The sequence below is a fragment of the Camelus dromedarius genome, chromosome X, assembly GCF_036321535.1.
Source record: "Camelus dromedarius isolate mCamDro1 chromosome X, mCamDro1.pat, whole genome shotgun sequence".
Lineage (NCBI taxonomy): Eukaryota > Metazoa > Chordata > Mammalia > Artiodactyla > Camelidae > Camelus > Camelus dromedarius.
In genome coordinates, this window is record NC_087472.1 from 21317833 (window position 1) to 22471265 (window position 1153433).

The window sequence follows — 1153433 nt, forward strand, 5'->3', positions numbered from 1 at the left end:
CACAGATCAACCATATCTATTGCAAAGAGTCAGTTTCTTTTATTCATTTCAAATTAACTGCCTTTTAATTCCATTAATTGTCTCCTGATTTTCAGGAATATGTTTAAGTCACTGAGGAACTGTGGAAACTGGCATTCACTATGCCCAAAACTATTTAGGGAGTGTCAATCAAGGTCTTTTTTTTTCAGTCTTAAAAGAATAATTTTCAACCCTTCTTAGTACTCAGATTTTTCTACCTCAAGAGGAAAGAAAAATATGAAATACACGTATCATTATCCATGGAGATAGTGCTACAGTATGTACTTTTTGGAACATCTTTATGTACAGAGTATTTTCAGCACAATTTTATTTATAATTATAAATTTTCAATAATCATTGTTGGCTTCTTTTTTTTTAAGAATTTTTCAAACGTATACATTCAAAATATGTTTTTAAACCAAAAAAATATGTTTTAATCAAGTAACAGAGAGGGATTTATTATGAAAACAATCTTAGGCTCTACTCCTCCCTGGAGGGAAACATTCTTAAATATTTCAATTCCTTAGAGCTATCACTTCCATGTCCCTAAATAATATGCTTACACTGCTATATCTTGACTCATCAATTTTATATATTATCTTTTGGCTTCCTGATATAATAGATTAGGACTAATATTACTTAATACCAAATGAATAGCATGCAAATATAATTATATCTTTATTTTTCACTACCTCAATGTATTGTTTTTGTAAATAATATACTTACACCCTAACATCTTATTTCATTAAATATAAACAGGGTCTCTCAATTTGCACTATCTAAGGAAATGATATTAGCACTTATATTTTCATTTCAGTTCTCCTGCTCCTTTCCATTACCTTACATTTCCTGTCTATACCTCTACTTTTTCATGGCAACTGAAATCATTTACATAAGTTTTAGCAAAATTGTTGGGTCATATGGTAACACTGTCTTTAATTTTACTACTAGTTATATATCCAAGAGAAATGAAAACAAATTTCCACACAAAAACATTTAAACAAATGTTTGTTTCAGTATTATAAGAACCAAAATATAAAAACAACTTACATATACAAAACTAAATTGAAGATGGATTAACTATCTAACTGTAAGACCAGAAATCCTAAAACTAGAAGAAAACATATGCACAACACTCTTTGACATAAATCATAGCAATATTTTGGGGGGATCTGTCTCCTGAGGCAAAAGAAACAAAAGCAAAAATAAACAAATTGGACTTAATTAAACGTAAAAGCTTCTGCACAGCAAAGGAAACCATTGACAAAACACAAAGACAACCTACTGAATGAGAAAAAATATTTGCAAATGATGTGACCAATAAGGGGTTTATGTCCAAAATATACAAACAGCTCATACAACTCAGTATCAAACATACAACCTAATTAGATGATACGAATCCATGTGATACATGTTTCTTCCTTATTCCACTTGTTTGGCTGAATTACAGAGGCAAGAACTACCATAATAAAAAGAGTGTTGGAAGCTAATTTTTGTGTACTTGTGTGTCCAAATATTTTAAAAATTATGCCATATCACTGGTTTAACAGTTTGTCTTGATGGCGAATTATATGCAAAACTATTTTACATCAGAACATGGAAGGCATTTTTATTCAATGTTGTTGATGAAAAGTCTGATCCTGGTCTGAGTACTGCTCCTTTGTAAATGATCTATGTGTTTTTACGTCTTGCATACTGTTCTCTGGAGCTTCTATTTATCTTTGGAGTTCAAAACTTTCAAAGAGATATACTTAGGTATAGATCTTTTTGTTTGTTTTTGTTTTGCAATTACTCATTTCTATCATTTATTGTGGTAGGTACCTAATGAGCCCTTAATTCATATTCTTCCACTTCAGAAAATTTTGTGATGAATTTCAGTTTTCTCTCCTTTGTTATATATTCTCTGCTTTTGGATTCCCATTAGATATTGGGCCACCTGAACTGATGATCTGATGCTCTCAATGTTTTTCACTCGTATTTTCTTCTTCAGTTTGCTTCAGTAGTGTGTGTCCTAGAAATATGTCCATTTTCTCTAGTTAACTGATTTTTGGACATACAATCGTTCATAGTAATTTTTATTATCTTTCTTATTTCTGTAAAGTCATTATTCCATTGCAGTCAGAGAATACATTTTATGTAACTTAAATCATTTAAAAATTTTTGGACTTATTTATGGCTTAACATATCATCTATCCTATAGAATATTCCATCCTCACTTAAAAAAAAATGTTTATTCTGCTGTTATTGGATGGAAAGTTTTACAGATGTCTATGAGGTCTATTGTTTATAGTGTTATTCAAGTATTCATTTTCCCTGTTTCTAGCTGTCTTATCCATTGATCAAAGTGAGGTATTTAATTGCCTTGCTATTAATGAATTGTCTATGTCTCCCTTAAATTATTTCAGTTTCTACTTCTTACATTTTGGATTTATGTGGTTAGATAAATGTATGTTTATAATTATTATGTCTGTTAAAAGAATTGTCCCTCTTATTATCATAAAACTTTCTTTTTTGTCTTTAGGAACATTTTTGCCCTCAAGTCTATTTTATCTCATACTAATATGCCCACTCCACTCTCTTTTAGATACACTTTGCATGATATATCTTTTTACATTCTTTTATATTAAAACAATTTGTGTCTTTAAATCTTAAATGTATCTTTTGTAGGCCACATATATTTGGATCATTCTTTTATCCGATAATGCAAAAATTCTAAATAAAACTATAGCAAATTGAATCCTGATATATGCAAAAATATAATACAACATAACCAAGTGAGATTTGTCCCAGGAGTGCAAGATTGGTTTAACATTTAAAAATCAATAATTATACAATAAACAATCGATAACTATAATCTCTTATTTAACAGGAAAAGGATAAAATAACACTATGATGATCTCAATAGAAACAGAACAAATATTTGACAGAATTCAACCCCTATTCATGATAAAAATTATCAAGATAGGGATTGAAGAAAACTTTCTTAAACCTAAAAAAAATCTATGATAAAAGCTGCAGGAAACACTAAATTTAGTAATAAATAATTGAATTCAATTCTGCTAAAAACAGGAACATTGCAATGGATGCTAGCTCTTACTACTTCAATTAAACATTGCTCTGAAGATCTTAGTGTTATTAGGCAAGAAGGAAAAATAAAAGGCACAAGAATTGGAAGGGGAAAAATAAAACTTTCTTTTTTGTAGAATTAATTTTACATGATTGTGTATGTAGACAATCCAAAATAATTTACAATTAGTATTAAGTTAATCGAACACAGTTGCTTGATACAAGGTAAGCACTTCAAAAACTGTATCTATTTATATAACAACTACAAATAGAAAATAAAGTTTAATGTAAATCATTTTTAGCAATAATTAAGTATCAAATCCCTAGAGTAAATAAAATAAAGTATGTGCAATGCCTTTAAAATTTCAAAATTAGAGAACATTTTTGAAAGAAATTAAAGACCCAAATAAGTAGAGAAATTCATTATGCTCATATATAGGAAGACACAATATTGTAACTACTTTTCCCACAAACTGATCTATTCAATGAATCCTAATAATAATCCTAGAAGTTTATTTTTTGTAGAAATTGACAATCAGATTATATATCTACATGGAAATACAAAGGGACAAGAATAATCAACACAATCTTGAAGAACAAAGCTGGGGGATTTACATTAGCAGATATAAAAATTATTTAAGGCTGTAATAATTAAGACAGTATGCTATTAGTTATATAGAAGAGTGGAATAGTATAGCAAGTCTAGAAACAAAATCAAGTATATACAGATACCTGTAATAAAATGTGAAGAAGATACAATTTTCAATAAATGAGCTTGATTACTCATATGGAAAAAAGTTTAATCTTGCCTCCACCTTTTATACACAAAAATTAATTACGTATGGATTGTGTTACTGAAACATAAATAGAATTAGATAATTGTTTCTTCAAGAGAACACAAAAAGTGTTAAACAAAGAGAAAAAATTTTAAACTTCTGTTTATCAAAAGAGACCTTAGAGTACAAAGTCAAACAACAAAGCGGAAAACACTTTTGCAACTCATATATCTGAGAAAGAATTTGTATCCAGAATATGTAAATAACTGCTATAAATCAGTAAGAAAGGCAAAGATCCCAATAGAAAAATGGACAAAACACCAGAATAGACACTTCACAAAAGAGCACAACCAAATGGCCAATTAACATACAGAAAGACGCTCTTTTATATTAGTCATCAGAGAAATGAAAATATATGCCATGGCAAAATATCACTATACACTCACCAAAACGTTTAAAATGAAAAGGATGAAAAAATAACAAATTCTTGCAGGGATGTGGAACAATTGGAATTTTCATGTATTGATAGTAGGGATGTACATTTCATGTATTGATAGTAGGGATGTACATTGATAGTAGGGATGTACAATCACTCTGGAAAATTAATAGGATCCAGTAAAGCTACACACACACACACACACACATTAATATTTATATACTATGACACAAGTCCAGTCTTATGCCTTATGCATACACCTAATAGAAATGCAAATGTATGTTCTACAAAAGGTACATTCAAGAATGTTCACAACAGTACTCTTCAACCTAACCCAAAGATAAAAAATGACTCAAATTTTTAAGAGAGTAAAATTGAGAAATAAATTGTGGAATATTCATGCAATGGAATACTATACAGCAATAAAAATATACAAACCTTTTGTAACAACATGGATGGATCTCATAAAGTTGAGTGAAAGAACTCATACAAAAGAATCCATAACGTATTGTTTCATCTCAGTAAAGTTCAAAAGTGTGTAAAATTAATACATGGTTATATAAGTTATAACAATTACTGAGGTGGAGGTGATAACAACCGGAAGTGAATATGAAAGGGGCTTCTGATACGTTGTCAATATCCTGAGTTTCTTTAAATCTGGGTTATGGTTACATGGTGGGACCAATTTAAAGGTAACCAATACATACTTATGAACTATGCAATTTTCTGTGCTTACATTAGACTTTTTTTTTTTAATGAAGCCACAAAGGACTAAGGGGAAGAAATGCCTCTGTATTTGGAGCCACCCACATAGTCAATATTTTAAAACATCCAGAATCAGACCATTTTTCTCCACCCCGACTGACAATGCCCTATTGCCAGCCTCACCTCCCTTCTGGATCATTGCTAAACTTCTGCTTCTACCTTTGTCCCCTTCTCATGTATTCTGCTAAATGCAGTTCAATCCCTATTACTTCTCAAATTCTTTTTTTCAAAATAAAGATACAGTCCTTAAAATGGCTTACAGGGCTCTATGTAATACAGACCCCTTTATCTTTCTGAGCTTATCTTAGACTACTGTTCCCCAAATGAATTCCACTCTTGCCAGAATGGCATCCTTGTTGCTCCTCCAGCACTCAGACATAGGTCTGCTTCAGGGCTATTGTTTTTGCTGTTCACTTTGACTGTAGCACATTTCTGTCATATATCCATATACCTTATACATTTGCTCCCTTGAGCTCTTTGTAGCCTTCTCAATAAGGCCTTCTCTGATTATGTCACTGAAAGTTGCATCAATTTCCCTACTTCTCAACAACCTCTATTATTTTCCAACTTATTTTCCTCTGTAACACTGTTTACCATTTAATATATCGTATGTCTGTTATATGTCCCCTTGTACTACAATGTATGCTGAAGTAGAACACAGATTTGTGAGGATTTTTTTTTGTTCACCACTATTTATGTATTTAGGTATACAAGTACAAATAAGTGCATTTGAATGAATTAATGTATAAATTACTTTAAATTAATTTAAACTAGTTAAATTAATGTCCAATAATTTTCAGTGTGTTCCCACATCTACCATCTCATTCAATTGTCTTAGCAACCCTATCACAGATGTCAAGTACATATTACTGTATCATTTTATGAATGAGGAATTAGATCCAGAACTCACATATTCAAGATTACACTAGTATATTATCAGATCAGAGCCAAGTATTTGATTCTTTTTTTTCTTAAACATTTTATTTTTATATTTTATTTATTATTGTATTATTTAATCATTTTATTTTGGTGTGTAGGGGGTAATCAGGTTTATTTAGTTTTAGAGGAAGTACGTGGGATTGAACCCAGGACCTCATGCATGCATGCTAAGCATGTGCTTTACCACTTGAGCTATATCCTCCCCCAACAATTTGATTCTTATGACTCTCAGCTCTGTGCTCTTGTTACTACATTAATGCAGATCTGTATGTACTTTTAAAATGCAACATCTGATAACTTTTCATGTACCTGTTAAAGAAAAAAATCAAAACTAGAAGCATCCTTTATTTTCTCAATTTCCTTTGTTTAATGTCCTATTTTTGTCATTCAAGAGGAAAAAATGGTAGGTTACATTATGTCTTGAAATAATTGAATTAGACTTAAGTGCCTATTGTTTACATATTTTCCATATTCTAATACACTTTTTTTTCCAAAGACATTACAAGCATTAGTCAAAAGAACACGCAGTCTTCTCATTCCAGGGGAATCCTGGTTTTTCCATAAATATAAATAGAGAAATAGCAAGTGTCAGAGGTTTAATTATACATTTTTTAAATTTTATAAATCTAAGCTAATGAATCCTATTGTGATAAATCTCTTCTAGTGATTCAGTTGAAAATTTAAGATTCTACATGGCAACATACAAAAATATTTAAGGACTATCATTTAAAAAATAAATTATGAAAGGCCTAATTTAGGAGCAGATGGGGAGAAAAATTTTCATGGCTCTGAAATGATTCCATTAACTGGAAGGAAATGCTGAATGTCTTCTTGAGAGTCAGGGCTGTCAGAACTGAATATATGCACACCTAACTCTAATATGCCAAGTAAGTGTGTACATGTGTGCATGTGCATAAATTTCTACAGTTTTTAAAAATTTCTTTGAATATTTCCTCTGCTCCTTTCTGTGATTATGAAACTTATTTTCAAAAATTTCCATGTCAGAACATTTCAGTGATACTTTTTATCTCTTTATCCTTTGTACTACCATCTTGAAAAGTCCCCCAACTTGGTTGTCCAGATCATTAAATATCTATAGCTATGTTAATTTTAGTTATTATTATCACTTTACCTATTATTTTCAAGAACTGTGATTTATTTGGTTGGGGTTGGTACAGAAGTGTATCTCCAAGCTTCCCCTTCTTAGGCAGCCATTACTCTGATTTCTGTCACATTAAATTAGTTTGCATTCCCTAGAACTTTATATAAATGGAATTATAAAATATACAGTCTTCTTGTGTCTGTTTATAATCAGCATGTTTATTTTCAGATTCATCCATTTTGTTAAGAATATTAATGGCTCATTTCTTTTTATCTCTGAGTAGTGCTCCATTGTATGAATATACTATTTATCCATTCAATCACTGATGGAAATTTGGATTGCTTCCAGTTTTGGAATATTATAAATAAAGCTTCTAATAACACTAGTGTACAAGTCTTTGTATGGATATATACTTTTATTTCTATTTTATAAACATTTAGAAAGGGAATAACTGGGTCATAAGGTAGTTGTATTTTTTTAATGTAAACTGCACATATTTAAAGTGTACAATTTGGTAAGTTTTGACATTTGTCCACACCTAGGAAATCATCACCACCATCAAAACAATAAGCATATCCATAATCCTCAAAAGCTTTTTTGTACTCCTATGTAATCTCTTTTCTGTCCTTACCCATATTTCTATGTGGAATAATTTTTCTTCTGCCTGAAGAATTTCCTTTAATTCTTACAGTTTAGGTTTGCCAATGATAAATTATTACAGCTTATCTAGGAGTTTTTTTCCCTTCAATATTTTAAAGTTATTGCTCCACTGACTTTTCACATGCATTGTTTCTGATGAGGAATCTGACGTCATCCTTGTATTTGTTGTTCCTTTGCTCATAGAGTATTTTTCTCCCCACCCCCAATCTGGTTACTTTCAGGATTCTTTATTGCTGATTTTGAGTAATTAATTTTGATTATGTTGTTATGGTTACCTTAATTTTTTTCTGCTTGACTGTTATTGAACTTCTTGGGTATTTGGGGTTATAATTTTCATCAATTTGGAAAATGTTTAGCCATTTTTCTTCACTTTTTTTCCTACTCTCTCCTCCAATTTTGAGGACTCTAAATACACGTATTAAGCCACTTGAAGTTGTCCCACAGTTCACCAAAACTTTGTATACTTTAAAAAATTAAATTATTTTTTCTCTATAACTTCTTTTCAGAAGTTTCTATTGGTATTTCCTCAGGTTCACTAATCTTCCACTATGTTTAACCTGCCATTAATCCCATTCAGTGTATTTTTTATCTCATGTATTGTAGTTTTTATTGCTATAATTTAAATCTGTTATTGTTTGTATCTTCAATGTAGCAGCTTTATTTTTGCATTCTTTTTAAATAATCTTTTATTTTAGAATAATTTTAGATTTACAGAAAAATAGTAAAGATAGTGCAGAGCTCTCATACTCCCACAGTTTCTTGTATTAACTAACATATTAATGTGATACATTTGTCACAATAAGAACCAATACTAATACATTATTATTAACTAAAATACATTCTTTATTAAAATTTCCTTACTTTTTACCTAGTGTCCCTTTTATTTCTGAAATTCTCATGCAGGATATTATATTACATTTAGTAATCATGTTTCTTTAGTTTCCTTTAGGCTATGACCATTTTTCAGACTTTCCTAGTTTTTGATGACCTTGACAATTCCTAGGAGTACAGGTCAGGTATTTTGTAGATTAGTCCTCAGTTGGAATTTGTCTGCTGTTTCCTCAAGCATCTGATGATGAGACTGGAATTATAGGTTTTTGGTAAGAAGACCACAGAGGTGAACTGTCATTCTCATTTCATCTCATCAAGGTTACATGGCTTATCATTGTTGATGTTAATCTTGATCACTTGGCTAAGGCAGTGTTTGCTAGGTTTCCTTTTTCCTTTAAAACCATACTCTTTGGAAGGAGGTCACTGTATGCAGCCCACAACTCCAGTGGGGAGATATACTCTACTTCCCTGAGGATGGAATACCTACGTAAATTATTTGAAATTCTTCAGAATGGAAAATTTGTCTCTTTCTTCCCATTTATTTAGTATCATTTCATTTACATCAGTATGGACTCAAAGGTATCTATTTTATACTTTGGGTTATAATCTAATATTACCTTGTTTATTTTATTGTTCAAATTATTCTAACTTTGGCCATTAGAGCTCTTTCAGTGACCCTTGTGTCACTTTAACATACTTCCATCTTTTTTGTTTTTCTTTAGCCCTTATTTTCTAGAACTAAAAGATCTCTAGCCTCATCTTCTATATTCCCAGCACCAGTCCCAGAATCGGCTACTTCTCCAAAGAGCTCTGGTTCCTTTTGTTGTATAATGGTGTTAGAAACGAAGATCTAGGTGCTAGTAGTACTTGTATGACTTGGCTGCCATTGCTTTTAGGCCCTTGCAGCTGACACAGCAAAGAAATATATGGGTATATATTAACCCATGTACACATACACACACATACATTATACACACACACACACACACATATAATCTCCATCTGTATTACCTTAAGCTAAACGTGTTCTTACTAATGCATTCAATTCTAATTTATCAAATAAATCACAGCCTCCCCTATTGCTTATTTATAACCTCAAACTCCAACAGTAAGAAATGTGGCTCCCAACATCTGCCATCAATTAACCTAACTGTCCAAGTGTCATATATCTATATGATGGTTTCAGAATTACTAACCCATACTTCCATGGAAGAAAGCTTTATCAACTTGAGTGTAGTGCTTATGTACACTTCCCTTTAACTTTTGTCTTACAGACTTCACTCATTTCCCAAGTTACTCAGGTTGGTACCTTATTCTCCCATCCTCTTTGGTTAGATTGCTTCATACATTTGTGGTTCAATTTGATTCTTTTGTCACAGTCTGCATTCTTTCCTAAGATTGCTCAACCTCCTAAATGATTTTTAAAACATTTTAATTCATTAAAGTTTACTCTTTGTGTTGTAAAGTTCTATGGGTTTTGACAAATGCATAATATGATGCATGCACCATTATAGTATTATATAGAATAGTAAACTGCCTTAATGCTTAACTTTTTTGAGAATATAGAATATAATATATGCTTATATTCATCCCAAATAATGCTTGTGAAATAATAATTTATATTTCATTATAGTATGTGTATACCTTTGCTTAATTTTATTGTTCAGATAGCAGTAATGACATTAATACATTAAAATTCTTCATAATCTCTAGAATAATTTTCAACTTTTCCTTGGAATGACTTTCTGAATTTTTAAGCATGTTTATTATATCTGAAGACCCTTTTTATTTGAACATATCTCATATTTTATCATGTATGTTGGTGTGGAAATGGTTTAAAGCATAGGGATTTACCTTATATTTAAGTTGTGCAATATCGCTTCAATAAAGTAAGACAATCAAATTATCACCTCTGTCTTTAAAGGCGTTAATTTTCCTCAAACTGTTGATATACAAAATGACAGTGGTGATAATTAAGATGACTATAGGTCTGCTCAGGAAGCCCAAATAAACAAGAAATGTGCCAAACAAAAGTTGATTAAATACTTGAGGGAGTCAAATATAGACTATTAAACAGAACACACTAAAATGACTCAAGTACCATTATATATTCTAAAGCACTGCAACATTACTAGAAAAATGATCAAATATTTTTGAATAAAGTTCAAAAAACTTTGTTTACTTTGTGATCACACAACATGGAATGATGAAGATGTTACACTAAATTGGGAGACAAATTAACAACCAGAGTATGATACAATGCTATTTTTTGCCAAGCTATGAATATATCTTCAGTTATAATATTACATTTGTTTTTAATATAAATATATATCCAATGCAGTTCTTTAAACACATCTGGTAGTCCCCTATATCACTATTCTATCTTATTTGTTTTAAAGCAATTGATACTGTTGATAGTAAAAATAATATGCATTATCCAAATGACTTCTTGCGTGCATTGAAATAAATTGCTTTACTATCTACATACTGCCTTTCTAATGTGCTTTCAATAGAAAATAATTGTTTCTACTGGAGAACACAGCATTTATTGGACTTGGAAATGTACACTGAAAAGTGTTTTATTTGTAAATCCACCCATTACCCACAGTAAATTTCCATTTTCTTTTCACAAAGTACTTTTTAATTTTTCTACAAATGGTTAATATTGGTATATACATCATCAAAAAGAAACAGACATAGAACTAAGCTTGGCAATAATCATTAATGGATTAGATGAAGAATTTAGATATGGAATAAATGTAGCTGGCAAAGAGATATAGAATGATAGGAATAACAGATCATAAATAATAAGTAAACTATATAGTCAATAATATTGTAATAATTTTGTATGGTGACAGATGGTAACTAGACTTACTGTGGTGATCGTTTCATAATGTATAGAAATATTGAATCGCTAAGTAGTACACTTGAAACTAATATGATATTTAGGTCAATCATATGTCAATAAAAATTTGTTAAAATAATAAGTAAAATAGGAAGCTCTATTAATTTATGAAGACTATTATATTGACTTAATGGAGTAAAAAGGATTAAGATGACATATTCCAGGTAACTTGGTCCCATAATCAGAAGTGTTAATTTCCCTCCCTCTCACATTCCTCTAAAAATGAACTGCAAAATATGAAAATAGGTAAAAACCTATAATGATGCTAAAATACAGAAAAGGTAGCTCATATAAGAAGATACTCAATCAGTGTTTTCCCTTATGAAAGAACAGGTTTGAGAAGCAGTTGGAGGAGATTCTGATATATCCCTTCAAACATCCCCAAAATCACTGAGGGCAAGTGAAGACAACATGTGGTCACTATCCTTCCTGACAAGTCATAGTCCCTTCAAGAGGATACTGTAGTGGAGAAAGGAGGATAAGTGGGCACAACAAGCAAAAGCTGGTATACCTGTGTATTTTTCCAAACTGAGAAAAATTTAAATGTGGTTGGATTTATGAAGAGATACTGCAGATCAGAAGAATGGGACCACCTCAAGAATCATAGTAAAAGTATTTCTTTCAGTCATATGGTAAGAAACATAAGAAAATGTCTAATTTGTTTTTTTCAAAGAGATTAGAAAGAATTCTGTATTTATGAAGCCAAAGTAAGAAGTTGCAAAAAAAGAGTAATCTGAGATCAGGAAACACAGTACAGAGAAGACTGCTGAATAAAAGCCATGGAGAATAAACAGCAAATTGGCATTCCTGATTTTCACATCTCTTTTTTAAATAGGAGCAATATATTTCATCCATTACATGATACAATTATTTATTTCAAAACAAGAACCAACTTCATACTTGATGGTGAGGAGCAAAAGCAGTGGTTTTCAAATCTGGTTGTACATTAGAATCACAAAGAGAGATTTAAAAATAACTTTTTTTTTTTTTTTTTGATTCCTGGGTCTCATCAGAGATCAATTAACTCAGAATCTCTAGAGGTGGGATCCAGATATGAGTATTTTTTTAAGTTCCATGGGTGATTTTATGTGCAGCCAAGATTGAGAACCAGTGCACTATAGCATCATTTTTCAAAGTGCTTCTTTAATATGCTAATATAAATTGTGACTCTGCTGGAGAGGGATATGATATGTAGCACTTTCACAGAAACTTTAATGTGAAGCATCTGTTTGGACCACCGTTCTGTGAAACACAATTTAGGAAATGCTGAACCAGAGGTATTGCCACTCAAAGCAGGAATGAGACAAAAATGTTTCCAGTCACCATGATTATTTAACATTTTAGACACTCTGGCCACTATAATCAGATAAGAAATGAAATGAGATTCAAATATTGGCAAGAAGGGGATATATTACAGTTATAATATTGTAGTATACATGAAAAAATCAAAAATCAAAAATAAAACAAGTTCAATAAACTTGAACCTACAAAATTAACATATTCAAAAAGAAGATAGCATCTTTATCTTATACCAGGGCTTCTCAATCTTAACACAATTGGCATTTTGGGTCAGATAATTCTTTTTTATGGAGGAAAATCCTATGTACTGTAGGATGCTTGGCAGCATTCCTGGGTTCTACCAATTAGCTGGCAGCAGCACCATCCTACTCCCAAAATTATGACAACAAATATGTCTCCAGACATTCCCAATATTCCCCATGGCACAGAATCATCCCTAGTTGAGAACCTGTACCTTACAGCAATAATACCAAGGCAATACAACAGCAAAAAATGAATTCATCAATAAAAATATCAACAAATACGAGTAGCTATGAATAAACTTGGTAAGAGACATTCAAGAAAACTATATAAAGAAAACTATAAGCTTAATTGAAGGATGTAAAAAAAGATGTAAATACATGAAAATATATATTACATTTTTAGATGGAAAACCTCAATACTATATATATAATAATGTGAACTCTCTGAAAATGAATTTACATCTTTAATGCAATTTTGATCAATACCTCAATGGGCTTTATTTTGTATCTCCATAAAATTATTCTTTAATTTGTTTGTAAGACTAAGTAGGCAAAAATAACCAGATACATATTGAAAAAAATCACTAATAAAAATAAAGATGCACTATCAGATAATAACTGTTTCATTTTAAAATTTTTTCCAACTTCATTAAGATACATCTGACATATAACACTGCATAAATTTAAGCTGTACAGATGATAATTTTATACATATGTGTGTGTGTGTGTATATATATATATATATATATATATATATATATATATATATATATACTGTGAAATGACCACAATAACGTTAGTCAACACATCCATCACCTCACTAAGTTACCATTTTGTGTGTGTGTGGTGAGAACTTTTAACATTTACTCTCTTAGTAACTTTCAAGTATACAACAAATTAATTATAGTCACCATGCTGTATATTATATCCCCAGAACTTATTCATCTTGTAACTGGAAATTTGTACCCTATGACCACATTTGCCTACCCTACCCCTACCCCACCTAACCCCTGGAAACCACCAATCCACTCGCACAGTATTTGTCTTTTTCTGTCTGACTTATTTTAGTTAGCATAATGCCCTGAAGTTTCACCTACGATGTTGTAAATGGCAGGATTTCCTCCTTTCTCATAGCTGAATAGTATTCCATTTTCTTTATCCATTCATTCCTTAATGGACACTTAGAATGGGACCACTAGGTGGAATCCCTGGTTGGACAGGGCTTCTGGCTATATTCTACAGTCAGGCAGGACCACCAGCTGGGCTCTGGAACCACCTCTTGTCAGTAGGAATTGCAAGCTGTTTTTCTTGGAAGAGTAGTTTCACTAGTTAGATTCCACAATTGGTTAGGGCTTGGAACTATGCTGCGTAATCACTTCTGGTCAGGTGGGGCCTCAAGCTGTGCTGCCTGATCTGGTGGTGCCACTGGCTGGACTCTATGTTCAGATGGGGCTGGAGCTTGGGCTTCAGGGTCAAATGGGGCCTCCCACTGTGCTCTGAGATCAAGCAGGGCCTCAGACTGTGCTGGGAAGTTGGGTGGGACATCTGGCTAGGATTTGTAATGGGTAGGCCACTGACTGTGCTCTGTTGTTGGATGAGGTTGCTGGCCCAACTCTCTGGTCAAGTGGGGCCACTAGCCATACCCCACAGTTGGGGGCGGGGCTGGAGAATGTGCTCCACAGTTGAGTGAGGTTGCTCTCCAGGCTCCCTGGTCAAGTGGAGCCACAGATCATGCTCTACAACTGGGCAGGGCCATTGGCTGTGTTCAATCTCTGGGTGTTTACCAATCAGGTGGGACTGTATGCTGGGCTCAGTTGCTGGATGATTTAGCAGGCTGAGCTTTGCAGATGGGTGATAAGGTAGGCTGGGCTCCAAGCTGCTCAGGGTCACTGTTCAGGTTTCCTGGTTTTTTGGGGCCAGAGTCTATGCTCAACAGTTGGACAGGACTTCAGACTTGACTCCCTGACCAAGTGGTCCATAGGATGTGCTCTGCATAGGCCAGTGGTCTGTGGTCATGCTTCCCAGAGGGGTGAGACTGAAAGCTATGCTCATCAGTTGGGAAGAAGTACAAATTTGTTCCCCTGAGTCTCCTAGAGGGCTGAGACTGGAGGCTATGATGAGCAGTTGGGCAGAAGAATAACAACTATTTTAAAGCTATCTTAATCAAAATAACATGGGCCAGAAAAAGAATATACAGTGTGATCAGTGGAACAGAATATACAGTCTGGAACCAGACTTATTTTGAACGTCAAAAACATGAATAGCATAAAACTTTGAGTAATATTTTTAACATATGGCAGTTATAACTCAATACCTATTATTTACAAAAAGCTATTTAAATCAGTGTAGAGTAGACACATACTCCAATTAAAAGCAGTCCAATGAAATGATCAACAATTGAAAAAAATGAAATAAAATCTGATATTAATTTGACATTAATTTTGCAGCTTAAATTTCTCTTCCTTAAAGAAAGGTTCACTGACTCTTTAGCATAGGTCAGGTCTCAATTATGTGTTCACATACACCCTTGACTTAAGCTTTATAAATTACATTAAAATAGTAATTTAATAATTAATACAATTACTTTATAACATTCACCATAACCATCTCTCAAGTCATAACTCAAAAGATTTAAGTTGGCAAGTACCATGACTGACTTTGTTCAGTGTTTCAACCCCAAATACAGCACAATGATTGGCTCATAGTAGGTGCTCAGCAAATTTACTAGGAAGTATTATAGTGTGACACTTATGAATTGGAACAGTAGGGCAAGACTCTACCTGGATTTAAATTCCCTCCTCATAAATAACACTCACTAGCCATGTAGCTGTGTGACTTTGACATATCATTTAGCCTCTTTTTGCTTCAAGTTCCTCATCTGAAAAATGGGTTAACAAAAATATACCCACCTCTTAAGGTTATTTTGATAGTTATTTTGCTAAAAATATGTGCATTTTACATACATGCATATATAAAATGTATCTATATAAAATAATATTCAGAATAGTCCCTGGCAGAGAGTGTTATAAAAGTTATATAAGTGTAACATATTATATTTATTAAATGGATGTTGAATGAAACTTACTTCAATTTATTAGCCATTGATGCTAATTATAGCTCAGAAATTTCACAATCCCCAAACCCATATATCAGATAACATATATGTATATATTTATATATATATAAATTAAAATAATCAAATAAATAGGTAATAATCAATATATAGTAACCATTATATACTGGTTCACATAGTTACTATATAGCTATAATTATATAGTGATTTCTATAATTGCTTTATATAGTAATCACTATATAATTATATATAATTACTCTAGAAAGATATAACTATCAAAGAAATAGAAATTAAAATGATGAAAGACTATCTTTAACCTTATTCCTAATAATGATAATAATGAGTAAACAGCATTCCCTAACACTATGATTAGGAGCACAAATTCATATATCCTTTCTGTGGGACAACTGAATGGCCCTATATCTGTTTTTATCCTTTAGAAAGTCAAATCTCTTTCTAGATATTTTTGTGAGAAAATATTCAGAGATATGCATAGGAATGTATAGTATTCTTCAAAATGTCAGCATTTATACTAGTAAAAAAACTCCATGTTCCAGGTATTTAGAGTTTTGCTGGTTCCAATGAACAAGCACTCCCACTAGTTTTCTTATTGGAAACAGTACTCTGTATTAATGATTAAGTGTTTACTCATTCATTCACTAATTCATTCAAAAAGTACATAACACAGACATAGTACTATACCATATAATAGTTAAGAAATAGTGAGTTTTTTCTTATAATTCTGCATTCCTAAAGAAAGTTACAAAAAGACAACTTTGGTTATATTAAATTTCCAAAATAAAAGGACACTCAATTAAATTAGATATACTTCATTAAGACTGGTGGCAGCCACAGCTTTCAAGAGATCACTTATATTACCTAAATAAGTACACTTAAAATGATGAGGTTGGATTTGAAGGGATGAATTAAAAAGGGGAATATGTATTTTCATCACTTCTAGGAAAGAAATGGCAAGAGCAAGAGCGCGCACACACACACATCATCATCATCATCATCCATACTAGCAGGAATGCACCTAATAAAAACTTATGCTGGCAAGAGCCAAACCTTTGACTATGAAAAGCATTGTTATTTTTCTGGAAGGAAAAAGCTAGAAAAGAAAAGAAAAGGAAATTCCCAATATGGCTACTATAATATATGCGAAGAAATACAGTTTCATATTTAGAAAGCGAAAGTTGTAAAGAAATTGCTGTAACATATTTGCTTTCCCAAGTATGTAACATAATTGGCTATGTCTCTAGTTTCCATTTACATTTCTATATACCAGCCTTAGTTCCTTTCCACTAGGAAAATTTTTGAAGCTGCATATTTCCTAACTCTAAGAAAATTTAGTAGCTCATTCTCCTCAAGAATATTATAAGAATTTTATTTATAATAGACTTTTTTTGCAGTTCAAACTATATCCATTACTCAAAAAATTAAAAATGGAACTACTATATGATCTACCAATCCCACTTCTAGGTATATATCCAAAAAATTAAAAGCAGAGTCTCAAAGAGAGACTTACATACCTACATTCATAGCAGCATTATTCACAATAGCCAAGAGGTGGAAGCATCCAAATGTCCAACAACTTATGAAAATAAATTGTGATATATACATATTATGGAATATTATTCAGCCTTTAAAAGGAAGGAAAGCTTGTCTAATGCTACTATGTGGATGAACCCTGAAGACATTATGCTAACTGAAATAAGCCAGTCAAAAAAGTCAAATACTATATGATTCCACCTATATGAGGTATCTGAAGTAGTGAAATTAATAGAAACAGAAGATATAACAGGTGGTTACCTGGGGCTGGGAAGAGGGCAGAAATGAAAGTTTCAGTTTTGCAAGATGTTAAAGAACTGGAGATCTATTGCACAACAAAATGAATATACTTAAGAGTACTGAGCAATATATTTTACAATAGTTAAGATGGTAAATTTTATGTTATGTGTATTTACCACAATTTTAAAACCTAAAATATATGTGTGTGTGTGTATGTGTGTGTGTGTGTGTGTGTGTGTGTGTGTGTGTGTGTGTGTGTGTGTGTGCATCTCCATTTGTGGAGAGTTGTCTTATTTTATGGTAGACCAGGATGATTTCTACCCAAAGGAGCTACTGGGATGAGGAAAAAAGAACAGATTAAGTGTGCTATTTCTTACATTTCTTAGCCAGAATTAGCTGGTTCAGTTATCATGGGTTCTGAGTAAAAGAATAAATATCTATTGGTTGGATTTTTGGGGAAAATGCTTTCCTTAAAAGATAGCTAGTATATTAACATAAGAATACATATACACATAATAAATAGGACAAATAATACTCTTATCAGAATAAGTTAATTTATGTACACTAATCTTATCAGTAATTTAACAAGCAGAAACTTGCAACATATACTAACAAAAAATATACCACAAATATTGTAGCCTAGTATAGTTCATGACAATAAACCCGAAAAGTTACAGACTGATTTAAAAATAAAAGTGCAGCACTATATCCTATAAATAAAGTCTTCAGTTCTTAGAATGCATTTTTCTAGTGAATTTTCTTCTTTTGAAATAATGATATTGTATGGAGAATCATTATATTCATTTCATTTTAACAGATCCAATGTTTGATTTGTATTTTGTATTATATTTGATTTGCTGTCTTAGGGGAAAGAGACACATATGACCCTACCAGTGAATCTTCCTATTTCCCCCATATGAGTAATATCTTTGCAAGAAGTATGTAAGAAACTGAGAAACTTTTCAAGGCGGTCTTTGTAGTCATTTGTTGAACTGAAATTCAAACATAGGTATGGCCTCACTTTAAGCAAATTTAATAAACATTTCTGTTTATAAGACAGATCAGTAAATTAGTGACTGCCCATTTCACAAAGGGATTCATCTTAAATTATATACTTTCTTAGAAAATTGTAACTAGAATTAAATTTTGTTTTATACAAGTGCTCAGTAAGAGGTCTACTATATTGCTAATGCCCTTCAGCCAAAGACCACCAGGAACATACCTGTAGGTGAACAAGGTGGCTTTATTACTCATTGCAATGTCTTCAGTAAGAAGGTGTTAGGAAGAGTTTCTGATAGGGATTTGGGCTTTGGTTGAATGATACTGTGGAGGGTCTAAGAAAGCAAAGCTTTGCTTTGTACTGAGTGCTGTCAGGAAGAGGGGACAATTCTATGACTGGGCAACTTACTAAATTTTACCTATAGAGAGGGAGATTAGAGTAAAAATAAAGCCGTAACTGGTTGAGAAGTAGCAGTCACTCATAATGATTTAGTTTAGATTAAGTAAGCCTTATATAGAAGGTTAAAACTTTAATATTTTATACTATTAAAAATTAAGAGTAATTAAAGACTTTTAAGTAAAGGATGGCATAACCATGCCTGAATTTAAGAAAGACAATAAATATTAGAGGGGGTAAGTAATAGATAAAATGACAAATTTGTAGATAGCTATAATAATAATAATTCAGATTTGGAGGGCTCAAATCGACCATAAATAAGGGAAGATACAGGTCTGAGAATGATGTGGGAGGCAGAATCTATAATACTTGATGACTACATGTGTATTAGTCAGGAAGAGGAGAGAGTCAAGTATGACTTCTGAATCATTACCTGAGAATGAGAATATGATAAAAGGTGCAGGGTTTTTGAAGGGGAGTGAATGGGTAGAGGAAGGGAGATGTTGAGTTCACATCTGAACATAATTTATGCTCCTAAGAGGACATTCAAATGGAGATATCTAGATAGAAATTTAAATGTGAGAATAAGGTACATAAATAAATAGTCTGCCCTGGAGGTAATGTTTCAAAGTCCTCTTATTGTATAATGTATGGTTAGTTTCATGTGTCAATGTGGCTGAGCTACAGGATGCCCAGATATTTGTTATTCTGGATATTTCTGTGAAGGTGTTTTGGTATGAGATTAATATTTAAATCAGTAGACTTTAAGGAAAGCAAATTGCTGTCCATAATGTAGGCCAGTCTCATGAAATCAGCTGAAGGCCTGAGTAGAATAAAAAATCATCCTCCTCTGAGCAAGAGAGAATCTCCAGCCAATTGCTTTCAGACCTCATTTGCAACATTAGCTCTTCCTGGTTGTATAGCAGATGGCCTTCAGACTCGAACTGCAGCATCAGCTTTCCTGGGTCTCCAGCCTGCTGGCCCACCCTGCAGATTTTGGATTTGCCAGTCTCTATAATCATGTGAGCCAATTCCTTATAGTAAGTTTCTTCATATGTATATACATACATCCTGTTCTGTTTCTCTGGAGAACCCTGACAAATATATATATGATTTGCCACTTTCTAAGGACAAAGTAAAAAATAACAAAAAAAAGTAAAAATATTTGGAGGGTTAATGGAGCAAGAAGAGTGATAGAAACAGACTGAGAAGGGATATTAAGAAACACAGGAAGGGAAGTAACAAAAAATAAGTGTCCAAGAAGAGCTGACAGAAGAGTTTCAAGAATTTCAAGAAGTGAATGGTGAACAGGGTCAAGTGCTGCAAGAAAGCACAGAAAGAAAAGAACTAAAAAGTGCCCAAGTGGATTGTGTAGGTACGAGGTAGAAGTTAGATCAGCTAGAGCATCATCCTGCCTTTTATGAGATGCTGTGACAGCAGAATATGAGAATAATACCTTGTATCTGTAGAGTACTTCATCATCTACACAGCTCTTTCACATACTTATTTGATTTAATCTTCATAATAACACACTGTGAGAGAGAAAGGTATAGTTATTCTCATTTTGAATCTGAGGAACTAAAAACCTGAACAAGCTTCCCAAAGATTTAACTTTTATGTATCAAAAGCAGTAAAAAAAAAAAAAAAAAAAAAAAAAAAATTTAGGCCTGCTGACTCCTCACACCACAAGAAATTTCTACAAAGCTACATAAAATTCTAAAGAACCTAGAGAACCTAGACACATACAAGTAAGCAAGAAATCTGGTTACCCTTGACATCAACATTAGAAGCTGGACTTCCCAAACATTCCTGGCTTGAGTAAGCCATTACGGAGGTTTCATTCTTTAATCTAAACCGCTGTGGGAGCTAGTTAACATTTTGTTCTCTACTACCTTGTAGGGTAATTAAATTCTGTATGTTGATTACTATTTTGCATCCAGTCACTTTCTTTTAAAATTATAATAATAATAGTTAATATTTACATAGTGATTACCATGTGCTGAACACTGTTCTAAGCATCTTACATATATTAAATCATTTAATCCTCACAAGAAATTTATGAGGTAGGTCTTATTATTATTACTCCCATTTTAAAATGAGATAACAGAGGTACTGATTACTTAAATAACTTGATCAAGATAATATAGCTAAGAAATGGTGAAACCGTTCCTTTCCACTATGCTGCTATTGTCTTCCAACTTCAAAGAGGCCCGTTAACTCTGATATTCTAGCATTTAGTTTACAAACCCATATACACTGTCCTCTTATTCTCTTACAGACTTAGATTTCAGCCTCTGTACTTAAAAATAAAATTTTAATCCTCTTAGTCTATACTCACATGGCAGCTCCTCTAGTTCTCCTCCCCTGTCCCCTACCCAATCTCTTGTAGGCTTTTTTGGTGCTTTTCTACATGTTATTCAACATTACAATGTCTTTCTTCAACTGTGGTAGCTAAATCTCAAGTTTGCAGATTGTTGTGTTTTGACATAGACAAAAGATAAAGAAAGGGCTCAAATACTCTTAGCAATGTTGTCATAAAATTGTATTATTACTATGTTTATCTTTTGAAGTGTGAGTAACAATTATCCATTTCTAAAGTCAGTAGATTTATGTAAGTCTGTTTCATCTGTTAAAAAAACAAGTAGTATGACAAGAGTAGTGCTCTTATCCAGCTTTTGAAAGGACAATACCCTTGATCTTTGCCTCCCCCCAACTCCAAAGATTACAAAATAGTATTTTCATCAATTTTCATTCAGACCTTTAAAACATTAATTTGCTTAATCCATAGACTAGTGATTAGAGCTGCAGAAAAGACTGTCCTGGACTGTACAGTTTAAGTACTTCACACAGACACAAGGTTGATAGGGTTTTGAAATCTCTAACTGCTTAAAGCACATCTTCCACTCTGTCATTAATCGATTGGCATTCTTTTGACTGTTCTACAATAACACAGAGAAAACTTCATCACACATTTCAATGACACTTTAGATAGAGTGAATACTGGAGAGACAGTAGATTGCCTGAACTAGAAGAGAGAAGATAAGTAGATTTATATCCTTTTTTGTTTTTGTTTTTCTTGCAACTCTGCAAAAACACAAACAGAATTATATAGCCAATCATTAAAACTCCTTTATTTTATTACATAGGCCTAGATCAAGATAATTCCTTTTTAAAACAACAGTGATGATGTTGCAGTGCTTCCCAAAGCAGTTCTCTTTCTAATGTTTCATTAGCTTTTTAAACTTCTTGCTTTGATCCAGAGTATTTTTTCTTTATTTCATTTGTAAAGCAAGTAAATGTAATAAGTTCCCTTTTGGAAAATCAGCCTGGCTTAAATCATGCATTCTTTATACAATGTTAGGAGGAGAATGGTTAACATTTGTAGCCTCATGACTTGCAAATGAAAGAAAATAATAACGCTTAGCAAGACATTAGAAGAACACATTCACCATGAATCATACTGCCCTTGAAGGTGCAGCTTAAAAAAGCAGAGAAATAGATTTGACACCACTTGGACTTGCAGCTCGGACATGCTGCATTAAACTGTTCAAAATTAATTTAATCTGAGCAAGGAGAATAATAGCCTCTCAGTTCAAGGCTTCTGATAGCAGTAATTTGCACTCGAAAGTACTTCCAAAGGGAAAGAATAAATGAAGGGCGACTCTCCAAAACTGAGTGAGCAAATGTATTCACTAAATGAAAGCCTCTTGATCACCCTATAAAAGATCATGCAAAAAAATGACACATTCTGTATCATTCTCTTGGGTAGGAATTTTCTCTTGCAACTGTTGAGTTGCTCTGCTTTGGGGATAGTCTCATTCCTTTTTGAACCATTGATGGCTCTGGAGGAAGTGTCTAGCTTCAGTTGCTACATTAAATCAGTGGCCCAAAACCAATTTGACAAAAGATCATGCATTTGTGGGCTTTGTGCCCAATATGCTTTCATACTCTTGGGGAAGTCATTTCTTGGTGAGTAAGTGGGCAAGAGTCATAGCAAGTATTTAGGGTTTGAAACAATCTGTCACTTTCTTATAGTCACAGAATGCTCTCACCAAAGCCAGATGCCCAGGTGCTGACTAAGCATAGGGAAGGACGAGTACCCAAAAGAGGGTGTTCACAGTACAAGGCCTGACTCATCAACCCTATCGGTGGAGTAACTAACAGGGGCAAACTGGTATATAGTATGATTTGAGGAAAACCCTAGGGTCTCCGTGCTCAAAATTCTCTTTACCACAGAGTCAAAAATTCTGTCCCCATGTCACTCCCTTGGGGATAATGCCTTCAGGAATAACTAACATATTCATATACCTCATCAGCAATCATCAAGCACTTCCTAGAAATCTGAGAGACTGGTTCACCACACAGGGGTTGAGAAAATCGGCTTCAAGAACTCTTAGCAGGTTTGGATGGAAGAGGGGAACTACTGAGAAATGCCTCTTATTCATAACTAGTAAAAAAGGAGTAAATAGAGACAAATACAGTGATGCAAAGTACCCAAATGATTACATGCACGAAAAGACAAAACTAACTTCGTTTTTGACAATTTCTTTTCCTTGATATTAATCAAGTAGTTTTCTGAATACACTGGGAGAAATCATTTTTCCCTTGATTTGAGATCTAATGATGGTGAGAAAGAACATGCAGAGAAATACAAAGAATGAGTTTTTCCAAATAGCATGAGAGTAAGTAATATATTAGTATTCAAGTTTCATTTCCAATTCTTTAGTTGCTTTTCTTTTGCAAATTTAGAGGAAGGAAGAGCAAAAGGTCTTTTTAAATTCTCTGGTAACACTTAATTTCTTCTGAATAATTTACCTGCCAGTAGTTATTTGTTCTATAATAATTCAAAGAATGCTGGTTATGCCAAAAGGCCTTTAAAAGAAAGAATGTCTCTAAAATATATTAAAGGTTTAAAATAAATTGGAGACTTTCAGGACATCAAACAATATACTCACAGTTGCTGTTGATCACTGTTGCAAATTAAAGTCCCCCCTCCCCCAACACACACAAAAATAAGAGGAATGAATATCACTTAAAAGTTGCACAGAATGTTTTGTATATTTATCTGGTATTTAATGAACACTAATGAAATTTGTTCCCACAGTTATACCATTTTTCATGAGTTAAATTGGTATTATTAGATCAGTGGCTTTAAGACTTTAACAGAAATTTTCAGAAATGGCTAAAATTTCTGTAATCTCCTTAGCCAATTTCTTCTTTTCACTTCAGAAGAAACACATATTCTACATATTATTATTTGATAATAAATTAGGTCATGTTTCTCAAAGTGAGGCTTTGAACAATTTGTATCAGAATCACTTGTGGTATTAAGAAAATACGCACTCAGGCCCCATGCCTAAGGTTCACTCCCTGATCAACTGATTAAAAACTTTTGTTTTCATTATGAAGTTTGAGAACCACTGTCTTCCATATTTTACACCAACTACTATCCAATACAGAAACCCAGTCTAAAATATCATTGAAGGAGAGGTTTATACCCTATGCTTCAAAACTTCCACTGAAATGGAACTTATGACATCATACCTCAGTCATTATTAAACAGCCTTAATAGACAGAAAGGTTTTCTTGCACTGAGTCAAAATACATTATGAAACTTCTACTTGTTGCTTCTAGTTCTTTCCTCTGAAACCACACAAAATAAATGTAATCCCTTTTCCACGTGACAGTCCTTCAAATATTTGGAGACAAGTACTATATTCCCTGTATTCTACCGTGGTTGCAGTTCCTACAATCATGCCTTTTCTGATACCATTTCCATATGTTTTACCATTCTTGCCAACCCTAGATATGTTTCAGTTTGTCATTGTTGAAACATAGCAAGACCCTGTGGGACACTCTTGGGCACAAAACCCTTTTGTGTCCCTCCTTTCTGATCTGCAAAATAAAAGCTTCAGCCTCCTAGACCTTTCCTGAGTACCAAAGGGCAGATTCAAACAGTTGCTAATCAGGGAAGTAAGGGAATGCAAAAACAAAGAAGGAGCAATCAAGAAGCGATTAAAGCAGGATTCTGGTTCCTCCTCAAAAGATACACATAACAATATCTTTCAGTTCTTCTACAGGAACTAAGGCCCTCACACAAGTGGAGGGTGGTAACTTCAGGCTGAGCACAGGATTCCTGGAACACTGCTCTGTTGCCTCAGCACCAACCAATCAGAGAAAGTCACACACCCTGCAGTCCTCACCCCCAAATTTTGACTATTAAAAACTTCTTCCTGAAACCCATCAGGGTGCTTGGGGTTTTTGAGCTTGAGCTATTCCTTCTCCTTGCTCGGTCCTGCCATAAACCTTTCTCTGCTCCTAACTCCAACGTTTCTGTTTGTTTGGCCTCACTATGCATCGGGCACAGGAACTTGCATTCCATAACACTGTCAGTCTTAAAGTGTGGTTCCAAGAGCTGAACATAATACAGAAGATGTGGTTTGACCAGTGTCAAGTATTGTGACACTATTCTTTCTTTCACTTGTTTAGAACACTAGACATTAATAAAATACCCTAAATTCGTGCAGGCTTCTATGTCTGTTTTTTTTTTGTTGGTTTGGTTTTTTTTTTTTTTTGCATTCACAAGTCACTGAAGCAGCATATTGTGCTTATAATAAACAGAAACCTCTAGGTCTTTGTCACATAGAAGTCTATCAAGCCAGCCCTGCTTCATACTTTATGCATACAATTGACATTCTCATCTAAGGCCAGGACTTAAGATTTATTTCCTTTACATAAGATGGTACTAACAGTGAAACATCACTGAAGCATATTGACTTTTTTTTAATCAAACATAATTTGGTAATATCCATTCCAACTGTTTTTTTGTTGTTGTTGTTCATCTGTTAAATTTGAGAATTCTTATTTTTTTATGCCTTCATTCAAGTCACCAACCAAAATATTAAAATTCAGGACAATGTTTATAATCTTGTTGGCTAGCACAGGGTGATCTAAATGCATTAATTAAAACTTTAAAAATTTTTTTTCACTTATGTTTATTTGGGAATAAGTTTTAATTTTTTTTCATGCATTTGGTATTTATATTTATTTTCTGGTTATTAACTTCGTATGTTTTACTCATTTTTTTCCCTTAATATTTTTATTGAGATTTAGGTCATATCCCATAAAACTGACTTATTTAAAGCATACAGTTGACTGTTTTTTAATATAGTCACAGAATTATGCATTCATCACCAAAATAAGTTTTAGAACATTGTCATTACACTATAGAGAAATCCCATATCCTTTAATAGTGACTCCACATTCCAACAACCCCAGTAACTCTAGGCAACAACTAACCTAATTTTTGTCCCTATATACTTGCCTACCCTAGACATTTCAACTAAACAGAATCATATAATACATGGTCTTCTGGTATGGTGTCCATCACTTGGCATAATGTTTACAACATTCATCCATATTGTAGCATGTATTAGCACTTTATTCTTTTTTAAACCTGAATGATATTGCATTATATGGGTATACTACATTTTATTTATCCATTCATCAGTTGATGGACATTTGGATTGTTTCCAAATTTTGACTATTATGAATAGGGCTTCTATGGACAAGATTTTGCATGGACATATATACTTTCATTTTTCCTGAGTATACATCCAGGTGTGAATTTGTGAGTCAGATCTTAACTCTATGTTTAATCATTTGAGGAACTGCCAAATTGTTTTCAAAAGTGGCTGCATTTTACGTTAGCATCAGTTGTCTATAAGGGTTCCAATATCTCCATATGCTCAGCAACACTTGCTAGTATCTGTCTCTTTTATTATAGTCATTCTAGTGGATAAGTGGTATCTCACTGTGGTTTTTATTTGCATTTTCCTCATGTCTAATGATGTTGAGTCTGGTTTCATGAGTGTATTGTCTATTTCTCTTCTTTAAAGAAATGTCTATTCAGATTATTTGCCCATCATTTAAATTCCTTTTTTGTCTTTTATTGAGTTGTAAGAGTTCTTTATATAATCAGGTACAAGTCCATTATCAGATATACAACTGGCAAATATTTTTACCCATCCTATGGATTGTTCACTTTCTTGATGATGTCCTATGACATGCAAGGTTTTGTTTTGTTTTGTTTTTAATTTTGATGATATCCAATTAATCTAATTTTCTTTTGTTCCTTGTGCTTTTGGTATCACATCTTTAAAAAAAAATGCCTAATCCGAGCTTATGATGATTCACACCTATGTCTAAGAGTTTTATACTTTTAGCTCTTACATTTAGGTCTTTGATCCATTTTCAGTTAATTTTGTATATGATACGAGTTAGGGGTTCAATTTCATTTTCATGCATATAGATATCCAGTTGTCCCATTTGTTGAAGCCTATTCTTTCCGCCTTGAATTGTCTTGATACCCTTGCTGAAAATCACTGGACATAGATAAATGGATTTATTTTTGTACTCTCTACTCTATTCCATTGATATCTATGTTTGTCCTTATTCCAGTATCATACTGTCTTGATTACTGTAGCTTTCTTGTAAGTTTTGAAATCAGGAAGTATGAGTCCATCAACTTTGTTGTCTGTTTTCAAGATCATTTGACTGCTGTGGATGCCTTGAGCTTCTATTTGAGTATTAGGGTCAACTTGTTAATTTCTGCAGAAGAGACAACTGTGATTTTGAAAAGGATTGCATTGAATCTGTAGATCAATTGAGGAGTACTTCCATCTTAACAATATTAAGTATTTCAAAGCATGAACACAGGCTATCGTTCCATTTATTTAGATATTTAATTTCTCTAATTATGCTTTATAATTTCCAGGTATATGTCCTGCACTTCTTTTGTTAACTTTATTCTTTATATGTCTTTGCAAATGCAACTGCTTTTTTAGTTTTCATTTTGGTTTGTTCATTACTATATAGAAACATAACTGATTTTTCTGTATTAATCATGAGTCCTGGAACCTTGCTTAAATTGTGTATTCATTCTAATAGTTTTTAAATGATTCCTAGGGACTATCTATGTACAAAGTCATGTCATTTTCAAGTAGAGATAATTTTATTTATTTTTAATAGGGATGTATTTTATTTCTTTTTCTTCTTTCCTATTTGCCATGGCTAGGACCTCTAGTACAATTTTGAACAGCAGTGGTGAAAGTGGACATCCTGGTCTTCTTCTTGCTATTAGGGGAAAACCATTCAATCTTTCACCATTATATATGATGCTATCTGTGGGTTTTTCATTGATGCCCTTTAAAAATTTAGGAAGTTTCCTCTGATTCTTTGTTTATTCAATGTCCTCCTGATGAAATGGTGTCGAATTTTGCCAAAAGCATTTTCTGCATCTATTGAGATGATCATGTAGTCTTTGTCCCTAGTCTATTGATGTGATGTATTACAATAATCAATTTTTGGAGGTTAAATTTACCTTGTTTTGCTGATACAAATCCTACTTGGTCATGGTATATAAATCATTTTCATATATTGCTTGATTTGATTTGCTTATATGTTATTGAAGGGTTTTCTGTCTATATTCACAGGAGACATTGGTCTCTAGTGTTATTTTTTTGTTTGATATCTTTATCTGGTTTTGGTACAATAGTAATTCTGGCATCACAGAATAAGTTGAGATTTACCTCATCTTCTATTTTTAGAAGAATCTGTGAAAATTTCGTATTAATTTTTTTCAATATTTGGCAGAATTCAAAAGTAAAACCATCAGGCCCTGTGCTTCTGAGGGAATTTCTGAATTACTCATTCAATATTTTTATTTCTTATGGGTCTTTTAACAGTTTTCATTTTTTCCTGAGTTAGTTCTGGCATTGTGTGTCTTTCTAGGAATTTGTAGATTTTACCTAAGTTACCTAATATGTTAGTATACAGTTGTTCATAGAATTACCTTATAATTCTTTATAAATATGTAAAGGTGGCAGTAATATTTCCTCTTTCACTTATGACATTAGCTACTTAAATCTTCTTATTCTTGGTAAATACAGCTTATGTTTCATCAGTTTTCATATTTTCAAAGAACCAACTTAGTTTCATTGACTTTCTGTATTGTGTTTCTATTGTTTTATTAATTTTATGCTCTCATCCTAATTATTTCTTTCCTTTTCCTTGCTTTGGCTTTAGTTTGCTTTTCTTTTTTTGTGTGTCTTAAGGTAGAAGAGTACCTTATTGATTTGAGATCTTTCTTCTTTTTTAACATAGGTGTTTTCAGTTGTAAGTAGCTCTCTAAGCACTGCTTTAGATGCATCCCATAAGCTTTCATGTGTTGTGTCTTCATTTTTATTCATCTCAAAGTATATTCAACTTTCCCATGGGATGTTAACTTTGCACCATTAATTAGTTAGTAATGTGTTATTTAATTTCCACATATTTATGTATTTTCCAAACACCTTTCTATTAATAATTCCCAATTTCAATCCAGTATTAACAAGAACATACTAAGACAGATTTTGTTGCCAAGAAATGAGGTGCTGCAGTAGCAAAAAACTAAAAATATGGAAGTGGCTTTAGAATTGGGTAATGGGCAGAGGCTGGAAGAATTCTAAGGCACATGAAAGCAAAAGCCTGGATTGCCTTGAAGAGACTATAGGTAGAAATATGGACTTTAAAGGCAATTTTGGCATAAGGAAATAAGGATCACTTTAGAGAAAACTTCTATCATTTTGGAGAATACATATATCACTATGAATAGAATGCTGGTAGAAATATGAATGTTAAAGGTGTTTCTGGTGAGAGCTGAGAAGGAGATAAGTAACATGTATTTGGAACTGGAGGAATGTCGATCCTTGTCATGTAGTGGTAAAAAACTTGACTGAATTATATTCTGCTGTTGGGTAGGAAGCATAATTTGTGAACACTGAACTTAGATGTTTAACTGAGAATGTTTCCAAGTATGGAGGGTACAGCCTGGTTCTCTTTGCTGCTTACAGTGAAATGAGAGAAAATACATAAATTGAGGAAGGAATTGTTAAACAAAAGGAAACCAGCACTTGATGATTTAGGAGTTCATGGCTTATTTAGACTGTCAAAGATGCTAAAATTATAAAATTCACTGTTGGAAAGTTTGCTCTAGAGAGAAGGACAAGGATGTGGCTGGACAAATTTTTGATGAAGAAATTGGGTATGTGATTCAGAGATCCAATCAACCATTTCAGCAGAAGCCAGGAATAGATATAGGGTTAACCAGAAAGGACCTATGGAGAACCCTCTTATCTACGGTCATGGACCCCACTGAAATATGTGGGAGACCAACCAGGTTTCTGAGAATCTTATATCAGCAGAAATACTGCCAGCATGGACTGAAGAGGGAAAGACAGTATAAAATGAAGGAAGGCTCTCTGACTTCTGAGTTTTTACAGACAGGAAATGGACTAATAGAGATACTCAGCTGCAAGTGTGTTACCCTTCAAGAAAAACAAAGAATTACTCCGGGGCAGAGACTGACAAAGAAGCATAGTCTCATTCATACCTAATTTAGATAACCTAGATGATTTAAGATGATGAGATTTGGAACTTTTTGAGCTGATGCTATTTCCATTAGAGTTTAAACTTAGAGTTGATGCTTTAATGAGTTGAGACTTTTGGGATGTTAAGATAGGATGAATGTATTCTGTACACAGGAGAGAGAAGAACTGGGGGACCACAGGGAGGACTATAATGGGTTGATTGTACCTCTGCCCCCAAAAAAGATATGTCCAGCCAGAATCTGTGAATGTGAAATTATTTGGAAAAAAAAGTCTTTGCAGATGTAATTAAGTTAAGGACCTCAAGATGAGATCATTCTGCATTGTAAGAGTGGGTCCAAATTCAATGACAAATATCCTTATAAGAAGAAAAGGGGATACTGCACAGAGGAGAAGGCCATTTGAAGACTGGGGCAGAGCCTGAAGTTAGGCACTACCAAACCAAGGAATAGCTGGAGGCACCAGAAGCTGGAAAAAGCAGGTAAAGATTCTCCCCTAGAGCCTTCAGAAGGATTATGGCCTTGCTGATAACTTGATTTCTGACTTCTGGCCTCCAGAACTATGAGACACTAAGTTTATGTTGTTTTAGGCCGCCAAGTGTTTTTGTGTGTTTGTTTGTTTGATGACAAGAAAAATACAGTAGAGTTGTAGCCTCTGGACTTCTGGGCTTTCCTCTCCTATTTATAATTTTTGTCCTACCACTGAGCTGGGATGTAGGCTGCCAAGCTCAGCATTCTCAGCTTGCAGTGCCTGGGGTAGGATCTCTGTCCTATAGGTGAAATCTGGGTGGAGAAAGAATCCCCTATCCACTTGGTGAATCACCAGGAATTAAGGTTCTTCAATTTGAATTGGAGAGGACGACAAATGCTGGTGACATGCTCCTCCCAGTGAGATAAAGTAAACCATGACTTGGAGCTGATGGGACCAGGAACACTGTCTTGGTCATACACACTATAAGTGGAGCATTCATCAGTCTAATTTTCATAACGAGGAAGGGAGTAGATCATGGCTCAAATACCATGGATTCTTGCTATTCTCACCCAGTTTTAATCGATTTTTCTTGAATAAATGTTCCTTCATTTGGTGTATAACTTTAGGACAATTTTCAGAGACTTTAAATGGCTGGGGCTTTCTGTTTTTCATTAGCTTTGCTTATTTCACTGGAGAGAGGGTTCACAGAATTCCTCACACTATCATCCTGAAGGAGGATTAATAAAATGGCCACACTTAGGCTAACCGATTGCTTATTCTTATGCTTGCCCTTAGAACAGTCAACTGGCCTGACTGACCGGTTGCTACTCACACCTCCAGGCCCATTATTAAAATAAAGCTATTAATTTTACTGTTTCTCCTTTATTCCAGTAGTCGGAAGTAATAATCATACTTGGTTTCTGAGTTGTTCTCCAGGGAGAAGGTCACAGAACTGTAATCTTACAAAATAGGCTAACTACCAAGAAGACCACACCCTGGGGCGCTAGCCTCTATAGAATGGTTGCCTGGAGGCATCATGATGCCACTCTAAGTCTTATGATTACGAAATGATTCTGTTGATTGTTATTGATGTTTTATTGTTTGAGCTATGTCTATATAATGACCGTAACTCATCCCCCAGATGGGTTCACAGTTTTGAAGGCACTAGCCTGCTGTGAGTCCCCTTTGACCAGCAAAGTAATAAAGCTGTCTCTTTTCTTCTAAGCTCCAAGACCCTGTCTCTAAGTTTCAATTTGACTCATCAGGGACAGGGACCGATCTTTCAGCAAGAATCCTGGTATTGGAACCCCTCATTAGTTTTTATTGGTTAACTGATTTTTACTTAAGCTTTATTTTGAGATAATTTTAGGTTATATGCAGTTGTAATAAGTAATGCAAAGAGATCCAGTGTACCCTTTACTGTTTCCCCCCATAATAATATCTTGCAAAACTATAGGATATTGACATTGACAAAGTCAAGATACAGAACATTTCCATCTCGACAAGGGTCTCTCATGTTGCCATTTCATAGCCAGATCCACTTTATTAAGGGTAAGGGACTTATCCATCAAGAAGACCATTATGGGAGCCCTAGAAGGAGAAGAGGGGGATAAGAGGGAAGAGAAAAGTTTGTGGTTGCATTATTCACACTTGCCAAAAGGTGAAAGCAACTCAAGCTTCTATCAATGAATGAATGAATAAACAAATTGTGGGATATCTTATTGTCCAGCCTTAGAAAGGAAATTCTGACAAATGCTGCAACACAGATAAATTTTGAGAACATTTTTCTAAGTAAAACAAGCAAATAATAAAAAAGACAAATAGTGTATGATTCCACTTAACTGACGTACCTAGGGTAGTCAAATTCATAGAGACAGAAAGTAGAATGGTGGTTGACAGGGGCTGGGGAAGGGAGAAATAGGGGTTTTTGTTTAACGGTTACAGAGTTTCAAGATAGAGTTTCAAGATGGGAAGGTAGAGTTCTGGAGATGGAAAGTGGGGGTGGTTAACCAACAAGGTGAATGCATTTAATACCACTGAATTTTATACGTAAAAATGGATAAAAGGGAAATTTTTCTCATGTGTATTTTACCATAATTACAAATTTAAAAAGAGATAAAAATTGACTGAATGTAAAAGAGTGGGTTTATTTCTGGACTCTCAAATTCTATTTCATTGGTACATGTCCATGTCTACCCTTATGCTAGTACCACACAGTCTTAATTACTTCAGTATTGTAATAACTTTAGAAATCAGGAAGTGTGAGTCCTTCAAGAACTGTTCTTTCTTAAGATTTTTTTTTCCCTCTTCTGGGCCTGTTGAGTTTCCTATATGAATTTTAGTATCAAAAGCCAGGTCGGATCCTAACAGGGATTGTGTTAAATCTGTGGATCAATTTGGGAAGTACTGCCATCTTAATAATATTAAGTCTTCCAGTTACTGACCATGGGATATCTTTCTAGCTATTTTGGTAAATTTTCAACAGTGTTTTTTAGTTTTCAGAGTACAAGTTTTGCACCTCTTTCATTAAATTTATTTCTAAGCATCATTTTGATGTTATCATAAAAGGGAATTTTTTGTCTCAATTTCATTTTCAGCTTGCTCATTGCAAGTGTGTAGAAATATAATTGGTTTTTATGTATTGATCTTGTATCATGCAAACTTGCTAAACTTGTTTTATTACTTCTAATGTTTTAAAGTATATTCCATAAGATTTTTGTGTATACAAGATCCTATAATTTGGGAATAGAGATAGTTTCACTTCTTGCATTCCAATATAGATGCTTTTAAATTTCTTGCTTATTGTCCAAGTAAGAACCTCCAAGACAATGTTGAAAAAAAGTACTAAGTGGTATTCTTATCTTATTCTTAATCTTAAGAGAAAGTGTTCAGTATTTCACCATTATATATGACTTCATCTGTGGGGTTTTTGTAGATGTCCTTTATCAGGTTAAGGAATATAACTTCTATTCCTAGCTTATTGATTGTTTTTATCATAAAAATGTGCTGGATTTTTTCAAATGCTTTTTCTGCAAATTAAAATGATCATTAAACATCATTTCTTCAAGTACTCTTTTAGGAACCTTGCCCACTTTCTCCTCTCTTCTGGGATTCTGATACTATGAATGCTACATCTTTTGTTATAGACATACAAATATCTGAGGTTATCTTCATTTATTTTTATTCTATTTTCTATTTTTCATATTGGGCAATTTCTGTTTTTCTCTTTTCAAATTCACTGATTTTTTTCTCCATTCCGCTGCTGAGCCTACTAATTTAGATTTTAGTTTTTGTATTTTTCACTTATGAAATTTCCACTATTTTTTTATATTTGATGTTTCTTTGCTCAGACCTTTTTTTTTTTTCCCCCCTGAGGTTATCGGGTTTTTTTATTTCTTTCAAGCCAGTTTGTAATTGTTCCTGAAAGCATACTTACAATGGCTGCTTTAAAATCATTGTCAAATAATTCTATCTTCTCTGTCCTCTCAGTTTTGGCATCAGTGGATTGCCGTTTATCATTAAGATCTTCCTGATCTTTGGTAGGATGAATGATTTTTTTAATGAAACCTGAGTATTTTAGGTTGATGTTATGTTATTCTTGATGTTATAAGACTCTGCATCTTATTAAAAACCTTCTGTTTTTTGCTGGTTTTATCTGATACTAATCGGTCAAGGGATAGTGGGGTGCTGCAACTAAGCTGCCAAATGGGGGTACAAGTGCAAGTTCCCCAGTAGGTCCTCTTTTGACACTGAGGGTGGTTCCTCATAACTGGCAGGTAGGAGTGGGAGTTGTGGCTCCCCGTACGGCCTCCACTGACACCATGGTGGTGGGAGAATGTGTGGCATCACTGCTGCAGGGTAATAGTGAAAGTTTTCATTCTCCTCTAGAACTTCTCTGATAGCATCCCATTGGGGAGGAAGTGGGATATCTCAATACTTCTTGGTAGGGTTTGAACTCCATCTTCCCCTATGGCATCCAGTGATACCATTTGGGGAGGTAAAGAGGATGGTGTGTCTCATTACTTCCCAGTTCAAATCAATATCCTGCCACACTACTCAGCCTTCTCCTTACTCCCATTCTCCTAGTAGAGAGTTTCAGACACTATATTAGAGTCTAGCAACGGCACAAGTCTAGGCTCTCCAATAAACGTTTGCAGTTGTGGGTAGGATTTGAGCCACAGTTTTTCTTTAGTGTTTGGCTGGGGTAGAAAAGTCACTGTCGATAAGTTTTCTATCTTGATTGCTTTTATGATATTTTAGCTATAGAGAACAGAGTTAGAGAATGGTTGTTCTTTTTTTGTTGGCTCTTATTCATATTTTTTGGTTGTCATCTTCTTCTGTTTTGAGTTGGGTATAGATGAGGCAGAAAGAAAACCCAAGACACTCACCATCATGTTGTTCCTTTAGTACTAAGGTCTCTGGCCAGGCTTCCTTCTTCTCTCTACCTTTCACAGTCTTAAGTTTGTTTTGTATATTCTAAGGGTTTCAGTTGTGCTTAGCAGGAAAAATATGGGAAAGTACATTTACTCCATCTTCCAAGAAGCAGAACATTGCTAATCAGTTGTTAATCATTAAATTCAGTTGTTCAACCAGCTACACAGCCACTTGATTTAATGTTACCCAACCTACAATTAATCATTTTAATGCATTAGTGTGTGCATACTTTCATTTAACAAATGATTTTGGAGCATCTACTATGTGCTAAGAAGTAATAAATAAGGCCCCAAGTTTGCCCTCAAGAACTTCAGAATCTAGTGAGGGGAGATAAGAGAACATTTGATAAAAATATATTTTCAAATGTGCAATGGCCTTCCAAAAAAGAGAAGCCTATATGATTGATAACATAAGAGACTGTTAGTGTCTTGCTGAAATCTAGATATGGCATCACTTAAGTTTCCCCATAACTATCAGTCTACTGGTCTAGTAACCTTTTTAACAAAGGTAATTAAATTAGCTTAACAATATCTATTTCTATTGAGTCAAGAGTACTCTTTCATTTACTTATATTTTGATAAATGTTCATAAACTTATCTGTTTCTTAACATAAAAATTGACAGATGATCAATGTCAAGATGCCTCTAGTCTATAGTTGGAAAGATTTATATTCCTCACATTTCTGGGGAAAAAATTAATCAGAACAACATTTTTGAATTGGAGAAATATTTTGACATCTCTGTTCTTTTGATAACTCTCCTATTCTTATGATTTCTCAAAGATTAGTGACAGAGGTTCCATGACTACACCTGGAATTTGTTCTATTTCCCTTACAAATAAAATTCATCTGGCCTGGAAGTATGATGTATTGAAAGAACATTAACACTCTCTTGCTGTTCTTTCTCATGTATAGGCCCTCATCTTACTCCTAACCACATTTATTCAATGGGTTCCAATAGGAAGGTATTTCTTTTTTTTTTTTAAATAAAGTTTGGCACAAAATAGAGTTCAATCATTACATTTCTCTCTGTCATCTTTTAATATTATACCTCTAGCAAAGGCCCCCTCTTGTCCTGATTTTTATTCTTATATTTAACATAGTTATCAAAGCCCCTTTGTCTGTCCTCAGTAGGTCTCAGCATACTTTGTGCTTAACCCTTCTAACCATATTCTTACAGAATATTTTGTATTTGTCCTTGATTGTATATATTTTCTTCTATATTTGTGCATGTATCTGAAGAAAAATATGAACTCATGAAAGATTTCCCAATGCAGCCACATAGTTTTCTTTAGATGTCCCTGCTGTTCAAAATGTTTTTAAAAATGTCTTATCCTTCTTGAGTCCTTTTCTATCTTAGAGTCTCTGTCATCACATCTGGCCTGTGGACATCTTATTTTTAAATTCAAGAATAACTTTGAATATCCAAATCTTCCTTCCCTTAGATTTCTTCCCCCCTTTCAGTGCTTTTTTGGGTCAGTATGTGCCAGTAAAGTAGATAAGCACTTTTTTCTAGAGCAGTCTTGTCAAATGCCTACTCAAATAAATGAGCATTTCCTCCCAATTCATTGCTTTGGAAGGACAGAAAGTTCATCTGGTAACCTGTGGATGTATGGATGTGCACATGTAATCTCTGCCCCCTCTATTTATATGAGTATAAAATATCTAAAATAGATGTTTCTGTTCTCATGCCAACATGTCTTTACATTAAAAAAAAAAGAGTATTTTTCCTTAATGTATTTATGCTGACATTAACCAACACTTGGCTAATAAAGGGTGAGGTTACAACAAAAAAGGATAAGAGAGCAATAGTAAAAGCATTTCATATTTTACCAAAATATGCTGTTACCATAAGCTATTATATAAAAATTAAAAATACAACGCATCACACACACACACACATCTATGTCACCCCTGACTCCAAAAATTTCACGTAATGGCCCAGTGTTGTATATCTCAAAATTTTTTCATTCTGAAATCCTACTTTATACAAAATAACATAATTCTTCTACCATAAGGCATATAAGAAAAATAAAATCTGGAGTAGCTATTTTTAATAGATATATATAGCTATGAATATTATGTTATTCATTAAAGAGTCAGGATGCATGTAAAATCACACATAATACTTCTAATACATTTTGGTTTTTGTGGCTTGTGAAAGGAAGACTAGTTTTCTCTAATAGACTTTTTCTAGATTTATTGAGGTATTATTGACAAATAAAAATTATATATATTTAGGTGTACAATGTGATTTTTTAAGATGTACAAGGTGATGATTTAACATGGAGAAAAGAGATTTATACACTGCCATTACAGTATTAGATTATTCTGAATTTTACTATATATTTACCTCTACCAGTGAGTTTTATACTTCCATATATTTCCATGCTGTTACTTAGCATCCTTTCATTTCAATCAGAAGAACTTCCTTTAGCACTTCTTACAAAGCAGGTCCAGTGGTGAAGAACTCCAGCTTTTGTTAGGAAACGTCTTTAGCTCTCCATTTCTGAAAGTCAGCTTTGCTGAGTATTCTTGGCTGGCAGTTCGTTTTCTTTGAGCACTCTGAATATATCACCTCACTCTCTCTTGGCCTTCCAAGATTTCTGCTGAGAAATCTGTTGATAGACTTATGGGGCAGGGGGAAGGGCTCTTTGTATGTGATGAGTCTCTTTTCTCTTGCTGCTTTCAAAACTGTCTTTGATTTTTAACCATTTGATTAAAATGTGTCTCAGGGTAATCTTCTTTGGGTTGATTTTGCTTGGGGTACTTTGTGCTTCATGTATCTGGAGTTCCATATTCCTCCTAAGATTGAGAAAGTTTTTATTTTGTTTTTATTTAGGAAGCTATTATTTCTTTAATAGGCTTTCTGCCCCTTTCTCTCTCTCTTTTCTTTCTGGGACTTCCATAATGCATATATTCATTCTGTTGATGGTGTGCGATAGATCCCAGGTTTCTTCAGCCTTTTTTATCCTTTTAAATTTTTGTTCCTCTAACCGTCTAATTTTAAATGACTTGTCTTGATTTTTCTGATTTGTTTCTTCTGTATGATTGAGTCTACTTTTGAAGCTCTCTACTGAAATTTTCAACTCTGTCATTGTATTCTTCAGCTCTAGGATTTGTTTGGGTTTTTTAAATGGCTTCTATTTATTTTGTTTGCAATTAAACAAAATTAAATTTCTCAGTTTTTCATGCACTGTTCTTCTGATTTTGTTTTGCTGTCTATCTCTGTGTTCTCTCACATCTCACTGAATTTCTTTAAGAAGAATATTTGAATTCTTTCAGGCTATTCATAGATCTCCAATTCCTTGGAGTCAGTTACTGGAGCTGCATTAGTTTCCTTTGGTGGTGTTATATTTATCTGTTTCTTTATGATCTGTATAGCCTTGCACTGGTGTGTATGCATTTTAAGGAGCAAACACCTCTTCCAGTTTTTACAGACTATTTTCAGAAAGTAAAGATCTTCTCCTGTCAGGTCCCCAGGCTGATGATATTGTGTCTGGAATTAAGTCTAAATAGGTTTGCAGCTGGGTCAAATGGCTGCTGCTGGGTCTGGAGTAGTTTCTGTGGCAGGTCTGGTACTAGGTGCTCAGTAGTTGTGGATTCTGTTTGGTCCCTGGGCAGATGGGACTCACTTCAGGACCTTTGTGTATAGGGCTGGCACTGGGACAAGGGTCTGCTTCAGGGTCCTCAGATGGTGGGACTTTTACCAGGAACGTGGATGGGTGTGGCTTACTCTGGATCCCTGGAAGGACTCTCAATAGGTCACTGGGTGGGTCCATTGGGTGGGCAGGGTTGGTCTGAGACTGGAGGTGAGAGGGGCTGGAACTAAGTTACTCTCTAAATACTTTTTGATTATATGAAAATAGAAGTAAAGATCCCCACTCAGTTCATCGAATCCTTGATCCCAGTGGTTCCCAAATTCTTCTTAAGTTTATATAGCCATGTATTTTACATTGACCACAGAAAGCAATGCAATACGAGATCACAAACTGCCCATCCAGTGTAAGGGAAACCATTGTGGTTGCTGAAATAACAAACGGTCTCACTTAAATGTCCCTCTATTCCCAAAACAGTATCAATTCATTATTATTACCACCATCCTGAAATTGATGTTTGCAATATCAGCAGATGGTTGAGCTCTCAGTCTGTTGCAGAACATTGTATTTTATTAGGTTCATCAAAAAAATAGGAAATTTTACCATGCTGCTCATTAGGAGCATAAAGATAACATCTTGAATTCCAAATTCCAAGCATATTACTAAAGACATATCTTTTGATGACAGAGAAGTCATGATGAGAAATTATTTGAAGAATTATACTTTATATATGATTATCAATAAAAGTGAAAACTATGAACCCATTAAAATTAGTTATTTTTATTTAAGTTTGCTGACTTATCATCTAAAAGCTCTTCTCTCTGCCTAACCCCCCAAAATGAATGATACAGCAACACTTGGTTATTTTTATTCCACAACATAAAACTTTAGAAACTACATGAAATACTAACCTCCACAGTTGACTTCAAATTATATTCTGCTTTGAAATCTACTATAAGAGTAGAGTGATATAATACAAACTTTTAGCTAGAAGCTAAATTTGCTTTTTGGTCAGATATAGATGAGATGTGGGTACCTCTTTGGGCTAAGGTAGAGCAGGTGAGATGATACCTTAATGGGATGGAATGGGAAGAGACTGGGGAAACCAATGGCGAGAAGAGCAAGAGAATGCTTCAAATTTAATCTGAATTATGATTCTGCTTCAAATACTTTCCATTCTAAATAGAAAAGGTAGATGCAGTGGAGGGAGATGGTGAGAAAAATTCCTTGGCTATATCTTATAGTTACAGTTTCAAGAATATAAGAACTTTTCACACTATGTCATCTGGGGTTTGATAGTTCATGCAATTTTTTAATTCATATTTTTGAAAACAAGAGTAAAATAACAGTAGAAGGTTTTCTAATGAGTTTAAAAGGGTAAACCTTAGTTAAAATGTTGGATCCACATCCAAGACTAAAACATGCAATTAGCCATTTAGGTGAGCTAATAATGTTTCTTTTTTCTAACAAAGTGACAACTTTACAACACCATATCATCTTTTATCATGGTAATCTTGAGTTAACATCATAATGGGGCACCCAAGGTGTTAAATGAACTTTGCAATTATATAATTTGCTTTGGGATCACATATGCTACCACTATTACGGGGAGGCCACCATATAATTGCATAGTGGTAAAATCTAAGATGGTACTACACTTTTATTTAGTTAAGAAATCCTTGTCATCTGAGTAATTTTTTTTTCTAGAGATCAATTGACCTAGGTTTCTCTTCTGGCTTTGAGTCTAACATATACTACTCAATTTTTTGAGGATGTCGCTAAAATGCCACCATTCTCATCATCTTTTTTGTACATTTCCAAATACTTCAAACTATGTACAAGTCTGTCTTCCCCTCAAATAAAGGCTTATTGAGGGCAGGGAAAATGTCTTGTTTAGCTTTTTGGTCTCATTCTCTTCTAGATGCATGATGAAAAATTACTTCATTTTATCTCTGATTGCTTCAATTTCTTTTTTGTCATTTATCCTCTTCTCTCTTTCTGCCACTTTCCATTAGTAAAAACTCTAAGAGATGTACCACAGGAAGTTTCCTCAGAATTCACATCTTAAGAAAACACACTGTTTAGATTTCTTACCTCGGGCCTTAAAATTCTGTTGTGAAAATAGAAGAAAAGCTGGGCAAAAAATCTCAAGAAAAGCCTGCTGTGAAATTCAAATATGAATAGTGAAACTGGGTCAGTATAATTTAGTAAGATGGCAAAATGAATTCCCCAAATCTGTTCATGTTCAAAAAGCAGTTTATGGTAGAGTGAGTTTTATAGTAAAATGGCAGAAAGAAAGAAAAGGAATAAAATCTCTGTCAGGTAACTTTTGCTTAGGGTCATCACAGAAGGCCTAAGACTTACAGTATTAAGAAGAGAAAGAATCAGGACATGAAAGAAGAAAAAGGAATAAGTAAAGTGATTTATAGAGAAACTATTACATAATGTTTTAAAAACTCAAAGGTAAGTTGAAAAGAATTAATTGTCAATATGTATTTGATTAAAATACCATGAAGTATATTTAATCTTAAATTATAACACATAAGAAATAGATGATGAAATTTTCAAAGATTAAAGAGACTATATGGATAATCTGATCAAAATAGAATCATGAGCATATGTCTACTGTTGATTTTCCTTAAAAATCCAAATGAAATTACCAAAAAATATTTAAAGAGAATTATCTATAACACCATAAGAAGAAAGAAAATAAAAATACAATAAGCAAAGTAGAAAATTTTCTATTGTAATTTATTTTGTTCTCTGAAATTTTAAGACATGTTTTTAAAAAAGGAACAACAGGCCCAAAATGAAGTCACCTGCCCTATGACAGCAAACCAAAACTTATTATCTAAGGTAATTGCATATGCAGCCTCTCCCAGGAATGTGACCTTTAACCAGTCAGTCTGGAATTACCTGATCAGCACTAGTGAGGGAATCTACAAAATATACTCCACTGCTTTCCCCTAAAGGAAGGTGACCTTGCCTGAAATAATCCACTCTCTGTTAGAAACTTCCTTTTCCCACCCACTTCTGCCTATAAAAGCCTCCCATTTTGTACAGCTCCTCACAGCTCCTTTCTAGTTGCTAGATGGGATGCTGCCCAACTCATGAACTTTTGAATAAAACCAATTAGATTTTCAAATTTACTCAGTTGCATTTTGTTACTTTTTTTTTAACAGATGAAAGCTTACTTCCAAAATTTAATGTTTCTTCAGTCATATTTAAAAACAAATATGAAAAAGCTGACTGGAAACTTAATATATGAAGGTGGATCTTTCAATGAGTGATTGTGTGGGGATTTAGTAATGTCATATGGTTACTCCAAAGTTTTAACATCTGCAAGTTTTTCAAAGGTTAGTCAGAGTTCTCAAAGGAATAGTCTCCCCAGCTATTCTGATAGGGGTGAGTTATATTCACTGGACCTCCAGTGCCTGGGGAATAAGTGGGAGGCAGGGATGGATCTTAGAATTAGTTATTAGGATTTCATAAGATCTCTCTTTTAACTAAGGTGTCATTCCTGTCTGCTGGGCCTGGCGTTTTCCAGGACAAAGCCTCACTTGTTCAATTTTACCTAATACTAAAATTCTTTTCCAACAAGAAGTGATGGTCTGACACTCACCCTTAAGCTGGTTTGGAAAGGGGATCTGGAATTTAAGCATTCCATATATAATTTTAACTACATCTGTTTTTAGTCCCATTTTCCTCCTGCCTTGAAAGTTACCTGATGCCACCAATTCTTGGATTTTCTGAGGCTTCAAGAGTGGAAATTCATGTTGTGTCCCCCCAACACTCCCACTTTTGCAAGCACTTACAGTAGAGAAAATAGAAACCTACCAATTACCACTTGCCAATCCATTTTCCATCTTCCAAAACTATATTATATTAGCCTTTTTGTCTGTTTTCATCATCTCCCCTTTTGTCCTTGTAACTTTAAAACTTTTAAAAAATTTCTTCACTATCATTCTGGTTAGATCACAGGAGGGAAGAAAAGATAAAGACATATTCAGTTAGCTATATTTATAAAGAAACATCAGGCTACATTTTAAATAAAGGGCTTCTGGCATGAGTAATTAATCTAATAGAGAAGCGAATGGAGCCTGACATAATCTGAAAAGAAGAGTAAGAAACAAAAGAAACACCTGATTCTAGGATATAGTTCTGTTAAAGAATGTGTGAAATTATAGTTCTGACTCAAGAGATTCCAAAAATGGATGATGGGCTTGGTGAAGCAAGGGAATTCTCTAGGGGAAAAAAAGGAAATGTCTCTACTTAAACAACCTATGGATACATTTTGTACAACTAACTAAATGTCCAAGCCACTTGCCTCAGTCATCTGAGACAGACTTCTAAATCAAACCCTGTATTCTTAAACAGTTGATCCAGTGTTCACTTTTAGGCTAAGTAGGTTGTGAGTTTAAATAGTTTCAATACAATGTACAAAGAGAAATGAAGAATCACCAAATTTTAAAAAGTAACCCTCAGGCAATAAAATTTATTGGAAAAATGGAATAAAAATTTTAAAGAATAAACAATGCAATTAGAGTAATTTTACAGGCAACAGTATGCCTCAAAAAGAACAAACTTCATTGTAAAAGAAATAATCAAAGTTCTTGAAAGTGCTAAGCTAAAATAATTAATGAATAAAATGAATGAACGTGAAAACATATCAAAAACTTTACAATGGTACAAAAGCAGTACTTAGGCAAAAATTTGTAGGACTAAGCAGCTACATTAGAAAAGAAGAAATCTCAAATTAATTAATTTAGCTTCCACCAAAAGAAACAAGAAAAGTAAGAGTACTTAAAAGTAAACAGAAGGAACAATGAAGAACAGAGCAGAAAACAATGAAAGAGAACACAGGAAAAGAAAGAGAAATTCAAAATTCTGTTTTTTAAAAGAAACAAAATTGATCAACTTATAGTAGATTAATGAGAAGATTAAAAAAAGAGAGAGAACAGCAACCTTTCAATACTAGGAATGAGAAAAGTTACATCAGTAAAACTCTAGAGGCATTAAAAAGTACAGTAAGGGAAATTCATGAACATTTTTATGCCAGTAAATTTGAAAATTTAGATTAGATGGACAAATTCTTTGAAAGATGGAAACTACCAAAACGCACTCAAGAACAAATAAGTAACCTGAATAGTCCAATCTATTTTTCAAATTGAATTTATAACTAAAAACTTTCCCGCAAAGAAAACACTAGGACCAGATGGTTTCACTGATGAATTCTACCAACGATTTAAGGAAGAAATAATACTGACTTTACAAAAATTCTCCCAGAAACTTGAAAAGTAGGAAATACTTCTCAAATCATGATATACAGGCAACATTACCTTGATATCCAAACCAGATAAAGAGATTACAAGAAAACTCCCAACTAATATCCATCAGAAACATAGATGCAAAAAATTTAAACAAAATTTTTGCAAATCAAATCAGCAATATATAAAAAGGATGATACCTTATGACCAAATGAGGCTTATCTTAGGTTATTTTAACATTCAAAAATTAATTATTGTAATATATCATATTATAAAATTATATAAGAAAAGCCATAGGATCATTTCAATAGATACAGTAAACAGATGTGGCAGAATTCAGCATCCATTTCTTTATAAATTCTTAGAAAATTAGGAATAGGAGGGAACGTCTTCATCCTGATAAAGAATACTTATGAAAACTTTAGAGCTAATATTATACTTAATTGTAAATGATGGAATGATTACATTTTAATATCAGGATCAAGACATGCATGTCTACTCTCATGACTTCTCAAAATTTCACTTTAGCCAGGGCAATTGAGAAAAAAAAGTTGAAGGCATCATTTTGGAAACAAATAAATCTGTCTATTTGCAGTCAACATGATCACATATGTAGAAATTTTTATGGACTCTACAGAAGGATACTAGAACTAATAAATGAGTTTACCAATGTGGCAGGATATAAAACCAATTATACAGAAAGCAATGGCATTTCTATATACTAGCAACAAATATTGGGAAATTGAAATATTTTTAAAGTGCTACTTACAATAGCACCGAAAAATAATAAACACTTAGCAATACCTCTGGGGGAAAAGGTGTACAGGACATCTAAACTGGAAAAACTGTAAAACACTACTGAAAGGAATTAACGAAGATCTAAATAAATGTAGACACACGCATTGGTCATGGGTCAGAAGGTTCAATATTACTATAATGTCAATTCTCCCGAAATTCATCTTTAAGTTCAACATATTCCCTACCAAAATACCAGTAGGCATTATTTGAAGACACTGACAAGCTGATTCTAAACATTTATATGGAAAATGCAAACAACCTAGAATAGCCAAACAACTTTGAAAAAGAACAAAGTTGGAGGGCTCATACTTTTTAATTTAATTTAAGTCTACTGCAATTAAAGTGCTGTGGTATTGGCATCATAATAGATAAATGTGATGGAATATAATCCAGAGAAGTATCCACACATATGTAGACTAATGATTTTGACAATGGTGCAAAGTCAATTCATGGAAAGAGGATAGTCATTTCAATAAATTGTGCTGGAATAATTGTATACCACAATGAAAAAACTAAATTTTGATTCATACATTACACTACATACAATAATTATTTGAAAATGAATCACAGACCAAATGTAAAACTACAAAATATAATTTCTAGAATAAAACATTAAATAAAATCTCAGTATTCTTGGGTTGGAAAAATGTTTTGTAATATGAGTCTCAAAACCATTCATAAAAGAAAAAATGATAAATTGGACTTCATGAAAATCTAAAATTTCACATTCTTTTAGAGATGATGTTAAGAGAATGTAATGAAAAGCCACAGACTGGCAGAAAATATTTGCAAAGTATATATCTGATAAAAGACTTGTGTCTAGAATATATAAAGAACTCTCAGAGCTCAATACTAAGAAAATAAACAATGTAATGAGTAAAATGGACAAAAATATTTGAACAGATACTTCACTAAAGAAGATATTTGTATGGTACATAAGCACAGGAAAATATGCTAAACATTATTAGGATGGAGAGCAATGGACCTCTTATACACTGCTGGTGGTAATGTAACTTTCACAGGAGCTTTGGAAAACAGTTTTTTAAAAAGTTAAACATACGTATACAATGTGACTGATCCGTTTCAATCCTAGGTATTTACCCAAGAAAAATTAGAACATATATCCATACAAAGACTTGTATATGAATGTTACTAGCAGTTTTATTTGTGGTAGCCTCAAACATAGAAACAAACCAATTATCAATCAGCAGGAAAAAAGATAAAGAAATTGTCGTATATGTGTACAAAGGAATGCTACTCAGAAATAAAAGAAATGAGCTCTTGATGCATGCAAATACAAGGATGAGGCTCAAATAATAATGCTGAGTGGAAAAAGTCAGATAAAAGAGTACATACCATATGAGTTCATTTATCTAAAATTTTAGAAATACAAAGTAATCTATAGGGACAGAAAGTAGATCAGTGGATGCTTGAGAACATGAGGAAGGAATTAGCAAGGGGCACAAGGGAACTTTTGCAGGTGATGAATACTTTATATAGATATATCTCTTGATTGTTGTGATGGTTTCATAACTATATACATATGTCAGAACTTTTAAAATTGTATACTTTAAATATGTGCAGTTTCTTTCATGCCAGAAGCTTCAGGCACGTGTTACCTTTTTCCTAATTAGCAAGAAAGAGTTTGCTTCTCATAGATCAAACATACATCTGCGAATTTAGACTTAGTTGCCCTGATGGTCATAACTAATGTCACGTTCCTATCCTTGAACAAATCACTCTAGCTTGTGAGTAGAATATATGACTTATACCAATTAAAGCCTATCCACAGAACATGAAATGAGGTTAATCCAACCAAACTGTATGATTAGAAAAAAATTCTGGGCTGTTAGAACTGGAGAAAAGAGTAATAAATCTCGGCAGACAACCAAGTGTCTACTACAGATTTTAAATGGTAGAGGATATTTTAAAATCTCAGAATTTCTCACCAAATCCCTTTCAAGGGCTGTATTACTTGATCCAGTCGACAAATATTTGTTGGGCTCCTGCTCATTTGTCAGGCAATGTGATAGTCATTAGGATATAGCACTAATAACAAAAAACACCCCTGTCTTCATGAAACACACATTCTGGTGTGGGAGACAGACCACACATAATAAAGTACATGGAGATATCATTTTAAGTAGTGATCATTGTTTTTAATAAAAATAAAACATGGTAAATGGAAATAGTTATGGGACTATTTTATTTATTTTAACTTTATTATGAAATGTTTATTACATACAAAGTTATAAATATATATACATATGTATGCTTATATATATATAAAAAATGAATACTTGCATATCTACCACTAAGTTTAAATAACAAAATTATCAACACCTTTGAAATCCATGTTTTTACTTCTCCTACCATATACAATATATTATTTAGAGGTGGGGTATTGTAGATAGGAATGAAAAGAAAGTCTCTCTGAGGCCTTTCTACATTTTATGTAGAAACTTAAATGAAGGAATAAAGTGAGCTATATGATGGTCTTGGGGAGCAGCATTCTAGGGATAGGAAATAGCAAATGCAAATGCCATTAGATGCAAATGAACTTTGCTTGAGGAAGGACAAGAAGACACTGTGGCCAATGAGGAGTGAACATGGGGAAGAGTAGTCACATATGAGGCTTGAGTACTCTCCAGGAACCAGATCAGGTTCAGCCTTAAAGTCTGTGAAAACAAGAGTGGATTTTATCTTAAATGTGACTAGAACTCATTGGCAAATTTGAGCAAAGGTGTGATGCGATCTGATTTTACTCTAAAGAAAAGATTACCCTGTAGGAGGCCAAAAGAGGAAGTAGAAACGTTTGTTATGTTACAATGCTACAGTCCATGAGAGATGATGGTGGTTTAGACCAGGATAAGACAAGTGAAGGTGAGAATTAACTGGATTTGGGATATATTTTAAAGTTACAGCTGACATGACTTCCTGATAAAAATAATGTATAAAGGAAAGAAAGAAATCAGGGATAACTACCAGTTTTTGGCCTGAGCAACTAAGTGAATTGTGGTGCTGTTTACTAAAACAAGGAGTATCAAGGCAGGAAGAGGCTAGGGGACAGTAAGAGTGGTATTTTGGCCATGATAAGTATGAAATGCCTATGAGATATCCAATGAGAGATACTGAAGAGGCAGTTGGAATAATTCTGGAACAGAATTTCCTGGCAGAAATCAGGAAAAATAGAGTATATCCTTAGGAGAGGAATAGAAGAATACAGCAATGAACAAAAGAGATAAAAACCTGACCCTCATGAAGCTTACATTCTAGGGACAATAACCAATGTTTCTATAATTTAAGCTTACCATGTGCCAGGTACTATTCTAAATGCTCTGCATATAACAACATATAACAGTCACAAAATCTTATGTGTAGGTGTTACTATTATATTCACTTTTGAAATGAGGAAACTATGGAACAGAAAACTTAAAAGAGATTTGCCAAAGGTCATGCTGCTAGTAGATGACTGAGTGGAATTTTAATTGAGTCTGGTCCTAGAGTCTGTGTTCTTAACTATCACATTATAATGTCCCATTCAAAAGAGCAATACTTCCTATATAGATAAAGTTGCAGATATACAGATTTAGAGATATAGTTTTATGTGACAGAGGCATATACGTCCAGAAAGGGAGGAGGGATAAAGAAACTCACAGGTAATTATGTAGCAGGTGATTCCAAATTAGCGTATTTGTTCAATCCCCATGGCAACCCTAAAAGCTAGATTATATTATTCTCATTTCCATAGAGAAGACAGACAGGTTGAGGGGTTGGGCAGAGATATGTTTACAGGGCATAAACAGAAGGCCTTAAACCTTAGGGTTATAACCCTAACTGCAAGGTAAATGATGACAGGTTATGCAGAGTAAGTAAATATGGTTCAAAATGACGTGACCAGAAGGGCATAAAATTAAATCTAACTTAACTCGTAACTGCACCTGATTTGATGCAGAAATAAGGGGCTACTAGGGAGATATTTTGTTCACACTAGATCACAGTGCTTCTACTTTCAGAACACTACCATTAACATATTTTGTGCAAAACAAAATCAGAAATACAGGCATTAATGTAAATAAGGTAAATGAAAGGAGGACACAGCATAGCTGACTTTATTTCAACTTTCTTCCCTGTCATTAGCCAAAAAAAAATCTAACTTTAGTGAATAATTTGTCATTTGCATTTGCCTACATTATTCATCATGAGTTATCCAGGGTTGACTCTGGTTACACTTACATTATTTTAATATGAAGGGGGAAATGTTCCTGATAATTTAGCTTTCCTCAATGGTCTGAATTTACCTTTCCAGAGTATTCAATTTGAAATATATTTATAAATACAGTGTGATCATATCTCAGTAATATTTCATGTTTGGTTACCTTTTGTTACACTCTATAAACAATTTTTAATTTATCCAGACAAATTTTAAAATATGGGCTAGATATGGTTTTATCATCAACATGATAAAATGCATTAATGGTATTCAGTCAATCTAAGCCTCTATGGGACCCCTAACAATCATTCAGGGGTTTAAATTAACAGAAATCTTGTGATTTTGTAAGTGTCTAGCATCAGAGTCACTTCAGGAACAGTCATACAGTAGTATTTATTTAACCACTTCTTTTGAGACAAAAAACAATGAAGATACAAGTGCATGTGTTTTAAAAGTTATACTTTATATAACTTACCACTAAACGATTGTATTTATTTTTAACAAGCTTCACTGATATACACTTTATATCCAATAAGATGCTCACAATTAAGTATGTATTTTGATGGACTTTGACAAATGAACATATCCATGTTACCACCACCACAACATACAGATAAAACATTCTGTTCAACCCCAGAAGGTTCCTGTGGGCTCCTTTCCACTCAGTCATTGTCGTCAAATCACCCCTAAAAGTTGACCACCTGTTCTCGTTTTCCAGGGACTGTCCTAGGTTTTGCACTAGAATTCGTGCATTCTGGGAAACCTCTCAGTGCCAGATAAAGCAGGATGGTGGACCACTGATCTGCTTCCTAACATTATAATTTAGTATTGCCTGTTTTAGTTTCATACAAATGGGATCATGCAATATGTATTCCTTAATGTCTCAGCATAATAATTTTAAGATTCTTCCATGCTGTTGTGTGCAATAGAAATTCATTTTCTTTAATATTGAATAATAATGTATTCTCTGGATATACCACAATTTGTTTAACCATTGATGGATGTTTGAGTTGTTCTCATTTTTTAGCTGTTATGAAAAATGCTGTTATGAATATTGGTACATAGGTCTTTTGTGGACATATGTTTTCATCTCTCTTGGGTAAATATCTAAGAGCCATAATGCTGGGTCATAAGATAAATATATGTCTAAGTTATAGAAAATTGGCATACTATTTTCCAAAGTAGTTGTACCATTTTAAACTCCTACAAACAATATACCAGTGTCCCAGTTGCTGTACATTTTTGCTATAACTTTATATTATCATTGTTTAATTTTAACTATTCTAGGGATGATATGGTAAAATCTTGTGGCATTAGTGTACATTTCCCTGTTAATAATGTTGAGAATTTTTCTTGTGCTTATTTGCCATCCAAATATCACTGTTTGGATGCCTGATAAGCATCACAAACAGTATATGTAAATCCAAATATCTGATGTCCCCCACCCCCAATGGCAAACCTCTAAGTCATCTTTGACTCTGTCAGATCCCATAGGCAGTCCAACAACAAATGAAGTTTGTAATTTTAGTATATTTATAAACTAACTCTTCTCACTACTTAACGTTAACTACCGTAGTCCAAGTCGCCATCATTCTCTTGTATGGACTAATTAATAGCTTCTCAACTGGTAGCTGCTTTCACCCTAGCTCCACCATCAGTTTATTCTACACACAGCAGCCAAAGTGATGCTTACAAAATATATGTTGGATTATGTGTTCAACACCTAATGAACCCTGATGGTCTCAGGTTTATAAAATAACTTAAATAAGACTCTATATGACCTTGCCCTTCTGCTACCATTCTGACCACATTTCTTACCACTCATCCTTGTTTTATTTCATTCCACCCACAATAATTTCCTTGTTGTTCCTTGAATATGCCAAGCATGTACCTGCTTTTAGGACACTTGTACTGTTTTTCTCTCTGCGTGACTTCTTTGCCCCTAGATATTCATGTGGCTTACTTGCTCACTTCTTCAGATGTCAGCTCGAATTCTTTCTTAACACTGAAGCAGTCTTTGACCACCTTATATAAAATCACTCCATTGTCACTCTCTATTTCCATTTCCCTATTCAATTTTTCTTCATACTACATATCTCCACTTGGCTGTTACATATTTATTTTTTAATACAGTTATCTGCTTTCTCCATAAAATTTACACTTTAAATTTACACTGTCTGATTTGTTTCATACTGGTGTCCCTACTGCTTAAATTATGCTTGGTATAATTAGAGAACTCAGTAAACCCTTGTTGAATAAATAAATGTGAATTATTTCTCCATGCCCATCAAGTACACATTAAGTTCCTCATAGGGAGGAATCTTGTCTCATTCTTTTCACAGTACCTTATATGAGGTACACAGTAAGCACTCAAAGATTCTTGACTATTTTTTGCATACTTGAAATACCGTCCAATGAGCCTAGTCAGGGTTAAAATTAGTTAAGAAATGTTGCTGCCCAACATTATCTTGAACCGATCTAGGAATAACTAATGCATTTGATAAATTGTAAAATAGATGAAATTTTTTTCAGGTTAACTTAACACTTACTGCACTTGCTACATAACAGAAATAATTTTAAATGTGTTTGTACAACATTTAATATTGAATAAACTGATTTTAAGAAACTTAAATAACTCTCCTAAAGTCATAGATTTAGGACATTACAGAACTAGAATTCTAATTCCTTAGCTCACAGTTCCAAATTTTGTGCTTATACTTCTCCCTTTCATTGTTTCTCCTCCAGCCAAATGCTTCCTAGTTATTGCCTCTGCCTTCTCTGTCTTTCATTCTCTAAACCATGCTACATCCTGAAAAGTGTGACATTAGTCACATGCTAGCCAATCTCTTCACCTTCATCAAAACTTACTCCTTCATTGGCTTATTGTTACACTAACCCAAATCAAGGATAAATGACCACTACCGCTTAGCGTAGTAACTTCATATAACAAAATTGATATCCCATTAACAGAAGTCTTTGGCTACCCAATGAAATGAGAAATTACTTTGAGAATCTTAGATACTGCGGCCATACTAGAGAGGGAGCACAATATTGTATTTAGGTATTTTTGAAGTCCCCTTGCACACATTCCCCCTAAACAGCTGCTGATTGTGCCTTCTTCAAAAGTAAGTTATAGAGATGGATGGATAGATGGATGGATGGGTGGATGGATAGATGGATAGACAGAAAGACAGACAGACTACTCTTATCTGAGAAAATATGAAATCATGAGAATTTCTTTTTACTTACCCTTACTTAGCACTCCATTGACAGTTATTTTTATATTAAACAAGGGGACACCAGAAATAAATAAAAAGGGGGTAAAAATTAGTATAAAGATTATTTTTCTTGATTTTCATGTCTAAATGATATGAAGTGAGTTAAATATATAAACTTTAAGCCATACAACTTTTACTTATTCACACCATCTTGACATGTAATAAACTTTTATCAAATAGCTTCTATATATAATGTACCATGCTTGGCACTGTGAGAGTTTAAAAAAAAAAACTGAATATTACACAATTCTAGCACTCAGAGATTTGTGTAATCTGCTGGAGAACACAAAATGTCCATGAGAATTGGCAGGGAAGTGAACTTAGTATGGACATTTAGCTTCAAGTTTAATCCATTCATTCAATAATATATATAAAACACCTACTATGTGTGAGGCAGTATACTGTATGCACATAATCCACCACAATCCCTATAGCATGGTACACATGAGAATAGTAAGGAAGATAAGGACGTACAGAAAATTATTTTAAAAACGGAAATTTTTCAGCTCTGAATAAGTGCTATGAAAAAAATGAGGTAATAGCATTTAACCTGGACAGGAAGCTCAGGAAGGCTTCACTGATAGAAGGATAACTGAGTCATGATCTGAAGAATAAATAGGAGTTAACCAAGTAAAAAATGGAGAGAATAATGTTCCCCACCCTCTGGCAAAAGCAAGCAAGAGTCTGAAAAAAGACCAGTATGGCAAAAGCATAGAAAGTATGTACGTAATAAATCTATAGAAGTAGACAAAGCCAGACTATGATGCAAAGATTTATGGAACATGGATGAAGTTTCAAAATTAGAATGGCATTTTCATTATGGAGTGGAACCACCTTAAAAATTCTATCCTACAGATATGCCTGATGTTAGAGTATTATTTATTTATATATTAATTATACGTGTATATTATTCCTATACATTATACCTAACTTGGTTGTTCATGTAAATTACTATTTGACACAAATATAGAACACATTAGAAAATTTAGCCCTTAGGTATTTCATATTCTTCCTTAAACTGTATACTGAAAGGTGTGCATTTGCAAAGATTTAGAGATCATGAGATAAATTTAAATTAGGAATTAATTATGAAAATCATTCTGGAAATAAATTGTGTAGTTTTAACATATTGAGATCATTTGTTTTTCTGAGAAAAGGCCTGAGGAAAATGTGATTAAAAAAAACAGCTATGTTAAATTTTAATTCTCTGGTCATCAAACTTCTCTGACTTTTAAAGAAATAAAAGAGACGCAAATTATTTCCTAAGATACACACTTTTGCTCCTCTCCTCCACTTGAAGTTAAAGATTTGTACTGTATTTAAGGTTTGACCAAGTGTGTTTTTAACAATCTGGATAGTGCAACAAATATATGTTTTTCAAAATACTATCAGTGTCACCAAGAGATGCTTTTATATCTCTGCAAATCAGAAATTCAAGGTAAGTTAAACCCACGGTACATACTTAAAGGCCTGCTTCAACCCAGACATAGCTATATATTTTTTTCCCTTATATTCATGGCAGGTACAGTATCATAGGCATTTAGCAGAAAAAAATGACTGCCAGGTCATGCTCTACTCATTATGCACATCTATAACTTCATCAATACCTGGCTCCTGTTAACATATAAGAAACTATATGGTGAAATATCCTTATAAGAAATTATAGCCTGAAGAGAGAATATTGTCCTTCCTGGTGCCTAGATTAAGTAGAGAACAAGAGAGCAAGAGTAAGCACAAATGCCTCTTCCTATTTAAAAAGTACAATGTCTTTATTAAATATGTACTTGATCCTGGACCAACAGTATCCACTTTTCAAGTTTCATAAAATATTAAAGAACATTTTTAAAAATGAAATTTTACTAACACAAGAAACATTTCAACACGATTTTTTTTTTTTAAAGAATTCCAGAATAAAGGCTATCTTGTTGCTCAGGCTTTTTTTTTCCCCCTTTACATGTACAAGAAGCTTGAGAGATTTTGGAAACTTCAAAGATCAAAGAGCTTTAATTCTGTCAATTCCACATTTTTAGTTTAACAAGTATATCCTCATTCAATGTTCTTGAAAACATTCTACAATAATCAGCACTTGAAAGATAATCTGATTATGTAGCTTAGCTCACGGTAGCTGTATGATATTTCACTTTTTTTAAGTGCAATGGTCAAATTCAGGGCAACCGCTTCCCATAACTAAAATGGTGGCCATTACTGAAAATGAGTTACGTTACTGACTTAATATACATAATTATTATTGTTGTTATTATTATTATCACTATTACATATGACATTTTGAATTTTCTTTTAAGCAATTTTTCATATACTGTGACTTCTAAAGTATTGTTCATTAATTTCATTGTAATTTGAAAATATCTCTTACTTTGGGCTGCTATAACAAAGTACTGTAGATTGGGCAGCTTATAAGCAACAGAAATTTATTTCTTATAGTTCTGGAGGCTGAAAGCCTGAGATCCAGGGTGCCAGCATGGCTGGGTTTTGGAGAGGGTTCTCTTCTAAGATGCAAACTGCTGAATTCTCCATGTATCCTTGCATGGTGGAAAGACAGTAAGGGAGCTCTCTAGGGCTTATTTTACAAGGCACTAATTCCATTCACGAGGGCTCAATCCTCATGACCGAATCACTTCCCAAAGGCCCACCTCCTAATACCATCACATGGGTTAGGGCTTCAATATATAAATTTTGAGGAGGCACATTCAGTCCATAACAGTCTATAAAGCAGCAAGTTATTTAATTTACAGTGATTTATCTGAAATTAGAATGTTTTCTGAAATTAGAATTAATTAAATGCCCTCTAAGTAAGATTTAATAAATAAATTTATTAAAATTCTAAGAAGCTAAATTCCATTATAGGTCAAGTATATTTTGTTTCCAGCTTTTATTTTGTTTATTACTGAAATCTGTATGCATCTTTTGATATTTCTGGTATATCTGAATACCATGGGGAAATTATATGCTGTAGTTCCTTATTCAGTGTTCTTGTATCAGTGAATCTAAATCTCTGGAAAGCCTTAGGTCCATGTGATGTTAGCGTTGACATCATTCAAATTTATATAAATATAGTATGCAGATTATGACAAATGGTACATATTCAGTGGGGGAAGCTGAAATACAGTCATTTACTGTCTGTGGGAAACTACAAAGCAGTAATGCTAAAAAATATGATGATAGGAGTAGAAAATTTAGATAGAGTTTCCAAAGTGATAAGAAGAATAGAAAGATAAGTATATCCCTCACTGTTATTGGCACAATTTGTGATGATGGGGATTCATCAGTCATATATTCTAATTAATATATTAATATTAATATACTAATAATTATATTATATTTTTTATACATGGGCTGCCAGTCAATAAGACGTAAAGTTAGTATCATGTCAGCAACTACTCTTTTGGTTCTTCTATACTTATTTCATTTAATCCTTACAATGACTCTATTCAGTAATTATTAGTATCCCATTTCACAGATAAGAAATTTAAGACTTAGCAAGGCTAAGTAAGTTCCCTATAGTCACATAACTAATTAATGCCTTAGCTAGAATTTGAAAGAGATTCAATCTGACCTGGGCGCCTTCTGTGGCCTTTGATGTAAAAACTAAATACAAATAATCTATTTTAACCTTTCCTTCATAATCATCATGATACAAATCATCCTTAGGCAATAGGTGTATAGACAGGTCACGTATCAGAGTTTTAAGAAGCACTATATCCTTCTGGGTTCATGTTCCATGTGTTTCAGTGGTATTCCAGATTTGAGGGTTTTGTTTTTGTTTTTTTTAATTTCTTAAGAAGCATTTCATTTTCTCTTATTTTTTCTTTACATATTTTTAAAGTTCTCATTTAGTTTGACCTTTTTTTGAAATATATTTGACATATAACATTTGTGTAAATTTAAGGTATATAATGTGTTGATTTGATATGTTTATATACCTCTTTATGATTGCCATTGTAGCGATAATTAACACTTCTATCATTCTGAATAAAGAAGCCTATGGGTCAGTTTATGACAGGACCTGGTATTTGAATACAGAAATGGACGGTATAATTATTTGACACAATCTCAATTTCCTTTTGGATGAGATTTTCTGCCTTGAACCTTTCTCTTTCTTTTCTCACCCTTGGCACTATCAACATTTTGCCCTGGATAATTCTCTGTTCTCTGGGGATGTCTCGTGCATTATGGGAAATTTATCAGCACCCTTAGTCTCTGCCCAGTAGATGACAGTAGCACCTCCCTCCCTAATAATGACAATTAAAACTTCCTGCAGAAAATGCTAAAAGAAATGCTCACTTCAGGGGCAAAAGCACTTTCCATTGAAAACCACAGGTTTATGACAATACCAATAAAGAAAAAGAGAGCAGATAAGCATTCTGTGTAGTTTTACCTAACTTAGAAAGAAGGTAGAATTATGGACTCTGCGTTTCTGACCAATTTGAGGTTTATAAGGTTGCTTATTGAATGAAAAGTTTAGAATACATAATTTTAGGCATAGTTTATTTTCATCAATTTTTCATTAAAATTCAAAGTATTTTATTAAATAAGTTTCATATAGATGATATAACTTTGAAAAATATGAACAAATCATTATGTAGTTGCTATTTTTCAAATGATTATTGTAATAAATAATATTCTCAGATGTGGTTACACATTGCAGAGATTTCCCTACCTTGTGCTCCTGTGAGTTGGACTCCATGCTTAGCCTAAGAAGCTATTTTCTCACTACATTAAATATTGTGAAATAAAAAGAAAATATGTAAATATAATATGCCCCAAAGCAAAAAATTAATTTTCAACACAGATGGGTTTCAGGTTTAATGCCAAAGATTAAAAAAATCTTGTTCTGGGGGAACTTTGTTTGCAACCAAAAAAAAAAGAAAATGTTTCCTGTATTACACTCATAGAATGATGAGTTTCATTCCCAAAGCAGACATTTGAAGGGTCATGTGAAATAAAGTGAAAAGCATTAAATATCCAATTTGTTTAGTCCCAATAACATCATTAACTCAATCTTTCCTGTCCCCCAAAATGGAAAAGAACAGTAGGGAGGAAGGTGGGTAAAATGCTCTATGATGTGATTTTTCCCAAACAGAAATTAATCACAAAAGGATAATTCTGAAGTTTTTATTCAGTGATAACCTTACATGAAGTCAATGGGAGTTGAATCTAAAGACAACCTAATTCCCATTCCATATGGTGAACTGATACCAATGAAGTCTTCCACATTTAGTCAAGAAAACCTTTTGATTATCATCAAAAGCCTTTCTTTGGTAACAAATAAATATCGCAGTGTATGAGTGGGTCAGGTTATCTGTTAAATAATGGATCTAGTCATTGCCTTCAAAGAGCTGTTACTCTGTAAAAGGCAGTTAGGACAGGGCTACAGACAACTGCTAGAAATGCATAATTATACTTCTTTTTCCCTGAATATACAACCAATGTTGAATGAAACTAAACTGAGAGAAATTACAGGAGTTGGAAAACAGACTGAATTGTTCTAGGAAGACTTACACCCATAATAAAAGAAAGTTGCAAATGACCTCAAATTCTTAAAATCCTCTCTGGAATGCTTCAGACAATCTCAAGAAATTCCATCTGATCATTTAAAATGTGTAGCTTGAGCTAACAGACAAGTTGAGAAAGCATGCTTATTTGCAGCCAGCATACATCTCAGAACTTCTGCAAGAGTCCATTATCCCCATAAATTCATCTGGATTTGTCCAAATTTTTGGTAAAGAAAGCTTGCTCAAAATAAGCATGCTGTTCTTGAATGTAAATCCCAAAGCATACCTCTAGTTGTGGCTTCATCATTGGTTCAAATGATTCTCTGTGTAAATATTATACTCTATAACTTAATTTGTAGTTAGACAAGTTTTGGGGGAGCTATTTCTTTATAAACGTTTAACATCCCCACTGTGGCAATATGGCTAATCTGGAAGGCTCACTTCCAAATGAGAATATATGAAAGGAGAGTTTATGGCTGAACTCCAAAGCGCTTTGCTCTTAAGGCTGTGGTTTCTTCTCCTTAGTAAAAGAGTAACACCCTTCAGAGTTTGGATGATCCAACATGCTTAAGCCACCTTTTATCCCTAGTCTAATTGAAGGTTTATTATTTTGTACTACACAAGCTCTAAAAAAAAAGCTGTCTAGTAATAATGATATTTCGCCCTGACATTTTTATGCATACAGAAGTTATTTGTAAAAAATAGATGTTATGAGAAGATATACTGCTTTATTTTAGATGGATGCTATATCAGACATTAAAAAAATCACTCTAAATAAAAGTTTTGATCAACTCAATCTACTTCTTACCACTGAGTACATTTAAAATGCTGTACAAAATATTCACATTGTGAACAAAATCTTTTTAAGATTATACCTGTACCTATACTATCTTCAGAGAACATAATAATGGAAATTTACATTTAATGTGACATAATAAAGAAACTGAATGCACCATAATTATATTACTCAGTTTACTGTGACCCTACAAATGTCTATTTTTTACTTAAAGTTCATATTTGAAATATATATAATAAAGTCTATACTGTCCAATGTGGTAGCCACTAGTTACATGTCTTTTATATTTATATTTAAATTAACCGAATGAATAAGATTTACAATTTAGTTTCTCCATCATTCTACTCACATTTCCAGTACACAATAGCCACATACTCATCATTATAGAGAACGTTACTGTCAATTCTGCTATGCATAGTTTAGATAATTATATGAGAAATATATGTATCTTGAAAATATTTAAGGATTTTGAGAGAATTTATATTTTTCCCATTTGTAAAGCACTTGACTTTCAGAAGGCACTTCTAAACACTGACCAATTATATCTGATTATGCAACACTTCTATCAATCATTCTAATTAGAACCTTATATTAAGACTTTTCTACTTCATGCACTTTTGAAAATAACTTTCCTAATTTCACTGACCAGCTATCCAACAAACTGATGACAAGGCTGAAAAGTACAAGGAGAAGATGATTATACAGAATTTGACTGATTGCCCCCACTATTATCATTATTTTCTACTTAGTTTTAACTTTATTTAAAAACTCTGGGATAAGGATGGTATATCAGTAAGGATTCTCCAGAGAAACTAAACAGGAATATTAATAAATAAATGAATAAATAGGTATTATATACTATATATATATATATGATTTATTTCTAAGGAATTGGCTCACAAAATTGTGGGAGCAGTAAGTATGAAAGCGTCAGGCAGGCCAACAGCGTGAAAAATCAGGCAGGAGTTAATTCTGCAATCTTGAGGCAGAATTTCTTTTTCTCTGGGAAACCTCAATTTTTGCTCTTAAGGCCTTAAACCAATTGGAAGAGGCCTACCCACATTATTGAAGGTAATCTCCTAAATCCAACTGATTGTAGATGTTAACCACATGGGAAAAAAATACCTTCACGGCAACACCTAGATTAGTATTTGGTTAAATAACTGGCCCTATCCAAGATGACACAAAATTAATCATCACATGTGGTAGTGAGATCATCTGAATTCTCTAAAATGGGGCTGGGTGGGAGGGAGGTCTTTCCCATAGGCAAAATGTGCCCACGTCCCTGCAAGAATTTCTGTCTACCACTTCAAACATGATGGAAGACTAAACTGTTGTCTTAGGATAATGACCTAGACAAGAGGTTCTTCATCAATTTGATTAAATGGGTAAATTGCAAGGATCTCCCTTCTTCTCAACTTTGGAGAAGTGTCTGCAGTTTTCTGCCTTTATCTTGAGGACTATTTCCAGAAGAGTGATTGAGTTTTGATTTATTTTCTTTGTCAAAACTCAGTCAAAATAACACTACACCCCTGTTTCCTACCCTCTCTCATCTCAACTTGATACTTTATTCTTACATTTACTGACCTTTCTCTGTCGCCTTCCTTTTTCTCTCTTGTTCTAATCTCAGTTTATTTCTAAAACTTAAATATAGATCAACTTTCTAAATAAAATTTTTAAAGTGTTCAAAAAAAGTACTTTGCATTAAAGGCTATAATTTTAGACATTCAAAACTATTTGCAATTAAGAAAAAATCATGGGGAAATATCATTATAACAATTCATGCTGTATATGCCTTAAGCACTGGTTTAAGAGTATACATTCTGTATTTCATGTAGACATTCATTTAATATTCAGTTTTGGTTTTAGAATAAAGCAAGATAGAAGCTGAATATTCTTGCACATTTTAATCTCAAAACAAATGTACACATTTCATTCACATATGCCTATGAGCTCAAATGTGAGAATGTTAAAGAATGTACTTTGTGATAAGATCCTGCAATAACACAGAAAATCATACATTCACAGGATTCTAGGTTACATGCTCTGAAAGATCCAAATAAGAATGTTCAAATTTACAACTTGGAACAGCAATTGCATTATAAGATAAAAGATGGACAGTGAATAAATACAAGGTTGTAATCATTCACTGAGAAGGCCCTTGCTGACATCATAAAACACCGAAGCACAGCTTGAACAGCTTCTGTATGTTGGGAGACCCCCAAGAGTGATTTGCAGCCACTTGCTTCTACATTGTTGCACTTGATATATTAGAGGGTATGTTTTTTAACCCTTCTAAGAGCCTCATCTGAAAGACATTTTTTTTAATCTCTGAAGAAGTTGAGAGGAAGTTTCCTGGCCCATTTCCATGAAAATACAGTTTGAAACTTTTTATCATGAAGTGCTAATGTTTATTCCTTCAAAAATATTTGTCAAGGACTGTGCTAGGTGCTAGAGATACAGAGAAGAATACCACTGAGTACTGGGCTGAAGCAGCTTACAGTGATTTGAGGTGCAGTTATCATTACTTTGTATCAAAGTGCCACCTAAAAGGCATTTATAGCAGTTGTTCAATTTGATCCCTGCATAACCAGAGACCAAGCATTCTGGATAGACATTTTTAGATGAATTTTTGTTTGGGCATAATGTTAGATTTACAGAAAGGTTGAAAAGGTACTATAGAGATGTGATGGTTAATTTTATGTGCCAGCTTGACTGGCCCACGAGGTGTCCAGACATTTGGTCAAACATTATTCAAGGTATGACCATGACGGTGTTTCTGGATGAGATTAACATCTGAACTGGTACAGTGAATAAAGCATATGGCCCTCCTCTATGGGGGTGGCCCCATCTAATCATTTGAAGTCCTGAGTAGAACAAAAAGGCTGAATCTCTCTTGAGTAAGAGGGAATTTCCCCCTTTCTGACTGACTTTTTTTGTGCTTTTTTTCCCCTCCAACCTTTGGACATGGACTGGAACCACATTACACTAGTACAACACACTATATTACATACAGGCACACTTCAGAGATAATGCATATTTGGTTCCAGACCACTACAATAAAACAAATAACATAATAAAAACGAGTCACAAGAATTTTTTGGTTTCCCAGTACATATAACAGTTATGTTTACTCTATACTGTGGTCTGTTAAGTGTGCAATAGCATTATGTCTAAAAAACAATGTATATACCTTAATTTAAAAAATACTTTATTACTGAAAATGCTAACCATCATCTCAGCTGTCAGCAAGTTGTAATCTTTTTGTTGGTGGAGGGTCTTGCCTTGATAATGATGGCTGTTGACTCATCAGGGTGGTGGTTGCCGAAGGCTGGGGTGGCTGTGGCAATTTCTTAAAATAAGACAACAATGAAGTTTGTCACATTCATTCTCTTCCTTTCACAAACAATTACTCTGTAGTATGCAATGCTGTTTGATAACATTTTACCCATAGGAGAACTTCTCTCAAAACTGGAGTCAGTCCTCTCAAACCATGCCCCAGCTTTATCAACTAACTTTATGCAATTTCCTAAGCTCTTCGTTGTCATTTCAATAATCTTCATAGGGAGTAGATTCCATCTCTGAAACATACAAAAAACACTTTCTTTGCTCACCCATGAGAAGCAACTCCTCTCCGTTAAAATTCTATCATGAGACCGCAGCAATTCAGTCACATCTTTAGGCTCTACTTCTAATTCTAGTTCTTTTGCTATTTCTACTACATCTGTGATGACTTCCTCCAGTGAAGTATTTAACCCCTCCAAATCATCCATGAGGGTTGGAACTGACTTCTTCCAAACTCCAGGTAGCGCTGATATTTTGACCTCCTCCTGTAAATCACAAATGTTCCTAATGGCATCTAGGATGGTGAATCCTTTCCAGAAGGTGTTCAATTTATTTTGCCCAGATCCATTAGAGAACCACTATCTATGGCATCTATAGTCTTAAGAAATGTATTTCTCAAATAATAAGACTAGAAAGTCAAAGTTGCTGTTTGATCCATGGGCTGCAGAATAGATGTTGATTTGTCCACCCGTGGAAAAAAAGAATCGATGTTGTGTTAGCAGGCATGAAAACAACATTAATCTCATTTTACATCTCCATCAGAGCTCTTGAGTGACCTGGTGCATTGGTCAATGAGCAGTAACATTCTGAACAGAATCTGAGTGGTAGGTCTCAAAAGTAGGCTTAAAATATTCAGTAAACCATGTTGTAAACAGGTATGCTGTCATCCAGGCTTTGTTTTTCCTTTTGTAGAGCACAAGCAGAGTCGATTTAGCATAATTCTTATGGGCCCTGGGATTTCTGGAGTAGTAAATGAATAGTGGCTTCAACTTAAAATCACTGGTTGCATTAACCCTTAACAAGAGAGTCAGCCTGTCCTTTGAAGTTTTGAAGCCAGGCATTGACTTCTCCTTTCTAGCTATGAAAGCTCTAGAGGACATCTTTCAATAGAAGGCTGTTTCTGCAGTGAAAATCTGTTGAGTGGTGTAACCACCTTCATCAATTATTCGAGCTTGATCTTCTGGATAACTGGCTGCAGCTTCTACGTCAGCACTTACTGCTTCACCTTGCACTTTGATGTTATGGATATGGCGTCTTTCCTTAAACCTCATGAACCAACCTCTGCTAGCTTCAAACTTCTCTTCTGCAGCTTCCTCACCTCTCTCAGCCTTCACAGAATTGAAGAGAGTTAGGGCCTTGCTCTGGATTAGGCTTTTTGGCTTAAGGCAATGTTCTGGCTGGTTTGACCTTCTATCCAGACCACTCAAACTTTCTCTGTATCAGCAATAATCTGTTTCGCTTTCTTATCACTCATGTGCTCACTGGGGTAGCACGTTTAATTTTTTCAAGAACTTTTCCTTTGCATTCACAACTTGGCTAACTGGCACAAGAGGCCTAGCTTTCAGCCTATCCTGGAGATTTTGACATGCCTTCTTCACCAAGCTTAATCATTTCTACCTTTTGATTTAAAGTGAAAAAACATGTGATTCTTCCTTTCACGTGACCACTTAGAGGCCACTGTAGGGTTATTAATCGGCCTATCTTCAATATTGTTGCATATCAGGGAACAGAGAGGCCCAAGGAGAAAATGTGACACAGAGACCTGAAGTGAGCAAATGCTGCTGGAAAAATGGTGTCAACAGACTTGCTCAATATAGAGTTGCCACAACGTTTCAATTTCAAAAAAATGCAGATCTGCAAAGCACAATAAAGGAAAGTGCAATAAAAAGAGGTACGCCTGTATAACAAAAAAATATATATACATACATATATACCCACTTGTTTCTATTTTCTGGAGAATCCTAATACAAGAGAGTTCCCATATATTCTTCACTCAGTTTCGTTTTCCTATAATGCTATCATCTTCATTATTATGATGCATTTGTCAAAACTTTTTTTAAAAGACTCCATATTATTAACTGAACTACAGCTTTTACGCAGACCTTACCAGCTATTCCTTTGTGTACTTTTTTTTATTCTAGGATCCCATCCAGGAAACAATATTATATGTAGTTTAATTTATGTCTCCTTAGTCTCCTCTGGTCTTAGACAGTTTCTCAGATTCCTTCCTTGTTCTTCATGACTTTGACAGTTTTCAGGACAATTGGTTATGTATTTTGTAGAATGTATCCTTATTTGGGTTTTCTGATGTTCTCTCTTCTCAATATTAGACTAGGATTATGAATTTGGGGGAAGAATACTGCAGAGGTGAAGTGCCCGTCTCATGACATCATAACAAGTGGTACATAACATATACATATATATGTATATATGATATGACTGGTGATATTAACATAAACCAGTTTTTTTAAGGCAGTATTTGCCAGGTTGTTCAACTATAAAGTTAGTATTTTTCACTTTCCATATGCCATCCCTGTGAAACAAGTCACTATGTTGGGTTGATATTAGGAGGGGTGAAGGAAGTAATCTCTACTTCTGGGAGGTGGAAATAGTCACATATATTATCTGGAATTTTGAAAATTACATGTTTAAGGTAGCCCTATCTCTCAGAAGAGATTTTATCAAGAGACTAAATATATGATGCTCGGCTATAGACATTCAAAGTACAGAGCTTGTGATTCATCTTTGCTTATATATCATACCATGTTCATAGTGACACTTCTGGGGTTTATGGGTAGTAAATCATTAAAGGCCATTTTTCTCTTCACTAGGAGCTGTTTTTATGTCCCTCAGACTGGTGGGAGATAAGACAAAGAAACACAGACTGAAATTTAATTCCTATCTCTTTATATTTCATTTCAATTTCTGGCAACATTGGTCCCTTTGCTCCCAATATTAACTTAAAGTGTGGATCTCCCATCCCTGACAATGAGAACTAATAAGAAATCTCATAAATGCTGGACATGTTGTAAAAGTTATTAAAAGTCTCATGTACGTAGCTCTAGCTATTTAAAAATATTATGCTATCTTTGAAACAAATATTTTTCATTGTTGTCATCGTTGGGTTTTGTTTCTTTATAGGTTCTACTGTAACTCCTTTTCCAATTTCTATTGCAGTTGAGCATATCCTATTATTCTCTATGTTGTATTAAGCAACTCATTTTTTCTCTTGAAATGCATCAATATGTACATTTGAACTTTATCATTTTGTTACAAATCCAAAAAATACATTTTGTCTTCTAATCCTACCTTTTGAAAAATCAGTGACATCACTGACTGCTGCTCACCAAATAATAAAGGTAAAAGAGAAACCATGATTCCTACTTTAATAATAATAAATATTATACTGCCTTGCAGTTTACAGAGAGCTTTCATGTATGTTCTCTCATGTGATCATGTGATTTGCCCCAAAAAATCTTAGGAGGAAGGCATAGACTTGAAATCATAATTTTAAAACAAAAAAACTAAGACACATACAAGTTAGCCTGTATTGCTCATAAAATTAGAGGCATGTGAATGAATGTGTTTTGATCAGATTAGGCAAGTTTACACTGTGAACCAACATTCCAGTAGCTTACACATCAAAAGCTTATTTCTCACTCACACAAAGTCCACTCTGAGTCTGGGAAAATCTCCAGGGCATCTAACCTCTATTTGGTCATTCAGTATTTCAGGCTGCTTTGGTCTTTCTTCCTCATCCTAAACATGATAAATACATGCTTCCAGAATTATTATAGCAAAGAAAGAGAACATGGAGAACCTTACACTTCTAACCAGAAATGGCACGGGTCACTTTTGTCATCTCATTAGATAAAGCAAGTCATATGACTATACTTAACTTAAAATAGGCATATGCCCAAAAGGAGAAGAGAATCAGAGATTCTGGTAAACGTTTGTATACCCACCACAGATTATTTGTTTGGTTCCCTTCTGCAAGATCATACAGCCTCAACTCAGAATGTTCATGAGTAGCATCAATAATGACCCACCAGCTAATAAAGTGTCCTTCTGGACTTACAGTCTAAACAATTTTAAGACTCCAGGCCACCTTTTCAATCCACATTAGCTAGAAGATTCTCAAAAAGGCACTATTACCTAGTAGCCGAGAGCCTGAGCTTTGAAGTCAGAACAACTTTGGTTCAAACCCAGCTTTACAACTTATTATCTTTGAGACCTGGGACAAGGTATTTAACATCTCCAAGTAAAAGGAAAATAAAAATAGTATCTACCTGACAGATTTCTTTTGAGCATTAAGAAAGATAATGCATAAAAACACAGTGCTTGGCATTTAGTAAACCTTCAATCAAAGTGTATAACTTTCATTATACTGTAGCCCACTGTAAGTATAATCAACACAGGCCCTAGATTTTCAAGGACAGTTCCAGTGTTGTCTTATTTCCCTTACCCTATATATATTGACTTTGGTGCAAAAACATTGCTACAAGTAAAATCCACAATTAGATAAATGTGAAGTCTTAAAGAAAAACAAATTACATCTAAAAATGTTCACATATGAATATTAATACACTAGATTAATATTTTGGGAAGAGTGACAGGAATATAATGTCTGTTTTACTTCTATTCTATTTGATAAGGTCATTTGTCAGTAAGAGGCAGAAATTTTAAAGTTCCAGTATGAATTATTCTTCATAATTCCATGTTGTTTATTATATTATTCTGAAATCTTATAGATATATGACAATTGATTGGTTAGAGTTTAGAGCCACGAACTCCTAGGATGGAACAGTCTTACAAATTAGAAAGCAGGAACACAATTAAACCATAAGACTCTTTTCAACCAGGCATAGTTTATGGTATCATTGACAATATAAAAATTTATTTTTAATCACCATAAGCACTAGCATAACAGAAATAATTTGAGTATTATTTTTGAAGTGCCTAATGCTATATAAATACTCAGTATTATCAATTAGTATGATTACAAACATTAGCTTTCCCCCAACACCAGTAGAATTCCAAAAACTGGAAACTTTCTATTTTTATTCACTGTGTACAAAAAAATTCTGAGTTTACAACTGTTCCAGATAAGAAACCATTTAGATAAACTCCTAATGAATTTCAGGCTCATCTAACTGCTAATCAAAAAGAAATTTCTGAACTTTTGAAGTTTATCCACCCACAATATTAATGATTTAGTGTTTTGTGTACATACCTATGTGAAACATGAATTCATACCTAAAATTACATTGAAATAATCTGCTAACTTGTTTTGTATACCTCAACAAACATAAAAATGGAAACGAACTACTGACCTAATGAGAAGACAAAATGATGACTTTACTTCCAAATCTATTCCAGTTGATAAGCACTTGCTGAAATATTATTTTTCACACAAAGAAACAATATATTTTCTAATACTTTTCTCACCCCACTATTATTTTTTATAAAGTAATATGTTTATCATGACTGTAACTGATTAAAATTTGGCCCATTTTCCCACTTTCAGAAGCATAAAGTGACTGAAGCATTATGCTGTACACCAGAAATTGACACAACACTGTAAACTGACTATACTTCAATAAATATATATATATACAAGAAATAATAAAATAAAAAGTATAAAGTGGACCTTTGAAATCTGACTGAAATACATTACAAATGACAAACTTTGCCCTCCTTTTCAGAAAGAAGATAGATTTCTTTTAAAATCCATTTTCCTACAATTGCCCACACCTGTTCATGTCTGTTCTGAGACATGAATTACCCAGATTATCTCAGTAAGGTCGTGTTTCCTTACTAATTTACACTAAGTGAATTTTGTACCCTACATGAGGGGGACACCATCCAACTAAATTGCTAAAGTACCACCAGATTTGAATTCTAACTTCTTTGTTTTATACCAGATATTTTGAACTCTTCCATTTTCCAAGTCTGCATATTAGAAAACCGAGATTCCTTTTAGTTATTCCAGAAAATTCAGAAGAGGAGGAATAAAACAATAACATGGAGTGAATAACTAGTATCTTATAGCATTGTTCTTCAGAACATGTATTGGGAAATATTGATCTAGACAGTATGCTTCTCAAGGGTAGTGACCATGATTTATTTTCCTGAGCAATTTCCCTAGTACGTAGTTCAGTGCTAGTAAGTGTCTAATAAATGTTGAATGAATGAATGGACAAATGAATGGATAGATGGATGGATGAAGGAGTAAATGAATTGACAAATGAATAAAATGACTTCAGATCAAGAGCTGTTAATAGGTCAGAGACTTCACTTTATGAGGTCAAAATTTCTTTGCCCATAGAAAAATTCTTTTAGTACTCTATTAAATGGCCTTTTAAGATTAGAACTTGACATTATCATCAAATCAGTAGATACATTTCAGGAAATAATACATGATTTTGACCTTTTTTATTGTAGCCACCACATCATCACTCTGCTTGATTAACTTGTCAGCTTTCTCCTCTCCAGATGGTAAGCCAAGCCCTTTGCACTGAAAGCTTTAAAAATGGCTAAAGAATCCATGATAAGGTCAGGTTATATCAATAGAGAAAGCAGAGCAAGATTTTTTATTATATTTTATTTTATTTTTATAAGCTGAAAATTGATTAGTGGCTGTCTCACGACAGTTCACTTATTCATGATTTTTTTTATGCATGTAGGACACAGGATTTTCTCAGAGTAAAGACTTTGAACTCAATTTAAGGTATATTTCTATTTTAAGACCCCATAAACTAAAAGTTCTTTATAGAACTGCAGCCTGAGCTGCATTTTCAGGAGGTATCTTATTTATTAAACAAACAGAATAGTAAAATACCCTGAACTAAGCAGGGAGAAATAACGCTACATTTCCCAAGACTAGCTGCTATCAATGTCAATCAACATTTCTGATGATCCCATTTGACACAAAGCAGTGTATTATGTATTATGAAGGAGTTAAAAAAATAAGTCTTCTAAAGTATCTAAATCTATATACACTGTTTATGTAGAGAGAGAAAACAGTCACATGTGATTCAGCCTAAGACCACTTAAAAATACTGTGATAAAAACATAACTTTAAATACTCAGAAGAAATAATATGCAGAGGATACCATAGTGAAGGGAGGGTTTGGATGATGGTTCAAAATGGATCAGCTAAGTCAGTGGTTCTCAACTGGGGGAGATTTTGCCTCCAGTAGATATTTGACAGTATCTGTGGAAATTTTTGTTTGTCACAATTGGAGATGTGGGTAAAGACCATGAGTACTGCTAAGCATCCCACAGTGCACAAGTTTGTCCCCTACAACAAAGAATCTGGCACAAAACATCAGTAGTGCTGAGAATGAGAAACCTTGAGCTAAATTCTGGTAAGACAAATTCATGGTATTCTTGTTCAACTCTCATCATCTTCCCACAATATTAGGTTACTAAGTTCACACTAAAGCAATCAATATTTGCATGCACACATTGCTCTAAAAATTATATGATCTAAGTCTATTTTCCTACTTTAATGTAATGACACTTGGCCCTTATGCATCAAAGTGATTTTAGTGGTGGACATTAACAATATTATTGTTTGTTAGGGTATGAGATAAGATTATTTGATTTCCCATGGCTATTTTAAATTTTCAAAGAAGAGGAATAGTGAAATAGTAAAGAGTTAATGACAACCATTATAGCATGTCTTATCTTAAAGGTAAAAAAAAAAGTAAAAATAGAACTATCCATAATGACCATAAGGCATGTAATCAGCATTGATGATTTTGATTTTAAATGGCACCCTTTGTTCTAGTGCTTCTGACTCTTAGAGAGGATAGTATACTAATATCAGACTTTTTCTAATTTCTCTCATCAGAGCTTTTTTTTTTTTTTTACCATTTAGTAAAAATCATCCTGATTAGGAAAAGACACGTTTGAATATCGGTATAATGAATTTTTTTTTATTAGGTAAACATTTACCTCTTATCTTGTCAATGAAAAGTATCTGGTCTGGATAAAATATCTGGAATGTGATGGTTTCAGTTCTCACTGTCTTTGACTGAGGTTTTATAGGCTCTGTGATTTGTGTTCTTAAAAAACACAACAACCTTAGGAATAGTTTAAAAATTTCAGGACTCCATTTCACATTTGGTGATTTGAGTAGATGAGATATGAGTTTCAAATGACCTTCAGTAGGAAGTATTAAACAATAGCCTGAGCTTTTGTTTTAGACAAGTAAATTCAAAATGGAAAAAAAGGCTTTAGCAAAACCTCTGAGTATAGCTCATATAGTAATCCAACTCTATCTCTGGAAACTTGGCGCATCCATAATGCTCCTCAATTCCTAGCATCCTAATTTACTATAGTGTTTCCATTCTTCCCTCCCTTGCTTGGGCGAAGTTCTACAACGAGAACTTACACGGCCCTGCTTCCCTCAGCAGATGTTCCATTTGATCACTGACAGGTAATCAAAATAACCAATCCATACTAATCAATGCCAAACTATAATTTTTCCAAGATACTACATCTGCATTTTAATATGAGCCTTTTAGAAATACAATGCCTTACATTAAAGCAGTGACTCCAAAGCAGCGTTAGTTGATTACCATATTGATTGCATTTTTGTCTTAATAGATTTATTAATATGTGAAAGATGCAACTTAACCAAATGATAGTTGAAACAATGAATTCAAAGACCTAAGAAAATAAAATACGAAGTAATTGAGAGATGGGTGTCTTTGATAGAAAGTGACCTGATCATAATAAAATATACACATGCATATTCAGTGATTGTAGAAAAGGAATCAATCCTGCCTAGCACTAATATACTTTTAGAATACTGGTAGTAGAATCTGAAGTTTATTCATTTCTGATAAATATTAATATAGAAGATTATTCTAAAAATAAACATATTTCTTTGTTGCAGTTGTCATTTTCAGGTTATTTTGATTTAAAACAGAAGAATACTGAGTTGATAATATATAAGTGTTCATTATAACATAAATAGGAAGGACACATCTATCAGCTTACTTTAATAACAATTCTAGCAAAAGTCAACTAACTATTACATTTTACAAATGAACAGACTATAATAAGGGGATATAGGAAGACAGGGATTCTATTAGACTGGGACTGTATATAATTTGGCTTGAAATCTATCTTCTGTGACACTTACTAGTTAGTGTGATATTCCTCTGGATTATCAACCAAAATCCAAGAAAATATAGAATAAATAATGACTGAACTCCCACAGTCTGAGAGGAAGGTTAAGATGCATGTTGCCATGACAAACTGTTAAAACCTGGGAAGGAGTAAGTCTGGATGTTACAGCTGAGAACATTAGGTGAAATGATAGATTGGAAATGATGGTTAAATCAAAGGAGGAGAGAAAATTTCACTGTAGGAGGAAAAGATAAAACATGATAAAATAGTATGCAGGAAGGGTCATAAAATAATAAATTGCCAACAGAAAAAACTATTAAGAAAAATCAGGAAAATGCTACAATTGCTTAACACTAAAATATATTTTTTAAAGAATTATAGAAACAGCATATTGGCTTTAGAATAAAGCACAGAAAGCATCTAGCCCATCTCCAACATTTTGAAAATGAAGAGACTGTGGGTCAAGATTGATAAAATATGTCTAAAGTCACAGAGCAAATCAGTGGCACAATAGTAGTAACATTTTATAGTATAGTAAAAATATCACTGAAATGCTGCAGATAATTTGTTTATTAGAATTACAGGCCACCATCCTCCACACTAATTTGTGAAAGTAAGGAGAAATATTATCCAGTAAGGATTTTTCTACCACCTGCCTCATAGCAAAAGACTGCTGATCATTTTAGAATGGTTTCATCCATATTGGAAAATAATACTAAGGATGTGTTCATTGCTTACTGTGTCAGACACTATACATATTTTTCTTTTCTCTCATTTAGCTCTTATAGTAACCCTATGAGGAAGGCACATCTAGTGTACCCATTTTAAGATGAAAAACTGGAAGCTTAACAGGAGGAATAAATTGCCCAAATTCTCACAAATAAAAATAGAAGGACCAGCATTCTGAATCAAAGTGGTCTATTTTGAGCACTTCTACGCCTCAAAAAGGCGGAACTTGTCCCTAATACCTAGTCTGTCAAGGTCTGAGGGGTAACAAAATAAAAAGCTTAACACTTTGACTGTTCAGTAAAGCAACATGCAAATTAAGTAACATGCAAATAAAGTAACAAGAGAACAGACAACCTCTTGGGATCTAAGCAAACATCACTGCAACAACAGCAACAACAACCTTCAAGGATAATACCTCTTTATGGGAGGAGTTTGATTTGTTCGTGAGGTCCATTAATGAGGGCAGAAGCTTAGAATGAATTTACCGAAGCAGAGACGTTGGCAACACAACACAGAGGGAATAACACATAGATCAAGATTCTTACAACAAGAAAGGATGGGACTCAGCTCACAGGTGAGATAGTTAGCCTCAGAAAGGAGAAACGATACACCTTCCCTGTAAAAGAAGGAGAAGAGGAAAATATAGGTGTAGATGTAGGCATAGTTTTTGGTTTGGTAGCAGTGAGATAAGGAGGGGGAGGTAATTAAATGGTGTCCATTTTCTCTGTGAAATAGGCAAGAGGTAATCAGCTGTGGAAGGTTAAGAGGTTTAAAGACAATGAAAAAGTTTAGAAGCTTTTGTTGCAGAGAATGGAAGAGAAATGAATGGGGAAATGGGGAAATACTGTTAGCCAGGAATAAAGGTCTCTCTGAAGAAGGAAATAATTGATGTAAATATTTTATTGTGAAATATACCATCTGTGGCGATTAATTTCATTTGTCAACTTGGCTGGGCCACTGTGCCCAGATATTTGGTCAAACATCATTTTGGATGTTTCTGGGAGAAAATATCAGGTTGGATGTTTCACTCAGTGAGATTTACATTTAAATCAGTGGACTTTAAGTAAAGCCAGCTGCCCTCCATAATGTGAATGGGTCTTATCCAATCAATTGAAAGCTTAAACAGAACAAAAGGCTAACTTTTCTTCGCAGACTATCCTCAGACTTAATCTGCAACATCACCTCTTCCCTTGGTTTTCAGCCTCGCTGCCTTTGGACAAACTGTAATTCTTCCCTGAGTCTCCAGTGTGCCAGCCTCCCTCATCAGATTCTGGACTAACCAAGCCTCCCCAATTGCATGAGCCACTTCCTTAAAATAAAGCTATTCCTATATATTTATACATACTAGTGGTTGTGTTTCTCAGGAGAATCCTGATTAATATATCACCTATACAGAAAAGTGAATTAAACATAAATATATAATGAAAAAATTAAATTTATACACATCAGTGCTTACAGATCAAGAAATAGAGCATTCCCAATGCTCTGAATACCGTATATACCCCATCCTGATCCCACTTCTTCCCAAGACCATATTCTAAAATTGACAAGTTAGCAAAGTTGTATCTTTTTTTTTTTTCTTAATAGCATTCATCATCCTTCTGTAGACTCAGAAATGTAGATGGGTGGATTGAGCCAAAGTTGTATTTATTAACACAGGATGGTACAATGTAAGGACAACTGGATTATAAAAAAAAAAAAGATTATTAACAGAGTGTCATTGATGAAACAGGTCATATAGGAAAAGGGGTAAGCTGATATGTCAGAAGAGAAAGAGAAGACTGGAAACCTATGAAATACGAGCTTAATAGACAAGAGCCACTGCTAGCTAATGGTTGCCAGAAAGAATGGCTTCCAATACTCCAAAAATAGTTATAATTTTTAGTAAATATCCCCTAACATTTAACTGACTTATAATAAAACTATCTCATACAGTAACTTATTTTGACCCCTTGCTGTATATTTTGCAACCAGCTCATACTAGAAGGCTAACTAGAGAGTTACGTTGCTTGACTTTAGATGTAAATAGATGATATACTGAGCTTCTCTTCTTCCAGATAAGAATGTATGTGGCATCAAACTTTAGGACTTTGGGTATTTGTTTAACTGTGTGCCAATGCACAACCCAAAGCAGAACATATTAACCTTGTAACTCTCAACCTACCTCTGCAAAGGTGAAAGGGTCTTTTTTTCAAACATGAACTCTCATTACACTTCTTTACTTGGTAGGAAGTCATTTCGATGCCCTATTGATGCCTAAAGATTATAGGTCTGTACTTAACCATTACTACAATTCATGTTATATACCTCAGACTTATTCCAAATCAATATTTATTTTAAAAATTAAGTGAACTAGGGGGCTTTTTAAAGGATTGCCTAAAAGTTATGCAAACCATTTATTCTCTATTTATCAAAAATTTGTCCTTGGATTAAGCTAGACCAGCAGGCAGTGATTATATTTAAATCATATTATTTAGGACTCACATAGAATTTTTATTGATATCATTGTCTTCTCTTGAAGAAGCCTATAAGGAAAAATCTTTATGAAATATTTCATTGTATTTACTGTAAAGCTATGTTGAGGACATTGTTCATCATGTTATACAACATTTTCCTTATAACAATTGCATTGGGAAATTTTCTCTTATGTCTCAGTACTAGATATAATTTCATTTCCTTTACAAAACTTGCTCATTTTTATCTTTTGTTTATTGTGAATCATGTATCTACCTTTGTATTAAATGTTAGAAGTCTCAGAGCTAAATGTTTGGCCAACTTCTAGCAGGTACACCAACATTATGGCACTAATTTTGTGTATTTATATCACTCTTGGCTTTGTTTTATTTTTCTATGTTTATTTTTATTTTGCCCTGATTGATCTTCCTTACATTTTGTTTCAACCCTTTTGTGCTGTATGAATTTTATAAGCCATCTTAAATCCTTTTGGGAACAAGACAGGACATAAATCAGTAAATATACTATATATAAATTATGGACAAAGAGGGAAGCATGGACTAGTGGAAAGAACAAATGCTAAGGTCACCTAACTAGACCTCTGTTTTCTAATGTAAAAAATATATCTTAGACTTTCTTCTATTGCTCAAGATCTTTGTGAAAAGAAAATCAGATAGCATATATGAAAACACTTTAAACAGTAGACTAATTCTTAAATGCAAAACAACCATAGTATTGCCATCTTTCAAGTCAAATACAATTGGCGAATTGTACAATAGGTTAGCTAAATAAGAATTATATCCCTTAATCACATTGAAAATAATAAGAGCCATCTAAAAAAAGACACAGTGGCCAATATCAGTGGCTTTATCCTAAGCCTTGCTGACAATCTGAAATTTGGCATTATCTTCACCTAGTTAAAAATTATTTATTGCTTTCCTATGTGCACAAAATGTTCTGCTATAATCCACAAAGTTCTTTATTACAGAAAATAAGTTAGTTTACACATCTTTAAATTAAAGAGATTGGACAACACATTCCCCATGTTCCATTCCAGCCAAAATTTATGTGATTTTTATAGTTTTTCTGGATTATGTAAGCCAAACAACTATTCACAGTATGTTTTTATGTTGTCATAAAATAATAATTACAATTTAATTAAACATTTATTTACAGAACTAATTACTACAAGTTCAGTGCTCTACTTTCGTGCCATACATAATAGCCTCCTGCGTAATACCAAGGTCCAATCCATAGTGGTATCATAAAAGATGTTAATGAGACAGAAAACCACTCATAGGGCTGAGGAAATGTCATATTCAGCACACATGTTAGGAACCAAACCTAGAATGGATAAAATGTTTCCTGGAAAATAGATACAGATGACTGCTTTGAATGTGGCTGTGAAAATCCAAGAAAGCCTACATGGAAGCCTTGTTAATAAAGTATACAATAATATTAAGATATTAAAGAGACTGTAGGAAAAATCTACAGGTACCTACTACCATAAGTGCCACCGAAGCCACAGAGAAATAAAAATCACACATCCAAGTGGCTTTCTTAGTGACTATGAGGAATGACCAAGAGGAATAAGTGACCAACAATGTGGTGGCTTTAAGATATGTACATAAATTCTTTGATACTCCTGACTTCAAGAGGCAGACTCTAATTCCCACCCCTCAAGTGTGAAATAAATAGAATAAAATGTGTGACTTTAGAGATTAGCTCACAAAAAGCACTTAGACTTCTTCCTTCTCTCTCTTTCTCTCTCTCTCTCAGCCCTTCTCTGTGTCTCTCTCTCTCTCCCTCCCATTCCTCATTCTGGAGCATACCAGATGCTAAGTCATGAAGACACTCACTTATCCAGAGACCCACATGGTAAGGAACGGAGGCCTTCAGCCAATGAGGAACTTGAGGACTCCTACCAACAACCATGTAAGTGAGATTAGAAGTGAATCCTCTTAGCCTCTCAATCAATTCTTCAGATGACTGCAGTCCTGGCAGACACCTTGGCTGTAACCTCATGGAAGACCCCGAGTTAGACTCAGTCAGCTAAGCTTCTCCCAAATTCCTGACTCAAAGAAACTGTGAGATAACAAGTGTGTGTTGTTTCAAGCCACCAAGTTTGGGGTTAATTTGTTATGCAACGATACATAACTTATACAAGTAAGGATCTCAATCCTAGATATATCAGGTATATGAATTCACAAAAAAGAAGGAAAAATAACTTGAATTAGTTGGTGAATAATGGAGAACACCAAAGTAATATACTTCCATGTTTCAATGGATGTAGGTTCATCTGTATAAGTAGATTATTCAAGTGTGAGAGTTTCTTAAACACATTTTGAAACCAGTTTTCAAAATTTAATCTTTTAATAGGTTTTACTAGTGACTCTAAAGAAACTCTTCCTTATGAAAGAAGCATTGTTCATACAATACAGGGTGCTTCCTCTCCTACTCTTTCCTTTCTTTTTAGGCATTGTGATTATTTCTAATCCCCACCAGACTAGTAATCAATTTGAAAGCATTTGGTGTTTTACTATTGCTAGAATCATAACCATTGCTAGGAGTTTAGAAACCAAACAAAAAATGCTTTTAAATATACAGAGGCATAGCATTGCCTATCTATAAACAAATCTGAAAAAAAATGCAGATAATTACTCTCCCAAACATATGCTACTTAAAATATACTCCTCCATCCATTTTGATTGCCCACATCATTTTTCAAGCTGACAAATCAGAAAGTTGGACCTTTTTCTTTCCCTTCAGCTGTTTTATTTATTCAAAAGTGAACCATGAACAGGTTTGAAAAAGGTAAATGCAACTGACAAAGTGACAGTTGAGCAATGATATAAAATACTACAACAGCCTTGACGCGCCTCACTTTTAAACATCCCTGGAACTCTCACACTGTACATTTTTAGTCCTTCATTCTTACATATGCAAAATGGAAGAAATCTTTATATCTCATTTTCATGTAATAGAAAAGTTTACACTGTCCTCCTCATTGATTAACACACTAAATCATCACCATAATAAGATTTGCTATATAGAAACTTCTACTTCCAACCAAATGCAGACTGAAACACCAAAGACCTCATTATGAGGCAGTATGGTCTCTAATGGTCTCAAGGAAGACAGTAAGGCTACAGTAAAATGCTGGCATGCTAATTTAACCTCATCCAAACTATGCCAGGATGAGTACTAAGAATGTTTGTTGAAAATAATAGGATATCAATATGAGTTCTCAAGTTTCACTTTTTTACTAAAAGCACATTTACTTTGAATAACACTGAATCATTTAAATTAATCTGCATTTGTAAGGCTTTAAAAATTGAAATAGAGTATGTGAAGTTGTTATGACAGGCCACAGATTGCAGTATGACTCAACAGATAGTACTTACTTAGTAGGTACTTACTATTACCACTAGTACTGCTGCTGCTCTCATTTTTATTAGTAATAGTAATAGTAATAGCAGTAATAATCTAGTAGCTTGAAGGAAGTTCTCTGCTCTCCTCTCCATTTTTATGTGTGCATTTCTTCCAAAAGGGAACATCGTATCAATCATAGAAGGGCCAGTCACTGAAACATATTACCAAAATGATCACTGAGTCCCCTTATTATATATAAACAGGAGAAAGGGACAAGATTTTATGAAAGACAATGAAAGACCAGTGAGAACAGAAAGGAGGGAAAGCAGGACAACTCTCCCTAACTTTTGGAAAGGAATAAAAGCCTGTATTGTAGCTACTGACACATATAACAATACTAATCCACTGCAGGGTCCATTGCTATGTTATGCAATAGATATGACCACTACAAAATCCATAGAAAGAAGAGAAGGAAAAGGAAGAGAAAGAAGAATAAAAATAATCATCATGATCCAATATAGAGAAGAATACAGAAAGGAAGGCAGTGACAACAACTGAAGATAAGTTTGCTAACTGTAAAATCATACTGACAAGAAGGACAGAGACAAAATGTGGACCTCTCTTACAAAGCTTAGTATTTTACAGTCCTAGGCATTTACCCAGTCTATTTTTTGTAAGAAGGTGACTCTGGTCCTAACTCCTCCAAAGAAAAAGTTGAATTTATAGAGGGTATACAGATTTCCAAGAAAGGCAACTTAAAAGAAGCTTATAGGTAGATATTTGGTTTAAGGGATTGTAAATCCTGGGGGATCTCTGGTTCAGACACTGAATTACACTTAATCCACCCTTAAATCACTCAGCCTTTCTGCTCTATTGTTTTATCTAGTTACGAAGTCTCTTTTCTAGAATCTTAACAATGTACATTCCTCTATCAGTCATGATAAAGACTAATGAGAAATGCAAACTAAATTCATCTGTTATAATTTCTTTTAAAATTAAAAGCTCTGTTTTTATTTAAGATCAGAATGAAAATGAGACTGGGGTAGAAGTGCCAGAGGAATTTAGAGTACAAGAGATTTATTTTTCCCTATCTTTAGCACTTCTGAAGAGTTCACAGAAATACTAGTATCTGTTTTTTGTAAGTAGGAGAGATGTAGTAGTGGTAAAAGAATTATAAAAAAGAACTGGATTTCATGTTTACTTCCTTTAGTTATCAAAGTTCTTTCAAAATACTTTGTGTGGTAATGAGTTAAAAACATTAGCAGCAGTGAGCGTAGGTAAACTGAGATACTTTTTGCTGTTGGCAATAAATTACATAGAAGCTTGAAGGAGAGAACTTGCTTCATTGAAATGGGGGCATTTGGTAGGATGCAAAGTACTGTCACTATTGTTATTCTTGTTGAACAAACATTTGTACAGATTTAGTATTTTATCAAGTACCTATAATAATTTTTATTAATGATTGCTCATATATACCTAAAAAAATGAGCCAATATTAATCATCCCATTTTCCAAAGGAAAACACTGGAGTACTTAAATTTTCAGGCAGTTGTTACCTGAATCATTTATTGGCAAAGAGCTTCTTAAAAGTGGTTCACCCAAATAGGAACAAGCTCCACTTAGGAGTTATTCTTACAATCCATAGAACTTTAACTAAAATGGCACTTGAGTCCATCCAATCTAAACGTCTTCTTAAAACATAAATTGCTACTTTAAATTCAAAGCTTCATAAAAATCACAAAAATACAAGAACAAAATCATTAACTACATAATAAATTATATACAGTTTGCTGAGTATCAATTTAAGCATATACACTATACATCAAAAAACAAATATCAGACAATCCCTTTTCACTGGTCTCTGAACTATATGATACTTCCACATCTGCCACCAGTTTATGCCTCTGCCTGACCACAAAAGACTTACCTAATTTCTGATATGATAATTGCATACTTATCATTCTCTCTCAGAAATTATTCAAAGTTCAGACTTTATATTACTCAAAGGTCTTTTCCTCTTAGCCAATTTATTAAAACTGTACAATATAGAAGCTAGAATTAAAAGGTGATTCCTTGCAACAATTTAAAAAACGCTATTTTGCTGAGGTTTACCCATTCAACTATTTCGTGCCCTTGACCTGTGGGTTACAAATATAATTCTCTGTTCTAGGCTTTCTATTCAGTTGCTTAACTACCTGTAAAAATCTTTTACTATCTTCAAAACCTGAATAATCATTGCTATTTGACTATAGAAATAGCTACTAGGGGAAAATGAAACTGCATGGGAAAGAAAATAGATAATTGGCCTTATTCTAACACTGCAGTCTACCAGTATTATCCTTGTGAATATTATTTAAAAGAATGGGTGAGTTCCTGAAAAACAGATTATATATTTCTGTTTACAAAAACATAATTTTTCCTCTGGCTTATATTTTTTAAATTAGAGGTATATTCCACTGGGGTGATTTGGCAGAGAAAGGAGAAAAAACTTAGACCAAAGACTGAATTTTAAAATTCCATTTAAAAATTGTGCAAGCAATTTAAAACCATATTTTTAAGGAATTATTAAACTCTTTATTTCATATGCAAATACTCAAAACAATGAATAATTATTACCAGATACTTGAATATAGTTGATCAGAAAATATTACTGAATAACAAAATATCACCGTATAATCTTGCATAATATCAATGGAAAATATAACCTTTAGGGCACTGGATTAACATGAAATTATATACACTCTTTGAAAGCTTAAAGGTCTATAGAAAGCAGATAGAACAGACCTGCCTCATTTCTAATAGTTCTATAGATTCACTGTGTGCCAACTAAATACTTCTTTTTTTCTATGGTTAACATTTTGTTGGTAAGCTACAACCAAGAGTTGCTGGACCTTAGATAAACAACAAGGTCCTACGGTACAGCACAGGAAACTAACTATATTCAATACCTTATAATGGCCTATAATGAAAAAGAACATGAAAAGGAATATATATATTACATATATAATATATATATATACACAACACACACACACATATTTATATATAATTGAATCACTATGCTGTGCACAGAAATTAACACAATATTGTAAATCGACTATGCTTCAATTAAAAAAAAGTTGCTGGAGTAACACTACAATCTCTTAATTACTGGATTTATTAATGTTTCTAACTGGGTGTGTTAACTTTTTAAAGTATGTAGAAATAAAGAGGAAGGTATTTCCCTTTCATTTGAAATATACTTGTGAACTAAGGAGTATTGTCCTCCTCAGCATACGTGACCCATGTATTAGAAAATTAATAATCTTCTTTGCTATTTTCATAAAAATGATTATTTCATCTCCTTTGGAATTCCTTTAAGTGAAGTGTATAATGTCTTAATATGCCACCCCTCCAATAAAAAAAGGGCTGCATTTGGTTTGGTTAATACCTCCATCCCACATAGCAATTTCTGTCAATGCTCTTTATTGTTTCATCTTGTCATTAACAATTGTAGACTTCATTCATTTTACAACATTGCATTGTTCAGTAAAGAAAGTAAACAAGAGTAATTCTTCTATACAAAAGTCACAACATGCAATTGGAGCTAGTACCCTATTTAATGCAGTTTTAAAGTTTTTCAACAGTGTTGAAGCAGAAAAGCAACATAGACACAAAAGATGATCAGAAATTTCAACACAGGATCAAAAAATAATCTGAATAACCCCACCCTAAATCACTGCCACACAGAACCACTAGTCTACAAAAGAAACAAACACTAAGAGGAACTCAGCAGAAGGAAAATTCCAAGATTTAACTGAAGTCCATAGGGTTTAACTAGAGACATTTTTCTTCCTTTTAAGAGTGGCAAAAAAAAAGTTTGAGCTTGAATTTACGTACTTATCTCTTCCTGACCACCCAGAAGTAGAAGTAGTGATGAGATTAGCCATAGGCCAGAAGAATAAGAGAAAGCAAAATAGCCCTCAGATCATCAATCTGTGAACATTTGAGTGAATGGTACCGAAAAAAGGTCTCTTCCTTTGTCTTCTGTTAGTAACACTGTGTTTATGTTTTCTCCCTCTATTTGCTAAATTTCTAGCAAATACCTGTCTTTTAGAAATATAAGTATTTTAAAATATTGAGTGTTAAATCACTGATAATGGAACTACATCATTAAATAAGTGAGAATTATCCTACACTAGCTGCTAAAACAAATCAATCTTCACTTGAAACTTTGACTTGGTTAAAGTTCAGAAACAGATTTTCATCAGGGGATTTTTCACATAATTGCATAGCCAGGAGTAAAAGCATTTGACAGATTATCACATAATTCATTAGTAGCTAGTATTCTGGTAAAGCAGAAGAGCCAACTGTTTGTCCTCAGAATACGTAACTGTATCTGAGGCTTCAAAGCCACTAATACAGTTGTTGACCTGTCACATGTACACAGAACATCTGCATAATTCAGTCACCATGATCAGTTTAAGTACAAGAAAAAGATGAAAAGGGAGAGAGAGAAGAGAGAGAGGGAAGAGAAGAAATTATAATGCATTACCTAACCAAACTTGGGTCCACTCGCCCCTGACACAGCACAGCCAATCTACTGACACTGGGTGTGGTGAAAGTACAGCATTTATTTGCAGAGCACCAAGCAAGGAGAATGGACAGCTCATGCTCAAAAGACTCCCATTCCCTAATGACTTTCAGGGGAGGGTTCCTAAAAAGCAACACTTAGGGTGAGGGTTGCACCTTGTGGTCTTTTTTCTGATTGGTTGGTGGTGAGGTACAGGACAATGTTTTGGGATCTCAATCATAAACTTTCTGGTTCCAACCAGTCTGAAGCCCACAGGCTTGTGGTCAGCACGCAGTCACCATCCTCCACCCAGACGGTGAAGGGATCCTAGTTTCTACAGAACTCAAAGATATACATCACGTTGTTATGTATATTCCTTGAGGAAGAACTAGGACTCTGCTTTATCACTGACTATTAAGTTATCATTACTTTTCTTAACTGCTTTTCCTTTGTTTCTGCATTTCCTCACTTTCCTAACTAGTAACTGCTTGAGTTGGCTCTTTAGAACTCAGGTAAGGCCTAGGAGACTAAAGCCTTTTGCTACAAACAAGAAAGGGAGGATACAGAACAGTGATTTATATCAGGGAGGGCTTCCAGGGTCCTGTCTGGTGAAGCACAATTTGCACTTTCATATTTCTTCTGTGGTGAACAGACTTTTAGGTAGCTTCCATGGCACTTGCCTCCTGGTGTTCATGTCTTTGTATAATCTCCTCCCTCTGAGTGTAGGTGGGACTGATGACTTTCTTCTAACCAACAAAATATGTCAAAGGTGATACGATGTCACTACCATCACTATGTTATGTTACACAAAACTCTATCTTGCTAGCAGACTTGCTCAGCATCTTGTTCTCCTTGCTGGCTTTGAAGAAGCAAGATTGCCATGAGTCCTACAGCCATAAGGAAACAAATTCTGTCAACAGTCTGAGAGAGTGTGGAGGCAGACACCTACTCAGTCAAACCTCCAGATGAAAATGAAGCCCTCACTGATACCGTGATTACAGTCTTGCTGAGGACTCAGATAAACTGTGCCTGGATCCTTGGCCCACAGAAATTATGAGATAATAAATGTGTGTTTTTAAGCTATTAATTTTGTGATAATTTGTTTTATAGCACAGAAAACTAATACATCTTCTTTTGATAACCTAAACATGTATCCCAAATTAACTTATACTAGTTATTTTTCTCCTGAATAAATTAAAAGTTCTGACACATTCTTTTGAAATTTTCATGTCCCATCTATAACTGAGGTGTGAATGCCAACTCGTGATAGTGTAAGTATATATTTTCCTCAAAACAATACTATAAAATATTTGGAAAAATAGAAATCAGTTTCTACTGTTATCAATAGGTATTGATTCACAGTAATTAGAAATGGTGCATATGAAAAGTATCAAAGGCTAAACTTTTAGATACTCAGTTATTGTCAATATTAAGATTATTTAAATAAAACCATAGATACACTAGAAGTGAAAGGACCTTGGAGATGTTTAATCCTTATTGTTCTTTACAGAGATGAAAAAGTTGAAGCCCAGAGACGTGAAGTAGGTAAATTAGTTAGTGGCAGAGCAGGAAAGAGGAAGCTTGGATACCTAATACCTTTCACCATTTTATCCTTACACCTAGTAACTGCACTATTATTTTAAAAGAAAGGCATAACATATTCAAATGAAAATTACCTATTTAAAATGTAACTAAATGTTTAATTATACACATAAGAATTACAGATGCCTACTATATTTCTGGGTATTATTTTTTTTTTAAACAAGAAATGGTGTGCTATTGCATTCACAAAGTCATGACATCTCTTTTTCTATCACATTGTCTATCTACATTAGGGCCAAAGCGCTGGTGGTCAATCCATTTTTGTTTTTGTTTTTTATTTGAAACAGAGTTACATATGATTCTTATTGAAAGACATAATATTTGAATTGTATAGTGGAATATTTCACTAAATTGATTAAACACTACAGTTTCTGTAAGTGGCTCCTGAGCTGTTGAGTCAATACTGAGACACAATAATGCTCATACTTGAAGTTGGCTCAAAATGTTCCTATATCAATCTGCCATATATTAAAGACCATATGGTATATTATAACATTTTATTTGGGTTCTTAAGACAAAATTTTCCCCCCAAAAGGAGTTTGACAGTTATTTTATTTTCATTTTAGAGCATTCTAGAGCATTTACATGAAATAAATGAGTCAGCAAATACTCCTTAGTCACAGTTTCTATAAATGAAGCAATCCAATTAAGTAACCTTTCAAATTATAATATTTGGATCATAAATAATCTTTTTAAAGATGTTCTGATTTTAAAAAAACTGAAAGGAAAATATTATACAATTCACATTCAAAATTCAAGCTGCAGCCTTAAACTTATAGTTTCTTTATAAATTCTTACTGCCCAATAGATGTTTCTGTACTCTGTAGCCTTGAACGTCTCCCAGGGAAGAAAATAAAAGGAAAAAAGGAAGAAACGGACAAATGGAGGGAGAGAAAACAATGCACTAATAAGAGAGTAATAGAATAGTAGAATATTCCTGAAGATTGCTTTAGCTAATCTAAATTTCACACCTATCTCTGGATTATACAAAGTATATTTTTAAATTTCAACACATATACACACTTTGATTTGACCCCACTGAACAACAAACAGAAGTAAACTAAGGGAATTTATATAGAGAATAGCATTTTGGCATTCATCCTTTGCAAATACATTCCCACTCCAATAGGCCAAATTGTCCAGTATTGTGTTTGTGTAGTATATAAATGCAAGGCACTACAGTGTACAGATACGCCAGGCAGTAAGCAGCCTAGATACTGGGAGAAATTCAATAGCATCAGATCACCCCCATGTACCAGCATTGCTCAAAAATGAATGGAAACCCTTTATTAATGCCTTGTCATTACTTGGGAACTATATGGCTGAGTTCAACTGCATCATTCCATTTCCATTTTAGTTTCTCCAAATACACTACTGTAGATAATAAATACATTGTGGTGGTCCAGTGTTGTAAAAGTTGTTAAACTAGTGCTCTTAAGCAATATTTAAAATGACATTTTTATTAAGTTGGCATGAACCATGTTGCTAAATTGCTTTTAATATGATAATGTCTGCAGTTTACTATGCCATAAGTGCAGTTTGGCAGTGGAGTGTACATGAATATTTCATCCAGCAAAGGCCATGATTCTGTAATTATAAATAGACCTGTTCCAACAGAAGTAGACAGATGCTTGTGTTTCAAAGCAAATGTTATAAAGTATAAGTAGCTGGTTAAAGGCTTGGGGCAAAGCAGAAATATGGGGGGAGGGGTGTGTGTCTGTGTACACATGTAGGTACATGTGTATGCAAGTCTGCACACCCAAATGTGTGTGTTATCTGTAGGAAGACATTATTTTAGGCAGCAGGAAAGCTGAGAAGGCAATACTAAAATCAGCCATAGCTGTGACTTAGACTGCACTACTTCTGTAGAACCCCACTGTACTTTTGCTTCTCTTATTCTGCTTCTATTTCAGAAAAGAACTTCTATCTTTTGCTTCTAGAACTAATATCCCTCTAAATCCTAATCAAAAAGTATAGAGATCACTAAAGGGCTTAAGCAGGCTGTATTTTCTACATTTTGCCACAACTAAATTAATTCGCTAACCTAAGGTTTTTCTTTTCTTTTTTCAACATTATCACATGATATATATTGGGTAAGATGTTGCCAAGATGAAATGACTTGAATCAAAATGAAGTCAGAGTAAATACTGTCCATCTCCCTATGTGTACTTTCAATGAACTCTTTACAGTCTGAAATTTTCAATGCCCTGCTCATTTGAGAGTGGCTATTGAAGACTTACACAGTGCAGAAGAGATCAGCGAAGATGGTGGAGTAAAAAGACCCTGAGCGCACCTCCTCTCATGGGCGCACCATTCTCCTCTTACGGGCACACCATTACAATTATCTAAAGAAAGCTTATCAACAAAAGACTGAAATATACCAGAAAGGATCTTCTGCAACTAAACATATAAAGAAGGAACCACAATGAGATGGGTAGGAGGGGCAGGGTCGCAGTATAATAAAGACCCATACCCTCAGGTGAGTGACCCCAAAATGGAAGAATAATTACAACTGCAGAGGTTCTCCCCAAGGCCTGAGGGGTCTGAGCCCCACATCAGGCTCCCCAGCATGGGGGTTCTGTACTGGGAAGATGAGCCCCTAGAATATTTGGATTTGAAGGCCAGCAGGGCTTTGGGGAGATCCAGACGGCTGTGGGAAATAGAGAGTCTACTTTTAAAGGCTGCATGCAAAAATCTTACCTGCTCCAGGACCCAGGGCAGAATCAATTATCTAAAATGAGCCTGGGTCAGATCTACTTGATCTTGGAGACTCTCCTGCTAAGGCAGGAGGCAACAGGAGCCCACTCTGGGGACACAGACACTGATGGAAGCCATTTCTGGGAGCACCTTCTACCATGTGAACTCTGGTGCTGGCAAGTACTATTTTGGAATCCTCCTTCTAGCTCTAGCCTCAGGACCCAGCCCTGCCCACACCCACCAGCCAGGAGGCATCAGTACTGGAACACCTCAGGGCAAGCAACTGGGTAAGGACACAGCCATACTCACCCACCAGCAGACAGGTAGCCTTAAGAAACCGTGAGTCTACAGGAAACCCTGGACACAGCCCTGGTCACCAGAAGGCCCAGAACCAAGGCCCACACACCAGTGCACAGGCACTAGATCCAGGACCTTCAGGGCCCTGCAGCCAGAGACCCCAGAACCCAGCTCTACCCAACAGTAGGCAGACACCAGCCCCAGAATCATCAGCCTTGCCCACCAATGAGCCTGATCTAGCCTTAGGCACAGCCTCACCCACCAGGGACAGATACCAGCTCAAGGAAAACCACAGGCCCACAGCCTTTGGACTCGGCCAATCCACCAGCAGGCCAGCACCAGCCCTAAGACAAGCTGGATCCCACCCCATCCACCACTGAGCCTGCTCTAGCCTCAGGACCAGGCTTGCCCATCACTGAGTAGACAACAGCCCCAGGAAAACCTCAGCCCCACAGATGCAGACAGGGCTCACCCACCAGCAGGCCAGCAGCAGACTTGGGACCAGCAGGGCCACAACCCTGCCTACCAGCAGGCCAACACAAGTTTAGGGACACCCCAGATCCTACAGCCAGTTGTATCAGGAATGAGTGGCACCACCCACCAGTGGTCTGACACCACCTCTGGGATCCCTAGGTTCTGCAGCCAGACCCCAGGACCTGGCTCTGCCTGCCAGGGGTTCAGCACTAGCCCCAGGACTTAACTTCACCCACCACTATGCGGGCACCAGTCAGGGGATCTCCTGAAACCTGACTTCCACCATCAGGGAGCCAGCACTAGGACCAGGACACTCGGCTGCCTTGTGACCTGGCCCCAAACAAGCAGTAGCCAGAAGCCTCTGCACAAGATAGGGCCTGGCAAGACACTGGACCAGAGGCCAGCCAAGCCTACCAGAATACCCAAAGTAGTCAGCCCACCACAACAGAAGGACTCAAGAAGGCCACATAGACGGCACCAGTAGAGCATATAACTTTAGTGAACAAAGGGGAGTATACTTCTGGGACACATAGGATAACTCCTTAAAAAGGCTAATTCTCTAATGTCAGGAAGCATAACCAACATAGCAGATACATAGAAATAAAAACAGCATATTAGGCAGAAGAACATGTTCCAAATAAAGGAATAGAATAAAACCCCCGAAAAAGAACTAAGTGAAGTTGAGATAGCCAATGTACATGAGAAAGAGTTCGAGGTATGATCATGAAGATGGTCAAAGAATTCAAGAGAAGAATGGGTGTACAATGTGAGAAGACAGAAGGTTTTAACAAAGAGCTAGAAAATATAAAGAAAAGCCAATCAGAGATAAAGGACATAATAACTGAAATGAAAAAATACACTAGGAAGAATCAACAATAGAGTAAATGATACAGAGGAAAAGATCAGTGAACTGGAAAACAGAGTAGTGAAAATCACTGAAGATAAACAGAAAACTAATAAAAAGAAATAAGGACATTTAAGAGACCTCTGAGAATACATTAAGGATACTAACATTTACATTATAGGGGTCTCAGAAAGAGAAGGGAAAGAAAAAGGGGCAGAAAGCGTATTTCAATGCATAATAGAGGAAAATATTCCTAACCTGAGGAAAAAACAGACATCCAAGTACAAGAAGCACAGAGCGTCCTAAACAGGATCAATCCAAAGAGGATCACATCAAGACATACTGTAATTAAAACAGCAAAAATGAAAGATAAAGAGAGAACATTAAAAGCAGCAAGGGAAAAGCAACAAATTACATACAAGGGAACTCCCATAAGACTGTCAGCTTTCTAGTGATACAAGCTTATCTAAGGAAACAAGAAAAATTTCAAATAAACAATCTAAACTTATACCTATAAGAACTAGAAAAAGAACAACAAACAAAACCCAAAGTGAGCAGAAGGAAAGAACTCACAAAGATCAGAAATAAATAAAATAGAGATTGGAAAACAATAGAATAAACAAATGAAACTAAGAGCTGCTTCTTTGAGAAGATAAACAAAATTGATGAACCTTTAGCCAGACTCAACCAGAGAAAAAGAAAAGGGCAGATCAGGCCAAGACTGACTGCTGGAACTCAGTCTTCCGCAGACAAGCCCGGGAAGAGGACTGGGGCTGAATGTGCAGAGACAGCCTTAGGGGGCCGGAGTGTGGTGCGGGCTGTGGTTGGGAGTGTGTGCAGAACAGAACAGCTTGAGATCCTCATAAAAAAGCACCACTGCTGGTGTACATGGGGAGGAGGGGCACAACGCAGCAAGGCCAGAGCCGCTGTCTCCATTAGCCCAGAAGGCGTTGCTTGACACCATTGGTGGCAAGCGTTCTAAAGGGAAGAGAGGCAGGGTTCAGATATAGCAATCTTCTCAGCTTGCTCCAGAGGGACACAGTCTCTGGTGTGCAGCTTCCTGGTGCAAGCAGGGTGAAACTTGAATCCATACCCAGGGGTCCCTCAAATTGACAGGCAAGACGGATATTTGATTCTAGCCCCAGGCAGCAGTGGCAGATTTGTTCCACTGGTGCCTTTGTGGACTGTGGAAAATGGCATGAAGTTACTCAAAAAACTAAAAATAGAACTACCATATGATCCAGCAATCTCACTCTTGGGTATATCTGAAAAAAAAAAAAAAACAGTAATTTGAAAAGAGACTTGCACCCTAATGTTCATAGCAGTATTATTTACAACAGCCAAGATATGGGAGCAACCCAAGTGTCCATCAACAGATGAACAGATAAAGATGTAGTAATATACATATACAATGGAATACGACTCAGCCATAAAAAAGAATGAAATTTTTCCATTTGCTACAACATAGATAAACCTGAAAGGTACTATGCTTACTGAAATAAGTCAGACAGAGAAAGACAAATACTGTGTGTTTTCAGTTACATGTGGAATCTAAAAAAATAAAACAAACTAGTAAATATACCAAAACAGATAAAGACTCACAGATACAGAGAATAAATTAGTTGGTACCCGTGGGGTGAGGAAAGGGGGAGGGACAAGATAAGAATAGAGGATTAAGAGGTACAAACAACTATGTATAAAATAAATAAGCTACACGGACATATTATACAGCACAGGGAATATAGCCAATATTTTATAATAACTATAAATGGTGTAATCTATAAAAATTGTGTATCACTATGTTGCACACCTAAAACTAATATAACATTGTAAATCAACTATACCTCAATTTAAAAAAAGACTTACACACTGCTTCCAACATTTTTGTGTTTATTTTGTGTTTCTCTTCTTCTCATCTTTGATTTGATGAAGGCAACAGTATACACGTTGGTAGAACATAACACACAGATAATAGTAATGTAGCAGAACTAACAAGATGTTACCTTATAGTAATTTTCCCTAAGACTAAATCTTCACCAATATATCTAAAAGGGACTGTCTTAGAATATCTCAGGATCTAAAAGGAATCTCAGAAATACTGATATAACCTCATTTTACAGATATGGAAAATGAAGTCCTGGGTAGAAATGCAAACAATCTATATACCTGGAGAAAGAAAGAAGCTTTTTTGACTTTGAATAACAAATCCAGTCTGAATGAGTCTGTATTTGAATAAAAAGCAATGTCTTGATGAGGAATGTAAATTGCAATAGAGTTACAAAGTACTCAACATTTCCTTGCTTTACCAATAATGGAATCTTTGGCAATAAGATAACTTAATATTATCTCATTATATTTTTTTCTAAGATTATTTTTCCAAACACTATTGGATTAAGAATAAATATAAACTATAACTTTTTACTTTATGTACTAATTCATGCAATTAAAATTTATATGAGATGAGTTTATAACAGTAAATGTGATACTTGAATATTTTATGTTCATTTATCAGTGACCTTCACAGTTTGTACTGTCTCCTTAGCCAGTGGAAAACTAGATGGATATAGTTCATGTGTAGAAGAGACAAAAAAAATTTTTTTGAAAATTGTGAAGTTCATTCTTGGAGGCTGTTTTTCCTTTCATGCTCCTTTTGTTTTAAAGTTTTGCTTGGTTTGGTTTTTACTTCTGAAAAACTTATTATTGCCCGTTTGTTTTGTACCTTTGTTCATTCTGCTCCAATCACAGTTTCTTTGCTCAATTACAAATTTGTTTTCTATAGAATCAAAAATGAACCTAGCATAGAATTTATTATATGTGTTTTCTAGTTTGCCTAAACTAATCTCTTCCTTTGAAAATATACCTGCATATCTAGTTTTCTTTGGAAGTCTAACTCAAATTGAAGTGACCTGGAAAGTTTCTTAGAAAAACTAGACTGGGCTTTTTTTCTCTAGGTTGAACAGGCAGGAAAAAAATTTTTCTTTCAACTAGTTTGGGTAATTCGGGGCACTGCTTAGGTTAAATTGTGTATTTATTCTTCCACAGAATATGCCTAACTATAATATGAATATCTGGCAATAGAAATTGTCTCAAAATAAATTCCTAACTCAATAGAACTATGTATCATTAATACTGCTAATAACTATTTACAGTTACATCCCAATATATCTCCACCTCTTTTATTACAATGCAGCTCTAGCCTGTACCTTCTATTTTCTTTCTTTATCCTGCTTCATCCTTCTCTCCTACACTTATTATTTAACTAAAGTTGTATTGCCATCTTTGCAAAATGTTCTACATTGCAATTTGTTTGAAGGATACCACAATTTAAAAATTTGTAAAGTACCGTATTTATAAACCACTTTTCCTCTCAAAGGATTCTAAACCACTTCAAAAACTGTATATCATGAGCCAAAATCTACAATCAGTCCATAAGCACATCTCCTATTAACTTCATTGGGAATTCTGTGTTTAAAACGATTACAAGATCACATCCCCTGAATGTACACTTTAATCATGTCACCCTCTACTGAAAGCTAGTCACCTCTGGGTTTGCAAGCTGTTTAAAAGCACAATACCACACTCCACAAGTTTGGAATAGGAAATGAGATTGCAGCTATTCAAAATAGCAGGAACGAGGTGTTTATTTAGTTATTCTTTGGTTCACAAATGCACACAATGCTATAAATAGCCTCTGGGCATATATACAACATTTACAGAAAATTTAAACACTATTCCACAAAAGAGAGGGAAACAGCTGGGTGAAAATAAGTGTCTGTAGTTGAGCTCATGTATAAATCAATTCCTTTATATGGTGATTTCATCCTTACCTTCATGGCTAAGCCAGGTAAAAGTGAAGAATACTGAGAAAATTCATTAAAATAGCAATCGAAACGACAAAAGAGAAAAGGTCCTCTAACATCTAACTCTCGAAAGAATTTGTGGTGAGAATGAAGATTGAGGAAAAGTTATCTCTGAGGGAATCCTCAACAAGGCCCCAGACTCTTTTCCTAGATTATCTAAATAGGGCATTTCCTTGCATCAACCCTCCACCATCCTTCTCCAAAATTCAGGCTTCTTCCAGCTTTGAAACTTTCTAATCCCATTTGAAGCTAATAACAATCAAACCAAGTGCTTATACAAAGAAAACACACGTTCACTTGTGTTCAAATTTTGCCTATTCTTCCTTCACTTTGCTTGAAAGGGCTGCTTTCTATATCTTCTGCATCATGGATTGATTTTCTGAACTATCTTCTGAAGCTCTTCACATTACTCATCCTTTAAAGTGGTAACCACAATACCATCTTTCCTACATACACAAAATCGTTCATATAAGGGAAGATGATTTATTCCTTACAATTCTTTCAGGCTAACAGATAAAACTATAAAGGTAGAAAGAAGATAAATGACTTATGTTAGGTCACACAGCTCAATAGTGAAAAATCCTCGACTCAAGTTTCCTAAACTTACTTAGCTTAATCAACCAACCCTACTGGAAGAACATTATTTTACTTGTGTCTAATCAGTGTGAGTGACTGAATTTTATCTAAAATATGAATCCAAAGTATGCTTCTATCTGATTCAAGACTGTCCTATAAACTTTTATATTTCATTGTTTTTATTGAGGTAAAATTCACATAACATTAAATCGACCATTAACCATCTTAAAGTGTACAATTCAGCGGCTTTAGTACATTCTTAATCCTATGCAACTGCCACCTCTACCTATTTCCAAAATGTTTTCATCACTCCCAAAAGAAACTCTGTACCCATCGAGCTCCCACTCCCTCACTACTCTCAGACCTCAGTAACCACTAATCTGCTTTCTGTCTCTATCTATTCTGGATGTTTCATACAAGTGGAATCAAACAATATGTCACCCTTCATGTTTGGCTTCCTTCACTTAGCATAATGTTTTCAAAGTTCATCCATATTATAGCATGCACTGTACTTCATTCCTTTTTATGACTAAATAACATTCCATTATATGGATATACTACATTTTGTTTACCCATTCATTAGCTGATAGATATTTGAACTGCTTTTATTTTTTGATTATTATGAGTAATACTGGTAGGAACATTCATGTACATTTTTTGTGTGGACATGTGCTTTCAGTTCTCTTAAGTACATACCTAAGAATGAGACTGCTGACTTAGAAAGTTATTCTATACTTAACTCATTCAGGAACTGTCAAACTGTATTTCATAGTGACCGAACCATTGGACATTCCCAACAACAGTGCATCAGGATTCTAAATTCTCTACATCTTTGCCAACACACGCTAATTCTTTTTTTTAAATAATATCCATTAGGATTATAGGATACAAAGTGGCATTTAGTGGTTTAATTTGCATTTCCCTACTGACTAAAAATGATTAACTTCTTTATATGTACTTCTTGGCCATTTGTAGATCTTCTTTGGATGAAATGTTTAATCAAATTCCTTGTCCTCTTTTTAACTGGGTTGTCTTTTTGTTTTTGAATTGTGCTTTTTAATGTATTCTGGATATTAGACCATTATATATATGATTAGTAAATATTTTATCTCATTCTGTAGGTTCTTTTCTTACATTCTTGATAATGTTCTTTGATGAACAAAAATGGGTTTTTTTCACCTATAAGCTTTTTTTCTGTAATATTTTCACAGCATTTTGGGTGTTCCAAGTGCTGATATAAATTTTACTTTTGTAGCAACTTTTATTGGTTCTTTTATAAGTATGCCTGTAATTGTATACCACTATTGTCTACATTCATTTGACAGATGGGTTTTATTCTGTTATACTTTTACTAAAGCTATAAGTCATAATAGAAATGAACAAAAATGAATTACTTGAGTTCCTTTATCATTCTGTTTCAATTAAATGGCTGACAGTTGCTTCCCGTAAAATTGTCATAAAATTAGATAAAATCAGAATACTATTGCACTTCTTTAAAAAATGTATTCTTTCAACTCATAGTGGCTTTCCCCCCAGCTTTACGTGATAGGAATTTACTTTTTTAAAGTCTGTTTAGAAAATAAATTATTACAATTATTATTTCAGTTTTGCAGAATGCCTGTTTTGCTGCATTGCATTTAATGTCTTTTTAAAAAAGATGGTCCTTAATTAATATGTGCAGACATTTTCATGAGATCATAAATTATTTGTTTTCATTTTTTAATGTCCTCAAAATGTCTGCTTTGACACAATTGCTAAAATATTAACATTAACACAAGCTAGCAGAAACCTTCCTACAAAAAGACAATGATGAGTGCTATTCTGAAATAGCTGTAAACCATCAAGAAATACAGTAATATTTTCATCACCACACAGTTTTTCCGACGACCAGGAAACATGGATCTTTTTTACTTGAATTCAAAGTATATGGCCAGTACAAAACAGAGGGCTTGGGCATATGCAGTAAGAGATTCTGGTATTTCCTTTTTGAAAAATCTAACACTTGTACAGAATTAAAGAAAGAATGCTCATTACTTTAAAGGTGATCATCTCAGGGAAAATACAGTTTTCCTGGGAGGTGCTAACAAATCAATTAAAACTATGGCTAAGGGAGTCATTTTAGTGGTCTTTAAAACTAATGGCAAGAATTCTAGAAAACAATAAGGAGAAGCAGTAAAAGAACTGGTCAAGATACCAGTCATAATATATCTACTCTGAGTCTAGGTCCAAGTATTTATAGACTAGGTAAACACATAAAGGTTTTATTTAGTAAGTCCAAATGTAGAACTGTATCTTGTAATGCAACACTTTCACCAACTGAGGCATCATTTAAATGAGGCAGGACAAGTAATGCCTGCAGTGTCACAGGCAGCATAGAAGAGGTGTAAGCAGTGGCTGATGCAAGAGAAGTATAGTAGAGAGCCAAACTCCAATTTTAAGTTACCAAAAAAATAATGTGCATGATTGGAAATTTTTTCCATTAATTATTAGTGATGCCATAAATCTGTGCACATACATCTCTAGCACCAAAATAAAGATAGAAGTAATCTTATTAAGAGAGCATTTTAGGTAAAGATTCCTTTAAAGAGATAAATTATTTATGTGCAAATATTCCAGATCTGTAACAAAAAGGGTAAGGTGGTTGCAATAATAGTTTCTTTTTTAACACTTCATTTTTAAGGCAGTTTTATGTTCACAGAAAACTGAGTGGAAGGTAAGTGATTTCTTATATATCTCCTAATCCTACACATGCATAGCCTCCCCCATTATCAACATTCTCCACCCAAGTGGTACATTTGTTACAATCAGTGAACCTACACTGACACATGATAATCACCCAAAATCCACAGTTTATATTAGGTTCACTCCTGTTGTACATTTCTATGTAATCTGACAAATATATAATGACATATATCCACCATCACAGTCTCATACAGAGTACCCTACTCTAAGAATCTTCTGTGCTCCATCTATTCATCTCTCCTTCCATGACACATGGCAACCATTGATCACTGATCCTTTTACTGTCTCCAGAGATACGTTTTTCTAGAATATCATATAGTGTAATCACATAGAATCTTCAGATAGGCTTCCTTTACTTAATAATATGTATTTAAGGTTACTCCATGCCTTTAATGGCTCACAGCTCATTTGTTTTTAGCACTAAATAATATTCCATTGTCTGGATGTACTACAGTTTATTCATCCATTCACCTCATGAAGGACATCTTGATTGCTTCCAAGTTTGGGGCATTATGAATAAAGCCGATATAAACATTTATGTGCAGGTTTTTGTGTAGAGAGAGGTTTGCAACTCATTTGAGTAAACACCAAGTAATGAGATTGCTGGATCGTATAACAGTATGCTTAGTTTACTAAGAAATAGCCAAACTCTCTTCCAGTGTGGCTGTACCATTTTGCATACCCACCAGAATTAGATGAGAGTTACTGTTGCTCCACAATCCCATTAGCACTTTGTGCTGTCACTGTTCTAAATTTACGTTATCCTAATAGGTGTTAAGTGGTTGATAATTTCTTGATTAATGATTTCTCTATAAAATAATCTTAATTTTCTTTCTTAACAATATCCATAATATATATAATATGTTAGAGCATACATATGTTCTCAATAAGAATAGAAAGTCCTCAGATTTTCCCCTTGGGACTGTCTCTTCTTTAATGATGTTTAACCTGAGGGTAAGAAAGCAGGAACCTGTACCCTACAAGGCCATTGTCAAAATTGCAAGAGGATACGTATAGTTTGAAAACAAAGCAGTGAATTCTATTTTGCCATTGCTTGGATTTTCTTCTTTCTAAAACAACTTTATTTTAACATAGTCTATATAAAATTAAAAGTATTCATTTTAATCGTATGGGTCAATAAGTTTTGACAAACGCATATATCTATTTAACTACCACCACTTTTACAACAAGAACATTTAAATCACTGCCCTCCTCCAATATCTCCTCCAACCCTCTCCTTCCCATTTTGCAGTCAATCATACCTTATCCCCGCACCCAATCCACATCACCAACCCTAAGCAACCACTGATCAGATTTCTCTCATTGAAGATTAGCTTGTATGTTCCAGAATTTCACATAAATGAAATCATAAAGTACTATTTTCTGTTGGTTCTTCACTCAGCATGTTTCTGAGATTTATCCATTTTTGTGTGTGTATATAAGGAGTTTTTTTCCTTATTACTATAAGTAATGTTTGATTGTAAAGATATACCATAATCTATCCATTTATCTATTGATGAATCTTTGAGTCATTTCAAGTTGTGGGCTATTATGAATAAAACTGCCATTAAGATTTGAGTATAAGTCATTTTGTAGACATATGTTTTCATTTCTGTTGGATAAATAAATACCTATGAGTAGAATTGCTGGGTCATACAGTAGGCATAAGTTTAACTTTGTGAGAAAGTATAAGACTAATTTTCAAAGTGGTTATACAATATGATACTCCCACCCACAACAAATGAGATTCCTGGCTGCTCGACAACCTTATTAACAATCATCAGTCTTAATTTTAGTCATTCTAGTTGGTGCGAAGTAGTATCACATCATGGTTATCATTTGTAGTTCCTTAATGATTAATGAAATTGAGAATCTTTTTATGCACTTAATTGACTTTCATATATCTTCTCTGGTGAAATGTCTTCAAATATTTCTTCCATCTAGTTCTTTGTCAATTATATATAGAAAGACTCTTTTCTCCCACTCTGGAATTGCCTTTTCATTTTCTTCATATTATATTTCAAAGAGCAGATGTTTTCATTTTGATGAAATCCAATTTATCTTTTTTTTAATTGAAGTATAGTCAGTTTACAATGGTGTATCAATTTCTGGTGTAAAGCATGATGTTTCAGTCATACATGTACATACATAAATTTGTTTTCATACTCTTTTTCATCATAGGTTACTACAAGATATTGAATATAGTTCCCTGTGCCATACTGAAGAAACTTGTTGTTTATCTATTTTATATAAACTAATTACTATTTGCAAATCTCGAACTCCCAACTTATCCCTTCCCTCCGGTAACCATAATATTGTTTACTATGTCTGTGAGTCTGTTTCTGTTTTGTAGATAAGTTCATTAGTGTCTTCTTTTTTCTTTTTTTAGACTCCACATAAAAGTGATATCATATGTTATTTTTCTTTCTCTTTCTGGCTTACTTCACTTAGAGTGAAGATCTCCAGGTCCATCCATGTTGCTGCAAATGGCATTATTTTATTCTTTTTTATGGCTGAGTAGTATTCCATTGTATAAATATACCACTTCTTCTTTATCCAGTCATCGGTTGAGGGACATTTAGGTTGTTTCCATGTCTTGGCTATTGTATATAGTGCTACTATGAACATTGGGGTGTATCTTTCTGAATTAGAGTTCCCTCCAGATACATGCCTAGGAGTGGGACTGCTGGATCATATGGTAAGTCTATTTTTAGTTTTATGAGGAATCTTCATACTGTTTTCCATAACAGCTGCACCAAACTGCATTCCTACCAACAGTGCAGGATTCCATTTTCTCCATACCCTCTCTAGCATTTATTGTTTGTGGACTTTTTAATGATGGCCATTCTGACCACCGTGAGGTGATACTTCATTGAAATTTTGATTTGCATTTCTCTGATAATTAGCAATATTTATCTTTTTATTAATTTTATCATTAGTGCTCTTGTGTAATCCCTAAGATATTTTTGCCTATCCCAAAGTCACAAAGATTTTCTTCTATAATTTCTTTCAGATGATTTATACTCTTAGCTTTTTTCAGTTGTATCTGTGATCCATTTCAAATTTAGTTTTGTATATGGTATGAGGCAAAAGTCAAAATTCTTTTTTTTTTCCATATGGGGTATTCACTTAATTTAGAACCATTAACTTATTGGAAAAACCATACTTTCCCCCACTGAATTTCTTGATAATATTGTTGAAAATCAATTTACCATATATGTGTGGCTTTTTTTCTGGACTCTTTTGCATTTCCCATATAAATATGATCTATATATCATAATCTTTGAAACTGTAACTTTAGAGTAAGTTTTGAAACCAGATAATGTGAGTCCACCAAATTTGTTACTCTTCTTAAAAATTGTTTTGACTAACGTAATTCCTTTGCATTTCCATATTAATTTAAGTATCAAGTATCAACTTCTCTATAAAACCTGCAGGGAATTTATTTGAGATTATAAGGAATCTACAGATTAGTTTGGGGGAGAACTGACACATTTACAATAGACTCGCAATCCATGTACATGGTCTATCACTTCATTTACTTAAATCTTCTTTAATTCCTCTCAGAAGTGTTTTTTATTGATTTTTGTTTGTTCATTTCAATTTTTGTACACATCATTTGAGAGGCAGAGGAAGTTTCTTCCTCTTCCTAACTTACTAGAAGTTCTTATCAGGAACAGGTGTTGAATTTTGTCAAAATTCACTTTCTACATATTTCATAGGGATAATTATTTTCCTTTATTCCATTACTATGGTAAAATAAAATTGCTTTCAAAATATCAAATCAGGCTTACATTACTAGGATAAACAGTTATGATGTATTAACCCTCTAAATACTGCTTCAGCTACATTCCAAAATTTTTGATATGTTGGGTTCTCATTTTCATTTAGCTCAAAACTTTATCTAATTCCACTGTGACTTCTTCTTGAACTATGGCTTATTTAAAGATTTGTTCTTTAATATCTAAATATTTGGGGATTTTCCTAACGTATTTCTGTTACTGATTTCAAATTTAATTTATTTGTGATAAGAAAACAAAAACTGTACAATTTTAATCCTTTAAAATGTATTAATACTTTTTATTGCAGACTATAATGTATATCTTATATAGCTCAGTGACTATTCCATATGCATTTGAATATTATGTCCATTTTGCTTTTGGGGGTATACAGTTTTTTTTATAAATGTCAATTAAGTCAACTTGTTAGTATTTTTCAAGTTTTCTGTCTTCAGTTATTCAGTATTGTTGTTTTCCAGATGAACTGATCCATTTATCATTATGAAAGTCTCCCTTTAACTTTGATAATATCCATTACCTCAAAGTCTACTTTGATATTAATATAACACTTCAGATTTCACAGGATTTCTTGTGATAATGTTTACATGTTATTTTTTTTCCCCATGCTTCTAATGTCAGTCTAAATTTCTGTATTTAAAGTGTTGTTTCATGTAGGCAGCATATAATTGGGTTTTTATCTAAGCTAACAATTTCTGACTTGTAATTCAAGCATCTACAACATTTACATTTCCTCTAATTATTCTGGTTCTATAGGTTTTTAACCTTTGTTAAATTTTGGTCATTATTTTTTCAGCCAATTCCTCCTTCTGCAACTGTAATAATATTTAAGATAACCTCTTAATATTGTCCTACAGGACACTGAGGCTCATATACATGGAACTGTACAGATTCATCCATCTTATTACTTGTATCAGGAGTTAATTCTTTTTTTGTTTGTTCTTGTGAATCTTTTCCCCCAATTTTACTGAGACATAATTGACCTTGTATAAGTTTCAGGTATGCAACATAATGATTTGATATGTGCATATTGCAAAATGATCATCACAATAAGTTTTGTTAACATCCATCACCTCACATAGTTACAAAATTTTTTCTTGTGACAACTCTTTAAGATTTACTCTTAGCACTTTTCAAATATACAATCTACTGTATTCTATATACAAACAATGGAGAATAAGTGATAGAAATTTATTAAATAAAAAGTACCATTTAAAATAATATCAAAACATTAAATATTTAGGGATATATCTAAATATGTGAAATATTTGTATATTGAAAACTATGAAACATAGGTAAAAGAATTAAAGACATATAAATGGAGAGAGCTACCATGCTAATGACTCCTAAGATTCAAAATGTTTAGAATCTCAATTCTTCCCCAAATGATCTAAATCCCAAACAAAATCCCAGCAGGCTTTTTTTTTTAGCAGAAATGGAAAAGCTAATTCTAAAATTTATATGGAAAAAAAAGAACCTAGAAAAGCCCCCCAAAAACGATAAAGAACAAAGCTGAAAGACTTATATTACCAGATTTTAAAACTTACTATAATGGTAGACTAATCAGGATAATATACTGTTGGCATAAGGATAGACATAAAACAATGGAACACAATACGGAAACAAACTCATACATATATGGTCAATTGCTTTTCAACAAAGTTGACAAAATACTGCATGAAGAATTAAGAGGCTTAATAACAAATTGTGCTAGAAGAAATGAATATTAAGTTGAGGAAAAAAAAAACTCAACCCTTATCTTGCACTATCTACTGAATTTAACTCAAAACGGATCATAAGCTTGTATATGAGACTGAAAACTACAAACTTCTACTAGAGAAAACAAAGGAGCAAATCTTTGTGACCTTAGGTTAGGCAAAAATCTCTCAGTAAAACCACAAAAAGCAAAAATGATAAAAGAAATATTTGTTGAATTTTAAACTTCTGATCTTTTTAGGATGATGCTTTAAAAAATAAAAGGACAAGCCACATGCTAGGAGAAAATATTTGGACATATATTTCTGATAAAGGACTTATATCCAAAATAGATAAAGAATTCAAACCACTCAATAAGAAAAAAAAAACAGAAAATTAAGCAATAAAATGGACAAAAGATTGAACAGATACTTCATCCAAGAAAAATTATAAGTTGCCAAAACGCATATGAAAACATGGTCAACACCATTGATCAGTAGAAAAGTGCAAATTGAAACCACAAGAAAATATTACTACACACTTTTTAGAACAGCTAAACCGTTTTTTTTAAAACTGACGATACCAAGTGCTGGAGAGAGTATGGAAAAACTGAAATTTTCACATATCGTTAGCAGAAATGCATCATGGTAAAGCCATTTTGGAAAACAGTTTGACAAATTCTTATAAAGTAAAACATAGACATACTCACCAAACTACTTAGCAACCCCTCTCCTTGAGTATTTATCCACATATACACACAAAGACCTATGCTCAAATATTTATATAGCTCCTTAAAAAACAGAAATAACCCAAATGTTGGTTAGTTGCAGAATGGATATACCAATTGTGGTACATCAATAAATAGAATACTACTCCTTGATAAAATCAATCAAACTACTGATTCATGCAACAACAATGATGAATCTCAAAAGCATTATGTTAAGTGAATGAAGCCAGAAACAAAAGACTACATATTCCATTTATATGACATTATGGAAAAAGTTAAACTGCAGGGACAAAAATCGGTTCAGGGAATAGGGTAGGTGAGGTGATTGATTACAAAGGGAGATAAGGGAACCTTTAGAATGACGAAAATATTCTATAACTTGATTTCAATAGTGGTTTATATGACCATTACAGTTACATAAACAACAAATATGGTTACATGTTACTCAAACCCATCTGTAAACTGTATATCTAAATAGGAAGAATGTTATTGTAAGTAAACTATACCTTAGGAAACCTGAGTTTAACAAAATATGAAAGTTTCAAATCCTATAAACTTGGAGATTTTAATTAGCTGTTTGATAGAACTTTGAAAGGCTGTATTTTGGGAAATATTCAAGTATATGGACCACAGTTGACAAAGTATACTTCAAGGTAGAAGATTATATTAATTCTCAAATAGAAATAGTCATACCTTTATTATTTTGTTTTGGGTTCATCACGTATATCATGAAATCATTTTAAAATTATCTTTTTTTTCCTTTTTCTAAAAGTGAAAACTATAAAATATTTAACATTAGTACTAAAAGCAAGTTATTATTTTTAATATTAGTTTTTGTCTTTACAGTTTTGGAAATTTATTTGATAAACGTCACAAGCAGTCATTTGTTTTTGAAATTTATTCTCAAAAAATCTAGGGAGAAAACCTCAGCTCACTCTGCTAGAACAAATGTTGTTTTCTTATACATTTATCAACTTCAGAAATGACTTCCCACAAATTTGTCTAATCCAGCTAAAAATGTATTCTGTGATTTCTTTGGGTCCATATGCATATACCTTTGGTGAAAATAAACATTCCCTTTGGAACCTGCAGATTCTTATGAATTAGGGTAGTAAGTGCTAAACTACTCACTGAAATTCCAGGAGTTCTGGAAAGGAACTACCTAACAGAATCTGTTTTCTCTGCTTGTTGGCTACTGATAGCAGAAATCCCACTGCTAAATGTCCATTTGCTTAAGATGCAAAGTGCCCTTGGAAGAGAAAACAAGTAATTTTCTAACACTTTATTATAAAGAACATGAACTTTTTTTTCTCTATCAGGAAGAGTAAAGAATCAATTGGAAAATCCTGGAGGAGTGCAGAAGGTGCTAAAAATGAGAAGAAGGGATTGAGAGAGGAAAAGATTGGTCCAGAGAAGAAAAACTTCCACTAACATCACAATAGCCTGGTACTAATAGTTTAACGTTAAATATGACTGTCTCTCTACAAAGTTCCTGAATGATGGCAATTTTTTCCCTTTATATTGTCAATAAAATCCTTATTTTAAGATACAAATAATTTTAACAGTTATCATACAGTTGCCCTTTTTTCATTTATCAAGTTTTACTTTCGTAACTCACACACTCATTTTATTTGATTCCAGGAGCACAATGGAAAGAATGGGCAACCTGTATATCATTCAATAAACATCCGTCTTATTAAAAAAAAAAATCAATACAGGATACTTTACTACTATTTGTAACACTGCAATGTGTGGTGTTACAACAGGAAAAAGTATTGATGGTAAGCTTTTTCTTTCTTTAAGTCTTCAGCTAGGTAAGAAATATGGCCACTTCTCTTTTAAGGTTGTATTCATTTTTAATGATATTACTTTTGGTAAACAGTAATGTTCTAGCCTTAAAAAACTGTATATATAGCTTAAATATCAGTTTCATTGGCGATCCATGCCTTTTGTTTTTATTGTGCTCATCAAGTAAGATAAAGTGTCATCTGATTTTCTATTTTAAGTAAATTTTAGACTTCTGACTACTTCTGACTACCTGTATAGGAGAGAGCCATCAGCTTTATCACCTATAAGCAATTATCAACATCCTAAAAAGCATTTTTCCTACTCACATTCAACTTCGGTCCTTCCAGCAATGTCACCCCAATATAGAAATTTATTTTGTTTTTCTCATGGTTTGGAAAATTTTAGTTGAAGATCTGGAAGGGATAGCAAGGATCTCTTACAATGTAAAAAAAAAAAAAATTACTTCTCCCTCTTTTTTAGAATATATGTAGTATATATTTTATCAAATCAATTGTTATGGATATTATATTTATAGATTAATAGATTTATTTATAAATACTATATAAAGATACTATATACAGATATATAGATACTATATATGGATAACATTTGTAGATACTATAAATAGATATTACTAACTCTTAATAAATCATCTTGAGGTAGTTAGAGCATAATGTTCACCCAACTAATTCTTGGGACTTCATGTTACGAACTCTTAAAAATCTTAATTCTGCACATATAGGTATCTAGCATTGGGATCCCAGCTTTATGGTAAATGTTATGATAATGAAAATTGTAATTTTAATTTTAATTTATAAAAGATCCTCAGTGTTTCATTTCCACCTGCAAAGCTCAAATAAATAGATGATTATTTATTCTATAGTGAATAAGCAGTCCAATGACAATTCTGTATTTAATATCCATGTCATAAGAATACTACGCAAATTTAAAAGGCCAAAAAACTTCCTCACACAGTGTATTGCTGGTTAGCTCAGCTGGATATAGTAATAGGCCTAATAGGTCAAGATCATGTGGTAAGGGGACACCAGCAAAAATGACATTAAGAACCCCTAAAAAACTGCTCCTTCATAAAAGCAATGAGAACACTGGCAAAAAAAAAAAAACAAAAAAAAAAAACCCTGTCAAATCAACTCTGAAGATAAACCAAAACCTTGCAGAAATCTAGGTAGTGTTTATTCAAGAAAAATAGCTGAATCTCAGTAATAATAGCAAGCTTTGTGTGTTTTAAACTTACCCTATTTGCATCTGTCCCCTTCTCAGATTAGCAGTACTCTTGAAAATCAACAGCACACAATCATGGTGAAAACCAAAAGCTTTGCAGGAACCAGAGAAGGCAATAAGGAATTTGAGATCCTTCTGAGCTCCATTCCCAGAGAACTAGCAATATTGGACCTGTTAGCTATTCCCTGAAAGACCCCAGTTACAAGAATGTCTTTATTTTAGGAACTTCTCCAGTGTGAAAGCCCTTGGTGAAAGACAGTTGCAGGCAATTGTGGCCGCATAGGGCAATGTATACCAGTTGGGGCAAACAAAAGATTATCCAAAAAGCTTTAAAGTAAAACTTTTGAATAAGGAGCTTTGAGAAGCTATGAAATATTCCCGAGAATTTAGAAGTCCATGTGTGTAGGGCTGTACACATCCTAGGGCTGTGTACATACTCAAGAATGAATTGAGACAGCCCTTATTTCTCACAATTGGCTGACCTTGAGGCTTTGCAAAAGCAGGAATAAAGACTAAGGTAGAATTTTTAACTATCTGGCTGAGTGTTGACGGCAGCATGCCTCAGCAAACATATAGGCCCCCTTAGAGAAGACTGAGAAACTTACTGGCTTTATGCATTTAAGGAATTCTTGGTCTAACCATTAGCTGACCACTAAACTAACCAAGTGGAGACTTCTGTGGCCACACACAACAAAGACTTTACAGAATTAATCCATAAAAGTCACTAAGCATGCAAACAACAACTAATAGCAAAAACAGCAAACCTGGGGAGGGTAGAGAATCTCATCTCCAGAGTTGCTACATTATATTATTTAAAACAGCCAGTTTTCAACTGAAAAAATACAAGACATTCAATGAAATAGGAAAATATAGCTTATGCACAGGAAAAAAGCTATTAATAGAAATAAACCCTGAGGAAGCCCAGACATTGGACTTAGTAGACAAAGACTCTAAACCAGCTATTTTAACTGTGTTCAAAGTAAATGTGTCTAGAGAATTAAAGGAAAGGATGAGAATGATGTCTCACTAAAGACAGAACTTAAATAAAGAGATAGATATAAAAAGAGCCAAATAGAAATTCTTAAATTATAAAGTGGAACATTTTCCCTAGAGAGACTCGATGTAAGATTTGAGCAGGCAGAAAAAAGAATCATTGAATTTGAATACAGGTAAATTGAAATTATCAAGTCTAAGAGAAGAAAGAAAAAGGAATGAAGAAAATTGAACACAGCCTAAGAGACCTGTGGGATATCATCAAAAGTACCAAAATATGATGAGGAGAGTCCCAGAAGGAGAGAAGAGAAAAGAGTCAGACAGCATTTAAAGAAACAACAGTATAAAATTTCCCAAATTTGATGAAAAACATTAATCTGACATCCAAGAAGCTCAAAAAATTCCAAGCAGAATAATATAAAAAAAATGTACACCTAGACACACTGAAATAAAGCTGTCTAAAGACAAAGCCTTGAAACTAGAAAGATGGAACCTATTTATCATGTATAAGGGAACCTCAATAAGATTAAGAGACCATTTCTCATCATAAACCACAGAAGCCAGAAGGCAGCTGGATAGCATCTTCAAAGTGCTGAAAAAAATTGACTACCAATGAAAAATTTTATATCCAGCAAAACTATTCTTGAAAAATGAAGGAGAAATTAAGATATGTCTAGATAAGCAAAAACTGTGAGAACTTATTGCTAGCGAAACTACTCTAAAAGAAATACTAAAGGGGTTCTTTCTCACTGAATGGAAAGGATGTTAGACAGCAGCTCATATCAAATGAGGAAATAAAGAGCATAATAGGTAAATATTAAAGACAGTATAAATGCATTTTTATTTATAACTTTTTTTTTTTCTAATGTAAAAGACAAATCTGTTTGACAGGCATAAAATATATACAAATGTAACTTGTACAACAACAAAAGCACAAAGGAGGGGGTAGAAAATGGAGCTATATAGGAGCAAAGTTTTTGTATACCACTGACATTGTTTTTATTAATATGAAATAGATTGTCTTAAGTCAACATGTTAATTATAATCTATATGGCAACCCCTACAAAAATAATTCAAAAAACAGTGAAAGAAATGTAAAACTAATTAAAATGGTATACTTTAAAATATCTATTTAACTCAAAAGAAGGCAGAAAGAGAGAAACAGCAACAAAAAAGATACAACAAAATAAAAAGATCATAAATCACACATAGTCAAATAGCCTTTTTAATGCAAGACTTCTCAAATCATTTAAAACATTAACAGATATTATGAATCTCCAGTAAGTGGATACAGTATGTAGAATTTTCCAAACATTTTAACACAGAACTATTTTTTCATATATTATTCCACAGGTCTAATGTTCCATTCAGAACTCTCTTAATACTCTTTAAGACATAATAAATTAAATCTTAAAACAGAACAACAACAAAAATCTGTCATCTCTTTTATGGTCCCTAATTCATAGGCTTGAAAATGAATTTTGACAGTGTTCTCAGGAGCTAAGACAGAAACTTCTTACTATCTTTCTTTTGAAAAACAAGATGAGAATTTTACTTTATTTATGAGAGCTCATACTGGCACACACTGTATATCAGAAATTAAATTAGAATCAAGCAAAGAATGGAATGGAAGGAAGGGAAGTAGTTACTTGAGCTTTTGAGTCTGACAGAATAACTAGCCAGTTACAGGCTTTATAACATTGGTTAAATGGCTTAACCTAGTTAAGACTCCATTTTCTCCTTTGTAAAATAGAAGTGATAATATTTAGCTTATAAGATGGCTGAGAGGAGTAGAAAACAGAAACATCTAATTATGTCAAACATCTTATTATGGTATCTGGCACACAGTAAGAACTCAAATATTACTCATATGATTCCTTGGGTATCATGAGTAACATGTTACAGTAGGTCCCATAAATGTTTCCATCAACATCCTACCAGTGCCATGGCTCATTCTCAGAATACCCAGAAAGTATTTTTTTTCAGGTATTTTGTGTAAACCTTGCTATTAAATAATAACTGCATCCATTAGTGAAAATGCAGCAGCTACTATAGAAGTAAACAGTTCATGTGGGAGTTGTGAGCTGCTGCTACTCTTTCAGATTAGTAACCATGCCAGAGGAATGCTTATCTGTACAGATAGGCAGTGGGAGAATAAAATGTCACCTATAAGAGGTGGATGTAAGTAAGTAGCCATTGCCACATCCAGTCCCTTCCCAGGAAAAGTAAACCAAAGAATTAAAATAGTGGCTACTATTTACTGAGAATGTACTATGTGCTTAAGTTTATCTTCACAACAGCCTTATGAGGTTGTAAAAGTGCTATCTCAGCCTTAAAACTGAGTACAATTATTATCCCTGTTCTGCTAATTGGGAAACTGAACGTAGGAGACTTGATTTGCTGAACTATTTATAAAATGTATTCAGCAGTCATGAAGATTAAATGAGAAGATGTGTACAGAGCATTTAGTTGATTTGATGCTTTTGTTAGACTGGGCTCTCAATTTAATTTAATTTCATGACTGAATACAGTATTTCGGAGCCCACTTAATTCAATCCCTCATAGTCAAACTAATGCAAAAAGGACAGTTGTGTCCAACTCCACAACCAGCCCATATTCCTGCCTAGATGGGAGGAATGAAGTTCAGCTAATACCCACAAAAGTACTGTTAAACATAGACCTTCAACTGCCCAACAAGTCAAATCTCAGGTCAATAAACTTCTTTTCACAGTTCCTTATTTTACCCCACCCCTTTCTACTGCCCACTTTGGTTGCTTACACTCTGTGGTGTAAGGCCTAAAATGAAGGCCTAATATTATGTGCTGCCTCAAGATCTAGTGAAACTGGAAGGAGCTCAAATAATCTAATGGCATGTTCTCCTCCCCATTCTGCTCCTGTGGATACAGTATCCAAGCCAAACAACTCTCCTTATATTAATGGACCAGGTACAGTTCCTGCTTTTCCTTGAGTAGCAGGGTTTCAGTTCCCTGCAAGCCTATGGAATTAAATAAGCCAATAACATTGTCCTGCAGGTACTAGGTTTCACCTCATCCTTTTAATACTACAAAGCCTGCTTCCCACAGCCTCTATTTGTTTACTCTGCTCCCAAGTACAACCCCCAAATGGCCCTGCATGGCATGCTGTATCTTATTCCCAGGCCATGAATATACGTGAGTAACAAACTGCTGTCCACCTCATTTATGTCATGTGTGTTGCATTCCCCATAACCCTATGGCAGAAATCCCTGCCTTATCAATAGGGTGAGTAGAAAACAAAACAATTGGCCTCATGAACAAGATGGGCCCACCATGACCGACAACACCTGGTTAACTTTAGCTAATTCTTCTTGGCTAACTGGCTCCACAACATGGTAAAGGCTGCCTATAATGGAACCACCAATTGCTGGTGGCCTTGTGCTTTGGCCTGAGCAGCACTTCATTGTCCCTGTTGGATGTCATCATTTCTCTCCACCATAAGATGCTCTTGTCCTCTAGATGAGGATTAATGTTAGTGATACACCCCAGCATGATATGCTGTTAAATTCAACCTGTGTTTAGGAAGTGGTCTCTGAGGCTCCCACCTATTAAGGTGGTGACAACATAGGAGCTTATCAAGTTGGCACTTTAGTTCTGTTTACTAAAGATCAGGCTAGAGCTCTCTGGGCACCGCATAAAGCCTCATGGCCATCAGTGTGTGCTGGGGGGTAGCCATATGGACATTGCTTGTGATTATGCATTGTTAGGATGGGCTCAAGACTGGGCCTTTGTTAGGTCTGTGGAAAACAAGGAAGCCACCAACCTGGGGAAAATTAATAATGGCACCCCAATTGTCTAACAAGAGTGTTTGTTGTTCAGACAAGGTGGCAGCCTTGTCCATCTCCTGTGCTGCTGTTTCCCTTGTTGCTGTCATGTGGGCTCTCTTGATCCCCCGAAGTATCAAGGTGTACCTTTATGGTAGTCCATTGCCCAGGTGCTGATGAGAAAGAAACTGGGAATGAGTATTTGGTATAAGCCCCTCCAAAAACACCAAAGAAGGTAGTTAATTACTCTCCCAATACAAAATCCCTAGCCAGTGCACCTGGGTTTTGCTTACTGTTGCTGCCTACCAACATATGAAGGGCTAATCTTGCAATCACAGGGCTTAATGACTCCAACCTGGTCCAGAGACAAAATGCCTTTACTGGATGTAGACTCTTCAACCCAGGGAGACTGACACTTCTAGGAAAAGGAAGAAGCAACCTAGGAGGTGAGCCACTGAGCACTTTTCCCTGTAATCAACCAGAAGGTTTTCACTGTGGGTGATCAGATGGAGACAGAAACTGAAAGCTGTGATTCCATATAGTTAGAAGTCCCACATATTCTGAGGGAATTTGGAGAGAGAGAAAATGGGAGAAAAGTAGCCATTTGATGGTACACTGAGGTACATCCTCCTAACAGCAGACAATTTAGTAGCACCCTTAAATACCTCTGCTGTTGCTGCTGCTGCCTATGAGTAATACCAAAGGTTTTGGTCCTCAAGGTTACAGGGGAAACACCTATGGTACCCCTGTGGCACAATGAAAGGGCTAATTCAAACCTGACTTAAGTCTGGGGTCCTTAAGCCCTATAAAGCAACCACTGCCATGGAGGAGACCCCTATCCCCGGCAATATTGATTTGAGGCTCTCTGGAGGAAAATATCTATAAATATGAACAGAATAAAGGACTATATCAAGTATATCAGGGTATATTAGGTATATCTTGAAGTATATCAAGTTAGGGCTGGGGAAGAAAAAACAAAGAAACAAATCGGGATACAGAGGAGGAAACAAAAACTAAAACAGAGGTCCACAATTTGACCTAACTGGAAATTCAAAGTTTACTAACAGAACATATAAGAAAAAGATAAAAGGTCACTAACTGGCTTTTTTACCTTTGCAACATACACGTTTTGAATAAACTTCAGTATCTGCTAAAATGCACCAATTGTCAGGCCTTCATGACTTTAATCAATACTGGGGCTCAAGGAATAGATTAACCGTATGACCCAGTAATCTCACTCCTGGGCATATATCCAGAAGGAACCCTACTTCAAAAAGACACCTGCACCGCAATGTTCACAGCAGCACTGTTTACAATAGCCAAGACATGTAAACAGCCTAAATGTCCATTACAGATGACTGGATAAAGAAGATGTGGTATATTTATACAATGGAATGTTATTCAACCAAAAAAAATGACAGCACAACACCATTTACAGCAACATGGATGTCCCTGGAGAATGTCATCCAAAGTGAAGTAAGCCAGAAAGAGAAAGAAAAATACCGTATGAAATCACTCATATATGGAATCTAAAAAAAAGAACATAAATACAAAACAGAAACAGACTCATAGACATAGAGTACAAACTTGTGGTTGCCAAGAAGGCAGGGGGTGGGGAGGGACAGATGGGGATTTCAAAATGTAGAATAGATAAACAAGATTATACTGTATAGCACAGGGAAATATATACAAGACCTTGTGGTAGCTCACAGTGAAAAAAAATGTGACAATGAATATATGTATGTTCATGTATAACTGAAAAATTGTGCTCTACACTGGAATTTGACACAACATTGTAAAATGACTATAACTCAATAAAAAAATGTTTAAAAAAATACTGGGGCTCAGATTACAGTTATACCTGAGGATCTCAACAAATTTAAACATGGCACACCCTGTAATCTTAGGAAAGTTACTGAATAAGACATATATGCTTTACCTTAACCAGCGGAACTATTTCTTTGCCTAAATTCCCCATGGTCATAGCACACACTGGCCTAATTTTAGGACAAATCCATAGTGACTATAGACAATCTGACACAATGAGTAATAAATTAAAATTAAGTCTTTGGCACAAATTGGCTTGAGAAAATGGGACTCCATGGATCATACCCCAGTTATAACAGGTAATATGGCCCAATATAAATTAAAACAGAGCCTTCAAGGATTGAAGCCCATCATACAAGACCTATTTAGTGAAGGTGTGATTATCCCCACTGTTTCCCCTTTCAGCAGTCAAACTGCATTTTCTTAAGCTTGGAATGAGTGGTACCTCAGAGTAGTTAACACAACCTTAATGCTGTGGTCCCATTCATTAAGGCCTCCATATCCAATACTCAATATTATCAAAATTACTAACTCCACCCAATCAGCAAATGGTATACATTTTGCTATAGATTTGTCCAATACGTTATGCTTGGTGCCTATTTCAACATCCTTTCAGTCATAGTTTGCTTTCCTGTCCAAACAGAAATTAAACCTTGCTACCCACAGGGTACTTCAGCAGCCTTGTGATCATACACAGTCTTTACAGGCAATATCTTAACTGTGAGAACCTTTCTCCATGAGTACAGGTATGACATTACATGGATGACAACCTCTGAGGGGAAAATTCATTTACCACATTTATTCAGGACATATACATTTATAAAAAGGCTCATAAAAGGGGATGGGCTATTGTCCTATATATAATGAAAGGGACATGCCACTTCAGCTAAATTCCTACTTGGTAACCTAAGAGTGCTCCATCCCTGACATTGACAAAAGACAATTATTGATCCTCTCCACACCCTCAATGTTAAAACAAGTCCAATATCTTTTAGGCCTTTCTGGGCTCTGGAAACAAATTCCTCATTCAAAAATTTTATTTAATCTCACTTATGTTGTTGCAAATCAGCCCACCAGGAATACCAGCCCCTCAAAAAGGCCCCAGAATTTGTCCAAATTGCCCTAACAGGCATTATTAGTGGCACTGATACTTCATTTTAGAGGCTTTAAGCAACCTCCTCTCATGCCTCTTAAGAGTCTTTGGACTGCCCATGATAACTAAACGTTGCTCAAAGATTTCTGATTCAAAAAACTGCACTCCTTGGCTACACACTACACACCATTAGAGCCACCTACTTGGCTCTTTTGGAAGTTTAGGCCCTGGGCCTACAATCCTCTGTACTGAGCTGACCATTATACCTTAAGTTATAAAAGCAGCACCTTGAAAGCTTGGCACGGCTACCAAGACCTCCTTGCTACAGGATGAAGCCAAACCTGGGCCCTCCGGCATATCCCAGCTGCAGGAAGGGATGGACTCCTTTGCTCTCAGTCCCTTGCCAGATGCCATGGTACTGGAGGGGTCGCTCCTCTCCCAGACCTGCTGGCTATCTAGAGAGTCCCTTGGGATCAATTAAGTGAACAACAATAGAAATTCATACACCATATGGATAGTATTGCCACCATACAGGTGTTGGAGCTCATCGGTGTGGGGTGCTTTTTTATCCCTTAACCAGGACATCCCTGATGAGGGACTAGACCTAAATGTCAGCACAATTGGCCATACATCATATAGTCATCTTAGCACTGGATGCCCTGGTCAGCAAAAGGCCCCACCTAGAAATTCTTTCAAACTCTTAGACCACTGCCTAAGAGTTGTTCTCTCTGGGGTAAAGAACTCTAGCAATCTCTCGCCTCACAGATACCCAAAATATAAACCAAGGTAACAGATGTCTCTATGATACTAAGAGCATAATACAAGGCCTTATCAGGACACTCCTTATCTACTTCAGTGCTCCAGACATCCTTGATAGTGGCCAAAACACTCAAATCACTTCTTAAAATACACCATGTTGGGCTCTTGAAGAAGGCATTCAATGAAACTTTCACCTCCCCTATAAGCCCTAGGCAGCTGGTTTACTTGAGGAATAATGGGCTCTTCAAAGAACTCCTATTTAAGTGGACCCCATTCTGGTTGTCACTATTGCCAAAAGCATTGATTAGTCTAAATTCATGCCCCCGAGGGTGTGTACTCCCTAATTCAAAGCCACACAGGTCTCGCAACTGACTTTATTGGCCATAAAGGGGAATACCTCTAAAGTTCTTGGTTTTTACTACCACCTCACCATGTGGCCCTCTCCCTTTTGATCAAGGGCCTACTTTATTTCCTAAGGAGGCAGTTCACCTACTTCTTAGAAGTCCTAGTCATCACCTAGGTTTAAATTGATGTCAAGGTATCAAGGAGTCAATTGTTGTATAAGGCCTAAAATTAAGGCCCAATATTATGTGCTGCCTTGACATTTGACAAAACTAGGAGGATCTCAGATGGTATAACTACAGGTTCCCCTCCCTAGTATGTTCCCACAGATAAGGACCCCTAACCAAACAACCCTCCTTAACAAGGAGACCAGGCATAGTTCCTGCTTGTCCCTAAGTAGTAGATATCAGTTACCTGCCAGTTCACAGAATTATGCAAACAAGCCAAACACATCCTCCTGTGGGAACTAGGGGAGTACCACACCCTCTTAATACTATAAAATCTGCCACTGACAACCTGTGGTTATTTACTCTGTTCTCAAGTGCAACCCCAGGGTCGCCCTGCATGGTATACTGTGTTCTCCTCCCCTGGGCTATGAGTATATGTGCCTAATAACTACTGTCAATCTCATCTGTCCAGTACTGGGTGTTATGTGTTTAGCCATACTCCTAACTCTAGGGCAGGAATTTCCTCCCTCACCAACGGAGTAAATAAGTGATTCAAACATAGCATTTCATTGGGTCACCAATAAGCACAGAAGAACCCAAAGCAGTTGTGCTTTCAGGAAAGCTTGTCCTCTGCCAGGCATGGAAAACAGGAAGGGGCAGGAGATAAATTTCATGTGGAAGAAGTGTGTCAGGGTAAATATGGATCATGTGGGAAAATGATACACAAATTAGTCAGATTTGAGAAATGTAGGCTACATGATCTTCCTTATCCCAGACTAAAATTGTGAGTCGTGAGAATTAAAGGTAGTGAAGTAAAAGGAGAGCAAAGTAGGGGAGGTTAAATGCCACTTCCCAAAATGTTCCTAAGGAACCTGTGAGACAGGAGGTAAATGACTTGAAAGAGCAAGATAGCAGGTGGATAATGCACAAACACATGTTTAAATAGAAATTGGAGTTTTATTTAAACAGAGAAAAATGTGCATTTATAAGAATGAGAGTAAGTGAGAAAAAGTCTGTTATACATGAGCAGGTACCATTTCTTTATTCCTTTATCATTACATGTACTCACAGACCCTAATAAGCAAAAATGGGTCCATGCAATGAATTTAAGAGCTAAATAATAGACCTTAGAAAGAGCCATCCAATCTACCAATCCCTTACCTTAATTTAAAAATTCAAGATTGTTTTGTAATTTTTCTCTTCCACTGTGCTGTAATTACTTTATTTCACCTGGAATAATTAACCACCATGAGTAAGAAAAGACCTCTGCTTAACCTTTTAATAAATATTTTTATGGACAATAAATTAGAAAGCTAGAATTCCATTAGACTCTGTTAAAAATCAGACTCAGGGCTTATTATCTCCTTTATGTTTGAAACCTGGCAGGCTAAAATAGGAGCAAAATTAAACTTTGGAAAACTGATCAGCTATTTCCAAGAAGCTGCAGCATTCATCAGCTAGAACTTCAAACTGCAACATCATACTTCCAGAGCAGGTAAATACCTCTAGCTCAGGAAGTCAGTATCCATCACTCTTATGAAACCAGCATTGGAGCAACAAACAAATATGAGAATTATTGTGATTCCCTCTCTGGAAGCATTTCTGACGTAACTACAACAGTTTCTTAGTGCCCATTATATAGCAGCTGGGTGATCTTGTGACTATAAGGAATTCCCCTCCTGCCCCACTGTTCCTGGGTGAGACAAATCTTTCTCAGTTGTCTGCACCTGGGGTAGATCTACTTTGCCACTTTGCTTTTCATTTTATCCTGTAATAGTGCAGTCTTTGAAGTTTAAAAAAAAAAAGTAAATGTACAAAAGGTACTAATATAACTTACTGCCAAATGAGAGGTGTTACTTTGATTGATGTAGGAATTCTGAGTTGGGAAGTCAAGAAATGAAGGACATTGTCTTTGGTTTGGTTATTTTTTTCTCCTCACGTAGCAGTTAGCTGAGTTCTAAGCACACAGTAAGTACACAATAAATACCTACTGATTGTTTTTCTACTAAGTGTGTAAATATATGACTGTACAAATTGCTCTGTATTCATAGAGTGTTTTTGTTCCAGCATGATCCATATCTAATCAGAAAATACTCAAATCTAAACTCAGTGCTGGAGAATAGAGACCTTGACAATTCATCCCTGTATTCTTTCCTTAATAATATATATTTCCTTGCTTTATTCTAGGTTGGATGAAAGGCAGTCCTGCTTGCTGGAATAGAATGTAGCCTAGAAATTTGGTTCCAGACCTGTAGATCATAGCCTCCTGGGCAACTACGAAGTTATTTATTGTAACTGCTATATGAATCTAGAAGCAAATTACAATCATTTGCTCTGCAAAGAATAGGACAGGAGAGGAGAGGAGGGGAGGGGAGGGGAGGGGTGAGGAAGGGAGGGAAAGAGATGAGATGAGACGAGAAAGAATATGAGTAGAATAGGAGTTAAAAAAAGGGTCTTCATCCATTAAAAAAAAGGTTGAGATGTAGTGCTCAAGCTAAACACTTAGGTATTGTTCTAATCCTATAATTCCACTGATATTAAACATAAAACAATTAACAAATGTTTTTTAAGTTCCAAAAAGTAAATTTTAAATTTAGAGGTCTGATATATCATTTCCTGATCCATGGTCTTACTCTATGAGTCTTATTCCTGATTTTGTAATACCCCATGTAGTTTAATGATAAAAGTCTCTTAAGTGTTAACCAAATCCTTGATTCTGTTCATTTTTTAAAACATGAACAATGCAAAAATAAGATACAACATTGCATATGAAGTTCAATCACAATTCTGTAAAAGAAAAAGATCATAGGAAAACAAAGTAAAATTGTGAGTTATTTGTATCTTCTTTATACTTTTTATATTTCAAAAATTTCTATAAACACAAAAATATTTTTATAATAAACAAAGGCCTTGTAAGTTCTCTTTGGAGAAAGCAATCAGAGAATAATAATAGGTTATCATTCCTACTTTTTTTTATTAGGCCATGCTGATTATCAAAAATCACATTTAACTTTTCCTTCTAAGATTACTTCATATATTGTTATCTAAGTCAATACTACCAGAAAGCTAAAATAACCAGAATGTTTTGGAGAATTGTGCATTTACACCTTCTATCTTCTGCATGCACAAGAAGGAGTAAGAAAGGGTTTAAGTTAAGGAGACTATACTAAGGACGTATTAAAATTTTCAGCAAATCAATTCAACTCTCCAAAGAAAACCAAAACAGGATCAGTATCATTTCAACCAAAGTCACTCTACCTACATCTAAGATCCAAAAGTGCCTGCTGAGTCATCAGGTTTTCATGTTAAGTACATGTTACTAGACTACTGACATCCTGACAATCTCCAAATTCAAGAACACCATGACAAGATTTAAGAAAAGCAAGGAGCAAGTTGAAAATAATGTCTCATTCCAATATTTGTGTGTATATATGACTAAGATCACTCACTAGTTAAGTGATTTACTCCCTTATACAAACAACAAAGGGCTAATATAATTCAAATTTGAGCTTAGTAAAGTTACAAAATATTCCCCATTGTGGACCTTCATATTTGGAAAATAGCTGATCTCTTAAACATTTATTCTTATATAATTGGCAGTCTGTTCAGTCACTAAGAATATTTGATTAACCACCTATTATAAGATCATTTTTTATTATAAGACTTTCATGAAAGAATATAAAAATTTTGAATGTTCACAGTTTACCTGTTTGTTGTATGCACTGAGAAAGACTTCTGATATTTTCACGGCTTATTTATCACTACAATACACACTTACATGTAGTGCACTACCCTGAGTATTTGCATTTGGATGTTGTATATGTATTCTCTCCAGCTTTAAAAAGGGTCTACTTGTCTATTGATTAAACTGGGCTGATAGCTCAGCAAATAATACTTGGACTAATATGCAGTCAAAATGCCCTGCATTTTTTGTATGTGGGAATCATTTGGAGAGTACGCTGTGAAAAATAACAAAAATATATCAAGGGACTATGTTAAGATATATCAGTAACTTTACATGAGTTTTTTTTAACCTATGTGTGAAAATGCAAGGTAACAAGATAGGATTCTTTTTTAATTTCTGCTTTCTTCAACAGAGCTGAGGCCTTCCTCATGCCCCATCATAATCCAGATAAAGGAACTATAAGTAATGCAATTCATATGAGGCAGCACAATGTTGGGTAGTATTTCCAAGAAACAGAATTTCCTGCAGTTTTTCAGCTGATATCTTCCTCTTGGTCTTGTTTTAAGAGTCAATAATTTGGAAACAGACAGTTTGAGTCAATGGTAGCACCTATAATTTGTTTAACATTGGGTAACATGTAATTTCTGAGAACCTGATTTTTCTATTAAAAAATGTAAACATTATACAATATAGTATCTATAACATTAGTAACTATAAATAATAACACCATTTAAATAATGGTAATTTTTCCCTATGTTATAAAATGCCACACAAATAGTACCACTATTCATAGTAGTATTCAATCTTTCAATTCCTTTTATTTTCTTTAGGAAATTTAAGAGAAGAGTTATAAGCTTGTTAACAACCAGGACCTCACTATGAAGAGTGTAACTCGCTATGTTAAGCAAAATTTCTTGCACCTACTATGTGGAAAGCTCTATGCTAGGGAATGCTACGACATCTCAAAATATTTTTTGGCCTTTTCATACTGTGAATTTTATGTTAAGTAAAACATAAAATTCACCACTGTAACCATTTTAAAGTGTCTAATTCAGTGGCATTTAGTATATTCACACTGCTATTGTAAATCGAATTGTTCTCTTATTTTCCTTTTTTAAGTGTTCACTCTTAATGTAGAGAAATACAACTGATTTTTTATGGGTTGATCTTACTGCTGCAGCATTGCTGAAATCATATGATGATTTTTTTTCCTGGATTCTTTAGGTTTTATTATATATAGGATCATGTCATTTGTGAATAGTGATAGTTTTACCTCTTCCTTTCCAACTTGGATGCCTTTTATTTATTTTCCTTGCCAAAATAATCTGACTAGAACATCCAGTACAACACTGAGTAGAACTGGCAGAAGCATCCTTGCCTTGTTCATTATTTTAGAGAGAAAGCTTTCAGTCATTCACCATCGAATATAATGTTAGACGTGGGTTTTTCATAAATACTCTTTACCAACTTAAGGAAATTTCCTTATATCCCTAATTTGTTAAGTATATGGGTATACACCATGAAAGAGTGTTGGATTTTTAAAATTTTTCTGCCTTAAGAGAATCATATAGTTTTCTCCCTTTGTTCTACTATTATGCTATAATACATTGATTTCTTTTCATATGTTGAACTACTCTTGGATTCCTAGAATAAATCCCACTTAGTCATAGCATATAATCCTTTTAATATGCTACTGGATTCAATTCGCTAGTATCATGTTGAGAAATTTTGCATCTATAGTCGTAAGGGCTATTGGTTTGAAATTTTCTTTTGTTGGAATGTCTTGGTCTGGTTTATTGTCAAGGTAATATATGCCTTATAAAATGAGGAAAACTCCATTTTCTGGAAAAGTTTAAGAAGGACTGATGTTAATTCTTTCAATATTTGAAATAATTCACCCTTGTACATGTCCAGTTGCTCCTCTATTGCTACTTTCAAGATTTTGTCTTTATCTTTTGACAGTTTTATTGTAACATGTCCTGATGTGGATTCCTTCGCTTTTATTCTACTTAGAATTTTTTTTTTTAACTTCTTAGGTGTATATAGCGTCATGTCTTTTATCAAATTTGGGAAGTTTCAGCCATTATTTCTTCAAATATTTTTTCTACCCCTTTTACTCCTCCCATCCTTAGTCTCCCATATGTATATGTTAGAATAGTTAATGGCACTCCATAGATCTCTTAGGCTGTGTTCATTTTTCTACATTCTTCTTTATTTCTGCTTCTCAGACTGGATACTCTCAATTAACCTGTCTTCATGTCCACTGATTCTTCTGCCTTCCCTACTCTGTTGTGAGCCCCTCTAGTAAAATTTTTAATTACTACATTTTTCAGCTCCAAAATTTCTCTGTGATTCCTTTTGATAATTTTTATCTTTTTAAAAATATTCTCTATTTAATGTGACATTGTTCTCCTGGTTTCCTTCAGTTCTTTGTCCATGGTTTTCTTTAGCTCTTTGAGCATGTTCAAAACAGTTGACTTAAAGGCTTCCTTTAATGAGTCCAATTTCTGTGCTTCCTCAGTTTCTATTAATTTGGGGGGGGATAGGGACCAACTTTCTCATTTCTTTGCATGTTTATGATTTTGGGCTGAAATTGGATGTTTTGAATATTACAATGTGCTAACTCTGAAAATCAGATTCTTCCTTCTCTTCAAGGTTTATTGTTACTTACTGTGGGTTGTAGATTCTTGTTTATTTAGTGACTTTTCTAAAGTATATTTAAAAACTTTTCTTTGTTGTAGATAGTCTCTGAAGTCTCTCTCCCTTTAGCTTGTGGTCAACTAGTGGTTTGACAGAAATTTCCTTAAATGCTTGGAGCAAAAAGGAAAAAGGAAAAAAAACCACTCTCCTGGTATTTGCAAATTAGATCTGCACTGGACACTCCCTCAACACTCAGCCACCCTCTTAACAACTCTTAGTTTTCACTTCCTAGCTGGACTGAGCCTAAAGATCAGCCACAGGTGGAAAGCTTAAGGCCTTCACAGATCTCTGAGTCTGTGTCCTACTCTGGTGATGCACATGACTTTCCAGATCCCTATTATTTATGGGAATTTCTCAATGATCTTATTCACCAAAATAACTCTTTCTCCAGATTTTCTATTCAGACTTTCAGCATGGCTATTATGTTCTCCAACTGTAATATTTTGCCCCAGGCTGGCAGTAGCTTGTTCATTTGCCTTACAATTTTTTTGACAAACACCGTCAGTTTAGTCGTTTTTGACCCTGGGAGAATTCTGAGTTAGGGAAAACACTTTGAGTCAGGCCTTTGGGGAACCTCAGATAGGTCAAAGAAGATACACATGAGTTCTTAGGAATAAGCTCTGCTCTACTCCCCCTAAAAACAGGTACCCACACCAAGAATGTGTTTGCTGTCTTTAAGAAAATTGCCATGCCAACAAGGGGAAAAGGGCAAGGCTAATTAAAATTACCACAAAACTTGACTTCCATGTTTAAGTCACCTTTTTCATGATTCAGTTATTGCTTGGTTGCTATAAATATTTGCCTATTTTCCAGAGCTCCAAAAAAGTTGACTTTGAAAGTTTTCACTCATTTTTCAGTGTTTATTTGGAGATACTAGCCCTTGGAGCTCCTTCCTCCTCCATTTTCACTCACTGATCATTTTATGATAGTAGCATATGGGTGATGAGATATGGTCAGATAGGAGAATAGAAGGAATCAACAGAGGTAATATGATTTAGTTTTGCTTATATATTATTTTACCAATTATGGAGCATTCCCACCATGGTGAATACATAAAGAGTTTCAACAGATGTGACTCCCACAGTTCATACTGTTGAAAGCCAAGTCATCTCTTGCTTTGTAATATAGTAGACTGCTAGAACAATGCAAGGATTGGGGCACCAACCCTCCACACAGTTGCAAATCTGTGTATAATACACTGATTATAGAAACTCTCTGTATTCGTGGTTTCACATCCACAGATTCAACCAATCACAGATCATATGTTACTATAGTACGTATTAAGTGAAAAAATGTCCACATATAGGTGGGCCCACACAGTTCAAACCTGTGTTGTTCAAGTTATCAATTGTATTAATAATTGAAGGGATAAAAGGAAACTGTGTGATTTTTGCCAGACAATCTTTATATAGGAGAAATCAGAGGTCCAGTCAGATTCGGAAGAGAATTCAGAGGTACAAAAAGTAATATTGCAGGTTAAGGGGTCTCTGGAATCAAGTTCTAACATTTGGAAGGAAGCGAGAGGAAGCAAAATTGGGCATACAGTGAAGTCAAACTGTGATACAGACCTAGATATTTTTGGTCAATTCCACCAGGAGCTCTGTAGCATATATGGCCCTTCGAACTTGTCCCACAGTGGACCAAAATGATTGGGCCTTTATACCCCACTTCAAGCAGTCACTGGCTATGGGCTCTCTAGAAGGAGGATATGATCTCAAACAGGGCAATTTTCTGCAGTTGAGTCGCTATCTAGAGCTGCTGACAGCTGAGGACCGTAGTCCTTCCTTACAGGATCTGAATGACACATCTCTGAGTCAATCATAAGTGGAATTTCTAGTCTAAACTACATATATGTTAATATAACTGGCACTGTTCCATCTGCATAGCACTTTGAAGACAGGTATATAACACAAAGCTTAAACTGATGCCAAGATATCAATAGAGATATGCATTATAAAAGATAACGTCATTTCACTAATGCTTCTTAAGAAGGTGAATTTTAAGCCAATTTATGTTTCAAAGGAAAACAAAGAAACTTGATAGGGAAGGAAGCTCTGCAGAGAAGGAGTTGTGCTAAGATAGGAGACATCAATATATTATTTAACAAGAATTTTTTGTTTCCTGTTTTTTTCTCTAAGGATGACCTGGAGATAGAATAAATGTAGTCTTCTCACTGAAAATGTCTTTAGGCATACCACATTAGAAGTCTGTAGAGCATCTTACTTTTATTGTTTGAATTCATTACCCTTTAGACCATAAAACTATACATCAGTGCACTCCTCTATTAGTCACAAAACGGCATTACAGACATATAATCCAGATTGAATCCCTGAAAAACATAATTATTCTAATTTTAATGGCCATTCCAAATAAGCATCAAAGACAGCAAATCTCATTATATTTTCTAGAAATGTGGCATTGTTGATCAAGAAGTTAGAAGGATACCATATAATAAACATAATGCCTCTCCTTCCTGATTTGTTATGGAAAAGGTACAGAAATATTAAACATATTAAACATCAATCAATATTAGTCAATGATGATATTATGGTAGGTTATCAATAAACTCTAATTTCAAAATTAGTAATTTCTGTCTTCTGTTTTAAATATTCTGTGTCCTACTATCCAGTGTTATAATAGAACACTTCTGTATTCTGTGTTATTAGAAAACTGTTTACTCATAGAAAAACCTGAAGAACGAGTAAGTGCCTCCTTTCTAAAACAAAATTTATTTGGAAAGTTTTAAGGATAAAAAAATTAATTTGTGTCTCATATTTTTTGTAGCTGAAAGGAAAATGCCAAGACTCTTAGAATGTTGGCTCATTTGTATGTAAGAGTAGATCTGCCAATGAAATTGATACAAATCTTAACAGATTTTTTCCTCAATTTTCAATTCTTTGCCAAATATCTTTATCATCTCATAACAATATTCTAAAGGCTTATTAAAATTGAGAAAAAGAGCAAAACTTAAAATTTTAGCCTGAATCAACAAGCTACTATAGTATTTCAATTTAAATTTTGTAAGTTCCTGGGCCAAATAGTTTTTATTCAAAGTACATTATACATATCTAAATCTATGTGAAGGCTCATGCATGAACACAAACTAAGGAAAATCTAGGCAGTACTAATTATTGTGGTCTAACAGAAACATCAGAAGTAGCAAAGACTTCCCAAGTCAAGAAACAAAACCATTCTCATATATAGGGGCATGATGTGATGAATAATATAAAGAGGCACAAAAAATTCACGGTAAAATTAAGAGAAATATTTTTGTTTCCCAGGGGTTATTTAATAGCAGAGGAAGATGTTACATACTATCCCATGGAGCTCCATAAAGTCCTCCTTTTTTAATAGAACATTTTCTCCATGTTAATTTTAGAAATGTCTCTTTTGCATCAAAGAGAGAGAAAAGCTTTATTCAGTCATTCAGTCAGCCATTCAAGAAATAGTTTTAGTGCATCTGCTATGACAGGAAATAGACTAATCATTTAATAAATGAGACGTTGGTAGATGGTATGGAGAAGAAAAAAGCAAAGAAATAGGAAAATGACATAGTGGAGAAAGTAGGGGCTGCTTCACAGGCCACAGAGACCCATTGGGAATACAGTCAGGAATAGGATTATCTAGATCTAGGAATCCTGGACTTATTTCAGGGACTGATGAAAACAGGAAAGAGGACATCATGGAATTCATCCGGACAGTCTCAGAACACATAACAAAGGCGAAGTTGGGACACTGAGGGGTCCAGAAGGGTGGTGGATCAATTAAAGTTCTGGGGCCTCTCCTTCAGTTCTGCAAATGATTTCTGGAAAAGAAAGTAATCTTGTCTAAGCTAGTAGAGCTCTGGGACTTCCTCTTGACTCTTCTTGAACAAGATGTGGAAGATTACACGTGATAAAATAGAACATATGTTTTTTAACACCTTAGAAATAGCCAACAACCTATTAAATGAAAACCAAAGGAAACATTTTTGCAACTATAAATAAAGTCTCACATACACACTATTTGAGAGATTGCAAAGTCTGTGGCATACTGACAGACTGTTGGTAAATTCATTTTTTCTCTTGAAAAACTGTATAAGTTAATGGGGTTAGAAATTGCTGACAAAATTTACTTCATGTCTTAACAGATATTTTGTTGGAAAGCACAATACAAAGTATAATAATCATGTTTGGTTCACATTTATTCTTGAGCTTTCACAATAGTTTACTGTCCACCAACATAAAAGCAAGTAACCTGAGGCATTCGCAAGACTTTATTGTGACATTCTTCAGTAATTTTTATATACTGTTTCCTTTCATAATTTGAGATGCAATAATGATTTTTGTTATAAATTTCTTCATAAATATTCTTACTGATGGATGATGCATTTATTTAAGCATCAATGGACAAATAAAGTTATCCACGGGTGACTAACAACCTTGAATAAATACCACTTCACTCAGTTGCTATCCATAGTACCTAAGAAATGCAATTACATGCTGGGGACTATTATCCCAATTAATGGACTGTTTTATATTCACAGTGCATTATACTTGAAACACTTTGGAGGCCTGGCCTTCACTTAGCTACAGGCAAAGTAAAATTTATAACAAATAACCAAGAAAAGGCTTTCATTTACTTACCAAGATATGTAGCGTGTAATTATACTTTAAGCATAACTAGGCAGGGCCCAAAAATGCCCTTTGATTTAAACCACAATAAAAGTATATTTTTAAACCATAACAAATATAACTTTGTAACGAACAAGTCATTGTGGGTTGCTGCAACACTGGAGGTTTCATTATCAACTATGTCTATCTTTCCCTTCTTATAATGATGTGGCCAAAAGTTAAGCTTGATTATTATTTATTATATTCAGAGATTCTCATTATTCCAGGCATATGAAAAAGAGCAGCAATACACGGAGATCTTCCACTAGCTGGATGGGTAAACAAATAAAATAGTCTGCTAAGAAGTACACAACCCCTTGTTGTGTTGCTACTTTGTAAAATGTCAGCCTGAGGCTGTTTTACCACAATGGAATTTGACCACTGAAGTTTAACTCTACTCCCTCTGGTGGTTTCCAAAGCTGTATTACCAAAGCTATAAAATAAAACACAGTTGTAATTCTTCTCCTTATTGTAAGAAGCATTGATCGCCTCTGATTGTATATTATAGCAAAGGGGCAGTCTATTACATGAATTTACTGCATCTTCTTCCTGATAATTACTGGAAGTTATTGAACAAGGCAGGGAGTTATAGCCAGTAAGTTCCTGCTCTAGCTGAGGAAGCAAATCTACAGATATTTAGTGGATCTAAACAGCTGTAAACAACACATCCTGTTTACAGTGTACTAGAAATATATAATTTACAGTGCATTTGAGGTTATTTTAAGAATTATACTCTCAATTCCACAAATTTAGAATTGAAATATGAACTGTAGCAAAATGTCATACTGACTATATTATCTTTGTTTTTTTTAAACCAATTTGACAACACTTAAAATGCCAGAAGTCAAACTATTTGGGTTTGCTATTTCACATTCTTAAGACAGATGAGTTTTATTAATTTTTATTAATAAAAAATGCTGAGTTTGAGAGTATTGCTCTGTGAAATATACAATTAAAAAGGAGCAAACATGAAAAAAAGAAAACATTAAAATCAATCAATCTCCAAATCATTCTATATTAAGTCTGAAATAAGGTTATATTTGTGCAACAGTCAAGGAAATAAGGTTGGGAATCAGCTAGTACCATTCACTATTTTATCTCATTTATATATATTCTAAAATCTCATAGTTTGGATATTCCCTGTCTGATCATAGAGGATTAACTCTTTCAAGACCAACACTCCTACAGATACAACTCTGGGGACAAAATGCCTGAAGGCACTAGAGAACAAGCAGAAGCAAGCAAACACTTTAGGGAGACTACACTTGCAAGAAGGAAAGGGCAACAATTGAGTTTCCATATTTTAGAGCTTTTTGCCTGAACACAGGCCCTAGGCAGTCCCATCTAAGGTAGATAAAATTGAATAGAAAACTTCAAACCATAATGACTTGAAGAAATAAATAAAAGAGTTAGGAGCAATGACAACACCTGGAAAGTGAAGGCAGCAGCTCACAAAGAAGGGAACTACAGAAGGGGGGCCCTTTAACATTCTGTAAAATCTTCCCATACATCTAGCTGATCTCTGAATTACACAGGTGTGAGACATATGGTAAGCATCCCAGTTATGGCTAAAAGACTAAACCGAGATTTCAACTTCTAGCCACCACAGGGGAGACAGAGCTAGGAGCAAAGTTAACTGCGTGTTGTAACAAAACAACAGTAAGAAAAATCAATATCCTTCAGAGGAATATAACAGAATTTAGAATTTCTGGGTTATATCATTTATAATGTCAGGGATATAATCTAAGACCACTAGACATTTAAAGAAGCAGGGAAATATAACCTATATTCAAATAAAGAAGGAATCAACTGAGACTATATCAAGATGACCCACATACTGGAGTTAGCAAATAAGAATTTTAAAGTAGCAATTATAACAATGCTCAAAAACACAAAGGAAACTATACTTTAAAGAAACTACGTAATAGAAAAGCTCAGCACTATAGAACTACAGAACTATTAAAAAAAAAAAAAAAGAGACAGAGAGAGCCAAAGGGAAATTGAGAAAAAAAAAATACAATTTCTGGGAAAGAAATTCACATGGATGGATTTACTATCCCATGGTAGATGACAGAAGAAAAAGTCAATGAACATGAAGATAGATCAAAATTATCCAATCTGAAGGACAGGGAGAAAAAATGATTGAGTAGAGTCTCAATAACCAGAGGGATAATATCAAAAGATTAAACATGTACATAAATTTAGTACCAGAAGGAGACGAGAGAAAATGGGTCAGAAAAACAAAATATCTGAAGAGAAAAATGACTAAAATTTTCTCAAATTTGGTGGAAAACATAAATTTAGAGACACAAAACTCAGCAAACCCTATCAAATTAATACAAGGAAATCCATACCAAGGTATATCATGTCATTTTGCTAAAAAATAGATATATAGTATTTTATATTTATATATGTAAGACTTATAAGATATATAATATATAGTATTATATACCTATATATAACATAGATATATTATCTCTCTCTATACACACACACACACACACACACACACACACCTCCATCTATGCCCAGGCCTTCTGTAGACTTTGGTAAGTTGATTCTAAAATTTATGTGGAATTGAAACGACCTGGAATATCTAAAATAATCTTGCAAAAGAAGAATAAAGTTTGAGGAATTATTTGTATGTCAATTATATTTCAATAAAACTGGAAGAAAAAAAATTGAAGGACTTACACTACCTGATTTCAACACTTACTTAAAACTACAAAACTCAAAACAATATAGTGCTGGCATAAGGATAGACGATATATCAAAGGTACAGAATAGAGGGCCTAGAAATAGACCCACATTATATAGTTTATTGATTTCTGGCAAAGGCACCAAAGCAATCCAATAAATGTTGCTAGAACAACCTACCTCACACTACATACAAAAATTAATTTAAGATGGGCCACAGCCCCAAAGTAAAAACTAAAACTGTAAAATTTCTAGCAGAAAATAGAAGAAAAAATTTTTGACTTGGAGGTTTCTTATACGTGACACAAAAAACAATAACAATAAAAGAAAATTGTGAGTAATCTGACTTCACTAAAAATAAAACTTCTGCTTGCTGATAGACTCAATTAAAGAAATGAGTAGCCAAAACATAGGCTGAAAAGCATAGTCTGCTAAAAGAATAAAGATCTCCTCTAATTCAATAATAAAAAGACAAAAAGCATTTTTAAAGGACAAAAAACTAGAACTGACATTTCATCAAGGAAGATATACAAATGGCCAATAAGTATCTGAAAAAATGCTCAACATCATTACTCATCAAGCAAATGCAATTTAAAACCACAATGATACACAATTACACACCTTCCAGAATAGTTACAATTAAAAGACTGACAAATCCAAATGCTGACAAGGATATAGTGAAACCTGAACTCTGATACATTGTTATTAGGAATGTAAATTATATTTTAATGGTTAAGCCATCATATTCTGCTCATCAAAACAATCATAAGCCAGTCCACATTTAAAGACAGGAATGTCAAGTAATTTGTAGCTATCTTTAATCTGCCAAACTTAGCATAAGTGTTTTTTAACTGAAGCAATGCTGGTATTTAAGTGTTTGAATCACTGAATACATATTTACTGACTACTCATTTCAAGTGGACAGAATTTAGTGATACGTGGTTTGAAAACATGATTCTTGCCCTCAATGAGGTTACAGTTTACGTTGATGGAACGCAGGGTAAATATAAACTTACAACATAATAATTACTTTAATGGAGGAATATAAAGGGCAGCTGGGAACGTAGAAGAGTGAGCAGGGAGGAGTCAGGGAAATTTTCTTAGAAGGGAGAAAAACTGAGTTGACTCTAAGAGCAGTAGTGGAAATTTGCCATACAGATAATAAACAAAATGGCATTGCATAAAATAGGGTAAAGCATGTTACTTGGAAATCCTTTCCTCCTCCCTTTATCCCCCACCTAGATAGTACTCTCCACTTTCTCTTTGTACCCTACTGTACCTACACATATTTCTATCTCTGCACTTAGATCACCCATTGTATTTATTTACACATTATCTCCCCCCATTAAGGCAAAAGCCCCTTGATGGCAGAGAAGATGACTTACTCATCTCTGTATCTTTGATAAGTGAATAAAAGATCTCAGTTAATAAATTTTTATTAAAGAGACAAAAAAGAATAATCTGCTAGCAGTTCTTCTGAGTTATCCTGGGGTCCGATTTGGGGTGCTATTTTAGCTTGCAGCTTTGCAAAGTTGTCAAGGCATGTGACTTTAGACATAGAGCTAGAACCTTTCTTGAGGTCCATCTCAAAGTGGGAAAAGAGATGCATCTCATTATTATAAAAGTGCCTCTGTAGAGAGAGTCAAAGGGAAAGGGGCCTCATTTGGAGCTCTACCCCTTGTGCTGGCACTTCCTCATCTCCATTCAAAAAAGCATGAAAATTAAGGAGTTGGAAATATTTCTGTAAGTTAATGAATAAATGAAAAGCTACTGGTAACATTAAATCCAATATGATAACATTAATTCCATTATGGTAAGGAGGGACACTAAGAACTAAGCAAAGCCCTTTGTCATTATAAAGAAAAATTAAAGCAAATAAAAAGCTACCAAATGTCCTATAAACTGAGGTGAAAAAAACCTTATCTCCTGCTCTGATCCTCTGGCTTGAAGAACAGTTAGAGAATGAACAATCTCTTCAAAGTTCCCTAGTGAGATAGCCAAGAGCAGAAGTAGGGATATCTTCGGCCTTTTCCCTTCCAGTCAGCGATACCAAAACTTACAAAATCAGATCCCAATCTCTCTTCACAAAGATTCAGCTTTACTTCATACCAAAGCCCTCGTATTAAATTATTACTAAAAGTATAAAAATAATCACTCCTTAGCTCAGGAAGTCTCCTCAAAGCCATTTTGTTTACTCTGATAATGAGGAGAGCCCAGATTGAGAAAGCAAGTGTGCAATTTTCACGTAGTTATAATATTCAGAAACACTGTCACTGATAGCAATTAATGCTATAATAAACAAGGAGACTTTTGATGGGTAATTAAGAATTATGGTGGACAAAAGAAACATAAATACAAACATAATCAATGAGTTAATAATTGGTCTCTCTTTAATAAGAATTCCGATTTCTTCTTTAGCTATGAATCTTCCATTTCCATCTTTCTCTCCTGTATATATAATTTACACATTCATTTCTCCTGGTTGCAAATTCTTTTTCACATTGACACAATTATATTTTCATTTGAATGAATGTTTATCTATAGAGCACACATGTTTAAGACTAAAACTGAAGAAAAACAGAAAGAAATTTTGATACATTTTTCTAAATTTCTTTTGTCTAAATGGAAATTATTAAATTTGTTTTATTATTATGCATGGTGAGCTTCCCTGAAGGTTGTTGCATAAACAAATATGTATGTCTTTTTACTTTACATTTACTGACACATCACATTACTTTGGAGAAGATAAAGGAGTTATCTTTAGTACAAAGCCATTATTGCCATAATATTTCACAAGTGACTTGCCATTTCCTCCATTATCATAAAATCCAAATTATCCCTGATGATCACCCAAGTCAGAAGTAAAGATAGAAGAAAAGGCACCATATTAAAAGAAAATTTTAAACTATTCATCACTGTCCCAGTTTTATTCTTTAATATAAAGAACTTTAGGTAAAATATTTAGCATTGTGCCCTTTTAATCTTTGTTTTTTTAAATAAAATGGATCTTGTACCCTAAAAATCTTTCCTTTCCAAATATTTACATTTATTTTCCGCTCAATGAATATTTTATTATTTATCAGATACAGGAAATTCCTGTTACATAGTAAGAGTTAACATTACTGAATCCCTACTGTGTGCCATGCACTGTTTTGGCTGTTCTATGTAATATTAAAATAACATTAATAGTGACAGATAACATTTAATCAGGACTTACTATATGTCAAGTATTATTATAAGTGCTTACATTCATTTAATTCTAACAATCCTTTGAGATAGCATAATCATTACAATTTTACAGATGACAACACTGAAATGCATCAAATTTAAGTAATTTATGACACCAAAGCATGAGCAACAACAAAAAAACAAACAAACCAAAAAAGACACAGTTAAACTTGACTTTATCAAAATTAAAAACTTTTGTCCTTCAAAGAACACCACCAAGAAGGTAAAAAAATAACCCACAATAAGGGAACTATTTGCAAATCATATTATATAAGCAACTTGTATCTTAAATATATAAGAACACTTACAATTTAATAATAAAAGACAAATAACCCAACTAAAAATGGGGAAAGATCTAGAACAGACATTTCTCCAAGGAAGATGAACAAATGGTATCATTAGCCATTATGGAAATGCAAAACAATGCCATTAATAAAATACCACTTCACACATACTAGGATGGCTAGAGTCAAAAAGTCAGATAATAACAAGTGTTGACAAGGATTTAGAGAAATTAAAACCCTTTAGCAGTTTTACTGCACCATATAAAATAGCGCAGTCACTTTTGAGAATAGACTGATAGTGTCTCAAATGATAAATATAGTGATGTGACCCTGTGATTCCACTCTTAGACATATACCCAAGAGAAATGAAAGCATATGCCCACACAAAAACTTGTACACAAATGTTGACAGCAATATTACTTATAATAGCCAAAAGATGGAAATTACTGAAATGCCCATCAACTAACAAATGGATAAAAAAAAATCATTATAAATGAATTTTCCAGATTGTGGAATATTATTTTGCCATAAAAGAAACAAAGTTCTGGTTCATGCTTAAATATAATGGGTCTCAGAAACATTATGCTAAATAAAAGAAGCCAGTCACAAAAGACCACATATTATATGATTCCATTCATAAGAAATCTCTAGAACAGGGAAATGTAGAAAGACATAAGAAAGTAGATTAGTGGTTGCTTAGGGCTAGGGGAGAGGAGGATGGGGGATGCTGGAATGATAGCTAAAGGGTATGGGAGTTTCTTTTTGTGGCAATAATAATGTTCTAATATTGACTGTGGTGATGGTTGCACATCTGTGAATATACTAAAAACAACTGAACTTCAAACTTTTAAAGAGGTGAATTGTATAGTATAAATTATATTTCAATAAATCTAGCATGGAGGAGATACATACATTAAAAAATAAGTATAATACAAGGGAAAATAAAAATGAACATTATATCAGAGGTATGGAATGCTGATGTACAGAGGAGGGATCACAGAAGCATTTGCTGTATAAACCTGCTGCTGTAGAACATTCAAGACCTCAGTCCATATAGTACCATTACTTTGAAGGGAACAGAAAGGACCTAAAAGTAACATTTTTGGAAACTGCTCTAAAATCTTCACTGTTCTTTCTTTTCTATCTCACCCAGTCAACATCACATTGCCTACAGAATGAAATTCAAACTTCCTATCATTGATATTTAGGGTCTTATTTGCAAATCATATTATATAAGCCTTAAATGAACCTCCTAGCTGCATCGATGTCTACATCCTAACATACATCCTACACTCTAGCCACAGTAAGCCATGTCTTTTCAGGCCTCATCACTTCTGTCATAGATCTGGTATGGAATGCCTATTTCTCCCTTCTCTTTTTATCAAAAAGGCAATATTCATGGCTCAACTGAACTTTCATCCCCTCCACAAAGGTTTTCCCATCCACTTGGTATTAATTATTTCCCCCTCTGCACTCTACATCAGCTTTTCATACCACTATTGTAAAACTTATTTCACCTTATTTTGTTCTATCTTGTATTATAGTTTTTACCAAGTGTTTCCCCCCATCCCCATTACATTATGTGCTCCCTGAAGGCAGAGACATGTCATGCATTCATTCATTCTTTCTAGTACTTTAAACATCATAAATGTTTGTTGAATGAAAGCTTGCCAGTTCCATACGGCAATTATACAATTGTTTCCTCTGTTTTACCTTATTTAGATGTTAGTGTCACAACTTGTTATATATTTCATTATCAACTGTCACTTGGAACCATTAGCTTATGCATGAACTGTAACCTCTAGACCAAATGCCTTGAAGATTTTATATTTTGTATCTGTATCTCTAATTCTGTGACTGAACACATTAGGTCCATAGTAAAGTGTTACTGAATGAATAAACAAACATTCAGGTGAGAATATTTCTCCTAGTAACATAAAACATGCACACACTCTTAATAAAGACATCATATCTGACCAATATAAACAATGGACATAGCATACACTCTTGCAGCTTAAAAGTTGCATAATTGAAGATTAGTACCTAGTGGTGAAAATACTGGTTTGACACTTTCATTTCCTTTAAATTGTGTTGTCAATCCTTAGTTCCAGGACATCTGTTATCACAGTTGTTTCTTAAATAACTCAAGACTCGGTTATGAAAAGGAATTAACATAAAAACATTTAAATATGTGTCATGTCAGAAAATAAAGTGTCACCATGAATGCTATAATTAAGGCTAAAAGGGCAACTAATTTTAAGGCTTTCATTTCTCACAGAAAGATTTGTGAAGGTAAAAGTTTTCATGGTTGTTCTTAGCCTAACGGTCCATTTTATTTTAAAAAGTTTTAGAAAAATACGTCACCATTTTGTAGTGAGTCTGGCCTAAAATACATATTCTACTCACTACGAAATTATTTATATGCTTTTCTCACTGCTGAATGATTCAAAACAATTTTGTTTTAAAATGTCAAGCTTGTCATTTGTGCAATAAATGGTGATGTGTGACGTTACTATAATCAAGTGAGTCTGATTTTCAAAACTGAAAAAATTATTTATGGAAATTTAAGATAGCACATTTAAAATAGTATGCACTACAAGGATTACAGTTTCTCCACAAAAGAGACAAGTCTGATGTTTGCTCTACTCTCTGCAGTTATAGATATTAAAGGTTCTGGTACTGAGAGAGAGGAAGAGAAGGAGGAGGAGAAGAGGAGGGAAGAGAGAGGGAAAGAGATTCAGCTCTCTCTTTTTAAGGAAATGTGTTCTATTTAAAATTTTTCTTCTTGGTGTTACAAGAACATTTGTATGACAAAAACATTATTCTCCTATTGGAAGAGTCAAGAAGAAGAAATAATTCTCCATCACAGTAATTGATCCATGCGAGCTTCATTTTTTAAATTATTATTATTAGAAATACATGCAATTTACCCTCTTAAGTTTTTAAGTGTACAGTATATTATTAACTGTAAGCACAATGTTTTACAGCATCTCTAGAATTTTTCATCTTGTATGATTGAAACTTTATCTGCACTGAAAGAATCTCCCCATTTCCTCCTCCCCTAGGTTGCCAACAGGCACCATTCTACTTTCTGCTTCTATGAGTTTGACTACTATAGATACCTCATATAAATGTAATCAAACAATATTTGTCTATGTTGGTTTATTTCACTTAGCATAATTTTTCTGAGGTTCATCCATGCTGTAACATATGAAAGAATTTCCTTCCTTTTTAAGTCTAAATAATGTTCCTTTGTATTCATAGACCATGTTTTATTTATTCATCCATCGATGGACATTTAGGTTGTTTCCACCTCTTGGTTATTGTGAATACTGCTGCAATGAACATGGGAGTGCACGTATCTCCTGAAGATTCCAATTTCAATGTTTTTGAATACCCAGAAGTGAGACTGCTGGATAACATGGCAGTTCTCTTTTTAATTTTTTGAGGAAGCTCCATACTTTTTTCCATAGCAGCTGCAGCATTTTATATTCCCACCACCAGTGCACAAGTGTTTCAATTTCTTCACATTCCCACCAATATTGATTACTTTCTGGTTTTTTTTATAATAGCCATTCTAACAGGTATGAGGTAGTATCTCATTGAGCTTTCGATTTGCATCTGCCTAATGATTAGTGATGTTGAGCATCTTTTCATATACTTGTTGGTCATTTACGTCTCTACTTTGCAGAAATGTCTATTGAAGTTGTTTGCCCATTTTTTAATCGGGTCATATGTTTTTATGTTAAGTCATAGGAGTTCCCTATACATTTTGGATATTAACCCCTTAACAAATATATGGTTTGTAAATATTTTCTCCCATTCCATAGGTTGCCTTTTCACTGTTTTCTTTGTTGTGCAGAAATGTTTTAGTTTGCTATAGTCTCACTTGTATATTTTTGCTTTTGTTGTTTATGCTTTTCATGTCATATCAAAGAAATCATTACCAAGACAATGTCAGAAAGCTTTTCTCCTATGTTTTCTTCTAGGCGTTTCACAGTTTCAAGTCTTATATTTAAATCTTTAATTGATTTCAAGTTAATTTTTGTGAAGATTCAATTTCATTCTTTCGTATGTGGATATCTAGTTTTCCTAGCACCATTTGTTGAAGAAACTGTCCCTTCTCCATCGTGTATTATTAGCACCCCTGTCAAAGATCATTTGATCCTACATGTGGTATTATTTCTGGGCTTTCTATTATGTTCCTTTGGACTATATGTCTGTTTTTCTGCCAGCGCCATATTGTTTTGATTACTATAGCCTTGTAATATATTTTGAAATCAGGAAGGACAAGGCCTCCAACTCTGTCCTTTTTTCTCAAGATTGATTTGGCTATCCGGGGTCCTTTGTGGTTTCTTACGTATTTTAGGATTTTTTTTTTTCTGTTCTTAAAAAAATGCCATTGGGATTTGATAAGGATTGCACTGATTCTGCAGCTTATTTTGGGTAGTATGGACATTTTGACAATATTAATTATTCCAATCCATGAATAAGGAACATCTTTTCATTTATTTTTATCTGCTTTTAATTTCTTTTATCAATATTTTGTAGTTTTCAGTGTACAAGTTTTCTGCCCCCTTCATTAAGTTTATTCCTAAGTATTTTATTCTTCTGATACTACTCTAAGTGAGACTGTTTTAACTTCTTTTTCTGATTATTCATTTTAGTGTATCAGCCAGTGTACACAATTGTTCATTGTTAGTGTATCAGTGTACACAACTGATTTTTATGTTGATTTTATAGGATGCAACTTTACTGAATTCATTTACTAGTTATAACATTTTTTGTGGAATCATTAGGGATTTCTACATATAAGATCATATCACCTATGAACAGATATAAATTTACCACTTCCTTTACAATTTGGAAAATTGGAAATATTTCTTTCCTGCCTAATTCCTCTGGCTAGGACTTCTAGTACTATATCAAATTGAAGCCATGAGAGCAGGCATCCTTACCCTGATCCTGATCTTCAAGGAAAACCTTTTAGTTTTTTGCCATTGAATATGATGTTAGCTATGGGCTTTTCATACATAGCCTTTGTTATGTTAAGGTAATCTCCTTCCATTCCTAGTCTGTTGAGTGTTTTAATCATGAAAGGGGTTTGAAATCTGACCACGCTTTTTTTTGCATCTATTGAAATGATTATGTTATTTTTATGCTTCATTTTGTTAATGTGGTGTATCACCCTGATGGATGTTTTGTATTCTTTCATGAGACTGGTTTAGACACAAGAAGAAGACACAAGGGGGGTGCAGGAAAACAAAATGTATTATACTCACAAGCCCTAGAGAGGCAGACTCACTGCATTCCATGAGAGCACCACACAGGGTGAGCACCAAGAGAGCTGACTCAACTAAGCAGGTAGGAGCTGAGAGAAAAGCAAGAACCCACGGGCAAGTGCCTTTATTGAGGGGTCTGGATGGACTACACAAACAAAAGCCATGAGGTGATTTCATTGGTGTGTTTGAATGTCATAGCTAGGGAAGGGTAAAAGGGGAACTTGAAGCAGGAGCCAGCCATATTACACTAGTGCACCTGGTCACCTGGACGGGGTACAAACAGCCTGAGTGTGGGGATTTTGAAGAAGAAGAAAAATAATGAAGTTTTAAAATTTAGTATAAAATTTCTTTTTGTACGGTTTTAAATAGTCATTGGCATCACGGGGATAAATCCCAATTGATCATAGTGCATGATCCCTTTAATGTACTGCTGAATTCAGTTTGATAGTTATTTTCTTGAGAATTTTTGCATTTGTATTCATAAGGTATACCAGCCCATGGTATTCTTTTCTTCTAGTGTTTTTGTTTGTTCGTTTGTTTTTATTTCTGGCTTTGGTATCAGGCTAATACTGGCATCATAAAATGAGTTTGGAAATATTCTTACCTAATCAGCTTTTTTGGAGAGTCTGAGAAAACTGGCATAAATTCTTTAAATGTTTGGTAGAATTCACGGGTGAAGTCATCTGGTCCTGGGTTTTTCTCTTTTGGGAGATATTTGATTACTGATTCAATTGCCTTACTAGTTATAGCAATGTTCAAATTTTCTATTTCTTTATGATTCAGTCTTGGTAGGTGAAACGTTTCTAGGAGTTTATCAACTTCTAGATTGTCCAACTTGTTGGTGTGTAATTTTTCATAGTATTCTTTCTTAATGCTTTTTAAAAACATTTCTACAGCATTAGGTGTAATGTCTCCTCTTCCATTTCTGATTTTGAGTCCTCTGTGTTTCTTAATCTAACTAAAGTTTTGTCAGTTTTTTTAACTATTTCTTCCATTGTTTTCTATTCTCTAATTTCTTTATTTCTGCTCTAATCTTTGCTGTTTCCTTCTGTCTGCCAGCTTTGGGCTTAGTTTGTTCTTTTTCTATTTCTCTGAGGTATAGAGTTAGGTTGTTTGAGATTTTCCTTCTCTCCTATTGTAGACATATATTGCTATAAACTTACTGCTAAATTGCTTTTGCTGCATCCCATAAGTTTTAGTATGTTGTGTTATCATTTTCATTTGTCTCAAGATATTTCCTAATTCTCCTTTTGATTTATTCTTTGATCCATTGGTTGTTCAAGAGTTTAATTTTGACATATTTTGAATTTTCATTTTTCTTCCACTATTGATTTCTAGTTTTCATTCTACTGTATTTAGAAAAAGATACTTGGTATGATTTTAATCTTCTTAAATTTGTTAAGACTTGTTTTTGTGATCTAACATGCGATCTATCCTGGAGAAATGTTCCATGTGTGCTTGACAGTGGGTATTCTGCTGGTGGGTGGGTTGTTTTTTACATGTTTGTCAGGTCCATTTGGTATGTAGTACTATTCAAGTCCTCTGTTTCCTTACTGACCTTCTGTCTGGATGTTCTATTATTGAAAGTGGGATACTGAAATCTACTATTATTGTGTTGCTGTCTATTTCTCCCTTCAGTTCTGCTAATGTTTGCTTCATATATTTAGATACTCTGATGCTCAGTGCATATATATTTAGAATTGTTATATCTTCCTGGGGACATTGACCCTTTTATCATTATATAATGTCCTTTTTTCCTCTTATGACAGTTTTTTACCTGGAGTCTATTTTGTTTGATATAAGTGTGGCCACCTCTGCTTACTTTTGGTTGCCATAACCATGGAATATCATTTTCCATCCTTTCACTTACAAGTATGGGTATCCTTAAGTCTGAAGTGAGTCTCTTCATCTCTTTGTAGACAGCATGGAGTTGGACCTTGTTTTTTTATTCATTCAACCAGTTCATGTTTTTTGATTAGGGAGATTAATCCATTTACATTTAAAGTAATTATTAATAGTGAAGAATTTTACTATTACTATTGACTATTGCTATTTTGTTAACTGTTTTCTGTTAGTCTTGTCATTCTTTTGTCTGTCTTTTACTCTCTTGCTGTCTTCCATTGTCTCCCTGATTTTTTTTTTTTTTTTTGGAGTGATACACTTTGATTCCTTTCTCTTTTCCTTTTGCATATTTTCTATTGGTATTTTCTTTATGATTACCCTGCAAATTACACAAAGCATCTTAAAGTTACAACAATTACAATTTATTTTAAACTGACAGCAATTTAAGTTCAATTGCATACAAAAACTCTCCATTTTTGCTCCCCTCTCAACACATTGTTAGTAATGTGACAATTCACATCTTTTTATATTGTGTATTCATTAACATATTTGTATAGTTTATTTTTTATACATCTAACTTCTATGCCAGAATTAAAAGTGATATATGCAGCATTGTTATAATATTACAATGTTCTGTATGTTTGTACATTTATTTACCTTAACCAGTAAGCTTTATATTTTCATATGCTTTATGTTGCTTTTCATCATATTTTTGTTCCAATTTGAAGGATCCTCTTTAGCACTTCTTATAAGGCAAGTCTAGTGATAAACTTCCTCAGATTTTGTCTGTCTGAGAAAGTCTTTATCTCTTCTTCATTTTTAAAAGACGTTTTTGCCAGGTGTAATACTCTTGGTTGGCAGGTTTTTTTCTTTCAGAACTTTGAAAGATTATCATCACCCTGCTCCCTTCTGGCCTGTAAGGTTTCTGCTGAGAAAATCACTAATAGTCTTATGGAGGTTTCCTTGTATATGCTGAGTCACTTTTCTCTTACTGTTTTTGACAATCTCTCTTTGTTTTTGAATCTTGACAATCTGATTATAAAGTGTCTCAGTGTGTTCTCCTTTTAGGGTCCAGTGGTATTCTTGAATCTAGATGTCTACTTCCTTCCATAGATTTGGGAAGTTTTCAGCCACTGTTTCTTTAAATAAGCTTTCTGCCCCTTTCTCTGTCTTCTCCTTCTGGCACTCCTAAAATGTGATGTCTCATAAGTCCCTAGGCTTTCTTCACCCTTTTTCATTCTTTTTTTCTTTTCTGCTCTTCTGACTGCATAATTTCAAATGACTTGCCTTCAGGTTCACTGATTACTTCTTCTGCTTGATCAAGTCTACTCCAAACCCCTCTAGTGAATTTTTCAGTTCATGTATTGTATTTTTAGCTCCAAAATTTGTTTGGTTCTTTTTTATATTTTCTATCTCTTTACTGAAATTCTTATTTTGTTCACACAATGTTTTCCTGAACTCACTGAGAATCTTCATGAAGGTTATTTTAAATTGTCAGGTAATTCACACACTTCCATTTCTTTAGGGTCAGTTTCTGGAGATTCATTTTGTTCCTTTGGAAAATTTTTCCATTTCTTTGTGTTCTTTGTAATTTTGTGTCAGTATCCATACATTTGAAGAAACAGCCAGCTCTCAGGATTTACAGACTGACTTTGTACAGGGAAAGATCCAGGCTAAGAATCAGTTAGCCTGACTAGAAATTTGGGAGGCCTCTCCAATCTTTTCTGTGGATGTGTCTTCTCTAATCTTGTGTGTGTAGATTTCTTATCAGAGGGATTTGCCAGTGTCTTTTTTCAGGAGCTTGTTATCTTTTGCTCACTTTGGTGTCTGTCTGCTGTCCCTTTGGACTATGAAGCAGCAAAACACCACCTACCTCTTTTTCTGTTTTCAGCGGCTCCCGGACGATATGCTCAGTCCTACATCCTCTGCTCGGTGAGACAGAATACATTCCTCGTCAGCTCTCCAAAAAGCCAGAACATTGTACACTTGCTCCACTCTTCTCTTTCCCCACTGAGGGAAATGCCACAGCTGTATTATCGTCTAATTTACCACAGGTCCTTTGGAGCAGCAGCATGAGTTCAGCTCTTTTTTGTTCTCAGTGCCCTAAGGCATCTAGGATATGTCAGGTCCTGTCCATCTTTTGACAGAGGTGAGACAGATACCTGTCCTTTGGGCCACCCCTAAAAAAGACAGAATATTCCACTTTTCTCTTTCCTCCTGAGGGAGAGGCTGTTGAGCTGTACTGAACTTTGTCTTCTATACTGCAAATCTGCTGGAGCAGCAACATGCTACCCAGATTTTGTTTTTGTTTTGTTTTGTTTTTTAGTCTCAGCGGCCCCCCATACATCTAAAGCATGATGGATCCCATCAATGCTCCAAGAGAGGTGAGACAGAAGCCAGTATCTTGGGCAGCCCCCTAAAAATGTCAGAATGTTGGACATATGATTCCTCTTTTCCTCCCAAGGGAGAAGCCGGAAGCTGGGAGTGTCCTCCAAATAGTATGGCACTGTACAGGGAGAGAATATGTGAGAAGGTAACATGAATATTCCTGTTGGCTTCAGTGTAGCCAGTTTCACACTCGCCTGGGATGCAGGAATCTCTTAACCGTCTCACAAAGGAAACTGGTATCTCTGTGAAAGGAAGAAAGGTCTAATGCTTACTACTCTGCCATCTTGCTAATGTCACTTCTATGCAAGCCTCATCTTGACTGGTAGAAAACATAAAGAATTATTTGGGAATATTATTTTAATTCCTATGGAATTAAAGGAAATTTCCAAAGTACTATGTTAAATTAGATTTTTTTTTCTAGGATCCAAATGCATGTTTGTCATGTCCATTTTAACAGCAATCAAAACCTAAACATTGCCTATTTTAACCAACCAACTTCACAACAGAATGTCTTAACTAGGTATTCTTTAATTTCAGTGTAGATTAACTTATTTATTTATTTATTCATTCTTTCATTCATCCATTCACTAACTCATTTATTAACATTCTGCACTTTAGTTAGTGGGCTTAGGAGAAACAGAGTCCACAGAGGTTAGCAAACTATGGCCCAGTTCCAAATTGATTCATCATCTGTTTTTATTAAAGTGTTATTCAAATATGGCCACACTTATTCATATTATCTAGGCCTACTTTCATTGCACAATGGCAGAGGTGAGTAGTTATTACTAGACCAAATGGCCTACAAAGTCTAAAGTATTTACTATCTGGTTCTTTACAGAAAAACTTTGCCTACCCTGCTCTATGCTATAGTTAGTTCTCATTATTAGCTCATGTAACATTCCTCTTTATATAAAACAATGGTATTTCTAAATGCTTGTGTTCAAGTTATATTTTTGTGAATTGAATCATGTTATAGAAACCCCATCTTTAAGTTCTGCCATCCATGAAGGACTCCTTTGGTAGCACAAATAGTACATTGCATGTGTTATACTGGATTTATATTTGAAAGAACCCAGATAAAACAGCTTGGTGTTCCAGTGCAATGGCATCAAAGAGCATTTTGCTCTTAAAAACAAGAAGTATGTCTTTAATCTACTGTTTTAAAATTCTGTTTTGAAAATAGGATATACACAGAAATATCATACACCACAAGCTGAGATTATTATCACCTGCATTTTTAAACAGTAGAATACTTAATGTTCATTTGAAACCTAATTGTGATTAATTTCCTGCTCTATTTCTTTAAAACTTGTATTTTTTTAATAACAGGCTGCTTTAAAGTTGCAATTTTACCTGTACTTAGAATATATTTGCACAGAGTGTCATTTATACATATAAATACATTTTTCATTAGTAACTGCAAACTAGAACCCTATTTCTAATGTGTATATTTTTATTATTTTACATAACAATCTTCCAAAATCTTCCTGTAGCTGTATCATGTTCCTTTTTTTAATTTTCCAGAATGCAGTCATTTTAAGTTATCTTTATGAGTAATAAAATTCATTTTACTCAGTCATGTGTATATTTTAAATAGAAGAGATCATTTCAATAGCCAAACAAGATGCTATTCAGCAGCAACTGTAGTAGAACTCATTTGACATGTTTCTTTATCCATTTTCTCGTCCTCTGGTTAGAGATGGAGGAAAAAAAAAAACCTAAATTTAGTATTTCTCAAAAATTCCACATCATTATAAAATAATATAAACATCTAACTTTTTAACAAAGCTAATCAGCTTCTCCTTTTGATTTTTATTATAAGTAATTAGCTTATAGAATGATTCTGCCTCTATCATTGAAAAAAAACATAATTAGATTCCAAACAAAAGCATCCTATCATTTAAAAATGTATGGTCATGATTAACAATCTCTGCTCCTAATGTACAATGTTTGTCTTTCTGTCCCATTTTCAAAACATAAAATATGTCATTTTTAATAGTGAATTTTAAAACACATATTTTGGACACATATTTTATATTTTTAACAGCAGAATCTTTGGTGTCATTTCACTGACTTACCAAGTCACCTCTAGCTGTTTTCTACTATAAAGTAGTTCTCTTTTTAGAAATTTAAACTTCCAGAATGTGTGCCATTACACTAAAACATATCTTATATATTTTTGCTTAAATAATGGTCAATGTTTCCAATCTTCCCATTTCTTCAGTTTGTCAAACAAAACAATAGAGTAGATTCAAGTGACCATGAAAATCATTTATTTTAAAAAGAGATGTTTCTTTGGTAGAGACTCTTTGTATTTTGGCAATGATTCTCATGGTGAGAACAAAGGCTTTCAGTGGTAATCCATTAATTTAGTGCCTATTCTGCTCTTATTAAGCTTAGCTTATTCAGACAGCAAGTACAAGAGTTGGTGCCAACATTAATTTACTGAATTGATATGAGAATAAGTCAAAAGTTGTCTTATTTTATGGTGGTTCACTTATCAGCTTCATTCTTTAAACAATACAAGCAAACTTTATTTGTCTTAATTTAATTAAGCAATCAATAAATATTAAGGACCTACTCTCTATACTATGTAAAATATACTATATTGGGCACTACTGGTCATAGATAAATAAAAAGTAATTTCAATTGTCAATGAACTTGACCTTTAGAAAATGATAAAGGACAAATGTCTAAACAGTTGCAATATAAGGCAAACCATACTACCTATCATTTGAATGCTACACAGTACTGAGGATTCAGAGAAGGAAGAGAGGGCATCTAACTGAGGAATCTGGAGACATTTCACAAATGAGGTAGTTTTAAGACTAAGCCAAATATAATTATAATATAATTAAATAATGTATTACAGAAATAGATATTTAATGTCTGTTTCCCTAAGTAGAATTTAAATTTCATGAGAGCTGTGACTATGTCTGTCTTGTACCTAGCACAATGTCTACAACATAGTAGGCATTCAGTAATTGTTGAATGAATAATATATGAGTTTAAAAGGCAAATAATAAGATTAAAGTAATATGATGCATTCTGGTAATACTAGAAGGAATTAATGAAGCTTTACATAATTATTGTAGGAAATTTCCTTTAAGAGAAACCATAAAACAGAGGGAGCATAAGCTCTAGAGCCAGACTGCCTGGGTTTGAATCCTAACTCTCATTTACAAGCTGTGTAACCTTAAGAGAGTTATTTAGTTTCTCTGTGCCTTACCTTCCTCACCTGTAAATGAGAATACTAATACAGACCCCATATGTCTGTTGTGAGATTAAATGTGCAAATACTATATAATATTTATAACAGGGATTGGCATAGACTAAGGGCTCAATAAATGTTAACTGTTATCAATACTGCTGCCGTTACTAACTGCTATCACTAATATTATTATATATCATAAACTATCCTTAAGGACCTAGGATTCAAAGATGGATAACATTTCTCTACAGTTTTTCTGGGAAACAGACAAGGAAGTAAATGATTATGACAAATATTAGCTGCTATTTATTTAATGATGGAGTAATAAGATATTCATATTAATAATCTTGACTAATATAATGTTGCCATATATACCACACACAAATCACCAATCTTCAAAGATCTTAGTTTCAATAAGGCATACTTCATGCTAAAAATAAAACTGCATAGTTTACTTTGTCTTTGACAATTCAAAATCAACCCTGTGTTTTGCATTTTTTGAGGGTCATAATTCAACGATCAGTTCTCTAGTATGGGAACGTCTGTCAAAAGACATTATAGTTGGTCAAAACTAGAGGAAACCAAAATTAAGATTTAACAAAAATAATCTGTTGCAAAAATACAGTTAGGATTACTCTATTAACGTATTTGAATAAATAATTAATTGTTAAAATGCTAGCAATTAAGTCTACTTCTAGATTTCTTAAGAAATTTCTATCTTAGGCATACGTAACAAATCTGAAATGAACTGAAACAAAATTGATATAATGAATAAATATCACATTATTTTACAAATTCAAATCTAAAGAGATTTCAGGGGAAAAGAGATAATAAAATTATTATAACTAAATGGGATTATTTATCAAAAGCATTATATAGCCACTGTTATTCCTTTACTCATTTTAGGAGGAAAGGAAGGAAATTAAACACTCTATACAGCATGTGTTTGTATATATGTGGACATAAAGACATGCAAACTCTTTATTCCTTATCTTGCTGAGAAATGCCTAATATAGTTGTAGTGGATATTATACAAGTTCTTTTAAAATAATAAATCGAAATCTATCCCACTATTTGACAAGAAGTTAAGACTCTATTCGGATTTTAGTTAAAGACATGAGTATATCTGGCCTTCAATTATTACTTCCAACAAAAGTTTTAGCTCTCTTCATCAGTAAATTTGGTCACCAAGTTTTATCAGTATCAGGGAAAAACACAAACTATTCTCTTGCACTGAAGAAAAGCTTAAAACATTGGCAAGGGGAAAAAAAAAAACAGCACATCACATTATAGGACTTGCAACATTTTTTATAAGGACACAAGTTTCTTTATTCATTCTATGGGAATGGAATACCACACCCTTTATTGCTTTTGGGGTAAAAACATTGAAACAGCCAAAGAAAATGTGGGATTTGGAGAAAATGAAACAGTCTGTTTAATAATTCCACTTCATATCCAGGACCTCTTGGTCAGTCATAAGAATGGGATACTTAGACTAGCTGCTGCTATTGTGGATCATGGGATCTTGGAACATTTGGTCATTATGTAAAGAAAATAGAAAGAAAAGAGCCAAAATGGAAGATGTTTTAGTGGACAGATAATCTAGCTCTGTAAATTCAGCCTTGTCCCTCAGTTTGACATGGAAATTCACAACTATATATTATCATTTTTTTCACTTCTTATTTTGAAATAATTTTAGACTTACAGAAAAGTTCCAAAAACAATACACAGTTCTATTTAATGCCTTCACCCAGCTTATCTCTTATGTAACCATAGTAAAATTATCAAAACTAAGAAATTAAATTTGGGATGCTACTATTAGCTGAACTACAGACTCTGGATTTCACCAGTTTTTTCAATAATGCTATTTTTAAATCTTTTTTAATTTTAAAATTTTCATTGTAGTAAAATACAAGTAACATAAAATTTACCATCTTAATCATTTTTATTGCATGCTTTAGAGGTATGAAGTATATTTACATTGTACAACTAATCTCCAGAAATTTTTCATACTGCAAAATGGAAACTCTAAACCCATAAACAACAACTCCCCATATCCCTCTTCCCCCAGGCCCTGGCAACCACCATTCTCCTTTTTTTTCTATGAGTTTGACTATTCTAGATACCTTATATAATTGGAATCACACCGTATTTATTTTTTTGTGATCAGCTGACTTCACTTAGCACAGTGTCCTCAAGGTTCATCCAAGTTATAGCATGTAGCAAAATTTCCTTTCTTTTTAGGACCAAATAATATTCCACTGTATAGATATACTACATTTTGTTTATTCCTTCACCCATCAATGGACATTTGGGTTGCTTCTACCTTTTGGCTCTTGTGGAGAACGCTGTTATGAACATGAGTGTACAAGTATCTCTTTGAGACTTTGCTTCATATTCTTTGGGATATATATCCAGAAGTTGAATTGTTCTGTTTTTATTTATTTTTATAGTGAAGGGTAAAACATCTAGAGAAAAGTACACAAAATAGAAATAAACAACTTAAATGAATTTTCACAAAGTGAACATCTATGTAACTCCTAACCAGTCGAGATCATTATCCCAGAACACTCTCCAAGTCCTACTCCTTCTCTATCACTATTCCTTCATTCCTCTCTGAATGTAACCACTCTTTTAATTTCTAACTATCATAGTTCAAATATGCATATTTGGGGACTTTTTATAAATTGATTCAACAATATATACTCTTTTGTGCCTGCATGTTTCATTCACATATGTATTTTTAAGAGTCACCCACGTGATTGATTACATGTAGCTGTAATTCATTCATTTTCATTATCAAATACTATTCATTGTGTGACTAAAACACAATTTCTTGATCAATTCTACTCTTGATGGACATTTGGATTCTTCTGAGTTTAGGGATATTTCAAATAATGCTGCTATGAATATATATGTTTATATATATATATCTTTCTTGGTGCAAAGGTACACATATTTCCTTAGGGTATTTATCTAAAAATGAAAATCTTGGGTCTCATGAGTATACACAAATTTAGTGTTTTCCAGAACACCTTCAACATTTTACATTTTCATCAGCACTTTGTAAGGGCTCAAATTTCACAACATCTTTGCCAACAATCCTTATTGTCATCTTCATAAACCTGCATTCCCCTAACAACTGATGTTCCACATCTTTTCATGTGTTTGTTGGCTATTTGTATATCTTCTATGGAGAAAAGTCTATCTGGATCATTTGTCCATTTTATAATTGGGTTGTTTGTATTTTGGTGATTAAATTATAGGAGTTCTTAATATATTCTGGATGCAAATCCCTTGTTAGATAAATCATGAGCAAATATTTCCTTCTATTCTATAGGTTGTGTTCACTTTCTTGATAATGTCCTTTTTAGCATACAAGTTTTCAATTTTGAAGAAGTCCAATTATCTACTTTTTTTTCTTTTATTATACTTTCAGTGTCATAACTAAAAAACTGTGAGGAAATCCAAGGTCATGAATATTTATACTGGTTTTCTTTTAAGAATTTTATAGCTTTAATTCTTGCATTTAGGTCCATTTTGAGTTAGTCTGTGTCTATTGTGTGAGGTAGGAGTCAAAACTCATTCTTATGCATCTGAATAAACAGTTACTCCAGCATCATTTGTTGAAAAGACTTTTTTCACCCCATTGAATGGGCTTGGCATCCTTGGCACCCTTGTCAAAAATCAACTGATTGTAGATGCATGGGTTTATTTATGGACTCTCAATTCTGTTCCATTTATCTGTGTGTCTATTCTTATGGCAGTAACATTATTTTGATTACTGTAGGTTTGTACTAAGTTTTGAAACTGGGATGTGTGAGTCCTCCAACTTAGTTTTTTTGTTGGTTTGTTTTCTGGGTGTTTTTATTTCCAAGATTTTTCTGGCTATTCAGAGTCCCTGATATTTCCATATGAATTTTAAGATCAGCTTGTCAATTTCTCAAATCACTGACTCCTTAATTGGAGTATTTAACATTTAAAGTATTGAGCCTTCCAGTCCATGAATATAGAGCATGCTTCCTTTCCCTCTGTTTGCTTCTAAGATTTTCTCTCTTGTTGCTTTTGAGTAGTTTTATTAATTTATCTATCTAGACATATATAGATGTCTATCTTTCAAGAGAGAAAGAGTAAGAAAGGGAGAAAGGAGAGATATTTATTTTAAGGAACTGGCTCATGTGATTGTGGGGGCTGATAAATTGGAAATCTTCAGAGCAGGCTAGCAGGCTGGAAATTTTACCAAGAGTTGATGTTGCAGTCTTAAATCCAAAGAGGGGAAACTCAGGTAAAATTTCTCTGCTGTAATCTGGAGGCAGAATTCCTTTCTCTTTGGGGGACTTCAATCTTTGCTCTTATGGCCTTCAATTGATTGGATGATGCCCACTCAGATCATAGAGTATAATCTGCTTTACACAAAATATACTGAGTTAAATGTTAATCACATCTGAAAAATACCTTCACAGCAACAACTTGACTGACGTTTCAAAAAACAATTGGGCATTACAGGCTAGCCAAGTTGACATACAAAATTAACGATTACAGTGTAAATTTCTCTGATTTTGCTTGGCATTTCTTTGGGCTTTTAAAATCTATGGCTTCTATGGAAAATAGTGTGGAGATTCCATAAAAAGCTGAAAAAAGACTTGCCCTACAATCCAGCCATCCCATTTCTGGGTATATATCCAGAAAAAACAAAAACTCTAATTTGAAAAGATACATGAACCCCAATGTTCATAGCAGCACTAGTTACAACAGTCAAGACATGGAAATAACCCAAGTGTCAATCAACAGATGATAGGCTTAAGATGTGGGGTGGGTGGGTGGAAGGGTGAGGGTGAGGGTGTGAGGGTGTGTGTGTGTGTGTGTGTACACATACAATGGAATATTATCCAGCCATAAAAAAGAATGAAATATTGCCATTTGCAGCAATATGGATGGACCTAAAGAATATTATACCCAGTGAAGCAACTCAGACAAAGACAAATACACCACTTACATGTGCAGTCTAAAAAATAATACAAATGAGTCTATATACAAAACAGAAACAGACTCACAGACATAGAAAAAATTCTTATGGTTATACCAAAGGGGAAAAGGAGGGGAGAGGGATAAATTAGGGGTATGAGATTAACAGATACAAACTATAATACATAAAATAGATAAGCAACAATGATTTACTGTATAGCATAGGGAACAATATTCAATATCTTATAATAACTATAATGGAAAATAACCTGAATATGTAACTGAATTACTTCACTGGATACCTGAAACTAATACGTTACAAATCAACTATACTTCAAAATAAAAAAAAAAGCATACAATGGGGGCTCTGAGAATCAAGGGGCAAAAAAGAAAAGGATAACCAACCTGTATTTTTTTAAAAATTGCAGTGAGATTCACATAAATAACCATTACTTTGGAAGAGTAGATTTATAACATTAATTTAGTATATTTAATGTTTCTAGGATTATCCTGAGTAATTGGGTAAATTGATTTAATTTTGTTAATACATATTTACCTGGAAATTTTTCCATTTCATCTTTGTTTTCTTATCTAATGGAACAGTCATTGATAGTAGTGTTATAACTTCAGAAATTCCTACCAAAGTAATACAATGGCCCCTCTTCATGCTAATACTATTTAACTGCACCTTCTGTTTGTTCAACAATACTGACAGAAGTTCCTATATCTTAATAATTATTTCAAATATTTAATATTTCAGTTTTTTATCTTCTCTATTGTTTGTCTTTTCTTTAAATTAGTATCTATTTTTCTATTTATGATTTTCTTCTACTTTTTTGGCTTTATACTGTTCTTTGTCTAACTTTTCAATGTGAATACTTCCCTCAGTAATTTTCAATTTTCTTCTTTTCAAATACGTTCATTTTAGGCTATAAACGTCCTCTAAATACTGCTTTTTCTACATTCTACAAGTTTTGATTTATAGTGGTTTCATTGTTCTTCAATTGTAAGTATTTAATAATATCCATTATAGTTTATTTGGATCATTATTTATTTAGAAATTTCTTCCTTTAGGTGTTTTTAATTCCCACATATGGCAGTCACACATGCAAGCTTTATTTGGGTGACACATTGACAGGTTTGCATGCATGCTGGAAGTCCCTCACCGTGTACAACTGCCCAAGGGTTTGGTGCTGGTGATGGCTACCATCCAGAAGGGAATATGGGCAAGGGAACTCCAGGGGAAGGGGGAATCAGAGATGAGGCTCATTTGTCTAGGTGATGCAGCACAGCAGTAGGCAGGGAGTCTCTGGGTCAGAGAATTCTGAAGGGCAGCAGTGGCTGGGAGTCTTTATAGCCGTAGGGTTTTTCTTATCTGTGGCTAACAGATGTCTTGGAGTTTCACTGGGTATGCAAAACAGGCAGACTATAAATGGCTAAAAATCTGCTCATTTGGGGTATGTTTAAAACAATTGGATATGTAAAATTTGAGTTTGGTGCCAGAGGGCATTTGGGCTAGGCTCTCAGCCTGCTGTGTAGGAATAAACAACCTAGGGGCCAATATACAGAGGCTGTCTTTGGTTCACTTATATAACAATTTTGAAAAGAGCATGTGCTAGTTTATTATATGTTGCCTGAACTACTATGCTTAGCTTTTCACCAGTAAGCAGCATGCTGAAATAGCTTATATTTCAAGTATACTGGGCTAATTCTTAAATAAGTCTTTTAAACTCTAGTAGTAATTTCACAATGAACAGTAATAAAGTAGTACCTAGCTGGCTATGGCCAAGACCTGGTCTTCCTATAGAAGCCAAAGTCCCTGAAATGTAAGATATTTGAAGGGTAGAAACCTGGAGTTAAATTATCTAATCCAGTGCTTCATTTTAAAGATAAAGAAGTTGAATCACAGAAGGACTAAATAAATTGCTTACAATCACATAGCTAATTAGTGACAAAACCATAACTAACTTCCAGGTCTCTTGGTTCTTAGTCTAGTAGTCTTCCCACTTTACCACAGCAGGCCAAACCTAAGAGTTGTACTAATAATTTTATAAATCGAATCTACCAATTGTTTTGTTCTATATTTTAGCTACATTTGTCATTTTGTCTTTATCAAGCTTTATGTTACAAATGATGGAAGCAAAGTAAAAGTGTAAACAGACATAAAGCCAGGGTTAGCGTTTAGATGCCACTTCCCAAGCTCCTCCACTTCACACTACACAACGGTAATAGTGGGAATATATTTATAGTTAGTAGAGATGCAGTTAATGCTACATTGATGGCTGAAATTTTATCATGACCAGCATTTTTTCTTACTAAATCAACTACATCAAAGTGTTATTTGAAAAGAGCAGCAAGTGAACAGCTTTATCAATTTCAACTCATTCTTAACAATGGGTGGTCATTTCAGGTTTTTATGAGTACAAACAAGTTTTTACTTGCTCCCTAACAACTCTTACCTCATGAGAAAGAGAGGGTGTATCTGAGATAAGAGGGATGCACACAGTAGGCTTTATTTTGTTGTGCTCATTATTGTTTTGCATTTCACACAAAGTACAGTAATAAAGAGTATTTACCATGTATTCTTATCACTAACTCATGTGACCCAGTCTTTTAAACATGTCAGCCTTCGTGGACATGTGTTTGTTTAACGACCATCTTAAGTTATGAAATTGCAGTATGGAATGCTTACAAGTTGCTTCAATGCTCTTATAAAATTTAGGCACATTTTCCTCTACAAATGATATGAGTGGCATCTTTAAAGCTAATTTTGGCTCCTCAAATTTAAAAAAAGCTGAGTATACAGTAAGCACAAAATTTACATTTATATGCAGACATGAGAAAGCAAGAGAATAAGCTATGAAAGGTAAATATTTCAGAAATATTGGGAGTATGCGTATTTCAAAGTAAGTTACGCTGATAACCTGTCAATCTTGGAAAATAGATCATCTGTAACAAAAGCACTTCACCTGAGTCATGTTAATTTTATAGAATAAGGGATTCTTAGTTTATTAGTCCTCTTTTATTGCTTTTAGTACAAAGTGTTACACGAGAAAAATAACACTGATGACCAGACAACAGCATTTCATAAGTGTCTCTGGCATTAATCAGTGTGCTTCAATCCAAGGAGCTATTATTTTAGCCACATTTAAATCCTGATTGCATTTTATTCTGCTTTGGCAATGCTCACAATGTGATCTTCATTAGAATGTATTTTAAGCTTTCACATGCTGGCATGGCCATTATTTGTATCCTGCACTTTGAGCAGTAAATCATGTGGAAGATGCCTCAATGCAGAGTTCCAGGCTCCAAAATTTGCCTTCTTTTTGTTTTTGGTTTGTTGTTAGTGTTTCTCAAGTACTGAAAAGGGGTGTAGAATATAACTATCTCTGGAAACTAAATACATTTACTGGAGAACCTCAGATTCCTACCATTTTCAAATACACTGAAAGACGTCAGCCCAGTTCCTCCAGTACCTTCACTCTGGTGAGTATACATAAAATAGATTCGGTGTATACAGGTATCTTGGCCCATATCAGAGCTCTGCATAATTACTTCAAATGCTTTGGGTAGTTGAAGCAAATGTTAAAAGGGCCTAATGGCATGAAGCTTTTCCTATACCACCTGCACATTTGTGTCCCTGCTCTGAAAGCTCTTCTAATTCACTTCAGAAAGAGCTCCAAGACCTCACACTTGTTACGTTTCCTTTAGCAGTGTGACGCTCTAATGTAAGAAGACATTAATAACAAGTTTTTCAGATATTGTGACTTAGGTCAAGTTTGGCATCCAGACCTGACTTCTCATAGCATGTACTCTTTTATTCTGCTTGGTCATTCAGGGCATATCTATGCCACATTCTGCAGAGACAGTTTCACATAATGTTGAAAATCAAGGGATTCTGAATCAGGTGGACTTGAGTTTGAATTCTTGCTCCCACCTTACAAGCTTATGACCTAAGGCAGCAGTTCTAAGCAGGAGGTAATTTTATACCGTGTCCTCAAATGCCCAGAATATCTGGCAATGTCTAGAGGTATTTCTGATTATCATAGCTGGTGAATGCAACTAGCATCTACTGGGTAGAGACTGGGATGCTGTTCAACATCCTACAATGCACAGGATAGCCTCCTAAAACAGAGAATTATCTGAGCCAAAATGTCAATAATGACATACATATCTACCCTGATATAAGGTAATTTATTTAAACTTTTTTAAGCTTCCTCATATTTAAAATGGAAATAATATAGTGAACTCTCAATTATATGGTTGAAACTGACTATTTGGGCATTAACTCTGATTAGGGCTCAGCAAGTGAACCTGGATGTACACATGGGGAAGCAGGATTGTTAATTTTGCCTCTAGAAGTTTAGGAGTGGAGGAGGCAAACAGCCCTGTGGTTGAAGCAGGCCTGGAGGAAGTGGGCTACAATTCCTCCTGTTCGGCCTTTCCATCCTATACCAGTCCCCAGTCTAATCAGATATATTTAAGTTTGGTTTAATGTCAGAGAATAAGAAGAGTACATAGTTTCCTGGTAACTTGAGTTAGTTGCTGAGTCCTTCGGGAGACAGTGCCCCTTCCTCCTCTTTGTTTCCCATTAGTGACTCTAATGGCTAGGATTTCAGACCAAGTAGGAAGGAACACCATGGAAGTACATTAAAAGAGACAGCTTTCTTCCAATTGGTCCTTTCAGCATCTCACATAGCATACAAGGCAGCTAGCTATTCTTTTGAAACAGAATGCACCCTACAGGTAAGTGCATAGGATATTTACAATAACTAACACTCATATAACACTACGTACAAGGCACTATACCATCTAAGTGCTTTACCTTACTCATTGTAATCCTCACACAAACCATATGAGGTAGCTACTAATATCTTATTTCTACAGATAAGGAAATTTGGGCACTGAGAGGCTAAATAATTTGTCCAAGTTTGCACAGGTAACAAAGTGGAAGGGCCAATATTCAACCCAGGGTATCTTGCTCCAGTCTCTAGAGTCTATGCTATTAACCACCATACAAATCTGAGTCTCAAATAAGGAATATAGAAGGGACTTGGAGTACAATTTGTATTCCAAAGGGGAAACCTTGCTACAAAGGCAACTGCAGTTTTATGAATTGGGTGGGAAGGAAAATGCAGTTCAAATGCATAAAAGCAAGTCAGACTTTAAAGCGGAAGTTAATGCAACATAGTGGAATGAACATAGGCTGTGAAGTCAGGATTCTGGACCTAAATTCAGGCTTCTTAGATAACGGAATTTAGTTACCTTAGGCAGATGACTATAGTCGCTGATCCTCACTTCTTTTTGAAGGCCAAATTAACCAAATTTGCAAAATATCTTAAACAGCGGTTGGTACATAATAGCCACTTTATAAATGTTCAGTTGCATCCTTGCCTCCAACATTCTGCTCACATCTATTCTTTCCCAAAGGAGACTAGACAAATACATATTCTCCTTGGAATATCCTAATCTACAAAGAACCATACCCTAGGTGACACAGAGGACACAGTGGCCTAGACAATAGGGAGGGCTATAAATCCTCACTGTGCTTAGACTGGGAATATAGTTCTGCTACCTTTGAGTGTAAGTCTCCTTACTTCAAGATTAAGGATGATGTGGCAAACCCACCATCATGAGAGAAATTTAGTGTCACCAAATAAAACATTTTTAATAGAATAGATAGACAAGCTTACAAAACCCAGCAATGAGGGTAAATATTATATTCTGAAGCATTTGTTTGGCATTATATATACACATATGCAATATGATGATATACATACGTATATACACATATATTCTTATGTGCACCCATAAACATACATTCATACATAAATATACCTACACACACACACACACACATATATACAATAGGCCTTGATGTAAAATGCTACCTTTTGTGGTGAAAAAAAATCGAAAAGGACTACATTAGAGTTTGGGATTTGATTTTTATTTCTGACAGTTAGCATGTGTTCACAATGTGCCATTCAAAATCTCTCACAGAATGTCCCCTTTGTGAGCAGGGCCACAGAATTGTAAGGTGACTAGTTAACATTGCGGTAGGGCATAGGGCAGTCTGTGACCGTGAAAATACAAAGTGTTTCAGTAAAAAGAATCATATAGTTATTTCTTGGTGTCCTACTTGTCTATCACAGTACTCTGAATAGAGTACATAGTCAATAAATAACATTTGATTTGATTTTATGAAGCAATGCAATAACAGGTAAAGCACCACCTTGATGTTTTCACAACCATATCCTAGAGCAGCCACAGGAAAACTCTGGTGTGTGGCTCAATAAATTTTGCAAAAAACAAAAAAACAAAAAACAAAAAGAAAACAAAACCACTTCACTTTAATATTCTCTTCTGGAAGGGTCAATAATTGACAGACCAAGGATACACCCAAAATAGTGTCTCTAGATATCAGAATTTTGCCAGATTTTAACAGGACAAATAAATGTGGGCCAGAGGATACTAAAGTTAAGGGAATGTGCAACTAGTTAAATAACTAAAACAAAGGATACAATTTAACAAACTAATGTTGACCTAACATGGAATAATGTTAACCTAAAAGGAGATCAACAATATGCCAAAGAAGTTCTCTGGTCTCTGGCCTGTTTAATAATTTGCAGTCAAATGTTCTAATCCTGAGCTAACCCCCCTGGCCTGTTCAATAATTTGATTAGTGAATTCTCTGAAAATATGAATGGTATAGCTAGCAAATTGGTAGATGCCACAAATTTGGGTAGAGGAGAAAATGCTTTTGTTGACAAAAATCAGAATCACTATGGATTATCACAGGTTTGGCAAATGACAGGTGAAATGAATAACTGAATAGTTATGAATAACTATAGGGATAAGGGTAAGGTCCTGGATTTGGATTCAAAAAGCCAACTCTACAAGTACAGCATGAGAAAGACATAACTCAGCAACAATACATATTAATAAAAGAAAAGAAAAAGACTTGGACACTTTAGTTTAAAATGAATAAAAAGTGAGTTAGCCTTCAAAAAATGGATTACAATTTAGGTAATAATAATACAAGCATAGTATTTTAAAGATAGAAGTCAATAATCGTGTTCAGACCATACCTGAGTATGGTGTTCAGTTCTGTGAGCCATAATTTAATAATCTGTTTATATGAAAGCAGTCAAAATGATGAAAGAACTTGAAACCATTTTATATGAAGAATAATAGGTAAAGGAACTAGTAATGCGTAATCCGAAAAAAAGAAGCCAACAGAAGGATACCAGATTTGCAAACTCAAAAGAAGAAATGGGACTGTTGGGTGAAAGTTAACACATACGAGCTTTCATCTCAGTATAAGGAAAAACTTCACTTCCAGAGGATGAATGGATGGAATGGATGGAATGAGGGCGTAAACTATTCACTTGGACACTTGGAAACCAAATAATCACTTTAAGCAATGCTGCAAATAGGATTGAAGTATTGGAATGTTCTGATACCCAATGACCTTTAAGGTCCTTTCTAACTTCCAAAGTAAACACTTTAAAAAATAAGCATATATGCTATACATCCTTTTGTGGACTTAGGATAGTCCCTAAATAATAATTATGACTTTTTTTAAAAAATCATACTCCACAGGATTGCAAAACCTTATATTAAACCTTTTTACATGATACATATTAGCTGACACTGCTTTGGCATAAAGCAAATTTGAAACTTGTAGTAGAAGCATATATTTTAAGGAAAAAGTATAATAAATGCCATGATAAATTTCAAGTAGTTAGACGAAAACTCATATATCTCTCTGATGACTAACAGATTAAGGGAGACAAAATTTTAATCTGAATATTTTCAAAATATCTGTATAGTTACACTCAAATACATATTTAAAAAAAACTTAAAGGTATTACCGGTTTTTTTTTTTTTTACTTTTTACTTTAGTATTAGATAAATGGAACCTGAATCCCCAGTTGCAGACTGATTTGCAGGGAGCAAATCTGAGTTCACTATAGACAACCAGATGTTCTATTCGTTTAGTAGCCAGTAAACAGCACAATTATTTCAAATACTGCCCATTTTGGTAAACTGTTTTTTTAATTGTAAAGAAAAATCTGCTTAGGAACATTCCTAATAAGATAATAGTCTTTAGATTATTCAATCATTAAAACAACAAAAACAGTATGTAAATCACCAAAAAGTTGGATTAGCAAAGCATTGCTGAATTTCTATCATTTGTTTACAAATTGCCCTGAACAGGCTCTTTCTTGTCAGTTGTTTTGGCAGGCCACTTGTCAAAATAGAGAGTTTAAAAAAACACCTCGAAGAAAATGACTGGTTCCACTAATCATATCACTGATGGTATTAATCACTGTTACCACTGCTTCTGGGAAAACAGCTATATGGACACTAGGCAGTAAGGGATCCTTTAATATATCATAGCATAGTTTGGCATACCAAAGCAATATCATAACATGCAATCATCATGAAACTTAGGCACTTAAAATATTAGGTGATCAAAATAAAAATTTTATCCATGTGAGTGTACATATTTACATATAAATGAGTGATTGCCCAGAGTGACGTGTTTTGTGTTAGTTTAAAGCTACAGCTATAAATATTAAAAGTTAACCGAAATGGTAACAATAAATGAACACAAATATTCCAATATACATAGTTCTCTTATCTCAGTAAATCTTATGCATGTTTGCATTTTTTTTTAAAGGTAAAAACATAAAAGTAGTCCTACAACATCAGGTGTTGTAACTCATGCCATAGAGGATATATTTTCAAATATTTCTTCAGTCACTTTCTCATCATTATTGTTGGGCAGTATTAATTTTATTTTGACCTTATAACATGTCACAGAATATTACATGTACAAACAACAGGGATCAAAAGAAAATGAATGTTATGTGCATTTGTAAAATGCCAGGGCAGATAAAGTCATTTGATTATTTGGTCACCTTGTCTCTGGCCAGGAGAAGCTATGACTTTAAGCTTCAGAGAAAAATTGATCTCTCACATGAGAGATCTCTCTCTCTCACACACACACACACACACACACACAATTATAAATTATTTCAATCAAACATAAAATACTCAATGTGTAAAACTAAACTGCAGGCAGAAGAAAAGGTGAGTTACTCTAATCTAGTAACGGATACTATATATTTCTTTTAAAAGTGAGGAATAAAACAAAGAGCCATGTCATGAAAATATTTTTTCCAAAAAACAGTATGTTTTTCTTTTCAAAGTATCTTAGCTCAAAGCAGTTTCATAAAACACTCTATTTTTCCCAGGGACAGAATGTGATTATATGTGAATTATTCTTTGCTAGTGTTTTAGCTGGTCATATAACTAATTATTACGAGGAAATCAAATCAATATGTTCACTTTGCTTTTCTTATAAAGGCAAAAGGATGTCCAATTTGAATCACTGCCAAGTTGTCATTTTTTTTCAGAGAAACCTCAGAGCATATCCTTCACTTTCAGTGTTATGACAAATCTTCTTATAACAAATCAAGAGAAAAGTGGCTTTTTTTCAGTTGAGACTTGCTTCTACATGTCTAAATGTGGAACTATCCACGGGCATGACAAACTCCATAAAAAAACAGCTGACGGTCTTAGACACGTGTGTGTGTCTTAGACCTTTGTGTGTGTGGTTTTAAAGAATCAGCTTATTACTTCAAAGTTCTGTCACTATATATCTCTCTTACGAGATTAACAGGTTTCCACATTTTCATAATAAATTTTTAATTTATTCTTTTAATTATTTTTCCAATGAAACCTATGATCCATTTATTCTGCAATGAGAAATAGTATTGGGGTGTATGGTTCACTGAATGCAGAATATGACTTGTATTCAATGAAAAGTAAGCTAAGAACTCAATGCACATATCAAACAGTATGGAGCCTTCATAAATGCGGAAAGTTTTATCTTTTAATTTTTCAGTTTCCTAAAATTTTAATTTTGACTATACATGTAAAATATGCTCATTGTAAAACTTGAAAATAGCAACATTTTAAAGAAAGTATCTCTTGAAATCCTTCCACCAGAGATCAACAACATTTAGTATTTTGTTCACATTCTATTCATATTTCTATATATCCACATACATACCTATTTAAAAGAAAGTACAGTAAATGAGAAAGAAAACTAAAGTAAGAACAGTGAGCTAGTTGGAAGTTTTCACACAATTTTAAACATGAATAAAAGACTGTGAGTTTTTATCAGTACTGGTGGTAGGCAGCTTTTAACATGTTTCCCAGAATCCCTGTCTCCTGCAGTTCACAGTCTCATGTAATCCCCTCCCCTCCATTGGGGGCTTGACCAAATAACTTGCTTCTAAAAAACGAAATACACCAAAAGTGATGAGATGTCCCTTCTGTAACTAGGCTACAAAACACTTCCATCTTTTCAGCCATCTCTCTCCCACTCTCACTCTCTCATGTTTTTGCTCTTTTTGCATGTTTGTTCTGGTGGAAGCTGGAGCAGTTCACATGGCAAGGGACTGAGGATGGCCTTTAGCCAACCACCGGCAAGGAACTAAAGCCCTCATGCCAATAACCCTCGAAGAACTGAATCCTACTGCATTAGTTTCCTATTGCTGCTATGACAAATTACCACAAAGTTAGCAGTTTAAAACAACACAAATTTATTATCTTACAGTTCTGGAAATGAGAACTTCGAAATGAATTTCACCAGGCTAAACTCAAGGTATCAACAGTGCTGCATTCCTTTCTGGAGATTCCAGAGAAGAATTCATTTCCTTGCCTATTCCAGTTTCTAGAGGCTAACTGAGACTGAGCAGAACCCTGTGGAGCCCTCCTGGGTACAAAAGCCCTTCCGTGTCCCCATTTCTTGTTTGTAGGAAAAGGATTTTCAGTCTCCTAGGCCTTCCCTTAGTTCCAAAGGACAGATTCAAGCAGTTACTAATTAGAGCAGTGAAAGAATGCAGAAACAAAGGAAAGGCAGTCAAGAAACAACAGTGCAGTGATTGGGCAGGGTCCTGGTTTCTCCTCAAGGGATACCCACAACAATATATCTCTGAGTTCCTCCATTCAGGTGGACTATGGTAATTTCAGGCTGAGCACAAGCATGTGGACCCCAGACTGGTTGGAACCAGAAGGCTGATGACTGAGATTCCTGGAACCCCAACCCTGTTACCTCCCCACCAACCAATCAGAGGAAGGTCACACACCCTGCAGCCCTCCCCGCAAACTTTGCTTATAAAAACACTTCCCTGAAAAACAGGGTCGGGTCTTTTGAGCACAAGCTGGCCAGTCTCCTTGCTCAGCCCCAAAATAAATCTTTCTCTGCTCCAAACACCAATGTTTTGGTTTGTTTGGCCTCGCCATGTGCTGAGCACACAAACCTGGCTTCAACAACATAACCATATTCTTTGGCTCACACCCCACCGTTTCTATTTTCAAAGCCGTTCAGCAATAGCCAGCTGTGTCTTTCTCACATTGCACCACTCTCACACTGGTTTCTCTTCTGCCTCTCATTTCCACCTTTAACGCCCCTTGTGATTACACTGGGCTCACTCAGGTAATCCAGGATGATCTCCCTATCTTAAGGTCAACTGATTAAGAACCTTAATTTCTATCTGCAACTTTAATTCCCCTTTGTCATGTAACATAACATATTCACATGTTCCAGGGATTAGGACACAGGCTTCTTCAGGGAACCATTATTCTGTCTACCACATCTGCCCATAACCAAGTAAGAGAGCTTAAAAGTGAATCTTTCACTGTGGAGCCTTCATATAAGCCTCTAACCCTGGCTGACACTTTGAGTGCAGCTTTATAAGAGACTGTGAAGCAGGGGACCTAGCTAAACCATACCCAGATTCCTGCCCCACAGAAACTGTGAGATAATAAATGTATGTTGCTTTAAACTGTGAAATTCTGGGTGATTTGTTACACAGCAATAGGCAACTAATACAGTACTTAAAACTAAAGTATTGTTTTTATTTGCACATTTTCCCTAGATTTTATTTTGGTATCCTTTTAATTAAAAATAAATGTACTCCATTGATTTCAAGTTGTGAAAATTACAGGTTACATTTAAGTTACCCTAACCAATAGCTAAAATGATCAATTATGATAGTATTTGTAATGAAAAGCTCCAATTTGCTACACTCACACAGTAATTCTATTACATCAACAATACAAATCACTCTTCTTTTAGCTACAGACTGATTCTCAAAATATGATTACAGCATACAAAGATGATCAGTCAGAAGAAAAGGCATGGTGGCCCAGCTACATCACAGTACTCGTAATTATAAAGAAATTGTGGCACATTCAACTAAAATTTTAGCTGCTAGAATCAAATTAATGTGTTGCTAGTTAAATGTTTTCTTCTTCAGAAATTAAGAATGCTTCCTCTTCTTTGTAAAACAAGGGGCACCAAGAGATGAAATTACTTCTAAAAACTGAAAAGTTAATTTATCTTTTATAGCTTTTGTTATATTCAATGGATTATATCTATACCAATTCATCTATAACTTATTCACTCAAACTATGGAGAAAACAAGGTAGACTAGAACTCAAGACTTGGTTTCTTTGGCACTATGTTCCCTCAGCCAAATGAACAATCTTTTTAAAAACCATCATGAATATTAGCAGAAACTCTGCCTCTCATTAGCAAGAAAGTTAAAATTGCACATTTCCATATGCTTATATTTTACTTGGTAACTATTCAGAAAGAGTGCCTGTTTAATTCCAATCAGTTAGGTTTGTTACTTTGAGTAAACAAAAAATATCATACTTTTATAAACTGAAGCCAGTACTGTTCTAAAGTGCACTTTCATATATTACTTCATTTAGTTCTCACAACATTGCTATTCAGCAGGTATTATTATTCCCATTTTTTAAATGGGAAAACTGAGGCACAGAAATGATAAGCAACTTGCTTAGTATTACACAGCTAACAATTGCCAGTGCTGAGATTCGAAATCTAGTTTACCCCCTATACTAGAAAAGAGCTCTAAGAGCTTTGAGAGTTTTAATTGTCCTTAAATTCAGAGGTCTAGGTAGAAAAAAAAAAAACTATATGTAGGAGTCTTATGTATTGAACTGTGACCCTAAAAATCCATATGATGAAGTACTAAAATCCAGTACCTCAAACTGTGACCTTACTTAGAAACAGGGTCACTGCAGATACAACTAAAGATGAGGTCATTAGGGTAGGCCCTAATCCAATACCACTGGTGTCTTTACAAAAAAACGGAAATATGGACAGAGACAGAGACACACACAGAAGGAAGATGAATTAAAGAAGAACTTGTGGAAGATGGCCATATACAAGCTAAGGAGAAAGGCCTGGAACTGATCCTTCCTGCACATCCCTCACAGCCCAACCCTGCTAACACCTTGATTTTGAACTTCCAGTCTCCAGAACTGCAAGAAATCAAGCTGCTTTTTGAAGACCACACAAAAACAACAGATTGGAGCTTCGAGATGTTGGAAAAGCTCTGCTGAACTATGTTTCCTTCCAAAAGTTCCAGAAAACTAATTTCATTTAAAAATAAGTACAGAAAATAACAGAAGAAAAATTCCAAAGTTACTATAAAAGCGAATACAAGTTGAACTTCAAAAAATAAATAAATAAATAAAAATAAAAGAGAATACAGAGCAGAATGCCATCTTTCCTCTCAGTGTGGGTTTGTCCTGGAAGGGAGCTTGGGCTACAGATTTGAGAGTTCATAATGCCTAGATGATGCAAACCCGTCCACCTTATCACATGTCATCTACACACATTCCAGTTCTTCTCGCTTTTCTCAAACTGGTCCACTGTGTTTTCTAGTAAGTACTTGGTAAAGTACTTCAGTTCGCAGAGTGTTTTAGGGTTTTCCTATTTTCTGGTGTGTCAGATGATGCATTGTTTCTCTACGCTTACTCCCTCACAAATTGCTCAGGTTTTGTAACTGTGAGTTGCCCCAGTCTCTCGTAGTTAGGGCTCATGGGAATATATTATCACATACTTTTTTGTATACGCTGTCCACGAATTAATATTAGTATGTTAGTATTAATATAACGCATGCACAGTTCACTCACCCGTGCTGGCCTTGGCGGTCCCGGCCCTGCACAGCCTCCGGGCCTCAGCGCAGTCCCCAATACCTGGCCACTGGACTCCTGGGAAGAGGCGCCACACGGTGGCTCTGAGGAGGGGAGCGAGACATCGATGAGGATAGAGTTTGCTTGATATAAGTGATGTGAGACAGACTCCTTAAGGACAAACGAGTCTGGGACAACAGGCCTCCGGAATCCGCCGCACCGGGGCGTGTCTCATCCTGGTACTCCCCTGCCAGCTCTCGTAGAACTCCCGAGATCCCGCGAGATCCCGCATGATCCCACGAGATTTGGCTTCCTCCGTGGCCGCACCTTGAGCGTGTTTCAGCCTTCCTCTGAGTCACCTGTGGCAGTCGGCGCATCTATACCCATCCTCTCCCTGCTCCTCCATCTGTAACCACATTTACACCTCCACACACCCATAAAGCCACAAAGTATACTCTCCGGGCTCCAACTGTACCATTTTTACCTTTCTAGGAAACCCCACACTCCAACCACCCGGACCAGACCCTGGCCCTCCCCCCCGGCCCGCAGGCGAACCCTATGGTGTTCAAAAGAGAACATAGAACATTTCGTGATGAACTTGTAAAGGGGCCAGCTTCTCCATCTCAGGATGCTGGCAGTTGGGCTGGATCCGAAAGAGAAAGCAACACCCTGTATCTGTTCTTCAGGGGAGAGGCTCAAGGTAAAGGCAGCAGTCTCCTGGAATGAATTCTAGACACCTCGATACTGCTGGCAGAAACAAGTGGCCCCAAGGCTGTACAATGGAACGGGTGCATTCGGGTTGCTTTGGCCTTGTACCTTGGGGCCCCGGGGTTCCGGGCCAGAGGCCCACGTCACTGCCCCAGGGCCGTCAGCCTCCTGGAAGGAGAGACTTGTGCCCCTTGCGTGTGCAGTTCACTCCCCTGTCCTGGTCTTGGGCAGTCCTGTCCCTGCACAGCTTCTGAGCCAGAGCTCTGTCCTGGACACCTGACAAGGGCCCTGATCGGGGCGGCGCTGCACGGTGTTTCCTTGTAGGAGGGGAAGCATCGAGGAGGATTGAGGTTTGCTTAATAGGTGGCATGAGCCAGACTCTTTAGAGTTTGGGACAAGGGGTCTCCAACATTGGGGAACCCAGGTGTAAAAGAAAAAATAAATGATGAGTATGTTAACTTAAAATTAGGCTATAGATATAAAGTTTCAGTTATGCAAGATGAAAAAGTTCTAGAGATCCACTGTAGAACGTTATTCTTATAGTTAACAGTATAGTTAAATTTTACAGTTAAAATTTTGTTAAGAGGGTAGATCTCATTTTTTCACCATGATAAAAAATAAGGCTATAAAACATGTGCAATTCCATATAAAGGATGTTTTTGAAAACCTATCATGCCGATCTGTGCGTGTGCACAGATATGAAATTTAATACATAAAAATAAAAACAGTGGTACTTCTAGTGGTGGTTGAACCTTTTTTTACTTTTTCTGTTTTCTAATTTTTCTAAAGTGAAATTAAGCTACATTTATAATCAGAGATGTACTCAGGAAATTGATTTATCTTATTTCAGATCTCCTTGGTTCTCTCATATTTCTGAAATCAAAGAAGATAGAACTCCTGTCCAGGATCAGACATCTCCTTCATTTGGAGCACGGTTGCATCCTAGGAATCATTTCTCACTACTTTTCATCATTCCAGTCCCATAGTCTTTATCAGGTACAATTCTCTCATCCCTAAGGGATCTTAAGGAATGTTGAGCACTTTGTTCCTGTCCCTTCTGCCACTGAAGCTGCTGCCACCTCTTACCTACCACAGGGACTTTTTCCATAACCCACACCTGCTGACATGTGATCAGTAGATGCTCTCACAGGAAGTGCTCTTATTTGAGGCCCTTCTGATTCTGCTTTTGCTAGTGGGAGTAGAAGCAGTTAAATAATAGATGGTATATTAACTGTGGAACTGGGAATGGGAATTTGAAGGCACTGCTCCAGTATAGGGTCCAGGAGCAGGTATGCAGTGATAGAATGGGTGAGGAGGTGGAGTGGAGGAGAATATTGCTATGATCCTTCACTTTCTCCACACAGAATTTTGCCTCTCTTGCTATGAAGCTCCCAAAGGATCTAAAAGGCCTCTTCCCAACTCCCCTGCACTCTCCTGCTCAGAGAAATACCCATATCCCTCCTCTAACACCACCATCTTCATAAGTGCCTGTGAGGGAGCAGCACCAGGCCCAGCCCTAGCATCAATAAAGGCAGCAGGGGCTGCCAGGGCCAGTTCTTTCCTCCTTTTCTCCACCACTATTTGTACTTTTCCTCTGCTGCATCAGCACTGAATTTACATCCAGCAGGAAAAATAACAGCACATGCCAATCTTGGAAGATGTACAGAGGACATTAGGATCTACAAAATAATTACAGTCTCTCCTCTCCTACCCCTCAAACAGTTACGTGTTTATTCCCCCAACAGCCCTCTTCTTTCCTGCATTCCTATCCCAGGTAACCAAGGCTCTCACTGTTCAACTTATTTCTGAGAGAAGAGATTTCTGGTATGACAGGGTCATTTTTGTTGTCCACCCCCTCATCTCACCATACCCATTACAAGAAGGTGGCCAGATCTTTGCTCCCCTTACCCCAGGGGAGGTTTATGCTGCCAACCTGTATTTGGTTTTCTATAATCCTGACCACTTTGACCAAATTATGCTAAGGGAAAGAGGAGTAACTCAGGGAACAGAAAGAAATAGGAGAATACTGCTTATGATACCTAAGTACTCCTTACTCCCTGCCAGGACCCCAGGGAGAATGCAGAGCCCCAGAGGGAAATGGCTGCATGGTGCAGGTAGGGAGACTGGGCCCTAAGTATCAGGGCTTCCAGCACTGGCAGACCCCCTCCAACCCCCCCCCCCCCCGGAGAAGCACACATGCCCACCCTCAAGGGACAATGTAGACTTGAATATTGAGAGTACCAGGGATAATCACAATGGATTGAAAGCCCCATAGAAGGCCCTTCCCGCTCCCATTCTTGGCTAACTGACAAGAGGCGGGGCCTTTCAATAGTAAATGAGATTGAACTCTCCTTCACCTCAAAGGGATGGAGGGAAGAGGCAGATTTAAACTGCCGCTTCTGAGCAAACCTGCCCCCAGACACACACTACACAGGAGACACAGCAGGTAAGTGCACACTCTTTATTACTATTAAGAGTCAGAAAACCTCTGACAAAGGTGGAGCTTGGTAAACTGGGATCTCCTGGGGGAACTGAAGGACACCGTTTGTTCAGACTGGAAGCTGATCTAACTTGCCATCCCCTGGGCTCCACCCTGGCTTCCCCTGGCTTGCAGCAACTGCCTCAGGGGAGCAGAGCCTGCAGAGAACACACCAAGTGGAAGAGAAGGGCCCAGGGGCATTCTCAAGAGTGTCCCAGTCCAGTTCTATTTTTAATCCAATTAGACTTCCCAAGAGAATTGCAATGTCTGTCCTTGGAATTCATTTTGTTCTTCATCCACGCTTGACTGTAAAGGGACTTCGGATGGAGACAGCCATGACTGAGGGCTCCAGTGTGTAGCCAACACTCCCCCAAGTATTGTCCTTCTTTAAGACAGTCACTCAGTGGTCTTTCAGGCAAACAGAAAACTAGCTGTCCCTCTCAAGAGAGGAAATCAGAAGAGTATGAGAAAAGTCCTGCCTGCACTTTTGTGAGGCCACTTTCCCGACCTCTTTGCCAGTACTCATTTGTCTCACCTGGGACTAATGAGATAAGCAGTTCAGCAATTAATTACCTCCATGAAAGTCTCTTTGACGTTGCTCCCGGAACTGCAGCGATATCTGGATATCATGTCAATTAGATTTACCTGAAGACCACATTACATGCAAGACAAAGAAGTCACCTCCGATCCATAATGTATCTCAAATTATGCTCTCTCCTATCATCTAACCAAAGTCACCAAAAAGAGTTATGTGTGCACCAGATAATACTATATAATTCTAGCTCCTATCATACACTAGGCAATCAATAACTATGTTTAATTAATTAACTGAAATACATCAAAATTGCTGTCATTTATAGAATTTAACATTGTACCCCACCACCCTGCCACACCAACACTTCTGAATTAATTTCTTGTCCCAAGAGAGAAATTAAATCCTAACAAAACTATTTTGCCCCTCTTCTCCCCCTGAGTGCCAAAGCATCTCTTCTTCCCTGACTTCTCACTCTGCTTGGCTCTAGCCAGTGGGGGTAGGGGTTCTCACTGAGATGCAGGTCAGTCAGAAACAGGGAGTTATTTCTTTAGGCTCTTGGGAGATCTTCTAATGTGATAGATAGGTTCAGATTCTTCAGCAACAAGCAAATTCTGTGCGGGCTCAGAGACACAAAAACAGACCCTCACCTATGGAACTTAAAAACAAGAAGTAAACATGAACACTGCAGTACTTTACAAAGGAACAATAGCATTTTCGAGGAAAAGCAGTACTCCTAAAATTCAATATAGCTTATAACTCTAAAAACACATGGCTGTTCTCAGCCAAAGATATGGCATTTTTAGGAAAAGAAGGTTAATAAGAAGACAGACAGGAGTGAAAAAAGTCTTCATGACTTCAGCTTCTCCAGGGCATCAACCAGTCAGCATCAGCCATCCAGAATCCAGCACCTGCAAACTTACATACAATTAGGAGAAAGCTTTTATTTTATTTTATTTTATTTTATTTTATTTTATTTTATTTTATTTTATTTTATTTTATTTTATTTTATTTGTGAAAGCCCCTATTTTAAAAGTGTGATACTCAAAGTAGTCTACTTTGTTAAAATAAATGTATGAAATAAGAATATAAATATGTATTATATATATATGTGTGTGTGTGTGTGTACTCAAAATAATTAAAAAAGTGCTTAGCTTGGGTAATGGCATAATGCATTATTTTAATTTTCTATATTATAATTTTGGTTTTCAAATTTTCTGTGAAGTAAATGAGTTACTTTTTCATCAAAAGGAGGGAGTGTGGTCTTAAGAAATTGGTTTTTCTTTGGAGTGTTTCCACTCTTACTTACCTTCCTGAAATTAGTGAGTTTGTCCTGGGTCCAGGCTTTCACTCTCAACTGCCACGCAGACGTTCTTGCATTTATAGCAGGTCTTGCGCCAGGGGAAATTCATCCCTTTACAGGACAGGCACTCCCAATTCTTTGCTCTGAAGCGTGAGGCAGACTTCTTTCCCCGATGCTGGGAACCCGAGGCTTTTTTCCCTTTTGGTTGCTTGGCCTTCTGCTCTTGAGACTCCTGTTTCTTTGGGCTTTTTCTCACACCACAGCTTGTGCTGCCTCTCAGGGGAGATGTCCCCTGGGGCCTCTCTGGACCTTCTTTGCTGTGGCTTTTGCTGTTCCCTGAGGGATACATCTCCTGGGGCATCACTGGACATTTGTTCTGGCCGTGGCTCCTGCTTTCTCCAAGGGGGGCTGTCCCCTGGGGCTTCTCAGGTTCTTCTTCCTGGCTGTGGCTTCTTCTGTCCCCCAGGGAGGTCATCCCCTGAGGACACACAGGACCTTCCTCTTGGCTGTGGCTTCTGCTGTCCTCCAGGGGATATTCACCCTGGAGGTTCTCAGGATATTCCTCCTGGCCATAGCAACTCTGGTCACACAGTGGGGCCATCTTTTCCTGGACCCCCACTGCAGCCCACGGGCCAGGTGGGTAGATCCCCGAAGTAAGCATCTGGGTTGCCGCTGCCGCTGACGCTGTTGCTGTTGTGGCTGCTTCTGCTTCCATAACTGCTGAGGGTAGTAGAGGTGTCGAATATGGGAAGCCCATTTGGAATGGCACATGGAATGGATGTGGCACCGGCACTGGCAGAGGAGGCTGCATGGCCTGGGCCCAGGGGCTCTGGGGTCCAGGCACATAAAGCACAGCTGCCGGGGCTGCCACCTGGGCCTCTGACTGTGGCACGCTTTGTGCCCCCATAGTCATCATCTTGCCCTGTTTCTCTGCATCCATGGGCCACGCTGTGGCCCCAAGCTGCTCAGCTGGAGGCACAGGCACCGGCACTGTATCATGAGCCGGTGGGGCGACCTGGGCGGATCTCTCGACCTGGAGCAGTTGCACACGCAACATATCGCGCTCATCCATCACCTGCTGTAGGGCGACCCGTGCGCATCGTAGCTGCACGGCTGCCTCCTCGCGCTCCGCGCGCAGGCGCTGTAGCTCGGAGGCCAGAGCCCAGGAAGCCGCCTCGCGCTCCTCCACCTGGTCCTGCAGCCGCTGGACCTGGCGGGCCTCCTGCTCCCGCTGCCTCGCCCCCACGCGCACGCTCAGGGCCAGCGCGCTCCAGACACAGGCCCTTTTGAGGGGGCGCGGCACCTGCGAGTCAGCCACGACCACCCGGAGCCGATCCTCCACCTCATTCCAGGGCCGCGAGCGGAAGGTCACGTAGAAATCGGGGCCACCCCCATTCATGAGAACCTCATTGTTGATGAACCTGATCACCTCGTTGTGGCGGAACCCACTGGCGTGGTCCCCAAAGTCCAAGGCCATGGCCGCTGCGGCCTAGTCAACCGACCGCCTCACGGGAGACGCCGCCCTCGCGGCCGCTCCGCCAGTAAAGGCTGCGGCGGCCACCGAGCCCGCTCCTCACCTCCCGGCTCAGTCCTCTTTCGGTCCTACGTCAGTCCTGGCCGCCTCCTTGCCTCTTGCCTCCCTCACGCTCCAACTTTCCTCACAGAGAGTAAAGAAGATGCCCTCACCACGCCAACCCCAACTGGGCTGACGGCAGTGTGACGCGTCACGGGGAGCGCCAAGTCACCTCGCAAGGCCTGCTGGGACCCGCTTTCCTGAAGAGCACCCCCTTGGGGGCCAGCGGACCGGAAGCTATATTATGTAATACAGCAAGCCCAGATGTGGCGGCGAGGGTGGGGGCTGGGCGGGGGCTGGGCGGGGGAGGAGGGAGGGGTTGTGCAGGCAGCCCGGCGCAGGCGCGCGCAGTGGGGCGGGCACAGTGACGGGCACAGCAGATTGCTTGCAGACACTAATAGTTGCTAGTCACACACCTAGGGGCTGCACCAACACACACACTCCTGCTCTAGAAGGAAGAATGAGTCAGAGAAGATCAGAGGACTTCTGAGAGAGGGAGGGCATTGAACTGGAGGAGACTGGAGCTGCAAGACACTTAGTTTAGGGAGGTACCTAGGGTGCAAGCCTGGGATCTATCAGAACCCAGAAAAGAGGCAAGACAGTGTTGAGAGAGACTTGAGAGAGAAGGCTATGCTTAAACTACTGATGTGGGGAAGGTGATGAGGCTGTATGTTGGAGAAGCAGTGGGAACCAGGTAAAGGAAACCAGAATATGGCACCCCAAAATATGCTACTTTGGCATATTTATTACTTTGAATTAAAATTACTTAAGAAGCAGCCAGTGCAAGAAGGAAGCCCTGACCGCTCTTTGTCCTCCTAAAAGCAAAAAATAAATATCCCATGTGAAAGGTACCCTCCCTGTACCAACAGGGTATAAGGCATCCTTATCAGTGACTACCTGTAAAAATAAATAAATAAATAAAATAAATAGTTTAGCCAGCAAAATTGAGTTTGTTCAGGAATAGCAGAGGAATTAAATTTAGGACATGCAAACTATGGCAAACCATAAGCAAGCAGAGAACAAAGAAGTGGAGTGATCTTTTATAGAGGAAAGGAGGAAGTTGGAAGGGATTGTTTTGGATGAAAGTTCATTGAGAGTAGGACTTCAGAGTTGTGGCAGCTTCTCATTGGCTGTGTTATGACAGTTTCTCATTGACTAAGTTGTTGCTGGGCGAAGAGAAAATCTTCCTTCTTCTGCCTGGGGTATGTAAAGTAAACTTCTGCCTGCTGGGATGTGTAAAGTTAGCTGTGAGAGTGGCATGTGTGTGAAAGCTTCCCCTTCAGGGTTTTCCTACTCCATTTTGAATGAGGTTTTCCTTCATTGATTTTTCACATTTTCCCCTTTTAATCAAGATTTTTCCTCAGAAGCATTGCTGATCAAGTCAGGTTTTCCACATTTAATGGTTTTGTCCCTCGGTTCCAGGAGGGACATTTACTGGTCCTTGTCACGTTCGTGTTAGAGAGAAAGTGTACAGATTGGAAACTGTTGAAGTCACATTAGAATAACAAGGAAGGGTAGGAGGAAGCACCCTCAGGCATTTTCCATCTAAATTCTATATCTTATCAAAATCAAAGTGTTAGAGATCATCTTGAAGCATTAAGCTAGCATCACCTTTTTGTATGTCATTTCTACTAGGATTTGACAGACAATAGCTACAAAACTTAAAAATAATTATGCAAAGTAAAATTGAAAGTTATATAACAAATCCAGTTTGTATGATGGTTCTAAACCAGACCTTAGACCTGAAGGTAGCCAACTGAACAAATCAAAGGATCATGGAGAGTCAGGTGAAATTTATTGTAACCAGTTTGCTTGTTCCCCGATCTTGTGTAATTGAGTTTCTACCTCTCGAGAGACACTTATCCATGTGCAACAGACGGTATTTGCTATCTCACAAATGCCTCCTTATTCAGCAAGTAGGTAGTCAAGGACTATGTGAATGTCTAAAACTGCTTTAGCCAGCAAGTCAAGTGATTGTTGTTGGGATGCTACTGCTTTGGCTACAGAATTGGCTAGCTTTCCTTATATTAGGGAGAGATTTCTGATCAGGCAATCATTGGCATTTTAACCCAAGAGAGAAAAGCTCTCCCTATGGAGACAAACCTGGAGCTATGTATGCCTCCTGGAGGCTCTCATTTAAGACAGCTATGGAGGCTTAATAGGGTGGACCAGTGAGAGACTTCTGATTTGTTATGGGACAGTTAAATATACTAATAAGCATTAACCTCCAGTTTGCCAGCTAGCTAAACATTCATATACCCATGGGAAATGTCATTCACTGCAGACAAAAATGAAACCAGATGGAGCACAGAAGACTCCAGCTGATGTCTGGATATTGATAAATCCATTTGCTGAAATAATCTGATCGACCTTTTCAAGCCAGGGATCAGAGGAATTGGGATGACATTCTTTGAGGTACCAACCCATGCTAAAAACGTTTTTTTCTAAAAGCCTTGCAAAGAGGATTAAGCTCATTTTTATTTCCCTTGGGTGCAGGGAACCATATTTGGATAAGAAAAAGGACATGGAGAGTGAAGTTCATACAATCGACAAAAGTAGAGGTGTTTAGTTGCAGTAGTATGGTTATAACTGGGGGAAGATTGAGATAAGGCATGGGAACACTCTGTCATAATAGCCTAACTGATAGGTTAGATCCGTAGGCTTGTGGGTATAATTAGCTGTGGCATTTGGGATTAAAGAGAAATTAGTTACAGATAAGACCAGGGGATCAACATCATGAATAGATTCGAGTTTCTGATGACAGATCCAACAGTCAGAAAAGTTTCCCCCTTTTGCAATAGATTGGGAAATGTGGATAAGAGCATTGTCTTTCCAAGAAGGAAAGGGAGAAAATAAGGTAAGAAGCAAAGAAAAGGGTATACAGGCCTGGTCTGGTCTGGTCATCTTGGGAAAGCTGTCTCCATCAGCTGTCATTTGCTTCAATTCCTGGAATTCCTTTATTTTCAGGTCACCAGTTGTTATATAGGTCCAGTCTAGGTTTGGTGCTTTCTTTATATGTACCACATGTATCCAAGAGCCTGTACCTTGGAGTTTGGAAGCATAAGGGCTGATTAACAGTACCTGGCAGGGGTCTTTCCAATTGGGTTGAAGAGACTCTTTCTGGAGATATCTTTTCCAATAATCTCCAGGCTGTAAGGTGTGGTGTTTGAGGTCTTCATCTCCCTGGAGCATGCTGTGAAAATATTGCTCTACTAAAGCATGGCTATTTTCAATGGATGTGATCAGACCTTTGCAATATTGAAGTATATCTCCTTTTATTAATTGTGTATCAAAAGAGGCAGAAGCTAGATGCATGGGGCACCCAGTAATTATCTCAAAGGGTAAGAGCTTGTGCATTCCAAAAGGGGTGGATCTGAGATTTAGAAGGATCAATAACAATGCTTTTGGCCAAGGTATTTGGAGGGTCTCCACAAATTTTGCCAATTGAATTTTAATGATACCAATAGTTTGTTCAACTAGTCCTAAAGACTAAGCATGATAAGCGTGGTGAAAATGCTATAGGTCTGGGAAAACTGCACAAAGGTAATATTTGGTCAGTAAAATGGGTTCCCCAGTCACTTTGGAGCTCAAGAGGGGTAACCCAGCTTTTAGACATTGAAGAAGCAGTAGCTTATCTACATAGAGAAGCTTTGACCCAGTGGGAAAACATACAAATCATGACTAAAACATATTTATATCCATGAGATGGGGAAAGCTTAATAAAATCCATTTGCCAAACCTTGATGTTAAAGGGCATGCCAAATATCAGTATAAAGTTTGCAATTTTGCCCTTGTCTAGAGTACAAGCCAAGTAAGAGCTAAAATTCAGCCTGTTGGGCCAAGGTAGCTGCAAAGGTGCTGCCTCAGTGACTTCAAAAAATTTGCACTGTGGTGTCTGACAAGATCTGTTGAGGATTTCACCCATAAGGAGGGTGGCAGTTGATCCAATGGGAGCAAATGATTTGTATCTTTAGAATTAGCTCTAATGCTGTCAGAGACAGGGCAAATAAAAGATGTTGAATTTGATTCAACATTTGATTCATCTAGTTGGCTATTTTGGTTGCTACTATTAAATTTTAGAATTATTTCCCCTCTTTGGGAGAAAGAAATTCCAGCATGCCATTTTTCTAAGAAACATCAGCCCAATAAATGAATAGGGGTGGAGGAACTAAGGAAGAAAGAATGGGTATCTCTTAGAGGTCCTAAACAGAAGGGGATAGGTTTAGAAACAGGAGCCTCTTGAGTTTTATTTTTAATCCCCAATGTTTGAACCATTTTAGTACTCCAAGGCAGGAGCTGTTTAATAACAGTGAGGTTAAACACCAAGAGTGTAACTCCAGTGTCAGTAAGTACAGAGAGATATTTATTCCCAATCTGGAGAGTGGGTTTTTGAAGTTGATTAAGGGAAATAATTGGGGGAAAAACCCTGTAGTTCCTCAGAGTCCCACCATGGGCGGGGGGGGGGGGGGGGCATTAAGGAGGGCATTGGAAAGGCTACTTAGAGGGCTGAAGGCACCTGGACTGCTTAAGATTTTAACAGTCATTCTTCCAATGTCCTGGCTTTTTGCAATAGCAGCAGAGGCCAGGAGGGTTTTGGTTTTGTTTAGGAGCATGCATTTGTTGGAGTTCAAAATTGAGAATCTTAGTGGTTTTCCTCTTCAATGGATCATCTAGGGTGCCCAAACCCCTAACTTCTACATCTTGTCAGTTCTTCACAAATGTATTGCTTCTTTGTCCAAAAAGTTATAAAAGCTGCCTTCTTTGGTTACCTCTTTGTCTCTCATTTTTATGGGGCTCCTGTACATAAGAAATTAACTTTGTTTTTCTCCTGTTAATTTGTTTTATGTCAATATAATTATTAGACCAGCCAAAGAACCTAGAAGGGACGAAGAGAAAAGTTTTTTGCCCCTATACAGGCTCAGCTGTGTACTCTGTACATGAGTGAAGGGAGAGCCTGGCAACTATGGGGGGATTATAAGGCTCAAACTGTTGGTGAAGGCTGGTGAGGGGCACTGGAATGATGGCGGAGTGGATAAGGAGGAACAGGAAACCAGACTAAGATGTTCTGAGAAAACAGAGAGCTATCAAGAAAAAGAGGCCACAATGAGAATGAGTGACCAAATCAGTGAAGAGGAGGGAAGAACATTTCAGATTTCAGCATTCCAAACCTGAGTACTTTAATGGGTGATGAGACAATGTTTGTAGTAAGTATGGGAGAAATGAATCATAGTGAAGATATTGGATCTCAGATGTTTCCGGGGTCTTCCAGAGGACTCAAGTAGAGGGGTTTCCATTATGGAGTGGGTGGAAGACAGTTCTCTTAGTTCAGCTCCTTCTCTTGGACTTCTTAGTTGCTATCCTGTCTTCAAGCCTCCTACATAGTTCCTGCCTCATTTGCTCTCACAGGAGTATTTTCTCTTCTCAATTTTAAAGCTACATCCTTCACCTGTGATTTGGATCTCAGCCTTTCCCATCTCAGGGAGTTCAATCCAGTCATAATCTCTTCACTCTCCTCTGTTTAAGCCTCTTCCTCTCTACTAGCTACTCCCCATCATGGTATGAGTGTGTTTGAGCTTCTTCCATCCTGTAAAATGTTCTTATCTACATTTCCTGTACCTTAATTTACACCCAGAAAACTACAGAAAATATTCTAAAGATACAAGTTTCTTCTAACTTGACTTTTCTGTAGCCTTTAACTCTATTGAACTTTTCCCTTTTTGAAATTCAATCCTCTCTTTCCTTTGGTGACACCAGATTCTATTGATTTTTCTCCTGTCTTTCTGGCTGCTCCTTCTTAGTTTCCTTTTGCTGTCTGCTGTGCTTCCATTCAACCCTTAAATACTGGCATCTCCCTGAGTTTTGTCCCTTAGACCCCTTATTTATTTTCCAGGCACTCTTCCTAATTCCAGACACTCTGTGTGATCAAATCTATTCTCTTGTTCTTAATTACCATCATTAATTGCTAAAGACTCTAAAACTTTATACCCAGTTCTGTTCTGTGTCTCAGACTTGAGATGTACCTAATAAGCTAACTAGAAACCTTTTCTTGGATTTTCTATAGCACCTTATTCTCCACAAGTCTTAAACTCATCAGCACCACTTTGGACAAATGGCTTGTCAAATTTCTTACCAGTTTTGAGGATCCACTTCCTCAAAGAGTTGTTGCAAGGATGAAATAAGAATATATATATATATATATATATATATATATATATATATATATATATATATATATATATATATATATATGTATATATATATATATATATATACACATATATATATATATATATATATATAAAGTAATTTTTACTTTCATTAGATCATCCTTATTAAAGAAGTCTTCACGCAGAAGGGATTTGGGATGTGAACACTGGGTAGAATTTAAATGAGAACACTGAGGGAGAAAACAAACCTGAAATTGACAAAAGATGTTTCTCTGTCATTTACCCAATCAACCATTTGGCTAGCATTTGTACCAGGTCACCCTGTTCTACCGTATCCAGTTGAATCATATTGCTCAATTCATACAACAACTGCCTCTTGTGCTTTCATTCCACTATGTTTTTAGAAGCTGGCATCTGGTCCCCCACCTACCTGCCTTCTACATTTCAGCTATTTCCATGGATGCTCTTTGCTAGAGCTACACATCTGATACCACCAAGGATGCACCATGTGTGTACTAGCATTTGTGATATTCCCAGGGTCTTTGTTGCCTTCTGGATACTGAAGGCATCATCTGCCTCTGAACAGAAACAAAACATAATCTGTATATTGAAAGTAAAAACAGTAGAATTGTTGGAAAGTAGAATTAAGACTACATTTAGAATATAGAGAAAAGATGAAAACACATATTAAGAGGATATAATTATGAGGGTAAATAATTTTATAAATAATGATAATCATATCTTCTTAAGTCAGTAATAGAAAAATGAAAATAAGATGGAAAAATCTGGTATGGCCCTGAAATATTAAAAAGTCACATTCAGTGTGTTTATCTACCTCTCTATATAGATAGTCAGATAACAACTTTCCCTGAAAATAAAAACATTTTCATGCTTGGACCAGTTCAACTTGTCAAGTGTTGAATAAATATTGTAAGTAGCAGCACTATTTTGCTAGCTATATACAAAAGCATTCAGGTGTAAGAGAAGCAATTATCAATATTACCAACTCTAATTTCCAAATTGGCTCTAATCAATGTTGAATATTATGTGAAGGTAGAAATGATTCCATTTAAACTAAAACTAAAGTTGCTCGCTGATGATCTTTTCAATAATCTTTTGCATATTTATATTATAAACAATTATAATGGTGCTAATAAAAAGTTTCTCTTATGGGCTTTTTATACAGTAATAAATAATAGGTAACTTATTAGTACTTTCTATGTGCTTGGTACTGTGCATAGTTTGTGAGCTTTATCTTATGCAATCATCACCACAACCATGTGAATTAAATAACAGGATTACCTTCATTTTTTTAACATTTTTTATTGATTTATAATCATTTTACAATGTTGTGTCAAATTCCAGTGTTCAGCACAATTTTTCAGTCATTCATGGACATATACACACTCATTGTCACAGTTTTTTCTCTGTGAGTTATCGTAACATTTTGTGTATATTTCCCTGTGCTATACAGTGTAATCTTGTTTATCTATTCTACAATTTTGAAATCCCAGTCTATCCCTTCCCACCCTCCACCCCCCTGGCAACCACAAGTCTGTATTCTCTGTCTATGAGTCTATTTCTGTCCTGTATTTACGCTTTGTTTTTGTTTGTTTGTTTGTGTTTGTTTTTGTTTTTTAGATTCCACATATAAGCGATCTCATATGGTATATTTCTTTCCCTTTCTGGCTTACTTCACTTAGAATGACATTCTCCAGGAGCATCCATGTTGCTGCAAATGGCATTATGTTGTCGGTTTTTATGGCTGAGTAGTATTCCATTGTATAAATATACCACCTCTTCTTTATCCAGTCACCTGTTGATGGACATTTAGGCGGTTTCCATGTTTTGGCTATTGTAAATAGTGCTGCTATGAACATTGGGGTGCAGGTGTCATCCTGAAGTAGCATTCCTTCTGGATACAACCCCAGGAGTGGGATTCCTAGGTCATATGGTAAGTCTATTCCTAGTCTTTTGAGGAGTCTCCACACTGTTTTCCATAGTGGCTGCACCAAACTGCATTCCCACCAGCAGTGTAGGAGGGTTCCCCTTTCTCCACAGCCTCTCCAGCATTTGTCATTTGTGGATTTTTGAATGACGGCCATTCTGACTGGTGTGAGGTGATACCTCATTGTAGTTTTGATTTGCATTTCTCTGATAATTAGTGATACTGAGCATTTTTTCATGTGCCTATTGATCATTTGTATGTCTTCCTTGGAGAATTGCTTGTTTAGGTCTTCTGCCCATTTTTGGATTGGGTTGTTTATTTTTTTCTTATTGAGTCATAGGAGCTGCTTATATATTCTGGAGATCAAGCCTTTGTCGGTTTCATTTGCAAAAATTTTCTCCCATTCCATAGGTTTTCTTCTTGTTTTACTTCTGGTTTCCTTTGCTGTGCAGAAGCTTGTAAGTTTCATTAGGTCCCATTTGTTTATTCTTGCTTTTATTTCTTCTAGGAGAAAATTATTGAAATGTATGTCAGATAATGTTTTGCCTATGTTTTCCTCTAGGAGGTTTATTGTATCTTGTCTTATGTTTAAGTCTTTGATCCATTTTGAGTTGATTTTTGTATATGGTGTAAGGGAGTGTTCTAGCTTCATTGTTTTACATGCTGCTGTCCAGTTTTCCCAACACCATTTGCTGAAGAAACTGTCTTTATCCCATTGTATATTCTTGCCTCCTTTGTCGAAGATTAGTTGACCAAAAGCTTGTGGGTTCATTTCTGGGCTCTCTATTCTGTTCCATTGGTCTATATGTCTGTTTTGGTACCAGTACCACGCTGTCTTGATGACTGTAGCTCTATAGTATTGTCTGAAGTCTGGGAGAGTTATTCCTCCAGCCTCTTTCTTTCTCTTCAGTAATGCTTTGGCAATTCTAGGTCTTTGATGGTTCCATATAAATTTTATTATGATTTATTCTAGTTCTGTGAAATATGTCCTGGGTAATTTGATAGGGATTGCATTAAATCTGTAGATTGCCTTGGGCAGTGTGACCATTTTAACAATATTGATTCTTCCAATCCAAGAGCATGGAATATCTTTCCATTTTTTAAAGTCTTCTTTAATTTCCTTCATCAATGGTTTATTGTTCTCTGTGTATAATTCTTTCACCTCCTTGGTTAGATTTATTCCCAGATATTTTATTACTTTGGGTGCTATTTTAAAGGGGATTGTTTCTTTACTTTCTTTTTCTGTTGATTCATTGTTAGTGTAAAGAAATGCAACTGATTTTTGAATGTTAATTTTGATTACCTTCATTTTTAAAATAAGTTAATTAGAGCTTAAGAAAGCTAGATAATTTTTCAAGGACCCAGAGCTAGTGTGTGTGGAAGCCAAAACTAATACCTTGATTGGTCTTAGTACAGAACCCATTCTCCTAACATACTCTACTGCCTACAATGACCACATTTCCCCAGAATGCTGAGACCCAAACTAATAAAATCAACACATGATAGATGTGATAATATATGTGCAAAAGTCAAACTAAAAGAGAAAATGTCTTTCAATCCAAAAGCAAAAACAAATCTTGCTTATAACCTGCTAGGTAGATTTAACACATTTTTTAAACGAGCAGAATGAAGAGGAATGAACAATTTGAGACATAGGAAAACAGGAATCAGAGAGTACAAATTGAAATTGGCATTAAAACCTGTACAATGTAGAGGCTGTTCTAAACAATGGATGGGAACATTCTGGTCCTCTGGTCAGATCTATCCCTGTAGTGGGGACAGAGCCATCAGACCACAGGTGCTCCATGACAAAATTCTATGAAAATCATTCAACCTATTCCACTTGTTCTTATTACATGTTCATCTATTGTTTCCTGGTAATATTTGGATTTCCAGTATAACTTACAAGTATGGAGGGAACTTCCTCATCATCAACCCAATTGTTGCAGTCTGTTTGACAGTTATGCTTATAATTGTAAACAAACCAGCTCTCAGATTTTAAATGTTGATCCCTTTTGAATTAAGCTAATGTATGCTAGCCCCTGAGAAATTGGTAATATTTGGGTATCTGATCAAATTGAACATCTGACCTACAGAGCTGAGAAGCATATCCTGGATGGGGTATCCCTGCAATGATACATCCATCCTCGGTAGCAACTCAAGGTCATGATTCATGCAGCCTCAGGTTCACCTACTTGACCTAGACTAATCATGATAATCATTATAATTTCAGAGAGAATCAGGTAGATAGTGCCATTTGTAATGTTTCTCGTTGTCTGAAATCCCTACAAATAGTTGAAATTATAAATAGTAGCATTTGTTGTTTTAAAAAATTTGGTTACATGCTGTAATAACTCCCAACATTCCACTAAAGCAACATTCCTCTCTGATGTTTTACTTCAAAAATTGACCTTCTATAAATAATGAGAATTAGCAGTTAATTTTAGATGGCTGTAATAGAGTACTATTACTTTTGATCCACATATTTAGGTTATCATTGTTCATATTTGTAGTGACAAGCTTAATGTGTTATACTTCCCAGGAGAGTTATTTCCCACTCTACCCCTATGATCTTGCTTCTGTTGTTTTCCTCTCAGTAGTCTCTGTCAGAGAGCTAAAAATATTGCATTACCCTTCTGAGATTGCATTTTAAGTTGACAGGAAAATTAAGATGCAATCACATGTTCCTATCCCTGCTCCTATAGTATGTCAGTACAGTAAATAAACCCATGAGTGATAGTAAGCCATTTGGTATCAATTTGGACCACATTACAAATGGTCCTGTGGGTGAGTGTTATGGTAAAAACATAAGAAATGCCTTCTATGTCTATTCATAATTTAATGATGCCAATGCAAACAAATATTATTAATAAGTACCATAGATATGCAACTCACGAAATTGTCTTAAAACTTCAAATTTTTTTTCAATCTGTATCATGTCTTGGAAGTTAGAAATCCTAGTGTTCTTCTACCTGGTCTAAGTAAAAGAAATGAAGGGAACATTGTTCTATTAAACCTAAGTGTTGCCCTCTTATCTTCTCACTCAATCCTTAGTTTCCTGGATTCTGTACTCACTATCATAACTAATCTTGCTAAGCTCAAAAATTGCATCCTAATTGTAAGCCCCAAGGGAGAATTTTCAACACTTTTTTTTTTGGTAAACTGAAATAATATTCTTTTTTTAAAAAATTGAAGTATAGTCAGTTATAATGTGTCAATTTCTGGTGTACAGCATAATGTCCAAGTTGTGCATATATATATATATACATATATTTGTTTTCATATTCTTTTTCATTAAAGGTTGTTACAAGTTATTGAATAGAGTTTCCTGTGCTATACAGAAGAAATGTATTTTTTTTATCTATTTTTATATATAGTAGTTAATATTTGCAAATCCTGAACTCCCAAATTCATCCCTTCCCACTCCCTTTCCCCCAGTAACCATAAGACTGTTTACTATGTCTGCAAGTCTGTTTCTGTTTTGCAGATGAGCTCATTAGAGTCTTAGATTTTCTTTTTTTAGATTCTACACAAGAGTGATGTCAAATGGTACTTTTCTTTCTCTTTCTGGCTTACTTCACTTAGATTGACGATCTCCTGTTCTGTCCGTGTTGCTTCAAATGGCATAATTTTATTCTTTTTTATGGCTGAGTAGTATTCCATTGTATAAATATACAACTTCTTTATCCAGTCATCTGTTGATGGACTTTTATTTAGGTTGCTTCCATGTCTTGGCTATTGTATATAGTGCTGCTATGAACATTGAGGTGCATGTATTTTTTCAAATTAGAGTTCCCTCTGGATATATGCCCAGGAGTGGGATTGCTGGATCATATGGTAAGTCTATTTTTAGTTTTTTGAGGAATCTCCATACTGTTTTCCATAATGGCTGCCCCAAACTACATTCCCACCAACAGTGTAAGAGGGTTCCCTTTTCTCCACACCCTCTCCAGCATTTATCATTTATGGACATTTTAATGATGGCTATCCGACTTTTGTGAGGTGATACTTCATTATAGTTTTGATTTGCATTTCTCTGATGATTAGCAATATTGAGCATTTTTTCATGTGTCTCTTGGCCATTTGTTTGTCTTCATTGGAGGATTGCTTGTTTAGGTCTTCTGCCCATTTTTGAGTTGGGCTGTTTGTTTTTGTTATTAAGTTGGATGAGCTGTGTATATATTCTGAAAATAAAACCTTTGTCAATTGCATCATTTGCAAATATTTTCTCCCATTCTGTAGGTTGTCATTTTGTTTTGCCTATATTTTCCTTGGCTGTGCAAAACATTATAAGTTTAATTAGATCCCATTTTTTAATTTTTGCTTTTATGTCTATTGCCTGGGTAGACTGTCCTAGGAGAACATTGCTAAGATGTATGTAGGAGAATGTTTCACCTACATTTTCTTCTAGGAGGTTTATAGTGTCTTGTCTTATATTTAAGTCTTTAAGCCATTTTGAGTTAATTTTTGTGTGTGGTGTGAGGGAGTGTTCCAACTTCATTGATTTACATGCTGCTGTCCAGTTTTCCCAACACCACTTGCTGAAGAGACTGTCTTTTCTCCATTGTATATTCTTGCCTACTTTGTCAAAGATTAATTGACTGTGGGTTTATTTCTGGGCTCTCTATTCTGTTCCATTGATCCATATGTCTGTTTTTGTGCCAATACCACGCTGTTTTGATTACTATAGCTCTGTAGTATTGTCTGAAGTCTGGGAGGGTTATTCCTCCAGCTTCATTCTTTTTCTTCAGTATTGCTTTGGCAATTCTGGCTCTTCTGTGATTCCACAAAAGTTTTATGATTATTTGTTCTAGTTCTGTGAAAAATGCTGGGTATTTTGATAGGGCTTGCATTAAATCTGTAGATTGCCTTGCGCAGCATGGCCATTTTAACAATATTGATTTTTCCAATCCAAGAGCATGGGATATCTTTCCATTTCTTTAAGTCATCTTTACTTTCTTTAATCAGTATTTTGTAGTTCTCCATGTGTAAGTCTTTCACCTCCTTGGTCAGATTTATTCCTAAGTATTTTATTGTTTTGGATGTGATTTTTAAAAAGATTGTTTCTTTACTCTCTTTTTCTGATATTTCATTGTTAATATAAAGAAATGCCACTGATTTCTGTATGTTAATCTTGTGTCCTGCTGCCTTGCCAAATTCTTTTATCAGCTCTAATAGTTTTTGTGTGGAGCTTTTAGGGTTTTCTATATATAGTATCATGTCATCCACATATAGTGACAATTTTACCTCTTCTCTTCCAGTTTGGATCCCTTTTATTTCTTTTTGTTGCCTGATTGCTGTGGCTAGGACTTCCAATACTATATTGAATAGAAGTGGTGAGAGTGGGCATCCTTGTCTTGTTCCAGATTTTAGGGGGAAGGCTTTTAGCTTTTCACCATTGAGTATTATGCTGGCTGTGAGTTTGTCATAAATAGCTTTTATTATGTTGATATATGTTCCTTTTATATGCACTTTGGTAAGAGTTTTTATCATAAATGGGTATTGAATTTTATCAAATGCTTTTTCTGCATCTATTGAGGTGATCATGTTATTTGTGTCCTTTCTTTTGTTGATGTGGTGTATCATGTTGATTGATTTGTATGTTGAAACATCCTTGTGTGCCTGGGATGAATCCAACTTGATCATGGTGTATGATCTTTTTTATGTGTTGTTGGATCCTGTTTGCTAATTTTTTGTTGAGGATTTTTGCATCTATGTTCATCAATGATATTGGCCTGTAATTTTCTTTTTTTTTTGTAATGTCTTTTTCTGGTTTTGGTATCAAGGTGATAGTGGCTTCATAGAATGAGTTTGGGAGTATTCTCTCTTCTTCAGTCTTTTGGAAGAGTTTGAGAAGTATCGGTATGTGTTCTTCTTTATATGTTTGGTAGAATTCCCCAGTGAAGCTATATGGTCCTGGACTTCCGTTTGTAGGGAATTTTTTTTATTGCGGATTCTACATCATTTCCAGTGATCAGTCTGTTCACATGGTCTATTTCTTCTTGATTCAGTCTTGGTGGACTAAATGTTTCCAGAAATTTGTCCATTTCTTCTTGGTTGTCCAATTGGTTTCCATATAGTTGTTAATAGTATTCTTCTGTAGTTTTCTCTATTTCTGCAGTATTGGCTGTAATTTCTCCATTTTCCTTTTTTATTTTGTTTATTTGTGTGCTTTCTCTGTTCTTCTTGGTGAGCCTGGCCGGAGGTTTGTTGATTTTGTTTACCCTTTCAAAGAACCAGCTCTTGGTTTGATTGCTTTTTTTCTATTGTTTTTTAATTTCTATTTTATTTGTTTCCTCCCTGATCTTTATTTTTATTCCTTCCATTGACTTTAGGTTTTGTTTGCTCTTCTTTTTCTAATTCTTTTAGGCAGTACATTAGATTGTTTATTTGAGATTGTTCTTCTTTTTTGAGGAAGGCCTGTATTTCTATGAACTTCCCTCTAAGGACTGCTTTAGCTGCATCCCATAGATTTTGTTTAGTTGTGTTTTCATTGTCATTTGTCTCAAAGTATTTTTTAATTTCTTTTTTGATTTCATCATTGACCCACTGTTTTTTTAGTAGCGTGTTGTTTAGTCTCCATGCTGTCTATTTATTTTTTTCCTCATTCGTTTTTCTGTGGTTGATTTCTGGTTTCATGGCACTGTGGTCAGAAAAGATGCTTGAATGATTTCTATCCTCTTAAATTTGCTGAGGATTCTTTTGTTCCCAGGTATGTGGTCTGTCCTAGAGAATGTTCCATGCCCACTTGAAAAAAGTGTATATTCTGTTTTGAAGGGGTGTAATGTCCTAAAAATATCAACCAAGTCCAACTGTTCTATTGTGCCATTGAGTATCTCTTTTGCCATATTAATTTTCTCTGGAAGATCTGTCCAATGATGTTAATGGGATGTTAAAATCTCGTACTATGATTGTGTTCCCATCATTTTCTCCCTTTATGTCTGCTAGTATTTGCTTTATATATTTAAGTGCTCCTATATTGGGTGCATATATGTTAACAAGTATAATATCCTCATCTTGTATTGCTCCTTTGATCATTATATAGTGCCCTTCTTTATGGCCTTTGTTTTAAAGTCTATTTTGTCTGATATGAGTATTGCTACTCCCGCTTTCTTGTCATTCCATTTGCATGAAATATCTTTTTCCATCCTCTCTCTTTCAATTTTTGTGTGTCCTTCACCCTACAGCAGATCTCTTGTATGCAGCATATTGTAGGCTCAATCTGCCACTCTGTGTCTTTTGATTGGAGCATTTAGTCCATTGACATTTATAGTAATCATTGATAGATGTGTGTTTATTGCCATTTTAAACTTAGTTTTCTGGTTGATTTCGTATTTCCTCTTTGTTCCTTTCTCTCTTTTTTTGCTTTCTTTTTTTTTTTTTTTTTTTTTTTTTTTTTTTTTGCTTTTTGTGGTTTGATAATTTTATTCTGTATTATCTTGGTTTCCTTTCATTTTTTGTGACTCTATTGTATGCTTTTGATTTGTGGTGACCCTGTTTTTCAAGTATATTAACCCATTACTATATCTGTTTGCTTTAAACTGGTAGTCATATAAGCTCAAACACATCCTAAAAAGAATGGGGGAAAAATCTATATTTTCTTGGTCCCCTCTCCCACCTTTTATGATTTCGATGTCTTCTTTTACATCTTCAGGTTTATTCTCTTGCAGCTCATTGTAGTTATCACATTTTCAATTATGGTTTTCTCCTTTCTATGTATTCCTGCTTCTTTTCTATTTAGAGTAAATCTTTCAATATTTCTTTTAGTATTTAGTTTAGTATTGCTGAATACTTTTAGTTTTTGCTTGTCTGTGAAATTCTTCATCTCTCCTTATATTCTAAAGGATAGTCTTGCTGGATAGAGTATCCTAGTTTGCAGCTTTTTCTCACTCAGGACTTTTAATATATTTTGTCAATCCCTTCTGGCTGGCAATATTTATTTTGAGAAATCAGCTTAAAGCCTTATGGAGGTTCCTTTGTAACTAAGTCTTTGTTTTTCTCTTGCTACCTTTAGAATCACTTCTTTATCTTTAACTTTGGCCATCTTAATTATAATATGTCTTGCTGAGGGTCTGTTTGCATTCTTCTTGTTTGGGACCATCTGTGCTTCCTGTACTTGGATATCTGATTCCTTCTTTAGGTTTGGGAAGTTTTCAGTCATGATTTCTTCAATACCTTTTTAATCCCCTTATATTTTTCTTCTCCTTCTGGGACCCCTATTATGCATAGATTGGCATGTTTTATATTATCTCATAGGTCCCTTATATTGCTTTCATTAGTTTTCACTTGATTTTCTGTCTGCTGTTCTGATTGGGTGATTTCTGTTATCCTGTCTTCTAAGTCACTTATTCGTTCCTCTGCATTATCTAGTCTGCTTTTGACTGCCTTTAACTTGGCTCTTATCTCAGCCATTGAGTTTTCTGTTTTTAATTGACTCCTCTTTATAGTTTCTATTTCCTTTTTATAGTATTCTGCATGTTTCTTCATAGTCTCTCTTATTTCCTTCAGTGCTTTTATCACACCTTTTTTGAAGTCATGATCTAGTAGACTGTTAAAGTCTATTTCATTGATCATTCTTTCAGGGGACTTCTCTTGTACTTTTAATTGGGAGTGGTTCCTCTGCTTCTTCATTTTACTTATATCTCTCTGGTTCTATGGATTAAGGAGTACCAGTTATCTACTGTGGTCTTGAAGGGCTGTTTCTGGTTTGGGGTTTTTTTTTAAGTGGAAGTGTTCCTGTGCATCTAATAATTTTGTCACGAGATCTGTTTTTAGTATGGATGGTTACCACATCTTTCTTCTGTGTGTGTTGGCTGTTATTCCTTTAATTGGTGGCGTGGTTGGTGTTGTGGTGATCAGAGTTTGTCCTGGTTGTTGAGCGGGGCCTCCTTTTTGTTCTGTGGTTGTCACAGCCCTGACAGGGGCTGGATCTGCTCCTCTTTTGTTGGAATGGAGGCTTCCAGATCCATTTCTGAGCTGCATTGTGTGGTAGGCGGGGGTGGGATGCTACAAGTAATCTTTGTTAATGCCCTTGTCCCCACTTCAGCCGTGGGAATGTCAGCACTCTGCTCTGGAGTCTCCCAGGTTCTGCACCCACATAGCCACCAGTGCAGATCTGCCAATGTCAGGTGCTAAGACCTGCTGCAGTGATAGTACAGTCATACACCTGGATCCGTGGTACACTACTGGGTCATTGCCATCCCCAGTGCTGCATCTGTGTACAGTACACAAGTCTGCTGAAAATGCTGCACCTGCCCTTGCTGTGCACCAGAACTCCACTCCTTGCTTGCTGTCCTAGAGGTGCGGGTCCACAAAGGCACACGCCAAGCAAATCTGCCCACTCTGCCTGCGGCTGTAAACAAATATCAGTCCAGGCTATGAAGTTGTGGGGCCCCTGGGTATGGACTCAGGTTTCACCCCAACCTCCACCCTGGAGCAGTGCACCAGTGATTATGATGGCTATGACTGAGTCCCTCCTCTCCCCTCCCAAGAATGCACCAGCAGTGACGCTGCAGGCCTGTGGAGACAGCATCTATGGCCCGGCTGCATTGAGCCTCTGCCCGCCCCATGTGCACCAGCAGTGTTGCTTTTTTTATGGTGGTCCCGGTCTATTCTGTTCCATATAGACTCCCAGCCACAGCCCACAGCACACTCCAGCCCCCTGAGGCTGCCTCTGTGCAGTGAGCCCCAGCCTTCTGCCAAGGCTCCAGCAAATAGTCCTGACCCACACCCGTTGACTTGCATCTAGGGCTGGGGATTGCAGGGACCCTTTGTGTGGGTTTCTCTTAGCTCTGTCGGCCAAGGAGCTGCTATGTATTCCTCCAAGCCTCGGAGGATCCCCTTCTGTCCCTGCTGACTTCTCCACTGGAGAGAGGGCATCCCAGCATAAGAGCACCTTTCCTCCTTTGCTGTTCCCTCCCTGAGGGACAAGTTCCCACACTGATTTCCTTTTTCTTCTTCTTCTTCTTTTTTTCTCTCCTACTAGATTTTGTAAGGAATCTTGTCTTTTGAAGTAAGAGATATTCTAACAAATTTCAACAGGTGTTCTGAGTGAATGGTTGGGTCTATAGTTGTATCTCTTGGTGTATTCATGGAAGAGGGTGAGCTAAGAGTGTCCTTCTACTCCACCATCTTGGCATCCCCTCCAACTCTTATTTTACTGAACCTCTCTACTGTATTGATAGAAACAATCACTCCTTTCCTGAAATTCTTCATTCTTGACCTCCAGGACCCCAAACTCATCTAGTTAATTTAGTATATCTTAAATCATTCTTTTTCTTTTGTGGGTTCCTATTCTTGCATTTGCTCAGTAAATATTGATATTTCCCAGAGTCTGTCTCATTCCACTTATCTTCTTACTTTATACCTTTCCCCAGATGATCAAATTCATGCAAAAGTTCTTAAATATAACATATATACTCATTACTCCTACATCTATATATCTAACCTATATCACTCATTCACGCTTAAGACTTGTACTGAACTGCATACTAAATGTCATACAGAAAACTTAGTACCACAAGTGAACTCATCTCTAAATCCCATATCACATCCTCTGCTCCCTCTGTAATTATTTGGTATCTATTGTCAGCATCAACTCAATCACCAAAACTAGAAATTTTAAAGTCATCTAGATTCCTCTCTCCTCTTCCCTCCTACCATACCCAATTGGTGGCTATATTTTCCATAATATTCCTTGGGTCTGTCATCACTTTCATATCCACATTGCCATTACCCAAGGCATCTGTCATCATTTGCCTAGACTAGTACAACAGCTTCCTAACTGTTCTTCCACTTCTTACATATTCCCTTCAAATTTATCTTCTAAAAAATCTTCTAGGCCAGTATATTTTAAAATTTATATATAAACACCATACTTAAAAATAAATGAATGTCCATATTTCCTACACAATAATGTCCAAACTCCTTACTATGTTATTTAAGTTCTTCATGATTATCCCTATTGGCCTTGCCAATCTCATTTTTTATCCATTCCCCTGTCAAATACTGCGTTCAAGCAATGCTGAACTGCTTGTAGTCCCTCACACATACCTTTTTATTTTTAATGTATTTCCTTGTTTCTGCTGTCTTCTCTGCCTACTTCCAAAAACTCTTCACCTGATTAACTTCTAATCATATTTTAATATTCAATGTAAATATCACCTTATCTGGAAAGCATTTCCTGACATCCCTACATCAGGCTTTTATGGACTAGCCTGTAAACTATTCTATTTTATTCCTCTTCATATCTCTAGCATCTAGCACAGTACCTGTTACACAATACATGCCTATTGAATGAAGGAATTCCAAAGGGAAACCCCTAATTATTAAATATGAAGATACAATAAATAGTCCTAAACTCATCCTTTCCCTTACAATGTCCAGCCTTCAGCTTCCATCTTATCAGATTAAAGAAGCCTAATCTTCATAGTCTTAGAAGATCTTGCTCCTCAATCTTCCTGATTACTTGTTACTTATATTTAGAACTTCTCCAGTTCAAACAGATCTTCTAGATATGGGGATAAATTTTTAAAACAAAGTACAATACTGTATTTTTATTTTAATATCCAGCATGATTATGCTTATTATTTTCTTGAACTTTTGGCCACAGCAGCATGCTAAATTGATGTCTACAGGACATTCATGCATTCAACAAATATTTAATAAGCATCTATTTTTTTTTCCTAGGAACGGGTGATTCAGCACAACAGACAATAACAACTAAAAACAAGGTCCCTACTCTCACAGAGCTTGCATCTTCTTTTGGGGATGGAAGAGGTTGACACATACAACAAACAAATTAATAAGGAATAAAAAAACATGAATGGCAAGTGCTATAAAGAAAATAAAATAGGTAGATGTGATAAAGCATCCTTGGTTGTCCAGAGATGCTACATTAGGTAGATTTACAGTTCCTTTCTATAGATGTAACTGATAAACTAGGAACCCATTAGCCTACGAGTATAATTTGAATTAGTGCCCTCAAATGCATGTTGTGTACCACATGAACTCTCACCACTTTCCTGCCCACTTACCTTTAAAAGTCATATTTCTTTTCTTTAATCAGTATGACACATCTTCCAATTAATTTGAGTCAGAGAAATGTTGAAAGTGGTCCCTCAGAGTCCCTGGGTACATTCACATCCTCACATTACAAGATAGCGTGATCTCACCGAGAATGACTTTTCCTTGTTTTACCTCTGACTTAGCGTTTCACTAATCTAAAAGACTATGATGTTAACTGCCAGCTTGGCAAATGTATTATGGAATCACTCTTCCAAACAGTTTTATTCAACAAACATTTAGAAAACAGTATATTATGAATTTATGGAAAATAAATTTTGTCTCAGCATTTACACCCATGAGACATCCCAGTTTCCACTTATCTATCCATAGAAGTACATGCCTAGCATCAGTATGTCTTTGTAGCTCCCTTCTCATGTGCTCAGTAACTCCCTTCAAAGTGATAAAACTTTTGTTTCTTTGTGAAAAATACCCCAAAATATCCAACAGCTAGTGTTGGTGATAGAAATGAAGAAAAAGGGAAAATGAGAAGATCTAAGAAAGTGATAGTTTCTAGCCAGCAAAGCAGAAGTTTTATGTGGGAAATTACAATGATTATAGTGGTATTTGCAATATTGAGAATTTCCCAAAGTCTCTGAATATGTCTTTTGTGAGCATTAAGAGTTTACAGAAGTATTTTCTAAAATTGCCTGATCATAAGAATCACCTGGGTTACATCAAAAGCTAGCAAATTATCAGGCCTCTCCTCCTGGTTATCATTCAGGAGATAAGCTGAGGACAGGGAATATGTTTTTTTTTAACAATTGTACCAGGTGAATATAATGACCTGACAGGACTGGGAAACACTGGCCTATATTACTTTCCTCATGGGATAAAGAACTCGTAGAAATAGATTGAAAAAGTTTTCACAGATAATAGGTACTTGATAAATGCTTTCATCCCTTTGCCTTTCTTCCTTGTTTTTATGAAATTATGATACTTAAGGAGGTTGTGTATCTCACAACCTCTAGAGCCTTGCTTCCTGTGTGAAAGGAGAATCAAGTTCTTACATTTTATTATGGTCTTGTCCCACAGTTTTCCCACATAATCTCAACACTTACTCACCCGAGTGCCATATTACCTGTCATGGCAAACATTCCTGGTACCTGAATTCCACTTAAGCATTTTGTTTAGGTCATTCATCAGAGTTATTTTACATTTATCATGTTTTCCACTTAAGTGACTTTCAAATCTCAATATATATTTTTTTAGACTTAGAGTAATGATGATTGTATCCAATTTGTTATGCCTTGAGAATAGATTAGTATTACTATAACAGTATTTTAATCTGGACAATCATAGAACTAGTTAGGAGCAGAAGTAAAGTTGGGAAAAAATTCTTAATTTTCATTCCAGTACTCTTTCCACCATGCTACACTGTCTCTCAGCATGCATTAATGTAAACAACTATAAATGCTCATTTCAGAACAGTAAATAAATTGTTAGCTATTATTTATTCTAGAACATCTTTTTTTTTCCATTTATCACAGTCTCAGCATGTCCTAATCTTTTTTTTTAATTGAAGAATAATCAGTTACAGTGTGTCAAGTTCTAGTGTACAGCATTATGTTTCAGTCATACATACACATACATATATTTGTTTTCACATTCTTTTTCATTATAGGTTATTACAAGATACTGAAAATAGTTCCCTGTGCTATACAAAAGAAATGTTTTTTATCTATTTTATATATAGTACTTAGAACTTTATTCTGCTGAATCTATAAATCATTTGTACTCAAGCTGAATAATATTTGGAGTAAATGTTAATTTAATTTTTGAATTATCAAATAGAATTAGTGGCATTGTTATCCATTTCTAACCTTTTTACTCTTTTATAAAGCAGGACTAGATATGTCAGGTTTAACTGTAAGGGGGAGAAAACATTCTAAAATGCATTCATTTCTGTTGATCTGAGTTTCTCAGAAATGATATCATTAGGGAAACTTCCAGTAACACACAGATTTTTAAATATGGTGCATCACCTAATATGACTCAACAGAAGTTTATGAGCTAACTGTAAGTTATCTTTGCACTTCTTTCCTCCTTTATATCATTGCTTTCCCACCCATATATCCTGTTTTCCCAAATTAGATATTCAGCTCCTAGAGAACAGAAACTGTATGATAAACCTCTGTTTTTAACCCAGAACTTAATAAATTGTCATTAAATGCATGCTATTTTGTTGATCACCTTCTCTGATTATTACAAGGCACAGGTACCTCCTGGGAGCATCTAACTGGTTCAGAACCATTCCTAAAACTAAGTGAATGACGAAGCCACAATTAACACAACCTGGCAGCCCTCAAGTTGAATCTAGCCTTCATATAATGATTGTCACCAGGTTTTTAAAAGAAACAATCTCAATAGTCCCACATCTACACCTCCCTGACATTTGTTATCTGCCTGTCATAAAGCAGCCACTAATGCCATTGTCCTCATGAAAATTTCTAGAGATAAAGGATTTAAATATATAAATCAATACCCAGATGATCAAGGGAGTTTGCTTGGTAACTAACTCAAACTTCACCACTTTTATCATTTTGTTTCCTCTTTTTTACTTCTCAGAGATTAGACAAAAATCTTTTACATTATAAATCTTATATTGGAAGATTGTGACCAAGTCACCCCTCAGCCATCTATTCTCCTGAAATAAGCCTAATTCATTTTATTTATCTTCTCAAATTGACTTTCTGTATCTTTCATTCTATCTACCTGCCTCCCATCTCACCCTTTCCTGTCTCCACCACCACCAGTGATTTGAGCCAAATGTAAACAAAATCATGTTAATTCCCCCACCTTAAACCATTCCCTGACTCCCCATTGACCCTGAGGACCCAACTTCTATCAAATTCTTCCACGTAAACTTTAGCTACTTTCTGTTTTGCATTCTATTCTCCAGCAACTCTAGTCTTGTTTTCCCAGTGTTCACTTATATGCCTTTGCTCAAGATGCCCTCCCTACTTGGAGTACCCTTTTCAAGCTGTCTCTACCATTTTCTTACTCATCCTTAAGGCTCCAGGTTTCCACTGTTATTCTCATTCTTCACTGATTTCCACAGTGAGATGTGCACACGTGAGGGAGTACACAAGATGATGCTTTGGAGTGTGGAAAATATTAGAACTTTTATGTATATATATTCTTAGCTCATCTTTTTAATATTGACATTTTGGTGGCATCTGTAATAAAAATTCTTATAAAATATACACATGTACAGCTAAACTAATACACCCACACATGCATAGAGACCAAACCTTTTTGTGGATGAAATATATTGCCAATATATAAGTCTATTGTTTTTCTCTCTTCACTCTTCATAATTTCTCTAAATGATAGTGTCCACTTCTGTAGCATCAGTTAGCATATAAGATGACTCCCACATCTATATTTTGAGTCCAAACTGTACCCTTGACCTTCACATCTAAATTTGCAGACAGCTACTGAATATCCACACCTCAGTGTTCTGGAGTTATCTCAGAGTCAACCTAAGTTTGAACCAGTTGTTTGTTCCTCCCTGTTTCCCCAATATGTTTCCTCATATGCTTCCTACTTTTGTTAAATACAAAGTTTTCTAAGATAGAAACCTAGAAGTCTTTTTGACTCCTCCTTCATTTCTTTCAAATACATTTCTTTTTCTGTATTCCTACAACGATGTCTTTATTTGAAGCCCTCAAATTATTACAACTGGATTGTTGCAAGTCTCCTAACTAGTTTCTCTATCTCTATTTTTATTTCCCTTCAGTTCTTCCTTCAGCCTACTGTCTAAGAATTCTTATAAATTGCAAATGAGATTATGTCACGTTTCCTTCTTAAAACTGCTTATCAGTCACCACCAACATCAGGATAAAACGCATGATCTCTCAGTATAACCTGGCAGACATAGAAGGCCCTTAATGATGTCCAGGGTCATTTTCTGACCCTCCCACAAGGTGCAGACAATGACTCGCTATTTTCCAAGTGCATCATGCTCTCTCATTACTCAGTGCTCTTGCAAGACTCAATTCAAATAGCCAGTTGAGTTCAATTCAATTCAAATTCAGATTTCTCCTCTAGGAATCCTTTGCTGATAATAATTTATTCCAAGATTGGTTAGGTCCATCAATTGTTAACAAAGAAATAATTGTTGTTAATTAACAGTTAATCTTGTTGGTCTTCTTAGGTGCTTCCAAAATTCCAGGTGCACAATTTTATTGTGTTTGGAGTGTGAGTAGAGTTTATTTTTGAATGAATGAATAACTGAAGCTATTTTCTGAAAAAATCTCTGTTATCCATATATCATTAGAAATTCAAAGGGAAAAGTTTATTTCTGTAAGATGTGAATCAGTTCAGAAAATGGTAGAAAGATGATTTATTTGCTTGTATATAAATAGATTCTGAGAGGTTTAGTGCTTCTAAGGGAGCCATAGCAATCTATTAGTCTCACTTTCATTTTACTGGTTGAGGAATCTAAGGCTCGGCATTTGCATACTTGTCTAAGCTATACGTAGGTAATAAGCAGCAGAGCTGGAAATCAAAACAAACTCTTTTGTCTCTTTTTTCAGTTTGTTTTTTCCTCACTGCACATGGAGTCCTTAACCCTTTTTATGCCATAACCCCCTTTGACAGTCTGGTGAAGTTTATGAACCTCTTCTCAAAATACTACTTTTAAATAAATAAAATACATAGGATTATAAAGAAACTAAATATGTTAAAATAAAGTTATCAAACTTTTGAAAAATTGTGATATAGTAAAATACATGTTCATTAAAGCAGTAAGTAATAAGATCTATTGGCAGGTTTAATAGCTATTCTAATTTTGAGGCAGTGATGCACATAAATGATATTTTGAGATATCTACAAAAACTAAATATGATTTCTATTAATGAAAAAGTCCCGAGTACTTCTAATACAACTATGTGTGTTTTTTTAACCTACATTGAAGGAAGTGCTAAATTTCAGTAGCAGAAATAAAGTAATAAAGAAGCAATAATTTCTCTGTAAAAATTCACAGACAACAGATATTCAAACCTACGCATGTAATAAAATTGTGCAGAAGTAGACAGACACACACACACATACACATGCACATGATTATAAAACTGAGGAAATCTGAATGGAATCAGTAGACTGTATGAATATTAATATACTAGTTATGATATTGTACTATAGTTTCATAAGATATTACCTTTGGGAGAAATTGGATAAAGGGTACACAAGACTTCTCTGTATCTTACAAGTGCATGTGAATCTACAATTACGTTAATAAAAATTCCAGTTAAAAAATTCATACTCCAGGTTAGGAACCTAGAGGGGAGCAAAATTTGCCAACCCAAAATATGCCTCTTTGGCATATTATTTTAAGCTGGTTATCTTCTGAGAAACAGCAGACATAGGAAAAGTTCTGAAAACCAAGTAGGAGTTATCCTTTTGTAAGAAACATTTACATTTATACTGGAAATCTCCATTTATAAGGGTGGGAGGGGAGGATGACCAAGTCTCTTGAAACTCATCAATGGTGAAAGCAATGACTTAATTCTGCATAATTTCCTTACCCTTTTTAAACTGTCCTTTTCCTAGTAACTTTCCATAACTGACTCTCTCTACCTTCAGCATCCTCTTTGACTTTACCTGAAGATAGTATTAAAGGTGAGGGCTTAAGTCATTTTGGCAAGTTATTCAGTTTTCCTGGGTCTCTCCCACATATACATAGTATTAAATTTTTGTTTGATTTTCTCCTGTTAATCTGTCTCATGTAAATTTAATTGTTAGACCAGCCAGAAAAACCTAGAAGGGTGGAGGAAAAATTCTTCCTCCCCAACACTCTTGCAATATCAAAATCTTGATGTAATGTTTCCCAAAATATTCTTGAAGATGTGTTCCAGCATATTTCTAAGGTACTGAGAACTGAAGAAATATTTTTTATAAAGCTCTAACTCAGACTTGTCCAACTCAGCCCTTTCCAAGACTATTTGCTTTAAAACAAACAAACAACCCCCCCTTTTTTTGTGGAATACTTCTTAGTATCTCAAACAGACTTGTGTTCCAGATTCCATTTTGAAAATACTGCCTTGTTCATCACCAGATCATGTCAGCCCTTATCACAAGAGCCATGAAAAACTTTCAAGATAGCATTTGAATAAGGATATTGTAGCAGACTGTTACCACTCTCCTTTCATCATTGTTTTTGAGCAACATGGTTTACTTTGGGGTGGTGCCTGTTTGGAAGGATAAGGCAACCAGGTGGAAGAGCTATGTGGGTGTACTGTAACACTTTCAGAGTCATTATTTTCCTTTGCAATTCAGTGAGCTGTACTGAATTGAAAATAAATCTGTCAACAACCAAAGCAAAAGAAAAAAATTAAAATGTCCTGAGGTAAAGAAGAATTTTAAGGGACCATAGCAATATATATATATGTATGTATATATATAGAGAGAGAAAAAGTGAAAAGAGACAGAGATACATACACGCATACATGCACCATGAGATATGTACAGAACTCTCTTTACAAACTTATGCATATAAACTCACATTTAAAGAAATTTAGGCATGTGCATGCTCTTTTGAATATTCTTAAAGAAAGTACTTCTAGGTTGAGTTTTGTTAAGCATATCAGTCCTTTTGAATCTTTCTTTCCAAAGATTTCTGGGGCAGTAGTACTTTGGAATGATTATAAGTTGCATTGTACTTGTAGTACAGTGGGGTGAAAAGAGCCCTTGGAAACAAGCAAGGGGGATTCCAGTCACAACTGTGCTACTCACTATGTGACCTTAGGCAAGTCATGTTGCCTCCCTTGGACTTCTGTGAGTGGTTCGTTGCCTACATTTGTATCTGAAAGAGAATAAACTTTAGGCTCACTGATCTCAAAGGAATGTTTTAGTTATGTAGAAATAATTGTTGTCCTCGAGCTACTGTACAAAACATGCATTATATATTGAACGTGTAACTACTGTACAGTAACTTTTTTTGTGTGTGTTTTACATGTATTATTTATTTGGATCCTCACTAAAACCCTAGGAAGTAAATATTACTATTATCCCTGTTTTATAAATGAAAAAAACTAAGACATAAAAAGGCTAAGTAACTTGCCCAATGTTATGCAGCAAATGAATGGAAGAACAGGGATTTGAACCTAGGTAGTCTGACTTCAGAGGCTCGGAAATTAACCAAGATGTTGATGGGGAGCAGAATTTTCCACTCCTAAATATGCCTCTTTGGTGTAATAATTATCTTGAAGGGAAATATCCATTTGTATGTCTGTCCCTCTCTGTAACAAAACTAAATCTCTAGAAATGCTTATCAGTGGAGAAGGCAAAGGCCTAAATATGTATGACAATAACACCCTTGTTACTGTGCTTTTCCTGGTATCCTCCCATAACTGGCTCCCCTGCCCCCAACATCTTCTTTTGTCTTTATAAAGCTGGAGGTGATATCTGAGGTGCTGACTTGGGCCATTTCAGTGAGTTACTCAGTTTTTCTGGGTCTTTCCCATGTATACAGGAGGTATACATTGCTATTAAACTTCAGTTTATTTTTCTCCTTTTAATCTGCCTTTTATTAAGGGGGGAGGCAGTGGAATATCAGCTAAAAATCTTAAGAGGGAAAATTATTTTTTCTCTCCTATAGTATGGAAGAAACTGAAGAAATAAATACTCCTGCCAAGAGAGAAAATGGGACCAAAATTTTTTTTTTAATTTTAAAAAAAGGACAAAGGAAAAGGAGAACATGCTAACCATCCAATTTTAGTAGTTGCATATTCCATATGTATATCAAGAACTTGAGTGGTATTATATGGATGGAACAATGTGAAGCACTCAGGAAGCTATTTTGCTATTCTGAAAGTTATCCTGTAAAAGAAAGACACTAATAAAAAGTAAAGCTTTAGTGGCCCCAAATCCTTATTCCCTGGCCTGTACTCAAGAAAATAGATCAATGTGTTATTGCAACAGCTTATGGATAAAATGTTTTTCTTTGGTGTATTCTGTTTGGAACCTATAAAATAAAGTGTGTGTTCTCCATAGATAAAGAATGCTAGCCTGTATGCACATAAGAAATCTTAAAAGTTTCCAATTTGTCAGTAAATAGTTGTATAACAAAGAGTTTAGTTGGCCTTTGTCCTCAGTTCCTGGGAGTTTACTTCTAAATTTTTGAAACTTCCTGAGTGAAAAGAGTATCTTTGTTACTCATGATAGATGCTGATAGTTTATGCTAATGAGGGGACATCTGGTGGGTTTCTATGAAGTTTAAGCTAGATAGAATGACTTGGGCTAGAAGGTGGCCATGCCTGAAAGACCAACTATGTGATCAAATGTTTAGGGCTTTGAGCCATGTGACCTCCAGAAAGAGAGGGGAGCTGGAGATTGAATTCCAGATGGCCAGAGATTCAATCAGTCACACCTATATAATAAAACTTCAATAAAAAGTCTGGACACTGAAGCTCAGGTGAGCTTTCCTAGTTAACAGTACTCTGTGCATATTGTTACACATTGTTGTGCCAGGAGGATAACACATCCTGACTCATTAGGAGAAGTCACTGGAAGCTTCACATTCAAGAACTTCCCAGATCTTGCCACATGCATCTCTTCTTTTGAGTGATCTTGATTTATATCCTTTTTACGATTATAAAACTGTAATAGTAAGTATAGCACTTTCCTGTGTTTTGTGAGTCATTCTAGTGAATTATTGAACATAATGGGGTAGTGGGAAATCTTGAATTTGTAGCCGGTTGATCAGAAGTGTAGATGGTTTGGAACCTCCCTACTCCCAAGCAGGTGGCTGATATCTGAGGCGAGGACAGGTCTAGGGGAGGATTGAGCCCTTAACCAGTGAAGTTTGGCGTAACTCCGAGTAGTTAGCATCAAGAGTCTTTCCAAAAATCCAGTAAGAACTGACTTAGAGTATAACATAAGAAATATTTAAGAGAGGTTGACCACTACAAATTCCTATAATGCGTCAGGATTATACAAACAACTCTTCATATAATATATTAAAATTTTTTAATACCATAAATCATAATAATGTTGAACTCTGAAATAACTTTTATAGTCAGCCATTAAACCAAACTCACAATCCATGAAATCATGCATTTTAGTGTGCACAACTGAATTTCTTGGTACAAACCAAAATATTCACTATTTCTTTCTTATTTTTCACTAAAATCAAAGCATTTTGACTGAGATATTTTCATCACACTAAATAAACTGATTATATCCATCAGCTTTTTGTCAGCATTAGACAGGCAATTTTCAAACAAAACCTTTTTTCTCAGAGTCTGAGTTCAAACTTTAATCTTTTATTTCTATTCTTTGAATTCAACTTATAGTGACATCAACATGGTTAGGAAAAAGTCTTAATATGTAATATGCAGATAGTAGTGTTGAGTTTCCAGTAATATTCTAGTTCTACAACTATGTCGAGTGATACTGAAACTTGTTATCAGAACAAAAGAAAGCCATTTTATTTGCTGACTGTAATAGATTTTCTATTTCAAGTTTAAAGAAAAAACATCCCATTAAGTAAAAGAAGACTAGGGTTAAATAAGGAACCTAGTAAATAAGGAATTAATTGAACTCACCCCCAAAATTTAGAGGGTGGGTCAATTTGTTTAGTGTTTCTGAAAGAAGCTGAGAACATCCAATCTGATTTCTTAACAAAGTAAAGGACTATTGACCATTAGTGCTTAGTTTAGTGTTCCAATCTTCATGATAAAGGGCAGTTTTAGATCCAGTGCTTCATTTATCTTTTCAATAAATGTTTACAGATATCCCCCCACTTTCCAAAAGTTCACTTTATGCCACTTTTCTTTTGCTAAAGACCCAGATTAGTACCTGTTTTCACTAACAGAAAGAAATCCTAATAGGGTTTTCACTTTTACAAAAAAAGGCAAAAAGCAAAAATAGCATTCGGTGTTTTGCAGTGAGCTGTTACAGAGGCAGTGCAGCACCCCAAGCAATGAGAGTGGTACCACTAAGCTCCTTCCCCAGGAACTACACTCAGCATCTCAGCATCAAGCCACCATAGCTTTGAATCATGTCTGTGAGTATCTCTTTGATCTCAATTTATTTTGTGCATCTGTTAGCAAGATGTGTCCTAAGGTAATTGCTTCTTCGCTTTTCGCCGTTATGGCTTATGAAAGATTTCATAGGAATGCTCTACTTTTGGATAGAGGGGGAAATCTGTACTGATTATATGTCAGGTACCCAGCACTATGTTAGCCACCAAGAAAACAGAGATGAAAAAAATTCATTTCCTGCCCTAAGGAACTCTTGTCTAATGGGGGAAACAACTAAGGAAGCACTGTCGTAAGACACCCAGTGTTTTATTGGAGCAGAGAGAAAAGAGTGCTTACCTTAGCCAGGAAGTATCAGAAAGTTTCTTGGAGGAGATGGACTGCTAAGGCCAAGAATTCAAGCTGTGGTTTGAAAACAAGTCAAGGCAAAGACAGAGAGTTGTAGGCATAGAATAAAGACATGGAGGCAAGATGACCACTCATCCTGCTTTTGACAGAACTGATGGGGTTCCTGAGACACAGGACTTATGATGCTAGAGGAAAAGTCCCAGGCAAACCGGGGTAAGTTGGTCATATTTCAAGGAAATATATATGTTTAGTGGGTCAGGACCAGCCTTTTTAAAAAGAATGCATCACACGTAGTAAGGTACAGTATTTTTTCATAACATTTTTGTTTCAGAAATGTGGTGTGTGTTGGTGTGTGGGTGGGTGTACACTCATGTGCATGTGTATAAGTAAAACCCAAGTAGAGGATTTTTTCACGTCTTTTTTTCAACATTTCTTAGACACTTTTGAGCTACTACCTGTTCAGAGAATAAATAGGGACCTTGTTTTTCCAAGTGAGCACATATTGCAAGACAGGCTTTATGTGCATAAGACCTGTGTAGTAAAGAGGCCCTGATCTCAAAAGGAGCCCCACACTTGATTTAATGTTCTGCTGTCACCATCGTGAAATTCTTAATACTTTTGCCTTTGAACTTGTGTTTTGTAAATCAAATCCAAAGGCACAATGGAGTATGGGCATGAGCAGAGCAGCAGGCATACCACAAGCTCAGGTGCATAGTGAGACCCACTTGCTACCTTAGGGCAGGGTGAGGCTCTGCTGGGCCCTAAGGGAATAACTGGGGCCAAGATTTGGTCCCATATAGGCAGCTAGAATAATGGCAGCTCCAGCAGAAGTAGCAGTGGTGGTGGCAGTGGCTGTGGCCTGGGGGCAAAAAAGGGGTTCCTCACGGGGGCAATGCTGGGACCTGCAGTGGGAGGTCAGCCTGCCTGTCCATCCTGGCATCCTGTCCCTGCAGCATCTGTACAAATATTAACCCTCTGAGCAGGAACTGGAAGAGGTGAGGCAGTAAACAAACTAATGGTTACCATAGGGGAGAAGGGTGGGAAGAGGGGCAAAATAGGTGAAGGGGACTAAGGAGTACAAACTACTAGGTAGAAAATAAATAAGTTACAAGGATTCAATATACAGCACAGGGAATATAGTAAATATTTTATAATAACTTTGTATGGAGTATACTATATAAAAATATCAAATTACTATGTTATACACCTGAAAATAATATAATAAGTTAACTGTACTCCAATTAAAAGAAAGGAAAAGAAAATGAAGTGGCTAAATGTATATATTTTGATGACCTAGTAAATGAATTTACAGGAAAGTGAGCCATAAAAATCCTTTGATGGATCAAGATATCACATTAATAAAGTATTATCATTTATTGTATTTTATAAAATTATTACACCAAAAATATTTTTTGCAATTTGCAACTTTATATCTTTATTCATGCGTTATTATTACCTCTATCATGTTTTATAAGTAATAAAATATTTCAAAGAAAAAAGCTTTATTTTTTTAGTACATTCAACTACTTTTTCCTGCTTTTTGAACAAAAGACCCTACATTTGCATTTTGCATAGGCCCTGCAAATTATGTAGCCCACTCTTGAAAGTATTACCACAGAGTAAGAGAACAGAAAGAATCTAAGCCATTCTACAAATAAATTTGTATCTTTAATAGATACAATATTAAGCAAATAAAACTGTGATGTTGTTATTCTTGCTTTTGTCTGCTCAGCATATTTTCCTAGCTGCATTTTTTTTTTTTTAATGAAAATGAGTGAACATGTGACCCAAGCTGAGACCGTCATAGCAACCCAACTGTAAGACCTCGGTGATTAGGCAAGGGATGAGCATAGCATTCTTGCATGCAATCAGAGTCCTTCCTCAGGATTTTTCAGTTGGAGGTGGTGGTGAAGTGTCTCTGTTATCTCCAGTCAAGGAACAATAAGGATATCAAAGAACTATATGACTCTAGGGGTGCCGTAGGCTATTTTCTCCACCAAGTAGAGAAGCCTGAGAGGAAGAAGCTAACACAGTGATCCTCCCTTATCTGCAGTTTCTCCTTCTGCAGTTTCAGTTACCCAAGATCAACCATGGTCCAAAAATATGGAAAATCCCAGAAATAAACAATTCTTAAGTTTTAAATTGTGTACCATTCTGAGTAACATGTTGAAATCTATGGCATCCTGTTCCATCCCACTTGGGACATGAATCATCCCTTTGTCTAGCGTATCCTGCACTTTGGTCACTTAGTAACTGTCTTGGTTATTAGATCAATTGTCGAGGTATCTCAGTGCTTGTGTTCAAGTGACCCTTATTTTACTTAATAGTGGCCCCAAAGCACAAGAGTAATGATGCTGGCAATTTGGATATTTTCTTACTATACCTAATTTGTAAATTATACTTTATTAGGTATGGATGTACAGGAAAAAACATAGTATATATTGGGTTTGGTACTATTTGTGGTTTAGGCATCCACTTGGGAGTCTTAGAATGTATCCCCCACAGGTAAGAGGGGACCACTGTACTCAAAGAAGCCAATGGGAAAAAGAAGCAGGAGAGAAAGAGAAAGGGAGAGAAAAAGAAACCCACAGCACTAAGAATTTACTGTACATATCCAAGATTCCTAGAGCTACCATGTCCTTGCAGTTTATTTTTTCCTTCTTGCTTGATTCAGAGACCTACCCTATGCATTTTCAATACATTAATCTTTTCCCCTTAAGCTAGTTGGAGTTGGATTTCCATCTCTTGCAACCAAAATAAACCAGACTAGTAGACAGATGACAACAACTTTATATGATCAAAATTATAATGATAACTTTTGTAGAGTACAGTTGACCCTTGAACAACACTTGTTTGAACTGTGAAGGTCCACTTATACATGATTTTTTTTTCGGTAGTAAATAGTATAGTACTACACAATCTGGGTTTAGTTGAATTTGTGCATATGTAGGGTTGACTATAAATTATACACAGATTTTCAACTTCCTAAGGAGTCAGTGCCCTTAACCTCGATGTTGTTCAAGGGTCAACCACATTTTATGTGCCAAATACATTTGGTATCTCATTTGACCGTCACATCAATTCTGTGAATACGGTAGGATAAGTATTATTATGGTTTGTCTTCCATACATCAGATGGCAAGCTTCATAAAGAAAAAAACTGTATCTCTTTCAGATTTTATAATTAGCCAGCAGCCAACTATATTTCAGAAATAAAAAAAACTGACATTCAGGGGAGATGATTGACCCAAGGTTACATAAATGTAAGCAGCTCATCAGAGACTGGTTTCCCCTTTACATCCTGTATTTTCTGTTTTACATTAGGCCCCATATTTTGCATTGAAGATGCAAAAGTGAACAAGATGCTCTCAAAGAATTCAGAGTCTAGTGCAATGGTTCACAAAGATATGTTCCTCGATTCTGATATGCCCCGTTCCATCCTGTTGAAATGACTGGCCTGGTGGTAGATTTCTATTAGCTCTCCTTACAAAAGGATCTCAAAGTACCCGTTGTTTGTATACTTCATCATATTATAATTTTTATCAAATGATAAAATAATTTCCTGGATAAAAAAGGCCCCCTCCGTGGGAAATCTACCAACATCCAGTGCAGTAATAAATCCTAGTACATAATGGACACTTAACTAGCTATATCACTGCACTCTTCACCCGCACTGCCAGTAGTCTTATTCAGAGATGATATATTAGGGTAGTTAAGAGATTGGGATCTTGGGATAAAAAGTACTTGGTCAAGTCTCAGTTCTGTCACTTATGAGCTCTTCTACTACCGGAAAGTATCATAATCTTTCTGTGCTTGACTTTCCTTATCTGGAGTGTGAGGATAATAATGGTACTTATCTCACAAGATTTGGTGTGAGGACTAAATGTAATACTGCAATGTAAAGCACTTGGCCTATATTTTGCAATGTAATACATTTAAATTTGGGGTTTTTTTTCCTAATTCTAAGTTAAAATAAAGTATAGGAAGTACCAGCAGGTGATTAAATAATCAGAACAGCATAATCTGTAGTAAATAAAAGGCGTGTGCAATGCTATTGCTACCAAACTCAGATTCAGCTGCTCGCCGCTCAAAAAACCAATACTTTAAGACAAGTGTTGGTAAGAATGGAAAGGTTGCTTTATTCAGGAAGCCACAATCTGGGGAGATAGCAGACTTGCACCTGAAAACCAACTCTGAAGATTCTGCTGGACCATGAAAGTTTTTACAGGGGGAATTATTTGGGGAGGATTTCAGAGTCTATTATCTTCCAGGGTGTGCAGACTTTTTTCTGATTGGCTGGTGGTAAGGTAACAGACCAGTGTTCCAGGAACCTTGTGCTCAGCCTGAAGTTACCATCCTCCACCTGAGTGGGGGCTATAGTTCCTGCAGAACAACTCAAAGGTATTGTTATTTATATTCCTTAAGGAGGAACCAGAATCCTATCCCAAGGCTGTGTTATTGTTTCTTGACTGCTCCTCCTTAGTTTCTGCATTCCTTCACTTCTCTGATTAGCAATTGTTTGAATCTGCCCTTTGGAACTCATGGGAGGTCTAGGAGGCTGAATGAAGCCTGTTTCCTACAAACAAGAACCGGGAGACACAGAAAGAATTTGGACCAGAAGGGCTGCACAGGATCTTGTTCCATTTCACTATCATGGTTTATTTTCACAATTAAATAAGAAAGGCCTACAGACAGTACTTTGTATGAATTTACCACTAAATATCTTTATTTACTTCTGCCCTGTCATCAATATTGATACCACAGTCACTTTATTTGCAAGTGTCTAGTTTATGAAACTTGCATGATTCATGGATTAACAAAGGTAAAATGCATTTACAAAGTAAACTGTAAATGTTATAGGTGAACTTGACAAAGCACACCCATTGCAATCTCCTTTTCCCCCCATTCACTTCCCTTTTGAGAATAGTACTATCCAAACTTCTTTTGGAGACTGATATTATTTAAGTCTGAAGGTGAATTCAGAAGTAGTCAATAGATTAACTTAACTATCCTGTTAATTTGTAGTAATTATCTTAACTTTTTTCTAGTCTAATTTTTAAGAGATTTGAATAACAAAGTAACATGCATTGATTAAAATTCTAAATTGACAAAGGTTATTCATTTGGGAAGCATACATTTTATGCAAAATATGGTGTTACACAAAGACTTACTTATTTCAGTTTAGGATGATCCAGTATGGCAATCAAGACACATGCAGATCAGATACCAGCATCAGCCCTATAATATTTTTATTTGGGGAGAAATAAAGAGCTTCCTTCAGATGCTGCAATTTCAGGCACCCTTCATAAACACTTTGAATAGTTGTTCTGTTATAGTGAATTTATTTAATGTCAACAACTGCTATGTATATTTTGGATTGCTAACAACTTCTTTTGTTTCATAACACTTCCTTAGTATAAATCAGGGCTCTGCAAACTGCAGCCCATGGGCCAAATCCAACCTGCAATCCAATTTTGTAAATAAGGGTTTTTTTAGAACACACCCACCCAGGGCCAATCATTCATGTATTGGCTGCTTCCTTGGCTTTACCATGGCAGAGTTGTGACAGAGACAAGAGGGCCCTTTACAGAAAAGTATTGCTGACCTCTGGTCTAAATCATTCAAACCATTACATCATTGCTCCAAAATCTTAAATCTGCCCCACTCCACCAGAAACTTCACTAATCCAAATTTGTTTGGTGGGCTCCTTTCAACTATGATAGCATATTTTTAATTTTTTGCCAATTCCTTTGGAGTTAGAATAGATCCGTTGGTCACATCTAATAACTGTATATCCACTACATGCCTGACTTCTATTTGAGGTTTCCCAAACTTCTTTTAAACAATTTTAGCAGTCTCCTTTAAGTCTTTATTATCCTAAACCTCTCATATATGACACTTATGATCACCCCACCAGGAAAGAAGTCCTCTCTCATTTCTTGGCTCTGGTATATAGTAAAAGCCTATTTCTCCTACCTTTCTGTAGTCATCTATAGCTCATCTTCTTCCTCATACTCTCTATGAATGTTCTCCTTGGCCATCTTCTAGTCTCATGCTATGTATATTTATTAAAAATGGATTTATTCTCGTTATTTTAACTATTATATCTATGACTGCTGACTCCAAAAAAGACCACCAACAAAAATCTGTTGATCAAAGCTGAATGTATTACTTGTTGTAGTAAGGAGAAATATCACTTTTACAGGGTCTTACTAGTATCTTGGAGGTGGAAAATCAAAGGCAAGTATTTATAAAGTGTGGGGGTTTAGTTTAAGGCAACTCTTTTAATGCAGGGATCTGACTGGGATTGGACAAAATTTGTGATATAGATTCTTAGATTGGTGAATATAGCAAGGCAGGAGTTTTGAAGTAAGTCTTATTGAGTAATCATTTGATAAATGACCAATTTGCCCATCTGGGAATGGTGATATTTACTCTGATCCTTATAGTTTTAATAAATAAACTTTCAGAAGGTTTTTGAAATAAACAATAAGGTTATTTACAACTTTATTTTCCTGGGCAAAAATTTCCTGGGATAGTAAAGTAATGTTAATATTGACAGTTTTAGTTCTTGATCTTATTAAGCAATGTGCTTACAGAAAGTTTGTTCTCACTTCTATTCCAATAACTTTCAAACAACATCTACAAGACTCAGTCTCATTTTCTCTGGCTGACTCCACTACCAACTTCTATTTCAAGTTTCCATTTTATTGATGGCATTAATATATTTCAGGAGTCTCAGGTTTAAATTCTAGGTACTATGTCTAATTCTACTTTCAAAATCACCCTAAAAGGAAGGAGGATTTGCCACCCCAAAATATACCTCTCTGGTATAAGGATTATCTTGAGCTGGTTCTTTTTAAGAATCAGGAGACACAGAGGAAGCTCTGAAAAGTAGTAGAAGTCACCCTTTTGTAAGGAACATTTACATTTATAAGGGAAATCTCAATTTGTAAAAGTGTTTCCCTCTCTGGAACAAGAAGGAGAGGATGACTAAATCTCTAGACATTTGTATCAATGGAGAAGGGGATGACCTAAATCTTGCATAACAACCATACCCTTGTTTACTGTGCTTTCCCTGGTAACCTCCCATAACTGGTTCCCCTACCTCCAGACATCTTCTTTTGTCTTTAGCTGGAGATGTTATTTAAAGTGATGGCTTAGGTCATTTCCAGGAGTTACTCAGGTTTCCTGAGTATTTACCATGTGTGCAGGAGGTATACATGCTGTTAAACTTCTGTTAGCTTTTGTTACTGAATCAAACAAGGATCTGCTCACCTGTGCCCAGTAAAGGCAATGTACTAATGCTGAGTTGTGGTGAAGGAAAGTGCAGCATTTACTGAAGGGTGCCAAGCAAGAAGTCCAGGACAGCTGGTGCTCAGAAAGCCTGAACTCCCTGATGGGTTTCAGGAAAGCATTTTTTAAGGCCAGGGTGAGGGATGGGTGTCCCAGGGTATGTGATCAGCTTGTGCACAATTCTCTGATTGGTTGATGGTGATGTAACAGGGCAGTGTCACAGGGGTTAACATTATCAACCCTTAGGCACCAGTGGGTCTGGTGGCTATGTGCTTAAGGTCATCAAGTAGTTAAATGTCTTCCATTTGGCAGAGTTTTTAGCCTCTGTAAAACAACTCAGGAAATGTGCATCAGGTAGTGTTATCTAGGTACTTCAGAGAGAAGCTAAAGCAGAGGATATGGAGGATGGATCTGTCCTGGGAGGGCCCTCTAGTGTCCTGCTTAGTTACACTTTCCTCCTATTAAACTGTCTTTTATTACAAGTGGGGGTTAGGGAATGGCAGAGTGGGGGTTAGTGTCAGCCAAGAACCTAGAAGGATAGAGGAAAATCATTTTTCCTCCCCTACAGCTCCCAATATTCAACTAGTCATCATGTGCTACCTATTTGCTTTATGAATCTCTTTGATGAAACACTCCAAAAAGTGATGAGACTGGCCTAATGAGGAAGTAGTTGAGCAGAGTCACATAGCATGAGACTGGAGGATGGCCAAGGAGAACATTCACAGAGAGTGTGAAGAAAAATATTGTTACCAAACTCAGATTCAGCTGCTCACCGGTCAAGAATTCAATACTGAGAGACAAGTGTTGAGTAAAAGAAAAGTCAGCTTTACGGAGGAAGCCGACAATCCTGGGAAAAAAGGTGACCTATGTACCGAAGAACCAGTTCCCAATGCCCCAGTTTTTCTGGGAGATTATATAGGGAAAAGAGGAAGGGGCTATGTTTTGGGGAGGGGGTAATCTTCTATTTTCAGAGATGATTGTCTCAATCATGCAGTTCCAAATAGCCACCAGTTCTCACTTGAGGTTGGAATATTATCTGAGCCATAATCTCTGGTCATCTGGGAGGGCCCCTCAGGGTCCTACTCAGTTTCAATATGAGCTAGAGAAGACTACAGAAAAGTAGGGGAAATAAAATATTACTGTGTCTCAGAGCCAACAAATGAGAAAGGACTTCTTTTTTGATGGGGTGATCATAATTGTCATGTGTGAGAGGTTTAGGATAATAAGAATTGAAAGAAGAGTGGTAAAGCCCTCTCTCTAAGGGCTAGTCTTCCTGTGGACGGAGGAGAACAGGAACTTCCTGGATGAAAGAATAGATCTGTAGATGAAACAATGTTAATCATTAGCTTGAAGTTTAGGGTTATACAACTTCCAGAATTGCAATGTAGAAAGAAAAGGTTAAATTTTGAGACAAATGATGGGAGAGAGAGATTTGGAAACCATGGGTAAAACTCAAGGTGAAATTTTCAAAGCTATGGAATGTCTTAATTAAAATCTACAACCAATTAGAAGTTAGAGGTCCATAAGAATTCAATTTCAGTATGCAATCGAAGTTGAATAATATTTAGCTTACTGACCAATTACCCCAAGTAGGAAAGAAGAATAAGTATTAGTTGAATTGAAATGATGAACCCTCACTATCTTTGAGAAGCATTCAGGAGTAAAGGCAATGTTTTGTTTTGCTGTTCTAACTTAGCCTAGAGGATAGAACCTATAGAAACCAGCAAGCTGACTGAGCTTCCCTCAATAGAGCAATTCCTTCCCTTCCATTGATCCCCAACATCTTCATCATGGATAGTTTGCTATTTGGGGAAATGCTGATTCTGGTTCTCCTTTAGCAATGAATTTCCCAATGTAACAAATAGGTCTAAGCTATTTTGGCAATTCCATGAATGTCAGGTTCTTCTGGTAAATATCAGCAGCCTCCATGATTAGAAAATAAATGGAGGCTACCTATCTTTAACTCTGAAGCTTACTACCAGGAGGTCCTTTTCTCTGTCCTCAGGTCCACCTTGCATAAAAGGCTCACTCTGAAACAAATACAATTATATTCTTCCACCCTAAATGGCAGGATATGGAAGCCTTGTAGCCATACCAAGTGGTAATATTTTCAATGAATAGGAGATTCAGGGTCAATAAGATTCAAAAATAAAGCATTGTGCCTAGGGCATACACTTTTGGGCTTGCTGATTTCCAACATGTCATTCATATAAAGGAGTTTGTTCCTTTTGCACTATTCCCAACCAATCACATATTTAACACTGCTATTATTTCCAGTCAAAAATTATTTTTAATATTCCTTGTGCAAATTAGCCAACCCTAAGGTGATGGTTTTGTTTAAGATAGTTCATCTACTAATTGGCTAGCCCCCAAGTGTTGCTTCATATAAAGATACTTTGTATGGTAATTAGTCAACCCTAGGATTTTAATTAGAATTAACTTCTTTTATTTTACCTATCACACTGCTTATATAGTCCTGAAGTATTTTAAAGTAAATTCCTACCCAGACAATATAACTTAGTGACTCTTGCAGGCCCACATATGTATTAACATCAGTAAAGTCCTCCCTACCCTCTATAACCTGACTGCCAGGTTGTGGGAGAGCTACCTTTCACAGACACTTGGGATGAACCCAGCTTGATTCTCAGCTCTGCCCTTTAAGGTATAATTGAGTATTTATATCCATTGTCCCTACTAGAATTTCAAATACTCTATCATTATCTCTTTTTCTGAATTATCAGAGCATTTGAGGATCTCTTATAAGATCCTTAAGGCAGGGCCCAGTCTGTCTTGATCACTGCTCTATTCATGGCTCCTAGAACAGTTTCTGATGAATAAATGTGTCAATGAATGTACACACTAATGAACAAGCTGAGTGATTCTAGGCTATTACTGAATCTCTCTGACCCTCTGAAATTTCCTTATGTACAGAATAGGAATAGTAATAGTACTTTATACTGCCCGTTTGATATCCTTAACTCAAGTGCACTTTACATAGTGCTACCACATTAATTTTCTTGAAATACTATTTTATACAACCCTGCCACTGACTGTACTTATGATATTGTTGCATAATTATCTCTTTACTTGTCTGATTTTCTCACTGGATTCTGAATTTGTTGAAGGCTGAGAGTTTAAATTGTATCCCCAGATATAGCACTGTGAAAAGCACATAGGAAGCCTCAATGAACATTTGTTGAATAAATAAACCTGCCCGAGTCATTGAAATTGTTAAAATGAAATTAATCAGTTTCATTTTAGTTGCCCTCAAGTATCTGAGTACCAAATTTAATATTATCCTTACTTTCAAAGTTTGCCCACTCTGAAGAGTTCCACTTTATTATTAAATTGTATCATGTTAAAAGTTAGCTTTTCATAGGAAATGAATTCCTCAGAGTAAGTTAACTGAGCCAGCTGATTTGTGGCTATGTGTACAAAAGCAAATGAAATAGAAAGTTGGGTAATTGCTCTGTCAATTTAGTCAATATTGACAGCCATTCTGGAGCATCCACATAGTTTACTTTTTTACTTAAATAGTATAGATAATTGTCTAATATCTAAAAAGAATGACCCTGAATTTGTTCTCCACATGACATAAAACTGGTTGCTGTGAAATAGAAAATTAGAATTCATACAAAGATACACTAGTACTAGTGTTATAAGTATCAGAAAGAAATAGTTTTAAAGTACTTTTCCATGTAAGTCAGCTACATGGCATGAACCTTGAGGAGAACACCAATGAGGACTGTATAGCTTTCAAGGAAGGGCAGTGAAGAGTTGAAATTTTAACATCCACCATAAACTCATTATTTACATTTACACACCAATAAACAAGCTTAATCTTCTTTAGGAACATTTTTCCTACAAGTAAAAAGATAAAATTACCAGAGTCACAACATTCCCAATTGTCCTGGCAAAACTCTAAAAAGACCTTTAAGTTCCTAGTTTTGAATTTTTTAAATATAAAAAAGCACTTGAAACATTTATATTTTCATTTCTCATTCTTCCAAATTTAAATCATTTTCTCTTCATTCTTAACTCCATATTATTTTGCTCAAAATCTGAAAATTATTCCAAGGGGTATAATATATTTTATCTTATTTTAAATTGACTTGTAATGTTAATCAGTACCGTCATTCATTAAAATTACTGAATTGACTTAAATACTTAAGTATATGTGACAAACAAATGTCACTTGTTAGTAAAAATTGAATTTTTCTGGGAGGTCAGGCTTGATCTAGTTGCAGTTGAGCCCTAAATTTAGTGCTAATCTTCCTGGACTCAGAGATAACATGGGAAACATTACAGTGTTATATAGTTATTATTTTCTGTGAAAGAAAACAAAAGTATTTGAAGGCAAAGACAGATGTTAACTGGTATTAAATTATTACATGAATATTTGGGGAACATGACATAGATATGGAGGAACATGGCAGGCGTTGACTTCTACTTTGATTTGATAGAAAGTACAGAAATGTTTTCCATGTGGCCATTTCTTGTACAGACCCAAAAATAAAATGTAAGGTCATGACAGAAATTTATGACCCAGTAAAGGTATTGTTGCTAGAAAAAATTAGAATTTAAATTCAGCTGGGAGAATCTCAACTTCCTGCTGCAACATTGCTGTCCATTCCCCACATTTCTCACAAATGTGACCTTACCCTTCTTCAGCCATGTCAGGGCAGCCAAGGTGACAATAAGGAAACTTCTTTAAAGTTCTCCTTATCAGATGCTTTTTGTCTTGAAACACTTGAAATTAATTTAATCTCTAATATCTTATAATAAAAATAATGAAAAAGAATATGTATGTATACACACACACACACATATATATATATGACTGAATCACTATGCTGTACACCAGAAACTAAACTAAACTGAAATAACATAATTCAGATGGATAAAAAACTTTTAAAAATTAAAAATTTAATCTGGAATAAAAGTGAGCTATTAGAGTATAATTTGCGACAAGAAGCACTCATTGTGTTTCAGACAATCTTGGTAGAGATATGGTACATTGTCTCTTTTTAGAGACATTTACTTTTTAGCAAATACCATACAGAAATTAAAATAATGTCTCAAAGACTTCTGATTTCGAGTCCTGCATGTAAGGAACTTAAAAGTCTTCACTCCATCCTAACAATAAATAAAAAACTGATCAAAATGAAAAATCACCAACACTTTTTAGGTTCATCAGAGAACTGAAGTCACAGGGCAAGCCAGTGTCCCCAAAATTAGAGAGGTAGATATAGAGAAGCACAACTTAACAGGAGCAGAAATCCATGAGCAGAAACCTCTATGGGAATCAGTGCTGGGGCAGGAAAACCTAAACTGTAATTGATGAATTGCTAGAGACTCAGTGTAGACAAGCCTGGGAGATTAAAAAAAACCTAGGAGGATCTAGTCAGAGGAGAGCCCTCACACTTCTGTGAGTTTTACCTCCAGGAGCCCTGCCAGGTCCTCACAGTGAATATTAGAGAAAAATCTTCTCATGCTTTTGGCAGGGGCAGTGGGAAAGGAGCCATTTTGAAATATGCCAGAGCATTCTGTTCCTCTTAACAAGGCCACTGTAGGAAAAACTTTCACCAGAGCCTAACCTGCTGGAGTTATATCAGAACCTAACGTACTGCGGGGGGAATGAGAAGGGGGAGATATCCAACACCAGGCCCTTCTAGCCTCCAATGTGGGGGAAAGGAAATATACAACTCCAGCCCTCTCTCCAGCCATCCTGTCCCACCTAAGCAGGGGGCAGGGGTATGACAATGGGGGGAGAGGGAACAGAGAAGCACTAGTGAGGTTTGCAGCCCAGGGGCAGAGGCTCACCAAAAGACGGAGACCTAATCACAAGACTATGGAATACTTTACCTCCACCATTAAAGGCCTATTTACTGGAATTTCTATTACCCAATATATCATGTCCACCTTTTAACAAAATTTCCAAGGCATGCTAAAAGGCAAAAAGCACAGTTTGAAGAGACTGAAAAAGCTTCAGAAGCAGAGTCAGATTTGGCAAGAATGTTGGAATTATCAGACCAGGAATTTTAAAAAGATTATGATTATTATCAGGGAGAAATAGGGATGTAACAATGATAAAGGGCTTAGAGGAGCTTGACTCAAGTTTGCCTAATGAGCCTTTGTCAGAGATTACTTCATATAAAAACATTTCAGTATACTCTTTCATAAACTTGGGCTCTGGAAAAGAACTTAAATTCAAATCTATGTTCTGCCAATTGCTAGCTGTGTGAACTTAAACAGGGATAATAAATAGTGCCTCTCTTGTGGGTTTATTATGAGACTTAAGTGGTAATATATAACAGGCCGTAGGTATAAGGGCATGAAACAATGAAATAAGTCTAACACATAGTAAGCAACTGAATGTTAACTGGTGTTAAAAATAGTAGTAATAGTGATAATTTAAGATTGTAGACATTGTATGGCCAAGGGAGAATTTACTCCACATAATTTCCATTTTATATTATTGAGCAATTCATAATGTTTCTTTATGAATGAAATTGTAATGCACTTTTTAAGAAATATTGACTTATAAGGAATTTTGTCTTATATAGCTTTTAACTATGTTGCTGGGGAAAATTATAACCTTCTAGGACTGAGATAACTGTAGGAATTTTAAGGTTACACTTTTCCTCAAGGGATTATTTTATAAAAATCTGTTCATTTTCATCCAATAATATTTCTTTGATCTGCATGCTAGTTATCTACCACTGTATGACAAGTTACCATGAAACTTTAGCTTTAAAACAACAAATATTTATTATTTCATGATTTCTGTTAGTCAGGGATCCAGGAGCAGGTTAGTTAGGTGGTTTTGGCTCAGTTCTTGCATAAAGTTGTAGTCAAACTTTTAGCTAGGGCTGTAATATCTGAAGACTATCTGATAGGAGGCTGAAAGATCCACTTCCAAACTCACTTCTGTAGCTCTTAACAAGAGGCTTCAGTTCATCAGCACACTGGGTCCCTCCCTTAGCCTGCTCTGGCATGGCTTTCCCAAGACTAAGTGATCCAAGAAAGAGAGAAAGAGAGCAAGTGAGACAGAGCATGTCCAAGATGGAAGCCAAAGCCATTTGCAGCCATCATTTATGCCATAATCCACTGGTCATACAGGCCAATTCTGGTACCACATGATAGGGGACTACCCAAGGATGAGTATCACTGGGGTCATGTTGAAGGCTGATCACCACACTCAATGACTGTGAGTTTAGATTCATCTGCCCATAGAGTATTTCATCACCTATTCTCATTTTCTTCTAATATTTTAATCACATTACAATAAAGTCTAGGTTAATATACATCTCATATGTCTTCATTTCTGTTGCCACAAGATCTTAATCATATTGCAAGCCACAGCATGCTCAGAGGCTGAAAATATATACAAGTGTATGTAGATTTCTTTCTCAAATAAGATAAATTGTGTTTAAGACATGAACTCCTCATGGAGAGCTCACAACTCATTGCAACTCATTGTAGTGTTCCTATTCTTATGTCAACCTAAAATTATCTAACATTTAAAAATGTTATTCTGATTATTAAATGATTGTTGTGACCAAATGGAAACTGACACCTAACCTCCTATAATGAGATTCTGTGGAATCATAAATCAACACAATTAGCTTTGAAATGACAATTCTGTGCCTGATGCATGTGCCTGTGTGGTGTAACTACGGATGGTCGAATGTACCACAATAATTATCACATTTAAATACTCTCACAAAATTTTCTCTGTAGGATATCTTTAGTGCCTAGCACAGTGCCTGGTACAAAGTAAGAGCACATTTTATAATGTTGCATTAAGTCTAGTAGAAGTTGACAATGATGCTGACATTTATCAAGAAATATGCATTTCATGCTTACTGGAAAACACATGGCATAGTTCAGTGGTTCTCAAATTTCCATATACAGCAGAATCTGTTTAAGAGCTTTTTGGAATTCATATTCCTAGGCCTTAAGCCCAGGGATTTGTTTTCATATGTCGGAGGGAGCCATTGATCTCTATTTTTTTTTTTTTAGGTGATTCTGATATACGTGGTCAGTATTTAATATTGTACAGTGAACATGTACCTAAATATAGCTCAGTGTATCCAAACAAAATGCCTCAAGCTCCCATCTTCTCTACTGTGGAAATTTGCCTCCACATCTCAGCTTCCAATATTTCCAATGGCTCCTTAAATGTGACATCAAAAGCACAACCAAAGAAAAACTAGATAAATTGAACTTCGCTAGATTTTAAAATGTTTGTGCTTCCAAGAACACCATCAAAAAAAAAAAGAAAGAAAAGACAACCCACAGAATGGGTTTGCAAATCATATATTTCATGAGAGTCCAGAATCCAACATACATAAAAATTTAACAACTCAAGAACAGAAAGACAATTGCCAAATAAAAATGGGCAAAAGATCTGACTAGACATTTCTCCAAAGAAGATATATGTAAATGACCAATAAGCACATGAAATAATGTGGGAAATATAAATCAAAACTACAATGAGATGCAACTTCACACCTACTAGGATGACTGTAATCAAAAAGACAGACAAAAACAAGTGTTGGTGAGGATGTGGATGAATTGAAATCCTCATGTACTCCTAGTAGTACTGTAAATTGGTGCAATTCCCCAATAAAATAAACAAAGAAAAATTACTATATGACCCAGAAATTCCACTCATAGAGGCATACTCAGAATAATTGAAAACAGATGTTCAAACAAAAACTCATAAACAAATGTCCATAGCAACACTCACAATAGCCAAAAGATTGAAATAACCCAAATATCCATCAACAGATAAGTGGATAAACACAATGTGGTGTATCTATACAATGAAATGAAGTATTAACTCATGCTACAACATGGATGAACCTTGAGGACATTATACTAAGTGAAAAAAGCCAGACAGAGAAGGCCATGTATTGTGTGATTCCATTTATATGAAATGTCCAGAATAGGCCAATTAAAGTAGATTAGTGGTTTCCAGGGGCTGAGGGATGGGGGAATGGGAAGTGACTACTAATAGATACGGAATTCCTCTTTGGAATGATGAAAATATTCTGGAATTAGATAATGAGGGCCAATGCACAACTTTATAAATATATTAAAAGCCACTGGGTTGTACACTGTAAAATGGTAATTTTTATGGTATGTAAATTATATCTCAATAAAACTTTTATTTAAAGTTTTTCATTTAATAAATTTCCATTTTAGTTTGTCATGCCACATGAAAATTAATAAAACATTTCAAAATATTAAATTAAGTATTTCAGACACATTGCAATTGTGTTTTGAGGGATGGTCTTTGCTATTATGACACCTAACTCAAAGCTTTCTCCCTTCTTCATTCCACATTTTATCAGTCATAGCTCTAGCTAATAAAAAAATCTCTAACAGTGTTTTAGATAGTATTTGATTATATTTCATAACTAGAACTCTAGAATCAGGCTGTCCTAGAGCTGCTTTTAGAGTTCAGTGATGTCACAGTAGTACTGTTGGGTTAGTATCACTTTAGTTAACTTGGTCATTCTATTGTGGTCAGAAGACTGTTGCCACAGCTCCAAATACCACATCCTATTACCAATATCCAAAAGAGAGTGGGAGACAAAAAGGAATTTTTCCCTACTCAGCTCTTGCCCTTTTTTTAGAGATAAAAATCTCTCCCCAAAATCCCTATCAGACTTTTACTTTTATTTGCTAGAATTAGGTAACATGCCTACACCTAGGCCAATTACTAGCAAAGCAAAAAGTAACTTAGAACAATCATGAGTCATTCCCTGGAAATTAAGGGTCTGTGTTGGCAAATAAATGGAAAATGCCTGCCACAAGGCAGCCAAAATCATTTGCCAAAATATTGTTGGTCTCAGAAAGGCTTTAATAATTCTTAATAACTCTGAATAGAGTACTGACTTCCTGCCCTGTTTTAAGAAACTCCGTATTGTTGGAGGAAAAAACAAAACACACAGAAACAAAATTTCTCTACATAGAGGACCCAAGTGTTTGAAAAATAAAACTGATTTCTTTCCATAAAAATGATTGGTGATTTTTTTTCTGATTATTCCAATTTTTATTGAAATCTCCTTCCTGTAATTTCCTTCAGCATGAATAGCCTATATCCAGGCACAGATCAAAAGTTTGTGGCAGCTGAACTTTATGCAATTTGGGGAACCTTTTTTAACGAAAATAATATACAATTAGGTTCAAATGTGAAAATTTGTTTAGAATTAGGAAATAAGTCACAACAAATTACACATTTCAAAAAACTGACATATACCACAAATATCACAAAAGTCAAGAAAAATAACACATTTTTATTACTCAACTGCCTGATACACCCATTCATTTCTTGGATGCATATTCTTGATCTTCATATGACAATTATTTTGTAAATTTTATTGTCTATAGAGACAATAGAAAGATAACTTAGTCTTTCTTTCACATGCTCAAAACGGGTGCCTTTTCTATTACTGTTAATAAAGATGCATAAAGCATGTAACTTCATAAAGATGTATTCTCTGCTTATAGTACTGCTGCTACAAAAAGAAATGTTGATAAATTGTATTTCATATAATCTCCATCAAAAGTGAGAAATAACATACGGTCTTTTTGTAATCACATTATCAAGAATATTCCTGGTGAGAGAGAACATTTGACTAGGCTCTGGTGAGAACCAAATCCTTGAGTTTATAATTTTATACATTTAATGTTTGGAAGATTTTTGCATATACAGGTTTCTGACTTCATACATTTCAAATCATGCTTATCCTTCATTCCTTTTGGTATTCATAGCCAGACGTATAGTCATGTCAACACAGCTTTAGCTTTGCATCTTCGTGTTGTAGGCAGAGGTGACAGGAGTATTCCCAGAAGTCACTCTTACTCTGGGGCAGCTAGTAATGCTATACAGAAAAGTGACTGTGAACCACATAGATAAATCCCACTAAAGCCAAACTAAATGATCTCCAATTTCATTTCCCCTTAACCAGATACCTAATGTGCCTGTGGCTACACCAACCCCAGTCTATACAGGGCAAAGGGGGTGGAAAGAAAAAGGTGAAACGTGGAAATTGAACTGGGTAATGTGTAGAGACTGGAAGAGTTTTGAGATACATGTTAGAAAAAGCCTAGATTGCCTTAATAGACTGTTGGTAGAAATATGGGCATTAAAGTCAACTCTGGTGAGGACTCAGAAAGAAAAGCGGAGAGCTGTGGATAAAACTTCTATAATCTAAGAGCTGTATATATATCATCATGAACAGAATGTTGGTAGAAATAATGAATGTTAAAGGTGCTTCAGGGGAAGGGTATAGGTCAGTGGTAGAATGCATGCTTAGCATGCACGAGGTTCTGGGTTCAGTCCCCAGTACCGCCACTTAAAAAATCAATCAATCAAATTACCTGCCCCAACAACAACAACAACAACAACAACAACAACAACAAAAAGGTGCTTCTGTTGAGGTTTAAGAAATGAAGAGCATGTTATTGGAAACTGGAGGAAAGGTAATCCTTGTTATTAATTGGTAAAAATTTGGCCAAATTGTGTTCCAGTGTTTTCTTGAAAGTAGAACTTGTAAGTGGTGAATTTGGATATTTAGCTGAGGAGATTTGTAAGCAAAGTGTTGAAGGCACTGGCTTGGTTTCTCCTTGCTGCTTACAATAAAATGGGAGAGAAGAGAGAGAAATTGAAGCGGAATTGTTAAGCAAAAAGGAACCTGAACTTGAAGACGGAAAATTCTCAACCTACCCATATTACAAAATATGAGAAAGCATGTTGCGGAGAGAATATCAAGGGTGTAGCTAGATGACCATTTGCTAAAGAGATTACAGCATATAGTTTAAGGATCCAATCAACCATCTCAGCAGAAACTGGTAATAGGGATGGAGTTATACCAGTAAAAATGCTTCTGGCTTGTCCTGAAAGGAACAGAGATGGGATGAAATAAAGGAAGGCTACCAGACTTCTGGGATTCTATAGGATGGACCAATAGAGCTATCTTTCACTGAATATGCTTTACACTTCAAGTAAAGGAAAGAATGACCTGAGGCAGTTCAGTGATTAGCAGGGCTGCCATGCTACCATGGGCCCAAGAAGCACAAGCCCAGGAGACAGAGCCTCCTCCTCCTCCTCAGTACCAGAGGGGTCAGGCAGACACTCAGAGCCAAAGAAGCAGGGCCGCCTTCTACAGCTGAGGGGGTGGGGCTGCCACACAGGTGGACCAGAAGGGTAGAGCATCAGACCAAAGAGGATTATTCTTGAGTCTTAAAATCTAATGGTATTTGCCTGCTAAGTTTTGGACTTGGTTTGGGACCTGTGATCCCTTTCTTGTTTTCTATTTCTTCTTTTTGTAATGGAAATGTCTATCCTGTGCCTGCCTCACTATTGTATTTTGGAAGCAGATAACTTGCTGTTTTAGTAAGTTCATAGCTGGAGAGGAATTTTGCCTCAGGATGAATCAAACCTGGAATCTTATCCATATCTGATTTTGATGAGACTTTGGACTCAGAGTTCATGTTGGAATCAGTTAGGACATTTCTGGCTGTTGAGATGGGGTGAATGTGGTATGCATGTAGCAAAGACATGAATTTTGAGGGTCCAGATAGCAGAGTATTATGGGCTGAATTTTGTCCCCTCTCAAATTCATATGTTGAAGTCCTAACCCCCAATAACTGAGAATGTGACTGTATGTGGAGAAAAGGTCTTTAAAGAGGTAATTAAGTAAAGATGAGGTTATATAGGTGGACCCTAATCCAATATGATTGATATCTTTATAAAAAGAAAAGATTAGGACACAGATACATACTATGTGAAGACATACGGAGAAGCCAAGCCTTCTATAAGCCAAGAAGAGAGTCCTCAGATGAGACCTAACCGGATGACACCTCCTATCCTCCAGAATTGTAAGAAAATATATTTCTGTTGCTTAGGTCACCAGTCTGTGGTATTTTCTTATGGCAACCCTGAGAACTAATACAGTCTCTCTTAGGACGTTGCAAGGGACCCATTCTAGTAAGGGTCTCTGAAGTTTAAGTTTCGTTAGCTTCATGAATATACCCATCTCTGTCTGTACTTCACAACTTATCACTTAATTTGGTTCTATCTTGTTGCATTCATCAATCATTCTATCCAATTCTATTGTAAATGTCTTGAGGACACTGATAGTTTCCTGAGTCTTCAACATCCACCTTGACTCTTGTCTTGCCCCACCCATGTCCCAAATTAGAACTGAACACATTAGGTATCTAATTGATTTATTGATTTATTCATTGATTTATTGATTTCATTGATTTATTCATCACACCTACATGTGATCTCACCTAGAGTTCTTAAAATTTTATTAAAGAGAGCATTTGTCATCTCCTTAACATTAACTTCTCTGTGAAGTCGTGGTTATTGTTGCAAGTACGGACTTTCACATGATACTTTTTTGAAAGCCAGGGTAATTTTAGTATAGTAGTAAATATCATAGGCTGAAATTACAATATCTAAAATGCTAAGTACAAGATATCAAATAAATATTAATAACAAAAATAAGAAAACATCTATATCTAGGAAACATATAAATGTCATGAGAAGAGAACTGCAGTAAGTGATCAAATGAGTGTAGAGACTCATTAACTTCATGTTTGTTGAGGCCATAGCCTATCAAAATTAATAAATTGTCAATACAATTTCACAAGAGTGTTATACCCACTCCAACTCCTTCTTGAAATCAGAATCTGAAAATTATTTATATATATGCAGAATCCTAGTTTCACTTTTTCATATTTTACAATTCTGGTGATTTTGTATAAATAAAGATTAAATTTAGAAGGTAAAGCAATGCATGTTTAAATCTAAAAGAAAGTACAAACATTCTAAATCCTGTCCATTTGTAATGTATTTCTTCAAATTCTGTCCTTTTTATTGATAGATTCTTAAAATTGGCTTGATTCCTATTTGCTGTTCTTAAAAATTACTATTGACTTCTTATTTCCCTGATTAATAATTTAATAGGTTTTACTTTCATAATTCGTTAACAGAAAACATCAAGGGCTACAAAGCACAATTGCTGTTATTTTCATAATGATTTATTTGATTCTGCTGATTGTTGCCTGGGTGTTGTCTTGAAAATGGATTGTGGGATATTTGACATATGAGGAAAATGCTAGACATGGCCCTAGTGAAAGGTAATAAAATATAAGCAGGTTTCATCCAGAAGGAGAAATTTAAAAAATTAAATAAGTCCTATATCATCTAAATATTATGATGTAAGAAAAATATAGCTAAGTACTTATTATAATGTAAGAAAAAAGCTGGTAAACTGGATTTTTAAAAATTATAAAGTAGAATGAAATGTCCAATTTAGTCAATGGGAAACAGAATGTTTAAGATGTATGCAAACTCTGTCTCCTTTTCAGTCATGGATCAATGTTTTATATGTAATAAAAATATCAAAGTTCCAGAGTATCTCCACAAAATGATTATGGTACTAAGTTTTACTTGCTTATTTAGCCAACAACCTATTATCGTTGATGGTTTCAGATAATAACTGTACCTAGCAAAAAATCTTGCTTCTATTTAACTTGCCATGCTAAAGACTAAAAATTTGTTTTTATAGAGGAGTTCTGCCTTGATTATCATCATCAACATATAAAAGGGTAGATAATGAATGTATTTTCTACGTTTGGTTCCATGATGTGAAATGCTGAAATAATAAATTATACTTTCATGGAGTCATAAAACAAACAAAATAGATGGGTGTTATAATTGTTCTAATTGTGATTATTGACTAGGATTCCATTAAATGAATATCTTGCCTGACTGTAAAAATAATATACGCCCATTACAGAAAATTGGGAAAACAGAAAAGTTTAAAGCTGATACTCTATATATAGTTGTATCCCACTTTCTTTTTTTCTCACACATTGCATATCTTATGCATTTCCCAAGTACTTCGCGATTCTTTCTAAACATCATTTTCAGAGTTTCATTTTAATGGTAACTTACAATGAGCTAAATAAAAGGTTACACTTGGAAGTATATTAGATATATTTAAAACTATACTATGTTGAGAAAGAATATATGTAACCAGAGACTATTATTTGTTGTTTATTGGACAATAGTACATTTTTTAACTCTTATCCTTTCTAGTGTTGTTCATTTACTTGAATTCTCATTTATGAAAATGAATAACTATGTCTGTGAATAAATGTGTCCAAAGCATATAGAAAGCATGTCATTAATACTTCCTCAGAAATATTTTAGCCATGGTAGAAGTGGGAGTAGACTTTTAATTCAGACTTCCCTTAACTGATAATTATAGCTTCTAGTGAAATTGATGTAAACATACAATAATTCAGATACTCAGCCACATGACTTTTTAGCACCTTAAATTATGTCTTCCCTAATTAAGGAACTCATTAAGCTAAAGTTTCAGGTAACAGATATTGTCAGCACTTCACTGAACTTAGGTCAGTTGCTTGGTTTTATTTTAGGCAGTGTCTATTCTGAGATTTTTCCAGACCATTTTTTCAGATGTTATGGGAAAGACTATAACAAATTAGTGAACTGTCTGTCCATGAACCTGTCCAAAGTCTTTACCAATAATTAAGAAAAATATCCTACTTTGCTCTTGATGTGGTTTCCTTAGAATAGAGAAGAGTCAGAGTCTTGAGATTATTTTTAACAAAACCATTTGTAAAGAGAGAGAGAACAGGTGGCTTAAAGAGAGAAAGAATTTTAACTTATGAAAGTGACTAAATCTTTCTAAATCCATAAATAGTATCCAGTCCTCCAGTTGTTCAATTCTTAAAATTTAAATGCTTTTGGCTATAAAAATACTACATCTAATAATTTTGAAGTGTGTTTTCAGTAATGCATTTTTAATTTAAAATGTCCTAACATTGAGAATGTTATTGTGAATTATGAAACTTTTCTATATTTAATTTTATTTGGTGTCATGGGCTATGAGGAAAATTTTAGTGAAATAAGTGCTAATAATAACTTCACTTTAACCTTAATTATTTTTCTTTCTTTCTTTTTTCTTTTTTATTAGCTAATCATAATTGAGTACCCTTTAAATCAGGACACCAATGACACTTTTTTTCCAATTAACAGTAAAAACCTTCTTTGATCTTTTGACTTTTTTATGAGATGAATTTATATTTTCCAGACTAAGATGCATGACAGCATAATTCTCTATACTCATTAATAATCAATTTTGCTGCTTTAATGAGAGAAACCAGGAGAGAGAAATGTAATATCATATGCTTATCTAAGGCATTAGTATCTTTTGCTAATATAGAGACCAAAAATGCTTATGAATAATAATAGTTAACATTAATTGAGCACTTGTTATATGCCAGACACTGTTCTAAATGCTAAATATGTATTAACTCATTTAATATTCAGAACAGCCTCATGAGGTAGAAATAATTGAATAGTGAACACAAATAAATATGCCTAACCTACTTTTAGGTTCAGTTTTTTATTTATTCCATGGTTCTATGTTGCCATTAAAGTGAAACTCTGAAAATGATGTTTAAAACAAATATTTAATGACATGGAAAAGTGCATATGATTTAATGCTTAAAACTCTATATACTGTGTTACATTAGCTCTATTGTATACAGGTGCATATTCATGTATATATAGAGCAAGGAAGTTCACCAGATATTTGTACTCTTCCTTCTATATAATGGAATTTTAGGTGATTTTCATTTTCTTCTTTATATACTCTGTGTATTTTGAACCCAAGCAGTATCCACAACCTTAGCCTGACAATAGAATATTAACAAAAATCACATGAAGGATGTGGACCAGGTTGATAGAAAAATGTGTTGTATGTTAGTTATTAGTACTCCAAAGCAGAAGAAAGACTAGGTTATAAGAATTGTTGATCCAGTTTCAGCTGATAGTCTGATGATCTGGGAGCTATATTTAATTCATCAAAAAATGTGCAGGAGATAACCCAAGCATTTTCCTTTGTTCTAATGAGCCAAATGGTCATACATGTAATCCTTACTGATCCATTACTACGCTCCTGAAATTAGATTGAAGTAGTCAATGGTAAGGATACAAAAATAGAATTCAACAGGACTTTTCAACTTTGTGGTATGTAAGTCTGAAGAGGCCCATTTAATTCCATATTTAATAGGAAGGATTTGAATGAAGTGTAATGAATTTGAAAGAGGTTATTATGTATTTGTGAGAATGCATATTCACTAAAAAAATACTAATTTGAAGCTTTTATCTTATATAGTAAAGGCAACATATTTAAGTTGATATAGAAAACTCCCTAAACCAGTGTTTCTCAAACTGTGATTCTCTAGATCGCGTATATCAGAATCATCCATGGTACTTGTTGAAAATGCAGAATCCTGAGTTTCCTTACCAAACTAACTGAATTAAAATCACTAGGCATGGGGACCATGTTATATGAATTTTCAACAAAGTCTGATGATCACTGTCCTAGAGGTAAGATTTAGTCTCTGACAATGAGATATTGTTTATATTCACAATATAGAACCATAAAGGAAGATGCAGATAGACTGCAAAACTCAATTTTCTCTGAAGAACACAGTTTTGAGGACAGACCCCTTTCATTATGCCTCTTGGGATAATTTAGACTAATGCATCTCAAATCTGGTTGAGTCTCAGAATTTCCTGGGAAGATTTTAAAAGCACAAATTCTCAGACTCCACACTAATTCAGAATCTCAGGAAAAGGATTAGACAAGGGAATTTGCCTAATTTTTTAACATTTCTGGGCAATTTTGGTGTTTGTCAGTTATGTTTGGAAACCTCTGGTCTAGACTAAATGGTAGGCCAAGGGTTTCATTCTGAACTAGGTTTCCTTTCTACTTAAAATTTCATCTTTCTAGCCCCCTGAGTCAGCTATAGAATGAAACTGGGTGTTTTTCATTTTTTTCCTTTTTTTTAGGAAATTGATCAAAATGCTGGTCACTATGATGTCTCGTAGAAACTTGCTCATGGATCATCTCTATTTACATTGATTTCTGTTGATACCATCGTGCAAATAAACTGTGGCACATTGGTTTGACTGAACATTGAAAGAAATATGAGTGATCCACTGTGAGTCAGTTATACATGTATAAGACCAAAAAATTGAAATTTTAAAGCTAATTTGACTAAATTTATTTACCACCTTCTTGAGAGGTAGGATTGAGATTCATGAACCTTCATTATAATAAAATATTCTATGATTCTTTTATCGGTAAATGAAATTATGTGGAAACTGGCAGTTCCCTCAAATTAGGGAAATACAAAAACAATTACACAAGAAACCACTTAATAAATATACCTACCCTCTTTCTGGTTCTTTATGGTTTTCAAAAATCTTTCACATGCATTTTCTTATCTTATTTGACCCTCAGAGGAATGTGTGAGATAGGAATGTCTAATGAAAGGTTTTCCATTTTATAGATGTGCAAGTTAAGGTCTTGATATTAAGTAATTAGTATGTAAGTTTATCTAGAGCTAATACAATCATAGAATGTAGCACAGAAACCAAGTTTTATAAGTCCTAGATTTTTCCCCCTACTGCATGTTGCTACCTCCTTTATTTAAACCCATTCAAGGTGGTAAACACAAGACAGACTGATATTTTCTCCTTTAGAGGAAAGAAAAAATGTCTTGAATTGGAGTTTTTTCTGAATTCTATCCTCACTGCCTTATTTTAAAAAACTCATGTTCGAAAGAATTTGTTTAGTTCAAACTTCTTGCAGATAAGTCAGTCACCTAAGCTACAAATCAAAGTGCACAGAAGTTCCACACTGGTGCATTCATTGTATGAAAAAAGACAATAATCTTTATTGATAAACAGAGTTTCAGACCAGTAATACATTACTTCATAAAACCATAAAAACAAAGAATGCTGTGCAAAACTGGTCCAGATATTCTCATTAATAGGCAACTAATAAAAAGAAATCAAACTGTCATCACTGTATTAAGCACATGAATGTAAGAGAAAAAATATCAATAGTCAGATGGAAACTTTAAGGATAAGAGAAGATTGTAAAGATGTATTAAATAAGGAATTGAAAAGTTAGGTCATACTGGCCTCATCAAGATATTAGGTTTCTGACAAAAACAAAAACAAAACAAAACAAGACAAGTAGGGGCATTTTGAAAAAGAGCCTATGTCAGAACAATGATGTAGAATGAAAGTAATTATTTTTACTTTAGAAGGTAACCACTTTACATGCTACCTGCTTTGTGACAGTTTTCAGTGACATGGAATACTCAAATACAGATCAACCTTTCCAGCCTAACAAGAAACCTCTTGGCATCACGTGAAGCACACTGGTAGAAATTAGAGAAATTCCTTTAATTCAAATCAGGGACTTATACTGGACCTTAAAAAATCATTTCTGTTGCTGAAGAATAAATCTTTTATCTCATTCTGTAACTGTCACCTCTTACTTGATGATTGTGAGGCAGAGGTTTCAAAATAGAGGAGCCTGATCTTAACAAAAAAGTATAAGCAGTTTTTTGAACCTTATCAGCAAACCTTTTCTTGATCAAAGCTGACTTTATCCAAACCAGATTTTTGTGTAGTATTTATTGTGTGCCTAGAGGGTAATAAGCACTATAAATCAATGAATAAAATAAAATATATTTGGCCATATCCTCTCCTGTGCCTAAGTCTCTCTCTGGGAAGTGAGCAAGGTGGTTAAGAAGGTGCATTAATGTTTTTAGGCTACTTACTACATAATTGCTAAAAGGGGTTAGTACCTTAGTGGGCTCCCTAAGCCTCTAACTTACTCCTAAGGAGAGACTTACTGGGAATATTAACCTCCAAATTACATAAAAAGCTTGATCGAGTGCTAAAGGTACGAGGGAAGTAGTACAGTTGGCTTTCCGTATCCCCAGGTTCTGTATCCACAGATTCAACCCACCACAGATTGGAAATATTAAAAAAAAAAATTCCAGAAAGTTCCAAAAAGCAAAACTTAAATTTGCCATGCTCCTGGCAACTACTTACATAGCCTTTACATTGTATTTACTATTTATATAGCATTTACATCGTATTAGGTATTATAAGTTATCTAGAGATGATTTAAAGTATACAGGAGGATGTTTGTAGGTTACATGCAAGTACTACGCCATTTTATATGAGATTTTACAAATCCATGGGGGTCCTGGAACCAATCCTTGGCATTTGGATATTGAGGGATGACTGTATTCTAGGTATGCAAGGGATATAGTCAACATGACATAAGTTTTAGCCTTACTGAGAAAAAAAATGCTCCAGAAACTGCAATGGGCCATGTTTCCCAAAGGAAGAAACAGAAGCTAATCTACCTGGAATAAGTGAGTGTCCTTATTTTCTCCCACAGGAAGAATTATTTAATAGCCCAGCCAAGGGATGGTTCTCCATTGCTCTGTCATATGATTATATAAGAAAAAATTAATTTTAACAAGGATACCAAATACTGACCTGGGAAAAAAGATGGATATATATGTGATTATGATTAAGAGAGAACCAACCTTGGCAGGGAGATGTGTGTGTGTGTGTGTGTGTGTGTGTGTGTGTGTGTGTGTGTGTATCCTCCCAGATGAGTATTTGGTATTCTTGTTATATTTCATTTTTTCTTATATTTTTTATATTTATAATATTGCCATCTAATTGTTTTTAAATGGAAGTAGGATTTTAATTGAATTTTGTTGTTCTCTCTCTGTTTTTAATTTTCTTTTTGAAAAAGCAACTTTTCTTCTATTTAGAAAAACAGGTAAGGAAAAAGAAAAATAAGTCTCCAAATCCTTCTGCCTAGAAACAACCACCGTTAACATTTAGTGTTCTTCCATTCACTTATCAGTATAGATAGAAATATTTTATGTTAAAAATGCAAGTTTTACTGAGTAATTGGTATGATTGAATCATTTACTTCTACCTTGGTAAATCAAATGGCTTTACATGTTATCACTCCCTTACATACAAAAATCATACCTCTTCTTTGACATATATGGAGACCTGTTCATATAAATGTTTAAGTGGATATTAAAATATATTTATCATCCTGTTACTACCTGGAGTATGTATTTATTTATTTTATTTTGGGGATTTTTTTTTGAAATATGTATTTAATCTGGTATACAAAGATTTTTCAATTCTATCAGTTAGTAGATGGGTGATTTCCAAGATCCATCTTACTTGAAATATAATAGTGCTTATAATAATGTCTTTCACAAGAGTCAGAATTCAGTGTTCACCCTGGATTCACCTTTGAATTAGAATTGTATTATGTATGTTTAAAGAATTGAGTCTTTTGATTAAAAAAGGAGAAAGAAAGAGTGAAAGGGAAAAAGAAAAGAAGCAGTATCTTTTTTCTAACCTCTAACATGAGGAAATCCTTATTCTTTAGAATTTATAACAATATATCTGGCAAAATATAACGTGACTGATTTACTATGTAAAAAGATGGGAGAATTAGGCATGATATATCAAAGCAGTGGAGCATCTGACTAAAATTTCAAAAAGATACACTTGAGTGGAAATGACTGAATATTTTTAATTAAAAATAGAAAAATAACGAAGGCATTGTGCTCAATGGAAAAAAAATATTTAAAGCTTTGCGTTCTATAAAGAGAATTTTGAGTATGCACCAGTATGCATACATTAATATTTTTATTTACTACATAAAAAGTTAAATTCTATGGAACCAATTCTTCCACTGAGGCATGAAGAAATTATATAGGGAAGTAACTCTCAAATGAATCAATGAAAGAGTAAGCTATTTAGCATTTTATAATTCTTTTATTCATTCATTCCATTTCCCACATGAATATGTCCCAAATCTCAGAGCCAAAATCTATAAAAGTATAACCTACAGTAACATGCACTTTCCAGGAAAGTGCTATGTGCTAGTACTTTGTGTATCTAGATATGCTTATCTTTGAGATTTTGGAATATTTAAAATGCATTATGCTTCTAAAGTATCCTTTTTGAGATACCCACATTGAAAACATTGTTTTAAAACAATACTTAGACTGCACTCTACTTTCTTCAGTTATAGGCCACACTCTTCCCCAAAGTATTTTGCAGGGCTTTTACTGGCAAAGAATTTCTCACTGCCTTCATATTTCAGATATTGGTTTACAGGAAATTCATACACCCTTGGAAAGTTCTGGGAAAGGATAGTACACATTTGTTCAAATCTTTTTTTTTAATTGAATATGTGTGCATGATATAGAGGAAGTTAATCATGTTGCATAGAAAACACTGCTCCAAGTCTCAAGGTGTTTCAAGGATATGGGAATGTAGCTAATAAAAACATTTATGAAATAAAAAATGTCAGTTGAACTCTCAGGAGTTCTATTTCTATTATAGATCCTTTGCATAGCAGAGCAAGTGGAAACATTTATATAACATTTAGGTACGTAAATAATCAAAAATTCTAACACTATTTCACTGTGTGTCAGTAGCACAGAATAAGAGCTCTTTGGAAATTCCTGATGGAGATAAAAATCAGTGATGATGAATCAGGGAGTGGGAAGAGATTTGAAGAGGTTAGGGGGCCTAGCCTTGGGCTCCAAAAAGAAATTGTACTCATCTGAAACAGAACTTTTGCACCATCATTATTATCAGAAGCATTAATACCTCATTCATCTGGAAATCCCAAATTCAAATTTCTGATGATCAAAATGGATTTGGGATTGAAGTTTACCTTTGTAATAACTGAAAGGAAGATTTTCTATGTAATTGCGGGTTTGAATCAGATAACCAAGGAAATGTGCAATTTGATAAGCAAGTACACTTTTCAACTCTTTTAAAAAAATCACTTTGTTTTTATTTCCCTCATTATAAAAGCACTATGGAAAATTTGGGGAATGATACAAAAGCAGGAATAGAAAAATCAAAATCAAAAATTTCAATAATTTAATAACTCAGAAATACCTACAACTAATATTTTAGGCAGCAGGATTGGCAAACTTTCTGTAAAGGGCTAGATAATAAATATTTTAGTCTTTGTGAGCCACGTAAGATCTCTGTCAGTTTTGTAGGGGGTTTTGTTTTTGGTTTTGGTTTTTAATTTTGTTTTTACCGAACCTTTTAAAATGTAAAAAACATTCTTAGCTCAAAGGTCATACAAAAACAGATCCTGATTGGATTTGGCCCATGGGCAACAGTTTGCCAACCCCTGTCTAGTATATATCTCTTACAGTCATTTTTCTTTTAAAGATTATTATTTTCAGTATAAAATATCTTAAACAGTCAAAAATAGTATTTATAATATTAATATTTTTACATTACCAATTTTCAGTATTAAACTTTGCTGTGTTTTATTCTAACTCTTCCTTCAAGAAGAACTCAGTATTACAGATACATATCAGTCTCACCCCCTTCCCAGGAACCAACTTCTGTAGGTTTCATTATCCTGAAGTTATGTATATATTATTCCTGCACATCATTTTTAGGCTTTTACTATTTCTACACATACCCATAATGATATTGTCTTGTATGGTTTTTATTTACTTATTTTTATATACATATATGCATTTTTGTGTGGTTTTTAAATTTACATAAAATAATTGTATTATATGTACCTTGTATTTTACATTCAACATTGTGTTTTTGAGATGTCTCCAAGTGTTTCCTCCTGTTTAAGTCTCCTTGATAATACTATGTGCATATGAGTAAGTTTCTGTAAGTCATTCTAAACTATTTTAGAGAGCTTGTATTTGGCAGTACTCTGTTAACAATTAGTCTGTGTTAGTGAATGTATTAACTTCACATCTCACACATTGTAGTTTAGAGTTGAAGGGACTCAGGGACTATCTAGTCCAAATCCCTCATATTACAAACGTGTCCAAGATCACACAGCAAGTTAGTATCATATTCAGAACTAGAACCTAATTTTTGTGCTTGCACTAATAATGCTAGTACAACCCATGAGTTCATAATTGGGGCCCAATAACAATAACAAAGCATATCTCTGGCCTTGCTGGCACTTGTAGAATTGCTGGAACTCCTGCTTCCTTCAACTTGCTCCATTCAGTGAGTCCCTGAGGAATATCTCACATGAATGTGAATATGTACATTGCTTGATTATCACATGGTGTCAACCATGTTCCTTTCAGATGTCCTCAAGATCATAGTCCTCTAGAGGGTAATCTTGGATGTGTTCTGTCATTCTCTTCCTCTGGCTACTATAACTGATAGATCTCACTTGCAATTACAAGTGCCCAAATGGATGATGTCCTCTTTGGCTTCTCTTTTATGCCCCCTGTAGACCGATTTGGTTTATTGTTCAGGGTGCTGTGGCTACAAATGAAGAACATATCTATCACTTTACAAAGTTCTACAGAGATTTAGTGAAGCAGATTTTAAATAGTTTATTGCAGCTCCTCTCCTTAGGACCCTGGCAGAAGAACATGAGGACTGGACAATGGGATAGTGAAAGTGACAAAATCAATCTACCCATGTGAAACTGATTGTTGTCCTTCAGACAATGCTTACTTGCCACAATTTTATCTTTGCCAGTGATGAGCCCAACCTCATTTCCAATCCAGGATACATGAAAATAGTTTCCTTGCAAGTGTATTCTACCAACCCTTCAGATATGCCCAGATAGTAGAACTAGGGTGATCAGTCTATTTCTCAAACTAAGGTTTCCTGATATACTACATTTAAAAATTCTATAGAAGAACTTTATTTTATTAATTTAGTCCAGGTTTTCCTATAACCTTCTTATTCTGGTATTAAAGATTTATAAGAGCATATTTTCTCCTTCTAATCCAAGCACTACATTCTTTTTCCCCTCCTCTGGCTTTATTGAGGTAAATTTGACATAAAATAATATGTAGGTTTAAGATATACAATGTGATGATTTGATATATGTATATATTGTGAAATGTTTATCATAATAAGGTTAGTTAACACCTCCTTCACCTCACATAGTTAACATTTTGTGGTGGTGGTGGTGAGAACATTGAAGTTTACTCTCATAGCAACTTTCAAGTATACAGTACAGTGTTGTTAACTACGGTCATCATGTACATTACAACCTTAGAACTTATTCATCTTAGACCTGGAAGTTTATATCCTTTGACCAACATCTCCCCATATCCCTGACCCCTCTGCCCCTGGCAACCACCATTTTGCTGTTTCTGTGTGTTCAGTGTTTTTAGATAGCACATATAAGTAAGATCATACAGTATTTGTCTTTCTTTGTCTGACTTATTTCACTTAGCATAATGCCCTCAAGGTTCATCCATGTTGTCCTACATGGCAGGATCTCCTTCTTTTTTATGAATGAATAATAATCATATATATGTATTTCATACATCATATCTTCTTTACCCATTCATCTATTGTTGGACACAGGTTTTTTCCATGTCTTGGTATTGTGACTAATGCTGCAATAAACATGAAGTGTAGATAACTCTGAGATAGTGATTTCATTTCTTCTAGATATATACACAGAATTGAGATTATGGATAATATGATAGTTCTATTTTTAATTTTTTGTGGAATCTCCATTCTATTTTCCATAGTGGCTGTACTAACTAAAGTATTTAGCTGTACCAAAGTCCCACCAACAGCAAGTACTACTTTCTTGATCCATAGTAAATGTCATGTGAGATTTCAGTATTTAATTATGAATAAAAATGTAACTATTCTTTATATATATATGTATATATATATATGTATTGAAGTATAGTCAGTTTACAATGTGTCAATTTCTGGTGTACAGCATAATGTTTCAATCATTTTTGTACATAGTTATATTCTTTTTCATATTCTTTTTCCTTATAAGTTACTATAAGAGATTGAATATAGTTCCCTGTGCTATACAGTATAAGCTTATTGTTTATCTATTTTATATTTAGTAGTTAGTATCTGCAAATCTTGAACTCCTAATTTATTCCTTCCACCCCCTTTCCCCCCTAGTAACAATAAATTTGTTTTCTATGTGAGTCTGTTTCTGTTTTGTAAGTGAATTAGTGTCATTTTTTTAGATTCCACATATGAGTGACATCATACGGTATTTTTCTTTCTCTTTCTGGCTTACTTCACTTAGAATGATGATTTCCAGGTCCATCCATGTTGCAAATGGCATTATTTCATTCTTTTTTATGGCTGAGTAGTATTCCATCATATATATATACCACAGCTTCTTTATCCAATCATCTGTTGATGGACATTTAGGTTGTTTCCATGTCTTGGCTATTATAAATAGTGCTGCTATGAATATTAGAGTGCATATAACTATTTCTTCTTAACATTTTCTTTTTCTCTTTAAAAGCTAGTCAAGGTTAATGTAGTAGGCATAATAATAGCTCTCCCCTAAAGATGTCCATGTCTTAATACCTTTAACTTTCGTATATGCTACCTTACATGACATGAGGTAATTTGCTGATTTGATTAAAAGTAAGAACCTTGTGATGGGAGATTATCCCAGATTATCTGGGTGGGCCTAATATAATCACAAGTGTCCTTAAAAGTGTAGAACCCTTTAAGGAAGTAATGAGAGGCAGATATGACTACAGAATAATTGTCAGCTAGATGTGATGTTGCTTACTTTAAACATGGAAAAAGAAACCATGAGCCAAAGAATGCAGGCAGCTTCTAGAAATTGAAAAAGTAGAGGAAATGAATTCTCCTCTAGAGTGTCCGGAAAGGAATGCAGCCCTGCTGATATTTTGAGTTTATCCCAGTGAGACCTATGTTGGACTTCTGACCCACAGAACTATGAGATAACAAATTTATATTGTTTAAGCCATTATACAAACTTGTTATGGCATCTGTTATAGCAGTAGTAGTGACAAACCACTCCAGTTAACAACCTATAAACAGACTACTCTTTATTTATAACCTTCTTTGTTCCTAAAAGGCTAAAGTAGAGTAGAAGGATGCATACCATAAAACAAGGCAGTATGAATTAAACATAGGCACAAAAGGGATGGAAAAGCAAATCAAGGAGAGCAACATAAAATGAAACCTAAGAATGAAGTTAATACAAAAATGCGTACCATACATACATATATTACAGATAAGCTCTAGCTATCTAGTAGCCAATGCAAAGAGGGAAATCTGATCAGTTCCTTAGTATATGCTATCATAGTATTCATTTTATAATAATGGATTGTTTGCTCAGAAGTTCAGTTTCACCTGAGACTTGAATCAGATGAGAAGTTCTCCTGAGAGAGTTTATAATACATTATGGAAAGATAATGTGCCCACCGAAGTTCATATGATAGACACAAGTCTAACTATGCTAAATTATACCATTAGTGATGTATTTTGGTTAATCCAATTTGGCTTACAATTTGTGCAAATCAATGTAACAATGATCTAAGTTGGAAATTCTCACAAGCTTTCTTTCTAATACATGAATCAGTTGGAATTCCAGGTCCTAAAATCAAGTAATTTTAGGGCTTAATGACCTTAATCATCTAGTTTGACTCTATACCCTTACAGAGCAAGGAATGGAGTGACATCAGAATCACACAAATTACTGTCAGAGCGAGGAATAGAATGCTGGTGTTTTCACATTTGTTGCTTCCTCCTGTATTCCTTTATAAACTTCCTTAAAAGATAAGGCACAGAATGAAAGCATAATTTTCTTATTTTGACATATTCATCATCATAATTCCAAAGGGTACATATTCTTCCTCTAATCCAGGCACTGAATTCTTGAGACATAGGCAACTCACAAATATTACCTTTGGCTCTTTCAAAACTGGCAAAGCTAACTGGGGAATGAATTCTGTTCTTTTGGTAGGCCTAGTTTCCTTCCATAGCTAGATTCTTTTCTTCTCCAAGGAACAGAATTTCTTTCTTCCTGTTTACTTTTAAAAGTAGAAAATTCAGTGTAGTATGGATAGAAGAGACTCTTAGTAAAGGGGAAAAAAGAAAGATGGGTCAACTCTAAAGAAATGTTAGCTACTTATAATTCATCGAGAAAAATGACTTTTACGTCAGAGGAATCACAATGTGGCTTCATTTAGTCACACAATTCTGTCTCGAATCCTTCTGATAAAATAGTGACAATAACAGATTGGCTTCAACCAGAATTCAGAAAGATCTTATGATCTTATCTCATGCATTATCTCCCATCTGAAGACATAAATCCTTTTAAAAACAACAAAAGCTTAATACATGGTAGAGAGAAATGAGTGACAGAGCAATAAAAAAAATTTTTAAGGGTTATTATTAATTTATATAATGAATGTCTTGCCTTTGTTTTGATTATGGTATTTGATGGATGAAAATTCATCATTTTTATCAAATATTTAAATTCTGGTTGTACATTGTCTATTTCAATACTGTAAATCATTGAGATTTTTAAATGTTGGAAATTGATAAATGAAAGTTAGGAATGTCATTATCTTTTAAAACATGGAGCTGCATTTTCATACTTAAAGAGCTTCTATTCTCTCTGAAACAGTATGCTCCATTGTTTAACATTCTAGAATCAGAAATATTGCATCAGCCATGCAGATGGAGAAAGCACTAGACTTTACAGTGAAATTTAAAATAAAAAGTAGTTACCAGAGAGCCGTAGGGATGAATGCACACAGAAGGGCAGAACATGCCAGTTCAAAATTGACAGATTGCCAAGAATAAAACTGGGCAATAGCAATAAGACTATATTCTTTTTCAACAGTTTTTTTTCAATCATAGTTGTACTTATAGACCCTGATATGTTTTACATATATACTTAGTCAATTTCTAAGCATGTGTCAAGTACCAAAGAACATAGAAACTAGAGTCATATTGAGGGTGAGGTGACTGCCACAAAGCAGGTGAAATAAGTCCTTGGAACAGTGGGACACTTGTACAGGTACCCCAGGCTCAGTGTCTTCTTCAGAACAGAGGGGAAAGCATGTGGATTCTCTCTAGCCATCCAACCCAACCAAAACAATTAGCTTTCCGGAGATATCCTGCCTTGTTTCCTGTCAGATAACTAAAGTGCTCTTCTACTGTCTTTAGTTTTTTTGCCAATGGTCCTTAGTCCTGCCCTGGAGGACCCACTTCCTTTTTGTTTTCTTGGTTTGTTAAGGAACTCTGAATGGGATCTGTGGATCCTACAAGGTTACGTGGACAGTTTCAGAGGTGTGGTTCTTAAACTCCCTAAAACAGTCTGCAAATGTATAGAAACATACATTTCTCTAGGAAAATGGTGTATAGCTCTTATCAGATTCCCGAAGGAATATGTTACCCCCAAACCTTAAGCACCATTGATTGAGTGTCCATATATAGATACAAAGGCATAGAATTATGATGATTATAGTATTTACAATGCTTTGCATACTTACAAACTACTTTCATACAAGGGTCTGTTGATGAAGAGCTTATATCTCAGTTGGGACAAAAACATACACTTCAATTGTTTAATAAATATTTATTAAGTTTCTACTATGTGCCAGTTTCTGTTCTAAGCACTGGAGAAACTCCCATCAATAAAACAAAGATCTCTGCCCTAGGAGATCATCTTACACTCTGCGTTTAACAAGTGTAATACATGAGAAGACTCTGAAAGCAATATATACTCTTATGCAAAGGAAAAGCAAAATGGTTACAGGCTGCAGAGTAAAGAACTTATATTTAAAGCTCTACTCTTAAAAAGAGCACTATCTAATATATCAGAAATACCCTGCCTTCCACACTGCTTCCTACTTTCAAATAATGTTAAGGAATCAAGTTTGAATCTTCCTGGCCCTAAATCCTAGACTAGCCTTAATAAACTTCAATATTTTTTTATTATGAATCTTCTCATTTAGGTTATTGTAGAAACATCTGGTCTATTTCAACACAAAAGGCTAGAGGTGAAAGTAATGACAATTTATTTTTTCTTGCCTCTTTCCTAGAATAATTCATTATTTCATCGTAGTACAGGCTTAGACTGTTTATATTATGGTCTATCTCTTCCTGCTTGGGTTTTATGCCCTGCTGGCACTGTGCCTAGTATGAGTGGTAAACAAAGCAGTATCATTTTTTCTTTCCAATTAGTAAGAAGGTAGCAATTTATTTTTAGGACACAGAAAAGCAAATGTACACATTTATATAAGTTGTGAAGAATACCAAGAAAAAAGAATTTGCTGACAAAGCCTAAGAAATTTGGATGGTGATGTATATTAAACCATGCAGATGAAAGAAATTTTAGTCAAACATATTAATTATTCAATATGTAGTTTCTGTGTTCTTAAAAGAAACTCATTCCAGAGAAGGAAAAGCTGATATGGTAAAATATTATAATGTTTAATTATAAATGTCATATTACTAAATATTCTTACTAGCGGACTTTCTCCCTCCTGGCCTGGACTAGTTAGTCTGCCTAATGTACGCTAGAGTATAGAATTGCCGATTTGTTCCTTTTCTAGGCTGGTAATCAGAGAGAAAAATCTCTTTTCCCTTGACGTGGTTACCCCCCTCATCAGCCACTATGCAAATGCATGTACTTAGGGGAACGTGGAGGGCTCAAAACACAGTATCCTCTTGTCTAGGAGAGAAACAACACTTCCCTTAATAAATGAGCCACAGAAGCCACCTTCATGTACAAAAAATGGTATGTATTGTCTTTGCATCATGTTCATGACTCTGAGATTACCAGAACTCTTACCATTTTTATTCTTCCCTTCCACCCCTCTTCTGTATAGAGTATGTATTCATTGTGCCTGAATTCTCAATTCTTCATCTCACAGAAGGTGTTAATCTTTTCTCTAAGGGTCAGAATGGGTTCCTGTAAATCATAAAACTGATGTTCTGGGAAGAATTGCTGTAATTGCTGTTCTAACAGAGTTCTTTGTGCCTTTGTATCTATGGAGGGAAGGAAAAATTTTCCCTTTACTAATTGTCTTTCTTTCTCCTTAGAGTGCCAATTTCATTTAGTAGGACTATTTTAAAACTATTCTTTAGAAGATGATTTCTGTCATTCTTTATAATATCTAATTCTTATGGGGCTCATTATACAGGTCGTCCAGTGCTGCTTTCTATCTGTGTGACACACAAATAACATTTTCTCTTCTCAATTTTCATATCCTTAATATGCCTATACTCTCTACTATGAAAATATGTCTACTTTTGCTTTAATCCCTGTACCTTTATCTGTTGTTACCGTTAGATTTATTATGAAATCACTTTAAATCCAACAAATAAAAACTTATTTTAGAAGTCCTCAGTTCTCAGAATTGGAAGAATGCTATTACTGAAAAAGTGGCTATCAGAACCCACCTAACATAGCCTTGAGGCACCTCTCAGCCCTAATAAACCAGAAGAGCCAGAGGTAAGAGCCCCCAACTCAGAGCTTCAGATGAGCTCACCATCAGAATCAATTATCTTTTTGGCTCTTCTCTAGCCGCTCAGGTTCATGGAGCAGTCTGCTCGGGCTGCCACAGCAAAATACCATAGACTGAGGTGGCTTAAACAACAAAAATATATTTTCTCGCAGTCTGGAGGCTCGACGTGTAAGGTCAAAGTGCCAGCAGGGTTGATTCCTGCCAATAGCTCTCTTCTTGACTTGTAGATGGCCACCTTCTTACTGTCCTCTGCATGGAGAAAGATCTTTAGTGTCTTTCACTCTTCCTAAAGGCTACCAGTCCTATTGGATTAGGGCCCTACTCTTATGACCTCATTTAACCTTAATTACCTCATTAAAAGTCTATCTCCAAATACAGTCACAGTGGGAGTTAGGGATATGAATTTGGGGGAGACAAAACTCAGTCCATGACAGTACTATTCTTTTCTATCCTTGAATCTCTATTCTGAGGGTTCAGTTCTCAGCCCTTCCCCCCTACACAGTATAACTAACTTCGGCATGCCTCTTGCGTGAACTTAATTGTATTTGCTTTTCACCCTGCTGCCTTTATATTCCTGGTTCTTGGTTCCTTTGCCTCTGTGTTTCAGGTACCACTTCTGTAGATCTGACTGTGTATGTCAACCATTCAATGAGTTGTCTCTCCAGCTCTTTCCTCAGGAGATGATAGCTTTTTCTAAGAAGTGATAGAATGATTTTCATTTGATAGTAACATTCTAGTTGAATTCTGTTAGAGATTGGTGAGCCTCACCCACCACCTACCTCCTACACACTTACCCACTCCCACACAAGCACCTAGTCTGCTCCTCCCTGTCCTCACCACAGTCAGTTACTGTAACATTAAACTCCAGTCCGCAGGCCCTGCCCTGTCCTGCCTGACTTACTTGAATCCAACATAAACATGAAACAAACCACATACCCTATAGTTTTGTTTGTTCATTTGTTTTTAATAATAACCAAGGTACTAATGCCATTCAGTGGTGACCCATGAAAGCTAAGTTTTTTGAAGGGTAAAATTAAGTTATTTTTAACACTGAACCTGAAACTGAAGAGCTGAAGTCACTCACTGACAACACTGTCATGAGATTTGTTTCAATTAATTAAATGTTCGTGTCTTTTACTAAATTTTAATATATCATCGTGCCCACCCTTCATCAATTTTATTTCCTTTAAATTGAGCCACATATATCAGATGATACATCTCTACACTCTAAACTCTTATGTAACAAATTGTTTCCATGCTTTTGTGATGTGGTTTCTTCTGTAACAGTTTTTGGACCCTTTTCAATATCTAGCTTTATGAAAATTCCAAGTAAATGGCTTAGATTTTTGAGGGATAAGAGGATGGAGTGGGCAAAGGAGAGAATGTATTTCTAGTGAGAAAAAGAATCCTCTGAAGAACTTTGTACACCGGTGAATCCCAAAGAGAGAATTGAAACTGATGTCTCTGGGGCAAAACAGCTCATGTAGCCATAGGCAAAATTCTACCGACCTATCTGAACACATCTAGCTGATGAGAGACTATGTTGCTTGAGACTCTTCTGTATTCCCAAATGTGCTTGACTTAGATTTCTATATCTTTTGTCCTTTCAGCGGAAATGCTCCAGGAAGAATTGCAGTGATTTAAAAATAGATACTTGCCACACTTTTCTTTCCATATTTCGGTGGCATGTGACTGCAGATTATTTGAGGAGTTCAAATTCCAAAATATCTTAGACTTGCATTGAAAACAAACAAAAATCTATGAGTTCTGTGTGTTCATTGTTAATGTACAGCTCCTGAAAACCAGAATTTCATATGTGTCTGTCACAAAATCAAAAAAAAACCCATCAGTACTTGATGCTTTGGTGTCTAAATGACTGCCTAATACTGAAGAATGAATAAAATTTGTCTTCTGAATTATTGTTTATTTAGAGCATATTATTTCTTTAATTGAAAAGATTTTCAAAATAATATATATATTATAAGACGATTGCTGTGCCAAACCCTTTTTGTATGGATCATTTTTTTCCTATTTAATGTGTTCCACATTGATTACAAAAATAAGGTATAGTCATTTTGTGAATTTTATAAAAATGTTTCAAGGAAAAGAAATGGTCTTTTCATAAACCTACATCTTGAGATGGTCACTCCTAAAATTTCAGCAAACCTTTTTACAAATTTTTCTATAACTTTTATACAGTTGAAATATACTATTTTATATCATTTTAACTTAAGATTATATAACTTCTTATGTTATTTAAAAAGTTTTTTAAATATAATATTAAATGGTTATATAATATTCTTTCATATGGACATTCCATAAATTTTTTAACATTCCCCTAATATTGAGAATTTAGGTTGTGTTTAAGTTTTCATTATTATAAATAACACTTTATACCTCTTGATACTTAAATTTATACATAATTTTTTTATTATTTTCATTATTTCCTCAGGGTAACTTCCTAGATATGAAACTATTGGAGGAATAAAAAATACTTTTTTAAAAAAAGAAAACTTAATGATGAGGTTTCTAACCTCTTTATGTTTGTAGATATCTCTGAGAATCTGACATAAATGTTGTTCATCTTCCAGAAAATGATAATAATTATATTGTTTCCTTCACATAAAGATAATATAAAATGTTTTTTAAGTATGTCTCCCTCACTTATGAAAACACATTGAAGTTCTGAAAATAAAACAAAAAGCAAATTTGAATTCTGCTCAAAAGTAACTTTCAATAAGAATGTCTTTGTTTCAAATAAGAGTTTAAAATTTAGACGGCAGCACATGTAATTTGAGTCACCAAGTGACTTTGATGGCCCCAAGTGTTAAAAACTCTGATTCACAAAATATGTGAAATAGCAAATTGAATCACAGAGCTTTGCCAGATGAGAGTAAGCTTGTGTCAATGAACCTCAGAATTCTCCAAGATTCTTCCAATTGAAATCATGTCCCAACATGTCATTTGTTCTCAAATGAATAAAGCTATCTTCTGTCAGAATTTACTTTATTGATGCTGTCCATTTTACAAAGAGAGTGTTTATAAATCAATATTTCAATTTCAACATCATCTGAGCAGGAGCTTTTAAAGAATTTGGTAATGTTTTTGGATACGAGCAAATTTCTGCGAGTAGAAAAATTGACCAAGTTTGGCAGTCTTGGTTCCATCCAGCAGAAGTTTCTCCAAGTTTGCAAACTTTGTAGAGTTGCCTGCTTCCAATCCCCTCTTTCAGAATAGCAAGCTTGGCAAAAACAAAACAACAACAACAAAAACAAAACTTTTATATTTTTTCCTTGGCAACCATAATGGTGATTGTGGGATTTTGAGTGAAAAGACTTTTCTTAACCCTATGGTCAAAAATCTTCAATTAAGCCAAATCATCATTGTGTAAGGCAGTCATAAGGTAATTAATAAAGCAAGCACTTTAGAACTTGTTTTGTGGAAAGCCAGCAGAATCCGATGTAGCGAAAAATTTCTTATTCTGTTTCCTTTCTTCACAAAGCTTCTTGAAAAAAAGTGATTCCAGGTTCAGGCTTTCTGCAATACCATAGGTCTAGCAAAGAAAGGACAGAAAGGGTAAGTCTCCTGGTGCCAATCTATGGGTGCACCACAAAGATGCCAATTATGTTTGACTATGACAGCCTATACAATTGGCCCTCCACTTATCTGCAGGGGATACATTCCAAGACCCCCCGTAGATGTCTGAAACCAAAGATAGTATGAGCCATATATATATATACATATACATATATATATACATATATGTATATGTATATATATATATATATTATATATTTTATATTTATAGACTATGTTTTTCCTATACATACATATGTAAGTGAAGTTTAATCTATAAATTAGGCACAGTAAGAGATTAACAACAATAACCAATAATAAAAGAACAATTAAAACAATATACTGTAATAGAAGTTATGTGCATGTGATCTATTTCAAAATATCTTATTGTATAAATTGAACGCTTTTTCCATCTTAACTAAGCACTTACTCACTGTGGTTGTAATTTTTGTAGTTTGAGGTGTGACAGCTAAACTAGCACAAATTTCTTTTTCCTTCTTCACAATTTCATGGAGAGAATGTTTGTTCTTACCGTAGATCTTAGCAACTTAAAACTTATGAATTGTTTATTTCTGGAATTTTCCATTTAATATTTCCAGACCTCTGTTGACCTCAGGTAATAGAAACCACAAATTAGAGGGAAATGTGGTACAGAAATTGGGCTTGTTATAGAGTGACTGTGTCCCTCCAAAATTCTTATGTTGAAATCTAATGTCTGATGTGATGGTATTAAGAGGCATGGCCTTTGGTATGTTATTAGGTTATGAGAGCAAAGCCCTCATGAATCGGATTAATGCCCTTATGAAAGACACCCTAGAGAACGTTTATGCCCCTTATACCATGGGAGGGTGCAGCAAGAAGAAGTCCATCTATGAAGCAGGAAGCAGGCTCCCACCAGACAACAAACCTCACCAGACACAGAATCTGCTGGTGCCTTGACCTTGGACTTCCAGTCTCTAGAACTGTGAAAAATAAATTTCTGCTTCTTGTAAATCACCCAGTCTATGGTATTTTGGAAAACCAGATGTAAGGTCAAGCACTGTAGATACTGTATAAAAGACTACCAAGATTTTCTTCCCCTACTGAAATTTTGCTTGGCAAATAACTTTCCATTTTAAAGACATTAATAACATTTGAGTTTCCAAAAGGGGCTCACAAAAACAGGAATTCTTTTATGGCATTAGCATACATATAAAATATAAATACTAGGTGCAGTCTGCACTGAGAGATGTGAGTGGTGCTACCCAGTTCCAGTTGTTGCTGGAGGCAAATAGCTGCCTGTTTCTTTATGTCCCATTTCAAAATATTTGAAGAAAAATCACCAATTATGGAGTCGATGAGTTTGACAGAAACACTGCCTATATTTTCTTTGGTTTCTCTAAGTCACAATCCAGTTCAGCCTTTTCCAGAGCACATGGCTTCACCAAATCCCTCAAAGTATATGTGTCTTCTTTTGGCTGACAGTGTGACAAGCAATCATATAGGAAAATACTAGAAAGACTTTTGTGTTGAGACAAATTTGAGTCTTGGTTATTTCCTTGTCTTTTCAAATTGAGCTATTTTTTAAAAAAATCTACACTGTTGGGCTTCATGTTTCCACTGACAAACACTTTGACACATAGGAAGCATTATGGCTTGTGTTACATTATATTCAGTAATGAAAGTGATACTAAAGTACACCCTAAGTATTTTAATACATCAGTTTAAAATTTGTTTTGCATTTTCCAATTTAGGCTTGGGCAGATATAGACAACAATATGTTTTTTTTGAGAAGTATGTTTTCTTTAATTTGGATCAACATTAAATTGTTTGAAAAGATAGGGCATTGTAATACTACTTGATGGTGACATATCATTCCACCCCATGGTAAATAACATAATTAGGGTAAAATATTTCAACACAATTTTCAAAATGAAGGAGAAAATACATTTACACACATGTAAGTACACACATCTATAGACACATCTGTAGACACACATATATATTTCATACTTCATCACACTTAATAACATTATTTGAATATATTTTTCACACAATTTCTAAAGTAATGGGAAAAACATTAAAGTTATAGATATTTACACATACATGTTTGTGGATGCATGTGTGTGTATATGTGTGTGTGCACACACATATAATTTTACCCTGTTAACATTTAACAATAACTGCTATACACTTTAACAGCTCCTATGACCATACCTATAGAATAGAGATCACTGAATATAGGTGTTCATAATCAGAACCTAGACTCATTACCTAAACTGGAGTTATATTTAGTTGACTCTATAAATTCAGAGGATGAGTAATCCTTTCTATAAATATTTCCATCAAAAATAAAATAAATTTCAAAATGTACAGATGTGCTCCTTTAGTTTCCATTGGCCAGAACTGTGTCACATTAGAAGTATTACAGTTTTTGTATTCTATCACGTACAGTAATGAAAGGAAATCAATGTGTACTTACACATTGTTGTGCTTTCTTTGAAGGTTTTCTAACTCAAGCTAGGTTCATTGTAAACAAAAGTAATCATCCGTGATTATAATAGCTGGATACATTTTCTTTCATTCCTAACAAGAGAAATCATTCTAGATGCCATAATGTGGCAATAATAAGGATCATATACTGATGATGCTCATTTAGCATGCCATGCCACCTATATTAATCAGAATAGGCTAGGCTGATGTTGCATTAACAAACAATCATATCTTAATAGCCTAACACAGAAATTGTTTAGTTCTCATTTCCACAAAACCCAGTGTGGATTGAAGCAACTCTCCAGGGCAGCTTCCCTCCATGTCATGGTGATTCCTACAATAATTAGACTAGTCTCCTGCAATAATTTGACTCAACCATTTTAAGAGAAGGTTCCACAATCGCCAAAGAAGAGAAGTGAGAACTGAAGAGTTGTGCACTATGTCATAAGTGTTTCAGCCCAGAAGTAACACGTAACATGTGTACACAGCCCTTTAACCAGAGGTAGGAACATGACCTCACTAACACGTGATCTGGGAGGTATAGTCTTACAATTAGTTAGAGGTAAACAGAATTGGATATTGGTGAGTAGTAGTAATGTCTACTACACCATTCTAGAATCCCTTAGAATGAAGCAGTACCTTAAATATTCTTCAAAGAAGTAAAAAGGAAATCAAAGATACTATAGAGATCTTTGGGATCTTAGTTAAGGACTCATGATTTAGTTTATAAAAGTTATAAATCCAACTTTCACTCAACTGATTCCAGAAAAAAGCAGAATCATTTAATGGATTTAACATCAATTTTGTGTTCAGTTCTCAGTTTCACCATTTACTATCTCTGTGAGCATCTGTTCTTGGACAAATGACTTAGTATCTTTATTCCTTGGTTTTCTTATCCTTAGAAGGAGGATGACAATGCCCAGCTTCCACAGTAGTTTTGGAGGGTAAATGAGATATTATGGAAAATGAACTAATACTGTCTCTGGCACACACCAGATCCTTAATGAATATTAGTTCCTTTCTCTATCTCCTTTTCCCTCTTCCTTCTTCCCTCACCTTTCTAGATATTAGCACTTTCTGGGGAAAAGAAATGACTTTTGTGGTTACAGGATTGAACTCAGAAAATACAGCGCTTGCATCTTAGCTGTCACTCAGTAGTGTATAATCTTGGGAAAATTACTTAAATCTCCTGACCTACAACATCCTCATCTGTAAAATAAAGGTCAATATAGTACATACCTCATAGAATTTTAGGAAGATTAAATTATATAATGTGTATAGAATATTTAACAAATCTCTCAATAAATGTTAGCGATTGTTATTATTATCATTATCATTATTAATAATGCAGTGTGTTTGCAGATTCATGTCAGAAGTTTGGACTGCTTAAGCCAAGCTTTGGCTAATGTTATTCAAAATATGATCCATAGACCAGCAGAACTGGCATATTTTAGGAGCTTGTTAGAAATGCAGACCCTGCCCCAGACTTACAGAATCATAGTCTATAGTTTAAAAGATTCCCAGGGGATTCCTATACACACTGAAGTTTGAGAAGCTCTGCCCTAATAAATGGGGTGGTTGAGTGTTTTCATGTGATGTACATATTGTCAGAGCAGTGACAGGACATCTAAGAAGACAGAACAGTGTTTTGAAAAGGGCATTGTATTGGGAGTCAAAAAATCAACATTTAAATTCGAATTCTTCCACTGACAAGCTGATTGACTTTATACAAATCACTTAATTTATTTCAGCCCTTTTCCTCATTTAGGAAATGAAAGACTTAAATTCTACATGGTTCTTAACCAGGAAGACACATCAGAATTAGTAGAAGGAGTTACTTCAAAATATCTGACTAGCTTGGGACACATGAAGATTCTAATTCATTAGATCTGGAGGCAACTGCCTTTGTATGGAGATCTCTAGGGATAGAGGGAGTAATATCACCTCAGAACAGAGCAGAGGGTGGGAACCTGGAAGAACAGAGCAGAGGGTGGGAACCTGGAAGCCAACATGCATATCACGAAACAGATATTAACAAGTGCTCCAGTACAAGAATAAAATCCCATGAAGAGGGCAGGGTGGAGAGCTACTATGCTCAGTGATCTTGTGGGGATAAAAGAAATTACGTGGGCGAATTACTTAGCATAGAGCTTCACACAAAACAGACTCTCAATAAATTTTCTTCTTTTCCATATTTTTCTCCTTGAAAAAGTTTCCAGTTCATTTCAGAGGGATCTGATTTCCAAGTGGCACACCTTACTTTAGCACTTTTACGTACAACAAATTGGATGTTTTTAAAAACAAACAAAAACACCTAAGTAATTTTGGCAAATAGAACAATAAATACAATGTTTTACTTTATTAAGTAATAGAGTTTTGATCTTGTAATACTGAGACTTCAGACTGGCCATGTCATTTGCGAGGCCCAGTGCAAAATGAATATCTGGGGACTCATTAATCAAAAAATATTAAGAATTTCAAGGCAGTGACAGCAGAGCATTAGACCAAATGCAGGTCCCTTCTGAACAGGGGCCCTGTGAAACTGCACAGGTCACATGTCCTGCAAGACTAAAGGAACCCTGGACATGAAGTCTGAAGGCCTGGAAAATATGCTAGATAGGCAACTATTTTTGCCAGTTGATCAGAATCCCATCACTCAATTTCTCTGGGCCTTAAATTCCATATCTATAAGAGCAGCTCTGATATTCTATAACTCTATGACACACTTTGGAACTTCCTAGAAAATACATTGCTTAAATTTTCATTCCATTGAATAAGTTTTTAAATGACATCGGGACCATGAAACAAATTAATTCAGGATTTAGTTTCCCCCTTTGATCTGTCTTTTATGTAATGTGTGCTACTCACCATGCAAGCAAGGCAATATAGGGCTAATATAAGTAATAAAAATAAAAGGCATTTTTCCAATATCTGACTGCAAAGAATCCAGATTTTCAGGTAATAGGGCTTATTGGAAGTAGGCAGGCAAACAGATTTCGGGTTGCAGCACTCCACTGGGTGAAGGGTGTAGATTACATAGAAAAACAGTGGAGATAAACACCAAGGTTTGATGATGATATGCATACATTATTTGGACTCATCTCAATTATCTGAAATAGTTAGTCTTACCAATAGCATTGTTCCTATTATATTCAGTTTGCTATAGAGTAAAACAGTGACTGTTTCAAAGACACAAAGGTATTTGAATGTTTATCCTCATCTTTGCTATCAAAGACATTCACTACACAGACTAATCCAAGAGGAGAATTTGGAAAAGCACCAGTGAGACACAAGTGTAGCATGTGTGACCAAGATTAACTCAAAATTACTAGAAGGGAGACAGAACAGAAATAAATTAATCCATACCCCCTGCAACGGATAAAAAAAAAATGAGCAAAAAGCTTGATTAAAAAAAAAATCTCCAAGTCAAAAAAGACTATTTGAACAAAAGCAGCACTTGAACAAGATGAAACAGAATACCCCAGGCAGAACAGAAATGGTATCCACTGGAAAGCTAATGTTCCCCAAAGAAGGAAACTCCCCAGAAATTCAGAACAAAGATAAAGGCATAAAGAATCAAAGTGCACATTAAGAATATTAAGCTCTGCTAAGTGAACAAAATGCTTGATTCATACACAAGCACAGTAAGGAAGCTCTCTACCGAGTATTGTGCTCTGCCTGAAAACACAGGCAATGAGTGCAAACAGGCACACACGTCCATGAAGAGATCAACACCTTACTATGTTGTCTTTGGGATTCATAGCATGGGACCATGCTGTAAATGAAATGATGTTTCAATGGGGTTAATATGGACTGAATGTGCCCCCCCCGATTCATATATTAAAGCTCTATTCCTCAATGTGATAGTGTTCAGAGGTAAGGCCTTTGGAAGTAATTAGATTTAGAGGCGATCATGAGGGTGGCGTTCCCATGATGTGATTATAAGAACAGACCTTTCTCTGTCTCTGCCATGTGAAGGCACAACAAGCTGGAAGAGGGCTTTCACCAGACACCCATTACTACCGGGATCTTGGTAGTAGACTTCCCAGCCTCCAGAACTATGAGAAATAAATGTCTATGGTTTAACCCACCCAGTCTATGGTATTTATTATAGCAGCCCAAATCGATGAGGACAAGGATTCTTTTCAGACTCTCAGAGATAACATCCACTCCCTACCCCCTGAAATCCAATGATATCAAGATAGAGCTAACTCAAGCTGCTTTGTATTGTTTTTAAAAGTTTTGTTGAATGTCATCACTTTTAATGTTTGCTCCAATTTATCAAATATTTACTGAGCACCTAGTATCTGCCAGGCTCTGTGCTAGGCATAGAGGATATAAAGATAAATAAAGAAGGACCCCTTCTTAAAGTACCTTAAAATCCAGTAGAGGAGACTATAGGAGATCAAGTGGTATTAACACATGGTACAGATGGAAAGGTAGGGGTATAATACCAGTGACAGTACTATGAACCTTGCCCTTAACTAAGTTTGTCAGAAGCAGTCTCCTTATACAGTTACCAATTTACAAGCCTCTTGACCTTTTGGCCATATACTCTCTTTACCCCGTAATATCACCTTTACTGGGTAAAGATGCTGCCTATGTGGACAGGATGTAAACAAAACAAAAGAAACCTCTCTAAAACAACCTGATGCCGCATATGGGGAAACTAAAGCAAACTTATCACCTCTGATTAATGGCCATCTGTGGAAAAGATTGACTTCAAGTAACATTTTGAGGCCAGAGAGGTTTCCTTTGGCTGTGTCTTGCCCTTTTTTTTTTTTTTTTCCAGAATCTACCATTCTAGACTCTCAGTGCCAACTTGTACCTCTCAGGACCCAAGGTCCTCCCTAAGAGCAGCCTTTAATTCCTCATCCCGCTCCTTTTCAAAACTGACAGTTTGTTGCAGTCCATTATAATAACAATTAGGGCTACCATTTATTGAGCATTTAGTAGATGTCAAGCTTAACATTTCCATATAATATCTCATTTAATTTTGACAATTCTGGGAAAATAATTTCTTTCTCACTTTAAAGTTAAGGAAACTGAGGCTTAGTAAAGTTAATTCAGCTGATATTCCATAGCTCATAAGTGGAAGAATAGGATTCCAACCCAGATCTATCTAACTTTTAAGTCCTGTCCTTAATCCTAAGTGATGCTGAGTCTATAAACAAATTCTTGTCATTGTGTTAATGATTAAGAGTAAAGGAAATTGTTATCATCTTCCTGAGGTATCTATTTCAAAAGACAACATTGGAGAATGCAAACTATTCATTTCAAAGGAATGATTCTTTAGTGTCGGGATTGCCAGCACTAAAAAAGAATGGGTAGGCACTATTTTTAGACACATGGGACTTCTCTACTTGTGTAAAGGCTGACATCCAGTTCTTTAACCTGTCACATCTTTTAACCACAACATCGAGTTTCTAGTATGGTATGGTGGTTGTTTAGTTCATTCATGCATTCATTCATTCACTTAGTCATCTCTTTAAGAAATGTTGAGAGTCATACACTGTGCTAGGCCCTGGAAATGCAATGGTGAATGAGACTGATATTGCCTTTGCCCTCAGGGTTATAGAATAATTAGGCATGATGGATTTTAAAGTATAAATATTACTTAGAACAGACAGCAATGCCTATTTCTGTCCACATATATATTATAGGCAAAGATATTCTTACAGCCTAGTTGTAAAATAATTTAAATCCCACTGGAGACATGCTTAGTTTTCATAGGAAGAAGAAGAAATTAATTTTTTAAATCTACAAGAAACTATTGTGAATTAGAATGCATTCTTCTGCGATGAATTACTTTTTGAATAAGGAACTTTGGAGAATGTCCATGTCAATATGGTTTACTGGGTTCTGTGAATTTGGAAAGGAAAATTGACTAGATTATGTTAGAAAAATAAAAGCACTACTTCCCCACTTCTTGATAAACTCCAGAATACACATCTCTTTATTTAAAGATGAGCAAAGGGACAGGTATTTTCCAAGTCGTTCAGCGTTTAAATGGATCAATCTCACTGAAAACCATTGAGATTCAAAGATATTAAATGTTAAAGCAAGGATATTGTTGAATGCAGGGCTTACAGTAACAGATCTGTGGCAACACATTAAGACTACTTCTTTGACATATCACATTTAGTAGATGCCCTTTTCAGGAGACCACTTAACTCTGCCCACTTAACAATCCATTCCTTGCCTTTTGCTTTTGAAAGTGCATTGACATTTGCCCTTCTAATTTCTGTAAGCAGTGTCATAAAGCTTAATTTCAATCACAAGCTTCAGCAGCTCAGAAAATCTGTACCCTTCCATTCCTCTTATGATGAAAAGAAATATATTTTTTTCCAGCAGGGAAAGGGGTAATGAGGTAAAGATTTAGTGTTCATGATTATGAGTGGTTTCTGTGGTTAATCAACTTGTCTTTTGAAAAAGTGTTTTTTGGCTATATGTTGCAAGTATAATTGATGTTGCTATAAAGCATATTTTTGAGTTTCTGTTAATTTTAGATAGAATGTTACTGTTGGTTAATTAGCATTAACAAAATACAAGTGCTACTAATTCATTTAACCATAATTCAATTTAATTTCAGGCATAATGACATTTTTTGCTTTATTTAAATATTGTGAATAGATTATTCTTTCATCAATGTACATTATCTTTCATACCATTTCTTTTTCTTTTTCAGTACAAATAGAAAAATGTATTTAAGGAATAAACAAATTCAAATTAAACTTTGTATTAGTTTCCTATGGCTACTGTAACAAATTACTGCTATAAACTTGGTCATTTAAAACAACGCACATTTTTTTCTCTTGCAGTTTGAGAAGCTAGAATTGTGAAAACAGTTTCTCTGGGCCTAAATGCAAGTGTTAGCAGATCCATCCACACTCCCTCCAGAGGCTCCAGGGGAGAATCTATCCCTTGCCTCTTCCAGCTTCTGGTAGCTGTCCACATACCTTGGCTTTTAGCCACATCACTCCACTCTCTCCCTCCATAGTCATACTGCCTTCTCCTCTTCTGTATGTCAAACTTTCCTCTGCCTCCCTCTTATGAGGATACATGGGGTTACATTTAAGGTCTACCCAGACAATCCAGGATCATCTCCTTATCTCAAGATTCTTAATTTAAGCACACTTGAAAAGTCCTTTTTTGCCATATAAGGCAACACTCCCTGGTTCCAGGGATTAAGACATTGATATGTTTTGGGGGTCATTATTCAACTTAACACACCCTCCCGAGGTACATACAGGGCCATGTATAACTTTTGTGGGCCATAGACACTTCCGTTTTTTTGGTCCTTTCCTCCATAAAGATATTTTAAATTATCTTTTTATTGTAGTGATATAAAGATAAATATTCATATGCACATTGTTATTATTAATATGTGTGCATTATTATTGTGTTTATTTTTTCTTCTAATGTTAAAAGAAATTAAAATGACAGCATTTTTGTGGACCCTTAAAAGTGTTATGGGCTCTAGACACTCTGCCTAATGGGAAAGTCAGCTCTGTATACAGAAAACACATAAAGTCTCTTTTTTATTTTAAACATTTTTTTTATTGAGTTATAGTCAGTTTACAATGTTGTGTCAAATTCCAGTGTAGAGCACAGTTTTTCAGTTATACATGAACATATGTATATTCATTGTCACATTTTTTTCTCTGTGAGCTACCATAAGATCTTGTATCTATTTCCTTGTGCTATACAGTATAATCTTGTTTATCTATTCTACATTTTGAACTCCAGTCTGTCCCTTCCCACACCCTGCCCCCTTGGCAACCACAAGTTTGTATTCTATGTCTATGAGTCTGTTTCTGTTTTGCATTTATGTTCTTATTTTATTAGATTTCACATATGAGCGATCTCATATGATATTTTTCTTTCTCTTTCTGGCTTACTTCACTTAGAATGACATTCTCCAGGAACATCCATCTTGCTGCAAATGGCGTTATGTTGTTGCTTTTTATGGCTGAAGAGTATGCCATTGTATAAATATACCACCACTTCTTTATCCAGTCATCTGTTGATGGACATTTAGGCTGTCTCCATGTCTTGGCTATTGTAAATAGTGCTGCTATGAACATTGGGGTGCAGGTGTCATCCTGAAGTAGGGTTCCTTCTGGGTATATGCCCAGGAGCGGGATTACTAGGGAAAACACATAAGGTCTCTTGATCTCAGCAGCTGAAAAGATTTTAAAAGTACACAAGCTCAGAAAATAATTCTAATATATACATAGGTTTTTTAATTGCACTTGGGTTTTCAAACTTCACATGATTTCTGCTCCAGTTTAGATAAGTATTCCATTTTCTAAGCTCTATCATTTTATCTATCATGTAATTCTTATAAAAAGGGAAAAGACAAAATATTTTAAGGTCTATTTCTTCCTTACCTCATTGATATGAAAATTGATAGAAAAATAATGTGTCTGATTTTTTAAAATGTGATAAAAATGGTTTCATTCTGTGTCATCTCACTGCCTATTCTTCATGTAACAATACATAGCCCATTGTGTATGTTTTCTTTTTAATTTTTAAAGGTTAGGTTTAAGAGAGAAGTAACACTAATAACATTGAACCAAATCACACAACTTCAGTGTGATCTGTTTGGACGTCACCCAATTTACGCCTTGTCCAAATTAGGTTTCTCAACAATAATGTTGTTCTACTGTCAAATGGTTCATAATTGTTAACACAGTTCACTTGTGGTTTTCAGAACTACATTTCCTTTGGCAATAAAAGGAGAGTGAGAAATCATACAAATTTTTATTTTCACTGTGTTATGAAAGATTATGTTAATCAAAGAAATCACAGCTTGGGTATCTAATGGCAAATCAAAGTTTGTTTTTTCTCCTTTAGCAGGAAAATGCTATTATTATTGTGCACTGCTTTTTAACTAAGAATTCAACAACCGTACATTTTTTTTTACATGTAGACTTTGTTTCATGAACCCAGTTCATTAGTTTTAATAAACTCTTCTAATTTACATGATGCAATAGATGATATTTTATATGATATTTTATTACCTCCAGGAAAGTTTTAGTTACACCAAAACTAAAATGTGCTACTGCACATTTTATATTTATTCATTGCTTTCTTTGGGAGAACAGAATAAGTAATTATATATGAAAAGGATAGATGAATATATCTTAAAATATACCTATTAAAGATGGTTCCTATGTTTATTTTCAAATTGAATTAACTGTTTCATGCTATAGTATAGTATATAGTATATAACATTTTCAGTTTCACATAGTTATGAAATCACAGTAGTAACAACCAATAGTTAAATTTTTGGCTTTACATGTATTATCTCATCCATTGCTCATAAAAAAATTTGAAACAGTTTCTTTTATTATTCTACTTTATTTCTGAAGATACTGAGGCACAGAGCAGTTAAACAATTTGTAAAGATCACAAAGCTAGTAAGTAATGAAGCTGAAATTTAACCCTAAGTCAGGTCTGTCTGGCTACAGAGCCTATAAATTTAGCTATCATATTATACTGTCTCCACACAGACTATCTTCTATCTTCCCATGTTATTGTAAGATTTTAATATTCTCCTTTTTGTGGGAAATGCCAGTGACCATAAAAAGTTTTGATGACTGCAAATTAACAACCAAATTAAATTAATAAGACACATGTATGTTATGAATCAAATGCAGAATACACTCAGAAATTTAACTGGACTTTCCATTGGATAGTGTGTGTCCAGTATAGTGGACTGAAGAATGAGATTTAAAATGACAACATTTTGAAAGCCTTGTAGATAAAGCTGTTTGTTTTACTTTGTTACAAAGTAACAGACTGGATCAGTAATCCCAGTCCATTTCATAAATATATGGAAGACACAAAGAGAATTTGGGTAGAGAAGATGAATAACTAATAACAAATCTGTTGTTTGTACCGAAAAGGAAACCAAAGATTATGTCCCTTTGAGGAGGTAACAGTAGTGCCACATTATATTCAAAGCACAATATTAAAATATAAAGGAGCCAAAGGCTTTCATTGAAAGCACTATGTGCTGTCCATTCCTGTTTTGAAGATGGCGGTATCTCTATTACTACATGAGGCCAGAAAAAGTAAAATAATAATAATAACGAAATAATAACAATACATGTATGAATGTTTGCAAAACACCAAGGCACTCTTTGACTCACCCTCTCATGCTGTTCAAATTCACAAATTGTTTTGATATCATAGAATCTAGGAGTTAGAAGAGACTTACAGAGTTCCCGAGCACAGGTTATGAGCAGTGCAGTTTCCCTCTGCACTATGCCTGGTAGGTAGATAGCTAATCTCTGCTTAACTCTGCCAGTAATGAGCAGCATTAAAAGTAGTCCACTCCATTATTGTACGGTAATAAGTTTTAGATTTTGTTGTTTTAACAGACTGTCTATACTTCCATTTATTAGGCCTAATTAACTTTTTGAAAAAGACAAAATTAGACTTAATCTTTTCTCCACATGACCGTATTTTAAGGTAGCAATTATCTTCTTTCTCTTCCTTTGGCTAATCACTGCAGATTATATTAACCGTTCTTCATATAGAACGTTTTTATAGAAGGAACATGCTACTCTTCATTTACTACCTCCTTAGTTTTGGGCCAAAGATCACAAGATGATCCTTGTAAAGTTATAAGTGAGAAAGGAGTCACCTGTTTCATATTTACAGCTTTCCCTCAATTCTGAAGTTACTATTTTTTCCTGAAACAAATCTCATGAGCAAAACATCTTTCTCTGATATTTCACTATGCCTGTTCTTAAGCAATCTGAAAACAAACGTCTTTGCCAATACTGTTGCTTAATTCAGAAGCATTTGAATTTGTTGTATCTGATCATGCATCCATGCAGTTAAAAGGTTTTCCACTTCATGTATCAGCCCAGCACTTTTTCTTTTGACTGTTGACTATACTGGCCTTATTCCTACCCTATCAGTTTTATCTTCACACTGGCATCAGTCCTAGTCTTTAGGATGCCATAAACATGAGTTTTTGTTTTCATTGTGTGAATCTTAGTCAAGACAAGGTAGGAAAAGATTTAAAAGTCAAGCATTCAGAAGTTAAGGGTAGCCTACATTTTATCCTCTCTTTCTTATATACACATTAACACTGAAACAACCTGAGACCAACATTCTATTCAGAAACCTGAAACCATTTAATCTTACTTGTATCCAATCTTTTTATCCCATATGCTTTCTCAAACTCTTAAACCTCCATTGCCTTGAACTTCCTCCATCCTATCCTTCCAGTGGGGATAGGGTTCCCCTCTCCATCCTTTCAACATCTTCCTCCTTTACAATGCTTTCCACTATGCCAATCTGTTTCATGACAAACAATCTACCTCTTCTCCTTTGTTCTTGTCCTTTGTTCTCTCCCAAAGACAGGAAACCTTCCTCCAAGAAGTCCTCTAGAGAAAAAGCTACTCATCCTTATGCTTTGGGTGAGGGGAGAAGAGAGGGTGTTCCTAGGAATAAGTATTAGCTAGCTCTCCTTTACTGCTTTCAAAACTTTCCTTCTCCACCCTCCTGCTAAAATACCTTGTTCTTGAAAATGACTTTACCATTATCTAACCTACTCTATTACAATAATCCACAGATTGCCTGGTCAGTTTTCCACTGTTTAGTTTCTAGAAGCCCAATCAGCTTACAGATGCTTTTTCTGGGATAGAAGACAGTTATATCTGGAAGCTAGGATGAAACAAGCACAAGTTTTTAAACCTGAGTTTGAAGTCTGTTGCTACCTGCTACTGCCTCTCCTGATATCTAGAGTATATTCACCCATTGTCTTCATATATGCTTCCTTGCCTCCCTTTGCTAAACTATCCTAGGCAACAATCAGAATTTGCCCTACCACTACAAGTAGTGTTCTCACCAAGGCCTTCAATGTCTCCTTGTTGACAAATCCAGTGAATACATTTTTTTGACATACCAGTCAAAGATTGTACGCCATTCTTAAATGATCTCTTACTTTGCCTCTTATGACACTTTTTCTCTAGGTTCTCTTTTTATCTCTTTTGCTCCTCTGGCCATCCCTTACATGTTGATGTTCCTCCCATTCTGTCCTAGGATCTCTTCTGTTTTTACTTGATACTCCCACTTTTGGAAACAGAACCCCTTTCTTCTCATATCACTCCATTCACCACCATAACCGTGATTCTGGACCTGTCTAATTCTCTTTGGTCCTTCAAGATTCAGCCCAGGAATTCTCTCGTCTATGTTCTCTTTCTTGACTCATTTCCTTCCTACTCCTTTGAGCCTTCTACATTTCTTTGCTTTTAGAATATGTATTCATTAGTTCTTACCTTTATTTTGTCTTAACTTTTTGAATGTTACTTTCCTTAAGGCCTGTGACATATTAACTGTGTACTTTTTTTCTTGTTTATTACAGGTTTAAAAGAGATCATCCTCTCTGAATGCGCCTATTGCTATCATTTCCTCAATCAGTTCTGCATTGTTAGTAAACGTAACGTCCGAAGTAATGTTTCCTGGTTGTGCTTTTTCCTTTGCTTGTGAGGAATTAGATTGTCAGCAATATTAAGACAGGAATGTATAAGTGCTTCTACTTTTAGCATAAGTAAGTCTAAAATATGTATATAGGTGAAGCTCGTATCCCTACAATGTCTTGCCTATGAAAGAACTGAGGTATTTTAAAACAGATATCTACCATGTTCTCTATTTGGGTAGTGTATATATGCTTTAAAAATCTTATAATTTCTATCTTCTCCTCCTTTAAACTGATAAAATATTCATACCACATATCTACACTGAGATTCTTGGATTTTCATATGGATGCCCGTTTTGATGAACAGTCTCATACCACAATTCTTATTTTTTTATTTCCACCATGGCCTTCTAAGTATGAATCACATTTCTACTAGGCAACATTCTAAGATGGCCCAGAAGATTCCCTCTCTCTGGTGTACAGGCCCTTATATAAGCCCCTCCTTTTAAATATGATCAAACCTATGAATATGATGAGATATCAGTCCTCTGATTAGGTTACTAGTCAGTTGACTTTGAGTTACTCAAAAGGGAGTGGGCTTGGCATAATCAGGTGAGCTCCATACAAGAAGGTGAAGCATCACAGAGACACTTCTGCTGGCCCCAAAAATTCACTTTCTCCACTTTTCTGAGCCTATCACTACTACAGCTTAACAGTGTTTCCCAAGTTTCCCTGATGACAGCAGTTCCTGTTGTGACCTGCCATTGGAAATCACATGACAAAAAAAAATGTGGGTAGCTGTAAGAATCACCTGGGTGCTTGATAAAAAGAGAACAAAGCAAATTTCCAGGCCCCACCCCACACTCAATGAATCTTCAGGAGGAGGGGCTTGATTATCTATTTTGTCAATAATTCCTTCTAGTGAATGTTATCCAGGAAATTGGGGAAATGCTGGTTTATACCATGGTCCAGAAAACCAGCTTATTTGACACCAGCTATGGAAACATCTGGTAAATCATTATATCCCTTAATACTTCCAAAATTATGATATTCAATTGGGAAAAAATGAGAATTCCACTTGGGTCCCAATACCCTCCGTTTCCTACCCCAAATTGAAAAATTACTGAAGATTTTGTTATTGTTTAGTTCTGGTAATCAAACGTATTCTCCAGGGCCTCACTATGTATGGTTTGTGTCCTCTTCACCTCATTGGTAAGGGAGGTATTCCCATCCTAGGGTTATAGGGGTGGCTGAACACATTCCATCCAACACAGGGCAGATGAGATTAACAGCAGTTTATTAATCACATACACTCACAGTCTTGGGGAGGAGACACCACATGCCATGTAACACCATACAGAGTGGGGGTGGGGTTGTACTCAGGAACTGAGGGAAGAACCAGGGGCTGTAAGAAGCAGGCTTTGTAGTATCAGAAGGGTGGGGGTGACCCCTAGTGCCCTTGGAGGATGTGATTGGTTTGTTTGAATGATTCCATAGGCTGACAGAGAACCCACTACTGAGGTGTAAGCAGGCACTGTGCCTGGTCTCCTTGATAAGGATGGTTGTTAGACAAGAGGCCCTTATGTGTGGGAGCAGAGTGAGGAGGAGAACTTGTGGATAGGTGATTTGAGACTCTCCTGGTTCCACCAGATGCCAAGGCAACGCATAATATGGAGCCCTATTTTTAGGCCTTACATCACACACTACTTCTGATGAACAGTGGCAGGCAAGACACTCAGCATACCCTGAATATGTGTACCGAGAGGTACACCATGCTGGATGAGGGAATCTTTAATGCATATTTACATGTAACCATTTTTTATTTGTAATATTTATAACAGTAAAAAATTAGGTTCTTGGATTCCCAACTGTATATCATACATTTATTTCTTGTTAAAATATCAGATTTTCAAAATTATTAATGGAGGAGGGATATTAAACTATGTTATCATGAAGTTTGAGTCTTTCAAAATAATTCATTTCAATTGTACTTAAAATATCTTACAGAACAGAAATACTAAGACCATAATGCTTTAAATCAAATAAATTTGTGACTCCTTCTTCTTTCTAGGAAGTTGTTAAAGAACATATTTGTCTAAATAAATTTGCCCTTGGCTCCAACTTCAGAAACAAAGAGCAGAAAGCCATTAGGGCTGCTATTTCATTTTTCTAATAAGAAGAGAGTAGATAATTCTTTCTACGTGAAAAAAATTTAGCCGTAAAACTTTTTTTTACTTTCTATAGCACTTGGAAAACTTTTCAAACCTGACATACAGCCTGCCTTTCTGTCCCACCATATGCTATTACCCGCTAGGGATGGATGTTTCCTTGGTAAAGAATCATTGCTGTAGCTTTCAGTATAGCCATGAATGTGATTGGAGGCAGAGCCGCTGATAACCACTGTGCAACAGTGTAGTATCTCCCTCCCCTTCCCTCTCCCTCCCTTCCTCTTCCCTTTTCTTTTTTCTTTCCCCTCTTTCTACCTTACTACTGTTGCCAGTTAATTGAAACTTATAAAGAGGACTTGAGCTTCATGTTATGAAAGAAGGCAGTAAGATAAATGACTCTTTAAGCCAAAGTTCTCATGGACTAGAGTTGCAAGAGTTACAAAAGTCTGAAGCCTCAGAGCTGTAGAACCTCTCTGGGGTAGATATAATTCTAAAACATAATTCAGGGTGATCTAGTGAGTAGTATTACCAAAATAACCAAAGTGAGGATTAAGAATAGTGTTAATTCTATTAAGAATTTCAGGGATGTCTAGGGATTTTCTTCCCAAAAAGCTTACTTCATAAGCATAATCTTTAAATATTATATTTTTAAAGTATATCTATACATAGCTCATAAAGAAGGAAAATAAAGGAGTATTTGTTTGAGACTCAGAGAAGCCATTATTGCTTGGACCCAGTATTCCTATTCATATTAACTTTGCTAACTGGGAGTAGCAATCATATTTGCGATAAAAGCAACTAAATGAAAAAACCCTAACTCTAGTGAGCTGAACTTGCAAGCCTCAAGTTGTGCAGTAATTGCAAACATCATATATGTCAATGTAATAGTTGCAAATGTGAAACATGATCTAGTTTAAATCATAATTAACCAGAGATAGGCAATGGTTCAGAAATGTAATGTTTCCATTTAAAAGATGTTAAAATTCATTACAATATTAGCTTCATGTTTTTAAAACTTTTTGGACACTGGGTTTAGGCCCAGAGGAATTTCGAAAATCAAAATTGACAGTACATATTTAACTATCATAACCACTCAGCAATTATGCTTAGCTGCTATATTCTCATCCAATAACTGCACAATCTAGGAACTCCTGTGCATATTGAGATTTCTATGGAAGTTATAGCATTAATGAAATTGAGTTTTAAATTTCCCTAGGCTCAACCTAGACATTAAGAATATAAATGTAAATTAACAGAGAAGAACTAGCAGCCATGAATACTAACACTCAAATCACATTCATTTTCATTTAAATTTTACGCAGACATCAGGGAAACAATTTTTCCTCCTTTCCTCCAAAGAAATTATATTAATAATTTTGGCAGTCTTCCTGTGAAGGAACAATGTGCAACATCTTTACATTACTTAGAAAACAGGCATATTGTAACAGTTGATAGATCATGTTTGCTTTCCTTGTGGGACGATTTTAGAGACTATACTTAAATAGGCTACTCCTGAGTTTAAGGAGATTCTAAGGTTTAAAAGTATGAGTTGAATATATTTACTAACTAGTACTTTGATAATGGTATATAGTACTACCAGGTATACCAAAGGGAAGCATAAAGTAAATAGTCAAAACAACAACTCCGCATAATGATATAACTAGTAGCTCCCCACCCCCCAATTTTTCTAGAAGATGTTGCCATAACTAGAGGGTTATGTGTCTCTTACGTGGCTTTACTCATCCTTCTTTTTTCCTCCTTTCCTTCAGATTAGACAAACAGAAGGAAAAGGGGAAAGAGTAACAAACTGCTTGTTGTTTAGTATTTGGTTTACTTGACGTTTGGTAAAGGAAAGAGTCCTCTAGGTAGAAGGACAGATCCAAGTAGTTTGGGGCTCCTGGGCCGACAAGTGGACACCAAGTTCAATCTCTGTAAAAGTGAAAATGAAATTTATCCAGCGAGTAGCTCCATTCCAAGGCTGTTTATTTGAAACATGCATTTATTCAATTAAGTATGGTTGAGCAGGACAATGAGAGCGGGAAGCTTAGCTTATGTATCCTAGCTCTTGGGCCCTTCACTCAAGATAAGAATTTGATCCTCTTTATTTGCCTCATAAGGTCTTTCCACCTAATTTCTCTGTGAATTTCTCATATGGACTCTCTTCTCTGATGAAAGGTTTTTCCTTGGTGTTACAGATAAATTTCTTCTGGGAAATACATTATCAAATATAATTGTTATATAACAATAATAAAAATTCATAATCAATTTCCCACAGCATTCCTGATAGAGATGTGGAATCATTATTTAAAAAACCCTGTGTAGTAGTAAGATCTTCTTGAAAGTTCATATAGGGGAAAAATATGCACAAGTATTCTTTATTTAACCATACAAAAAAAAATTAAAAACAAGAATGAGAGAGGAAGGGGAATGCCTTACTGGAGAGAAGTCAAACACACTATAAAATGTTAATATAACATGGTATTAGTTCAGGAAAGTCAGTCAAATCAGTGGAAGGTAACTGAGAATTTTTAAAAAGATGTATAAAGCTATTGAATCAAAGGTATTTGGTTTACAATAAACTTCATATTACTGAGGAAAGAATGGACATGTCATAAAAGATTTTGGAACAAGTGGCCAATCAAATGGACAAAAAAAAAAAAAAGACTGTACCCCTTAATAGAAGCCATTAGCAAAAATAAATGTTAGAGTTATGATTTTTAAAGACATATTGAAAATAAGAGAAGAAAATAATGGATACTCTAAAAAAAATTGTGGGTTGTAAAGTGTTCCTAAGCAAAATACAAAACTCAGACTCCATGAAAGAAAGACTGACAGATTTGAAAGCATCAAGTGATAGATGAGAGAGGATATTGACAACATGCACAGCAAAAGAGTAATGCCTAGGATATATCAGAATTCCAACAAATCCATGAGAAAAAGGAAAATAATTTATTAGAAAAATGAGAAAATGACATAGGTACTTCACAAAAGAAATAAAAAAGGCAATAACCATATGAAAAAAAGTTCTGCCTTATTTGCAATCAAGCAAATACATATTAAAACATCAAAGAGATATTTTTGTGCATTAGTGTAAAATGTTTGATGATGTACAGTGTTGTTTAGTACAGGGGGAATGCACACTTTCATACACTCCTGCCTTTTTGAAGGGATATTTGGCAGTATACAGCTCAATCTTTAATCCATCAAATCCACTCTAGGAATCTAGTCTAAGGAAATTCTCATACATGCAAGGCCACCTTGTACCTTTGAGCCCAGCCAACTCTCCAGCAGAAGGCAGCTGCACAAATACGTCAAGTAAAAAATCAGCAGAGCAAACATGTGGTTAACCTACAGAATCATGAGAAATGATAAACTGGTGTTTTTTTTAAGCCACTAAGTTTTAGGGTCATTTGTTATGCAACAACAGTTAACTGATAGAGAGGATATGAGATCTCACGGAGAGACACACGGAGAGGCCCAACTCAGTTGTTCCCACCACCCCAGCCAGGTCACCAGACATGTAAAACCACGTGGTATGAAGCCAGCCTCATGTGACCTGCCAACTGAATGCACCTACTTAAGTGAGCCCAGACAAATCCAGCAGAAAAAATACCCATCAAACCCACAAAATTGTGAGAAATGGTAGATGTTGTTTTAAGCTATGAAGTTTTGAGGTAATTTGTTATGCAGCAGTAGATAATTGACACCATATCCAAAAGCCTAATTTATTAGATACATAGAAAGAATCTCTTCTAAATACAATATTACCTCTTAGTCATTCCCATGGCGTGGACTAAGGATGATATTAAATCAAGGCATCAGATATTGAAGAAAATTTCCTATTTGAAGTAGGAAACTTGATCATTTGAACTTACCTCAATCAAATAGAACATATTATATACTTCTCTTAATTCCCATTATTTTAATCCTTTGTTTTAGAAATAAAATTGTTAAATTCAAAACTTGTCCCCAGTTACTTCTCAAGGACCTACTATGTGTAACTAAGATATATAGAAAGATATGTCCTTGCCCTGGAAGACATAAGTACAATAGGAGAAATAAGCTTCTAAATAAAAAACTATAATACAAAGCAGAATGAGATAAGGGCCAAGAGAAGTAAAGTGCTTTAGCAGTTCAGAAGAGAGGGCATTTCAGGATGGAAGTTTGGGGAGTGCTTCTTGGAAAAGACAGTAATGGATATAAGTCTGATAAATATGAGTGCACAGCTAGAGATGGAGAAGGAGGGGCATCCCGGGCAGATGCAGGAGTGTTTAAAACTATAGAATTTTTAAGCTTTATTCACAATAGTATTTGAACAACAGGATAGACAGTCCCATTGTAACCAAGTGTCCATTTGATGGCCTGTGGTATAAACTGTACTTTACACAATTTCAAGACAGAGAGAGAGATCTACAGTATCCCTCAACCAATGCATCAGATATCCTAGAAATTTGATGGACCTACTTTGTGGTGGTATGTGACACCTACCTATACCTATCCTGAAATTGGAATTCCTTTGGTGATAAAATAAATTGGTTCTGGAAGAGTCTGCATTATTAAAATGATTATTACTGAAAAAATATGTTTAAAGCAGACCTTGAGATAAATAGAATCATACCTTTAAAATGAAAGGCATGAAGATGTGTAGGAAGTGTAAGGAAGATTAGTTCTGTTTTTATTTCTTAATAATAGCTTTCTGATTATGAATTAGTACATATTTATTATGGAAAATAAAATATAGAAACATATAAAAAAGAAAGTTAAAATCACTAACGATCTCATGAATCACTATTAATACTATGATCTATTTTTCCTAGTCCTTTCTCCATGCATCTATTTGTAAATATTTTAGTTTTAGTTAATTCATATACACCTGAGATTACATGCTTTTCTAATCTCCCGTTTTTCCTATTTAAAAATATTTTAGGGGTCAGTTCAGTTTTAAACTAAGTTGAGTTTGAGGTAACTGTGAAATATTAAGGAGGAAATGTCCAGCCAGCTGTTAGAGGTGGCACCTAGGAAGAATGTTGGAACAGGAAATAGGGTCTCAAAGGTATCAAACTAGAATTACTGAAACCTGGAAATGAAGTGAGATCATTCACACTTTTTCAAAGTGTGAGTTACTGGGTTAAGAAAGCAATTGATTTGGTTGGAATAGAATAGATAATTTCAAAATGCATCATACAGTAGTTGTAAGTAATCATTCTGGATTGCAATGTAAAAATCAATTTCTTACTGTGAATCTAAGGACTGAGCCTTTAGGAATAGAAAACGACACTGATAGCAGGGAAACCACACACAGTATTAAGAAAAAACGATCAATGGTTGGCATTGGTCTCTGGACCCCTTTATAGTCTTTAAAATGTTTTGAAGACCCCAAAGTGCTGTTGTCTTTGTGAGTTATCTCTATTGATATTTACGTATCAGAAGCTAAAGCAAACAGAAATTAAATGTTTATGTACTGATGCACTTAAAATAATAATAATAAACTCAATACATGTTAACATTAATAAGATTTTCATGAAAAAGTACTATATTTTCCCAAACAATTACTGACAAGAGTTGTATTGTTATCTTTAATACCTGGCTTCATACAACATAGATAAATTCTCATATTTGTTTTTGCATTCAATTAATTGATGTACATTTGTAAGAGAATGTAAGTCAAAGGCAAATAATATCTTGGTACTATTGTGAAAATAATTTTGACTACACAGACACCCTAAAAGTCTCTAAGGAACCCCTAGGAGTCTCTGGACCAGAGAGAAGTCAGGAAGAATAAGGATAGAAAAAAGCTTATTATCTGGCAAGTATCAGAATTTGATTGATGCCAAGGGAAGAGCCATTGAACTGAAAATCAGATCATAGCACATCCTCCCACTTTCCTTAGGGCAAAATCCAAAATCCTTATTAAGGCCACTAAATACTTGTATGATTTGGCTCCTTTCTGCCTCTCCTTTCTCATCACTCTCTGCCATTCCCCCGCCACACACACATCTCTGCCCATACACTACTTACGCTCACTACACTCCAGATGCACAGGCACGCTTTGTTTTCCTTGACATTGAATGTTACTTCTCACGTAAAATACCACAGATTCCTTTCTCTGTACCTGTGATGCTAACTACTACTACTCATTCTACAGGCCTCAGATTAGTAGCCACTGCCTCATGGAAGCCTACCTAACCACTTCAACCCCAATCTAAAGTGAGTCTCCTCTGTTCTCTTGCCAATACTGTGTTCTTTTCTTTCAGAGCACTCATCAGTTTGAATTATGTATCTTGTTGTGGGATTGGTTATGTCCGTCTCCTGCCAGTGGACTCTAATCTCCACAAAGGCAAGAACAGGTATGTTTTCTTTACCACTGTCTTCCCAGTACTTAGCACTGAGTAGGCACATAGGAGGTATTCTATAAATCCTTGCCTAATAAAAGTATGAATGAGAGAATGAAGATACCTATGGGGGAGCCTGTTTCTTTAATCTGAGAAGAAATTATTCATGTTTATTGTGTTGCATGGAAATGATAACATCCTAGTTCCCAATTTTCATATAAAATGCATTTAAAATCTGTTTATGATAGACTATCCTAATAATTGTTAGCATCTAATAGCAATTGTTAATGTATGTGGCTATAAAATCTTATGGCCATTATTAAGCATGTGTTTTAGAAGCACTAAATGCTTTAGTTATTTCAATACAAATTAATAGTTAACTATAAGTCAATCATGATAATAATTCACTTAAAAGGTTATGATGATGAGGTCAAAAGTTAGAGAGAAGTTCAAGTGCACAAATGCCAACAGAACAATCCTAATTGTTCTATACTCTTCAAATTCTTTTTCTGGAGTGTAATTTCATCCCTCAAACAGAAATCATGGTACATTTTGAAATGAATATTTCTCTCCAACAACTGTGATAGTTAAAAAGTGCCAAAAAGTAATATTCTTAAAAGTATTTCCAATAAAAAGACAAACACTAGCATAAAGCCAGCTTTCAGATCTGCAAGGGAAGGCACTGTGTCATCTTTATGAAGGTACAAATTATTGTTATTGCCATATTTTTATGTGTATGCATATCAAATATAAGTGAATTTCATATAAATTAAAGACCAAGGTGTTATTCTTTTAACTGTCTATAATTTTAAATTTAGGCAATTATTTGAATCCCTTATAGCAATAGTACAAATGAATTGTCACTGCACCCTACTGAGAAGCCTTGGTTTCTGAAGGTTATGATTAATCTGTATTAGGGATACATTTTATTTTGAGAGGAAGGTACAGCAGCTCTGATGGAACCCTTCCAATGAGATACTCTGTGTGAATGTACACTTCCATGAGCAGGGCTTGCTATATGGAAAACAAAGTAACTTGCTAAAGCCCAAAGTTTGAAAAAAAAAAAAAAAAGTATTTTGCTTATCCTTAGAACTCTGGTCAGAGAAGTGGGTCCAGAGAATCCATTTGGATACTAAATAAGGGTAGGTAAAGAGAAGATTTTAATTGGCTTGTTGGTTATTCTCCTGGGCCTTACTTAGTTGTGTGAAAAATAATATCTATCTGTTATGAATAGATGGATGCAAAATAGTGGCCACAATGTGTTCACCTCCAGGCTCAAGTGAGCTTCCTCCAATGTGGCTGCCTTCCCTTGAGTGGCCCACAGCCAACCACTCCCTAGAAGTAAACTGGTGACTGCAATTTTACAACTCTTTTTACGGAAACTAGGTAGAAAATCATTAAGCTACCTTTCCTGCTTCCAGTCATTGTAGCCAAAAGTTGAGGTGTCAGCACCATTCATAATCTCTGGTAGTTGATCTCTGGATGACATTGTTATCAGTTGCAAAAGGAAATAATGGTTCACCACAACAAGTATGTATTGAAGATGTACCGTGGAAATCATCTTCCCATTAGACAAGCAACCAAACACAACTCCTTCATTTCAGATGGTTTACATTGATTTTCTTTATGTAATTGTTATTGGCTTTAGTTTTCAAATATTATTGTACTTATACTCTTACTTATGAGGGTACTTAGAAATAAGATTGAAATAAGTGATATTTTCCATTGTGCATTCTTTGCAGAAAATCCAACCTATGGATTAAACAAATACTTTAAAAAACAATCAAGGCCAGAACATCTAAATACTGTTCTCTGGGACTGAATTGTTCTAGGTACATGGTAACAGCCTTCATTATATGCTTGTTGATTAGTGAATTGTTCACAAATCTTTGAACATCTTAAGTCTCAATTTCTTTACCTATTCTCAGTGCTGGCACAGTTCCTGGAACATAGTAGATGCTCCATAATCATTTGCTGAATTGAACTTATGTAATTACATTAGTTCTGGGAATAAATGTATAAGGGTGTATGTGTGCCTGTGTGCGGTCTTTGTTAATGAAAAGGCATATCTCTTTTAAAATTCCTAGTAAATTATTTGAGTAATATAATCTAGGCAACTGGGTAACTGTCTTATACAGATTGCATGCTCCATTACAATTGGTTATATTTTCCTTTACATTGGCCATTCTGAAACTGACAATTTAGTGTGCCTTCTTCCTGGTATCCATACTTGAAATAGAAATTCTGGGTCCCTTGAGCAAAATGACTTGAAAATTCTGCAATTTCTTATTGCTTAAATGTGTCTAGGGAATCTCTAAGGTTGAAAAAAAAATGCTTTAGGATATCCACCTACAGTATCAGGCTATGGACCTCCAGAAGCCGTAAATTAGTTCTTCAGAAAGGAAGAAAAGTGACAGAGCCCTCTGTACTTTGGAATTAGAAAGGGAAATAGTGTTTTTGAATGAACTAAAGAGAGACAGGTGCAGACCAAATGAATTAAGGACTCTAGGGAGCTGTGGAAGATGGGTAAGGGAAATGAGATGGAAGAATGTGAGAGAAAACCTAAGGAGGAGGTGGTAGAGAAGAGAGTTTTTAAAAAATGATTAAACAGACTGCCAAATTGTCAGGACAGAAACAAGCTGAGTGTCCTTTCATGAAATCCTTGGGTATCAACTGTCCCTTCCTCCCTGTGACTTGGAAAAGAGTAACAGAGATCAGTGTGAGAGAGAGGATAATCATGGTTTTAAATTGTATATTCCATTTCCATGGCTGTTATGATTTGTCCAAGTCCCATTCTGCCAAGTTCTCTTTTCATTAATGAGGAGCTCTTTCTTGAATTGTTGGTTACAGAATTTCCTTAGACTCAGAGTGTTTTGACTCACTGGAGAAGGGACTGGCCAGATGTTTCTTTTGCTCCTTCTGGAACTCTTAGATGGGAATTGGAGAGGTATCCTGAAAGTATTTCCCTCCACAGTTCAGGGTGCAGGTAGTTCTTAATGATAAATCTTTCTTTTGTTTAGGAGATATCTCCTAAATACCTTAAATACATATGTGTTTTTGTTTCTTTATATGCATGTGTGTGTGTGTGTGTGTGTGTGTGTGTGTGTACATATATTTGTTTTTGTTTTGTTTCGGAGGAGGGTAGTGGGTTTTAAGAAGGTTTGTTTACATATTGGTGACAAGACATAGGTTTTATAGCCAGCCCTCCCGCGTTGCTTTTTCAACCGCCCAACAGAAGGATGGTTCTGGAAGCAGTTGCTATCCCCCTACAGAGTCTGGTTGTCATCTTTTGTTTCTTTGTTGGCAGAGCGATGGGGTAGGGGTGGGAGGGGTGATGGTGAGTGGCAGGGATCCAAACGATTGTTGCCCGAAGCTGAAGGCAGTGTTTGAAAAGGGACGGTGGAAATAAACGTGCTCTTGGTTCCCCGATTCTTATCCTGAGAGTGTTCAGCACGCTAAATTTCTTCCCCTCGTTGGCGTGCCGGGCTTACAGTGCTCCCTCTTTGCTAATACCTGTATCAAAACCCAGGAAGATGGGAACACAGGTTCTGAGATACACCCCTGGCGTCACCCTGTACTATCTCCCTTTTAGGACACAGAATCCGGTCCCCCTGCTCAGGAGCGCAGAGATCTCCAGCCCGGAAGCCGTCCTAGTGCAGCTGCCACCACCCAAGGAGAAGAACAGCTGGAAGCTTTGGTGAGCGCCCACCGCGCCGAGAGCAACTCTTCTCGGTAATTAGCGCCAGCCAAGGCTCCAAATGTGCCTTATTGCAACCCCTAGCGGGCTCTCAACTCGGCAATAGCTTCTTGCTTTCCTGTCCCTGCTCTAGCGGAGAAAAATTACAAAACGTGTGTGCACACATTCACATTCGCACACATACACATTCACACACGCCCTTCTTTCTTCACTCAAGAAAACCATCAGTAACGTCTTTTTCGTAAAGAAGATTCAACTCTGCGCGCTCTCTTTTCTTTACCTAGAGATTAGCAGTCCCTGCAAACATACACGGGGCTCTCTTTGCTGCTTTGCGCGCCCCCTACCTGCCTACGGCGTGGGTGGCGCTGGGGGAAAAGGGGTCTCGGAGTACGCGAGACTCCTGTTTCTCTAGTTGGTGCAGCTCCCCTGGCTCGGCACTTGGTATCTCCCACGGTCTAGCTCTTGCTGGGAAGCCGGGAAGGAGAAGGCGACTATGGGAGCCCTTCTCGAATAGGAGCCAAACTCCAATCGGGGGCCAATGTCTCCCACTTCAGACTCACATCTGGCCCAGCCGTGCAGATGTTGACGGCTGGAGAGTTCCTCCACGCGAGGCGCCCTAAATCCTGAGCATGCCCAGTAGGACTCCTTACGCTCCCGAAGCGAGTTTCTGGGCGTGTAGAATCCGCTTTTCCGCTTTTTCGAGGAAGCTGAAGAGGGTGGAAAGGGAGGGATCCAGGGCTTGGGGCAGCGCGCTGAGTTCGCTCGGGTACGTGCCCTCGTGCCTGGCTGGGTGAGGGGCGGAGCCGACTGGGGAGCCCAGGGATCTGGGCAGCCAGGCAGGGCAGATGCTGGAGCGCTGGGCCCCTCTCCAGGGGAAGATTGTCCGCGCTGACCTGACATGCCGCCAGGAGGCTGCGTGTGGCCGGGCTTGGCGCGCTGGGGTCACACTGTCAGCGGGAGGCAGTCGGCGGTGCTCTCACGCGGACGGACGCTAGAAAGCTTGCGTGCGCTTCTCTTACGCACCACACTCAGGGGCTTGGCTTTTCTGGAAGGCGGGGGAGAGGGGAAAAGGAGGAACACAATTTCTCTCTCTTTTCTTTTTCTTTTTTTCCAAAGTTATACTGGCAAGAGAGAGACTTCGCATTTTCTAAGTCAGTCCTGAGGCTTTACACATCGCAGTAGTGATCGCTCTCGTGTGTGTGTGTGTGTGTGTGTGTGTGGTGAGTGTGCAGCAGCGCGCGCGTTTGGTATGTCGTGACTATAAAACACGGTCCCAGGTTGATCTTTCGTTGACAAACACTCCTGCGAAGCCCCCACCCCACCTATCCCTTGGAGGAAAAAAATAGAAGCTGGTCCTGAGTGTCCCCTGGCCAGAAACTCATTGTGGTACGAAATCTAAATTTTGTTGATCCATATTTCCTTCCTCTGTTCCCACCCCCAGCTTTCTCCTTTCCTCTCTCCACCCTCTAACACCCTGGTCTTTCTCATCTTGACTTCCCTTCCTTTGCCCGCTACCTGCTCCCTCAGCCCTCCTCCTCCTTTTTTCCTCCCCCCCTCCCCCGTCTCAGCTGCGGCTAAAACCTGGAGTCTTGGGGAAAAGGGAGGAAAAAAAAAAAAAAAAAAAAAACCCTTGGCTGTGGAGCTGTCAAACCGGGCATGCTCAGTAGACAGGGCAGGTTTTTTGGTCTCGAGTAGCGGAGAAACATTTTTTGCACCACCGCGACCAGCCTTAGAGCGCGGCGGCGGCGGCCACGGCAACATCAGCACAGCCATCAGCCGTGCAGACGCCCCGCACCCGGGAGCGCGGCGGGCTCCGGCTTAGTCCGGAGTTCACCTCCGAGTGCCCCGGGGGCTGAGCTCACCCCTTCTGCTCGCACACACACGCACACTCTCTCTTTCACGGACACACACGCGTATACACACTCTCGCACACACGTACGACCCCGGGCGCAAGCACCTTCCTGGCAGCTGATCGTCCGCTGGCGCGGTAGTAGCCAGGTTCGGTCCCTGCCCCCGGCGGCTGCCGGCTGAGAGCACCGCCGCCGCCAGCCGGAGGAGAGCGATGCCGGGGCCCGAGCGGCAGCTCGAACAGTAATGTGGATTTACAGTCATTTCCCGCAAGAACCGGCTGAGACGCCTGAGGTCCCGGGCACGGGCAGCGCCCGGCGGGGCTGAGCACCTGGCGAGGGGGCGGGGGACAGCACCTAGGGACGCCACCGAAACTTGCGCCTGGACTAGGTAGGTGCGTTGCTCCCGGCCCCCACCTCCCTTCCTCTGGCTCGCGGCCCCCACCCCCACCTCCCACCCGAAGGACTCCGGGCGAACTTCGCCCCGAGGCTGCAGGCGACGGATGGCGGCTCCTAGCAGTGAGCAGCGGGCTGCATCCTCTCTGGGAGTCCTGTCCGATGTGGCAGGACCTCCGCCCCTTTTTCTCTCGGTCTCCGCCGGGCCCGGGGCTCTGGACCACCGAGGGGAGATGGGAGGTCGGCCTTGTTCGCAGTTGAAGCTTTCAGCGGGCCCTGGGGGCGCTGCCCTTCAAGGGCTCAATAGGCTTCTCAGGCGACACTTTTGCCAACCAACTCCTTCGGTTCTGAAAGGGGGGCCCTCGCCTCGGCTCTCGCGCAGAGCCCCGGCGCTCTAACAAGTGGACCTGGACGCTGGGGAGGGGGGTCTCTGTCCGAAAAGAGACAAGGGGGCGCCTCTCTTCCAGCATCCTTCCCACCTGGAACGTCTGCCAGGGGCTCGGCCACTCGGGTCCCGCTCCTGCCGTCTGTCTGAGAGATGATGCCCAGGGGCTAGGACGCACTTTAGTACCTGTTTGCTTTTGAATTTCTTTTTGAGCCTCACTCGGGGATCCCAGGTTCCGGGGAGAACTCCAGGACCTCCTTGTAACCTACGTTTGGGGCTCCACCCGATACGTCCTCCGTACACCCCAATCTTTGTCAAGAGATAAGTCATTACGCAGCAGTCGGTGCTCTGGGAGCCGTCGATGTTGGCTTTAACCACGCGCTCAGCCGCGCGGGTTTGTGTGTTTTCGCCTTTCATCCTGAAACATGGTACCGGCAATCTAGCAGCGGCCAGCTCATTTGCGGGGTGCCAAGTACCCTCTAGGCATGCCTGGGGAAATGTACCCTTACTTTCTTTCACTCCTCAACGGGCGGATTGCCAGTTCAGTTTTAGGATGGTTTTCCTAGAGGTGGAGAGGGGAGACTGTTTAGAGCTACATGGTGAGTGGATGTGTTTGCAGTCGGGAGTGTATTTAAACATTTCAGCAAACCCAGTGCAGCCGGTTGTTTACAATTGCGGAGGCAGACGATCTCACTCCACTAGTAGATGTCGTCTCGACATCTATTTCGCCACCGGGAGAGTAGGGGCGGGGGCGGGGGCTGGTTTGCAGCTCGTGCTTGCAGTCCTCAGCTTCGGATTTAGCAGATCTGCACCACTGCTACTGGCGATATGCTAATATGGGTAGGTCTTCAAAAATGAAGCAGTTGGTCTGGAGACGCCCAGAACTTTCCCGTTTTTTCCCTGCATTGTTAATCTGGAGGTGTATTTGAAGTGGCCCGAAGAATTACAAAAAGAAGTTCCCAGCGCCATAGAAGGGAAATTAGTAGCCACTCGGTTTTAGAAACCAAAAGAAAACGAAACACCCCAGTGGATCCTAATAGGTACTGTTAGATTAGCATTTAATTGATCGCATTTGTGGTAAGGGTCACAGACAGCTTCCTTGAATTTTAGATTGTTGTTCTATTACTAAACTGATAAACCAGGCTGCACTACACTGTGAGACTCAATCGCTACTCTTTTAACCTGTTTGGGGAAAACATTGCAAATGTCTACTCCGTTATTATCTTTTGGCTGAGGTATCTTGGTGCATCTTCTTAGTCCGAAGACTTCCGATTTGGAGAATAGGGTACTCCAGGGCTGCCAAGAAAGAGTACAGTCTAAGAAGAAAAGGCTTTTTTTTTTTTTTAAATTAAAAGGCGTTCCACAGCTTTACAGTCTGCTCCATGATTACCTAGCATTTGTTAACTTGCTCACTGCCCCCCCTCCACCTTGCTCTTAATATCTGCACCGTGGGGAAAAATGAACTTTCATAAGGCATAGTATGACCCTTTAAGTAAATAACTGGAAAAACAGAGTCCTAGTTTTGCCATTTTTGTCCAAGTTCATAAGTTTTTATGTGTGTGTGATGTGTTAATAATTTACTATTGCAAAGTTTTTTTAAAGGGCAGTTAAAAGCTTTCAAATATGCCAAAGTAATGTTGAAACCTTTCAATGATAATAAAAGGAAGTCACAAGATGCATTTGAAAAGGGGTTCAGTTAATTTCTAAAATGAATCCATGCTCTCAATATTATTTAAAAGTTTTCAGATTGTCTCCCAGAATGTTTTTGAAAAACAGGTGTTTCTGGAAAACAACGTTTGCATAATAAAACTAATAGAGTCTAGTACCTGGAACCATGCCAGACAGAGAGTAGAAAAGGAGTATTTTTTGAGTACATGAATTAGTATTTATCACTAGTTCTAGGTCCAAATTATGAATTAAGAACAGGCATGTCATTTGTCAAAATATGCAATGGAGCTGAAGGAAAGAATGCTTTGTAGAATAATTATGCTGTAAGGGTGGTTAAGTGATATTCCAGATATTCAAACAGGTAGATGTGTTAAAAAGTAAAATCAAATTATATGTAACTACCATCTCTTTCAAAGGCCTAATTTGAAGTCTGAATACTCTCAAGGTCTCAATGTTTTACTTAAGCTATCGTATGTGTAAATAAAACGGGCATGATCGTTGTTTCCTGTATAGTCATTGTGCCTTTCTGATGGCTCTAATACAAAGATTCTTGCTGAAGCAGAACAGTCTAACATTCAAGTTTATTCTGTACAATATTACTTTAAATTTTCAAACTGCAAAATATTCTTTTGATATGTTGCCTCTGAAAACAGAAGGCTTAGTGGAACTTTATTTTCCATGACAGCCTTAAAAACTTGGAAGTGCTAAGAAGTTTCAGTATTAATTAACATAACCATTTTTTTTTTCATCTTATGTTAGAGATAGCAATTAGAATTCATGTAATTTTTACTTGAAGCTTGCTTTTCCCGATAGTCTATCAGTTGCAGTTTTCAGTATAGTTATCAAGTACTTGGTGTAGATTATGGTTAATAAATTCCCTAAGGTTTCCCAAACAAGTGATTTATCTATCTATTTACTTACTTACTGACCTGAGGTCACAAGAAGACCAGTACTTTGAATACTTAATGCAATGATTAATTTTTTAATGAAAACAAATTTTCTTATAGTATTCACATATTTGTTCTCTCTCTCACGCAGACACATGCGCACACACACACGCACACGGACACATACACACTTAGAAGCAATCTCATAAGAATGCCATGCATTAGATATAAAACATGTATTATAATTTTATTGATTTATATATATATTTAAAATTCCTGTTGATTTATCCTTAAAAGTAGTAATCCATGCGTACTTAAAAAAAAAAGAAGCTTCCCATCCTTTACCATTTGGAAGAAAGGTTTGAACTGGATTATTAGCACAACTACAGGGAGATTAAATGATGAAGAATATTGTAAGGGATAATATTTAGCAATTATGATCAACAGCATATATCCACAGCTGGAAATATAGCTGCTGATTATAAAAAATTAAAAGGAATCAGATTTCAGAACTGTTCCCATATACAAAAACTGCTTTAAATCATCTGCAGATTCTGAGTATTAGATTAAATCACTATTTTGAATAGAGATTACTCTTTATGTTTCCTTTCCCTAAACGGTAAAATATTCTGAATCCTGACTTAATATATTATTTCTTTTCCTTTCTGTTTTCCTTCTTTTTTTTTTTTTTTTTTTTAGAACTGAGGAAAGTAAATATCAAATAGAACCAGCTAAAATCATACTTAGTTTGAGCAGGTGAATGCTATTAAAGGTTTCACACAGCTTTTGATTATTCCTAACAACCTTGATGGTCCAACCATATGTTCCTCTTCGTATGTGGTACTCTGTTATGACAGTTTATATAATGTATAGAGATTTTGTAGTTTGCTAGATGTTCTATGGTACAATTTAGCAAGACCAATGAAATTGCTTACATTTGGAACCCCTGAAAAATTGGGCTGAGGAAATGGGAATATGATAACATAAACTGAAAATTGTTTTATAACAATATTTATATCAATTGTACTGCTAACATTTCTATATACAATCAAAGCAAATTAGTTTTAATTGGAGATAGTAAATATTTTTACAGTTGATGTTGGATTACTAATGTTTTAAAAATAATAATTTAGAGTCTGATAAATAAAGCCTGTTAAATTCTTATGTAACTTCAGGACTCATTTGTAGACCAGGAAGTATAATCTTGGATAATTTACAAATTAAAAAAAAAAAAATCTCACTTTTACTTCCTGTCCAGGTCTCCACTTTAGGTAAACAATAGCATATGGTGAAACATGCATATATGCCAACTAACCACTATCTCTTGGATGATGTTTTCAATGTGATGTAATGATTCTGAAATATTGGATTCTCCATTCCCACATACTCTAACTGTATGAGTAGAGAAGGTAATTGGAAAATGGACACAGGAAAATGTGTTAAATCATCTCATTTCATATCAGTGAATCACACCCTGTGAAGCTCTTAGTCGGAGCCTCCATATCTGTGTTTATGGTAGGTATGTGCCAAGATTAATATTTTTTTCTGGGTACTTATGACAGGTCTCTATGGCTGTATCTAGGGGACACCCAAATATATGAGTGAAAAGTTCCGTCAACCATCCAGCTGTTTGGGGTGATGCAAACAAACATCTGGTTGGTTGAGAGAATTTTTTACTTAGTCTCTGGATGTTTTGGAGTCATGTAAACTGGATTATTAGCACAACTACAGGGAGATTAAATGATGAAGAATATTGTAAGGGATAATATTTAGCAATTATGATCAACAGCATATATCCACAGCTGGAAATATAGCTGCTGATTATAAAAAATTATAATCAGGCTGATGAATCTTAATGTCTATGTCAAAAAAAGAAAAACATAAAATGAAACACTTTAAAATACACATAGAGTACCTCAGACACTCTTGGGTTACTGTAAAATATGTAATGAACTAAATGCCATCCTGAATCTACAGCCTTCTATGAAATGTGTAAGGAGATGTTGCTTGCATTCCTCAGCAATGACAAAAACAGAAACACACTGGCCTTTTCAACAAGCCAGGAAATAAAACACTTTAAATTCAATTCTGCCTCCCCTCTTCGCTCCCAGTATTGATTCATCGGTTTAAAGAAATCAACTTAAAGAGTTTGATATTTTGGCTTCTTACAATTTCCTGCACCTCAGTTTTCACCGATTCTTCTACTGCCATGGAAACTAGATGGGACAGACAGCTGGGAGTCACTAATTCAGGATGGGAACCTGTTTGTTAATTTAATTACATGTCAGGCTGTTGGTCCCTGAAAGTAACTGTAAAAGGCTGGGGGATTGAATTTGCAAGCAATAAATGATTAAGCAGAACAAAAATCTGTGCCATCTCTGTCATTTTCCTGAAGATCGTACTGCAACCCTCCATGTCCCTACTCAAGCAGTTCTTTAAAAATAATCACAGAAATAGAGGTGTGATTTGTTCATTCCTATTGGTATTTATGTGTATGCTGCTGCAGAGCGTTTTTTGTTCTATGAGGACATTCACAGCTGTAAAATAGTTTCATAATAGATATTACATTGAAAATACATGTTCATTCAAATTATGATTTTGTAGACTTTGAAGAAGCCTAGTTAGAGATCATAGTAAAGTTAAATATAAATAATGCTGGAATTTTCCAGTAAGATTAATTATTTTCCCTTTTCAAGTATAAAAGCAATTTTATTAAAATATTGTGCCCCACTTTTTTTTATTACCGAGACCAAATGGATTTGAATACATTTATTTGAAATCTGTAAACTCTTATTTTACCCATCAGCATAAACCATATTGATTGTTTTAATTTTAATTGACTAAGTTGTCAATTGATAAGTAGTCAACAATGAGGAAATTGCCTTTAATGTTTCTCATATTCTGTTGTAACATTTTTGTTTCTGATTATGACTTACAAAATTGAATTTTGGGATCACAAACTCTAATATGAGCTGAATTACAATCCATGTTAAGCTTTTTGCAATATTATCAGCTATGGGTTCTGATAAACTAATATTTTTCCCTGAAATTATAGCTGTAAACAAATTTCTATATTATGGCTAGGAAAGAGTGATTCCCAAAAAGGATTGTGATACGGAAAAAAAAGAATGGCTATCTAAATCTGTATCTATATTTATATGTCACCAGGTAATTTTCTGTTTTAGAGTGACTAGAATTTCAAAATATAAATGTCTCAGACAGAATTATTAAAGATAGACTGAAGTAGTGCTTTAAAAGTTTAGTAAAAATCATTTTCATTTTTACATTTTAGAGAACATTTTTAATATCAGGATCCAGTTTTGGGGTATTGAATTGCATATGTTTTGTTAATTGGTTTATTTTTGTTACTTGAGCTATATCTGAGTAAATGTACTAAAATATCTGAGTAAATCATGAACAATTCTGTCAATCAGCATTATTGAACATGTAGATTTCCTAGTATCTATCTATGTCATATCTTCTGTGTCATGTCGATTTCCTCTAACCTTTCAGCAGATGCTTGTGGCCTTTGGGTGTACAGTGAAAAAACATTAGTTAATCATCTGGATAGTTTCAAAGATCTGATCAATGAATTTTAACTGTTTATCCAAATGATGGTGTGGAGTTAGTTATAGCCTCAGTTTTACTTTTAAAATTACTAAATATTTACTTTTAAATTTTTTTCCTATTTAGATGAAAGGTACTGTAAATATTAAGAATAGCTGATTGCAGATATATATATGTGTGTGTGCATGTATATGTGTGTGACATTCAGTAAACCCCTATATGGTTTTATCAAAGGAAATTCAGTTTCATTTTAATGTTTGGAATCACAGCTCAGTGTTTTTAGCTGCCTGTATGAATGAGGGTTTTTAAAGCAGCCAAAATAAAAGTACATTGCTATCAGTTTGCATACTTCAGGGAAAATCTGATCGCAGGCTAAGGTCAAGGAGAAAATTTCCCAGTTGCATGGTTTTGCATAATTGGTGGATTCTAAGTGTTTATATTACTTCTAATGCCTCTGTGTGGTTTAGACACCTGTCAAAGAGAAGGTGCCAGATTAGATGGACAATTGGTTTATTAGATGTTGCAATCCCTGTGTCCCAGCTGCATATAGACATTTTAAGAAAACTCTTCAGTTGTTCAGAGAAATTAGAAAAAGATACTGCAGATGGCCTATCTCAGTAATCCAGGTTTTTTCAGGTATATTTAAAATTAAATGTCCTAAGAGATGATTAATTCAGCAAAGTTATTGATAATGAACTCATCTTATGCTACACATCCTTTGCACCTATGATGATGCCTTATTAAAGGTGTCTTAATCTTGCTAATTACCACCTGTGTTTAAATATAGAGGTGTATAAATACACTACAACCACACAGTGGCTGGAAGCTTTCTAAACCTGAAATGTTCCTAGCTAACTCAATTGCTATCAACAAAATGCTTCTGATCAACATTTTGAATTTATACTCTGTGCGTTACCTCTTGCTTTAGCATTAATGATTTTCTTTTTTAAAAGCTGCTCTGTTTAAATGCAAGCATTTGAATGATATTGGTGTGTGATCTTCTGTTCTATTAACTAGCCCCCAAATATGTTTGTGTTTATGTGTGTGGGGATGGAATTTTTTTTCTAAAGGAGTATTTAAAGTATATGTACATTTTTGACATGGATTTTTCAAGCATCATTTACAGAAACATGCAAGGACATCACCTGTTTGCTTACTGTATGCTTGAAATGAATATATTTTTATGATTGTGACTCATATCTTTAGAGCGTTAAGCGATGTAGGGAAGCATTGACAGAATTGCTGTGCAGGTCAAATGAGAAACTCCTTTTATTAATTTCACTAATGAGATCTAGTGACCTCTCAGGTAGAAGGCTGTGCAGTTGATTGGCCAATTGATACCTATCTTAGACTTGAGAAGACTCTTTGTACCTTGAAATATCAGTAAAATCACTCTCATTTCTTCCTCCCTCCTTCCCTTCCTTCCTTTCTTTCTTGATCTTTCAACTATTTCCAAGACTTGTGGTAGTATATAGATTTATGTGAAAAGAAGTTCTGTGACATTCACTAAACTTTTGGGAGAGGTTAATCTTTTTATTCTTTTTCTAAATCTGACCAATTCCTTAGGTATATCCTAGCAAATTATAAGTATAATGTGAAATATTACTTTTGTTTCGTGTTGGCTCATACATTCTTTCAATTATCTTAGGTTGGAGCTAAAATAACACACCAATTTTCTAGGTTGGTACCCTTTATTACAGATTTATTCTGTGCACACATCCATACATTGCCAGTGCATTTGTGATTAATCTTTCACGTTTAGTCTAATAAAATGTCAACACTTAGGTGTGACACCGTTTATTTTTGGTTTCAAATACATGAAGTGTTAACACAGGGGTGCTACTTTTTTTTCTTTGTTTTGTTCTTTTCCTTTTTTTTGAGATTTTTGCCTTGTTGAAACATTGGACAACTTGTGAAAGTGAAGTAATTTTAATATAAACAATTAGAATTCAGTGCAAGGGAAATATTCTAAGGGTAATTTAACACAAAATAGAGAAAAATTTAGCAATATATTTCTGTTAAACATGAAATAAAACATGTTTAAGAAAATATGTAAAACAGCAATAGACTTAGTAAGAAGAGAACTCTGGTCCCAGATATTTAACAAAATACTTGAGATTGCTTTGTTGTTGAAAAGGCAGAAGAAGAAACAATGTTTGCACAGAGCTCTGAGACAATGAGTCTTGAAATCGCAAGTGTTTTCCACAAAGACTCTCCGAGTCTCATGGAGTAGCTTCTTTTTTGTTTTTTACTGAATACTTCTGTATTACACAGTTTTTGTTATACATCATAAAACAATCTTCATGAAGAAAAAAACTTTATCTGTTCAATTATTCATTCATTCACCTAAATTTTTTAAATGACCCTGTTTACTCACTGATGGAAAGACATCAAAAAAACTTACTATCTATTGAGCGGACCGACATGTAAGCATATTCTTTTGTAACAGATGCCCTAGAAGAGGAATAATTAGAATGTTTTGGAAGCTCAAAGGTAGATTTAACTTTATAAAGGGTAAGTCATTTGAATTGGCTCTTAAAGAATAGGTAGGAATTTTTTAGTCAGAAGATACGGAGAACCACATTCTACATGGCTAAAAGATTGTGAAAGGACATACCAACCCAGGAAAATAGAGTGTCATTTTATTTCCTGCCCAAGTCTGGGGAACAGACGTCAGGGATAATGTCTTATTTTATTTCCTTCTATGTGCCTGACACACAGAGGGTGCTTAGTACATGTTTGTTGAATGAATGAATGTGTTAGGGTTTTCACACATGGAGAGTTATACTGGGAAATGGTGGTTTTTCTGATGTTTATCCAAAATCATACAATGTACTGCATTGTAGCAAAAGCTACTGAATTAGATGAGAGGCTTTAAAGTTGCGGGGGTGGGGGGCAACTCACCAACTTTGAGTTTTAGAAAGATGACACCTGTATGAAGGATGGATTGAAGTGCATTAAGAGTAGTAGCAGTGAGACATTAAGGAAAACTTTGAGGGCCATTCATAAGGTAACATTTGATTATATTTATGGGCTGAGGGAGAGGGAGGAGTTGACACTGAGGCTTTGGGATCGGGAAATTGTGTAATGCCATTAGGCAACATAGGGAGCACAGAAAAAGTCAGTTTGGATGGGGATAATGAGGTCCGGTTTGCATTTATTTAATGTGAGACACTATCTAGACATCCAGATGGAGATGATTTGTCACAGATGGAAATTACAGATCTGAAGATCAGGCCTAAAAGTAGAGATTTGTATATCATCAATCAATGTAGTAGTTGAAATCATAGGAATAGGAAGGTGAGTTCATCTAGGAAGTGTATATAGAGTAAGAAGAGAAGGAAAGATGAAATCTTGAGACACACTGAACTTAAGAGGTTGGTGAAATAAGAAGAGCCTTCAAGAGAGAGCAAGTCAAGAATAAGGTCAGAGAGATAGTAGGCAAACCAGGAAACAATGAAATAGAAGCTAAGGGAGGAAAGGATTTTATTAGTGCCATATGGGCCAAGGCATGGAGAGATAATTCATAAGCGGAAATTAAAATGGCTAATAAATGTGAAAAAAACTCAGTCTTCAATAATCAAAATAAATGCAAATTAGAAACAATAAATACAAGGGGTTTGTTTGTTGTTTCACACCTGACATCCAACCAATTAACAAACATTGTTGACTCTACCTTCAAGCCATGTCCTCTGTTTGAATCATTTTCTCCTCACTCATCCTTAGTATTTTAGACCAAACCTCCATCATCTCTCACCTAGACTACTGAAATGCCTCCTAATTGATGCCCTTACATGCATTTTCCTCCCCATATATTTTTCTCCACACAGCAACTAGGGTGATCCTTTTAAAAAATAAATAAGATCTTGCAGTCTTCCGACTCTCTGCCCTCTGATAGCTGGCTTTGTCACACTTAAATTAAATTAAAAAAAAAAACTTTAAAAATCTTTACTATGTCTTACACAGTCTTGCAGGATCTGGTCCCTGACTGTTTATCTGGTTTCATATCTTACCATTCTTCCCACTAAACCTTGTTCATAACATTCCAGCCACACTGCCTTCCGTTTTGGTCCCAAAACATGCTGTGCATTTTTGTCTCTCACGGCCTTTGCACTTGCTGTTTCTTCTTCCTGAAATGAATTTTCTCTAAGATTTCTACAGGTTTACTTTATCACTTCATTCAAATCTTTGATACAATTTTCCTTCATCAAAGAGACCTTCCCTGGCCATCCTATGTAATGAATCTAATTGTGATTTTTTATTTTCTATGCCTTTATCCACTTCTATTTTTCCTGATACTACTCATCACTACCTGGTGTCACACTGTATTCTTGTTTATTTAGATTTATCAAATTTACTAATATATTAGCTCCCCACGGGCATGGACTTTGCATCTGTTTTGCTCACTACTGGATCCATATCACCTAGCACAGTGCCTTGTACACAGCAGCTGTTTCATAAGTATTGGTTGAATCAATGAGTAAATAATAAGGACATGATGAAATGTTAATTGGTATAGATTTGGCAGTTTGCCTCAAAAGCCTTAAAAATGCTCCTACCATTTGACCCAGTAATTCTACTTCTAAGAATTTATCTTAAAGAAATAATGTGAAGGGCAGAAAAGGCTTTATTTGCAAAGATTTTCACCAAGTGTTATTTGTAATAGTGGAAAAAATGAAAGAACTTAAATGTTCAACAAGGGAATCGCTAAGTGATTTATGGTACGTTTAGACAATTTAGTAATTTATGGCCATTAAAGATGATATTTACAAATATTTTATGATAAAATGAAAATGTTTATGTTATACTATCAAGTGATAAAGCAGGATACAAAATTATATCTACCCAATATGTAAGAAAGAAAGAAAAGGACTGGAAAAAGATGCACAAAAGTGCTAAAAAATAATTATATCTGTTTGGAGGAGGTGGATAGTAGGTGATATTTTTCCTTTATGCTTTGTGCATTTTTCAGATTTTCTATAATAAGTCTGTATAACTTTCATTACAGAAAAAAATACATTTATGAAACAAAGAGGAAACAAAAACAAATATAAATATTGGCACCTTAGAAGTGTGGTTTAGATAATAAACAACAAGGAGGATAAATCTGTTCTCGAGAGATGGTGCTGGAGGGAGAGGAATATACCAGTTGTAATTGGGGCCAACTGTTCTCTGGTTGCTTTATTTTGAAGAGGTCTACGGATAGGGAAAATAATTGAGATCCAGTGATCCAATCTGGTCTTCACTCACTGGAGAACCAAGGATGGTTGAGTTTATCCTGTCAGGATTTAAACAGGATGTTCAAGGGAGATTAGGCAAGTTAAAACTTCTTCATATTGCTGTGGAAAGCAGTAGCAATTTGCTTCATGTAAAACGGAAGTGATTGCTTACTATATTTCTTCATGTCATGTAGTAAAAACAATTAAGTGAAGTTAGACTATAGATTACTTGGCTATTCAGCCACAGTCACCCATAATGGAAGAGAAGAAAAACAGCATTGAAAAGTTTTGGCAGGTCTCATCGTTAGGAATGCCTGTATTGCCAGGAAAGAAAAGAAGCCACAGCCAATAATGTAAATCTAGAAGTTCTCTAGGCCCTGAGGAAGAAAGTGACAGTGCAAAATGTTGCAGCATTAATTGTCGGAGGGCACTGATCATTGTAATGGGGAAACTGTCTCTGTTACTAACACAATTATTTTCTATAAGGTTTTTGAGTAAGTGTCCCATTAGAAAAATAGCATTAGGGTTTTCAAAGCATGTGTAGCAATATGTAAAGATACACTCATTAGTAAAATAAAGTGTGATCTGTATGTAGTCCAAAGTCCCTTGAAAATAGAGATAGTGTTAATATAGGTGTTATAGTTATAATTAGTTTATAATTGAGTAATTATTGAAAAAAGTTTAAAAAGTCCCATTTTCTAAATGAATAGAAATTATACTTCTAAAATGCATCTGAGAAAGATATCTATCCATACACACATATATGGATATCCATATAATGTATATATTTTTTGAACCAGACTTTTAGACCCTTTTTCTGCTCACCTCCAATTTATGCGTTTTATCTCCATAGGCAATCTCAGATGATAGTTTCATTTTAAGAAGCTGAGAGCTGAAAGATAAAGAATAGTATTCTCTATGTGGGACCAAACAAGAGTCAGTGGCACTAATTAAAGTTTGAGTTAGATGACCTCTTAATGAGCTGTTCAGATTTGGATTTAGGACTCTGCTTGCAGGCTCTAGCCTATCTCCAAGACCAATAGTTCTGTGAGGTGCATTTCTAACATTTGTGGCTCCTGCTGGTGTGCATTATTTGGTTGCACTCAGTGATGGTCCTGTGAAACATTCTAACTTTTCTTCTCTTAAAGAGTAGCTAGCCCTCATGCAGTATTAACACAGTCAACAGTGTCTTTTGTGGAAATGAGTTCTTGAGTAGAACAAAGAGGTAAAAGGTGAGGGAAGTTGTGCATGTTGGGAACTGATAAGTGATGACAAGTAACCTGGGATATTTTGTATAGATCAACATGTGAACTGGACCTCTCTAATCATAAATGGGAAGATAGACTCCTAGCAGCTTCAGTCTGAAGACAATTGAGAAGTGAGCAGAGAAGAACTATATGATTTTAAAGCCCTCTTGCTTCCCAGTCCTCTGTGTATCTCACCCAGGCAAAATGCTGCACGTAGGCCAGTCTATTTTTTAAAGGAATTTTTCTAGCTGCCTTGCAGAATCAGCCTGTTGGGTACGAAGCCAATTTCTACAGACTTGTTCTGGTATATGTGGCAGAAGAGCCAGAAATATTTTTTGTAGTCTAGATCTAAGTACTTTCTGAAATGTCTTCCCTTGAAAGATTCAAACTTAGCACCATTATGGAACTACATGAACACTTGAGCAGAACCATGTCTTTTTTGAGCAACGCTAACAGTGATGAAAAATGCACATTGGGCAATTAGATTGCAACTAATCAAAAGCACCACTTAAGTCTATTATGAATGATTTATATATAGTATATTGGATATAGAGATCATTAGTAATAATATAATAGTCTATTATCACTGTAAGGTCACCTTGGTAAAAGGTGACAATAATGTTATTGACCTACATTTAAAAATAATTACATTTAGATATCGTCTTCTGTCTTGATTTACTGTGTAGAAATTTTAAGTTGTTTGCCCTTATTACTGAGATTTTGCCTCAAATATAAAAAAAAGGTTTGGGAATTACTTGATTGATAAATTGGGGCTATCAGGTTAATTAAGTGCCAATCATAAAATATTGGAATGTTAATCTTTTCCTTTTTCTTTTGCTTTAATTCACCACACAGCCTTTTCTAAAATGGGTTTTTGAAGAATCTAAAACATAGATCCTTTTAATATATGGGTGATATAGTTTCATTTTAGAAAAATTGCAAAATAATGTGCTTTTTTGTTTATCAATATATTATTAACATATTTCTATGTCAATAAAATATATATGTATACACACACACATATTCAGAGACAGAGATACAGAGAGAGACAGAGACACAGAGAGGTGAAAAATTTTGTAATTCTCCCCTTCCCCAACTCTTCAAAGCAAGTACAACTTGCTTTAAAAGCAGCAAGTTAAAGCCATAGGTAGAGATGATAGGAATAACAATTAATATCCTTACGGTTCCCATTATCATATTTAATGGCTTTTTAGTAAGACATCATGTTTTTCCTTGATTTAGTTAACCAAGCACCAATTATTGGGCATTTAGGTAATTTCCAATATTTATTATAAAAAAATGAAAAAGTTCTTATACATACTTATTTGTGTACATCTCTGATAATTGCCTTATAAATGTATAAACATGACAAAATAAATATATAAACATAGAGTAAGTAGATTGAAGGGAACACATGTTTTTAAAGCTTTTGGTATCTACTGACAAGTTGCCCTCCAGAAATACTGTACCAATTTACATTACAGCGGAAGGATTTTATAAAGTTCATATGTTAAACATCTGTGTGACTTCATATTGAGCACTATATGTATCAGAGTGAGAAGTGTATCTGTCAAGTTGTGTAAATTAATGGGGATCATTATAGGGTACACTTCTTGCCCTATTGGCCAGTACCAAGTGTGGCATATGGAGACAGTCAATTTTATAACTTGAATAGGGAAGTCATGTAGGACTTTGGAAACCAAAGTGAGGGGACATGGATTCTAGTCCTGGCTTTGCCACTAACCACATATGTGATTTTGTGCAAGCCATTTATAATCTCTCTGGGTCTCAATTTCCTAATTCTATAACAGGGTTGTTTTGAGGATTAAATGAAATGTGTATATGAAGGTTTTCTGTCAATTGTAAAAGACTGCCTTAATATAAGAGATTACAATTATTATAAATTATTTACATTGGTGAAAACTTCTTGAAACTGTGGGCATTTCATCTCAAAATGAATGGTATATTGAGTGAAAATTGAATAATATTAGGTTGGGAGAGTCTTTGGGTGAGAATTCCATAGCCCTCCAGGTATGCTCATCCATAATTAAGAAATTCTTTATTAGCAGTGTAGTTAATGCAATTGTTTGAAGTTTCCTAAAGACCTTCTAAGAAACTGACTCCTTTATCCCTTATGAATTGCAAAATGAAGTCTTATATTCACAACTCCCATGCCCACTCCCAATCCTACCCCACATGTCTCTTCCTTTCCCTCATATAGGGACTGCTTTGGACTTGCTGGTACATATGTTTGAAGGATAATTTGGCCTAATTTGTTTACAGGAATTACAAGGGTGACCTTTATTCAGCTGTCTCCTTTTTGATTCCCATAACTTCTGGATCTCTCAAGGTATGTGCATTCTACTGAAATTTACTTTGTGAGTTAAACACATAGGTATATAATGTGAAAAGAATGGAATGTTCCACATCTTTAATCAGTTATATTTATTAAATGCCGTGTAAATGAAATGCATTGTTTTAAACTTTAAAAAACTCATTTGGCCATTGTATAGATAAGCTTGTGTCTGTACTTCATAACTGTTTGCATCTTTGCAAACCCAAATGTGCAAGCTGCCTTCTGTATTTGAATGATTCTGTGATCTTTTCCACATATAGTTACTAAAACCAAGAGACTCCCTAACTAATGAAAATACCTGCAGACTATGAGGGAACAACAGTGGCCAATGAGGATGTTTGCAAAACCGTTTAATAGTTATCATTGACTGCAAATAAACATGGCATTTCTCCATATCAATGGCAAAAATATTTCCACTCAGATAATCTTACTGACAAAACAAGTATTTGCCTCCCGAAATGAATGTATCAAATTTTTAGGAAAATCTAAGTAAAATATCTGTATTGTCATGGTATTGCATTCACTTATTTACTCTCCCATTTTTCCTTCCTTTCATTTGTTGAACCATACTGGGTGAAAGTTAATGTGTCTTTTCTTTTGGTAAATGTGCCAATGAAGATAGAAGTCACCTGTAATACTGAGAAAATGATTGCTTCTATATTCAGTCTTCTGTTAGATGGAATATATGTGAAAATGTAGCAAGATGTGGGGTGGGGGTTTCAGATTAATCAAAATCTTCAGTTACTTGAAAGACTTCCCTCATTGGGCTTCATTCTTATTAAAAATAGTCATCAGTGTTAAGTCCTTAGAAAGTAGGGTCTAGGAAGCATTGATTTTTTTCTTTAATACCTGTATCTGGCAGTGCTACACATCGGTATTCAAATATGAATTCTCACTCTACTTGTAAAAAAATCAAAAGGATGATCTGAATTTGTGAGAAGTTTTTGGAATCACTTGATACATTCTTTAAAGCACATGAAACAATGATTTTACATTAAAAATGAAATCCTTGAAATCTTGGAATTTGCATTGCCCTTTAAAATATACAGTGCAAATACATTAAGGGTTTTCTTAAATTGGGTTCCAGTTAATTGAGATCAGTCTGTAATGGGAATTTAAAATGGGTTTGTCAGTTTTAACTATGCATGGAGTTGCACTTGCTGTTCTTCTAGTGGCGCTGCCTATAAGGGAGTACCATTGTCAAAAAGGTCAGATCACTCCAGGGAAAAAAAGTAAGATCAGAAAATAAAATGACAGATTAAAAAAGAAGAAAGGATGTTGAGATTTTCACATATTGTGTCCATTCGTGAAAATTATTTTCTTAATTTGGGAATTGTGAGTCAGTTGTGTAATATTAACTTAAAGGTATTGTTTCATACTAAAAAGGTTTAGATGTGTGAAAAATGATAGTCTTGCAAAGCTAATGTGAATGAATAGATCAGAATGGAGGAAAAATGCCTAGCAGGCCAAAAGAATACACACCTATAAAGATAATTGGCACTAAATATTTAAAAGGTTCAGAGAGCAGCTGCTTTCTTTCCCTGAGAGAAACAACATGGTATAGTAGAAAAGCTGTTGCCTGTCAATCTGAAAATGTAGGCTCTACTCCCAGTCTTATATGAGTGATATGGTCTTCCTAGGTCACTTCTCTACCCTGGGCCTTGGTTTTCTCACATCTATAATACAAACTTTGGGAGGGATAGTGTCAACTTTCTTCCTGATCAAACAGTTCAAATTTTCTGATTTTTAGAAAATTAAGGACTCTTCTCAAGTATGCAAAATGAAATCAAGATTGGCCATTAAGTTGGAATACACACACCAGTTGTTTAAAAGATCGCTGCTTATTTAAGTGGTTTAGTGCACCGGTAATAGGGCATTTATTTACTTTTTATCTTAAAGCAATTGTGTATGCTAACACCACGGCCCTCCTCTCCTACCCCAACGCACACCAGTATTGGCATTGTACGAAACAAATTCAAGTAGAAGTTTAGTTAGTAGTCTCATTTTCCTCCTTGATAAAAATGCTTAACTTTGGGATGCTACTATGGCACTCCTCTGTCAATCTTTTGAAGTTCAGTAAAACTGTATGTGTTCTCCCTCTTGCAAGGTGGGTCATTCAAGGTCAAACATCTCTCTGAAACTTGGAACCAGCCAAGTGCGTAACCCGATGACTTCAGACTCCAGTGCTTTCAATCTGGCACCCTTCATGAGCATTGAGTTCATATTAAAGCACTTAAAATATATTCTCCTTCATCTACATATCACAGCAATAACAACCTGGGCACAGGACAGTGCCTGGGAGCAAATAACCACTTGGAGTTAATGATCTGAGGGGCAGCTGAAGGACCATTGACTCTTCCTAGTCAGTCTTTCATCCCTATAAAATGCCTGTTCCTGAGATACCAAGCCTTCAATAATTTTTCCATCTCATACCAGATTAATTAGTAGCCATAAATAATAGCGTTTAATACATAATAATGAGATGTGGTAATGCAATAAAATGTCAACAATTCTAGTACTATATAAAGATGGCTATTCTGATCAAACCAAAAGAAGGAGCGGTAAATGAAGTTCATGAATCATAAGTTTAGAAGTGACTTTCCCCGAAATGATTTGAAATGGTACGTAGGAGTTCATATGGTTTAGGGGAACAGTTCCCTTTCTTTTGCTCCTTATTCTACCTACAAATGATCCATTTTAGAAATAATTTTTAAAAATATCTCTGACATTCATTTAGAATGGATTTTTAGAATAGTATATATTCAGCTTCCCTCTCCATTTTTAGCACTAGATTCAGCTTTTGAGATGTGTACAATTCTGAAATAAGTAACAAATACAACTCTACGAATGTCTTTTCCCAGAAGAAGCATTTTTCATTTCTTTATTATTATAATAAACAATAAGTTTCTACAATGTGCCAGGCATGGTGCTAGTTGCTAGGGAAACAAAAATCAATACGGGACATAGTCCCCAGTCACGAGCTACTAGTAGAGAAGTGAGGACTGACCTATACACAAAGAAGTAAAAGAATCAAGTGTTGTAGGTGTGGAATACATATGAATTTATTTGCTCATAGCATTCATTATTATTTTTCTAAATTAAAAAGATTTACATTATCAGAACCTAATCAGTAGGGCCATGAGATATGGCCCCCCAATCAAAAAATCTGCAGGTGACACAACATTGTAAACTGACTATAACTCAATAAAAAAAAAATCTGTAGGAATCACTGGTCATGGTAGGCAGAATGGCCTCCCGAAGATGTCCATGTCTTAATCCCTGGAACCTGTGAATATGTTGCATCACATGGCAAAGGGAAACTAAGATTGCAGATGGAATTGTGGTTGCTGTTCAGCTGACCTTAAAAAAGGGAAGTTATCCTAGTTAACTGGTGAAGTCAGTGTAATCACAAGGGTCCCTCAAAGTGGAAGAGGGAGCAGAAGAGAGAGAACCAGAGAGATGCCAGCACGAAAAAGACAGCCTGATATTGCTGGCTTTGAAGACAGTGGTCACGAACCTCTAGAAGCTGGAAAGAGTAAGGAAAAACATTATCTCCTAGAGACTCTAGAAAGGAATGTAGTCCTGCTGACACCTTGATTTTAGCCCTTCAAGATCCATTTCAGACTTCTAACTTAGAAAACCGTAAGATAAATCTGTGTTGTTTTACACCACCAAGTCTGTGGTAGTTTATTACAGTGACAATAGAAAACTAGTACATTGAAGTTTATTTACCCAGTACAGAAAACTGGGGGGAAATCTCCAGATGTTAGCAATTGCTGTTGCTGAAAGGCATGGTTCATGTTGATCTTGGTACACAGGGATATTTGTCTAGTTATCATTTTTCCTAGATATCCGTATCAGACCCCTCCATTAGAAGTATAGCTGTTTATGAGCTCTCTGAAATACCTGGCAGTTTTCTGTTGCTCCCATCCCCAGTCTCACTTTGCACAATGGCTGGTATATAACATAGTACATCCTCAGTCAATATTAACTATCACTCTCACCAATATTATCACCACTGTAAGGACATAAAGAGTGGGTTAATTAGGTCCATCTAGTAAAAGGATGAGAAGCAGGTATCTGAACATGTCTTATAGAGAAGGCGATGGTAGTACTGCAAGCCATTCTGTCTAAGTGTGAACTGGTAGAGGTTATGGATTAGCAGTTTGGTATTATCTGATGAACAAATGGTGGGGATGGGAAGATGTTCTAAGAAAAAGAAGCAGTGGTGCAAAAACATCAAATAGCCTGGTCTTTTAGAGGAACTGCAATCATCCTGTTCAGCTAAAGGGTGATGTAGAAGGTAGTCATGAGAGAAGATGAGGCTGGAGATGTAGGCTGGGGACAGATGAAGAGGGACTTCTCTGGCCTAAGGAACATCTCCTTTTTCCAGTAGGCCAGTGCTTTCTAATGCTACTTATGAAATTAGAGGTTTGATGTACCACCCATGGAGCTTTTGTATTGTCTGACAGGTGAACCTTGAAAGAAATTCACCTAGGAACATAGCTTAAAAGCCACTTCTATAGTCATGGAGGAACTAGGGAAGGACTTTAATAATCACATTTGTGATATAGAGGTGATAGTATGCAGAATGGATTGGAAGGGGTAAAACTTCTGATGGCCAGGAAACCAGTTAGGAAACTATTACTGTAGGCCAGATGAGAGATGGTGAGGGCCAGGTGGCAATTAGCAATGGGGATAACAATAAAGGGATAGATTTGAACAGTGGTTCTTAAACTTGAGAGTGTATCAGAATCACTTGGAAGGCTTATTAAGCTGCAAATTGCTAGACCTTACTCTTGAATTTCTGCTTCAGGTGATCTGGGATGGGGCCCAAGAATTTGCATTTCTAACAAGTTCCCAGAGGATGCTGATGCCACTGGTCCAGGGACTACAGTTTGAGAACCCTGAGATTTGAGACATGCTGACTCTGTAGAACTGACAGGCATGAGTCACTCATTAGATATGGGGAGTAAGGGAAAGGTTTCTGGCTTGGGAGACTGGGTGGATGGTGATACCATTCAGTGTTACTGAGATCAAGTTTAGGTTGAGTTGGAAAAAGAAAAAATGTCATGACCCTAGCAAGGGAAGGTCAGCTAAAAATCTTTAAACAGAACTTGTAGTCAGATCCTGGGCCCTCTTTTAGAAATCTTGACTCTGTATTTTTGTACCAGTTTCTCCCAACCCTACCCCACCCCACCCCAATCCCATTTATCTGCCTTGGTGATGGAAGTGAAAGTACAGGATAAGGAGTTCCATTTTATACCTATTGAGTTTGGGGAGCCTATGGAACATCAGAATGAGAGAATCTCAAAAAAATAATTTAAGCTTTAGGATTCTTTAGTTTGTTTTTAATTTGAATTAGTTTATCTCCTTTTTTCAGTTTGGTCATTGTCTCTTCTTTACGTAAAATCAGAATAGTCAAGATACAGGTCCAGATGTAGTAGTAGATTGAGCTTTCATCCAGGGACTTCCTGTATATTTGCAGTCAATCCTATAAGGATTTCTGAGTGTTAAATTTGCTCATAGCTGACAATCATCCTTTTTATAGTATAGATCAGTGAATCCAAAACATGTTCATTTTTAAATTCCCCTTGAACACTCCTGTGACCTAGCTTTCTCTATATTGCTGCTTCACCAAAAAGAAAAATCAAAGTAAGGCAGAGTATCCATGCTGTTTAGTAGGGGAGAGTAAGAGAGTATCATGTAGGTTGCCCTTTTTTCTTCTTTTCTTTTCTTTTTTTGTGTGTGGCCTATTTCAGTAATGGTCAGATTTTTCACCAAAGATACAAGCTATCTCTGTAAGGTTGGGAGTAGGCAGAGAAAAAATTGTGCAGTAGGATAAAGTACCTACCTGCAATGGTGAGATGAGGAATATAACAGAGCCTATTAGACTTTAGAGAAGCAAAAGTGGATACTAAGCAAGAAGAATTAAACTGGTAGACTTGTTTTTGTTGCAAAGGGGCAGTTGTACAGGTAAGTTGATCTTTTCTGGCACAAGGTATATCCTTACAGATATGGATAGATAGATAGAGACAGGTAGATAAAGATAGGTATATATATATATATATACATATATATATATATATATATACATATATATATATGTATATATGTACATATTCTCAATGCACTTGTCAGTTTATAGTTCCATGAAACTGTAGAATCATCTTAGTATGGAGGCAGAAAAATGGTGAAATGGTCAATTACAGTCATTCACTGCCATAAACTTCATTGAAAAGATATATTTAATAGTGCCATCATTCTCCTTTGGAGTCTGATCATCTTAGTGACTGATTACATACTTGAATTGTGTGAATAGGACAACCACTCATACACTTCCATCTGCAAGGTGCATAATGAACCTTAACTTGTAGGTTCAATTCATTTTCTTGTAGCATTTAGCGCCAATCTTTTAAGGAAAAGGGAAGCATTGCTTAGTTGGTACTTACTCCTCTACTCCAAGAAACACACACACACACAGACAACAATCACAAAACTGAAAACAAAGCCTTGCGCTTTTCCTAAGTGCTTATAGATAAGCCATCATCTGAAATGCATCCATGTTTTCCAACAAAAATTCCAACACTAGATGTTTAGGAAATGGAATCAGAGTTAATCAAAATGGCTCCTACGGTTTCTGGAAAATCTATGAGCAGATCTTCCTTAGGGATGTTATTCAGCCCCATGATATTGCTAACCTGACACCTGAATGCAGCAAATTGTCTTCTGGGTGAGGCAAAGTCCAGCCCTCCATTTCACCTTAATAAATTTGAAATCACTATTTCTTCAGCCTAAAGTACTTCCAAACTATATTGAGAATCACTATATATTCTTTTTCAAAAAAAGGTAAAGAAAAATAAAAAGCCAGTGACAAAAATTCTGATAAAAGTACAAAGGGGCAATGTAATCCGTTGCCGTGGGCACACTATCTGAAGTAGGCAGGGTCTCTTCTATAGGACAGACGTTGAATTGGTGACCTTCAAATGTTGTCCTACTTTGACTAGATGCCTGACAAATGTTAGATGAAACTATTCAACTTGTATGATTTTAAATGGCTGTTTTTCAAGAACACATCAGCTACCTATTTTGTCCCAGACTCATCTGTACGACTGCATGCGAACTTTAATTTTAAAAGATACACTTTAAGTGACATGGCTGACTATCGCTGTGTGTAATAGATAACTGATTTGTTCTCTTCCTATTTTCAGAATTCTCACTTGGTTAAATTGGATGGATATAATTCATAGTGTATGGTGTAAACCTTCAATGATAAATTAATATAAATAATACATGTTTTCAATGCCCTTGTTCATTTTATTTAATTTTACACACTGCTTTGTTCAAAAGCACCCTGATTGATGCTTGACTGTTTTGTATACTGTGTATGAACACAGAATGAAAGATGCACTTATTTGCATGCCCTGATCTAAGCTTACATCCACATACTGTATGATGTGAATGCTACCTATGAGTATTAATTTGCATCAAGCTTATAGTTTTAATCATAAGAGAGCACATGAAGTTACTATTCATTTTATTGTTGACAATAGTTTTAGGAGGTGGAGGAGGGAGCTGAAAGGAGACTGTTTGGTGATTCTAAGAAAGGCTGATTTTCACTTAAGTACTTTTTTGTAAGTCATTTTGTCATTTGGTAAACACACAATGATTATTCCTTCAGACAGATGAAATATTCATTAGAAAGAGAAGTGAGGAAATCAAAGTACTATTAAAGAAGAGCAAGGGAGTGGGAGGCCTGTCAAGAATATTCTGACCCCAGGAAAAAGAAATCAGAATTGCCATAGAGAGGGAGCACAGAATGCAAACTTTTAAAAAGGTTATTTCCATAAAGTCTGAGGAAATCTTGGCCTCCATTAAGGTTTTTGTCCCTGAGAGCCTAAACTGTAAGTATGGTATCTGCTTTGTCTGCAGAATAAAAAAGGAGATCTTCGCTTAATCATTATCCTGGGAGCTGAACATCCTGCTACATTTGAATAAAAATGCCTACTTCATTACTGATGGGAACACAGAGTTCGGTGTACCAAATGATTTACAGTAGAACTTACTGACAGGGCTACCTTATAAATGAATGGGCTGTTTAAAGAATAGTAGTTGTTAATGTGTTTAGTGTTGAATGAAGTACATAATGCTCACAAACTCTAGGAAATCTACCAAATGAGTGCTGTGTGTTGAAAAAAAATAGTTCTACTATACCTTTAGGTAAAATGGAAAGTGATGACGTAGAAAATCGAATTCTGATGCGTCGACAATATCATCAGTTTTTTTCTCTAGTGAAATCTCTTTAAATGACGGGAAACGTAGGTGTATGAAATAACTGAGCTGCAGAGGACCTTGAGAAATCATTTGCTGTAGGCTTCTGCTTTTAAGCATGTGAATATCTATACAAAGGGTAAGGGAGTCACATTGTCAGCATTATGAGTACAGAATTCTTTATTTAGCAAATATATATATATAGCATTTGTGTGTCAGGCACTGTTCTGAGCACTTTACAAATATTAACTGGACACATTTATCATGGCATTGCTTTTCTCTCCTACTCTTTCTTTCTTCTCTTATTTTTTCTTAATACATCTTTTTCTGTTTCCCTTTTCCACTGCTTGTTTCTTAGTTTTGCCATGGGCCCTCCTTAGCGCTTTTTCAGGTTTTCTGGGGCCCTCCAGAGTAATGAGATTACTGAACTCTTGTGTAAGCCTTTTTTTGCATTGCTTTTAAGAATGTCATGTAATTTAAGTCAGATTTCTTATAGAAATAAAAATAGATTACTTTATTATTATGCCTTCATCTCTGTGATTTGTCATTTCATGGTGTAATGAACTAAAATTGGCCTGGAGTAATTTGATATCCATGTAACATTGATAGTTACTTCCAGTGTCTTAAGATAATTTCTTTAATGGTTTTGTGATTAATTGAGGTGCAGTTTCTCTCCTAATTCTCGCAACAATGAGCAAATCACTCCTGGAACCAGATTTTTTGGAGTCCATCTTTTCCTGCATGTGTGCAGTATCCCTTTAGTAGCCAAGTGTATATATTTTATCAGGGTCAGTATTATGTATCTATCGTTTGTGAGCTACTATCAGAAAGGGGACTTAAACTAATCCTGATTTAATGAGTTCCAGTGCTTTAGCACAGTCCGTACATTTTATCCAGTGAGGGTGACATGATAATCCCCATGATGCTGGAGACTATATAGACTTTATTCACCCCCAGGTCCCCAGCACCTTGCTCTGTACCTAGCATCTTGTAGATATTTACAAATATGTGCTGGATGAATTAATAAATGCCAGTGATAGTGATAATTATGATATCCCCAAACAGGAGAACAAAAGTCTCCTGATGACTTGCCTCATTCACTCTAATATATTAGACTGAGGGGATTGTACCCAACATACTGAGATTTTCCCACATAGTCATATATTTAAGGCAATAATTGAATCTTTAAGTAAAATTTATGTCCATGTTAAATTATGCTTCTTGTGGGATATCATGGCATGAGTCTACTTGGGCGCTATAAATTATATTGATGGGGTAAAATGTGTTTTCATGTCTGTTTGTAAAATGTGGAATATTATTGAATTACTTTAAGTGTCATGTTTCAGATGAGTTTAGGCTAGTTTCTTTGAATTTGACACATTTCAGTCTGTCATCCTGTCCTTAGAGATGTTGAAAATTAAATGGAGAGACTTAAATAATTTAATTTATAAGCTTGCTTACAGCTATGTGGTTTATCAAGCCAGATGTCGGTAGCCTCAGTTTCTTGCAGCTCAGATGCTGCCAGAACATAAATTAAAATTGTTTCTGCGTGTCAGGGATGAGCGTGTAAAAAAGGAAGAAACTTTCTTTCAGAGAGCCAATCTCAGTGTAGTCTCTGCTGGGCAGTGCCTTTTTTTTTTTTTTTTTAAACCATTGGCTAATTTTGAAAAGAAGAAAAAAATATAATTCACTTATAAACAAACTCAATTATGTTTCTGGGGAAATCCTGTTCCCTGTGTACATGATGCTGTAACTCACACCTCTAGAACATGAAGTCTATAATAGAAATGTTATTCTGGTTTCATGCCTCTCCCTCTCCAGGCGTCATTTTCTGTTGTTGTTTAAATGCAATAGATTTACTTAAATTTTTATGGTTATATTGTCAACATTTCCAGATTCTTTTTAAAAAATTGGTTTAGACAATGTTTTAACAGGGTGTTTTTCCTAGCAAGAAAGTATGCATCTGAGCACATCTTCGCCCACATAAATAGAAATGAGCAGCCTCTATGTAATTTAAGTGAGGTTGTAGGTGATGACTTGAGGTGACAGGAACAACGAAGAATCTCTCACAGCACTGCACACATCCACTGTGGGACCTTGGGTAAGTCAGCTGCTCTATCTGGGTTTATTTCTTATATAAAATGAGGAGTTTGGGTTGTATCATCGCTCAGTTTCCTTGCATGGTCTAGAATGCTTTGAGATATTTTAAAGTCTTAGGCAGCCTTTATTTCAACTCTTTGCATTATTAAATTTTTTCCATCCTTTGAGGCCCATGAAATATTCCAAGCTGCATGACTCTAAGTTGACTTTCCCATTTTTTGAATCTCTACAGCATTTGTATAGTCAGAATGCAGAATTTTACATGTTTGTATAGTGATATTTTATCTAATTCCTCTTTGTACATTAAAATTATCTCCCCCATACTGCAAGTCTGTAATATAAGAACTATGTCTTATATTTCTCCTATTTCCTTCCTTAAATCTGTTACATTATGCAGTACATAAAATTATTAACTGATTTGGATGAGATATGATTCACTTATCACCTGTATTGAAAGAATTTGATGTAGAAACAAAGATAGCCACTTTTCATGGGTGCTTGATTCATTTGGTAGCTAAAAAAGGGTGTAGAAGCCTATTCTGAAATTATTGCTCTAGAGCCCTTAAATTGAAGTAATATTCCAACCAAAAATAATTTTTCTGGGTCTTGAGATTTGGGGATTCCATTTGTGAGAAACAGGCCCCTATTTGGCAGGAAATAGCTATATTGGTTATTTTTTTTTTCTCTGGACTCTAATAGCAATTTTCTAATCCAATCCAGCCAACATAAATCGAGCACACGTTATAGTCATGTTCTGTGATAGACACTGTGATAGGTTTAGAGAAAGACTAGTGTGTGTAAAGATTAATGGGACATAATTTTTCCCTCCATGGGTTCAAGGTGGGTTATAATTGACATAAAACAAACAAACAAACAAACAAACAAACAAACAAACAAAAAACCCCTACAATATAATATAGTATGAACAGTACTAGAGGGATATATGAAGTGATTTGGAATCACAAATAAGGAAGCTTCTGACTGTATCTCACATTTTATATCTAGGAATATACTATCGAAAGGTGACATTTATTTGGACTTTAGAAAATGAGTAGGAACTTGACTATTAGGAAAGGTAGGGAAATGAATCTAAGTTGGAGATATTATAATAAGTAAAAGCATAAAGGATTGCAATCTATGGTATGTCTGAGGGACCATCTGGTATGGCTAAATTATAGGATGTTTAGGGAAAACGTTTCAGAAGGACTGGAGTAGCTGTCTTGCTTCCTAGCTTATCACTGACTTTCCAAGTACATTCAGTCCCTTAGAGGTTATATATCATTGAGCATTTTCTAAAAGTAATGAAGGCCATGAGGTGGGGGAGATGGCATACAAGGGGAACTTGCGGAAATATATTCCTTTCTGCCATGAAATTTTCAGAGTCATCTTCTTCAAATGTTCTGTATATTCAATGCAGTAAATATTTTTTGGTCCTTTTCCCTTGCGTGTCTATTAGGAATGATGAGATTGTCTTAATTTATTATAATGACTAATTAAAACAAAAAAACAAGTATGCATCTGAAACAGAAATCTTACAGCTCATAGTAGTAGCAGCAATACAGACAGCTGACACTACATTGTGTTCAGGCTTGAATACAAGAACATTCTTCAGCGAGTTTGGAATGCGGATCTCACTTTCTTGTGTACTTTTCAAGTCTCAGTGGCGGATGTCCCCTATTCCCTCAGGCAAGCAGGGAGTTTAAGTTTACCCTCTTACTTTCTGTCTACTCCCTGGAAAACATAAAGCCTACTTTCAGAAAAGGAGCTGACAGACAAGTCATTTGGAACCCTAAAGTGATTTAAAGCTCTGTGGGATGGTTTCCCAGTGCTGCTTGTATTTTAACAAGGGGATAAAGGCCTTGCTTAACTTAAATGACAGACGAGAATCTCCTGGTAGCTGCTACCTGACCATGAACAAGAAGTCACTGATAACAGTTTATGTCCTTTTATTGTGTCCAATAATATTAAGTTACTTGAGGTTTGAAATTTCTTGCAACTGAAATGAGAATATATAGCTAGATTTTTATAATAAAAACTATATGAAGTATTTGATTCTCCATGCTATTTCTCACACTAACTGTTTCCCTTTATGGTAATGAATAAACAATATTTTAGCTAGAAAGAAAAAGAGAGTGAGAACAAAAGAAGAAAAGAAGACTGAATGAAGAAATGCTTTTCTGGGGCTTAGGATCTTTCCTATGGGACCTTTACTTTAGCTTCTCCTATATGTTGCTGATTTTAAGAAACTGATCTTTGGCAAGGAGAGTGTTAAGAGTCTGAACAGAAACTTAGCTATTAAAAGAACTGTATTTTACGTAAGGAAATTAGCACAGGCTCAGAGTGTTTAGTTTTGAGATAATACTAAATCTATTAAAAACTATCTGAGGGTCAGATAGGAAATAGATACTTCAGTTACTTTAAAAGCAAAGCTGTAGCCTGACCGAGAAGTAAATTAAGAAAGAGGAAAATAATTCTGATTTATACCAGCCATGTGTGGCCACCATAGCCAGTTTGTTAGTCAGTTCATTGTAATTGGATTTCTGAATTATTTTTTTTCATCCTACATTATTGCCATCTTTAAAAGGAATGTGGCCATTTTTCAGCTCATGCATTGATAAGTAGGTACACAACTTCCACTGTTTTTCATATGTGTCTAATTTTTGCCACTCTGCTGAAAAATATGTGACAAAACAGAAGTCAGTATATTGCATTTTACTTCCTCAGTAGAAAACAGTTTCAGCAGGAAGTACAGTATAATAACTAGTGTTCACAAATAGAAACAATTTATTTCAGCCTGCAAGTATGCCTGTGCTGTGTACTTGGCTGGGCACTCAGCCCTGAGAGAGAAGCAAAGCAAAAGATGTGTCTTCTTCCCTCAAAGTGCTTCTCCTCTAGGATGAGAAATACGATCTGGACACACACTCAGTGTATTGGTTTTCTATAACCCTGTAACAAATGATGACAACTGGAGTGGCTGAAAATGATGCTGATTTATTTACTGACAATTTCTGTAAGTCAGAAGTCTGTGCATGACTTCCATGATTTCTCTGCTCGGAGTCTCATAAGGCTGTAGTCAGGGTGTCTGTTGGGCTTGTTCTCCACTGGAGGCTAGTCTGGGGAAAAATCTACTTCCAACTCCCTTATGTTGTTGTTGGAATTAATTTCTTTGTGATTATAAAATTCGTGGCAGGCTGGTTCTTTAAAGCCGGACGTGGGGAGAGAGACACAGAGAGAGAGAGAGAGAGAGACTTTGCTTCTTCAAATCTCTAGCTTCAGAGATAGCCTTTTAAAGGGCTCTCCTGACTATGTTAGGTCAACCCAGGATAATCTCCCTTTTGATTAAAGTCAACTCATTAGGGGTTCCTAATTACACCTGAAAAATCCCTTTGCCTTTTCCATATTCTATTGATTAGAAGCCAGTGACATTCTGTCCACATACAAGGGGAGGGGATTGCATAAGAGCATGACCTATTGGGTATTATCCTAGGATGTATTTACCACATGCAGTAAACGCTAAATACAAGTAAAGTCAGTACAAGTACCTTGATCTAGACAACAAATCTAAGTGGAAAGTATGCACAGGGACTGAGGGAAAATGAGGAAAATGGATGATTCCTACATGGGGGTAGTTCATTTATTCAGCAAAAGGTTACTATGTACTTACCATGTACGAGGTCCTTTGTTAAGCTCTGAGGCTGAAGAAAATGCTGAATGGCAAGTGCCTTAGGTCACTCTTGAAGAAAAGCAATGTTCAATTCCAGAACACTACAGAACCCTATTAGATGTATTTGTCTGAAAAGGAAATACTTAATAAATAGTTGATAATAATGTGTTTACTTATAGCCATGAGTTCCTTATATCTTGCTGTGGAGGGACAATAAAGACAGTCACACACACACACATAAGCATGTCCATAAAGCAACATAAGCGAGTTTGACTGAATATAACAATCTGCAAATATATCCCCGGACACAAAATTGTAATTGCTTTATTCTGGCCTCTTTATTTATTTTGTGAGGAAGGTGGAAAATTGTCATTATCAAGGCCAGGGTTTGGAGATCTTACTATTGAGTCTATTCAGGTAATGTATGTGGTGAACAAGGAAGCTTCTCAGATCTCAGTGCATTTAACGTATCACTTACAGTTTGTTTGAATCTTTTTCAATTTATTACCTTATTGGATCTGAATACCAGCCCTGTCACATATACAAAGTTCCACTCCCACTTTACAGAGGAATTCTTTGTCTGGAATTAGATAAGCAGTATACTGGAAAACAAGGGCTAAAACCTGGGTCTTTTTACTACAAATCCAGAGTTTCCTATACGATACTTGTAGCTGGAAGGAAGCAAGATGGAGGAAAAAAATAATATAGAAAATAAAAGTATGCAGTTTCTCTAGTTCTACCTTGTAATACAAGATTTCCCCCTTATTCTATGTTTGTTGGGCCCTTTCTTAACCTTATTCATTTTTAAGCCCCAAATCATGGAGGCTGGAGTTCTTTATGGATACAGAGTATTTATACTCAAGAGTTTATGAAAATAAAAGTCATTGTCCCTAAAAAGTGCCCTCAGACTCACCTAGAGGGACCACTTCCTATGATTAAGTTTTCCGTGCCCCATAAGTTTCTTGATCTCTCTACTGAGAGTGCAAACAAGCTTGCCTTTTTCACAGTGATTGTAATGATATGAACATCTGCCCCATTGGGAATCAGACTGAAGTCACCAAATCATTTCATATAGGCTATTGCACAACTGACAGTGATGATAATAAATTTCAGGGCACTGCTGTCTGCTTGTTCAAATCCACTTTGGGATGTTTGCAGTTCATCCAGTTTTGCCCCAGATTTTATATTCTAACTATTATTCAGACTAATTTAGGCCAAAAATTTAGTTTTTTATTTCGTATCCTTACTGTCTGCATCCAGACTCTACATAGTACACTAGAGATACTGCTTAGTCACCTAAAGCTGCCATGTTCTGTCAATGGGAGAGTGTTGGGCACTAAATCCTGAGAGGGAAGGGCATTTGCTTCATATAGGTATCTCAAAAGTTAATTGCAAAGGTCCTCTCAGGATTCTGTTGCAACGTTTGTTTGTTTTCTGCAGGTAAAACTCAAAGGTTAAACAACAGTCTCATATCTGGCTGAAGCTCACAGCCTCAAACCAAACTAGTTAGGGGGATTTGATTATGAGGAAATGGAATTTATGATTTCATAGTGTGAACGAAAAATACTGTAAACCACATCAGTAAACAAAGAGTGCTGAAGCCATCAAGTCATCAGCCGCTGCCGCCACCCCCCAGGGAAGATGCATGCAGCCCAGCCACTCACAATGGTGCACCCTGAGGGGACTCAGAATAAGAAAGGACAGGATACCGGCCCTAGATAGCTAGATGCTTGTCAAAGGAATGAATTCAATGAGCCCAAATGTTTGCTTCCTCCCATACAAAGAAAAGCACTAAATTCTTTAACTTGAAATGCCTGGTTTTCTTTAGTTAACAAGTAATCTTTTAATGTTCCAACTACCTGGTCTTTGTTGTAAAACTCATATATCCTAGCTCCTCCCCTACCTCTTCGGAACAGTCCCTCAGAGCCATCTGGGAGGCTGTCATCCCGGGCTTGAAGGGGTTCGAGTCCTCAGAAATGTCCGCCAAATAAAACATAACTCTCAACTTTTAGGCTGTGCATGTATTTCAGTCGACAATAGTCATTTAGATACCATGTAATATGCGGTTTTATCTGTCTTCGATTATTTGTAGCTCATTTCACAGATACCTTAAAGTTACGCCAAACCTTACATCCAACCATTTTTGGTACCCTGTTTCTCTAAAAATCTCTTTAGTAAGAATAAATTTAAATGTTTCTCGTATCTTAATATTTAATATGTTATACCATAAACATAGTAAGCCTTTCATTTTACACTCTAAGTACATTAGACAGGTAATCTGGGTCCTTTAATTTTAATCGCTAACTTTATTACAGCTAGCTGTGTGACACTGAGAAAGTCAGATAACCTCTCTAAGCCTTAGTTTTCGAATAGTTTATTCCCCAAGGCTATTGTGATGAAAAATCAAAACAGTGTATGCAGAAATACTTTACAGAAAATGAAGTGTGGTAGACAGAGTAGCTATTCATAATAATAGCACATGTTGGTAACTTGGTTGGGGTTACTATTTAAATTCACATGGTAAAACTTTTTAACCAATATTCACTCCCTAGTGTGAATATGGGCATTCTTAGGTTAACATTGCTTCATTTGAATTTCAATGTTTTTAATGAGATTATGATGTTTTACAGTTTTCAGGTATAAATGAAAAGGGCTGCTTTTCTCAGTTTCTGAAAGATTCCTAATGATACTTTTTTTAAATAAAGCATTATATGTTACTACATTCTACTCCCCACCAAGTAGGGTACAAAATGAGGAACAGATATTGGTTTGTTCTATTGCGCATCCATATGCATTTTCAAAACATGCTCTATCTCAATATATATCAAACTTGATGTCATCAGCACCAAGTCATTTCAGTTATCCTTTACAAAAATTATCTTTCTCTCTAATGGCAAGAATTGCGGCTCATGAAGCAATCAGAAAGTAAGTCAGGCCAACCTTGATGGCTTAAAAATGTGGCTACTTTATTAATTACAGTAGTGATAAAATATATATGGTGAACAAGGAAAAGACAAAATATTTTCACCCAAAAAATATCCATGTAATTTGCACTACCTATGTTCTGTGTTGAAAAAAGTTTAAAGAGTTAGCATGACCCTCTTCCTGAATTGTGGGCCTAGTGCCTCCAGTCTTTCAAAAGTTGAACAGAAAAGGAGCGCAGCTTTAGTCTTCCTACTGTCATTAAAAGCATCTCTGCTTCTCTTCCCCCTACCTGTATCCATGGGAGTCTCACCACATCAAGGAACATTACTTGTCATTGTGATGCCTTTATGATGCAGGTGTCTGAATTTTTCTTTTTCCACTTTTTATTTCATGCACTGTAGTAAAGTAAATTTAGGCTTCCTATGGAGAGGACATCTTATAAATAAAATAATGTCTCAGATTTGCATACGCATTTGTCTATGTTAGTGTCTAATGATTCTGTTTTGAACCATGGGTGTATTGGCTATTAATAGAGCCAGAGAATATGGCAAAAATCCAGCTTCCTCCACATTTCTGTTTAATATGCAAAACCAATCCTTCTCTATCCTGTTCTTTCCCACCTTCTCCTGTGTTTCTTCCATCCTCATAATGGTGTTAAGAATTGGTATAATTTCATTAACTAGAGGTTACGCAAATTAATATAGAAGGTTTCTTTTGAGGGCCTAGATAATGTGAATGAGAATCACTTTCTCACTGTACACTAATCTGTAATGACAGACATTCAATGTCATTTGTGTCACTGATAGCTTTTTATGCCAGCTTTAGCAACCCTTGTCCTACTGAATCGAGTTTGTTTTCTAGTCATAAACACAATATTCAGTCATGAATGCCTTTTTGGTAGAAGTTGGATGGAGGAGGTGGTTGGTATTGGAAGTAAGCTCTAACTCCCTTTCCAGAAAGTTACTGCCAATTGCAGGTTGACCCACTCTGTTATGTCTTCAGTGACAGAACAGTGCCTACAACTGTGGTATACTTACACACAAAATAACGCTGATTCAGTGGAGAATTAAATGCACACAGGAAAGGAGCTTTTCCCTGCTATTTACTAAGTGAAGTATAATTTGGAAGGTTGTTATCACACCTTAGGTGCATTCTTATTCCAGTAGAAGAAGTCAATGAGGCAAGTTTTCAAATGTCCCTGGAGTGTCTATTATGTGCTAGGTACACTGTTAGGTAGTCTGCCAGGTACAAAGCAATAATTTTGACATTTCAAGTGTTAACTTTATGTTCTTTAGATTCTAAGTGCAATACAAATTCAAAGAAGAGAAACAGTGCAGACTGTAGTTTTTGCGGATGTGTTTGTAGAGGATTTGAGACAATGGGGCATGAGAAAATTCTACAGTCTGGACAGACCGAGGAGTGAAAGTATCCTATTGGGTAGAATGACATAATCAAAGCTCAGACTTTATTTTATAGATAAGAAAAAATTATTTGAGGATTTTAAGCAGGTATGTGACATGATAAATTGTTGTATGGAAGGGATTGAAAGTGACTTGGGAGGAGGAGGGTTTATCATTTAGGAGGTTATCACAGTAAGCTGTGTCTGTACATTACTTAAACAAATGGCCAGTTTAGGCTTTGTGTACATGCATGACTGAAATCAGGCAAAGACCTAGTTGTTTTGAAATTAACTGACTTGGAACTGTTGTGAAAACAACCAGTTTGATTGAATTCAGTTGTTTTTCTCCAAATCAGCTCATTATTATAGAAACAGTATGTGTTAATTACACTCAGAAAAAAAATCACTTAAGCTTGTTATTTCATGGCTTACAGGCAAACCAGCTTGTAGATTACCTGAAAATTTGGCTTTTCAGCTGGAAGTTTCAGTGTTGTGTCGATACAGCCTTTTAAGAGTTGCCTAAGATATTGGCAGGCAGTACTAAGATGTGTTAGACTTACTAGGTGTTAGGAAACAGACCTGAGTTATCACCCATAGCAAAATAAATCCTTGAGCAAAGAAATGACAAAAACCCATATGGTATACTTAAATTATTTTCAGTGGTTTAGAATTTGCTAACTTATAAATTAAAATTTACAGAATGGAGACTGGATGAAAAGAAAAAGTTGATTAAAAGACACTTTATTTTATATGTCACGTTTAAAATAATTCATATTGAAAAATACAGTATCGTTAGGAAACACGCTTTTCTGAAAAGGAGTTCATTTGTCAAAACCATATTCCAAAGGATGAGTACCATGTTAAACATTAAGCAGAGGTCATGAATATTTTTTAAAAAGCGCTTATTTTCTCAGATCGGAATGTTGTCTTAACCTTAGTTTTCCTGAGGGAGCACCAACCAACTGCTCTATCCTTAACGATATCCTCGGGCATCTTAATTTTTTGCTTCTCATAGCCAACCTAAATATAATAGTTATATCAATCCCTTGTGAAATTAGCTATTGATACTTTCTGGATAGCTATTATAATGACATCGTCCATGCTGAGTAAGTTATCTGGTTGTGACAACCTATGGCAAGGGTTACTCACTGGGTAATGGCACCCACTTGAGGGTAAGTGGGGCAATATGAAACAAGAAGATCCATTTGAGAGAAGAAGCACTTCTCTGTGGCAGTTCTTGCCCAACAACCACATACCGCCACTACTAATTTATTTCCAGCTTCCAATTTATAGTTAGATCAGTAATACAGCATTCAGAGAGACTAGAGGCAGGAATACCATTTAAGAGGCCATCAGCACAGCCCAGGAAAGAGTTGATGGTGGTCCGAATTAAAGTAGTGGCAATGAGAGTAGTAAGAGATCAACATATGGTAGAGACATTATGACACTTGAATTTTCAAGCTTTGGTAACTCTGGGAAGATGGAATGTTAAGAGTGAGAGGGAGGGTAAAATGACTCCAAAGTTTCAATCTTTGGCAACAGCGAGTGTGGGTACTGTTAAATGAAATTGGATATTCAGGAGGTGGAGTAGGTTTGTGATGGGGAAAGATGTTCCATTCCAGTCACGTTGTCTTTAAGGGTGCAAGGCGGTATAAGTCAACTGACTGTTGGGATTGTGAGATTGGGATTAGGTAAGAGATTGGGGCTAGAGATGTTCATATGGGAGTCATCAGTATATCTAGAGTTTGGGTACCAGTTGAATCTGTGGCAATGGATATAATAGCTAATGGAGAGAATACAGAGAGCAAATAAAACTAACAGAGTAAAATGGACTGAGGAAAAAAACCTGAGCTATTGGTAGAGGAAGACTAGCCAATTAAAGACTTAGTGAAGGGGCAGTTAGAGAGATAGAATGAGGACCACGATAATGCAGTTTTGGAGTCTGTGGGAAAAGAGGAAATCAAAGTGTGAAGGTGGTCAGCGCTATCAAATGTTGCAGAAAAGTTGAAGAGGCTGAAGATTGAAGAAGGCACTTGGCACTTTGGCATTTTGACCTTTATTTAAGGAGCAATTTCAGGGGGTGGAAAGAGTGGATATCAGATTGCAATGAGTTATTGAGGAAGTAGAAGCAGGAAATATATGCTAAGGCACATATCATTAGTGATAGGATCTATGGTGATAAAGTAAAAAGAACATGAAAATTGCCTTAAGGTTATAGATTTTAATTCTGACAGTGAACAAATGCTTCATTAGGTGGTATCCCCAAGTCCATATGCTTATCCACCATGAATCCAGTGTAGCTCTGTGAAATTCTGTCAACAGCCATTATAGTTTTCACAACCATAACAGGAATTCTTTTCTAAGTTCCTCTGAGCCTCACAGTACCTGGCACATAGTAGGCACTCAGTAGCTGTTTAGTTGAATTGAATCCCTTGAGAATCTCGATCTTTACACATAGATCGCCTTAGGGAAAAACAATCAAATGAAAGCTTTTCCACTGGCAAGGGCCCACTCATGCTCCCCTGTCTTTTGGGAAAGGAGAACTTGACATTTTAATTCTTCCCATTCCAGTGTTTGATACTGGGCTTGTAGTGAAATACCCTCAGTTTCTTTTGTCTGTTTTCCAAAGCAATCTTAATTACTAGGGACTTCATGTTTATTAGCAAATGACCTTAACAGAAACTCCAGAAACTCCCTCATCTAAAAACACATATACACACACTGCCTTGAAGTCTGTTGTGAAATGAAGGATTTTCTGTTTGGAGCTGAGAATGATTTAGAGTTTTGTTTCATTAAACATTTGTTGTGATTTCTCAGACAAAACATTGCTGACATTCTTTCATGTAATTGAAAGAATTATCATCCAGTCTTAAGCATCTGCATCAAATCTACTTACCCTGGTTATTGTGATTAGAACTACTTGTTAACTTACAAATTCCAAACATTTGTGGTGCCTAAAATTTGTACCATCAGTCTTTTTGCGTGTTTCTATAGCATGTTAAGAATTTTCACATCAGGTTATATACAAGGAAGAACTTTCTGGGAGCTCTTTTAGACACTGAAAAGTGGAGAGAGACCAAAGAGTGTGTTCATTCCCTAAAAGGCTACTAATGATTTAAAGCATTATCTCTTTGATAATGGTGTGCAGAGCTTCATCGTCAGAAAGGGTTGATGGCCATTGTAATATGACCTCATAAGGACTTTTCTAACTCTTAATTTTAAACGATTATTTAGCTGCCTCAAGTCATTTTGGTATAAGATGAAGTATAAATATGTAAATTTTGTTATTTAGAATGTTCTTAACTACAAATTAAAACAAAACAAAATACAGCTCAGGGTGGCTTTAACAATGAAGAGATTTATTATCTCATATAACAAGAACTCCAAAGGTAATGTTTGTCGTTTCTGTGCCTTAAAGATATCATTTTATTTCCTGCTCTTCCATCCACAATATGTAGGGTGATTTGTCCCTCATTAATATCAATATGACTGCAACAGCTCCAGGCATCACATCCTCATACAACAATGCAGAAAGGGACAGAAAAAAAGAATTTTTTGTTCCTTGTAACTCTCTAAGTGCTAAGAAATCTTTCTCATCCTTTTACCTCCAAAAAACCTTTGCCTCACATCCTATTGGCTAAAATTCGGTCAAATGGGTCTTAGCCAATTGCTGACGAAAGAGAATGGAATTACCATAATCCAAGTACACTAATCAAGAATGACACATTGAGTATGGGTCTGAGTCTGGGCTTGCAGCTTCAGCTAGGGCTGTGGATGGACTTTTTTTTTTAACAGCTTTATTGAGGTATAACTCATGATACAATTCACACATTTAATGTGTACAATTCAATGGTACTCACAGAGCAGTGCAACCATCACTACAGTCAATTTTAGAGCATTTATATATCACCCTTAAAAGAAATCCTATATTACCCTTTAAGTAATCACTCCCTAGTCCCACTTCAACTTTATATTTGATATATTTTTTTGAATTCTCAGAATTTCTCTGTTACTGACTCAAAAATCAGTATAATAAGCAAACATATCTGGATGTAATCATCAATTCTTTTTTTAAAATTGAAGTATAGTTGATTTACAGTGTTATATTAGTTTCAGGTGTACAACATAACATTTTTATAGATGATAATCCATTTAAAGTTGTTATAAATATTGGTTATATTGCCTGTGCTATGCAGGCACATCCTTGTAGCTTATTTATTTTATACCTAGTAGTTAGTACCTCTTAATCTCCTTCCTCCATCTTGCTCCTCCCCCCTCCCCTCTCCCCTCCCCACTGGTAACCACTAGTTTGTTCCTGTATCTGTGAGTCTGTTCTGTTTTGTTAAATTCATTCACTTGTTTTATTTTTTATATTCCACATATAGCTGCCTATGGCAGCGTACCTATTAAACTTTTCTAAACTTTAAATAAACAAACAAACTTAACTGAGGAGATAAAAGACCTATACTTTGAAAACTATAATGCATTGATGAAGGATATTGAACATGATACAAATAAGTGGGACAATATGCAGTGTTCATGGATTGGAAGAATTAATATTGTTAAAATGTCCATACTAATCAAGGCAATCTATAGATTTAATACAATCCATATCAAAATACTTATGTCATTTGTCATAGAACTAGAACAAATTATCCTAAAATTTGTATGGAACCACTAAAAATCCCAACTAGTTAAAGCAATCTTAAGAAAAAAGAACAAAGCTGGAAGTATCACACTGCCTGACTTCAGACTGTATTACAAAGCTATAGAAATCAAAACAACATGGTACTGACACAAAAACAGACACACAGGTCAGTGGAATAGAATAGAGAGCCCAGAAATAAACCCATGCATTTATCTTGAATTAATCTATAACAAAGGAGGCAAGAATATACAATGGAGAAAAGATGGTCTCTTCAATAAATGGATGTAGGGAAATTTAGACAGCTACATGTGAAACAATGAGATTAGAACATTTTCTCACACCATATACAAAAGTAAACTCAAAATGGATTAAAGACCTAAATGTAGGACTGGAAATAATCAATACTATAATTAAAATATCATATGAAAAATGTAACTCATCAAATTCATTTGGGCTGAGGTATTAATTACCCTAGTAGATGGTACGGATGATACAATAGATGATCAATGTTATAACATCAATTCTCAGAAGACCACAGTGTTTGTCAGGCCCACTTATCCCAGGAGTGGGAGTTGGGTTTGGTGAAGAATGGTAGAGTAAAATTTTTTTAGAAACTTTGTCATGCATAGTGGAAGGCTTATTCAAGAGATGGGTGTATAAGTTCTGTAAATCCATAGGCCAAAGCTAAGTTCAGTCTGAGAATTTCAAGAAGGCTAGCATTAGAAGTTAAGGGATTTAAAAACAAAAGAGAGTCTGCAGCTTCTTTCTTGTGACTGGCAATTATATGCCCGTAATGCTTTGTGTGTACCTCCCTGATCATTTGTGGGTTATTGTACCCAATTTCTTTTTTGACTGAACTTGGTTTTCTACTGGTTAGTGTATCCTTTTTGGATCTCAGAATCTCATCTTTTCATGTGATCATGGACTGTTTTTGCCTTTGTTCTCCTACACAGCTTGGATCTCTGGAGCTGATGCTAACTCTCTTTATTTAAATAAGTGCATTTATCGTTGATCAGATACCGCTATATGCCTATCCAACCACCATTCTTTGTTAACGTATCAGATTTTTTTCAGGTATCCTAGAGTTTTTGTTATAATCATACTTGTTATTTTATAAATGGAAGGGAACTTAAAAGTTGTTTAGTCCTCATTTTATAACTGTGGGAACTACATTCAAGCCTATACCTTCCAGTTGGGCCTGGTACTTCAAACACTAATCTCTATTAGTCATGTCAACAATTATACAATGGTTCACTGAGCATCAGTGTGGGTGATTTTGCCTACTAATTCCATATGGGTCCTTGTTCTTTCTTGGGAACCTGTTAAATCAGAATCTCTAGAAGTGGAACCCAAAAGTGGTACTTTATGAGCCCCCAAGAGTGATTAAAATGTGATCTAATGTTGAGAGCTGCTGGTTAGTCTAAATTCCTAAAAAATTGCTTTGAGAATTTGCCATAAAGGACTATGCTCAGGTACAACCCTAGATTTTACTGGTTGATGACATCATGTAGAGAATCACAACCCTTCATCCCTACTCCAAAATGCTCCTTGATACCTGTACAAAGACCATCTTGACTGCCAAGGACCATAATTGATTCAGTTTGGTATTTTCTGTGATTAAAAAAAAATTATTTTCTATGTCAGGTTGTCGGTAAGAATACATCCAAAAAATATTCCTTCCCTTTCATAAATTTGATGTCTTTATTGTTGGTGTAGAGATGTATAGTTTAGAAAGTTCAGCTTCTTCACATTGGTTTGTTATATGCTATATATATTCAGTTTAAAAGATGAGTTTTAGTAATACTGAAGCATATTGAGTATTCTGTTCTTTTACTTTTTATCAACTAGTGAATTTGTTCAAATGATTACCCTTTCCCCCTGATTTAGTGAGATTATTGCTTAGTTATATTTTTAATTGAAGTGTTCTGGGGAACATATTTAGGCATTTCTAGGTTTTCTTTTGTGAATTGTAATCTAATTAAGCTCTGAGTAACATATGATTGTATTTTTATACCTTGGTTTTGGACTCCTTTCACTTTAGAAATGCATTCCAAACATGGCCATCAGTGTTGAATTCATAACGCAAAATTATTTGGAAATCACGGCATGTTAGTTTGTTCACACCAAATAGACTTGCTGGGAGGTCAGCCATTCTTGGAAATTGCTCCCAGAGAAACCAATCATCATCAAGTTTTATTACATGTGCATGGTGTAAAGTGCTCCAAAATCTATAACAGCAACAAAAACATGGTATCAGTCTCATGGGTAGAAAAGTATATGTAATGTGTAAATGTCTATCTGCGTGCAGTCTTGTGCTGAGTACTTGGACTGTGACCTGGTGCTGATATTTCTATTTTCAAACTGTATTTCATATAGGGTGATTGCTATAACAGGCTACTTAAACAGAAGCAGAACATTGTCCCAGAGCCTCTAATATATGGCAAACAGCCTATGTATACACGTATGACTAGCTCAACTTTGCCTGCATATTAGGATCAGCTAGGGAGACTTTTTAAAAATAATGACACCCAGTATCTAATTTCACCAGTTCTGATTTAATTGGTCTGGAGTGGGGCCCAGGCATTGGTATTTTTAAGTCCTCCAGATAATTCTAATGTGCAACCAAAACTGAGAATTGCTGGACTTGACTATATGCCTTGTGAGGATAGGCCAATGCCTGACCCAAGTATTTGTTTCACGCCAAGTTATCAGCAGGAGAGCTGGTAGAAAGCTGAACATTTAGATTCTTTTTTCAGGCATTCAAATAGAAACTTTTGCTAAGCGTTTTAGAGTAATCAGAGAGCTGTGGATGGTTACAACGAATATAATCTCACAAAAGCCCTTATTAGAAGGGTTTCTTAACTAATGGCCCATTGTGTTTGTGTTTTGCCTAAAATGCAAAACTGTCAAAAATACACAGGCTCTGACCTCAAGGTGTTCGTGATCTACATAATTTTACTAGTTTGCTGTGTTCTCTGTTCTGTGTGGTCTCCTTCCTGCCTTTAACTCTTTAAGAAATGGGGACAAATACTACTTCAGATGGGTCTACTTTTCCTTTTCATTATAATATAAAGAGGAGAAAGGTGAAAATGTGTTGAGTAAACAGAGCGAGAGACCTCTATAGAATTTTCAAGATCATTTCCAAGTCTGATAGCTCAGTAATGTCTCTGGATTATAACTCTTGTGGTAACTTCCTACTTTGTGATCTAGCTTACTCCTAATTGCTTCTCAGAAACTTTCAAACAGAAAATGTTCAAACTAGTTTCCATCTCTTAGTCTATGTCATAACTTCGATGACTTCAGAGTTTTATCCCATACCCCAGGGTTATGACTCCAATTTAAATATGTAAATTTAAGAAATGTAATGCCAGTGCCCTTTCTTTTTAGTGTAGATTGGCTCCAAACGCTGGCATAGCTGGGATTTGATAATTACTTTGGCCTATAGTAAATCTAGTTGGGTGGTGAATCAGGTAACATTTAACTAATTGATTGTATTTTCTTTTTATTAATTCCATGTTTGCAATTGAGTTGAGTTATGTATGAAGCAGTAAAAACATCCCGCTGTTCTTTGAAAATGCTGTTATATTTTATCACACAGTGTCTTAAGCATACTAATGTTTAAGGAGACGACATGAGGATTAAAATGCAGCTTTAGCTTATGGAAGAAATACCGCTCAACAGTAGTCAATACAACATACATGCAGTGAAAATGACAATCAACCGATCTATTAAGTGCGGAGACAGATGTCTTGTGTAAAAGATTTGTGTCGTGGCTGGAAGACGTGAGTGTGCATTATTCATCTCTGCTCAGGCACTACATTCAAATCGTTTCCAAGTGTTCCCTTTTGAAGCACTTTCATGCTGAAATGCTGTCTGTGAATTTGTGCCTTATATTTAACACCCAATTTGACTTTTAGCAGAATCACAGAAGCAAAGTAGGGTAGAAACTAAGGGTCAAAGGATAGCTTAATCTGAAAATCCCAGCTTTATATAGATATAGTTGGTATAAGAGGACTCCAGTGAGGAAGTGCTTTGTGAAAATGAAAGCTTCAGAATGTTAGATGCGATTATTATACTCAAGTATACTTGGCATTATAACACTCTCTTTTTTGCTGATTAGTAAATTTTCTCTAATTACCTTTCAAGAAACAGGAAAAAAAAAGAAATAACTTTTGTTTTAGTAGTCTCACCTGAGGAATTTAAGTCAGGCTTTTTTTTTTTTTAAACTCAGGAGAGTAATTCAGTTTACATCTAAAAGAGGAAAACACCTTTTTCTTAAAGGATTGAAAGGCCTACAATTAATGCAGTATGTGATTCTGGGAATTACGTTTGAATAGAACCCCTATCCCCCAGTCGTATACCCCAAGGGCATTCTAACAGTTGAAACTCCGGGGGAGGGGGAGAACTTGTCTTACCTTCTCTGTGTTAAAAGAGAACACTTGGTGGCAGTCCTCCTTAAGCACCAGATTTCCTTGATTTAGCTCTTTCTTGGGGGAAACAAAAGAATTTCCTTCAAGCTTTTCTTGGGCTCCTGACAGATTCCTTTCTCCTTTAAGCAGCAACTGAATTACTAAGACATTTCCTCCACTGAGGGAACAGCAGTTGGGAGACTCTAGCTTTATGATTTGCCTTTTTGTTAGACACTCGGTTTGCTCAGGAAGGAATTGTTTCTTTGGGATTTTAAGACACACCTCCATTTTTCACATTATCACTGACATAATGATTCTCTATTCTCTCTTTTCCCTTTTCTCAAGCAGCTTTTACAATGAGTGTACTTTGGATTAGGCTCAACATATTGTCCCTCTCAACAGCGTCTACCAGCCTCTTGACCATATAACACATCTTGAATCTAGAAGGTATTTTTGGGTGGCAGTAGTCTTGGTCTTCACAAACTTCCTTCTTCATGGTATCATAGTTTGCACAAACTATTCAGGCAAGTCTGGTTCTCTGTATTCCTCGAACTATATGGCTGTAGCTTAGAAACTTTCTCATGGGATGATGGCTCCTATATCATTCTGGAAAGCTTTCTCTGAATACCATGAAAAGAGAATCAAATTGCATGTGTTGTTTTTGACCAAATGAACAAAAATCATCATGTTTCTATAATTCATATCCTCTCCTTTCATTACAGTTAAGTAGTATTCCATATGTGTGTGATTTTTTTTCTCTGCAACCACATCTGAATTTTGTAGGGGAGAAAAAATAATTTTCCCTCTACCTTTCTAGGTTCTTGGCTGATAACCCCCTTAATAAAAGACATGTTAACAGGAGAAGAACAAACAGAAGTATAGGAACATATATACCTCCTGTATGCATGGCGGATACCCAGGAAAACTAACTCCCTGAAATGGCACAAGCCAGCAACCTTAATACCATCTCAAGCTAAGAACAAAGGAAGACTGAGGGGGCAGTTATGGGAGGTAACCAGGAAAAGCACAGTAAACAAGAGTAAAGTTGTTATGCAGATTTAAGTCCTTGTCTTGCCTTCTCCATTGATGAGTTTCTAGAGATTTAGAGTCATCCTTCTCCTCCTTGTACAGAGAGGGCCTTTGTAAAAGTCTCTTACAAAAGGAGTAATCTCTACTAGGTTTTTAAGCTTTACCTTTGTCTGCTACTTCATTTATTTATTTAAAATTGAAATATGTTTGATTTACAATATTATTTTGGTTTCAGATGTACAACATAATAATTAAATATTTTTATATGTTGCAAAATGATCACCACAATAAGTCTAGTTACCATCTGTCACCATACAGTATTATTACAATATTATTGACTATATTCTCTGTGCTGTCCGTCACATCGCCATGACTTATCTTTCTGTATCTGGAAGTTTGTACGCCTTAATTTCCTTCACCTATTTCACTTATCCCCCCAACCTTCTCCCCTCTGGCAACCACCTTTTTGTTCTCTGTATCTTTGAGTCCGTTTCTGTTTTGTTTGTTTGTTTAGTTTTCACATATAAGTGAAATCATATGATATTTGTCTTTCTCTATCTGACTTCACTTAGCACAATACCCCCTAGGTCCATCCATGTTGTTACAAATGGCCAGGTTTCATTCTTTTTTATGGCTGAGTACTATCCATTGTATATGTGTGTGTGTTGTGTGTGAATCACATATTCTTCATCTATCAATGGACACTTGGGTTGCTTCCATATCTTGTCTATTGTAAATAATGCTGCAATGAACATAAGCATACATATATCTTTTCAAATTAGTGTTTTTGTTTTCTTTGGAAAAATACCCAAGAGTGGAATTACTGGATCATATGATAGTTCTATTTTTAATTTTTTGAGGAACTCCATACTGTTTTCCATAGTGGCTTCACCAACTACAATCCCAGTAACAGTGCACAAGGGTCCCTTTTCTCTACATCTTCACCAACACTTGTTATTTGTTGTCATTTTGATGATAGCCATTCTGACAGGTGTGCAGTGATATCTCATTTTGGTTTTGGTTTGTGCTTCCCTGATGATTAGTGATGTTGAACATCTTTTCATGGGTCTCCTGGCCATCAGTATGTCTTCTTTGGAAAATTATCTATTCAGGTCCTCTGCCCATTTTTCAATTTGATTGTTTGTTTTGTTCATGTTGATTTGTATGAGTTCTTTATATATTTTGGATATCAACCCCTTATCAGATGTATCACTTGCAAATATTTTCTCCCATTCAATAGGCTGCCTTTTCATTTTGTTGGTAGTTTCCTTTACTGTGCAAAAATTTTTCAGTTTGATGTAGACCCATTTGTTTATTTTTGGTGGTGTTTCCCTTCTTGAAGTGCCTCTGTTTGCTATTTCTTAAAAATAATCAGCCTAGGATAATCCTTACACCAAAGAGGCATATTTTGGGGGTGGTATATTCTGCTCCCCTTCAGTTGATCAAGTCATCTCTTACCTTCTTAAATCCACTCACCTTCACACACACGTGTGGTACAATATCTTAAATAGGCTCAATTCCATGGCACTTGAGGTGTATTAAAATTTATCCTTTGTTGCATAGAAGTTGTTTTCCTTAATAATTAAATGTATTATTTAATTTATTTACTACTGACAGATTCATTGAGAACTAAATATTTAACATACCCTGTTCTAGGCATTCCTCTGCACAGCACACTACTTCTTTCTCTTCACTGCCTTCCATGGAGTATACTGACCTATTGATGAATTTACAGAGTAGCTTCATTATAATGCTTCTAGGAAAACACATAAATTGAAAGTAACATCAATTTACAGGGGAAAATATCTTTTAATATGTCTGTATAGTGCCTGGACATGAGATCTAAGATGATATGCTTTCTTTATTTTTAACACTTTATTGTGGTATGATTCCTGTACAGTAAACTACACATATTTCAGATGTGCAATTTGATGAATTTTGATAGATGTATACACCTATGAAACCACCACCAAAGTCAAGATAGCTAACATTTCTATCACTCCCCAAGAGGTGCAAATTTTGAATTCCCGGTTTATCCCTTCCCACCTCCTTTACTCCCTGGTAACCATAAGTTTGTTCTCTATGTCTGTGAGTCACTTTCTGTTTTATAGATAAGTTAATTTATGTCCTTTTTTTTTTAAAGATTCCACTTATAAGTGATATCATATGGTATTTTTCTTTCTCTTTCTGACTTACTTCACTTAGAATGACAGTCTCCAGTCCCATTGATGTTGCTGCAAATGGCATTATTTTATCCTTTTTTATGGCTGAGCAGTATTCCATTATATATATATTTATATATGTGTGTATATATACACACCATATCTTCTTTATCCAGTCATAAGATGATAAGCTTTCTGACAAATTTCAGTTGATGTTAGCTAAGGTTACTATGAGGTCTCAGTATAGTCACTTGGGCCAGGGTTTCTCCCCAGAGGCACTGTTGATAATTTGGGGTTGGAAATTCTTTGTTGTGTGGAAGTTGTCCTTCCTGTATGTTGTAGGATGTCTAGCAGCGTCCTTGACCTCTAGCCACTACATGTCAGTAGCATATCCCCCACCAACTGTGACAATCCAAAATGTCTCCAGACATTGTCACATGTCACCAGGGTGGATGTGGGGTGGAGACAAAATTACCCCCAGCTGATACTTGCTGGGTTAGAGTATCTTGGGCCTGGCCTTGAATTAAAAAGATATGATCACTTTGCAGTATAAACCATATATACAATTTTCAATTAATGCCTATTATATTATCTGTTTGTACCATCCTCATGACTCTTCCTATATTTGAAGAGTTAAAAATAGCCTCATCTCTTTTCTATGACTGTGACATGATTATCCAAGTAATTTATAATATCCTCACCCAAGACCCATTTTCAAGCATTTTGTCTTACAAAGCAATAATCTATAATATACCACAAATCATCTGTGTCGTTTTCTGCATTGGTCTCTGATTTGTGTGTTATGCTGACTTGCCATTATTTTTAAAGCAGTGATGCTAAACTATTTTGGATAAATACTTTCATTGCTTTGTAACTTTGCTGGAAAGATTAAAGACATTTTATTTAAATGTTTTGGGGGATTTCTTTTCTACTAAGGATTTTTAGCCAGCATTGCTTTTTATGATATCATATTCTGATGATTTATTTGTTAAGTTTACCCTTTCAACATAACTGCTGCTATAAGCTTGAGATGCATCATACATTTTCAAGACTAGTCAGCCCACTAGAATTTTGATTTTTTTCCCCTCACATTCACAGGAATTTTATACAGACAGATTTCCTATTTAAAGATAACTTTGATTTTGTATAAACCTCACTGTGCCATTTAAGTAATAAATATTGGTGCATGAACTGGTTTGACTTTCTGCTGAGAACTGCTAAAAGCCTTTTAATAGAAAACAATAGGAAATGTCAAACACTGAATCACGATCTTACTGAAGCAATTTTTCTTAGAAAGATTTCATCACACAGAAGTTTTCTCCTTGCTCAAATTTTGCCAGAAATTATGTCTGGTTAAAATGTATTGTGATGCTTTGTGCAGCTTGTTTATCCATATTTTTATGAATACAAAGCATACTTTTAATGTGTTGCTTGCTTTTAATTTAATTATTATCTTTAGATATAGTTAGAGAAAAATGAGATTAGACTTTATTTTGGATGAAGCATTCACTAGGAGATGTGGTAGAACAGCCACACGTATGTTTAATAGTTACGTTACTGGTTGCTTTGAGGCAAATCAGCCAGAATTCCCCCAAATGAGCCACTTATTTTCACTCTGTCTTCTTGCCAGTCTGTGACCTCTAACCCAGGCCAGCTGTCTCACAACAGAGACCATGTGAGAGGAATGTAGACTCGGCAGAGTTCAGTCACTACTATAGAAAATTTGCTAGAATAATATAAACTATTATTTATTTTAGAATTTTTCAACTATAATATGCTCTCTGTGAGTTTTGACTAGGGCTTAATTTTTACAACTCATGTAGATCTATTTAGAACAGTTGAGAGGGGGAGATAGAAATGAAAACCAAACAATAACTCAGATTATTCATTCTGGTTTCATGTAAACACAGTCTGCCTGTGTGATGGTGTGAAAAGTTCCTTTTCACAGCTAACCACCATTTTGGACTTTTCCTTATTGCCCTCCCTCTCTTCCTTCCTTCCATTTCATGATAGAAATGTTTAGCTAGTGATGATCCTTATTATACATTTTACAAACACGTGTTTGTTGCTGAAATAATGGTTTGATTAGGCTAAAAAATAAGAATGTTGCCTGTGTTGGACCCTAGAGGAGGTAGGCCCTAAGGGACCTAAAAGATGTAAGTTGTGGTTAGATTGTATTTTATATTCCCTCATTGCACACTTCCATCCTAATTTAGTGCCTCACATATGGAAGGTACTTTTTTCCCTTTTATCAGGGTATCATTACATTAGAAGTAAAAAATGATCCTGTTTTATTCTCCATTTACTTTCTTCAATGATCCCCAGGTGGAGACAGATAATGCTTTATATAGCATTTCAGTACAATATCTTAAATATGCTCAATTCCATGGTGCTTGAGTTGTATTAGAATTTATCCTTTGTTGCATGGAAGTTGTTTTCCTTAATAATTAAATATATTATTTAATTTACGTACTACTTACGGATTCATTGAGAACTAAATACGTAGCACACTCTGTTCTAGGCATTGGAGATGCATAAGGATGAGATGTCATTCCTGTCCTCAGGAGCTAGCAGTCTAGTGGAAGAGAAGAGGACACAAATAACTATGATCTCATGGAACAATGGTTATAATATAGATATGTGCAATGTGCCATGGCAAACAGAGGGGGTTAATTTTGTTAATGGAGACACAAAGTGGGCTACAAAGGGAGAAGGTAAGATTTGAAACTAAGGTAGCTAGAGTGAGGCTGTAGGTCAGGGGTAGAGAGCAGGGCTAGCATGCAGGAGGTCATAGGTTCAAGTCCCAGGGCAGGGGGGAGAGGGGAGAGGGTTTTTTGCCCTTCCTTCCTTACTTCCCTGTCACACATTTGGAGAACTTGAAAAATGGATGGGAGTTTACCAGTTAAAGAAGTAAGAGTGTATGTTGAGGAGTGAAGGCGGGGTTCCAGTCCAAGCTGATGGAAGAGCATGAGCTAAAATGAGCTAAGGCATGGAAGTATCTGACGTGTTTGGTACGTGTATCATATGTTCAAGTGTGGCTGGAGTGTAAGTTGCATTGGGACAATTTAAAGTATATAATACTAGAAAGACAGAACCTTGAATGCCAGTTAATGAATTTGGACTTTATTCTGTAGGCAAAGAGAGCCATTGGAAGGGTTTTAAGCAAGATTATGACATGATCTGCTTTTCATTTTATAGAGAGAATTTTGGTAGCAATACTGAAGGTAGATTAGAAGGAAAGGATATGGGATGTAAAAGAGTCAGTTAGGAGTTCACTACAATTATCGAGGGGAGAAACAATGAGTGTCTGAATTAGTTCATAGGCAGTGTAAATGGAAAGGAAGAAATATTTTGTAAATATGATAGACACAACTTAGTAACTAATTACATATGGGGGCCTAAGGAGCAATAGAGAAGAATGACCCAAAGGCTTCAGCTACCACCTAGGGGAATATAGGAGGAGAAGCAGGAGCAGGTTTGATTGAGAAAGGTGATGTTGGATGTGTTTGTTATAAGATTACTGTAGAACACTGGGCATTCAGAACATTCAGATCCATGGAACTGGAGTTCAGGAGAGAATTCAGAGCTAGAGACTTAGATTTGAGAGTGATCAGCATATATGGGGTAATTAAAACCATAACCTGGGTGAAACTGCTCAGTGAGAGCATATAGAATTGAGAGAAAAGGAAAGAGGACATAATTCAGGGGAAAGACAGGTTTTAAGAAGCTGGTAGAGAAAAAGAAGCAGACAGAGGGACTGAGTAGTTGAGCTAGAGATGTGGTGCTTAGACTAGAGGAGAATGAGGATATAGTGCTGTTGAGGAACTGAGAGAAGAGAATGAGAAGGAACAGAAGAAATGAGAAGAGAGAAATTAAGAAAGGGAAACAGACTGAGAGAAATTGAGAGCCTGAGAGAGACTGAGAAAGATTGAATGCTAGAACAAGAAAGTAAGAGAATGAACAAGAGAAAGAAAGATAGGCAGATAGATAAACAGACAGACAGATAGGTAGATAGATAGACAGACACACACAGTTAGAGACAGAATTTTGAGAAGGAACATAATTGATAGGGCAAATTTTCAAAAAAGATCATGAAGGGCAGATGGAATTAAAAGCGCCAATGAAGGAAGAAGATTCTTAGAAAATTAAGAGGACATGACTTCTTTAATGCAGAAGAGAAAGGAGTAAGAATACACAAAAATATATTTTGAAGGTATAGATAAGAGAAGTTAAGCGTTCGGACCTGATAACTTTTAGTTTCTATAAGAATAAGGGAAAAAATCTTTCATGACCAAGAGAGTTAGTAGGGCTTAGGAAAAGCATCAATGCTAGATTTTTAAGAACCAATGGTTGTTATAAAATATATATAGCTCTGCAGTGGAACCAATCAGCAAGAACATGTGGGTTTTCTCTTGCTTTCAGTTGCCTTTGAGCAGGAAGAGTTAAAAAAAAAAACAGCGAGGAAGGGATGGATGCAGGGTTCTGAGTTGGTAGGTTTGATGTGGTAGCAGGTTAGGGGAATAACGGACCTGTGATCACTGATGAGGATCAGGTAGGCATGTAAGGGTAGTCAGAAGTACTAAGTCAGAGGTAGTAAGAGGCTGATAGACTAGGATGTGATTGGAGGTTTCACTGAGGTTGAAGAACAGAATTAGTGGGAGTGAAAAAGTATATTTTAAAGTCTAATTATAACATTAGAGTGTTACAGATTTAAACAGAGAGTCTATTATGGCTCAACTAATTTTTATAACTAAAAAGTAATGTTGGATCAGTCATGAAAACTCCCATGAAGCATGTGTGCCTGTGATTAGAGTTGTGGAAGCTTATAGGAGTAAAATCAGAAAAACTGAAGCTTGAAATGAAATGCTCTCTCTCTTTGTCTGTATATGTATTATGTAATATACATATATATGTTGTTATATATATTAATATTTACTGTATGTGGTGTAGATTTTATATATAAATTTTTTTCTTTCAGCCTTTTTGAAACAAGAAAATCTTGAAGAAATTTGATGAATCTGTGTTTAAGTGAAAGGGGAAAGATTGGGCCTGAGAGAAGCTAGTGGAAACTATTAGGGGCTATGGTTAGATTCTTGGTAGATGGGCTTAGAATTCAAAAGTGACTTTAATATATCGAAGAAATGGTTAGAAATCAACCAAATTCAATTATGGCATGTTTAGGGTAATTGGGAGGCAAAAACAAACCATGGATGAGAAAGGTCTGGCTTGCTAATCATGAACCCTTTAACTTTTTTTTAATGCCTCATTAAATATGTGTTACACTAACATAAAATGTGAATAGGTTTTCCTTATTAATATGAAAAGAACTGCCAGTTAACTCTACCCTTGTCTATTTACCATTAACTCTCTCATCCCCTATCCAGTTGGCCCCTAATTATGATTGGTTCTACCTCAGAAATATTTTTCTGAATTGATCTTTATACCTCTTTGTTGACATATTGACCTCATGTTTGCATAAAATTCATTTATGTTACCTACTACATTTTGCTGATCATTTGTGCCAATTAAAAGGTATAAAATCTCTTTCTGAAAAGGGACAGCGTTCTAGTTAGTTTTGCTATCATAGTGTCCTGAATCAATATGGTTTTCATGATTAAGAACGTTAGAAAGCTGTAAAGAAAGTTGTAAATATTTAACTTTATCCTATGCTGGTGAACCCAATCTTAATCAAACCAGACTCGAGTTCTCAGCTCCAAGAGGACATTTGTTCTCAGTGTTTTCTGCTTGATTTCTCTCAGTTGAAGTGAAATGGATGAAGAATTTTAATTTGTCTTTTTTGCATTCAAATATAAAAAGTCATTGAGTGTTAGTTGAAAATTTATGAAGTGACAGTCTTGTTAATAAAGATAAATGAGATGACTTGTTTTATTAATATTAATGTTGCACATAATGTAGCTTTGCTAAATAAATAAAGGGTTACATTTTACAAAACTAAGAATCTATAACAATTGTAGAGCTTAAGGCCAAGTTGTTATTTTCAGGTGCATTTTAATTGTTGGTAAATTGTAAAAATTGGAGAATCACTTAGATTTATTTGAAATTTTTGTGAGGAAATCTGGTTACAGCTTTAATGATTTCCAGTATTTGTAGTGATGTATCAATCATCATATTTAAACAATGAGGACTAATGCAGAACGTAATTGAAAAGAAGAATACTCCATGCTCTAGTACAAGTCAGTCCCATGGCTATGAAGTCCGTAGGGGAAACCACATGTTCTGGCTGCAGTGAAATGCTTGTAGTTTCAAAGAAGAAATCAGGCCCAGATTTTCTGTGGGAGATGGGCTTAAATGAATAGTTAGGGCAAAATGGAAAATGGGAAAGAAGACCTTGGACATATCTTCATTTCACTCATTCATTCCTGAAATATTTGTGAGTACCTATTATGTGCCAGGTCTACGATAGGTCCTGTGAGTAAGACAGTTATTGCCTGCATAGATATTCATCACTTTACTTCTCAGATGTGATGCTCATGTGCTTCTATGGTGGTGTTAGTTGTTTGGGGAATTTGGTTGAGTCTTTCTGGTCAAAGTCCTAACTTAGTAAAGATGATTGGCATGTTGAGGTGCAGAGAAGGAAGGAGAGTTATTGTTGAACAAAATTGATGTGAAGAGCTTAGCTGTTCTCTTCTTACCTCTTACCCTTTGACTGTCTGCCTAAACTTTCACATTGGATAGCAAATGGGATATGTTCTAGGCAGCACATGACTTGATTTCAAGTTTTTCCTGATTGTTTTCGATGGTGACAGGAATTAGAAGCCCAGTATTGGCAGTACAGGAGATAAGGGTGACATTTATTCCAGACCTTTTTTTTTTTTCTCATTTTAGTTTTATGGTGTAAGCTGTGATTATGAATGTAACTGTATTATGCAGTGTTTAAATTTTATATATTATCAGAACAAGTATTAATGTATAAGTGAGGAGCACAATGTAAAAATTGAACCACACCTTTGGATTTATTGAAAGGTTAGTTTTCCTAGTTTTATACTTATAAATGACCCAGGATCACTAACAATGCTAATAAATTTGACCAAAAGTTATCACCAGAATGATCCTCAGACATTGTGTGCATTTGGATTTAGTAACACACCATTCTGTGCTTTACCAGGGAACAAAAACATTTCAAGATCTTCCTGCTTTAAGGAATTTAGTTACTTCTTGCTCTCTTAAATTAAAGGATTTGTGTTATGACTAAAAATTGCTTGCTGTAAATGAGACATCAGAAATAACTATCACAAATAAAACTATATAAATTGTCCATATGTTTTTAACACATCCAAGTGTTTAATTTCATAGTCTAGGAAAATTAACTTCTAGATTCACTATTTTCCTCCCAAATCTGCAATTGATATTTTAGATAATGTAAAGGGAGAAGTAAATGCTATGTCTCTTTTCCAAGAAGACATGACTTTTTTCTAATTTTTATTTTCTTCTTGGGATTAATCATCACAGTATTAGAAAATTTCTTGTTTCATATTCTAGAGTGTTATGTGCTTTGTGTAGAGAATAGTTAAATTCTCTTTGACAGAGTTTCAAATTTCTAATACCTCTGTGTTAGCCTGTAGGTATTTTGGTGATAGATACTTTAAAGGGAAGTTACAAATGGTTGCACTACTTTTACTTAGTAGCTAACATTAGTTTCCATGTTAGAAGACATATAAGCTATTGTCAGTCTTGACAATATAGAAATAAGATCAGCTTTGCTCAAGAAAATTTTCATTTAGGTTAATAATATTAGAGTTAAATCCCAGCTGAGTCTATAGCAGGAAATCTTTTATGCTCTGATATCATTACACATTCAGGAATAGCAACCTTTCCTTTAAATAAAATTAGAGAGTCGGTTCGAGGCTGAATTAAAAAAAGCATTGGAAAACTGTGTACAGTGGAGATACATACTCTTGCTCTGTTGGGAACCCATTTATCTCTGACTCTGAGTCTAATCATATTATTAATAGTCATACACACTCAGGGCAACTTAAAAAACAATCAGTTTGTTCAGTTGCAGAAGGGCCCTCTGAGATAGCTTTTCTTGCCTGAAAAACGCTCAGTTTGACTCTATCTCTTTCTGAGATTAAGTATTTTTTACATATTTTGCTTTTGCTTGTGTATATATCCCATGATGATGATTCCTACCTGAACTGTCTTTAGTGTCCATGTTCTTTTATCTCACTTTTCTCCTTGGTAGACCCTGCCAAGGATTACTGACCATTAACAGATATTCTCTTGGCGAGCCGGTTTGGGGGCCTACATATTATTTCCAGAGGGCTCTTGCATACTGTTGGTCTGGTGAATCCAAAACCCCACTGCTGTTTCCTTTATAAAAGTTTGTTCATAACTGTGTTTGGGCAGCATACGCCTACACTAATACAGTTGAGATCGGTTGTGTTTTCAGATGGCAATTCTGATCCATGTTAGAATGACCTGAAGCCTTATGGTTATAACTGTACTAGAACAAGATGACTAGAAATGCGGAAGAGTCAGACTCAAGTAGAATTGCAGACCAGGGTTGACTATTGACTATATTTTGCTTTATTGAATGTTTTCCTTAGCAGACTGTAAGCTCTCACAGGGCAAGGACTGTATCTATGTCAGTCACCAACAGTATCCCCAGTGCTTTGTACAGTGCCTAGCATATAAAATGGGCTCAGTAAGTATTTGATGGATGGATGAATGAAGAAAGCAGTGGAACACTATCACCTATGATTGCAAAAGAACCACATAAGCCATTGTTTCACTTTAGAAAACATATAAGAAGCCTATTGCCACACTGGCTGTGTCTCATGTCCACTTGATTAGTATTAGTGTCATCCATGGAGAAAGGGATGAGGGATTTGGGCAAATCATACTACATGGAAAGTCTTCATAGCTACTTTTTAAAAATGATATATATCAAAGTTTAATATAAATATAGAAAAGTTCCCTTATAAGTGTGCAGGCTGATGATTTCTCATACATAAATGTACCCATGTAGCCAACACACAGATCAAGAAACTGAATATCCCCAATACCCTGGAAGTTCCCCTCTTGCCTTCTTCCAGTCACTATCCCTTCAACGTTAACCACCATCTTGTCTTCTAACAGCATACTTTAGTTTTGCCCGTTTTAACTTTGTATAAATGGAATCACAGTTTGTACTCTTTCAATATTGTGTTTGTGAGATGCATCCATCAACCATATTGTCACATGTCCACACTTAATCTTTTTAAATGAGTGGAAATGAACCCCAAGAGACAATGAGAGGCCAAGGTAATGGGAGAAGAAGGTTAGTTATATAGAGTGAAGATTGGAGATTTATGTGCTGAAGCAAGCCATGTTCTATTAAATTCATTTTGCTTTCTTTGCTTCTTCTAGCCTTGCTTCCCAAATCTTAAACATGTAGCTTACAAATATCTTCCCTTGGGAAAAATACTTACTGATCCACTGAAATCCATCTCTGCTACTGCAAAAAAAAAAAAAAAATTGAGCCCAATGCTCTCTCCCTGAGGTGTGTCAGTAGTACCATTTCTTTATACCAGGAGCAGCATTTAATGATTTTTAATGCTTACATCCTGAAGGTGTTTATTAAACTGAATTTAGGAACATTGTTCTTTCCATCTCAATGCATGAGATTATGAGAAGACCTACGGCGGGAGGGGCAATGAAAAAACTGATTAAGTTTCTGGACTCTAACACAGACAGATAAAAATAGGATACTATGTGTGATTTAAAATTGGCAAGGACAGGGCTTTGGTATGAAGAAATCTCTTCGAGTTATTAATCATGAGTTCTATGTTTTCATGACAGTGAAAGGTAGAAGCTGTAATTAAACACACCTTAATAACCTCCCCTTAGAAAATCTCTTTTTAAAAATAAATGTGGCACCAAATAATCTATGGAAGGTGGGGAGTAACTATTCTAGACTCCAATATGAGGAAGCACTTCCTGACAGAGAAGGTTGCCAAACATTTGCACAAATTACTAAAGAAGGCTGGGGAATCGATGGCCATCTGTTCAGCATGGTTCGCAGGCAAGTGTGCTGGGAGCCAGGGGGCTGGTTGACATGATCTTAGAAGGAAAAGACCTTTTGTTTTGCATTTGATGATTATTAGGGTTCTTGAAGCCTAAAAAAGGATTTAAAACTTAAGGAACGAAATAAGATTTGCCTTTGGCTCATGCATTATGTCTGTCTCCCTCCCAAACATTTTCAGATTTTATGCCAGAGACCACTTGGAGGCAAAAGACACCATTTATTTTACTCTTTCCACTCTTAGTACCGCACATTAAAAAGAGAAAAAAAGGATTGTGCTGTTGCTTGGGTAAAGAGCTATTATTTACTGGGCCTCGTTTTAAAATGTTTTTATTGCTTTTTAAAGTGGTCAAAATGACACTTTTAAAACCCACAGTTTTGTGTGACCTGGATATTGAACCAGCCCAGACACCACTTGAAAGGTCTTTGCCACTAAGACTCCATACACAATAATAATCAATACCACTTAGACTACTTATTGAGTGTATATTAGGTGCCAGGAACTGGCAGGCACTTTACATATATTATCTCATTTAATTCTCTCAATGATCTGATAAGGCAGGTATCACTATCATTTCACTTATAAATGAGGGAAGTGTTTCTTGGCCAAGTCAGATGACTAGCTCTCGGTCACATAGCTAGTTTTTCCAAGCACTGAATTATGAAGTCAAGTTTGTCTGACTCCAAGGCCCACATTTCTTTTCTGCTTTATACTTTTCTAATACTTTGAGAACCCTGCCCTATTTAAAATAAGACAAACAAACAAATGCAACTTCTGATTTGAACATGTTACTATGTTCAGCTGACTTGTTTCCTAGTCATTTTTGACATATTGGTAAAATTGGGTTTTAGAATTGGGTAGTCCTGGGAAAGGTTTGAACCCTGCCTTTTCTACTTGTCGCCTATGTGACCTGTAGAAAGTAAATTAACCTCTCTGAATTTCAAGTTTTTCTTCTGTAAAGTAGATCAAATAATAGAACCAACCTCTTAGGGCTGTTTTAAGGATTAAAGGAGATGATGCAAGTGAAAGTATACATCAAAATAATAAAGAGCACATAGTAAGTGTTCAAGAAAAATTAATAACAGTGATACTAGGAATGGTTTTTGAACTTATAGGACCTTGGCAGTCTCTCTTCCCTGTTAAATATTTAACTTGGTTGCCTCCCTCAGAAGCCTTTCCTGTTCCAACAGGGCTAGAAAATGAGTCCTACCATTCAGTGTTTAGGCTCACCAATTAAATGGAGGCTGTCATTAAAAAAGAACCTTGTTTCTCAACTTAGATTTTTTTTAGTGTCCTGTCTTCCCATCCCAAAAGTCCAGAGAATAACCACAAAAATATAAACTAACCTCAACCAAATTGAATCAGTTGTGTTCTAGCATCACGAACCTTTAAAATGTTGTAAGAGCAGCATTTATGTCTACTCACCTGGCCCTATGATTCTCACATATTCCAAACCAAAGATCAGGACACATGGTCTGACAAAGAAATTTTTCTTCAGATTTGTAATCTGATTTATAGGATAAGACTTACGGAGGCATAAACATTAAATTGCATTTAGCTTTACATTTTATGAATCACTTTTATGGAGAAGAATATAGGAATTCTATAGAGTTGAACTCTCCCGAAGATCAGGGACAAGTGCTCCTCCACATCCTTCTCTCAGTGATCTTTTGAATCTCCTTGAAAAGTAGAAAGTAGAAGATGACTAACATCTATTGCAATGTTGATAACTTCATTCGAGAGTTTCCTTGGATTGCTGTTCTGGGTAGCTTCACTTGTAGAACTCTTATTAATGTAATGCTAAGCTTAAAGAAACACATGCTTTACCTCATTTTTGGTGTTGGTAAAATTTCAGAGGGGGAAAGAAAAGATAATTAGCCCCAGGGTTTTATATACATCATTTAGTAGTCATCCAGTTAATCTAAAATCCTACATATAACCGATTACCATTGTAATGAGAACTTTATTTTTTAAATGTCCTATCCAATTGCTTTCAATCATTGCTGCAAAACATTTGAGAGCAACAATGCTTTACAGGACTGTGTTAGAAATGGCTAGATCCCTAGGAAGCTAAAACACAGATCACACATATAGAATGATCTTCTTTTTACTCTGAACATGATATAATTTAGGCTTTGAGAAAAGTTGTGTTAAGGAGGAAACCCAGCAACTTTCAGTGATAAAAAACACTTTGTAGTCATGTTCATAGAATACCCACCCAACACCATTTTCTCTCCTGATCTTTCTAAAGACATTGTACTATCTACAGAGAAACAGAGAAAAAAAGGAAAGCATGGAGATTAAACAACATTCTATTAAAAGTCATCATACTATCTGAAATGAATCTAGATAAAGAATGTTGAAGGCAGTGGGTAAATTCGTCAGATTCTTGTTTGGCTTCTGCAGGTCTCTGTGTGGCCTTTGCTATTCAGACAGGGCCTTGTCTGCTTCTCCTTCCCCATTTACTTTCCTCTTCTACCTGTTCTTAAAGAGATTGTCCTGTTAGTTGAGGGTGATTCATTTCTACTAGTGGTGAAAAGGCATTTTCATACACTACTCTGAGGTAGTATTAATCTGCTAAGCCTTCATAAATTTCATTGTGAAGGGACTTAATTTGTTTCCATTATGAGAACTTTTGAGCACATTCAGTTATCATAATCAAAAAGCACTTAACTGCATGTGTGCTATGCCAAGAGAATTACAGAGACACATTTTCTGCCCTCTGAGTGTTCAAGTTTAAGAATAAGTGCCAGGTTTTGTGGGTCCTATGCAGAAGGACAAGATGATACATGATCTTGGTGAGCAAACTTGGGGTTAGGGTGTCAGTCCAAACCAGAGGACTTGTGCCACAACTGGGAATTTGGGGAACTGGGAGGTGATACAGGAAGTCCAGCCATGATAGGGACACAAATAGAAGCCTGGTTAGTTTGTGTAGATGGGAGATAAAACTGCATTCAGAGGATCAAGCACAGCAAGAGGGTACAGGCAGGAGTGGAGTCCAAGCACATTCATGTCAGGCAAGAAGAAACAGGTGATAGAGTTTGGCCCAGATTCAAAGCAGGCAGGCATGTCTACTTAATAACACAGCCATGATGAGGATCTACATTCCTTCCCTTGCCCTGATTTTAAGCAACTTTTTCTGATATATCTGGCTTAAGAATACTGGTTTGGGCTGCTTCCTCAGGTGAGACAGTCTGCTACGGATGCTGGGTATTGCCACACAGACTGGTATTCTGGAGTGAGCTCTTGTAATTTTACCTTTGAGACCACATTAGTATGAATAAACATTCGTTTGAAGGTCAAGTGATATCTAGTATCTCAGGGTTGCAGTGTATCTGGACCTTTTCCTAGAATTCCCTCTTCCTTGGCAATGAAACACAGAACATAGGCTGACTTTCCTCACAGCAGCTTTCAACATTTAGAACAGAGGAAACCAATTGGCATCTGAGTAGAACTTTTTTCCAATCTCTTAGTCCCAAGGGATAGTAGATTTCCCAGAAAGGGATCTGAAATTGGTAAATTCCAGGTGATCAGTGAGTCTGGTAAGTTACAGTGATGAGTACCAAATTAGTCCCTGTTTTAAAACTTTTTTTTCAATTTTTATTTATTTTTAAGTATTCACCTAGGACCTCTAGTCATCATTTAGTTTGATGCACATTGGCTACTACATTGGTTTCAGCTCAGACGATGATACTATTTCTTTCTAGTGTCAACTGTGATTTTATAAACAGATAGTGGTGCACTTTCTGGAATAAAGACAAACATAAGCCCTTGGGTGAGTGAGAGGGGAGGAGGCAAGGTCTTTAAGGGATGCTTAATAAACTGCTAATTACTCTTGATGGCATTATGCTATTGTATCTGCATTAAGGATTATCTTGATGTCACAGCAATGAACCAGAGAGTATAACTTGGAACCCTGAAAGCAGGGGCAAGGTGGTCGGGGAGACTGTTCTAAAGAATTCTGGGGAAGTCAGTCCAAGAATGTTCAACCCACTTGAGTTTAACAAAAATAAGTTCTCAGTGATACCTGAAGAATGGAACATTCTCCTGGGTTCCTGAGAAATGGAGATGGAAAAATGGGAGAGAAAAGCAGCCACCATTTGTGTATTTGATCTCCATAAAAACATTATGCATAGGTATATATTATCATCCTTGTTTTATAGTTGAATAAACCGAAGCTCAGAGGTTAACTCAGTTAAGCATTGTGGTTAAGAATTAGGGCCTGAAGGCAGAAGAAGCTGAGTTTGAATTCCAGCTTCCCCTAATTTCTAGCAGTATGACCTTGGGACAGATAATTAAACTTTCTCTGGACCTTGGTTTCACCATCTATAAAATAGAGATAATAATAGCACCTGCAATCAAAGGAATTTTGTGGGTATTTAATGACACATGTATATAAATCAGTTAGCACTCACTGTCTCATACTCTTAGTAAGTGCTCAGAAAGCATATCTGTTTGTAGTCATCATCATCATCATCACCATCACTACCACCACCCAAACATGTCAGACACCAAAGCTCATGCTGTTTCCACAACATTAAATTGCCTCCAAGTGGTTAAGAGTGGTGGTAAGAAGAGCCAGGGAAAGTCAATGTGTACAAGTAGAAGATGAAAAGATAAGGCAGCGAGGAAAAAAAAAAGGAAGGGCAAAATTTAAAAAGAAGGATAAAGGGAAATTTAAATTGAGAGGTGTGGTCATTAGAAAGCTAGGACAGGCTAGCAGTTGTCTCAGGTGCGACACTCAGTGCATCCTACACTAGAACAACCCTTCCTTTCTGAACCCCTAAAGTCACTAGATTGTAGAGGAAAAAACCCGTCTGATCAATCAATGAGATTGATTCACTGACCTTCATTAAACTCTGTTTGAGAAAACCACTGTGTAAAATTCATCTAATAGTTCTGGCCCATAACTGAAAGCGGGTTCAAATCTAGTTGTAAGGCCATGCATGTGCAATGAAAAATGATGGTCAACCTAATATGTTTATCTGTCTTAATGACTGAATTGAATCAGTTCCATTACCTGTGGGATACAAAGAATGATCATTAAGTATTAAATTAATCAATTAAATCTATTGAACTTCAAAACCATGGATTTTCTGTGTGCAGAAAATTGTTAAAATTGTTCAAAAGCTATGTAAGACTATTATGTTGGGCTACTTTAACTCAATTTCAAATCATTTGCTTGAAACTTGGATATTTCTTCTTATGGATTTTCAGCACAGTAACCAGCTATGTGCAGCCCTTGGAAGAGGAATGACTCTCTAACATGTCTAGATGTACAGGAAAGCTAGCTTTTTGTACAAGGCAGATGGAGCTAAATTAGCCTGGTGAATTCTTCTTTCCAGTGACTGCTGGTTTGCCCTTCATTTTAATATAAAGTGAGAATAAATAGGATCCTTTTGACTTGTTCCTCTAGTAATTGATCACCATTTGTACTAATTCATTCTCAGTCTCTACACCATTTTCCAGGTGTATCCAGCCAGATGTCTTCCACCTGAGAAATTCCAAGCTTGAGTTACTTTCATGAGTATTGAAGTTCAACATACAAACCCATTGGACAATAGCTGATAAAGATTTAACCATTTTTGACCAGTGAGACTTTTAAGTTCTGGGTAGAAATTTCCCAGATTCTGAGACTTGGACTTTTGACCTGGTGGGGCAGTTGATACCATAGTCAAAGCAGTGTTCTCTTTATTCACTAGGTGGCAGGAGTTCTTTGATATAACTGTGAGGGATTTCTAAAGGTATGTTTAGACCAATGTATCAGTAAGGCTGTCATTTTTAGAGAAAGGAAAATATATGAAAATGTGAGCCTATGAAATGTGAAAACAGAGCCTATGAGGAGAGAAATCCTTTTTGTTAAGCACAGCAGTCTAGGATTTAATAATAATAAAACAAGATTATTGTTCCTTTACATAATGCCATTTTTGACAAAATTTGAGTAATAAGTTAACCAAAATGGAGTGAATTAATAAAATAATTTATTCCTATGTGTTTTGCCATTTGAAAATTTACTTCCTGCAAGTCTCTGCTAAAATATCATTTTATCAGTGGGACTTTAACTCCTCTAGCACTCCCTAATCCCATGAGGTGGCTTTGTTTTTCTCCATGGCCCCTGTTGCATTCTGACATACTTGATATTTTACTTGTTTGTTTATTAATGGTGCTTCTGTCCGGCCTTCTCTAGAATGAAAGCTCTATAGGAGCAAGGAGTTTGTCTTATACACTGCTGCATTCTCAGCGCCCAGAACAGTGACTGTTACATAATACATTCTCTAGATATATTTATTGAATGAATGGATGAATGACCATAAAAAATGAATATAAAGTCACTCTGACTTAAAACTTGAATTTAAAATTATCTTTTTAGAAAAGTAATTTCAATTAAGTTTAGTCAAATTAAACATTTTATAGTACAGATGTTCTAGTTTTATTTTTCTATAATCATACAAATACAAAATACTATCACCTAAGGGGACTAGGGTTCATGTTAACACTTGATAGTATCTAAAGTAATTAATTTTTAAGTAATTATGCCAAATAAGTTAGCTATTCTCATGTCATTAATCAAGATAATGAACCTTGTCATTGATAACACTACTGTTTATTAGCATTTTACTATTTGATTTCAGTTTTTATTTATCTTTTGAGCAGTTGTGTAATATTTTCTGGTATCCCTTCTTATAAGGATGTGAGTCTTATTGGATCAGGACCCATCCTTATGATCGTATTTAACCTTAATTTCTTCCCTAGAAGCCCCATCTCCAAATACAGCCACACTGGGGGTTAGGGCTTCAACATAAGAATTATGAAGGGACACAAACATTGAGTCCACAACAGACCCCAACAGCATCACCACAGTAACGTTTATAGTAACTAACTTTTATTGAGCATTTTTTTTGGATGTGTGAGGTACTGTAATAGGCACTTTAAATGAATTATCTCATTATGGTAGTCAAGTATTTTGGTGACTTCTCACAATAAATATTTGGCATTCACATCACAATCCTATGAAGATCAGTAAGAGGTACTCTTTTCATGTAATTTTTTAAGACCCAGGCTCCTTCCCTCTTGTGGCTCTGGTTTCCTTTAAGTCCTCGGAGTCTTCTCATTTACCCAGTGGATGATTAAAAAGAATGAGGATGCAAAAGGGAGGTTTTTATGCTCTGTGCCCAAAGATGGCACTTTTACACTTTTCATTAGCAAGAACTTAATCACATGGCTATACCTAACAGCTGGGACATGCAGTCCACTTATGTGTTGAGGAAGAGAAGAACAAGGAAATACAGATCTTGGTGAGCTTTAGCAGTCTCTAGCACACTAATTTAATCTTCACGGTAACCCACTGAAGTAGGTACCGTCATTGCTCTATTTTACCAGTGAAGAAAGGATGGGTAATTTGCTCAAAAGTAACACAACTAGTAATTTGGGGTTGAACTCCTAGCTTCAGAGGTTTGCTTTTAACCACTGTGCTGTCCTTTCTGAATTAGGGAAAGAAGTGTCATTTCATTACTATAGTGAGTTTGAACCATCCCTCAAAGATGTTTTAGGAAAGCACTATGTTTGGTTAGTAATAGATCAGTTTATTTAATTTTAATTTATTTTGTTACTGAAGGAAAGAAATAAACAAGAAAGGAAAGAAAGAAGAACAATTGAAGGAAGTAGAAAGGGACAGCAAACAAAAATAACAAGCTTTTTGTCTACCCTGGTAGACTGCATTTCTCAGCTGTTAGGTATAGCCATGTGTAGCTGTTTATTATATTCAATCTTATGCGTACTTGTTAATAGAAGGTTATTTACCACTAGGGTCTTTTTCCTCATTGGCGTAAATTATAGGGTTACTTTGAGTGTGTTTAGGGTATGACTGATATCAAAGTATGTGGAGTCTTTTGTCTGTCTCCACATAACTACCTCTTCAAAAAAGTAGGTTGTTCTGTCCAGAGAGACCATGCAAACTCATTTCAGAATTTGAATCCGTTTCTCCATGTAGACCATAAGTTGAAAGGTGAAGGACTAGGATGCTGCTTCCCATTGAGCTAGGGGGTTCCTGAAGTGATCTAGGACAGGGGGAATAGGAGATCCCCCTTCCCTTTTATCTAGGTGAATACAGTATTGAGTGTAAATGACACTTGTATTTTGTATCTGGGGTGACCTTACAGCCACCTGAATTGGGCTTCCTTTCCATTGTACCACATTAAATGATGTATTGGTTGGTTTGCAGTATTCAACAAACATCTGTTTTTTTCCATTTTTATATCGTAGTTGAGAGTTCATTTTCTTCTTAAAATTTTTTAAAGTATAGTTGATTTACAATATTAGTTCCAGGTGTACAACATAGTGATTCAAAATTTTTATAATTTATACTCCATTTAAAGTTATTATAATATATTGGCTGTATTCCCTGTGCTGGACAATATATCCTTGTAACTTATTTATTTTATGTATAGTAGTTTGTACTTCTTAATCCCCTACCCCTAACTTGCCCCTCCCCACTTCCGTCTCCCCAGTGGTAAACCCTAGTTTGTTCTTTATATCTGTGAGTCTGTTTCTTTTTTGTTTTATTCACTATTTGTTTTATTTTTTAGATTCCACATATAAATGAAAACATACAGTATTTGTCTTTCTCTGTGTGACTTATTTCACTAAGCATAATACCCTCTAGGTCCATTCATGTTGCTGCAAATGGCAATATTTCATTCTTTTTTATGGCTGAGTAATAATTGCATTGTATATATACCACATCTTTTTTATTCATTCATCTGTTGATGGACACTTGGGTTGCTTCCATATCTTGACTATTATAAATAATACTGCTATGAACATTGGAATGCATGTATCTTTTGGAATTAGTGTTTTCACTTTTTCTGGATATATACCCAGGAATGCAATTACTGGATCATATGGTAGTCGTATTTTTAGTTTTTTGAGGAACCTCGTACTGTTTTCCACCATTGGCTGGACCAATTTACATTCCCACCAATAGGGTACAAGGGTTCCTTTTTCTCCACATCTTTGCCAACATTTGTTATTTGTGGTCTTTTTGATGGTAGCCATTCTGACAGGTGTGAGGTGATATCTCATTGTGGTTTTGATTTGCATTTCTCTGATTATTAGTGATGTTGAGCATCTTTTCATATGCCTGTTTAGCCATCTGTATGCCTTCTTTGGAAAAATCACTATTCAGATCTTCTGCTCATTTTAAAATCAGGTTGTTTGTGTTTTTGATATTGAGATATATGAGCTGTTAATATATTTTGAATATTAAACTGCTTATCAGTCATAGTATTTGGAAATCTTTTCTTCCATTCAGTAGTTTGTCTTTTTGTCTTACTGATGGTTTCCTTTGCTGTGCAAAAGCTTTTAAGTTTAATTAGTTTCCATTTGTTTACTTTCGCTTTTATTTTTTTTCCCTTAAGAGACAGATCCAAATATATACTGCTATGATTTATGTCAAAGAGTGGTATGCCTTTGTTCTCTTCTAGTAGTTTTATGGTTTCAGGTCTTATTTTTAGATCTTTAATCCATTTTGACTTTATTTTTGTTTATGTTATAAGAAAATGTTCGAATTTCATTCTTTTAACATGTAAGCTGTCTACCACTTATTGAAGAGAGTGTCTTTTCCCTGTTGTATAGTCTTGCCTTCTTTGTTGTATATTATTTCACCATAGGTGTGTAGGTTTATTTCTGGGTTCTCTATCCTGTTCCATTGATCTATATGTCTGTTTTGTGCCAGTATTACATTGTTTTGATTACTATAGCTTTGTGATGTAGTCTGAAATCAAGAAACATGCATGATACCTCCAGTTCTGATCTTCTTTCTAAAGATTGCTTTGGCTCTTTGGAGTCTTTTGTGTTTTCCTAAAAATTTTAGGATTACTTGTTCTAGTTCTGTGAAAAATGCCATTAATATTTTTATAGGGGCTGCTTCAAATCTGTAGATTGCCATGGGTAGTATGGTCATTTTAACAATATTAATTCTTTCAATCTATGAAGAGAGTTCATTTTCTTTTGTTAGAGAGTAAAACGCTATCCTAATTCTAGCTAAGTTGCACTGACTATAGAATATGAACTTCCAAGCTTATAAAAGTTATTTTCCTACCATTCAGATGGTATGTTTCTTAAAATGCCTACATATCTCAAAGACAATTTAATTCAGCCTTCTTGAAGCACAAGAAGGAAGTATTTCTCTAGCAAAGCTGTTCTCCTACCATATTAAGTGAAATTTCTCCAATACTATAATAGTTCTGGTAGCTTTTGAAGGTGGAGGGAGATAAACTGTTTAGACAGAGTGTGAAAGAGCTTAAATGTTTCCTTCCTATATTAAGGAGAGTAGCACTCTGGGATGGTTTCATCTTAAAATAAATTTGTATTCTGTGGTTGTTGATAAAGAGATAGGGAAGTGCATGGGACTGACCTTTTCCATTATTAAAAGCCAAATCCAGATTGTTGCCTGTGCATATATATGTGGTCATATGAGAGTCCATAGACAATGACACAACATTAGGCTTTAATCTGATGCTGTTGATAGTGACAATAATATGGATCAGGCCTGTCTTACCAATTCTGAAACACTCTGTAATCTGAGAAAACATTGAAATCAGACATGTAGAACTGAATTAGAGATGTGTGGGTATTAAAATACTCCATCCAACCCATTTCCACATATACCATCTGTTGTTTCCAGATGTACTGCTTCCTAGAGGCAGTATTCATGGGCATGGTATTATAGCAACAACAAATCGGCATTCCTAGTTCTGGGACTTAATTCCCAGAAATACAAGTTTTCATTGGCTGCACTTCAGGGAATTAGACTCCTGTCTGGCTAGGGACATGCCATTACAACCATGGTAATGGAAATAGACCAATTCAGAGCTTGTAAGGCATTAGGGAGCCTTCAAGTTGGGAGTAGTACAAAGTTTCTCTTATGTGCCTGTAACTCAAGGTAAGTTGAGCAATACTATTAATGCTCCCCCCTTGGTGATTAGATATGCCTAGCTCATTGTAGATAAGGTGTTGGAGGTATCTCTTCTATGTTAAGTTTGATAAGGGAAGTTATAAAACGCTCCAAAAGCTGTAGAGTATATGCTTAAAGCCTCGTATATTGTCCAGCACCTTAATCTGGTGCTGTCTGTAAAGCAATGGGCTGTCACCTCCCTCAAGACCACTGCTTGCCTCATTAATACCACTGGAACAAATTATCACTTCACAGCCCAGAAATCTTCTATAGCAGTTGTGGTGATTGATGTAACAAGGCTAAAAAATAATAATGAAATGCATGTTCCAGAAGACAGATTCAAATGGCAGGAGCTTCAAAGGCAATTAAATGTGACACAGAAGGAGTCTTCCTGGAATAAAGTATTTTCAAATAAATGGTAAGATAAGTGTGATAATCTCCTAGACTCACATTACACATAAATTAGTTTGCTATGAATAATTATTTCTGAAGGCTTAGTGTGCATTAAAGTAAAAGTTTAGAAGCAGCCAGTTTGAACCATTTTTAAAATATATTTTTTGGCTTACGATGGGGAAAAAAAGCAATGCTTTGGGACTGGTATATAGGCTTATTTATGATGGGATTTATTTATTTGTAGCCATAGTATTTGAATGACACCTTCTGATATGCTTTTAAAGTTTCCTGTTGGTGGGAAAGTAAAGAATCCTGACTACAGATGTCAAGTTTAACTGCCTTCCTCCAAAGTGAATCAGACGACTCTTATGATGTATTGATTCTATACCACTAAGTTACTAACTATGCTGTGGGAGGAACCTGCCTACTCAAGAGAGTGCATCTGTACATTAGACAGTCACATCAAGGTCTCCATGAAGGGGAAATTTAAGACATGTGGAAGTAACTGGAATAGCTGGGCAATGTTAAAGCACTCCAGCACCTAAAGCCTTGGAAAAGGTAAACCTCAAACTATCATTTTGGCTCTGTAAGTGTCCTTGTTTTCTTGAAATTTAAACATAGGACAGGTAAGATGCGTACTGGCTCAGACGTAGCAAGAGAGAGGCTATTGTTATAGGAGAACCTCCATTAAAACAGAATAGTTAGTTATACGACTGGACTTCCAAGGAGACTTTTAAGAATAAATTCTAAATAGTAATGTTTAAAAATCATGTTGTCTGAGTTAGGTGTAAAATTATCTGTTGGTGTATTGGATATTTGTTTAAAGTTATTTCTTCAGTCATCTATTAGCCAAACCTGATGAGGTCATTTGTTGATTTCTTGGCAGGATCAAAGGATCACATTTATTTAAGGTAGATTGTGTGTCCCTCTCACCCAGAATTATCTAGACCATTATCAACAACCATTCATTGTACTTTAATAATCAGTTGACACTTATTTTTTTACAATGTCTTGACCACCCATTTCAATGACATGATCAAATGATTCAGAAATTTGTTTTTAATTGTACAGGCCATCATTAACACTGTTATTTATCCTGAGGGGTTGAAGTATCTTTTTGAAATAAAAATTAAAGACTATTTTGACCTAGTTCTTTAAAATAAGTAATACTTTTATGCCAGGATAGTGGTTAATATGTAGACCACAGACAGAAATATTCACCAACTGTCAAAAGAGGCTGAGAAGTTATTCCCACTCTAAGATGTCCATAATTCACTAGGTTAGACAAAGAGAAATAAACATGAATCAAGTGACTTTTTAAAAATTGGGCTTTAAAATTTTGTATTAGCCTCTTAAAAACTTTGAGTTTGGACTTGTGAAATTCTGCCTTTTGCCTACCTTGCTTGTTAATTGGTCAGAGATACTGAAAATGCATACTTATGTATCATGAATGGCAGAAAACACATATGACTAAAATGACAGCTGCTTGAAATAGAAAAAGCAATAAAATGACTTTGTACTTTTATGACACATTTATAGGCTGGTAATAAAGCGCCTTCCTAATCTCATTCTCTCATCACAGCACCCAAGTGATTTGTGTAATAATTATTTTATCTATCTTTTTAAACAATGGAAAAGCCAGAAGATGAACCTAATGACCCAGCATTCATTTTTATTGTTACTATCCTTCAAATGCATGCATACTCATAGTCATTTTGAAGAAAACCCAGGGTTTTTTAGTCCTATCCAAAAAGCATGCCACTAAATTCTCATATCTTGTGACAATTGACAAAGAATAGCTAGAGTGTATTTTTACACTAACTCTGATTTTAAACAACGTTGAGACTTGGTTGCTTATACGGGGTAGTTAAATTAAAACACAGAGATAAACCTTCTGAACTGAATACTTGGAACCACCCAATTCCAAATTAGTCATGTTAAAATTTTAAGAAAGGAAATATTCATATATGCTCTGAGTGCCTACTCTGGGCCAAACACTGTCATATATGTAAACTTATTTAACAGCAACTTCACAACAACATTGTGCAGTAGTTATTTTTATCTTCATTTTTTTGGAGGAAGAAACCCAACCTCAGACATGTTAAGGAGCTTCTCCAGTGACACACCAGCTACACAGTGGCAGAGCCAATATTCAAATGTACATCTGCCTGGTTCTAACTACCACATTATATAGCTTTGAAATAAATGTGGAGAATATGTTTGATAATAATGGTTGTACATTGGAGTAAATCTGTTTAATACTATTCATCAAGGTAAAAATATGTGTTTAGTGTGTTAAATTGCTTTATTTAAGACACTGGAATAAATTAAATGCATGAGTGATATCAGAATCTACAGCATCATGTTTATTATATTAATGCTATTTTATAAATTGCAGTAATGATTTAATCTAGGAACAGTCTACACAACTATTTAATGGAAAAAATGAAGTCAATTTTTTCACCCACACATTCATAAAACTATGGGATTTAAAGGCAGAATTTCTATTTTCCACAACCCTATGTATAAAGTAAGCCAACTACCAAAATTGAAAAATGATACTGCTTCAGATTTGAACTATCTGTTGCTACATGTGAAGGCTGTTAAAGATACTCTACTGCAAATTACTCTTTAAAAAGAGGACTTAAATTAAATATGTTTAATTGTATAATATACTTTTGGCTTTATGTTACAATACAATCAATTACTTCACTGTGATTTAATATTGACATATTTCTGCTGGAGAAAAAGGCCTATTACTGTGGAAAGCAATTGTATCATTCCACATGTGTAAAAATCTGCAATAAAATTGCATTCCTATTATTTTTTTTTTACTAATCATTTATGAATGTTTAAGGCTTTTAATTTTTTTTCACTTTCATTTCAAATGACACTTTTTTTGCAGAATTGCAGAAGGAATAGGCTAAACCTAGAAATGTATTTACTAGAAATAGTAACTATACCAGAAAGTCCAGCAAAATAAGTTCCTATTTCTTCACCAAATTAATCAGTGCTAAGTACCTATGATAACCCTTTAAGTCCATATGACCTTGTAGTTCTGTACCCTCTCTGAGCCCATAGCTTTCCTTTCTTATCTACGAAATGGGATAATAACTACTTCTCTGGGTTGTTAATTACATAATATAGTATACAAAAAGGTTAATGAACAGTGCCTGGCAATGATTAGCTATCAAATTGTTAATGAATCAATTAATATTTGTGCATATAATTCAGCATTTTATAATTTAGGAATGTCAAAATCTGATGCAGAAATTGATTTTTAAAATGAATGAAACTTCAGTTACACTGTAACTTCCTAACAGGTCCCTTTGATAGCTTCCCCAACATGGATCAAAATGGTAGAGACCTCTCAAAAGCACGCCTCTGTTACCACATCTTACCCTACACTTTCTGCTTGTATCACTAGATTCCCTCTCAAAGCAGAGCATTTTGATATGGCTGTTTGACATGACTATTTTGATGGAAGCATATTGACATAACTACATCCAAATAATACTATCAATATAAAATCACTGTGTTTTTTTTTTCCTTCCAAGGATTGTATATCATATCAGACACTGCCGAACCTAGTCCTATCTCTACCATTCAGACTGCATGGTTCTTTCTCTTCCTACTTTACTCGTATGTGATTTGTTTGGGGTTTTTTCTTTTTCATTAAAATGTATTGCTTTTATAGTCATAAAAAATCAAACTACTTTAAAAGTGCATACAATTGAGTTAACCTCCAAGGGGAGGGGTAATTTTGTCTTCCTAAACCATTGTTACAAAAGAGTGCTACCACATAATGTATGTATACCACTGTGGAAATTGTTAGAGAAATTATTCTCACCCAGCATCCCCAGTGTCTTATGGGGTTAGCAAAATCAAGAAACCTGCTAAAACCAAGTAGCCACTTAAAAAATATTTTCTGCTGGAAAACAGGACAAATTCTATGATTACAAGGCTAAATCTCTATTTCACTAGAGATTAAATATGACCACGGTAACTTTAAGAAATCAGATAATTTGAAACAGTGACCATTCAGCAAACAATGAATTATGGCTGATACCCCCTTTGTGAGAAAAGCATGTGTGATAAGCATGTGGCTCCTAGTTTTATGTCATGTGGATGCCAGATGGTGCCTAAGGCCAACCTCTTCTTTTTCTCCATTTCTGAGCTTCTTGTCATCCCATACTTCTCTGGCATATAGATCAGGGATGGGGTGCAGCTCAAAGATAGGCTGAGGATGACTGCTTCACATATTGCTTGATTTAAAATAATCTGAATATTTAATAATTTTGTTAGTTAAACCTTGTCATATTATTAAAATATGAGATACCCTCTTCCTTTCTTTTCAATATATTTGTCTCCTCTCTCTACTAAAATACCAGGTGGTAGATAGTTGTGCTGTAGGTTAGGGTTTTGTGTCTGTACGTGTGTATATTGGTGGGTGGGGATGGAGTGGAGAATGATGTACATAGTTGGTATAAGAAGCTGGAAACATTTTCTTTGACTTTTTTTGTTTTAATTCTCTGCTTCTGTGTCATAACACAAGTAAAATTTCTAAAATTGTATAACAAAAGAACTATAAGATACTGCTAAATAACAAAGAATATTAAAATATACTTTCAAACTAAAAATTAATGTCTATTCAAAGATAATGTCTTGGCAAATGCACTGAAAAGTCCAGAATATCTGCAAGAGATACAGATGAGATAGATTCAGAGAGATATTTGTGCTAACAAAAATATTCAGAGAGATATTCAGAGGACCTATTTTTGCAAGTGACATGCGTCACTATATTTATATGGTAATAGACAAAGACTTGAGTGAGTAGAATGGTAATAGAAAATACCAGTATGGACCAAGCTGGTGATATACTTTATAAGGCTTCATTGGCCATGGCATATCCCATACAACTGGTAGATGTTAAGATAGTGTCAATAATTACGCATTTGTTGAGTATCTATGAGCGATGTTTTTTATAATATAATGGATGCAGACATTTTAATTCCTGCCATTAGACAGCTTTCAATCTAGAGGGAACCATATGACTTGCTGATATACAACTCATTGTAAAGAAGAATCATTTTTAAAATGTTGCTTAGATAGATATTTAAATATTGTTAGTGCATAGAACTGATATAATCTGGATTAATCCAGGAACATTATCTAAGTGAACCTTAAGATGAAATTTCTAGGAAAGGGTTTTGTTACTCCTACTTTTGGATCAGAAGTGTTGAAGACTGCTCAAGGAAGCCTGGAAACTACTTTATCTTCTAAGTCTAGAGAGAAAGAGTGCTGTCACAAGAAAAAGATCGTGGAGAAAGGCTGATGGAGACTTTGGTTGGGTTTAGTACATGCAGATTTTATGTAGCAGTATGTCATCAACTGGTACTCTAAAGACTATTATTACACACACTACTCCCACAATTAGAAGATAGCAACCATTCAGTTCCATTTTGATGATCTTCATTTTTTTCTTAGGGTATTTGTAGCTTATAAAATGGGATAACCTGGTTAAATTTAGTCCCTCAAATCACAAGGAATTCTAGATTATTTCCTTTTTAATTCTGGGAAAACTTAAGCCATCTGTTGCCTTGAAGCAGAGAGATTTAGTAATCAGGCACAGCAGTAAGAAGATATTTGTCTAGGGATGCTATTAATTAACAAACTTGGAAAGCATTCTGAATTTCTTACCTTAAAGTCAAAGCACCCCTAACAAGTACACTGGACACTTAGATGGCAAAACCTGTCTTGGGTCAGATGCTGTTTATGTTCTGCTTTGGATAGTGCAGAAGAAAATGTGAATAGAAGGTGTTGGATCCATTACCATGAAAAGAAAAAGCACTAAATGACAAGAATTGTTGATTGTGAGATCCCAAATAAGTGTGCATTTAGAAAACCCCAATATTTCTGAATATGTATTAAGATATTTTTACATAATCCTTTTTCACTTAAAAGTAACTCTCCTGGTGTTCCATCTAATTAACTCCTAAATTTGAAATGGAAAGTTTGAGCAACAAATTTTGAGGGAACTAGAAAACATTTTTTGTTTCTATTGAAATCAACTTTAGATATAATCACCATACAATAAAAATGCACTCATTTTAAGTACATACATGAATAAGTTTTGACAATTATATAGGCCCATAAAACAACCACCACTACTCAAGACAAGATGTTTCAATTACCCCTTGAGATAGATTCTCTTTTGCTCCTTTCTGGTCAGTTCTTTCCTATCCCCACTCTCAGAGACTGATCTGCTTTCTGTCACCATAGATTAAATTTGTCTTTTCTAAAATTTCATATTAGTGGAATCATAGTATTTACTCTTCTGTATATAACTTCTTTCACTTAAAATGAAGGGTTTTTTCGTTTGCTTTTCCATCTTTATTGAAGCAGAGAGTAAAACTGACACATGAAAAACTGTGTATCTTTACAATGTATACCTTGATGTTTTGATATATGTCTGTATTGTGAAATAATCACCACAATCAAGCTATTTAACATATCTATCACCTCACAAAGTTACCATTTTCTCTTCCTCCCTTCCTCCCTCTCTCCCTTCCTTCCTTTCTTCCCTTCTGTGAGAACACTTAAGATCTACCCCTAAGTAAATTTCAAGTATTCAATACACTGTTGTTAACTATATTCACATTGCTACACATTAGATCTCGAGAACTTATTCATTTTGCATAAATGAAACTGTACTCCTAGACCAACATCACCCATTTCCTTCTCCGCTCAGCCCCTGGCAACCACCATTCTACTCTCTGCTTCAATGAGTTCAACTATTTTAGCTTCCACGTATAAGTGTGATCATGCAGTATTTGTCTTTCTGTGTCTGGCTTATTTCACTTAGCAGAAGATCCTCCAGGTTCATCTGTGTTGTTGCAAATGGCAGGATTTTCTTCTTTTTTAAAGCTGAATATTCCAGTGTGTGCGCATGTGCGCACGCGCGTGTGTCCATCAACAAAAACTTAGGTTGTTTTTATGTCTTGGAATAGCATGAACCATGCTACAAAAAACATTGAAATGTATCTCTCTCTTTGAGATCCTGATTTCTTTTCTTTGGGTTTATACCCAGAAATGGGATTGCTGGGTCATAAAGTAGTACTATTTTTAATATTTTGAGTAACCTCCATACTGTTTACCAAAATGGTTGTACCAATTTACATTCCTGCCAGTAGAGTACAAGGGTTCTGTTCCCTTTTCTCTACACCCTCGCCAGCACTTATCCCTTGTCTTTTTGATAATAACCATCCTAAGAGGTGTGAGGCACTAGAGCACTGTGGTTTAGATTTGGATTTCTTTGATGATTAGTGATGTTGAGCACTTTTTCATGAAATTATTGACCATTTATATATCTCCTTTGGAGAAATGTCTGTACTCAAGTCCTTTCCCCATTTTTCACTCAGGTTATTTGTGGGTTTTCTTGCTATTGACTTGTATGAGTTACTTATATATTTTGGATACTAACACCTTATTAGAGAGAGGGTTTGCAAATATCTTCTCTTGTTCTATAGATTGCCTTTTCATTTCGTTGAGTTTCTGTCCTCAAATGCCTCCAGGGTACATAAATAAGTCAAGAATATCCTATCTAGGTTCTGACATCAAGTAGATCTGCGTTTGAGTCCCAGCTCTCCCATTTACTACCTTTTTACTTTTGCAAGTTATTTAACTACTCTAAATCATTGCTCTCTCAATTCAGAATTAATAACAATACTTTATGGATATATCATTATTGCTAGGATTAAATGAGATAATGTATATAAAGTGCTTTTACAACAATGACTGCCACATAGATGTTTCCCAGAAATATTAGTTCCTTTCTTCTCTTATGTTCCCCCTAAGAATTAACTTTATTCTTCAGTAAACTTGTATACCTCCTGTCCTTCCCCAGTCCAAACTATCCTATATACTACAACCATAGGAATCTCCTAGATCTCCTTCTAGATCATACTGTGCCCTGCCACACAGTCTCCAATGGTGTCCTATTATGTACTGGGTAAAGTTCAGACTTCTTAGTTCAGAACTTATGGTCCTCCACAATCTGACCCCAGCTGTTTCCTCCCTACCACTCTACATGAACATTTCACTCAAGCTCAGTTAGTAGACACCAGGGTGCCTTCAATAGGTTGGAAGGTTTATTGTTTAAGGATAGGGAGGTTTGGTATTGTTGGAGTGGATGGTGATATGATGATGGAAGTGCTGATAGCATTTCAGAGAGAGGAGGGCAGGACTGAGGAAAAAAAATTTCTCTTTTTCTCTCTATTCCTGCATCCCATTAAAATATCCTTCTGTGAAGTATGCCCAGATTATCTTAGCTAGGAAGTGTTTCTTTAAAAGACCGATTACTGAGCATCAACTCTGTGTAAGATATTACCTTAGGAATGAGGACCAAAGTGACCATCTCCTCAATGAGTTCATCACAAACAGGAGAAGACAGACATGAAAACAAATAACTTTTTAAAATTGTGATAGAATATGGTACTTACCCTTCTGCATGTATGTGTGTGTATGTGTTCATGTGTATATTCTGTAGAAACACAAAGGAAAGTGTGGCAAATGGATGTAGGTTATCACTCACTAAGAAGGTAACATTTGAATGCGAACCTGAGGTATGTAAAATTTTAAGGTGAATAAGAGTACTGAGTAATGGTAAGACAGGAAGGACATTGAGACAGAGGGAACAGAAGATGCAAAAGGATAGAGGATATGAAAGGGTTTGATGTGTCAGGGAATCACACAAAGTCTAATGAAGCTTCAGTATAGTATTGGAGTGAGGAGGGAGTGGAAAATAATGAGAAATGAGGCTCTGAAGGTAGATAGGAGCCAGTTTATGGGTTATATTACAATAGTAATGCCAATTGTAATTTACTTAACACCTACTATGTGTTAGGCACTGTGTAAAATGCTGTATATGTATTGCGTTTTCCAAAGATTTCTATCAACCGTATGAGGTATAAGGAATATTATTATCCTCATTTTATAGTTGAGGAAACTGAGGCAGAGAGTAAGAAGTTGCCCAAGGTCACCAACTGGAAAAGGCAGAGCCAAGACTCAAACTTATGTCTGTATGACCACAGAGTCCATGAGCATGAATGAATGAGGCAGTTACGGTAGCAACGTAGATGTAAAGCAGACAGAGTAGCATCCTCTGAGGCATCCTCTGAGGTAGAAAGACAGTGTTAATGTGGCTTGGTAGCTGGCTTGGTGTTGAGGGATACAATAAAGTTAAAGTGAGGCATAGAGGATGATTCTAGCTGGAGATATGCTTTTGGGGATATGGTAAGCCCATTTGCAGAGATGGAAAATTTAGGAGGGAGAAGAGTGGTGGGAGGCATTAACGAATTTGGATTTGGATGTTTCATAAACTTCAGGATCTTCCAGGGGATTGAAGCTAGCCACTCGAGATTTATAAATACAGATGGAGAGGTCTGGACTAGACATACAGATCTGGAACCATCAGCGTATTGGCAGTAATAGGAGTTTAATAATGGATAAAATTACTCGGGGAGAATGCGTAAAGGTAAAAGAGTGGAGCACCAAGGATAGAATGCTCCCTCCTTTGAAAATTGTTAAGATTTTCCTTGCTAAATACCATAAGCTTTCTAGTGTTATATAGAGTTTCTTTTTTTCTTTTTAAGTCTCTCATATCTATTGGATTATCAGCTACTTGAGGACAGAGACCTTTCTGATTAAGTTCAACGTGCATTTAGCAGAGAGCTTTGTGCATAGTGTGAATACGTTATATTGGATTGTCCTGGGACATGGGACAGTGTTGGAGATGGGACTCTGAGCAATCACAAATGAGGGGCCTTGGGCGAGAGCTGCATATCAGGAGCAGCAGAGGCTCGGAGCAGGTGTCTACTGCTCTAGTCCTACCGAGGGCTGGGCTATTTCCCTCATTTAAAGGTGGAAATATAGTCATTTCCAAAAGTATAAATTTTATGTTTTATTAAGTAAATTTTCTTAGGCTTGGTGTTCGATAGAGTGTAATGGAGGCAGAGAGAAGTCTTCAATATGAGCTTTCACATCCTGAAGAAAACTTTCTGATTGTAGTAAATGAAAAAACTGAGTTTTTACTCATTTTAAAATTTAAGAATAATATATATTTTTTAAGAGTAGTATTTCAATTATGCATCAAAATGTAACCGTTTAAGAGAACTATTCACTGGTTATTCTGGGATCTGGGAAGACACAGGGCACTAAATAAAAGCCAACTATTGTTATTTCATTGTTGCTAAAAGACAAAATCAATACTTGATTACTCTGAATTAGTACATCTAGCCATGCAAATCTTTAACCTCAGATTAGCTAAATGTAGGACCATGACCCAACCTACAACAGTAACATTTAGAAATAGAGAATTAACTGATGCGGAGCCCATTTGTAAAACTTGTAGTTGCACTGATGCCCAAGCTAGTTTTCTGACTATCATTCTGTCTAAAGTAGCAGTAGAATTACAGCAAACAGAATGATAGCTAATTGGCATTTCTGTGCCCCTTCTTCTTCTTCCTGTCCCTACCACCCATTTTATTTTTTTTAAGCTTCAATTCAACAGTTTATACAGGTAAAATTCACTATGAAAAATAATGATTTTATATCTGTCCACATTCTATGATAATAATTCTTCAACTAACAGACCCTTTAGGAGAACCAAATGATTCAGTCTTTCTCACAGTATCCATGCCATCCTTAACAAACTCAAATACTACATGCTTAAAGTCCAAATGTTCTGCTTTTTTCACTGTTATGAAAAATCGAGAATTATTGTTATCTCAGCCTCAACTGGACATTGATAGTAAGCCAGGACTGGTATGTTTCATATCAAAATTTTCATCTTCAAATTTATTTCCATAAATGGACCATATTCCTGTTCCATCATGTTTGGTGATATCTTAGAACACAGTTCACAAATGAGCTCTTCCTACCCTCAGTGGTATTTTGCATCATAGTAAAGGTGGTTTTCTGTCTAAATATCCCAAATAGCTTTACTAATTGCCATTTCTCATGTCCCTAAATATTCATTAATTTATTCAAAATTTAACAGTTATATATTGAGTCCCTGCTGTGTGGCAGGTACTGTAGTCGTAACATTGGAGCTGTAGTGGTGAGGACAACTGGCAAGGAACCGGACTGTACATTCTGTAATGGGACAAATAGATAATAGGCAAACAAATACATAAGTCAATGAGATAATTTCAGATTAGTGTCATGTAGAGAATAAAATAGGGTGATGGGATACAGTGATTTGGTGGTGGTGGTAGTATTGGAGAGCTGGGGAACATTAATTAAGATTGTCATAGAGAAGGCCTCCTTGAGGAGCTGGCATTGGACTGACCCCTGAGTGGGAGTGGTGGGAAGGCCTCGGCCAGGCAAGGAGAGAGGAGAGGAGGGTCCCGGGCAGGAGGAACACAGGCTCGCAGACTCCAGATGGGAATGGGTTGGCAGGTCGAAGGAACATAAAGGAGGTCAGTGTGGACGGAGCTGGTGGCGGGGAGGGGGTGAGTATATGACGTGAAGTTGGAGAAGCAGGTGGAGTCTGGGGCACTCCGGGCCTCATGCCCCCTGATAACGCAGCTTGGATTTGATTCCAAGGACACTGGGGAGTCCCTTTTGGGTTTACCAGTCTGGCTTCTGAGATTTGCCTTTAGGCTTCCTCATTTCCCCTCACCTTGCTTCTTTCTAAAGTGAAAGATGCCTGGTTTTCACTGTCCCAGAGAACTGTTTGATCTCCAGTGGTCTAGAACCATCCATCCTGTGCTGTCACTGCCCCTCCCCAATCTCCCCCTCCCTGCCCCAACTCATCATTGTTCTCAGCAGAGGGGCACACCCAGAATTGGGGAATCAGGCCAGAAAATGACTCCCCCCAAGACGAAAGGCAACATGAATCTTCCTGGAGGGGATGAGCGCAGTATCTTGCAGCAGCGACAGACAGTGAAGGTGCAGCCGCGGGCGGGGGCGGGTCTGAACGTCAGGCAGGGCGATGTCCCCAGGAAGGCGTCCATCTGGAGGGCAGTCATGGCAGAGCCCCTGTAGTATCGGTCACTGCAGCGTGTGCTTCATGAGCAGATGTCAGGGTGAGGGACGTTGGTGGTGTCTCATAAGGAATTTTGAAAAAGGTGTTACAGCTTTGGGATTTTTCTGTGTCCAAGAGACAGAGACTCTGTGGTGGCTTTGAGTCCTTAGAAAAGCAGCCTCTGTAGTGCGGTAAAAATTATTTTGGTTCCACCAGAGTGGGGATAATATTGACTATAGAACTCTCTAATTCCCGTTTCTCAGATTCTATGTGCATCAAACAGCCTTCTTATTGTTAAAAATAACTTCTTCTATTTGTACTATGCTCATAAATATTGCCACATATACAACCTAATTTAGTCATCAAACCAACCCTACAAGGTAAGTTTTATTCTATGTCAAAGATTATGAAACTAAAGTTCATAGAAAATGCCCCCAGGAAAGTATCAATCTTTACATAAAATGTAGGGAAATGAAAGAATGTGGTGAATATCTTGGAAATAGAGCCAAAAGGATTTTTTTAATGTGGATTTTTTTTTTTGTGGATAGCTTCTTTGCCATTGCTACAAACAGAGAAATTGAATTAGTTAAGGTTAGTCTATAGTGATTGCTAGAAAGCAGCTATTAATTCTCCTAAAATATAGTTCCATTTAGGTTTCCGACAACTAAAATAAAAACTTTTAGAAAGATTTTCCCCTTTTGTTCTTAATTTTTTTTCTACTTGTTTCATCCTTGGGGTAGCTCTAGATTAAGTCATCCACTTGTGACTATTCTGTTTGCTAAGTACTCTGTTTACTAATGGAAAGTTTTCTTAATGTGAGGAAATTGGCTGTTTCCTTTAGTGGGTTGATATGGTTGGGGATGGAGGGAGTTGGACCTTTGAAATGGGTGAGCAAGCTCTTACTAATGAAGAGCAGACTCCAGCTATACACAGTGACAGAGGGGATCCAAGGAGGTCTGAAATTTTATGAAGGACATTTGACAATATTTAACATGGAGGGATGGGGTTAGACATAGATCTCAGTTTCCCTAAGCTTTTGTAATCAGTGATGTGCTACATGTAAAAGTTGTTGATCTTAAGGAAAAGTTTTGGAAGTAACCGGGAAGGAGCAATTGAACTCAGATTTACAGATCTCCTACAGTGTGCCAGGAATTGTGGCAAAGGTTTTCTGAATATTATCCCACCCACTTTCCACAAAAAACAGTGGGAGGAAATATAAAGCCCTTTTTACAGATGAAAGGGTGCCACTGACCCTTAAAGAAGTTAATTAACTTGCTCAAGGGACAAAGCTGGTAAGTCGCAGATTCATGATTCAAACCCAGATGACTCCACAGCCTACCTTCTCTTTGTACTACAGCCCTTGTGGTGACACAAATGAACTGCCTTAATTAAAATTGCTGGTTTATTTGTATTTTTAAATGTGCATCATAACCAAGCTTCTGACTGTGAAGTTAAGTCTTAATTTTACGTTATGCAGCAGGATTGACCTCTCTAAATCTGGAAATTAGATGGTTGAGTTCTGGAAAGATACTTTATGGAACCTTTCATTCTATATGATACTTCATTTTGCTGTCGGATTTAGGAGGGAATTCCCTCTTAATATCACAGTTTTTGGCTATTGAATTAGCTTTTTCCTGGGCTTGTCAAAAATCTAAAGGGTTATAATGAAGACAGAGCCCTAAAAATGTGAACAATCACACTGTGGGACAAAGAGGACTCCAAACAGCCAGCACTTGATTATGTACTCAGGTATCTTTAAGACCTGCAGTGTTAGCTCCAAATGAGAACAAAATGGGACTAGAAATGTTCACAGTTTTCACGATGAATTTATAATATTGAAACCAAATTAACATAGGGTACCATTTTACAACATTTATGTCAAAAAGAAAATTACTAGAGCTGGGAGAATCTAAGAAAAGCTGATAAGAACTAAAAAGGAAAATCTTTATAATTGGATTTTTTTAAAATTAAGAGTATATAAATTCCACGCACACACTTACCTTTTGCAATATAGTTTAAAAATTTTTGATTACATAGGAAAATACACGTGCAATGTCAAGCCTACTACCTCAATGAGAATAATTTACTGAGAGTTAAAATGTGGGATTTAAAAATCATTTCAGATTAGAATTATTTTCATGATGGCATTTGTTAGTTTGCTTCTTACACTTCAGCAGAAATTTCCTCACTATTTTGGCTTAAGTTTCCATCTCCAGGACATAATCTTGCAAGATCACCTCTCACTCTTCTCTCTCGGTGACTGGGTACTGAGATGGGACATTATGAACTTGATCTGACAACTTAATAAGATGTAATAAGACCCGAAATAGGGGCAGTGCCCTCTCAACTGAGAAGATCTAGATAGGTACAGAATCTTTTCAAGGGTATGTCTAACTAAATTCCCTTTAAGACTTCCTTTTAAAGCATTAAATGTCTTTTCCTGTTTCAAACTAGAATGTGATCAGTTGGAATACTGGCGAGGAACAGGTCATTAGCGAAAACTCCAATGAAGTCAATTGGCTTTGGGTTTGATTTTCCTCTTTTTGCGGTTAGCTTAGCACCAGATGGTGCCCTAGTGAGTTCTGTATAAATAATACAATCATAGGGTTGAGTGATTCTCTACCAGTCACAGTCTCAAGCAGAAAATAGCACTTGTCTTTCCACACAAGCCCATGTAGATCTCTTATCGCAAAACTGTTCTTACGCAGCTCTAACCCTTAAATTGTTGTTATGCTTGGTGTTTTTCTCTGTTTCTTTATTGGACAAGCAAGCAGCCAAATCCTCACTGTGACCCAGAGGAAAGGGCTACTGATTTGAGGATCCTTAGCTGATCCATCCATCCATTGCAGAGAGGAGGAGAAGTAAAGAAGCAAAAAATCTCTGCATTTCCTCTGCTGTTCCTGAAAAGGAAGAGTGGCTCCAACACTCCCTTGACAGTTGGTGCACATTAGGGGGTGATGGAACTGGCTTTGCTTACAGAAGCTCTGTGGCAACCCCTTACCGTCTTTCAAGGTCCAGCTCAAGTGCCAACTCAGCCCATGATGCTCAGTGATCTTTCCTTTTTCTCTGGGTTCATATGACAGTTACAGTTTGCGCCTCAGGATCTAGCTCTTCATTGGGTACTCCTTGGTATTAGACTTTCCCCGCACTTCTCCCTTTGGATGTAAGTCTTGTCTCACCTGCAGGATTCTAAGTTGCTCAAATCTATTTTCTTACAACCTGAACTGCTTAACACAAAATTGGGCATTTAATAACTGTTGTTGAATTGATGACACATATGTGGGCCGCAGCTCCCACATACTGGAGCAGAGTTTTAATGGTCAGTGCCCCATTCGACGGGCAGAGTTCATCCATTGTGACACAAAGGATTCTAGTTTCTTAAGAGTGATAGAGGAAAAATGAAAACCCTACCCTGCTTTCCCCCTTTCTCTTTACTGTCCTGAAGATTTGACCCATATAGTAACAAACCACAGAAAAGATGATGTAGCACATTGGGGGAAAATAGGCAGAATTACTAAGAACCTTTCTTCTCTTGAAAAGCTGCCTGCATTTTTTTTTTCCTTTGGGAAAAAAAAGCAACATAGATCTGCAATAAAATTGACCCACTCAAGTGTTTTTCTGAGCAAGTTTGGGACTCCATTTCCAAGTGATTGTTGTTTCCTATATTAGATGTTTTGGGTGACCTCAAAAATGGTCCCTAGGTGTTCAGATCAGACTATTTAGATGAGTAATTTATTAATTATATGTCTAAATGACTCATTTCACAGATTTCCTCAAATATTTTATGGTCTGCAGCAAAGTTCTTAAAGTGTGTCCTATGGAGTATTAGTATTCCATGAAATAGGAATAGATGCTTCTTGAATAAAATGGTTGTTTGGTTGTTAGGAGAAATGTTACATACTCTGTTTGCCTCTTGGAGCATCACATAGCATATTAAAGGCTCCAAGGAGTCTTGCAGTAAAAAGATCTGTTTAATTTGTTTAACTTGGCATTTAGCAAACATATTTGATCTTAGGAAGAGAAATAGTATTTAGTGAGTGTTCTGTGCCAGATATACATTAGCTTATCAAATTTTCACAATAAGACTCTAAATTAGGTATTATTATCTATATTTAAAGATAGGGAACTGAGGTTCTGCTATATTAAAGGATTTGTTCCAGATCAAATAGCGACAGTCTTATGTAGTGTGTATAGTGAATTCTCATGTTGACTCTGCCGCCAATTAGCTATGTGGGACCATTTTGGACAAATAAGTCAATCTTGTCTTAATTTCCTTATCTATGAGTCACATTAAAATAATAATGTTGGCTTAAAGATGAAAGGAGTTGAATTGATATTACCATATTTTGAAAAAAGTTCCCCACAAATAGCATTTGTACTTTACAAAAATAGGAGGAGGAGGTGAAGAGGGGCAGCAACTAGTCCCAGGAAACATGTTCATTCACAATGTATAATGCTAAGTGCTAGACATTTAAGAGCAAAAGCAAGAATAAAAAAACAAAAACAAAAACAAAAACAAAAACAAAAACACAACCAAAACAAACCAAACGTTGCAGCTGTGCTGAGTGCTCACCAGAACACATATATTTTCATTTGTAAGTACTGTGTATTTTGGTGTAGTTAAATTCTCAGTCTCACAGATTGATCAAATTGGGTTAAGGCACCCAGTGGTATTGTTGTGAAATGTTAAGACTAGAAATACATTATGACTAGATACTGGAGCTTTGATCCTTAACTGCAGCTTTCCTTGCTCCTGTGGCTTTAAGCCACAAGCTAAGCTTCTTTCAGTTTACTTTTGTGTTATTCATTAACCATTTGTGGCTCTGCTGTATGGTACTTGATTCTTGGGACTCTGTTATTTCTCTCAACTTGTCAAATTCACCATATGAGGTAAACCCATTTCTCCTTGGCCCCTTGGAAGCTTAATTTTGAGTAATTTGGATGTAGATACACTTTCCCCCTAATTTTTGAGACTCTTTATAAATTTGTTCTACCTGTAAATTGTGCAGATAAATAACACACATAATTCCAGTTCTCTCCAAACTTGTTCTACATACCGACCTGAATGTGTTGATAGGTTTATGACAAAGGGGAAGAAGACTGCTAATTAGACGTCTACCTTGCCAAATTGGAAACTGATTTTGTCATTACCTAAGTTGAACTGAATCCCATTTTCAATCTACAAGTAATTACCAAGGCAGTGCACAACTAAACTGAAGCAGACTGCATTCTGCATCCCTGAACTATCATTAGCTGATATCATAAATATTGATATATAATATAATACTCCACCAAGTTTATTAAAAGAATAATTTTGAAGGCCATGGTGGTTTTATCATCCAGAGTTCTACCATTCTCAAAAGTGTGATGAGTGTTTCCGTGGTTTTCCTAGATTTTGTATTTATGAGTTGTTTATGGCTCTGACATTATTTTATGCCAGAATTCATTAACCTTTAAAAAGTTTCTGGTATGGTTAGACACTATTGTCACCTTTGGTTTCTAGATACACAGAATGCATCCTAAAAAGATGAGATGAACTGATAGAGCATTCAGATTCACTGGAAGCTGCTTTCTTTGGCCACTTGGTCTCTGAGGTGTCGTGCCAGATGTACTGGAGAAGGCAGAACTGCCTTTGATGTGGTGACACTCCAGTTCCTTTGTCAGAGCCTCACATTACAAGATTCATTCTCTGATAACTGTGATTTCTTGAAAGACGTGCATCCATATATTTACTGTAAAAAAATAGAAGAGAAATAATGCCACTATTTATAGAATGGTTTCAATATATTTAAAAAAGGTAATTGCCGTAGAATCTGTGTGTAGCCTAAACGAGCTTATACTCTGACAAAAGCATTTCTCTAAAGGCAACGGCATGGGTAGATTAATGCTGCCGTCTGAGTTCTGCTCAATAGAGCTTATGGGACTGAATGGGATGGACAATAAAAACAAACAGACAGACATAAAAAACAAAAACCTCTTTCACTCTTTTCTAAACCCTTTGGTCTTTATGCAGCTCAAAAGATGAAGCAAGTATCAGAAGTGCTTCTTAACACTTATTAAATACTAAGCCTTCTGTTGCTAAGCAGTGACTTAGGAAGGACTGAGGCTGAAGTAAGATCTATTCTAATATTGATTCTGGCCTGAAATAAATGTTTATGTCCTTGAAATAATTTGCTGGTGGTTGCTTATTCATTATTTTCTTTATATATTAAATAGGAAGTCCTCTGGTATCCTTCAAGTTCTGAATGGGCTAATTAGCCATTTTGTAAACCAATATAGTACAGTATTTCATTTGGATAAATTAATTTATAGTCTTGCATTGAAATGTAATTAAAATGTTGTTGCAACTAGTTTTTAGTCCCTAATCAGCAATTGCTGTTACTCTGTACATGAATTGGATGGTAAATTTCATTAGCTTGTTTTCCTGGGCAAAAGATAGTGTCTAATCACAGTCTCTGATCCACAGAACTGCAGAACAAAGCTTTGGCTTCAGCTTGCTAAGCAAAAATTGTCCATGCCCTGTTTTACAGCTATAGAGATGAAGATGCTCCTTTTTGCTTTGATGATATGTTTTTCATTTCCTTGATGCTGTCTGTATGCTTGCTAATACCTACTCATGAACTTGAAAAGAAATAAGGCCATTTTTTGCTGCAATTTAAGCCAATATTCACTTATTTTGTTCTTCTTATATAAATGCCATATACAATAACAATCAATCCATCAGTTTGTCTGCCAGTGCTATTTAAAAGTAAATTTCAACATTGAAGCTTATCCATTGACTCATTTATTCCGTCACTCAACAAATATTTAGGTATGACTACACTATTCAAGGTATTATGCTAAATATACCCTATGATTTTTTTTGTGAACATAGCAAGACAGTTTCTTAAGTTTAAAATTTGAAGTTAGTCAAATTAAAATTTTAAATATCAGATTTTTAGCAGAATGAGGCCAAACTGGTGACAATATTTATCAGTAAGTCTGATGCGTTTTCACAACTTTAATACTTAGTAACAGTGTAAAGAGCAACGTATTTGCTGAATTAGTGACTTTTTTGGAACTTTAAATTGCTTGACTGGTAGTCCTTTAAGAAAACACTGACAGACTTTTCTGTAATGGTCTGTGCAATCATGTGATTTACATTTCTAAGCTTTTTTCCTGGGAATTCACATTACCTCAGGATCCAAATAAGAAATACTGTACTATGTTTGTGTCACAGACTTCAATTTTAACACATTTAGTAAATTAAATTGAACAAATTAAAAATCAGTGAGGCTTTGGGGTTGTGAGAAGGTTATTTGGAATTTTTGGTAACAGCTCTTTGCACCTTAAGTGAGATTTATAAAAAAGTGCTTAATGTTGCTTTACAACATTGCTTGAATTTGTAGAAATGAGGCTTTGTGATTATTTCCACACACGTGCACACAATGTACACCCCAGTTGAGACCCTAGTTGAGAAAAAAAGGTTAGATCTAGTCAAAACTGGTAGACACAACATAGTTAATGAATCCACTTGTCTGTTTCAAAGTATAACCTCCTGACTGGTTGTGGGATAGGCCAGCAAACTACTCTGGAGTATGAGCTAGTTTATATTATCCTGAAAGGGGTAAAGGAAGAACAGAAAATATCCTCTCTCTCACCTCAACTTGTTCTTACCAGAAACCCAGGCAGTAGGTAAGTCCAGATGGGGAGCCAGCTTTCTAACAAGAGGGTTGGGAGGTGGTGGTTGGTGACTGTGGAGGCAGGACAGCCCTGGAGTGCAGGGCTGCGCTGTTCTATGGTGGCTGAGTACACAAAACAAGGTGCCAGTCTTTGACTAGCTTCTCTGTGTCTTACCAGACTCTTGTTTTCACACTGCTATCTCTAACATGTTTTCACCAATCTTAATAATCCTTCTCCTAATATTTCACCATTAAAATAGTTGAAAAGATAGCCCTTTTGAAATGTGCTTGTTGGAGGAACTGTTTTTCCTATCACTCTGCCACTGTGATCGTTCTCTAGAAAAATTGTCCTTACCAGATACTCTGCTCCAGGTGTCATAGGGAATTCTGGCTATTTATTAGGCCTAGTTAATCAAGTATCACAGATTTCCAGGGCAGGAGGAAGCCTCATGATCATTTAGGCCAATATTCATCTGATGTTTGGGTATCTTCTGTTTTTAAAAAACAGTCTCATTGCCTCCTGAGATAGCCCTTAGTCAGTGTTTCCTCAGGGGTATTCTCTCTAATGCCAGTCTCATGAGGTACTTTACAAAAAGAAGTGTCCCATGGTCAAATAAGTTTGAGAAGTAGTAGTCGCCATTTAAGGCTCTGAGTATTCCTACCGAAAATAGACTTGTTTAAATTAACCTGGAGTTTTCCCCAATTGATTTGGTCATGAAACCTCTTTCTTCCATATAACATTTTAATATCCCATTCCACAGAAAATGCTTCAGTGTGTTTTTTCTAGGTAATACATATACTGTTTAAAGCAACTTAAAATTGCACTGACTTTTTTTACTCATATCAAGCTGACCTTAGATTCCGTGAGTCTTATTCTCTAATACAACTTGCTGTTTAGTCATATCTTCTTCATGTTTTGCTGTGGTTGGCCTGTTGGATTCAAGTATTGGTCTTCTTTTCTACATTTCATCTTACTGGAACCAGCCCACCTCTCCAGCTTGCCTTTTTGGATCCCAGCTATGTCATCCTGGCACATTCATCAGCAGTATGAGATCTGTGCTATTCTCTGATGTCATGAGCATGCCATCTACATCTGTATTCAATTTATTGATTAGAAATGATGAACAGGACTGGGCAAGATTGCTATCATTCCATAAACCATCACCCTTTGGTTCCAATAGCTAATCTCCCTAATTAGTAAGAAATCCTTCAGAAAAGAATTTTCAATTGCCAATGCCTCTAGTCTTTGGGGTTTGCAGTTTTTTTTTTTTTTCAAGAGGCAAATCATCTTTTCCTATTATTAGCTCTCCTATCTTATTTCCAAAGCAAAAATGGTTATAATTTGGTTTCTAAATATAGTGGCTTATCAACTCTTCATTAAAACCAATGCCACCTCTTTTCAGGAAGTAATATTGGTTAAAATCCTGCTTTATTTTTGCAGAAAATATTTTTGGGATGTCTTATAACAGTGGGGGTGGCTTTCTGTGCCTAGATAATTTAGTTGGTGTAGTTTTGGGATATTTGTATTGTAATTTTCTATCTGGAGGAATAGTCTTTTGAAATTGTATACACTAATTAGTGTACTTTGTAAAATAATAGATATTTTTGAATGTGTGGGAGGTAAGGCTTTCAAATGCATCATTTAAATATAATTGCTCTTTAAACATCATTTCACTTAAAAGATTGTATTAATTAATTTTTCTTATAACTGTAGATTGGGGTGGTCTATTGTTAATTAATCTCCACACAAAGCAAAAAAAAAAAATTCAGTGTATTTCCTAAACTTGCCCCAAATATCTTATTTTAAATGCAGTTTATTTATATTTATGTGAGTATATTCACAAAAGTTTAGCCCCAACTATTTATCTCCGCCAAATTGGATCCTGGAGGGGAATTTTTGCTTTGTTTGCAAATCATTAGGGTAGTAGTACTGTGGTACTGAGATTTTGATTTCAATATTGGAGCATCTTTAAATTTTCATTGTTAAGGTCAATTTAGAAAGCAGTGTGTCAGAAGCAGCAGAAAGCTCAAGATCTGAGACAGAAAAGATATGAGTTCATATTGACACTATGCCATTTTCTAGCTGAGGTACCTTGAATAAGTTATTTAACATGTCTGAACCTCAGTTCCTCATTTATAAGATGAGATAAGGATGATGATGGCTAACTACCTCGTAGGATTGCTTTAAAGATAACATGAGGAGTATTCAAATAAAGCACCTGCGACATTACTTTACACACATTAAAAATTGGATAAGTGATCATCAATCTGTTAAGTTTCACCTATAAGCAAAACGCTTAAAATGTCCAGAAAAAGTTGGAATGTTGTGTCAAACTTTTATTTCTACAATGCTCTGCAATCAAAATGGTTATATTTCTCCAAAGTCTTCAATTTTCATGACTATGGATTTATATTATCTGACTCACGGTCATACAACATGGTAGTACATTTGGAATTCAGACTGTTCCAGACAGTCTATTTCATATAGCCACCACCCAATAGTTCCCAAAATGTATCTCAGTCCCAGCATTTACCACAGTACACTCAAATGTATATTGTAAGTAGGACAATGGAGTCAACTGCCTTTGCATGGCCCAGAGATGGCCTATTCAGTCTGTAGGAAACACAAAATAACAGTCCCTTTCCAATGAGCATATGACTATTCTGAATTTGTCAAACTGGAAATGAGATTTTTTAAAAGTTAATTTAAGTTTAGGACATGGTTTTAGATATTTAGTTTTCCTATCAAAGCCAGCTAGTTTGATTAAATTTTTTCTGGGTATTTTTCATTTCTTAGGAACAGCCTGTTACAAAATTGCAGCAAGTTGCACCATGACTCCATGACTCAGAGTAAAATGTCTTTGGGTAGAGTATACCGCTATTTAATATTAAAAAGACAGTGAGGTTTGTTGACTGAAAAAAATGTACAATCTAAAAGTTGAGAATTATGTTTTATTTGGGGCATTATGAAGAACTATAGCCTGGGATATAGCCATTTAGATAGCTCTGAGAAACTGTTCCAAAGAGGTTAAGGGAGGAGCCTGGATATATAGGAGTTTCTGATGAAAAGACAAACAAACATGTAGTCAGAGAGCAAAAGATTACTGCTAATCACAAAAAGCAGACATCTCAAGTTAATGATTTTAGTGCTTTTTTATGGATGGGAAGATGCACGAGTCTGGGCTCACTGAAATTATTCCTTTGATATGCACCTTAATTATCTAGGGCCAGCATCCTATGTTTCTCTATCTTGAATTTTCCTCAGGGTGCAGAGTGGGGAGAGGGTGGGCTACACTGGCAGATGGCTTTATGGCCACATGCTTTGTTTACTGAAATGGCAGGCAGTATTCTTTGTCTATAGGTTTAATGATCACCAGTCCTGTAAAGACTCAGGTAAAGATACCAGGCAGCAGCCCAAGTCCTCTGCAGTGACAGCTCCAGAGAATAAATCCAATAGATGATATTAGGCAGCCAGAAGGGACTCGGGGATGCTTATGCAATTTGTTTTCTGTACAAGGATGCCTTACTGAGGGGGCATGATTTTGGGTTGAAATTTAGCCTACACTCCACTCACTGTGGGTCCTTGGTAATTGTTCTGCCTGGAGATGGCACCTTGTGGTAATTCCTCCAACTAGAGGGGTGTCTTGTTCTATTTTTCACAAAGTTGCTTCACAAAGAGTGTAGACCTGACAATCCGTCTCTGTGCAGCCTTTGGTTCTCCTCCCACGGGCCTCTGAAGGTACCTTGAAGATACCGAACACTTTCATAGAGAGCTTGTGCAATAGTAAGGGCTGAGAAGGCATAACCTGTTCCCTCTAGAACCAGCTCTTGGTTTCTGTGATATTGTGATTTATAAGAAAAATATATATTTGGTCATTCAGATAACCAGAACGTATTTCTCATATATATTTGGCCGTTATCCATGATGCCTGGATCACAGCTCCTAAAAACCCTGGAATTTTAAGTGTGGAGAGTGATTAAGGTGTTTTGTTATGTTAATGAAGTAGCTTTTGGAAAGAGCCTAAGGGTGGGGTCTGGTTGACCGTGGAGCCGAGAGAGTGATGGAGGGTTGGAACTTCCATTTCCACCCTACCCTCCAACCTCTGGGGAGGGGAGAGAGGCTTCAGTTTGAATTAATGAATTTAACTGAGCATTACAATGTAATGAAGCCTCCTTAAAACCCCGAAAGGACAGGGTTTGGAGATATTTCGGTTTGTTGAACACGTGGAGATTTGGGGAGAATGGCGACCTCTGAGAGGGCTTGGAAGCTTCCTGCCCTTTCCCCATACCTTGCCGTGTATCTCTTTCACCTGGCTGTTCCTGAGTTACATCCTTTTACAATAAACCGGCGATCTAGTGAGTAAAATGTTTCTTTGAGTTCTGTGAGCTGCTTAGCAAATTAACCAAATCTGAGGAGGTGGTAGAGGGAACCTCTAATTTATAGCCAGTCAGAAGTACAGATAATAATCTGGATTTGCAACTGCCCTCTGAAGTTGGGGGAGGGGGCGGCAGAAGGCGGGGGACAATCTTGTGGGACTGAGCCCTTTACCTGTGGGGAATTTGATTCTATCTCTGGTAGATAGTGTCAGAACTGAGCTAAATTGTAGGATACCCAGCTGGTGCCCCCCCCCCCCACATTGGAAACTGAGTCGCAGAATACCAAGAGTTTCATAATATTTCCAGAAGTCATACAAGGATCACTTTAGTGATATAATGGAAAGAACTGAGACTTTGTAGTCAAAAAGCCCAGGATTTTAATCCTAATTTCAGTACTTATTGCTTTGTGACCTGGGTCAAGTTAATTTAGGATGTACACTTTAAATGGTCACATATGCTGTGAATTTTATTAAATTTCAGTGGAATTTGGTACATAAGTAGAAAGAAATAATTTTTGAGAGAAAGAAATGACTATTTTTGCTATTTTAAAGGGAACTAGTCATTCTACCTAGAGTATTTACCCTACGGAAAAATCACCTCTGGTTCATGTTGATTTGTATGATTCTTTTAATTGTGTGAATTCTGGAATTCAGAGAACCCTCTATGATATAAGAACTACCTCTAGGATTTAAAGGAAGTGACTCCCCGTGCTGTAATCTGGCTCACTGGGGTTTGAGCTGAGAGGGGCAGTGCCCCACATCACTTTCTGAATAGCTTGAGGTTTGAGAGCAGCAAACCAGATCACAGATCAGTTATCGCAACTTCCCCTGTACCAGCCTTACAAGTATATTTCAGAAATTGATAGGTGGCCTATAAAAATCCTATTCTGTCAGCAAAGGTTTTTTTTTTCCCCCCATTAATTTCCCAAGTACGACTACTTCTGTGAGGAAGAGCCCATTACATATAGAATACACTTATCAGCAAAATATTCCAAGGTTCTTATTTACACAGGGATAGGAGAAACCAACTGGAGGCTCTAGGTGGCTTTCATTGTTAGAATACACAGTGTATATAGATTCTGCAGTTGTTAGTAAGGCACCGGATATTCTGTAGGAACGCTGAGCTGTAACCTGAGTACATAACTACAAAATCTGCTCCAGTAATATCCTTGTAATTCTCACTAGCTCTAGGTATATGGGGAAAGCCCTCCGGAAAATGATTTCTTTTCATGTAAATACTTTGCATAAACAACACTGAATCATAGAGAATGTTCTGTGTGTTGTTTGCTAGGCGTTTTTATAGTTTGATCTGTGATTCATGTATTTAATTCTGTTCCGTATCTGTTCCTTGTTATTTTCTGCTGACAACTTGAATCAGAACTCATGTTAACTTGTGGTTTCCCTGGTTCACAAATTTCTACTTCTCTGGAGCTCTTTACTCCCATATTAGACTATAGAATTAAGCTTTATCCAAAAATGTATCTTTTGGTTTGGCTACTTTCATTGACAGCATTTTGGGGAGAAATATTAAATTAGTTCTACAACTTTTTTGGCTGCTATAAAGTCTACAAAACTTTAACTGCAAAGTAATATTGGCAAAAATAATACTTTTATAACACATAAAACAGTTAATCAAATTTAATTCGACCTTTTCCCTTCCTTTTCTTGATTAGACAGCTTCCTTCTGTTGGGATCCTTAGATTGACAAGCTAGTTAAGCAAGGAATATGTTTGTTGGATTGAGTTGTCACATTCTAAAGAGTTTCATTTTGATGTGTGCTTTGATTAAATGAATTTATATATAAGGGTGGGGTATGATTTCAGCGGCTGGTAGGGATTATGTGGAGATTTTTTTTCCTACTTTCATGTGGGCATCTTTCTATTTAAAACATCACTTCGGCAGATACTGGTGTAAGTCTATCCCAAACCTCCCCCGGCCCCGGAAAGTTTTAACCATCCTTTGTCCTAACTACCACAAATTCATACATTTCTCCCCTTAAAAATACTACTCATAGTTTAAATTATAGCTCCACATTAGATGCAAGGGAAACTCTCCTCTGTGTTATTTCTGTTTACATGTTAGGTTCCTTAGCTGATAGATTTGGATCTTAGGAACCTATTTTGTGAATGAACATTGGGCTAGCCCTCCTGATCCCTAGATGGCTTCCTTGGTGTTCTGTCTGCCTGGGGTAGGTTTATGACCACCTGTCCTTACACTCCCCCATGGATCAATTCTCCTGACACCCTGGTGTCATTTGCCTAACACACTCAACCTACCTGGTCTCCTGTGAGCTGACTATACTGCATTTCCAAACTTAGCAGAGCCCTGAGCATTTCTTTTATAAGAGAGTCTTTTTCTCTGTCCATGGTAAGCTTCTTTCTCCTTTCTTCTCAGTAGCTATCTCCAGCCATGTCTTCCTTACAGAAGATGATTAGGCCTTCTAATTTCACCAAGAATGTGGAGGTTATCGAGTATGAACTCCCTTAACTTTCCTCATCTCTGTCTTCAAAATATGCTTTAAAGATAAGCTTAAGAATATTTTTTTCTCTTTCCCTTTTGTTTTTGAGTAACAAGCTGATTTTGCCAATACTTTTTCATCTGTCCTTTTGCTTTCTACTTTCTTGCTACAATCCTGTAATTCAGACTGTCGTCATCTGTCATCTAACTATCATTGTCTCTGGTCTTGTCCTTTAACCTGCCAATCCATTCTCTTCAAATAGCCAGAGTGATTTACCACTCAAGTCATGTCACATTTCTGTTTCCAACTGCCTTAAAATTAAAATCTAAAATACTTGACATAGTGAACAAAATCCTTCCTAATCTGGCGTGCTATAATCTCATTGTTTACCATTCTCTTTGTTACAGTCAGAGTCACTGTTTCCTGACCACACCACCTAATTTTATATCTTTGTGCTTTGCTCATGAAGCTATCTCTATTCCCTTTCCTCAGAATGTCTTACCCACCCTCTGGACACAGTAAGATCCTACTCATCCTACATGACCTAGTTGAAATATTACCTCCATGTGAAGCCTTTTCCAATCCACCCACAGGGAGCATTAATTTCTATATATTTTCATGGCCCTCTTTGCACACTTCTATTACAGTGTCTCCACATTGCCTTGCAGTTATCTGTTCATGTGCCTTTCTGTCTTTACTAGCCTGCTGGTGAGCATTGTGTCCTAATCATGTTTGTTTCTCAGGCTTCTAGCATAGTGCCTGACATGCACTGGATACTCCATATTGTTGAATGAGCAAGTGGAAGAATTGTAAGTGAGCAGAACAGGTTTCATTTTGGATAGTCCAGCATGACTTGAAGCCTCAAACTCCAGACACTTGAAAAGATAACAGTATGACAAAATTGGCGAAAGTCAAAGTTGGAGATGATATGGATAGTGGCAGAGATAATTATGGGATTGCTAAAGCCATGCACTAGCTGAGGCTTTTGTGTGGTGGTGGGGAGAGGGATGACAGGAATAGAAAGAGAAGTAGGGGGGCAGAATGAGTGGCTGACAGTGATGAAGCCCCTCTCCATCCCATGACCTACACACACATACGCCCCCTAGATTTTCTATCTGTCACTGCCTGTAATTCTCTTAGATGAATATAGAAAGTGAGTATCTTCATTTTCCTCCAGAAATACTTTCCCAAAGGGTCATGTTTACCACTTGACTGTGGTGTTCCTGAGTATCCTTCCTTGGACATTCCATGGTAGAAACCCCAAAATGAAGATGGCTCAATCTACTCCCATCCTCATCTGCTACCATCTTTAGTGTTCTCCCATTTGGCTTTATCCCATGCAGCATGCCTAGTATTTTTATTGAGTTCTGCCACAAAAGACTCTAAATAGATGTAACTGTCCACTAAGAAACTCATGACATGAGTTTAAATTATAAGCTTCTAAACCAAATGTGTTGAAAGATAGCCCCATTTATTCATTATTTATTTATCATTATTATAATTTATTCAGATTAAGAGTGCCTACTGTGTGCCAAACCACAGAGTATTCAAAAAAGTGTTCATCATGTCCTCTGGGGATGTCATATTATCATATAATATTTTGAAATGATGCCTTCTTCTTGCTTTTTAATTTTCAAATAGTTTTTTGGAGTATAGTTACCAGTCATGCATAAGGGTGATTAAAGTTGGTGGTACTAATCAGTAATCTTAGACCCAACAATCTTAAAAGTATCTGAATGCAGGAAACTCCAGGAAAAGTTTGACAAACTACGTTCTTACAAAGTAATTGGTAAAACCGTAACAGAGGGATCTTTGTGAGGATGACCCTGAAAATTTATGAGCCTTCTCTGGAGATCTTTATAAAAGATAACACACCAGTAAAATGTTACAGACAATAAAAGACTTGGATCTGTTGATTTTTCTGAGGTCCTTTGAACTCTAAGATCCCATGGTTAGAATCCATGCTTGATGTCACAGATTCTAGGACAAACCTCTATTCAACTACTCTGATTCCTATTTTGGTATCCCATTTAGGAAAGTGAATAGTCTTTGGGCTAATTTGGAATCAGTGAGTCCTCTTAACATCACTGGGGATGGGGGAGGAACTGTGTGACATCAAGATTTTGCTGTACATAGGTATTTTCAAAGTTGTGTTTTGACTCATGATATATGAATTCCTATTGTAATGAGCTAAGTTATGACATTGACATTTAGATGAAGTGGATTTGATGTTAGGCAAAGCTTGTCTGGTGTTGTCTTTCTACCCATTTTCCTCCAAGAGGTCAATTTTTTTTCCTCTTTCTTCACTATAATCTCCTAATTTTTTCTGACCTCTGCTGTTTTATAAAATGAAGTTAAAAATTAATAAACTATTTTTAGATCAGTTTTAGGTTTATAGAAAAATTAAGCAGGTAGTACAGAGATTTACCATTCCGCCCACCTCCACACCTCCACACAGTTTTCCCTCGTATTAACATCTTGCATTATTATGGTACATGTGTTACAATTAATGAACTTATATTGGTTCATTGATATATAAGTCCATAGTTTATTCCGATTTCCTTAGTTTTTACTTGATGTCTTTTTTCTGTTCCAGGATCCTATCCAGGTTACCACATTACAGTTATTTGTCACGTCTCCTTAGACTCCTCTTAGCTCTGACAGTTTCTCAGACTTTTTGTTTTTTTGATGACTTTGACAGTTTTGAGGAGTCAGGTATTTTGTAGAATGGCCTTCTATTGGAATGTGTATTATGCTTTCCTCATGATTAGACTGGGGTTATGGGTGTTTGGGAGGAAGACCCCAGAGACGAATAAAATTTTCCTCACAAATTATCACAGGTGCATAATTTTGGCCTTGCATCACCTGACTGAGATAGTGTTATTAGGGTTCTCCACTCTAAACATTTTGCCCTCTATAGTGTACTCTCTGGAAGGAAACTATTATGTGCAGTCCAGACTTAATGAGTAGGAGTTAGACTCCATCTCCTTGAAGGTAGAGTATCAATACAAGTTATTTGCAATACTGCACAGGATATTTGTCTCTTCTCTCCTATTCATTTACTTATTCAATCATTCATTTACCTCACTATGGACTCACGGATATTTATTTTATACTTTGAGTTATAATCCAATCCTGCTTTTTTCTGTTGCTCAAATTGTTCCAACCTTGGCCATTAATCATCTTTCACTTGATTCCTGTGTCCCTTTGATACATCCCCATTAGTGTAGGTTATTTATTTTTTTTAGCATGTACTTATTTTTTTGGAACAACAAGATGCTCCTGTTTTTCATTTTCATTTCATTTTGTGCATTCACTTCTTTGCTATTAATCTTAGTGATTTTTGAAGATGCTGCTAGAAGATCGCAGATGACCAGAACAAGCTGATTAATGGTTTAGAGAAGTGGAGTGACCTTACGCCTTTACTGTCTCTCATCTATGACTTCAGAGTATAGTTAACAAGAATTCTTCTGTGCTTTATGTTGATTTCCCCCAATTTTAACTGTTTTCTATACTAGAAAACTGGAATTTGTGGGTGATGATTTCCATAAATTTACAAAGCCTTCCATGGATTTTACATTCACTGAATCAACTTTAGTTGTTAGAAGAAAATAGCTGATACGTTTGTGCCAAGACATAGGCATTAGTTATAATTAGAGTTAGAAGAAAACATTTTTTCTGTATAAAATATTAAAAATATGATTTATTGTTTAAATAACTGAAAAGCTATGTAGATTGATTATGTCCTAATAGTGACTTTAAGGGAGACAATGGATACTGAATTTGATAAATAAGACAGTGATTTTCAGGAAAAAAACCCTTATCAGTATATATACTTCCTATGTATACAGATAGTGTTACACGTAAGTGACATTAGAGGTGCTCACAAAAATTCAATCTTCTCTCCTAAGGTCTGCAGCATTTTCATTGTAAACTTGCTTTTCAAGGACATATAACATCTCTTCTAAAATTTCATTTGGGATTTAAACTTGCCAAAACACAATTGCAGACTGTGAAAATTTCTTTTGAAAATTTAATCAGAATCATTGTTTTGTCCCAGTGCTTTCACTTGTGTGATAGCTACTTTCTTTCTTCCTGTATCTTGATAAATGGTTTCTCTCTCGTCTGAGAATGATGACTGTTGAACGAGAACATGGCCTTAAATTCTCTGAGTTTGATGGGTGGTGTGTAATATCATAACTCTTTGATTCTACAGCAAGCAAGTTCCAGCAGAGAATATGTTTCCTAAATGGCAGTAAATGTTTCTTCTTCTTCTTCTTTTTAATGGCCTATTAATGTAGTCCCTATGGGTTGTGCTGTACTCCTCTATTGATGTACCTGCAATAACCAGTCAGAAATTTTAAATATGAAAAAGAATTTATTGGCAATACTTTAAGTATCTTCAAATTCTAAGGACAATTTTAACAAGAAAAACATAAGGCCCATATTTTTTATTCGAAATTACCAAATTTTCTGGAGGAACATAAAGTAAAATTTGAACAGAGAGATGCATCATGTTCTTGGCTACGATATGTGAATATTTAAAATATGTAAGTTTTTCCAACTTAATTGATTTATAGGTGCACAGGTATAGGAAATTCAAAATTAATTTGTAAGTTTCATATAAATTCAACAAAAATTTCTGTTGGCTTTTTGGACAATGATTCTGTGGTTCATTTTGTAAAAATAAGCAGATTTCATAGTAAAACATGTTTTTAAAACAATAACAACAGATATAAAAAGCATTACAGAGTTATAATAATTGTTAGTGTGGTAAGGTTGTAAGAATGGAGAGATGAATAAAATGAACTAGATAGCCTTGAAGAAGTATTATTTTATGATAAAAAAATCATAAACAATGGGGGAAAGAATAGTTCAATGATTAGCTCTTGGAAGATTGGCTGTTTGGGTGGCGAGGGAATTCACCATAACATCTCAAGAGCCTAACTTAACACTATATGCCTAAGTAAATTTTTGAAACATTTAAGTGTAAATGTTTTAAAAGTTTAAAAATAAAAACAAATAAGAGTTGACTATTTGATTTTATGATGAGAAGAAATCACAGAAGAAAAGGATGATGGATTTAAATCTATAACAACCAATATTTTTTTCTTAAAAACATCATTAACAGAATGAAAAGGCAAATCATAAACATGTAAAATATATGCAGTGTATATAACAAAGGCCAAATGTCTGTAATATATAAATATCTCTTATAAACCATTAAGAAAAAGGTAGACATCCCTATAGGAAAATGGCAAAGATTTGAGTACACAGTAAAAATAAATGCACATGGACAATAAACAATTTGAAAATACAAATACAAATTAAAAGCATTTTTTTTTGGCCAGTCATATTCACAGAGATTAATTCTTATGAAGGTGCTGTGAGATAGGCAATCTCCTGTACTTCTAGAAGAGTGTAAATTACTATGATTTTTCTGGAAAGCAAATGATAATTTGTACAGAGTTTATAAAGCTATTAGGTATCTTGTATCTTAAAAGCAATAAAGAGAAAATCATCAGAATGTGGACAGATATATGCAAGGACAATCATTTTATTATTATTACCAATGATAGAAGACTGGAAAAAAGCTAAATGCCTACAAGATGGAAACATTAAAAACATTATGGTACATCTATCAGAATAATGTGCAGGCATTTACAACCATGTTGTATACACAATTTGAGTTGTCACTTGAGAAGGTAACTTTTTATCATCCTGCACATTTCATACTTGAGCCTGACCAAGTTAAAAATAAAAGATCAGTATTTGAATCAAGGAAATGACAGAATTTTCAAAACTATGCAGACACTATTCACTTGTTTCCAGTTGGATCTTTTAGCCTAGGTCAGGACTGTGCTCTTTTGCTGTTTTATGGGTATCAAATTACACTTGTACTTGTGACCTGCTTAGATGACCTAACTCTGAAATGATCTCAGACTGTCCCAGTAAAGAACTCAGCTTCTGCTCTCAAGTAGGCACATCAAAGTGTTAACCATTCTCTTTCCTAAAACTCTGTTTACTGCTGGGTCATTACTCTCTCCCGGTTGTTCACCCATGTTTCTAATTGTTCCTCTGCTGTCTTTCTAGTATGATTGGGGCAGTGTCATGTAGGTCCCTCAAACAACCCTCTGCCATTGAAAATGACTATGCTTTGGATTAAGACACTTAATCCATCATGAAATAGACTGATGATCATGGGATTTGGGGTCAGACAGACATCAGCTTTGCTACTAGCTAGTTACTGGCTTTAAACTCTCTTAGCTTTAGTTTGTTATGGATTAGGAGAAAAAATGTATATAAAACACTTAGTTCATTGCCTGAGATATAGTAGGCAATTAAAATGGTAGCTATGGTTACTACTATTGTGTATTAGGGACTGCATGAGACCAATGATTTCTAAAGAAAATACTGAGTTTTCTTTTAGGAAGAGGTACTTTATTGTTATCATTAACAGCTAATGCTGCCAGAAGGACAAGATATCAACTGAGCTGCCAGTCTAAGTACTTAAGATATAAGGGAAAGAAGTAGCTCTCAGGAAATGCTCTAAGCAAGTGGCATTTAGAGACCATGCTTCATCCATTTCTCTTTTCGCAGCACCTAGCACAGTTCCCAGCAGATAGTAGTACTCAGTAAAGATTTGTAGATGGCTGGCTGGCTGGCTGGCTGGCTAAGGTGTGACAAATCAAACCCCTGGTAGCCAGGGAGTAGTGTGAAGGAATCTAGTGCATGTGTATCTGGAGTAGAGAGGACATAAGCATGTGGCAAGAAAAGGGAAGGGTAAGACAAAGGGAGATGGAAGGGTGTGAAAAGATACTGTCCAACTTTTTGAGCTACAACCCTCCTGTCCTTTCTGTTATTTTCACACCCAACTAAAATAGCTGGGAACATACTGGAAGAAAGGAAGACTTTTATGGTCTTACTGATGGGCTTGAGAATCCCCTCCTTCACTCCCAACCTCCTGGTGAAAATTAGTGACAAGATCACAAGGCAGAGGCTACTCCAGGGAGCTATTTCTGAAGTCTGTGGGGATCCAGAATCTAGGCTAACCAAGCAAAAGGACCATGACCAGAGTGATCTATTTTCTGAGCCTTAAACTGGGACACATGGTTCGACCAAAGATTTTTTTTTTAATATGTGTGTATTCATGGTGATAATTTCAAGAGATACATACATGATATGTTCTTTAATGAATTACCATTATTGGAAATGATAAAATTCTCTGAAATTAGAGCTGTCCTTAAAAGTTGGAAGTATATAGTTGCCTTTGTTCTGGAATCTTTTAAAATACAAAGATTCTGAGGGGCTTTCAAAAAGTTTGTTAATATCACAGATTATGCACGCATACATTTCTTTATTGTAGGAAGTCCTGTCAGGATTTCAGACTGGCAAATTTTTTCATAGTCATGACTAGGGTATAAAAGCCCAGGTAGGACACGTTCAACCTCAGAAGTGGGGGCCACTAGATGCGATGTTAAGTAGACTTGACTGATGAGGGTAACATAATAGAATCTAGACCCCAGGAATTCAGGAATAAACATGGGACTAGAAGGGAGGATTAAGCACTCATTGGAACTGGAGTACAATAATCACTTATGCTTTGTAAATAGACCAAGAAGTAGATGCATTTGTTCAAACTGAATGTTTATGAAAGAGGAAAATGCACATACGCAGTTTTCAGATGAAAAACTACATGGCTGATAAAAAGATCAGGACAAAAGTGTCACCCAGAAAGATAGAAGAAAACAAACATAGCAATTGTTGAGTCAGTATGCTCTGGTTAAACTGGAAGACAGAAAATGAGTATTCAGGATATGTGTGGGGGGTGGGGAAGCTAGAGGGGATCAGAGCCAGGGATGCCTCTAGGAGTGAGGCTAGATATCTCTGGAGAGCATACAGGCAGAGCGGACGCCTTGGTTGGAAATTTTTGAGCCTACTAGGAAAGTCTCTTTCTCACTCACTGTAGGTAGTGAATGGAAGTGCATTCACATTGTGCCAGGAAAGCAGACTAGAGTCACATGTAGAGAGAAAAGATTAGAAAGGCAGTAAGTGGTTATGAGCTGAGGTTCCAAAGTCATGTGAGGATTAAAGTGGAAAGTATCTAACAAGTTGCCTGGTATATAGTAAAAACACTGAATGAATGTTATCTTGTAATAATACTGATTCTGATGATAAAGTTTGAGACCCTTCTGTAGCTGAGATAGTATTGCTCTCCGTCAGGCTGATATTTCCTCCCAACAAACTGAGGAAAGAAATGAGGTTAATGAGGCTCATAGGTAAGCAATGTTGATGCTTGGTAAATATGTCTGGTTTTGTACTTTTTTTGATTTTTTTTCTTAATTTTATCCTTTCAATTTTCATTGGTCAAGATTTTTTCATATGTTCCCTCTCTGCTGTGTCAGAGAGGAAAAATATTTTCTTCAACTGGGCATCTTTTTTGTGTGTATGGGTTTGTTTTTATTTTTTTATTTTTATTTTTTTCCATTTCAATTTTTTAAGACTTTATTTTTTTTAGAGCAGTTTCAGGTTCACAGCAGAATTGAGCAGAAAATACAGAGAGTTCACACATTTCCCCACCCACACATATATACTCCCCTCCCCTCAACATCCCTCATCAGTGTGGCATATTTGATACAATAGATGAACCAACATGGACACATTATTATCAACCAAAGTCCATAGTTTACATTAGGGTTCACTCTTGATGTTGTACATTCTATGGGTTTTGACAAATGCATAATGACATGTAGCCACCACTATAGTATCACACAGAATAATTTCATTGCACTAAAAAATCCCTTGTTCTCCATCTATTCATTCCTCCCTCCCTCCCTCTCCCCAAACCCCTGGAAACCACAATCTTTTTATTGTTTCTGTAGCTGTGCCTTTTCCAGAATGACATTTGGTTGGAATCATACAGTTTGTAGCCTTTTCAGACTGGCTTCTTTCATTTAGTAATGTGTCTTTTAAATTTCTTCCATGTCTTTCATGGTTTAATGGCTCTTTTTTTTTTTTATTTTTTATTTTTTTTTTATTTTTTACTGCTTCACCTGGGCATCTTATCTCTAGAGCAGTGCTTCTTAAACTTGAATATGCTCAGGAATCACCTTGGGGTCTTGTTACACTGCAGATCCTGATTCAGTAGGTCTGCAATGGGGCTTGAGAGTCTGCATTTCTAACAAGCTTCAGGTGCTGCTGATGCTGGCGCTGCTTTCCATGAACGAAATTTTGAGTAGCGTTGAGCTACAGATCTATCCGGAGAACACTAGAAAGCACAAAGCTGGGGCAGTCAGGGATCTGAGTCTCAAATAAGTGAGGCACACTGGCCATGATTACTCCTGCTTCTCATCTCAGCCTCAAGTGGTTCTCTTACATTATACCCAGTGTAAAGACAGCATTTGGGGGTGTGTAACCGGAGTTACAAAGACAGGAATGCTGCACGTGTTCCCTTACTGCCTCCATGTTGTCCTGAAACAGATGTGAGTGCACAGCTGTCTACTACAAAGAGAGCTGCTGAGGAAAGTCTCTGTGGAGCAATGTATCTTACTTTTATCATTTTCCTCTTTATGATGTTTTCTTTTCTCAGTCCCATGAAAAAATCACATAATGGGATTTTACTGTAGCCTGTTTGAATGGATGGGACAATGGAGAAATAATGTAGTCAAGAAAGTGTTCCCACAACTAAGAGAAGTTTATCTGAGAAATGTTTGTGACAGAACACAAGCAACCATTAGAAATGAAGTTCGGGCAAGATGAAAAATCATTCAATATAAATTGCATATTGTTTATCAGAAATACTTATAACATACAGAAAGATTTTCATTATGATTATTGAGATAAAAATGTGTGGCCTTCAAATATGTTGTTACAATATGACCAGCATATTTTATTGCAAAAACAGTCCTTCTTCAAGAAAGGGCTCTGATAAATGGAGATTGAAATAGACAGTATATCCAGATGCTACTGAATATCCTCAGATATGTTGCTTGACAGTGTTTCTGGTGTGTTGGCCTTTTCAACATGATTCACCCTTTTAATGAATGAACCACTGAGTTTTATTCCATTGCTTTAGAGGCGTTTATTATCTTTGTATACTGTGTCGTCTTTGTTACTTGAAATCATCTAGTTTTCAATCCACAGCCCTTTTGGAATTTTTTCTGTACTTGATTGATTGATTGATTGATACCAGAGACAGTCTAGTGAAGTGTTTAAAAGCATGGCCTTTAGAGACAGATTTGAATCCTCTCACTGCCACTTATTTATTACCTGTGTAACCTTGGAGGACTAACTCAAGGTCCTGGTGTCAGTTTCTTCATCTGTGAAATGGGAATAATAATAGTCCTTAATTTATGAGTTGTTGTGAGTAATAAATGAGTTAATACTTAAAACCAGCCAAAACTATGACCAGTGTGGTTGTGAACACTTACTAAGCATTCAAAATATTTTGGATAATTTTATTAATGCTGTTAAATGGTAAACCATTTCATGTCAGTGCCAGTGCGCATGTTTTATCTCCCCAGCCAGACTACAAATGCATTTTAATTATGAGGGCAATATCTTTTATTTTCTATTTATTTCCTTCAGTACATTATTATTTCTGTATGTTTGCCGTCATCACTATAGATTTGGTTTGCAGATGCAACTACCATGAAGTTAATTATAAATAAAAAAATGGAAACTGCAATTAGGAAACAGTGCCATCAATAAGCAAGTAATGAGGTGGGGTAAATGGAAAACACATATTTTCTCACTAATAATATAATAAACCTATTTATCAAGTACCTATTTTACTGTGTGAGACATTGTGTCATCTCTTTTACTCTTCACAGTAATTATGTGAATTAGAAAACTGAAACTCATAGACGTTTACTAACAAGTTGCAGGTCACTCAAAAAGGATTTAAACTGATTATTACTCACTAATTGCAAACACTTCATTGCCTCATCCCTTTTTAAAAAATTTGAGATGTGATTCTTGGTTAAAACAGCTGAATTGAGTTCACATAACAGTTCTGCTTCTCACTAACCACGTGACAACTTGGAATTCAGAATCCATGTTTGTACAGAAAGACTCTAAATCTAAATCTAAAGCTTCTTTGTAAAAGACTTCATCCTCTGCCATTTCCCTGCCAGGCTGCTGCTCCTGCCTCCAGAACTACGTGAGTTGATCATTTCCTCCAAATCCCACAGTTACTGCCAACCCAAGATTGCACATCCTCTGTTATCATGCCCCAGGATCTGTCCTCTTTTTCTTCATAGGTATAAGTTATGATAATGCATTTCTGATTTTCCATTCAGTGAGAATAATTCAAATGTGAAAACATTGTATTTCTCCATCTGTTTCAACACTTGGGCTAGCTATCACATTTTAAGTAGTATGTACTACTCTGAAGTAGTGGTCCAGAACAGAAAGAGAATGATCAATACTGCTGGTTCAAGTCCAGTTGTACTATAATGAACATCTTGGATATAAACAGGGTTAGTTCGGTTGACTTATAGTCTTGACACTGGCAGATTATTAAACCGTTAATAATCTCCTAGTTCTACTCTGCCTGGGGCCAATAATTTCAAGGGTTTACCCCTTCTCTCCTGATTACTTCTATTTCTTACTATTCTTATGGAGTGTGTGTTGAGTGGGCAAGTTGGTCAAGGGTAGGTGTAGAGATGGTGATAGACTAGAGAGTGGGAAGATCCGTGAATACACTGTTTTATTCCCAGATAGCCTTAATATGAGAATATACTTTGCCTTATACTGATTCAGTCACCTGAATAATATGTCTTTAAGGTTTTGATTACAGTTCCTTCATCATTTACTTTTCTTCCAATTTAAGTATCATTTGCAAACTAGGAAATGTTTTCAATATCCTCATCCAAATAATTACATTCATATAAAAAATCTGTTAATGAAACATTAGAGCTAAGGGCTTAATTGCTGAAAAATCAACTCTCAGAGCTAGAAAATTCAGTTAAGTTTCCATGGCAACAAGATCTATTATTAACTGTATAAATGTTATCTAATAACATTTTGAAATGAACATGCTAGTTTAGGTAGATACTTTCATGACTATATATAAGGTAAGGTGTTGTTTAAAAATGAAATAGTCTGTTTAAATGGTTTCTCTGGATGAAAATTATGGAAAACTTCCAGTTTCTTCCAATTATTTTATTCCTTATCAAATTTTATGCTCATTAGTTAATGAAAAAATGCTCCGTCTCTTTTGAAATATGACAGCATTTAATATCCCTGAGTCATATTTCTGTCTCACTTTTTTCTGAAGAAAAAAACTAACAGAAAAGGAAAATGCAAGCACAAATGTAATGAAGTAGAAGAGTCGTCATGGGATGTGTCCTAAGAAGGGAATCCAGGAAAGTAGGTTTTCCTTTGAAGGAAAGAGTTCTAGACATGAGAAAATATTTTTGCAATTTTAAAGTATGACAAAGATATAAAACTATCTCAAGTTGAGTAAAAGATATTACACGCTTATTTACCACAAGGAAGTGAACACTTGCCCAGGTTAATAAAAATAAGTGTAGGAAGGTGGTACAAGATTTTAGTAAGCACATCATTAATATCAAGGCAAAATGACTGAATATTGAAAATACTGAATGTATGAACGGAAACTTCTAGTAAGCATGTTGAAAGGACAATTCAGGAATGGGAATGATTTCCCTCATTCAAACAATGCCCGTGCTACAGATGGCAAAACAGGGGCCCAGGGCCAGGTAGCAATTTTCCCAAAGGCACACAGCGAAATAGTAGCAGCCTCAGCGTGTAGAAAAATGCCAGGCTCCACACCTCCAGAGGAAAAAACCCATCATCATGAGAGATGATGGTATTCAAACACTGGGAGAAGCATTTATTAGAAACATGCTGTTTATTCATCACTATGCTGGTTAACACAGGGGATCTGAAACAAAAAGACATTGGTATTTGCCCATGAGAAGCTTTCTATCAATTTGGGAAGAGAAGGTCTAACATAATTTATTTTAACACCTAGAGGACAAGTCCAAGTTCAGGTAAAACATAAGGATCTAAAAGATTACATGTTGCTGGAGCAATTCTGAATAAAGGTAGGTTGTCATGGGGCAAGGTGACTAAAATATGACGGAGCTTCAGCTGCTGATGTTATATTGACACTAAAGGAAAAGACTGAAAATTGACCTTAATACAAGTAACGATTTAGGTTACTATTCAGGAATAACTTTAATTAAGTAAAAAAAAAAAAAATTGAGTGCATTTTACAGTACTTTTTGGGACTGAGAAGAAGTCAAAGGAAATATAGTAAGTGGTCACCCTGTACCCACGGTTTCAGTTATCTGCAGTCAATCGTGGTCCTAAAATATTAAGTGAAAAATTCCAGAAATAAACAATGCACGTTTTAAATTCCGTGCCACTCCGAGCAGCGTGCTGAGATCTCGCGAGGCTGCCTGCTGCCTCGCGAGAATCACACATCCGTCGCAGGCGTATCTGTCCGTCAGTAGCTTCGCAGCCGACTCAGATCAGCGGTATCTCAGTGCTTGTGTTCAAGTCACCTTTACTTTACTTAATAATGGCCTCAAAGCTCAAGAGGAGTGATGGTGGCCGTTCTGAAGTGCCAAAGAGAAGGTGTAAAGTGCTTCCATGAAGTGAAAAGATGAAGGTTCTTGACTTCATAGGGAAAGAAAAAAAAAAAAAAAAAAAAGGAACGCTGAGGTTGCTAAGACCCATGGTAAGAACAAATCTCTCCATAAAATTGTGAAGGTAGAAGAAATTCCTGCTAGTTTTGCTGTTGCACTTCAATCTACACAAGTTACGGCCACAGTGTTTGATGAGTGCTTAGTTAGGATGGAAAAGACATTAAATCTGTACAATAAGATATTTTGAGAGAGAGGCCACATTCACATAGCTTTTGTTGCAGTATATTGTTATAATTGTTCTATATTATGATTGTTGTTGTTCATCTCTTATGCCTAATTTATAGATTAAACTTTATCATAGTGGTACGTATGTGTAGGAAATACGTAGTATATATACTATTCAGTATTATCTGCAGTTTTCAGGCACCCACCGGGGCTTTTGGAACATATCCCCTGAAGGGAAGGGAGGGTGGCTACTGTACATACTTTCTTACTTTGCATAAACTTATGGTTTGGTTGTAGATACAACGCATTATTTTTGAAGTGTAAGACATGGATAAGGAAGTTGATTAAGTACTAAAGGAGAGATGTAAACAGGAAATCAAATGAGTATCCTAGAGTGATCTCAAAGAGTAAGATTATTGACCATATGATGATGTGGAAATACTGTGAGCTGTGGAGTCCTACAAATTGTGTTCAAATGCAGGTTCTGATACTTCTGAGGTGTGTAGCTTTGCCAAGCCTTTGCTTCTTTATCTGTAAAATTAGGGATGTGATACCTAACTTTTAGGTATCCTGTGAAGATGGATGCAGTGGTATGGGGCTTCTTTTGGGAGTAGTGGAAATGTCCAGAAATTGATTGTGGTGATGGTTGCATGACTCTGTTAGTATATTAAAATCCACTGAATTGTATACTTTAAATGGGTGAATTACAAGGTGAAATATATATATGTATATGTAACTTTTTGGATAAAAGCTACACATACATTTACCAAATTGAAAAAAATTACCATATGTCCCAACAATTATAATCCTAAGTATATACACAAGAATAATAAAAACATATGCCCCCCAAAACATACTTAAAAGTTTGTAACAGTTTTATTACTAATAGCCAAAAAGCAGGCACAATCCAAATGTATGTCAACTGGCAAATGGATTAGTCAAATTTTGAATATTCATATAATGGAATCTTATTCAGCCAGGAAAAGGAATGAAATCCTGATACATGCTACAACATGGATAAATCTCAAAAATGTTATGCTAAGTGAAAGAAGCTAGGTGAAAAAGACCACATATCATATGATTACCCTCATAGATAAGGTTCTGAAAAGGCAGATCTATAGAGACAGATAATAGATTGGTGGTTGCTGGGGGGCTGGGGGTGGGAACAAGGAGTGACTGAATGGGCACAAAGGATATTTTAGTGGGTGATAGAAGTATTGTAAAATTGTTTTTTGTGGTGATGGTTGCACAATTCAGTAAGTTAACTAAAAAGTTACTGAATTGTACATTCTAAATGGGTGCATTTTATGGTATGTAAATTATATCAGTACTTTTATAATGGATTCAAAGTGTCAAGTAATATATACTTAATAAATAGTAGTTTTTATCATTGTTGAAGCAATCAGGGAAAGCCTTCTGAAGGAAGGGACCTTTGATGATGAATGATAGGTAGATTTTGGCTAGATCATGGGGGAGGGAAGAGGAAGGATAAAGAAGGAGGAATAAAGTATGGGATCTGCACTAGGGGCTGTTGGTAGATAACGAACTGTCACAATCAGACTGAAAAAAGTATGACAGTGCACGGCTGATACATGTCATTGATGAGTAGCTGGAGATGAAGACTTCGAGTGATAGAGATAGTTTGTCATCTGGCTGGTGCTGATCCAAACCATTTAGAGGAAGAGTGAAAAAGAGCTTAGGTGATCCGATGTGATATGGGTGGGGTGGGGTGGGGTGGGTGGGTTGTGGTGTGACAGGTACCTAAGCAGTAACTTATCATGTAATAAGATCAGTTTTGTGTCTGAGCAAGTAGGCTAGAAGGGCCAGCCTGAGGAGCCAGGCCTAGAGAGACTAGCTTGGGAGCAAGTAAGGTAAGATTAGTGTTGTAGAGACTTGTAAGTGAAAACAAAAGTGGTGATCCAGCTGCCAGTCTCTTTTCTGGCTGCTCTGGAATCACGGAAGCACTGACTATGCTACCTCCCAGGCCTATGAATTATTTATGTAAGCCTCTCTGTCAACATTATGGCCTCCAGCTTTCCAACAAATTCAGTGAGGTCGCTGGGGGAGAAATCTCCACATGTCTTCTTGAAGTTGTCTAGAATTTTAAAGATTTCCCACCCAACTTGGAGCAAACCTTTATAGTGCTTAATCTAAGTGATGTGATAAGATCGTGACCTTTTCAGAAATGCCTTTGATGTCAATCCTAATTCTGCTAAATTTTACGTGACAGAGTAAGAATGAAACATAAGCTAGTCTGTCAAGCATTTCAGTAATCTGTTGTGGCAATAATCTGCTGGAACTCAGCTCTGTAATGATGGGGTCTGGTGAGTGATGTTCTTTGACTTGGAAGGAACTTATTAAGTATTTGACCATTGATTAATGAAGTAAAAATGCGCTAAGTAGACCTTGAAGTGATAAACTGAACAGAAACCTTAGCAGCCATTAGTCCTTCCTGCCCACTATCCATACTGTGATTTATTTTGAAACTGATGAGTACTCATTTTCTTACCCACATACCTACAATGACTCAGTGTTGACAATCAACAGATACAGAAATGAAAAATATTGCGGGCAACTCCCCTCTTGAATTTTAATCACCATTATAAAAGTCAAGAAAAAGTGCCTATAAAGGATTAGAATTGTGAAAGCCCATTTTTCCTCAAATGGCCTTTCTGATGTATAAATTTAAAAACTATACTATCATTTTTGATAATATAAACATAAAAGATCAAGGAAATTGAAATTGCATTTTTATTTTTTCAGGTACACTTTATGATTGGCTATAACAGCAAAGTAAGTATGTGATATTTTTAAGTTGATTATCCATTAAGTTTTAGAATGCTTTTAATCTCTTCTTCATCAATGTATCCCATTTTCCCAAAGAGGATAGATAGTACAGTTCACAAACTGAAAAAATGGGATTATTTTCATCATTATTGCTTTTCCTAATATTTTCATAAGTTACCAGTTTTCTTTCTGTTAAGATTTCCCTCTGTCCACAAAGATTATTGAGTGCTTAGAGAATTGACAATATACAGCATACTCAATTTTCCTGCCTTCTGCTTTATACCTCAATGTGATGCACAGGGTGTGATCTGAAATATTTGATACACTTATAGATTAGCAACTCATGAATTGAGGATTGTTTGCTCTGAGTAACTCTTTTTTTTTATTGTTCAGGTTAGATTTTAGAATGTTATTCCAGACTATATATATAGTCTTTGAAGCTCCTTTCCAGAGATAATCTCTCAATGTGATCTTAAGGCAAGGATCCTAAAACCTCCCCCTTTATCATAAAAAGACTTTACCTAACATTATGAGCATAACATTCATAATGGTCAAAACAAAATGAGGTATAAAACCAACGTGGCATGGAGATTTCACTAGAACTGGAAGACTTACCAGTGTTGCCTTGCAATTTCTTCCTTAGACTTCAAACATTTTTCGTTCATTATTGCCCCTCAGACTTTGAATACTGCAGCCCCAGACCTTTCTTCATGACAGTCCCTGTGTGGGCAACTCATTTACCAAGAATTACAATTTCTTAAAAACAAAGAAGCTACTAAATTGATAACACAAAGCAACTCTTTATGTCTTGGTGTCCAACAGGTACTCTTAGAAATTACTGACATATAATAGTAGATGGCAATTCCTGCATTGCTGCCACTGATAGATAAATCTATGCCGTATTATTCCGGCTTTTGTCTCTTAAAACACCATCAGATTGATTTTAGAGCAGCAAGGATATAAAATAAATACACAAGATGCCATTCTCATAAAGGAGAGAAAACCCAGCTTTCTTTGTGCCTGAGCACTCTAGTGTCGAAATGGAATGACATTTCTGAGCAACTTCTTGTTTCAGCACACAAAAAAATGTATACCTGTTTCATAGTTGACTTGAAAAAAAATGCAGAGCCAGTTTGTTGTAGAAGAAAACTCATAGGACCAAGGGAAAGAAAAATTAGTGTTTTAGTCCTACCTCTGTCGCTAACAAGCTGTACGACCTTTAACAAGTCATTTAAGTTCTCTGCAGCTTAGTTTTCACCTCTGTAAAATTTTATGGTCAAATTAGATGACCTTCAAGATCCTTTTTGGTTTTAATATCTTATAATATAATATGATGAATGCATATAATAACATGTTTATCATATTTGTAATTATGTACTTATTTGTATGACCTGAAAGCAATATATGACCTCAGAGCTGGCAACTTTCTGAAGATGAAAAGAGACAATGTGGCTGCTGAGGCAGGCATAATAACAATACTAATACTTATGTATTATGAATTCACTAAACAAATATATTTTGAACACCTACATGTTACATCAGTGGTAGGTGTAGAAGTGAAAAAGAAATATTCCCTTTCCCTTCACATATAATAGTGAAGGACATGGTTCTGTAGTAGAAAAGTCTTATTAACTAGATACTTAGGGAAAGGGATCTTAATTGAGGCTTTTAAAAAAGTAGTACAGCTATCTTTTATTTTGGTCTTTGTGGTTAAAACATTTTATAAAACTGTAGTCCATTTATCACCTTAATAAGTACAGTTTAGTGAACATAGAGTTTTACTTTAGTATTTGGAATATTTTTTCAAGCTCATGATTCTGAAATCTGTCCTTATTGTACAGGAAAAATAAGAGATTGTGATAATGTATATTGGACCAGACCATTTCTTGGGAGATGAGTTTGTTTTTCTTAAAGTAAATTTAAGATATCTGCTTGCTTAGTCACCATCTTTCTTTTTCTCATAAAAATTGAGTGTAGAACATGAAATAAAATGTTTCATTAATTGGGCTTCAGTTAATTAAGGTTTTACTGTACATAAAATCCTAATTAGGAACATGGGAATCTGGTTGGTTTTGAGGGAAGTAGAATGGTCAGCTTTCAGTGCTGATTTGGTTAGGAACATGGGCTGACTAGATGATGGTATCCAGAAGAGATCAACCAGAAAGGTAAAGGTAAAGCACCCTGAGTTAACTGTTTTTCACTCAGCTTTGTTGAGGTATTATTGACATATGAGATTGTGTAAGCTTGAGATGTATTATGCAAATGGATAAAAGAAGGTAAAATACTTGAGGTGAAGAAAAAAGAGCAGGAGATACATCTATCTTCTATTTGAAGAGCTCTCTTGTGGAAGAGTGAGTAGAATCTCACTTGGAAAGGATCTGAAAAGTTGTCTAGTCCAGTACGTCCCTTTATATATAACCATATAATATTTGAATCCCTTCTACAGCATTCCATGGAATGACTGAGATCATATGAAGAACTTCTGACACAGACCATTCCACCCATGACAGCCCTTGTTAGCACTTCATCATACTGATCTCAAACACAGAACACATCTGATTCCCTTTCATACCACAGCCTCTCAGATATTTGAAAAACAGTTAAGCATGTCCTGTTTTTGGATCAAATTTTTTCCCCCCAGAATCTTAACAAGTAGACTTGTTCTCCAGAAGGTGGAGCTAACACCAAGAACACTCCACTGCTTAAAAACTGCTGTTGGCTCTCTGTTGCTCACCAGATATTGTACCAAGTTCCTTGCATGGCATTTAAGGATTTGCCTACCTTTGGCCTTAATTCCCCTTATTTCTCCCATGCTGGTTTTATTCCAACCTCCCTTTACCTTTCTCTGTTTTATTGAGAAGTTATTTATTTTGTCTTCATGCATGCCCGCTCTTCTAGAATAGCCTTCTTTTCCTTCTGAGACCAGTGAACTTTCAAGTAATTGTTCAAGGTCCAGGTTAGATGTCCTCTCTTGTCAAATCTTGTACGCTTCTCTTCATTCCCATCTCCTTCCATCATAAAACTAATCTCTAATATGTTCTTATTCTTATAGCCAAACCTCTTTTAAATCACTTATAACATTTTATCACATTTAGGTTTTAGGTATTTGCTCAGCTATAATGTGAACTCTTGAGGTTAAATACCATGTCTTGTTCATATTTCCTTCCTCTAGATTTAACATATTTGAAAAAATTAATGTATAAATGATATATAAAGTAGTATTTCATTTCATTGTTCATAAGCTTCATTCAGCAATTTCATGGGATGTTACCTAATTTTACCTTTCCAAAATGTGATTCATCCAATCCAGAACTTCTTTTGTTAGACTTCCATCATATGCTTTTCTTCTCAGCCTTTGTCTTTCCAGGTTGAAGAAGCTTAGTACCTTTTGTTTGTTCCCCACTCCATTAATTAAATTTTTCTGGATCTTTTCCATATCTGTCATGGACCAGAACACTTAGCAGGAGTGATTGGGGTTGGGATGGGGAGAGAGGTACCATTGCAACTAATAGCACCATTCATCCTAGGTGAAAATCCAAAACATTGTTATACCACTGTCACCACTTCTTTTCATTCTTGCTTGCTTCTCCCAGGACAGTTTCTAATTCTCACTGAATCATATAGCAGTTGTGATTATTTCCAAGCCAGTGGCTTATTACTAGCTTGTCTTTCTTTGCTCAATAGTGCAAACCCGGAGAGTGCTTTACTTGAAGTTATGTGCATTGTTGTGTATGGTACTAAAATGGTAGTTCTTACTCTTCCTTTGAACATACATCTTCCAAAGTATTGCAGGTCAGTTCTGAATCAACTTTTCACTGGAATTTATAGAAAATCACAAGATATTTCAAAGCCAACTTTTATTCTCTCAAAAAAAAAGAGGAAGGATAAAGAGGAAAAGTAACAGTTGAATGGGAGCCTGAAATCAGTTTATTTAGGTAAAAGTTTGAAAACAAAAATAACCTCCTTCTGAAACAAACAAACAACAAAACAAAACAAAAACAATAAACAACCACCTAGAGAAGCCATTTCAAACTTTAGCTGCATTAAGAAAGCTGTGATCTGCCACATAGATCAGACGTGACAGAAGCTTGCCTGCCTCACCAATAGTCTTTGAATAATGATTCCTTTTGATCACTGAACTTGAGTTACTGAAAGCCCAGATAAGTGATACAATAGATCAGCTAGAACCCAAGAAGTGATGAGCATAGATGAATGCTTTTCCAAATAGAGGGGAGCAATAGGAAAACCTTTCATTAGATAAACTATATATTTTCCCCTCCTTGTCAACAAATAGCATTTCAAATTCTTTACCCTAGAGGCTCTGGCAAAATGTTCCTTACCTGGAAGACTCTAACATAATAAACTGAAGTTATTTGAACACCAATGTTATTTTGGGAATAAATGGTCTAAAAAATTTAGGAAGTTACTCATGTCACTGGATTTTTATGAGATTGGATTTTTCCCCAGACCCTTTGAGTAGGATTCTAAGGAAAATTAACCCTTTCTTTGAGGATATGGAGGCAAGAACAAGCTGTTAATATTTGGTGTGCATCTCTGCAAACCAATATACTGTTATGGTGAGAAATGAACATTGATTCTCTGAGTTGCCATTTCTATTTCTGAGAAAAATTACACTTGAAAGTCACTGAAAATGAAGCATTTATGCCCTTAAATCCTACATCTATAAATACTATATGTTTGGGCCTTTTACCTTTTCCTTATGAGAGATATTTCTGCCTTAAAATAAATGACATATTTAGGTTCAAATATGTAAGTTGAATCAATAACTAGAAGGAGCTGTTCTAATTTGAAGAAACCCTGGTTGGAGAAATTCATAGCAGGGGATCCTGAGCTCAGTCCTCTTCTGTGGTCTTTTAGGGCTTCTGACCTTCTCTCCGAAGCATTGAATTTTGGCTGTAAGTTCTTTTTTTGCTTGTCATGGCACTTGCTATGCTGAGAGGCAGCTCTTTAAAACAGGATAGCGTGAATTTCTACCAAATTGAACTAATGTTGTAAAAAATGGGCTTAAGTTTAAACCAACCAACCAAATGCCAAACAAGAGACTCTTTAAAGCAATTAGAACTGGAAATAAAACTATATTTGCCTGAATCACTGAACTTAAAGTTCTTAGCACTCTCTGAGCTTGCATATATAGCATAGCAATATTTCATTCGGTTTAATTCACTAAGTCACATGATGGCTTATTTTCATGCTTTGTTATTGCCTTTGAAAAAATCAAAATATTCTTTAAAAATTAACATAATAGTGATGTAATTATATTTTCAATCTGAAAATGGCCTTTGAGACTAATCTGACTGCCTCCTTTCTCAGATGACAAAATTGAGAACCAGAGAAAATGGACTAACGCAGGTCTTGTATAACTTTGGTATTCTCCCAGTCAGTGGTCTTTCCGATACAGCAAGATGTTCCCTATGCAGTCAAGTCTTTGGGGACTGTTAACTTGAAGAGAACAATAATGAAGGACGTTAAAAATTGCCACTAACTTTCTGCTTCTCTTCATTAGCTTAAGTAGCTAGGCTCAGAATCGGGCTTATTGGAGAGAGGGACTCTGGGTTAGAAGCCAGTAGTTGATGGAACTGGGGAAGGTAGTCCTAGACCATCAGAGTTTCAGAAAAACGCTGACCCAGATAGAAATTTATCCATGGGATACCCTTAATCCTGTAGCAATCCTGTGTTCCTTAGTTCCCAGCTTCTCATCAGTTTGCCCTCCTTTATAAAGCCTAGACTTAGGCTTGGAAAAATCCTTATATGTATGTAAGTCATCTATTCCTGTTGTTTGAATCCTTTCCACAACTTTCTTGACAAGTCGCCATTAAACACATATCTTCATGCTGTTCAGCTATCCTAGATGCTCTCTTCTGAACATGCTCTATTTGTTCCATGGCCTTTTAAGACGAAGAACCTATGGTTGAATATAACACTCCTGGTATAGTTTGGGCAGCCCACATTGGATCAAGAATATCATCTTTTTCTTCCCAGAGTCTGCATTTCCATTCACAGAGCCTATGCTCACATCAGCCATATCATCCTGCCAACTCGTGCTTACAGTCAACTGAACTCTCTTAGTCTCTATACACACAGTATTTTAAAGCCAGTTTCTCCCACGGTGTACTTATGTAGCATAGATTTTTTTAATGCAAAGCAGGATTTTATATATCTGTCTATGAATTTATAGCATGATGTATTTGGCTCATAGTTTCATCCTGGCATGAATTTGGGGCATTATGATTGTATCATTCAACATGTTAGCTATTATGACTAGTTCTGTGTGTCTAAAAACTACTTTCTCACCTATGGCATGGATTACAAAAATGTTAAATAGGATGAAGGAAAGGAGATCACTAGAGACAAATTAAGCAAATTAAACCTTAGTATGGTTGTTCATTCACTTATGTGTTAACTTAATTGGCTCCATCATTTGTTTCATATATTGTTTAAACTCATCCAGTAGTATATCATGAAAGACTTTGCAAAATGCTTTGCTGAGTATGAAACACATCTACCCATTTCCCTCTTCTGTCAGTTAGTCAGCATGCTCAAAAGGAAAGTGAAGTCAGTCTGTCAAGACATATTCAAGGGTTTGCCTATGCTGACTACTGGTACTGGATGCTTCCTAGACTCAGAGCTAAGTCAGTACTCTCAGAAATCTTTCATGAGGGCCAGAAACATGAGTGCTATTAACACTACTTCCTCAGGAATCCTGGGCTTTAATTTATTCTTATGAATGGTTCTGTATTCTTTCTATTCCACAAATAAATCTCTTTGACAGAAAAGACTGATGCAAAATAGAGGTTATCTACTTATGGATTCCAAGATTTGTTTGACAACTATCATCATTACACCGCTGACTCTTGCAGTGTTCATATTCATTCATTTTTATTCATGCCCTAGATATACCTTAAAAGGCCTCCATCCCTGCATCTTTGGCCTACACATCTTTCACAAGTTGTGTTAGGTTTAGTTAGTCAGACCCTATTCTTGATTAGATGGTATTATTTTCATCTTTTAGCATCACCTTTAAAAAAATCTGACTTTGTGAAAAAGTTCCCAATTGTAGCCATATCTTTATTTTAAGGAAATTTCCCCTTTGTCTTCTGTCAATATTACTAAAATAATGAGGATAAAGGTTATGAAGATGACAGTGACAACAAAAGTATTATAGGAGCTAACAGTTATTAAGCATTTACTATGTGCCAAGAGCTATTTTGTCTTAGTCTGTTCAGACTGCTATAACAAAGTAACATAGATTTGGGTAGGTTATAAAGAACAGAAATGTATTTCTCACAGCTCTGGAGGCTGGGAAGTCCAACGTCAAGTTGCCAGCAGATTCAGATTCTGGTGAGGGCCTGCCCTTGCTGTGTCCTCACATGGTGGAAGGGACAAGAGAGCTCTCTGGGGTCTCTTTGATAAGAGCACTAATCCTATTCATAAGGGTTCCACCCAAATGACCTAATCTCTTCCCAAAGGCCCTGTCTTCTAACATTGTCACATTGGGGTTAGGATTTCAACATCTGAGTTTTGTGAGGACACAAACATTCAGTCCATAACATATTCAAAGTGCTTTTCCCGTGTTAACTCTTAATTTTTACAACAACCCTTTGAGGTACATTTTATTATTGTCTCCATTTCACATAGGAGCATATGAAGGCCATGGTTAGTAAGTCTCAGAGCTGGAAGCCCTACATTCTGATTTCATAGCCTGGCATCTAAACCTTTACTCTACAGACCAGGCACTGAAAGGTTGAGTTGTCAGGGGAATCATGATGCAGTCTCAGAACATCTTACAGGCAAACTTGTGGGGTGTACAGAATTAGTTTTTGGCATGCCTCATCTCTTCTACACGTTTAATACCCTACTGCTTCTTGTTGCCGACCTCTTGGTTTTCTCTATTTGTAAGCTATCCTTAGCTTTTCAGCTAAACTATAAAGTTCTAGAGAGTATGGTTTATATTTCCCACATACTATAGCCAAGCACAATGTTAAATATGGGTTGTATGTGTAAATCCTTGTGGAATTACAGAAGTGGCAAACTCCTGAATTCATTGTTTAAAAAAAGATAGTGGGTTGCATTCTAGAGGAGAAATGTGTGCATATGCATGTTCAGGAGCTCACATGCATTCTCAAATGAGCTGTGAGTGGTGAGGGGAAACACGCTACCTGGCAGAGAGCAGTGCTCAGTGAAGGTCTGCTAAATGAATCAATGAATGAGCCAGAGAGGCAGAGAGCGTTTCCTTGGATTAAGATCAATATCAATTGCCCCCCTGCCTTATTTCTGCAAAATATATACTCTTTTGAACCATTAACTAATTAATGCACTGTGCTAGTCTTTTATTCAGATGTAAGTCATAGTAATTATGCCAGCAGTTTACTATTTCATTACAAGTTCAATTAGAAACACAAGTGTGTATCTGTATGGAATGTATGTGTATATATATAATCTCCAAAGAGAGATAAGGATATTATGTGTTTTTTGTTTGGGTAAACAGATCAACTCCTAATGTCTTTCAGCTAGGTGAATGCAGTTTATTATGTTAGTATCTGGGTAAATCTTGAGGTGCAAATTGACTCAGACCTATTCAAATTTAATATCAGACTTTAGACAAATCCTTTCATAACAAAAAATAAATGGAGAACATATGATGGCTTAGGTCTTTTATATATAATTATATGATTCCCAGAGGGGAGTTATAATTGAATTATAAGCTTCCTCATGAGTATTCTAGCCGGTGTTTAGAGAACCGTGAAGCAGAGCTGAGCAATTTTTTTTTCACCAGCTAGAATGTGAACAAGACACCCTATAATTCAATTATAACTAGCCTCCAGGAACCATAAAATCATATTATAAAGTAGTTTGGGGGAACTGGGAAACTGAATGTTTTTCAATACATTGTATATGTTTTAAATGATAATTTGATAATTTTACTTTACCTCTCACCTTTCCAAATCACACAGGTACAAGGACACATTTTGTGACCTTATTCTCATGTACTTTTTGGAATTTTTGGAATAAGTTATCATCCTGAGAAGTCCTTAGCTTACACTTCTTTGTAGGATTATCTGTACATACACACACACCACTTAAACTCTTTGGTCCTCTATTTTCCTAACTATAAAATGATAAGATTCGATTTAGATGATATTTAAAGTACTTTCCAACACTAACATTCACTGAGTCTATTATTAATCAGGGTTTTTCGGAGCAACAGACCAATGGGATTGATCAATTGATCTATCTATTTTATATACCTCTCTTGCTCTCTACACACACACACACACACACACACACCCTGTATATATCTTTATCTCTCTCTCTGAGGGAGAGAGATTTTAAGGAATTGGCTAACATGGTTGTAGGGGCTGGCAAATCCCCAGATCTGCAGGGTAGACTGGCAGGCTGGAGACCCAGGGAAGACTTAATGTTAAGTCTGAAGTCTGGAAGCAAAATTCCTTCTTTCTCAGGGCACCTCCTTATTTTCTCTTAGGCCTTCAGCTGATTGGATGGGACTTTTCATTATGGAAGATAATCTGCTTTACTCAAAGTCTACTGATTTAGATGTTGATCATATTCAAAAAGATACTTTCACAGCAACATCTAGACTGGTATTTGACCAGTAAGTGAATACCATTCCCTAGCCAAGTTCACACATAAAATTAGCCATCCTAAGTCTGTACAGCAAGAGAATTTTGTACTATTCAGGATCTGCTTCTCCAGATTGTGGATTATCTTTTAGGAATATGCATGTAAATTAGGAAGGTGAAACTTTAGCTCTGAAGCTTTGGTATAATTTAACATTGTCATGAGTATTATATATGAAAGTAGCTATTTTTATTTGTAACAAACTCATCCTAGGAAATATGCCTTCAGAAAAGGAAACTGACGTGTTTAAATCTATTTCCTATTGAAGACTTGCTCAAATTTTCCATTTTATAAATAGCTGATGGTACAATAACTCTCCACAGAAAACCCACCCTGTCTGCTCTTCCACCATCTTATCATCATATGGAGGTTTCCTCTGAGTAACTAATAGTTGTGGTGACTATATAAATTTTTAATATTTGAACTAGTTTTTATTAAAAAGTAATACACGTGTACATTAATGCTCATAGCAGCACCATTCATAATAGCCAAAAAGTGGAAACAACTCAGATGTCTATCAGCTAGTCAATGAATAAACAAAATGTGGTCTGTCCATACAATGGTGAATATTATTTGGCCATAAAAGATTATGAAGTTCTGATTCATACTGTGCTAATGATGAACATTGAAAACATGCTAAGTGAAATAAGACATTCACAAATGGCCACATGCTGTATGATCGCATTTATATGAAGCATCATAAATAGGTAAATCATACAGCAGAATGTAGATTTGTGGTTTTCAAGGGCTGAGGAGGAGAGTGGGAAATGGGGAATGACTGCCAATGGGTACAGGGTTTCTTTCTGAGGGGATGAAAATATTTTAAAATCAATTATGGTAATGGTTGTACAACTCTATGAATATACTAAAAACCATTGAATTGTACCTATTAAATAGATGAATCGTATGGTATGTGAAATATATCTCAATAAAGCTGTTGAAAAGTAATACACACATAGGAAAAGTTTCAAACAACATTGAAGAGTATATAGGAAAAGTGAAGTCTCCCTCTCACTCCCACCCCAGTCTGCACTTACTTCTCAACCCGTTTCCTACTAGTAAACCACTGTTAATGTCTTGTTTTGTCCTTTGATTCTTCAATCAATGGTAAAACACTGTTTTGTCCCTTGATTTTTTTCCCTCAGTGATGTTTTAAAACTTTCTGTATCAGCACATATACAGCTTTAACATTCTTTTGAAAAGCTGTCTAGTACTCCTTTATGTGGATACATCAGAATCTATTTAAACTTTTCCCTCCTGAGGAATTCTTAGATTTTACCAGTGCTTGCAAAAATGCGGCATAGACATTCTTTCATATCTATTCACAAGACAGTACAAAAATATATCTGTAGGATAAATTCTTAGACACAGAATTGTCTAGTCAAAGAGAATGTGCATTTTAGATTTTGATGGGAATTGATTGCCTCATTGCCCTATACAATAATTAGACCAATTTAGACTCCCATTGACAGGGTTGAAAGTGCTTATTTCTCCTAATTAACTCTGGATATATCAGACTTGTTAATCTTTTTCAATATAACTGGTAAGAAATTTTTTTTTCATTGCAGTTTTTAGTTGTGAACAAAGTTGAACATATCGTATATTTTGTCATATGTATTTCCTCATGTGAATTTTCTGTGTGCTTTGTTCACATGTCTATTGGGAGATTGGTTTTTTAATTATTGATTTATAAGAGCTGTCAAACATTAAGGAAATTACCCCATTGTCTGTCATAAATGTTGCCTAGATTTCCCACTTTTTCATTTGTCTTTATCTGCTGTTTATGGTACTTTTTGGATGGATACTTTTTTAACATGTTCACTTTGTTGCATTCAAATAGATTGGAAAGTACAATGGAAAGTATAGTCCAAACTAAAATCACAGCTTTATGTGACTTTTTTTTAAATGAAGCCATGAAGTCCCCTCTGGAGGAAACCCTCAAATTATCAGTTCTGTCAGTATTCCACTTCTCACACCCTTGTCCTTATAGATATTAAATATTCCTTAATTCTCATTCTGAAATTTGCTTTTAAAAAGGATATGTTTTGGTTGTTTATTTTTAATTGGGCACAGATTGATCAATAAAAACATGATAACATTGAACAGATTTCAGATCTTTTTTCCTTTGCCAGGGCATTCTCACTTCACTCCATATAACAGCTGCCACAGTGCTTACATTATTTGCTAATTTAACTCTATTACTCCTTTCTCATATACCACATAAGATTCTTTACAACACACAATTTTGTAATGGAGGCAAAAAGAAACATAAAGTGGTTTAAAGTAGAAAATGCAATTAAAAACACAGAAGACCTGACAATAGGGTATTAGCTGTTTGGATTACTTTCCTTTTCTCTTCCCTCCCTCCCTCCATCTCCCCTTCCTCTCCCTCATGTCTATTTTAGTTTTCTCATTGTTTCCTTTTTTTACTTCCTTCTTTCCTTTCTCCCTCCCCCTCTCTTATGAAAGCAGTACACACTCACAGTAAAATAAATAACCTGTGTATGTATGTAGACAGATAGAGAGATCATTACAAACAGGATATAAAGTATGTATATCCTACTCTACCCCCGCCCCAACTCTCCATTCACATGCCCCTTCAGAAGGTACAAGTTTTCTTTATATATTTTTCTTGAAATTTTCTATGGGAATACAAATGGGTATGTGGGTGTGTGAGTGCAGTATATTATCTTGCAAATATATTTGCATACAAATTAGTGTGAGTCCCTTCAGAATGATCATCTCAGGCTATAAACTAATTCAAGTGCTATCACTGCTAAAACTTTTCTTAGGGTTTCTTTCTGACTGTTGCTTTTAGACCTTGGGAGTTATCATGAAATATTCTCACTGGTGGAATTTGTTCTCTTTGAAGATGGATTTGATTTTGGGGAGCAAGCGAATGCTATTTGGAGTCAAGTCTGCTGAATATACGTGTTCAAAATATGTAGTATAACCTTTGACCAAAAACTCTATAGAGTAATAAAGCTGATTTTTAAGCAGCTTATAAACACTAAAGATAATTATTAATGAGGAACTCTAAAAATGTTTTGAGTCATTGCAACATTGTTTGTATGTTTATGGCATCACAAGGTGAAAGAATCAATGAAGGAGCCACACCTCATTTGGATGTATGAATTCTGCTGTGCTGGTTTTTGGATGTCAGAGTTCTACTTATAAAATTTGCCTTAGTTCCCCTCCGTAAGAGCCTAAGAAGCCTGATTCTGGGTCAGCAGTGTGGTACATCCGGCAACAGACTCTGCTTCTGACAGTAGCCCTGAGGGGTATAATGACAATCGCAGAGGTGAGGAAGAGCCCCCTGGATTGTTTTGGCAGTCTTTAATAACCCATTGTACAATAGGTCTTTCTTTTTTTAAAGCAGTCTATTTTTTAAAAAGTGCCTGATTATAGTCTGTTTTGGAACAGATGTGTTGTTTTAGTTTGGCTTAAATTCATTTCTTATCTCTTCAGAGAATCAAGATGTACATCTTTCAACACTCTTTATCATCATTCACATTGAGACACTTAAAAAAAAACTTTTCAAAAGCTGTCACTTAATGAAATCATTATTGTGTCCCAATGTGCAAGAGTTTCTTGCTTAAGGACAGCTTCTATTTTCATTGGCTTTGTTGGCCAGTATAGAAGCTTAAGAATTAAATTAATGAAGGGCACAATAATAATCTATGGTGATTCTTGCCTAGTTTAGGTAAGAATTGTGGCACAAGTAATGGCTTTTTTTTCAATCTGTAATATGTGCAAATGCTACATGCAACAGAACTAGGAAAAATAATGCACTGTGATTATAAAGAGGATTTGTGGTACTATGTGTGAGGCATGAAAGAAAGTAATTATAAAAGCTGTTCATAAGAAATGAGTCTTGGTTTCTAAATATGATAGGGTAGATAGGAGGAGGCCCATGACTGAGGGTCTTACTAAGAGCCCTGACTTTCAAAATGAGGAAGAGTCCTCTACATTAACTGCACGTTTCCTTCAACATTTTTTGTTTTTCAGATGAAATGTGAATGGGCAACCCTATGTTAATTAACTATTTTAAATATATAACTGTTTGGATCCACAATGAAGCTCTTACCTGGCCACCTCAGTTCTTGTTAAATAAGGACTTTCACGTTCCTATTCACTGGTCCGTTCCTTTTTGGAACGTGGCCGGTCACTGCAACTGAATGGGCAAAGTATGGGTAGAATTGTCTTCACATGGTTTTATTCAAATTATTTAACAAAATGTCATTCCTTCATTCAAAAAGCATATGTTGAATATCTACTATGTGCTCATCACTGTGGTAGATACTGGGAACATGGAAATGAAGATGATGGCATCTGCCCTTGAAGAACTCATAGTCTGAGGACAGAGGCTGGAATGAGGGAAGGATCTGATAATCAGAACAATGAATTATAAAAGGTGTTGGGAAAAAGTCTCTTTATGGCATTGGTTGACTATACTAAAGGCTTTCTCAATCTCTTCTTCCATTAAATAAATAAAAGGCAAACCTGAATTCAAATCCCAGCCCTGCCACTTACTAGCTGCCAGACCTGGTGCAAGTTCTCCAAATTGCTTGAGCCTCTGTTTTCTCTTTGTAAAATTGAGATAATAACAATTACTTCATAGGATTTGGGTGAGCTTTATAATTTATGCATGTAGTGTGACTAGACTTGTGAACAGTCAATAAAAGGCAGCTAGGATCATGATTATTAATATATAACTTGCTTATATGGATTGCAGTCGTGTGGCTGAATTTTTTTTTTCTTTTTGGAAACAAGATTTTTACAATTTAGAGAGTGACAAACATTAGAAAAGGAAATGACTGTATTTTCCCAAAGCTTTACACGTGCTTGTAGATCACACGAAACGTGCTTTTGCGGCTATGCATTTTTTATCTGTCCAGCATGGCATGCATATTATGCTTGCCTTAAACACAATAGTTTCATTTGCCACTTAACTCCTGTCTCACACACTTTTCCTTCATATTTCCCTTGCAAGGGTCATGCCAAGAAAAACTGCACAGAAAAATGTTACCCTTCCCTCCTCCTCATGTCTCCTTTCTGTTCTCTGATATCTTCCCTGTCAAGTTGAAGCCTCAAAATTGGACTCACTTTAGGACATGAAAAGCCAGCATTGAATAAAGAAACAAAATACTTCAACCTGACTTATGGCCAAAACTTATGTGTGCTGTTTTCCTCTCTCTTTCCTTTATGTTCCTGGTATCAAGCTTTCTCTACTTAATGTTGAAACATTCAGTCGTTGGGAAAAAGTCAGTCAAATTATTTGGCAGTTTATAGACAGTTTTTTTTTAAACTGACTGCACTTCTGGAGCTTTTTGACATTATGATATGTTGGTACAGAAGTAAATATATCTTTCAGATGAGAGATAATATTTGCGTTGGAGTAGGAGTGTCAACTTAATCACATTTTTTTTTTGTTAACTATTAAGCCTAAATTCATTTTTAGTTTATTGCTAGTTAAAAGCCCAATAAGTAAATTTCCTTCCTTAGTAAATTCAATAAAGGATAGCACACTGTGTATGTGTATATTAAGAAATAGGTGTGTATCATGTGCCAGGTCTTGTGGTACATACTGAGGAGGCAGGTGAGATGTTACCTCCTTACCTCATCCTAAATAAGTGCCACAGTGTTAACAGAGGTTTACTCTAGAAATTTGGTGCGGGCTGTGATGGAGCTATGAACAGATAAGATAGGGCAATTAACTATCATCCATTCATTTAAACAATATTTCTTGAGCCCCTGCTATATACTAGTAACTATGCAAAGCATTAGGCATTTAGCAATTAAATAGACAGACGCAGTCTCTGCTTTATGGAATTAATAATTGAGACAGATAGGAAATAGTCATAAAATTAAAATTGTGATAAGTATGTTGAAGGATAATTACCAGGTGCTATAAAAATATATCAGGGGCCTTAAACTCAGTCTGGTGGACAAGGAAGGCTTCCCTAAGTAAATGACATTTAAGTTGAAAGGGGAAGGAAAGGCAGGAATGACCAATGCAAAGAAAGTAGGACAACAGTTTGTGGCGATAGGACAGTAGTTCTCATCTGGGGGTGATTCCCCCCACCTCAGGGGACATTTGGATATTCCTGGAGACATATTTTGGTTGTCACAACTTAGGAGGAGATGCTACTTAGCATCTGGTGGACAAAGGCCAGGGATGCTACTAAACATGCAATGCACAAGGCCCCTTCCTCTCCCAACAAAGAATTTTCCAGCCCCAAATGTCAGTAGTGATGAGGTTAAGAAATTCTCCATTAGATTCTAGGAAAGGAGAGGAAGGTCAGTGTACTGGAAAAAAGCACAGAAATAGTACAAAAGAAACCTGAGTTCAGTTCAGCAAACTTTATTGAGTATTTATAATGTACTAGGTATGAGGGTAAAAGACATCATTCCTATCCTTAATGAGCTTCATCTAGTAGAAAAAACATAGGTAAACCCCAGAAATAATACAAGTAATATAAATAATCCTGTTGTGCAAAGGGATGCCTAACACATCTTGAAGAGGTCAGGAAAAGCTTCCCCACAGATAAGATACTTGACTAGATTTTAAATTGTGAATAGGAATTAATCTTTCTGAAACCTTTGGAATTCCTGATGACAGAGAATTAGAAAATGGACTACAGAAAGTTAGAAATGGACTAGGGAGCCAAAATTAAGGCTTAGGAGCACACAACAAGGGTGTACCATTACCTAAGCTAGCAAACAGGCTCATCCCAGTGAGTCTTGGAGCCAAAATACAAATGGAGACTCAAGCCTACAACCTGACCCCCTTCCTTGGCATTCCCAGCTCATTTGGGCAAGAAAGTGTAGGGTGCAACGTGGTCCGAATGGAGGAGAAATCAGGCTCAGTGTGGGTGTGGCTCCCTGGCTCTGCAACATTCTCATTCTGCAAGCAGGAGATAGTCTAGGTGAGAGCCAGTTCAGGGTCCTCTAAGGTGGAGTATGGGGCAAGGGTGTCAGCAGCTAGAAAACCCAGAAAATACAGCTAGAGGTTTAGAGTCAGATAGGTAGTTACAACTCAGGGCCCAGGAAACACTGATTACTGTAGATAACGGATGTACTCTGGATTTAGGATAGTTTCAAGATAGTAAACATGAGACATAAATAGCATCTTCATCCTGAAGCCCCAACCTCTGAAACAACTGGCACAACCAGAAGGTTCCTGTGGATCTTCTGCTAGTGAAGGAACCAGTACAAAAGTATTGCAGGTCAAAATAATTAAAAATTCGAGTTATCTAGTGTTCATTCTTCTGAAATGTTCTTTTTTGCAGTGCAGGATTGTAGCTAGAGATTGTATAGGAGGTTTAGTTGATTGTATCTTGACCCTTGGGTCTACACTGTAACTAAATTCTGATACTAGTTTAATTACCTCATTGTAGAGCTATGGAATTTCTAAAGCTAACGAGGTTTTTTAGAGCTCATATAGTCTAATGGGCTTCAAAATTTTATTTTCATTTTTTAAACAACAGAAACTTCTGTTTTTGAGGTAGTGTAGCTTAGTGGTTAAGAGCGTGAATGGTGGAGCCAGGCTGCCTGGGTTCAACTTTGCATTTTTTATTTACTAGCTATGAGAACGTGGGCAAAGTACTTAACTTCTCTGTACCTCAGTTATCTCATCTGAAAAATGGGGATCATGTGAAGATTAAATAAGCTAATGCATAAAAAAGCACTTAGGAGACTGCTTGACATAAAGAAAATGTCATTAAAATGCTTACCATTCCTCCCAAAAGTTATCTTTTATGAAACCCAAACCTATACAGCAGGCAAAAGATGAGCTATTCTGGTTGAATGGGAGAGGATGGCAGAAATGACAGGGCTGATCAGCCACGCCCCACCCTGCAACCACTACCTCTGTGGATCCATTCTTTTTCTTCCAGTAGAGGCAACCTGAAAAGTCTTTGAAAACCTGAAAATAATTTGAAAACTACCAATCTAAGCCAGTCACCTCTTTCTGCAAATGAGAAAATTGGTTTAGGGGTATTGACTCATTTAATCTTCACAAAAGTTCCCATTTTTAAAAACTGAGGTTCAGTAACTTGCTCAAGGTCATGCTGCTAGTGAAACTGCAGAAATGGAATTTGAACCCATGCAGAAAAGCTAGTCAAAAGATATGGATATTTTTACATGTTGACTTCCACTTCTAGGGCCTTCCCCAAAGAGGACTTTGACAGTCATAGATTACATATTTGATTTTGGAGTTATCTCTTAACTTTGTTTAAATTAAATTAGAGCATAGTAAATTAGAATATAGTAAATTTTCAATCAATATTAGCTATTTTTTCTTCCTTAAGATTTTCAGTCACTTTCTACTGTCTTCTTATAATCTTAGCTACTACCATGTCAACATACTACCTTAAAATTTATCTGATGAAATTTGTGCCACTTTTGGAAAATGTGTTTGAGGGAACAGCCATTTCTCTGTTACCGTTTTATGTTGGCAAATCCTGAAACATTTGTGTTCTGCTCGTAAAAGCACTTGGTGGGGCAAGCAGGGGAGTGGGAGTTGCCTTATCTGTGTTGTTTGAGATCTGTTAATATCTGTTCATTGGATTGCAGTTGTTTTTATTTTAACAATGTTAGTCTTCATGTGCAAAATGAACTAAATGTCCTTTTCACATTATTGTTATGGTGATGATGATGATATATTTAAAGGAGATGAGAAATCTGGTTGCTTCCTTTGATTAGGTTTTTTTAGATACTTGGTTGTGTGGCACTATGGGAGGAGCTGAGCTTGCTCCTGCAAGAGGGCAAGCAAGGTTTTGGTAACTCTAGTTGGGCTCCCTCCAGTATACAGTGTCTTCATTTAAAACCGAATGTGTTAAATTTCTCCACTGCATCCAATTACTTCAGTAATTGAAAAGGACAGCATTCTGCTTTAATTATGTGTTCTTGTTTCTGCATTGCTTTTAGTTTATGAAACGATAAAAAGTAAAGCAATGCAAAAACAACCATTTGAAGAGCCATTTGGTGCTGTTCCTGTTTGACCCTGTCCATTTGAGATTTGTAGATTTTCTGTGAATTTGGTCTGTCTCCCTAAGCATGGTTAGTTAACTTCACTGCTTATTTTCAACAGCACATTAAATGTCCCCTGAGACCCTGCTTTCTGGCTGACATTTGATACTGTTTCTGCTGTCACTTTGAAGATTCTGTACTTCTCCAGCTGTCAGGTTCTGGAATAATCTGTCTGTGTTGCTTACATCAGAATCATCTAGAAATTACAAGGAAATGTGAATGGGAATGTGATTACATCAGTATTTCTAATGAGCACTTTTTTACTTCCTATAGATAATAGAAATTATTAGAATTAATAATAATAATAATGATAATGATAATAGAAGGAGGATGAAAGCAGAGAGGGGGAAGAGGAAGATACCATCAAGAAAGTGAAATGCACCCCATAAAATGGGAGAAAACATTTGCAAACCATATATCTATTAATGGACTTATATCCAGAATATATAAGAAACTTGTTACAAGTCAAAATATAAAAATAAATAATCTAGTTTAAAAAATGGGTGGAATCAGCAAGATGGTGGTATAGAAGGTATCACACTCATATACACCCTCAGCAACAATAATTTGACAGCCATCCGTGGACAAAAGTACCTTTGCAAATGATGCTAACAAGGGCTTGATTTCCAGAATATACAAACAGCTCATACAACTCAATAACAAAAAAACAAACAACCCAATCCAAAAATGAGCAGAAGACCTAAACAAACATTTTTCCAATGAAGACATACAAATAAATGGTGGCCAATAGGCACATGAGAAAAAATTCTCAATATCGATAATTATCAGAGAAATGCAAATCAAAACTACAATGAGGTATTACCTCACACTGGTCAGAATGGCCATCATTAAAAAAGTTCACAAACAATAAATGCTGGAGAGGGTATGGAGAAAAGGGAACCCTCCTACACTGTTGGTAGGAATGTAGTTTGGTGCAGCGATTATGGAAAACAGTATGGAGATTCCTTAAAAAACTAAAAATAGCTTTACCCAATGATCCATCAATCCCACTCCTTGGCATCCATCCAGAGGAAACTCTAATTCAAAAAGATACATGCATGTCAATGTTCATAGCAGCACTATTTACAATAGCCAAGATATGGAAACAACATAAATGTCCATCAACAGATGATTGGATAAAGAAGTGGTGGTGTGTATTATATGTGTGTGTGTGTGTGTGTGTATAAATATAATGGAATACTACTCAGCCATAAAAAATAAAATAATGCCATTTGCAACAACATGGATGGCTCTGGAGATTGTCATACTAAGTAAAATAAGCCAGAAAGAGAAAGAAGAATACCGTATGATATCACTTATATGTGGAACCTATAAAAATGATACAAATGAGCTTATTTACAAAACAGAAACAGACTCATAGACATTAAAAAATAAACTTATGGTTACCAGGGGTGAAATAGGAGAGTGGGGAGATAAATTGGGAGTTCTGGATTTGCAGATACTAACTACTACATATGAAATAGATCAACAACAAGTTTCTACTATATAGCACAGGAAACTATATTCAATACCTTGTAATAGCCTATAATGAAAAAGAATATGAAAAGGAGTATATATATGTATAACTGAATCACTATGCTGTGCACCAGAAATTAACACAACATTGTAAACAGACTCCACTTCAATAAAAAATTTTTTTTTTTAATGTGGGACTACATCAAACTAAGAACCTCTGTATATAAAAGGTAACAACTGATAAAATTAAAAGACAAACTAGGGAGAGGGAGAAAATATTTGCAAGTATCTGATAAGAGGCTAATATCCAAATATAAAAGGATTGCCTACAACTCAATTGCAAAAAAAGAAAGAAAGAAGGAAATAACCTGATTTTAAAAATGGGAAAAGATCTGAATAAATGTTTTTGCAAATAAGACACACAGATTGTCAATATGTATATGAAAAGGTGCTCAATATCAGTAATCATCAGATAATGCAAATCAAAGCCACAATGAGCTATCACCTCACATGTGTTAGGATGGTTATTATCAAAATGACAAGAGATAACAATTATTAGGGTGTGGAGAAAAGTGTACCCTTGTGCACTGTTGGTAGGAATATAAACTGATACCTCCATTATAGGAAACATTGTGGAGGTTCCCTAAAAATTTAAAAATGAAACCATGACATGATCCAGGAATTCTACATGAATATGTATCCAAAGAAAACAAAAACACTAATTAGAAAATATTTATGCAGCCACATGTTCATTGTAGCATTATTTACAATAACCAAGATATGGAAACAATCCAGGTGTCCACTGATGGATGAATGGATAATGAAAATGTGATTTTTATACACACACACACACACACACACACACACACAAAATGAAATACCATTCAGCCATAAAAAAGAATGAAACCTTGCCATTTGTGAAATGGGTAGACCTTGAAGGCATTACACTAAGTGAAATAAGTCAGACAGTGAAAGACAAATGCTGTATGATCTCACTTATATGTGGAACCTAACAAACAAACAAACAAAAACAAAACAGAACACACACACACACACACACACACACACACACACAAACACACACACCCCCAAACTCCTAGGTACAAAGAATAGATTGGGGTGGTTGCCAAAGGCAGAGAGTGGGGGGGGGGTGAGTGAAATGGATGCAGCGGATCTAAAGGTACAGATACCCTGTTATAAAATAAATAAGTCATGAAGATGTAATGTACACCATGGTGACTATGGTTAATAATATTGTATTGCATATTTGAAAGTTGCTAAGTGAGTAAATCTTAAAAGTTCTCAACACAAGAAAAAAACTATGTGTAGTGACAGATGTTAACTATACATATTGTGATGATCATGTCACAATGTATACAGATATCAAATCTTTCCTTTATATACTTGAAACTAATATAATGCTATATGTCACTTATACCTCAATTTAAAATATAAATAAATACAATATTAGTAGATATTTTTCTTTTTCATATTTAAAAAGATGATTTCATTTACTTTTATTTTCTATCAGTTGTGAACATTTAAAATGTTATCACTTTATCCTATATATATATCTTGGACCTTGAGACCTATACTGATGTGGGATGCTGAGTAGGAAGGTACACAGGAGTTTTTATTCCCTCCTTGATGAAAACAACAACAACAAACATGTGCATTTTACTTGAGTGTTCAAAGCAGCCTTATTCATGATAGCCAAGAAAAAAAAAAGATATTCACAAAATGTTCATCACATGATGAATGGATAAACAAAATGTGAAATGTTTTTTTCACACTGTTACCAGGGAATATATTCAGCCATAAAAAGAAATAAAGTTCTGATACATGCTGCAATATGGACAAGCCTCAAAAACATGATGTTAAGTGAAAAAGCTGCATGCACAAGGCCATGTATTGTATGAGTCCATTTATATGAAATGTCCAGAATAGCCAAATCCATAGGGATAGAAAGTAGATTTTTGTTTACCACTATGGGGAGAGGACAATGGGGAGTCACTGCTAGTGAGTATGGGATTTCTGTCTGGGGTGATAGGAATATTCTGGATTTAGATAGTGGTGATGGTTGCACAGTTATGTAGTTATACTAAAAATCACTTGTACACTTTAAAAGACTGTATTTTATAATGTGTGAATTAGATATCAATGAGGAGAAGACTAATTAGCAAACATTGAGCACTTACTGGAATACAGACATTAGGTTAATAAGCATTTTGCCATACATGATCATATTTATTGTTCAAAACAACTGTGTGTGCATAGGTACTATATGTCTTCCTCCATTTTACAGATGTGAAAATTGAAGCTTCATAATGTTACTCAAGTTACTTCATAATTTACCCAATGTCCTATAGGCTTAAAAGTCCAAGGACTGGAATTTAGAATCCAGATAGTCATCCTGCACTCTTGACTACCATATATTCTTCCTGTCTATATTTCTTATAATAACTTTAATATATAATTAACATACTCTGTAGTTTGCTCATTTAACTGAATCACCCATCAGTGTTTGAGTATATTCACAGAGAGATGCAACTGTCACGCTAGTCAATTTTAGGACATTTTCATCATCTTATAACACATTACCCCCCATCCTCCAGCCCTAAGCAACCACTAATCTGTCACTGTGCCTGTAGATTCATAGTACCACCTATAGCCATTTGTATCACTGTATTATCTGTTAAAATTGTTAGTCCATGTACATACAACCAAGGAACTATGAGATGGTAAAATTCCTTTTAAAAATGATTTGGAAAACTCCACTGCTAGAAAAAAGGATACCTGAATATGATTTAAATGGACTTCTGAAGGCAAAGGAGGGACATTACAGGGATCAATTTGCCCTGTTTCTGGAAATACATTATTTTACTGAGGAGCTGGGTCTACTGAAAAAAAAAAAAAAAAAAAAAAAAGAAATCTGGATTTGCAAAGAGTGTATTTTGCTTCTAAGAAAGAATACAGAAATTATCAGGAACTTTCTTTGCCTTTGAAGTTGGCACAATGCCCTCTAGCTAAATGGTTTTGCTAAGTGGCTTTGCAAGAAAACTTTTCCTATTCTCCTTGTCCCGAAGCTACTGCATTTCCTCCTGACCCTCTTGACTTCAGTTTGAGTATATGTCTTCCAGTTAACAAGTAATTTGGGGGAGTGTCAAAGGTAACTAGTGTCCCGTGGGTCACAATTAACCTAAAAATTAAAAGGTGGAGTTTAAAATCCTCATTAAGTATAACAAAAACATAAAAAGGGGTTTCTGAATTGGAGTTGGATTTAGAAAGTCACCTTTGAATTAATGAAACTGACCGTACTTGACTATGTACCAGGCTAGGTATTTGAGAGGATACATATTTGAGAGAGGATTTGTACTATAGTTTAGTAGAGATTAATGGTTCAGGCAAAATTAGTAGGAAAAAAATTCTTTCTGGGAGCCTTTTTCTATGATCCCACTCACTCATAGTGCACATACTAATGCCCTTCAGTTTTAATTACTACTAATTTCTGAAAATGCTTATGAATGTTATATTATTGGAATTAAGAACTGGTGTTTTCTCATTTAACCTAGCCAGGTATTTGGCAACATCATATATCCCTGAGAAATTGTCCTGATGATTTATTTTTAAAGGTAGCATAATAAAAACAGCTGGGGTATCTAAAAATGATTTATAGTGAACTCTTACAGCTTAATAGTAAATTCTAACTAATATGTATTGCTCATAATGGATGCCTATAGCGTGTCAACTCTGAACTAAAAGTGGAAAACAATGTTGTTATTCTTATTATGTAAACCTTAAGCACCCATTTTGTGCTTGATATAGTCAAAGCATGGTGGATGCCTAAAATACTTAATAATTCAGATATGCCAATGTTTATTTTTTTAAATAATTCTAAAAACTGGTTCCAAAAGTAACAAGGTTCTTACTCTAAAATAGGATTTAGTATCCCATTTTATGGAAGTGAGTTTGTGATTTCTAGGAGCAGAAATATATAAATATCATGATTACTCAACAGCAAAAATTGGGAGAAGGATTGAAAAATATCACTGCTTTTTTTTTGAATATTCAAAACTGAATTGTTGCCACAGATGTGCATACCCTCTCTTTAAGTATTCATATTAAATGGTGCTTGAGTAATAATAAGCCTCATTTACTTGTTTGAATGTATTCCTCAGACCCCATCCCCCAGTAGACACACACACACACACACACACACACACACACACACACACACACACACACACACGAGCAAATATGCTGCAGGTTCCATTATCTTGATCTTCTCAGTTGTCCAGCTTTTAAGGAAGTTCATCTGGGGGTATGGAAGGATTTAGAGGTGAAATGAAGATGATCCCACTGACCTACAGTCAGCAGGACATGTCCCTTGAGTTTAGAAATGCAGATGGCCTTGCTAGTTCTTTTGTACTTTGTGGCGCATAATTCTGCAGAAGCTGGTTGGGGTTAGGCTTTCTTCTGTATCTGTGGAAGAGAGAAAAGATAACTGGCCCATATGAAGATCAAACGGCCACCTCAGCCTCATTAGTGCTGGCCTTTACCCAACGGATATGGGATTATATAGAAGAGAACAAGTAGCAAAGGGCAACCAGCAAGTTTGTGGGTATATGACAGTGATATGGTGTAAGTATCTAGGACATTTTCTTCGTTAGGAATGCCTCTGAAGGCTCAAACACTTGATTTCTTTGGAGAACCACTTAAGATATTGCATGTGTAAGGTTTCAAACGGATTCAGACTGGATTCAAACAGACTGTAGGTTCTTTTGACTGAGGTCAAAGAGAGATTTTTAGTTGGTGTGACTGCATGAGCAGGCTTGACTCTTTTAAATACACGCGTACAGATAAAAATAGCACTTTCTAAAAGGGGTAGTGTTTTTGTACTTATCTCCTTCATCCTTCAATACATCTGTGAAAAATGACCAGATTTTCATTTGTGAAAATGACAGTGTTTATAAATGAAAAATGGTATGTATATTAATGCATACAGAGAGGGGTTTTTAATTGAAATTAAATTGAAATTAATTGGTGAAATTGTTTTTGGCTTAAGCTGAATGAGTCATTGATGTGCTTTGAACTCTCGCAGAAAATGAAGAATTTGATGGTTAGAGAACAATCTGGAGCTGAAATCTTGACTGGTGGAACTATTTTCTACTTGCACTGAAGTCACAATGATGGTCAGAATTTCTGTTGACAAGAGTTATACCTAACTGGCATGATGATTAAGGAATGTGGATTTTCGGAATCTTGAACGTGTATTTGATAATTTCCTTGGCATTTAATGCTGAGCTATAGCCACAGGTAGTAAAACATTCAAGAGTAAAGCAAAAAGGAAAAACAAGCAAACATACATGGTTCCACCTTTCCCCTTGGATGTATGCATAGGAATGGAATAATAGGTCAATCTAGACTCTAATTTCAACCAGCAACAAAAGTAGAGACCACTGTAACTTTGAGATTACATAGAATATCATTAGTTTTAGGTATAAGAAAGAAACAAAGAATTATTAAGAACTGAATCACTAATGGAATATTAACACAAGTGTTAGGATAATTTAAAAAAAAGTAATTGTCATATCTTGTGACAAAATTGAAATTTACTCATCAGGTTATAAGATTTGGTAGTATGTTAGCTTTCCAGTCCTCCAAGCAGTTCAGTTGCCGTTTGATACAGAAGAATATCCTTGTATAAGGGCTTGGATTTAATAGAAATATGTGAAGGCTGATAATACACCACAGTCTGGAATTTATATAGTCTCTGTTGTAGTTAGTGATGAATCCTTAGGCTAAAGAGATATATTTCTATTTTTGGGTTTATTAAAGAAGATTGCATATGATTGGATGATTTTATAATTTTTAAATCTCTGTAATTTGATAGGTACCTACTCATCTCTAAAGATGAAGTTCAAATTAACCTGTTCCTAAACTTTACACTCAGGTGCGATTTTCTTGCCTTGTAATACCCTAATTTGTATAGTGTGCTGACCAACCTATTGTTAAACTGTAGGCCTGAATCTGACTTTTGACACCTATCATTTCTCCAGATATTTTTAAAATGTCAGTGTCTAGTCTGGGTCTTAAAGTAGAAAATAGTTCCACCAGTCAAGATAGTGAATTATCGTCATGAGTCAGCTCCAGATTGTTCTCTACCATCAAATTCTTCATTTTCTGCAAGAGTTTAAAGCACATCAGTGATTCAAGAAAGTACAATGATATCCTCTTCTAATTGGTCAGTCATATTTCTTTTAACAGACCCATTTGGTGTATATCCTAAAAGAAAAGGGATTTCATATCAATGCCATCTACTTAGGTATCTACATAGTTTTCTTTTCTCCTCAAACAACTCTGACCCACCTCACAACGGTGCCTGAAATTCCTTCGTTAGAGTTAAGGCATTATTGGTCTAGGAGTCCCATGGTAAAATGCAGTTACCTGTATTGACATATTGTGTATGAGTAGTTTGTCCAAGTCATTTTCAGGTTTCTCATTTGAAGGCAGAGTTCTGAGGGAAAGGTTAAGTTTTGGCTTGGCTTTGGAATGAGAGGAGCAAGTCTGACGATCATATTATTGTCTGCTGCTAAGTCAGAAGATTGTGTAAAATTACTAGCGTTACCTACTAAGATAAATAAGTGGAGGGATACAGAAACAGGGAAAGAGGACTTGAACAGAAAAAGCAGGTCTGTAAAGACCAACGTTATCGACTTACTGTTCCACCCAAGCTTGATTTCAAAAATCTAGAACTAACCCAGCTCGTTGCTGGCATTCACTTCAAGGTATATTGCTGCTTTTAAACTTAAACTGTATCTAATTCTGTGATGAAGAGAAATTAATGAACAATGTCAGCTTTTCAGTACTTTTTAAAGTGCACTGAAGTCATACTTAAAGCTGTTGAATAGAAAGTGCCTATTAGTTGAAGTATGGGATATGTCCAGATATGAGAGGTTTTATTATTCTTTGGAAAATACATGAATAATCTTTAAAAGTCATTAAAGCATACACATTCTACTTGACCTGCTGTATTTACATAAGCTTTGCCAGTATAAACCCTCTTCAGTTTTTTTCTACTCTTCCTCCCTTTTATCCTCCTTACTATTCATTCATGCTTCCATCAGCTGTTCTTGAAATTGCTAAGCTAAAGGGATATATTGTCCTCTGAGTGGTACGATTGAATGGTACCATTTGAGGGATGCCACAAAGTCTACTTGCTGAAGAGTGTCTTTCATTTTGTCCTGCACTGGTGCCTGAAATTGCCACATTTTTGGTTATGGTTTGTGGCTAAGGTACTAGCCTAAGAAATCAAAGACAAATTAAAAAAAAAAAACAAAACCCATAGTGATAGGGTAAATGTGCAAATTAAGTTTACTCACATTTATTTCTCAGAAAGCAGAATTAAGGAAATGGAACATTTTACCTTCTGACTTGGGTAATCTAGCATGTTAGAATTGGAAAGGATCTTTGAGGTCATCTCCAGTTTTCAATTTAAGTTGGATTTTTTGGGTTCTTTTTTTTTAGTTTTAGAATCCTTTCACTAAATGAGATTTGATATGAAAGTTCAATGAGTAAAAAAGATGAATGGGAGAACATTAGGACTCATCTTTTCTGGTCATTATCAGTTCTGTGGAAGCTTAATGGTTCCATGGATTTTAAAATGAACTCATAGTCCCAGAACTATTCTGTGGAGAAAGGTGTTACTAGAAGCCCGATCTTCTGATTCCTAATCCAGGGCTCCTTCTATCCATTGAACTGGTCCAGTGATTACTTTTTTCTTTAACTCACCCAAATTTCTTCTACTCTATGGAAATATTTGTATTAATATGCTACATAATAATACGGCAGTAATACTAAGTAGCTAAATGACATCCATAGGGAAAATAATGCAAAGGGGAAGAAAGAAGCGTGGTTCTGAAACAACCCTTCCTGGTGGGGTCTGCAGTTTCTAAGAGAATCTCTGAAATGTGGCTGACTATGAAGATTGGCTCAGGGTGTTGTATTGGTTTAATGACTACCCAATTGACATTAAAGCAATAAACAAGTAAAGTGTCCTTTAATAGAAAGGGGAATGAATTGTAGGTCAGATTCTCCCAATTCCAGAAGATTACTTTCTGAAAACAAATAGCAGTATCTGGTGAAAAACCAGTTTACTGAGATCATGAGCCTAAATTTTATTGCAAAGCTCCAAATGATGAATAGTATCAATTTTTTTCCTTAAGCTCAGATGCTTAACATCAGAGGAAAGGATGTTACATATGACAAAATGGGTGTAATCAGTGAACACAAATAGAACAGTTAACTGCGCAGTGAAACAGTGGATCCAAATGGAATCTTATTAATCAGAATATGCTATACTAATTAGGAGGACGGTTGATGTCATAACACAGATCTAGATGTTTTAAAATACTATAACTTATGAGAGTTGCCTATATTAAACATTTGAATGGGTTTTTTGCAATGGATGGACTTTTTCAATTTCGCAGTTTGTGGGAACTATGATCTGAGTGTTATAGAGGTGCTGACCATGAGGCAGAGAAATAAATATCATACCATGACATTTTATGGTCCTAATTTCCATAGAGTTCCAATTATTTGATTTTTGTTGTCCTAAATTTCTACAGCTTTCCCTTCAGAAACATTTCTGGAAGACACGCAGGCAGGTGAAGATCCAAGTTTTGTTAGGACCTGAGGTTTATACAACTTGGGGGCCCCTCTTTAAAAAAGGATACAAGATCACAAATGCAAAATTAGATATGAAAGTGAGTATTTAGAAGGGGTCTATGCAAGTGAGGTGCCCTGAGGCTTAAGCTTCAAGGTAAATCCACTCTGGCATGCAGAACACACCACTAAATAATTTAGTAGTTGATCAGTGAAGGAAAGGGAAATTTTTCAAAAGCCAAAACCCTTTGATATTGGATGGGTTTTTGATATGTTAATGACATGTATAAATACAAGTGACAAGATTGCAATCATTTGGTCAAAGAAAGACGGAATTATAATGCACAGTTTGATAAGATGAGATCTAAATTAGATCAATTAAACTTTGATAGTGCTGTGGCAATCTGGTATATCTTTATGCAGTGCATCTTGAGGAATTTACTTACAATTATTTTAAATCACTGATAGTACATTTTATACCAATGAAATGGGAATTACCAAGAAATACATTCAGTCTGATCAAGGTTAATAAGAAAAGGCTCAACATTTTCATAAACGCCCTCTTAAACAGATGGTTTTGTATAACTTGTAAAATGAAATCTAAGATTAAAGTAATGATTCATTTTTTAAATTTGTGATATGTAGTCTGCAATTTAATCTAGAATCACTATACTGTTAAGGCATCTGACTCTGTTGTCTGGGTTCACGAAATGAGAGCATCTAGTTATCTTCAGCCTCAATAAGAACCTTTGTACACATGCTTTTTTATCTATCAGTTTTAGGTTTAACTATGTCTGGTTTTTTTTCTTGTAATTCATTAGAAGCTTTACTTGAGGTCTATGTATCTCATTACTAGCAAGAAAATTAGAATTTATGCTGATGGTTACTAATGGTAGATGAACACAGTAAACTCATGCTTTGGGGACTAGTGATATAGGTTAGGGAAGCATTTGGCTCCCTGAGTAGTACCATTTGTGGGGCGTCACAAGATCTACTTGCAAATTGTCTCCCTCTCTGTCCTGCACAGGTGCCTGAAATTCTAAACACTGGTCTGAAAACACAACTCATCAGAAAAATTAAACCTGCTAGGAGGAAAAAAAAAAACTCAAAAACCTTACTTGATATCTATCCATGCCAAATATAAAACTGATAAGAGCTTGGCTATAAATCCACTTAAAAGTGTATAGTCAAGAGGAAGATAATGAGTTTCATTGAAATATATTCATAGACACACTTGAATTTAGGGATATAAGTGTGATTTATTGACTCATTGGGAAAGAGACCTTAATTCTACTCCTTCTTGACTAGGTTGTTAGCTAACTGTATGGCTTCAGGAAGGTCACTTGAGTTCTGTAAGTTGTCCCTCTCTGTAACATGTCAGAATCAGTCCCTTTCAGTGACAAAAGTCTGTTTATTTAAATACATGTTGAGCATCAACCTTTTTTTTTAGCTTAGTCTTCTGGAATATTAATCCAGAATTCGTTAAGCTGAGGTCTCTAAGCCACTTGCCATTGATGATCCTTGCAGTCACCATCTGCTGATGTACTACTAAATTCATGTTCATGTTCCTTTTTCTGCTATTCACTTTTGGTATGGAGGTCTAGGTCAATTACAGTGGTTTTATGAGATGAAAAATAAATTGAAAAATGACAACTTTATAGGCTGACTTAAAATTTTAACTTGAAAATTGTCTACTGTAGACATGCATGTCAGCATTCAAAACAGGTGTGAACGTCCATGAAAGCATGATATCTATTGCATATAGCTGGATGTGGCCCTCAGAAAATTACAGTGGAGGTCTCAGTTTAAATGGTAGAGTGTGCCCTGTGCCTATAATAGCTGTTATAAACGATAAGTTACTTATAAAGTAAATGCACGTATGTGGCACTTACTGTGACTCAGGCACTGTTCTGAGTGCTTTAATATCTTTACTGGCTTATTCTTTCCAAGGCATCAGTGAGGTTTGGCACTATTATCATCTTCATTTTACAAATAATAGAATTGAGACACAGAGAGGCTAAGTAACCTGCCTAAGCTCACAGGGCTCCAAGTGGCAGATGAAAGGATTGAACTGTCTGACTCTAGAGTCATACTGAATAAAGTAGGAAAACAAAGGAAGGCCAAACTATCAAAGGATGTAGAAACATCTCTGTCAGTAGCCGAGCAAAGCTATTTCACCTCTACAAAAATATGTTCCAAAGAGTAAATAGTTATTAAGAGGTACCTATGCAATAATCTACAAGAGTGGCTAGTATGAGATGAAGAGGAAATATGAGACCAGCATGGCTGGAAAAGCATGGAAAACAGGGCTGCGATGCTCTGTTTTACTCCCTCTGTCTTGCTGCTTCAGAGTAATGATTACAGCCCCTGCAGAAGTACACCTGTGAATGTGGTATTCCATTTACCAATGCGAAAGAAAGTTCTTTCCCACTTGATTCTGTTGAGATGGCATGAGAAATACAGGGCATCTTTTAACAAAAGTCTGGGAGAATGTGGTACATAGTACTGAGGATGTTTCAAGAGTCTGGAGAGATTAATTTATGAGGAAAAAGTAAAAGGATTAATTATATACAGCTTGGGTAAATAATGACTAGTGAGAAACATGAGAACTGTCTATAAGTATGTGAACAACAAATATAACAAGGAGAGATGGGATTTACTTTGTTGGGCACAGATAGATGAAAATAGAAACATTGGTTGGAATTACAGAAATGATTGTTTTGACATAATAGTGTATAAAACTTATTGATAGGTGATATCTCCTGTACTGTAAAATAGATTCAGAAAATAAAACAAAACATAAAAGTGCCCAGTATGGCCTTTAAGAATATCAGCAGGGTTTATGGGAAGGTGCAGTGACGTATATTAAGAGGTGTAACCTAGGTTAAATACTGTGGTTCTGGAGTATGATATCCCTTAGAGTTGGGAAAGTCATAGCCCAACTTGCTCATAACAGTGTTATAGTGCAAATTAAGTTCGTTGTATTTTTCTTTTTATTGCCCAGTGGCATATCAATAGTTTTTGGGCCTGATTCCCCAGATAGATGCTACTACAGCAAGAGGGGGCACCAGTGAGAATCCAAACCTCTCCTGATGGAGGAGGTGTTGTTTGAAGCAGAGACCAGATGCTGGAGCTCAGGAGATTAGACACTGCAAATTAGGCGTTTTACTTAACATAGTGTCTACTTATTATTTATAGAATGAATAAATGGATGAATGAACAAATCTCAATGAATCAGAATCTCCTAATCTATAAAATTTGTTTAGCAGAAAATACATCCATTAGCTAAATTTTAAAAATTAACTAATGTATGTGAAGCCTGATAAAAGGTATATATTCAGTAAATAGCAGCTATTGTCATCTGATGCTCAGTGAACAGGTACAGAATGATGTTTAAGCTATTGGCTATTCCTCGCTCTTGCACCCTGGATTATGCCTACCTTATCAGGAGGGTGTTGACAGGGGTCATAATACTTAAACTCCTTGCGGGAAGTCAGGGCTTCAGATTGACCCACTATTGAAGCATTCACTTTTGGATTCAAATTAAGTCATTGTGCTCAGAGTGGAAACCTGATGGTGTCACTGAAAATAAAAATAAATCACCATGTTTCATAACATTGTTCTGGTGGAAGAAAGTAAGATTATTTTGTACCATAGGCTGCCAAAGCATTTTCTTATTCTTTTGATTCTCTGTCACTAAAAATAACCCATGTTGTTTAGTTAACAGCTCCAGTTGACCACTGGAGTATTCTCATAGACACTCCGAGTTGTGGTGGGAATTGCAATACATCTAAATACAAATGTGCTGTGTTCTAACCTCGCACCAATACCCTGTATTATAGTTAACTCTACGGAGATTTGGTCTTTGTTTCCCCTTTACAATTCTTTGCACATTTTAAAAATTGAAGTATAGTTGATTTACAATGTTGTGTTAGTTTCAGATGTACAGCATAGTGATTCAGTTATACACATATATTCTTTTTCAGATTCTTTTTCCTTATAGGTTATTACAAGATACTGAATATAGTTCCTTATGCTATACAGTATGACCTTGTTGTTTATTTATTTTATATTTGGTAGTGTGTATCTGCTAATCCCAAACTCCTAATACCTCCCCACTTTCCCCTTTGGTAACCGTAAATTTGTTTTCTATGTCTGTGAGTCTGTTTCTATTTTGTAAATAAGTTAATTTGTATCATTTAATTTTTTTTCTTACATTTTAATTTTTTATTTATTTTATTTTATGTTTAAAAAATTTTTAACTGAAGTATAGTTGATGTATAATGTTGTGTTAGTTCCTGGTGTACATCATGTTGATTCAGTTATATATATATTCTTTTCCATATTCTTTTTCATTATAGATTATTATAAGATACTGAATATAGTTCCCTGTGCTATACAGTAGGACCTTGTTGTTTATTTATTTTATATTTGGTAGTGTGTATCTGCTAATCCCAAACTCCTAATTTATCTGTCCCCCCCTTTCACCTCTGGTAACCGTAAGTTTGTTTTCTATGTCTATTAGTCTGTTTCTGTCTTGTAAATAACCTCATTTGTCTCATTTTTTAGATTCCACATATAAGTGATATCATATGACATTTGTCTTTCTCTGACTTCATTTGGTGTGATAATATCTAGGTCCATCCATGTTGCTGCAAATGGTATTACTTTATTCTTCTGTATGGTTGAGTAGTATTTCATTATATATTTACCACAGTTTCTTTATCTAGCCATCTGTCAATGGACATTTAGGTTGTGTCTGTCTTGGCTATTGTAAATAGTGCTGCTATGAACATTGGAGTGCATGTATGTCTTCAAATTAGAGTTTTCTCTGGGTACATGCCCAGGAGTGAGATTGCTGGATCATAGGGTAAAACTATTTTTAGTTTTTTAAGGAATCTCCATAGTGTTTTCCATAATGGCTGCACCAAACTACATTCCCACCGACAGTGGAGAAGGGTTCCCTTTTCCACACCCTCTCCAGCATTTATTGTTTGTGGACTTTTTAATTGTGGCCGTTCTGACTGATGTAAAGTGATACCTCATTGTAGTTTTGATTTGCATTTCTCTGATAATTAACAATATTGAGCATCTTTTCTTGTGTATATTGGCCATCTGTGTGTCTTTTTTGGATAAATACCTATTTAGATCTTCTGGCCATTTTTTATTGCATTAAATCTGTGAATTGCTTTGGATACTATGGCCATTTTAACAATGTTAATTCTTCTAATTCACGACCATGGGATATCTCTCCATTTCTTTAAATCCTCTTCAATTTCCTTTATCAATGTTTTATAGTTCTCAGCATGTTAAGTTTTTTCACCTCCTTGGTCAGGTTTATTCCTAAATATTTTTTTGATACAACTTTAAAAGGGATTTTTTTAGCTTTCCTTTTCTGATGTTTCTTTGTTAGTGTAAAGAAATGCAACAGATTTCTGCATGTTAATCTTGTATTCTGCTACTTACTGAATTTGTTTATCAGTTCTAGTAGTTTTTGTGGGGAGCCTTTAGGGTTTCCCATACATCATATCATGTCATCTGCATACAGTGACAATTTTACCTCTTCTCTTCCAATTTGGATCCCTTTTATTTCTTTTTCTTGTCTGACTGCTGTAGCTAGGACTTCCAATACTACGTTGAACAGAAGTGGTGAGAGTGGGCATCTCTGCCTTGTTTCAGATTTTAGTGGGAAGGCTTTCAACTTTTTGCCATTGAGTATTGTGTTGGCTGTGAGTTTGTCATAAATAGCTTTTATTATGTTGAGATATATTGCCTCTATACCTACTTTGGCATGAGTTTTTATCATGAATGGATGTTGAATTTTATCAAATGCTTTTTCTGCATCTGTTGAGATAGATGGTCATGTGATTTTTGTCCTTCCTTTTGTTGATGTATCATATTGATTGATATACATATGTTGAAGTATACTTGTGATCCTGGGATTAATCGAACTTAATTGTCATGTGTGATCTTTCTAAAGTGCTGTTGGATTTGGTTTGCTAATATTTTGTTGAGAATTTTTGCATCTATATTCATCAAAGATATTGTACTGTAATTTTCATTTTTGGTAGTGTCTTTGTCTGCTTTTGGTATCAGGGTGATGGTGGTTTCATAGAACGATTTTGGGAATGTTCCCTCTTGTTCAGTCTTTTGGAAAAGTTTGAGAAGGTTCAGTGTACGTTATTCTTTATATGTTTGGTAGAATTACCCAGTGAATTAATCTGATCCTGGACTTTTGTTTGCAGGGAGTTTTTTAAATCGTGGATTCTATTTTACTTCTAGTGATCAGTCTGTTCAAATGATCTATTTCTTCTTGATTCAGTTTTGGTGGACTCTCTGTTTCTAGAAACTTGTAACTTTTTTCTAGGTTGTCCAATTTGTTGCCATATAATTGTTCATAGTATCCTCTTATGGTTTTTTGTATTTCTGTGGCATCAGTTGTTATTTCTCCTCTTACATTTCTTACTTTGTTTATTTGGCTCCTCTCTCTTTTCTTCTTAGTGAGCCTGGCCAGAGGTTTGTCAGTTTTGTTTACTCCTTCAAAAAAGCAGCTCTTGGTTTGATTGATTTTTTTCTATTGTTTTTTAAATCTCTACTTTATTTTCTCTCTGATCTTTATTATTTCTTCCCCTCTGCTGACATTAGGTTTTGTTTCTTCTTTTCCTAATTCTTGCAGGTTGTAGGTTAGGTTGTTTATTTGAAATTGTTCATGTATTTTGAGGAAGGCCTGTATTGCGATGAATTTCCCTCTTAGGACTGCTTTTGCTGCATCCCATAGATTTTTTTTTTAATGGTTGTGATTCCATCATCATTTGTCTCAAAATATTTTTTAATTTTCTCTTTGATTTCATCGTTGACCCTTTTTTTTTTTTTTTTTTTTTTTAGTAGCATGTTGTTTAGTCTCCATGCAATTGTTTTTTTCTCATATCTTTTTCTGTGGTTGATTTCTAGTTTCAGGCTGTTGTGGTCAGAAAAGATGCTTAAGATAATTTCTATCTTCTTAAATTTGTTAATGCATGTTTTGTGTCCCAGTTTGTGGTCTATCCTAGAAAATGTTCCATGTGCACTTGAAAAGAATGTATATACTGGGTTTTTTGCATGTAATTTCCTTAAAATATCAATTAAGCCTGACTGTTCTATTGTGTCATTTAGAATCTCTCTTGCCTTATTGTTATTCTAACTGGAAGATCTGTCCATTGATGCCAGTGGTGTGTTAAAGTCTCCTATAATTATTGTATTCCCATCAGTTTCTCCCTTTATATCTGTTAGTATTTATCTATTTGGCTGCTCCTATATTGGGTGCATATGTGTTAATGAGTTTAATATTCCATTCTTATATTTATCCTTTTATCATTATATGGTGTCCTTCTTTATCTTATGGCCATTGTTTTAAAGTCTGTTTTGTCTGATATGAGTAATGCTACCTATGCTTTCTTGTCATTTCCATTTGCATGAAATATGTTTCCATCCCCTCACTTTCAGTTTGTGTGTCCTTCACCCTAAAGTGGATCTCTTGTAAGCAGCATATTGTAAGTTCCTGTTTTATTATCCAAATTGCTACTCTGTGTCTTTTGATTGGAGCATTTAGTCCATTGACATTTATGGTAATTATTGATAGATATGTATTTATTGCCATGTTAAACCTTATTTTCCAGTTGAGTGTGTATTTCTTCTTTGTTCCTTTCTTTTTCTTTCTTTTTTTTTTCCCTTTGTGGTTTCATGATCTCCTTTTTTATTATGCTTGAGTGCTCTTCTTTTTGGTTTTTGTGAATCTATTGTATATTTTTGATTTATAGTTTTGATTTATGATTCAAGCATGTTAACCCATTAGTATATCTATTTGCTTTAGACTGGTATTTGTATAGGCTCAAACACACTCTAAAAAAAGAAAAAAAATCTACATTTTCTAACTCCCCTCCCCCACATTTTATGATTTTGATGCCCTCTTTTACATCATCATGTTTATTCTTTTGCTGTAGTTATCATCATATTTTCAATTATGATTCTCTTTTCTGTAGATTCATGCTTCTTTTCTATTTAGACAATATTTCTTTTAGGATAGGTTTAGTATTGCTGTATTCTTTTAGTCTTTGCTTGTCTGAGAACTTTTTTTTCTCTCTCTCCTTCTATTCTTGCTGGGTAGAGTATCCTAGGTTGCAGGTTTTTCCATTTCAGGACTTTGAATATATCTTGTCACTCCCTTCTGGCCTGCAGTGTTTTTGTAGAGAAATTGGCTAATCTTATGGCCGTTCCCTTTTAACTAACTCTTTGTTTTTTTTTCTTGCTGCCTTTAGAATCCTCTCTTTATCTTTAACTTTTACCATTTTTATTAAAATATGTCTTGATGTAGGTCTGTTTGGTTTCATCTTGTTTGGGACCCTCTGTGCTTCCTTCCTGTACCTGGATATCTGTTTCCTTCTTTAGGTTTGGAAAGTTTTCAGCCATAATTTCTTCAAATATGTTTTCAAGCCTCTTTTTTCTTTCTTTTCCTTCTGGGTTCTCGATTATTCGTAAATTGGCATGCTTTGTATTATCCCATAGTTCTCTTATATTGCTTTCATTTTATTTCATTTGTTTTCCTGCCTGTTGTTCTGATTGGGTAATTTCCATTATTCTATCTTCCAGATCACTTGTTTGTTCTTCTGCACTATTTAGTTTGGCTTTTGTCTCAGCAAATGAGTTTTCTGATTTTAATTGTCTCCTCTTTATAGTTTCTAGTTCCTTGTTACAGTGATCTGAATTTCTATCAATAGTCTTTTTAATTTCCTTAGTATTTTTATTATCTCCTTTTTCAACTTGGGATCTGGTAGACTAGAGAGGTCTGTTTCATTGTTCTTTCAGGAGATTTCTTTTGTATTTTTAATTGGTAATCATTTCTCTGCTTCTTCATTTTTCATATATTTCTCTAACTCTATGAGTTTATTAGAAACAGTTATCTACTGTGGTCTTGAAGGGCTGTTTTCATGTGGGAATATCCCTGTATAGCCTGTGTGAGTTCAATATTTTTATTATTCAATATTAATATTATTGAAGGCTGCTTTTAGGATGGATGCCTGACAGGTTTTTCCTTTGTGTATGCTGGTTGTTATCCCTTTGATAGTGGGTATGATTGGTGTAATGATGACCAGAGCTTGCACTGGGTGTTGAGTGGGGCCTTCCCTTTGCTCTGTCATTGTCATAGCCCTGTTCGGGGCCAGGTCTTCCTCCCAATTGTTGGAGTAGAAGTCCCCAGATCCATTTCTCAGCTGCGGTATGTGGTAGGCCAGACTAGAGCACTGGGAGAGGAGCTGCTGAATAGTCCTCTGCAGGATGTATTCACCAGGAAGTGCACTCTTTGGTGTCTCCTGTCATCCATTGTGCAGGTCACAAAATACACTGATCTTGGCTCTGCCCTTGGCCCCACCTCAGCCATGGGCATGCAGGAAGTCTGTCTGGGTGACCTTCAGGTTCTGTGCTCACAAAGCCACTAGGGCAGATCCACTGAAATCAGGCACCAGGGCCTGCTGTATTTGCATACCTGGATCCACTTTGGGAACTATGGAGTTGATCCAGACCCCAGCCCCGCCTCTGTGTGCATGTGCCTGCAAATCTGCAGCTGCTAATGCCAGATCTACTGCAGCTACACACCATTAATCTCCCTGGATGTCCCAGAGGTGCTGTGCTTACCAAGGCACCAGTGGCATAAATCCGCAAAAGCCACCCAGGACACGGCTCAGCTTTTAGCCCCACTTCTGAAGTCAGAGGGCCCCTGAGAATGGCCTCATATTTCAGCCCCTGCCTCTGCTTGGGGGCAGCCTGCCAGTGCTTGCATGCTTCCAGAGTTTGTAGAGGTGAAGCCGGGCAGGCTGTGAGCATGCCAAGAAGGGGGCTGCTATGGCAGGGCCCTGCCGTTCCCTTCACAGTGTTGGCAATGGGGCTTTTTATGGTGGACCTGGACTTCATTGTACACAATCCCAGTTGCAGCCCATACCACACTTCAGCCCCTTTAGTCTGTCTCCATGCAGCCAACTCCATCTTCTCCCTAGGTCTGTCCTCTGAAGCCCGAGTTTCAGCACCTAGCCTTTGCACACACCAGCAGATGCATGTTTAAGGCCAGGGAGTGTAGTGAGGTGGCACAGACACTCTATGCCAATCTCTCTGTGTTCTGATTGCTGCAAATTGGCTTCTGCACTCTCCTCTGAGCCTCTGAAGCTCCCTTTCTGTCCAGGCTGAACTCCCTGCTGGTGAAGGGGCTTCCCAGGGTGGAGGAACCTTTCATCTTTTTCAGCTCCCTCCCAGGGATGCAGATCCCATCCAGATTCCTTTTTTTTTTTTTTTCATCCTACTCAGTTATGTGGTGATCTTTCTTGTAGATTTGATTGTATGAGATCTGCCAGAGTTCAGTAGGTATTCTGTGAGAACTGTTCCCCATGTAGTTGTAGTTTTGATGTATTTGTGGGAGGAGTTGAGCTCCATGACCTTCTATACCACCATCTTGATCTCCTCCTGTCCTTTGTGTACTTTCTGACACCTTAACTCACAAGCATTCAAACTTAAATTTGTTTTTAATTCTCAGATGTTTAAAATCAGCACAAATATGTTGCAAAACTGTGATGCTTTATTTAGGGTGAAAAATCATTCTTTTTTAAAGATACAGTGGTTCAGCTTTCAACAAATGCATCCTTAAAGTGAGTATAACAAAAGCAATACCAAGCATAAGTTTTATTCAGAGAAATCAGGTGGAAATAGAAAATTTTGACTAAGTTCCAACTGATACATAATGTTGCTAAGACTTAAAGAATACATTTACATTTATTTAGTGAAGATTAAAGTCATCTCTGTTTGTGAAATGTCAACTAATAAGGACCTGCAGTTTTTGTTAGAGTGAGCATGCATTTTAATTGTTTCTGTGGAATTTTAATGATTGGATTGTCCTTTTAACCTGATGACTAGCCCTCAGTCTCCAGAGTAGCCTGAGAGAGAATACACAAAATAGTTCTGTAATTTTTTTTTTTTATAAACTTGTCCATTGAGAGTGACATGCTGTTGTTTCTAATGGAGCACTGTAATGGGAGGACAGCACACCTTCTCCATTCACAAGGGATAGGCCCTGAGACCTTCTTGACTCCCCACATCCTCAAATGTCACCCTTGCATATAATTTCCCTCATAAAGTGCAGTAAAGTATAACTGAAAAATTTAACAGACCCTTTTCAGACCATTAATGATTCTATAAATACAAGACTAAAAGTCATTTACAAAGCCATTTTCTGGCTAAGAACTAGCACTTTCTTTTCACTGCCAGTATTAGCACTAGCAGTTGTTTTTCTTTTCAGGGCCATTTTTCATACAGAAATAAAGTTAACTTTTATCACTTCAGTAGAGTTGCTGAATACATCCTAATACATATAGAAAGACATAGAGTTTTGGATGCAGGGTAGTTGGCCAGCTCACTCACTAGCAATACCAACTTTAGTATACCAGGTTCTCAACACCAAAGATCCAAATTCATGCGTCAGCAACATTACCAGTTACTACAGGTCATGGACCCATGGAGTCACTTCATGAATAGTCGAAACTGCAAATGTTAAACCCATAAATTCCAAGGATCTACTATATTTACTAACTTAATGAGCTTGCTTTTCACTGGTTGTTATAGCACAGTATCAAAAGCATCTGAGTCTTAACGGACTCTTGAAGCTATTATCAACTCTACAAAGAAATCTAGAAAATTGTTTTAGGTCATAGGTGTTGAAGACCAGTACTGACCCCACCCCCCTTTTTTTTCTCCAAATCAATATACCTTTACTTTAATAATGTGAAGAAAAAAGTTTGCAAATTAAGAGATGTTCTGCACAAAAGAGTCCCCATAGAGGGCTTTTTAAAAAGGATATCCATGCTCACAGTTTGATACTCCCAAATGTGGTATACCAGTTCTAGTAAATGTTATTTATTTTATTGTTAAGAATTTAGAGAGCATTCTATTTATCAGAAAATTAGATGCTAAATAGTAGTATATATAAGCCCTAATTACCTGCTATATCTAAACACTGTTTTTAGCCTTATAATATATAAAGATATTAACATATTGGAAGCTTCCAATTATTAGTCACTCACCATACGTCAGACATTGGCCAATCCCTTTATATGCATTATCTCATTGCTCCTAATGATGAACCTATGAGGAATTCCCCTTGCCCTTAAGGAGTCTGTAATCTCTTTGAAGTGATAAGTCATAAATGTTACATCTGATTGGTTCCTTAGGATGGCTTGAGAGGCATATGTGGTTTTACCCTAAAATACACTGTAAGTCCAACATCCAGTTTTCCAAGTCAACTGCATTTTCATTTTTTTCACAAACCAACTCACTTAGAATTTCTGCTAATTAAAGAAGGTGTCTCTGAAGTTAACCTTTGTATATCTAATTTTTAATGCTTCATCAATAATATTAATAGTATGATATTATAGTAAAAACTTAGCCTTCATTGGACCTATCTGTTTTTGTGCTTTTTAATTCCATAGCTTTCCATTGCATATAATATGACCTTTATTTTCTATTAAAGTAGTCTACAGCCCTGTTGGACTTGTGTTAGTTTATGAATCTACTGTAATCCTACCAGTGCTCTTAGGTCAAAATTTAATTTTTTTCCATCGGAGTTACAGGTATGAAGCAGTCCCAAGCTTGTTCCTTTAGAGCAAGCTCAACTTACTGAGTTAGAATTTGTTGATCAGTGCAGATTGATGCCAACTTTTGCAAATGACAGTTTTTGGTCTCCCACCTCCTCTGGTGCAGTTAACTAAGAGCAGTATAATATAGAAAATCCTGCAAAACCAGACAGATTGCAGAAGTCTAGCATCTCGAATGGTATGTAGATATGTTGCTTTTCCTGGAGGTCTCTTACCTGTGAATTAATAAAGTCAGATAAATAAAGTCTCCTGAGTAATATATTGTCTAGGGAGTCGAGAGCTCTGGCTTTTAGTCCAGGCCTTGACACAGACTATGTGACTTCTAGCAGGTTACTTTATCTCTGGGGGCCATGCTTTCTACAGCTATAAAATGGGATGATGATGTCTATTTTGTAGTTCTAGTGTAAGGACAAATGCAAAAAAAAAAAAAAAAGTGTTCTCTTCACAAGAAAAGCACCATATACATCCAAAGTAGTATTCTTAGATATGCACATATGTGTTTTTTCATTGTTGACATGTATAATGAAAACTATTTGTCATTTTATATAAGTGTTGCAGCCCAACAAGAGGTACAGATGAATAAAGTTTGGTTATAAACAAAGGAAGAATATTGTGTAGATGAGCTGAGTAAATTTTCCTTCTGCAATGTGTGCAGTTTATGATTGTTACAGTCAGGAAGAGGACATGAAAAAAGAAAGCAAATCTGCAATAATTCAGCACCAGTCTCTATAAGGTAAAATGTTCTATAGGAAAGCCATGGGTCAGGAGAAGGAACTGCGGCTTCCAGTGCTTTACTGACCCTTTGTTGTTCCCTGTCTCCTAGTACATATTGCTCGAGGCTGCTTTTTTCACTCCTCAAACCCCTTTGCTGGCCCTTGGGAAGTTTAGCAGGCTCTACTCTCTTTGTCTTCTTCATTGATTCCAAAATGCAGTAAGGATGATACGATTTTCTATAGAACTAAACTTCCTTTGAGTGACATAATAGACATTGAATTTGGGTTTTTTTTTTTTTAAGCATAGGTTTTAAGTCAGTTTTACCTAGTATCTACCATTATCTTGACTAGTGTTAGATACCACAAGAGACTGATGAAAAATACCCAACATAGCCCTGATACCAAATAGTTTGCATGTTGAGATATAACGTTTTCATGCATAATACTCAGGCTGTCTTTCCTTTGAACCAATAAGCCCATTGCGGTCATGAGCCATGTCTCATTCATCAGGGGCATTCAACACGCACCTTTTGGGAAGGAAAAATTCTTCATATGTAGGACTGCCCCACACCATTGCATGATAATTATTACCCCTGGCCCCTGTACCCTAAGGCCAGTAGCATCTCTCAGTCACTGTAACAACGAAAACTACCCCCATACATCGTCCAATTTGAGGCAACTATCCCCCCAACTGAGAGTTCATAGACGTTACCTTGCACATGATAAGAGCTCTCTTAATATTTTCTGAAGGGGTTAATTAATAAAACATAACAGTTGAATAATAATTCAGCAAAGCATAAAATCACATGCAAGAATCTTTGGAACAGAAAGCTAGTATTTTAGAGCCCTGGGAAGCAAAACCATGTTATGTTGGGCTATATGACATATTATCTTGGGTTGTGCCTTAAAGGTTAGATAGGCCTTCAAAACTGAATGGGAGACTAGCAGCTTCTGTAATTAAGAGTAGCAAAATTAAATAAAAATATTTTTTGTAAGCAGCTACGATGACTAGGTTGAAAGACTGTTTTGGGAGATGGTATAAGGAATGTTTGGCTCTGTAGGAGTGGACCAGGCTGTTGACAGATGCAGAGTCTGGACTTGAGCCTGTAATCAATAGTTTGCTCCCAAAGGCTCTCATACACGGTTGTAACAAGATGGAAGTCTTATTTTATGAAGGTTAGTTTGGTTATTTGGGTTTAAATTGGATTTAAGAAGGCACATACTGGAGACTGGTAATTGAAAATACATCATTCCTTCTTGTTTTTGTTTTTGTTTTCCCATCCACATTTTTCTTTTATTCTTTCTTCATCTCTTTTAGGTAATAGAAGATTATTTTGATACCAAAACTCGTTAATGTTTTCTTTCACTTCTCCTTATCCTTCTAGTATCAATGGAATATATTCTATTACTTTTATAATTGAAAAAAATCTACTTAGTCTTATCTTCTAGCCCTTATTTCACAATTTAGAAGTCTTAAAATTAAAGTACTGGAAGATGGAAATAAGAATCAACACAGTGATCAATCTGTTCTACTCCTAGGAGAAATGGGACAATAAGGGAAACATTTAACTCTAAATCTGAAGATTCTTAAATATGAATGGATGAAGTTCACAGAGGAGCAAATCCTTCTAGTTTCTGAAAAAAAAAACTGAAAAAAAAATTGGTGAATTAGCTTGTATTAACTCATGTTTTTCTTAACAGATTCATTTATTCAATTGTCAGTGCTTTAAACTTTCAGTTGGAAGGAGATTAGAAGGGGGAATGATATATGTCCTTACTTCTCAGATCAATTGTTACTTGCTGAAGATAACCACGAAAGGGGCAATATAGTTAATATAGCAATATAATATGCTAACAACTATTTAATTTCTATTAATTCATAAAATTATTCAAATTAATATAGTAATACAAGATTCCTAGGCTGGTTATTTAAACTTTTGAAAGAATACATTTCCAAAACATATTTTTACTCAAGTACCCATTTATATACAAACAATCAATATACTAGTTTCAAATTATTTTCATCTACTAAATGTCCCTAAGGGACCACCACTTAGCAATTAGCAAGAATCATTGTTTGCAAATTAAATTAATGAAACTATTGCATTAAATAAATGTTTTAAAATTTAGACCATTTAAAAAATTTACAATTTTCTTACACCACTAAGATTTTACTCTCTATATATTATATGCATTAACATATAACATTAAGCAGAACAATTGTTATACTGTTTGGATAGAGATAAATGAACTTTTGGCATCTGTCATATATAGTTTGAAAGAGAATTCTGGGGAAAAGAAAAGATTGAACATTTTTCATGAGCAAGTTGTTAAGAAAGTATAGAATACAAAATCCTAAATGATGTAGGAAGTCATTCTGGTGGCTCCAAACTAAAGAAAATAGAGCACTGGGTTTTTACCTTGATAATTAAATTTCCTTTGACATCTTTTTGAACTGAGGTCTTTTGGTAGGCCAATAAAAGAACAGTTAGTGTAAATACATTTATGGAGGAAAGACAACAATGTAGTTAATTAAGAGTGAACTTCATGGGCTCCTAAATGTCAACCTTCTTTGAATCTTTCAGGATTTAATTTTGATAATGTTTAGCCAATTGCAATTCTGTGATTTGAAGAGGAGAAAAAGTCTTCCTATCACATGTGAGCTCTTTTCAGACATTAACTTGATTAACCAAACAATACGCTACATAAATATATTTGAAATGTCTTGAAATACGTATTAGTTAAAAAGTAGCAGATACACTGTAGATAGTCACTTGTCAACTTCAATCACTTAGAAAATACAAATGACACAGATTGAATCCTCAGGCAGATTTCTTTCTTTTAGTTGTGCCAGTAAATGGGCCAGGATTATGATCTGCAGTTGTTCCAAATATGTATCATGGCCAGTGTCCCCCAGCTTAGTAACCTTGGTCCTAAATTCTCATCAGTGCCCTACCCTGGGAACTGAGTTAGACAATGTGTCAACTGCAAGGTCCCTTTTTACCTAGGCCATGGGCAGACCGTAGGGGTATGCAGCACTACTTGTTTCTCTTGGCTTTCTAAGAGGCCTGTGGTGAACTTGGGCCTTAATTCCCTATGGGAGGACTCCTTAGCTTCCTTATTGCGCTGGTTGCATGAGTTCCAAAAAATAAAAGAGCAGAACAATGTAATATTTACCTTCGAGATTAACTAAATTATCTTAAATATAGGAGAAGAACATGGACTTTGTAATCAGACCAATCTAAATTCTAGTCCCAGGTTTAACAAACATGAGCTTTGCCTTGTAACCTCAGGCAAGTTGCTATACCACTCCAAGTCTAGGTTCCCCATCTGTAAAATGGCCAAAAGTATGCCTACTACCTGCTAAGGTACTTGGACTTTAAAGTGTGGCAAGACATGAGAAGAGATGGGGATCTTCTTTTGGATGTTGGAAAAAGTTGATGTAGTATAGACTGGTTCCAAGCGTGATTAATACCTGTTGTTGAGATTTAGCCTAAGGATAAATAAGAACTATTCTTAACATCTGCCTTATGAATAAATTTAAGGAAAATCAAATAAGACATAGATCAGGATAAAAGTGAGACTTCAACAGACTGGGGCCAGAGAACTCTCCAGAAGAAGGGTGAAAGAACTGCCTCTAAGGTCAGCGTTGAGCAGCCTGAAGACAATGTCATCATTACTCCGTGTGCATCGAGACAGGATTAGCAGTCCCCAAGGTATCCACAGAGCAGAAATTCAAAATATTTCATGACCAGCATCTATAAAATGGAGGACTATACCAGGAAAACAAGAGTGATATCTTTTATTTAATGCCAATAGAATTCACAACCATTAAGTCAGTTAATTCTCACCGCAAATCTGTGAGATAGGCGTGACAGCTATTTTTTTTTCTTTTCTTTTTCTTTTTTTTTAAACATTTTTTTATTGAGTTATAGTCATTTTACAATGTTGTGTCAAATTCCAGTGTAGAGCACAATTTTTCAGTTATACATGAACATACATATATTCATTGTCACATTTTTTTTTTGCTGTGAGCTACCACAAGATCTTGTATATATTTCCCTGTGCTATACAGTATAATCTTGTTTATCTATTCTACAATTTTGAAATCCCAGTCTATCCCTTCCCACTCCCCACCCCCTTGGCAACCACAAGTTTGTATTCTATGTCTATGAGTCTGTTTCTGTTTTGTATTTATGTTTTGGGTTTTTTTAAGATTCCACATATGAGCGATCTCATATGGTATTTTTCTTTCTCTTTCTAGCTTACTTCACTTAGAATGACATTGTCCAGGGACATCCATGTTGCTGCAAATGGTGTTATGTTGTCGGTTTTTATGGCTGAGTAGTATTCCATTGTATAAATGTACCACATCTTCTTTATCCAGTCATCTGTTGATGGACATGTAGGCTGTCTCCATGTCTTGGCTATTGTAAATAGTGCTACTGTGAACATTGGGGTGCAGGTGCATGACAGCTATTTTTATCTTTTTTAAAAAGTCTTTTTTAGTAGACTGGAAACAGGTTTGGGAGAAGCAAGAAAAGGATAAAAGATCAAGCCAGGCCCACCCCTAACATTTGCTGGGCCTCAGGGTATAAATATATAGGTTGATTTGTCATATGACTAAAACTTTTAAAGCTATATATTAAACTGACACTTTTAAATAAAATGTACTATACCTTCCTGCCTACGAAATATATTTTCATAGTGACCTTGAGGGCCAGGTTCAAATTTAGAACACCTGGACACTTCTAACACAGTTGACATTCCAGCCAATGTATAAACTCCATCTACATCAACTGCAAACATCTACCTCTTGACCCCATTGGACCTGGGGATGTGGACATAGAAGTCATGTCTGCTGTTAGGTGTAAGGACTTGGGGAAGAAACCCTTACGCACCTTGGAAATGGCTTTAGCATGCATGTTATTGTTCTTCACTGATTTAATTTACATGCTATTGATTGCTTGTGAGGTAAAGGGCTTTTTCATATGTCTCTTGTCTGTTCAGATTCCTTTGTCTGAGAATTACCTGTTGGTATCATTTGTTTATTTTTCTACTTTTCTTTTAGTTGTAGTTTTTAAAGAAATAAATCTTGAATCCTAATCTTTATAGTTATGATCTTTACATTTGTTGTCTCCAAGTTTGTGACTTGTGTTTTCAGTTTGTTTCTTGTGTCTTTGATTGATTGGCATTGCATCAGGTTTATGGATTAATTTGAGTACAGTTCATATCTTTATGATATTGTCTTCCAATTCACGAATATATTTTATTTCATCCATTCATTATAATCTTTTATGTCCTTCAGTAATTTTTGCAGCTTACTCTGTAAAGGTTTTGCATAGGTTTTGCTAGGTTTATTCTTAGAGTCTTTTTAGCTTTTGTTAATACTATAAATAGAATCTTACTTTTTTTCTATTAAATTATCTAATTGGTTATTACTTGTATAAGGTTTGCTATTGATTTTAGGATATTGATTTTGTTTCCAACAAACTTTGCTGAACTTTCTTGTTAATTCTAATAGTTTGTACTCACTCTTGGATTTTTTTAATGTAGACAGTAATATCATTTGCAAATGATAACAGTTTTGTCTCATCCTTTTCATTTTTCTACCTGATTTATTTTACTTATTTTATTGCATTGTCTAGGACCTCCATTAAACTGTTAAATAAAAGTGTTGAGAGTGGGTGTCTCTGTCCTGACTTTAATGGGAACACTTCTAAAATTACACCATTGATTATTGTGTTTACTGCAGGTTTTTAATAGATATTCTTGAAGAAGTCAAGGGACTACCGCTGTATTCATACTTTGTTATATAAAAATAGAATTTTAAACATAAATAGATGCTGATTTTGTTAAATGCTGTTTCTGCATCTATTCAGGTAACATGTTTTTATTTTATTTTGTTAATCTGGTTAATTACATTGATTAATTTTTCTAATGTTGAAGCAGCTTTTCATTTCTTGGATAAATTCAACTTGGCCATGATACAGTATCTTTTCTTACACACTCCTGGATTTTTTTTTTTCTCTTTTTTAAAGATTTTTACTTAGGTAAGATTAGTCTCTAATTCTCCTTTCTTAAATTTCCCTTGTCATGTTTTTGTATCATGGTTATACAAGCTTCCAGAATGACTGAGTTGGATAGCTTTCCCTCTTTTTTCAGTCTCTGTAACTGTTTATATAGCCAGAGGTTATCTATTCCTTGAAAAGTCTGATAAATTTTGCATTTAAAATGATGTGAACCTATTGAATCTTAAAGTGGGAGACTTTTGATTATGCATTCCATTTGTGGCATATAGTTACTGTTTATTTTTAATTTTTTATTTCCTCCTTTGAGTATTTTGGTAATTTATATTTTCTTTCAAAATATTCCTTTTATCCAATTTTTCAGATGCATTTGCATAAACATGTTTATAGTTATCTTTTATAAGTTTTGTAGTTTTGATTGTATCTGTATTTTCTCTTTTTGGTCTTACTTTATTTGCCTTTTCTCCTTTTTTATATATCAGTTTTGCCAAAGGATTGTTCATTTTATGGGTTTTTTTTTTAATAAACCAGCTTTTAGTCTTATTGTTCCTTTCTCTGTTTTCTTTTTTCTATTGCAGTAATTTCAGGAAATACTTTTATTTTCCCTTTCTTTACTTTCTTTAAGTTCAGTCTGAGGTTATTTTTCTAACTTTTTGAAATAAATATGTAACTCATTTATTTTTCCACCTTTCTTTAGTTAATAAAGATATTTAATGATGTCTGTTTCCTTCATTGTATAACTTTGGGTATATCCCACGAATGTTGATGTACATATGAACTTCTGCTGTCTCTAAGTTCTAAACATGTTTTCAAAATTTTTCCATTATGATTTCATCTTTAACTTATTAGACATTAGATATTTAGCAGTGCTTTTAAAGTTTCCATACATCTGGGGGTTGAGGACTGTCCTGTTAGCACTGACTTCTTAGAGCTCATTATTGTGTTTAAGGGTTCTCACTAATCCTGTCTCTGAGCCAGTGAGTAGTTAGCTCAGTGCTGGATTCTGTGTCTTGTTCTTTTTTCCCCCTAGCTCAGCAGTTTCTTATAAATCTGTAACCTTGTTCTGGAGGCCTGCCGTCAGGAACTTTTGCTATTCACCTAGCCTGCCTCAGAGCACTTTTATTGCTGACAATCCTGTGCAACTGAAGTCTAGGGTAGCACCACATGCTTTTGGACTTAGAACCCAGCACATCATTTGCTTTACACTACTTTGCAGTTTCTCTTCTGTTTCTAGTCCAAGGACATGTTAATCATTTCTTTGAATCCAACTATATAGATATATTTTTGCTTTTCCCTTTTTATAAATTATCTATCATTTCTATATATTTAGAATAGAGGGATGAGTCATTTTGACTTTCAGTATCTTTCATAGTGTTAAAGCATTTACTCCCCTATAAAGATGAAGAACTTGCCTAACATCCTCATTTTCTACTTCCTGCTCTGCAGACAACAGTATATGTACTCACAGTTTAAATCTTTTATTTTGACTAAACACCCCTCTTCATGCAATGTTGAAAATCCCTCTTTGCTTTATGGTCATGCAGCACGATACAGGAACATTGCCCTCTTTTTTTGTTTTGTGTCAAATATTCTCAATATAACTTTAAAAAAATTTTCAACTTTCAGTATAAAACTGAAGGTCATGCTGCCTGTTGATAACTAGCTCACTCAAGTAACAGTGAATCATAAGGCCAAACAGAATTGATTGGGAATTGGCAGGACTCTCCACATTCTCAGGGCTTATCAGGAGATTTAGTGAAAGCTAATCACTCCACTTGCAAAAACAGCTAAAAATGTAAATATCCCTTTTGCACTAGGGAAAGCATATGGATAGTAATTAGATGAGAATAACAAAGCTAACTAACTGCATTATTCTCAGCATATTTTAATGGATAGTAAGAATGTGGGTTTTGACTTAAAGGAGGCATTGAAGAATCTCCTCTACGGCATTCATGACCAGGAATAGTGGCTCCATGCTTTATACTAAATCATCTGGGAGCATTATTTATACCACTGACCCATCCACTGAATTTTTTTAGTTTTTTTTTTGTCCTTATTCATGAAGCACAAGCTACTCAGTAAAAGTGTACACATGTTATCATCTGTCATCATCCAGTGATATACTTCTGGAGCATTCTTTCTTTCCAGAATCTTAACCTGCCTAGTTGATAAACGGTTTTAGGATTCTGGTCAGTCTTCAAAATATATTGTCACATGTCTGTGCCTAAAATGTAGCCAAATGATGGGTTCCACAGCCTGATACTCATGGCTTTCAGAAGGCTGTGGCCCAAAGCTTTGTGGACTTCTAATTCTGCATATTGTTTCTATACATTCAGTTATGCAGATGTGATTTATAATAAATCTACATTTTAAAAGATGATAACTGAACACAAGAAAGAGAAATGAAAAAGTGGTATAAAATTAAATTGTATCTCTTGGGGATCCACAGAGAATATATGCATTTAATGTAGGCCTAAGTTTCTCAAATATAAAATCAATTGTACTTCAACAAATACCTCAGAGGGAAAAATGGTTTATTTTAGTAGGAACTGATTTTTTTCTAAATTAATTAGGCCCCTTGATGCTAGGAATGCTAAACAGAAAGTTTTTATTTTTAAATTTATTGTATTTTATATTTTATTGAAGTATAGTTGATTTACAATGTTGTATTATTTTCTGGTGTACAGTGTAGTGATTTAGTTATACATATTATATATATATATATATTCTTTTTCATATTCTTTTTCGTTATAGGTTATTATAAGATATTGAATATAGTTCCCTGTGCTCTACAGAAGAAACTTGTTGTTTATCTATTCTACATATAGTAGTTTATATCTGCTAATCCCAAACTCCTAATTTATCCCTCCTCCCCTTTCCCCTTTGGTAACCGTACATTTGTTTTCTATGTCTATGAGTCTTTTTCTGTTTTGTAAATAAGCTCATTTGTATCATTTTTTAGATTCTGCATGTAAGTGATATCATATGATATTTGTCTTTGTCTGACTTGCTTCACTTAATATGATAATCTCTAGGTCCATCCATGTTACTGCAAATGGCGTCATCTCATTCTTTTTTAATGACTGAGTAGTATTCTGTTGTATATAGTAGTATTGACTAAACACCCCTGTTTATGCAGTGTTGAAAATTCCTCTTTGCTTTATGATCATGTAGCATGATACTTATAGGGACATCTTCTTTATCCAATCATCTGTCAATGGACATTGGCTATAGTAAATAGTGCTGCTATGAACATTGGGGTGCATGTGTCACTTTGAATTAGATTTCCCTCTGGATATACGCCCAGGAGTGGGATTGCTGGATCATATGGTAAGTCTATTTTTAGTTTTTTGAGGCGTCTCTGTACTGTTTTCCACAGTGGCTGTACCAAACTATGTTCCCACCAGCAGTGTAGGAGGGTTCCTTTTTCTCCACACCCTCTCCAGCATTTATCGTTTGTGAACTTTTGAATGATGGCCATTCTGACTGGTGTGAGGTGATACCTCATTGTGGTTTTCATTTGCATTTCTCTGATAATTAGTGATATTGAGCTTCTTTTCATGTGCCTATTTGCTATCTCTATGTCTTCCAGAAACAAAATTTAAAAAAATTTAAAGTAATTTTGAAGTCATAGAAATGCTCTTAAAAAGATTCACTATATATCATATTTGAGACTAGACCTTTTAGGACACTGGGTTAATGTTGAAGTTTCTAAAACCAAGTATCAAACTCTATTTACTGTAATCATTTTGCTACTTAGCCCTCATATCATAATGCCACGTGAATCTCTGAGGAGTTAACCTAAAACTAGATCATGTGTTTTATACATTTTGACCTGAGAGTGTTCATGTTGTTTTCAGCCTTATTTTACGTTACCCTGAGCATCACTTCGGCTGGTTGTTTGGTTTCCCCTTTGCATAGTGACACTACATGTGGTCGATACGAACAGGACTGAAACCTGTAAGGTTCTGGTTTACTTTTTTCTACAGTCTTAGTTTCTTTGGAGAATCTATATGGGACTTTCAGCCACTGAGTGTAGAGTCACTAAGCTCTTGTGGAAAAACTTATTATTTGACCTGCAGGGATGAGGCACATATTAATATTTTATTAATATTGGGTTGGAGAGAGAGCTTGATGTTACACACAAGGAGTTAGCAACATTCATTTCTAACCAAATAGACACTCAACAAATAATTTGCTGAATTAATAACTATAAATCCCTTTAGAACTTGGTACAGCTTCCTCAACTTTGTAGTGCTATATTTGTCATCATTAGAGATAAAAAGGGCTAATAATTTCTGCTGTGTCACGGGACAACTTAGAGCAGGGGTTGGCAAACTATGACCCTCAGCCAAGTGCAGCCTGCTTCCTGTTTTATGTGTGCATGTGTGGTTTGTGAGCTAAGAATGATTTTTACATTTTGAGTGTTTGAACAAAAAATCAAAAGAAGGGTATTTTGTGATATGTTAAAAATATATGAAATTCCAGTTGCTGTGCCCATGAGTAAAGCTTTATTGAAACACAGCCATGTTCACTTACTTACATACTTACTGCTTTTGCACTACGATGGAAGAGCTGTGTAGTTATGACAGATTCTATATGAACTGCAAAGCCTAAAAAATTTACTATCTATCTGTTTCTTTACAGGAAAATAAAAAAGTTTGCCAACCCCTGACTTAGAAGATTGATGAAATGGTTTCCATAAAGAAACCTACTAGGGGAAAAACAGTGCTACATAAGCACAAAAGTGTTATGACTTTTATTTCTAAATCTGTTGTTATTATTTCTGAGCTATTTGCTTGCAGGTCTTATAATGGTAACAGGTGCTAATGCACAAGAATAGAACAATAACTCCTACCATAATTGTCCACATTCATAGAAAACTGCAGGTATAGCTGCAGCCAGATGTTTAAAGAATAGAAACTGAAATGAAAATGTGTAAGTCTTTACTGGAAAATAAAAGATAAATGATACAGGAATGGCACCTAAGACCTGGTGAGAAGCACAGGCAAAATAATTGTTTGTCTTTAATTCATGTGTATAATCCCTGGAATGGATTTTTAATAGACAGCCCCACAAAAGCTCAAGAAATTTTACTAGACCATAAAATGGTTTTCTAAGGTAAAAACCTTAATTTCCTTAAAATTTACATAACATCACCAGTCCAAGTAAAACTTACATTTTATTTTATTAACAATGAGTCACATAGAAAATTTTGGCAATTTATTTATAATCATAATATAAAGCCTTGGTGAGATGTTTTTATCCCTATGGGGTAAGTGTGTAGGGTCTTAATTCAGTGGCAGGGGGGAAAAAGAATGGAATATTAAACTTTGAATAATATAAGGAAAATTGAGCAGATTTGGGGATTACAGCCATTTTTAGGGCTAAAAGCTTACAACATAGTGTATCTTAAAACTGCACAAATGAAAGTGAATTTTAACGAATGGAGTTCATTTAACTAATGTAGACAGTAAAACCAGATACTTCAGTCTCCGAATGGGATTACATTTTGGCACTTATCTAGTTAATTTGACTCATGGGGATTTGTATATTGGATCATTCAGAGTCAAAAGTGAAATGGTGATTTAAATGCAGCCCAAAAGCCTCTGGAGAAATAATCAATTCTTTAGAATTCATCTGAAGAATTAAGTTTTATCCTAATTACTTACCTGGAGAGTTAACTTGAATTTTGAAGCATTTGACTAGGTAAAAAAAGAGAAAACCTGGGCCTTCCATTTAGAAATACCCACTAGGGAACAACTTTGGAAAAATCTGAGCCCAGCAATGACAGGCCCAAAGCCTTTTTTGATAAAAAAAAAAAAAATTAAATTATATTGCTTCGTGAAGTTAGCAGATCCATTCACTCGTTTATTTAGTAAATATTAATGAAATCCTTCTATGTGCCAAGTACTTGTGCAACTGCTGGGAATACAGAGGTAAACATGTGGACAGACAAATAGATTCTCTGCCTCCTTGGAGCTCACGTTCTTGTAGAGGGAGATAGATGATAACACATTCCATGTATAAAATAAAACAAGGTAACTCCATAGAGACTGAACTAAGAGGTACTGTGGTGTATGGTCAGTGAAGGCCTCCCTGAGGAGGTAGTTTTTGAGCTGAGACCTGAATAATGAGAAGGAGTTATTAGAGAAGATAGACTGAAATATGTGAAATTAACCCCAGTATGGAGGCAGATTTCATTCCAGAGAGTATTTGATTTCATTCAACATCAAAACAAACCTATGTATGCCAATCAATACTCAAAAACATCTACAAGGGACAATTGTAACATGGATTTTATTGATTATGATTATCATTTTATAACTCTTAGACTTAAGAGATGTTTTCACACATACTCCATTTGAACCTCATCTGGTGTGGGTCCCAATGTAATGATATCCCAATTTTATAGAAAAGAAGACTTGGGATTCAGGGAGATCAAGTAGCTTATCCAAAGCCACTCAGAGAACAGTTTAGTAATTGTGCACAGAGGGCCTTAATTTCAGGCTTTTTGTCCCAGATTTCCAAATGGCTCATTTCATTACACCATTCCTTCTTAAACTATACCTGGAATTATAAGTGTTTGAATACTAATTAATATCCACAGCATACCACATATTTCTGTCTGATAAAGAAGGTTGCTTTAATATATGCTTCTTTAGGAAAAATTCTCAGCAAAATTTTCCATCTGAAACTTCATCATGGTTTATGATAAACATAGAGGAGATGATTGATTTTATATAGTATCACATATGATTAGCCATATTTAGGCTTTTTGCTTCCTCTTTTCAAAGTAACTCAACATGTGTAAATATCAACGTTATTGTTTTATTTTTAAAAGGAGAATTGTTCTTTGAACACAGAATTAGTCATAGTGTAAATTTGCAATTTGGTGGTGGTTTGTTTGTTTTACTTTTTGTTTTGTTTTTTTGTTTTTGTTTTTGAGCCTCCTGGGCACTAATGCTTAAATGCTCACCTGCACTGGCCTGGGTTTGTGGGGTGTCCATTGACTTTATGTCTACGGTGAGGTAGTGCACATCATCTTATGTGCACAACACATTTGGCTATGGTTGACAGGATTTTCATTTTCCATTCATAGATGTAAAGCATTTTCAATATAACACAAGCCTCAGCATAACAAGGTCAGCAATTTATGAGAGGCATACAGCTCTGCTTACCTTTCATTTGTCAAAGGTTGATGGAAAACATCTATATTGCTTGTTCAATCTGTTAATTGTATGTTTTCATCCAAGCTGAACTGACAAGCTATGATCTGTTCACCCATAGTCTGTACAGATACGCTTGTCAATAAGGCCTTTAAACTGCTTTACATGTGACCTATAATTTAAGTAATTCTTAATAAAACAATATTCAAAAGGTTACCTACACTTTAACATTGCAGTTGTGACACACTCTAAAGAAAGGATGCAAACTTCAAAGACCTATCATTTGGGTGAAAATAAAACAAATATCTATAAAGAGAATTAATACATTTCAAAATGCAAATTGTAGAATATTCGACTCAGAAGCATAGTGGACTACTAGCCTCTTGAGAGGAGTGTCTCAAACAATTGATGAGTGCCCCCAGTCTAACTTACTAATTTTACTGTGTTTGAACCTGAGGCCCAAAGAGGTGAAATGACTTTTACATGATCACACAAGTTCATGTTAGAAGAGAAAAGAACTCTGTTCTCTTGAATCCCTGTCTACTCTCTGCCCTTTCCTTTACAGTACCTTGTTTCTTCTAATTAATTTACCTTGCCTCCTCAATCCTCATTTCCGATGACTTGGGTTGAGTAGGTGAGTGGCTACTTAGAGTCTGTCCCAATATAAGGCTGCATCCTCAAAAAAGAGAAAGTATAGATGTATCAAAGCATATATATGGAGCTTTTAAGGTTAATAATGATTCCTCAATAAAGGGGGCAGTTTTTACTTGCTGTGCCTACCGTTGGTTGGATCTCAGCTATGACAGCTGGAACTAACAGCTTTTTCTCATTAAAGAGCTGTTGGGCAACATTGAGAGCAAGAACGTTTTTTGAATAAATGATCAAGTTGAATTGCTTGCTCTGATATATTGCATAATCCTTTGGGAAGTGTTATCTTATTGATACACTGGAGGAAAGGTTTCACTAAGTGTTGCCGGATAAAATACAAGATATCCAGTAAATTGTAACTTCAGATAAGTGGTTAATATTTCTTTTTAGTATAAGTATGTCCCAAATGGGACTTATTACCTAAATCTGGCAATCCTAGATTATCCGTCATGCAAAACACCCAAGGCTGTCTTGATTTGCTTTTTGATAGGCTGCTCTTCATTGCTTGATTTTAATAGTTGTGGTGATTGCTCTTCTCACCATCCTCTTTACTGTACGTTAGTGAGTCTTCAGAGCATCACTGTGGGCCAGTTGCTAATGCTAGCAGTTTACAGGACCTGTTAACAGATTGGTGATCCAGGCACAACAGAAAACTTTCCCCAGAGCCTTTTGGGAGCTGGGGCTAAACCTTCAAACTATTTTTTAACCTATTCAAACACATATCTCCTTTTAAGAAACATAAAAACTTATGTCCCTGAATTCCATTGAGAGTGTTATTTTCTGTAGATTCTTTTATGAAAATATTTTATCTTTTCCATTTTACAAATATAAAATTATAATAGTAAGTGTGCCTTTTCAAGTAACACTCCATATAACTTGTTCCAGAGATTCTGAAATCTATTCCTAGAGAATTAAGCCCCCCGTTGAGAATCAGTGGTCTATGAGATGCCAAAACCAATCAGTGAAAAGTCAAGTATTCATTCAAGGTACCCATTTAAATTTTTCTTTTTCTTTTTTGCTAAATCAGTGTTTCTCAAAGAGTAACTTCAACAAAAGTTAAGTAGTAATTATATAGTTATTGTAATATGCATTGCAAAATAATTGTTTTTTATTCTGTTGTAGAGATAGAAAGCTTCAGTTTGGAAACCACTGATCCATATGAAAACAAAGAAATACTTTGCCTTTTAAGAAATTTTATTACCTTCTATTTTTACCCACTAAGTTGACCAGCCCTTTAGGCCCTTTAGAGATAAGCGGAAGATTGCTGCCTTTAAAGATGGACACATGCAAATCTGAAAAGCCTTTATCGTTAACAAGTGTAACATTATAATACCTTGCATTTGTTCATGTTTATCTTTTCAGCACAGGGGCACTATCATGCTATTCCCATTTTGCAGTTGAAGAAGCTAAAACTCAGAGTGGAGAGATGCCTGGTTAAACTGTTGAGGATCAGATCATAATCTTTATTATAAATCATAGCTTACTTTTCTTTCTATTGAATTAATTTAAAAAATGATATTGCACATTTCTGTGCTTCAAGTGTCTATCGATATATGAACTATTAGATTTAAGGGAGGAAGTTGTTACGGGAGAATTAATATCTAGGCAATTATAGCTCTAGGAAAGAAGTTTAGAGATATGTATTAATTCTCTTTATAGATATTTGTTTTATTTTCACCCAAATGATAGTTCTAGCATCATGCAAAGAAATATATAATAACAGTGTTTTGTATTGTATCATTCACTTGTGGATTAAACTTGCTGAGCTGCTGTAGCAGCCCAGGGTTCATACACTTAATCTGGTTAGGCTGTTGCCTGCCTGTTAACTAGGACTTTGTGATTTTTTTCAAGTTGGAGATCACTATGACAAAGAAATCTTTACCCCTTGATTTAATCAACCTAAAATAAATACCAGACTTAAACTGATATCTGAGTTTATCACATATCACTCAAGAGCAGACCATCATTTATCATTGTGGCATATCCTGGTTTCCTAAATAAAGGAAAACACAAATTACCTAGTGAATTTTTTGGTAGAAAGATGTAAAAACACCATTTTACTATAATTAGACATCCAATATTAGTTCTTCATGTTAACGAAAGGCAGAAATGAATAATCAGGATCTTTACTGGTTACTGTAATATGAATTATGTATTTTAAGGTTATTGCAGATCAAGGGATTAAGCGCTGATAACTATTAAAATTAAATACTAAGATATTTATCAGGCTCACTTTAAAATGCATAGTCTGTCTTGAAACAAAATTTCTACGGCAATAAAACTTAGATAAAATGTCTAAAATCCTTACCTAAAGCAATCATTTTGTGGTTACTCTTTATTTATGATTACCTACCCCCATTTGCCTAGACGTCTTGATTTTTGAGGCAGTTTTGTCTTTTCTGTTTATCATCATAGAACATCTGAAAAGGTTACCAGCTGCTTTGGAGATGAGGACAATAAGGTGTAGGAAGATTAAATAACTTCATAAAGGACTTTCCTGAAGCTTCTTCAGTTAGCAATAGACAGAATTGTAGATATTGAATATTTTGGGGCTCTGTCTTCCTGATTAAAAAAACCATCCGTAGAAAAAGTGAAATATTGCTTGTTAACTAGGTTGTCAATCTACACAATGCTCAATTTTTAGATATTTTGAAAATAACTGGTTGATTATTTTCTTTTGTAAATCAGATGCTTGACAAGCTTGTTACCCTAGCCATCTTGTATATATTTGAATAAAGCTTCAATTCCATGTTAGTCAATCAGCTAGATACCAGATGACCTCAGCTACTATCTGTGAATTGTTTTGCTCATACACATCCACCTTTGGTCTTGTACCATATCAGTGTTTTCCTGTTTCCTTCCTCTAGCCTTCATTTGAATTGATTTTAGGGATAACAAGTTATAATTCACATAAAATATAGTTCTCACTTGATTTAGAGTTTTTTTGCAAACGTAATTATTATACTATTCTGTGCATATCTAAGTCACTTCCAATTGACTACAATGAGATTATCAAGATATATATCAAAAAGAACACTTTAATTAAATTATTACAACCTAAAAAACCTGCCTCTGGGTATGGTGATGTGATTAAATTATTATAATTATATGAAGCTTTTATTTTAAAGTACAGTTATAAATATATTTAATTTGAAAATCTACTTTAATGCTTTAAAGTTGTAAGGAGCCAATTCACTTCTGCATGGGTAGTCTTATTTTAATATTTGAAAGTGGACAGGAATCTGTTCTTAGTTTCTACCACTGGAATATCACATTTTTCCTTGAAAGTTTTCTTGAGCATGTAAAGTAAAGCAAACCCTAAGATTCTTCTAGTGGCATTTATCAAAACATGTTTTCTAGATACTCCTTAAATAACAAAAACAACATAACACATATACACACACAGCAACAACAACAATCAAAAGTTTATCGTTTAATACGATGGAGAAATATTGCATATTATCTTGGAGATTCCCAATGTCTATTAGTTAATTAGAGGCTCTATAAAGTTCAGTGAAAAACCTGTTTATTTGACTCAGGGTTTCCCAAACTTATTTGACCATAGAAGCCTTTTTGTGAGCATGTGTTACACCTATTAGCCTTCTGAAGAATAAGTATTACGTGGAATGCTCTCTGGCTAACGCTGACCTAGTCTAATTTCTTTCAGTATATTTTGGAATGAATTATGAACAGCAGCTTAGTTTCCTGGAAAGAGCATGGAGCTAAGAGGCAGGCAAATTGTCATTACCATATTCCTAGTGCCTAGCCCAGTGTCTGACACAGAAAAGGGACACATCGTTTCTGTTCTGTTATAAACTTGTCCTGGTATCTTGGCGCAGTCTTTTGAATATTTGATTCTTAAATTTCTTTGTCTTAAGAAAAAAGATCTCTTGTGCTAAATACTTAATAGATGTTGAGAAAATAGTAGAAATTTAAATAATTTGAAAGTAAAAGTATAATATAAAAGATTATGTTCTTTTTATATACAGAACTATTTAAGGGAGAGAGATTTATGGGATTTACTTTAAAATGCTTCAGCTAAAAAGATAAATAAAGCATATTTAGCAAAATATTAATTATTCAATCTAGGTTGGTAAGTATGTGGATGTTTATTATACTATCCTATTTTTAGTGTACAAAAATTTTCAGAAGTAGAAGTTTAAGACACTTTTAAAAAACTGGTATGCTCTTCGTATGTAAAGCTGCAATTACCATTTAGACATGTTTGCATGACTTTACAGAACAGGGTGTAAGATTACAAAGAAGCATGCCTGTTTTGCCATCTTGTCCTCCCTGTAACCAAGGACATATGTTGAACTGTCAAATCTGGTCACATCAGAATTTTCCTCTGAACCAACTGACTGAAATGATATTTGAGCTTAAAACCTTAAGCTCATTATGACCATGCTTTATCACAGTAATTCTCAAAGTGTGTTCCTTGAGCCAGCAGCATGGACACTACCTGGAAACGTGTCCAGAATGCAAATCCACAAGTCCTATCCCAGACTCACTGAATCAGAAACTGGGAGTGGAATCTAGAAATCTGTGTTGTAATGAGCCCCACAAATGATTTTGATGCATATTCAGGTTTTTAAACCACTGCTGTAACTTACTGTGTTGATCTACATAGATTGAAGTACGATATGAAAACTCTGTTGCCATCATTGGCATTGTGTAAGTTCTCTCTTAACTATACGAATAGGAAAAGGTTAACAGGGAGTGTATCATTGGTTGACTTAACATCCTGCTTCTCCATCTTTAGAGCATTGTTTACACAGGTGGAGAAGATTGAAGTAGGCACTGAGAATGTGTCTGACAGCCTTCATGGCACAATGGTCCCATCCACACAAGGCATGCTTACAGCATGCGGTGAGAACCTTTCATTGTGCAGGTGTTTTTAGACACATCCTTCGAATTGTTGTGAATGACTTATTATCTTCGTTTTTGTAACAAGGCTATTCTCTAGCAGGGTCTGCTTATCTGGGGGTGATGAATCCCCTCCCATCTCCATGCCTGCAGCATATATAAAAGCACTCAAGTTACTGGATCACAGAGTTTGGGTTCAGTTGCTATTTAACAAGGAACTGGTTTCTGAAGTAGAAACGTTCCTCTTAGTTTTGGTAAAAAGCAGAAGGAACTCACAGGCATCAGGCTGAAGCTTCCAAAACTTAAAAAGTAGCCCAAACTCTCTCCCTTAAGGCTTTATGATAGAGGTGGCTATCACCTTATAACTTGAAAATAAAATCCTAAATCAAGCTCCTTCAGAGGAATTCACAAAGCTCTGCATTCCACTATTACCTTGTTGAGTTAGAGAAGAGGAGATTATTTCCATACAGAGGGAAATTGATGAGGAAATGGAAATTTGGGAACTTTTCTCTAATTGCATACTTGGCATTATATATGTATTCTAATGCAAAGCAATATAACCCTCTATTCTTACATTTCTTAATGAGGAAGGCCATTTTGTTGATCATATTTCACTTTTTATGCTAACACTTGGCACAAATTCTTCCCAAATGTTCATGGAAACACAGGATTAGGCATAGCATCACAGATAATTTCCTGAAACCTTCTCCCTATTTCTGTTGCCCCATCAAAAAGTGGCAGAAGCTTTTGGCTTCCTAGAGACCATGGCTGTTTCTGATCACGACAGCTGTCGTAAGGGATTTACTGGTGCTGTCCTGGCAAATCAAGGGCATGTTCTCACTTTGTGCGCTGCATCAGTATTGCAGTAGGTTTTACCATTTACAGCATTTTCTTTCCTGCCTACTTTTAATTTCTTCAATTCTAGAGCAGTTAGAACTGTGAAAAATTCCCAGTCCCATTTAAGAAATCTCTTGGGACAGTCAAGAGTTAAGGCAATTTATGAAGAAGTGAATTGTAGAAACCAGAGGCCTTTTAATTAGTTAATAGAATCACTTGGGTTTGTTAAGGAAGGACCCATTTTCTGGGTCTTTATCTGGCAGTTGCTACAACAGAGTCTAGTAAAGAGGAAAAAATTAGGGAGCCAGTCTTATGGAAGTGGTTTATTTTCTTCTTTTACTTGATTTTCATCTAAATCTATATGAAATGTTCTAACGGAAACTCATTTGGAAAGGGCTTACTAAATGTTGAGGCTATTTTTTAGCTTTACTGAGGTACAGTTGACAAACAAAAATTGTATAATATTTAAGGTGTACAACATGTGATTGGATATACGTATTCCTTGAGAATACCTCGAGTCACCATGAAGCTAATTAGCACATCCATCACCTCACATGGTTACTTACCCTTTCTGTGTGGTGAGAACACATAAGATTTACTCTCAGCAAATTTCAGGTACACAATAGAATATTGTTAACTGTCGTCACCATGCTGTACATCAGACCTCCAGAGTTTATTCATCTTATAACTGGAAGTTTGTTCCCTTTGACCAACATCTTTCTCATTTCCCACATCCCCCAGTTCCTGGCCACCGCAATTCTTATGATACTGAGGATTCTGGCAAAAAACCAGGCATTCAGTCTATGGCAGGTTAAAGGCAAGTTTGTGACGGACAAGGACAAGGTCCACAAGATTTGGGGGTATGAAGACATTTTTGAGCTTTGTCTTAAGCAGGAAAGGACCCTCAATCACTCAGGGGAAGAGGAAGTGACTCAGAGGACAGGTCTAACTGAGGGCCTTTACGTACACAAGGCAACAGCTCTTTTGTTGGCCCCAGAAGGTGTTCTCTGCTTACAGTATTAAAAATATTCACCAAGCTCAGACCCTGATTAAACAAATAGTTATTGAGCACCTTGCTCTCTAAAGGAGACAGACAATATACAGCAATAACAATACAAAGTGGTAGAGGCAATGACAGTACAAGGACAGGATGCTATAGGAAGCCCAGGTGAGAAGCACTATGTAATTTAAGCCCTCCTTCATTCATTAAACAGATATTTCCTGGACACCTACTATGATCCAGGCACCAGGTACTGAGAATGCAGTGATGAATACAAAGGACATAACCTCTGCCTTCCTGTGGCTTATAGTCTAGGAGGGAAGAAAATTAAATAGCTGTAACTATACCTCTAGTCCCCAGTGTGATCAATTTAGTCGTTGGAGGAGGGTGGTCATAGAAACCTTCCTGATAAGCAGTAGTCTCTCATCTTATGACCCAAATTGATTGTGTGTCTAGACAAAAAGAGGTAGAGGTAAAGGTGTATGTAGAGGTATGTATGTGTGTGTGTGTGTGTGTGTGTGTGTATATATATATATATATATATATATATATATATATGTATATATGAAGTTATTCAGGGTAAGTAATACTGCTGTATGAAACAACCCTCAAATCACAGTGGTTCAACACAATGAGAGGGTATTGTTTTGCTTACTTCTGAGTCCAGTGTGGACTGGTAGGAGTAGAGGTTTAGAGATTTCACTCTGTGCACCCATGCTGAGCCTTTTCCTACCCTGCATTGTTTTGTGTCTTGTTATGGACATAATCTTATTTCTCTAACTAGGTTTCTAGCCTCCTTTTACTCCTAGACCTCTTTGTCTCCCCAGTGCCTATCATATGTTTGTTGAAGATAATTTTCTAGATGTGTGTAGATCATTAAATCAAATAATGGAGCAGATTTAAAGTGAGTTAAACCATAGATGGATAAAGCAGGGAAAAGAATATGGACATCATTTAGTCCTAACTACCTCATTTTGCAGACGAAGAAACTGCAATCTAGAAAACAGTCCTAAGACTATCTTTTCTGTCAGTGAATCTCACATGACAGAGTCAGCTAAGTGTGTCTTATCTCACATAGAACGGGTATTGTGGGACCAGAGGAGATGATAAAAAGTAACTAGCTATGATGTGCCCTGCTTCCTATTAGCTTGCAAGGGAGGCTAGAGGGGTGTTTGCGCCAATCCACATCATTCACTTTTTCTGATGCTTGAATCCCCTCCCTCATCCCATGAATGTATATGTAGAAGGATCCTTTCAAGTATATAGCAGAATTTGAAAAGATTGAAAGTACAAAAATAAATAAAAATAAAAATAAAAACACGGTCATACTTGCATATATGGGATGACTAGAATACACTTTGGGATGGCAGGCAAGCCCCTGGCAGGCTTGTAAGCAAAGTTCCCTCTTAAATTTAATCAAGACACTAATTTGGATTGAAGCAAGTTATGGGGCAGGGAAGCGAGCTCGTTCAACTACAGTAAATTGAATTCCGGTGGAGTCAGTCTCTGGTTGTGATTAGAAGCCTTAGGAAGCCTCAAAAACTGGAAACAGGACCTTCAACCTCACAGACTCAGCAGCTCAAGTTGAGTTCGGGGAAGGTTTTATTTCAGAATATACTTATTAGATGGCTGGGCTTGCTGGCCAGCGAGAAGCCATTTGGGTGCAACAAATATAACATGTACATGGTCACTTCTTACTTTATATGAAAAAGCAGGCTAAAACAGGGTTTAGAATTTTCCATAGTTTATCACTTGGTGCAAAAAAAAAAGACTTATTATTTTGATATTAAGGCAAACAGCTTCTGTTCATGCGAGACTCTCGATGTTAACATGGCTTCTCTCATATTTACAACATGTGCATTTTGGAAATATGATGCTTTGAAAGGAATTCTGAAAATATAAATCCCACAAAACAATGTAACTTTTCTTTGTTGATTTATTCTATATTTTTATATCCTGACATTAATAAAAAGATAGTCCCAGTGTTCAGTGTTATTCTCAACCGTGAATTTCAGATGAACCTTCAAGTTTCACCATTTTTGTTGCTCTAGGTCAGGTAGTATTTTCAATTATTAAAACCATAATCTTGAAGACAAGCATAATTTTTGTAGCTTACTTGTAAATTTGTGATTTCAGTGACTTAATTTATGCTGAATATGAATAACAAACTATCACCTATTAAACCTGGAGAGCACCAGAAGTTACTAATATGATTTATAATACACAGCAAAATGGGATTCATTATTATCTTGCATTTTAAAGATTTTCAGTAGAGTAGTATAAATAAGTATTTACTTTAATTAAGGAAATAGCAAGAATTTTTTTAGGGCTGTATTTTATAGAGAAAATAATTATCCAATAACCAGGAAGCTCATACTTGGTAAAAAGAATTCTGTGCATTTACTAAATTCTACCCGAAAACCTGTTCATCCTTTTGAAAGCCAATAAGGCATTTCTAAAAGCTTATCTACACGCTGCTGATGGCCCCTATTCGATCTTGCCAGCTCGCCCTGTCTTTAAAGCAAGGTCAGTGGGAGGGCCTTTTCTCAAGGGAGAGAGAATTTGAAGTATCCGTGTTACTTTTCTTTTCTTTTCTTAAATTGCCTTTGTAGAGGAAGACATTTATTAGTGGGCCTTGACAGATCCTTGAAACTTACAAAATCACAGGTGGAGGGATAATAGGCTAACTTTAGATCAAGCTCAGACTCCCCAGCTAGCATTCATTTGACAGTCCTCCTCCCCCTGTAATCGGGGTCCACCGTGCTAGCTATGTCTCTCTCTGTTCTCTAATATTAACATCTGCTTTTGTTGATGTAAACATCAACCAAATGGGTTTCAGGAGGGCTTCTATTTCATATGGATTAGAATCTTTTTCAAGTCCACTTTTATTAACTCATCAAGTCAGGTTCCTCTCCCCTACACAGAAGATCTTTTCCCTCACTTATTGAAATTTAACTCATTCTTCAAGACCAAGTCATTCCTTACTTCCTTCCATAAAGCTGTTGTCAACTAGCCTAGTCCATGTTGAGCTCCACATAATTTGAATACCCATAGCACTTATAATGTATACGTGCTTGGATATCTCATATGTAGGAATATTACTCTGTAATGGTCTTACATAAAATGGGTGATGCAAAATGTATAGCCTCTTAATTTTAGTATAAACATTTGCATTTTAATACGAACACATGTACTAGAACCAGAGTTTATAGAGTCAGGTTTTCTTGTAGGGAAGTTATTGCTGATTTTAGAGATGCTGCCAGTGCTCCAGAATTTGGGGGGAATGCTTTCAGAGAAAAATTCCATCTCATTTCTTCATGTCACATCATGTTCTTGATCTCAGATCAAACTATGTAGCTTGATAGCTCACTTTATTTGACAGACTTTATTTCAACTTTTTTTTTAGGTATTTATAAAATTTAGACTTCACTTCAAGGCTAGAAGCTTTCCACTAGTACATAGGATCAGAGTGTGTTTCAGGTTTAGAACACAGTCACTAAAGAAGCGTTCTGGAAATTTTTGCAGCAGTGTAATAAGTGTATGGCTCCCTAAAGTGACTGCTTTGAACAAGACAGTCCTAATTTGTTTGTATTAATTCTGCTGAATTGTTAAAAATGCTCCATGATTGTTGGGTTCTCAGGAGACATGTATTAGATTGTGTATCCAAATCTTATTGCCTCAACCAGAATGTAACCTCATGCCTCAATCTGTCATTTAACTTCAGGAAACTTAAGTTCTCTGTGCCTCACTTTTCCCATAAGTCAAATGGTTATAATAAGGCCCCTCCCATAGGATACTATGAAGACTAAATGAGGATAGACAGAAAGCAGTTACACATTGAGCCTGCCATGCAGTAAATACTCAGTAAATATTAGCTGATATTTTTGGTTTTATTCACGTTGGTTCTTTGGAAATCCTTTTTCATGTCTATCCTCTTTTCTCAAATCCCATGGTCACATTTCATATTTTGGACCCCAGTCGTCTTACATTAAGAGACCACGCACAACATTCCTGCTAAAATCATCTTTATCTGTTTCGAGCTTACTCCTTTTCTTGAAGCCTTTCAGTGGCTTCCTATTTAATTCTGTTCCAACTTTAAACCCCTTGAAGCCAGTTTCAATGCTTATATCCTGTTACACTCATTGAAATCAGAGACTATACATCTTTATGGTATCTAGCATCATGTAAATTGCATTAATAAATAACAATAATACCATAATGAGCTACATTGAAGAACTAGCAGCAACCTGGAAGGCACTTAAGGGAAATAGTTGTGGGAAACCTAATTTTTTTCTAAAATGAAACTGCAGTTTCAAGTCACATGGTGATTGGCCATAATACAGAATCACAGGTGAAGCAATTGAAAAACTCACCCCTTCTAAAACGAACATGGACAACTGATGCTGTTAATAAACAAACTCAGAGATCAATGCCTTGACCTTGTACATAGATGAAAACAGAATGGTTTAGGAGATGGAGGCTTTCCAGAGTGGTTTAAAAAATGGTCAGAGGTTGTTCTACTTGAACAACCTTACTATCCATGTTGAAAATGGGACAAGGGAGCAAGCAGATCTAAAGTTGAAAATTACAGCCCAATTTGTGTTCAGGTCTCCTCTGGGTCTTCTTTTGGTGTCCAGAACCACTGCCTCACACCTGGCACTAAATGTGCCAGGGAATTCAAGACTCTGGCATTTGACAGAGCACATTGTCAAAAAAGTTCTTATCATTCACTTGACCTAAATTAATGGAAGCATCCATGATGAGAGCGCACCAGTAATGTTAAAGAGCATTAAACTGAGACCTTTTGTCTCTGCAGAATAATGTTGCGTTTTGAGATTTCTCATTACACAAAGTAATGAAATAGCCAAATCACTATGTACATCTGTGTTTGTTGATACTTGACATTTGGTTTTAAAGTGAGATTTAGGAGGACCCTTATTTAATCTGGGTTGGACTCTCCTGTGATCCAATTTATTTGCTGCCATTTGGATTTCATTTCTATCGTCGAGCATCCAGTTGCCCCAACGTAAAATTGAAAGGCCTTCTTCCTTTAATTAATTATACGTACCATATTCTGCACCATTATTCATCTCATTTTCACCTTGAAGAGTTGGAATTAACTGTATCTTAGGTCCATAGACAAATGGCACTCTCAGCTAAAGTTGTGCTTTGGAGAGGTTTTGGAATACGGTTGTAATTGCTATCGGCTCATATTCAAACTCCTTAATCTACTAGCATTTGAGGCCTTCCACTCTGGTCCCAATTTGCCTTTCCCTTTCATAAATTCCCTTGTACGTTCCCTGTAGAAAGTAGTTGTTTAATAAACCAAGTGTGTTTTTCCTTCTCCCAGCTTCCCTTATACTTTAATCAAGCTGCTGTCCTCATACTTCTCTGAATTTCAAACTCCCTATCCTTTAAAGGATAGGTAGTCTAGTGAAATCTCACCCTTTCTTGAAAGTTTTCCTTAATATAGTCTCTTCTAGGCTTTCTCTCCTTTCTTTGAGGCTAAGTGCTAGATGCTGGTGGCTAGTTGATAAATGTTTCACACAGGCAGATCTTTTCAATAGGATCATAACGGCTAAGGGGGCAAGGACTGCATCTTATTCACTTATACATCCTCCAGAGTGCCGGGCACAGTGCTAAGCTTATAAACAGTACTTACTGATCTACGATTGAGTGGTTGATTGGCCTCCTGTACCTTTGAAATTGTTTATTTGATGAGTATATATTGCCTACCATAACGGGTATTCTGAGAAAGTGAGAATTTCATGATGAATGAAATATGGGGTTGAATTGCATTTGAAGGTGCAGTTATATTATTCTGAAAGGATAAAAGTGGTTGGTTGGTGGTGGTGGTGGTGGGTTTTTTTTTGTTGTTTTTTGTTTCTTGTGGGTTTTTTTGGTTATCTGCCTTTTAGCTGTAATGGAATCAGTAAATCCCCTCCTGATTTAACATGGAATCTGTTGGTAAGCAGCTGTTAGGTTTCTAATCCTGAAATCCAGAAAATAAAATTGGACTTTCGACTGGAATATCTATTTTAGGAGTGCTGTATTAGATGTATGTTTTCATATGGACTACTCAGAACCCAACTACATCTGTAAGATAGTTGCTAACATAGGGCAGCCTCAATAAATTAGGTTTTTGTGTCACTGAAATATTTTCAGGGACTTAAGAGCGTTTGCAAAAAGCTAGGTCAAAAAGTTAATATGGAGAAGGATTAAAGAATTTGAAAGATCAGGCACCTATAAGATGATTATAGTACTTCAGGATTATAACTTGGATTTTCTGAAGAATATGCACAATTCTCAGCTTTCACTATTAAAAGTCCACTTATTAGTTTAAAATAAAAACCTTCCATAAGTAGTTTTTCCAGAAAAGCATTTCATAAATTTTCTTTATTATGTCACTTAGCTTTAAATGTCTAAAAATGTACATATTTCAGCTTATTTTTTTAAAGAAAGAAGTGTTCTGTTTTATTTTTTCCTTCCAAATAAGTAAAAGTTTAGTCTGTGAAAGGTTGTTTGTGATGTTTCTATAAAAACATTAAGCATTTTAAAGAAAAATGAAATTCAGGAACCCACGTCAGCAAATTGAAAGTATTGGGGAAAAATTTTCGAAAGGAACTTAAATATGCTTGTAACAGTACTACATGATTTCCTTTTATGGTTAATGCTTAAATACTTCTCTTTAAAATTCACAGATATACATACTACTTTGATGAGAATAAAAACACTTTGTACTCACACTCTTTAAAGCATGTGACTTATTGTTCTACTAGTGGAACTGAATAGAAGTTACTGTTTTTGTGGATGTTCCTTCCTGTTCCATTTATCGATGTTGCCACTGCTTCTGTTTTGGAGCCTCAGATGTGACTAGTGGGACGGCACAGCTATAGAAATGACCTGTGTTTACATGCACATTTGGGGAAATAAACTTACATGAAGAATATTATATTGTAATCTGATTTTTCAGCATAATGAATGTTTTGGACATTTGTTAATTTCATTAATTTTTGTTGAAAAATGTTTATTCTTATCTTTGTGAATTGTCTGTATTTAGTTGTCATGTGACTTCATTTTTGCCACCCAGATTTTTCTGAAATAGCTTCCTCTCATCCTCAACTGGAATATATTTTGTCTATAGCCACTGGTCAATAAATGTTTGTGTGGGAGTGGGGTAGAAGCATCATATAATGTATTCCCAGAGCTCAGTGGATTTAGGTTTTGAGTAATATACTATCGTTGATGAAATGTTTTTCTGTTCATCACCATTAACAGGGATTATCAAGGGTTAACCATGTTTGAACATGAATTATGTAACAGGAAGAAAAATAAGGCTTCTGAGTATATGGACTATGGCAATTGGGTGAATAATTGAGTATCTCAGGAAAAAGTAAAAATTTTAATTGAATCCTACTCATAATTCATCCTTATGAAATACTAGTTCATTTCCATTCTTTACAGCTTGTTACGAATGAATATAAGAAAACTAAGCCTAAAGCCAAAGATATTTTTCATAAAATTCTTTCAATTTGGGACAGGTGGGTTGACATTTCTGTGATTTATTTAATGAGATACTTGTACTCCATACTATATTATTGTTATTTAATATTTATTGAGCACTAGAAACTGAGATGGTTGGAGGGGAAAAAAGAGAGTTTGTCAAGTCTTAACTTACACCAATTGTGAGCGAAAGTTTTGCTGTAGCATTGAGTCAAAGCCACTAACTCTGCCTATTGTGAGTGGAACATGACGAGCAGTGAGGGCAAACAAATGGCCAAAATCTGGAAGCCAGACAGATGGAGAGGGACTAGACAGAGCATTACAAGTAATAACCCGGGAAGGTCTTAGCTGTAGGGAACTAACAAAAGGTAGTCTAGACATGCTCAGGGAAGTCGAGCAGTGAATAAAAATCTTAATAAGCAAGTTTAACATGTAACAGAGAAGGCCAATGGCAGATATTTAGGTATTGTGGTAGTCACTAAATGTCAGGTCTCACGCTACCAGGAGATGGTTGAGCCTGAGATTCAGAGCCAGGTTTCCATTCCCCAGAAGGACTGGAGTGAAGGCACTCCCCGCGCAGGGGGAACTGTAGTTTTAGGCCAGGGAGTTACAAGAAAGGCAAGGCAAAGACTTGGTTCCCGGAATTAGGATCAAGGATGGGGCTTAACTGTAAAGGAGCAATACTGAAATACTAAGAGTTCATAGGATTAGCATACGTCCAGCAGCAAAGCTGATTTGATGCCAGACACTCCAATCACTTAGAGCTTTTAAAAAATTATTCCACTTGTCTAATTGGTCCCAGATTCAGGGATGGTAGGAGGAAACATTGAACACTAAGTGTGGATCTTAGTGATACTGGCTGCTTATAATAGAAGAATGTGGAGTCGGGAAACTTAACTATCATATCATTGTCAGAGCAGGATGATAAACAGTACAAATTTCCCTTTTCCATCAATCATTTGACTGAAAATTATGATAGAAATTGTCACAAGAACCACTTTGCTGCATGAATTTGAGTTCTTTCTCTGTCACACACATACACACATACACCCACACTGCTTGCACTCTCACAAATATATAGATCCAGAAGAGAGCAGAGCCAACCTTAAGTGTACACGACCTTCCCTGGGTTGGGAGGTGCTCTCCCCCAACTTTATCCATCTCTCACTATGACTGGCCAGAAATTCCTACACTGGCCACTCCTTTGGGAAGAAAAAAAGATGATTGCTGGGAAATATTCCAGATATTTCATGGAAGACACAGAACAGGTACCAAGTGTCACTTTTTCGGGGGCTAGTCCTGTACAAAATTCTTAAGTAGGAGTGAAACCCGCCTGTCTCCCATCTCTCCTTTCATACCCTTTTTTCCAATATGGCAAGTCTACCAAATTATGTTCAAACTCCTTTGCACAACAACAAAACTCCAAATCATACAGCTTTAATCTACATTTCTAACCTTATCACGCCATGCTCTCCTATTCTGTCCCTCCACTTTAGACAAACAGACCCACTCAACATTCTGTGAATAACCTCAGCATATTCCCACCTAGCTGCGTTTGCTCATACTGTTCCCTCTGCCTAGAGACCCCTCTGAGGGTTTCCATCTTTACCTCTTGAAACCACCTACATTCTACTTAATTTACATCACAGTTCTTCCACTTACTGTGTGATTGCGAGCAAGTTATTTCACCTTCTATAAACCTCAATTTCCTCGTGTATAAAATGGGAATAATAGTCCCTTTCTGGTAGAGGGGTTGTGAGAATTGAATGAGAAATGAATAAAAAATGCATATAGCGCAGTGCCCAAGACATAGGATATGTTTAATATATAATAGCTCTCATTAATTTTATGATCATATCTTAAATATCCTATCTCTTTCATGAAATCCCTTCTTGATATTATTTTATGTGCTTTGGACCTATTTCATCATTGCCTTTCATGTCTAGAAATTCTTCTTTAGTTAACTGTCACAGTGGTAATAGATAATTGTGATATTGTGATTTATGATAAGAAATAGGTATTTAGTCTTTGTCCACTTTTCCTGGCATAGAGCTCCTAAACACTTGGAGTTTCCTAAGTGATGAGAACAATAAAGGTGTCTCTTGTTAATGAGGTGACTTTTGGGCCTTACCTAAAGGTGGAGCCTGGTTGCTAGGAGAACCAACCCTGTGACTAGAGGGCTGTAACTTTCAGTCCACTCCCCTGATCTCTAGGGTAGAGGGGAGAGGAGCTGGAGATTTAGTTCAGTCACCAAAGGCCAGTGATTTAATCATGGTTATATAATAAAACCTCCATAAAAACCCAAAAGTATGGGGTTCAGAGACCCTCTGGGTTGGTGAACACGTGGAGGTGCTGGGAGAGCAGCTCTCTGGGAGAGGGCATGGAAGCTGTGAGACCTTTCCTTCATACCTTACCCTTGCATCTCTTTCCATCTGGCTGTTCCTGAGTTATATACTTTTATAATAAACCAGTAATCTAGTAAGTAAACTGTTTCTCTGAGTTCTGTGAGCCATTCTAGCAAATTAATCTAACCCAAGGAGGGGGTCTTAGGAACCTCTGATTTATAGCCAGTTGGTCGGAAGTACAGGTAACAACCTGGACTTGTAGCTGCCCTCTAAAGTCCAAGGAGTAGGTCATGGGAACCTGGTCCATCAGAAGTGCAGGTGACAACCTGGACTTACCATTGGCATTCTGAGTTGGAGGGGATTTTTGGAACCTCCAGTTTGTAGTCAAGCAGTCAGCACAGGCAACAGGAGGAAGTCATGGGAACCTCCCAGTCTGTAGCTGATGCATGAGAAGCGCAAGTAAATGGCCCGGGCTTGCAACTGCAGGCCCAAGTGGGGAGGGGGCCCAGTCTGAACCTGTGGAATTTGATGCTGTCTCCGGGTAGATGGTGTCAGCACGAGATGAAATGTAGGACACCCAGCCGGCTGCTGTCCTGAGCAGTGCTTGTTTGTGAGGGGACCCACCCTCACAGCTACACAGGAATTGGTACCAGAACCAATATAATAATAATAGCAGCAACCATTTTTGAGCTCTTATTTCGTGCCAGGCACTATATTAAGTACTTAACATATGTTATCACGTTCAGTCCTTACCACAATTTTATGAGGGAGGCACATTTTCTCTATTTCTAGGCACCCATTCTTCTCCATGTCTGTGAGGAAGGTGAAAAATGAATTTATTCTCGTCTCTAGCCTTAGAGATAACACAGTGGCTGTCATGTTACAGGCACCCAATGGAGGATTACTGGTTGAGGGAGTAAATGCTGTCCTCTTGCTGCTCAAATCGCCCCCCACCCCCACCCCACTATGGTGCTTGCTCTACCTAGGCTTCAGCATCTGAGCTCACCCCTAGCTCCACCCACATTCAGCTGTATCTTTCCTACATTAGATACCCTTAGGGCTTTTATTTCTGCTGGACTGTTGATAAATTAATCCTGATAGGATGATAGCAGCAGATAATTATTGTGAGTATGTTAATGTGTCACCCCTCCTACATAGCTTATTTGCATTTTAATGGAGCAATTCTCCAGATAATCCTGTAAGGCAAAGGAATGAATCTTGAGGGTGAGAAAGCCAGAATCAGTGCCAAGCTGCAGTTGTGGGGTGGGGAGGAAAGTGGTTTTGTACATATCTCAGAAGTGACACCATATAGACAGCTGCCTGCTCCACCTATGTGTTGTGCCAGCTTGGATGAATAATTTTTAAAAGCCGGAATTATGGCTTATTGCTGTCCTTCCTTAGTTTTATATTAGATTTGTGGATTCTCTAGAGCAAAACCTCAAGCCCTTTTGGGCAAAGACGAATGGCTAAGCCTAATGAGATGCATGGTGCTGTGAAATTAGATTAATTAACTAGGATTTGAACTGAAGTTGTTTTCAGGATAAAATTTGTCCAGAATGTATTCTTATGAAATGTTCGTTTGCAGTGCCTACAGTATGCCACATCGAATGTAATTTTTCTCTTGGTACTGGGAAGGGGAGCATGTAATGGGACATCTCAGAAGAGGAGAAAAAAATATCTCATTCTATATATATCCTTCTTTCATCCAGGAGGACTCACATTAACTCATCCTGATATATTCCATTTTGGTCAATTTTATCTTTAAGAGGACATAAGAAGTATATTACCACGGATTTTAAAGGTTTTACTAATTTTAGCTTCCTAAGACATATGCACATTGTCTGCTTTTGCATAGAAATGATTATTTTTGACATTGATAGAGTTCAATTATTTTTAAATAACAAGATAATGTCACTTGCCACAGAGAATTAATTAAATTTCTGCCAAATGGCTTATTGCCCTAGTGTGCTTAAGATGAATTTATTCAACAAACGTTTGATGAGCACCAACTATGTACCAGAAACTCTGAAAGACACTATAGGAATATAAAGATTATTAATAAATGAATATATTTCATATGTCCTCAAGCCAGATCTGGGTTTTAGACTTTTTTTCCTGTGTAAGACTTCTTTTAGAAACTGCTTCCATTTGATTCCATTGATCTATTTACCTTTTCTTCCACCAGTACCATACTTTCTTGATTACTCTCATTTTGTAATATGTTTTAAAATCAGGTAGCATAACTCCTTCAGCTTTGTTCTTCTTTTTCAAAATTGTTTTGGTTATTCTAAGTTCTGTACTTTTCTACCTAAATTTTAAAATCAGCTTTTCACTTTCTACAAAAAAAGGCTGCTGTTATTTTGACTGGGAAGGCAATTTGGGGAGAATCAATATCTTAATAATAAATATCCATGAATATAGTATATTTCTCCATTATCTAAATCTTGTTTAATTTCTCTCAGTAACATTTCATAATTTAAAGCATAGAGGTCTTGCACATTTTTTCTTAAATATTTTGTTTTAGTTTATGCTATAGTTACTGGCATTTTAAATTTAGCTTTCCAGTTGTTTGTTGCTAGTATGTAGAAACACAACTAATTTTCATATATTAATCATGAATCATGAATCCTGTAACCCTCCTAAATTCATTCATGTTAGTTTCTAGTAGCTAATTAGGTTTCTCTATGTAGTTGTGCCATTTGCAAATAAAAGCAATTTTCCTTCCTTCTTTAACCTATATCTCTTTTAACTATATTCAATATCTTATAGTAACCTATAATGAAAAAGAATATGAAAACAAACACATGTATATATGTGTATGGCTGAAACATTATGCTGTATACCAGAAGTTGGCACAGTATTGTAACATTGTAAACTGACTATACTTCAATGCAAAAGAATACAAATTAATAAAAAAACCTATATCCCTTTTATTTTATATTTTTGCTTACCTTATAGTGTGGTCTAGGTCCAGTAGTACAGAATTGACTAGGAGTGGTGAAACCATACATCCTTTCCTTAGTCCTGATCTTAGGAGAAAAATGTTTAGTCTTTCACTATTAAGTATTATATTAGCTACAGTTTTTTTTATAGATGTCCTTTATGGGTTGAGAAAGTTCCTTTTTTTCATAGTTTGCTGAAAGTTTTTTTTTAATCATAAATGGGTATTAAATTTTGTCAAAATTTTTTTGCACTTTTGAGGCTATCACATGAATTCTGTCCTTCATCCTCTCAATAGTATGAATAACACTGATTGGTTTTTGAATGTTGTTATCAACCTTGCATCCCTGTGATAAACCCTATGTGGTTATGATTAATTGTACTTCTTTATATATTACTTGATTACCTTTGATAATATTATGTTGACGATTTTGTGTCTATGTTTATGAGAGATATTGATGTATAATTTTTTTCTTGTAATGTTCTTGTCAAGTTTGGGTATTGGGGTTATACTGGCCTAGTGAAATGAGTTCGAAATATTTCCTCCTCTATTTTCTGAAATAGTTTAAGATGATGATTATTATTATTTTTAATGTTTGATAGCATCCACCAGTAAAACCATCTGGGTCAAAAGTTCCCTTTTGATGTTGGTTTGAAAACTACAAGTCTAATGTTTTTAATAGATAGGGGCGTAATTAGATTTTCTATTGCTTCTTGTGTAAATTTGCAAATTTTTAAAGGAATTTTTCCATTTTATCTTACAATGTTCTTATTGCTATAAAGCTGTCACTAAAATTTTCATATTATTCTCTTTAATGTCTATAGGATCTGTAGTGGTGTCCTATCTTCATTCCTGATACGTCTTCCACTTTAAGTGGTGGTGGTGAAGAAATAGGTCAATTCCGAAAAATGTGTAATTATGAATGTCCTTGCTTTTAGATTCTATAGCCAGTGCTTCTTAAACTCCAAGTACTTGTTTCTCCCTCTCTGCAATAATCATCCACCATGCCATCCTTCCCAGACTTCTACAATTACCCAGAGAAGCTATTTTTTTCTGAATAAACTACTGCTCTTTTCTTTCAGGGAATTTTAAATCAGTAATTGATTACCTTGAGTCAATCAAACCCGACTCTAAAATAGCTGCCACCTTTGAACTGTAAACTACAGTAAGTTTTCAGATTGTCTGAAGAACAACCAAAAATCTGTTGTTAGTGTAAATGCTTGAGTGAATCATCCAGAGTTCATGGTTCTAGAGGTGTTCTAAAATCCTGAGGAGTGAAACATGAAAGTAGTAGGAAGGTAAAATCTTAGCTGAAAATTCCATAAATGTCTTTGGAGATAGCCTTATACCATCTTTTAAAATTGAAAGATATATAAAATGGAAAGCATGTGGACAATATATATCATCCACAGTTCCAACATCTTAACTGCTGTCATTTCATTTGGTCCTTTTGTAGATGTTTCCATTTGGTCCTTTTTATGCACAGATTTGTTTTGACTTAGTTATAAACAGTAAGGTATGTATCTTTCTCCTTTACATAACATTATATGATATACGTGCTTTTAAGTCTCTACATAGTTTTCTTTGCTTTCACTTTTAATGATGGCATAATAGTAAATCAAGTGACTATACCAAAATATAACTGTTTCCCTACTTTGACCCATTGGATTTTTTCCTCAGTATTTCAGTTCTCTAAACAATGCTGAGATTGACATCTTCATATAAATGACTTTCCTCAATATTTTGTCTTTTTTAATTGGGATGGGTTCATAGAGGTGAAAATGTAATCAGGTGTTAATTAGGAAAGCCACAGGATTTTTTAAAAATTAGGCTAACTACAGAGATTGTGATCATGAACTTGCTATTGGAATTCCTTACATGTTGAGGATGATGATTAGTATTATTATCATGGGATCTCAATTTGGCTTACTGAAAAAAAAATCTTGAGAGGGAGAGATAAGGCATAGTGTAGCAGAAACATAGGAAAACTTTAAGTCTTTCAAGATCGTGGATTTATAAGGAACCCAGGTCTAGGGGAAGGATGTGGTGAAGGAATGATAGGGTTGGTGTAAAATTAATTCCACTAAAGAGTAAGAAGACTCGTAGCAGCTTCAGAATGTTTGCTGCCAAGAGAAGTGAGATACATCCACTAGGAAGGGTCCTGCCTTATAGGAAAGTCATTTAAATAGTCTCTGTAAGAATTCAAAGCTGCAAATGCTTCTAAGGTTATTGGGCATTATGTTGTCTTGTATTCAGAGGGAAGCGTATGTAAGAGATTGCTTAAGAGAGAGTGTTGTGTGGTCAAGGAAACCCTAGGACAGCAACCTCCACGCTTGAAAGAGTCCAGCAGGCTTTCAAATTCTTCCTCAGCATAAAGTTTAAGTATTATATGAAAGTGACAACTCCATTTCATTTCCTAATTAAGAAGAGAATGGTCACCCTGACCATCATGCTCAGAAAGATCCTTGAAAAAATTCAAAAGTATATTCTGTGATAACATTGGGCTAGCCTTTCCCAAAGAAACTGTACACCTTAATATTTCATTTTCACTGTGAAAAGTCTTAGGTCAAGGAAAAGAGAATATAAGAAATAGAAAATGAAATAACTCCTTGTTTAACGTATATCTGTTTGTTTGATTTTGAATAGAGCTATTAATATTATTATTTAAAAAAATAGCAATCACCTCACCTTATTACTTCCTCCTGTGTGTCAGCTTGTACACCATTCTGTTCTTTCTAAACAATGTCCTGTCTGTTAGAGACTGCAGACTTTTAGCTACCAGATTTCTCCCCACCACTGACTGCAGCTCAGTACACTTGATGTGCCACATTTAATTTTCAGTGCTTTTTAAAATGATGTTTGAGATGTGATGTTGTGTAGAAATGTCAGGGCTACTGACTTGTCAACCTCATTATGCTGTGCTCCAGTGACTGCTTCCCAAACATTAATTACATTGCACAGAGACCATGTCTATTGTTTTTAGTTTTTTTCTCCTTAAACTTTGAACTTTGAATTGCTTTAAAAATTAAATGCAGCTAATTAGGGTTTATAATATTCTCTTAATTAAACACAGTTGGAGGTCCAGGCTGTGTATTATATGAAACACTGACAGCGTTGCCAAAAGATAGCCCACACCCAGTTCGTTTTCTGTGACAAGGAGTTTGTAAATGATTACGACTCATGCCACATTTGTCAACCTATGTGTATTCTGATGTCAAGATACCTTAGAGATATAAATGACTACTTATCTCTAAGCATAGTGGATGTCACCCATGTGTTAGTCATTCTTGCTCATGAGTAAATGCTTTAAAGTGACACTGCATCAAAGAAAGTTATAGTGGGCCTGGAGGGGGATTCAGACGTCTATGCCTTGATGGTAGTGTTTTTATAAATTCAGCATGATTGAATAATCAGATGCCCTGCTTAATCAAATAATATATTTTCTACCATTTCCAAGGATGAGAATTTAGTAAACTATGTTTAAATGTAAAACTATAATGAATGGAGTGTAGTCTTTCTTTGAATATTCAGAAGGCACTTTCAGTGTAGGCTCTTCTTCAGGGTCATCATTAGAAATATCTATTATGGTACTGGCTGAAGACCCAGTCAATAGAGATTTCTTACGGACAGAATGCCAGAACACAGGGTGTTGACTGAAATTCACGTGCTTTGTTGAAGACAAAAGGGTCAGAGTCTGTTACTGTGGGCATTTTTAACCTTAGATATTTGTGTGTGTGTGTGTGTGTGTGTGTGTGTGTGCGTATATATATATATACGCAGTTTACAATGTTGTGTCAATTTCTGGTGCACAGCACAATGCTTCAGTCATACATGAACATACATATGTTCATTTTCATATTCTTTTCCACCATAAGTTATAAGATATTGAGTATAGTTCCCTGTGCAATTCAGTATGAACTTGTTTATCTATTTTATATGTATTAGTGTCTGCAAGTCTCGAACTCCCAATTTATCCCCTCCTACCCCCTCCACCCCTGGTAACCACAAGTTTGTTCTCTATGTCTGTGAGTAACCTTGAAACAAACACCAAATTAGACTCAGTGAAAGAAAACTTCTAGAGATATCAATTTCTTCTCAGTAACTTGAGGTCAGTAGCTTCTTCAGGCCTCCTCCAGCACTGGCAGAAGGGGAAAAGAGCCCTACCTTTGTATCACTGAATCCTATTAGAGGAATTTTATATAAGCACACAAATGCTACAATTCATAGGAAGTTCCAAATTCTTAACCTATTCAGCAGTGTTAATTCGTATGTTCAGGCAAGCAGTGATGTAACACTGAGTCCCTCTGAGGGTGCAGAAGGGAAAAAATTCATCATTGTTAGTTTCTATCCAGGGATGAGCTCAGTTCTCCTCACATAATATTAAATCCATGGAAGACATTCTGGGAGAATTCAGGCTAGTCCTGTCTCTACCCTAAGGCTTAAAGACTCAGGGCTGGCTAGAACTTAGCTCTGTGAAGTCGGTGGTTGCTGGAATACTTTGACTTTAGTGGCGCAAAGGAAAGCACTCTCCAGTCACACGATATCTTCCTTAATGGTCTGCTGTGGGGCTTAAGTTTCAAAACTAGAAATTAATACCTTTAGTCAAAGATGCTGAATTTCCAAATGACCTCTGTAAAAATTAATTTCTTCTAGGAGGAATAACCCATTTAGTTCTCATTAGTGATTAATCACTTTGAATAAGTTGTTGACAGGTAAACATCTGGAAAAGACATGAGACAGGGATATATAGACAGATGAAGTAACCCTTGATAAAAGAGAGGAAAGAGGGATAGATTTGGAGCAGGGATGAAGGAAAGGTGCTATAGTAGGGTCTTTTATTCAGTCTGGGAGCAGCAAAACGCCACTGGGATTCTGAAGAAGTGAAGGGAAGAAATTGTTATGTGCACACATAAACATGATTGAGAGAGAGAAAAAGACTTACCTAATGATTGAATTCTATAAGAATTGGTAAATTATTATTGAAGAGCATTGTTATTCTTTAATTTTCATTATCGGTAATCCCTTTCTTGATGTGATTTTTGTGAGGCCACTGTCAAATCTTCATACGACTTCTTGCATACACTGTCCCCTTGTCGTAATTTTGCCCCATTTTAAGCAGTCTGATTGAGTGAGGGCTTATGTGTTGTTCAAGTTTAGGTTGGTGACTTTCTCAACCAAGTCTACTCATTCATGATTCATGAAATGAGATGTGTTTATATATGTGTATATTTCAGGCAGTATGGTGGGCATTTTACTTGCTTCTGAGATACCATGGAATTAAGTAAGCTACCAAACCTCTCTAAGCCTCTGTTTTCACACCTGTAATAGAAAGAATAAGATGATGATGAGATTAATGACAACAAGGATGGTAGCCACCAATGAGGAATGAGTGTTTATTGTGTTCCCCACGCTGGAATAGGAACTTGGCATCTATTATTTTAAAATAGTATGCAATATTCTTTTCTTCATATAATATTAGAATGTGTTCATTGTAAGAAAAAAGACAATAGAAAGAAAACAATGAAAATATGCCTTTAGTGCCATCTTCTAATAACCTAAAAATTCTACCATGTAATAACCACTGTTGATACCTTGGTGTTGTATATACTTTCAAACTTTTTGCTACAAAATACACCCAGCATATCTTTTTGTTAATTCTCACATTAACATTGCAAGGTAGATATTGTTATTCTAATTTTATAGATGAGCAACCATAAAGTTAAATGAGTGGAAGAGCTAGTAGTAGAACCCAGGTCTGTCTGAGTCAAAAGCTTTCTCCAATATGCTGCTTCTCATTCGTCTGTCATAGAGTATTAAAGGATACATACTCCTCCCTTTAGCCAAGTAGACGTCTGCACTTAGAATGAACTCCAAAATATTTCATTTCTTCCCCTCTACAAAAGAACTTGCCAGTAAGGAGTCATCTGCATATAAGACAAAATTTACCAAATGAAAAAGATTGACCATACCAGCTGGAGGACCAAGTCATCCAAAGTGACAGTGCTATTTTTGGAAAAGACCCCTGTCTCACCCGGTGAATCCCTCCACTTAAACAGAAGGTATTTTCCCTGAGAGTTTTAATTAAACTGATAGCAAAGGTCCTTGTAGCAGATAAAGCAAAATTTTCTTGTTCTTAAAAATCTACAGAGATGTCTTCAAATATTCCACAGTGCCCTGCTCTCCAGCATCTCCCTTCCCTGCTAAAAAAAGAGGTGTAGACTCACTTGCAATGATTAGATCCTTTGTACTAAACTAAGGTCCACTTGGAGGTTTTATGACACCCTAGAGCATAAAGGGCAAAGATATTATTCTCTATAGGAGCCCGTACCTGCTTTTGCCCTATACTTTTGGTATACTTGGTTGCTTCTTGGTTTAACTTTCATTTTTTTTCCCTAGAGGTTATTTTCCTTTTCTGAAATTATAAATCTTCATTCTCTAGCCAGAGATAGTCCTAAAACTCAGATGTATCCATACTTTCCTTGCGCTGATGGGGAATCCAGATGACAAACTTGAGTCCTCCACAGTGGATAATCTGGATAGTTTGTACCCACAAATGGGTCAAGCATATTGCATTCAGTGTTCCATCAAGTCATGCCAAATCTGTGCTCTCATGGGTTTAGATTTCAAAAGAAAGGGCTAGGAGGTTGTGCATTTCCTGGCATGGGGTATACCTCTTAGTGAAATGAAAGACACTTTGCAGACCAAAAGCTGGCATGAAACATACCTTTGATTTCATCGGCAAGCATGCCATATGTCACAAAATTGTACTGCTTCCTCCCTGTTATTTCATCTGAGTGCTTTTTTCCTGCACATAGCTCTCAGTTGCAGTTTAGTAAAATGGATAGTATAGTTAATTGATGTAAATAATTTGAATTCAGTTGGGCCTAAGTTAGTTAAATAGTATTCTGAGTTTGATACTTTTTATGGGAAGTAACATGTTATAGTGAAAAGAGCACCAGACTAGGAATAATGAAACCTGGATTCTCGTCCAAAGTCTGCTACTGCCTTGCTGTGTTTTGCAAATACTTGAGGCTGTTTCCTCATCTGAAAGTGGGAGTAATAATATCCTGCCAAAGTGCTATGTCAGAGGGGTGTAAGCATATAAATTATAATACTGTATGTGAAATTTAAAAGTTGAAAATTTCTGAAGTGCTTTGCAAAGTGCAAGGTACTCAATATATACCTTCTAATGAATGGCTGAATAGCCACACATCTATATGAACATGGATAGGAAAAGCAGAAAGGACAGTAAAAATTTCACATTTTTCACACTAAACATTATTCCTAATCTTCTGATGAAAAAGCAATACATTCTCACTGTAGAGAATAGGGAAAATATAAGGAAATAAAAATCATTCATAGTCACACAACACAGAGATAATTGCCATTAGTATTTTGATGTATTTCTTTTCAGGTTTTAATTTTTGAAAAATAATTGGTAATAAACCTCTATGTATGAGGGGTACTCTTTTTCTGGTTAAAAATTTGACAGAAGTTAATTACAGAAAATTTGATAGAAAGGTAAAGTTCTCTATAATCACCCTTTCTTCCCGTGAAACTAGTTTTAACAATTTTTCACTATTAATTTCAGGATTTTCTTAATTGAAATGTATAGTCAGTTTACAGTATTGTGTCAATTTCTGGTGTACAGCATAATAGTTCAGTCTTACATATACATACATATATTTGTTTGCATATTCTTTTTCATTATAGTTTACTACAAGATATTGAATATAGTTCCCTGTGCTATACAGTAGGTCCTTGTTGTTTATCTATTTTATATACAGTAATTAGTGTCTGCAAATCTCAAACTCCTAATTTATCCCTTCCCACCCCCTTCCCCCCAGTAACCATAAATTTGTTTCTATGTCTGTGAGTCTGTTTCTGTTTTTTAAATAAATTTCTTTTTTTTAAGATTCTACATATAAATGATATCATATGGTATTTCTTTCTCTTTCTGGCTTGCTTCACTTAGAATGACAATCTCTAATTCTGTCCATGTTGCTTCAGATGGCATTATTTTTTATGGCTGAGTAGTATTCCATTGTATAAATATACCACATCTTCTTTATCCAGTCATCTGCCAATGGACATTTAGGTTGTTTCGATGTCTTGGCTATTGTAAATAGTGCTGCTATGGACATTGGGGTGCATGTATCTTTTTGAATTAAGGTTCCCTCTGGATATATGCCCAGGAGTGGGATTGCTGGATCATATGGTAAGTCCATTTTTAGTCTTTTGAGGAATCTCCATACTGTTTTCCATAACGGCTGCACCAAACTACATTTCTACCAACAGTGTAGGAGGGTTCCCTTTTCTCCACAGCCTCTCCAGTATTTATTGTTTGTGGACTTTTGAATGATGGCCATTCTGATTGGTGTGAGGTGGTACCTCATTGTAGTTTTGATTTGCATTTCTCTGATAATGAACGATATTGAACATCTTTTCATGTGCCTATTGGCCATTTGTATGTCTTCATTGGAGAATTGCTTGTGTAGGTCTTCTGCCCATTTTTAGATTGCGTTCTTTGTTTTTTTTTATTATTAAGTTGTATGTGCTGTTTATATATCACAGAAATTAAGCCCTTGTCAGTCTCATCTTTTGCAAATATTTTCTTCCATTTCATAGGTTGTCATTTTGTTTTGCTTATGATTTTCTTTGCTGTGCAAAAGCTTGTAAGTAATTTAATTAGGTCCCATTTATTTATTTTTGCTTTTATTTTTATTGCCAGGGTTGACTGCCCTAGAAGAACATTGCTATGATATTTGTCAGAATATGTATTACCTATGTTTTCTTCTAGGAGGTTTATAGTGTCTTGTCTTATGTTTGAGTCTTTAAGCCATTTTGAGTTTATTTTTGTGTATGGTGTGAGGGAGTTTTCTAACTTCATTGATTTACATGCAGCTGTCCAGTTTTCCCAACACCATTTGATGAAGAGAATGTCTTTATTCCATTGTACATTCTTGTCTCTTTTGTCAAAGATTAATTGACCATAGGTCTGTGAGTTTATTTCTGGGCTCTCTATTCTATTCCATTGATCCGTATGTCTGTTTTGTACCAATACCATGCTGTTTTGATTACTGTAGCTCTATAGTATTGTCTGAAGTCTGGGAGAGTTAGTCCTCCAGCTTCATTCTTTTTCTTCAGTATTGCTTTGGCAATTCTGGGTCTTTTTTGATTCCATATAAATTTTAGGATTATTTGTTCTAGTTCTGTGAAAAATGTCCTGGGTAATTTGATAGGGCTCACATTAAATTTATAGATTGCTTTGGGTAGTATGACCATTTTAACAATATTAAGTCTTCCAACCCAAGAACGTGGGATATCTTTCCATTTCTTTAACTCATCTTAACTTCAGTTTTGAATCTTATTTTTTTCATTTCACATTGTATCTTAGTGTTTTCCCAAATAATTAAAAATTATCTGAAACTATTTTAATTTTCTAGTATCTAAAATTTTAAACATATATTGAAGTAGAGAGCATGATTGAATTAACCTCAACAATTAGCCATCACATAACTTCAGTAGTTTTCAACTCGTGGACAATCTTGCTTTATCTACACCTCACTCATTTGCCCCTCTTGTGTCCCTAGATTTCTGTGAAGTAAGTCCAAGATATTGTATAATTTCATCCATAAGACTTCAGTATATGATTACAGGATATGAAGACTCTTCTGTAACCTAACTATGATACCATATTGCACCTTAAAAATAAACAATAAATCTTTACTGTCATCAGATATGTGGTACATTTTCAAATTTCTCAGACTATCTCATAAATGTATGTATAGTTTTTTCATATCTTTGCTCCAATGTGGATCCTTATAAGATGTACACATTACAGTTTATAGCTATGACTCTTAAATCTCTTTTAATCCCTTTATTTCCCTTCCTGCTACTAAATTTTTCCTTGCAATTTATTTGTTGAGGAAACTAGATCACATTTTCTTTAAGTTTCTCATACTCTTGAATTTGCTATTTTCATTACTTAATATGTTTCTCTGTCTCAAGTGCTTCCTATATAGTGGATGTTAGATCTAGACTAGTACTGCTTAATAGAAATGTAATGCAGGATACACGTGTATTTTTTAAATTCTGGGAGCCATATTAAGAAAGAAATAAGCAGGTGAAATTAATTTTAATAATGTATTTTGCTTAACCCAGTATACCCAGTTATTATCATATCAATATATACTCAATATAAAATTATGAATGAGTCATTTAAAATTGTTTTTCTTATGTTAAGTCTTCAAAATACTAAGCAAGAAAACCGCAAATCCCTAATGTCTAACGTTTCTATGAAGTCCTGCCATTAAAAGATCAGTGATTTGGGTTAGACTTCTGGCTGAGGGCTAGTAAGGATCTACAAAACCACTTCCTAAAAAACAACTATAGACTATAAAGCTCTACACGTTGACAAAAACAATCATTTAAGCACCCTGGAAGTCAACCAAAGGCCTACAACAATCCAAAAGGCACTTGTACTTGAATAAACTATTGGACTTTGTGTAATAAAAGTGACAATCTGTGGTGTTTTGATTTGGGGCTAATCATGCTCCACACACACCCCTCCCCCCTTCCTTAGACGCACACACATATGCACACACATAGGACAATGCCCTTGGTGGAGTCGGCTCTAAAAATTGTAGCTGCACTGCCATGGTTGATGGTGGCTCACTTAATGTGGAGAGGTGCATGATGCCCATTTCCAGTGACATTGTTGGTAAAAGTGATAATCTCAGTGGAGTTGGGCCAGTGGGGAGGGCCAACAGTTCTACTAACTTGAGCTTGTGAAAAGCATATTCCTGTCTGAGACTGTGCACATGTGCAGCAAGCAATGGAGACTTGAGAGAACTCAAGCCAGCTCTGTTCGTCAATCCTGAGGCACTGCACAGAGGAGACATACAAAAGGCCCAATGGAAAATGAAAAGTGTGGCAGACTTGAAAATGCCATGAGCTTTGAATGTCACGTGTTTCCTTTCTCACACACAGATCCACTGGCAGAAGAAAGAACCCTTACAGGTTTGAGGTGGTTGAAGACAATCTCTGCAATTACTGACTGACCGCAAAGCTACAGGGACACAGAGTTCACCCTTAGTAAACCAAGCTTACAAAAAGAATATAGCAAAAATACCGACCAGAGAAATCAACAACCACACATCATTGGGTGGCATGTTTCACCCAGCCCAGGCAGTTTACTAAATAACTTTTAAAAATCAGCAATGGTTACCTTTAGGGGAAAGATCAGAATCCAGAGTTGATAATGTATTTTCTAAAATGTTCAGTTTGCAACAAAAATTATTAAATATGCAAAGAAATAGGATGAGCTATACTCAGTAAAAAAGAGAGAGAAATCAGTCAACATAAATTGTCTCTGAATATCTCCAGATGTTGTAATTAACAGGCAAGACTTCAAAGCAGGTATTATAGATATGTTCAAAGAAGAAAAAGAAACCATGAATGAAGACTTAATGGAAAGTATGATAAAAATGAACAAACTAGTGATTTTCAGGAAGGAAGCAGAAATTATGAAAAGAACCAAATGGAAATAATTAAAATGAAAAATTCACTGGAGGGACTCAACAGCATCTTGCCATGCAAGATGGCCAAAGGAACCATCAGTTAACTTGAAGATTGATCTGTAGAAATTAGCCAGTCTGACAATAGAGAAAAAAGATCAAAGAAAAATGAACAGAGCTTCAGGGAGAGGACACGTCGGGCAACGTTAGGAATACCTCCCCCCTGCCAAAAGAAGAATACCAGCATATACATAATATGAATCCTAAAAGGAAGGTGAAAAAGAAAGGGGCAGCAGAATACCCTGGGCAAAAATATTAGCAAAATTAACACAACAATGTGTAAAAAGGATTATATTCAGAAATAAAAAGACATGAAATACTGATACATGCTCCAATGTGGATGAACAAGAACGTTACATAAACATTGTAAAAGAAGCCAGATGCAAAAGACTACATATTGTGTGATTCCATCTATAGAAACTGTCCAGAATAGGCAAATCCATAGAGACAGAAAGTGTATTAGTAGTTGCCAGGTGCTGAAGGTTGAATCGGGAGTGACTGCTTAATGGACGTAGGTATTATTTTTAGGATGATGAAAATGTTTTAAAATTGGATGGTGGTGACGGTTTCACAACTCTATAAATGTACCTTAAATCATGGAATTTTACATTTGAAATGAGTGAATTGTATGTTATATAAATTATATCTCAATAAAGCAGTTTAAAAAAGAAATAGTAAATAAGCCACCAACAAAAGAGAAAGATTTTTTTCAAAACAATAGATAACCTAGGATTGATACATTTACAGTTGCAAAAATCATTAATTAATAATCATAACTATAAATTGTTTTGCAGTTCACATGGGGCTTTCATATGTATTATTTCATTGGAGTCATCTGCCAGCACTTTGGGGGAGGAGGGGCATTTAGCTTTTATTATGCAAAAGGAGAGGAGGTTAGCTGATGTATCCAATGCCATACAGTAAGTGACACAAGCTGGGCCCAAACCCAGACTTTCTGACTCCAGTTCAATGCCTTTCCTACTGCATTATGTCTACCCTACTCTATGTGGTGGCAACCCAATTGTAATTACATAGTATTACTCCCTGTAGGTGAATGTGGAAACTTAGATATAAGAAAAGGGAATCATAAAGGTGAAAATTATAGCTCAGTCTGTGCTATGTTCTTACTGAGTACTTGTTGGTAGGGAGGCTGAGGAAGTCTAGTAAATTTCCTGCTTGTGGCCTGGAATGGTGCAGACGTCTGTATCAAACTGATCACGCATTGACCCAGCAACACCAAGTCAGTTCTAGCCCTCTTTCATCTGCGGTGTTTAGTAAATGCAAAATGTGGTAGGCAGGGGAAGTTGTGTTGTAGATTGACACCTGATAACGTTGCAGAACAGCCATGATTTTATAGTTTAATTGGTTTCAGTCATGGCATCATAGGACCCTTCCACTTAGATTCCTCCTTTCCTGGGTGTCTTTATGCCATCCTTGTCCTTGAAGTTCACTCTCTTTGTTACATAGGCAGTACTTTTCCAATGTTCTGTAGGATCTAGAAGCCACTTAGTTTCCTTCTAAGCTGTAACCTAAAATTTTGCTTGAGTTTCCCATTCTGGTTCCAACAGCTTCCTTTGAATCTTATTTTGAAGAATCGGTGACCCTCATAGCAAAGAGGTTAATACTGCAGGCTCTGGAGCTGGACCTTTTGGATTTGAATTCTAGCTCCACTAGCTGTGTGACCTTTGTGAAATTACTTAACCTTTCAGTGCCTCTGTTTCTTTATCTGTAAATGAGGAAAACATATCTCGCTGTTAAATTTTTCATGATTAAATGCAATCATGGATGTAAATTGCTTAAAAGAATGCCTGGATCTTCTTTTTAGTCCTTTCACTTCTGATAATAATGATAATAATAATAGCAATAATAACGACGAGGAGGAAGGGGAGGAGGAAGAGAAGAAGTAGTAGTAGTATTTAGTCAAGTTGACAACTTGAACTTATGCTAGGGGCTTTCCTCTGGTACTTGTTTTTTAAAACTTTCAATCATTATTTCCATGTGCTAGCCATAACAGCCCTGTGAGGCTCATAGGATTAATGATATTAGGTATTTCCCCCACTTTATAGAAAAGTCATAAAGCTGCGTCTGGAATCTGCATTTTAGGATTCTCTCATAGGGCTCTTTCTAATATAGCCTGCTGCCTTTGACATAGCGTTTGCCCAAAGGAGCAAAATACTTGGTGTAAATCCTGGCAATCATTATTAACCCCTGTATTCACCTCTACAATTAAGTCACTAAAGAGTCTATATCTTTGAAGCATATGTTAATTTGATTAGCTCCTTTTCCACCTAATATTTAACATAATTGAAAATGAGGTTCAAGCATTAAGCAGTGAAAATGTTTCTGCTCCCAATTGTTTTACATGAAACTTGAGAGGGTTACTGATAAACTGCAAATTTCACTGAACTAATGTAGAAGATGGATGGCAATAGAGAGCTATGATTAATATTTGCTATTTGCAAAATATGGAAGAGAGTGATATCTCTGGTTGTTCAGTACCATATTTAAAGCCTATTACTTTTCAAGATACTATATTAAATTTGATGCTACATTTTGGATAAGTATGTTAATGCTAAAATTGCTATGAAATTTACAAAGCCCTAGTGGATTTCGTTGTAAGAAAAATGAATTGAATATGATTGTTTACTTGGGGAAATAAGCAGCTATTGTTATTCTCCAAAGAGTAAAAAGGCTTTTATATATTGAGTTACCTTCAATTTTCTTGAAGATTGTTCCCCATATTAAGTGTTTAGCTGATTTACATAATCTACCACAAAGGATACTGAGAAGTTATAAGAGAGGAGTAATTTGAAATTACTTTAGGAAGTTGTTAGAGTTCCAAAAGAGATGGTGTGATGGAGATAGATGTCACTGCAACTCAGAGATGTATTATTATTTTCAAATTACTAAGGTATAGAGATGTGTTAGGTACTTATACACAATTTTAAAAGAAGTCCCTACCTCAATGAATTTGAAATATGAACCACATATTTTGACATGCACTAAGCTGTTGCCATTTATCTAATGGGATATTATAAAATACTCAATAAATCTTTAAAATTATGATATATATTGTTCTAGTCCGCAAGAACTTTGACCAAATGTGTGTGTGTGTGTGTGTGTGTGTGTGTGTGGTGTAGGGAGGAGTTTTGGAGTCCAAATTCCCTAAGCAGCACTGGAGATACTAAATGAGAGTAAATGTTCAAAATAATTGATCTAGGGTTCTAGGTGTTTATTTTTCTTTTAAAATACTTTTCCAGATTAGAGGTTTTTGTGGAGTCTGGTGACAACATCAACTTTTCTGTTCACTAATTCTTCTCTTGCCCCACCTGTCTCATGTGATCTAGCATTTGTATCTATAAAAATGTTTAGAGTTTTTATCTAAAGTTAATGAGAAAAAATAGGCACAAGCAGCCAGGAAAAAAACAAAAAACAAAAAACCAGAGCATCCGCAGAAAGAGATGTGAGATTATTAATCATCACTATTTAGTTGTGGAATTAAATGACTTCCATTTTTCTCTTTCAAAATGGCCTAAAGAGCCTGCCGAGGCACTATGAGGAAATCCAGTGCAGCTGTTCTCACAACTGAGTCAAATCAGTTTTGGAGGAATATTTTTCCAGGCGAGACCTTTCATCCTTCTATTGTAAGACTTTAAAAGCACTAATAGAACAATTAGGTTAAAGAAACTCATGTGCACCAATGTGGTAAACAGAATTTCATTTCAACTGTTGAGTGTTATCTCTTTGATGTAATACAATATCTGTGTACCACAAAGGCAGTCTCCTTGAAAAGCTATCATTTCCTGGATAAGAAGTCCCATATTCAGTACGTAAAATTCTCAGCCTGTCTATCTCCTGAAAAAAAAAAAAGATGATTTATTTCCCTTTTTATTTACTAAAATGTTATGGTAGTATTCATGAGATACCAAAATACCTAGCCAATTCCATGACAAAAGCAAACTAGTGCTTTAGGCTTTATGTACCTACCTAGGCTCTCATCACACACAAATAGATGGGTTTTTTAAATGGTAGAATTCGGTCAACCTACAGTTTATTTGCTGTATAAGTAAATGAAGTCAGTCAAACAGCTGCTGGAGAATTAGATACAAATTGTTTTCAGAAAAACTCTTGGTTTTATCAAGTTTGTTATATTTTTCTAAAGCAACTGATTTATGTCCAGCCAGTGATCATGCTTTCCTCTTAGTATAATGTTCATTCATCTAAAAAGGACAAAAATAAAAAGGGCAAACAACACACTGTGAAAGATGGTTTCAGCAAATACTATAAAGGCTTAATTTATTTGTCATATTACACCAATATAGTTTAATTGGAAAAAAAACTCACTAAGGTGCCCAGTAAATAAATGCACAAAAGCCATAAATAGTTCACAAGAGAGGAATCAGAACTAGTGAACACGTGCAGAAAAAATATTCAGCCTCACTAATAATCAAGGAAATGCAAACTAAAAGAAGATACCTTTAATTTACTCATTTCAAATAGATATTAAAAAATAATACTCAAAGTTGACAAGGGTATAGTGAAAGGAGAGTGCTCCCACACATTGCTAATAGCAGCGTAAATCATTACAGTCCCCCAAAGCCACAAAAATGTTCAAACCTTTTGGCTCATTAATTCAACTTCTTGGAATCTACCCTAAGGAAATAATAAAAAATGTTGAAGATGTTCATGTTATCTTTATGTGACTTCAGTTATAATACTTGTAAATGGAAAGGGAAGAATGTAAATACCCAATAATAGTGAAATGGGTGTGTAAATTACGGTACACCCGGCTACACTGCTGTTAAAAAGGATGGTTATAGAAATTGTACAGAAACATGTAAAAAACATCTAGAGTGAAGGAAACAACATGAAAAGAATATATGTGTATACTATGACTGGAAGGAAATGGACCAGAATGACAGCAGTCACTCTTACAGACAGACAGATTTATGGGGGAGATGCCTCCCTCAATTTTGTAAAGATTCAAGTGATTATATGTTACTTTTAAATCTTTTTCCCCCACAGCAGTTCACTACTTAAATGTTTCTTTAAGGAAAACAAAGAAAGGTGAGAGAAGCATCAGCCAGGAGTTCACATTCACTTCCTAAGCCCAATGTTTTCTAAATCAGTTAGTTTGCATTAAAGTAAAAGGTCCTTATTGAGGAAAAATTACTATAATTCCAAAGAGTACTATCCCCCTTTGCTAGCTATTCTCCAGGTACTAGGTGGCCTCATTTCCTCTGCCTGGTGTGCTGGGAAGGCCTGTTCTCCTTGGGCAATGTGCTTTATATCCTTTCTTTTCTTTCTTTCTTTTTTCTTTCTGGAGCAGAGTGAGCCTTTTTGGTGAAAGCCCCAACTTATAAACAGGACAGGCTTGTTTTCCATTTTGAGAGGGCATCATATATGATTAAGAGCAAGATGTAGACAGAAAATAACCGGCTGGAGGAAGAAGAAGGGAGGTTATCCCCAGTGCATAGATGTATACACGGATTCAAAAGCAATATTTTAATTAAACTACCCTATAATAGATTGGCATGAGTTTGAAGGGTTGGAGAAAGGGAGAGGAAAGGAAGGGATGGGAGTGGGGGGGTGGGAATGATAAATAATGTAAACTTGGCTTTGAATATCCCCACCGTGGTTTTTTTTGTTTTTGTTTTGGCTTTTGGGTTTTTTTTGGCTAATCAGTCTAAGCTTTCCTTCAATTTCGTGTACAATCATGGGATGTTACAGCTGGAAGAGCTCTTTGAGATAATCTAATCTCCTATTACATTTGGATAAACTAGAGACCCTGAGAGAGGGAAGGGATGTACCTTAGGCCACTCTTCCAGGTATTCTGCTGAAAGATGAAGTGAAATAGTGATTAAGAGTGTGGCCTTTGGAGACAGATTGTATGAATTGAAATCTCAGCTCTACAGCTTACTAGCTGTGCGACCTTAGGCAAGTCACTTAACTGCTCTGTTCCTTGGCTTTCTTTATAAAATGGGCCTAAAATTAATACCTACTGAATAGGATGCCATAAGAATTAAAGGAGTCATGATATGAAAAGCATTTACAACAGTGACTGGTAGGCCTGATGCATGATGACTGCTGTGAGTTAGCTGCTACCAGGACTGCTTCTGCTTTTGTTATCATGATTATCCCGCCATTCCAAGACCAGTGAGTTCCGCTTACCAGGTTGTCTCTCTGTAGCCTTATGGTGACGAAAAAAAAAAACCATAAACTTCCATGAGCTCCTCTGAAGTCACCTTGGAGTTTATCTTGTTAGCAAGTAGAAAGTGGAAAACACGAGGGTAAACCACAGGTGGTGACATTTTGAATTTATACTGTGATCTATCTGAATGGATCTTCTGCAGTAGTAAAGACAAGTGACTTCTTTGTTTTTCACTTTGTTCCATAGCAGCATGTATTTTACTTCCACAATTGCTTTTTTTTTAAAAAAGGTTATCATTATCAAAATAAAGAGAAATTAAAAATTATTTTGTTGCTTTTGTTATTTGTTTTTTTTTAATGGATGAAGAGACAATTTTTTTTTTAATGGAGATACGGGGATTGAACCCAGGACCTCGGGCATGCTAAGTATGTGCTCTACCACTGAGCTATATATCCCTACCCCAAAAAAAGTTGTTTCGATGTGAATAGCATTATATGTACATTTGATTTCTCTATGAGTTGACACTGTCATCATTATGTCTAAATGACATTGGCTTGCCAACGGATCTCCAGGATGCCATGTTGGGCACTAAATGAAAAAAGTCAGTTAAGCAAATATGAGCATATTCTTTACCTTAGAGTATTTAGAACAGCATCTTTTCTGAATTATTATGCTTTCAAAGTTTGATGGATTTAGAATATTAATCTTTTTCTTAAGGTTTTACCACTTTTTTATTTTCAATAAGTGAACTAGTTGTGTGTGTGGTCAAGCTCTGTCTCTCAAGACCTTGGTAAATCTCACAGTTACATACTTTCACAGCTCTAGGCACAAGGTGCCTCCATATCATGTGTCTAAAGAGAGCTGAATGTATCTTCTGCCATCCGGGTCCACTGGCACAGATTTTAATAAGTTTTGGTGAAGGAGCAGGGGGCAGGGGGCAGAGAAGGATTATTATTTTTTTTGGTTTTTACCAATTTGTGATATAAAGGAAGATTGCTTCCAAGGGACACTCAGTAACCTTGACTTAGGTGTGACATGCCTAGCTGATTATAGCTGTGAATAGCTATGATGAGAACTTCAACATTGGTTCAAAATGGCTATTAGGAATCTCTTTCTCTCTCTTTCATGTTGCAAATGCACATACTGAAGGAGAGAAGTATGTCTAGATTCCCATACATAAAAAATACAGGTGGCTTTAACATGATAAATCACAGTAGCCAAAACACAACATTGGCATTAGAAGTGAGATGTTTTTTATTTTTAAGTTTAACGTGTCAGGTTTGAGTGGTGTAAATTCATAACCAACTGAGGCTCAGGAGGGAGCATTATTTTGGCCACACCTCTGCTGTGTTAATCCCAAACAGCAAGAAGACTAGTACATCTAGGGTTCATGAGACAGGGGGAGATATCAGAGGATGAGTTTGGAGAGGTTAGGGTAGGGAGAGGTGGACCTTGTAGGGGTCTTGTAGGTCATTGTAAGGATTTCAGCTTTTATTTTAAAGAAAATAGGATGTCATTGCTGCTTTTGAGCAAAGGAGAGACATGATATGATTTAGATTTAAAAGCTTCATTGTGGCTGGAGTGTGGGGAATGTGCTGGAAGGGAGCAATAGTGTAAGCGGTAGATCAGTTAGGAGGCTATAGCAGTAATCCTGGTGTGGGAGTAGGGAATGAGGGAGATGTTGGTTTCTGGATACATTTCAAAGGTAACCCCAATGGGATTAACTGACGGATTGTATGTAGGATGTAAAAGACTAGAATCAAGGATGGCTTCAAGTTCTGTGGCCTAAGCAAACAGAAGAATGGATTTGCCATTTACCAAGATGAAGACTATGAGAGGAGCAGTTTGGGGAAGGGATAGGAATCAGGAGCTTAGTTTTGAACATAATAAGTTTGAGATACCTTTTAGATATCCAAGTAGAGATGTTGAGTAGGCAGTTGGGTATCCAAGCCCGTGGTTCAGGTGAGGGACCTACGCTGGAGCTATAGATTGGGGACTTATGTGTGTAGACAGTATGTTCAGCCATGAGATGGCATGAGCTTGATTGTTTTTGACTCCTCAGTATGTATTAATTTATATTACTTGATCTGCTTTCTCTCCAAGATGCTCCACTCTGATATCAGTTCAAACCAAACTACGTGCCTCTGTGGACCATTTATGGAATCTGTAGGTTTAGGAGTTAAATAGTTTCTACTATGTGTGTGCCTAGAATAGTGCTAAGTGGTATGGGGGAGATAAAGAAGCATAAGACTCAGAGTCTGCCTTCTCTGATCTTAACATCTGATTAGGGAAATAAGACTAGTGAAACTTTGTTCATACTGCAAAGCACTATATACCATCAAATGCATATCAGTCAAATCCATAAGCTTCATTGAGTGATTTCAGTGTTCTTTGTGTTTGCTATACGTGCAATAGAAATTCCAAAAAGTAAGATGCTGTACGTGACAGAGGAGCCACCATCTAAACGTCTGTAGATTTCTTTGACAATGCAGTATGGTGAAGAGCTGAAGAAAAATAAAGGCGTCATTTTCATTGCAAAATAAAATGCTATTTTGTTTCAAGCTAGGTTTCTTGAACATTGTATGAAAGGACTAAGTTGCAAAGTTGCAACAGTGGATGAAAATGATGATAAAATAATGTAAAGAATGAAAACAAGAACATTTTTATACGCTTTAAACTTTTCAGAAGACTTTGACATATCAGATGGTCTTTGATCTTCTCAAATCTCTCTGTGCTAAGTAAGGGGAATAATGCCTCTACTGGTCTTAAGAGCCTTAGTGGCTCCTAGCTCAGCATTCTGTGATGAAGGAGTTTTTTTTTTCAGTGATTTATCATGAAGTTTAAAATTTCTATTTCTAAACCCGATTTAGATCCTGCTGTTCCTATACCAGTATACTCACCACAAGTGTTGTTTATGTCCTCTTGGTACTATGAAGAACAAAAATTTACCACCACCTAACTCATTAAAAATGCTCTGCAAGCCTGAGGCGCAAAAGTCACAATATGAACACAAAGAGCTCAGTCCCCCTTAAGGACACTTTATTTCATGAGCCTCTCTAACTCAGAGTCCTTTTCTTAAATGCAATATTAAACCAGAGGCAAGAATGTTTTTTCTGAATGTAGTTCTCTTACCAGTTTTCATTTCAAATGTAGGATATGCTGGGTTAATATTTGTACTTCTGGCCACTTTCAAACCTTGTAATTAAAAAAAAATCTAACCAATGTCTTTAACATTCAAAACAGACACATACCATAGAACAACGCTGTCCTTTATTTGCATTCCAACACAAGTATTTTTGAAAGCTGGCTCTCTTTTACCTTGAGTATTTTCTGATACTGCTACTTCCAGCTTAATCCTAAATGTTTGACAATGTTCGCATGTAACACAGTGCTATTATTGCCTCCGGCTAGCTTCGTGTCATCTCGTTTGTCTTTTGCTCCCCTCCTTTGATAGTATTATCAGGACCAATTGTAAATCTGCCAGATGTGTTTCCTTGCAAAAGGACAAATCTAAGAAGGCGTGTGTTTTCCCCTCTCTCTTTCTGGACTGCTTACATTAAAAGAGTTCCTCTTCCTTTTTTCAGAAAACTGAGCTTGCTTAATCAGAAATGGAGCAAACAGACTGCAAACCCTACCAACCTCTGTCAAAAGTCAAGCATGAAATGGACCTGGCTTATACCAGTTCTTCTGATGAGAGTGAAGATGGAAGAAAACCAAGACAATCATACAACTCCCGAGAAACTCTGCATGAGTATAACCAAGAGCTGAGGATGAATTACAATAGCCAGAGTAGGAAGAGGAAAAAAGTAGAGAAATCTACTCAAGGTATGTTTTTATTGGATTTTTATAGCTGATACTATTTCTCATTAGGGAATGCTTGTGTGCATAAACTTATGTTTCAAAAACAAATTTGCTGATGTTAACTGGTTAATAATTTGTGCTGCTTACATACGCTTAGTGAATCTGTTTCATATGCCAGTTCAGCTGAGGTTGTAGGTTACATGTGCTTTTTACGGATTATGCATGAATTTAGATGCAACAATCCTCTTATCAGAGCATTCAAAATTTGTCTAATCCTACAAATAGCCATTTACAGACTGAAGGATAAATAATTTATAGTAAGATGAAAAGTAAACAGCCAAGTGCTTTTCAAGCCATTGCCTATATGGGACGAAAGTCTCAAATAAATATTTGGTATCTAAAAAAGCCTTAAAAAGGTTAGTGGAGACTACCAAGCAAAGGTCCAGAAAGACTGTCGTCGACAGAATGCTGAAACCTTGCGCAGCACAGTCCTAAGGGAAAGTAAGAATTTGTCGGAACCCTTCCTACCACAGCCATAATGTGGGGCGTATCCTTTGGATAGCCTTTGTCTCTCAATTATGGATTGACAAGACAGTTTCTAATAAATAGAAAGCAGGTAAATAGAAGTATGATTTCCTTATTTCTTTTCAATCATTAGATAAGTAGTATTAGACACTATTTTAACTACATAGTAAAAAAAGATACTGACATTGGCAGAGATTACTTTTTTTTTCTTAAGAATAACTCAGTGTTGAGATTCATAAAATTGATTCAATGATCTGGATCAGCAGTTCTCAAAGCATGGACTCTGGGCCAACAGCAGCATCATCACCCATGGACCTGTGAGAAAGGCAAATTCTCAGGCACCACCCTAGACCGTATAAAATAGATTTATTACAATTGAAAATTACTGTGTTCTAATTCATAATGAATCTTACATTAGAAAAACTTTAAATTGAACCAAAGATTCAAGATTTGTACTAACATTTAAATATATATTGAATGTTTATATTAACTATATTACCCATTTTTTTTAGCTCAACATACTTGGTAAAAGTTTTGTATCTGTGTTCTCAAGTAATTCATTTTAATCTTCCCTATTTATGCAGCTAAAGGCTTTGTAACTTTGTGATAAAGGAATTTTATTTTTCTCCCTGACAAGGATGACTCTAAATTTCTAAATTGGTAGATGTTTTCCTATGGGAATTTTGAGGGGCTCTATTATACTTTAAGAAATGTGTAGTTCCCATTAAAATATTTCTCTATAAGCCTGTCTTTATAGAATATGAATTTAAAACTGTGACTTGTGGTTTATGGGATTGATGTATAGAGTGCTTGACCTAATATGCTGTGAATTTAAATAAGAATGCACTTCTGGTGACAGTTTGTTCTAAAAATATAAGCCATTTTGTATGGAGTCAGTATAAAGAGCTAGGCAGCCTCAGATTTTATCTCTGCATTGTGATCAAAATGAATTTTGAGATGAGGAAAGTAAGTCTGTCTTCTATGATGTCATCGTAATTTCCTTTTAATAACCTATTATTACTCAGTAAGCTTTTATTTAGCACTTGCTCTGCATCAGGCCTCAAGTCAAATGCTGGGACTGGAGATGACTATGATAGTTTCTGTTTGCAGGAAACTCATAATGTGGTAGAGAAAGTAGACATCCAACAAATCATTACAATTAAGTGTAAGAAGTGCTTTTATAGATAAATAAGGTGCTATGGAAGTACACAGGGGAATCAAGTGTACTTTAGAAAGGTGATATTTGATCAAGAGCTTACCATCTGAATGAGAGTTTACTAGGAAAAGGACATTCCAAGAGGGTAGATTATCAGGTGCAAGAGTGTGAAGCTGTGAAAAGGCATGTAATGGTGAAAATCTCAATATGACTAGAGTGAGGTGCATTGAAACTAGACCACAAAAAGTCTTGAATGCCCAACTTAGTTCTTTTTTTCCTTTAAACATTTTTTTAAAAAAGCTTTTAAGTGATAGAGAATTTCATGATGAATTATAATCTTTAGGATGAGAAGTATAGAAAACAATTGTAGATGTGAAAGCAGCAGTGTAGAAGATGGATTGCAACTGGGAAAAACTGGATGCAAGGAGACACTCTATGAAGTCACTGAATTAGCCCAAGCAAAGAATGGTGATGAATGTCTAAATTTTGGCTGTATCAGTGGAAGTGAAGAAATACATTCAAGAAGTAGTAGTGTGATAGAATTGGTGAGACTTAGTAATTGGTTACTTGTCGAGGTTGAAGGAGATAACAGAGTCAAGGCTGACTCGAAATTTCAAGTATGGGAAACTGGGAAGATGGTGATCCACTTACCAAGAGAAGAAAAATAGGAGAAGTGGGTTTGGAAGGGAAGAGAATGAGTTTCTTTCTGGACATGTTAAATTTAAGTTGTTTGGGTGACACCCAGGTGGATTTTCCCATCAGGCAGCTGTTACTGTGTATCTAGATCTCAGGAAGGATCTGGACTATTGATGTGAGTAGATTTGAGTTTACCAGTGTCTTCTACTAGAAGACGCCTGGGGATGGTTGAGATTACCATGGAGAATGTATAGAGTAAGACCTGAAAAAGGTCAAGGATAAAAAGCTGAATCTATTGTCCATGAACTGACATAAACATGTTTTCAACCTATTTAAATTTTCAACTAGCACCATCCTTCGATATATTGACTTATGTAAAGTATAAAGATCCAGGAGGTGAAAGTCTGGAAACTTGTGGTCTTTTTGCCACTGACTTGGTGATCTTTAGACACCTAGGAGGGAAAATATATGCCTCTTTGGGGGGAAATTAATTAACCTACATTAGGCAAAATTGCGGGCTTCATTATTATCTTTTTTGTGAGGTCTGGAATCCTCTTTGTTGTTTTATTCCATATATTACTACCTATGAGTAAAAGAAAATGTTCTTGATTTTCACAAATATGTTGGTGCAAGCGTCACCCTAGCTAGAATTGAGCCTGCATCATTATTTTTAAGGAATAAAATACTCATAAAATCATTAAGTTTTAAGTCAGGCAAGTATAAAGCTAACATAGTGTTGACTGCCTGCCACTATAGTGCCAGACTCTGTGCTAGATGCCTTTCAAGCTTCCTAGTTGTGCAGCCTTAAGCAAGTTACTTCAGCTCTCTGAGCCATAAAGTTGACTGCAAAGTTGACTTCATCATCATTGTCATCAACACCACAATCAGTAATAAAATTAAAAATAACAATAATAATAATAAAAGTTGAATAGTACCTACCCAGTCCCAGGACTCTGTTAGATGCTTCAATTTGCTCCTCATGAACACCTTATGAGATGAGATATTATCTCCAGTTTACAGATGAGGTAATTGAGGCTTGGAGAGAAATAACTTGCCAGTTTTTGCAGCTAAGAGGTAGTAGGTTGGGACTGGAAATCAAGTCTGTGACTCCAAAGTTCCCATTGTTCACTATGCTAAACTGACTCCCATATGTACATCATGAGGTTGTGATAAGGACTAATTGTGATCCTAAGTGTGAAAGTGTTTAGGGTTTACAAGGAGGTTTATAAAGTCCTTTCCATTTTTATTATGTTTAGAAAAGGGTAGATGATATACTATGTAATTTATAATGAAATATTCCTGAGTCTGTCGGTTCTTTACCACTTTTTAGGGAAGTTACTATGTCATCCAATTCAGGGCTTTTTGGGGGGGAAATATTAATAGGAGGAGATACTTGATCCCATCTGAAAGTGGCTTCTTTTTTTTTAATTTTTAAATTTTTTTAAACTTTTTTATTGAGTTATACTCATTTTACAATATTGTGTCAAATTCCAATGTAGAGCACAATTTTTCAGTTATACATGAACATACATATATTCATTGTCACATTTTTTTTCACTGTGAGCTACCACAAGGTCTTGTATATATTTCCCTGTGCTATACAGTATAATCTTGTTTATCTATTCTGCATATGCCTGTCAGTATCTACAAATTTTGAAATCCCAGTCTGTCCCTTCCCACCTCCCCCTTGGCAATCACAAGTTTGTATTCTATGTCTATAAGTCTGTTTCTGTTTTGTATTTATGTTATTTTTTTTCCCCTTAGATTCCACATATGAGCGATCTCATATGGTATTTTTTCTTTCTCTTTCTGGCTTACTTCACTTAGAATGACATTCTCCAGGGACATCCATGTTGCTGCAAATGGCGTTATGTTGTCTTTTTTATGGCTGAATAGTATTCCATTGCATAAATATACCACATCTTCTTTATCCAGTCATCTGTTGATGGACATTTAGGCTGCTTCCATGTCCTGGCTATTGTAAATAGTGCTGCTATGAACATTGGGGTGCAGGTGTCTTTTTGAAGTAGGGGTCCTTCTGGATATACGCCCAGGAATGGGATGACTTGGGTCGTATGGTAAGTCTATTCCTAGTCTTTTGAGGAATCTCCATACTGTTTTCCTCAGTGGCTGCACCAAACTGCATTCCCACCAGCAGTGTAGGAGGGTTCCCTTTTCTCCACAGCCTCTCCAGCATTTGACATTTGTGGACTTTTGAATGATGGCCATTCTGACCGGTGTGAGGTGATACCTCATCATAGTTTTGATTTGCTTGCTCTGATAATTAGTGATATTAAGCATTTTTTCATGTGCCTATTGATCATTTCTATGTCTTCCTTGGAGAATTGCTTGTTTAGGTCTTCTGCCCATTTTTGGACTGGATTGTTTGTTTTTTTCTTATGAAGTCGTATGAGCTGCTTATATATTCTGGAGATCAAGCCTTTGTCGGTTTCATCATTTGAAAAAATTTTCTCCCATTCCGTAGGTTGTTACTTTGTTTTACTTATGGTTTCCTTTGCTGTGCAGAAGCTTGTAAGTTTCATTAGGTCCCATTTGTTAATTCTTGCTTTTATTTCTATTTCTTGGGTAGACTGCCCTAGGGGAACATTTTTGAGATGTATGTGAGATAATGTTTTGCCTATATTTTCTTCTAGGAGGTTTATTGTATCTTGTCTTATGTTTAAGTCTTTGATCCATTTTGAGTTTATTTTTGTGTATGATGTAAGGGAGTGTTCTAGCTTCACTGATTTACATGCTGCTGTCCAGTTTTCCCAACACTATTTGCTGAAGAGACTGTCTTTATTCCATTGTATATTCTTGCCTCCTTTGTCGAAGATTTGTTGACCAAAAGTTTGTGGGTTCATTTCTGGGCTCTCTATTCTATTCCATTGGTCCATATGTCTGTTTTTGTACCAATACCATGCTGTCTTGATGACTGTAGCTCTATAGTATTGTCTGAAGTTTATTCAACAGAAAAAGAAAGTAAAGAAACAATCCACTTTAAAATGGCACCCAAAGTAATAAAATACCTAGGAATAAATCTAACCAAGGAGGTGAAAGACTTATACATGGAAAACTATAAACCATTGATGAAGGAAATTAAAGAAGACTTAAAAAATGGAAAGCTATCCCATGCTCCTGGATTGGAAGAATCAATATTGTTAAAATGGTCACACTGCCCAAGGCAATCTACAGATTTAATGCAATGCCTATCAGATTACACAGGACATATTTCACGGAACTAGAACAAATCATAATAAAATTTATATGCGACCACAAAAACCTAGAATTGCCAGAGCATTACTGAAGAAAAAGAAAGAGGCTGGAGGAATAACTCTCCCAGACTTCAGACATATACTTATCTTTATTTGCCAAGAAAGCAGCACCCCCACCCACCATGTACATAAGAGTGCTGGATTTTAAAACTGGTTTTCATATTTTCTAAGAGCTTTCGAATTAAGGGATAGACACTAATCTAATATTATTCACAATTCTTTACTAATAGGATGAATGAGCCTTAGGCAAACTAATTTTATATGATTTTTGGCAGGTCTAATAGCAGGGATACATTTCCTGGAGGCACACAGGCTAGCAATTGTTCTCAAGCAGCCTCACTTCCAAGGGAGGCATCAGTTAACTAAGAAATTAGTATAAGACAAAGGAAAACATAAATATATGCATATATATAACCAAGGATAATAATTTCAGTCATGAGAATTGCCCTATAATTTTTATAATAGGTAGATTGGTTTTGAATATAGCCATTTTACCGAAAATAATTATGAATGAAAAGTCACCCATGCATTAAAAAAAGGTATGGGGAGGACCTGTTACAAGTCCCACAATATCATAGACTCCTGAGATATTGTAGCTGACACAAACATTTCATTTCTCCCTTCTTAACCTGTTCTTTTGTGACTTCTCTTTTTCCTAATATGGTTTTTGTTTGTTTGGTTGTTTTCCTCTTTCTGTATTACAACCTAAACCTAACTCTCACATTATCGCCATCTGGTGGAAAAAATTAAAACTACCAATCTGTAATTTCCAAGATTATGTGGAAGCAAAGTTTATCTGTCATTCATCTATCCATTCATTCATCCATCTATCCATCCAACCATCTGTCTGTCTGTCCATCTATCCACCTATCCATTCATCCATCCGTCCGTCCATTTTTTTCATTTACTCATTTTTGCATCAAACATTCATTTAGTGTCAGCTGCTCCAGGTACTTAGTTAGGTGGGTGAAGTTCATCTTGAAATAAATGGGCACAAGTGACTATTATTTTCCTCTTCATTGTCCTAGGCTAATAAGCCCCTTCATCCCACAGCAGAAGCTGCTCAAGCAGCATTCCCACTTGTGGGTTTAAGGTGTAGACAGAAACCCAGATTTGAAAACTATATTTCTTGATTCTTATTTCAAGCACTTAGCAGTAGTATAAACTATTGTTTGCTTATATCTAAACAGTTTGGACAAAACTTCCTACAAAAATTTTGAAAGAAGTCTTACTCTCAGGATCTGTATTTATGTGGTAAATATCACAGATGGTAAGTATAATATAATGTAGCAAGTCCTATAAAATGAAAACTTTAACAGCTTTTGATTACCTGTGATGAATTTTCTCCTATGAGCATGTTATGGTTCTAGCTGTCACAAGTTTCTAGCATAAAAATCTATGACTGCCCAAAAACTTAAACCATAAGGGAAATCAAAGTTATTTAGCAACAACTCCAATTGGCTCATATCTTTCAGCCAGTATCATTTGTTCATGAAAACTTAATCAATAAACATTTATTTCTATAGCATCTAAGACTGGGATGGAATATCTATGGCATCTGTGCCACTGCTCCCTCTACCTGTCCCATGGCAGACATCCCTAATCAAATTGTGGTGCTCTTTCTTGTGGAGCCCAATGCAGCCTCACCTCCTTATCAACGCAGCGTTCCATGCAAGCATTGTCAATCAGTTGGAGTTGGCAAGAAGATGAAACCTATTTCCTATGCATGGTCTGCTTATCTGTGCCAAGTTCTGTGTTAAAACCTGAATATATATATGAATAAGAGGCAATCCCTGCCTTCAAAGAATTCAGAGTACAGTTAAGTAGGCAGATATAAACTAGCTACGGTGATGCAATAGAATTGATGTTATAATAGTGGTATATGTTAAGTCTAGAAGCTAGAACCATGTATTCTGCTTGAGGAATGATCATGATTATAAGTGAAATAGCTAACATTTAATAAGCACCAGGCACTGAGTAAGGCACATTAGATGGAATATGTTATTTAAACTTCCCAATATGCTATGAGGTTGGGATCATTATTATCCCCATTTTACAGATGAGTAAAGTGAGGCACAGAGATGCTATATAACTTGCCCAATATTACAGAGGTAGTTAATAATAGGACTGGGATTGGAACCCAGGCAGTCTGACATTAGAGCTCACAGCCCTAACTGTATGCAGAGATACAGAGCTCTAAATTCAGATCTCAAGTTCAAGAAAATGGTGTCACTCATGTGATTGTGTGTGTGTGTTTGGAATCATCTACATATAGATGGTTCCTGAAGCAGTGAGAGTAGAAAAGATCATCCAGTGAAAATACATACAGTCAGAAATAAAGAGAGCCAAATACACCTGAATTTAAAGTAGTGGGGAGAAGAAAAGAGGTGGTCTTGAGATGACAACGAAGAATCAAATGGAAAGGGTATCACATAAGCTAACGGAAGGGACTTTCCAGTGGGAAGATGTGACTAAATAGTCGAACACTTCAGAACCAACAAGCAGAATGAAAATGGACAAAAGGCAATAAAAACAGGCAGTTTAGAAGCTCATTGCTGACTCTAGACCAGAGATTCTCCACTTTGTTTGGACATTAAAATTACCTGGGGAGTTTTACAAATCCCAGTGCCAACCACTGCTCCTCAGACCAATTAAATAAAAATTTTCAATGGTGGGACCCAGGCATTAAAAAAATCTCCTCAGAGGACTCCAGTGTGCATCCATGATGAGGATCCATTGCCTTAGAGTAAATAGTTTTGATAATCTTAGCGAAAGACACCAAATCACAAGGATTTGAAGAGTGAGAACAAGTGAGTGTAGTGACTAGAACAAGGCTCTATTGGAGACTGTTTCGGGATCTCAGGTGGAAGGAAAGGCTTTGAGAAGGTTCAATACTTCCTCTGAGATGGGAAGTCCTGCATCCATGACCATGAGTTAAGATTCTCTGCTAAAGGAATTTCATCTTCCCTTACTTAATGCAGCTTAGATCTTCCAAGATTTAGTATAACAAGGGAAACTACAGGGAGAAGCTGTTAGGGATGGAAGGCTCAGCCCCTGCATTTCATCTCCCTTTGGCATTGAGTCACCTTGATTTACTGTGTTCTTCATCAACTGGGAAGTTTTCCACCTAGTGCTAAATCCATAGATGGCCTGCATTTTGTTTCTAGCAAGGGAGATAATATTTTCTTATGTAGATATTTATACAACATACCCTACATACAGGTGATTGCAGGTTGTACTGATGTGTGCAAAAACATATATTGTACACGTAGGTTTGGAACCGGGCTTTGGAGAAGGGAAGGGAGGCAGGTAGATGGAAGATGGAGGAAGGATATTTACAGTGATGCAGTATAGAAGTTGCACCTTCAAGCATCCTACCAAAAGTCCTCATTTCTGTAAAACTCCCCTTTTCTCTTCACTTAGCTACGAATATAGGTAGCTAGTAGCCACAGGCAGTCACAATTTGTCACTTCCTAGATAACAATTCATTATCAAGTGGTAAGGTTCACCTAGAAGGACTAAATTTCATGGAAATAATTCTCTATATAGATTCTTTGTCTTTATAAAACAATGGACAGTTACTAGAATTAGTGAGGTTTTACCTTTGACCATCTCTCTTGTTGATGAACATTCTTAATCCAGGAATAGCTAGGTCAGTTTCCCAGTGTGTCAGTCCTGCTGCTTCTGAGGCTCCATGGCCTTTTGCTCTCAGTCTGAAAATGTCTCTTGCCTCTGCACTCTCATCCATTTCTACTGTCTACCCCTCAGCCCGCTTTGCTTAATGCTGTGTTTAACCCTTTAATGCTTCTTCCACTATCTAGATTAAAACCTACACCAGAGTCTCAGAATAATTCTGGTGTTGTCTTCTTAAGAACTCTGCTCAATGGAATCATGTATTTTTCTTTGAGGATCTACATAATTTCAGAAGGAAAAGACTGGCTCCCTAGCTAAGTGTCACAGGGATGACTATGCCCTGGGAAACAAAGCCACTGTCCTATTTTTAGGTCTATAATTTGTTTTTTCTTTTTGAACTGCTTCAGCTACCGGGAATGCTCAAAGGGGATATATAGCCCTGGGATTGTAAAGACTGGGGGGAAAAAAGCTTTGTTCTTTTGCTTTTAACTCTTTAGAGCCCATTTATTATATGGTTAACACAAAGGCCAGACAAGGGTAGTCAGATCATTTGAATGACAAACACAATAGATAACATGGCTGAAGCAGAGAGACTTGAAGATTGATGAAAAAGAGAGGCTGGGGAAATATAGAAGAAAGCAGTTGCTAAACCTAAAAAGTGAAGTGAAGGGGCATGGGTTTGGTTCAATAGATAACAGGGAAACTGCAGCATTTTTAAGGGTTTTAGTTCATTGAGTTGATTGAGACTGTATCCATGTTACATGTTGATTCTCTTTTATTACAAAGATTCAAACAAGATTCATAATTGGCATTTCAAAATGTAGCTATAATGTGACCAGCAAAAGCAGTTTTAAGTATCTGCAAAGGAATGATTGTGAGGAATGCTAACATGTCCTCTCAGAAAATGGCCCTGTCAGAAAACTGTTATTCTGCTTTTTTGGTCATCTGTGATGCAGAACTCGCTCCATATACAAATAAGTTCTATTTATTTTTCAGCCCTTTTCTTTCTCATTATAATTCTGAAAGGGTCTAGAGGTGACAGAAGATAAATCTTGAATCCTTTGGAACCTTGGAAATATTCTCATTTGAAGCCTTTATACTAAAAGCTAAGGATTCTGCTGTCCTGTCAGTATAAACTGAACCATATGCAGTAATACTTGGGTGCCAATCATTCCTGTAACACGTGCAGTATTTAATTTTATTACTCTTGAGAGTTTAACTATTTGAGCAAATGACTCTTTGTGTCTTTTATGTCATATAAGAAAGAAGTTAGAAATGAGCTCAAAGGCAGAAAGAAAGAAAGAAAGAAAGAAAGAAAGAAAGAAAGAAAGAAAGAAAGAAAGAAAGAAATTGACAAGGACATGCCCAAACCTTTCATAGAATTTAAAGGTTTGAGGTAAGATTCATTTCTCTGTCTTCAACTAAGACATTTACAAGGCTTTGCTACTAAAGTCCAATTATGTCTCCTCATTAACGGTTCAAGTCCAGAGTTTCAAGAACACTTTAAAAATGATCACATTGACATACAACTAGGCTGAATGCTAACATGTCTCAAATTAATCAATAAATATGGTCCAAAACCACCTTCACTAATTGTGAAAAAAGTAATCCGTGGTTTTGAAAAATGAATCACAAGAAATACAGAATTTTATTGTATGTTTTCTATGTATACATACATGTATTTATGTCATTTTTCTGATCACCATCATTATATGAATATAACATATAACTTACATTTTATAATTTTGTATTTATATATTATATATATAATTTAAAGAAGTGAGGTGGATCTAAAAATTGATTGGAATTGCTCTCTAATTTTTTTCCTATTGATTGCCTTTTCTTAAGACATACTTATATCTAATAATGGAGAGGCAAAACAGAAGAGAAGCTATATGGAGCAGCATCTAAAATTCATACATGGACACTTGATGCCTCCTGTTTCTCCTGTAGCTTCCCACCTTAAATGCTCTAAGCCCTGGATATGCTCAGACTACCTCTAGCATAGATAGCAATAAAGCTGATTTCTGATGCATCCTAACTGTAACATACAGCCCAGGCCACCAGTCAGCATGTTCTTTCCAATCCACATTGTGATTGGCAGGACCAGTATATCTGGTCAATGGCCCATGGAACATATCTGATCTATTCGACTTAAAAATACAGTTGAGCTGGCTGTGCCATCTTTTTGCCACCAGGCTTTTGAAATTAACATTAAAGCCTAGAACAGTATTTGGCATATAATAAGTGTTCAATGAATGTTTATTGAACAAATGAATTTGTTAAATGTATTGCACTTAGCATTTCCTTCTGGTAAATTAAATTTATAAGAGGCTCAAATTTGAATATTGGCCACCTTGATTGCTATGTATCTTTTTTTACTTTTCATAAAAGAGTATTTGATAGTTTTAGTGTATGATGCTTTGTCTGAATGGTTTGTAGTCTTTGCCATACCATAAATAACAAGATAAAATGATTATGCAATTGAGTGTAAGTTCAAAACCTTTTGTAGTTAACAACAGCTTAAAATTCATTGACAGAAGGCTTTCTAAAATGCATGCCCCTTTTTTTTTCCATGCCTTAGTTTGTAGAGTTTGATTTGGGTATAGAATTGGCTTAAGTAACTTTATGTGTACGTAGGAGGGTGTTATTCTGATCAGTTACTTCCGGTTTTATTGTACTGGACTAGAGATAATAGAAGCTAATGAAGAATGGCCTTAATGTAGAAATAAAAAACCTGAAATCTCGGAAGTGGCTTTGTAATATTGATATTTATCTCACTGTTATTGATGGCAACTGCCAGTGGTGAGCGGAGAGGGAGATAATTCCAACTAAATGAGGCTCCCAATTATTTAGACTTTTAATTGTGATTTTAGTGTACTAATAAGATGATCTAAAATGTATATTTGCAATTCTTATTTGCATGTATTTAAGTATTGTGGGATTGAAATTTACATTTCAGTATAAAGTTTGGAGGTTGTGTTAGAACTCTGCCTTCGTAAGAGCACTTAAAGGGTGTTGTCCTGGGATTTGTAATCATCCATGACGTCCATATTCAGCAAGAGTGCCATCAGAAAGTTACCTTTTCAACAAACTAAACAAATTCTCATAAATCATTCTTTTGGTAAAACACTTGAACTTTTGCTAAAATAATGCTTAAAAGATAGAAGCTGTAAAAGGAACACAATTAAGCAGTTTTTATTACTCAGGTTCTAAACCAAAGCACTTAAAATTGAATCACAAGGCTGTCAAGGACCTTCAGAGACCATGCCTTCAGGCAGGACCACACTAAACCTACCGATCTATAAATTACATGAAATTTGATTCTTTTCCAGTTGTATTACCAAGCTTTGGTGATAGTGTGGTGTGTTGATTTTTGCCTCCCTATGTTAGCATAGTAATTCTCATTTTTCATCCTATATACCCTTAAATCTCACTAGAGTTCAACTGAGTAATCATTGTTTTCCAGAGGTAGCATTTGATAAGTGTTTGTTGATTATTGATTTTAAAGGCTTCAAGAAATTTCTACCACTTTCTAGTGTTTCACAGTATTTACTGCTGACATATTTTACCAGAATTCCACAGGTAGAACTTTAAGCCCCTTCCCCCTTGTCCTGTACTTGGCCATGGAGTAAAACCAGACATCATAACGGTAACTGGACATTTTTGTATAGTGCAGTATTTTGCACATAGTGAGCCAGGCATTGAACAAATATTTATAAATTGAATTAAAAAGTTGAATATCTTGGTTTTGATGTGTTTGTCGATGAATTATTCAGGGTGCTATAAGAGAAAGAATACTGAGCTAACAGCGATTTGAGTTCAAATTGCTCTTACTTTACAGTCTAGCACAGTGTCATCACAGAATCAGCCCTTAGTAAATATTTCCTGAAAGAATAAATGAGGTGAATTGAATGAATGAAGCCTTGAGCTCCTATTCCCCTGAAACCCTCCCAGCTGGTTCCTCATACCTTCTTACCTGCCTCAGACATGACTCCCCTCTAAGGCCACTGTTTCTGCAGCAGCCAATCTCTTGGAGCTCCCCGATACTACCCCACACCCCACAAATCTCAGGCCCCACTGCAACATTGAAACCATTATGTTCAAAACCAACACACCTAAATAAAACAAAAACCCTGATCCTCTGTGGTGCATGCCATCTAGCTATACCACTTTACCAACCTTACAGGCATGATCCCTATTTCTTTAATGTTTTTGGAACTGATGAAATTCTTCCCATTGATTCCAAATGTTGGTTTAACCCTAGGTTCACTTGTACCAGCTTTCATTTGTGGCTAAATCGTTGTTATAAACCCGCTCTTCCGTCTCGTCACCTGGCTAGATCCTTCTTAGCCTTCAAGTCTCCATCTAGATGCTGCCTGCTCTGGAAAGCCTTCCTTGGTCCTGTGTAGTCTCCCCTGAATGCCCCTCCTACGTGCTCTATTGGCACCCTGGACATATTCCAAGCAAAGCACAGGGCCTCTTAATTGTAATTGACTATTGTTTGTTTCTCCAACTAAAGTGTAAACTTCTTGAGGGCAGGGACTCTTGTCTTTTTCACTCTTACAAACTTTGTTACATAGGTAAGTTCTCAAAGAAATATTTTTTATTTTACTAAGATAACTTTTACTAGGTTTTGTTTCCTCTTATGTAAAGTGAAGATAATATTTGCTTACTGTGGTACAGAGGATCAACTGAGATTGTGTACATAAATCATTCTGAAAGCTGCCGGGACACAAATATTATTCCCAATTGTCAAATCTTTTCACAGGTGCCTTCAACTCACAGAATGCCAATTACAGCCATTTTCAGAGAGTGATTTCCTGCCCATTCTTAGGATCTAGGAAATTGTGTCACTGGAAATAACATGAAAATGAATGCAGTGGAACTTTATGCATAGGAATAAGGGCACATACTATGTCCACACCAGCAAGTCTGGTTTCATTGAGGATTGTGAATTCCCATGCACTGGCTCTGTAGCTTAACCATATGGATGAGCAATAGTGGAAACAAGCATAAGCTTTTTGGCCCTGTTGTAGTGACGATAGTTGCAAGACTGCTAGTTAAACTGCTGCAAAACACAAGAGAATGGTTTTCAGTTCAAATCTTCTTGACGATGTCTCTGCTAAATATGACGTGGTTAACACTAGATAATAAAAATTTTGAATCCTGAAGGAGTATTGATGAAAACCAAATTTGTAACATCCATCATTTTCAATATTGTAGTCATGCACATTAACCAGTTGGATTAGAGGAGTCTTACTCTGCTATAATCTGCCAGATGCGTCATGGCTTTTGTTACAGCGTAAGTCTCTAAAAACTCTATCCAAAGTAGTTCAGCATTAGAGCATGTACTCCCTCTAATACTTGCTGATGGCAGTGACCTCAAGGATGAGGGTTTTAGTGACCCTTCAATAGCAGATGAGTCTTACCCTGTTGGATTCTTTATCACTTTCTGTTGCCTTCATGCCACAAACCCATTTGAAAGGTTTTATGATCCAATCTAATTTCACTTACTATCATTGCACACTCATATTTATTCAGAACTCTGTACATACTAATGGGTCTGCTATTTTGGAAATTCTCAGGAACTGTTAAACTGAACAAATTAATCTGAACACTTCCCTTCATTTGTAGAATATAGGAGGCACAGTCTACTGATGTTGAGTTTGAATAAATGGAAATATTACTCTTTAGTTTATTATCCTGAGGGCCTTCCTTCCAAACTAAGCATCCACTGGATTGTTTTACAATTTAGGCTACTCAAAGTGAGAATAGGAGAGTTTCTAATCTTCTAGGGGATTTTTTTTCCTTCCTTGAAAGGTTATGATAACTAGAATTGGTAGCTCATGAAAAGCCCAAATCAATATTGCCATTGACTTAATCCACATAAGAGGCTTAACTTCATAGGTGACTTCTGAAAAGCTGAAACAAAACAAAAATCAGTCCCTGGTGAGTTCCTAAGTTTAAAATAAAGTTGAAAGCTGTTGCAGAAAAATACTTCTGGTAACAAAGATAGCAGGGTGGGACCTTGTAAACAATTATATTTCAGCAAATAAATTCTCATATTTCATATTTTCAAGAGTAACAAGAATTAATATTTATTATGTGTCAGGCACTGTGCTAAGTATGCTGTTACTTCACCTTTAAAACAACCCTGTGACATTTAGACACACTTATTATCCCAACTTACAGGTGGTAAAATTGAGAGAGAGGTTAACTTTCCCAATATGATACCTGAAAGTGGTCCAGGTGTGACTTGAACATGTATCTGCTGGCTACTAAAGTCATGTTCTTAATCAATGTACTGTATATATAAAATGCCATTCATCAGATATAGTAGTTGACATTCAAATAGGTCTATAGCGGAAGATGATGCTCCTTATTTCTGTTAGAAATATTTGTGTAGTTTTCCTAAATATAGGGAAACACCCTGAGCCTTCTGCTCTTTAATGTCAGGAATCCACTGTGATTAGCACCAGGCCAATATGCCCGTGCAAGACTGAACTGTATGCCATGTCCATGGGGCAGTGTCCTTTTCTTTTTCAGAATAGGTTTCTAGGATGAAAACCAACTTCTTGACTTTATTCTTCCCAACATTATACACTAACTACCTGAATCAACTGAGCCAGAGGTAATTTACTCATTGATAACCAATTTATTCCAGACTTTCATTTTAATAGCCTTTCTTCTTTTGAAATTCATACCATCTGACTTTAGTTTTCTCCTTCCTTCTACCTCATTAAAGTGATCTGTCAATCTTCAGACTACTGACAGGTGTTTTTGAGTGTCTGAATGTTGTATCATTTCACTTTCTACTATCTACATGAAATCCAACATTTAGGTTCACAATTTATCTAATGTCTAAGCCTTAGGGTGCCCTGACATCCCTAGCAAATGCTCTTTCCAGATCACCAAGGCCTCCAGGTTGCTAAATTTAATGGTCAGTTCTTAGTTCTCATTTTGACCTTTTAGCAGCATTTGACACCATCAGTCACGCCTCCCTCTTTACTTGACTTTCAGGATATATTCTTCTGAGTCATCCTATGATTCCTTGTAGGATCCTCCTCAATCTTTCCAACCATGAAACATTAGAGGGCCTGAGGACCTGGCCTGAGGACTTCTCTTATCTTTGATACACTTATTCCCTTGGTCATCCTGTCTTATGATGTTAATACCATTTATATGCTGAAAAAAAATCCACAGCTCCAGCTTGGGCCTTTCCCCTCAAATTCAAATTCATATCTCCAGCTGGGTATTTTTCATCTCCACTTGAGTGGCTGCTAAGTATTTCAAACTTAACATCTGTACCAGACACCTCTTGTTCTCTTCCGCACATTCTCTCATCCCACCTTTTCTATTCCAGCTGTTGCTGCTGCTGCCAGCTGTGTGCATATGGACACGAACAACACCTCCTCTCAGCTGCACCAGATACTGCTCATTTCCTGCCTTTTCTGCCCCCTCTGTGTGGAATGCCTGTAGCAGCCCACTCAGTCATTCCGAGGCACGTGTAACCTGGAAGTGTGAGAGAGTCAATGCCCCAGGGGATAATTCCTGACCTATAAGAGACAGAAAGACAGTCATGAATGCCTCCCTCTTCTAAGTTCAAGCAGACAATCTTCCAGGCATTTTATAAGCTCCTCAGAGGGTCCCCGGTAAGATGAAGCTTCAGTTACCCATAGTTGTGACCAGCTCAAAAACTCACCCTTGGATTGACTTTCCTTACTTCTCTACTTCACTTTTACTGGTCCTCCACTCCTGTTTGGGGATCATTTCCCAAAGTTTACTCCCTGAAGCACAGTCTCTTGTCTCAGGTTCTGCTTTTTGGGAAACGTGACTGAGACAGTATTCCAAACCAAACCCCTGACCCTCCCTCCAAAACTTGAGTCTCCATCTTGAATTGTGTCAACTCTTCTTTCCAGGTCCTCTGATCAGAAACCTGGGTGTGGTCATCAACTGCATGTATTTTATCAGCAACCTTGCCATCTCTACCTTCAGGATATCTTCAGAATCTGACTAATTTTTCCCACTTCCTCTGTTACTACCTAGTCTAAGCCAATATCATTTCTCATACTGATTCTTGCAGTAGTCTTCTAAGCTGTCTCCCTGCTTCTGCTCCGGCACCCCTACATTTATTCTCAATATAATGGCCAGAACGATACTTTTAGAACCTAGGGCAGATCATGCCCACCCCCAATCAGAAGCTGCAGTGGCTCCTCATCTCACTCAGAACACAGGATCTACATACTGTGTTCTCCCTTTACATTTGTGACCTATTTACTATTAACTTCTTTGTTAGTCCTGCTAAAATGACATTGGTCTCTATGATGGTTCTAGTACAGCCATACTTCTGCCCCAGGGGCTTTGCAATTGCTATTCCATCTGTCTTGAATGTTCTTTCCTTGGTAACTATCGGATTTGGTCTCTTATCGGGTGCAAGTCCTTACTCAAATGTCACCTCAGTGGGTCATTTCCTGACCATGCTGTTGGAAATTAAAATCCTCCCCCAAAACATTCCTTTTCTGCTTTTTTTCCTTAATAGTACTTATCACTTAGGTGATTGTATAATTTATTGTCCAAACTGGGACATTTCTGAGAGTGAAAGTGTACACTAGGAGTAATCACCCTAAGACCACAGGGATAAACCAAGACTCTCTGAGACAACTGAGATATCAGTCACCTTACTCATCATCATCTGATGTACTATTTTGTCTGTTTTATTTATATTTTATATTTTTATACCTACTATATATATATATATATATATATATACACATACAATAATATATATAAATATATTTACTTATATTTTTATTATATTTTTATTTTACTCATTTATTTTCTGTCTCTCTCAAGAGAATTAAGTTCTGTGAGAGCAGGAATTTTTGTCTGCTTTGTTCTCTGCTGAATCCCAGTACTTAGAACAGTGCCTGGAACATATTAGGCATCTGATAAATATTTATTGAATTAATGCAATTCCACCAGAAGAGTGTCTGGTACATAATTAGCTTATTAGTTATTATTATTAATACTTCTTATTTATCATCAAAGAAAAGTGTTTGCTTTTAGCTCTGACTGAGAATGGTGTTTCTTGTGTAGCATTACTCTATTTTATTTACTCCTCTGTAATATTTTCATGGGCTACCTGTACAGAGTTGCTTGCAACTGCCAAATAATTTTTATTGAAATGGTCTGCTTGCCTCCAGTTTTTTAATCAAGATGCCTAGTAGCTGGGTGACTTACAATCCTTTGCAATTCATGACATACTGATGAATTGTTCTTTTATACATCAGGGGAGATAAAAAAAATTAGCTGGTAAAACCTTATATGCAGTTCATATTTTAATACATTGGATTGGTTTATTTAAAGCCCAGTTGTGAGCATTTTAAATAAATGCTTGAACTTCTAATTGTAATAACAAGTAGCACATCTCTTGTACACTTTATCCAGTTGGGGAATGTGGCTAAAAATATCTTAGAAGAGTGATTTTGAGTTCTTTCAGTAGAATTCTAGAAATGCAAATTCAGATAATTGTAATGATCAATCATTTACTGGTATGTTAATTTCTTAATGCATTCAATTTATCAGCAGCAGGTTTTTCCTAATTCTAAAGAAGCAACGCTTAATTCTCTTTTTACTGATTAATTGTGGAGAATTATACTTCTGGCAGTTGACAAAGGGACTTACATGGCTTGCTTCAATACCATTCGAGACATAGGTAAATAATAAAAGTAAACAATTCATGAGAAGTGGAAACATAATTAACAGCAATCTTATAAATGTTTGTCTCCTCTTGCGAAAACCTTGGTAAGCTATGGAACGAGCTTCCGGTTTTCTGTAGATGAGAAATACTTGTTAGCTAATCAATGTATAATCCCAAATCCTCCTTGAACATTAAAAAATTGACATTAGCCAATTAGATAATTCAATTGGACAAGCATTTATGGAACATTTACTATTCAAAGAATTTCCTTTTGGTCACAGACACAAATTAAATTCAGCAGCATCCCTTTGTAAAGCTGATGTTTGGAAGCATAACTGGTAGCTTTTTTATTTGGGCTTTTGTCTTACTGAGCCTTTATATTTCAAGGCACAGGATTTTCTCTACAGTATATCTGTAGCCTTATAATCGTGGGCTGCGTTGTAACAGGATTGTGCTTTATTGAGATAGAATAAATGCATTGAAAGTTCACTTGGTAAGTTCTTTTATTTTAATACAGAATTCCATGCTGAGAAGCCTTGTCTTCTAACCTTTTGTGCAGATAGTGTCCCTTATTCCCATTTGCCCCCTTTTGGATTGCCTCTACTATATTGTCTACCAGAAAGATCACATCACTGGGTCAAGACTCATGCTTTCAATTTTGCTTCATTCACTCACTGCATGACCTTAGGTCTTCTTTTAACTGCCTTTACTAGTATATTAATAGTCACCTGGGGTCTTGTGGCACAGTTAATCAAAGTCCTAAAAATAATTTGAAATGTGCAGCCCTCCCTTTCGCCTCTGGAGAGAATCTTTGAACCAAAGAAGAAAAGTAAAATGGAAAGGGAAATTTGCTAAGATAATCAACAATATCTCTGTGTGATGATTTCCTTTTTGGCACTGGCCTGTCTGATCCGCCTTAGTCTCCTAAAACTGAAATACTCATTTCTGAGATTCTTCTTTATAATTCCTTATTTGAAGAACAGACCTTAGAAAATGACAAGACTGACATCTATTTGAAATAAAAATAATAAAACTGGTGATATTTCTTTATGATGCCTGTGTTCAGGTACAAGAGAACAGCAGTGACTTCCAATATATGCTAATCATATAATATTGGACTTGATCTGCATGTAGATTTGGTTCAGAAGAAGTGATTGAACTCTAGCAATATCTAAATTGTAACAAGAAGTCAGGTAAGAATTTAATTCTCCTCCAAATTATATTGCCATCTCTTTTTCTCCACTGTTTTCGCCTCTCTGTCCAATGCTATTGCCAGTATTCAGTGACTTCTTATACTTATTAATAGACTTCTACTTTACTAGTTAATTACAGCTTTAACAAAATAACTGAAACATTCAAAGGTACATTTTGAATGATTTATAATGAGTCTAATGGGGAAAAGATGTATAGTCTTCAAGGTGGACTTTGGTGTGCTTTAATCATATTCCTTTAAGTTGGGAGTAGATTTCATAACTTTTGTGCTTTCTGTTGGCCATGTGGTGGACACATTGGAAGAGTAAATGACAAGTTGAAAAGTTACCAGTTAGAAAGACAGTGCAGTAATCTAGGGGAAGAGATGATGAGGAGCTTAACGTAAGCATTAAATGTGTGAGTAAAGAAAAGGAGACGTATACGAGAGAGAAATTAGAATTAGCAGGACTTAGTGACTGACTGAATGTGTGTGATGAAGGAAAGAAAGTGGGGAAGGTTTCCATCTTTGGCAAGTCAGTGAAGAGGGGTGCTAACAATCAAGGTAGGGAAGCAAGAAAGAGAAAGTTTTGGAGAAGTGTTCTCATTGAATGTGACTTTGCAGGGACTGTAGGTTTTCCAGGGAGAAATATCTAGTATGAAGTTAGATATAAACTTGTGGTAGTTGTGCTAGAAAATGGATTTGGGAGTTGTTTATGCATAATTGATACATTAGATTTGATGTGATCCTGCAGGAAGAACATGTATAGTGAATAGAACACAGGAAAAGAAGATAATGGACAAAACCATGGTGTACACCAAGATTTAAAGGACTGGTAGGAAGAAGAGCCCAGGAAAAATGCTGGGTAGTTAGAGAACTAGATGGAGAATGAAGACAAAGTGGTATTACAGAAGTCAAGAAACAACAAAGAATCCAGGAAAAGGGGATGACAGTATCATATATAAAGGAAAGTCTAGTAAAGACTCTGACATCCTTACCAGATTTGGCAAGTAGGAGTTCATTAGTGACTTTACCAAGAGAGTTTTTAATGTAATAGTAAAGGCAGAAGACAGATTCCAGTGGATTGAGGAATGAGAGGAAAAGAAACAAGTGGATACACTAAGTATAACCTTTTAGTATACTTGACTTAGAAGAGTTGGAATGGTTGAGGAAAGGGGCATTAGCTGAGCTAAGGAGAACACAGGTTCCAGGAAGGAATCTTTGTTGTCTTGTTTATTTATTTTGTGGGAATAAAGGATAAAACTTGAGTATGTAAGCTGGCCTAGCCCTGTATCTCCCTCAGAGACAATGAATAAATATTTGAAGTATGAATGAATGAATGCTTATAGAATGAAAGAAAATGACTAAGGAAAAAAGAAAAAATTTAAGTGATAAGAAAGATAGGTAATAATTGATGAAGCAAGGTCCTGGAGAAAGCCTAAAGGGGTGAGATCTGGAATACAGATGGAAGGTTTAGTCTCTGAAACGTAGGAGAAAGAGGGATAATAGGAGGAGTTCATGTTGTCTCATAACATCTGTTTTCTATGTTACTAAGGAGACGGTGTCATTTACCAAGACTCAGTGAGAAAGGGTTGTGCATGGAGTGAGAAACAGTAACAGAGTGAACAATTAAGACATAGAACAGACTAGGAACAAATATGCTCAGTGGCATTAGAATTGCAAGGAAGGATAGCATATAAATTAGGATCTTGGTTGTAAGTGACAGAAAGTCAACTCAAACTAACTGAAGCAAAAGGGGGAATTTATTGGTTCAGAGAATTTTAAAAAGTTTTGAATATCAAACTTAAGGCAAGGTTGTGACTGACATCAGAAACAACTAGAACTAGTGAATCAAATATTATCAGCAGTTTCTAAATCTTTCTAGTGATCTTTATATTTAAACTTCATTTTGCTTTATGCACATAAGATTTCTCCACAGAGCAAGAAACATGGCTAGTATAAGGGCTCATGAGCTTCTCCTCTTACAGTTCTAGCCATCCTGAGAGAGAAGGATTCTATTCTGTGGGCTCCAAGTCCTAAAATAGTGAGCAAGGACTCTGATTATCCCTACATGGTTCAGTTCCCCACTCCTGGATCTATCAGTCATGATCAGGGGTGGAATCTGTGAAATGTACCTTGATTTATAAAGCTTGGGTCAGGAGCTCACACATGAACTGATCAACTGTGGCAATTTATTACATCACTCAACAAGTATTTATTGGGTGTTCACAGTGTGCCAGGTCTTGTTATAGGTGTTGGTGACACAGTGATGAAAAACATAGACATGGTCCCTACTTAAGGAAGTTTACACTCTAGTAAAGGGAGATTAATACTAAACAAGATGTTTCCTGCTATCGATATATTCTCTGAAGAAAGTAAAACAGACTGGGGCTGATAGACAAGGGGAATAGGAAGAGATCCTCAGCGTTGTGGTCTTTGAATCACAAAGTTGAAGAGAGGGTTTTATGGCCATGGTAAGATCCAATAGGTGGAAAATAGGAGATCATTGTCAAAGTGAGATTTCCTAGTCGAAGGTGTTGTAATGCCCTTTCTGATTCAGATGAATATTTGTTTTTATATTTTTACTTATATCCAGCGTACATCCATGAATATCTTGTTAATGTCCCTAGTTTCTAGGAACTTGCTGATGTGAGTTCAAAATACCCTCTCATTCTCTCCCTCCCTTTTTAAATTGTGGTCTTTTCCATTATTAAACATTGGCTTTTTTCCCAGGGATGGCACTGAAGAAGAAAATCAATGACATATCTAGCCAGCCGCCTTGGACTGAATGGGCATTCAAATAGACTCCAAGGGCCAAGTACAGATGGTGATTTATTGTGCATACAACTTCTACAGAATGCCTTCATTTGAGCATTGATGTATATACAATTACTTACCAGAATGCTGCAGTTTTACAGTTTAGCCAGGAATCTGTGGAGAGATTATGTTCACTAAGAAATCCACAAATGCAGTTTCTACCCTTTTCAGTAATTCTACAAACTCTCAGTAGTCTTCTACATGAAGAAAAGAGACTTTAAAAATAATTCTTCCATTTTACCATATTTCTCACTGTCATCATCCTTATGCAATTCCCATTTCAGAACCAATTCAGATTTATTAAACCATGTTCCTCTCCTGACATGTAAGTAGATGGAGTTGCTAGAGGCAAATCATTTACTGTGGCTATTGTGAAACCTAAAATTGTGGTAGTCATCCCACATATCACAGGCCTGCTCATTGTAAAGATCGTTTTTAGTCAATGTTTATATGATACTGAACCAGTCGATTGAAAGCTGAATGGTGTAAATAAACCAGATACTTGACATCTCATAGGCAGAAAAAAAACAACAAGGGCACTCCTAAATTCCTGTTCCTTATTGAAAACAGTTTGAATTACCCGAATTTGACCTTATAATTTGAACTTCAGCTGAAATTGTAAGGATATTATTACCTTTAGGAGGATATTTTCCAAATCTTGCTTTTTCTTTTTCTGGCCAAATACTATCTCATTGCTATGCTATTTTGGGGATGGCACCCATGTCCAAGCATTTATGTGTTTAGATTATATTTTATAATATAATGGAGAAGGGTTGTTTACAACTGAAATTAACTTATGTTTTTCTTTGCACCAACGTATATGGAGTTATATCACAATTTATTTTCTTTAATATTTTGGCTAAATTTCAGTGAAAAAAATGTTAATCATTTTAATAGAAACACTTTAGACCACTCTTTTATGCAAATAATACACAGTCAAGATTAATAGAAGCTATAAATAAAAAGAATCTGTAATAGTATTGATAAAAATCAGCTCAGCAAGTGAAAATGAGGAAGTTCAATAACAAATAATATACTGCAATGACATAGCCCATCGAGTTGCTATGTAAGGCACCATGAATAATAGCCCTTCAAATTATTTATGTACCATGCAGTATAATCAGCATCTTGGATTTAAGCTACTAGAAGGGATAAACAAACTTAGTATTTGGGCAGTGATGAGCCTAGTACTACCCCCAAATTAAATGTGAATGTGCAGTTGATGCTGCGTGATAGTGCTTCTCCTAATCTGATTGTGCCCATCATCACTGACTAACTTTCCAGTTCTTCTTAGGGTTTTTTCTTCTTATCTATATTTTGTCTGTGCTTTCTCAGGGAATTTGTCCATTTGAATCTTAGTGTGAGTTTTATAATGGAAAAACTCATGGTCTGTGTCTGGTAATACAGGGAGAAGCTCTGACATGAGCATCATTTATTTGCTGAGCATTGCAATAGGCACTCTTGAAACAATGAAAGTAAAATAAAATCTGCAGATGCTACTCTCCATGTATAGAGTCTGCTCTCCATTTATAGGAAGAATAAGCACATACCTGTAGAGGAGTTTAAAGTCATTTAAATACGATTTACCAAATAAATAAATAAATGATAGTTCCATTTTATTTTTCATTGGATCCATCCATTTATGATAACAGTATTTCTAAATATAGATGATTATAGTCATTATTGATTTCATATTACTGTATCATTTGTTGAATGAATGAGTGAATAAATGGGTAAATGTTTTCAGTGGTTTTTGTCAATATTTATGGGTAAGATGTGGTGGATAAGTGCTAAATAGTTATAAGACACTTTAAGAATTGTGACTCACCACTAAAAATTCTGTTTTTTAGGAGTACCCCTCCCCCATAATTAACCATATTTGGGTTTTGCATCAAAGACAGTGTTAATCATTATTTGTATTCTCAATTGGTATCTATTATACATCTGCTTAATATTTCTTTTCAACATACTATGTGCTGAATATTGTGGTAAATGAAACAGCTAAAGACCCTACTCAGGAGAGAGAGAAAATAAGCAGTGCTGTGAAGGTAACCAACAGAATGCGTTGTTAGAAGATAGCAGGATAAGGCTGGGGATCTGCTTAATGTGTTCAGGGACAGCTAATCTACAGAAGTAATCTTTAAACTGAGCTAAGAGGATGAGAAAGAGCCATGCACATAAAGAACCAGGGACAGCATTCCAAGCAGGAGGAACAGCATACGCAAAGTCTCAGAGGCGTGAAAGAGTTTGGTATGTTTCAGTAACTTTAAGGAGACCACTATGGCTGTGGGGTCGAGATAGAGGGAAAAGGTGCTACTTGATGAGCTGGGGAGATAGGAAGAGATCAGACCTACGGTTCTGTAGGTCATGCTAAAAATTTTAGTCTTTCTCTTAAGGATGATGGGAAGATACTGATGAGTTTTAATCAAGGGTCAGAGGGTGTTTCCATAAATGTTTAAAGGATTACTTTGGCTGTTGTTTGGATAATGAATGGAGAAAACAAAAAAGGATAGGAGAAATCAATTATGAAATTATTGTAGAGGTTCATATAAGAAGCTAGAGGGAAGTGGACTAAATTGAAATATAGTCTGGAGCTACAGCCAATAGGAGTTTCTGTTCCAGGTTATATTTGAGTGGAGAGGGAGAGGGAGAGGGAAGAATCAAGAATGAGTCAGGTTTCTGGCTGGAGCAACTGAGTGAGGAAGACTAAGAAATGAATGGGTTTTAGGCTATCGATCAAGAATTCTGTTTTAAACATCTTTATTTAGAGATATCCATTAGATATCTAAGAATATAAATAGGTATTTTCATTTATTAGTAAATAATGTAGGAAGTTCCAACGTTTCTACCATAAAAATAATCAACAAGAGTGGTTTGGCTGTCAGTCTTTAATTAATTCAGCAAACACTTGTTGAGTCTCTGCTATGTGGTAGGTATCATACTAAGCATGAGGAATACAGTAATCACTGCCAATAAGGGGTTTATCATAATCTGATGAGGAGACTGAACAAAACATAGATAACTTAAAATACAGTGTGATAATAACAGTAGGAGAAACATCTTACTCAAATAGGGGGTTGGAAGGGTCAGGGAAAGATTCCTGGAAGATATGACACCTGAGTTAGGATCAAAAGGAAAATCAAGCCAGGCACAGAGGAACAAAAGGCATTCCAGACTATCTTTATTTTTTAAAAAATATTAATAATGGACTTGTGACAAGTCTGAAAGAGTATTTTAATATTTTTTTGGACCACAGATTATTTTATGGCTATACCATATGATTATTAGATATGTCCCTAATATCAGAATCATAGAAGTGAAAGAGCTGTTAGAAATCATCTTGTATAGCCACCTAGTTTTACAGGTGGGGAATTAGACTCAGAAGTAACCTGTCTGAATAGTCAATTTCATTGTTCCTTTTTTGTTTACAAATATTGTAAGTATGCTGTGAATGCACAGTCTAAGTGGTGTCCCAAAGCATTCATTTAATTGCCTGAATTGCCCACCTCTTATAAAAGAGTATTTTATTCCCAGAAAGATTATGTTTACACCCTGATTCTGCTCAGTTATTATTTCCCCCTTAATTCCCAGGGAATAATGTGAGGCAATCCACAATAAGTGGTATCAGCAATTAAACAGCCAGTTTAACATTATAGGACAACATTGCTATATAATCTTCCAAAAGAATGGTTGTGGTCACGTTCTCATTACCTCCTAAACTATGTTTCCATTTTCTTTCACTGGAGATATCAGTGTTTTGGAGGAAAGATGAAAGAACTGACTATTCATAGTTAAATTACATTTGGTTGTCTCACCATCCTTTCTTTCTATATCTCCCATCCTTTGCCAGACTCCCTGTTCAGAAGCACTGTTGATATCCTACCTCTTCTGCCACCATTGTTTCTAGTACTGTACATACGAGGAAAAGTGGCTCCTCACAAACCACATACGCAATAGTCAAAAATAATACAAAAGCAGAGAACAGCACAGTTTTCCTCTCCTTCCCCTCCCTGCATGGACAAATACAGTATAAAAGAGATGAAAACTAGCAAAAGGAACAAGTTATGTCACAACAGCAACAGTGTCATCAAAATAAAAGGAAAGGATTGAATCATGGTCCTCACTAATTTAGAGCAGCTGAGAAGAAGCTCATCTGAATGTTTAAGGATATTAGTAAGAACTGTGATTTTATTACCGTAAAATACAGAGAATCAGGCACTCTTGTGTAATGCAAGTCCATGTAGTCTCTTTGGGGGAAGATTGTCATAAAATCTGACAAAAACAAAATGGAACCACCTTAAATCTCTATAAGTAGTGACTAGTTAAAAAAAATCACTTCTTCTGCATATGGAATACTATGCGGCCCTTAAAAAGGATATAGACAGATACATCTTCAACAATATTATATTGTTAAACAAAATTAACAAAGTATAGAATAGTCTGTGTGAAAAGCTCCTGAATTTTATTTAAAATATATTATACATACACTCATACACACAAATGCACACACACTACACTTTGATCCACATATACAAAGGCACACACACACAAACATATAGGTGTGTACATGAATAAAAGATACACAAATATTCTTAATTGTTACCTATGGGGAGTAGCACTTAAGAACAAGGATAGTGGAAATATCACTTTTTATCCTATTTTTTTTTATACTTTTGGAAATGTTTACCATATGCAACTACTTTTCTTTTAATAATAAAAAAGCATGAGATAACATGTGAAAATATTTCTGTGGAAAATATATTGTGCAAAATAGTTTATATAGTGTTCTGTAGCTATATAAAAACTAAGGAGCAAGGCATGCAAAAATGATTTTTAATTACAGAGGAACTTAAACTGGGTAAATAAAGTGTGGCCAAATAGAGACTCTTTGACATTTGTTTTAATGAACAGGTAAGAATGATTACCAATTGTTGGAATGTAAGTGCATGCCTTTAAAATGTTTTTTAAAAGCTTATTTGAAATAGTTTAAGTTTTTCTCTCCAAATTTCAATTTTGCAATTAATTTGTTTTACACGCATTTTTTCACTAATAGTATATTTCTAACAGAGCCTATTGAAATTTTAATAAATTCTGAATCTGTAGAACATTAATGAGAATTTTCAACCATCTTTTTAAAGTTAACAATGGATAATATCTATTCCCTCTTTTAAAATAGTCTTTGAAACACTGAATGAAATATTGTCTATAAGTTGAGAAGTCACTGTAATCACTCATGATGCGTCTTTAGATTTATTTATCCTCTTTGAAATCATGGACCTGTTCTATTTGGTGAGTCAGATGCTCCCAACTTTGAGTTGTTGAAAGAGGGCTTTCCCAGTTGGTGGACTGTGAGTGCCTTTCTGTGGCTGCTGGCCTTTGGCCTTTTCGCTGATCATGAACACCTTCATGAGAGTGCTGGTAGCTGAAAAGAAAGGTGAAATATGAACTGGTTAATACTGCTGCCCCCAGTATAAAAATCTGGGAGGAAGATTCTGTGAAAACCGGAGGTTAATTTTCTCTACTACCATTACATGGATAATCAAGAGTCAGAACTATAGAGTTGGAGGATTTGGTTTTAAGATTATTTTAAAATAGAATTTATGATTGATTTGAACATGAACTCACCAAGTGTAGTGACTTTATTATGGAACACATTCAGAGGCACCTCTTGGGATTTTTTTTTTAAGTCTGGCACTGATTGTGATCTTAAACTGAAGTATTCAGAGATGCCTGCAATTTAATTAAAGTAAAATTTAAAAAATTTATTTTCTGTTTGCAAATATGCAAGTTAGAAAAAACCCACATGAATTGTGATTTATTTCATTTTCATCTCTAGAAACTTTAATTTCCATATTAATAAGAATGTCTCCACTGATTCTTGTACTCAAGAGTAAACATGGTAACTGTGACTCATGCTGAAGGTCATATTTCCCTTGAGTTTTAGTTACAAACATTCTTTCTGGCATTCTTTCTTGTATTTACAAATCCTATCCATCCCTCAAGGCCTAACTCAAGTCTCCTCTCTTTGATAAAGTCTTCCTTCCCGACTTCTGCATGTATTGCACACTGCCTTCTGTGAACTCCTGTGGTTCTTATTGTCTGACATTCACAGTCTTGCCGTTCACTGTTTACTGGCTTAAGCATGGGTTATAAAGCGTGTCTCCCCAGTGAAATCGTAGCTTCCTTAAGGGTAGGAACTGTAAATATTTTTAATTATATTGACATAGAGGTCTCTTGAATTCCTTACAGTACCGAACATAGAGTACCTAGTGGGTGCTCAGAAATATTGGATATTTTTAGTCCATTTTTGGGCTGTTACACAAGTTGCATTTAAAATTCCTCTATCTCACTATTGCCACTGCCTCAATTAGTCCCACCCCTTACTATATCATTTTTTTTTTACAAGGCAGGACAAAATATTGCCACTGATACTGAACTCTAGTTTGGCTTATCTGCTGGCAGCAGGCTTTCCTGTAGGGCATTGTGAGTGTTTACAAAGCTAGTATAGCTAATCTGTTATAGAGCTATCTTGCCCATTTGGTCTGATTTATTTTCATGGGGCTGCAATATTCTCTAGGTGACTGTGGAAGCTCAGAATTCAACTTTTGCTAGCATCAACGACCAGGTAGTAACCTTATGGAACCAGCAATGATGGCATGTTCACAAGTGGCCATCTACTCTTAAAGGCCAAATACTTCCCATGGTGATGAAGGGCCTTTTGGCCAGTGCTGGGGGCGGTGAAGAGGGAGCAGTGATTGTATCTTCTCTCACCCCTTCCTCTATCTGCCCTACCAGTCCCGGTAGGTCTCACGCCACCTGAGATCCAATACCTTTAAGTAGTATTTTAATATAGCACGTAACAACTCATCTTCTTTCAGCAGCATAGGCCATAGAAAATGCTTTCCTTCCTCTGCTCATGTCTTTAAGGAATCTCCCTCTATCTGCCAGAAAATCAACTTGAGAGACCATGAAATCTGACAGACTTGCAGAGGATCTTATGTGGCTGCTCTGCCGCCATTCCTGCCAAGGAAATAACTCCAGAGGAATCAGGGACAATATTTAAGGGTCGCAAGAGGCATCCTATCCTGCTCTTGGGCATTTTCTGCTGTTTCAGCCTCATGGTTCCTCTCCCTGAAAAGAACAGGTGTGCCTGACAGCAGGTATGTTTGTTCCACTTTTCCTATGGCAGCTGTCACTCCCCAGGTAACTCCCTTTTCCAGGTGGTGAATTCTTACGACCCATCATCTTCTTTCCTGGCTACCATTACTTTAAAAAAATGTTTGGCTGTCAACCTCGCTCGTTGGACTTTATATTCTGTTGAAATGTTAGTGTTGTCATTGTTGACTTTTTTTGCCTTTGTGTTGTGGGTTGATTTTTTTAAAAGCGAAAATATGTCTTCAGATGGATTCTATTTACAATTCAGACAAACTTAACGTTTCCCTTTTAAAAGCCTCCATGAAAGTCTGAAACCCTCTTTAATTTGGATTGAGCTTTGAAGCCTTCTTCTGTGACAGCTTTGGGTTTCTCCATTTTTGCATTTTCCAGTAGATCGTGAGGTCCGTCCTCAGTCAAGACACCTGCTGCTGGGACTGCCAGTCACCACATGCTTGGCTTTCATCCTCTCTCGTTTCTATTCATAGCGTGTACTTCTCAGAACTCTAAAGGACTATTTAATGCCCCCACATTGTTTAATATCTACATGATTAAAGCAGCTGGGAGAATTAGCACGTGTCCTAAGCCTAAGGAAAAATCCAGTCCAAAAGAAATTGTATTGCAGGCCCAGGTCATTTTTAATAAGCTCTTCTGCTCAATCTTACCTATTCCTCTGTTGGGCTCCCTTGGGCATTTTGTAGATATTTGAGAGTTAGCTTTAAAAGGATACTTTCAGGCATGCATTTGGCTCTCAATATGACATTTATGGAGCCCCCACAGTGTGTAGGACACTTACGGTGGTCTCATCCACCAAAAGAAGCAAGCATACTATTCTGACACTCAAGGAATCAAGTGACCTAGAACTTAAGATGGACTTGGGGAGAAAAAATGCACACAAACAAAAGACATAGGTGCCTTTTGAAGGGTGAAGAAGGGTGACATGAGTACCAGGTGGGTACGTAAGTGTGGGCATAAAATGAATGTGTGATCACAGTTGGAAGGAGGTAGACATCTTTAGTGAGAGCTTCAGAGGAGTGAATGGTGAGCTTTTCTCCTGCGGCTTTTCAGGGATAAGTAAAGGTGATGAATGCACAGTGCAGAAAACAGGCTTGTCTTCTGATAGAGTCATTGGACAATAATAATAACTCCTAGTGTTGAACTTTTTACTCTCTGTCAATGTAAAACAAATGGAAGAATTAAGGGAACAAGAAAGTACAAGCTTTAGGGAAATACATTCTTTTTTTTTTTAACATTTTTTATTGATTTATAATCACTTTACAATGTTGTGTCAAATTCCAGGGAAATACATTCTTAAAGTGTCAAGTGTACGACCATGGGTTGTGGTCTTCCTGGGGAGATAGGATAAGTGTGTGGTGGGGTGTGTGTGTGTGTGTGTGTTGAGGGGGCAGAGAGAGAGCATCAGAGACTGGGAGAGAGACAGAGAAAGATGGAGAGGGAGAGAGGCAGACAGAAACAGAGAGAGAGAGAGAAGCAGAGAGAACCTTGGAGAATAGGGCAGGGTCTGGGAATGAGGGGACACAGTGTAGATGACTAGTGAGTTAAGTGAGGAAAGGAGTGCAGGAAAAGAGTGGCTCTAGATCTTGGAGTTAAATTCTTTACCTTCTGAATGGATTTGTCAGTGAAACCTTGGACGTCTTTTGCTCATGCATAATGAAATGGAACATTTAAATTTGAAAATAGAGTTTTCACAGGAAATCAAGTGTTTCTTTAAAATGCTAAATTCTTGACTTCTAGAGTGTGTCCAGCTTTCCCACCTATTTGTAATCCATGGTAGTTCTAGGGCATTACCTATTGGAAATTAGAATGCCAAAGCCACGTCAGAAAACTAAGCAGATACAGACCTACAGTGAATTATTTAAGAAACTCACATCCTCACATTAACACATGGAATAGCTGTATTATGACAGTGGAAAACCTGGCATCAGGGCCTCGTAGAGCACCAGGTAGTATGCCCAAGGTCCCTTTCCTGCAGGTGAATTCTCTAGTGGCAGTTATCACAATTTATACCAGAGGCTTATTTTTATGCAGACATAATCTCTGGAAGAAGTTCCACAGCCTCTGTTGACAGAACTGGCAGTGTTTATAGGCCCAGGCTACTAGACAACACTAGCGATCAGTTAGCAGTCAGCAAATATTTATTATGTCTTGACCATGTGCCTAGCACCAAAGCTAGAAACAAGGCAGGGGATAAAAGAAGAGGCATAGACAGTCCCCTCAAGTACTTTGCAGTCTAGTTTGACACACAGGATCGACATACTTAAAGTAAGTGACAAGGCTATATTGAATCAAATGCCATGTTGGGAGCTGGGGCATGGTGAGTATTTTAAGATGTTAGCAAAGGGAGAGATCAGTTAAAGCAATAGATTGGGGAAGTCTTCATGAGGGAATTGGAACTTATCCTATAACTGAAAAGACAGGTCGAATTTAAAGAAACAGAGTGAAAAAGGGAAACCTGTTTACATGGAGAACATTTCAAAGGAAAGCAAAGAAGAAACCTGGCATTTTTATAGTACAACAAGGAGACCAGCTTGACTGGCATGGAAGACATGTTTGAGATCAATAGAAAGTAAGTTAGGGAGGCCCAGATTATCAAAGGACCTTAATTACCAGGGCAAATATTTTGAATTAAATATATTGAGAAATGGGAGACAATAGATATTTGTAAGATAGGAGTATAACATGATCATTAAGGGAACATATAAGAAGGTGAATATGATACTGATATGCAGGACATATCAGAGAGGGGAGAGAAAGATGTACAAATATTAGCATAGCTATAGGAGACATATTTGACTTCAGTCTCACCTTTCAAAGAAGTCATGCAGGCCATTCCAACAAAGTCCTAGATTCCATTGTTAGAGGGACCATGCATTTACATCAGTGGAGGAAATCTACAGTTCTTAATTTTGATTTGGTTTCTATAGATTTCCTTTTAGGAATTATTCGTTTTTATTAGAGCTACTTCTCAAATTTTCTCCATCTAAGGCTGATGAAATAGCTTTGGCAACTCTTATTGTAGGAAAAGTGGAGCATATGAAAAACAGAGGTTTTTTTTTTTTTTTTAGGAGAAGCAGTATGTTTTAAGAGGAAAATATAAACAAACCACAATAATTTAGGTGGATGACCCAAAACCCAGAATGTAGCTGAAAATAGAAAGGGAAACCAGTGTCGTCCCAAATAAAGACAAAGTGGAATAAGAAGATGGGCAATGCAGAGAACTTGGGATGTAAACGAACTCTCATTGGAATTATACAGAAACATTCAGACAATTAGTTATTTCAGTTTTGATTCATACACTTGATTATTTCCCTGTCAAAGTTTGTAAGTGTAAACTTGGTTAGATTTATGTCATCGTCAAAGGATAATTGATTGCTAGGTTTGAGAGAAGGAAATATTTTGCTTAAAAAAAATGGAAATGAAGACTCAGGAAAGCTACTTCTCCAGTGAAAACCTTTTAAAGATAGTTGCTATCAAGAAGTGATTAATTAAATGACACTGTAAGGGCAAAAGAAATCAAGTGTATCTTTACTTACTTGACCTTTGCCTTCCTCAGTCCTTTCCCTACAGCGTGATTTCTTCCCTTTAGACCAGTGGTTCTCAACCCTGGCTGTACATTAGGATTTCTAGAGGCACTTTCGAAAAGTCCGCTGCCCAGACTCCACTGTAGATTAATTCAAGCTTTGGTATTTTTCAGAGCTCTCCTTATTCTAATAGGTAGCTGGAGTTGAGAATATTAGATCAGCACCAGCATCTTTGCCATTTCTCTCCTTCTAGTCCCTTGAGGCATAACACTTTTTTCAAGGAAAATATTTAACTAGACTGAAAACTTATATTACATCGATGACTGAAAGCTCTTGAGGGCAGATCCTGGTTTTGTTCATTTTTATGTCACTCATTGGGCTGTGGTCAGTAAAGTTTGTTAAATTAATATTAAGTAGAGGTATAAGTCGTATTTGGGATTGGAAATAGGACCTACAACACATGAGTTTTTTGTAAGGTGAGGGGCAGGAAGAATCCAGATTGTAGGACACACTAGTGATGGTTATAGTGGGAAAGTCCTGGCTAGGTCCTGTGGCTATAAAATTCCATGTTAGAACTGTAGTCTGTTGCTAGATCTTTTAGTTATTTGTACTCTGATGTTAGGTAAGTCACTTGTCACCGGATGTCTCTGATCTTTGTAAAATGAGGACAATAGTTTCAGCCTCATCTACTTCACAGGGTTGGTGTGAGATTCAACTGAAATTTATAGTCATGAGGGTTCATTTGACAGTATTTTTAAGTACAATAAGCTAGATATATGTAAAATTGTTATTATGATTCATAAAGCCAGCGAGTAGAGTTTTTGTGAATAAAAAGCCTAGATGAATCAATAGAGCACTATAAGTGCCTTTAACCATCAAATTCAGTAGAACTGTGAGAAATACACTGTTTCTGAAAAGCTTCTTCGTTCAAAGGTTGCATTCTCTATAAACCTGAGAGAGGATTATGTCCATGTTGGACATTGCATAATTTTGGCAGATTTCATTAATGCTATAAAAATAATCCTAAAGAAGGAAGTTGATAGGAATTTAAGGTCAGGGTACAGTATTAACTTGCATTATAAATTTGACCAACATACACATATATGTACTTTCATTTGTTCATTCATTAAAGAGGAGTCAAGGCATTATCATTTATTGAAATCATTAATCTATGCAGCCTATATTTATTGGGAAAAAAATCAAGCAGGATAGGCACATAGAGTGATGAATAAGGCTAAAAACGTAGATGTTTTCTATGTGTCAAGATCCACTGTAGGCACTTCCCATATGTTATGTTTATAGAGTCTTCGTAAGTATCTTATGTAATAGATTTTATTATCTTTATTTTAAGGAGAGAGAAACTAGGCTCAGAGAGCTTAAGAAATTTGCCTAAGGTTACATAGTGTCTATGTAATAAAGTTAGAATTGAAACTCAGATTTACCTGAATTCAAATCCCACTTTCTTTCTACTACATGTGGCCAGCGCTTATATGACTTCATCAATGTTTCTGTATTCCTTTCTGCAAAAGAAGAATATTGGACTTGATCAGAAATTTAAAACTGGCATATTATGTACCCTATGTTTTGCAGATAGTTAACATTTAAAAAGTTGAATTAGTTATCAGCATTTAAAAGTAAGAAATTTCATTTGAAATGATTGATTTCCAACTTGTCTTTCAGTATTAAAAATTCTGGCTGCCCTGAGCCTGCATTACCACTTGTCAACACCAGCTGAAGCTGAGCACTAACACCTCTTTCAGACAGAGTATATTCTCTGGCTCTCAACCAATCCATATGGCCGTAAGCCACCCACTTCCCTCACCTATATTACTTATCTGAACCGTGCATGTATTTGAACATGTGATTCACAAGACCACATGATCTGAAAAGCCCCTTCCAATTCCAAAATATGATCCAATGCTCAAAATTCAGTTAAAGGCTTTATATTTTTTCTTTTCAGCTTTTAACTATTTGACAGCCTTTGCTATATTTCAGTGAGTTTTCTTCCTTCATATATTTCTTGCTTTGTTTACTTTTTATGGTTTAGCAACCATGTAAATGGTAATCAAAACTGCTCACTAACTCCTTTATTTTTCCATTTGACAATATGATCCAGTGAGTCTTTATACAGGAAAAAAAACATGAAACATGCTAGCTAAACATACTGTATTAAGCATGCACATAAAATATAAACAGCGTAATTAATAATTCATAATGATAGTTAAATTCTCACAGTGTGGAAGCATGCAGGCCTGTTTAGAAGTCCATGTTTTAGTTAAGTCTATTATTCACCTTTACAATTCAAATAATAGATTAAAGCTAATATTGGTGAGAAGAGAAATCCAGCGATAATATTGAAAGGGGTGTAGGAAAAGATGTCTTTCATGAAAATCATTCAAAGTATAATTAGTCTTAAGCACATTATTAAAATATATTTCTATAATATAAAGGTTTTTATTAGTATTCTGTGATATAAAGCACCCCATTGCAGCATTATGTTAAATTCTTTCTCCATATTTATAAGTTTCATAGCACTTATTTTATAGTGGTAAACAATGGAATCTCTGCTAGTCTCAGAGTGAATTGCAGTTGTGTTTAATGTTGTGGGTACAAGTTGTTTTGTCAGCTCCCAGGCCCAATTACCTGTCCGTGTAGTTGCCCTAGAGCTGCCCTGAGGCACAATCCCTCTACAACTTGCTGGTCGTTCATACTCTGCTGTTACTTGTTTGATTTCGCACAGCCAGGAGCCCTCTTACCTAGTGCCTGGTGAAGTATGACGTGGAGTCCCCATCCCTTGTCCCAGCCACAAATGCCTCCCTGTGTAGCCTGCCACAATGCTTGGGATTCCCAGCCTTGGAGAGTCATTTCTCTGAGTAAAGCTGTTGTTCCCTTCTGGAAAGCAAAACTACTTAGAAAAAATGGTTAAGCCATTGTCTCACATATGAATAATGTTGGCTTCATTAATCGTTCATTGGTTTGCATGCCAGAGTGTCACAGAGCGTAGAGCAGGTCCCTGGGGGGACAAGACACAGAGCAGCTAGCTCTTAAGGGAAGAGAGAGAATAGCTGGTCCCCATATAAGATATTCACCAGGAAGATCATGCCTGGGATGTAGGGTTTTGGTAAAGAGCTTTGGACAGTCCGTACTTGGTTGGGGATAAGGAAAGGGACAGTAAAAATGGGGAGGGAAAACTAAAATTAGGTAAAATTTCACCTACTTCTGCCACTTGCTCTCTAAGGCTAACCCTCATGTTAACTGTTGGTTATAAATTAAAAGGATAGTAAGCCTTAAATTAGTATGAGTGCTTGAGGAATGGGCCACTATAACTAAAAGCTTTTGCTAATTTAGATTGAAATATGCTGTAAAATCAAGATACCAGTAAAGTTGCAAATTGCCATGAAGAGGAAGATAAGGAAGAAAAAGCCAATTTAAAAATTAAACAAGGAAATGGAAAGAACAAATAAGAAAGAAGAATATTAATATCCTTATTTAATTCTTGAATTGACTTTTCCTCATTATCCATCTACCCCTCCCCTCTGCCCAGAGTAACTTGGAAATGTACTGTTATCTACATTTTACATATTGTATTAGTTTTCTGTTGCTGCTGTAATAAATTACCACAAATTTACTGGCTTTAAACAACAAAAAATTGTTATGTTACAGTTCTGGAAGTTAGAAGTTTGAAATGAGTCTCACTGGGCTAAAATCAAGGTATCAGCAATGCCATGTTTCTTTCTGAAGCTTCTAGGAGAGATTCTGTTTCCTTGCCTTTTCCAGTTCTTAGAGGCTGTCCACATTCTTTGGCTCATAGTACCTTTCTCCATCTTTAAAGCCCGTAATGTTACATCTCTTTGACCCTTATTCCAACATTATATCTCCCTCTGCCTCTTCCTCTGCCTTACTCCTCTTCTTTTAAGGTCCTTGGGATTACATCAGGCACACTCAGGGAATCCAGGATACTCTCCCTATGTTAAGGTCAGTCAATTAGCAACCTTAATTCCATCAGCAACCTTAATTCCCCTTTTCCATGAATCCTAACATACTCACAGATTCTGGGGATTAGGGTATGGACATCTTTAAGGGAGCCATTATTCTGTCAACCACAAGTATAATAAACATAAATTATTACCTTGATTAAGACATTAGATTTGTCACAATAATATAAATGGGTTGACATCTTTTATTCCCAGAATAAAACACACAGATTTACAAATTTTAACTAAGTACACAAGTAAGGGAGAAACATTAAACAAAATAGTGAAAATGTTTCAGAATGGACAAAGAGGTGCAAGAAAACTTTTCAATAAATAGTGAGTAGAGTAGAGATGCCAATATGGGATAAAGTGGCATTTAAGACCAAAAGCATTAAAATAGAACCTATACTTCTTCAACAAATATTTATTATATGTAACTATTTGGAATAATACATGAAGCATTTGATAAAACTACAATGACAGTTGTGGGATACAGCTGTCTCAGAAGCTGAAAAATAAGTAAGCAAAAAAGTAACAGCACAATGGATTTGAGTAATATAATTAATAAACTTGACTTAATATTTTGACAATACATAGAATTATATACTCTAATGGAAAATAATATACATTTATATCTTATGCCCCGCACCATTTACAAAAATTGATCATGTACTTTATCACAAGAAAAACCCTTTTAATCAGTTCCCAAGTAGAGAACTGACAAGTGACATTCTCTGATGAGAATTTTATAAAGCTTAGAAATGAACAAAAAATATGACAAAAAGTAAACAGAAAAAAAAAAAAAAAACTCTTGGAACCAAATACTTTTTTGTAAATAATTTTGGGGTCAAAAAGGAAGTCTTAACAGAAATTTAAAAGTATTTTAAAATAAACAAAATTGAGATTACTTCATTAAAAAGCCTAAGGATGTGGCTAAAAACAACACAAAGGAAATTTTATAGCATTAAATGAATTTAAGGACATATTGGGGAAAAACACCCAACTCAGGGGAACAGAAAAAGAAAAGAATACATTTATCACATGAAAGTAGTCATATAAAACTAAGTTAAAATTATTTAAATAATTTTAAAGTCAAAAATTGATTCTACAAAAAGATGTATAGAAAAGGGGCTCTTTGTTCTACACTTGAACATACACTGATTAACTTCCTAAACTCCAAGACTAATGAGAGAGTCTTCCAGGCTTCCTGTCAGAAAGAGCAAGTTATCTACAAAGGAAAAAATTAAAACAGGTATTGGTTCTCTCATCTACGTCATGGAAGCTAGAAGATAATGGAATAGAATCTAGAAATTTCCAAGGAAAAAGGACTGCAATCCAAACGTCGTATTACCAAGTCAGGATATCATTCATCTATTTGAGACAAAGAAAGATGTTTGAGGACATGCAAGGATACAGAAAGTATATCACTCTCATACACAATTGAAAAGAATGAGAAAAAAAGTCAAACCAAATAATAAATGAATCAGAACAGAGAGCTCAAGATGAGAGAAGATAAATAAGAGAAGAAACAAAGATGACAAATGAACCTGCCTCTCTGGAAAAATATTTAAATCTAAATGGAAAGGCATAGTGCTTAGGATCGAGTTCCAAATTAGTATTCTTTAAATAGAAAGAATATTTTATAAGGGAAATGTAATAACATTTTGGAACAGACTGCCCAATAGAAATATAAAATCTAATTTAAAACTTTTTAGTAAACATATTTTTAAAAGTAAAAAAGAAATAGATGAAATTAATTAATAATATATTTTATTTAACTCTATCTAAAATACTGTTTCAACATGTAATCAGTATGAAGATTATTAATGAGAAATTTTATATTTTTTATGCTAAAGCTTAGAAATCCCACATATATATTGTATGCTTGTAGTGATCTCAGTTCAAACTAGCCACATTTCAGGTGCTCAGTAGTCACAAGTGGTTAGTGGCTACCATATTGGACAGTGCAGACCTATAAATAAAAGTACTAAACCGTCTCAGCAAAACATAGAAGTTGGGGTAAGAAGAAGGGAGAAGCAGCAGCACTTGGAGGATCTTATGAGGTCAGGAAGATAAGGAAGCAGGATGTTGAATGCAATACTGTTTGTAGGGTTAACAATAAGAACAAAAAGAAACAACCTGAACGTCAAATAGGACATTAGTTAAATAATTAACAGCACATTCATAACATCGAATATTCCTAGCTATGGAAAGAATGAGTTAGCTGCATACCCTATCAGAGAAGAACATCCATATTATGTCATTAGGTAAAATAAAAAAGTGTAATATAAGGCATAGAATATTCCATTTTCATAAAAATAAGAGGAAGGTCTCTTTATATGAGTCTATATATTTGTGTATATGTTTATGGGCCTAAAGACAGGTAAAGAAAGAGTCACTCTACAATAAAATATCAGTTGCCTTGTGATGGGATTGGAGGAGGCAGAGAAGGAATTATTTATTTTGTCTTTGTGAACATTTGTATTTTTTGAATCATTATATTGAGGACGTTTTGGGTAATTTTTAAAACATCTCATATAGTATAAATGGACTGAGAAAGACAGAGAAACAGCAGTAGCTCTTGGTGAGTAGAAAGGACCTGATCTCTCCTGATGCAGTTAGACAAAGCCTGAGTTAATAGCATAATTCAGTAATTAATAAGGGGGCACTGTTAAAGGGAAAAAAATTTAAGAGATTTTAAAAAATAATCCTTATAGAAGGTCTTCCTAAGTGAAGCATGAAACCCAGAACCTATAAAGGAAAAAAACTGACATATTTGACAATATAAAAAATTGAGCACTCATAAGCAACAATAAGGAGGAAGCAATAGGCTGAGAGATAATATTTGGTATATATAAAATGCAATAGGATAGCACATTCTATATATAAATGAAAGAATTACATATTGCCAATAAATATATGAAAAGACACTCAAATAAAAATACTATCAATATAAATACACATAAATAAATGCAAATAAAAATGAAATAATGTTTTTACCTTCTTATTTGGCAAAAGAAACAAAAAGATGAGTGATCACATCCACTGTTGGCAAGGACATAAGGAAGCTGGCACTTGGGCACACTGTTGGTAGGAATGTGAATTAGAATAATCTTTTGTAGCATAACTTGGCAGAATCTAAGAAAACTTAAAAAGCATATATGCTGAAACCCAGCAATCAGGCTTTCAGGAATTTATCTTACATAAAAATAGCAAGAGTGTAGAAAGATGTCTGTACAAGGATGGTTGTTGAAGTTTGCTTGTAATAGTAAATATTTCAAAACAAACTAAATATGCAGGTCTGGTTAAATAAATTATGATATCCTCAATCAATGGAATTCCTTGCAGGTATTAAAAAGAATAAAGTAGATCTATATATTTTGACCTGGAAAAAGTCCATGGTATAGTATTGAAAGGTAAGAGAGACAAGTTGCAGAATTTGTCGTATATATCAGTTAACATGATGCTTAGAAAATGAGGAATTCAAGTAAATCCGTATTTTTGGTTGATTCAGAGTTAACCATATTTTTTTTTTTTATTTCAACATTTAGTTGTTGAAAGTCTTTCTAAAATGACTCTTTTTCTACCTGTGTGATATCTAGGAAATGTTTTGGAACCTTCATTCTATAACTGTCTGGTAGTAGAAGAAAAAGACAAACCAACCATTTACTACAAGACATTTAATAACAAGTATTTAGTAATGAGTGAAATAACTCTCAATAGAAGAATGTGGAAATATGGAGGAGGGCCAGACTAACTGATTAAAACAAGACTTTAGAAAAGAGATGATTTGAACTGAGCCTTGAAAAAGGATTATAACTTTTCAACAGGCATATATAGAGAGGTTGAACTTGCTTTGCAAAAGAATCACTTGAGCACAAAAGTAGGAATTTGACAATATTCAAATAATGAATATCATTGGTGTGGTTGGAGTGTAGGTACTTGAAGGTCTGGGTTACCTAGGCTAGGCAGAAACAGACTTTAGAGTCAAATAGATCATGATCAAATTCTAGCTCCACTTTTTTAAAATTGGAAGAAGAGGGAACAGTATGTACAGGTGTCATGAGGTGAAGAGGAAGATGCCACATTTGAGAAAGGAAGAAGTGTAGTGTTGCTGGAGGGAGAGTAGGAGGCCGGAGGAATAGACAAGGAGGCAGATAAAATAGGAATTTGAACAGCATATTAAGGACTTTGATATTTACCCTAAACATGACAGGAAAATATTGAAAGGGGTGATGTGGTTAGTTTTATCACATCTTTGGTGGCTATGCAGAGAGTGGATTAGAGGGAAACAAGATTAGAAGCTGTGAAGCCAGGGAAGCTATTACAGGCATCTTGGCCAGGGATTATTGAAAGTGGAAAAGGAAAGAATTAGATAGGTTCAAAGTATAATTAGGAGATTAAAATGACAGGATCTGATGTTGTGTTGAATACAGGGGGATTACTCATAGATTTCTGGCTTCTGCAAATGAATGGTTCCATCCACTAAAAGGCGATGCCAAGAAGAGGATCCGATTTGGAGGTGATGATAGTCATATTAGCTTTGAACATTTTCTTTTTATTTGCGGTACCTTTCAGATATCTGAGTTAGATGATGGATGGACAGTTGGATATACAAATCTGGAGCACAGTGTTGGAGTCTAACCTTTCCCCTCTGCTCATTCAAACCTTACCCATTCATTAAATCCTAGCTTAATCTGCCACCACCTTGAGATGTCACTGACCCATTTTTCTCATTCTGACCTTCCTCTCTTGGGCTTTCCTAGTGCTTATTGCCTGGACCACTCATTAGGCTCCAGTTATATACCCTACCATGCATATTTGAATATGTCTTGTTTCCATAATTAGAAATTATGTTTCTTGAAAATAGAGATTATGTTAGATTGGGCTATCCCTCATCACCACTAGCTCTACATATAGTGAGGGTTCATTTTACCTGTAACAAAGCGAATGCATAGTACCTTTCTGCTACTAGGTAGTATGTAGTTAGAAGCAAAATGTGTTAAATACGGATGACTGGGATTTGAATTTTGACTTCACTTCTTACTAGTAGTGCCAGTGTTTTAACCTCTTCAAAGTCACAGATCCCTCATTTGTTGATTCAGGATAATACTATTACCTGTCTCAGACAGTTACTGTGAAGATTAAATGCATAATGTATGCAAAGTGCATAGCGCAGTATTTGGCACATGGTAAGCATTAGAATAACTGTTAGTTGTTATTGTTATGATTAGTATTATTTTGGTATGGATCAGAAGGTACTATCATTTAATATGACATCCAGTGGCTAAGGAGAGGTGACAAGCTAGTGAATACAAAATTTGGTAAAACCATGTGCCTGCTTCTCCATGCTTTTTATAGTAGAATTTCCCATCATTCTCTACTTCAGAGTTCAGCCATCAATTTGTCCTCTTTATCACCGGCCCCTGGTTTTAGAGAACATTTTAGTAGCGCCAATCTCTTGTGTTTCAGAAAGCATAAATTAAGGTATGGCTGAAAATCACAATGTGTGGGTTGTGTGCACCTGTGGATATTTGTGTGTGTGTGTGTGTGTGTGTATGTATATATATATACATACACACATACCTAGTAATCATTTTTATTAAGAGGACCCATTGCTCATGGTATATGCCATGTACTGGTCATTATGTTGCTGACAACTAAAAAGAAGTCACTCATTTTAGAGGGGAGAAACACATTAACTCTTCAAACTAGTGAGGGGTGCTTTTCATAAATTACTTGTTCCAGTTGCTTTAATGGAACCCTAGTCACCCCCCATTAATGTGTCTCCAAATCCTAAGTAGTTTTCTGTCACCTCACCAAGAGAACTAGAATATTTCTTTTTTTAACATGAAGAGCCTTGGGAGGGGCTGTGGATTTTTTTCTTTGTTTATATTAACAAAATATTTATGGAATCACATTGGGAATGTATATAAGTGTATAATAGACGTAAATTGCTACTTCTGTTTATAGAAATCCAGTATCTCTTTTAAATGAATAGTAGTAGTAAAAAAAAAAGTTATGATAAACGTTTTTCCAATTTTTACATACCAGTGAGTCCAATTTTATTCTTAAATTATTCTACTAATTCTTATTGTAAAGGGCTTTTTTTTATTGAAATGTGGATTTGGAATCCAGTGGCATTTTTAATACACTAGTAGATAATATATATTTCAATTTCATATATGAATAATTAGAATTCCAAATGGCCTTTCCAGTTTTCTTTTCACACCTCTCCTAAGGCCAATTTGAATTTTATGTAGGTTAAGAAATTAAACTGATTTCCTAGATGAATGAAAGTTATCTTTCTATAATTTTAGCCTAATGCTAAAATTAAACTGTTCACAAATGGACTGTTTTAAATAACTGTGCCCAGATTTGAAATTTTTAGAGCATATATTACTTGGCATTTATGTAGAACACCCTATCCAGAATGGACTTTTATTTATTGATTATATATAATGAAGTAGAATAGTGATATGCTTATAATTATATAGATAAACTGGACTAATTCAATTTTTCTCTTCCTCTCCCCAACAAGTCCCAACCACTGAAGGCTGCCCTCCCCATCTGTCCCCTGCCCTTAAGGTTATTTTAAGCTCTAAAGTATTTAGCCAAGGATCCTTTTGGAAGTAAAGTGAACACATATAGCAGGGCCAAATGCGGCGTATCTCAGCATAGCTTCCCGGAATCCTCAACTTCCCTAATGGAGGATGCACAGAAGACATCATTTTCACATGGTAGTTTCAGTTTTTACAAGAATCTAAATTCCTGTGAGTCACTACTTTCATATTCACAAGGTTTAACAAAACTTCTGGAGGGACCCTTAATTAATACTCAGATGAAATACACAGGTAATAATATACAGATTAATATACAGATGAAAATCTGTGTGACTCTAATACTTAGTTTGGTCTGAACACCATAATTACAGATTTATTCCAACTAGAATTTGAGTTCCATGATGGCAGGGATTTTTCTGTTTTGTTCATTAGTTTTTTGCTAGTACCTTGAACAGTAAGTACCTGCCCCATTATATGGTTGATAAATATTTGTTAAGAAAATGAATTTTCTTATATTCTGAATTAAAACTCAGAGCTCTAGAATTTCCAGGATGGTTCATAGATTTCTGAAAAATTCTTAAAATTTGATTATTTGTTTGTAATGATTCTGACACCCTCACATATAAGAAACAGTAAGCAGCGTGGGCTATGATTTGAGAAAATTAAGATCCAATTCCTTAGCATGTCATGTAAGGCCCTTTGCAAACTGGCTCCTCTACCCACACACCTATAGCATAGACACAGCCAATTATTTGCTATTCTTTGAATTTACCATTTCCTGGCATCTACCTTTTTCTTTGAAAATGTGATTCTTTCTGCTAGAAATGCTCTTAGCACGTTTTTAACCTGCCAGAGGCATATTCATCCTTTAAAAAGCAACTCAAAGTAGCATCTCTTCTCTGAAGCCATTCTTAATCTTCCAGGCACAATGAGTCCCTTACTTCCCTTGGACTCCATGGTCCTTTTTGCATGAATTTGTCATGGCACTTACTTCCTTGTCCTGTCATCATTTCCATGTCTGCACTAGATTGTTAACCCTTCAAGGGCAGAGGATATGTCTTTTTTTCCTTCTTTCTTATCTGCCAAGATTTTATCATAGTGCGTATCACACAGTAGGTGCTTACTAAGTGTTTATTGAATACCGTATGAACTGAGTGCATGAAAACTGAGTGCACCAAGGGTAGAAGTGCTCTATTAGAAATGATAATATATAATTTGGCCTGAGTTTGGAAAAACTAAGTATACTAAAACCTGGCTTAGGTTTATCAGACTTGCTAGCACAGTGCTGTGCTTTGAGGTAACTGGCCACAAAAAGGAACAGTTGAACAAGAAAGGGAGAATAAACAGATGGAATTAGGGTTCTAGACAAGGAGGTGATACCATAAAAAATAATGGATGCTACATATAAAGTAGGAGAGGCTAAAGGACAAGCAGATGGACAAAAGGAACAGACCTACTTAGAATCACGTGTAGGACAAACCTTGGAACCAGCGCAAGAGCCAGTGACTGTGTTGAAAGTGAAAATTCAGCCAAGCAGATATTTTGCCAATATAACATCAAATCGCCATTTGGCTGTTTATGTGGGGTGTTTTTTTTTTCCCTCAAGGTGATGATTTGAGGACTGAATGGAGTCAACTGTTCGGGCATTGTGTAGACTTGTATTACATCTGTCCTTACATCGTTAATGTCCTTGGGCAATTCTCATAGACTGATTGACCTGTACATCTTTCCAAAATCTGTAAAATGAACACAATTGCATTCATGTGTATGGATTGTCCATTGTTTTTTAAGTGCCTGAAATGTTCACCTGCTTGTTCTGGTTAAATGTTTAGGACAACGTTAATAAGGAATTGGGCCATATAAGTTTTCAATTCAAAAGCACTAATGTTATTGTTGCTGTTTGTCTTTGCTTTCTAGTTGTAAGAGGTTTTGGAAAACACATTTTGTAGAAGTCGCCTGCAGTGTTAGCATTAAATGATAGCTAAAGAGAAGCATGCCTTTATCTAATCTCATACCTCCTTGATAAATTTAAAATGAAGAAAAACTTCCTCAACATTTTAATCAGAAACTATAGAATATTTTCAACTCAAAGCCATTCTCTGAATACTGTGATACATGTAAAATTCTGAATGTAGATCACAGATTTAGGCTCAATCTATTTAGCCAGAGATAGTAATGCTACGTTATGAACAGGAAATGCACCCAGTTTTGATCTGATTGTCTCCTCTGGCTGGGTGATAATGTGCTGAAGTAATACCCTGATACACATTTCCCAATGAATAATATCCCTCTCATCTTTGTTAATGTTGTTAAATAATTTCAAAACTCTCCTTAAGGCAGCTGCTGTGAGCCAGGGATCTAAACACAGGAGAGGCCAACGTTTTCTTTTATTTGTCTGCCTGTAGACACAGATGTTGTTTGTGTTGTCTGGAAGCACAGAATATTCTCTGAAATATCACTGTTATTTTCAGTGAGTCAAAGTGGTATGACTGGGGTGAAGTGAATCCATAATAATGACCACAAAGTGAAATAATACTTCAAAAGGAAGTGTAAAAATACCCTAAACTCTTACAAGAACAATGAGCTAATATATGCATAGTTTAAGGGTCTCTTTTTCATTCTGTCAGTGACAAAGGAAATGCCCATTGTCTCCCAGCTGCCAGTATCCCTCAGAGTATTTTGGCGGCTGGCTGTGAAAATCCGGATGGAAACAGCAGCGAGCTGAATGAAACCTGGGAAGGCGAGAAGCAGGAAGTTCTAGCATCAGCCACATGCACATTGCACAAGTGAGGAGAACTAGGCTGTGAATTCATATGCTGTATAAAGTGATTAGGACTGAGTGTTAAAATTGTGCCAAGTTAGCTTTGCCCCTTGGTATGTATGTGGCCTTGGATAATTTACATAATCTCTCTTGGAGCCTCAGTTGCTTTATTTGAAAAATAGGGATGATAATAACCTTTCTCACAGGGCATACTGTGGGGATTAAATAAAATAATGTATGTTTTGGGGTCTGGAACATTGAAGATGATAGACTTATGTCTGGAGGTACATTTTTGTCAGTATGTGAAACTGCATGTTCCTTGGTATCTTGACTTCCATCCATTTGTGCCCTAGGACTGGAGAATGTGTTTTTTAAAATCAAAATTACTAGTCCAAGTGGTTAAGTCTAAAACTTTGTACTTTGTCAGTTACAAATTAATTTCCTGGTAAATGAGGTAGATTAGTTTGCTGACTTCCACAGCAAATAGAGAATGGCCTTTCTTTCTAAATACAAGTTTGTACTGGTAGGATTGTAATGTAAACACAACTCTCAAAAATAATTCTATTAGTTCGGATGAACTTCAGAATGGGGTCAAGACTGGCCCTGATTGCTAAGAGTGTTTGAGTACTGTGCAAACTGTTTCTGTGCAATAACTCATTCTACCACTGACTGTATGTACACTAAGCTACTAGAGAGCCCTTGTTGAAATTAGTGGTAAACAAAGGGGAAATTGCTAACCTCCCATTATCGAGAAGTAGCTTCTGAGGGTTGTTTAACGAGTAGGGCTGCATTTACACTGAGTTAACCATTTCCTCTCATGTAGTCTTCTCTGAAACAAATAATATGCATTTGGCTGGAATAATTAGCCAGGATTATGTGAGAAATCTGTAGCTATAGAATGAAACAAAGGCAACTAGCTTGCTGAGGTGGGAATGGCAAATGTGTGTCACCGGTATTGAGGCAACCTGATCTGTCACGGTACTTTTATCATTGAGCCCAGAATGGTCTATGAGTCCTTCCTGCCATACTAGGATCAAACCTAATTTGTTGATCATGTTTACATCAGTCTATAGCGACCTAAGTATTCAGGAATTTCAGTGTCCAGAATGAAAGCCCTTCCAATTTCACCAGAGTGAGGGCAAAATGGCAGACATTGAGGAGAAATTAATATATTTCCCTCACTCATGGCAGTTTGTGAACACAGATTGGTTTTTCAGTCTTATCAGTCATGTTACTTTGTTTCATTGCTCCCAGTGTTCAACTGGGATATTTAAATTTTGCAAACAGAAAACATTATAGTTCTCTCCATTTTCTAAAAACTTACTTAGTAAGGTGTAACTAATATACAATAAACTACATATTTATAGTTTGCAATCTGGCAAATTTTGACCCATGAAAACATCACCACAATCATCATAGTGAACACATCAGTAACCCCACGGAGTTTCCTCTTGCCACTTTGTAATGCTTTTCCTTCCACCACCCACTCCCCACTCCACTCCCAGGCAACCTGGGATCTGCTTTCTGTTACTGTAGGTTAGTTTGCATTTTCCAGAGTTTTATGTAAATGGAAGAATATAATATGTAGACTTTTTGCCCCTTTTTTAAAAAACTCAGCACACTTTGATATTTTATACATGTTTTTGTATACATCAATAGTTCATTCCTTTCCATGGCTCAATAGTATTCCATTGTATGGGTATTTGAGAGTTTGCATTCACTTACCTGTTGATGGCTATTTGAGTTATTTCCAGCTTTTGGCTCTTACAAATGAAACTGCTCTGAACATTCGTGTACAAGTCTTTGTATGGACACATGATGTCATTTCTCTTGGTTAAATATCAAGGGGTGGAATAGTTAGATCATATAGTAGGTATATTTTAACTTCGTAAGCCATGAAAGTCTAATTAGCCCTGGAGCAAATGTTGCTCTCAACTGACCTAACAAAGCTTAAAAGCAAGACCCAAAAGGATAAAGCTGTTGCCAAGTATTGATTAGACCTCAAAACAAAGTTCAGTAATAGATACAGGAATACAAAACCCTTTTGCATACTCTGTTCCATGCTCATGAATTACGGGGTTTTTCACTCTGGCTGTTGAGAACAGGGACTATTTGTAGCCCTGTTTCAGATTCAAAGTTGCTTCCTTTAATCCTTTCAGGTGGTTCTTTATCCAGTCTCAAATGGTTTCCTTGGATGCGTGAGCTGTTCAGGACTCCGGTGAATATCCAGGGGGACTTCTCCAGATCTCTGGAGTTCTTTCTCTGCAGTTCTCTCCTCTCTGCTACTCTGCAGCACTAACTCTAGCTGTCTTGGCCTTCCTAGACCACCAGGCCCATCTCTTCAATTCAGAGAGACTGCCAGGCTCCTCCACCTGCCTTCTCCTTCCCCATGCTGAGGCCTGGAAGTTCTGCAGGCAGTGAGCCAGAGCACTCAGAGGGCTCCTCTCATGTGTTTCCTGTATCTCAGGGATCACTTTCCTGTGCTGCCCAGTGTCTGAAAACCATTGTTTCATACATTTTGTCTGTTTTTTATTGCTGTTGTTTCAGCAGGAGAATAAATTTGATCCCTGTCACCCTGTCTTGACTGGAAGTGGAATTCTTCTCCAGAACTTAGTTTTTCTCTAAAGAGAGTTCAAATCTAAAAGTCCCTGATGAATATCCTAAGTTCTTTCCACAACCTTTGTGCATTTGGAGAGTTTCTTCTATCTCTGAAAAAAAAATTTCTCTGAGTTCATGAAAACAGAGTCTCTCAGAGGAGCCACCTCTTCATTCCAGGACACTCCACAGATTTGCCAATATGGTAATTTCTGTCTGGTGTATGGGATGAAACTGATGGGTAAGAGAAACAAAAGACATTTTGACTCAAGCCAGCTAAAAGATCATCTTTTACCAAGGCTTTGTGATTGGTTTTATCAAAGGCCTCCCAGTTTTATACCCTAAGATGTATTTTGAAGGATTTTAATAGGGATTCATTTTTCCAGTTCATTAAGGCAAAAAGTGTAGTGGGGACAGCTTCCTTTATTTTAGTCAGAAGATGATACAGAGAACTTGTTCCCTTTTAGTCTAATATTGCTGTAAGTTGTTCTTTTCCTAAGTCCACAGCCATCAGGTTGCTGTGTTTCCCTTCTTGCCAAATTTGTGGAGCCTCTATTCTTTGAAATGCATTGCTAATTTACCAAAATAACAATTTTTCAATTTGCATTGGCAAGCATTGTTTTATGTTAAGCAAAGCCATCTCATATGTGTCATAATTGTATTCAAGAATTTAACCCTTTCAAGAGTGGTTTCATATTAACTACTGACTTTAAAACTTCAGTATTTTATGATCACTCCTTGCCTAGAATTATTCTAAGGCCAGAGGTATGGCAATGCCACCTTATATTTATATAGTCCTTCAACACTTTGCAGAAGTTATCTCATTTGATTCTGAGAGATACTAAAAGTTTAGAAAACACTATAGGATCCAGAGGGCTAGTTCAGGAGGTAATACAGATGATATACAGAAAAGATATACAATCAGGTATAAAATCATGTAGTAAAGATTAGATATGCTGTAAAGAAAGGTAAGATTATGGGGAGGAGGGAGAGGAAAGTTGGAGAACACTTTGTGAAGGTACTGATTAAGCCAGTTATTAGGCATTAGATTAGTGAAAAATCAGAGGGTCATAATTCGGGTGGTTGGCACCACTTGTCCAAAGATACAGAGGCAAAAATAAATAGGGCATCTTTGAAAGATGGTGAGAAGAATCCCCTAATGGAGCAGGATGTAGTTTATTCAGTAGTTCTTTGTGGACAGTGACTCTGATGCACAGTTCTATCTTGATATCTTTCTCAATCATCACAAAATAAATGCTTACAGATAGTGTAGAATGTTGTAGAAGTCACATTGTTTGCCTTCAAGAGTATGTTTTTTGAAACACTTGCAAGTGTTTTTAGTGGTCATCTAACTCTAAAGAGCTCACTGTTCTTTTCTAGACGAAATTGTGCTGCAGATTAATATGGTTTAAAATGAACACACACACATGCATGCATTAAACAAACAGTTTCACATGCTTAGTGAACATAATGAAAATACAGAAGTATACCTGGAAGACCATAGTGGTCAATAAGGATTTAGCCTCCAAAGTGATATGAACAGCCAGAAAATTGGACCAACACAGGTAAGAAATGAGAAATTTTTAGGGCCATTGAGCACCATGCATTTTCAGTGTTCAGTAGCACTGAAAATTTCTCATTTAGGCCAGGAAGTCTCTGTCTCATTCGAAATGTTGGTATAAAGGGAACATGTACAGGTTCTCATTGATTAAAATTTCTGCTGACATCCAGGACCTCCCACCATCTTTTCTAGTCCCTGATTCTTTTTCCAGACTCCTGTTATGAATGCTGTAGAACAGGCATCACCTTTTTAATTGTAGTGATAACTACTGTCTGTAGCTTCAGAGCAAGTTCTCCTATCTTCTGTGAGTATAGTCTAAACTGGACCCTGCACTAAGATGAATATTAGTTCAAGGAAATAGAAGTTGTTTATTCCCACATTAGATTCTTTTCCTTCTTAGATTGCCAAAGGATATTTTCATCTCTCTAAATATGATTGGAGTCCCTTTTGATTTCTTCTGGGTTACTACCTCATCTTCCTTCCTTTTGACTTTATGTTATATTTCTGTGTCCTTCTTTGGTTTGAGCCATTTTTACAAATTTGCAACTTACTTTACCTTTGAGAACATCCTTTTTGACATAAACATGGTCTTTTAACTATGTTCTGGGGTGGTTCCAGTTAGCCAATATGGGTCACAGAGCATGAATGTTTATACTTCAGGCTTTTAACTCTGCCTAGATTTGTTGCTGTACTTTTCACCATACTGACAGATGGAGAAACCTTGAAAATTAAATAAGGCATAATTGGTAGGTCCTAAATACCAAGATAGTGGGTGCATTTGGAACTGTGAGGGGGGAGATTAGGCTTCAGGAAGCTTAGCTATTGAAGTCCTCTGATAACCCCAGTCTCTAGACTTACATGTGGGAGCCTGCCATCTCTCACTTCTGTGCCCCAGAAAGGGCTGATGCTCCCTCAGCAGAAAAATAAAGGTCAGGTCTGGGTGGTGTGCCGTTATTACTTTGCTGTCATTTAGACCTTTAAAAAAGCTCTCTGTGGAACTTGCCAGAGGACATGACATGGTCCTGTTAACTCAGTCTGCTCAGTCCCTAGTACAGTCCTGTGCCTTTGATCAAGCTTTTCACAAAGTAAGAGAAGAGGAAATTAAATTGGGCTAATTTTCTAAGACTAAGAGGAATCAGAGAAGTCTATTTTGTTTTGTTTTCTTGACTTGAAATTGAGTGGGTGTTCAGCAGAGCTGTGTTTAAGTAAACTTACATTAACTGATTTGTTTGACAATTTGATATCCTTTTCCTTTCAAAGATCTCAAACTGAGAAATACAAAATGGTACCCAGTTGTGAAAATTTTGTGTCTCCAGTCTGGTCTCCCTTCCTTCCTTGTACTGCTTGCTTAAGACTGTAATAACTCATTGTATGTTTCCTTAGAGCCAGTAATGAGTTATTAGTGGGTCTGTAGTACTTTTTAATTGTGTGAATTTTAATTTGTTATGCCTGAGAATACTGTTTGTAATAGCCATATTTATAAACTGATAATTTTGTGTTTGATGAGTAAACTATTTACTCAGTTGACTTTTTACATGGTATATTTTACATACCCTATTAATAATCTTGAAATTCACAATGGATACCTAAGCTGCATCAATACATTAACATAGCAAGACCTATAATCATGACACAAGATCTTATTTAGCTAATGTGTGTAATTATCCTTCACAGAAGTATGAATAGCACCTTGACTCATAAAACCACTAATTCTTTTACCATTTGAAAATATTAACCATTCCACATTTTGCCATAACAGGCTTAGCCTATAATTACAGAATTTTATAACACAGGAGTTCACCTAGAGATTTATTTCTGGTTGGACCTGAACATTTTGTGAATGAAGAAACTGAGGCCCCAAGATATTAAATGACTTATCCAGAAACCACATGGCTAATTACTGACACTTGCTTTTGCATATAGTCCATAGGCTTGTTATGAGTCATAGTAGTTAAAACTAGTAATATTATCCCCTCTCCCTCTTTCTTATTTTGGAAATGGACTACACTCTTTGGAAGTTATATTCCAAATCACTTGGGTCATGGCTAAGATTTATCATGCTTTTTGACCTCCAATTATTTATTTGGAGTGTGATGCCTTAAAGCTTCATCTTTACAGGAAGGGTGGATGGGTAGAATTTTAAGAAGAATAAAGTTTATCAGAAACTCAGAAGTCACATTCCTAGAAAAACGCTGATGTAAATAACTATTACTTCCCCTTTCAAGTTATGATAAATGACTTCTCCAGGCTGAACACCTGAAGATCAATCCCTCAATTTAGAGAGAAAATAGAGTAGTTAATTTTATTCAGTATTCATAAAATAATTTTAAATTATTAATTTATTAGCATTCATAGAGGCCTAAAGTGATCCTTCATGCCAGATCCACTCAGCTTATCCCCAACTCATGATCCCCAACTACAGAGTGTTCCCTTAGCTGCTGAAAGCTCATCAGTGATCAGTTTAATCTCACTTCCCCACTGAAACTGGCTTTCAACTATTATGTTCCTAGGAAAATAGTGCTCCCTAGAGGGTCACTGAGAAATCATGCAGCACTTAGCCTTGATTGCCTCTTGGCTTAGATGTAAGCAAAACTGCATTTTGACTACCTTTTCATTCATATTACATGTACTTTCTTCCACTAAAAGGAAAGAAACAGGGCCTCCTTCTAGCTCAGAGACCCTTGGCTTCACCTATGAAAATTGACTGGTTTTCCAGTCTCCTCACTCTCTTACTTTTTTTAGTGTGTTGTAAAATCCACTAAAAAACAATTATAGAGGTATAATTGAAGTACAACAAACTACACATACTTTAAGTGTGCACTTTGATAAATTTTGGTATGCATACATATGTGAAACTATTGCCGCAGTCAAGGTAGCAGGTATTTAGATCATCCCAAAGGTTTTCTTGTGCCCCTTTGTTCTCCACTTTTCCCTTAGTCTCTTCCCCAGGCAACCACTGATCTACTGTCGCTATAGACTCGTTTGCATTTTATAGAACTTGATTTAAATGGAAGCATACAGTACATACACATTCTGTTGATCTTTTTTCACTCAGCATAATTATTTTGAGGCCCATGCATCTTGTTACATATCAATAGTTCAATCTTTTTTTTGGACTGAGTAGTATTCCATAGTGTGGACATACCACAGGTGATTTATCCTTTCAGCTATTCATGGACACTTGGGTTGTCTCTAATTTTTAGCTCTTATGAATTAAGCTTCTGAACAATCTTGTACAGATTTTTGTATGGACAGAACTTTTTATTTCTTCATTATAAATGTCCAAAGTGCATTGTTCTCCTGTTAAATATAGCTTTACCTTTTTAGGAAACTGCCAATTTCTTTTCCAAGGTGGTTGTACCATTTTTCTTTCTCACCAGCAGTGTATGTAGTTGCTCCACATCCTAGCCATCACTTGGTGTGATCAGAATTTTTTAGCCATTCTGGTAGGTCTGTAGTGGTAGCTCACTGTGGTTTTAGTTTGTACTTTCCTAATAACTAATGATGTTGAGCATCTTTTCATTCATTTATTGGTCATTCCTATATCTTTTTTGTGCAGTATCTCTTCAAATCTTTTGCCCATTTTGAAAATTAGATTTCAACTGTTTATTAATCTGCTCAGATTTTGTTTCCTACTAGGCTGCAAAATCGGCTTTCCTTACACTAAACATTAAATACATGTTCATGGGGCCAATATACATCATTTACTTGGCAACATTTATGTCTGTTTACTCTTGAAATGTAGTTTCTCACAGTACCAGTTTATCCACTTAAATCTTAAATATTCTAAGATAGTACTTACATTTCTCTTGTGGCTAGTTTTTTGGTAAGAATAGATCTATAATAAATCCAACTGAATTTTTATCTTCTCTAGGGAATATGTAGTATTTTAGGTAACAAGGTTATATGTGCAAGGCTAAAAACATCCACTTATAGTGCCTTTTAAGTTCTTTATGGAAAATGCATCCTATGGGAATTTTGAACCCCACCAAGACGTTTGTCTATTTAAGGAAATAATTTACAGTGGTAACATTGATTTCAAGAAAAGGAAGCGAGGCATTTCAATGAATGTCACTTATTGTAAATAAGTGAAATTTTTGCTTTTCTTTCTTTCCTTATTTCTATTTTCCTTTTGTGCTTTACCATTAAAATAAAGAGCTACTGATAGCTTAATTGGATTGTTACTTTTCAAAATTTTATATTGGCAAGGAAGTATACTTTTATCTGACTTTATTTAGTTGGAGAATTTGGGGTTTAGTCTTTATATTCAAATCATAGTTCCAATAGAAATCTTATGTAATTTTTTGATTGTATTACACTACATTTCCTTAGAAGGGGACAAATCCATCTTCAAGTTTCTTTTTGAATGGGTTAAAATAATCTCTTTAACAAAGAGAGATTCTGCTTATATTCGTCAGGTTTTTTTTAACCTTTTCTATTATTTTATTATCTGGAATGACAAATTGGGTGTGCATTTATTTTTATTTGCTTATCCTGTTCCAATGAATGTCCTTATTATGACTCAGATATTCATATTAAAATATTTGGAAAGTCACATCTCATATGCCATTGTATGAGTGAAAATGAATGCAAGTCTGTGCTTTTGAAAGTAAATTTCCTAATTAGCACCTTGAAACCATTGCAAATAAATGGAGGGCACTTCACAGTAATTCTTTCTTGCTTGTGTCTCCAAAATAGAATTTGAGCTCCTGTTGCAAAATCATTGGGAATGCTACAGTAAGGTTACTCTCTCACTTCAGAACCCTTTTCCTGGCTCCCACTGACTTCAGAGAAATCTCTAGGGAAGAAGTTTTCAGAGTGTGGTCCCTGGACAAATAGCATAGGCCTTACCTGGGAACTTGTTACAAGTGCAGGTTCTCCGACAGTACTGCAGACCAGCTGAATCAGACAGTAAAACGGAGGGGTGGGGGGAGGAGCAGCAATCTGTGTTTTGACAAACCTTCCAGGTGATTCTGAAGCATGCTCAAGTTTGGGAACCAATGGTCTAGGGGGATGAAGGAAGTTGTGAACGCAGGCCTATATGAAATTCCTTCCCGACAGCTCCCAGCTGACAGGTTCATGACCAGGTTGCTGTAGCAACACTGCACAGCAGGATTGGATAATGAAACATTGTGAAATTAAGAGGCATGAATATTAACCGATCACAATATTCTAGATCACTAAGATTTATATTGGGCAAAATGGAATTTTACTTTTAGCCTTATGTCAAGGAGAGGCAGTTTCATAAGGTTTTATGTTTGATGAGTAGAAACCATGCCTATTTTTAAAAATCACTCCTTTGGAATTTAGGCAAATTTTGATAGAGAAATAGAATTACTCTTAAAGACATTCGTCACAGAAATCATAAGCAACATTCTCAGCAGAATGACGTATAACCCTGAAAGAATTAATTTATAATTGACTTCTAATACAATATAGTAGCTTTATTTGCCTACAATATCTGTTTCACGGAGCACGGTGTTGGGCACCTAATGGCTATTAAATAAGCATTAAGATTTGATTTGTTAAACCTTTGGCAATTACATGTCACAAAAAATAGCTATTTTAAGGAATATATTCATATTCTGTACACTTCTTTCTAGTATGTGGTCGGTCTAAATTCTAGCACTTTCTGTATTCAAAGAATTAAATTCATTTAAGGGTTTGCCTTCTATTGATATGTGCTAAGGATTAGATGTACTCAGTTAAGCTTCCTCCTGGCCAAACGACATACCCTGTCTCTGATGTCCGTCTGAGAAAATCCTATATAGTGTATAACATCCCCGGATTACCTTATCTGAGTATTACATAGACATTTCAGATGATATGTCTTGGCATGTGGTCATTTTTCATTAACTTATTAGGGACTGTTAAAGCAATTTTTTCCTTTTTTGACACCTTGCCATAATTGAATGCAAAATTGACTGTAAGACTGAATAATGCCTGATATTCATGCAGTAAGTTGATTGGGGCTTCACTGGTGTCTAGGAGACACTATGGGTAGATGAGTGTTTTAGGAAAAAGGGCTGTCGCCATCTGACATGGGCTATGGACAAGAGACATCTACCCTCTGGAGTTCATTTTCCTAAACTTTAAACAGAGGGGATTCGTTACATCGTCTTTAAGATCCTAAACATTTTAGGATTCTAAGGCTTGAGGGAGTTGGGGGAAAAATCGAAACCATGAAGCACTGCTGAGGTGCAATATACAACTGAAACATTCCGATGTATTTCTTGAAGGAATGAATGAAACAGAATAATTAACATAAAGTCAGCCTCAATCTCCTTTGGGGACAATGGGAAATAGTGATATTAAATACTCATAATTTTAGAGTTTAGGTTAATGTGTTTTAGGGAAAATGCTTTTGAAAAAGTATATTTAAACTTAATGTTTTTTCCTCAGAGTGTTCATGTTGAATTATTTATTCTTAACTCTAAGATGTATGAAATACTTAGAAAAGTCAATAATTTTAATATTTTAAGCATAGGTGTGCTCTACAGATCATATATATTCTTCCTAGAAGAGAAATATCTTTTAAAGGACAGCTCGCTACACTTTATACTCCTCTGCACTCACTTATTTCATTACATTTAGGGCAGCCTAAAATTGTAGCTATAAAGCTATTTTGGGCATGCTTTTTCCAGAACCTTGTAAGAATCAACAGTAGCATAATTTTAAGCTACAGAAGTGCAAAATAAGCACAGAATCCTAGTTACCATAAATAAAAAGGCCGGAATTCTAACTTTGCAAAAACATAAATACTAGCAGTAGGGGAGGGGGACAAAAGGACAAAAAAGTAGAATTTTATCAGGTATTTCTGTACGCTTCTAAACTTTTTCTCTGAACTTTGTTTCTTCTTAGAGATGGAATTTTGTGAACCTCCTCACACTCTGTGCTCTGGCTACCAGACAGACATGCACAATGTCTCTCGGCATGGCTACCAGCTAGAGATGGGGTCTGATGTGGACACGGAGACAGAAGGGGCTGCCTCGCCTGACCATGCACTAAGAATGTGGATAAGGGGCATGAAGTCAGAGCATAGCTCCTGTTTGTCCAGCCGGGCCAACTCTGCATTGTCCTTGACGGACACTGACCATGAAAGGAAGTCTGATGGGGAAAACGGTAATAGAACTGTCTATGCTATTTAAGTAAAACCCAGGGGGAATGCCGGGTTTTGCCTTTGATTTGTTTTCCCTCCCTGTGTCTGCCTGTCTTTTGTTTAGTATGCAGAGAGGAAACGCAGGTTAGCGGGGTACCCTGGACAAGGTATGTACCTGAGTATCTGGCAAATAGACACATTCATTTACAACAATAGACAAAATGCTTTTTATTTCTGGTGATTCCCCCAAGGGAAATAATCTGCTGTAGTCAGCAATATTGTGTGTGTCTTATTTATTACTCATCTTTTATTTTCATCTTTATTTTCCAGTACAATACTAGTGACATTTATTATAGAAGTACTCATTTCACGTATTTTGGCTTCTTATCAATATGTGAACAGTGAGATGAACAATTGTGTAGCAAGCATATCCTGCATGTGCTTTCTATCTTGATTCAGATTGACCTGTCAAGTGTACAGACATGCAAATTAACCAGGTTAGACTGAAATGATTAAAAAAAAAAAGGAGGTAAATTAAAATCAGCCAATTGCTAGACAATAAGTATCATTAAATTGTAATTATCCATTATTTACTTACAACTTTTAGAAGTGAAAAAGTTTTGTATTTTTGATTTGTTGGGAAGAGGTTAATTTATTTTACTTTCTGCTCTTCTGTCTCTACTAAAGGACAAAATCCTTTCATAAAAATCACATTAATGCTTATTAAACACGTTAATCTAATCTCTTCATCATTCTGTTTGTCTAAATTTCGTAGGTCCCAACACCATGACCACAAGGCCACCAGGCCTAACAGTGGCTAATTAGTATTTTCTCAGGTGCCAGAGAGGTAGCCAACAGCCTGGTACCTGCAGCTTTTTTCTATTTCATCCTCCTCTGCCTCTTTCAGCCCATAGGGGATACTGGCCACAAAGATTTAATCAGGAATGACCATTTGCCAACGAGTTAGAATATCATTTCCTCAAAGATAGTCCAGTACACTTTGTAATATCACCAAATATCCTTGAGGGTCTTGATGTTTTCAGTTTATTTTCATGTATGTATGTATGTATGTATTGCTGACTTTGGCCAAGGGTGTAGAGGAGGTGAAGTATGGAAGTGAGAAGGGAACATATTTGATTTATGTCTTATATATTCATGTTAGTGAAAGAGCATTAAGATGAAAGTTATGAGAACTTGGACTGGTCCCTACAGCTTTCTGGGTTTCACCTGTTGAACAGGAAAGATAATGAATGATCAAATGTATATGAATTGTGATGATAGATGATCTCCTGTTTTTCCCAGACTTCCTTTTCTCCCTCATCTCACTCCTGACAAAGAGGTTCTAGTCAGTTCACTGGGTAGAAATATTAAAATAAAAGAAAAGCTTCCCCACGGGGCTCCACCATTCTACTCTTGCAAGACCCTACGTATGGGTTTTCGTTTGGGGTGATGAAACTATTCTGGAATTAGGTAGTGGTAATAGTTCCACAACTCTGTGAAAATACTAAAAGCCACTAAACTGTACACTTTAAGAGGGTGAACATTATGGTATGTGAATCATATTTCATTGAATCTGTTATTTAAAAAATACTGCTGGATGAAGGGTCAGGATTGAAGATTGAGTCTTTCCAGATGATTTGGACAAGGATTAATTAGTAAAAATGTTTGCTATTACAGGTTTTAAATTCTCTCCTGTTTGTTGTGACATGGAAGCTCAAGCTGGGTCTACTCAAGGTAAGTGTTTCCAAATATTTGATGACAAATTATTTTTACCTTACCCGATCCCTGACACCCACCACACAAAATGCAACCCTGCTCCTCTGACAAACAACACACAGGCCTGGTTAATTAACTTGTCAAAGACTAGTTTATTGGAAGCTTGTCGGTTTGCTTTCCTCTTGGAAAACTTCATGTGTGTATGTTGATGGTGAAGAGGAGGTGAGGGGGAGCTGGGGAGAAGGACAAGACAGGACTGAAGGTAGGATAGGGAGACATTGATTTAGCATGGGGTAGAGATTGAAATCAGCTTGGGTTGGATTTGGCCTCATGACTTCCTACATTATCTACGATTTTTTGCACGACTCTAGCCATTAATTTAGTATTGTTGAGATACTGTCATAACTTTACAGTGCTGCCTATCAAATGGCCTTGGTCTTTCCTTCAGATCCTCTGACATGGCTTAAGAATCACATTATGCCCATGTCATCACGTTCAAATGAAGGAAATGTTCTTTATTGTTTTCTGTAGACCTGTATTTATAATGTGTCATTCCACAATGAGGGGACATTGGTGTCGTTTTACTTTTGCCTTCATTGTGCTCATTGGTTTTTGCCCCTTTGCGGAGGGATACTGAAAGCAATATTTATAAATGAGTTTGATGAAAATCTAATAACACTTTGCAGGAGGGGATCCTCCCGTCTGACCACAGGGTAGTGACTCAAAATTTGGAGGGAGCTGGGGGAAGGGGATCAGAGGGAAGATATATCAAAAGCAGCTTCATCAAAATGCATATTATCCTCCCCTCCCCCCACCATAAGAACTACTTACTATGATGAGCCACTATGCACCATGTCAATATGCAGTATCCCTTGGATGTGTGAGGAACTTTCAGGAAGATTTGAGGCTGTTCAGTTTCATTTCACCTTCAGTCTAATCAACCATCTACCTTGATCACGTAGCACTGTTTACTAAGACAGAGTTGGAATACTCAGGAGTGAAGGACATGCATCCATTCTTTTCTTTATAGATTTATTTTCCTTATGGTTTATTTTCGAAACTGGATAGAGTACTACAAAACTGGGCTGGGCTGCCAAGGAAAATTTAGGATCCAGAATGCTAAAAACAAGTCCTTAACTGCAAGCCTCTTTTCACTCAGTGTGCACCTCCAAGAAGAATTCCAACTTTTGACAGGCAATAGAGCATACTGATGAAAAGTTTATACCATATAGCCAGGTCAGCTTAGACTTAAATCTCAGCTGTGTGACCTTGGGAGAGTTGTATATGGTTTCTGTGCCTGAATTTCATCATTTGTAAAACAAGGGTAGTATTGGTATCTACTTCTAAGATTTTGTGATGATTGAATAAATTAATGTATATAAAGGTTAAGAATAGTACTTGTAACATGTAAGTACAACATTAATGTTCACTTTTATTATTGATCAGCACTTCACAATTTTCAAACATACTTTTAATATTTTTATCTTATTTCATCCTCATGACCAATCTGTGGAATAGATTATTGTTATCAGCATTTTACATAGGAGGAACAGTAATTTAGAAACCAGTTAGCTAAATGCAATTGATTGTTTTCCAGGTAGCCACTTTTTTCCTCCCGTGGATCATGTATGAATATAAGACATGAATTTGAACAACTTTTCTCTGCTCAGTTAGAGTTCTGCAACTCTTCCTCATACTAATCATTTCCAATAAGGAGTATACAGTTTAGAAGCTTATTTATGACCAAGAGTAAGATTTCACCAATTTGGATTCCATAACTTTTCAGTCAGTGATAACCAGGCCTGGCCTGCCTTCAACATTTCCATAGATCCTCACAGAGGAAGTTTGAATTGAGATGAGAGTGTAAATGGTTTTTCTAAAAGACATGGTAATTTGAAGTAAGTTATTTTCAATGAATTGATCTTCATGTTTGTGTGCATATGATGCTATTTATTTCCCGTTGATCTCATCCATTCATGAAAGCAGGCCTAGCAGGGAATCTGTTTCAGTAATTTGAGTTTGTATATACTATATTTGAAAAAAGTGAAACAGCTTAGAATTTTTCGGATTTATATGCATCACTACCTCAGACTGTCCTATATCCCTGTACCTCTGTTAGCATCAGTGACATTTTATTTTGTTTCTGTCTTCCTATGCATTCTGACTTTTAGATTATTGATGAGGCAGTGAGCACAATATCGTGGATCATTTTAGGATGATTTAAACTTCACTCTTGTAAATGTGGAAAAAAAGTGAAGATGGGGAAACTGTTATTTGGGTGCGATGTTCAAATGAGAAAGATTCTGAGATGTGATTTCAAAGACGCTTTGAATTCTGTTCATCCTAGGAGATTATGACTTGGGTTTTCTACTTCTATTTCCAAAACTGTGTCTGTGAGGACTTATTTCTTTCATTTAATTAATTGAGAAAGCCTTTCAAAATATTTATTTTTTTCTCATTTTCATAAACTCTAGTTGGTTACCCTTAATTGAAGTCTCCGATACGCTTTAACCCATGGAGAATTAAAATAAATCACCCTCAATTTCAGCACCGGAATAGACTGAGAAGTCTGAAGTACAGGAAAGGGAGAGCAGCAGGTAACAGAAGAGAATCTGGATTTCTTGACTTTCACAGTGTAGTCAGAGCACTATTGATGCTTAATCATCTATTGGAAAAATGCAGATTTACTCAAGGTAGCTTCATCTTGAGGCTCAGGAGGAGGACACTTTGATGTCAATCATAATGCTTTATTCACTTCACCTCTTTTATACTCCCATTTCACATTACTGCCACCATGACTATTCATTATAGGCTAATACTTGAGTTGTGTGCTTTCTATCTTCATAAAGGTTTTTAATAAGTACCAGCCAGGAAGCTACTTGGTTTATTCACTGGTTTTGCTTTACTACTTAGCCACTGGATCTGGAGCACAGAAGGCACTAAATAAATGAGAAATGTGCTTTGCTCCGAGGGGAAAAGTTGAACCTGAGAGATGGTATATTTTTGTAGATCTTCTCTAATAGAAATGCTCCAGTGGGTCAAGCCTCTGGTCATGTAACACACACTCTGCCTCTGACAGGTGATCCAGTGGGCGTTTCTTAGAAGGCTTTGGTAGTCCTACTTGAGCATTAACCTCTGTGATTAGGGTATTCCTCAGTAATTACATTTGACTCTACATTAGGCTGGAGGAAAAAAAACTATAGCAGTAGCTAAATTTGAATAATCAATTTCCAAGAATGTGTTTTTCACATATGGCTTAAGTGAAACATTTGGATTATAAAATGTAAATGAAATTGCTTAGCAAGAAGCTAAATAGAGGGAAATAGGTAGAGAAAAGCATTTGTAACCTTTCACTAATAAAGTATAAATTGCAAAGAAATTATTTATGGCGATATTCTTGTTAATAATGATATTTCTGTGCAAGCAATATTTATGGAGCACCCACTCTTTGCCAGGCTCTGTATTGGAGATTGGGGATGTGTAAAAATGACCAGTATACCAGCTCCACCCTCAAGGAATTTACAGTCTAGTGGGTAAAATAGATGCTCTTTTAGTTAGGATTGTTTATTATTATTTATTATTTTTATTGCAGGTAACAGAAACCAACCTGAGCTAGCTTAAAAAAACCACAAATTTACAAAAAGGGCATGAGAATGCTTCATGGACCAGGGCAAGAGTGTGGCTAGACCACAAGAAGAGACTAGCTCAGAAGACTTGCCTGGACTTTGCCTCTTGCTTCTGAATCCATTTCCTTTAGTCCTGTCTCTTCAGATTGACTTTCTCTAAGTCTCCTTCCACAAGGCAGGCATAAAACCTCATACCGTTCCCCAGTTTATAGTTCTTCTGTTTAGGAAAGAAGTTGAGATTAACTGGATATTTTTCAATGCCATTTGTAAAATCCAATGAGACAAAATAATTTTCCCCACTTGAGTCAGATCTCTACCACTGGACCCATTAGCTCCAATCAGGTCAGCAATACAAATGTTGCTTTCTGGGAACCCACCCATTGGATTCTTAGAGCAGTTCTCAATGCAGGGCAGAGTGAAGTGGGCATATATACTCAAAAAGATCTACCAGAGATGATAAAGAGCTAATTTTAATACAATTCAGTTAGTGCCATGATAAAAATATGTACAGCTTGCTATCAGAACACAAGGGATATGAAACCGTTTGTTAAAGTAAAAATCATTATATTAACACATTCTAAATAAACCATATTCCCCATATAGCAAGCGATTAAGAACATGGACTATGGTATAAGATAGACCTAGGTTTGTGACTTGGTTCTGCCACTTACCTACTGTGTGTCCTTGGACAGGTAAGTAAAGCTCTCCAAGCCTCGGTTTCCTTGTCTGTCAAATGGAGACATTACCTATTTCAGTTTGGTGTGTGTGTGTGAAGATTAAAAGAGAAAATGGATATGTAGCACGTTACAGAGTGCTTGTTATATATTAAATGCCCAACAAATCTTAGTTGTGGTTGTTATCTGTCACACAACAAGAATTTATTATGCATCATGTATTGTGGAGTAGGTGCTACCGGATGAAATCTCTTTCATCAAGGATTAGCCAGACATTCATTGTGGCTTCTGAGACATCTGGTGTCCCAGGAAACTCTAGCCTAGCAGTGTTCAGCCTACTCTCTCGTCATTTGAAACTGGATAAAATTCCTTGCACTTGTCTTAATCTTACATCATTTTAATAGCCAACAATCTTGTTCTGTTAAGCATAGAAGACTGAGAGGAAATCCAATGAAGCACTTCAGACCTGGCTGCGTGTTAACTTTGTACTATTGTATTTCCTATTGTCATTGTAGTAGCCCCTTAAGATAGAACTGGGATTTCAACTACTCAGAAGCCCGTTTATTTCCGTGATTGTTGGGCAGCTGAGCTCCCTATGTGCTGTTCAGGAACTTTACAGGTAAGGGATTATCTGATACAATCCCATAATAGCCAAACAATCCATTAGCTCTACTCCCTATTGCTTCTGTACTGCATACCACCGAAACCTGGTAATATACCATGTGCTACCAATAAACACCGTACCACCATAGCCATGCATATGTCATTCTCAGACCCTGCATCGCTTCATTGGAACAGCAGGAGTGGTGAAACATAGCTAGCCTAACACCTGGATTTCTTGAATGACATGTAATAGTTATACCCAAATGAGGAGTTACTCCTTCTGATATTTGACCATGTGGGGCCATTCATGTGCATTTAATGGAAGGAATTTGTTTCTTTTACATTTCTTTCTTTTGCTTTTTTGTTTTCCCCTGATAGTGTAAGTTATACAGGACACTTCCACAGCAATGATAACAGTTCCTCAGGAACTATCTGAATGTCGAAGGAAGTGTGTGAAACAATGCAATGACTTGGTAATAGCTTTGGCAGGAGCCCTACCATATAACTGACATCCTAATGGCTCTGTTGGACCCATTAGGCATGTATAAGACAGTGCAGTTGACTTTGTAATGGTTTCTTTGGAGATGTGACATGATCAGAGGAAGTGTGTAAGGCATTGGGATTGCTTTATGTGTGGGTGAGACACTTCTGTGATGACTGTGATACTCTTACAATTGAAAACAATTTTGATGATATTGAAATTTCAAGCCATTATAAAGTTAAGATATAACAAGCTCATATTTTCTTTTGTAGTAGGTAATTTTAACTACTATTTTTTTTAGTGTTAAAGTAATATCAGCTGATGGTTTAAAAATTAAAACAGTAAAAACAGGTTTAGAATAAAAAATCCTTCTTCTTTATGCTTCTATATAAAATATAGAAGTTGTAAGACTACAAAGGTTCCATCATGCATATGCAAGAAAATAAAAGTTATTAACTGGCAAACAAATCTTTTAAGTAATTTCATAACTTTTGGGAATATAAAGAGTCATATCACCAGGGCAAGAAATTATCAAGACACTCCTGAGAGGTAGCCAGTGTTAACAGTGTATCATGTGTCATTCCCCAAATGTTCTGTACATTGTCAGATGGGGTAACATACTATAAAAATACCAATAACTTTTTTCTAGTTAATGTTATGTCTTGGATATTTTCCCATATCTGTAGTATAGATCTACAAAGACAGTGCAGTTGACTTTGTAATGGCCTTATTCTTTTTAATAGCTCTGTAGTATTCTGTTTCTGTATATATCATTTTTTATTTAGTCAGTCCCCTGTACGGACAAGTGAGTTTCCAGTGCTTTGATATTAGAAACAGTACTGTACTTAACATCCTTGTAAACATCTTTTTGCATACCTGTTGGATAATTTCTTAGAAGTAGAAAGGATGGGACAAGGATATGTACATTTAACATTTTTATAGATATTACCAAATTTTGCCTTTAAACAACCATTTTATCTTCCTACTAATGTATATATTATTAGTGCATCTGTTTTCCCATATCCTTATCAACACTGGCAATGATGGAAGATTTCTCATACCCAATCTGCTAGATGAAATATAGTATCTTTTTGTGCTATTATTTTGCAGTGTACTAGTGAGTGAGCTTGGGCATCTTTTTGTATGTTAATGGACCATTTGCATTTCTCTTTTGTGAATTGTCTGTTTACATGTTTTACCCATTTTTTTATTCAAATTTTCATATTATTAATTTTCAAGAATATTTCATATGTAAGGGATGAAAAAAACCTCAGTCACATATTATGCATTTTTTCTAGTCTGTTATTTGCCTTTTGAAATAGGTTCATACGATGCATCTGTATTTGTACATATAGAGCTTTATATTTTTAAGTAGTTAAATTCAACCATCTATACTTTATGGAAATGATAGATAATAGATAGATAGGTAGATAGATGATAGATAGGTAGATAGAAGGTAAATATAGATATAATTGTTAACAGTATTATAATGTCCCCAATTCTAAAAGTAAACTACTTGAAAATTTATTTTAATTTTAGATTAGAATGTAAATATTTATGTACAAATAATATATCTAGATGGTAAACATTCATGTAGTATGCATCATGGATATATTTACAAGAAAACAAACTTGAATGTAAAAGAAATTATGCTATAAATACAGTTTAAATCATGTAAACATTAAAGTAAATTAGAATTATTTAGGTTAGTCTTCATAATTGATATTGATATATTGTTTAATCTCTTTTTTTGTACATTAAATAGTGTAGAAGCCAAAATGACTTAATGTGTTTGCAGAGTTAGATTATCAGTAGATTTTTTTTAAAAAGAAAACATAAGAAAAATAAGGCGGAACCTATATCACTAGAAATAAAATGATAATACTGTCATCTGAATTTGAAAATGATGCTTCAGTTGCCATACTTAGGACACATACTGTTGGTTGTTCTTTTCTGGGTTTGAGAATGGGTTTGTGTTAAAGCCACTTGTGTTTCCTTGCACTGCCCATCTCTTAACTATTGATGGGTATTCAAGAAATTGCTAGTCAGAGTTAATTCTTTTTTTGTTTGTGTGAAGGGGAATGCAGAGTAGCCCACAATTTTATATGTGGAATTGAAATTTTTTAATGTATTCTAGATTACATTTTAGATTAATAACTTTAGAGAAAAGAGAAATCACAATGGCTATTTCAGAAGCAAGTTGGCTATCCTTTGGTACTTTTTTTTATTGTAAAAGTAATATAGTAAAAGATTATTTAAAAAATTGAGAAATTACTGAAAAGTGGAAAAAGAAAACCTCAAGCAGCCCCTCAATAAAATATCAGTTACATTTTCCTGTGAATTAGCATCCCTTCTTTGTTTTCTATTCATCATGTCACTTTGTAAGGATACATGCAACCTGATATTTCACTTGAATTAAAACATAAGCATGTACCATGCTACCAAGTGTTAATTAAATACTATTTAAAATATATTAGTTAAGTAGATGTAATATAACTTAATTAACTATATCCTATTTTTGAATATTAACATTTCTATAATATTTCACTAGTATAAAAATGCTACAGTTGACACTTTTATGGTCAAAGTATTCGTTTGTTTCTGATTTCTTCCTTGTAATAGATTTTTACAAATAAAATTACAGGGCTCAATAATGTTTACATTAAGCCTCAAGAGAGCTATTAATAAATTATTTCTGAATTCATACTCCCCCATTAGCAAAGTATGAGAAGTGACCATTTCCTTCATTAGTACTAGATAACTTACTTTAAACCTTTTTTTGCTAATTTTTCAATGAAATGTAAAAAAACATAAATATGTTTAAAATTACATGCCATTTATTGATTTTAGAATTGAACCTTTTATAATCTGCTGTTTTTTGAATGACATGTCCTCATTTGTTAATTGAATTGACTTTTTAAAAATATGTATTATAAAAATCTAGAACTAATGAATAAATCTAGGAGCCAGTTCTGGGGTGGGGGCAATAAAATAATAAAACAATCTAGAAAAGGGGAGAAGATAATAAATAAGCATGTCAAAATAACTATAGATAAAGAGGAAATTGAATGATTCATAAGAGAGTACTTTGTGCACCTCTTTTAAGATATACTTGAAAACCTGGGTGGAACAGATGATTTCATAGGAAAAATATGAATGACCAAAACTAGTCTGAGAAGATAGAGGAAAATTGAAAATTTCTCATTTATATAATAGAAATAAAATTACAAAGAACCACTCAAACTAAAAAAGGTAGCTGAAGCACAGTCTCATATGCAAAATTTGCCAGAACTTTAAGGAACACATACATCATTTTAACGCTACTTGAAAGGTTTCAGAGCATAACAAAAATGAAAGGTTCCAAATCTTTTTAAAAATTTTTTGAAAGTAAGAAAGGCATTGAGATCTAAAGCAGGAAAATAAATCACAAAATAAATCTACAAATCAATTGTACTTGTGAATATTGATGCAAAATTCTTAAATAAACAAAGTTCAGCAGTATAGTAAAAGAATAATACACTACAACTAAGTGCAGTTCATACTAGGGAATGCAAGGGTAGTTCAATATTAAGAACTCTGTTACTCTAATTTACTATATGAATAGACAAATAGAGTCAAAACCCTATGAAAAGTTACGTAGATGCCAAAAGGCATTTGATAATACCCAACATTGTATCAAAGAAACACAATTTTTACTCTCTGCTAGATACTGTTCTAAGTATTTTACAGGTAGTAATGAGTTTAATTCTCACACTCACTCTATGACTTAGGTACTAGTAATATCCCCATTTAGAAATGTGGAAACTGAGGCATAAATAGGATAGGTAAAGTTATGTAGCTAGTAAGTGGCAAAGCCAGGATTTAAACCCAGGCAATCTGATTCCAAACCCTTGTGTTTATCCACTATACTGTACTACCACTCATTAATTTTTGATAAAGGTTCTTTATAAAAATATATATAATATATATAATTCCTTATGTAAAACCACAAAATCCAGTTTTATTCTAAGTGACAAAGCACTAAAAGGATTTCTATTAGAATCAAGAACAAAACAAGGATGTCCACTTTCACCATGTGAAGGTAATAGCTGTCGCCATTTAAAAACCATTTGTTGGTTATATAATTATATATCTAAAAAAAATCTAAGAAAACCAAACAATAATTAATACAAATGGTAAATATTCAGTAAACTAATTTGGGATGCCAAATTAATAGTTTTCTTCTATACTAACCACAGACAATTAGAAAATGTAGTTGAATAAATTATTACTTTTATAATAGCAACAGTGACAACCAAAATGGCTATGAATAAACTGGCAAAAACAGCAAGACACACACTCACACATACACACACACAAAACAATGCTATTGAGGAACATACAAGAAAACATAAATAAATGGAAAGCCTTACCCTGTTCCTGGATAAGTATCATTAAACTCTCCCTAAATTAATCTATAATTTTAACATGCTTCCAATAACTATCAATTAGCCATTTGACTTACTGGCTGTAATGTTCAAATGGGAAAAAAAGAAAACATGCAAGAACGCCTAGAAAATATTTGGAAAATACATTATGTTGTGATAGTAAGTTTGCCAGATAGTAAAATATATTGAAGTTCATTTTAGTTAAATTAATGTAATGTTAGTATATGAATAAAGAGTTAGAATGAAAGAGGAAGCCTGGAAATGGAGCCAAATGCAAATAGGAATATAGTATATGATAATGATAGCATTTCAGATCAATACGGAAAACATGAATTGCTTTAAAAAGGTGTTGACATAATTAGGCAGCCTTCTAGAGAACAGTAAAATTGTTTCTGTACCTCACTCTCTACACCAAAATAAATTCTCGATTAATCAAATTTTAAATGTGAAAGTGAGTACTATAAGGAAAGACAGGAGAATTTTGTCCTAGAAAAGCTTTTCTAGATATAGCAAAAAAAAAAAAAAAGCCATAAACAAAAATGTTATCATGATATATTTGTTATCATCCAAAGACAAAAGGTTAATTTCCTCTTATGTAAAGAGTACTTATAGTCAATAAGAAACAATGTCTCAACAGTACGATGGGAAAAGTGGCTATAGGCCATACAAAAAGAAATGGGGATGATTTATGATCATATGAAAAGTGTTAACCTCACTCCTAAGAGAAATGCATAATAGAACTATAAGTTATTATTTATCATTGATCACACTGGCAATAATAAAAATTTGATAATATACTTTATTGACAAACGTGTATGAAACATTGATTTTAGGAGTACAAATAGATACAGTCTCTATGAAAGAAAATTTGGCAGTATCTAGCAAAACATATCCTACTTTGACTCAGCAATTTCATTTCTCAGAATTTATCATACAGATATTCAGTGGGTATGCAGTGATATGTATGAGGATGTTCTTAGTAGCATTATTTGAAATATCAAAAAATTGGGGATAGCAATCAAAATGTTCATGAGTAGGAGGCTACTTGTGTAATTTATGGTACAGTCCTGCAATAGAATACTCTACTCTTCAGCCTTACGGAGAAGGAACAGACATGGTAGGAGGAGAAGTGGAATGGTTCAGGGGGAGCTGCACAGGGGAATTTCAACTCTATTGACATTATATTTGCTTCATATTTATTTATAATATTTTATCTCTTAAACTAGGTAGTAGGGGTACATGAATATTTACAATGTTATTCTTCATATAGATGAATGTCTCAAGTATTTTTAATAAATTTAACACAAACAAATGAGACAACTTTATGTGTATTGAAGTAGAACAATCTTCAACATACATCATTAAACAAGAGTCACAGGATTTGAATCATTGCGTATAGAAGTGGCCTTTTTGTCTGTGACCCAGAGTAAGAAATACAATTTATATTGTGACCCAGTTCACAAGGAATCTATAAATAAAAATAAAAACTAGAAAAACATTTTTGTAAGACAATACCTACCCTTACTATGAACAGCACACTCTGGCATTTTCTATTCTGTCTTATTTCATGTCTTTCTAATGTTAATTGTGACCCAGTACATTTATTTTATAACCCACTATTAGGTCAAAACCTGCAGTTTAAAGAACATGATGTCCAGTTTTCTACATGTGATGTGTGACTTTTAATGGAGCTGCATGTATATATGCCTGTATATGCATAGAAGTTCTCTGGAAATATTCACAATAAACAGATAATTCTGAATGCATTTGTGGAAGGAAACTAGGTAACTGTGGGATAGGAACTGGAGGAAGATTTATTTTCCTCTGTGCCCTTTTGTACTTTTAGAACTTTGTACCATGTATTATTAAAATTTTTAATTTGACATAACTAGAAAGTAGATAAAATGAAAATGATATCACAGATGAATGAATCCAACTCATTTGCTTTCTAGAACTTTTTAAAATAACCAATAGTTAATTGATGCTTATAGGGCTCTTTACAATGTTTTAAAAGAATAAGAGTGTAGGATTATTAAATATTCGCTTTATGACAACCCCCAGATTTAGCTCTTGATTTATTTCTTTAACAGTTTGTGTGTGTGTGTGTGTGTGTGTGTGTGTGTTCCTTCTAAAATAAGGTGAGAAATAAATCTATTAGACCAAAGTAGTATTTTGCTCTTTACTATTAAGTCACCTGCTTATTTTAATTGTCATTATCAAATTAGAGTCCCTTATGTGGGAGAGACATACTCTTCTATTTACTTGAAAAAAACTATGTTTGGAGATCAAGTTTTTGTCTTACAGACAAAGCAAGAAAGTAATGGAAGTATTGTTAGACAGTGGACCAGCAGTTTTATGTTTCAAAATTGTCTGCCAAAATTAGCAAAATTTTGTTTTAAAGCAAATTAGTTTTAAAGCAAAAAGACAGCTGCAAATTTCTAATCTTTCATGTAATATATATGCCATGCTATTTTCCTTTGAAGCCAAAAACATGTATTTGTCATTTAACAATGTCAGCATTGTACACATAATTGTGTTTCCATGAACAAATGACTATTATGCTAAGTGGTTGACTTTAAATAGCATTTCTTTATTCTCCAAAATCTGTATTTTTAACTTTTTGTTTTCAGTTATATGACTGCTATCATCTGGAAGTTTATGCTTCTGTAATTTTTATTTATTTTGATGCTTGTAAGTGCAAAATTAGCTTTTTTTGCAATAACCTATCTTTTATTTTCATTGTTCCTTGGCAAGTTTATATTTGCTGAAATAATCCTGCAGCTAGAGAAACTGTTTGGCCTGTACAAGTCTTCTGTGAAAAGGTTTTATAATTTTACTATGAGAAAATTGGCAGCCTTGTGAAATAATCCAAAAATTTCCCTTCTATAACATTTTTTATAAACCTTGGGTTACCTCTGCTAAACAAGGACCACTAAAAAAAAAAAAAAAAGTCTAAAACTAAGAGAGTATCTCATTCCCTGAAAAATCTGTGAGTTCTCTGTGCTTTCTTCACATGGCTTCTGGATTACCATTACCACACTCATAGTTTTCCTCTTATCTCAGTAGTCACTTCTCTATTTTATTTGCTGATTCTTCCTCTTCTCTCTGACCTTTTTAATATTGAAGTGTCCCAGTGCTCAGTCTTTGTCCTAGAGTCTTCTCCATTTATACTCACTTACTGATCTCAGATGGTCTTGATGCTTGAAACGTCTTGTAATATATGGATGAGTACCAAATTCATATCTCAACCAAGAGCTCTCTTCCAACGCCCATTTTCAACTTACTTTGATAATTTCACCTGGATGTCTAATGGGTATCTTAAAATTCACTTGTCCAAAAACTGAAGCTCCTAATCTTCTCTCTACCCGAAAATTGCTCCAGACTTGCCCATTTCAGTTGATGGAAACTCCAGCCTACCACTTGCTCAGGCTAAAACCCTTGGTATCATCCTGAAAGCTCGCTGTCATGCCTTACATCCACTCTGTCAGCAAACACTGTTCCTTTACTACCAACTCTGCTGCGACCACCCTTGTCCAAGCCACCATCATCTCTCACCTGGTTAATCCAGCAGCCCCCTGTCAGGTCTCCTTGCTTCCCAGAATGATCCTTTTACAATGTCTAGTCTACTTAAAATATTGCAATGGCTTCTCATTTCACTCAGAGTAAAATATTTATGGTGGTCTAAAATCCCCTCCCCGAACTAGCTCCCTGATACTTCTCTGACCTCAACTCCTTTCACATTTCCCATTATTAGTTCTGCTATCACCTTAATGGCATCTTTGGCAATTTCCAAAACAAACAAACAAAACAACAACAACAAATATGAGCACACTTCTGCCTTAGGGATTTTGCCCTAGCTGAGTGGTCTGCTTGGAATGCTCTTTCTCCAGATTTTGCATGTTTAATTCTCACATCTCCTCAAGTCTTTGTTCAGATGTCTCCTCAGTAAGGCTGACTCTGACCTGTATTATGTAATGCTGTAACTTTCGCCCAACCCAAAACTGCCAGTGCCCTTTACCCTGCTCTTTTTTCCCCCATAGCGTGTATCACCTTCTATATAATTTACTTATGTACTATGATTGTTGTTTATTGTCTGTTTCCCACATCAGAATTTTAAGTTCCACAAGGGCTGGGATCCTACACTGTTTGGTTCACTGAAGCATTTAAAGCTTCTAGAATAGTTTTGAGCACTTAGTAAGTATTCAACAAATATTTTGAATGAATAAATAAATATAGAAATGTAATTCTTGCTATGTATATTTTTGGCTGTATCTTTGCACAGAACTGAGTAACTGTTTTTGATTGATTTCAACTATTATTTCCTGCACAATTGATTTTTTTAGTACCTTGTCTATATGTGTAAACCAATTTGGTTTCTGAATGATTTGGTCAGTTAGCTCAATAAAGTCAGTAGTTTTTAAACCTCTATGTTAATAGTTGAATCAGTCAGACTTGTTTCCCAGAATTGTTTAGTTTCAGTTTGTGATAACTGCACTGGCTTTTATAGGTAAAATATTCAAACTAATTTGTGCGTGGAAAAACAGCTGCAATTGATATGCCAAATCAATGCATGTAGACATAACCATATTCAATGGCAATTAGACTACAAGTCAAATGAGTATTGTAGAACTTTATAGTCAGCATAGTTTAAGAAATAGCAAATACCAGTTGGTTGCATATCCATACATAAATAAATAAGCAAGCAAATACATGTATCTTTTTGATTGATTTATAAAAATAAGCAAGTCAATCAAAATTGTCAAATAGGTTGATTCTTTTAAGAAATTTATATGTTGCCTAAATTGACATGTTGTCTGACTGAATTGCCTGGTCATTCCAGTGGAAGCTATTGAAACTTCTGTATATGAAGATGCAACCATATTTTATCACATAACACGTCAATTGATTTTTTTAAAAAAGCACTCCAATGAGAGTTGATCAATCAGTCAAAATTGAACTGTGAGTCTATAAGACAATCAAATCTAAATTAAAACCAGGGTAAGAAAGTATAAGATGTTAAAGTGAGATTTTACTAATCCCAAGTCATGTCAGAGTTGAGGAAACGTGTGTAAAAGTTGAAAAAAGGAGTGGGAAATGAAATTTCAACATTTCAGCCTCAAGAGAGTCGTGAACCCATCAACTCATGACATTTTCACCAGTTCTCCCATACTTACTGGTGTCAAAACAATGCCACAGCTGATATTGAGGTACCTCAGGAAGGAAAAACAAAAGGAAACAGACAACAGTAGTCCCATGGATGAAGTATTTGATATACATTTGTTTACTTGCCCACAACATACGTGCACAAATTATTTTAAGCTTTAGATGCTTTCACTTCAGTCCCAGATGTATAGGATACCTTCTATTAATTTGTATAGCTTGCACAGGGAACAGTAAGAATTTGAAAAGTAATTTTATCTTTTTCCTCAAGTGTAGTTTTGTCCCTAAGCTCTGTCATTTGTACATCAAACTAATGCTGCCATTTTTATCAGCTTCAGCCACAAGAAGGTTTATCAAGATGTTTCTGTTTTACTTCTTGTTTCTAAGCAGCTGCCTAGAACTAGAGTCACGAGTCTGCTAAATTGGGCAGTCATTTGGAACTTGTTTTTTTTTTTATGACGTTCTCCTAAGAACTACAGTTTTATGAAAAGAAATTAGCCCAAGGTAAATCTCTGCAGAAAAGTGGTTTTCTCTGATAATAGTTTGCCTCCAACAAATAGGTTGGTCTTTACCCACAAGAACTAAAAAGAATAATTTGGACATATTTTCTTGTACCTTATACCTTGGACCTGTGAGACGTAAAATAAAGAAATATCTTGCTTTCCAACAAGTTAGGTTTCAGTTGTTCCAGATTGAATTAGTGTAAATAAAATAGAAAGAAGAGCCCTAGCAAATCAATACTGCATTGGTAGTAAACTGGAAAATACTGACAAATTATCCTTTTAGGCCTTAGCGAGGTTTAATCTAAACATCGTTTTCTCCTGACAGTGTGAGAGAGAAGAGGGTAATTTATTACCCAGTCCTGATATGGATGAGAAAAGACTGCTGTTTCTTCGTCACTGTTCTGGCTCTTTCCCTCTCCATGCCAGTTCCATTTTTGTTTTGCTCTAGAAAATCATTCTCCAATAATATGTTTATAGGTCTTGTAACTTTAATGCATAGCAACTGCCGCCTTATCACGGTGCATTTGAGTACTTGCTAGCTTGTTTAAGAATGTAGGTTTTTAAGCGCTCTGTTGAAACTCAGGTGTCTCTTAGTACCGGCATGAAGCATGTTCCTAAAGTGTTCGCTGTATGCAAATCATTTCATAGTTTTACCTACTGGGTGGAATCAGTATACAAACTAATCTTTTAGAAAATCTGGTCACATTATAATGCAAGTAATTACCCTATTCCCAAATTGATGATTTTCATAACGGGCTTTTTGCTAGCTGGGTTTATTTAAGGTGGGCTCCATTTTTAGTGCAATTAAGACTTACTACTTACTTAAATTACTAGTCATTTACAGGAAAGGGGAAATATATGTTTGTTGAAGGAAAAATATTTAGTCTTTTTTTTTTCAGATTTCTTATGATTTTAATTGTTTCATCGTATAACCCCTTCTATGTGATAGGTGTGAAGTTCAAATATGTGAAATGTGTGGCAAAAAAATTAGGTCAGCAGTTTGTTCATCTTTTCCTGTTAAATAAATTAGTTATGTTAAATGTCACATTTTCTAACATGGATATGATAAAATAACATTTTTAATTAACACAAGAGGGATATGGACATAAAAAAACCAAGCACTTGCTCCAGGCAAGATCATTCCTCAAGATACTGCATTATGAACAATCTTTAAATTACTGGTTATATTTATCCTATGTATTTTGCAAAACTTAAAGTCTTATTATATGAATGGTGCACATTGACAGTTATTATTAGAATAATAAAGAAATCAACCTCAAACTTATTACACATTTTGGGGGATAGTATATATATTAAGTAGTAATCAATGTTTTCCTATGTAATGCACCCAATACCAAACTGAAGCCTTAATATGTTTAATTGCTCAATCTAGACATTAGAAATATATACATTCTCAGGTACCTCTAGCCAAAAGATTAAAAAATTAAGTTGGAAATGGTGGACATATTTACAAAAGGAGGAATTTTAGTAAGAAACTCAGTTAAACTTAGTTTTATTTGTTCAGAAGGGAAATAAATTTCTTCTAGAAAACATTTTCTGAAAGGGAAAAATGTATTATGGATATATGATTTGACTGTTAAATATAAATTTTGCAATTTTAATCTACTATAGACCAAGCCATTGTGACAAGATTTCCCTATCTAATTAGCAGCATGCATCATATGCCAGTGAGTTGAAAAGAATCAACTTGATGCCTTAAATATAATTAACTGCAATGTATGAATTTGCTTTACTTCAGCTATTGTATGAAAAATTATTACATTTTGTGAGACTTTTTAAGTTATTAAACATCTTAAAATCCCCTTTGGGAGGAAGGCATTCTTATAGGAGAGATATAGGGAAGTGCTGGGGGAGAGATAAGGATTAAAAACAAATGCCACAGGCTTTCTACTTAGCAGCTTGCTTACTTAGACCTAGTGGTTTTGATAAAAAGTAATTCTGATGGCTTTATTAGCTTGTCTCTATACAACTGGGCCAACTGACCAGAATAAGATAAATATTTTTTCCCAATTGTCAAGACAGCCTATCACGATGGGTTTGATTGGATCACTGCAAGGTCGATCTAATTCACTAGTTAAGATTTCTGAAATAAACCACACTTGGAGGAGCTCAAATGCAAGTTACTAGGTGAGTGCCGCATGGTGGGACAGTTCTGTAAGAGCAAACTCATCAAATGATTTCTGCGAGTCATTATTTATGTCCAGAATTGATTCAGTGAGTAAAGTCATTTGAAAGGTCTGGAAGATATAAGTAGAATAAAATGCTTTTTACAATTTAAAGTGAAAACATGTGTTAGCATTTATTAAAGTCTGTTTCAACACTAAAATTTATTTATTCAACAAGCATTTGTCAAGCACCTACCATGTACAAAGGACTGGGGACCCAGAAATAAATAATTAGATTTTTTCTGACCTTGAGTAGTTCATAATCAGCTGGTGGGGTGGAGTAGACAAACAAATAACTATGGTGTGATACAGTAATTTTTATAATAAAGAGATACGCAAAGTGCATGCAATGAAAGCATGGAGAATAAAATAACAAACTGGGGCAATCTGGAAAGGCTTCACATAGAAGGTGATATTTGAAGTGTGAATACGAATTTACCAGGCAGAAAAGGAAGGACATTTCAGGCAGAGTAAACAGAATATGCTTAATCACAGAGTCATTAAAAAACATGGCATATTTTATAAATTGCAAGAAATTAAGTCTGGCTAAATGACAGCAGGCTAACAGAGACAGATAAAATATAATACTTCAAGATAATTTCAGGCCAGTTTGCAAGGACCTCCTATGCTCCACATTTTTCTCCTGAAAATGTGGAGCCCCACCAATTTATCTGTTAATGTGATAAGATGTGTACTTTAGAAAGACAACTGTTATGGCATTGCAGAATATTGATTGGAATCCATTCACTAATTCAACAATATTTATTGAATAACCACTATTTGTCAAGCAAGTGGTGAAGATAAAAAGACCAATAAATCACGGCCCCTGCCCTAGAAAACTCAGCCTAGTAGAAAGACAGATATGCAAACAATTAAAATTCAATACAATATGTCCTTTATGATAAATATGTCCAAAATACAATGAGAACACAGAGCAGAGAGTGCCTAAGTTATCTTGAGGAAGTAGAATAAAGTTTCATAAAGTATGTGACAGTTGAGCTAAGACTTAAAGGATAAGTAGGAATTTGTCACATGGGCAGAGAAGAAAGACATTGTGGCCTAAGGAAAATCTAAAGGTGACTAACATTTTTAGAATGGCAAAGTAAAGTGGACCCTGCCCTTTATTTTCTCTAAAATTACCCCAATACAAAAGGAGAATGTAAAGCAGAATAATTTTATGTCTGAATCACAATGAATGGATAAAGGCTCCCAAGTGCCACAATGATCAAAGAATGTTGGAAGATGCCTAGAGATGACTAGTTTTCAGACAAAGCAGAGCAAACATCCCCAAAGTAATCAGCTCACAGTGTGAAATAAACCAATAATCCTTTATTTAGAAAAATGGTAATGGATTCTATAGACTGTTGGTGGAGGCTTCCATGGGCAGAAGGGAGTTCAAGTCTGAACAAGGAAGCATATACATACATCATCTTTGCAGTGATCATTTTGAGTAATGATAGGGGAGAGAGACTGAATTTTGAGTAGCTTTACAGCTTCCAATATTCATTGACTGGAGATAAATAAAATATAAAACAGTTTTCCCTCTCTGTCTCACACACACACACACACACACACACACACACGTCAAAGATCTTTACTCTGAATCAGTGAAAATTCCTGTTAGTCAGGAGCAGTGCATTAGCCTGTCCCCCCTACATGAACGTGTTACTTATAGCTGGTCTAGGAAGAACTAACCTTATTCAAAGATAAGTAATAATCTAAATGGAACCAAAACATAATCTCTACAAAGGAACTACAAGAAAAAATAAGGAAATAAATAGGAAAAATAAACGGCAGATAAGTACTCACTAGAGAAATAGGACCCACAAGCAGAAAAAACTTGAAACAAAAAATATTGCCTTGAAAAGGCATAGTACATAAATGAGAGAGCTCAAAGGAGAGTGATAAAGCTATAATGAAACAACATAAAGGAATAAAATGTGAGACAGTGAATCTCAGGAAAGTAACAAAAGAGAAAAAAATAATCATGAAAATGAAGCAAACATCAGAAGCAGCATTAAAGAGAACAGACATTGCCAAAAATACATTTAAGACACATGAGGAACAGAGAAAAGCAAGGGAAATTAATGGGATAAACAAATAGTTTTAAAGAAATAGAAAGAAAATCAAATTTATGTAATGTGGGCAAAGGAGATCCAATCTAAGTGCAAATGTTATTCCCAAAGAAGAGAACCAAACAAAAGTATTACCAAAATATGCAAAGATAAAATTCAAGAAAACATGCTAGAAATTAAATACATTAAATTATAGGTTGAAAAAGCAAACATATCCTAGGAAAAGTGTTAAAAGAATGACCATTGAGATGCACACTGGTAAAGTGACAGGGCTTCAAGAATCTTTAGTACATCTAGGTAAAACAGTTACATATATATAAGGCTGCCCTGAGACTACTTCACAGTAAAGTTCAACACTCTTTAACAGAAGACAGTGAATCAGTCTCTACAAAGTCATTGGGGTGAAAAATAGAACTCATGAAATATGAAGCAAGCAAGGTGTCTAGAGCACTGACTTTAAGGTAGCACTCAATCTCAGGTGCCAACACTACCCTTCACAAAAGAGTGAGTGCCTTCTTAAATCTGTGCCCTAGGAGCCTCACTTGCATCTCCCTAATACCAGCCCTGGATACTGGCTACAAAAATGTATGATATTTTATAAATATAAATAAATAAATGAGGAAGTGAATTATGAAATAAAATATTTTATAAATGTATAACTACAAAGATAACCACTAGTAGGTATTAGTAGAACTAAAAACAGGATACAGAACTTCTACTTTATCGGAAGAAACATGCACATATAATACACACAACAAACAGAAAATATATACTATATCAATTAAGAGAAAAGAAACAAAATATTTAGAAAACATAAAATATGACATAATTAAACATAAAAAGTCACCATATTAGTATTTGTCAGTGGGATAAACATACTGTGGCAGAGGCTGACAGTTTTTCTTCAATATCTGTTATATCCTTCTTACTTAATAATGAACCAACAAATATTAGCTGGACTCTGGCCACCACAATAGACAAATTTAATTTTCTAGGGGCTCTTACATCTAGGTTTGCTCATATGACTATGTTCTGAAATATAAAAAGAAAGTATATGTACAATTTATAGGAAAATATTTTTAAAGATAATGGATATTTGCATCTCCTCTTTTCTCCTTCACTGGCTGGGATACATATGTTATGAATGGTGCTATCTCAGTCATTTCTGGCCACAAATGGAAACTGTATTGTGGATGGAAGAACAATAAAGTGGAAGAAACCCGAATCACTAAAGATTAAATTACTGTGAAGCTACCATACCAACCCTAAATACGCATTCATATATTTATATGTATGAGGAAAAATAAACTTCTATCTAGTTTAAGAAACAAATTTCTTTCACTTAGAGCTGAACTTAATCCTTATTAATATACTCATCTACTACAAGAAAGAAATTTTCAGATTGCATCAAAAAACATATCAAATATCTGGTAAGCAGAATTCTAAGATGGCCCCTATGATCTCTACTTCTTGATGTTACTCCCATGATTATGTTAGGTTACATGACAAAATCAACTTTGCGGATGTAATTAAGGTTACTAATCAGTTGACTTTAAGACTGGGAGTTTGCCTTGGTGGACCTAACCTAATTTCATGAGTCCTTTAAAAGCATAGAGTAGCTGGTGGCAGAAGGAAAAGTCATATTTGAGGAATGAGAGGGATTCAGTGTGAAGAAGGTTCTCTGTTGTTGACATGTAGGAGGCCATGGGACAGACCTGAGAGTGGTCTCTAGATGCTGAGAGTGGTGCTTGGCCAACAAAGAGCAATAGGATGGGGGACCCCAGACCTACAACCACAAGGAATTAAATTCTGCCAAAAAAAGAAATAAACTTGGATGAAGACCCTAGCTTCAGATGAGTACACAACCTGGTCTACACCTTGATTTAAGCCTTGCACAATTTCCTGCTATTATTCCTATTTTCCAGGCTTTAAACCATAACCAGATTACTCTGTTCAATCTGGCATAAAGACAAGGTGAATGTTTGACTTGAGGTGTAGATTTGTCTTCAGGTATGACTTGATCAGGGCTCAATTTATGTCACCAAGATCTAGTTTATCTCTGTCCCTTGGCTCAAGTCTACTCTTTAGGTGTTAGCTACATTGTCAGACTATGTAGTGGTGACAGAAACTCTTCTAGTGGGGGAAGAAAACCTTTCTCAGAAACTCTAAGAAATGTCCGCATGCATCTCATTCTCTTTGATTTAATCATTTACTCAAACCTGAACCAATCATTATGTCCAGAGGAGTAAGATTTTCTGATTGTCTAAGCCCATTAAAGACCTACCTGGGGAGCTGAGAATGAGGTCAATCTTAACCAAAGCATGAGAGTTGGACAAGGGTAGTTAAAAAAAAAAAATTAAGGTACAGTTTTCCAAAAAGAAGGTTGAAAAATACTGACTAGGCAAAGCAATGGTGCTCCATCAAAGTTTGGCCTAGTGGTTGTTTTTCCTGACCTGTGCTTAATATTGATACTGACGTTGCTTCTGAGCCTCTTGTTTTTGAAGAATGTTCTGTTTTGTTAAAAATCTTTTTGGAGATATAGTTCACATGCCATCCAATTCAATGGTTTTCAGTATATTCACAGTTGTATGCAACCACAACCGTAGTCAATTTTAGAACATTTTCAACACCTCAAAAAGAGACTCCTCCCTTTAGCTATCATCCCCCTAGCCCTGTATCACCCAGCTCTAGTAAAGCACTAATCTACTTGCTGTCTCTATAGATTTGCCTATTCTGAATATTTCATACAAATGGAAATCATATAACAGGTAGCATTTTGTGTCTGACTTCTTTCACTTTGTGTGTTTCCAGGATTTGTCCATGGTATAACAAGCATCAGCATTTCATTCCTTTTAATTGCCAAATAAGGGTCTATTGTATGGATACAATGCATTTTATCTATCCATTCATCAGTTGATAAGCATTTGAATTGTCTCCACTTTTGCCCTTCTGTTTTCACAGGGAGTTTTCTCTTTTTTCTTTTATGTTTCTATTGTTCCAACTTGCTGATTTTTTTTTTTATCATCTGGGAGATTCATATTCATCTATATATCATTTTTCCCAGTTGAGAAGTATTTGTTCTCCTGAAAATGAGATAAATATGATTTTCTTTCAGAGAAAAATAATCTTCTGGTCATCTCTGTGGTCATGAGTAAAGCTTTACTCTCTGTGAGATGTAGAGACACCTGTTAAAACAGTAACTTTCAAACCTTTTTGGCAGCGATCCACAATAAGAAATACAGTTTCCATTGCAACCCACTAAACTCAAAATATCTGCATCTATACTAAACAAGTTTCACAAAGCACAACATACCAATGCACTGTGATATCCTGTCCTATCCTATCCCATCCTATCCTATCCTATCCTATTCTACCCTACCCTAGAATATTCTTTTCTTTTGTTTTAAAGTGCCTTTCATGACACCATACATTGATTTCATAACCCACTAATGGATCAGTACCTGAAGATTCAAAAACGCTATCCAGAAAAGATCTTTTCTCATCTTTCTGAGATAGTGGCTAAAGAATTATTATTTTTTTATTGTCTGATAGTCATCAAATATTTGTGGATAATAGAAAGCCCCTATGTTGACAACTCTGTTTTCAACCTACTGACCTTGAGAAGCAAAAGCATACTTATTGGCATAATTTATCATGTTGGCAACAATTAGAGTAACTGTGCTGTGTATATTGTCCCCTTCTCTTAGGAGTTAACTTCCCTAATATTTCTTTTGTACCAAGAATCTGATTTATCATTTAAATGGTCTTACCATGACAGACTCTTTATAGGACTTTCCGTCTGTATTTCATTTTATTTTGTTTTGTTTATTTTTATGTGCACTAATTTTTTTTCCTTTTTTTAATTGAAGTATAGTTGATGTACAATATTATATGTTACAGGTGTACAGTATAGTGATTCATAATTTTTGAAGGTTATGTTTCACTTGTAATTATTATAAAATATTAGCTATATTCTCTGTGGTATACATTACATTCTTGTAGCTTACTTTATACATTCTAGTTTGTACCTCTTAATCCCCTACCCCTAAATTGCCTCTCCTTCCTTCCCTCCCTCCACTGATAACCACTAGTTTGTTGTCTATATCTGTGAGTCTGTTTCTTTTTTGTTGCATTCACTAGTTTGTTTCCACAGTGGCTACACCAATTTACATTTCCACCAACAGTGTACAAGAGTTCTGTTTTTTCCATATCAAAGCCAACATTTGTTGTTTGTGTTCTTTTCTGATGATCGCCATTCTGACAGATGTAATGTGATAACTCATTGTGGTTTTGATTTGCATTTCCCTAGTTATTAGCATAGTTCAGCATCTTTTCATGTGACCCATCTGTATTTTAAAGGATGCCTTCAGGTGGCAAGGTATCTCTGAAGTGACAAGTCCAAAGGAAGCGTAAGCAAAATGTTCCCAGTGGAAACTAGAATAACCTAAAAGAATATTGAGACTCATTTCTCATATGATCTGCTTTACTAAATTTGGCTTTAACAGCTTAGGTTCTAGAAAGTAGGATAACTGGCAGTTAGAATTGAAATGGCAGTGAGTAAAATGTGTGTCTAGGACACAATATGATGGTATATAATAACGACGTATTTTTAAAAAAACTGCAAGTCCCACTACCTTACATAACATCCCTTCATGGTTCCTATAAGAGCACTCTTATTCTCTTCCTATGGTGACTTTATTGATGAATTTACTTCTTTCCCCTTACCATACCGCTCCCCAAACATGTGTAAGCTAGGAAAGCTCCTCCAAAGTACCTTCCTACCTCCTGTACACAAATCTTCCCTTCCCCTTGTCTTTATTTCCCATCCTCCCTCCCCGACTCTTCTTTTCCCTCTTGTATTTGTGACTGTCATTTCCAAAAGAATCCAAAATGTAAAATGACAGGAAACATGATCTGGATGAGAGGGAAAGGCAGAAACTTCAACTTCCCTTTTCTCCCCTTCACCTGTCACCCTGATCCTTCAGACAACTTAAGTTTTAATGGCAAAATTACTGCAAAATTAAAACTGAGAGGTAACCACACACAATGAAGGACTTAATTAAGGAATCCTAAAAAGGAAGATATTAGAACCCTCCAGCATGTTACATGCTCTTCATTATACTTACTCAAACTCTATCCTTTTTAAAATCTCTATTTCTAGCATGGTTCAACATAACAGCTTGATCAAACATCTGAGTTTAATTTTTTTTGTATGTAATTATTATTTCTGTGGGTGGAGAATTCCACACAAAGCAATGCATTATGAGTCATGCCCAATAATGGTTAGGAAAGATGGTTTTGTATGCATACTTTCTAAATGGCAGATAATGGCTAAATAAGGTAAGAAAAGATATCAATGAAAAGTCATAGATGAAAGTTTAGTATATGCTTCTACAGTCAAGGTTTGTCCTGACTTTAAGAATTATGACTTATAAAAATAAATACAAGAAAATTTGGACACCAGTTGTCAAATGTTAAATAGTTGAAAATCTTACAGACCTATGAAATAGCAAACATACTTTCATTTATTCCTGGGTACTAATGACTTTAATTAAGTCGGAACATCTCAAAATAACAATAATGAAAATTACATAGGTGAGAAGGCTATGAAACAGACTTGAATTAATATTTTTTTTCTTTTTTCTTTAGGGATGTTGGCTAATATTCAGTCTTCAAGTACAAAATATTCTCTACATGTCCATTTGCAAAAAAGATCATTTTTAACCCAATTCAATTTTATATTTTTCTATTATCCTACCAGATAGAATTTACTGCAGCATAGCTGGACTTGTGTTATCTTTTATTGAATAAGTTTATCCTACTTGCCCAGAGTTAATGCATTTTATTACTTTAGTAGTCATTATTTAAGCGTAAATGTGTTTTCCACTATTTTGTGTAACAACAGTTGAGAGTATCTATTTAGTTAAAGTATGTCTTTAGATTTTGAGATTATTTCTCCAAACAGTATTCACAAAATATATTTTCTGTTGTTCTATCACAATAGGTTTTTTGTAATTGGCATTTTAATGTTTTTTTAGACCATGAGAATGATGCTATGTGTACTAGGTTTATACTCTTCCTAATTTTTGGTTTGGACTGATGAATCTACTTTTTTGATAGAAAAAAATATCTACCTCTAAGTTTGGCAGATAACTTATCTGAAACCCTACCTTCATAGTTCCTTGACCTTTTTCAGGCCAGTGATCATTGTCTCCACTCCACTTTAGCAAGTCACTAACACTGTTTCCACTCCTTCCCTCTCGCTAAATTGCCTCTGGTATCATCAAGACCTCTAGGTCCTCTCAACTCCCTAGCTACCTATCTACCCTTCAGACTTTTTCATGCTTTCTTTCTTACTAATCCCAACATATTTTAACCGGGAACTCATTGACATCCTTGTGTTGCACCATCTTGCCAATCTTGGATCTTTTTCACTTGATGTTTTCTTTCTTCTTTCTCTCATTACACTGACCATTGCCAAAGAAAATCACCTACCTGATTGATTGGTGCCACTTCAGATTCATAATATCAAACCTTAGCCAAGCCCTTAAGACTAAGACTATCTCCTGTCCTTATTTTTTTCCCAAGTCAGCACCTTTTCTAAGTAACCCATTCTTATTGCTCTGACACCATCTTGTTTGAACTACTTACTTTACCCACACCCTTACAGACAGCAGAAGTTGCTGTTGCTTCTTACCTCACAGAGTAAATACAAGCCATCAGTCATGAAGCTTCCTCAACTTCCTATCACCCCACCTTCAACATTCCTGTGTTTATGCTCAGTCTCACCAGAAGTTTCACAGTCAGAAGTAGCCCTCCTCCTCCTCCATGTCAACTCTCTGTGTTTTCAATCCTGTACATTCCTCACTTCCTTTGGAGCTTAAACCTTTACTTCTCTCTCACTTGCATTATTAATTTCTCCATTGTCTTGTAAATCCTTCTTCCTTTACCATTAAGTTCTTCATGGATTATTCCTTAATTTTTTCAGGTCTTTACTTAATTATAACCTACTCTGTGAGTCCTTACCTGACCATGTAATAGAAAATTACGACTCAGATTCCTTACTCACACATAACACTCTATCTCCCTTCTCTGTTTTAATTTTCCCTTTAGCCCTTGTCACCATCTATCATACTTTAACTCAATTGTCTTATTATTTATCTGCTTTTCCCACTAGAATTTAAGCTCTATAGAGTAGGGATTTTTGTCTGAATCCTCATCAGCTATAACAATGTTTGATGCATAGTAAGAGCAAAATAAGTGTTTATTAAATCAAGTACACTGTAATTTGACTTGTATTTCCATTATTCTATTACAGTCATGGACATTTTGGCCAAATCCTCATTTTAGTTCTCATCCTGCTTAAACTTTCAGTAGAAGTTAATACTATTGTGTAGTTGTTCCCTTGGGAGAAATTATTTCTATAGGTTCTCCAGAATTTTTAGGCTCCTTCACTGTTGTCGCTTCATCATTCTGCCCAAGGTCAAGTAGAAGAGTAGTGAGATGTATTTTAGAGCAGGGAGATTTGAACTTGATTGTGGGTTGCCAGAATATCGTGAATTTCTTTTTGTGTTGTGTGTGTATGTGCATAGACACATGCATGCCACTTAGAGACAAGATATATTTTGATCTTTTATCTGTCCTTTTCTACCCAATCTCATCCCAAAATGACCAGATATAAACCAAAAGTTTTCTGGAGTCCTCAGAGAATCTACCTGATTATCCTCTAGCATTAATCCTTTACTATTCAAAGCCGTCCTCCTGGAGTTGACTCCTTTCAATTTGACCTCAGTCTCTGATCTCAGGAGCCAAATTATACATTGCACTGATTCTGAAGGAAAGCAGAAAGGAGAGAGGTCATAAATGGGATAAAATGTGAATCACAGAGATCATTTTCTTGATGTGGCACAATTTTCAGCTGATAAGGTGAAGAGGCAATAAAAGCAGCAGTGCATATGGTTCTGCAGTTTGAACAGCAAATTGTAGCCATAGCATTGGATGTCCCTCTTGCTCTCTGGTTGTCTCTTTATTCAGAAGTCTAAGTTAATTAAACTTGGCTCTCCTAGTGTTTGAATGCCAATTCTGAATGCCTGTGGTGAGAAAATCACAACCTATAAAATCAGTCAAAATGCACATTCTAGAAGAGTCATCACAATTGAGAGTGATATTTCCTAACGTGCTTTCGTCCTAGTCCTAGTATTCCTGATTTTTTTTTCTGTACCCTTTTTTTCTAATTATTATCTGTTGAGATTAGTGGTTTGCCCTTTGCTTTCTGGCATGGCACATTGTACAACTGCTTTGTGGTAGGACTTTAATTTGTTCACAATGACACTCTTTCTGCCTTTGCCCATGGGAAAAATAAAATTGAGTCATTCTTCCTCTGGCCTTCTTCCGCTACATATCCTGTCAGTATGATGTTTATCTCAACTTGCCTATTGATGATTACATTGATTGTGTCATATTCTGGTATGCAGCTCTATGCTTCTGGCTTTTTAGTTTTGTAGGGTTTACTTCCTTTAAAAGGAAGCCCATGTGAACTTAAAAAGTCACTGATCTCCTGATACTAAGGATCAGAACTATCCCTGATATGGGTTATCAGCCACGACTGTGTTTGGTGTGACTCAAAGAGGAAATGATGTGAATGGCAGAATACATAAAGCTGTGTGATATTGTAGCCAGGTTCTACTGTTAATAATGCTTACTGAGTTTTTATTTTAAATCACTAGAAAATGTAACATATTTGGGGGAAAAGAAATAGTATTAGATTTAGTGCCTTTGGGTGGATAGCCAGACTACCAACTTCTTTTTTAATCACTGATTTTGAATGTATTATCTGAAAGTGAAGTGAGTTTTTAAACACTGGATCATTTGATGACTATTTTTAAATGTCCTGTTAAGCACAGATTGGGGGTATGACTCTTGGCTTAGCTACCTACTAGCTTTGCCACCTTGGGCAAATTTTGTAACCTTTTAAATCCACAGCATCCTTACCTGTAACCACTTCATAGGAGTAATGTGAGGTTGTTGTAAGATAAGGGATGTAAATGCAGAGGATAGTGTCTAACATACAGAAAGCGATTTAAAACATCCAAGTGTGTACATTTGTTAGTGATTCAGGAAGAGGGAGCTGGTAGACAAAATAGCCAATTGAGTGCATTCTCTTGTCTTCCACTGGTTACTGTGGCATCAGACAGATTGTACAACAAGGTAATTCCATTAGCTTTCTATTGCTGTGTAGCAGATGAGCACAAACTTAAGGACTTAAAACAGGAAACACTTATTATTTCATAGTTGCTATGAGTTAGGAGTCTGGGCACACCCAAATGAATTATCTGCTCAGAGTGTTACTGGGCTGATATCATGGTGTTAGTTGGGGCTGATGTCTCATCTGAGGATCTTCTTCTGAGCTCATGTACTTGTTAGGAGAATTAAATTCCTGTGGTTGTAGGACTGACTTTCCTATTTTCTTGCTGGCTATAAGCCACAGATGGTTCTCAAGCTACTACAGGCTGCTCTCCAGTCCTTGCCACATGGCACCATGGGTTCGCAAACTCAGGAGTTCCCCAGGTAAAAATCTGAAATTGGCTCCCGCACTCAGATGGCAAGGAGAGGCGGAGGAAAGAGTCAGACAACTCCAGATTGGTAGGTGGCAGGTTTAATAAGCAAGGGAACTTACACACGAGGCTTGTCTTGGGCAGCCGCAAGATGAGTAGATCTCTGCACCCACCTGCTAGAATCTTAAAAGTTTATGTAGAGGCCTTAACTGGTTTCAGTCACTTGTATCATCCAAGTGGTCTCATCAACATCTTATTCTCTCAAGGCCACTTCTTTGAAACAGCTCTTACTGTGGGAATGAGGGCAGAACATACGATCCAAGGGATGGGGAGGGGGTGAGGAGCCTCTGATTGCCTGGGTCCAGCTCAAGTATCAACTGGTAGTCATGTCCTTTTGATGACCTCCTCCAGACCCACTCCATAGGCCACTCAGTGTGACAGCTTCTTCAGAGTCAGCTTCAGAGAGAGAGAGAGAGAGAGGCTCTCTGCTAGATGCTAGTAAAGTGAGTCTTATGTGTATTAGTGGTAATGTAATTAGAGGAGTGATGTCCCATCACCTTTGCCATATACTATTGGTTAGAAGCTGTGCCTACACCCAAAGGAGGGGATTATATAAGAGCATGAACATGGGTGACACTCTAGGGTCTGTGGAACACAGTACTCAAAGAAATAATAGATGATTCACTGGACTAAAACCTCAGAGAAATAATGAGTGTGTCCCTTAATAATACTTTAATCTGCCTGATAGGAACTATTATCAACTGCTTCTCTGAGTGTATGACTTTTGAAACTAATATTTTAGAGATTATTGCAGTATCATTTTACTGCAAAAATATTAGCTACACAAATAATGCATGATTATATGCTTATTGCAAAAATGAAACAAACCATACAAAAATATAAAACTGAAAAGTCCTTTATTTTTCACTGCACCCTGTCTCAACCCATTTCCCTATCCAGAGGTACTCTGGATAATAGTTTGGTAGGTATCCTTCTATAATATTTTTAAAATCTAAATAGGATCATGGTATGTTTTTTTCTATGACTTGCTTTTCCCCTTTCCTAACAATGTATATTGGAGATCTTTGTATGTCCATATATATAAATCTACGTCTGCTGCTTGATATTCCTTTATCTATACAGGCAATTAGGCCATTTCAAATTTTTTACTTGTATGAGCAACACTATAATGAATTCTATGTGCATACATATTTGTGCACCTGTTGGATTATGCTGTAGGAAGTGGAGTTGATGATTCAAAGGGTAGACACATTTAATACTTTGATAGGAAAATAAATGAGATATCTGATATATACAGTGCTAAAATGTCCTTCAAAAAGACCACATATTTATAATCCTGCTAACAGTGTGTATGTGAGCATGCCTATTCTTTTTTACAGAACGGTCTTTCCCCAAATCAGTAACATTTAGCAGTTTAATAGGAAGAGTAGTGGAGGTCAGTGAGCATAGGGATAAGTAGGATTGGAAAGCACTGGAAACTATGGGCAAAGGCAGTGCCCATTTGGCTGGCCACAGAAAATTTAAGTGTACTAATAGTGTTTAAGAATGACTTTCAAGGCTATATTATATCAAGAGACACTATTTCTCATGGTATATAAAATTAGAGTACTCATTTCTAATTCAGCCCATATTACGTACACATACGTCATGTACAGGGAGAGAGGAGGAGGAGGAAGAGAGAATAAGAATGGCTCACTTAGAGAGTGAATATTTGGGGAGCATAAAAAATATCATGGAATGTCGGTAATGCATATTATTAACTCAACAGCTCTAAGAGTCCTTCTTCAAAGCCATTTCCAAATCACTTATGATTACATGATTAGAGACCTCTTAAAACAAGTAAAATAGTTCTCTAAACTAGGTCACCTATCAGAGTACTAAAAAGCCTGCTGAGAGCTGTCATATAAAAACGTCACAATGCATACCCCCCCAAAAAAGAAATACAATTGCCTTGATAATATATAATAATGTCAAAAGATATACTGTAGGATGGTATTTCTGGGGCTGTTTGGAGATTTTTCAATTTGCTGATTGCAAAGCCTACTCAGAATCTCAAGGCTCTTTCCAAACCATTGTGGCTTACTGAGATCCACATTTCTTGTTCAGTCTCCTGAAAGTAATTATGAATGCTGCAGAAATACTCAATTTTATCCAGTTTCTGACAACTCCATTCTGATAACTACTCCCATTTGATTTTTCTGTTTTGAATGAGAATGTCTAGGAGGAATACAACAAACAAATAAACCTTCTTTCTCCATTTTTTCTGTTTTGCATACACACACTTTTAATTATGTCTACAATTTGTCGATTGATCATGTAAAGTGGTAATCTTGGCTTAGTCCAGTTGGTTTAATCACCCTGAATTACATGTCCAATATGGAAGTTATAGACACACTACACTGTCAACACTGAAAGTTGATGATTACAGGACAGCATTGGTGAAGTGTGAGAGATTTGAAGATATTTTGTACACAGGTAATTTTTAAAGAAATGATGAAACAAGATTTTTACCATTTCTGAAGTTTAGAAATAATGATTATTCCAAATATGTTCTAATTTCCCAAAATATGTTATAGCGAAGCCCTAGTTTTGTACTATGCACTGAAAAAGGTAAACAGTCAATGTGTATAGGAAATGCTCCTTACCATATCCAGCTCTCAGTAATTCATGGTATGTATCAGTGTATTAAAGACTCTGAGAAGTCCTATAATTAAAAGCCTGTACAGGTATTTTTAACACAAAGTTCCCCAAATTTATTCGTATTGTGACCATTTTTCTTTTAAAACACTAACCTTTCTGTACATTAGGAAATGCTGATTTAAGAGATATCATTACTAGTGTTAGAATTATTTAGCTGTAAAATATTTATTTCAACATTTAACATGCTAGTTTTCTGTGACTCCTTTTGACTCAGTTGATGAAAACTGTATGTCCTTTTAAAAATACAAATATGTCTCAAAATAATTAAGATAATACATGTGGCTGGCAAATTGATGGCAGCTTTTGTTTCTAAAATTCATCTTAAAAGGCTTATTAATTAAGGTTGTTGAATTAGCCATGCAATGGGGGAAGAAGATGATTCTGGATAACCACACCCCCCCATTTCAAAAAGATTGTTTGATTCATGTTTAATAAAAAACGCAGCCCACAGAAGATGGCATTTGATAAACCTCCATTTTTGAATTAATTTATTTTTCCTGTTATCATTGTCGACTTTGCTTGTGAAGATAATCTAAGGGTACCTCAGGAATTAGATAAAAGAAGGACTGCTGGGTCACCTTCATCCAAGTGATGAACTGATAACTGTGATTGAAAATTGCAGTCAACTTAAAACAAAACAAAATAAAAAGGGAAATTACTGTCAAATGGAAGTGTAGCTTTTTGGAAGCTGAACCCTTATAAATTGTGTTGACAGGGAACTTGCACCTGAGCCACAGTGAATCACTTCCCTTGGATTATATTTAATGGCAATTGGAAATATTCTTATTCCTTATGCTTTTATTGTATGGCACTTTTTTTTGGTTCAGCTCAGAAAGTCAAGTTTATTGGGAAATAAATTTTCAGTGTTTCATATGTTGTCTTTAAAGAAACAGTGGTCACCACCTGCCGCTTGACACCCACTGAAGTCATTTTTCTTCCCAATCAAAAGAAGCAGGTCAGCAATATCCTAGCAGAAGGGAAGTACTAAAGGTTCCTTTTTCCCTGCGCTATATCATGGGCCAGGCTTACACCTAGTATGATTTGGGGCGTATGTCTTCCCAACCTCCCTCCAACTACCTCACTCCCCCCAAGAAGAAAAAGGTATTTATACAATTGTCACAAGGCCTGAAATTCCATAGTACCCTCTCCTTTGGGTCTAAATATATTTTCTGTGAAGGCTACATTTTGGCCAAGTGGTTATCCGTGCAAAACTTCTATCAGTTCTAAATAAGCGTTTGTATAGTCTGTTCCCTGTGCCTAAAATCTCCTCCTCCTCCTCTCTTTCCTCCCCCCATCCATTCACCCATCTCATTCCCTGACTACCCAACTCCCATGCAGCCTTTAGGTCTAAACTTCGATGCCACTTTCTCCAGGACACTTCCCCAAACCCTTCTGTATGTACCCAATCACATCTTGTCATTTCCCCACCTTGTCAAATTTTAAAAAAGTGTAAGTCCCAGTGCTTTTTAAAATGAAATAAAATATTTTAATTTTTAGAATAATTTATTGTGTTGCTTTTATTTTTAACCCCCCTAGTCACCTGGAGTGCTTCTTACATATGCAGATTTCTAGACCACAGCCGCAGAGGTTCTGTATTACGTGGCCTGTCATGGGGCCATGAATCTGCATTTTTAACAAACTGCAAGGGTGAGTCTGATGCAGGTGGTCCATGGAGCTCATTTTGAAAAACAGTGGGAGATGGCGAGTGATAAGGAGAGAGAATGCAATATAAATATATTAAAGTAAACACCATCTGCATCGAGCCAATTGTAGATATTTCCCTAAAATTACAACACCAAATGGCAGATAGTTTATTTTAAAGGGACCAGGTGAACAACATATTTTATCTCCAGCACAACTTTTATTCATGTTTGCCAAAGTTCCACAGTTAGTGGCATATAATTTTTCAACATGAAATATTAGTTCTGTGGAAGGGCCTGTGGTTAAAAGCCTTAGCTATCATTAGCTATCAGAGCGTATATAGTCTTTTACTGGAAGCACTCAAAACATAGTACAAAATGATCACTCCTCCCCTTGCACCACTACCACCCCATTCAACCACACAGTCCATCAAGACTGAGAAATTGCTGCTGGGAGCACCAAAGGGAATGGTGCAGAAGGGGAACTTTCTTTTTAAAATCCAATGTTGATCTATAGACTGTAACCCATGCATTTATAAGAACTTGATAATAACTTAGGTCAGGATGTGTCCCTTTGCCTGGCAACAGATTCTAGGATTGAGTAATTTGATACATTAGAAATAATAACCTGGAATGCACCTGTTTAATAAAAATATTAAAGTACTTGTAGAGTTGAATACCCTTGAAAATTCTTTTCTACTTGGCCAGAAGATCCAGTGCCACAAGCTCTAGATGCAGCAGTAAAGGAGAGGTTTTGTCTATGCTGAGATTCCACAGAGTGCTGAACTAGAGAAACTGTGCATCTAGAGAGGAAGGTAAGGCATAATATGGTTCCCCTGGGAGCAGAACCAGGGAGCCAGGAAGCTGATAAAGCTCTTGATTCCACTCTGGCTGCTAATGGTAATGAATCATTGAATGCATCTGCTCATTGCATTCCTATGGCATCCCAATAGGAGAGGAACGTAAAACATAAGACCTCAAGGAAGTTAAACAAGAACGCGAAATGGAACACTAAGTAGGCATCTTGGTGAATGGATGGACAAGTACCGAGTGGTGCTGCCCAGGAGGTAGGGGAGCTCAGCTGAGATCTGCATCATAGCCTACATGGATTTATAAAGAAGAAACAGAATCAAGTTTGGACCCCTCCTTTAAGATAAAGCAGGGGTTTTTTGTTGAAAGAAAACCACTAACGATATCTGAATTTCCTCCCGATGGGCTGCTGCAGTGTTTTATGCATTATGTGAAAAATAAATTGATTAGCTTCCACTCAGCTTCGAGCATTGTTCCAATTAGCTGAAGAACCACTGAGGAGTTGTGAGGCGAGGAGCAGATCTCTGAGGTGAGGGTGGTGGTGATGGGGGTGGGAGGAGTGGAGAAACAACAGGAGTCAGCTGTGGCTAACACACTCCTAGGTTCTGAATGAAGTGGCTCATAGCTGTAAGAACAAGGGGTTCCAGATGAGTAGAACGCGAGGCAAAGCTGCTCAAGGAGTTAATGAAATTGGCATAGGTCTGGAAAAGTGGAAGCTGATGCAGCTTGGATAAAAAACACTTATCTCATTTTGAAAATGAAGCAATGCTTAATGAGGACAAGTTTTACTTGTTTATTACAGGTACTAGAAACACTGTTAGCTATCTAAGACTAACATGGCTAGTATGCCAATAGTAATGCTTAGTTCATTGTCATTTCTTGTTACTGCTTGTATCTGAGCTTGGACAAAGCAAAAATGACACCCTGAATGATAGCATTTGAGGCTTCCAGTAATACTGATTATGTTCATGCTTGATGAAAGGACCCGAGGTTCGAAAGACGTAGGACTGAGTAGGCAGTGGCATGATTTGATACAGGGGAACCTGAACAGAATGGCTGATGGTAATGGTGTCAAGGAATTCTAAGCAGTTTGATGGACTTAAGAATGTAATCCTCTTGTACTCTGACCTTCAGACTGGAAACCCTTAGTAATTAGCCTAATAATGAAACCAGTGTGTTATAGACCGAATTGTGTGTCTGAAAATATATATTGAAGCCCTAACCCCCAATGTGATAGTATTTGGAGACGGGTGTCTTTGGGAAGTAATCAGATTTAGATGAGGTCATGATGGCGTTAGTGTGCTACTAAGACAAGACACAGAAGGCTTGCTCTTCCTCTCTCTGGCAGGAGTGAGGACAGATCAAGAAGGTGGCCATCTGCAAGCCCTCAGCAGAATCCAACCATGCTGATGCCCTTATATCAGATTTCCAATCTCCAGAACTATGAGAGAATCAATTCCTGTTGTTGAAGCCACCCCGTCTATGCTATTCAGTTATGGCAGCCCAAGCTGACTTAGACACAGCGCAGTTGTCATTCAACTTCCAACTTAGTTTCCTTTTCATAAACAGAGCATCAGCAAAGGGACCTGCTTCTTGTGAGTAAAGAATGCGTGATGTTTGCATATCAACCTTAATTATTTCAAACCCATGAGTTTATCTCATTTTTCTAGTCATCGAGCACAACCCTGAGAAATTCTATCAGGCTTTGGGATCTTTTCATTGATTCATTTATTTATTTCACAAATATTTATCAAACACATACTTTGCATCAGAGGGTACACTAGGCATTGGGTCATGGTAGTATGAAGTTCGAGACGGTAGATTGAGAGCCTGCAAATCCCAAGGTGTGATGAAGAAATAGATTAAAATAAAGCAGAAGAGACACAGAACACTTAGGGAGAGGGAAGGTAAACACCTATGTCATGATTTTGTCTGCACTCAGCTCTGATTACACTGCAAGTAAGAGATTCAGTGCTGCAAACTTTGGAATATTTCTAGGAAACTACATTGACTTTCTAGAGGCTAGTTGTTCAATGGCAAGTATAACTTGCTATTGAAAAGCATCACAAATAAGCCAATCTAGTGTGATTATATATGAGAGACAAAGTTATTCAACATGTTCTTGATGTGTCCTGGAGGTTTTGTTTACAGATCTTCAAGGGTTTATAGAATCCCCAGCAGGGCCTCTTGTTTCCATCAAGATGATGCTGGCATCACGTATCTTCCTGTTCAGTAAGTTGGGTGGTGGTTTGACAGCATCTAAGATGATAAAGACATAGTAGGTCTTGACCACATGTAAAAGGACCAGTAGGTGGCATGTCGATTCTGTGTCTATCAAATCCTCTCCAAATTCATTCCTTTTTTTCTTAATAATTCTCAGAAAGAGGCAGCCAGACTACTCACCTGCTAGTCAAGATGGGTCACAACCTATGCTCTGCATGCAGAGCTTTTGAGAGGCCCCAGGTTACTGGGAATGATGTGGAAGCAATTGTACATGATTGGTACTCCTTGGGGCTCAGTTTTGTCCACTCTTTCCTAATGATGGGGAACACACGTTGTGGACCAAGGAAGTCTTTTTGCCTTTGCAGGAGTCCAGGAGTCATTGTTTTCATTTACAGAATGCCAGCTCCCTAAATACTGTAGCTGGGTTTAGTTTTAGTTTAAATTCTGTTGCTTATCTGGTTGCTCTCTTGTTCTCCCTTTCTTTCTTTAGCCAAAAAGACAAAAGATGGTGTGTTTACCTAAGTGTGTGCTTTCCATTGAGGTAGAAAGGCAGAGGGGGAAATCCTTTCTCCACCCAACTGAGTATAATGCTTAGAGACAGCTAACTATTTTCTGACTATTTTTGTTGCCTGTCGTTTTACTGGAAGTCTCTAGTTACATGGAAAGGTTTTACTTCTCAGAGCCCTCGGGTACACACTCTCTAGAAGTAATTTTAGGTATAGAAATGTCTTATCCGTGGTGACTGTGTCCCTATTTTGATCAACAAAAAAAGTGTAAATCACCTTGAAATAAGCACAGCAAATCATATTGTAACCTCATTCCATTTTTTGCTAGAGAAATCTAACTGAAATGTAAAAGTAAAATGGCATATTAACTTTGCCGCAACATATTAATGCCCAAGTAAAATTATGTAAATTTGTGTGTGTGTGTGTGTGTGTGTGTGCGCGCGCACGTGCATACCTGGGACACATATATACATCTCCAGGTATTTTTAGCTCTTTTCATTTGAGGTGGTCAAATAGGCAGTTTGGTACTGATTATCACATAAGCTTTAAGCATGATCTGATTAACATAAGGAGTATAGATCAGCAGCTTTTGGGAACATAGGGCATGTCTGAGATGTTGTGCTGTATGCATTGACAGATTTATATGATTGTTAAGCTATATGGCAACCCCTCTTCTTTATCTTTTCCACATTTATCTGCAAATGTACACTTAAGGGGTTAGTCCTAAGGTGTTTCTAAAGTTTACCATCTAACATAATTTGTACACATAAAGATACCTTGGCAGTCATTCTGTGAGTTAAATGTCTGAATGTTTTTTCCATGCTTTTGCCATGTTTTTTGCTAAGTCTCATTCATTGCAAAATGAATAGCTAATACTCATAGCTAGGTGATGGTTAATCTGAATACTTAATAAATAGTTTATAATCATATTATATTTAGTATGAAGCAGACAGATCAGTCTTGAGGCCCTCTGATGAGGGTTTAGTTGATGGGGGTACCAAAAGAACTTATCAAGGTGGCTTTTGCCTATCAAGGAATCTTATACCATGTGTTCTTATGACATCAATATCTTAAAAGTTATCGTGTCACACCTTGCATTTGTCTAATGATGGGTATCCAAGAAAAGAAGTATATTTTAAAAGTAGTATCTGGTGGTCTGTATTATTATCTTCATTTGAAAGGTGGAAGAACAGAGGTCCAGAGAGGTCAAGCCACATGTCCCACTTTTAAGAAGTCATTGCCAGAGATTGAATTCTCAAGGCTCCAATCCAGTACTCTATCCACTCCTGTCACTCAGCTGTGAAGCCATCAAGGATTTACTATAAGCAGAACTAAAAACAGCAGGACCTCCTTCACTTGTGATGTACTAAAGAGATAAGGTCCAATCACTTGACAGAATGGATTGAGGCTGATTACATGTGAAGGACAGGAGCCGGATGATTTAAAAGGACTTTTTTTTTTTTTTTTTTTTTTGGTCCATGCCTAAAATGACCGCTGAAGTACTTCACTTAGAAAAAATGCCGTGAAGTTGTTTCATTAATTTCCCTGTTCTGAATATCGTACCCTTTCATGACTAGCTGATAAACATTTTCATTGGATGAACAGAGCTGATGATGTTCCTTCTGTCTAATCAGCAATTTTCCATCACCCTTTTGTACAGAAGCAGTCCATTTCCTGTCCCTAGTCTTTTCTAAACACACACACACACACAAAGATGCACACTATTTTTCTGTATTAAACCTTTTAAACATATCAAAAACGTGCAGAAAATACAAAATGTATATGCTCATAACCAGTATTAAACCTATGTTTAACATCTTGCCACATTTGTTCCATAGCACTCTATCTTTTCAGAGAAACAAATGTTGAAGACCTGTGTAAAGCTCTTCCCACCTCCTTTCTTCCCAGAGTTTACCACTCTCCTGAAGTTGAATTTGGTTTGTATCATTTCATGTATATGTTTATAATTTTACTATATATATAAGTACCCATCACTAAAATGACTAAAACTACTTCTGCCTTTAAAATTTGCATAAATATTGTACATTTCTCAAATTGAGTTTTCCATACGGCTTTGTTTTTGAGATTTGTTCATGTTGATAAAGACAGATCTAGGCAATTAATTGTTGTGTAATATTCCTTTTTATTAATAAACAACAGTTTAACTATCCATTTCCTCTGCTGATGGACATTGAAGTTAACTAATTTTTTAGCACCATGAGCAGGGCTTTAGTGAACCTCCTTATGCCTATCTCCTGGCATATGCATATAAAAGTTTTCTAGGGTCGATACCTAGAAATGGAATTGGGTTTTCAACTTCAAATTTACTAGATATTCCAGGTTGCCTTCCAAAATGATTTTATCTCCTTTCACTCCTACCAGAGATGTTTAGCTGTTCTTGTTTCCTCATTCCCTCACCAACACTTGGTACTATTAGACTTACGACTTTTTCCAGTCTAATGGATGAAATAGAATTTTGTTACTGGTGGGGTTGAGTTTCTTTTCATAGTTATTGGCCATTGGGTTTCTCCCTCTGTAAATTGCTTCATTTTGTCCTTTTCCTATTTTTTCTTTTGAGTAGTTAATGTTTTTCTAATTGATGTGTAGGAATTCTTTATATTCTGGATACTGATCCTTTGTCAGCTATATACATTGAAACTGTCTCCTCTCAGTCTATGGCTTGTCTTTTCACTTTATTTATGGCTTACTAACCTTTTCCAATCTTTTTCTTTTATTTCAATTTTCGTATGGAAAACTTAGATTCACACCCAATTAATAGACAGATGCCTTCTGTAAATTCAATTGTTTTGATCTTCCTTTCTTATATATAACTTCCAAACTTCTTAAAAATGCAGCCCAAATTCTAAAAAGTTTACTGCATCCCTGTGATTACAGAACAGAAGATTAATTTCGGATTGTACTGATATGGTGCACATTTATTTATTTTCCTCTTGGTCTGTCTGCTTCAGCACAAAAGCTAATTGCTTGTGCATTTACCAGGCCCATCTGCCCAGTTGAAGGAAGAATCTCCGTATCTAGCTAGAGAACTGCTCTTCTTCACAAGTTTGACAAGCTGGTATGCCTGGGGGACATGTCTGAAGTCTCTCTGCTCATGTTTTAACCTGTTTGATTTCATTTTCTTTAAGTGTGAGCAATGTATCTTCTGTTTGTGAATAAGATTAGGGGGTATACTTTTCCAATACACATGTGTAAAATACAAAATGTTTGGCAATGCGTTTTGGGGTTTTTGCACCTAACTACACAGCAGTTAACAACCATCTCTGCAGTGTTACAAAACTCTCTCTACCTGTTTTGTTTCCCTAGCTAAACTATAATTAAAATAATGCTGTGTTTAAAATATTTTTTCCACTATCATCCTCCTTGTGAGTTTCAGTAATTCCTTTTTGTTATCCCATAGGTCCAGTAGACATTTTAGATATGGAAGAGGCTATGTCACATTCACTCAGATGTGATTGTTTAAGGTTCCTTGATAGATGATAATATGATATGTTTAGAGGCAGCATTTATATGGTTCGAACATAACCCATTTTACACTTCACTGATTTTCACCAAGCAGAGAACAAGTCTGCCTTTGTTTCCAATGCTGATGGAGCCATATTCACCTCTTTAGACATAATGGCCTTCAAGGGAAGAAAGTAGTTTTTTTTCCAAGTCTGTTTTATAAATGTCTGTGTCATTGAACCAACTGATCAGGACACGATAGAGAAAGCACAATCTATGTGTCGTTGATGGATGGCAAAACCTAAGGCTCAGACTACAGTCTTGATTATACCAGTTTGAGGCCAGTGAGCAGCCCAGGAACATAACCTGATTAACATCACAAATCATGGGATTAACAGACTGGAATCAGTAGAGTGAGAATCCAAATCCAGATAGAGAGCAAGGATCCAAAACAAATACTGTAAGAGTGACAAATATCCAAACTCAGAAAGCCAAAGCAGTAGGAGTAAAGCAAAGATAAAGTAAGAGCAGATCAAGAGATAGCGTGGAGACTTTCTCAAGCGTGTTAATTCTGATTCTGGGATATGAGACAACACGGAAAACTAATGCTAAATCCAGATATCAAGAAACCGTCTACTTTTATGAGAGGGACAATTCAACAGTCAGGCAAATAAGGTGGTGGTGTGGAATATTTAGGTGGTTGCACTGCATTTTGAATCTTTATCAATTTTCTCGAGGTTTGAATATAAGAGGTAAAAAATTACAAGGAAAATATCTCCCTTCTAATAAAAGGATCAAGATTTTATTATGCTTAGGTAGAAATAAAGGGTCATAGTCAGACAGGTTACAAGTACCCTGCTGAGGAGTGAGAGAAGGGGGGAAAGGTAGGAGGAGAAGAAAAGAGGAAGATACAAAGTTTTTGAAGTAAGGGTTGTAAGGGAGCTGGGTGAGACTCAGACACTAACAACGAAAGAGGTTTGGAGACCTGGAGACAAAAGATAGGTGCTACTTTGAAAGGGAGGAGGTGGAAAATTTTCCCTCATAGTCACAGATACATTTATCATTCATGCATGTATGTGCTCTTCTGTAAAAGTACTGACGTGAGTGTAGGAAGCGATATATTTTAGACAATTCTTAATATCAAATTATATTGAACATGCTTTACTGGTGTGACATGGAATTGTAATTAAAAATGTTCACCTGCTTTGATCCCCTAAACCAATACCACTAAGTCACCTGTGGTCCATGGAAAATCATTTTATTGGCAAAGTCATCATGAGCCTTTCCAGAGCCCACACTATATATTTTAAACTCAATTTCTCCCCCTCACAAAACATCCCTATTGTGCATGCAACAGCTGTGCCTCTTTCCTATGTCCTTGAAGCAACTTTTAATGAATGGCTAAGTGGGACGATTCCCCTGAGAAGTGATATTCCAATGATAATTTTTCACTTGTGGAGCCCCATTTTTGCTGTTATTTCTTTAATTTTAATATTTGCCATTACCTTGAATCATTTATGAAGGTAACTCTGTGCCAACTCCTAGTGACCAGCAAGCTGAAAACAAATCAGTGACCTCTTAGAAGCTAATGTGGGGAATGTGTCCTATTGCTCCCAATAGGACGGGAAATATTAACACTTAGGGTAAGAGGTTAATAAAAACTAGAGTCGAATGTTGTAATGAATTCATTCATAGAGCAGAAATGTATTTTAACATTTTGTAATATATATAAAACATTTATAAATATCAACTAATGTATATTTAATGAACATAGCAAGGATTCTACTGCCTAATATCCAAACATTATATTTCATAATTATGATCTGCTCACTGGGCAACATTTTACAGATAAGAGGTCATGGCTGGGAAAACAATTTCTAGAAGCATAAACCCCAAATGTACTTTTTACAGCATTTTAGCAAATCAGATTACTGTATTTACCCATGTTCATCTCTATCCCTTAATTTTGAAAAGGAAATGGCCTTTATTATTGTTTTAGCCAAAATATATTTACTGAGCACCTCCTATGTGCTAAGAAGTCTTAAAGAACAGAACGGACTCCAGGTCACAAAACAGGGTAGTGATGTCACATGTGCAAAAACCCAGAGGCATGAGAGCGCGGAGTTATTGGAGAAACTAAGGCTAGCTTAGTTTATCCAGAGCGAAAGGTGCCTCTGGGGGTTGAGGCCAGAGAGATGGACAGAGACTGCTTTAGCAAGGGCCTTCCTTCTATGTCATCTGTGGAATTTGGACTTCATTCTAAAGGCAATGGGGAGCATGCAAGTGACATGATTGCATTTGCATTTCAGAAAGCTAAATCTAGCAGCAGCTTGAAAAAAAAGATTGAGTGAGGGATGGTTAAATCTGGAGACAAGGAAGCCAATTAAGAGGTTATTTCATTGATTCAAATGAGAAATAATGGTTTGGACTAAAGCCGTGGAAGATGAAATAAGGTGATGGAAGAGACAGCATGGTGTGAGCATGAGCTTTGGAGTCTGTCAGAAAGACCTATTAATTCTAGCAACCCCACTTACCATCTCTGTGACTTTTGGAAAGTTATTAACTTCTTTGAGCCTACAGTGATGTGCATAGTACCTGATGTGAGTACTCAATAAATAATTAATATTATTTTCCTATTTGGATGGTATGATCCACAGAACTTGGTGACCAGTTGTACAGAGGAATTGAAAGGAAGAACATGATCTGCAATGACTCTCAAGTTTTCCCTTCAGATCAAATTGACAATGGCAGGCAAAGCCCCTGAGAAGTTAAAGAGTGGTATAAATGGTGTTTCTCAATAACAAGAGAAAAAGTATCCAATACATTCTTATTTGTACATTTATATTTGGGGATGTGATTTAAAAATATGAACAGTGGCTGGTGACTTTGGGGTAGAAAACTGGGAATAGAAAGAAAAGCTAAGCGAGATAGATGAGACATCTGGAGGTAAAGAGTTACTCTTTGTAGGTTTTAACTGAAAGCTAAGGGACAGTTTTAAGCATGCAGATAATGTAATAAAAATAGGAGAAATATTGTGAGTCATAGAATCATAAAATTCTAAAGCCGAAATAAACTATAGAGTCTATCTAGTTCAATTGCCAAACCTACGACTCCAAGAACCCACTAAGCACATAAGAATGTCTGCACAAAAACTACTGACTCTACTCTGTATCTCCTGGGCAGAGCCTTTTTGGAATGTCAGGTGGTGATTTTCCATGAAATGCTTCTCCAGACCTAGAGGGATCATTTGATAACCACTCATAGATCTAGTATTGAACAGTGTTGGTAAAAAGTCTCTTGAACTGACTCAGCCTATGTTTAGAAGCTCACCTTTCTCTTTTATAAACCTACCAATTTAACCTATAATGTGTACCTAACTTTTAGATGTTGGCTCTTGGTAATTTCCACCTATCAGTACAGGATGTACAATTTCTATTGAACTTTCTTTCAGGTATTTTTATTTTTTGCTATATCCAGAAAAGATGTGCTTTGATGGCCAAAATGCATGTAACCGAAAAAATTGTTTTCCTATTACATCTAATAGTGTCAATAATAACACTTCATGGATTTATTGCATGCTTACTTTCTGCCAGGTACTGTTTTAAGTGCTTTCCGTATGTGAACTCCTGTAATCCCTACATGAGGTAGACCCTATTATGATTCCCATTTTACAAGAGAGACCATCCAAGCTGGAGAACCTCAGTAGTCCATCTGAGGTTACACGGCTAGTAAATTGCAGAGACTGTATTCAAACACAGGCAGTGATTGTCTGGCTCCAGAACCAGGCTCTTATCCTCTCATCATACTGAATAATATGTTTTGCTGGCTAAGAAACAGACACTATTTTGGACATTAAACAACACTCTTCTATTCAGGTGTAATTGTAACTCCCTGAATAATATTTATTTGTCTCATTTTGCTTCTGCTAAAGGCTTCATCCAGACACTTATTTCTGTTTTGACAATTGCCTTAAGATGGGTATGTTTTCATTTGTTCTAATTTTGTTTAAGTTTTTTATTACGAATATATGCCCAGGGCAATAGCAAGGATTGCATTTTTTTAAAAGAGGAAGTTGTGTGGGGGGTTATAAATAAATAAATAAATAAATAACACCCCACCCCAACTTCTTGAATCTCCAGGGGCTCTGGGATGTGATAAAGCAAAACAGTGTTAAAAATTCATACTAGTAACTTGTGTTGTATATTATGCATGGCAACTAAACTTTTTAGTGTCTTGGAAAAGCCCTGGGGCAGCAGAGAGGTACCTCAGAGCACAGAAAGTGCATTTGAAATGGTAATGAGAAGTGAGCCGTGTGACAAAGTGCTAGTCAGTGAAATATTTCTCTGAGACAAACATATATTTGGAGAGGGTGGCAAGTCATTGACTGCTGCCATATCGTGACCTATTTTAATGTTTTCCTTTTTTTAAACCCCCCACACTGCTTGAGGTGACTTCACAGAGGGCACAATTTTCATAATGCCATAAATACCAATCCATTTGAAGCTTGATGCTAACATGTTGCATTATTAGTTCTCAGGATGGGAATTTGGGGTTTCATTGTTTTAAAAAATGAGATTCTCTATGAAAGTACTTCCCAGACTTAGAATCCTTCAAATACTACTCTGTTTTAAATACAATTCCAAAGTTCTTCCTCATGAATTAATAGACTATAAACTTGCTTTTCCTCTGGACTGTTAGCTAAACAGTGAATGAAGTCCCTTATGTAACACATTTTTGTTGGTACAAAGTTCGTTAAAGTCTCAGCCTTCTGGTTGCTGATGAATAAAATATGATAATGAAAAAGAAGCAGCTTCCAAATTTGCAAGAGTCATTGAGTACTGTTTCTCATCACACATATACACACTTCAATCTTCCATGCAGCCTGTGGGATATTGGTACAATGAGCTGCCTTAAATCAGCTGGAACTTCCAGATGCTCTAGGTTTTTGTTCAGAACTTTTGAGCAAGAGATTAGCAATGAGAGGATGTCTAGGGAAGCTCTCAAGTTCAGGCCCTAAGAAGAAGTTTAAGGGAGGAGAGGCAGAAGGCTGCAGTGGATTATGAAAACCAAAGAAACAATCTCCAGAGATAGAGCACTCGGGCGACAGAGAATGAATTTGTGAAAATGTTGTGTCGGGAACAAGGGAAAAAGTCAAAGGACATAGAGATCTTCAAAAACTGTCCTTCTCCAAGACAAAGACAAGTATGGGCTTGCCCCACTCTAAATCATCACAGCCTATTACCCCCAGGGGCTCCAGAAGAAAACACCTAAAAACTCTGAACACAAACAAAACCAGTATGGAACGACGATAACTTCTGACATGTATATGATGCTCTTTGGTTCCCTTGAGAGGGCTTGTGGAGTTCAGTATTCTAACTTTGTAGCAAGCTTTGTGTGTATAAGAGCTGAGAGTGCTCATGGGTAGGCTCAACAGCCTGTTTAGAAAATGCCTTGAGTTTTTTCATTATTCAAGGACCATATGCTTTCATCCGTCTTAGAACAAATGAGGTCACGTGAACATCAGTACTCAGATTTTCCTCGTGTCCCAGTAAACACTCACAGGTTTTCCCTGCAATTTGCAAGATCACAGCTTCTTACTACCTGTGTCTCTCCAATTATTTTTGGAATCACCCAGTACCTCACATACTCAGGGCCTATCCTTTACAGTTTTCTTCTCTGGCCTTTCTATTGCCGTTGCCACAACTCATGCTACACTCTTTATGTAGACTGTTTCCCCTTCAGGATTCCTGATGTCACCACCTTTAGTGTACCAAACTCTACCATGATGTCTTGGCCCTCACTGTGTGGCCACATTCATACTGTGTTCCATGCAGACATGAGCAAACTGGCCCTCTCCCCTATTCTATGTCACTTTTTGTCACCTGGCCCCTGAAGCAGCACCACTTATGCTCAATCCTTCATGAACACAGATCCTTCAGTTTTTGACAGCAGCCCTTATTAACATCTGGGCTCACGGAGCCAGGCAGAGAAAGTGTGATATGTCAGGCCAGCCTCAGTTCTCCATGTCTAGCCCCCGACATCCCTGGCTGCAAATTTCCATGCAGTACATATACTCAGAGAGCTTCCCCGCTACTCCCTATCCACTTCATTAATGCAAAATCAACTCCCCTGGGAGTTGTTCTATTCTCCACGCTCACTCTCACTTTGTGCTGAGTCAGGACCAGGTAACCACCTAACCTAGGCTTCCTAGTGCCACGGATACTTACTGTGTTTGAGGTACTGAGGCCAAATGATTTTTCGCAGGTTTTATGTACTCGCTGAAGAAATATGAGGAATGAGTATTTAAGAAGAGGTGTTTGGTTTGGGTTCTGTTTTATGAGGAGGTGGGTAGAGGTAGATAGAGTTTGTGATGAATATTGCCCACATAATAAACTATGTAACAGCTACTATACAACTATGAGCCCAAGAAGTCCCAACTTTTAGTTACAGAAGGTGAAAACTTACAGGAAATAGTAAAGATGTCCGAACTGAGTAATTTTTACCCCCCTTTTGAATCTCTCACCCACTAGCTTGGACCTTTTTAAAGTAGAGGCCACTAGTCTTGTCTGTGATGCCCCTGAGACTAGGAATATGCTGGTTTCAAGTATTTACTGTCTTGGAGGACACATACTACTGTGTCTCCTGTGTATCTTTCCATCATCGAGCATGTGTGTACGCTCAATGAATATTAAACAATAAGGTATGACCCTCTTAACCGTAAGAGATGATTCCTTGTTTTGAGATGATGTGCCCTGGGAATAAAGAATGCTTCCTTCATTTTCCATGGCTGTCAAACTGGCATCTTTCATCAACACTAAATTCCCTTTTAAGTAGTAGAATGCCTTACACAGTTTTAACAGGAAATCTCTCAGCACTTCTAGCCATTTGTTGAAAAGAAAACAACTTTTTCTTAGCTACATCTTGCAGAAAACCATTTCCCAAATAAAATACAAAAACGTGGTATCATATTTAGAGGGAAAGAAATAAGCCCCTGAATCATAGTGCCAGTTTCGTGTTTTCCTTAATGTTGCAAAGGTGATTATTTTTGCCATAATCTTCTTCTGGCCGTTAGCCCAGGACAGCAAGCTGCATAGTGCCTTGTTAAATAAAAGAGAAGAGAGACTTTCTTGAAGCCATTTTTTCAGAGGAGTTGTACATATGTGTGTGGGAAGACTGTGGGTAGAATCCTCAGGACAAAAATTTCCCATCTACTACTTCATAATAATTCATGAAAAAATGGAGTTCTGTCATTTGTTATTAATTCAATCCCTGGGAATATACTCTAATCATCAATATTGTTTCCAAACAACATATAAATATCATGGTGTGTTTCAAGCTACCAAATAACTTAAATTCTGTGGCTTCTTTTTCTTTCTCTCTCTCTCTCTCTTTTCTTTTTCTTTCTTTTCTTTCTTTCTTTCTTTTTTTTTTTTTTTTTTTGTAGTTGGGAGTCTGTGTTGGCTCGATAAAGAGAGGACTGGGTGATGTAGAATGGGTTCGTTCCTTGCCCTCAGCCTCTATAATAATCATTTTTACATTTTTTTGGTCTAATCAAATGTGTGCTGTTCTAAAAAGAACAGTTTATTTGAAAAGGCTCTAATTGGCACAGGCTGCCATTGCTGTTGTGCTGAAGTCCTGCTGACAAGGCTGAGGTTGGCAGAGAAACAAATAAAAGCAGCTGATAAATGTCAGAAGTGAGTTGTAGTAAAACATACTGTTTGCTTAATGTTGATAAAAGGGCAGGTGGAAAGTACATCAAATTCTCTTCTCAGAGAGTTCTTGACTCATAAATTGCAAATGCTTGCCAGAAATTAAATTTATGTCTTATTTAGTTGTGGCTCAGACAATACAACAGCAAGTATACTAAGAGTATAGCATATCACAGGCACCAATTTTATTCCATGCTTGACTCTAACAGATCTGAGAATTTCGAAAAAGCTGTTTCAAAAGGATATTCTAATGTTATCCTCTAGCCATTATAAATACTTATGTTTTAATATCAGAGCAAAAGGACTGTGGTATTCTAGAAAATAACCCTAGAGTAAGATAACTCACTGTTTGAACTGAAAATATTGTTCAGCAAATGTGTGTAAATGGTTGTTAATCAAAGCCTGTTTTTAAATTGATTTGACTTACTTTCAGATTTCTGAGATCTGTTACCTTCCATTCTGATGGCTGTGAAATTGACCATGACTCCTAATGTTTTATCCTGAGTTTGAATTTCCTGCTCTCTTTATATCATCTGACAATCCTAGCACTGGGGCCCTTTCTATTTTAAGGGTCACCTTCTTTTGAAATATATACATATAAAGAAAAGGATTGACTTTCAATGTGAATAATAATGTGCCTCTTTTTGTCTATTCTTTTAAGTCTATGGTCACTATATCAACTTTTCCTAAAGGGGAAGATCTGTGACTAGTTAAATCAGGCAAAAATACTTTAAACTGCACATTAAATTTTTTTTTTAATGCTGTGAGGCTGTGAAGTTCTAACTTGGCATTATAACCGTGCTCTTCCTGGGATAATAAGGGCACACACGTGCCGGTTTTCTGATTGATACTTTTTTTCAGAAGCAGGAGATAGTTTTATTGACTTTGGTGTAAATCCCATAGTCAAGGCTTCCTTCATATAAAAAATAATAATGTGAACCTTGACTGTTGGGAAGGTCACAGACATTTGATCTGAGCTAAAGATCTGAGTTTTATTTGGGGCTCCCAAGCAAAATTTCACACAAAAACTCCTTGGATTCACTTCATGGCAACATAATCACTTTCTCCCTCCCTCCCAGGATTAGTGTGAGGCACCCCCGTGTTGCACTGCACTGCTTGGGCAGTATTTACACTTTCATATTGAGTACTTGCAAACCTACCAACTAGAAAAGTGAGTCATCCAGGTGGGCTTGATAGAAATCAGAAAACCAGCCCAAAATTTTTAGCAAATTCACCTTTCTTGCCTTGTTTGCTCTTCTGAAGAATCTGTAATTTGGAGAGAACTGGCGCATTTTAGCTATTGGAAGCATTTATTTTGCTTTGTTTTGTTTTGGAAACACCACTAATGATGTAAGAAACAGCCAAGGGATGTGTCAGTATACAAAAGTGTGACCGTCAGTCCTGTCAATAAAACTTGAGTCCAAACCTTTGACGTTAAGTGACTTAAAATTTTTTTTCTGATTTTTGAGGAAATAGATGATCATTGTAGAAAATTTAGAGAGCACAGAGCAGTAACTTTCAAAAAACAAAGAAATATAAAAATGCAACAGAAGAAACTTAATTCTCCCACAACCTAGAAAGAACTGTCAACATTTTGCCTTTTCTTGCAGATTTTTAATTTTTTAATTTAATGTGGCTCATATTTATGTACTGTCTTGCCTTTTGTTTAACACTAGTTACATGTAAGTTATAATATGAGTAAACAACTTTTTGGAAAATTTTTTAATGGCTCTGTCATGCTCTATAATTTACGTAAATGTTCCCCTGATGCTGAATATTTAGGGTGCTTCCAGTTTTTCAGCATTTTGAATAATTCTACATTGAGTACTTTTTTTGCGTGACTCTTTGCCTACATTTCAGATTATCTCCCTAGGAGAGCTTCTAGCAATAAAATAATAGGTCAAACAGAATGAATACTTTTAAGATTTCTGTTTTTATGGTTTCAAATTAATTTCTAGAAAAACATAACTGATTTATATTATAAACAATAGTGAGTCTTATTCGCTTTCCCCAGCACTGAATTTTGATATTTTTAAAATCTTTAACTTTGTTGGTGAAGGGGGGTTTTGTGTTTTAATAACCATTTCTGCCTTTGATTAATTTTCAAACTAATGTAAACTTGATGACAGACCTGAAGGCCAGATCCTGCACCACAGGCTCTTCCTCAGGAGGCCATACACTTCATTTACAGTAAGAATTGCCTATTAGGTATTGCTGCGTATTTGAAATGATATAAGTCTATCCTGCACACATATTTTACATCAGTGAAATGCAAAGAATGATTAATTGGGGATTAGGAAGGTTGAAAGGAAAAATGCTTGTGTAATTAATGCTTGATTTTTTTTCAATCATAGATATTATAACTCATCCACCTAAAGGTAAAAATCTGTAGAAGTAGTAATCCTGAATTGTTCGGAGCTTTTTGGATTATTTTCTGCCCAGTTTTGCATCTAAAAGGGGAAAAAGAAAGTTGACTCATGTGTGAAAGAGAAACTTGTCATTTTCCCCTTGTTAGAATATCATTCAGTTCCAAACCAATCTATAGTATAATGGCATTTTCCAAATCATCCATTATTACCGTTCTGGGAAGATCTTGATGGAAAAAATGTTAAGCATAGTCTTTCGTGTTATGGAGTGTTTCGGTTTGATTTGGTGTGAATTTGTGGGCATGCCTGAATATGCAATAAATGTTTTCATTCAGCCAGAGCTGGAGCATGGGTAGAAAGTTAAGAAATTAACTGCATATGGTAAAAATAATCATAGCATTATTTTCCTGTATTTCATCACCTTCCCATTTCATCATTTTTTACTTCAGTGGAAGTAAAGTATGTAATGAAAAAGAAATCTCTGTCCTTTTTTAAATTTTATTTTTGGTAAAGTAAAGTTTGGAATGTGAGATTAGTTTATTTCTAGAAATTGTCTAGTTGGAAAAAATGCTGTCCTTTAAGAATAACATTACTCTGGCCTTAAATTATGAAAGATAAGAAGTAATAATGCATCTTAGTAATATTGCACATTAAATGGACTATGTTTTTAATTTTTGAAGTTACATCCTGCTATCATTTTATTTGGATTTGATGAGAGCACCCAGCAGTGGTTTAAAACATGGCCATTGAAGCCAAACAGACTCAAAAGTTTCAAATTCTGATGCCGCCGCTTACCAGCTATGTGATCTTAGCTTAAATTCTTGAAAACTACATGTTTGAATCTGTAAAATGGAAATAATAAGTACTTATAAGGCTAGGGGTAAAAATTATAAGATGATTGGAAATTAAGGCACACATTTTTCACTGCAGGCTGCTCCTGTCAAGGCATGTATGTGATACTCCCTCTTATACTTAGATGTTTGGTTCTTCCTTCCATCAGGTGGCTACTGACCCCACTTAATGTGTTTCTTTTGTGGTCCTCCATGAAGTACATAAAAAACTGTCTGAAGTGGATGTAGCAGCTAAGAGAAAGAGATGCACAGAGGTACAGGGAGTCATAGTCCCAGACATTTGCCTCATTTACTTTAATCAGCAGAGCTAAAGAAGCAGCAATTTTCTTTTACCATTTTTTTTTTTAAGAAAAATGTTGACACAAAAGTAAATTTCTTGTAAAATATCTTACTAGATAACTGATAAGTATTTTTACCCCCACATTTTGTGCAACTAGTTACAAATAAAATAAATGTGAGGGAATGAAGAGATACACAGATAGGAGGGAAGTCCTATAATGGAAGTCTGGTGAATAAATTAGGGTATATCTGTACAGCAGGACATTATGCAGCATTAACCATAATGCTTTAGAATACTAATGAGATGAGACATTTTTCATGATGTGTTAAGTGGAAAAAAAAGCTGATTATAAAAGTCTATGTAATGATCACAATTTCTTAGAAAATATTATTATAATGTTTTAAATCAACCAGGAGAATATCCACAAAATTGTTTACAGTGGTCATCTCTGCTCAGTGAGTGTATGAAACCTAAATTACTTTTGTAAATTTAAAATATTATTTTCAGGGAAAGGAAGGAAGATGAACTCTATAAGAATAGTATAGTCCATACTAGCCTTTTGGGCTCACTGGCACAAAACTGTTATTTAGTATTTCACACTTTTGTCTTTTAATTTTCCCCTTTGCCTGGCACGAGAAATTAAGAAATGTTATTGACTAACTGTATGTCGAAGTACAAAGAAGAAAGACGTTTGTTAGACTGCTTTGCTCAAACCTTCCTATGATTTCCCTTCACTGATTTAGATTGATATGAAAAAATAAGAAAACTCAGCCCAATATCTTATGTGCAAATTGGTCAGCAATTTATTTGTTTCTAAGTAACTTCTTTGAAAATTTCAGGTCAATTTCCAATACCTATTGCTCCTTAGTACCAAACACAGCACATAGGTCTCTGCCATATTGTAAAAATGATGATGTCATGTGAAGACAAGTAAAAGTAAAGCAGCTTAATATGAGTGTAGGTTTTAGATTCAAAGTGGAATCTAAAAAACAAAAACAAAAACAAACAAACAAACAAAAACAAAGCGTAAATAAAGGACAGAAATAGACTCACAGACAGAGAATACAGACTTGTGGTTACCAGGGGGGTGGACGGTGGGAAGGGATAGACTGGGATTTCAAAATTGTAGAATAGACTACACTGTATAGCACAGGGAAATATACACAAAATGTTATGATAACTCACAGAGAAAAAAATGTGACAATGAGTGTGTATATGTCCATGAATAACTGAAAAATTGTGCTGAACACTGGAATTTGACACAACATTGTAAAATGATTATAAATCAATTAAAAATGTTAAAAAAAAAATGGTTCTTGGCCTATTCAGTGCTCGACTCTACTAAGCTTCTGTAAGGAGACAAAAGTTGTCACCAAGGAGCACTTTGCCACAATCCAGTTATGAGTTGGTCATAAGTGAATGTAAACTCTTTAAGGTTAACTACCATGCCTCCTTTGTCTTCTTTGGTGCTCTGAAATGCTGGAAACAGAAAGCAGCATAAGACATAAGATAGCAAGGTTAGAAGTAAAAGTTGTTTTGGTGTCAACTTGTTATCGATTCTGGGACCTAGATTCTTTTCTGCTTCTATTGCCTATGACAAATGTGTTCTTGCTCCGGGCTCATTCAGCTACAACAGCGGATTATAGACAAACAGCATGAAGCTCAAATGTTTCAGTCCTTCATTCAGACAAATAAGCTATTCTTGAGAAAGGCACAGTACCAGCACTTCAGAGGTTACACAGGAGAATAAGATATGAACTCGCTCTCATGAAATTTGCTCTGGTAGAAGTGATAAGACATACACAAACAGAACTTATTTTATGAGTTTCGAAAATGAGAAGTCCCTAGAGAAAGTAACAAACAAGGTTATGTTCAGCTGGTGGAAGCTTGGATATAAATGGGGAAAATATTTGTGGAGAAGTTGCATTTTGGTTATGATCCCAAAGTATGGAGAACATTTTCGCATAGGTAGGTGGATGCAATGGACACATGTAATAATAAGCTCTGTAAATTGTTTCTGGTGTATAAGTGTTTGTACATTTGTTAGAGCAAAAAGCTTACTTGCTATAACAGAATGACTCAACAAAGAAAATTATTGCAATCTCATGCAACAGTCCAAGGTGGGTGAGCAGACACCTCCACTGCATGGGTTTCATGCAGAAACCCAGATTCGTCTCTTCATGCTGTTACGTCATCCCTAAGGCCACTGTTACCATCTAGCTAGTTGAAACTTCTCCCACCACGTCCTAATCCCAGCAGGTAGGAGGTTGGAAAGAGTGGAGGAATATACTTGCAATGTGTTAAGGCTTCCGTTGGTGAGCACGTAGTCATCTGCCTGAACTGTGGCTGGAATATGTGGTCTCTGGCTAGGCAATCATGTGATTTCTATAACCCTGTTGCCAAGGAAGAAAGAGAAAGCAGATTTTCGTGGATAGAGCTAGTAGTGTTCCACAACAGTTATTATGATTGCACTGTTATCACCATGCCCTAAATGTACCCTAGTAATCTGAGATGGCTGGTCCCTCACCCTAAGCAGTGAATTTTCTTCTATGCAAGTGGCTCAAGCCCAAGATATTCTTGTCACTATTTCTATGGAATAGGATCCAAACCATTCCCAAGCCTAACTCAAGCAATCACTGAGTAAAATTCCTTAACTGCTTAAAGTTCGTATAATTTCCCCTAAGTATCAGGCTGTGAAGCAATGGCTTATAAATGAGTGAATTACAAAATCAGTGCACCCACCTGCACTGAATGCCCTGGTCTTTTGATTAATTCATTTCACAATAGAGTGGCAAGGGAAGATTGGTTGAAATGTTTTATTCTATACAAAATTCTTATCCTTTGCCTTTTAAGAATCACTTAGAAGAAAATCTTCAAGTTCATTTTGAAATTTCAAATCATAGTTCTTCTTTTGTGAAATATTTTGTAGTAAATTGAACAGATAATAATCAACGCCATGGGAAGTTTATAGCTTTCATAGTATGTAGTTTTCTAACTGTTCTAATTTTTCATGGTTATCTTGGATAAGAAGTATCAACATCATCTTATCCAAGCTTGGGAATTATACCAATTGAATGCTGTGCAGGAATGTCTATTTTTAAGGAACTTTTCATTCTGTATCCTGTTGACATAATGATTTATCTGTGACTCCGAAATGGAAAGATAGGCCACCTGTCTGTAGCGATCACATGTCTTATGGAATCTTAATTGCAATGCTAATTCAGTCTTGGAGCTAGACAGTCAACTAAATGATAAGTACAAGATATTGATAAATGACAAATAATGAAAGTATTTAGTAAGTCACTGGTAAATCTGTTTTATCTTAATGTGTTGAGAAATTTGAAAATTAGGAGGAGGAAATAAGAGCATATTCATGAGATTTTATAAATTAACTGTTGTGTCCGGGATATTGTTCTAGATCATAGAGGGTTATATAAAGGAGGAAGAGGGAACTCAGCCTCTGGGTGATCTTTGCCTTTATGAATAGAAGACAGCATATACTTAAAAGGACAAGGCAATATGTTAAGTATAGGTTACATCAGAAGACAAGAACTGGTCTGTGAGGAAGGAGATATGGTTTTCAGGATATCCACCAACTGAATATGTGACCCTAAGCAGGTATATGCTTCTCTCTAGGCCTTAGTTTCCCCTACCTGCAATATGAGGGGTTTGCATTAAATGGACTATGATCCCAAAGAGATTCCTTAGCCATACGGTTAATATAAACTACCTATTTATCTTGAGAGAATGCAGAGCACTGAGGGAAAACAGTACAATTGCAAGAAGTTCACGTTCCTAGTGATGATAAGATTTAATGAAAAAAGATTATCTAAGATTTTTGAGTGATTGCTTTCAGTGACCTTCAAGGACCCTTCTAATGCTGGAACTTTATGATTATTGTTGGGTTAAAAAGTGAGATCTCTCCTGTTCTCTCTGAAACTCCTAGATCTAAATTGAATGTTGTTTTCACATCTGAATCTCTACTCATCAGATAAATTAGAGAGAACCCAAATGGAAAGAATAAAAAATGAAGGTCATCTGTGTTCGGCAGTGTGTGTATGTGTGTGTGTGGGGTGGGGGGGATCTTTGACTTTGGGCAAAATTAAAAACTTTACATGATCAGAATAAGAGAAGACATGAAAATAATGTATGATTTACTGAAAAGTGTAAGTAAAAGCCAAGCAGAAAGAGAAATCAGTTGTCTGATACAGGGAAGCATTGGAATGAAAATGATGGGCGGTATGTCAGAAAGTGAAATGGGGACAGAACACTAGGACAAAAATACACTGACCGACATATGAAAAAGGAATGGGGCTGGAGTATTTTAAATTCCTGTGGCCCAATATCATTCAGATTAATTTAAAAGCTTGGAGCTTGAGAATGTCATGATACTTGTACATGAGAGAGGGCTATGGTTAGCAGTAATTAAAGAAGGAGAAGAAGTTTCTTACAATTATATAGGCCAGAAACATTTTCTTCTCCTCTCTCAGGCAGTATGTTCTCTTGCCTGTTGCCTGAAAAAGAGTTTGTATCGGAAAAGTTTCAGTTATACCACTCTGCAATAAAGAAAGAATTACAGCTTAAGACTCTAGGTGTCAAACCTTTGAGACCACATGATCTAGTGTCAACTCTGGATTCTGGTCTACACTCTGCCAGTGACATCAATGACATATCAAGCCTTTAGCTAAGTCACTAAAGCTGTCTATATAAGTTTTCTCATATAGCCAATGGGGACTGCCACCTCACAGAGTTGAATATTGTAAGAATCATAGAGGGGGTAAATCACTTTTGAGATTTTCAAGGTGCTATAAAAATTCATCAATTTCTTATATCTTCTTCTTTGCTGTCCTATGTTTTTAGATGACTTGCTTCATAAGATTGTGCAATGAAAATATTTTTAAGATTGGTTGAAACACCTGGAAGTTTTGAAGTTCAGATAAATTTCTCAAATTATTTTCATGCAAGTTCTTCTTGCTTATTATTTTTTTTTTTGGTTTTTATCTTGGGGGGTAATTAGGTTTATTTATTTACTTGTTTATTTTGATGGAAGTACTGGGGATTGAACCCAGGACCTCGTGCATGTGAAGCACACGCTCTACCACTGAGCTGTGCCTTCCCCCCTCATGCAAGTTCTTCTTGATTTTGCTGTTCATAATAATCCACAGACTGATTAATCTAAGAGCAAGAGGCACTGAAATTTATGACTAGATTGTTTGAAACTTGTTGTATTATATTAAATGTATAGTCTCCCCAGAATCATAACATCATTATCTTATCTTTTCCAAAACTGGGGTGCATAGCTTTGCAATAACCTTACTCTGAGGTTACTCTACTTGCTCTTAGGCAAATTGTTTAGTTCTTCTTTAATGTTTAAAGTATTCTTACACAATCTGACAGCTTTCTGCTGTGGATTGACCTGAGCCAATTTGATCATGCCGAACTCTTTGGGTTTTTTAACAAATAACAGTAGCCTCTGGAAATGTCTTGAGATGATTGAGGGTTACTCTCTCCAAAATCTCACTATCAGGTTATAATAAAAGCAAATCTCAAACCAGAACCTGCCATATACATGTTTATTTTAAAATATTTATTAGCAATTTAGCTTATGAAACAGTTCATTCAACCTGTTCTGTAAACTCAAGGAAATCCCAGTTCACTATACTTTCAGGTGCTCAAGGGATTCAGAAAGACACCTTACCTTAGAGAGAACTAAAAGAATTTACAGGCTTATCATGTCTTATAAAAGATGCTCCTAATAGTGACAGACTATGTAATCATGGTATTAAGTTCACAGCTGGTGTATCCTTGTTTGTTGCTTGGTTGAGAAATAACAATGATGAAAATGATAAAAAAAAAAAAACAATAAAAGTAGCAACCACATGACTACATCACATTTACATCCCTCAAAAGGTAAATTTCATGAGGGCAGGAACTTTGTTATTATTCACCACTCTATCTGCAGCACCTAGAATTGTGCTTGGAACATAGTGGGCACTTAGTAAATTTTTGCTGCATGGACAAATGAGTAATAGCAACAACAAACAGTTTCAGTAACTGATGGGTCAGGCACTATTCACAGCTTGTTGCATGCACTATCATATTTATTCACCATATAAATCTATGAGAAAGACAAGTTACATAAAGTAAACCTTTTACTAATATAAACGTAATAAATGATGTAAAATCAGTGACTTTCCTGCCTCAGTGACTAAAATCGAGAAGACATTCTTGAGTTTTTAGTTAGCTGATTGAAGATTTTCTCAGGGCCCTGGAAAAACTCCAAGCATCATTTGGTTCTCACAGAATCATAAGTGGAGGTGTAATACATGAGATTAAATGCATAAATAATCTCCTAACATTCTCTAGAAGTTTTTAGTTTTTCTTTTTATCCTTCTTGAGGGTGCGGGTGGGGTTTGTATTGTTAAAGTTTTAATATAATCTTGTTTTCCTATGCCAGTTCTCTCATTCACTCTTACGTATTTCATGGAGAGGCAATAGAGCACAGTGGAGAAAGCACAGGTTTTGGAGTATGAAAAGACCACAGCAGAATGCTAGTTCTGTCATTTAACTGTTGTGTAACTTAGGCAGGTTTCTTTACATTTCGGAGCCTTAGTTTCCCCTCTGTGAAATGGGGAGAATCCCACTTAGTCTAAGTTTTGTTGTGAAGATTGAATGAGTAGTGTCTGTAAATCTTTCACATAGTCCCTGCCGCTGGGAGACTCTCATGTGCTTGGAAGGCAACCTAAAACATATAACTTGCTTTAGAAACACATGAAGTATGATGCATAGGCAAGAGAATATTCTTTGAAAATGGGCAAGTCTTGGATGGAATGTATACAAATAATTAATTAGAAAAGTATTTTGTTCTGTTTATAAGAAATGACAATGATAAAATACTAATCCAAAATAACTAAGGTAATTTTTAAAGTTTTACAGCAAATGGTCCATTTTATAAATTCTGTATAGTAAAAAGTATTAATTCTGAAACTATTAATTATTTATGATTATGAATGCAGTGGCTAGGCTATATCCCATTGCTCTGTGTAAGTTGATAAGCAAATTCAGAGTCGAAATAGGGTGACAAAGAGCATAAAATACTTGAGAAAAACCAAAGTGTTTTCAAACATTTTATAAGCACTCATTTACATATAAATAACTGATATGCAAATAGTGACTCATTTTTCTATATTTCCAAAAGCAAATGCTTAAGGATATTTCCTCAGCCTATGTTGAGCTATTGTATATATTTTAAATATGTAGTGTGTGTATATATACAAATGCATGTACACATACACACACATATATATATATATACATGCATATATTAAGTGTGTGTGTTTTAATAAACTATAATTCTTATGAGTTTTTTTGCAGATTGGTCTGAAAGAAAGGTTATTTGTTGTATTTTATTTTATCAACCCCTATTTTATCATCTCATTTCTTTCCAGGATGCTGATATAATTACCATTTTATAACCAATGATTGATTTTCATCTTTGTAATCATCTCTTGACATATTCACAGATAGAATCATTTCCAAAATATTTAGAAAGAAACAAAACATATTCTGTTCATTTTCAAGCATCAGACCCAGTTCTTTTTCATTAACACGATTTTACAAGATTTTGAAATACTTTCACTTATTTTCAAATGTGTTTAACTCCTCAGTAAACTAATTTTTTTAATTGTTTAAAATTTGAAACAGATGCTATTTTTTATACAGAGGAATCCTGCTTCCAGCTATTTTACTTGCTTTTGTTTCATACAAGTGCTTCTAGTCTATCTAATGTTCAAATAACTATTTGCCAAGTCTCTTCAGACTGTCTCATTGAACGATTATTTCATCGAACAATTCACAATGTCTTAAATCAGTTTTATTTGAGTGCAGTGTATAGATAAAATTTGTTTTATTCACCTAAACTGCATCTTTTTTAATTAACAGAGAATCTTTTATTATTGAAAATTATCTCTAAAGTATAAAATGCTATGTACATTCTGATGGTATTTAAAAAAAATAGAATCTATTTAGCTTCTGCCCATAATTTTTCTGGCAACTATTTCAGAGGACAGTAGTCATTTAAAATTTAATATTGTCGTGTTTTGCAAAGTCCCAATTAGAACATTATAATTTATTGTATAATGAAATCAGTGTTGGAATAAAAATCCCTGGATTTAACAGAGTAACTCAACTGTGTCTTGGTTTTAGCAAAGTTTCTTTAATGTATTATTTCATGCCACCAAGTTGAAAATTGTCTTTATAAAGATTGTTGAGCACTGTAAGTTACATTGTTTTGTTTTATTTATTTATTTGCAGTTGGGCTACAGCATATGATTTAGTGGAGGATAAGTAAAGAGCAAACCTTTTATTTTATGTACATGGGCTCTTTGGAAGGTGTAAATAAGCATTTCTAAAACCCTGAGTTGACTCAGACAGACCCAAAGTATTGATGTAGTAGCCTGCCAGCCATCTATAGTCATGCATAGCCTCTTGAACTCCTCATTAGGAAATAATGAGGAAGCAGTCATAAATACATTCAGTTCATTATGTATTACTACTGATGCTTACATTCCCTTTCAGTACTTGTTAGGCCTACTCTATAGAGTTTTAATTAATATTTTCTAGCACTTGCTGATGGAAATATTACATCTATGCCATCAAGATAGAAATAACTGCTGTGCCTGATTTATTGAAAATGTTAAATCCTCTTAAGACTTGGTTAACACTGGAGATTACTTTCAGTGTCAACTCATACCCATAGGATTCAGTTCAATGAGACTGGTCAGGAAGTGGAATGATTCTGGTTGCCATTGCCAATCACATCTTGCCTATCCTCCATCCTTTATCACACCTCTTTGATTTGGCCTTACTGTATCAGTCAAGGTCTAATCAGGAAGAGAGAAATAGAAATTAAAACAGAGAGACTTAACATTGAAACTTGGTTACACAGATCATGGAGGAACTGGAAAGCTGAATATGGGACACTGAGTACACCCAACAATAAGCAACAGCAGGAAGCCACCACTGCTTCTTGGGTGAAGGCACAAAGAAAGAGTCAGCTGACATGGAAACCTAGGCACGGGGAGCAAGGATCAGGAGCAGAGGAGAAGCATGAATACTGGATGTGAGGGCAAACAGACCAAAAATAAGCACAATTGCTGTAGGCTTTTGGAAGGAAATGAGGAGAGAGCAAAAGAATGAACGTGCCCTTGAATCTCTGAAGAAGTGAATAAGCCATATTAATAGTAATAACAATGGTAATGTTGGTGATGACGGTGATGATAGCAGCTAACACTGTGAAGCACTATGTGTCAGGCATTGTTCTGAGCACATTAGACATTAGGTCTCTTTTATCCAACAGTAGCCTGATGAGTTAAGCACTATTATTATCTCCATTGTACAGATGAAACTAGAATACGGAAAGGCTAGTTAGCTTGCCCAAAGTCATGCAGCCAAGAATCAGACCTAGGCAGTCTGATTCCAAAAATGGGGCTCTTAACCTCTACCCTACACCTACCTCCCAAAGGAAAACTACACTTTTTCCCTCTTGGCCATTTCATTCCCCAGCCATCTACACAATTGATGATGTTCTAAGTTAATTTGATGGCACTATAATAATTCTTAAGAAATAACAAAACCTTTTTCATGCAATGCACCTTTTATTAAAACACTTCCTTTTTGGCCAAAGCAATCTTGCAAAAAGAAAAAAGCAAACAAAGCTAGAGGTATCATGCTCCCTGAATTCAGCCTATACTACAAAGCTACAGTAATCAAAACACTGTGGTACTAGCACAAAAACAAACACATAGATCAACGAAATAGAGTAGAGAGCCCCAAAATAAATCCATGCATTTATGATCACTTAATCTATGTAACAAAGGAGGCAGTAATATACAATTGGGGGAAGACAGTATCTTCAATAAGCGATGCTAGGAAAACTGGACAGCTACATGTAAAAGAATGAAATTAGAACATTTTCTCATGCCATATACAGAAATAAACTCAAAATGGATTAAGTCTTCCTAAATGTAAGGCTGGAAATCATAAAACCCCTAGAAGAAAACATAGGCAGAACACTCTGACATAAATCATAACAATATTTTTCTTGATCTGTCCCTCAGGCAAAGGAAATGAAAGCAAAAATTAACAAATGGGACCTAATTAAACATGAAGCTTTTGCATAGCAAAGGAAACCATCAACAAAACAAAAAGACAACCTACTGAATTGGAGGAAATATTTGCAAATAATATGACTGATAAGGGAGTAATATCCAAAATATATTAACAGCTCATATAACTCAATGTCAAAAAAAAAAAAAAAACCAAAAAACAAAAAACCAAGCAATCCCATTAAAGATTAGCAGAAGGTCTGAATAGACATTTTTCCAAAGAAGGTATAGACATGACCAACAGGCACATAAAATGATGCTCAACAGTGCTAATCATCAGGGAAATGCAAATCAAAACCACAATGCGACATCACCTCACATCTGTCAGAATGGCTATCATCAAAAAGACAACAAATAACAAATGCTAGTGAGGATGTGGAGAAAAGGGAACTCTTCAACACTGTTGGTCGGAATGTAAATTGGAGCAGCTGCTGTGGAGAGCATTATGAAGGTTTCCCCAAAAAACTAAAAACAGAACTACCATATAAGCCAGCAATTCCACTGATGGGTATATATCCGAAGAAAGTGAAAGCACTAATTTGAAAAGATACATGTACCCCAATGTTCATAGTAGCATTATTTACAGTAGCCCAAGATATGGAAACAACCTAAGTGTCCATCACTTTATCCTAAGTGACTGGATAAAGAAGATGTGTGTGTGTACATGAATATTTTTTAAAATCATTGATAATGATGCATTAAGTGCTGTCTTACTTAAACTGCTTCTGATTTTTGAAATAATATTTTGAACACTTGTTACATACCAAACCTGTTTGATAACTGTTAATAAATGATTTAATTCTTCACTAGCTATTAGCATGAATAATTTCATATGTATTCCAAAGCATTTTCTTAGTGGCAAGCTAAATTTCAGGCTGGTTTATATCCATGATGTCACACGTATCTCCCGTAACCATTCATTCTTTATTCATCCATTATGATTCAACATCATTTTATTGAGCAGTTATTATACAGGCACTGTGCTAAGGACTGGAAATACAGCTCCATTGAGGAGCATATGCTCTGGCTTATTTAATGAAGTTGCCACTTTTATCATCATGACGTTCCAGTTTCACTACGTAATACTGACTCCATTCCTCTGTCACCTCTTTTTACCCTATCAACCTCTGAAAAATTAGTTAGTATGCTCCATTTTACCATGTAACTCATTTGATTTGAATTTCTACCTCAGTAAGTCCAAATTCTTCTTTCAGGCTTTCAAAGTTAGAAATCTCATCTGTCACTTCCCTTTGTATCTATTTGACATGATTTTCCTATGACTCTTCAACATCTTTGCACTTGCAGTAATCTCAGCACAGCACACTTCAAAATCACTCTTCTTATTACTCATGTTGTTCTTCTCACCTAATCTGTTTTCTCCATCCTTCCAGGCTAGCATGTAGCTGAGTGAGAAATGCACAGAATGTCATATCTGGATTCTTGTCTCAGATCTTACTAGCTCTTAACAACTGTGTGACCTTCAGCAAGTTAAATGACATAAAGCAGCTAGGATATTTCCTGGCACATAGAAGACACTAATTTTTTTCTCTTCAGCCTCACTCCACGTAGTCTTCCGTGAAGACTTCGCTGAATATACACTCCTCTGAGCTAATCTCTCTCTCCTCTTAACTGCAAACACTCCCTATGTCACACTAACCAATGCTATCCTGCAGTGATGCAGTTTGTAATTATTTTCTCCCAAACTAGATTATAAACATCTTTAAGTGAAACTTTTCTGCTTGTGCATCCATTACCCACCTCCCCAAAGCACCTGTTATAGTGCTGGTGCTACCCAGCACTCAATAAATGCTAGGTGGTTGGTTTCTCTATATGTGAAAATAGAATAGCAGCATCAAACTTTCTTCTATTGGTAAAATATAATTCTAGGAACACATATAATTTGAGGACCTGATACTTCTTTTTTCATCTTGTTGTCATCCCTCCTAATATCTATTGGTTTACGGATGACTGGATATGAAAATTTAGCAAGAACCATTTTATGACTCACAAAATCTTTTGTTATTTGAAGTCATTTTTCAGTACCTCTTAATTGGTTTTAGGATTGTAGGGGAAAATAGAATCAAAACTGTAGTGATTTAAAATATAGGATAGAGGGACCAGGAAATTAACATATTTAATTATAGATTTTGAATGACTTCAAAGGAAACTCAGTTTTTTCCAAGGGATTAAGCCAGGAGCTGGGCCCTTATTACATGAGGCCACTTGAGCCTCCATTTAGCCAGTTTCTGGCACATTTATCGACAGGAATAATTTAGTGATTGTGAGTAATCATCAAGTGTAGGAAATCAGGTCCTCTTTGAATCATAAAGCTTTTAAACATGAAAAATATTACGCATTTGTTTGAGAATGGTGAAACGTGTGAACTAATTTCATATTGTCCTACCAATTATGAATGTGTTATTTCTGGCAAGCAGGTCTCTTTAAAATTGCATATGCTTAGTTCTTTGCCAGGGAGGTGAGAGAAAAACATTGTCAGCGTCTTTATACCCAGCTGGGGCCAGGTGTTGTTCATTAACATGTAAATAGTGCAATTACTGCCAATTAATATTTTTAAAAACATTAAAGTCTATGGGAACACAGTTATATCACCTATAAAATTTAAAAATATATATACATCTTAGTGCTCTAGGTTCCTACAAGGCATATAATATATAACTTGTACTTTTAATTACACAGTACATCACAATGCTACTCCTTTTCAGAATGTCATGTATGTGGTTAGACTGGAAAGTAGAAAGTATATTGGAGGGGTTAATGATCATAGCCAAATATTGAGATTTTATTATGTGTTATATTGATTGTCAGATTATAGTAGTTTGTCTTTCAAAAATATTTATTGAAATCCTACTGTGTGTAAGGAACTGCGTTAAGTGCAAAGTATTCAGTGATAAACAAGACAGACATGATCTGTGCCCCAGGGAGCTCATAGTCTAGTTGGCTCCAGGAATAAACACACAATAAACACACAAGTAGATCAATATGACTGTAGGAACTCATGTGAAATGAGAGGGTGCCATTAGAAAACATGATGGGCTGGGGTAGACACAATTTGGGTAGAGTTAGGTTGCTCTCTATGAATAAGCAACATTTCAGCTGAAACCCAAAGAATGAACAGGTGATATCCTAGTGAAGAGAGTGAGGAAGAGCACATTAGCAAGAGGGAACAGTGCTTAGAAAGGCCTTGAAGCAGGAAAGAGCTTGATACCGTCAAAGAACTGACAAAAAGAATACATACTCCCTTCAAGATACTGGTTTCCTCTGGGGAACAAGGGAGCAGAATAGAATTTAGAAGAGGTAAGAATGAGACTTCAAGAGTAACTGTAATGTTTTAATTCTGTAATAAAAGATATGAAGCAAATATGATGAAAGGTTAACATTTGTTAATTTCCCATGGTGGATTTATGGATGTTTGTTATATTACTCTCAGTACTTCTCTATGTGATTGAAATACCTGCTCACTGAAGGAAAAAAACCAATGAGAAGAGATGGAGTTGAAAATGTCTTTCAGTAGTGTACATTGGGTTTAATTTGTAATAAGGTAGAGTTAAAACATTTTATCTATTTTTGCCTCAATCTAGTCTTTAGAAAAATACTCTTTACTTACTTGAGGGTATTCAAAATCTTTAGCTGCTACTGACACATTAGCAAACCCTGTTACTTATAGATGACGTAAGTACTATAATATCAGTAGATGTAACATGGCAACAAACACATCTTTTTGCTGTACCCCACTCTTGGGTCCAATAATTTCTTTTGATAGTTACAAGAGCACTTGGGGCTAAAACAGTGGGACTTTTTCAAGTAACCAAATTCCTTAAGAACCACTAAATAAGCCCATCCTGCATCAAATGCTATTATCACTGAGCTAGCTCAGTTATAGTATTAAGACTTTAATTATGTTTGCCGGGAAAAATAAGTCACACCACCCTCTCTGCAAACTGCAATCAAGTAAACAGTGAGCCCTCAGAAGGAAGTTTTTGAATTACAGTATTTTAAGCCCTCTGTCTTATCAAGGTAATATTATACCTGGATTGACCAATCTCTAGGAAAACCTAGTGACTGAAAAGCTGGAAAGAAAAAGGCTCCTATAAATCATCTTGGGAAACCCCAAAACAATGCAGTATGGAAAACCTCTCAGAAAACAATCACCTGAAGATAGCTCTTGTTCACCTACTCACCTGATTGAAGACAGGGCAGCAGACCCATCCAGTTCAGTCACATTAGCACTAAATTTCAGTTCAACAAATATTTGTGTCATTACCATGTACAAGGCACTTGATGAACTACAGAATTGAGTAAGATATAACCTGAGTACACAAAGAGTTTTTAGTCTACTTGTGGAGATGAAATACAAATTCTAATTTATTTCAGAGTAGCAATAAGAATGGGAGTAGGAGACATGCTGGGGTGGCCAGGGAATGGGAAATGACTATATTTTTTTCAACTCCTAGATAACGTGGTTCCATTTAGGCTGATGCCCCTTATTCCTACCACATTCTCATGGAAGATGAGCTAATAGAAATCTAGAAATATTCATTATAGTTTAAATGGGTATTTTAAATACCAAAGTGAAATTAGTGATGTATAGTTATCTTTCACAATCCAGGAAAACTTTTTTTTCTTCATAGAAAATCCATTGATAATAATGAATGTCAAGGTCCCATAAGTATAAATCAGGTTTAAATAACTAAGATTGCATTTGGCACTCCAGCAGATATAGGTTGGTACATTATATTTTATAAAATTTCAAACAAATTTTATTTTGTTTGACAAACTGTGTCTTCTATATTTAGCATAATAAGGAGCTCTCCCCAGCAGAGCACAATATTCTTGAAATCTAATATTTAATGCTGGTCCCAAGATGGTGGTACTCAAGGTACTTCTTTTAGAAGGAAGAAAACAGAAAGATTATCCTGAGTTTTAGTGTTGAGGAGTCCCGATTTTATAAATTGACTTGGATAGGAAAGTATATAAAATATAATGCAAAGGTCATAGAGGTCTGTTATCTGTTCCAAAATACTGATCCCTGGTGGAAGAGCAATGTAGTGCATATTGCTATGTGCTGCGAAATGAAAATGTGTTATGCCACTGTTCATAAGCAGGACTTGCTGAACTGAATAAGCACAGATGTACTTCAAATTAATATTTAATCTGATACCAAAAGCACTTAAAGGAGTTAGGGATATGAGTTCCTCATAAGAAATGACTTCTTTCTCACAGAGAGCAATTATGGTACCACAAGATAACACAAATAAGATTGTCATAGTCTCCTTAGGCTTAAATAGTAAGTCTGGAGGTGAAAGTATATTGTTGGCTCTTTTTGAATTTTCTAAACGTTTCTTTAAAAAAAGAAAAAAATTCTTTTTGAATGTCATGACCTGGATCAGAACTAAAGCTAATAAAGTGACTTTGATTGAGAGACTATCTCAGTCCTTGAGAGTAGATGAGAGTGACTTTTAATTGACATCATTAGAATATTATTAGAACCAAGTAACCCTTATAAATTTTGAAGGGAAAGTGCCTATAATCAAGTTACAATTCTAATTTTTTCTTGTTGCTTTTTCAGGCTATCTTCAGAAATAAATCCCCAAAATAAGTTTGAATCCAGAGCCATCTCATGCCTTTCATTTTAAACTCAACTTACTTCCATGTTTTGGCCTGTGAAAGATTTTAGCATCTCATTACATATTGAGTACTCAGAAACTATCACCTTAGGTTAAAGTGACATTTCATTTCCTAGGGTGTTTTTTAAATTATCTGTAAAAGGAATGACTGAACCTACTAGTTCAACAGGAGGTTTAAAGCAAAGACATTTTGCAAGTATAATAAGTATTAACTGGAACACGTATGACAAAGAAAAACAGGCAGTATTACACATACTGACTGTCATGTTTAACTCTAAAATATTAGCTCCTTCTAAGGGATAGTTAGCTTTTATATGATCAAAATGCCATGTTGGTGTTGTATTGAGGAACCTTTTTAGATGATGAGTTGGTCTTATACGTTGTGGCAATGAGAAGCTATTTACATCTTCTTTTAAAAGAGATTTTTTTAAAAATGTTCCTTCTTCACCATTCATTAAACAAGTATTGAAACATGCTATTATTCATATATTTGTTGAGCACCTAGTACAACCGGACATTGGAGATACAACATAACTACGCTGCTTATGGAGCTTATATGCTAGTGGGAAAAAAGAGGGGAACATCAAATAAACACAGAAAGAATTTTGAATTATTAAGGAAATATACAAGATGTGATGAGGCAAGGGTAGGGTAGGGAGAATCTTTTAAGCATAGGCAAAGGACTGATGGTGGAAAAAGAGGACCCTGTCTAGGGACTGCTGAAAGATCAGTGTGCTAAAAATGGTGGACTAGGGGGAGAATAGCTCAACAGGAAACTGTAAGCTAAACAGTGGTCAAGTCTCATGAGGCTTTGGAGGCCATGATGATGAGTTTGTAGACATCTTCCTAAATGCAATAGGAAGCCATTGAAAGGATTTAAGCAAGGGAAAGAAATATCCAATTTGTTCTTTAAAGATTACTCTAGGGCTGATTATTGTATAGGAAGTAGATTGAAAGGGGTAAGATGGGAAATGGGGGACCAGGAAGAAGATTATTGCAGTTATTCAGGTGAGAGGTAGCTTAGACTAGGAAACAGAAATGGACAGGTGCAAGATATTTCTGAAGGAAGCCAATAGAATTTGGTGATGAATTAGATGTAGGAGGTATGGAAGAGGTTGAAATCTAAGATAATTCCATTTTCTTGCTTAAGCAATTGGGTACCTTTTGGTGTCACCTAGGTAAGATGAGGAAAAGAGTATCGTGAGAGTAAGGGAATCAAGTTATATTTTTGGCATGTTAAATGTATGTTTCTGAGATACCCAAACTATATATTGAATTTCATCTCGATATATAAACCTAAGCTCTAGGAGCTTTGGAGTTAGCCTTCAACTAATTGGGAGGAGTCAGCAAACAGCACATTTAGAGTCATCAGTTCTTGATATGATCATCCCTGAATACTTAATCCTTTGGATTCAGGCATTGAAGCCTCTACTCAGAATATCAGCCCCACCTCCATGGTAGTTTGTCATTCTAGATGCTGTCTCTTGGCACTGACTTGAGAGAATGTGCCACAGGAGGAATCGGTTTTGTTGGGATATAGAACATTTTTAAAAAGGGGCTGGATTGTAGTTTTATTTAAGAATATATATTTGGGTGGGATTTCATAGCCTGACGGGAAAGGGCCACTTGTGGGGCGAAAAGGAAGCTGTAAAGGAAGGGGAGTTTTAAAGAAAGAGGGAAGAAAGTGCTCTAAAGGAAACTTTGAGTCATTTCACAGCTTTGCATAGAACTAGGTCTGCTACTAAATATTTGTATTTAAATTATTCTGTGTTCCTTTTTCTTAATAAGAATTGCAAAATTTAGGGAATACTTACTATATGCCAGGCACCATTCTAAGTACCTGGACTAACTCGTTTATTTCTCTCCAGAGAGCTATGGGATATTTGTTATTTGACCACTTTTACAGATGATGAAACGGGCCCAGAGAGGTTCAGAGATATTAGGTGATGTGCTGGGATTTGAACCTTGGTCATCCGTTTCCAGAACCCCTAGTCTTTACACTATACATTTAAGTTTGTATGCAATATAAAATGTAATTGTAAATGGCCTTTTGTCTCTCTAATAAGTAGGTCTTTTAACAGGAGTTCCATTGACATGTTAATAGTCATTTTTTATTCTTTAAGCTCCACATGTTTTATTGCTTGAAGCGTAATTGTGATGACAGCTCTGTTATATTAAGATATCTGCTTCCCAGTCTACATATGCTATGATTTTCATTTTATTTTATTTTATTTTTGTTGTCTTCTCATATTTCCTAGCTCTTTGCCCTTTAAAAACAATGACAAGAGCAGTGTTTACTGGTCATGATAGAAACCACTAGCCAATTCTGCAACCCTGTTACATTGACCGTAATTTATTGATGAAGTCTGCCATTTAAAATTCTTTATCCATATTTCCTCCCATGGGGAGAAGACTATAAAATTATTTTCTTGCCTGGCACATTTAATTCCAGAAACCTGTATCTAGCTACTATTGTGGTGAACAGCTTCAGCACTATGCCAGATTCCAAGCCATTTTACCCCGTCGAGAAAATGTATGAGTATGCTAATTGGCTAATCTATATATTATAATATTTATTTCATGGGATACTTTTAAGTTACTTTAGCCAAACATTTAAGCCCATATTTAGAAATCTGTCTATTTTCAAACTAACATTCAAGAACTGCCCAAGTGTAGAGAAAAGCATGATTGAGATTGTTAAAACAAAACAAAAATTGTCTTTCCTGGAGTTTAAAGTTATATGTTAATGACTTGCTGTTTTTTTAATCTCAAAATAGTTAAAACTCACTGAAACTTTATTATAAACAATTGATTTTCAGCTTACTAATTTGAAAGTGTTTTGCCTTTTTTAAATGATTTTTTTGTTTTAACCTTAAAGAAACCTTTTAATTTTTTTCTTATGCCTGGGTCCCATCTGGCATTGGGCATATGACCTTGCCCTTTTTCTTTCACAAACAATCTATTTCCCTTTTAACAAATATGTTCTCAATTTTTATAGAAAAGATGAAGCAGTGTTTGCTCTTTTCCTGTGGCTGAGAAATGGCACAAACTTATGACTCTAAAGAGTTTATTATTGAGAAAGTCTGTCTCTTGGAGTTTTAGATGGATCTTTACAAAAAGAACCAGAAATTTTTCTCTCTCCTGATCATTGTCAACAGTACTGCAGTGGAAGGCCAGTTTAGAGGTAATTCCTGTGTCACTGACATATTTTTCTAATGCCCTGACCAAGTAATAGACACAATCTAAGAACAGAATGACCTACAGTTACTGGAAGCTTGCAAGGCTATCAAGACTCTAGAAATCTACCTGCAGAGTACCTAGTGCACGAGTTTTATTCAGCATTGAGCACGAAAAGAAAATGCAAATTCTCTCAAAAAAGGTTTCGGGAAAAGTGTTGGGGGAAAGGAGGGAGTATGGGATTTAGGAAGGGGAAAAATTAGATTACTTGAGTTATTGAAATGATTCAGGCTGGCAAGTTTCTAGAAGTACTCCCAGTTTCCCTCAGATAATTCAGTCCTCCCAAAGATAGGTCAGGTATTTCCCAGAGAGAGAAAATATTTTACTCTCTGAAAGAGATAAAATCCTTGCCTGGATCCATCCTTCATTGAGGTTAACATCTCCCTGAAGGCTCTCTATCACCTCTGGAGACATAGTGTGGTATATTTTACAAACACACACACACACACACACACACACACACACACCACTAAAATAAAATAGAGAAATAATGATTCTTCTTATTGCCAGCTTCTGACTGAAGTGTGCCAATCCCATTGCTCTCATAATAGAGAAAATTAATATATCCTGTCAGGGCTACATGATATGAATAGTAAAATGCTGTGAAGTGACTGCATATAGAAGTCGGAAAATCCACTTTGATCTACATTTTTGATGTTTGATAATTGCACTTATTATCGGGTCCTTTATGCTCTTTTTCTTTGACACAAGATCCATTATCAGTGACAGCATGAGTGTGAGTATGGGTTTGATTTGAAAAACTACTTAAGATGAGGTAATGGAAAAGAAGCTTTTTTTTTTTTTTTTTTTTTTTTTTGGTCCACGCATATTAAGAGAATGGAAGAAAATTAAGTCTCATCATACAATGCCTCACTTGAATTATTTCTTTTATGTGTGGTATTTTTCCGGTATCTTATGAAGTTACTTTTTTTTAAAGAATTTGTTTCCTAATGAAATATTTTGTATGTGCATAGACTGTGATTTGCTTTGATACTTTAATTCTATGACAAAGCATTGAGTGAACAGATAAAGAAATGATGGTCACACACACACACACACACACACACAGAGAAAGAAATGATGGTCACAAAGAATAGGACAGGTCATGGAGCCAACGTTTGTAGCTTCAGAAATCATTATAAGTAGGATACACAAGCATATGTGGATAGAAAAGAACTAAAAGCAGAACACAAGCTCATAACAAGACAGATAATTGGTAAATTCATTAATTAGGACTCTTTCTGTATCTGTTAACTTATTTTAAATAACACAAATTACCTTGATGCAAGTCATTATTGGCAATTAATATGTGATAATGTATTTGAACTTTTTTGCTTGCCTAAATTTCACAACAAGGGCCAAGGCCAATTTAGCACTTTAATGTGGAAACTTTCACATTAACAAATTAGTATTCATCACAGTAGAAGGCTAGGTAAAATGCTGATTCATTCATTTACTTCCTGTTTATCTCTGTTACAGGCATTATCTACTGTTTGGTATTTGGCTGTAAATATTATATGTATAAATAAAAATGAGACAAATAATACATAGTTGAATAATAAAATTATAAAACTCTTTTAGCCAAAACTAAATGCTCTTCCTGTAGTTTGGCTTTTGAGTTTTTCTTTGCTGCATGGTAGAGAAAATAAACTGTCCTTAACCAAGATAGGTTGTGTTTAACTGGGGGCAGCTAACAATAATAATAGTCTTTAATGTTCCTCTTTTCCAGTAACTACTCTTTTTTCATATATGTTCCCAATAAAAAGTTCCAGGTGAAGTAGCATTCCTCACAGCTTTTGGAGAAAATGACACTGCACTTGGAAATGGTTTATGCAGTAGCTTTTTGTAGTCCCTGACTTTCTCTCAGTGACTATACCCAGTGATGATCAGGTGAAAGTATTTTAGAAAGTATAAAGCACCAGGCAGTAGTCATCAAGTGTTAGGAAAAGTAGAATATGGGAAGGTATGACAAAGTGCAGCCACATACTTTCCAAATGAAAGCCTTAGCCAAATTTTCACTACATTTGTGCTACCTTTAAATGGCTAGTCTGTTTGTTTGTGTTCAAGTGCATGTTCTAACTTTTAGATTCTAGCTCCTTATTTCATTATTCTCTAGATTTCTGTAAATCATTTAGCACTTCTTTAGGGAACTGGGAGGGGGGTTAAAGTAGTTTTAATTGGAAATGTATAAAATAGTATTAAAGCTTGTAGTGAAGGAAAAAATAATATTCCCTCTACCTTTCTAGATTTTTGGCTAAGAACCCTTCATAATAAAAGACAGATTAACAGGAGAAAAACAAACAGAAGTTTAATAACATGTATACCTTGGGAGATACCCGAGAAAGCTGAGTAATTCCCGAAAATGGCCCAAGCCACCACCTTAAATACCTTCTCCAGCTAAAGACAAAAGAGGGGGCAGTTATGAGAGGTTATCAGGAAAAGCACAGTGAACAACGGTAAAATTGTTACCCAGATTTAAGTCATTACCTTCACCATTGATAAGGGTTTCTAGAGATTTAGTCATCCTTCTTTTCCTGGTACACAGAGGGAGATACCCTTACAAATGGAGCTTTCACCTATAAATATAAATCTCTCTTACAAAAGGACAACTTCTACTCGGTTTTTAGAGTTTCTCCAGTGTCTTTTGTTTAAAAAAAAATAACCAGCTCAAAATAATCTTTATGCCAAGGAGGCATATTTTGGGGTGGCAAATTCTGCTCCCTTTTAAGCTCATTTTTTCATCCAATTTCACAAAGTAGTTGAAAAGCTTACACCATTGTCAAAACCTTTTTGGCCCCAAACAGCCAAAGTTTGATGCTATTGTTTGAATATGCTCTTGAGGGATAAGAGAGAGCCTGCTGAGAATTGGTGGCCCTTCAATACATTTGTGATAGAGATTGTCCCTGGTACTAAACTATGAATATCAGGCTACATCAAGAGTATGCCTAAAGGTAGGGCCTGAAGTCAAAGGATTAAAAGAAATTGGAAAGAAACTAAAAACAAACAATCTGATCTCAAATTCTGCTTTTTGCCAATAACACCAAGACAAGATTTAAAAGACAATAACTTTTCCAAAAGTTTGTGATATCCTTTAATTCCATATGGTGAAAGTCCACACAAAATGTTTATAGACATTAATTGTTAGTAAGATTACACTCCCAGATAGCTTCACAGAATAGTAACTGCAATACATGATCATACCATGGCTGATGACCTCAGATATTTCAATTCCAACTTATATGCATCTGCTTTTGTATAGAAGTGTTAACAATTAGCACTGTAACGAAATGCTGTATAACAGTTTAAAACTGAGAGTTGTGTTGGCGAGCAATGTTATTTTCATTTAAATGATAGAGTAGGGTATTGAAATTACTAATGTTTTCATTAACACTAAGAGGAAAGTATAGAATTCCTGAGATTATAGAACTAATAACCTCTTTCGAATTGAGATTTTGGTGTCACATTTTCATATTCACTTACTTTATTTTTTAAAGGATAGAAGGTAGTCTCTCCATCCCATATTTGCACTGGGTTGTTGTTAGACCATGTTCATGCTTTTGCTTTGTCTTTCTTACTTGCTTTTTGCATTATCACAGATAAGAAGAAGAAGGGAGAGCATTGTATAATAACTGGTTTTGTCCATAGAAATACTGGCTCAGATGAAAAACTGGCAAGTGGTTGAACCATGATAATACTGCTTCCATATTAAAGCTCAGCTATAGGAGCACCAGACTTCCATTGGTTTCTCATTTCTGCTTTGTAGCAATTACATATATATTACTTTTAAGATCTTTCATTTGGATACAGTTGATTTCCAGAATGTTCAATTTGTGGGTATTGTTCACTTAAGAATTTCATGAGTGTTTGAGAAAATAATTTGAATGTTGGCTGATGGTCCACTAAATCCTTTGAAGTTGGCCACACTGTCCCGCTGCATACCATAAACCTAAACTGGTATGTGTAGGTATTAGAGGGGGTAATCTATAGACAAAAATATTTTGCAGTACAATTTGTTACAAATTTATTTTAAATCATGCAGTTAAAATATAATTTAACAGAGCACGATTATGTATATACACTTGCCAGAGCATATATGTTGCATACGGAAGACATAGGTCTGAGAACTCAATGGGAAGAGTAAGCACCCTTTATTAATTTGTCTTCCTGTACAAATATCAGCTGCTTCCCACTTTGAAAATACAGAATTAAGGTAGAGAATATAGAGCAATTTCTTTCCCTGCTTATAAATAAGATAATATCGTAGTGAATATATATTATGCTTTATATTTAACATTCTTACAATGTACATTTCCTAGCTTTACCTGGAAATGCCCCAGCACATTTATATATATGTAGTTTTTTTTAATATTCAAGAGTAACATTGGTCTATTATGCTAATAATACATGAGCTATATATAGTTCCTACTCGAGAGAAATGTGTTTTCAGTGTGAAGCTACTATATAAGTTGTTCCAAATATTCATGGACCGTTCAAATCTAGAGTAAACACTGATGAGCAAAATAAAGTATTTGTGAATAATTTGAAATTTCACCTACTTGGATTTTTTTCAGAGATTGACAAAAGAGAGTTATAATCTAGAAATACTGGATTGCAAATCTGAGCCTCCTGGGGCAGTACTATCCTGTACCACTGACTGGTACTTCAAGTCTATTCTATTATGTTATAGCATCTTGAGTTGATTATTGGGAGTCTGTCTCATCTTAACCAAATTCATCAGAGACTGATGTATAAAAGCAGTAGGTAAATTGATTCATTTTAAATATGAAATATAGTGTTTAAGCAAGTTAAAATATTCTTGTCAGTGGTCTAAGCATAATTTCCTATTGGGAAGCTACGTCAGAAATCAAATGATAACCAGAAGTTTGCCTGTGTAGGGATAGAAAAACTTTCTCTTTTTCCCTTCTAGGTTCTTTGGCTGCTTTAATAATTAAATTGACATAAAACAGATTAACAACAGAAAAACAAATTCCATAGGTACAGGAACCCATAAAAATATGAGACTCAAAGGCAGTCAGGCACTTGAGGTTTATATCATCCTGAACTATGGAGAAGTGGGGAGAGGTCTGGGGCTTCCAAGGGAAAGAAAACAATTCATAGGAAGATGAGAAGAGCAAATGTTTGGCAAAGAAATGTTTGCCATGCCAGGCACGTGAGTCTCTGAGATGTAAAATGTTCTCTCTTGTAGTAGCTCTCTTCCTGGTATGGCCCCCTGTGTCTTCTTCTAGGCAGTTAAGAGCAAGGTAAAAAGCTTTTCCTGAGTCTGCTGGGTCTTAATTGGATTCAGCTCAAAACAATACAAATGCCAAAGTGTTACATTTTGGGATGGTGTGTTCTGCTACCCATCACTTGACAACAACGGATATGAAAGAATAAAGGAGTTAGTTGGAAGATCAAACTCTGAATATCTCAGGATGGGATATACCTACTCTAACACCAGATACTTAGGTTCCTGAATCAGGGGACTCCTTTAACTAGACAGCATAGGTAAAGGAGACAATGATGAATTCCTTCTCTGATTCCCCTTTCTATGTCTCATGTTTCTGATAACACATTCTTTCTTCTGATAAACTACTATAATATTAGCATATCAATTTAATCACCTCTGGCTGTTCCTGAAATACTTGACCACTCAGTTGTAGATTATTGTTCAGGATGGGTTCCTTCTACAAATAACTGATCTCATTCATTACATTTTTTTCCCAGTTTCATTCTCAATTAATGGCCTTTACTTTTAAATTTGAGAAGGTTTATATTGCTTCCAGTTCTCAGCCTTGAACCATTGCCACATCCAGCACCTCACCCATAGGTGAATGGCCAAAGAACAGAAATAGACATAGCCACATAATCAAGACTCTTGATAGCGAGTAACAGAAACATAAACAAAAAAGGTGGGAAACTGATTTTTTAATAAAAATATAGGATTATATTAGAGAATCTAAGGTCAGAAATCATTATAGAGCCTAATGAGGAACTAGAACCAAAAATTGGAGAAAAAATCAGTAACTCCCAAAGTCTCAATGTCTCCATGTATTTCTCTTTGCACATGACTTCTGTTTGCTTACCTCTGTACGTGGCTGGAAAGAGCCACACCTCTGATTTAGAACTGACATGACATCTCAATTTAAAAATCTTATTAAGACTCACTAAGGCTTTATTCTAATTCTAAAATCTCAGGAGAGATCATCTAATTAGTAAATCTTGGATCAGGGGCCCAATGCCAGAATATTTAGCTCTCAGAATATTAGAAGAATCACATAACTGTCACAGAAGCCTTTTCTCTGTGGGTGCTGGGCAGTTTTCAAAGAAAGGGGAAAGTGAAGCAAGCATATACCCCCAAATTGACTGTTACATATAAAGAGGCTGATAAGAATTAGTCGTGTTCTTGACTTATAGGTCCTCACCTTTTAGTTCAGTTATTGCAATTTTCACATTAGAGTTTCCATTCATCTTTTAAAATATTTTCTATTTATCTGGTGAGATTTCCTTTCCTTCCATTTATTGTTAGCATATCTTCCTTCATACTTATAAGCATAGTTACAAAAGCTACTTTGAAATCTTTGTCTGCTCATTCCAATGTCTGGGTTATCTTTTTAAAATTTTTATTGAAGTATAGTCAGTTTACAGTGTTGCATCAATTTCTGGTGTACAGCACAATATTTCCGTCATATAGGAACATACATATATTCATTTTCATATTCTTTTTCATCATAAGTTACTACAAGATACTGAATCTAGTTCCCTGTGCTATAGAGTATAAACTTGTTTCTCTATTTTATGTATATTGGTTAGTATCTGCAAATCTAGAACTCCCATTTTATCCTTTCCCACCCCCTTACCCCAGTGGGAACCATAAGTTTGATTTCTATGTCTGGGTCTGTTTCTGTTTTGTAAATAAGTTCATTTCTCTCTTTTTCATTTTTTAGATTCCACATATAAGTGCTGTCATATGGTGTCTCTTTCTCTTTCTTGCTTACTTCACTTAGAATGGCATTCTCCAGGTCCATCCATGTTGCTGCAAATGGCATTATTTTATTATTTTTTCATGGCTGAGCAGTATTCCATTGTATAAATATACCACAACTTCTTTATCCAGTCATCTGTCAATGGACATTTAGGCTGTTTCCACATCTTGGCTATTGCAAATAGTGCTGCTATGAACATTGAACTGCATGTATCTTTTTGAATTAAGGTTCCCTTTGTATATATGCCCAGGAGCGGGATTGCTGGATCATATGGTAAGTCTATTTTTAGCCTTTTGAGGGATCTCCAAACTGTTTTCCATAGCAGCTGCACCAAACTATATTTCCACCAACAGTGTAGGAGGGTTTCCTTTTCTCCACAGCCTCTCCAGCATTTATTGTTTGTGGACTTCTGAATGATGGCCATTCTGACTGGTGTGAGGTGATACCTCATTGTAGTTTTGATTTGCATTTCTCTAATAATTAGCAATATTGAGCATTTTTTCATGTGCCTTTTTGTATGTCTTCATTTGTATGTCTTCATTGGAGAATTGCTTGTTTAGGTCTTCTGCCCATTTTTGGATTGGGTTGTTTGTTTTTTTTCTTATTAAGTTTTATGAGCTGTTTATATATTCTGGAAATTAAGCCCTTGTCACTCTAATCTTTTGCAAAAATTTTCTCCCATTCCATATGTTGTCTTTTTGTTTTGCTTATGGTTTCCTTTGCTGTGCAAAAGCTTGTAAGTTTAATTAGGTTATTTTGGGGTGAGTTTCTGTAAGATCAAGTTTTCTTTTGAGAATGGGTTATATTTTCCTATTTTGTCATATTATTAATTTTAGTTTATATCTTGGGCATTGTGATTGTTATGTTGCAGGGACTCTGGATTCTGCTATATTCCTCTAAAGAATTTTGATGCTTTTACTTTTTTTTTTTTATCTTTAGCAAACAATTCAATTAAAAAATTGTTTTTACTCAAACAGCAAACTCTGCCTCTTGAGCTGCAGCTTATATATTAGTTCAGTTCCTTTATTCTCAGTTTGAGGCAGAGTTTATACACAGAATGTGGGTGAAGCCTCTCTATCTCCTTTTGGGAGTTCCCCTTTGACTTTCCAGTGACTGTAATTGCCTAAACTCTGTCTTCTGGTTCTGTAAGCCAGAGATACTGAGAATTTTTGTGAAGGTTTTTGCCACCTTGTGCAGCTCTGACAGCATCTTATCCCCAGGTTGGAAAAACATGAAAACTGGATACTCACTCATGCCTTCTCTTCTTCTAAGTTTTGATTCCCCATCAGAATCTGCTTGCTTTTGTTTACTCTCTAGTGCCTACAGGTTATTGATTTTTTTTTATTCAACTTTGTCCTGTGGTTATTATCTGCTGGAGGGTAGGGTAGGGTAGAAGTTTACTCAACTGTACCCTTCTCTTCACTTACTGGACAACTTCCACTGTTCTTTATGATAAGTTATCTTTGTTTTTTAAATTAATGTAACACATGCTTACCGTAAAAACAATATAATAAAAATAGCTATAATGCACATAACAGTTAATCTGTGCTAGGCCCTGTTCTAAGCTCTTTACGTATTTTAGCTAGTTCATGAAATCAAGTACCACAAAATTATGTAAAGTGCATTTAAGAGTTTAACCTCTCTTGTCATTCTACTCCCTGAGAGATGAATATTTTTCCTGATATTTTTTACACAAAGAGATTATACTATATATCACCTTTCTGTGATATGCTTTTTTTTCACATTCACATTATATGATAAATATCTTTCCAAGTCACTTTAAATCTTGAAATATCTAAAATAAATTTGCTACCACTACAATTACTACTACTACTGCAACCCCCACACACAAAGACACACACACACACTCACAGACTGGGTTTTTTCACTGAGAAAGTTGCATGGTCATTTTTATGAATGATTTTTTATGGTTAGGGTAGCATTACTAATTTTCTTTCCCCCTCCCTTAAGTGGTTAAACCATGGCAGCATCAGGATATTGAGATCTGGACTATACATCTAACCAACTGTCCTTTTTTTAATCAAGTCATTTAAGTCTACATAATCATTATAAGGCTAACAATGAAATAATATATATGAAAAAGACTTTGAAAAAGTTTAAGTTGCTAAATAAACTAAGTAATATCAATTCAGCCTACATTTCTTCAGTGATTACTATATACAAGAGTCTGTACTGATTGCTGGGGATTATAAGAATGAATGAGATGCAATCCCTGTCCTCAAGGTGACAGCAATCTTGTTTTGAAAATAGACATATGAACAGCTAAACTGTATTTCAATTTAGAAATAAAGTTAATGCTATGATACAGATTTTTAAAAATGTGTTATGGAAGTGCCAATGGAAGGCAGTTGATACTGACAAAGAGGAACAGAGAATTTCAGATATGGGACAGAAGAAAGAGAATGAATTCTAAGATGAAGGAACAGCATGTGTGTAGGCATGAAAGTTTTTTTTTTTCTTCCAAGGATGCCAAGTAATTCATTATGGTTGAAGTAGAAGATATGGCATATGACCACGCGAGAGTAGGAGTTAAAGGGATTGAAAGCAGAATGAGACTGGGAGAATGATTCACATTTGCATTATGAAGGCCCTTACACATGTCATTCTAAGGAATTTTCGTAGAGTTTGATAGCCAGTAGATGAAGGATTTTGACCAGAAGAACAGTGTGGTGTTTTAGACGATACCAGCTTCTGTTACAAACTAAACTAAAAGTGTACAATGGCTCAAAAATAGTAATTTATTTCTTGTTCATCTGAATGCAACCCGAGAAATCCTCCTTAGTAGGCAGTTCTCCCGTTTGACTCAGGCCTCAGGCTCTTTCCATTCTGTGGCTCCACTGTCTTCTACACATGGCTTGAAGAGTTGCCATGTTTATCTACGTTAAGCTAGAGGAAGGAAGAAGAGCAAATAAGATCATGAATGGGCGGTTTTTATGGATCAGACCTGGAAATGGTACTTGGTACTTCTGTTATCTAGACTCAGTCACATGTTTAGACCTATCTGTAAGAAAGGCTGGAAAATGTAGTCTGTATTCCTTGGAAGAAGGAGGGAAATGGTATAGTGAACAGCTAGGTAGCCTGTGCCATGCATAGGCAGATTTAGTTTTTAGAAAGCACATTCTGGTGGCAATGCTGATGCTGGATTGGAAGAGGAGTACTAAAGGCAGGCTGTTCTAATAGTTTAGAGGAGGCATAATGAAGCCCCTCAGGCAATGCCTCAGGCATCTGCAGCAGGGGTGAAACAGGGATATGTTGCAGAGGCTGGATTTGGTGACTGAGATTTTGGAGGCACAGAGGTTGTTGGAATGTTCAACAAGATGAATGATGAATTCTCTATTTCATGTTAACAATGCCCATCCAAAATTAAAAGATTGCAATCTTAGACTCATAATTATTGAGTGCTTAATGGATCCATGCCCTTTACTAAGAACTGTAGGAAAATAGAGTAGAAATAAAGAGCCCTTTCCCTTAAGGAGTTTTTAATCTATCTAAGGAGGGAGAATATACCCAAAGAAGAAGTTAAAAATGTTATGTATATCTGTAACATTAATTCACCACAGACTGAATTCAGAGTGCTAGAGATATTCAGAGATTTGTGATCAGGGGTGCATGGGATCATTTGGACTAAGTTTGGGGTTTAGCTTTTATTCCTTCATTCAAGAAACATGTGTTAAATATATGGTGTGCTTGATAACCATAGTGCCTGGCTCAAAAAGTGGTTCAAATAATATTTGTTGAATCAAATATTAGTTATTTAATGAAACAAAACACAATTGCTTTGGAGGGACTTATTGGAAATTAAGTCATATGTTCCAAAGGATTAACATACAGGTAAACAAGCTGCTACAATAAAGTGTAACAGGTGCTGGAATAGACTGTTCCAGTCAGGGCACAAAAGAAGATGTGTTCAGAAAAATATTTGTAGAGGAGAAGGCCCTTGAGCTTGTCATAAGAGTGCAGGTGACCACACAAACCAAAGATGAAAGATGAGGAGAAAAAGGTCTTTCCAATACAGAGGCAGAGAGGGAAAAATGACAAGTGAGTAGGCAGGAGGTGAAGTACAGTGTTCCTTGAGGGTGAGGTCCAGTTTGTGTTACTGTCTGTACCCTCTTGTCTACCATGATACTTAGTTAGCCCTTCTCAGATGCTCAGAAATGTTGGATTCTATCACTGTATGCCTCCTCATAGTCCATGCTAGTGTGTTTAGTTTACTTCGCTCCAACTTCAGACATCAAAGTAATTAACAGAGGTGGTAAAATAATGATTTTTCCATCAGGAGTTGAAGGCTCTGCTTGTCCCTGCTGGTGACCTCACTTTGCATTCCCCTAAGGCTACAAAGTCATTTGCAGGTGTATGTGGTTGCTTTAAATCACAGTTGCAAACCATCACTGATAGAAGCCATCTGAGTCCCAATTTCTGTTCAAAGTGAGATGCCTAACTGAAATAACAGTATCACCAAATACTGTCTTGAATTCAAAATCAGATTGAGGCAACAAATAAAGTTTTATGTGATGTGAATCACCAACGGTTTGAATTTCTCTTACTATAGCAGAACTATATTTCTTAAAAGCTAACAACCATATTTTCTCAGTTAAATTTACTGTTTGAAGTGTGTAAGTACACTTTGGTCCTTGAAGGATAATAATTTTAACCTGAAATATTTCAGAATAACATAATAAGTTAAGAAATGAGCACTTGGGCAAGGACTTTGCAAATGTAATTTTATTTCATTGGAGGTTTTGTATCTATACTCAGTTGTGTGTTAGTGTATAAAATAAGTATCTATTATAATTTAAACTTTGGTTTAATTTTCTGTGAACTCAATCTCTAATCCACCTGGGCAGAATGATACTCTTTTAAAATGAAATATACCTGAAGCCTCTTTGGTGTTTTCCTGCTAATAAACACCTACATTATAAAAGTAGGGTAGGGTGAATATTTGATGTCAGACAGACTGAAGTTCAGTTCCCAGGTTTGCCACTTAGTAACAAGGTGCCCTGTCTAAGCCTTGGTTTCCTCATCTGTGTCTTTGTCCATTGGGGTTACTATAATAGAACACCATAGACTGGGTGGCTTATAAACAACAAAAATGTATTTCTCACAGTTTCAGAGGCTGGGAAGTCCAAAATCAAAGCACCAGCAGAGCAAACCAGTGTCTGGTGAGAGCTCACTTCCTATTCATAGACGGCCATATTTGCACTGTGTCTTTACATGGTAGAGGGGATGAGGGAGCTCTGTGGGGTCTCTTTTTAAGGGCTGTAACCCCATTCATGAGGGCTCCACTTTCATGATCTAAGAACCTCTCCAAGGATCCACCTACCAATACCATCACATTGGAGATTAGGTTTCAACATAGGAAATTTGAGTGGACACAAACATTCCTTCTGTAAGTCAAAAAAATCTCTTGTAGGATTTTTTTGAGAGTCAGAGGTGGTATTGTGGAGATCACCACATATGAGATCTTTAAAGACTGGGAACTTCTATTGCCACCAGTGTTGTCTGTATCTTTCAATTAAAATCATTCTTTGTGGGCGGGAGGGGGAAGGTGTGTTTGGAACTGTCCTCTATATAATAACACTTCTAAAACTTTTTCCCCTTTGCACCAAGACATTATGTACAACTCCAATGTCTGCAGCAGGTAAAGTGAAAGTGAGGGCCTCAAAGCTCCAGTCCCCATCCTAGTCCCTAAGACATTTTGCTGAAATAATCTGAAAACCATTTCCTCAGTGGCACACATTTAAAAGGATGGGGGAAACTTAAAACGTAACATTAAGAACAATAGCGAGATGATTAGGAAAACACTGTGTAGTTTCTGGTAGATTCCTATATGATCTAAAGAGTCTATGGTCAGTATGATTAAATCCCTGCTGTAAGGACCTACGAGAAAATTGTGCACTATGCCTACTGACCATATCATTTCAAAAAGAAACAAATGGAAATGGATGTTCTTTGAATAGAGAGGTATAAGCTTTTTATGGTTTCCTATCTTTCTTGCAGTCTTGCCAAGGAAGTTACCTACAACTTTGCCCACAATTATTAAAGGAAGGGACTGATTCTCTCAGATAATGCAAGGCTACTACTAGAGCAAATGGCTTTTTTTTTTTTAATGTGAATGGGAGCAGTAACCCTTTCTCAAGATACTTCGTTACAATCCATCAGAAAATGACTGTAAAATACTAGTTGTTAGAATAAGACTCTGTGCAGCCATTTCCCAGAACACTGTTTTCATAAATCTGTAGATTTTCAGTATACTCAATGATCCATGGTATCTCTAATGTGAACTGTCACTCCCTGGGCTGGAGCACTCTTGTGCAGTGTGTGGTCTCCATAGCATTATACAGTGACCCTGCAATAGTCACAGTTTTTAATGAAGATGAACTGTTTGGGTAATTAAAAATGGCAGCTAATTAAAAATATAATTTTCACTTAAAATTGTTTGCAGAATCTTTAGCAATTGTGTTCAAATAAAGCATTAAAACCACCTATATTCTTGAATTTCAAGAGCTTCTCTGTAGGTAGGTAAAAATAGGAGGAATTCAGCTGTCAACAAAATTATAAGTAGATTAGGTGCTATCTATGAATTTAAATGTAAAATTTGTAATAATCCTTCTGGAGGTGATTGAGTTGAATATAATTTACTCACATTGACAGATGAAACTCCTTCTTTTACTTTTTTTATGACTTAAAATATATTGGAAATATAAATGCATCCCCTTGACTCATAAGCTGAAGTACATTTAGAATATTGAAAAACCAAGGCAACATTTCTTTCAGTCCTTAAAAGCAAATTTTTCACAAAAGTTCCACTCTTTGGAACAAAAGTAGTTTGCAGTTTAAGAGAACAATTGAATAATCCTGGCAGTGACCTCTATTTTGTGAAATGAATTCACTGAGTAATGAAAACCAAACCAGTACAACAGGGATCAGCAAACTATGGCCCGTGGGCCAAATCTGGCCTAGCGTCTCTTTTTGTAAATGAAGTTTAACTGGATCACAACCACGCCCATTCATTATGTATTGGTTGCTTTGGAGAGTGGAATACTTGGACAGAGACCTTATGACCTGCAAAGCGCTAAACATTTACTATTTGGTCCTTCACAGAAAAAGTTTGTTGACTTATGCAATATTAAGTTATTTCAGATAAATATTAAATTATAATTTAATATTTCACATTAAGTTATATGGTTGTGTGAACAAATTCCTAAATATAGGAAAGAATATTGTACACCACTTTACTTTAAATGTGAATTATTATCGGTAAAGTTATTGGAAATTAAATAGAAGATTTTAAACCTCCCTGTTATACAACCCTAGCACACCCAGACTAAATGGCGTCAAATGCCAACACTGGTATCAAGCCATCCCGAAGAGGGAGCTGTTGTGACAGTCAGAATTTGAGGGAGAAACAGAAAGTCAGTTCTGGAATACAGGAATTCAACATCAGGAAGACTGGGAGAAACGATTAAGAGGAGTGTTGCTCAGACTTTATTTGCAGAACCCTTTCTTCAAACAAAATTTCGAGTTGAAGCCCAAGATATGAAAAACAAAAAGGTGAAGGTGATGATGAAGCTGGAGTGGATAAGTGTTAAAGTTCTGCTTGCCTGGATCTCTCCTTTCTCTGTCTTTCTCTTCCGTGAAGAGGAGCTATTTTCAATTAGCAGTGTATCACTGAGAATGAATCAGAAAGCTTACTCAAAGAAATAGAGTATGTATGTCTAGCCCATCTAACTTCCAGCATGTCCTGATACGTTTCTTATGCTCAGTTGCTATCATCTCCCACTTATTTTTGTCCTTTATTTTCCTGTTATGAAATGTTTGTGACATACTGAAAAAAGTTGTGTTTAATATTTGCTCATCAAATTTTGTACAACTTTAAACCAAGTAAATTTGCACATAAATGGAGAAATAGTTTGGAATGCTTTTCAGCCAGTATTCATGGAAAAAGTTTATTACTTCTTCAAAAGAAACAATATGTTTGACATTCTGTTCATGATATTAACATGCTTATGTTTAATTGATTAAACCAGTACTATCACAAGAATGAATAATGATAACAGTAATGGATGTGACTTACTGAGTATTATGTGCCAGGCACTATTCTCAGTACTTTCTGTGGATTAATTCATTAATCTTTACAAAATCCCTATGGCATAGAGCCTCTATCATTATCATCATTTGAAGCTGAAGAAACTGAAGCACAGAGTAGTTAAGTAAGTTACTCAAGGTTACCTAGCTGGAGTGGCAGAGCTGGAATTAGGGCTTTGAACACAGTCTAACTATAGAACTCTCTCTCTCATTCTCTCATAATCACTATTTTTTTTCCTGCCCTCTGTTGATGTGATCTTATTCTTTTTCTTCCTCTACTAGAAATTATTCATTTTAATTCCATTATTTTAGTAGATACCTTTAATTTTTATCATCTTTATTTGGCTTGGAGTCTAAAATTAATCAGTTTCTCTACCCTTTTCCTAAACAATAGATGGAGCTTTGAATGCTTTAATTTGGACCATCCCCTATTCATTTACATGTAATTATTATCTAGGTTTTTGGCACCACTTTTTCTTAAAAAACCAAAAGTATTTATTATAATATTGTCCACATTCAGTATTCATTTAGATTCACCCATGTGCTTACCAGTTATTTACTCACCACTCCTTGCAGCTCACTGCTTTCTTCTAAACTCAGTTTTATGCTTCCTGAAGTGCATCCTCTCATAGTTCTTTCAGTAAGGGTCTGTTGGTGGTAAATTCTTCTTCTTTATCAGAAATTGTCTTCATTTCATCATCAGTCTTTTATTTTTAAGCATCAGTCTTGACTAACAAATCCCATACAGAATCCCATATTGACAGTTTTCTCTAAGCATCTTGGAAATATTGCTTCATGAACTATCAGTTAGGATCCTTCCTGGTAACATAATACCCCAAAATAATGGCTTAAACAATAAAGATATGTATCTTCCTCTCATAACAAGCAATCCAGAGCTAGGTAGTACCAGCATTCATTAATTGAGCAACACAGTGTGTCAGAGCTCTGAATCAGCATCTCTGTGACTCTGGCTTGTCTGTTATAGTTGCTAAATGACTAACAGCCCCAAACATCATGTCCTCACAATGACAATGTCCAAAGGCTGGAAAGAAGAACAGATTTCTCTCTCTCTCGCTCTCCCCCCCCCCCATCTGTCCATATGTATATATATCAGATAGGATAATCTTTCCCAGAAGCCTCTTTTAGACTGCCTCTCAGCTGGAACTGGGTTGATGTGTCCACCCTCTAATCTACTCACTGGCAAAGGGGAATGGAATACCCTGATTTGCTTAAACTGGTAGTGGAGCTCAGAGTGGGGACATCTTTCATACCTGAACAACTGAGGGTTCTGTTAGCAATGCAAAAGAGGTTAATGACTATTGTCCCACATTATCTCATAGCTCCTGTAGTGCAATTGAGAAATCAGCTGTCAGTCAAATTAAGTATAGTTCCATTGTAAGCTATCTCTATCTAGTTGTCTTAAAATTTTCTCTTTCTCTTTGATGTTGTGTTAATTCACATCATTCAAGAAGCAGGTACTAAGAAGGGATTAGATGGGCAAGAGTTTTTTGGAAGATAAAGGAGCAGGAGCAGAAGACAGGGAGGATCTTTGGAACAAAATGCAAGGTCTATTAACTCTGGGAGAGAGAAAATTGAGTAGGAAGAGTTTCAGACTACAGTGTGGATCCAGGAAAGTTTTGGCCAGGCTGGTGGAGAGTCCTAAAGCCAAGGTTACTGCTAAAGGAGTCCCCCATCTTGCAGCAATGGCTTATATTTGTACCCAAACCTCGTTGAATCATTGACTTGGGGTACCCATAGGAAGTCTGGCCTCAGCATGAACCTAATACTGGATTCAGAAGGGGAGGAACTGAGGCTGTTAGTCAATTATGCATCCATAACTGATCTACACGGTGCATTCATGGCTGCCTCAGATGTTCTTAAGGTTGGATTTACTTTTGTTTACCCTGCTTGGAGGTTGTGCTTCCTAAATCTGAGAATTTTCACAGAATCTCAGATTCTTTTATCATTCTTGAGAAATTCTCAGTTACCATTGTTTCTTCTCATTTTCTTTATTCTCTGCTTCTGGAACATTTATTAGATCTATATTGTACCATGTTATTCCTATCTTCCATGACCCTTAAGCTTTCTTTTAGATTTTCTATGTCTTTATCTGTCTGCATTGCATTCTGTGTAATTTCTAGATGTACATTTAAGTTCACTAATTCTTGCTTCATTTGTGCCTTACTTACTATTTAACTTGTCCTTTGTGTTTTATTTTCCATTGAGTTTTAACATTAATATTATATTTTTTAATTTTAGAATTTCTATTAGCTCTTTTTAAAGTCTACATCATCTTTTTTAAAATGAGTAGTGCTTTGTTCTCATGTTTTGCATTCTTCCTTTATGCATTTTAAACATATGCTTATTTACAGTCTCTGAACAATGGCACTATTATCTGAAATTCTCAGAAATCTAATCTTACAGTTTGTTGAGTCTATTGACTTTTGTTTAAGGCCAACTGTTTTCTCATATAATTTTTAATTTTAGATTGTGATCTCATTTACAGTTGCCTCTGCCAGGGCCCCCAGATACTTCTATACTAATGTCTCATATTGCTAGTTGCTAGACCATGCAGAAATTGTAAACTCAACTCTAAATCCGTGTGTGATATAGGCCCATGCTTATGAATTCTCAGGAATGATTTTTATTGTTTTCACCCAGAGGACAGTCCAGGACAAACAAGATTCTTTTTTTTTTTTAATTGAAGTACAGTCATTTACAGTGTGTCAATTTCTAGTGAACAGCACAATGTCCCAACCTTGCATATACATACATATATTTATTTTCATATTCTTTTTCATTAAAGGTTATTACAAGATATTGAATATAGTTCCCTGTGCTATACAGAAGAAACTTGGTTTGTTTTTTTTTAATCTACAAACAAGATTCTTTCTTGTCTCCTTGTGTCAGTGAGCAGAAGTATACCCTTTTTCTAGTACATCCTTTTTTGACATTTATGAAGCATATATGAAGGTTCATGCATGGGCAACATGTAGGTCTCAGTTAAACTCCCTACCTTGCAAAGACCCGAAGCCCATCTCCTCCCTCTTTCACCTTAGCCTTAAAACCCGTGTCCTTAGGTGCACCTGCAGGGGAGCTGCCCCATCAACTCCTGGGTCATTCTTGTTTACAATTCCCATCTTGGTTTTGGCTTCTGGGTTTGTTTTTTTTTTTCACTTCTTCTGAGTGCCATTTTTCATGTAAAAGAATATATGTTATGTTTATTCAGCATTTCTAGATGTTTCGTAGTGTGAAAATTTTTAGGTTTTCTAGTCTGCTATTATTTCCAGAAGCTGAATTCTTACTTCTGTCTCTATACAATCTCCCTGTAGTTTAGTTTCCCAGCACCAACTTTCCTTGCTGTCGACACACCCACTCTTCAGAGTTTAAGAAATCATGATATTAGAAAAAATCTTGACACCTCTGACTTCAGAGAAAACTGTAGTGCTTCCAGGGATACTAGAAAAGGTCTTAGATATGTAGGCAAGAAATGCTGGGAAGTGTTTTGACCAAGCTTACCATTGCATCACTGAAGCAAAAGCAGAGATCATTTTTCGAGAGAGTACTAAAAAGGCATATGGCACCTTCTTTTAGCATAGGCCACTATTTCAAGGAAATTGCTCTTAAAGTTATCTGTTTTCTATCATCTAGTAAGGAAACAAGCCTGTTGTGACCAAGCTGGTTAGTTGTGTAAGTTATAAAGTTTTGTTTTGTCATTTAAGACTTATTTTTCTTAAGAAGGTTTGTGTTCCTAAATCCTGTAAAAGCTGGATGAAAAGAAGTCAGCTGCTGCATTATCACAGATGTAAGGTCCCATCTAGTGGCAAATGCAAACACAGGTCCATACACTACACAAAAATAAAAACAGGGTTTCTTTTTCATGTTATTGGTAGAGAATGATATATATCAGCCTTTCAACATCAACTTTTTAATAAAAATCTCCTTTACAGTAGGTTGTAATATTGTTGTAAAGTTCCTGTAAAGGAGATTTTAAATTGTTATCAGTCAAGTAACTATTTGAAATTGGAGATTGGCTTTTAAAATAGTTACCTATTATATGCCACTTAAGGGACAAATTTTTGTTGGATTTAATATTGCAAATTCTCATAATTTTAAAACTTGTATTGACAGGATTGAGCTAAAACTTAGCCTGAAATATTCCATGAAAAGGGTACAAGGAAGATTGTAGAGAGAGAGTTTGTTTCACCTGCTGAAGAGCATAAACTACTTCAAGCACGTTAAAAGCGATATTAAGAATACAATAGACATTTTTACTGCTTTTGTTTAAAACAGTGACCCTAAGGGCCTGTATAGGACATAAGTAGTACTAACATTTATGCAGTGCAATTGTAAGTAAATACACATACTTATATTTTAAATGTGATTTGGACTTAGCAATGAAACTTGAGTCTCCCAATTAGGCTGAATTAATAGAGTTGAAAATATTTCTACCCATTTTCTTAAATGTAAATATTTTATATGCTGAGGGAAAGCACAGTTTCTTTTTCTCAAGCTGTTTTCTTAGGGAATCATTACATTTTCATGACTCACATCTTTGGATTCTGTTTTTACTTACAATTCCAAATTGAGCTGTTCATGTCTCTTCTGTATTTCAAGCCGTCTTTTGTCCCATTCATTTTGAAGATGCGGGGTGAGTGGATAATATTCAATCCAAACAACATGACTACACATAATTTAAAGCATTCACTGCATTTTAAACTGACATTTAAGGATTGCTGTGGACTAATTTATCCTGCCCTCTTCAGCCCACATATTTCTTCTGTGCGTAATTCCTTCTTGAAGTTAATGGGAATTTGGCATGTGGCAGGAGTACATGTTTCATGAAATGGGAATCTGGAATCTGTCATTTAATAAGAAATCTGCTTCTACCTTAATTGGGCTGTCTCCCTAATGTCTTTCACTAATACTATAACAGCATAGGCAGGCCTTCCATCCTAGTTGGAAATGAAGCTGTTTTAAAATGCAAGGTATATGTGGGTTACCATGGGCAGAAGGCAAGTAGTATGATCTATCAGGTTGAAGATAGGATTCTGAAATGTTATCCTTACTGAACATAACATAAAAGTAAAAATTTCTATGTGCTGCATTGCAAACATTTTCATGATAACACATGCTTTCACTTACCCAGACCAGTAAACACTGGGAAACATCTTAATTATACAGTGAACTTCAGGACTAGGACTTTAAATTGAAGAGAAAGTAATGGCTTTTCTAATTGTTCTTCAGTGCTGTGCACACTGCCCTGAGTTTAGCCTTTACTTTGATATATACATTTTCTACATTTTCCATTATGCAGATGGTATTTCTTATAAGTAGATTGAAATAATTTTTAGCATCTAAAACATTTTTCAATTAGTTATTGGTGATTTGCCAACATATTAAATGAACTATAATATCCATGCAAGGGAATACTATGCAGCTTAAAAGAAAAATCATAAGGAAGATTTCTATGCACTGCTATGGAATGATCTCAAGATGTATTTTTCAGTGGAAAAAAGCAACATGTAAACATGTATATGTGGTGTACTATATGTATGGATAGAAGGGGGGAAATAGTTATATGTATTCGTATATTGTGCACTAGCATGAAAAAATACTGGAAAGATGAATGAGAAACTATTAAAAATGATTACCTCCAGGGGTTGAAGGGAGAGTGGGATAGATGGGCAAAAAAGAGAAAATGAAACTTCTCAGTGTATGTCTTTGTATACAGGTTTGGGTTTGTTGGTTTGTTTTTAGTTTTGAAACATGTTAATTTAATGGAATAGACAGAAAAGGAGTTTACCAATACCAATATATAAAAGAGTTTTTTACTGTTGATTCTCCATAAGTTTACATGTTGGACCTAGATTTTTTTTTTCTTGACTCTGCCACTAGTTAGCTGTATGACCTTAAGCAACTCACTTAACTCATCTGTACTTCAAGAAAGTTAGAAGGGATAGTTTCCAAGGTCCCTTCCAGCTCTAACATTCTATGACATGCAAATAGGTGACAGCATAATATAGGTATATATGTCAACTTCTTAAGGACTAGAAGTGTGTCTGATTGATAAGAATATTTATTGCTGCTCTAGGGTTTTCTGTTTTAGCTAATTTTTTCTCCAAAAAAAAAGTGACAGTTCATGTGAGTTTTCTTACTCAGGGAGATAGGTGCCTATATATGTGTTACGTTTTGAAATTAGATATACATTACCTTCTGAAAACCCAAATTTACAGCTATGCTAAAGAGAATTTCTTTTAACTTTGGGTGAAAACTTTATTCAAATATTTTTTAAGATACTATAAGTGTACTAACACAGATAAACTCAAAACATTGACTTTAATTGCTAATCAGTATTTTGATAAGCTTCTGAGTCTTTATTAAATATGTGTTCATGTTTGATATCCATTCTGTTTAAGCTTCAATTATTTAATTACAGGTCTTGATATGAAACTAATCATGCATATATCCATACGAAGCTTGCATACTGACGGGATGAAATCATTAAACAGTCATTACTGTAAACTGACGTTGGCCTGAAATTTTTGCATTTAACGGGGGAGTTGATGCTTGATGAACAATCCAATTAAAACTGGCAACAAAAGACCTAAAATGTCAGCCAAATTGCTTTTTAATAGTCAATGCAGCCGTCACAAAACATAAACATTAAAGTCCCCATAGAAGCATAAAGCTTCATGGTGAAACAATTCTAGAAAATGAATAATAATTACAGCATCTTGAGGATTCTTTTAATAGATGTGCACTCATTAAAAATATTTTGTTGGTTAGAATCAGATGATAAAGTATGTTTCACTGCATACTTTCTTATATTTCTTATAGTAATGGTTTTACTTAATATTAGATCAATATAATTTCTATGATGACCCCCAAAAAAAGTATTTTAAAAGGCATTTTACTAACCTAGAGGACAGATTCTGAAAAAACACACAATATGACCTGCTAACATCTCAAAATACAAAACAATAATGAATCCTCAGTTACACTGAAGTTGAAATGAAAAGGCAGGGAAGCCAACTGTGATTTTTTACAAGTAGCCTAAAAGCAATAGCCAACATTTACTCTCTGGAAGCTCTGGGTGCACAATACTGGATATGTGACTGGTTTAATCACCTAGATGTTTCCTACTCTCTAGCAGTTAGATTTTTAGTTGAAGATACAAATCCAAATATTTTATTGAATTTTTCACCTTTAGTTCAGATGTTTCACACGTGGAGGCCAAAGTATTAGATTGCTTTGAAAGCTTGTCTTGTATGTTACAAGTAATTCGACTTCTCCCTGTCATTACTGCCATGTGTTTCAATGAGCAGAGAGAGAAATTGTGAGGGTTTTATCTTTGTGGCATTATAACACAGGAGAAAATAGCAAATGGCTCCTAGGGGAAATGTTTAAAACATCAGGGCTTTAATAATACATTCATTTATTTTTCCAATAAACATTTGCTGAGCACTTAGTATGTGTCAACATGGTGTTGACCACTCCGGGAATCTGGAGCTGAGTAAGATCTGGATACCATCCTAAGCTTTCTATCGAGTTGAAGGTTAAACATGTAAACAAACAGCTGTAATATATGGGAGAAAAGTGAAGAATACAAATCAGGAAATAAAAAATCTTGTCTCCCAGATTCACATATGACTTAAGACTCCTTAGCCTACCATATATTTTTTGAAAATATTTTGTAGCATAGACATACACAGTAGAGCCCTCAAACAGATGGCGTCCTAATGCATTTATGTATTAGAATATCTGTCAATTAAATATTGCCTTCCTCTACAATCATGGAGTGTAATTTTGTGTGCTATGAAGGGTAAATTGGCGTTCACACTTCTCCAGCTGTGGTTTCCCTGTTTTATCTTTTGAGGAAGTTAGTTCTGTGTTTTCAGAACAACAGTTAAAAAAAAATCCCTCAAAGGAGTGATAGACACACAGGGACTTCAAACTCTATTAGCTGAAACAGTGAGTAGAAAACCCTATAGGAATATAAAGGAAACTTTAATGGCACCATATCACAAAATATTAAATGACCCAACTATCTATAAAAAATTGCTTATATTTTAATTTTTTTTTCTTAATACAATGATGACTAAAATATGGAGGGAAAATTCTCCATGTAAGCTATATCTCTAAACCACCATGTCAGCCTGTGGGAAAATAAAAATGCCTTGGTCTGTATCATGTGCATAATCTAATAAAATGATGTCAGCAATTTAAGTGTTGCCTTGAACAGACCAAACCAGCCAGCTCTTTTGCCAATATATGGATCATAGAGGAATAGATATAAATATAATTTTCTACCCCAAAATTAATATTTTAATATTCAGGCATTTAGAAAAGAACAGTGAAGCTTTCGGTGTGAAAAAGAATAGATCATAGATGATAAAAATTTTTATGACTTCATGTAATTTGCTTTATGTTTTGCATTTGTCAATGTCCACTAAAACTAAACACCATATTTTACATATTTAGCAAAGGATCGGAGCCTGTTATTTCCTAGGCATTGATTGTTCTGGGCACCAAAGATTCAAGGATGAGTAAGACATAACACTTCACCTTCAAGCACCTCACTGCCTAGCTGAAGAAACTCACACAAAGAAATAATTATAATAATGTTGTGAGGTCTCTGATAGATAACTGTAATAAATTATGTGAGAATACAGGAAAGGGAAAAGATGGAGACATCACAGAGGAGGTAACATTGCCTAGAACACTTGTATTCATCCTTCAAGACCCAGCTTCATTGAGGAAGTGGGGAGACAATAGCATCTAAGCAAAGGAAGCACGTACAGAACTGTGGAGACACAGAGAGGCGTGGCCTGTGTGCAATGGAGGGACAGGAGATAAAGCCGCCGGCACTTATATGCTCTGCTTAGGATTTTGTACTATATCTTATAGGCAATGAAGAGCCACTGTATTAATCATAATTAAGAAAACAGTAGTGGATTCATTCATTTTGATTAGTCATTGATAATACATACATGTAATTAAATAAGTTGATAATTACTTCCAGAGATATCACATATCCTTATTTCGATAGGAATCAAATATTTGAATTCCAGGGTGTTTTCTATACTCAGTGTTTCCCACATTCCTCTGAATATATTTAGTCAGGTAAAGATTTTCTAAAATGATTTCTTTATAAAGCATTTTTTCTCATAAAAGCAGGAATAAAACCAGTATCATGCTTATCTAGAAACCCTCAATTTTTAAATGTAATGTTCAAGTAGAACTCTTAAGAGAGGGCCAACAATGAATTTACCCCACACTATTAATACCTAACTGAAGGATTGCCAGAAAATGTATTTTTATTATCCACCATTATTTTAATGTTAAAACCAGTAACATGGAGACTTTTGGCATCATACATTACTTTTGAGCAACTTAATGATTTAATAGGTGACATGGTATACAGATCAGTCACTTTCCATTTATTTTTCTCAAAATTTCTCACAGAAATATATTTTACATTTTAATAGACAAAACTGAAACCAAAGTTTCATGAAACAATTCGTACCTTTGCTAAACAAATTCTTTCCTTCAGTAAAAAATGAAATCATAGAGCTAATGTTCTATGATGTGTTCTATTCTATTTCATTCTTTTAATACTGGTCAGAATTGGTCTCACAGTCCATCAATTGGTCATAGCCAGAGTTTGAAAACATTATCATGATTAGAATAGTTGAAAGAAGGCTGGATCTCAGGTCAAAAGAGTATTGGATTAGAAGTTGAAAGACTTGAGTTCTTTTCCTTCACTTACTATCTCTGTGACCTTGGCAAGGTCAGTTAAATTCTCCGTATTTTAATATCCAGAGTGGGGATGGTACCCTCCTTGTCTATCTCACAGACTCCTGTTGTAAGGAACAAATGAGATAATATATTTCAAAGTGCTTTGCAAATCATAAAACACTGTGTAGGTGTGAGGAGGTGATAGCCATGAAATGAGACTATACTTCATTGTTACGTATTTCACATGACTTTGGTGAACCTTTTAATCCTTCGAATTTATTTCTGAAAAATAATTTCCTTAAGGGTGTCTAATCACACCAGATACATATGAAAATAAGATTGATAAATTGTTTCCCATTCTGAATAAGAGACAACAGTGACATTAGTTCAAGTACAGTTTACATTTCTGGCCTCTCAGAAGAGAACCTGATACAGATCACCACCCTTCAAATGAAGATACTTGTTAAAATAATGGGAGAAATGCATGGCTTCATATTATGTAATTTGCTTATATGATACATCTTTTATGATACATGGTGCTGCTGCTAAAGTTAGCCTTTGGCAAAGATATGTCATAAACACGTTAGCAGAACTCTAATAGGAAGAAATCTATAACAGTGAAGAGGGAGACAGGCAAGCCATTCATTTGAAAAAGCAATGTTTAGTAAAATAGTATTATGAACTACCTGTGTTCTGTTCTTGCCTTGCTAAAAATGACCTGAAATTCCACATGCTTTGATGATCAACTATCCAGTTTTCTCCATCCTTCCAGCAAGCATTTATTGAGCACTGGCAGTGTGGCACACTGCAGGTGTTAATGGTGTCATAAGAAAAAAAGAAGCCAGGGTCGCTGCCTTTCAAAGAATTTATGGCCTGTGAGGGAAGGTGAAACAAGTATTTAAATACAAGGCACAGTATTAGGCTGTGTCGCTTGTGTACAACAGAGACTTATTCAGAGTAGCTCAGGAGGTGTAAATATGCATATCCGAAGATTGAAAATGAATCCATCTCTAGAAAGCTCAGCAGTACAAGTTTGTGAATCTTCAGCCAGGATTCTGCTATTTGTATGACACAACGGCCAGCTTCCCGTCTGCTTTTTTTCCATGACCATCTGCTTCTCTCCCTGCTACCACCTAGCTTTGCATGTCTTAGGAGGTGATCAGAGTATAAGAAGAATACAGTGCTGTAGGAGGTCAGAAGAGAAAAATATCGCTTCTTTATTTAGATTTCAAGGGATGCTTCACGAAAGGAGTAACATTGGTAATGGGCCTCGGAGGAGTAGGATGTAGACAGAGTATTGGCTGAACGAGGACATTCAAAGTGGAAAGCCAAGTATGAAAATAAAGGTTCAGAGCTGGAAAGCACTAATTGTGTCTGTTGAATGCCAAACATTGCAACTTAGTTGGAGAAGAGTAATTACGGAAAGGTAGACTGTGGCAAAATCATGCCCTTTTAAACTCCCAAGTATTTTATAAACTTTTGAAGTGAATGGTAATGTCATCAGTCTGTATATACATATTAAATAGATAGTAATAACAGATAATATACAAAATGATTTTATATATATAATTAGTTTTCCAATTTAAGAAACAGTCTGAACAAAGCATACTTCAAAAATTATCTTCCATTGGCCTTTGCTTCTGTTTATTTTGCAAAAATTGGAACACATTTGTCACTCCATTGTCAAGCTTTTCTAGTAAGGCATGGCACTTGGCAATGTGTGGGTTGATAAATAAGAAATTCCCTGTCTTTAGAATTCATCATGTAATTAAGGAACAAGACAAACAAGCACAAACACAGACATAACAGTTCCAGAGGCAGTTACTTGTATACAGCTGTCACCAAGTGCTTGCATAATCCCCAACCACTATACCCTGGTACCGCTACCCAAATCCCTCATCAGCTTTCTTGTCCCCTTATCTTCTTTCAGATCCCTGACTCCTCTGTCTACCCTTCAGCAGCACAAAGAGAACTCCTAATTGGTTCTCAAGTTCAAATATCTCGTCCTGGGTTTAAAGGTCAACTACCAATTGCTGCCCACCCCCATACTCATCTGACATGTTCAGTTCCCATTTCTACCTAGCCAAGCTCTCCTCTCCAGGGTGGCAAACTTACTCATCATTGGAAGACATTGTCTTTTGAGGATCTCAGAGTCTTAATAGAAGGCAAAAGAGCAAACAATGAATTACTGATAAAATTTGATTGCCTTTGATAAAGTAACATGAATAAGGGCTTAAAACATAAAACATAAATTCCTTGATAAATGTTGGGTCAAAGCTTAATCAAACTCTATAAATAACAGTTATGTGTTAAATAGTCAAAATGTACCAGCAAAAGTCTTTTCTTCTTCTTTACTAATTCTCTAGGAAATAGAGGCTAACTAATCCAAGGTGACCTGATTACAACAGAATTCAACAAAGTCTCAGTCTGTTCCAGGATAGAAAGGTATCTTCTTATTTCTTTTGAATGCCCTCCAGAAAGAGAAGGCCACATCCAAGAATATTCCAAATTAATTTCGAAGTCAAGAGATATCTCTATGCCTATTACTTAATTCAACTACTGCAATAGCACTGATCACCTTGTAAAGCACGCATATAAATGGCTATAGAAAGAAACAAACATGTCCTCTCATGAAACTTAGAATATTAGTGGAGTGATTATATATAGATTAATGATGTGGTAGTTAGTAGTGGCAGCTCCACTGAGAATAACAGACAGGCTCCTAGAGAGTCAAAGAACCTCATGTCCATCATTTTTTCAAATTGACTCTAAGCTTTTTAGAGTGTGTGTGCGTGTGTGCACACATGTGCAAATATATGTGTTTGCATGATAATACAGTTGAGCTTTCTTATGTAATCAGAAGGTGTAACATGTAATGTAGTTTATTGAACTTCTTTCTATAATCTTGGATTAGTAATATTTATATGATATTAAAACAAGATACTGTTAGTTCAGTATAAAACTATTATAATAGATTCATGGAAAATAATTTGCAATAATAAGAAAATATTTCTAAAATGAATGAACTTGACACTTTAAAAATCTGACTAAAACCACGGTCTTGCAATATGCTTTAATTGTATATGTGTCTATCCCCCATGCTCCAGCCCCCAACCCATCAACCCACTATGAGCTTTTGAGACCAGTGACATTCATTTTCACCATTGTATCTTGTGTACAAAACATACCTAATACTTAATAAATAGTCTATAAATGCTTATTTAGAGAATTAAATAACCAGTTTGGGGTAGGGAAAATATTAAATCAACATGTGTATAGTTTTTTGTTCCACCTTTTATTCCAGTGTTTGCTTCTGCCACCTTGCCATTCCCACATGTCACTCACTAAGCCATCAACAAACTCTGATCCTTTTCACTCAGGCCATTTCCCCTCCCTGACTGTCACTCAACTTTTCTGTGAACCTCATAGACTAGTCTGTTCACTCTTTACTGTTTCCTGCTCGTTAAGTCAGTTATGTTCATATGTATGTGCTCCCCCCCCCCATGTCAATTGTATGACCTTCTCTGATGACCATGCATTTTTTCTTGTGGCGATTTTTTAGGCCAACGTGTATGTTAGGGGAAGGGGAGAAAGGATTGAATGGCAGATTGATGTCTGTAATGTTTGGAATGAGGTTAGTCAATAAAGAGAACACAAATGTATCTTTTGCTCTTTCTTGGTCCAACCTATACTATGTTTTGGAAAAGACATAAGATGCTGATCATTAGGTATAAAGGTGGAAAATGATTATGACGTGGAGTAAAGACATCTTCATCACAAATGCCACCCTGGTTGACTGTGTGATCTTGGGCAAGCAGTATAAATTTTCCATGCTGAATTTTCCCTATCTTATATGTAAATATATTTATGTATTGCACCAGCAACTGTATAATCGTAATAACTTACCATATCTTATAATGGGAATGATATATAAATGGAATGATGTTTGCACCTCTCTTTGTGTTGGAGAACTGAGAATAATTAAATACAGTAGAAAACCATTTATTTGGAATGCCTGAGACCTGATCTGTTCTACATTAATTATATCAGTGTTTATATATCCTAATTCCAAATGAGCATAACACTTTTTAAAGGGATATTAGCTCATAAATTATGCCATATAGTGTGGGATGGTATAGTGCGATACAATTTTTTTAAATCAACTGTGTTTTAGAAAGTATGAAACATAATATGGAATGTAAGATATGGTAGAAAATAAGCAATATTTTATTTATTGGTTTATTTTTATACATTGTTTAGTCAATAATATTTCAATTTTTTACATAGAACGTAGAAAATGCTACTGCACTGGGTACAGCCTAAGAGTTTAGAGATACAGTTTAGAAATTAGAGAGTTATTAGAATATTGGCTACAAAGATTTTTTAAACTCTGGTACTTTTTTCATAACTTTACCTCAGAAAACTATAATGATTTTTATACGTGAACTTGTAATTTTGAAAAAACAAAAACTTGAAATGAGCACACCAGATAATTCTGCATGCTTCTCACCCAAGAATTGCAGTTTTCTTTTTAAGATTAATGAGTGCAACTTTATTGAAATATATCTGTTGTAAAGACAAAATGATATGTACTGTAGCAGAGGTAGGAACAATGTGAAGTGAGGGTGTCCAGTGCCCTGGAGCCATCTGGGAAGGTCTGACAGAGGAGGCAACATTTTATCTGCCTTTTATTTTTTTAATTTTTTTAAATTTTAAAATGTGAGTCAGAAAATGTTTATTTAGTGTTAATGTATTATTATCCACATCAATTGAAGAATACGTTGGTGCTAGGAACTGAATTGTGTCCCACACTCCACCAAATTCATGTGTTGAAGCCCTAACCCCTAATGTGATGGTATTTCATGATGATTAGGGGTGAGAAGCATCTTTTTGTATGCTTGTTGGTCATTTGTATGTCTTCTTTGGATAAATGTCTATTCAAGTCCTTTGCCTATTTTAAGATAAGGTTATATTTCACTGTTGTTGAATTATAGGAGTTCTTTACCTAGTCTAGGTGTTAATCCCTGATCAGGTATATAGTTCAAAAATCTTTTTTCCCATTTCATAGATTACCTTTTCACTCTGTGGATTGTTTCCTTTGCTATGTGGAATGAACAATCATTAAAAAAAAAGTCATTTTTGGAAAAATTGTGTTATTCAGGTACTCCTGGATAAACAAACCTATTGTAATGTTGAGGACATTAGGGGTTTGGTTTTTGTTTGATTGTTTTTTAGTTGAAGTATAGTTGATGTACAATATTATATAAGTTACAGGTGTACAATATAGTGATTCACAATTTTTAAAGTCTATACTCCATTTGTAGTTTAAAAATATGAGCTATATTCCCTGTGGTGCACTATATATCCTTATAGCTTATTTTATACATAATAATTTTACCTCTAATCCCCTACCCCTATATTATCCCTCCCCCTTTCCCTCTTCCCACTGGTAACCACTAGTTTGTTCTCTATATCTGTGAGTCTGCTTCTGTTTTGTTATGTTTGCTAGTTTGTTGTATTTTTTAGATTCCACATATAAGTGATGTCTTACAGTATTTACCTTTCTCTGTCTGACTTATTTCACTTTAGCATAATACCCTCCAAGTCCATCCATGTTGCTGTGAATGGCAAAATCTCATCTTTTTATGGCTGAGTAGTATTCCATTATGTGTGTGTGTGTATGTGTATATATCACTTCTTTGTTATCCATTCATCTGTTGATGCACATTTAAGTTGCTTCCGTATCTTGGCAACTTTAAATAATGCTGTTATGAACATTGGGGTGCATGTATCATTTTGAATTAGTGTTTTTGTTTTTTTTCAGATATATACCCAGGAGTGGAATTGCTGGGTCATATTGTAGTTCTCTTTTCAGGCTTTTGAGAAACCTCCATACTGTTTTCCACAGTGGCTGCTATTTACATTCCCACCAACAGTGTAGGAGGATTCTCTTTTCTCCACATTCTCGCCAACATTTGTTATTTTTGTTCTTTTTAATGATAGCCATTCTGACAGGTGTGAGATGGTATCTCATTGTGGTTTTGACTTGCATTTCCCTAATAATTAGCAATGTTGAGCATCTTTTCATGTGCCTGTTAGCCATCTGTATGTCTTCTATGGAAAAATGTCTGTTCTGGTCCTCTGCCCATATTTTGATTGGATTGCTTGTTTTTTTGATATTGAGTTGTGTGAGCTGTTTATATATTTCGGCTATTAACCCCTTATCAGTCATATTATTCACAAATATTTTCTCGCATTCAGTGGGTTGTCTTTTCTTTTTGCCAATGGTTTCCTTTGCTATACAAAAGCTTTTAAGTTTAATTAGGTCCCATTTGTTTATTTTTCACTTTTATTTCCTTTGCTTTAGGAGAGGGATGCCAAAGATTATTGCTACAATTTATGTCAAAGAGTGTTCTACCTATGTTTTCATCTAAGAGTTTTATGGTTTCCAGTCTTATATTTAGATCTTTAATTCATTTTAAGTTTATTTTTGTATATGGTGTTAGAGAATTGTTTTTGTTTTTGTTTTTGTTTTACATTTTCAGGTCTTTCAAATGGAAGTCTTATACAAATTACATTAGAATGGTTGTATTATAAGGAATATACTAATTGATGCATAACAAGTTACAAAAATCCATAAAATATAAAATAACATTTAATTCCTTTTTTTAAAAAAAGCCAGCTCTAATATCCCTAGCATTTTTAAACTTTAGATTTTGGTATATCCATGAAGCATTACACCATGGATTTGTATAACATAGCCAACTGTTTGAGCTGTTTTACTGAATGACATGTAGTGGTACTATTTCTAGAGTTGCTACTTGAACTACTGTAACCTAAGCCATCCTCATGATTATCCATAGTTGAGGCTCTAACATATATTTAATAAAGGGAAATCCCTACAATTGATTCATAGTTTAAGGAAATCCATTTTATTTAAACCGCATGCATTTGAAACTAATTTTGTACTCTCCATAAGTAGAGAGATGGTCATCATGAGTGCCAGTTGTATCTGATATTTTCAGGATCAACTGGGGATAAAGTGATCTACCAACTAAGTTAAAGACTGTTAATAAGGATCACATAAATTATGTAGATACGACTAAAATGAGGATATTTGTTACAGAGAATTAAAAGGAAGCATTTAATGATATGTACACGAGCATACTAAATTGAGTTTACAAATAAAGTAACCCATTACATAGATTTCATTATAAGTTGTTACATGGCTAATTCAACCACATTTTATCTTCATTGGTTTCAATAAATATGAATGGCAAATGTGATAGAAACATCGTTGATGTAATTTGCTTGGAATCCCAGGAGGGATGGCTGAGTGGCAGCAAATGGAGTCAGTTCAATGCTATTGTATCAAGGCCTTGGACTAGGTTCTTTACTTCTCCAAGCCTCATATTCTTCATTTCTAAAGTGGGCACAATATATGACTTAAAAACAATACATTTTCTTCAAAGAAGTAGAAATTATTCATTTCCTCAGAAGACTTTCAAAATCCCACATTAGCAACATTTTTTTCAGATAGTGAAATTTCACAACATACTAGTTATGTGAGCAAGAAGATACAATAATAGAGTATAGAAGGCCAAAAATAATAACCCTAAGAAGAAGTAGTAAATGAAGCTGATGGTATCTCCCCAGTGAGTATATGTAGACTAATGTTTGTTTTCAAAACTCTTTAAGTCAGTTATTTCATTTGTATTATAAAAAGTCCCTAACTTGATACAGTCTCCCCTCCCCTGACAAAAGAAATTAGCCATGTGTTTTAATGACACATCCACAGCCGTAGTCTCCATGACAAGACCCTGTGTAAATGATTCCAGTCTGAAGGCCGGAAGAGGTCTTAACGGGCAAGTGGTCATGCCTCTGCCCATCTTGAGCTGCTCTTCCTGGAGAGAAAAGGGGTGTGTTTTTCTTTCCTTCTTACTTCACAGGTACAGATCTTAACAGGCAATAGGAAAACAACTAGGAGCAGCAGCAGCGGCAATGAATGTGAATACATGTCAGCTTTCACTGAATTCTCTGAAATTGTTTTTCTAATCTGAATTCATAATGATAACAACTAAAGTAATAATTATATTGGTATCTAACGTTAACTGAGTTTGATCATCTACTAGGCACTGTGCTAAGTATTTGGCATACAATCCTGGTCTGATGCCTATGCTTTTTACATATACTATAGACTATCATTAATATGCAATGCTTTAATAAATGTATTTGGATACGCTATAAGGCAAGTCATCTACCCCAAATTAGGTTACAGAATTGATCAAATATCATTAGCTTATAATGTGAATGTTGGTCTTGGTACCAATATGGCAAAATTCCTGTTCTTGTATTTACTGTGAAAGCTATACCTGTGGGACCCCTAAGTAGCAGTTGTAGTTTGTTCGGTGGCATTTTGGTATATACTATTTTTAAATGTCTCTGAATATTCCTGACACTTTAACCAGCTATGTACAGCTCCTTCCCTCATGGGGTTTTATGTACTTTGAGGGACTTCTTTGAAAGGTAGCTTTGTTTGCAGCCTGGTCCTGTGAATAAAGTATCAGATAATAGTCGTGAAGGGCTTTGAGAGATGCAGATGAAAGATGCTGCCTAAATACAAAGCACTAATGTTGTATTCATAAAAATGGTTTTTCTTCACATCTTTTCCTCTAATGTTAAATTCCCTAGGTGTTATTGTGATAGGTACTTTAGAAAGCATCTATACCCCCAAATCATCTAGAAATAGAGTCTGTTATCCAAAGTAAAAGGGACTGAGAGCATAATAAGAAAACTAATCAATGGAGAGCGTTTTGTGTGGATTCGAGGAAGAGGAAAGGATAGGAGTCAACTGTTCTTACACTGACTCATGATTTCAATAATAGCTTAGAACTATTGGGAAGAAAATAAGAAACCTGTGAAAACTGTAAAATGTTTTTTAAGTATAAGGGGGAAGTTTTAAATAATCAAATATCTTGGTATCAGATAGATTTTCTCTTAGGTTACTTATTATTAGCTGGTACCTGAATTTTGTAGATTTTGTTGTGTTCAATAATCATTTATTTATTAATATTACTTAGTGGTTACTATGAGCCAGGTATTCTACTAAATATTTTATACACATGACCTCATTTAATTTTCACAAAAACATTAAGAGATGTTTACTATTATCCCTATTTTACAGATAAGGAAACAGAGGCTTGAAAAAGTTTGATTGCTCAACATCAAACTGATGGTAAACGGCAGAGCTGTGATTTAAATCCAAATTGATCTGGTCCTGATGTCGATAACTTAACCAGGGTGATATTTGGCAATGTCAGGATGTACTTACTAATTTAAACAAGTTATGTACAGATTGAGTTCTCTAAATAAGTAGATTAGTGATAGAGAAAGTACTGTATACTTGCTTCACTTTATTGAAAACAAACAAATGAAACCAAGACACTCTCCCCTTTGGTCTTCTCCTTCTGAATAAAAGGTGTTCCATAATTTATTAGGTTTAATTCTTTCTCTGATTTTGCTTCTCTTTCATTTCTTTTGAATGTTCTAAGCAGTAATAACATATTAGTAGCATGTAAGCCCTACTTTCAGGAAAAGTGTATTTCAGTAGTGGATCATACTTGACCTTTTATCTCTCTCTAGGCCTTGACCTGCAACTGACTTTTTGTGATTACTACTAGAAGGCCCTGTGGTATACTGTGGCCAGATTTCCATGGGATTGCCCATGGAAATCCCCCAACTGGGACTAAATGGGAAACACTAGGACCTAATTGTGCAGAGAGATAAGGGGACATTTCCCTTGTGCTGCCATAGTAAGATCAGGGAGCTGGCTGGACATTAACCTTGCATGATATGACTTCCTGAGTAGCACAATTATGCTTTCTGTAAGCTGTTTCCAAATGCTAATGAAGCTGGTAGTACAAAAGACAACAATCCAGCAATACTGCGTTCTCTCCTCTGTTGGGCATCTCGCTCTGCAGGCCACCAAGACCACCAAATGAAAGCTGTACTTTCATGAAGTACAAGGGAGGCAAACGGAGTCGTGTAAACATTCCTGCATTTTAATTTTATTTATATCTTTTACAGTTCTTATTTGCAGTAAGGGAGTAAACCAAAGTAAAAGCAAACTGGAATCGAGTCCAAGTTGTCACACCTCACCATGACCCCAGATCACACTTCGGTTTGTTCTGGTACAGACGCCTGTATTAATACACAGGAAGGAACTTCTGTGCACTCATTCACTGATTTCTAGCAGTACAAGCGGTCTCTTTGAGAACTGCTTCACATAAGCAATGTGTGTTTAATCCTCTGTCTCTCTCAGCATCTCATCTATCATACATAAAATGTTTCCCCATTTGAAAAAAGTTATTTAAATGACCTTAACTAAGAATTAAGTTGCTTAAGATACTTTCTTAAAAGAAACATTTATCAATCACTACCTCTGAAATATTTTGTAAATTTCTAGGATTGCCATTTATATTTATGACTGCAGGCTCAGATAGTCATGGTTTTCTGAACACATGTTCTTATTTTTCCTTCCGTTCATGTGGCTGACACTCTTCCCCTTTAGCTGAGCTAATTTTTTAGTTTCCCTAAGGCATCTGTGCATTAAATCTCAGCGGGTGGGGGGTGGGGAGGAACCTGTCTAAATTCACCAGGTGTTCATTCTGCTCTAACATTATATTAGTAGATTCCACTAATTTGCTTATTTTGATGGACGTTTCACTTGATCCTATATCAATATATCAGCATATTTCCTAATTGAGCTGCCTTCTCATGACTTCTTCCAGTTAATAAAGTCTCAAGTGCAATCTAAACGTAATTTGAGGCTACATGTGGAAAGACATCAATACAAAAGAATTTGTCAGATAACTTTGTATTCTGGGTGATGTTCATCCAGAATGTTGCATTGTGTTTGGGGAACCATAAAGACCTAGTTAAACTGGAGGGAGTCCAGGGAGATAAGCAGTAATGTAATTGAGGGAATGAATCAGATTTTGAAGGAAAAACAAAATGAAGTAAATATGCATAGCTTAGCATAAGCAAAGTTTATAAAGAAGGCTTAGTAATAGGTCTTAATGTCGGCACCTCTCCAAAAAATAACTCTATTTAACGTCTCACTAAAATAACATGTTGAAAAACAAGAAAATGAAAATTTGTAGTAATGAGGGAATTAATCAACGAACATTTCAGAACACTTCAGGCAGGAAACTTCAGATACAAGCTGTGCCCACACAGTGCCAAAACAACTAGTAGGAATGTGAAGAATTCAATCAAATAAAGTATTTTTCATCATAAAACACTCTCTCCCACCATAGTTGCTATAATTGTTTTTTTAAATAAACCTAATTGAATTCAAACTTTAAAATTCATTGAAATTAATTAAATTTTCAAATAAACAAAATTATAAAGTTGTAATGAATAAAATTATGAGCTAAGTGTGTGGGAGCTATAAAGATGATTCAGACCTAGATCTTGATATAAGACCAGAAGATGCATCACTTGAATGCAAGAGGGGAAATAAAACTTACTCTCTCCTTCCTACAGAACTGTCATTTCCCAGCTCATACCTCTTAGGAGATTGCCTCAGTAACCCAAAAGATATGAGACAAAAAGGTTGATGGAAGCTAGAAGTGTTCTGCCATCGTCCATCAAAATCACAATTCTCAATTTTTTTGGCCCAACGTATTTGAATAACATAGACATGTGTAAAACACTCCTGTGAGAATGCCAAGATTTTTTTTCCCAAGCTCCCTCCCCATTTTGTTTCTCAGGGGGAGAAATAACCAAACTTCCATCATCCCTATGGTATGCATAGAATTTTACAAGCATGTGGATATGGAAATGGTTTATGGGATCAGAGTTGTACCCTATTCCTAGCACTTACTATAGCCCCACCCCTATCTTTCCCATCCAGGAAAGCACATCCAAATGTAACTCAGAGTGGCACAATTAGAGGTATAACCTTGAATCCACTCTCACCTACCATTTTAAAAATAAATTGTGAACTTTAGTCCTCTATTGTAGTAATAAGTGATCACAAAACATTGGTTTGTTTAAATCCTAGAGCTGAGAACTGCTTAGCTAAAGCAGTGAACCAAAACATGGGTGAAATTTGAGAATCATCTGGGTCTTGTGCATACTTCTGTAACAGTGCTATCTCTTCCCATTGTCCCTGATGAGGATCGCGTATGTTTTCAATCTCCAAGTATAGATGTTGGAACTCCTCTCCACCACTCCACTGGGTATCCATGGGTCCCTTTTGTTCCTAAGTTGTGCTGGTGGAGGACCTACAAGGTATGGTGGAACTTTCCTGTCAAATAGCCAGACAATGATGGTTAGATGGTAGTATTAATAATTAGTACTTTTTCTTCAGTCTTTTTTTTGGAAAGAAAAGTTTGGAGTGGAAGGGCTAAAATTTTCCTCGGCCTTCCCTGGTTCTTCATGTTTTCTTTTCACCCTCTGGGATTTTTTTTTTTTTGCCTTTTGCTTTTTGTTTTTTATTACTGAATATAGTTTGCCCTCATTATTTAACATATGGTAGTTTGAAAAATATTTTTTCTGAGAGCTTCAGACACAGTCATAATGTTTTCTTGATTTGTGCTTCAAACATTCAGAATTCTATCTTCATAAATAACCTTAGAATGATTTTCATCCATTGCTTTTTGAACAAATATAGGGCGACCATTTTATAATACCTAATAAAAATTGAAGCTCCGAAAATGAAAACTTTGTAAAATTCCAGAATACCTGTTATTAGCTAATTTATTAAATGATTCACTTTCAATTAATTCATAACTCTCCATTGCCTACTTGCAAATAAATAATGAACTTGGGGATCGTAAATAATTGAAATACCTACATACGACTTTTGTTTGAGTATAAACTAAATATGAACTTTTAAGGATCATTACTTTTTTATATTTTCTTTTTGATATACTTCACTGCCTAATAATGGAAGCCACAGCATCATTGTCAGCATAAGATAAAACAGGGCAATTATCTATTTCATGTTTCATGGTACATAATGGATAACAGAGTTTCCTTCAAGACTATAGTGAAAAAGACTTTGACCAACCACTAATTTTAATTGTTAATGTCATGTATTAATATTTAGAATTTGACATTTAAAATTCCAAATTGTGCCATGAATTACAGCTCTTTACCATTCTACTTAGAAAAATAAATAGGTAACAAACGTATTGGCTTCATTTTTTTTTTAAACATTGCCAAACTACTCTGCAAATATAAGCAAAGATGTATCCTTCTTGTATTTTCACAACCAAGAAAATTAGATAGTTTGAGCATTTACTTCTATAATTAAAGCAAAACAGCATTTAGCCACAGCCCTTTCTTTTTTTTCTTGGTTGTAAAGTCCTAGTTTATTTGTCTTAATCTATGTCAGAGAGTTGATTGAGTTAACAAACCAGCTACTTAGTGGCAGGAATATTGACTATTATGCCTGAGATTGGCTAATTGCACTATGTAAAGCCAATACAGTGCACAGCACAGTTGGATTCCCGCTGTAACAAAGACAGGGAGAAATGTGTTGTGTGGGAGACTGCCTTGTGCATATTTAACTCTTTGTTATGCTTGTAGAACACGTTGGAGAACAGGAAAAGAGATTAAAGAGACCTAGAAAATAGAAGGTTTAGAGTTTCTGGAGGTAGACCAGCACGTCCTTTGAAGAGACTCATCAGCTTATGGAGAGACTAAAGTGCAAATATGAATTTCAGCACAAACATGTCAAAGGATTATAGGTACTACAGTGTTGACCTTTATTTCTAGTGGTTGTAACAAAGATCAACCTAACTGACAAAAATTAAAGAGCATACTCTCTTATTTGCTAGCTTAGTGAGAGGACCAAAGTCCTCAAAGGGATGGACTTTAAAATCTCAAAGACAGTACATAGCATCGCATCGCTCAGGAGCCATGCAGAGGGCAGTAATCCAGATTGAAACCATGTAAACTGGAAGACATTATAATTTATTGTTAGCCTTCCCCCAGGGCTTCCAGGACTTTTCTCCTGCAGTCGTCTGCTTTCACTGCAGATTCTTCTCTGTTTCTGTCTCCTTCCGCCTCTTTCTGTTGTTGTCTATGTCTTGCTCATTCACATGCCCATACATACACAGGAATGCCTAGTAAACATTAGCTATTTAAAAGACTTTATTTCTGTTCTCAGTCTAATGGTTTATTTAACTAATGAATCTGCTTTTATTAAAGCCTGTTAGTATATTAATATTAAGCAGTATCATTTGATCCAGAAGAGTGCTGACATATACTTGTTTACTCAGTTTTCTTCGGAAAACCAATTTTTTACCTTCATATTCTTTGAACTTCTAATAATACCTGTAAGGTTGAGAACAGAAATGTCCACAGCCAGATACACTTAAGACGAATTTGATGATCACTGAACACTGTCAAGTTAATGGATATTAGCCGTAACATGCAAATGTATAAACTACCTCTTCACTGGCTGTGGAAAGCTCCTTGTGACAAGTAAAGAACTGTAATGTAGTAATGTATGTTTAGAATTAGTAGTAATAGTTAATATTACTCATACACCTCTCTTCTTTCTTTTAAACCTGTTTCTTTTTATCCCCTCTCCTGCCTATGAGGGAGAACAGCTCAGAAAAGCAACCCAAGGAACCAAAGGCTTATAATTGGCCTCAAGAGACTTGACATAAGTAGTTATGGCAATAACCCTTGGTGCCCTGATGTTCTTTGCTCATGTAGATTACCAAGGTCTTCAGAAGCATTAATTAATTTTGCCACATAAGAGTTCAGAGAGGTGGTGAAACACTAATACAGGCTCATAATCCTTTATCCAGAATCATGGGGTCCACTTGTTTCAGAATTTAGAATTTCTCAGATTTTATAAAGATAATGTCATAAATACTGTCTACTGTGCAACACCCAGATTGGGATGTGGGCCAACACCTCTTAATAAACTACATCAGTATTTCTGCACCTAAAGGTAGGAAAATTCACTAAATGAAATATATAAGGACCATAAATATCCTCATATTAGGTCAGGTTAGGTTTTCCCACTGAATAAATTAGGAAAAAAATCTCAGTTGTTAGGAATTTTTTTCAATTCCAGAATTGCAGCCAAAGCATTTGTGGAGCTATCCCCACTTCGGCCAATAGGGTAATGAAACACAGATCTTGTCCTCGAGCTATAGGAATATATGTGCCCCTTTTGGCAACATATACTGCACAGTAACTTTGGGAAAAAACTAATTTTCGGGGGTATTGTCATAGTGTCACTAAAGAAAAGAGTGATCAATTAATTAATAAGTATATGGATTTTGGAAAAACTAGGCATGTGTCTACTTTGGTCAGATTGTTCCAGAAAAATGATCTATTTGGCATGACCACATTAATAGCAATTTATTTTTTTTCACCTACAGAAAATGATTTTGTTTGTACGATCAGTTCTGCTATAATGCTTATTTTGAAAACATTAATTTGTTCCCATGCTATTGGTATATTGAGAACAATTTGAACATAAGAGAAATTTCGCATGTGCATGTGTGCGATTCCATCTCCTAAAAATACTAGGTGAGTGCAGAAAACTGCAGACAGCAGAATAAGCCATGAAGGAGTACACAAAATCCGCATGCTTACACCTGAAACATCCACCAGCTACCTTTGTCCCCCACATGTGTTAGGAGCCTTGCCCATCCACATCTGGTGTTAGGACTTTCTGTCTGATTCAGACAACCCTCCTTCCACCACTTGACAATAACTCACATGTTGCAACACTTCTGACATCCACTTTCACAAGGAAACTTCAAGTACTGTGCCTCAACCCCATTTTACCCATGCGTGATTTTGCCTAGTGCAGTGAATTTTCAATATGCAAACATCACCTTATAGCTGAATTGACTGTATGTGTTAATGAAATGAAAGGGGGAAAGAAAGAAAAGAAAAGAAAAGAAAAGAAAAGAAAAGAAAAGAAAAGAAAAGAAAAGAAAAGAAAAGAAAAGAAAGAGACAGAGAAAAGACAAAAGAGAAAGAGAGACAGAGAAAAGACAAAAGAGAAAGAGAGAGAGAGAAAGAAAGAAGAAGGAAGGAAGGAAGGAAGGAAGGAAGGAAGGAAGGAAGGAAGGAAGGAAGGAAGGAAGGAAGGAAGGAAGGAAAAGAAACTATGCATGACAGCTTTCCTCTCCCACTTTCCCTTTGGCCTCAAGGGCAACATTGTTTCTGAAGGCTTATACTTCTGTTAGCATCTCTGCCACACCTAAAATGCCTTGGATATAGAGTTTGGAGGAATTTCCACCCCCACAAGATTTTCTTTCCAAGTTATTTTAGGACCTTAAACCTGAAACTGGCTCCTATCCAAGTATATTATGTGAATTAGACCTTCCCATCCAAAAACTTAATTTACTTTCAGAAAGCTTTGTAAGTATGTCTGGTTACCCAAATTTGTATAATCACTACTCCCCCTTCTCCCTTGCGTCTCTCTCAGGCACAGAGACTTATACTTGCCAGATACTTTTGGATGTGAGTGCATGTGACTTTTAACTCCTTGGAACTGGTGTTCAGAACTCCTGACACTGAACCCTAATGTATTTTTCATTAGTGTTTAATGTTGGGAAATCCTATTTCACAGAGCCCAAGGATTAAATTGCTTCATTTGGGAGGGAACAAGTACATTCCCCATCATTTTCCTGAGGTGAAAAAAAACCAGAATGAAGCTGAGATGATTTGCATTTCATAAGGGCTTAAGGTCTGGATACATTCCACTCAGTGCAACAATCCAATATTGTGAAATGTTTTAAAGACAGTATTAAAAAGTAGGGAAACCTCTGCATATTTTAAAGGTAGAAGCAAAAATAAACAATTAAATAGATATGTCAAAACCTATGTATATATAATCAAAATATTTGTTTTCAATCTATGTAACCTACATATATATAGTCAAAGTGACTATACAGAGCAGTTCTACCTGCAGCAGAAGTGATCTAATGTGTTATAATAATAGCATCATTGTACTTTTCAAAGAAGTAGGATTTTTATCATTTTGCATAATAAGAAAAGAGTTGCAAAGATTTTGAGGAAATCCAGCAAGCAGCAATCCAAATGATAATGAGTGATCCTTTCTTTTGAACAACTGTATGGAATAGAAACTTTCTTTCACTGACGGAAGCACCTACTGATTAAGCTAGTAGATGTCACATGTGTCGCTTGGGAGGCATTCTGAACACAAGTCCTCAAATTGATTCCTTTTCTTCTTCTAACTCTGGACTCCCACCTTTTGCTTCCTTTCCTTGCATCATTAAGCTCATGGATTTAGATGGCAAATCTGTAGAGGGTGTCACTGCAGTTCTTTTCTCGTCTCGGAGGGCATGAATGTAAGCACCCTCTTCAGGGTCTTGTTGTCCTTCCCCATGGCTCTGGGAGAGAGTTCACTGAGACTCCCAAGGTGGAAACCTACTGCTCTGTGAACTGTCAAGTAGATGCCCAGTGGCTACATCAGAAAGAAAGAGCCAAGGGAACATTGAGGGTGGGTTTTTAGATCCCACTGACCAGTGAAACACTTTTCTATCAATAAAAACTTTACTCTGCATCCAGCACTGTGCTCGATACCACATGGCTTACAAGAAAGGTAGAAGATGATTTGCTCTAAGGAACATGATGTCTATTTGGGGAGCTAGCCAAAAACATGGAATAGCAAGGGAATGCTGTAATATTTCAAGCTTAGGGGCCAAATTTATGATAAAAATAGTAAGTGTTGAAGTCAGAGAAAAGAGCATTTATTTTCTAGAACAGTAGAATGGAAAGAGTTCTGGGCTGGGAATCATCAGACATAGGCAGGCAACTTCATGCAAGTTGAATGACTTTGAACAGGTCACTTCACCTCTCTGAGCCTTGGGTTCCTAATCTGTAAAATGGAGAGGGGGAGAGGGCTGAACTACATGATTCCTGTAGTCCTTTCCAGTCTTAAAGTTTTCCACTCCTGCTGCATTCACCAGTCACTGACATACTATGTCTAAGCACATTTTACAAGAATGAAACTTAATTGTTAGGAAAAAGGATTCTTAGCTCCATTTTACAAATGAGGAAGTAGAGCTTCTAAATGACAGAGGCAGAACTCAAACCCAGGTTTGCCGTACCCCCCAAATCCTGTGCCCTTTCCACTCTGCTGTGCTGCGTAGCATGATACCACACTGCCCTCCTTCCTCCATTGAAGGAGATGAGCTCTAAGAGGGAGTAGACATATAAACAAATAACTGCAATGCAGGTGGCGTGTCATAAGTGACCAATCCATAAAATGTGGAGGATTCTGTATCTCTAAATCTTACGGAGGTTGAGAGAACTTGCATTACAGAGACCTATAGTACAGTGAATAGTGCATTGGCCAGAATCAGCAGAGGTGGGTTCTAATCCCATGCCACACATTGCCAAGTGTCCCTGGGCAAGCAGTTCTCTGCGCATTAGTTTTTTCATCTACAAAATTAGAGGGTCCCAAGGTTTTTTGGGTTCCAGCATTCAGTGCTTCTTTGAGTCCCAAGGATGGAAAGCATGCTTCTGGTTATGGTTATGAGTATGAGCCCAGAGGTTTAAAAAAATTAATGAGCTGTTAAGTACTTGTGATGATTTTTTTAGTGGATATGGGATTTGGGCTGGGCCTGGAGTAATGGGGGTGATTTAGAAAATTCATGAAGCATTTTAGTCCCTTTTAAATATACAAGGGTAGCTTACTTTCAAAAGTAATTCTTTGTATAAAATGAATGATCACCTCTCCCTATCTTTTGTCCAATTCCATTTTTCATATCGCAAGTTTATTTAAAGGGAGAGCCACCTGTACTAGAAAGCACAGCCAAGAATCTGTTATGCTCTTGGGGCACTAGTATCATTTTTAAATATGAAAATCATGCCAATGTCTTCAAAATTCAAGTTTGAGGTGGAAGGATTGAAAAAAGTAATTTTTTTTTTCTGTGATCAGCCACTGCAGAGTAAATCTCAGCACAAACCAGCTGAGCCCTTTGCTGGGCATCGAAAGCCTCTGGCATTTTTCTGCTTTTCAACTCTGTCATTTGGGAGGTGGGACAAAGCCGTGCTGTCTGCAAAGTTTACCCAGAACGTACTGGTATTACAAGAAATCACTTGACATCTATTATGTTTCTCCTGTGGAAGAGAGGTGGCTATCAACTACAATAGCAATTTCTTTCCAAAAGGGTTTAATTGGGGTATTTCTCATGGGCCAAATTCTAACTTACTGTCTATACGTGTGCCTGCCAGGAAAACAGTGGAAAAATACCAAACAATACCAACAAGAGAAGTCTGAGGGCTGCTGCCCCCTCAGCAAACAGGCAGAGAAAACTGTTTCCCTGCTGCCTAAGCTGCTGCTAACGTGGCAGAGCTTCAGGAAGGGGGTGAGGGGTGTGGACTGTGCTTTGCATGGCCATGGAAATGTGTGTAATAACCTGAACAAACGCCTTCTAGCCTAGCTTTTATAACTAGCACTCTGAGTTGGGGGGCTGGCAGAGAGATTAGTCTCACGCAGTTGAGTTACACACTTGTGAGCTGTTTTTCTGAAGTGGGATTTGCTCCTGTGTAGGCAGGCTAGCATCCTTTCCTGAGGTAAGCCAGAAGGTGGCCTTATACTTTTATTTGAGGTGTCGAATGATTTTCCTTCCAACAAATTTGTACCTTTCACTGGTATTTTCTGAAGTGAGACTTTTGCAACTGATGGAAATCCGCTCACTTCTGTTCTGTAACTTAGCGTCTTGTTGATGATTTATTTGTTCAGTAGCAGAAACTATGACAAATCGTGTGAGGCGGCTTCATTTACTTTTTAGCTGCTATCGCCCTGAAGAATTTACATGTAAATTCGACTGTGAATGTTTTACGTTTTGGAAGCATGCGGCACGTGTTTTTGTAAGTTAAGTGACATTTTTACAGATAGATTGAACTTCAAACTCTCCCCCAACCCCACGGGCTACATTATTCTGAAATCCTGATCAGTCTGACATGCTGTGTTTTCCTGACTGCCAAGCGAGAGAGCCAGCCTTTATTTTGTGTTTCTCTTCTCTCCTCTTTAGACATGCAGAGCAGCCCACACAACCAGTTCACCTTCAGACCCCTCCCGCCACCGCCGCCACCGCCGCATGCCTGCACCTGTGCCAGGAAGCCACCCCCTGCGGCAGACTCTCTTCAGAGGAGATCAATGACTACCCGCAGCCAGCCCAGCCCGGCTGCTCCAGCTCCCCCAACCAGTACGCAGGATTCAGTTCATCTGCATAACAGCTGGGTTTTGAATAGCAACATCCCGTTGGAGACCAGGTACTTGAACTCTTATTGATCCCGCTGAATTTAAATATTGGCAGAAGATGATTCCACTGAGTGCAGTGACTCATTTCACCATAGACATCTGCAGAGACACACAAATGCTCACACACACACACAGATGCCTGGGCAAAAGAGCAGACCCCTCCACAAGCACAGACACACCCACAGACACAGACCAAAGCAGAGGCATGTGTAAAGAGGAAACCACAGATGCATAAACACCCCATGGGCAGACACCCACAAAAACATATGAAACCAAGCAATTACCTGAACTGTCATTGCATCCTTAAAGTAAGACAATTGTTCCTTGTTTTAAGATGCTGCTACTGTATGGCACAGGGAACTATTCTATATCTTGTAATAGCCCATAATGAAAAAGAATATGAAAAATAATATATATATATATATGTATAACTGAATCACTATGCTATACACCAGAAACTAACACAACGTTGTAAACTGACTATACTTCAATTTAAAAATTTGTCAAAAAAAAGATTGTTTTAAAGATGCTGCAATTTTACAAGAAAATCCAAACACAATTCAAGGAACAGTGATAGTTTACATTTTATTTATTTTAAGATTCTTTGAAAAAGTAAGTTGTCTTCAAACATTTTTAAAAAGGATTTGCTTCATAAATTGGAAGTCCGTGTGTAATTTTAAAAACCTGATTGTGCCTTTAGGATGAAGTTGGATCTTTTGAGCAAAATTTTGCCTCTATTTTTCGGTTACTTCATATATTTAGGTTTCCATCTTTGTCATGTGATTAAAGTTCTACTCCTTCACTGTTCTAGGTCCCTTGATCATAATAAACTTTAGCACTAGATGCAATTAACTGAGAAATTATTCATCATTTCTAGTTGTTCTCTCTTAAATCAAAATTGTAACTTTCTATTAACATAGAAAAACACTGCCTAATAAAACATAGTATTCTGTTATCTGTTAAATTCAAGGACTTCCCCTTGTCTTCTATATATCTTATTTAGATCTTCCACCAAAGCTTTTTCTAAACACATTTGTATGTAAACACTGGGTATAATATATCACTTGATAAGCAATGTCTGATGTCAAGTCTGATGAACTTCTAGCCCAAAATTTGAGAATTGGAATGGAAAAGGGGAGGACTAATAAACTCACATTATAAGTCTGGTTATTTTTTTCCTTAGCAGCATATTAAGTTAAATGCCAACCACAGCATCAGAAAATATGTCACCACCAACAAACTGAAAGCTCTATGGCCCAAATCCAGGAACCTCTGTATCATCCATCACTAACTAGATTAAATAATTTTATAAACTGATATTTCTGTTACCTCCCAAGAGAAAATATAGCAGTCAGCAACTATGGTGAAGATAACCCAATTAGAACTGCACTAGTGATAGAATTTGTGTATCGTTCCTTTTTTTGTTTTTAATTAAAAGGGAGCAAGTGAATGAAGTAAGAGAAGCAGAGAGCAATGTATATCTTCAAGGAGTTTACACTAACGGTGGTGATTTACTCACTCTTCTTTTAATTCCTTTTAAGGGCTTAGTGATAGCTAAGAAAGCAGTGGGCCAATCTGGTTAACTAGCTGTCTTGATAAGCAAACACACTTCCTTCCTCTAAGAAGCCAAATAACAGGAAATCTGGAAGGAGGGTGGGGAATGGGCTCAGGCAAATGGAGAGAGAAAACTATTCTTATTTGAAATGTACATCTAGACATGTTTGTACAAACTGCTCCCACGGACCTTCTGTATCTATGCAAGGAATGTATTAATTGGTCTCAGTTTCAAAAGGCACAGAGAAGAACATAAGTTTTCATGTGAGACTGAGCAGAGAGGGAGTACCTTTTTAGTACATTTGAAAATATATTCAGCATCACAAAGATGAATTTTAAAAACCTCGAAGCCCTATCAGCTTGATCAGCTAGGATTTTCCAGATATATCCTTTACAATGTTCATTTCACATGTAGTGAGTGGAAGGTAACTCCGTGGGTGCCCTGGCACTTACTTATGAGCTGTGTAACATAACCCTTCTGAGCCTCACCTTCCTCATCTGGAAACCTGAATATAAAAATGCCTGTCTCAACAGGTTATGAAGAAGATCAAGCTAGTGTAGCAGAAAGTGCCTCATGCATTGTAAAGCATCATACGATTCGAAGATAATATTGCTATTCCTACTAAGTGGTCACCTGCCTCTGCTTAAATATCTCCAGAATAGGGAATTGACTTATTCCTGAGGCATTCCATTTCATCTCAGACCAACTGGTGGAAGATTCTTATTGAACCAAAATCTCCAACCTCTCAACTCTACCCATGTCTTCCAGATCTAGTTCTCGGGTCTCACAGAATAAAATCCCTCTCACACCTGACAACCCTTCAGTGTTCCTGATTCTCTCTACTTTGAGCTTAATGTTTCCCCAGTTCCTTCATCTGCTTCTCATATTAACAGGTTTCAAATCCTCCATCCTGGTCTCTTTCCTTAGAACACACTTCATTGTGTCCAAATTGCTCTTTAAAAAAAATAATGCTGCTTCGATTTATTTATTAATTTTTTAAATTGAAGTATAGTTGATTTACATTGTTGTGTTAGTTTCTGGTGTATAGCACAGTGATTCAATTATACATGTACATATTCTTTTTCATTATAGGCAATTATAAGATATTGAATATAGTTTCCTATGCTATACAGTAGGAGTTTGTTATTTATCTATTTCACATATAGTAGTTTGTATCTGCTAATTGCAAACTCCTAATTTATCCGTCCTCCCCTTTCCCCTTTGGTAACCAGAAGTTTATTTTCTATGTCAGTGAGTCTCTTTCTGTTTTTTAAATAAGTTCATTTCTGTCATTTTTTTTAGATTCCACGTTAAGTGGTATCATATGACATTTGTCTTTGTCTGACTTACTTCACAGTATGATCATCTCTAGGTCCATCCATGTTGCTGCAAATGGCATTATTTCTTTCTTTTTATGGCTGAGTAGTATTCCATTGTGTGTGTGTGTATAAAACAATTTCTTTATTCAATCATCTGTCAATGGACACTTAGATTGCTTCCATGTCTTGGCTATTGTAAATAGTGCCGCTATGAACATTGGGGTCCATGTATCTTTTTGAATTAGAGTTTTCTCCAGGTATATGCCCAGGAGTGAGATTGCTGGATCATACGGTAGCTCTGTTTTTAGTTTTTTTAAGGAACTTCCATACTGTTTTCTATAATGGCTGCACCAAATGACATTCTCACCAGCAGTGTAGTAGGGTTCCCTTTTCCCTACATCCTCTCTAGCATTTATCGTTTGTGGACTTTTTAATGATGGCCATTCTGACTAGTATGAAATGATATCTCATTGTAGTTTTGATTTGCATTTGTCTGATAATTAGTGATATTGAGCATCCTTCCATGTGCCTATTAGCCATCTGTATGTCTTCCCAAACTGCTCTTGAAGTGTCATGGCCAAGGCTGAATGTAGGTGTGGGTCTTTTGTTGGAAGGAGTAGAGGTCATTCAAGTTGCCTCAAATAATTGAGAACATCTTTTTAAGAATATTATCAGCCCCTGAGAACTCAGGAAATACTGGTTAACCCCCAAGGAAGGGGAGGGCCTATAGACTTCTGGCACTAATATGACTTGGCAATTCTCTGCACTTTTGCCACTCTCTGTCTCTTTCTTTGTCCAATAACTTACTGTCAGCTCAATATTTCTTTTGTTTACTACATAAGTTCTACTTTCTCATAGCAATGCCTGGTTTCCAATGCACCACATGACTCCAAGTGTACCTCCTGGCACCTCTCACCTCATCCCTTCAATTCATGTTCTGTTGCCACCTGCCTCATTCTCCTGCTAGCTCTAGGTTTAAAAACCTAAGAGAGGGAATTTGATTAGCCCAGTTCATCCCTTTTGTACCAGGCCATGTTTGAGTTTCTTGGCAAGCCCTGTCAGTTATTCTCTCAGTCAGCTGAGGCTAAGGAGTGAGAAAGGTCATGTGATTTAAAAAAGCAACAGCATAGACACCTATGGCTGCCCCTGAGCAAGGGCTGAGAGCAGATCTGATGTACCTTAGCTGGAACTCTCAGCAGACAATCGACTTGATTGACTCGTTTAGGATTTTGTGCTGTAACCAACAATCATTTGTCTCCCTTGTGCTAACTAAATATTTCGTGTTCGTGCTGTCTACTCTAAACTCAGCATTTTTGGTGACTACATAACACTACTGAAAACACTAAACTCTTAAAACTTTTAAACAAGTTCTGAGGCTAAGCCACATTGCATTTATTCTATAATTACATAGTTGGTTTTTTTTTTAATTGTGTGTTTGAGATGGTGGGGAGGGGAGATGTAGGTGGAAATAATGTTTAGAGCCTTAATTTGGCCTAATTTGATTTCATCTTTTTAACCTGTGGTGATGCAGCTGAATACTAATTCTGCCATACAAAGTATGTGCATTGTATCACTCTCATAACTGTGTCATCTGTAGGTTTGTTAGGTATGCTTTTCTCATCTTTACATAAGTCATTAACAAAAATGTTGCCTAAGACAAGATTAAGGTCAGAGCTCTGTGACATGCTATGGAAACCTCCCTGCAGGTTGACATTTACCCATCAGGCAGCATTCTTTGACTACCATACAACCCACATTTCTCCATCCTGTGCACAGGCATATCATGAGAGACCTTGTCAAATGCCTTGCTGATACCAAGATACAGTGTGCCTACATTTCTACTGATCTGCCAATCCAATAACCATATCAAATATAGAAATGAAATGGGATTTGTCTAATATGACTTGTTCTTAGAGAATTTATGCTACTTTCTCATGGTTGCTACTTTTTTTCTAAGTGCTTACAAATCATCCTTTTAATAACCTGTTTTAGGATTTTGCACTCAACATGTTCCTTGTCTAATCTAAGGAGCCCATGTGCTTTCTGTCCCTTTTGAAAAACCAAAGCCAATACTTAGGTCTTCAGTGTTGTGACACATTTCATCCACACAACAGTCCCAGATATACCCTTTTATATTTATTTACACTTGATTCTCATCCATTTATTTGGGCACATGTTCTTGGAAATGTAAACTGTATGGAGAGCACCCCATACAGGCACACTGGTTTCAATGGGCAACAAAGCTCCCCAACTGACTCTTAATTCATCCCCTGGTTTTTAGAGTGTCTCAGGGCATGGAATCACACTACTTCACTTTAGAGAACTGCTTTCCTAAAGTCTAGGATTTTCTAAGCTAAAGTGGTTGCTTTCTCTAAAGGTTTCTATCACCTTTAACTTACCAGTTTCTCTTTTGTAGTCAGTGAGAGAAGCAAATCTCCTTATTTTGTTTACCTTCTGGGAGCTGGCGCTGTCAACAGGGAGGTTGGGAAGTTGTCAGATATGGGCCTTTAGTTAAAGGATATGTCTAACAGATGTCTGTGGAGCTGAAATCACTCATGTTTACTACACTTACTCTTAGAACACTGTGGGATCTGTCATAGAAATGAACATCCATTTCCTTCCTCCAGCTAAGTGGCTTCTTGTAGACTCCCTGACCCACCGTCTGTTAGCTCTAGGACTTTGGACATGCCTCAGTTTTCTCATCTTTAACGTATCATCCTATAAGGATAATAGTAATACCTATTCAGAAGGCTGTTGTAAGGATTAAATAAGTTAATATTTACAATGTGCTTAGAGCAGCTGGGCATATAGTAAGCACTTAATAAATATTAGGATAATAGTAGCAATAACAATACATGAGAAACAACTCTATTTTTTCCCCTTTCTATTTCTGTCTTCATCCGATTAGAGATGTTTCTGCCTTTACATTTGTGATTTTTCCCAAGTACACATACAAGATTATTTCAGTTCCTCTCATGGCATGCTTTTAAATAGAATATATGCTTTCACCAGCTTATTCCGTTCAGGCTGCTATAACAAAAATACCATGGACTGAGTAGTTTAAACACCAGATATTTATTTCTCACAGTTCTGGAGACTGGGAATTCCAAGACCAAGGAAAGGCCTTCTGGGAAGAGCACATCACACTCCAAGTTGTGCGTAGTCACCAGTTGTCCATTTCAGCAATATTAGGCATTGTTCTTCCTATTCTTCCTCTCCCTTTCCTCCATTTGCTATTTAAACTCTCTTTCCCAGCTTGTGAGCAAATTTGTTTCTTCTAAAACTAATGAGAGATAATCATTCTGGAACCAAAAGCCCATAATTTTAAAGGTATGAGCCAGAAATCTAAACTTTATTCTGAAATTCTCACTGTTAAATCACCATAACCTCTTTCCTTATCGAGTGACCCATCCTTGGATATACTAGAGTTTACAGATCCTCTTATTCTATGATTCTTCTCCAGAAAGTCTCTTTTCCCCCCCCCCATGGGATAAGTCTCAATCCCAAAGCTTTCTTAGAGCTTTGATGGCACAGTGTTGTGCCTTCCCCATAAAAGCTGTGAGAGTGGTTAAGAGTTTGGATTGTAGAAACCAATAATCAACAGATGAAGATTTGAGGATCAGTTCTGTTCCTTATTATCTGCATGTGCTTGGACTAATTCCTGAGCCTTTCTGAACCTGTTTTCTGACCTTAAAAATGGATTAATAGCTCTCACTTCTTATGGTTGTTACAAGGATTATTTTAGACCGCATATGTGACATGCTCTCTCATTTTAGTTTCCTCCCCTCTTTCTCTTCTTCCTGTGTCACATTCCTCCCTTCTCCGTCCCCTTGACACTAGGTTTTACTCCATTCTAGCTTCTCAGAGTCCTAACAACTGCTTTCCTTTCTGTATCAGTCTCTCCATTCTCTCTGTGTGCTTAGTGTGCAAGTGAATTGGTCTGGCTTTTACGCCCAGTTAAGTGGAGTAGTGCTCATGTCTATTAGGGAGTCACACATAGCCTGTTGCCTGCACAGCACGGAGACAGTTCTCCTATTCTCCACCTCTTCATCCGGATTCACTTTGAAGTAGAATTATAGCCATTTTTGCTTTCCCTTAATTACTCTCTTTGCTGTCCCCCTTTAAAGCTCCTAAGTGAAAGTTTACTTGAGCTCTCACTCATTTGGAATTTTTGGCCGAGTGTGGGCTCTAGACCCTAGCTAACTTTGCTTGACCTCCTCTCCGTGATGATAGACCTCAACCATGATCTATTTACCACAGTGAATCTTGCCTAAAGATTTTGCTGTGATCTCCAATACTAGGGGGAACTTGGATTTGATATTGACATCACCACTTCAACTTACAAAGACAAATCAGAATTGTGTGGAGAAGTCAGGCCAGTCAGAAGAGTGGGTAGCAGCTATATTCATTGTTTTTTTTAGCATATTCTGACAGATGGCTGTAGCTGAGTATGAGGCTGATTGCCCTTGCTGGCTTTAGACCAATGTGACAATTAAATGGAGTCAACGGGTTATTTTTATAAAACAACCAGGGCCATTGGTGAAGGAGATGTTGGCAAGGGATGGAAAGAGAAATGAAATCAACATGACCAATGTTTGTTACCAGACTGATAGAGCTAGTGTCTATCTTGGGGAAATAAGAATCATTTGGACGAAATATTCATTAATAGTGATGGCAGTGATTTTAATATCTATGGGATAATACTCTTTATATATTAACCCATAAAAGTGAGGTCCCTAGTGGTAGTTATCTTTCTTTATTTTATAGTACCACTAAAATCTACCTAGCATTTATAAGTAGTTTTTCCCCCCTTAGGATATTTGCAGTGGAAAACTAGATTTAGAGACAATTTTTCCCTTCAATAATCACTAGAGAAAGAAAGCTCAGAATGTACATATTCAGTGCTTAGATCCAACAATATCTCATGCTTTAATCCTTTAACAGCACTGGGGTTAGCAAAATCTATCTTCAGCCACAGATTTAAAGATTCTTTTTAAGACAGGAAAAGACTTCATAGAACTAATCTATGACCTATAAATCCTGTTTACTACAGATGAACAAGAATCAACCAAGCTTTCCAGCCTACACCAAGTGATAGATGAGGAATATGTTAAATTTACATGAAGGAGAATTCTGTAGCCTCTAAATTATATTTTACATATTGAGAGTAAAAATATATCTGTAATAGTCTATTGTGCTTGGACAGTGAGGAGCAGTGTTTGGGAGATTATCATGATACAGTCTCTAGTCCCTTTGATGGTATTATTTTTTAAAATGTTTTTGAATTGACTATTCTTAGTTTCAATTCAAAATAAAAACCATAGGAAACATAATGTGTTTCATTTTATAAAGAAAGGAAATTTCACCATAGATGAGATGAAATCTGGTTTTACTATGGAGAAGACTTATTTATCGATCCAAATGTGAATCTAAACAGATGTTTCAAGGAACCTTTAAAATTGAGTTGATTCGTGAAATATATAAGTATAGCAAACAAAAAATACGTTTTCAAAGAATCTCTGTACTAACCTTTTGCCCTCCCTCATCATATATACTTCCCTATCCTGGATTGTATATTTAAAACAAAAATATCTGCTTTTGATCAAGAGAAAAATTAGTTCTTAACAACTTCATTGACTACAAAGTTACTTATCCAGTTAATCATAAGAATTATTTTCATTGCCATGTCAAGTTAATAGACACTTGCCCGTCATATTTTACTAAAAGTAGGAAATATACTTGAAGTAGCAAAAAATAATTTTCCAGTCAGTTATTCTCCCTATTTTCTACAGAGGGGTGTGTGTGTGTGTGCGCGCGCACGTGTGTGTGTGTGCACGTATGTGTGTGTATCAAAGACATTCTACTAAACATCTCCTTTTGGGAGATTCCAGCTGGTTCTTTATTAATTCCACAAGACAAAAAGGTTTGTAGCTTTAAAAGCAAAAGATAAGATCAGGTTAAGTCTTGAGGTCTTTGAAATGCCTCTGCAAGAATCGTCAAAGTGTGGTACTGAGTATTCCATTTAAAAAACAGGAACGCTCAAAAAGAATTGTCCCCTTTGGCGACCAGATAAGCAAATAAACAGTAACATCTGCTTCACCATTCTGTTAATTTTTTTGGTGTGATATCTTAGGATATAAGAATGTGTGTGAGATGAATATTTTAAATGAAAAACAGTTCATTATAAACACTATAATGAATTAATTCTAGCAGAGATAAGTTTTAACAAATTTTGGCAAATACTTACTGAGTGCCCACTATGTACCAGCCAGTATTCTAGTTGCAGGGACTACAACAGAGAACAAAATAGACAACATCTCTGCCTTTATGGAGCTTACATTCTACTGGAGAAGGCAGCCTTTACCCTAAAATGTTAATTATATTGAGGCTAGTAATACTGCAGGAATTGTGGTCTGGCTAGATGTAACAAGGGAGAAGGGGGAGAGGAGTCAACGGCATCTCTTAGAAGTCTTCCTTTCCTGCTTTCACTTCCCCACAGCAACTTTCATAGAATTCCCCCCTTATCTTTGGTCTCATAGCATCCTGTCCATATGTCTATGAAGACCTTAATCCATTATATATTTGCACTCCAAACATTTTATTTACTTGTCTTTATTCCCTGTTGCAACTTGAGTTAAGGACTATGTCTTTTTTTACTTTGACTCCTCAGTGCTTGGCTTATATTATTCAACAAAATTTTTGTACGGTATATGGACAGAGTAACAGATGGAGTAGATTTCTGAAATCAGAAACAGTAGTTGGTAGAAGCAGACAGTGAGTTTTATTTTGGAACCAGGTATGTGAAGCATCCAGTTACTAATGTCCAATATCTAATAAATAGTTAAAAATATGGATCTGGGTCCCAGGAAAGGAAGAAAAAGAGAAAAAGTTTTTCTCCTACCACTTCTTGAATGCTTACTGTGTGCCAAATATCATGCCAAGCTGTTATCACATTTATTCCAATTTATAGTTTTTAAAATTGAGGTTTAGAGGAATTGAACAATGTACCAGAAGGTCACCAGTTAATATGTAATGGAGCCAGTTCAAACCCACTATTCCAGAGCTCATGATAGGCATGGATGATTGGGAATTTCATAGGCAGACATAATATTTGAATTTCCATGAATGATGAAGGAAATACTGAAAAACTTAGACAGAGAGTTTAGTGGAAAAAGAAGACTGTAAACCAAATCATGGAAACACATACATTTTTGGAGTCCATGAAGGCAAAAAAGCCAGCATGGGTGACTGAGGAATAACCATAGAAGAGAACAAACAAGAGAGAAGAAAATTTCAAGAAGATAATGATCATGATTTTCAAATGCCTCAGAGGAGTCAAATAGGATGTGGATGAGAAAAGACCGCTGATTCTGTCAATTACAGACTTCTTAAATTTTAAGCAGCTTATTTCAGTACCGTGATGAGATTGTAGCAAGGCTGCAATGGGTTTGAAGAATTTGTAGGAGGTAAGAAAATGGAAATAGAAAGTAGACTACTCTTTTGACATGGAATTGATTGAGAGGAAGCTGAATTTGAGCAAAACATTTATCTGAATTGGACGGAAGAAAAAGAAAAGGGGAGGAATTATATTTAATAAGGAGGTATTCAGTAGTCACCAGGATGGTGATGTGGTTGACAGAAAGAAACATACAGACCAAGTTAGAGATCAAGTCTCCTAAATGGTAAAGAATATGGAAACTTGCAGAGATGGTCACATAATGCTGAAGAAAACAGCATGATCCCACACAGTGGGACAGGCTTCCTGGGTTATCAAGTCTCAACAAGGGCATACAACTGATAATGACACTGCCTTTGGGGAATAATACCTCCCTTAGATGCAAAGTGTTTGTCTTTGCTAATCTCATACTAGAGGGAGGTATTACACCACGCTTATTTAAAGTTGACTCTCAAATATAAGTCATATTTCCAAGGAGAAGCAGCTATCATTGGCCAACCCATTGTAATTTAGACTTCTGGTCTCCATCTGGCTTACCCTGTTACAGATGAAGATACTTAATAATGACATAATATGCACAAGGCTTCTATTGGCAACATAAATGCTAACTTATGACTATTTCCAGTTGAAATACCAGAATATCGTATATAACATAAAAACACAGATACCATTGATTCTTTCCTTTTGTGGTATTATACTAGCTTCTGAAGTAAATTGATTTTCTTTTGGTATAAAATCTTTGCAATCTGCCATTTCCCCCACCATTCAACCTTTCAATTAAGAGGTTTTTTTGTCTATGACAGTCAGATCTTTCCAATTTTGTCACTTACCATACAGAATGTCGCTTTTTTAGTAGATACACTTATAGCTAAATATTTTCCTTATTTGTCATATTCAAAAGACTCAGATTTTAGGTGATATATTGTATATATGTGCATGTGTGTGTGCGCATGTAGACATATTTCCATATGTAAGTATGTGTATATAATTTTCTATTGTCCAAAGTCCTTCCACTCATTTATCTCATCTTAAACTCTAAACAACTCTGGAATGCTGACATAATTGAAATTATGCCCAGTTTAAAGATAAAGAAACTGTGTCTTGGGAAATTTTACTAATGTGTTCATATGGCAGTTTTGTGCAAGGTTTGGAGCTACAATGCAAGTATCTGTGCAACCAATCCAATGTTCTTTGTACTATAACAATTTTTCTCTGGAACATAAAGAACCCCAAGTCATCCCTTTTTGTCTTTCAGTGAATATTTATAGTTCAGTTAAATTTCCCTCCCTAGAGACATAATCTAAGTTTTATTCTCTTTATATTAAAATCTTGATGAGCCTAAATGCCCAGAAAACTGGGGGTTCTGGTTAATTGGATTTGATGGTAGCTTAAGGTTAAATAGAACTTTTTTTAAATTACCATTCTTGTTGAAAATCATTCTTAAATATGAATCTACTCTCCATTTTAATCCAAATGATCATAATTAATCTTTTATAATTGAACATCTTATAGTAAGTGAGGGTTGTCATTTTGAACATGATTTTTGATTGTACAGCACGCTAGGTATAGAAGATGCTATAGAGGGAACATAATGTCTAGTGGTCCCGGGATATCTTTTGCAAATTTTGGATGGCCTCTTGTGAGTAGTTGAAAAAACATTGGATTTAGAGTGAAAAATCTTGAGTCTGGCTCCAATTCTGCCACTAAATAATTGTGTGACCTTAATAATGTCTCTTTCTTCCTCTCAACCTCCTTTTACTCAAAAGTCAGATGAGAGAATAAAGCTAAATGATCTTTGAGGTCGTTTCTGGCTTTACTCTGTTATTCTATGGCTTGCCTTCTTGTCACTTGCCCCTCTATTGAAAGCATCCTATTCTATTGACCTTTCCAGTTAATTGGATTCTAATTAATTAATTGCAAGATTACTAATTCTAGGTGAGGTCCCCAAACAAGTTGGATAAACTTAAGTTGAGCAATCATGATTCCTTTCAGAATTTCCAATAGCCAAGAAGAAATGAGGAAGACACTATAAATCCCTGTATTCAGAGGGTAGAGATAATGGCAGGCAGGTGTAGTTAAGAAGGCTATCTTAGTCCAGCATGAGATTAGTTTAGGATTACGTTTTGCCTGATACACAATAGGTGCTCAATAAAACTTTGTTGAACAAATGAATTTAAGAACAAAAGCCTTCATAGAGGCAAGATTCAACATGCAACACCTTATATAGAAATTTATTTTGCCTTGGGTCATTGTGAAGCTGCAGTAGTTTCAATGTTTTCTTTCATATTGTCATTCTCTGTCTAATTGTGAAATAAATATAACTTCATTTTGTGTTTCTGATTCAAAGGTAAAAATACAATCTGGTTTGAGTTTAAGTTCCAACCAGCCACCTCTATGTTGCATCCTCTAAATTCATGATGATTTTTTTTTCTGAGTATTGACAATGATGCGGAGAGAAAATAGATTCAAGTTTATATTTGCCAAATGGAGATACATATTTAGAGGTTGAAGAAGTATATGAAATCACTATACTCTTGAAGTTGATCTTCTCTTGTGTGTTGATCTTACCTGTGTTGTCTCTGAATAATTAAAGTGAACCAATGAGTTTCTCCTTCATGCTCTCAAATCTACATGGCAGGGAACCAGGGAGAGAACATTTCTGTGGAATTAAGGTCCATTTCCACAAATTCTCCTGTCTCAAGTGGGATTATAGTCACTGAGTTTGGAGCATGACACAAAGCTGAATCTGACTGTTTCTTAGGTAGCCTAACCTGATGGGAGTTAATGTTGTTTCAGTTGCTGTGATTATTATATATTCTGCATGTTTTAATCAGTAATTCAGGTTTTGTATTTATGCCTCATGACAGGTTCATGAGAGGTACAATTTGAAAAGCAATTTTAAAAATTGAAAGTAGAAAATGTTTCTTATTCTCCATATTTTATAAAGATTTTCTTGTTTGGTCAGCACGGGTAGATGTTTGAGGTAATTATGGGTGACTTGTGTATGCTCTCTGGCCCTAGGGTTCAGAGTATTCGGATAATAGAACAATCCCAAGTGCAGATGATCTCAAGGGAGGAACAGCTATGAGCCTGGGGAGGAAGATAGGATCATGAGTGCCTGGCAAGACAGTCTTTTTCTGGAAGTTTTTAAAGAATGACAGATTCCCTCCCATAGGGTTGTGCAATACTTCAAAACTGCATGTTCCAATCGGAGGAGTAGTTTTAGACCAAGGTTTCTCAACCTGCCCCTGTCGATGTTTCAGCCTAGGTAACTCATTGTTATGTGGGTTGTCCTGCGCATTACAGGCTGTTCAGCAGTGTCCTTGGCCTCTACCCACTAAATGCAAGTAGCACCCCCTCCTCAGTTGTGACAACCAAAAATGTCCCCAGGCACTGCCAAACATCCCCCGTGGGCCCAATTGTCCCCAGTTGATAAACACTGTTTTAGATTCTTTGTGAGACAAGATCTATGTTTCCTGACCTGCTCACTTTACACACTCCTCTTCAGACTCTGGCAATTTCTTTTTCCCTTCCCGTCTTTCCTCTTCCTATTCCTTTCTTTGGAAGCCTTTGTTGAAGGATCCAGATAATAATTCACCAGTCTATAACATAATTTGGGGTGGAAACCACTGCTATAAATTGAATATTTGTATCTTTCCCAAATTCACGTGTTGAGAACCTAATGCCCAAGGCAATGGCATTAGGTGGGGTTTGGGGAGGTGATTAGGTCCTGAGGGTGGAGCTCTCCTGAATGGGACTAGTGCTTTTATAAAGGAGAGCTCGGATTCCTCCCTACCCCCTTCCACCACGTGAGGACACAGCAAGAAGCTGGCAGTCTGCAACCCACAAGAGGCTGGCTCCCTGATCTGGGACTTCCAGCCTCTGAAACTGTGAGAAACATATTTCTGTGGTTTATAAGCCACCTTATCTATGGTATTTTGTAATAGCAGCACAGATGGACTAAAACAACCACTAAACTAAATCCATTTAGTTGTAAGTTTTCTGCCCCCTGCCAATTGGTTTCCTTTTAATATCATGGCAACTCCTTATATAATTTTATCCCCAATTAAATTCTCATATCCTGCATTTCTATGTGAGAATCTGAAGCAAGAGGAATATATTTTTGACACATTGAATGCATACCAGTTTGTACATATACTTAATTGGCTTGTTTTCTGGAAATGCAAAAAGCTAGAAAAATTGAGTGTATCATTGTTGACTAATAGATCAGCTCTAGACAGCCTATACAGCATGGGAAGCCAGAGTGACCCCCAAAGCAACTAACAAATGATCCCCTACCTTTGCTTATATAACCATATCTGTCTATCCATCTATCATCCACCTGTCTATAAGATTTCCTTTCTTATTCTATTCCTTTCTCTTCCCCTACACTCTTCAATCTTCCTGTATTTCCTTTATTCTCTCTTTCCTGTCTTTATATCTACACTACTCTCAGGCATTTCTTAGCTCTTCTGATAAAATTATTCTTTCTAAAAATCTTACCTAAGGACACAGAAGCCTAAAAAAATGGCACATTTGAGAAATTGCACATGACCTAGGTTGGCCAGAGCTTAGATGGCATGGGAGGCAATTGGAGTGGTGAGACAGAGAGGCCTGCGGAGGCCAGGCCATGAAGGATCTTACAGAAGGAGTAGACTTTCATTTCAAAAATAGGGAAAACACAGGAAATCAGGAAAAAAAAAATCTACGAATTCTGTCACCGAAAGATAGTTACTATTAAGATTTCCATACATTTTCTTCAGGGTCAGATCTCTGTAGAGTAGGGATTTGTAAATATGAATGTTTTTGTTTTTGTGTTGGAGGAGACAGCACATAGTGGTGGTTGTGCTGTATATATGAATGCTGGGGTTTTTTCCCCAACATGGAAAATTGCTTATTGTCTTAGAAATTACCTGGTTAATGGGAACAGAAGTACTTTAAAACCAAATCAAATATAAAGAAGGTTTTTAAAAACGATATAGAATAATCTCACGGGGAAAGGAAAGGGTAGTGAGTAGAGCCAGGCCTGATGAGAGATGGAACTCTCTCCATTGTTCTCTTTTTTTCTGGAGCCACATGATGTCTCATCTCTGCTTCTCTCCACACATATGCTCGATTCTCAGGCTTCATTCAAAGTGGGCTTTTTTTTCTTTTATCTGTTCCCTTATTATGGTGTAATTCCAGCTCTGTCTGGCTCAAAATGACCTTGCATCTTGACTTCCCTACCTGACTAGTTTCTGTGTCTAGATTTCTGAGACAGAGATAGAGAGAGACAGAGAGAGAGGAGGAGCAGGAGAAAGAATATGATTGATTCTCTGAGGTTGGATATCCAAATTCTGGTCCAATTTACCATGACTGCAAGCAGTGGGGATTGGGTTTGGGAAGGCCATGGATCAGGATTCTCTGTCCAGGGCTCTGTACAGAGAGACAAAGATCAACATATCTAATATGCTTATGTGGTTAAAAATTCTTAATATCTGTTATGACTTTATGACATTCCATGGGGTGAATGGACTAGACTCCTTCCATATTTGAATCTGCTCTCCTTTAACCAGTGAATGGGGAAGAAGATTGAGGATCATGAATTGGAAGTTTTTAGAGCTGAAGACTGGAGATGTCAATCACTACTTCTGCTCACACTTCACATTTAATTAGCCAGAACTCAGTCACATGACCATACCTAATGGAAATGGGACTGGGAAATGTAGTCTATCTGCATCCCCAGGAGAAAAGGAGCACATGAATGTTGGTGAGGAGCACAGTTTCTGCCCCAGGCCACATCTTTGATTTTGAGGCTGATACTTCAGAGGACCACCATGCCCTTTGCCAGTTTGTCCCTTAGAGAAATGTTATGCTGGACAGGTTAGAGAACTGATTTGAGTGGTATTTCTTATGTTATTTTGTGACGTTATAAAACATTATTGCCTTTAATATACATGTTTGAGTAACACTTTCAGAGAAATGAAAGCAAATGTTGATCAACATCCTTCAAAAATTGCATTAGAATGATACTCTAGATTTCCAACCTGAAGAGCCTAGTGGGAAACTCTTAGGTTCTGTCTTTATTATACTCCTTTGTAATTAGTTGAAACACTCTTTCTTTAAAGAAAATGTCCTTGCTAATATAGATTACAATTCAATAAAAGCAAATGATACAGAAAAGTATACCATGTCAACTGGCTCATAAAATAAATGAGGATAATATGTATCTGTGGGAAATGAGGATGAATAAAAAGGTAATCAAAGTATATAATACTCTGCTCACTACCCACTCTTCTAAAAAGAAAAATAAATAAATAAGCCAAGTACCCAGTAAAGACCAAGTCTATAAAATCAGCAGGTTGCTCTTGTGAGTAAAATTCAAAGCAGACTTTTAGCTTTTGCAGAGGGAAATATAATTGAATCTCTTTGCAAAATGAATGTTTTTTTTTTCAATTCTAGAAAATTTGGGATCTGGTTTAATTTTAAATGTATGCTTATAAATTTTGCCTGGATTCCATGTTTGTTCCTGTTTACAGTGGTTCCTGTTGGGAAATGAACTCTTGAACATTATGGGGTGGCATTTCGTTATACCTCCATAAAGAAGATGTATAAAATCATATAGGAGGATTGAAAGTCTTACCCATCAATAGCTTTCCAAATTGTTTCTAGTTTGAAAGGATTATGGCTTCCACACCATATCTCAGGACCTACACTATTGTTAAATATAAAGAGAATGAAAAAATGGTAAGCTTACTAATCTAAGTAAATAATTTTTATATATTGGCCTGAGACCTTTAATACAGGAACATTTACATTAATAGAAAATATTAATTTGATATTTACCCTTTAACTCATGTAGGATTTTTTTAATATCAATTTTTAAATTTAAATTACATTTACATAGCATGGCTTTATCTTAGAGAAAGAGAATGAGAGAGAGGGTGACTTGAAAGGGCATTATTATAAAGTGGAGGATAGTTGTTTATTTTCATTTATTTTGGAGTCTACTAAAGCATCTTGGTGAAACGTCATAAAATCTGTAATATTTTCTTTCTCTAGTGTATATATATGTTGTGTGTGTGTGTGCCAGGCTTACTGGCTCCAACTTATCTCTAAATGTCTTGTTGCAGAAATGTTTAATTTATATAGAAAAGTCTGTTACACCATTACATGAATAATGTTCTGATGTATTCTAAACAGGGAGACATGACAGTTCACTTTTGTAATATGTATCCTCATATCATTATGTCATTTCTGTAATTAAGAGTTGCAATAAATATTTCCATTAAAAACATATTCAGTGGAATAATAAGCTTATATTCAAAATGAATATATATATTCATTTTGAAAAGAGACCTGCCAGATGCTCATGTGATTCAAGACGATTTTATTACCTTAATGATTAACATTAGGAATCATATCAGGGATGTCGTGAGTTAGTATGTGCACAGTGGTTAAGTAAATGGGTTTCATTTTTCATGAATGAATTTAAAAATATTTATTGAGCACCTACTGTTTGTTGGGCACCATTCTAGATGCTAGGGATACAGCAGTAAATAAGACACACCTTTCTACTCTCATGTAGCTTACATTCTAGTAATCAACAAAACCGAGGTAGATTCCCAGCTCCATCACTTACCAGTAGTGTGACCATGGGAAATTTACTTAAACTTAATTGCTGAACCTCAGCCTCCTCAACTATGACATATGGATAGTATCATCTATCTTATAGGGTTATTGTGGGTATTCAGTGAGAAAAAACCCCACAAATTATTTTAGTAGAGTGCCTAGCACATAGTAGACTTCAGTAAATGGTCGTTGCTGTCACCATTATCATCAACAGCAACTATTTCTAGTTATTAGTATTTTATTAACAATAATTCTTTCATTACCCAAATGTCTCACGAAAGGAGATGAAGTGTGAATCAACTATTTCTTTGATATATTTGTTTCTTTTAGATTATGTGAAAATGAAAGCTTATAATTGTCCTTTTACATTCAGTAAACTAAGAGATATTTGCTCACATGTAAAACAGTTATTTTAGAGTCCCCAAGCCTCATTCATTTTGCACAGGGAATCAAGAGCCTTTTAGAAGAAGCAGAAACATCATGCAAATCAATATATATTCATTGAGTACTTTCAAATATGAAACAGTGAACCTAAAAATTAAGATTTGGTCCCTACCCTCAAGGAATACACAGTCCAGAGGCAGTTGAGGAGGTAGGGCAGATATTATTTCTGATTAAAAGAGAAAAGGGAATAATAGCCACAAAAAATACTTTTAAAAGTGCTCTCTCATTAGCTACTAACTACCCAACTTGGAAAATCACAAGAATACCAATTTAGACCATAGAATATTGCCATCTAAATAGAACTAAGGCTTAAGCCTAGAAAAATTAAGGTTTAGATAGATACCCTGAAACTATTTTTTAAAAAACTCCTAAAAATTATGAACAACATGGAGAGAGTGTAGACTTTTTATGAACACTTGGTATATATGGTTTGGATGGGACATAGGGACAGGAGTGGCTTAAAATTTGGAAGAAAGGATCCTAGAATAAATAAAAGGAAATCTTCCTTTGTGTAGCTGTTAATAAAAAAAATACAATTTGTTACTCCAGGAGGTTGTCCAAGCTGATAATACCATTTAGGCTCAAAAAGAGTTTGGATAAATACTCATTTTAAAAGTATTTATCCTAAGAAGGACTGTCACAAATATGCTATTATGAAAAAACTAGAAGATGTTGAAGTTGATATTTTGCCAGTCAGTAACCACGCTTTTCCACAAAGTGACACTAGATATTCTTGTCAGAGAAGAAAATGGGGCTGACCCATCATGGCATTTTCTTTTATTTTCTCATGCTTTTGGAGGCATAAGAATAAATACCTATGAATAGACATTTCTCCAAAGAGGATATAAAAAACAGCCAACAAGCATATAAAAAGCTGCTCAGCATCACTTACTATCAGAGAAATGCAAATCAAAACCACAGTGAGCTGTCACCTCACACCCATTAGGATGGCTATCATCAAAAAGACAAGAAATAGTGTTAGCAGGGATGTGGAAAAATGGAACCCTTTGCACTGTTGGTCGGATTGTAAAATGATACAGCCACTATGGAAAACAGTATGGAGGTTCCGCAAAGAAATAAAAATAGAGCTCCCAAATGATCCAGCAATCCCACTTCTGGGTATACACTCAAAAGAAGTGAAAGCAGGATCTCAAAGAGATAGTTGTACACCTATGTTCATAACAGCATTATTCACAGTAGCCAAGAAGTGGAAACAATCCAAATGACCATCAACAGATGAATGGCTAAACAAAATATGGTATATACATACAATGGAATATTAATCAGCCTTGAAAAGGAAGGAAATCCTATCACAGGCTACAACATGGAAAAACCTTGAGGACATTTATGTTAAGTGAAATAAACCAGTCACAAAAAGACAAATACTGTATAATTCCACTTATATATCTAAAGTAGGCAAATTCGTAGAACAGGAAATAGAATGGTGGTTACCCCCAGGGGCTGAGGAAGAGGGGAGGAAGAGGAGTTGTTGTTTAGTGGGTATAGAGTTTCTGATTTGCGAGATGAAGTTCTGGAGATCTGTTTCACAATAATGTGAACATACTTAACACTACTGAGCTATACACGTAAAAGTGATGTAGGATGGTAAATTTTGTGTTTCTTATCTCAATAAAAATGTGTTTAATAATTTTTTTAAAAGAATAAATATTTAAATTCCACTATCCTATCTGAGTGTGATTTAGCCCTCATAACTTGACTCAAGGCCTTTTCATTGTAGTCTTCTTTTTTATTTTTTTTTAAATCAACCTCAGCTTCTCACTGGAAGTAAGTTGAATGTCTTCCTCTGGGCGTAAAAATGAGTCTCATGCTTGTAGCTAAGGGAATGAAGGATTAGAAATTCATCTCGTAAGTATGTTTACAACATGTAAAAGAAAAAATTCATTGGTTATTTATGCATCTGTTGTTAGAAAGCTGTAGATTTCTGTCTTTTTCCTATAGAATTTTAAGTGCCATATTAAATCACATTATTTAGTGCCAACAGATACCCTCAGAATTATGTAGTATGAGGGGTTTAAAAGGAGAGAGTACATTTTCCCCTTTTTTATAGATGATTTTAAAATCCTTACAGGAGCATTTATTATATTCCCATTTACCACCACTGGGTCTCATCAGTCTTGAAGGTTTTTTTTTTTTTTTTTTCAATTTTCTTATATGCCCATTTTCTTTTGGAAGTATCTTGCTTTTCCTTTTTAAATTTGAACCTGAATATTAAAACAGATGCAAAGGAGAGTACTACTTACACATAAACTCTTGAACTGCATTTTTATCATTTCCTCTGTGGAAAAAACCCAATTGTATGAAATTGATAGCAACATTTTAGTATATCCTCGGGTCCCCTGGGAAAAGCAATGTGCTTAGACAGATGATCTGATTTTATGGGCACATAGCTGAAGTCTAGCACTGCGCATTTGTCTTTATGCTCCTACTTTTTTCAGGGACTATGAAAACACATTTAGGCAGTAGTTTCGCTTTCCAACAATGGACTGCAAAGCCTTTGACAATACATAGCATTTGCATTGCTGTTTTTCATGATGCACATCAAAGTATAGATCACTTTCAGCAGAGAATCTTAATCTCAGCTTGTTAATAAGAAAACAGGGACCTTAGTATATGAACTCATTTTATTGTCTACCCTCACTGAGGACTGTGATTTGGATTCCACTCAAATATGAATTAGTTTAAATGTTGCTCTGCTGCGACTGTTGAATTTATTCATTATACTGTAATATTTTACTTATGAAACTGCATTTGGAAATCCTTTGGTGTATATCAGGATGAAATTACAGTGCTCAGGGATATTGATTATTGCTTGTAATTGCCGTCATAATAGCCAACAGTTCTCTGTCTTTCTTTGTCTTTCTTCTACCTCTTAATGATATACCAAACCAAATCAATATCCAACATATGAGGCCACTTACATTGTCTCAAAAATCCAATTGTTCTCCTTCATAAATATGTAAAGGATCGAAGATTTTATCTCCCAACATTGAATAAAAGAGCCACATACGGCTCGGTTTCTGTTTTATCCTGTAGGATCATATCAGAGTGTTGCTGTATAGGATCAGTTATACCTTAAGTGACATTTTATCACCTCCAGAGAACCACAGAGCCTTGGTGGGGGAGATGGGGAGGCTTCTCCACCCTTCTGTCTGTAAACTGCTACACTTCTCGCTCACTAGTAAATTAGATGGCCAAAGGGAAAACATAGGCTGGGAGAGCTAACCAGACATTAAAGAAGAAATCCACCTCCTTATGACATGGAGGTGATTATTTCAGGGACTACAGAGGGAGTACAGTCAAATGGAAGGAACACAATGCAATGAGTCACTTTTTCAATAAAATATGTTTATTCTGATTTCTACTAGATATGGCTTCTCCATTCTAGGGTACATTCAGTGCCTTTAGAAGCAGCAATAACTCCTTTACATTCTTAATGACTAAAGACTAGCTTCTTTCTGATGGTTTCCCATTCACTCAAATTGTTAAGACGGTCTTTAAAACTTACTATGAGAATATGTGACATATAGAAAAAAAGATTATGTATTATGTAGTACTGTTTGAGCAGATTGTATTTATTTAGCCCGGGTCAGTTAACTCAGGAGATTAGAACCTGGTGGTAACCCAGTGAAGACTGTAGGGTAGCACAGGGCAATGGCAGTATACTATTTTGCAAGTCCCTGATTCCAAGTACATTCATACCATTAACTACTGATGTTCCTTTTAGGTAATTCACTTTCGTTCTCTGGACCTCCATCTCTCTAAATGCAAAATGAAAGTGTTGGGCTGCTAGATGATTTTCTGAGGTCTCTTCTAATTCTGTGATTCTGTGACTACCGCCCTCACATTTTTCTCATTGGTCCCAAAGGAAACCAGGGGAAAGTGGGCCTCAATCCAGTATCACCCACATGCCAAAATCAACCCAAAGCAGGCTTCTTCTATACCCTACAAGGCCTGGATTCAAAGTGCCTTCAGGTGTCCACAAACTATATAACCATGGTATAGTATACTTTAATGTCGTGGTTAAAAGCAATGGCTCTGGAGCCAGATGTTTGGGTTTGAAAGTCAGCTTTACCAGTTTGTAGCTGTGGGACCCTGAACAAATTACTTAACCTCTCTGTGCACTGATTTTTCTCATTTATAAATGTAGGTACTTACTGTAATGAGGTTGTTGTGAAGATCAAATGATATAATGCTTTATGAATTATTTAGAACAACGCCTGGCACGAGTTAGCACTTACTGTTACCTCTTATTATCATTATTATGATAACTACTATCTTTACCACTTTGATTCTACTAAGCCTCTTTTGGTCTCTGTTTCATCATCTGTAAGTTATAATAATAATATCAACCTCACAGATATATGAGGATCAAAGTATTGCATCTAAAGTGCCTACTTTGGTGCCTGGCCTTACTAGGTGCTCAATAAATCATGTTCACATAAATAGAACCAACTATGCATGTGGTTACTCTTAGTCACTGCATTTTTTTTCCACTCATCCCACCCCCAATCTTTTTGATACTAGTTACAAGAACAATACAAGCTCAAGAAAGAAACCTTCAAAAAAAATACCCCTGCTATCCAAAGGTAACACAAATTATTATTTTTCCATGAGCATATATATTTTATTTTAAAAATTGTATTCTATTGCCCATTCTGTTTTGAAGCCAACCTTCTTTAATTTGGTGATATCTGTAAACACTTTTTCTAGTGAATAGATACTCTATTACAATGCAATTTGTAATGGTTGTATAATATTCTGTGTTTATAAAATAATTTACTTATCCAAATATCTATTAGTGAGCATTTGGGTGTTTATTTTTTGCAGTTATAAATAACACTGCACTGAACAATTCCTTATGTGCATTGTCATACACATCATTTCCTAATGATAAATTCCCATAGGCATAATTATTGGACAAAGAATATGCATATTTAAAGTCTTGATACATGATGCCAAGTTGCCCTCCACAAAGGCTTGTAAATCTACTCTCCCCTCAGCAACCGTGCCCTTTAAGTATCATTTACCCTTATGATACTAAAGCAAAACTGTAATTTGGATATTTTTTCAATAACATTCATGTAGACAGTTCTTTTTTCCTTTAGACATATATGCTTCTGTTCTTTAAAAATGGAAGCCAAAAATCAATCTTAAAATATTCTTAATGATTTATGCATTTGGGCATATGTGACACGTACAAGATGATGTTGGCTCTTTGCTTAGTGGAGGGGTCTTGTGTTGTTTACATTAAAATGTAGTACCAGAATGTGTTTTGTTTAGCAGTGCAGTTTACTGCCCTAGGTGGCACAGTAGAGTAGATTGAGGACTTTGGAGCCCGAATGACTTGGGTTCCTATTCTGGCTCTGTTATTTACTTGCTAGGTGGATTTAAGCAGGTTACTTAACCTTTTTAGGCCTCCATTTCCTTAAATACACCATGAAGATAATAATACAACCTATTTCATATGAGTGAAGACTAACTGAGATAATGCATGTTTAGCACAACACACAGCGCTTAGCACTCAAGTTAAAGTGTATGCACAAAAACACATTTTCATGGCATCTCCTTCCATGTGAATAAGTCACTACTGTTTATGAAATATCCATATTACAGTAGTCATAAGCTGTCAATAATTATCCTCTAGAAATTCAAACATGATAGCAGCATGAATTTCTAGGACAGGCAAAACTAATGCAGGGTAGAAAAAAATGCAAAATAGTGGTTGCCTCTGGGGTTGGGGATAGGGATTTACTTAGAAAGGCAGGAGGGCACTTCCTGGCATGATGGAAATGTTCTGTATCTTGACAGGGGTTTGCTTTGCACCGGTGATTGCATTTCTCAAATCTCAGCAAATGTACACTTAAAATTTGTGTGTTTCATTGTGTGTAATTTGTGTGTCTGTGTGTGTGTTTGGGGGGATTAGGTTTTTCATTGTGTATAATTTTTAAATTGAAATATATTTACATGTAACTGTGTAAGTTTAAGATGTACAACATGTTGATTTGATACATCTATATATTTCAATACAATTACCATTTGTAGTGTTAGCTAATACCTCTATCACATAATTATCATTTCTTTTTTGTGGTGGGAATAATTAAGATCTACTACCTTAGAAAGTTTGATATTTATTATATATGCATTATTATTGTCTGTAATAATACTGTGCATTAGATCTAAGACTTATCTGCTAGTTGCAAGTTTGTAAGCATCTCCCCATCCTCCATCTCTCAGCCGCAGGTAACCACCACTCTACTCTTTGTTTTTATGAGTTCATGGATAGACCTTGAGGATATTGTGCTAAGTGAAATAAGTCAGACAGAGAAAGACAAATACTGTATGATATCACATATGTGGAAGCTAAAAAAGTCAAACTCATCATGTATAAATTTTACATTAAAAATCTGTTAAAAAATGTTGAACTCTAGATAATAATATGAAGGTTGAAATATGTGAAGGAAAGGGCACTGATATATGCAACTTACTCTGAATTGCTTTAAAAAGTGAAATAAAATGCTTAAAAAAAGATGGACTAAGACAGGAATGGAGTAATGGATAAGTAGGTGGTAAAGAGTGCAGTCATATTAACTATAGAATCTAATTGAGAGTGTATGTATGTTTTGGGTAAGTATATGAGGGTATATGTGTTATCATTTAAAATGTTTATTTGATGACAATCTTTTAAAATTTGAATTTAGCATTTTTAAAGCCAGTGATGTTCAACTGGAAATCCACATCCAACTTACCTATGAAGTTTAATTAAAATACACATGCTTAGGACCTACCCCAGATTTCCTGAATCTCTTTACTTGATATTCTTTTGAGTATATGTGTGTTTATTATAAAATTCCTTCATTTGACTGTGTGTTGGCAATTTCTATAATAAAATATTGGGTGAAAATATATCTATACAAGCTAGTCTCTAAATAAAATACTGGTCTCTAGGCCATTCACATAACCGAAATGATACTTCTCTTTCTGTTTTTGAATCAACTCTTCTTAAATTTTCATTTAATGAAAGGGAGCAGTGTAGTGAATAACATCAAATTTGGAATGTTAATGCTCAGAGTTTGAGAACTTCATTAGCCAGCAAGTCAGGCAACAGAAGACCTCTTTCTTCCTCTTAAAAGTCTAAAATAGGAAAACAAAAAGGAGACCACCAAGGGCGCTTCAGAGTTAATTGTTAGGTATATGAAGATTTTGTTGAGTTCCTCCTAGTCCCCCTGTGTTTTGCCATAGCATGATTATATAAAATTAGTGAAGTTTGCATTTTTGTAGCAACTGGCTTTGGTTTTTTTTATAGCCCAAACTTTTGTTTCCTTTCTGCAGGCATTTCCTGTTCAAACATGGATCTGGTTCCTCGGCTATCTTCAGTGCAGCCAGTCAAAACTACCCTCTGACGTCCAATACCGTGTACTCACCCCCTCCCAGGCCACTTCCTCGAAGCACCTTTTCCAGACCTGCCTTTACCTTCAACAAACCTTACAGGTGCTGCAATTGGAAGTGTACGGCATTGAGCGCCACTGCAATCACCGTGACTTTGGCCTTGTTACTAGCCTACGTGATTGGTAAGCCCTTTTTCCACGCTTCAGTCTTCTTCTTAGTCAAAGTCTTGTTTTGCTTGTGGCGGAGTTGGGGACAGGAGTTTCTCTCTACTCTGGGACCTACAAATTTGAACCAAGGCTTAGTATTATAAATAACAAATGGATTTCTAATTAGGTTTTGGGTTTTTTTTTCTTTCCCCTTTGGTACTTCCTAACCTTAAATACTGCTGAGGAGAGTAAGAATTGCTCTTTGAGAAGAAATATTTATACTACTAACACAGTCTTATTGATTGCAATTACTGTAGTTAACCATTTTCCTTTCAATTAAAAGGTTGTTATGGTTTTCTCATTAGAAGTCATAAGTACCAATCTACAATAGCTTCTTAAATTATAGTTAAACAATAATCCTGCTACCGGGTTTTCCCGTAGCAATTTCGTTAAAGTAGTAGTTACTTGGAAGCTATTGGAAAATCCAGCACATAATTTCTTTCCAAGAACACAGAGTTTTACACTGGGACTAAAAAAAATATATTCTTATTTTCACTAGGTAAATGGCTACAAAATTGTATGGTTACTATGTTTGGGAAGGTAGAGGAAAAAATAATAGTGAGGCACACTTTCCACTTTTTAGAAAAATATTGTTCTTGAGTCATCTTGATTAAAGGCACCCTCACTTGATAGCAAATCGTATAGATTTTTCTGGATGGCATTTTATTTTGACTGAACATTAATTTCCTTGTTTGAGTGGGTCTGCAGTCTAAAATGTAAATTAACTTAAGAAACATGTATTTTGTGGAAGCACTATTCCTAGAAGAATAGCAGATCATGGTAGGAAAAAAATTCTTTCTAAGTATGTCACCCGTATCTTCTTTTCAGGTTTAGCCTGATTTCCTAATTGAAGGGGAATTACCCATGAAGATAACAATAAATATGATTCTGAAAGATAGGTTAAAAAGGGTTTAGAGTTTCTTATGATTATAGAAAATAAGTTTTGTTGATTCTGATTTATTAAAAATGTGAACAATAAGAAAGTTCCCATAGGCAGTTTTTTATAAGAGTCATAGAACAAAGGATGGTAAGTAAATAGATATATTTTGTAGGGGAGTCACTGATAATATCAACAGTATAGGTTTGTAGGCTAAATTGATGTTCATGATTATCTCTTTTATATTTTCTTCGTGCAATCTGAATATATTTGAACAATGCTTCTATTAAATGTGGGTAATATTAACCTATAATATAAAAAAACGTGTCTTTTATCTCAGACATTTCAGGATAACCTAACGTGTAAGTTTATTTGGTTTGTAATAACCTGTAATGAAAAATAATGCTGAAGGAATGGAGGTGGGAGATGAAAAAGTACTGTAATATAAACAGGATTTTAATATGGAATCATTCAAAAGAAGGAGTCATTTGAAAATTTTAAATACATTAGAGGCCCTTTAAAGTGTTCTGGTTCAATTATGAGAACATCTTATAGGTTATCTTCTATTAACTTTTACTATACAGAGAGATAATATTTTGGATACAAGACTTCGCCTCTGTAATAAACAAATCCAGGTAATAGAAACTCTTTCTTAATAGTTTTATACTGTGTTCAAACCTATGTTTCTATTTAAATTTATTATATGGCCACTCATATAAAAATTGTGTTATATACCCTGAGACTTGTTTAATTAGATTATATATTCATTTTGTAAGTGAAAGTAGAATATTTCAGGTATAAGACTTGTTTAATTAGATTATATATTCATTTTGTAAGTGAAAGTAGAATATTTCAGGTATTTTAGGGCTGCCTTTTTAATATGGTAAATAATGGCATACATTTGCTATGACAGTAAGGCAATATAGGGCAATGGTTATGAGCATGGACTTTCAGACCTCTGACATTTCTTAGGCATGTTACTACCCTGGGCAAATTATTTAACTTTTTAAGGCCTCCGTTTCCTCATCTGTCAAATGGACCTGAAACAGTACCTATAACATAGGGTTGTTATAAGAATTAAATGAATTAATATAACTAAAAAACTTGGAATAGTACCTAAAACATAATAAGTATACTATAAATGTTAAAATATTATTATTGTCGTTTGTACCACCATTATCTACATAATTTTTATTCACTATGAAAATTCACTGGTTCTCAGAGTTAGCCATTTTGTTCATGGCTGTATCCCAGCACCTGGCACATAGCAACCCTGCTGGTAAAAGTTTTCTGAAAATAAAATAAATTATGCTAAGCACTTGACTTGTATTAGCTCACTGTATCCTCCAAATAGTCCCTAAGGGTAGCTGTTCGCATTAAATATGTTTTATAGATGAGGAAACTGAGGCACAGCCAAGGTAAGAGGTCACATGGAGATCACATTGAAATTGTGATCACATCAACAAGTGAGGATCCTGAGCTTTAAGCCAGAGCAGGCTGACTCTTGAGCGCCAGGCCTGGCTGCCCTTCTAGCTTGGCAGTAAACTTTGCAGCTCATTTACTTCTTGGTCTACTAAGAAATCCACCAGACAATTTTTATTCTTATTAAATTAGATTTACCAGGTCATCCATTGCAATGGTTACTGCAACCAAGATTTGTGGATTGGTGAGAGATATCTATTGAAATCATTTACTGTGAGACTTTTTAAATGCAGAAATATCAGGCTAAATGCTAGCACAGTAGGTTGAATGGGTTCAAAATGAGGAGATCCTAATGGCAAACACTGTAACTTTGTTCTGAGTTCCGTCCTGACCTGGACATCATGTGGCTTTGGATAAATCAGTTCAAATCTCTTCCTTGACTTACCTCATCTGTGCCATATCACTGACCACCTCAGAAGGGTAGCGTAGAAATTCATAAATAGGCATTCAGGTGAAGGATGTCACATAAAAACTGTAACATACTAGATGATTTTTAAATGGCTTTCTGTGGTTGAAATAAAAATGTATTATATTTCAAAATATGAAACCATTTCACTCTCAACTCTTGCTGAGTCTGTAAGAGTCATCTTTTTTTTTTCAATCCCCCTTTGCAGTTGCTGTATAACCCAAGTAAGATCTTTCACTGAAACTATTTACTGCTTCTGTTTCCCGTGCAAATTCCTTTCTGCTATTTCATTTTCCTCTATTATCCATTATACATAACCTTTAGATACTAATGGCTGTATGCTGTGCTGCCCTCAATCCACTAGGGGAAATCACATCGATATCAGTGGGACATCAATAGACGTTCTGTGCATTATGGCTCTGTAAGTGGTCATTGGAAAGCAGTGGAAATCCGGCACGTGACAAGTCAGAACTGGTTGTTCAGGCAGCCAGCCCCATCCCCACATCTACCCACTATACCTTTTGGGTCAGCAAGAAAATACTTCTTTGAATAAGTTTTGAGGGCATAAAATTTGGTGAAGGGAGGCATGGAAAGATACTGATTATATGAAGATATTATGGAATGGCTATTGTCATCACTTACCCATAAATCTGTAATATTCTCCATCTGAATCAAAAAATATGTCCTTATGCTTCATCATCTCTGATATTTTGGCATCAGGGATGTATCAGTGCCAGTCAGAAGCACATTTGCTTGAATTTACAAATAAGCCATATGAAGTAGTAGTCAGGAAGACGGATGACCATATGCAAGACATCAAGAGAAGGCGAGGTTAAGGTACTTCATCAATGGTTGTGAAGGGCACAAACTCGGCTTCTCTGGTAATCGCTGATGTTTTGATCAAGTTTCTCCACAGTCAGCAGTTTGTATAAGAGGCAGTAGAAATTCACCGACAATAGAAACTCACAGGAATACATTGTGCCCCAGGTCAAATGGACTGTTGTGTTGAATGAGTTGGGGAGTAGGGATTTCTGGCTCTGATACCCTGTATCATCAGTTAATAATATCAACATTCCTTTTCTTTTGCCATGAAATTAGTAGTGATTCATAACACCTTCAGGGAAGGCAGGTAGTGTCCAAAGTCTACAGACGAAATAAGTCCATAAATCTTGCCATGACGTACTATTTAACCCACATGTACACAGTTGACCAGAATGGTTATTAATACAGAATTAGAAGAGATAGAATATTGAGCCCAATTCTGTGATCAAAAGTTTAGGGATGAAACTTCAAGAGGGCAAAGGGTCTACACTGCACCAAAATTGAGTAACCGTGATTTTAGTGCTTTCTTCTGCCTCCTTTATACTAGTCTAAATTGCCCTACTTTTGGGGGTTTTTATTACAAGGGAGGAAGAAAATGCTGAAAATGATCGAATAAGATGAGCAGAGTGTGTTTATTTTGCCTCCCTCATAAAGAAAGTGCAAACACCTCACAGTACAGGGAAGAAATAAAATAGAATAAGGCAAACTCCAAAATTGTGATTTTGGAAAATTCAAGAACTTAGTTTTTTTTTTTAATGGAGAGAATAGAAATGGGTTTTTTTCCTCATCAAATCTAAATACACAATGCCCCTTCACACAAAGTTTACTAAATATAGATAAATATGCTTACCAAAAACCTTCTCTTTCACTTACTAGTAACTTCATTAATACCTCTGTGCCTCGATTTATATACACTTCCTCTATAAAATGGGAATGTTGATAATACTGTCCTCATGGATTTTCTTTTTAATTAAATGAAGCATGTAAAACACTCAGGCCATTACTTAAAAGATCTAAATAAGATTAATGCTTGTTATTAGCAGAACAGGATTATTAGTAGGATTATTAATTTGAGCTGGGGTAAGCATAATGAGCATATAATTTATCCCAACATGAACTACTTTTGTTTCCCTTCTTTCCAAATTCATCTAGAACCATTTTTTTCAGAGCTGGAATGTCTGCTTCATAAGAATCCTTGAATGGATTTGTTGTTTCCTTCTGTCTGGTCTAAAATGTCTGTAACTTTGCCTTTATTTTACTAATTTCCCTTTTCCTTGGTGTTTTGACCCTTCAAATCATTTTGTGTTTCTCTGTCTGGAGGCCATATCTAGGTTGGAATACATTTTCTTGAAAATGCATTATAGCTTATAACATTCAAGAAGTGACTCAGCATAAAATGTTAAAAAGCATTTTACTTTATCCCATAGACCATTATCAATCCTTTTGGTGTCATGTTTAATACTTATCACTACTTCCAGTTCACTTTTGTGGACCCATTTATGATAATAATGACAGTTTCTGCGTTAGCATTGACTTTGCCTCCTATGTATGAATCTGCCAACTTTCTAGCAATCTCTCTAAGCATGGATCTGGAAAATGGTGGTATAACTTCAGTCTAATGATAAATCTGCCATCCACGCATTTATCATAACTCTTCTCTAAAAAAGATTTATATTTTCATCTGACATCACGTTTTTGGTGTAATATGTCCTATCAGTTTTATCCCCACTGTGTTAAGTGGCACTTTTACCTGTCATAAACAAAAGTATAAATTCAATCCAAATTAAACATGCTAAAACGACAGGAAGAAACTGTGTCACATATAATTAATTTCAGAACCATGGTTAGCACCTATTACTGAAAATGAAGGCATTTTAATGAAAGGCAGATACTATACTTTTTTTCTTGGAACTCTAGCATGCTGTCATGTAAGACATGGAGTAAAGAGAGAAAATTTCTTGGGTGAATGAGTAATGGATATTAAACATATGTCTTGCATCAAGAGATTATTTTTTTGTCTCAAGGAGAGGTAGTCATCCTACTAAGTACTTCCTTCCCATACACCACTGTCTATGCTGGGTAGGGAAATTAAAATGAGGCTTTGTGGAATAGATAAAGATCCACTGGAAGGCATAGTAAAAGAGGACTGGACAGCACATGAGTAATTTTGGAGCTTTACATGCTTAAGAAATTTTATAACAGCAAGAATCAATCTTGCAAATTCAGGAAAAAAATCTCTCAAGAAGTCTCTTTCAAAGTAAATAATTTGAATTCTTTTGCATAAAGAAAATCATCCAAATTATATATATAATACGTATATAGATATGTTATATGAATATTTTTAGACCCACATTGCATGCATAAGTCGTTAAGCTATACTTACTCTGCAGTGAATAAGAATAAACTAAATTAGAGCAATGGCTTTGAAACAGATGGCAGGTTAACCCATTTTAAACTTCAGAAATTTGACAGAATTTTCATATAGAACAGTCGGTGAGGAGGGCCAGGATCACCAGCAAAATATCTGATTTATCACTGTCAAAATTAAGTGACATCTTACAGGGTGAGACACATTCATTTGGAGCTTAGCAATATTCCCTTTACAGAGAGGTGAAAAAAATAATGTTTTATTAAATACAAATATATTGGAAAACCTGAGGCAGTATGAATGGAGGATATGGGGAGGGTGGTGGGAAATGAAGACAGTAGCAAGAGCAGATCATGGAAAGCATTTCAAGTCATGGTAAGGAGCTCGTAATTTATCCCAGGAGCAAATGGGAAGTTTTTTTATGGTTTTTCATTTGGGCAAGAAAATGATTTGCTCGGATTTACATTTAGAAAAACCACCTAATGGCAGTATGGAAGTTGCAATTGACAGACAGGATAATAGGGGTCGTGAAATTTAAGTCATGAAGACAAATTAGGAGGCTATAATAGTAATCCAGATGAGTGATAGTGAGAGCATCAACTTTGGAGAGTGGAGAAGGAGAAGATGGAATCAAATATTTAGAAGATAAAACACGCTTGACTTAGTGACTGATTACACGTGGCAGGAAAGACAAGAGTTGTTGTCTGGCTTACAGACTGGGTAGCTGGCGATGCTGTTAGCCAAGATGGACTATAGAAGGAAGAGATTTAAGGATTAATATAGACATACAGGTCAAGGTACTTAGTAATTATTAAATATCCAGTACTGAAATTTTAGAGGCATCTACCTATTGAGGACACCAATATCATGGGAGTGGAATAAGGAAAAAAAGAGCATAAAGACTGGAACTCCGGGAAATACTAATATTCAAGAAGGCTGAGGACAATCTGGTAAGCAGACTAAGAAGGAACAACTAGAGAAGTTGGAAGAAAATTATTAGATGGTGGCAATAAAACAGTGGTCCACAATATTGTCTGGAGACTACTAGGGATCCCAATACCTGTTGGAGGGTCCACAAAATAAAACTATTTTCATAATACCAGAAAGACATCATTTACCTTTTTCTCCATAATTCTTTCATGAGAGTACAATGGAGTTTTCCAGAGGCCACATGATATGTGATACCACAATTGGTTGCCTACAAAAGCAGATGTGAGAATCCAGCTATCTTCTATTAAGTCAGACATTAAAGAGATTTTCAAAGATTTAAAACAGTGGTCACTCTTCTAATTTTTTTGGTTTTGTGAAATGTAGTTATTTATCATAAAATATTTATGTTAAAATGTAGTGATTTATTGTTACTCAATAAATTAATAAAAAATACTTGTAAAAGTTATCAGTCTTAATTTCTAATATAGTAAATATTGATAGACACAACCTACATCCACATCTTTTTGACATCTTCAGTAATTTTTAAGAGCAAAAAGAGGTTCTGAGACTAAAATATTTATAAATGGATGAGGTAGGAAGGCCAAATAGATGTTTCAAAAAGAGCAATTAAGTGAAAAAAGGACTATTTATTGTTTGCACCAAGGTGGAGGCTTACAGGGCAAGTGCAGCAAGAATACAAAAGGGATAAGGAAATTATAGTTGCTGATGATAAAGTTTTTTAAGTAATCAACCAAAGGATCAAACTTAGTAGGGAAGGAAAACAGGAGGAAGAAACTAATGGCATATGCTAAACAAGAGATGAGTCCAAGTGTCTAGAGCTCTTGATGATGTTGTAAGGTAGTTATGACTGTGAGGAGGCTGAATAGCTAAGACGAGATAGTCGAAGGGTACTATATCAGAAGTTTAGATTTCAGACTCAGCATAAAAATGTGACTCCCCTATATATTTTAGACCTAGTTAACGAACGTATGTGAGAAGCTCCTTCCAGATGAATTATTTGCTCAGGGAAGGCTAGATTCTTGGCTCCATAGAATCTCACAGAGTTGTCTTCCCTGGGTAGACTCACAAGCTCACCAAAGTATGGACAGTGTTTAAATAAGAGCACTACATTATATTGGGTCCTCCAATGTAGACAAGACCCATGTGGAATTCCAGATCACAGTATGGCTCCTTAAGAGCTCCTTTCTTGGAGCTCCATTGAACTCTATGGGATAATAATGAACAAATTAGGAGGGTCCAAGATGACCCACTATTTTTCTGTTGATTAAAATCTCATTATAGCATTGCCAATCTAATTAACCTAGACTTTATATAACAAATTATAGCTAACTTCTAGAGTAATTGCTTACCATGAGAGTTTCTAAGGGAGGGCCTCACAAATGTCTCATTATCAGGTTGAGTTGGCAACAGGAAAATTGTAACTGAAAGAAAAGACATATGATATGGTGCTTTGTAAAAAAACAAAAACAAAAACAAAAACTCTTGATTCTATTTCATTTCTTTTATATTAAATGAGCACCATGTTCTGATCAAATGATCAGAAAACTGAAGGCTAACATATGTACATAGAACATCAGAGGAGGTTGTTGAGTTCTCAGATAAACTAGTGGTGGCTGTGGCCAAAAATGAATACAAATGTGATTTTGACAGCAAGCAGCCTGTGCCGTTCTACCACCTGGTACAGAAGAGGCACATTTTGCTTTTTGATATTCATAGGTTTAGCCAAATCAACTAGCCCCATTGTTTATGTTGTAGATAACCTTGTTTCAACCTTAGTTTAGTTTTGCCCTTTGTTCCCTGAAGGAAGAACCTAGATTCACTTTGATCTTGAACTTCACTTTAATTAAACACAGATGTTAAATATGGCAAATAACAATAGCACATAATGTCTTTTGTGTATTTCATATGTCCAAATACTTTGCAGAATTAACTAATAAAATTATGATATTAAATGAAAATAACATTACATAGAGAGATTTTGGATTTTACTCATAACAAGCAACCAAGCTAATACTGGGTGCACAGTGCCTAAGAGAGAGAGATGCCCGCTGTCAAGAAATTAGGAAAAAGTATACTGTGCAACCAGGGGATTATACATACTGGAACAGACGTGACTTAAAGAACTGTCTCCAACCTGAATGGAAGGACCCTTTATCAGGTACTCTTAACTAGACCATACACAGTGAAAGCTAAAGGAAATTGACTTTTGGATTAATTTCCAATTAGAAAGAGCCCTTGCACTGGACTGGTCTATAGAGTATTGCTCACCTTAAAACAATGCTCAAATGGAGAAGAAGCTACCAGGCCAGGATGAGAAGAAGATGACATCGGAGATAAACAGCTCACCAAGACACTGGACCAGGCCTGTTTACCAATCACTTTGATAATTGCTCATACCTTTGATTATGAACTAATCCATTTGTTAGGTTTATGGTCAATTACCTATATCTTGTACTTCTGTGTTACCTTGATGGGTTTCCCTACTCCAGGGCTCTAACTAGATAAATTTATTCTAAAAGAGAAATTATAGTTCTATCTAGGCCACTATTGATATTACAAGTTGGGAGATCTCACCTGACCAATTAATAATAATGCTCTGAGCCTGGCCATAAATATGAATTTTCTTATAAGATCACTCAAGCTCAATCAAGACAACAAGCAAGATTTCCACCAAAGAATTATAACCTCCTTCAATTATGGAAAGGACTTATATAGGTAACACCAGGGTATGGACATTTAAGTTTAAAGGCTCTCTTATGTTGGAAAAATTAAACTATATTAAAGATAACCAAGCTAATAACACTATGAAATTTGGCTAGGAGTCTTATGAACAATGCCTGTATAACATCTTCCTTAAAGATAAGGATTGGTACAGAACAGACTAAGTCAGATGACCTGGGGATACACTGAGCTGCACCTAATGGAAGTTTTTCAATTAAATTCTTACTTATGACCTTACTAATACTGTTAACTATATTATTTGTATTTTGCCTGTTTTACAAAATTGTTTCTGCATTACCAAATGTATAACTAGGCCTCCAAGAAGACTGATGATGGCTAAACATCTTGAGGAAATAGATAAAATTTATAACCCTGCATAGAATAATTGTAATAGTGTGGTTCTAGGATGGGAATGAGCAATGAGGGGCAAACATTTCCTGGATCATAATAGACTAGTAAGACAGATGATCCAGAGAATTTTTGAGTATCAACAGGGCCAGATCCGAAAATTAACAGTTGAGTGGCATGTCAACAGTATCTTCCACCTGATCTAGGAATGAGCCTTCCTAGCACCGTGGGACAAAATTGGTCATGAAATGTCTCCCAAAATATTGGTTGAATTTAGGACCAAGGGGGAGCATTGTGAATGAAAAATACTACAAACCATATCAGTAAACAAAGAATGCTGAAGTCATCAAGTCATCTGTGGCTGCCGCCACCCCCCAGTGAAGACAAGCCTGCAGCCCAGCTTCTGCAGCCACTCACAATGGTGCACTCTGAGGGGACTCAGAATAATAAAGGACAGGATACTGGCCCTAGACAGCTAGATGCTTGTCAAAGGAATGAATTCAATGAGCCCAAATGTTTGCTTCCTCCCATACATAGAAAAGCACTGAATTCTTTAACTTGAGATGCCTGTTTTTCTTTAGATAACAGGTAATCTTTTATTGTTCCAACTAGCTGATCTTTGTTGTATAGCTCCTATATATCCTAGCTCCTTCCCTGCCTCTTCAGAGCAGTCCCTCAGAGTGTTCTGAGAGGCTCTCATCCGGGCTCCAATCCTCCCGTCAAATAAAACATAACTCAACTTTAAAAAAAAAAAAAAAAGTATACTGTGCTATGAAAGAAAGTGGAAATTTTTGAAATGGAGTAGTTTTTTTAAGAATCATGTGCTTTCTCCAGACATAGAATCCTGATGAATCCAAACCCTCTGAAGTTAGCAAATAGTTCAGTCATTTCCCCACTGCCTTGCAGAGAGCCAGGAAATTTTTTTATGTCTTTGACCTTGGTGATAAATCTAGCCTCAGTCAATCCATGAGTAGTTGAAAGGTCAAATGACTTTTGAACCTAGTTGAACTTTTCAGTTTTGGAGAGGTGAACATTTCTATGCCAGTGGGAAAATGTGGTAGAGCACTGCATGTGCTCAGTGCTGCTCCAGGCTGTAATAGCACAAGCTCGAGGATTATCATATAGGATATTGCAGACATGGCACTAGTTAAGATTTACCAACATAGAAGGCTGTGGGAGTATTTGGAAGCCAGATGGTACAAATAGATTCTTTCTTTGTCATGCCTAAAACACAGCCTGTTCCAAGATTGAACAAAACCCAAATAAACCATTAGTATCTTTGGTTTCTGTTCCTGGCTGCTGTATGTTTTTAGTTTGGTTTCCCTGACCAAATCCTGCCCTTGGATTAGCCAGCATAAATCTCCTTGCTGACAGGCAACAATCTAGTCTTTTGAATCAATGAAATATAAAATGTAGAGAGAAGAACCCATCACCAGAGGGAGAAAAAAAAGCTAACTTTTAAAAATAAGAGATTCAATGGGCAATCAAGATTAGATACATCAATACAGCATTCAAACAAAATAACATGAGGAGCTTATGGAGTCCAGTGATAGGGCATGTCTTTTGGCCCAAAAGAAACAGAATTAATTACTAGCAGACATAGCAAACTGAGGAATACAGTTATACTTTTATAGGAAATTATAGTGTTTGTCTTTTGTGATTTGAGTAGGTAGGAAAGAAAAATATTTAGATTACTCATTGACTAGCTCAGCAGTGTGCCTGCTAATGAGGCCAACGCCATGGGCTCAGTCACTGTTTCAACCTTTTAGCTCTGTTCTGTTTCATTACTGAAGCCCACGGTCTCACTCTCCCTTTGTATTCCATCCGCCAAATCAGAAACCTAGTCCTTCCTGTCTTCTACCCCCTAACAAAACCTGAACTCATAAGTGAATCTGATGAACTAGGCAAGTTTTGCTTGGCACACATAGAATTTGTTAAATGCTGTCAACTAATTTAAAAACTTAAGCCCAGAGGTTTTACATAAAATCTCTGGTTTACATAAAATTTCTGGTCTTTCTTTAAAAATGGAAAGATCTGGCATTCCCAGGCCTGCATTCACCTATTCGCCCACACATTTATTGGGTACCTATGTGCCAGGCACTATTCTAGCCTTCTGTTTTGCAAAATAATATGAAAACCATTGGCCGGAGCTAAATAGGGGCTGCTCACAAAAGGACCGTGAACTCTGCAGTCCCTCAGAGCAGCCATACTGCCCTCTTGACTCTTGTATACTACTTGCCTGCCTTCTGGGTTGGCATTTAAGTTTGCAACCCATGTAATAAGATAGATCACAATAAAGTAAAAATGGCTATGACAAAGAACATGTATTATAGCTCCGTAAAATTATTTTCATTTTAATGGAAGACAGGGTTATAAGCCAAAAATGGCAAATCTCTGACATTAATGTCATCTCTTCCCTGTCCCAGAACCATGGAAGATATAAGTAATCAGTGCAACAAACATTCTTTCCTACTGAGTCTAGATTCTGCAATTAGAGTTTACTCAGAAGTTGAGATATATTTGCCATCACTACTTTCATCCAAAGAAATGAGATACTCAATTTCCTATCATTAGAAGTTTAGGAGGAGGAATTATAAAGGGGCAGGAAAATACAACACAATCACTCTGTTAGTAAATCTGATCCTGTTCACATTTACAAATGGTAGCCCTAACCATGGCCAACTATCTCATAGATGCATGGAATTGAATACTGAAGAACACAGCAGGTAAAACTATAACACATCAACATTATTAGAGACTCATTTCAAATGAATGACCTGTAGATAGTGGGTATACAATGTTCAAGTGTATGTGCCTGTATATATATTATAAAAATATAAAAAAATATATTAATAGTGAGTTCTGAGTTCCCATAGAATAACGCTGGCCCCTTAAATTTAAAACTCTCTATGCCATCCTACAAAAAGAAATTCAGATCAGCAAGAAGAGCAAATAAAACCACACATAACCCATTTCAATAGCATAACTAGGAGACAGAGTTCTACGCACTTCAAATTACACTTAAGTAGAGAAATAAACACCCAAATGAAGCAGAACTAGCACTGTAGCCTATGTCAGAGCCAAGAGTCAAAGACTAGACAGAAAAGAATATATGAGAGCTGAGGCCTAGTGATGGCAGAATTGATCAAATAAAATGCCCTTGGTGGACAGCTACTGAGAACAGATCTCAGACCTAGCATTTGAGAACACTGGCTACTGAAAATTGAAAAGAAAGTACTTTAAAGGGCACAGAACTAGCGCTGATAGCCTCGGGAAGGCACAACTTCTGAAGGTGTGGGGGCATTGACTTGGAAGGAGTGTCCCTCGAGGGCCAGATGATGAAGGGAAAGAAAGAAGCAAGAGGTTAGAATTTCAGGATCCTGCAGAAATAAATGTCAATCATGAAACTAAGGGATATACCAAACACCCCCAAAAGTTGTCACTGATTTTTAAAATTGCACTTAGTGAGAACTAGGAAACCTAGTAACCTGATAAGTCACCCAAAGTCCTGACTCCTATCTGCATACAACTCTTCTTGCTGATCTAAGAAAATAAAGTATTTCAGAATGAACGTAGAAAGGTAGACAACATCCATACAAAGTTCTGTATGTAAGAGGAACATGGAAAATAAGAATCAATCATTTCAGCTGATGAAAAATCTCTCCAAATAACCACTCCCAAAGCACAAGAAAACTGCAATAAAACATCTCAATTAAGTATTCTTAAACATTTGAATATATGAAAAAAAGACTGAAATAATAAATTCTAGAACTCAGAGCAGAAATATGCAAAAGGAAGTTGCAAAATGAGAGTTGACTGAACTCAGGAAATAAATTTAAGAAAAAGACACAACTATCTTGAAAATGAAGACTATGCTAAATAATGACCAAGAGAGAGAAAATTTGAAAATAGGAGCTGCAGTGATGAAAGGCGCTAGAGTAGCAATGATAATGAAGTTGAAATAAAGACAGAGGTAAAAGAAATCAGAGACAATGATTGTTATAGAAGATAGCCAAAGAAATCCAGGCTATATATATATAATTGTAATTCCTGATAAAGAAAAGCTAAACAATGACTAGAACTAATATTTAAAACTAATCAAAGAAAACTTTCCAGAAATAGAAGACCCGACTGCAAGTATTGAAGGGAAAACCCAAAGTACCTTGGAAAACTGATTCAAAACAGTCAACTCCAAGTCATATCCCAGTGAAAACAGTAGACTTTAATGATAAAGAAAAAAGTAGTAATCTCCTGGGCCTTGGATGGAGAGGAGTCATTTACAAAGGAAAGAAAATCAGGTTGTCATCAGACCTCTTGACAGCAGACAAAGCAAGGTAAGAGTAAAGCAACATTTTCAAATAACTCAAGAAAGGAAGTTTGACTCAAGGATTTGATTCCAAAAAAGTCATCTTTCATTTATTAAAGATAATAGAAAAACAGTTTTAAACATGCAAGAACTCAGGGAATACAGTACTCACAAGCCCTACGAGACTTGGAGTCAGCAAACTTTCTCTGTAAAGGACCAGACAGTAACTGCTTCAAGCTTTACAGTCTGTACAGTCTCTGTCACAACTATTCAATTTAAAACCAAAAGCCGCCATAGACAATATGTAAATGAATGAGTGTCACTGTGTTCCAATAACATTTTATTTGTGGACACTGAAATTTGAATTTCATAAAATTTTCACATGTCCTGAAATATTGTTATTCTTTTGATCTTTTTTCAACCATTTAAAAAATAAAAGCTCTTCTTGGCTGTCAGACCATACAAAAACATGCAGTGGGCTAAATTTAGCCAAAGGCTGTAGGTTTTGATTTATGATTTAAAGATAAGCTTTATCCAACTTAGAGATAATAAGGAAAACTTTGTTAAAAGGACTGCTGGTGAATGATAATCTCCTTAATTGTAAATTTAAGTTTAAAAGAAAGGTGGGGACAAGGATGGAAAACTTGTATGAAAATGTTATGTATTTTGATAAAATAGTAAAAATGCAGCTAAAACTGGGAGAAGAAAAGAAGAAAAAACAGGAAAACCAACTTCACTGATTTTCATATAGAGTCAGAGGGTATATATAATTTTAAGCTGACAGACCAAATAGTGGAAAGTCAGTGGGGGAAAGTATAGCTCAGTGGTAGAACATATGCTTAGTGTGCACGAGGTCCTGGGTTCAATCCCCAGTATCTCCATTAAAAATAAATAATAAATAAGCAAACCTAATTACCTCCTCCAAAAAAAAACTTTAAAAAAGTACTTAAAACAAACAAAAAAGGACAAATAGTAGAAAGTTAAGCAAGCACAAGGGGGACTAAGGGCTTTATAAAAGGTAATAGCATAAAGGTAATCTATAGAACAATAACACAAACCTTAAATATCAAAAGAAAAAAATTTAAAAACCAAAGAAACAAACTGCATAAAGAAAGAAAATTAACATAATACTGTAAATATAACAAAATAATATGTTAAAACTAAACATATCTGTCACATCAATAAATGTAAATGGGTTTAATCACCTACTAGTAAAAGGAAAAGATTTTCAAAATAGCTCACAAAACAAAACCTAATTCTATGCTATTTACAAGGGACACACCTGAAATACAAGGAGTCAGAAATGGCTAAAAATTATAGGATAAACAAAAGGTTTATCAGGCAAAGAGAAGCAGAAAGAAAACAAAGCTTATAATCTTTATATCAAGCCAAGTAGAATTCAGGCCAAAAACCATTAAACACAACTAAGAGAATTTTCTGTAGAAAGCTATGACTTGGGGGAAGGGTATAGCTCAGTGGTAGAGTGCATGCCTAGCATGCACAAGGTCCTGGGTTCAATCCCCAGCACCTCCATCAAAAATAAATAAACAAACAAACGAACAAACCTAATTACCTCCCCCACAAAAAAATTTTAGAAAAAGGACTTGAGGTCCAATTATTAAAAAGAAAGCTATGACTACCTATGCACAAATAACTATTACCTTTACAAAGCAGAAACTATAAGAGATGCAAGGAGAAATCAACAAAAACAATTAGGAATAGGATATTTTCACCCACCACTTAGTTCAAGACAGGCCATGAATAGAAACTTAAGTGTATAGAAAACCTAAAAAAGCAAAATCAATAAGATAGCTCCTATGGCTGTATATTGAACTTAAAACCCTGACAATAGAGAATATATCTTCTCAAGTACTCAAAGAACCATCACAGAATTTGATCATATTTCATGACAACAGGTCACTACAGGAACCTCAATGAGTTTCACAAAGAATTAATACAAACATCATTTCCAGATCACAGTGAAAGCAAACTAAAAATTAGGGAGAAAATCTTAAAAATAGAAAAGTCTTTCCACCAGGAAATTAAAAAAATCTTAACCAAGTCTTGGGTAAAAGGGGAAATAAAACCTTAAAATTATAAAATTTCTAAGGAATAGTAATAATGAACACACCACATGTCAAAATTTATGGGATACAACTAAACCATTTGTAAGAGGAAAATTCGTATCAATAAAAATAAAAGAATGAAAGTAAAGCTTAAAAAGCCATAAAATAAGCTAGAAGAAAACACAAGAAAGGAAATAATAAAGATAAAATAGAAATTAATGGGGTAGAAAACATAGAAATAATAGAAAAATAAAGTGGTGTTAAAAATCAACAAACAGGCAGACCATAAGCTACCTTACTTAAATCAAGAGGAAAGCGGGAAATATATGCGAAATAAGAAATGACAGGAAATAATTATTGAAACAGAGGAAAGTTTAAAAACACGGTAAGTGGCTGCTTTGCATGGATCTCTTTCACAGGGCTGTAGTATCCCGTTCACCCACCAGCAGCGTGTGACAGTGCAGTGCCCTCCTGATGGACTTCCCATCAGCATGTGTCACAAGCTTTTGCATTTTTTGTTGGATAGGTTAGAAAGGGTATCCTAGGGTAGTTTTAGTTTGTATTGCTCTTATTAGGAGTGAAGCTGGTTATCTTTGTATGTTTAAGAATCATTTTTCTGAACTGTATGTTCATATCTTTTGTTCATTTTTCTATTGTTTTTTTTCTTCAGTCCTCTTTGTCTCAATTTTTAAGAGTTCTTTACATATTAGGGAGATTCACCCTTTTTAATATAAAACCCTGTACACCCTCAGGAGGACATATTCTAAGGACAAAAAACACAAACTTTGAACTTAGTAGGTTTAGTTCTGGTAGTGGTATTGCTGTAGTAATTCTAACACTATTTTGTTTGTCTTGTACAATAAGCAAATGAGTAAATATATTGATGTTATTGAGAACACGGTTCACTGTGTGAAAGTGGAAATAAAAATATGGAATGAGGGAGAGGAAGAACTGTGATATTGGATTAGAATTAGGGATATCAATATGAACTCAATCTTTTCAAAATATACATACACACAGATATATGTTATGTGTGTGTATATATGTATGTACACACACATTAACAAAGCAAGTAATAAACTCTGAAACTCTTGTTCTATATGTATATATCCTTGCTCTGTTCCCTGAAAGGACTTAAAAACAGTATCCCCTCAGTAGCAGTGAGCATGCATTATACCCAAACTTTGATTAAATGGCTATTTCTAGGTCTGTGGCACAGAAACTTTGTGCAAGTTAAGCCTGAAATATCTTGTGCTAAGGAAAGCCGTGAAGTGTTGAGACATGTCAAAAGGACACAGAAACCAATTTGGAGGGACTCCTACTCGCCAAATTTGAGCATCAAAAAGAACAATAATGGTAACAGATTATACACTGAACAACAAAACAAAAAAGAATCTGTGAGTCCATTGTAATACTTTTAAAAAAATGGGTACTTAATTTCTAGAAATAGACAAAATTGTACTTCAACTCATGTGGGTCCCTGTATGCATACTCATAGTATCTTTCAAATTACGTATTATTATTTGCAATTTACATATGTGGGAACTGACACTCAAAGACATTAAGCAGCTTACCCCAAACCACACAGCTAGTTAGAGGAAGGGCCATCACTCTTCAGGTCTGTCTGACTTTTAAAAAAGAGTCTGTGGTGCCCTTACTTATTACACTAAATGGCGTCTAAAATGAGCTTATATAATACTGTTTTATTACCCACTTTGTGAACATCTTTTTCTATTATTTAATATTTTTCTACATTATTTTTAATGGCAGCATCATCCTCTATTGTCATCGATATAATCAACCTCTATTTGCTGGACATAGTACTTTTCCTTATGTTATATACAACATCATGTTGAATATTGTTATTTTAAAATTTATTCAGATCTTTTTCTTAGTATAAATTTCTAAACATGAAATTGGTAGATCAAAATGTTTAAAAACATTTCTAACACTTTGGGTATATATTGCCAATTTGTCCAAACATTTTGCAACAATTTACATTTCTACCAGCAGTATGTAAGAGTGCTTATTTCTCTGAACCCTTGAAAACTTTTAATGTCATAATTTAAAAAAAAAAGCCATTTTGATAGGCAAAATGATATTTCAGTGTTTTAGTTTGCATTTTAAAATTACCGCTGTGGTTGAACATTTTAAAATATCACTGCTAACTTGCATTTCTTCTTTTGTTAATTGCCTGTTGATGTCTTTTGCCTGTGTTTCTACTGGAGGGTTCAGCTGATATTTACTGATTTATGAGAAATTTTATATATTAAAGATTTTGATGTAAATTACATTATTTTAACATTGAATGTAAAAGAATCAAATTACAATCTTCAATCATAAGGGGAAAAAACCTGATAGACTGCCGTACTCTTTTCCCACATTTCTTGATACCCTGACAAGACATTTTAGGAAATAGTTACAAAGAAAATCACTTAGGCCCATTTTCGGTAATTATGTGAAGTTCTGTAAACTTCCCACAGCCTACCTTTTCTTTACAGCAAAACTTGAACCTGTTTCAAAAATAGAAAACAAGGCTTTGGACAACAAAGTGATCAGTTTTAACAGAAATGCTAAAAAGGCTGAGATAAAAGGGAAAAGAGATTATAAATGCAGTAGAAAATGTATGCTGTATATATGACTTCAGTTACATGTAACCCAGTAATCCAATAAAATAACCAAAGTGTCCATATAAAAGGATTATTCTACTGATGTTCTTGTATTTTGAATTGATGGTAGATTGTTAGTTCTCTCCTATGAACTTACCTGAGATGGATGGATGAAATTAGTTTGAGTTATCATTCTGTGGGCAAAGAGCAGAGTTTTCCTCTATGCAAAAGCAACTGGTTGGCATAAAAATTTAACCTATAACATTGGCCTCATTAGCCCAATATTCCAGCCAAATTACTTCAGTACAAGATGTCAATGACTAGCAGAAATGGATCACATCCTTTCTAGATCCTGAATAAGAAAGAAGCTGGTCTCTGTGTGTCCTAGGGCAAAGACTTAACGCTCCAGCTTTCAGTTTCCTATTCTGCAAAATGAGGAGACTGAACCAAATGGTTGGTCTATGGTCTTTCTGGTTTTTTTTCTTTTTCTGTCCAAAAGAAGCTTTTAATTTTAGAACAAGTTTAGATTTACAGAAAAGTTGCAAAGATAGTGCAGAAAATTCCCATATACTTCTCATCTGGTTTCTCCTGTTATTCACATTCTATGTCACCATGGTACATTTGTCACAACTGAGAGACCTACATTGAATATTACTATTCACCGAACTTACACATGATTCAGATTTCACCAGCCTTTCCCCAAAGTCATTTTTCTGTTCCAGGATAGGATATTACATTAAATGTCGTGTCTCCCTAGTTTCCTCTAGTCTGTGACAGTTTCTTAGATGACTTGACAGTTTTGAGTAACACTGATCAAGTTTTTTGCAGAATGTCGCTCAGTTTGAGTTTTGCCAGTGTTGGTCTCATGTTTAGGACTGGGATTAATGGGTTTGGAGGAGGAAGAACACAAAGATGCCATTATCATCACATCCTGCCAAGGATACATGCTATCATGTACATGCTATCACCGATGATGTTAGCCTTGATCGCTCGGCTGAAGTAGCGTTTCTATGTTTCTCCTCTGTAAAGTTACTCCCTCCTTCTTTTCTAAATTATACTCTATTAGCCTGTGGTCTTTTTGATCTCTAACATACCATGATTTTATTATGTTACAGAGTCCCTTACCTGCACAGATCAATCTACTAGAGGTGCATCCATCACCCAGGAATGCACACTTATGTTGGGTAACTCAGCTGAAAATTTTCTTGGGACCCATTCCATACCATATGGCTATGTGAGAATTCTCAGTTATGTTTCATAGAATGAGACTCTAACAACTTTCTGCTAACCTTTATAGAAAGTGCACTCTACTAAGAAATGATGAGAACTTTACAAATCTTGGGGAGGCTCTGATTTCTGGAAACCTTCTATCAAGAGAACCCCAAGTTCACAACTTCCAAACCTCAGTGATCATGATGATGGAGAAAAGGAAATGAGCAGGGTTGGGGGATGCTGGTGGGGGTGAAAAGAGAAATGAAAGTTCTAAATTAAGTCAAGGATTTGGAATTAGGACATCAGGTGAGGTGTGCGTTTGTTGTAATTCTGCTCTACAGCCGTGTGAAGGTGGCAGCTGCACTTCTCTCAGAGACTTGAGTCCCTCTATATTGTTCTCTCCAAAAACATGTAACAACACAAATCTCTTTTAGGTCAAGAAAGCAGAGGATGCAATGGGCAAATGACTGTCTGCCTTTCTCCACTTCCAAGATGGTTTTGGAAAGGCTAGTGTAAGGGGACAATTAACCAGAGTTAATAACAATGGCTAACATTTATGGAGCATTTATTACATACCAGGCATTTTTCTAGGTACCTTACATACCTTACATACTGACTCACAAGGTCCTCACTAGAACCCTACAGGGAAGGTGCTATTATTATACACATTTTATAGTGAAGATACTGAGACACAGAGATTGAGTAACTTGCCCAAGGTCACTTTGGTACTAATTGTAGCAAAGTTGAGATTTAAACAAGACACCTCTACTCCAGAGGCCCCACTCTTAACTACCATGTGACAACTGCCTCCCTTTAGATTGGGTGTAAGCTCCAGGAGGGCAAGGGTTTTTGTACCCAAGCAGTTACTGTTGTATCCTCAACACTTAGGACCAGTGTCCCATACATAGTAATTAGCCAACAAATAATTATTGCATGAAAGGGCGGGGGAAGGCTTGAGGATCTTGATCATGAATCAAGCCCAAACATTGCTGACTCTTCCAAAATAACGCTCTCATGATGCCACCTCAGAAAACTCAGAACAAATTGGGTCATTATACAATCCACCAATTCATTCTCTGTATTGCCCCCGTCTGATGAAATCTTATAAGGCAGTTACAAGGGTTTGGTACGTTCCCAGCTATAGTTTCCTACTACTCATCTGTTTTCCACCTTCTCTATTGTATCTCCTGACTCCCCAACTTCATATAAGCCCTATTCTTTAATGCTAACTCTGAATAATCAGGTAATGGAAAGAGTTTTAAGATCTAAAGGTTTGCAGAAGCACACATGCTGTGTGTCTGTGGCTATGACAACACGATGCCAGATCAGAAAAGTGAGTTTCAAAGTATTGGTTACCAGGGGTTGGGGACATAAATCAATGAATACATACCCATTTTTAAAATTTAAATATATACAGGACAAGCAGGTAAGAGGAGGAGAGAGCTTCTGTGTAGTTCTATTTCTCACCCTCCATAGTCACCAGTTTTATTTGGATCTTTTTGAAAGAATATGGATATTATTGCCAATAAGCATTCAACCAGGAAAGAGGGTGAGAGACTATTTGGAATCTAAGAGACTTCGACCATCAGTAATGAGGAAGTGATAGGCAGTGGTTTGGACCATAGCAAAGGGGAGAATTCACTAAGCAGAAAACAAAGTAAAATGAGAAAGAAAAAGAAAATTTTAAGGAAGAATCAAAAGTGCTGATTCCCGGCTAAATTGATATTTTTGATGCATTATTCATTAAGAGTTTTTTTGGTGGGGGCGGGGGTTATCCCATTAGCATGTTGCTTATTCCTCCTGACTCCACAAAGCAAATAATAATACAAAAGTAAATAAGATTTGAGTTATGGAGAGCACTTATTGGTGCTGTGACTTGAGATGAAAACACTAAATAATTGTGTCTGTCTGATAAGGAATACACAGATGGGCTGGTTATGCAACTGCACATGGAGATCATATATTAAACCTGTGATAAGGTACCCAAATAGACATGTTATTTATAAATATTGCTGCAGCCTTGGAATGGAAAATATAAAATACATAGTAAATGAAAGTTTTAAGATAATATAATATAGAACTGGGATATTAAAATGATTTATTACCTTGATAGAATCTTTTCTAGCCTCGATATTGGATAAAACTAGAACCGTACTGAGACAAAAAAAAAAAAAGTATGCTGCAATAGAGAATATTTCATTTAATTTAAGAGAAGAAATGTAGGAATTCAAACATGTGGAGCAAGAAGAAAGGTGTCCTCATTACCTCTGTTGTACTGTCTCAGTCTTTTCTTTAATTGGCATTTAATTTTACTGTTTCACCATGGCAGACTAGCAAAATATGTTATGTGAAACTGTTCAAATTAAAATGTGCTTTTTTTGTACTTATTTTTTTTAATTAGTGAAGTCCTTCTTTCAAAGGAAATTCTACCCATTCCCGACATGACAGCTTTTCGGGCTTTTAAAAATGTTTGAAAGGGATCTCAAAGCTATATTGACTCCCCTCAAATTGCTTTGAAAAGAAACATTTAAACATGTTTTATTTATGTTCACGATGTCGTGCAAGCACAGATAATATTTTTAGTAGAAAATGTATATGTATAACCCTGGGAAAAAAAGAGAAAATTTGAATGAAATTGCTGAGGCAAAAGTAAGGTACCATAAATAAACATGCATTACTTTCTTTATTCAGTTCTTGAAAAATGCTTCTCTGAAAACTAATGGTTTTCAATCCTGCATGTAATCTGGTTATTACCAGGATAAAACCAAGATCTGAAGGTAATTTATCAAAGGGCTATAGTTCACTCATATACCAATTTGATGTTTAATGTAATGAAAATGGGATTTATTTTAAGGTGGAAAGATAACCAGGTTTCTGTAATGTTAGCAGTCACTGCATTTAATTTAAGTAGCATTTATTTTTGCAGTGATTTTCCTTATTGTGGAAGCCTCTAGCTTCACACGATGTCCACTGAAGTATCAGTCTGGTAAGACTGCTTCCCGTAGGAGTTAACTTGAAAGTCTGAAGTCATCAGAGGTCACCATCTGGGTAATGTACCTGATACAATTTTCAGGAAGGGAACTGTCCAACATACAAGTAGATCTGTAGCTTTGACAAGCTTTGGAAGTAAAGTACAAAAGCAGTAGCATTCCTTAGCCTGAAGGAACATGAAGCAAGATATGTAAGGGAACTGGTGGGGGAAAAAAGTGCTGACAAAAAGGCAAAACAAATTATCTTGAAAAATATCACATGCTTTTTGTCTTGCCATGATTTGAAACTTATGACATCATCTATAATGGGCAAGAGTTTCTTTATAAGACAGATTTCAAACTTTCTAAATAGATTTACTTAGTCAAATTAGAAAATAACACCAAAATTCTTGCAATAAAAAATATAGCATCCTTAGCTGAATGTGTGCGTTCTGAGATGCAGGATGAATTTCCTTAAAGCAACATTGTATTTGCTTTACAAATATTGCAATTTCAGGGATTACTTGTGTATTTATTATCAAAACCTTATTTACATTGTTATTCAGTGGATTTGAATATTATCTGTAAGAAAGTGGACACAAAACACCAAAAGATACAAAATAACATGGAAGGTTTCATATCTTCTGACACTAGCATTATAAAGATATTCCAATGAATTTCATTGCCTAAAAATAATTCTTCCCTGCACCCAGGTTTTCCTTATTTAAACATTTTGAGAAAAAATTCTTAAACCAGTACGTTTCAAACTATACCTTTGGAGCTTTTGGGCAAGGCTTTGGGGCTCTCAATTCCTTTCAATCAAAAGAGTTCTGTTTTATTTGTTTTGTGTGTTTGGGGGTTATTCATATTTAATTGCTGAATTGTTCTGCTGTTTTAAAATGTTTTGAATAGCTCTATTTTAAAACAGAAAACAAAAATAAAAGAAATGGAATAAAACAATGCATTTATCCATTTAGCTTTAAAAGCAGTTTGTTGAGCATCTAGTATTTTTTTTTTGTTGTTATATAGCAATACATGAACACAGTATCATTTTGAAGGATTCTAACAATAGCATGAAAATGTTGAAGTTCCCCCAGCTCCCCACTCTAAAGGTTAATAGCTTGGTATTAATCCTCCCAGTTCTCTTTCTATGCATTTGCATATATAGAGATACATCTTTTTACTTAAATAGGATCATTGGATATGCATTGTTCTACATTGTTTTTTATACAAATCTTACAGCTCTTTCCATGACAGTACGTATTGGTCATCTAGTGGTGCGCTGATAAATGTTTAACAACCAGCTCTCTGGGCAAGAAAGCCTTGATCTGCAACATTTGCTGATTCCTGGAGTATTAATTCACCCACCATGGTGATTTCAACTACCAAAGAGAAGTCACTGAAGGTGGAATTGGGAAGAGGTGTGCACTGTTGGCTCTTGTAAACCTGTAGAAGCTGGCTCCAGCGTACCACTGGGTCAATCCTTTTTCCCTCATTTTCTGGCCTTTAATTTTGAAATAAATTTAGACTTACAGACAAGTTATAAATGTAGCACAAAATTCCTGCATACCCGTCACTCAGTTCCCACCAGTATTAACATCTTGCATAGCCATAGTATAATTATCAAATGTAAGAAATTAACATTGGTATGATGCTATGACTCAACTTAAAGTTTATTTCGGATTTCTTCAGTTTTCCACTATTTTGTTGTTGTTGTTCCAGGATCCTATCTAGTATACCACATTGCATTTAATTGTCATGTCTCCTTAGTTTCCTCTAATTTAACAGTTTCCCAGTATGAGTCCTTTTCATTCCTACATAGGATTTCATAGTACAGGTATACTACTCTCCCATAGACATATTTTTTGGTGGTTCTATTTTTTTACTATAATAACAAAGTCATTATATTAACAATGCTATATTGAATTTCTTTGTTCATGACCCTTTATGCACATACAGGCATACTTCAGAGATATTGTATGTTCAGTCCCAGACCACTGTTATACTGTAGTAGTCTGTTAAGTGTGTAATAGCATTATGTCTAAGAAAACAATGTAAATACCTTAATTAAAAAATACTTTATTGCTAAAAAATGCTAACTATCATCTGAGCCTTCAACGAAATGTAATCTTTTTGCTGATGAAGGGTCTTGCCTTGATGTTGGTGGTTGCTGACTGATCAGGGTGGTGGTTGCTGAAGGCTGGGGTGGCTGTGACAATTTCTTAAAATAAGACAGCAATGAGATTTGCTGCATCGACTGATTCTTCTTTTCACGAAAAATTTCTCTGTAGCTTGCAATGCTGTTTGATAGCATTTTACCCAAAGTAGAACTTTTCTCAAAATTGGAGTCAGTCCTCAAACCCTGCCACTTCTTTATCAACTAAGTTTATGTAATATCCTAAGTCCTTTGTTGTCATTTCAACAATCTACATAACATCTTCACCAGAAGTAGATTCCATCTCAAGGAGCCACTTTCCTTGCTCACCCATATGAAACTACTCCTCATCCATTCAAGGTTTATCATGAGATAGCAGCGATTCAATTATATCTTCAGGGTCCACTTCCAATTCTAGTTCTCTTGCTATTTCCACCACATCTACAGTTACTTCCTTCACTGAAGTCTCGGACCCCTCAAAGTCATCCATGAGGGTTAGAATCAACTTCTTCCAAACTCCTGTGAATGTTGATAGTTTGACTTCTTCCCATGAGTCACAAATATTCTTAGTGGCATTTAGAATGGTGAATCCTTTCCAGGAAGTTTTCAATTCAATTTACCCAGGTTCATCAGAGGAATCACTATCTATGGCAGCAATAGCATTATAAAATGTATTTCTTGAATAATGAGGCTTGAACATTGAAATTACTCCTTCATCCATGGGCTACAGAACGGATGCTGTGTTAGCAGACATGAAAAGATCATTAATCTCATTGTCCATCTCCTTCAGAGCTCTTGGGTGACCAGGTGCATTGTCAGTGAGCAGTGATATTTTGAAAGCAATCTTTTTTTTCTGAGAAGTAGTTCTCAAGAGTGGACTTAAAATATTCAGTAAACCATGTTGTTAACAGATGTGCTGTCATCCGGGCTTCCTTATTCCATTTATACAGCACAGGCACTATTGATTTAGCATAACTCTGAAGGGCCCTCGGATTTTAGAATGGTAAATGAGCATTGGCTTCAGCTGAAAATTGGCACCTGCGTTAGCCCCTAACAAGAGAGTCAGCCTGTCCTTTGAAGCTTTGGAGCCAGGCACTGACTTCTCCTCTCTGGCTATGAAAGTCCTAGGTGGCATCTTCTTCCAATAGAAGGCTGCTTCGTCTACATTGACAATCTGTTGTTCAGTGTGGCCAGCTTGTTAGTTATCTTCGCCAGCTCTGCTGGATGACTTCCTGCAGCTTCTACATCAGCACTTACTGCTTCATCTTGCTGTTTTATATTATGAAGGTGACTCCTTTCCTTAAATCTGATGAACCAACCTCTGCTAGCTTCAAGCATTTTTTTCTGCAGCTTCCTCACCACTCTAAGCCTTGATAGGATTAAAAAGAGTTAGGGCCTTGCTCTGGATTAGGCTTTGATTTAAGGGAATGTTGTGGCTGATTTGATCATCTCTCCAGACCACTACAACTTTCTCTGTATCAATACGTCTGTTTTGCTTTCTTATCATTTGTATGTTCACTGGAATAGCACTTTTACTTTTCTTTAAGAAATTTTGCTTTGCATTCACACCTTCCTCACTAAGCTTGATCATTTCTAGCTTTTGATTTAAAGTGAGAGACTTGTGAGTCTTCCTTTCGCTTGAATACCTAGAGGCCATTGTAGAGTTCACTGGTCCAGTTTCAGTATTGTTGTGTCTCACGGAATAGGGAGGCCTGAGAAGAGTGAGAGAGATGGGGGAATGGCTGGTCAGTGGAGCAGTCAGAACACACACAACTTTTATCAATTAAGTTTGCTGTCTTATGTGCGTGGTTCATGGTGCCCCAAAACAATTACAGTCGTAACATCAAAGATCACTGATCACAGATCACCATAACAAATGATAATAATGAAAATTTTGAAATATTGTGAGAATTACCAACATGTAACACAGAGACATAAAGTGAGCAAATGCTGTTGGAAAAAGGCATTGATAGACTTACTGGACACAGGATGGCCACAAACCTTCAATTTGTAAAAAACACAATGTCTGCGAATCACAATATAAAGCAAAGTATGCCTGTTTGTGGTTATTTCTTTAGTGCAGAATCCTAGAAGTAGAACTCCTTGGTCAAGGAACATTCCTAATTTAAATTTTGATAGATAATCAATAGCATTCACAAAATTGCTTCCCAAAGTTACTTACCACTTTACAGTCCTATCAGCATATATATATAAAGCAGAGTATTCCCTGACTACCAGGCATTGAGTTGGGCACCAGGGATAAAAAGATGAAAAAGACATGACAATGCCCTTTCAATGCTTGAAAATGATGAGGCAGACATATAAATAGGCATCTTCAGTGTAGCATGGTAGGTTCTGTGACAGGGTGCTAAAAGAGAAACACCGTACCTCTTTGTTCTAGATAGTCAAGATCAGCACTGTCCAATAGAAATACAATGCAAACCACAGATGTAATTTTAAATGTTATAGTTGCCACATGAAGAAAGTAAAAATAAACAGGTGGAATTAATTTAAATAAATTTTTAACTTTATGAAGCATATATCCAAAATATCACTTTATCATGTGATCAATGTAAAAATTATAATTGGATAGTTTACAGTCTTTCTTTCATACTAGGTCTTCGATTCTGACTAGCCACATTTCAAATGCTTGATAGACACATGTGGTGAGTGGCTGCCATATTGAACATACAGACCTAGGTCATTCAGCACGTCTTTCTTACATCTACTTCTGAATCATTCCTGTAGTCTCTCCCTTATAAGTGAATACTTGCCTTTTGAAGGGGCATGGAATTGGGGAAGCACTATTGATTATATTACTAGAGACCATCAGCCACATTTAAGAGAAACAAAGACCAGCATCCTAACAGAGAGTCCAGAGAAATAACTGCAGAGAGACTTGGAGGTTCAGCCTAAACAAATATGCAAGTTAAGAAGAGCTTCTTCTCATAAGTCAGTCTGCCTTGAAATCCAAGGTGCTTGATTGAGTTTGACAATTGGGGACAGCAAGATACTCCATTTGTTACCTTAACTTTGTAATAAATTTATAATTTCAGAGCATAGCTCTATGCAATTGAATAAAACAAGAAGGATAAGAATTATAAAATCTACAGGACTCAGCACTAAGGAACATTTGTGAGGGCAGCATTAGGGACTGCCATTCTTAATCAGCTGAAAAGACATTACTCATGGAATATCTGAGTAGGCAGACACATTCTGTCCAGCCATTGAATGTCAGTGAAGTGCAAATAACTGAACTGGTACTTCTTCAGAGATCTGGATAGTGTCCATCTCTACTCTTTGAGGATGTATATTTTTATACATGTTTTTAGGAAAAGGAACTTTTACTTTACTTGGGGTCAGGAGTTTTGTATTAGATCTATTATAACTAGCAATGCTTGTGTGTGTGTGTGTGTGTGTGTGTGTGTGTGTGTGTGTGTGTGTGTGTGTGTGTGTTTGTGTGTGTGTGAGAGAGAGAGATGTGTGATTTTAGTTTCATTATTTTGTATTCACTTATAGTTTGTTGGTGACCAGTTTGTGAAGTCGGTTAGAGCACAGTGATTATAGGATTATGGGTCCAGTCCTTCTGTTTTTGAGTTTTCCTACCAATCTTCTCTTTCCTGTCAGCTCTGGTCACACTGGGCTCCTTAGTGTTCCTCATATATTCCATCCAAGACTTCAGGGTTTTGTGTAACTGCTATTCCTTCTTCCTAGGAGGTTTTTCAACTAGTCTTATGGCTTCACTTCAAATCTTTGTTCAAATATTACCTCCTCCAAGAGGCCTTCCCTGACTACTCTGACTTATTTTTTTCCTTCATAGCACTTATAACTACCAGACATAATTTCACTTATTTTTTTCTTTGTTTCTGTTACAGCTGTATTATATTATATCATATAGTTACTCATTTTCAGCCTGTCTTAACTCACCACCCTCTCATGTATCATATAAGTCTGGGAGGATAGAGCTTTTTTTTTTTTTATTCACTACTGTAATCTTAGAAAAACAGTACCTGGTGCAAAGTAGGCACTCAAGAGATACTTGTTGAATCAATATATGAATATAAGTTAACACTGCCCTGCTTGTTCATTACCAGTTATACCCTTAACTCTAACCAGTGGGCTCATAATGTTTATACTTGGGTTTGGGGCTTGCCTAAAAGTGTGGCTATAAATACATAGCAAAGATCTAGGTGGTGATCCACTAAACCTAAAGACTCTGGATCTTCATCATGTATCCAAGACTGATGTGCAACCAGTGTGTCCTAGCTAGGTTATATTGGTTGTTTGTATCCAGTGTCCACATTGGTCAGCCAGTACCTTTGCTGTCCTGGATGTTTATTGCCTTTTCCTGTATTTCCCAACATTCCCAGTGTGCCCAGCATATGCTCTGAAAATATTTTTTGAATGAATTAATAAATCCATCCCCATGGTACAAGTACTGCCATATCTTTCTAGTGGTGTGTTGGTATATCCCAACATTCAACACAGTTTCATGTATTGGTCTTAGTATGAACAAAATATGATTTATTTCTAATAGAACTCAAACACTAGAGTCATTTAGTTACCTCAGTCTACCCTGCACATAAATGCACTACTTGATTTCCTTTCACAACACAGCATATGGAAGTTCAGTTTGGAGGAGAGAAAAGACCAGTAGCTTTGTCATGGTACCCATAGTCTGTAGCAAGAAAGTTCACTTTCATTATGTATTCATGCAGAAGTACCTTACAGCAGCTTGTTGCCTGGAAAAAACATAAGTAAATTCAAAAAATTATGAAGTTTTTCCACCCTCAAAGGGTATTCTACTAAATGTGCATACCTCTTTATTTGTCATGATTGGCTAGAAGCAGTCCATTTCATTTGATGGTGAAAAATTAAATCTTACTTTATTATTTTGAAGTGATTCTCAGCATATGTATTTTCTCTCTCATTGTTGAGTACCCTCAGGAGACTGGCTTGACTTAAATAAAGCATATAAAATACCCCTCTTGATCTTCAAAATAAGAACCACTATGCCTTTTGCTCCTTATGGTGCATCTAATTTCAAAAAAATAACTGAACCAAGGAAGTCAAAACACGTTTTCAATGTAACTTCTAATATCCATCATATTCAAATTATTTGGGGAGCAGAGTAGACTAAATTCTCTATAAAACTGATAAACACCTTTAATTGGAGTGAGTATGTTAAACCAACCGTACTTTGAGTCTTTTGGCAAGGAAATCTCAGGGAAGCCACTAATAAAGCTCTATTAGCATGGCATACTGTACCTTACTCAGAACCAGTATCATTTGAGTCTCAATTGTTTCCAATAATTACAAGAGAAATTCATCAGGCAGCACTGGCCTTAATCCAAAGAAAAGGGTAGAACCAATTAAATGCTTAAAAGTTTTAAGGATAAATTAGAAGGTAGGTGTTAGAATTCTCTTTAGCTCAACTAAAAGTGGATGAATGATTTTTAAATAGGCTATCTGGCTAGCTTTCCTGTTCTCGGTTGCTAATTCACATGCTATATATGAATGTTAGACATACAAATTAGCCCCTTTCAGTCTGCCTAGGAACGTAAAGAAAAATATGAGCTGGCTTGTGAGCAGATCCACTTTTTTTTTTTTTTTTTTTTTTTTTTTTTTGCCTTTTGGTAAGATTTGGTTGATGTTGAAAATTGCAGTGAGAAAACAAATAAAAGAATTTCTCCACCTTCTGTCCTAAGCATTGTTTTCTTATAACATTCACTCCACTCAGTGATCTCATTCATTCTCACTCTAACTGTTGTGTATGTGCGTATATGGTTCTGCAGTCTTGTCCTAGCCTGAATGTTTTTCCAGAATTTCCAGCTCTGGTGTCTAACATGACTATCTAGGTAGTCCATCAGTCCCTGGAACCCAGCATCTGCAAAGATGGATTCATTGTATTCCTTCCATCACCCCACCCTTCCTCAAAACAACCAGTAGCATTCAACAAACACATATCCAGTACCAACTATTTGTAGCTAGTGCTGGGCTAAGTGCCAAATTCCCTAACTCTATTAATGGTTCCACCATTCTTTCAGTTACTCAGACTCAAAACCTTAACCATTTTGGATTCTTCCCTTTCCATCACTTTTTCCTCTGCACGCCCCCATCACACCTACACACATGCACAAGTGTGCAGCCACACATACGCGCACACACACACACACACACACGCACACACACATACACTCATACACAGAGCTTTTTGCCAAATCTTGAGATGACATTTATACAATTTCTCCTTAAGGAATTGCCTTCTTTGTGTTCTCACTGCCACTGCCCTAATTAAGATACTCATTTTTCACCTAGATTATTGCAATGCCATCACAATTTGTATCCTTGCCAAATCCTTAGGCCTCTAATTCCTCCTTCTCCACACGACTACTGGATTTCTCTTTCTACAAAGGGTGCTCTGGTGATATTTATTTGCCTAGAAATCATCAGTGCTCCTTATTGCTATCAAATTAATCTTCCTAAAGAAAACTGATCATATCACTCATCTGCTCAGAAAATAGCAATGCCTCCCTGTTACCCACTCAGTTGAATCCAAATACCTAAGTGTGGCATTCATTGTCATCTACAATATGGCCCCATTTATACTTTCAGCTTTAACTTCCATGAACTTTCATGCATAATTAAACTCCAACCAACCCCAGCAACTTTCTTTGCCTCAAATACACCCTGTGCTTTACAAAGTCATACTTTGTTCAGTCTGCCCCCTCACTCCACCCATTGCTGTCACCTGCCCCACACATTCTTCAAGGCCCATCTCTAATTCAGCTTCCTTCCTTAAGTCATCCCTGATCAACCAAGCCTATTTTAATCTATTGTTTCTTTAAATCATTTCTTTTAAAACAAAAATTTCTTTTTTTCCCCAGATGGCAAACATCACACTTGTTCATGGTAAAAAATAGAGAAAGTAAAGAAATCATAAAGAAGAAAATTAAAATCCTCCATATGCCCCCTATACTGTTAACTTGTTGCTATATATCCCCCCAACCCTTTCTCCAGACAGCAACATATGTAAATGCACACACACACACACACACACACACACAATGTAGACCATACTATTCATACTGGTTAGTACCCTCATGTTTTTCATTTGATACATCATAAATATTTCTCATTTCATTTCATAGTCTTCTGCAACAAGATTTAATAACCACTTAATCTTGTATTATTTATAATATCATCAGTTATTTAATTAACCTTTTGATGAATATTCAGATTGATCATAACTTTCTATTCGTTTTTAAATATTACAATGGATAGATTTGTAGTTTGGTACACATTTGTAGTTAATTAATAGAAAGTGAATTGTTGGCTTAAAGGGTAAGCCAAATTTTAAGTCTTTTTGATAAATGGTGCCACATTGCCCTCCAAAAAGGTGATTGGTGATTTAATACTTTGAGCAAGAGTGCATGAGAGTGCCCATTTTCCTGCATGCTGATCAACACTGAGTATTTTTCAATCCTATGGCAACAATAAAAACCTTTATCATGTCAATTATTCTGCATATTATAGTTATTTTATACTTTTATTACATCCAACTCCTACCCTAATAGACATTTAGATGTTAACATCTGCAGCAGCTATCATAGGACCTTATGCAGACCAGGCACTTAGGAAATATTTGCTGAATTGAATTGAGTGACAGCCACAGAGAAGGTCTCCCATATTCTCACAATAGTCTGTCCACTATTACTCTGCGGTTTCTACATGCAAAGTAGAGTTACACGACTAAGGGAAATGGAAAAGGAAAGGGTCACAGCACGAAGGAGCAGAGTCCAATCCCACCATAACTGTTTAACTAATATTCCAATTTCTAATCCTATCGCTGGGATAGCCTCAACCTCAAAAGTTTAACCGCTACTTAGAAAAGTAGCTACATGTGTGATATATCAACTCCAACTTGCCTGGCCTAACTAAAAGACAAGCAGTTATGGCATTTTTAGATGGAAAGGGACAGCTGGTTTAGAGACCTTCTTGGCAAGTCTGGAATAAGTTCATGTATGGCTTGTTTTCTTACAGCAGTACATTTGTTCGGCCTGACTTGGCAGTTGCAACCAGCTGAAGGACAGCTCTATGAGAATGGAGTTAGCAAGGGGAACAGAGGGACCGAGTCCATGGATACTACTTACTCTCCAATTGGAGGAAAAGTTTCCGATAAATCAGAGAAAAAAGGTAAATCAAAGTGATTGATTGATTATTGATTACTTTTCTTCTAATTTGGTCATTAGAACCAAATCTGGGGTGGTTTCACTTCACATTAAATTTCATGATCACTTGAAAGAAATACTCTACGTGGACAGAATAAATACATGTAAATGTCTTGTGAAAGCAAATTTTCCTTTTCTAGTGCCTTGAGTATAAACCAATTAAACTTTTCAAATATGTTGGCAATTTTGAAAATAGATAAATATTTACAGGATGGAGGTTTCAATATAATGGAAATTGCATTTCACATATAACTACCCTGAAGCAACATGGGATTTTGATTAAGTTCTCTGTGTCCAAGCCCAGCATTTATATATAACATTTTACAAAGGGTATATGGAAATTTCTTCTGTTTATAATAAGAAAATACCTTCTATGCATAATATAAGGGAGAATGTTTATGTCAAAGTGGGAGAATATGAATTTTTTCTAGGTGTGGAACATGAATTCTTCCTAGTTGGGGAAAAGAACAAAAGCACTTTGAGCACTTAATTGTTAAATTTAGCTGACAAAAGCTTGAACTACCTGACTTATTTACAATAAATGTCACAGTACCAGCACTCCCGACATTTTATGTATGTTGAATGATCTTAGTCTGAATATTCAAGTATTGAAAATAGCTACAAATTTGTATTATGATTTCTTTTGAAATAGGATACAGTACAGAGGGACTGGAACCATGTAAAATTTCAGGACAGCAATTCAAAAAGTAGAAACTGGAAACAAAACGTATGGCCATTACTATCTTAAATATTTTTTAATCAAATATAAACAGATGAATGAATGAATGACCCAAACCCTACCCTCAAGAAGCTTATAAGTTTATAGGAGTAGAAAATCAGTTTTGGTTCATTAGTTGAAAATAAGAGATTTTGTTTTATAGTTGTTTGAATTACTGCTCTTTACTTGTGGTTTTAGTTTCTTTGGGAGGATTATTTGTTGGTTTTGTTTTGTTTTTGTTTGTTTTTGAAAAAGGAACTTTGCTTCGGTCTATGCTCCAGTAAAAATTAATGCTTAGGGTTCAGGAAAACATTATGGTTTATTCCAGTTTTCAATTCACAATGCAGTTTGCTTTATGTCCTCCTTTAGAAATACTATACTAGCCTGGGGTGACCTTTCCCAGCAATTTCACTGTTGCTGCTCAGAGGGGCAGAGGGTAGTACAGGGGTCAGAGATGGCAGAGGAAAGGGTATGAATACACTTGGACTTCAACATTTTTTCCCTTGCTTTCTCTCCTACTATTTGATTCCTTTATATCTGTACATACAGGAGCAACCATTTGGTATCATATGCCTAGGGGGGGTTTTGCCGTTACACTGAAAATCGTGAATCATCTGTTTGAGGAAAATGAAACATACAGGACAGCAAAAGGTCATCGCATAGTTAGCATCAGAGCATATTCATTTCTTTATTCTAATTCAGATTTTTATAATTCCTTTCCACAAAATAGTTTGATACTGATGATTAAATTGTATTAAACAGTTACCATGTGCCAATAATTGCACCAGACACATAACATATTATATCATGAAGGTAACGCTATGGTCCCCATTTTCCAAATGAGAAATAGAAGCACAGAGAGTTTAAGTAATTTGCCCAAGGTCACAGAGCTAGAAACTGGTGGTCTGATTCCAGAGCCTTGTCTCTTAAGTTCTACACTGTACTGAAATCCACATGTGAAATGTATATGCAAACCACAAAAGACATTTTACACACTGGAAACAGAGCACCAGTGTCTATTCATGGCAGATTTTTGAAAAATTCTATGCACCTATATTTTAATATGTTGTGACAGGTTTTACAAATGGAAACTGTTTTTAAGTTTCTGCTCAATTACAACAACAAAATAGGCCAAACCAATTTCAATTTAATACTTTACTAAGAAAAACCATTAAAGGTTGATGCCATATATACCAAGTTGGTACCTTAGACTGACTTTTTATGGAAGTCTGAACAAACCCTTAAGTATAACTGCACATCACAGTTCTGCTATATTATATTAGGTCTTCACTGCATAGTACTTACCAAGCAAAAACATAGCTCCTCTTTTTTAATGCCATGAATATGCTAAACCAAACCTTGCAGAAGATGTAATATGCTATAAGAATATTTTCAAATGGTCAGCTGTCCTTTTATGATTTTCTAGACATCACGCACCCCATTAATACAGTTCTAGAAGCATGTCTTAACATAAACTGAAAAGCAGATCATTCTTTTTATGTTGTTTTCTTTACTCTCCTAGAGGATTCAACACTGTGGCACTGTGGTTAAGAGCCTGAATTCTGGAATCAGATAGATCTAACTTTGAATATTGACTTTGCCACTTACTGGCTCTCCAACCTTAAGCAATTAATTGACACAGCCTCGCTGAACCAGTGTCCTCATCTGCAACATAATGATAATAAAATGATAATAATAGTAATGATATACTTGTCTTATATAGTGGTTGTGAGGAATAAATGTGACAATGAATATAAAGCATATAGTACAGTGCCATGCACACTGTTTAATTTAGCAGTAATTATTATTGGGCCAAATAATTGGAAAATCACCTTGAGTTTTTTGACATCTTATAAGGTACTACAGATCCTGCTTTCAAACTGACATCAACTTTTCCATGAATGATGGCCTCCTTGGAATTTAGATATTTTCTCTCTTTAAAGTTTGATCTCTCTTTACTTACCAATTTACCAGCATCTATTATTTTTAAATTATCATCACCTTCATCATCTAAGCCATGGATAAGTAGTTCCCCATTAGCAGTAGTTATATGTTTCTGCTTTTCATTAGGAGATTAAAGAATTTTCCTACCACTTAGTTTTCAAAATGAAAGAAAAAAGAGTATTTGATTATAGACATTTAGTATGCTAAAGTTTTCTTTCTGAAATTTATTTGAATAATTTAAATTTAATTTCATAAAGAAGACATAAGTCACAACCACATGTCGGAATCTACCAGAAAAATCAGTTGTCAGTTGTTCAATAACATTTATAAAATTGAAAGCATTGTGTTAAAACAGCCCCTCCTACCTTAGGAGCTTACAAACTAATCATAACTCATTCTTTCTCTTTAACTAGTAAATATTATGTAACAACTGGTTTAAACAGAGCAAAGGATATGAACAAATGAGACTTATTCCTTGCCCTGAGTCACATAATGTCCAAATTGAATTAAAAATAATTACAATGTAATTTATCAACATATCTAGAATGTTAACATCTTAAAGATGATCAAATCCAACATCTTGATTTAAAGATGAAGAAAGTGAGGTCCAGAAGGGTCAAGAACATACAGAGAGAACTGGGACTAGAAGCAAGGACTCCTGGTTCCACCTCTTCTGTATTCTCATCTGTTACTGTAATAATGTAATACCAACTAAACATATAAATTGCTAACGAGGTTTTCTAAGGGATATCAAAGACAAAAACTGAACAGGCAAGATAATTGATTTTATTCAGGCTATTACCAGGAGAGCACCCTAGATTCAAAATCAGAGTGAGGGGGCGAGTGAGGTGGTGTTGCCCAGGACTTTTCTAGGAGGAGCAGATGAGCTACAAGGGGGATGATTTACAGTTGGGATTGTTTTGTCATCAGAAATCTCAGTCACTCAGATAAACCGGAAATGTTTCTCTCTGTGTCTGGCTAGTTGAAAGGGAACAAATAGTTCTAATCTCAACTAATTATTTAAGGAATGGGAACTTGGAAGGTCTGTATCTGGTCTTTCTGCAGCTTCCTGCAAAAGGGGAAAGGTCTGTGTTTGGCCATGTCACAGGTAAACAAGGGAGTCATGTGCGATTCTTCTCGGGGTCCTGATAAAGAATGGACAGAGAGCCTTATCTAATAAGTCAGAGGGAAGGGGGTATTCAATTTGGTTATTTTTGTTTATTTATTAGTTTTGTGGTAAGCCACTTCCTAAAGCATAAAAGGGTGGAAGGATGCCAGAAAACAAAAGGTTGAAGGAATCTCTTAACCAACTCTGTTTTCCAGGAGCATAGGGCGCCTGTAAAATCAAACATTGTCAGTAGCAATCTGAATGAAGAGGAAGTTTATTGGGTAGATGAGGGTACTGAATTCCTACAGGTTGGATGCCAAAATTGAGCACCAAGAACAAGAAGAGTGGGTGAAGAGACAGAAAACTAAAGGACACAAAAGACAACTCCTACCCTATCTTTATCTTTACAGTTTTTGCAAAAGGCTGGCCTTGGGGGAAGTGTCATTTCTTTTAAGTTCAGGCTACAAGATCTATTCCCACCGAGTTGAAGGGAAAAAAAAGACATTTTCGAGTCAACGTCTGCTGAACATACGACCATGTAAACAGCATATAGCTGATTGATATGACACAATTTATAGCCTGTTGTGAAGATGCTTCAGCCAAGACCACACTGTGACTATAGCTTCACCTCACTGAGCTCCAGTTTCTCCTCTGAAAAAAAGGGAGTTGGCTTTGTAGGGGAGGAAAAGTAATTTTCCCTCTACCCTTCTAGGTTCTTGGCTGAGGACCTCCTCCCGCCGCCCCCTGCTAATAAAAAGACAGATAAACAGGAGAAGAACAAGTTTAATAACATGTATACCTCCTGTATACATGGGAGAGACCCAGGAAAATTGAGTAACTCCCCAAAATAACCCAAGCCACCACCTTAGATACTGTCTCCAGCTAACGACAAAGGATGTGAGGGGACTCAGTTCTGGGAGATTATCAGGAAAAGCACAGTGAACAGAGTGTGATTATTATGCAGATTTCAGTCCTTGCCTTCTCCTTTGATAAGAGTTTCTAGAGATTTAGAGTTATCCTTCTCTTCCTGATAGAGAGGGGGAGACAACCTTATAAATGGAGATTCCCCTTATAAATCTTGCAAAAGGATAACTTTTAACTTGTAATTTTTAACTTGCAAAAGGGTCTTTTGCAAAAGGGTAACTCCCACTCAGTTTTCCCAGCTTTTCCTGTGTCTGATGTTTCTTAAAAATCATCAGCTCAAGATAATCCTTATGCCAAAGAGGCATATTTTGGGGTGGCCAATACTGCTCCCCTCAGCTTGCAACTCTTTGGGGACAGAGGAGGGATCATGGGAAGTGAAACACTTTTTGCAAATTAAATTTTACCCAGTAATTTCAAATAAAAAATGGGTAAGAACTGCCTTTCTCCAGATAACGGGGGGGGGGGGGGGGGGGGCAGATTCCTGCCACACCTCTTCCTTCCGCCTTCCTTTCTCTTCCTCCATCTCTTCCCTGCTGCTAAGGCTTTAACAAGCAGGGGATGATGCTCAGTAGGACTAGTTTATCTCTAAGGTCCCTTCCAGCTATATATGGTGTAAGTCAGTGAATTTGAATTATGCAGTTAAGGAAGAACAGTTAGCCACTCCAAGTAAAAGTGGACCTATTTTTGCAAAAGGGGATGTACTCCTGAAAAGTGGTTGAAATGTATGTCTGTAAAATTTGTAAACCACATTTTCCATTTAAAGTACTTGCAGAGAATTCTGTTGCAATTCAAATAATTAATTCCCAGTTTTCTGCCTTATAAGCTTTGCTTTTTGACGTGTATGTAACAATAATAGTCTGCACTTAGAGAGCACTTACAATTTCAAAATACTTTAATGTCTTTAATCCACATAACAGTTTTATACTGTAGCAGCTATTGTTACCCTTGTTTTACCATTGAAAAAGAAAACAGAAGAAGGTTAAGTGACTTGCCTTGCATACTACACGTAACTGATAGGCAGAGCTGGGATCAGGATCCAATCTCTTTACTGTTATCTCAGTACCAGTCTTTGGGACTTCTTTCTTTTTTATTAAATTCTTTTCTCAAGGCCAACTGTTTAAGTTACAGGTGTCTTGATTAAAGATCTCAATGCTTATAGTCAAATGTATGTCCCTTCCCTAACAATACTTTTTTTTTTTTTTTGCCATTTTCAGCACTGTATTTTTTTTTTTTTACGGCCTTGTAATTCCTTTTAAGTCTTTTATTCTACCACTATGTATATTACCATATCTTCCCCATGTGGATAGTCATCTTTAGGTATCCCCTTACTAGTCCCACTACCAATGTAGCAAGTCACCATATCCACCATGTTATATCAATTTTCTCTTGCTATTTCCTTAATATCCATTTTCAAAAATATTCTGAATGCCATCACTTTTAATTTCAGATATATACGTAATGTTCTCACCTATTTCCATCATGTTTTGCATTTTATTTTTTTTAATTGAAGTATAGTTGATTTACAATATTATATTATTTTCATGTGTACAACATAGTGATTCAGTATCTTTACAGATTATAATTCATTAAAAGTTATTATAAGATAATGGCTGTAATTCCCTGTGCTGTACAATATATCCTTGTTGCTTATCTATTTTATACATAGTAGCTTGTATCTTTTAATCCCATATCCCTAATTTGTTCCTTCCCTCTCCTTACTGGTAACCACTAGTTTGTTTTCTGTATCTGTGAATCTGCTTCTGTTCTGCATATATGTTCATTTGTATTTTTTTAATTCCACGTATAAGTGATATATAGTATTTGTCTTTCTTTATTTGGCTTATTTCACTAAGCACAGTAGTCTGTAGGTCCATCCGCGATGCTGCAAATGGCAGTATTTCATTCTTTTTTATGGCTGAGTTATATTCCTATGTCTCTATCTATCTATCTGTATACCACATCTTAAGTCAATCATCTGTTGATAGGCTCTTGGGTTCCTTCCATATTTTGGCTCTTATAAATAGTGTTGCTGTGAACATGGATGGCCCTGGAGATCTTCACTGTAAGTGAAGTAAGCCAGAAAGAGAAAGAAAAATACCATATGATATCACTCATATGTGGAATCTAAAACAAAACAAAACAAACAAAAAAAAAAAACAACACTACCACAAATGATCTTATTTATAAAACAGAAGCAGACTCACAGACACACAGACAGAAAATCAACTTATGGTTACCAAGCAGGATAGCAAGTAGGGAGGGATAAATTGGGAGTTTGAGATTTGCAGATACTAACTAATATGTATAAAATAGATAAACAACAAGGTCCTACTGTATAGCACAAGGAACTATATTCAATATCTTGTAGTAACCTATAATGAAAAAGCATATGAAAACCAATATATGTATGTATATGTATGACTGAAACATTATGCTGTACATGAGAAATTAACACATTGTAAACTGACTATAAGTCAATAAAAAATTAAGAAATATTAAAAAAATTCAAATATAGTGTTGCTGTGAACATTGGCATGCATGTATCTTTTCAAATTAGTGGTTTTGTTTTTGTTTTGTTTTGTTTTGATACATACCCAGGAGTGGCATTGCTGGATCATATGGTAACTCTACTTTTAGCTTTTTGAGGAAAATCCATACTGTTTTCCATAGTGGCTGCAGCAATTTACATTCCTACCAACAGTGTACGAGGGTTTCCTTTTCTCCACATCCTCTCCAACATTTGTTATTTGTAGACCTTTTGATGATAGCCATTCTGACAGGTGTGAGGTAATATCTCATTGTAATTTTCATTTGCATTTCTCTGATGATTACCAATGTTGAGCATCTTTTCATGTGTCTCTTGGTCATCTATATGTCTTCTTTGGAAAAATGTATTCAAGTCTTCTGCCCATTTTTTTATTTTTTTTTTTTTTTGATGTTCAGTTGTATAAGTTGTTTATATACTTGGGAAATTAAGCCCTTGTTGGTCTCATCATTTGCAAATATTTTCTCCCATTCAGTAGGTTATCTTTTCATTTTGTCAGCGGTTTTCTTTGCAGTGCAAAAGCTTTTAAGTTGGTCCCTTTTGTTTATTTTTGCTTTTATTTATTTTCCTTTAGGAGACAGATCTAAAAAAATATTGCTACAATTTATGTCAGAGAGTGTTCTGCCTGTGTTCTCTTCTAGGAGTGTTATGGTTTCAGGTGTTACATTTAGGTTTTTAATTTATTTAAACTTAATTTTTGTATGTGATGTGAGGAAATGTTCTGATCTCATTGTTTTACATGTAGCTGTTTCCCAGCATGACTTGTTGAAGAGACCCTTTTCTCCATTGTATATTCTTGCCTCCTTTGTCATAGAATAATTGACCGTAGGTGCGTGGGTTTAATTTCTGGGCTCTACAGTCTAATCCATTGATCTGTGTGTCTGTTTTTGTGCCAGTACCATGCTGTTTTGCTTACTTTGTAGTATAGTATGAAGACTGGGAGTGTGATACCTCCAGCTTTGTTCTTTATTCTCAAGATTGCTTTGGCAATTCAGAGTCTTTTGTGGTCCCATACAAATTTTAGGATTATTTGTTCTATTATGTGAAAAATGTCACGAGTATTTTGATAGGGATTGCATTAAATCTGTAGACTGCTTTGGGTAGTACGACCATTTTAATAATATTAATCTTCCAATTCAAGAGCACGGGATAGCCTTCCATGTCTTGGTATCTTCTTCAGTTAGGTGGTGAGCTGTGGTAGAGTGGCTGCCATCAGAGACTGGGCTGCTTCTGAGGCGCTGCCTGAATAAGTGCCAATAATAGCTGTCCCACCCAGGCTCCACCCTGGGACCAGTCACCTCTGAGTCCCATGGTCCATCCAGACTTTACCCTGGTCCTGGCTGCCCCAGAAACAGTGTCGTGCTGTGGCATGACGTGAGCAGAGCATAGTGAGGTGGTCTCAGGAACCAGTAACTATTAGGGCAGTCTTTCTCCTGCCCTGCAGGGGCGGGCAAGTCAGTGCACGTGCGCTCCCCGCAAGCTGTGTCCTGGCTTCCCCAGACTTTCTGTCTGACCCAGTGGTCCTCCAAGCAACGAAGGGGGCTTGTCTTCTCCACATAGGACCTCCTGACTGGAATGTCCAGTCTGTGGCTCAACTCCCTTACTCCTCAGGGCTGATATCTGCCCCTGTGATCTCCCTTTTGCTCAGAGTCCCCTCCCAGGTGCACTGGTCCTCGCCTGATTGGTTTATTCTCTCATCCTACCCTATTACATGTGTATCTTTCTTACAGCTTTGGTTGTACAGGAGTCCTGCTGGTTTCCATTTGTTTTCAGTGAGAATTGTTCCACATGTAGATGTATTTTTGATGTGTTCATGTGGGGAGGTGAGTTCCTTGTCCTCTTACTCCACTGTCTTGATCTCCCTCCTCTCCCTAAGGGTACCTTGCAAATATTACATTTCATTGCAAAGATCCAGGTTCAGCAAGCATTCCCTTCTTATTGAAGCAGAACACAGACACTCACCCACCTGCAAGTACCCTAGGGAACTGCAAGTTAAACAACAACACAAAATGCACCTTTCCTGACCTCCTTTCATTGCAGACTTAGCTGAAGAGATGAAGAGGGGTGTGTGTGTGTGTGTGTGTGTGTGTGTGTGTGCACGTGCATGCATTTGTGTGTTTTACTTGGCTTTTTGGCTTTGTTTTGTTTTGTTTTGACCTGTGGCATAGTTACAGTGGAGGCAATTTATGCAGTGACAATTGTGGATCCTGAATAACAGGTTGAATTCTAAATTTACTTACAGTTTCACTGATATTTCACAGACCCAGTCAGTAGGTAAAGATTCATTTTGTGGTACCAAAGTAAAAAGCCACACCAACCCCACCCAGGTAATCATTGTGCATTCAAATGGAACACAGTCCTGCAGTATAATTCTATGATTCTTTAATATTCGTTTATAGGACATGTGATTATTAAAATGCACTCAGCTGCCTTTTGAGTCAATGCATTGTTTCAGTATCTTTTACTTACAGGATATTAGAGCCTAGGACCTTGTTGTAGAATTGGGAATAATTCATATAGGCACAGCAAACCACATGAATAAAATAGTAGTAATGCACTAACAAAGACAACAGTGGTGGGAGCATAACATTATTATTTTTAAATATTGATGGCAAATTACAGTAAATGTTTCAGTGCCATATAGATGTTTCTCTAACACAGGGTTTCTGGGGGCCCACCTAGAGTGCTGCAGCTTGTTTTCAACTATATTAAATCACTTTATCAATATACTTCAGTTTTAACAAAAGCTTTTCTGAAGCATACTGGAGACCTGACTTCTAAAACAGATTTATGGAAAGGGTTCACTATGCTAAAAGGCAAGCTTATTTACAGTATAAAAAATTCATGTTAAATGTTCTTGGTCATATATGTTTAATGTTTCATTCTTGTTTCATTTTAATCCTCATTCTCCTTTTCTTTTCACTTTTTTAACACTCCTTTCCTGTGATGCCATGTGAAATGTGTCTACCTTGTGGTCCCTCTAGCCCAATAGTCTACACCTGACAGGGGCACTCAGTGGTATGCTATAGAATGGCATATTTATCCTCCTGGAGTAGTCTTCGAAAGCTAGGGGATCTTCTCATAACATGTTTATAACATCTTAGGTTTTGGAAGAAGCAGCCCATTGTAGAAATTTATCAGCCATGTGTATATTTAATTCTGTTGAGCATCCATTTAAATCTTGCAGCCTCTACTATTTTTGGAAGAAGTTCAAACATTTACTAGCTTTTTTGTGAAGTCAAAGGTAACTCTAGTATATAAAATTTATTTTTGAAAATAAAGTGCTGGAGTTTGGGGACCTGAAGCAGAAGTCTGCATTTTTTCCCGTGGATAAGTTTGCAATCCCACAGATAATAATCACGTACCATTTGATAGACTCTGCCCTTCTGATACTAAGAGCATTTGATTTTACTCCTGTGCTCTACTTGTAGCGCCTATGCTCCCTTAGTCATTTTAGTTGCCTTTTCCTCTTTCCATTTTATGTCCTACCAGAAGTGTCTTCAGGAGGATGCTATATGAATACATCTTCCCACTGTCGATACTTCATCAGGAGGGAAGAATAAATGTAAACAGCTGAATTGTAAGAGATTCTTGACCACCTCAAATCCTTCATTAAAATAATATCAAGAGAAGAAAAATGAAATCTTAGTATCAGAAACATAGAATAGAAACTCATAATTTTTAATGCTATTATGAGTTAAGGTGCTGTTTTAACTGTACTAAGTACTGTGAAAAGTTAACAAATGAAGCAGAAGACACATCTTTTGCTCTTGAGAAAGTTCCTGTTATATAGGAGAGCTGGAAGCAACATGCATACATACACACACAATGCAAAATAACATGCAACCAACTGTTGTACAGAAATAGAAATAAGATGGTTAGGTGGCTAAGAGGCTTAAAAGAAAGAAGATGAAAAGATGATTTTTATTATAGAAGTAGTTTGATCTGGGCCTTAAGAAACAAGAAAAATCAATCCTAGTTGACCTTAAAGAGTGCATATTTAGGAGAATGGAATAATAGAGTGGTAAGGGGGACATGCAGATGGTAATAGCCTAAGTGGTAAATGGATAATGAAGCAATAGAGGCAGCAAATGGAGACAGTTTGGCAAGGAAAGGAAGCAGATAAATAGTATGATAACTAGATGAAAGGGCAGTTGGGTCATTTTATTCTTTTTTTTTTTTTTTAAGAAGAGAGACTTGTGGTTGTTTGAAAACAAGGAATAAGAAAACAATAGAGGGGAGACATTGAGGATGCTAGTAAGAAAGGAGATGGTGAAGGGACTACAGTCTCTCGGGAGGAGACAAGAGGGAGGAGCCTCAGAAATAAATCGACACCAATTGATGGCACATTGTGTATGAAAGAGACATTTGGATATTGGGGAAGTAAGCGGTAGGAATTCAAAAAGAGGGTACAATATGTTTAATAGATGCCACCATCTATTATGTTTACTATTATTGTTATTAATACTTTCTGTAATGAGATTTATTTGTGAAGAGAAGTTTTAATTTGGTATAATTATAGATTTTCTGGGTTCCTAAAAGGTAGCAAAGTCTGTAGCAAAATGACAACCCCTGAGAACTGGTGCCTGTGCTGGCTGCTTCTCTTTCTCAAGACCTGGAACCCCTCATTATGCTCAGCTATGGGATAGGTGGGTCATAAGATAATTTTCTTTATTAAATGCCCAGTAAGTAGATGTCAAGAATTTAGACAGACATGACTGCCCTGTCCTCTGGGGACTTACACTCTGATATACACAAGGGGAAGCTGGAGAAAATGAGCTATGACCACCCCTCCTGCTACCATCCCAAAGTCCAGGAGGGATGTGACCATAGTAACCTACATATAACAAGCATCTTACATTGTATAAAATATAAAAAATAGACATCCCTGTTGTGAACTACCAGTTATGTGTCCTAAAAGTACTGGCCCAGAGACAGTTCGGCATCTAGATAGCAGGTGACCTTCTAATACCACTTGGAAGCACAACAAAATTTATGACAGTGCACAGTAGTTTCTGTGTCTCTGTGTGTAGGCTATGCACGCCAATTTATACCTTCTAACTATATTTTTATAACAACTTTGTTGAAATATACAGTTGTATGATTCGAATTTTTTAAAGGAACAGGGATATGTAAATCCATATACAGTTGTCCCTTGGTATTCACAGGGGATTGGGTCCAGGACCCACACAGATACTAAAATCTGTGTATGCTCAAATCCCTTATATAAAATGGTGTAGTATTTGTGTTTAACCAATGCACATCCTTGTGTATCCCTTAAATCATCTCTAGATTACTTCTAATACCTAATAAAATGCTAAGTAAATAGTTGTAAATTTGAGTACAGCAAATTCAAGTTTTGCTTTGTGGGACATTCTGCAATTTTTTTTTCTGAGTATTTTCTCATCCGTGATGAGTTGAATCTGCAGATGTGGAACCCAAGAATGTGGAGGGCCAACTGTAATTTACATGCTATATAATTCACTGATTTAAAGTGCACAATTCAGTGATTCTTAGTATAGTCAAAGTTGTGTAGCCATCACCACTCTTTAATTCTAGAACATTTTCATCATGCCAAAAAGAAACCTCAAGGCACTGGCAGTTATTTCCTGTCCCCACCTGTCCCCAGCCCCTGGCTAGCACTAATCTACTTTCTGTCTCTATAGATTTGCCTATTTGTACATTTCATATAAATGCAATCATAATGTGTAGCCTTTTCTTTTTGGCTTCTTTCACTTATCATAATGTTTTCAAGGTCTGTCCATGTTGTAGCATGTATCAATACTTCATTCCTTTTTATGGCTGAATAATATTCCATTGTATGGGTAGGCTGTATTTTGTTGATCCATTCATCAGTTGATGGATCTTTTGTAGATTTTCACCTGTTTTGGCCATTATGAATAAACACTGATACGTGTTTAAAAAAAACAGGCCTATTGACTCAAAATGCAATTCAAAATCAGTCCTTTAATTAAGGGTAAGATTTTAACAATGCCATTTCACTTCTGTCTGAGAAGATGTGTGTAAGTACTAGGTAAACTACTGTACTGGAATCTGAAGTCTTTCAGTGTGCAGACATAACTGTTTACACTTACACAGCAATGTATTTCTCAAGTGTAAGACTAGTTGATGGACTTTTCTACACAATCATCTGTCTATTATCAGTGTCAGTAAGATAGAAGTATTTTATTTCTGAACATTTTTTATTCACAGTTAATTCCCAAAAGTCTATGTGTGTAGATGGTTTCAATTCTTCCTCTCACCAAACCTTGTACTAAAATGTCAAAATACATTATCAACAGTCCTAAATAAATTATCAAGATTACTATTTTATTAATTCATTGAAACAGTGTTTACCAAGTGCCTACTATGTACAAGTTTCACTCTTCCTTTTCTTTCTCCTGTCTGCTCCTGGGTTATATAATGGTATAAAAGGCATGTGTAAATACACAATCTGGAAAAACTGTCCCTGAAGAGGTGAGTGTTGAATACATATTTTTCTTCTACAGTTTACATAAGGAAAATTATACAAAGCTACATAGATGGACATGATAGATTTTCATTGGCCCTGTTTCATCTCTGAACAGCTTTGATCACAGGAAATAGGGGTTGATTCCACCTCCCCATTTTGCTCCAAGCCCTGATATTCTAAATTTCACAAAGACTTGTTACTGTGAAACAATTATTATATTTGAAAGAACACAAGGAAGATGGTACTTAACTCATGAGACACACACTAAGGCTAAGGCAGGTGAAAGACCTTATCAAAGCCACTTGATTATGTCTTTTGACGATTTCGAATGTGCTATATGAACAGACAGATATGATCTTAAGACATTTCTTTTTCATCTCTTTGGATAACATTCCCTTCAGTTAAGGTGGTACTTTTTTAGCTTAGCTACTTCTTATGGAATTTGCAAATGTCTTTAAGAGACTGCTAAGATTGCTGTTCTGGACACAACTGCAGCCTTGAATCTAGTCATTTTTACACAAGGACCTGATAGTGGAATCTTTTTAATGTGTCAGTATCTTCTACTAATGTTCCATTGTGTTTTGCACAGGATTATTGAATGCAGTCCAGCTATATTAAGTAGAAAAACTCAATACATGTATATGTCCAGAATATAGTTATTTACCCCCATCTTAAAAGGACAATGCTATTATAATCATGTTATTAGTGTTCAGGGGTGTGTCTGAATGAAGCTTTGGTTTAGTCGATACAACCACTACACATGGTGTTTGTCACCAATTCCAGGCCTCTGTATTTATCTTCCAGGTAGCTCGACCTTTTCCTTTTGACCTACTAAGAGACCATCAGTTTGCCATCCTTCAGCACAGCCTACCTGCCATTGTTTTTTCCCCACTCAGCAGTTGATGCTTGTGTTGCTACCTGTAAAGAGAGTGTTTAGCTCGAGCTAAATTGGTGGATATTGGTGAGACTGTGATAACTACAGTACTTCACAGTTTGACATAATCCATGGTTCTCTGCACTTCATCTTGGATTTGTGCCAGAAAAAGTGCTCTTTTACTGGAGAATATGATCTTCTTGGGCGTTCTGATATACTTCAGTAAAATAAGTAATTAAATGACAATTAAAACATGAATATTACAAAACCTGTACCTTAATGGTGTATTTTAACTCTGCCACTGACAATTTGCAAATGAAGAATCAGAGTAAATGTTAAGTTTGGCCAAAATTAATCCACTTACCTATATTGATGCAGAATTTCATCATGAAATCACATAACAGACTGTTTTTCTGCAAGTAATTTATTTCTCTTTAGTTTCTCCTTTGAGCGACATTAAGAAAAATAATGAAATAATAAATCAACCAATAATCACTACATTGTAATCCGTAACTCATTTTAAGAGAAGACAAAATAGAACAGTCTATTTAGCAATGTAGGTTGCTAACAGGGAGATATCTTCCTTTCTGATGCACTAAGCTCTTAAAAGGTTAGGGGCTGAGAAATTTTCCATCTGCAAGCTGTGAGAATTTCTTTAATACCAAAGCACTGCAAAAAGCTTGCTTTGTTATTTTTATTTAAATTATAGTCCACATGTTCATTCATGTTTTCATGTCTCTTCACCTACCTTGTCTTAACTATGATACAAGCTCTCAAAGGTTAAGATCATCTTCTTTCAAATCATTTTTATAACTGACATCTATATATACTTTGGATATTTAGTAATGCCAATAACCAGGAAACTCGAACAACACAACTTCATGAGTTTCTTTTGATTTCGTGAATAACATTTAAGCCTCATTATGCAATATATGATGCCATAAAGTGCAGAAGGAAGAGATGGTGTAGCATTCAGGAAGGCTCGTATATGAAGGTTAATGTCCATCAGCCAGCTTTGTCCTGATTTTTTTTAAATGACAGCATCTTTATTCATTGGAGACTGTTCATAGCACCTTTAAAATAGTGTTTGCTGGACCTAAAACATTTTTTTATTGAAGTATAGTCAATTTACAATGTTGTGTCAATTTCTGGTGTATAGCACAATGTTTCAGTCATACATGAATATAAACATACACACATTTGTTTTCATATTCTTTTTCACCATAAGCTACTACAAGATATCAAATATAGTTCCCTATGTTATACAGTATAAATTTGTTTATCTATTTTATATATACCAGGCAGTATCTGCAAATCTCGAACTCGCAATATATCCCTTCCCACTTCCTTCCCCCCTGGTAACCATAAGTTTCTTTTCTATGTTTGTGAGGCTGTTTCTGTTTTATATATAAGTTCATTTGTCTTTTTTTTTTTAAGATTCCACATATGAGTGACATCATATGGTATTTTTCTTTTTCTTTTGGCTTACATCACTTAGAATGACATTCTCCAGCGACATCCATGTTGCTGCAGATGGCATTATTTTATTCTTTTTTATGGCTGAGTAGTATTCCATTGTATAAATATACCACAACTTCTTTATCCAGTCATCTGTCGATGGACATTTAGGTTGTTTTCATGTCTTGGCTATTGTAAATAGTGCTGCTATGAACATTGGGGTGCAGGTGTCTTTATGAATTAAGGATCCCTCTGGATATATGCCCAGGAGTGGGATTTCTGGATCATATGGTAAATCTATTTTTAGTTTTTTGATGAATCTCCATACTGTTTTCCACAGTGGCTGCACCAAACTGCATTCCCACTAGCAGTGTAGGAGGGTTCCCTTTTCTCCACAGCCTCTCCAGCATTTATCGCTTGTGAACTTTTGAATGATGGCCATTCTGACTGGTGTGAGGTGACACCTCATTGTACTTTTGATTTGCATTTCTCTGATAATTAGCGATACTGAGCATTTTTCCATGTGCCTATTGGCCATTTGTATGTCTTCATTGGAGAATTGCTTATTTAGGTCTTCTGCCCATTTTTGGATTGGGTTGTTTTTTTTTTCTAATTAAGTCATATGGGCTGTTTATACATTCTGGAAATCAAGCCCTTGTCAGTCTCATCTTTTGTGAATATTTTCTCTCACTCTGTAGGTTTTCGTTTTGTTTTGCTTATAGTTTCCTTTGCTGTGCAAAAGCTTGTAAGTTTAATTAGATCCCATTTGTTTATCTTTGCTTTTATTTCTGTTGCTTGGGTAGACTGCTCTAGGAGAACATTGCTAAGATGTATGTGAGATAATGTAAAACATTTTAAATTGTATTATATTTATAAAACTGTTTACATCACCAAGTGATGCATTTTAAGAAGTGATAAAAGGCCCTAAGGAGGATAGCAGTTGAACAAACTGAACAATAAGTTGAGAACAGAACTGTCCACAGAAACACAGTCTGTTAATTACTGCTCATTGAAGACATTTGTCTGCTCCAGGACCTTAAGAGTTAAATGTATAATCAACGCTTTAGGGACCAAACTGTTCTGTCTCACTCTGGAAAAAAGTAACTTCCAGTGAAAAATAAGGTCCTCAGTTGGTCATTTATCATCTCAAAGGGCATATTTTATTATAAATGTCAATTCCACAAAATTATGTGTCCTGTAATACATAATTATGTTCAAAATTGCATTTGAAATCTATTATTAACAGTTAACAGTGAACATTCTTAAAATAGTTATTACTCCTGGCCTTAACACAAAAAGCAATAATGGAGGTATTTTAGGGAGTTAAAAGCTGCAAGGCACTGGCCTCTGAATAAAGCCACTGCAGGTGTGTTTCTTAATGGGCTGTTAATTTTATAGTGGGTGAACACAAAGGACAGAGACTATGTGTGTTTTTAAACTGTGTTTGGTGTGGAAAAGGAGTTGATGGCTAGAAAATATAAAGGCGGTGAGAAAAGAGGCCAAATTGAACTTGCCCTCCTGAGGTGTAGTCCTCCTTGCTTAAAATCGAGGTAAACTAATTCTTGCCCCTCTTCTATCCCTCTCTCCCTCCCATCACACAACAGAGTCCCACAGAAACTTCTATTAAACTAGCACATCAGAAATAATAAAGATCTGAGTGTCCATCCTCTCACACTAACCAGCTCCTTCTAGATTTCCTGTTTTGGCTACTGTCACTTAGTCACTCAAACTCACAGTTTTGACCATCCCTTATCTTCCATACCTAGGGTCCCCGGGTCCTCAGAACCCTGCTTCTCGGTGTGTGGGCTGTGGGCCAGGAAACATGGGCATTACTTGGGAACTTGTGAGAAATATACAACCTCAGACCTACTGAGTCAGAATTTGCCTTTTAACAAGACCCCTTCTTATGCACAGTCAAGTCTAAGAAGAGCTGCTGTAGAGTTTTCCTGTACATTGTCTTCTTTTTTTCTTTTTCTTTTCTTCCTGGGGAAATAACTTGTTTTATTATTATAAATAATCTCTTTATATTTTAGATATATTTTTGTTAAGAAACTTGTAATTAGATTTTACTTCTAATTCAGAATGATGGTCCTTGCTTTTTAACACAAACATTTAGTTAACTACTCTTTATTTTTAATTGTAGATATAGACATATGAAATTTATCTTCCATCTCCTTTTGTTTTCTAATTGACCTATCTAGTCTGTGAATCTGTTCCCTTTCTTGCCTTCATTTAGATAAGTTATTTTTATCTCAGTATTATTTTCTCTATGCTAGTTCAATAAATAAATTTTTATTTTTTAGTATTTATGCTGGAAAGTACAATAAGAATTTTTAATTTATAATAATTTGAAGTTAATTGATATTTGTACAATTCTTTGGGATAATCCAGTTTTACACTTCCCAGATAATACGTGATTTTTTAAAACTATTGAGGAATAATTGACAAATATGATTGTGTATGTTTAAAGTATACAATGTGATGATTTGATATACATGTATATTGTAGAATGATTATCAAGATCAAGATAACTAAAACACCCTTCACTGTTATCACTGTTAACTCTTTTGTGCATGTGTGTGTGGTGAAAATGCTTAAGATTTACTCACAGCAATGTTCAAGTATACAACACCATATTATTGACTATAGTCACCATGGCTGTACATTAGATCCTCAAAACTTCTTATAACTAAAAATTTGTACCCTTTGACCCATATCACCCCATTTTTCCCCTCTCTCCAGCCCTGGCAACCACCATTCTATTCTCTGTTTCTATGAAATTGACTTTTTTCTGTCTACCTTATTTTACTGATGCCCTTCAGATTCATCCATGTTGTTGCAAATGGCAGGGCTTCTTTCTTTTTTATGGGTGAATAACATTTCAGTGTGTGTGTGTGTGTGTGTGTGTGTGTGTGTACACCACATCTTTGTTATCCATTTATCCATTGAAGGACATTTAGGTTTTTTTTCACATCTTGGCTGTTATGAATAATGTTTCAATGAATGTGGGTGCGTAAGTACCTCTGTGGGATCCTGATTTCGACTCCTTTGGATATATACCCAGGGATAGGAATGCTGTATCATATGATAGTTCTATTTTTAGTTTTTGGGGGAAAATTTCCTACTGTTTTCCAAAATGGCAGTACCATTTTGCTTTCCCACCAGCAATGATAAGAGTTCCCTCTTCTCCATATCCTCACCAACATTTGTTATCTCGTGTTTTTGATAATATCCAACCTAACAAGTGTCAGGTGATATCTCATTGTAATTTTGATTTGCATTCCCCCAGAAATGATTAGTGACGTTGAGCACCTTTCATATACCTATTGGCCATTAGTATGTCTTCTTTGAAAAAATATACATTCAAGTCCTTTGTCTTTTTTTAAATTGAATTATTTGCTTTTTTTCTTTTTTGCTATTGAATTGTATGAGTTCTTTATATATTTTGGATATTAATGCCTTATCATCATTCAGCCTTCCATATTCTTGGGTTTCACATCTGCAGATTCAGTCAATCTCGGATTGAAAATATTCAGGGAAAAAAATTCCAAAAAGTTCCAAAAAACAAAAGTTGAATTTGCCATAAGCCAGCAGCTATTGACATAGCATTACATTGTACTAGGTATTATAAGTAATAAGTAGGTATTATAAGTAATCTAGAGATATTTAAAGTATATGGGAGGATAGGCATAGGTTATATGCAAATACTTTGCCATTTTATATAAGGGACTTGAGCATCCACAGATTTTGGAATCTGCAGGGGTCCTGGAACCAGTTCCCCACAGATATTGAGGGATGACTGTATATGGTTTGCGAATATTTTCTCCTATTTTGTAGGTTGACTTTTCAATTTATTTATCATTCCTTTGCTGTCCAAACTCTCTTTAGTTTGATATAGTCCCACTTGTTTATTTTAAAATTGACTGTAATGTACTTTTTTCCACATGTGCTGTTGGGCCCACCCTAAATTTAGAACTTCATGTCATTCACCTGAATTATTTACCCATAATTCCTTCATCATCCTTGTGTCTTCCTGCTCTAAAGCATCCTATCTTGTGTATCAAGATTAGCCTTTCTAATGTACCCAAACCTCTGCCTTCTTCTTAAAAACCTTTAATGGCTTTCCACCCTTTACTAAGTAAACTATTTAGGACTGGCCCTCAAGGCCCTTTAGAAGATGATGTCATCCTTTCCCCCCACTGCCCTATCTCCACCTGCTCCTCTTTCTACACACATATCCTACACCTTAGCTTTACAGTTTCCTTCCTCTTTGTTTTGGTTCAAGCTGTTCCTTCCATGTGGAAAATCCTTCCCAACAGCTCTGTTGAAATCCTCTCCCTCCTTTAAGGTTTGTCTTCTGTATCACTTCCCATAAATACTCTTTTCTCATTCATTCATTGATTGAATAAATATGTACTGATCACATACTATTTGCCTACAATTCTTCTAGTTACTGGAGATAAAGCAATAAACAAAACAGCCACAGCTTCATGGAGCTTATATTCTTTGGGGAAAAGCAGGCAATAAATAATAAATAAGTAAAATATGTGGTATGTTAGGTGGTGATAAGGAGGAGGGAGACAGCTAGGAATGAGTATCCTCCAACCAAATACCTATTTTCTCTCCTACATTCGGAGTTCCTTGAGAGCAAGAACTGTATCTTACTCATCTTTGTATCTCCTGCAGCTACTGAGACAGACCTCAGTAAATAATGGTTAAAATTACTCCAGTGATGGAAATAAATGCAATAGTTGTTCAGAGGAGGGAGAGACTGATAGACTGATACAGTGGTTGGTTAGGGAAGGCTCCTTGAAAGATATTTAATTTGGGTAAGGTCTAAATCAAAAGATGGATGGGGTGGGGAGGAAGAAAGATTTGAGTAAGTCTCTTTGATATATCTGTTCTTGAAGAATGAAAAACTACTGTTTTATAACTTAAGATTAATATTATATATAATATATACTTTTCTTTATCTTTAAAACCAGTGTTTCAAAAGGGACGGGCAATAGACACCGGAGAAGTTGACATTGGTGCACAGGTCATGCAGACCATTCCACCTGGCTTATTCTGGCGTTTTCAGATTACTATCCACCATCCTATATATCTGAAATTCAATATTTCCTTAGCCAAGGACTCTCTGCTGGGAATTTATGGCAGAAGAAACATTCCACCTACACACACTCAGGTATTTGATGTTATAGGTATTTCTTGACCCTTCTAGATTGTGGTGGGATGAATAGTTCAGGGTTTGTGACTTGTAAAGTGTGTGGGAGTCAAAGGTGAAGGCAGACAATTTTTGTAATGAGCAAATATCCAGAATAATCACAGTCAAGCAAATGAAAAAAAAATGTCATTGAGAAATAAGGAATAGCATTTAGCAGAGCAGATTCAAAAAAGGTAGTTTAAGAAAATATTCTTGGAACTTGAGTTCTGTTCCCTGGAACAGGAAGATCATGAGCCTTTCTAGCCCCCTTGTCTTAACTTAGCTTTGGTTCCCACACCTCCTTTGCTGGTTCCATACATTCCTGACCTGATGTCTCAGTAAAGGGATGCAAATCAACAGGGAAATGAATCAAAAAGGCTTTGTCTTGCGGGTAGAATTTTTTTCCTTATTATTGTTAATAATACCTCAAATACGTAAAACCTCTATGGTTTACAAAATCCTTCTGTAAACCTTTACCACCTCGTTTCCCTCAGTTTCCTTCCCTCATCTCTTCCTTACAGGCATCCATTTGAGGCCCTCCTCCACCTAAGGAGTAGCATCAGGAATCGTAACCATCTAGGGCTTGCTTTTTTCCCAACAGATATGACTATAGTCAGACCCTTACCTTCTGGTTCAGAATAGGTAGAGAATTAGAATGCCATTCAAATGTGACTGTTAAAAAATAATGTCCAAGGATATGTGGGCCATGTGCTTGTCCATTGATTGGGGGTGGGGGGACAGGGTATTTGAATAGTTAAATATGTTACCACAAAGGTAGTAAATTATGATGAATGTTCTAAAATTTTTAACTCTTCATTTATTTGTTTTAAAAACTGTAAAATTCTTTTTAATTTGCAAAGAGGGTCATGGTAACATTTGAAGGGGAATGTGTATTTTCAAGTATCTTCTATCAGATACTTTGGAAAATATCAAGATTCTTTTGCATGATAGTAAATAAGATTTTTTCTATTTCTTTATTTATTTTTAAACAATTATTTTTAATACTCCAAAACTGAAAGGTTTATAACATTTATAAATATAGTGGAGCCTTTTTTCAGAATTAATCATATGCTTTTGGTTTTAAATATACCTAAAAAGGAATAACTTCCTCTTCCACTTTGCCCACCTCTAAAGTGAAGAAGTATGAAGTTGTGCAATTGAAGTTAAGAGATATTTATCAGCTTAGAAGTAAAAGTAGTGGCTCATATTTGTGTTTTTATTTGTTCCAGTTTGATTTTGTAAAACTAATGGATGGAAAACAACTGGTCAAACAGGACCCCAAGAGCTCTGATGATACCCAGCACTCCCCTCGGAACCTGATCTTAACCTCGCTGCAGGAAACAGGTTTCATAGAGTATATGGACCAAGGGCCTTGGTATCTGGCATTTTACAATGATGGAAAAAAGATGGAGCAAGTATTCGTGTTAACTACAGCAATTGGTAAGCTGCCTTGGCTATTATTCTGAATTGACAGTGTAACTCCAGAAAGACACAATCAGTGACAAAAGTGACACAGATGTTATTTAAGCTTATTGTTCATTCTGCCTTAAAGTCATCATTCAGGATAGGTCACGATGAGAAAGGTTTATATTATTGTTGTCATTAATGTTGTTTAACTGCTGGTTCAGATTTTTTAAATGCTCCATTATTTGCTGCTATTTTAGGATACTTGCCATGCTCCTTTTTATATGTTTTCAACAGGAATAATTGCCGGGAATAATAAATACTATGGAGGCTACACAGATGAACAACTTCAGTGAAGAAGGGAATAAGAAAGAGAAGCCCTGTTAATTCTAGTTCTATCCGAAAAGAAAAAGCAAATAAATACCTTTTTTAAATGGAAAAATAAGCATCAATCCAGTTCTGTAGAAAACTGATTCTAGAACCATTAAGATTTCAAAATACAACCTTGAGTATAGAAGAGTCTTAAGGATAATAACTTGGATCTTGCAAAGCCATTTCTTTAGAATTGTTTAGTTTAAAAATCATCACAATGGTGGCTCTTTCACTGTGCCCAAAGCCTTTTAAAGCATGTTCTTTTTAATACAATGTCTGCACACATTCTTATTCACTTTCATGTTAATGAGAGATAGTTCACTCTTGTCATTTTTTTAGGGGGGTGAATTCATTCCCCATGACCCTTGGTGTGAATAAAGCTGAGCTCTTTAGCAATTTTAGAGCCTTAAGGGTAAACAACTCATAGACACAGTGTTTTACTGTGTGAATTTTCCTAAAACACATGTCTTCGAAAAGAAAGGAAAATGTTTTACAACTGTCAGTTTTCTATACAACTCTTACCACTTTATCCTTTAGTTAACCTGTTCAACCATATGTTTAGGAAGACGTGTTGACTGTTAATAGATATACCATCTGCTCTTTATAACAATTATGTTCTATTTTTACTTGATGCTGAAGACCTTTTGTCAGTAGAAAATGGTATTCCAGCCATAAGATTATCAAAAAACTTTCCCCTAAAATAATCAGAAAGGCAATAAAAATGCACTGATGATTTTCCCCCCTAGAGAAAAACTCCACTGATCTTACATCTTCAAAAGACAAAGTATTTGTTAAGTTAGAAAAAAAAAATACTTTAATCCATGACACTGTTTTGCCACTCACAGATTCAGTGGGGCAAATTGATCAGATGCATCGTTCATGATATTTGTCTACCAAGGCCCAGTTTTGATAATGCAAATAGTAATGAGTTATGAGAGGTTAACTTTCTTCTAAGAAATCAGAGCTATTAGGAGATCTAAAACATTTGTGAAGATTTTCTCTCCCTGTTATCCTTACCCCTAAGCTCAAGTTAAAACACTAACCAAGCTATTAACCTTTCAAAACTCAATAGACTCAGAAACATGCTTAGAGTTTTTTTCCTGTCCCTTACTTCCTCCCCTAAAGAACCTAACCTTTGAGATATAATTCCTATTATCCAGATATCAAGCTGTTAGTCTCATATGCAACCACATAGTTGCTTTTTCCTCACGCAAGTCGGTTTCTTCATTTTCCTGTTGTCTTTTGACGATTATAGGCAACACAAACATTTGTCTGACAGTTCCACTTAAAGACAATCCAAGTAAATTTCCTCAAAAATCAAAGATGTATAAACTATTTACTCTAAATTCTCTGTGTTATTTTTGTTTTTATAATTTATCCTAATCACAGTAAAAAGAGGTTAATATGTCTGATTAAACAAATTAAGGTCTGTATGAACTCTTCTAAATGCTGCTCATTTATCTACTTCATGATAATGTTAGAATCAGTTGATTAGCTATATTTGGTCTGCTACTCATAGGGATCAAAACAGCCTTAAAAACCAACATTTATTGAACAACTAATATAGGCTAGCCACTGGCCTATATTATTATATATTATTTTCCAGTCATATAGACAGAGTTATCAATATCCCCTAATCTCAGCCAACCTACTCAGTAACACGATAATATATACCATTTGTGGAGTGCCACTCTGCCCCAAGCACTGTACTGGATGCCTTACGTTCAGTTATCTTGTTTGATTCTCCTCACAACCCTGAGAGCATAGGTGGAGTGGTACTTATATTACAAATAAGGAAACAAAGGCTTGGAATTTAGTAAGCAATTTGGTAAAGTCTCACAGCCAATAAGTGACAAAATTGAGATTGAAGACAGCCAGTGTGTCTGATTCCAAAGCCCTTGCACTTTATACCATACTCATTCCATACAATTATTCATTACCTTTAGTTTCTTCATGAGAAAACCTGCTGGAAGCAAAACCCATCATCAGTTCAGCTGCAGATACCAAGGGGCTTTAGGCTCTAGTGTAAAAACAGGGTTTTAAGCTTGAACTTTGAAATGATTCTCAACTCTAATGAACTGGTGTTTAGGAAGTGATTCTGAAGTAAGATTTAAAAGATAGAAGGCACAGCTTCCTGGAGGCCAATGTAAATAGAAAAGCACATTCTTTTTCATCACTAGTTATTTATGTGTTCCTGCTGTAGCCATCCTTCTTCTAGAGTCCCTAGACTGTCCGAGTGTCTCTTTGATACCCACTGGAGGTGGCAGCTTCCAAAACCTCCTGTATTGCCTTCTCTTCTCATTTGCATGGCTGGAGTTAAGCTCTGTGCAGCTTTATGGGCCCGGGGACATTTCTTAGATAAGTCAATAAGATGTAGTGATTTTTATCTATTTTGAGAGCAAACTTTATTAAACATTTTTTCTACAATAGCTACATTCCCACAAGGCTGCTTCCATATAGTTGTCAGCAGGACCTGATGTGAAACTAAATTCAACTATATTTACCTTTGAAATCTTCCACCATGGCCTCCTGTTAACCACCCAGGGCAGGGGAAATTCAAACATAGATTTTAGAACTGCCACTACTGCTTGGTAGAAGAAAGCTACATAAGAAAATATATAAATGATTGTTCCATCTCTGAATGAAAAACAAAGATTCTTTGTGCCTTTTTGTAATGACCTTTTAAATAAATTAATGATTTTCTGAAAATAACTAATGTTTTAATGAGTTAAAAATGGTTGGCTCTTTGTCAGATGTTATGTCCCTGCCAGCCCAGTCAGTTGTAGCTTAGGAAATGCTGTGCGTCAGTTTCTTATCCAGTTCAGTTTTCTAACACAGGGATCAGAGACCAGACCATCATCATAAACTGGCAAAAAGGAATCTATGTGTTCACATGGACATCAGAAGAATAATCTCCTCTGATTGATAATGGGGGGCTATCCACACAGCCACCAGATTCATCTTCAGCTTTCTAAGAATCCCCCAAATGGACTAGAGACCTCTTCCTCTTGCTTTTATTCTGCCCAAGGCAGAACTCTAAGTCTAAATCAGAATTCCTCTAACCATGGACGTTTACTGTTTGAAGCATTGGTTCTCAGTGCTTTAATGCGGTGATCACCTGCAGCGTCACCTGAGGTATTTGTTAGAATGTAGATTACTGGGCTGCATTCCTCAGAGATAGATTCAGTAAATCTGGAATAAAGCTCAGGTATCTGCATTTTAAGTGCCTCAAGTGATCCTACTGATATAGGTGATGAAAAGGCCACAGTTGAAGAAATGCTGTTTCTCAACGCTCATAAATTCTCATAGTTCAGTGGAAGATGCCAAGACCACTTCCTAGAATATCTCCTTCTAATCGGAAATAGCTTATCCAAGTGAATCTAGATGAAGTAAATAATTTGGATGGAAAAGGGAAAGCTGGTACATAGAAGAAGTATGAGTTTAATGGGTTGGAACATAAAGCACAGAATCCAGGAGTGCTAAGTTATGGAAAACTTATAGAAAAGCCTAATGAGAAGATGATTTCTTTAAACTACAGTCGTAAAGCATACATATCATAATAGTTCATGGACTTCGAATTTGATATTACTGATGTTATTATACTGAAATACAATTGTAAACTAGAAACAATTTTTAATGTCGTTGTCAGAGGCTGACTTTTGTATAACTTTATACCTTTTCAGTCAAGTTACTTAGCGTAAGACTTACCAAAGTTCTGTTGCATTGCACATCCTTATGTCACCAGAAATACCTATGGGCACCTTCAAAGCCTTCTCAATTCCCCTGAAACCTATTTTTCTCTGAGAATGGATTGAAGGGAAATTAGTAGCAGAGACCTGATAAACATTTACAGTCATGAAAACATTTCTCAACAAAATACTTAGGTTCTAATGCTTTTAGCAGTGGTGAATTTAATATGAACACTTACTTTAAAAGCTTCCCATTGTCACTTATTAATGAAAATGAAATACTGATTATCATATTTAAGCTGTCAAGATAATAGATTAAACATTTTAAGATGCTAGAGAAGAAATTTTTATTTGCAACAACCTAAATTTCAAAAATAAACAAAAGACTTGGTCTTCTGGGTTGTACTTTAAAGCCCATTTTGCTTTTGAGAAATGGCGTATAATTCTAGTACATTTTTGGCTTTATCATGAATGTCTCATAAGAATACAACGAATACAACTCATCGAGACCCTTTATGCACTTTAGAGGTGAGGTTGGTTTTTAGTTCCACTCGAATAGTCAATTCAGCAAATCCAGGACGCTTTTAATAATTTGGTACTACATGTGACATCTTCCAGAAATCTTTGGCATCTAATTCTAAATAGTAAGTGCTCCCTAGACAGCAGAGGGCAAGATTGTTACAGGCTCAGAGTTTCTGCAATTTAGAAAAAAATAAAGGACTCTACCACCTATAGGTTTGTTCATTTTTTTTTTCCTTTTCTCTCTATTAACAGAAATAATGGATGACTGTTCAACCAATTGCAATGGAAATGGAGAGTGTATCTCTGGCCATTGTCACTGTTTCCCGGGATTCCTTGGGCCTGACTGTGCTAGAGGTAATGTTGCTGTTACACAGATTGATTAGGGAAATAGATGTCACCTGAGAACTCAGAATTAGCAGCAATAGGAGGAAGAGGAGGAGTGACAGGAGTGGTTGTAGTAGCAGCAGCAGTAGCAGCAGTAACGCCCCCCACTGGCACTACCAAAAGTTGAGCCCTTGCTCTGCCAGGCACTGTTCTCAACACTTTGCAATACTTATTTTAGCGCCTACATCCTATGATAGCCTTCTGATGTAGATCTGTTATCCTTAGTTTTTTATGGGGAAAGAAATAACCGCAGAGAAGTGAAATAACTTAACCAAGGTTAACTAACAGCTGGGATTTGTACCTGGATTGTGTGACCCAAACACTACATGCTATTTATATATCCTTCATAAACTCACTTACAATGGATGAACTTTAAGAATGGGCAGAATCGGTAACAACATATACACACCAGTGTAAACTGGGAGGGGTGGGCACTCACCAAATGGGTGAGTAGCCTAGAAAGTAAAGACTGGAGAGGCAGAAGTTAAACTTAACAAACTTTATTGGGTCCTGGACTGGCCCATAGTTTAATTCTTGAAAAGCTGTAGGTAAATCACACTGAGTTTTCTCATAGGCTTACAGTTATTACTTCAGAGATGCTTTCTGCTCGTTTGTGTTCATAAAGTTCTCAGTCTGCTAATACTTTAATCTCAGATTTCTCAGCCACTCAGTTTCTTTAGATTAAATTCTATTCAACAGAGAAATCTACAGCACTCGCTAGTTCCCAGTACTGTGGTCAATCTTGAAGAGGTGGGGGTAGGAGTAGAGGTGATGGCTGGTATTAAAAAAAAATGACTAAGACAGAGAATACAGGCCCTGCCCTCAGGAAGCCCTTATTTTTAATAAGGAGACAAACAGTGACAAAGCAGAGTGAGTGTTCTAATAAAGGTCTACACAATATGGGAAAGGAGTGGACAAATGTCCAACATAAGTCTCTTTAAATGCACAACTTTTTAAAGCTAACATTCTGGAATATGAATAACTCCCAATTAGTTTGCCAAATTTTCAAGTTTTTCATTCTGCAAGTAGCATACAACTGCTTGAGGAAGAAAAACCATAGGAGAGAAAAACCCTAGCTTATAATAATGATGATAGTAATAATAGTTGTTTAAGAGTGTGGTGGAATCAAAAGCAAATACTTAAAATAATATCTCCACTCAGGATATTTTTATAATTTATCTTTACCTCAATCCCATAAGAGGAAAATTCTGTTTGTAATCATGAACACATGCCTATTTAATAAAGGCTAAGAGAGAAATAGTACAATTTTTTGCCAGAAATATTATACAAGAATCGATAGAGAATTTCTGTTTGGAGATTTAAAAAGCATTATGAGAACATTAAAAACTTATTTGTCAACCTTCAGATTCGTGCCCTGTGCTGTGTGGTGGGAATGGGGAATACGAGAAAGGACACTGTGTCTGCCGGAATGGCTGGAAGGGGCCAGAGTGCGACGTTCCAGAAGAGCAATGCATTGACCCAACGTGCTTTGGCCATGGCACCTGCATCATGGGAGTCTGCATCTGTGTGCCAGGATACAAAGGAGAAATATGCGAGGAAGGTCAGAGCCCTGTGTTAATCCAGGCTTTTTTCTCACTGAATTGTCCAGGTTGTCATTCTGTTCCTAGTGGAGATGTGAGTGGTCTTCAAAAACCATAAATGTTCACTGTGTCTACTTAGTACATGGAGTGGGGGAGCTCACGTCTCTTCTGACAGTCTCTAATGTTAATACATGAGGCTGTATCTGTGACACTTGCAAAGCAATAATGAAAAATGGCATTCCCCTCCTTGTTTTAACACTGTTTTATAACTTGAGAATTTCCATACTGATGATTTTAGGTGTTAATTTATATGCTTTCATTATTATAAAATGCACTAGGCTATGTCTTACTTTAAAGCACATAATAATAATAATGATATATGCACATTTGGAACCATTTCATGAATGTTTTCTTTGGGAGTGATTTGTAATTACTGTTACTATTATGGCTTTATATTATTTATGTTTACATACCTCATGTCAAAACTTGACCTTTGTGCCTAAGGAAACAGACTTACCACAACTGAGTTTCAAGGCAGCGCCTTTATATTAAAACTCATCCCAAAGGTGCTTTTACTTATATGTGTGCAATAGTTTTATCATTTACAAAACATACTTTGAAATGGCAATAGTTTTATGATTTAAAGAAGACACATTGGAAAATAAGTTTACCAGTAATCAGACCTTTTTCATGCCACATTCCTCAAATAAGACTGATTTCAGAAATAATATTAAACCATTACCATGGGAGATGGTCTCATCACAACTGTTGTTCAGGAAAGAGGCTGCTGAAAATGCACTATAATTGCTTTTTAAAGATGGCTCATTAAGACTATTACACAGCATTTTAAAGGGTTTAATCTCATTCCACTCCATGAGCAAGCAAGAGTTTAGCTTTCCAACTCCCATTAGCAATAGTAGAATTTTGGTGTGAAGATCGTATCTATTCCAGCGAATGGCATTGGGCCTACACAAGGCACCACAGTTCCTGAGTTACTTTTGGAAACTGTTTTTATGGTGAGCCAACTGCAATCATTATATTTAAGTTGTACATTCAGGTGCTATATGGACACACGTACATTTACCTAAAAAAAATGGTATCTATTACAATATCTACAATTTTCCCTGAAAAACGTTTAACCTAATTAATTTAGATCCTTCTAATTTAAGTTTTGTTTAACTAGTTGAAAAAGGACTTAGCTTAAATTTGCCTTCTAGGGGCCACTAAGAAAATTTGTAGAATAACCAAGATAGCAAGCAATACCGTGTTTAAAGGTATAAACTTTTCAAATACCATTTTTTAATTTAAAAATATCTTAAGTCAGACATCACAGACCAGGAGCTCACAGGCTGAAGTGGACCTATGGATGGGTTCTGTTTGGTTCACAAAGTGGTGGTGGTGGTGTTCGTTGTTGTTTAATGTGACTTATTTGCCAAAATTTAAAAGAGAATGTCACATAAAAATGTCTATTTCTAGCCTCTCTTGAACAACTAGAAAACCTGGTAACTGGGCCCCCTTTCCTACGTGGTGGCAGCGATTGGAGCCAAGTAGCAGCAGCTTCCTTTAAACTGGATACTTCTTCCCAGCACACCCTGTGTCCTTCCATCCAGCCCGTCTCATTCCTGTGTGCTACCCACCTAGCCCCTTCCGCCATATGACTTTGTGCCTCTGACTTAAGTATACTTACCTATTCATAGAAGGTGGCCTTTTCAAAAAAATAGACTACATTACGCTAAATACTACTTTGTTTATTAAAATTTGTATTTTGATATAACAAAATGACCTCCTTCCAAAACAATATTCTACATTTTAGCCTTTTCCTCTCCCTCCAAATAACGAACGGATCAAATTTAGATGTACTTTCTTGTGTTTATTTGCTGATTAGCTCAGGTATTAATGAGTTGTGTTGATGACCCTGAGATCATGGGCTAATTATAATAGCAATAACAGTAATTATAATAATGCTTGGTTAGAGTTACTCTGTTCAATGGCCATATGCTACACCCTAAAACGAAGCCAGTCTTGCAAATGATTGCAGGTTGTATTAGTCCATGTCTATAGCTGAGAAAGTCATTCAAAGCATAAATCCTCATCATGCTTAAGTTATTTGAGTCTCATTTGTATAAGAAGAGCAGAAATTGGAAAATCAATTTTCCTATTTCCCATGGAATGGTCACTCAGTTTAACACAGGAATCTACTTCTAAAATAGAGTGTTTGTCAGAATGTGTCCAAAAATTTCCAGACTTCACAGAATCAGAGACAAAAATAATTGAGTCCATGACATTCTAAAGAATTGAAAACTATGCCACAGTGTCCTGGTAGAGGGAGAAGCCACGAAGGAAAGAATTTTTAAATTATGTTTAAAGTGTTGCATTTTCATTGCTTCTTAGGAATAAATGAGAGATTATAAGAAATTGATTATATTGTATGATTTCATGCAACAGCAGTCACCTCACCCAATACCTTGAATAATCCAAACTTAAATATATATGAAGACTCCTTTAGACACATCAAATAAAAGCCATTTCTGAGAGCTATGATTCCAATTTCAGAAAAGGCAAGGAGTGACTTGCCAAAAATTCTTAATTATTTTTGCAAAGCCAAGGAATTCCTACTGAAGGCCCACACTGGTCCACCCACCTATTTGTGTGGGAGTACTACACACTGCTCACAGTTTCACATAACAAATGTGTGGTTTGTTTCTTCTAAATTTAGGTTGCAAGCTTTATGATAGCCTACCATATTTTTAAGTGTTAATAATCTTCTGGCTGAAACACAGCATTTACATGAGTTATTTTATTGCCTAATTAAAATAGCATAAATGATACAATATTAGGAAATCAATGTGAGTACCTCAGTTTCATTATCCTAAGGTGTACTGGCCACACCTGTTCACTTTTCACCCTCTTTTCCCTTTTTTCTGGACCTTCAGAGGACTGCTTGGACCCAATGTGTTCCAGCCATGGCATCTGTGTTAAAGGAGAATGCCACTGCTCTACTGGTTGGGGAGGAGTCAACTGTGAAACTCCACTTCCTATATGTCAAGAGCAGTGCTCAGGACACGGGACTTTTCTTCTGGACACTGGAACGTGCAGCTGCGATCCCAAGTGGACAGGATCTGACTGCTCAACAGGTACATCAGAGTTCTCTTCTTCTTCCTTCAGTCCCCATTTCTTACTGGTCTTTGCCTTAAGGTAGTATTTCTTAAAGTCTGATCTGTGTGCCTTCGTGGGTTTAACGTAAGGGGCTTCCACGTATTTCCTAGGCCAGTGTTCTACTGGGTTTTCATATACAACATACTACTGGGTTTTTAATCATATTTTTCATTGTCATAGTTCTGTAGTTGAACCTCTGTCCTCATTCTGTATTCTCCTGTAGTTATTTCATCCATTCTCAAGTCTTTTATTATCAGTTCTACACAGATTATTTCAAATATATGTCTCCCCCAAACTTAAGTAATCCTTTGTTTCCAACCATCTGCAATATATTTCCACTGGCTGTCCCATCACTTCAAAACTCAACTTAGCCCAGGCACTTTACTCTGTTTATATGTTGCCATATTCCTGCCCAATTACTGTTCCCACAGCTTTGCTTTCCTTTTCCTATTCTTTGCCCTCACATCATCCACAGTTCTCCATTGTCTATAGATAACCTTCAGATATCCTAGCCTGTTATCAAAAGCCCACCGCAAACTATTCCGAATCTCTATCTCCAGCTCATCTTCTACTTCTGCATCCTGCATAGATAAATGTCCCCTTCTGCTAAAGTAATCTGTATGCTCTCCTCACCCCCACTTTTTTCTAGGTCCTTTAACTCAGCGTAGAATGCTACTACTTCTTTTTTTTTTTTCACTATTACCTTTCCACTTATGAAAATCCAGCTCAGCCACCAAGGACAACTACAGTTTTAACCATTCTATAAAACTTTTCCTGATCACATCAACAGGAGCCTCTGAAATCCTACCGTATTCATTGCTAGGGAGTCAAAAAGACATCGTGACATAGGTATTTCTGTACATGACTTGTTTTTCCACCTAAACCAAAAATAAGGATCAAGGGATTATTCCTTATACTTTTTTTCTTATCCTCAGACCACGTACTCACTAAATGAGTAGAATTAATAAATAATAATTCCTACAAAGCCTCTGCTGATGAATTTTGTTCAGGGTGAAAAATGGCTTGTGATAAGCAGGAAGGACAGGTGCTCTGTGAGCATCTGAATTCGTTTATGAATCAAAAAGTCTGCAATCTTGTGCTTTAAAGAAATAGGAGACTCCCTCTGTTAAGAGAATTAATTCTAGCGTAATACTTCACCACACAAAATTTTGTTGCCTCACGTAGAAATCATATAGGAGAAAGGATTACATTTTACAATTTCAGAAAATGATTAAAATGCTAAAGACAATGTAATAATAACTAAAATGCAAATCTTAAAAGTCATTCATTTATACTTAGCAAATACAGGTGTGCCTGCCATGTGCTTGGCATGGTGCTTGGTGATGGGGTTGTAGTGATGAACAAGACAGACGTGGTCCTTGCACATAAGGGGCTTATAATCTAGTGGAGGACACACGCGGAACAAGTTAGAGGAGGGTTACAAAAGGGAAGTAAGTGGGTATCTTGGGACTGTACAGTATAGCTCTAACCTGCTTATTAATTTATTCACTAAATGTTATTAAGTACTTTCCCTCCTTCCATGTGTCAGATACAGTGGCATGGCCTAGAGCTTCAAGTTTGAAATACTAGCATTAGTATTATTATTAAGCATACACTTACATAGCAATTTTGATATATTAAGCACTACTCTAAGTGTTGTACATATGTTCACTTAATCTTCATAACAACCCTATGAGATAAGTGCTATAATGATGCCCACTTTACACACAAGGAAACTGAGGCACAGAGAGGTTAAATAATTTGCCCAAAGTCACTCATATTATAAGTATCAGAGTCAGAATTTGAGGTAAGGTATTCTGACTTCACACTCCATGCATTGAACCATTGTACACTTACTGTCCTCTGGGAGCCCCTCACCTAATTCACTGTGTATAGCAAGGTATCACTGATGGACTGTGTCCAGGGCCATGTGCCACGGAAGACAAAGAGGGAGCAGTGGGTAATTTCCATGAGAAGAGATTCTACAGTCAGGAAGACTGTGCAGAAGTTTTAACACTTGAATGAACACTACTAAGATGATTACATGTTTATCACGTGGACGAGAGAGGAAAGAACATTCCAGGCAGAAAGAATAACTTAAACGAAGAAATAAAGATATGAATCCAAATGGCATATTGGGGGACTTTCAAGTCATTGGGTTGGAGAGATGGGAAGGGACCAGAACACAGAGAATTTTATTTACACACCAGGTGGAGGAATTTGCATTTCCTCTTGACACAATAAGAAGCCACTGAGTGGTTTGTAACAAACTGCATTTTAGGTAGACACCTCTGACAGCAAATGAGAGGACCACCAGAGATGGATGCTGTAGTGACGTAAGTGTAGTGTGATTACAGGGGCAGTCCAGGCATGAGAGGATGGGGAGGGCCTGACCTGAAAGCGTCATTGTGAGAATGGTGAAGCAGACAGAGACCAGAAAGGAGTCACCAGGGCAGAGGAGACAAGAGGAATCAGGGAAAACTACTTTGGGTGCTGGGTCAAAGGAAGCTGAGAGAGAAAAACTGTAGGTGGAAAAGCAGGTTTGGGGCAGAGGGACAGGACATGGTGAGCTCAGTGGTGGATGCACTGAGTTGGCGGTGTCTGCAGGTGGATCTGTCCAATGAGGGACTGATGGTCAAGGATGGAACTTACAGAAGAGTCTTGAACCAGAGACAAATATTTGGGACATAGTTCAGATGATAGGAATACATATTATTGCCCAAGAAGAGTGTGGAGGTGAGAAAGAAAGTCAGACCCCCCTAGAGAACACTGACATTTTAATATCTCTACCATGATAGGGTTCTTAACATCAAGTCCAAAACTTACCCCTTCAGATATAACTTTAAAAACACTTATTGATTGAATAGAGACTCTATATCAAACATTTTCTCCCTCGGTCCCTTATATCTCCTTCCTGAAGCCTCAGAATTGGGTAAAATTCCTGATAATATACTACTCACCAGTTGCACAAATTCAAATTTTTGTATTTCAAATGACTCAACATTAAGCTCAATGTACTGAGAGTTTCTCTTTGCCCAGCCCTCCCCCACCACCTAATACACAAAAACATGCACTGGTCCTGTCAGCAGAGAAGATCACTCAGAAGGGGAGGCAAAGGCTAATTCTGAACATGCCTCTCCACCCAGCCTCCTTTCCTGTCGTCCAGATGAAACACCCTAAACCCTACCCCACGCCTCCCTCACCTGAAACCATGCTTCCTCACCAAAACAAATCAAATAATGAGAGAAATGAGAGCATCATCCATATATGTCACTAAGTGCTACAAAAGAGAGAAAGACGCAGTGTGCAAGGTGGTTTTAACATTGCCTGAAGGTCTAGGAAGTGGTCACAGAAGACTTCATAGGTCATGAAGGGCTTTGCATGTCATACTTAGGAGCTTGGACGTGATCCTGAGGACAATGTGAAAGCCATTGGAGGGGTGTAAAGAGGTTCGTATCATGACCATGTTTGCATTTTAGACAGATCACTCCAGAATGGCTTGCAGGATATAGTAAAACAAAAAAAAAGTTGAAAACTTGATATAAAGGCAATTGTGGATGAGAGACAAAGGACAGACATCAGAGGGGTTAGGAGATAAAGACTTGGTGGCTATGTACGTAGGGGACACGGAAACTCTGTGATTTCTACATTGGCTGACTGAGTGCCTGGCAACACTGCTAATGGAGATTCGAAGTATTCATCCCTTAAACATATTTTCCTTGAGCACTTACTATGTGCCATGTGCTGGGCTCTCAGGCTACATCAGTGAGGAATACGAAGATTCCTGCACTAGTGGAGCTTCCAGTCTGGCTGGGAGAGCTAGACAGTACGCAATGAACAAGAAGTGTGTAAGGTTTTGAAACATGAAGAAACTGAGGGCCAGAGAGGTTAAATAACTTGTCCAGAGCCATAGATCTGGCTAGTTGCAAAACTGTAAGTAGAAACCAGGTCTGTTGACTTCATTCCACATCTAGCATTTTTTTCAGCCCTCCACTCTCACCCCCACCAAGGGGAGAGTTAGACAAGGAGCAGGGACTCAGGTGAATAGATTAATTTCCTGAAAAGGGGAAGCTCTAGGAGATGAAGGGCATCAAATATCAAGTGCATGAATGACACGTTTTTGTCCAGATACAGTGTGGACTAAATGTGGACTAAATTAGAATATGGGCTCAAGCCACATTCATCCACTCCAGACCCAATAGAAAAAGAACACTGGAAGCATCTCTTGCTCAAAGAAGCAAAAGGGTAAATAGGTATGACCCAAAACTCAGCAGCCTCTCAGGCAAAAGGCTTCCTAATAAAACTACCAACTTGAAAAAAAGGGGAAGGAAATGCGTTCCAAATCTCCGGTGTCAGGGTAGGAATAGTCCTTCTGTGATTTTTAAGCTCCATAAAGGTTGTTCCCACAGAGCATATTTAACCATCAAGATGATCTCACTGTGCAGACTTTTAATTGAGTGTGCTCAGTACAGGAAGCAATTTAACATCTGATTCTTATAATGGATCATGTCATTTCAAAGGTGGATATGCTCTTTGCCATTGATCATTTTCTTCCTCTAAGCACATGAAGCTTAGCTGTTAGCATGTTAACCGTGCTGCTCTGACACCAAGGGGACTGCAGTGAATGGTTTACTGATTATTTTCAGTCTGTTTTCCAGGTACATTGAGTATTGTTAGCAGCACTGAATTGATACTTGATACAGGCTTCTGTAACCTGAAAGTCTCACGGTACTTCACAAAGGTTAACTCATTAGTCTTTAAAAATACCTCAGGAGGAATACAATGGAAGTTTGTTATAACATACTTTAGATTTGGATATACTGCGGGTCAAATCATGCTCCTTGAAATGTAACTTCTTGCCATGAAATCTCACTAATACATTTAGCCTATACTAAAGAAACTGGCCCTGGCCTCTAATATCAGCGTTGTAAAAGGCAGCTACTACATTTCTTTTGTAAAATCTGGCTTTTCCTGGTCAAGTAGTCTTTGAGGGGGAGCATAAAAGAATTTAGAGCTTTGTACTCCTCTCTTCTGGGTGAAACTTCTCTCAGCCACTCCGTCTATTGTTACTTTCAGATAACTGACCGTGAAATTCACAGAACGTAAGCATTCACAGAGAGGACAGCTTCCGCCCTTCTCTGCCGTGATCCACTCTTGTTATACTGGATCTTAGAACTGGATTAATCAGCTAGAGAGATGGAATATTAGGCCCTTAGGTATTTCTGAACCTCAGATATAAATATATATACTTGCTATATAACAGAAATCACCTGAGGTACTATCGTCATGTACCCCATCCAAGCAGGGTTAGTTCCTGAAGCTCCTATAAGTCTTTGTTACAAGGAGATTTGTTTTCAGGCTATCCTATGACGTGTGGTCATCTTGTCCATCAGAAAGACAACAGTGTGTGTGTGCATGTGTGTGTGTATTCACAGCACAGTTTCCTTGAGTAACTCATTGAACTTCTTTGAGTCTCAGCTGCCTCATTTTTAAAATGGTAGAAGATTAGCCAAGTGGCCCTTGAGGCCCCTTTCAGCACTGAGATCTATGATTCTTGATCCCATATACTGAGCTGTTGACACTGATTATGAATAGCTCATGGATACAGTCCATAAATTCTCTTAACTCCATATTGTTTATGGTGAGAAAATATTAATTTTAAATAGTTTTGTTTTTGTTATAAGGAAACCCACTTTGATATGTAAACCATGTTGTTTGAGAATCTGCCTCTATTTATAGAGATATACACGCACACACACACAAACGTGTGTATATAACAACATCTTGTTCTGTTTTTAAGTGTTCCCTAATGGATGGTGATATGCATCTACTAATAAAACAGATAATTACAGGAGGAAGTTGTAAAAGGCTCATGTGATTATTGTTGCTAGGAGAACTTTCCTTGATTATACAAGTATCATATGCTTAAAAAACATTATTTGTTTTCCCCTTTACTGAAAGTGCCAATAATGAAAATGTTTTCATCTGATTCTACATGTCTATCACATATAACACATCACTTTCCTGCAGTCTCTAGGTATTGACTAGGCCATTTGAAATGATTAGTGTGTACACTGCATTTTTCCTACAGATAATTACAGTAACAGCAGGTTCATACATGCCATCTGATAAAGAAGCTTTGTTCAAAATCTAATGCACATGCTACACGTACAACTATGTAGTCATTCGTCATGCCACTGAAGAGAAAAATCTGCTCATATATAAAGTAACTAAAATTTTGCATCTTCAGTAGAAAAGAGACAATCAATGCACCCAGATTAGGAACCTAGGATCTACAATCTTTTACCTATCTGGTTCAAGCACCTGAATATGTTCGGAACAGTAACTGAGTTCTCAGGAAAAAAAGTTTGCTGTTAGTTAGCAAACAATATTAATATATTATAATGCTACAAATTCCCTGGACTTAAAGAAAAGCCCAAATATAGACAACTACTCACTGAAACACGGTAGGAAGTTTTATAGTGCTTTTTAGGGGACAAAAGGCTTCTGACTAATTCCTATGTAGGCTTAATTATCTTTAACTTGCTATTCAAAGTATGACAACCTCTGATCAAATTTATTTTAAAGTAATTATTTCCCTACTCAGTAAAAATAAAGGATAAACCTTAAGGTGACTCTGATTTGACTGATTTATTAAAATAAATGCCTGATTGGAACATAGTAGCTACATCATTAACACTACAATGAGGTCAAAACGTTAACTCTAGATTTAGTAAATCAGTAAGTGAAGTTCATTGGTGGCACTAGATATACAACCCAAAAACATCCTTAAGAGAATTCCAAGTCAAATTAAATGTGTAAGATTGAATCCATAGAAATATCTTCAGGAGGTAGATATAAAGTAGAAAAAAATCTTACTATTATCATGATTTCCTAGCAATACATCCTACTCAGAGATGGTTTGTCACCCCCTAAGCTTTTTCTGTCTCAAGTGAAAATGGAAATTGAACCCCCAAATATTCTCAGATTCAAAAATTCCTTATCTTTATAAAAGAGAATTCATTTAATAGCCATAAGATTGTGTGTATACAGTGAGGTTGATTCAAAGCACATTGAATATCAAATGTTTTCAAAATACATCTTTTACGTTTTGTTCTAAGACAATAAAAACCACACCTGTTATGCCATCATTAGCAGGCAGCAATGCAAAAATCCAGTGCAATGTGACCATTTGACAAGTTTGAACTAAGAGGTAAATCTGCAGCTGCTTCTCCGTAAATCTGAGCTAACTCTACTGACTGTTCGAGGACATTAAAGCTTTTAAAGTGTTTTTCCAACCAGGGACGTATATTAAAATAAGGTGGCAATTGTGAGGCAAGAAAATATAATTAAGTAAACATGAATGCAAGGATGCACACTTATGTACATGGTTAAAGTACAGTTCATAATATGGAATGCATTTGGACAGACCAATAGGTGCATCAAAACAAAACAGGAAAATTTTGTGCTGTACTATTAGATGCATGCCTATCATTGACCCAGACTCTTATTCTGAATTCCAAATTCATTTACTATTTGGTGTTTTTCTCAATTCGTGTTTATCTATATGAAATGAAAATAGACCTAGAAAAGGGTACAGCTAAAAGGTGTACTTGGCCCTGGAGGTGAGCTCCTAAGGGGCAAGTGGCCCCCTGGGTGCCCACCTCCTCAGTCTGACCTGCCTCTGACAGGGGAGGAGGAGGTAGAAAGGCTCTGCAGTGGACATCGCTGAGAGTGCAAAGGAAGCCAGAATTCAATTGCGCAAAATCAGTGGCCGGGACCTGGGGAAGAATCAGAACAAGTGATCCCAATCCTGTGCAAAATCAGATACTTAGAGAGATTGCAGAGCAGTCCATACACCTCCCCCAAATAAACTGAAGGAGACTTTTATTCCTGTGATAAAAACATCCTGTATTTATCTGGTGGTTTTCATTTTTTCCCCCAAATACTTACATATCTATTTTCTTTATTTCATCATTATGGCCATAAGCCGGGGTCGTTATTAGAATGTGGATTGCATATTAGGCTTTGATGATTTCGAAATACCTCCAGGACTGTCCCAAAGATTTGCTCTCTATATATTCTTCTGAGTCATTTGAAAGAAGGAGAAGAGGCATAGGAAGGACAGAGATTAGTCCTTCGTTAAAGAGTAAGGACATTTTCACCTCGAAACTTAATAAGGTGGAGCTCACAGAAATTCTGAATCGATTTTCACATCTGCTGTAAAGAACTTGACTTGGACTTGGACTTCCACATTCCCAGTAACCTAGCACAGAGGTTTCTATCACTTTCATAACATCCATAAGGTACAAGCAGCATAGGTAGTAAGTTTCCTCATTTTGTAGCTGAAGGAACTAATTTGCTATGAGACACAGGAAAAATGTTACTTTACTGTGTGTGCTTCAGAGTTGAGGTTGGCAATAGAATTCACAGCCCAATATCCTATCTTAAAGATCAATGTGAATTAATTTTTTTATCCTGCTTATGACTTGCTGAGTTTCATGAATATAATGACCCATGTTCTTCATAAATCATAGAAAATGCTTATTCGTTATCTCATTGAATCTTGGTTTTCCCACCTTCTCTGTTATCTCCTTTTAGAAGTTCCATTAGACTGTGCCATTCTGGCCTCTGTGTCTTTTATTTTTTTTCCTATTTTCCACATCTAACTTCTCTGTTATATGAGAGGTAATTTCTTCAAATTTGTCTTCTGGCTCACTAAATATCTCTTCCAGCTGTGTTTATTATGATGTTTAACCTTTCCATTAAAGTTTTAATTTCAGTGATTGCTTTGTATTTCTAAAATGTTAATTTATTTTGTTTTTCAAATATGCTGCATTCGTTTTTGGTAATTTCTTGCTCCTTAATCCTGTCTTTTTTTGTTTACTCTCTTTTCTTTAAACATACTAAACATAATGATGTTTTTATATGCTGTATCTGATGAATAGATCATGTTAAGACTTTGTGAGTGTGGATCTAGGTTATGGTTTCTTGTTTCTGTCAACTCTTGCAGATGATGGCTTGCTTTCTTGTTTTTGTTATTTTTTTATTGTGGGTTCAAATATGTTGAAATTCTCAGTCTGAGGAGGATTTCCATTTGCTTCTGTCAGGAATCTGTCTGCACTGCAGATCAGAGTAAACTATTTTCTTTTTTATTGTCATATAGTTGATTTGCAATATTACATTAGTTTCATGTATACAACATAGTGATTATTTGTACTAATTTAAAGTTTAAATTAAAAATCTCGGGTTACAATTTTTTGCACCATACCACGAGTATAAATTCAGGCCCCAAACCCACATGAAACCTGGCTAGTGGCCGTGAAGGATCAGAGGAGGCTTGTTATTTAACATCTTCAGACCCAAGCCTGAGACAGATCATTTTCTTCTAGTCTGTCTTTGCAAGGCATATTTTCCTCCAGATTGGTTTTGAATATGGATCCCTGATCCTGTGAAGGCCCAAGGTTTAGCTAACTATCGTTTCCCTACTCTGGACCCTCACCAAAACTCTAGGTCATCCAGATCAGCAGACAGAGCTCTGACTCCGTGTACTCTTAGGCTCATCAGCCACTGTGGGTCTCGATTTAGACAGCTGCAAAATGTGTTTTCCAGCTAAATTCACATTTCAATTTATTTTTAATAATTTTTTTCACTCTAAATGGAGAAAAAAATTAAGTTCCAATTAAATCAAGAATATTTTCTACTATGGTATGAGTAAAGACCTTACAGTCCAACAAACCCAGAAGAGTTTATTCTATGTCAGCAGACTAGTTTGCTTAGTGTGCATCGAAAGAACGTTCTTAGCAGTATTGTTCAAAAGATATTTCTGAAGCCAAAGCAGTTAAAGTTAACAGTGGAGTCAAGAGTAAACAGTTTCAATAATCAAAGAGAGCTTCCCACACACTTCTCTGCTACGTCCATTCATTTTTAAAATTGAATTCTGCATCTCAAGTAAGTTAAAACATTCTAAATACTATTGCCTACTTCCTTTTCCAACTGCCTTCCTTTGTTTGTTTCTTCTTTGACAGATTTTGCATAATCATGGAATACTGACACTAGATTAGATTTTGGAGATCATCTAGTTTTGCCCTTCCTTTTGTAGAAGAAAAAACTGAAGCCCAGAAAGGCTGAATGATTTGTGTAAGGTCATGCAGCTGATTAAGCACATGGTTAACATGGGAGACAAGTCTCATGATTTCTGGTTTAGACCTTTTGTGCAATATACCATTCAGAGAGCCTTGTTCAAACTCAACAGATGTTACCTTTCCATTGTCAGCACTTCCACTGAATCTCTAGAAAACTAGCACTGAGCAGGATCCCAGCATCTCTTCCTTGAATATCAGAATGTTATGATTTAGGGTATAAGTAGGTTATTGAAAGTGATCTGAGTCGGTGTTGGGGAAAAAAAAACAATGTTATGAAAATTGTCAGAGATTCAGCATAGAAAAATTCAGACAGAAAGGAACTCAGATTCCAGCTCTGCTTCTAAGAATTACTGTATGACCTTGAGTAAGTTAATTAGTTTCTCTGAGCCTCTCCTATAAAATGGGGAAATAATTCTTACTTTGTTAAGGTAGTTGTAAGGGTTAAATGAGATAATATATGTGAAACACCTAGCATAGTGCTTCTCCCATAATAGACGTTAAATTATAATAATAAATGGTAGCCATTATTGTCATTATATTTCAGTTCTCATTGTAAAGATGCATTTCAAAGACAAATCTTTTGTAAGTAGAAGATAAATTAGTAGCTGTCTCAAAGAAATCATTTTCAGACACTGTAAAGCTGAATTAATTTAAAGGAGTATGAAAATTCTTTCTACTTCAAAGTCATCGTATTTTTTGTCCCTACCCAAATAGTATTGTTTCTTGTGTTTGTAGAATAGGTGTTTCACTGAAAAGTTGGCTAAAATGTATTTATTCTATCATTTCACTCCATTTACTTTAAGTCCTGCTATTCATTATAAAATCACACTCAAGGAAAATTTATATTCCTTGTCTGTCTTCTAAGATTAGGTTCAGTGACAGGAAATAAAAAAGAGTGGCTTAAACAAAATATAAGTGTGGCCTTACTCTCACAAAAAGAAATCTAGAGGTAGGAGGTCCAAGGTTTGTATGATAATTCCAGAAAGAAAGTTTCTTCTGGCTCATACCTCTACTATCCCTAAGATGGGACCTTTATCTTCAAACTACACAATAGCAGCCAATGCTCCAGCCACCACATCTTCATTCCAGGCAAGATGAATGAATGGAGAGGCAAAGGGCCTATCCCTTCTCTTTTAAGAAAACTTTGCTGGTGCTACGGCTGGAAACATTCACTTATATCTCATTGACGAATAATTCACATGATCACACCTAGATGCAAAGGAAGCTGAGAAGTGTAATTTTTATTTAAGGAAGTCATGTGCACAGCTAAATAACATCAGATTTCATTGTAGTTTTCAAGCTTCCAACCAACACAACAGGGCAACATAATCAGTTCTGTGATTTACCATGTCGTCAACATAAAGACAAACCCATAGCTCAGTGGGAATAAATCTTTTCTTTGTATTGAGACTAGTGAGACAGTTCACTTGTGGATCCTCTTCAACATTTAATATGAAAAATGAATTAAAGTATCTCCTTATTAGTTACCATATTGATGACATGTTGAAATGATAATACTCTGGATATATTGGGTTAAATAAAATACATTATTAAAATTAATTTCACCTGTATTTAAAAAATTTTTGATGTGGCTACTAGAAAGTTTTGAGTAACTTTTGTGGCTTGCATTTGAGGCTCATATTATATTTCTATTGGACAGCACTATTCTAGCATATGAAGTGTTAGGTTTAGCCTGGAAAATAGGACTAAATGTCTCTTCCAAATTAAACAACATATTCAGATACCAAGGTAACTTGAATAAGTACCTAGTAGTATAGGATTGTTGATAATGTCAGCTATATGTGGAGAAGGTTTACCAAAAATGATGATTTGGGTCTTAGTATAATTTACCAATAATCCTTTTTGGCAATAATAAGACACCAAGGGTAACCATTATTAGATCCACTTATTGTTTATGATGATAAAACCATAACAAGGAAGTATAAAAGAATGCTTATACTTACATTTCCTAAGACAGGAGAAGTATCAAGTCATTATACTCAGAGTTCTGCAAAATATGATAAAGAATATAAATGTGGGACAATAATAGAATAATTAAATGCCTAATGATAACCTACTTCTTGTATAGAATATAGGCCTGAGAAGCTCAGGCTTTCAGTCTTTCAAGAAGGAAACAAGCATATGTTTTAGATAAAATGTCTAATAAAGTAATAGGTTTATAACTTGGATGGACTAAAGAGTTTTTATGTCATGAAATTAGTTAAAACACTCTTGAATCTAGCCAGAAAACCTATAGAGATAATAAACACACTGGCATGGATTAGAGCTTGTCATCTGCAGTGGTTCTTGGATGGTTCTTCAGCCATAAAGTCATCCTCAGATGCTTTATTTAGCTTGATTGTTTAAAAAATCATGTGTGCTCTATAAGGGGGAATTACTAAAACATAGAGATGGCTTGAGATCACCAAGTTGTCAGTTGGCATCTGAGCTGCCATGACCTTGTTCTCCAAATTCATACCTTGTGTAACTGCCACATAGCCTGGCCTCTTTACAGGATGGAAAAGTCATATTTGGATCTTTCCACAAGGTCATATTAGATCTGAGTTTTTACTTGGCAATAAGCATTTCATAAACAGGACTTGACTTTGATAAAAAATCCAATGGCCTATATCATTTATGAAGGTCACCACATTAACCTGGCCAGAATTGTTTGTTTTTCTCTATCCAATATTCTTGTCATACCAGATACTAGGACCGCAGGGACAGAGAATATATCCATTTTAATTATCATCAACCCACTCATAATGGGAGATGTCCCTCACTTGAGACCCATGAGGGAAGGGTTGAAATGGTGCTTGGGAATCAATGGATTATCAATCGAGTGTGAAAGCTCTCAGTCCATCTCATTCCTCTGAGCCTCCTGACATTGTGAGTACACACATAAATGCAAAAAAGCTCTGAAACAGCTATACCAAGGGTTAAAACAGTGACAAAATGATTAATTTCCACCCTCTTAAGCATGATAATAGAAAGGAGAAGCTACTCCTATACAGCAAATAAAATCTATAATGTTGACCTCTAGGCTAGATAAAAGGTTTCTTGTGGACTTCTTCCACATCCTAACCTTCAGTACCAGTAGGTTTGGTACATAAATACATTTTTTATTGTGAGGAAAATTCCTTTTGGGTTAATACATCTCCCTCTAAAAATATATCTCTAAAAAATTGGTTCATGGGGAAGCAACCCACATAGTCCCTGGAGACTTCTAGTAAAAAGCAATAGGCCCCACCACCACCCTAGAATTCTGCTGCTAAAGATCTGATTAAGTCTACCGTAAGGAGCAGAGAATGGGTGAACATTCAAAGATGATTTTAAAAGGACCATATATCTAAGCAAACTGTGAGCACCTTGACAGGAGATATAAAAAGATAAAGGCAAATCATTTCCAGATTGTCAGGGAACTGAATCAGGACCAAAAGGAAGATAGTCCAGTATATAAGCCAGACATTCATAGCAGTTCACCTTACCTCTGCCAAGGTTTGTAGTTGTCATTGTTTCTTAGCTACATAGAGAGGAAAAGAAGCAGAACTCTCATAGGTAGGAGGATACCTGTGTTAAAAACAAGGTCTCATCAACATGTGAGAACCAATCAGAAAAGGCAGTACAACAACAGGGTCTCTATCAGTGGAATTCCAGTCTGGGAGGTTCCAGAAAAATCTTAGCCATCCAAGAATCCTTTGGTGGCTCTAAGGGCTCTATTTTATGGAATTATTATGTAGTATATTTTCTGCTGAAGCTTCTACCAACACTGGTCTAACTCACTCTAATCTGGCAGACAAAAACCTGTCTGCATAGTAGGCAGACCTCTATTTCTGGACATGTATTAGGCATACCTTTTCTGGCCCAGGTAATCTGTACCATGGTGGGGCTCATCAATGACTATATTGATGATTATGATAGTAATAATAGCGACAACAATAGTATTACATTTATTGAGCTCTTACTATATATGTGCTTCACAAATATTATCCATTTAATCTTCATGACAAGTCAGTATTTCCCAAGTATTTTCTATGCAGTTGTTTCCTGCAAGATGTTATAGACAAACAAAAAACTTTCCATGATGAAAAATAAAAGGAGAAATCTGCGTGTTAGCTCCCACTTGAAAACTGGCAGCACATTCTCATAGTACAGACTCTAAACATTCCCTTAATAAGGAAAGCTGTCTACCAGAGTTTCCCATAGAACTCTGATCAGGAAACCCAGGTTTTACTTAATGTTTCCTCATATCCTATGGAGATAAAAGTGTTCTTTGGAACCACTTTGGGAAAAGGTGCTACAGAATGCATCATTTTATAGATGAGGAAATGAAAACCTAGAGAAATTCTGCAGTGTGCCTTAGATCACATAGCCAGTAGGAGGCAGAACCTTTGAAGCTAGGACTATTTGTTGCCAAGGTCCATACACATTATTAGCTGTAATGAATATGGTAATTGTTATCACGTATTAACTGTCTATGATGTTCAAGGTGCTATATGTGTATTGTCTTTCATCCTTGTAACAGTCCTGGAGTGAAAGTACTGTTATTCCCATTTTAGAAATGAAAATGAGGCTTGATTAGATCCACTGACTTACCCAGACCTTGCCAAACAGAGAAGTTTATCTAGGACTTTCAACAGAAATGTAGAGTTAGCATGTTCTGGTTATGGAGTCTTAAGCAAATTACCTGACATCTTGAAGCTTCAATGCCCGTATCTGTAAAATGGGTGTAAAACCTCTGGCACATAATAGTTATTCAATAAATAGTTTCTAAAATAAGTTTATTCAAGCCAGTATACTTAAGTAAACACATGGTGAGGCTTGACATCATTGGAAATGTGGTTCACGAATTTATTCATTGCCTCTAAGATAGATATGAACTTGATATCAATCAAGTTTTTAGGCATCATTAGAGAAGGCAGTTGAGGGCCAGAGAATAGCAAGCAATCAAATAAGCCCCGTGCCCAGTCAGGGAAGATATAAATTCTGTAAAGGTCATACTTCCAGATTCAATCAAAGAAGTTCAGCACAGTGTAGTGCAAAGAACACAATTTAGAGTCAGACAGACTGAATTTGACGCCAGCCTCACCCCTAATTAGCCACATGACCTTAAGCAACTCATTTAACCTTTGTGAGCGAGAACACCTCATCTCAAACATGGAATTAACACTACCTTGCAAGGTTGCAGTGAAGATTAAATGAAGTAATGTATGTAAAGATTCTAGCACTGAACCTGGCACTCATGACATGATAGCTTTGCCCCCTAGGACTTTGCCTTCTACCTTCTAGAGTAGCATACTTTAACCAAAAAAAAAAAAAAAAAAAAAGGCAGGGGGGAAATATATCAATGAATGGGCATCTGTCTGGTCCCAGAAATGCACCTGGCACCCTCTGCAACTTTCAGAGTGGTCTGAGGTGGAAACGATGTTAATTACAGTCTTTTAAATATCAATCTCAAAGTATCCTCAATCACTGTGAAAGTGACATGTGTCACTGTGAATAAGGAATCCTGAGAGAATAAAGTAATCAAAAACATTTTTTGAAGCAACGGGAAGGAAGATTTCCCAACTTTGGCAGCTGATTTACATCTATTAAACTGATGTAACCAGGTGCAAAATCCTGGGGCAAAATTTAAATATCGCTATTTTTTCCCTGCAAATTTCAAGCAAAGTATACATTATGTGCGTGTTTATGCAAATATCTTATAGATGTGATATAGACACCATTTGGAAGTGGGTCAGACATTTTCCTCATTCTATGTTGAGGCTAGTAAAAGAATTCCTAGAGTACATTCTAATGACTGCCTAAATAAAAGTGCACATAGCATTTAATCTCCCAGCACATATTTAAACCAGAAAGTCACACACTTGCACACTCATGCAAACACATTACCATGTCCACAGCCACACAAATGCACAAACATGCATACACCCCAACACTTACAAACACACTATTAAACTCACTTTTACTCATGCACACACTCTAACACCCTCTTACACAGTCACACATATCCTCAAATACACTATTACACACATGTGTGCACTCAGACACAAGCTTGCTCACTCATACACACCCATGCACATTTGCACACATTCACACACTTCTGCTCTCACACACAGATGAGTTTGTGTCCCTTTATAAAGAATATTGTTATTAGTTTGAATAAAAAGAAAATTATTTTATAATATCCTCAGCCTAAGGATATTTTATATGCCCATTGAACACTTAAGATTTTATTTACTAAGGTTACATGCTACATCAGAGAGGGTAGAGAATTTTAAAGGCTGTAAATAGTATTTCATGCTGTTTTAAAAGTTAACTCACTCTCATTCTGTCTCCAAATACAGGACATCTTTAAAACTGAAGTGCTTTGGGAAAAAATGTAAAATTTTGTAATAGTTGTAAATTGGTATGTGCACTGTAGAGTAATTTAAAATCATTAGAATGATGCATTTTTTAAAGTAAGTGCATCGCAAGAAAATGAGTGAAGCAATATCACAGTGTATTAATGGAGCTCAAAACATCTTAAATTGATTTTGAAATTAAACATCAAAAACTGCAACTTGAAAAAAATAATTAGGTAAATCATTATATAGCAATCAAAAAAAAAAAACCCTTGAAATTTAGGAAATTGCAAATTAAGGGTGTCAGTCATCCTGATTTGGCAAGGGCAATGATTGTCAATGAAAAGAAAACATATGCCTGCTTAAAATCTTGAAAACCGAACTGCCCATGGTTTGCTGCTCTGTTTTGGTTTCTGGTGTGAGGCTGTCTTTTGCTTATGTTACATGTCAGTTTAAGAGCTTAATTCAGCAAAGAACCTGCAAACCTCTTATCAGGGGAAGACTTGACCCTATGATCCTTTTGCAAAGGAAGCTGGTGACACTAGCCTGCAGGAAATGGTCAAGCTACTCACCTCCCCCCTGCCCATATTAGATTGAACTGTATGAAATTGCTGATATTCGACCTATAAATGTGATAGTTTCATATGATTCAACCTAATATTTTCAATAAAACTAGATTTCAGAGGAAAATGAAGTTCTAATTACCTGGGAAGTGGCCTTCTTCTGATCCCAGCAGTACACTGAAAATAAAAGTGATCTAAAAATCATTTCTGAGACATGTAGCTAGTTACTTAATTGCTCTTAGCTCATGCATTTGAAAAATAGGAATAAAACCAACCTGCCACCTATAACTCAAAAGTTAATAGGATAAAATTAAATAGCGGGTATGTCTTTAAATAATCCAAATTAGAATACACATAAACTCAAGTGCATACTCACCTCTCTGGATCTTTCATTTATTCACGCTGCTCCAGGTGTAAGCTAACTTGCCCAAAGGGTTTCTCTATTTTTCACAGGGCCAGATACTTAATAATGTAAAACATCTCCATGCTGAAAACATTTATCTTCAGCTATCCCTGCATGAGAAGGATTTAAGAAATCTTTCTCAACTTTATCTGGATTTCCCTATCATAAGGATTGAACCCAGTCTCTGTCAATACGGGTGCCTATAGTTTTGTTCTATTCTATTCTCCTGTCTCCTTGGGTCTCTAGCAACTCCTTTTCAAGTGGAGTCACAAGATACAATCTATCCCCTTCTTCTAGGTAACTCCTATTACTTATTCTTCAGGGACATACTGGTGTTATTTTGTACTTTGTTTGGTTGTAACCTTGATCATATATAATAATTTCCATAAAACGAGAAGAATGAGTTCAGTCCTGGAAATAACTTATTGAGGCTCTGTGTAAGGTAGCAGGCTTTTATTAAGCACCTGCTACTTGCTAAATCCTGTATGTTGTGGAAATGGGACATACAAACAGAATGGTAATCCAAACAGTATTTCTGTTATTCAAAATAGAAGGAAATCAGCCACCACTTAAATGTGCCATAGTATCAGAATGGTTAGTAAAATAGGGTGCATTTGGGGATATCATGTTGCCATTATAATGTTTATAAAGAATTTTAATTTATATTAGAAAGTGCTCAAGATATAGGAAGCCCAAAAGTAAAGCTAAAAAAAGATGTGTCTGATATGTCAACAAAGTGCATTGAAGTACAGAGTGGAAGGAAATTTGCCAAAGTATCCACAGCATTTTTCACTAGATTGGGGGTATCTTTTTCTTCTTAACTCTTTACTGTATTAGAGACTTGCAGAATTTAGAAATATAGAAAGCACCATAATTTAAAGTCATGGACAAAAAGATCCTTGAAGACAGGTTAAGGCCCCTATTCATTTGAGAAAAGAAACTTTATGAGACTTAGTAATAGTCTTCAAGTACTTAAAGCATTCAGATAGGGCATAGTGACCAGGTGTTCCCAACCCTATAAAAATATACAGTAAAAAGACAGAAGTAAAATACAGCAAAAGAAATCAAGTTTGGCCATGTGAGGGAATTTCATAGGGGGAGAGGATCATTTAAAAATCAGAATTGCTTGTGATGGCAAATTGTGGCCTTCCCTTTTTAGGTGGTTTGAACAGCAATTTGCTCATCTGCCTATGAAGATTCAGGAATAATCTGGGCAGTCTCCTGTAGGCAGAAGGTTTAGTTGATTGTAGTCTTAAAGTTATGTCAAATCATTTGATTGCATCATTTGTTTTGTGTCCTCAGAGCGCATGGTGTAACTGGCCTCTGAACATTATACACTATACTATGGCCATTCTGAAATCTGTTCAAACCTTGATGGTCTTTAGGAAAGCAACTGGAGAAGATACTTAATTCACTCGTAATCAGGGAAATACAAATCAAAAAGAGACTTCTTTTTTCACTCCTCATTCACGTATGTCAAGAGTCTAGAAACAAGTGTTCTCTTACTCTCCTTGTGGGTGTGTTCATTGCTACAGTCTTTTATCAATATCTATCAAAATTTAAAATATACATAGCCTTCATCCCAGTAATTCCATTTCTAAGAAATATCCTTAAGAAATGCTGGCACATGTGCACAAAGAGGCATTATTTATAATAGAAAAAAGTACAGAAACTATCTAAATGTCCGTTTGTAAAGATTAAACTATAGAATATCCAGACTTTGTGTAGGGTATGCTGTATACCAAAGGAATTAGTTCTAAATGAACTACAATATGTCTTGAAAATATTTCCCAGTTCAAGAAAAATATATACAATATTATACCATTTAGGTTAAATGCCATTTAGTCATGTATCTCTATTAATTTAATGCATAGAAGGATGTCCAGACAGAATTTTTATCAGAGTTTTTGGTGGGTACCCTCTTGAGAAGTAACTGACTGGTGGCTCAAGATGTATTATTGTTTTATCTGTAGTCAAAAGTTTTACAATGAGAATGTATTTTTAACTACTTGGAATGGCATGTAATAAAGACAACATAAATAAAAATTAGGAAACTTGTATATAATATATAAATGGAGGCAAGTGTTTAAAATAGATGTTTGTGGCATTTGACAAGGAAAAAGACTAGGAAGATTAGGCAACGTTAGAAACGATGGTAGCCACAGGGGTTACAGGGGGAGACAGAAAATGTAAGGGGAAAAAATCATGCTTACAGAAGCAAAAAAAATTCTTAGTATTAAATAATATAAACTGTGCAGAACTGTGAAGAAAACTATAAAACTCTACTGAGTAATGAGTGATAATTTGCCCTACCAGATGTCAAAATGTGTTCTGAAACTGAAGTAAATAAAACAGGTAGGTATTGATGCCTAAATAAACACATCGTGAAATGGGATAGAAAGTCTAGAAAGCAACCGAGCACACCTAAGAATTTGGAGTGTGACAAATCGGTAAGGGTGGGTTGGATAAACCAATATATTCCAAAAATTCCCAGCCTGAGCAGCATGAAAGTCTTACCACATCTCTCTGAATAAGTAAGAAAATGATGGGTCGAATTGAATTCCCCAGAGTAGGAGTAATTCTGCAGGGTAAAGACGTTTGAATGCTACTGATTTAAATATACAGATTTTTCATGGTTCTTAGGTTCTATATGTTTACTTAGAGGTTTTACTTTCTTGTGATGACACAGGAAGGGGTAGGGGAGGTTCTTAAAGATGAATATGTTTGTGAATGGAGGCCAGGTATTATTTTCCCTGAATATTTAACCCTCACTTTCACTTCATCAACCACCTCTTGCCTCTTCTGGTGAACTTATAGAGAAGATCTCATTGTCCAAGAATCTCAGTATTTCTTATAGACTCTAAAAGAACTCGGGGGAAAACTAACTAGTGAACTAGTTTTCCTTTCTGGGAAAAAAAAAATCATCATCGTAACAGGAAGAAAAGCTTAATTCAAGTCCCCAAGGAGTTTAAAGTAAAAATCATAGGGCAGCAAGATGGAAACCCCTAGGTTCTTGGAACCAGTCCAAGCTCGACCAGAAGGGCCTAATGCAGTCATTCATTGATTTGAGAGATAGGATATGTCAAAGGTATTAGAGTTACAACGAGGCAACCTACAAGGCAGAGGCTAGCCTGCCAACCTTTGCTTGATCATTTGCTGCTTGATATTACTGGCAGGAGGGTCAGAAATATTGCCTCTTCCCTGCCCCCTTTCCTCTTTGTGTTATATCCAGTCAATTCTCAATTCCCCTCTGCTTCAGCTCCAGTTACCTCAAAAATAAACCTTCTCTGGAAAGCCTGCCTGTATTACACATATATCATTTTCCTCATACTTGGCACTGTTCAATCTGGTCAGGTGTGAAAATTAGGGAGGGATGATTAGAAATCCCTTAGTGGCCTTTCGTCTCAAGTCACCCTTGTCATTCCTATTTAGTGACATCCAGTCAGTGATACCTCTTAGGGCATACAGCAAGATATTAAGCACCTTAGTTTCTACTTAAAAGAAGGAAACCTAATTAACGTTGGTAGTAATGACGCTCAAAACGTTGGCATGATCAAAAAGAAGTCTAAAAATTAGAACAGCCTAACAACTGAACTTCATATACTGGGGAGTCTCTGAGGATTCTTCTAAAGCCCACTTTCCCTTGTTAGATGCTTTTTTCCTTAGCACCAGAGCCAAAAAGGAGGAGGACTCTCAAAGTAGAGTCTCCCTCCTTCAGATAGAAATGTCTTGAGCAGGTATTTTTCTTTTGATTTCTCATCTGAATTCCTATGTAAGATCTTCCACTGGTTCATTCTAGAGGTATTTACCAAATACTCACTCTACCCCAGGCACTGTGCTTACATGATGCAGATACCATGGTGAAAAAATCCAAACCCATTTCCTCCCTTCATAGAATTCACACTTGATGTGGGCTGGTACATAGAGGCCATGCATTCTGTTCATACTGTAGCACCCTCACCTAGAATAAGGACTCACTCCCTTGTTGAATATGTTTCTTAAAGCTCATTTAATAACTGGAGTGCCTTTTGAACATAGAGATTTGTATACTCCCCCCTCTCACCCACACACACACAGATTCTAATACGGGAAGCCTGGGATGGGGATCAGGTATCAGCATGTTTAAGAAGCTTCCCAGAGGATTGCCATGCCGATAGAACAACACATTAAGATCGCTGCCTCTGCTTCTGCTCATAGCTAATTAGTATTTCACATATTTTAATTTAAGGCAGTTAACTTTTGTTCAGTCTTCTCTAGACACAGAAAACAAACGCTCAGCATCTTCTTCATATAAGAACTCTAGACACAGCCTGGAATTGACCATTTTGTGGTTGATTTGGGGCTTTAGGCCATATTAATAGCCAGTTGCTGTGAAATTGATCAGAACAGATATGCAGTCAATTCGACGGTTAAGATACCCAACAAAATAACTGAGCTGAGGGTGCCATGCTAACACTGAGACATGTCCAAAGTCTAGCAAGTCACAGCAAGGACGATTTTTTAGTTCTTTCCTAATCATGGCGACAAAGCTTTAAAAAGAATACACTAAGTAATTTCCATTGGAATGGTTTAATTTTGTGATCCACCAGTAGCTGATTCAGATCTGCGTGTTGGCAACTAATGATGCAAGGAATATGTGTGTCCTCATCCCTAGAGGAATATAATAATGCCAACTTATTTGAGGATTAAATGACATAACATGAAAAAACATTTATTACATGGCTCCAGTAGTTGCTCAATAAATATCTTTTCCCTACAGAATGATCCAGACTTCATGAAGTTAATCCATATTAAAGAGGTTTTAAGTAGTTGTGATAGCACATATGACACTACTAAAAACCAAAATAAAAAGAGAAACTAAGAAAAAACAGTTGGGTAATTTATGAATTATCATTCTTTTTCTGCCTTACTTCCTAGGAGTTGTTAGTTTTTGTAAGAGATTTTGGCTAAAAACAACGCTACCTTCCCTTTGTGTGGCATTGCACTTTTCAAAACACTTCCCCAATCGTTATTACATTTGCTACTCACAACAACCCTGTGAGGAAATATTATTACCATTAGACAGATGAGGAAACCAAGGCCCTGGGAAGATAAATGACTTGCTCACATTCACCCAGTTCTTGAAGTGCCTCAAGTAAAGACTAAGTTTCTTGAGTGAGTACAGTTCACCCTCTGTACAGGGTATTTAATAACTGAGATCATGCTTGAGTTGATCAATAATGTGTATTTGAATTTCAACAGCCTTTCAGTTTAGGGTTTGAAGCCAAGACACTTTCATGCAGAAACACCTCTGATCTAGGCATGAAATGCTACTTCAACCAACATTTACTCAGCTGTTTTGATTGTACTATACCCAGTGCTACAGATTTTTTAAAAAGTAAATATAAATGTTTGTATTATCATCAATAGTAATTGCTTTCTTCTTCCTTTTGTGAAAGAAACAGTAATTGAGACTACAGTAGAGAAGATGGCTTCTAGGCATAACATTGGTTAGTTTATAGTTGCTGGCCTAATATTAAATCTTGGGATTTTTCCTGGCAAACAGACTGTGTTGCTCTTGGAAATACCTTTATCATCACTTCCTAGATATGGGAATTTGGCACAGTGCACTAAGCAAACCAGAACACACACACAAAAAGTTTTCCACTTTGTGCCCAGATTTTAATAGATTTAGATCCTGAACCATTTAGCTTTGACCATCTCATACCTTAATTCTTGGTTTTTTTCCTTCAAACTTCTTTAATTACGACATTTAAACCTCTTCTACTTTTATCTCTTCAACCAAATTTCCTCCAGTTTGAGGCGTGTTCAATTTCTCCTAGTCTCTATCTTTAGTTCTACCTTCTAGTTACTGTTCAGTACGTCTAAAATGCTATCTGGATTACCTCCCTTCTAGCTTGAATAAGCCCTGGCTCCTTTCCTCCTGTATGCCATCCCATGCGCAGCCGCCCCATTTTAATGTAGTCTTGTTTTATATGCATGACCTAGAAGTAGAGGAATTGGAGATTGTTTTCATGGGCCAGCAAGCATAGCATGGAGCTTCTTGGGAGGTAGATATATTAACTTCTTAGGTGCAATGATCTATACCATGGCTAATTTTCTAGATTGCCTTGAGATTCCACACACCAGGCTGTCAAAAGAGGACCTCATTCTTTACAAATATAATAGGGCAAACAGGGCCACCACTAAAATTTGTGCTAACATTTGTGGAGCCTAGAGCAAGGATAAAAATGGGGACGTGCCTGTGTCCAGATCCCCTTCTCCTCTCAGCCCTGACTCCACAAGGGGCTTCAGACAGATGTTCCTGGCTACACCAGCCAAGCCCTATCCATATACCATGACTCCTCACCCCCCAGAAAACAATTGTCCTTTGGCCATCCCTCAAGCCTAGGAGTGCGTATATTGGCAATACATTCCCTACTAGGCAGAGTCCTACATAGCCCTGGAAATAGGCTCAGGCCATATAAACAGGGAATTCCAGGCTCCCAGCTGCCCAGGGAGTGGTCTAATGGGGATTGGAGATGCAAACTCCAGGTAGGTATATATATTAGCCCAGCGAACTTCTTGCCCCAAGGGAGGAGTATGGCTGTAGGAAGGCCAGATGGAGCTATTCAAACTGGGCTCAAAGGAGACCCTGATTGCCCAGGTCTAAGGGTGATATAGTATCTTGGAGTTTTTAGTATTAAGGCCCAACCATCTAGTGCTACAGAAAATGCATTGGGGAAAAGATTCTTGTGATTCAGGTGAGATATTATCAGGCAGTGAAATGAAATAGAGGATGAGATGAGCAGATTTAAAGGTTACAAGAATAATTTGAAGAATGAAATACTTTATGACCGCCTGACCTATATTATAGTTGGATCTCCCATTTCCCACCATCTCTTCACTCTGTGCCTGGGTTCTATCTGAATTTTCAAGGACACTTAGTTTTTTTCAGTGGTTTGTTGAAAGTAAGATACTACTCTGTTCCTATGTTTTATTTTCATAATAAGTTTGGCATACATATATGTTAAAATCAGGCACACTGGGATCAGCAGGTGGCCCTTTCCCGGATTTTTCTCAACTTCATTTCTTGCCCTGGCCATTTCTATTTTTTTCTCATAATGCCTCAGGCCTGGGAGGCAGGGGAAGTTTAAGGTGATGTACATGACTTAAGACATTATGATAATGGATCAGAAAGTGCTTTGCAAAGGATAAAGTTCTATACAAATGTCAGTTGTTGATCGTCTTAGCAGGCAGCATCTTTCTGTATCAATGTTATTTCAAATAGTACCTCTCACTCAATACCAAAAGGGGATTTTGAGCTAGGACCTTCACTCATTTTTATAGAATGTAGAAGGCAAAGAAAGGTAACATCTAGTCAATAGGATGGAGTGTGGATTTTCTTTTCTTTCCTGATCTGGAAAGAAAGTGGGTTGAATGACGAGTAAATTGATTTGCTAATCTCTAGTATGATCAACTGCATACATGTTATATATGAAAAGTCTTTGCATGTATATGTAAATGCACAGTTGATATGAGAATGTGCCAGGATAGATGAACGATAGATAGGGGAGTAGATGAACAGACGGATAGATGGGAGTAAGAGAGAGGCAGGAAGCGAGAAAGGGAACGAAGAATAGATTAATAGGTCCTCGTCTTCCCTCCTCCTCCCCAACTTGGAAAACTTAGGCCTCGAACAAAAATGTCTTTATTCTGGGTATAGTTATGTAATCAGTTGTCATTTCAAGCACATAGCGCAATAAGAAATCTCTTCTCTCTTGCGAATTTGCTATTGGGTGAAAAATGTTGGCATGCTTTTTATCACCACCGATGGGGATGGATGGATGACACTGCTGGAAGGAGGAGAATTCTGGGTTTAATTCCCAGGAAAATCATTGTCACATATGTTTGCAGTACAGAATATTGTTTCAACCATGTAGATTTCAACTTTTTTATTCTACCTAATTTACCTGAATGCTGTGACAGGCTCCTCCTCTTAGTAAGGGTGACTTTTTGTAGTATAGATTCTTAATTGGAAGTAGTTATCAGAAGGGGTGTGATAGAGTGGGTATAGCTTGAAAAAGCTCCCCCTAGATGGTTTTGAAGTTCCCCCAGCACACACATGCGCACACACACACCCCTTGACATCAAGTGTTGTAACCATTTTTATTCGATGCCTGAACAATCATTCCTGAAATATACATACACTTTGATTTTTTTGGTCTTGATTGAAATTGTTCTTCATAAAAACGAGTGACACTGAATGACCTTGCTCATAGTCAAAGCGATCATTTTCCTTCCAGCCATAACCCAATAAAAGAATGTTTTCTGAACAAATCATATTTTAAAATTCAGCAAGGCTGAAAACTTACAGGCATATTATATTAAAACATTACTCTTGCATACAAAGCAAGTTGCTTAGTGGTAAGAGGCAGCTGTGGAGTTCAAAATGAATCTAAAAATGTGTACCTCCTTTAGAAATTAGTTTCTAAACCATGCTGTGCACTTGAGACTTAGCATTCTTTATGGGTAACATTATGTGCACCTAATACATTGTGACATGAAAAGTCACAATACTCTTGAGGATTTTCTGTATCACAGTGGGAAAACCAAAGTCTAGTGAGTAAAACAAGAGACAAAGAATGGATCATTCTGTGATCTGTTCCCATTCTAACGTCTATTTTTATCTCATGAAAGAGATTATTGGTCTTCGTGTCTTTAATATAAAGATTCGTACTTCATATGTTTGCTTTCTATGTATATTGGGGCAGTGATTTTTGAGTTGTGTTCAGTAAATCCTGAGGTTCTTTAAATGTACCTTAAGGTACCTTGCTTCTTCCAAAGAAGCAAGGGAAACTTAAGTAGGTTTGGATCTCTTTACCATTTTGTATCTGTTTTATATAAATAGGAGCTCTAAGTAAGATTTCATTTGAACAAAAGGTGTTGTGGTAGACATATTAGCATTCACTAAGAATCCAGGTGTTTTCTCACATAGGGACCTTTCGTAGTTAGGTGCGATCACATGACTTGCTTTGCCCTGTGAAATGCAAGCACATGTTAGCTGTAACATTTCCAAGTGGGAGCACTTAAGAGCCACTGCACAATTCTCCAGGTTCTTTTATCCTGCCTTGGAAGACCCTAAAAGAAAAAACCTCATGTTGTGATGGCAGTATTCTAAGTGGTGATCAGAGCATTGTCTTCTGAACTACATTGGACATGTAGCATGAATGAGAAATAAGCTTTTGTTTCAAACCACTGAGAGCTGGGGGCTCATTTGTTACCTGATCTACCCTATACTGACTAGTACAAGTGTCCTTTCAGAGCCACTGCTATAATGGAAAGAGCTGAATGTCAGGAGTCCTAGATCTACTTCTAGCTCTGCTGCTGACCAATCCTGTGCCTTCAGTCACATCATTCATTTCTTTGAGCCTCAATTTCCTCTTGTTTAAAAAAGCAGAAATGAGTAAGCTGCATGCTTCATAGACTGTTTAGGAGATAAAATGATTTATTAGATATGAAAGAGTCATTATTTAATTATATTATTTTATAAACTGTAACCAATATAAATGTTTGCAAATCAACATAATGCTGAAAATTTCTCCAAAGGGGAGGACAAAAGACCAAATTCCAAAATGTTTTCTCCCAAGTGCCTACTACCTCCCTGATAGAAAAGGAAATGTCATCCCTTTCCAAACCACTGGTATACCTAAATCTGGCAGACTCATTTTACTAAGGTGTGACCAAGAAATAGTACTTCCTGTTGAGATTTGACTATGCACACTTAGTAGGAAAAAAATGCAAGCTATGTCATAATCAAAGAATTTAGATGTCAATAAACTTTACGAAGCTTGTTAAAGACCAAAAGACTAAGGTAGAATTCATAGCTTGTCCATATTATGACACTTAATTACTACAAAACAGATTCCAAGGAAATTTGGACTTTGAAATTCATGTTTCTCTTATAACGACCTCATATGTTCAGAGGTAAAGAGCAAATACCTATTTTCTAAACTGTATAAATTTGTATGTCATGGAAGACAATCTTCTTCCTGTTTATTTCTGAATTATCAACTCCTATTTTTGCACTATAGGCAGAATCAGATGATATTTAGAGCTTACACATTGTCACCTTTCTGAAAGGGTTTAAAGCAATACAATCAAACTGCTATTGGTTTTTCGACAAATTATTCTGGGCCTCTGTTTCCCAATTATCAAACAAAAATAGCTATCCATCTCTTCTCTAAGGGGATGATTATGTGCCTATGTTAACTTGGGATAGAGAATTAGAAAGCCTTGTAAGCTACTGTGAGAAAGCCCCCACTCATAGGTTGATGATAGGAAATATTGATTGTTATCTTCTGATCACCCACAGTGGTCACAACATGGTACTCACCAGCATTATCTTTATTGCTTAGACTGCCTTTGTATGATTCCAGGGTAAAATTTATATCTGAATTTTTAATATCTGCCTCTTATGGTGACTGTATATTTATAGCCATAGCCATACGTTTCCCTTACCTTCATGCTTCCTTGGCTTTAAGCATCAATCTTGTATTCAAGGGTCATAATCCTTAGGGACAATGTTGCTTTTTCCTCTACTCTAACTGAGTTATTTCTCCCAGTCTCAACCCTTTGTGTGCTTCTGTGCTGAGGTTTCTACTACACTTACTTAATTCCAGTGAGGGCAACCAAGGGTTATGGTTGTGAGCACGAGACAGAGGCAAGCCTAAGTTACATCTTGTGATGAATTTCATTTCCCCACTCCAAGTCCACTAGCAAAGATGAAACGCAGCTCCTTTGGTATTGCCACAGTTTTGATTAAGCATGTTAAAGGCTTGTTCGCTGCAATTTGAACCCCTGGCAACAACTGTCTTACGATTTCACTTGTAGCATGCCTTGCTCAAAACCAAATGCTTTAGATACATGTGAGAGAAGAAATAACAGCACTGGTTCAAGGATCTGCAAATCCATCTCCTCTAGAAGCTTAATTTTAAAAAAGTTGATCTTGGCTTGGGAGACTCTTATTTCTTCAACAACTATGTCAGTCTAATTTTCCACCCTATCAGATTAAGCTGTTTTTCATTTATTGTAAACGATTTCCCACAATATCCTTATTTGATCTGCCAACTTGTAGGATCTATGGGCCTCAGAGGGGAATGGGGAAGGCAAGTTCTACTGTTCAAAACCCCTTGTGTGTTGGCCACAGCATAATTGTATTTCTGCTTTACACCTATATCATGGTTGGGTAAACAAAGTTATACCCAATGGTGAATGAGTAATCCTTTTCAGTAGTATCAATTTCCAGAGCTTTGGCCCCATGAAATGAAATATCTGTTAGTATGTTTACCATTACCAGTCCAACTCATAAGATTGTATTGATTAGATTTTTGCACTGCAAAAATACCATTTTAAACCAGAGTGAAATCAATATGGGCGTGTATTTTTTATATACAAATTGGATTTAGCTCAAAAAGAATATTCTTCATTGGAGCAGAAATAAATCTGGAAAGAAAATCTGATAAAGCATCCTAAAATGAGGGGGGAAAAGTTTACTCTTCTGGTGCTTTAGTCCTTTCCCCTGACTGTTAATCTGAGCTCAGTCTTTGCTGTCTGGGTGGAGATTTCTTTTCTGCTCAAAGCAGATCAATGTTTGCACAAATTAGAACTTGAGATAACATCATCAGCGTGCAAATGCCTTCTTTAGATTTAAATGACACAGTAGCCTTCCATTCAGCTCTTTGGGAAGCAGTACAAACTGAAGTACAAAACAGTCAGTGAGGCTCCTGATGGCAGTGCGCTTACTGTAAAGCACAGAAGCTCTTTTTCTTGGAGCACTTAATGCTTCAGAAACATCCCACCAGATGGGGTAGGATTATTTCCAGAAAGCAATTAAGGCAGTTACTGGAGCGATGGTAAGGCATCGCTGTGAGTAAGCAAATAGCAAAGTTGCAGCCCCTCAACTTGTACTAGTTTTCATTTGATTTGGTTAAAGCTGAAGTTCAGAGATAATGACTATGGGTTTGGAAAGCTGAAAAGTGATGTATATTAACTCTGAATGTGGACTTCCCTCACATGAGGAAGACTGCAGCTTATTCCCAAAATAATTTTACAAGCACCAGGCTAAAACTAAGGACAGCATTCCCTGGTTGCCTTGTAAGACTAACAAGAACGCTTTGCTAATAAAATCCCAGAGCACCTGATCCTGGGTTCCTTACACAACTGATTCATACATGTACTTTATCTTCCCATACCTACTACCCGCATCGTTTTCTCCATCTCAGGAAATGCAATTTCATTCTGGTCATTACACCAAAAACTTTAGAGTCAACATTGTTCTCTCACATCCATATCCAGTTCATCAGCACATCTTATTGCCTCCATCCTCAAAATATATCCAGAATCTGACCACTTCTCACCGCCTACACTGCCACTAGCCTGGTCCCAGGGCACCATCATCTCTTGCTTGGATTATTGCAATAGCCTCTAACTGGTCTCTCTCTGTTTCCACCTTGTCCCACTAGGGTCTGTTCTTAACACGGCAGCAAGAGTGATCCTTTGTAAGTCACATCATGTCACTTCTCTGCTCAGAACCTTCCATTGTCTTCCCATTTCACTCAGAGTAAACACTGACCTCCTCACTGTGGTTTACAAGGCCCTACACCACCTGTTCCCTGCTCCTCCCCCCCCCGCCACCCCCCTCCCCCTGCCATTCACTCTTCTCCAGCTACGTAGTTGGGACTCTGTCCTCCTCATTATTCGTCTGTACCGTGGGCTTTTCTATTGACTGTTCCTTTTGCCTTTCTCCCAAATGGCTTCAAGGCTCTCTCACCTCTAGTATTTGTTCAAGTGAAATATTATTAATAATTGATACATTATTAGAGAGACCAGCCTATGTAAAATGCAGCAACTCCTCACGCTCCATCACTCTGTCCCCCTCACTCTGCTTTAAGTTTCATCACAGCAGTTATTACCACCTAAAATATTCCACATTCATGTATTTACTGTCTGCCATATCCACACCCCCACAGACACACACACAGAGCAGAATATAAGCTCCACAAGGTAGATATCATCTGTTGTGGTCTCTGCTGTATCGCCAGTGTCTGGAACAGTACCTGGCACATCATAAGCTCCCAACCAATATTTGTTATCAGATAAATCTACCAGAGTATGAAAATGCCCACCATCTTGTCTCATTCCCTGCCTTCTCCTTCCTCCTTGTTTCCTTCCTCCTTCTCCTCCTCCTCTTCCCCTTCTGTCTCTTCTTTCTCACATCTGTTACGTGTTGAGAACCTGTTGCTGGCTGCTGTTGCAGATATTGTTCTAACTCTTTTAATCACAACAAGAACTCTATACAGTGTATTATCGTCATGTTAATAAACAAGCAAATTAAAGCCCAGAGACCGATGTAATTTGCTCAGGATGACTCAGATAGTGTCTTAGGGCCATGGCATCAAACGTGGTCTGTCTGATTCCAAAGCTCATGCTCATTCCACTCCTGCAAACCTCGTGACTTTTTCAGCTTATCCTCCTGTCCTCTTTGTCCCTCTGCTACTCTCCCTCTAACAGCTGAAGCATTCATAAAATCCAAGAACGTTGGATCCAGGCAAAATCTTAGACATTAACTCATCTAGTAATCTTGCTTCCTCCCCTTCCTTTCCTACCTTTTGCCATTTTGCAGTTGGTGAAAGTAAAGCTCAGAAACATTAAGACTTGTCCAAAGTCACATGGATAATAAGAGGCGAAATGAGGACTAGAACCTTCTTATTCCCAGTCTTGTGTTCTCAGTGGCACGCCCACACATCTTTTTTTTTTTTTGTCTTTAAAAAAAATTATTATAGTTTATTTACAATGTTACTTTCAGGTGTACAGCAAAGTGATTCAGTTACACATATACATATATACCTTTTTTCTTTTCAGATTCTTTCCCATTATATGTTATTACAAGAAATTGGATATAGTTCCTTGTGCTATACAGTAGGTCCTTGTTGTTTATCTATTTTCTATATGGTAATGACCCACACATCTCTTAGCAGCCAATAGGGCAGCATGAGAATACTGAGAAGGGATTCAGATAAAAAGGATAATAAAGTTCTTAAAGAGGGAAAGAAAAGAGAGATGGAAGAGTGCTTGCTCTCCCCACACCAAATCAGTGGTTCTAAAATATTAGAATGCATGAAAATTAGCTATAATATTGTTGAATGTGCATTCCCAGGCCCCTCGCCCACATTTTGATTCAGTAGAGCTAGAATAGGGCCCAAGAATCTCCATATTTAACTGGATCCCCAGCAGGTGTTCTGGGGGCCATATTTAGCTAACCTCATATAAATTCAAACACACCAGGTTTAGGGTGATAGCATGTGGTCTTTTTGCAAAGGTGCCATAGAAATTATTTTTAAGAAGAAAAAACATCACATTGCTTCATTTCAGAAGCTTGGAGAAAATCGAATTGTCGTTTCCATACTGAAAATAGCTTGCAGTGGTTTATAAATTTTGGATGTTAATACAAACTGCCACAATAAGAATTCAACTTTTCAAGTCAGCGAAAGTAACACAAGATGAGAAAAAAGTCTTCTTGGTTTGATATATGATGACAAAAATATGTATGCTAATTAAAAGCCTCTCACTTAATGGGAACTGTGCATTTATTAATGATGCATGACATTGGCATTCTAGTGGAACAGTAGATCATGTTCCATATTATCCAATGCATTGTGTTACAGTAAATACCCCAAGGATTAATAATGTTTCATTATGGGAAAATGGAGTTTAAAATTATTGTTAGGTTACTGGACAAGTGACATCAGTCCTCAGAGGCTGAAAATAAAGACAACACTGAGAAAAGCAAATATTACCAAAGACGAAATTGTCAAAGTAAAACCAGAAGGGTATTCATAAATGTTAGGTAGCTGTGCTTTCATTATTGGAAAGAGATACTGAAGATTAGAAAATGGAATTGGCTCCCAAAGCTCGCCAACAATTCTCCTGCCCCTTGACTCCATATATAGCAGACGGTCCCATAGATCACACCTGGAGTTATTTGAGGACTAGACCAAAGGAGAAAAAAGTTGTTTCATGTGTGATTTTAAGGTAAAATTTTCTGTTGGACCTAAGAAAGGACAAAAGTATTCTTATACACATAAAGCCACCTAGTCAAAAAGTAGTAAAATTCACCCCTTTTATTATCTTTACTGAAAGAAAAGCCCGTCTAGTATGGCAAAAGTGGTATTGAATTTAGAGAACACTTTGAAAACTCATACTCTAGATATTAAAGTCCAATTTTCCAAAATGCAGCCTCTTTTTTGGTTGGACTCAAATTGATTTTTCCAAGAAAATTCGGAATCTGACACTTTGACTTCACAGTAGTTCCTGGGGCTCTGTCCTCCAGGCTTTTTTTATGAGCTCCATGTAGGGCAAAGCTAACATTGGTCTTAAATGGGTTATCATATTTGTCCTGGGTCTAGGGGTGTTCTTCAGAAATAGAAAAGGCATAAAGGGGAGAGATAGGGAAGGGAATGATATGTGACAGTCGGTGTACCAAATGCTTTCATAACTATCACCTGTTTAAAACAACTCTTAAGCAGCTAGTTTTATCTCATTTTCCAGATTAGGAAACAGAAATTAAAGTATTTCCACAGGTGCACACATCTAGTAGACAGCAGATCGAGGATTCAGATCTAAGTCTGTCCATCATGAAACCTCATACTATTCCTATATATTCAGATTATTTTGGTTTATTGTTAAAGATTTCAAAGTGTTTTCACCTATTTACACCATATTTTTTGATCCTGTAAATTAGGGTAGGTGAGAGTGTACTCCTTTTGCAAATGAAGACAGATTCAGAAAGACGAAACCTTGTATCCGATTTCACGTGGATGATAATTAGCTTATCTGGGACTCCCAGTTGGGTCTCTCAATTCTACCTCACACGGCAGTGACTTAGTACCTAAAGATGAGTTTCTGCCCCAATAGTTTAAAACCGATCATTTGGGGCATTTTAATTTAGAGAAGTAAAAGACTCTATCTTTTGAAGGAATGAAATTTTGGAAAAAAGCAATGTGATTCTGTTTGAGGAAAACAGCATTTGAAGATATCTCATACATAGAAAGATATTAAAAATATGGCATTGAACCTACTACACCTTAGTACTCTTTTATGTCATTGTTAGCTTCAGAAATGAAAATATAATCAAGAGATAACGCCAAGGGAATGGAAGGTGTTTCAGTAGAAGAATTTCCTGTGACAGCTGAGCAACCCCTATGTCAAGGCAGAGCAGAGGCTCCTTCATTTTTGAGGAGGAGCTGCTGATTTTGAGATGGCACAATATTACTATGTCTTTTTCCCATTATGCTGAATAATTTATGTAGATGAAATAAATTTACAACAGAAGTTAGTGCAAAGGTGTGAGAATAAAAGGAATATAGTCAAATTAAAGGGCGAAAATGTTATGATGACAATGTAATTATTTTATTGTGTCCTTTGCATATATTATACAGGAAATAGCTTAAATGAAAAAAAAGAAAAAATTGGACACTTTTATTGAAATAACATCCCGATTTAATGTTGGCTGCGGTAAGTACAGCGTTGCAAAAGTTATTTTCCTGCTTTTATCAACTCCGGTCACTTGAACTAAGTGACAAGAAGTCTTGAAAAGCTTCCATTTCACTGTAATGTACATTTGTACTTATTATATAACAATGACAGAATTTAGATTGTACTTAAAACTAAAATGCCCTTTCTCGTCCAGCCGATCAGAATATAAGCTCCTACCAACTGCTGTAAGGCATCCAAATTACTCTTGAAAGCAGCCCAGTATAAGGGGTTAAAAGTGTGGGCTCTAGACTCAGACTGTGTGGGTTCAAATCCCTGCTCTACTGCCGGGTAATTATATGACCTCAGGCAAACTGGTAAGCCTTGATCTCTTCATCTGTAGAATAGGGTTAATAACAGTGCCTCTATCATAGAGCTATTGTGAGAACTAAGTAATTCGTTTAAGTCATTGAGTATAGCGTCTAGTATCTCAAATTCCCAATAAATGTTAGCAGTGACTGTTACTATCATTATCATGCTTATTGCCAAGAGATCTACAGGTGGCAAATAAATTATGTGATCTTGATAACTACAGTGGAACCACTGTTTAAATATCGGTAGAAATGTGTTCTCTCACAGTTCTGGAGGTTAGAAGTCTGAAATTAGACTGAAAAGTCTGAAAGTATCAACAGGGAAGCACTCCATCTGGAGGCTCTAGAGGAGAAATCTTTCTTGCCTCCTCTAGCTTCTGGTAGCTATCAGAATTCCTTGGCTTATGACATAACTGCAATCTATGCAGCCATCACATGGCCTTCTCTTCTCTTCTTTTTCTGTGTCTTTTAAGGACACTTATCATTGGATTGAGGGCCACCAGGTTAATCCAGGATGATCTTATCTCCAACTCGTTAACTTGATTATGTCTGCAAAGACCTTATTTCAAAATTAGGTCAAATTCACAGGTACTAGGGGTTATGACAAAGACATTCACCCACTACATTGGGTAAAATACCTTTAGTTTCATTTCCTTTGCCTTCATCAACACTTAGAGTGATACATCCAGGGAAAGGGTTTGTCTCTTCAGGCTACTGTAACAAAATGCTACAGACTGGGTAGCCTATAAACAACAGAAATTTATTCCTTCCATTTCGGGAAGCCGGGAAGTCCAAGATCAAGGCACTGGCAGATTCAGAGTCTGGTGAGGGCCTGCTTTATGCTTCATAGACGGTGGCTTCTTGCCATGTCCCCACATGGCAGAAGGGGCGAGCTAGCTCTCTGTGATCTCTTTTATAAGGGCACTAATCTTGTTTATGAGGGATCCACCCTTATGACACCTCCTTAAATACCATCATGTTGGGGATTAGGATTTCAACATATGAATTAGGGGTGGGGTAGGGGGACACAGTCAATCTATAGAAGAATTGTATCTTTTTGTCTCAGATTATATACCATATCAAAGACATGATCTCATCAAAATTGTGAAAGTAGCAAAGTTTGCCTTCGGTAGCCTATAACCTCTCCCTTGGCTCCTGCCTTCCCTTATGTGGCTCTTCTGTCCTTGTTCCTCTCCTCTACACATAGCACCCTCATTCTGCCTAGGACACCCAGCTGCCACTGCCTTCCTTACCCTGAGCAGTACGTCAAACTCAAGACTTCTTTTTTTCCTTGCAAATTCCCAATTATCTTATTACCGTTTATTTTAACAATGCTTTGTTAGTACAGTCTCCTAAAAATCTGGTAAGGAAAATAATATCGGCCTTATAATTAAAATTTGTGAGAAAACTGACACACTGGCTAAGGGTTCTTTTCACTAGACCATTCAGTGGTTTTGAGCTCCATTTTTGGCAACAGAAACTTCCAGTGAAATCTTCAGAGCCCCAATAAACAAAACAGATAACAGTGGAGCCGCTCATCTGGGCATGGAGATATCTGAATTGTAATGGGATAATATCTTAGTTGTTGAGATTTCAGGCACTAGCTGAAAAAGACTAGCTGTCCTTTGACTCCAGAATCAATATATTTAACCCATTTCTAATAACACTGAACAGATAGGACCATCTCAACCTATAATCTGTAATTATGTGCTAGTGCTTTAAAGTTCTGATTAGTAATTTCAAGTGATAAGCAAACCAGGGAACATTATTGTAATTTATTGGGAAGAGTAAGATTTTCAGCTTGGAGACTATTCAACTTTAGATTTATTCTGACACCTCAGAAGTTTACTAAGTTACAGTTTCAGTGGGTTTTTTTTCCCATCAGTAAAAGGTTACAGAATATATATATAGATAGAATGCAGAAAAACTTACTTCCCTCTAGTTCCAATGCAGATGGTCTATCATTTCAATCTCTCTTGTAAATGCCCTAAAATCCCCTGCCCTATTGGGCCTTCCCGGCAAAACTCAAGCAATGAATGGTATCACTTGTTAGCCTTGTCCCTGTTTGTACCCAGCAGCCAAGCTCTGTTGGAGAAAAATCACAGCTTGAGTAGACTGGTACCAAGAAAAATTCATGATCACCAACCTCACCTGGATCCTCAACAATAATACTTCCCAGCAATACTTTTCTCAAACTTTCAACTTCCCCACTGTCCAGTATTCTCAATGGATGACCTTGCTTCCTGCTTCACAGAGAAAATAACCATTACATGAGAACTCTCTCAATTTCCTACCATCAAATCTTCAATAAGATTGTATCTGCACTGATGCCCTCTTTCTTCCTCCTGTCAAAGGTCAGTCCCTCTTCCTCTGCTCAAGATCCCACCCCGCTTCCACTTTCCCTCACATATAAATTTAACTCCAAGTTTGTACTAGAACTTTTCAAGAGCTTTTAAACATGACCTTGTCGCTCCTACTTGCAAAGAATTTTCTTTTGGAATCCCACACTCTATGCTAGCTTGCCAATCATCTCTTCCCTCCCTTTTATGATTCAGCTTCACTTTTCAACTTCCTTCCATTCATACTTTCTTTTCATTTTGAGACAGTCACAAGATTACAGAAAATTTTGAGTAAAGAATTTAAGAAATTTCCCCTGGAACAGGTATGATTAAGTTGTCGACCCATTTCCCCCAAATCCTTTATCATATACTTCCTAAAAACAAGGGTATTCTTCTACATAACCACAATACAGCTATCAAAATAAGGAAATAAACATTCAGACAGTATTATCATCTAATGTTCAGACCCCATTCACAGTTGTCCCAGTAATGTCCCTTACAGCAAAATCAAGCATTGTATTTTAGTTGTCATGTCTCTTTATTCTTCTTCAGCTTGGAACAGTGCCTCAGTCTTTCCTTCACTCTCGTAACTAACATTCATGAAGATGGTACACCAGTTATTTTGTAGAATGATTCTCAATTTTAGGTTTTCTGATATTTTCTCATAATAAGATTTAGATTATTTGTCTTTGGCAAGAATCACAGAATTAAGACTGTGTTCTTTTGATGTATCCCATCAGGTGGTGTCCGCTATTGATTTGTCCCACCACCAGCAGTTAACTTTGAATACTTAGTCAGATGGTCTCTGCAGGGCTTCTCCACTGTACTCTCCTCCTCTTCACTTGTAATTAACAAGCATTTTGTAGGGAGGTACTTTGAAGCTCGTGTCAATATTCCATTACTTATCAAGCTTCCAATTTCTTCATTCATTTATATCTGTTTGAACTCATGGTTTCCCATATAATTCAGTGGATTGTATTTGTTGCTATTTGCATTTATTTTGATACTCAAATTGTTTTGTTTTGGCCAGTGATAACCCCTTCAAGCTGGCTTTTCTGTCCTTTTGACATATCCTTATCATTCTTTGAGCACTTCATTACTTTCTGGAGCAATAAGATGTTCCAGTCTCACTTTGCACTTCCCCTGTTCTATCCCTGGAATCAGGCTTTCTACAAGGTGCTTCCTTCCTTTTGGTGTAATAGTATTCTGGGTATGTTCATTGCTTTAAGGATATTGCTGTTCCCTGGCCCTCACAGTGAACAGGGCTAGAGAATATACACATATATTTACAAGCAGAATATACTTATTTATATCTATATTACTTCAGCTGTCTATCTAGCTATAAAAAACCGTGAATTTCCATTAATACCTCCAATTCCAGTCCAACACCACAGGGTTCATTCTAGTTTTCTCCCTTTTCATAGTTGTAACTCTCTTCTCTGACAGAGCTTAGCCTTAATTCCCTTATCCTTAATATATGGGCTCTTAATATATCTTAATACATGTACTTAATATATTTCATTCATTAATCAATTTGATTCAGATTTCTACCCCCATCACTCCACCAAAACAGCTGTCACCCAAATTACCAGTGATCATCATTTTGCTAAATACAATGAGCACTTTTAAATCTTCATCTTACTTGACTTTTAGTAGCATTTGGCATAGCTAACTGCTCTGTATTTATGGAAGATTCTTCCACTGGTTTCTATGATACTACATTTTTCTGATTTTCTTCTTACATCTAGGGCAAATCCTTCTCACTCTCCTTTGCTGGATCTTCCTCTTCTAATTGACCTTTAAATGTTAAAGTTCCTCAGTCTCAGGTTCCATTCATTTCTCATCTTAGTCTACATTCACTCCCTTGGCTTCAATTACCATTTTTACTTGTGACTCCCAAATTTAATCTCTAGTTCTAACCCCTATTAATTCCAGGCCCATAGATTCATCTGCCTACTTGATATCTTTACCTGGATTCCTTACAGGCACCTCAAGTTAACATGTATAATGCAGAACTCATGATCTTCTCCCCTAAAACTTGCTCTTCCTCCATTATTCCCTATAGTGATAGAAATAGCATAACTACCCATACTGTTGCCCATGCCAGATCTAGACATCATTCATAGTACCTCCATATCCTTTACCCCTGTTTTATCTAATCAATCACCAAGTCTCGTTGCTTCCACCTCCTAAAAATATTTGGAATACATCCATTTCTCTCTGTCTCCATTGCATCTACCCTAGCCCTAGCACCCACTGTTGCTCACCTGGACTCCTGTAATAGTCACCTAAATGACATCCTTGAACCTCCTCTACTTCCTTCCACCCCATTCTCTATACTGTATCCAAAGAGACCTTTCTAATACAAATCTGATTTTTGTCTCTTTCTTACTACCTTTCAATACTTTGCCACTGCTACAATCCAAAGTTTTTAGCAAAGCTTACAAGGCCCTGAATTCTCTGACCTCTGTCTTTTCTCCAGTCTCATCTCACACCATTCTGCTCCTCTCTCTTACTCTGCTGCGAACACATATTATCCATTTTATCTCCCCCATCTCCACACGCATATACCTATGCATCCTATAAATTTCAGCTTAAATAGCAAGCCTGAATGAGGTCAAAATCCTGACACCCTCAAATTAAATTAGGTCCCCTTGTTATATTCTTTCACTGCATTTTGTATTGTCTGTCCTGCCATGTACTTATCATAGTCTGCAACTACATAGTTCTTTGAATATTTATGCAGTACATTTTATGCTCATGAAGGCAGAGTCCATATCTGTCTGTTGTTTTTCCACCAATTAGCACAATGCTTAATTTGAGATGCACATTCAACAAATATTTATGAGATGGATGAATGGATGGAAAGTTGAAAGGAAGTTAAAAAAGGAAGGAATCCTGATCCTCACAATGACAAATATTTCAGTAAAGATTTCAGTTGAACATTTACATATATCCAAATAGTCACATATTTTAGGTTTACATAAATAAAGGCAAACTATTTTTCTCTTTTAAGTCAGGAATAAGATCCAACGTGATTGGCTGACTTCTAATCATTTCACTTTGTGTCGTTCAGAAATCACTTTGTGATTTTGAAACCTTTTCTTAACTCAGTTGCTCAAAAATGAAATTGGATTGTATCCTGGACACAGCAGGAAGGTAATTTAAAGAACCCATGAACATTGTTGAAATTATCATGCAAGCTTATTAAATGCAATGTATATTTAAATTGAAAAAACTTTCTTTATTAAAACTAGATAGGTGAATTTTTACAGCTTCCAGCACTAAAATATATTAGATTTGAGAGTCAGGTTAGATTAATTTCTAATCTTTATGGAAATCATTTTTATTAAAAAGTGGAAAGTTAAGAATTTGACAGTTACAGGGTTTGATAACTCTAAAAGGGTCATCATTTAAATATGCAGGGAAAGTAAAATCAGAGTGCTTTCATGATAAAGATGATTTGTTTATTTTATATGCTCATTTTAAAAAGCTTTTTTAATATTTAGCCTTGTTAAGGAAAATCTGAAATGTGGTAGAATATATTAGAAACTAAACAAGAGTTTTGACTTTCATTTCTTTTTATGAGCCAACCAAATAAATCTCAGCCTGGACTTAGATGCTAAAATGAAAAAGATTAAAGGGTTATTTTCACTTATAATGTAAGTGATCAAAATATTTGTTTTTTATTTGAGAATACATTCTGTAATTTTCAAGTTAGCTGATATTTTCTACTTTTATAAAAGAATCTTTTACATAATTGTAACTTACTTGCCAATCATTTATATTTCATATTGTTTCCATTTAAAGGACACTGGTTTCTGGGGATAATTGATTCAGAGGTACATAAAAACATTGCTTTCCCAAGGAGGTGGCTGACAGTAGAGTGGAGAGAAGCCACCTTTCTCCTTTGAATTTGGATTACTCTTGGTGTTCTTAAAAGTTGGAAACCAAACTAATACAACACTTTCCTTCCCCAAAAGAGCAAGAGCATTTGTCTAGTGTGTTTATTGGTAGTTAGCAAGTGACTGGGAAGTTGTAACTTGTGAAAACTGACTTTTGAAGTCTTTTGAAGGAAGACTTAACTATCTACACATTCTAAGCCTTTAAAATCAATGACAGTATAGAATGAAGTCCTCAATAAATGAAGATAAGAATGAACATAGAGATTCAGGTGTTTATTTTTGAGTATCTACCAGAGAAATGTAGTGACTCATAGCCACTAGTTGCCTCTTATTACCTTGACTTATTGTTAATATCAGCCAAGTGCATAAGAATTAACACTCTCCCCTTTCCTGCCTTCTTATTGCATCCACAACAGCACTTGGTATTGAGCTTTCAATGTGCCACCTTAGTAAGTATCTATCATTCTGCATCTTCTGCATTTTAAAATTCAGCACATCCAAAAACCAAACACAATGCTCATCCTGATCAATCAATGCCTTTTCCAGACCTGCTGATTTCCCTCAACATTGCCAACATTTTTCTAGTCATCCAGACTGAGAATTTCAGATACTTTTATGTTTATCAGTAATTGTTGCACTAAACATATATTAAAGTCCTATTATACCCTGAGCTATATGGGGTAAATAAATGCTTATTAAATGAACTAATGAAATAATTCCACACATATTTATTGAGTGCTTATCATATGTTAGGAAAAGATTGAGACTTAGCTACTGCTTGCATCACACTATAATATAGTAGGGAGAATAATGCATATGTATACAAAGCTACAGTAACAGATTATACACAGTAACAGCCATAATAGATGTATAAACAAAGCTCTGTGGGAGTACAGAAGAAGGCGATGGCATCCCTGCCTTAGAGCATCATGGGCCATGGACAATTGCCTGAAGAAGGTGTCACTCAAGCTGCAAGTTGAAGGATCATTTGGGCAGATAGAGGTAGGCTGTGGGAAGGGCATTGAGGAAAGAAGGGAAACCTATTTTTGATACTGTAAATATTTTTTAAAACTTCATATAAATTCTTGAGGGGTTTATTGATCTTGTATCTATCCTACAACTTTGCTAAAGCCACTTATTTTCTCTAGTTTTATTTTAAGATTTCTTAAGATTTTCTTTACAATCGTGTCATCTGTGAAAAAAAGGCAGAATTACTTAAAAAAAAGAAAGAAAAGAAAGAAAGAGAGAAAGAAAGAAAGAAAGAAAGAAAGAAAGAAAGAAAGAAAGAAAGAAAGAAAGAAAGAAAGAAAGAAAGAAAGAAAGAAAGAAAGAAAGAAGAAGGAAGGAAGGAAGGAAGGAAGGAAGGAAGGAAGGAAGGAAGGAAAAACATGATGTAACTCCAGATGCATAAGAAGGAAGGTGATTCCAGAACAGGGCTAGTAGCGAAATCAGGGTAAAAAAAACTGGATTATGAGTAGAAATTAAAAAGTAGGTTATAAACATTTTGAATTTAAGGTTCTGGAGGCCCAGCCAGGTAGAAATAGATAGCATGATATTTGTGAAATTGAAAGTAATTCAAGGACTTGAACTTTGTCAAAAAACAGCCATGTTAATATACTACCTACCCATAGCTTTCCTACAGTACAGTACAAACTCACTGGCATGTTGATATTGTGGGACAAGGATAGACATGAAGTCAAGTTCCTTACTCCATTATTAATTCCTGGAAGAGTGACTATGGCAGCTTTTAGGAAACATACAAAATATATCTCTTAAAGTTTAGATGACACTAATAACCATATAGCCTTTTAAACATTTTAGTGATTGCCGTAGAGTAAAATAATAAATTAAAAAACTAAATGTATGAAATGGCACTAAGTTGTGCATTCAAATGGCATATAAGGACATTTATATGCCTTTGTCTTCATCTTTCAGAGGATTTTGTTGACTCTGGAGTCTACATTTGGTTTCTCCTTGTCATATTTATTTATAGGGGTAAAAATAAACTGTAGGTGCATGGTCCGCTGGGCAATGATGGCAGCTTTATAAATATGTATGCAGCCCTTCCCCAGGTCTTTGACAGAAAGTGGTTTTCCATGCCTCTGTAATGCCTTGAACACACCTTCTGCATTAAGACTGCAGGAGGAGCCTACCTACCACAGTTGCAGAGATTGCCTAATGACTGCTACCACTGTCTCCCTTGTGAACCCTGATTAGACTTCATTTTCTAAATCCAGAGAGCTCTTAGCAAGAGTGTTGAATGGGGGGAGAAAACAACCCTGTAAGCTCTTTTTCATTCAGAGTAAATTTGCCAGTCTGCACGAAGTGTCCTTCCAGCAAACAGCTTTGGCTTCACCACTGAAGTATGCTATTAGATGCGTTTTCAAGCTTGAATGTGTCTTTGAAGATCTCTCAGTCCATCGTTTGTAGAGCTTCAGGGAACATAGACCTTTCTATGCTGACTTGGGAGGCTTATTGCCTCAGAAAAACACCAAGCAGGAGTTTGAGATGTGCCTCAAGGGGCACATTTTGGGGAGAAGTAATGTCAAAATTTTTTAAAGAAGGAAAAAGAGGTCTAATATCAGTCAGAGAAGGAAGAGAATGTTCTCCTTAGTGCAACTTTAATATTATGTCAGATCATGCCAAGAAGAATGCTAAGCTTTATCTATAAAGAACAGCTTTCTACCTTACCAATAAATACTTCTTAAGTAGCCCCTCTGAGCCAGGATGTAAAAATAATTGTTTCAGTATAAGTTGTATATAGTTTAATAAGTGGGAGCACTGTTTTATTGAAGCCAAGGATATGAGTTTGATACTTTCATGAACCATCAGGCCTGCCCTTTTAGGTGGTCACTGACTGCAAAAAGGTAGCAATGATGTTAAGAAAGTCTAAGCACAAAGCTGTGGATAGCCAACACAAGCTTTCCTACAGCTCAGCAGTCAGTTCAGAGTGCATGGCCTGCTGCTAATGATACATCAGGAGTTTCCAAAGTTAATATTTTCTCCTTAAGGGTGATAATTTTACCCTGACAATCTGGTACCTATTGGGTCAAGTGAAAAAGATTTGTGAGGCAGGTGTCTAGATTTCAACGTTCTTTGCCAATTGGGGATACTATTGGATAGACGAATGTGTTGGGTTCATAATCAAAGGATTAAGACAGTTTTGCGTTCTGTAGCCATGAATGAGTAGAAGTTCACCTCAGCCTCAGTGCTTCCAGCCTCTGATCACAGAGCTAAAGCAAAATATGATCTCTAGAGTTACAGGAGAATATTTCATTTCACCGAAAAGGAAACAGGATTTACTCCAAACAAAATATTCTAGATATTGAAGAAAGCCAGCTGACAATTTTATTGAATTCAAAAGTTGTAAGCCAGGCATGATATTTTTCTGTCTTGTCAGTATGGTTTTTCGGATTTACCAAAGAACAGTTCACCATTTTATAAAGGAAATCTAAGGCCATGTGATAACCATAATGCATGAAACATTAAGCTGAAAGTCCATTCAACTCGATCTTCAAATACTAGATTCCTTCAGATTTTTGTTTTTATCCATCAAGAATTTAAAACTCATCTAGAGAGTTTTATTTGCAAATATTAACTACTATACATAAAAATATATAAAAAACTACATTTCTTCTGTGTAGCACAGGGAACTATATTCAGTATCTTGTAATAACCTTTAATGAAAAAGAATATGAAAACAAACATATGTTTATATATGCATGACCGGGAAATTATGCTGTACACCAGAAACTGACACATTGTAACCTACTATACTTCAATTAAAAAAAGGAGTTTTATAGGAGTGTGTTGCTGTTACTGCTGCTTTTATGTTGCTATTTGTATAGAAAGAACTAGCTGGTGTGTTGTATCATTTTGTAGTCTCTTCAGTCAAACTGTTGTTCAAATGTAAGATAGTTTTAAGATTACTAAAATATATTGAAATTCATTGTAACACTGGAGCTGAGAAAAAAATGTTATGCTTATGTCATAGGTTTTCAGTGTCAAAATGAGAGATACACTATTATACCTCAAAAACAGAAAATGTAATACATAGCCCACGGTGAAACCAAATCTTTGTCATAGCAAGGTACTTGTAAAGATCACCTGGAGGTGGAATTGAGTTTAACTCTGTGCGATAAAATAGATACATTATCAACTAATATTTCCCCAGTTGCTTTTCAGAGAAACAGAAACCCAGAAAGTGTGTGTGTGTGCACGTGAATGTGCTTCCCTGCATGTATGTGTGCCGAAGCTTGTGTTCTGTAAAACTAACAGTTACTGATACTAGTCCCACTCTTCAGCAGAACATCTGCCACTGAGGAACGGAAGGAGCTGAAAGTAGTCAAATGAAAATGATTCACGTATTTTAAAAACCAGTACCGAGTACACCGACTTTTATTCTTAATAATATTTATTATTCTTGGTTGCTGCTGGATTTTCATGAAGAGCCGGGTATTCACTGCAAAAACTTTTCTAGCCCTTAAGCTGCTGACTTAGCGCTGCTCACAGTTTACCAAATCATCTTATATCTTTTCCTTACTCTTATTTCCCACATTAATCAGATACAACAATGAGAAAATCCTCATTTCCCCAACAAAAATTGTATTATAGTCTATCACAGAGAAGATACCTCTCTTCTTCTTCTGAGCGGAAGAACCTCTATCTGCTCAGGTTCATTGACTCCCAATTCCTGATTTTCCTTATGCTCTCAGCCTGATTTCCTTTGATCTTTAACTGATTCTACTGGATACTGAACTAGTAGCCATGTAGTACTTTCTTAATTTTCACAAATTTTTACATCAAAGATGTCCTTTCCTTGTTTAGAATACCATATTTTATTATTGAAAATGTTACATAAATATGTATCTTAGGACCTCACTGATGATCCAGGTTGTCTAAAATTTGGCATAGCCAAAGTGCCAAGAATAACAGAATTTGGTTTACTGGGAACTTTTGTTTAAGAAGTAAATCTGAGAGAAATGGTTCTGAGGGAGGCACTGAAGGATTTACTGTTTAATCAAATTGCTCTTTGTCAGCATGCAACAAAGAAGTGTTCCAGTTGTATCCTAGTTCAATTTATTCGACTGTTGCTCATTGTTGACATGCATAAAGAAACTTATTAAAAATGAAATGTCTCAATAGAACTTTAAAATGTCTGCCTATATTTTTCATGTTCTTTTCCAATACATTTCCACAAAAGAATGTTTATATTTTAGCATTCGTTTGTCATATTTTGTAGCCTGTAACGTTAATGTATTTTCAACCAGATAGAAAATATTACACATAGAACTATTCATGAGACACATATATTAGAACAAATATCATTTCTATCATGTTTATAAATTATACAATTGCCAGCATCTGTTTTCTGTTAGTCCTTCCCCCCACACCCATCCCACTGCTGATCCTAAAAAGATTGGGATTGAAAAACATCTTAGAATCAGTCCAGAAACTCCATTTGGAACTGGATGCAATTGCAGAAATGTTGATGCAGTTCAAAATGAGGAATGCTTCTTGTTGAAGAGCTGCTTCTCCATGTGTAGTAATTTATTTCTTAGAGGATTCCCTTCTCATGCGGATATTGCTTCCCACCTGGATACTTGCGGTGCTGAAACTGTCAGTCAGATTAGTGGTTGTGGCTTCTGTCTGTGGGGGGCTTTGTGCTGAGGTTAAGTCACATCTCCACTGATTTATTCAACAGAGCAGTCCCTAAAGACAGTCATTTCTTATCTATTTTATTTCTTTTCTTTTGGAAATTATTATTGAATATTTCAAACCTATAAAATTACATAATCAACAACCATAAACCCACAAATTGGCTTTAAAAATTAACAAATACAAATGAAGTCCCTGTGTATCCTTTGGTGGTTCCAGTCCTCTTCCTTCCCAGCAGTGGAAGCCACTGTCCTAAATTTAATCATTCTTGTACATATTTCTAAGCTTTTACAAATATGTATATACCCATAAAATATATTGTTCTGTGGGTGTTTAAATTTCATATAAATAACTTGCTTTCTCCCATTATCATTATGTTTGTAAGATTTATCAGTTTTGAGGCATATGCCTCTACTTCATTCAACTTAACTTCTGTGTTTTTTTGCACTATATGAATACACCAAAATTTATATATCCATTTTCCTATTGATGTACATTTAGATTGGTCACACACAAACACATATCAATGAATATACTTTTTCAAAATATTCTTGGGTATTATTAGTCTTTTCTGTTTCACATGGATTTTAGGATCAGGTTTTCAAGTTCAGTGAAAAAGGTTGTTGGGATATTGACTGGAATTACATTAAATTTACAGAACTGGTAGAGGAAAATTGACATCCTAATGATATTGAGGCTTGTGAGTCATGAACATAGTATATCTCTCCATTGCTTTGGTTTTTGTATGTGTTCCTCAATTCAAAAAGTTTTAAATTCTTATATGAAAGAATGTTGATTTTTTTTTGCTAGATTTGTTATTAATATGAATGAGATCTTTTTTAAAAAAAAAAAAGTACATGTTCTAATTTGGCTGTCCCTGATATGTAGGCATACTGCTGATTTTTTTCTGTTAATCTTGTATCCAGTAATTTTGCTATCCTCTCTTCCTGTTTCCATAGTTTACCTATATGTTTAATTTTGTGTCTTCCTTTCCAGGCATTACACGTTTTATATTTTTAGCTGCCTTATTGTGTTAGCTAAGATCTCCAGTACAACACTGAATTAGAAGCAGTAGTTAATTGTAGTACTTCTGACTTTAAGGAGAATATGTCTACTATTTTATTACTAACTATGATGCTTACTTTAGGATTTTGGTAAATCATATTTATCGTATTTGGTAAATTCCCTTCTAATTCTGTTTTGCTAAGAAATTCCATCATAAATAGGAACTATGATATAAATATATAATATTTATATAATACTCTTCCTGTATGTAAGATGATAATTTTTCTTTAATCCGTTCTGAGAAAAGATTACAGTGAAATTGATTCATTCAGTGGTGACTTTCATTAATAGATTTTCACAAGTTAAACCATCCTAGCATTCATGCCTACTTGGTTGTAATTTTCTATATTTGTGTGTGTGTGCATGTGTGTGTGTGTTTGTGTGCATTGCTGGTCTGATTTCCAAATCTTTTACTAGAGATTTTTGCAACTATGTTTATAAGTGAGATTGTCCTACAAAAAAGCCCCTTCTTTTCTTACCCTATTTTGGAACTAGATTAAAGAGGTTTCATAAAATGATTCAGGAAGACTTCTCTCTTTTCCTGTTCTCTGGTGTAACTTAAAATAGAGATTATCTGTCTCTTGGAACTTTGACAAAATGCACCTGTAAAACCATCTCGGCTGTTTTCAGTGTCTTTAAGGTATATTCAGGCTTTCTATTTATTCCCAAATCCATTTGTTTCTTGAAAAATACCTACTTCATCTAAGGTTTCAGACTTACTGGCATAAAGTTGTTCATAGGACTCTCTCGTTTTTCTATTTTAATCTTTAATGTTTATTTGTATCATTTCTTTTCTTTTCTTCTTGTTCTACCATGCCAAGGCTTTCTCTAATTTATTATTCATGTAAAAGACACAGGTATTGGTTTTGTTCATCTTCTCTGTTGTTTCTTTTTTTCTCATTTCATTAACTTTAGCTCTTTTATTGTTTCCTCCCGTCTACTTATATGTAGTCTTTTTTCTAAATCTCAAGTTGGATGATTTGTTCATTAATTTTCAATTGTTCTTCTTTTCTATTAAATGTATGAAAGGCTGTAAATTTCCTCTAAGTTACTGTCTAAGCTGCATCCCACAAGTTTTTATAGATAGTATTTAGTTCCTAATTTCCAATATTCCAATGTAATTCATGAATTATTTTCAAGTATGTTTTTAAGGAACTCTTTTTTGTGTTTTGCTTTTTGTTTATTGATTTCTAATTTCAGTGCATTTTGCTGAAACAGCATGATCTGTGCTGTGTAGAATCTTTGCCATTTGTTGAACTTTTATTTGTCAGTTTTGTGGGTGTTTTGTGTGTTCTCAAAAAGATTATGTGTTGTGTAACCATAGCTTTGGTATTCTGTATATGTCCATTAAATTAGAGTTGTTGATTGTACTATTCAAATTTTCTACATTATCACTAATTTTTTACCTTCTCATTCCTGATTGTGAAATTTTCAATTTGTCTCATTATAATATGTTGGGTTTTGCTTTATATATCTTGAAGCTATACTTTCTTACAGGGTCTGGATTGTTACATCTTCTTGGTGAATTAATTTTTTATCATATGATGACTATCCATAAAATGCTTTACACCTTGAAATCTTTTTCATTTGTTAATATTATATTTATACCAAGTTTTTCTTGGTCACTACAATGCCTTTTTTTCTCTTATTGCTAACTTTTCTGTATTAGTGTATTTCATCACATCTCTTATTAACAGAAAGAACGTAACTAGGTTTTCTTTTTCACTCAATTCCAGAGTCTCTCTTAAATTGCAAGTTCAATTTGTTTTTATTTACTAGGGTTACTGACATGTTTAGATATATATCCTATAATCTTCTTTTGTGTCTCCTATTTACATTATTTTTTCATTGACTTTTGCCCTTTTGCTGCCTTTTCTTTGATTTGACTGGGTTATCTTCATTCTTTTCCTCCTTTTCTGATTAGGAAATTGTATTTCTGTTTTCTATTCTTTTGATCATTATCTTTAATTTATTAACATTTCATTAAAGTAGAACACACAGAAAAAGACTAAAACCCTAAGTGTATAGCGTAGTGAACTATCCAAGTACGAAACACTTGCTCACCACTCTGAATATATTCTATCACTGATAGTATGTTTTTTCTCTGTCTTTTGATAAAAAGAAGTTCTTAGTTTTGATACAGTCTCTTACCTTTATAGTTAGCATTTTTGTGTACAGTTTAAGAAATTTTCTTCTACTCTAAGATCATAAAATTGTTTTATTATGTTGTGTTCTAGAAGCTTTGTCGTTTTGTGTTTTAGTACATCCATCTGGAATTGATTTTGTATATGGGGTGAATAAGGGATTATTTTTTTTTCCTAGTGGATATTCAGTTTCCCAGAACCATTTAATTTAAAAAGGTAGTCATTTCCCACTTGCCTACAGTGCCACCTTTACCATAAATCAAGTATCCTTATATGTGTGGATCTGTTTTAGGACTCTTACTCTCATTGGTCTATTTGCCATTGTACCAGGACCCACTGTCTAAATTAACATGGCTTTACAGTAAGTCTCGCTATCAGCTAGAGTACATCTTCTCCCCTTATTCTGCTTCTTTCTTTAACTGATCAAAATTCACACAAACATACAAGCACATACACGCACACAAAACTGTTAGACATTCATCAGGGTTGCATTGAATCTATAGAACAATTTGAGGGAAATTGGTATCTTTAATTTGGAGTTTTTCAATTCATAAACATGTTACAGTTTTCCAGTTATCCAGGTCTTCTCTATTTTCTCTCGTAAAGTTTTATAGTTTTTCAGTGTAGATCTTGCAACTATTTTGTTAAATTTATTACTAGGTATATGATATTGTGCTGCTATTGTAAATTTTCTCATTGTTTACTATTGATATACAGAGAGAACTTTTGTATCTATATTAACCTAGTATCTAGAGATCTTGCTAAATTCACATATTAATTCTAATAATTTATCTATATAGATTCTTTTTATAGTTTGCACATGTACAGTCATACTTATCTGTGAATAATTATTATTTGATTCCTTTTTAATTTATATAATTTTTTCTTTTTCTTACATTATTGCACTGGCTAAGACCTCTAGAATTAGTATAAAAGTGATGGTCATAGACATCTTTTCTCAGTCTCAATAATAGAGAAAAAGAATTCAACATCTCACTATTAAAGATGATGTTTACTGTGGGGTTTTTGTAGCTAATTTTTATCAATTAAAGTTCCTTTTAGTCTTAGTTTACTATAAGGTTTTATCATAAATAAAAACTTTGGAGATGATCATGAGATTTTTCTTTTATTCCATATATGTGATGAATTACAATGATTGATTTTCAAATTTTAAAGCAATCTTGCATTCTAGAATAAGCACAAATTGGTTATTATATTATTTCCTGTTATGTAATACTAGTTTTTCTGTGTTAATATTTTGTTTAGGGGTTTTGCATCCATATTCATGAGTGAGATTGGCCTGTATTTTTTCTTATAATATCCTTGTCAGAATTTTATATCAGGGTTATGTTGACCTCATAAAGCACATTGTGAAGTGTTTCCTTGTTTTCTGTTCTTTGGAAAAGTTTATTCAAGACTGATAATTTTTCTTCCTTAAAAGTTTCATGTACTTACCAGTGAAATCATCTAAGATTGTATTTTTTTGTGTGGAGGGGGGAATTTTTTCATTCTTTATTAAGGTTCTTTATAGAAACTATTCAGTTTCCATTTTTTCTTGTGTTCCCTGTTATAAGTTGTATTTTTCTAAGAATTTGTCCATTCCACTGGAAGTTTCAAATGTGTTGATGGGAAGTTGTTTGTGATATCCTCTTACGATGCGTTATGTCTGAAGGATTTGCAACAGTGTCATCCTTTTCATTCCTCATATTAGTTATTTGAGTTTTCTGTATTTTCTTATTGATCAGTCTCCATCAGGGGTTTATCAATTTTATTGGTCTATGCAAATCATTAAGCATTGGTTTGTTGATCCTTTCTATCATATGTTTGTTCCTATTTCATTAATTTCAGCTCTTATAATTATTATTTTCTTCCTTCTACCCTCTTTGAGTTTAGTTTGCTCTTCTTTTTGTAATTTCTTAGAATGGATGCTTGGGTCTTTATTTTTCAGCTGGGTTTCCTTTCCACATTGTAAAATTTCTTATATACATGGACTGAGATACATTACACAAATTTTGCTATATGGTACCTTCATTTTCATTCATTTCAAAATACTTTCTCATTTCCATGATGATTTCTTCTTTGTTCTGCAGTTCATTCAGAAGTCAGTTTGTTAATTTCCAAATTATGTGGATTATATAATTATCTTTTGTTATCAATTTCAAGTTTACTTCCATAGTGGGTAGCAAACATACTATTTATGATTTCAATACTTTGAAATATTTTGAGACTTTCTTTATAGCCCAGCATATGGTCCATATTTGTAAGTATTCCATGTGCACTTGAAATGTATGTGTATTTTGTAGTCATTTAGTGCCATGTTCTACGTGTACCAATTAGATCAAATTTGTCATTTTTTTTGCTCAGATATTCCATATGCTTTCTGAGTTGTTGTTGTCTGCTTGTTCCATCAGTTCATGAGAAAGGAAGTCATTATAGTCTCTATTACTGTGAATCTGTCTTTTTTTCTTTTTTTGTTTCTTCAATTTTGCTTCAGTATTTGGCTTGATGTTTGCTTTTATTGGAAATTTCTTAGCAATTATCTAGACAAGTATTTTCTCTGTACCTATGAGACTGACAAAAGCTCTACCCAGCCTCTGAGCCTTCCAGCTGCATCTACCAGGATTGACAGGCACTTCTAGAGGAGAAGCATCCATAAATGTCAGGCTCACCTGTCTGGGTTTTTGTTTTCTCCTGGAACTTGGCCCAGTAATTCTTTACTATTTTGTGAACTCTAGTAACATCCAACAAAATTTTAAGTATATTTTGTCTAGACTTTCTAATTCTCATCAGAAGAGAAGAGTAAAAATTACTTAGGTCACAATCACTAGAAACAGAGCTCCGCCTTTCTGAATAACACAAGCCTTTAGAAATATTGAGCACAGGGTACTCCATTGCCACACTATGATAAGGTAGTACTTTATTTTGATATTATTTTCTAACCCCCTAAATTTTTAATATAATGATTATTGTCATTGTTGTTATTATTGTTATATCATCAGTGCTTCCTTGCCATCTGTCTGGGCTCATGGATAGATTTATCACTCCCCATCTCATTGAAGTTGCAGCTTTTCAAGGGTCCTTGCTTTCTGCAGGAGTTTCAGTCTAGCTCCACATCTTAACTGGGCCAAAGACCTCACCTCTTTTCCCTTTGTGGACATAAATACCCAAGCCCCTAGTCATTGCTGGATATAATAACCCCTCAGGGCTGCAAGAGAGTTGACTTACAGGCTTATTTTTTTTTTTACATTAGCATCCTCTTGCTTCTGGCACTTAAAGTTTCTCTTTATTCTGAGCTAAAACATGCAATTTTTAAAATTATTACAGTATATTCACCATTTCTAAGGATTTATATTGAGGTGGCTTAAAGATAGCCTAGTATGCCATGTTGCTGATACTGTTCATCTAGTCCTATTACTTTTCAGGAAATCATCAAAATGACATACTCCTGTATATCTAAAATTTATAGTTGTAAAAAGCAATATATGCAAAATATTTGCCTCTGATTGTTTGAATCAGCTGTCACTTGATTGACTTTGACCAATTTAACTCCCTCATCTTAGAAAGGCCCTTTCAGTTCAGCTTTTAGTGTCTTGAAGGAAGCCATTAATTGCAGCATAATTACAATATCAAGTTCACTACAGGAACTGAATTTTGAAATCCAGATTACCAATCAGAGATTCAGAATCAAGATATAGAGTATTGGTGCTAATTCAAAATTAACCTGCTTGAGCTGCCATTTATTAGGCCAAGCTCCCCCTTTTTGGAGGTATTTTCTGGCTCCTGGACACTTCTCACAACCTGGTGATCACACAGTTTTGTATTCACTCTTACAGCCATTCCAATCTGGCTTTACAACTTTCTTTAAATCATGGAACACCTCAGGGCTCATTCCTTAGGGGATATCATCCAGTCTCACGCCTATATGCTAAATACTACCTATGTGCTAATGGTTGCCAATTTCATATCTCCAGCCCTGGCTTGTCAAATTCATATAACTTACTGCTTAATTGACATCTTCATTTAACTATCTATATGTTATCTTAAAGTTTGTTTGTTTGATCATCCACCCTTATTCTTCCCTCATCCTTTCTCATTTTGTTAATGGCAGCATTAACCACTCATTTGTTTAAGCTAAAACTTTTTTTCTTTTATTTTTCCCTTTTTTTCATTCCTATATCCACTCTTAAGGAACTTATATTGGTTCTCCCTCCAAAATATATCTTAGATCTGTTCAACGGCCCTGTGAGGTATAAATATTATTACTTCCATTGTGTAGTTACACAAGCAGAGATTAAGAAAGCATGTTAGTAATTTGCCTAAGGGTACGCAGCTTTTATGCAGAGGAATTCTTATTCCAAACTCACTACTCTTTCTATGACACTTTGGCCCTCAAAGAATACTTGTGAATGAATTAGTGAATATATTGATCCAGATAGTAATAAAATCCATAATCACAGCTTTATCAGAAGAATATTCTCACCTACTGAAAAATAACTCTGCTATTTACAGAGTAGAAACCTTTGTTACATATAAAGAGCTTTGTTACATGTAATATAGGATAATACTGATATCATCATATGTCAATACCTCTCAATATATAAACTCAGTTTCAGAATTTGAGATTATGAAAGATACACAACTTGGCTTCCAGAACATCCTCTTTTTCTTTCACGGGTATGTGCCCAAATGTACCCAAAACCTATTGCATTCTTTCAATAGGCTTTTATCTGCCTTCTGCTCACCCAGCAAAGGAATTTGATGAAGAAACAAGCTAGCCAAACATTTATTTTGACTTCTCTACTGTCATGATTTTATTACTATTCAATGTTTCTCAACAAAAAGTCAAAGAGACAGAAGAGGGAAACTGGGCAGAGCTGGTAATACACGTTGATTATATTGGCTAAACATTGAATGGCATTTTGAGATGAGAAGACTGTGTATTTTAATCAACCAAGAGTCATTTTAAATGCTTAAAGGAAATGCAAATATTATTAGTATGATCGGGGAAACCAGTTGATTACTGTCATTGGCAGCTTTACCTCTGGTATATTATGAGTTTTATTAGAAAGTTATCTTTCTCGTTCTAAAACCTGTCTTCCTGAATGAAGTTAGGGCACTATTTTACTGTGTGTGTGTGTGTGTGTGTGTGTGTGTTTTCCCCAGTGATTTCTTATAGCATCACAAAATCCCTGCAACATTATCTGTGATCTTAATGAATTTTTAGTGAAACCCACTTGACATTTGTTTGGCACTGACTTCATTTCTAAGTCTTGAATGCTGTAATCATTTTGCAGACTTCTCAAAATCAATTTGATTTAGAGTTTATTTTATACATACAGACATAACTACCTTTTTTAACAGAGTTCCTTGCACATTCACTCAGATGCTAGAGGTCTTTGTGACATTTTGTTTCTGTATTTTAAATATAGGTATAGAGTGGGATTTTGGTAATTCTAATGTCTTTTTGAGAGAGTAGACTCTGGTTGTAATAAAATATGTAAATATATCTTCTTTGAATTCCCCACAGAGCTCTGTACCATGGAGTGTGGTAGCCATGGAGTCTGCTCAAGGGGAATTTGCCAATGCGAAGAAGGTTGGGTAGGACCAACATGTGAAGAACGCTCTTGTCATTCTCACTGTGCTGAGCATGGCCAATGCAAAGATGGAAAATGTGAATGCAGCCCTGGATGGGAGGGCGACCACTGCACAATTGGTAAGTACCACCATACTTTGAACAAAGTAAATTGGATTAAAATTGAATAAGTAAAGCAGTCCAGCAAGTCAACCCCCAGGCTTCTTGTAGAAATTGAGGTGGGAAGAGAGAAGCAGGAGGAGGGTTGGCCGTAAGTTTGAAAGTTCCCTTAACTGGGAGGTTTCCTCTTGTTGATAATATCTTACTTATTTCTTGTGTCGTTTCCTTTCTCATCACTTCAGTATTCTTTATATTTTCTGCTTTCAAGTGCTTTGAGTTACTCAAATTATAGATGATACATTAGAATAAAGTGTAATTAGTGAGAGAAGTATTTTTGTTATAAAGGTAACATTCACTGCCCATTTTTCCTTTTGAAAAGTATAGGTTGTTTTGCTTGAAAACACATAGAGGCGATTTCATTAAATGAAACTCCTTTATCAGGGGCCATTCAATATCGTTAAGGGCTGCCTTTGATGCGTGTGAGGAGGACACTCCTGACCTACCCCCAATAGAACATCTGTGTTGAATTGTTTATTGGGTACTATAGAGAGTTTGTACCAAGGCATCCACTCTGTCTCATCCGTCATCACCAATTTCACTAATTTTCAGGATGCTGCCACAGACAACAGTGTGTGGGTGTGAGAGCCTATGTAATAATTAATCCATCATGTAGTCTTCACATTCTAAAAAACACTAATAATAGCAAAAGTTTCAATTATAAAATACTTCATTTTTCTGAAAAAAAAAATCAAAAGCCCTTGACACATACATGTGTCTGCCATAGAGGTTTTCTGCATATACAGAGGGACAAGTATGATTCCCATTGTTCAGCTAAGGATAGTGGGTCACGGACTGTTTCAGTGGCATTCTATGAGCACACAGAAAATTCATACAATGCAAAAACAAGTGTGGGCCTCTGGATACCCAATTCACTGTTTGTGGGCTTTTTTTCCCCAGTAGACTGCACTACAGCTTTCATTTTTAGGTGAAAGTATTTTGTTATAATGGTTGGAACCTGCCAAAGTAATGTATAAGATATATAATATATATAACATATAATTTTAATAAACTGTATTACTACTCTACTAAAGGTACAGTAAGTCTTGTTCTGTGACTGTGGAAAATATTTAAGATTCATTAAAAAGGTGGTGAGGGGTGAGATTCAGATGCAGCTTAAGTAATTACATTCCTGCACTAGAGTAAGTTTATTGCCTTCACATAAGAGGATTTAAATATTGTGATGATTACCAAAGGTGGTTACTCCAGAACTCTCTTCTAAAGATATTACTAATAAGAAGTTCAAGCCACTGCTCTTTCATGAAAGTTATTACTGAAATGTAAAAATGCAGTTCTTATACTTTTAATGAAATATGACACTTTTTTCGGAAGCCTAATAGAGTTTCTTGCAGAAAAGCCATTAATATCTTTCCCACAGAAAATATTATTCACAAACTGCACAGGCCAGTGTACCCACTTTTGAGTTGCAGACATTTCAGCAGTTCACAGTTTGCTGTTCTCCTCCCCAGGCAACAGGCGGTAAACCATTAGTACTTGTAGAGCTTCGGTTGCCCAGAAAATTCATTCAATCATTCTTCCCCCCCTTCCCTTTTTCAGCTCACTACTTAGATGCTGTCCGAGGTAAGATTTTTCTCACTAGTTTTATAACAAAAATATTTTAAATGGGAAATACGCATGTGGGGAAGAAAGGGTTGGTGGGGCTTTGGGGTTTTTGTTTGTTTGTTTGTTTTTTGTCTTTTGGCAATTTTACTTAAGTGTACTATTGTCAGGTTCGTGCTATAGTAGACAGAAAGGTAATTTGCTTTCCCAACATCAAAGAGTCACTTTTTTGTCATAGAGTTTAATGGATTGATAAGCAGTTTTAAGAATTATTTTCCCTTGTCTTTATGTTGGTTGTATGTGTGTGTGTGTATAACACAGAGAGGTAATTATTAAATGAACTAAGTTTATATAGACAGCTGAACTTTTTCCTTAATAAAACCAAATAACTTTAAGTCCACGTTCAGTATCCTTACAAGGGCAGAAGAATTATTCCCCTATAAGTACTTCATCATCCATCCTGCCAGGGATCCACATTTGACAGAGACCACGAGGGTTGTCCTATCAGATATCCTGATGCCTTTCATGAACTCAGCCTCAGAAGGTTGAAAATGTCCCACTCAAATTATCCCTAATTTCTCTTTATCCATTGTACATGCATGAGAATGGAGCTCAATAAATTTCTTTCTTAATCTGATACATGTTCATCCTATACTATTTCTTGAGGAATAAGATAGATAGATAGATAGATAGATAGATAGATAGATAGATAGATAGATAGATAGATAAACCTTTTCATGTTTTTTAACAGCCATCTGTCACCTTATTTTAAAACTTTTTCTTCTTTGGTCTGGTGATAGTTGCTTGGGAAACCATTTGGAAGGAACATTGGGTTATTTCTACAGATTAAAAAAATATTCTTTTGCTCTTTGTACTTCTGGAATTTTCTTTCAAAGACAAAATGAAAAGAATATTGATTGGACTATCTCCTGTAAAATCCAGATCTGGGCCTGTATTGCTACTGGGGAAGTTTCCAGAAGCTATATGCCATTATTGATGTCTCTGTTTATCTGCCCACTGAGCACTTGGCACATGCACATTGCCCTTTGGAATAGCCTATCTCTGAACCACTGGGACAAAGAGCAGATCACCACTGAGAAATTGAAAGTCTAAATAGAAACCATGGTCAGGGTTTGCAGTTTATCAATGGATAGAAGTCATTTTAGCATAACAATTTGCTCTTGACTATATTTATCCAGTTATTCTCTAGAATTCTGAAAGTCTATGTTTGACATGCATTAATTCCATAAACATTTGCTGAGCACTTACTATAGGAATACTATTATGCTAGCTTCTGAGAGAAATACCAAATAAGTAAAAATTCATCCTGAGCCCTCAGATCAATAACAATCTTGAAGAGAAAAGCTGAATAAATGTAAAGCAACCGCAGTGCATTTCTAAGGCACCATACGCACAAATAATGGTATAATCTGAACTGCATACCAACATACCTAAGTCCTGAAGCAACACATCACAAGGGAAAAATCAGCCCAGAGTAACAGTAGTCAGAGGTATCTCTTCATAGAAACTGCTCTTTTCCCAACTTTTTGGCCATAACTAGATACAGTATCATCCATCCAGTTTTGATTGAAATGAGGAGATAACCTTTTTCGAAAAGAAACAAAAAACATTTCTTGTCCCCATCATAGTTTTTATCCTATCTGAATCAGAGGTTGGGAATTGGGGTTAGCATTAATAATGCTTAATTGGCTCTCTAAGGAAAAGCACAGCAGAGTGAGGGATAACAAGTTCGCTGGGAAGGTGTTGTAAGCAAGCAAGCTCCTCTTCCATTTATTCAACACCTCATCTGAATGGAGCCCAGATAATTCGATTTTCCCAATAGGCAGGTATATCATTGTTGGCCAATCCCATTCTGACGTCCCTGTGATTATTACTCTCTGCTGTCCTTTCAGATGGCTGCCCAGGGCTCTGCTTTGGAAATGGGCGATGCACCCTGGATCAAAATGGTTGGCACTGTGTGTGTCAGGTGGGTTGGAGTGGGACAGGCTGCAATATTGTCATGGAAATGCTTTGTGGAGATAACTTGGACAATGATGGAGGTGAGTCATTTATTAAATGTTCATTTAAGAAAGGCATAGCCCAGTCTCTAGCACAGTGATGACCAATCTGGCCAAGAGTGAATATTAGGAATCTTCAGTATAAACAATATAAGGTCATCCTATTTTTTAAAATCTCAACTTATTGAATATTTACTGTAACCAGGCAATACTCCAAACACTTCACATGTATTGTATCTCACTTAATTCTCGCAATAATGCTATGAGGTATACATACTATGTTCCCCATGTATAAATGGGGAAACTAATGCTTGGAGGATGGTAAATGACTTTTCCGAGATCACCCAGCTAGAAAATAACAGAACCAAGGTTCCAATTCAGGGCTATAAGACTTCAGTTTCTGTTTTCTTAATTATTGCAAAATCCCGCTACCTACCATATCAATGGCATTTGTTATACTAAATTAAATCAATGTACCACTGTCTAAACTGTCAGATGCTAGTGTAGCTTGCACTGTACACACTGTGAAGTGGTTTTCTTTCTTCTTAGTTATTTAGAGCTCCCTCTTGTGTCTTTACCTTTTAGTAACACTATATCTTTCAAAGGACACAGCATCTAGATAATTCACAGTAGAATTTTTTATATTTAATTCAAGAGCTGCACATGTTTTAAAAAGCCATATGTGGCTCCAAGGCCTCAGGGTAACCACTTCTATTTTAGTCAAGCAAACAAAAGCATCTAATACATTGTACAGTCAGGCCTCAAAACAGCCCAAATCACCTCTGAATGAGCCTAAAACAACAAATCCTCACTTTCCTTTTACTTTCTACTCGAGGAAACATGAAATTGACCAAAAAAAAAAATTCTCTCTAATTTCTATATATTAACTTAAGATGAAGCAAATTATTAAATTTCATTCCTCAAGTTTTCTGTATCTGCTTAGACAATTACATACTTTATCATTTGAATCCAGACAGGCTTAAATCAATAAGGTAGCAATCATAGTTTAAGCACCAAATCATGTGTAAGAGTGTCCTCTTTTCTTGTTCTGGCTAACAGTTTACTTTAAAAAGTTACAAGACCTTATGAATTTTAAGTGGAAGCAACTTTCTGATTAAGAGCATACGGCTTTGAAGTTAGAATTTCTGAGTTCAGATGTCAGCTCTGCTATGTACTTCCAGCTGTCTGATTTGGCAAAATTTCTTGCTATCTCTGTGCTCTAATTTTCATATCTCTAAAATGGGACTTATGATAATAATAGCTGTCTAATAGAGTTGTTTTAAGTATTAAACAAGGTAATTCATATGAACTACTTAAAAGATGATAAATTACACCAATTGCTGCCACTCCAACACACACACACACACACACACACACACACACACACACGATAAACTTAGGATAACAGACCATTTTCTGAAGAGACTGTTTACTTCCTATCTAAATTGAAATTTGTGTTTGGGAGGCCCAGAGTGAGATTTTCAATTAAATGGTACACTGATCAACTATTTACCTGACTTTTATGGCCTGTCAAGCCTTATCTTCACCTTCCTTCCTTTACTTCATTTTCATGATCTATCTCTTTACCTGATATGTCCTCTCCTCTACACTCATCTTTCTCTGTCCATCATTTAAGTCCCAACTCAAGCCATATCTCCTATGACACCTCTGACATCCACCATCCCAATCTCCCATGGTATTTATCATATGCACCATACAATCAAGCACTTAGTAATATCCTGTCTATATTGTTTTCTTGTTACATGTTAAAATATGACTCAGAGTTCGTTGTTTGATGCCCAATATAATTACTAATAATGTTAGCTCACTTGTGAAACCAAATATATATATGTATATATATGACTGAGATATGCTGTATACCAGAAATTGACATATTGTAACTGACTATACTTCAATTTTAAAAAACATTAGCTCACTTGTATTCAAGGTTTACTGTGTACAAGGCATTGTGCTGAGCCCTTTATGCAAATTATTTCACTCAATTCTCATGAGGTAGGAACTACTATTAACACTATTTTACAAATAAGGAAACTGAGGCACAGAGAAATTAAACAAGTTGTTCAAGATCATATAGAAAGTAAACGATAGAGCCACGGTGTAAACCTAGGTGGTATGCCTCATTCCAAAAAGGATTTGAGGTAGTAACAGCGATTTCTCAGTTGATATATTGATTGAAATGTTATGCTCAGAAAATACATTAACAACCTATGCAGTTATAATTTCTGACTCAGGGTTGAGCCAAAATAAGTTTCCTGCCTTAATAAAGTATAGCTTGATAAAAAATAATTGAATATTTAATTATCAAGCATTTTTTATTGCCTCAGGGCCACCTCAAGGCAGCCAAAAATGTTTAATGAATGGATCAGTTAAGTATTAATGAAATAATAGATTATCAGTTTTCAATGTTTGTGGTATATATAGATACAAAGAATATAGAAGATTTTGCTGAGTGTGTATTGACCTATGAGCATTCCTTTAAAACTGTGTATCTGTGTGGGAATCAAAAATCAAAGACCTGATGTGAGTTTAGTGTATTTTTATGAGTTTCTCTTTAGGGAGTAGCAAGGGAAGGCTCCTTGAGAGATTCAATTACCATTTTTTTTTCCTTTGGTAGGATTAAGATGATATTGATGCCAAATAAATATTCAGTTCTACCTTGAGATGAAAAGATGGATTAAATAACCTCTGAAAGCCCCATGACTAAGATTTTGGACAATAAATCTATACTTATATCATTTAAATAACACCTCTAAAAATACATTAAATACCCTTCATTTGGTGGTCTTAGCTTTCCAGCTATCCAGAATGACTGGATTCATTTCCAGCTATCCAGAATGATTGAATATGACTAATGATCAGTATGAATGTGTGCATACTTGTTTGTGCAGGTGTAAGTGTGCGTTTTAATTAAATCAGAAAGTGCCAATTGAACCTTTGGGGAAAAAAGTGGTCCCAATTTTTAAAATGTTAATTCTTCAGAAATCTTCCCAATCCAAAAAACAATCACTTTCAAGCAGTTGCTTCAAGTAGCTGCTACCTGATTACTCTGTATTATTGCTGATACTTAAAGAATGGCAGGATTTTTTTTTTTTTTTTGGCATTCTAATCAGCTTTGAATACTCATTAGTATTACTGCTACTTCCTCCAGCTTTGACTTTAGTTATACTCTGATTCAATGCATTGTGACTCTTAGTAACTAATTGGGCTACATTGAATATGTGGGTGACACAGGTCTAGGAGCTACCTAAGAGCTCCTTGAACAGGGAAAACAGAACAGAAAGCAAATACCCTTTAGATTTTTTTCTTAACATGCAAAAAAAGGAAAACTATCTTCTGCATTGTATATATAATAAGTAATTACCAAAGAAATCACAAATCTATCAAATGTCTTGCCCTCATATATCCCTTTAGTCACCAAGCCCCTACCACATGCACAGCTTTGTACTTGGAAGAAGAGACTTAACCTTATGGTGACCACATTTTCATATGTTAATCATGTGTCCTGATTTGGGGTTTAGAAAATATACTCACCATACATTATATGCACATATGAATTGACATAAGAAAAAATGTTTAGACATAATATTATCTGAATCACAATAGCTAAAACAAACAATAGTGACAGAAAGCTAGAACTATCAAATGTTAAAGAATATTTTCAAAGTATGATAATTAAAACAAAGTGGTACTGATGTAAGAGTAGATAGATCAACACAACTGAATAAAAGCTTAGGGACACACCCCAAGACAAATAAAAATTTAGTATATTATCAAACCAGTGTCAAAAATCAGTGGGGAAATTAAGCATTATGAAATAAGTGGTGCTGAGACAACTATTAAGAAAAAAACTTAAGATTTTCAATTCAAACCATATTCCAAAAGAATAAGATAAATAAAAAGACTCTAGGTGATTGAGTTGAAGGTTAAAGAAAACTCAAACACAATTAGGAGAAAATATAGGTGACATATCTCAAGATTGGAAAGGACTAGGAGGAGGGATAAATTACAGATTTGAGATTAACAGATATACACTACTATGTATAAAATAGATAAACAACAAGGACCTACTGTATAGCACAGGGAACTATATTCAGTATCTTGTAATAACCTATAATGGAAAAGAATCTGAAAAAGAAAAAAATATATATATATATATAACTGAATCACTTTGCTGTATACCTGAAACATTGTTAATCAACTACACTTCAATAAAAAAATAAGATTGGAAAGGCCTTCTTAAACATAAAAGCTGAGAAAGAAACCATAATAGGAAAAAAATGATAAATCAAACTTCATAAAATTGGACTTCATAAAAATTTCAAACTTCTTTATGTTGTTTGGCTAAGTTTATAGACCATCCAGCATCTATAAATAGCGAAATCTGCACTGTCTGATGTGGTAGACACTAGCCACAAGTGACTATTTCAATATAATTTAGATAACATTGAAAATTCCACTTCTCAGTTGCAGTAGCCACAGCGCAAGTGCTCAACATGAGGCTAGTGACTACTGTCTTAGTGCATATCTAAAGCATTCCTATCAATGGAGAAAGTTCTATTGGATAGCACCAATCCAAATGTTTGACTCAAGTATTTTACCTTTCAACCAAACATTTCATACTAGGTACCAATTTTCCATTCATTCATTACTGCTTTATGCCAACTATTGTGCTTGGCACTGAGGAGAAAATGACAGACAAATTTCTGCCTTCATGGAGTTTATGGTCTAAGAAGGAAGGCGGGTACTAAACAAGAAACCACAAAAATAACTATATATATATATACACAATTGTAAAGAGTACTATAAAAATATTAGAGTGCTATAATCATTTAGAGAGGGACCTAACCAAGTCTGTATGACAACAGAGGACTCTTATGAGTCAGGGGAAGAATGTTACAGGTCAGGGAAACAGTGTGTGCAAATGCCCTGAGGTGGAAATGTACTAGACTCTTTTAGGAAGTGAAAAGCAAGTCATTGTGGCTGGACTACAGTGAGTCAGGCAGAGATTGGTGGGAGATGAAAATATAAAGGTAGGCACTGGCCAGATTATACAGAACACTGAATTTTATAAGATCTTCAGCTATCAGGGATTACATTTTATTTGGTTTCTGATATTGTGGAAAGATTGTCAAGGAGGTTAAAAAGATATAGAATGAGAGTATTTAATCAAAACAGCCTTTTCCCCTGTGATCTTTTACATATTTCTCACATATTTGTCCAAGCTTCTCTTATACAAACTCTTCCAGTGGTCTATATTCACATTCATTGGTAAAATCAATAAGTTAATTGTGTAAAAGAGAATGATCTTCCAGGAATCATTCTTCATAACAAGTCACCATTCATTAAGAACAATAGCTATTTGTGAGCCTGTTTTATGATATAGTGTTTCTAGATCTAGAAATCAGCACCATGGGTGAATTATGAACACATATAAGCTCATGGATCAATAAGTCTCATGTTCTGAATGTCACCAGCATGCTGCAGTTTTTAATAAATAGGAAAATGAAATAGAAGGAGCAATGAATTGATAATAGTTGCTCTGTTTAAGAGCCAGACCCCTTCTCCACATTTACTTTTAAGATTCAGCTGGGACAAAAGACCGGGCATCAGAAAGCATATTCCTAAATATTCTCTTCTGCCATACCATCCTCACTTCCAAGCAACCCATTTGTTAAAAGATCATCACTGAGTTATGAGAGCCTAAACTGCCAAATGATACTAGATATAAGTGGAAGTTGGAAAATTTAAAGTCTAGAATTGGTTAACCACTCTCTAACTGGATCTGTCACATGTCTATCAACTAAGGCTAGTATTACCTGCCATCTTCCTACTTTGCAGTTATGAAAATGAATGAGATAGTGTTGGAAATACAGTAATATAAAGTGGATAATTAAGGTGTGGTATCAATGAAGAATCTGTAACATATATTTTAAGGCACTAATGGAACATTTATCAATCTCCAGGTAAATTTGTGATTGTCATAGAAAAAGGACTTTGAGGACATCCATTTATTCATTCAAAAAATATTGATTGAAAGCTTCCTTCGAGCCAGGAACTGTGGTAGTCATTGAGGAAATAGCAATGAATAAAAAAAGACTAAATCCTTGTTCCATGGGTCTTATGTTCTAGTTGTGAGAGGCAGGTGAGAAACAAACAAACAAAAAAAAACCATTTTAAATAGTATGATAGAAGGTGGTAAGTGTGATGGAGACTTTTTTTAAAGCAGGGAAAAAAGGAATCGGGAGGGTGGAACAGAGGTGGAATTTTAAATAATGTGGTCAGAGAAAAAAGCTTCACTGAGAAGGTGGCATTTGAGTAAAGTCTTAAAGGAGGTGAGGGGTTAGCCATGTTGATAGTGGAGAGAACATTCCAGGCATAGGAATTGGGAGGAAGGGGGTGTGGGATAATAGGAAGTAAGTAAAGTCGGAGGGGTAAGAGAGAGACAGTTTAGAACCAGACTGTGAGAAAGTCATTGTCAGGACATGGGCTTTTCCTCTGAGCGATTTGGGAAGCCGTTGATGGCAGGTGAGGAGGACATGCACATTAATGGCATAAAAACAATTTACTTTCCTCATGTAGAAAAGTGACTGTAGGTTATAGCAGTAACAGTGATTTGGGCAAGTCCAATCCTAAATGCACTTGAGCTCTCCCACTTTCTTTTCACTAATACAGCAAAATACTAGGGTGAAAGTCGGACTGAATAAATGAAAAGAAAAAAAATTATAGACTATTCCCAAAGAAAACATAGTCATGTTACTTTCAATGCATAACACAGCAACAACTAAGCCAACAGGAGTGCGTAGTAGGGGGTCTGCTTTAGTAAAAATGCATGAGTGATTCATAATTAGTCCATTGTTTGTGGGTTTCTACGATGCCTAAGGAGATTTTGTTCACTGAATCACTTGAATGATCAGCCCTTCAACTTCTTTTTCAACTATTAATTTTCTTGGCAGACCCTCTATTCTATAGATGCTGAAAAGGTTAAGCTTCAATCCAGCCCCTTTCCAAATGATAACAAATTCTGAATTTGTGAAAATCTATGAATAAATATTTACTGTAGCATTAGTGTCTGTTTAGAATCACATAGGATCCTACCTCTCTGACAACTTAACCAAGCAGAGTTCACAAAATGAACATTCCAACGAACTGCTTAGGCTACATAGAAATTAACTGTCCTCTGGCCAGTGATAAGGCAGGTCAATAGAAGTGAATCTGAACACTTTAAGCTGCCACTGCAGACCATTGGTATGTACCCCTAGAATTCTATCCCTAGACTCTTTGCAGTCTCTACAGTCTAGAATTTGGTTAATGGTAATAACTAACATTTATCAAGAGTGCTAGCTACTAAACCCTAAGTATTGTGCTCAGCTCTTTATGATTAGTACAGCATGTGATCCTTACAACTATGCTGTAGGGTAGTTCTTTTTATTATCTCCATCTAGTAGATTAGGAGACTGAGAATCCAGGAGTTGCAGTGATTTGTCCAGGATTATATAGTGGCAAAGTCAAGATTAGAGTCAAAGTCGTCTGATCTTTCACCCTAACCACTTCATGTGTTCTAAATGCGACATGAATCAGGCACTTGGAGGTCTTACAGCCTACATCAGTAGTACTAGCAATACTGCTTAGATGTAGGTGTGGAATGTGTGATTTGTAGTCAGAACACTGGCTGGTAATATGACTCCCATATTTCTTCCAACTGTGCAACCACATTGAGCCTCCCCTCCCTTATGTGTAAAATGGAGATGAGAATGTGAGCCTAACAGAGTTGTTGCCTGGATTTAATTGAAATACGTAGAAGTGGTACCCAGCACCATACCCAACAAATGTTAGCTAACCTTTATGTGTTTCCAAATCCTTTTGGATAGCCTACCATGACCTAGCTGTCCATTTTTATCAAGGTGATAACATGGGTGCTGTCCCTAAAAGGATATATATTTGTAAATTCATTTTAAGGATTAGGAAAATAGGGGTTTTTCCTATATTGTTCATATTCCCTTGTCCAATCTTGCTTTCAACCAAGGGCATAACATCTAGGAGGTAAAAGTTTAATAGTGAGTGACTCAATCATGCACAGAAGAAAACTAGTGTTCCTTGATCTTCCTCAACCCCAATTGAGCCAACTGGCATAGGCCCTGACTGTTCGGCAAAGCTAGGATCAGTGAATGTTGTGTTTAGTCCTTTAAGATAGTTTAACCTCCCTCTTTTTGGAGCAGGCCCTAAAAGTGAAATAAGTTAACTTTTGATGTGTCCATATCTGACACCTTGAATCTAGCTGTCAGGAGGGTGCCACAGTTTCCAATTCAGAACAATAAAAGAACCATTAATAGCCACAAAAAAAGAAAGAAAAAGAAAGAAACCCACACATGCAGTGTGACTGTCATTTGCACTTCTTTGTAACAGTCTAGACATACTGTATGGAGTGTTATCCAATGTGATAATTGGTAAGTAGATCTTTGCCCATGTACTGGGCTCACCTACAAATTATAATTTGGGGGTTGCATACCATTATTGGTCAGCTTTCCCGCAGCCTTTCTAGATTCAACTGAAGTCTTGCTGTTTGTTCTCTCAGAAAACAGAGGCCTTAGAGGGTCAGCCCTGTATAATAGGCAATTATTGCATTTGAAACATTAGCTTGGAATTTATAACACGTAACTAGATGAGAATGTGAGTCCCAATTTTGAATTGGCTCTGTGTTTCATTTTAGAGTCCAGTTTTGAAGATCATTTGGGCATGACTATTTATTTAAAATCTATTTCTTTTCAAAAATAAGCTAGAATTGTGTGGTTGACAGGTTGAAACCTGTGAATGCCCAATCTCATTGTTACTAGTGCATTTATTACCAATTGGAAGATAAAGGTGACTGCCCATTCAAAAAGCAGTTTTTCATTGTTTAATATACTATGTACCAATTCCAGACATCAAACTGTTTTAATCAGACTGATATTTTTGCCATCTTTTCAGTGCATCCAGATGTTTAATTAGTAGAGTTAAGTGATAATGTGCTAATAGGAGGCTGAGAACAACATATTGGAGAGAGAGGTGGTAGTGGCATCTAAATCTATAGAAAATCTGTTAATATAATTTGCTGAATGAGGGGAGAAAGGGGAGCAGAAGGGAACTTCTTAGTGAAACTAATCCACACTTAAAAGTTATCCATCAGTGAAAAAGAAATATGTATACAGAGAAGTAAAAATCAGGGGCAAAAATACACTGAACAAACAGCGTAGGCTAGAAAGCAGCAAACTGCATTTTAAATCAAAGTAGTGTCTACAGTGCAGGGAATTTGAAAGGACCTCATGTGGGGAAAAATATTTCCTGGGTGCCCTAGGGCTACTGTTCCAAACGCCTACTCTCTTGGTGTTCCTGGCTTTCATTGCCCCCAGCTGTGGTATATCCCCCTCCAGCTCAACAGGAGCGGCCAAGTAAGGGAGGGAGAGCGAGCCAAAGAGCCGCACGAAACCGGTGCCAGCAACTTTCATCATCAGCCTTAAGGAGCTGGTGATCCATCTGAACCTCCCTATTCCACTGCAAGCCAAGATTAGCATCTTTATATTTACCCTTGTTAAGCATCTAAATTAGAGCTACTTGTCTACTTTAAGGACCTTGGAAGGACTTTAATTTTTTTCAGCTTATTAGGTGTGGAATTAAGTTTCCATATGCTCAGTTAATCACTCCAGCCCCTTCTCTTCTCATGTAACGCTCCTATGACACTTACTACATTTTTAACTGGTCTAAGAGTCAGCTGTTTTATGCCCCCTCTTCCTCCTGCTAAGCTCTGAGCTCCTGAAAACAGGAAAAGGGTCTTTTCACCTCTTCCCCAAGCACCTAGCACAGTGTTGTGCACCTGCAGTCAGCTCTCTGTATCTGTGGGTTCTGCATCCCTGGATCCAACCAACCACGGATAAAAATATTTGGAAAAAAATTCTAGAAAGTTCCCAAAAGCAAAACTTGAATTTGACACACACCTCACAACTATTTACATGTCATTTACATTATATTTACAACGATTTACATGGTATTTACATTGTGTTAGGTATTATAAGTAATCTAGAGATGACAACGTATATGGGAGGGTATGCGTAGGTTATATGCAAATACTGTCCCATTTTATATAAGGGACTTGAGCATCTTTGGATTTTGGTACCCTCAGGGGTCCTGGAACTGATCCCCCTCAGATACTAAGGAACAACTGTATTAGATTCTCAATAGTCTCCCCTCCTCCTGTAACCCCTGTCCCCCACCCACATCATTCTTCTACCAAAGAATGAAGCTTTTATGTGATTTATTTATTGGAACAACCGTGGATTCAGGGGTTTGGAGTAAATGGTGAAGGTCTGGGAAATTAAAGAGAGCCACTCATCACTATATACAGAAGGTTTATTAGTGTTTACTTCAAATAACTGCTGTTAGGAACCAGTAAGCTCTAGTTCTTCTGCAGGTTCCTAAAAAAGTGGTTCTGAAACTTTAGTATGCTTCAGAATCACTGAGATTAAGCATGGCATAATCTTGGGCTCTGAAGAAATAGGTGGGACTCAAGAATTAATAAGCTCCCCAGGTAACTGACTACACATTTGAAAATCACTGCCCTGCTTTAGACAGTGTCACCATAAGAACCATCCTCTATTGTGAGAATTAGGACTAGACGAGTATATTGGGAGAATTATTTAAAAATACAAATTCAGGTTGGCAAGCATTTGTTAACTATATACTCATAAGTGTACATGGTGTGAGAAAATCAAGAAAATTATAAGAAATAGTTGCTATCCTGGAGGAATGGTCTTGCTGAGGAAGGAGGAAACTTCAAAAGAGTGATACCTAACAGAACACTCTCTTCAAATGCTGAACAGTGTAGTCCAGCCCATAAATGCTGGAGGATTCAGGAAGGAGAGATTTATGAACAACATAGTTTGAATTTCACTCTTGTGCCATATAAACTCAGAGTGAGTGATAATTCATGAGAAACACATGAATTTACTAGATTCTAAACTCAAAACATGGACAGCTACCTTTGGCTATATTCTAGATTCTTCTCCATTTGTGCATATTTTAAGCTATATTGTTTCTTTTGAAGCTAAATTTCAAAATTTTCTTTTTCAGATGGTTTGACTGACTGTGTGGACCCCGACTGTTGTCAACAAAGCAACTGTTATGTAAGTCCACTCTGTCAAGGCTCACCCGATCCTCTTGACCTCATTCAGCAAAGCCAACCTCTCTTCTCACAACACACTTCAAGACTCTTCTATGATCGAATCAAATTCCTCATTGGCAAGGACAGTACTCATGTCATTCCTCCAGAGATCTCATTTGACAGCAGGTATATATGTATTTATTGTTATTCCTTAATGAACAGTGGTCATGTTTTTCCTTAACTGTGAAAGGAAGATAAACACACACACGATGTATATTGTTTGTAGTAAAGTATAAATGGGGCTTTTAATGACAAAAACAGAAGTATAATTTGCAAATTTATTGTTGAGCTTCTGGATTGATCCCTTGAAAAATTCTTAAATTTCAAAAGCTTAATTTGAAGTTTTATTTCATGGTGTCATATGAAAGAGTTGGGTAAGTTTGACATCCTAAAGTGAAATGCCAGACTTGTGAAAATCTGTCTTCTAGGAAAGCTCAAATGCATGAATTGTCACCAAAGACCTGAAACCAAAGTCCAACCCATTAAGGGAATAAATTTGTTAAAATTAACTTACTCATTTGAAGTATAATAACATGAATTTGCTCATTGTTATTCTCTGCTTCACCTTCAGCAGTGATAGTTTCGTAATTAGCACTAGATGTAAGTAAGTCACTGAAGTCAACATTTCTGGTCTTTTAAAAATGTCCTTCTTTGTTCTTGCTATCATTAAACATGTTTAAATATTATTTATGAAACAGAATACAAAGTCGAGCAGTTGGGGGGCTTGAGGGTTGGCCGACGTAAGGGTTCAGTAACGACAGCAAAGCCCCAGGTCCTTTCCTTTTCTCTATTCTATCACCTTCATCATAAGCTTCATTCTCGGGTTGGTAGCAAGATGGCTGTGGCAACTGTAGGCTCACTTCGGACACGATGAGGACCAGAGGAAAACAGAAAAACAAATTCCCCCAACCATGGAAGTAAACTCTTTCCTTCACTCTGACTGTTTCTAATATTTCACTAGCTTCTAGACGATTACAAACAGAAATTAAAAAAAAAAAAAGAAAACCATTGAAGGTACTTGTCCAGGAACTCCTGTCTACATCCCAACCACTCAGTTGCATCCTGGGAGGTGTTATCTGTCCCCAAGAAAAACTTGGCCAAAAGTTTATATTGATATGCGTGACAGTCTAAGGAAACTACAACTCAGTCTTGACCTATACACAGTGGAAAAAGGGAAGAAAATGTGCATGTAAATTTAAAACCCTCAGCATCCTTCCCACAGATTGTATACTAGAACTGTTATTGAAACTTAAAACTTCCTTATTTTTATTATTGTGCAGTTCTTTTAAGTTCTATTTAAAGTCTCTGACAGAACCCAAAACCCAAATGCCAATGCATCACAAGAAAGGCCTTTTCTGCCAGGGGATCTAGTCAAAGTTTGCCTTCTTCCAAGAGACTCAGTCATCCCCATTTTGAAGTGTTTCCCCCAGCTCAGTAATAACTTTGGAGTAACTTTCAAATGGGCTGCAGTCAAAGTAATTATTTAGACAGTGAAGACTTATTTATTGCACAGCAGAGGAACAAAGGAAACAAAAAGCATTCTTCTTGCTTAAGGAAAAGTCTGTCCCAAAGGAAAGAAATAAATAAATGAAACACCAACCTCCGTGACATGGAGATATGTATTAACTGACTCACTGAACTCAAGGAAAGGGAGAAAGTCAGGACCTAAGAGAGATGGGAGACAAGTTACTGTGACCCAGAGGAGGGCGTTTGAGCAATAAACTTAGAAAAGTGGAGAGAAACTTCAGCCCCTGCGGTTCAGCTTCATGCTCCAGCAGCGCTTGCCAGCCGCTCACAGAGAGAACAAACCTATTACTTGTGGTGCTTAATGCCCTTCTCCTCCTCCGGGTTTGATTGAGTTTTCCTCATTCTTTTGTAAAAGGCTCCAAGTTATCATTTGACTCTGCGAGTCACATTTGAATTCCGAACGACGACCTCCTTCATCCAGTGGTCTCAGCTCTGACAGACATCTCTAACCTGTCAGAAAAGGTGCAGGCCTTTTCCAAGGGAAGTAGGTGGGGACAAGCAGTCTAAGTATATTTCCTCTGAAAAATCAACACATGCAGTGTTATTCAGGGTATCTCTGGGTAAAATCAATCCAACTCTGATCACATAGAGTATAAATAATAATAGTTACCAGCTCTTACATCTGTATAGTACTTTTTCATTTGCGAACCTCTCAAACATACATTATTCATTTTATTCTCACCATATCCCCATTAAGTAGGTATTAGTCTTGATGCATTTTATACATGAGGAAACTGAGGTTCAGGGAGATTAAATAAGTGGCCCAACAGCACACAGCCAGCAAATTTATATCGTAGCAACTCTTGTAACCTTTCTGTTACACCACTGCTGCCCCATTTCAACTGGTCCTTAAATAAGCCTAGTGACTTAGATCTAACTTATACTGGATAAATGACATCTGGGTCAACACAGGACACTTTGAAACCAAGTGTATTTTAAATATATTTTAAAATCCAGTTCATTTTATCACATTTCAATGATATTATTTATGAACTCCAAGCCAGTGCTAATGAACTTGGTAGAAGAACACATTTGAACAACTGCTAAAATGGGACTTTTGCTACATGTAAATTATTACTAAGCACTTCTTAAGTGTCAGGTCTTGTACTAAGCCTTTACATGGGTTATCTCATTTAATCCTTACCAAAACCCTGTATGGTAGGCACTTGTATGATCTCCACTTTTCAAGTGAGACAACAATAACTGAGATGTCAAGTAAGTCACTTGCCCAAGGTCACAGCCTATGAGTGTCAGACCTAGGATTTGAACCCAAGCCAACTAATTCTGAGAGCCTGACCTCTAAACCACTATGCTGGGCACTTTGGCTTCTTAGAAAGCTGGGCTAGCTGACTCTGAAAAGACTTATGGCCCTTAGACATCTCTGACTGTGGGGTTGTTCTCCTCAGACAGATCTAGAATACTTAGGTACTGTAATCAGGGGATCCATTCTGCTTTTTTGCTTTTGCCACATAATTGAGTGAGAGCTGGGTAGGCAGATAAAGAAATCATTGCCGAGGGGCTCACTTGCTACCGGCGGAATGTGACCCACGCACATGACTTACTGCTGAGTGTTGCCACCATCAGAGGCCTTTGGAGCTAAAGATGGAGGCATATGGGTGACTAACTGTTGCAAGGACACATAAAGGTTAAATAGCTGTTCATCCTTGTGCATCCAAGTGAGACTAGCCTTTCTTGTTCTGAGCTGGCCGTACTGGCAGGTGAGAGCACATGGAATGTGTACCTCCTGTGCCCTGTGACGGTGTGATGTCACTGTTACATGCCACTTGCCCACTGTTGAGTCTCCAGCCAGCCCAACTCACTTACTGTTTTTTCCTTAAATACATTTTACCCTGTAGCCTGAGTTTCTCTTTTATTTTTTTTCAGTCAACTCCAAACATGACTACAAAGTAAACCACATTTTCTACGTGCCCTGTATGACTTATTACTTTTTAATAATGTAAATAGGTGAACAGAAGCATTATTGATCTTCAGTGTCTAAGCATTTAATCACTATTAATAATGTAAAAGGTTTTTATAAATATGTAAAAACAAGAGTACATTAAACTAAACGACAGCAGTAATTTGCAAAGGCAGACATTTCACTCGCCATTACTAATGGAGAAGTACATTTAAAAAAGAAAATCCTACCGGGGTTGGTGCAGCCGCTGACAGCAAGGCCTGGCCAAACTCAATTGTCTGTTTTGTAGCCATGAGAGGCTGACACCCCCCCCCCATCAATCCACATCAAGTTGTCTACATCAGAGATTGCTTAATATCAGCCCACAGATGTATTTTGTTTGGCCCAATACTTAGAAACTAAGAGATCTAACATAAAAACTGGAGTGTCTTCCTTCTCTAGAAAATTGATGAAGTTTGACAGCCCTGGGCCCATAGGCATGGCATCGCTGTTCCAGAGCTGAGGGCCAGCTGCCCCTCTGGATGGACTGTGACTATGAATATGACATGCCTCTCTCGCTCACCAGTCACCGTTTCCCTGAAACTCGGCTCTCTTCCCTCACTTTTAATGTCCTACCTGGCCCTGCTGACATTTGAGTATGTAGCCTCTGGACTACACAGCTTCTATAGCTTTCCTTGGAAAGATCTCAAGTGTTTGTTTTTTCTTTCTGATCTGTTTCCCTGAGAGTCTGTAAAAATCCAATCTTATCTTTTTCCTAAATTTTTGAACCTTTGCTCGGTTGGTTTAAAAAGAGAAAAAACAAAGTGACTGAACATGAGCTAAAAATCAAATTAATGGAAGGCTATTTCCACCCTGAATTCACTAGGGTACCTCATGAATAAATTGGTGTACACTCTGCCTTACACCTTAGGCTAATCGACACCCAGGTCCCACCTTAGTAGAAGCGAAATGTTCACTTTCTATGAGAAGGATGTGTCTGTCAAGAGGCATTTGACTTATGTTTGTGACTTAGAGTAAGTTTTAAGAACAGTTTGAAAATCTAAAACTTTGCAGTTACACTGCTGGGCATGGTTGTGGCAGCTTCTTGTGCCTGCTTCTGGTGGAATCACCTTAGTTGAAAAGTTCGAGTTGGGACCAAACTTAATAAGCACTAAGCACATGACAGCACTGTTAACAGGCTACAAAACCAAGAGGTTGAGCGGGATGATTGATAGTCTGTATAAACTCTGAACTGTCCTTATGGCTAACTCTTAAATTCTGTGAGGACAAGTCTGATTTATTTCTCCTTGTTTTGATTAGCTCTCACTATGCAGCAAACTACTCCAAAACATAATGAATTAAAATAATTTATTATGATTATATTTCATGAATCATAGAATCTATGGGTTAGAAAATCAGGTAGGTAAAAAAGAAAAAAGAGAAAGAAATACAGACAGGGTATGCCCAGGGTGGATTGTCTTTAATCCATGACTTGTGAGCTCATGGCTGGGAGAACTCAAATAGCTAGATGTTGGAACAGCTGGACAGCAGCCAGGAACCCGTCTTTCTACACAGAGCTTCTCTACTTGGGCTTCCGATTGGCATGGCAGCCAGCCTTGAGTTTGTCAGAGTTCTTATATGTTTGCTCAGGGCTCCAAAAGGGAGTGTTCCAAGAAACAAGAAACAGAAGATACCAGTCTCTTAAGGCCTGGGTCCCAAAATTGTACCAGTGTCACTTGTGTTATATATCATTAATCAAAGCAGTCACAGAGCTTGTCCAGATTCAAAGGGAGTGTCATAAATCCCACCTCTTGATGAGAAAAGTTTCAAAGAATTTGTGAACATCCTTAATCTACCATACCACTGTATCCCCAGATCCTAACACAGTATCTGGCAAAAAACAGGTTAAAAAAAAAAAAAGTGAGTGAAAGAGTGAGAGGCTTAGTTGTAGTGATACTGAAGTGCTCTTCTCATATTTGCTAATGAAAAACTCATTTCGGTTGCCCAGAACACACAGATGATATTAGGACCTCAAATAAGTCAATTCCCAAATGTAGAGGCAGCCTAAAGGTAAGATTGCTGTTCTCCAAATAGCACAGGAACAAATTCATAAAAGATGAAGTGATTATATAACAGTAGCAAAGTAATTACTCTTATTTTTTTAACTTATGAGACATTCCACCACTGTCAGAGCCTGTCCATAATTGACATCATTTATAACTTTGTGTATGCATCAGTAATCCTCTCTGCCTTCAGTGGGCTAGATAATCAAAATTTGGAACCCACAAAAAATTAGAAAATAAAGAGCACTGTCAGGAAGTCAGTAGGAAGACTGCTGTGAACTGGCTCGCTTTGGTGTTCCAGCTCATGAAAAAAACAAAGCCCAGTGCCCCAAAACAAACTGAAGCGCTGCAGACGCCTTCAGCATGGCATTCTTGGGAAACTCTTTACTTACCCAAGCCCTTCCTTGACTACACCCCACTCAGTAATGAAATCTTGATTCATGCTCCTGATTATTCATGATACCTGGTAACAACTGTAATTACTTACCATAACTTGTTTAATATAATATGCTTTTCTGCATTAAGTTGATCTGGGAACATATATACCATTTGAAATCCTGTGAATGGCAAAGTGAGTTATTGAATCAAGACTGAGTTTAAGGGGAAGGTTGCAGGAAGATGGTCATTGCTACAGAAGCTGCTGATCTTGGATTTGACTAAGACTTAAGAATAACTATACATGACACATACAAATTACTGTTTTTTTAATGTACATTTTATTGAAATATTAGTATTTCCGCAGTAACTGAGGACTTTAAGTTCCTCTAGAAGAGATACGAAAGTCCTCTGCCATCCCTAGTGTAATCTAATATCCTAATATCAACTCATTTTTTAAAAAGTGGTGAGGATATGTGTTCACCCATTTATTCAACAGGTATTTCTTGAGTACCCACTCTGTGCCAAGAACTGCACAGATGGAGGGCAGAGTTCCCCTATTCACTAAACTCTCTTTACATTCTCGTGAAGGAAGCAGTCAAAACATCAAGTAGATACATAAATAAATAAATTAATTACAATTTTGCAATAAATTCTATGGATTATGGAACATCGGAGAGCTTGGGGTTCATCAACTCAATTCAACAGCTTTGATGGGGCAGACAAGTAACCCAAAGGGATGTAAGGCAAGAGGTATTCTAGGAAATAAGACAAAGTCATTAAACAATTACAGAAGTGAGACTGACCTGGAAGTTTTCAGCAGTAACTTAGAAATGAGACTTATTGACTCAGATAAGCATGAAGAGTTGCTAAAATTGACACACACAGGAGACTACTGAAGACTTGCGAGGAAAAACACAAAGCTTATTTGGACAGTGAGCAGCTTAACTATTTGCAAGAAGTTTCATTCTTTGACATCTGGGGCTATAAATGATGTTTAATACAATTTGAAATGTTTGTATTAAACAGATGAATTCAAGGTGGAAAAACAATCATGAGAAAAAGTTCCCATTTGCCACAGTGAAAAAATTCCCATTAACCACACTTTGGCATCATTTGTAATAATAGATCCTACAGTTGCTTTCAAGATAATCCATATTGTGGAAGATTAATCATTTCACGCTTGAGATTGATGAACATGACAGTGTTTACTTGGTTCATTTATTTATTCGGTGATTGGCACTGTCCTAGACTCTGGGGCTGCTGCAGACAACTTGCCATCCCCATACAGACGAGCGAGGAAAACTGAGAATAATGAAAAAGGTAAATGTCAGGTAGGTCTAAGTACTGTCAAGTGAGATAAAGAAGGGTTAGGGACAGAGAGTGACCATTTTAGACAGAGTAGTCCAGGAAATGCTCTCTGGGGAGATGACACTAGAGCAGAGACCTCATAGCACCCATCTATGTTAGATCATCTTGGCATGCATGTTTCCTGCCACCTGGAACCCTGATGCAGTAGAGTCTCACACAAGCCTGGCGGTCACTTTTAGGGACTACTGAATCATGATCCTGTGGCCTTGTGTGAAATGGAAAGGCAGAAGAAATCTTTCTCAGGGAATTACTACATACAGGTTACTGTACTCGGTTTTACTACTAAATGGATGGGTTGCCTGTCCTTCAGAAAAACTGAATACCCCAGACAAACTGAGTAACCTGGAGAAAGAGAAATCAGCAACAGCCCTAGACTATTTAGTCATGAAAAGAAAAAAAAATAGTAGATCTTCTTCAATTGGTGTTGAACCTAAAAGAAATCAAATACATAGAAACCACATCCTGATTTGGAAATATGAAAAAGAAGAGGTAAGCAAAGCTTATATTCTAGAATATTTATAAGGAAATACAATGTTATTACAATATTAAAGCATTCATTAAGTTAACATTCACAGTTTGGTCTATGTCCAGGTAACCTCCAGAAGTCTATAACATAATCATTCATAATTTTGCTAAGGTACAAATTTGAATCGGTATGCTTAGTGTTTAAGTTTTTCATGAATCTAGAGGTTAAGGACCTCCAAGTCTATTTGCTAATGGCAGATCTTTGTGAATTTTTAATCTTAAGAATGTAAGAAACATTATACCAGGTACACAACTAGGGGTTGATAAACACACAAGGCAACGATTGCTGAATTAATTGGGTGAACCAAGGACTGGGCGGATCTCTTTCTAAGGCATCAGCACCTACAGATCTGTCTTGTGTTCGCCTTTCTTTCTAAAGGGAGGCACTGCACATAACCTGCCCCCATTTGGAAAAGGGATCCAAAATTGGTTTGGCTCTGCCATGATTTCTTGTGATTCTCTCTGTCTTCCCACGTTGCTTTTCCTAAGCAACCTTCTTTGCTTATCACTTCTGCAGTTGTCATCCTAAGTGAGAAATAAGATGGTTGCTACTTGCTAATAAAGCACTTTGATCTCGTTTATGTGAAAGGTGTTACGTGTGTGAAGATGGGATCTCCTGATTTTCAGACAACTATTTTGTCTAATGCTAAAGTTCAGGAAACACATGTTCAAGACACATTTACAAAATTACAAAGTGCTGAGGGTTCCAAGAGTTATAGTGCTGACTAGCTCCCGAAATCAGCAGTCAACACTGTAAGGTACCAAAAAGAATGTGTGACTTTTCTTTGCAAAGGCTCTTAGGCAAAGAAATCAGAGCACAATTCTTTAAAAAGCTGTTCAATTGATTTTTTATATTTTGAAACTCAGATGTTCTGAGGTGCTTAACAGTGGTGATTAGTAATACCAGTAGCTGTCTACAGCTTATCTCGGTGTGAATAGGTACTTTCCAACGTTTTATCTGTCTTAATTAACGCTCAATTAAGATTGCAGTTTGAAAGGCTCAAATCCTTATTAACTACTTCTCAGCCATAGGATTTGCTTGCAGTGACTTTAGCTGGTTCTGTCATCTAAACTTGTCCCTAGAGAGGGCAGAGTAAATGCAAGTTTGGGGAGAAAGAATGAATGACATCTTGTAGCTCATCTTTGCTACCCAGACTGCACGTGGAAAGTGCTCCACGGTTGGTAAATGCCTCCAAGTAGTGACATCCTGTGGATGGTGCCATCTTTGTGGTGAGCACTTTCTTTTCATTTATAGCCACATTATTTACATCTGGACTAAAGAAATCTACAGCTTAGGCCCTTCAGAGTGCAGGTCCAAGACCTCCACCACTTCAAACACTTACTAGCTGTGTTATCTTGAGCAATTTTTTAAAACCTTTCTGAATCTGTTTCCTCATTTTTAAAACGGCTAATAGTTGTACCTACTCCGGGTTATACTGATGGTAAGTGAAATAAATAAGGAAAGTGCCTGGCACAGCACCTGACTCATAGTAAGTGCCTCATGAATATCTTATTTATGCAAATGCATGTATTTGTGTATATATTAATATATATATTATTAGAGTACATAATAGAATATAATTTGAAAGGTCTAGTTCAAAAGGCAATCACTTTACTAGGTGATTTTATTGTTACAGCGTGTTTGTGAGGTGACTGGGGATAAGACAGGGAAGAAGTATTCTTCTCACTTTCCGTAAGGAAAAAATGAGGCCAAGAGTAATTGCATTTCTTAGGAAAAGTCACATTGGTGATTATTAACAAGTCAGAGGTAGAACTGGGGTGCCAAGGTAGCCCACACTTCTTCCTCCTTGGAGGGAAGGGTAACCCACGACCAGGATATAGCCAACAAGGCCGACTTGCCCTATATTTAATGCCTCTCCATTATTTGAAGGGCAGATTCACAGAGAAGTGACAGGAAAGGTTAATGAGGTTAATAAAACCCCAGAAGGCTGATTACAAAGATAAACCATAATGAGTAATGTGTAAAACAGGCCAAAAACAAACCAACCAAAAAAATAAAATAAAACTTGAAACTATTCAAGAGTTGCAAGGGCTTCCAGGACAAATATTTCAGGATTCAAATTCTGGACAAAAATAGTCATGTGTCTAAATGAAGCAAACTGGCACTTACACGGTCCTGAAAATGTGACTGTGTCGTCAGTTTTCTTATTGCTTCAAAACACTTGATCTTTTTCCCATTACTTTGGGGATCTCAGGCATCCAACACAAGCCTACTTTTGACAAGCAATTACCAGGGCAGATGGGAAAATAACCACCCTACCTCAGGGTGAGTGCCCCCATTTTGTTTCACTTGAAACATCACTAGCCATGAGGAAAATAATTCTGCTTAAAAAGCTATCTGCATTTTCAATAGCACCACCTTTCCCAAAGTCCTAGAATGTTGATGGGTAATGCTCCCAGCTGCTTTTAATGTTACCCATTTGGTAGGTATTATTTATTTGGGCTAGTGACCATTGGAGTAGGATTAAATCAGCCTGCTCTATTTAAGTAAAAACTAATGAGATTTTGTTGGGTTTGCATATGAACATTCACTGCATTCGCATTTTCAGAATGTGAAAATGGGTTTATGCTCTAACACTAAATGTTTTTCATGGTGCTGTACCAGTTTAGATAACATATATCAAAAAATGAGCATGTGATGTGTGGAAACCCCCCAAATATCTGAATATTTAGAACCCTCACATGTATTTGAATTACATGGTAGTATATAAAGGAATAATGGGGTAGTGTTCATAAATTAAGCATTTGAGGAGGACTATTCATTCATTCCTTCCAGTCACAGGGGTACTATTTAATTCCCTGAAGTAGTCAATTATCAAACAAAACTCTCGTGATGAGAAAGTCGTAATTCGCAATCCAGAATGCTGGCTTTTACTAAATGAAATGTAAGGCATCTGTCACACTGGAACCTCAAAGTGGTCTCTGAAATCCTTGAAGTAGTGCTGTGAGGATAGGTTGGAAGTCTCTTATAACTTCATATAGAAATATTTGAGTTGAAATCCAATGAAGCTTTCTTGAGCATGTGCTGTGTACACCAGGCCCTGGGACGTACGCACAAGAAAATCACACCATCCTTGCCCTGGAGTGATTATCTACTAAGACAGACAGACCTATGACTCTCATCCAAGACAGGCTATGACAAGTGTCATAGCACAGATACAAGCACCAATGAAAATGACAGAGGAGAGAAACAAATTGACATTTATTGGGGACAGATAAATCAGGTTAAAACATATTCTTCCATTTCATAATCTCTGAATTTGAAGGGACCCTACAGTTCATCTTGTAGTCCAACCACCACTTTGTCATGACAGTTTCAACATGACTCCCCAAACTACACTTTTGCGAACCCTATTCCAGAGGCTTGTGTGGAAGAATTAAAAATTCATGCCTCACAGATTTCATAATGGTAAGATTGTGAACCAGTTGGTGACTTGCCTGCCTGTGTATGGTTTACACCTCCTGCCTCCCTCCGCACTGCATACCCCTTAATTGGCAGAGTATATACTGTTTTGGCTTTCCCTAAAGTTCAGTCTTAAGTGGTATCAGCATCACTTGGGAACTTTCTAGAAATGCAAATTCTCAGGCCCCACTCCAGACCTGTGAATCACAAACTCTGGAGGTGGGGTCCAGCAGTCTGTGTTTTAACAAGTCTTGCAAGTGATTCTGGTGTATGATCAAGTTTGAGAGCCACTGGTGTATACAAGAGACAGATTGCCACAAAGGACTGAGGACCAATACCACAGTCCCAAAATTACACTCTAAAAAGAGGATTCTTTATTCATTGCGTGCCGTCAGTGAATAAGAGGGCATCACAAGCCCTTTGTCCCAACCACTCAGAGGTATTTGCATTCCAATAGGGCCCCGAAGCAGCAGTGATTTAGCCCAAATGACACAATCCACAGCTGTGGAACATTTCGGGATAATAAGCCCGCAGAGAAGATGTCAGGAGAACCATCAAACCACACCTCATATGCAGCAGGTTTGTGTCCCTTGGAGACTTGAGCCAGCTGACAACTCAGAGGAATTTGCAGGGCAGGATTCCAGTGCTAGTTAGCGGGGGACTCACATGGCCTCTCCCAGCCCAGCCCTTCTCAGTGCTATCTGTTGACCAGAGCTGTCAGCTGTGGAAAGGATTTCATCTGTTCCTGTGGAAAAAACAACCTAACCTGCCCACCTGCTGCTAGATCCCCTGCTGGTCAGGTCCTTGATTTTGAATATTACCCTTCAAAGGTTGCTTATGCTCCTGTTAGCAACAAAAGCAAATAGCTGTAACTTCCCTAGCCCTGAGCCTCATTTTCCTCAGGAAAGATTTTAATCAGAAACACAATGCAGTAAATTACATCTTCTTTCAGCAATTTATTTTTCAGCCTTGTTTTTCAAACCAACTTTTGTGCTTGAGGTTAATGTTTTTGCCTGAGGTGTTGAATGAATATTGGAAATTTGACACCGAAGACAAAAGACAACAAATAAGAGAAGAGGAAAATGGAACCGAGAGTTTATTGAAGGCTAGGGATAATTTGACTATGCCATCAAAATAACAAATACAGAATGAGTTAGACCTTTTGAATCAGAACTGTCTAACAAGCAGCTTGTTAGTTAAATAAGGGTCTCGGTAAAGTGTATTCTGACTTGGCATTTCCCAAGATGCCCTGTTCTTCAGACCAAGCTCCAGACACCTAGAGGATTCAGCATTTAGTTAAAGGGAGAAGCAGCTCCTTTGAGGTTGCTGCTTTAGCATAGTGACAGCAGGTAGACAGCTTGGCAGCTGCCCATATCCTCCAGAGAACAAGAAAAGAGACACTTGTGAGGGGTGATCTTCCCCACACATGTTTTTAAACTCACATTGGACATGTTCATCCAAGTTCAAGTTATCTTGCTCTGACCCACAACAGCAGGGAGAGGTTCTTGTTTTGAAAGGTTCAAGGAAGCAAAATACCCCGTCCAAGGCTGTGGATCAAAGAAGGGCAGCCCCAGGTAAAGATGGAAAGCCTGCAGTAACTGCCATTGAGAGTACACAAACACACACACACGCAATCAACACAAAAGACTGTCACACTGGGCGCATACCTGCCACACATGCACGCAGGGCCAGCTTCACGGCACTCCAGACAGTAGCTTCTATTACCAAGTTTGAAAGATTCAGAAGAGTTCTGTATATTATTTAATTGAAAAAGTTTCAGAAAAAGACCGGTCCTTGAAGGATTAGGACTCACACTGAGAGTAGTTTTCCTGCGGCAAAAATTTAAGAGTTCAAGGTATTTCCCCAGGAAAGACCAAGGACAGGCCAAGTATGACTGCCTCGTTTAAACGGTGGTTTGAAGAAGCTGGAGAGGAAACAGGGAGGCACCACAGTGGGCAGGATGAAAAGCTCGGAAAGTAGGATTGTGAGATGGCCAAAGGCCAAACCTAGCCACACACATCTCATGACTTCAGCCAGGATCTCACTGAGGAAAAAGATGAATTCTGCAGGCTGCCGTGGTATGAGAAACATAATCCAAACAGATTATATACATGGAGGAGAAACTACATTTTAGTGGCTGTGTAAATCAGGAAAAATAAAGCTGGTACAAGGCTACCATCCACAATTATGAAGAAAATTGAGTTTAGAAGCTAGGAGCACACAAAATGGCAGTTGAGCTGAACGAAGCAGCACAAGACACCATATTTGCCAAGGACGGATATGAAGGTTCCCTAAGGGCCATCTGGAGCTGGAGTAGCCTGGGGAAACGAGTAGACTCCAGAGCATTCTTTTTGAAATGGAGAGTTTGCCTGAGATTTTTCTCTTAAGTATCTGCATGTAGTGCCAATCTAAATTACTGCCAATTAAAAAAGAATACTTTAATACTGTTCTGAAATTTACACAACTTACACTGACTTGGGATGACTGATGTTGGTCAAAGATTATATTAAGTACTAGTAATCCAGGAATAAAAGGACCTAAGAGTTATTCTTGTGAAAAATGGATGACATAGAGTGTGTAAATAATGGGAGCAAATGCAGCAAGATACAGGGAATCTTGGAACATTTAAAGTCTAATACATTACCAAGAGAGTTCAATGCTGATAAATGTAGAATAATAAGTTTTATGGGGCTTTATCATATGCTGTAAGTTGGTGTGGATCATAAAATATGAGGAATAAAAAAAGTGGAGGAGTTGAAAGACAAGTCTGCACATTATTTATGAATGATGAAGAGTGAAATGAATGAGAAGAAGAACAGGTAGACAATGTCTTGAATAATGATGACTTTGATGAGTCGTTATCACACAAATCTGTGTGTTTCATAAAATATGAGGAATATGAAAGAGCAGAAGAGTCAAAAGACAGGTCTACTCAGAATGAGATACAGAATGAAGGAAGAGAGGAATACAAGAGAAATGCACAGAATAATGATGACTTTTATGGGACTTTCACTCACCAGCCTGGATCCTTCATAAATATAAACTGTATAGAAAATAAAAGAGCAGCAAAGAGAAGAGACAGGTCTGTGTCATAACATATGAGCAAATAATGTCAACTAGGCTTGACAAAATAAAAACAAAAATAATTGAGCCTGATACAGCTGTGGGAAGACACAATGTTTAGATTAATGTGAACAAATAAAATAAGCGAGTGCAGAATTGTCTTGCCAATAGGGAATCAGCGACCACCTAAGTAGGCATCGTTGTCGCAAAGCTTGTTCACTAATAAAGCCTTGGCGAGTTCATAATGACCCCTCACTGTACCCCACAAAAAGTCATCAGCACCTGGGGCCCAGGATGCACTGTTGAACTGATTTTCACACGGAGGTGGTCTCACTAACACAAAGCGTCTTCTCAGCCCCTCTGGCTCCAATTCCTATGTAGTTTGTAGCTTTCTACTTAAACTATACCCAGTTTATCAAATTTTGCTTTGTTAAAGGCCTTCAAAAAGTTACTGTATAAAACTAGAGACATCCTTTTATTTTCATTTCTTGTTACGTTGGATTTAGAACCTGGAACCGGATCTGTCAGGATTAGTTCAAAATCCAGAACTCAGGGACTTTCAAATGTCTTCTCTATTAAAACAAATGGGATTTCAAAATCTCAAAATTTCAAAATCTCCCCAAAAGGGACTAGAGGAATCAGAGAAGGCAAAGCAAGCGCCAGTGTACCATTTATATGCCATTCAGAATCATTATTTACAGAATTCATAAGCTGGACAGCTCATCAGAAAGAACTGATCTATGTCAGAACTAGGAATGTTGATCTGAGGAGCTCAACAAAAGCACTAATGGTGACAATTATACTAGTTTGGCTTTTGTGTGACTTAATGGCTTCTATTTTGTGTTGGGGGGTAGGGCTCAGGTGATGCAGGATAAATCTTATTAGTATAACTTATATCTGGTTCCTCTGATTGCAATGCAATTTAGTAGTGACGTTTATTGGTTGTAACACATAACACAAGCTTTAACTGGTAACCATCTTTTGCTTTCTCAGAGTATTTTTTTCTCTCTCTCTCGAATGATCTTTGTGGCCAAGAGCCTTTAGATACATTGCCTTGACTTGCTGATTCTGTTCAAAGCATATATAATGCCAGGATGGAATTATTATGATTACTTTGGAAAGTCATGTTTGCCCAAATAACATGGCCCCTTTTAATCTAAGACTGAGTTTGCCTGGATACACTAAATCTCACTTGGTGGAAAAAATGACATTGATGCCTTCAGAAAAATCATTGACCTTGCCCAATATTCTTCAACTCTACCAGTTCCAGCTACAAAATGTATGTTCTAGAGCTCAGGGCTGCCAAGGCTAGGATGGACTCTGGTGAAACGTCCTCCCCCATCCCAATAGCAGCAGACCAGTGAAAAATCTTTGCTTGGGAGTTGCCTCTGGACCCTCTTCTTAGCTGCCAATTTCCTAAAATTTGTTACAACCTGTTGGCCAGGCTACAGCTAAAAGTATACTTGTTTTAGTGGACTATGTCCCTGGGAGCTAACCCTGTTAAAGTCTAGTTTAATGTAATCCCCTTATTTGGCAAAAATGAAACTCGCTTGTTTAAAGGGAAAATCTCCTGAAATATTTTATTTCAACAAGGCCAGAGAAACAGGATACTATAGTCAGGGAACATGTCTCTTGCAGACTTTAACTCTTAAAATTCACCAAACTAAGTCTGCTTTTTTTTTTAAATTGTTTTTCCAGAAAAAGTAATTTGACTATGTATCAAGAGCCTTAAAAGTGTTCACACCTATGTATGTAAATGCATGGAAAATGCACTCAAAATGATTTTGCTGATTACCTCTGGGGAGAAGACCAGGAACTAGAAGGGAGGTAGTCATCGGGGAGGGGACTTTAGTCATATCTACAGTGTATCTATGTATTAACTAATTTTAATTTTAATTAATTTTAGGGGGGAGGTAGTTAGGTTTCTTTGTTTATTTATTTATTCATTCATCTATTCTAACAGAGGTACTATGGATTGAACCCAGGACCCTGTGCATGCTAAACATGCACTCTTACCACTGAGGTATACCCTCCCCCCTAATTTTAATTAATTTTGATAAGAGAAAAATATCTTTCCGCAACTAGGACTACCTCCCAAGGAAATAAGAAATTCAATGCAGAAGAAATTAAGAAACAACTAAATATCCTAAATAAGGAATGGATTAAACAAGTTAAAGAATACTGTTTTAGTACTATATTATGTAATAACAAAATGATACACTAAGGAATTTCTAATTACATTGGACTGTGTTAATATACTGCCAACTGAAAAATATCAAGATTCAGAACTATACCGAGTTATAATCCCAATTTTTATTGGTAAAAAAAGGTACACATACCCTCCCTAAAATGTTATTGGTAGTTACTACTCATTGGTGAAATTATTGTTTTCTTTGTTATACTTGACTGTGTTTTCCAAAGTTTCTCCAACTTGGCTTCTAGAATCTAGTTTCAGCATGCTTCTATATTTGCCTTTGGTCTTGTGTTGCAGGCGTGCTTGTGTGATTCGAGGCCAAGTGGTGGCTGTGGATGGAACCCCTCTGGTAGGGGTGAATGTTAGTTTCTTGCACCACAGTGATTACGGGTTTACCATCAGCCGGCAGGATGGAAGGTACGTCACTGTTGCTCCTGATCATTGTGGGGACCAAATGCTGACTTCTGGCACATGAGTCAAACCGGGGCTCAGATGATGCAGTGTTAGTAAGCCCATCTTCCTTCTAGCTATGTCTTAAAAAGTCATTGGTATTATTTATTTCCTCTGTTCTCCATCTAAATCAAACCAAATTTCTCTTCTAACCTTGAGCTATTAACTCTCAAATCTTTTTTTTTTTAATTTTTTAAATGGAGGTACTGGGGATTGAACCTAGGACCTTGTGCTTGCTAAGCACACGCTCTACCACTGAGCTTTACTCTTCCCCCAAAGTCTTCCTGAGACCCTGGCCCTGGGGATAGTTTTCTAGCCTTCATCTAGTTCCATGTTTAAATCCAGCTTCAAAATCCAGTGAGGTGATACAGGTAATAAAAAGGGAGCCATGGCTCCCTTAGGCTCTTCTTCCAGGGCAGCCTCAAAATATCTCAGAAATGAAGGTGTCTAAAAGGTTTCTTCCAAAAGTATACAATTCAACCACATTAAGAAATTTTTTAAAATGTGTCCCCCGCTTTGACTGCCTATGTTATTAGTGACTAACTGGTTGACAAGCATGGCCAGCCTAACCAATTCCTCTTGTTGTCTGTGTAACCATAGTGATATTAACGTTAAGCACCAACCACCAGGCTGCTCTCTAAGGGCTTCCCCAGGTTCTCTGAGACCTGAGAAGCAAGACCACTAGTTAAATCTTTTCTTCCTGGAAAAGGATTTCCTCACAAAAACATTTTTGTTGCTGTCATTTAGGTAGACATTTGTTCAGAATATTTGAGTCAATAGGCCCATGTGTCCAGCTTAAAGGTACCTATGTATGATTCTTAGGAACATTCTAATGATGGCTTTGAGGTACCCTAGTCTCCAGGTAGCTACCCTTAAAATGTCCTACTCATAACAAGCCACTTCAATACTCACATAAAGAGACCTGTTGCCTTGAAGATTTTTCATGGTGTGAGAAACTATCTCCTTTCAAGAACCTGAAATCAAACCTTATCAGTCCCAACCACTTCAGAATTGTTAATTGTTCAACTTGGGGTATGTTGAATTTATTTTTTCAACTGCCTATCAAGAAAGGACTTATGAAACTCAGTTAAAGAAGATAATAAGGAAGATGTTTAACCTACTATAGAAAAACTATTTTTAAGATTGTAGCAAATCATGAATTCTCTGTAAATTATATTGCTAATTATTAATGAGCCATCTATTCATTACAACAAGCTCAGCAGAACTACTCTGGGAGCAGGTAGTGTGAATATATATATATATATACACACACACACAATAAAAACTATATTTCTTTTCAAATATTCCATAATTAGAGCTCTTTACTAATTCAAATTGACCTTTCTCCCGATTAGATTGACGGAATTTTGGTAGTTCACGCACCAGCAACTGATAAACAAAACTGGCCTCTCCCTTGCCAGCATATTCAACCATGTGCCAGAAATTGAGAAATGGATTATTTCTTTAAGTAGAATATGCCCTCAGGGACATTTGACTTCTCATGGAGAAATGATAGGCCCTCAGTTTTTTAGCTTGTGTTCAAAGGTTTCAGTGAATTATTTGATATTCACAAAAGAACCTAAAAGGAATGTGATGTCTAAAAAGTCTAAACTTTTCTGTTTCCAGTTTACAGAAAACATTAAAGAAGGGCAATTTTTGTGTTGTTAGCTTTAAGTAAAATGCAAAGACCCTCCTCCACCGAGCCTACTGTGAGAACTAGGTGTATAGATGACAGATACTGGCCGGAGTCCCCTCTGGCAGTAAATTTCCCCTCAGGCTCCACAAAGGGTGTAAGCATTCAAAATATGTGCCCAAATGCCAACCAGACTGTCCCACTGTCATCTCTTGGACATAAAGTGACAGTGTGATGAGAGTTTCCATTTATATGTCTCTGCTTGTTGCTACCTCAGATTGAGTTAAGTACATTTCAAAAGTAGAATATCAGAGGGAAACTACAGATCTTCCTCGATTTATCATGGGGTTACATCCCGATACACCCATTGTGAGTTGAAAATATTATAAACTGAAAATGCATTGAATACACCTAACCTACCGAACATCATATTTAGCCTAGCCTGCCTTAAACATGCTCAGAACGTTTCCATTAGCCTACAGTCAGGCAATAGCATGTAACACAATGCCTGTTTTATAATAAAGTGTGGAATAGCTCATGTAATTGATTAAATACTGTATTGAAAGTGAAAAACAAACTGGTTGTGTGGGTCCAGAAGAGTTGCACGTATATCAGTTATTTACCCTCGTGATCAAGTGGCTGATGGAGCTGTGGCTCGCTGCACTGCCCAGCATCATGAGAGGGCATCTATCACATATTGTTAGCCCAAGAGAAGACCAAAATTCAAAGTATGGTTTCTACTGCATGTGTATGGCTTTTGCACCATTGTAAAGTTGAAAAATCCTAAATCAAACCATCATAACTCGGGGATCATCTGTATACCCAAGGAAAGGATTATAGAGAGGTTGAGGTTACCATTTAAATACCTAGTAGACAGAGTGTGATAAGCAAGATGCTGTAAAGTTCCACTTTCTGACTCCAAATCTCAATCCCAACGGTCTGCCACTGTGCCCGTTGTTCCAGTGGTATCACTGCTTTGGTTTGAGCTAGTGACTCTGTCAAAGTCCCTGTTACATGCAAACACGTTATGGGGGGTGTAGAACTAATTACGCACATTATCATCTATTTGCAAAAGTTAATTGACAACTTTCCCTAGGGAATCAGCTAAAGTCTTTGTCATGGGACCAAAGTGATGTATTAGAAGCAGAAGGAAACATGGGAGTGGAAGTTGGGCCCCTCTAAAAGTGAAAAGAGAGTAGGTATGCAGATTGGGAGAGGCCGAAGTAGCAGAAAAGAAGGAAAAAAAAGGCAATTCTAAAGGAAAGACAAATATGTATGAGTATCTACTGATTCCATGCATTTTCATATCTATCCTTCTGTTTCATCTTCACAACAACTTCATGAGATAGGAAACATTATTATTGTCCTCCCCACTTGGCAGATGAGAAAACTTATCCAAATTAACACAGCTAATAAGGCTAGAGCCAAAAGTTGAACCCAAGTAATCTGGCTCTTACCTTCTATGATTTACCACCTTCAACTTAGATATGTAACAGGTGCTCAGTAATGTGTTGAAAGAGAACTGTTTATAAATAGTTCAGCTAATGATAAGCAAAATAGGTGAAGCATTGACATTCTTAGAAGATTCTTGAAAGCATTAAAAATCTCAAGAGCTTTGTTTGGAAGACTTTGGAAGATGAAGAGAGGGTTTCCTCTGATTCCCCTCAAGGTAAGAGTTTGTTCATTTCTAGATACCATAAGGCAGAAATAAGCATTTTGCATAGGCTTCAATAGTCTTCCATCTGTGAATAGGACTGATTTGGCCTATTAGGGATTAACAACAGTCTCCAAATACGTCTTCTCCCTTGGCTGTTTTATGCTCACTCTCACCAGACTTTGTAACCTGCTCTCACATGACTTTATAACCTGTTCTTAATGACCCATGCCAATGGAGACCATTTGTGGTGGAGGAAATCTCAAAAGAATTAATCATTTAGAGAGCTTTCTATTGGGTATTGGAGTAGTTTAGATGGATTTTTGGCCACAGATCCACCTGCCACCACCATAGCAATTAATGAGTCACTCGGACAGTGTTTACTATATATAACAGCTAGTTGAGGAAAGGTGAAATCAGAGTTCTCCAGAGAAACTGAACCTGTGTGTATGTGTGTGTGTATAGATATATACTTATACACACACACACACACACACACACATATATATATACAGTTGACTCTTTAATAACATGGGTTTGAACTGCACAAGTCCACATGCAGATTTTCTTTTCCAGTAAATATGTATTACAGTACTCTTTGATTCATGTTTGGTTGAATCCATGGATGTGGAACTGCGGATGCAGAGGGCCAACTGTAAAATTATAAGCAAATTTTTGACTGCACTTGGAGGGGGGTACTCTATCCCCCACATTGTTCAAGGGTGAACTGTATATAGAGAGAGTTAGTGAGGAAGAGATTTCAAGGAATTGGTTATGTGATTGTGGGGATTTGGCAAGTCCAAAAACTATAGGGTAGCTAGCAGACTGGAGTCTCTTGGGAAAAAGTAGATTCTGCTGCTGCAGTCTTGAGGCAGAATTCCTTCTTCCTCAGAGAAACTTCAGTTTTGCTCTTTTGACTAATTGGATGAGGCCCTCCCACATTATCAAGGGAAATCCCCTTTATTTAAAGTTAACTAATTGTCGATATTAACCACATCTACAAAATACCTCCACAGCAACACCTAGATTAGTGTTCGATTAAATAACTGGGTACTACAGCCCAACCAAGTTGACCCATAAAACTAACCCAACAGGAAACCTAGGGCAAGTTCCCAGTAGAACTTAAATGTCTCTATCTGCTTATGGAGAGAATTAAAAACTAGCCTAGAATTAAGAAAATATCTATAAATTTAGTAGGGAAATGGATCTGATTTGAGAAGAAAGTTAACATTTGTTAACTCCCTATTATATGCTTGGCCCCAAGTCTTTAGCTCATTTACTCACAGTAATAACTGAGTGACAGACCATATTAACCCCATTTTACTAATGAGGAAACTGAAGTTCACAGGGGTTAAATAATTAGCCCAAAGACACAAAGTTAACATGGCAGAGCTAGGATTCAAACTCGGGTGTGTATGAAGCCAAAAACCACATCGTTCTACAAAATAAGAAGCCTGCCCAGTCTGCCTAATCTTTCTAGAAGTAGAGAATAATTCCCAGGTACATATGTTCTTGTTTGGATAGTTTATTTTGGTTTCACATTCACATTTGTTTTTGTTTTCAAATAAGTAAGCACATCAGTTTTAAGGAGGCAAGAGCTGAGGTTTGGGTGAAGCAAATAAACTTGCCCAAGGACACAGTTAAATCAATGTAGAAAGTGAACCAGAAAAAAGGTCTCTTGACAAGTAATGTAGGATTTTCCCCCACTATGCTTGCCTTAAATTGCTCCTGTATTATCATGAATTCAGCCTCTCTGTCTTAAACCATAAGCCATTTTGGGTTTTCTTTTTTTAGTTCAAACCTAGATTATTTTCTATAGCTAATGCAGTCCTTCAAATCCTCTTTTTGGAAACTGCCTTATATTACAGCTACTTGACTGAAAAAGCAACAATAAAAAATTCAGTATTAGCTATCCTTTGTTACTGTCCATTTATCTTTATCTGGCAGATTTCTGGAACAGGACAAAATTGGTAATACTGTAATAAATACAATAAATGTCATATGAAAGGAGTGGTGAGATATCCATAATTAAGTCTGATTCCCTGTCAGGGCATTTGACCACTGAAAAGTGTTTTAAGAAAGTTTTGGGGTTTTTTTTAACCACAGAATTGTTTACATCTCTCTCCTGTGGATTTAAATTGCTTTGAATATTAAGGAGCATCCATTGCCCTTTCAACATTTTTAAGATATAATGATAATAATTTATCATTATCTTACTTTCATATGTAGCATTCTCCACTTTTTGAATGCTTTCAAGTACACAATATCAAAGACATCATTATATCTAAAAGAGAAGTAAGGTTGAGCCGTCTAGTGCAGAATGAACTGAAATCTGAGTCTGTTTTGCTCCAATGCAAGAGTCATTTCAGAGACCACATCAAGAGATGGACTTACAAGAGAAGTAGTCTTGTTTTGGCAGAGAGATATGGGAGAAGTTGTCAATGGATATGGACAGGATCCATTACAGCTTTCTTACAAAAGGATACCAAGAGGCATTCTAGAGGGAACTGGGGATCCTAAATCTGAGGAGCCAAAGTGGGTAGCCAGACGTTCAGGTGTGGTATTGCTCAAGCAAATTTCACTGAACAAATTTCCTCGGCTGATATCTTTCTCCAAATGCCATCTCAGAGACACCGTCAGGTTTCTGACTTTATGTTTGTGACCATGAACAAGGTATTTAACCTTTTGGCGCCTTACTTTTCTTGAGTTACATTATAGGAAATTTTTTTGAAGATAAATAATGCATTGTATTAAAGATGTTGCTGAGTGTTAAATAGCCATCTTTCAGTTATCTCTAGCACACGGGGGAGCAGTGATGTCAGATTTGGCTTTGCAGAAATACATGAAGTGATTTTGTTTAAGATAGTATTAAAATTGGTTTACAGATCCTGGGTGAATATCAACTGGTGATATGGAATTTTTTTCCCTTAAGTCTTCTGAATAGTGAAAACAAGTCATCCATGGAATGAATATTTAGAGGCACTAGAGGGAATAAAATAGAGACTACAAATGGAGATAGTCTAGTCCCCAAAGAAGGAAGGGGCACCAAAATTATCTATTTGTTAAACTTTAATTTTATTTCAGTTATTCATTTGCTTGAAACTGTGTTCTGTTTTTCCTTCTCAGCTTTGACCTTGTAGCCATCGGTGGTATCTCAGTTGTCTTAATCTTTGATCGATCACCTTTCCTGTCTGAGAAGAGGACACTCTGGTTGCCTTGGAATCAGTTTATCGTGGTGGAGAAAGTAACCATGCAGAGAGTTGTATCAGACCCACCATCCTGCGATATCTCCAACTTTATCAGCCCAAACCCTATTGTGCTTCCTTCACCACTCACATCATTTGGAGGGTCCTGTCCAGAGAGGGGGACTATTGTTCCTGAGTTGCAGGTGAGTACATTGGCCTTGAATATATAAAATCACAGAATCCATGGAGTGGCCAGCTAGATCCTTTTCCTGGTCCGCCTGCCAGGCTGAGAATGTGCGGCCCTTCATTTTTCAAGAGAAGCCTTCAAATGTAATCTCCCTGGCACACATTTGCACGGTGATTGGCCAGGGCTATAGGACACTATCTCTGGCCATGGAACAAAGCAAGATGAACTAGCTGTCATGAGAATTAGACCCCAAACCATGATCTGATGAACACTGCACTCTGAAGAACCAAGCTAGCTGGTTCACTAGTGATAACAGTATAATCACTGGTTCTGAAATGAAAGCTCCTTAAGAAATCTAGTTTTCTTCCACTGTCTAGTCCACGTCCGTTGTCATTATTCTTAGAAGTCATGACATCTCCTCTTGTTTAGCTGTGTTTAATAAAGATAGTATTCAAGCGTATGTGTTTTGTTTAATACTTTGCTTTTTAAGTGTTCAAGCTTTACAGTCAGAGGAAGATATTTTTGAAACTTCATATTTAGGATTCCTGAGAATTTTTCTTTATCAAGCATTCAGTGTTTTCATTTCAATATCAAGCCATTCAAACATCCGTAGTATAATTTTCTCACTCCATTATAGAAACATTTTAATTATTTACATTTAATTAGTTTAATGTTAACATTTTACTGATAGTTTAATGACCACCAAAATGGATTCCTAAGCCAGACGGCTCCAGAATTCAAGAAGTATCCTCAAGAAGAGGTAAATGGACAGTCCAAGGTTGAATTGGTTTTTCTTCCGTCACAACATCTCCACCTGCTGTTAGCACTGCCCAGAGGATATCACTTAGGAAAGGCTCACAAAAAAATAGTAGTCTACGCAAAAAGGAGTCCAAAAAGTTGCTGCTCCTATCTCTTCCATTATTTTTCTTTAGAAAGGAAGAAAAAACAAGATAGTATTTAATGAATACATTGAACTGGTACACCAGTCCTTCCATAGGTGTCATTAGGAAGCATGGGTCTTTTTCAAAACAAAAGTTTTTGAACCAGTCTAGGATTGCATGATTCCTTAGGGAAATGAAATACCAAGGCGGTAAGTGTCATGCTAGCCTTCACTATTAGGCTTCTGCCACCATCTCGAAAGACAGAGCCAGTGGACAGTTTTGGTATCAAAAAGCTAATGCAGAGGAAGAAAAACTGGGAGAAGACTAGACAAAATGGATTTGTGCCTCAGAAAGAGAAGAATGACCAGAAATCTTAGACAATATGAGCCAGTGTGTGTTTAACAATTAGTTCTCCTCTGTGCACCAGTTTGGGAAACGAAGAAGGGACAGTGTTCTGCACTTAAAATTAATAAGGGCACAGAAATAGCCACACTAGCCATGTCACCTTAATTGCATTAAATAGTATGGGCTTTTTCTTCAGCTGTATTTTGAAAGTTGAAAGTCACAGGACACAAGATGTAGTTTCAGTGGCCACTTTTGGTTGTTTAACTCCATCTGTGCTAATAAACAAATAAGTAATAGCAATTACTTAAAGAAGCCAAGTGTTATTTTCACTCTGGGACCAACATTTGTATAAGATTTACAGAGGAATTAATGGGAGTTATTTGCTTCCCAGTCACAGGTGCCAGCTTGGAAAAGCTTGTTCCCAGCTATTGGTACATCCAGGCACAGAGAAATATGTAAGCAAAATTTGATTAAAAAGTTGGCCCTCGGGGTCATACCAAAGCTCCAAAGAAGACAAGTTTGATGGCATCAGTAAAGATTAGTTCTAGGGACACCATCATCTCTGTCATAAAATATCACTTTCTGGACCTGTTTCCGGAGTCCTTCCTCTCAGAGAGCCGAACCTGAATAAGGCTACAGCAGTGGTCTGTGATATATGGCTTAACACACCAAACAAGTTCTGTGTCTCTCTGTATAAGAAAAAGACCTTTCATGCAATCCACAGCACTGAAATCCTTGACATTCAGCAGTGTGAGCTTCTCCAACTCCTACGAAGCAATTTCTGGAACACTTGAAAAACCAAAATTGTGATTTTCACAGTCTTTCCTGGAAAGGCAAAAAGGAGAGCGATCCTCAGGGTTGACTAGATGTCTTGCCCCCATGCAGATGTGGTGCAAAACTCAAAACCTCCGGTCATGTAGCCTCACTGAGATTCTAGAAGTGCCTGGACATCCACAGATCCCTTTAAGCACTCTCCTCTGGCAGGTTTCTAAGACAAAAGCGTGCAGTATCCTTGTCTACCTGTGACCGCTGATAAAGAGTCAATTTGGCTTTTTTCCTTTCAGGTTGTGCAGGAGGAGATCCCCATTCCTTCCAGCTTTGTGAGGCTGAGTTACCTGAGCAGCCGCACCCCCGGGTATAAAACCCTGTTACGAATCCTTCTAACACATTCAACCATTCCCGTGGGGATGATAAAAGTACACCTCACAGTAGCTGTGGAAGGGCGGCTCACACAGAAGTGGTTTCCTGCTGCAATTAATCTCGTCTACACATTTGCTTGGAACAAGACCGACATCTATGGACAGAAGGTCTGGGGCCTGGCAGAGGCTTTGGGTATGTTGAAATAATTCTATGTAAATAGCAATGTAATGTTCACAAAACAGAAAGTGCTAGCTGCATATTAATTTGTATTTGGAATAATTACGGGTTTTCTTCTGTTTGAAGGATCTAAGGCACTTTTTCATTTAAACACCCCCTTTGGGCCTGTTGAGAGTTCCCTTTTGACATATTTTTGCTTCAGAACGATTTTAGTTCCCCTTTCATGATGGCTGCATACCAGTGGAATCACACAGTATCTGGCTTGTAACTGTCTCCAGAGCTGAATATTGCCTTCTGTGACCTTTGGTGTGGTGTTCTTTAGGTCATGTTTTTGAATTTGACATTTAGACTGTCATTTTCGCTTAGAAAATACAAAATTTTAACTTATAGGCATCTCCACTTACTATCTTTTATGTCTAAGATGGTTAGACTCCATTAGCTCGTTACTGCGGTAGGTTAAATAAAAAATCACCCTGCCTTCCTAGTCGTTTTGACTTTAAAACCTAGAATCTTACAGCTAGCAGGGATCTTAAGAGGTCCTTTGGGTCTATGGTTTTCAGATACTTAATTTCCTCAGACAGATGAAAGTTCTTAAAAATGAGACAGACAGATCTGCCAACTTTTTATTTTGCCAAGTAAGAATATTTTAAAGGAAAAAAAAAAGCCTGCAATCTCCTATTGCCTACCACTACCATAATTTCAACATAGAGGGATACCTTAACATCAAAAAGAGGAATAGCCTGTCTCAAGAAATGATAGTAAACAATCTAATACTGATGCTCAGAGAGACAGACAGATCAACAGACAGACACCGGTGTCTTTATGTCTCTCAGTCCGTAGAAAACAGCGAAAACTTCCTAAGAGACCTGACAGGTCTACAGAACCGCAGTTGGGAGCCATTGATTCTTGTGCCTTCAGGCAATAGCTCGTGGAAATCATCCTTGGACAGATGAGAAGACTATTTTTAAAGTTCTCCAGGGGAGAGGTTTTCATACTCTCCCTTGGAAGTGTCTATCATGGTACAACTCCCATATAACTGACCCATGTTTCTTAGACTACAGTGTGTCAATTTCCTCTTTCCAGAGGGAAATATTAGAGAGGAAAAAAAAACCTGGTGACTCTTCTTTGCCCAAGAGACTCTCACATATGTAAATAATTAACCCATCTCTGTTGGACTTTATTAGAATGCAAGGACCATGGAGTGTTTCAGACTTCCTCAGTTAGTGGGGAGTTATTATAAAGACACGGGAAAGTAAGAAAGAACAAGAAAAGGCATCAGCAGCCTCACAGTCAGCTCTCGCCAAACTGCAGCCTTGCTCGGGACGCACTGCAGTCCTAGATTGGCATCCAGTCCATCAACTAAGCTCTAGTTGTCCCCCCTCTGCAGCAAGAGTCCACTGCTTCCACTGTGGTGACTCAGCCATACCGATGACTGAGCTCACCACTTCTCCTGCCATAGAACTACCCTCATTTTCTCTCAGCTCTTGCAAACTCCACAGTCTGGTGATTTGCATTCAGAGTCCTCTTAGAATATCGGATTGTGTCACCAGTCACCATGTAGTAGAAAACAGCTGTGAAGGCAGAGCTCTCCCATTAGGCTAACTACCAACAAGGTCGCTGGCCAGCCCGTAGAGTCCTGCTCAGTCCCTAGTCCAGTGAGCGGAATGAAGAGAATGCCTCTGGTGCCAGACACCCTCCCCGGGTTCAAATCATCCCTCCTCTACTTACTAGCTATGCCACACTGGTTAAATCAATCTCCAAATGCCACAGTTTCTCCATCTATAAAATGGGTGTCATGAAGAGAATATTACTCACAGGTTACTGTGATATGAGGGTTAAATGAGATGAGTGAGTGCTTCATACATGGCAAGCACTCAACAAATGTTGGTCTCTGGTATAGGTTTTGTCAGTTTCCCTGTGATTAGCATATTAGGATCACAAGGTATAAAGCGTGGAGCCTCTGCGGGTATTTGTTGCCTCAGTGTCTCTAAGAAGGGAGCTATGGGCTTAACAGATTGGCACTCTGTGTTAGTAATTCTCTATTTGCCATCCCTGACACACGCAGACACACACACAGTCTCTTCTCTGCCCTTCTGTGTGTGCTGAAAGACTGGCATCTATAGACCACAATGCCTGGACTCCTTCAGTCTCTGGCTTCCCTTTTGATTCGGTCAATGGATGGCACCATCAGGAGACTGCAGGGTGGAAGGAGAAAAAGGTCAGGGGATTTATCCCTCTCCCTGCTTCACTGCAGTTCCAGCAGTGACTACACTAGAAGATGGCAGCTCCTGTTGGGTAGTGCCTCCTCCAAATCCCCAAGCTCTCTCCGCTCTCCCTGGACCCCTCTCTGCAAGCCCAGACAGCTCCCCAGTGTTGCCCGTTCCTGGGTGGGTCGTGACTTTTGTTGAGTCCCTTTACCCTGTTCACACCTCTGTAAATAGTCCAGTGAACTCTTTGCTCTGAACACCTGCATGTGACATCTGACCCCTGCTGGGACCCTGACTGATGCATACTCAAGGCCTCATGTGCCCCTCTCCAGGATATGACACTAAAGCCTTTGCTTCACTAGAATAATCTAAAATTCCTCTAACGTTCCTCCTTAGGGCTTTGTTTTCCAATTCTTTATAGCCTTCCTCAGAACCCCTGCCAGATAGTTAGATTCTTGGTTTTTGTTGGTTTGTTTTTCTTTTTCTTTTTTTTTTTACTTTTTTCTTAAGTTGTGATACTTAGCTATTTACTCTGGTAAACAGCTAACCAAGACCATATCTGGCAGTTATTTCTTGCTAGGGTTCACATAAATGCAGGTTAACCTTACTTTAAAAAAAAAAAAAGTTTTATTGAGATATAGTTCATATACCAAAAAGTTCACCCATTTAAAGTGTACAATTCAGTGGATTTTAGTATTATGACAAGGTTGTACAATCATCACCAATATTTAATTCCAGAACATTCTCATCACCAAAGTAGTCCTAAACATACTAGCAGTCACTCTCTACTTCTCCCTCTCCTCCAGGCGCACAGCCACCAATCTCCTTTCTGTCTCTACGGATGTACCTATTCTGGATATTTCAAACAAATACAGTCACGTAATATGTGGTCTTTTGTATCTGACTTCTTTCAGTTGGCATAATGTTTCCAAAGGTCATCCATGTTAGTATATATCGGTTCTTTGTTCCTTTTTATGACTGAATAATATTCCATTGCATGAATATACCACATTTTGTTTGTCCACTCATCAGCTGGTGGACATTTGGGTTGTTTCTACCTTTTGGCTATTGTGAATAGTGCTGCTGTTAACATTTGTATCCAAGTATTTGTTTGAATAGTTGTTTTCAATTCTTTGCAGACTATACATAGTAGTAGAATTGTTGGGTCATATGGTATTCTGTGTGACTTGTTGAGGAGCCACCAAACTGTTTTCCACAGTGACCACACCATTTTATCCACCTCACTTTATGCATAAAAATTTGTTACACCTCTTCCTTTTAAATACCTCCAGTGCTAAAGATTCTAAAATTTTCCTCCGTCTTGTAGTTAAGCACTCTTAATGGCTTAGTTTCTAAGATATCCATGAATGATTGAATATAACAACTAAGACAAAAAGAAGGGCAAAATGTTCTAGGATACACACAAGTGATGATGACTTCGTCCCTATTGTTTGTCTATGGATGTTAGTTTACTTGCTGTTTCTACTGGTGTTCCTAGTCAAAACTTCCACCAGCATTCTGACTATAAAATAGCCTTAACTAAAATGCTGAAATATATATTGTTGGTTCCTTTTTAAGGCTCATAATAGTAATAAAAGCAAGAGACAATTGACTCACTCAGAAATATCCAAGGGAGAGGGGAAAAAGTCCCTCATGATGTTTTATGTGCACTTAAGGGACATATTTTTTTAAGGCAGAGAAAGAAGATTGGCAAGGATCCCAAGGAAAACAGCCAAACTAATTTCAAGTGTGGTACCTAAGATGGAATATGGATTATTTACCTTGTAGAAAATGTTCCTGATAACTTAATCATTGTTAAATGGATTTTATTTACTACCTCGTCTCCATTTCCAGCCCCACAGAGACTAAGAGAATTTTCTTGACGGTGGTAAAGCATTAGAACAGGTGGTAGAATGAAGTTGGAGAATCTACTTCTCTGAAGATGGATTGTGAGTGCCTTAAGAATATAACAGACAATAAATAGTTCAGGTGATAAACAGATGGAGGCAGAGGGATCAACTATATTACCACTGAGCTCATACCTTAATAGATATGATTGACTCTAAACAAGCAAAGAAGAAAACATTTAGTTGTACTCCTGGCCATATTTTATAATCACCTAACTGATATGAGACCAGACTAAATTGTGTACCAGATATTAACAGTGGTGCTATATATATGACACTTCTCAGATTTGCTTGAAATATACTAGAAATTCTAGTATAGCCTTTTGGTAGGCAGAATAATAGCCATTACCTCCCAAAGATGTAAATATACTATGTTACATGGCCAAAGATAATTAAGGTTTGAAATGGAATTAGATACGCTAATCAGCTGACCTTGCGATGGGATAATTATCCTAGATTATCTCGGTAGGCCTCATGTCATCACAAGGGTCCTTAAAAGTGGAAGAAGGAGGCAGAAGGAGAGGTCAGAGTTAGAGGAAAACAGAACTCTAATTACAGAAGAAAGACACAGCAAGATGCAGTATTGCTGGCTTTGATGATGAAAGAAGGGGGCCAAGGACCAAGGGATGTGGGTGGCCTCTAGAAGCTGGAAAAGACAAGGAAATGGATTCCCTTTTAGACCCATCAGAAGGAACTCAGCCTCCTGACCCCTTGATTTTAGCTCAATGAGACCCTTTTTAGAAGAGTCTATAAGATGATAAATCTGTGTTGACTGAAGCCTTTAAGTTTGTTGTAATTTATTACAACCGCAATAGGAAACAAACCTTGACCAATCTTCATACGGTCCCAGTGATAGCTAGGATTTTGGTTAAAACTATGGCTAGAAAAGTCTCCCACTCTTCCTCCTTCCCTCGCCACTTAAATATGAACCTCTGTCCCCCTCGTTTCTGAGTGATGGAGAAAGAGGTCAGATTTAAACAAGCTGAATGTGAAGTGATGGTGAATATCTGAGGTGAAATGCTCACTTAGTTTGAAATGTGGGGCTCTTGTTTCCCACATGGCTCAGCTGTGGGAAATTGGTGTGATCTCTAAGGGCCAGAGTGTCACAAAAGAAGAATAGATTGTTGAGAGACAGGCAAAATGAGAAAAGGAATGCTTGAGATCCTAACGTATCCCTCCAGTTTTTGTAATGAAACAGATTTTGCAACTGGAGGGATAATACTAGAGTGAATAAATTACCAGTGGAGGTTGTGTGAACTAATTCCTTGGAGAAGTATCAATGGCAGCTGATAAGATTGATTAATCCAAGTACAATATTGATCAAGTGGAAGAAGAGTAAAATCACCCCCAGGGTTGCTGTACAAAAACCACAATCACCAGTTCATCCGGCTTAAAGATTTTGTTGTCTGATACACAGACAAGATTCCCCTGCTAAAAACTCCATGTGAGCATTTGAAATAATTTGGCCTTGGTACTTTATTCTCTGGCTCTAAATAAGGTATGATGTCTAGAAATCGTTGTATATTATTTAGTTTCTTTCCCAACTCTGCTGCTTGCAAAACAATGTAAAAAAAAAATCATTATTTTTACGTTCACAGTGCCATTAAAGTTCTAGAGACGGTTTATTTAATTTGACAAACTGGCTTGTTCAGGGGCTCTGATCTGCATCCACTATATGAATTTTGTCAGAATAATTCCCTATGTCCGCCTGTATCTGTATACATTATCAATACGTAATAATGCATTCTGCTTGGTCTTCATTTTAATTAAATTAAATTGCAGCGGTTTGGAGTCCTAGAAGTTCAGGAAATCAGCCATCCGCCTTTAGTAGCACTGCTATAAACAATTCTATTTTTCTTCAAGGTTATTGGTAACAACAATTGCATAATTATTTAGTACAGTAGTTTGGCAAGAAAGAGTGGTGTTTCAGGGAGAACTAGACTTCCTAAAGGTTCACGACGCAAAGGAGTCTGTGTAAATTGTGTTAGAGAGAAACAGGGGAACATTAATGGTAATAGGTGCTAAGCTACGGTTGCTTTGTGCACACAAAACATCCCCGAGAACGATGCTCTAGTGTTCATAAATTTCCCTTCAGTAAAACCTAGGCAGGCTGGGCAGCCACAAAAATAGCATCCACTGAATATTTTAATAATAAATGGGTAGTGCTTTACAATTTGCAAAGTACTCTCACATGCATTTTCTCATTTTAATCCTTATAACATTCCTGCCTGGTAGGCATGGCATGATTAATATGATCTTCATTTTATAGAGTGGGAAACTGAGGTTCAGACAGAGCAAGTGATGAAAGACCTTCCCAGAGCAGGGATTCAAACCTGGGTCTCCCATTCCTGAGTTCTGTGTGCCTTTCACTACTGCCTCTCTTCACTGAAGGGACCAACCCACCTTACCGAGTACCCAATTCAACGTCCCAGTGGCTTTCTGTCAAAGAAGCTAGCAGAGATAATAATCTTTCATCATTTCTCTCCACTCAGGAATTCGTAATCATTAACTGAGAGCAGGGCTGTTTTATCCATTCAGCTTTATAGGCACAGCACCAAGGATATGAGGTTTTCAAGGACCTGTGAAAATGTTTGCAACCTGAAAAATAGAGGTATTGGCACCAAAAGATGCAAAGAAAACCAGAAAATCAACATTAACAAATTGTTCAGATAAATGTCTGCAAAGTGGAGCGTTATGTCAGCTTGTCAACTCCAACTCAATTTTCACACTTAGTATGAAATATGTTTAATGTTGGATATGGGGTATAGGTTGTATCCACTTTAATATTTCTGATAAAATGTGAGATGAGGACCTCCAAAGAGTACCTAGAGCGTACCAGGGTTTTTAAATGACCCTTGATTGATACTCTGGTAAGCAAGTGGTCTGTGCCCATTTCAAACTGCTGGTCACACCCGGTAGTAGATTGTGAAATCCATTTGGTGAATCAACCAGTACTTTTTTAATGGAATGGAATGGAACAAAACATATATGAATAGACTAGACCAGACTAGAACAGAACAGAATAGAAAATACCATAATGTAAAGCTATTTAGAGGGTACTGTTTTAGAAAACTTTGTTTCACTTATACATGAGTGTATGTTTTGTATCTCTCCACCTGTATTTTGGATCACAATTAAATGACTTTCAGGCATAAGAATTTGACAGCCATTAGTAAGATAATATAGTCAAGAGACAGAAAAATTAAATGATTTACCAAACCGTATGACTTATTTTCCAAGTCAGCATTTATGACGATTCTTGCCTCCCAATCTCCTCTACCAAGCCATCTCAGCACATTATGGTGATATCTATTTAACATTCAGTGACCACATAATTTATCATTCAAACCAGGATCCCCTTTCAAGGGGATGCTGTAAACAACAGTGTAACTGGATACTGTTTGGGGCCAATCAGGATACACAAAGCTTCTACTTCAAGGCTATCCCTAGCTTCCAATCCTTATTTCTTAAATTCAGAGCAAATAAAAGTTTATTTATTTGGCACTTCTGAATCATGGGTCTTTCCCTTAATAGCCAGCATAGAAGAAAAAAGCACTTGCTAAGAAGTCACAGGGTTTGAGCTTCAGTTCTACCTTTTACTGCTATAGCTGGATGACCTTGGACTAGTCACTTCACCTCTCTGTGTCTATCATCTCATCTATCAGATGGGAGTAAACATATCTTTCTTATGAGTTTTGTAAATCTTCAAGTTAGGTAATATACACAAAAATGTTTTTAACTGTTAGGTGTTATGCAAATGTAAGGTGATATTATTTTAAGGAGGCCATGGATGAAAATTCCAAAAGATAGGTAACCCTTCAGGGTACGGCCTCTCTGACATGACAAATTGTGCTGCCCAGTGTAATATCCACTGTATCTGCAGTGCTTAGCAAATTACCTGCCTGGCACATAGAGCTGCTCAGCAAAGGTTTGCTGAGTCATTAAATAACCAGCACGTTTCTTTCCATTGCAATATCGCATCCCCTTTAATCAGTCACGTTATTTCAAAGGATAACCAGTCCAGTTTCAAGGTGAATCTGTTTCCTAAATCCCCCCAAAGAAAAATGCCTAAATACTGCTAGAAGGTGGTCATCTTCTGTTTTCTTCTGTATTGGGGGGGATGGGGGCGGGGGAAGGGTTGTTCTTCATGTGTTTTTGATGCACTAGAAAGACACTGACTCTCTAGCCACCCTGACCTTCTTTCAGTCTCCCAAAGATATGAAGCCTCAAAGTGTTGCACACATGCCACTCTCTCTCCCTAGAATGTTCTTTCCTGTACTTCATGAGATAAATCCCTTCTGCATGAAGAGGCTTTTTCTTTGCCTTCCAGTTCCAACTGAAATTCCCTTGATACACTATCTCATAATACCCTGTACTTTCCCATCATAACATTTATCACAATGTGTGTGTGTGTGCTCGCTGTTTTGTTTCATATTTGTTCCTCTCACTAGAATGTGAGCTCCACTGCGAGGAGTGCTGCCTCGTTCATTCTCCTATCCTCAGTGCCTGGCAACAGGAGGGACTCATTAAATGTGGCATATTTGTTGAATGACTAAACAAACAAACGAATAAGGACAGAGGCTAAGGCTGACCCCTTAGCCTGGCCTATGTAATAGGATGGTGGACTTGCCAAGTGGCAGGAGGGCAGTGCCCAGGTCCACAAAGGCACCCGTGAATGTACGTGTGAGCCAGTACATCACCCTGCCTTCTGTGGTACGTAGGTTCCAGGTTCCAGGTTCGCTTTTATGCAGCTAGGCTCAGGCAAAGCAGCCAGAAAACAAATTCACAATATTAGGTTATGGTGTATAGGACCTCCTAGATGCTTTTGACCTTTCCTAGATGTACTTTCTCTCCATCCAACTACTATGTTATTTTTCGTGCTATCATATTTAAACCGGTAAGGTTATTTTTGTACACTGACAAGGTACCAATCCTAAGGAAAATTTTACCAAATCATATCCAGTGATTCATTAAAAAGATAATACATCATAACCAAGTACTGTAGAGTGTATTTTAAGACCTCAAAGATGGTTCAGCATTAAGGAATCTGTTGCTAGAATTTACCACCTTAATGGATTAAAAGAGAAAACTATGTGAATATCTCCGTGAGTGCTGAAAAGGCACTTGTAAAAATTCATCACCTGATTCTGACATTCTTACTAAGCCAGGAATAACAGATAGGTAAACAAAGCATTTCAGGCCACTGAGTGGTGTGTCAAACTGAGGAGCCTCTGGGGTCATCCTATCCAATGAAAAATCACTAGAGAATAGGAAAAAGTAGAAGTTCTGGGGGCAGGTCCCTGTTCTCAGCAGATAGCATTTCACCGGTGTAGCCTCGGTCTGTCGTCGCCTTGGCCTGCATTTGGTTCATTCTGTCTCTTGTCTTTTATTGTTGTTCTTTTACAGTAATCTACTATTTTAAAAGAATGGGAACTATTCCTTGTTCTATTTAATGATTTCTTTTGGGTAAGAAGGTTTTGATCTTGTTGTTAGTTACCTTTTAAATGTGATGAAATTATTTTTAGATGTTCCTCAAGCTCAGGAAGGTAACGTAAATTTCTCACACTGACTATCAGACTACTTTTAATTACATATTGCCTTCATAAATGCAGCCATTATGAATTCTGAAGCCTTAGCCTGAAGCTGTTGAAAATCAGCTGCTCAATCTTGTCATACTTTGCACACCAGCTTCATCACATGGCATCTTTACCTTGGCAATTTAACGTCAGCCTCCTACCCAGGAACTTACAGATGAGTGTCACAGTCACTAAATTGCATGTCAGGGGTGCTGTGGCTCTCAGCTTTCTTAGTCCCCACATCTTACTAATGCTGCTGCTCTGATTCAGTTACTGTTTTTCTAATGTCAAATGGCTTTGAATATAACAAAGGCTTCTTTATAAGCCAGTGTCAGATTTGCAAGATGACTAACAGTGAAGTCAGAGGTGCAAATCCTGTGACCAGAGGACAGAGTCCTCTACAAAAGTAGCAAGCCTATTGTCACAATCAGTGACTCTTGGTTAAGGAACACCCCATTCATATCTCTGTGTAGAGGTGAGGGAGAGACTACAGGAAGACAGAAATCCAGAGGAACTAAGGGTGTCACAAGAGAGGCAGTCACATGGTTTGAAGAAAGGATTCTGCCATATTAATGGCTTTTTCTCAGCTGCCTTCCCCATATAGGCCCCAGCAGCATGGGACCGTGGTACCAGCCCCTGGGAAGTGTAGTCCCGCCCCCCCAATCCCCACTTATTGCCAGACTAGTCTGTCTTCTATAGCGCCTCTGAAATGTTGATGAATAATTTTTTTCCTTCTCATTACACTATTCTTCCCGAACCCACTCCACAGTGCCAGAGGCTGAATCCGTGGCCTCCACCATGCTGTGCTGATGATCAGATGTGATAGATAACAGGCTGCCTGGGAAATGGTAGTGGGTCCACTCTGCTTATTTAACTGAACCTCAGCTGTCACAGTACCAGGCAGAGTGTACTGTCAGGGCTCAGCATTCTCGGCGCCAGCCCCTGAGTAGCCCTTTCTTCCCCATATTTAATTATATGAAAAAGAGTAGGCTTCCGTGCATTATAGTCTGCTTCCATGAGAGGATGTCTAGGGTTGGTTGCCACTGTATTTGCCAGTTCCTTGTGCATTTGGAGAGCAGCTCAACTCTGTGGGGTGAAACGTCTGCCTTCTCATAAACCGACTGCAAGTTCCAGGATTCTGTTACAGTGTGCTGCTGTCAGGAAGAAACCTTGCCTTGTTACTCTGAACAAGGAGCCACGTACAAAAATACCCCAACACACAGCCATTCTCATTAAAGTCAGTTGGAATTTTGGACAAGTCTTAAGTATAAATTATAACTTTATTAGCTCATAGAGCTTTCTCAGGAGAAAATAAATGTAATAAAAATTAGAGGGAACTTACTAAGTGGCTGCCTTGTTGCTATTTGCTATGACTCGGGGAAAAAAGTAATATAATTGTGGGGTTTGCAGCCAGTGCACTTTTTTGTTGCGGGCTAGAGAGCAATTCAGAGAGCAGATATGAGGAGGTGAAGAGGATGTCTCATTGCCACTGCACTGAGAACTATTTAATTGATACTTTATATAAGCATTTCCTGCCAGAGTTGGGAGGATCTTTAACTGTTACTGAGAGGGGGAGAGCAGGCTCCAAATGCGTCGGAGGTCACCAGGGCACACTACTTATTTGCAAAAGTGCACAATCACCTTCTGGAAAAGAGATTCTAGGGGAGCACACCGGGCTTAAAATATATGAAGGACAGACCCTGACAGTGGTAGAGGAGGAGATGACGGCTTGAAGGGAACTTGTCATCATTATCATTGTGATTATTCATTAACCAAGACTTTTAAATGTTGGCAAGAGAAGCAAAAACTGTGTTATTCTACACACCAGTGTAGCCCTCACTGTGTTCTCTCACCCCTGGATTTTTCCAACATGAGATACAGTGCTCTCTTTGGCTTTGGGGTTTGATTCCCCAATTTGGACTGATCAATTACAATCTTGAAAGAATGCACTTCAGAATCATAGAGTGAAAATGCTAGAGGAGGATTATAAGAATTATCTAGTACAGCAGTCTTTGATTTGAGGTCAGACTTTAGGAGGTCAGTGGACCCACTAGAATTGTATACAGAATTTTGTGTGCATATGCATTTTTCTAGGAGGAAGATCCATCACTTTTATCAAATTCATAACAAAAGATTCCCTGACCCAAAAGGGTCTAAGAACCATGAATTCTGGTCCATCCTCATCTTCCTCCTTTGTTACCGATGAAGAGCGTGACTCCCAGAGATGGGAGATCATTTGCCTGCGACTACACAGCTAGTTAATGGCAGACCTAAGAATTTAAGTTTTTTCTGACTAGGTCTAAAACCAACTCTGTCCACTATGCCAGAGTTGTTTTAGCAAGCTCCGGGGCCATGATAAGATATATCAAGGAGATTGTAGACAGCAATGATTTGTGCCACACCTGTAACCCAAACTAAATTACCTTTGAGATGGTTTTTTATCACTGAAATTCTGTGTTTCTATCCCTCTTAATAGAGAACAGCATTGACACAGATGATCCCAAACTAATTTCCCTTTAGAAATCATTTCCATTTTATGATGAGTCTTTCCCACTCCCCATTAATCTCCCTTGCTAATAACACTTGGTTAGGGCTAATACTAAAATGAGTTTGCATTCCATGAGTCTTCACCAGCTGATGCCAGGGTAGAAGGGCATCCCCATTAGGACCAGCTACATAATTTGCAGGGCCCGGTGTTAAATGAAAATACCTAACCTCTTGTTAAAAACGTACTAAGGATTTCAAGACAGTGACAGCAGAGGATTAAGCCGAGTAGGGGGCCCTTCTAAGCATGGGCCCCTGTGCGGCTACACAGGTCACACACCAGTGAAGACAGTCCTGATCCCTATTAAAGCTTTGATGGAGCGGGGGACAAAAAGAAGTTACCTTGTGGTTTAAAATTGGCCACAGATGATCCCCCAAATTAGCGAGTTGTATATTCATAATCATGAAGACTTTTTGGCTTATCTGTGCATGCGCTCACACACACACACACATGCACACGCACACATGCACACACAAATCTGTTGAACTAAAATTACCATCTTTTCCCTTCACCTAATGCCAAAATCCCAGACTCGTCTGCTTGAATTTTTCCTCTTAGGGCCTATTTTGCTGGCATTGTTTAAGCACACATTTTCATTACCAGTTTTCATAACCAGATGACAAAAGGAAAAAGGAATGAGTTCTCCAGGGGCACCTGAAGAGTCAGGTAGAGGCAGGTACTCGAAAGCAATGGCAGACGACCAGCAAGGGATATTTTCAGCTGCCAGAAAGGGGGTCTGCAGTGTAATGAGCCAATACTCTCAGGCTTGGAACATACTGAGGACAGAAAGTGTTTTAAATTCAAGAAGCAGAACTCTGGGGTTCTAACAGGTAAGCAGGCTTACCAGCTGAGAAAATGACTGAGACTTGGTATACTTGAGTTCTACATATTTCAGTAGAGCCGAGGCACCCAAGCTGTCACATTTCGCACTTCCCATTTTAGAGGCATACTGGGGTTCCCAGTTTTATGCACAACATCTGTGCTTCGTCAGAGTTGAAGCCAGAATGCTGGGTGATGTCCCATTGGTTAGCTACACGCCGAAACCAAAATCTCTTGTGCACAGAGTGGAATTTACACCTGCAGTGCATGTAGAACTCTAAGCAAATTCAGACTTCGCGGCAAACCAAAGGCCAGTTAGCATGGGAGCAAATATAAATTGGTAGAATCGATTTTTATTTGCCTCATGTGTAGTCAGTTGTTGTATAAGTGACCCAGTACTCTGAAGCCAGCTTCCTAAGTGCGTTTTGCGCTCTGGAGACATCAGAAACCATCCCTCCCTGCGTTTCTCCTACCAAGGTAAAGAAAGAAATTCTGTCACCACAGCTTAAACCTTCACAGAGCTTATTTCTTCAGTTTTACAACACACCTCCTACTCCAAAGCCCATACTCCAGCTTAATGTTCATGAATATCTGGTGCATACCTAATGACAGCCTCAGTAGCTCACTTTTTCATGTATTTACCCAGTATGCACTGACTGGCCGCTTTGGGATGCCCGATGCTGGGCTAGGTGCTGTGCTGCAGTACGGCCGGTGAAAGGCATTTGCAGTCAGATTTCAACCCCAGTCAGAATTCAGTAGCAAATGCATTATCCACAGAATTGCCAACCAGTGCAAAAATGAAGCAAATCTCTTAAAATTTTCTAATGTGTTATTAACTCTTCGTTTGCAGTGTCTGTGGGATATGAATATGAAATGTGCCCTGACTTAATTCTCTGGGAGAAAAGGACAGTTATCTTACAAGGTTTTGAGATGGATGCTTCTAACCTAGGAGGCTGGTCATTGAACAAGCATCATATTTTGAATCCTCAAAGTGGTAAGCACATTTTAAAATATTTATTAATACTGTTTTCCTAATGCTGTGTGTGTGTGTGTGTGTGTGTGTGTGTGTATTACATAGTCATTGCAGAAAATTTGGAAAAGTGCCAGGAAAAAAATTACTTCTAAGTCCACCACTCAGAGATGACCGCATTATATTTCTTTTCAAAAGCAATGATCTGATTTCAAATTAGTGCTAGTAGAGTGAGACTTCTTTGTCACAAAATTATATAAAACTGGGTTTTAAGAATCATCTACCGTTATTGCTCTATCTCTAGTGATTAGCCAGTCTATCTGACATTGTAACCAACTTTTAAAAAGTGGAATAATAATTGCCATATTTCATGCGATCTAACAGATCATCGATTATAAGTACACCATTATTTTATGGAAAATGTTGCCGGTTAAACTATGACATGCACTGATTGCAAGATACATACTTATTCCAGAGATGTGAAAATGGGAAGCCTTACACCTTAGAATTAATGACTTATCTATGTGATCCAGTTTTCAAAGGCTTTAGTGAACTCTGTCCTATTTTAAACACAACCCCGCAGTGTGGCCTTAACCCCATTGAAAAGATCAAGAATCTGAGGCTTAGAGAGTCATGTGACTTTCCCCTATGGCTCACAGTTAGTAAGTGGCTCGAGCCATGTGCTCTTTCTCTACACCAGTTGTTCATCCACATAAATGTCAGAATACGCAGTAAGAAGCCAGGGACAGAGTAAAGGGTCAGTAATGGGTAAAAGAGGAAAAGAGGTAGGAGGGTCACAGGGGAAGAAGTGAAAGAATCTGGGGAAAGAGTCCAGCCCTGGACTTCACTTACTTTTAAGCCTCCTAATTCCTGGACTTAGGAAAAGATGAAAAAGCAGTGAGAATCAGGACACTCCTTTTGGACCGCTTTTCCTGCTATCACGTTCTCCTAGTTTGTAATTTAAATGTTAAATAGATTGGGACCACAGGTGGCCCCTGAGCCCATGCTTCCTTCTCTCAGACAAACTGATTTTGCCACCCTGGTTATATAAATGCTTCATCTAAGTTCCGTCACCTCCTCTTGCTGGGAAACCAATCATTGGCGTTTCCATCCAGCATCATTTGAACTGTTATGTTTTCACTGTGAAATCATTTCTTTTCCTCTAAGAGGCAGATTCTGACCAGCCTTGAGTGGAATGTGTACTTTAGGTTATTTCTCCAAGACTGGGGATGTGAATGTATTGAGGCAGCTACATCCTTCCACCTGACTCTCCTTGTATGCATCTTACCTTTGTGAAACAGCTGGCTAAGGACCGGGTATCTTGTGAGGCCATGAACTGAGCAAGGCTGAGATCCATTTCATAACCACATCTGTGGGCTTATTCATTTGCACCAGAGTTCAATCAGCCAAGCCAACCAGCCACAGAGGCTGGGAAATTTTGACTGGGTTTGCTTCAAGCAGAGAATGAGACCGCTTCCCATAGTCCTAGCATGGGACCCTGAAGGTGCAGGAGTCTGTTGCAGTCTGCCCCCTTTACACCTCCTTCTCCCCTTTCAAAGGAGATTCTAAATTCCATTTCCAACTGTTTGTTTTTTTAAGAGCAAAAATTCAGGCACAGATACGAAATGCCAACTTTTTTTTCTGTTGTCAAAAGGAGAATCACAGTTTTAAAAGTACAAAAATGAAAGGGCAGATGCCACTTATTAAATTATTAGGTTTTTTGTTTTGATTTGAAAGAGTTTGACATTTTAAGCAGCCATTTCTTTTCCACTCACTTTTATTGGCTTGTATGGATTGTCTCTTTCAAATGCCTGTCATTGACATTAAACATAAAGTGGAAATGACCTCAATCGAGCTAGCCCCCAGCTGTGTGTACCCCATCTTATATCCTCTTACCGTTTGCTTTACCAGGCTTAAAAATTCAAAACAGAGGGGAGCCATTCAGAAAGTTGGCTTTGGGGGACCCTGATTTCCACAAATGTGTTCTTTCCACCCTAATTCACCAGTAATTCTTTTTTAGGTAATAGGTACCAAGTTATTTCTAAGAATCTTTTTAGCTTTATTGAAGTATAATTTATACACCATAAAATTCACCCATTTTAAGTGTACACTTCAATGATTTTTATAAATTATAGAGTTCTGCAACCATCACCACCACACAGTTTTAGAGTATTTTTATCACCCCAAAAGATCTCTTGTGCTCACCCCAACCCCACTAAATCTACTTCCTGTCTCTTTCTGAGAATTTTATCATGAGAAAGAAACCTTAGTTGAGATAGAGCTTTAAAAAGGAAGAGTTGTGCATTTTATCATCTCATTTGTAGGCACATTGTAGTTCTAACCAAGAACTGGTCACACTTGACAGGAAACAGATCTGAAGCCAACTCTGCCACTGCCTTTCAGCCTGCCCTTGGACACGAACACCTCTCTTGGGACATTTACGAAGTCTAAATCCCACCCGCAAAGGCAGCCTTCTAGTAGCAGGACTGATAAGTGTGAAGGAGCAGCGTTGAGAGGACCAATTAGAAAGCAATGCTTTTTTCCCCCTCAGGTCATATAGTCTTTTCTGACTGATTAAGGCAGAAGAAGCTAACTCTTTAGGCACCCCGCTTTTTTGATCTGAGACAGATAGCAGATTAGAAACAAGAATCTGTCTTCCCCCAATTTCCTCTCACTGGTTAAAAAGACACCTGTAATTAGATTGGATGTCTGCTGCCATTCAATTCTTCAGTTTTTCTTTGGCTCCAGAATCATTATTCAGCGGCTAGTTTCTAGTAGGCAATGTTTTCAGACCATTTGTCATTTCAGTTGCAGCAGTTATATTTACCTGACAATTAACCATTGTTTGTGGAGCATTGTTTCCAAATATTATGCCTGATATGTAGAGGTGGCTCCTGCTTTCACTGAGATTAAAAAAAAAAAAACCCAGAAACTTGTTTTTTTTCAATATTATTCCTTCACAGTACATCTTTTTGGTGATTACCGTGAGTACATATTTATCCCTTTTAAGATAAATCAGTTCTTTAAAATTATGACAAATGAAAATGTGTACATGAATCATCTATTAAAGAGCTAAGCTATTTGTTATAGTATATTTTTATATCAAACATATCCCCTAGTGTGCCCTGCCAGCTGAGTGTTTAAAATTATTAGAAAGAACAATCAGGGTTCTAATTGGGTATTGTCATCCATCTGAAATGGATAAAGAATTTCCTTTAACTTAGCCTGCAAGATAGGCCAGTAGTTTGTCAGCAAATGGTTTTACTGGGAGGGGAAGTAAATTTCCATTGATCACACTGGCACGTCTCCCAGTTTGTGTTTATATTCTCTCAGTTAAGTCCTAAGAGAAATATGTATGGTGTCCCTTGTTGTTCATAAGCCTGAAAAATGGTTTCTTCTTTGAAATCAGCATAAAGCACCACCCACTGGCTTCCAAGGGGAATTTCTATTTCAAACTTACTTATAAGCTTCAAAAGAAGTTCTAAGCAAGGTAGCAGGAGGGTATGAGTAGTGTGTTCAAAGGTGTGCTTAACTTATTACACAACAGACTTGGCTTTGGGGCAGAGAAAAGGAAAACCTGGGAACGAAAATGTGCAGTAGGGCCCCTCAGGTGGGGTTTGTTGACTGTTAACAAGACCACCCCCACCCTCCTTAGCAAGAAGTTGGCCTTCATAGATAATGTGTGTAGTCTCAGGATCATTTGATTCTGTTTTCAAAATGAGCATGTGTGGCAGAATAAACTGGAAGGGAGGCAGCAGTAATTGATCAAGATTTCCAGGAACATAAACAAAATATTTTCAAAGCAACCTTTTGCTGAAGAATTGGTGTTAAATCATTGTCGCTAGATGGTATGCCCTGGTTCTATGTAATGGAAGGTTAAACAGATTCTTGAAACAACAAAAACACCCTTCAAAATGATCTATTTTTGCAGGGCAATACAAAAGGGGTTTGCCCATTTTTGTTTTGATTGCTTCAGCTTTAAGCAGGAATGGTAATTTCAGTACACAGGCACTTTAGTACCTTGCATGAAAGCAAGACATCAATTGTTGAGATGTAATCAGAAAGTACATTGCCTTATGTTTTATTTCCTTTAATCATTCTTCTTCTTTGATGGAGTGCTGGGCTTTCTAATAGAAAAGGGGAGTTTTAGAATTGCAGGCTTAGAAGAATGTTTTAGAATAGCCATCTTTAGTTTTTAAATTGCCAGGAGCCTGGTAATAACATGTCATTTTGAAGGTAATTGTTAACTATACCATTATATTGATATAAAAAAAATGGAGATCTATCTGTGAAAATAGATGTTAATAGCAAATCTGGTATTTCCAAGCCAATAATTGGAAATATTTTTTGAATGATATACCCTGTAGTGCATTGCTGAAATACTGACATGCTAAACAGTTGGTTTCCTCATTTATTAGAGAACATATCATAGTCTCATTGGTAGGATATTCAGTTAGTGATCATCAGGAGATTTCTTTTCAATGATGTGGTGCAACTGTCATGCCGGTTCTCATTCACTTTCTCCAAGTTCATTTAAATTGCGATATTGATCACACTGCAATTAAGTGTTTTTTGGGAAATGAAATTTTGTCCTTTTAATCTGACTTAATTAACTATTCTAAATCTTAAGGAATTTCTTTACTGCCTAATAAAGTTATTAATAAAATTAATAAGAAAGTAGTGAGCCTCAAGAACTCTATCTCATGGCCCTTCAGTAAAAGACCAGTTTGTTAGGACATAAGCTCATAGCTGCTCCTGCAGGTCATATGTTGAAAAAATAGCCAGAAATCACTTTGGGAGGGAAAGTAAAATTACTTTAGATTTGAAATCCAAAGGCTATAGGAGCGTGGGATTTCTGTTTAGTGGAAGGTCTCTTCCAAGGGCATATTTGGTACCATGATTTTGTACATGTTTTACCCTCTTACTTATTCTTGCCAGCAATGTTCCTATTTCAGAGTGATCAGTAGTTTCTGTTGTAGGAATGTGGGACACAGTCGGAAGAAAACCGAGGAAGACATTTCAGGAAATGTTTAGGGACAGTAACAGGCAGTCGGAGGAGATAGATAGCAGGGGTCATGGGAGAAAAAATAGCTGCATTCATTCATTTGCTGTCAGTTCCTTCAGCCTGACACATTAGCATGCCTTCTCACCACGTGGATGTTTTACCTGCCCTGGCTCATTCTGGGCAGATGAGCTATTTAGCACAGCAGTACTTGTTCCTTGGGTTTTCGGCCCAGGCTCAGCAGGTTTGCAAAATCATTGGGATTTGGACAAGGAAACGAGAGACTTGGAGCGTATTTTCAACATTTACTGAGCATTTCTAATGACTTGGCCACAGGGATTGGCACAAAAATGCAGAAAGGAGTAAGACAGAGAGTCTGCCTTCAAGGAACTCATGTTCTAATGGGGAAGATACAGAAGTAATAGAAACTGTATTATATACAATGTGGCAAGTGTTCCAGTCGAGCTATGGAAACACACTATGCACACACAGAGGAAGGAGTCACTAATTCTGCCTGGACAGGGCATTGGGGAAGAACTGAGCTGAGGTTGGGAGGATAGGTAAGAGTTCCCCAAGCAAGCAAGATGAGGAGGGCATTCAGGACAGAGGGACTAGACAAGTACAAAAGCAGAGCGGAGTGAAAGCACGTGAAAGGAATTGTAGATAGTTTGCTGTAGCCGAATCTCAGGATACAAATGAGAGGGCAATGAGAAGGGAGACTGAGGAAGGAGGCAAGAGGCAAATCATGAAGGACTTCGTACGCCTTAATAATAAGGAACATGCCCCTTATCCCATCAGGGATATGGAGCTATTGGAAGGTATAGAGCCAGAGGTTGGAAAAATCTCTACAGCAGGTTTGTGGACAATGGATTGAAGATGAGTATGCATAGAGACCAGGAGACCAAAAAGTTAAGAAAAACTGAACTAAAGTGGTAGTAGAAATGGAGACCATGAAACTGGTTCAACATATTTTAGGAGGCAGGCTCAATGGGGGTTTAGTAATGAATTCGATTTAGAGAATGAGGAAAAGAAGAGCAACAGTGGTGCCCACATTTCCAACTTGGAAATACACGCATGTTGATACCACTCATAAGATCAGTAGGGAACGCAGGAGGAAGGGCAGGGTTTGGTAAGGAATGCAGAAAAATAATGAGTTCAGTTTTAAACTTGTTGAGTTTGAGGTACTCTGGGGGCATCCAAGCAAAGAGATCTAGTAGGAAATTGCATATCAGGTGAGACCTCTGGACAGGAGAAAGTTTCAGCATAGTGAGGTGGGAGTTAAAGCCGTGAGAATGGATGAGATCGCCCAAAGAAAATGACTGCAGAGTATTTTCCAGCATTTTCATAAGTCAGTATCTCTATTTCCTGCACTGATGATAGTGAGATATGGTCCAAAAGAGTGGAAAATTCAAGTCCCTTCCTTATATCTTTGAAGTGCATTCTAGCAATATGATTTCTTTTCTTTTCACAGAAGTAGATTACCTTCCTGATTGTGTTTTGCTAAGGTTAATAATAAAATTGACTGATACTCCCTTTTCAGGAACCAGTTGCATAGTGAGGGTAGTTTGAAGTCAGACAGTTGTGTGCCATGCATGAGAAAAAAGTCAACCAGAGATGGAAAATCAGCCACAGATGATTCACAAAGTCCCAAATGAGCAGGAGATCATTAAGACTTAGTCAGTCATCAAATGCTTTATTGAGGCATTTAAAATCAGCATTAAAAGGACTGGGTATATCGCCTCACTTCACAGATGGACAGACTGAGGAAAGGTGTTATGCTGCCGTTTGTTGTAGCTGTGCAGTTAAATAAAATCTGGGGTGATGTGCTTCATTCTCAAGTTCTTTTGTGGCAGGCTAGTGCTCCTTCCTGCTTTGAATAATGAGAGAGAAATTAAAATATTGCTAAGAATATTGTGTGGTAATTTTTTTATTGAGGTATAGTCAGTTCACAAAGTTGTGCTAATTTCTGGTTTACCACATAATGTTTCAGTTACATATATATTCATTTTCATATTCATTTTCACTATAGGCTGTTACAAGATATTGAATATAGTTCCCTGTGCTATACAGTATGACCTTGTTCATCTATTTTTTATATAGTACTTAGTATCTGCAAATCTCAAATTCCCAATTTATCCCTTCACCCTCCCCTTTCCACCCTGGTAAGCATAAGTTTGTTTTCCATGTCTGTGAGTCTCTTTCTGTTTTGTAAATAAGTTCATTTGTGTCATTTTTTTAGATTCCACAAAAAAGTAATATTATATGGTATTTTTCTTTCTCTGACTTTACTTAGTATAATGACCTCCAGATCCATCCATGTTGCTGTAAATGGCATTATTTTATTCTTTTTTATGGCTAAGTAGTATTCCTTTGTATATATGTATGTGTGGTGATTTTTTAAATTCTTTTTTCTTGGATCTAGGAATCATACATAAAGGGAATGGAGAAAATATGTTCATTTCCCAGCAACCTCCAGTCATATCAACCATAATGGGTAATGGACACCAACGGAGTGTAGCCTGCACCAACTGCAATGGCCCCGCCCATAACAACAAACTCTTCGCTCCTGTTGCCTTAGCTTCTGGCCCTGATGGTAGTGTGTATGTTGGTGACTTCAATTTTGTAAGGCGAATATTTCCCTCGGGAAACTCCGTTAGTATTTTGGAATTAAGGTAAGTCTCCTCTAATCTCTGTGTTTGCTTAGTGGATAAGGAAAAGGCAAGAATAAGATAACATGAAGAGACAAGGCATTGCCAGAAGGAGCCAAAAGGCACTTGCCCATATTGTAATACGGAGCTTAGATGCAGGAATAGGGACAAAGACATAGATCAACAGGCCTCCTCCGACTTGAAGGAACCTTTGAGCACTGCTTTGGAGAAACAGGAAGTGTTGACATCCCTGTATGTGTGGCCTTCCCTGGGTGCATTCCTGTCACTGACGTGGATCTCAGTACTTCCGAGTGCTCAGGTAAGTCACTCAACCCTTGCTCTGGCCACTAGGAAGACTGATCAAAAATCTCTAGTATTCATTCTAGCAGACAGAGATATTGTCAGATCCAAAAGGCTAAATTTTCTAAGTTCTCCAGGTCCAATCTTTGGAAGTGGTCAGTTCATTAAAAGGAAAATGGTAGTCTGAGTTTGCGTGGCATGATAAAGGAAGAAGAATTAGTTTTTTATCCTTAAAAGCTCTAATCCATTGGGGAAAAAATGATTAAAGCATTTATCTTTAGACATTCTTACTCTGCTTTAGGGATTTTCTTGAGAGTACAAAGTATTTTTGACACCTTTTGAAAGGAACTCGCGTTTTGGTATTGCATAATCTGAAATTACACAAAGATAACAACTAAATAGACCATGGCGTATTCAGCTTTATTTCTCCCTTTCTAAGGATCTAAGACACAAATTTATGTCCCCTGGAGTCCTAGAAAATGAAAGCATCCATGCCCATCCCAGTATGGATAGACAAACCTGTTTCCTTTCCCCTGGGTAAACTGGTAGAGCATTTCTTCTAATTGGTTATGACAGCTTTATCCCTGACACATGCCTTCAGGATCTTAGGCTGAAAGTTTCCCTATGTCCCAGAAGATTTTGATGCCACTCTATAAGCTATCCCATAAAACAATTGTTGCCTTAGACATTACCTCATTAACGTGAAAAGTAGTGACCAAAAATATTGGCTGGGACAACAGAGACATTGATGCAGCAACTTATAACAGTTGGGACCAGTCAAAGCACATGAAAAGTCTTGGATCATTCTCATTTAACACCTATATTCATACAAAGATAGAAATTTGAATGTATAAGGACATTCCTTGAAATTTTTTAGATTCTTGAGCTTTGCTTTGCAATCTACCTCCCTTTTCTCAGACTGAATTAGTCCTTCATACCTAGCTGGGGAAATCTACTCCCAAGTCCCCATCCATTTTTCACATTAATTCACTCCAGTTTTAATACATTTCTTAATTATAATTGCAAACGCTGTCATAGAGAAGAAAGCTGTTAAATCCCTTGACTGATAAAAAGAAATAGACTGTAAAGTTAAGATTTTATAAAGATAAAGCACATCTAGAAAGTCTAAAAAGGTACTAATTCATAATACCCTGCCCTAATCAAATGTTCATGTACCTCAGGATGTCACACCTCACGGGGATTTGTCATTACCAGCAGTATATCCGTCTGTGCACCTAGTTACTGGAAAGTCAACGAGGAAGACCGAGATGGTTGTATGCCTGGATTTGGAAATGTTTTATACAGTGTTCTACGTTGTTCTCAAAATCCTAGGGATGCTCTGTCTACATGATGCCAAATGTGGATGGAGCACTGAGCAATTCGTTCACCATCTGAATGTTTCCAGGCATGCAGATACTGGCCGTCAGATAGACAGAGATCTCTATATTTCTCAAAGGAAAAAAACCATAGGATTATCTATAAAAACAAAAAAATAATAATATTACTATAAAGAAAACCCAGCTAAATTTAGTCCTATCCCTGGTAATTTAAATGCAAATTTACCTAAGGTGGAACAATTGTCATTCATAGGTGAGATTCTCCCTTGGTCAAGGATTCTTAACAGTTCACAAATTTGCATTTTAGTCCAAAGTACCTCATGACCTTCAGCACAAAGTCATTTGAAGAATAAAATAGAGTAACTTGGACCCTAATGGCAAAGTGATTTTCTCAGTATAAAGAAACATTTGTTTCTGACAGAGTGAAGTCTTTTCCAATCCCTCTGTTCCTTCTTACTCCTACAACACTGTTTTCTCTCAGTGTCGCAGCTCTCAGACACCTAGCCAAGCACACCCCAGGAGCTCACACACCCAGGCTCTCACTCAGCCTGACTCTCCCTAGCTGGCTCTTCTGAGCTGATAGCCTTTAGAGCAGTTCTTCCTATTTTTTTTTTTTTTTTGTAATTCTCAGAACCTTTTTGAGAATCTATTGAATGTTATGGGCCTACCCTCACCAAAGGAAAAAACAAAAACACATTCACACAAAATTGTACACATGATTTCAAGGGTCACATATTTTCCTTCTCTCCTCACATACCCCTGCCCCCCCAGCAACCTAACCCTGTGGCTGAAGCCCTTTCATAGACTCAGGGTCAAGATTCCCTGAATTAGGTTCAAGGAGAAAAAGACAGTTTTCTCCTTTCTCTACTCCAACATTCCTGTGATTAGCCATTGGAGAAATAAGCTGATTGAATACATATATATATGATCACTTTGAACTAATTAATAAGCAATTTGACTATAGTCAAAACCAGGAACCCAGTTTATGGCAGCAAACATTATCTGTCACGTTTACTCAGAAACTAGTATCATTCTTATTAGATTCACTTTTTTTAAAAAAGTATCTATCCTGATCAGTAGCCTATATTATATACAGTGCATCTTTCACATATAGTTGGTGAATGTATATATTTGCTTTTTAACTTTCCCAGGTTTAAATTTCCTGGGGAGAAATAAGTTGATATAAGATATCTTAACAAGCATAATGTTCATTGAATTCTACTATATGTAGACAGAAACTTCATTTTGTACCAGTTTTTTTGTTGTTAGAATCAGTTAATTATTCTTGCCCACCCCCGTGCATATTAGTCATTTTATTTGGTTGAGTCATCTGTTTCCTTGGAAACACAGACTATATATAGTCATAATGTTATTGGTTGCATTTAAAACTGTGAATGGAAGAGCAATATCGTCCATAAGTTATTACAGAAAAGGATAGAGAACGTTCTAGCTCTTCACTCTCTGTCAGGTTATTCATTATAGAACTTAATAGAATTACTCTGTTCTCTACTTTTGTGTCTATGAAATTAACTTCAAGTTAATATTTGGGTATCCTCTTATATGCCTTCTGTGGTTTAATTTGTATTTAAGATCCACAGATGTGTAGTTCTCAGCCCAAAGTTTGAGGACATTTTGAGAGGACATAAAGCTTGTTACTACTGGATGCCCTTCTACATTTTCTTCTATTCCATCTTCCTGTTCCATATTGGACCACATTGAACAATTCTTGATGCTCCTTGACATTTCAAAGATTAGAAGACTATAGATTTTTCCTACCTTAGCTCTACTGATCCAAACCATCCCCAATTGAGTTTCCTTCATGTGACCTCAAAAATAATTTCATCATCATTGGTTACCAATCATTTCTTTCCTCTAGCTGGTCCCCCATTGTCTGAATGGGGAGGGTAAGGAAAAGTCAGTTATGTCATTGTTATTAGCAACATGCCAAGGGTAACAGTATTGTTAGTTAAGTATATAGGCCCCCTTTGCCTGTTTACTGCAGATTTCATCCACCAATATACATCTTGGTGCTTCCTTTCAGTGAGAAAGTGAGGTAAGCTAAAGAAGGGAAGCTGATAAGATCATGCAGCTAAACCTACAGGAGTCTCAAAAATACATTCCATGAAGATTTTTTAAAAGATAGATTCATTTCTGTGTGAGGCAGTATAGGTCTACGTATCCCTAGTGATTTGCTTCTCATGTTAAAATTTGAAACACACACACACACACATTTCAGTAACACAAAAGTAATATTACAGATTTGTGAGCTTAGTGATAGAGAAGTCCATGGAGGTATCTGGTGCAATACAGTGCCCACTACATCCCTGACAGTTGGTCGGCTCTACTTGGTTTGATCCCTTTCAATAATAGAAAATTTACAGATCTCTCTTGACAGCACATTGCATGTTTGGAAAGCTCTGTTAGAAAATTCTTCCTTCTGCTGAACCAAAATCTGCCTTCATGAAACATCTACTCAGTAGCGGCAAGTTTTAACACCTGAAGCAGCACAGAAACCACTTCCCTCATTTCCCTGACAAACATTCACAAGCATGATGGCAGATGGCATAGGTTCCTGCACTTTCTCTTCTTCTTTCGAAGCATCCCCCAGTCCTTCAACTATTTCTTCTCAATTATGACTCTGTTTCTTTTTCCTTTGATTATGGCCTCAGGGTCACTTTCCAGTTTTCTAAAACTTACAGGGATAATTATGTAAGTAAAAACAGGAGACACCGTATCAAATGCTTTGCAAGAATTCAAATAGGAACATTCCCCGCTCCCCTCTCATCTTCTAATTTCACAAATTTATTAGAAAACCTATTAAGCGTGACTGGAAATGATTTATTCTTTATAAAAACCTCATGCTGTTATTGTTCAAGATGCTGTTATTCTCTAGATATTTATTTTGTCCTTCCCATAAAAATAAAAGAAAGAAAAAAATTAGAGGCTGGCAAATGCTTCTTGGTAACTTGAGTCATTTGGCTTTGACAAATGTCAGTGTGACATAAAAATTTCTCTTGAGATCTTACTGTTTCTTTTACAGTGACTGCTTAATATTTCTTACATGGTGCTCAGAACTCAACTCATGTGCTTGACTAGGGGTCGATAGAGCTGGACTAGCTCCCATTTAGGGGCAGTTAGTATGCTGAGGGGCAGTGGAATTTGTAGAGTGCTCTGCTGAAGGGACAAATGGAACCCGGACTTTGAGAGCTCCGAAAATACCTGAGAAATGACCAAGGACCATCCTCTTGTCAGCAGCACTGGAGCTCCAAACAGAGAAACAAACTACCTGTAGATGAAATAGGTGTTTACCTTCCAATTTAATCTCATGTATCAGCAGTGACACTCAAAGGCTCCCTTCACCTCACCCTAAAACATCTTTGCCGGCCTTCCACAGCACCCCAATTTCCACTCTAAGAAATGTGTTCCTTTGAGTGAGACATTGCCTCTCCAAGAGTCCCCAGCCAAAGAACCTGTGTTAGCATAATGGCCCAGCAAGCTAAAATCACCTTTAGTCCCTGGGCGTGGATTTGTTTGTCAGATTGATTTTCAAACCAAGTGCTATAGCTGAAAGCAGGGCCCTAAAACACAAGACAGGTAAGTTGTGACAAGGCCAAGGACAGAGCCAGAGAATGAGAAGGATAATCTTAGACGAGGGTCTGTGGAAGGTGGAAGCACTAAGAAGTCAGCGAGTGGCAAGAGTGGGAACTTGGTCTTCAAAGGGAAAGTACCATGGAAAGATGAGCAGGGAGGGAAGTCCGTTCTTTGACATCAAATATTTCTGACTAAGTATGAGGAAAGAAGCTGAGAACAGCATGAAGGACAAGCAAAGTGCAGCCACCACCACAGAGCAGGCCAAGCAAACTCCAGTGCGCCTGCTCACGAGGCAGCAATTCCGAAATGGGCATATCCGTTCTTTCTCCATCCCCCACCTCACCAAAATATGCAAAGAATAGGTCAAACATGGTGTTAAGTGAAACAAGCCAGGCACAAAAGGATATATCTTATATGATTCCATTTATATGAAATGTCCAGAATCCACAAATCCATAGAGACAGAAAGCAGATTAGTGGTTGCCTGGGGGGCTGGGGGAGTGGTGGGAATGGGGACTGACTGCTGGTGGGTACAGGGTTTCTTCATGAGATGATGAGAATATTCTGGAATTGGATGATAGGGATGGTTGCACAACTCTATAAATGTACTAGAAAGTGGCGAATTGCACTTTTTCGAAGGGTGAACTTTATGGTATGTGAATTACATCTTAACAAAAAGTTTTTAATTAAAAAAAAAAGACTAGATAGCCCTTCTTTTAATCATGTAGGTCCTAAACAAAATCAAAAATCTGCTTGAAGATCCTACCATCAAGATCATTTCTTGCTCTACAAAGGTTTGCATTTCCACTCCTTTTTCCTCCCAACGCATGGCAAGCTTCAAGTCAGTTAGTTGCCAGGTGGTCATGCCCACTGATGGGCCCAGGCACTTGTGAAGCGCTCACACACCGACACCTCAGCATGCAGTTGGTCTTGAGCTAGACAGCAGACTGACTGTGGTGCTGGCTCGGTCCTAAATCTTTAACTAAAAGTAATTCTGAGACAGAACAAGGTCACACACTGGAAATAAATTCCGTCATTTTCACTTCCTCCCCCTGAGATGTTAATGAGAGAAGCTGCTCTGCATAATATGGGACATCTTTCCAAATTCACAGTGACATTATTGGCAGGATCAGAAGCAGCTGCAAGAAAGTCAAACCATCCCCCTCCCCACCCCTTGCCATCACCTAAGAATTTCAAAACCCTTTGTAGTCAAACAAATGGTTCTGTACCATAAGAATCTGTTGTAGATAAAACCCTGCTTTAATGAGGTCCTTCTAGTACTTTCACAGCTCATCTTCCTTCAAGAGGATCAGGTAACAGTGATTAGAACCAGCCTCAAGCACACTCACCCAGTAATTTAGAAGCTATGAAAACAAGCAAGTGTCTAGAGACAAAGAAACTCAGAGGTTCAAATGCCCAAGGCCAGGTTTCTAATCACATCTCCCCACCCTTACCTTTTGATCTTTTGTGTCAACCCATAGGATACCCACCCTTTTGAGGCGGGCCCCCTGAAACAGAAAATTCAGTGGATTCTTACCTGTAGCCCAACTAGTAAAATCCCAGCAAGATTCTCTTCAAAAAGAATCGACTCAGTTGTTGCAGATAACTTCAAATGAAATCATTTTGTTTCTTTTCTTCTTTCCTGATGTTCCAAAGAATAAGAACATTTTTCTCATTTAGATAAAAAGATTTGTTATCTTCATGTTTTTCAAAATGACATAAGGGCCAGGTTTAAAAGGATTTCAAATTTTAAATGACTATATTTCACAGATGATTATAGCCTTTTAATTCTGGGCAGATTTGACCCAAAGTCAGGCCTATACACCGACTTTGCTCTCTGTGTGAGAAGCCCCACACCAGGTCCCAGAGTGAAATACCGCAAGCAGTGCCCTGTGCCAAGAGGCTTGCAGATCAGGGGTCCCCCGAGTATTTTCTGCTTCTGACCTGACAGTTTTGTTTTGCACACCCCAGTTGCCGTCTTGGAGCATGGGTAGCTGGACAACACAAGGCCCTAGAAGTTTGATGTACGCGATATTTTATTGAAGCTATTTTGATGCAGCAGTTTTGATGCCAGGGACATTTTGTCATGGTCAAAGAAAAAACTTTCATACTTTCAATTTGTTTTTTTTTTAACATTGCTAAGTAATATGCTAATGTGTACAAGAGATGTCCCTATCTTATGTCTGCGATTATATACGTGGCTTAAGGTTGGGTTTTAGGATGTCTTTGGCACACAAGATGATAATAGAAGAGTGAATTTGCATTCTGATACATGGCTTTCAAAACAGAGTCTAGAATGGTCAGACCCTGTGCCATGGCTGCTTCTTCAAAACCTAGCCCAGTGGTTCTTAAACCTGCCTCTGCATCAGAATCACCCGCTGAGGTGGTTAAAGATGGAATTCCTGGGCCCCACTCCCACCCTTTTGGGATTCGGATTCAGTGTGACTGGGGGCAGCCCCAGGAAGTTGCATATGCAGCAGGAACCCAACTGATTCTGATGAAGACCATCCAGAGAGAACTTTTTGAAAAACTGCCTTAGAGATTTGCCCACCCACCAGGCAGGATATTCAGTCACCTTGACTCCATCTCAGGAGGAGCACCCGGAAGGGATTGGATCCGCTCTGCTTTGTACATCTGACTAAGCGATCCCTGTGGAGTCCCTCTAACAGCCACAAGCTGAGTTAGGAGCGCGTGGGTCTGGTTAGACTTGGCTTGTTGAATGATACTGATGACTCTCTGTTTGCTTTTACTTGCCACTCGTGGATACCTTGTGCACCCTAGAAACAGAGACACCAGACATAGGTAAGCAAATCACGTGGGTGGCTGCCTAATGCCCCTTTTGCCTGAGAGGCCACCTCCTAATAATGTGCTAACAGGGAAACGTTACCTCTTAAGTAAGTTTACAGGAATAAGGTGAAGGTGAACTTGGAGGTTGTAACTCAGGTAAGTGTCTTCCAAAAGGAGAGTGTGCCACTAAGTGGGAATTTGCTGGAGAATCAGAATTCACCAAAAAGAAAACAAGATAAGTGGAAGCTGGCAGTTCAATACTTCACGGGAAAGCAAGGCCTTAAGTCTCATTGTTTTCCTTAGGTGAGATCACAAATGAGTCTGTAAGTTCAAATAGATTCGACGTTTGCAAGGTGCAGGTAGAGAGAGAGGTAGCACAGCCATCTTCCTGCTTCCAGACATGTGGCTGACGAGTGTAGTAAGAGACAGTGACCATGAGGATCTTCTTGAATAAGATTTTCCTTTCTCCTTTTATGCAACCTCAGGGTTTCTATTTTACCCCACCAAAAAGAAATAATAGAAAAATTCTAAACTGACCATTTACCAATGAGGGCACATAGCTCTGAAATTAGTCATAATGAGTATTTCTGTTCAATTTGTTTATGCATTACACTTGTCAGAACTGTTCTAAATTACCTGAAATTGCAAAGGACAAAATTGAATTTGTTCACTTTCGAATGACAATTGTCATCAAAATGGCACTGATAGGGTTTGTAACTTGCATTTCGTTTGGGAGATGCCACTTCCTAAATGCCAGTGCACAAGATCAGCCTTGCTACTTTGGCATAACTGATTCCTTAAGCAAATTAAGTTGGTTGTCAAATTGCTTACTGGGGAAGTGTTGCACAGTATTAATTATAAGCATTAATTGCCCATTTAACAATCTGTATGATTTTAAGTAGCATGAATGGAGTGATCTTTGCTAAGTTGAAGGGCGTTGCTCGAATGTAAAACTAGCCAGAAGGTGACAATAGGTCTAACGCTGAAGTTATAAGAGAAATCTTCATGTATCTCAAATCACAATATGCATTTAGACATGAGGGACTAGAACAAATTGAAATGTAGTCCAGTGGTTTTTCTTTCTCAGGTTTGGCATGTTTTCACAAAGTAGAAAGAAACCAATCTCAAAAGAGCTGACGTGCACTTGGGAAATGGCATGAAATGGCAAGAAATTGCATCTCAGTATAGGAGACCTTCCTGACTGTTGGCTGTCAAGAAAATAACAATCAGATTTGAATTTGGGGCATTGGTCTATTCCATTTTCTAAAGGCCAGTGTGCAAAGCTTGAGGACAGCCTCGCTGAGCGACATAGGATGTGTTGGTCAGTTAAACGAAGACAGGAGCACTGATTTTTTTTTTTTTTTTTGCCACCTTGAGAACAAGAGTATTGTGAAGGGATTTATTTTGCACACACAGTCATATATGATCTAATCTAATCTTAGTCCAGGCCCGGACTTTTTAGTGACCCTGGGTGAGCCTTCTATGTGTCTGAGTTTCCCCAGCTGAGATTTGAGGAGAATGATAATTCCAACTTTCCTCACAGGCACATTGGGGTTATTCAATAATAAATGAATGTAATGCATTCCAAAGTGCTTTTGTGCAAATAACATTTCTGTTGGAAAAACAGCCTGTGGACTTCTCCTAAACAAAACATGATTAATCTGGCTCAGCTGAAATGTCCACAAACTGGCTACCAAAGTGTTGAAGGTTATTTCAGGGAAGGGTTGTGACCCTTTCTTTCTTCTAGAAAGATCTAAGGGCACTGGGAAAAATTAATTCTGAAGGCAGAAGTGCAACTAAATATGTCAAAACTTTTACTCAAACCCCTATTTAAGCAGTCTTTGCTTCAGAGGTGCTTTGTCTGATATGACTGCCAAATCAATTCTGGAGTCTGTTGGGGCCCTTTACAGTTTATTTACAGCAGCTGTCATGGTGGGTCCAGGGTTGAAGATGTCCCTGGAATCTACCGGATTCTCTTATTTGATGAAGGTAAGTAGGAAAAATCAAGTATTCCAATTGGATTTGATTTTTTTTTCCAATTAAAACCATAAACTGGGTCTCAAATCAGTATTTGCCAGCCTTACTATCATTAACACACATAAATATGCTTAGAGGGCAGATGCAATTACAAATACAATCAGGAACATGCCAGTACTTAAGAGTATTTTAATTATTCTGATGATCCTCTCTCCTCCATTTTGCTTGACTAAGTACCCAAGGCCTGAACTCTTCCATATCTTAGTTTCATGTCTAGCAGTTTATTTTAGTTCAGCACTTACTGAACGTCGACCTTGTCAGACACTCTGTTGGCACTGAGGTACAGAGAGGAATAAGGTTCCTATCTGTAAAGAGCTCACAGTGTAGTTGGAGAGAGATATATGTGAAAAAACAGTACTTACACCCAGTGCTCAGATCTCAGTTTCTAATACCATTCTCCAGTAAAAGGAACCAGGGGTCTTTGGAGAAATGATTCATTCTAGTCCTGGGGAAGGGATTATACAAAATGAGCCTGGAGCATTTGTAGTTCCAGAAAACAAGGAAGTGCTCAAAACAAAACAAAATGCCCACATTGACATGCGGGTATTTAAGGGGCCCCCAAGCCAACAGAAAGAGCTCCTAGTGGCCAAAGCTCGAACAATTTGACCAGCAAAATAAAGTAGCATTGAATTTTAATGCAAAGTATAACGCAAATATTCACAAATCCATACTGATATAAATAAATGGTTGAATTCATAAATAAATAGAGGAGAAAAGACAAAGCACTCATGAAGAATTCCAAACAATGTATGTAAGTACTCGACCCTCAAGGAGGTGGAGTATAATTCCCCTAAGTGTTGCCTTCGCAGAGTGACTTCCTTCCCAAAAGTACAATGTGGAAAGTGGGAGAGAAAGTGTTACTTTACAGTGGAGACACCTGACAAACACTACCTTAGCCAAGCGATCGAGGTCAACATCAGCAGTGATAAGTCATGTTGATACTATGTACCCTTGATTTGATTTGATGAGAAGGGCACTTTACCCTTGTGGTCTTCCTCCCCAAAACCTGTAACTCCTGTCCAACGATGAGGAAAAGAATCAGACTCTTTCTGGTGGAGAACATCCTACAGAATCCCTGACCAATACTCCTGTTAAGGTCATCAAACACAAGGGAAGTCTGTGAAACTCACGCCCCAGAGGAGCCTAAGGAGACATGAAGACTAAATATAATTTGGTGTCCTAATTGAAATCTTGAAACAGAAAAAGGACATGAAGTAAAAACTAAGAAAATCTGAATAAAGTATGGACTTCAGCTAATAATTTTAAAAAATAATACTAGTACAATGTGATAGGTGCTTCTAAGTCACGTGTCCCTCCTCTCTGCTCATTTCTCTCCCTTTCTACCTCTGTTGTAACACTCGGATTTGTGACACTCATAGCCTGTTTACTGATCTGACTCCCTCACTAGACTGTGACTTTCATGAAGAAAGAGGCTGTGCTGTGCACACAAGGTAATCTCCAGACCATAGCACAGTTCCCAGGCACATTGTTTACACTTAGTAAATACTTTTTAATGAACTGATGAGCAAATACACAGTACAGAAATGCTACCAAGGAAGAAGTGCAGGTGAGAGATGGTGGGGCCTTAGACTGACTAATGACTGTGGAGATAAAGAGAAGGCAGCAGATTGGAAAAGAGTTTAGGAGATAGAACTTTTTTTAAGTGATGTTTTACTGGATATGAGGAATGGTGGAAAGAAGGAGCAGGAAAGAATGGCTTCTTGTTTCTGGCTTAGACAACTGGGTGTGAGGCAGAGTGCTGGGCAGTGAGCACATGAGACAGAAGACAAGGTTGCTCTCCTCCAAGGTCTCATGGTTTATTGGGGGATACAAGTACATTTTAAAAAATTAATGATATTTAATCCCCAGAATAGAGGTAAGTGTAGTGCAAATAACAGTGCCTAGAGATTTAATGACAGCTTCCTTCAGAAGATGATGCCTGAGTAAAGCCTTAAAAGACATATAAGAGTTAATTATTAAGTGAAGAAAGGAATGTGTTCCACACCAAGGAACATTTAAAAGTTTGTAGAGCTTTTAAAGATGGGAGCCAAAGTATCAGAATAACCCTGGAGGCAGTATAGGGGGCAGAGGGGATGGATTTAAGATTTTAACACCTCCTATGGGCAGGACTATGGACAATATTCTAGGGCAGAGATGACAAGAGTTAGAACTAATGTGATGGCAGGAAGGGTACAAGAAGAGAAAGATTCTGAAAGCTAGTTTTCAGGCACAGTTGCATGTGGAGAGAAAAGGAGGAAGTAAGGGTTAGACCTTCCAGGTTTGGAGCTTGGATGATGTCAGCAGTACATGAAACTTCAGTTCAAGCAAAATGTTCCCAAAACCAAAGTTCCTGCAGCCATCAGAAAAATGAAATTAGGAAGAATCAAAACTAATGAACAACCTCAGCCATGTATGCAGATAAAAATAACACAGGACCCTATGTGAATATGTAATTGAAGAGTTTCGGAAATAACCAAAATACAATCAAGGTTAACTTGAGTGTCACCTTTAGGACGTATAGGTGATTGTAATTATACCGAAAAAAGATCAAACATAATCACTTCTGTTATGCACTGAAAGAAGGAAAAATGGATTAGAGAAGTGTGGTGGTCAGCCAAAAAGAGGAAGTTTGGCGAGGAGAGGTTTGGCACAATGTATCTCCAGCACAGCCCTCCATAAGCCACCCTCCTCAAGTTTTGTGCATGCCTTTCAATTTCCAACAGGAGCCTGGGAGGATGGTAGTGACCCCACGTGAGGCAGAAAGCTCAGAAGACAAGAAGTAGGTTTTTGAAGGATGGGGAAGGCAGGAAGAGAATGACTTCTGTTTGGATTTGTTGAGTTTGAGGTGACTGTGAGACATCCAGGCAGTCATCTAGTAGGTCATTGGAGAACTGGGTATAAAAGGTATGTATGAGAAAAAGGATCTCCTGGGATTTTCTCTCTTCTGCTTCTTCCTCTACCTCCAAATGGATGGTGTTGGCATATTAGGATCATTACAATTTAACAGTACACGTTGAATTTTTTATACTCAGACCCATTACTGGAAAAACAAAGAGGTATCCATCTTCTCAGTACATAAGAAGGAAAATACATTCTTTCATCTCTTAAGAGAATTTTCTATTTGTGACAAAAGGCGGGCCCTGGGGGGTATACTGAACAAATTGCTTTGAATAACTTTATTTTTCTCTTCCTTAGCACAAGTCCTGCTCACAAATACTATCTGGCTATGGACCCTGTGTCTGAATCACTTTACCTATCAGACACCAATACTCGAAAAGTGTACAAGTTGAAATCTCTTGTGGAGACAAAAGATCTGTCCAAGAATTTTGAAGTGGTGGCCGGAACAGGTGATCAGTGCCTTCCCTTTGACCAGAGTCACTGTGGAGATGGAGGGAGAGCGTCGGAAGCTTCACTGAACAGCCCTCGAGGTAAAAAAAAAATCCTTTTGTCATCTAAAGATTTCATTTGACTTCACAGAATCCCAAGAATGTTGCTGCACTGTTGTCCACCCCTCTCTGAAGTCTATTCTGGAAGATAGGCACACCCAGGACTAATTTGTGGCCAACATGCATTAGAATAGTCATAACTGTTACAAAAATATTAAAATACTTCTTTTCTGGTTGGTAAATAATTGTTGACCAGAACCCACTGTCTCCCTGGTCCCTGACCCCCACCCATCCCCAGGATCTTCCTGGAGACTCCCTACAGCCCAACAACTAAAGGGTTACCTCCCGGCCCAGCAGAGCCTCAAGGAGGAGGGCTTTAGCACTGTGGCCCGCACTGGTTGGGGTCAGGTCTGTGCCACCTTCTACTACTTTCAAATATATTGACTATCTCACAGACTTTAGACATTTCTGGCTTTTGTGTAGCAACCAACCTTTAATGAACCTTCCTTCCATTAATTTATCATTTATCTAAATCATTCTTAAAGCTGTTTATATTTTCAATTTATATCACCCCTACTATAACAAATTCTTTTTTTTTTTTGCCTTCTGTGAGAGACTGGCCTTACTGTTATTCATACTAAATTTAACTTCTCAATCTTCAAGGGCCAACCCTCTATTCTGTTGCCTGGGATTTGTAAATAAATCTGTGTTCCCCAAGTCAGCCTCATGATTTTATAGACTTGGATCATATCTCCATCTTAGGCCACTAACCTGAAGGACAGTTAACTTTTAAGTCTGTCATTGTATATTATCCACCTTTTCTCCTTAATTATTTAATCATTCTTCTCTGTTCCTTCTCCAAGATGTTGTGTGTTTTTATTTCAGTAAGTTTTGTGAAGTATTCATTTTAGTGGGTTTTAAGAACCTAATTTTTTTTTTTTACTATTACATACATAATCACAACTGTTGAAGAAAAATTAAAAAAGAGAAAACACAGAACAAATACATTTTTAATTAAGGTCACCCATAATCCTACCATATCTAGAAAACCACTGTTAACATTTGAATATATATCCTCCTAGACTTTTTTCTCCGCATATCATATATTTTATTATCTAATGATGAAATCATACTATAGAATGCTGTTCTGTAACCTGCTTTTCATACTTAATGTATTATGAACACCTTTCCATGCCAAAAAATATAGTGAGGTCAATATGTTTAATTTGTTAGGCGGTCACTTATTATTTCAAATATTAAGAGGTTACGCTTTAGCTATTTGACATTTGCCATATGGGGATTAAATTTCAACTACAATCAGAATTTAAAGCTTTCCCTTTCTTCAAGGCCATACTCAAGGCCTATGTCCTTTCATAAAGCCCTCTGGCTAACCCCAGCCCATTAAATCTGAATTTCTGTAACTGTGTCTACACTACCCAATTAGCACCTGATTACATCTTGCCTTCTTTTACTTTCCAGTTCTTTCATGAATGTGAGGGGTGTTTTTTTTTATTACCAAAGTGAGCTGCTTGAGATGAGAAACTACATCTAATATTTCTTTTGACTCTTCCCCACCTCCATAGCAATATCTTGCACAGTGTGAGATCCACTACACATGCTTCTTGTGTAATTGATCAGTTAGGTAACTCTTATCCATACTCAAGTGTTCCTAAAAGGAACTTCAGTGGCACTTAAAGGGGATGACCTTGTTTCCCTAAGGGAACGTAAGTACCCCCACCCACAAGTATCATGGTAAAGTGTTTGGGAACATTACTTTTTTTCTCTTGTGCCAGAACTCTTTTGGTACACATAGTAGGTCCAGAATAAATATTTAATGAGTGAATGCGTAACTCAGGTGCTATATATAATCAGCTCATCTTTCAAGGAACTGCATCAGGCTGGGTCCCACCTTTTACACAGGTTTAAAACTCTTGCAGGTATTATAAAGATTTCTACATGAGAAATAGGGAGGAATCAAGCTTGTATTGTGCCTGAAATTGACATCCTCCTGAGTTGCTGCTAATATGAAAACCACTCATCTCACCTACCACATTCAACCTGCCACACAGAGGACAAATATCTCAGCTTTTCCAAATAAAGGAAATAATTGGTTCACTGCAATTTTTTGTTTTTGTTTTTGTTTTTGTTTGGCTTGGAAAGCAGCAGTAATAGTCCTGATGAGCAGGATTTACATGAATTCTTGATACATCAGTAATGAGAGTGCCAAAAATTTATGTATCTATTAAAGTTAGTATTAAACTAAGTTTTTCTTCTTGTCACAGCTAGTAGTGCATTTTCCTTTGGCTTGATTTACCCAACTTTCTATCTAAGAGTGGCCTTTACAATAATGTGGTATACTTTATTCATCCCGAGGCGGTAAGGGACCCTAAGAACAGCTGGCCCAGGCTTCAGACAGCTGAACATCTAATCCATCCAAGACAGCTTTCACATAACGTAATAAAGGCTGCTGTTGGTAACATCTGCTGTGATCCAGTGAGTGAATGAGGATGTTGAAAGGAAGGTAATGTGTGGCTCACACTTAAGTGTCCATCACATCTCCTTCAACCATGTTAAGAGTGCTTGAGGATCCTGTTAGTGATCTTCAAAATCACTCAGATAGCTGAACCTATGTCCAGACATCAGTTGCTCTGAAAATGCTGGTCAGACCTGCCTAGCTAGGGCATCTATCTCCACGCTGAATACAGACATCACTTAACCCTTGGCAGTGAATCAGGAATGAGATTCTCATTATATGGAATGCTGCAGGGCAATTTCATAGACTTCCATAGAAGGTGGAAAAATCATGTGAGAAGTCATTAAAGCACAGTGTGCAAATTGAGGGGAGAGTATTGCTAATTGCTAATTATGTCTTTGAGGTTCTCCTGCAGGTTCTTTATCTCTTAAGAAAGCCCAATTTGTTTGTTGCCTTACAGCTACCGTGCACGTCAGCTCCTTCGTCCTTCCCCCTTAGAAGACAGCAAATGTTTAATGGATTTCTTTAAGGAGAGGTTTGATTTTTCTCTCCACCTAGAAGCTAATAAAGAAAAGCTGTAGATCAGTAGAAAATGGAAATGTACATCTAGGGAGCACCATTTCTAGGTTAGGAAAGAGAGCTCGCTCTAAGACTTTAACAAGCAACATATTGCAATTACAGGCAGACTCTCCAACATGTCCTTAATTATGCAAGGTAAGTCAAATAAATGTTAATCTGCAAGACAGCTAATTTATTTTCTGAATCTATTCTAAAAATAGGATGAAATAAAATTTGCTTTTGAGATCATTTGTCCTAACGTTGGAATAAATTATCAAATGGGATTAAAACCAGTCACCAAAAGGTGAAAGGTCAAAAGCCATGGGATTTGGGTTTTGGGGTTTTTTGGGTTTTTGTTTTTTGTTTTTTGTTTTTTTTTGAGAAATGGCAGCAAATTTTGCTGAATACTGGGTTATGGAGCCTAGGCTTTCATGTTCAATCCAGGTAATGCCACTGTTTCTTTGGGCTTTTTTCCTCTTAAATTATATTTTTGTTGTATTTCTTTTTTTTTAAATGGAGGTACTAGGGATTGAACAGAGGACCTTGTGCATGCTAAGCACACACTCTCTACCACTGAGCTATACCCCCACTTCACTCTTTGAATTGTCCTGTGTAAGTGACTACCTCCCTGAACACTGACATAGACTTAATGATGCCATTGACTAGTTTTGTTATGCAGGGCTGGTCATTTAAACACTGGGTACTGAGATTTCTCAGTTGTAAATTGAAGGGCTTGGGATGATCTCCCTCCCAGCTCTGATGTATTAAAAAGCCATAGCTATAACTTACTGAGTGCCTGTTGTGTGCTGTACACCGTGTTAGATATTTACACACAGTATGGCTAATCTTCACAATTCACAAGGTAAATAGTGTTATCCCCATTGCATCGATGAGGAGACAGAGACCCAGCTAGGTTAGGAAATTTACCTAGGGTCAGACAGTTTACAGATAACACTGGATCTCAAACCAGGTCTGCCTGACTCCAAAATCCATGAGGCAAAAAAAAGGGAAAAAAGCCTCTGATGCCTCCACTATTCCACACTGCCTCCCCTTCAGCTAAAATCTGTGATCTCTGTTGGCTTCTCCTGGAGGGTAGGAAATAGTGGAAAATACTTTTCAGTCTAGTGACATGTATTCAATAAGAACAAAATATTTTTATTTGGAAGATAAATAACTTTTAGTCTAGTTTCCTTCTCCTATTAAAACTATTTCTCTGATTTTTCTAACCCAGTAGTGGACCCATAGAGCACATGACAGCATTTGCATCATCTGTAAATGTAATTGCTCAGATAAATCTCCAGGAAACCTTGTCACATCTCTTTGGAAGATTCTGCAATTAGGAACTTCACAACTTTTTCTTAAGAGATGGAGTCAGGAAACCTTAACTTTATTAAATTTATTGACTCTTGACTACAACTGGTAGCTAAAAAATGTGTTTAAAGGAAAAATGGAAGTTTTCCTGAATGGAGTTTTGTATAAGATAGCCCCTGGGTTCTTCTCCTGGGAAGAAGTCTTCATCTGATCCAGTTTTACGCACTTTGATTTGAATCCCAATAAAGAGAAACATTTGCCATTTTACTCATCAATACTTCAATGTAATGGGGCAAGGAAAAAAGTTTAGCAAAGAGGTTGATGGTGTGCTAATCCCTGGCATTGTATATGAGTTTGAATTGACTTTGAAAGATGCTTTTAAAACATGCATGGATGATGTAGTTGAAACTTAGGTTCCATTTATTATTTTTACTGCAACTTTCTTTAATTCTACAGAGAACTCAAACTAATGAGTCATGTAATAGATGTCCAAGTACTTAAGCAGAATGTGAAATGGTACTAGGTGGGGATATAAAATAAAATTTGTGACAAGCTGAATACATTTTTTTTAAGTAGATACAGAGGGTGAAGGAGTGACTGGACAGGATGAAATTAATCAATGATTTAATTTGGTTTTCTTGGACCTCACTAAAGATTACATCTCTCTTTTCATGTGCATCTTTAAGCATACTGACCTGAGAACTCAGCAGGACTTAGGCAACATCCACACAAGTACAAACAGCCCCTGAGCTGTTCCCAAGGAGGGAAATGATCCTTAAAACTTGACTGCTTCCAAAAGTGTTTTTAGGTTATTCACAAAGGAGTTCCTTAAACTTTATTGGCAATTAAGAAGCTGGGTATGATAAAGTTTAGACAAAAACAATCTGTTTTTGTCCCTACCCAGATCTATTTGAGGTAAATTCTGAAGCTCTACTGCTTCCCCAGGTATCTACATGCTATTCTGAAAGGCTAAATTTGGGATTAATGGAAAGATGCTAAAACTCTAATCAGTGACATCTTGCTGATGTCACTGGTATCTGTGAGCGAGAGAGTATAGTGCACAAACAGGTATGAGAATGTTCTTTTGGTTCTGTCCAGTGGGGTGCGGTAAGGCTTTCCCTAAATTCCTCTAGTACAGGAACCCTTATGGTGAAATTGACCATTTGGGCTGACAGTAGGACCAGCCCTCACCAAAACTGCAGGCAAACTACAGCCTGAGTAAAATGAATGGTATATTTAGGAAACTATAAATCATTAAGTATTATTAAAGTAAAAATATTTGAGGGTAATAGGAGGAACAGGGCAGGAGTAAGAAGTTTGGGCTTTGTTCTCTAGGCAAAGGATTTGAGGCAGGAAAGTGACAGAATCATCTGATGCATGCATTTTTGATAGATTATTGTGACGGTAAACGTGCTGGAGCGACGCAGGAGCAAAGAAATCATAGGGCGTACTAATATTTATGGGGTAGGCAATGGAGGGGGATCTAATGAAAGAGGCAGAGAACAAACCTTCACAAGAAGAGGAACTGAACAAGGAAAGCTTAGTATCCAGGAAACTGAGGGAATAGTTTGTTTCAAGAAGGTGTGGAAAACAAGATCAAATGTCACATTTGTAGCCACTGGTTTAGGCAATGAGGAGCTCATTGGTGACCCTGCCATTGGTGGTTTGAATGGTGATAGAAGCAGAAGCCAGATTTCAGTCATTGGATGAGCCAATGAGAGGCGGGAAAGTAAATACCACTAGAGAAGATTACTCTTCTGAGAGGCTTGGATGTGAAAGTGGTAAGTAGTGAGAGGACAAGGCACCCAGGGCAGGCTTTTTCTGTAAGAGACACAGTAACAATTATAGGTAAATGGAAAGATACAGGAGACAGAGAATAAATGATGAAACCAGATCTGGAGGAAACTGGAATAGACCTTGAACGGGAGGGGAGATGGAAGAGACCACCCTAGGATAATGTGTAGGTATAGGGATGAGGATGTTTGTGGATAGAAGAAGCTAGACGGCTGATGGAACTCCATTCTGATAGCCTCAGTGTTCTGGAGAAATAGACCTCTTCTGCTGAAAATGAGGAAGTCAGGTTAGGCGTTGAGGTATGTGGGAAAGATTTGAAAGAGCCACTTAGCAAAGTCAGCTTTCTGGGTGAGATCAACCTTCTCCCACCCAGGGCCAAATTCCCAGCACAGCTTCAAGGCACTTCCTGTGAGACTTTTCCTCCCCTATCCTTGTCCTAGAATCAGAGGCATCTTGATAAAAATAGATTTAAAGCCTTAAAATTCAGCAAAATATTTGCTCCTTATTGCTCAGTGACCCCGTGCTGCTTCCGCTCCTGGGTATCTCTCTCCTAAGCTGTAGTGTTGGTCTCTCGGTGTCCGGCAGCTGCACCTGAGAACCTGGAACCTGTGGTGCAACCAGAATGAGAGCTTAGCTTGTTATTTGCACGGTTGGTCTAACGCATCTGCTTATAAATGTTTTCAAAAGATTTAGACCTGATATTATGTCAGCAGCTGGAACTCGAGAACCTCCCTGCCTATTCTGTGACAACCCTAAAGCCATAAGCTCTTGGTGGAGAAGTCAGACCAAAGGAAAGCACTACATCTCGCCTGGGCTAATTGGTGCAGGTCACATCCATGGTTAATACAGAGGAACCTGTATTAAGATCATTCCAGTTTTCTAAAGCTACAAATACATTATTAAGTGACTTTTTCTTCAGGATTTATTTTAACTTTCATGCATGTATAAGATTCTAGCCAACAGATAATAATTTAGAGGCCAAATACCATGAGAGATAAGCTCCCAGGTTCTGGAGTCAAACAACTGAGTGAAAAGGCCCCATGTGTGACCTTGAGTAAGTCGGCTAACTTCCCTGAGCTTCAGCTTCCTTGTGGATGAAGTTAGAGCTCTAGTAATCATGCCCACATGAAAGTGCTCAGTACTGCGTGCGCAGTGCATTGTAAAGGGCAGTGCCCTGTTTGTAGTGTGTGCACGTGAAATGTCACCTGCTGTTATGATCAGGTGCTGGTTTGGGGTTTTTTTTTTTTAAATGGGCATCTTTTTTGTTTGTTTATTTGTTTTGGTGGGGAGGGGTAGTTAGGTTTTTTTAATCTTTTTTTTTTTAATGGAGGTACTGAGGACTGAACCCAGGACCTCGTGTTTGCTAAGCATGTGCGCTACCACTGAGCTGTACCCTCTCCCCCAGCACTGTTTTGTTGCTAATAATAATAATGCTGCTTATAATAGTGACCCAAACATGGAATAAGTTACTCTGAAAGGAGGAAAGTTTCCAGTTGTCCTTGTGAGTCACTCTGAGACTTGATAAAGGTCTCAAGGGTGGAATGGTGCTACAAAAGAAACAGGAGTCAAGGTAGCTGGGATTCAGGTATTATATGTGGATTTACTAACTGATCCCTCCTGACCTTGAGATGCAGTCATTCTAGTGCTGGTTCTTTCTACAAGTTGTATTTTGAGGAGCACCCCCACCCCGAGACCAACCTTACCAAAATAATTCCCTCAGCAGCCTGCCATTTCACCATTAAATTCACTCCATAAGGGTTTTCTTCAGATGTGAACTTCAGCATTGAGTGCAGGATATTTGCCTAGGAGAGCAACACATTAATTCCGCATTAAAACACTTAATAGGGGTGTGGAGGACATGGAGCATGGGATGGATGTGTTTGGATAGATCAGATCACCTGAGGGGGACATGCCAGGTGGGAAGTACTCCAGGGAGCATGATAAAGGCTGGTGCTAGGTCTAAGGCCGAATGGCAGCAAAGTGGGGAGAGATGGGGGAATAGCAATGATATACTTCTCTGCAGTATCGTCTAGAATGAAACTTAGACCCCCTACATATCAAGACAGACGGGATGGAATTATGATTCTTCCTCTTTTTATTTAATATCACTAGCCCAAATAACTTTCCTTATCACAGCTCCTCATTGTCCCATCTTTCTTATCTGTCCACTTAAGAATCACCTCAGCTGATAAAAAGAACCCCCCTCCCCAACAAACAAAAATGACAGAGATCACACACTAACAGACTGCAAATCACTTAAATCATATTTTGAGTGGTGTATTATGGTAACCTATAAATAACTAATTGCGTAAAATTGCTTTAGTAGTTTCTAGATGGCAGTTTTAATTAAAAGCACCAGAGACATTTAGAAGTTTAGAAATGGATGGCATGTAATTTGCCCTTTTACCAACCATAAAGTGGTAATTAAGGAATTTGATTCACTTCTTCCTATTAAAAGTTTTATGAGAATAGCAAGTTCCTTCTAAATACAGTTTCTCTTCAGCAGAAGGTAGTACGTTTGCTTTATCAGTCTTCTCCAGCAGGGTAAGATGTTTTAATGTTCAAATTCTTCAGAAGTTAATTAGGAAATTTCTTTCAATGCAAAATGTTTGTTTTTGAGGTTCTAAAACATGAAACTGTATTAGAGCTAAAGCTTTGATCACGGCCCCATATTGCTCCACCATCAATATAAGATGGCCCAGTAATTTCAAGTTTACCAAATGCATGGAGCTGACTATAAAATCAAAGAAATAAGGAAGTTGTTTCCTGGTGAGTCTAGCATGCTTTGCTGATTCTTGAAGGAATCTGAAATCTACAATGTGTTGACTTCCCAGGGAACCAAGAATATTCACTCCACAACAGAGGAGTCATCAGAAGATGTTTTTAGCTTCATTGATCCTCCAGCAACACTGGATGAATTAGCAGGTGTAGAGTGTAAAACTCAAACAACATGCAGCAAGCCCAGATGTCTCTGGAAATCCATTATTTTAACATCATCACGGGCTAAAACACAGCTGGAAATGGAGCCAGGAAGCCCATTTTTATTTTATAATTGATCAATTAATTGCATCTTTTGGCCACTTCAGACCAAGGAGTACAGATGGCACCACAGAGGACATTTAGACCAGCATTTTGAAAGTACTAATGACTTAAGTTATACGCACATAAGAAAGACAGCTGCTAAGCTGTTTTTGTTGTTGTTTTTTCCTAAGTTAAGCAGATTCTCAGGTTAACTGAATCTAGGCAGCAAAACTGGTAAAGAAGAGGATCTTTGAAATGTATCATTAAGCCTTTTAATATATGCCCATCTGATCAGTGGGAAATGGTAGCTTGTAACTTGTAGCTTTAATTGGAATTTAGTTATAAATGAAGTTGAGTGTCATTTCTTATCTGCTGTGACCATTTGTATTTCTTTTCCAGTAAACTCACGTTCATATTCTCTGCCAGTTTTTCTACTGAGCCACTGATCTTTCTCTCCTGTAAATTAAGAAAAGCATCCCTTTGTCTCTCATATGTGTTGCAAATATTTTCCAAGTTTGTCATTTCTTTTCTTTTTAACCGTGTAGAAGTTTTCTAAGTTTATTTGGTCAGATTTAGCAATATATGTCTTTAAGGTCGCTGAAGTTTGTGTCCTTCTAGAAAAGCTTTTCTATAGTAAAGGCATTTTTAAGGCAGGTGGACAGGCCTTTCAGTGACCCTTAAATCATACTCTGTCTTTCCCATTTGGGTCCCGTGAAATTTGGAAAACTTAGAAAGCGTTTAGAGTAGTTAAAACCAGAGATTTTGGAATCAGGCAGATACAACTGAGTTCAAATGTATTACTAACATCTCTGAGCCACTGTTTCCTCATCTGTAAAATAGAGATACTGTTCCTACCTTCCTTACAGGCGTATAGAGGATAAAATGACACAATATGGATTAAACCAGTGCCTGGCCTAGATTAAGTACTGAATAAAGTATAATGATGAGAATAAAAATAAGTAAATAATTTTTAAACTAATAACTATTAAGTGGATTGTTTTCAAGACTAGTAGTAAACATTTTGTTTTCAAAATTGTTTTACTGTATTTGAATTCTTTTCTGTCAAACTTCATTGTATATACACAGCCCTATTTTAATTCTCTTTAGTTACAAAATACATTGTCCAACTAAAGGGAGAAACTGCAGCTATGTTTTTAAAATGCTTGGAGAGAGGCACTGGGAGGAGCTTAGCTGAAGAAAAATGTATGGAAAGTCACAAGTACACATGTGCATAAGGAGACGTGCTAGGATGTCATTATGGTATAAAGAAATGGAAGCAATCTAATAATCCCTCAGTTGGGCTAAGTCAAATGATGGAATATTACACAACATCATACAGTAGTAAAAATGAATCAACTAGATGCACATGTAAAAACATTAATCATCACAAAACATAAGGCTGCATGAATGAAAGAGAAAATTGCAAAAGCTTGTATATGGTGTGATATCATTAGCATATTTTATTGTGGTAAAATATACAAAACAAAACTTACCATTTTAACCATTTTTAAGTGTACAATTCTGAGGCTTTAAGGACATCCACATTGTTGTGCAACCATCACCACCATCCATCTCGTACATAGATTTTTGAAGCACAAAACAAAACTATATATTATTTTTAGATATACACATACGTCGAAAATGTATAGAAACATGCAAAGGAGTGACCCACACTAACTGCAGACTACTGCTTACATCTGCAGAGGAAAGGGATAAAGACATGGGCTTTGGCTAGATCCATCACATTTTCATGTTTTGTTTTGTTTTGTTTTTTGAGAGATACATGAAGCAAATGTTAACACCTATTAAATTTGGGTGGTGGATGCATGGCAGTGTGTAATTATTTTCTCAGTTGTCTATCATTGGAAACATTTCATAATTTAAAAAAAAGTTAAGTCAGAAGTAGGATTTGGAAAACAACTTGCAAATTTAATACCTGACAATTCCATTTTAAAAGATGATTGTTTTAAATACGGCTTTCACTCATACAGAGACAGCATTCAAAATATTTAACAACCCGGAAGGCACAGGTACCAACATAACAGAACACACACCAGCTTTGGCCCTGGAGTATGGTCTTTGGGGCCGCCTGCAGTGGCCAGCATTAACCCCTTGTTTTCTGAACTGATTGGATTTGAGGCCCTTCCTTCAGCTGCTGGGCCACCAGCCCCTCCAGCATGTGTCCATACGTGGAGTTGCCTAAATGGCTGACACTGAACTTCCTCAATATTAAGGAGCCTTGATATAATAAGTCAGTTTTATCGTTGCCCAAAGAAATTCACTGTTTCCTTGGGAGTGAGTCCTGGCCCATTTAAAGTTTCTCTCTGAGGAATCAAAGGCTTAATAACTCAAATGTGAGGTTATCTTCAAGCCCCAAATATCAAAGCCTAGCCGGGAAGCCCCAATGCTATTTGCTCTATTTTTCCTCCAGTTTCGTTTACTAGCTATCCCATTTGGTTTTTCAAAAGGCTTGTTAGACTGTGTAATAGGTTTTGGGGGAAAGGAAGGTAGGTAGGTGCCCCATTTTACTAGTATTTACTCAGGAAAGAAAGCTGACTGCAGCAGTAATTTCCCTTAGAGGGCCAGAATCATTCCTCATTGTGGAAGGCATCACTAACCCAAGGAAATTCAAGCCATGGTAATAGATTGATACACCTGCTTTGGCCCTGCCCAAGTCAAAAACCCATCGGAATGACTTCTGCCAGGATTATCTACTTTGGTTTCTATCATCTTTTCTGTGTCCTCCTGAACAAAGTAAAATCAGACCTGTAGGCAGGCAGTTGTCCCAGCCCTACCTTAGGACTTGAGGTCCTTCAGAAGGTGCCTCCTGCCTTTCCCAGAGTGGGAAAACTGGGGGCATTTCTGAGGAGGGTGGTCTGAAGAAGGGGTACTTTTAAATCTTCTGATTTTAGCCTGTTAGCCTTGAAATTTCTGAGAAACCAAAGATCAACACTTAGCACCCTCAAAGTCTTTCTTTTTTTGTGGGAGTTCTTTGTTTTTGTGTTTTGTTTGTTTGGTTGGTTGGTTTTTTGTTTTGTTTTGTTTTGTTTTTTGCGTTTTGTTTTTGTTGTTGTTTTTACTAACACTTGGTACTATTTTATTTCCCAAGTGTATCTGGTCTAGTTTTAACAGTATGACTATATTAAAGTAATCTATTTGAATGTTATTTAAAAAATTAGTCAATTAACACATGAGCAAAACCACTGCCTTCTGACTTGGCCCTAAACTGATATCTTCCTAATTCCTGGAAATGTGAGATATGTTTTGAACAGTTGAATTAAGGAACCATTGAAGTTGCAAAAATGTTACCTGGCAGCAGTTGTAAATGCTTCAGTTTCATCTTGTTTTACCTTCTTTATTAGACTCACTGGCTGTTGTTAATTGGTTTTTTTCTAATGGCTCAAATTGTTCTAATGTAGACCTTATTCATTTATTATTCTATACACACATAAAGAATTCCTGTATGGCAGGAACTATGCTAAATGCTATAGGCAAACACTGCAACGATTCTTAAGCCCCCTTAATTATCAAACAGGTATCCAGAGGGGCCATCTTCTAATACTTTCAACATTTTTGATGTCAATAAGACATTAATGTCAATTATCTGCTATAGTATTTATAAGACTTTCACTGGTTTTAGCTGCTCTGTCAGACCCATGTCATGCTCCTGGTATATCTTGTTAGAAAAAGAACCTGAACATATTGCGCTTTACTGCTTTGTTAAGCTTTTCAAGCAGCAAAAAAATCTGGTCTGCACTGGGAAATTTGGAAATTCTAAGTGGAGTAGTTAGGCATGATGTCTGCCTGTGAGTGAAGTACAATCTGGATGGGGAGACCAAAGAGGGGGAGACAAGACTCGTTAGAGGGGACAGTAATCAGCATTAGGTTGTGTGACATAAAGTGTAAACGCTGCAGGGGTTCAGAGACTGGAGAGCTGTTTGGGATTTGGAGTAAAGGGGAGAGGAAAATGAGCAGAAGGGAGAAGAAAGGAAAGGAATCTGAAAAAGGACTGGACACATAGGTAAAGAAAAACTGGGAAATGGGTTCTAACCTCTCTTCCTGATAGATTAGCTTACGTGAACTCACAAAGAAATAAAATCAAAGAACAAAGCAAAGAAGTAACGGTAGGGCAGTAGAGAACAGAGGCAACCTAAGTGGGAAATGAATGACTCCGTCCTTCCTACGAAGGTTGGGGTGATCCTGCAATGGATTTATAGAATGGCTCTAACTCAGTATGAAAAATGCACTCTTGAGTCCAGGCAACACGCCACACTCTTAGTTACAGGCCAGGCTTTAGATTTGCAACCTAATCACCTGTTGTGAGCCTCATTCCCACCCACTTGCATGGGTAATATAACACATCTCTTCTCAGAGGCTCAGAAGATTTCTGTCATCAGACAAGACCAGTGAAATTGTTTGATATCATTGACAAGGAAATAACCTTCATCAGGATATTTGTAGGTCTTTGAGTCAGTTTGTATATTGTAATTATTGAGGCTAGACTTGGCACCATGTCTCTTCATGAGCAGGATCTGGATACTAGGAGAAGGAGAGAGTATCCCAGGTAGAGGAACAGTGCAGGCAAATACGATGGAAAAGTGAAAGACGTGTTTCAGAGCCAGTGAATAGAGCAGTTCAACTGGAAAAGTAACACAGGACCCTGTACAGACTGATCGTCACCATCAGCATGGAGGAGATGCTGACAGAAGTCAGGCTGTGCGGAAGCAGGTCCTATTATAACAGATGAACCACAGCAAAATGCCAGAAAACTAATAGTTAATCAAAAGCAGAAATATTAACACCACTTATGTTAACTTTCCAAAAGGATTTCACAGACTGTCCTGTTCAGATGTTATTTTATTTGGTCTTTACCGTAATCCACTAACAGGGGCAGCTCAACTTTTCTTCTCGCCATTAGACAAAGGCAAAAACCTAGGGACTGGGAAATTATGTAAATTTTTGAAAGTCACAGTCAGTCTCACAACAGGATCTCCTAGCATCTACCCTCAGACTTTTTCCTCCTCCTCTCATATCTCTCCTGAATGTGTCTGGGTGATTGAATTTAGAGAAAAACAGGTGGGGAAATGGCCTTGGTAACCCCAATCTCAATCAAGACAAGGCTAGGGACATCGCCAGCCCCCTTTGAACAGCGAATCCCAGTTTTTTCAATACCTTTCAATGTAACCTTCGTCTGCTCACAGATTGTCAAACTTGTAGGTCGGAGAGTGCCAAAAAGAAAGAAGTTAAAGGGTTGTTTGTCTCATCAGACGACTGCTTTGCTTAATTTTTTTCTTTTACCCAGCTGTTGTATTTGTGTGTGTGGTGTTGTTATAATCCTATATCTTTGAACCCAAATTGGTCCTCTTAAATGTCTCTTTAAACTTCATTTAAAAGGTTTAAAAATTGTATTCAGACAGTGTTCGTCACCCTGCCCTGCCTTTTGCGGATGATTGTCAACCACTTCTGACTTTGTGAACTTCTCTTCTAGCGTTTAGCTTCATTAGTCAAGATGTACGAATGTTGGGAGAATTTTAAATGGGCCTTCCGTGTTGTCTTTGAATAAGTACTACATGCAATAATTATCCTACAGAAATTTTAATTCTTCTTGAGTTAGCCCACTTTTATGAATAGTAAGCACTGTCAGGCTTAATTCCTCATAGCCTCCTTTTACTGAGCATTCAGGCCAAGGTATTCTACTTAGTTCGCTTTTTTGTCAGAACTTCTTGGTCGTTCACATATCTTGAGAGAGACTCTTTTTTCCCCAGAGTGTAACAACTGCAATTAGTTTTCTGCTGGTTCATGGGCCATAAATGAACTCTCCCTCCTTGGGCTGATGGTTCACATAAGGTCCTTGTGAGGTGGTTTGTTTCCTTAGGATGACAGAGGCATTTCTTCAAAATGTATCCAAGGAGTGTCCCCAGTATAGTTGCTTGATATTTGAAGAATTTTTCGGAGGAGGGGGAATATAAAATACTCAGCTCACATCTGGTAAAACTCATTTATCTTAACCCATATGTACTGAGTCCCTTTAAATCTCAGCCTGCATGCATCTTTTGAGCAAGAACTCTAGAACAAAAAGAAAACATGAGATATTCATTTCAGCTTGAACTAGAACGATCTACTTAACCTAATCACACACACACACACACACACACACACACACACACACACACACCCCTTTATAAAACAAGGAAAAATAACTCACACCGTCCTTAGTGTCTGGTGTCACTGTTAACTGTTGAGACCCCAACACCACCTCCAGCCCAAGGTCTCCCTGAGCCAGTTGCACAGTGTGGAACTTCAATTATCTAATTCTCTGGGTTGAAACGTTAGCCATCTTATAAAAGCTTGAAGGCTTTTACACCAATAGTTCAATAGTGCAGTATTTCCCCTAAGCTAGCAAAACCGTTTTCAACCACTGCCTTGTCTCTGTGGTGAATCTAACATAGGGCACTCTGCCACTGACAAGGGTTACATAATGCCTTATGGACTTAAATCATATCCTATGTCTGTCCAACACAGAAAAGCCTAAAATGTTGAAGCAGAGCCTCTGTGGATGTCTTTGTCTATGATGCTAAGGCTTAGAAAAGTCACTTTCAGAAAGAATTATAGCAATGACTGAGCAATTAGGACACCACTTAGTGCCGCCATAATACTTCATCCTCTTCAAAGTGCTTTCATTTCATTGGCTCTTGTGAGTTTCCCACCATTTAACCCTGTGTTAGTAAGAAGGACATGGGTTAGGACATCAAGACAAGTCCTATGGCTAATCTGTAACAGAAGTCAGCCTGAAACCCAGATCCCCTGATGTGACCCTGGACCCAATGTTCTCTCTGCTTTCCCTTATTGGTCCATAGTAAAGCAAATTAAGGCAAAATCTTGGGATATTTCTGTTTCCTTAGAACTCCTAAGATGGTAAGATTAGAAGAGATCATAAGATCATAACACAAACTGGGTCCTTATTCTATTTTCTCTTAGTGATCAACCTCCCTTTTTCCCATACTCTAATCATCACTGATAGGGGACTGTACACCTCTTAAAGGTCTTTAGAGAAAGATTACTATTGCCTCCTTTCAAACTCATTTCTAGAGAAATTCATATGCAGATCTTGACATCATGGCATGCTTTATTTGATTCAAGACAGATGTGCTTCATTACAAATGTGTGGCAGTCAAGCCTACAATTCAGCAAGGTTTGCTGAAGATTCGTGCCCAGGTCTACTGGATTTGTTGAGATATAAAAGTGAAGTATAATATCCAGTTCTTGTCCTCAAGGAGCTTATTGCCTAGACAGAGCATACTGGAGAATTCACATTTTAAAAAATAAAAAATAAAAACAAACTTCTGTAGGTTAGAAAACAGAGAGACCAGAATGCACTAGAGTTTTCAGAGAAGGCTTCCTGGAAGAAGAACATCTTGTAAAAATCTTGGAAGATGAACAGGATTTGAGTTGGTGGTTGGTGAATGTAATAGTCAGGCCAAGCTAACAACTATTTATTAAACAGATGCAAACATACACACACAATCTCACTGGCGTAAGAAAATAGTAGTTTGTCTCTCACTCATATCATAGTCCTATAAAGGTTGCCTGGGGGTAGGAGAAATTCCTTGCTCCTAGTAGTCACTCAGGAATCAGGCTCCTTTCATCCAGCTGCTCCTCGATCCCTTAGGCCTAAGAGGAGGGGGACGCTCCACAGATGAGCTCAACAGAGGTTTTGTTAGGGGTCAGGGCTGGAAGAATCTATACTGCTTCTTCCCACACCTAACTGCAGAGGAGGCCAGGAAATGTAATCTAGTGCTATTCTCAGAAAAATAGATAGGATGACCTGAATACATAGCATTGTCTCCACCGTACTGAAGAGTACTGAAGAGGGAAAGGTTTTTTTTGGCTTTGTTTTTTATTGTATGGACCTTTTTTAAACTGAAGTATAGTTGATGTACAATGTTGTATTAGTTTCTGGTGTACAGCATAGTGATTCAGCTATATATATACATTATTTTTCATATTCTTTTTCATTAAAGGTTATTACAAGATATTGAATATAGTTCCCTATGCTAAACAGCAAGGCCTCGTTGTTTATCTGCTTTATATATGGTAGTTTGTATCGGCAAATCCCAAACTCCTAATTTATCCCTCCCTCCCCTCTCTCCCTTGGTAACCATAAGTTTGTTTTCTATGTATGTAAAGTGTGTTTCTGTTTTGTAAGTAAGTTAATTTGTTCCATTTTTTTAGATTCCATGTATGTGATATCATATGATATTTATCTTTCTCTATTTGACTTATTTCACTTAGTATGATAATCTCCAAGTCCATCCATGTTGCTACAAATGGCATTAGTTCATTCTTTTTTATGGCTGAGTAGTAGTCCATTGTATAAACATACCACAACTTCTTTATCCAGTCATCTGTCAATGGACATTTAGGTTGTTTCCATGTCTTGGCTATTGTACATAGTGCTGCTATGAACATTAGGGTGCATGTGGTTTTTCACATTAGAGTTCCCTCTGGATATATGCCCAGGGGTGGGATTTCTGGATCATATGGTAAGTCTATTTTTACTTTTTGAAGGAAACTCCGTACTGTTTTTCATAATGGCTGCACCAAATTACATTCCCACCAACAGTGTAGGAGGGTTCCCTTTTCTCCACAGCCTCTCCAGCATTTATCATTTGTGGGCTTTTGAATGATGGCCATTCTGACTAATGTGAGGTGATACCTCACTGTAGTTTTGATTTGCATTTCTCTGATAATTAGTGATATTGAGCATCTTTTCATGTGCCTCTTGGCCGTCTGTATGTCTTCCTTGGATAAATGTCTGTTTAGATCTTCTGCTCATTTTTTGATTAGGTTGTTTGTTTTTTTGTTGTTGAGTTGTATGAGCTGTTTGTATATTCTGGAAAATAAGCTCTTGTCAGTTGCATCATTTGCAAATATTTTCAAGATGGAGAGCTTTCTTAAGGAAGGATGAGGAAAAGAAGGGTGCCAGAGCCAGAGCAAAGTTGAGTTCAGCTTGGACACCTGCTTTTCTGGTTTGATCTGACTAAATTCGGTGAACTTGTCACAAATCCTGAGCTTTGATCTTGGTGGGAACAAAAGAAACTGCATCTTTGGCAAGTATTGTATCATTAGCCATCCAGATATTTCATTTTCCAGTGATGAAAATCATAACTAGATTTGATTATCTTTGATTTCACAGTGCTTATAAACCAAGATGTAACTTTTTTTGATAGACTTTATTTTTTTAGATCAGTTTCAGGTTCACAGAAAAATAAAGCAGAATCTTCATACACTGAAACTATTCCGTATGATGCTCTAATGGTGGATACATGCTATTATATATTTGTCCAAACCCAAAGAATGTACAACACCAAGAGTGAACCCTAAGGTCAGCCATGGTCTCTGGGTGATAATGATGTGTCAGTGTGGGTTCATTAATTATAACAAACATACCACTCTGGTGCAGGACATTGATAAGGGGAGAAGGATGCATGTATGGGGGCAGGGGATATATATGGGAGATCTCTGCATCAAGACATAATTTTTAACAGCAGTGCTACACTCATTATTAGATTTATTCTAAGTTCTTGGATCTTGTCTGCTCACAGCAGCCTCTTCACTGACAATATATTCCTCCTGATTGTCCTCTAGCAAGCATCATGAATTGGTAACTCAGGGAATAAATCCAATTCAAAGATATAATTCATTTGGCCCACACTGTAACTTTATTTAAAAAAAATTGAGTACATTTAGATGGGACATGCTTTCTTTAGTTAGCCTGTTTCCCCTAGAACCTATATAGTCTGTCCCTTGGCCTAACTTACAAACTTCTGTCACCTGTCTGTACCCTGATGACTTATGAATGTGTGACCCTTGCTTCTGGAGTCACCTTTTTATTTGGTAGATCATAAGTAATAGTCAAGTTACCAAAATCCACATCACATGGAAATTCTTAGTAGTTTCATGAAACTCACCAGCTCTGTAGGAATGAAGCCACAGGATATCTTTGAAGAATAATTCTGAAGAAGTCCAAGAGATCTATCAGAATATAAGAATTCTTAACAATTTGTGGGGAGGGGTTGTGGATCTCTTTGACAATCTAACAAAAGTGAGGGATCATCTCTTCATGACAATACCCATTCACAAAACATTTTACAGATAATTGGAGTTTCTGAAACCAGTCTGTACACCTCTCCTGTGGTAAAGTGATTGATAGCCGCATTTAGGCTGGATGGGATGGTGATTAAGAGGATGGACATTGAACTCAGGCAAACATGAGCTAAATCTAGCGTTTTTTAGGTAGGCAACCTGAAGTTAGTCATCTGACCTCTGAACCTCTGTTTCCTCATCAAAAAATGACATTAATAATATACACTCTACAGAGCTACTTGAATGTTAAAGAAGAAAATGTACATAAAGAATGCAGCACAGTGCCTGGAATATCTTAGTATTCTCAGCAAATGAAAATGGTTATTATTTAGTGATATTAGTCATCCTTAATGGGTTTTAGGGGTGCTTACCTAGATTTCACACTAGACTTATCAGAAATTCAGCATGGTCCTTCAGATTTCTGCTTACAAGTCTCTTTAAGAAATCACTGGGGACGTACATTTCCCTAATCCATCCCTCATGACTGCTCCCATGGTACCCTGGCCTCGCCCCAAACTAGTGCTCATCTCCAGGCACTGTAATCGCCTGGCGATTTGTCCGTCTCCCCCACTGGTTTCTGAGCTTCTCAAGGGCAGTGCCGTATCTGTTTTACACTCTGCAGTAGTCCCAGTGCCTAGCTCAGTGCCTGACACATAATAGGTGCAAAATAAATCCTGAATAAATTAATGAATAAGTAATGAAACAGCTTTCCCAGTAAGCTGTTAGAAAAATAATAGTGGTGGAAGTTGGGGACCTCTTCATTCACTCTGCCTTACCCTGAATGCTAAAGCTTTGAGAGGATCAGGAGTTAAAGAGAAGACAAACAGCCTTCCCTGTCTTTCTTGTAATCACAACTCTTGGTAACTAGCCTGCAGATCTACTGTTCCTTACGTTGTCTCCGTGTGCCTTCTAAGTCTTGAAAGAAAGGACATTCCAGTCAGGACAATATAAGTCTGAATGCTTATAATTTTTAACTTGTATATAAATTCTTTGGAAATTGACCTTTACTGTTTAGTATATACTGTAACTTTTTTATTAAGCAGGTTATCTGATTAAATAGCTCTCACTGGTCACTAGTCATGTAATGTTACAGTAAGTTTATTAGAGTCTTTTATTGGCGAACTCCAGTTCTATTGTTTACCACACAGTGAAATCATCTCAGCTGGTCATTAAGCTCTGCTTCCTTCCAACCCTAGTGACACACAGATATTTGTAATCCCTCCAAGTTCTAGAAGCTCCATTTAGTGGCTACCTAGCAAGATCACTTAACAGCCTTATTGTGCAGAAGTAACTTGGCCCTTTCTGATCCTGTAGGTAATTAAGTGGACAGTAGTTAGATCGGTTGGGGAATAGACTTTTCCTCCTAGTGGACAATTTCCATATAGCCCACACATATGATACCAATTTTCAGAGAATTGAAATGCACATAAACGAAGCAAAATATTTTAATCTCTCTTTGATTTAAAGGGCACTTTATGATCAACTAACTGATGTCAGTTACACAATTCAGCACTCTCACTACTGGAGATTGAGCTGATGCTATATTACATTTAGGACATTCCTTGAAAGTTTATTTTAGCCATTTATCTCTGTCTCATAAAATTAAAGAGCAGATTGTGGCAGAAAAAAAAACAAACAGTATTTCAGTTTTCTGGTTGCTAGGGCTGTGGATGGAGAGAATTTTGTGACCACTTCCCAAAGCTTATATTCTGAAAGAAGGTTCATTTTTAATACAGAAATAAAAATGTAGGTGGCCTCAACAGCTGTAATATTTATAAATTAAATATAGAGATGCCTTCTGCCAACATTGGAAACTGGCATTCTGCGCAGCCCAAAACTCTGATCTTCAGTGTTATCTAATTTGGGATTTTAGCTATTTCCAGGCTATTAACCTTCATATCTGGACTACCGGTGATCCCACATCAGGATGCCCCTGCTGCTTCAGTATTGATCAGCAGTGTCCTCTTCCCCAACAGGTGATAAATTTATTAGTAACTATTCAGGCTGCCCCAGCTTGAGGCAATTGTCTTCTTAAGAATTATAATATTTATTCATTGGAGGATAATAAGACAAAGGAAGAAGTCAGATAATTTCGCCTGTTAATTTGCAGCTGTTTCATACAGAGCTATGCTTCACAGAGAAAAGAGGCTGCAGTTCAGATATTATATAATGTCCCCTACTTTGCATAAGACATTGTGAATAATTTTTTTTACAAGATGCACTTTATTTATGAGCAGGTCCCTCCATAGAAAGAGCTTGTTAGGGCTTAATGCTGATGAATGGAGACAGCACCATTCACACTTCCAGGTTATGGTCTGTCAGTGCTTTCATTATATGCACTAATTTACAAGGATTTATTTATTTTCTCACAAATGTAAAAATGTGCTCCAAGCTAAATATGCCGTCTGGGCGTGTGAGCCCAGTGTTTTCCTTGGTGGCGGTGGAGCAGTGTGGGGACTCTAGCTGTCGTGTGTTGTTCTTCCCACCTCCGCCCCCACCCACCCTGTATCACTGCCTAACCTTGTGGTAATAGCACAGATCTATATATTTTTTGCTTGCTCTAAAAATGAATACTGGTTAAAATTTTAAACCCTGGAAGTGGTTTTCTCAATGCAGTTTAATTTCTTGCTCATCCAAAGACTGTGCCTTCCATGTGTCTTAAGTGCTAATGGAAACAGCATCAGTAAGCACATCAGTGGACATGACCATTGGAATGAATTATGCCTGCAACATTAAGGTAGCAAATTTCGGAAATCTGGGCACAACAATATCAAAATATAAGTCAGTTGAATCTGCAGATCTTGCTAGCCCCAGATGGCTTTATGAGATCTGAAATCACACACATCCCCATCTCTGAAGAATCAAACTTAAAATATTCAGGGCATGCGCCACTTCCTCCGACTCAGGCTAACAAACAGTAATAGATCATCCTGCATCATCAACACCGCTGGCTATAACAATAGTCGTTATGGGAAAGGACCCCTCCCCCCAAGTAATGGCAAGAATCATTCTATTTTTCTTGCCTGCGATTTCCAATTTGGTTTTTAACCTTAGCAAAAATTAAATACCCCTTAAACCTCACCAGTGAAGAGTTTGTAAAACTAGTTGTTTGGGGAATTTGTTCATTTACATACGTGTTAGTTGTTTGGTGGGTTGATTGGCTGGGGTTGGAAAATGAGAGGAAACGAAAATATATGCATATAAAATATGTCTAGATGCATAAATTAAACACCTATCACACAGTCCCTCAAAGCCCTGTCTATTATTTCTTTTTCAACTCCAAACATTAGTATAACCCAATTAAATTTAATTAAAGAATCTCAAAAAAAGAAGTATTTTGGAATTTGGACCACGATGAAAGAAATTGCTACACAAATATATGAAAGGAGAATATCCTACAGACTGTCAGCCAAATAAGCCCTGAAGGCCAACAGTGAGGATTTAATAAGCCTCATCTGTGGAGTTCAGCTGACATGAACAGAGAGAGAGCAGTTCAGTGTTTAGAAGTTCACAAAAATTAAAAGTGGGAAAACTATGTCAGTCCATGTTTATCCTCTCTGGATCAGTATATACTCCACCTTCTGATGGAGATGAAGTGAGTGGTAGTCAAGGAACAGACTCGTCCCACCTGATGTCAGCATCAAGACAGACATTTATGGACTATTATTTTCTGTAGGAATGCATCTATTTCTCTTTACTTTTGTGAATCTGCTTCAATTTTCAGGGATTTCATTCTGTAAGTTTATTACCTCCTACTTAGAGCAACACGTTCAGAGTATTTCCCCTTAGTCTTACTTTCCACGTACCTGGGTTCTTTGTCCCTTGAGCCTCACAGAACTCAGCACAGTGACATTCAATGTATATTCTGTAAATAATTCATGATTTCATACACTTCAAGCCCACCTACTCTTAGCCTTTCTCTCTCCAGACTTGAGTCTTGATCCTTCAGTCCATCCTTTTATGACAGCCAAATTTTAAGCTTCACATTCAGCAATTTTGAACACAAAGTTCCTAGAAGGCAATCCTAAATTGTAGGTCTGCCACAAACCAGACCAAATTCTAGGCATTCAAGAAACTGATTTCGCCAAAACACAAACAAAAATAAAAAGCAGAGGGACCCCTTGGCTCATCCTCAGTCAGATATTTTGGAGGTGAAAGAAATGTTCGTGTGCCATCATCCTTTGACCTACCCCAATCTTAAAAGTCTTTTTTAAAACCTCCTTAAAGGTCTTTATGCCTCTAAACATTTTTTTTTAAAGGGAACTTATTGACACAGAATTCCCCTTCTTTGGACATGCTGGTTTCCTTGGAGAACCCACCAAAACATAGATGACTTTAGAGGCGTTCAGACAAAGTGAAAATGAATATGTAACTTTTATAAATGTTAAGGATTAATACTGCATGAAGACCATCAGGATTAATCAAAGTACACCATAAAGTCGAGCCTTAATATTAACCTCCTGCCAATGAATTAGCTCATCTAGAAGCAGTTTATTAAGTTGGGTTTATAAACTGTCTTTAAATGAGTTCACTCTTTGCCAAGATAATTACTATGCGTGTGTTTGTGTGTGTGCGCGCGCGTGAGCACTAAGGGGACATTCTTGTTATCACAAATTTTAACTTTAACATATATTCTGAGTTTCATGAGGTCTGAATAAAGGAAAGACAGGAAAAGACAAAATTGTAGACTAGTTTTAAAGTAATGCCCTGTGGTTATTTTCAAGAGCACTGTCAAAAGCACCAAGGGAAGCAGGAGTTGAACCATATGTTCTCTATCTGTGTCTGACACTTTCTAAATGCATTATTTCATAAGATACTTATAACAACCTAGGCGTCAAATAGCCCACTCATCCCGGTTTGTCCAGGACTGTCCCAGTTTTAAAGCTGAACTCTGCCTCAGTCCCAGGCAAACCAGGATAGTTGGTCATTTTTTTAGCTAAGTAAGGTAGTAAAAGGTGTTCTGAGACCAATTTCCAGGGTTGAAGGAACCTCCAACACCACCACCAAGCAATTCTTCTACACCACGTGGGTGTCCTACAAGCTAACTTGATTCTGACACTGTCTACCTGGAAATAGCATCAGATCCCACAGGTTAAGGGCTCAGTCCTGCAGGGCTGCCCCCCAACTACCATCACATCCGATCCCAGTCACAAGTGCAGGTGGTCGGTCACCTGTGTTTCTGACCAAACTGCTATCTATACTCCTCTCTTTACAACCAACAACTCCCTTCTTAGGTTCCATTAATTTTCCAGAGTGGCGGCCAGAACTCAGAGAAACATTTTACTCACTAAATCACCAGTTTATTATAAAAGAATGTCACTCAGGAACAGCCAGATGGAAGAGATGCACAGGGCATGGGCTGAGGAAAGGGCGAGGAGCTCCCATGCCCTCTCCGGGTGTGCCGTTCTCCCCAAATCTCCGTGTGTTCACCAACCTGGAAGCTCTCCAAACCCTGTCCTTTTGGGTTTTTATGGAAGCTTCATAGTCATAATTGATTAAATCACTGGCCATTGGTGATTGAACTCAATCTCCAGCCCCTAGGTCAGGAGGTGGGACTGAAAGTTCCAGCCCTCTAATCACCAGGTTTGTTCTTCTGGCAACCAGCCTATTCTTAGGTTCATCCAAAGTCATCTCATTAACATAACAAAAGTCACCTTCATCCCTCTCACCAGAGGAAATTCCGAGAGTTTTAGGAGCTCTGTGCTAGAAAGAGGAATGGAGACTAAATTTATATTTTTTATTATAAATCACAATATCCCAGTCAGATAACCATTTCTATATTTTACCAAAAAGGAGGCTGAAATTTGGAGAGACGAATGACTCAATCAAAGTCACACATCAGTTGTAAGTGGTGTATTAAGTATAAGAACCCGCCTTCTAACTGCTATTATATATTTTCCAAGAAACCAAGTTGTAATTAACACATTATGTAAGACTATTATGAGAATTTTATTGGCTTTTTTCTAGAAGTTTAACCACTCCCTTTGTGAAACCATAATTTTGCTCTCCAGCTCCCCTCTTAACAGATAATACAGAGAAAAAACTCAGTTCAGTTTATCACAATTATTACAAATTCTGTTAACTGAGTGTGAATTGATGAAAATAATTTTAATGCTTTCCAAGTCAGTTATTTATAATACTACTATGAAAATAAGCTGTGGCCTATGCGTCTGCACTCTGAAAGAAATGTAACATACACTGCCTCCCCTGTGTTTTCCCATTTGTCTTAAGGATTTTTTTTTTCTGCTTGTCGGGTAAGCAAAACGGAAAAGTAAGCAAGAATGGGAGCAGGGTGGAAATGTAAAACTGGACAACAAAATGGTTAGACCTGCTTTATCTCTGTGTGTTACATTTTGTCATCTCTTCTCAATACACAAAGAAGTGAATGTGTATCTAAACAAACCTCTCCCATTACTGTCCTGTCTGTGCTGAGCAAAATTGAACCCATATGTCTTTAAAATGGCTTTCCATTTCTATGGCTTCTTTCAAAATACTGATCTTGGTGCAAACGTGGCCCTCTAGACTGCTAATGCTCATTTGCTCTCCCCACCAGGCATCACAGTTGATAGGCATGGATTCATTTACTTTGTGGATGGGACTATGATTCGGAGAATTGATGAGAATGCTGTGATCACAACCGTAATCGGCTCAAACGGCCTGACTTCCACACAGCCGCTGAGCTGTGACTCAGGAATGGACATCACTCAGGTAGGCACCACTGGTTTTCAAGCGCTATCGCCATTTGGCATCATGGAAATGGATAACAATTTTCTCATACAGAAATTAGGTAGAAAGGAAGCCTGCCGTATCTGTTATAACACCAGATAGCAGAAGTTTCTCTATGTAAGTTACTTTCTGCCTCCTCCGAAAAACTTAGTGGGGAGAAAATGGTGAGCTAGGATGGGAGTAATGTTAGGTGGAATGTTGGCATGAGAATTAAAGTCTCTCAAATTTGAGTCAGTTGGAGGGTAAGGTCAATTTCATTTATTGAATATTTTCCAAGATATATAATTTTATTATTTTTAAATAATACAATAGCTCACATTTGGAAAAGTACTAACTGCTAAAGTCTTTAGAAACCTTTTTTAATGAAAGTAGGTGCATGACTTGTTATTCATGTGTATGTAAATAGCTATTTCTAGGGTGCTTGAAAGTTTTTTTCAGTAAAAGCATTCCCTCTGAGATTTATTTTCCATTTATTTAGGAAAGCTTTTCACCAGTGAGAATAAAAGGGAAAATCCAGTGTAGTTCCCATCTGAGCCCCAATTCCAGTTTTACCAGAATGCTCCTTGATCAGGATTAGACATGTGGTGATCATAGCACATACAGCACAGCCCCGGCGCCCTGCGGATGCCTTTCCTGGTCCACAGACACAAGAGATGGGTGTGTAAAATGAGGGAAATAGACTAGACAGTCATCAAAGAGACTTTCAAACTCTAACATTCCATGAATCTGTGACTCTGATGAAGTAGATTATTTATTTATCTTTTCAAATGAATTACAGTGTAAGTTGAGAGTTTTAGGACTGATAAGTGTATCAGAGAGGATGGTTTTGACTGCAAGTAATAAGACACTTAACTAAAAGTGGTTTAAACAATAAGGTTTCATTATCTCACAGAGTGAGGTGGCCAAAGGTAGGCAAAGATGCCAGCAGATTTCGTTCTTGTGTCACATTGGCCAAAATCAATTCACATGCCCGTGTCTTCACCAGTCACTGGCAAAGGGGGACTGGAATCTCCAAAATGGATTCAGTCTCTCTGGAACTGGGTCGGTCTCACCCTCCCTGAGCATATTGCTACCTAATTCTTGAATCCAAAGCAAGGTTCTGCTAGCGAGGAATGAAGGATTACTGTTGGGTAGGCAACCAGCAGTGTTCTCCACAGTTAGGATGTTCTTGTTGCTTCACTCTTCATACCACCTGACACCTAGGATAACAAAGAAAGTAAAGTGAACACAGTCATCCAGAAGCCCTGCTTTAGTCCGTTAGCTCTGATATCCCCTCCCATCTCCATCCTCCACACACATACATCTCTATAAAACACTAGACATGTGCTTATTTGTGGGTTTCTTCTCTATGTGCCCCTGCGTCACCCCAGAAACTCCAAAGATGGTCAAATAGAGTCAATTACAAAAATAAAATAGGATTTGAAAGGCCTGGAAAACTGACAAAATGAATGAGAGATTTGAGTGGATCGGGCTATCAAGTCCTAGAGCAGCCGAACTTTCCATGATGCAAACTCCCACAGGAGGGGAGAGAAAGGAGCATTATTTATGGCAGTCAGGAAGGGTGTGAATGTGTTTGTAGGGAAGAGGGGGATGACGAGAGGAGATGCACGTATATGATTCACTTGTGGGATATTTTTAACTTAAAATAGGACACTTAGTATTGCAATCAATCAACTGTAAACAATTTATCTGTTTCTGTGTGGAAGAGTTATGCTGAAAAGAGAATTCTCTGCCTAAATAGAGCAAACATATGATCCTCATCCCCATGAGAAGGGTTCTTTTTCACACGACAGTTTGCAAGCAGGAAATGCCACCATAAAAGCTACCTCATCCCTTTCAGTTTGGGATGTAAAGCAGCTCACTGAACAGGAGCCTGGTGACTAGGAGACAGAGTCTTAGTTTCATTATAGCATTTCATTCCAAGCCTCAGTTTCCTTGAAAGCATCCCCCTTCCCTTTTCCTTATACAATATCAGCCTTAGAAAAACAGTATTTGGGGGCAGGTGGGGAGGGTATAGCTCAGTGGTAGGGTGTGTGCTTAACATGCACAAGGTCCTAGGTTCAATCCCCAGTACCTCCATTAAAATAAATAAATAAATAAACATAATTACCTCACCCCTCCCAAAAAAAAAAAACATTAGTTAGGGGGTGAGGGAGATGCGTGGAGTAGGGCAAGATGGATGTTAGAAACCAGCAGGATGGACTGGGAGAGAAAGCAGGCTTCATGTCCAAATTACTTGGCCGCTGTCTCTGCTTCTGTCCATCACCTCCTGCTGTGTGCTTACATCACCCCAAAGAGTAACTAGAATTTTTCCTCTTAGGCTGGTACAGAACAGAGTCCGTACTGATCTCTACTTCAGTGTCCAGATTATGATCTTCCGTCCGTAGTAGGGGCCTGCTTCTCACAGCCCCATTACTTCAGTCTGGAATTTCCTCTGCTGGTCCAAAGCCCCGACCCCACCCTCCTCACACCTCACTTCTTCCACAGACCCTACCCTAATGGTTCTAATCTTCACTGCCTCATTCCCTTACTGAAATTTGACATCACCACGTTTAATACGTAATCCACTCTGTTGCCAAGCATTTGTCCAACTAGTTTCCCATGATAGACTGTGTTCTTTGGAAATTCATCGTAAGTGCTCAGCAGGCACAGTTAACATACATACTGATGCCAAAAAAGACATGATGGTGCAGAGAATATAAAGGAGTAGTGAGAGATGAAGCTGAGGGGTGAGTGGGGACAATATGGCAAAGGACCTCCTAAGCATGATCAAGTTCCAGTTTTATCCAGTGGACAATGGGGAGCCAATGATAGCATGAAGCAGGGAAATGCATTTTTTTTAATGTGAATTAGTATAATAGTATATAGCTATAGTGTAGAGAATTGAGGGGAAGGAAACAGTGTTAGAGGCAGGGATACCACTTTAGAGACAGTTGAAGTGAGACAGGTGTGACAGGAGCAGAACATATCAATATACAAATGGTAAGCACCTTTTCAAGAAGCTTCAGTAGAAATTAAATTGCCTTCTAATGTTTTGTGGGGTTTTATTTTTTGTGGGGGGTTCAGATGAAATTTCCTTGGGACACAACCCTGTAATGACCCTGACCCTGGAGCTGCTCAGCTTCACGCAGGTTACATAAGCAAGTAATGATAATGGCCAAACCTAAAGTATCAACAATATGGATTAAGAAAACTAGGCGAGAAAGGAAGGGAATGGTTAATATCAAATGCTGCTTATAGGTCATGGAAAATAAGATGGCTTTTTTTAAAGAAGCCATTTGGTGTGACAGCATTCGTGACTCTGATAAGAGTGCCTTTCGTAGACCGCTAATTAATTAGAGTCAGATCGCAGTGGTAGAGTGGGAGGTGAGGAAATGAAGAAAGTGAAAATAGATCTCTCTTTTGAGATGTTCGGCTGGGAAGGGGAGGTTTTGGCATGGAAGCAAATCAGCTCCCAGATGCATGCGAGTCGCCACCCAGGTGTGGCGGAGGGGGACGAAAGCTGGAGGACACTGAATGAAATTATATGGGTGAGCAGCTGGAACATCCACCAGGAGGAAGCCAGCGTGTGCCACAGCTTCCCAGATGCTCGGCCTCTGCGGCCAGCCTTTCCCTTGTCTGTTTAGACAACTGTGGCAGATTGGGGACCTAGGTTTCCCGTGACTTTACTTAAGCACATGGGCTGGCTTGGGCTACAGGAAGGACAACTGAGTCGGGAACTTCATAACACCTTCCACGAGCAAAGCCCCAGTTGTTTATAGTAGTACTTGCAGTGATCCAGCTGAGCTTACACAGTGCTCAGTTTCATATTTCAGAAATCAGAATATATTGATGGGGGAGGGTGGAGACAAATGTCTAAATGAGAGCACAGAGATTCTGCTGACAGGCACAGATACAAGAGAAAATAGAGGCCTGTGCTGCAGCATGAGGATTTGAATCAGACCCTTATGAAGAGCTTACTGATTCTAAGACTATGTGGCAGCACCATACATTATCCAGAGAGCTTATAGCGTCCCCAGCTTTTGAAACTTTTAAAGCAAATGTTGGATAGCAATAATTGATGAATGTTTGAAATACAGTCTTCTCTGGAGTAAGGAAGCTGGATCAACTTTTTTCTCAAGGTCCCTTCCAACATCACGGGTTCCCTACAGAAATATAATCCAGTTCCTCAAGTTTCTTGTTACTTTCCTTATATTTCAAAACCAAAAACTCCCCCACAAGGGAAGGCCCATTCACGCTAGCATGGTACCTCTGGAAGCTGGGAGGTGAAGCTTTTGTCTTCTGCACTTTCCTGAGGCAAACCTGAACCACTGGGAAGAATCAACCGTCAAAAGCCTGCCCCGATGCTCAGCACGTTATAAATGCCCTCCCCACACTAATTCTAATAATAACTGCTACCACTTACTGAGAGCTTACTTGTATGCCAGGAACTATGCTAAATGTCCCATTTTATCTCCACAACCCAACCACCCTTGAGAGTTAGGTATTATGATCCCTATCTACAGAGAAGAAAACTGGTAGTCAGAAGGATTATGTGCTGTGCTATGACCACAGAGTTATTAAGTGATACGACCAAGATTTGATCACAAACTTTCTGACCCCCCAGTGTGCAGTTCTCCCACTTCTAAATTTTCAGTGACAATTGGAGATGACCAAATACCATGGTATTTAGTGGGTGTCAAATGTCATTTGATTGAGGAGTATGCTGTTTATTCACAGAAAGTGTGTTTTGTGGCACTTAGGAAGCAGTTTAATAAAATCTAATCATCTTAAGAAATGAAATTTGCTTTGACAATAAAATCAGCCACTTGTTCAAAATCAATATCTTTTTTTTTTTGATTTACTGAAATGTGAAACTGAACTCTCAGTATAAACTCTGAAGCGTAACTGCCCTTTGTAAGCACAGCTGTAAACAACCAGGCCTTTCACTTCAGGAGATGAGTTGATTATGAAGAGACTGGGCTCTTTATTTACGTTGCTGCTTTTGAATCATCCTGCTCTGGTAACTCACTTCCATCTCGTGCCTGACTGGAATGGAATTGGGAGTAAGACCAAGTCTCTTGGTGCACTAGCAAATTTCAGAGTTAATTTACTCCTTGGAGCCAGCCTAATAGCACATACACCAGCAACACAGACCTTTTGCATGCAGATAATCCCATTGACCCACAGTCCATAATGTACACTCTTTGAGGTGTTTATCTGAGTATCCAGTACCTAACCAGTCCTCCATGTATGCTTGTTGGATCATCTGTATACTCCTCGGTGGTTCCCAAAAGCTCTCATTTATCAGATGAGCCTAACAGGTGGAAGGAGGCATCATTCATGGTTATGAAAGAAGAGCAGTATCTGGTTCATTGGAGGAGCCAGCTTTGACCCCATGCATTCAATCTATTGAGCTAGTCTACTCGGAATTATACTCCTCCTCCCAGTCATTTGATGCTGGAATTCCCTCCAGAGTATTCTCACCACGTGGTAATAGCCCAACCTCTCCTCAAATGCTCCTTGGGATAGGGAACTCACTGCCTCCGCCCGGCAGCTCATATCATCCTTGAATGTCTCTGACTGATGGAAAGCTCTTCTGGGATCCCTTTAACTTCAACTTTTTAGACTTCCTTTAACTTTCACCACCTAGTCTTACTGCAGCTCCTTAGGCCTTGTGGTATGAATTTACTCTGTATTCTGTGAAATAAACATATTACTAAACCAAGCACTATATACTGAGTACTTTCATACATATTATCTTATTCAATTCTCATGACAGTCCTTCAGAGGAAGTATTATGTTCCTCTATTTTTAATAAACATGAGAAAGAAGGTTCAGAGGAGTTGAGAAACTTGGTCAAGATCACACGACCAATAAGGGGCAGAGTTGAAATTTGAACCTGGTTGACCTGATGCCAAAGTTCACATTATTTTCACCAAACTATCAGACTGCCTCTTCCACATCACAGGCTTCTCAATATATATGAACGACTCTCTCAGGCCTCCTGAGTCACATCCCCAATTCATTTAATGGGATCTCACTTGCCATGGTTTTGAGTTCCTTCGCCATTCCCCTCACTCTTTTCTGAACGTGTTCCCATTTAGCTATATCTCTTTGGAAGTGAGGTGTCCAGAAATGAATAAAATGTGCTCTGACTAACTCAGAGGTAGAATGGGGACCATGACAACTCTCTTTCTACAGTCTCCGTTTATGTTCATTTTGCCTGGTGGTTTTCAAAAGGACCTTTGCCAAAGAACTTTTACTTCAAACAAAAGAAGTCTCCAGTTATAAAACTGATGCAAACAGCAGATTCAAACAAGAACCTTCCCTATTCAGGCTCACTCCCACCTGACAGTAATTTGCATGGTGACCCCCCAACAAGGTACTTTTGCAAAATATTAGAGAAAGAAAGAACACGGATTAAGAACCCACAGTTAAACTAGAGTTCGATTTTTGGACACTTTTGAAATGATGTGATTACAGGGACTAAAAATGCTCATGTCTTCCATCCATCTCCTCATCTTCTACTTGCACAGTTGGTTATTTGCTTGTTTTGACTGTGACCCTCAGGAAGAATTCTATTTTACACCATTATTCAGGATATCCAATTGAAGTAAAAGTTTCATGAAACAATACTTATACTACATGTGCATCATAGTGCAGGATCTTACATTAGTCTGCGTTCACTTCCTTCTCATTAGATGCCGTCCACATCTTTGTATTCTGCTCTTATCCAATATCTTCACTACCCTTCCCAAGCCTTGTGTCACCTATGGATTTGATGAATGCCCTCTATGTCTTCATCCCTGATAAAACTGATGGATAGAGAGGCCACGAGGAAACTGTGGCACCACTAGACTAGTTATCTGTTAGACTGTTAACCCATCTGTTTGAACTATCACCTATGGGTTGTGATTCATAGTGGATCAGGAAATCAATGTAATGTCCTATGACTAGTTTTCAAAAACAATGAGCTAGAACAAAAAGAAATCAAAGTGCATCATGTGTTGTAAGGGTAAGTGAGTATTGTTTCATGAAATTTTTATTCCAATTGTATATCCTGAATAATGGTGTAAGATACAATTCTTACGGAGGGTCACAGTTAAAATAAGCTTGAAAGCCACTACCCTCACCTGTATTACCCCCAGCTTATCCACAAAGGGATCATGAGAAACCTTACCAAGTTGGTAACTCTGTTTGAAAGGACTTAAGACTCCCTTGACATAAGTTGCTTCCAGTCATAGTATCCACAAACAGCACTTCCTTATCTAAGAACTAAGAAACAACTGTTTAATAACACATTCCAGGATCCTTCCCAGATAAGTGTCAGATTCCCTCCCTGCAGTTTGTGGGGCACATCTTCAGATTCTCCTCCAGGTCAGAACCATGTTTAACCACCGCTAATCTTCTAGCACATCTACTGCTCAGTATTTCTAAATAATCGTAAAAGCCGGTTAAAGACGTTTGGTGCTGTTTTATAGTCCCTTCACTCATCTTGGACTTCAGTAACTTTGAATCAGTGTTCTTTGGGGTCATTCTCTTAACAAAGAAAATAAAACTTTCCTCTCTCTCACCCATCGGCATGATACCACCTGCCCCAAGCAGCAGACCTTTGCCTTCCTTCCCCAGTAGTCTTCAGCTCTCTGCATACCTGAAAAAGCTGTTTTCTGTTGTTCTTTAAGTTTTTTGCAAGTCTCAAATAAACTAACCACAGCTGGATAGAAGGGAAAATAGAAAGCCTCCTCTTTGAAATCTACATGTCAATTCAATTGTATACAAATGGATTCAGCATTTTCTGTTGTTTTGAAAAACTACATATAATAACATTCAGGCATGAAAAGTTACAGCAATCAGGGGAGAACAAAGAAAAGAAACAGTAGTTTCAGTACAGAAAAGGTACCTTCTTTTCCCCTTTTTAAACTCTTGCCTAATGTCTCTCATTGTCTCTTCCTCTCTCCCTGCCAACCCTTTCATGTCTACAGAATGTCCTCCATCACCCTGAGTGATATGGATGATACTGAAACTTAAGTTCTTCAGGGGTTACTTGCCTTTCTTTGTGCACTTCCATCACTCTCCCATGTGCACACTGAAAGAGAACAGAATTAGATCTTTCGAATGAAAGCCATTACAAGCGAAATTCCCTGCAGGGACAGACTTCTGAATTTTGTGAAGCTCTGTAGGGAATCAAGAAAATCTGAATTATAATAAGTTTGCTTGAATAAAGGGATCTCCCAAGGGGGGAAAAAAGTTTATTTTAAAAGTTCTTGCCACCAGAGATGAAAATCTCACCACCTCCACCCCCACCACACCCTCCCAATGCTTCAGGGACTTTGGAACCTAGCTCACTGTCAAAGCAAAGCAAAGATTCGTGGCCACACTCCAGATAATTCAGACCAAGGGATATGTGGTAGAAAGAAGGAGTGAGTTGCAGGTAAATGACAAGACAGGGAAGATGAAAGCAAGTTATCTAAAATATCGTAAACATCATTGGTCAGCAATACCAATGGGCAGCAGGGACACTAGGTGGGAGTAAAAGACAAGTGACAAAAGGGATAAGAGAAGTTTTGGGAGTGGAGAATGGCTCAAATAGCAGATTAATGAGGCCCAGGGAGTAGTAAAATGAAACCAGAAAAGTTATTTGGTAGCCCTTGTGCCAGCCATTTACTTTATCCTATTCGGTCATGGTTAGTTTAACCAAATGAATCAACTACTTCTATAGTGACCACCAGCTAATGAATTGGATGGCATTAAAACTCATGTCAGGAGAAAGAAAATCTGATACATCCATCCAATGGAATATTATTCAGCCTTTAAAAAGAAGGGAACCTTGTCCTACATCATGGATGAACCTTGAGAGCACTATGCAAAGCAAAATAAACCAGTCACAAAAAAGACAAATACTGTATGAGTCCACTCAGATGAAGTAGCTAAAGTCATCAGAATCATAGAAACAGAAAATAGCAAGGTTGGATACCAAGGGGGGTGGGGAGAGGGAATTCATGTTTAATGGGTATAGAGTTCACTATTGCAAGATGAAAAAGCTCTAGAGATCTGTTGCACAACAATATGAATATACTCAACACAACTGAACTGTACTTTTAAAAATGGTTAAGATGGTACCTTTAATGTGTGAGGGTTTTTTTTTTTTCACAATAATAATAATAAACTCATACCGACCAAACCTCCGTTTTCATTCCCTGTTCTCATACCTGGACAATATCAATAGTGCAGCAGTCTAACTGTTCAGCAGTTGGCCATTGCAGCAGTCCAGATGTAAGCATCCTAAGTCAGCAATGTTCTGCTCTACTCGTTTGAGCCACATGCACTCCGTCAACCCACATCAGTCACAGCCAGTCCCTCTCACTGATCCAAAGGCTTATACCATAAAAGAAGTGGGGGTGGGGGAAGCGCTACTCTCTCCAGGTAAAGAGGGAGCTCAGTTCACACCAACCATGGCAGGAAGATGCTGCTAACTTGGGCATGCTCTTCTCAAAGAGCTCAATATATCAATAACCTTCAACGTGAAAGTATTTAAATTAGAAAGTGATGACTATTGAATAAAAATGAGCAAACTTCCTATCAGACACATTTATAAGCTGGAAAAAATTATGTACTTCTTCGGGAGTACTAGGCCATATTTTACCAAAGTTCTCTGGACAATTTCCTAATCACCCACTTCCCTTTGACTAAGGTGGCATGTCTAGTAGAAATAACATCCTGAGTGTGAATCCAGATTCTGTCATTTATTAACAGTGCAATCTCAGGCAAGTTACTTAAAGTCTCTGTGTCTGAGCTTACACAACAGTAGAAAGTGGGCTAAAAATCGGTATTGTCTCCCAAGGCTGTGGTGATAGTTAAACAAGAAAACAAATATGAAAGAGCTTTGTTTTTTGAAATCCATTTGCAACTGTAAATCGTTAGTGTTGATCCAAAGGGAAGAGAGAGGTCATATGACATTACACGTAATCTTGGCTTTTATGTGTTCCTTCGCCCCGCCAGCTGGGTGAGTGGCATGTGGAAAGAAGGTGGCACAAGCCTGCATCTATATAGCAATCAAATTATGCTGTCACAGAGCATGAGATGGCAGTTAATGTTGTTCAGACTCTGATGTGACAGGAGCACCAAGAACCATAAAAAAAATGTGTCTTTAGGAGTCCCTGGTGACACTCGACATTACTCACCTGTAAATGAGTGATCCATTAGCCTTTAGGGCTGAAGATTACATAATAGTACTAAATAAACAATGCTTTTAGTTGCCATTTCTATATTTCAGGAAAAGAACATCATTTCTGAATCATTTATTCTGTTCTCTTCTGAAATATGGCAATATAGAAAAAATTAAAGTCATTTTTATCTACTTCTTGACCCAAAAGAGATTTCTCTATAATTTCAGATTCCTCACTACACTTGGAAAACAGACACTAGAATTTTAGATCCGGTTAATTATTCCTCCTTATGAAGGCTAGTTCAATAAATGACCCAATTGTTGATTAAGTGTCCTCGCTTATTTTTAATGTGAAAGCACTTGGAAAAGTATGAACTGCTTTACAAATATAAGGGATGATGTAAGATGTTAATTGGCATCTTCAGGAAATATTTTCTGTTGATTTGTCATACACTTACTAAAATTGGGAGGACACAAGAACAAAATAAGTCTGCAAGGTGGTTATTCTGATTTTGTAATATCTGCGGTTGTCAGTCTCTAATTTAAATGCCTTCCTGGATAGTGTTATTTATTGCGCATTCAGTCCAAACCTCCTGTCCTTGCTCTGTCGAATGCAGGAAAACCCCTTCTGGAACTGCAAAGGAGAGACAGACTTTCCTCCAATCCTTTAATAGAGGGTGCAAGAGACAAAACCAGGCCTCTAGGGTAGACTCTCCTCTACAGTAATATTAATATAAAAAGTCAGTAAAGTATAACGGCTGGGAACATAGACCACCTGGGTTTGAATCCCAGCTCCCCCACTTGCTCAATGTGTGCCCCTGGGAAAAATTCCTTATCTGTAAATGGTGACGATAATGTGATTTTTCTCAATAGGAAAGTTGGGAGGATTAAATGAGATAATATATATATCACTTAGCAAAGCACCTGGCTCATAAGTGCTCAATAAATTAAGAGGAGGGGGAGCAGCAGCAGCACTAGTAGTAGTATTCGACTTTCCATTCCCAGAACAGAAAATTGAACTGATAATTTACAGAACTAAGATTTAAAAAGATCAAGAAGTTTGGAACTGCTATAGAAATTGCGTAATCTTCCCTTCTGTCCTTCGTTCCTGGGTGTACCTTTTGCAGGGATGCGTGCAGCTACCTGTAGATGAGTTTGATGGGCTCTGTCAAGCATGTGCTCCAGAGACTGGTCTTAACTTATTGTGACCTTCTCAGAATGTTTCATCTGCTTAATGTTGACATGAAGCTCTATCTAGAGCACTGAAAGCATGTTCGCTCTAGTCCCTGAATGGTGTCCCAAATCCTTCATTTTCTTTCTACTTTCAAGAAGTGTCACGCTGACTGGAGAGCTAAGGTTGGAATGTAGTGTGAGTTTCATACATCTGTGAATTTGAGATGTATGGATTTTAGATCATCTTCCACCTCTTTGAAATCAAGAGGTAAAAAAGCAGCTCATTCAGTGGGTGGCCTGCAGCCATCCTAGGTGGGTCAATTTCACAAAAAAATTAAATATGAAAGTAGATAAGTAAGAAGACAGAGTTTATCTAGGTCAATACTAAGAATACGAGTCTCCCAAGACAAAACAAAGAGGCTCCCAGCTAAGTGGAAAATCGAAGAAGTTATGAAGCTGATGTATTCATAATAAGAGAGGAGTGTCCTAGGATTTTTGAAGCAAGTTTGGTCTAAGAGTTGCTTTGTCTTTTTCTTTTTTTTATCAAGATATTCAGCTTCCAAGCATGTCAGTCAGTTTTAAAAAATTCTAATATGTAAAAACCCAAATTTAACAAAATAATAAATTGAGAGAAGCATAACAATAAAATTATCCAGAGAGTTCCTTTAAATATCAATCATTTCTCTTCTCCAAATTCATTCAAACTCTTTTTTTTTCTTAACTGCACTTTTTAGGCCTACATCTCTTAGGTAAAATCACAATCCAAGTATAATAACCTATTATGCGAGATACTTGCATTGCTCCCTCCAAAGTGACAGCTCGGGGTGTTTATATAAGAAGTAGAGAACAGCAGGCCAACATTTTAAACTCCAGCACATCCAAATTCTGCTGAAATGTCTGCACACAAGCAAAGAGCCAGAGTTGTCAGGGCCTTAAAATAAAAGTCAAGTACCGTGCTGAATGCTATATCGAAAACATAATTTATCACATAAATAAAACTCCCTCAGCAGTGTCCTCTTTCCACACAAAGGACAATGGCACGTTAGCTCTTATTAAAACTATTAAGCACCAGAGGAGAAGCATCTTCAAAGTTCAGGGAGAGTCACAAGATGTAAAGCTTGCAAACTACTTTTGAACCACTCAGTCTTCCACACATTTTGCCTGGCAGGCACCATGACCTGAAATAAACCTGAAACTCTCTAAGATGCAGAAATACCTGGTTGGTGAATTTAGTGGTTAGCATCTAGGGCTTAGATGGCCAACATCCTGGGCTAAGTCCCGATATGAGCCAATTGGCCTAACTGTATTTCAGACTTTATCTTTGAACATAGCCTTACTCTCTATTAACTACAGGAGGGAAAATGCATGAATCAGTGCCAACCCATCTTTATTAAATGGAAACACAATTCAAAGATGCATTTCTGTTGGCTGTCATCAGGAGTGTCCTCTTTTCATGCAAAAGTTAGTGTATTTCAAAAGTGAACACAGGAACATATAAGACAATTACCAAAAGGCTACACCTGTTGAGAGATGTTTATCTTGAGGTTCATTAAGAAGAGCAGGTGTTCATTTGGTCCACCTCAGAACACACACCCCACTCCATATCAAGGGGGAAAGGATTCTGAAGGAGCAATCCCAATTTCTGACAAGGAGACTAGCAAGAGAGACTATAAGAGATATTTAGTTGTGAATGCCCAGTATATTACTATTTATAAGTAAACACTAAGCACACAGGAAATATTGTCATGAGCCTGTCTTATGAACCATTCAATACAGAATTCTGTCTCCAAAAGAAGTATGGGAGAGTGGCATAATCCATGATGAAATCAGTCTCAAAAATCACAAGAATGAGAAGTTTTTAGACAATAATGACTTCAACGTGGCAGTTCCAGAGAGTCAGAGAAGCTCTGGTTAAAGTCAGTCATAACCAACTTCACTAAAATCCAAACATCATGGTTTTATTTTATGTGGATTTTTTCTGGACATGGCAGCTTCACAGGCCAGTAGATACACCAAGGATGCTAGTGACTAATAGACTCTCTCAGCGCGAGATAGTCTTTGCTAGTTCTTTTGCTAGTTCACGTTTACTAGTTCTCTGTTTCCACTGGCCCGCAGTGGGTATTGCTCTTCCTCTGTCCTTGTATGTGGGTTCATGCTGTGAATATCAGTTAAGATTTGGTTAGAAAAAGAGAAACCACATTAGTTATTTTAACAGAGAGGACTTAATATAGGGAATGGGGTGCACAGGTGTTAGATGGTGGCTAAAAAAGAGAGAGAATACATGTAGGAAGCAGCCACCACCTCTAGGGAAAGGGGTCGGAGTTGTCAGAACCTAGAAAGATGGAAGATTTGTTCCATCGAAGTGAGACCTACTCCTCTGAGAAGAGGATGCCAGTCAGGCTGCTTCCCGTCCCTCTGAGGGCGCGTGATGAGACTGTCTCCGAGTATGGAAAGGAGCTGGAAAGTGCAGCCAGCTACCGCTGCCAGGATGAAGGCGCCTGTTCTGGTGATACTGACTGGAACAGAAAGCAAGCAGGAAGGAGCGAGTCCCTTCTCCCTCTCCAGCCTCCCAGAATCCCTTTAGTTCCCACAGTGTCAGAATAGATCAAAAATCCAACTGGTTAAAAAAGAAATGTAGTTTGCAGAGTCCCAACCCCAGCATCACAAAGCAATGTCTTTAAAGGGGTGAGTCGGGAGCTGTGAGACAACAGCTCACTAACCAGCACACTGTGCACGGAAGCGTTAGATTTCCATGTCATTGTTGCTGCTGGAGTCACTCAGACACGCTTACAGTTTGGATGAGACATTAATTAGAGTGGACGGTTTGCCACAGAGGATTTCATCATTACTGAATCCGTAAGAAGCTGTTATTGGGAGACTTCAACCAGGGCTGCTCACTGTCTTTGCGAGAGTGATTCTGACTCCCCTCTTGTTGAAACTCGGGTACTCAATATTCATAACCATTTTTTACTTTTGTTCAGGCTCAAGTCCGTAGCCTGCCTGATTCCTTAAATGATTCTGTGTACATGGTAAGTGGTCAGGTGGCCAGTCTCCAGAGTTCTGGAAGCATGAAGCCTGAGCTGGGCCATCTGTTGAGTACATGCTGTTTTGTATTACACACAGGGAAGTAGTGGGCAAAACCCGGAAGCACGCTGGAGGCCTAATGAAAATAAGACCAGTTAAATCTTCCCTCGAAATGTTCATGAGGCCATCTGTTCTGATTAGTGTCCTTATCATTTGGAAACATTACAGAGTTAAGATAAGAGACACAATCTGTGGAATTCTAGCCTAACTTAAAATGAACTTTGGAGAAGAGCAATCATGAGCTGTGATATTTCTCTCCCCGTTTAGAACCCTGCCCACTTCTAAACATCTCCATGGTGAAATTTTTTAATAGTTCCTTCCTGAAATATTATACCAGAAAGCAGGGTTAGCAGTAGCTACAGAAATGAAAACATAATCTTGGAGTGGCTGATCAATGAAATCAGACCATTTCATAAAAGCCGTGCAGTCATACTTCTGGCCTGTAAATTGCTTTAGGTGCCAAAGGGAATTGGAAGCTTGGTCTAGCCTGTGGAGCCAATACTATAATATTAACAACCTGCAACAGACAAGTTTCTGCAACTGCTCAGCAGGAAGAAACCCACAGAATGATTCCAGGGGCATCTTCAAAGTCCCTGGCTCGTACACAGGCAAAGCCTTGGCTCTCGGGGGGACGAGGACCCCACCTCCTGCTGCGTGAAGACCCACGGTGGTCTTCTCCTTACTCGGAATTCTCTCTCAATGCATGGTCTCATCACCTGGCCTCACATTTGATTTCATGTTACTTTGGACTGTTCTCTGGTTGTGTCCCCTTCTGTATATGTCTCTCCCACAAGGCTGGGCATACAGTGGGGATTTAAAAAATACATGTAAAACTAAATTGAAATAGAGACTTTAAAGAAAAAAAAAAACAGTAAGTCTTTTGTGTTCCTCTCCCCACCCACGGAAGTGCTAAAAGGGTTAAATTCTTTGACTCTGATGTTAAAACACAAGATACAGAGAGATACAAATAGTAAATCGGCAAGTAGCATCATGTACAATATGTTCTTCTTACAATAACAATCAAATTTACAAACAAATTAGCTGTGGAGTCTGAAGGACATTCTGTAGTTTTCACACTGGGCCTTTATCTCCTGCTGATAGATGACTTTGACTGTAAATTGAAAACTGGAAGTGGTTAAACATTCTGTGTATTCACAAGTGCCGTTTCCAAAATTGAGGCTTCAGAGAGGAGATGCAAGAAAGGGTGACAGAAACTCAGAGCAATTATGCCTGTTATTAAGATGAGGTAGTGGCAATTACACAGCAGACTCAGAGAGAGTGCATACGTGCTGATTGCTCTGAAGGAGCCTGTAAGAGCGAACTTTTATAGCACCCAACAGGCCTTGGGTCTCTAGAGGAAGTAAAGATGTTCAACTACTCTGTCAGTGTGCTTTTGGACCGAGCTGAGGGCCCCTGGAGCCATCTTGGAAGGGATAGGTGCTTTTTTTCTAAATGAGCTTGAATGAAACTCTTACATAACCCAGTGGTTTCATTCACTTTTTCTTTCCTATTCTCAAGCTTTTTGGTATCAGGACCCCTTTACACTCCTAAAAATTGTTGGAGACTTCAAAGAGCTTTTCTGTATGTGGGTTTTATCTATTAATATTTACCTTATTAGAAATCTAAAGTGTGAATTTTTTTTAAACACAAAGATATGGTAGCCTCAGGCTCCCTCTGGAAAACTCCACTGTATATTCATGAGAAAGTACAAAAGGCAAATAGTATTATTTTAAAAATAGTTCTGACCTCATGGATCTCCTTGAAAGAGTCTCAGGAATTCCCAGAGTCCGAGGACCAAAATGGAAACACCATATTTCCTTAATTCTAAGACACCATGTATATTCTAAGACATGGCATCAGTTTGATAACTTTAGGTAAAGAGGCGAGATGCTCCATTAAATATATGTGTTGATTATAAGACATGACCCCACTTCAGAAAATTTAAAGTTTGGAGGGAGTGGGAAATACACTTCTTAAGATTGAGAAAATATCCTAACTTCCACTAACCTCAATAAGTCATTGGAAACCCAGATTTACTGATTCAAACATGTTGATGAAAAGTAGTTTTTGTAGAGCTTATTTGTATTTTACAATTTTTAAAATGCTTTCATGGACTGCAAATGTTACAGTCAATGAGGCACTAATGTTTTCATTCAGCAAACATTTGCCAAATGTAGTGGCAGATACTGGAAACACAGAAATGAATGAGACCTCATTCCTGTCCTTGAGGATTCACAGACCTAACAGTGGACAAAGGAAGGCAAACAAGTATTTATAGTATAATGGAGAAGCGTTGGATCTGAATGAGTCATGGAGCTGGAAGAACAGCTTGAAGTAGCCAAAGAAGGAGTGCTGGGTATTCAGGAATGCTTGAGGTTAATCACCAAGTTTCAGCAATTAGTCATCTTCATAACAAAGGGCTGCCCTGGTGGACTTCGCCACATGTGTCAGTCACTTTCAGACATTAATTTATGTCAATTTAATTTAATTTTGCAAACACTGGTGATCTATCCAGAGATATAAACCGAGAAATTTGTTAGAGCAGTTTGACCATAATAGTATTATAGTCAGTAGCACCAATCAAGAACAAAGCCTAACAGAGCATTTTCTTCACTGTGATTAGGTTCAGCTGAGAATACCAGAAACCAACCCCTCTCCCCCTAACAAAACAGTGACATAAGCAATATAGCAGCCAGACTAGATGTATAGTCCAGGACTGGCTTGGCAGTTCCATGAGGTCATCTGGGATCCAGGCTCCTATAATTCTGCCCTGCCATCCTAGCACAGAACTTCCATTTTTCATGGCCACCTCATTCTCTAAGACATCGGTCAAAACTCCCACCACTTGTATCCATCTTGCATACTGGAAGAAGGGCAAAAAGAGGCTCCTTCCAGTTGGGTCAGCTCTTCATAAGCAGCCTTTCAAAGCATCAGTTTAAAAACGTAGCTACTCCCACACTTCCTCTTACATCATATTGCCTTGAACTTCATCACATGGCAACAGGTAATTGCAAGTAAGGCAGGAGTGTCTTCTATTCTAGACAGCAATGTGCCCAAATTTTAAAATTAGGATATATTACTAAGGAGGAAAAAGTGAGTGGATGATAGGGTAGGCCCCGAACTAGTAGTCTCTGCCACAGGCATCTTAGTAACCACAAATTCAACATTTTGTTTTTGACCCTGATGCTGCCTGAGCTGCTTCAAATGTATAAAAGCCATTAGAGAAAGTTTGGATTTTGGCAGTTGGAAAGCACGACAATGCCTTTGAGGGTGATGCCCCTATTGACCTTGCTTTTAAATAGTAGAAATTATTATAAGATGAAATATACCAGGTCTGCTGTAGGCGTTTTGTTTTGATTTGTTTTGTCTTGCTTTCCTTTGCTTTGTTTCCTCAGCTTCCAAAATGTTTTTGAAACATTGGGGTAAATGTGATTTAACCTATAGGCTCTGCCACAGAATGATCCTAAAGATGAGTCCAGTTGTAACTCTTGATAAGATTGATCCTGGTTGTTCATCTGCAATGAATATAAGTGTCAGTTTTTCTGATTGGGCAGCCATGGACTGCTGATACACTTGACCAGAGGTTGAGAAAGTCCTCAAACTCTCCAACCATTATTCAGAGAAACACAAGAATGTGAAGCTAAGATAATGGGAAATAATTTGCAGGTTGACAAGTCCGTGTAGTCCTGGTGTATTTCGTCTTCTAATAATTTCCACTTTTTAAAAGCAAGATCAATAGGGACATCACTCTCAAAGGTGTCATCATGCTTTCCAATTGCAGAAAACCAAACTTTCTTCAGACATTTTTTCCCCTTTTTTATAAATTTGAAGAAGCTCAGACAGTATCCGTGTCAAGAAATGAGAAGGCCATTTGAAAACTGACAAAAAGTGATGCTAACAATCTGGAGTTGTCAGCTTTTAGAAGCATGGGGAAATCTAACGTGGAGCTGGCAGAACACCTGACAGAGAGCATGAGTTCCGTCCGTCACTGTACCTTCCCCAGGGTTGGTGTGCTACAGAAGAGATAATCATACGCTTCTTGGAAATTCCTACTGAAGAGGCCTCAGAGATCAAAATCGAACAGTCGTTTTTCAAATGAGCCACAAGGCTGGAAATGTCATAAAGGAGGGAGATTAGAAGGGTCCTGTTTAGGATAAAGAGACAGGGCTTTGGGGGAAACAGCTGGTTTCCTCAGCACAATTGAACTCTGAGAAAAGAAGTTATTAGCACTTGGTAACAGTTGCAAAATACAGTAACGATCATGACATGTTTTTGAGGCTCTTTCATGAAAGTTAATTTCTTAAGATGAATGGAATGGAACAAAAATAGTGTACTGCTTTATGCCACTAGCAACCCCTTGTACCTACTGGAAAATAAAGGAAATGAAGTCAGCCAAAGATTGTAAGCTTCATGAGGGCAGGACCCAGTCTGTCTTGGTTAGAGCTGGCTCCCGAGTACCAAGCGTAGTACCCAAAATGGGATAAAGAGACACTTACTGACAGAAGAAGGAAAATAGTGAAAGTAACATGTTCTACACTTGGAGCTGTACCAAGAGCACTGTTACAAATAACAGTGGGGAATCCAAGTATTAAGCTAAAATATTAGCCATGAAATTGGCTGACAAATGTAGGTGAAATAACATATCCCAACAGAAGCCAAATGTTTCTTGGAGGACACATGGCTTGAAAGAATTCTCAAGCAATGTAAACAAAGAAGAAATGGCTGATAACAGAGAAGGAGAGGAAACCTTGAAAGAGCATGACTGTATGACCATACTAACGCGCACCTGAGCTAGCCAAGAAAGAGCACATTGCCCTAGTTAGACAGGAATAAGAAGAAATATAGGCGTGTTCTATAATAAAAAAGAAAATAACCTTTCTAGAGCTCTTTCTGTGTACCAGGCACTGTGCTAAGTGCTTTGTGTCGATTTTTTTCCCTATAATTCCTATAAAAATGTTTTGCAAAGATTTATTACTATACCCAATTTCTAGATGAGGAAACTGACGCTCAGAGAGGTTAACTGATTTGCTCCAAAGTCACAGAGCTAGCAAATAACAGACAGAATTTTGAACCCAGGATGTCTTAACTCCAGAGCCTGAGCGTCTAACCACTGCCTGCTGTTACACCCGAGCCTTTTTCTAGGGAGAGAGTATACAACTTCCATCAGGTTCCCAAAGGGCTTTGTAAATCCAAAAACATATGAGAAAAAGTGTTCCAGACTCAAAGCACTGCGAAGGCAGAGACCATGTCTGTCTGAATCAGCACTTGGATACTTGTAAGATGCTCGGATGGAAGGCTGTATTAATGCGTGAATGTGCTGGTTAATAGCTGGCCTCCAAATTGGATGTCCTGCATCAGTCTGGTCTCCCTCCAACCTGCCCCCCAAACTGCAGCCTGAGTGATCTGACTAAAGCACTAGTCTGACCATGTCAACCCTTGGCTTTAAAGAGCTTCATTGACTCCTCAACACCCACAGTTCAAATCTAAAGTCCTCAGCAAACACAGCCCTTCATGACTTAGTGCCGTGGTTCTCAACAAGGGATAGTTTTCCCCTCAGGGGACACTTGGCGATACCTGGAGACATTTTTGGTTGTCACAACTCACGGAGAGGAGCTACACCTGACAGCCCCCACAACAAAGAATTATCTGGCCCCAAATGACCTAGCGCCTCAGTGGAGAAACTTAAACCTAGTCCCTAGTCCATTTAAACTTCATTTACCACCACTGCCGACCCTGCTGTATGCTCCAGCAATCCCAGACTGGGGAGCTCCCCCCACTCCCATATGGTTTCATGCTTCTCTGCTTTTGTTTATTCTTTTCCCTCGACCGAGATCACTCTTCCCACTTTGCTTTTTCTTAGTTCCTTTGCTTCATCCTTCAAGATTAAGTTTACATTTGTCTTCTATGAATATTGCCCTGAAATCCCTCCTTTGTGTTCCCATGCCCCCCTGAGCTTGTTTCTTTTGTGACACTTAACCACATTATATTGAAATGACTTGTTTCTGTATCTGCCTTCCCTCACTTAACTGTGAACTAATCAAGGGGAGGGACCTAGTTTATTTACCTTCGTAATAGTGTCTGGCACAGAATAGGCGCCCCCAAAGCATTGAACTGAAAGATAACAGATGACAAAGAGAAAGACAGATCACTTAACTCCTAGTGAGCTTTGACCTTCTCAGCCAGAAAGAAGGTTGAAATCAACCTTTAAGTTGATTCAAACAAGGTAAAGGGGAGGCCAGGCTTCAGAGGAGAGCATGAGGAAATGTGTGTACTCTTCTAGGCGAGAAATCAGATGGCACAGAGGCTAAGAGTGGATATCTGAAAATGGGAATATTGATATTCTTTCCCAAGTGATTGCTCTGAGCATACAAAATAATAATCCATGTAAAGAGCCTGACATGTAGGAAGCACTCAATAAACAGTAGTTACTTTTATTAAAGGCTCAGGTGAGTGGGCCTGTAATTTTATGAATATTATTGATTAGGACCGGTTCAAAGGAAGGGGCAGCACCTATTTCTGTTTAAAAAGTAGGTCAATTTTTAAAAACTATTAAGTCAATAATAGTACAAGTGGTGTACGAGTAAGGCAAAATTCAAGAAGATGTTATGTGGACAACTGAAGTCTGGGAAACAGAGCTGAAAGGGAGCTGTATTGGATGGTAACTGAGCTAGATTCCTTCTAGCGCTAAAGAGCTATGACTTTGAAACCATTATTAATGTTAGTACCATTTACTATCCCTTACTTTGTCCAGGCACTGGGTTGAGTACCTTATATCACTTTCTCAATTAATTCACACAATATCTCTAAACGCTGGATAGACTATTGTTAGCCTCTTTCCCTTGATGCCGATGAAGAAACCAGAGACTCATAGATGATGCCTCATTTGCCTAGGGTTACATGGGAAGGAACCAGCCTTCAGACTGTTAGAGAGAACCTCAGTTTACAAGTTATGGTCTGTGTCTGCAGGGTGGGATTAAGTTCATAACTGAGAAATTTTCTAGTTTAGTCTAATCAAGGCCTCATATATTGCTTTTCCACATGGATTTTTCCCCTAGAGGATTCTGCTGCTTTATAAACTACTACTTAGGTCAAAATTAGCTGGCTCTTTAAACCCACGGTGGGACTGGCTGACCTGAGAGTCAAGTGCCTTCAAGGCAAATTTGCAATTAGCAGAGGAAGACATGGTGCTGTCAAGCCTTGACATCCAGACCAAGAGCTCCTTTCTGCTCAGGGTTATTTCTCAGGGAAGGTTGCTGGGAGATGGGCACATTCCACCAGCTGGCAGCTACACCAGCGACCTTTAATGCTAGTTTAGCTTAAATACATTTTGACATTTCAAACAAATTAATGTATTTTTACAAGGTGGGGCAACGACCACAAATTAGGCCAAATGGTTTGCCTGTAGGCCGGGTCACTACACAGAGATTCCAGAGTCTCACTGCTGCTCCTATATTTCTTTCTGCTCCCCCCGCCTCCAAAAGAAAGGTTTATTTCTCCTCACAAGCTACTTGGACAAATGCCAGCAGCCCTCAAGGGTTAACCTCAGCCCTGTCTCAATAGTAGATAATTCTGGGGTCTCTCTGCAACTAATAGATGCTAATTCTGACTGCCAGAATCAGCGCAAAGACTCCATTCTGTGAGTTAGGGTGTGTGTTATGGAAATGCCTTGGTATAAAACACCAGTTCCTGGAAAAATTACCTGGAAACAAGGGTATGTAACATGAGAAGGATATAAAAGGAACTAACAACCTAAGAGAGGTGAAAAGGTCCAGTTTCTGAAAAGACAGACCCTAGACTACTAAGTAACCCTGCGTCTTTTCATCCGAGCAGATTCCATAGACAAGCTGCCCAGCCAAATCAAATGGGAATTAAAGGGATTCTGTGTGGCTGGTACAGAAAGTGTCTCTGAAGCACAAAGGCCACTTTAGTCACAGGAAACTGCCAGAGGGTGACTTATTTGATGGAAAAGAAAACAAACAGACAGAACAGTTGGTGCATTTTTGAGGCAATAAATAAATCTAGTAAACATGACACCAATAGTATTGACTTAAATCAGTCTGGGCAAATTGGAGAATTCAACAGCTCATCTTCCGACTAGTAGCCTTTATCTTTATCTCAGAGGCAGCCTTGACAGGCGAGAACAGAGTCCAAAACATGTCCTTCTCTGACTTCTGCCAGGTGTGTGCCGTCCCTGGCCTCAGCTCCCAGAGTGGGGATAATTAGAACGTCACTTCTGCCAGCTTTGGTTTTCTGGGTCACTGACTTCAGACTCCATCAAAATAGGAGTGTTGTACTGAAATAAATTCGTTTCCTCTTCCTCAGCCGGGCCCCTTACTTCCTGGGAGCTCCCGTACAAGATGGACAGTGTGGACAGAGGTCCAGAGTGGGGCCTCGTGGCGGGGGAAGCAGCCACAGCACATGCACTCCAGCTCCCTGCTCTTCGTCTCAGTGGCAGGGCACTGACATGCAAAGGCCTCAGACAGACGTGCTGAGATGCACATCACAGCAAACTGCTCTGGGAGCTGTTAAAGCTGGTGTTTAATGTTTATCCAATGGCCTCAGCCTGAAAGGCTCTGTAGAACATGCATAACACAAACTCAGCTTTATACTCCATTAGAATTCAAATTCCTAGCTGCCCAGAGGCATGTGGTACAGACCCGAGAAGGCCAGACTTTGTGGAGCTGAGGGCACGTAGAGATAGGGATGGGAGTAGGCTGCCGGGTATCTGGGAGAGACACTCAGAGACCCGGGGCAAAGAGCCCCAAATGGTGCAAGAGGGGAGGTCAAAGACAACCTTTATCTTCTTCACAGCATCACAAGTTGCCCTCAGTTAAGAGACAGTCAGAGGGAGGGCCTTATCTCAGACTGGCCTCTGTTCACTTCATTACTGAGCGGAAGGCCTCTTCCAACCAGGGAAATAGTGGGCCTCAGAATGTGATGACCATCCATCTCTTATTTTCAAACTTTCAGATTCAGCGAGAAAAACAGAGTTTTCCTCAGGCAAAGGCCAGGCAAAAGGAAGAGCAGCTGTGTTACTGTTACTATCCTGGTCAGGAATGGAGCAGATTCTTCTGTCTTTGTCTAGCCTATGGGAGGAGAAATAAAGTTCAGAATAAGCGAGTGGTGGAGTAGAGCGAGCATGTAACACAGTTCTCTGAGAAGTGCCCAGTGATGAATAGTAGCTGTCGAGGAATGTCACAGTAGGCGTTGGGCTAAGTCCTGTGTCGAGAAAGGAGCTACAGTAGGTTCATGTTTGCTTGGCTTGTGTGTTCCCAGTGCCCAAGACACCCGGCACAGCGCTTGGCACAGGTACAGCAGACACACACACACAGACACACTCACACACACACACACACACACCAGTCCTTTTGCTTCTAACTCCTTAACGTGTCTTAAATTCGTCTACTTCTCTCCGTCCTCAGTGTTGCCATCCTAATTCAGCTCATCGTCATCCTTCATCTGGATCACTGCGGGGGCCTCCTAACCATTGACCTACCTCCCATCTCACCTCTTGCTCCAACAGGGTCTCAACAGCAGACAACGTGATGCCTCTAGAACCCAAGTTTGACTATGTCACATCCCTACTTAAAGCCCTTCAGCAGCTTCCCCCAGCCATCACAATAAAGCTGGCCAAGTGCATCCCTCCACTACCTGGTGTATGAGTCCTCTAGGGCTGCCTTAACAAAACACCACAGACTGGGTGGCTTTAACAAGAGAAACTGATATTCTCATAGTTCTGGAGGCATGAAGTTCAATATCAAGGCGTCGGCAGGTTTGGTGTATCCTAACACCTGTCTCCTTGGCTTGCAGACGATCACCTTCTTACTGTGTCCTCACATGAGCTTTTCTCTATGTGTACATATTCCTGGTGTCTCCTTATAAGGACATGGGAGCCCCATCCCCATGACCTCATTTAACTTTTATTCCCTCTTTAAAGGCCCTATCTCCAAATACAGTCACATTAGCTGTTAGGACTTCAATATGTGAATTTAGGGGGACAGAATTCTGTCTGTAATATCTAGCCACTGTCTTCCTCCTGATTCTGACCAACCGCCTCTCCCATCACTCAGCCTATAGCAGCCTTACTGAATTGTTTGTAGTAACGATTGGCCATGCTGGCTATAGTATCTGAACCTTCACTCATGCTGTTCCCTCTACCTGGATTGTCCTCAACTCTGCTCCCTGCCATTTCCACGCCATTCCTCTCCTACTGGTCACTGCAGACCCTGTATAGGCATCACCTCTGGAAATATCCAGCCTTCTGCCTCCTCATCTGAGTAAAGTGCTCTCATATCCTCTTTGCTGCCTCCTTCTCATGACATGGAGAGTGATTGCCTAATGGCTGTCCATGGGCTCTTCTAGACCGATAGCTGTCTGAGGGCAGAGGCTATGTCATGGTGATCTTTTGAATCCCCAAAGCCTACCACAAAGCTTAGCACAGAGACAGTACTTAGCACACATTCTATGAAGGAACAAACCAACCTGTTTCTTTGCTGAGGAAAGGAGGATGTGAAGTGAACCAAGTCAAGCCAGATGAACAGTGCATTACAACTTAGGATTCCAAATCACCAGCTGATGACCTGTACTGAGTATTCCACAAGATGGAGCCTAGGTCTGTGCTGATAGAAGGTCCTGTCCCAAAAGGGTGCTGATAGAACAAAATGGGGTTTCTCTAGCACTCTGTTGTCCAGACGCAACTGTGACGTTGCTCTTCCGTGCATCGACAGGGCAGCAAGAGAGGTTTGCATCTCACCGTGACACAGAAGCCCTGGAGTAGTGGTCCTCAAACTTTATGGGGCTTCAGAATCACATAGAGGGCTTGTTAAAACACGGATGGCTGGGCTCCTACCCCAGAATTTCTGATTCACTAGGTCTAGGTTAAGGCCTGAGAATGTGTATTTCTAAGCAGTTCCCAGGTAATGCTGTTGTAGTTGATCCAGAGACCACACTCTGAAAAGGAGCCTTCTGGAATTATAGGGGGAAAAAATTCACATTTTGTTGGAAATGGCATAAATGGTAAAACTGTTTGCCGGAACATTTAATCAACTATCCCTCCCAACTTTGCCAGGCAACACCAACATTGCTGAAATTCACGAGACGGCTGGGGAACAAATAAGCCAATGTTTCTTTCAAGGTAAAACTTCCCCTGGAAAGATATTGTAACCTAATGGTGTGTCTTCTGTTCTTTTTGCAGGTGCGATTAGAGTGGCCAACAGACCTTGCAGTCAATCCCATGGACAATTCATTGTATGTCTTAGATAACAACATTGTGCTGCAAATTTCTGAGAACAGGCGTGTGCGGATCATTGCAGGGCGCCCCATTCACTGCCAGGTGCCAGGCATCGATCATTTCTTGGTCAGCAAGGTGGCAATTCACTCCACTCTGGAGTCGGCTAGGGCCATCAGTGTCTCCCACAGCGGGCTGCTCTTCATAGCTGAAACAGATGAGAGAAAAGTAAACCGCATTCAGCAAGTTACCACCAATGGGGAGATCTCCATCATGGCTGGTGCCCCCACTGACTGTGACTGCAAAATTGATCCCAACTGTGACTGTTTTTCAGGTATGACCTTTTTAGCAATTCACCAGCTCCCCCTCTCTGTTTTCAAAAGAAAAATGTGCATGGGAAAAGTCAAAAGAAGAACAAAAGTGCTCCTTGTGAACATTGATATGAGGCAGTGGAGAAAGCAATGGGTTGGGGGTCAGACAGTCTAATATCTGGTCCTTGCTCTGCAACAGGCTCACTGAGTGACCCTGGGAAAGCCACAAAACCTCTTCATGACTCACTTCATCTGCTAAGTAGAGCTATCACTTGTCTCAGTTATATCACCTTACTGTTTTGAGGATAAACTGGTATGATAAAACTTTTGATACTCTAACAAATTAAGACCACTATACAAATGTAACATCATGATATTATTTATTCTTTGGAGAAAGCGAAGCTAAGTAAAACCTACATTTACTGATATAACTAAGGAAAAAAATTGCTTCCCTTAAGTGACTGGTTGCCAGATTAACAGTGTGTGCTATTTGAAACCCAAAGGGACTAAAAGCAGACTGTTTGGGGGATACATGAGCAAAATTAAATCCCACAGTGCAGGGGTCTCAGGACATCATTCTACTACTTACACTGTGTTTTTTAAAATCCAAAACTTTCTCTGTAACCAAGACTGCCCTTTACTTCCAATTGAAATGGAGGGTGGGGAGAGCCTTTTCTCTAAAACATGGAGTAGATATTCCAGATAGTAAACAGTCCCGTAAATGTCAATAGATACATTTATTGCTGGGACGTGGAAATCCCTCCATGCTACATGCAGCTGTATTAAACTGCTCATCCGGCCCTGAATGATTCTCTTAATCTTTGCCTTTCCTTGTGACAGAGGAATCCAGAGTGAGCAACTTGGTCAATGCAACTTTTGGTCGATATTTCCAGTGTTTTCCTGGACAATTAGTTTTATAGCTATTTTGCTAATTGATATCTTTCATTCAAGGCAAAACTGGAATGTTTATTCCAGTTATCAAATTTGATATTCTGAATCATTGTCACACTTATAGACTTAGTGTACTTTGACAATGTGACAATGGGAACTAACAGAAGAGAGGTCCTCTCGGCACAGTAGGATTGGAAAGCCCTGAGATAGATCCTATAAGCATGGACAGACATAAGTCTCATGGATTTCCAGCCAGATTTTGTGTGGCTGTCGTTATTTGCTGGTTTTATATCTTGCAATACAATAGATATGGAACAGCAGGATTGAGGATTTCACAAAATTGGTGTTAACTGAGATAATTGTGTCTTATGGTTCGTCTTCAGCAGTTCTGACCCAAGAATTGTGAATAATGGATTTCAAATTTCCAACTAGGGCATGCGGAGAATGTTGGTTCACTAATTGTTCCCTGTACAATGATTGTTAATGCACAGCAATTTCCGTGTATGGTATGTTTATATAAATGCTTGTGGTGACAACTATTAAAATCAGGGTCTTTCTCCCACAGGTGATGGTGGCTATGCCAAAGATGCAAAGATGAAAGCCCCTTCCTCCTTAGCAGTGTCACCTGATGGCACCCTCTACGTGGCAGACCTTGGGAATGTTCGAATTCGTACCATTAGCAGGAACCAAGCCCACCTGAATGACATGAACCTTTATGAGATTGCCTCACCTGCTGATCAGGAACTCTACCAGTTCACCGTCAATGGAACCCACCTACACACCTTGAACTTGATAACAAGGGACTATGTGTATAATTTCACCTATAATGCCGAAGGTGACTTGGGTGCAATTACCAGCAGCAATGGCAATTCTGTGCACATTCGCCGTGATGCAGGCGGGATGCCCCTCTGGCTTGTGGTGCCTGGTGGGCAGGTGTACTGGCTGACCATAAGCAGCAATGGGGTCCTGAAGAGAGTGTCAGCCCAAGGCTACAATCTGGCCCTGATGACCTACCCAGGAAACACAGGGCTTCTGGCTACCAAAAGTAATGAAAATGGATGGACAACCGTTTATGAGTAAGTTTCTAATTCTCAGCATAGGCTTTGTTAGGTTTCTTTTTTTTTAATTGAATACTGTCAGCTACAGTGTGTCAATTTCTGGTGTACAGCACAGTATCCCAGTTATGCATATACATACATATATTTGTTTTCATATTTTTTTCATTAAAGGTTATTGGCTTTGTTAGGTTTTCATTTGAAATTGTATTACAGTGGGAGAATGACTTAGTAACTGCTGGGTGTCATATGCTATTTCCTCCTAACAATCCCAATACAAAACTTAAAAATTGAGGAGAAAAATTTTAACCAGCTCCTAGGGTTCAGACCCATTCTCCAGAGCAGTTCTGCAGAGCATAATAATAAAAACATAGGCTGAACAAAGAATCCAGGGTGGTGCTGTGAGAGAGAGGAGTGAGGCAGAAGTCCATGTACTTGAGAAAATTACAGCATGGCTGGGAAAACAAGGTAAAATTTCATTTGAATAACAAAACTAAAGAATAGTTCAAAAGCAGCAAAGAAGCAGTGTAGTTTAACTAGCATTTATTGATCTCCATGGGGTTTAATGAATGAATAAACGTGGGCCCAGCCCGGCCCGGCCCAACTCAGTGTAGTTGCTGTGAGACGTAAGAACAAGTGGAGCACGGAAAGCAAGTGGGAATCGATGTGGGGCAAATGCTGAACAGGAGAGGCTGCTCTCCGTTGGCTGCTCTGGGGAAATGTGAAGCCAAAAGCTCCAGTCCGGTCTTGGGCTCCCCCGGTGTCCCTGCACAAGGCAAAGAATCCGGCACATTTTGGCATTCATAGACCAGATCTGTGAGAACTGTGTTTAACTGGGAATTAACACAAGGTGTGTCTGATGGCAAGCCACTGGCAGTTGTCCTGACCACTATACTTGCCCTTTAAGGCCGGACAACGTTGTTTGCAAGTCCACCCATTTAGAAAGCTAGTTGGCGAGCACTCGGCAGGCATCTTCCCCACAAAGGGAATTACTGAGTTAAAAATGTATCTGAATTAACCAGTTTACCGAGTGAAGATAACCCCATGGAACTGAACCCAGAGCCCTAGATGGCATTAAAGTTAAGAAACGAGAGAAGCGAAGATATTAAATACAAGGAGTTCCAAGTGCAACTCTTCCGTGAGGATGCAGGGAATATGAAGAGGGTATGTGCAGTCCCGCAGAAGCCTCCTGAGGAAAGGGACAAAGCAATCGGCCTTCAAGTTTTGGATCATTTCCCAAAGAAATACCACTTATACAAAAGAGCTGGACAGCTATTTTCGTTTCACTTAGAAAAATGTATTCAGTTGTTTCTGTTGCTGGTTTACCTCTATGTTTTGAAAAATTTCGCTTACATCTTAATGAGAGTAAGAAAAGCTAGTGTTCACTGAAGCTTTGTTATGCCCAGGTACTGGGCTAGGCGATTTACAGAAATCGTTTTGTTTGCTCCCCAAAATAACAACATGAGATTTGGTGCTTCTAGTATGCCTATTTTATGGATGAGGAAACTGAGGCACAGAATGGTTAACTTGTCCTGATGCACACAGACGTCTAAGATTCAAACTCCAAAAGTCTAACTCAAGAGCCCACATTTTGAAATACACTACCCTTAGGAAAGATAAAAGTTCTCATGAGAATATCTTTTTGTAAAAATTCATGCAAGCTCACACTGCAGCTGAAATTAGACAAACAGCTATTTTGAAAGCTGATGGTTGAATTCAGTCAAGCAATAAGAACTGGCTGAATTATGAACTCATTTCAAAACAGCCAGTTCAACCATTTATTTCTTTACCAAATCATCACATTGTACACTTCAAATATATGCCATTTTATTTGTCAATTATACCTCAATGAAGCTACAGAACAAAAAAAAAAAAAAAAAACAACAAAGTAATCAGTTCAACCAAATACGAATTGATTTATTTATTTAACAAATGTTTGCTAAGCACCTACTGTATGCCAGGCAGTGTTCTGGTGCTGGGGATACAGCCACGAACAAGACAGATATAAATCCCTACCTTTGTAGCACTTACTGTCCTGGAGGAGAACTTCCCATGGTGATAAGTTCTGTGGAGAAGAGAAAGCAGGGTGAGGGGATGAAGGTTGTGGAGCAGAAGGGAGTTTTATTTCAGGCTGATGAATCAGGAAATGCCTCACTAAGAAGGTGACTTTTGAGTAAATGCCTATAGGAGGTGAGGGAGTGAACCATATGGGTATCTGGGGGATATAGGGGGAAAACATTCCAAGCAGCGTGAACAGCAAGTGCAAAGGCCCTGCAGCAGGAACAAACCTGATGTGCTCAAGGACTAGTAAGGCAGCCACTGTGACTAGAGTGGAGCAAGGAAGAGTGGTGGGGAGAAGAAATCAATCAGTCAAGTGGCCAGGGCTACTTCATGTGGGCCTTGCAGTCCTCTGTAAGGACTTTTACTCTGAGTAAAAAGTGGAGGCACTGGAGAACTTTGAGTAAAGGAGTGGCAGAATCTGACTTACACGTTAAAAGAATCTCTCCTTCTTGAAAACAGACTGGTGGAAGCAGAGGAACCTGATGTGGGGGAGAGGCTATTGCGATAATCCAGGCAAAATGGCTACTTGGACCAGGGAGTGAGGGCAGTAAGAAGTGGTCGTATCCGAAACATATTTTGACAATAGATCTGTCAGGACTAACTGACAGATGGGACGTGGGGTGTGAGAAAAAAAAGAGTCAGAAATTCTAAGTTCCGAGTTTTTGGCCTGAGCAATGGGTGTTGGGCTTTCCATTTATCAGGTTGGGGAAGACTGCACAAGGAGTACATTATACTGGGTGGGAGCTCAGTGTTGGATGTGATCAGTGTGGACATCCAAGGTAAAATATCCAGTAGGCAATTGGATATATGAGTTTAGAATCAAGGGGAGAGGCTGGAGATTTGAAATTTGGAGATCCAAAATTGGCATCCACCAGTGTTTTGATTAAACTTAAAGCCATGAGATCTTCATGAAAAAGTGAATGTAGACAAGGAAGAAAGGCAATCTGATGACAGAACCTGGAGCACTCCAACGTTTAGAGTTGAGGATATGGAGATGAACCTGCAGAAGAAACTGAGAAAGAAATTCCAGTGAAGCAGGAAGAAAACCAGAAGAGTGGGATATCTTGGAAGCAAAGTCAAACAGGTGATTCAAGGAGGAAGGCGTGATCGGCAGTGTCAAATACTCCTGATAAGTCAAGTCAGCTAAGGACTGAGAAGTGACCATTCCATCTAGCTCTGTTTACCTTGACAAGAGCAGGTGCTGTGGCACACTTGGGGACAGAGCTTTAGCAGAGCAGGTTTAAGAGAGAATGGACACACACGTGTTCATAGAAGCACGATTCATAATAGCTAAGAAGTGTAAAGAACCATGTCCATCAAGTCATGAATGGCCAAATAGAATGCGGTATATCCGTACCCTGCAATGTTATTCAGCCATAAAAAGGAATGAAGTTCTGGTACATGCCACAGCCTGGGTGAACCTCAGAAACATTGTGCTAACTGAAAGAAGCCAGACACAAAAGGACAAATGTTATATACATTTATATAAAATGTCCAGAAAGGGCAAATCCATAGAGACGAAGCAGATTAGTGGTTGCCAAGAACTAGGGCAAGGAGTGAATGGGAAGTGACTGCTGATGAGTATGGGGCCTATTTGGGGAGTGATGGAAATGTTCTGGAAATGGTGCTGATAGTGGCACTCATTTTGAATGTACTGAAAGCCACTGAATTGTGTCTTGTGTGCTTTTAAATGGTGACTTTTATCGTAGATTAATTATGTTTGAATAATAATAGTAATAATGGTAGTAAAAAGAGGGTGACTGGGAGGAGAGAGTTTGGAGACAGGGAGTAAAGAACTCTTCTGAAGTGCCTTGCTGTAACGAGGAGCAAAGGGGGAACAGAGTCAACAGAAGGATGTTTTTAAAATGAGAGAAATAACAACAGTATCTTTGTACGCTGATGAAAATGATCTGAAACAGAGGACAAAACTGACAATGCCAGATAGAGAAGAGAATGTTGTCAGATAGAGTGTGAGCCCGGCTTCCACGGCGCACAGTGATGCAGGCACCACGTGGCTAGCAGGATACTTACAGTGAGTGGAGCCTCGGCCTGTTACCAGGACTTGGCTGGCAGCAAGTGAAAAGGTAGCAACTTACACCACTGTTGTTGGGTAACCAGTCTGGAGGCATCAAGAGAAGGGAAACATAGGCATTCATATGAAATCTGATGTCCACAAAGAGACATTAGAGGTTATCTTACAAATGAGGAAAGTGAGGCCCAGAGTAGGCAAGTAACTTGCCCATTCGCATTGCTAGTTGGCTGGGTCTTTGAGCTTCTAGCTCTCTTTCCACTACTATCCAATTGCCTTCCAGGAAAAGGAAGAGGAATTGCAAGAGTGGGGGCGCTGTAACAGTGACCATGGGAAGTCCGGGGAGCTGGGAGATTTCCCTGCAGTGCAGGACAGGAAGGGTATGGTAGAGCCAGGGAACAGAAAGGGAGGCCGAGAATCCATTTTTTCCTTCTCCCGCCTTCTCAGCTGCCGCCGGGATTCTGCTGAAGCCCTCCTGACCAATTAGCATGTATGGGGAAGAGAAGGTTCCTCTTCCTCCTGAATCCATGCATTCTGTCCCCAGCGGGACACTGCCCCTGTCCCTTCTGGCCTGGCCACAGAGGAATGAGCAGTTCCCCCACCTTCAAAACAGAACTCATTCTCGCCACAGTCTTCTCTGTACCAGCTCTGACTTCTTTCACTCATATTTTCTGACACGTTAGCCACTTCTGAGCACTCTGCCCAGTTTTTCCTTGTTCTTCTGAAGCTGGGGAACACAGACTGGGACCTTTTCTTTCAGGCAGGGTGAGAGCCGTGCTGGGCTCAGGAGAAGGTGGCTGGGCCACTGTTACCAGGCCCTCCTAGAGGAATTCAAGCATTGCTCTGAGGTGACAGGGAGGCTGCTTTCTGTTGCCTGAGAGGACAAATCATTTGCTAAGGTGGACATCAAATTTCTGTTCTGAGATGAGCAATGGAAAAAGAGAAACAAAAGCCAAACTTGGCAGAATGGAGGCAGCTGCGTAGAGGTAGCTAAGCCAGTAATCCATTCTACTTGCGATCATCCCCAGCGACGGAGAGGAGAAATGACACAGGTGACCCTGAACAGTGTGCACAATCCAGATGAGATTTTAAAATGCATCTTGTTCAGTGGTGGTATGTGGGCTTGTCTTGTGTAGTGTGATGTTGTTTAAATAGTTCATTGATTTTCATAATTCTGTTTGACTTGGACCACGATCAAAATTGCACACCCCAAGTATTAATACTTGATGCTTGACTGCCCCTAAGTGTCCTGAGTGTCAGGGGAAAAGCTGACCACGGAGAAATGGCTGACCAGGAGGTGACTGTCAAGGCAGGAATACTGGCGGACCGAGGCAGGGGTTCTGGCCCGAGGAGCTGGCGGGCTCCTAATTGCCATGACCCTGCCCTGGTGGAGGTCCAAGGGAGGGGCCGGCAACCCACACAGCAGGCCAGCCTTCTTTGCCCTGCAGGCTGCAAGAAGAGCCAGGGTGCCCTTGCTTGTTTCCCAAGCATTTCCCTGGCAAAGGCTTCTCCTACACTCAACTGAAAAGGTCCCAGACTGAGGCCAAAGTGTCAGTGTTGTCACTGCTGCCGGTGCAGGCTGAGCTGACAGTTCCTCAGGCCCTTGACCTTTGTGGAAGCCCTCCGCTGGAAAGGGCCTGTGCATTTACATGATCTCTCGATCCCTGCTTTTCTGTATTCTCTCTGCCTCAGGACTTTGTTCGCACATTCCCCACCCCTGCCCCCACCCTCAAAAAACGCCATTCGCTGACAACTTGGAAAAGCCCTCATGATAGCTCTGAGTGCCTTTCTAGGCTGTTTTATAAAGGCTGTCTTATGTAAGATGGCTAATGAGAGGCTCTTCGTCCTCTCTAATAAGATTAGCTGGGGGTGGGGGTGGGGGGGCAAGGTAAACAAGCCAGGTCTCTGGGTGAGATATTTGCCTAGGCAGAGGATGCGAGTCCCATGTAGAACTGCTTATGTCAATGAATAGTCAATCTGAACACATCAAAATATTTCCAGTGCTTTCCAGAGTAGGAGCGAAGTAAAACACCATGCAGTCCAGCCCCCTGCCTCCAGGCAGGCGGAGGATTTCAATTAAGCAAGAAGAACAAGGAATTGCCAACAGTTCCTTCGGGTCTCCAGAGTCAGACTCGACACCTTTGCTCAGTCACCTCCCCTTGTGCTTTATTTTATGCCCTTGATAGGGATCAAGAATGGGCAGATAGAACTGTCGTGGGTCCTGCTGGGGAGAAGGAACTACCATAGAGACAGGGAGTGAACGGAAGGAAGAGGCTGCTGGCAGAACAAGCTTTGACAACCTGGTAGGGAAGATTAGTAGCACTGCACAACACCATCGTGTCATCTAAGCCTGGCTTCCCCACCATGAGGATGGCTCTGTCCTCTCACCACGCTGACTCTCATATCCACCCCTCCCTTTCCACTTCCACTGGCAGGTCCTGTTTCACCCATTCAACAAGCATATGCGGTGAGAATCTGCTCTGTGCCAGACACTGAGAATACAGAAGTAAACGAGACATTGTGCCCTCTGTCTAAAGATGGGAGAGTTTGCGTCTCAAGGAAGACTAGTCCCAGTGACAGGCAATCACAATACACTTCATAAAGGCTAGAGGTAACCATCATCTCTTATACAAACTGAAGCTTTAGCCTCCTGACATATCGCCCCTTCCAAGATTCACTGCCTCCAAAGCGCTGCTTGAATCATACCATTCTCCTCCTGAAGAGCTTCCTACACCTCTCCCTTGTCTAGTGAGTGCATGCTTTCCTCCAGAGCCTGGTACCCCAGTTTCCCCACGCTCTGCGTCCACCTTGGCTCTCCAGCCTTACCTCCCACTCCCCACCTAGAGGAAACTTATGCTCCAGCAACCAGCTTCCCTCGATGGCCATCCCACCCACCTGGGTGCCTCTCTTCAAATGCCTCCCTCCCCACCCTGATCTCTACCTATCAAGGGATTGAGCTCCAGCTACCTTCCAGGATTCAAATACTACCTCTTCTCTTCCTTCTCGTCTCCTGCTCAGCCCAACTGGAAATGACTTCTGCCTCCTCTGGGCTGCTTCAGTGCCTTATTTACAGAAGTGTATGGCAATGTTCTGGTGTCAGAGCGATTTGTGGGCATCTCTCATCTACCCTACTAGACTTTAAATTTCATTCGGCACTGTATCCCCAGTACCTAGCACAAGACCCATCCTGAACGAAGGACAAGTGAAGATAGAAGGGCCTCATGGGTTTGGAGCTGGATCATAGGAAGCCAAATGAAGCTATTGGTGAGGAAAGAGAATCCAGTATTTCCTAAAGAATGCTTAGTAGTTGGTCAGGTTTCTGTCATGAAAGGGTAAAGAGGGTCTATTTCCTTTTAAAAAAATAAGTAATGAATTTTCCTTCTATAATCTTCAATATTCTTAAAAGCAAAGATGGTAGAGCTTTTTGTTTTCACTCTGCATGGTTTAGCTCTGGCTTAAATTGCCCTAAGGGAAAGGGCAGGCTATCCCTTACGAGAAAATATCACACCAAATATATTTTTAATAATGTGTAAATATCATCTCCCCAACTAAACTATATGTCCCTCAAGGACAAGAATGAATTCTGAATTTCCTTTACAAATGTTTCCTTTGCTCCGTGGGGACATGTGTGTCCACACACACACACAGTGGAACTCTGTAAAATCAGGACAGGAAGGGACAAGGTGATGGCAAATCTCCTCTTACCAAACTCACTGCTGATGACCATGAAGGCAACACTCAGTGCCTGATCACACAATTCACCAACCAGAATTTGCAGGCCTGGCTAAGCGAGTGCTACTCCCCACTGGGGTGGAGAGAGGGGAGGGGAGCAGGGCTGGGGATGAGGAAGTTGCTACCCTGTTGTGGCCTGAGGGGATCAGTTGCAGCATATTGGCTTGTGCTTTCTGCACCAAAGGATGCAGACACCAAAGGGAAACACACAGCATAAGAGATTTTGATTAAACTTGTTTCTTTGACGTTCAGTCTGGAAACATGCAGTCCCCTGTGATGGGGGTGGGGGGAACAAACCTCAAGCAAGCCAGAGGAAATCAAAGGCTTCCATTATTTCTTTTCCACTTTGGAGCAATCTTTCCAAAGTTGTGGGGTCTGCCTGTTGCTTTCCCTTTGGAAATGACCCCCTAGAAGAGAGGTGGGCCTGTAGGTTTTGACCAAGGGCCATGTAAATGACTGAGCACGGGAGAGGCACTGCACTGCAGATACCACCGGATGCGATTGCTTTGACTGTGACTAGCAGAGTTGGGGTTGTTAGAGTGCTTTGTTTTTTTGGTTTTTTCCCTTCAGTTTTATTGAGATACAATTGACATACAGCACTATGTAAGTTTAAGGCATACGGCATAATGACTTGACTTATATATACTGCAAAATGATGACTACAGTAAGTTTAGTGAACATCCATCATCTCACGTAGTTACCCAAAAAAAGAAGAAAAATATTTTTTTCCTTGAGGACTTTTAGAATTTGCTTTCTTAGCAACTTTCTTTTTCTTTTCTTTTCTTTTTTCTTTTTTCTTTTTTTGTTTTTTTGTTTTTTTGTTTTTTTGTTTTTTTGTTTTACCACAGACTGGGTGACTTAAACAACAAATGTTCCAGTCTGGAGGCTGGAACTTAGCAACTTTCATATCTGTCATTTAGCGGTGTTAACTACTGTCATGCCATTCCATCCCCAGTACTGATTTATCTTATCACTGGAAGTTTCTTCTAGACCATTTCTGTCCCATTCCTCCACCCACCCCCACCTCTGGTTAACCACAAATCTGATCTCTTTTTCTATGAGTTTGGTGTGTTTGGGTTTTTTCATTTGGGTTTTTTCCAGATCTGATATATAAGTGAGATCATGCAGTATTTGTCTAATTCACTTGGCATAACACCTTCAAGGTAGAGTGCTTTGTTTATGAGAGGCAAATGCACACTTTCAAATCAAGAGGCTTATCCCGCCACAGAAAGGAAATCGGGCAATATAACTCTCTAGCCATCTAGTGCCTGGGCAGGACTACGGGAAATTCTACCTTATCCCCACACTGCAGACTCTCTCACCCGAAGAGGACCTGGCAGCAGCCTCCCAGCTAGATCTATCCGGATAATAACACCACAGGCCATTGCTAAGGCTCGTTGGGATTTTTGAGCCTTGTACCTCGGCTCAGGGATGGCTCAGTTGGCATCTGATCTTGTCATCTTGCCCTGAGAGTGGGCACAGCCACTGCCATCATGGTTTGATGAAATCTTGCTTCAAAACAAGGGGCTGTGTGACTGGGAAAGAAGGAAGCTGCCCCAAGCTGAAAAGCCCGTTGGGAACCTGCATGCATAGCATTTTAGGTCAGATTTGCCTGAGGAATAATAAGGAGTGGCCCCGCCAAGTGCTGAGGAAACCCTTTAGAAATCAGGAAAGGGAAAGTGATGAGGGAGAGTTGCTGGATGGATGTGAAACAGAGAGGAACGGCCAGCCTAGTCCAGGCTGTGGGGCCACAGTTTCCGACACGAGGGAAGCCTGCAGCAGCTTTGTCTGTGCGGCCTGGAAACTCCGCCCTCTGGGGAAGAGCAGGTTGGTACCTTGGGAGAGTCAAAGCTGGACATCATTTTCCTCTCCTGGAAGGAATGCCAGGCAGACAAAGTCAGGGTTCTGTTAGGCTTTCAAGCCCTTCCATGCCCCTTTCTCATAGAGGCCTGCTTTTTACAGCCACAGAGCCCCCAGAGCAGACCATGGGCAAATAGGCTGAGCAGGAGGGAGGGTTTTGCCATTAACCCCAAGCCCAAACAGCACCCTTCGGCCTTTCCTTGATAATGAGGCTTTACTAGCATAGTACCAACATGCCAATAACCATTATTTTGACTGGAATTCATTTAATCAAAGGGTATATCCAATTAAACAACTAGGGCTTGGCATATCTCCAATGTCAAATGACCTATTTGATTATTTTTATTTGCATGCATGGCTGTTAACTGATAGGGTGTGTGCACGTGCGCACTCGTGTACCCACAGACCTGAACTTGAGATGGCATGGTGTGTAGCTTCAAGTTCAGTTTTGACCTATAAAATAATGTTGAGCCCCTTTTCCCAAGCCTACCAAACAGCTGGTCTAAGTTTTAAAATTTCAGCACCTATCCAGGCTGAGTTTTAAAACCTAGTGGCTTAACACTGAATCACTAGGCCATTTTGCATAATTTGGTGGGGAGGAGGCAATAGGGCCAGACTCCACCACTGTGTCCAGGCTGTGTCCTGCTCACTTTGGGTAAAAAGAATATAATTGTTTAACATTTTTAAAGCAAATAAAAGTACTTAAATATTTTGTAATTTGCAACTTGAAAAGAAAACAGTAGTGGGTTTCCAAGTGCGTGTCTTTAGTTTTAATGAAGTGTTTATTTTTCATGGTTCTATTGGCAATAAAAGAACAGCTCCACATCAAAAGCCTTCAGGGAAGCAGTTTCCATTTGGAGGACAGTGAGATTGCCAATAATTCTGATTTTTTTTAAAAAAGTAAACTCACTAGGCTATATTTCTAGATATAGGTTATTGCCTATTATCCCAGGTAATTATTTTTTGTCTCTTACTCATATAGGCAAATTACAACACATTATGTACTATACTATAAAAAGATAAAAAAATTAAGTGACACTGAGATCAGGAGGCTCCAGAATGTTTTAATGAACATGTTTCCATTATCTTCTGTGCTTGTTCATTTTGTTGGAAGAATGATTCATTCATTTCAAATTTGGCAACTTAAACAGCAGCAAATGTAATTTTCCTATCACAATGCTAAATTCGTTTATTGGCCTTCTCAGGCTTGGGTTGTAGGGGAATTTGTGCCTCCTTTTTGTTTGCCAACAGCACCCTCTGCTGGTTCTTGTTGTCCATCGCATCTAATAGGATCGACCCAAATTGCACACGGAGGCTTCCCTGCAACATTGCACACAGCGGGACATGATTCATAAATCAGTTTTCCACCCTGGTGATTCATTGCCAGATATATTTTTCCTGTAAAACAGCACAGCTCAAGGAAGTCATCAAGAATTCAGAAGCGGCAAAAAATACCTTTGTTTGATTAATCATCTCTCTGACCTTTTTCTTCTTCTTGAACAAGGTTAATAATACTTGTTATCACTCAAAGTTAAACTATATTAGCTGCCAGGTGATTTTTATTTTGCAAAGGCCTGTTATCACTGGGAGACTTCAAAGTTGGGATTGGTTATATTCCTCAGGTATGACCCGGAGGGACATCTGACCAATGCAACATTTCCCACTGGAGAGGTTAGCAGTTTCCACAGTGACCTGGAGAAGCTGACAAAAGTGGAGCTAGATACCTCTAACCGCGAGAACGTCCTCATGTCAACCAATTTGACGGCAACTAGCACTATATATATTTTAAAACAAGGTAAGAAAATGTCCAACTCTGCCTGACTCTAGTAGCACCTCTCTTAACTTCTACCGCCAACCCTCTGCACACCATTAGTAAATAGAATTCACTTCTGACTGAGAAGATGGCTTCTTCTCCCTACAGTTCAGCTATGGAGGCTGAACCCCAGACAAAGTCACACCTTCCACAAAGTTCATGTAGCAACATCCCCGTGGGAGTTATGAGGTGAAACCCCTGCCAAATCTGCTCTCCCATCAAGTCATTCCCAACACCCAGCTGTTTGTGAAGCACTTTAAGCTCTGATTGGGTTTTATTATGAAAGAAATGAAGTCTGCACCCCGTCTGAGATTAGCATTCTAGAATGATGCTGACGTGGGGGAATTGGAAGAATGAATGAGGATATGCACTGAGCAGGAATATAAGGGAAATGAATGAATGAGAAGCTCATTCTATTCAAAGAGAGAAATGTAAGAGAGAATGGAAGGAAAAGAAGGAAGGAAAGGAGGTAGGGAGATGGATTTGGAAGGAATGTCATGGATTCTGAAGGAAGTAGACACAGAGAAATTGTTTTCCCTCTGCCCGGTCATTAAGGACTTGTTCTGTTGTCAGGCTGTGGGGCCAGGCACAGAACTTTCCAACCTTCAGATCTACTCTAGAAGGATCAGTGGCAACCTTTGTCAGTGTATATCACTTTGTGGGATCCAGCAGCTGTGCTGGTGTCCCCAAGGTGGTGAGGATGCTGAGTTTGACTTCATACTTTTCTCATTGTAGCTCCCAGCATGTCAAAGGGAGCAGGCCAATCCACCAAGTCAGAGAGAGAGTTTGTGAGGGAATTGTTTACAAATGAGAACTTGTTTCAAAACAAAAACAGCCTGCAGTGTTACACAGGAGTCTTTTATCCAAGAAACAAGATAGCCCAGCTGTGAAAATAACAAGACCCAAATGGACAGAGAGCACACAGAGCTGTCAGACTGGTGGTCGAGCCCAGAAGGCAGTTAGGCCCACGGCGCCCCACTGCTCATCCTTTCCCAAACTTGCCCCCTAAAGCTAAATTTGTCTCTCCTCTGCTTCTGCGCTTCCCTTTCTTCCCCCTCTTCCTCCTTTGCTCCTCTGTCTGCAGAAAATACCCAAAGTACCTATCGGGTGAGTCCGGACGGCTCCTTGCGAGTCACCTTTGCCAGCGGGATGGAGATCAGCCTCAGCTCAGAGCCCCACATCCTGGCCGGGGCAGTCAACCCCACCCTGGGCAAGTGCAACATCTCACTGCCCGGAGAGCACAACGCCAACCTCATCGAGTGGAGGCAGCGGAGGGAGCAGAACAAAGGCAACATTTCAGCTTTTGAAAGGAGGCTGAGGGTAAGTCTTGACCTGACAATCGCTGTAGAACTGGTGTTTTATTTTTGAGAACTGCAAGCCTCCCTAATCGGAAGTTCCATTTCTCCACAGCTTTTCTAGGTGACTGACTAGCTTATATGATACACTAATTCAAGAGAGGGCACTAATGGCTGATAATGGTTCAGTATCCTTAAATGAACATTCTAATAGGAGCTTTCTTTGTCATTAGCCAGCTAAAGTGCTCTAATAGTAGCAATTTCAGGCACCAAGAATGTCTGGATCGAGAAATGTGTTTAGTCGGGAGGCCCCCCAGACTCCCTCACATGGCCTGGAGATGGTAATCAGGTCCACCAAGCTGCCCCAGATTCCTGCTTTAGGCTAATCAGTAATCTATTTGGGAAGACCAGGCAGGCACCCAGAGAAGGATGTGTGAGACATAAGGCAACATTTGGACAAAGGCAAGATGAAAGGAGAAATCAGTGAATGATATCATCACCATGAATATACATATTAAGGGCCGGCGGGTACTCAGATTGGGCTCAAGTGCCCAGAGAGAGCTGCCCATGGGAAGTGAAAGATGGAAACTGACCAGTTCACCACAGTTAACCAGAAATCTCTCAGTCAGAATTGCCTTTCTGCAGCCTTCTTAAACATGAACCAATGTTAGGATGACGTGACCAACCTTCCAAATATAGTAATATTCACTATCAGCTCAGAGCAACGACCAGCCTGAGGATGCCTGGCCTCACAATCGAGGCCAGGGCTGCTTTGAGCACCTGCATCACTCCTGGGACACCTGGAATGCTTGCATTTTCTTCACTCACAGGAAATATATGGTAGCCTCTAGGCTGTGGAAATGCAATGCCAAACCACCACCCAATTCCAGCGAGAAGTCAAACTAGTCCCATGGCTTGGTACAGACAGAGTGATCTACACCAGCGCTCACTTGCCAGTCAGTTCTGTTGGTGACACAAAGACATAGACTTCCGTGGGTGTTTTTTGTAACAGCCACTAAAGTTGTCTACCTGCGCAAGTCAATTTTTCTGTTTTCATTCGGTTGAGCAGTCTCTACTAGAATATTTACTAGATATGCCACTGAACTGAGAGGTGAAACCAGTCCAAACAGTCAGACCTCTCTGTGTGTGAGCAATGAGGGTTTCTATCAGAGTTCTTCTAGAAATAGGATCTCCTGGGTAGAACCCTAGATGGGAAAGTTTTACAACTGGCTTAAGAAATTCCTTTATTTTCTTCAACTGTGAAATGAAGATATCATACCAGAGGAAAGTCAGAATTATCTACATATGGTTTATCCACCTCATGGATTCACCCAGGAAAATTATATCAAAAAATGGTCTCTTAGTACTTCCCCCAGCTTGCAGCCTGAATAAAACATAATGAACCATATCATACACTACATGTCTTTGGGATTTTCCATTCTTTGGGATAACATATTCCTAGTATAACCCTTGGAATTTTCCATTCCTTGTGATAACCCTTTCATTCTTTAGGATAACCCATCCTATGCTGTGTGACTTTGGGATCCTCCACTTTCTATGATGACCCACCCTATTTTCTCCCTTCCATATGCACAGATAATGGAGAGAGACTGTAAACTGTAATTTATACTTCATATCCCAAATTGTTCTTAATATTGAGAAGCTAATGGTCATAAAAACATTTGGGGGCTCTTTAGTGTTCATGAGTAGAGTGAAGTGTTATTTAGTTAATACTATTTATAATTGACCCATTTCCCACCCTGTGGTAGAGTAGAGCAAATTGGTGCAACCACTTATAAGGGCAACAAATTCAGAATCCTCTCCTCTGTGACTTCTAGGGTCTTTCCAAAAGTCCTGGCACTGGCGAATGGAGCCCTTCATTGGCTAAGTGGTGTTACTGTACATGTGCCTAGAAATCTAACAACAATAACAACTCTTTATTTATGTTTAGTGCCTTAACAGTTAACAAAATACTTTCACAGTCAGGGTTTTATTTGATCATCACAACCATCAATTGTTGTTATTCCCAATTTACAAATAAGGAGACTAAGGCCCAGAGAGGTTAAGTGATTTGCCCAAAGTCAAACAGCTATTAAGGATCAGAGCCAGCACGAAAATGCAGGTCTTCGCCTAGCGCAGCACTCTTTCCACTACATCATGCTGTGCTGCCTTGTTCCTTAAAATAATTAATCTATAAATCATTGCCCCGCTCAGTGGAGCCACCTTGGCAGAGCCTGGCTCCTCATTTCAATGCTGACAAAAGGAGACAAATAATCGACTCTAATGTACTGGCAAGTGTGGGCAGTGCAGGACAACTGGCTGGCCTCCAGGTGGGCGAAGTGTGGAGGAGGCGAGACGAGGGAGGCTGTTTAACTGGATAATTCTTACCTACTCTCCCCATCCTTAGGCACTTTGGTTTATATTGCTGCCTCGGTTTCCCCAGATTAGGCATATCCAGTTTAATGGAACGAATATGCTCCCCAAAGGTAGGTGTGGATCCAATTTTGACAAGGCAAATTCTTTTTCCCTACTGACTTCATTATTTCAGAGATGGTGCCCCTTCACCTATGGTGGCTTTCAAGGTGCAAGCTGATGACACAGGAGATGTAACTTTCTCTTTCTGGGTGGAATATGTAGGGACCCATTTGTAAACCTTCATGTAAAGAATAAGCCTCTCTGAGGCCTTCAAGTACCTCGAGACCTGGGACTGAACCATTCATTTCTCCTGGTGGAGCTGCCATTCCAGAGCAAGGGCAGGTGAGGGTACCAGAGCTCTGGAGACAGAATAACAGGTTCAGATAGTCACACGACGTAGAAGCCCCTGTTGTACTGGGGGAAATAAGGCTCCTCTTTGAAAAACCACACAAAGGTGTGAGTGTAATTTGAAAATATGTTTGGGCAGCAGGTCATAAAACACTAATTGTTCAGGCACAAAATGACAGGTTCTTTTAAAGGCTCACTTGGTAATATGATGGACATCAGATGTTCCCAAAAGCTACCTATCGCATCCACCCGATACCTTCAAGGTGGAAAGAAAAAAAAAATCAGAGAATGATAGACCTCTCTTGAAGATAAAGCAGCAAGAGTTGCTTTTCTGCAAAGATTGATCAGTGATTTTTTTTTTTTCATACAAACTCAGGGTCCTCTTCAAGGTGAGGAAACAAACTGCTAGGAAACGTGATATCCTGCCCAGCCTGAGCAGGCAAGGGATTTGTTACCTCTGGGCCATCCTGCACCAGCTCCATTAAGTGAAATAAATCACATTAACATCCTGAAATTTCATTTATTTTAAAAATCCATTTCCCACCCCAACCTGAGTTGTGTTTGAATCATCTTCCTTACAAAGTACTTTCCCATCCAGTCCATGTATCTTCTCATCTGCTACATCAATCTGTCCCCATAAATACATTTCCCTGGACAATAGAGAAATTAGAGTGCAGATAACAATAGAGGCAGTTGTAAAAGAATTGGACAGTCACCAAAAGCAAACTGGCGGAAGAACTACATCCAGATTGCACCTTGCTGTGTCTGTGGATAATAATGCTGCTATATGAGACTTATTCCAGCATTGGATCCCAGAGCTCTTTACAAGATTTTGCAGACTGAGATGTAAGGTTATAGCAAAACTCCAGAATTGCAGCCTCCTTTATTTAAAAAAAAAAAAATCCAGGAAGCTTAGAACTTCAAACCAAAGTCATAAAATCAAGTAAAAATGATTATGTGTTTACAAGCAAAATGAAACAAAGACTAATCTAAAAACCCTCACAATTGATTTTTTTCTCTCTCTCCATTCAGAGATAACTGAGAACAGGGTAGATTGGTTTTGAAATGCAACATGTGACTGTCTGTACGTGAGCTGAGCTCTGAAAGGGGAAACCAGCCCAGGTGAAACACAAGGTCCCAGGCTGACAAATGATGGGGAATTTGGGAGACAGCCAAGAGAGTTCCAGCATCTCCCTCCTTTCTCAGAAAACGCATTTGCTTCACACTATTTTAACTTCCTTCTACCCGGGTTTGCTGGAGGGATTCATTTTGTGAAAATTTAGATAAGGAGCCTGCATGCCTATAGATTCATCTATTTTTAAAATGTATCTGTGGTTCTCAGTGCCAAGTAACAGTGCATCTACTCCTAAGGAGTCTCCTGGAGACAGGAGATTTCAGGCATCAAGGCCACTGGCCAGTGTTGGTTTTGGGGGTCAGGGGATTCTTGGGGCCTTCAAATCATAGAAACAACTATATTTGTTAATCTTGGGTCAACTTCACTAAGATAACTAGACAGAAAGTATTATTTCGCACACTATTTCACATGTATATAAGCATTAAGGATTTGGTATTAAAATTTTTAAATGCCTATTGTATGGTTACCCAGATGAATTCACCAACAGGAAAGTACTTAAACAAGAGCAAATCAATTTAGTGCAGAAAGTGTCCAAGCTAAAATGGTATGGCAAAAATCAGGTGAGAGGAATGAGTAAGATTTTGAAGAACTGGTATGCCCAGAATTTTGCACCACTTCTCCCTTAAAATGAGGGATATAGACTATGCAGTCTCTACTAGTAGTAATAGTATTACCATTTATCATAATTATAGCAACTAACATTCATTAAAATTTAATATCTTCATTGCAATATAGTAACTTGTTTACTATTCATAACACCTTATCAGATGGGTTCTTTTATTAACATTCTCACTTTACACATAAACAAACCTCGGTACAGAGAGGTCACACAGCTAGTAAGTGGTGACACGGGATTTGAACCCAGGCAGTCTAGTTAAATAGCCCATGTCATAAGATTCCTTCTGGTGCTAAGATTTTGTGGGCTGGCAAAGTAAAGAGAATGTCTTGGGAGGAAAAAGGAAAAAAGGAAAAAAATAGGTAAAAAGAAATTCCCAATGGAGTAGTGGAGGCTAAGGCTAACACTGAATACATGCCCTGTTCATTTGTAAGCAACTCTGTGAAATAAAAGCCAGCCTAAAAGTAGGATCTGATTGTCAGCATAGCAATAGCAGTAAAAAAATAAAATCTGTAAAGTTGTATTGATCAATTTCTAAAATTCAAGTACTAATTACCTTAAAACCAGAGAGGGTAGAGTAGCACATACTAATTTAAAACCAGTGGTGACTTCTATATCCGTTCTACCAACTTCATGGAAATTAAACACAGTGCATCTCCCAAACTGTGATGTGGTTATTTGGCCCATCTCACTTATTCCCCTTTCAGCTTCTTCAGCAAAAATTAAACGGGTTCCTCAGTTGCATTGTGAGTTGAGATGCTAGACTAGCATCCGTGAAATTTCAGCCTTCTCCTTCTCCTTTCTTCTAAAAGAAAATCAACGGTCGTGATCGCAGCTTAGAGTTTATCACATTGTGTGTGTGTGTGTGAGTGTGTGTGTGTCTGTGTGTGTGTGTGTCTGTGTGTGTGTATAGGGTTGAACCTTAGCAAACTGCCTTTTTTGTAGGCCAAAAACACTCAAATATCAGCAGTTGCCTCTAGATCAACCTAATATATCTTTTTTTTAATTGAAGTACTGTCAATTATGATATGTCAATTTCTGGTGTACAGCATAATGTCCCAGATATATATATATATATATATATATATATATATATATATATATATATATATATATATATATATATATATATATATATATATTCATTTTCATATTCTTTAATATATCTTTATCCTACTAACTGAATGAATCAAATTGGAGGGGTTGAAAGGACTTTCTCTGAAGCAATTAAAACACAAACTCCTAGGAGAGAGCAAGAAAAGGCTGTGAGAGGAGGTAGAGGACACTTTTCTTTGGAGCTTCTGCCTGCACCCACCCTTCACAGGCACTTTAATTTCTGCTGGCAACACAACCCATTGCTCCCCAGGGTGTACCCTTCCCTCTTTCCTTTCTGGTCCAAGTGTGAACAAAAAGCAAGCCCTTCTCCTGACTTCTCTTCAGCAAAGCTGAAAAAAAAAAAGTGTAAGGAAAGCCAAAGGATAAATTAAACATAGATACTTCTTCCCCTACTAAAAAATTACCAATCCAAGCTTTCTTACCCCAACATACAGTTCATCAGTTGCCAAACTCAACGGTCTTGTTCAATGTGCAACCTGTCCAGAGAGACCCTTTTTAACTTGGGGCTGTTCTCAAATGTCAACTCTTTCTTTGCCCCTCTCTTTCCCAGGGCAAGGATCGGTAGAGATTGTTTGGAGGAAGAGCGGAAATAAGGATTGATGGCTGACACTAAGGTCAAGGGCTATTATTGTCTTTCAGGCAAACAAGAGCTTGTATGAATGTGTTGCTTTCCCAACCTTGCTCGTGACCCCAGCAGTCAGAGGCAGTCAGCCTATTTTTGCTTCCTGCTGTAGAGGCTGGAGGCACATAAGCACTCAAGAAGGAGCGCGAGGGAGCTCACCTAGAAAAGCACTCTTTCCTCCAGCATTCTCACATGTGGGTTCCACAGCAGACTTGGGGGTGGGGGCCTGCAGCATCTTTAATTCCTTCATCCCCTTTCAGCTCTTAGCCAAATTTTACATTACCTTCTAAACCTGACTTTGAATCTAGCATTTCAGCTACATCTGAATATCAGAGCGCATTATCCAGAAACAGAGAAGCATGGTTGCAGAAGTCTTGACAGGCAGAGAAAGAACATTAGGCAGAGTGTTCCTCTGCTTGCTCTGTAGTGGATTTTTAACAGTGGTCCCTGCTTGTGGAGCTGTAATGACTTTATTAAGAAATGTGTTCTTGAGTAGTAAACTTAATCTATCAGACAAATAAAGCCACAAATTTAGTTGAACTGGAAATCACTTTGTTACTTTGGCTCTTTAACTATCATTATAACATAAATTGTAACAGTTACAACCGTCTCTGGGAGTACATGGATATTTTACAGCTATTGTAAATGAACAGTATTACAGTTAGAGATATGTGGCTATAAAACCACAGGAAAAGTAGTTGAAGAAAGAACACCTGGTTCGCATAAGGTTCCAAGCCCTGCGTATCAAAAGACAGGAAATATGTGCTTCTCTATCACCGGTTAGGTGATAACAGCAGGTTACTGTTTATTTATGCACTATAACACGGCACACGTTGGCTACACATGGTTGAAGAGTCATGCTTCCCAATCTGTTGCTTTATTTCCTGAATGAAACCTACCCCCTGAAACTAACAAGACCCTCCCAAATAATTTGAGTATCTAATCACTAGTCTTCTGGAATTCATGGCATGGAACATTTGCTGTCCTTTTTTTTGGCAGAAGCTCAAAATTAAGGGCAAATATCATTGGCCCCAGCTAGCTGATGAAGGAACTGAAACCAAAATAGATTGGAGAAAAAGCAAAGTGCTCCACTCCAATAGAAAAATGGACAAACTCTGAGCAGACAATTCAGAGAGGACAGACATGTGGCCAGTAGACGTTTAAAAGGGTTCAGCCTCATTTGTAACCAAATAAATGCAAATTTAAACCACAGTAACATACCTTTTTCCCCACTCTCATATTGGGAAAAGCTTACTAACAGTGACAATGCTGGTAAGGATGGAATGAGATGGACTCTCTCACTACTAGTTAATGAGAGCAGAAATCTGTACCTTTCTGCCCTATAAAGTAATACTTCAAGTTGCATCAGGAGTCTTTATTATATTCTTATCATTTGACCCAGTAATTTCACTTATTGGGTTGTGTATTAAAGTAATATTTATTTACAAAAATGTTCAACAAAATATGAAAGATAAAAGAAAAATGAAAAACAAAAATGTTAATTTCCAACAATAGGAGAAAAGACAAATATTTATCATGTAGAAGACATTATGTAACCATTAAAATCCACACTTTAAGAATATTTAATAACGTGAGGGATGCTCAAGATAAAACATTAGCTGAAAAAGTAGGACATAAAACTTTAAGTACAGTCCTAGTGGTATTCTTTAAGTGTATGGACATAGATTATGCAAAAAAAAATGTAGGATAAATGAAATGAAATGCTGCAAAGTATTAGCAGTGGTTCACATTGGAGGATGGGAATACAGGTAATAATTTTCTTTGTATACTTCTATATTTTCCAATTTTTCTGCAATGAAAAAATATCACTTTTATAATGGGGGTGGAGGAGTAGTTGAGGAGGTTATTTTAAAAAGCAGAGTGCACAAGATTACTGAGCAAAGGAAGACTGAGAATGTTGGCTTTGTAGTCATCCAGGCCACAAAGATTGAAAATTCTGGATCTCATTTAGATGTGGAATCCAAAAAAAAAAAAAAAAAAGCTCATAGATACAGAGAACAGATTGGTGGTTGCCAGAAGCAGGAAGTAAAGGGTGGGTGAAATAGGTGAAGGGGTTCAAAAGGTACAAACTTCCAATTATAAGATGAATAAGTTCTGGGGATGTAATAACTATAGTTAATAATACTGTATTGTATATCTAACAGTTGCTAAGAGAATAGATCTTAAATGTTCTCATCACAAGAAAAAAATATTGTAACTACATGTGGTGATGGATGTTAACTAGATTTTTTGTGGTGATTATTTTGCAACATATGGTATTTGTATTTTTGATACAAATATCAAATCATGTTGTACACCTGAAACTAATATAATGTTATACATCAGCTATATCATTTTTTTTTAAATAACAGAAAAAAATTTTTAAGAAAAAAATGTAAAAACTTCTTTCTTGGGAGGAAGGTATAGCCCAGTGGTAGAGTGCATGCTTAGCATGCACGAGATCCTGGTTTCAATCCCTAGTACCTCCATTTAAAAAAATAAGCCTAATTGCCTCCTTCTCCAAAAAAAAGTTGGCAGAATAAATAAATAAACATTTTTAAAAGTGGGAAGTAAATGGGCAAAAAAAAATTTTTTTTTTTAATTTTCTGAGCTAAGATTTTGAAATTTGACTCAGCAGCCCCAAAGGTTTCATGTTTTGGTTTCAGAACTCACTTGAGATTTTATTTAAAATGTTCATTTATGTGCTTATGTTCATTTTTCTGGGAACTCAGTGTACAACTTTCAGTTATTTAAAGGAATCCTTGACCAAAAAAAAAAAAAAATGAACATGAAGTTAAGTTAAATAGCTAGTGAATTGGTTTAGTCCGACTATGATTACCGTAGTCAAGCCTTACTGTTGGTTTTTTCCTCTACCTCATTAACCAGGTATTTAACATTCTGCTCAGGATCATATTGACAATTCCTACAGATATAAATCTAAGATGCCAAGCTGCAGTCACCTTGGAATCTGACACATGGACCTATTCAAAAGCCTAACTAAAATAAGAAAAGTAATGACAATTACTAATATTATTTTTACACATCACCAAGTAACTGTATATGTAATCTCATTTAATTTTTAGCACAAGTCTGTGTTGTAGAGTGGTAAATATCACTCCCATTTCACAGATAAGAAAACTAAGGCCCTGGGTAGAAGAAATGACTGGTGCACAGACAAGCAGCTAATTCAATGTCTCTTGACTCCAGGGCCACTGCTATTTACACCTCTCAAAGTCTCTCCTTTTTTATTTGAAAAGGAAAAAATTTGTCACCTCAAAATATGCCTCTTTGGCATAAAGATTGTTTTAGGCTGTTGGAGGAAGCAATGACTTAAATCTGCATAGCAACCTTACTCTTGTTTACTGTGCTTTTCCCTGGTCACCTCCCATAATGGCTCCCCTGCCCCCAACATCTTCTGTCTTTAGCTAGAGATGGTATTTAGGGTGGTGGCTTCGGCCACTTTGGAGAGTTACTCAGTTTTCCTGGTCTCGCCCATGTGTACAAAAGGTATACCTGCTATTAAACTTCTGTTTGTTTTTCTCCTGTTAATCTTTTATTACAGGGTGAGGAGCGGGAGCCTCAGCCAAGAACCTGGAAGGGTAGAGGGAAAAGGATTTTTCCTCCCCTACACATTCTTGCCTTGGTTCCTGCCAGATATGCTTGAACCCCCTCCACCCAAATTAAAAAGTCTTTTCCTTGAAAGTTGGGTGAAAGGCATAGGGCTTCTCTGTACCATTTTTGCAACTTCCTGGGAGTCAGACTATTTCAACAGAAAAAGTTATAATAAAACAAAGCAAACAACTCACTAAAGTGAAAACTAAACCAAACTGAACTAAAATAAATAAAATAAATTTTAAAAGCTTTTCCCCTGGCTTTCCACCCACCTCCTTCGAAGCTCCATCTTCCACGGAGCCAGCGGTTACTGGTGGGTCTGCCAAACGTTGGCACTGCTAGCTGAAGAGTGGAGCAGATCCCGACAGTTGTCCAGTTGCTTCGAAAACCCAGTAAAAGTGGTCTTTTAGCCAACTTAATGGCTTTCTAAGTCATTTAGTTGTTTGGTTATCTTGGGTAGACCCGGCTGAATTTCCTCAGAGTCGGGCTTTCTCTTGGACAACTTGGCAGCTGCGAGGAGCGCAGAGGGAATGCTAGCATGCAGTCAAGGAAGCCTAAGACCGGAACCAAGCTGAACTATGAACTGTTTCTCAACTCCGGATCCAGACTGAGTTCCATGCTCTAACCTCGTTTAGCATTTGGTAGGGCCACCCTTGCAAATACTGGGGGACCTACCAACACCTGCCATGCTTGCCTGCTGGCCTCCACGAAAATATTACTGAGTGGGCTTCCATCTCCAGGAGAGCACCTGAGTTCCTCTGTGGTCCCCTGTGATAGATGTGAAGTGATATGACTCCATGCCCAGAAGAACAAGGAAGCCAAAGGGAATCTCTGTAGCAATTAGAGGGGGCTCACTCTATTCCTTCTTTCTGATTTCTAATTATGTAAATAATTCACCAATCTGTGTTCTCGCCACTTCACTGGTAAAAAGGAGAGGGAAGTCCCATGCCTTAACAGGCATCTGACTCACATAAAATAAGATTACATAAGTACTGAAAATCGTATTAGCACACTTGAGGCTTGAATTGGGAAAAATACCATCAACAACCATGTGTGGAGGATCTGGTGCATATAGGGATTAAGACAAGGTTGTCCAAGGTTGTCCAGTCTGGCAGGAGAATACAGATAAGTGTCATCTGAGGAACATGAAGCCATGTGGATTCAAAGGCAAGAGAGACCCCATTGCTGGAGAATCAGAAAAAGCTTTGCTTTGGTGAATGTATTTGATGGGAGAAACTAAGGCAGTGCTTAAAATGTTGTTCGTATCTCTTTGTTGTAGGCCCATAACAGAAACCTGCTCTCCATCGATTTTGATCATATAACTCGCACAGGAAAGATCTATGATGACCATCGGAAATTCACCCTTCGAATCCTTTATGACCAGACTGGACGACCTGTTCTGTGGTCCCCCGTAAGCAGATATAATGAAGTAAACATCACATATTCACCTTCAGGATTGGTGACATTTATTCAAAGAGGGACGTGGAATGAAAAAATGGAATATGACCAGAGTGGGAAAATAATTTCAAGAACTTGGGCTGATGGGAAAATTTGGAGTTATACCTACTTAGAAAAGGTAAGTACATAAGGAAAATAAACTCGTTCTGAGTTTCTGAATGAGTATATTGAAAGCGGCACGAATTACCGGCCATGGTGAGGACCTGCAGGAGAGAAATCCGTGTTCTGGCTGTTCTGTGCTATAGAATTAACAACAACCAGAAATTCTACCTGTAAGGATAAGCTGTTTTTCAGCTGAAAACTTTCCCCAGCCCCACATTCTGCCAGGTACTCTTTCCAACTGAAGCCAGGATAATGGCTTTCTCCTCATTTAAGCATATTTGTTCATGCTCCTGAAAATGTATCTTTATTATTATGAAAGCTCACACGAAAGTAAAAATAGGTAGAAAATTATAAAATTGCGTGTTAATGTATCTCTGCTCTGGAAAAGAGCCTCTTACACAGAGGATAAGGAATTCTAATTTTGTTAGGATAGTCAGTGAAGGTTTAGTAAGATACATTTGAGGACTAATTTTCCTGAGTAATGGGTCTGAGGAAATGTGGGCAGTGGGGGCCTCATTGCTAGGAGTCCTTTGTATGCAATGAACTTCCAGTAGCATTCTTAAGGGGAGCGCGCAGCCTCTATCTGCTACGAGTGGGCAAGGATTTTAATCCCACCACCGGATCCATCTGTCAAACATCAGCCCCACACAGCAAAATGGTTTCTGGCCAGATCAGTTGCAGAAGACAATAAGAGACATTGATCTCTCTGCCATCTCCATTTCTGATATCCTAAGATATTGTCTTTTTTTCCCCAAAATCTATCTATTCAACTCAATTCATCAGTTTTGAGTTAATTTCTGGGAAAATTGAAAAATGCTTTCCCTTGAGGAGTCAGAGGTAATCAGTGCAAGGTAACCCCTAGAAGTTCTTAGAAAACTCGTAGGAGCTCATGGCTTACATGGTGAAATTTCACTATTTGCACCAAATGATGCTAAGCCTTTGTGATATACCTCTGAAAGTTTAAAAAAAAAAAAGTGTGCCAGTGATTGTACATCATTACAAAACTATTGTACTAGTTCCCAGAGTCAGTCTCTGGGGAATTTGCCAAGTTGGAGATGCCTAGGAGATAAAGCAGAACTCCTCTTGAGAACCAAGGAGAGGAGGGAATCCTCTGCTGTACCTACCCCGTGTCCTTTTCTGCTGAAGACATCAATGAAATCTATCATCTGTACTCTCCACTGAGAACATCTGAATCTTATAGAGTGGCTCTTTTCTCTTTTGAATTTCAATAACAAGAATGATGGGCAAAATCATATGACTAATGTTCACAAAGTGCTAAACTTGTTGCAAAATTAACTGAATCCAAATATTTGGTGGTATGTTTACAGAGGCAAGGCATATAATGATGACCTTCATATGAAAAAAAAGAGATACCACTGATTACTAGCAGAAGCTAGGCCGATTAGTTTTTCCAGGAACGAGGATGACTTTGCGCTGATCCTTCCGCAGCGCAGGTCTATGTGTGACTAGTGAAGCAACCAGCACTCCTCAGGGATATGCATGGCTTCGAACGCATAACCCCAGCCTCGCTAGCACCACAGTCTGGCCACTGAGCTAATTGTCTATAGACAGTTGCATCAGGGTCTTGTAGAACTTTCCCTTTAGGCTGTCTATACAATGACAAAAGAGCCTGTTGAAACTTAAATTTTAGCCCTGCATACCATTATTTCGCCTTTTCTCTGACACCAATGAAGCAATTTAATTGTTCCCTTTTCTGGATTAGCTGATCATTTCATCACACTTACTTCAGCAAAGAATTATGTGACGCAAACTTCACTTAAGTTCTTTTTGCTACAGAAACTTAGTTGACAGCAATTCTTTGAAAAACAAAACAAAGACAACTTTCTGAGTCAGTGTCTGAAGTAGGCAGAAATAAGACCTTATTGACACAGAATAATGTATTGAGAAAAGCCCCAGTGACTTCCAAAGACTAGTTTACTGACCAGTGAGACAAGCGAAATCACTTGATCTTTTTAGTTGACTTTTGTCCGTGTCTTGATCTCACATTTAATTTGTTCTCTAATTACCAGGTAGCCCCTGACTTAAGCAATCCTATTAGGCAAAACTCAGAACCTACAAAACACATAATTATGAAATGGTTCTTTACTTTCCAAAAATCATTTATCATGAGATTGATTTTATTAACATTATTATTACCAGTGATAATAAGTAATTCACTAAATAGAAGCAGCAATTAAATGAAATAATATAAAACATCCAGCACATCTAGTCATTCAATATAAGTTAGTTCCTTTCCATTTAAATCATGCATTATAGTATTTATTTTCAAGTCAGAGAACTTAAATGCTAGCTCTTACTGCTACTTGAAGGTAAAATTAAACAGGAAAGAAGGGAAGGAAGGAAAAAAGGAAGGAAATTAAAGCATCTTTGAAATTGTGATTCTAGGGAAAAAAGAGAAAGAATATTGAATTTACAAAAATCCAATTTATATGTAACTTTTCCAGTGAGGTGATGAGTTTCTGTGACTCTTTTCAAGTTCTCTTTTTAACGTGGCCTTTGCTGCAGCATTCTTTCACTATGTCTAGGGCAGAACAAGGACAAAGAGACTGGCTCTTGTAGTGTATTTTGAAGTAAGAAATCTCAAACTTTAAAATATATATATTTTATATATAGAAATATATATAAAATGCTTCTTGTATTACCTCTGTCAATTTGCTTGCCATCCCTATGCCATGATATATTAAAAAGCAAACAGCAGCTATTTCACAGTAATGTGCAGAAATTTTGTAAAAATTGTTTGTCTTCCTCTAGAGTAAGTAAAAGTCACATGTATCATTTTCATGCACAATGGTTTGTATCCATTAGGAGAAAAATAATTATTTGGGTAATAACTGTGGTTGCTCAAATGATCTCTTCTCTACTAAAAAAACCAATTATTGTTTCTTAAATCTTCTGTATGTGGTCATTAATTCTCTATTTTGATTTATGAGCCTTCCCTGAGTTAATTAGATTTTGAAGACTTGTGGGGCTAAAATTTGATATTAGAGTAAATGTGTAAATCTTTCCATTTCTAAAAATCATTCTTGAGAATTTCATTTTTTAAATGCATTTAAATATACTTTATAATCATTTAATAAGAAACCTTGGTCTGATACATTTACATAAAATTGTCTCTTTGGGGCTGAAATTTTCAAAGGCTGCCTAGAGGGACAGAATGCAGCCTTTGGCTTGTGCTTCCAGGTGGCCCCACACTGCCATCTGGTGATCATCCGAATGCTTTAATTTTTCAAATTCCTGCCGTCTCTCATTTCTATTCCCATTCAAATGAATATACACAATGTTGATTGTTCTTTTTTTTTCTTTACAATGCTCTCACAATCTTTTAGGATCTCACAATCCATTTTTAAAAGATACAGTGCCCCCACTCTATTGTTTGGACTAATAAGAAAGGTCTTTTATCCTGTAGCAACACAGTGGGCATTGGATGGACTCATAAGCATGGTTTTTGAACAAACTGATAATAATGCCCACCCAAAGTGAAGAAGCAGCTAAGTGAGAGCTAAATGCTATTCTGGCAGCACAACAGTTACACTCACGAGATTTCTAATCACATCATCCGCATTCTTGCCATTGGCAGGAAGCTATAAAACAAACCAGGGAGCTTTCGAGACAGCGCAGCGTCAGCACCACCTAGGAACAGGGTCAGGCAGTGCTTTACTGCAGCACGGGGAGAGGACACAATGGAGATGTGCTGTAAATGTTTGGCAAGGCTGGTACAGCAACTTGAAAAGGCCTGGCCCAGGCAGGCTGGTACTAGATAATGTGTGGGAGCCATATGGTGATTGTCCCTGGCCTGCATCACAGGTGACAGATGTCATTTGTTCATGGCAAATTGACAGAAGAGAGTGAAAGGAGCTGAGAAATATGGCTTTCAGCATGGAGGTGATGCAAAGGCATTTCCCACCAGTCTCCCCCCAGGTTCTGCTGAGTTCTGCCTTGGTCAAGGAGGTGCCTGGCCCTTCGTGTCCTCATGCCCACGCAGGAGTTCCGAGTCTCCTGCCTTCTGTTCAGCAGGGTTTCCAGAGCTGCCAAGGTCCACAGGTGATGAGGTGACAGAGTTTCCACACATGGCTCTGTATCCCCAGGCAGAGTACTTGGTGGAAAAGAAAAAGTATAAGCGAACGAGCAAATAAGTGCTGACTTTGACTTCACATTACTGACATGCGATTCAAAATCAGGTCTCAGAAGGTCAGGGAGGACACGCAGTTTCAAGAAGCATAATCAGTATGAGAATATAATTTCATATTTAGGAGATTTAAATGTACATTATATATGTTTATGTAATTCATATTCATAAATATTTATGTAATTTATATTTAGAAAAGATACCTATTGTTTTCATAACAGAAAGTTCAGAAAATAAAGCTCAACTAAATCTTTTTGCTTGATAAGGCAATTCTCAAGAAAGGTGGGGCAAAGCTCCCTAGGGAGTTATATCAGAATTTTCAGGGATGAGCAATTTTTATTTTTATTAAAAGATGAGATTTAAATGGTTTTCATTTAGAAATAGGGTTTGAGTCCTCCCTAAAACAGTGTTCCTTTTATGTCTCTATTGAAAATTAAAAGAAGATAAACCAGTATCAATGAAACACCTATTACATGCGAGGCATCATATCTCAACAAGTAACTGTTTCTGAAATACAGATCAGTTTGGGGGAGAGGGCTTGCATAACCAGAGAACTTTCACTTTCAATGGCCTGTTTCCCTAATATAGTTTAAAACATGAATTGCAAAGCAATTCAGTAGTCCCCTCTTACCCACAGGGGATACATTCCAAGATCTTCAGTGGATGCCTGAAACTGCGGATAATACCAAATCCTGCACTAGGGGGCAGGTAGCGTGTACAACATGGAGACGCTGGACAAAGGATGATTCACATCCTGGGCAGGACAGTGTGAGGTTTCATCACACTACTCAGAACGGCAATTTAAAACTTCTGAATTGTTTATTTCTGGAATTTTCCATTTAATATTTTCAGACAGCAGTTGACTGTGGGTAACAAATGGTAGAAAGCAAAACTGTAGATAAGGACTGCTATAATAATAATATTTTATATACAACTTTTGAGAAAGACATCTACCATATGAAGTCAATCAGTACTTTTTGGTGATTAATACTTCATATGTGGCATGCCTTACCCTCCAGTGACCTCTTTCCAGTCCATCCCCACATTAAAGTAACTTTTCTAGAATACCGACTGGATTGTTTTTTCCAGCGGTGCAACCCCCCTATCCTTCTACTTGCTTTCAGTGGTTCAATCCCTTGTTGCCAACAGCTTTAAGTCCAAACTCCTTAGCATGGCTTAGAAAGCCCAGAATGCTCAAGACCCAGCCTACCTGCCTGGCCTCATCTCTTACCAGTCACCACTCCCAACAACACACCCATGCTCTGGCCACACAAAATTCCTCTCGTTCTCTGGAAAAGCCATGTTCTTTTTCTGGTCCAGACCCTCACAATGCTGTGCCCTGTGTCAGGAGTACTCTCTCCCCACTCGGCCTCACTGCCTCCCTGCCTTCACCTGGCCCACCTCTAGTCCCCATGCAGATCTCAACTTGAATGTCAGAGTCTCCAGGACACCTTCCTTGACCTCTTAAGTCTGGGTTAGCTGCTCTTCGTCCACCTCTCACGGGCATTCTGTCCTTCCCCTGTCCTAACACATTTCACACTGTATTGTAATTGTTTGGTTATTCATCTTCCTCTTCCATTAAACTCTAAGTTCCATGAGGATAGACACACTCTTGCCCACTAGGGTCCACCACGGTGCCTGGCAGACATTAAGTGCTCGATAAATTCGTGTGGATGAATGAATGAATGTGAATTTGCTTTAATCTCTTCAAGTTTAGTGGAATTATTATGCTGTCGTGACTTTGTCTCGTTTCAGTCTGTGATGCTTCTCTTACATAGCCAGCGGCGTTATATCTTTGAGTATGACCAATCGGACTGTCTGCTCTCAGTCACCATGCCTAGCATGGTGCGCCACAGCTTACAGACCATGCTTTCAGTGGGCTACTACCGGAACATCTACACCCCACCCGACAGCAGCACTTCTTTTATCCAAGACTATAGTCGAGATGGCCGACTGCTACAGACCCTGCATCTGGGGACAGGGCGCAGAGTTTTATACAAGTACACCAAGCAAGCAAGGCTGTCCGAGATTCTCTATGATACCACGCAGGTCACATTAACATATGAAGAGTCTTCTGGAGTGATTAAGACAATCCACCTGATGCACGATGGCTTCATTTGCACGATCAGATACAGGCAGACAGGTTGGTTGTGAAAGAGTGGTGATGTACACAACCACATCAGTCTTAGGGAATTTTTGCTGGCCTCAGTCAGAGACAGAAGCATTCACCTATAGACATTCAGTCCAACCAACTTTCACCTGAGTTAGCAAATTCTCTTCCATTGAAAATTAAAAATACATTAGAGGCTGCAGGAAAGCTGATTCCTTAAAAACATACAGAGTATTTTCTTTCTCTCGGCTCTCAAGAAAGTTGAGATCTAAGGATCTAGTCTAACTGTATACCCATCCCTACTCACCACCAAATCTTCCCAAAGATGCAGCTGCAAGATATGAGCCTCAAGCCCTATGTAACCTCTGTAAGTCTCAGTTGAAGGCAAAATGTCTTCAAAAGTCAGATCTTCTGATTATATTTCATCCTTTGGGTTTATAAATGCCCCAATTCACTTACTTATATGTTAGACTTTGTCAAATCCTCACCCTGGGACTTTATAGCACAAGTTAAATGAACTGAAAGTATTTTTGTCAGTAATTATAAAAAGAAAGCCTGTTTACCATATCAGTTTCACTATCTCAAGTACTGAAAGGGTTATTACTTCTGTAGTTCCTATAATTAAGTTATTCTATAACTATAATATACGGTATTTAAATTTTTTTCATATTTGATGATCACAACAATGAGAATCTCTCTCTATGAGATGAGCTGGCCAGGCATTAGATATTGGAGGTCAATCTCTAATATTTTATTTTCAATGTAAAAGCATCGATAGTAAAGAAAGGAACACTAGAACTATCTGATTGCTCAGTATTAAGCATCTAGCTTTCTTCTCATTATTTTTATTTGATCCTTGCAGGACCCCTTATTGGACGCCAGATTTTCAGATTCAGTGAAGAAGGCCTTGTAAATGCCCGCTTTGACTACAGTTACAACAACTTCCGTGTCACCAGCATGCAAGCTGTGATAAATGAAACCCCTTTGCCCATAGATCTGTACCGATATGTTGATGTCTCTGGTAGAACAGAACAGTTTGGAAAATTCAGTGTAATTAATTATGATTTAAATCAAGTCATAACTACTACCGTGATGAAGCACACCAAGATCTTCAGTGCCAATGGACAAGTCATTGAAGTCCAGTATGAAATCCTAAAGGCAATTGCCTACTGGATGACTATTCAATACGATAATATGGGCCGAATGGTCATCTGTGATATAAGAGTAGGAGTAGATGCCAATATAACAAGATACTTCTATGAATATGATGCTGATGGGCAACTTCAAACTGTTTCTGTAAATGACAAAACCCAGTGGCGTTACAGTTATGATCTGAATGGAAACATCAACCTCTTAAGCCACGGAAATAGTGCTCGTCTTACTCCTCTCCGATATGACCTCCGAGATCGCATCACCAGACTAGGAGAAATTCAGTATAAAATGGATGAAGATGGCTTTCTGAGGCAGAGGGGAAATGACATATTTGAATATAATTCAAACGGTCTGCTGCAGAAAGCCTACAATAAGGCTTCTGGCTGGACTGTGCAGTATTACTATGACGGGCTTGGGCGACGCGTTGCCAGTAAATCCAGCCTAGGACAACACCTCCAGTTCTTTTATGCAGACCTTGCCAACCCCATAAGAGTTACTCATTTGTACAACCACACGAGCTCAGAGATTACATCCCTCTATTATGATCTCCAAGGTCACCTTATTGCCATGGAGCTAAGCAGTGGTGAAGAATATTATGTAGCCTGTGATAATACAGGCACCCCACTAGCCGTGTTTAGCAGTCGAGGTCAGGTGATAAAAGAGATCTTGTACACGCCTTATGGAGATATCTATCATGACACTTACCCTGACTTTCAGGTCATCATTGGTTTTCATGGCGGACTCTATGATTTCCTTACTAAATTAGTGCACCTGGGGCAAAGGGATTATGATGTTGTTGCTGGTAGATGGACAACGCCTAATCATCACGTATGGAAAGAGTTGAACCTCCTTCCTAAACCATTCAACCTCTACTCCTTTGAAAATAACTATCCTGTTGGCAAAATTCAAGATGTTGCAAAGTATACCACAGGTATTTAAACGGCATAACACTGTATAAAGTAAAGAGAAAGCTGGGTGGTGTTTATCACCTAATCTCAGTGCCTTTGTAAATATGCTTCCTCTTCCTGCCAGCTAGCCCACAAGTTATTGTACAGTCCCTCTCTTCCTTAGTCTTCTACAGTGAGCAAAAGTGTGCAGGTTGGCATAAAACACGATGCTTTTGCACCCCAGTCCATTTTTCTCTGTCCTTTTAAGCTTCCTGTTTGTAGTTTTCACTCTGAAAAGCTTCTACAAATAATCTCATAAAAGAAAAATTCAGGATTCTGTTGCATCAAATAAATCTAAAATCACAGTCTGCGTGGCCTTACTACCATTACCATGTTAAGAATATCAGCACAGTAAACTGAGCCAATCTCTCTGATTATCCGTAAATCAAAAGGTTTCCCTGGAGAACAGATCCTATGTTTTAGAGTGGGTGATGCACAGGGAGTTTATCACTAACTTAACATTGCTTAAACATATTAAAGGCAGAAGATATATCTTTTAAGCTTTCCACAAAGGTTGTAAAGTATGGGCTTTACAATTTTGTTTTTCTTTTAAATTTTGTGTCTCACAGACATTGGAAGTTGGTTGGAGCTGTTTGGTTTCCAGTTACACAATGTACTACCTGGATTTCCCAAACCAGAATTAGAAAATTTGGAATTAACTTACGAGCTTCTACAGCTTCAGACAAAAACTCAAGAGTGGGATCCCGGAAAGGTTAATAAAAGTTTTACCATCTTCATTTAGCTGAAAACACAAAAGATCATCCAACACCATGAAATGGTGTTAACGTATATTTGCTTACTTATGTTTGAGTCTTCTTGTATATTCAGTTAAATGTCCATGATTAATTGAGGCAGTGGGAAAAGGCTTCCATGAGGACAGGATCAGGGAATCGGAGCTTTCGGAAAAGAAAAAACTAATGTGTGAGTTGATGACTGCTGCGGCAGACAAACAAGAGGAAAGAGGAACCAAACTTTCAAAATTCAGAAATGGGCTACCAAGGGCAATTCCAGATTCTACATAGAGAAGATTGCTCACTGAGAGACACAGAAAGCATCAGATTTCCAACTGCAAAATAATTCAGGGCATAGTGCATTAAGAGCATGGGAATAATAGAATTAAATTCTTCTGATAAAGAAAAAGTATATAAGAGCCGTGAAGCAAAAATAATAAATCCTACAGAGATAAAGTCTCTGGAAAAATAGGAATACCAAAACATTCAAGGTTCAGCAGATAATTGCATCAATTATTGAGGTACAAATGAAAACAAGCAGGAACTTTTTCTCTCAGTTGAAAGAAATAGGAATATCTGTGCTTGCAAAAAATCAATGGCTTTAACAAAATAAAACTGAAATTTGGGTGGGAGGGCTTGAAATCTGAGTGTAAAAAATTCTAAGGGAAAGGAAATTGTAAATAGATACTATAAGCTTATCACTTTTTGCCAATACGTATAATATGTAAGTGCTTTTTGTACTTACAAGTACTGAGAAAAGCAAAATGTTGAAAATTGCTGAAGCTTTGTAATGGATACTTGGAGGTTCATTATTCCCTTCTTTTAATTTCTTAGTATGCTTGAAATTTGCAAGCATAAAAAGGTTTTTTGTTTTTAAATCCACATGAAAACGATCAGTGAACTTGCTGATTTGTCCTTGTTATTTATAAGGTCATAAGCCACTTGAGAGCAAGAATGACACCTTATACCATCTCTTTATATGTCACTGTGGCTAATGTATTACTCTACAACCAGTAATAAACAGCTAGTCAGTGTTACTTGAATTGGTAAAAATGAAATGTCTCTGGAGAGCTAGACCCACTTAAGTGCCTTCTAGCTCTGAGATTCTATGGTATCAAGTTTGAACATATTTCCTTATGCTTAACTCACCAGGATGTCAAGGAATATATGCCAGGTGATCAAGTCACTTCTTAGCCTTTTCCTTTCCAAATCTCTGATGAAGAGATTCCAAATTTGGCTTGTTTTTAAATCATAAGCTAGCAAGTTCAAGAGAGAAGGAAGCAATGTTGCCAGCCCTTGTTTTCCACAATCACCGAGCATCTGTCAAGTGTCTAATCCTGTGCTGCTCTTGCTCTGTGTCTTTCCTCTTTCCTAGACCATCCTGGGTATTCAGTGTGAGCTCCAGAAACAGCTCAGGAATTTCATTTCCTTGGACCAACTTCCTATGACTCCCCGATACAATGATGGACGGTGCCTTGAAGGAGGGAAGCAACCAAGGTTTGCTGCTATTCCTTCTGTTTTTGGAAAAGGTATAAAATTCGCCGTCAAGGATGGCATAGTAACAGCTGATATTATAGGAGTAGCCAATGAAGATAGCAGGCGGCTGGCTGCCATTCTCAATAATGCTCATTACCTGGAAAACCTACATTTTACCATAGAGGGGAGGGACACTCACTACTTCATTAAGCTTGGGTCCCTGGAGGAAGACCTGGTGCTCATCGGTAACACCGGGGGGAGGCGGATTCTAGAGAATGGGGTCAACGTCACGGTGTCCCAGATGACTTCAGTGGTGAATGGGAGGACTAGACGGTTTGCAGATATCCAGCTCCAGCACGGGGCTCTGTGCTTCAACATCCGGTATGGGACCACTGTCGAAGAGGAAAAGAATCACGTGTTGGAGATCGCCAGACAGCGCGCTGTGGCCCAGGCCTGGACTAAGGAGCAGAGGAGGCTGCAGGAAGGGGAAGAGGGTATTCGGGCGTGGACAGAGGGGGAAAAGCAGCAGCTTTTGAGCACTGGGAGAGTTCAAGGCTATGATGGGTATTTTGTGTTGTCTGTTGAGCAGTATTTAGAACTTTCTGACAGTGCCAACAATATTCACTTTATGAGACAGAGCGAAATAGGCAGGAGGTAACAAAAAAAATCCCTGCCTTTGCATCACCAAAGACTGCCTGTTTTTAAAACGTAAAATGGTTTATTGTAACGGTTTTCTAGATCAGAACTCTGTATATGTAAATATGGAGGAAAAACATATCCAACTGCCTTTCAATGTGACGGAAGATGGTATTTTAATATTGTTTGTTTAAACTCTTTGAGAAATGACAGAGATATTTAGTTCTTGTGTGGCAGTATTCAAAATAACACAAGTAGAGCTCAAACAACTAAAAAAAAAAATTCGGCAAGCACCACTTTAAATTTGTCGAGCCATGCATATGTTCAAATATAAAGAAAGAACCCAAGGTTCTCTATCTCTATTGTGACCCGAGGTTTCCTATTTCACTGTTGGCAGAACTTGCGGGCTAGTTGGAAGGTGGTGCAATAGTATCTGAACCTTGCATTTCAAAAGACTGCCAGCTCTTTCATCAGATCTGTTATAGGAAGCTTCAAAAGAAGTGTAAAGTGTCCTCAGCCACCATCTCCTAGAGTCAGGACCCATTTGCCCTTCCTCCCTGATTACTTCTCCTTGCTTGTTGAAGTAAATGCCATGTTGTTGTGCTGTGTTTTGGCGTGTGGTGGCTGCGTTCCGTGTACCACACTTCCCCGTGGGTGTGGGCACCAGACCCAATTGCCACTATCTGCTTGTGCGTACATGATACCAAGGCAGCTGGCTAGTGTAACTTCTCCGCCTCAACCTGTTTTGACTACATTTTGTACTCAATTGTCCAGCTGTATTGGTGTCATGTAAACATAGCTTTTATTAACCTGGGTAGGAAATTCTCATTTATATATAGGGTGTCTTTTGGTCATAGTTTCACATTCGTGATTCAGTATTTATACACTAAATCCAATGGTTTTGTGCACATGAAAGGTAATTTACTACAAAGTGTGATTCTGGTACAAAAAAAAAAAAAAAAAAAGGCTTTCACAGGCATGCACGCGTGGGATACCGCTAGAGTACACTCACTACTACTGCAGAAACTCACAAGAGCCGAAACCTTAAAAAAACAGATAGACCTAGTACTAAGGTGAAAGGAAAGTACCAAAGGGAAGACCAAACTAAACATCACGGTAGTTGCTGCCACGTTGTTTCACCGCACTTAGGTTTATCTTTCAAATGTACAATTCTGTATTGACATCTCCCAGCCATAGTCAGGAAATTTAATTAAGTGAGCCCTTTCCAACCTAAAGCATTTCAACTAATTATAGAGAGGCAGACTAGTTTTTACAAACATAATTTATATGGTTAGTTATTTTCGTTCTGTCTTTGCCCATTTATTTTTTATTTAATCATCTCTTCTGCTTAGGAAAATAACTATTTTCCAGGAAGTGTGATTTTGTTCCACGATCAGTTAAAATTTAGAAAAAGATCAGGATTAGTGTTAATATCAGCTGCAGTTTCTCAATCTTTATGACTCCTGTAGTAAGAGAAGTCCCTTGGTGAGCTGGGAGATTTGAGCCCAGTGACAAAGAGACAGTTTGTAAACTGTTGCGTAATTGTAAGTTATCACAAATGAAAATACATGACAGCTCAATGTGGCCTATAGAAAATTCCCCTGAGCCAGCTTCAGCTCTTTCATCACTGAGTCTGGACATTTGCTATGTCTGAAGGAGAATTTATGATGGACTGTCACAGTTTGGATTCTCTCCAGCCACTACCTAAATGCAGTGTGGGGTCATTGCCTTGCTTTGTGATGACAGTTTTTTTGAAAATATGCAAAGTCAAAATACAGGCTCATGTTAAGCTTTGTTAAAGAGTCTGGCCCTAACTACATAAAGTAGAGTGAGAGAAAAGCAAGGACCCACAGACAGTAGGAAAAGGTGTATCCAAACATCTCATTCTCAAAACCTTCAGATTGGGGTTATCACATCATATGTGTGTATTCTGAGAGAGAGAGAGAGAGAGAGAGAGAGAGAATTCATGATGAGCTCATCTCTCCTCTTAATTGGAAGCTCATCAGCTCAAAAGATTACTAATCCAGACTACAATCATACTATTGGATTTTTTTTTCCTGAATCAGGCCTGTGTTAATGGTACAATATTTATGCAGGATGGGATTCTGAAATTACGAACAAACTTGTTGAAAATTTGAATACCTCCACACCAGCCTAAAAATGGACCTTAAGTTCCTAGAACTTCTAATGTTCTTTTAAGTCAATGGAAAAACAATTTATCAACTGTATATAGAGAGTGCATTCATATATGTGATGATGTATTTTATCACTAATCCAAGATGTCAATATTAGAGTCTATTTTGCTTATATTTTAAGCAATTATACTTTTTTGCACTTCACTGATGATGTATCATTTTCAAACTGCTTTAAATATCCATTAGAAACAAATATTTGAAGCTTTGACTTAATAGTACTTACCTTGAACTGTGCATTTCTAGTTTGTAATACATATTTATTTAGTTTGTGCCTTTAGTTTCTTAAAGTTATATTTGTATTATATTCAGGAAATGCACTTTTTATCACTTGCAGCTGTGGTTTTAATACTGCCTTGAACTATTACTATTCTTTTTACCGCTTCCAAAGTTTTTTGGAAAGAAAGAGAAAAAGACCCAAAAGGTTAGCACTAATGAATAGTAAATCTAAGAGAAATATTTTAGCATTTCTTAATAAGAACATGGAGATATCGAGCACATCACTTCCTCCTCTTCTGAATACAGAGAATGCCTTCATTGACTTGAAGTTCTCAAGTTTAAATGAATGAAAGAACAATTCATTTGCGTTTCCTGATGAAAGTAAAAGCATTTTAAAGAGAAATCTGTAAATTTCTCATACCCAGAAGACAGGCGGCTGACACTACACAGCCACATGCCACTCAAGTTAGTTTGAGTGAGAGCACACAGCTGGGCTCTCCTGTGAAGAATATTCTGGGCCGGAGGCAGGGAATACTCCGTGGTTGTTTCTTTTTCCTAGTTAGGCCCATTTTATTTGTGCTGCTTTGCTTTGTTTTGTTTTGACTCTTGCACTACAGTCTAGAAATCCAAATGAGCTGAGAAGTTCACAGTTGAACATTTCAATATATTTATTTTTAGTTGTCATTCTAATCATTATTGATTAGAAGCAAGACTCCTGAAGGAAAGGGAACTAGAGCCCAATTCATAATAATTTTTAATAAAACCCTCACCATATAAATAAGCATATGTTTTATTTTTAACCCAACAAAATATTGTATGAAATAAGCGTGTCCTTTACTGTCAATTTATCTAGAAGATCTATACTATACAGACTATATATTTAATATAATATAATATATACAACATAGCCAAATGTATGAAAAATTGATGATATATAATTTGGAATTCAAATGCTAACTACTTAGAGAGTTATACAATTAAATTCTAATTTTCATAAGATTTTTCTTTTTCATCACTGTTGACATAGTTTCAAGCATTCTATCATGTTGTTTCTACTCGTTTTTCTTTTTTCTTTTTTTCCTTTTTTAAAAAATATTCTTTTAACCAGACCAGGCCCCACTATCATGTCACCTAAGAGAGTCAGGACAAAGTTTTTGCATTTATAAAGATATGCTCCTGTAAGGGTGACTGTAATGGAGTTCAGCGCTAACGGAAGCAAAAGTGCAGTAATCAAGTATGGAAAGACACTTTTGGAGAGACTGGAGTGTATTATAACTTGTGGAAAAACAGAAGGCTCCAGATTGGATGCAACATTCTTACTTTCTTGGCGGAAGTTGCATACACATAGCTGACCTGACTAGTAGTTCAGATCCCAGACTGCTCTTCCACAGCCTTCTGTAAGGTTCTTTATTCTGCAAAAAAAAAACAAAAACAAAAACAAAAAAAAACAAAAAAAACACAAAAAAACAAAAACAAAAAAAAACACAAAAAACAACAAAACAAAACAAATAAAAAAACCAGAAAACAACAAACAACAACAAAAAAGAATTCAACCGCAAAATAGTGACTGTTTCAGTGTGTCCTTCATGTGAAAGCTTTTAAGGACCAAATATACTACTGTGTGTAAGAAGAAATTACTTCCTAAACAGTAACTGAAAATAGTTAGAGTTAAACTTGCTGTGGATTTTGTCTTGGCAGTTGTCATCTTACATTATTTGTCAAAGGAAATGTGTTTGGCAGTTAAAAATCTTTCCTTAGATTTAGTGGTGGACTTTAACCTCTTAAATAAATGTTAGTATATCAGATTGTGTCCTTGAAAAATATTTTACTTGTATGAATCATGACAATGTCTAAATCTTTACTATTCTTCTGGCAAAAGCATCAGTAAGAGAGAAGGTGAAAAAGAGAAGTATAGCCTTTACGTCAAAAAAATATTCTTTTTTAGCTGCTTACTTTCTCATGAGAAGTAAAGATGTTTACAGTGTATGCCAAGATTTTCAGTTTCTATATAACAACAGTTAGAGGTTCTAATCATACTGGAAATTGTGTTATAATGGCCTGAGCCATGTTGCTAGGAAACAATAGGTTCCAGTTTTGTATTCCTGCTCTCACTCCTGTGCTGAAAAGTGACTGGATACTGTACAGGTTCATGTTCTCTGGCTGCAGTTAAATGGTCTTTTGCATTTTGCTCTGGCTTTCAGGCCAGAAGCATGCATTTTTCTACAAGAGCATCACAACAACATGCTGTAAATATTTCAAGTTAAACATTATGTGTCGATATTTGAAAGAAAAAAGTACTTTGAATATTTCATTTTTAAAAAATAAAACTGCAAATGAACACTGTGTCCCATTTTATTCATGCGCCAAATTGAGACAGGAAGGGGCAGGGCACAGCCATTCAAGGAACAACACAATAATTACCACCAGAATGGGAAAGATTCAACCCCCAGTAGGCCTTGAAGCTCAAGATGGTGGGAGATTTGACTTCTAGTAGAACTTCAACTTCATTATACACCCATTGTAATATATTAGCATGGTGAATAACATGCCCACAGGTGCCAAGACTGTCCCAAGGCTAACCACAAAAGGTCAAACAGTGGGAAATGGCCAACTTCCTTGGAATCCCAGCCCTTTCCCCAGGCTAGTTAGACTGGTCCTTCCACTTATTAGCATATGAAGCCACTGAGCCCGTAAAAACTGGCAATGTTGCGACTCCTGGTCACCCCCTCTCTCTCCTTCTTCGGAGATGGCCCACACTGTCTATGGAGTGCATACCTACTTTTACTCTAATCTGAGCACCCAACTCCAACACCTTGTGGCCTTTCTTTTGCCTTTTGATGTATCCCTAAATAAATCTACTTTTACTCAACTGTGTCTCACTCTTGAATTCTTTCCTGCTCGAAGCTCAACCAAAGCCTGGGACACAGCCCTCCTCACACCCCATATCTATTTTTCCTGCATCAAAACTGTATTCTCAAGTCAGTCTGGTCACCTGAGATTTAAAAAGTGGCTCCTTAACAGGGAACAAAAGACCCCGTCATCTTGAAAATGTAGGTGCAGAAATCCAAAAGTCACTAATCCTAAGCAGATGTCTCTTCACTTCTATTTTTCATACATATAGGATCCCTGACACAAATGACCATTTAACTGAAAAAAAATTTTTTAAAAAGAGGAATAGCTGTTTCAAGTTTAAATGCCTCTAGGCTATGACTTTTTAAAAGGTTTCTCTCTCCTGTAGATGCCTTTCTCGGCAATAGGAAGAAAACAAAGAATTGCAAAACAGGAGTGGGGGAGAGCAAGGCACCCAAATGCTTTGGCCAAAAATGAATGGGGTGGGTGGAGTGGGGTGGTGGCGACAATCAGGAAAGATTCAAAAACAACAAGTCTTCCAAGGCCCCAATTCCTGGGCAGTTACAATCACCATTTGGCACTTATTTTTCACAAGATGTTTACGAGTGACACTGGGAGAGCTGGCCAACGGATCTTCCAAAATTCTTCTTGATCGTAATGGGGTACCTATGATCCAAACAGCCTGTTACTGAAAGTTGCTTGGACTCCTGGAATTTACACCCCTGTAAAATGCCCTGCTGCCTTTTTGCTCACCATAATATATACAGACACAGTGAAAAGATTCACAGAGCAGAAGATAATCCCAACTGTTTCAACACAACCAATCAGCAAAAAGCAACAAGGCAGAGGGGCGGGGAATGGGGGAATATTAGTATCACCTGGAGATTGTTTTTTCAAACTATGCATCGCACCCCGCCCTCAATACAAAAAGAAAGAGGACATAAGAGATTTCGCCATGTTCCTTCCCTAGTCATCCTCACTTTTAGAGATCTTTGAACATCAATGTTATTTAAACGTTTAGTAATATTACCAGCTTAAATTTATATAATTCTAGTACCTCAATAATCCTGTGAGGTGAGCAAGATATAATTGTTCCTGCTTGGTAAATGCAATAATAGAAACAGACTGACTTATCTAAGGTCACAGGGCTAATCAGTGACAAACCCGAGAAGTCCATCAGGTTTGTTATATTCTTTCCACATAAAAATATTCATTTAAAAAGCAAATGACCTAATGATGAAAATTCAGTCTTTTACTACAAGTTTGGCCTATCGTCTCAAATTATCAGTGTCCAAACTGGGCAATTTAACTTCATCCCTAGCTGCAAACTGCAAAATTATGGTATCCCATTTACTGCAAGGGCAAACATAGGCGACAAAGCTGAATTTATAGCCCACTAACAGGAACACTAGGCATCTTGTAACCTTGAAATGCTCAAGGGCAAATCTGGGTTTTATTATTAATAGACTCTGGATTCTGAACCCAATAAAGTGAATCAAATAAAACATAAGCTGGTATCTAAACATTCTTCACAGGTTTTAAAGCTGTTTCTCACATTTTAAGTTCTCTATCCATTCTACCACAAATAATATCTTAAATCCAGCCCTCAGTTTATACCCAAAGACTTAATCAGAGGCATCCTCTGTAGGCGTATTCCACCTATGTACTACCACAGAGGTTCCCTGCTTGTAACAGCCAAAGGCACAATTACCTAAGCTTGCCTCCCTACTGACCTTATCTCTTAAGAACAAATTTCAGAGGAAAGGAGCAAGTATTTGATAAACTGTCATGTTCCTTGTGGGCTTGCTGACACACTTTTTTTTCTTAAGAAAGGTGTACACTTGAAAATATATGTGCATGTTTCTACCTTTACTCAGCATCTTACAGGTATATGTTAGACAGCAATATTTTACATATGGCAAGGATATGACCTCTGTAAAGGTGCAAGTTATTATGTACTGGGAAATAGCAAGGATGCTTATGCTGGGAAAGAAAAAGTGAAAAAAACTGGATGAATAAAAAGCCAGCAGAAGAAGACAGTGGGTAGGCATCAAGTGGAAAATGTGACAGTAGCAAAATCAGAAAAGCACTTGCCTTTTTCAGGTAATTGGTCCAATAAGATAAGTAAGATGACCTTCATCAATGCTTTATTTAGTAAACTAATAGTACCTATATTTGAATATTTTTAAAAGGAATATTTTAAGACAAATTAGGAAAATAAAGCTTTCAAATGCTTTATTAAAATATGAAAAACCATTAATGATTCAAAAAAGCTTTTTCAAAAAAGCTTTGGTAAAGGAACATGCAAACAATTCATATATTTAGGATTATTCCAGAACGAACAAATTAGAGTAAAAATTAGTTACACCTATTAAAATTTAAACCCAAGCTACAAATAATTAAAAAGTATCTGAACATGTTCATTTTATCTTGAAAGTCAGCTGTCTGAATTCTTTTACAAGTTAAAGTGATGCTTTTACTTCTAGAAATGGTAACTGGCTCACTATACATCACTGTGGTCATACTCCACCTTTGTACTCTCACAGCATCGAGGTTAAATGCTCAGAAATCATATCTTGCCAACAGAGAGTAGCTTTGTCTCTTGGTAGGTCACTAATTATTAACCGAGCTCACTACCACTCGTGTGCAACCCAGAATGCCAACTTATTAGTTTAGAATGAAACTTAGCCTTTTCCTATAGACCACGGGCAAGAGTATTTGGGTTAACTCATTCTGCTTCTAAAGACAGATCTACCTAGCGAATCCTCATACAATGTTGGTAAGAATGTAAATTGGTGCAGCCTCTGTGGAAAACAGTATGGAAGTTTCTCAAAAAACTAAAAATAGAACTATCATATGATCCAGCAATTCCACTCCTGGGTATATACCTGAAAAAACCAAAAATGCTAATTCAAAAAGATACATGCACCCCAATGTTCATAGCAGCATTATTTATAATTGCCAAGATATGGAAGCAACCTAAGTGTCCATCAACAGATGAATGGATAAAGAAGATGTGGTGTATATATGTATATACATATATACACAATGGAACACTACTTGACCATAAAAAAGAATGAAATTTTGCCATTTGCAGCAACATGGATGGACTTGGCATAATAATGCTAAGCGAAATAAGTCAGAGAGAGACAAATACTGTATGATATCATATGTGGAATCTAAAAAAATACAACAAACTAGTGAATATAACAAAAAAGAAGCAAACTCACAGAGATAGAGATCTAGTGGACACCAGTAGGGAGAGGGAAGTGGGAAGGGACAAGATAAGGGTAGGGGATGAAGAGGTACAAACTATTCTATATTAAATAAGCTTTGAAGATATATTGTACAACATAGGAAATGTAGTCAATATTTTATAATAACTATAAATGGAGTAGAACCTTTAAATAAAAAAGACAGATCTACCTACACATTAGGAACTTCACTTACCATGTACTTATCACCTTTTGTTATTTTCTTGTCTTTCGTTGTTACTTTCTTTTATTGTCTTTTATTGCTATTGTTTTCTTGTCCAACTAGACAGTGAGCTGCCTGAGCGTAAGGAACAGGTGTTTTTACTTCTCTACCCGAGTGCCTATTGTGTTTGCTGAGTGAACGAATCCTATGAGCACTGAAACAACTTGACATATAATCAAATCGCAAGAGTCATGAAAATATAAAAGTGAGAAGAAAATAGCAATACCCATCACTGCGTAAAATCTTGGCTCTCACTTAGGTTGCAATCACTTGAAATTGTCAAAAATTAACGTAACTCGTAAGCTTCCAATGGTCTTGCAGGGCCACCTCATAGGGAGACTGCTTGTAAATCAGCTACTCAGGAGCCATAGCCAAGGAGCCCAGCTGCAGAAGCTTCCTTTCAAAATGAGGTTTTCCATGGAGTGGCAACTACTGGGGCAGAAGAGGTAAATGAAAAGAAGCAAAGTCCACTTCATCAGATATTTAATATAATTTCAAATCCTGTAGCATTAAATATAATAAACATTTAGAGCATATTTTAAATTGGATTTTTCATCTCCAGATTGGTCCGTGGATTTTACTGCCCAACATCAGAACACTAGACAAGAAGGTTGCTTTCAAAATTCAACAGAAATTCTTCACTCTGTCTAGTACTTGTTTTTAGCACACGGTGCACAGTTTCATAAATCCCCAAGAGCCTACAACACCACAGCCACTGGAGAGCATAATACCTAAAGCAGAGCCGTGCATGACAAAGATGAGGGACCCCAACCAGCTTCTTGCCACGTAATCAAGCAAGACATTTTAAATTCAGTAGCTATCAAATAATATTTCACTAAAAACGATGTTTTTTGATAAAAACGGAGGATTGCTTTTATTTATATTTGGCAAGAATTGACATTAATCGTTTATAAAGTATCATTACGTTTTAAATCGTTCCCCATTTGTAAATATAATAACTGAAAAGAACCTGTGGAATTATTTTTCCCCAATCCTCATTTCAAAGCTTCTCATTATCCGCAAAGTCCATTTCAGCTTTAACATCATGCTAGATGCTTCCATTACAGGGCTACGATGGTTTTAGAAATACATTTGTAGCTCACTAAACTGTATTATCTACAATATTTAAGACTTAGCATATATTTAAATTATTGAAAATAAAGTACAAGGTGTTTATTTTTCTTCATGGTGCTTTCAGGAAGACATCAGGATCTTCTCTTCTCCCTGAAGAAAAATAATAACAAAAATCAAAAAAAGATAAACTTACAAGCTATTAAAATTACAGGTTAACTCAAATGTATCACCGCAAAATTTCCCACTGCATAAAGTTCACAAAGATATAACCCAATGATATGGCTCAAGCAGCTAGTATTTAAAACTGAGTTACAAAGAACGGAATACTAAGCCAATTTGTAAATTGGAGTTGTATTTATATTTCTTTTATAAAGACTAACTACTCATTAATTTAATTCACCACTTGAGTCAGTTTATGACTGAGCCTGGGTCCCTGTCAAAAAAGGAAATAACAACTCATTTTCTTTTATCATAAATATTTATTGTTTAAATCAAGGAGTGTCCCGTTACTCCAAACAAATGATTAACCCCTTCCCATAGATGAACCTACAATCACATATTTGACAGCTGCGGACATTGGCTAGTATTCGGTCACTAGCTTGACACATACACTAAAATAGCTTTGCTCTGGAGATGTAACAATTTGTGCTAGCGGAATAATAAAGTCTATTAATTTCCTTTGCTACAATAAAATTTTATTAATTCAAGCACCACAAATTCAGAAATCAGGATCACCTGGGCCAAGCTAACAGGAGCCTTTCCATCCCTGAGAGGAAAACACTGTCTACTAAGCAAAGGTAAAGGAGAAGCCCAGATGTTCTCTGAATGTCCCATCTTTCAAATTATTTGTGTATGAATTAGTGAAGTGAAATGGTACTTATGTGTCAACAGACAGCCTGGAGAAAACAAGACGGGACAAGAGAAATTAAAACGTTGTGGGCTCATGGGATTTTTTTATATTTTTGTAGAGTTTTATTAAAAGCTTATAGTACAGCATATGGAAATCACAGCATATGAATAGCCCCCTCTCACTTGAGTTGCTGCTTACATGTACTGTCTTCGCCTTTTTCTTACAGAACTTCCTCTAACTATATGTTTATGAATAGATTGACTCATAGCACTGAGCTTCCAAACCCTGTCAAAAATGAACAGTAAACCATACCTGTAGCACCTTGTGTACTTCTAGCTGAGGACTTCTCAACTGGATACTGCAAAGGTATTACAATGCCTTGATCTGGCTTCTGAAATGCTGAAATGAGATTTTTTATTTTCCGGAAAAATCTTTTACGTACCCCAGGTGCTGTCTGGAAAATAAAAGGCCAAGCAGATTATTCATCTACCTCTTAATGATACCAAAAGGGCCTACAAAATGTGCAAGGGATGCTTAGAGAGGTAACATTTGTGTAACTTGTTCAAATATTTGAAAACATAAGGAAGAAGGAAAAACAACACTCTAGAAGAGCTTACTATGGTTGGCTGAATTTCCCTGCAAGAGGAGCTAATGAGCTGTCATTTCAGTTCTCCCAAGGGTAGTATCAGTTTATACAAGCTCTTGCTCATCGCCCTGCCCTTCCTGCTACCCATCACATCCCGAACCTCTACGGGTACACAGGCCATTACCCACAATGAATTCACCAACAGAGAGGATGTAGTTAAACAGAGAAAAAAACACAGATCCTACAGGTCATTAATAAGCCTGAAGAACCAAAAACAAACAAAAAAGCCAAGAAACAAACAAAGCAACAACAATGAGAAGCCATCCTCCCTGTCATCATTCCACACTATAAAATTCTACACAGGAACTTACAAATTGGCTGTTATGATGCACACGATGCGTGGCTAGTTAGTCTTCACGCTCTTTCACCTCATGGTATGTCCTGCCTCATCCTTCACGTTCAATTTTTTTCCTCCTTGGGAAGCTTCCCTATCCTCCCCAAAATTGCTCTCTCCGTCAACACTTCACTATAAAACTAAAAACTACTAGGTTTTCTCTATGACATGAAAATGAAAGACTCTATAAGGTCACCTTTATTTATTTATTTATTTGGTTAGTTTTTGAAGGGATCATTATTTGCAGGTGACTATTAAAATGTACTCCTTTCCTGGCATCACTTCTCTTGCAAAGACACTGCTTGAAATCAACAACAATTTCCTCCAAAAGTCTGAGCCAAGCTTTCGGCAGCAGCTCAAAACTGTCATTTTTACATGAAATAAAATAGTATTGCTATAAGCAATTGAACAATGACAGGTTTTTTTAGAAAGCTGTTTTTCAGCTATTCCATCTGGAAAATTTTGGAGGTGGGAGCTGTTTGTTAGCATTTAATGAGAAAACGTGAAGGCTGGCATACAGACTTCTGTCAACTAGACTAAATGCTGAAGATAGCACACTGTATCCATCATAACTCTTGGTCATTTCCTACATTGGGGTAAACAGTTTTTCATAGAAAACACTGAAAAAGTTCTTTCTAGCTTTAAATTAGTGTCCACTCATAGGCTCACACAGCTTGGAGCCTCAGTAGAGGTAGAATACACTCCCACTCAGCTCCACCCTTGGGGTCAAAACGCCTTTCCAGAACTCTACTGAGACCCCATCCAAAATAATATGGCCACTCTTACAAGAGTCTGAACAGTTCCTTGCCTCCAAGATAGAATCTCCAAATTGCAAAGGCAGATCATAGGCTCAAAATACCTTCTTAGATCTTTCTTAGAGTACTTTTTCACTTTCAAAGCACTTTCCCTTCTCTTGCCCCTTCTACTTCCTCACAGTTTTTGGCTGATTTGGTTATCCCCATTTGACAGATAAGAAAATGGAAATACAAAGAGAGAATTCAGCTTGCCCAAGGTCACGCAGATAACCAGAGGCAGAGTTGGCTCTAGATCCCAGGACCCAGTCTATTGCCTTTCAGATTAGGACTAGACCAAACAAGTTCTAGTGAAGTCACCAACCAGAGGAGAAACTATACACTCCCTCGGTGTGGAAAGATTTCAAACCACACATCTTTTTAGCTGTTCTTGTGGCTTGTAAAACCATTTATCAACAGAAACATCTTTTTTATGGGGATTTATACACCATTAACCCTTGATTATCCACGCTAACACAGGAGAATAAAAGCACTGGGTGTAAAACAGCAATTTGAATTTGGCATGCAATGTGTCATTGGCAAATGACTGACCTAATTTATAGTGCTTTGCTTAGGTCAATAAGTAAAATTATTTAACATCTACTCATCTACTGATGATCAAATATCCAGAAAAGCCCAAAAGCACTGAAGTCAGCAAGGGGAGCTTAGTATATTTTTTACAAGGTACTACTGACAATGCCATGTTAATTCATGGTAGGTGACTGTATGTAGAATTCTAAGAATTAACAATTTGGCAAAATTTTAGCCTGAGTCACATGAAATAAATACACTAGGCAATGATAAAATCTAAAAGTCTGTATCAAACTAGAAATTCACATAATATTTGTCTTTCATAATTCAGTGGATCCAGGGTTCAATTTCATTTTACTCTTTCAAACAAATCTCAGACATACCTAGCTTTCTAGCACAGCCACTGCACAGAAGATAGAGTGCTACTGCCAGGATTTTTCCTGCAGCATGGCAAACTAAAGCACTGTTCCAAAAAGCAATATAAATATCTGTTATTTACCCAATTTTGAAAATACATTTACCACAAGAATTGTACCACTGACATCTCCCATCCTGTCACTGAACTCAGCTATTGTTCAAATTTGCACATTTCCTATACTGTCAACTCTCAGTTATCCATGGAAACATGTTTTGGATCACAGCTGGTATTCAATATGCTCTAGAGAAATTTTGGGTGATATAAGCTCTGAGAATACACGTTAGTTTAATATCACCTTAGCAGAAACATAACTAAGAAGGCAAATTTAGTAGACAGAAAAAAAATGCAATATGCATTTCAAAAATAAATGTTAAGGGGTTTTTGGTTTTTGTTTTGTTTTGTTTTTTAAAAACTCTTTTCCCTTTGGACAAAACGTGCCAATCTTCTGCTCTCTTGGTGCAGATAATTACAATATTATTATATAAATGGGTCAGAGAGCATTTGTGTTCAATAAGCCCTCTCTTCCTTAACATGACCACAAACATGTAACAATGTGCAAAGGATGTTATATTTGAAATGGAAAAAAACCAGTTTAAAAGAAAAGGTTAGATAAACCCTACTAATTGAAGAACCTTTCCATAAAGAATATTCTTCAGCAGCTAAAGGCTATTTCTCTAGAGTGAAGGGCTATTTCTGGTCAAATTATATACATATATATGTATATATACACAACTATTTCTCATAATAAGTGAAATTTAATTTTTTATTCAATCATCTCTGCAGTGATGCAGAGAATTAAAAAAAATAAACAGGTATAAACACTTTTTATTAGAAATGGTGCTGCTTTTCCTCTAATTAGTATGGTAGTATTAATTATCCTGTTATAAAGCAACAATGTGTTTGAAAAACTGCCCTAATTCATCTCAGTAATTCAAAACATTTGTAGTCTGCAATTTGTGCTTCCTAGTTTACTGATGCATTTGTAAAGGTTAGAGCTATTCTAATTTTTTTTAAGTCTAGACTTTAGAGTTTCTTAAATGCATAGATTGAGTTATTAATAGCTGTTGATATTAGCATTTATATTTTCAAACAGTTCATAATGAAGTGCTTTCATTATAAAGGCAGACTGTTTGAAAGAGTCAGAAATCAGAGAAAGCATTTGAAGTCAAAAGTTTCAGGTGTAGAGACCTCTATTTTGGTAGTATTGTAATATACGATCCTGGTATTGGAAAGAGGTTCACTCTACAGGCATTTCTTGCAATGGAACAATGACTGTTAAATGTTTTCAAAGCCATCAGAACTCGTTTTCCTATTGAAATCTTTCTCATTGCCCCAGGTGATAAGCAAAATAAAAGGACCTGCTCAGATGAAAGACAAACTGGGGACCCAAAGCATGCCCACATATGTCCTCCTCTCCCTCTGTAACCTCCTGGGCAACTCCGAAGCACCCAGGTGGAAGAGCCTTAGGATTCTGTAGAGCACTGTTTAAAAAGTCACTGAAATGTGCCCTCTATCCCACCTCGCCATGTCCTTCCCTCAGGGCTCAGCTGGGCGTCCTGCCTCCACACACCCTGATACTCGGAAAATCCTCCCTTCTTTGAACCCTTACGCTAAATAATGTAACGCTTGACTGTATGTAATCATATTGTTCAGCAACTTGGGCAGGTTCTCATTTTTCAGGGCTTGCTTCGTGCCAGGTCCCATGGCTAAGAACTTTCTTTATATGCATTATCTCATTTAATCTTCCAAATAAGCCCTATGAGTAAGGGACTATTTTTATGCTCATTCTATACATGAAGAAATTGGTTCAAAGCAAAGTTAAATAACCTACCCAAGGTCATAGACCGCTCAGGAAGGGGGGAGGGTTGGATCAGACCTAGAACCCAGATTCATCTGACAATAAACTCCAGGCTCTCATACTGCTATTTAATTCATATTGTATCTCCCCCAGGGTCTTATAGGCTTTTAGAAAACAGGAGTCATGTTGTTTTAATCTGCCATAGAACCAGCACTTGTATTTGTATCATTTGGTAAATAATTTTTGACTTAATCCTTTTATCTATTTTTAATATGCTTTTTAAAAAATTTCCCATAGGCACTAAACGTCTGACACAATCCTTCAACTTTGCTATCTTCCCCACAGTGTGAGACCACTCCATACTATGACGGCTGAACACAACTGGGACCAAAATTCTCTAAAGACTTCTTAATGATCCATGAACAATTTTGGATTAGAGCTTTAGTGACTTGAATCTGATGAATATTTTGGGCATGTAGGATTTGACAATTCTTTTATAAAACCAGCCTAAATTTCAAACACCTCCCTGATACCCCCAGAAGCAAAAATAAATAAAAGAGCTATACCTCAGCACTCCAAGAACCTGTTTCTGTCTGGGAAACTCGGTATGTATAAATGTAACCTTGATACCTGTGAAAGAATAAACTTCCATTACTGAAAAATTCCAAAAGAACAGTGGATGCTCTAAATTGGTGTCTCAACTATTACATATTAATGTTACATATACTGGGACACACATATATGGCACAATTGCATTCATAGAAAGAAAAATCTGTGGAATCTAATTTGTTTGCATAGTATATCCAGCTAATCACAGTTCTCAGTAAGCTTTCTTTATCTTTTCGGGGTTTTTTTGTTTGTTTGTTTGTTTGTTTTTTAATGTGGGAACTCACACTCCTAAGATTTGTCAAGTTGAGAGACTGTTGGGACAGAAAGAAACTAGAGACCTATGGTAATTGGTAAAACATCATGAGTTATTAAACAGACTTAACAAAGTATAGTTACATTATTTTTAAGTACATATAGAGCTTAAGATGAAAACATTTCACTGGGATAAGGTACTATTTGACTCACTTAAGTTAACAGTAATAATAATATTAATTATAATAAGTATGCTATATTCCTGTATAATTTTATAATATATTATAGTACTAATAGTAATTTGAATTAAAAAGCAGTCCTGCTAAATTTCTTGAAATCAGCTTGTCTTTTTAGTTGGGGTAAATGCTTCCCCCCACTATTCAGTGTGCATGCATACTGTATATCTGTATAGTTGATTTTTACTACATGTGAAGAGTTTTACATTCTGTATTAGTCTGCTCAGGCTACCATAACAAATACCATAGACCGGGTGGCTTAAACAAAAGAAATTTATTTTCTCATAGTTCTGGAGGCTAGATCAAGGTGCCAGCAACATAGGTCTTATTCTGAGGCCTTTTGTCTTGGCTTGTAGGCAGCCACCTTCTTGCTGTGTGCTCACACGAGCTTTTCTTTGTGTGAGTGTGCATGGAGAAAGAGATCACTCTTCTTATAAGGCCACCAATCCTGTTGGATTAGGGCCCCACTCTTATGATCTCATTTAACCTTAATTACATCCTAAAGGCCTATCTATCTCCAAATACAGCCACATTGAGGGTTAAGCTTCAACATATGAATGGGCGGTATGACTCAGTCCATAGCATTCCAACACTGGCACCCCAAAATTCACATCCTTCTCACATGCAAAATACATTCATTCCATCCCAAGAGCCCCAAAAGTCTTAAACACATTTCAGTATCAACTCTAAAGTCTAAAGTTCAAAATCTCATATAAATTTCATCTAATCACATGTGGGTGAGATTCAGGATAAGACTGATGCTGAGGCAAAATTCTTTTCCAGTTGTGAACCTGTAAAACCAGACAAGTCATGTGCTTCCAAAAGTGGGACAGGCATAGGATAGATACTCTCATTCCAAAAGGAACATATTAGAAGGTAAACAGGGGTGACAAGTTCCAAAATAGTCCAAAACCTCATAAGGTAAATTCCATTAGATCTTAATGCTTGAGAAAAATCCTTTTTGGATTGATGCTCTGCCCTCCAGGTCCACTGGGTGGCACTGTCACTCCCATGGCTCTGCAGTGGGGCCGATGGTGGGGAGGGACATCCACTTCGATCTCTTGGGCACTGATCCCACCTTTGAAACCTAGATGGGAGCAGCCTTGCTCCAGGCTGATCTCTGGATTGTCTTCAGGGTCATTTTTCCATTTTCTTGAAAAATTAAGCATATTTGCAGCCAAATTGTTCTATTGTCCTGTCCAGTTTGGTCCAAGCTGACAGTGTCTCTGATGCTTTGGTCTGGACTCTAGTCTTGGCTTCTTCTGGGATGGCTAGTTAACATCATAAGTAATCTCCTTAAGGAGTGATTATCCAGCCACATCCTTGGTGCTCTCTCCAGACCAAGTGTCCTCATTTTTTGCCATGTGAGTAGGCTGAGAATTTTCCAAATCTTTAAGTCTGGTTTCTTTTTGCTTAACAATTCCTTCTTCAGTTCATCTCTTTCCTTTTGCATTTTATTATAAACAGTCAGGAGGTCCCAAGCTGTTCCTTCAACACTTTGCTTAGAAATCTCTCCAGCTAAATATCCAATTTGCAAGTTCTACCTTTCACAAAATACTCGAACATAGTTCTGCCAAGTTCTTTGCCATTTGTAACAAGGATGGCCTTTCCCCTAGTTTCCAACAACATGTTCCTCATTTCCATCTGAGACCTCATCAGAATGACCTTTAACATCCATCACTGTACCAACAGTACTCACAGCAGTGCAGAATTTTTCTAGCAGGTACCTCCAAACTCCTCTAGCCTCTATCCATTACCCAGTTCCAAAGCCATTTCCACGTTTTTAGGTAATTGTTACAGCAGCACTGTACTTTTCAGTACCAAAATCTGTATTAGTCTGCTCAGGCTGCCATAACAAAATAACATAGACCGAGTGGCTTAAACAAAAGAAATTTATTTTCTCGCAGTTCTGGAGGCTGGAAGTCCAAGATGAAAGTGCCAGCGACATAGGTTTCCTTCCAAGGCCTCTTCTCTTGGCTTGTAGGCAGTCGCCTTCTTGCTGTGTGCTCACATGACCTCTTCTTTGTGTGCATTCTTTGAGAGAGGGAGATCTCTCTCTTCTTCTAAGGCCAACACCCTATTGGATTAGAGCCCTACCCTTATGATCTCATGTAACCTTTATTACTTCCTAAAGGTTCTCCAAATACATCCACAGGGGGAGTTGGGGCTTCAACATATAACTCTGACAGGGACACGATTCAGCCCACAGCAATGTGCTGTGCATTATCCCTTTTGGGCCCAACAATAATCCTATGAAGTGTATATTGTGATATTTATTTTATAGATGAGGAAACTGAGACCGAGAAGTTAAGCAACGAATGCCTCACTAGAGATCAAGCAGCAAAGATGGGATTTAAATCAGGCCTCTTTGACTCTGAGCCCCAGCTCTTGATCCCCACACTAAGATGAATTATGTATATTTTAGTAAATATAGTACTGCTACTTAATTTGCCTAACAAGCTTTTGCTTCATCGAAAAGTAAAGTAAATTTTATACTGAATTGTTTCAAATTATGAATCTGAATCTGCACCAACAGAGTTTTATTTCAGACCTTTTCTGATTGTTATGCTTAGGTACAAGCTTAGGTCAATATACATCTTTGGTTAGAATGCATGCTTAACTCTGGTAAAAATAAATCTTTTTAAGCCTAAAACAACAGAGGATTCTAAAGCATTCCAAACAGGGTCATCCTTGAGTAATCGACCTCATTTACCATTAATCCCCTATAAAAGTCTTTAGATGTGGATTAAATTACTTTATTTTTAATCAATATCCATCAGTACTATCACCTAAAGGATTCAAAAAATAGATCTAAGACACTCTATTCAGGTTTATTCAATTTGTGAAATCAAAAAAAGGTCAATTTAATTGCTGGTGTGATTACAGGAAATGTTTCATTTTACAAAGGTTTGCCAGAATATTGAGATCATATTTTAAATAGTGTGATATATGCATATATATAATAATATGCTAAATAAACATTAAAAATTACATTGTAAAAGTCTTTTTTTTTTTTTTTTAATTTAGTTGAAATCTACCTCAGAGCCCACTGATTTCAGTAAGTACTCTATGGGGAATAAGGCAAGAGCTTTGATTTCCATTTTTCACCATGGGAACTCTAAACGTAAGGCTTTAAGTGATTTTCTTATAGTCACACAGCAAAATGGAGATAGGAGCAGGGAAATAGTATACGCATTTAGTTGCATTTCCCCTATGGTTAGCGATTAATAGCAATAATTCAGTATCATTAAAAGTGTTGAGGAAACACATTATTTACAATCTCAGCAACAATGCAAGCAAAATCATAGGCAACTGGCTTCCCACTTTCTAAAACAGTGGGTTTTTTAAAAAATACAATCAGTCTATCTCCCTACTATCATTCAGCCTCATTTAGTCAAAATAAATGAGTCTGTTTTGAAAATTGTTTCCTAACGAATCTGATCTTATCGCACTTTCAGTTAAGCGGCAGGAACCCGAGTACCACTTCAAAAGTCCTTACCTCCTTCAGTCTCTGAACAACCTGATGTTAGTGGCACATAAAACTTCTTGTGATTAACCTGTCGGATTTTAACAATCTCCTGCTTCCCAACTCCTCAAATTTCTGAATGAGCAAAATTGCTTCAGCCCCTCAAACAAGCCAGCAGTTCATCTCTCTCACTTCCAAGTTGCTGAACTGAACAAGGATCCCCTGTAGTCAACTCCCATTGTGTATCACGGATGGAAGAGATTTAAAACGGTGCAATTCAAGTTCCCAGGGTAATAGCAGTGCATCACCGAGGACCTTGTTAGAAATGTAGAATCTCAGGCCCCACCCCAGAGTTGCAGAGTCAGAATCTGCATTTTAACAAGATTTCCAGATGATTTGTAGGAACATTAAATTTAGAGAAAGACTGGTTAAAATGCATAGAGAAGGCTCACATCTCATTGGGAATGTTGATGGCAATGTTCCCCAAATCAAGCTGGCTTCCTCCACTCACACTGGGCACCTCTATTCCACCTCACCCAGAATCACTCAGTCTATGCTTTAAGAATGCGATTTTATTTAAATATAAGCTGAAACTTCTTAAATGGTTTCAGTCTTCATAAAGTAGTATTTCTGAACTTTTTACTCCCTCCTCCCCAACAAGATTCCATAGTTTTGTTTTCTGTAGCTTGAATTATGAAACAATAATCTATAATATAAAATTAAACTAAAATATTGATTATGTTTTTTCAAACTATGCACACTCTCTCCCTGTCTGCTGAAAAATCACTGTTCTAGGAAATAAGTTGGCAAATTATAACAAGAGCGATAAAACCGTGCATATTTTTGACCTAATGACCTTGCTTATCTTCATATACTCCAAGGAATGAAATGGAAACAGCAATTTGACAAAGATTTTCATAGTAGTTCTATTTTAATAGTGAAAAAATGGAACTAACCTAAGGAATGTTACTCAAATACTCAAATGGTAGCAGAAAGAATGTTTCAAAATTATACCAAAATTCAAATATATTAGAGAGCTATATTTTTCAAAAAATTTTAAGCACACGGGCCATGTTGATATAAAATGATGGTATGTGGAAAAAAGTGGACATAAGGAGATGTCACTCTGATTACAACTGTTCAAAACTGTCCCTGTATGTATATAACCTAGAAGTAAATTTAAACTAATATAAATGCATCCTTGCATATTAGTTTTCCCTATAAAGTTAGACAAATGACTAACAACATTTTTTTTAAAGAAAAAGAAGCAAAATTACTCTTTGGAGATTTACAAATCTAGACTAAGAAAATCACAAATCAGATAAATATCATCCATTTTTAAAAACTTTTACATCCCTTTTAGGATTATTTTTCCTCTGACTTCCTCATTAACACAGACAAACCAAGAAAGTAGTGTAATTTTAACTTCCTTCTTCCATCAAACCTTTTGTCACACTTGTTGATAAGCCTGGAATTTAAAATTTATCATAAAAGAATCTAGAAAGTGAATAATTGGTAGAAAACAGTAGAGTTTTTTTGTGGCTGTTGTAGCCATTAATTAATTTTCTTAGCCAGTATTTTGTATTTTAATGACTACAAAGCATCTGTTGATTCACTCCCTGCTAATATTAAAATTTGTCTTTATTTTTTCAAAAGCTATCTCCAACTCTTAAAAATGTGTTCTGGTTAGAAATAGAAAAGAAGAAAGCAACCTGACTTATTTCTTATTTTCTAAAGGGGTCAGTGTTGGGGACAGATTTTGGTGTAAAACTAACAGAACCACATCAATTCCTTCTTTACACCACTTCAAGGACTACACAAAAGAAAAGGTTTAGCTACATCTGACTTCTTCATGACACTGCAAATAAAGCAAGCTAGTGCCCAAGCTGTCTATGTCTGTACAAATTAATGTTGTGTGCAAAATTCAAGGCATAATTATATGGTCACTGATTTTTTGACAAATATTTCAGAACTTTCATATCCAAAGCAATGGCATCCTATACAAAGTCATCATTATTAAGACTATGCTCTGATTCAAGAGGTTTTTGAATTTCCTATGGCCCAATCTTCATTCTTTCAGAGTGAATTTGAATTTTCAGAACCATCAAAAGCCATTCAGCTTCAAGTCTGATGGTAAAACTATATAATATCAGTTTCGATGAGTCATGACAATATGCTCTCTTCTTCCCTTGAACTGCCATATAGCATTTTATTTATCTACTCCTACGATGGTCTTTGTCTCGCAATTAGAGATCTTTTATTTATATTAAAAAACACCTACTACATATTAATTTTATAAATGTTAAGTGATGCAATAATTCTCAATAACAACCCTATGAGGTAAGTACTATTAATATCACCATCCCCCTTTTCACAGGTAAGGAACCTGAGACACAGAAAGTTTAAATAACTTGCCCAAGATAAAATAGCTGGTTAAGGGCCAGAATTGGGATGCACACTCAGAGGGTCTGGCTAGAAGATATGGGCTCTTTACCAACTCTCTATGCTGCCTCTCTCATATATCAGAAGGAATGAATGAACAAATCGGTCTTAAGGTGAATCCAAAAAGACAGTTTTCAAAAAGGGAGGGAGTCTGCTAATCCTTGGGGCTGGAAGTGTCCACTGAGGACACGAACAAGGGAAGGGGCTGAAGCGTAGAGGCCAGATGGGGAGCGCCCAAAAGAGGCCAACCTAGGCTTCCCCTTCTCTTTAAGCTGAATGATATCTTCAGATTAATCTTTCAACTTCAATTTTACACTGTCAACTGGAGTCAACACTTGATTTACTGTTCTGTGATCCGTCCATTTGGTGGTTTGCATGTTGCAAATTTAATTCTAGGCTGGCCTTCAGGCTTGCTTTGCTATTAATGGATTGTACTCAGATAATCCAAAATAATTCCAAGGGCCTAAATTATTACAAAGATAAATGTAGCACCAACCCATGTATCCAATTGTATTAAAAAACTAACTCTATGTTATAATTTCTCATTCTTTTGAGTTCTTTGCCACACTGTTCCCCTCGATTACAACTAATGAGCTGGAATTTTATTTCATCACTGCTCCTTCCTCCATTTCTCCAGTTCAATTGTTTGCTAGGCACTTTATTTCCAGTCACCCTTTAAATCTTAAGGGACAAAAAGATAATTAACCTTTTACCTAAAGACATATATGTCAAATGACTTCATTATATGTCCTTGAGGCTAAAGAATATAATAGCATTTCTTCTTCCAAATCTTCTATAAGATAAATAGCAAACTCAGATATGTACAGAGGATGCGAATTATGGAAATCAACTATTTCTTCAAACTAGTTATTTTAAATATTTTAAATTGGTTTTTCCTTTATCACCATCAAACTATCTCAGTGAGTATTAAGGACTTTCTCAATGGCTGTCTACACTGAGAGTGAAAAGGGAAGAAATGTGAGGGCTCATAGATAGGTACATTAGTGAAAAGAAAGTTGATATACCTTGAAAACCAAAAAGAATAAAATTAAATTAAATTAAATTAAACTATGTGCATTACTAACAACATTTAGTATACTGGATGAATACAAGAAAAATACATAAAGTCAGTAGCTTTTCTATTGCAAATGAAAATGTGATGGGAAAAGATTCCATTTATATTAGAAACAAAAAAATAAAAAAATATGAAAACAAATATATGTATGTATATGTATGACTGAATTATTGTGCTGTACACCAGAAGTTGACACAACATTGTGAACTGAGTATACTTCAATAAAAAAAGATACATTCATACACACAATAAATAGGAATAAACTTAACAAAAACTATTCAAGACCTACAGGAAGAAAAATACAAACCTCTATTGATGGATGGAAATGACTAAATTAATAACTCAAGAGATATATCAGGTTTTTGGATGGGAAGACCAAATTCTTTAAAGATGACAGTTCCTCCTTAATTTATTAATAATTTAATGTAACCTCAATGAGATTTTTTAACTTAACAAAATTATTCTAGATTTCATCTTGAAGAACCAACAGGTAAGAATAGCAAACAATTTTTTAAATGTATTAAAGCATTATCATATAGCATTAGTAGTACAAGAATAATAGATCACTTGAGCCAGATAGTTGTAAAACAATAACTGTTATATGTAAAAATTTAATATATTGTAAAGTAAGCTAATAAATCAATCAGGAATGGAAGTCTTATTTATAAATTATTAGCTATTTTGAAACAAAATCAAATTAGATCTTTTCTGCACATCAAAATAAAATTCCAAATTGAATTACAGAGTTAACTGTAAACTAACCAAACCATAAATTTAAAACAAACCTGAAGTGAAGTTTTATGACACTTCTGGAGATGAAAGAACTTTCTAAGTTGGGAAGCAAAGGGAGAAATCAGAAAGAAAATGAGTGACGGACTTGACTACTAAAAATGTTAATTTTTTTGTGTGTCAAAGAAAAGTAATGGCAAGCACCAAACTGAGAAAAGATAACTGCAAAAGATCAAGGATTAGTATATACAGCTCATAATGTGTTAAGAAAAATAGTGAGATCCAAATGGTTAAATGGGCAAAGTACACAAAGAGCCAGTTCATGAACAAAGAAATACAACAGTTTACCAATCACGTAAAAGACATTCATTAAAGAATTAAAGAAATATGAAATAAAGAATGAGACATCAAATTTCAAGAATTTTTTTTTTTAACAAGAATACCCATTTCTAGGGAGGGTGTGGTAAGAGACACTTTCACGCATTACTGGTGAGCGTATATATAAACTGGAATAATCATTTAGGAAAAAATATTTGGTGATCACGTATACATCAGATATCTTAAGCTGTTTGTGTTTTCTGATCTAGAAGTTGCACATCTTGAAATTCATTATAAAAAAGTAATCATAAATACAAGAAAACCTTTATGGACTGAAATATGAAATTATGATGGAATTTATAATTGCAAAAAAAATGGAATGATTCAGATGTCTAAAAATAAATGACTGGTTAAGGAAAATATAGTTGGACTGGTTGGACTATCATGAGGCCATTAAAAATAATGTTTTAAAATCATTTGTAAGAACATTATATGTAAATGGGCTTTTTTCATGTTAAGTAGAAAATGCAGCAGAATACAATATTATGAGAGTACATGTGTGTTTATAATTTATTTTATTAAAATATAGAACAAAAATCACTTAATTTTCAAGAATAATTGCCTTTGGGTTATAAAACTATAGATGCTTTTTCCTCACTTCCATTATCTACATTTTTCAAATTTCCTATAATATGAATAGGTATTTAAGAACTATTTTAATAGACTTTTTACACAACATTGTAAAATGACTATAACTCAATAAAAAAAGTTTAAAAAATAGGCTTTTTATACCAAAATCTAGATTTATTTATTGAAAATAAGTGAAAGAAAAAACTCTTACTTTAAATGAAGGTAAGCCATCCTATATATGGAAAATTTCTTTAATACTTTACGAGACTCAATTTTCCAAAATGAATGGAAGAAAAGGCCATATCTATAGGCTGTGATTGGGGGGTCAGAACTGGGAAAAGGAGCATAGTTAGAAAGCATAGTTTAAAGTACAGTTCGAAAGGCATATGCAATATGTGATTTCCACAGTAAAAATACAGAAACTAAAGCTCAACCGAACCTTCTCGGATAATGAGAATAAACAAAAGATAGAATGAGAAACTATTCTGAGTGAACCCTATGCTCAATGCATGCTTGTTAGCTATACCTTGTTGCCTATGTATATATGACACCATTTACACTGTTATTTCTACTGCAGATCATAACCATACATGTTTTGGTTGAAGATGAGTATGTGGTTTATTTCAAAATAAAATTTGATTTTGTTCCTGCAGCGTGGTACTAAAAAAGGAGAAATGAATGTTTATGTTTATTGAAAGGGATCCTTGGCTCGAAAAGGTTGAGAAACTGTCATAGGAGGCAATATATCCGTGTGTCTTCCCTCTGCAGCAGTCTAGCCATCACCCTCTAGGACCTGGAGAGCTCATCAAAAGGCATGCTAGAGGGGCCTCCAATTTGTCTATTTTCTGCTACTTCAGAAGGAAGTTTGCATGGAAATCTGAGTCACAAAAACCGCATTTATGCAAGATTTCATTTTGGATGAAAATGTAAATGTTTGATAAAAATGTAAATGTAAATGCCTAAATTAATTCCTTATGTGGTCCTGGCCTACATGGGCAAAAGGCTAAGGCTGTCCTTCTCTCTTGCCTATTTCATCAGCAGTAATCCTATGGAGAAGGTAGGGCACACATAAACTACTCCTGTTTTACAAATATGGAATCCAAGACCCAAAGAAGTTGAATGACTTCCCCAGAGTCCACACCTTGGCCTCTTGATATCAGCCCCAAATATCTCTGCAGTAAGGAAAAGTATTTGCCCTGATAAATCATTTGTTAATTTAAAAATGTTTATCGAGTGCCTATCATATGCCAGGCTGTGTTCCTGATACAGGAGACGATGTCCCTGTCCTCATGGAAATTTTTAGCAGGAGAGCCCAGAAATACATAAGTAAACAAGCAAACATCAGATAGTTTAAAGCTTCTTGAAGAAAAATGAAGTGATGGAGTGTGACAGGGAGAGGGTAGTTATTTGAGATAGGATGGTCAAAGATGTTATCTCTGAGGGGTTAGGCAGAAGGAACAATAAGTGAGAAGATACTAAGCGGGGAACCCGCTTGGCAAGCTTGGGAAACAATAGAGGCCAGAGTGTCTGAAGCTTCAGGTGCATCCTGCCACACACTGTCCCCTGCTCTTCCTCCCATTCCCAGGCTTCTTTTGTACCTTATTTTTCATCTCCAGATTAAGGCGCCCACTACCTCCTTTGTCAGCTTCCTGTAAGAAGCCCCTTTCACCAGTCCACTCACTGCACTTTCTTTTGATAAGAGCTTAGGGATACTAGTTGACTTTTATTGACCTTCTCTGGTTTCCATTTGGAAAAAATAATATAAAGAAAACGTAAGATCCAAGAGATCTCTGAGCCCAAGAGATTCAATAGCTTGCACATTATTTCCCTTGAAACTTCTATAATAAATGTATTTAGCATGGCCTGAGAGTTGCCACAAACATGTCTTGACCATTTTAAAAACACAATAAACAATGCAAATCCTCTAACACCAGGCTCAGAAGGAACTGACCCAGAAGGAACTTCAAAATCTTGCAGTGTATCTTCAGATACCAAAATTACTACTGAGCTTTTTCCTTCATTTTCTTTCTGTTTAGAACCTACTGTACAGGGTTGGTGTTTTCACGGTGTTTTTATCCTGCTAACAAAAAGTGACTGGGCAAGGTTCTTCCTTAGAAATGTCCCGTGAGAATTTGACCCAAAAAAGAAAGAATATAATAAAAATAATAAGTACTGAAAGAAATAGACTAAAAAAAGTATACAATAATAATAATAACAATAGCTTACTTTTACTGAACATTTACTATGTGTCAGGTCTAGTGCTAATTTTTCTACCTGCATGATAACACTTAACCCTCACACTCCTGTGACGTAGGCAGTAATATTGTATCCATTTTATGGATAAGAAAACAGAGGTACTGAGAGATTAATTTGCCAAAGTCAGCATCAGACTAGCACAAGATTAGATCTAACTCAGGAGCGCTGAAGCAAAGATGAAGGTGCATTTGATTCAAAATGGGGCGTTAGACTAAGAGAAGCCTAGGTAAAGGGCAAAGCTGAATCACACGAGGGTGTTTTCCCTCTGTGTCCTTCACCGCTATTGTCAGTCCTAGATTTTATCAACAAGGGCTCTATTTCTGAAACCCCCTTCCTCCCCACCCACCACACAACTCCTCTAAAGAAAGCTAAATAAGCAGATCCAGAGAGGCGGTTTTATTCACAAACATCCCCTCCTCAGCATTCTGACCTAACTAGCTCTTAAAGTGGTCACTTAAAGAAGTGCCTTCTTAAAGTGATGGATTCAGTTGCTTGATCTTCTTCCTCTCCCGGAACTGGACGGCCTTCCTTTGGGATGACACCGCCAATGCCATTTAAAGAGAGCTGGAGAGAGAGGCTTCCCCTTCTCTAAGGAGCTGGTGGCCCCAAATCTGGCTTCTGGGCCATCCCAGGGCTCCACGTTGCAGGCTTGTAGTTTGACCTAGAGGTCAAAACGAAGTCGGGAGCCTGAGCCTTTTTCCGAAGGCAAGGTCAGTTCTAGGCTGCGTTTCCCTATCCCAGAGGGCATTCTCTGCCGCCGCCGCCCCCAAAGGCGCTGGGGAGGCCCCCTCCTGGAGCGCGGGTGGTCCGGGGCTTGAAATCCCCAGCGGGGGACCTCGGGCCTTGCGGTGGGCAGTGGAGGAGGCCTCGCCGCCGCCCCTGCCGCCCCTCGGTCCCCGGTCCCGCCGCGGCGTACTCACAGCACACACAGGCAGTACACGCCCGGGACGCTCTCGCTGTCCCTCAGCAAATAGCTGCCGTCCAGACCCGTGGCGAGCAAGAGCTTCTCCCCCGTCTCCCGGCTGATTTTGCCGTGATACACAGCCACCGCATCCATGGCCTGGGGGACTCTTGGGCGGGTGAGGCGTGGGACGCTGGCAGGGAGTTGCCGCCCGGCTGCTGCCGCTGCCGCTGCTGCAACCAGGCACACGAGTCAGCCACCTGACTCCCAGTTCAGCCAGATGTGCAAAAAAGAGAGAGGAGCGCCCGAACAACAGGATGTTGTCTACCTGCCTTAAAACCTCCTTCTCACACTTCAATTAAAACCAGCTCAGCAGTTTATCAGCTTGGTTATTGCCAGAGGGTTCGATTCCCCTCCCAGGCCCACCCCCGCAACACTGGGTTCGGATGGACGGAGCAGGGAGGACGACAGGAAGAAGGTCCTCGCAAGATTTGGCCTGTACTACCACCGCAGACCCGCACCCTGACAGGAATGCTTGGTAATGCTTCTGTCCCTGAAGTTTTCCCAGGGGACCCATGACTTAGGTTAACTAGTCCCCAAAGGGGGTGATGATAGAGGCAAGTTGAACATTGCCTTCACCTGGGGCAGAAACATACTGACAGAGAATGAAAGGCCCCAAAGCTCTGAGACCAAAACACAGAAACTATCCTGTCAGTGAGCAATCACTCCTGAGCACAGCCAGGAGGTTCCTACAGAATCAGCAGTAAGTGAAGGAGGGACTTGGGGCAAGTGCCTCCTCTCTTCACCCGGCCCACCCTCCGCTTCCAATCCTAATCATCTTGAGCAATCTTGATCCTGGGCAAATCAAGTTTTTCCAACCTTCCTGTCATCCAAGATCCCAAAGTTCTGGTTGGGGTGCTAAAATCAGTCTGTGTCCAAAGATGTTCCAGATTTATCTGTTTGATGGGTTTTACATGACAGAATAATTCATTTAATTGGTGCTTTGCCTTTATGACCACTTGTATGTGCCCTTTGATGTATAGGGCCCATCTTTTAGCACTTGGGGCATACTTGTTTTAAATCACATTGCAAGTGTTGATAATTGTGTTGTAACTTTGATCCTCTGCTGTGAGTAGAGAATATGTTTTTCTGAACAAAAGTTCAGTTGATGCTAAAAACTATCATACATTTTTTAGAATCTTTCAACCTTTATTTCCTTCTCTCTTCTATTTCAAGATGTGCTGTTAAGTAGTATTTCCCCCAAACTTCCTCCTGTTTCACTAGAACAACACTCTGTTTAATGTTTGAAGCTAAACCGTCTTCTATGTTTTTCCTTTTGAGTACATAAAATACTTTTGCAAATTGGAATTTAAATAGCTGAAGTTATGTTGTCTGTTGTATCTCTCCCACATCATCAGCACCTAATTCCTTCAGAACATGACACAGCTGGGAGCTCAATAGGATGAATCATTTTTAAATCGTCACTAGTCCTACCAACAGATCTGATGCACAGAGCTGCCTTACACCAAAAGCCAGGTATTTGCTCTCCATCCACTAAGGTTGAAAACAATCCTTTACGGTTTCAGTGGCAGCTAGTAGTAACTCTCCTTTTTGTTGGTTTGTTTTTTCATGTTCTTGTTCTTTTTTATTGCAGTATAGTCAGTTACAATGTGTCAATTTCTGGTGTACAGCATAATGGTTCAGTCAGACATACACATACATATATTCCTTTTCATATTTTTTTCATTATAGGTTACTACAGGACATTGAATATAGTTCCCTGTGCTATACAGAATAAACTTGTTTATCTATTTTATATATTGTAGTTAGTATCTGCATATCTCGAACTCCCAATTTATCCCTTCCCACCCTCTTTCCCCCCAGTAACCATAAGTTTGTTTTCTATGTCTGTGAGTAACTCTCCTTTGATTGATGCATGCTAAGCCTTAGAATCTATCAACCTTGGTAGGTAAACTGTAAACATAAGCCTCCTACATTCATTTGCAACACCAAGAATACAAAAATAAAACAGCATTCAAGATGATATTGGAAAATGGCTCTGGGAAACTGAGCCAAGATTGTCTCATTATCTTCCTACCTCACTTGCTTACGGCCAACTCCACCTCTCCCCATTTTTCATGCTTTGGGTCAAGGAAGAAATTGATCTGAAAGGGGAATGCATACACCAGTGTTAAGGACTTGAGAAGTTAGTTGGCCCTGAACTCTTTATATTTTAAGCACGCAAGTGATTAGCCCAGAGAAATTAATCACAATGGTGGAATTTCAAACACAAAAGAAGTCAGGGAAGGGGATCCCCTCATTCAGTCCACATGGACAACAGCCTACCGGTCAAGTGAACTGTGAGAACATTCAGTGTCACATAGGTAAAAACAAAACCTAACCTTTTTATTTATTTATTTATTTTGGTCTCTGAACAACGCTGAACAAATCATCCACAAATTTAGGAACGGAGCAACCTCAAGCTGACAGCGAAAGTGTACCATGCATTCTTCTTTTCATGCTCTGTTTTGTACTGTGTTGCTAAAATAGCACACCTGTCAAAGCAGCCAGGTACGATGGGGTTCAGCACAACTAAAATTGTATAAAAAAGGAACAGATAAATTATAAGGTAATAGTACAACTCTCACATTCAGTCCCTTGTTGTCATCTCGCAAGCAAGCTGACAGCTGAGCCAGCCCACTACTGCGGTGTTGATGAAAAATACTGACATCTTCACTCTAGCGTGCTAAACCTGACTTTAGCAAATTCAAAACTTCACGCCAAGCTTGAAGTGTAGAGAAAGAGGGATTGTAATGGCTCTCTTTTCTCTTGACATACCTACAAGAGAAGAAAGGGGAAAAAATTCAAGGAGGGGGTCAGTAGATATAGCAGAGGCACTGAGAGAAAGATTTAAGAGGAATGGGCCCCTAATAAAAGTATAATCCACTTAGAAGCAGAATTATCTGATTGTTTATTGTCTGTCTCCCCCACTAGAAAATAGGGTCCATGATAGCAGGATTTTATGTACCTTGGCCACCACTGTGTCCTCAGTGTCTGAAACATATTAGATGCTAAATTTATTTGTTGAGTGAGTGAACGAATGAATGAAATTAGTGGTCTCAAGAACATAGGAGGGAAAATTCACACATGCGTGCACACACACATACAACTTTGGTTCTACATGCCTCTGACCCACTTTTGAAAGGGCAAGATGAATTGGAAGGAGGACTAGTCCAGCAATTATGAGAGTCGAATTACACTTTTGCTACTAAATCCCTTCCTCTCTCTGAGTCTCATTTTCTCCGTCTGTCAAATGGAATTGAACCAGATGACCCCTAAGGCTACTTCCAACTCTAACATTCTGTGCTTTAAACGAAAGCCAAGCAGCCAAGCGTACTTTGGAGAGAACCAGAGGGGGAATGGACTGAACTCATTTGTGTGCAAGAAGCAAGAGCTATTTCCTCATGTTTCACCCAGTAGAGGAAAGATTTTTGCCCTTGTTTTTAAATGACCCTAAAAAATAAAAATCATGAGGTGGAGGAAGAAAGCTTCCCAGTTTAAAGGAAACTACACCTTTTAGACTATAGATGCCACTTAAATCAAATTTAAAAGTATTGACAAACTGTCAGCCAAAGTCAAAAGTATCTTCTTATCTATATGTGTCACCTCCTGAGGTCTCTGAGAGGTGACACAATTTTGCAGGTAGATGCCCTGTCTGAGGTGCTAATTGTCTTCATTTCAAATGCCTTGGGCTATACGCAAACCCAGATAGATTAAAAGGATGATGGCAAGGGTGGTCAGGTTTATAGAGTGGCTCTGACATTTCAAAATCTTTTTCTATAACCTTTCAAAACTAACTTTGTTCTTCAACTGGCTCAACTATAGGTGTGAATTCTCCTGCGACAGTGTTATGATATTGTCACCTATGATGAGTTTACACATTCTCTCTTACTAAAATTCACTTCCTTTGCAAAAATGAGAAAAAAAATTAAAATGTCTAAAAAAAAGAGCACTTCCTTTTGATAATACGTGGGTTTATTTATGAGGCTAATTTTCCTAATGCCCTTTTGTAAATGAGGATTCAGAGACAGTGTTGTTGTGTGTGTTTATGTAAGCCTATTTTAAATATGTTTATTCTTTCAACCAAGATTTATGAGCATCGACTGTATGACAGGCACTGTGGTAGGTACTTAGGTTAGAGAGAAGAAAAGCCTATACCTGCCCTCAAGTAGCTCACAGTCTAGTGAAAAAGACAGACAAGCAAACAGCATTACAACCCACTTAATAAGAGCTGTGACAGAGCCCCATCCTTCCCTCATATTCTAAACCTGCACAACCTGCTTGATACTGCAAGTTCTTTATCTTTCTGTCTGCTGTGTACAGTTCCTTTTACTTGTCCAATTTCAATTCCTTCATGACTCAGAAAGTACTTCCTAATTCTAGCTGAAACTCTACCTGCTTCTGAGGTTTTATTCTCGGAATAATAGCTAATGTGTGTGAACTGAATACTACCTTCCAGGCATCCCTGGTAAACACTTTGCATATATTATCTCATTTATTTATATCAACAACCCTATGAAGTGAATACTATGCCTATCCCCATTTCACCAATGCGGAAGAAGCCGAAACTCAGATACCCTAGGGGGCTTGCTCAAGGTTACACAGCTGGTCAGTGTCAGGCCCTGGATTTGAACACAGGCTGCTGACTTCAGAGCCTGTGCATTTCACCATATCCTCTTCTGCCTCTCAACATTAATTCTGAGGTCATTGCATCAGATTGGTCAAGCTTCAGTTTCCTAGCTAGCAACTGTAATTTTGACTTCTAGAATGTTCTTCTCACACTTCTCAAGTGTCAAATGTTTCCATGCCCTGACTTATAGCATGTCTAGGACTATCTATATATGCATTATGAGACCAGATACACTGTTTTATCCTGAGCCTCACTGGTTAGTATGCCTTGGAAGGCTCTTACAGAGTCAAGGTCTATTCGCCCAGGCTTTAAGATTTGTGATCTGGATCATCATCTTATTCATGTAAGTAATAAAACAGTGAGTACCTTGTTTGTTTAAGTGGTCTGGGCATCATCTGTCCTGGGCAGACCTGGATACACAGATAAAGCCTTATTGCCCAATTCTCCTTTTCCTAGACCAAATGAAAGTCACTCCTAGTCAGTTTTTTCTTATCTTCCCCCGTGAAAATAAAATGGTATGACATATGTGATGCCCCTGGAAACTGAAAGACACTCTTAGTTTCTTTTTCCTACTAGTCCGTGAACTCCTAGAAGACAGGAGGGATGTCACATTCCTCTTTCCACACCCAGAGCCTAACACAGCATCTGCACCTGGTTACCTCCCTTGCTTTCCCCTTCCTCTTTCCCTTTGTAGAGACAACCCTCCGCAAACTGTAGTTTCTTCTTTACCTCAAGCAGTATATCATTTCTGACATTGACTTCTTTCACATTCATTGTTTACCAACGTCTATCCTGTGGTCTGCCTCGTTTTGGTTTATAGAAACAACTTCACATCCCACACCTCAACACCTGACAGACAAATAAATCATCATGTAGCTCTTTTGGTCTCATCAACCCAGTTGCCTTTGGCTTGTGACTGAATCTTCTTTCTACCCGCCTTCATCCGGAGTGGGGGCACTCAGGGTATGATATCAGCATACACACACACAAAATAATTTCTTTGTAAGGGAGGCTCCAGCTTTCCTTCTAAAATTCTGTTTTTTATTTTTTCTTGGAAGCTCAAAAATAAAGTTCCATCACTGAAGCTTAAACTAGCAGATTAAAGTCCAAGAGTCTATTTTGTCCAGACTTTTTTTTTTGCCTGAACATTTTTTAGGAAATCTCTGATGTTTTTGAAACATGGATGACCACTTTGATCTATACACCACAAACACCAAAATTTGGGAAAGGAATGGAATGAAATGGACTATATAAATGTTTCCCTAAGCAGCTTTGTAGATACAAATGAAATATTATAACCCAGCAAGCAAAATAGCTAATGGTGGATTTCTAAATGCATTTTATAGTTACAGCAACATTGGCATTATTTTTCTTTTCCTTCTCAGTAATAAATATTTCATGAAAAAATGCTAGAAACATTGATCATCAGGGAGTTCAATAGTATGAGTCTTTTACAAAGCAAGTCATATATGTTCTGAAGTTTCAAAACTGTCTGGACAATATCAGAAATTGTACTGGTAAAGGCATGAAATTTTCAATACTTGCTCAATCTTTTTCTTTCTTGGAACCAAAAATGGCTCACTGAAATGATCAAAGTCAATATATATCAAACAAAAAATAAATGGGATTAAATATCCCAAAACTTTTACTTACAGACAAAACCCTCAGAGAGCTGTTTGTCATCATTTTATAAACACTGGAGTATGGTTTAATGCTGCCTACCACAAAAGTAATCATGAGTTTCTGCCTTGTGTGCGATTATTTTTGTAATGTAGTGCAGAATGAAGAATAAAACCTAAAATAGTAGATATAAACATAAAAAACAAAGAGCTGGAGAATGTCACAAGTGAACCTGTAACACTGCGTATTATTTTGAAGTAAAACAAAGTCAACTTTTTTTGCAACTTTTTTGTCAAGTTGGGGCACAATGTGAAACCATCTGGCTCTCATGGAAGCTTTGCAAACCAAAACGGTTCATACTGAACTTGGACTGCTCTAAAATCCTTTAGCACATACTGGTATTTAACATGTATTAAAACTACCAGCTTTCTACAGAACTTGTTCCTAAATTGTGCTCCCAAAGTTCATAGAAGTTTAAGAAGGCAGTGATGATGTATTCTGAGGTATTGTCGGTATTACAAAGAGCCTAGGAAAATGGTCCATCTGCCTGTGATTAGGCTGCGTATAATAATAATAATAGTAACAGTAATAATTTTAAAAATAAAAATATTTATCAACTCCTCACAAAAATCCTAAATTTAAATAGCAAGTGACTGCTTTTAGCTAAATTACATCAACTTTGTGTCAGGAAACTTTATAGATACACAGGCTTTCTTAATTTTAAGTAAGAAAATAATCATTTATTAAATAAAGCTGTCTGATACAGAGTCCTTCAAAAACTGACATCTACAGGCCAGAAAATATGATGGAACAATTGAAGAAAAGGTTGATAACTGGTGTATGGTGTATAGTGGTTTTATTTCTTCTAGCAAAACAGGAGAGCATTGAGGGCAGTAATGATCACTTCCACAGAGTCTAACACAGTGCCCAGCGCATAGGAAGCCTTCTTTCCATGTATGCTCTTTGCTTGATCTGTGAAGTAATAAGAAGCTAGAGATTCCAATTGGCATTTCTTACCTCTAAAATTGACACTGGGGAGGCTATGACACTTTTCTACAATTGCTTTAAGCCCCAGAGAAATTGGGCTAGATGGGCTAGGATCTGACCTACTGGAGGGATTCTGAGGTCCACTGAACAGAGTGCTTCCAGTAGTAAATCAAATAGGGAGTCGTACTCAAGGAACTGCTACCCAGTGCAGCAGCACTTCCTAGGCCTATTTCATTGTGGTCCTGAACACTTGTCTTAAGTACTGAAGAACATAGTCAATGAGAAAATCTGTTCAACAGCAACCTCATAAGGTCACAGGCCTGGGCTGTTCAGTATCTTTAAGTTTATGTGAGGCTTAGTGCCAATGGATGCACTCACTCTCTCACATGCTGGAAGTGAGGAAACCACTCAAGAGTGCTAGGCACAGTGGTTGCACCACATAATAAGAATCTGCTACTATTCTGTGCTGGGACTTTACAAAGCCTGCGATAAGGAAATTATGTATTTCTTTGCTACTTTCTCGTAGATTTCATACCATGATTTTAAAAATATCGTTTCCATTACCCAGTTTGCAACATGAGTCTGAAGCTCTTGAAGTCTCCTTTTCCCCTACTTCCTCACTGAAAAGTATATATGCATATCTACTGGACTGTTACAGTTGGCACCTTATCTGCTTAAAACATAACAGTAATTTACAGACTGTAAATAAGCAATCAAGATGGGCTCTATCTTATTAGTATTGAACTCAGCTCTATGACCTTTTCCTAAAGCCAGTCTGCTGAATCAAATACAAGTCACTCCCATGGCCTAAGTTACCACTTTTTTTTTTTCCTGTAGTCCTGGGATAACAAGTGGTCCTCCTTACTGGCAGCCTAGGTGGTCACCTATCCTGAAGCTTGAGAAATTTTAAAAGAACAGCTCCCTGACCCCCAGACTGCCGTTATGCCTCAAAGTCTCTCCATTATAGTCATTTCATTGGGTTTCGGCATTGATGATCCACGTTAATATGCAATATATATTACTTAGTAAGGGTGAAAAGTTAAGGCAGTCATAATAATGGAAAGAGCACAGACATTAGAATCAGCAAAATTTCATTTTGAAGCCAAGCTTCGCCAATTCCCAAATTTGGGTATTAAGTTACCACATCTGTAAAATGGGGGTAATAATATCCACTTTGAAGAACTATTAATAGAGGTGCCTACTATACCTTATAGTCACCAAAAGGGGTAACATGCTTAGAGTGTGTAGCACAAGGTAAGCACTAAATGGTAACACTTACCATCATTAATAATTCCTTATACTCATTACTACAGCATCCAGAGCAGAACCCTGAGGGTAGGGAAAGGGAACAACCACTCACTGGGGCTCAGAGAAGCTCAGTAACTTGTTTAAGTTCACACAGCTAGTGAATAGCAGAGCAAGTATCTGAACTCAGGTCTAACTCCAAAACCCAGATTCTTGCCTCAGAAACCTCCTGCCTTTTCTTGTGTGTACCCAACCCAGAAGAAAGTGGTGATTTGACAGCCTCAGTGATTCAGGTTGCTTTGGGAAAAAGTCAGCTGTGAAAGATTATAATCATATTAAACTATATAAAAGCTATGCAGAGGGTGAGTCTGCTTTTATGCAGATCTAAAGGCATGCCAATAAGCAGCAGAGTCCATTGAAACCATAAATGAAGCAAATGTAGTGAGATCTAAAATGACCTGCTGGTACATCAAAATGGATTATGCTAGAAAATTCCCAAGTCTCATCTGTGTCCCATCCTCCCAGACTTCCAGGGAGCTAACAGCGCACACAAGAGTATTGCAAAACCAACCTCCAACCCAGAACACCTAGCTTTGGGTTGATGTCCCCGAAGGTCCCCTTCCTCCCCAGTGCCCTCCCAAGTAGCCAAGGCTTCCCCGTAATTAGGACTCTGAGGGAAGAGGGAATGCTGGTGGGGCAGGATCGCTTCTGTTCTCTGCCCCATCCCGGTCTCTATACCAGGCAGGTAGCCAGAATCCTGAGCACCTTGATGGAATTCTACATAGGAGGGAGGGGACAGTGCCTTGCAGGGCAGAAAGGCAGGAGAGAAATTTCTGTCCAAGGGACCTCTGGGAGGCAGGGCCTCAGGGAAATGGCTTCTTGGTGCACGTAGGGAGGCTGGACACCAGGCAGAAGGGCTCCCAGCCTAGGCAGAAGCCCCCTCCTCACCTCACCTCTCGTGCCCCACGGGCCCAGGAGTAGCCGAGATGCCCACCTTCAAGGGACCATGTGGACTTGGACAGTGAGGGGAGCGGTGACAATCGCAGTGGAGTGAAGACCCTGTAGAATACCCTCCGCCCTCCCGTTCTTGGGTAACTTGCAGGACGAGGCAGGGCCCTTCAGTACTGAATGAGGTTGGACTTTCCTTCACCTCAGAGGGATGGAGGGAAGAGGCAGATTTAAACTGCCGCTTCTGAGCAAACCTGCCCCCAGACACACACTACACAGGAGACACAGCAGGAAAGTGCACACTTTATTACCAGTAAGAATCAGAAAACCTCTGACAAAGGTGGAGCTTGGTGAGCTGGGATCTCCTGGGGGAACTGAAGGACACCATTTGTTCAGACTGGAGGCTGATCTAACTTTCAACCCCCTGGGCTCCACTTGCCTGTGAGAAGCTGGCAAAGAACACACCAAGTGGAAGAGAAGAGCCCAGGGGCATTGTCAATAGTGCTTGTTCCAGTCCAGTTCTATTTTTAATCCAATAGTCCTCAAAAGAGAAGCGCCACCCATAGCACGATATCTGTTCTTGGAATCCATTTTGTTCTTCACCCACTCTTGACTGGAAAGGGACTTAGGACGGTGGCAGACTGAAGCTGAAGGCTCTAGTGTGTAGCCAACATTCCCTCAAGCACTGTCCTTCACCCAGTGGTCTTTCAGGTAACCAGGAAGCTAGCTGTCCCTCACAAGGGAGGAAATCAGGAGAGTATCAGAAAAGCCTGTACTTTTGTGAGGCCACCTTCTCGATCTTTGCCAGTACTCATTTGTCTCACCTGGGACCAACGAGATGAACAGTTGGGCAATCAAGTCCTTTCATGAAAATCTCTTTGATGTTACCCGCTGAACTGCAGAAATATCTGGATTTTATTTCAATTGAGTTTACCCAAAGGCCACACTATATGCAGGGCAAAGAAGTTACTCGACATAATTTGTATCCCAAATTAGGCTCTTTCCTGTTATCTAACCAAACTCACCAAGTCAGCTTATAATGTGTGCACCAGATATTAACATATAAGTCTAGTTTATAACACATACTCAATAATAACTATTTGTTTAATGAATTAAGTGAAATTCATGAAATTTGCTATCACGTATACAATTTAACATTGAAACCCTCAACTCTTACGAATTAATTCCTCGTCCCAACGTAGAAGCTAAATCCTAACAAAACTATTTTGCCCCCCTTATCCCCTTGAGTGCCAAAGCATCTCTTCTTCCCTAACTTCTCACTCTGCTTGGCTCTAGCCAGTGGGGGTGACAGGGGGGTTCTCACTGAGATGCAGGTCAGTCAGAAATGGGGAGTTATTTCTTTAGACTCTTGGGAGATCTTTTAATGCGATACGTTCAGATTCTTCAGCAACAGGCAAATTCCATGAGGTTCAGAGACATAAAAACAGACCCTCACCTATGAAACTTAAAACACAAACAAAAAAAGCAAACATGAATACTGCAGTAGTTTACAAAGGAATAATAGCATTTTCAACAAAAAGTAGTGCTCCTAAAATTCAACTCTAAACACATGGCTGTTCCCAGCCAAAGACATGGCATTTTCAGGAAAAGAAGGTTAATAAGAAAACAGAAAGGAGTGAAAAAGAAAAAAAAGTCTTCATGACTTCAGCTTCTCCAGCGTGTCAATCAATCAGCATTAGCCATCCACAATTGATCACCTGCGAACATAAATGCAATTAGGAGAAATTCCTTAAAGAGTTAAGTGTGATACTCAAGAGCAGTCCCTCTTTGTTCAAGAAATGAAAAAAAAGAACACAAATACATATGTATTTATGTGTGCATATGTACCCATGATGATAAAAAGTTGTTATTTTGGGTAATGGGATAATGAATTATTTTATTTAATTTTCTATGTCATAATTTTGGTTTCAAATTATCCGTGAAATAAATGAGTTACTTTTTGATCAGAAGGAGTGGTGGTGGTCTTAGGAAATTGGTTTTACTTTGGAGTGTTTCCATTCTTACTTACCTTCCTGAAATCAGTGAGTTTGTCCTGGGTCCAGGCATCCCTGAACTGCCATGCAGACTTTCTTGCATTTATAGCAGGACTTGCGCCAGGAGAAATTCATTGCTTTACACCATGTGCACACCCAATTCACTGAACTGCAACCTGAGGCAGACTTCTCCTGCTGGTGTGATTCTGAGGCTTTTTTCCCTTTGGGCTGCTTGGTTTTCTGGCCCTGGGGCTGATGTTTCTTTGGGTTTTCTCTCCCACCACAGCTCCAGCTGTCCTGCTGGGGGGTCGCCTGGGGCCTCTGTGGACCTTCTTCCTGGCTCTGGCTTCTGCTGCCCCCCAGGGGGACAGCCTCCTGGGGCCTCTCCTGGTCTTCCTTTTGGCTCTGGCTTCTACTGCTCTCTAGGGGAACAGTCCCCTGGGATCTTTTTGGAACTTCTTCCTGGCTGTAGCTCCCACTGGCCTCCAGGGGTACCATCCCCTGGGGCCTCTCTGTATCTTCTTCCTGCCTGAGGCTCCAGCTATCTCTCAGGGGTACCATCCCCTGGGGCCTCTCTGTATCTTCTTCCTGCCTGAGGCTCCAGCTATCTCTCAGGGGAACCATCCCCTGGGGCCTTTCTAGACCTTCTTCCTGGCTGAGGTTCCGACTATCCCCAAGGTGGACCATCCCCTGGGGCCTGTCTAGCCCTTCTTCCTGGATGTGGCTACAAATATTCCCCAGGGGGATCAACCTCTGGGTGCTCTCTGAACCTTCTTCCTGGCTGTGGCTCCAGCTCTCCCCAAGGGGAATCGCCCCCTGGGGCCTCTCAGGACCTTCTTCCTGGTTAATATTTCTGGTGTCCCCTAAGGGGACTGTATCCTGGGGAATCTTAGGATCTTCCCCCTGGCTGTAGCTCCTCTGGTCCCACAGTGGGGCCATCTCCTCCTGGAAGCCCACTGCAGGCCATGGGCCAGGTGGGTAGACCCGTGGAGGAGGCATCTGAAGTGGGACTACTGCAGATTCTGCATCCATGACTACTGCTGGTGGTATACGTGGCAAGAATGGGAATCCCATTGGAAATGGTGCATGGAATGGAAATGGGAATGGCATCTGCACTGGCAGAGGGGACTGCATTGCCTGGACCCAGGGACTTAGGGGCCCCGGCACGTAAAGAACAGCCCTTGGGGCTGGCATCTGAGCCTCAAAACACAGCCTGCCATGCATCGCCATGGCCACCAGATCTCTTTGCCGCTCTGCACTCAGGGACCATGCTGCAGTACCAAGCTGCTCAGCTCGAGGCCCAAACACCATCTCTTGGGCCAATGGGGCACCCTCGGTGGATCTCTCAGCCTGGAGCTGCTGCCCACAAAGCACATTGCGCTCATTCAGCGCCTGTTGCAGGGCGGCCTGCGTGAAGCGCAGCTGCGCAACCACCGCCTCGCGCTCCGCGCGCAGGCGCTGTAGCTCAGAGGCTAGAGCCCAGGAAACCGCCTCACGCTCCTCCACCTGGTCCTGCAGCCGCTGGACCTGGCGGGCCTCCTGCTCCCGCTGCCTCGCCCCCATGCGCACGCTCAGGGCCAGCGCGCTCCAGGCACAGGCCCTCTTGAGGGACTGCGGCACCTGCGGGTCAGCCACGACCACCCGGAGCCGATCCTCCACCTCATTCCAGGGCAGCGAGCGGAAGGCCACGTAGAAATCGGGGCCGCCCCCATTCATGAGGACCTCATTGTTGATGAACCTGATCACCTCGTTGTGGCGGAACCCACTGGCGTGGTCCCCAAAGTCCAAGGCCATGGCCGCTGCGGCCTAGTCAACCGACCGCCTCACGGGAGACGCCGCCCTCGCGGCCGCTCCGCCAGTAGAGGCTGCGGCGGCCACCGAGCCCGCTCCTCACCTCCCGGCTCAGTCCTCTTTCGGTCCTACGTCAGTCCTGGCCGCCTCCTTGCCTCTTGCCTCCCTCACGCTCCAACTTTCCTCACAGAGAGTAAAGAAGGTGCCCTCACCACGCCAACCCCAACTGGGCTGACGGCAGTGTGACGCGTCACGGGGAGCGCCAAGTCACCTCGCAAGGCCTGCTGGGACCCGCTTTCCTGAAGAGCTCTCCCTGGGGGGCCAGCGGACCGGAAGCCACGCTGGGTACCGCAGTGAGCCTCTAGAGGCTTTACCGTTTCTAAGAACTTGGGAAGCCGTTTCTAAGAACTTCTTTCCAGCATGGTGGAAAGAATTCCTAACTTGGTGGAGATGCATAGGTGAGTGCAGTTCTACTTTCATCTCAGTTCCATCTCCCATAGTTCTCAGATACGACTTAATACCTTCAATACAGTCAGTCCCACTCTGCACACTTCCGTTGGCATCCTGAACAGGTGAACTTAGAATCCCTGACATCAAGAAAATCCAGTGATTGAGCAACGAATTCCCTGAACTCTCCTTATACATTCACTCTCATGTTTACCTGATCAACTCTGTCTCACAGGATGTCTCTCTTCTTCTTTTAGACTAAATGCTCCACTTGCAATCGGGTTTTTCCCTACAAGAAATGATAAAGGAATTCTTCAGTGGTAACTGAGATCCACACAAAGAAATAAAGCACACGTTAAAGGTAATTACATAGGTACAATTTTGTGACTTCTCTTATATAAGATTTAAAAGATGACTGCATAAAACAATACGAATCTGTCTTCATTGGCACACAGTGTATAAAAATGTAATTTGTGGCAATAACAACATAAGGGGTGGAGCTATATAGGAATAAAGATTTTGTATACTGTTGAAATTAAGTATGTATTAATCCAAAATATACTGCTATAAGTGAATATGTTAATTGTAATCCCCAGAACAACTACTAAGAAAATAACTAAAAAAACACACAGAAAAGGAAATGAGAAGGAAATCAAAATGGTACACTACACACACACACACACACACACACACACACACACACACACACACACACACACACAGAAGAAATCAGTGAAACAAAAGAAGGCAGCAATGGAGGAATGAGGGGAAAGATATAACACATTAGAAAACAAATAGCAAAATGTCAGCAGTCCTTCCTTACAAGTAATTATATTAAATGCAAATAGATTTAACTCCAGTTAACAGGCAGAGACTGGCGGAATGGATAATTTTTTTTAAATATCCAGATGTATGTTGTCTACAAGATATTAATTTTAGATTCAAAGACATGAATTGGTTACAAGTAAAAAGATAGAAAAGGGTATTCCATGCAAACAGTAACTAATTGAGACCTAAAGTGGCTCTCCAAATAATCAAAGTAGACCTTAAGACAAAAATTGTTAAGGTTAAAAAAGATGATATTATATAATATTTAAAAAGGGTCAATCCATCAAGAAGCCATGCCAATTATAAATATATGTACACCTTATATATACACCTAACAACAGAGTCCCAAAATACATGCCGAAAGTAGACAGAACTGAGGGATGGTAGAGGTAGTAATACAGTTGTAATACAGTTGTAGTCTCCAACTACAGTAGTAGTTGGAGACTTCAACACCCCAATTTCAAATATTGATAGAAAGACTTGATCAAAGCTCAAGAAAGAAATATAAGACTCAAACAACACTATAAACCAAGCAGAACTAACAAACATCTATAGAACAGTCAACCCCAAAACAGCACACTACATATTCTTCTCAAGTGCACATAAAAGATTCTCCAGTATAAACCATTTGTCAGGCCACAAAACAAGTCTCAATATATTTATAAAGATTGAAATCATTCTATGTATTCTGACCACAATGGAATGAAATTGGAAATAAGTAACAGAGGAAATTTGCAAAATATACACATATGTGAAAATCAAATAACACAACTAAATAACCATTGGGTCAAAGAAAAAAATCACAAGGGAAATTAGAAAATATATTGATATTAATGAAAACAGAAATACAACATACCAAAACTAATGGGATTCAGTGAAAGTAGTGCTCAGAGGGAAATTTATAGCTACAAATGCCTACATTAAAAAAAAAAAAGAAACATATCAAATGAATAACCTAACTAGCCCATCTTAAAGAATTAGAAAAAGGAGAGAAAGTTAAACCCAAAGCAAGAAGAAGAAAGGAAGTAAAAATTAGAATGGAGGTAAACAAAATAGAGAAGGAAGAGGAAAAAAATAGAAAAAAACAAATGAAACAAAAAGTTGGTTCTTTGGAAGGATCAATGAAATTGACAAACTTTTAAATAGATTGTTCAAGAAAAAAAGAAAGATTCAAATTACTAAAATCTGGAATGAGTGTGGGACATTTACCACTGACCTTATAGAAATAAAAAGTATTATAAGAGAATAGCTATGAACAATTATATGCCAACAAATTAGAAACCTAGATGAAATGGACAAATTCCTAGAAACACACAAACTACCAAAACAAATTCAAGAATAGAAAATTTGAACAGACCTATAAGAAGTACAGAGATTGAATAAGAAACCAAAAACCTACCAACACAGAAAAGGCCAGAACCAAACAGCTTCCCTGGTGAATTCTACCATTTAAAGAGGAATTAGCAGGAATCTTTCTTAGACTCTTCTAAACATAAAAGAGGAGGGAATACTTTCTAACTCATATGACACTAGTATTGTTACCAAAGCCAAAGACATCACAAGAATAGAAAACTATAGACCGATATCCCTTATGAATACAGATGTAAAACTGCTCAGCCAAATACTAGCAAATGGAATCCAGCAGCAAGTTAAAAGAATTATAAAACATGACCAAATGGGATTTATCTTAGGAAAACAAGGCTGGTTCAATAAATGAAAATCAATCATGAAATACATTATATTACTAGAATGAAGGAAAAAACACCCACATGATCATCTAATAGATACCAAAAACAAAACAAAACAAAAAACTTCTGAAAAAATGCAACACATTTTCATGAGGAAAAAAACAAAACTTAAAACACAAAATAGAAAGGGATATCCTCAACCTGATAAAGGGCATTTATGAAAAACCAACAGCTAACACTATATTCAATGATCAAAGACTCAAAACTTCCCCACTAATATCTGGAACAGATAAGAATGCCACTTTTACCATTGCTATTCAACATTGTCCTGGAACTTCTAGTCCAAGCAATCAGGGAAGAAAAAGCAAAGACATCCAAATTGGAAAGGAATAAGTGAAACTGTTTCTGTTTATAGAGGACATGATCCTATATACAGAAATTCCTAAAGAATCCACAAGAAAGTTACTAAAACTAATGAACAAACTCAGTACAGTGGCAGGATACAGGATCAACATGCAAAAAGCAGTGGTATCACTGTACACTAGCAATGAATAATTCCATTTCCAGAAAATTAAGAAAATAATTTCACTTTCAATAGCATCAAAAGAATAAAATACTTAGGAATAAATTTAACCAAACAGGTACAAGACTTATACACTGAAAACTACAAAGCATTGCTGAACATGAAGAAAACCTAAATAAATGGAAAGACATCTCACATCCATGAATTGGAAGATGTCATTTTGTTAAGATGGCAGTACTCTCCAAAGTGATATACAGAATCAATGCAATCTCCATTAAAATCCCAAGTCTTTTTGGCCGAAATGTAAAAGCTGATCCTAAAATTAACATTGAATTGCAAGAGACCCTAATAGCCAAAATAATCTTTAAAAAGAAGGAAAAAAGTTGTAGGAGTCACACTTCTTGATTTCAAAACTTAGAAGGTTAGAGTATCAAAACAGAGTGATACTGCCATAAAGATAGACATGCATATCAGTGGGATACAATTGAGAGTCCAGAAATAAATCCATCATGTATGGTCAATTGATTTTTGACAAGGACGTGAAAACCATTCAATGGGAAAGGAATAGTCTCTTCAACAAATGGTTCTGAGATAACGGGATATCCACATGTAAAAGGGTGAAGATAGACTATTAACTCAGCCCATATACAAAAAATAACTCAACTTTTGTTTGTTTTGTTTGTTGTTGCTGCTTGTTTTGGGTTATTGTCATTTTAGTTACTTTTCCAAAGTATTTTTGTAAAATTTCTATTCTTTATCATATGTGGCCACGGAAGTCTATGTTCCATTAGTTTAATGATCAGCTAGTGTATTGGCAGAGTATTTATAAACATCTAAAGCCCCATAATATTTTTAAAAGACTTTTTTTTAATTGAAGTATAGTTCATTTACAATGTTACATTAGTTTTTGGTATACAGTATAGTGATTCAGTCATATATATATATATATATGTGTGTGTGTATATGTATATTCTTTTTCATTATAGGTTATTACAAGTTATTGAATATAGTTCCCTGTGCTATACCATAGGATCTTGTTGTTTATCTATTTTATATGTAGTAGTTTGTATCTGCTAATCCTGAACTCCTAATTTATCCTGACCTTGCCCCTTTCCCCTTTGGTAACCATAAATTTGTTTTCTATGTCTGTGAGTCTCTTTCTGTTTGGTAAATGAGTTTATTTGTATCATTTTTTTTTAGATTCCACATGTAAGTGATATCATGTGATACTTGTCTTTCTCTGTCTAACTTACTTCACTTAGTATGATAATCTCTAGGTCCATCCATGTTGCTGCAAATGGCATTATTTCATTCCTCTTTATGGCTGAGTAGTATTTCATTATATATATATATATATATATACACACATATACATACACACACACACACACACACACGCACACGCACAGATACATATACACACACACATACCACATCTTTATTCAGTCATCTGTTGATGGACATTTAGGTTGTTTCCATGTCTTGGCTATGGTGAGTAGTGCTGCTATGAACATTGGGGTTCATGTATCTTTTCAAATTAGAGTTCCCTCCAGATATATGCCCAGGAGTGGGATTGTAGTATCATATGGTAAATCTGTTTTTAGTTTTATGAGGAATCTCCATACTGTTTTCCATAATGGCTGCACCAAACTGCATTCCTACCAACAGTGTAGGAGGGTTCCCTTTTCTCCTCACCCTCTCCAGCATTTGTCATTTGTAGACTTTTTAATGATGGCCATTCTGACTGGGATGAGCTGATACCTCATTGTAGTTTCGTTTTACATTTCTCTGATAATTAGCAATACTGAGCATCTTTTCATGTGCCTATTGGCCATGTGTATGTCTTCATTGGAGAAATGTCAATTTAGGTCTTTTGCCCATTTTTTGATTGGGTCGTTTGGGGTTTTTTGTTATTGTGTTGTATGAGCTGTTTGTATATTCTGGAAGTTAAGCCCTTGTCAGTCGCAGTTTGCAAATATTTTCTCCCAGTCCGTAGGTTGTTGTCTTTTTGTTTTGTTTATGGTTTCCTTTGCTGTGAAAAAGACTTTAAAATTCCCCCCACCCTTTGAAGATTGTCTGTGTTGGGACACTCCTTCAATGCTTAGTCAGGCCATTTACAACACTGCCCTCACCTTTATTTCCTGCTTGTGCAGAGCCTGAAGGTCAGCCAGAAGAGAAAGTTTAGGATCTTCTCCGAGGATTAGGCCATTTCTGCGCATATAGAATTCTTCTCAATTCCCTGATTTATGTAGGAGCTTTTAAAAACGCTTATTCCTCCATGTATCTCCTTTCCCAGACTCTTCCTTCCCAGGCTCTTTGATCTGTCTCTTGCTTGTCCTGACTGTTATCCCTTGCCCTAAGCTGCTATGGCCAATACGTTTGTCTTTAAGTGCTTTTGGCAAATGCCACTTGGAAAACTGTCCCAGACCTAGGAACACTCTGAGCTGGGCAAAACAAAGGCAAGCCCTTGTGTATCAGTCCTTCAGGAGCCACTAGACAGACTGAAATATACCACAATTCCTGGAGAATAAGGTCTATAATTGTTCCCACAGGCACTTGGCAACCTGCACCAGGAGTACAGGCTGCTGTCTTCGTGGCTGCCTCCCATCTAGTATATGGGAAAGGGTAGGTAGACAATTTAAAACACCGGAGAACTCTGATGCTGCAATGCAGCAGCTTCTTTCTTCATTAAGCTTTCCCCTGGTTGTTGTACGTTTTCCACTAGGTTCCAGAGTTCCGCAAAAGTTGATTCTGACAGTTTTTGCCAGCTCATTAGTTGCTTTAATGGAGGGATGGAGCCCGGGAGTTCCCTACTCTGCCACTTTGGGTATAAAGAAAGCTGTCATAGGCACAAAGCATTAATAATCCAAATAAAATTAATTTCCTCTCCTTGCCATCTCTCACTCATCCTTCCAGCTCAGCTATCACCTCCAGGAAGACTTTCCTGACCATTCTACAACCAATACTGTAATTAGTCTTTGTTCTTCTTTCTCACCAACTAGACTTAGTCCCTTGAGAGCAGGGACTGATCCTTTTGTTTCTGGATCCCTAGCACCTAACATAGTTCTAGTTACATGATAGTGCTTATAAATGCCAACGGGAAGGAAGGACAGAATAATGGAAGATGAAAGAAAGAGGAAGAAACAGAAACTATTCCATGATTTCTATAATCCTGGTTAAAATTCAGACTGAAACGTATAAGAGGATGTCCTTGTCATGGTTTCAATTCAAAGAGAAGTAATTTTTTTACACATCCCTAGAGAAAACAATTCACCATAGCCAAACTGATACATCTATCTTGTGGGGAGGTACTTTCATACAATGTTAAACTTTATAACAACTTCAAGCTATTTCTAAACTAATGCAACAACACTTCATAAATTCCAAGGTGTTTTTAAATTATTACTATTAAATTTAAGATGCATCTGACCTTTAAGACCTTTATGGAATCAATTTCCACTGTATTGAAACAGGAAGGTGATGTATGATGGCCTATAAAGTGAGATTTTGAAAGTAACCTGACTGAGTTATCATTCTTGATGAAACAATGATAACATCACAAATACCACCACACTTTACTTTGCAGGTGTGCAAGTTTGCAAAGTGTGAATGTATGTTTACAAGAGAGTAGAACAATTCAATTGCATAAATTAATCAATCTGAGAAACCACATTTAAAACATAGCTAATTTTTACATGATCTTCAGTAAGTTCGTATACTTTCAATTTTAGTATAACCTCTGTCACAAAGCCTTCATAACAACTTTAAATGATAATCATTGATGATAAAGGAAGGAAAATAACATTTTCAAATTCATCATATTAGTATGTATCTACGCTTGTGCAGATTTAATCTCCCAGGAATCAAAGGTGGTAAATAGAATAGAGAAAAAGCATATGCAGTAAGTATAAGCTATATATGCTGAGTACTGAGGAACAGTTTTATACTGCTTTAGGAAAATTTACACCTTTTATTACATATGCTTTCTTTTCTTGTACTTTGCACCCACAGTGACCTCTATGATATAGCTGCCCAGAAGATGCCAAAAGGAAAAAGAGGAGGCACCTGCGCAGTTAATCTCAGAAATACAAGAGCCACATTCCCTGAATTCTTTTCCCCACGTGAGCAGAATACATGGGCAGGAAACCATAGTAGATAATCGACACAAGTGTGAGCACAGCTGAACACAGTGTCACGTTGCAAGTAAATATAGCTTACAATCAATCTCATCTGACCCATATTGACAACTTGCATAGTTATTATTGTCCATATGGTAAAATTAGCCATGAAGAGTAAGCAGATTTCATAAATTCATTTTATACAAACTAGATTTTTGTATTTCCTTTCTCCGTGTTAGTTCTCAAGTATCTATAAGTAACATCACTATTGAACATTTTCGCTGAAGTTAGTCACAATTTTAAGTCTTCCCTCCCCAACTCCCACCACAAACACAGTCGTACACGCAAGCTCTTACATCTGCTCAAATTCCAAGGTGCTCTGGAGAACTCAAGGAAGCAAGAACTCTGGGACTCTAAGCTCCAGCCGACTAACTTGTGGGCAAATCATGCTTGGATCACTATGCTTGGAGTGGAGGGCGAGGACAGATGAGTCATTAGCCATTGTGCCCTGGTGGGAAACAAAGAGGAATGGACTCTCAATCCCCAAGGGCCTGAGAGTCTTAAGGCTGGGACAGAAGGTAGAGGGCTGAAGCAGAAGGGGAGGAACCAATTAAGTGGCAGGTCTGTGAGCAGCGAGTTATCTCAGGACAAGCATAGACTGACTGGTACAGAAAGACTGGGGATGCAGGCTTTGAGAACAATCGCTGAACTAGAATTGGAGGAAACTGAAAGGCCCTTTTTGCCGTAGCAGTTCTTAGAAATAGCTTACCAATAGTGCCACCTCCAAAATACATTTATATTATAAATTCGTTTGTACTACAGTGTAAAATGACCACTGCTCTGGTTTTGATCTGATGGCAAGAAGGAGACTTTCGAGGGCACTGGATCCCCAAAGCTCAATAGGCTATAGCTGATGATTGAATAAACAGGAAGAAGTGAAGTCAACTTCTTTTCTTCTCTGATGAGGGTACTACTGACAAGCCCAACTCCATACCACCACACAACTTTTTAAAATACCACTTAAGGTATCCTTGTGATTTTTCCATAAACTTTTTGAGCCTTGCTCAGTAGACTCCATTTTGCTATTAGAAAGGAATGGGAATTGGGGAAGGTATAGCTCAGTGGTAGAGCACGTGCTTAGCATGCACGAGATCTTGGGTTCAATCCCTAGTTCCTCCATTAAAATAAACAAACAAACAAACAAATGAACCTAATTACCTCCCCCCAAAACAAAACAAAAAGCTAAAAAATAAAAAAATAAAAAAACAAAGGAATGGGCAACAAGCCAACAAGCTCACAGGACTTGATCCAAACCTTCCTAACCTTTTCCCCATCTGCCCTTACTGATCCACAGCTGAATGAATGCTTTTGACACTTTCTTGCTGGTAATGATAACAGCTATGATTTAGGGAGAGATCACAGGGTGACTATGCAAAATATATACATATATATATATGTATATATATAACCTCATTTAATCTTCAAAAGAACTGTATGAATTATAGGCACAATTATTATCCCTTTTGACAGAGAGGGAGCTCGGGCTCATAAAGGTTAAATATTTTGCCCAAGATCACACAGCTAGGAAGTGGTGGATTTAACACTTTTGTGAAGACTGCATACCTGCTTCCAATCTTTTTCTTTAAAGAGATTTAATGTTAATGATACAACTAAAGTTCTCCCCATCACATTTTCTCCCTCTGCTCCTTCCTCCTTCTCTCTCCAAAAGTAACCCAAGGTTGATGTATATCTTCCTGGGTATGCTTTTATAAAAATGTATTTATCCATAAGCAATATATAGTGTTATCTCTGCAGTAAATGGTATCAACTTTTTCAAACTTGCATTTTTCACTTTACATGATGTTTTCTAAATTTTCATATGTTGATAACTGTAAATTAGTTCATTCACTTTAACTTCTGTTTGAGTTCACTCTGTGAATGTACATTTTCCAGTTTTTTCACCATTAGCAACAGCTGTAATCAATAACATTGTACATGTCTTCTGGTCTATATCTGTGAGTATATGCCTAGAGGTGGAGTTTTTCCCATACATGCACCTCCAATTTTATTATATATTGCTAAATTGTTCTCCAGAATGGTCCTACCAGTTTACAGCTCAGTCTGATTACAAATAGAGAATTTCTGCATTCTGGAACTTACTGAACAGAGTCATCTTAAATACAATAATAGCACAATTGAGACAACTGTTAAGAAAAACAGTTTAAGAAACTGCTTAAGAGAAACAATGTAAGATAGTGCTTCCCAAGCCTACATGTCCATCAGAATTACCCAATGGACGTATAGAATGCAGATCTCCAGGCCTGGCTCCAGGCAAAATGCTCCCAGGTGATCCTCATACAGTTGATCTGTTAACCAGAGAGTGAAGACCTCTAGTCTCAGCTACATTCTGACAATACACTCACTATTCAATTTTTTTTTTAATCTTTAACCATATGTTAATTTAGACTATTCAAAAGCAACACACATGGCTGAATTAGCTGCTCCCCTTTACACATTACCATAAATTTGTGTTTGGCTTTTACTAAGGGCTGTCATAGAAGAACCACATAAGAATTAGGAGGGAGGAGGGTTGAAATTAGGCAGTTCTGTTTCATTCTGCTGTATTCTGTGTTAAGATTCCTAATTAAGTTAAGAAAAATAGTCTTGTTTTCGCTGCCCTAAATTCACCAATAACAGTCAGACAAGGAAAACGGAAAAACCTTATGTTGTAAACTTTTTAAAAAGATAACCAGGGGAAAAAAGTTTCTGGTGCTTCCAAACCCACCTCCAATCCCATAATTAGTACTGAGGAAAGGAGTGTTGACAAAAACCTGACAACTTTCATGAGTTTTCTTCAGTTTATAGAGACATGGCCTGCAGCATGAGTAGGAGTAAAATTGCCTAATTTTTCTTCAGTCAATTTTTATAAGTAATATTTTTCTAGGAATTTTCTAGTTTCATCTAAAGTTTTCAATATAGTCATTTATAATATACTCTTATCATCTCCTTAATGTCTGCAACATATGTAGTGATCTCATTTTTCATTTCTGATATTGATTGTTTGGACCTTTTCGTATATTCTTGATCAGCCTTGCTAGAGATTGGTCGATTTTATTGCTCTTTTTGTAGGAACAACTTTTGGTGTTGCTGGTCCACTCTGTTGTATTATTATTTTGTATTCTGTTTCATTAATTTCTTTTCTTACTGACAATGCTGAACATTATCTGCACCCTGTGCTCCCACCCTTTTGTGCTCTGGCTAACTTGCAAAGGACCGCCCTGCCCTCACATATCCCTAGAGAGGACACACCTCTACTCTTCCTCAATACCTCAAAGAAGATCCATCTCTTTCCCTCCTCATGAATCGCATAATTCTTACCTACAATTCCCTTGTTTACCTACCTCTACAAAACCCTGAACCCCTTCCTTTTGAGGTATTCTTCATTAAAGAATATTCATCTGATTGCAATAGCCTGAATAAAATTTTCTAATTGTCCAGTGGTTTTTGTCTTTCACACCACCTTTATTGTTTTCTTCCTTCTGCAATCTTTGGGCTAATTTTTTTTTTGACTTCATGAACTTAGCTCTTTAAATTTCAACCTTCCTTCTTTTTCATATAGACTTTTAAGGCTGTAATTTTCCTTCCAGGTACTACTTTAACTGCATCCCACAAATTTTAATATGTAATATAGTCATTGTTGTGAAGTCGAAAATATCTCTTAATTTCCACTACATCTTATTTGATCCAAGAGTTATTTCAAAATCTGTTTCTTAATTTCCTAAATATGAGGGCTTTCTAGATATATTTTTGTAATTGATATCTAATTTAATTGCATCAAAGTTGGAAAATATATTCTCTGTGATTTTAATTATTTGAAATGTTAGGGATATCATTATGGCCCAGTTCATGGTCATATTTGATGTATTCTATGTGTACTTGAAAACAATTATATTCTGCAGGTTTTGATACAGTATTCAGTATCTTTTCATTAGCTCAAATTTGGTCATTGTACAATTTGAGCAACAAAATAAATAATAATAATATTGGATGATAACTCAGAGAATAAAATAAATATCCATGAGTCTATACAGAGATAAATAAATGATTGAATAACTACATAAATGGAGGAAAAGGGATGAATCTACCATGCAAAATAATTTTAAATATATTATGTAGATACTCTACTCTAAAGGAGGGGGAGCATAACACCCCTTTCCTTGAGTGTGGGCTGGACTTAATGGCTCAATTCCAAAGAATAGAGTACAGAAAAGGGAAAATAGTAACTTCACAGTGGAAAAGCTGGCAGACACCACCTTAACTAAGTGGTCAGTGTTAACAACAGCAGTGATAAATCATATTGAAATTACATACCCCCATATGATGCAATGATATGGGTGCTTCACTTCTATAGTGCTCTTTCTAAAAACCCATAATCCCAGAGAAATCATGAAATTTCAATCATGAGAAAAAAATCATGGCAAACAAACCCAAACTGCAGGACATTCTAGAAAATACCTGGCCATTCAAAATTAGCCAAGTTCATGAAAGACAAAAAAAGACTGACAAATTGTGACATATTGGAGGAGACTAAGGTGACATGACAACTAAATGCAATGTGCTTTCCTGGATTGGATACTGGAGGGGAAAGGACATTAGTGGAAAAATTGGTGACATCTGAATAAAGTCTGCATTTTAATTAACAATAAATCTACCAATGTTAATTTCTCAATTTTTACAAATGTACTATGGTTACTTAAGATGTTGAAATCTAAAATCTGAAATTTAAAAGGCTGACAATACCAAGTGTTCACAAGGATGTGGAGCAACCAAAACTCTCATATATTGCTTATGGATGTGTAAATTAGTGCAGTCACTTCAGAAAACTATTTGGCAATATTTTCTAAAGCTTAATATTAGCCTGCTCCCTGACCCAGTAATTCCATTCCTAGGTACATACCCAAGATAGCTGAGTACATATGCCCTTCAAAAGACATGGACAAGAATATCAATAGCAGCTTTTTTATAATAGCCACAAAGTAGAAACAAGTCAAATGTTCATCAATGGTAGAATGAATAAATACATTGTGGTGTATTCATACAGTGGAATATGAGCAGCAGCAATAGGAAAGAACAATCTACTGCCACACACAAAAACATAGTTGGATTCCACATACATAAGTTTGAACAAAAGAAGCCAGAAACAAGAATACTTTCAGTATGATTCCATTTATATGAAGTTTAAGAACGGACAAAATTAAATTGTAATGTGATGAAAAATGGCCATAAGCTTTTTTGAAGCTCTTGTCATCAAGAAGTAGAGTTTATCTCTCTACACCTGGAATCTGGGGTGGCCTTGTGACTTGCTTTAACCAAAAGAATGCAGTGGGGGTGACATAGTACAACTTCTGGGCATCTTGCTGCCCTGAGATCTCCATGTAAAGTAGCCCAGTCTAACCTTTTTGAGGATTTAAATACCCATATGGAGAGAAAGGGGCCCAGCTGAGAGCCAGCACCAACCACAAGACATATGTATGAGACCATCTTGTACCATCCAGCCCCAGTCAAACTGCCAAATGACTGCAACAAAATGAATGACCACAAGTGAGACCAGCAGAATAATTGCCCAGCTAAGCCCAGCCTAAATTCCTGACCCCCAGAATTATAAGCAACTAAAATGGTTGTTATGTTAATCTACCAAGTTTTGGAGTGGTTTGTGATAGACAACTGATACAGTGATAGACAGAATACTGATTATATCTGGGGCATGGATACTGACTGAGAAGGAACATGTGAAATATATTTTATATCTTGATCTGAATGGTGGTTATGCAGGTGTATATTTACATACTACACAAGTGTATATTTATATAAAAATTCATCAAGTTGTGTAGTTAAGATTTAGGTATGTTCTGTTTGTTAAAACCAATAATACAGTTTGAAGGCAAGGTCTGGTTTTGTTTGGTTTTTTGAGTGTGGTAGGCAGAATAATGCCCCCAAAGATTTCCTAATCCTTGGAACCTATGAATATGATATGTTACCTAGAAAGGGGTAATTAATGTTGTAGATGAAATTAAAGTTGCTAATCAGCAGATAGAGGATTATCCTAGATTATCCAGGTGGGCCCAATGTCCTTAAAAGTGGAAGCAGGAGGCAGAAGAGTAGAGTCAGAGGGAGATGTGACTACAGAAGAATAATCAGAAAAATGCAACATCTCTAGCTTTGAGGATGGAGGAAGGGTACCATGAGCTAAGGAATGCACGTGGCCTCTAGAAACAGGGAAAGGCCAGGAAATGCATTCTCTCCTAGAATCTTCAGAAGGAACCAGCCCTGCCAATACCTTGATTTTAGCCCAGTGAGATTTATTTCAAACTTCTGAATTATGGAACTGTACGATCATAACTTTGTATGGTCTTACATCACTAACGTTTAAGCAGCAATAGAAAATGAAGAAACTGACTGATCCAACTGATCAGTGGATCTAGTTATAGCTCTTAGTGACCAGCAATTTCATTTTATATGTAACTGCTTCCTCAGGTAGTAAGGCAGCTCTAGAAGAGAAGGGCAAGGACAGTTCTCTTGTGTGCAGCCTCGGGAACCCAAGACCATCATCCAGGGCTGGCATCATGGGTGTACAACCTATGCAGTTGCACAGAGCCTTATGCTTAGAAGGGCCTCCCCTATGGTTTAATATTTTGCTGTTGCTGTCTTGAAGTTCTTAATTTTTGCACAAGGGGCTCCACGTTTTCACTTTGTACTAACACCGCAAATTATTCTGCCAATTCTGCCGCCACCCCCTTGCCTGTCTCTTTACTCAGTGCCAAGGCCAGCCCACCAGACGGGCCTCTCTTTAAATTGTTGGTAACTTTATTTCATGGGTCCTATTATCCTTTCCTGGCATTAGGCTTTGAAAAGGGCCACTCTCTCCATCTTGATAGAGCCTCCTAACTCCAAATCTCAGGACAGAGAGGCTGGACATAATTCTCTTCCCTCCCTGTACTTCTCATGGTGACTGGCCCACCCTTGCTCCGGACTTCTGTGCATCTGTCTGGTGTACATCTGCGCAACTGAGATGGCCTCTCAAAGACCTGCTCCAGGGTGCCCTTCTGACTGCCTATGTGGAGAGTAACTGGCAGGTCCTTTCTTTGAAGAGGAAAAATTATAGTCGGACCTCGGTATCCTCGGGGGATTGTTCTGGATATCAAAATCCGTAGATACTCAAGTCCCTTATGTAAAATGGCATAGTATTTGTATATAACCTACACACATCCTCTCATATACTTCAGATCATCTCTAGATTACTTGTAATACCTAATATAATGTAAATATTTGCCAGCATGGCAAATTCAAGTTTTGCTTTTTGGAACTTTCTGGCACTTTTTTCCTAATATTATGATCAGCAGTTGGTTGGATCCATGAATGCAGAACCTGCGGACACAGAGGGTTGACATATATACTCTATACAAAACGATAGCAGCCTGGAGAGTAGTATTCAAATTCATGCTTCTTGGGTAGGGTTATGATGGTGAGAGTTTTGGTGATGACGATGGTGATAGCTAACATTTATCAAGCACTTCTGTGCCAATAAGCACTGTTCTAAGCACTTGTCACATATCGTTTTATTTAATACCGTGGCCTACTTTTAAATAACACCCTGCAGAAAAAGAGAATACCCTATATTTGTAATGTAGGAACCTCAAAATACAATTAACAAATCTAAATGGACATAGCTGATGGTAAACTCAGCATTTTTTGTCACAGAATAGCAGCATTTCCAGTGGCACATCTCCACCCCAAGGATTAGAGGATTCCTTTTCTTTATATAAAACAAATAAATGCAACCAACCAACCAAACAAACCTTTAAAACCGAACAGGAAACTACTGACAGCTTAATTGTAAACCTATGGGGGATGAAGTTCAAACACCTGGCATTTTTCTCCATTCAAATACACATCAATGAATGACTGATGATACTGCTGTTCAAGGAAACTAAGATTTGTTCTGGAAGCTGGGAGCTGATTACTTGAGTGAGCTCTAAAGCAGCTGCTGTGGGAAATACGCTCTCAGCCTCTGAAGTTATACTCAGGTCATAAAATATTTCTGTAAACACATGTAGAGGATCTCAAACTAATGGAATATTGAACACAAAAATGAGAACTCACTTGATTTTTATCTTTTATATTAAAAAGTAATAATAAAAGCCAATGTGATGGCTCTCTCTCTCACAACAAATAGCTTTGGAACACAAATTTCTTCAGGCCTCTCCAGCCTGTGGACACTACAGAGCTAAATGTAATCACCAAATTTTATAGTTTCTTCCATTCAACGCACCCAAAACCCCAATGTCTTCAATTAAGGGCTGTCTAGAGTGTTTGTAGGTACTCCTTGGAAGTGGAGATCACCTGTGAGCACAACTTTAACCACTGACTGACCAACTACGATGTGGTTCTGCCATTTCTTCTGTTTCCACTTCCCCTGCTCACTCTCTTTGCTGGGCATAATGGCATCAGCCAGGCACCACTGTCCCCCACTAGGCATCATCTGCCAACTCCTACCAGGCTTCTGGATGTCCCACTGAGGCTGAGGCCCTGGAGTCTAGAGATGTCAGATCTGCATGGTGCTGTGCTGACAAGTGGGGAAGAAGGCTGCTTGTGCCCTGTTATCTTTTTCAGTGAAAGGAGGCAGAGTGGATGTTATAAGCGAACCAAAGCCTCATCATTCTTATTGGGAGCATGCAGATACTGCTTTCATCATAAGCTACCAAAGGGGAGCAGAATTTGCCACATGAAAATATGCCTCTCTGGCATAAGGATTATTTTAGGCTGGTTATTTTTAAGAAACAGCAGACACAGGAGAAGCTCTGAAAACCAAGTAGAAGTTACCCTTTTATGAGAGAAATGTACATTTATTAGGATATATTAGGGAATTCTCTATTTGTAAGGCACTGGCAAGCTCTCTTTCCCCCTGCCCCCAGGAAAAGGAGAGGGGGTGACTAAATCTCTGGAAACTCTTATCAGTGGAGAAGGCAATGACTTAAATTTGCATAACAACCTTACCCTTGTCTATTATGCTTTTCCTGGCAGCCTCCTATAACTGCCCCCCCCATCTTCTTTTGTTTTTAGCTGTAGATGGTGTTTAAGGTATTGGCTTGGGACATTTCCAAGTTACTTAGTTTTCCTGGGTCTCTCCCATATATGCAGGAGGAATACATGCTACTGAATTTCTGTTTTTCTCCTGTTAATCTGTGTTTCATTACCGGGGAGTCTCAGCCAAGAGCGCAGAGGGTAGAGGGGAAATGATTTTTCCTCCCCTAGAGTACTCAGTCTCACATGTAAATGGACAGGAAGACAAATCTGAGTGATCTTTTTTTCCTTAAACAGGAGTTCCTGACCTTTTTGTGTGCCATGCACCCCTTTGGCAATCTGGTGAGCTCTATAGACTCTTTCTCAGAAAAATGTTCTTAAACGCATGAAATAAAATATGTCAATTTACAAAGGAAACCAATTACACTGAAATACAATTATCAAACAATTTTTAACACAAATTTTATATGGTTATATGCTTCTTAATAACATGTTAAATAAATGATCTAGCAGCAAGTCTAACACCACAATAATTCAAAGTAGTGCACGAGTAAACAATATTTTGAGACAGCTGAAAAAAATTGCCCTGTGGTATAAAAATATCATGATTTCTTTCCATGACAGAGTCATAGATACAGCTACTACTATTGTGGCTTGTTGCCTATGTTCATAATTGGGGGGAAATGCTAAATTTCAAAGATGCAATTGTTTTCCCTTCCAAGTTCACAGACCCCATGAATTCTATTCCTGAACCCCAGGTTAAGAATCACTGCCTTAGAATGAGTTCTCTTTACAGTCCTCACAGGGTCTTACGAGGCTAAAAGACTTATAGCTGCCCATCCCTGCAGTTCATTGCATAAGCCCAGACAAATCCAAATCCCAGCCAGGACTCAAGCTGGGAACCCTACTATATTTAGATGAAATGTCTTTAAAAATAGATGGGTCTATTATTAGGATATTTCTAGATAATCAAGAGATCTCCTTGACTGGGTCAGTTTTATCCTGGCATTGCTTCCCAGTATCCATAATCCCTACCAATCCACCCACCACACTGTGACAAGAGTGATCATTTAAAATGCAAATAAGATCATGTCATCCCCCTACTTAAAATACTTGGCTCTTCTGGCCCTCTGTCACTTTCAGAAAAAAAGCATTTCATGAGCAGGTTTCCAATGTTACCCCACCTCCTTCCTCTATCCCAGTGCAGTTTATTACTGTAGTAATTCAAAATCATTAAACCACTTGCAGTTACCCATATGTACCTCCTACTTTTGTACACACCGTTCCCTTTTCCTGGAATGTCCTCCTCGCCATCCTCACCTGGAAAATTCTTTCTTCTTTAAAATCCAGCTCAATCAGTAACTCCTCTGAGAGAAGGTGTCAGACCTTCCCTGGCCTCCCTGGGAAGAGTTTATTGCTTTCTTCTATGTGCTACCACTCACTGAACCTTGACTATACATATAGTGTGGCACTTACATAAACTAGTTTACTGAATGAACTCGACACAGTAGGGTGTAAGCAGAAAGCAATATAATTCTTTCACACCACTGCTTCACACCACAAGCTCGGTGGAATCATTTTTCCCCACCCCTGCATGAAATTTCAGACAGAGCTCATACCTTTTTCAGTCACTCTCAGATATTAAAAAATAGTTTTGTTTTTTAGGCATTAAAAATTCCAGTCCAGTCTAATATATCACAGCTGCCATCTGTCACCTTTTTCCAAGTATCTCCCCTCCCCCAGCTCAGGTCTAACTCAGCCAGGAAACCTGTAGTGGGAAAAGGGTAGGGAGTGTGGCTGGCTTCCCCCACTCATCCATTTTCTCTTCCCCTCCTCCCCATCTCACTGTGCTGCCTCAAACTCTGCCTCCAGGCTTGAAGCACAGGGAGGGACTAGAAGGAAGGGCAGGAAAAAAGCTTCCCTTTATTGTTCAGTTTTAACCTGCCATTGGAGTGTCGCAGACATCCAAAGCTGATACTTTCTCTAGAGGGTTACTTGGAACTCCCCTGTCACTGGAGATGTCTCACCTGCAGTTTCTCTGACCTGGACAACACCTCCTCTGGCTGACCTTGAAACCCAGCAGGAGTCTTTGGGGCCCTCGTGGGTACAAAAGCCTTTCCATCTCCCTGCTTCTTATTTGCAGGAAAAAGGCTTCAGCCTCCTAGACTTTCCCTGAGTTCCAAAGGCAGATTCAAACAGTTACTAATCAGGGAAGTGAGGGAATTCAGAAACAAAGGAGGAACAATTAAGAAACAATAGTGCATGACAATAACTCAATTAAAAATGTTAAAAAAAAAAAAAAGAAAGAAAGAAACAATAGTGCAGCAATAAAGCAGAGCCGTAGTGCCAACTCAAGGAATATACAGAACAGTATCTTTGAGTTCTTCTACTGGGAGCTAAGGCCCCCCGCCCCAGGTGGAGGATGGTAACTTCAGGCTGAGCAGAAGATTCCTAGAACACTGCCCTGTTACCTCACCCCCAACCAAACAGAAGAGACTCATATCCTGCAGCCCTCACCCCAAATTTTGCCTATAAAAACTCTTCCCCCAAAACCATTGGGGAGTTTGGTTCTTTTGAGCAGAAGCCACTACCTCTCCTTGCTCGTCCCTTGCAATAAACCTTTCTCTGCTCCAAACTTGGAGGTTTCAATTTGTTTGGCCTCACCGTGTATCAGGCACACGAACTTGTGTTCTGCAACAGTCTCTTTCAACTGACCTGCCCCTGGTTTCTATCAGTACTTTCCTCTTTTGGGGTCACTTAACACCTCTGAGCAATCTTCTTAAGGGACATCCCTTAACTAACTCTAAATTCCTACCATGGGGACTATATTTGGACCCTGGGAAACAGGCAGCTTTGCCCATATGTTGGTAGAAGTACAGATCTCTGCAAATGCAGCCCACTCTCTTTCCTCTGTTGTCACAGGCTGCTTTAGCCATAGCCTCTGTCACCTTAAGATTTTGTTTTCAGATGCAAGTCAGTTGCCAGTCTCTGCAAATGTCAATCCCTAGAGAATATGTGTCAAGCCATTGGAGAGGTTCTCTTGTAGCCCCATTCCACTTAAGTGAATGGGAAGTACCTCCTCCATTTCCCCACGAGCCAGAGATACTCCAAAGCATTCTCACAGTTCTCTTCAAAACCATCCTCTCTACTACTTTTCTCTCAACCAATCCCCTAGCTTCTCTTTATATACTTCTTCAGGGTAAGTAATAGGCTGAGGGGCCACAGATCGTGTTTTAGAAGTGTCGACTGAAATAAATGCGCAGCCTAAAAGTTGAGAGTTATGTTTTATTTGGCGGGAGTACTCGAGCCAGGATGACAGCCCCTCAGATGGCTCTGAGGGACTGCTCCGAAGAGGTAGGGGAGGATCTAGGATATATAGGAGCTTTACAACAAAGACCAGGTAGTTGGAACAATAAAAGATTACTTGTTATCTAAAGAAAACCAGGCATCTCAAGTTAAAGAATTTAGTGCTTTTCTGTGTATAGGAGGAAGCAAACATTTGTGCTCATTGAATTCATTCCTTTGACAAGCACCTAGCTATCTAGGGCCAGTATCTTGCCTGTTATTATTCTGAGTCCCCTCAGGGTGCACCATTGTGAGTGGCTGCAGAGGCTGGGCTGCAGGCCTGTCCTCATTGGGGGGTGGCGGCAGCCGCTGATGACTTGGTTTCAGCATTCTTTGTTTACTGATATGGTTGCAGTATTTTCATTCACAGAAGTCATCCTTTAGCAAATTCCATAAAGATGTGTGTCATCTCTCTTTAAATATGTGATCCCTTTGTTTCAGCTTTGGATTCTCATCCAAAACTGAAATAGGAAAAGTTTCATCTTAATTATTTGTTGCATAGGACTCCACTTGCTACTACACTATGAGCTCCTTGACACCAGGAAGTAAGTTTCGCTCATCATTATACCCCCAGAACCTAGCATAGTACGTGGTATAGGGAAGATGCTCGACCTATTTGTTGACTCCAGTTCAAGGTATTAGACTAGGTACATGCATTGTTCACAGTCCCTCCTAGAGTCCATTAAAATAAAAGTACAGCAGTACATAAAGGAATAAACCTCCAACAGGAAGAAGAATGAGATGAAAGTGATGGGATTGCCAAAAAAGAGGTTCCAACACATTTCTGGGAGAAGGAAATTGGGTAGGAGCTAGTTGGCAGGTGAAACAGATGGATGAAACCACAGTCTAGAATATGTTATGAGGAAGCTACAGAGGAGATGGGAGCCAGCCTGCCTGGCAGAACCCTGGAGATGCTCTGGGCTCTGAGTCAGCAAGTACAAAAGGGAGCAGGAATGGGAAATGGACATTTAAACTGGGGAATTAATTGAAGATTTGTCAAACAGAACAGCTGCATCAGTCTCCATCACCACATTCCTCCCCAAATCCTTTGCCCAGAGTACCAGTTACTGGCATTGACCGACAAGCAAAAAACCAAAATTTAAAAAAAAAAGGGAGGGGGGAGCTTTTATCTAAAAAAATATTGAATGCCATGGAAAAAGTCAAGACTTCTAGTTTGGATATCAGCTTCTCAGAGAAATACCCTTTTTACTGGGCATTTAGAGGACTCACCGCCAGACAGCCAATTCCCAGCTTACCCACCCTGAAATAAAGCTTGCCAAGCTTGCCTTGCCTCATAAAGACTTCCCTGTCAGAATTCCCAGTCAGCCATTAGAGAAGAGAGCTACCTGGGAAATTGACCTGCTTTACCTGGTTTCCAAAACAGCAAAGAGAAAACCTGTATCAGCTATCCAATAATTTTTCTTTAAAAATAAATGGACAGAGTTTTAAAAACAAAAATTGCAGAGTGGATCCACTCCTCCATCCCTCCACAAAAGCAACTAATGAGCTTGCAAAAACTGTGAGAATCAACTTCTGCAGAACTCTGGAGTCTACTCAAAAACTTATAACATCCCAGGAAGGCTTGGTAAAGAAAGAAGTGGCTGCTATATGGTAAGAGAGAGAGAGAGATGTAGCATTTAAAATTGCCTCCCTATCATCCCCCAATCTCCAGATTGGCAGTGGCTCCAAATATGATAGCCCATACTCCTGGAGCAGGTCGTTAGCAGGGGGAGCAACACAACTTATTCTCAAAGATTTGTGGTTGTCCATTTCTACCTGTCTGGTCGCTCCTTGAAGAACAGGCACAAGGACTTTGTTTCACATGACTCAAAGCATTCTCAGAACTTGGACAGCTTCTTAGGCAGCATTTACCAAAAACATTTGACCGCACAGGTATTGACTACAACATATTGTAGCAAGGGATAACACTGGGGACAAGTAATAGACCAAAACATATTGGAAGGAAGAGGTTATGAAAGGAGCTATATTTGTGTATGATGGATTTTAAAAGCCCCCAGATATTCCAGGGATTTGTAAGACCATGCACATACCCAGGGCTGAATGTATACACAGAGAAGGCCAGAGAAGACCAGTAAGTTTCACTTCTGGCTGACCTTCAGGTCCTGCCTAAGCATGAAGTGAAAGCTGAGGCAGAGTTATAAACAATGTGGCTAATGTTTGAAGGAGTGCCCAAGACAAAACTAATGTGTGAAGAAAGGCAGCAGTTTTTTTTCCTTCTCTGGCCCCAGGCATTTAAGAAAAATGTCAACACACTAGCTTACCACCAAGCTCATAGATCATAGACTTCATTGGCCACAGAAAACAAAGAATAGAGTCCTTAAAAAAATAGAAAATTCACTAAACAAACAACTATAACCCAAAACAACTAGCAACAAAAAGCCATAGGAAGGAAAGAGAATCTAACCTCCAAATGTACCACATTAATACTCAAAATGTCCAGTTTTTTTAACATTTTTTTATTGAGTTATAGTCATTTTACAGTGTTGTGTAGAGCATAATTTTTCAGTTATACATGAACATACATATATTCGTTGCCAAATTTTTTTTTGCTGTGAGCTACAAGATCTTGTATATATTTCCCTGTGCTATACAGTATAATCTTGTTTATCTATTCTACATATGCCTGTCAGTATCTACAAATTTTGAAATCCCATTCTGTCCCTTCCCACCACCCGCCCCCTTGGCAACCACAAGTTTGTATTCTATGTCTATGAGTCTGTTTCTGTTTTATATTTATGATCTTTTTTTTTTTTTTTAGATTCCACATATAAGCGATCTCATATGGTATTTTTCTTTCTCTTTCTGGCTTACTTCACTTAGAATGACATTCTCCAGGAACATCCATGTTGCTGCAAATGGCATTATGTTGTCAGTTTTTATGGCTGAATAGTATTCCATTGTATAAATATACCACATCTTCTTTATTCAGTCATCTGTTGATGGACGTTTAGGCTGTTTCCATGTCTTGGCTATTATAAATAGTGCTGCTATGAATATTGGGGTGCAGGTATCTTTTTGAAGTAGGGTTCCTTCTGTTTCATTTGCAAAAATTTTCTCCCATTCCGTAGGTTGTTGTTTTGTTTTACTTATGGTTTTCTTTGCTGTGCAGAAGCTTGTAAGTTTCATTAGGTCCCATTTGTTTATTCTTGCTTTTATTTCTATTGCTTGGGTAGACTGCCCTAGGAGAACATTTTTGAGATGTATGTCAGATAATGTTTTGCCTATATTTTCTTCTAGGAGGTTTATTGTATCTTGTCTTATATTTAAGTCTTTGATCCATTTTGAGTTGATTTTTATGTATGGTGTAAGGGAGTGTCCTAGCTTCATTGATTTACATGCTGCTGTCCAGTTTTCCCAACACCACTTGCTGAAGAGACTGTCTTTATTCCATTGTATATTCTTGCCTCCTTTGTCGAAGATTAGTTGACCAAAAGTTTGTGGGTTCATTTCTGGGCTCTCTATTCTGTTCCATTGGTCTATATGTCTGTTTTTGTACCAATACCATGCTGTCTTGATTACTATAGCTCTGTAGTATTGTCTGAAGTCTGGGAGAGTTATTCCTCCAGCCTCTTCCTTTTTCTTCAGTAATGTTTTGGCAATTCTAGGTCTTTGATGGTTCCATATAAATTTTATTATGATTTGTTCTAGTTCTGTGAAATACGTCCTGGGTAATTTGATAGGGATTGCATTAAATCTGTAGATTGCCTTGGGCAGTGTGACCATTTTAACAATATTGATTCTTCCAATCCAGGAGCATGGGATATCTTTCCATTTTTTAAAGTCTTCTTTAATTTCCTTCATCAATGGTTTATAGTTTCTGTGTATAAGTCTTTCACCTCCTTGGTTAGATTTATTCCTAGGTATTTTATTACTTTGGGTGCTATTTTAAAGGGGATTGTTTCTTTACTTTCTTTTTCTATTGATTCATCATTAGTGTAAAGAATTGCAACTGATTTTTGAACGTTAATGTTGTAACCTGCTACCTTGCTGAATTCTTCGATTAGTTCTAGTAGTTTTTGTGTGGACCTTTTAGGATTTTCTGTATATAGTAACATGTCATTGGCATATAGTGACACTTCTACCTCTTTTCCAATTTGGATCCCTTTTATTTCTCTCTCTTGCCTGATTGCTGTGGCTAGGACTTCCAAGACTATGTTGAATAGGAGTGGTGATAGTGGGCAGCCCTGTCTTGTCCCAGATTTTAGTGGGAAGCTTTTGAGTTTTTCACTGTTGAATATTATGCTGGCTGTAGGTTTGTCATATATAGCTTTTATTATGTTGAGATATGTCAAAATGTCCAGTTTTCAACAAAAAATTTCAAGGCATGCAAGAAAGTATGGCCATTCCCAGGATAAGATGAAATCAACAGAAATTGTCCCTGAGGAAGCCCAGATGTTGGACTTACTAAACAAAGACTTGAAATCAAGTCTCTTAAATATGGTCAAAGAGCTAAAGAAAACCATGGACAGAGAACTAAGGAAACTAAGAGAATATTGTGTCAAAGAGAGAATATCCAGTAAAGCAAAATGAGTTATAAAAAAATAAAATAAAAATTCTGAAATACAATAACTAAAGCAAAAAATTCACTAGAGCAGTTCCACAGATTTCAGGAGTCAGAAGAACAATTGAGAGAAGTTGAAGATAAATCAATTGAAATGTTCTAGACTAAGTAGCAGAAAAACAAAGAATGCAAATAAATGAACAGAGCCTAAGGGACGTGTCAGATACCATCAAGCATGCCAACGTATAAGGGAAATCCCAGAAAGATGGAGAGAAAACTAAGCAGAAAGAATATTTGTAGAAATAATTGCCCCCAAATTCCTAAATTAGATGAAATATATTAATCTAAACATCCAAGAAATTTTTTTAACATTTTTTATTGATTTATAATCATTTTACAATGTTGTGTCAAATTCCAGTGTAAAGCACAATTTTTCAGTTATACATGAACATATATATATTCATTGTCACATTTTTTTCTCTGTGAGCTACCATAAGATCCTGTGTATATTTCCCTGTGCTATACGGTATAATCTTGTTTATCTATTCTACAATTTTGAAATCCCATCTATCCCTTCCCACCCTCCGCCCCCTTGGCAACCACAAGTTTGTATTCTATGTCTATGAGTCTGTTTCTGTTTTGTATTTATGCTTTGTTTGTTTGTTTAGTTGTTTTTTTTTTTAGATTCCACATATGAGCGATCTCATATGGTATTTTTCTTTCTCTTTCTGGCTTACTTCACTTAGAATGACATTCTCCAGGGACATCCATGTTGCTGCAAATGGCATTATGTTGTCAGTTTTTATGGCTGAGTAGTATTCCATTGTATAAATATACCACCTCTTCTTTATCCAGTCATCTGTTGATGGACATTTAGGCTGTTTCCATGTCTTGGCTATTGTAAATAGTGAGGCTATGAACATTGGGGTGCAGGTGTCATCCTGAAGTAGGGTTCCTTCTGGATATATGCCCAGGAGCGGGATTCCTGGGTCATACGGTAAGTCTATTCCTAGTCTTTTGAAGAATCTCCATACTGTTTTCCACAGTGGCTACACCAAACTGCATTCCCACCAGCAATGTAGGAGGGTTCCCCTTTCTCCACAGCCTCTCCAGCATTTGTCATTTGTGGATTTTTGAATGATGGCCATTCTGACTGGTGTGAGGTGATACCTCATTGTAGTTTTGATTTGCATTTCTCTGATATTGAGCATTTTTTCATGTGCCATTAGTACTTTGATAAGGATTGCATTGAATCTGTAGATTGCCTTGGGTAGTATGTTTATTTTAACAATATTGAGTCTTCCAATCCAAGAACACAGTATATCTTTTCTGTTTGTGTGGTCTTCAATTTCTTTCATCAGCATCTTATAGTTTTCGGAGTACAGGTCTTTTGTCCTCTTTGGTAGGTTTATCCCTAGGTATTTTATTCTTTATGAGGTGATGGTAAATGGGATTGTCTCCTTAATTTCTCTTTCTGATATTTCATTGTTAGTGTATTGAAATGCAACACATTTCTGAATATTAATTTTGTATCTTGCAATTTTACTGAATTCATTGATGAGCTCTAGTAGTGTTTTGGTAGCATCTTTAGGATTTCCTACATATAGTACCATGTCACCTGCAAACAGTGACAGTTTTATTTCTTCCTTTCCAATTTGGATTCCTCTTATTTCTTTTTCTTCTCTGATTGCTGTGGCTAAGACTTCAAAACTATATTGAATAAAAGTGGTGACAGTGGGCATCCTTGTCTTGTTCCTGATCTTAGAGGGAATACTTTCAGCTTTTCACCATTGAGTATGATGTTACCTGTGGGTTTATCATATATGGCTTTTATTATGTTGAGATATGTTCCTTCTATGCCCACTTTCTGGAGAATTTTCATCACAAATGGATGTTGAATTTTATCAAAAGCTTTTTCTGCATCTATTGAGAAGATTATATGATTTTTATTCCTCAATTTGTTAATGTGGTGTATCACATTGATTGATTTGTGGATATTGAAAAATCCTTGCACCCCTTGGATAAATCCCACTTGATCATGGTGTATGATCTTTTTAATGTATTGTTGGATTCAGTTTGCTAGTATTTTGTTGAGACTTTTTGCGTTTATGTTCATCAGTAATACTGGCCTGTAATTTTCTTTTTTGTGATATCTTTGATTTTGGTATCAGGGTGATGGTGGCCTCATAGAATGAGTTTCCTTCCTCTGCAATTTTTTGGAATAGTTTCAGAAGCATAGGTATTAACTCTTCTCTAGATGTTTGGTAGAATTCCCCATGAAGCCATCTGGCCCTGGAATTTTGTTGTAGGGGTTTTTTTAATTACTGACTCAATTTCAGTACTGGTAATTGGTCTGTTCATATTTTCTATTTCTTCCTGGTTCAGTCATGGGAGATTGTACCTTTCTAAGAATTTGTCCATTTCTTCTAAGTTGCCCAGTTTATTAGTATATATTTGCTCATAGTAGTCTCTTATGCTCCTTTGTATTTCTGTGGTGTCAGTTGTAACTTATTCTTTTTCATTTCTGATTTTATTGATTTGGGCCCTCTCCCTGTTTTCTTAATGAATCTGGCTAAGGGTTTATCAATTTTGTTTATCTTTTCAAAGAACCTGCTTTTAGTTTCATTGATCTTTTCTATTGTTGTTTAAGTCTCTACTTCACTTATTTCCACTCTGATCTTTATAATTTCTTTCCTTCTGCAGCTTTGGATTTTGTTTGTTCTGCTTTCTCTAGTTGCTGTAGGTGTGGTTAGGTAGTTTATTTGAGACTTTTCTTGTTTCCTGGGGTAAGCTTATATCGATATAAACTTCCATTATATGACCTAGCAATTCCCTCCTAGTAATAGACCCAAGAGAACTGTAAACATATGTTCATGCAAAAACTTATAACAAATCTTCATAGCAGCATTATTCATAATAGCCAAAAAGTGGAAACAACTCAGTTTTCCATCAATTGATGAATGGATAAACAAGATGTGGAATAACCATAGAATGGGATATAATTCAACCCAAAATAGTAATGAAGTCTTGATACATGCTACAACATGGATGAATTTTGGAATCAAATACTGAAAGAAGCCAGATACATAAGACTACATATTATATAATTCCATTTATATGGAATATGTGGAATAGGCAAATCCATAGAGACGGAAAACAGATTAGTGTTTCCCTGAGGCTTGGGGGAGGGGGAATGGGTTGTGACCACTCAGTGGTCTGAGGTTTCCTTTTGGGATGACAAAATATTCCATGAATAGATGGGGTGATAATTGCACAACACTGTAAATGTACTAAATATCTTACTCAAATGGTAAATTTTATGTCATATGTATTCTTACCACAATAAAATTTTTAAAGACACAAATGGGCAACTTAACCAATTAATCAAAACTAACATTACCATGGATACAACATAGAAATGAAAATGAACAAACTACAGCTATTCATAATCATTTGATGAATCTCACAAACGTAACATTGAATATAAGAAGCCAGACATAAAAGAATACATTCCGTATGATTTCATTTATATAAAGTCCCAAAACAATCAAAATAGTTTTTTTCATTTAACCATATTCATTTGTAGTTTTTCAAATATACTGAACATCAATTTTTTTTTAAAAAACTGCTGGTGTTTGAGGTTTTTTGAGCAGTGTTTTTTCTGTTTGAACTAGTTAATCATTTTAAAATGTATTTATCTTAAAAACATTTTATTGCAGTATAGTTTATTTACAAGATTATATAAGTTTCAGGTATACAACATAGTGCTTTGCAATTTTTAAAAGGTTATACTCCATTTTTGTTCTTATGAAATATTGGCTATATTCCCTATGCTGTACAATATATCCTTATAGATTATTTATTTTATACATAGTAGTTTTTACCTCTTAATCCCCTACCCCTAGAATCCCCCTCCTCCTTTACCTCCCCCACTGGTAACCACTAGTTTTTTCTCTATATCTGTAAGTCTGTTTGTGTTTTGTATAAACATTCATTTGTATTCTTTTTTAGATTCCACATATAAGTGATAATCATATAGTATTTGTCTTTCTCTGTCTGACTTATTTCACTTATTTCACTAAGCATTAATTATACTCTTGAAGTCCATCCATGTTGTTGCAAAAGGCAAAATTTCATTTTTTATGGTTGTGTCGTATTTTGTCGTATACATATACCACATCTCCATCCATTCGTCTGTTGATGGGCACTTAAGTTGCTTGCATATCTTGACTATTATAAACAATGCTGCTATGAACATTGGGGTGCATGTAACTTTTCAAATTAGAGTTTTTGTCTTTTCTGGATATATGCCCAAGAGTAGGATTGCTGGATTATATGGTAACTATTTTTTTGGTTTTTAAGAAACCTCCATACTGTTTTCCACAGTGGCTGCACCAATTTACATTCCCACCAACAGTGTACAAGGGTTGCCTTTTGCCACATTCTTCCCAACATTTGTTATTTGTGGTCTTTTTGAAGATAGCCATTCTGACAAGGTGTGAAGTGTTATCTCATTATGGTTTTGATTTGCATCTCTGATGATTAGCAATGTTGAGCATGTTTTCACATGCCTGTTGGCCATCTGTATATCTTCTTTGGAAACATGTCTATTCAGGTCTTCTGCCCATTTTTAAATCGAGTTGTTTGTTTTGTTGATGTTGAGTTGTGTGAACTGTTTATATATTTTGGATATTAACCCCTTGGTGGTCATATAATTTGCAAATATAGTAGGTTATCTTTGCATTTTGTAGATGGTTTCCTTTGCTGTGCAACAGCTTTTAAGTTTGATTAGGTCCCATTTGTTTATTTTTGCTTTTGTTTCCTTTGCCTTAGGAGAAAGACAAAAAAAAAATATTGCTACAATTTATGTCAAAGTGTGTTCTGCCTATGTTTTCTTCTAGGAGTTTTACAATACCCAGTCTTATATTTGTGTCTTTAATTCATTTTGAGTTTATTTTTGCATATGGTGTTAAAGATTGTTCTAATTTCATTCTTTTACGTGTAGCTGTCCAGTTTCCCCAGCACCATTTATTGAAGAGACTGTCTTTTCTCCATTTTGTATTCTTGCCTCCTTTATTGTAGTTTAATTGACCATGAGGAAGTGCATGGGTTTATTTCTGGGCTCTCTATCCTGTTCCATTGATCTATGTGTCTGTTTTTGTGCCAGTACTGTACTGTTTTGATTACTATAGCTACAAGCAAAATAATTTTAATGCTAGAAGTCAAGACAGTGATTATTTTGGAGGAAGATGAGTGGTGGTAACTGGGAGGAGATATGATGGAAACATTTAAGTTGTTAGTAATGTTCTATTTTTTGACCTGGTGGTAGTTATGTGAGTATGTTAACTTTGTGATAAATTTGTGATCATTTTACTTTTCTCTATGTGTGCTATATTTTAATAAAAAGTTTTTTAAAATTAAAAAAATTAACATGGCCAATAGTGGGACAAAATAACAATGTGTGCCTCCTGATATGGACACTGAGAAAGAAACAACATCATTTCTATATTATTTCTACCTAAAATGCATAACCTGAACTTAATCATAAGGAAATATCAGACAAACCCAAGTTGAGGGAAATTTTATAAAATGCCTGGCTGATACTCTAAAAAATGTCAGATCATCTTCAAAAAATTAAAAATAGAACTACCATATGACCCAGCAATTCCACTTCTGGGTATTCAAAGGAAATGAAAACACTAACTTGAAAAGATATATATATATATATATATATATATATATATGTAGATATATATATATACACATCTCCATGTTCATAACAGCATTATTTACAACAGCCAAAATATGAAAGCAACCTAAGAGTCCATCAACAGATGAATGGATAAAGAAAATGTGGAATATATATGCAATGGAATAGTACTCAGCCATAAAAAGAGAATGAAATTTAACCATTTGCAACAACATGGATGGACCTTGAGAGCATTATGCTAAGTGAAATAAATCAGACAGAGAAACACAAGTACCATGTGAACTCACTTATAATGTGGAATCTTTAAAAGAAAAAAACAACTGAACTCATAGATATAGAGAACAGATTGGTGGCTGCCAGAGGCAGGGGTAAAGCAAAATGGGTATAGGGAGTCAAATGGTACAACCTTCTAGTTTTAAGGTAAATAATTCCTGGACATGTAATGTACAGCATGGTGACTATAATTAATAATACTGTATTGTATATTTGACATTTCCTAGAGTGTAAATCTTGAAAGTTCTCTCACAAGAAAAAAAATTGTGACTATGTATGGTGATGGATATTAACTAGACTTGTGGTGATCATTTCACAGTATATATAAATATTTTATCATTAAGTTATACACCTAAAACTAATATAATATTATATGTCCATTATATCTCAATTTTTAAAACATGTCAGGTCATGAAAGGCATGAAAAGACTGAGGAACTGTCACAAAATAAGGGATACTTGAAAACTACAACTTCACGTGTTCCTTGATTGTATTCTAGACCAGAAAATGATATTAGTGAGCAACTGATGAAGTTTGAATGAATTATGTTGATGAGATTATTTTATCAATATTAATTTCCTGACTTTTATAATTATACTTTTGTTATGCAATAATTTACATATATAAGAATTATTTGTACTGTTGTTACTTTTTTTTTTTGGAACAGAGAAAGGTTTATTGCAAGGTGAAGAAAGGAGAATGGGTGGCTTGTGCTCACAAAACCCAAACTCTTCTTACAACATTTATGTCAGAAATTATTTCAAAAAGAAGAGTTAAACAATTTTTAATTAAATAATAACATTGAGCAACCAAGAATCCTCAGTGTCAGAGATCTAGATTTTAATCCGGTTGCCTCATCTTCCCCAGGATGTTCAGCTTATATGCATGTTCCAAGCTGGAGCACCATTACATGCATCCATGTTCCAGGCAACAAGATGCAGGGGTTAAGGATGGAGGAAGGAAGGGTAAGAAGGGCACAGTCTCGAAATTCCAGGTGTCACCGCCGCTTATACCCATTGGCCACAACTTGGTTACATAGTCACAGCTACCTGCCAGAAGGGCCAGAAAATATCTTTATTTGCCCATCTTAAAAATTAGGGAGGTTATTACCACTTTAGAAGAGGAAAATGGAAACTGAAGGGCAACTAGAAGTCTTGGTCACAACCTGATCCAGAAAACAGCAGATTTACGGCAGGAGAGCAGGAGAAGGAAGTTCTAGTATTATAACTGTGCAACAGGCCTCAAGAACAACCCATCTAGATCAGAGCAGGGAAATAGCCTCTACAAGAAAAAATGCAGCCTCAATGCCATAAATTGTATAACAAAAAATTAGAAAAAAACTCAGACATTAAGGAGTTAAATAGAATTAAAAGAAAGTGGTAATGCTAGTTTTTTGGTATGATTAAAGGTGAGTTTTTTGCAAACAGAAAACAAAACTACTATTACATGGGTTTCTTTAATTTCAACTTATTAAAGTTGGAATATTTAAAACTAAGTTTTTCTTGAACTTTTCAATTTACAAATGTTATTCTATTTATTAATCAGTCCAACTTTAATTTAATTAACTAAAGTCCCTTAAACATTTTAAACTGCATTCATAAATATAACATATTTCATTTTCTTTTTAAATACCTTAAATGCCCCTAGCAAGCACTAAACAATTAAACAAGTTAATTAACTAAGCACTTTAACAATTCCAGTAAATATAAAAAATGAAAGAGGGAGGGAAGGAGGGAAGTAGGAAAGAATGGAGGAAGGGAGGAAATAAAGCCAATGTAGAACAGCAGAAAAATGTTTGAAATGTACAAGGAATCATAAGAAACCATCAAGAAAACTAAAATAGTATAGGTTTTATTCAGTTGATGAACTCTAAGAAAGTACCATAAAATATACACACAGAAAATCCATTTCATGTTGATACTAGGATCCACAGAGGATAGATGTACTTTTAGCACACTGATTAGCTTGTCATTTCTTGGCCCAACATTATGTGACTCAGCATTGAATAGTAATTTTATGAACATATATAAGTTTTTACTTGGTTTTTTAAGTCTAGAGTTGGCCTGTGGACAAGGCATGAAAAACTTGCTTGTATTGAAGAATTGTACTTGTCAGGATTTGGTCAAGAAAGCTGAACCATAATTTATATTGTAGAATAAGAGATCTGTCCTAGGAATACAACTTTACCTAATTGTTAAAGACACTGGGAAAGTAAGGATCAGAAACAGAGTTGGAAGATCAGAGGAAAGACACAAAACAGCCAGGCATGTCCTGCTGTCAGAGTGGGAATTCACAGGATTGATGATGGAGAAGTCTGGAAAGTTGCATGTGTAATATGTATAAAGACACATAGGTATATACATATGTACGTTTTAAATATGTCTATAAAACATATTTATTTGTATACATATTTAAAACATACTTACATATAAATACATTTTATATTATTTATATTTAAATAAAATATATATTTTATATATTTAAATGACATATATAATTTAGAGAGAGAGAGAGAGAAAGAGAGAGTGTGTGTGTGTGTGTGTGTGTGCGTGCATGCCATGGTCCATACTTCTACTAAAAAGTTACGTTTTTCTGAATTCATTTTAACTAGTGTCCTGATTTACCAGGCAACTCACAGCCCTAGCCTGGGATAGCCCTTAGTCAGCAAGGCTGGCAGTTGGGAAGAAGAGCAGGACTCTTGAGTCAGGGAAAGCAAGGACAAGCTGGAACCAGCAGGCACTTCTGCATCTGGCTCTCACTGCAAGTAACCACAGCCTTGAGAGAGTGAAATAGCTGCTTAATTTCTCCCTTCCAAATCTCAAAAAATTTCTCTTTTGGCCAATTCTAACTTGGTACCATAGAGGGAAGGACATTCTGGAAAATGTAGTTCAAACTTAGCCAAGCTGATAAAAATTATAGAGGATTGAAACCCGTCTAATATGTTTAAATTGCAGGAACTATACCACTAGGTAACCCAATAGTAGATAAGGAGAATCGCTCTTCATAAAGTTATTCCAACTAATGAATGGAAAAGAAATTATAAAATATCACCATTTTGCAACCTCTATGGCTTAATAGATATAAGCATTAAGCATCAATAGCTGCTAACGTCACAAAAAGAGAAATGACCAGACACATCACAAAAAGAGAAATGGCCAAGCGCTATATGCCTCTCATATTCCTGCCAAACACCACCTATAGTTTTGCCAAAGAGATCAAACCTGATTTTGATCCAGTCCGCATTCACCTGCCAATTTGCCAGAAACACAGAAGACAGAAAAACATGTTGGACTCCACTATGAGTGTGAAATCAGCAAAAGCCAGACTATCGGAAACTATAGATATTATTCTCCGAATTCATTGAGAGTTAAATTGTAAAGAAAAAAGAAGGATAAAGAATGAGCCTATAGATTAAACAAACTATATCTCAAAACCTACACGTTTTAATGATAAAACTATTTTTAAAACACAAGAAGCAATTACTCTAAAAGTCAGGATAGTGGTTTCTTAGAAATAATGAGGGAGTTGTGACTGGGATGGGGATTATGGAGGGGCTTCTGGGATAGCTGGCAAAGTTCTGTTTCTTGATCTGGGTGATAATTATAAGAATGTTCTCTTTATAATAGTTCATTGAGCTATGTGTTTGTTTTGTTTATTTTCTGCATCTTTAGATTTACAATAGAATATTTTTGAAAAAACAATTTTGAGGAAACAGACTGATGGAAACTTTAAAAAATATAATTAATGTCTTGATAGAAATAAGAAAGGAGACTGCATCCACAAAACAAACCAGGGCTCTATAAAAATGGGACATTTGGAGAACAAAAAGAAAGGCTCTTAGAAATTAAAAACTGGATAATAGAAATTAAAAAAATAATTAAAATGAAAATAAAGCTCAAAAATAAAGCTGTAGAAATTACAACAATAGAACAAAAAGATAGCCAAGTTCTGGCCAATGAGATATCAGCAGGCTGTATCCTTTGACAAAGAAACTGTCCTCCACCCCTTATTCCTTCTTTCCATGGCTGAAGTGAAGAAACCATGGTCATTATCCAGCTTGAACTATGTAGACATGTAGCAACTTACAGTAAAGGTCAGCAAACTTTTTCTATAATGGACCAAAAAATAAATATTTCAGTCTTTGCAGCCAATAGAGCCTCTGTTCCAACTACTCAGCTCTGTCATTGTAGCTCAAAAGAAGCCTTGGACAACATAGAAACAAATGGGTATGGCTGTGTTCCAATGAAATTTTATTTATGGACACCGAGATTTGAATTTCATATAATAGTCACAAAACAGTTTTCCTTTTTTCCCCCCTAATCATGTAAGAATATAAAGACCATTCTTAGCTCATGGCCATAAAAAAGAACAAAAACCAAAAACAAGTGGTGGACAAGATTTGGCTTAGGACTATAGTTTGTAGTTCCCTGCCTCAGGGAATGTCAGAGCATTATGACAGAGGAACCTGGGGGTTCTGGAACACCTCACGGCACAGAGCCGCCTCTCTGAACTGGGCTCTAGATTACTACATGAGAAAAATACTTCTATTTTGTTTGACCAGGGTATTTTGTATTTCTGTTATATTGACTTAGTCAAAATTCTAATACAAGACACTCTAAGTCTCAGAGAAACATAAGTTAAATAATTGTTGACAAGCTACTAAATCATTTGATGAGGAGAAGGGGGAGAGAGCACAACCTACAACCTAGTAATTCCACTTGTAGGTAAACACTTTAGAGAATCTCTTGCACATGCACATAAGGAGACTAGAATAAGGATGTTCATTGCTGTATTTCTTATAATAACAAAACTTAGGAGCCACCTAAATGACTATCAATAGGAGAATGGATGAATAAATTGTGATGTATTCATTCAGTTGAATACTATAGAGGAGTCAACATGAATGCACTAGAGCTACATGTATCAACATGGAAAATTTCACAAACATGACATTGAGCAAAAAGCAAGTTGCAAGCTAGTAAATAGAAGATGATGCCACTTATATAGTTTAAAAAAATACTAAATATCATTTATGGATATGTGTACACTGAAAGTATATACATGTGCATGGAAACGTTAAATATTAAGTTCAAGATGGTGGTCATCCCTGGGGAGGGAAGGATGGAGGAAAATGGGACCCTGGAAAGGTACAGGAGGTGCTTCAACTATATCTTTCAAAGTGATCACCAGGATAAGTCTAGTTATTATCTGTCACCATACAAAGATATCACATAATTATTGACTAAATTACCCACACTGTACATTTCATACCTGTGACTCATTTGTTTTGTAACTGAAAGTTTTTACCTCTTAATCTCCCTCACCTGTTTCTTTCATGCCACCACCCTTCTACCCTCTGGCAAACACCTGTTTGTTCTCTGTGTCTCTGATGCTGTTTCTGTTTAGTTACATTTGTTCATTCGTTTTGTCTTTTAGATTCCACGTATAAATGAAATCCGGCAGTATCTGTCTTTCTCTGTCTAACTTATTTCACTTGCCTAGGTCCACCCATGTTGTTGCAAATGGCAAGATTTCTTTTTTTTAATGGCTGAGTAATGTTCCATTGTGTGTGTGTGTGTGTGTGTGTGTGTATGTGTGTGTTTGTGTAGCACATCTTCTTTATCCTTTTGTCTATCGATGGGCACTTCGATTGCTTCCATATATTGGCTATTGTAAGTAATGCTACTATGAATATAGGGATGTATGTGTCTTTTCGAATTAGTGTTTTCATTTTCTTTGGATAATTACCCAGGAGTGGAATTGCTGGATTATACAGTAGTTCTATTTTTAATCTTTTGAGTTTATTTAGTTTAATGTGTTATTTATTTATTTTAAATCAGAACAAATAAAATTAAATGTTGAATGGTGAATTCATGAATGTATATCAAATATCTTGATATTTTGTATATTTTCAGTTTTGTCTTGAGGTTTAGATTCACAGAGGTCTTATGGCTAATTACTCAAGGCTAGCTAACATAAGAGCAATAATAAATTTACTCACTGTCCTTCTGTTTATATATCAAACAAGATTTCTAGCCCCAATATTCAAGAATGGCATATAGGCATTTCTCCTACTAGTCAGGTTTCCAAACACAATTAATTAGAATATATATGATTTGCATCATATAGGCCTATAAAGGTTATAACCAGGTAGTAAGCACTGCCATAGGGAACTAGTACATCAAATGGGGAGGGGTTGTTTCTCTATTCAGTGTACTCTGGTGGGTTGTTGATGGTAACAATGGATGATGAATGATAAATGTAATAAGGATGTGGAAGGAGTTCAAGCTAAAGAAAATGGCAGTGAGTGGAACAGAAAGGCAACTTACTCTTGAACAAAAGCTAACTGTAATCAAAAGCTAGATTTGCTCAGTGATGTCTACGTTTTATAAACTAAATATTTATAGCTGTATTTTTTAACTCTACTTTTACTTAAAATTTCTATCGGTAACAACCCCAAAATATCCATCAACAGTAAACTGGATGGACAAACTGCAGTATATTTATAAAATGAAATACTGCATGTCAATAAAAAAAATAAACTATTGATATGCACAAGAACATGAATGAATCTCAAAAATATGCTGAGTAGGGGGAGGGTATAGCTCAACTGATAGAGTGCCTGCTTAGCATGCAAGAGGTCCTGGATTCAATCCCCAGTACCTCCATTAAAAACAAAAAATAAGTAAATAAACCGAATTACCTCCCCCAAACAACAACAACAATAAACAAACAAATAAAACCAATAAAACTAAAGCTTAAAAAAATATGCTGAGTGAAAGAAGCTAGACATAGAAGAGTACATATTGTTTGATTACATTTAAATCAAGTTCTATAACAGGTAAGCTAATTTATGGTAGTGTAAATCAGAACAGCAGGCTGTGGGTCAGGATGGATTTACTAGAAAGTTTCAAGGAAATGTTAGTCATCTTGATTTGGGGTAGTCGTTACACAGGTGTATACATTTGTTAAAAATAACAACAAAAACCACCTCATTGACCTACACATTTAAACTATATGCATTTAATTTTATGTAAATTATACCTCAATTAAGCTGATTATTAAAAATCCCTATAGGAAAAACAGCATTGTAATTATGAATCTGGAAACTTTCTAGCCCAGAGATCACAAACGGGCAGCCCACAGATGTATTTTGTTGGATTCAGTTTTTTAAACTGAATTAATTGCCAACATTTGGAAATTGCCATTAAAGTATTTTTTAGAAGTCCAGCTTCTCCTGAAAAATCTTGAAATCTTACAATATTGGGACCACATTTTACATGACAGTAATTTGCTGGTACACCTGCCCTGTTATACAAAGCATATAGTCTCCATTCTCCATAGCTCCCACCACTGGACATTGTCTTATAGCATACCAATTTCATTCCATCTCTATTGTCTGTCATTAGACAGGAGTGTTTGCAGATGGGAGAGCAAGAAGGCAGAGTGCACAGTGCCAGAAGCCAAGAGTCGAGAGAATTTAAAGTTATCAACAGTATCAGTTATTATAGAGAAAGCAGGGGAAATGAGAACTGAGAAAAGGTCATCCGGCCAGATAAAAGGTTACTGGAAAGAGTAGACCTGAACAGTTTCGGTAGATACTGGGATTGGAGGCAAAATTACAAGAGATGAAGGAGTAAAGGAGTCGTTAATAAGTAAGAGAAGCAAGTGATAGAAGGATGATGGAACATAAAGAAATAACCAATTCTAATATTGAAAGCCTATCACCAAAGTTCCCTGAGTTATAGAATAGATTATTTCCACATCCATCCTCTTACATCTCTGTTCCAAGGAGCTAGAGATTGAACAGAGAGCAAATATAGACCACTGTCCCCACCAGCCTAGAGCTCACAGTCAAGTGAAATGATGCTAGGTAACAGTCACTTTGAGGGTGGAATAAAACAGAAATGCAAAGCAAAACGGTAACAAGAAAAGAAAAAGAAGAAATCAAAATTATAGTTACAAAATTTTAAAAAAAAGGATAAAAATGGAAACCTTCCCATTTATTTTCCAAAGTAATCATAATCCTTATTGCAAACTGCACACATACACACAAACATAAGGCCAATTTTAGTTATAAACTATACATGCAAAAATTCCATATAAAATACAAGCAGAATGAATCCAACAGCATCTAAAAAGAATAGTATGTTGCTACATGTGGTTTATTTCAGGAATATAATGAATGCAATGAAACTTTCCATACTACTCATCACATTGTGGTGCAAAGAAAGAAAATACTGTGTTTATAAACTCAATTGGCAATAATACATTTGATTAAATTCAATTTTAAAAAACAGAATGAAGAAGATCTCTTGATAAACTTGAAATAAAAGAATGTTTCTTTATTAAGGTAAAAATGTTCCTTAATCCAAATGCCAATATCTTACTTAAGGGTGGAACACTAGAAGCATTTCCTTTAAGTCAGGGACAAAGCAAGAATTCCCCCTACAATCAGCAGTATATACATTTTCTAAAATTGCTATTAGTAAAACACAAAAAGTGAATTAGAAACAACTATTAGAAAAGATACACAATTATAATTTTTACAAATTATATGTGTATCTTCCTAGAAATACCAATAGAATCAAGCAACTGACAATCTAAGAGAATAAGTAGCTGTATACCAAATAAATATACAAATTCAATATCCTTCCCATATAATAAATAGCAATAACCAATGAGAAAATATCATGGGGGAAAGATTCCCACTCACCCTATACTATATGAAATAACTAGAAATAATCTCACTCAGAAGTATGCAAGACCTCTTTGAAGAAAATTACATGAATAAACTGAAAGATAAAAAAAAAAGACTGGAATAAAAGGAGAAACAAAGTGCCTGGGTAATAAGCATAAGGCTGATATCATAAAGTTGTCGATTCTTCTTTAAGTTAGAGCTGTAAGGCAGTTTCAATCAAGTTGATAAGAAAAAATTATTTAAGTATTGGAAAAACAAAATAAAGTGAGAACATTTCTTCAAATTTTATACCAAAATGAATTCCATATGTATTCAAGAGTTCTTTTAAAAAAAAAACTTTAAAAGCTAGAAGAATATTTTATATTTTTATTGAAGTATAGTTGATTTACAATATTGTGTTAGTTTCAGGTGTACAGCAAAGTGATTCAGTTATTTTTTTTTCAGATTATTTTTCATTATAGGTTATTACAAGATACTAACCATAGTTTCCTGTGATATACAGTAAATCCTGTTGCTTATCTATTTTATATATAGTAGTTTGTTAAACCCATACTCCTAATTTATCCCTCCTCCACCTCCCTTTCCCCTTTGGTAACCATAAGTTTGTTCTCTGTGTGAGTTTGTTTCTGTTTTGTATATAGATTCATTTGCATTATTTTTTAGATTCCACATATATTTGTCTTTCTCTATTTGACTTGCTTCACTTAGTCTAATATTCTCTAGGTCCACTTATGTTGCTGCAAATGATAATATTTCACTATTTTATGGCTAAGTAGTATTTCATTGTATATAAATATACCACATCTTCTTAAACCAATTGTCTGTTGATGGACACTTGGGTTGTTTCCATGTCCTAGCTATTGTAAACAGTGCTGCTATGAACATTGAGGTGCATGTATCTTTTCAAATTAGAGTTTTCATCTTTTCCAGATATATGCCCAAGGAGTGGGATTGCTGGATCATATGGTAGTTGTATTTTTAGTTTTTTAAGGAACCTTCATACTGTTTTCCATGGTGGCTGCACCAATTTACATTCCCATCAACAGTGTAGGAGGATTCCCTTTTCTCCACATTCTCTGCAACATTTGTTATTTGTAGACTCTGATGATAGTCATTCTGACAGGTGTGAGGTGATAACTCATTGTGGTTTTGATTTGCATTTCTCTAATAATTAGTGATGTTGAGCATCTTTTCATGTGCCTGTTGGCCATCTGTATGTCTTCTTTGGAGAAATAGATCTTCTGCTCATTTTTGACTGGGTTGTTTGTTTTTTGAAGTTAAGTTGTATGAGCTATTTATATAACTTGGATATTAACCCCTTGTCAGTTGTGTTGTTTGCAAATATTTTCTCCCATTGTGTAAGTTGTCTTTTTGTTTTGTTGATAGTTTCTTTTGCCGTGCAAAGGCTTTTAAGTTTAATTAGGTCTCATTTATTTTTGCTTTTATTTCTTTTGCCTTGGGAGACTGATCTAAGAAAATATTGCTATGATTTATGTCTGAGAATGTTTTGCTCATATTCTCTTGTAGGAATTTTATGGCATCGTGTCTTATATTTAGGTCTTTAAACCATTTTGAGTTTATTTTTGAATATGATGTGAAGGAATGTTCTAATCTCATCGTTCTACATAAGGCTGTCCAGCTTTCCCAACACCACTTACTGAAGAGACTGTCTTTTCTCCATTGTATATTCTTGCCTCCTTTGTCATAGATTAATTGACCATAGGTGTGCAGGTTTATTTCTTTGCTCTCTATTCTGTTCCTTTGATAGATATGTCTGTTTTTGTGCCATTATCATGCTGTTTTGAGTATTGTAGCTTTGTAGATTTGTCTGAAGTTAGGAAGTTATTATGCCTCCAGCTTTGTTCTTTTTCCTCAGGATTGCTTTGGTAATTCTGGGTCTTTTGTGGTTCCATATGAATTTTAGGATTACTTGTTCTAGTTCTGTGAAAAATGTCATGAGTATTTTGATAGGGATTGCATTAAATCTATAGATTGCTTTGGGTAGTATGGCCACTTTTACAATACTGATTCTGCTGGAAGAATATTTAAGATAGATTATACATATGAATTGGAATAGCAATCTGGTCTTATGATAATAAAGGACTTTCCCAGCATAAAAGCAATGAAAAAATAACAAAGGAAAGTATTTATATATAGTTAATTTATAGATAGAGCCTGTAATGTCATTATAAAGTAAACAGGAAAAAATTTCAAGAAATATGGTAGGCAAAGGATGTACAAAGGACTCTTAATGAGCAAAGGACATAGACAAGCCACAAAATAAGATATACAAATGATCACTATTATTCAAGCTTATCAATAATCAAAGAACTACTGATCAGTTAGTAATATCTGTTTTCTCCTATCAAATTGGCAAATGTTAAAATAGAAAAAGAAGAAAAAGGTAATATTCAGTGCTGACAAGAGTTTTATGAGATGATCTATCTCATGCACTACTGATTCAAGTAGAATATGGTATAATTTCTGAAAAACAACTTGTCAATATATATCAAGAACCTTAAAAAATGTTTCTGTTCTTTGACCCAGAAATTTCTTTTACAAGAATGCATCTTAAGGAAATGATTAGATAAGTGACGGATATTTATGTTTAAAATAGGATGACCATATAATTTATCTTCCAAACCAGGATATTTTTGAGAGTTAAATAGGGCATTGTTAATAATTATTCCAGGACAACAGGCATTAATGAGGATGGTTACAGGCTAAAAGGTTAGAAGAAATATATATCAGAAAGTTAAGAATGATAGTCCCTGGGTATTGAGATTGCAGATTTTTGGGGGTTTTTTTTTAACCAATGAAACAATTTTTGTTTATCTTATTTTGTTACTAAGTCTAACTCATCTTTGGGTCATTATTTATCACCTGGTGAAAGAATAAAAAATATATATGTTTTCTTTTACTGATTTCAATTACAAAAGTAATACTCAAAGTAATAAATTCAAGGACAGAAGTGTAAAATGCAAAAAGTGAAAATTACTGTAAAAACTGAAAGTTCCCTCTTATTTCTTTTATACCTTCCTGTTTCTTACAGTAAACAAATATAACTTTTATCTTGAGAAATAAAGTATTTTTAATAAAGAAAACATCACACGGAAAGTAAGTGGTACAGTCCTAATTAATGTACTAGAAGCAATTCCCACTGCTGTATCCAATTTGAAGATTAGAAAGCACAGGCTGTATTAAAGACAAGAAAATTCAGCTTCTTCTGTGGCTTGTGCTGAGTCTCAGTTGATCAGGAATTTGAGTAAGTCTTTGCTTATAATCAACCTGTTTCTACAGAAAGATCATCTGTCTAAAAAGTAAGCTGTATAAGCTAGAAATAGTCAACAACATATAACCTATGTGTGGTGCCTCTTATAGTGTTTAATTTTATGCATATGTTTAATATAGCAGGACTTTTTATTACATGCAATTATCATAGCAAGTAACAATTCTCTTCATATCTAATTCCATTATTAATATAGCACAATGTCCTTTATTAATATTCATTTTATTCCAGTATTATTTGTAAATTACAAATTTACTTAGAAAATAAATATAGAAAATTCATATAAATATTATAAATCTACAAATAAATTATTTACAAAATGTATATTTTATAAATCTACATTTATTCCTAATTTATTTTATAAAGTTGTAATTTTATAAATATGATTTATAATATTATAAACAGAATTTGTTTATAAAATGTTAATTTTATAAGTATAAATATATTTTCTAATGTAGATATGTAGATTATTTATAGGACTAATTTCTGAATATAATTTCTAAAATAAATTATTTTATAAATGATTGATAAAAGAGAGAAAGACCTTTTGAGGCATTTCTTTTCAGATTCCTGGTTTCCCATTTTGATCTCCAGAAATCAAAGGAAAGATTCAATCACTAAGGAAAGAATAGCTTCCTCATTGTGTATGCTTCAGTGGAGTGCACGCCTGATTAGCTTGCAACTATTTTAAAGCCATAGGAACTACATTCATTCTAGGCACTCACTAAATAGCAGGTGAGTAGGGAACTGAGGCACCTACGATTTATTACATTTAACTGCTCTATTCCTTACATTATGTCTAATAGTTGAGCCTCTTTCAGTTGCGGTAACACAAAGCAGTAACAGCATATATCCAGTAGGATAATATATCATCACTTCTCTAAGATATTGAAACTTGTTAAAAAAATATATTGTCCAAACGATCTAGCAATTGTTTTTATGGTGCATCCATGGAATGAGACATATTCTGACAGCACGTCAACAAAGTGTCAGGCCCCATGAGAGATACTTGGGAATTGTTTACGCCACTCTGTTCAGTTTTTCTTACAAGTATTTTTTTTATTTGATTGTAAAAGTTTGCTATTTCTGAAGACTCCTCCTGTTTCATAAAACCATGTCACCAGCAGAGAAGAAGATTCTTGACTTAATTATGTGTCTATTCAGTATATTCAATTATCAAGTTATTTAAATGGAAAGTATACAGAAGGCCATCTAGGACAAAGCCCTGCTTACTCCACTTCCAATTATAACTTACACTGTCAGGTATTTCTACCCACTCTGATTCTTAAAGAATTGTCTTTTTTTTCCAAGAAATTTAAAATACACATAAAACTTCAGAGGATAATATAAAAATACATATATTTTCATTATACAGAACTGAGGATTGTTAAAATTATCATCAATGCTTTAAGTTTTCACACACACACACACACATACACAATGTTGCACTGCAGCCTGTTCATATTGATTCTCAAGAGCTGTTAAATTTTCAGGAATTTTGAGAGCTGATTGCTAAGTCTTTGGTATGTTGAAATTGGCCATTATGGCAGTATTATACCATGGAAATCCATAAACACTATAAATCAGGTTTTTTTTTTTCATTCCTGGAGAGCCAGTTAAACATTTATCAGCACTCATATATATATAAAAGAAAGAAAGCCTTTACAGGTAAATTCAGCTCATCTTAGACCCACATTCCCAATCTCATTATCCTTTCCCCTCTTCAGAGGCAATCACCATCATAAATTTGGTGTACGTTACTCCAGAACATCTTCTATACTTTAAATACACTTTACATCATCCATGAATAACTGAGCATACTTTTTGTGTGTTTTTAAATGTACATATACTGTAACTTGCTTTTTTCACACAACATTTTGTTGCAAATAGGTCTAGATCATTCCTTTCATATCCTATTTAGAAGTCTACATATGAATATACCTTATTTTATCTATCCATGCTTCTATTAATGGACATTTAGGTTGTTTCCAGCTTTTCACCGTTAGTAACAATGCTAAAATGAATGGTCCTTGTCCATACGTACAAAGTTTACTTAGATATTTACCCAGAAGAATAATTGTTAGGTTGTGTGCATGCTGTCAAGTTTACTAGATACTGTCAAATTCCTCTCTCAAGTGTGCAAAACCAATTTATGCTCCTACTCAACAACAGTGAATGAGAATTCTCTTTGCTCTATATTCTAGCCAGCATTTGGTACTGTTAGACTTTCAACTTTTTTCAGTCTGATGGGTATGAAATAACATCTCATTGTGGTTAATTTTAATTTCCTTCATCACCAATTTATTGGCCATTTTCAACTCTATGAATTCCCTTTTGCTTGCCCATTTTTCTATTGGATTGCTTGCCTTTTTCTTCTTGATTCATAGGAGTTCTCAATATACTCCGTATAAATACTTGTCTTTTCACTTCATGGTAAGTTGTTTTGTTTTTGGTGTTGTGGACGGGATAAGAAGAAGATGCATTTAGTCTCTGAACTCTCTGAGGACGTGGTCTGTGGGCCTAGTGGTCAGAGGACTTGTCTCACTTGCCCAGGGTGATGACACTATAAATGCTTGTCTTTTCACTTTATGGTAAGTTGTTTTGTTTTTGGTGTTGTGGATGGGATAAGAAGCAGATGCATTTAGTCTCTGAACTCTTTGAGGACGTGGTCTGCGGGCCTAGTGGTCAGAGGACTTGTCTCACTTGCCCAGGGTGATGACACACCCAAAAGACAGTTTCCGAAGTCACAAGTTCTGGCTGGCAGCAGATCTAGAGACAATACGCTTACTATCTGCTCCATTTTTTTTTCAATTGTTCCATATTGTCTTTCTTCTAGGTCTTTGCAGATGCTGTTTCCTCTGCCTGGAATGCTCTTCAGTCCCCTATCTGCACACCTTTTACTTTCCCTCTGTTAGCACTTGCCACATTGCACTGCAATAAGCTTTTAGCCTGTCTGTCTCCTCCACTATCTGCTTTTGTATCCCCAGCACCAAGCAGAAGGCTTGATAGAGTCATTGCTTTAAAAAAGAAAACAAGTTTGTTGAACGAATGAGTGAGTGAATATGGTAAGACATATATATACACATACACTATAGGGGTAACTATACTGAAGGTCAGAGAATGTTTCATTCATTCAACAGCAGATCCCTATCATTTGCCAGGCACCTGCTAGTGATATGGACCCTTTCCTCACCAAGCTCACAACCAGATGGGAAAGACAGACTCATACCTGCCAAGTACAGTACACCAACATAAGTGTCTTGATGGAAAGAAGCACATGGTGCTGTGAGTGCAGAGGAGGGACACATTCTAGCCATGAGTGGGAAGGAGTTTGGAAAAAGTTCTCCCAAAGATGGAGATCAGCCAGGAAGAGATGATTAGTCAATAATCAGCCGCTTAATTAAAAATGTAAATGAAATTCTCCCTAGCATTCCCAGGGGCTGCTATTTGGCTTTCTTAGATTATGTCAATAAATGAGTCTGACCAGGTGTTTTCCTCCTTGGTTCAGGTTATGGCAGCACCTATCAGTGAATTCCCAGTACTAGACACCAGCCATGTGCCTCAGCTCCACCCCTTGGATGATAGATTAAACCCAAGGGTCACCCACTGCCCCTCCCCTGCTCACTATACATTTGCTCCTTCTGTCTACAGACCCCCTCCCATCCCCATCTTTATCCTCATCCTCACCCCCAATCCCGGCCTCTCCATCAACTCCCTGCAGTCCCTTCCTATCACCTGGCCAAAATAAACACAGTAGCCCCACTACAATCTGCTCCTATCCAGTGTTTCCTTGGTGCCAAGTATGTGCTAGGCACTAAGAACTGAAGAATGAGTAGGAGCCAGCCATCAAGGATCTTAGGGAAGAACTGTCTAAGCAGAGAAAAGAGCTAGTGCCAAATCCTGGCAGTGAGATAAAGCCTGGAGTGTCCTAGAAGCTGATAGAAAGCCAGGGAGACAAGAGCATAAGTGGAAGATGAAGCTGTAGAAATGGGCAAGAGAAAGCCACCAGAAGGTTTAAGGCAAGGAAATGATAGGTTTTCTACTAGGTTTTATTTTCTTCCATGTCATCTGCCAGTTCTCAACATCAAGTTGGGATGGAACAAACTGTGCAGTCCAGCCCTTAGGGAGAATCTGTGCCCTTAGGGTGGGTCTGTGCACCTTTGAGGAATTTTAGGAGAAATCCACAGATAAGAAAAATTCTGGGTCTTATCAAGGGAGGACTTCAATCCAAGGAAAGCAGGACAAGAAAGCACAAGACTGGGAGAGCTAGAAACATGCTGCTCGAGGTCTGTCTCCAGCCCTCCCCAACCTTGGTTTGCTGGCTCTTCCTGAATCATACTGCAAAGCTTTTTCACTCTCTGTCCCCAGAGTAATCAGCATCCAGGCATTAAGGCCTAGACAGGGCCAAAATGACATACACAGATTGGAGCACACACAAGTTCATTTCTGACTTGCTGTCTGGGACTCAGGAACGTGCACCTGCATGGGAACAGCCTTTATTCCCAGGGCAAGGGACAGCCCACACATCTCTAGTTAAGAGTCATTTGAATTGAGCATTACCTCATTGACACAGCCTAACAGCCTCCTGGGTCCCTTTGCTATTATTCAAACATCTGTTTCCTCCCGCCTTCCTTTGCCTTCTTCTGGAGTCCAGGAGCCCTCTTTTGTACATGGCTCCCTTCCTGAAAAATCAATCATTCTTATTTATTTTCCTGGAACTGGAGAAGGGCTGGAAGGTCTGGCCCTCTTCCTTCCAGGCTCTGCCTCTCAACTGTTAAGGCCTTCTGACACCACAAACGTGTTGGAAACAGAGGGACTTCTCATCTCTTGGGGACAAGAAACCCTGTCAGAACTTTGCTTAGCCTTCTGCTATGCTCACAATGCCTGTTGTTTGCTTGAACACAAGATTCTTTGCCCAGGGCCTAATTTCTTTGAGCGTCTGTCTCTCTGGTGGTCACATTTTGCAGCCAACTGAAGTCTCCTCTAGACCAGGGCAGGCAGTCTGCAGCGAGGTGGAGCACCCCAGGTTGACCAGCCCATAGAACTGATCCTCCTCTCAAAAGGAGCCAGTGCTTTGCTGCAGGAAATGTGCCAGAAACCTCTGAGCCCTCTTCCTCAGAATTAAAGACAAAACCAATCACTGGATCTTCACTCCTAACAGACATGCATGGCTGGAATAACAGAGCTCACACTATTTACCAAATAACGGAATGTTCAAATCAAACAGCGAAAGATGTTTATCTAGATTCAATTTTGGATCTTCTTACATAGAAGGAATTATATTTTCATCAGGTGATTTTTTTTTGTCAAGTCAGTGCACAGCTTCCTCCAGCTCTTTCTGGATCTGATATGAAGTCAATACTTTTCAGTACTACTTGGGAAGAACAAAGAGGAAGTCTGAGAGGCAGCCGTGGATCAAATATGCATTTGTTTTGTGATTCTGCGTAGCTAAAATTCTCTCTCACCTCTCCCTCTAACTCCTGAATCTGCTGGGAAGGCAGATGGCATCACAAGGGAAAAACTATAATAACATGCTCAAAGCATAAAGCCTCCATTTGCCTTTCTTGTTCTTACTTATATAAAATAACTTGGTCTAACACTAATGGAAAGGATGTACTCCAAAGCCTTTTTTTTCCCCATAAAAAGCTGAAAGAGCCACCTAAGCTCCCAGCATGGAATGTGAGATCACTGAAAACACATTTAATTTCAAAGTCTCTTCAACCCATGTTTTTCTCTTCACAGACACACTTTTTCATGTCCCTCTACACCCACACATCCTTGTCGTTCCCTCTAAGAAATGTGTCGTGAAAGAGAAAACTTATCAAGATTACATGTTATTTTTTCAGCTTTATTGAGGCACAATTGACAAATAAAATTGTAAGATATTTAAAGTATACATCATGATGGTTTGATTTACATGTACATTGTGAAAGGATTCCTCCCATCCAGTTAAACCTCCATCACTATATTATCTATCTATCTATCTATCTATCTATCTATCTATCTATCTATCTATCTATCTATATGTTCTACTCTCTTAGCATATTTCAATTATATAATATAATGTCAACTATAGTCACCATGTTTTACATTAGATCCTCACTCCTTATTTATCTCATGACTGAAAGTTTGTACTCTTTTACCAAACTCTCCCTATTTCTTCACCTCCCCGCCCCTGGAAGCCACGTTTTTACTGTGTTTCTATGAGTTTGACTTTTTTTTTTTTTTAAAGAATCCACATATAAGCGATACCATACAGTGTTTGTCATAGTTCCCTCTAAGAAATGTGTCATGAAAGAGAAGTATCATCAAGATTATATTTTAAAAGAGTGGAGAGAGAGTACTGTGTTTTAACCCTGAACTATTTGGGTTTTTCTCTGCTTCCGTGGCCCTTCCAAATCATCACTAAAAAAGAAACAGCTCATTTCTGGAAGTTTCCTCCCAGCCTGGGACACTGAAGTGCTTTTTCATTTGACTAATCATTTCCTTGTGCCAGCTAGTTCCACGTGATTGTCACACTGGGTGTCATGACTCAGGTCTGACTTGCAGCTGGCCTTGAAGGTGGACCTTCTTTATGTACCATGGTCAGTGGTAAGATAATTTTTAAATAAACCTAACAACTAGAATATATTCTAACTTACCCAGTAAAAGGAAAGGGGGCATTGCTGGCAAAAAGCCCAAATTAGCTCCTGTCTTTTCATGGGGTGGACAGTCCTGGAGGAGAGGAAGATGCCTACCTGTGGAGACCTGAAACACCATTTATTGAACACCTTCCATGTGCTAGCAACTTTGAATACATTATCTCACTTTTAAAACAACCCTGTGAAGAAACTTGTGCTTTTAGCCTTCATTTTATAGATCAGGAAACTGAGGAACCAAAACATGAAGTAGTTGACTCAGGTCACACACACCTAGTTTAGTAAAGCAAGAACTATGTCTTCTCAGTCTTTGAGCTCTCCTCCCAGACCTGCCGCCCAGCCCCAAGAGCTCCAGAAGTCTCTCTGATCACTAAGTACAGCTAACGTGGGTTAATGCATGAGACGATGGGAGACTGGAGCCCTGTCTGCTTCCCACCCTCCTCCATGGTCCCAGTGAAGCTCCTCCAAACCCTCATCACTCCATGAAACACAGCTTTTAGACCTGGGCAATTCTACTTCCCCCAGTCTGCTCCCTTCTCCTTTGGTGGGGCCTCTTGGGGTCTGTTTGGCCTTTTTCTTCCTTTTAATTTATTGAGTTGAAATTCATATAGTATAAAATTAACCATTTCAAAGTGAACAATTCAGCGGCACTTAGTACATTCACAGTGTTGTGCATCCACATTCTTTATGTAGTTCTAAAACATTTCTATCACTCCAAGAGGAAACCCTGTACCCATTAAGCAGTTTCCCCTTCCCCAGCCTCTGGCAATCACCAAGCTGCTTTCTGTCTCTCTGAATTTGTCTGTTCTGGATATTTCATATAAATGGACTCATACAATATGTGACTTTGTCTCTGGCTTCTTTCACTTAGCATAATGTTTTCAAGATTCATCAGTACTCATCCTTATTGAAGGATGGTATCAGTACTTTGTAGCAGGTATCACTACTTCATCCTTTTTAAGGATGAATACTATTTCATCATATGGATGCATCACATTTTTTTAACATTTTTTATTGATTTATAATCATTTTACAATGTTGTGTCAAATTCCAGTGTTCAGCACAATTTTTCAGTTATTCATGGACATATACACACTCATTGTCACATTTTTTTCTCTGTGAGTTATCATAACATTTTGTGTATATTTCCCTGTGCTATACAGTGTAGTCTATTCTACAATTTTGAAATCCCGGTCTATCCCTTCCCACCCTCCACCCCCCTGGTAACCACAAGTCTGTATTCTCTGTCTGTGAGTCTATTTCTGTCCTGTATTTACGCTTTGTTTTTGTTTGTTTGTTTTTGTTTTTGTTTTTGTTTTTTAGATTCCACATATGAGCGATCTCATATGGTATTTTTCTTTCTCTTTCTGGCTTACTTCACTTAGAATGACATTCTCCAGGAGCATCCATGTTGCTGCAAATGGCATTATGTTGTCGGTTTTTATGGCTGAGTAGTATTCCATTGTATAAATATACCACATCTTCTTTATCCAGTCACCTGTTGATGGACATTTAGGCTGTTTCCATGTTTTGGCTATTGTAAACAGTGCTGCTATGAACATTGGGGTGCAGGTGTCATCCTGAAGTAGATTTCCTTCTGGATACAAGCCCAGGAGTGGGATTCCTGGGTCATATGGTAAGTCTATTCCTAGTCTTTTGAGGAATCTCCACACTGTTTTCCATAGTGGCTGCACCAAACTGCATTCCCACCAGCAGTGTAGGAGGGTTCCCCTTTCTCCACAGCCTCTCCAGCATTTGTCATTTGTGGATTTTTGAATGACGGCCATTCTGACTGGTGTGAGGTGATACCTCATTGTAGTTTTGATTTGCATGGAAACTTTTTAAAGCCCTGATTCCCACATGTAGCATCTTTCCCAACCTCCTCCTTCCAAGACTTCTTGCTTTATTTCTTGTTGCAAGCATTGTTCCTTTCCCCAGACTGCTTCGGCTAGTACCTGTGCCTTTCTTAATGCCTTTGCCCAGTAAATCGCCCTAGCACTGGGAACTAAGAGTTGGGCAAAACAAAGAGTAGTCTGGGCTCTGGTTCTTGAGAGAAATGCCAGACAGGTTAAGACCCAACTTTTTGAGAATCAGGTCCGTATTGCTCCCTCTGGCACTAGCAATCTGCATTGGAGGTGCAGGCTGTGGTTTGCACAGCCACTGCCAGCCTGATATGTGTGTGGGGGTGGGGTGGGTGGGTGATTTAAAATAACACTGCACTCTATTACCACAAAGCAGCCTTTTCTTTCTCCAAATCTTTCCCTGGTTATTGTCAGTTTTCAATTTTGTATTCAGGAGTTCTTCAGAGGTTGATTTATGGCAGTTTTTGCTAGGTCATTAGTTGCTTTTAGGGAGGACCCCTGTAGTTCTCTATTCTTCTATAGTCAGTGACATCCCTTCCATTAGCAGGATTTTTGTGCCTTATGGTAGACATTAGACAACCAACAAAAAAATTTTAAATCAATGGCTGGAATAGGGCTCTTTTGATATTAATTTTCAACTCTTTCACTAAGGGTACAGACAGGTTACAAGATTTGCTAGATATCTTATAACCCTGTTCATGTAAGGGTGGGAGTGTCTCTAAGATTTTTTTTTTAACCAGTTAGAGCCCACTTTTAATATTTATTGTGCAAGTTAAGAGGTATCAATGAAACAAATTGTTGACATTTGTTATGCTAGTTAGCAAAGTGTAAGTTCTGTGTCTGAGATACAGGTAACAGCAGCATTGTGGTCATCACCTCTGGATTGTGGCCCTTTCTGGTATAACTCTGCCTCCCTTCCCCTGTGTGTATCCTGATGAGGGCAAATGACTGGCCGAGAAGTAAAGCAAAAACTCACTGTCATATACCTAATATTGCACTGTGTATGCCTAAGTGTTATAAAGTTAATGGTAGATATTTTAACATATATTATGTTATTTAATACTCACAACAGCCTATGAAGTAGTAGTAAAACTGTCATCTCCATGGTATAGATGAGGAAACTGAAGTTTAGGGAGATTAAGTTATTTGTTTAGGGATGCCCAGCTAGTAAGTGGTAGAGCTTGGATTTCAACTCAGCTCTTTGAGATTCTATCTCTTAAGTATTACTTTATGACCAAGAACATCTATTTTATGGTATGTGTTTGGTCATGTGAAGAGTGTTTCTAAAAATTTCTGAACACCAAATGCTCTTCATGGTTGGAGGCTAGCTCATAGGTAGAATGTGGTTGGTTGGCTGGCTTCATTACCTGCCTTTGGTCCTCTTGGATGCTTGCTGCATAGCAAGTCTCAAGTCCAAACAAAGAAAGATTATGGGAAACAGGAGCAGTGGTGTCTGTTGGGGGTGTCTGGGAGGATCTGGTGATGGCTCTGGTGCTTGTGTGTGGTCCTGGAATGGACGAGGAATTGGACTTGGGCCTAACTTTCATTTTTCCCTCTGCCCTGCCACTGGAGTACAGCAGTGCCTGCTCAGAATTTTAGGTCCTCTTGCCTGTCACAGGGCCCTAGCAGCATACATAAGGTGAGATGCACTTATGTTTGACTAACATGGAGAAGGACAGTCTCTTAGGATAGACTGCTAGTGATTGATGACTAGAAATAGTTAAGAACATGAATTCAGTTTTGCCTTTGAGGTATAAGACAGGTATCTGCTCTCACCATGGTTTCCTGGACAGATTTTCTCACTGATTGTGGAGAGCATATTCAACTTTATAGTAACATCTTCAAGTTAACCCCAACAGAGTTAGCTTTAAGAAGTGGCGGAAGATATGGTCACCTACAGAATGAGATTTGAGGAAATAGTTGGCAGTGCATTACTCCCCCCAGTTCTACTGCCAGTCATTCCACCATTTCTCAGTTTATTTGCACCTACCAAGCCAAATTTGGTAGAGATTCTACTAAAGCCTTTTCAGAATAGACCCCTCTGAAAAGTGACTTCTTTTCCTTTTCATCAACTTTTGGAGGGCAGACAACAGCATGGGGGCTGTCAAACTTACACTGGGGGAAATGAGGATGTCAGGAATTTTCCAGATGGTTTGAAATGAATGCAGGTGTGCCTGGAACTCTGCCACTGCTCCTCATCCTGAAATGGTAGTCAGTAAATGCACTTTTGGTGAACAATTCCAATTTTAAATGTGCCAGTGGAATATGCTAGCTAAAGAAACCCAGCTATGAATCTGTTTATTCAGCAAATAAGTGTCCCTGTTTCTGAAATTTGCATTTTTATTTGGGTTCCTTAGATTCTTAAAGTGGGTCCACAATTTTCATCACAAAAGAGAGTTAAAATAAGTAGAAAAGCTTATTTAGATGGTGTGAATTGTGTAGGACACAGGAGGAGAGGAGAGGAATGATTTATACTGATGGGCTATGGTGGGGTTTGTGTCTATCTGTCTGGTGAGGAGAGATAACTAACAAGTTTATTTTGTGTGAGGCACTGTGCTAAGTGTATTATTTCATTTAATTCTCATATCGTCTCTGAGGTAGATACCATTGCTCTCCTTTTGCTGTTTAGAGAGGTCAGAGTACAGTAGAGTTTTGATTCTAGGTAGCAGGTGATTCAGACTAAGATTTAGCTGTGTGACCTTAGGCAAGTCATTTCTCCCTGGGCCTCAAGTTTCCTCACTTATAACATAAAAGATTTTCTTTCAAGTACTTTTAGCTGTGACAGTCTATGATTCTGTACCTGCACTTCTTCCTAGTGTTTTCTAGGTGTTGTTCCTTAAGGAGATAAAGGCCAGAAGTCAACAATGACTGACTTGCAAGTAGGAGTATTTCAAAAAGTAGCTTTTCTGTGCAACTGAGCCAGTGTCAGAGATAGCAGGTTACCATGGACAATATATTTCTTTAGGTTTTTGTGTTGTTACTAGTGGTGGTTTTTCATTATGTTGATATGAGTTCTTGACACTATTAAAATGCTTTGTTCTCACCATTAGCTTTTGTTTTAAGAGAAACTGACACTCAACATTTATAATAACTTTTTTCTTGACTAAATTTGGATTCTTTTAGTGCTTTCTATTACCCCAAATTGCTGTCCCTATTGGCTGGTATGGCATAGTTTTAGTCATTCATCTGTACATATTAAATGAGCATCTGCTATGTGCAAAATATTTTTCTAGGTACTGGAGATATATCATTGAACAAAAAAAAATATACATTTCTGCCCTCATGAAGATATTTTAGTAGACTGGGCAAACAATAAGCAAAATACGGTAGTTCAATGTACAGTATGTTAAATGATCAGTTCTATGGCAGAAAATAAAGCAGGATAGGGGGTTTGGAGTTCTGAGTATAGTTGCTTAGTATCTCCCTGGGAAAATCAGTGCTTAGGTAACAAGAAATTCCTTCCCTAGGCAATTAGGCATGGACTTTGAGGTCAGATAAACCTATCTGAATTTACAACTCTGCTCACAGCCTTGTGACCTTGGGCAAATAATTTTACTTCATTGAGCCCTGCATTAGTCGGTGTTGAATTAGAGAAGAACAACCACTAGGAGGGATATAAAACAAAGGATTTATCATGGGGATTTGACCTTATTCAATTGTGGGAGCTGATTAAACAGTTCACATCAGGCTGTTGCTTCTGCATCTGGTGATGGGCCTGAAGTCAGCAGGATAGATAGTCAGGAAAGATGAACATGAAGTAGAGGAGAGCAAGGTCAAACTAGACCTTATGAGGACCAGCTGGAACCCCACAAAACAAACTGGAATCCACATCAATCTCTCATAGCCTTTAAACCTCCAAATTCAAAGATGGTGTGTCCTGCAGGAGGTGGACCTGAAAGCACACCTGGCCTGAGTCAGAGGAGCTGAAGGAGGAGATCCCACGGGAACTGCAGGAGTTGTGGCCTATGTGTGTTGCTCCCAAATTCAGCGAAGCTGAAGGAGGAGGCTTAGCAATTGCTTGGGGCTCAGACACTGCCCAATGCCAAAAACAAGAGCCAGGAGAGAAGAGACAACATGCCTAGGCTGCAGTAGTGCCTGGCGTCCTGCTCCCACCATCTGGGGCTGCACTTCACTTCCACCTTTCAGATTTCATGCAAAATATCCCTCATGGCCCTTGCTAAACCTAAATTATTTGGAATAGGGACGGGAATGCTAGAGACCCTGGTTCCAGCTTAGCTAGGTTGACATAATACAAATCCACCACAAGCCTGTTTCTTAATAGGGATGATAATACCTGACTCATTGGATTGTTGTAAAGCATGTATGAGATGAAATCTGTGTAAAAGTATCTTGTGCTTGGTGGGTAGTCAGTTTTCTTTCTTTCTCTTACCCTTTGGCCAAGGGATAGCACCATTTCAGGCATCATGCCCTATGGAGAAGGTTTTATTGTTCTGTGGGGTTTTTTTTGGGGGGGGGGTGTTGGGGGTAGGTGCTGTGAGGAGGCTTTTTTTTTATCATTAAATAATTGTATCAGATTGCAAGCTATCTGTTATGTGTGCATTTGAGGTTGGGCCTGTTTGAGGATGTGAAAGAGAAACTGAATGCACCTCGACCACTGAAGATACATCTAGCATTCATATATACGCACATGCAATAAAAATATATTGGAAAAGATCACATAAGTTGGTGGAAAGCTAAAATTTAACTGACTAAGTCACAGAGTCTAAGAATGTCAGTGCTGGTAAGGAATTAGGGGGTCAACTAGTCCAACCCTGAATTTTCACAGATGGGGAAACTGAGGCTTAGAGAAAGGCAGTTAATTTGCTGAAGTCATAACTTGTTTGAGCCAGGAACATTTTTTACAGAATGTTTTTTAGAATCCTGCAGAAGCAGTTCAATACATCATAAGGATGTTGTTTAAGACCTCATCCACTCTATTATTCAGTGTCCTGTATATGACATCCTCACACAAGAAATATAAGAACTAAGCGCCAGGAAAAACTTTGTTTATCCTGAGGAACTGGTATGCTTTTATTCCTCATGGACAATACAAATCTGGTAAGTGATCATGTGGAAACATGATCATTTTGGTTTTGCTGCCAGGATGTTTGGAGCCAAATTTGAAGTTCCAACTTTATTAACCATGTAGAACACTATGGCTTGAATATCTCTGTTCTACTCCACCCTCTGGCTTTGTTGTTTTTTTCCTCCTGATCTTGATTTTTAGTTAATTTTTACATGTATGTATAAGTTTGTATATGTAAGTATGTATAAGTTGTCTCAAATCCTTTATGCTATAAGGAAGGACATTAACATATAAACAGAAGAATCCTGTATTATTTGACCTCTGTGGTACAGTGAAAAAGCATTGGATTTAGAATAGCTTCTAGTCTAAGCTTCAGCATTTTAATAGACTTCTTAGAACTTCAGTTTCCTTTCATCATCTTGGATAGAGTAACCTCTGGCATGATTCAGATTATTAAAGAGGAAAGGTATCTGAAACCTATGTGATGACTGTCCCTGATTTATAAAAAAAGGTCTGTGTGGTTTGAAAGAAATGTTTAACTCAATTCTGGATTGGAAACAACAATTAGAATAGTTTTAAGACTAGTGAGAGAACAGTACTTAAAGTAAAAAGTATTCACTTATTTGTTCTGATTTAATTTTTCTAATTTTTAAAATTATCATACAGTAAACTTGACTTTTGGGGAAGTACACAGTTCCATGAATTTTAGCACATGTATAGATTTATGTAAACCATCTCCCCAGAAAGCTTCCTTGTGCTATCATTTTAAAGTCACACTCTCCTCCCACTCATATGCCTTGATTTTATTTTAAAATGTTCTACTCAATATTTTAAGAGAATACATCAAGAAGATTAATTTGATTCAACCATTCATTCACTCTAGAGTTCCTACCGTATGCTCAGCACTGCAGTAAGTTCTGCAGGCTATGTAAGGAGTATCATATATAGACCAGGGCTTCAAGGATGTTACAATATAGTTGGCAAGATCAGCTTAACACATTGGAAGCAATCAGAGGACCACATAAGACACTGTACAAGCAAGTGCAAAATTGGCACAGATCAGGAGATGCAGAAACATCTGTCTAGCCTGGACTATAGGCTCCTGCACCAGAATGACATACTACTTGTATGAGTATTTATCTTTCTGTGTGAGGACAGCTTGGAATGTATTGAGAAATGTAAAGAGTTAAGTTTCGCCTCTGAAAGTGATATAATAGTCTAAGCAGACGAGAGGGAATTACATGCTTGTGAGAATATTTACAAAAGTCTTCAGACTCTACAGTCAAGGAAGTCTACCTAAATATAAAAAATTATTATTTTACTTTTATAAAACGTGGAGAGACATATGACTGCTAAATGGCTTTGCTCTGTGTCCAGAAATTTAACAAAGCTGACATCCAGATATCTATTGCAGAAGTCTGACTAGAATTTTCCGTTATGAATACAGTGCATGTAAATTCTGAACATATGGCTCCCATCAGTGATCTACGAGGAGGTGATGGAATGTAGGTTGGGGAAGACAAGAGGAAGGCCAAGTCTCTGACTCTGAAGTGAGAGGCAGCTGGACACCATATGTGTGTCTTTGGACTTGGAGCCAGCTTTATGTCGAGGGAGTAGGCAGTCACCCAAGCTGTGTGATTTGTAGGGTGTGGGGAAAGGATCTTCCTTTGTCAAATTCTTCCCCTACAGGCAGGCCCCAAGGCCTGAACTTTCCATTAGAGAAAGAAACAAAATATTGTGTGTTCTGGAGCCCCTCTTAAAAACAGGGGGAGCTAAATAGGGAGGAATACCAATACATTAAACTGGGAACAGTTATCAGAGACTTGTTGGGGATCAGTTTATCTAATTATCCTAGCAGAACTAGAGGGAAGAATAGGACCTATGGGATAGGTTAGGGGTGTGTGTGTGTGCACGCGTGCATGCACGCATGTGCACGTTTCTGTATGTGCACATGTGTGCATGCTTGGAGTCAGTGTGTTTGCAAAAAGCTGACCCCATACAGATTAGAATGGTAGTATTTAGTGCACACATACATATCTCAGCTCATTGGCTGTATGTTTGGTGTCTGCAGTGGTTTACTCTCCGAAATAACAGGCTGATTGCAGAGATTTGCTAAGAATTGACCAAGAAGATGGCCCACTGAAGCATCCCTGGCCTGAACATCTCAAAGGGCTTTCTTAAAAACCCTTCTGCCAGCCCCTACAGAAAATGGGTGCAAAGTCAGGAGTGTAAAGCCCATGACGTGAATGGAGAGATTAGCCATTACAGGAGTTGTCAGTTCTCTAGAAATAACCTGGAAACTTCACGTTAGAAGCAGGACTGTCAGGTGTGTGTGTGTGATGAGTGCCAGAAGTCCTACCCCTTCCAAGCAAATGAAGTGATATGGAAAGCAAAACTTTCTGAGTGTGTCGTCTATACCCTGCACCCTAGGTATGGTCCAGCCGTGCATCCTGAAAACTGACCTTACTTCTTAAAACAAAATTGCCTCTTGGGTCCTCTTTCCAAGTTATTTTTAGCAATCAGTCCAACCTCACTAAGCTGAGAAAGCATAAAACTCCTTTTTCTTTTGAAAGTGAAGGAAAACATACTTAAGCTATGAAGATGGGCAGGATCTCAATAAATGTTGGACTTGACTGAAATGTACAACTAGAATCAGTCCAGAGTCTTGCCTAACCCTCAGAGTATAGAAGGAGCACTGGACCTACAAAGAAGGCACTTTATGGAACTTAAAATCTAGAGCCAAAAGGAATGCCATGTTCATTGACACCTCTTTGATATAAAATAGTTAATTTATCATCTCACAAGCCCATCGCACTTTGTTAATTCTACAACTGAGCCTTTTGTATTCAGAAAGAAATGTACTTTTCAGATTGGTTTGGGGTAAAGAAAATCAACAAAACCCCACGTGGGTGTGGTGTTGGCTTTTCTGAGTTCAGTGTTGGATGGAAAATTCAGATTACTTCTCAGTTTGACTCATCTGAAAAAATTGGATTTGCTCATTTGCAGGTGGAAATTTTAATGTGCCCAATAATTTCTTCAGATAATGACATTTAAAGGTGAAAGTGATAATGGTGCTGGGAAGATGCCTGAGGATCATGATCTTTATGGTTCAGAGGCAGGGAGCTACTGTTGTGGTCATGTGAATTGGCTTTGTCAAAGGTAGAAGCCTGGGTTCTGATGTGGTTTCCCAGTAGACTGATAATGGAAATTTCCCTTTACAGCTAGTGGGCATATGATGTATATGAGATTTATAAATAGAATTCTTGGGACCTGAGACCTACTTTTTGCCAGGCTAATCATTTTGCAACTTTTGGGTGGTATCTAGGGATGGGGCCCCACTGACTGTCTTAGCAGCCTACCCCATTTCCAGGGAAGTCAAGAAACTTTATTTCCAACCATGTCTCTTCTTGAATTTTTCCCATTTCTCCTTGGTCAGTGTTTCATTTACATTGAGAATAACTTCTCAGCATTGTCCTCATCAAATCACTTCATGGACTACTGGACCGTACTCTTAAAGTCTTCTCCAGGCTAAATAACTTTCTGTAGTTACAATGTAGGCTGTTTTCAATTCACTCCAGAAGAAAGGAATCTTTAGGTATCTTGCTTTTTACGATAATAATGATAATAATAACAGCTAATAATCATCATTGTTAAAAAGCTAACATTTATTGAGTGCTTACTAATTGCCAGGTAGTGTGCAAAGGATTTTACATGTATTAGTTCATTTTATCTTCCCAATAATCCAATGGGGGTAGAAATTATTATTTTGCCATTTTAAAGACTAGGATAAAGTGAGACTGAGAGTTAACTTGCTCAGGTTCACACTCTTACTTTAACCCATATCTTTCTGTGATACTCTATAGCTCCTCTAATTATTAAGACTACTTTGGTTTTCTTGTATGTTTATTTTTCAAATATATCTATATTTGTGTGTACATATGTGTGTATATATATGTATATATATATTAGCTAAATGAGTGCCATGCCAAGGTATTAACATTTTTTAAAGAAAAGACTAGCTGACCTTCATCTGTGCTGAAATTATTCCCTTAGGAATATACCATTTCTTTTTTCCATTAATAAGCTGCCTTGAAGAATAAATTAGTCCTATGAAGGATGCTACATTAAGTTTCAAAGTGCTAAAGCCAAAGGAATTTTAATATTTTCACCTTTATTCTATCCACACATTCCATAGTTGATAAAATTTTACAGTAGCTCCTACTCTGTGCGTTGCCTCCCAGTCCTAGGGAATGTCAAATGGTAACTAAGAGGAACCACTGCACATCCCCAGTGAATGGACCACAGGCCACTTTGCAACCCTTTATGGTCTGGTAGGAGGAATAAGCTTAAGCATATGTCATAGGTGAAAACATACTATGCCGCATGTGGCTTTTGTACCCTAAGCATATTTCCAGAGTTGCTCCTGGTCTTTGGAGAACTGAAGAATTCAGACAGCAAAGTGGACATTTTCAGGGGATTTAATAGTGTCTGGAAAGTCGGGGATCTGGGATAAGGCATTTGGCTTAGGATTTGAAGGTAAGGCCCCAAGGAGGAGTCGAGGAGTTCCTGACATGGAATTCATTAGTGTTGTATTGGAATTGAACTGCTGGTCCAAGATTGGCTCTGCTGTGTGCCATGTTCAGCTAGGGGCTGAAGAAAGAGCAGCAACACTTGGATTCTAACCTTGGCTTTGCCATTTTGTAGGTGTGGAACCTTGGGCAAGTTAAGTCTTCCCTCTGGGTCTCAGCTTCCTCACTTATAAAGTGGGCATGAGACTATATATACCTCATAGGCTTGTTGTGATGATTAAACAAGTTAATGAATGAGATACTGCTTTGAGTCTATAGACAGCATTAGAAATGTTAGTAATTACTAATAATTATATTTTAGAGGTGTTGTATTCTATATGAAATTTCTTTATTAGTTTTTCTTTCTCAGAAACGTCTATTACTCCCCCAAGTATGTCTCACAGTGTGAATTGAAAATATTATTTTAGCACGTGATAGTATTAAGTTTAGCCACTGATCCTATTTTGTCTTACTTAGTTACTCCTTCAATCCACTTCTGAGCAAACTTAGGATGGCCTTCCCATGGATGAGGACACTGTATGAGCTTCTCAACTCTCTTAATTAAATGCTCTCCCTATCACCCACTTACTCATTTGTCTTCAAAGTTCCTGGCCTGCGCTTAATCGGTAACCTAGGCCAGTGGTCTGCAAAGTGGAAGATGTATGGGCCCCTAGGGGGTGTGCAAGATGATCTCTTTGGGTGTGGGGAAAACATTAAAATTTATACTTACTTTTTATCTCAAAAATAAAGACGTTAAGCCTGACTAAAGTTTAATCTTTGGATTGACACTGCCTCCTCACTTGGATCTCTGGGTTAGATGTGTCACATATATCCATCAGCACCGTGAAGGAAGAATGTTTCACAATTCAAAGTAGTTCTCAGCAGTGGCCTCACTTGTTTTTTGCTTTCAGTATATTGCAACATACTGTGGTTTAACTGTGAAGGGGAAAAGTTATGGCTTATATAATCTTAAATAATAGAATCTTTTGAATACTTGGTGGGGAGAATAACCATGGAAATCTTTTGTACCACCCAGAGGGTTCACTAGTTATCTTCAGGAAAAGATTTTAAAAGTTGTTGAACTCAGAGATAAGTTACACTCTTTAAACAAAGACAACTGACTATTCCAAATTTGCCAACTTTTAGTTACTAAGTAGTTGGCAATAGTATGGTACCCAGAAGATATTTTTTAAAGAAGAAAAAGAGTTAATCTATCCCTTCAAGGTGAATTTTAATGAGTGAAAAGTAATTGCTTTTAAAAAAAAGTGTATTTTAAAAATGGATACTGGAAAATGTTTCTATCTTTTATGTGGTTTTTCTTGCTTTGGCACCTAAAAATATCTCTGGTATCTACATAATTTTTGAAAATTGAAAAAATATTTCTAACCTCTTTAAAACTTTTCCAAATGAAGAATTTTAGTAAAATTTGACCCCATTTGTTAAAAATATTAGGGTATCATACCTACTGACTAGTTTGCAGGCATAACTGATTAACATAAAAAATATAGAAATTTTCTAGGCAAGTTACAACAAAAACTCTTGAATAATTGGAGTATGGAATTTTTTAAAATGCCTTTGTGGTGATACATTCAGCACAGACTATGATGTACTTTTTCTGTTTAGAATTGTGTATCTTTGTGTCCTCTCTTTTTCAAACAAGATAGCCAGTAAAACCTAGTATTGAACTAACCTAAATTTAGAATCAGTCCTTCAAAGGGATATATTATAGGATTTAAAAAATTAACTGAATTGCTTTGCTGTACACCTGAAACTAACATTGTAAACTGATTACACTTCAAAAAAAAAAGAATAAAAAAATCAAAATTAAGGAACTGTGTTGTCATATTTCTCTCATTTAATAAATTAAGCTGAATAATGCTTCTAAGTGACAAAATTATTTTTGTACCATTAATAAAAAGTCTTATTTTATTTATTTATTTAGATTGAAGTATAGTCAACTTACAATATTATAGTCATTTTAGGTGTACAACATAGTGACTCAAATTTTTTATAAATTATACTCCATTTAAAGTTATTGTAAAATATTGGCTATATTCCCTGTGCTGTACAACATATCCTTGTAGCTTATTTATTTATTTATTTTTAACATTTTTTTTTATTGAGTTATAGTCATTTTACAATGTTGTATCAAATTCTAGTGTAGAGCACAATTTTTCAGTTATACATGAACATACATATATTCATTGTCACATTGTTTTTTGCACTGTGAGCTTGTAGCTTACTTATTTTATACATAGTAGTTTATACTTTTTAATCTCCTACCCCTATCTTGCCCCTCCCCACTAAAGTTTTATTTTAAATCCTACTGATTTTCTCTTTTCTCATCCTTTAAAAATACATACTAAAAAAAATTTTTTTTTGTGGGAGAGGTAATTAGGTTTATTTATTTTTATATCTTTCCTAATGGAGGTGCTGGGGATTGAACCCAGGACCTTGTACATACTAAGCACCTACTCTACCCCTGAGCTATACCCTCCCCCCTAAAATTCATATTTTTGTATATGTTTATAGCATAATATATGCAATACATTAGTATAGTTGTAGTATGTGTATATAATTTATGAATAAATAAATTTATATTTACTTTTACTTGGAGTATGTACACTTTTTTTAGCTGATTATGTTAAAAATTTGGAGGCCACTGGACTTGACTACCTACTTGCTCCAGATATTGATAGTGAACATAACCTTGAATTCTCTGCCCTACCTGTTCTCAAGAGCCTAGATTAGATAACTGATACTTAGGTAAGGAATATATTATCCCCTGCACCCTACTCTTATAGGTATTATATGTTCTATCCTTGGCTCAAGGTAGACCACTAAAAGGCTACATATCTTGGAGGTCTAAAGAGGGTTAAGGTGAAAAAGCAGAAGCTGGAAAGGTACTAGAAAATGAATGTGGGTCAGTAACCAGAGAGGGAGAAGTGAACCACAGCATGGTGAGACTGAAATTTTGTGACACTCTCCATCTCCAGCTTGAGCCATCTTTAGTCTTGAGAAAGGTCATCCCAAGATAATATTCTACAGTACATCTTATTCTCCTTATGAACCTGCCTTCAGTCACACAAAGCACACAGGACCATAAAGAGGAATGAGAAGTGCTGAGCAGTATTATCCAGTATTATTCCTTAATTGTTTTATGCATGTAAGCCCTGGATAATGGGGTAGTAGTTAAAAGCAAGAACATGAGACAGACTTTAATTTGAATCCTGGTTCCACTGGTTGCTTGCTGACTTTGTGACCCAGGCAAGTAATTTAACCAATTTTTTGGTTAATCTTTTTTTTTTGAATCTTAGTTCCTTCATCCACAAAATGAAGGCACAGTTGTCCCTTGGAATCAGTGAGGGATTGGTTCCAGGGCCCCTGTGGATACCAAAATCTGTGGATGCTCAACTCTCTTATATAAAATGGTGTGTATTTGCATTTAACCTACACACATCCTCTCGTATACTTTAAATCATCTCTGGATTACTTCTAATACCTAATAGAAAGCAAATGCTACGTAAATAGTTGCAAATACAATTTAAATGCTATGTAAATGGTTGCTGATGCACAGCAAATTCAAGTTAGGCTTTTTGGAACTTTCTGGAATTTTTTTTCTTAAACAGTTTCAGTCCATAGGTGGTTGAATCTGTGAATGTGGAAGCTGCAGATACAGAGGACTGAATGTACTAAACCTACCTCACAGGGTGGTTGAGAGGATTAAATTCATGTAGATTCATGGAAAGCATTTAGTAAGGAATCTGGCACATAGCAGGTCCCCAATAACAACAGCATTATCCATCAGATTGTCACCTCCTGATGGGACCATGCTAGATGCTCTGTGCTTCTTTCCTGTACCCACAAGTGCCTAACACAGAGATCAGCATGTACTAGGTGCTCAGTTAGTACTTGTTGAACTGAATAGAATGAGTGGGAAAGACATTTCAGGACACGATTAACTTAGGAATCTAGTGCAACCTGAGATTAGAGACTTTGAATCAATTTACCTCCTTCTCCCTGCTAAAGTAACTTCTTTTGGAACACTATTCTGAATTCTTTCTAACCTCAAATCTTGTTGCAGCAACCCTTTTCATAGATTTATACAAGTTTCATCCCTTTAGGGGGAAAACAAAAATCTTGCATTTCCATCAATGGTATCACTTTTTACTAGTAACGTTTGAAATACTTGGCTCTGTCAACCAACCTTCAACCCTAATGGACCAATGCTAGAAATATCATTATGTGTCTCTCTGCATAAACACCATTCAAAAATGGCTCTTCCCTGTTTGCCAGTGAAGCCCAAACTCCTGAATTTGGCACTGAAGTCCTGACATTTAACCTGGCCCCACCTGACCTAGCCAAATCTGTTTCCTACTATGCCTCCTGCTCCAGCCAGATGGGTCTTAGCATTGGGCTCTAAGCACTATGCACAACCAAAATTCTTGTCTTTTCCTTTTGCTAGGTTAGGATCTCCCATTCCCCAATGTGACACTTTACCTAGCTACTAAATGCCCACTGAATTCTTCTACAAAGCTCACTAGCTATGTTGCTCATATTCTTAGCTATCTAACTGTTGTATGTTGTATGTTTGTTTTCCACAAATGAGATCTGACCTCCTTGAAGGCAGGGAGAGTTATCGCCCATAGTACCATGTACTCTGCAGAGCACATGGCAAGTGATTAAGATAAAAGAACCACATAAGTGCTTTGTAAACCTAAATATATGGAATTGTCAAAATTCATTGATGCATATAATAATAGTTTACTGAATACCAGCTGTGCTGGATAACTAGGGTCTAAGGAATATGTAAGTATTCTTCAAGGACTTTCAAAGATTCCTGGGCAGGGGAATTTGGTAACAGACTAGATTTTCTGGAGTTAAGTGGGATAATGCTCAGATTTGGTCATCAAAAGTTGTGTGACCTCACAGATCAGTGAAATCAGAGATAATTAAGTTGTGAGTGTACTAACCTAGTTGAAAAAAGAATGCACCCATCAGAAGGGATCTGTTAATATCTGTGTTACTCACCTTTACATTTCAGTGCCTACAACACAGAGTCTGGCACACAGAAGGCTCTTAATGAACACTGTTGAATGACAAAAGGTGAGACTTCTGGGAAACTGCCTTTACTCTGGGCACGCTGAAAAATAAGGCTCCTGGGATCACAAGCCTGAAGATCAGACAATGGTAAATTCACTAAGTTGCTGTTGCCCCAAAAGTGTTCTTGGAAAACACCCAGCCAAATTCTTGAAGAGCCCCCAATCTGTCCTTTTCTATATGAAACTTCCCTAAAAGCATCTTTTGGCAGTAATAACACCTTTTCCTCTCATCTGCAAGCTGAAGTAATTTAGTGTATTTTCATACATAATTAAAACACTGAATTTTAGTTTATCTTCTTTTCTATATCTGGTCTACATTCACTGTGTTGTATCTTGGAAATACCACTTTGAAACAACCTACATTAGTCAGTCTGTATCTTTTACTTGTGGTATTTGACACTTAAATCTTCAGTTGGCCGCCTCCTTCACTTTTAGCAACTTCATAGTAAACCACACCAAAATATGAGAAAACAGTTGATCATTCTGTCACCTCAGAAGGCAGGTAATTTGGGAGTCATTTTAAAATATGTCTAAAAAACTCAAGCCCAAGATGAGCCTGAGGGCTAATTACTGTTGCTGTTTCTGCTACTCAGTCTAGGGAGGGAAAGTTCCCAAAATGATTTGAGAGTCATTTTCATTCCACTCCTCAGAGCCAAATCATCTGGTTTGTGTGCTAAGTCCAAAAAAACACGGCTGTATATTTTCCCCAAGGAACAAGCCAGGGAGAGAGAATCTGAAAGAGCACAGTAGGTTTTAGGTAAGAACTTCCAGGACTTCCTTGAAAAGAAAGGCTACATGTGATAAAAAAAATACTGTTTTCCAGCCATTGCCTCTGTGTTTTCTCTCCTGTATTAAATGGCAAGAGAGGGCAACTGCTATTTACCTCTCTCTTCCTTTTTGACTTATTTTCAGTTATTTCCTTCACTTCGGCCTTTTAAGTTGCTGCTGTTCAGTAGAAAGAGTGTGAAAGCAAGCAAGGGCCGAGGACTGACGTCTTGTGAGTTACAGGATGCATTTACTAGGCCGTATCAGCCTTGGTCCTATTATTAAGTCCGGGAGCAAGCTATGTGGCCTGTGTTCTGCTTGGACTGCTCTTGCCTTGGCTCTTGGCCTGCTGAACTCCCATTTTTTCAATCCTCAGGTTATACGTATGCTACTTCTTCAAAGAGGGCTGCCCTGCCCATCCCATCTAATGTAGCCGGCATCCCACAGCCTATTCATTCTCTGTATCATATTCCTCTAGTTTCTTTCAAAGCAACTTATCACTGTCTGAAATAATCTAGTTTATTACTTATTTTTCCCGTCTGCCCAACCCACTAGACGATAACCTCTGTGTGGGCAGGGACCATGTGTGTCATGTTTAGCTGTTGTATATACCCAATGCTTAGCACAGTGCCTGTTGCATTCTAGAAGATCAGGAGCTATTTGTTCAGTGAATGAGGAGGACAGAGGGCAATCCAGGGTCACCACAATATTCCTTCTTTCTGGAGTGTACAGCCACAAAACAGAGGTTCTCCCAGGATTTGTCAAGCTCACTGACCTCTATCCACATTTGCTGATTTGTGTGGGAACAAATGATATAATCAAGAGGCTGAACTGGCTCTTCAGTGATTCTAAAGTTGAATGTGAAACTTGAAGGGCTTGGGAGCTACAGGTAGCATTTTTCTTTCTTTCATAGGCTGAAAAGGATGGCTTTGGCAAATAATGGAAGATTCAGGAAATTGAATCAAACACATTCATAATGTTGAGTGGGATCTAATTTTATGGACTGTGCCTCATGGTAGAAGAACAATGGGTTGCTGGTTAAGGATGAAAAGTATCTTGAGAAGACAGAAAAAAATATATTTGTTTAGGAGGCTCAGGAACCTCATCAGTGTAGGGTCGCCAGATTTAACAAAATCAAACAAACAAAAAACCCAGGATGCCTCATTAAATTTGAATTTTGAATTTTAGATAAACAGTGTATACATTGTTAATATAAGTATGTGTCATGTAATCTTTAGTCCTGTATTTTATGTGGCAACCCTACAAGAGTGTTTTCATCCAGTTGTCATTACTCTATTCACAAGAATATTATAAGAACTTTCTCAGATGCCTTGCTGACTTCCGGATATAATTCTCCTGTGGCAACATTTCCCAAACCATGTTCCATGAAATCACAGGCTCCCACAAGACTTGAATATACCTTGAAAAATGGCAAAATATGTTTGCAGAATAAACTAGCTCCTTTCTTAGAGATTCACAGTGCATATTAGGATAGTTAAGGTGCCAAGACACACTATTCTCCAAATTTGCTTCCATTTTAAGTCTCCACGCTTTCTAGCTGAATTCTCTCCCTCTGAGGTGCCCAACCTCATGTCATGTGACTAGCTTGGCTGAATGTTTTTGCTCTGTCACTGGGCCAGGTTTTGTACTGGCTGAGTTTATCTTTCCTTTTGGGGGCAAAGAACACAGACATCTGGGATCTGGGCCCTGAAGAAAAAGCTTATAGTCTTGCTGAGGGTCTCGCTGATATCCTCAGCTGTGTGAGCAAGTGAGGGCTGTTCAGGAACCTTCTGAGGTCTGGTGGTCCTGCCTGCATATGTGCCCAGCTTAGAAATCCTGTAATGGGAATTGTTCATTGTTTTAGACATATTTTGGTGTCATGGTTTTTAAAGTAGAGCATAACAATCTTAGTGTGGAAAAAATAGTTTATCATAGGAATTAATTTGTGCACAATTTTCTAGGTAAAGTCAAGATGCATCTTCTTCAAAGGTAAACTTAATGACATTTGTTTTATAAATACCATCATTCCTCACTGTCAGTCCTCTGTGAATGCTCTAGCCTCTGACATTCAGTAGAGCAATAAAGAAATCAAACATGCCTACCTAACCTTTATGAAAATATTTAAAATTATGATTTAATTTTTAATCTCCCATGGCAGCAGTAAAATAAATGATATAAATAAATCTCAACAGGCCCAACTGCCTGCTTTGCAATAACACTTAGGGTATGGCCTAGACAGTCAAGATTTCCTCTTACTCATAAACCAATGTGGCATGGGCTGGGCAAGGGGAGGGTGGTAGATGTTGACATTTTGCATTTCCTGGGGACCTATATATGTAATTGTCTTTCACAGTGGGTGGAGAGTGGAGTAGTTTTGACATGTCCTGTGTTAACAGTTTGGGTTTTCATATAATGTCTTGTTCTTCCTTGCCACTGAATTTCTCCCCTTTGCCATTAAATAAACAAGTACCAAAATACTCAAAACACAACACCACCACCACCACAAGAATAAGAAAAGGCAAGAAAAAAAGTATGGCTTTTCTGTTTAAAAGAAATGAAAGAATCACTCAGTCTAAAAAGATGGAATTTAAGGTTTATAGAATCCATTGTGAAATCTCTTACAAAATTAGCTGAGGCCTGGGGCACTAAGCCACAGGAGTGGGAATGGGTAAATTGAGGGATGCCAAATTAAATAAGTCGGTTTATTGGGTTGAAGTGATACTAATACAATATAATATAGATGTAGTAAACTAGTTTCCTAGTGTTTCCACAATTTAAAAAGCTTGGGTCAAGAACCTCACGACCCTAGGAAGCAAATTTGTTGCTGTATAACATCTTGTGTGTAATATATGTTACATAAGTGATTTTTTGTATATATATTTTTTTTTTATTGAAGTATAGTCAGTTTACAATGTTGTGTCAGTTTCTGGTGTAATACTCGTATCAGACAAAATAGACTTTAAAACAAACGCCATAAAGAAACGTAAGTGAATGGTTTTATATGAACCATAGGTTTGGAATACTTTGAGGCAAGCCAGAGTCTGGTTATGTATAGGTGTTCAGCAGATGTTGACCATGAATGTCTTATACATAACTGCAGTTTCAAGATAGCCAAAGTGATGAGATATATGAAGTGGCGTCCAACCTATCAAATCTCTCCAGAACCTTTGGCAACTGAGCTGATCTCTTAGATTAATTGATAGTTTCTCAACCTTGGCATTGTTGACATTTTTGACCAGATAATTCTTTATTGTGGGTACTGCCTTTTGAATTACAGAATGTTTAACAGTATTTCTGGCCACTATCCACTATATGCTAGCAGGGCACCCCTAGTTGTGACAAACGAAAATATCTCCAGATACTGCCAAATGTTCCTGGGTGGGGAAGGGGGTGGTTGGAAATTGCCCCCACTTGTGAACCACTGTGTTAGAAGATGGTACAGGTTCAGGCTCCTATAAATTGACTCTAGTTCCTTACAGATTATGTGGTTTTGCCACATTTCCTTTGACAGACAGGATCCAAAGACTTTCACAATTGCATGAAGAGGAGGCTCAAGAAGAGAGGCCAGCCCAAAAGTCCATTAATGGATAAATGGATCAACAAAATGTGATGCACCCACTATCACCACTCCTATTCAACATAGTCCTGGAAGTCCTAGCCACAGCAGTCAGGCAAGAGAAAGAAATAAAAGGGATCCAAATTGGAAAAGAAGAGGTAAAAGTGTCATTATATGCTGATGACATGTTACTATACATAGAAAACCCTAAAAGGTCCACACAAAAGCTACTAGAGCTGATTGAAGAATTCAGCAAGGTAGCAGGTTACAAAATTAATGTTCAAAAATCAGTTGCATTTCTTTACACTAACGATAAATCAACAGAATAAGAAAGTAAAGAAACAATCCCCTTTAAAATAGCACCCAAAGTAATAAAATATCTGGGAATAAATCTAACCAAGGAGGTGAAAGAATTATATACAGAAAACCATAAACCATTGATGAAGGAAATTAAAGAAGACTTTAAAAAATGGAAAGATATTCCATGCTCTTGGATTGGAAGAATCAATATTGTTAAAATGGTCACACTGCCCAAGGCAATCTACAGATTTAATGCAATCCCTATCCAATTACCCAGGACATATTTCACAGAACTAGAAAAAATCATAATAAAATTCATATGGAACCATCAAAGACCTAGAATTGCCAAAGCATTACTGAAGAGAAAGAAAGAGGCTGGAGGAATAACTCTCCCAGACTTCAGACAATACTATAGAGCTACAGTCATCAAGACAGCATGGTATTGGTACCAAAACAGACAGATAGACCAATGGAACAGAACAGAGAGCCCAGAAATGAACCCACAAACTTTTGGTCAACTCATCTTTGACAAAGGAGGCAAGAATATACAATGAAATAAAGACAGTCTCTTCAGCAAATGGTGTTGGGAAAACTGGACAGCAGCATGTAAAACAATGAAGCTAGAACACTCCCTTACACCATATACAAAAATCAACTCAAAATGGATTAAAGACTTAAACATAAGACAAGATACAATAAACCTCCTAGAGGAAAACATAGGCAAAACATTATCTGACATATATTTCAAAAATTTTCTCCTAGAAGAAATAAAAGCAAGAATAAACAAATGGGACCTAATGAAACTTACAAGCTTCTGCACAGCAAAGGAAACCAGAAATAAAACAAGAAGAAAACCTATGGAATGGGAGAAAATTTTTGCAAGTGAAACCGACAAAGGCTTGATCTCCAGAATATATAAGCAGCTCATACGACTCAATAAGAAAAAAATAAACAACCCAATCCAAAAATGGGCAGAAGACCTAAACAAGCAATTCTCCAAGGAAGACATACAAATGATCAAAAAGCACATGAAAAAATGCTCAATATCACTAATTATCAGAGAAATGCAAATCAAAACTACAATGAGGTATCACCTCACACCAGTCAGAATGGCCGTCATTCAAAAATCCACAAATGACAAATGCTGGAGAGGCTGTGGAGAAAGGGGAACCCTCCTACACTGCTGGTGGGAATGCAGTTTGGTGAAGCCACTATGGAAAACAGTGTGGAGATTCCTCAAAAGACTAGGAATAGACTTACCACATGACCCAGGAATCCCACTCCTGGGCTTGTATCCAGAAGGAAATCTACTTCAGGATGACACCTGCACCCCAATGTTCATAGCAGCACTGTTTACAATAGCCAAAACATGGAAACAGCCTAAATGTCCATCAACAGGTGACTGGATAAAGAAGATGTGGTATATTTATACAATGGAATACTACTCAGCCATAAAAACCGACAACATAATGCCATTTGCAGCAACATGGATGCTCCTGGAGAATGTCATTCTAAGTGAAGTAAGCCAGAAAGAGAAAGAAAAATACCATATGAGATCGCTCATATGTGGAATCTAAAAAACAAAAACAAAAACAAACAAACAAACAAAAACAAAGCATAAATACAGGACAGAAATAGACTCACAGACAGAGAATACAGACTTGTGGTTACCAGGGGGGTGGAGGGTGGGAAGGGATAGACCGGGATTTCAAAATTGTAGAATAGACTACACTGTATAGCACAGGGAAATATACACAAAATGTTATGATAACTCACAGAGAAAAAAATGTGACAATGAGTGTGTATATGTCCATGAATAACTGAAAAATTGTGCTGAACACTGGAATTTGACACAACATTGTAAAATGATTATAAATCAATAAAAATGTTAAAAAAAAAAAAGTTTCCATGTATACCAGGGAATTGAGGAATGTATGTACATGCTCGATGTGGGATGCACAGTCAGAAAAGGCCAGAGAAGACCCTGAGTTTTAACCTCTGGCTAGCCTTCAGGCTCTATATAAGTAGGAAGTAGAGACTAAGAGTTGGAAACAGCCTGGCTAAGCATTGAAGGAGTACCCAACACAGAACCAATCTGCAAAGACTAGGAGAGTAGTCCTTTTTCTTTTTTCACTATTTTTTTTCTTTTATCTTTTGTTGGCTGTAGGCATTTAAGGTAACTTTGTCAAAACACCAGTTGACCACTAAGCTAACAGAACAGAGGCTTCAGGGGCACAATATAACAAAAAATACAGACTTTACAAAGATAGTTTAGAAAAACCCACAATAGGCAGGAGCAACAAATTCTCGGTAGGGTGGAAAATCTGGTTTCCAGAATTGCCACACTGTAATATTCAAAATGCCCAGTTTTCAACAAAAAAAAATTCCAAGGAATGCAAAGATACAAGAAACTATGGCCCATCCACAGTGAAAAAAATTGAAACTCTTCCTTAGGAAGCCCAAGCATTGGACTTACTAGACAAAGACTTTAAGTGAACTGTCAAATAGGCTCAAAGACCTAAAGGAAACCATGGACAAAGAACTAAAGGAAACCAGTAGAACAATGTCTCAACAAATAGAGATAGAAATTATATACAACCAAATAGAGACTGAAATGAAAAATTCACTAGAGGGGTTTAGCAGCTGATTGAAGAGGCAGGAGAAAAAAATCAGCAAATGTAAAGATAGGTTGAGATCTTTCAGTCTGAGGAGCACAAAGAGAGAAGAATGAAGAGCAATAAATAGAGCCTAAGAGGCCTGGAGGACACCATCCCATATGTACCAATATATGCATAAACAGATTCCCAGAGGGAGAGTAGAGACAGAACAAGCACAAAGAATATTGGAAATAATGGCCAAAACTTCCCAAATTGGATGCAAAACATGCATTTGCACATTAAGAAGTGTAAAAAACCTAGTCATGATAAATTCAAGGGGCTTCACACCAAGACATGTAATAGATTGTGAAAAGACAAAGACAGAATCTTGAGAGGAGCAAGAGAGAAGCAACCTATCACATTTGAGGGATCTTCAATAAGATTAACAGCCAATTTCTCTCCAGAAACCATGGAGGAAGTAGGACGATATATTTAAAGTTTAAAGAAAAATGATGTAAACCAATAATTCTACATCTAACAAAACTATCTTTCAAAAACAGAAGGAAAAAATTAAGGCATTCCTAAATAAACAAAAACTGAGGGAGTTCCTCATATGTAAATCTGCCATACAAGATACGTTAAAGTGAATCCTATAGAATGAAATGAAAGCACACTAGACAATAATCCAAAGATATGTGAAGAAATAAAGAACAATAGTAAAGGTAGCTACATAGGTAAGTATAAAAGCCAGTGATACTGCATGTATGATTTCTAACTCCTTTTTATTCTTTTTTGTCCCCATATGATTTAAAAGACAAATGTGTAAAATAATAATTGCAAAACTATGTTTATGGGTACATAGTCTATAAAGTTGTAACTTGTAAAAATAACAACACAATGCAGGGGCACAGAGATGTAAAGGAGTAGTTTTTGTATACTATTGATTTTATTAATATTAAATTTGTGTGAATTCAGACTTGATTGGTATAAATTAAGCTGTTACTTGTAATCTCCAGGGTAACTGCTAAGGAAAAAAAACTAAAACATATACAGGAAAAAAAAAAAAGCTGAGAAGGGAATCAAAATTGTACACTAGAAAAAAAAATCAGTTAACCATAAAATAAGATAGTAACAGAGGAACTGAAGAACAAAAAGAATCTAACTCAACTACCAAAGGAAAAAAAAAGCAATGAAAAAATGGGCAAAAAATCTGAATACACATCTCTCTAAGGAAAACATACAAATGGCCAACAAGCACATGAGAAGATGTTCAACATCTTTAATGATTGGGGAAATGCACATTAAAACCACAATGAGATACAACTTCTTACTCATTAGGATGGCTATAATAATAATTTTTAAAATGGAAATAACAAGTGTAGGCAAGGATGTGGAGAAATGGAAACCCCCATACATTGCTGGTGGGAATGCAAAAATGTTGCAGTCCAGTAGAAAGCAGTTTGGCAGATCTTCAAAAAGTTAAACATAGAATTACCACATAACCCAGCAATTCCACTCCTAGGTATATACCCCAAAGAATTGAAAACAGGTACTCAGTCAAATACTTGCACACAAATGTTAATAGCAACACTATTCACAATAGCCAAAACATAGAAAAAACCAAAATGGCCATCTCAATGGATTTTTAAAATGTGATACATCTATATAGTAGAATATTACTCAGCCATAAAAAGGAATGGAGTACTGATACATGCTATAATATGGATGAACCTTGAAAACATTATGCTAAAAAAGAAGCCAGACACAAAAGGCCACATGTTACATGATTCCATTTATATGAAATTCCCAGAATACGTATATCCATAGAAGCAGTAAGTAGATTAGTGGTTTCTAGGGGCTGGGAAGTGGGGAAGGAGAAGGTGAGGAGGAAGTAACTTCTTAATAGGTGTAGGATTTTCTTTGAGGATGATAAAATGCTCTGGAATTAGTGATGATGCTTACACAATATCATGAATGCACTAAATGCCACCAAATTTTATACTTTAAAATGATTACTGGTTAATTTTATGTTGTGTGAATTTTACCTCAACAAAAAGAATAATGTTTTAAAGCCCTTTTTCTGAAATGTGGTCGTGCCTTCTTCCTGTGACCTTTCTTAGGCATGTTGTGGTCAAAGCCTTTTAAATGACAGAGACATTAATTGCTGGGACATTATCAAGCTTACAGAACAGGTTGCATGAAATGTTTTGTCACAGCTATTAATGAATATTCATTTAATAAATGTTAATGTGTATGACAAAATTTCATCCAACACTTACTTTCATTATAACCTCATAGGGAGATTGTGAAAAATAAGACCCTCACCCATCTTAAACTCAAACATGTTTGACAGCTACCGTTATCTCCAAATGAACAAGCACGTACAATTAAATTGACTAAGACCAGTTTACAGTAGATGGTAAGTGTTCAAAGAATGTGAATTGTTATTACTATATTTCAAAACTAATTTAATTATGACATTAAAATCTGCAAGAACAATAGAAAGGGATGGGGGATGATTTACTTATAGTGCATGTAAGAGAATTTCCAGATAAACCACATATGTCTGACCAGACAAAGTAAAATCATATGGAGCACAGGTTTCAGAAGCCCCATCAGCACCACTACACATGCAGAGCCATAAACACTGTAAGGAGAAGGGTTGGGAAGCCATCAAATACCTTTAGACAATAATATAAATCTTTTGCTTAATCACACAAGGAAATTTACCAACTCCCAGTGGTTGAAGAATGTTCCCCTGAAGCCAGATTGTGTTTAAACTCCATTTAAAATAATACATCCTAAATTCATTAAGGCTTTTCACTTTCCTAAGCATGCTCACACAGCTAATCACCTTATTCTCTTCACACAGGTGCAAGATAGGTAATGCAGACATTATTCTTATTTTACAGATAAGGAAACTGAGGCACAACAAAAGGGAGTAACCTGGCTAGAGGGACATACAGACTCCTGTCTTCTAATTCTCTGCCCAGGACTTTTTTCAACTCAACTTCCAATTTTATAGATTCAGGTTCAAACGGGTTCCATGCAAGGAGAGTATCACACTTGAGATAACGAACCAAACAACTAAACAAAAGAAACCAAACAGTGTAAAGCCGCAGAGCAAAATATATGACACATTTTTCTCCAACAAAGTCACACTTTCTTAATCCTCACTCGCAGTATCATCTTGCAACAACTTTGGTAACACTGAGAGGCAACAGCCAAATAGAGATTCAGATGAGAAAATCGTACCACCACCACTATACAATTACCCTGCCCTACTGGAAGCCAAAGTCATTGCCTTTACTGATGTGATGAACAGGCCACTCATGACCTGAAATTCTCTTACATGCACTATAAGTAAATGCAAGCTCAGAGCCACAGGAAGTCAGGCCTCCAGCTTGCCCCAAGGATGGAAACAATAGAAGCTGGAATATAGATTCTTCCATCCAAATAAGATCCTGGCCTTGAAACTCAGTGCCAGGAAGAAGCATGAAAGCTGCTGACTGGAAGGGAGGTAGCAAAAAGGAAGTAGCTCTGCGTGGACGTTCCATCCCCTTAAGCTGCAGACAGTTCTTTCCTCCCAGCTCCTACAGTACTTTTAGTTTGTGCTACTTAATACTTACAAAATTGGCAAGCATGGGTGGAACACCTTCTGTATTGGCTCAGTGTACAATAGGACAATTCAGAGGGCATGAGAGAGAAGTGGCGAGTATGGTGCCTGCCCTTAAGAGAGCTTTACTATCAAGTTGGGGAGAAAATATATCAATCAAACAATGAAGCCAAGATACAGGGCATTAGATAATAAAAGGCAACGTTATGTAGTAAAGAGTAGGCAACATAAGATGTAAGAAAAGAGTCAGGGAGAAAAGGAACTCATTTAATCCTAATTATTCCCACTTTACAGATGAGAAAACTGAAACTCGGCAGGGGAGGATATAGTTTAGCAGTAGAGCACGTGCTTAGGAAGCACAAGGTCCTGGGTTCAATCCCCAGTATCTCCATTAAAAATAAATAAATAAATAAACAAACAAATAAATAAATAAACCTAATTACCTCCCCATAAAAAAATAAATAAACTACAATAAAACAAATAAATAAACTAGAAAACTGAAACTCAATTTATGCAAATTGCCCAGGAAATATAGGCAGTAAGTGGCAGAGTCAGGAGTTCAATCAAGATCTATCTGAATCCAAGAGGATTGGAGTAAACAGAGAATGCTTCCTGGAGGAACTAGAGTTTGAACCAGGCCTTAAGAGATGGGGAGCGCTTGAAATTTGAAGGGCCTTGAAAACAGGTAAGAATTTGGTAACCATCAAAAGGCATTGGGTAGAAGCACACAATGAAGGCAGTATCTTAGGAATATGAGTCTACAGTGGTACGCAGAATGACCCGAAAGTGAAAGACTGGAATCAGGAAACCAGCGAGGTAGCTGTTACAGAATGCAAGTATGCAGTGCTTGCTACAGGGCAGCCTGAACCAGGATAGAAGGTGATATGGTGGAATATAATTTAAATGTTTCAGGGAAAACAAACAGGGTGAGGTGACTTTAAAAATAGGGGTAAAGGATAGATAAGAATAGATTCCAAGAATTTGAGCCTGATATACCCTGAGAATGCTGGTACCACATGATGGAAATAATTTCATCAGGAGGCAGAGCAGGCTGGAATGCTTAGTTTGGAACAAGTTGAGACTGAGGTGTGGACAAAAAAAAAAAAAAATCCAAGTAGAAATGCCAGGAGACAGTTGAAGAAATAGGTCAGGAGCTCAGATGAGGTCAAAGCCAGAAGTGTCAGTCTCCACATAGAAGTGCTAGTTGAAGTCATGAATGTTGATTAGTTACTGTGGCAGACATTGTGATTTGCCTACCACAAAGCTATTCCTCATTCATCTTTGCTTACAGAATCCCAGTTTTGTCCTATAGAAGATACTCATGTTCTTAAAGGAGGCTGGGCACTCCTCTGCTCCAGAGGGAAAAATCAGAGGGAGTGTTCTAGGCCAGTGGTTCTCAACCTTCGTTGCACGGGGGAGTCACCTGGGGAAATTTTAAAACATTGATGCCTGGATCCTACAATCAGAGATCCTGATTTAATTGCTCTAAGATATGCCTGGGCATGGGCTTTTAAAAAGCCCTCCAAGGTGATTCTCCTGTGCAGCCTGAGCATGGTCATTTTATTCCCTTTGTCAGTAATTGATTTAGGTAATCCTAGCTGATGGGTCCTGAAGGGAAGTTGGGTGGGGCCATGGAAGACATGTTTTTCTTACTTGTAAAATTGAATGCACTGCAGAAAACACCTTTTTTTTTTTCAGATGAACATCATCATTTCTACATGTGATGTGTGGAACTGCTACAACCATCTTGCAATTCTGAAAGGGATATGCTAAAGATAGCAAATGAAAAGATGGAAGATACCTGAGTTCTTAAGGAGGTCCTTGAGCTACTGAATTGACCAATTCTGGGACCTCTGTACCTTTAGATTTCTTATTATAAGAAACACTTGTCCTTATTGTTTAAGTCACCTTGAACTGAGTTCTTTGTTACTTGCAGCTGAAAGCATCCCACTTAGAAACACATATCGATGCCTCTGCCATGGATGTGAAGAAAAGAGAACCAGGAAGTAAAAGGGGTGTGGTCAAAGGGGTAGAAGGAAAACTAGTATAGGGCTTGGTCACTGAAGCCAAAATATATTTTTTAAATCTGATAAGTTAGTCAGTGGGAACAAGAAAAACATGGGAGTGAAAAAAAAGGCTATTTAGATTTGGTGAGGAAGAGATGCCTGTGGTATGTATTTTCCCAAGCAGACCCAAAGCCTCATCTGAAATTATTTCTCAACAATCTAAGTTACCCATCCTCTGCAGTGGAATCTGTCACAATCAGGTGCTTAAACTGAAATGACTATACTTAGTCAAAGTAGTGTTTAACGGAATATCAGTAACTCCATCTTCAGTTTGGTTTCTGGTGACCTCATCATTTTTGGGGACCCCATACCCAACAGAAACTAGATCAAAGTCAAGAGTTATTACCATCAGCATGAAATGCATTAAAATATCCTTAAAGGAAGGAAAAAAGAGATCAAATTTTCTCTGCAGGAAAGTAAAGAACTTTGGGTGTCAATTTCTTCAGACACAGAGCAGCACCTATCACAAATATGTTGAGTGACATGAAAAGGTCACCTGCTTGCAGCCTTACTTTCTTACTCACAAATCGACAGGGGGTTTCCCAGTGTGGTAACACTCTCATTTAAGACATTCTGGAGCCCTAATTTCCATTTCAAATGATAGGTTATCTCTACTTTCGATTAAACAAGTAACTTTAACCCATTGCCATGGAATTCTTCTGCACGACTTTGGTCTCTGAGAATAGTATGTTTCTGGGAAGGAGTCTTGGGGAAAGTCCCCTTCTTCAGTGCACAAGCCCTTCCTCTTTTTCCATCCAGGAGCTTTTGCCACTGCCCCAAGAGAAGAGAGCATTAGGTCTTGTGGGTAATAAGTATCCTCTGAGAATTCTGTGAGATCTATAGGAGCCCATTCTAACCGCTAAACAGTTAGATGACAAATGTCAGGACTCCCCACATCCACTGAAGTTTGACCTTAGCATAGTCTCCAAAGAGTGTGATTGTATTAGCATGTTTAATACCATAGTCTGGTGTTTCCCATTGCTCCCTGTGGTAGGTAAAATAATGACCCACCCCCCAAAAAAGATATCCACATCTTAATCCCCAAAACCTATGTACACATTAGGTTATATGGCAAAAAGGACTTCGCAAGTGTAAGTTAAATATCTTGAGACAATTACCGTGGATTATCTGGGTGAGTCCAATGTAATCACAAGAGTCCTTATAAGAGTGAGTCAGGATTATTAGAGTCAGAAGTTGTGATGACAGAGTAGAGGGGAGAAGAAGAGGGAGAGGGATTTGAAGATACTGTGCTGCTGGCTTTGAAGATGGAGCAGGAATGTGGGTAGCCTCCAGAACCTGGAAAAAGCAAAGAAACAGATTCTCCCCTTGAGCCTCCAGAAGGAACACAGCCCAGCTGACACCTTGATTTTAGGACTTCTAAACTACAGAACTGTAAGATAATAGATTTGTGTTGTTTCAAGTCCCCAAGTTAATGCTGATTTGTTACAGCAATAGTAGGAAGCCAGTATACTTTCTGTCATGACTTCTTTTGAAAAATACGACTAAGTGGTCAAATCAATTTGTGGCCTCCAGCCTTCTTTTGGAACTTCACAGTGCACAGTGGTTCACTAAAGTCTCTGAGAAGTCCTATGGAAAAGAAACCTACTTAAGTTTAACTCATGTTGACCATGAAAAATGTTTTAGCTGCAACCATCAGCTATCCTGCAGAACAATGTTCCTTTCTCAGAACACTGGTTTGAGGTAACCATTGCACGATAATTTGACTGAAGCTGAAGATAGATGTGTTAACCAAAGAAGAGGTTAGTGTGGTGCTCTAGAAGGTGGTGAGTCAAAGAACAAGAAACTCAATAGTTGCTCAACTGGTCCAGGAAAGCTCATTCTCATAAACAAACATGAGTATATGGTCTTTGCTCTCTGATCTATCCCCAGGGTGGGATGATCACTGGTGCATGGCAGATGCCATTGAGATAATCCAAGGAATTCCCCTAGTTCTCATTCCTTGCTCCCCAAACAACCTTCTACTATCATTAAGTTTCCCTTTCAAGTCTGGCCTGACAGCCAACTCCAGTCTGATGAACAGTTATCTGTACCCTGGAAAATGAATAAGTTGGAATTCTGGCTTTGGATCTCTGTCACTTGTGATTTAGATTTGGTTAGCATGAGTCCATTCCCAGGAGATTACTGACCTCTAAATATCTATGACAAAATTCCATTTCTGGGCCTAACTAGTACCCTATGAGGTCCTGCCTAAATTGCCAAAAGGCAAACGTTCTTAATGACACCTCCACCCTGCCTCACTCCTCTAATTGCCATATCCCTATGTTGGGTAACTTCCATATCCATAACAGCTTTGTCACCATGTCTAGGAAAAGCTCGTTGAAAGTGCATTCAGTTGACTGAGTTCACGTGCACGGTGAGATCAAGCAATATTGAACAGAAAAGGGCCATAGGGGCAGAGAACAGGGGACAGCTTGGAACAGATATGAGGATCCTCCCTTTGGACCAATGCAATGAGTGTAAGTGAGGCTACCACATCCAGTAGCTGTACTAGAGGGAGGAGGTCAGAGCAGACATGACCATGTACCAGTTCTGATCACTTGGTAGAAGGCAGGTGGAATACTGAGTTAAGGTTTTGTGGACAGCTGTTGTCTTCCCAATACTTCATTTCAAGGACTTTTCCCTTCCCTCACTCTACCCATGTGGTATCAGTAGGAACTACCTGTTTCTACAATATGACTCACAACCCTCTGGGCATGGTTTTGTAAATCCCTCTTTTGTGAGTTACATTTGGTAAGCAAAAGTTTATCCCCAGGAGACTGAATCCAGGGTTGGACACCCATCCCAAACTGAGCTAATAAATTCCTTCCAAGGGGATTTGTGAATTAAGAGAGAGATCAGTTCCTCTGTCTGGATAGTAAGATCCATGACATGTAAAACTTGGGTGTTATTAAGGACTAGAAAGAGAACGCTGATCTAATGTAAGAGAGAAGAATGAAACATAGTACAAAGAGGTGCAAAATCAAGTGGCAGAGAGAGAATCCAGATAAAATTTATTCCATAGTCCTGGTTCATCTCTAAAGTTCACTTACATTCACTTGGGTTTTGTGAGACATACCTGAATCCATGCTTTAAAAATCCCCTTTTTGTTTAATCTTTAAAATTGGGGTAATAAATCTACCTCCTATAGTTCATTTAAGAGTCTGTAAATTTGAAAATTAATAAAGCCTTTAGAACCCTGTCTGCCATATAGCAAGCGCTAAATAAGGATTTAAGTTTTCTGTCACTTGCAACCAAGAATGCCCTAACTTAGATGGATACAAAGGGCATGCTCAGGCACAATGGGAAAGAGGGCTGTCATCAAATAACAGTGTCTACCATGAGAGCAAAAGGGAGAGGCAACAACATACATATATACATGCCACTTCACCAAATCAAGATACAAATTTTAACATTTCTTTTAATGTTCAAATTACTATCACTAAGTTTTTATATGCCCATATTGACAGGAAATTCAGCCTTTCTTTTGGGGTCTCTTAGAACACAGGGTATCAGATACACTTCCTGAGACCACTACAGTTGGCCTACTGTATCAGCGAGTTCCACATCTGCAGATTCAACCAACCACGTATTGAAAATATTTGAAAAAAAATCCAGAACGTTCCAAAAGGCAAAACTTGAAGTTGCCACATGCTGGCAACAATTTACATAGTATTTACATTGTATTTACAACCATTTACATGGCATTTACTTTGTATTAGGTATTATAAGTAATCTAGAGATAATTTAAAGTATAGGGGAAGGTATGCATAGGTTATATGCAAATATTATGCCGTTTTATATAAGGGACTTGAGCATCTGAGATCTTAGTACCTTTGGGGGGTCCTGGAACCAAACCCCCACAGGTACTGAGGGATGACTGTATACAACCTTGACTGCTGGGCTGGTTATGTCCCATAAGGACGATGAGACGTGGTTGCCCCAGACAAATGTTTCTAGATAAAGCAGGTCGCGGCTCTTCCAGCTCTTTCATACACGTGGATCTTTGCTTGTGGCTCAAACTTACCCGCTAGAAGGGGCTATGTTGAGACAGATTTTGGTATCAGCGGTTTCAAGGACTTGGCGGAAATGTCTCCTAATCCGCCTTGCACCACAGGACCTCTAGTGCAGAGGCCAGCCATCTGGTCCTGTCTCTTTCTACCTTCATAGTGCTTTTTATGTCAGGAGCTTTGTTGCCATTTCTCGACCCCTGGAATGGGCTAGGGCCACCCTAGTCCATCTCAGTTATTTTACAATAACTTTGGGCCTCAAAGAGAATGGATCAGGATCTCAGTCAGAAATTCAGGATCTCGATCTCAAATAGAAGTCCTGACAGTGATACTCCTTATACAAATTTCCCCCATTCCCTCCTAACAACTATATTTATTATCCTATGACAATGGGCATGTAGTCATCTGTATTTTTCTAATTAAAGGGCTACTCTGGTGACTTGCCCAGAAGAAAGGAAGAAAGCCTCAAAGGGAATCAATGACTTCACTAAAAACTGCCAGTAACCTTCGAATGGAAGCTTCCCTGCTTAGGAAGTAAGTAAGTAGAGTCCCTCTTCACCAGGAGCCACAACATGTAGGTTTGCCATCCCTGGGTTAGGGAATGGAAAGACACTGGCAGCTAGAGGAAGGGACAGAGGTAGAAGACTTAAAATTGATGTAGATACAAACAAGACTGGGAGCAACAAATCCAAACCACGATTTTGCCTATCGTCAACCTAACACAGTCAAGAGGGAATATGCAGGGAGGTAGCTGAGAGCAGCACAGGTGACTACATGCTCCTTCAAGGAGTGCTGCCAGGGAGCCCACAGACCCTGCTGCAAGAGGCCTGTGAAGCTTTTTGCTGCTTATTTTCAACTTGGCAACAGGAGCTTCATCCTCGTTGGATCTATTTATGGAGGTTGAATTAGAGCAGTGGTTCTTAAAGTGTGGTACCCAGACCAGCAGCACCCAATCACTTGGGAACTTGTTAGAAATGCAAATTTGGAGGAACCGCCCCAGACTTGCTGAATCAGAAACTCTGGGGGTGGGGACTGTGTCTTAATCAACTCCAGGTTATTCTGGTGCACACTCAAATGTGATAGCCACCGGTCTAGATTTACTTTAATCCACAAGCTCTGTGCTGGGGTGAGGTTGCCGATAAAGCACAGAACACCAAAATTGAATATCAGATAAACACTAATTTCAGTGTATGTCGAAAATATTGCATGGTATATTCTTATTATGTGTTTATAAAAGCATTTGTTGTATATCTGGAATTCAAATTAACTGGGCAGCCTGTATTTTTATTTGCTAAATCTGTCAACTCTAGGTGGGGAGACTCCAGACAGGATGATGATGCCACAGGCCAAGCCCTTGGAGGGGAGCATAATTTACCACCCTAAAATATACCTTTTTGGCACAAGTATTATTTTAGACTGATCATTAAACAGCAGACACTGAGAAAGCTCTAAAAACTGGGCAGAAGTTACCCTTTTATAAGAGACATTTACATTTATAAGGGAAATCTCCATTTGTAAGGGTGTCTCCCTCTCTGTACCAGGAAGAGAAGGATGACAATCTTTAGAAACTCTTATCAATGGAGAAGGCAGCAACTTAAATCTGCATAACAACCATACCCTCATTTACTGAGCTTTTCCTGATATTTTCCCATAACTGACCCCCTCCCCTCAACATCTTTTGTCTTTAGGTTGAGATAATATTTTAGGTGGTGGCTTGGGCCATTTCAAGGAGTTAGTTACTTGGTTTTGCTGGGTCTTTCCCATGTATACAGGAGGTACACATACTATTTAAACTTGTTCTGTTAATCTGTTTTTATTACGGGGGGTGGGGGGTCTCAGCCAAGAACCTAGAAGAGTAGAGGGAAAACGATTCCTGCCACACACACTCTCAAGCGTCCCCCAGCTCAGTTGGGTAAGCAAAGCTTTGATATGAATCACATAGCAATTACAGAGAACAAGCACTCCAGAATGTAAAACTTAGATCTCAGGAAATTCTAAACAAGGGACTGGAGAGTGGGGAAGTGGCGGGAGGAGGTAGGGGGCGGATTTAGGAATTAGATTCAACTTCACAGTTCAAACTCCAGAGGTCCCAGCTGCTGTAGTTTCTGGCAATGAGAATTGTAATTTTTTTTTCCTCTCTTTGACCAAACTCCTGCCTTGTACCCATAAGGCACCTTTGTATGAGTTAGAAAAAGGAATCCTTTCCTCGGGTCACCTGGGTGTGCAGTTTGGCACATGGGTCCCAGGCTGGAGTTCAGCCCTCATGGGCCCCCTCAGCTAGGCACAGGCTGCACAACCCTTTTTGGCAACTCAGCCTACTGCCCTTGTGACAGGTCCGCCTATTTGCTGGCTGACTTGAATTCATTCCAATTGCTTACTTTCTGTCTGCTTTGTTTCAGGGTCCCGACTATCAGTGGGGGGGGCCCTGCCCCCACCACCCAAGGCTCAGTTTTCTAAAGCCATGTTTGTCAAAAGCATCCGTGTGCAAATTCCTTTGTTCATAATGATGGCATTCAAGTTGAATTGCGCATGAAATCGTCTTGCTAAAGAAGCAGCTTTTTCTATATAAAAGGGGGCAAGAGAAATTGAAGGATCTGATTAGTTAATAAGAATTCTGAGTAGTGAAATTCCAAATTAGCATAAAACAATTTCTCGTTCACAGCACGTGCAGCACCAGAGTAAGAGAATTCTTTTCTTCCTCTTTTTTTGTTAAAGCATTTTGTTCTAAAATAGTATAATCACAATAAGACATTCCAGTGTGTGAATTATAGTATATTAAGTCATGAGTAATTGCATTGATTTGCATTCAGCGTTTTTTAACATCTGTGTGGTAATTATCCTAATCCAATTTGTTATGCAGAATACAATCAATGTTATGTGTGTTAGTGTTTAGGGCCCCAGCACAATTTCCTGTAATAAAACAGAATGAAATACAAAGGTAGCTCAGGTGGAAAGACAGGCACATCTTTTATAGATATCAAGCTCCCTTTCTTGATCTCCAAAATTAGCTGGGGGTGGGGGAAGCAGAGATCAAACAAACTTAATTAGCATTTTAAAAGGAGGCCCAAGAAAAGAAAGAGAGAGCGTGAGTGCTCCTAAGAGTGAGTGAGAGCAAGCTGTATTAAACCCTCAGGAAGAAGACTTTTTTTCTAACAGGCTGTGGCTTTCAGAAGCTGCCAGAAATAATGTCCTGACCTCGCTTGATAATGAGCCAATGAGACCGTGTTCTGCTGACATAGTGCTATTTCCGTAAGGGTTGCATCTTACCTGAGAGTCAGTGTTTAGCTTTAAACCTTTCATTTTTCTGTCCTTTCAGGAAAAAGATAGAACTCTGCCTGATATCTCCCAGAAAGTCCTGGGAATCTGGGGCATAGACAAAGTATCTGAGCCAACTTTAGGACAGGCAAAGAAAGCAGCTATGTCTGTAGAAGTTGTAGGGACACTAGAGAACCTCCCCACCACCACCCCCGGACACACCCACACCCACACCCACCCTTGCTGCCCCCTCTCAGATGTCTGAATTTCTGACCTTGGGGCATCCAATTCTTTAACTTCTGGATTTATCCCTTTAAAAAATGCCAATCTGCCTCATCAAAAGTACAAACTTTAGTGAGCAGTGCTTAATCAGCCTCTTTCAGAAGATGAGGGTTCCAGGTGTCTGAGGGGGAGCTGAGGCCCTGAAGGGGTTAAAATAAAAAAAAAAAAAGCCTGAGAAGCAAAGGTGGCAGATATTACAAACAATATTCACTTACTTTCCTATTTTGCTGAGTACACAAGTCCTGGCACCCTCCAAATGTGGAGGAAACCCATGTCTACAAGGAAAAGGAACAAAGTAGACATTGGATCCCCTCCAGCCTCCCCTACTTCTCCTCTGGCCCCCCCACCCCCTCCCCCTCCCCACCAATGAGTTCCCATTCCCTTTATCACCCTCTTGGCCAATCCATAGTGTAAACCTGTGGGTCCCCAACCTGGCTGATGATGAGAGTCATTAGGAAAGTTTGTTAAACATACAGATGCCTCATCCCTTCATCAAGCCAGATTTAGTAGGTATGGGATTGAGCCTGGGCATGAGAATTTTTAAAGCTGCTCCCCAGGTGATTCTAATAGATGCCTCCACTCAGCAACCGCTGGCATCATCGTTGGTATCCCACCAGGTGTGCCTGACCATGAATAGTTTGCCTAGGCAATTGGAGGTCCCAGCAGTGTGGCAGATGCCAGACATAATCAGCAAAACTATGCCCCAGCAGAGTTGGCCTGAGAGAGACTCCCTCCTTGACCAAAATGTGGTCAGGCTCCCCTAAGCCCTCGTGTCAACTAGGCCTCCTCTTTGGCCTGGTCCTTGGCCAGTCTTTGGCAAAGAATCTTGCTAAGTCAATTTAGTGGAAAATCCCCCCACCTAAGATATCTGATCACCCTTGATATCTAATCAAGTTTCTCATCCCTCGCCTTTGGTTTCTAAGTCTTTGGCTTTCCTTTAGCAATGATCCTCTTAAAGCAGTTTAGCAAGAATTCCCTCAGTCTTAGTCAGCTAGGGCTGCTGCAACAAATTACTATAGACTAGATAGTTTAAACAACATTTATTTCTTACAGTTTTGGAGGCTGGAAAGTCCAAGATCAAGAAGCTGGCAGATTCAGTTCCTGGTGAGAACCCTCTTCCTGGCTTAGCAGACAGCTTCCTTCTCACTGTGTCCTCACATGGGAGAGGGAGAGAGAGAAGGGGAAAGGCATGGGGGTGGGGAGCACTGGTCTCTCTTCCTCTTCTTATAGGGACGCTAATCCCATCATGAAGGCTTCACCTTCAAGACCTCATCTAAACCTAATCACGCCCCAAAGGCCCCACCTCCAGATACCATCACATTGGGGGTTAGGGCTTCAACATATGAATGGGGGTGGGGGAACACAAACATTCAGTCCATAACATCTAATCAAGTTCCTCTTAGTAATTTTACATCCACTTACTCCTCACCATGCTCATTGGCTATAAATCCCCACTTGTCCTTGTTATATTAAGAGTTGGGGGTTCAGTCTCCCCTATTGCAATAGTCTTGAAGAAAGTTTTTCTTTACCATTTTAACAAGCATCAGAATAATTTTTAACAGGCCCTTAAGGGAAAAAAACTACCTCTACCAAACACCAGGACTCCATTTAGCCAACTATTCTCTAGTTAGTCAAGGCCTCCTTTAGCCCATAAAACAGGACCTCAGTGGCTCCACCCAGGTGCCTAATATATAAGCAGGGAAGACTCTGCTAAGGATTGGCAGTCCTTGATGGGAATTTATTGGCAGTCTCTGTGAGCAAAGTTATGAAATTCCCATCATTCAAACAAGCATTTGCTGAGCATTTACTCTAGGTCTTGCCCTGTGCTAGGAACTGGGATATAAGGCTGGGCCCCTTTCCTCTCAAAACACATAGAAAAGCAGGGAAGGCAGACAAGTAAACAGATAATTACAGCACACTTGAGGGCTGTGACCAGCTTTTTGTAACCGCCTGCTGGAAGGTGAGGAACCACTATTGTGATTAATTGGCAAAGTCTTCCTTGGATCATACCTCTGAGGTGATTCCTTCACCTTGTTTACCCCTGTAGAGCTGGTCCTGCTTCCTGCTTGTTTTTATATAATAACAGCCTAGAGCACACCTTTTCCTCAGGGTTTCCTTCTAACCCCCATCACACTGACCCTTCCATGGCTATCCTCCACCTATAAGATAAATCCCAAACTTGTTAACCTGCCATTTCAGGCACTCCATGGTCCTGAAAGGATGGCTTCGTCCCCATAAGCATCAGCAATCAGCAAGACATGCCAGATATCTATCTCATGAAGTTAGAAGACAGGGCAGTTCAGAACATTCCATTGATTCCTATATCTATGCAGTCCTCGCTGGACCTTGGCCAGTGGGGAGCAACATGCTGGAGGGGCTTTCTCACTCCAGAGGAAAGAGAGAGACTGGACTCAGAAGAGGGGAGCTAAAGAACAAAAGTGAGGGAGATGAGAGCCCACAGAAGCTACTAGTGCTGTCAGCCCCTCTAATCACCTCAACCCCATGAAGGAGCAAATTATGCCAGCTGTGGTGCCTCCCCTTCCCAGCAATCAAACTTCTATACCTTCTCCCAAAAGCAAAGGAGACAGCAGGATGGGCTACTTGAACCTTTGAAAAGCAGAAAGATAGGCAGATATGTGACATTCCAGTCAGGTACCTCTCAAAAACTACCTTGCAAAGAAACCTCCTTGGACTTCCTTTCAAGATGGCAGAGTAGAAGCAGCTGGAGCTCAAATCTTCCTACAGACATACCAAGACCATGACTAACTGCAGAACAACTAGTGATTTTTTTAAAAAAAAAAGACTGGAAACTACCAGAAAGGATAATCTGCAGCTAAAAACGTAAAGAAGAAACCAGAGTATGACTGGTAGTAGGGACAGACTCATGATATAATCATGTCCCATACCCCCTGGGTAGGTGACCCACGAACTGGAGAATAATTATATTGTAGGGGTTCTCCCACAGGAGTGAAAGTTTTGAGTCCCATATCAGGCTCTCTAGTTTGGTGGTCTGGCACCGGGAAGAGGAGTCCTCAGAGTGTTGGTCTTTGAAGGCCAGCAGGGCTTAATTATAGGAGCTCCATGGGACTGGGGGAATCAGAGACTGTATGCTTAAGGGTTGCACAGAAAATCTCACACTTGCTGAGACCAATGACAAAAGCAGTAATTTCATGGGAACCTAAGCCAGACTTACCTGCTGGGCTTGGGGGTCTCCTGGGGAGGCATCGGGTAACTGTGGCTCACCCTGGGGGCGTGGACACAGTGGTGGACATTTGGGAGTGTTCATCTGAATGAACTCTCCTTCTGGGAGGCTGACATCTTGCTTGGACATTAGACTTGGCCCCACCCAGCAGCCTTTTGGCTCTGGAGCTCAGATGCCCCAAGCCAAACAACTAACTAGGTGGGGACGTATCTCCACCCATCAGCAGACCCTGCCTAAGGCTGACCCTATAGCTGCCTCTAGACATGCCCCTAGACACAGTCCTGCCCACCAGAAGGCCAAGACCCAGCTCCACCCACCAATGGGCAGGAACCAGCCCCTCCCACCAGGAAGCCTACATCAGCTTCTAGACCAGCTTCACCCACCACAGGGAAGAAATCAGAAGCTAGAAAACTTTGATCGCACAACCTGCAAGACAAGTCTGTAAACACAGGCCAGAATCTACCCTGGGACTAGCTGGCCACAGGCCCTGGGTAATAAAAGAGGAGTACACTGCTGGGACACATAGGATGTCTCCTACAGAAGGCCACTTATCCAAGGCTGAGAAACATAACTAACCTACATAATAATACAAATAGAAATTTAGACAAAATGAGGCAGCAGAGGAATATGTTCCAGGCAAAGGCACAAGATAAAATCTCAGAAGAAGAAATAAGTGATGAGGAGATAAGCAATCTACTGGAGAAAGAGTTCAGAGTAATGATTGTGAAGATGATTAGAGAACTCGGGAGGAGTATAGATACACAGAGCAAAGTTTTTAGCAAAGAGTTAGAAAATACAAAGAACATATAAAGAACACCCAAACAGAGTTGAATAATACAATTACTGGAATGAATAATATACTAGAAGGAACCAAGAATAGACTGAATGAGGCAGAAGAACAAATTAATGAACTAGAAGACAGAGTAGTGGAAATCACTACTGCAGAACAGAAAAAAGAAAAAAAGGAATGAAAAGAAAGGATAGTTTAAGAGACCTCTGGGACAACATAAAGTACACTAATATTTGCATTATAGGGTTCCCAGAAAGAGAAGAAAGAACCTGAGAAAATATTTGAAGAGATAATAGCTGAAAACTTTCCTAATCTGGAAAAGGAAATAGTCACCCAAGTCCAGGAAGTGCAGAGAGTCCCATACAGGATTAACCCAAAGAAGAGCACACCAAGACATATTATAATTAAGATGTCAAAAATTAAAGATTAAGAGAGAATATTCAATATTCATCAAGGGAAAAATAATAAACAACATACAAAGGAACTCCCATAAGACTATCAACTGATTTTTCAGCAGAAACTCTCCAGGCCAGAAGGGAGTGGCATGATATATTTTAAATGATGAAAGGGAAAAACCTATAACCAAGAAAACTATCTAGCAAGGCTCTCGTTCAGATTTGGTGGAGAAATCAAAAGCTTTATAGACAAGCAAAAGCTAAAAGAATTCAGCACCACCAAACCAACTTTATAACAAATGCTAAAGGAACTTCTCTAGGTGGAAAAGAAAAGGCCACAACTAGAAACAAGAAAATTACAAAACAGAAAATCTCACTGGTAAAAGCAAACATACAGTAAAGTTAGGAAATCATTCTGAATCAGGAAGAAATCGAAACTATGAACAGACCAATTACCAGCACTGCAATTGAATCAGTAATTTGAAAACTCCCAACAAACCAAAGGTCCAGAACCAGATGGCTTAGCACAGGGGAATTCTATGAAACATTTAGAGAAGAGTTAACGCCTAGCCTTCTGAAACTATTCCAAGAAACTGCACAGGAAGGAACACTTCCGAATTCATTTTATGAGGCCACAATCACCCTGATACCAAAACCAGACAAAAATATCACAAAAAAAGAAAATTACAGGCCAACATCACTTATGAATATAGATGCAAAAACCCTCAACAAAATACTAGCAAATTGACTCCCACAATACATTTAAAAGATCATACACTACAATCAAGTGGGATTTATCCCAGGGATGCAAGGATTTTTCAATATCTGCAAATCAACCAATGTAATACACCACATTAACAAATTAAAGAATAAAAACCATATGATCATCTCAATAGACGTAGAAAAAGCTTTTGATAAAGCTCAACATTTATGATAAAAACTCTTCAGAAAGTGGGAGTAGAGGGAATATACTTCTATATATGACAAACCCACAGCTAACATTATTCTCAATAGTGAAAAGCTGAAAGCATTTCCTCTAAGATCAGGAACAAGACAAAGATGTCCACTCTCACCACTTTCATTCAACATAGTTTTGGAAGTCCTAGACACAACAATCAGACAAGGAAAAGACATTTTAAAAATCCATATTGCAAAGGAAGAAGTAAAACTGTCACTGTTTGCAGATGACATGATACTATGCATAGAAAATCCCAAAGACGCTACCAGAAAACTGCTAGAGTTCATCAATGAATTCAGTAAAGTTGGATATAAAATTAATATACAGAAATCAGCTGCATTTCTATACACTAACAATGAAATAGCAGAAAAAGAAATTAAGGAAACAATCCCATTTACCATCACCTCATAAAGAATAAAATACCTAGGAATAAACCTACCTAAGGAGGCAAAGGACCTGTAGTCCAAAAACTATGACACTGGTGAAACAAACTGAAGATGACAGAAACAGATGGAAAGATATACCATGTTCTTGGATTGGAGGAATCAATATTGTTAAAATGGGCATACTACCAAAGGCGGTATACAGATTCAATGCAATCACTATCAAATTGCCAATGACAATTTTCACATAACAGGAACAAAAATTTTTTTAGTTTCTATGGAAACACAAAAGACCCTGAATAGCCAAAACAGTCTTGAGAAAGAGGAATGGAGCTGGAGGAATCATGTGCCCTGACTTCAGACTATACTGCAAAGCTACAGTAACCAAAACAGTATGATACTGGCACAAAAACAGACACATAGATCAATGAAACAGGATAGAAAGCCCAGAAATAAGCCCATGCACTTACAGTGAATTAATCTACAACAAAGGAGGCAAGAATATACAATGGAGAAAAGACAGTCTCTTCAATAAGTGGTGCTGGGAAAACTGGACAGCTATATGTAAAAGAATGAAATTAGAACAATCTTTCACACTGTATACAAAAATAAACTCAAAATGGATTAAAGACCTAAATGTAAGACTGAATACTATAAAACTCCTAGAGGAAAACATAGGCAGAACACTCTTTGACATAAATTTCAGCAATATTTTTTTCAAACCAGCTCCTAGAGAAATGGAAATAAAAGCAAAAATAAACAAATGGGACCTAATTCAACTTAAAAGCTTTTGCACAGCAAAGGAAACCATAAACAAAATGAAAAGACAACCTACAGAATGGGACAAAATATTTGCAAATGATATGACCAACAAGGGACTAATTTCCAAAATATACAAACAGATCATACAGCTCAATATCAAAAAAAAAAAAAAAAGAAAAGAAAAAAAAACCCAACCAAAAAATGGGCAGAAGATCTAAATAGACATTTCTCCAAAGAAGACATACAGATGGCCAAGAGGCACATGAAAAGATACTCAATATCACTAATTATTAGAGAAATGCTAATCAAAACTAAAATGAGTTATCACCTCATACCAGCCAGAATGGCCATCATTTAAAAGTCTACAAGTAATAAATGCTAGAGAGACTGTGGAGAAAAAAGAACCCTCCTACACTGTTGTTGGGAATGTAAATTGGTGCAGCCACTATGGAGGACAGTATGGAGGATCCTTAAAAAACTGAAAAATAGACTTACCATATGATCCAGCAATCCCACTCCTGGGCATATATCTGGAGAAAACTATAATTCAAAAAGACACATGCACCCCAATGTTAATAGCAGTACTATTTACAATAACCAAGACATGGACACAACCTAAATGTCCATTAACAGATGACTAGGTAAAGAAGATGTAGTATATATCTACAATGGAATATTATTCAGCCATTAAAAAGAATGAAATAATGCCATTTGCAGTAACATGGATGGACCTAGAGATTATTATATTGAGTGAAGTAAGTCAGGTAGAGAAAGACAAATATTATATGATATTACTTATATGTGGAATCTAAAAAAAAAATGATACAAATTCTATTTACAAACCAAAAACAGACTCACAGACATAGAAAACAAACTATGGTTACCAAAGGGGAAAGGGCAGGGAAGGATAGATGAGTAGTTTGGGATTAACAGATACACACTAATATATATAAAATAGATAAACAACAAGGACCTACTGTATAGCACAGGGAACTATATTCAGTTTCTTGTAATAACATATAATAGAAAAAATCTGAAAAGAAAAAATATGTATGTATTTATATGTATAATTGAATCACTTTTCTCTACACCTGAAACTAACATTGTAAATCAACTACACTTTAATAAAAAAAATTTTAAAAAAAGAAACCTCAAGGCCTCTCTTAGCCTCCATCTCCTCACTATTAAAATGGAGATGAGACTGCCATCCTCCCTACTTCCTAGACGACAGGTGAGAATAAAAACAGAACAAAGGCTTGAAAATGCTCTATAAACTGCAGCCATCCATCCAGGCATGAGGGCTTGTTGTTACTATTTGGATGGGCCCAGCAAGGCATTTTGAAAGCTTTTTTTTTTTTTTTTAGATTTATTTTTTATTGAGGTAACATCACATAAGTTTCATGTGTACATTATTTTTCTATTTCTGTACACCCTACAACATGCTCACCACCAAAAATTTAGTTTCTATCTGTCACCATACAGTTGATCCCCTTTACCCATTTTGCCCTCCCCACCCCACCCACCCGACTCTGGTAACCACTGCTCTGTTCTCTGTATCTATGCCTTTGTTTCTATCTTGTTTGGTTTTTCTTATATTCCACATATGAGTGAAACCATACAGCATTTGTCTTTCTCTTTCTGACTTACTTCACTTAGTATGATAATCTCTAGGTTCATCCATGTTGCTGCAAATGGCAAGATTTCATTCTTTTTTATGGCTGAGTAATATTCCATTGTGTATATATGTGTGTGTGTGTGTATATATATATACCCATACACACCATATCTTTTTTATTCATTCATCTGCTAATGGGCACTTAAGTTGCTTCCGTATCTTGGTGATTATAAATTATGCCGTGATGAACATGGAGGGTGTATATATCTTTTTGAATTAGTGTTTTTGTGTTCTTCAGATAAATACCCAACAGTGGAATTGCTGGATCATATGGTAGTTCTATTTTTAGTTTTTTAAGGAAACTCCATACTGTTTTACATAGTAGCTGCACCCATTTACATTCTTACCAATAGTGCACGATGGTTCCGTTTTCTCCACATCTTTGCCAACACTTCTTGTTTGTTGCCTTGAAGAGGCTTTATAACAACAGACATGAGAGCAAGAGGTTGCTTCCAGGAATAGGAACAAGGAGAGGGGACAACACTAACTCAGACATAGTGTTACTAAACCAAACTTGGATCTGCTTGCCACCACTGAGTTGTGGTGAAATAAAGTGCAGCGTTTATTGTAAGGCGCCAGATAAGGAATCCAGGGTAGCTAATGTTCTAAAAACCCAAACTCCCTGATGGGTTTCAGGAAAGCATTTTTAAAGGCCAGGTTAAGGAGGGGAGTCGCAGGGTAATGTGATCAGCTCGTGCACAGTTCTCTGATTGGTTGATGATGAGGTAACAGGGCAGTGTCACAGGGGTTAACGTTATCAATCCTCAGACTCCAGTATGTCTGGGGGCTATGTGCTCCTGGCCATCAAGTAGTTAACTTTTTGCATTTGGTGGGGGTTTTAGCATGTGTAAAACAACTCAGATACTGTTATCTGGGTACTAAAGGGAGGAACTAAAGCAGAGGACATGGGGGAGGGGTCTGTCCTGGGAAGGCCCCACCGGGTCCTGCTGGATTACAATAGGCTCTGCAAGTCACCTCTCACCCAGGGGCTGGGTGCTTGGTGGGATAAATAGCCTCTGCCATCACCCTCCCCCACCTCCTGTCAATATGGCAGCAATGCACCTGCTGTATCGATCACAGATGCCAAGACCTACCCACAAACAACCATTCAGAGGCCTCCCCCATTCTTTTGGAAAGCTTGTCATTATCATTTTCGAAGTCCTGGTCCTGGCACACCCTGAGAAACATCCATTTATGAGAGGCATTGTGCTGATGAAGAGTCCTTGCAAACCTTCCTTCCTACTGAATCTGAACCGACAGGCAAGACCACTGGCTTAAGAAGTAACTGAAATGTGTCTAGCATATTTGCAACTTTTCAGCAAACTATCCCCACCCATCAAAACATCCCCACCCTCATCTTGGGGCCCTGGAGGGAGAACAGGGCACACTCTGCCCCACTGACGTTGATGTGATATGTTGGCCAACAAGTAAACAGCACACTCTCACTTTGAAGGGAAGGAAGCATCGCAGACTTCCTCCAAGGTCCAGAGGGAGGTTTATTTTATGGGTGGAGGGGCACAGAAATTTGTCAGTTTCCCTATAGATAGCCACCTGCTAGTGAGGAAGACCCTACTTTGTTAGGCCCCTGAAAACCCACAAAAATCTCCTTTGGTAATCACTGTCAACCACTGGGCTGCTGGCCCCAGCCATGGGGAAATTTGTGATAATGCCTATAAATCATCGTAGCAGAGGAGAGCTGCTGCAGACTTATATTCTATGACTCTTATTTAGAAGCTCCTTTATTTTTCTGTCCTCCTGTAGACAACACATCAGACTAACTTGATAAAAGCCAAAAGTCTGGAGACAGAAGCAGCAAGAGGCAAACAGCCAACACCCCTTGGCATCTTTCCTTTCCTTGCCATGACTTGAGATTTCCAGAAGGGGTCTGCAGGCTTAACACAAAGTCCTGAGCAGAGTCAGTGGCTTTTCAAACATCAAAGCATCAGTATGGGTCTGAGGTCAGGTGGGGCTGGATGGGGTGGGGATGAAGGGGGAAAGGGGAGGGTGAGTTAGCAGATGAGGCTTAGATTAGAGTTTTTAAAAAGGCTGAAAACGCTCTCCTATTCACCAATCAAGCTAAAAAAAAAAAAAAACCAAAAAACCAAAAACAAAAAAACGGGGGAATGGGACAGAAAATTGGAGAGAGAATTAAGTGGAGAACAATCCAGGAACACAGGGAGCTGTACTCAGATTGTTCTCTAAGAGGACCATACCATTAAATGCCTTTTAACCTTTTTTAAGCACAGACTCTGAGTGCTAGACAATATAACTCTCTGTAATGATGGAAATGTGTTATAAATACATTATCCAGTATGGTAGCCACTAGCCACATGTGGCTATTGAACACTTGAGATGTGCTGGTATGACTGAGAAACTGAATTTTAAATTTTATCAAATTTTAATTCATTTAAAGTTCAACTTAAATAGCCACGTGTGGCTAGTGGCCACCATATGGACCAGCACAGGTTTAGACTTACCATACTCTCTGCATTCAAATCCCAGATCTGCCTCTTATTAGCTGAGAGACTTTAGCAAAGTATTTAATATCCTTGTGCCTCAGTTTATTCATCTGTTAAATGGGAATAATAAGGATTCTCACAGGACCATTCTGAGGATTTTGTGAATTAATATGTATAAAGGAATTAGAGAAGTGTCTGGTGCGTAATAAGTTCTATACATAATTTTTTTCCAATTAGAGACACTCAGTAGAGCGACATTCTCACAGCCACCGAGAGGCCTCTGAAGAGAGAGAAAGACCCTCCTTTGCAGTTGGAATTCATATACTCTTCTGAAGCCAGACTTCAGAAGAGATACAATTCAAATCGTGGCCTTTCTCGTGAAAGACCCGGAGCAGCGTGTGTGCAGTAGGGTGCAGAAGGAATTGCCCAGCCCTATTCACTGTCTGCAACTTGCTCCTGGTCTCTCCAGACTCCTTCTGTTACAGGTATGTGAGTGAATTCGGACAAACAGATGTCACCATCCTCAGCAGTGGGAGACAGTGAGGTGTAGCCATGGAAATCTGAGTTTGAATCCCAGCCTAGCTATTAACTTACAAGGTGAGGTTAGGCAAAGGACTTACCTTCTACCTCAGTTTTTCTCCCTGTAAAACAGGGGTATATTAATTCCTCTCTTCCAAGATGGGTGTGATAATTGAAGGAAACAATATAAGCAGTGCACTTAGCACAGTGCCTGGTAGCTACTATTTCTATTATCCATTCCCATACGTTGGAATGAGAACCAATCCAAAATAAATGTGTGAAGTTATTTCACAATCCATCGTCAACAATTCTCTGAGCTCAGTTGGGGATAAGGAAGCCTGCTTCCTGTTGCCTGGAGAAGTGCAAAATCAACTGTAAAGCCAGAGCTAAAATCCAGTCCTACTGCCTCCTAGCCCCAGGCCAGGCAGCAGTACCACAGAGCCCTTTCAAAGAGCCTGCTGGCTGCTAATTTCTGATAGGGTTATAGAGTGTTTTTTCTATCAATCACTCTCAATGTAGGAAACAGAAGTGCAAGTTACTTCATTAAAAGCACTCACACATAACTGGATACATTTACATATTAAGCAGGCAACTGAGACTCTAATCTTTCTATTTTATGTACAGCTGTAATCATTACTCAGCATTTGGGATGCTTGTTAAATACTCAGGGTACTACAAAAAACTCTCAAACCCTTGCTAAGAACAAGTGACAATTTGAAAGTCTTCCCATTCACAAGCCAGATGCAGTCTCCCCTCAGCATCCCTTGCACCCTGGTGACCACATATGCAGGTGCCACTGGAGCTCATTCAAGTTGACCCAAAGCATAAACAGAGGTATGACTACGGGTCTCTTAGGCCCCTGAGGTTTGATATACCTGATTAGGTAACTAGTACATATAGGGAGTATGTCTCTATTGTTTTCTGCATCGTGTTGTTCATTTGGAAATGGAGCAGAGGAGGGTGATAGAAAATTCCAAGGCTCTGAGCAGCAGGGGGACTATTGAGGGTTTAGCACCATCTGCAGTTGTGTCTCAGCTGAGTAAAAGAAGGCAAAGTGCCTCCGAGAAACTTGGTCTTCTCATAACACTGTCACCTCAGACCAACCCTAAATTCAGCAGCTCTACTTGAAAAATAACTCCAACTCAAAACCCTATCAATACCAAACTAGACAAAGACTAATATCCTGAACACAGACCAAAAAATCCTCAAAAAATTATCAGCAAATTGAATTCAGCAATATATAAAAAGGATAATGTCTAATGACCAAGTAAGGTTTATCCCAGAAATGCAACACTAGTTAAACATTTGAAAATCAGTGTAATTTACCTTATCAAGAAAATGAAGAATAAAAACCACATGATTATCTCAATTCATGCAAAAAATGCATCTGACAAAATGCAGATCCATTCATGACAAAATTATTTCAGGAAATCAGAACAGAAGAGGACACTGTCAACCTAATAAAAGGAATCTATGAAAACCCCACATTTAACATTATACTAAATGGTGAAAGACTGAAAGCATTCCCCCTAAGATTAGAAACAAGACAAGGATGTCTGCTCTTGCCACATCTATTCAGTATTGTACTAGAGGTTCTAGTCAGGGCAATTAAACTAGGAAAAAGAAATAAAAGACAACAAAAAGATTGAAAAGGAATAAATAAAGCTGTTTTTATTCACAGACATCATGATCATCTACCTAGAGAATCCCAAAGAGTGTACCAAAAAGCTACTAGAACTAATAAGTGAGTTTAGCAAAGTCATAGGACACAAGGTCAATATACAAAAATCAATGTATATCAACTAGAAATTGAAATTTAACAAGTAGGACAATTTAGAATAACATAACAAAAATGAAATACTTACAGAAAAACCTAACAAAATATATGTAAGATTTATATGCTGAAAACCATAAAACATTGATGACATAAAGAAGACCAAAATAAATGGAGAGTCATACCCTGTTCATGAATCAGAAGACTCAATAGATTAAGATGTAAATTCTCTCCAAATGTAGGTTCAACACAATCTTAATTAAAACCCCAGCAGGCTTCTTTGTAGAGATTGACAAGCTGATTCTAAAATTTCTGTGGAAAAACAGAGGGCATAAAAGAGCCAAAACACTTTTTTAAAGCAACAAAGCTAGAGGATCTATACTCTCTGATTTCAAGACTTACTATGAGTCTATAGTGAACAAGGCAGTGTGGTATTGGCATAAGGATATATATATATATATATCAGTGGAACAGAGTAGAGAGCCTCCAAGTAGACCCACATAAATATAGTCAGTTGATTTTTGACAAAAGTGCAAAAATAATACAATGGAGAAAATATATTCTTTTCAACAAATGGCACTAGGACAATTTGACATCTATGTGCAAAAAAAAAAAATGCCCCTCGATCCTTACCTCATGTCATAAACAAAAATTAATTCAAAATGGATCAAAGATATAAATATAAAAGTTGAAACTATAAAACTTCTAAAATAAAACATATTCAAAAAGAACACCTTTTGTGACTTCTAGTTAGGCAAAGATTTCTTAGATATGACCAAAGAAAGAATGAACAAGAAAAGAAAAGAATTAATACATTGAGTTGAATCAAAATTACAAACTTCTTCTCTTCAGAAAGTAGGCTTAGCAAATGAAAGGTGAGCCACAGACTGAAAGGAAATATTTGCAAAAAAAATTTCTCTGTTAAGGGACATGTACCCAGACTATATAAAGAACTCAAAACTCAGTCATAAGAACACAAACAACCCAATTAAAAACTGGGCAAAAGAAGAGACGTAGGAGGCAAATGAGCCCATGAAAGGGCACTCAACATCATTAGTCATTAGGAAAATGCAAAGTCAAACTACAATGAGATAAAATACACATCTGTTAGAATCACTAAAATGAGAAAGATTGTACAAGTATTAGCAAGGATGCAGAGCAACTAGAACTTCTTTGCATTGCTAATGGGATTTCAGAATGGTACAGCCACTTTGGAAACAGTTTGGCAGGATTTTGTTGCTGTTGTTAGGTACACACTTACCCTATGACCCAGCAATTCAACTTCTAGTTGTTTACCTAAGAGAAATGAAGATATATGTTCATGTAAAAACCTATATGTAAATACTCATAGCAGCTTTCATTAATTATCGCTCTGTGCTGGAAACAACCCAAACATCTAGCAACTGATGAGTGTATAAACAAATTATAGTACTGTCATACTGTGGAATATTACTTGGCAATAAAAAGGAATGAACCAAAATATGCATGAACCTCATAAGCACTATGCTAAATAAAAGAACTCAAATCCAAAAGCCTACAAACTGTATGATTCCATTTATACAACATTCTGGAAAAGGTAAAACTACAGAAATAGAAAATAGATCAGTGGTTGCCAAAGGTTGGGTATAGGGGCAAGAGTTTGACTGCAAAGGAGCACAGAGAACTTTTGGGGCATAATGAAAATATTCTATTTTTTTATTGAAGTATAGTCAGTTTACAATGTTGTGTCAGTTTCTGGTATACAGCATAATGTTTTAGTCATATATATACATACATAAATTTGTTTTCATATTCTTTTTCATTATAGGTTACTATAAGATATTGAATATAGTTACCTGTGCTATACAGAAGAAAATTGTTGTATATCTATTTTATATATACTTGTTAATATTTTCAAATTTCAAACTTCCAATTTATCCCTTTCCCCCAGTAACCATAAGATTGTTTACTATGTCTGTGAGTCTGTTTCTGTTTTGTACATAAATTCATGAATGTCTTCTTTTTTCTTTTTTTAGATCCCACGTAAGAGTGATATCATATGGTATTTTTCTTTCTCTTTCTGGCTTACTTCACTTAGAGTGGTGATCTCCAGGTCCATCCATGTTGCTGAAAATGGCATTATTTTATTCTTTTTTATGGCTGAGTAGTATTCCATTATATAAATATACCAAGACTTCTTTATCCAATCCTCTGTTGATGGACACTTAGGTTGTTTCCATGTCTTGGCTATTGTAAACAGTGCTACTATGAACATTGGGAGCACATGTATCTTTTCAAATTAGCGTTCCCTCTGGATATATGCTCAGCAGTGGGATTGCTGGATCATATGGTAGGTCTATTTTTAGTTTTTTGAGGACTCATCATACTGTTTTCCATAATGGCTGCACCAAACTGCATTCCCACCAGCAGTGTAGGAGGGTTCCCTTTTCTCCACGTCCTCTCCAGCAATTATCGTTTGTGGACTTTTGAATGATGGCCATTCTGACTGGTGTAAAGTGATACCTCATTATAGTTTTGATTTGCATTTATCTGATAATTAGCAATATTGATCATTTTTTCATGTGCCTATTGGCCATTTGTATGTCTTCATTGGAGAATTGCTTATTTAGGTCTTCTGCCATTTTTGGATTGGGTTGGGTTTTTGTTGTTGTTATTAAGTTTTATGAGCTGTTTATGTATTCTGGAAATTAAATCTTTGTCAATTGCATCATTTGCAAATATTTTCTCCCATTCTGTAGGTTGTCATTTGTCTTGCTTATGGTTTCCTTTGCTGTGCAAAAGGTTATAAGTTTAATTAGGTCCCACTTGTTTATTTTTGCTTTTATTTCTATTGCCTGGTTAGACTGCCCTAGGAGAACATTGCGAAGATTTATGTCAGAAAATGTTTTGCCTATGTTTTCTTCTAGGAGGTTTATAATGAAAATTTTCTATATCTTGATTGTGTTGGTAGTGACACAACAGTAAACATTTGTTGAAACTCACTGAACAGTACTTTAGAAAGGATAATTTTATTGTTTGAAAATTATACCTTAATAACCTGACTTTAAACAACATGAATCATATTGTGAGCCTATGGCAGAAAAGGGATCTACGAAGCTTGTCTTCCGTACTACAGGTATGCATGTTTGCGGGGAGTGTCATATTCAGGAAGGACCTGCATCCTTGCCCTGCTTGCCAGAATGCCAGCCTTGGGAAGTTTACCTTTTTTTTCCCCTTTTTCAGTTTTATTAGGTAGAATTATTACAGTTTGACTGCACAGATACATTATATTGCATGTAAATACATATACACGGTATACTGCACATTTTTTTAGTTTACATATATGTACTGATCATTGTTTCTAAGAAGGAAGTTTACCTTTTGAGTAACAGTTGGGAAAATATTATTTAGGGAAGAATGAAGGAAAGGGAGGAGAGTTAGCATTGCACAGTAGTTTAGGGCACAGGTTTTAACATCAGACCAATGTGGTTTCAAATCGTAGCTTTGCTATTTCCAACTTGTGTGACCTTGGGTAACCAACTTAATGTCTCTGAGCCTCAGTTTTTTCATTCTAAGACAGGAGCAATAATACCCAGTCATCTCCCTGGCTACCTGAGAAACTCAAATAAGCAACATAACTGAAAGTGCCTGGCACACAGGTATAACACAGTGATAGGAGATAACATAGGAAATAATGTATATAAAAGTGCTTGGTAAATGATAACCAATCTTATTCCAAAATCATAAGATGATGTGAGGTGGAAGGAGAGCAGTCTGGTAGGAAAGATATGTGGGAGGCATTGGTGCCTCCCACCTGCAACCACATTCAACCCTGCTCTCCACTTATATTACCCATTCAGTTGGTGACCTATATTCTGGAATTTCCAGGACAGACACAGTTCACATCCATCCCCTCAGGGGACCACATGTCAGAGTTGAGGCAATAAGAGGGCTGTATTTAGTGGACACATTATTGGCCTCTATTTTTCCCCCACCCTCTTTATTTCTCTTCCTTCCTCTCATCCCCATCAGTGGGGATTTGCTCAGACTTCTTTCATACGAAATCAAACAGAACTAGGAAGATAAATCTGCTGAGTTGGGTAGAGAGGAAGAGGCAACAAAAAAACCAGCACCTCTGTACAGTACATTTGAACACCAAGGAGTAATGGTTGAGAGATCACTGCCATTCTAGTCATCTGTGACACCCTTCCCCTCCCTGCCCCTATCTTCTCCCACCCTCCCTCTTCCTCTGCCCTCCCCTCCCTTCTCCAGAGGTGGCTACGGTTGAAAAAACAACATTTGTCTCCCAGCTGATCAACTGGGACTGAGAGGAAGGCAAATGAATTATTTCAGTTCAGCACCAAGTGCGAGCGTGGGTTTTTCAGCACCCGCCCCCCTCTTTTTAATTAATGAACAATCTGGCCCATTGCTGCTCCCGTAGGTATGCAAAACAGCTTCTTCATTTGAAATCCCTGTTGTTGAATGTACTCCGTGGGGCACAATCACATTGCCGCCCCCTGTTTTGCATAAGAAACCGCTGTTTCCAAGATAAGAATCTTTTCATTTAGCCGTCATGAGCTCATCCTTTTTCCTGTGCATTGTGGCTCCCGCTCCTTTGAGTCAATACCCAAACAATGACTGCCTGCACTCGCTCAGCATCCTCCTGCCCCCAGCCCCTGAAGACAGAAGGCTGCGGCCTCCGGAAGCCTGCCTAGGCAGGCAACCCAAGTTCTTTTCAGGCCTCAGATGTAAAGAGGGCAAGAAATAAGAAGATTCGAGACCTATGAAAACCTTCCACTGGCTTCAAAGCAGACCCTGGTAAAGAAACCCTGAATGGCATGGTGTTTGTGGCAGGGGGCGGACAGGCAATGCCCTGGATCATGAACTTAAACAGCCTGGAAGGCTAAGGACGGGGAGCAAGACACCCACAAATGTGCAAAGCTGCTCAACCACTCCTCCTCTGTCCCTGATCATCAGACTGCATCCTGTCTCTGCCCTTTGGTTTGGAACAACCACACCCACAGCAGAAACCACACAAAGGCGCTGCACTCCAATTAGAAACTGGAAGGGGCCTCAGACTCTGTGGAATCCAAACCCTTTCCTCCTTCTACATATGGGTAAATTGAGGCCCAGGGAGGGGAAGCAACTTGCCTAATAACACTCAGATAGTTAGCTGAAGAGGTAGGTACTAAAACTCCACTTTCGTGCTGTTTATTCCACCACACATGGCTGCCTCTGGAGGGAATCAATAACATCTGTGTACACAGCACTGAGGAAAAAGCTAAGATAGGAGATTAAATGAGATCATGGTAAACTACAAAGCCTAGACAAACAGTAGGGGTTTTACTGTTAGCCTCCTCATTCGTAGGAGATACTTTCAAAGGATCCAGGAGAATAGCAAAATTTATCCTTTACCAGTGAGAAAGAATTCTGTGTAAAACAGTGAGTTTCCAGACAAAATATTTGTTGTCACTTTACCTGATGGAATGGGGCTACATAATTGCATCTACTCAGCACTCATTTCCTTTTTGGGGAGAGAAAATAATGCAGCAAAGAAGGTTTAATCGAACCATAGATAACTAACTTGTATCCAGAAGGAGGTCAGGTGCACTGAGGCCACAAGAAATAGGGGAGACAGAGGCTATGCCTTCAGAGAGATTGATCAGATAGGATGTTTTGTCTCTGCAATTTGATCATAAATCCCTTCAGGGCAAAGCCCATGTATCCTTGGTAACTTCTAGCATAGAAGAGCTCACAGTAGGAGTCTAATCTATCCTTGCTGATTGGTTGCTTGACTAGGGTAGACAAGACCTCCCGTGCTGACTCTCAAGTGTTCCCAGCATTGCTTTTTCTCCGTGTTTGGTGGAGAGGAAACTTTATTACATTTCAAACAAACAGTTCCCCTGGGACCCTGAGAAAGCTCCAGTGATTCCCTATGTTTAGCCCTCTGTGCCCCTCAAGGTGGGTGGGAGGGAGTTGTTTTCCTCCTAGACACTCAAAGAAATCATGTTTCAATACCATGACTGATATTGCTGAGAAAAACCACTGTGTGGAGTCAGGAGGAAAGATTTCCCTCCCCTGCTCATCAGTTTGGAGGGGAATACAACTCTTATATCAAAGATCTAAAAGTAACACTAGAGCAAAAGGCAGGAGACCTGGATTCACATCCTAACTTGGCCCCTCACTAGTGTCAGGGAGGGGAAAATTTCCCCCTTCCCCTCCTGGTTCTTTTAGTTGGTTGAATAATTAAAATGACATAAGACAGATTAATAGGAGAAAAAACAACTTTAATTTTGTGCATATGGAGGCTCTATAAGACTATGAGGCCCATAGGGCAGCCAGGTAAAACAGGGCATATGTGTCATCCTGGACTAAGGAGAAGAGGTAGGGATCTGGGACTTCAAAGGGAAGGAAGGCAATTCACAGGAAGATGAAAAAGAGCAAATGTTTGTAAACAAAGGTTGGCTGGGCCATACAGAAACAATGGGACACAGAGGGAACTTTTAACAACAGACTTTGTTGGGTTCCTCCCTGTCCACCACACCTAGTTCATACTACACTGTAGTCATGTATGGTGATGGCTCCCTCCCTAGAATGGGTCCTCTATCTATATTCTTTTAGGCAGTTAGGAGGAAGGTCAAAAGTTCTTTCAGAGTCTTTTGGGCCTTGACTGTTTTCAGCTCAAAATAATCTGCATGCCAGAGTGGCACATCTTGGGGTGGCCTGCCCTGAACCCCATCAATTCCTTCCTCTGAAACTTCCCTTGACATTTTACAGTCCAGAAGTTGAGTTGGTAGATTGTTCTATCTCAGTGGCCAGTTTCCTAGTCCTGACAATAGGTCGGTTCAGTTAAAGCTCATTTCAGAAAGCAGTGATGCAGGTGGGCTCCCAAAGTTAGGCCTATAGTGCAAGAAATCAGGTGTTTAAGAGGCATTTCTATGGAAACAAAAGAAAAACAATAGTTAATAATTGAAGTAGATCATAATCCCTGTTTCTCAGTTCTGAAGGTAGCCAGTTGAGATTTTTGCGTGTGGCTCAAAGCATTTTCAAATGGAGCGAGGGCAGGCATTGACAATCTGCTGGATTTTGGGGGTTTACAGTTTGGGTGTCTCTGGTGATCTTTCTGAGTGGCCCACAGAGCAATAGGCGTACTGATTGTCTATACATGAACTGTTGTGGTGATGTTTCTGATGTTTATATCGAACTGTCCAACTTTAGCTTGCATAGCTTTGGACAAAGGACTGTTTTAGTTCTTAGCAATTCCTAGCTAGAAGGATGGGAGGCAAAATGTGGAAACATTAGTTCAGAAAGTTGTAGCCAAATATTGGAGGAAAGTAGAAGAGTTTTAGGATCCAGTCCAGTTTACAGGTAGAAAACAAAACCTTAAAAGACATTGAACAGCACCAGGATCTAATATCCAATAAGATGTATTACTGAAACAATTTTTCTTTCTAAAATTACCCCATTTTTACCAAAGATAGCCAAATTGAGGCTAATTTATTTGCAAAATAAGTCTAGTTTCAATCAACTTGGCCTGGTTATTCACATAAGTACAGCAAGAATAGCAATTGACCATATAGGCTCTTTTAAATCTTCTTTGCTGGAACTTTTCATGAGGAGTCTCAGATTGACCTTTAAATGCCTTTTGAGGCCAAGAAGCCTACCCAGAAACTTGCCACTAGACTATCCTGAAATACCTATAATTTGGATGAATTCCTCTCTTCTCAAGATCCCCAAAATATTCTGAGTTTTCCTGCACCTGCTAGGAAGTGACCTTCATTTCTCATCTGGTAAGACTGCTGGAAACTCTGTAAGCAAGGTATCAGGCTTTATTGGCTCCAAGAGGCTTTACTGGCTCCATAAAGTCAATCTTAGTTCCTTAAAGCTGTCTGGTCATATCTGAGTCTCTCTCAAATATGACTTTCCAGTCAAAGCCTTGGTAATATAACCAGTTTCCAATTGTGTCCTGTGACAAGGAGAACAGATTCTTACTGAAATTATGTAAATAACTACATTGCTATAAAAATAAGAATACTCACTACAAGTTTCTGAATTCTGGGGGGATCAGGGAGGGAGAGAAATAAATGTTTCATCTTTATTGACAAAGGTATAGCTTACAAAATTGTTGACAGCTTAAGAGGAAGAGGAAAAGGTTTTCTTTTTTTTTTTTTAATTGAAGTACAGTCAATTACAATGTGTCCATTTCTGGTGTACAGCACAATGTCCCAGTCATGCATACACATACATATATTCGTTTTCATATTTTTTTAGGAAAAAGTTTTCTTAAATCTGGAAAAGCAAAACATTTTTTTAAAAATCAGTAAAGTTTCAAGTAAAAAGTCATAAAAATTATAATTATCCTACTCAGTTCATTCAGTCCCACGTAATTAATACCTGTTCTGCTTAAATCTAGTTTTTTTTTTTTTTATTAGTTTTGGAAATTTTTACCCATTTCAGTTTTATGGTCTTAAACTTATCAGAAACCTGTATATGTCAAAAGTCCTTTCCATACATCTCCTTGAAGATGAGGCATTTTTGCAGAAATACTTTTGTAAAAGCATCTGAGTAAAACAATAACTGTCTGCAGATGACAAAAGACTTTTTAAAATGCCCATTATTAAAGATTTGATGAGAGTTCATTATATTGGAATTGACAAGGAAATTTGGTTATTTCTGTGACATATAACATTTTAAGATAACAACTAGAATAACAAGTGATAACATTATATTAGAATATATCAGATTAGGGATTTCATACGATTTCTAGAACACTACATATATCCACACAAATATAATCTAAGAAGGTTTAGTGTTACTTCTTGTTCAACAATACTTCCCATGTAATTTAACATATCAAATAAACCTAATTAGTGTAACATCTTCCTTTTTATAAGGAGAGAGAGCAAATCTTTTAAAATATTTTAGGGACCCTCTGGAAAATTTCAAAGTTAGTCTGAAGTCAAAAAGACTTCATTTAGAATTTGATTTTGAGGAAGTTTGTCAAAAATATCAAAGAGGTCTCTAAAACATTTGATCAGTATGATCATAGGTCACTGTGAAACAATACTTAGTTATCCATTTAACCAAAGTAACAATTAAAGACTTTGCAGGCAAATATAGAAAGTTAGGTAGTTCTGAGCAAAACTTAGCTCTTTTAATATCAAGAAGACTCAGGTTTCTTAAGTGATCAAAGACCTGATGAAGACAGCAAACACAGGAAATTATTTTAACAAAACACAGAATCCTTGTTTTCTCGGCAGATTATTTTTTCAAGGTAAAGGAAAGCCTTTTACAAGTTCTTATCAAGAACAGACCAATAGTCCAATTAAACTTTGTCTTTTTAACAGAGAGAAAAGCAAATTCCAATTTTGCTCCAGCCTGACCACACATAAAATTATTTTCTAAAGATTCATTTTTCCACAAACCTTCTACAACTTTCTACATCCATTTTAGTTTGTCCCTTGTTCTCGTTCCCATTTAAAAATAATCAGCTTTAGGACACTTTCATTTCCCTCAATAAAAATGAGTCTCCATACCTTATACCTTTTCTTACCCCCCAAAAATACATTCTACTTTTCTTACATACAGAACTCTTTCCCTTATTATTTCTAGTAGCTTTAATCACATGTATTAATTAGAATTCTTAACCCTTAGAAACCTTAACTTCTAGTGAACTGTCTGTTATATCAGCTTTTCTTAGGTTGGAAATTTATGAATACATTTCATAATTTTTAGAAACATACATTTCATCAAAGCACAATTTTTCAATGTGGCATAAAACATGTTTACTAATAGACCCAAACATCTATAGTCCCTCTGTAATAAGAGGTCAAGAGTAGGTAAACTTAGACTTGTTTAGTAATTAATATGTTAATATTTTATCTTATTTGGAAACGATCTAGACATTCAGTGAATTCTTGTCATTTAATTTAACTCAGAAAAATACCAAGGTTTCAAATTACCAAAAAGATTATAAGAAACTATTTTTAAATACACATACCATAACACATTATTGTTAAAAAGTTCAGCTAAAAATCTTTTATCCCTCTTACATATATTTATTTGTTTCTAACAATCAGATTACTCATGGATATTAAAGCAGTTAGTCATCATCTTAAGTTTTTTTCTTGCTGACAAATTTTGTAATAGAGATAACATGAGCTTATTTTTAGTAAATTTAGGTAGAAAAAAGTGTTATACTTAATGCTGATAGCTCAAAGATATGTCTGCATTAATTAAACCAACAAGCTAAAACTAGTTTTTATTTACCAAAAATTATCCTAGATCATGTGAACTTCAAAAACATTTGGGTTAGTTTCTGTATTTCTGACAGTTTTAGAATACCCAGTCTCTAGAAGATCTTGCCTTCAAAGAAACTACATAGAGCTCTTTATAAATCAATTTTGGCAATACCATCTGAAGGTAAAAAAAAAAAAATCACACATCTAGAACATACATATACACAGATAAATGCTATGGAGTTTTTTTATTTGCCCAATTTCTAAATACTTCCAACCTCTTTTTCTTAAGTTCAGAACAACTTTTGTTTCTAAAGTCCCAATATATATAAACCTTTTGAGATGAATAGGGGAGGTTTGGGGCTTGGTAAGGCTTTGAATTGCCTCTAGAACCACACCTCTGGCCTTGCTGAGATTTGCAACTCAAAGACCGTTGCTTCCAATTCCTGGAAGAATTGGGTTGCAGCCTGACTATCAATTAAACTATCTCCAATTTGCTTCTTTCCCTCTGGTTACAAAGTTTTATTTTACCTTAAGGGAGATCTTGAGGATCAATCCTGGGTTTAAGAAATTCTTTAACTATGGCCCTTAGTTTGGTCTTTGACCAAGGAGTGGAAGATACCTCATGAGGATTACCTGTAGCCTCAGGTGGTCTTATTTTAAAAGGTCTCTTCAGAGTGGAAAGGCAGCCTAGAGAATTAGTAAAGCATGTGTACTCAGGAAAGATATATTCTTTTTCATATTCTTTTCCATTATAGTTTATTACAGGATAGGGAATATAGGTCTCTGTGCTATAGAGGAGGACGGGCGTGCCTCCCTTACCATCTCGTTCTCCCAAGAAAGCTGCTCACAGGACCCACCACTGCAGTAAGAACCCGAGGGGCTCACTGGGAACAGAAACGACACCACCGCCCAACTGGGGCATCTGAGGGACGAGCTGGAGTGCTCCAGGGGCAGGACAGAGGGCCAGGGGAGACCTGGTCTCACCCCAAGGAAGGGATGGCCGCTGGCGAGACATGCGCAGTGAAGGCATGAAGGCGTGAAGGCGAGGCGAGCGTGCGCTGCTGCCGAGACATGCGCAGTGAAGGCATGAAGGCTTGAAGGCGAGGCGAGCGTGTCCGCTGCGCCAGGTCCCGCCCCGCCAACGCCGTGAGGCAGGGGGCGGGAGACCGGGGTGGGCAGGACTGCACACACCGCCGGCGGGCAGGGCAGAGGGGCAAGGGGCCCGTGGGCAGAATGAGAAGAGCAGTCTGGTTGGCCCAGAACGTCGGTCCCTCGTGCAGCGCGGCTCAGGTCCGGCCGGGAGGGCGCAAGGAGGAAAACAAGGGTAGAAGAAAGCGCTACGAGTCACGTCAGCCTCCGTGTCCTGCGTCTGAGGTACCTCTTATAGCTTTAATTTTTCATTAGCCTTTTACAAGGAATCTTTCAATGAAGCTATTGTTAAATTTTGAAGCTTTTTCGAGGCTCTGGCATACCAGTTAAAATAGATAACCTATTTTGTTTGTTTGACTTCGACGCCTTGCTTTTTAAATGGTCTTATCTAATTGGAACATTCTTCACAATGGCCGTTGTAATTTTAGGTTGTAATTTCCTTGAGGGCTCCCGGCCGTTTGGTAAAGCACTGGCCACAAATGGAGTCTAACTTGCATTTTCTGTCTAGCCATATCTAGCTGCAAATGGGGTATAACCCACATTGTTGTCCAGTCATATTGTAAACTGACAGTTACCAAGCCAAGTTCCCAGGACATAATACAAATTTAGTAAGATTCTGGCTGGTGGTTGTGGTTGTTGTGGTTGTTGTTGTTGTTGTTGTTGTTGTTGTTGTTAGATACCTCCAGCTTCTGGGATCACTGTTCTTAGATATAAAGTAAGCAGGTGTGCTGGAAGGTGGTGCGCTTAACTATTTGGATTTTAAGAAGGGGAATTTCCGTTGGCTGTAGAATTTTAATTTTTGTTCTAAGTTCAATTTCTTGTTCTTTCATTTTGTTACAAGGTCTCTAAGGCCAGCCATCATACCAATAAGACCATTGTTTAGAATGAGTGTTCTGTAACAAAATTCTTTTTCTTTTTAAAATATAGCAACTCATATCAATAAGCCTTTTTATGGCCTAACCAAGGATGCAAAACGCATCTCACAAGAGCAAAAAGATACAGCCTTCATAAGATCCAGAAAGTTTACTCTGGATCAAAGATAGTCCCAAAGATAGTCTAAGAAAGTAAAGGCCTTTGTTGCATAGACAGTAAGGATGGTGTGGTGAAAGTGATGTCTCATGTCTCTCACTGGAACAGGACGTACCTCCAGTTACAAAGCCACTAATCCAACACTGAGCAGGCACTACTGGAATGGGATTTTTCTAGCACTAACAAAGCAATGAAGGTTGAGACGTCAAAGGACAAAAGTCCCTTATAGACTGGGACCCTTTATGACAAACTCCCCTGAGAGCTGGCATGACTGGACAAAGAGAGAGCTAGCTGCTTGTGACTTCATGTCTCAGAACCCCAGTCTATTCAACTGGCCACCAAGGTGCACCCTCCAGATGGTGGAGGTCAGAGAGAATAGTCTCACTGATCACAAAGCCAAGCTCTCAAGACATAAAACAAGAAGAAAGGAAAAAACCTCATCTGGTTTTCACATAGGGGGCCCACAGCAAAATTTGTCTAAATAGATGCTGGTCTGATGAGAATCATAAACTCACCAATCTGTGAGGCCAGTTCAAACAGTAGGCTCATAGGGCAGATGCCTGAGTTCTTACCCTATGGTATTTCGTCTTTGTGACAAACAACACAGCAGACAGCAACAAAGAAAAATATGACCATCTCTGGGAGAAAATGAATCAGTAAAATTCAAGAGTACTCATTACCAAATTTACAAGAGTTGCTATGCCCAAGAACCTAGTTCAACAAATATTTTCTCCTGCTAATCTAAATTTAGAGAGAAAAAAGATTCTCACCACTTTCTCCTCCACCAGATCCCACAGCCAGAGATTCAGGAGACTGACATGATAAGAAGTCTTACCTTCTGCTGGCTTTTGTCAGGTGTCCCAGGATCTCTCAGCTGCAGCAGCCTCAGGGCAAGTAGTGTTCAGCCAGCAATTTGACCCTGCCTACTACACCAAAACTGTTGGAAAGGGGAAAATTTCCCCCTTCCCCTGCTGGTTCTTTTCGTTGGTTGAATAATTAAAATGACATAAGACAGATTAATAGGAGAAAAAACAACTTTAATTTTGTGCATATGGAGGCTCTATAAGACTATGAGGCCCATAGGGCAGCCAGGTAAAACAGGGCATATGTGTCATCCTGGACTAAGGAGAAGAGGTAGGGATCTGGGACTTCAAAGGGAAGGAAGGCAATTCACAGGAAGATGAAAAAGAGCAAATGTTTGTAAACAAAGGTTGGCTGGGCCATACAGAAACAATGGGACACAGAGGGGACTTTTAACAACAGACTTTGTTGGGTTCCTCCCTGTCCACCACACCTAGTTCATACTACACTGTAGTCATGTATGGTGATGGCTCCCTTCCTAGAATGGGTCCTCTGTCTATATTCTTTAAGGCAGTTAGGAGGAAGGTCAAAAGTTCTTTCAGAGTCTTTTGGGCCTTGACTGTTTTCAGCTCAAAATAATCTGCATGCCAGAGTGGCACATCTTGGGGTGGCCTGCCCTGAACCTCATCACTAGTTGTGAGATTTTTGCAAATCACCTCTCATCTCTGGGCCTCCCTCTCCTCATTTATAAAATGAGGGTACTGACTAAACCAAAGTTTCTCAAACTGAGTTTTGGAAGTCTAAATCTTTTCAAATATGGGGATTTAGTGAAGGAGGGTGAATATATAATAAAATAGGTACCTGGTGTTAAAAAGACAAAGTGTGGTGCATCCAGACAATCGAATATTATTCAACACTAAAAATAAATGCAGTGCCGAGCCATGAGAAGACATAGAGGACTTAAATGCATATTACTAAGTGAAAGAAGCCAACTGAAAAGACTACAAACTGTATGATTCCAACTGTATGACATTCTGGAAAAGGGAAAACTATGGAAAAAGTAAAAACATCAGTGATCCCTAGAGGTGGAGGTAGGGACAGATGAACAGGCAGAGCACAGAGGACTTTGAGGCCAGTGAAAATACTGATATTACAGTGGTGGATATATGTCATCATACATTTGACCAAACCCACAGAATATACAACACGAAGAGTGAACCCTAAGGTCAACTATGGACTGTGGGTAGTGATGTTCCAACATACAGTCATCAGTTGTAACAAATGTACTACTCTGGTGGGGGATGTTGATCATGGGAGAGTCTATGCATGTGTAGGGGCAGGGGGTATATGGGAAAATGTTGTATCTTCCTCTTAATTTTGTTGTAAACCTAAAACTGCTCTTAAAAAAAATCTATTTAAAAAAACCCACTGGACTGAATAAGTGTTTCTAATTATAATAGCTCATGAGTCTATGAAATCTAATTTTCATTTATGGAATCTGCTTTAAAAGGAACTAGGGTGTTTGCTATTTAAGATAATTCTGCTTCCAGTTAAATTGGGCAAATTGAACACATGCACTTAGCTCCTTCCTGAGACCACTACAAAAAAAAAAAAAAATGTAAAGGAATTTAAAGGCCAAAAATCATGAGAACAGAGGAAACAGGAAGAGAGGCTACAAGCAAGATAACACCTACCTCCCATAAAATGTGGAAAGTAGAAAATGGATAAATGAGTAGCAACTGATTTAGCTGACTAGAGAAAGTTGAAACCTAAAGAAGCTGTTTGTATTGCAGATCCTAAAGACTCAGGAATGAAAGGTACCAGGTATCTCTGAAAGTGGGAGTATGGAGTTGAAATCAGGGTGACTGAACATCTTTATAAGGAGCAAACAGTTCTCAGATCTCTCCCTCCATCTAACTAAAGGATGAGACACTTAAACCAAGCACAGCTGAGGACCCACTGAGCTGCCATTCTGAAAATGGGGATTAAGTTAAAGTCTGCATTCTGATCATTGAGACCTCCAGTCCCTTTTCTTGGATCAGTTCCCAAAATACTGACAGCCAAGGCTTATACACTCCAAGTTGGAGATTGGTAGATTCTGCTTTGGGAAACTGACTGAATCCAGAGAAATAAAACAGAGATTATAATGGAAAAGTAGGAAAGTTGTCAAATTATGTAGGGCCTTGGAAATCATATTAGAGTTTTTGGATTTTAGCCTAAGGGCCAGAAAGTCATCCAAGGGTTTTAAGTAAGGTAACAAGATCAAGTTTGCATTTTTAAATGATTAAAAAGGAGCTAGTGTGGATGTTCAAAGACAGAGGATTCTGGACCATATATTGGCCAGTTTCAATCATGTTAAAATACAGTTGCACACTTTCCCTTTCCATCTTCCTTTTCAAAGCTTGGAGGAGTCAGTGGTAGTGAAGAGAGCTGTCACGTGGGGACACATTGGCGGTATACCTGCCAGTGCCTAAGGATATAGAGTGCTAGGGAGGGAGACAGGAGTTGCTATATAGAGGGATGTCAGTATCATGCCCAGTGGTACCTAAGGACATGCGATGGTAAGGGGGAGAAGAAGGGAGCTGGACAAAAGAGATACATTGGAGGTATGCTTGTTGGTACCCAAAGATATGGGATGCTGTAGCAGTGTAGGATGCCACATGGAAGCACATTGGCAATGTGCCTGCTGATATCTGAGAATGCAGAGTGCTGGTGGTAGGGTGCAGGAGTTGGGCAGGTGGAGGAGAAAGCCAGTGTGGTTGGGAGACTGGTTACATTTATTGAGCAAATAAGTGAGAATTATATGGAAGATGATAAGCACCAGGTTTCTTACTGTTGGAGAAGATAGAAAAATCATGGAAAGGAAGAAGACCATTCTGAACCTGAGATTCTCAGTTGAAATTGGAGGTTTTGATATGAACCCATGCTTTTTTAACATCTATACTCAGAGAGATGGAGAAATAGTTATAGATGTATTTATTGTGTGTGTGTGTGTGTGTATTCTGGGCCCTCTTACAGACTACCTCTGTCTATAAGAGGGCCTAGAAGCAATAACAGCCCATTAGCAATGAGTGCACCAAGTACCCAGATCATGGTTTATATGTACCACCCTCCACCAAAGGAAGTGCTCCAAGAATAATGAAAGGGGCTCCCAATAGTCAAATCTGGGACAATTTGAACATCAAAATAAATTATTATAGTAATGGATTACGACTGATTATATAAAATTGGAATCCATGAGTCCATATTGATATAAACAAATAAATGAATAAATAAATGGGGAATGGGGCAGACTGTATTTTACAAAGATGCCCACCACAATATATTCTATCCTACATGCTGTTCTTACAATGTGGCGTTAACAATTTTCCCATTGAGTGGTAAATGCTATGTCCCTCCTCTTGAACCAGGGTGGATACTTGTGGCTTCTTCAACCAACAGAGTACAATGAAAGTGAAGCTCTATGACTTTAGAGGTTGTATCAGAAAAAGGCCATGCACTTTCACTTTACTCTTTTGGAATGCCTGCTGTTGAATTTCCATCACAATGCTGGGATGAAATCAAGCAGCCACATGGAGGGGCCTCATGTATTGGTTCAGGCTGACCAACTGAGGTCCTAGACAAAAGTCAGGACCAACTTGTCAGCCATGTGAGTGACCGCCTTGGAAGTGGCTCCTCCTGACCCAGTTTATTGCATTGGTTGATACCTCACATTGCCCAGATGCAGATTCATGAGCTAGATATGTGATTATTGTTTTAAGCTACATTTGAGAATAGTTTGATACACAGCAATAGATAGCTGGAACAGGGGAGAATCCCTTTTCTTCTTTATAGTAAAATGCCAGCTAATAAATGTAGAAAGACTGATGGAAATAGAAAATCACTATTTGGCCACCATGACAGTAGTGATTGCTTCAGGAGGCTAAAGGAGGTTGGTGGAGAATTGATGACGAACATGATATTGGCATAACCTGGGAATATCTCCCCACAAAATGCTAGTTAGTTACAAAGAGAAAAAAATGATGTCTTTATTGTGGAGAAATCTGCAGACACCAACATGACCAGGTGATCAAACTTAATGGTACCGGTGACAGGACAGGTTGGCATTGTGTGCCCTGTGATGTGATGCACTAAGAAGAGCACTTCTGGAGTATTTCTGCCAAGAAAACATGGCCTGCTGCTAGTCCAAAAGAAACATGTGGGTCATCCTACAAAATGTAAAACCACTAATTTGTAAAACTGCTAAGGACATGAAACATAGGGAAAGACTACAGAACTATTTCATTCAGATTGGAGGAGCCTGAAAGATATGACAGCTCAGTGCAACACAAATTCCTGAATGGAATCCTGAACTGGAAAGGAAAAAGAAAAATTGTTAGGTCAGTTGGCATAATTTTAATGGGGTCTGGGGATTGGAGAAGGAGAAAGAAAGCGAGTACAGAGGCAGTGAAATGTGAACACTTAGGAAACTAGATGAAAGGGATATGGAAGTTCTTTGTACTGCACTTGTAACTTTTCTGTAGGTTTGAAAATGTTTCAAAATACATTATTTTTCAAAACCACACAATTGCTTATTTTACCAAACCATTTCAGATCAAAGGCTCATTGCTTAATTTCAACCTCTCAACCAATTCTATTCTTCAGGGCAAAGAGGTAAAGATATGGGATGCCTAACCCCAAACCACAGGTATGCAAATCATATTGCTAACCAGGCCCCAATTCATACTAATTCATCAACATTTCCATGCCCAGTGCTGCATCAGCTCTCTCAAGTCCAACTGAGACAGCAGAGTCTGCAGACTTCACTTTCAGTGTCGCAGGTGCTCATTGCACAAAACAGCCCCACCCCTGATGTGATGCAACAAAGAGGTACTCCTTGTGGTAATAGTTTTTATCTGTTATCTCTTAGTCTTTGGCAAAAATGTAACATATCTCTTCAATGTCCCTCCAATTTATTTTCTGCATCACTCTTCCTCTGTCACCTTATTCTCTGCTCCTGCTTCCATGATGGCTCAGGAGGTAATTCTGAGGCTTGCCCTCCTCAATTAGCATCCTACATGTGGCGCCTCTCGTGTGTTCCCTCCAAAGTGTCCCACCCCTCAAACACATAAGTTTTACAACAGGAATATCCAAATAGTAAGTAACTATATGAAAGAAATTAGATAATACAAATAATTAAAAAATAAAAATTAAACCACAATGTGGTAGTCATTAAATTAGTACAGTATTTCATGGCACCATGATGGTAATATATATTGAGGATCATGAAAATATTCATGCCTTGTGTCATGCATTTTGATACAATAATCCTGCTTTTAGAACTTTTCCCAGGAAGATTATTCAAAAGATAAAGAGTGTTATTTGCAATAGTGAAAAGATGCAAATAAGACACATATATGATATTCATGCATTCTTTCAACAAATATTCACTGAGAACCTACTATGAACCAAGTACACAATAGAACAGAGGAAGACAGTCATGTTTATATGTTACGATAAATTGACACAATGAAATGTTACATAGCTATTAAAATACTGAGTAGAAATAATCATAGGAAAATGTTTATAAGATAAAGTAGAACACAAAATTTTATAGACACTATGTAAAACTGTATATTATAGTAAATCCAGAAACTTCATTAGATGTGTAAGAATCTAATTTAAATGCTCACAGAAACTGTAGTATTATTGCTCCCATTGTACAGATTAGGAAACTGAGACTCACTGTGATTATGAAAATACAATACTAGAATGTTAGTTCCAGAAGATAATGTTTTTGTCTGTCCTGTATCTCCCTGCCTATAACAGGACCTCGCACACAGCAGACACTCAATAAATAGTTCTTGACCGCCAGAAGTGACTAAACCATGATTTGAACCCAGTGTCCCTACCTGAGATAACTTCATTCAAATAAGCTAGACCCAACAGGACCATGAGGGAATGAGTTCAGAGATGGGTTTAGGTAGCTTGCGTCCTTTGTGTTGCAAGGGCCTCACAGCAGGGCCTCTCCTTTCCTTTTTTTTTTTTTAATGCCTGCCCTCTGGTGGAAGTACTAACAAGTAGCAGTAGTCTATGTCTTATATATGTAATTAACATCCAGTTTTGTCTGTTTCCCTGTGGTATGGAAACAGCTACACAGATTTTCACCAAATTTGGAGGCTATGATTGAAATGGTGTGATATAGAATACATCGTATTGACAAAATTAACTTTGGGGACTATGGAGGGCACTTTGGTTATTTTTTTTTCCTTTCTTAGTGAGTTGTGTGGCCCATCGCTTTAAAGGTTTGTAAGAGTTAAGAAATGTATACTTTATGAATTTTGCTAAAATGTCATGGATGAAGAGGACATTCCAATATTTCATTAATTTTTATTTTTGTTTTTTCTTAAATACAAAGAAATTAAATACCACAGAATTTACCCCCAAAGATTTTGAATAAATATTAACTTCACGTCAGCAAGAGCATTCTTGAGGGAGAATTTTTAGAGAGGTGGAAACCCAATTTGAAAGGCACACCCATGTGAGGGCCAGTTGGAAAGATAGGCTCTTTCAAGGGCAAATGAAAGTGCAATGAGAAGAATGCTTGGTGGCCAATCAGGAGAATCGTGTTCTTTCACAGGCAGTTGAAACCAGAGTCCAGTTCAAAGAGACATTTGGCTGCTGATCATGAGATACATGAGCTATGAATTCAGATGCTTCTTCTAGAGAAAATAGTGCTTTTAAATTTGAGCTCCAAATCAATTATGCCAAGGAATCTACACCAGTTCTATGACTGGAATCTGAAAGGAGAGCCTAAATGTTCCAATGAAAAGGTCACGTTGGAGCCAATTACTAAGCCCCCAAAGTTGCTAAAATCTTTATTAGTGGAGCAGCATCCAGAATCCCAAGACCTTTAAGATAATATCAGAGCTTAACCTGTATATTTCCATGGGGTGCAGTAGAGAGAAATCATTATATAACTCCCCCAAACCACTCATTTCCCTCAAACTACCCCTTCATCTTTTAAACGCCTGAAATACCAAGTGAGTGTCTTTTCCCCTCATGGCTATTAATAAATCACAAACACAGATGCCTCAAATAATCGGCGTTGTTTCTTGATGGAGCTGCTTCTCATATAGGCAACACTATGTAATGTGTTCCTGAGTGGTTAGCAACAGGGATCTACTCAAACCTGCACCACAATGTAACAATACATATGACCTCCAAGGAAACTTGTTACAAAGTTAAAAATTATTACAGCCCTGAATTAATTATTTCAATTAGAGAAAAGTATTACAATTCCAACATTCATGTTTTTATTGTTTCTATTAAACTTCATTTAATGATAGTTAATTATTAACTCCCTGTGAAGCACTGGGAGTTTCCTAGAATCTCTTTCCTGGCACTTATAATGATGGCTTGTAGAGCTAACCCCCAATTTTCTCTCTTATTGACAAAAAGAGATCAGACTAGTAAGCACTTGGAAAGCCCTCCCCTGCGACTAGCACAGTGCTTGGCAAATAGTAAATACTTAATAAATATCTGCTGAACGAATGAATGAATCACCTTTACTATATGAGTTGGAGTTCTTCGGTTGTGAATAACAAAATCCAACTCTGGCTAACTTAGAGGGAAAAAGAGCAATTTATTTGAAGGATACACGGGAGCAAACTGGTTTAAGAAAAGGCTGGCGAACCCAGCTCTTCAGAAACCAGGGCAGAAACCAGGGCAGAAACCAGGCAACTCCAGAAGGTGTCGGGCAAGAACTGCTTACCGTTTCATCCAGTCTTTATCACTCTTCACAAATCAAATTCAAGAGGAAGCTTCTGATTGACCCAGCTTGGGTCCACATCACTGCTCCTGAGTTAGGATCGGACAAGGTATCTTAATTAATATTCTTGACGGACTTTATCCAGTATGTATAGAGAGAATTTCCCAAAATGAAATTAAGGATTTACAAAAGAAGGCAGAATGGATGCAGGATAGGAAGGAGGAAGGAGAAAGGAATAAAGTCTCTTTCTAAGAGCTAAGCAAGAAAGTACTTAGGAAAAAAGTACTTAAAATTAAGCTTAGTAAGAAAATTATGTGTGTTATCCTTCAAGAAAAGAGAATAATGACTCTGAAGGTGACTCAGAGATCCTCAGGGCCACCACTCCTACAGGCCCAGGGGACAGAATTGATTCCCCCTCAGTTTTTGAGGGTAGGCCCACCTCTAAAATTTTCAACAGACCAGGCCACCACAACCTAGAGCCCTGGGGGCAGGGCTGCCCAGCAGGACCCCCATCTGCAGAACCGCAGGGACTGGAACATCACCCAGCAGAGCTTTAGGGGTGAGAGCACCACTTAGGTCCATGGAGACAACACTGCAGACCCTCTGGAAGGCAGGGCATCAAGCCAATGAAGACTGTTCTCAAGCCTTAAGGTCTAATGGATTTTGCCTCGCTAGGTTTGGGACTTGCTTGAGATGTGTCACCCCTTGCTTCCTTCTGCTTTCTCCCTTTTAGAATGGGAATGTCCACCCTATGCCTATCCCATCATTGTATTTGGAAGCATATGACTTGTCTGATTTCACGGTTCACAGCTGAAAAGGGATTTTGCCTCAGGATGAGTTGTACCTGAGCCTCACCTATAATTGATTTAGATGATATTTAGATAAGACTTTGAACTTCAGAGTTGATGCTGGAATGAGTTAAGATTTTGGGGGCTGTTGGAGTGGAATGAATATATTTCTCATGTGAGGACATGAATTTGGGGGGAACCAGGAATGGAATATTATAGATTGAATGCATATTATAGATTGAATTTGTGCCCCTCAAATTCATGTTGAAGCCCTAACCCCCACTGTGACTGTACTTAGAGATGGGGCTGCTAAGGAAGTAATTAAAGTTATGTAACATCGTAAGGACAGGGCCTTGATCTAATAGGATTAGTGTCCCTAGAAAAAGAGACACCAGAGAGTTCTCTCTCTCTCTCTCTCTCTCTCTCTCTCTCTCTCTCTCTCTCTCTCTCGCCCGCCCTCTCTCTCTTCCTCCCTCTCTCTCTCTCTCTTCCTCCCTCTCTCTCTCTCTCCCTCCCTCCTCATCTCTCTTATCTCTCTCCCTGTCTCTCTTGTCTCTTTCGTCTCTCTCCCTCTCTCTTGCCTCATGGACATACCAAGGAAAGGCCATGTGAGCACACAGGGAGAAGGCAGCCATCTGCAACTCAAAGGGGGAGTCCACATCAGACACCAACCCTGCTGGCACCTTGATCTTGGGTTTCCAGTCTCCAGAACTATGATGAAACAAACTTCTGTTGTGTAAGCCACCAAGTCTATGGTATTTTGTTCTGTCAGCCCTAGCAGACAAATACACCCACCATAAAAATTATTGAGACAATCAAATAATTTAAGAGATATAAAAGTGCCTTGTGGGGAAAATAGTTAAAATAACTGCATAGGTATAAATATCATTATTTTTGTATGTCTTATAATTCAGATAGAATAGGCTATTTGAATATTGACCATCAATTGTTACAGAGGAATTTCTGAAAGACCTAAGTGTGAATGACTATTACATTTTCAATGTTATTATCAAAATATGTACAGGGAACATTTCAAATCAGTGGGAAAAGCATGAATTATTCAATGAATTGTGTGGGACTATTTGGAAAAAAAGTTAAACTCCCACTTTATGCTAAACATATAAAAATTCTAGATGTTTTTAAAACCTACATTAAAAATAAAAGCTCAACAGCATTAGAGGGAAATGTTAAAAAACACTTTTATAATCTTGGAATGGAAAATATCTTAAGTTTCAAATTCAGAACCCATAATGGAAAATATTAACAGATCATACTCTGTAAAAATTTTCAAATTCTGTACAGCCAAAAAACCCCCACAAATTTAATGGACAAGCAACAGACTGTGAGAAGATGTTTTCAACATATGAAACAAAGAATTAATATCTACTGAATATAAATAGTTTCCACAAATTAATAAAATACCAACTATACAGTAGAAACATAGCCAAAAGATGTAAACAGGCAGTTCTCTTTTTTACTTATTTTTAATTTTTTTTAAATTGGGGGGGGTTAGGTTTTATTTATTTATTTATTTAGATTGAGGTACTGAGGATGGAACCCAGGACCTCCTGCATGCAAAGCATGCCCTCTACCACTGAGCTATACCCTGCCCCCAAACAGGCAGTTCTTTTTGTTAAAGTGTTTTTAATACAGTTACAATGTTGTGCAGCCATCACCACTATGTAAATTCAAGAACATTTAATCATCCCCATAAGTAACCCATACATATTAAGCAGTCACTCCCATTACTCTTTACTCTAAGCTCCTGGCAACCATTAATCTAAACTCTACATAAATCTATAATATACATAAATATATGGATTTACCTATTCTGGACATTTTATGTAAGTTAAATCATACAATATGTGACCTCTTGTGTCTGGCTACTTTCACTTAGCACAATGTTTTTAATATTCATCCACATTATATCATGTATCCATACATACATCATTCATTTTTAAGGCTGAATAATGTTCCATTGTATGGATATACCAAATTTTTTAATCCATTCATAAGTTGATGGACATTTGGGTTGTTTCCACTTTTCAGGTACTATGAATAATGCTAACATTTGTGTACAAGTTTTTTTTTTAATTTTTCCCAGTTTTATTGAGATGTAATTGACATATAACATTGTATTAGTCCAACCTGTTCAATGTAATGATTTTATGTATGTATATATTGTGAAATGATTACACAGTAAATGGAGTCAACATCCATCACCTCAGATAGTTACAAATTTTTTTCTCGTAATAGGAACTTTTAAGATTTACTTTCTTAGCAACTTGCAAATATACAACACAGTATTGTTAACTACAGTCACCCTGCTGTACGTTACAGCCCCAGGACTTATTTTTCTTATAACTGGAAACTTATACCTTTGACTACCTTCAGCCATTTCTCCACTCACCTCTGACAACCACCAGTTTGTTCTCTGTATGTATGAGTTCCTTTTTTTTTCAGATTCCACATAAAAATGAGATCATACAGTGTTTATCTGTCTCTGTGTGACTTATCTTCCTTAGCATAATGCTCTCAAGGTCCATCCATGTCACAAATGGCAAGATTTCCTTCTTTTCTATGGCTGAATAATCTTCCATGGTTTATATGTGTGCGTGTGTATACAGTATATACACGCACACATATACACCACATTTTGTTTACCCATTCATCCATAGATGGACACTTAGGTGGTTTTTATGTTTTGGCTACTGTAAGTGATGCTGTGTTGAATATGAGAGTATAGATATATTTTTGAAATAGTGGTTTCATTTCCTTTTGATATATACCCAGAAGTGAAATTGTTAGAGCCTATGATAGTTTTGTTTTCAATTTTTTGAGGAACATCCCTACTGTTTTCCATAGTGGCTGTACCAGATGTAAAGTACATTCCCAACAACAGCACACGAGGGTTCCCTTTTCTCCACATCCTCGCCAGCATCCATTTGTGTACAAGTTTTTGTGTGAACATATATTTCTGATTCTCTCAATATATACCTAGGAGTAAAATTGCTGGATCATTTAGTAATTCTGTGTTTAATTTACTGAGTAACTAACAAACTGTTTTCAACAGCGACTGCACCATTTTACATTCCCAACAATGTATGAGGGTTCCCGTTTCTCGATATCCTTGTTAACAACTTGTTATTTTCTGGGGTTTTTTGTTTGCTTGTTTGTTTGTTTTTATATAGTTATCCTAGTGGGTATAAAGTAATATATAATTGTGATTTTGATTTGCATTCTCCTAGAAACTAATGATACAAGCATCTGTTCATGTGCTTATTAGCCATTTGCATATATTCTTTGGAAAAGTGTCTATTTCTTTGCCCATTTTAATTGGATTTTTTTCTTTCCATTTTTGAATTGTAAGAGGTTTTATATATTCTGAATGCTTATCAGATATATCATTTCCAAATACTTTCTCCCATTCTATGGGTTGTCTTGTCACTTTCTTGGTAGTATCCTTTGAAGCACAGAAGTTTTTAATTTTTGGAGGAGGTACTGGGGATTGAACCCAGGACCTTGTGCATGCTAAGCATGCACTCTACCACTTGAGTTATACCCCACCCCCCAAAGGTTTTGATTTTTATGAGGTCCAATTTATCTATTTTTTCTTTTGCTGCTTATGCTTTTGGTATCATATTTAAATAACCATTGCCTAATCCAAGGTCACAAAGATTTATACCTGTGTTTCTTTCTAAGAGTTTTATAGATCTTACAATTAGGTCTTTGATCCATTTTGAGTTATTTTTTGTATGTTTTGAGGTAAGGGTCCAAATTCATTCTTTTGTGTGTGGTTATCCAGTTGACCCGGCACCATTTATTGAAGACTATTTATTCCCCATTGAACGGTTTTGGCACCCTTGTCAAAAATCAATTGATAATGTATGGTTTTATTTCTAGATTTTCAATTCTGCTCCTTTGATCTCTGTGTATACTTGTGCCAGTACCACATTGTTATGATTACTTTAGCTTTGTAGTAAGGTTTGAAATGGGAAAGTGTAAGTCCTCTAAAATTGTTCTTTTTCAAGATTTTTTTTGGCTATTTGAGGCCCCTTGTAATTCCATGTGAATTTTAGGATTGATTTTTCTACTTCTGCAAAAAATGCCATTGGGATTTTGATAGAGAATGCATTGATTCTGTAGATCCTTATGGATAGTATTGCCATCTTAACAATATTAAATCTTCCATTCCATAAACACAGGCTGTCTGTCCATTAGGTCTTCTTTAATTTCTTTCAGCAACTTTCTTTAGTTTGCAGTATATCTTAAACCTCCTTGGTTAAATTTATCCCTAAGCATTTTATTCTTTTTGATGCTATTGTAAATGGAATTGTTTTCTTAATTTCATTTTCAGATTGTTCATTGCTAGTACATAGAAATAAAACTGATGTTTATATGTTGATCTTTACCCTGCAAATTTGCTGAAATTTATTAGTTCTAATAGTTATTTTGTGGATTCTTTAAGGTTACCACATATAAGATCATGTCATCTACAAATAAAGGTAGTTTTTCTTCTTCCTTTCCAACTTGGATGAATTGTTTTTTGCCTAATTGCCCTAGCTAGAACTTCCAGCACAATGTTGAGTATCAGTGAAGAGCTATCCCTGTCTTCTTCCTGATTTTAGGGCAAAGTTCTCAGTCTTTCACCAGTGAGCATGAGTTGCTATAGGTTTTTCACTGATGCCCTTTAGCGTATTGAGAAAGTTCCTTTTTACTCCTAGTTTTCTGATTGTTTTTCTCATGAAAAGGTGTTAGATTGGATCAAATGCTTTTATTGCATCAATTGAGATGAGTTTGTGGAATTTTATCCTTCATTCTATTAATATGAGAATATTAATTAGAGACTATTAACATTCTCTAATATGGCATATTATACTTTAAATTTTTGTATGTTGAAACCACCTTTGCGTACCTTGGATAAATCCCACTTAGTCATGGAGTATAATCCTTTTAATATGTTGCAGGATTCAATTTGCCAGTATTTTGTTGATGATTTTTACATCTATACTCAAAAGGGATATTAGTCTGTATTCTTTTCAGTGATATCTCTGTCTGGCTTTGGTATCAGAGTAATGCTGGCCTCACAGAAGGAGTTAAGCAGTATTCTTAACTGTTCTGAAGTACAGAACAGTTTGAGAAGGGTTGTTATTTCTTTCTTTGGTGACTTCTCTGAACTAATTTTGTAAGATCTGTATTCTTTGTCGTTTGTGGCCACGGAATTTCTTACTCCGCACACTCAGTGATCAGCTAGTGATTTAACAGACAATGCCTTAGATGCATGGAACAACAACAACAATCTCCTCATCTTTGCAGGAGGGTTCTGTGTGTGTTGTGGTGTGCCATCAACTCTGCCTGACCTTCACTCCCTGCTTTCACAGAGCCTTGAGGTGGGTCATAGGTGACAGCTATAGCCTTCTCAGATCTTTCCTGAGCACATGCACAGCCTTGGGCCTACACACAAACTTCTAGATTCCCAGGAATACAGAGGAGCTTTTCAAAGCCCTTTTCCCTCAAGGCATCTCATTTCCCAGCCTCCCTTCCCAAGCTTTTCAGTTTTCTATTGTTTGCCACTCCTGTTATCCCTTGCTCCAGGGAGCAGCAGCTAAAAACATTTGCCTTTAAACATTTTCAAAAAAACATCCCCTGGGTAGCCACCTTAGCCCTGGGGAAGTTCCAAGTTAGGTAAAATTAAGGCAAGCCTTTTGAGCTCATCCTTCAGGGAGATACCAGACCGGTCAAAATATTAACCATAATTCTTTGAGAATAAGGTCTGTTCTACTCCCTTCAGTACTGGGTGCGCTTGTACCAGGAGTGTGGGCTCTTGTCTTCAAGGCCACTACCTAGCTTGGGGTTAAGGAGTGGCACCATTGTAAGTTTAAATGCCACAAATCTCTCTTACGGAGATTTGGATACAGTTTCTCGATTAAGTATTCCCCTGGTTGCTGTATTTGATTAGTTTCCAGAGTCCCACAGATTTTTATTTTGACAGTGTTTGCCAATTTATTCATTGTTTTTGTGGTGGGATGGACTTTTGGAGTTCCCTATTCTGCCATTTCACTGATGTTTCAGGCAATCCTTAAGATGAAAAATAGGTGATCAGTTGTCATGAATAGCTGTTCAGCCTCACTAGTTATTAGCAAAGTGCTGATTAAAATGAGACTATTCTTGGTACATCAGTTAGCCAAAACTAAGATTGAGAATATCTAGTATTGACAAAAATGTGTGAGGAAATAGACGCTCACATGCTATTGGTGGTATATGAAATAATAACTTTTAGTGTGTAATTGGTAATGTCTCTCAAGTATTTCAGTGTGAATTCCTTCAAACTCAGTAATTCTACTTCAAGGAATTTAGCTTATGGAGACAAACATGCCTAAAGATATATTTACAGTTATTTTTTTTGCAAGATGTTAATAGTGAAAATCTGAAGGCAAACAGTCATTCCCACTAGAGGAGTGGTTAAATAAATTATGGCACCACAAAACCCTGCAATATACACTCTGTGGTGACAGAAATTCCAACCTAACCTCATTGGCAATTGGCTTCTTCCTCTGCCCAAATCTCAGATGGGGCAGCCTAGTATTCTTATAGCAGGGGATGGGATGGGGCTAGGCAGTGTGGGACTTGGAGGAGAGAGCAAAATCAGACAGCAAAACAGACATATAGAGGGAAGGGAGCTGAAGATGAGTCCTTTATCTGTAGTATTTTCTAATTCAATATCCTCAGATTCAGCCCATGAAAGCAGGTAGTATGTGTAGTATGATCCCATTTACAAGTGTGTGTATGTGTGTGTGTACACTGCGTACATGTATATGTATTTATGTATGTATGTAAATGCATTTTAGAAGAACTAGATGAAAATGCACAAACTCCTACCATAGCTACCTCTAGGAAGAGAAATGGGGAAACAAGGAAGGAATGAAGGAGTCTCACATTTTACTCTATGTAACTCTGTGATTTGAACCTTTAGAACAGAAGTGAATTCATCTCACTGAAAAAAATTATCTAGTTCAAAAACTTGTGTGTGTGTGTGTGTGTTTTCCTTATGGTGGCGGTGCAGAGGGTGCAGACCCTGCCGGAGCTCTGGCACCAGGGCCCGCCTGCCCCACCGCACTGCCGCTTCCAGTTTCCAGGAAGTTGTAGGGTTTTTGTTTTTGTTTTTGTTTTTTTTCCAAAAACTTGTTTAAGATAAGTTCTTAAACAACATCAAAGCAAATTGGGATAGGGGAATCAGTAGTAGCCCCGTTACTCTACCAGCAACAAGCATAGAGAATGCCAGAGCCGAGCATGAATTTATAGATCACAACCTTAAGAGACGAGTGAGACTGGCCCGCATTGACATAGTGAGTTAATGACAGAGTTAAGTGTACAACCCAGGCCTCCTTAATGCCATAGGAAAACTAGATTCCAAAACCAGGGAAATGATGGTGGGAACAAATGAACCACTAAATCTGAAAAATGTGCCAGAGGTCAACTGTGCTCAGCCAGTCCTCTGTCTCAGTGAACAGTGAAAGGGAGAAGGCCAGAGGCTTGTTAAGATACCACGGAATGTATCAGGTTGGAGATGTTCAGGAAGAGGCTGTGGCACTTTGCCTTCTCTGATGCCTCCAGTGCTGCTACCTGTCACTTAGAAGTCCCCCAAAGAGCTGTTTGACAATTAGAGAAGGAAATTGAGCACTTGATCGGTATCTGTGGAGTCACTGACTTTAAAAAGAGCCCTGTACCATGGTTAGCACTTCAAAGAAGCAGCAGTAACAAGCTGTTCTCACTCTTCAAGGTATACTTTTTTACTAATTGTTTTACTGGGAGAAGCTAGGAGAAGGATAGCAGAATCTGACTCTGGCTAATTTGAGTAAAAGGGAATTTTCTAGGACGATCTGGTCAGTGGTGCACTGGTAAATATTTAACAACCAGCTCTTCAGAACAAAAAAGAATCTGACTTGTACTGCTTACTTATTTCCATTATATAAATACTCCCACCATGGCCAATTGCAAACTACCGGTGTGACATCATCTGGCTCACAAAATTCCTGAAAAGTTAACAGTAGGCCCTCAGAGCTGATAGGGAGATGCCCGCAGGATGGAAGGGAGGCAGAAGAAGGTCAGGAACTAGGCAGGACCAGAGGGTCTTCATAACAAGAACTACTCAACAGCACTGTCAGATCACTACCATATTAGCCTCTCTGTACACACCTCTGCACTGCCCCAGCCTCCTCTTATGGGCTTTGTGCCCTTTAGGGGGAAAGTCACTCATTTGCCTCAGTATCCATAAACTATGTAATCCAAAATTATGCAGTCCAAAACTAACGCTCATGGTCACATAGTTACATCTCAAAATACCCTTTGTTATGGGCTTCATACTTGCAAGCCCCAGCTTGCAAAGTCCCTTCCTGCTAGCTTCTAAGCCAGAAAACAAGCTGATAACAAGAAATTGGGACAACATCTGAATTCAAGGTTACTTACTTTCTTTATCTTTTTTAAACTTTGTATCATGGAAAATTCCCATACAAATATAGAAGTAGAAATAAGACTACAGTGAACCCACATTCTCAGTAATCATCAACTTGTGGCCAGTTTTGTTCCATCTAAATTCCCTTTTTTTTTTTTTAAGGAAGAAAAGCATCACAAGAAAGATCGGAATAGTGGTTGAGACTGTTATTTGGCATTGGAATGACTTGGTAAAATAATAATAGTTGCAATTTTCAGAGTAACTATGGGTTAAGTGCTTTACATAAATTATCTTGTCAGATCTTCACAACGGCCCTGCTAGATTGGCATTATTATCTCAGTTTTTCAGATGAGAAAATTGAGACCAGAAAAAGTTTAAAACTTGCCCAAAGTAAAAAGCATTGGCAGAATCAGAATTTAAATTTGGAAGGATACAAACTATGTTGTAATGGTGGTTGCCTCTGGATGGCAGAATTATGGGGTTTTATTTTCTTCTTTTTGCTCATTTTCCCTTATTTCTCTAGAATTAACATTCCTGGGCAGCATATCAGTGTAGACACGCTGATGGGGGCCATGATGTTTTTCTTCACAGGCACAGCTAGTTTGCTGCCAGTGCATCCCCCTGAAGCAGCTTCAAGAAAACGCAGTTAAACAAGCTCTTGAAAGGAGAGTATAGCTCGGTGGTAGAGTGTGTGCTTAGTTCAATCCCCAGTACCTCCATTAAAAATAAATAAATAAGCCTTAATACCCCCCAGCCAAAAACCAAACAAACAAAAAATAAAATTCTCTTAAAAACAAAACAAAAACAAGCCCCTGGACTTTTCTATGGGGTTTGTGAGGCTCGGAGTAGAAGTGAGCACAAAAGTCATCACAGAGCACTGCTGTCATGTTCTCAAAAGTGCTCTGGGCTCAGTGGACTGCATTCAGACCACTGTAGCATCCGAATCAAAGAAGAAATTCCTCCCCAATGTCTTCTGCACCAGTCTGTGTGCATGATTGAACCCAATGCCAATTTGACTGCATCCAGAAAGCTGACCGGTAGAGTGATTAGTATAGAAATCTAATTAATGGATCAATTACTAAATATACTAAACACCTACTCTGTGCCAGGCCTTAAGATACAGGGCCTGCCTCAAAAAGCTGACTCAAGTGGACCATGAGGAACAGCTGAGGGAACCAGGAAGTATGTTTAGTCTGAAAAAGAGATGGCTCCAAGGTATAGGGAAGCAAAGAGGTTGAGCAGAGTCAAAGCTTGTTTTAAACTCTTGAAAGGAATATTGTGTAGAAGAAGAATTGACTTATTCTGTGTTATTCCAAAAGGCAGAATAATTCATACCTTGAGAACACAGCAAAATGTAGTTCACAAACAGTACTGGAAAGGGCTATAGTAGGAAATTTGTTAGTCCCACTGTGATGGGATAGAAATAATTGAGGAAAGGTGAACTTCTGGATTGAGCCGAAGATACGGGAACAAGCTAAGCTGGCAGGCATGTGGTGAACATCTCACTTCGGTCCACACAGCATCTGCATCCCCTGCACTTCTTAGGATCCTGTTGTACTGCCAATCATTAGTCCCCACCTCCTTAAACACAAGGATGGGCATGTGACCCAAGCCAGCCCAATTCAACTCCCTCTTCTAGGAATCTGACTCCAGTGGAGATAAGTGAGTGCCAAAGGAGACTGCAGTTGTGGCAACCAATGAGAGAGCACCAAAGATGTGGTTCATGAGTTCCTGCTCAGAATCTTCTCTGGTTTCTATCCTCCTAGTCCCTCACTGTATGGACTACAGTGAGAACATGGTGGGAGCAAAAGTACCCCTCACTCAGGCCCCAGTGATCAGAACTAGAGCTTGAAGGAGACTGAGTCTGAAGAAGAAGGCAGCTGCCCAGTTATCAGAAGTAGGACCTGAGCTCAGCACTGGCCCAGCAGCAAGAGTGACCTGAGGAAGAGTCTCAGATTGCTGGGTTGCAACCATCAACTTCCCTCTGACCTGTGGTCAGGGTGAGTCCTACAGCCTGGCACAGAGCTGAGGCTATAGCTCAGGGTCTAGATGATTCCCTAGTAAATGGTCCCAGCAGGGGGAATGCATCAGTCAGGGTGTAATTCGAGAAGCAGAGCCCCTAGGAGTGGCACTAGCCACTAGGAGCCACTGTATATACATATATATATTCTATATGTGTGTAGGTTATATGGGTTTGCTTCAGAGATTTGACACTATATATAATTGTGGGAGTTGGTTAAGCAGTCTCTCGGTCTCTATAAGGCTGTTGTCTTTGCATTGGATATTCCAGCTTGAAGACCACAGGGCAGGCAGGTGGCAAGGGAAGACAGGTGTAAAGTGGAAAGAGCAAGAACACTGGAAACCCACAAGGGCAAACTGGAGCCCATGAGGACAGATGGAAACCCCTGTCAGTTCTGATTGCCTCTGACTTTGGTGTATAGGTGTCCTAACAAACCACACACCTGTTCCAGGAGTTGGAGACACTGAAGAGAGATCCTGGGGGAGGAGGAACAGTGGCAGGCCCAGCCTTTGCCTCATACCAATGAGGTGAGTCAACAGCTTAGCAACATGTATAAGCTACAAAATGGCTGCTGCTTCATTTCTGCCCTGTAAATATCACACAAGAATCTGTCTTGTGGCCCACCGTGTTGGGAAATACACAGGAAAGGAAATTCTGGGAAAGGCAGTTCAGCATATTCAAGTGAACTGCACGGGGAGAACAGAAGTAGAGACGGGGTACCAGGAACAGCCTGATGGATAGACTTAGGCCTAGTAGATAGAAGTTACAGGAATAAATTTCAAACAACTTGAGTTATCTAATCGTTGTTTTGACTGTATCATAAATCAGGAAGCTCCTCATCTCTGGATGTGTTCAAGTAGAGATTTACAGGCAAAACATTTGGAAATATAAAAACAAAAAAAAATCACTTTGTTTTTAGAAAAGTCACTCTGGTAGATGAATTGGAGGAGGTGAGAATTAAGAAAGGGGAGACGAGCTAGAAAGCTATTTTAGTAACATGGAATAAAGGTCATGAGAGCTTGAACTGGAGCAGTAGTGGTGGAAATAGTGAGGGGAGAAGGGATTTGGAAGACAGGTGGAGGTAGACTCAAAAGGACTTAGCCACAGATTTGAGGTCAGACTCAAGAAGTGTCCTCATTTCCTACTGCTGCTGTAACAAACTACCACTAATTTAGTGGCTTAAAACAATAGAAATTTGTTCTCTTACAGTTCTGGAGGCCAGAAGTCCAAAATGAGTTTTATGGGGCTAAAATCAAGGCTTAAGCAGAGCTGGTTCTTTCTGAAGTTTCTGGGGGAGAATCTGTTCCTTGCCTCTTTCAGCTTCTGGTGGCTGCCAGCATTCCTTGCCTTGTGGCTGTGTCATTCCAGTCTCTGCCCCCACAGTTACATAGTCTTCTCCTCTTCTTATATATATATTTTTATTGAAGTCTAGTCAGTTTACAATGTGTCAATTTCTGGTGTCCGGCATAATGTTTCAGTCATGCATGTACATACATATATTCCTTTTCATATTCTTTTTCATTATAGGTTACTACAAGATACTGAATATAAATCTTCTCTTCTGTGTCAAATTTCCATCAGCCTCTCTCTTTTAAGGACACTTGTGATTATATCAGACTTACCTGGATAATTTTCCCATCTCAAGATTGTTAATCACATCTGCAAAGTCCCTTTGCCATACAAGGTAACATTCACAGGTTCCAGTGATTAGGATGTGACTATCTTGTGGGGAGCAATTATTCACCTATCACAGGTAGTAAAAAGAAGGAAGGCAACTGTACCTCTGGGACCTCTAATCTGTGTGGCTCAGACCATGATATAATTATTAACCCAAGTAAGAATATCAACAAGAAGGGAAAACAGTTTGGGGAAGAAGAAATTAGTTTTGGTTATGTTACATATAATACAAGGGGTTGATGGAACATCCATATGGAGATGCCTAGAGAAAAGAAAAAAACTAGCTTTGGAAAAGAATCCAGGCCAAAGATAAAGATTTGAGAGCATCTGCAGAGATACGATAGAGGAAGAGTATAAAGCCTTTGAGGGTAGGAATTGGACACTTATAGTTCTGTCCTAGCATGATATCTGGCACATAGTAAATGCTCGATAAATGTTCACTGAATGAACACATGAAAGTAAGATATCAGAGAATAGCAGGGTCAGGTAGAGAGTGGGGGTGGAGGAGTGAGCTTTGGATGGAAGAAGAAAGCTTTCTTCTTTGAAACAGGAAGTAATACAAGGGAGAAGAAGTGGTTGTGCAAAATAATTTTGAAACAGGCAGGATATATTACAAGACCTCACTTTGGACAGTTTCAGTATTATCAAAATGGAGGGTGAAGTCATCAGGGAGGAACATGACTGGGATTGGATTGAAGTTTGAGGAAAGTAAGCTCTAAAATGTTAGAACCTGGAAGGCTCTTGGAGAGTATCTAGCCCATAGCCCTCATTTTATAGATAGGGAAACTGAGGCTTAGAGAAAGGAATAAATTTGCTCAGGTCACCTAGCCCAATAGAGTTTGGTTCAGTTCATGCAATAAATATGTATTCAATGCTGACTCTATGCCAGGTAGACCACATGCCAGGTGGGAAGTACAGTGGAGAACAAGGCAGACATAGGCCGTCACCTCACTGAGTTTTTAGTATAGTGAGAAAGACACAGAAGTAAGCAGAGTCCTAAGTGCTATGGTGGGGGAAAGCTTCACTTGCTTAGGGGAACATAGGGGAGGAAGCATGAGGGTCAATAAGAAATGAAAATGCAATTGGTGAGCTGGAAAACCAGCCTGGGTGAGGGAAGACAGTGACTTGGCTGTTAACCCAGGTGGCACTTTCATGACTTAAATGATATTTGTAATTCCAAGGAGAAGAAAAGAAAGCAACTCCCAGGACCTTAACTCTGGTTCCAACATTCTTTTGTACTTGGCTCTTTTCTCCCCATTCCCCAGATGGACCAGAGCCATGGGATGGGGAGCACTTCAGTCCATTGAGCAGTCAACTGGCAGACTAAATCCTATAAATTTGAGCAGATGAACAAATAGGAAAAAAAACTCAGAGAAGTTTTGTTCTGCTTGTCCAAGGGCACCCAGGATTAAAGAAGCTGACAGAGCAGGGATTAGCTTCCTGAAGAAAATGAGGTTTGCAATGAGATTTGACATCCACAACAGACAAGATTAACGGAGAGGGCAGCCCACTTTGTTTCACTACTCTAATATGTCATCACATCTCTCTTAAGGCCAGTTGTGCCAGAAGCCAATAATAACTTAAGGCAATTATGTTTTGGGAAAAGAACAAATTTAAACTGTGAAACTATATATATACCACAGATCTAGTTTGAAGTAAAACAATTACATTTCTATTACTTTTCTCATGAAATTCTCCCCAGCCCTTCATTTTACCTATCATTAGAATATGTGCCTGCCCTCTCTGGGGTGCTCTCTCTCACAAGAGTTCAACAAATCTCAGGGGTACATACTCATGTCAGAGGGTCAGTGCTGGCTTGTGTTGCTTTGAGAAAAGAAAGTTAGAAGCCTGCTCAGTCCACCTAGGGAGTGTTTCCTTTAGCTGTTGTTGATGCTACAACATGGCACTGCTGGGCGTTCAGCAGTCCAAGCCCACCCCTGGTGTCACAGTGGTTGAGGCTTGTACTGGCGCAGAAGCTTCTTTAGGTATCAGAGGACTAACAGGAGGAGTGTTATACTCAGCTGTGGGTGGCTCACAGCACCCACAGGCCTCAGCCTCAGAGCCTGTCCAGTCTGAGTAGTGGCAAGTCTCCATCTGCATCCAGAGGAAGAAACCAAAACACATTCTGTAACTCTTTAGAGAGAGAGGGACCTTAGAGAGACAGGTTGAGAGCCAGCAAGAGTACAAGGAGACACCCATCTTCTGAAGGCCTAACATGGTGAGACTTCCTCCACCCTCTGTGTGTAGTTCTAGGGAAAGTTAAAGCAGAGCTTCCTAACCAGTGGGCCCTGACACACTGGGTGCTGCCAAGGATGAGAAGTGGGCAAGAATATTTGATCTTCTTAGGGTTTGGGGCAGACAGGGCTTGGGGGAGCGAGAGCCCCCAGGCCAGTTGCCACCAACTGCTAGCAGCCTAGATAGGGTCTTTTCTTCAGAAAAGAGACCTTACAGAACAGAATCTGGAGTCTTGCCCTACATCCTACACAGGCATCCAGCACTAAGGACACTTCCAGCCCTGGCTGCACCACTGCTTCATGCTGAGTGAACACAAGGAGATGCTCTACCACCGGGACAAGGATTTGAGGGAGGCTTGGGGAGAGAGTGAGGAAGGGGGCGGCGGCGGTGGGGGGGGTGTGCAGTTCCAGGTACCAGACTCAAATCCATATGTTCACATGTCACATACTTAACATCTGTTTGATGCTCCCTTTTCATTGCATGCAAGTTAGCCACATGGTAACTGCTTGTGTGTTCTGCAAATTGTAACATCATTGTTATTTTGAAATACTGTGCTTGACATGAAGAAGTTCGATTGGATTTGAAATCCATTTGTGTCCTCACAAGATACTTCTTTTTTTTTCTTTTTTCAGTTTTATTAGGTAGATTTGTTAACAGTTTGCACATATACAATGTGTTGCATGTAAATACATATACACAATATACTGCACATATTTTTAAAATTTACGTATATGTACTGTTCATTGTTTCTAAGAATGTTTAGAGCTTTAGCTTTTTAAACTTATATTGTTATCAAAGGAATAAAGCCAACCACAAAATAAGAATTAACTCAAAAAGATAAATACACCCCAAGCACTCTAATATTCGCATTATAGAGGTCCCAGAAAGAGAAGAGAGAGAGAAAGGACCTGAGAAAATTGGGGGGAAGATAATAACCAAAAACTCCCCAGCTTGGGAAAGGAAATAGTCACCCAAGTCCTGGAAGCGCAGAGAGTACCACACAGAATCAACCCAAAGAGGAACACACCAAGGCACATAGTCATCAAATTGACAACAATTAAGGATAAGGAGAAAATATTAAAATTAGCAAGAGAAAAGCAGCAAATAACATACAAGGGAACTCCCATAAGGTTATCAGCTGATTTTTCAGCAGAAACTCCACAGGCCAGAAGGGAGTGGCACAAAATATTTAAAGTGATGCAAGGGGGAAACTTACAACCAAGAAAACTATCCAGCAAGGCTCTCGTTCAAACTTGATGGGGAAATCAAAAGCTTCACAGATAAATGAAAGCTAAAAGATTTTAGCACCACCAAACCAGCTTTACAACTAATGTTAAAGGACCTTCTCTAGTCATCAAACCATAAGAAAAGAGAACAAAAAGAAGAAAGAGGGGAAAAAAAAATAAAGAGAGAGACCTACGAAAGATTGCTTTGGCTGTTTCAGGGTCTTTTGCGGTTCCTTATAAATTTTGCAATTGTTTGTTCTAGTTCTGTGAGGAATGTTGTGAGTATTTTGACAGACGTTGCGTTAGTTCTGTGGATTGCTTTGGGTAGTGTGGCCATTTTGATAGTGTTGATTCTTCCAATCCAAGAGCACAAGAAGTCTTTCCATTTCTTTGTGTCGTTTCGGTTTTCAGAGTATAGGTAACCTCCTTTGTTAAGTTTATTTCTAGGTATTTTGTTGTTTTTGATGTAATGGAAATGTCTCTGCCAGTTACAAAATTCTAGGTTTTGAAGTGAAAAAAATAAGTGAATGAAGGGCCACAAATGGCAAAATATCTTTCTATTTATGGGTGAGTTGTATTCCTATATATATGTATATGCATGCTGCATCCCCAGTATCTATTCAATTGTTGATGTGCACTTGGGATGCTTCCATATCTTGGCAATTATAAATAATGTTGCTCTTAATAGCAGGGTGTACGTATCTTTTTGAGTTAATTCTTATTTTGTGGTTGGCTTTATTCCTTTGATAACTATGTAAGTTTAAAAAGCTAAAGCTCTAAACATTCTTAGAAACAATGAACAGTATATACATGTAAATTTTAAAATACATGTGCAGTAAAAAAAAAAAAAGATCTATCAAGCCATGAAAGGCATAGAAGAAACTTAAAAGACACATTACTAAATGAAAGAAGCCAGTCTGAAAAGGCTACAAACTGTATGATTCCAACCAAATGTCATTCTGGAAAAGGCACAGCTACAGAAACAATAAAAAGATTGTGGTTTCCAGGGGTTTGGGGAGAGGGAGGGAGGGAGGAATGAATAGATGGAGCACAAGGGATTTTTTAGGGCAATGAAATTATTCTGTGTGATACTATAGTGGTGGCTACATGTCATTATGCATTTGTCAAAACCCGTAGAATGTACAACATCAAGAGTGAACCCTAATGTAAACCATGGACTTTGGTTGATAGTAATGTGCCCTTGTTGGTTCATCAATTGTACCAAATATGCCACACTGATGAGGGATGTTGAGGGTAGGGGAGTATGTATGTGTGGGTGGGGAGGGCTATGTGGGAACTCTATTTTCTGCTCAGTTCTGCTGTAAACTTGAAACTGCTCTAAAAAAATAAAGTCTATTTTTTAAAAAAGATACATACACTCCACTGTTAACAGCAACATTATTTATAATTACCAAGATATGGAAGCATTGTAAGTGCACATCAATAGATGAATGGATAAAGAAGATGCAGCATATATATGTGATGGAGTATAACTCACCCATAAGAAAGGAGAATACTTTGCCATTTGCAGCCCTTCATTCACTTTTTTTTTTCCACTTCAAAAACCAGAATTTTATAACTGGCATAAACATTTCCATTGCATCAAAAACAACAAAATACCTAGAAATAAACTTAACCAAGGAGGTTACCTATACTGTGAAAACTATAAAACATTGATGAAGGAAATTGAAGATGATACAAAGAAATGGAAAGATACCTTGTGTGTCATCACAAGATATTTCATCATAGTATTTATCAATGAAAGAAAATGAAGAGTTATTAGACTCTAAATATAATTTTAACTATTGAAAATTTTGGAATGATTATAAAATAATCTCTCTTGTGTCTCTTCCTTCCTTCTTTTTTTGGTCATTCCTTATTTTACTCTTTTATTTTTTCATGTCTCTTCTTATAAGGGCACTAATCCTGTTCATGAGGGCTCTACACTCAGGACCTAACCACCTCCCAAAGGCCCCACCTCCTAATATCATCATATTGAGGATTAGGGCTTCAATATATGAATTTTGAGGACACACACACATTCAATACATAGCAACTATTCACAGTTCACATGGCCCCACCCAACCTCAAAGAGGCCAGGAGGTGAAACCCTATGATGTGCCAAGGAGAACCAGAAAAACTTGGTTAACAGCACTAATTTCTACAACTGTACTGGTTTACAACATTTCATATTGGCAAGTGGGTGGTTGTTCCTTACCAAAAACAATGACATTAGTAAGTGATTTCTCAGTATTATTGTGCCTGACCTTACAAAAATCCAATATGAAAAATGTAAATTACTAAACCAGATCAAGTGTGGGTTATTTATTCACAGTGTATGACTCATTTAATTTATAAAAGGATTCAGCTTAGAATCTCCTTAAAACTTTGAACTTTTTTTTTTTAACACAGGTGAACGTTTATTTAGAGATCATTTACTCAAGATTTCTGCAACCATTGTGTTGACACTTAGGTTAACTCTTATCACACACCTTTGAATTTTTACTGTACATTGCTTATATCTCAGTGTTTCTAGTGCATAACATATAAATGAATGCACAGGTTCTCTGGGATGATTTGTAAAGGTCCATGGTTAGTCAAACTCAAGAAGAGTGAAGGGCACATTAAAATCAAAACTGTGACATTAATTGTACAGAATAAGAAATCCACAAGGGTAAGACAGGAGTAATCTCTTCCTCCAGATGTAAAGCGCCCCTTTTTCTTTTCAGAAGTGGCTGGTGGGATTCTCCAAGGAGACTCAGTAGTTGACATATTTACACATTAAAATAAATAACAGGACCTGGGAAGAAATTTTATTCCCACAGCAAAGTTGTTATAACAGTAACCCAATATTGAATGTAAATTGGTACAGTCACTATGGAGAACAGTATGGAGGTTCCTTAAAAAGCTAAAAATAGAGATACCATATGATCTAGCAATCTCATTCCTGGGCATATATATTGGGAGAAAACTATAATTCAAAAAGATACATGCACCCCAACATTCCTAGCAGCACTATTTACAATAGCAAAGACATGGAAGCAACCTAAATGTCCATGGACAGATGAATGGATAAAGAAGATGTGGTATATGTATGTATGTGTGTATATATATGTATGTGTGTGTGTGTGTGTGTGTGTGTGTGTGTGTGTGTGTAATGGAATATTATTCAGCCATAAAAAAAGAATGAAATAATGCCATTCGCAGCAACATGGATGGACCTTGAGATTATACTAAGTGAAGTAAGTCAGACAGAGAAAGACAAATCATACATGGTATCACTTCTATGTGGAATCTTAAAAATTGATACAAATGAACTTATTTATAAAACAGAAATAGACTCACAGACACAGAAAACAAACTTACGATTACCAAAGGGAAAAGGTGGGGGGGAGGGATAAATTGGGAGTTTGGGATTAACATATACACAGTACTATATATAAAATAGAAAACCAACAAGAATCCACTGTATAGCAAAGGAACTATACTCAATATCTTGTAATAACCTATAATGGAAAATTATATACACACACACACACACACACACACACACACACACACATATATATATCTGAATCACTTTGCTGTACACCTGAAACTAACACAACATTGTAAATCAACTATACTTCAATAAAAATAAATACATAAATAAAATAAATTTAAAACAAAGGAGAGATAAAAATAAGAGTTAATGTTCACCCTGGGGTAAAAAAAAAAACCAATATTAGCATATGGCCGTGCATTTACTCAAGAGGACCCCACACCTCTAATTAAACAAGGGCAAGAGCACACTTCTGCTCCAGTTACCTTTGCCAGTGAACCTCAAAATCTTCATCAACCTTCCTGCACACAAACTTTTAGTCAGCTCCTGGGGCAGCTGCTTATCAAGTGTTAAACGTGCTGGGCCAGCAAAGTTGGAGGCCTCAAAAGTGGTAGAAAACTTGGCACCAGTCCTCATGGAATTGGCATCCCACTTGAGAGAGACAGACGTGACATTAAGAAAAATCATATGAATCACTATGTTGTGCACTTGAAACTAACATAGTGTTGTAGGCCAATTATACTTTTTAAAAAAAAATCTCTGTGATGCAAGAGGCAATGGCTGTGACACTGAGGACCCAAAGATGAAGAGGAAAAGCTGTAGGTAGTATAAATGAATAATTATACTAGAAACTGATTCCTGCACATCTTTATGACAACATTTATTATGTTGTGTTGAAATTTTCTTAAAAAATTAAGTACAAGTATGAAAAAAAAAACCAGCCTCCAATTACACAGACAATACCACTAACCCACCAGGAACATGAGCACCACCACTACCCTATTGCCCCATCCTCCAACCCCTGAACCTGGCTGCTTTGCCCTGCATGTATCTGGAAGACTGTGCTGCAAGTATGCATCAATTAAACAAGAAGGTCAGTGGGAGCTCCTTCCCAGTAAAAACCAGCAATTTCTTTGGAGTCTGAGGTACCAGGAGAATCCTGACATCAGGAGATAAAGAATGTCTGACATTCATTCATTCCTTTACTTAGTAATTCATTAACAAAAATATATGAACACCCATTAATTGCTAAGCCATATGGTGGGCATTGGACAAGACAGGCATGGCCTCTGCCCTCATAGAGCTCACATCCTGGTGAGGAAGACAAGTACACTGCCTTCTCTCTGGAGGGTGGGGAGAGCCCCATGTGGCAGATGACCTCACCAGTGCTGACCATAAAGTTCCAGACTGTGTGATGGAGATTACTTTTCTGGTGAAGGTCAAAATTAAAATTAGGCTAGGTATTAAATCTGTGTTTGGTATCGTGGGCCTTAGCACCAGTGATGCCATTTTGAGCCTGGAGGTTTTCTTTTTAACAAGGTCTTGGAGAGCCTTGGAAACCATGGAATCAGAATTTGGACTTTATCCTAATGGCAGTAGGACTGGGAGTGAATTTTTTTTAAAGACAAATGGCTCCTTCCTCTCCACAGTGTAGCACAGGCTTGTATTCTATGACTAAGAACCATACATTTCCACTTACATCTTATGACACAATAACTTGCAAGACAGGGAAAGAGTCTCAGTTGTGTAGGTCTGTGGTAGAGACTTCTCACACTCATTGATGTCTGGTTTTCCTCTCCTTCCAAACACGTAGGAAGTTACACTTCTCTGTCCATCATGAACTTGGTCAGGGCCATGTGACAAGTTTGGCCAGTGTCTTGCAGGCTAAAGTGGCAGTACCACTTCTGGAATGGAGTATTTAATTGCTTGTGCAAGATCCTCAAACTTTCTTTCTTCCCATGTTACATCAGTCAAGTTTAAACAACCACATGTTTAAGACGGTACAATTATTGGATGGTGAAGTCCCCATCAGTCTGGATGGCACAGTTACCACAGAGAGGTACAGTTGTGCTAGAAAGTCCCTCAGATCTATATAGAATATGAGGGAAAAATAAATCTTTGTTGCATTAAGGTGCTAACATTGAGAGTTACTTGTTACCATATCTAGAATATCCTCAAGTAATTGTACCTACAAACTTGGAGGGACAGGAGGAGGCAGGTGACCAGATTTAACCAAATTGTCCGTTCTTCTCCTCTGCCTAAGAGGAAGCTGTCTCCTGCCCTTCCTCCCTCCCCTCATCCTTCTTTCTGATGGAATTTCTATTATACACAGACACTCTCAACTCCATTTCCCATCTATACCCAGTATACAAACTTTCTCATGTTAAAACAAGTTGTTCTAAATCTCAGTATTTTAAGATGCTTCTTTGAAACACCCTGTACTTCTATCAAATAATAAATAAAAACTTGCTGGACAGTGAGTGCTAATTTTCAAATTTAAAAACCACTAGAGAGCCCCTTCAAGTCCTACCCTCTTCCTTATTCATAAATTCAGTGTCTCTTTGATGTGTTAAAACATCTCAGCTTGGGCATCTTAGCCAGTCAACACACAAGACCGAAAAATGTAAAGCTAAACACTTGACTCCATTGTACTAAGGGCAGTCAACCAAAGTGACTGCAGTTTTGGCATGTACTGGTAGAATGGAAAAAGCATCGTTGGAGTAAAATATTGCCACAGAGGTACCTGCTTTTTATAAGCAAATGTGTTGGCAAGACCTATTCAGCAACAGGCAGCTTTTATGAAAGGCAGCATTGTAGGTCATCAACTTTTGTTCCATTTAAACTGTCAAGGTTGGAAAGAGGAAAGATGGGGAAAGGATTCAGTTGGAATCTGCCTGTTAAATGATGGAAACTTAATAAGGTGCCTAGGATGAATTTTGAGGCCTAGGAATTTTTTGAAAATATTGGTGGATAAAAGTTGAGAAGGTTGTTATTTGCAAGATACAAGCACTGAGCTTGGGAATGGGAATGTGAATTCATCTTTAGTTCAAGCTGCTGCTTTTGTAGGAGAGGCTGGGGAGAACTCTTGAATGGGCCCTTTAGTTCCATACATGCAAAGGAGGTAATGATATTTTGTTCTTAAAGGAAACTATGAAGCAACCTGTATGAAGATGTCTTTAGACTGACAAATGGAGTTCTGTTTGGTAATATAAATTGTTGCAAAAATTGTTAGATGTAGTTAAACTAAAGTTACCTTATGTTTCTGCAGAGTTTTGTTTTTTGTTTTTGTTTTTGTTTTTTTTGCCCTGGGGAACTGTCCTTTGCCTTAAAACTACTGCTTATTCTTGTGGAAATATGTCATCCTCTGTTTGAGTGATCACATACAGGGGATGAGAAACTGAGCCTGAGAAATGGCCTTCACCTTGCAGAAGAGATAGAAAATAAAACAGGATGGAATTAAATGCTAGCTTCCTAATTACAGTCATTGAGAGCTAGATTATTTGGACAACCTTCCTACTGAAAGCAATGGAAAACACTGGATACAGTATAAAAATTGCCATCTTAAAAGTATAAAAGACCCAACAAGACAGTGTGGAATTACCAGGCCACCAAAAAGGTGAATAAGAACAAAAGCAACTTTTTTTCTGAGAGTTTTTGACAGTCCCCCAAATTTTGAATTTTCTCTTTGAAAACTTACAGAACAAGTAGCAGCAGGATAGAAGTCAAAGCCCAGGTCCTTCACAAACAGGAGATCCTCCACAGAATAAGCTGGGACCCCAAAGTGCTACACCCTCAGGGAAATAGTGAACTAGAATTGAGACAGTCCTTACATGGGATTACAGCCCAAGGCGGATTCTCTGGGTCATTCAGAGAACTTCAATCCTTGTACTAGACTTAAAGCAGAGCCATACTGCTGGTACCCCCAAGTGCTTAACAGAGCTAAATCCATATCCTTTTTGGAGGAAGTCACCTTTACTCTTGATCTCAAATTATTCTTACAAAAAAATTTTAAATACAGTGTGCAACACACAGTCAAAGATGTCCAAGTATACAAGGAAACTAGACTCCAAGAGCAAGAATAGGTAGAAATAACCAGCAAAATCAATAATGCATTTTAAACAGAGAAGTCGTCAATGAAATACACAGAAATGCAAGAAAAAAAATGCTATTAAATAGACTGTAAAAGGGGCACTTGTCTATAGCAGGAGAGCTAAAACAAAAGGCAGAGCATCACCTTGTTTGATCCCAGCTAGAAACATGCATATCAGGTGACTCAAATTTTTTGCCACTCTACACATGTCTAGGAATGCCCACAAAAGTGCCACAAGTATTGATTTTGGGGTTTCAAATAAATTTTAGTAAGTAGGTGAATTTGCAAATATGAAATCCACAGATAATGAGGACTGACTGTTTTTAATTAGAGGTTCAACGAGAGAGGTGAAAAAGATTGGACAAAAACAATATTCAGGAAGAAAACGACCAAGAATTTTCCAGAACCTATGAAGGACGGCAATAAACAGATTAGAGAAACCCAGTGGTTCCTGAGGAGAATACATACAAAGAAACCCACTTCACACATCACAGACAGGACAACTAAATGCAATGTATGATCCTGTGTTGGTTCGTGGATTTTTTAAAAAATGTGTAAAGGACATTATTGGAATAATTGGAGAAATTTAAATGTGGACTTAATATTTGGTAATAATATTGTATTAACATTAACATCCTATAATAATTATTTGTGGTTATATAGGAGAATGTCTGTTCTCAAGAGATACATATTGAAGAAATTAAAGTGTCATAATATCTGCAGTGTACTCTTAATTGGTTTAGTATTAACAAGAAAGAGAAAACGAGGAGGAAGAAAAGGAGGAGGGGGTAGGGAGGAAGAGGAGAGGGAGGAGGTCACAGAAAAGGGGAGGGAAAGAAAAATGAGAAAAAGAAAATGTAGCAAA

The 1153433-nt window shown here is 36.9% G+C and overlaps 4 protein-coding genes, 1 long non-coding RNA gene and 2 other non-coding genes across 10 annotated transcripts; 2 read left to right on the forward strand and 5 right to left on the reverse strand.

The window, feature by feature from the left end:
• Positions 1-168009: 168009 nt before the first annotated feature.
• Positions 168010-169470, reverse strand: LOC116150727 (testis-expressed protein 13D). The gene has a single exon (XM_064483158.1). The coding sequence runs from the start codon at positions 169468-169470 to the stop codon at positions 168010-168012; it is 1461 nt and encodes a 486-aa protein (XP_064339228.1).
• Positions 169471-271036: 101566 nt separating this feature from the next.
• Positions 271037-972474, forward strand: TENM1 (teneurin transmembrane protein 1). 4 transcript variants are annotated; one of them, XM_031445499.2, is made up of 35 exons: positions 271037-271543; positions 286805-286871; positions 381987-382016; positions 478871-479111; positions 537031-537291; positions 538946-539002; positions 654774-655014; positions 680739-680977; positions 714340-714489; positions 735553-735752; positions 737000-737210; positions 742010-742111; positions 743508-743702; positions 746616-746816; positions 801815-802000; positions 803594-803617; positions 805510-805656; positions 816736-816952; positions 833563-833682; positions 840129-840390; positions 842665-842932; positions 856822-856965; positions 864366-864615; positions 872600-872620; positions 877838-878070; positions 903885-904039; positions 929656-930022; positions 931456-931966; positions 943250-943422; positions 944525-944760; positions 955879-956175; positions 962062-962449; positions 963279-964499; positions 965085-965227; positions 966622-972474. In XM_031445499.2, the coding sequence occupies exons 4-35, from the start codon at positions 478895-478897 to the stop codon at positions 967378-967380; spliced, it is 8196 nt and encodes a 2731-aa protein (XP_031301359.1). In that variant the 5' UTR covers positions 271037-271543; positions 286805-286871; positions 381987-382016; positions 478871-478894; the 3' UTR covers positions 967381-972474. The 4 variants fall into 4 exon arrangements, with proteins under 4 accessions (XP_031301359.1, XP_064338840.1, XP_064338842.1 ...); XM_064482770.1 differs by having other exon boundaries at positions 714337-714489; positions 966622-972473; XM_064482772.1 differs by lacking the exon at positions 714340-714489.
• Positions 595886-595958, reverse strand: TRNAV-CAC (transfer RNA valine (anticodon CAC)). The gene has a single exon. It is a non-coding gene; the product is annotated as a tRNA-Val (tRNA).
• Positions 972475-976945: 4471 nt separating the features above from the next.
• Positions 976946-995834, reverse strand: SH2D1A (SH2 domain containing 1A). Its single transcript, XM_010983872.3, has 4 exons — positions 995472-995834; positions 983105-983168; positions 978333-978474; positions 976946-977320 (listed from the first exon to the last, which is right to left on the reverse strand). Exons 1-4 carry the CDS (start codon positions 995606-995608, stop codon positions 977280-977282), a joined length of 384 nt encoding a protein of 127 aa, XP_010982174.1. The 5' UTR covers positions 995609-995834; the 3' UTR covers positions 976946-977279.
• A 9400-nt stretch (positions 995835-1005234) lies between these two features.
• LOC135320132 (uncharacterized) lies at positions 1005235-1026879 on the reverse strand. Its single transcript, XR_010379352.1, has 3 exons — positions 1026733-1026879; positions 1009389-1009463; positions 1005235-1006660 (listed from the first exon to the last, which is right to left on the reverse strand). It is a non-coding gene; the product is annotated as an uncharacterized LOC135320132 (long non-coding RNA).
• Positions 1006710-1009257, reverse strand: LOC105098898 (testis-expressed protein 13D). The gene has a single exon (XM_031446595.2). The coding sequence runs from the start codon at positions 1008728-1008730 to the stop codon at positions 1006982-1006984; it is 1749 nt and encodes a 582-aa protein (XP_031302455.1). The 5' UTR covers positions 1008731-1009257; the 3' UTR covers positions 1006710-1006981.
• A 58721-nt stretch (positions 1026880-1085600) lies between the features above and the next one.
• Positions 1085601-1085673, forward strand: TRNAP-AGG (transfer RNA proline (anticodon AGG)). The gene has a single exon. It is a non-coding gene; the product is annotated as a tRNA-Pro (tRNA).
• Positions 1085674-1153433: the final 67760 nt, after the last annotated feature.

Excerpts from the sequence above, each read along its gene's own strand:
- LOC116150727 (XM_064483158.1), bottom strand. The coding sequence starts at position 169,470 with ATGGCCTTGGACTTTGGGGACCACGCCAGTGGGTTCCGCCACAACGAG.
- TENM1 (XM_064482770.1), top strand. The coding sequence starts at position 478,895 with ATGGAGCAAACAGACTGCAAACCCTACCAACCTCTGTCAAAAGTCAAG. Across the intron at positions 803,618-805,509 it reads CTACTTAGATGCTGTCCGAG|ATGGCTGCCCAGGGCTCTGC; the intron begins GTAAGATTTTTC and ends CTGTCCTTTCAG. Across the intron at positions 943,423-944,524 it reads TATATATATTTTAAAACAAG|AAAATACCCAAAGTACCTAT; the intron begins GTAAGAAAATGT and ends CTCTGTCTGCAG.
- SH2D1A (XM_010983872.3), bottom strand. The coding sequence starts at position 995,608 with ATGGATGCGGTGGCTGTGTATCACGGCAAAATCAGCCGGGAGACGGGG. Across the intron at positions 983,169-995,471 it reads GTGTACTGCCTGTGTGTGCT|GTATCAAGGTTACATTTATA; the intron begins GTGAGTACGCCG and ends ATTCTTTCACAG. Across the intron at positions 977,321-978,332 it reads AAGTACACAAGGTGCTACAG|GGAGAAGAGAAGATCCTGAT; the intron begins GTATGGTTTACT and ends ATTTTTCTTCAG.
- LOC105098898 (XM_031446595.2), bottom strand. The coding sequence starts at position 1,008,730 with ATGGCCTTGGACTTTGGGGACCACGCCAGTGGGTTCCGCCACAACGAG.